We start from the raw sequence: 984,454 nt of genomic DNA on the forward strand, positions 1-984,454 counted from the left end.
TAATGTGGTGGCAGACGCTCTCACTATAACTGGTGTGGAGTGTAAGGATCCCTGTGAGAGGCAGATCAAAGGAGGCTGCACAACATCTGAGTCCAGACCTTGCCAGACAAGAAACAGATCACTTGCAGAGAGATTGGAAATCTTTGAAGGGGTCAAGGATGAAGAAGAGAGGAGTGGGGGTTACATACGGATATTCCCCAGGGAAGACACCTGGAAGCGGTATGGTTCCCTCCTGACTAATACATCCTTGAATCAAGCCCTGGCTTCACATCTTTACCCAGAGAAGCCAGTGGTACGAGAAAGCAGCACTTATGAACCTCAGCAGCAAGTACCTGCATATGAGTGCCAGCTGCCTCCCTTGAAACAAACCGTACGTAAATACCAGGAGATGACACGCAAAGTGTCCAGAGTTGCCAGAGAGGTGCGCCAGAAAATTGAAAAACCTGTCCTGGTAGCAGGGAGCGGTAGACCTTCCAATACTACTGAAAAATGCCACCACAGAAGAAGAGAACCCAGCCAGGACTTAAACAAACAACCCGATGATCTGCGGCCTAGGGTGTTATGCTCACACCATGGCTCTGCTGGCAGTGTACAGGTGTCAGAGGATTTACTGAAAGCTAGGTTTGAATCCATGAAACAGCAGGAGGAGGCATTAATAAAAAGACGTTCCATTGAAGTTTCAAATATAGTTGCTGGCTTCTCCAGTATTTACAAACAGGCTTTCGGTGAAACAAAACTCTTATAGTGCAGGATGCAGGTAGCTCTCTATTAACTGAAAAACAGGATGCACACTATCCCAATGTTATGGCTGAGCAGTTTGTAAGACAAATTAATGGAAAACTTTAATTCAAGGTACGTACCCATCTCATGTAATTTTTTCAATGGGAAACCAGTAATAGGTTAAGAGTGTCAGATGAATCCGAGTGGATGGGCTCAGTCTGGATCACTTTGGAGTTTAACCGTTTGGCCCTATAACCATTTCATCCGATTGAATTGGTTATAGTGCTTCTAATTCCCTGGTACTCTCTCTTTAGTGACTAAAGAGTCAGTTGACTAGTCAGTGTCAACCCATTTTTGAGTGCCCTGCCACCAACAGATTGCCCCCTACTGGTAGTATGGCATTGGCAGAGCTTACACACCATCAATACCAATTCATGCCAGCAATGGATTCTGTGATAGACTGAAAGCGGTAAGCTGGTACTGTCAGCCACTCACAGCCACACAGTGCTTCTCAAGCTAACTCTTGTATAGCATTCAGAGGGTTATATGCTAAAATTTTAAATGTACCGTCAAAGCAATCGATCTGAAAGCATCGCTGACTTACAGAAATTTTCCACTTTGGCTATTTTACCTTACATTTGAAATTTACTTTGAATCCTAATTTTAGGGAATAACCGTGTAAAACACGATACATGGTGTAATGCCAAATACAGAGATAGCCCAGGGTTCTCCAGACTCTATAACCACTCCAATGATATGAAGGAGTTGCAGTGCCTCTTTGTCCCAGTCACCCAATACTTCCAGGCACCATAACAACTAAATTTAGATACTTGACTGTCTTATATTTGGCAAGTATGCTAGTCTTCACAAGGTGTATTCCCTTTATATAATATATAAAATCTTGGACAGGGTTAATTTTAACTTAACTCCTTGACTGTAAGAAGTGAGAGAGGCTCAAATGTAACCCTTACTTTTACCCTAAATGTCCCATTACTTTAGTGAAGGGCAGACTTGGTTCACAGGGTTATTATGCCTAGCATTGTGCCAGCTGTGGTTTAGTTGGCTGGATTTATCGTTACAGGTGCCAGCCCAAACAGGCATAAACACCAATATAATTGCCTGTGCCGACTGCTGTCACCTCCATTATGCTGAGCTAGCTCTACATGTTACAGTCTCTGTGCTCCCTCTTCCAATCACTTACTGGTGCAGGAAGTGACGTCATTTCCTGTCTGGCTTCACACCAGTGCAGTGGACCAGCCGCCTCCTGTATGTGGGAAGTACAATAAGTCATTAGATGGCACCATGTCCCTACATTGGGCTGCCAGGGACGTCCTGCTATTCCAGTAAAGCAGGGAAGAGCAGGGAAGACAGAAAACTGACAATTAGATCACATTTTCTGTGTCTATGTGTATAAGGCAAAAGGAGGGAGAAAACCATTAACAGGGATGACAATTTGGGACTTTGGAGGGATTTATTGCTAGGAATGTGAATGACTAAGATAGGGGTACATTCTAAGGAAATCAGAGGTTGTTTTAATTTGGGAGGGCTTAATTGCAGAGTTTGTGGGGATCTACATTGGGGAAAGATGGGGTTGATTGGCAGAAAAGTATATTGCTCTAGTTTGGGAAGCAAGGGGTTAATTTTCTTGGGTCTTACATTGAGTAATAATCATTAATTAGCAATTAATGTTGGATGGGAACATTTGGGAGAATAAATGATTAGCAGTGAGTGTCTTTATACTGTACACAGCAAATTGTAAACCTTATGGTTGCACTAATACTGATTCCTTCTATTAGCAATCTTCTCATCAAAGATTATGCCAAGCAGTGACACAAAAATATATAATCACCTTAAGGTGTGTTATTATAGATGTTATTTGTAGATGTGTGTTGGAATATTCAAAGAAAAATGATTCATAATATCAGCCATTATGTGTTTTTTGAAATCCAAGTGGAATTTACAGAAAGGGTCTGTAGTGAACATGCTGAATATCCTGTTATTGTCCATAAATAAAAGTTCTAAAGTTATACCAGCCAAACATAAGTTCTTTATCTCTGTGAAGTGGTCTGGGTGTGGTGCCCCTGTCCTTTTAACCCTGAAAAGAACAACATTGCACTTTTTATTTAGAAACTGCAATGTTTACATTGCTGGATTAAATCCTAAAAGCCACTAGGCTCCCGCCGCACTGACTGAGTAAAACGGGGAAGCCCATAGAAAAGCATTTAATACTCTTCTATGGAGAAGCTTGTATACACGTGCGGGACTATGGGTATTAGCCTAGGTGCTCTACGAGGAGCATTGCATTGGACCATTGTAAAGGGGGACATGTCTCTTGAAAACCGTGACCGTAAGCAGTGAGGTGAGCAGAGCTGAGGGAGCTGCATAGAACAAGGGACACGGTGCTATAGCTCTATGAATACAGGCTTGTATCCCTAATGCTATAGAGTTCCTTAAAAACAACATGGAGCCCATATGATAGGTAGTTTGATAAATGTAAATGTAGTAATTATGCTGGGTGCTGTGTAGGTTTCCCTTGTATAATTGTAAAGACAAATCTAAATGTTCTCTAAAATGTTATTAAACTTTCTCTTTAGATTTCTGCTGATCACATTTTCCGGTCTCACAGTCCTCTATGGAGTTTCTCTCATTTGCGTGACATGTCCCTAGTCAGGGACTGGAGTAGGATAATGTAAAGGAGTGTCATTTAAGCTGGGTGTTCCTTTTTAAAAAATAGGCCCATATGAAAGATATGTTGATAACGTTAAATGTAGTAATTATACTGGATGCTGTAGGTTTCTCATTCAAATCTATATATTCTCTAAAATGTTATTAAACTTTCTGTTTAGGTTTCCGATGATCATATTTTCCTATCTCACAGTCCTCGACGGAGTTTCTCTCATTTGCGTGACACGTAAGTGCTTATATCTGGTCAGGGACCCATGTAGGATATTGTAAAGGAGTGTCATTTATTTTAAGCCATAACTGGGTGATCTATTATATGTATATTTCTTATAAAGCATTCCAGTTTATTCCATCTGGGGTTCAGAACTAGCAAAGCACTACATTAGAATTAGACGAGATTACCATCTATGTTATGGCCAGTTTACCAGAGAAAAAATTGTACTAAATATAAAATATAGTACTCATACTTGAAACCAGGGTTGGCCAAATAGCAGACACTCTTTTCTTGAAGAACTACAGTTCTTAAGATTCTTCAGTTTCTACCACAGGGCTACATCTGGTCTGGATTTCAAATCTACACAGAAAAAAAAGGGAATTGGGGGCACACCCGGAACATGCATTTCTTAGTAGACCTATATAGACCTAGGGAAACTGGTGGTGTAGCGTTAGGAATACAGGTTTGTATCCCTAACGCTATAGTATTCCTTTAAAAATAAATAAATCATGAAGCCAATACAATAGGTAGTTTTATCAATTTAAATGTAGTAATTATGCTGGGTGCTGTGTAGGTTTCCCTCGTATAATTATATAGACAAATTTATATATTCTCTAAAATGTTATTAAACTTTCTCTTTAGATTTCCGCTGAACACATTTTCCTGTCTCACAGTCTTCTACAAAGTTTCTCTAATTTGCATGGCAAGTAAGTGCTTATATCTGGTTAGGGACCGGTGTAGGATATTGTAAAGGAGTGTCATTTAAGGCATAACTAGGTGATCTATATATTTCTTATAAAACATTACGGTTTATTCCATCTGGGGTTCAGGACTAGCAAGACACTACATTAGAATTAGACGCAGTGACCATCTATGTCAAGCATGTCAAACTCAAAGGCTAACACGGGCCAAATAAAAAAGGTTTAAGTTTATAAGGGCCGTAAAAAACCCAAAACTTCAGTTTCCATAGAAACATAGGTTTATTTAGAAAAGTACAGTATAAAAAAAAGTTGCCTAATTGACATGTATGCTGTTACAAAAAAAAAACAATGTTATCTTGTTGATTTTGGAGTCCTATGAGTGTGTACTTCGCTTTGGCTGAGACCATCAAACTTGATTATCGCAGCCAATCCAATGCTTTCCAATAGGAAATCATTGGGAGCCTATTGTGCACGTGTGGCAAAAAGCTGTTCAGCTAATCAGCATCAGCATCTCCATGGGGAGCGTTCATACCCAATCTAATACACTGCCCCCTCCCCCCATTCTAATACACTGCCCACAAATCCAATACATTGCACCCAAATCCAATACATCCCCTCCCCCTGCCCCCATTCTAACACACCGCCCCTAAATCCAATACATTGCCTCCAAATCCAATACACTGGCCCACTCCCTCCACTCTAATACACTGCCCCCTCCACCCAAACTAATACAATACCCCTTAAACTAACACACTGCCCCTCGTTCCTCCACTCTAATTGAATACACTGCCTCCACCTCCCACCACTCTAATACACTGCCTCCCCCTCCCACCACTCTAATACACTCTTCCCACTCCCTCCCTCAATTTAATACACTGCCCCCTCCTTCCACTAAATTAATACACTGTCCCGCTCACTCAAATTAATACATTGATCCCCCTACCCAATTTAATACAGTGCCCCCCCCACACATAATATTAATACACTGTCCACTCCCTCAAATCAATACTCCCCCCCCCCCCTCCGCTCTCCAAATTTAACATACTACATAGGAAGGACCCCCAAGCACCTCTTCCACTACCTTAAGATGAGCTGCCCGTCCTTCAGTTCCAGCCCTGTTCTTCTCAGGAGTGGCTGACCTGCAGGAGCATGCGAGACAGACAAGAAATATCTTTTCTATCTTGTGGCTGGTTGCAGCTACAGCACAAAGTGGCGCAAGTTTGACATGTTATGTTGACATCTATGTTATGGTCAGTTTACAAGATGATATATTGTATTAAATAGGAAATATATCACTAATACTTCAAACCAGGGTTGGCCACATGGCAGACACTTATTTCTTCTTTTACAGAAGCCCTCAGCAGCTGTCCCTTGGGCCTTTTGTCAAACAGTCCATTCTCTTAATACAAACACTCCTTTCGCGATCACAACCCTTAAATGACTTTTTATCAATATGAGCCAAGCACAGGCTAACAGCTCCATTTTCAGTTCACTGATCTTCACAGTATTCAGTGATGCTCAATGGCCAGAGCACCTTACAATCAGCAGCCAGCATACTTAGTCCAGGAGAATGGGTTGGTTGGGGTTTACTGAATGACTCTCTCCTAATAGAATGTCACAATAACTCACTCACTCTTCCTCCCTCTTTTTCTCACTTTTTCTCTGTCTCTTTCTCACCCTCCCTCTCGAGATCTCTTGCCGTGTCCTCTATTTTACTCTACCTGATCTCTTCTAACATTCTGTGCTACTACTTACCATACCACCCCTTATTCACAATATACAGATCAGGAAACAGTCCGGTGTAGGAAATTGTAAATGAGTGTCAGTTAAGGTATAACTGGGTGATCTATTATATGTATAGCCCTTTATTTCTGGACATTCCCACAAGATGTGTAAAAGAGTCCATGGCATTATGACACCTTTAGCAGGAGGACTAGGAGCCCAGAAATATTTGAGCTAGCCACTGAGGGGCTAATTACCACCTCAGTCAGTTTGCAATAGGCTTCCTAATAGATTAAACATTTAGACACTGTATGTGATTTATTAAGCAATTGATGCCATTGATGGTCAGAGAATTATGTTATGATATCTTGCTTCCATGCGGTCATATAGAGTTCATTATACTGTTATGTATTCTGAGAATTTTTTTTTTTATTTAATTTTTTTTATTTATTGTGGAAAAAGTATGACAATACATATCAAGAATGACATTTCCATTTAGTATAACAATATAAGATAGCAGCACAGTTATATCTCTGTAACATTTTAACTAAAAGTATATTCATTGCCACTAAACTAAGCGCTGGGAAAAAAAAGTAAAAAATCTTAATGGTACAAAGCGTGTCTATTTGTGGGGATCAATTTAGTGATTAATGATTAATGTATATTTTCTGGTTTCGTAAATGTAGTCTGAAACGACTTAAACCATAACTGAATGAGGTGACCGCTCCTGCCTCGACTCAATCATCGGAGTTGTAAATTGGGGATTGACGACGAGGAAGGGAGTTCTTATCTACCAAAATGGGAAGGCGCAGCCTGGAGTTGTGGGCGGGGATGATCCGGCCTATAGAAACATTAACTTACCTCTATACCGGGCCGACGTCGATTGGTCACTTCCTGTTCCGTTTTCGCCAGAAGAACACCCCACGTGGTTTTCCAGCAGCCACGAAGCTGTCCGGACAATTAAGCAGGCACTCAGACTACCTTCCTCAGCCTCAACGGGTCGGGTCGGCTACCGAACAGGGGTCACACATGCACGAACAGCTATACAGGCATAACGCCCCACTCATACGAAAGCGCTCGAACGCGGTAAAATTATACACTAATTCCTAACACACGGTTATTCTCTTACTAAACTTCGCACAGCTACCTTCACTTTGGTTCAATCTCTAGGCTATGTTACATACCAACAACGCCATCTACCGTCAAAAATTACTAACTACAATTAACACCTAACCTTTATCACTACATTAGTAATCATGATCAATTGCTTCAACAGAGAAAGTAGAAGTTATTTCTGTAACATGATATGTTTAATTGACATATTATTATGTTGCTTCACGTTAGTATACATGTTTTCTCGGGTCACACGGAAATCAAATAGTCAATTTTGGCGGGAAAATTCTACACAATCAATCAGCCCGAATCTTCTAATGAATACCCATGTACGTTTGCATATGTCACTTCATGTCCTTTCAGATTTCTGATCTATACTCTGTTGCTTATCAGTCACATTTGACGCTATTTCAGTATACATGGTACGTTAATGAAATTGAGTGATTCCAAATGAGGGGCTGGAAGGGGGTATGGGAGCTACAATACAAGCTAATACCCAAAAGCATGAACCCAGCCCATAAAATGTATTTTAAACGGTTAACCCGGTAAAGAATTCAGGAATGTCTCTATACGATTTCATTCCAGTTAGAACTACTGTCAACTTACAATACCTACCCAGACGGGTATGCTAACAATTATTCACACACGATCTGTTCAACAAGCAAATCCGTAAGTTACATTCAAGGTCATACCGGTTTCTGACCACAAACGTACAAGAACTACCAATACACTTAAAATCATACGTAACACCCATCTCATAGAAGTCATAAGCACACATAGAAAATAGGTTAACATAAGCACGCCAATATTATAATACAAACTTAAATATTAACCTTCACTTTGATCCCTCAATCTGCTAGTTTCAGAAGTAATACCACCATAATTACTACCCCTCAAGAAGAGGATCTAGATAGCCAGGTATGTACCACCTTTAGCAAATCCAAACGGTTATACAGTAGGGGTATAATACCAACCACAATTTTGGTTACCAACAGGCGATAAATACCACCCAATCAGATACTCTGTAAAGTAATAAAACCCTTTAAAAGAGCACAGGCTATTTCCTTTCGTAACTTCTGTCCATGCATGGTTAACTGGCAGGTAGGGTACCAGAACAGCCCCAAACTCAGGGTCATAATTTAGAATCACTGCTAGACCAATATCCATCCTCACATGGAGGTATTTTCGCATATCGGCCCAAATCATAGCTAGAGATTCGCAATACTCGACAAAGTGGAGTAGTCATTGCGTCACTTTCCCTACCGACAGCCTTCTCAAGCTTTCCAGAGGTCTACACCCTGCCATCGATTTCATGTCTCACCTGTCAGACCAAGGAGAGGACTTCTCACTGCCCAGTACACCAGCTAGACCACCCGCACCAACCACAGCTCCTACTGCAGGCGAAATCCAAGACACGTCAAGTCCCTGTTCCATGAGGTCATGGACCATCCCTAATATCGCCTCAGAACTTAGGCGAAGAGGCATACCATACCCAGCCACCGCCAGGAAGGCGGAATTATATAGACTCATGATGGCCAATGCAGATAATCCACATCCAGGGACCAGCACAGAAGCCAATATAAACGACACCTTAACAGGGATACAGGCCAGAATATCTTCTATTTTGGCGTCCATAAACAATTTAAATCAAAGGATGGAGAAGCTGGAAACGTCAACACCAGCCACTGTAACCCCCTCAGATCTCTTACCCACATTAACCACCGAACAAACCGTCACACAGGGTAATGTCCCCACCACACCAACAACACAGGATTCAGCTACACATATCATCACACCCACATACATGGTCCCTTCCAACATTAAGAAGGACATTCTGGAGAGGAAGGATGTAAACCTAATGTCTCTACTGATGGCATCCCAACACATAGTCTAAAATAAGACATACAATTACGGCAACCTGTCAGTGGTGCTCAAAGCAAAATTTCGTAGACTAAACAAAAAACTGTCCATATCAGACTTTGTAATAGCATTCAGATTGTACAATGACATAATTTGCTTTAATTTCCCCCAGCGCAGAGAGGAACTAGACCTGTACATGCTCAAATTGGTAGGCCTGGGGAACAAGTACGGTGGCATCACGTTATACGATGATCACTAGTCATTTTCAGCCAAGGCGGCTGCAACATTTACACAGTTCAATATCAGGATAGACTGGAGCCACAAGGATACTGAATTGTTCTGTTGCCAATTTGATGTCACTGGCTTGTGCAATTTGCTCCTCCAACTCTCACGCTACCAATTTGTGCTCCAACGAACTTAGTTTACCTAACACTAGCTACACCACCCCTATCACAAGCATGTTTGAGCAAAGAGGATTGAAAGACAAATTAGGGAGACCGATAGTCTTTTTAGGTAAGGCTCAGATATGCAACAACTTCAAAGATTACAATTTTAGTGCCTGCAGGTTGTTGCATGTCTGCTCCATCTGTTTTAGAGCCCATGCCAAGACTATGTGCCCTAACCGTATCTTTTCCAAAAAATGACTGACGGAGGTACTGGTCGACACACTTTCTTTCTACCTCAACGCTCACCCATCACGAGATCTCGTTCAGTTCCTAATCACGTGTTTCATGGAAGGGTTCCACACAGGGTTAATTGCACTACCGATAGGCACCATAGAATGTAACAACTTTCAGTCAGCAACAATAGACCCTACAACATTAGACACACTCCTAAGCACAGAAGTGGGTAACGGCTTCATGATCGGGCCATTCCAAACACCACCATTCTCATGTAGGCGAACCAACCCGATAGGCATCGGAACCGGCAAATACAACAATAAAAAACACTTAATCATAGACCTTTCGGCTCCTCATTCTGTTGTCACTCCAAGCCTAAACTCACTCATACCTTCAGAGGAATTTTTCCTGCAGTATGCCACAATAGACAATGCCATACAGGCAATATTGGAGCCGGGGGAGACAGCTTGGTTGGGGAAAACTGACATATCCAACGCCTTCAAACTACTTCCAATACACCCGTCACTGTGGCATCTGCACAGAATAAAATGGAAAGGCCTCTACTATTTTGCCAACCGACTAACTTCCGGGGCAAAGAGTAGCCCAAAGTTATTTGACTCATTCGCAGAAACACTTTGCTGACTATTATTGAACGTCAGTAGCTGTCCAGTCGTAATTCACTACCTAGACGACTTTCTGACCATAGAAAACCGTGAATCCACACCACTAAGCATAACAAAAACAGTAGCACTCTTTTCAACATTAGGAGTACCGGTAGCCACGGACAAAACTTTAGGACCCATCACTAGATTGTCATTTCTCGGCATATGCCTAGACTCAGTATACATGCCGGCAAGTCTTTCCGTAGACAAAGTTCACAGAATAAGGACAGAGGTAGAGTTGTTCCTCAGCAGAGGTACACCTACAATCCTACAATCCCTCAAGACCTACAATCCTACAAGACCTACAATCCCTCCTAGGGTCTCTGAACTTTGCCATGAGAATAATCCCTCAGGGACGCGCGTTTATATCCAGACTACTCAGTCTGTTACCTAAACTACCAAGCGACCAAAGCATAGTCACACTGGACGGACAAGCCAGGGCAGATTTGTCTATGTGGAGTCAATTTTTGACTCACTGGAATGGCATTAATATGTCATACCACCTTTTACAAGGAATTCCCCAGTAATATGGACAGATGCAGCGGCCCACTCAGGTAACGCAGCCATTTTCGGAAACAAATGGTTCAGAAACGCATGGCCAATAGAGACAGTAACTTTACCATCATTTAACAACACTTCTGCCCTTTTCGAGGTTTACCCAATAGTGGCAGCAGCCCAAGTGTGGGGACACCTTTGGAAAGGACAGGCAGTAAAGTGCTATACAGATAACACAGCAGTATGCGACATAATCAACAAGGGCAGGTCCTCAACGCTGACCATTATGAGGCTAGTCAGAAGACTTGTGTGGTTGGCAGCTACAAAACACTTCCACTTCACTTGCGAACATATCCTGGGCTACCACAACACAGCAGCCGATGCCCTCTCTCGTTCTAACCTATAGGTGTTCTACCAAGTACATCCCACAACCAAGAAAACCCCATACAGACCACCACTATTCCAGGAACTCATCCTGGACTAACTATACTCATGGCACATGGGAGAATGCTGGCACAATCAGCACTCTCAGCAAACACCAGACACTCGTACAATCGAGCCTTAACCACATTCAAAAGGTTCATTACAGAGTACAAGATCACAAACCCACTGTCATTAGATACTATGGTGGTGTTTACATCTTTTTGCCACCTGCATTTAAAACTAGCACACAGTACGATAAAGCTATATCTTACAGGTATACAATACCCTGTCATAAATACATACCCTTGTCACAGTACTCATGTCTTCAAACCCCATAAAAAACATCCTAAAAGGTATCCTACGATTAGAAGATCACAAACCCACAAAACGACAACCTATAGATGCTAACAAATTCAGAGCATTATCCGACACATTGGACACGTTACCATTCGAAATCGAAACAAACAACACCTTAAAAATCGCTACTTATCTGGCCTTCTACGGGTTCTTACTACCAAAATTCACCGTAGAAAATACCAATAATACCAGCAAAATGCTAAAAATGGCTGACCTAAACAAAATAGGGGACCACCATGTCCTGACACTTCGGCAATCAAAAACGAATCAAACAGGGCCGCCCATCGACATACCCATATACCCCACAGACAACAAGTGGTGCCCAGTACAATTATTTGACCAGCTTTATCTGAACTTAAGAGGTGAAGACAAAAACGCCCCCCTACTAAGCCTACACAGCAACCCTCTAACAACATCCAAATTCAGTCTACATACGAACTCTCTTTACATAAATAGGGTGCGACCCATCAGCTTTCACCGGTCATTAATTTCACATAGGCACAGCTACAGCCGCATCTAGTCAAAATATTCAAGTGCACATCATCAAAAGACTAGGACGATGGAAGTCGTCAGTATACAACCGGTATACGTCCACCATATGTGAACTACTGTACCCCCTGACTGGAGACACCTCCAGCAGCTGTCTGATTCCGTCAGGAAAAAGGCATGAATGCGTGATGGCGTCTAATGCCATCTCTCCACTTATATGTATATTTCTTACAAAGAATTAAATTTGATTTCATCTGGGGGAAATTTCCCTGAACATAGACGAACGGAGAAGAGCAGGGAATCCCTCTAATTCCCACGACCGCTCGCACTTACCACCTCGCGAGAGAGATGGTCGTAAGTGCGAGCCGTCATAAAACAGGTAGGTCGCAAAACGAGGACCACCTGTAGTTACTGCTTAAACTACTTTCACAGACGTTTCTCAATTTATGCTTTCTTGTGGCCACATCCAAAGGGGCACCTATAATGGATGGGTAGGTGCTCAGACCAATAGGAATCTGGTCTTGCTTCCCAATCTAAACAGAAAAAAATGGGAATCTGGGGTATGCACAGAATATGCATTTCTAAGTAGTGGAGATACTGTATAGAATTAGGTACCCAGTGCTATAGCGTTTGGAATACAGGTTTTGTATCCCTAACACTGTAGTGTTCGTTTAAAAAAAATAAAAAAATTAAGCTCATACATTAGGTAGGTTGATAAATTTAAATGTAGTAAATATGCTGGATGCTGTATAGGTTTCTCTAGTTAATTTATATATACAAATCTATATATTCTCTAAAATGTTATTAAACTTTCTGTTTAGATTTCCTCTGATCACATTTTCCTGCCTCACAGTTCTCTATGGAGTTTCTTTCTTTTGAATGCTTATACCCTTGTCAAACCGTCCCCTAATGAAACCACTGCTTTCACGATCACAACCATGATCTGATTACTTATCAATATGAGCCAAGCACAGACTCACAACTCTATTTTCAGTTCACTGATCTTCACAGTATTCAGTGATGCCCAGTGGCCAGAATACAGATTTGTATTCCTAACACTATAGAATCCCATTAAATGTAAAATTTAAAGGGATTTTTCATAGAGGTTCATTGTGGGAAAGCATTGAACTGGCAGAGATCATCTGTAATGATGATCACAGCCATGGGAGGAGCGGTAGCCGTGGTAAAAACGCTGAGCCAGGAGGCCAAAGATGATTACAACTCTTTCAGGGTTACACACTAGTGAGAATTCAAAGTGAATTCCAAATTTCAGGTCAAAATAGCAGAACTGGAAGGATTCTGTAATTCAGCTATGCTTTTAGTTTAAATTTGAAATTCACTTTAAATTCACTTTGAATTCTCACTTCAGTAAATAACCCTGTCTAATTTACTATTTAAGGGAGGAGCACAGAAATCTAAATAGTTAACAGAACATGCAAAGGTTTACATATAATACACTACATGTATTCCTAACGTTGGTGTTCCTTCAATTTATTTTAAGTATTTGCACATTTTTCATTTAATATCTATATATCGCATTAAAAAGGATAGTGGGGGTGTGGTAGGTATTCATACCTGCCTGAACTTAAATCTTTCATTATTGTCTTTTGTGGGAGACAGGTTCTATCTTGTATTTGTCAATGGGTCTGAGAGATTTTCCCAGCCACTAACACACATGATCTTTCTTTGTCTTTCAGGTATTGCTAGCCTTGAATGACCTCCAGGAATCCTCTTGCAGTCATTCTGTTCACTGAAAGGTATCATGTGAAGCTTTCACGGGTATCAGGGGCATATAAAATAATCTTGGCACCCTAGAACGGCTGGCTATAAATGATCAAGTAAGTGCAAATTTGGCATGGCACACATTTATATATTTTATGACTGAGCTCTCCAACATCCCATAAGTTGACTATCAATTGTTTAATATAACTGCAGATGTGTAAATAAAAACTTAAAAGGCGAGACATAAAATCCTGCATTGATAAAACGTTGTTTCACATAGCCTTTTAAGCAGCTGTTCAAAAATTCAGACCTCTTGGATAAATGGTTACATAGATTTACACATTGCTGCTTGTAGTGCCATCTGTGGCATAGGTAGGAAAGGTCTGTGCCAACCAAAGCAAAACTCTGTTATAACACTGTGTCATTGTCTTTCATGCTGATCGTGACCGAGGATGCCAGGGAATTATAGAACACCCCTGGGCCCCAGTTACTGTATCTGGTATAAAATAAGAGAGCAGTGGGGAGTAGATTTTTATGCTTAACCCCTTAAGGACACATGACATGTCATGATTCCCTTTTATTCCAGAAGTTTGGTCCTTAAGGGGTTAAAGGCAAATACCTCTCCCACTCAGCTTTCTCTGGTGCAATAAGCCAATGGGGTGAGGAATTAAAGAGACACTATGGTCACCAGAACAACTACAGCTTAATGAAGTTGTTCTGGTGTGTATAGTATGTCCCTTCATGTTATGTAATGTAAGCACTGTATTTTCAGAGAAAAGACAGTGTTTACATTACTGTCTAGGAACACAAGTTTGATGATCTTAACCAAGGAGGTGGAGCCAGCTACAGTGAGACCAGACCGACACTGGAAAAAAGGTGAGTAAAGTCAACTTTTTAAAGGCGGAAAGGGAAGCGGACACCTACACAGTGTTTTTAAAACTATAGTGTCAGGAATACATGTTTGTAGTCGTCCTTTAAAACATACCAGCTCTTATTTACAAACTACAGAGTAGGGAACAGTACACACACACACACACACAAAAATAAAGATAAATATATAATTCAGTTATCAATTGATACCGGAGAAACTGACGGAAGCCAAGCACAGAGAGATGGACACAGGTTTCTTCAGGAAGGAAGAGATTCTTTATTGGATCACCGATCGGGACTCAGAGGGACTAATGTCACCAAAATACAGCAAGTTCTGAGCCCCGGACAATAGTGCAGGCTCCTTATATAGGCACATAACTCCTCCCATATTAAGCTCCACCCGCACATTCTCTTGACCAATCAATACAAATAAGAATTAACTTCCTGCTTGACCGCATGGCTTGTCCAGCACAATGGAGGAGGGGAATACTACATCCTGTATTCTTGCACATGCTCCGTACACTACTGATCGTATCTTGCCTCGTGCAACCAACTGATCGATACGTCAGCATATGCACGTACACATGCCACGTGGTAATCTCGGCCTACTAAATTTATTTTTACCGAGATTCCACCACACAATTTTACAAGGTTACTTAAAATCACCTGTCTTAGCAAACAAATATAAAGATTCAGTTGGGCTATATGGCCATGTCGTGTTAAGCCCTCCACTATGTCACAGTACCCCAATATAGGTGGGTCCTACACTTATTTTACCGTAGGAGATTTACTTGCTAATTGCAATACTTACTGCTTAAACTGCTTCTACAGACCCTTTTCAATTTATGCTTTCCTGTGGTCACCTTGAAAGGGGCACCTACAGTGGATGGGTAGGTGCTCGGCCCAAAAGGAATCTGGTCTGGATTCCAAATCTACACAGATTAAAAGGGAATTGGGGGAACACCTAAAATAGGCATTTCTAAGTAGTGTATGAACACGGGGCTATAGCATTAGGAATACAGGTTTGTATGCCTTTAAAAAAAACATAAAGCCCTTACGATAGCTAGTTTGATAAATGTAAATAATTATGCTGGATGTCATGTATAATTGTATAGACACATCTATATATTCTCTAAAATGTTATAACATTTTCTCTTTAGATTTCCACTGATCAAATTTTCCTGTCTCACAGTCCTCCACAGAGTTTCTCTCATTTGCATGACAAGTAAGTGCTAATATGTGGTCACGGACCGGAGTAGGATATAAATCAGTGTCAGTTAAGGCATAACTAGGTGATCTATTATATGTATATTTCTTATAAAGCATTACAGTTTTATCCATCTGAGGTTCAGAACTAGCAAGGCACTACATCAGAATTAGATGCGGTGACCATCTATGTTATATTCTGTTTACAAGAGGAAATATAGTATAAAATCAGAAATGTATTACTCGTATTTCATACCAGGGTTGGCCAAATGGCAGACACGCTTTTCTTGAAGATCTACAGCTCTTCAGTGATTCAGTGGTCAAAATTCTTCAGTGGTGCAGCTTTTACCTCTGGGCAAAAAAGGCGGCTGCCCTGGGCCCCATAATTTACAGGGACCCTCAGCAAATGTCCATTGGGCCCTTTGTCAAACAGTCCATTCCCTTACTGAAAGCACTCCTTTTTTTAATTAATTTTTTTCTGTACTTTATTTTTGCAGTGCATAAAGATACAAAAAAGGCCTGCAATGCCCCAACAGCATCATAGTGTCATAGTGTACATAAGAGAACAGTTTGAGTGGCATTTGATTGTGATGTACCATTTTTTATATATTATTGCATGTATTTAACTCACTAGTGTGAGGAGTTCAAGGCAGTGCATACAGCAATAATACAGTTGTCCCAAAAATTAACCTGTGAGTCGAGTTTTTAACCCCTCGTGCTGGGCAGATTATTTACCAGCCTTGTACAAGGTTATCCTAAAGGAAAGCTGCTCTGCGATAACAAATACTGGGGTCAGTAATGGTATCTCGATGAGCAAAGTGATGAGCGAAGACCAGCATGTGGAAAGTAATTAGAATGGGCAGTAGGAAGGAGGAGAAATAAGAGAGTGACTAGAATGATTATGGAGCAGACCACTCAGGAGTACACCGGCCAATCAGCTATTCTATACTGTAGAATCTTGGCCTTAAAATGAAGATTAGGATTAACGCCTCCAGGTTTCGTTAGAGTATGTGTCAGAGTGATGCGTAGGTATTTAATCCTGGTATAAATGGCAACAAGTGCATTTTAAGTCATGTTCTAAATTAAACATAAGTGAACTTCGAACCATTAATAACATACAATCCCCGTTATGGGGGTCTTGGAAACAAAATGTCTCGGGTGGTGACTGTGGCATAAGTGTCCGAGAGGACCTTCCGTGGTGTGAACAGCGTGACTTTTGCTGGATCCCATATGGGAGCTACTGCAGTCCCAGAATGTCCATGTCGTGGCATAGAGTCTTCTGGTAGACCCAAGGTTCCCAGGAGCGTCTCATTGCTTCTTGCAGGTCATGCACTGAGTGGGTGGCCTCTCCTTGCTGGATTTGTAGGGAATGTGTCAAGCGCCATCGGTATCGCAGGCCATTGGCCCAGTGAAGGGCTGCATAGATTTGCTCCATAATAGGGTTTCTCCAGAGAGATCCTAGTAGAATGCGAGGGTCATATTCTCAAATGTGAACGGGGCTCTACCCCTGAGAGCAGCCTGAACCGTTATCTTATCAGCCATGTTCTGATATCACACCACTAAGTCACTAGGTGCTGTTGTCGGCGCCCTTTGGGCTTTAGGAATTCTAAAGACTCCGTTGAAGGTAAGGTTCTTTGGGTGCCAGCAGGACCCCCATCATCCGTCTCAATAAGTGTGGGAGTTGCGCCACAGGAGTATCCTCTGGTATGCCCCGGAGATTAACATTTTTGCGGCGCCGCATATCCTTGGCGAAACGCTGGTCAGTGAATGCCTGCTGTTTCTTCAGTGCTTGTACTTCCAGCTTGCTTCTCTGCGGAGGTTTCCACCACTCCCAGGTGGCCCACAAGGTGAGTAAGGTCAGTGCGGAGCTGCGCCACGTCCACCTGGATGCTTTTTTGGAGGGCTCTCAACATATCTCTGAGCCGCTCTGCTGTCACAGGGACAGAGTCTTCACTCCTTGGGGCAGGTGTAGGCTGCATGGGTGTTGGCAGCTCCATGCTCTCACTGTTCGAGGAGTCGGAAAAGTCCTCAAGGTCGGCGGCCAGCTTGGGCTCATAGGTTCCCTGCGCTTGTCGGAACAGATCTCCGATATGCATGCTCGATCTGAGTTTGTCTGCTTTTTGTTTTTCGACCCATTTTGCTTATGCTTGAGATCTGCCGTTTCCAAGCTCTGATATAGGTATATGTTGTGTTTAAAGTGGGCCAAAGTACAGAGCCCATGAAACATGCGTCTTTCCAAGTCAACCGCTTAGCTCCGCCCCGAAAGCATTCCTTTTGCGATAGTAATTTTGCTAATAGTAATACTTACTGCTTAAACTGCTTCCAGAGACTTCCCAGACAAATTGAAATCAGGTATGGATTCCAAATCGAAAAAGAAAAAAAGATGGAATTGGGGGGGCACAGCCAGAACATGTATTTTTAAGTAGTGGAGCTGCTATAAAGACCAAACTATATACAAATTATACCTATTGAAAAACACAGCTAAGGAACATCACGTTATTCACTACATAGCATAGCGTGAGGACGTCCAGCGTCGTTTAAAACACTTTTCGTGTTCTAAGAACACGGAAGTCACTTTAGTCTAATAGACAGCCACCAGAGGAGGACTTAACCCTGCAAGGTAATTATTGCAGTTGATAAAAAATGCAATAATTACACTTGCATGGTTAACAGTGATGAGAGTTGGCCTGAAGTGTCCCTGTAAGTAAGTGTAAATTTGGCATGTCACACATTTATATTTCATATGACTGAACTCTCCAACTTCCTATAAGTTGACTACCAATTGTTTAATATTACTGCAGATGTGTGAATAAAGAACAATATAAAAATCCTGTTTTGAGAAAATGTTGTTTCATGTAACCAATGTTCCTTTTAAACAACTGTTATTTCCTGTGTTTTATTACAGTGCTTTGTCCCAAAAGGGAAAACAACGAGTATATGCAAAAACTGGCCATGATAACTTGGATATCTAAATATTAGCGATGAGCTTCAGACTTACATGGACCCTTATTCAGCATAATATGAAGCTGACTTAATAAAAAAAATGTAAAACTTAAAACAGTTTTTCACAAGGTTTTGTATTGATTTTAAACTGAAGTATGTACGTTGAGTACATAAAAAAATAAAGGGTGTATATAAGACATCAATGCGCAGTTGAAGAATAACAATGAAATGGTTCTGTTTTACATTCAAATTCCATATGGAGATATGCACATTATAACTGTGAGAAGGCATTTCTAATAGTGCTTATTGATAGGCAACCAAGTAGCACAGGTAATAAAACATAGAGCCTAAATTTGCTGTGAGTCATTATGTCTATGAGATAAATCAATTCAGTGACATGGGTTATCAGGGTTTTCAACAAAAGTACAATGCTTCTGCCAAGGACTCCATGGAATCAGGCAAGTTAGGGCCAAGCTTGAGTGTTTAACCGAGAGAGATGTCACCAAATGCTACAGGCTATATGTTAGGTCATGAATATGTTTGCAATTTCAAATAATATAGGCTCTAAAAAGTCGTCTAGTGGGCAGGAAGCACTAAACTTGCTATTGACTGTTACCTGTATGGCACTGAATTATATAAGCAATTTGTATGAATGATCAGAACTCTCAATAAGGGTAAATGTGACATGAAGTGTCTTATAACATGAAATAAAACATGCATAAATAAGTCACCATCTCCTATATGGGGAATTGTTGTATCATCATAACCTTCTTAATCGTATTTAATATAAAACTGGCCTCCAGGTCAATGGTATGTATAAAGGATAGATCATCAGCTATTATAGTGAGCAAAAGGATTAGATTATCGAAGGAGAAAGATCAGGAGATGATTAAACACACAGCCAATTTCCCATTTGAACTAGAGGGCTATGTTCAAGGCTGTATGTGGACATAAAACTTAAACAAGAGTCCCTTTACAAGTCTTGGCATATTGTATATGTGGCGAAACAGAAACTCTGTCCTCCATCTTTTGCAGTCAGAGAGCTCTCTATGAGCAGTAACTGATAGGCAAGTCCAGGCTATCATCATCCACCACCTGAAAGAATTGTAAGGCAGTGTGATCAGATTTTAGTCTAGTCCTGCTGGCAGATATCCAGCCATGCAGATACCATACGTTCAAATAGTCCACCAGGTCGGTATCCGCACATCTGCCCCCAGCAGCAATACCAAAATGCCGGTGGATGCCTGACAGGCAGTGAGCACCCCTGCAGCACTACTCAACTGATAGGCCACCATCTCCTGGAAGCTCCAATATCTCCCATTCAGTACTGTATAAAGTGTGCACTTCTGTGTTAGGAGAGCCAGACAACAAGTGTCTATTCAGCATAACAGACATTTGGTGCTGGCTGTTCCATACATGCACCATGTATTCACACAGGTCTTGCTTCTTTTGCGCCTATTGATGAAGTGCATAGACCCACACCAATTTACCTGGTTCTTTTACTGACATCAGTTAGACATGCTTTAAAGGCCCTTAAAAAGTTTGCCTTCCCTTTGCTCAGTGCCTGTTTGTGGTTCAAACTTTCTTGGGGTGTTCTGGATGCTGTGACTATTGTTCCTGTGCATGTATCCAGATTTTGACCTGGCTATTTTTTGACCATTTCTGGTGACTACCCTGAACCTTAGCGTGGTTTTTGACTATTCCTTGTCTGCTACCTGCCTCAAACGTTTACATTTACTATTATTCTGAGTTCTGGTATCCTGACTAAGGCATGTCCCTGGCTTTCAGAGCAGCCATCAGGAGTGTACAGCCCATAGAGATGTAAGGGGCCTGGGTCCTATATTCTGAGTGTGTATAACTATATTGAGTATTGCGACACAGTTCATTGAAAGGTTGTGTTGCAAGGGCGAGGCCTAGGAAAATATCACCATTTAATTCTGCTGGGTCCTCTCTATCTCTTGCAAGTCTCCACCTGTCAGAGCGTTGCAGCGAGTTTCCATGGCAATGCACCGATACAACATGGGGCCAATGCTTGCGAGAAGAGCCTTCTATCAGGGAATGTCGTGTTCGCCCTGGTTGTTTTTTTTTTTTTTTCTTATATATTTCTAGTCAAAACATATGGATGCGTCATATAAAATTATATTTTAGTTTTATTCCTTTCATGCTGCTGTAGGTCTGTGTGGCAAGATGGTCTGATGGCTTCAGGAGACTCACTGCTGCTCTAAGTGCCTGCGAGGTGGTGTAGTGGGGAGCAGACCTGTGGGTAGGCTAAGGGGTGGGCTATGTATGTGGATGGCAGCTGTGTAAGGAACCCTAATGGTTTTGATACACCTATTACCTAAGTCCAGCCATTCTAAAGGTCTAGTAAGAATTCTTTATATGCCTTTGTCTTCACCTTCCATTAGGGTTAGCTTTTACCTGCCATTTACAATTCTTGAACTTCAATTTGTTCCAGGTGTGGCTCAGCCTCTAATGACCTCACCAAGGCAGACATATAAAGCGATGTTGGTGAATCTTGAGGACAGGTTTGAAGAATACTGACCACTGATATAGGTAATAAAAATGTATGAGAAGCAAAGAGAGAACTATACTACTCAAGAAAGAACAGAAGAAGGTATAAATGAACCAAGAGAGGGTCAGAGTACCAGAGGGGTTATTGGATAATGATTGGAGGTGAAGATGCTGGATTTGGAGGTAAAATAAAATAAATACTGTGAGTCTTATTCCAGATGTGCAAATTGTCACATATAAAATTTTCTCTTATTCGGAAGGTAGGTTCAACTGAGGTTCCTAGGTTCTTTATACCTGGAGGGTCTTGGTGTCTTTGGTCTCCGTATGTGACAATAATAAGAATAGCCACAGATAGTGCTCTCTGTAAGACAATAATAGTTGTGTTGAATATAAAAATCGTACTTACAAGTGTAAGGCTCACTGCTTTGTGGTGACAGAGTTGGTGGTATAATCCCCACCTAGGATTTGCTTGGGAGTAGTAGTAGATGAAGTGAAAGAATAAAAGGTAAATAAAATAAAAATAAGTAAAATATGCTAGTCTTAAAAAAGGCAGACGGGGCCTGACAACAGGACTGAGAGGAAGCAAGCCTCCTCAGCTCCTGCTAAACATCTCTGAAAAAAAGAATATTAAGCCACAGAAACGTAATTAATACGCCAAACAAAGGCCACCAAGCAACAGAAGTAACCGGAGATACCCGTCTAGCAAAAATTGAACTGGTATACACCTGACACTATGATGAAACCTACCAGCATGGCAGGCGCAGGAGAGACGGCCGCTCTCTCGTCGCCAAGAATGGCTGACAACCTGACCTGAAGCCCTCATCCCCCCCCCCCCCCCCCATAAAATCCCTATGCACAGCAGGGAGAACATGACGGTGCCATAAAGGCCCAAGCATGCCACCAACAAAGCGCACAAAATGGCGGATGCCTCCCACACCACAGACTTAGACAGTGCAGGATGGGCAACGGAGCTCCGGCTGAACAAAATTTTTGCCTCCATCTGGAGGAAATTGGAGGCTCGCGTGCGACCCCGGGTGCCTGAGTCTATGCCCTATAACTTACCACAGAGCTCACACCGGGTAGACAAGCAAGGTGAAGCAATAACCACTCCTACCTACACGCACACATGTGGCCAGCACCAGCAAAGAGCTGTCTGGGGGCCTCGCTCCTGGACCCTCAAGGAGAGCAGCAGTAAACCGGGGTCGGCGCCCTGGAGGCGCGTAAGAGACATCGCCCAAGGCCACTTCACTTAACAATAAAAAAAATTAACACCATCAGGAGTATATTGTCTATTATTTAAGTCTAAAGCCTTAACGGCAGAAACTCTTTTGAAAGAGATGAGACATAGTAAAGTGGTAAGTTTAAACAAAAGCAATTTTAATGATAATGAATCATTGGCCCCCCATGACTCTATCAACTGGAGTACCAGAGTAACATCCCAGGTGGAATTATATTTAGGGCATGGAGGACGTTTAAATCTGATACCCTTCATAAGTCTGCAGACTAGAGGATGTTTACCCACAGGGAAAAATTCAATAGGGTTGTGATTCGCTGAGATAGCGGATCTATAGACATTAATGGTGCGATAAGCTTTCCCTGAGTCAAAAGAAGCTGACAAAAAATTTAGAATGTTTGCTGAATCTGAATGTATGGGATCCACTGCCCGTTCCATGCACCAATTAAGCCAAATTTTCCAGGCTGATCTGTAATTTGCACGGGTTCCCGGTGCCCATGCTTCTGAGAGAATGTTTCTAGTAGTGTTTGAAAATTCACTATGAGATTCGAATGACCCGAAATGAGGGATGCAATCAAGGGTAGTTGGCCCGACAGTACTAGAGGATGACAATTTCCCTCCGGGTCGCAAAGCGAATCCCGACGCATCTGTATGAGTCGAGGGTAGTCTATCAGCATGATGAGAAGCTGAGGGAACCATGGTTGTGATGGCCAGAGAGGGGTTATAATCACTAAGGTCGATTTCTGGGACCACGCTTTCAGAAGTACCCGGGATATCATCGTAAACGGGGGGAAAGCATAATTGACTCCGTCCTTCCAACATTGGAGGAAAGCATCTTGATCTACTGCTTCTGGATCCGGCCGCCAACTGAAAAATGTTTCCAATTGGCGATTGAGCCGTGATGCAAAGAGGTCGTATTGAAATGACCCCACAGAGTAAGTATTCGTTGGAAGATGTTGGGATCCAACATCCAGTCGCTGTAATCCACTAGGAAGCGGGAATTCCAATTTGCTACTGTATTGGAAAGGCCGGGAAGGTATTCTGCTTGTAACGTCATGCTTCGATCGAGGCAAAAATGCAATTTCTTTGGCAATGTCGGCCAGTTGCTTGGATTTTGTACCTCCTAAGCGATTTATATATTGGACTGCTGATATGTTGTCCATCTTGAGAAGGATACAACAATGAGATTTGTGTTTCGCAAAACTGCGAAGAGCGAAAAACCCTGCCATGAGTTCCAGGCAGTTTATATGCATATTCGTCTCTTCTAGAGACCATTTTCCTCCTGTGGAATTGCCTCCACAATGAGCTCCCCAGCCTAAACGACTTGCGTCGGATTCTATAGTTAGGTCTGGGAATGACGTGAAAATGGCTTTCCCGTTCCAAATATGAACGTGATCTAACCACCAGGAAAGTTCTATTCTTGTCTCTGAAGTTAGAGAAATCTCATCTGAATAAAGGAGACCATTGTTTAGATGTTCTATTTTCAATCTTTGAAGAGCCCGATAGTGAAGGGGGGCTGGAAAGATAGCCTGGATCGAGGCTGATAAAAGTCCTAAAATCCTTGCTAACGACCTGATGGAAATTAATTCCTTTTTTAGAACTGACCTGATCTCTTTTCGAATTGTTTTCAACTTTCGTGATGGAAGGCTGATAGTGGCTAAATTGGAGTTTACTAGAAATCCTAAAAATTCTATCTCCTGAGAGGGAGTTAAAATCGATTTTCCGTAATTTATTACAAAGCCAAGGCTTGTTAACAGATTCAATGTCCATTGAGAAGGTAGTTGAAGAGTTTGCACACTCTGTGACATAATCAGTATGTCGTCTAGATATATTATCATTCTTATTCCCCTGCTTCGAAGTAGGGATATTACTGGTTTCAGTAATTTGGTGAAACACCAAGGTGCAGAGGATAAACCAAATGGCAATGATTTGAATTGACATTTCTTCCCTTGCCATAGGAATTGTAAATATTTCTGACATGAATGGTGGATAGGTACCGTAAGGTAAGCATCCTTCAAATCTATTTTGATCAACCAGTCGTTGAATATCAACAGGTCTTTGAGGTAATAAATTCCCTCCATTTTGAAATGGTGGTATCTGACAAAATTGTTTAAGTATTTCAAGTTTATGACTGGTCTGTGACCAGAACCTTTCTTTTTCACCAAGAATAAATTGCTTATGAAGCCTGGGCTGTTCATGGGCACCTGTATGATGGCATTTTTTGAACATAAAAATATTTCTTGATGCACCAGGACCTGGTCCTGGGCCGAACATTTTATCGGGAAACCTAGAACCGTGTCTAGTATCCAAGAGTCGTTTGTAACCTGACTCCAGACATGGAAAAAAGTAAGTCTGCCCCCTAACCTTACTGGGAAAGAACGGGGAGTTGTCATACTCACCGGATGAAGATCTGAAGCCTCTTGATCTCCAAGGTCTGCCACGTAGTGGAAAGAAAGGAGTTGATTGTTGGGTATCATATGAGGATCTGGAGGGTTGAAAAGTGTTCCTTGGAACCTGTCTATGCTGAAAGGAACTACTGGAAGAACGGTTTATCTTGACAAGATTTCAGTGACCTGTCAAGGCCTTTATTTGGGTTCCTCCCTGATTTTGATAAAAATTGTACAATAGTAGGATCTAGATCAGGGGTCTGTGCGACTTTCTTTGATAGGGTCGGTCTAGGGCATTCAGTTTATTTCTAGTCGCTTGGTCAAGGGGTTTCCTTAACCAGTGTTCAAGATATTTGGCTACATGAGCCATAGGGACCCATTCGGCTGACCTGGGGTGTTTAATATGGTCTGGGTCAAATAATGGTTTACCATTAAAATCCAAAATAATGTTTTCATCGTCAGATTTAGAAATAAGCGTGAACAAATTGAGGCAGAATCAGACTTTTCATCCTCTGAGATTGAAGATGATTCACTATCTGAGGGGTTTTTATAGGAATCAGGTTTGTTCCTGTGAATGGCCTTCCGAGCCCGTTTAACTTCCTCACGAGCAGAGGGTCTTTTGAGTGTTTGATTACACTCTTCAGTTTTGCGTGAAGCACGCATTGTATTTTTGTCTTGATCCTCCCCTCTTTTAATTTGCTTAGAGCCATTAGGGGATTCTGCAGGATCGTCAAAGCAATGTTTGCGTTTCTGGGTGGCCTTCCCAGTCCTCCTAACACCTTGAGCTAGGTTTCGTTCAGACTCCACAGATGACCAGAATTGGTCTGAAGGAGTATTAATTAAATGAGTCTTCTCACTGGGTTTTGAGTTATTTATGGCTTGAGCCACAGACTTTGCAATTGCCTCCTGCATAGAGGACATTGCAGTATAAATAGCGGAGGAAACTGACTTTTGAACGGATAAATCCACAATATTACCGTATATACTCGAGTATAAGCCGACCCGAATATAAGCCGAGGCCCCTAATTTTACCCCCAAAAAATGGGAAAACTTATTGACTCGAGTATAAGACTAGGGTGAGAAATGCAGCAGCTACTGGTAAATTTCTAAATAAAATTAGATCCTAAAAAAAATATATTAATTGAATATTTATTTACAGTGTGTGTATAATGAATGCAGTGTGTGTGTATGAATGCAGTGTGAGTGTATGAATGCAGTGTGAGTGTATGAGTGCAGCGTGTGTGTATGAGTGCAGCGTGTGTATGAGTGCAGCGTGTGTATGAGTGCAGCGTGTGTATGAGTGCAGCGTGTGTATGAGTGCAGTGTGTGTGTATGAATGCAGTGTGAGTGTATGAATGCAGTGTGAGTGTATGAGTGCAGTGTGAGTGTATGAGTGCAGCATGTGTGTATAGAGTGCAGCGTGTGTGTATGAGTGCAGCGTGTCTGTATGAGTGCAGCGTGTCTGTATGAGTGCAGCGTGTGTGTATGAGTGCAGCGTGTGTATGAGTGCAGCGTGTGTATGAGTGCAGCGTGTGTATGAGTGCAGCGTGTGTATATGAATGCAGTGTGAGTGTATGAGTGCAGTGTGTGAGCGTATGAGTGCAGTGTGTGTGCGTATGAGTGCAGTGTGTGTGTGTGTGTATGAATGCAGTGTGTGTGTATGAGTGGTGTGTGTGTGTGTGTTGCAGAGCCTTGGTGGGGGATGGGCAATTTTGTTTTTTATTATTATTTTAATATTTTTTTTATTATTATTTATTATTTTTATTTATTTAATTTAATTTTTTATTATTTTTGTATTATTATTTAATTTTTCTTTTTTTTATTATTACTAATTTTTTTTTTTCGTCCCCCCTCCCTGCTTGATACATGGCAGGGAGGGGGGCTCTCCTTTTCCTGGTGGTCCAGCATTGGCAGTTCTGTGGGGGCTGTAAGAGAGTTTACTTACCTCTCCTGCAGCTCCTGTCAGCTCTCTCCTCCTCCGCGCCGTCCGTGCAGCTCCTTCTGTCAGCTCCCAGTGTAAGTCTCGCGAGAGCCGCGGCTCTCGCGAGACTTACACTGGGAGCTGACCGAGGTGCTGAACGGACGGCGCGGAGGAGGAGGGAGCTGACAGGAGCTGCAGGAGAGGTAAGTACACTCTCTTACAGCCCCCACAGCCCCAGTCTGTATTATGACAATGCAAATTGCCATAATACAGACTATTGACTCGAGTATAAGCCGAGTTGGGGTTTTTTAGCACAAAAAATGTGCTAAAAAACTCGGCTTATACTCGAGTATATACGGTATGTAAAGAATCCTCAGTGAGGATTGCACAGTCATGAGAAACACCAGGTTCTGGTGATTCAATCTGTCTGATCTCCTTAGAGTTCATACTTTCAAAATTGCAACAAATAGTAATTGTATCTACTATACGTAGAATAGTTAAATAATAAATAAATGTTGCCATTTATGAGGGGAAATACTGACAGGAATTCAAATAGTTCAAATTATAATAATAATTACCATTAGAGAGTAACAAGTTGTGAGGAAAACGCTGTACTGAGGTAAAGTGGGCGGGAAAGTTAGCTGATGACCAACTAACTGGTATTCCCGCCCATAAAACATCATCAATGTATAAGGGACTAACTGACAGAAAAAACGCCCGTGCAGCGGTTCGTGTAGAAACTGACGAAATGACTGAACAGTGAATTCACCGTTTGCATACAAAAAAACAGCGAACGCGAGAATAAAGTACATACGAAAGTAAATGGGTGTAATTCGTGTGAAAACTAACGAACGCGATTCATAGAAAATACTGACCTAACAGTTTAAAGACAAGAAACTACCGAACCGCGATTTATTACCAGACAGAATATGAAAGACAGTGAACCAAATAGAAATATATATGTTTTAAAAAAAAACTATAAAAAACATAGTATTACTTCAGACTTCCGGTTAACTGCTGAAGCGAACAGACGCACACTAAGAGGGCTCCAAGCCTAGAACAAGAAAAATCGTGAAATACCCCCTCCCTTCACAACCCAATTGACAAGCAACCACCCCAAGCACTAATGGGGAGAAAGGGGAAAAAATGATACCACACAAGCCCACATCGGGACTTACAATCGGAGAGTTATGGAGGCAGACACGTGGAGCCTCTGACACAATCGCCTTGCGGCGCTCGAAGACGCCAGGCGGGCCTCCGATATTAAAATCAGGGGAGTCCGGGAGGACGTAGCAGAGGCCGAACTACCTTCTCTAATGCAGCGCATGTTACAAGAAATACTGCCTCGTAGTCAGCAACCAACAATCACCCCGGAGAGGGTCTTCAGAGTCCCAAAACCGGCAAACGCCCCGACTACGGCAACAAGAGATGTCATGCAACAGCAGCCATAAGGTAGCGATCTTATCAGCCCTCCGAGGCAAGACCCCCTTTCGCCTTGAAAACATGGACCTCACACTCTACTCGGACCTGTCCAATGGCACCCTGGCCTGGCGTAGGTCGCTACGGCCACTTACCTCGATTCTACGTACCCGCAAGATTGATTACCGCTGGCGGGCACCCAGGACATTGACGGTCCAACGAGGGTCAAACATACACAGCATTCAAGACATCAGAGATGCCCCGGCCTTCCTCTGGCTCCTGGACCTACCTCACGACTTGCTGCCTCCGATTGGAGAGACCACCAGGGACAATAACAGCTCCCCCAACTGCACCCATACATTGGACCCAGACCGGGTCGCACCATTCATCCCCCAAAGCTCCACGCCGGACGCATACTCAGCAGTCACGACATAGAGGCGCAGAGAAACCCGCCAGTCCGGGCCCTGGACCCACTACACGGTCTTGCGGGAGATTGCCAAGTCTCAAAGGGGTAGATCTACTGCCACCCAGAAGGGACCCTTCGAGGCCTACAAGAGCCTGTGAACTTATCATTTTTACCTTGACACATATGACACGGGAATATGCCAGTCTTTTTTTGTTATGCTTCATGCTGATGTCCGAAATTTCAATAGATATTATGTCCTAAGCAACACCCTCTAGTCAATATACATGCTCACTGTAGCACTTACAACCCTTTTATAGCACAGTCTTTATGAGAGACAACAGATAGAACCCTGCACTGCTAGTGACGTACTAGATGTAGCCATGTTGCTCAGTTATTATGCTATCACTTTTTATGCCTACTTGCTGGGACGTCACATATCGACCCAACGGTAACTATCTGATGCCATCTAGTCGACCAAACCAGATGTTAATTTTCTATTAGAAAGTATCTACGTTTTAAACTTGCGCCCATCTAGCTCTCTAAGCCACATGTATACGCAGCCTTCCTTATATGCCCATAATGTTCAGCGTAATGCTAATGCGTCACTCGCTCCTACTATAGGGGCGTAGCGAGAATGCCCGTGCACATGAGAGGCGTCAAACATAACTGTAGTAACCCCACTAAGCTACTTGACCCCGCAAGGCAACTTGGCCTCCAGGCTAAACCCCTCTATTGACCAGCCTCCTAGACCTAAATGTCCAGCCATGCTATGCATCGCTGCTGTCTCATAGCAACTAGTTAACCATGCCCAATGTTATAACGGGAATTGTCCCTCTTGGCGATCGCCCCAGTTTCCCTTGTTTTCCGCCTGGTCTCGGACCTCGAGACTAGAATAACCTTACCGTGACACAAGGCTAAAACCGGTTCTCTGTGCCCTTATGGACGTGGGGCTATACCCAAGAGCTTACCTGTTTTGCTTTACATGGCACTGCCACAACAATTTTATACCCACCTGTTATAAAAAGAAATCAGCGCAGTATCCAAGATAGGACCCTGCCAACGTTCTGAAGTGCATATTGTTAAGAACCGTTCATGTACTTCTATATGCCACGCTATGCTCCACAAATCGAAGGAACCAAAAATATACCATTTACGGTCGCAGTGCAGATAAACCCATATTGTTTCTGCCCAGTTACTTTGCATGCATACCTCCACTAACCCACTAATATTGGCTTGTCTAAGGTAAATATAACATTATCAGGCTTTCACAGGCCAGCCATAGCCTGTATTGATCCGTTTACTCATTTTCAAACGCTAAATGTACCCACCTCGGATCTAAACATAACAATTCCTGGTGCCCACAGGCCAGCCTTAGTCTAAAGTGTTCTGTTAGTGTATCTTTCATGGTCATAAAGCTACATCTTACCTATGTTATCTCTAACCAGACCTATAATCTGGTGTATATCTGACTAGCATCTGACACAGCATAATAACTTATTACGTAGAAAGCAAAAAGCGATGTTGTTATAAGTTATGTTTTTGAATTATCTGAGCAATGTACATCACTACGATTTATATCCTTACCTGGAAAAATGGGTGCAAGATGACACACTACTGCCTGATACACTCTAACCCTCTGCCATATGTCCCACTCTACACTCTTACATATAGTACACAACATACCTGGCATGTAGCCTCGCTTTCACTGAATCATTATGGGCACTAACACACTATTTGTTGGTACATACAACATCCCACCTCATAGCACATTATGCCATCCTAAGTTTGCACCATATAAGCAACGTTTACTCATGTTAATCTTATAATTATACTTAAAATATGTTATTCTCTCTAAGCAAGCTACTTTAGCTGAATCTCACCCTGTTGGAACAAATGTGTAGATGAGCATGCTAATTATATAAAAATGTGCGAATCCTCACGCCATTGATTACTCTATGTGAGTCCTGTGATACGCTGTTGTGGCGTCTGTTGATATGTCTGTAACCCCCCGCACAATAAAAATAAAGAATATTAAAAAAAAAAAAAACCATAGTATTACTTCAGAAAAAACATATTCCAAATGAATAAATACATATGTCAAACATATAATCAAACTAGAAGGTATGTTTAGAAAACAATAGTACAAGTAAATATATATGATACTTATCTCTACTGGAGCAGCAAAGAAAGAGGGAGAATATTGGGGGATCATTCACTATATGGACTATGCTGGATGCTGATTGGCTACCAACGTTCCATTTCAGTTACTCTGTTGTTTTACCTTTTTTATTCACTAAACTTTATTGAAAAAATGTCTTTGCTGCTGGAGTTAAGTAAAGAAAGTTAATGCTTAATACTCGCCTCCTGTCTTTAATAAAATCTATATTTCTCTCTCTGTTATTGTGTATTTTGTATATAGCTGCTATACAGATCCTCTTTTAGTTAGTTTATTACCCTGCTGCTTACGCTCAGACATATAGCATTGTAAGGCTGCCCAAGCTTCAGTGGCTACCATGCTTTCTCAGCACCTAGCCGCAAGTTAATCACCCGTGCTGTGCCTACTAGTAACTAAATATCGCATTGCCTATAAATCGTCTTGTTTTCACACTCCTGACTCACTAGACAGGTTTGCCTAAAGATGTTATGACCTCTTGTTATATTAGCGAACACATGCTTTGCTTGGTCAGTCAGATGTTATGACCATCTCCTTACTAATATGTCTCACATGTAAAACACTAGTTTGTTCTTGTAATCTTCATACTCACCCCATATAACCTGAGTTTTATCATTTGTTGTGTTACCACACCACTGACTATTACTATGTTTTCTCCCGATGTGCACTTATTTTCTATGCCACAACTGTTATGCTTTGTTTATTTCAAAACATGCTAATGCTGTTGGGGCATGGCATGAATGCTTGTTATGTTACCTCATGCACGGAAAAATAAAGAATTTTTTTAAGACAGGAAAAATTTATGAATAAAAAGGTACAATAAAATGTTGTAAAACCAAAATCCTTTATTATGTCAGATAAAAAAGTAATTTCCATAAAGCGTTTTGTCATAACAGACTTTCTCAAATGGATTAGGCCATGCATCCTGGCACTTAGACAACTACCAGCTGAGTACACCCAGTGGTGTATTATGGATTTGTGCTGCCCTAGGCACGACTAAATCCGGGCACCCCCCAAATCTAAATTTGCCCCCCCAACTCCCAATTTGTGTCAAGGCCATTTTTTTGACTAACAGACACATGCCCTCATTGATACATGCACTGATATACACTCACTGACAGATACACAGTCATTGGCACACACATACAGTCATTGGAACACACTGTTTAACCAACACACACTTTCACTGACAGACACACACTGACAGGCGCACACTCTCAGATACACATAAAATGAAATTGATACACTCACAGGCACACCCATTCTCACAGACACACACTGACAGCTACACTCACTAACTCACTCACAGTAAGGTGGACAGCCCCAGAACACAAGGCAAACAAAGCATTTGTCTGGGAGCTTGGGGTGGCATTTTTTGGCGCCCCTCCTGAAAGTGCCACCCTAGGCAAAGGCCGTGTTTGCCTTGTGGTAAATACAGCCCTGACTATACCCCCAATGAATAAATGCATGTATGTATTCTGTAGGAGGTAAATCTTGAAACAGTTTGCAAAAGCTGTAGTTCTTATGAAAGTCAGAAATCTAATAGAAATCTGCACTTTTACAAACTGTCATAAAGCACTTCACGAGCTTTCGTTCCTTCTCCTAAGGCAAAATGTAGCAGAGAGCCAGCCTTTCCTTTCAGGACTACCTGACTAGTTGTGCCAAGAATCTTCCAGAGAGAGCTTCAGCAGAACGTCCCCCACAAATATCAGCCAGTCACTTGATAAAGTGGGATGTACACCTATTTAGACTTATTTAGGTTTTATACATTTCTTTGTCAGTACAGTGACACACTCACTGACAGACACACACACACTCACAGACACACTGACTGACAAACACACACACATTTACACATTCTTGCACACACTGACATCATTTCCTGGGGTCCAGTGGGGATCTTCTCTCTTCCTGCTCCTCATTGCCCCCTTGCGCGCAGTTTAGTGGTGCCGGAATATGACGCGAGGGAGCAGTGAGGAGCAGGAAGACTGTGCTACCTCGCTGCCGCCAGTGACCGCTCCTCCCCAACCGGGTAAGGTTTAGCAGAGTAGGCACCTGCAATGTTAAGAAAGCAGGTGCCTACTCTGCTTTAACACAAACCATGTACTCGCCGGGCCAGAAAGAGGTCCATTTGTGGGCCGAGAGTTTGACATGCTTGCCCTAAATACCTATTAGCCCATAATAGGGAACACATGGGGTGGGCAGCAGCATCGTAACATGGATGTATGAAACAAAAGCAAATACACAAAAATAAGTCCTGCACTCAGACACCCACTACTCCTGGGCAGCAGCAATGTATGTAGGGGTTTATAAAAATATCCCTCTATCTCTCACTAGAGATTTCTGTGTAGGACACCCTTAAGAGGTTTGCCTTGTTGTGGCAGATTTGGGATAGTGCACAGGTAATGCTTTTCTTTGTTTGTTTGTTTTTTTATTCTTTATTTTTGTAGTGCAAAGGATATAACACACGCATGGGGTACCCCAAAGGCAATCCACATGCTTTTGCGTAACATTTTCAACAATCAGGGGTGTTAATACTTGCACTTTTTTACGGTTAGTCTGCATTTGTATTAGTTTAGTCACAAGTTAGCTTTGGTAAATATAAACGAGGTCTGTGTAAATCAGGCTAAATAGAGAGAGCAACACTATACATGGTACTGCATAGGTATCTGCACTAATCAACATTGAGTAACATGCTGGCTAATTGGCATAAGTGTAGTAAACAAACTAAACTGTGGGTCAAGACTCAAGGCAGGTAATCTGTGGGTGTAGAAGTGTAGAGAGAGATGCCCAAGTTTGCCTAATGGCTGTCTAAGCTTATAATCATAGAAAAGCAGTGCTATTACTGGCATGTTACTCAGCACATCAGTCATTTTTTAATGTCGCAGTGTAGAACAGAGATCCACAGTATTAATCCTCACAGTAATGTGTATTTACACTACAGTAAATGTATTTAGAAATCTGTGTAAGATACATTGTCCTTGCTTTAAATTATATGTTTGAATAAATTATTATTGATAAGTCACCTACAATTTCTCAGAACAAGTCCGTCCCTGGCTGCACCCCTAAATTTAAAGTTCCCTCTATTTCCATTCAAAATATTAGGAGGTAATTATGGTAACGTGCGAGAGAATTAGTGTAGAAGGCAGAGTGTGAGTGACTGAGAGACACTCAGTGAGTGAGTGGGAGAGGGTGAATAAGGTGAAAGACACAGTACACTGGGTTGCCCATGACAGCAGCTCCCACTGATGTGATTGTCCTGCTTCTCCTTGAGGGGAGTCAGCTGGAGCCTGTGCTGCACATGGTGGTAGCACTCCAGCTGGGGTAAGGAAATCTGACAGAGGGTCTGAGCATGTCCTGGGAACTCCTCTATAGCAAGGTCCTTGAAGGTAAGTAAAGCTAGTTTTACACTTTCATTATAGTTAGTGCATTCACTAAGCTTAGGACACGGGACATTTAGGGTTAAGTGAGGGTTCAAATTAGGCTTATGTATAGGGGGTTAGTTTTATTTACTGATTTGTTACATTAGGGGAATATCTGTAAATTGTGATTTGTCACTTTAATTTAACCCTTACCCCAAGGGTTAGAATAAAGTGTGAGAGAGGTTAAAATTATTTACCTAACCCTAATTTGAGCATTAACATTAACCCTAAATGTCCCATGTCCTAAGCTTAGTGAATGCACTAACTATAATTAAAGTGTAAAACTAGCTTTACTTACCTTCCAGGACCTTGCTATAGAGGAGTTCCCAGGACATGCTCAGAGCCTCTATCAGATTTCCTTACCCCAGCAGGAGTGCTACCACCACGAGGGTAGGGGATTTTCACGGGGTAGGGGATTTTGAGAGAGCTATGTATCGCTTCATGATGCAGAAACGTCATTTCCTGTCTGGCTTCAAACTATTGCAGTGGACCATAAGAACCTGGAGCCCAGTCACCTGATTTAGGAAGCACAACAAGATATTAGATGTCACTAGATCACTACATTGGGCTGCCAGGGACTTCCTGCTATGACTGTAAGGCAGACAAGACAGAAAACTGACTTTTATAACTCTTCTATTGTGTGACTGTGTGTGTATGGCAAAAGGAGACTGGGGGAAAACTATTTACAGGGATCTAACCTGAGGAATGTTGTAAGGGGAAGGAATTTTTAATTAGAGAAGATTAAATTGGAGATACTAATTTGGGAGGGACGGCTTAATTGCAGGGTATTATGTTTCTATGTATTGTGGGCATCTGGTTTAGGGAGGGAAGGGGTTAAGTAATTATTTATATAGCGCCAACATATTCGTCAGAGCTTCACAATTATAGAATGGGAATAATTGAGAACAAGTAGTTGATATAGAAAATAACAGTGACAAGAGGCGAAGGAGGCCCTGCTCAAACAGGTTTACAATATATAAATGAAGTTTTAAATTTTAGGAAGGGTTTAATTTTCAGAAGACCTGAATTTAGGAAGGGCAGTTAATCGTCAGTTGATGTTGGGATATGAATATAATATACTTGACACAAAGGTGTAAATGGAATGATATTACTTGGGTGTAACAATTCGATTTGTTATTGTATATTACGTAGCACCACAGTAATAGGCGGCGTTTAAGTATAGTATAAAGCTCTGTAGTAATGTGTGTTAACATTTATTTATTTTTTTTCGTCAGAAATATCTTTACCGATATTGAGAACTGAATCCACCACTGGTTGTGCCAGGCATTATTGAAAGTGTTGTATAAAGGTTGTTTTTCTTAAAGGACATTTTTTAGTTTAGCACACATATAAAGATATATATTTTACTTTATATTCACCATTGTGGCAGCATAGCACTATTCACGCTAGATAGGTTTGTTTTGTATGGTCCCAGGATAGGATCAGCTAGGTACCATATTATATAAAGCATCGTAGCACATTGTACTACTATTCTACTATAGCAGACATTGACTAGGGTGAATGCAAGAAAGGCCGTGCAAGATACAGTTCAGAATAGAGCAGTGCCAGGGCACCTAATGGCGTTCTGCAACAACTCGGTGCTCAGCCTGGTCAGGAAGAGCCATTCAAGCATTTACCCCTTTTTCTGCGGGAAGCTTCCAATCTGCAGGAGACTTACCAGATCAGCTCATCAGGTGAGTGCTCTTTGAATCAATATAGGCACCTAAAGACCCTATGTTCTATTCAGTGGGTCTTCAATGTCTAAAACATGCATCTTTATTACATACATCTTCATTAGACCCCAGGTAAGTTCCCACATTATATCTGGCATATATTTTGTGTTCACTTTCAGGTTTGCACAGGTGTTGTTCAAATAAGCAATTTTTTTATTTTTTTTATTCACTTTTATTCCTTTGATATTTTTTTGCATGTTCTTCCCCCTGATTTTACCATTGATTACGTTCACAACATTAGACAAATGGTTAAAGAGTTAATCATAACCACTACAGCCCACAATGTTATCACTGACTTTTTCTCATTGTCCATGAGGAAAAACTCTGAAGGTTTTTATTTATTCTTTTGTCTGAAATATTAGATTTTTTTTTAAGGAACACTATAGGGTCAGGAACACAAACATGTATTCCTGACCCTATGGTGTTAAAACGAAAAACCCGCCCCAAAGCCCTACCAGGTCGTAGGAACGGAACCAGGTCAGTAAGTGAAAAGTGTCTGAAATGTTAACACTGCATTTTCTCTTTATATACAGTGTTTACTGCAAAAAAGCCTAAAGGGAAGGTGTATACTCACCATAACACATACCATAAGCTGTAGTTGTTCTGGTGACTGTAGTGTCCCTTTAAAGCATGCTGCATAGCTTTAATGTATACGTTTGCATAGATTTAAAACTGAATCAATAGATTAACATTTATTATACTTGACTTTCGAATTCTGATTTGTGTTATACAGTTTAATCCAAGGTTCGGTCTTCTGTTTGATATTGATGGAGTCATAGTGAGAGGCAGGAACCCTATATCAGGGGCAGCTGAAGCATTCAAAAAACTGACCGGCAGTGATGGGAAGCTGGCAGTGCCATTGGTGTTTGTGACAAATGCAGGAAATTGTCTGCGCCAACATCGGGCAACAGAACTGAGCTCAGTGTTGGGTGTTGAGGTAAGTAATGGGATTTAGAATTTCTCCCTTTTTTTGCAGAATTGGGAAACAAGCAATATTGTTGTCTGAAAGTTAATAACTGCATTTCCAAATATTGACACTCTTCAAACCCTGAGCCCAGTAACCGCTACACACACTGTGGTGGAAGCTGAGTAAGAGGACGGGAATCAGGGTTTTGTCACCAAACTGCTCTTTGTGGAGGTAATGCAGATTGTACAATGTAAGGAATACAAAAATGTATTCCTTACACTATAGTTCTTTCTGGCCCCTCCTTCCCTTGCAGAGCTGAAACTGCTGGGTAGACATACTTTTTTTTTTTTTATTTTTTTATTGTGTGTGGTTTTCCAAAAAGTTTTAATTTTTAGGATTAGTTTCACAGGTCACGTATATCCCAATAATGTAAAGACCCATGATATGTATGTATATCTTTACTTGGGGGTATTTTAGACGTTCAGATTAGAGATGTACTCTTGATTTTGATATGCCTCTTTACTTGCTTTCCAGATGTGCTATTTAGAGTGACACCATCATTGGCCATACTGACCATTGTCATAATTTGATGCCATTTGTAACCCTCCCTAATCCGAACAGTAATTGTAACCCTATCTATGCAGTTTAGTAGACTGGCCCTGTCTGTCAGTCACGGTAATTACATGCCTTAGTGGGACACTGTAGACATTTTTAAGTGTTATCGTGTCTGAAGTTCCCTGGTGCCGTCCTTGCATTCAGTGTTAAACTGTTTCTTTATGTTGTAATGCCATACAAGAGTTCACAGCATTCCATCCCCTCTGTCCTACTTGAGTTAATGAGAAAGCATTAGCCCATTGTTTGACAAATTTGATTAGAATATAGGAGATGGGTTTCTGATTTTTTTTTTTTTAACTAACAAAGCTTTATTTTCAACAACAAAAATACAATTCTTAAAGGACAATTCTTAGTGGTTCTGGTGTCTATAGTGTGTCCCTGCAGGTTTTTTAGTGTAAACACTGCATTTTCAGAGAAGGTTTTTTTTTTTTTTTTAAAATGTATTTTCTTTACTTTTTATTTAGACTTGTATAGAGAACTCATTAACATTTATTGTTGTGACTTATGTCTAGATTTCTGCTGATCAAATTATCCTGTCTCACAGTCCCCTGCGGAGGTTCAGTCATTTCCACGACAAGTGGGTGCTCATATCTGGTCAGGGACCAGTGCAGGAAATTGCAAAGGAGTATCCTTTAATGCATAACTGTGTTGTCTATTATATGTATGCTTTTTATAAAGCATCATGGTTTTCTCCATCTGTAGTTCAGAGCATGCAAGGCACTACATCAGAATTGAATGCGGAGACAAACTATGGTATGGCCAGATTTTTTTATTTATTTTGCAAGCAATGCACCATTCCCTATTGGTTTTTTATCTGCTACCACTTGTGATGTATTGGTGTTGCTTTACAATTAAGAGAGAACACTTCTTATGCTGTAGTGGTAATATCCTGGAGTTGCTGTGACTGTGTTTACAATAACCAGCTTAGGAGAAGTTGACTGTGTGCAAATGTTTATTGACCTTTACCCACTTTCCTGACTACGCATAGTGTGGGTTTCCGTAAAATAATTACCATTGATGATCTTAGAGCAGCGTACCCAATGCTAGATATGGTGGACCACAGCCGCAGGCCCAAGAATTCAGTAAGTACAAAAGATTTGATGGAGATTCTTGTAGTCCTGGAAATTAACACTATTATTTTTTGCATACAAACATTCTAACATGAGCTAGTAATCTAAATGTTATGTAATTCCTGAAATTCACATTCTAAAATGATTGTGGGATACATTGATGCATGTATATCACAAAACTAACACCTTGGTTTCTGGGTCAAAACATTTTTGAGTGATTAGACCAAAACAGTGGGTCCCTATTTCCCATGTGTTGTATAAAAGAAGACTGAAGCATCACCCAGATTCTGCTATTCAAACTTTTTGGAAGCTAGTCCAAAACATTTTGACCATATTGGCAAGGATTTACTCACATCTATTCATCAGATAGTAATTAAAATTCCTTTTTTTACTGTTGGAGTCACAGATAATTTGGGACATGCGTGCTCTGGTAGCATCGAAGTGCAGTATAGCAGCCAAATGGAAACTCCTCTTCATCTCACGTGTTGAACATATTGGCCAACAGCAAAAACTAACAGAAAATGCTGCATCAATGTACCTTGTATAACTTTGATCATTAGGTATCTTTTTGCACCTTAACTGGACATTGCAATTTTCCTGATATAAGATGGATCTGTCATCCTGACTTGTTATTGCTGCAAGTGGTTCTATATCAGATGTAATATAAGCATTTTGCATTTCCTTGTTATATCTACCAAAAATTCAATAGAAATCTGATACATCAAATAATTATTTTTTTTTTACTTACGGTTGGAAAATCCCAAAGATGTCATAGACGTAACTTGTAAGAGAACAGAGGTGTGATAACATGTAATTTTCTTTTCCGTAAGTAAAATATTTCACTCGTATACAGATGAGCCTGTCAGACCTTTTCTAGTGTATATTGTTTTCAGTCAGCTTTAAAAGGGGGCACCCTACCTGCCTGTGCAGTGTATTATTTTTAAAGCATCAACACATTCTGCTGTGCTGTACAATAGGTGAACTAACAATCAAGTAGGTTCGACAAGTTGGATGGGACTTTCTTTTTTAAATTCTTTATTTTGTAGTGCAAAATATTTTCAAACAAGCATGTACTGCCATTTCAGAATTATCAAGCTTTGATTCAGTACATCTGGTGTGGCATTAGCATGGCACAGAGAAACATTGTACATCTTTTCAATAAGGAATAACCGGAACAGTAAACAGTTTGGTTAGTCACATCTACATAGTGGAGTAGGCCCGGTGGGGCCACAAGGCTCTTGTCTAGTGCAAGAATTTGTGGTCTGGGATTGTTGGTATTTTGTTTTATGCAATGATGTAGTCTTTTTGATAGAATTTAGTCTAAGTAAGTCTAACTAAGTAACAAGCTAGTCGTAGTAGAGCGAATGCTGGGCAGGCACTGTGGTTCTAAGGCACTCTTCTCAGTTCTAGAGCGTTTAAGGTTGCAATTGTAGACACTTATGATGTTGACATGTGGGAGGTGCCATGTTATTGCTTTCCGAGGATAGGGTAGAGCTATAGAGGTTCCTGTGAGATTGATGTGCATTGGGTGTTTTAATTTGGGTGTAAAGTGCTGATACTAAAGGTCAAAAGAAGATGGTCAGACAGAGGAAAATGAACATTTTAATTTAGAGATTGTGCAGAGATTAGTGAAGATGAATACAAGAGTCTTGCTATTATATGTTGTTCGTAAAATATAAACAAAAGACTTCCTAAAAAGTGTTGTAATTTATTTTGTACTCTAATATTGTTTTATGTTATTTTCTCACGTCTTTTACTGCAGCCCCTCATTAGTTCGGCTTTTCCTGCCATTGAAGGTGAGAACTCTTATTCAAACTTTATAAGCTTAAAATGTCTGTCATACCTGCCACTAAACAATATTTAAAGCGACACTGTAGTCACCAAAACAACTTTAGCTTAATTAAACAGTTTTGGAGTATAGATAATGCCCCTGCAGTCTCAATGCTCAATTATCTGCCATTTAGGAGTTAAATCACTTTGTTTATGAACCCTAGTCACACCTTCCTGCTTGTGATTTGCACAGCCTTCCTAAACACTTCCTGTAAAGAGTCTTATAATGTTTATCCTTCCTTTATTGCAAGTTCTATTTAATTTAGATTTTCTTAACCCCTGCTATATTAATAGCTTGCTAGACGCTGCAAGAGTCTGCTGTATGTGATTAAAGTACAATTTACAGAGCAAGAGATAAAACATTTTTAAGGTAAATTGCATCTGATTGAAAGTGAAACCAATTTTTTTCATGCAGGCTGTGTCAATCAGAGCCAGGGGAGGTGTGGCAAGTGCTGCATAAACAGAAGCAAAGTGATTTAACTCTTAACTCTTAAATGGGCTCCCTTGGCGCTGGGGACTCTCCTCTTCCTTCCGATGTCATCGACTGAATGCGTATGCGCGGCAAGAGCCGCGCGCGCATTCAGTCAGTCCATAGGAAAGCATTCTCAATTCAGATCCCGCCCACCGGCCGAGGAGACCTAATGCGCATGTGCGGCAATGCCACGCATGCGCATTAGCGCTCCCCATAGGAAAGCATTGAAAAATATTTTCAATGCTTTCCTATGGGGAAATGAGCGACGCTGGAGGTCCTCACACAGCGTGAGGACGTCCAGCGACGCTCTAGCAAGAAAAATCCTTGCTAGAAATCAGGAAGTGACCTCTAGTGGCTGTCTAGTAGACAGCCACTAGAGGTGGAGTTAACCCTGCAAGGTAATTATTGCAGTTTATAAAAAAAACTGCCATAATTACACTTGCAGGGTTAGGAGTAGTGGGAGTTGGCACCCAGACCACTCCAATGGGCAGAAGTGGTCTGGGTGCCTGGAGTGTCCCTTTAAGCTAAAGTTGTTTAGGTGACTATAGTGTTCCTTTAATATGTTCCATGGTCTACAAACCTCTTAAGATTGCCTTTTAATTTTTGTACAGTGCTTGGTCACAATATTCCAATTGTTTTGCAGCTGTGGTCCTGATTGGTGAACCAGTTCGATGGGAGACCAGCCTGCAGCTTATCCTAGATGTTTTGCTGAGTTCAGGAAGACCCTCTGAGTGGCTCTCACAGGTCCCGTATCCACACATTCCAGTCATGGCTTGTAATATGGACCTTGTCTGGATGGCAGAAGCCAATGCCCCTAGGTCAGTAACAATGAAAATAATTTATTCTGTCATAAGGGACTGCTTATTGTAAATTAATATGTATACAGAAAATAAAGCAACCCTGTCTGTGATTAAATGGAACCTCCAGGTACCATAGCAACTTATTTGTAATGAAGTTGTATGGTGCCAGGAGGTACCTGGCAACAGACTTGCCATTATTAGTTAAACTGTTCACAAATGGTTTAACCTTGGAGTCTTCTCTCCAGCACCATTTAGCTCTACCCCTGTCCTTTCGCTTATCTGAAATGCTTAAAACAGGAAGCCTTGGACAAAACAGCTTGAGAAACATACTTTTCTCAAGCTGTTTTTATGAATTAAAGCTGCAGATTGGCCGAGCGTGTCAACTGATGCTTTCAGCCAATCAGCATTGCTGCTGTCCAAAGCTTCCTGTTTGAAGAAGGAGGACAGGGCAGAGCAAAACGGAGCTGGAAATTATGATGCCCGGAGTGTTCCTTTACGTGACATGGCAGGTGGATGCATGTGAAGGGTGTTAAACCTCCCTTATATCATACTTAAACTAATATGTGGGTCATATTGATCACCTTTGGCTTTTTTTAAATTTTAGTTTTTTTTAATTAGTTTTTTTTAAATATTTAATTAGCCAAATAATTTTTCAACAACTTTTTAGTTAGAATTATGTGCCCGAATCAAATCACCAAAGCCTATATTTTCAATGTAAAACTTTAGGCTTCGGATTCAATATTTGAACCAATATTTTTGTAAGTAATTGCTCCAAACCGTTAAATGGCTTATCAAGAGCAAAAACACAGTCTAGAAATGTTATCAGCTGGAATGAAATCAACACCTAAAATTATTATATCGGAACAATATTTGGAGTTGTCTGGAAATGGAGATGATGACAATCCTATTCCCTCTTCTGTGCTTGTCAGACCAGTCCAAACACCTACAAGTAAATGTGGCAGAAATCCGTCAGTTGTTTGAAATAAGTCTTGTAGATGTTAAGGAAGATATAAAAATAAAAAAAGCTTTTGAAGATATAATGGAACTCAAGAGACAAAATTATTCTTGTTTCTTAGACCAATACACAAGAGAAGCTTTGTATTGACTCTTAAATGGACACTGTAGGCATCTGCATGTTTATTGCAGGTACAGGTGAGAGATGCCTTAATCGACTCTGCTGCTTTGATCTCCTTCACCCTCTCCATTCATTGTTCCATCGTACCAAGTGTATGTTTTGCAGCGTTAATCAGTATTGAGTTCTTACATTTGCTGGTTGGAAGGGGTGTAGAGTGCAGCAGCACGTGTTCAATGTCCAGGAAAAGGTTATCAAGATCCTGGTTTTAAAGGGATACTGTAGGCACCCAGACCACTCCAGCTCATTGAAGTGGTCTGGGTGCAATGTCCCATTTCACTTAACCATACAGCGGTAATTATTGCAGTTTCTGTGAGGAAAAACAGCCACTAGAGGGACTTCCAGGTGCTTAAACGACTGTTGGTTGTCTTAACTATGCTGGACGTCCTCACTCTATGCATGAGGACTTCCAGCATCACCGGAATCTCCATAGGAAAGCACTGACTAATGCTTTCCTATAGGGAAATCCTAATGCGTGCACGGCCATTGCTGTGCATGCGCATTAGGTCTAACACGCCGGCTGACATCGTGAGGGGAGGAGACTGGGTGGAGCCTGACCCCGTGTCGAGGGACATCAGCGCTGGATTCAGCTAAGTGACTGGAATGAAGGGGTTTTAACGCCTTCAGGGAGGGGGGCACGGTAGGATTCTACAGTGCCAGGAAAACGGGTTTGTTTTCCTGGCGCTAGAAAATCCCTTTAACCATGTTCCAGAACGATCGTATACGAGGGCAGTCCTACCACAGATGCCTTAAGGTGCATTCAGCAGTGCTGCACCTCCAGCATGTTGCTGGCATCATTGGGAAGTTCCTGTGCAAGTGACTAGGCGTCCTGTACCAGAAGGAAAGCAATTTATAATTAACTTCATGGTATCCAGAACTTATGGAGCTTTTGTGGTGTAAAAACAAGATCTTCTCCCACTGAGTGTCTGAGAAAGATCAGTTCTTCCCGTGTGTTTCCGTTTAGAGGTCCTCTTGCTCTCTGTACCCCACACGAGGAAGTGTTGGAAAAGGATTGATATAGCCGTGAAAATGTAATTGTGTAGAAAGCAAAGTTCTTCAAACCAGGACAAGGCTCGGTGTAGGGCACCATTGTTGCGGTAGAAAAGTTGTTGTTTTCACTATTTCAGTGTCAAGAAGACCATCCTAAGGAAATGTAGGGGCTCTGAAGCCTCTTTTTAAAAAAAAAAAAAACGTTTACAGATATTTCAAGATCTATCACCATTTACTCTACAAAAGGGACATCTAAAGTATCCTCTAACTGAACTAGTATTCTTCAACAAGTTGTCCTTCTCATGGGAACACACGTCTAAATTGACGGTGTTCAGAAATGGAAAGGTGATTATACCTACTACCTTCTCAACTCTCTGGATGTTACTGCACTGGATAGCAATGTTTCTACTCTACAGCAATGCCATTAAACCACTTTTTGTTTCTCTATCTTTTGTGGTTCTATATTTTTCTGCTGCAACTGTACATTGTTCGCCAAGAGCTTCCCATTTTTTCATGATTCTTATACACCTCTCTGGACAGCGACCTTACTTTTTTGTTTTTCAGTGTTCCATCAGAACCTTTCTTTTGTCGTGCCGGATTAATGTCATATTCTGCTTGTGTTTTCCTTATTAGACAGATTTTCTGAGCTCATAATCTGACCATTTACATGAGAGGAACATTTTTTTTTTTTTTTTTTAATTCTTTATTTTTGTTAGTGCGTAGACATGCAACAGTCGCGTGTGAGGTACCCCAAAGGCAATCCTCCAGCGTTTCAAATGTATAGATTACATTGGAGTAGATGAGAAACATGCACTTTTTTAGTATTATTAGGAGAAGGTTAATACAATACGTTGCATACAAGTTTGGTCATTTATGTCTTGTCGTTTAGGTCTGTAAAATTTTAACAACAGCAGTGAGGAGTGCGTTAGATCGTGCTTAACCAGTCCTGTCGAGTAGGTCGGCAGAATTTTTACATCAGTTGTGAAGCTTTAATGCAAACGAGCTGAACTAGGAGTTAGAACGTGCTTCTATGTCACAGTTATTATGAGACAGGGTCATCAGCTTAACGTTTGTGTTGTAGGTCGCATGTATAGCAGTATGGCAAGTAAATTAAGACATTCTCAGTGGGTTGTAGGTCGCTGATAGCACTTCACCCAAGGTAGCCAGCTCAAGGTCTAAGCACCTCTATCTAATAAGGTGGCTCGTGTCTTGGGGGCAAACCAGTGGTTTTGTAAACCACGTGAAGCTAGTACAAGTGAAGATAAACTAGGATTAAGGACCTGGGTGGGCAATATAAGCACCAAGCTTGGTTCAGTGTCTAGGCGTTAGATGAGCCATGTGTATCTTCTCTCCTCAGAGTCTGCTCCCAAGGAGTGCACCCCAGCCAGACTCACATGTCTGTCTTGGAATGATAATTAGTGAGTGGTGAGAGACTAGTGAGATGGCAGGAATTAGGCACTAAAGATAATAGTAGCAAGCTCATGTTAATCTTCTCGTAGGGTAAGTAGACTGCTGTTGGGTAAGTGACAGGTACTGTAATAGATGCTAAACGAACAGAAAAATAACAGGTTAAGTCGCCTAGCGTCCACCCTTATAGCAATTATATAGCAAACATATATAAACATAAACAGTGGGGGTCCCTACGGCAATGGTGCCGATGTGGTATATCAACGTACAACAGGTACATTACCAAGAGACCTAGCTGGATTCGTAGTGCTCGGGCTAAACAGTGGCTTTAACTGAAGAGAGTCCTAGCAGAGCAATGCATAATGGTGGGCATATCTTTGCGTCAGTAGCTTAAGAAAAAGGTAAAGTTAGAGAATGTTGTGAGTCCGCAAACCAGTCCCCTTCAGCCCATGCCGGTTCTTGGCATGCAGGGTTTCGGTGTCAGCCAATGGATGGCCGCGCCGCAGGTGTGTGGAAGTCCGTCTCCCCTGCTTTCCAGGCTCCAGGCCCTCGGCTGTGTATCTCGACGATTCCTTCCCGAGGCCCATGTGTGGTGTTTCCTGCTCCGGTGAGTCTCACTGTCGTGGGCAGGTGCTCGGGGGTTGGTATGGCTGGCAGGGTGGTCTGAGGCCCCCCTGGTCTGCTCGTGGTAGACCGATCGGGTGTTCTGTGTGGACCCGCTCTGGCGTGTTTGGGGATGTGTGCCGTCGCTCATGAGGCCTGTCGCTTTTCCTCGCCCCCGTGATAGTTGGCGCCGTCTCCGTTGGGAGGCCGTTCCGGTAGATTTTGGCGGGAATCCGCATAGGTGTCGCAGGGTTACCGGTCGGATCCATGCCGCTGCCATTCTGCTCGCCAGCTTGAAGGCCCGGCCCCTGTCCCGGAGCTTCTTCCAGATGTTTGTGCAGAGCTGGTCGAAGAAGTCTGAGGTACTTGTGGGTGGCTCGATTAGGATGCTGTTTTTCGCCATCTTGTTTGTACTCTGGCTGTTTCTTCTCTCCGCATTTTGTGTCGCTTGTTTTCGTAGCTTTTCAGGGGTTGTCGCCCCCTGTGTGGACCGGGATATCCCCCGCCGGTCCAGAGGGGGGGGTAGCAGGGCAGTCGTTGAGGCATGCTTGCAGGCGGTACCCGGGCCCCCAGGCTTCGTGCTTCTCTCTCGTTTAGGCCTTGTGGCCGGTTTTAGCGCTTGTGTCGCAATTTGATGCGATACAGGTATCTGCATGTTCAGGGCAGTGTCCTGCATCGTTTTCCAGTCACTATGTGCTGCTGACATTGTTTGGTCGTCCCAAGTTTGGTGTTTTAGTGCCCGTCGTTGCCAGAGCTTTCATCGAGAGGAACATTTTTGCTGGCATACATTACTGCTTCTGTCTTATGCTTCACTTGGTTTAACCCTTATTGGGCTGTTGCATTACGTTCTTGCCCACTCCAATTATGTCTGGGAACTATGTGTTTATTTCTGTATTTTGCTATAATTTCACAGTCCGTTTGACAGTCCTGGGTCATTTCTTGACCATTCATCTATTCCAGCCTTATAGGCTTTTTGATGGTTACTATAAATAGGTCTATCATTTTATCCCTTTAAAAAAAAAAAAAAATGTATTTTTTCTGCTTGGCTATGTTTTCCTATTGTGACAATGGTTTATTTGGAGAGTGACTTGACTACTTTTGACTGTGGAGGGTCACCCTCTGTGTTGCCATGGTAAAATGTTTGACCAGGCATTAGTCCTTGAGTTATGTTTTTTTTTCATCCATCCCCTTCTGTCTTTCCCTTTCTCTATTACCCCCATTGCGGTGAATTGCTTGGAGGCATGTAGTTTTGTACCCTCAGAACACTTGGGGCCAATCACATATCTTGCATTTCCAAATGACTTTTCAGATAGAATGTGTCCCTTAATGTTAAGGGCTTCTTCTACCCTCAGAAGTGAAGGCTATTGTTTAGAGAGTGAGTGGCTTAAAGCCAAAACTGCCTTGCTACAGGAAATGCATCTATCTTGTTCACTCTACTTTATATCTCACTGATCTTCTTTAGGACAGAGTGTATGCCTCTAAATCATTACACAAACCTAATGGTGTGGCTATTTTACATAGTAAGAAATGTTGGTTTAAGGTATCTAAATGTACATATTGTGTGCATGCAGATCATTCAGAATGCGTTAATATGGGTTTTGCACCATTTACAGAATATTTAAATTAACAGATTTGGCCATGGTACATTTCTGGTATGTTTGGAGACTTTGTATCACAAACTTACTGGGCATCAACTGAAGTATGAAGCTCTGATCGGGAAACCCAGTACAGTGACATACAGCTTTGCTGAGCACCTCATTCTGAAGCAGGCCAAGGAGCGAAACTGGAGTAATCCTATCCATACACTGTATGCTGTTGGGTAAGTCCTCTGTTACAATATTAATCCTGTGTTTCATAAATTTTGGAATATATTTGATTTTTATTTTCTTTAAGTCACCTTACCTTTTTCAGTTTGTACTGGACTGTTCACACAAATACAAAATATTATCTTATGATTTGTATGTTTATATCTTATTTCAGAGATAATCCAATGGCAGATATATATGGAGCCAATCTGTATAATCTACACCTCCAAAGCCAGCCAGGAAGGATGGAGGACGGTCGCCCACAGAGCTGTCAGTCAATCCTAGTCTGTACAGGGGTTTATGGCAATCAGAAAGAGGTGCCACCTGATCCTCAAGAGAGTGTGACGCAGACAGTCTTCCATGGGCACCGTGATTTCCGCCTTGACCCCACTTTGGTGGAGGCTTCATATGTAGTGCAAGATGTGGGGCAAGCCGTGGATCTCGTGCTGAAAAAGGAGGGATGGGTCTTAGATCAAATGGCGCCACCCCTGTGAGTCAGAGAATGAGTGGCAGAGATGACTGTGTAAAGGGAAAGTACAGTAGACTAGTAGTACTTTATCTAATAAGGTAGGTATCATGAAAAATAATCTTCCATTCTAGAAGGTTGAGATTAATGAGAAAAGAGAGAAACAAATTAAAATTAAGGGGGGGGGGGAAGCAATATGGCCAAGACTATAAAAATAGAGGTGATAAATTAAAGGACTATCAGACCATTTTTTTAATGGAAACACTAGACTCAAGTATCATGGTTCCAAAAAAAAAAAAAACTCTCCCAATGTCTGTCATTATTTAAAACCAGAAGTGTGTTTCCAAACATGGCCCATTCGTTTGACTGAATAATGGCTTTGGAAATTGAACCAATCCGCTTTCCATAATAGCAACTTTGTATACTTACAAAAATAATTTTAAATTTAAGGCCAGAGTAGCTGAACTGTAAACATAGTTGACTGAGAGAATATTTCCAGTTTGGCTAGTTTCACCGTTAAGGAACACTATAGAGTCAGGAACACAAACATGAATTCCTGACCCTATAGTGTTATAACCACCATTTAGGTGGTTTGCCCCCTAAAAGTTAATAAACTTCCTTTATTTCCACTGCCGCAAAGGTCTTCTGGCCCCGCCACGATCCACTTCCTTGGCTGACATCAGAATCTATTTCAGCCAATTCAGTGCTTTCCCATGGCAAAATCATTGGATTGGCTGAGATTGTCAAGTGGGTGTGACCAAACACTAGGTTGGCCAATCAGCATCTCCTAATAGAGATGCATTGGATCAATGCATCTCTATGGGGAAAGTTCAGTATATCTCCATGCAGAGCGTGAAGATGCTGAATGTTACTGCCCCAGGAAGCACATCTAGTGGCCAGTGGAGATGTCCCTAGGGAGCAATGTAAACACTGCCTTTCCTCTAAAAAGGCGGCAGGGCAGGCTATACTCGCCAGAACAACTACATTAAACTGTAGTTGTTCTGTTGACTATAATATCTCTATAAATTTGAAATTCACTTTGAATTTTCACGTTCGTGTATAACCCCGTAAATCAGAGAAAGGGCATGATGAATATTTACTACACTGCTTCTTGCAGAAATGCTATGTAAAGCTTTGATAGCAATGCAATGAAGGAAAATATATTCTTCTGTTAACACAACATTGGAGTGCCAACTGTTTTTATGACTGGTTTTAGAAGGGCATTAACTTTACATTAGTTAGTATTGTATCTTTCTGTCAACAGTTAGTTGAATTCTGTTTTTATATGGGATTTTAAAATGAAGAGATGCAAACATACCCCAAAGAGACTCAACCGTACTTGCAACAGAATGCTGAAAGGGCAGGACTGAATCCGCTCACTTCATAAGACAAGCCAATTACATGTCTATGGTGCTTAAATTCTGAACTGTAAATTTATCAGTCCATTGTGCCTTTTGTTTTTATTGATGTATGCATGTGGGTAGCCTAGCCATTGTCTGATTATAAATCATGTAAGCATGCAGATAGGGCTCTCAGAACTGGAGATATTTCAAATTGTGGTGAGAGTGAGTTAGCTTGCATCAGAGCATTTGTCTACAATCAAAGGTGCATTTTAGGGCACATCAGCAGTTCTTCTAGACAGCACTGATTGGAGGTCCTTACAGGCAGCCTGTTATCCTGGCACACATGGATGACACCAAGCTCCAATGGGAGATCTTCATCTGCTCCGAAACTCAACCATCCATCCTAACTTCAGATCTGCCAGCATGGGCAGGTCTGCGAATGTACTTAATTTGTTTGTGGCAATCAATTTAACCCCTTAAGGACCAAGCTTCTGGAATAAAAGGGAATCATGACATGTCACACATGTCATGTGTCCTTATTTATTTTTATCTTCTGTGCCGAAGAGAGAGAGAGAGAGAGAGAGAGAGAGAGAGAGTGTGTGTGCGCGCGCGCTGTCCTTTCTGGGATGAGCCTTTTTCTAGCTGTTTGTTTTAAACATTATTTTAAGTGATTTCCTTTTTGCAGAAGGTGCCTTTTTAAATTTGTGCTGTTACTTTGTGCTATGACTATAACAAAGTTCCCTGAAAAAAAAAGTAGAATTTCTATAAAGTGTATTGCATTCAAAAGTGTGTCTGTGTGTTTTTGTTTTTTGCGATCTTCAATGTCACTTCTTTGTACATTTAGTTCACTTGTATGTCTGTATTGGCATATTTGTACATCTGCACTGAAAACAAAATTGACCTTGGGTTTCAAGAATATGTAGATGAATGCAGACATGGTGAAATACCAATGCATAGATACTTTTTATTAGTTAGGGAAGGGGTATCAACGTTGGGAGTAATTGTTGCCCAGTTATCTTGGCAGATTTGCTCTAGGTGACTCTGGTTGGTTGGGTGGCCCTTCTGGAGTGCGTTTTTTAAAAAGTACAACAGTTTTTCAATAGGATTGGGATCAGGACAGGGATTTGTCCAAGGCTAGGATATTATCGTTTTTGTTCAGTCATTCCACAACTATTTTTTTACCATATGTTTAGGATCATTCTGCTGATAGGTCATCTTTCTTTCAATGTTCAAAAACAATTTTTTTTTTTTTTTTTTTTAAATCTAAATTTTATTGATGCAGTCAAAAAGAGTACATACAAAAAAGTGTGGTTTGTCTTGAAGACAATTTGTAATTCACAGTCTATACCACAATATCATAAGTGTAGTGTAAAAACTAATACAAAAGATGCACAATACAATCATTAAAGTGCACATATTGTTAAAGTGCAACTGTACTCCACAGTGCTATTTCAAAATACACAATAAGTGACATAAAATTACAGTCAAGTACAATAACAGTATCAAGTGTATTACACTTCACTTAAATGTTCACACAACATAAAACAGCATATAGTGTAATACTGTTCTGAAATAATATAATTTGTGAATATCACTCTTAAGTGCAGAGCAGGTAGGTCTGCTCAGGCTATAAATGCTCCTCTCCACCAACATATATATTTGGCGTAGTACTCCAGCATGCAGAAACATAAAGCAGAAGAAAACTGGTGGTGTATGTCTATACGGATACCTGCATAGACCTACTTACTACACTATCCGATTTCTTCTGCTTTATTGTTCTGCATGCTGGAGTACTAGACGTATGCTACACTGAATCAACATATATCCCTAGACCGGGATTGAGCGCTACACAGCAGAGCTCTTAGTAGCTCAGCAAAGTGTGAGTTAGTCTTTTATACATCTTAACAATAATTTTAGTAGATGTGACATATTACACTATTTTTTCTGAGGTATTTTGAGTTATTACTCACCTGCTCCTAAAAAGTGTGTGTGTGTATATGTGTGTATATATATATATATATATATATATATATATATATATATATATATATATATGTATGTGTATATATATATATATATATATTGGACAGTAAGGTTATTTTAAACACTGGTTTTTATTTGTATAATTTTGCGGTTTATCACATTTTCTTTGTCACATTTTGTACCTTACACAAGCCTTTGAGAATTCTTGCAGATTCACTGCTGCCATGCATTGAATGTTTAGTGCCTCTACCTGCTTTTGTACATAGGTATGTGTGTAGGTATTTGTTTGTAAGTCTGAGTGTGTGACAGTGTGGGTATATGTGTATTTCTGTATGTGCCAATATATGTCTGTGAAGGCTTGTGTTGGTTAGTATTTTTGTGTTACCGTGTGTGGGCGTATATGTGCATACATCCCAGCATTCAAACTCCAACACTACAAATAAACACACCCTCGCATTCAAACACATGACACGTGTACACCACTGCTTTTAAGTAGCAACAGTACATATTAACACACAACTACATTCACATGCCAACACTACACACAAATACACCCCTTAGTTCTCACACACATACTGCCTACACAAACATGCTTATATTCAAACTCACAAAAACTGCTCACAAGTAAAAGCCTGCAAGGATGACCAAATGGAAGGTCCCCAGCTGGCAATGCATTGTGCAATATCTACAACGGGTGGGAATTTATCTATTAGCCATCCTTTTGCAGGGGGGGACCAAAATAATTTCATGCACCGGGGCCCTCTCTGCATTACTTCTGGCACTGGTAAGCTTCCCAATCACATGTGGATGAATATTATCTGGCCCTTTGTTTACATTAACTTTATTTAATTTCCATAGAACTTTATTTTGTGTTAAGCTGCTGTAACGGGGTTCTGCAAATCTACAACCATACATTCTTCCTCCCCATATACTGAAGAAAGCTAATTAGTTCGTACTTCTTCCTTGTCCTGATCCTCCTTGAATAACTTGCCCATCTCAGATTCCAATGGACCAACACTATGACTTTATATTGACACATACATTTACCAATAAAGACTAAGTTTTATTATTTTCTCTGTCACTGCCTACATTGTATTACTTGATTCAAATCCATATTTAAAGACCAGAAAATTGATTGGAATATCGGCATGAACTAGTATAGGATATTTATTTTCTATCCTTTGGTTGGTCTGACATCTATTCACAGCATTGAGCCCTCCAATCACTTTGATCAACTCTGAGAGACCTGATAGACACTCCTCAGGTCAGTACTTATCTGTGGTCATTGTCCTCCTTAAGGCTGCTGCTTTTGCTGCCCAAATACGTCTTGCATGTGGAATTATTATCCTCTAATGCCAAGGACATGTAATTTTGGGCCCTGAAAGACTTTTTATTTTTTTTCTTGGGCATTTAGCTGAGCTGTGGGCAAGTGGCAAGGTTACCTGTGGAGGACAGGTTTGGCTGATGAAGCTTGTAGTCTGCACCGTCAGTGCCAGAAGAGCACAATAATTACTCCCTTGTGGTCGACGCTCACTTATGAGTCAAAATTAAAAAATTGCCAAGTAGTGGTCTGACTCATTGGACTGCAAGGGGAGTAATTACTGTGGTCTGCACCAGCCAGAGGTGCAAACCACACACTCCCACACTTGACCACAAAAGACCATAGCTGATATGTGTGATTTGTTTCACTCCCCCCTTTGGTTACCTTTCTGCAGGTAGGAGGCAAAAGAGAGCACACACAATAAAGACAGCCAACATACACAAATAACACACAGCTAGCACACATCAAGTCTTTTTTCAGCCTACGTTAATTAGTAACTGTAACGGATCCACTGGCACCCCGACTGGGTACCTCCGTTGAAAGATGCTCCTAGTGCTTCCAGAGGACTCCAAGCACTCCACCAGACACCATAAGCACCGCAGGCTGCAGCTATCTCCCTTCAGAACGAAGCAGGAACAGGCTCTTACAAGAGCTCAGTGATTATAGCAAGGGAATATGCCTAGCATAGCAATCCCTTGTAGCAGATTCCCCCAATAAGAGACAGGACTCAAGTTGAGGGTAAAACAGGAACTCTGGACTGGCACATCCAGCCTGGCTTTTATTACAATTGTACACTTACAGGCCACACCCAGGGGGAGGCATACAATAACCAATGACATAGATGTTACCTCCCACACATCCCCTCCCCTTAGTGTGACACATAATCCCATTATGCATACAGTTTAAAATATACTTTTTACACAATATTTATAACTTCAAAACCATACATCACATTCACACAAAATTACATATCCACAATCAATCCATTCAGGGGAACAACATATTAAAAAATGGCATGGATCAGACCAGGGGTTCAAAAGTTAGTAAAGTATCTTTAAAAACCCCTAGCTTTCCAGCTCAGACCGGGGCCTTCTCTGTGCTGGAGAAGTAATCCAATTACCTCCCAGCACAGAGACAGACTCCATTAACCGCATGGTTACAGAAAAACATAAAACACTTTAAAATACAGAAAGTTACTTTTTATCCATAACACACAGACATTTCACATATCCCCAGATAGCTGGGATCTGAGCGCACAAAACTACCGAATAGCGCGCAGATCCTATTCACACAGTACAATTGCCATGGAGCTAAAGTCTTTCCCATAGTCTTTCATTATATGAATAGGCTCCATGGTATAGCTATCTGGGGTATCACATTCCCATAAAGTCTGGTCCATAGTCCAAAGGCAAGAGGCGGGCAATCAGCCCCCTCCAAGGACACGTGGCGAGGTTGGTTTCGCCACAGTAACATTTCTTGTAGGCCGGTAAAAAGTATTTAGAGACAATACCTATAATGTTACAGAATTGTAGATTCCAAGCTCACAAGTTAGAGATTAGTTCCAGGATGTAAGAAATTATCATCCTTTTACAATGTCTATGCTTTGGGGGAAAGTATTTTAAATAAAACACCCAGCTGAGTGTATAAACATATATAATAAAGATATCAGGTGTCTGCATGTCCAAAGGTCTCCAACCTGTCATGATTTAGAACAGTTTATATTTCAGTCTCCTATCCCACTTTCCTAGGTTTGATCCTTGATATTCTGTTTATCGGGACACAAGGGAACATGTTCTGCCTGTAGTGAGACAGAACTGAACTATTAACTTATGGACATATTGTGTTACTAGGAGGACTTTATTTTTATATTTTACTCTTTGTATCTTTTTCGCTCGTGTGTGGTGTACAGCTGCCCATATATACAATTATTTTTAGTATTCTATGTTGTTGACCTATATATTTTTGTTCATACTTTAGTGAGTCAGCCATCATTATTGGAATTAAGCCTGGCATTTAATCACACCAGGCTATGTCCCTTTTAAGGGTGGCCCCATTGGGCAGTGTCAGTGAAGCACATCATATCACAGACACTCCCTCTGTTAGTCCCACCCTCCTCATCGCGATTTACATACCTCCCTGTGTTGTGCGGTATGTGTCTATGCATTGACATTGTGTCTATACAGGGTTATGTTTGTGTTGAATTTCCATATCTGAATACGGTGGTGTATTTGTGTGTCAGTGTCAGCATGTTTGTGAATGCAATGGTGTATTTGTGTGTCAGTTTGGGCTAGCTGACATGTATGTGTGTTTTTTTATGAATGCAGAGGTGTGTATGTGTAAAGTGTCAGTGTATGTACTGTACAAAGGTTACTGTGTATGTTCTAAGTTTTACTGACAGAATGGAGGGACAGACCATACAGAAATTACAATATTTTATTATTCGAAGTATTCAGTGAGGAGTGAGGATATTCTCATTCTGCAAACTCCCAAACCATCATTATCCATTTTATCTCCCTAACCATCTGCCCAGCCAGTCACTTATATTCCCTATAAACTGCACCACACTCAGATATGCGTAGTCTATGACTCTCTCCACAACATTTAAGGACAAAGAAGACCATTTACAACTAGAACACCTGACTTCCATGGGTCACTAATGTACACATTATCGCATTATCACTCTAATATGAAGAGCAACCCAGGGGCATATAACATGTTGGGGTGCTTGCCTCCCCTGAGCCCCAGGAAGCCTATTTTTGGAGCTCTGAGCCAGATCAGAGAATGGCTGTGACCCAGTTAAATTTTAATAGTCAATCTTTCTTTATTAAGAGATTTTCAAGGGGTACAGAAAAAAAGAGAAAGGGGTAGGGGTATACATGTTAATTCACGATATACATTAAACAGGGTTAACTTCGTCAGCATTGAACAGGTATATATTCAGTCCCGATATTCATCGTGTCCCACTGTATGTGCCTATTGACATAAATCTCTTGAACAGCAGTCGTATGTGACATTCCCTATTACAGGCTCGGCTCGACTAACTGAGGTAGGGTTTTCCCAACTAACCACGTCTCACAGTTATCCCTTAACATCTCGACCTGTAGGGTCCGCTTCCAGTGCCCGTTCTGTCTCGGTGAAAGGGCTGATACTCAGATTAGGCCTTGTAAATCCCTGTCTCCGACCTCCATGTGCAGTTATCTTTTTATAGCTTGTTCCTTTGTCAGAGATACCTGCTAGGATGGGCCCTTTACCCCTATGCTAACGTTGAAAGGGCTGCAATCTTTGCTCAGAGATTGTGTTTGCGTGGGAAAGGTAACACGTTGTCATGACGTACAGGATAATAACATAAATTCGGCATCAAGCAATAGGTATTACCGGTATAAGTACAACAATACAAACATATATTATAAATTGGTTCCATAACTCAGGGGTTTGAAGAATACCGCTTCTGCTACCGGTGTATTTGTCATGGGCAAGTCAGGTCTTGTCACATTGTCTTCCGTCTCCGTCCCCTACTTATGCAGTGGTGGCTAAGTTCCCATGGGAATGGGAATCTAGGTCAGAGCGTCTCCTAGGACTGAAGTTGTCTGGTGTAGGTTTCTGTGGGGGTAGTCATACGTCTGGTGGGTCACTGTCAAGTTTTCGGACGCGTGGAGTCCTTGTGGGGCAGTCATACGTATCGGTCTACAGAGTATCCGCGGACCTCGGGGTCCGAGACCTCAGCATGCCTCTCCGTTTCAGCCAGTGCGCCCTCGTCCATCTGTATATGCCTATCATGAGTCCGAGCTAGCGGTGCAGCCTTAGTCTAGTGTATTTTGGACCGTGGAGTGTGAGGATCTAAGCAACGTGTAAAGTTGTAGGCTATTGCGGTTCTGGCTAACCGTGGCGTGTGTAGACGTGTAGGTACAGGAGGTGAGATGGGGTCGGGGGGGTCGGGAGGGGGTTCTCACCCCGAGGCGAAGGCGGGCGAGGAATCGTCCCCATGTCCCCCCAAGCATCCAGCCGAGCGCACCGCGGGTTCCCAGTCAGATCGAAGGGGTCTAATATCCCTTATTGTCGCTCAACCTATCTTCACTGTAAGCCAATGGGCAACATTTACCCCAACTACCTTCCAGATATGTACATTAACCAGGGTGTCCAGGTTTGAAGATAACATTCTGTGGTTCCGTGCAGTGAAGCTGTCAGCTGTTCCATCCCGCGGATCTCCTCCACTTTGGCCATCCATTCCTGTGGAGAGGGTACCATCGCTGTCCTCCATTTCATAGGAATGAGAGATTTAGCAGCGTTCAGTAGATGTTTAGTCAGTGATTTTTTGTATTTCGATATGGAGATCGACGTGTGGTGTAGGAGCATCGGGAGCGGTTGAAACGGGAGATCCGGGTCTATGATGTTCGCGATCCGCTGGTGGGTTTGTTGCCAGTACGGGACTATGAGCCTACAGGACCACCAGATGTGTAGGTCCGTGCCGTCTTCTTCCCCACAGCGCCAGCAAGTCGCGGGGACCGTTGGTATCATCCTGTGAATCCTTGCTGGGGTTCTGTACCAGTTGGTCAGCAGTTTAAAATTGAGCTCCTGCTGTTTGGAGCACAGGGAGCTCTGGTGTGTTAAGACGTGGATTTTGGTCCATTGCGGGTCCGAAAGCTTCACCCCCGTGCTCTCTTCCCAGCGCGTTATATGATTGAGGCGTAGCGGCTGTTGCGACGACAGAAGCATTGCATAGAGGTTCGAGATTCCTCTACACAGATGTGTGCGTTTCGTGCAGATTTGTTCAAATTCTGTGAGGGGTCTATGGAATAGTCGCCTCCCCTGTTGGGCTAGGTAGTAGGTTTTAGTTTGGAAGTACCTGAACCTATCGAGGCCTGTAGGGGTACGTTCCGGCATCAAATCCATTAGTTGTTTCAGCTCTTCCCCTTCGCACCATTGTCGCATGTACGTCCAATCCGAGAGTCCGAAGGTCGCGATGTCCTGTGGTGAGAGTCCTCCCGCTAGTTCCGGGTTATGCGTTATCGGCGTCAGCGGGCCCGGGGTGGTGGTCAGCGTGAGAGTGATCCTGATACGATACCAGGTTCGTAGGGTCGCCCCAACGAGCGGGTGGCCACGTAGGTGTTCACTTGCGAGGGGGTCCCCAAGCCAAATCGCGGCCGGGAGCGTTCCAGCCATCTGAGCCCTCTCCATTTGTATCCATCGCTTATCGGAGTTGGGTACATGCCAATCTACTATGCGTTGGAGGTGGGTTGCCCTGTAGTAGTCGAAGAGTGAGGGGAGCCCCACACCCCCTTGAGCCTTGGGCAGTCGGAGGTGTAGTCTCTTCAGTCTGGGAGTCTTTGATTGCCACACAAACTTGGTAATGGCTGTGTCCATTGATCGGAAAAAAATCTGTGGTATGCCTATAGGGATGGCCTGGAACAGGTACAGTAGTCGCGGTAGAAGATTCATTTTTATTGCGTTCATCCGGCCAAACCAGGAAATACACAGGCCCGACCAGTGCACCATGTCCGACCGTAGTCTGTGGATCATGGGTTCGAAGTTGTGGGCATACATCCGAGTCAGGTCAGTGGTCAGCCAGATCCCCAGGTACTTGATTTTAACGGGGCACCACTTGAATGCGTATTGAGTCTTGAGATGTGTAGTCATTCCCTCTCCAGTCGTAACGGGCAGGGCCTCCGATTTATCTGTGTTCAGCTTCATATTAGATACCTGTCCGTATTCAGCAAAGGCCCTCAGGAGATTCGGGAGGGTGGCCAGGGGTTCGCTGACGAAGAATAACATATCGTCCGCGTATGCGGCTACCTTATGCTCCTGACCACCCAGGGTATACCCCCTAATACCCCCATCCCGTCTGACCGCCCCCAGGAACGGCTCCAGTGAGAGGGCAAACAGGAGGGGGGACAGTGGGCACCCCTGTCTCGTTCCATTGTGGATTTGTACTGGTTCAGACAGAGCGCCATTAACCCGTATCCTAGCGGAGGGTATCGTATATAGCGATGATATCCACGTTATGAGGTGGGGGCCAAAGCCCATCGCTCGGAGAGTTGCCAACATGAAACGCCAGTCCACCCGGTCAAAGGCCTTCTCCGCGTCGGTGGAAAGGAGGAGTACCTTCAGTCTGGAACGTCGTGCCGCATGAATGACATTTAGGGCCCGTGTGGTATTGTCTCTCGCCTCCCTTCCTGGGATGAACCCCACCTGGTCCGGGTGGACTAAAGCAGGCACCACTCCTTTCATTCGAGTCGCTAGGATTTTCGTGAAGAGTTTTAAATCCGCATTCAGGAGCGAGATTGGCCGGTAGCTTGCGCAATTAGTGGGGTCCTTACCCTCCTTGTGGATTACCGCAATTGTTGCCGTGAGGGTCTCTGGGTAGAGTGTCACCGTCCAGTATGGAGTTGAGGCCTATGAGAAGTTTGGGCAAGAGCACCTCCCGGAATTCTTTGAAGTAGCGGAGTGGTAGCCCGTCCGGGCCAGGAGCCTTGTTCAGTTTAGAGCCCTTCAATGCAGCTTGGAGTTCGTCGAGAGAGATCGGCGCTTCCAGACTGGCCGCCATCTCCTCACTTAGGGTTTCCGTGATGTGGCGCTGCAGGTAGCTACTTATACGTTCATCCTGCCGGAGATGGTCCCTTTCCCCACCTTTAGGCGGTAAATTATACAGGTCACTATAGAAGCTGTGGAATGCTTTTGTGATCTTATCTGGGAGCTGAGTTACACCTTGGGTTCTGTGTTGTATTTTCGTGATGTGGCACTTACGACGTTGCTTTTGCAGCATCCGGGCCAAGAGTCGACCGCATTTACTCGAGTACTCATAGAAGAAGCGCTGCGATTTGCGGATCGTAAATTGAAGTTTCTGTTGTAGGATGTCCCTCAGTGCCCTCCTGGCATCTAGTAGTGCCTTGTAGTTCTCCTCTGATTGGGTGTTCTTATGTGTAGTTTCCAGGGCCGCGATCCGCGAAGTCAGGTCCACAACTCGTTGTCGCTGTAGCTTCTGCCTATGTGTACAGATTCTGATCAGCTCTCCTCGGATTACGCATTTATGGGTTTCCCATATTGTTAATGCTGGAATTTCCGGGGTGTCATTCTCCTCGAAGAATTTTGTCAACGTCGTACGTAGCTCTGTTGTGACCAGGTCATCATTGAGGACGGATTCGTTCAACCGCCATTGGCGCTCCCTCGGTCGGAATAGGGGGTATTTGATTGTCGCTGTTATTTGGGAGTGGTCCGACCATCCCATGGGTCGTATCTCAGCCGTTAGCAGCAGAGGCAGTAGTTCTCTGGCAACGCAGATGTAGTCCAGCCTGCTATATGACTTATGTGCTGTCGAGTAGTAGGTGAAGTCCTTCTCGTCCGGATGTAGGACCCTCCAGCTGTCCATAAGTCCCGAGTCCTGGAGTGCCTTTCGGATTGCGTGGTCTCGAGACGGGAGGGAACTCGTACCCTTTGAGGTGTCTATTCTCGGCTCCAAGGCGGCATTCAGGTCGCCAGCTACAATAAGGAAACCTTCCCGGAATAGTTCAAGTTTGCGTATCGTTTTGCGGAGGAAACTAGATTGTCGGGCGTTGGGTGCATAGATGCTAGCGAAGGTGTAGGTGCTGTCCGCAATCGTGCCCTTTATGAATAAATATCGCCCCATTGCGTCTGCTTTGATTGCCGAGCATTCAAACGGAATCGTACTAGCGAACAGGATCGCGACCCCAGCCTTCTTGGCTGTTTGATGGTTCGCGAAGAACCCCACCGGGTATCTCGCGTCCTTCAAGCTTGGTCCGTCTGGGCCTCGAAAGTGGGTCTCTTGGAGGAGCGCCACTGACACCCGTTCTGCCCACAGGGAGCGCAAGAGATGAGACCTCCTTTCTGGGATGTTTAAGCCCCGGGTATTGCTCGACCAAATACGGAGGGGGGCGGGGGCGAACCCCGTCCCTATGACTCCCGGGGCGAGAGGGGGAATGGGAGGACCAGGAGGGGGGGAGAGGGAAGGAGTGTGATCTGCTCGACACAGGTTCACAGTGACTTGGCACCTGTGGTGGCGGTGTCGTGCGGGATCTCTGAGGATGTAGAGTCCTACTTGCACCCACCAGTGTTAGGGGGTGCCCGTCTATGGGGAACTCAGCCCTTTAGGCTCTGGTGCAGTATTCAGTTATCGTTTATGGTATGTGTCGGTATATACCTCTTAGGTGTTATTACAGTGTCTGTCTATGGACTAAGGTATCCAACTACGAGGTTCTCAGCCCTGTCTATCAGGGTGTAAATAACACTAGTGTCGGATATCAAGGGTAAGTGTTCAGTGTCCAGCCCCCCTGGCCGAGGGAGCGTGAGTGACACGGGAGGCATGTGGTCTTATAGAGCGTTTTATAGTCGGTTCAGTCGGAGGGGGGTGAGAGACTATCAGTGCCCGGGGGGCCGAGTCCGCCCACCAGGTCTTCGTTTAGCTGGGGGGGGATCACCCTCTGTCTGGGAGTGGTGAGGGGGACGGTCGGTGTATCTATTACATGCTTTAGTTAACCTTGTCAGTCCGTCCTCTGAGTATTTCCTGTCTCCCTCAGCGTTGTGACCCCTGTCTGGGGTAAGATGCACTTCCCTGTCGTCGGTTGGGGGGATGTCTGGGACCGCCACTGTCCGGAGTCTTCACGGGGGCGATATCCGGGGTTACCCGGAGAGATCGGGGGCTAGTACGATTTTACACTCCTATGCCCAGCGTCTCCACCTCTCCCAAACTGTCTATGTGTGGCAGGGGGTCCTATATACATTCAAGGGCTACTGAAGTGGGCCAATGGGCTTTTCTGAACGCTATGACAAAAACATTAATATCAGTAACAACATTAGTAGGCTTAGCCCCCTCCGCCCTCCATCCCCCAAGTCTCCGTATCCCACTCATCGTACCCCAACAACATTTGGTAAAAGCAGGGGTCCTTATGTGGATGAATGACCGTGGACAGCTAGGAAGGTGAGGGGGTGTTCATCCTTTAATAGAGGTGGTCTGGACATTCGTCAGCTCTTCACGTTCATGCTGCCGGGATTGTCTATTTGGTGCCGGGATATCTAGGCGCCTTGCATGCCCTCAATCCCTAGTCTCACAAAACAATGTCTGTCCTTCCACCACCCTGCGGCCCCCCACCCAAAAGGGCCTATTATTGGTATAGGAGCCCCATACTATGGCTGCTGGCTTTGGCACGGTCAGTGGGTACAGCCCTCTAGTAAGGTCGTTCTTTACACTGACCCTTCTCTTCATGACAGGCCCACGCTTTGAATCTCAGGGTTTGGCCTCCCAATCCCCATCCCCCTCCCCAAGTGTCCAGCAAAGAGTCCCCTATCCCCTTAGCAATCCTCAGCTATCCCCTATCCTGGCAGGACCCCTCTCTCCCCCAAATCACCGTGTGCACTCACCAGTCCCCATGTTCCGACCAGAGTCCAACCAAGTTACTCCTCTGGGCCTTCCGGGCGCCCTCTCCGTTGCGGTTGCTCTAGGCGGCCAGGCGCAGTGTCGGGAACTCGAACAGGAGCCAATGGGTCTCTCCTGGTGGCAGTAGCCTCGTCGAGGATCCAGTTTCGGACCCTTACTTGAGGTAGGCCCAGCGTCCGTTGGAGTCTCGGAACCTCTTCTGGCCAGCGGGCCGTGAGCCAAGCGTTGCCATGCCTCGCCTGCAGGCTAAAGGGGAACCCCCAGCGATATTGAATTCTTTTTTCTCGTAGTGCGCTCGTCACAGGGCGGAGGGCTCTCCTGGCATCGAGCGTTAGGCTAGATAAGTCCTGATATAAAGAAATTTTGGACCCTTGGTAGTTAATGGCAGGGAGCACTCTCGCGGCCGCCATTATGGTATCTCGGAGTCCTGGCGTGGCTATGCAACAGACCACGTCTCGTGGGTTTCCATCTTGTCTTGCTGGTCCCAGGGCTCTATGTGCCCGCTCAAAATGTATGGTGGCTGGGGCTTGTGCTCCCAGGATCTGCCGGAAGAGATCGTTCAGCGAGGTGTGGAGCGGTTCAGTACCTGTTTCAGGCAGGCCGCGGACCCTGATGTTATTGCGTCTGCTTCTGTTCTCTAGGTCTTCCACCTGCCTGCGGATGGCGAGGAACATGTTACCTTGCCTAGTCACTGCTACTTCTGTGGCCCTGTGTTGATCTTCGCTACCTTGCACAGCCGTCTCCATTTCGTCAACACGGTGTTCTAGTGTTGTGAGGTCTGTGCGGAGGCCTGCCAGTTCCTCCCGTAGCGCTGTGCGGAGTTCCTGGACTATGGCTCCCCTGTCGGCTTTGGAGAGCATGTTAGCAGAGATCCGGGTGAGTTCAGTTCTAATGAGGGCAAAATCACTCGCCTGGGTGTCTCCCGTCCGCATATCTCCTGCGCTCTCAGAGCTTGGGGATGTGGGCGCCATCTTGGCCGCATGCTGTGGCTCCCCCGAGTCCGACGGTGTTGCAACAAAATCGTCCATCGAACCCGTGTATCGTCTCGGGGAGTTAACCCCCGATGTCTCCGGGGCTAGGTGCTTCTTTGTTCGGACCATTAGTACCCGTGCAAATGCTGTTTTTAGGCTTAATTTCGGCCAGGGGTGCGGAGCTGATTTACTGAGCGTCCTGCACCATGCTAGTGCAGGCCATGCCCCCCCTGTCCCAGTTAAATTTTAATGAGCGATAACTCAGGCGCAGATTCTGCTATTTGAACACTGGGGGTGCTGTCCAGGGAAAAGGGTTCTGAGGGACATTTTGTACATATTGGAACTATGTCTGGGGAAGCACAGCATAGTCTGATTAGTTGTGGATGTTGGAATCAACATCCGAGACAGACTGACAATGGGTTGGGACCATTGTAATTGCCATTGAATAGCATGGGGGACCCTCTGGTGTGGGAATCCACATGTCTCTGTATGAATAACTTTGTTGTGTACAATAAAGCTGCATTCTACTCCCCTACATTCAGTCTAGACTAATGTGTGGGAAAAGCTATAATAATTCTTCTTCAGGAGCAAGGTTCTCCAGAGCTATAATCACTGCATATATATCTATCTATCTATCTATATATATATATATATATATATATATATATATATATATATATATATATATATATATATACACACACACTGCTCAAAAAAATAAAGGGAACATTTAAACAACACAATGTAACTCCAAGTCAATCACACTTCTGTGAAATCAAACTGTCTACTTAGGAAGCAACACTGAGTGACAATCAATTTCACATGCTGTTGTGCAAATGGGATAGACAACAGGTGGAAATTATAGGCAATTAGCAAGATACCCCCCAATAAAGGAGTGGTTCTGCAGGTGATGACCACATACCACTTTTCAGTTTCTGTTGCTGGTGGTGCTTTCACTCTAGTGGTAGCCTGAGACGGAGTCTACAACCCACACAAGTGGCTCAGGTGGTGCATCCAGGATGGCGCATCAATGCGAGCTGTGGCAAGAAGGTTTGCTGTGCCTGTCAGCGTAGAGTCCAGAGCATGGAGGGGCTACCAGGAGACAGGCCAGTACATCAGGAGACGTGGAGAAGGCCGTAGGAGGGCAACAACCCAGCAGCAGGACCGCTACCTCTGCCTTTGTGCAAGGAGGAACAGGAGGAGCACTGCCAGAGCCTTGTAAAATTACCTCCAGCAGGCCACAAATGTGCATCTGTCTGCTCAAACGGTCAGAAACAGACTCCATGAGGGTGGTATGAGGGGCGACGTCCACAGGTGGGGGGTTGTGCTTAAATCCCAACACCGTGCAGGACGTTTGGCAAATTCGCCACTGGCGCCCTGTGCTCTTCACAGATGAAAGCAGGTTCACACTGAGCACATGTGACAGACGTGACAGAATCTGGAGACGCCGTGGAGAACGTTCTGCTGCCTGCAACATCCTCCAGCATGACCGGTTTGGCAGTGGGTCAGTAATGGTGTGGGGTGGTATTTCTTTGGGGGGCCGCACAACCCTCCATGTGCTCACCAGAGGTAGCCTGACTGCCATTAGGTACCGAGATGAGATCCTCAGACCCCTTGTAAGACCATATGCTGGTGTGGTTGGCCCTGGGTTTCTCCTAATGCAAGACAATGTTAGACCTCATGTGGCTGGAGTGTGTCAGCAGTTCTTGCAAGATGAAGGCATTGATGCTATGGACATGCCCGCCGTTCCCCAGAACTGAATCCAATTGAGCACATCTGGGTCATCATGTCTCGCTCCATCCACCAACGTCACGTTGCACCACAGACTGTCCAGGAGTTGGTTCATGCTTTAGTCCAGGTCTGGGAGGAAATCCCTCAGGAGACCATCCGCCACCTCATCAGGAGCATGCACAGGCGTTGTAGGGAGGCCATACAGGCACGTGGAGGCCACACACACTACTGAGCCTCATTTTGACTTGTTTTAAGGACATTACATCAAAGTTGGATCAGCCTGTAGTGTGTTTTTCAACTTTAAATCCAGACCTCCATGGGTTGAAAATTTTGATTTTCATTTTTGTGTGATTTTGTTGTCAGCACATTCAACTATGTAAAGAACAAAGTATTTCAGAAGAATATTTAATTCATTAAGATCTAGGATGTGTTATTTTTGTGTTCCCTTTATTTTTTTGAGCAGTGTATATATATTGACTAGGAAACTAGGAGTAAGGAGCCAAAGATAGGACAAACAAAAATAGATTGGTAAGAACAAAATAAAGGTTAAGGATGTATGGGTAATGAGCAGGATATAACTAACTCCCCAATATATATATAGTATGGGATGGACAAGATGGATGGCTATGAGCCAAGGATTTCCAGATCAATCTATGCCAGCCAGTGGCATGTCAGAGTCCCGAGGTAATGTGGCAGGCTTTCCATCTCCTGGTGTAGACCTTCGTGCAGGGCTACACCGCGTGTGTGGGGCTTCCCCTGGTAACTCTGACAATTTCAAAAGAGGGCAGTGCCCTTTTTCGTCCTGCGTAGCCGCGATGGGTTTTTCTTGCTGTGCCGCCATCTTGGGGCCCTGTTTACTGCAGGAGCTGTGGACTGCTGTTGCATTGTAGGGATCCTCTGTTTAGGTGAGTGGTTGGTGGGGGCAGGTGGATGCATCCTGCTTTTAAGACGTTGCCAGAAATCAAGTATTTTGTCCAGCCTGGTCAAGCGGTCAAGCTTTTCTGTGGCAATACTAGGGGTCCACAGGTCGTCCGCCATCTTGATTAAACTCGTTAAGTATTCCTGCAACCTGCATTGATTCACCCTGTGATGCTATTAAATCAGGATTTCCTCCCAGGGATGGACCAAAATCACCCCTGCTGGTCGGGGGGGGGAGGATACGGGGCTCCTGGTCGATACATATGGGTGCGGGGCAACCCCAGGCCAGGAGAGCTGCCGCCTCCCCTGTCCGGTGAACACCAGGCTACATGATCTTGTGTATATAATCAGTGGTCACTTATCAAGTGCTGTGTGTATCAAGCGTCCGGTAATCCGTTGTGTGTCTCTCGGTTCGAGCTGAGTTAGGCTGAAAATGGCTGTAGTTATCAAGATTTGTGAGGAGCTCAATCGAGAGACATCTCCCCTTCATGAAAGTCAGGCCCCGTCCCCTTTTAAAGAAATTTAAGCTGCAGTAGCTCTTCTGTGTAATTGGACCAGGCTTGCCTTCGCTCCCCACATTTATGAATGAGCCTTGGGCACCCGTGACACTGACACCCATTCACTGATTGTCCTTCCTTGCACCACTTTTGATAGGCAACCACTGCGTAGCGGGAACACACCACAAGACTTGCCACTTGGAGATGCTCTGACCCATTGGTCCAGCCGATTATTTCGCTTGCGCATTGTTCCTGCTTCCAACACATTAAATTCAAGAACTGACTATTCAATTGCTGCCTTGACAGGTGTCGAAACAATATAATCATTGTTATTCACTTCATCTGTCAGTGGTTTTAGTGTTGTGGCTGATCAGTATACATACATATATGTTAGAATGATCAGTCAGACAGTGAGTGCATGTTAAATATACTCAGACATCCCAAGTCTCCCGGTAGGTCCAGGAGACTCCCGTATTTGTAGAGTGGCTCCCTGACAGCTTCATGTCTCATACAATATCCCGGAAATCACACACACACAATCTGACATACAATGCATATCAGATTGTGTGTGTGTGTAATTTCCAGGCTATTATATATATATATTGTGATCCTTGTCTGTAGATAGCACGGTCCTCTAGGGCAAAAACATGCACAGTCCTTTGGCTTTTATATAATCCAGGCAACTTTATTGTAAATCCACACAGGAGACAGCAGTAAATGAAAATATAAATCCCTTTAAACAAAAACCTAGCTCGTCTGAGCACTAACTAATATCAGGTTCCCTATCTCTCAGGGGTTAAACTAAACAAAACAATATTGGTTTCACCAACCTAGAGTCTTTGTCCACTCTCAGCACTCCAGTCTTTAGCCAGCCTGCTGCTCCCAGCCTTTCAGAGAGAAACAAAACATTCTCCCCTTACCTGCCTAGCAGGGAGGGGTTTATTCCCACTGCGACAGCCGATTACCTGCAGCTGGGCAGTAGGTTGGAGACGGTCCAAAACCCTGGCCTGGATCTATGTCTTCCAAGGAAACCGCTAAACTGCGGAGTGGAGCATTGGCCCTCCCTTCTCTCCAAATGCTCCACCCCAGGGGCCCATAACTAAACAATCATTCCGGTTATATACACAGAATCATACTCTCCCCCTGGGGTTAAAAATCGTATGCCTCTCTGAACAATCTTGACGAGATATAGACTCCCTCACAGACCACCCCATTCACCTTATCACATATCCCCCTCCCCAGCTCAGACCCATCGGGGCGAGCGGCCTGGGACCATAAACAGTGAACACGGGAGAGCCCATCTGCATTACCTTGGGCAGTTCCAGCCCTGTGAGTAATAGTAAACTGGTAAGACTGAAGGCTGAGGAACCATCTAGTCACCCTGGCATTCTTTTCTTTGTTTTGCCTCATCCATGTTAAAGGAGCATGGTCCGTGATCAGTGTAAAACATCTCCCTAGTAAGTAATATCTCAGGGATTCTAAAGCCCATTTTATCGCCAGGCATTCCTTTTCCACTACGGAGTACCTCTGTTCATGGGGATTCATTTTCCGGCTCAGATACATGACAGGATGTTCCTCTCCTTCATGCACCTGGGACAGAACTGCGCCAAGGCCCACATCAGACGCATCGGTCTGTACCACAAAAGGTTTAGTGAAATCCGGAGCCACCAAAACAGGGTCAGCACACAAGGCTCCCTTCAAGACTTGAAAGGCATGCTCCGCTTCCGGGGTCCACTTAACCATAATCGGGCCTTTTGCCTTAGTAAGTTCAGTCAGTGGGTTGGCAATAGTAGCGTACCCAGGGATGAACCTGCGATAGTAGCCGGTTAAGCCTAAAAAAGCCCTGACTTGCTTTTTAGTTACAGGACGTGGCCAACTGGTGATGGCTGCTACTTTGCTCTCTTGTGGTTTAAGGAGCCCCCGCCCGATAGTGTACCCCAGATATTTTGCTTCTTCTAGCCCTAAAGAACACTTAGCAGGGTTAGCTGTCAAACCGGCAGCCCTAATACTATCCACAACCGCCTGAACCTTCATCAAGTGGGTTTCCCAGTCCACACTGTGAATCACCACATCATCCAGGTAGGCGGCTGCATACTGTCGGTGGGGTTGAAGTATCTTATCCATCATACGCTGAAATGTTGCTGGGGCACCATGCAACCCAAATGGCAGTACGTTATATTGGAACAACCCATCAGGGGTAGAAAACGCGGTTTTCTCTTTTGCTTTCTCTGTCAGGGGTACCTGCCAGTATCCTTTGGTGAGGTCCAAGGTGCTCAGATATCTGGCCTTACCTAATCGCTCTATTAGCTCATCCACACGAGGCATCGGGTAGGCATCAAACTTAGAGATATCATTTAGCTTACGGAAATCATTACAGAAACGGATTTCCCCATTTGGTTTGGGCACTAACACAATTGGGTTGTTCCACTCACTTTGTGATACTTCAATCACCCCCAACTCAAGCATCTTTTTAACCTCTGCACTAACCGCTTCACGTCTAGCCTCAGGTATCCTGTAGGGCTTCAGATTGATCTTCTTCCCAGATTCAGTTAGGATATCATGTTTGATTAAATGTGTTTTTCTGGTATTGGGGAAAACACATCCCTATTTTTAGACACAAACTCCCTGACTTCCTGTTTCTGATGGGGGGCAAGAGTATCAGCGACATGCACCTCCGGACCCTGCTCACTAGTGGCTTGAGTAGGTTTATCTCTGGTCAGGATGAGAACCTCTCGTTCTACCCATGGCTTCAATAAATTTATATGATATGTCTGTTCTGGCTTCCGTCGGCCTGGCTGTCTTACTTTATAGTTCACGTCACTGATCCGCTCAGTGATTTCATATGGCCCTTGCCAGCTGGCTAAGAACTTGCTTTCTACCGTGGGAACGAGAACTAGAACCCTATCACCTGGTTTGAATACTCGTAGCCTTGCGTTCCGGTTATAGCTTGCTTGTTGGGCTCTCTGGGCCTTTTCCATATTTTCCCTAACTATGGGAATTACTGCTTCGATTCGCTCCTGCATTTGCGCTACATGCTCTATAAGACTGTGATGGGGGGTATACTCTTGTTCCCATGTTTCCTTGGCAACATCCAGTATGCCTCTTGGATGCCTACCATACACTAACTCGAAAGGTGAAAACCCTGTGGAAGCTTGCGGGACTTCTCTAATAGAAAACATCAGGTAGGGTATGAGATAATCCCAGTTTTTTCCATCCTTGTCTATCACCTTCCGCAGCATAGCCTTTAGAGTTTTATTAAACCTCTCCACTAATCCATCAGTTTGCGGATGGTATACTGAGGTTTTCAGCTGCCTGATTCTGAGCAATTTGCACAAATCACGCATGATTTTTGACATAAAAGGGGTTCCCTGATCTGTGAGAATTTCCTTTGGTATACCCATCCTGCTAAACATCATCAGTAACTCCCTTGCAATATTTTTAGAGGTGGCATTCCGTAGAGGTACTGCCTCAGGATACCGTGTTGCATAATCAACAACAACTAAAATGTACTGATGTCCTCTAGCGGACCTAGGCAACGGCCCTATCAGGTCCATTGCTATTCTTTCAAATGGAACCTCTATGATGGGAAGGGGTACCAACGGACTACGAAAGCCCTTATGCGGAGCTTTCAGTTGGCATTCTGGGCAGGATTTACAAAACCTCTCTATTGCCGAAAATACTCCTGGCCAATAGAATCGGGACAGAATTCGTTCCCTCGTTTTTTCAAAACCAAGGTGCCCACCTAACACATGGCTATGGGCTAGTTTTAAAACAGTGTTTCGGTGAGATTGGGGAACTAACAGCTGTTTTGCCTCCTCTTCCCCCTTCTTCTCTACTCGATACAGCAGATTATTTTTCACCATTAAGTAAGGAAAGCTTACGGCCTTGTCAGGGTCCACCCTTGTACCCTCCACCATTTGCACATTCTCTCTTGCAGCTGTCAAGGACATATCTCCCCATTGGGCTGCCCGGAAGTTACCAGGGGGGATTCTGAGATCCTGAAACTCCACTTCCTCTATAGGGTCTTCAGTATGGGGAGGTTCTACCTCATTACCCAGGCACACCAAGGGTGTCTCTTGCTCGTTACCCAATTCACATTCTAAATCGGAGAAAGGAAAAATATTCTCTATACACTCTACCCCGGGTAGCTCCTCAGAGCGCATTTTTGGATGAGCAGAGCACTTTTCCCATAGGTGGCAGAAATGGGGAAAGTCCCTCCCTAATACCACATCATACGGTAATAGGGGCACTACCCCTACGGAGCATTTAACCTCCCCTACCTCGGTGCCAAACTCAACCTCTGCCGTGGGGTATGTGTGGGTGTCACCATGTATACACACAATATCAATCACTTGTCTGGTATCTATTTTCCCTGGCTGGAGCAGAACACTTTTTATCAAGGTAACCTCACTCCCTGAATCAATTAGAGCTTGTACATTCTTTCCTTCCACCCTCACCATTATTAAATGCGTTGCATTAATAGCACTAGTCACCACACACATCTTTGAGCAAGTCAATACAGTCCTATGCAGAGCCCTTGTCCCTACATCACACTGCATGGGCTCTTCATTCTCTGGACAGTTCCGTGCAAAATGTCCAGGCTCATGGCATTTAAAGCACCGGAGTTGTCCCTCAGCTTGGTCTTGTAGCCGTACTGGAGCTGGTGGGGACCTTCTGCCACCCCGGTCATATGGTTCAAGGTTCGGTACAAAGTTTTGTCTTTTGTTTCCCACTTTCCCGCTTATCCGGTTGTTAGCCGGTCGGGACCTTTGATGAGGATCAAGACCGTATGGCTCCTTGGCAACCAAATACCTCTCAATCAGGCACATCATTGCTTCTGGATCCTGAGGGTCCCCTTGGCAGACCCATTGTCGCAGTCCTGTTGGCAGGTGTCTGAGAAAACGGTCCATCACAACCATTTCCACTATCTTGGTTGCAGGGTTGCGCTCTGGCTCCAGCCACTTCTGAGCGAGCCTGAGCAATCCATACATCTGGGCTCTGGTAGGTTTACTCACATCGTATGCCCAATTATGAAACCTTTGGGCTCTAATGGCTGGTGTTACGCCAATGCGCTTTAGAATTTCTGCTTTCAGTTGCGTGTAATCCTGGATCTGGTCAGAAGGTAGGTCTTCATAGGCTTTTTGGCACTCCCCACTCAGGCATGGAGCTAGAAGCCCTGCCCACTGGCCCAGTGGCCATCTTTCCCGGGCAGCAACCCTCTCAAAAGTGGTGAGATAAGCCTCCACATCATCTATCTCTGTCATCTTATGCAGGAAGTCAGTGGCACGGATACGGGATCCCCTTTCACCAGGGGGGCTCCCTGCAGATGGCAATATCCCTCTCTGCAACACCTCAGTAAGGGTAGCCCTATCCATCTGCTGGGCTTCCTTCAGGTTCTCAACCTGTGCAACCAGTAGACGATTTGTTTCCTGTTGTACAGTGGTTGCCTCTTGTTGTACAGCAGTTGCCTGTACCAGAGCTTTCACCAGTTCCTCCATTATAGCACCAAGCAGGTAACAGTCTTAAAGGTACGGTGCTACTTATTTGATCAGCAGGTCTGCCAAATTAAAAGTCCTTAAGCAGACTACCGTATGACTGGCACACCCACAGACCCTCAATGTGCTACAGTGCCCGCATTCTCCACCATATTGTGATCCTTGTCTGTAGATAGCACGGTCCTCTAGGGCAAAAACATGCACAGTCCTTTGGCTTTTATATAATCCAGGCAACTTTATTGTAAATCCACACAGGAGACAGCAGTAAATGAAAATATAAATCCCTTTAAACAAAAACCTAGCTCGTCTGAGCACTAACTAATATCAGGTTCCCTATCTCTCAGGGGTTAAACTAAACAAAACAATATTGGTTTCACCAACCTAGAGTCTTTGTCCACTCTCAGCACTCCAGTCTTTAGCCAGCCTGCTGCTCCCAGCCTTTCAGAGAGAAACAAAACATTCTCCCCTTACCTGCCTAGCAGGGAGGGGTTTATTCCCACTGCGACAGCCGATTACCTGCAGCTGGGCAGTAGGTTGGAGACGGTCCAAAACCCTGGCCTGGATCTATGTCTTCCAAGGAAACCGCTAAACTGCGGAGTGGAGCATTGGCCCTCCCTTCTCTCCAAATGCTCCACCCCAGGGGCCCATAACTAAACAATCATTCCGGTTATATACACAGAATCATACTCTCCCCCTGGGGTTAAAAATCATATGCCTCTCTGAACAATCTTGACGAGATATAGACTCCCTCACAGACCACCCCATTCACCTTATCACAATATATATATATATATATATATATAATATATATTATATATGCTAAATGCTCGCCTGGCCCCTGCAGTATCTGCTGGCTGGGAGGAAGTGATACACAGCCTGTCACTTCCTCCCAGCTAAGAAGACAGCCGCACAGGAGGGAGCAAGAGGAGGAGGTAGGAGCACACAGGCAGCAATGAGGCATAGGAGAGGCTAGAGTGAGCAGCTTCATGCTCACTCCCATCAGCCTCAGCCAGGACACAAGGTAGGTTAAGCTGGCTTCAGATCAAATTATTATGCCTTGTGTGTGTATGTGCTAGTGTGTGTGTATATGTGCAAGTCTGTGTGTCAGTGTGTATCTGAGTGACTGTATGCCAGTGTGTATCTGTATGTAACTAAGTGTGTGTATGTACCAGTGTGCGTGTATCTGTGTGTCAGTGTGTATCTGTATCTGTTTGTGTGTATCTGAGGGAGTGTGTATGTGCTAGTGTGTGTATGTGCTAGTGTGCGTATCTGTATGTGTATCTATATGTATCTAAGTGTGTGTATGTGCCAGTGAGTGTATCTAAGTGTGTGCATATACCAGTATGTGTATCTGTGTGTATTTGAGTGTGTGTGTGTATCTGTATGTCAGAATGTACCTGTTTGTGTATGTCCCAGTGTGTGTATCTGTGTATATGTGCAAGTGTTTGTGTGCATGTGTCAGTGTCCGTATCTGTGTGTCAAGGTGTTGGCATGAGTCTGTGTGTTAATAGTGTGTGTAAATAGTTGTAATATGTAAATAGTGTTCTGTCATAATAAAATATCATGTCTTTGTTCATACATGTTTGGTGGTTGTTTGCGTTTTGGGGTATGCATTTTGTGTGTGTGTGAATGTGAACGCCCCTGTGATGCCGGTGGTGAAAGCATGAAACCGGTGGTGGGTCATCAGTGGGACATAAGTTTATGAAAAATCCTGTTTTAACATTAAAGGGTTACTCAAAACAACCTGCGCTTTTAAAGGGACACTATAGCGACCAGAACGACGACAGCTTAATGTAGCTGTTCTGGGGTGTTTTTTGCAGTAATGTAGCTGTTCTGCAGGCTTTTTGCAGTCAACACTCTCTTTTACGAGAAAAAGGAAGTGTCTACATTGCTGCCTAGGAACACTTTTAGCTAGCAGTCACTCAGACACCCACTAGAGGTGCTTCCTGTGTCAGTGCTGCACAGTGTGGCGTTCAGCGTAAAGCATGGAGGCGCTGAACATTCCCCATAGACATGCATCTCTATAAAGGAGGTGCTGTTTTGCTGCACGTGCGCAATAGTCTCCCAATGTTTTCCTATTAGAAAGCATTGGATTAGTTAAGATTGTCAAAGTTGATGATCTCAGCCACGGAGCTGGAGTGAGGCGGAGACAGCCGCAGCAAGACAGGTGCAGCTTCGAAAAAATGCGAGGAAAACACCTTTTTAAAGTAAAGAGGGAGGCAGGGACCTAAATAGTTATTTTACCACTATAGTGTGTTTCTTTAAGTAATTTGAAGTGCTTTTGGTGCTTGTAGTCTGTATGTATAGCATTTAGTTTTGAAACTCTGCACAGATGGATTTTAGCCCCTCTGCTGCTAGAGTTGTAGCTCAGCCTTCAGCATCGTCATTGTGGTGTCATGAACAAGACTGGAACTAGAGTTCCGGGCTGAGTAATGTCAATTCTGTGCATCTTTCGGTGAATTTAAGTCATTGGCTTAGATACATCAGCAATGCAATGTGATGGCCGCAGCTCCCGGCTTAAATGGAAATTCTGAATAAGTAACCAAGACTTACTTATATATCCTGATGAAAGTCTAGATTGGGACTGAAACATTGATGCTGTAAATTAACCGAAACTTTTGAAATAAACTGTGATTTAAAAGACCATTTAGTACTCTCCCTTGAGGTAATATATATATATATATACATACATATAAAACTACAGCATATGAGTATATATATATATATATATATATATATATACATGTGTCTATGTATATTTATATACATACAGCTGTTTGTGGCTGTGTGTATAGAGAGAGAGAGAGGTGTTTGTGTATATCTTTGTGTTAGTGTATATATATATATATATATATATATATATATAGATATATATATATACATTTAATTTTATTTAGGATTTAGACTTTATTGTATATATATATATATATATATATATATATATATAGACAGACAGATATATTCATATATGTCATTAATCTATATGCAGTTCAGCCTGAGTGTATGTAATGCTTATTGATTATTTAGAATGCTGCATGTTATTAATGTGATTTCGCATTGTTTTGTATATCAGGGTTTAATTGAACATTTGTTTGTGTTCAGACCTGTATGTGGGCTGCATACAGAACATAGCATATATTATATTGAGCTATTTCCAGTGACTCACTGACATTTTATCCCCCCTCCCATCCTTATCTCCGGTCCCTCCCACCCATCTCCTCCAGCTAGGGGGTGGTGCTCACAGCTCATCAGGCTGCAGCTCCCCATCTGATGGAGCAGAGAGAAGACCCATATTACACACGGCACCCCTGGACCTGATAGCTTGTCCGGGATTTCGGGGATCCTCTCTCCACACACACTAGTTGCCGGTTTTTTTTCCTGCTCCTATCTCACAATTTGTCGCCAGAGGTGTCACACTCAGACCTTGTGTATCCACCCCGGTGTTCTGTCACACCTCCATGGACCCTGTGATTCCATCTAATTCGCAGGTCAGTGCATTCCATCATACCTCCTGGGGTCACACCTAATCAGTGCCATTCTCTCATTTAGCCCGGTGCCAAAACCCACATCCTGCATGAGTTGGTTAGCTCTAAAAATACACACATGCACACCCACCCACACACCCCCTCCCATTCTTCCATAACCTGGCACCTCTGCATGCCATCCATACTGCCTGAGCTCCTCACATTTCCTCCATTAAATCATCAGTCTGGTAAGAAGCCGGGTCATGATAAGTTTTTTTGCAATACCCAGGAATAATATATTTATATATGTACCTTTTAAGACCCAAGTCCAGACATAAAACCCCTTTTATTTGCACTCTGTTTGTTTTCCTAATTACCCACCAAACCTTATTATATCTGCTTTCCCTGCTCTTGAGTCTGAAATAAATGAATTCCTATTTTCTTAAACCTTTTTACTTACTTGCTGTCATATCCCTCAATATTCCAAAGCAGCCATTATGATAATATCCCTTTATGACTAATTATATGTCCTATCTGAATTATAACATTAATATGAATATATTTGATAAATAACCTCCTAATAATGTGGATTGTTTAGTTTTTTTTGCACTAGTTTTTTGTTATGCTGAATTCAACTTGGACTTGAGTTGGGAAACCACTTAACTGCCCTGGTTCATGCAAAATGACCTGGCCTGCCAGCTTGCTAACTACTCATATGCCCTCCTTTACACCTTATTAATATTATCTCCCATGTTTTCATTTATTTTAACAACTGCAAGGGGATTTAAACATTTTACAATTTTTTCCAGAAGTAGTTATACTTCTTACAACATTGGGTACCACAATTTTCATCTTTGTGAATCATCTTCAGTGCTTATCACTCTCACCAGCCGCTGCCATCATATCCTCATTTCTTTCACTGATCATCTAAGCCCTCCGCCACCCTGCCCCCTCCACTATCACCAATACCTGTGGCTTCCTCTTGTCCCCCATCCCCGGCCACCTCCTCCTCTTCCACCTTGGGGATGACGGCCGGGGAGTTCACTCATGGGGGACCAGGAAGGCTACAGCACAGGGGCCCTGGATGTGCTCTCCGGGGCTGTTATAAAGCTCTGTCTGTGACTCTGTTGCTAGCGCAAGGAGCATTGCTTGACCTTTACTTGATTGCTGGCACTGACCTGTACTGGTGCTCCTGGATTGCCACAGACCTTGTTGTGGTAGCTGGCTGGGGAATATTCTACTTCAAGAACAGCAAGGGCCAGAAAACTAGTCACGGGCCCATTACTTCCACAGGCTATGGTCAAGTACAGCGACATAAGAAAGGGCAATTCGCTTACAGTCACCTGGCCTGGCTTATCTATGCTATTGCTTTTACCCCAAAAGTAGCTCTCATACTTTGTACACCCATAGTAGATCAGATTGAAGCTGGAGTACCCCTGGGAAACACAGGGTTTAGACTCACAGTCTCCCTCTCTGTGCCTCTCCTTTGGGCACTTGTTCGTTCACTCAGTATTGACCCCAGAGGATGGATGCATCAAAGGGCCACTGGCTACTTCCTTGCATCTTGTTTGGATCTACTTGATAGCTATGCACTTTTGGAGTCCATGCTGGAAGGAAAACTTCCCCTTACCCCATTATTTCGATACCCACTTCTGGCTGTATACTTTGTGGCTTTGGTCTCCCCTGTACTGTGGCTTTCTGAATTGAACTCTGGGTCCTCAGCAGGTTGCTGCCGCCTCTTTCTGAAGCTTCTTTCTGGTTCTCTGGTAGATGGTCCTCTTCTAGCTGTACGCTGTTTCTTAATGTTAGGTCCAGCTAGTCAACCAGTCTCTATCTTCATGTTGAAGAATATATTTTTCTTGAGCTGTCGTTGGCTTGAAGGGCTTGAACTTTGTTGTCTCCTAAGAGTACCAGGTCCTGACCACGCTGACCGACCACCAGGGCAATTTAGCCACTGTGTATCTGAGAATGACATGGGTCCTCATGCCTATGTCAATACTCTAGCAGTAACCTCACAGAACTGAACTTTACAACACGTCTACCATCTATGTAGTTTCCCTGTAAATATGTGGTTGCATGAAACCTCTGCTGCATATTCTTCTACCCCTAAATTCATTTTTATTTAGTTTACACAAGCAAACTGTCCCTCGGGTCTAAGAGAAAGCTTAAATATTTTCGATGAACTGTCCCAATTTTCTACAAGCGGAAAACAAAGATGGCTGCTGTATTATCTTGGTTAAGAGACTTTCCTGATTTAAACTGATGATTCCCTTGCACAATAACTGTTCTAAGTTCATTTTAAAGTTTCAGTATCTCAACAACCCCGGTGTCTATGTAGTATGAAGTTATGGGATTTCCAGAGATTTTTTTTCTTTAAGGTTTAAGGTGTTTATACGTAAAGAAACAACAAATGAATGAATATTCCTACTCTATGTTACCATTTCATGCCTTTGTTGAAGTAGAGATCTGCACCACAACATCAGGCTGATACATTATCACAACGAAGAGAACAGCCGGGAACTGTGCATCTCTTGATAACTCTCCTGTGCCTCATTATCAACTCAAACTGCCAAGTCGTCAAAGACAGAGTAAGTTCAGAGTTCTCTTTAATAAGTTTACTCAGGCTTATTTGGCATTGTATCAACTGACTTAAAGGGAAGGTACAACTACCATGAACTTAACAGAGCACTGTAGTGGTTATGTTGCCAGGATCGCCCTCGCGACTCCTCATTGTAAGTAGCCAAACCGTTTTAGAGGCCTGCTGGGTGCTTCCCCTCACCCTCCTGCAGGTAGAAGTTAGAGCAAAAAGCTTCTGTTAACAGCTTCATAGAGCTCTCTATGAGCTAACTGCAGTGCAGGGCTAACTAAGTGGCTGAAAGCATCAGCAATACCCAGGAATAATATATTTATATATGTACCTTTGGCTAATGAGCTAATCCCTGCACTGGCAGACTCAGCTCAAATATAGTTTTCTACAATGATTTAACTATTTAGAATGGACAGTTTCCATGGGTACTCATGGTCCATAATGGATGCTTGGTGGATTCTTTTAACATATTTCCAGGTATAGGTAAGGTAAGTAATTGTTGTACTTTGAAAAAACCCTCTATGTCTATGTGTTTTGTGCAACTTCACTTTACCAAGTCTTCTTAAAGACTTGGATACATAAACATAATATTAGCTATGGTGTTATGTCCCCTTTAATTAATGTTCTATCACTTCCAGGTTTCTGAGAGCAAATTAGTTGCTATTGGAAATGAAATATTGATTATTTACTTCCCATATTACAATTACATACACACACACATACATACATACATATATAGCTTTGAAAGCTTGATTTTTATTTATTTATATATTTATTTATTTATTCAGAAAGAAGGTGATTTAGTAGGAGAAGGTTTTTTGCTGTTGGCACATTCTTGTCTTTAAAACTGGAACACAAACCGGGCCTTTATTATGCGTGGGAATCAGTATCTTGTGTTGATGAATTAAACTTTGGGGGGCACAGATGGCTTGTAGGAGGCTGGTATCCCACTGTTCGTAGTCTTCTTGTTTTTTACATTTAATATCAAGGAAACTTATTATGTTGTTTAGAAATAAGCCCTGCGCTCAAACTCCCGCTACTCTTGGACAGCAGAAATTGCAATCATTTTCATCAGCCCATATCTATAAACAAAACTGAAAGAAATAATACTGTGTACTATACCAAATCCCTGCTTTTGTATTACACACAGCCACGTTCTACCACCACTCCACAAATGCCCTGTTAAGCACTAGGTTTTAGATATTTTTCAAATACCCCTTTCTCTCTCATTAGATGTTTTGCCGTTTAGTTGAAAGCAGCAAAGTGAATTCTGTAGTGTTAACTGACTGTCATTCTTCTAATTATTATTATTCATATTTATATAGCGCCAACAAGTTTCGCAGCGCTGTACAATGGGTGGACTAACAGACACGTATTTGTAAACAGACGAGCTGGACGCACAGGAACAGAGGGATTGAGGGCCCTCCTCAATGGGCTTACATGCTAGAGGGAGTGGGGTATAGTGACCCAAAAGGTAAGGGTAGGATAGAACAGTAGGTTGCTAGGATAGTATTCACTGAGGGCTAGGTGTTGTTTTGATGACAGTTGCAGGAGAGGAATTAGGGTGCGGGGAGGGAAAGCTTCCTTGATGATGGCAGGTGAGTTACCACTTTGAGGACTATTGCCATGGTACTAAAAACCTCTGATATTTAAATGTGTATAAAGGTTTGGGATAGTGCATGGTTAACTTTAAATGTGGCTATTGTACTCTGAATTAGTTAAAATATGGATGGCTATTGTCGCTGTGCTTTTTAACCCATTGCAGCATTAAGGAAAACTTACCATTTTTTTCTAATGCTGAAAGTAAAAGATAATGCATCCTTGCTTATTTTGTATTATATTGTTTATTATATTTTAGTGAAAATATATGTGTTAACTCTTCTCAGTTCATCTCCATCCCAATGCTTTATCTGTGGTTGCAGCCAATTTTAGTTTTCTATGATCAGAAGCAGCATTATCTGATAAAACCATGCACACTATGCAGGTTGGAGATAATGCATGTACAACCCTGCATATTAAGCTCTGCCAATCTGTGCACAAATCCTAGGCCAAAGTGTTGGTAAACTGATTTTTCAGGGCTTGACTTAGGATTTGGAATGTGCAGATGGGTGTGAGTTATGAACAGATGTTAGAGTAAAGATGGACAACCTGCCTTTCGTCAACAAACAATATTTTAATAAAACTTTTTTGTTGTAGTAATCCTTGATGACATGCCCCTCCACTTAAAAAAGAAAGGCAAAACTAACACGTTATCCAGTGCAAAGGCCAAGTTCTCCTTGCTGCTCCATCCACCTTAAAGGGATACTCTAGGCACCCAGACCACTTCTGCCCATTGGAGTGGTCTGGGTGCCAACTCCCATCACCCTTAACCCTGCAAGTGTAATTATTGCAGTTTTTATAAACTGCAATAATTACCTTGCAGGGTTAAGCCCTCCTGTAGTGGCTGTCTGTCAGATAGGCACTAGAGGGACTTCTGGCTTCTTAAAACACGAAAAGTGTTTTAAACGACGTTGGACGTCCTCACGCTATGTGAGGACCTCCAGCGCTGCCCGAATCCCCATAGGAAAGCATTTAATAATGCTTTGCTATGGTGAGGTCTAATGCGTGCATGCCACGCATGCGCATTAGGTCTCGCCCGCCGGCTGATATCGGCGGGGGAAGAGAGTGGACGGAGCCTGACCCAGCGCCGAGGGACATCAGCACTGGATTCAGGTAAGTCAGTGAAAAGGCTTTAACCCCTTCAGCAACATGGGATGAGGGGGGCACTGCAGGATCCTGCAGTGCTAGGAAAACGGGATTGTTTTCCTGGCACTGGAGAGTCCCTTTAATTGGTTGTCTGTTGCCAGCATACTATTCACTTTGGCCAATGGCGCCGCCGAATCTTGACTTATATGTCTAGCATTAGAGTATTTTATCTATGTATGTGCAGTGTTTCTTACTGAAATTCCAAAGCACCATGCCACTGAAAATCGCAGAAGTGGTTATGGTGCTTGGAGTAACCATTTAAATGTTTTAAGCTGGAATTTATGTGTCATGTAGTCTAGCTTCAGCTGTACAGCCTGGGGGTGTGATGTCAGTTCTCACACTATCCAGGGAAACATACTGGACATTCACTAACAAGGTTAAAGGTAAAGCTAAAGTGAGAAGTGAATTCAAAGTGGATTTCAAGTTTAAAGCCAAAATAGACAAACTGGACACAGAATATAATGTTTTGGCCTAATTTCTGAAATTCTATTTAAATTCCTTTCGATTGTCACGTGTTAAATCTTAATTGTAGAAAATTGCAATTTCTAATAATAATATAGGAGAACTATAGGGTCAGAAACACTAGGGCCAGGAACACAAACATATATTCCTGACCCTATAATGTTAAAACCACCATCTAACCCCTCTGGCCCCCCCCTTGCTCTCTGTTGCGGACCGTTTCGCTGAGAAGGGGATAAAAACCGTTTAGGCGATAATCCCCTTTTCCATAGACCAGCAGCTACTGCAATCACCAACCTCCCGAACTCCAAACTGCACGTATTCACCAACTCTCGAACAGCAGACACACGAACCCTGGAAGCAGCCAAACAGGAAAAGCAATACGAACAGCTTACACTCCTGGCAATCGGCATACAGTCTAATTCCCCCCAAGAAAGAGACAACACTTCAGCTTCAGGGTTAAACAGCAACAACACTGATTTATTCACACACAGGCTTATATGCAATTCTCCCATGCAAGGGAGGGATTTACAATACACCAATCCAGTTTAAGGTACAACCCACACATCTCCTCCCTCTAACTTATCTGTTAACACAATTAACATGGACATAGTTTTACCCAAGTCTTGGATGTACCCTAAATACTACAGTATCTCCAGATAGCCCTAGTCTGGAGGAACAACATATGTGAAAATCAGCCCATTTGGATAAAGGGTTCGGGAGTTATGGGACTTTAAAGTATTGACCGACCGCACAGGCAAAGTAACCGAAAATAGTTCCATAAGGTTTGGCCTTGCGGTTGGTCTCAGTTAGTGTATTAAAAGTCCCGAACGGCTTGCCATCCGTGGGTTTCCTTGGGTTCGTTGGATTCCCCTTGTGAACCTTAGTCTTTCTACCGAACGGCGGCTTGTTCGGTAGTTGCAGCACGAATACACGGAAGTCTGGAGGTATCAGCGGTGTTTGCTTAGTCGAGTGTCCGATTTTAGTTCCAGACACTCGACGGCAAAACACCGCTGTTCGGGAGCTAAGATGGCCGCCGCCACGTGTTCGTTTGACGAACAAAGGCCACCCAGCGTTTGTCAATTAAGCTGCGGTTAACCGCAGCTTCTGGGCAGTCAATTGATGGCACACTCCATCTCCTAGGTGGTCCCTCGTACGGTAGTTTGTTCGGTAGATAAAATCTACCGAACACCCTGGCAGAAAGCACGAATAAACCTTTCTGCAGGGGAAATAAACCTTTTTCAAGTCTGGTCCATAGTCCAAAGGGAGCAGGCGAGCAACCAGGCTTCTCCAGTTCACAGTGGCAAAGTTGGTTTCGCCACACTCTCCCTAAATTTAGTAAAATCTTACTTGTGTTTAAGTCTGCAGCCGCTGGCTCTGCCCCTGATCTGCCTGCATGGCTGCCATCATCAGAAGTGATTCTGTGAGCCAATCACAATACTTTCCCATAGGATTGACTGAGACTGTCAAGGAGCTGAGCTGAGCTGAGCCAGTGAGCTGTAGTGGTTATTGTGCCTGGATTATTTCTATAAATAACCATGTGCCCCTCCCGATATTGGGTTCTGGATCTGCCCCTGGGTTAGGGCGCGGGGCTGTAATAGAGGAAAAGGGCTGCAAATGGGAATGTAGGAACTGCAGTGGACGGGATTGGGGCTGTAGTAGCATCCTTCCATCCATGTCACCCCCCATTCCATCCATGTCTCTCTCCCCCCCCCCCATTCCACTCATGTCTTTTCCAGATGTCTCCCTCCCCCTTACATCCATGTCTCTCCCCCCTTCCATCTGTCTCCCTCCCCCTTCTCTTCATGTCTCACCCTATGTCTCCCTCCCCCTTCTATCCCTGTCTCTCCCCCCCACTTCTAACCATGTCTCCCCCCCATGTCTTCATTCACAAGCAGCTAAGGGTAGCACCAGCTTGTTACTGTCACATACAGATTGGAACCCACTCCCTGCTCTTTTACCTGTCATGGCAGAGAAGGGGCTCCTTTAAGTCTGGTGGCGCGCTGTTTTGACTGAGCGCTGGGTAGTCATGTGACTATTGAACTCTCTCGCTCTCAAAATAAAAAAATGATTACCGTGATTTTACATAGAATCCAGGGGGCATTTATTAAAATACGGGATATTCCCAAAGTGCCTGGGAGAGTTGAGATGTCTGCAATCATGTTCACATCACTACACCCATAAGCACACGCCTCAAACTATACACTAATTTACTGCTCTTTTTGCTGTAACTTATCTGATGAGTCCAGATGGAGAGTGTTTAAAAACAGCCCTCCTATCCCCACCCCAAGAAAAAATCTAAAATCCCCCAGTCACTATACTGTCTACTTCTTATGTGCCGTTGCAAAGGATTTGGCGTCTAACCCTGGTCCCCCAGTTGATTTCAATTCTAGTCTCCCTGCCAAAAAAGGCCTCTCCTTTGTGCACTGCAACATCCGCAGCTTGCTCCCTAAACTGCATGCACTGAAAGCCTGGTGTTCCCATTACAAACCAGAAATCATTGTGCTCTCAGAATCACGGTTTACAACAACAATACTCCGCCAGAGTATATTCACAGAGCAAAGAGAGGCGGAGGCCTGTTGACAAGTCCATAAAGTCCACCCCTTTAAAAAAAAAAAAAAAAGTATAGCCACCTTGCCATTCCACCTTTGATTTCCTTTCTGGTACATTCGAGATCCCTTTCAGTAAAACTATCACTGTTGCTGGAATCTACCCCCGACCTAGCTCTCTGATGCATTCTCTTTCCCTTTCCAACTTCTTAGTAGCTTAAAAGGGAACTTTTGGTTTTTGGAGATTTTAATGTTGATTGGCTGCATCCTAAAAATAATAAATCATGTTCGCTGTTTAAGACTTTGCAGCTAACACAATTAATTTCCTCTCCAACTCATATTAATATGAAAAGCCCTAACCATACCCGCTAGATTGGATTTTCTTGTTCTGATAGAATCCAGGAGGTGGGTGTTCTCCCTAACAGTTTCAGTGACCACTGTCTACTCTAATGTACTGCATATGATAAATAGGGGCCACTAAATCCCCTCCCAAGGTTATAATCGCTAGGTCTTTCAAGAAATGTAATTTTGAATACTTTCTAAACGATCTCAAGAACCTACCATGGCACAGATTATGTCTAATTAGATAGAAAAATTCAATTTTAAACCTGTGCCTATTAGTGTCCTTGATAAACATCTTAATAATATAAAAATGAAAATCTAGTGTGGACCAGATCAAATCCCAGCAATGTTGCTGACGCTTAATGCGCCAACAATTGCTAAACCTGTCACTACCCTTAACAATGAATCCCTGGTGTCTGGATATATACCCAAACTTTGGAAGACTGCAAGAGTAGTACCTATCCATAAATGTGGTGACAATACTTTGGTATCTAACTATTGTCCGATGTCATTGCTTCCAGTATTGTAAAAAATCTTGGGAAAATGCGTTCACACGAAGCTAAGTGAGTATTATCAACAATCCTACTATATGACTCCTGATCAATTAGGCTTTGGTCCAAATCACTCAACTACAACTGGCCTTTCATAAGTTTGCAATGACATCCAAACTGGCATGGAACAAGTAAACTTAACTAGAACTATTTTCCTTGATTTTGCCAAGGCCTCTGAGTTTTTAAGTTTTTTGCAAAAGACTGCCATGTTCTAGACCATGGGGGTCTTTTGCAGAAAACGTAAAAACTCAGGTATTGGTGATTGTCGCGACCATGGGTTCGATCTTGTGTATCAAATCGATCTCAGCATGTGTCCTTTTCTGATAGTACCTGAATTACATAAATTAAAAAATCCCCAACTATGTATCAGAAATTCAAATTCAAATATGATTCAAATTCAATATGAATTCAAATTCAAATATGAATATGAACTGTTCGTTCAAATATCTAGGTATGTTGCTAGACCCAATCCTTTTGCCTTCACATTGAAAGTCTTTATCCAAAACTAACTGCCCTGTACGGAAACAAATCCTGCCTAAGCCTTACAGTAAGGAAACAGACGGTGCAGTAAATGCTAATGCCAGTCATTGATTATGGGGATGTAGTGTATGCACTTGCGCTGCCAACCCACCTTCATAAAATGAATATGTTGCATAACTCATTATGCTTCTTTCTACCACAATGTAGTTACATGACCCACTGTTGTGACATGATAAAAAAAACTAAACTGGCTATCGCTGGAATCCAGATGCACCCTTTATCTTTCCAGCCTTGTGTTTAAGAGCTTTTATAGGGAAGCTCCTGCCCTACCTGAGCAGAATGCTGTTCCCACCTTTTATAACCTTCGATCCAGTACCAACACTGTATTTAGTATACCGCAGGGCTTGACAAATTTGCTTTGAATCTAGGAGCAAGCTAAAAAACTTAGGAGCTGTTTTTTTTTCAAATGACAAAAATACAATTCTTATAGGAACACTATAGTTACCAGAACCACTGTACTGGCTCAGGTGTCTATAGCCTGTTCCTGCAGGTTTTTTAACAGACATTGATAGAAATGTACACACACTCACTCACTGACACACATTCTCTTACACACTAACAAAGTATTATTTTTTTAATTATTATTTGATACACTCAAATAGATATACACACACACACACACACACACAGACAGATACATACAGACAAATACACATACAGACATACACACATGACAGATATACACACACATACAGAAAAAACAAACATCTTTTAGCCACCCTCCTGTTTCCTACCTTGTGAGCGCATGAGGGTGGCTTTCCTGGGATCCAGTGGGACTAGACAGCAGCAGGTTACTGTGGGGCTGGATGCGGCTGACGGAAGTGGGCTGCCACTGGTCCAGACTCCCCCTCCTGTCTCTGTATCACCGGGCAGCTTTCTGTGCACCAGGAGGAAGTGAAGGGAACTAAACTAATTTCTCCTGGTGCTGAACCAGCACTGTGCAATGAAGGTGGGCGGACAAGTGAGCGGTCGGCTCTACGGAATGGGGTGTGCGGGCAGCAAGCAAAGATATCTTAACCCAGTGCTCTGCAAGCTTGCCATTCCCCTGTGTGGCCTCAACATTACCTTCACTTCCTCCCAGCGGGCAAAGGTGAGAGACAGGAGAATTAGGGAACAGACTGACAAATCCCAGGCCCTGGTAAAAAATAATTCAAAAATAATGTGAGCTCGATACTCATTTTCCTACAGAGCACTGCAATAATAGAATAACCCCATGGACACAGTCAAATCTTTCTCCACACTAAAATTATTTTAAAGATCCATGGCAACATACCTCAATACAGAATGCACCTGTAATCATGGTTGATTATATTTCTTACCTGTTCTGTGTTAAATGTATATATATGTTTGTGTGTGTGTGTGTATATGTATATATATATATATATATATATATATATATATATATATATATATATATATATATATATAAATAACAAATTGTGTGTGTAATATTATATTGTACTCTATTGTAACAATGCAGTGTGTGGGCCCAGAACATACTTTAAATTTAGAGAAATCTCAATGTATCCTTCCTTGTAAAATATGTTATAAATAAATAATCTATACATGTATTTACAGGTATCTAATGGACTCAGAACTGTGCCACACAGAGCCTAATTGCAGTCACAATGCAGTACATGTCTCCGGACCTAACATTCTCGGAATGTCTTGATCCAATTCAAAACAGGTGGGAACAGAAAACACCCTCTGAATTGGACCCCTCTGTTCACTCTGCATGAAAGAGTAGCACTGCTTAGGTAATAAATAAGATGAAACCCAAAGACTCAGTGGTGGTGTCACCACGAAGCTTCTACAGCAACAAAACAGATCGTTACATCGTTTATTAATGTATCCAACCAGACTATCTCCTATTTCCACACTAATAGAATACATATTTTATTCCAATGAGGTAATTTTATTATTGGGTCTCAATAGTTAAAAAAATTAAGGCATCCATAGTCATATATCATACCATTTTCTAAACAATTTATAAATGTTCTAAGAAATGCAGCATTATCTACTTACTTCTCTGTTTATTTCATTTTTTTGCATAAGGCTCTCAATTTATCCTTGTCAAAGCTAATTCTAGAAATGTATATAAGTGCCTAGAAAGGAGATGGATTAAGCACATTATTTAATTTCACTGTGGTAAACATTATTATATAGGCTTTTTCCTTGAAAGATAAAAAAATATATAACTAATTAAGATTACATGCACTTACTTATCTCTGCCATGTAGCAGTTTGTTAGTAAGCAGCAGGACCAAATTATATTATTTATAAAGTGCCAGCCTAAGATACGGTAATAATACACAACAGTGAGTTCAACTACAGCTTAATGTAGCTGTTCTGGTGAGTATAGTCATTCCCTTCAGGCTTTTTATTGTAACCACTGTCTTTTCAGAGAAAAAGCAGTGTTTACATTACAGCCTAGGGAAAAACCCAGTGGCCACTCCTCAGGTGGCTGCTAAAGGTACTTTCTGGGGCAGTGCTGCACAGTGTGCAGCACTGCCATTCCGTGTTTTCACCCTCTGCATTGAGACACTGAACTTTCCTCATAGAGATTCATTGATTCAATGCATCTCTGTGAGGAGATGCTGATTGGCCAGGGTGATGCTTGGCTCTGTTCCTGGCCTACCTCCTAGGCAATCTCAGCCAACCCACTTTTTTCCTATGGGATAACATTGTGATTGGCTCATGGGTCATCACTTCTGACGATGTCAGCCAAGATAGCAGATCAGAGGCAGAGCCCGTACCAGCAGACTGGAATAAATGCAAGATTTTACTATATTTAGGGGGGTAAGTGGGAGGCTAGGAGGGTTAGATGGTGTTTTTAACACTATAGGGTCAGAAATAATTTGTGTTCCGGACCCTATAGTGTTCCTTTATCATCAGTGGAAATTATTTTAGTATACATATTGAAGTGGGTAAACAAATTAAAAAATATTCTGAAAAGAGTTTTTATATAATTTGCATGTACCCAGACTATAGCAACCATAGTTGTAATAACCATTTGAATTTAAATTTTTTTCTCAATGTGGAGGTGGCCATCACAGTGTTTAACCATCTTACAACCTAAGAAAGTTATTAATTACAAAGTATTAAAGAAATCGCTGATAATCACACATGATCAACAGCAGCAGTCAATCAGAACATAAGCTGTGCTGATTTGCACACCGAATTCTCACATGATAAGGAGAAGATGATGTGTTTGAGTTGCATGGTGGCACAGATTGATCACAATGCCACAGTCCAAAATAATTGAAGACAGGATTTATATTTTAAATAATGTTCAAAAAGCAAGGTTTGTGTAAATAGTTTGATGCTGCCATGAAGCATCCTTATCACTTCTCTAGGTATTCTGTTACCACAATGCAATAAGATAGACTTTTGGTGTACCTGCAGAATGTGATAATTAGATAGCTTTATGCACTACTTCAAAAAATACAAGGTTATTCACTAAATTGTTAATTGTCAGAAAGTAATTTTTTTTTCTTTTTCATTAGATCATAACAATCCGTTTGGAAAATGTAGTGAGCTATATTTTTCTGTTCAGTTGCAACCCTGGATGTAAACGGCATGAAAATGACCTATTCTTTAACCCCTTAAGGACACATGACATGTGTGACATGTCATGATTCCCTTTTATTACAGAAGTTTGGTCCTTAAGGGGTTAAATAAAACATACACACCAGTCTTACAATAGGGAATAAACAGAGAGCAATTAAGGCCCCATGGAATCCAAGACAGGTTTCTGGTTTGGGCCCCCATCTCATCATCACATAGGGATGGATAATGGGGCCAAAAAAAATGAGTGGTTCCGGGGGCGCTGTCTAACCCCAGGGCAATAAATGAAAAATCATCAAAACACTGGGATTTTTCTGTCTTATCAGTGAGTGAATATCATGGAATGTACATAGGTCTTACTAAACTATGGATGGTATTTGCAAACGTATATTCTAGTCTACCTCGGCTGAATCATTCAAGCTAAGCTAGCCACATTCCAATAGTCAGTGAAGGGGTTGTTCTCTGTGGTGCTAATTTCCTCAAACATTCCGAAGGGATATATTATAACACAATGTCATCTTTTGGACAACAGAAGGTTCTATGAAAGATTTCACATGGACCATTTGTGTGTTCAGTGTTTTCTAGTGGCATGCCTTTTTGGGTGCCAACAATGCAATTAGTGGCAGCTATATGGGTTTAAATACATCACTGAACTGCACACATTCTAACAAGCTTGTTTTGTAGTCCTAGGGGTTTCTATATGTAGACAAGATGAAAATAACACGTGCTTAATATTATTTATAAAGTGCCAATATATTCAGTTGTTCTGTACGATATGGGTGGGTAACAATGGTTCTACATTATATATTGTATAAGACCCAAAACATGTTGAGCAGTAGAGACAGTTAAAATACAAGACATTTGCATTTAATCAGGATAATGAGTGAGGTAGGTCATGCTTTGAAATTATACGTTGCCCAGATAACTCCCTGTATCTCCTCGGATTGGAAAGTTCTGTGTACAGCTCAGGCCACATAACTCATCTTGGAGTGCTGAATTCTTACTACAGGATGCAGGTGAAATAAGATCCTAACCATTGACTGGACAGTAGGGTCCAAATTTCAAACAATATTGAAATGTTCAAGAGATATTCAATCTCAATCACTTCAGTAGGACTTGGCATGACCATTGTTGTAGTTACAGGTGAACTTAATGAACTGTGTTTGCTGAACATACCTCAAAGTGCTCAAAAGATCTGATGTAACAATAATAAAGGGACACTCCTGACCACTAATGCACTTAAGCTTGGTGAAAAGCTTTATTTGAGAAGTGTGTCATCTATTTTCACTTTTGAAAAAGTGCAGATTTCAATAGAATTTGACACGTTTATAAATTATAATGGTTACACCCCTTGGCTTTTCAATCAGACAAAAGGTCATGCTATTTCCTGGTTTGGTTAGTTTAGTTGCCCTAAACTCAAGAGGCAAAAATGGCCTATAGCACTTCCCTAGCAAAGACTTCTCATTGAATGGCATTGGGAAGTTTGTGATTGGACAGCCACAGGAAGTCTGGGATGGGTTAGGAGGGGAGGGCTTGCAAAGGCAGCAGACAAGAGAACTGCAGTTTTTGCAAGCTGTTTTTAGATATAACTCCAATAAAAAATGCACAATTAAATGCATGCATTTAAACTGTGATTTTTATTTATTTTGTATTTGTGCAGTGGAGTGTCCCTTTAACTAAAGTTTGGGCTATGTGGAAACTGCTCGGACTGTATCAGCATCTGCTTCATTAATAAAATAGGTGCTGATGTTAAATATAAAGGGCAACTTGGCATTCTCTTCGTTTGAACCTTATTTGGCAACATTCTATAAGTTTTTTATCAGTTTAGTCAAATCCTATTCTATTCATGCATGCCTGCAATTCATCTGTTATGAATGAGTTAAGTATTTAGCACATATACCTATTATTCCTACACTACAAGCCCCGCTGAACTCTGTAGAATTAATATGCTAACTTCAGCAGCTCACCATAAGCCTAATGCTGACTTTAGTAATATTTGTTTCGTAACATTAATACAGCCTTTAATACTATATGTAATATGTTACTTGATTAAGTTTTTACCATGGTGCATCTAAAAAATGAAATACCTTCTGTTTAAAGGGCTGTCCTCTGGACAATTCCCATTGGTATATCTGATTGTCAATGCAACAACACACTCAGGATTTATCTCACAAACCTGGTAAAAACAAAAAAGGGCTGTACTTCAGGGTTTTCAATCTACAGTGCACAACCTTACTTACCTTGTAATAATATGTCTAATTGAACAGTCGTCATGATTGGATTAGGGTACAACATGGATGTTTAATTTACTAAATACATCAATGCAGAGGTATACATTGTGCACAGTGCATGCTTGTAATGTACTAGTGAATAATTCAAGTTTTTTATTTTTTAACCGTTATAAGACATTATGTGTAATATAGAAGAAATAACTATTCTATTGTGTAAACACCGTTTTTGTTTGGTTCAAGTCCAATTGCCAAATATTAGTCACTAGCACTGGATTTGTATAGAACTGCAGCTCTTATAACCTACGTCTTTTACTTTACAATACTATAATGGCTTTCAAAAAAATGCATTTAAACACCAAATAAAATGTAAAAACCATGTTACAGCTACAGGATTCTAAAGAATTTTTGAAAATAGTCATTTGACTAAAAATTGATGGGCAGTGGTTGATATTGACTTCATACCATATAATGTGACAGAAAAAGTTAACTAGGGAGATCAAAATACAAATTACTGGTAATTTAAAATTATAATATGTTTGTGCTTTATTATTTAAACCTGCAAGGCATATGTTTTTTAGAATGGCCGTACAACATTATTGATGGTATTTGCTCCTTGCTTTTAATTTGAGCTAAGATTTTCACCAGGAATTTGGAACTGAACCAAACAAAAGCTTCTCTTTCCATTTATGACTCTCGCCCCTCCATGATTGTAATACTGTATGTTGGTAGTAATTAAATGGGGTTTATTTATTTGGTGTGCAATGTGATAAAATATGTGATAAATCCTGAGGAAGATGGTGTCAAATAAATCCTTGCTCAGCCTGAGTTTGTGTTATCTTCTTCATATGATTTGCATTCTCATTTTCTCTGTATCAACACAAAGATGTCCCGATCTCTTAACAATGTATTTTTTTATTTTTTTTTATTCTTTATTTTTGTGGGTTTGCAAGTCAAGAAAATCAATTACAGCATGTGATTAAAGAGATATCATGTAACATATTACATACTAGATCATCATTGTATGTTATAAAGTCGCACAGGTGCTTCGTCTACCCGTTTTTGTTTTGTTAGTCAGGCTAATCCGCCTCTTATCTGTATGGAAGAAGTACAGTAATATGTCTGGGAGGGCTTGGGTATTAAGCGCAGTGTGCCCTGCTGAACGGTTTAGGGTATCATGCTTTGCCTAGGGTAATTATGTTAGGAGGTTGGGGGAGTTTAAACGATATGGCCTGTGGATGCCCGTGCCCTTGTGTGGGCCCTTTGGTCGGTCCGAGTTTTCCAGGTGGGTCGCCTACCTCGTGGTGTGGAGGTATAGACTAGTTGGTTGAGACCCTGCTCTGTCTGCGTAAGGGTGGGGGAGGGGGATGTTTTACGTAGGTCATGTCTTAGGCAGTCAGCTTACGGAGCCATGGTGGAGGTGGTATCTCCTAATCTGAACTATGAGTGTCTATCTAAAATGATTATTAACGTTGGAGTAAATGTCAACGTAACGAGAAGTCATGCATACATGCATACAAAACTGGTGTAAATAATGGGCCTAAGAGACCTTCAACTGGGAGTTGTAATCTCCATGACAAAGTACATTATATAATGCTGTAGGGGTGAGCGTCCGCCCATCTCAAGTTTGCTGGTCCGTCGCCCTTAGTGCCGTTCCCCTGGGCGCAAAAGGGAGTAACTTCTGCGAGGTTCCACGGTGGGCAGGCACCTGTGTTCACCGCTGGCGTTGGGATGCCTATCGATTGGAAGAAAGTTGGTGCCTCTGAAGCGCTCAATAAGAGGTGTGTCTTTCCATCATGTTCCACCATCAGTCTGTGGGGACCCCATTTGTAAGGAATAGAGTTCTCTCGTAGGTGTTGCGTAATGTGGCGGAAGGTTCTGCGCCACGTGAGGGTGTGTCACGACAGGTCCCTGTACAGTGTCAGGCTTGCTCCTTCAAAAGTAATTGTGGGGGAACCCCGTGCTGCTCCCATAAGGGCCCCTCTGTCAGAGTCCCGAACCATTTTAAGTAGTACATCCCTTGGGGCATCCTGTGGCGCCTTTGTGGCCTTAGGGAGTCGAAAGCAAGAGTCAATTCCAACCTGTTTTGCCTGTTTTGGTAGTAACAAAGTGGCTATCAGCCTTCTGCAGTAGTGAGGCAATTCCACATTATTAATAGTTTCAGGTATTCCTCTAATACGCACATTGCGCGATTTTGCTTTATCTTCCATGCCTGCTAGCTGGGCTGCCAGTGTAGTGCACTGTTTCTGTAGGGATCCCAAAGTTGCGTCTGTGGCCGTTTGCGCCACCCTAGTGCTTCTGAGTGTCTCCTCTGCTGAGGCCACGCGGCCTGTAAGCGTGTTTACCTCTCCTCTAACAAGTGCCATATCGGCGTCGAACATCGCCCTGATTTCTATCATTATAGCTTAGGTCGTACCTCAGACTGTGCAGGCACGGTGTCTGGTAGGCTGTCGTCGTCTGAGGACTGCGAGGTAAAGGCTTCAGCCAGCGCCATCTTGGCAGTCTCGTATCGCTGAGTCGGGCGCATAAAAGCGCCTATATCTCTGGATCCGGAGCTCGGTTGCGCTCTGTGCTTTTTTGTTTTTTTCCCCATGGTCTGGGGTATGCAGGGGGACGTTTTCTCGGGACCCTGTTGCAGATTTAGCCTCCGTGTCAGCCGTATTATCGGGTCGGCCGTCGGAGCTGCGGTAAGCTGCGACCTTCTCGCTCAGGTGCTGGCTCCGCCCCTCCTTAACAATGTATTTAAAAGCAGTTTTCAAACTGGCCAGAGACCACCGAGTAAAGGATTAGTACAAAAAAGGATAGTAGAAAAGGAAAGGGAAAAAAGTATAGGTCTGAAGAAGGTTCTAGAAACCTGAGTAAAGTACCAAACAAAGGTAATTCCTATACCTCAGTTTCAAGAACCAAAGATGATTAAAATGTTAGTTGCAGAGGGGCGGGGCCTGACAGCCAAGATGGCAGGACGTGCTCTCTGAGAGCTCCTGCACCGGAGGGCACAAAAATGGCAATACTAACAAACCTAACCGAGCCAACGGCGCACGGTGCTCAGAAAACAATACAGAACCTCACTGGGACCAAAACGGTATTGATCACGCATCGAAACGTTTCACGAGCACTTGACCCGGCCATGCGGCCTACACTGAAGCGGAGCCTAGGGCCTGGGGGAAGCGGCCGATCGCCCGGCACGGGATCCGCTCACAAGCATGAATTGCACAATGCCCTGCTATCTTTTAGTTGCCCATAACAGCAGTGGAGCAAGCAATATAACATACTAACCACAGGCAATTAGCTTGCTAACCATAGCTCAAATATCAACTACTTATTCAATGCAACTGTTTCTTCATGCATGTCAGTAATACCCTTTTAAAAATGTGCAGACTCTTTCGCTTAACAAGCTAAAAATAATCTACTGATGTTGTAAAGCCAGATGTTTTAATGTTTTTACTACAAAACTGCGCTGTTTAACCTGTCTCACTTTAAATTGTTGAAATTGTCCCCAACTACAACAAGAATTTACGCTGTTATAATCTCGGCATAAGTATGCATGTTTGACTTTCTCAGAAAGGCTATGCCATGTATTTACCATAATCTTTAAACGTAACAAAACTAACCATAAGCCTGTCTAGCTTAGTAAGTTTAAAACACTCAATCGATGCTATACAGCCAGATACTCCCATGTTTTATCCTCTCCTAAAAATGTGCAGTTAAATCTGCCATGCACTTCGGTTACTCATCTTTAACTTTAAAAAATGTGAGACACCCTAATGCCACCCACGATGGGGGGCACACGAGGGGCTCTTATGCGACCTAACTGGGGCCAGATGAAACCACGTCGGACATTGCGGCCTGGTCTGCACCGGGCAGGGGAGGCGGCCGCTCCCCTGTCCTGGAGGCACCCTGAAGCTGCCCACCGCACCAGCAAGCCCCGCTACCCCCCCCTCGGACCGGCGGGGGTGATCCCGGTCCACCCTGGGGTGGCGACCCTGAGTATGAGGAGAAAGGGGACACCACCAAAGGTAATACACGGAGACCTCCCGAAGATGGAGGACACCACATGTGCTTACGACCCCGGTTACAGCTCACAAGATATCCTCACTCGACTAGATAATCACTTCAAGGCATTTTGGAGGAAGCTGGCGGGTAAGCTACATCAACCTGCCTCACCACAACCACCCACTACTACAGGGCGAGCATCACCCACCCACTCCCATCAAGCGAACCGGCAACAGCGCAGCCGCCAAAAGCCCTCACTCACCCAAGCAGTGCGCCGATGCGAGCCTGCCTTCTTGCCCCACCGTAGTACCGGCAATGACCGACACCGCGCTCCATACAGCCAGAGGAGGCACATATTGCAGCGGCACCCACAGACAAGCAGAGGACCCCCTGGGCCTAGACCGGCCCGCGGACTGTGCTACACGACAGCAAACAGGGCGCGGAAGTGCAAAGGACCTCGGAGCATGAGGCACACGGTCACGCAGAGGGCCTCCCAGATGGGACTCACCTCACCTGAGAAGGGAGTGACACTGGACCGGGAGTGGAGACAGCAAGGCACAGGGCACAAAATGGTGACAACACCAGGTCGGCCCAACAACGTCCCACGACGCGGGGTGCCCCCTGAGCACACGCCACAACCAGGACCAAGACTCACAAAAGCACCAGAGTGGGACGGTGGAATTCCTCTTGCGGGGGTCGGCTGACCGGGACTCTTGCTATTACAGATGAGTCCATCGCTCCATGCCTCCTATACTCTATATGCAAATGTTGATGTTTTTACCGTTTTTCCCGGACTTGGTGTTCATCTACTACTCTCATGTCATGCCTTACAACTAACTGTTTAGGCCACCTCTATTCTCTCGCATTGTTCTAACTAATTGTCAAGATGTTATATGCAAACGTAGGATTTCCATCCACTTAAGTGGATACAGCGACGACCCAGCTAGCATGAACCTAGTCTTTCTACTTCTCACTCATTTGTCTAAATCTTCTCTTAGGCTAGCTAAGTGTTATATGCTCATACACTCTAGACATGACTAAACAACATGTTCAATTTAACGTCTACTAAGTTGACAAGCTAATGTATCGACAGTATATATTTTTTCCTTTTGTGTCTTAGGCCTCATTGCATTGTTTAGCCCGGCATGTTAGTAACTAATAATTTTCTACTTCACGCAACCCTGCCGACAACCATGCCACAATATACTGCATAACAAACCAAGATACAAACCTAACTTGTAAACATATAGCAGCTCTCTTAGAAACTATTGAAATGATTTAGATGATGTGTAACATTATATAAAATGCTAGCTACATTAAGACGACCAATTTAGCATGGTTAAGCTCTAAAAATCGTTGCTTTTACTATTCCTTGCCTCCTCTACCTTAACTTCGATATTCTCAAAGTTTAGTTAAGCTAGATAAAAAACACAGAAAAACGTGCATAAACTGTTTATTCACTACTTTATCACTCCTCTGAATAATCTTTACTGACATACGCCTTATACTAACCTACTTAACAAAACGAATCATCAAACTGTTGTACTAACGATATTCATTTAAAAATGTGCCTGACTAATCTGTGCCACAACCTGTAATGCAACTGTTTACCGTTTTACCCTGATGTCGCTGTCGTGGCGCATTGAGGCTACCTGTTATTGTGTTTTTATGTGCACAACTAAAATAAAGAATTAAAAAAAAAAAAAAAAAAAAAAAATGTGCACAGTCTCTCATGCCATGCAATTGTAACTCTATGTGTCTGAAAAATATAGTAATCGCTGTTGTGGCATTACTAGACTACATGTTATCTAAATCAATGCACGAAAAATAAAGAATTAAAAAAAAAAAAATGTTAGTTGCTATAAAAGTAGAGGACTAGATAGGAGGTTCTAAAAATAGAAAAGTAGACCACAACAGTAGAGACTTACATGTAAAGTTCTAGAGAGTAAAATGTCATAATCTGAAAAATACAGAACTGGCCTGAAGAAAATCGATAGTAAAGAAAAGTGTTAGTATTTTTCAATTTTGTTAGCAGCATTATATTCTCGATAAGCCGAACCCACCCATGACCCAGTTTTTACTGAAGCAAGTATTGGAAGTGATGGTAACCTCTTCTGTTAGAATTTTCTGCAAAATGTAATAGGATACGTTAACCCCTTGAAGACACATGACGGAACTAATCCATCATGATTCCTTTTTATTTCTGAAGTGTCCTAAGGGACACTCCAGGCACCCAGACCACTTCTGCTCATTGGAGTGGTCTGGGTGCCAACTCCCACTACTCCTAACCCTGCCAGTGTAATTATAGCAGTTTTTTTATAAACTGCAATAATTACCTTGCAGGGTTAACTCCACCTCTAGTGGCTGTCTATTAGACAGCCACTAGAGGGAACTTCCTGCTCTATAGCACAGGAAACCTGTGCTAGAGCGTCGCTGGACGTCCTCACGCTGTGTTAGGACCTCCAGCGTCGCTCAAATCCCCATAGGAAAGCATTGAAATTCGTTTTCAATGCTTTCCTATGGGGAGACATAATGGAATGCCGCGCATGCGCATTAGGTCTCCACGGCCGGTGGGCGGGATCAGTCTCGCCCACCGGCCGACGGAAGAACAGGAAGGAGCATCGCGGAGGAGGAGACGACAGCGGCGAGGGACATCGTCGCTGCCTCAGGTAAGTGACTGAAGGGGTTTTTGAAGGTGTTGCAGTGGATGTGATCTACTTGGATTTTGCCAAGGCATTTGATACGGTTCCTCACAATAGGTTAGTCTTCAAACTAAAAGAAATTGGTCTAGATGAATATTCTTGTGCTTGGCTTAAGGATAGAGTACAGCGAGTTGTCATAAATGGTTAATTTTCAAGCTGGACGTAAGTGGTGTCCCTCATGGTTCTGTTTTGGGACCGCTTCTATTTAACATATTTATAGTGATGTCGCGAACATAAAATTTTCGGTTCGCGAATGGCGTACGCGAACTTCCGCAAATGTTCGCGAACCGGGCGAACCGCCATAGACTTCAATGGGCAGGCGAATTTTAAAACTCACAGGGACTCTTTCTGGCCACAATAGTGATGGAAAAGTTGTTTCAAGGGGACTAACACCTGGGCTGTGGCATGCCGGAGGGGGATCCATGGCAAAACTCCCATGGAAAATTACATAGTTGATGCAGAGTCTGGTTTTAATCCATAAAGGGCATAAATCACCTAACATTCCTAAATTGTTTGGAATAACCTGCTTTAAAACATCATGTATGATGTTGTATCAATCAGGTAGTGTAAGGGTTACGCCCGCTTCACAGTGACAGACCAAACTCCCCGTTTAACGCACCGCAAACAACCGCAAACAGTCCATTCGCACAACCGCAAACTCCCCATTTGCACAAGGTTGGATACCAAGCTAGCCATCTCCCGTTCCTTGTCCTCACTGATGTCATTGAAGGTCTCTTCCTCCACCCAGCCACGTACAACACCAAGGGTCCCCGAAATGTGACAACAAGCCCCCTGGGACGCCTGCTGTGTTTGGTCTTCCACCTCCTCAAAGCCACCTTCCTCCTCTGACTCCTCTTCTTCAGACTCCTCTCTCTGCGTTGCCTCTCTCTGCGTTATTATAAGGTGTGTTAAGTAGTACTATTCCTATCAGTTTAATCCCTGTTACGTCCCCTATCAGGGGCCGTGTATATAAGGCATCGATTTTAGGAAGCGGGAGATGGAAAAAGATGCTTGGTCGGTCCTCCTACTTCAAATTTGGGGCACTGCGCGTGCAATCTAATGTGCCACCAGATAGGAGTGGTGTGTTAAGTAGTACTATTCTTATCAGTTTAATCCCTGTTACGTCCCCTATCAGGGGACGTGTATATAAGGCATCGATTTTAGGAAGCGGGAGATGGAAAAAGATGCTTGGTCGGTCCTCCTACTTCAAATTTGGGGCACTGCGCGTGCAATCTAATGTGCCACCAGATAGGAGTGGTGTGTTAAGTAGTACTATTCCTATCAGTTTAATCCCTGTTACTTCCCCTATCAGGGGACGTGTATATAAGGCATCGATTTTAGGAAGCGGGAGATGGAAAAAGATGCTTGGTCGGTCCTCCTACTTCAAATTTGGGGCACTGCGTATGCAATCTAATGTGCCACCAGATAGGAGTGGTGTGTTAAGTAGTACTATGCCTATCAGTTTAATCCCTGTTACGTCCCCTATCAGGGGACGTGTATATAAGGATATCGATTTTAGGAAGCGGGAGATGGAAAAACTTGCTTGGTCGGTCCTCCTACTTCAAATTTGGGGCACTGCGCGTGCAATCTAATGTGCCACCAGATAGGAGTGGTGTGTTAAGTAGTCCCCCTCATCAGGCCTTTTTTAGTCGAATGTATCACCCACTGTCAGTCCCTTCGGGATCCATCCCTCATTCATCTTAATAAAGGTGAGGTAATCTAGACTTTTTTGACCTAGGCGACTTCTCTTCTCAGTGACAATACCTCCTGCTGCACTGAAGGTCCTTCCTGACAGGACACTTGAAACGGGGCAGGCCAGAAGGGGTTCATCGCTTCTCGGAGTGTCGATATCTGCAGTTCAGGCGAGGTAGTCTGCTACCTGTCGGTCGAGTCGTTCTCTGAGGGTGGACCCCGAAGGGCTGTGGCGATGCGTAGGACTTAAAAAGCTCCGCATGTCCTCCATCAACAACACGTCTGTAAAGCGTCCTGTCCTTGCCGGCGTGGTCGTGGGAGGAGGAGGATTACTTTCACCTCTTCCCCTGTTAGATTCCCGTTGTGCTGTGACATCACCCTTATACGCTGTGTAAAGCATACTTTTTAATTGATTTTGGAACTGCTGCATCCTTTCCGACTTGCCGTAATTCGGTAACATTTCAGGCACTTTCTGCTTATACCGGGCTCCTTCAGCCTTTTAATACGAGGGTCCCTCAACAGGCACGACAGCATGAAAGACCCCATTGCACAAGGTTGGATGCCAAGCTACTTATGCCAAGCTACTTATGTCCTGTTCCTCGTCCTCAGTGATCTCTCTGAAGGTATGTTCTTCCCCCCAGCCACGTACAACACCATGGGTACCAGATAGGTGACAACGAGCACCCTGGGATGCCTGTTGTGGTTGGTCCTCCTCCTCAAAGCCACATTCCTCCTCTGACTCCTCTTCCTCACAATCCTCTTCCAGCGTTGCCGCAGGTCCAGCAAGCGATAATGATAAGGCTGTTTCTGGTGTTGATGGTGACCACAACTCTTCCTCTTCACGCTCATCTACGGCCTGATCCAGCACTCTTCGCAGGGCACGCTCCAGGAAGAAAACAAATGGTATGATGTCGCTGATGGTGCCTTCGGTGCGACTGACTAGGTTTGTCACCTCCTCAAAAGGACGCATGAGCCTACAGGCATTGCACATGAGCGTCCAGTAACGTGGCAAAAAAATTCCCAGCTCCGCAGAGGCTGTCCTAGCACCCCGGTCATACAAATACTCGTTAACGGCCTTTTCTTGTTGGAGCAGGCGGTCGAACATTAGGAGTGTTGAATTCCAATGTGTCGGGCTGTCGCAAATCAAGCGCCTCACTGGCATGTTGTTTCGCCGCTGGATATCGGAAAAGTGCGCCATGGCCGTGTAGGAACGCCTGAAATGGCCACACACCTTCCTGGCCTGCTTCAGGACGTCCTGTAAGCCTGGGTACTTATGCACAAAGCGTTGTACGATCAGATTACACACATGTGCCATGCACGGCACATGTGTCAACTTGCCCAAATGCAATGCCGCCAACAAATTTCTTCCGTTGTCACAAACCACTTTGCCGATCTCCAGTTGGTGCAGAGTCAGCCTGTGCATTCAGGGTGGACAGGAGTGCTGGTCCGGTGTGACTCTCTACTTTCAGGCAAGTCAACCCCAAGACGGCGTGACACTGCCGTATCCGGGATGTGGAACAGTACCTGGGGAGCTGGGGGGGTGCCGTTGATGTGGAGCAAGATGCAGCAGCAGAAGAGGACTCAGCCGAGGAGATTATGGAAGAGGATGGAGTAGGAGGAGTAGAGGAGGTGGCAGCAGGCCTGCCTGCAAGTCGTGGCGGTGTCACCAACTCCTCTGCAGAGCCACGCATTCCATGCTTGGCAGCCGTCAGCAGGTTTACCCAATGCAAAGTGTAGGTGATATACCTGCCCTGACCATGCTTTGCAGACCAGGTATCAGTGGTCAGATGGACCCTTGCCCCAACACTGTGTGCCAGACATGCTATTACTTCCTTTTGCACAATCGAGTACAGGTTGAGGATTGCCTTTTGTGCAAAGACATTTCGGCCGGGTACCTTCCACTGCAGTGTCCCAATAGCTAAAACATTTTTGAACGCCTCAGACTCCACCAACTTGTATGGTAAAAGCTGGTGGGCTAAGAGTTCAGTCAAGCCAGCTGTCAGACGCTGGACAAGGGGGTGACTTTGTGACATTGGCTTCTTACGCTCAAACATGTCCTTGACAGACACCTGACTGTGGGCAGATGAGAAGGAACTGCTCAAGGCGAGAGACAGAGGGGCGGATGGTTGAGAGGGGGGGGAGGACAGCAGTGGTTAACGTGGCTGAAGATGCTGGACCAGGAGGAGGATGGCGGCTTTGATTTTGTGTGCTGCTTGTACTCATGTGTTGATCCCATAGGCGTTTGTGATGTGCGATCATGTGCCTTCGCAAAGCAGTTGTACCTAGGTGGGTGTTGGACTTCCCACGACTCAGTTTCTTTTGGCATCGCTGTTGTCAGAGGCAGACACACAAAAAAATGCCACACTGCTGAGCTCTGCAATGACGGCATTCTGGTGGTGGTAACAGCATGCGTTGATTGGCGTGCTGTCTGGGTGACCCCGGGTGCCGATGCATGCTGTCTGACTGTGCCACTAGCTCCTTGCGATGACCTCCCCCTGCTTCCAACTCGTCTCTTCGTCCTCCTCTCTGTCTCCCAATCTGAACTTTCCCCCTGTTCTTCTTCTCTTCTTGCGGGCACCCACGTGACACCCACGGACGCATCGTCATCATCAACTGCTTCACTTGTATCTGATAACTCAGCAAAGGAAGCAGCAGTGGGTACAACATCATCATCATCACACCGTACGTGTGTAATGCTGCCTGACTGAGACATATCCCTGTTATCTACATCCTCTGACAATAATGGTTGCGCATCACTCATTTCTTCCAACTGATGTGTAAATAACTCCTCTGACATAACAAGTGAAGCGGCTGTGGTGCTAGTGTTGGTGGTGGCGGCAGGCGGGAGAGTGGTAACTTGAGAGGTGCCTGAAGCTAAGCTGGAGGAGGATGGTGCGTTGAGGTTCCGAGCGGAAGCTGTAGAAGATTGGGTGTCCTGTAATAGCCAGTCAACTATGTCCTCAGAACTTTTCAAGTTCAGGGTACGTGGCCTCTGAACACTGGGCATTATTCTAGGGCCAAAGGGAATCACAGAACCACGACGGCCCCTGCAGGGTGGCCTGCCTCTGCCTGTCATTTTTTTTTCGATTAGTGGTACTATGCGTGCAAGCTACTGTGACGACAGATATGAGTGGCACTGGTGTGACACTGTGCCCTGGCAGGCCCTGAAACGCACACTCGTTAAGGAAACTGACTGCTATTATATTACAGTCCAAAAAGTTTATTTTTTATTAAATGCAAGCTACTGGGACACCAGATATGAGTGAGTGGTGGCACTGGGCAGGCCCTGAAACGCACACTAGTGAAGGAAACTGACTGCTATTATATTACAGTCCAAAAAGTTTTTTTTGTTAATTGCAAGCTATTGTGACACCAGATATGAGTGGTGGCACTGGGCAAGTGGTCACAGTATACGCTGCGAGCCTGACACACACGCTGGCAGACAACTAACTGCTATTCAATCTATTACAGTCAAAATTCTATTTTTTTTTTTTTTTTTAAATGTACACTACTGTTACACCAGATATGAGTTGCACTGGTGTGACACTGTGCCCTGGCAGGCCCTGAAACGCACACTCGTGAAGGAAACTGACTGCTATTATATTACAGTCCAAAAAGTTTATTTTTTATTAAATGCAAGCGATTGGGACACCAGATATGAGTGAGTGGTGGCACTGGGCAAGCCCTGAAACGCACACTAGTGAAGGAAACTGACTGCTATTATATTACAGTCCAAAAAGTTTATTTTTTTTTTAAATGCAAGCTATTGTGACACCAGTGAGTGAGTGGTGGCACTGGGCAGGCCCTGAAACGCACACTAGTGAAGGAAACTGACTGTTATTATATTACAGTCCAAAAAGTTTTTTTTTTGTTAAATGCAAGCTATTGTGACACCAGATATGAGTGGTGGCACTGGGCAAGTGGGCACAGTATACGCTGTGCGCCTGACACACACGCTGGCAGGCAACTAACTGCTATTCAATCTATTACAGTCAAAATTGTATTTTTTTAAAAAAATTTACACTACTGTTACACCAGATATGAGTTGCACTGGTGTGACACTGTGCCCTGGCAGGCCCTGAAACGCACACTAGTGAAGGAAACTGACTGCTATTATACTACATTAAAAAAAGTTTTTTTTGTTTAACCCCTTAAGGACCAAACTTCTGGAATAAAAGGGAATTATGACGTGTCACACACGTCATGTGTCTTTAAGGGGTTAAATGCAAGCTATTGTGACACCAGTGAGTGAGTGGTGGCACTGGGCAAGTGGGCACAGTATATGCTGTGAGCCTGACACACAGGCTAGCTGGCAGGCAGGCAGGCAACTGCAATTACATTACACAAAAAAAAAGCAGACTAGATGTTCTAGCCCTAAAAAGGGCTTTTTGGGGGTGCTGTCCTTACAGCAGAGATCAAATGAGTCCTTCGGGACTGTAGTGGACACTGAATACACTAGCCTAGCTATCAATTTCCCTATCAAATCAGCAGCAGCTACACTGTCCCTACTCTCACTAAGAATGCAGCTTCACAATGAATGTAAAATGGATGTTGTCCAGGAGGTGGGAGGGTCTGGGAGGGAGGGTCTGCTGCTGAATGGCTGGAATGTGTCTGCTGACTGTGAGGTACAGGCCAGGGTCAAAGTTTACTCAATGATGAGGAATAGGGGGCGGACCGAACAGAGCATGTGTTCGCCATCCGTGGCGAACGAGAACAAGCGATGTTCGTCAGGAACTATTCGACAGCGAACAGTTCGGAACATCACTACATATTTATAAATGATCTTGAAATGGGCATTGAAAGCCATCTATCAGTGTTTGCAGATGACACAAAACTTTGTAAAGTAATAAAATGTGAGCAGGATATTGCCTTGCTGCAGAGGGATTTGGATAGATTGGGGGACTGGGCACTAAAATGGCAGATTAAATCTAACGTAGAAAAATGCAAAGTTATGCACTTCGGGGTTAAGAATGCACAAGCAATTTACACCCTAAATGGTAGTGAACTAGGGATAACCACACACGGGAAGGATTTGGGAATTGTTATAGACAACAAATTAGGTAGCAATATGCAATGTCAATCTGCCGTTGCTAAGGCCAGTAAGGTTTTGTCATGTATAAATAGGGGCATAAATTCTCGAGATGAAAATATAATTTTGCCTCTTTATAAATCGCTGGTAAGACCACACCTTGAATATGCTGTGCAATTTTGGGCACTTGTTCTAAAGAAAGATATCATGGCTAGTGATGTCCCGAACAGTTCGCCGCGAACACGCGCGATGTTCGGTCCGCCCCCTATTCGTCATGGAGGTGGGAGAGTCTGGGAGGGAGGGTCTGCTGCTTATTGGCTGGAATGTGTCTGCTGACTATGAGGTACAGGGTCAAAGTTTACTCAATGATGATGAATAGGAGGCGGACCGAACATCTATGTTCGCCGGCGAACTGTTCGGGACATCACTAATCATGGCACTAGAAAAAGTGCAGAGACAAGCTACAAAATTGATAAAAGGAATGGAGCATTTTAGTTATGAAGAAAGGTTAAAAAATGTAAATCTCGGGGGCGGGGCCTGACCGCCGAGCTGGCTGGACGTGGGGCACCTCGGCTCCTCAAGGAATCCCCAATATCCAGCGCAAAACACCCTAATCTCTCCTGAATACCCGAACAGCTGCTACAAGAAGGAGAGGGGGGACCCGAGCACAACTTAAGGGGTGAATACTGACCCCCGTCCTGCCGGCAAGGATGATCGCTGGATGGCTGAGATTGTGGCCTGTCGTGAGGCTCTGGCGGGAGATGCGGCCGGTCTCCCGTGCTTAGTCCGGCGGGACCTCCCATGCACTTAACGAGGGCCCCGTTCACACCCCCTGTGGGCCGGGGGGGTTATCCCGGACCCCACCGGCGAAGAAGCGACAGCCTCAGTGACAAACGGCGCAAATAGGGACCGCATGGCGAAAAACAAAATGGCCGCCGCATCAATCACCAGCGGCAGAATAGGAGACCCACAGGCACAGACACACTCTTGCTGCACACCAAACAACTCTAAGGAGGAAACGCTCAGACTGTAAGGAAGGCTCACACCTGCATAACATGAGGCACTCTCTCACCATGGTCACCGGAGGATCAGAGGGAACTCAATCGGGACTCTAACCCTGCTGTGTCACAAGCTCCCTCTGTCAAATACCAGAAGCTGCAGCTAGCACACACAAGAGACTAACACCTCCCTGGCAAGAGACCTGACTACATCAAGGACACTGACCGATCCAGCACAGAGGCAGGGATGATCAAGCGGAGGCTAATTATATATGCCATGTGTATATGTATGTATAAGGTTGTGGACTATGGCAAACCCTGTGTTTCAGCACCTTACCTTTACAAAAATCCAGAGTGTATACTGCAACTGAATCTCCTTCTGTAATTCCCCATAGAGAGCAAATATGAAGCGAGACCATGTGGAAAACCTAGCGTTCTGCTGCCCCCTGGTGGTTAAATTTATTTAAGCACACAGAAATACATTCTTGATGTTCACTTTTATAGCCTGTACTAACAATCTAATGTTCACACTACTTTAAAAAACCAAAATGTGCATTGTTACACATGCCTCACTAACACTGATCTATGTTAAACAATCTCTCGGCAACAGCTGTTGGGGCATTGCCAGATTATTTGTACTGTTTATCCTATGCACCAAAAATAAAGAATTAAAAAAAAAAAAAATGTAAATCTCTTCAGTTTGGAAAAACGGCGCCTGCGAGGGGATATGATAACATTATACAAATATATTCGGGGCCAGTACAAACCATTATCTGTAAATCTATTCATAAACAGGGCTATACATAGGACACGAGGTCACACATTTAGGCTTGAAGAAAGGAGATTTCATCTAAGGCAAAGAAAAGTTTTTTTTACAGTAAGAGCAATAAGGATATGGAATTCATTGCCTGAAGAGGTGGTTTTGTCAGAGTCTATACAGATGTTTAAACTGCAATTGGATAAATACTTGCAAAAACATAACACACAGGGATATAATTTCTAATTAGTGGGGTTATAGCTGCTTGATCCAAGGAGACATCTAACTGCTATTTTGGGGTCAAGAAGGAATTTTTTCCTAGTTTGTTGCAAAATTGGAAGCGCTTCAGACTGGGTTTTTTGCCTTCTTTTGGATCAACAGCAAAAGCATATGTGAGGAAGGCTGAACTTGATGGACGCAAGTCTCTTTTCAGCTATGTAACTATGTAACTATGTAAGTTACTCACTACAATCTCACTTCGATATGGGTACCTACAGTATAAGCGTCATTAATAGACTAGATATGTTCTAACTAAACTTGCTAACCTGCTTCATAGCGACAACCTAACCCTAATATGAAAATGTTGTTGTCCTAGCTTGAAAAATAACTGTTAACCCACTCAACATATTATTAACCCTGTAAGTACCTAGGAATGTCATATGAATGCCTAGAAAGAAACAAAACGTGTTGTTGAACCCAAAACGATATTGATAATAGCTTGTTTACTTTACCATTACTTATTTTATTCTAAAAAATGTATGCAAACCTAACATGCCACACAACTGTTATAACTATGATAATTGAGCCTGCTGATGCTGTTGTGGTGACACAGGCACTGTTGTACCTACCTGCATACCAAAAATAAAGACTTCCAAAAAAACCAAAAACAAAATAAAAACATTGCAGTGTCCAATAAACCTGCTTAAATCTATCATAGTGAGTGCCTAATATTTTTGTATTTTATACTAGGGGACACTGAGACACTTGGGTGCACTGGGGGACATTGGGAGACTAGGGGACTCTGGGACGCTAAGGACACTGAGACACTGTGAGACATAGGGGACACTGTGATACATAGGGGGACACTCACTGGGAGATGTGGGGACACTCACTGGGAAACATGGGGACACTGAGACACTAGGGGACTCTGAGAGGCTAGTACACACTAAGACACTAGGGACACTGGCACACTACGGACACTGAGAGACACCAGAGACACTGGAAGAAATGGGGACACTGAGATACTAGGGTCACTTGCTGGGAGACATGGGGACACTGGAAGTGCCCCATGTCTCCCAGGTCTCATTTGCCCACTGTCCCCATGTCTCTCAGTGTCCCCATGTCGCCCAGTGTCCCTTATAGTCTGTGTCCCCATGTCTCCCAGTGTCCACTAGTGCCCCCAGGTCTCCCAGTGTTCCCTAGTGTCTGTGTCCCCATGTCTCACAGTGTCCCCTAGAGTATCAGTGTCCCCAGGTCTCTGAGTACTCCCTAGCGTCTCAGTACTCCCTAGTGTCTCAGTGTTCCCAAGTGTCCCTGTCTCCCAGTGTCCCCTGGTGTCTCAGTGTTCCCTAGTTTCTGTATCCCCATGTCTTCCTGCAGCCTTTCCCCCAATCCCTCACTTACCTGAGCTGTAGGCTGTCTTTGCAGGCTCGGAGCTGCTGTCTTGACTCTGTGCAGAGCTGCTCCCCCGGCGAATCAGTGAGTAGAGAAAGAGGCAGGGAGGGAGATGCTGTAACTTCCTATCCCTGCCTCTCTCCACACACACAGCGACCCCTACTGGCCAGCGCTGGTATTGCAGAATAATCTCAGTTTATACTGAGACAGATACCTGTATTGCTGGTATTACTGCAATACTGGCACCGGCTAGGCAGCCTCAAATACTGGAGAGAAAAACTGGCCAGGTGGCAACACTAAGAGTAGTGTGTTTTAAAAAAAATAAATTATTTTTTATTTTAATTTTTAACAATGGACCTATTTCATGGGCATGGGCCTGGAGCCGCAGCTCCATCAGCCCTTATGTTAATCCGGCCCTGCCACATTGTATGGCTTTGGCACTATTCTGTGAAGCTACAATTACATAAAAGAGAAACATAGAAACATAGAAACATAGAATGTGACGGCAGATAAGAACCATTCGGCCCATCTAGTCTGCCCAGTTTTCTAAATACTTTCATTAGTCCCTGGCCTTATCTTATAGTTAGGATAGCCTTATGCCTATCCCACGCATGCTTAAACTCCTTTACTGTGTTAACCTCTACCACTTCAGCTGGAAGGCTATTCCATGCATCCACAACCCTCTCAGTAAAGTAATACTTCCTGATATTATTTTTAAACCTTTGTCCCTCTAATTTAAGACTATGTCCTCTTGTTGTGGTAGTTTTTCTTCTTTTAAATATAGTCTCCTCCTTTACTGTGTTGATTCCCTTTATGTATTTAAATGTTTCTATCATATCCCCCCTGTCTCGTCTTTCCTCCAAGCTATACATGTTAAGATCCTTTAACCTTTCCTGGTAAGTTTTATCCTGCAATCCATGAACCAGTTTAGTAGCCCTTCTTTGAACTCTCTCTAAGGTATCAATATCCTTCTGAAGATAGGGTCTCCAGTACTGTGTACAGTACTCCAAGTGAGGTCTCACCAGTGTTCTGTACAATGGCATGAGCACTTCCCTCTTTCTACTGCTAATACCTCTCCCTATACAACCAAGCATTCTGCTAGCATTTCCTGCTGCTCTATTACATTGTCTGCCTACCTTTAAGTCATCAGAAATAATCACCCCTAAATCCCTTTCCTCAGATGTTGAGGTTAGGACTCTATCAAATATTTTGTACTCTACCCTTGGGTTTTTACGTCCAAGATGCATTATCTTGCACTTATCCACATTAAATGTCAGTTGCCACAACTCTGACCATTTTTCTAGTTTACCTAAATCATTTTCCATTTGGCTTATCCCTCCTGGAACATCAACCCTGTTACATATCTTAGTATCATCCGCAAAAAGACACACCTTACCATCAAGACCTTCTGCAATATCACTAATAAAAATATTAAAGAGAATGGGTCCAAGTACAGATCCCTGAGGTACCCCACTGGTGACAAGCCCAAGCTTCGAATATACTCCATTGACTACAACCCTCTGTTGCCTGTCACTCAGCCACTGCCTTACCCATTCAACAATATTGGAATCCAAACTCAAAGATTGTAGTTTATTGATAAGCCTTCTATGTGCAACAGTGTCAAAAGCCTTACTGAAATCTAGGTAAGCAATGTCTACTGCACCACCCTGATCTATAATTTTAGTTACCCAATCAAAAAAATCAATAAGATTAGTTTGGCATGATCTCCCTGAAGTAAACCCATGTTGTCTCTGGTCTTGAAATCCATGTGTTTTTAGATGTTCAACAATCCTATCCTTTAACATGGTTTCCATCACTTTCCCCACTACTGAAGTAAGGCTTACTGGCCTATAGTTGCCCGACTCCTCCCTATTACCTTTCTTGTGAATGGGCACAACATTTGCTAACTTCCAATCTTCTGGGACTACTCCTGTTATCAATGATTGGTTAAATAAATCTGTTAATGGTTTTGCTAGTACACCACTAAGCTCTTTTGATAGCTTTGGGTGTATTCCATCAGGTCCCATTGACTTATTTGTCTTTACTTTTGACAGTTGAAATAGAACCTCTTCCTCTGTAAACTCACGTGTAATAAATGACTCATTTATCCTTTTTCTTAACTGAGGTCCCTTTCCTTCATTTTCATTTGTAAATACCGAACAAAAATATTCATTGAGGCAGTCAGCTAGACCTTTATCCTCATCTACATACCTTCCTTCTTTTGTTTTTAATCTAACTAATCCTTGTTTTACTTTTCTTTTCTCATTTATGTATCTAAAAAAAGTTTTGTCCCCCTTTTTTACTGACTGTGCTATTTTCTCTTCTGTGTGGGATTTGGAAGCTCTTATAACTTGCTTAGCCTCTTTCTGCCAAATCTTATAGGTCATTCTGTCTTCCTCACTCTGGGTTTTTTTATAATTACTAAATGCTAACTTTTTGTTTTTTACTATTTTGGCCACATCTGCGGAGTACCACAGTGGTTTCTTGAATTTTTTGCTTTTACTGACAAGCCTAATGCAATTTTCTGTTGCCTTCAGTAGTGCAACTTTTAAATAATCCCATTTCTTTTGGACTCCATATAAATTGCTCCAGTCTGATAATGACTCCTTTACACATATTCTAATTTTAGAAAAGTCTGTTTTTCTAAAGTCTAAAACTTTTGTTTTTGTGTGGTGTGACTCAGTCACTGTTCTTATATTAAACCACACTGACTGATGATCACTGGATCCTAAACTTTCACCTACAGTAATATCTGATACCAAATCTCCATTTGTTAACACTAAATCTAGTATGGCCTCTTTACGAGTTGGCTCCTCAACGACTTGTTTTAGAGACAATCCCAGTAGGGAGTTTAGAATATGTGTGCTCCTGGCACAAGTAGCTATTTTTGTTTTCCAATTCACATCAGGAAGATTAAAGTCACCCATGATGATAACTTCCCCCTTCATTGTCATTTTAGCTATTTCTTCAACTAGTAGATTATCTAACTCTTCAATTTGTCCTGGGGGCCTATAAATCACACCTACACGAGTTACTGTGTGATTACCAAATTCTAACGTAACCCAAACGGACTCTATGTTCGCCTCACTAACCTTTATTAGGCTAGATTTTATGCTATCCTTTACATACAGGGCCACCCCTCCCCCTTTCTTGCCTTCCCTGTCTTTTCTATATAAAGAGTACCCTGGTATTGCTATGTCCCAGTCATTTTTCTCATTATACCATGTCTCAGTAACAGCGACTAAATCTACACTATCAGTTGCCATTATTGCCACAAGTTCATGGATCTTATTCCCTAAACTGCGAGCATTTGTAGACATGACTCTAAGCTTATCATTTTTTAACACACTTGCTACAGGCACCTTCTGTCCTTGTTTTGGGGGACAATTGGATTGATGTTTTATCACCCTTTTGCCCCCCCCTCCTAGTTTAAAAACATCCTAGCAAAACCTCTGAACTGCTCACTGAGAACATTTGTTCCCTTTTGAGAAAGATGCAAACCATCTTTTTTGTACAGTTTATTTCCATTCCAAACAGAGCTACCATGAGCAATAAAGCCAAATCCTTGCTCCCGACACCATTCACCAAGCCACAAGTTAAAGTCCCTAATACGCATCCGCCTGTCGTTCTGAGTGTTATGCACAGGCAGAACTTCAGAGAATGACAGTGTGGAAGCAACCTGCCGTATATCATTGGCAAAAACACTAAAAACTTCCTTAACCTCTGAAACCTCATTGCAAGCCAAGTCATTTGTCCCTAAATGGACAAGTACATCCAATTCCCCTTCCTGCTTTGCTTGCTTAACAATATTACAGATACGTCTCCTGTCTCTGTGAGCAGTAGCTCCGGGAAGACACCTCACAAGACCACCATTGTCCATCTCCACACCTCTTATGATCGAATCCCCCAACAACAACTGCTTTCTATTTGGCCTCACCATAGTCTTCAAGCCTCTCTGCACAACACCACTAGCCTCAGTGCCTCTCTGCACAACACCACTAGCCTCAGTGCCTCTCTGCCCAACACCACTAGCCTCAGTGCCTCTCTGCACAACACCACTAGCCTCAGTGCCTCTCTGCACAACACCACTAGCCTCAGTGCCTCTCTGCACAACACCACTAGCCTCAGTGCCTCTCTGCACAACACCACTAGCCTCAGTGCCTCTCTGCACAACACCACTAGCCTCAGTGCCTCTCTGCACAACACCACTAGCCTCAGTGCCTCTCTGCACAACACCACTAGCCTCAGTGCCTCTCTGCACAACACCACTAGCCTCAGTGCCTCTCTGCACAACACCACTAGCCTCAGTGCCTATCTCCAGGACACCACTACACTCTGAAAGTGCAGAAAATGAATTATGTAGAACAACAGACTGTGCAATATGCCTTTTATCCACAACTCCAAGTCTACCAGATCCTACAGTAATCCATCTGCCATTCCTAGTATGTCTCTGCGGCAATGGCTTTGCAGCAGTTCCAGCCTGAATTTGTTTACCAGATAATTTACAAATCTCAGACTTCAAAAATACAATCTCCTGCCGCAAGATAGAGAACTGTCTACAGATTAGACAACAACCAAACCTCCAAAAAGTGGAACGTGAAACAAATGCAAAGCAACTATTACACTGAACTAAGTCTGCCATTCCAATGAAGCGAATAATTTAAATCAAACAAATTTTACCTTTTTTTTTTTTTTATCCTCCTGGATACCTCAGATTACCTCCAGTTTATCTCCAGAATATCTCCAACCACACACACACTTAGAAGCAACACTCTCCAGAATATCTCCAACCACACACACACTTAGAAGCAACACTCTCCAGAATATCTCCAACCACACACACACTTAGAAGCAACACTTAGATGAAGCAACCAAGCTCTATTAGCCAAGCTAATGACAACAGCCCTTATATACTCCTCAAATCACCTCCTGCTAGGAATGTTTAACACCTGGGTAGGCCTCTGCTTATTAGCAAACAATAGCTAATTTAAATAGCAATCAATAGCAAGTAGCTACCTAATCCAATCAAATGCCTTATAATTACCAACAGGAAATCAAACCTTGTGCAGTCAGTAACCTTTTCCTACAGATGAATCTTACCTGTAACAGTAAAAAAGAACTCTTAGCACAACTCTTAGACAGTTGAAGCTTCTGTAAAACTCTCCAGAATATCTCCAACCACACACACACTTAGAAGCAACACTTAGATGAAGCAACCAAGCTCTATTAGCCAAGCTAATGACAACAGCCCTTATATACTCCTCAAATCACCTCCTGCTAGGAATGTTTAACACCTGGGTAGGCCTCTGCTTATTAGCAAACAATAGCTAATTTAAATAGCAATCAATAGCAAGTAGCTACCTAATCCAATCAAATGCCTTATAATTACCAACAGGAAATCAAACCTTGTGCAGTCAGTAACCTTTTCCTACAGATGAATCTTACCTGTAACAGTAAAAAAGAACTCTTAGCACAACTCTTAGACAGTTGAAGCTTCTGTAAAACTCTCCAGAATATCTCCAACCACACACACACTTAGAAGCAACACTTAGATGAAGCAACCAAGCTCTTGCCAAGACAAGGCAATTTAAGTTTCTATAGTTAGAATTTTCATAGATGGATTTGATGTCTCATTTTGGGGCATTATAGCAGTTTGACTGTCAAAAAAACCCACAAAGAGCTTCCAATTGAGAAAGCAGACAGTCCAGGGTATCTTATATGGCGTATATTGTGCCTTAACTTGTCAACATTTTTTCACCAATTTATGTCAATGTTTGTGGTGAAGAAATAAAATGGATTTTTTTTTTTTTATATACGTTGCAGTTTTTTGTTTTTTTTTATTCTTTATTTTTGTAGTGCACGCATATAGTACAGACAGGCTTGAGGTACCCCAAAGGCAATCCTCAGGCTTTTCCCACGCGAGCATGCGGGGTGTATTCTTAACTTGCACATTTTTTAGTTATCAGGTTTAATAAACATATAAGTAGGTTATCACTTTACATGTGTATAGGTAACATGTTAGAACTGGATAGCTTATTTCCACCTAGGAGGTACAATTGTAGTGTGTATATTTGCAAACTAGGCACATGCTGTAAAGGCATTACAGATATACTGGCACATTTTTTAGTTATCAGGCTTAATAATCATATAAGTAGATTATCGCTTTACATGAGTATAAGTAACATGCTAGAACTGGGTAGCTTATTTCCACATAAGAGGTACACTTGTGTGTACGTTAGCAAACTAGGCACATACTGTAAAGGCAGGTACATTACAGATACTGGTAGAAACCTCGTTTACTATGCATTAGCACGGGGACAGATTTGCTATACAAGTTAAAGATAGTGGAGGCGTACATTTAGCGACTTAATTTCTGTTATTTATCGTAGCTGGGAAAGTAATGTAATGTTGCAATACAGGGACCAGGGGTTAAACGAGTGAAAACATATAATGTAATTTCAACATAAGAATCCCTGGCTTATCTGCATGAAAAGGAATCCTTGGCAGTCCAGGGTTGTGCACAGTGGCCGTGTAGGTGATAGCGACCATCGTCCCTGTGAGGTGGGATGCAGTTGGCGGCAGGTCGGTAAAAAGCAACGGAGTTGGAGTTCGTGGTACAGCGTTGGTCTTGTTCCCCTGGGTGGTCTATCAGCCGACACCTGCTCTGTGGAGCCGTCGGAGCCGTGTGTGTGCCGTTCTGGCCAGGAGGTGGGAGCCCATTGTGGGTGCAGTCCCTGTGCCCCTGCTAAGCGAGTCCAGCGTGTCTAGGCGAGAAGTGGTGTCTCTGTGTGGTAAGTAGGGGAGGCTTGCAGGGTGCCGTGTGGGTTTCCGCCGCTGGGGTGAGTGTTGAGCCCGGAGGGTTCCCTTTGCTTGACGGGATTGTGAGCTGGGGTGTTCAGGGTGGTTGCCTCGGCGGTGCCCTGTCTGTGTCAGGGTCAGTCGGTTAGGTTTACGGGCCCGCCGGGAGCTCTGTCCGTTTTGGCGCCCATTGCTTGCTTTATCTGGGGGAGGGAGTGTGCGCCTGCTTAGGGAGTGTGTCGTTATTACCTTGGGTGAGCGTGTGGCCCGTCTGTGAGCCACCACAGTTCTCTCTTTAGCCAACATCTTCTCCCAGAACTTGGTTATTATGTCATCTAGCTTGGCCATGAGGTCGGGTCTTTCTGTGGTTTGATTCCACGTGGCGGCGGCCATTTTGCAGGGCCGCGCCTCGTCTCTCAGCTCGTTTGCCTCTTCCATGTGGTTCTGTGCCCGTGTGTGTCCTCGTGGACCAGGATAACCCCCACTGGTCAGGGGGGGGAGTTTTCTGGTGCTTTGGCTGTTTCTCCGGTGCTTTGGCTGGGAGAGCGGCCGTCTCTCCCTGCCTCAGTCGTGTGTAGGCCCCAGTTAGCCATCTTGGGTTCCCGGTCACCAAATCGCTCGTGGAAATTGTCAGGCGTATCACCGGGACCTCCTTTATCCAGATAGGGTATCCCGGTAAGTGTATGTCTCATATTTGGCGAGTTATCGGTGCTAGTCGGTGAATCCAGCAGGAGCTCAGCTTACATGCGTCTGCTCCGCTTGCTGCCTTGGCCCCGCCCCCCATACGTTGCAGTTTTTCTAGGTATTTCTCACATTTGATATGTGCCACTGTCATAAAATCCCTCAAATTATGCTCAGTAGAACAATATGCCCAATGTATGACCTAGACACTTTTTTGTGAAGTTACAGTGCAGTAAAAGAGACGTGAAAATGTCAGGTTTTTAAGTGTGAATTTTCATAGATGGTCTAGATGGGTCATTTTGTGGCTCTTTAGCAGGCTACATATTCCAACTACACCATAAAGGCAACCATTTCTTAAAGAAGGCATCCCAGGGTATTTCAAAAGGCATAGTTTGAACCTTAGTGTGGGATTATTTTTTTGTTCCAGGTATGTTGGTAAATGTAAATGTATTCTACATACTTTTTACAATTCTTCAAAAAAAAAATCCTAAAACTTTTTTACTGTTAAAATTGATACATTTTGTTTGCTGTTATCCCCTAACTAGCCTAACAATAAATTCCCCATTTTTCCACCAGCTCTCACGCACCCCAGCTAAATATATAATTTTAAAATATTTAAATGTATTAAATGTAACCCCAGAGGGTTAAAAAACATAACTGTTAACCCTCAGGGGTTAAAAATAAGCATATCACATTAAAATACTGTGATCTGTATTTTGATCTCTGTAGTCAGTGATCAATTGGCAATGAAGGGGTTCATTTTAATAGAGAAGGGTAAAGGGGGTGTGGAGTTTAATATTCATTTTTATTTTTTTACAGGGAGAAGAGGATCAGCACTGATCCATCTCCTTGCACTTCACACAGAACAAGTGCAGGGAGGCAGATTAGGAGTCCCTGCAGCACATATGCAGCGACGGTGCGATCGTCCTTAACAGTAGGACATGCATGATGGAAAATTTGTCATGCGTCGCAAAGGGGTTAATCCTATTTGTGCCAATACATCCTAATTTTTGTTCCACTATATAAATAAATAATAACTGCATTGCAAAATATATCATTGTAATTCTACCTCTACATGGATACAAACTGTCTGCAGAAACGTAATAAATTAATCATCCATTTTTATGATTGTGCATTTCTCATAATTGTAATATAGTTATGCTATTGCCTCAAGTTAAAGGATTTATGAATTGTGGGGCATAATACTGTGATAGTGGTACTCCTGGTTTATTTATTTGGCTTATCCAAATATTATAAATAATTACATATCGGTATTATAAGATTCTCATTCATACCCCTTTAATACTGCCATGGTATATTATTATAATAAGTTGGATATTAATATTAGAAAAGTTCTGACCCCCTATGTCTGAGCTTTTAAGTTTATTTAGTAAGATTTCATAATGCACTCTATACAAAGTCATGAAAATGGCTCCATTATGGTTACTTCGTGCCACTCTGGATGCCATTGCTCACTAATGGCAATGATAATTCAGTGATTACAATCAAAGTCAGATAAAAATGGGACTCACAAAGCTGGCTATGTGTTAATACCTGATCAAATGCATATTGTCAGATTTTTCCAGAAGTTTTCACAGGTCGAAGAGTAAAGGTCTCTGTTTATAGTTGGACACTGTATGACAGCAACAAAAAAATGGTTGAGGCGTTGGTGTTGAAAATAAACATACCACTTTCCAAGTTTAAAAACTCAAAGAAATAAAGCTCCATCACTCGGTAATTTCAGGTGCAATGTGTGTTTTATTAAGCCATTCCAAATGGTAGGCAACGTTTCGACAAGATGTGTGCCTTTATCAAACCTTGGTAAACACTGCTATCAAAGAAAAACAAGCCCAGGATTGTGATCAAGGGCTAGACATGGCCTAAAATGTATATTCCACAACTTTTGCTGGGGAGGTGAAACACTAGAGAAATCTGATTATTTTTTATCAAACACATTTCTTTCTGGAATTACATAGTAATCTAGGGAGAAAAAAAAAAGATTCAAGTACATCAAGTTTAACCTTTAAAAAATTTTTTTATGCTGTTGATCCAAAATAAAGCAAACACCCTATTCGAAGTGGTGACCAATCATGCCATAAAAAGGGGGGAAATCATTCTTGACCCCATAAAAGTAATCAGATTTGTTATTGGATGAAGTCACATTCAACAAAGTACTATTAAAAAAGCTTGCTACTTCGAAGGGCCCTGTAATATTTGATTGTCCACATATGTTTGTGAGTTGAAGTAGTTTAGGGGTTGCAGAGATTTTAATAACAACATTTCAGAATTTGTTGGTTTGGACAAGTTATTGAGTTAAAGTGACACTGTAGTCACCAGAACAACTACAGCTTAATGTAGTTGTTCGGGTGTGTACTGCCTTTCCCTGCAGGCTTTTTAAGAGAAAATACAGTGTTTACATTGCTTCCTCGGAAAACCTCTAGTGGCAGTCAATCAAAGGTTCTTCCTGGGTCAGTGATACACAATGCGCAGAACTGACATTCAGCGTCACACTAAACACTCCCCATAGAGATGAATTGATTTAATGCATCTCTATGAGGAGATGCTGATTGGTGCAGTGCAGAATTTGTCTGAATGTGTGCATTAGCCTCCCAATGCTTTCCTATGAGAAAGCATTGGATTGACTGAGATTGTCAATTCTGACAGAGTCAGCGCAGGTGGACCTGCATGGCGCTTGAATAAATATACATTTTAACCCTTTTAAATGGGATAAGCGGGGAGATCACTTAACGTGTTTTTAACAATTTGGGGTCAGGAATACACATTTGTACCCTATAGTGTTCTAAGTTTTTCTAAAAATATGAAAATGCAGTGTACAGGTGTCTGTAGGCACTGCTACTCAAAGCCAGTTGAGGCAGACCTTGCATTGTGGGCACAGTAAAGTTCAATGTGGGGGGAAAAAAGGCAGGGCCTGTCTTAACGTGGGCATGGCCCCTGAGATGTGGACAAAGTTGGAAGGAATTGGACTTTGGGAAAATAAATTTAACACAACCACAACAGTAATGTTATGTACATCATTGTACAGGTGTCTTACATTACAAAAAAAAAAAGTTAAACGCATGCTTAGTACATTTTTTATAATAAACATAATTTAGCACAAAAATTAGCAAGGCCTCCATAGTAACTCAACCTCTTGTCATGATTGGTTGAGATTCACTTGGTCCATACCAAACTGTCAGCATCCCCTTGTCCTTCCTTTATATTTCTGTATTTTCTGAACAAGGCTTCCCAAGTTAATGTCCATAAATATAATGCATACAGTTCTAACACTTGATATTAAAGCAGTGGTCCCTAGAGTGTGCCAGCACTCCCTTGGGGGTTGCCAGCCAGATAGTGCTAAAGGGAGACATGAGGGAGTGTACAGTCTGCACTTCCAATAGTTACAGATTACGGTCCGTGATTCCCTGCAAACCAATTCTTGAGTGGATCAGAACACTGTAGCAGGGTTACCCTGTCAGTAGCATGATTCATCCAGGCTGTTCTAGACCATTGTAAGCTCTTACAGCGATCTGCAACTGCATCCCAGCCGACCACATAGAATTGACTAGTAGGGAGTAAGTGATATGAGGGCAGAAAGGCGAGGTAAAAACTTTTTTTTGAGGGATGGCACATAACTTCCTCCTCCACCCAACACCAAAACCAGTCTCTCCTTCCACACAATATATTCCCTCTACACACATCACAGACAGCCTTCAAACATAATCAGCACCATCAACTTGTCTGGGAATATGTATCTGTCTGTATGAGGGAGGTTTGTGTATCTGTGTCTGACATGTCTATGTGTGTATCTGGGCATGTGTGCCCATATGTTTGTGAATGATTTTGTCTGAGCCTATGTCTCTATGCATCTGTTTTTTTGATCTGAGCGTGTGCTTGACTATTACCTAAAATTGTGCCTACTAATGTATATTCCTGTATATATATATCTGTGTGGCTGTATTTTTGCGAGTGTTTACTGGTGATGCAACACCTGTGTACGGAGCAAGTGATACAATTTCATCTTCCTGAAGGTCCTCTTCAGCTACTGGCACTTCACCTTAATACCCTGTGCAAGAGTAAAACACCAAAGTCTATGCAGGTTACCACAAGACCACAGGATCCTCCCTAGCCAGAGCCTTAACCCCCTCAGTCGCTACTAGTGACGGCTGAGGGTTTGACAAAAGGGAGCTCTGCCTTTTAGTTGAGTATAAGAAAAATACTAAGACAAAGTCCCTACTTTAACTCAGTATATCTATTGACAGGGCTAGAATTTCAATCAATTCCCAACACAGTCAATGTGAGTATGTCAAAAAGACGCTGCCTTTATGAAATACTAATTTTGCATGGGAGGGTGACAGTTCTGCTTTAAATGCCATTGGGATGTATTATTAATTTAGGTGACATGGAGCCAGGGATGGGGAATAAGATACAGCAATAAAATTCACATTATTTGCAGTCTGCTAGACTGTCTCACTAAGCTTCCTGTAATACAGTAGTGTGCTGTGTGTACGAGTGAATTTCAGAGCTCCATTGCAATACTGAGTATATGACAGAGTTTCACTGCGATAGTGCTCACAGGAATATATTAAGGAGCCTCACAGTAATGAGCTGTACAGTTATCCGAGCCATTAATAAGATGTTCCTTTCTATATTCCCGCACCACCATCCAATCTGGCAGCATGGCATAAAAGGTGAGGCTTTAAATCTGACCCTTCAATGGTGATAAAGTAAGAAAAAATAGCCATACGGTAATGAAAAACAGTGAGAGGCAAAAGTAGCAGAGGTGTTAGGAAGGGGGAGGAAACAATAGGTGGAAGCATGTAGTGGGAGGGAAAAAGAACATGAGAGAAAATTCCAGAGAGCACAGACAAAAGGTGGAGAAAAGGGGGGGGGGTAGCATATAAGAAAGAAATGGGGAGAAAAACTAAAAGTCTTAATATAAAAGAGGAGGAAAAAAAGAAAAGGGGAAACATTTTATGGAGAGAGGGCACGGAAGATGGGTGGAGAGAGAAATGGAATTATCGTGGAGGAGAGGTGGGAAAGGGGTAAGAACAACAATGGCAAAACATGCTGGAGGATGGAATACAATGGTGGAGAGGAGGAAAGACATATAGCCTCAGTTTATAGGTGGTAAAATGTCTATGAAACTATATGTCCCAACTCTTTCGCTAATCAGTAGTCCTGTTACAAACCTTTATAAAGTTACTCTGCCATTCACATTTTATCATTATGTGGTTTAGCTGCTAGTTGACTTGTAGCAGTGCTTCCTACTCTCCTGAACTCCAGTTGTGACTCACTTGCTGTTCCTTCCTGCATTCTCCAGCCTCGACCCCTGGCTTCTTTGTTTGTCGAGTTGTTACTACTGCATAACTCAAGCTAAACTTGCTTAATGTAGATCATGTTTGCTACATACACAGAACTATAGCCTGATTAACATTTATGTTTTGCCACTTGGCTTATATTTTGATTACTAATACCTCTCCACTCTTAACCCTGGGTTATTGGATTTCAATATTTCCTGTCTGAGTTATAGTGTATAATGTGAGGCCAGTTAAATCGTCAGTTGCTTGGCTACAAAATCCCAAGGCATTGGGACCTGATGGGGAACCATTTTAAAGACAAAAACCTGTATCCTTGGCCCTGTGGATCCATTCTTTTGCTGATGGACTAGCCATCCTGAACTGAATGATGCTCCATCCGGTTATTCCAAGTAGCGTAGCCCTCATCTTGGGATTCTTTACTTGGCTTGTGTAAAGACATATATTGCTCCACAATGCCTGGTTGGGACAATTGGAGGAACCTCAGTGCTGCTGCCTCTACATCAATGGAAGAGGTTTGATCTAGTTCCACAAATGAATCCTGACTGACAAATTGACCTGGATCCTCTACATAGATTTCCAAGCAAGGTTCCTGAATATAAGTTGACACAACTTCAGACGCTGTAATTGGCTGCAGTGTTTGTAAAGAAGATCTGCCTTCAGATAAGTTTAGTTCCACATGAATGCTTGGAGGCCCAGTTACTGTTACAGGCTCCACTTTCATGGAAACATCAGCATCATTGATGGTTGGAGTTATCTTTGAGATGCAAGGTTCATCATCACAAAGAAGAGGCCTAAACCTAATAGTATCACTCCCTTCTTCTTGCTCTGTTTCACTTTCATCTTCCTTGGCTAGGTTTGGTAAACACTCTTCATTAAACCAATTCAAATGCTTTTCCTGCCAGGCCTGGCACCTCTTTAAAGCTTTTCTCAGGTTTTCATAACCTTTAGCCCCTTCCTGTGGAACATCATACTGTGATCTGGGACAATGTCTCTCCTTCCTCTGTATACGAAAGAAGATATCCTGCAGATCCCTTACAAGATTATACTTGAGGCAGCTGTTGAATAATGAAGGGATGTCTTGTAAATCACTCAGTTCCTCAAAATATGCTATGATATATTGTTCATTATGCAAACCATTCTGGAAATCGGCACTGATAATGGTGATAGCTGGTGTAAAGAGATCCTGTAACTCTCTGTCCTTTCTCAGAGTTATTCTTTGTTTATCTGTAGTCAACCTGGCATTCCACTTTTCTCGTGTTCCACGCGAACAAAGAACCAGTATGGAACCATCTGAGTCCTCAATCTTCTTCTTCTGATGACACAGCCAGGTCATATGGCCTTCCTCCGCAATTTCACCTTCATGTAGACGGTCTACTATCACTTCCATGCCCCATGCCCCCCTTAAAAAATCTGCAAATTTTATTACCACATTCACATAGCGAGTGTGATCAGCCGAGTAAATTAGCCAAACTTTCTTAATGTGGGGAAGAGGAGGAGGAGGAGTGGGAGGAGGAGAAGGGGGAGGAGTTATGTTACCTAGAAGAAGAAAGAAAAAAAAAAAGAGAGAGAATTAAGAATTATGATAAATGATAGCTGTAGACATTCAGCAAAACTGTGCTTAGAAAGTACTCATGAATATGCATATTTTTAAAAGGAAAATTTTAATTTAAATAAGTAAAACCCAATGTTGTGCCTTTGCTTTATATGAAAAAAAAACAAAAACAAAAATGCAACACATTTTCATTAAAAGGACACTTTATGCTATATTTTTCACATCCATTTTCATACACTATATAGCTAATATAAAATAAAACAAAATAATAAGAAGTCAGTAATATACAGTCAGAGCATGAGAGCGGGATCAGCCTTGGCTGCACATTTAAACAGTTTAAAAGGAAGGATTTATATTTGGAGTTTGGTTAAATAGGAGATACCTGGAGTGCCAATTCTCATTTAGGGACAGAAAGATGTCTACATATTGTATTGATATTTTCTAAACTGCTCAACAGTTTTAAAATATTTTTACAATTAATATTATCCATCGAGCCAATAAAAAGCAGCCAAAATAGTTGTTTATTTCCTACTCTTCTTTATTTAAAAAAACATATTTTTCCAAAATGCAATGACCAATGCATTTAACAGCTTAAGGGACAGAGGGATGCCTTGCTATCATTAAGCCTTTAGGGAACAACCTATGATGACGGCAAAGTTTAAAAGTCTTTAGGGACCCAGTACAAAAACAAACAAAACAAAAACAAAAACGTTCACATCTCAAGTAAATTTCCAAATCCAATAAAATTTGATCATGATGCTCAATGTTTAACCTTAAAATACATAAATAAATTGGGAACCCTCAATGCTAATAGTAGTTAATCATAGTTTCAGTGTATTGGTCAATTATACAATTCCGTAGATTGTATCTTAGTCTTTCAGTCTCCTTGATCCCAAGGTCATCTTAAAGGGAAACTATAGTGCCCGGAAAACAAAGTTGATTTCCAGGCACTACAGCACCCTAAACCTCAAGGCCACAGTGTGGCTTATCATTAGCCCCTAATCTCATGCCACCAATGCTAGATTTCTTACAATAAGTACTAAGACCTCGCTTCTCCAAGTCTGAAAGGTCTTTTACTCACAGCGCCCCAATTGCTAGGTCACTTGACTCAGATCGAATTTCATTGGTTTCCTTCCCTTAGTCACAACTTAGTATTTTCCTGCCCCACCACAATGCTAAATGCTGGATCTCTGGAGTATAGCTCTTTTTTTTTTTTTTGCACAGCTAAGAGGGTGGCACCTAGGTCTCTCTCCTAAAATGACCAAATGAGATTGTCCTGTACATACTATGCAGGTATACCATCTGATTGCCACTATTTTCCAGTCATGCCCAGATTGGTAGACAATACTTTCATTCAGGACTGCTAGATCCCTGAGTTGACCCAGCCTTGTTCACTGCTACATAAAGTACTTCTGAAGTCATATTGCACCAAAATACACAAAAGCACTTACCGCACAAGCAGCACAGTAGGAGGACACAACCAAAGAAGAGAAGGGTAACAGGAGCCGCGATACATGACATATACATCCGTTTCACTGGCTCTGCAAGATAGAAAAATACCTTCTGAGCAGGTATTCTAGTATTTTGTATTCAAACACTTCATTACATTTAAACAAATGAAAGCAGGAACAGGAATTACATAAACAGAAAAAATGGAACTGGGGCTTAACACGATATTGCCATATGGTGGAACTGTATACCCATATTTGTTTGCCGAGATAGACGATTTTAGGTTGCCTTGTAAAATTTAAAACTGCATTTTTTTTTCTTCAAATTTGAAGTCAGATATATGGTTTAATGTACAGGCAAAACAGATACGCTTACAGATAGTAATTATCCATTAAGAGGAACAGTCACATTGAAATTACACAAATTACACATTACAAATCACCAATAAAATGTGTTTTTTTCCATAAGGTACGGTTTTCTTTTTTTTTTTCGTGCATGAGACTTATATATGGTTCAGCATATGCATCGTATGAGAGGGTAGAAAGTTACAGTGTTGGTTACATAATGCATTCGACAATTTTCAGCACAATTTTCATTAATTATAACATGCATAAAATCCTAGGTAGAGAGTGAGGTCACGTATGAGTGTGGTCTAACTGCTTGGTTGTGGGTTTAATACCTAGGTCATGGGGTACTGTTTTCTTTTAAATGTACATTGTAAATTTTGCAAATGACATTACAATCCAGCTCATTCGTGGCACAGCCAAGGCACACGATATATTGGAGGAGGTAAAACACAAATATTTTGTTTCTTCACTCTGTATTCTCTCTCTTTGCTGACTCACAGATGAACAATTCACAAGAATTAATAACAATGACTGACAGAGATCCAAGATGGAGGTACTCCGTTCAACAAGAGAGCTAAATACAGCTGTGTGGAATTCTGCATTTCATTTTATTTTTTAAAAACTATAGTTTTGTGTGTGTGCTGTTCCTTAATCATGATTACATAATCAGACATCTAAAGAAATATTACCAAGGTCAACGTCATTAATAGAAACACAAACGGTGATGTTAATTAAACAGACGTTCAGTACAACATAAATTATCAAAATCGGTTCCATATGAAAACAGTTGCCAAATCAAAGCATTAAATTTACCCAACTCCGCTCCACTATTAGTTAAACCAGGGTAGTCTTAAAAAATACAAACTAGTAAGTTGAAATGTGCAATGTACAAGGGTTTTACTATGCGTATCTATCGGCAGTCCTTCAGATTAGATCAGCCGATTCCCTTAGGTGGTAAAGGTACTTCACAGCCAGAGAAAGTTATACAGGGGATCCGGGTGCTCCTCCAGCCCTGAGCCTGCATGAGTGCCATCACCATTAACCCACCGACAGGGAGAATATAGCAGTCCTGGTTTAACACCTGTCGTGGGGAGATGGAGGATTGAGGTGGTGAGTTCCGCTGTTTGTGGACAGTCTTCCAACTGTGTGAGCGTTGTGAGGCGGCTATGCCTTGTATGGCTCTCGGCCCTGGTGGGCTAGGCGTAGATTGTACAGGCTTTCTTAGTTGTCTTTTGCCTCGGGGGGGGCAGCACTGAGTGGAGTGGGCAGTGAATGCAACGTGCAGAGAGACTATATAATAGTCTAGAAAGAAGGTGTGGGAAGAGATGTTAGGGCAAGTAGGAAAGCTGCAGACATATGGTTGGTAATATTTTAGGAAGGTCCAGTAGGGCAGGTCAAGGGAAGGAAGTTGGATATGGAGATATATATATATATTGCAGACAGGGACAGGGTGTCATGGTTCCTGGTTCACTCCTTAGGTGATATCCCCTTGCAGTACCATTGATTACCACTCTCCATGTTTGGTGCTATTTCTTACTTCTAGGAACATTAAGCACTTCAGCTGGCCCTTGTTAGGCACCTTTAAAGTCTGGCCTCACCCTTCCCTCAGGGCCAGATCATTGTTTCTTTGTTCCTGTTGTAGTATGGTCTCTGCATCCTGTGACTATGACCTTGCATCCTCTGGTCCTGTATCTCTGGTCTTCTATCCTGTGACTCTGGTTCTGCTATTTGGTTCCTGTTGTTTCGTGTCTTGATCCAGTGTTCTTCAGACTGATTCTGGCTTTCGACCTTGGCTTGTTTCTTTGATTTCTCTGACCTCTGGCTTCCCCTGACTTCGGCTTCCCACGACTACTCTTCTGCTTGTCCTTGCCTGTACTGCGACTTGGAGTTATATCCCTGCACAGACTCACAGGCCAGGTGGATTCTTACCTGGTCACCTTGGTCTGTGTTTATTTGCAAGGGTGAGCGTATATCTCTGCATACCCGACTCTACATCAGGTAAAACCCTGGCACAGGGTTGACAGATTCACAGGGAAACGGTAGAGTGTAGGAGCTAACACAGGAAATGATAGAGCAGGGAAAGTCCTTCAGAGCAAATAAAGACAGATTTAAAATGTATGAAAACATTGGTGTTGCCAGGACCATTCTGACCAATAAGACAAGGATTTAAATTTTACGTGTAAAATAGCCAAACTGGAAAAATTATCCAAGTCAGCAACGCTTTAAGCTCAGCTATTTTGGCTTAAAATGTGAAATTCACTTATAACTTTTACTTTAATAAATAACCCAGGTAGACTAAAGACAACCATCCATTGGTTCCGGACGATCACAGAGCTATCGAGAGGGTTATTCACAAGTGAGAATTCAACGTGAATTTAAGATGAAAATAGCCAAACTGGAAACTTTCTTTTGTAACTCAGCTATGCTTCCAAAGTGTCTACTTTGGCCTTAAATTTAAAATTCACTCTGCATTCTTACTTTAGTGAATAACCCTGTAAGTTTACAATTATTACTACAGCTCTTGTACAAAATGCACATTAAAGAAACATCACTATAGGAAAAAAAAATAAAACACAACCACCCTGTTTAAAAGGACACCTTAGGCACCCAGACCCCTTCAGCTGAGTGCCAACTCCAATCACCCTTAACCCCGCAAGGGTAATTATTGCAGTTTTTAAAAACTGCAATAATTACCTTGCAGGGTTAAGTCCTCCTCTAGTGGCTGTCTACCAGACAGCCACTAGAGGGACTTCCAGCTTCTTAGACGACTTTTGGTTGTCTAAACGACACTGGATGTCCTCCCGCTATACATGAGGACCTCCAGCGTCGCCGGAATCCCCATAGGAAAGCACTGAATAAGGCTTTCCTGTGGGCAGGTCTAATGTGCTAATAAATATACACTGAAGGCTGTATTGTTTTTAAAAAATCCTTAAATCATAAAATGATACACCTCCACAAAGGTAAGTGCAACACAATTAGCTCCTTGATGTACACACTTTGCTGCATTTATGCCAGCAACTTCAGTGAAGTATCAGCAAATTCCAAAGAAGAGAACATGTCACACAAGTTAACTACTTTTATGGATCTGGAGAGACTGCAAGGTAACACAATATGTTTATATACATTACTGTGTGTTAGGCAGGTGTTCAAAAATTCTGTCAAATAAGAATGCTTTCAAAAATAGAAAGGTTTATGATTTCTTTTTATAATTACCAAAATCAGAAGAAGAAAACAGAAGAAAAATCTATATCAAAATAATATGGACCACTCTTTCCCTTTAAAACGGCATCAATTCTTCCAGGTCTACTTGCACAAAGCCAAAGATTTCATAGGCATATAAGCCCTCATTACAATCCAGATGAAAGGTTTATTGTAACCTGATAACCCTTTTACCTATTTGAATTGATTTAATTTCCTCCCTTAAAGGTTTATCTGGCGCAGCTATATATCACTTTGAATAATATAGATTTTTGAAAAATACTATACTTAGCCTTGACAATATTGGAATCAGCAATTTTTTGCCATTTATCGAGGACATAATCCTTGATAAATGGTCTAAATCCTTTGACTATTTGCACTATTCGTAAAAAAAAAAAAATACAAAAAATACTCAAAACACCCCACATTAGTATAGAGAAATGTATTACTATGGGATGGGGCATGTCTGCTAAACAGCATGCATCCAGTAGCTGCTCGCTGTAATAAAAGGCTAGTTAATGGGCAGCTTTGGTTCTAGATTACAACCCTGATGTCTATGGAGGATCCAGCGAAAGCACAGGAGTTTCCACAGACAAAGTCTCTTAATTTACAGAAAGCAGCCTGATTCCCACTAGCGATGGCTAATGTAATACAGAAAACATTCTCTCATTTGAAGCCTTCGCTCGATGCCCACAGGTGGGGCATGGGGGTGCCTGTTTCAGGTCCTGTGCTTTATTAACTTCTAGGCAGCATTTTTTTTTTTTTTTAAAGAATAAATCTGAGGTTTTAGAAGAAAATTACATATACACACACACTGACATTCAGATTATTTACTAAAGTGAGAATTCAAGGTGAATTTCATATGTAAGGCCAAAGTAGTCCAATCGGAACTGGAAGCATAGCCAAGTTAGATCATTTTTCCAGTTCTCAAATTTCCAATTCACTTTGAATTTTCATTATTAATCCTTTCTCATAAAGAATAGCCCATATATATATATATATATATATATATATATATATATATATATATAATCTTCATGGGGGCGTGGCTTGGAGGCCGAGAGACATGGCAGCTTAACCTGAGAGCTCCCCGCAGGCTTATCACGAATCCTCGTCCATCCGCTCCCTGACACCGCAAAATGGGTAAAACACACCGCGTATCGCATGCCGGTAAGCCCGCCGACACATCCAAAGGCACCCCGGCTTCCTCGCTGCACAAATACTTGAGGACCCCGGCGGACCTGGCTTCACAGGCCTCAACTGATTCCGGAACCTCATGGGCCTCGTTCCCACACTCCCCGAGCGCAGAGCTTCACACGGAATCCCCTTACTCCATCTCCCACCCGGAGAACGCACCGGACTGGGTGACCCTGATACAGGCACTACCCACCAAGACAGACCTCAAGGAGGCGAACACGGAGCTCTGAAATTCTATCACCGCGTAACTCCACTCCCTCCGCGAAGACCTTCAGGGCCTACACCAAAAAGTCTCCCAGCTAGAGGCAGACAGTGACCACCTGACCGCCGCACAGAATGCTACCACTAATACCCTGCAGATACATGAGACACAATTACGCCAAATGGCCCTACACCTTGAAGACTTGGATAATAGGGGGCGCTGACAAAATATCCGGGTCAGGGGGATACCGGAAGACATGGATCAGGACACCCCGATCCGCGCAACGCTCACGGGACTGTTTAACAGACTCCTCGGGCGCCCTGAAACCGCCCATATTGAATTTGTGCGGGCACACAGGGCTCTGAGACCCAGGGGCCCACCAGAGTCCCCCCCTCGGGACGCAATCTGCTGCCTGGCCAGCTATCAACTAAAGGAAGACATCCTGCGACAGGCCCGAGACACTGACCGAGTCCTGTTAAATGGCACACCTCTGCAACTGTACCCGGACCTATCACCAGCAACTCTGGCATACAGGAGAGCACTTAAACCCTTGACCCGAGTCCTGCAATCCAATAAAGTACGCTACCGCTGGACTTTCCCCTCGGGGCTACAGGCCTCTACTCCTAATGGCCCGTTAATGGTGAAGAACCTAGAGGATCTCGCAGACCTGACTGCGGAACTTCAACTACCACCCATTCAACTAACATGGCCGGACCCGATGTCATTCTATTCCTTCCACCCCGGAGCGGCGCCACAACCCCGCAGACAGCGGAGACCCAGAGCCCAGACCATACGACAATCAGGGACCACCTCCTAAACCGAGGGGCCTCGCTGACACCGAGCCCAACCGCAAGTATTTTGATTTGCCCCGTGGGCTAAGGGACTATGACCACTCAGGCATTGAATACGGGACTTTCCATTTGACCCACTTACATGTGATAAGGGGGAAGGGAGGGGGGGAAAATGCCACTGTAATGATTCGAGGTTACGCCGGAAGGGGCCGCATTCTGAGAGGCAACGCACCACACATCCTGGCAAGATCTAACCAGCCCCATACAGATATCCCCCTGACCAGTTATACAATCCACGATAGACCACCGAGGGGCCCCCTGGCAGAAGGGTGGGGGGCGCCCCCTGGCTGGGCTGTGCCACCGGGGTGTATACCGCCCTGCGAGGAACCGTTGGGGGAACAGCGGCGGGGGCACTGACGCCGGTGCGGCTCACCTGGGGTGTGACCCCCCCTAAGTACCGGGAAGGGAGGGATAGCCTGGGACTGAACCTGGAGGGGGAGGACATGATCAGGGCCCACTCCTGCCTTGGGATAGATACACATTACTGGGGGTCGCAATACTTAAAATCTGAGACTGCCTACAACATTCGTTAACGCCACAGACCGGGTGCCCTTTCTCCCCACGCTAAGGGGTCAAGTAACACTCTAACTTCTACACCGAATAAGGGGGTGGACGGGAACCCGATACCTATACCTCAGGGCTGGGTAGAGAGGTCAGGACCTATTCTGAGGACTGTGGGGGTTTTGTATTTATAATTGGCAGTACCTGTTTACTATGTTGTTAGTTCAAGCCGTTGTTACTTGTTTACTTGTTTACCGGGCTATATACCGCAACACTCTCCGACGCCCGACGGGGCAAAACATTACCCACTAGAGACCTATGGCCGCTACAAGTTTAGGACGAGGATGGAACACCCACCCACCACTCACAGGGGAGTCGAGGGCTCCAGACGAGGTCCGGTACGAGAGAGATCCGGGAGCGAGGGCACTAGGAGCCGCACGATCCCGGGCTCCTCGGGTAGGACCCGTACGGAGGCTCCCGGCTTCCTCCACTTTTCCCCATAGGACAGAGCGCCCACAGATAGGCGGACGGGACTTGGCAGACCCCGCCACGCCTTGTCCTCCGACGCTCGTCCCTCAACAGCCACCTTTGAGTGACTGGATAGTTTTTGTACATAGTTTCCCTACCTGTCTTCCCACCCCCCCTGCCCCGCGCCTCCCCCCCCCATTACTCCCCCACCCCCTCCTACCCTATATCATTCCACCCCCCTAACTGACGACCTGACTGATTCCCGACACACACTACTAGGACCCAGCTAGTGCAACGGCACCTGCAAACCCTACTATGACCGACAAGCCGCTACTACCGAGCGACCTTACTATCCTCTCCATAAACGCCAAAGGGCTTAACAAACCAGAGAAAAGATCGGGGGCACTGAGGGACTTCCATTCACAGAAAGCATCAATAGTCATGATACAGGAGACCCACTTCAGGTAAGGGGACAGGCCCAAACTGACCAATCACCACTTCCCAACAGGGTATTACAGCAACTTCCACGAAGGGAAATCCAGGGGAGTGGCGATACTGATCAACAAAAAAGTACCGTTTATAGAGAAAGCAAGCATGACTGACCGGGAAGGTAGATACCTTTTTGTAAAAGGCACAGTGGCCGACCACCTATACACCTTCGCCGCATTATATGCACCAAACAACAAACATCACCGCTACCTTAAAAACACCTTGCATAAGCTACACACATTCGCAGAAGGGGTCCTCATAATAGGGGGCGAATTAAACATTGCTATGGACCCGGTCTGGGACTGCTCCACGGGTACTTCCCACCTCCCCAGACAGCACCTCAGAGCAATTAATTCCCTACTGACTAGACACAGACTTGTTGACTGCTGGAGAGCACACCACCCGGACGAATGGGACTACACATTCTACTCTCACCCCCACCAGACATACACCCGCATAGACTACTTTCTCACAACACACTATCACCTCCCCTTGGTACGGGACGCGAAGGTGGGGGTAGCGACCTGGTCGGATCACGCCCCCGTCATTCTCACCCTCCAGTCCCCACTCCTTAGGCCTGCGATAGCCAAATGGAGGCTGAATGAATACTTACTATCACGCCAGGACCTGGCTGCACACTTCGGTAGGGTCCTGACTGATTACTTCCAGGACAACGCTCCCGAAGACACCCCCCCGACGATCAGGTGGGAAGCACACAAAAGCGTCATACGGGGACACTTCATACAGAAGGGTGTGGAACTCAAAAAACAACGAGAAGCCTGACTCGTAGAACTAATAGAGGACATACACAAACATGACACATTACACAAACAGACACAATCCCCAGCCCACCAAACACGACTACTACAACGGGACCTGACTTCCCTGCTCCAATCCAAACACCACAGGGAAGTACTCAGACACAAGGCCTTTTTCTCCCTACATGGGAATAAAAGTGGCAAACTTTTAGCCAGAATGCTGGCGAAATGGTGCCAGATGACGTATATCAACAAAATTAGAGACAAAAAGGGCTCAGTACGCTGCCTACCGACGGAAATCCTGCAAACGGTGAGAGCTTACTATTCGGAGCTCTACTCGCTCCCCCGACCGCAGTCGGAAGCGGCGATTGCCCGCTTAAAAGACTCCATCCAGCAATATCTACAAGCACACAAGATACCTACACTAGATCAACAGGTAACGGACCAACTAGACGAACCCTTCTCAATTGAGGAATTGGCGCTGGCAATAAAATGCACCAAACCCGGCAAGAGCCCAGGCCCTGATGGCCTGCCTCTCTGCTATTACAAACATTTCGCGGACAAACTATACCAACCGATGCTGGCCTCGTTTAACGCGATATGGGAAGGCCATTACTTCCCGAAACAAGCGTTGACAGCGCACATAACCATCATCCCGAAAGAGGGCAAGGACGCAGAGCATTGTGGGAACTACAGGCCCATCTCCCTCATCAATTGTGATATTAAATTGATGGCAAAGATTTTAGCCATGCGCCTACAGCCGCACATCCCCACACTGGTACACCCTGACCAGGTCGGGTTCGTAACAAACCGTGAGGCAAGGGACAACACCATCAGGACCCTCGTCCTCATGCACAACAAAAACAATAACACCGGAGGCCTTCTTCTGCTGTCCACTGACGCGGAGAAGGCCTTCGACAGAGTGGGATGGGAATACCTATTCCAGATCCTCACTCAGGTTGGTCTGGGACCCCACATGCGAAGCTGGATCGCAGCCATGTATGACAGACCCACGGCACACGTAATAGTGAATGGGGCACTAACAGACGAGTTCCCGATATACAATGGCACCCGTCAGGCGTGCCCACTATCCCCGCTGCTCTTCGTCCTTGCCCTTGAACCCTTTTTGACGGCCATCAGACAGCACCATGACATCACAGGCATACAAACGGGGGACACACACCACAAAGTGGCCGCCTACGCAGACGACCTCCTCTTTTTTGTTACTAGACCAGAGATCTCCCTCCCCAATATACTGCAAGCCTTTAAGACATTCGGAGCCTTATCCAATCTAAAAATAAATTACTCCAAATCCTACATCCTGAACGCTAACTTACCCAATAGCCGAGCCCCCCCTCTCCGCACTAGCTTCCCATTCCAGTGGGCAGAACATAAAATACGCTACCTGGGTACATGGCTAACCAAGCAGAGGGAGGACCTATACAGGGAGAACTTTACCCCTATGTTAAATATATTCAAGAGAGAACTAACTGAATGGTCCTACCCGCATATTTCGTGGCTGGGAAGGATTCAGGTAATTAAAATTAACCTCCTCCCACGCCTACTCTACCTGTTTCAAACGCTCCCCATAACAATCCCCAAAGGATTTTTTACTGCTCTACGCTCGATGACAGGTAATTACATATGGGAAAAGACCACGAATTAAGTTTCAGGCCCTTACTATACCCAAGGAGAGGGGAGGGCTGGCCATCCCTGACTTCCACCTATACTATACAGCAGGACACCTACAGAGAGTTATGGAATGGACCAAGACCAACGTCCACAAACTGTGGAAGGTAGTAGAAGAGACAGAGAAAGCTGGACCAGTGTCGGCCCTACCGTGGTGCTCCGGGGGTGGCCTCGGCCGGGGATGCTCCTCATTAGCACAACATACCCTTCGGGTATGGCACAGAGCGTCCCGGGTACATGGTCTCACTCGGCACCCCTCGCCCCTGCTGCCCCTAATCCACAACCATGACTTCCCCCCAGGCCTCGATCCGAACGCCTTCAGAGACATCATCCACAAGCCCATCCCCAGACTACACCACATATACACATACACCAGCCGGAAGACACTTACTAACCTGACAGAGAATACACCCCCCACATTCCTACAAACCTTCAAATACAAACAACTATCGAACTACATAGACTCCCTACCCGGGGGACGAGCCCACGCTAGGAACCCGACTACCTTCGAAGAGTACTGTACCCACCCAGACCCTCTGCCCCACAGCATATCTTTCATATATTCACTTCTACAAAGGGAGACTCCGACAGAGACTCCTGCCTTCAAGGGCACATGGGAAACTGCTCTGGGGAGGACATTTACCGAGACAGAGTGGGAAAAAATATGTTATCTCACACACCACTGCTCTACTTTCACCAAGACACAAGAGACAGCATTCAAACAGCCACTGGCACCGTACCCCACATAAACTCCATGCAATAGACCCCTCACACTCCGACTTATGTTGGCGATGTGGAGAAGCAACGGGTAACACACTACATTTATGGTGGGAATGCTGTAGAATTAAACCATTCTGGAAGGGCATACACGCCATCCTGGAGAAGTTCTCAGACGCACCTCCACCACTGGATCCAGCGGCGATGCTACCACACAACACGACCATACCCAGATCCCGATACAAAAAATCCATGACTATTAGGATCCTCAATGTAGCCAAACAGACCATACCACAATATTGGAGACAGGATAGGTCCCCTCCCCTTAGGGCATGGTTCAACCAAATGGAAGAGCTCAGGGCAATAGAAGAATTACACTCGGGAGCGACTAATACCACTGCAAAATACATGGAGATCTGGACACACTGGATCGTATCCACCACACAGGCAGACTTCACCGCCCGCCTAGACGCAGAGGACCCACCCGACAGAACTGACGCCCATGACTGACCCCGCCACCCTACCCATCTATTTTCCCACACAGCCCGTATCCTCCCCCCCCTCTCCCCGCTCTTCTCCCTCCCCCACTCCCCCCCCCCCTATTTTCTCCTGCTTACCTCATTTGGGCCGCAGGCTCATACTCCGAAGACACTGAGACACGTCTGACCACTTGACAGTGGAATCATGAGCCTAATAGGCATACATCACACGGAGCTGACAGTGACTTGGGAGTCACTGACGCAATACTGATCGGTCACCCCCCTCACTCAACAAAACAAAGCCGCACACACACTAGACCTAGACACCTTGACGGGCACTAGATGAGAGACCGTGCACAGTCAAACCGGGGGGGATATGCAAAAACAACAATGGAAGCCTAACCAATGTATTACTGAACAGGGACCTGCGAGTCCATCACTGATGTGGGCCTGCGTGCCCAAATACCTGCTTGTTTTTATGTACATATTCTAGCACACGTTGTGCTTCACTTACAATGCTTACGAAGAGACCTGCGAGTCTCACTTTGAATGTCAAATATGTTTCAGTTACAGTACGCTTGGAGAGACCTGAGAGTCTCACTGTGAACATAAAATGATAATAAAAATATATTTACAAAAAAAAAAATAATCTTCATGCTATCACTTTTCCCCACTGTACTCTCCTAAACCCTCAGTGATTTTGCTGCACTAGCTAAAGACTACAAGACAACAAGCATCATGTTCAGTGGGAATTCCTTATTTGTTTGGTGATATGCAACCTCACACACACAAAGTGTGAGAGGTTCTATGGTAGTATTTTGGTAGAGCTTAGAAACATGATGTGTGAAATATTATTGTATGATATTGTCTGCACATTTTCCAGTTTCACGCGCTCCCACCCATCTGGCACAAAAAAAACAACTTTTTTTTTTTAACTGAATATGGGTTATATGTCTCGTAGAAGGATACACTATCTTAGTGGGTATCCAGAGGTTGTGCCCTTTAGCAGGTAGTACAGGTATATAAGTTTTATAGCGACCATGTACTGCTTGCAGCAGCCTAGCAGTAAGTGTAAATTTGTAGTAGATAAATAGTGGTAGCTAATGTTACAGATGAGAAAAGGATTCACACATTCAGATTCTTGATTAGTTCAGGTTTATTCTAGTTTAGAAGCAATATTGGTCATTAATATAGTCAACCTGAAGAAATGCAAATTTTCTTTCTTTTTTTTTTGTCAATCTTTCTTTTATTGAGGCAAACGTTATCAGGGATACAGAATGAAAAGGAGGGAATGTACGGTAGTTATACAGATCGGGTACATGCTAACACATTTCGACAACTCCTATGAATAGCAGCCTCATTTTATATTAATTAAGCGATCCAACATCTGAACAACACAATTAATGTAATAGTATTTATAGTGAGACAGAGATACGTATTAAGCAGGTTCCATCTGAAATGGTTGTACATAAGCTACGTCTGTTCTCTCTAGTCAATTACAGATAGCACGGGCCATCAAATTAAACTGTTAGTTGGTTATACAGGTATGTTTTGTGGTGCCCGCTTCTTGTTATGGGTTAAGAATAATCGCCTCATCGAAGTAGTTGGGCGTATACTGTTACTAGAGACGAACATGTAGGCTGATTATTACATGCTAGGGCTGGCACGTGGGTGCTTACAGAATTTAAAAGTAGGATTAAGATGAAGAATACACAAGCCCGTCCGTGCAGTGCACAGTGATTATGGACACTGTAGGGACAGTATATATTCGTAGGCATAGAGCAAAACAAGCATATAACAAGATTATATATAGGTTTGAGCCTCAGGCGTCAATTAATGAGACTAACAAGCTATACCTAGCCTTAAATAGAAGTCCCTGTCTCAGAGTCTATATAGTCGTGGGATTAATATGATGAATATGAGTGGGACTCGGTTGTCGATTGAAACCCAGGTAATGTGCTCATATAAGGCCTTGTGTTGGCTGCCAAGTCTAGTGTGTGTGCGGTCTAAGTCTAATTTACGGTGCTTAAACTGGGCTGGTGGGACTGGGCACACATTTCCACTCATTAACCCGTGCTCCCCTGCTGATGTGTGGATCTTTGGGTGAGACGCTTGTTAGGTAGAGTGTGGAGCAGAGATACATGTGTGAGTGGGTGAGGCTAATGTATATTTGTCAGCACTCTGTGAATCCTCGCTGCATGGTTGGATCCGTGAGTCCCACTCTAACTGTATATGCGTGTGTAAGTTTCATCTGCTAGTGTCTATAACTATATATGACTATATACGAAGGCAGGGTGCGTTATATAAAGAGTCCTTGTTCGTTACAGTGGAGCAGTCCATATACCATCTTCTTTTGTTCCAGTCCCTGAAATCTCTTAATCAGCCGATTCCTCTTCTGGGTATCAGAGGGGCGCCCGATCGTGGGCGACTGCTGGGCATCCCAGGAAGCAGCAGTTGTGGGTGTTGCGGTGTGGGGGAGGATTGCGTGCGGTGGGGGGCTTCTCCCCAGCTCCAGGTCTCGTACAGGGTCGACACCCTGCGGCCACAGACTCGGGTCCTCCCCAAGGCCGGGTCTTTCCCCTTGTGGGCGCTGCGGAGGGTCCTGGTGGTCCTCCAATGCCAGCGGCGGGTAACCCTCCTGCGGGCTGGCTGGTGACCTCCGGCCTGGAAGGGCGCTAAGCCCGCTGGTGTGAGGCTGCCTTGCCCAGGATCTGCCCTTTCCGCCACATGTTCTCCGCCGGGTCCACCACCTTGTAGAATGTGGGAATTTGTTGGGCTTTCCTCTGTTCCCAGAAACGGCGGAACAGATTGTCCAAGCGCTTGTGCAGGGACTGGGTGTGTTTAGGCTCGGTAGCATGGTCTAGAGGCGCCATTTTACTAGGCCCTGTGTTGCCTCTATGCGTGCCGCCGTCAGCCTCTGGTAGCTCACATGCCATGCTTAAGTGGACCGGGATAACCCCCACTGGTCCAAGGGGGGGGGGGGGGGGGAACTGGGGCTCCGTGTAGGTTCCATCCAGGGTCGTGGCGGCGGGAGAGTGGCAGTCTCTCCCATGGCGCCCGTGCCTCACGGCCTCAGGAGGTTAGTGGGTCGTGCGTTCCGGGACCCCGACATGCTTGGTGTCTGCAGGTTTGTCTCGAATTTCTCTGGCAGTTGGTGGCCCCCATGGATCTTAAATCTGCCTTGGTTCAGGTAGGTATGGTCAAGTTTGTCTTTTTGCTCGGGAGCCCCTGCAACCGCTCCATTCAGTAGTCAGGCCCCGCCCCCCCGCAAATTTTCTTTCTTGTAACGAAATATAGATCTATGTATATATGCAGCCATCAAACTACATCAGATAAGTGCTGTGTTATGCTGGCTGTTGAAAGATGGAATAAGTCCTGTATTTAGTTGTTATTCTCTAGTACAGCGTTTCCCAATTGGTGTTCCACGGCAATTTGCTCATTGGGTGACTCAATCATTTAGGGCCACGCGATCGGTATGGCTGAACAGGGGCTCGGTCAGGCGCCACGGCTGTTTAAGAGTGGGAGTGGGACTAGGTCCCTGTAGTATTGGATGCTTGGAAGAACTGACAGCGTGTCACTTCCTTCCAGACAGAGAGCACGTCTTGTGGGACGGGGAGAGAAATCCTAGTGACTGGCATGTGTTTTTACAACCGGGATGTTGTAATAACTGTTACCTAAAAGCAAAAACTTCATGAACACAATTTGCTGTTTAATTAACGTATGATGACGGAGCACAGAGTCTGATCTGTGTGTACAGGTACTTTAAATCTCTATGATCCTAAATTAAAATTTCCCTGCCATTATCATGGTATCATGTAATTTAGGATTCCTTTGGTAGAATGGTAATTTTAGTTGAAGTACAGTACTGGTTGGATATTTGTCTGACTCACTTACTGGGGGATGGTAAGGTACATTCTGATTTGAAATTCAGTCTGAGGCAGTCGTTTTGACAGGTAGACATATGCGGCCAAATCTGGAATCACAATTAAACAAGTACAGTTAGTTACAAGAGAAGCCAGGTTAGCAATATATCACACAGGGCGTAAAAAATTTGTTTTAATTCTTTATGTGTTTTCAGATGATAAAATTGACAGTACAGGCATCAGGTGCACATTTTGTAATAATAAAAAGTAAGTACAAAAGTACGAAGTACATGGTCAGTCAGTTTTTTTTTTCAAAAATCAACTTATGAGGAGATACATTGAATCACTTTTCAGGTATGTATCAGTCAATGCAATCTGTTGTACTAGATTCTTACAGAGTGTTACCCCTCGTCTTCCATTTCCCTCGGGTGATGTGTGCCATCCAAACGGCTCAATTAGCTTATTATGTTTTATACAGGGAGAGCAGGTGATAAGTGTGCTTTAGGAATTACGCCCTGCAAGAGACTGTATAGCTCATACATGTGCGAGAGAAAGGTACATGATCTCCTATAGCCAATATGTTCTCCTTGAGACCTCAAAAGAGTAGAAACCTTGGGGTCATGGCAACCGGTGTATTGTACACCAGAGCCTGCTAGGGAGATTAATATAAGTGGGAAAAGAACGAAAAAAGATGAGTTGAACGAAAGAAGTTGAAAAAGAGATGAGGGAACAAAGCGGATAAAAGAAAGGACAGTAGGAAGAGTTCCAATAGTATACTGTAGGGTTGCCCATGGCCGTACCCTCTCCTCAGTGGGAAGGTAGGAGTGGGGGAAGGTAAATGAGTTAGGCGGTGGGTGTAGGAAGCGAACAATTACATTATGTTTGCAATGAGCAATTTTGGGGAGAGTATGAAGGTGTATTACTATATTAAGGGCAGTGTTTTACCAAGGGTCCCAAAACTTGTGTGGGCGTAAACATTTTAAGTTACACTTACCTTACTAGTGTGATAGAGGCTACAGGATGCCTCAGACACATCTGGAACTTATGTAGTCATCTGCTACACTAGCCAGGCCTTAAAAATTACTCACCACTGCAACACATATCCCCTAGCTCAGGGATAGGCAACCTTCGGCTCTCCAGATGTTGTGGACTACATCCCCCATAATGCTCTTACACACAGAATGCTGGCAAAGCATCATGGGAGGTGTAGTCCAAAACATCTGGAGAGCCGAAGGTTCCCCACCCCTGCCCTAGCTCATTCTAGTCACCCCTAGAGATAAATTTCCACTTGTCTCTGACTAGTGGAAATTATGAGCTCTGGTTAATATCAATGCAATAAGTGACGTATTTGCTTTCCAATGTATTTCCTCCTTTGTTCTTGACTTTCTGCTTGTGTATATTGTTAAATATTTTTTTAATTGTTAATTTTTTTATTTCTTGCACACACAGAAAAAACAACAAGCCATAAACAACAACAAAACACAATAACATAAAATTAAATAAAATAAAAATACATAAACAAAATAAATTCAATTTTACTTTTCTTTGCTATTACCTTGATTTAATTTATAATCCTTATATTCAACTTATACCAGTATGCAAAGTAAAAATAATTGACATTGACAATTAGTTCTTACTCACAAGCGGAATGCTCAGCATATTCGTCCTCTTTTAACAGTTTTAACACGATTTTACCTAAATTTTTCAGCTTTGCAGTCATACCCTATCAATTATTCATTAATATGCAATAATGTACATGCTTTAACCTCATATCTGTTTTAGGCTATTCCTCCTTTTGCTATAACCTCTATTTATACCTTACACCTATATGCTAACCAATCTTGCCATGTTTTTTCATGGCCACCTTCTCTTCCTTCTATTTTATTTACTATTCTCTCATATTGATACGTCTTGTCTACTCTTTCCTGCACTTCCAAAATATTTGGTGGGATTGTTTTTTTCCAATTTTGAGCAATGCTTATTTTTGCAGCGATTAATATATGAATAATAACTACCTTATTTTTTATTCGACTCCACTCTTGGTATATATGTAAAAGATAGAACTCAGGGAAATTTGGTATCACTGTATCCATTAAAATTTGAATTACTAATTTAACATCGTTCCAAAACTGTTAAATATTTAAATGGGAGTAAAAAAACTTTTTTTCCATTACAGAACATCTGTGTACTACTTCATGAGGGATGGATATTCCATTAGACAGAATAGCTACCTGCCTGGTGCCTTTCCTGTAGGGGTGCCTGTTTACAGCAATTATAATGTGCCTTTTTGAAGCGTAGGTGGACTGGTAATGGTAGATAAGTACCAGGAGCCTTGGGCAGTGTCCTATGTGGTCCAGTCAGCTTCCTATGCTTGATAGCAGAGATTCATGAACAGTAATACAGTGCCTGTGTGTGAGGCTGGACAGGAAGTGGGATCAATTCCCATCTGCCCACTATCAGCCTCACATGCAGGGAATGCTTTGCGGAGGAGCAGGGATAGCACTGAGTGATGCACACTATATAACTGCTCCTGCAGCTCTATTATGGTGCTGTGTGTGTGAGAGAGGTGATGGGTGTGTGGTGTGGTAATGTGTGTGAGGGGTGCTGTGTGTGTGGGGTGTGTGTGGAGGGTGCTGTGTGAGGAGTACTGTGTGTGAAGAGTGCTGTGTGTGTGTGAAGAGTGCTGTGTGTGTGTGAAGGGTTCTGTGTGTGTGAAGGGTGCTGTGTGTGCGCGTGAGTGGTGCTGTGCGTGTGTAGTGCTGCGTGTGTATGTCTGTAAAGGGTGCTGTGTGTGTGGGGTGCTGTGTGTGTGTGGGGGGTGTGTGTGTGGAGTGTTGTGTATGGGGTGCTGTGTGCGTGTGTGGGGTGCAGTGTGCGTGTGTGGGGTGCAGTGTGCGTGTGTGGGGTGCAGTGTGCGTGTGTGGGGTGCAGTGTGCGTGTGTGGGGTGCGCTGTGTGTGTGTGTGGGGGGTGCTGTGTGTGTGTGTGGGAGGTGCTGTGTGTGTGGGATGCTATGTGTGTGTGTGAGAGAGAGGTGCTGTGTGAGAGAGGTGCTTTGTGTGTGTCAGGGGTGCTATGTGTGTGTGTGAGGTGCTGCATGTGTGTGAGGGATGCTGTGTGTGTGTGAAGAGTGCTCTGTGTGTGAGGGGTGCTCTGTGTGTTTGTGTGTGGGGGGTGCTGTGTGTGAGAGATGCTGTGTGTGGGGGGTGCTGTGTGTTTGTGAAAGGTGTTGTGTGTGTGTGTATGTGAGAAATGCTGAAACTCTATTACAAGACATGGGGAAAAAAGCTGTTTTGTTAAGTATTTATGTTCAGGTGCGTGAGAGGTGCTGTGTGTGTGTGTGGTTTGTGTGTGTGTGTGTGTGTGTGTGAGGGGTGTTTGTGTGTGTGAGAGAGGTGTGTGTGAGGGGTGTTTGTGTGTGTGAGGTGTTTGTGTGTGTGAGAGAGAGGTGTGAGAGGTGTGTGTGTGAGAGAGAGAGGTGTGTGTGTTGTCTCTGTGAGAGGTGTTTGTGTGTGTGTGTGTGGGTGAGGTGTTTGTGTGTGTGAGAGAGGTGTTTGTGTGTGTGTGTGTGTGTGTGTGTGTGTGTGTGTGAGAGAGAGAGGTGTTTGTGTTTGTGTGAGAAATGCTAAAGCTCCATTACAAGACATGGGGAAAAAAAAGCTGTAAGTATTTATGTTCAGGTGCGTTGCTAGGAGGCATAAAGACCAGGGATTTCAGGCCAAATGCAAATAACTACTTGAGCCCACCTTGAACACACCCTATGTGTCAGGACCTGCTCTGTCCTGTTCAGAGGTCTGACCTTAGCTTCTGGTATCCAGTACTCTTTTTACAATTCTTGTTTAGTTTTTCTTGGTTTTTCTGGTTTTCTTGGTTAATTCCTTTATTCCGTTCCTGGAATTCCCAGTCTCTTGGATTCCTTTAAATGTTTGTTTTATGTTGCAACACCCTTTCCTTTTTCATGAATCCTTTTGTTTCAGTTGGTTCCTGCAGGCAGTTGCTCCAAGTCCCCAGCCCATTTCTTGCAGGTAAGTGCTGTGTGTGTTTTATTATTGTTAATTTAGTCATGCATATCTAGGCAGATAGGACCCACTGTACTTCGAGTACTTTGGCGCATTGGTGGGCTGCATTCATCTTGGCCATTTATGTATGTCTAAATCTCCAATGTTTTACATATATAGTACTTAGTTAAGTCTCCTCTTATTTTGCCTTACATAAGTCTCCTCTTGTTTTGTCCTGTCCCTGTTCTGTTAATGTTTTCCTCATGTATTGTGTACATGTTCTGGGTTTTGCTTTCCATCCTTCTCTGGTTCTGGGTTCCACTAGTTTTGTCTTGCTTTCTTGTTTGGTCTTAGTCTTACCTTGTTTCTAGTACTCGATACATCTCAGCATATCATCTGCTCCTCGCATCCGTTTAAGCTGCAACAGGGTCTTGGTAAGTGGCCACACAAACGCTGGTGCTCAACACCAAGGGGCGTGCGGTTACCCTGCACCAGGCCCTACTTATCCACTACCAGACTCCTCATCATCTACATCAGGCACAGGGGTCCCGGTCTTCGGACTGCCACCCGTTAGTAATGCTTAAAAGGGTCATGAATGTGTTCTGGAAAATGGAACTGTCCCTTCCCTTACCCCAGTGAACACTATTACAAATTATACTGGGATTGAATATTGCAGCGGAGGTAATTAAAAAATATATAATTATTTCTGTTGCACTTCCAGATGGACAAGCAACTTGTCCATCAGACATCTACAGAGAAATGATTTGAACACATTCACTCCCACATATTCCTCCTGTACACGCACATGTGTCATACATACTGCACTGCGGGGGTTAACTCATTTACATGCTGTGCCTGGTGTGCCCAGTATACCACAGTAAGTAAAAAAAAAAAAAAAAAAAAAAAAAAACTGCTGTTAAAAATATAAAATAAAAAGATAGCGTAACCAATAGCTAATTTTACTGCAATCTCATTGGTAAGTGTTCCCTCACTAAAGGGTTAACAGTGAATAAGAATTAAAAAAAAATAGAAAACCAGAAACTTTGGAAATATACAAGTAACAAAAATGCATATGTAGAGTAGACACATGCTGGTGGGCCTCTCTAAGAATTGTAGTGGTTATGGTTCATAGTTAATGAAGTGGTTATGGTTCATAGTTAATATTTGAAATCTGCAATTGGTAGTGTTGGTTCTCTCTCAATGTTATATAACAACTCCAGTGACAGCGTTTCCAATCATAGAACTCTAAGTTAGTGCTTCACAAGGTTCGTAAGAAGATAGAGTTAGTTTGAGTGAGCATGTGTGTAACATAACGTGTAATGAGAGCCCAGAGTGGCGTGATGTGAGAAAGTGAATAATATTGGGAGCTAGAGGAGATGAAGGCTGCCTGTAACTCACAGTAAAGACAAAAATAAATTGGGCACATCCAGAACATGCATTTTACAGGAATGGCGCTGCCGTAGTGACCAAGAGCTTTATTTTGGCAGAAACCTGAAAAAAAAACAGAAAATAGCCAAGGACTTAAGCCCTTTAACCCCTTAAGTACACATGCCATGTGTGACATGTCATGATTCCCTTTTATTCCAGTAGTTTGGTCCTTAAGCCCTTTAAAGTAGGCCATCATCAAATATGCTATGCCATAAACAGGGGCTCAGTGAATACACCAATTTGTATCCTACCTCTACTATGATGTGGAGCCACCCAATGCCTGAGATTGGTGAAGTCTGATAGAGTACGAGACTGGCGCAGTGTGATAGAGTACGAGACTGGCGCAGTGTGATAGAGTACGAGACTGGCGCAGTGTGATAGAGTACGAGACTGGCGCAGTGTGATAGAGTACGAGACTGGCGCAGTGTGATAGAGTAAAGGAATGGTTGCTTATCCATAATCTTGTAGTTCTAAAGACTCATGAGTGCTCACTCCAACTGTTAAATATTGTAGTAATGGTCACAGAAAATATTGCAATGACTGATATCACAAGAAAGTAAAAAAAAAAATAAAACATTGTCAGATATGTTTCTTCCCTCTTGTAGCCCCAATATATAATGCTAGGTCTTTTACCTGAAAATCATACCAGCAGGCAGGACTAATTTGAGCAGGATAAATGGTTTGGTTCTGCCGCAAACCTTTAGCTCCCTGTTAAGAAAATAAAGTATCACAGCGATTAGCACTTTTATATGTGGCATATTTCAATTAAGAGTATTTATGAATAAAAGTAGTTATGTGTTAGCTCCCTATAGTGCCTGCCCCAGTTTATCAAAAACTGCAATAATCACCAGGGAACTGCAAATTGACAAAATAGCAAAACTGGAGACACAAAGGACTAGAGAAATTTATTAGGTTGACTGTTTTTATGTAACATTTTTAGACAAAATACAGTTTAGTGAATAATCCTGTGAATCATGTACGATAGTTGAAACTAGTTGCAGGAATGGGGGCATCATGGGCAAAGTAAAATTGAAAAAAGGATAACAAATATTTCTTTGAAAAAAGGGGGTCCCCAGTCAAAAGACTGAGTAACGATTCTCAAATATAGGTTACATTACCCACATTTAACATGTATAACCCACTATAATTGGTAAGAGACAAAAAATTTAAATATAAACTTTATTAGTATTCAAAGGGCATATCTATATAATAGTGACAAAAACAAGACAAAGTGAAAAACACAAAATTGTGAAAGTATAATATTAGAAAAGGAGAAACCTAGGAGTTTGCCTATCTGGCTTGTATATATCAATCACAGCAAGCCTGAGAAAATTTACTTATTCTTAATCAACACAAGTAGAAAAATAGTATCAAGAAAGACAGCTGTTTAGTAATGAAATGTTATTCCAAGTGGAAGGCTAGAATATAGCTAATTAAATAGCAGCAGTCTCTGGGGATCGGAAGAATAAAGCATTTAGATTCAAAATGAGATATATATTGAAAATTAAAGATAATAGAAATATTTGAGATATTCAAAATATTAGAGATATTCAACAGGGTGAATAAAAGGTATGGGTAGATACATTGATCGAGCTAATATAAGGTAATGGAACTAAATTGGTATATTAGCAGAGTCTGATTATAAGGAACAGGAAGGTAGGTGTATAGAGTGCTAATTCGCCAACCCCACCTTAATAATTAGACCAAACTCCACTTAAAAGAGGGTGAATATGGGATTATTTTTTTTTAATTCTTTATTTTTGTTGTGCACAAAAGTAACAAAAAGCCTTGGTGCGCCACAACAGCGACATCAAGAAAAATTGGTAGACATTTGCAGTACAAGTCGTGGCATTCGTTTTTCAAGGCACATTTTTAGATTAATGAGATCAATATTTCGACAGCTTAGGTTCTCGTTTAGTTTAAATGATTTAACAAGATGCACACGTCAGGTAGGAGTATTCAGAGGAGTGACAAAGAAGGAACCCTGAAAAGAACATTCCTAATATAAACAAGGCTGTGCAGTGCATTGTATGCTAAATGTGTGTCCATAGTGTGACATTGCACGTTTTATATTGTGAAAGAGCGCAAAATACAACAGATTATGAAACCACTGGCAACGATTATGAACAAAAAGATAATATTATAATCAATGGGTAGGAACTGCTGTGATATTGTAAGCTAGTTGCTTAGGTAAGCTTAGTGTCTGCATGTATGTCTACAGCTTGCGCTAGCGTGTGAGGAGTGTTTAAAGTCAACGGCATAGTAAACCATAACATTGGCAAAAAGTCGCCCCCAGCCATAGATAAAGTTCAGTGATACTTGGGCTACAAACCCGAATAGATATCAGGGTGTTCTGGCTTTATCTGGTAGCATCTGAGGGGATGCGCCCACATGGATCAGTTCGAGGTCTGTGAGCTGTGGGGCAGGATGAAAGGCACTTCAGCCTATGCCCAGTGTGGGAATGTCTCGATTGCTGGCACCGCTGGCCCCGTCTATGGGGTCCTTGGGCTTGATTCCCGCTCTAGTGGTATTCAGCGAGGCTTTTTCCTGTGCGGCCTCTTGCGGTTGTGCAGCGCGATCCTGGAGAGGTTGCTTCGTGCCGTTCTGGTCAGAGGTTCTTGGGTCTGATGAGTTGCTAGCAGGTAGGTTTAGCTTGGTGCACATGCTCCTTTGTAGGTGGGAGCGGGTGCATGCGTTCAACTGGCATGGCGCCGTTTCCCGCCTTGTCGATCGTTGGCGTCTGCATCGCCGGACGGACGTCCTTGGTACCCGAGGTGGGTGCTCATAATGGCGGCGTCGGGTAACGGGTCTGATCCAGGAGGCTACCGCTTTCACTGCCTGGTGGTAGGCCATTCCTCGCTCGCATAGCGTCACCCAGAAGCTCTTACAAAGCCAGTCCAGGTGAGTGGGTGCTTGTAGTTTTCGATTTTGGCCCTTGCTTGGGGGCCATTTTGGTTATGCCTTGACGGTCTTGTGCTCCTGCGGGCAGGCTCACCAACAGTCCTGGTCCGTGTAGCCAGTGGGAACCGGGATTACCCCCACCGGTCCAAAGGGGGGGGGGGGTAGGAGATCAATGAGGTCGCGTAAGGGGTCTCGTGTCGGGGAGAGCGGCCGCCTCTCCCCGGCTCCAACTCCTGTAGGCCGCACTTGGCGTTTCGTGCCCCTAGCCCCGACGGGCTCCAGAAATGTGTCCCTCGATTCACCTGGGCACCCCCGGCATGGTTGGTGTACCCCGGTGTGTTTTTGGGCTGTTTATTCGCCGATTTCACAGTTTTTTCGCCCCGTAGGACCGGAGCTCGGCTCACCCACGTCCGTTCAGCTAGGTGATCAGGCTCCGCCCCCCTGAATATGGGATTTAAAGGGGTAAACAGGAGGGTAGGAGTAAATAACAATAATTACCTACCTCCTTCCTCACTACAAACCACAACCCTCATTATAGTTACAAAGAGAAAGGTAAAACAAAAAAACAGCAGTCATCCTGACGGGCTGGATCAAAATAAATATATATGAGAGTTGGGCCAGTTGGACGTACTGCCAAATTCTCTGAAACGCCTTTGGAGACGGCTTATGGTAGAAAAATGAACATTCAATTTACGGGCAACAGCTCTGGTGGACATTCCTGCAGTAAGCATGCCATTTGCACGGTCCCTCAAAACTTGCAATGGTGATGTGGAATTGTGCTGTGTGATAAAACTGCACATTTTAGAGTTGCCTTTATATTGTGGCCAGCCTAAGGCACACCTGTGCAATAATCATGCTGTCTAATCAGCATCTTGATATGCCACACCTGTGAGGTGGGTGGATTATCTCGGCAAAGGAGAAGTGCTCACTAACAAAGATTTAGACAGATTTTGTGAACTAAAAAGTCTTTGAGTTCAGTTCATGAAAAATGGGGGCAAAAACAAATGTGTTGCATTTATAATAGTGTTCAGTGTATGTATACAAAGCTGTACTCTACATGAAGAAAAAATGAACACCTACCCCCCCACTACCCCACTCCAGAAACAATACTTGAGCGCTCTACATTTGTTTGTTGTTGATTATCTCCTTATATCAAAAGAGATATCCAGCAGGAAATATTGCTACACATTTACAGTAATGTCTAATTTATTTTAAGGAGTCTTGTTTTCTTCACAAGCTAAAGGCATCTGCCCACGCAGTTTTACAGGTCCTTCTCCGAAATGAAGTAAGTGTATCGTAACGCTGAAGAACAAAGGTTACTCTGACTCTTTACAGTAGTGACGGATATACATCTTTATAGAGATACTATAAATGCCTAATTGGTTTTAGAACATAAAATAAAGTTTACTTATTACAAAGTGTTATTCTTGTAACTAAAGAAAGTCATAGAATGATAAAGGGGAATTCTCCCTGTATGCCCTATCAGTGTCATTTTATAGCCTATTTCTGTATGGAAATGGTGTGGAATCTTAAAGGACCACTATAGTTTATAGAAAAAAGGGTTAAACCTAGCTGGACCTGGCACCCAGACCACTTCATTAAGCTGAAGTGTTCTGGGTGCCTATAGTGGTCCTTTAAATGTTTCAATTGTTTGTCTTTAAACCATTATCAAGAACATGCTAAGGGTCCCAATACAAGGAATTAGGAGAGAATACAGCTTTTCTGTTATTTACAAATGCCCAGTCAGTATACCATATATTTAATCGATATCCATCGCTGCACTGTAGAAGCCGCAGGACATTCTCATGTAAAAGTGTGAGGACGTCCAGAATGGTTTCACAGAGTCAAACTCTGAAGAGCAGGAAGTGGCTCTAGTGGCTGTCTAGTACACAGCAACTATAGGCAGTCTTAAAGGGACACTATGGTCACCTGAACAACTACAGCTTAATGTATTTGTTCAGGTGAGATCTATAGCTCCCTGCAGGCAATCTAATGTAAACACTGTATTTTCAGAGAAAATACAGTGTTTACATTGATTGATAGGAATACCTCCAGTGGCCGTCACTCAGACGGCCACCAGAGGGACTTCCTATCATGTAGGGCCCTAAAAAGGCCCTGTACATGTCAGAGGTATTAAAATACGTCTGACGTGTGCAGGAGAGAGATGGCACTGTGTGCGCGCCTTCTCTCTCCAGCCTGTCAGAGAGGAGAGGGGGCGGGCAAAGACCGCGAGCTGAGCTGTTAGTCAGCTCAGCTCACGGCCGCGCACACCGCGCACATGCGCGGTAGTGCGCTCAGGACTTCATAGGGCGGCATTAATGCCGCCCTATGAAGTATGTGCGCATGTGCGGCAAAGCCGCGCATGCGCACAAGGGAGCAATGACGCTTCCAAATGGAAGCGTCTGATTGCTCCCTGCTCGCGGCCGCCTATTTCGGCATTTTGACGAAATAGGGGGCGCGGCTTCACGAGGCTCCCGGCGCTGGAACCAGGTAAGTAAAACAGCTTGGCTGGAGAGTCCCTTTAAAGGAACACTATAGGATCAGGACACAAACATGTATTCCTGACCCTATAGTGTTAAAAACACTATCTAGGCCCCCTAAATATAGTAAATCCATACCTTTATTCCACTCTGCTGGTGCTGGCTCTGCCCCTGAAGTGGTAATCTCAGCCAATCACAATGCTTTCCCATAGGAAACACTATTTAAAAACTGGGTTTCATGAAAAGCATTCCACTTTTATTTTGTTTGTGTAATTCTGGTGTCGGTTAATGTTGGAGCAACACAGTATTAATTTAAACAGGGGGCTTTAAAGGGGACTTTTTAAATGAGTTTCCCCCCTAATTTTACTTGAAGCATTTCTTGCATTCTTAATCATTTTGAAACAATCTTTATCCATTTCTGGAATGCTTATATAACACGAACAGTGAAATGACAGAGCTCATTCACTTCTCTCTTCCCTGACTGCAAGAAATAGTACAAACCAATGAGCAATCCTTTACAGTTTGGAAGTAGGGGAGAGGTGATATTTGCAGGAGATTTGCAGATATTAAATGAGTAGAAGGGATTCCTGGCAGAAATAAATGGTTCTTCAACCAGAGGGGTTCCCACCCCAGTCCTCAAGTCCTACCAGTCCAGGATTTGGAGATTACCCTGTTGTGTCTAAAGTGTTTGTTCATTTTTTTTTATAAAAACACCTTAGACGCCACTGGGTAATCCCTAAATCCTGGACTGTTAGGGGGTATTTGAGGGATGGGTTGGGAACCACTGCTCTACCAGATGGCTACAGTCATATTTCTGGAGTATAAATGAAGGTGAATGAGGCTGTATGGACTACATTTTATTTTGCAAAGTAAATGAAAGTAAGAACGTGCATACACAATTCTGGGAGTGAAAGGGTTAATATTTTCTTGCAATAATTCAGTAATGAAATTGTTCATATGATGACATAAACTACTATTAGAAGATTTTAGTGCACATATCACTGAACATGTATTCCTGAGCAAGCAGTGCAGAGATATAAAGTGCAGATGCGAGGCAAGACGCAGGAAGCCTTTCTAACCCGAGGTATGGGGAGTACCTACCTAAACTGTGGTTTTAGAACTATAGTGTCTGGAATACACATTTGTGTTTCTGACACTATAGTGCCCCTTTAACTCTCCTGCATATCTGGTGCCATTAAATTATGTGGGAGCGTTAACCAGGGTGAGTATTACAAATAAAACAGGCACCATGAAAACTTGTCAGTCCCTCGTATAATCTTATTTTGGTTAGTTATTTGCATTAATCTTAAAATTGACATTCCAGACTTCTTATGCACTTCAGCATGCTAAACTCAAAAGGCAGCAATTGGTCAGAGCACACGCCTTGCAGAGACTTCTCATTGAGCTGCATTGGGAAGTCTGAGTGGACAGCCACAAAAAGTCTGGGTGTGGTTATATGGGGAGGGGTTGCAAAGGCAAAAGACAAGAGAACTGTAGTTTATTCAAGCTGTTTTTAGATATACCCCCAATTGGAAAAAAAAACATCAATAAATGTATGCATGATTTCATTGGGATTATGTATACTAAACACTGATTTTTTATTTGGGGAATGGAGTGTCCCTTTAATGATAATGGACATCTTTCTCATCTAGGGTTTTTCTCAAACTGTCAAAACATTGAATAATATTTGGTTTCCAATGAAAATAGTTACTATGAATGAATACTTACTTGTGGAATTATCAAGTTTTTGTTATATCTAGGGACGTGGTTATTAATTACTAATAGAGAATAGAATTCAGCCTCCTCCAACGGATCAAAGTTCATTACTAAATCATTTCCAATTATCTCAACACTTATATTAGGTTTCCAGCAATAGCCTAGAATAAAGAACAAATAAATAAAGCACAAACTTGCATTGGAATTTGGTATGTTACCTAACCCCCTTCTCCCTCCCCCACCAAAAAATACAAAACAATAATACAAAATGGACAGACGTTCGGGAAAAGAGATCAGGTTCATGCGGTGAAGCACTTTTGTGACATTAAGCGTTCTTAGAACATAAGTTTACGTAAATATATGTTTAAAATGTGACCACAGTTTAATGTTTAAACGGTTTTATTGAGGCTTTTGACAAGGAGTATATATATTGCCCCTGTGTTCACAATGAGATTCCAAAGTACATGCTAAGCACTAAAACCACTACTATGGTATGTGTCTATGGTGCAATGAGTCTGATACAAGTAAATGTCAAAATGTTTTCAAACAGTTTGCTTAACACCAGTACTATGGCAGTTACCTGAAGACCAGCCACCTATGTGATAATATGGAATTGTCACATCTGTAATATTTGTGCAATTCTGTCAAAGTCTGAAAGGCAATAGTAGGCTGTGGACTTTGGATGGATAATGCAGAAGGGAATGTGCCATTATTTTTTTGTCAAACTACTTGAAAACTGTTTGATATATATAAAAAAAAAATTCAAAAGTTGGTATTGCCCAAAGAATCCTAGCACCACAACCACCTCAATAAGCTCCAGTGATCATGGTGCTTGAAGTCTCATTTTGATGTACAGTACGATTTGTTTTATTTCAATGACAAGGTCACTTAAAGGTAGAGTCCAAAGCTATAAGAAAAATATTTCAAAGAATTCTTACCTGACTTGCAACAAATGTCTGTGAGCCCCAATCCTTCTCCAATGCATTCTAAAGATAGAGGGTACATTATTTATATAACGCAAATAAGAAAACATAAGTAAGGACCATTCATAAAGCCATGATTTCACAATCCGCAAAAAATATTCTTCATATTAAGGAGCATGGACATGGAAGAAATATATTTATGGTATTAGGGATACTGCACATTAGGTCAGTAACTTACCTGTAATATAAATACTTTGTTCTTTGCTGTTGGCATTATTCTGTCGAGGTAGATTCTGGACAGTCACATCGTATGTCTGGCTACGCTCCACTTCAAAGTTATTGAAGACAAATTGCCACTGTAATGGAAGAGAAGAGGAATGCCTTATTGTTTAAACTGAAATTGTCCAGCGGCCTGTTATAAACCTACAGTATACATTGGAGGTATAACTATTAAATTGTAATATTTTACATTTTATTTAGGCAGTGCAGTTTCGATTTCAGGCCACTTGGAGTTCCCAAATTATTAACCTGTTCCTCTAGTGCAGGGGTTCTCAACCCAGTCCTCAATGACCACTTACCAGTCCAGGATTTAGGGATTACCTGGGTATGTCTAAGGTGTTTTTTTTTTTTTTTACACTTTAGACACACCCAGGTTATCCCTAAATCCTGGACTGGTAGAGGGTCCTTGAGGACTAGGTTGAGAACCCCTGCTCTAGTGTCTATTGACACCAACTCCAAATGCCATACTGATACGGAGTACATTGTTGCAACATAGGCCTCAATCTCATAAAACAGAGAAGCTACACAACTGTACTTATTTCTACCAATGCATGCATAGTTGATGCCGAAGTTTGTCCATGTTGGACGACTACTTGTGCACAGCCCCACAACATAAATACCCACATTGAGCTTGTTGTGGGCGAGGCTTAAATCTTAATCTTTTAATTACTATACAATAATTGAGTAATAAGTTAAAACATTATGTTTTTTAATGTTTCTTTATATTGTGGTTGAATATGTGGATAGAAAATACACCAAACAGAATATTAAATGTCAATTTACTACAATAAATTAGAACAAGTAACAGGCTTTAACAAATGCAAGCAGTAACAATATATTACAGTAGATTACAATACAGAAAATAAACAAACTAAAACATATAACTTATAAATGTCCCCAGCGCTTGGCTTGGGCTAAGGAGAGAGAGATGATGGTCTACACGCTGCAAACAGTCAAGAGAGAAAATATCTATCACCTATGCGTTTTATTCCAAGTGGAATGTTTTATGGAAGTAAGCTGACCTCTGATGTCACTGCCAGAAGCACATGGCATAACGAAACCATGGAAAATGAATTTGTTTTTATTTTATTTGTTTTTAATTATTGTTGTTATTCTACATTTTTTCTTTTCATGGTCATCTTCTATACGTATAAGTGTGGTTTCATATCATCTTTTATGTTTTAACTATAAATATATGTATATATTGATGTATATATTGTTATTTTTTCTATATTTATTGATTTATTTATAAATTAATTTACCAGGATGGATATATTGATATGTCGCTCATTTTCAAGTATATCTTGGGTCCGCAAAACATTGCATTGTTACAATAGGATACAATATTACAAAAATACAATATACAAAAAAATATATATATATACACATTTAATACATAACAGGTAATAAATATAATCAACCATGACAGGTGCATTTTGAGCTGAGGTATATTGCCACATATCTCTTAAAATATTTTAGATTTAATGAAGATTTAACTGTGTCCCTGAGGTTATTCCATAATTGCTCTGTAGGAAAAGGAGGATCGAGACACTTTTTTTGTATTGCGGTATGCTAAATATCGTGCTAGTACTGGATCGGAGGTTATAGGAGGTGGGAACAGCTGGGGAGAGCATTCTACTCAGGTAGGGTGGGAGCTTCCCAGAAATGCTCTTATGCACAAGGCTGGAGCCTGAAGAGTGCATTGGGATTCCAGAGACAGCCAGTTTAGCTCTTTTAAAATGTCACAGTGGTGGGTAAAGTAATTACATTCTTAGACAGAACGAATTATATAAAGTATTAAGTTTTATTAAGGTGGGTTTGCGGTGCAAATGCATACACTACATCCCCATAATCAGCATTTGTTTCACTGTTTCCTTACAGTAGGGCTTAGGCAGGATGTGTTTCTGTACAGGGCACCTAGTTTTGGGTAAAGTTTGAAGAGATTTTTTCAATGTGAAGGCCAAAGGATAGATTTGGGTCTAGCAACATACCTAGATATTTAAAAGAGCAGACTGCTGTCAGTGTGCTAATTGAATTTGTTTTGATACACAGTTGTTGATTTTGTAGTTTATGTAATTTAGGTAAGGTTTCAAAGATCAATTTCACTGTTTTGTCAGTGTTTAGGAAAAGTTTGTTATCCGCTGTCTACTTTTCTACCTCTGTGAATTGTTTTTAAGCACAGCCTCAAGCTGCGGTAGCTGGGGTTTACTAGCGTAGATTACAGTGTCGTTTGTGTGTATATATGTGTGTAATATATATATAAAAAAAAAATATATATATATATCACCTATGCGTTTTACCATTATGGAGATATATATATATATACACACCGTATTTATCAGCGTATAACACGCACCTTTTCTCCCTGAAAATAGGGGGCAAATGATGTGTGCGTGTTATACGCCGATATACCGTATTTTTCGCTCCATAAGACACACTTTTTTCCCCCTCAAAAGTGAGGGGAAATGTCTGTGTGTCTTATGGAGCGAATGTGAAGGTTTACTTACCTGTCTTTACTTTGTATCACACAGCCTGGTTACAATGCTGCTGCCCATCCCATGTGTTCCCTATTAAGGGTTAATAAGTATAGGGGTGTATATAAAAAAATACCCCTTTCTGTCTCATTGGAGATATCTTTGCCAGAAGCTCAAGGAAGCAGGCTGAAGGGTCAGTGTTAGGACCCGCTTAGGGGGGTCTGCCTTGACATGGCAGGCGGGCATTCCCTCCAATGGCCATTGGAGCAACTAAATGACCTCCATTTGTCTAAATATACATAGGGATTAAGGAGAAAGCGCAGGTAACATTTTCTTTTCTTTGATAAAACAAAGTTACCGTATATACTCGAGTATAAGCCGAGTTTTTCAGCCCATTTTTTGGGCTGAAAAACCCCAACTCGGCTTATACTCGAGTCAGAGTCTGTATTATGGCAATTTGCATTACCATAATACAGACTGGGGGGAGAGGGGGGCTGGCAGAGCTGTACTTACCTTTCCTGCAGCTCCTGTCAGCTCTCTCCTCCTCCGCCGGTCCGTTCAGCACCTCGGTCAGCTCCCAGTGTAAATCTCGCGAGAGCCGCGGCTCTCGCGAGATTTACACTGGGAGCTGACAGAAGAGCAGAACGGACGGCGCAGAGGAGGAGAGAGCTGACAGGAGCTGCAGGAAAGGTAAGTACAGCTCTGCCAGCCCCCCTCTCCCCCCCACTGAACTGCCACTGGACCACCAGGGAAGGAGAGCCCCCCTCCCTGCCATATATGAAGCAGGGAGGGGGGACGAAAAAAAAATAAAAAATAAATAAGAAATAAAATAATTAAAAAAAAATTAATAATAAAAAAAAAAGGGGTATAAGGACCACTATGGGAGGGGGGGGGGGGGGGTATAAGGACCACTATGGGAGGGAGGGGGTGGGTTAAGGACCACTATGGGAGGGAGGGGGGTATAAGGACCGCTATGGGAGGGAGGGGGGGTATAAGGACCACTATGGGAGGGAGGGGGGGGGGGGGTAAGGACCACTATGGGAGGGAGGGGGGGGATAAGGACCACTATGGGAGGGAGGGGGGGGGATAAGGACCACTATGGGAGGGAGGGGGGGGATAAGGACCACTATGGGAGGGAGGGGGGGTATAAGGACCACTATGGGAGGGAGGGGGGTATAAGGACCACTATGGGAGGGAGGGGGGGTATAAGGACCACTATGGGAGGGAGGGGGGTATAAGGACCACTATGGGAGGGAGGGGGGGATAAGGACCACTATGGGAGGGAGGGAGGGGGGATAAGGACCACTATTGGAGGGAGGGGGGTATAAGGACCACTATGGGAGGGAGGGGGGGTATAAGGACCACTATGGGAGGGAGGGGGGGGTATAAGGACCACTATGGGAGGGGGTGGGATAAGGACCACTATGGGAGGGAGGGGGGGTATAAGGACCATTATGGGAGGGAGGGGGGGGGGGTATATGGACCACTATGGGAGGGATGGGGGGGGATAAGGAACACTATGGGAGGGAGAAGGGGGATAAGGACCACTATGAGAGGGAGGGGGTGGGATAAGGACCACTATGGGAGGGGAGGGGGAAGTAAGGACCACTAGGGGAGGGGAGGGTAAGGACCACTAGGGGAGGGGTGAGTCAGGACCACTGGGGGGGGGAGTGAAGGAACACGGGGGTGGGGAGGTAAGGACCACTGAGGGAGGAGGAGGGGAAGTCAGGACATATGGGGGGGAGGGGGCGGCAAATTTTTTTTTGCCTACGGCGGCAAATATCCTTGCACCGGCCCTGCACACACTGCATTCACACACTGCATTCATGCACACACACACTGCATTCATGCACACACACACTGCATTCATGCACACACACACTGCACTCATACACACACGCTGCACTCACACACACACACATACGCACACACTGCATTCATTATACACACACTGTAAATAAATATTCAATTAATATATTTTTTTTAGGATCTAATTTTATTTAGAAATTTACCAGTAGCTGCTGCATTTCCCACCCTAGTCTTATACTCGAGTCAATAAGTTTTCCCAGTTTTTTGGGATAAAATTAGGGGCCTCGGCTTATATTCGGGTCGGCTTATACTCGAGTATATACGGTATATCTTACCTGGAATCCAGCATCGGGCATAGCTACCGGTGACGTGTTTCCTAGCTTCTTTGTGATGTCAGGACAGCCACGTCATCTCTGGGTTAGCAAGGGGAGGGAGGGAGGGTTTAAAACAAAACAAAAAAACTATATTTTGGCAATGGCGGGAGGCAGCACACCCAGATCAGGAAGGGAGAGATAGCTTCTCCTTGCAGGTGCACTGCCTATAAGGGAGAAGTTCTTTACTTCAGACGTCAGCCTGCTGTGCGCACTGACGAGAGATATAAAATATGCACAAAGTTGACATTAGGCAACCTACAACTGCCTAAAACAAGTGTACAGGGATTGTTACTAACCCCCAACACAAAAGTGCAGATTGCCCAGTATAGGCAGTGTATCAAGGTGAAACAATTTTGGTTATTACCTCAGCTTTCAAGGAGTAAATGGTGGGATACCGCCTAGCGTGCCATCGAAAGAGCCAGAGCGGAGCCTTGCAGGTATACACACCCCTCTGCCCAAGTGGACCCACCATGGTGATCTGTACCCTAGGCACAAGGGCTCACTTTCTCAGATTGTCATACCCTTATGACCCAACCGAAGACACTGACAATTCTCTCACTTAATGCCAAAGATTTGAATAACACCCAAAAGCGGAGGCTCCTACTTAGGGAAGTGAAAAGGCAAAAGGCGGATATAGCCTTCATACAAGAAACACATCCCTAACTCCTCCCATCTGAAACTAACTGATCATAGCTTTGACAGGGCCTACCTCTCTGGCTCCTTATAAAAACAAAATGGTATTGCGATTCTATTGCGAAAAACTTGCCCCCTAGTGTTGTCCAATTGTATTTAAGGACAGGACGGAAGGTATATTCTCCTTGCCGGCACCATTGCCTGCCGCACGTACCACCTCCTTAACATTTATGCACCAAACCGATACAACCCTGAGTTTTTCAAGTCACTCCTCCCCTTGATACAGTCTAGGACACACAACTCAACTTCCTCCTCATGGGAGGGGACTTTAATGCAGCACCATGTCCTGGGATCGACAGAAGGACCAGACCAGGGCTCCAACATTCACACGGACCTGGGGGGGGTCAGGATAAGATTTTACATAGTTTTTTGTGAGATTCGGGTCTGCTGGATGCATGGAGACTCCAGCACCCCAGAACTACACATTTTATTCTGCACCCCATGACAGCTATTCCCGTATAGACAACGGGTCACCTGGCACCCCGACTGGGTACCTCCGTTTATGGATGCTCCTAGTGCTTCCCGAGGGCTCCAAGCATGCCACTTGACACCATAAGCATTGCAGACCCCACGACCACCGCAGCTTGGTTGGGGTCTTGCCGTCTCCTACCCACCCCGGACCTACTACAAGGCTCCAGGCTCCTGTGGGTGAACCTCTCTTCCTTCGGAGAGCGAAGCAGGAACAAGCTCTTAAAAGAGCTTAGTGATTATAACCAGGGGAGTATAAAGCGTATAGCAATCCCCAGTGTAGATACAGCATTTTCCCCCACACATGAGCCGAGGCTCTATGTTGAGGGTAAAACATGAACTCAGCAGTCTGAGGTTTTATTGTCTCTTATATACAGGTTTTTCCCACAGGTTTACCACCCACGTGGACCTTGTGGAACACAGGATACAAAGTTACAAAACCAATCAGGACAGACTTGTACAGTTAAACACTGCCAGCTAATGTACACAAACCCTCCCCTCTGCCTGTGATACAATTAACAAACACAATGGGCTAACTTAATTACTCACAGGCAGAAAACACGCATTTTTCCCCAAACACAGAAAACACCCCAAAACACCACAAATACATCCCTGGATAGCCCTGATCTGGGTGAACAACATATCCAAAAATCACCCAGATCAGAGCAGGGGTTCACGAATTCCATGGAAGTCCCATTTGACCGACCGCAAACATGGTTTTCCTGCCCAAAACAGTTCCACCGATTTAGGCTGTGCAGCCGGTCTATCTTCTCCTCTATCCTGGAGATAATTGGCTTTTTTTTATTGTGTGCGGTAACTTAATTATCTCCAGGTACAGGGAATATCTCTAAGTCAAAACTGTTACACTCTCATATGATACCTCTTCCCATTCTCTCTCCTCCCCCCCCCCTCTTTTTTCTTTCTCTCTCATTTCTCGCTCTCTCGCGTTTCTCTTCTTCTAAAAATAGAAAATTTCATGCCTAAGCTCCAGCACCTCCGACTAAGGCACAGGTACAGAACAATGACATAGAGACATAGAGCAACTCTACGCAACAGGAGCTGATGCACAGGGATGGTAGCTATATAATAAAAATGGCACTACCAAAGTGATATTAAGCAGCCGAACTGGCACTGTTATCTCTTTCTGTTCATGTCCCATAATATATATTTGGAAGATACCCTTGTATGAACAATTTAATATGCTTCAATGTATACACGATGTATACATGTATGATGCTTCTCTATCTGTACCACATATGTGCATGATTTGAGAAATAAAGAATAAAAAAAAACTGTTACATAAACCACATAAAAATACATAACTCTTATAATACAATGTTTAACCTATATGTCCAACATATCCCCAGATAGCTTGGATCTGAGCGCTTAATATGTCCGAAAAGCGCTCAGATCTCACGAATACAGTTGGAACGCCATGTGGTTAAACAATAGCAAGGGCTGATGAGAGATTGAGGAAGGACAAAGCAGCCAGTTTCAACTGGTCTGGCAGTGTCCCTGGGACAATGCCCTCCTGGAGAACAATAGGACAGGAAAAAGGGGGAGGGGAAGAGGCACATTTTCCATGGAAGTCACCTTTTTAACAAGCCTTTTTACAGGGAGAAACAAAGTTTTAACGCATGGGCCATAATCCTGGGACAAAAGGCTGGCAGACAGGCCCCTCCAAAACCCAGTGGCGAGGTTATTTTCGCCACAACATGTTTTTAGTGAACTCTCTCCTGAAGCGATCTGTTCAGTCCTCGGACATTGGATCGATCACTTGGTCTGATCATGCGAACATAGCAATCTCTTTGATAGCTGTGGACGTCGCCTCCCATTGGACGTGGAGATTGAACACCGCCCTCTTAAGAAATAGCCAGACAGTAGATGAATCATCCAAGACTTACGAAATTTTTCTCAGAAAATATATCTCCCGAAGTGGCGATGGTGCGGTCGGTCCATAAGGCCGTCATGCGTAGACACAAATTGCAACATACAAGAAACGCCTAAAAGCAAAGACTTAGGGAAAAGACGGCCACCTCCCCTGCCATTCTAGCTCAGCTTAACAGTACCAGACACTCGATCAAAGATACCCTTCTAGAGGATGTAGCCCAACAACTACTCTGGTCCAAGCGCCCCTTCTATGAAAAGAGCGACAGGATGGACTCCCTCTAGTGAGGGAGCTGAAACCCAGACCGCGCCGAGAATCAATAGCAGAAATAAAGACCGCACAGGGACACATAGCTCAGACCCCTAGAGAGATTCACTTAGCCTTCCTGAAACACTAGGCTAATCTCTATAACCACTCCCCCACTAAAACTCACATTGACTCAGACTATAGAACAGACCTGATGGCCTTCTTGACAACCCTGAAGCTCCCAGCGCTCACAGAGAGCGCAATAATCATCTTGGAGTCTGATTTTACCCCTGACGAGATCCAGACAGCGATAGCTGCCTTGAAGGGCTCCAAGGTCCCTGGGCCTGATGGTTTCGGGGGAGGTTACTACAAAACCTTCAGTGATATAATAGTCCCACACACGACTACACTTTTTAATATGGTGAAGGGAGGTACTCCATTCACTGACAACACTAAGCTAGGCAATATCACTGATACCCAAAGAGGGTAAACCATCTGAGGAGATCAGGAGCTATCGACCAATATCACTTATAAATATGGATGCAAAGCTGTTCGCAGCCATGCTTGTGGGGAGACTGAACCCACCGGTGCGGGGCTTTGTCCACCCGGACCAGGTTGGTTTCATAAAAGAAAAAACGCTTTTTAAAAATACGAGGGCGGAGGATCTACTGTGGGTGGCGGCGGGGTTGGGAACGCCTTCTCTGGCCCTTTCACTGGAAGCAGAGAAGGCGTTCAACCGAGGCCATACCTGTTTGTGGTCATACCTGTTTGGACTATTGGAAATCTGGAGCCATTAGGGCGCTGTACATGACTTCTAAGGCACAGTTTCTAGTACCTGGAGCAATCCCAACCCCATTCGCCTGTCAAACGGGACCAGGCAGGGCAGCCACCTTTCTCACTTGCTTTTTGCACTAGAGCCACTACTCCACCTTATCATTGACACCCAGAGATCAAGGGCATTCCTATAGCAAAACAGACACCGCGTCTCCAGACGCGTTATCTACTGGCCAAAAGCTCTGGGGGGGGTTTAGGCTTACCCCACCTATATATGTATTACATAGGTGCTCAATTGGCCCAGATTGTATTATGGCACTCACCCCCTTACGAGAGAAGATGGGTCGAACTAAAGTCAAGCATGATGGTGGCTGACCTCCCACAGTCTCATATTTGGACAGACAGGCAGCACAGGCCCCTCCCCAGAACAGACTGCCCGGCCATTCTGGCATCCGTTAATCTCTGGGACAGAGTCAAAAAGAAATTGGCACTGATCTCAGATCCATCTCCTATGACATCCTTCCTCAGGAATAGGGCCTTTCCGCCTGGCATGCACGTTAGGGATTTCGCTGGCCTGGAAAGGGCGGGTCTCCAGAGATATAAACACTTATATCCAAATCACTCATTTGTTTCCTTCGACGAACTCTCACTGCGCCATCCCCTGGCTCCCAGGGACTTTTTCAGATACATGCAATTACGAGACTGCGAAGCAAAGCAAAGTGCAGGAGGTGACAAAGCGGGCCCCAACCTTTTTTGAGATCCTATGTGACAGTGAAACGGGAAGTACGGGCCTGATTACCACCATATACAACTCAATCAGTTCGGAATCCACTGACTCGGGCAACTGACCTACATGGACCAATGGGAAGCTGAGTTGGGAGAGATACAGGAGAGTGGGGTATGGCAGGAAATATGGGAAGCAGCCAATAAGGTATCGATTAGTGTTGAGACTCCAAGAACAATCCATTAAGAGAATGATACAATGGTATACCACACCAGCAAAGCTGCACCAAATGGGCAAGGGGGATACCGACCTGTGCTAGCGGGGCTGTAGCGAGAGGTGCATACATGTGGTCAGCCTCCCCAGGGTTACAACTGCTGTGGGGAGAGGTGGGGGTACTGCTGACCTGCTAGAGAAACAAATAGACCCATGGGCCTTCCTACTGGCCAGACCTATAGATGGCATGGTGACCAAGCACAGAAAACTAATGAACAAGCCAGACGGGCCATAGTGGTGAAATGGCTGGGCCGTACCGTCCACGACATGACAGAAGTGACACAGTTCATTAAAGAAAATTACTTGATGGATAAGCTCACAGCAGTTGTTCACAACACCACCAAATATTTTGAGAAGGTGTGGGCACCCTGGGAAGCAATGGTAGGGTAAACACCCTGGAGAACGAGGAGTAGTGAGTTTGCTCAGAGCTTCTAGGGAAGAGCGAGAGGATCGGAAGGAGAAGGGAGGGGTAAACATGCCCACTGCCAGCTACACACCCCAAATATATATCCCTGTACAGATACCGGAGGCCTTCGCCCTCCTACTCCTTATATTGGTCATCTAATCTCCTATAGCTGAGCGTTTTTTTTTTTTAGTTACTTATATAAGTATTGTTTTACTTTTATTGTTTCAGTTTTTATATTTAAAATGTTTGACAGCTGAAACCGAACTGCAAAATACAGGGGCAGAGTTCTGCTTTATCTAGTCCACTCCTCTGTAAACTGTGTCTACAGAATGAAATGGTACTAAAACTAATGCAATAATATACACGGAGCTTCTGCGTAAGCATACAATTCACCTGCCTATTTCTGTCATGCTTGTCAACGAATAATAAAGAGTTTAAAAAAAAGAAAAGAAAAATGGCCACAGTTCCAAATACATTGAATCTTGGAAAGCCTCGATCACTGAAGTGTTGTTGCTTACCGCTTCTCCTCGTGGGCTGACTTGACTTGGGAACTGATTTCCAAAATGAAACTGGACACAGGTCTGCTGGTTGGTGCTGTGTTGTAAAACAGACAGCTCCACGCCCTGTAGATCCAAAATACTGGCTGTGAAAGAAAAAAAAAAGAGAAGGATCAACATCGCTAAAGTTACTATCCCCAGCAACCTCTATCTAAATGTCCTTTACAATTACCCTATCCAAGAATATAAAACTTACTATACGAAAACAGAAATCACAGGTCTACAATGAAAGAGGTTTTCTACTACCTTACTAGGTATGAAATAATACATTTTAACCATTGGAAATATAGTTTAAAAGAAAGTAAAGTATAACATTGCTTTAATCTAAATATACAAAATATAAGTATCCTAAAAAAAGCAATAAACAGTCATTTCCACCTACTTATTTCCTACACTACTTATTGAGATGCAATTCTTTTAAAAGATATGTATTCCCATATTCTAAATTAAAATAACTTCTTGGATACCAGAAATACTTATCAACCACTTGTGTGGGTGGGAAGCAGGATGTGTACCAGTCTGCTAACCAGCAGTGTGATGATGCATATATGTCATGTTATGCTTTAACCCCTTAAGGACAGAGCTTCAGAAGCTTGTCTTTCACTTAATGACAACGGCAATTTTTGCATTTATTTTCTGTTTGCGTTCAACTGCAATTTGCATTTTACTAATTTATTGCACCGACGCATATTATATACCGGTTTTTAAAGGACAGAAAGGGCTTGATGTAATATATATATACATAAATGCTTATTTATTATAAAAAAAAACAGAAAAATGCAAAAAAAAGAAAAATTTTGAGTTTTTTTGTTTTTTTTACAGTTTTTGCAATAATAATGTGTGCACAGGGGGGGCGTGGTTTGCAGCCGAGCGAGCTGGACGTGTCCGGGTAGAGCTCCGCTGTGACCACGGTGCCAACTGCCTACAAAAGCCGAAATTTGACTTCAACTCTGCTTGCCAGTGCGGGGGAACCGTGATGGATAAAAGGGCCCCGAGGAAGCAGGCGAAAAAAACGTTGGAGACGGTTACATCGGTCTCCGAGATGTTTGCGGCCACCCGCGCTGTGCGATTGAGCACCCAAGATGGCGGACGGGACGGCCTGGGGAAACCGCGCTCCCCCTCGAGCCCGGGAGGCAATGTCGCCGCAGGGGCATCGGACACGGACACTGGTCAGATATTGGGCAAACTGTCGGAAGTGCGCACCTACCTGGCCACTGAAATTGTTCGTAACACTGCTGAAGTGAAGGCCGAGATCCAGGCCCTAGGCGCGAGGACGGCGGCGCTCGAGCAACGGCTGGAAACCACTGTCTTGGCCCATAACGAGTCCGCTGCCCAGATCAATACACTGACGTCCCAACTCTTGATAGCTGAAGCGGCGATCGATGATCTGGGCAACAGGTCGCGATGAAACAATATCCGTCTCCGTGGCCTCCCGGAACAGGAGGGAGAGGAGTCCCTCATAGACGTGGTCTTGGGCATATTTAAACCGCTTCTCCCCGACGTGCCGGAACATCTATGGCACATCGAGCGGGCACACCGAGCGCTTCGTGCCAGAAGGGCGGATGATAGAAGGCCGAGGGACGTTATCATAAAATTCTTGTAGTTCCAGACGAAGGAGGCCTTAATGAAGCGGGGCAGGGACGGCTCCATCACTTATAAGGGGTCTGACCTGGCCCTGTACCAAGACTTGACCCCGGCTACCCTACGAAAGCGGCGAGAGCTCTTGCAGCAGGAATCCGTTAAGTATGCCTGGGGTCACCCTTTTCAGTTGATGGCCTTTAACCCCTTAAGGACCAAACTTCTGGAATAAAAGGGAATCATGACATGTCACACATGTCATGTGTCCTTAAGGGGTTAAAGATGGCCGCACCAAAATTTTGTTTGCAGATGGAGATCCGGCGGGTTTCCTGACAGAGCTGGGGATCCGTCTTCCGGAGGGCTTTGCGGTTCCGAGGACGACGGCGGAGGCCCTTCCTCGTGAATGGTACGCGGCTGGCGAGTGAGGACGTTTTTTCCAATGCGGCTGTGGGCTAGCTATCGGCGGATCCAGGCGGTAAGCCTTTCCGGGTGGGCCCCTGTTGTTTGGGAGGGCGGGCTGCGAGGTTTACCTATGTTCTCCTCACTTTGGTTTTCATCTGGCCCGGGCTTCTGGGGTCCCTGGTGGGGTTGCCCCAGATCGGCTTCTCTCCATACCTCAGGCGGGTTCGCCATATTTGGGGCGGGCTAGGGGTTCCTCTCAATGTGCTGGACTTTGCTCCCATTTCCTTACGGGCCCCTTGGTTTGGCCCCGGCTCCTGTCCGCTTTGGTGTCCCGGGGATGGGGGGAGATCTGAAACATGGCAATGGAGGGTCATACCTAACTACCCCTGCGAGATCGCTACGGCAGCGGGTGACTTATGACTTTCACTTCTTGATGTTTATTTATTTGACTTTTGAATTTTTATGCCGGGGGCCTCGGGACTGTTCTGGGCGGCGGGCTGGGGTCTTTTGTAGGGTTGGGGCGATTGTTTTATTACGTGTTATAACTGTTAAGATTGCCTGGTTCTCCCGACTGATTTTGTGGTGGGTATGGCCTCCATGAGGGTTTACACCCGGGCCTAGAGGGGTAGGGCGGTTTACATCCTGGCCATTTTATCCACAGCCGATTGATGCTGGGACTCAAGCCCTATATTTTGTATCCCCCCCCCCTTCACTGGGTGATTTTTGTAATTCCCCTCACTATAAGCTCTGGGCCTGCTCGAGTAGATAAGGCCTCTAAGTTACTCATGGGGGGCGGTATTCCCTTTGGGGTTGCGGGGGGGTTTGGGTTCCCCTTCTCCCTCGTCTAGCATATGTCCCACACTTGTTATTTACAGTTTTTTTTGCTTATACCTGTTCCGGGGGGCGGGCAGGTGGGTGCTTACTTCCTTGCGGTTGCTTCCCGGAACGTGGAGTTTTACACTGGGGGACCTCGTTTTGGGGGGGGTGTCCCCCCCCTCGTGGTCTTCCCTTCGTCCTTGTAGGTCGTTATCCTGTACGGATGTCCCCTTACATATGTTCTTCCCCCCTCCACCTGTTTGTCGGTTTCGGAGGGGGGATTATCCCTATCCTTATGGGTAATGGGGGCGCGGGGAATTGCACGGACCTGGTCTGATGGGGTGGGGCAGGTGACCCCTCGCTGCCGGGGCTTGGGGACCGGGACGTTACCGGCGGTGTTGTAATACACGTCGTTTTTCTTGAAGAGTTTTATATTGGCACCCTAGGGGTGCTCATTTTTCGTTGGTCTATGTTCTGGTTACTCTGGAGCCTTTTCTGGACTCCGGGGAAGCCTCAACATATTCCCCTAATATCCCTGGCTATGGGTAAGACCAGGAGATTGTTCTCATTGTTGCTCTCTCTCTCTTTTTCTACTTTTCATTCCATCTCCCCCTTCTCACCCTCCCTCCCCCCTTGCCCCCCCCTTCATGAGAATCCCTTCGGGAGGGGACACTGATATATTTTGCTGTGACCTCATGCTCTGCTCTGGCCGATGGGGCTCGGGTGGCTGTTATCCGGTACTGCCTCATTTATCGCTCCTTTTATCTCGATCCCTGGTAAGAATTGTTAGCAGGTTGGGCCCTCCCTTTGATAAACTACAATGCCCCTAAAATTCTTAACCTTGAATGTTAAAGGCCTGAACGCACCGAGTAAACGCCGCCTTATGTTCAGGGAACTTAAACGCATGAGCCCGGATATAGCATTCCTGCAGGAGACACATATACCGACCTCAGCTCTCAGGGATCACACCATTAGGTCTGTACACGAAGCAAGGGCTCTAAACAAGCGGAATGGGGTGGCGGTGCTTATACACCACAGATGCCCACTCCGAGTGGGGACTGTTACGGCTGACCCAGGTGGGCGCTTTATCCTAATATCGGGAAGTCTGTACTCTCATACCATTCATCTCCTAAATATTTATGCCCCCAACAACCCCTCTGTGGAATTTTGGGATAACATGACCCAATTGGTGAACGGCCTGCCTCACGGCATGGTGGTTGTAGGGGGGACCTTAACGCTACACCATGCCCTGCAGTGGACAGGGGCCTATGTGGCGGACTCCCGCGGTCACATAAGAGGGGCGGCCAAGACAAACTGCTTCGTTCCTTTTTACATCGTACGGGGCTCATTGACATCTGGAGAGCACACCACCCTGATAGCCGTGATTACACCTTCTACTCAGCGCCCCACGATACCTACTCCAGGATTGACTTATTCGTAGTTAACTCTTATTCCGCATCCAGAGTCTCAGGTACTGCAATTGGCTCCATTACATGGTCGGACCACGCTGAGGCCACGCTAACTTTGGATTAGTTGCGTGTGGCTTCTCCGTGGTCTTGGAAATTAAACACCTCACTGCTGCAGGATCCGGCTGTGGTAGAAACTGTTCGTAAGGAACTGCTAGAATACTTCACAAGGAACACGGTAGCTGGCATTCGACCTGCTACGGTGTGGGCCGCGCACAAAGCGGTTATTAGGGGTATATTGATTCGTGAGGCCTCCCTGAAGAAGAAGCGTAAATCACAACTATTGTCATCATTATTAGAGGCTCTGGGGAAGGCGGAAGAAAAGCATAAGGCCATCCCGTCACCGGGCAACCTGTCGGACGTACGAAACCTTCGATCTTCGATTCGTGACACGCTTCTAGACGATACCGCCAGAGCCATAACGTGGTCCAAGAGGACCTTTTACGAAAAATCCAATAAAATGGATACGTTGCTGGCCAGGTCTCTCCGCCCGAGACAGGGACATTCGCATATTGCGAGGATCAAAGCCGCTTCAGGTAAGTTCTGTACAGATCCTACTGAAATCGCTCAGGTTTTTACGGAGTACTACACCAATCTATACAACCACTCCAACGGGACCGCCTCGGACCAACGACGTGAAGCTGACGACACTCGTGCCTTCCTGTCTCGCCTCTCACTCCCAATATTGCGGGGCGCAGAATCTGCCGCCCTTGGAGCACGCATATCGGCTGAGGAGATAGATGATGCAATTTCACTGTTGAAAGGCAACAAGGCTCCAGGTCCGGACGGGTTTGAGGGCGGCTATTATAAGAGACTTTCCGTGAGGAACTCGTTCCCCACTTGGAATCGTGGTTTAATAACCTAATGGAGGGAGGCGTCCCGGACTGGGACATGTCGCTGGCGGATGTTGTGCTTTTACCGAAACCGGGCAAAGATGATCTTTCCCCGGGCAGTTTCCGCCCGATCTCGTTGATCAACCACGACTCGAAAATCTTGGCGAAAATCTTGGCTACCCGACTGAACCCCCTACTGACACGATTGATACACCCAGATCAAGTGGGATTCGTGCCCGGCCGGCAACTTTTTGAAAATACTAGGCGGAATATCGACCTCATTTGGAGGCAAACTAGTAGAAAAATCCCAACGTTGTTTTTGTCCCTCAACGCGGAGAAGGCCTTCGATAGGGTTAAATGGCCCTATCTCTTCGAAGTCCTTCGACATTTCGGCCTACCAGACACCTCCATAACCGCGATTAGAGCAATGTATACGGATGTTAAGGCACAGGTTTGGATATCGGGGACAAAGGTGACACCCTTTAGTCTGGGGAACGGCACTAGGCAGGGTTGCCCTTTGTCTCCCTTGCTGTTTGTCCTCTCCTTAGAGCCCCTTCTGCAGGAGATCCGAAATAACCCGGATGTCCATGGGATTTCGATTAGGGGCCAGCGGTATGTCGTGTCGGGTTTTGCCGACGACATCTTGCTGACCCTGACGGATCCGGTTAGGTCGATGGGGGCTCTGGCGAGTGTCCTTGATGCCTACGGCGGGCTGGCCGGCTATAAAGTGAACATGCCTACGTCTAGCGCACTTCCTCTCTGCATGACAGAGTCCGACGTGAGATCCATAGGTGATACTTATCGGATTCGTATAGCTAGAGACCATGTCAAATACCTCGGGGTTTGGTTGACGGCGGATCCTGCTCGTCTATTCGCACAAAACTATACCCCCCTGATTCGCACCCTGATCACCGATTTGGAGACATGGCTGGATAAACCGATTTCTTGGATTGGTAGAATCCATTCGGTGAAAATGAACGTGCTCCCCAGGATTCTTTTCCTGTTCCAAGCCCTCCCGGTCAAATTGACCAAATCTGACCTAAGTGTACTCCAGCAGACGATAGGGAAATTTATTTGGCAAAATAAGAAACAAAGGGTTGCCCGAAATGTTCTCTATAGGGCTAAGACAAGGGGGGGTTTGGGCCTCCCGAATCTGTACTTTTACTATTTGGCAGCTCAGCTATCACAAGTAGCTCTGTGGCATTCCCCTCCGGAAGAGAGGAGGTGGGTAGATTTAGAATCGTCTCTCATGGGTCCCGATTTGCCCCAATTTTTGATGTGGGTCCCTAGGGACCATAGGCCCTCGACCCGCATCGAATGTCCAGCTATTGCGAACTCCCTGAGACTTTGGGATGCTACCTCGACTAAGTACGGTCTGTCACCCCGACCTTCACCCATGGCTCCTTTTTTGAGAAATACAGCTTTTACCCCGGGACTGGATGCTAAAGATTTTAAGGGTATCGAAAGCACAGGGGTACAACGTCTTTGCCACTTGTATGAAGGTGGCTCCCTTATATCGTTCGAGGAACTGAAAACCAGGGCTACCCTACGTCCCGCCGATTTTTTCCGCTACCTCCAGATCCGGGATTTCGCCCAGACCCCTTCGATTAAGGTCGGTGCCCTGCGCCGCTTACCTACTTTGAAACTATCTGCCTCAAAGAACGGATCCCTAGGGGTCTCATCTCCATATTATACACTCACTTAAGCACGAGTACGACAGAATGGGGGGAGCTCACTTACATATCTCAATGGGAAGCTGACTTGGGCGAGGAACTGGAAGGTATCGATTGGCAGGAGATCTGGGAGGCTGCGGCCACTTCGTCTATATGTGTCTCCATGCAGGAACAAGCATATAAAACCATCTTTAGGTGGTACACCACTCCGGTGAAGTTATATAAGATGCGCAAAATGCCCACAGATTTATGTTGGAGAGGATGTGGTCAGAAGGGGACATACCTACACATGTGGTGGGATTGTCCTGAGGCTCAAAAATTTTGGAAACTAGTGGTGGGGCTTCTGAAAGATATCTTTGATAAAGAGGTTAAACTAGACCCCTGGGTATTCCTTCTGGCCAGATCTGTGGACGACTGGTCCAGGATGGAACAAAATTTATTACACAAAGTGAACCTAGCAGCCAGAAGGGCCCTTGCCAAGGCGTGGTTACATAATAAGTCTCCCCCGCTTGATGTTGTTATTCGGAAGATCAAAGATGCTTTCCTTATGGATAAGCTAACGGCGCGGGTCAGAGGCACCCTCAAAAAGTTTGACATGGTCTGGGCCCCATGGGTAGATAGCGGAGTAGGCGATTAAGGGTCCGGAAAGATGGGATCTTTCCCCCGTGCCCCCGCCTCCGAGGTTATACCCCTAGATCCGCTCTACCCTTTCATTCTGACCTTCTGTGATGGACCTCTCAGGACCCCGACGGGTCGGTCTTAACCTACGGCCCGTGCCTTGGGCACATTGATCTTTGCCACCTCCCATAGCTGTATTGAACCTAGGTCACAGGAACTATCCATCACGATTGTTGACTGGCAGTATATCGTACTCTCCCCTCCCATTTCCATCCCCCCTTCCTCCCCCGTGGTCTACCCTCCCTTTCTCTACTCTCTCTCTTTCTATCTTTTCTACGATCATCTCCATTTACACCACTTATCCCTCTTTAATACGTTCCCTCCTTGGACAGCCTTTCCCAGTCTGCGCATGGGATGCCGACGCACATACTTTAGCTGCAGTGGGTTCAATAGCCCTTATTGATGAAGCGGGGCCGGCTGGACCACCTATCCAGGGGGCCTCGTATATTAGATTGGAGTTTGTAGGCTTATTGGATAAGAGTACAACCCTACATCTCAACGGACACGGGTGCTATATCAGCTTGATTGGTGCATTGGGAATGATCGTTTTTTTATTGTTTACTTAAACTTAAATAACCAAGGTGAACCACCATAGACATCTAAAACTTTCAGGTTATGGCTAAAGAACACTAATTCGTTATGAAACTTTTATGAAGGTCACTAATGATGCTCTTCTTTGCATAAATACTGGAGCGATTTTAGAATTTGGTAGGTTTGTCTTGTAAGCTTAATAGCCATAAAAGAAAACAAAATTGCCACACAAAAGTATATATTTATTTAAAGTAGACACCACAGGCTATTTACCTAAGGTTGTTTTGACACTTTCTACGTAGCCATTTCACCGCCAACCTCTGCTAAATATTGGAGTAAAATTGTGTTTTTGGGGGGTTTTGGCACATAAACTTATAACAAAGAACTTCTCATGTGTATTGGTGTGTGCTATTCCTGTACAAAGTTTTATTTTGTATTCAGTTACATCTGCTGAGTAAAAGGACACCCCCATTGTATGTCTTTGGCACTATTTCGTGAAGCTACAGTGCCATACAGGAGACCTGCCCTTTTCAGTATTCACAGTAGAGTTTTGAGAGATGGATTTAATGAGCCTATGCTTCCATTTGGGGTATTATAACAGTTTGACTGTTCAAAAAAAAACAAAAACACAAAGGCCTACCATTTGTAAAAGTAGACACTCCAGGGTATCTCATAAAGTGCATATTGTGCCTTAGCATGCCCCCATTTTTCCACCAATATATGCCAAAGTATGTGGTAAAAAAGTATTTTGGGCATTTTTTTTTACATCCGGATTGCATTTTTGCTGGGCATTTTTTATGCTCAACTAAGTCTTCTGAGTAAAAAGACACCCCCAATGAATGTCTTTGGCACTATTTCGTGAAGCTACAGTGCCATATAGGAGACCAAGCCATATCAGTTTTTACCGAACTTTGAATTTTGACGCTGGGCCTATGTGCAATTTCCAAGCATCTTCGCAGGTTTTAAATTCAAACTACCCCACAAAGGCCTACCATTTCTTAAAGTAGACACCCCAGGGTATTTCAAAAGGCATATTTTGAACCTTAGCGTGGGATCATTTTTCCGCTAGCTTGTACCAAGTGTAGTGGTAATAAGCGTTTTTTCTGCCTTTTTGACACACAAAGTGAGTTTGCACAGTATATTTTGCAAACCTTATGTGTACTACCACTGTATAATACTTCATATGTTGCTCAGCTATGTCTGTTGAGTACAAAAATACCCCCGTATGTACCTTTGCCAGGTATATGTGGACATCGGAGGGGCACATTTGGGACACAGCCATTCCATTTTTTTCAAACTTTACATTTTTACGCTGTGCCCATGTCCCATTTTATTTTATTTTTTAGTAAATACGCTTTTATTGAATTGTGCACTCGTTCAATTTGTCAAATAACTATGAGTATGCGTCAGTTAGGACACGCAGGTCCCGTCAGCACAATACAATGACAATGATATTAGGAAGTGGTGTTCGGTCAGTCATACATTGGTGACATGCAGGCCACATCATAGCATGTATTTTCTTGTAAATAGTGCATTTATGAGCAGTTCGTACAATAGCAGGTAGTAATGCGTGAGATTTTAGTGAGACTCGCAGGTCTCAGTCTACATCTTAACAATGACGACATGAGCACAGCATGTGCCTAGCGTTAGTTAATGCAACATTGCCATAGCCGTAAGTATGCTGGCCTACAACCTTGATGGACACACAAGTCTTGCGTACAATCTCCTACCGGTCGTTAGATAGTAAGGCTAGTCCCTAGTTAATATCCACCAGTGTGGGGGGCGCAGTGCGAGTCAGTCTTACAGATCAGAGTCCTGTAGTCTAGTACCGGGTCTCAGTCTCCCTCGTCCGTCTGCCCTAACGCTAGTGTCTTCCGCTCTGTGGTGGTTACTTAGGTCTATCTCGGAGTATCTACTGTCCGTGGCTGAATGCTCATCTGGCTCTCATGTACGAGGCAAAGTCATTATGGAGAGGCTTTGTGATGCGTTTAGTCGTTGCTATCGTCCTGCTTCCTAACTGGCGGTGTTTGGTGTGGTCATCCAGTCCCTAGTTACATTAGGTATCTGCGCTGTGTCTTGCAAGTTCACCCCGCGTTGGGCGAGTGTGTTGTGTTGTCACTTCGTCTGGGTGTGTTTACACTCATATGATGTCTTGTGATCGCTCCTCTGTGTAGGTGTAGTCCTTGTAAGGGGTCATCCCTACTGCGTTATGCAACGTCATGTGGGCCTCGTGTTCCACATGTAGTCTCGCTGGCCCCTTAGGGCCTTATACGGTTGAGTCCAATTTACGCCTGGTGGCCCCCAGATCCGTCCGCAGAAGGAGAGGGGAGGGAGAGAAGAAAGAAAGGGGGGGGGATTACTGTGTAGGGTAATTGTGTTTTGTTGTTATACAGTGCTAGCGCGTCTCCCAAGATGGCCTGCTGGGATTAGGCGGGAGAGGGGGTGTATCTGAGTATGCGTGTTAGTGTTGTTGTCTAATGTCCCTGTTGCGTTCCTCCCCTATCCCATTTGTGATGTGTTCAGGTACCAGGGTCTCCACATTTCGAAATGTTTGTCTGTCCTCCCAAGTATGTCGGCATATCTCGCTTCGGCTGTATGGATCTCTTCTATTCTCTGGAGCCATTCCACTTTAGTGGGTGGTTGGGTTTGCTTCCATTTTGCTTGGATCAGTGCTTTGGCTGCATTCAGCAGATGCCGTAGGATTGATTGTTTGTATAGTGCCAGCGGACCTGCAGAGAAGTGCAATAGTGCAGCCTCTATGGTGAAGTCTGGTGGATCCCCCAAAATGGCAGTGATTTCATGGTTCACTACCTTCCAAAACGGCATGATCCTGAGGCAATCCCACCAGATGTGGCGGAGCGTGCCCGGTTGTGTTTCGCACCTCCAGCATGTATCTGGGACCTCCGGGAAAATCCTGTGTATCCTCGTTGGCATTCTGTACCAGTGGGAGAGCAGCTTGTAGTTCACCTCCTGGTACCTGGTGCTTATCGAACTTTTATGCTGCAGAATAAGAATTAGGGCCCATTAGGCGTCTGTATAGGTTCTGCCCATGTCCCATTTTAGAGTATTTTGCCAGGCTATATAATCCAAATACCCCATAAAGCCATACCATTTCTTAAAGAAGACATCCCAGGGTATTTCAAAGGCATATTTTGAACCTTAGCGTGGGATAATTTTTCCGATAGCTTGTACCAGGTGTAGTGGTAATAAGCGTTTTTTCAGCCTTTTTGACACACAAAGTGAGTTTGCACAATATATTTTGCAAACCTTATGTGTACTACCACTGTATAATACTTCATATGTTGCTCAGCTATGTCTGCTGAGTACAAAAATACCCCCGTATGTACCTTTGCCAGGTATATGTGGACATCGGAGGGGCACATTTGGGACACAGCCATTCCATTTTTTTTCAAACTTTACATTTTTACTTTGTGCCCATGTCCCATTTTAGAGTATTTTACCAGGCTATATAATCTAAATACCACATAACGCCATACCATTTCTTAAAGAAGACATCCCAGGGTATTTCAAAAGGCATATTTTGAACCTTAGCGTGGGATCATTTTTCCGCTAGCTTGTACCAGGGTAGTGGTAATAAGCGTTTTTTCTGCCTTTTTGACACACAAAGTGTTTGCACAGTATATTTTGCAAACCTTATGTGTGCTTCCACTGTATAATACTTCATATGTTGCTCAGCTATGTGGTCTGAGTACAGCAATACCCCCGTATGTACCTTTGCCAGGTATATGTGGATGTTGAAGGGGCACATTTGAGACGCAGCCATTCAGTTTTTTTCTAACTTTTAAGTTTTATGCTGTGTCCATGTTCCAATTTGGAGTAGTTTAGATGGTTGGTTATTGAAACTTCCCCACAAACACATACTATTTACTAAAGAATACACCCTGGTTTAATTCAAAAGGCATATTTTGAACCTTGGCGTGGGATCATTTTTTCTCTAGTTTGTTCCAGGTGTAGTGGTAATGAGCGTTTTTAAATGTATTTTTTTATTTTTTAAACTTTTGTTTTGCTTGTTATTTTTTTTAAAGTTTCCTAAACTTTCTTAAAACTTTTTTTTACAGATTTCTAAGCTTTTTTTTTACCGTTAATTCCTAACTAGCAGTGAGCAGCACTAACAGTAAATTCCCCATAACTCCCTCCCACCCACCCCAGCTAGCAAAATATTTAAATTAGTTAATTAAATAAATTTAACCCCTGAGGGTTAAAAAATAAATAAAAGTTAATCGTCAGGGGTTAAAAAAAATTAGATCACAGTACAATACTGTGATCTGTATTTTGATTACTGTAGGCAGTGATCGACTGGCAGGGAAGGGGTTAATTTTTATTTGGACTGGGTAAAGGGTTTTTATTTTTTTATTTTTTACTTAAACGTTATTAAAACTTTTTTTTAACTTAAATTTGTAACTTTTTAAAGCTTATTTTAAAACTCTTTTTAACGTTAACCCCTAGTTAGCCTAACACTAAATCCCCCAATTCCCCACTAACTTCCACCCTCCCCAGCTAGCTAAATTTATAATTTTAAAATATTTAAATTAATTAATAAAATAAATTTAACCCCTGAGGGGTTTTGAACAATTACAGACTTATTCACTAAAGTGTGACTAGGAGCAAATTCACAGCAAACATCACTATTTTTTTTACTAAACTGGAATAATTATCCAACTCGGCTATGTTTTATGGAATAAAAATTAAAATTCACATTGAATTCTAGACTAGTCATACTTTAGCAAATAACCCTGCAAGTATTCTATAAAATCCCCCATATATTTGTGGTTTGTATGCTAAGCTCAATTGAACAGCAACTTCTTACTTACAATCTTTGGCCAATGTCCATTTGATTTCTAGAACTGGTACTCGATGACCTAGTTCATTTTTTCGCACTCCTGGATTCACGTCAATTCTTTCAGGAGCAGATGGGGTCCAATTGAAGGGCTTTATCCAGCTAATGTCCATACAGCTGCCTGGTAGAAAATAAGAACATAGTGAGTATTCAGGGATGACCATTAATAATCAAATCTATAACTAAACACATCTAACAAACAAACTCACAAGCTAATCAAAAACAATAAGGTCTTGTCAAAAGTACCATTTGCTATAGGATGGCATGGAAAGCAAGTAGGGGTGGAGACCTCATATGTCACTCTCTAAGCAAACATTCAGTGGGTGTTGTAGCTCCTGATTGCCTGTAACCTTCCTCTGTGCTACATTCACTTTTATGCAATTCTCGCTTCTTACCAAAGCGTTTTCTTTTATTGCCTTCTGAACAGATGTTCATGATTAAATGGTAGCTCTGTTACTTCTTCAGAGACATACTCCTAATTGCTTTAATGTTATAATGTAAAATGCTAAATGTTAAGACTTTTATTCATTTGCTCTGCTTGGACTGTACTACGCCCACCCACCCCAAAATACATGCGCTTAAATCGGAGAAGGGGAAAGACAATCACTTACTTTCCATCACTGTACACTGGATCCCCTGCAAAACAAAATAAAAAGGTCAAAGAAAACTGTTTACTCAATATTTGTCTAGTGATAGCATCTGCTGAGACACAAACACACAGAAGAACACCAACATTAGAGCAATACCAACATCAGAATCCAAAAGCACATATAGTCCCTTATTTTCCTATTTCCATCATATGCAACTAACTCTACTCACAGCTTACATCGATACTTGCTACTGCACACTTCTGTTTGCCAATTCATATGTCTCTTATTTATCTGAGTATATTGTCTACTAATGTTTGTCAAATGGTGGTTTTACCTTCACTTCAATATGTGCATATTATACACATATACTTGCATAATTTCCCATAGGATGGACACTATAACCATATAATCTCATTGCATTGGTAACAATACCTGGGGTCCCCTGGTGTCATCCCCAATAGAGCATTAAAAGCTTTTTTGAGCAGTTTAACACTGAATGATAGTCACTGACTACTCACACAGTGGCCCCGAGTGGAGGTATGGCTAAAGCAGAGGTTACACACTTCCATACCAGCAATGGGCACTGCGACAGGCTGCAAGGGGTCAGCTGAAACTCTTCCATTCAACGATTTCCATTGCTGTTTAGAATAATGCTTCCTCATTAGCCCAAGCAACACACAGGATGAACTGCTGGGGACTCTGAAGCAAAAAAATAATACATTTAAAAAAAAAAAAAAAAAAAAAAAGGTGATTTGTGTGCAAAAAGGATAGGCAGCGGACCTACATGTCCTCAATCCACTATACATGCACATATCAAAAACAACACAAATAAATAGTGGACTGCAAAAAATACCCAACACAATATGTAACAACTACAAAAACGGTAATTGTGAAAAAAAAAAAAATAGTGCAGACAACTGTGTGCAAATATTAATTGGATTAAACTGATAAGGAGTGAGCTCACATAGTGCAGAGCCACTATGCACTTGGCTCAAGTGTCGATCACTTTTGGACCTTTTAGGTTGTGGTGTTGTATCAAATCATAAAGCAAGGTAGCTAAATAATAATAAACAAACCATAATCATAGTGCAACTTAAAAACAAGACCATGAAAATAATGTGCAATTAGTTGAACTCACATGTATCTGAGTCCCTTATAGCTGGACTGACACGGTATAGCAGATATGGAATACGTATTTCTGCAAAAATACTTCTTCAATGTAGATGCAGAATATACAAAACAATTAAATCAGTAAAAAAATAAAATAAAAAAATCTATTAAAACATAATTAAATAAATATAACAAAGTGAATACATCCAAGTTTTGAAACAGCTTAGCCTTATTGAACAAATCTCCTTTTTCTTGCTTTCTGAAGTTGAGATGGAAATTATTCAAGGAAAAATAAGTTGCAAAACAAGAAGAGGATGTAGCGCTTTAGATAGTTACAAAATTCATTAATCACCTTTTTAGTTTTAGCATGGAGGCGAACACACTTAGTTAGGAGGCGGACTTTTCTGACATATTCAATATATACAAGAACCTATAAAAAAATAATTCAACATAGTATATATCATACACAATCAGGTAAACAATTTCAATTATAGTGTGTATACACTCACAAACGGAGAGCTATAGACCCAGCTCTGGTTTGAATCGTCTCCGGGTCCGTTTAGGCGACCCACCCCTATTGCCCGTATAGATCTTATTCCCTGGGGAAGATGAGAAATACAAACGATTGCGCAGTATTGCAAGTAGTATTTCTAGTGTAAAATAAAGAATCCCAAGTGTGTACTTACAAATCTGGAGTCATACAGTAATGACTCAATTCTAAGGTGTTGTGCAGATTAGGGACTGCACTCCCTTCTGTTCTGGACTCGAATGCTGGGAACCAGGATCAATGAATAAAACTTCAAAATGTATTAATAAACTTTTTAAAATAACAAATAAAAAGAGTAGAAAAAACTTTGCAAATTTATGCTCTATTTTACACTAGAAATACTACTGGCAATACTGCGAAATCGTTTATATTTCTCACCTTCCCCAGGGAATAAGATCTATACGGGCAATAGGGGTGGGTCGCCTAAACGGACCCGGAGACAATTCAAACCAGATTTGGGTCTATAGCTCTCCGTTTGTGAGTGTATACACACTATAATTGAAATTGTTTACCTGATTGTGTATGATATATACTATGTTGAATTATTTTTTATAGGTTCTTGTATATATTGAATATATCAGAAAAGTCCGCCTCCTAACTAAGTTTGTTCGCCTCCATGCTAAAACTAAAAAGGTGATTATTGAATTTTGCAACTATCTAAAGCGCTACATCCTCTTCTTGTTTTGCATCTTGTATTGGTGATAAGGTAAAGGATCAATATGATGTATAGCAGCTAATAAGAAAGATTTGGTGTATAGACACATTGATATTTTAAACAAATAAGCGCTGGTATCTATCTATAAGGAAAAATAAGTATCTGAGATATATTCAAGGACTATAAAAAGGGTAAAGTAAGAAACTACAGCAGAAAGAGAACTAATATACAAAACCACAACAATAGAAATAATTAAAATGTACATTATAGAAATTCCAAAACTTCATTTTATCACAGAGATTGGGAGACTCAGCAGCCTAAATTAGGCAACCTAAGTCTACACAGCAGTGACCAACAGTATGATCGGATCAATACATCATGGAGTGGAGATAGATTAAGAGACCATGGTACAACAATAAGAAACGCTACCCAAATAAAGGAAGAAAGAAACCGGATCCCCATAAGAACTAGATTTCAAATTGCTAGATAGTCCAGATTTTAATGAAGATTTTCGGCAGGGGTCAGAAATAAATTGATTGACACAAATGCATAGTACCTTGATCTGGAAATCTCCAGGGATCATCTTCAGCCATTAGAAGAAAGAGCAATAGAGGAAGGAAGAATTATAGGTGGAGCAAAGAGAGTAAGATTCTAACTACAGATCGGATTTTAAATTTTACTGTAATTATATAAATATTCTAAACAAAGGTTTACATTGTAGACCCACTGCAGATATTAAGGTTTTTGACTTTTTGGTGGATATGAGCCATTTCTGAAGCAATCTGTATCTGAAGATTTTTTTTCTATTTTTTTTTCAATTTGTGGAGGAGTATCCCTGTGACTTTATACAAACAGATTTCAAATAAAAATCTACATTCTATCCAAAAACAATGATTTTAGAAAAAAGTGTAGCATTTGAAAAAAATTGTGAGAGATATAAAGAGAGTTTAAAATTAAGCAAATATAAATATAAAACTTGTCAAGGAAAGACATCAAAGCACATTTAGAATATACTATAACTAGACACTCCGGGCCCGGCATCACTAAACTGCTCGCGTGATAGAGAAGTGAGGATCAGGAATGGAAATATAATATATTTAAGAAAACTATTGCATTTGTACTATACTCAAGGGTAAATTGCAAACCCATTTCATTTATGATTATATAAATAAATTCCTGTAAGTCTTTTTCATTTCATCACCAAATTAAAAGGCCATCATCAATTAATCTTTTGTAGAGCAAAATACACTGCTCAAAAAATTAAAGGGAACACAAAAATAACACATCCAAGATCTCAACGAATTAAATATTCTTCTGAAATACTTTGTTCTTTACATAGTTGAATGTGCTGACAACAAAATCACTCAAAAATAAAAAAATGGAAATCAAATGTTTCAACCCATGGGGGTCTGGATTTGGAGTCACACTCAAAATTAAAGTGGAAAAACACACTACAGCCTGATCCAACTTTGATGTAATGTCCTTAAAATAAGTAAAAATGAGGCTCAGTAGTGTGTGTGGCCTCCACGTGCCTGTATGACCTCCCTACAATGCCTGTGCATTCTCCTGATGAGGTGGCGGATGGTCTCCTGTAGGATCTCCTCCCAGACCTGGACTAAAGCATCTGCTAACTCCTGGACAGTCTGTGGTGCAACGTGACGTTGGTGGATGGAGCGAGATGATGTCCCAGATGTGCTCAATTGGCTTCAGGTCTGGGGAACGGGCGGGCCAGTCCATAGCATCAATGCCTTCGTCTTGCAGGAACTGCTGACACACTCCAGCCACATGAGGTCTAGCATTGTCTTGCATTAGGAGGAACCCAGGGCCAACCGCACCAGCATATGGTCTCACAAGGGGTCTGAGGATCTCATCTCGGTACCTAATGGCAGTCAGGCTACCTCTGGCGAGCACATTGAGGGCTGTGCGGCCCCCCAAAGAAATGCCACCCCACACCATTACTGACTCACTGCCAAACCGGTCATGCTGGAGGATGTTGCAGGCAGCAGAACATTCTCCACGGCTTCTCCAGACTCTGTCACGTCTGTTACATGTGCTCAATGTGAACCTGCTTTCATCTGTCAAGAGCACAGGGCGCCAGTGGCGAATTTGCCAATCTTTGTGTTCTCTGGAAAATGCCAAACGTCCTGCACGGTGTTGGGTTGTAAGCACAACCCCCACCTGTGGACGTCAGGCACTCATACTACCCTCATGGAGTCTGTTTCTGACCGTTTGAGCAGACACATGTACATTTGTGGCCTGCTGGAGGTCATTTTGCAGAGCTCTGGCAGTGCTCCTCCTTGCACAAAGGCGGAGGTAGCGGTCCTGCTGCTGGGTTGTTGCCCTCCTACGGCCTCCTCCACGTCTTCTGATGTACTGGCCTGTCTCCTATCAGCGCCTCCATGCTCTGGACACTATGCTGACAGACACAGCAAACATTCTTGCCACAGCTCGCATTGATGTGCCATCCTGGATGAGCTGCACTACCTGAGCCACTTGTGTGGGTTGCAGACTCCGTCTCATGCTACCACTAGAGTGAAAGCACCGCCAGCATTCAAAAGTGACCAAAATATCAGCCAGGAAGCATAGGAACTGAGAAGTGGGCTGTGGTCACAGCCTGCAGAACCACTCCTTTATTGGGGGTGTCTTGCTAATTGCCTATAATTTCCACCAGTTGTCTATCCCATTTGCACAACAGCATGTGAAATTGATTGTCACTCAGTGTTGCTTCCTAAGTGGACAGTTTGATTTCACAGAAGTGTGATTGACTTGTTGTTACATTGTGTTGTTTAAGTGTTCCCTTTATTTTTTTGAGCAGTGTATTTTCCTAAATGGATCAGGAACATTACAAAAAGGCAATAAATGAGGGTGAGAAGAAGCTAGATCCGATAGAGAAATTTTACATTCTCATGAAAAACATTATAATACCTTAAGACACTCTTACCTCATGGTGTTAACCGAACAGTTGAATTTAAAAGTTGCCTCCAGCAGTGATCTCTATTCCCTCTCAGGCAACATCTTGCTCCTGAAATTTCACTTACAAGAAGCATGGAGTGCCGCTGGGCAGGGGAGCCGCTGATTGGCTGAGAGTGTTCAGCTGACACTCAAAGCAAATCAGAGACACCCAATGCAGATAGCTGCTGGAGGCTTCTTCTGGGTTAGACCATTTGAAAACAGTTTACCCCTTGAGGTAAGGGTGCCTCATAGGATCTCCTATTTTACACTAGAAATACTACTGGCAATACTGCGCAATCGTTTGTATTTCTCATCTTCCCCAGGGAATAAGATCTATACCAGCAATAGGGGTGGGTCGCCTAAACGGACCCGGAGACAATTCAAACCAGATCTGGGTCTATCGCTCTCCGTTTGTGAGTGTATACACACTATAATTGAAATTGTTTACCTGATTGTGTATGATATATACTATGTTGAATTATTTTTTATAGGTTCTTGTATATATTGAATATATCAGAAAAGTCCGCCTCCTAACTAAGTTTGTTCGCCTCCATGCTAAAACTAAAAAGGTGGTTATTAAATTTTGTAACTTTCTTGTTTTGCATCTTGTATTGGTGATAAGGTAAAGGATCACTTGGATGTATAGCAGCTAATAAGAAAGATTTGGTGTATAGACACATTGATATTTGATATTGACACGGAGTGCCGCTGGGCAGGGGAGCCACTGATTGGCTGAGAGTGGTCAGCTGACACTCGAAGCCAATCAGAGACACCCAATGAAGATAGCTGCTGGAGGCTACTTCTGGGTTAGACCATTTGAAAACAGTTTACCCCTTGAGGTAAGGGTGCCTCATAGGATCTCCTGGCGCCATAACTTAATTTAGATAAAGTTGTTTTGGTGACTGGAGTGTCCATTTAACCCCTTAAGGACCAAACTTGTGGAATAAAAGGGAATCATGACATGTCACACATGGCATGTGTCCTTAAGGCGTTAAGCTCTCAAATTAAAAATATTATGTCAAACCTTTGGCAAATATTATCACACAATAAAGTATTACCAGTGAACTCAAAAGAGAAACCAAGGAACAACCCGACGGGCTGGATCTTGACTAAAGAGTTAGACGAGACCGAAATAGAGCGAACCCTGGCTACCACACCACACCGTCAGGGATGCCCATGGCATTTACAGTACAGACAGGTAGACCAACTGGAAGAGGGTGGTCGGGAAACGATAATGAGAGAGGTCGGACTACCCATCGTAAAGTCAGAACACAACTAAGACAAGAGACAAAACACCCGGACAGATACAGGAACTGAGCAACATCCTACAGGGACGGAGACTGGGCTGACCACAAGATGGCTAACGCAGGCAGTTACTCACGTACATGACCTAATCAATACCAGAACTTAGCTGGAAGCTGCCCTAAGAGAATCTTACCCTAAAACTTCGCCAAACGCACCCACTAGAACGTCAGCTCAGGAAAGCATTCGCCCTAAAGGGGTTTTTTAACCTTTGCGCTCACACACAAACCCTGACGTACATGGAGAAGGGATGACACCTGTTCTGGAGGGTAACCCCTCCACAAAATCGTGTTCTTGTATACCAGAAACTGACCTCATTCCAGGGCTGAATGACTACGTTAACCTGAACACCACTTAACATACCCCACTAAAGTGTACAGATTGCTAACCTCATGTTTCCCTGTTTAACTATGTCACCACTGTAAAGATCAAAAATTGTATTTACTATGCCTATTACTGTTACCTTTGACAACTGAATAAAAACTGATTGACACAAAAGAGAAACCAAGAGTAGTGTTCAGAAAGAATGCAACTGTGAAAAATATAGTAGCCCACAGTATGATAAGAAATAAACAGGATAAAATGTTTTTGTTTTTTTTGCAACTTACTGGGATATATAGATGTGGGAGGAAATCATGCACTACCTGCCTATACATCCCACGATTGGAATAGAATACAAAAAATTCAAATCATACAAATATATTTTCATATCCAGTTTTTTTTATTAACTCAACGTATGTAATAAATCTACTGCAATGCCCTTGTGGCAAGTAATGTGCTCGGCAAACTTGCCGAAAGCTAAAGACTAGGATTATGGAACATAGCGCAATAACGACTAAATCTATTAGACCATGCACTTTCATCAACAATATCAAGGCAACTAAAAGGGCTTAATAGTTAAAGACATTGGAAAAATACTTCCCACTTAACGAGAAGCAGATAGATTTAAGACCCTAAGACAACGAGAGTCATACTGGATTTTTACATTTGAAGTCCCTCTTTTATTTCCCATGTTTGTGCAATGTTATAAACGAATTGTTTAGTTTTAACAAGGATATTATATGGGGCTGCAGTTCAGAGTTAGTTGGTGGTGTGTTTCGGGTTTGAGGTCAGACTAGCGGATCTGGAAAATATGTCTAAGTTAGTTTTACATTTGGTTCTACTACACAGGCCTTGGGTTTGGGGTTTGCCTCGGATTCTACTTTAAGTTCTCACTTTGGTGACCTTATATTTTTGGATAAGAATAGCCGTTGTACATGCACAAATATAACATTCTTCTTTAGGTTATTTGATAGACTCATGTGTGAAATGTTTTAATTTGTAATAAATATCTCCATTTTATTATGTTTTATTATTTAATATTTTATGTGTATGTGTTTCTAGTTAATAGTTTAGAAATAGGTTGTATGGTTGCATAGTTACAAAGTTGAAAAGAGACAAGACAAGTTCAGCCTTAGTATAAAAAAACAAGTATTTTATCAAACAGAATACACTAAGCTTGCAGAAAGATTTGATTTATTGTCAGTATAAAATCAGTTTTGTTATGATTTTTTCTAATAGTCCCCTCTACTTATAATGTTTACAGGGTACCAATGTCAAGGCTAAACTGCTGCAATGTTTGAGATGTGTGCTGTTGTCAATGACAGTGACCAATCTTACACCCCCCTTCCCCTTCCCAGAATTCAGGGTCCCTACATTGGGATATTAGTGACATTCCAAACTATAACCAGTTATCTACGAGAACATTGATTCAATAAGTCTGCATATAATAAAAAGAATTACAGATACACAAACTCTATACATGGACCCACGCCCCATCACTCTCAGCCAAAGCAAGCCCCGAATGCGCATCCTACCCTGTCCCAAAGTACTTACCTCCTGGGAGCAGTCAGTATTATCGAGCGGGATGACCCTCAGGCCATTGGAGGAAGTGATGATTCCGGATTGGCACAGTAGAAGGACTACTGCCAGCTTACCAGCTAGCCCACCGGCCATGGCCCTCAGTTGGCAGCTCCTCTGACAGACACACACACTTCCTTATAACCTGCCCGACGCTGCTCTTCCCCGTTCAAGTTTGGTGAGGAGGGAGGGAGGGAGGCAGGTATGCAAAGCAGCAGAGACCTGGCGCCCAGTGACAACCGGAGAAAGAGCTGGGGGCGGGTTTGAGCGGAGAGTTAGGTGGAGAGTTCGGGAAACAAGTCTTGGGGAAATCCGCAGACTGAGTATGCAAATTAGCAGTATATCTACAGACAGAGGTCAATAACACAGAGAGAGAGAGAGAGATACACCGACACACTCATACACAGAGAAACACACATACACACACACACACTCACACAGAAAGAAACACCGACATATATAGAGAGAGATACACTGACACATACACACAGGAAGATACACTGACACATAGACACAGAGAGAGATATACTGACACATACACACAGAGAAACACTGACACACACACACAGAGAAGCACTGACACACACACAGGAAAATACACTCACATATACACACAGAGAAACACTGACACATACACACAGAGAGAAACATTGACACACACACGAAGACACACTGACACATACACACAGAGATACACTGACACATACATAGAGAGATACAATAACACATACACAGAGAGATACACTGACACACACACAGCGATACACTGACACATACACACAGGGAGAGAGCTACTGACAGAGAGATACAGTGATACAGAGAGAATTACACTGGCACACACACAGGGAGATACACTGACACACACACACAGATAAACTGACACACAGACAGAGAAACACTGACACATACACACAGAAAGAAACACTGACACACAGAGGAAGATACGCTGACACATACACAGAGAGATACACTGATACATACACACAGAGAAACAGTGACACATACACAGAGAGATACACTAACACAGAGTGAGATACACTGACACATACACACAGAACAATACACTGACACATACACAGAGAAATACACTGACACGCAGGGAGAGAAATACTGACACAGAGAGAGATACACTGACACACACAGGAAGATACACTGACACGCAGGGAGAGAAATACTGACACAGAAAGAGATACACTGACACACACACAGGAATATACACTGACATACATAGAGAGATACACTTACGTATACACAGAGATATACACTGACTCAGAGAGAGATACACTGACACACACAGGAAGATACACTGACACATACACACAGAGATATACACTGACACATAAACACAGAGAGATACACATACACAGAGATATACACTTACACATACAAACAGAGAGATACACTGACACATACATAGAGAGATACACAGACACAGAGAAAGGGAGATATACTGATACACAGAGAGATACATTGACACAGGCACCCTAGGCAAGACCAGCTTTCTGAACACACAAACCCACAACATTTTTTTTTCCAAATTCTGTGTCTTCTTTTTCTTCCACTTTGTGTTTCTTTTTCTCCTTCTCCACCCCCTCTATGTGTGACACTGTCCCCTTTCCGAGCCGCTCTATATGTGTCATTTCCTGCTTTTTCATGCCACTTTGTGTCTTTCTCTCGTCCCTCCTTGCGGACCTGCTCACCTTCCCTGTTTAGCGTGGCCGAGTGGAATACGGGCAGGGCCGGTGCTTGGATTTTTAGGTACATAGGCGAAGATGCCCCCCCCCCCCCAAAAAAAAAACATCTTCACCTATGTGCCTCTTAACCAGCCCCTCTCCCCTCCCCGACCATTAATGGTCCCTTCCCTGTCCCTTAGTGTTCTTCTCCCCTCCCCCCTCTTTTCCCTGTCTCTTGGTGTTTCTCTCCCATTCCCTCCCTGTCCCTTGGTGCACCCCACACCCCTTTAGTGGTCACACTCCCCTTCCTGGTGTGTCAGTGTGTACAGAGTGTAGCGGAGCGGAGCGCGGTACAGGAGCTTCAGTTTTCTGTACCCGGCCGAACTGACAGGGAGTGCTCTCTCTGTGAGCACCTCCTGTCAGTCTGGCCAGGTACAGGAAACAGAAGCTCCTGTACCGTGCTTCGCTCCGCTACACTCTGTACACACTGACAGTCACACACTCAATGACAAACACACAGACGTCACTGACAGACACAGACTCATTGACAGACACACTGATAGTCACACACAGACTCGATGACAAACATACTCTCACTGATTTGACAGACACACACTCATACACTGACAAACACACTCATCATACACTGACAAACACACTCATCATACACTGACAGACACACTCACATGCACACACACAGACGCACTCACTCACACACACACGCTGTCACTCGCAGACGCACACTGTCACTCGCAGACGCACATGCTGTCACTCGCAGACGCACACGCTGTCTCTCGCAGACGCACACGCTGTCACTCGCAGACGCACACGCTGTCACTCGCAGAGGCACACGCCGTCACTCACAGACGCACACGCCGTCACTCACAGACGCACACGCCGTCACTCACAGACGCACACGCCGTCACTCACAGATGCACACGCCGTCACACACACACACAGACACATACACTCACACACAGACACATACACTCACACTCACACACACACAGACACATACACTCACACACAGACACATACACTCACACACATACACTCACTAATTATTTTACAAATAAATATTTTCCACCCAGCCTCCCTACCTGGAGAGCTGGTGTGGATGATGAATCCTTTACCGCGGGAGCCGGAATATGACGTCATATTCCGGCTCCCGCGGTATCAGCAGACAGGCAGCGCGCGAGGGAGCAGAGCAGAGAGGTTAGAGCTCCCTCGCCACGTCTGATTACAGCATAGCCGCACGCCGCACCGGGGGCCGAGATGGTGGCCCGGCAGGAGGGAGAGCTTCCATCCTGCCAGGCACTGAAATCTTGCGCCCCCAGAGGCCGTGCGCCCTAAGGTGGCCGCCTGTGCCGCCTTATGGACGCGCCGGCCCTGAATACGGGTTAGAAGATATTCTGTATCCTCTACCCAGTTTAACAGGAAACTGTTCATTGTTCCCTGCAAGCACTTCCTGTCAGACCGGGTAGAGGATACAGAAGTTCCTCTACCCGCAGTCTGTGTGGCAACTCTACAAGTAGGATTACCACCTTCTTAGAAAAAAAATACCCGCCATGCTATTTTGCAAAATTCATTGTTTAAGTATGACATCACAAGGAGTCACATTGACAAAAAATAAAATACATTTGGAAGAGGAAAATTACCTAAATTACTAAAAAAAATTTAAAAAATACTACCAGTTTATTTTAAAATATAGAGGGATTGTACTGCAGTTTGGATAGATTGGACAGAAGATTCCGCTCCCCTGAATGTTCGCTAATTCAATGGAATCAGTGGCATTCTAGAACTCTGTCCTGAGTGCATGGACTGAAAGGTAATAGGAGATGAGGCTGGAGGAGGAGTCACAATTTATTCCATGCTGGTAGTAAGTGACAAAGTATATTCCGCCAGTGCCATTTGCAGCATTCAGCTGCAGAGGAAAGCCATCATACTGGCCTGCCATCTTAACTGTGGATGAATGAACTCACCTGCTACAAGGGATCTATGGAGCCAGTAAAAATGTTACATGTGGTGCACTCTTGTATCCCTGCCAGCCTACCCCACCTCTTATCATGGCTTCACATCTTATATCGCCATCCTGGGGGCAGTTGGCATCTTGCCAAACAGTTCAGTCTGCTCAGAGACAGATTTACATGGCATGTACAAGCAGGCACAGAATTCTCAAGCGCCACCCATCATTTTCGTCAAACCTAACCTAACAGGCGGTTGCCACATTGCACACTACACATTACACCCTTCTCTTCCCTATTTGGAAATCGTTAAGGTTATTGATAGTAATGTTGTCCCAACAAATTAGCGACACACTGCAATGCTCGACTATAATGTCTAGTCTTATCACCAGTGGTTTACTTTTACTTTCTCGTGCAACATCTCAGCAAGATATACAGACATATAACAAATGAAGCCTCTCCCTTACACTAGCCCAGGGGTAGGCAACCTACGGCACTAGTGCCATGCATGGCACTCGAGGTGTCTTTGCACGGCACTCAAGGCTGCTAGAGCCAAACAGACTCTGGCCTATCAGGAGTCAAAGTAAAACTTCAGATATCTGCTAATACGAAAAGGTGGTGAAGGACAATCCTCAATTTATGCATTGCAGCACAAAGAGTAAGTGATCTCAGATCACTTCCTCCCAGCACTCGTGAATGGGAATCCACACAGTAGTAGAGCAGCTTGCAGCTGCCGTTGCAGCTCCTGTCCTTGACCTGTACCTGGCCAGCCTGGTCCCCACTGCAACCCAGGGAAGCTACTCACACTGCTCTCTTACAAATAATACGAACAGCCCACAAGCAAACATACACACAATCCGCTCAAACGTAACCCGCTAACAATCCACATACATGCACACAACCCCACATGCAGCCTCTCACACACAATTCCACAAGCAGCCCCCATACACAGCTCACATTCATATGTATCATACACAACACCACAAACTACTCCTGAACATATAGAATATAATGGCTCATATACGCACAAATACAACAATACAAGGCAATTACAGTATAAATAACACAAGCAGAATACGGCAGCATACACACCTCAATTAAAAAAAAATAGGACCGGCACGCTACACGACATCACAATCTTATATTGGCACAGTGCTGCTAAAAGGTTGCCTACCCCTGCGGCTAGCCTATAACTTGCCTATTGAATGTTTCATGATTTAACTCACATGTCTAGCTATTTAACTATTTGCTATTACTGTACACGCCTGTTACTCATTACTGTTATTTTCATGCCTACAAACTAAAGTATAAAAATGTGCTTGTAAATCATTTGTCACGCATGTTTAGCGTGGAAAAAGCTTGAGGATTACTCTCGGGGCACCTCAGGCCTGCATGTACCCATTATACGCACTGCAAAAAAATAAAAATAAAAAATAATAATAAATAAATAAATAAAAAGATAAAAGCAAGTGCCTCTTTAAGAAAAAAACCACAAGTAGAGAGTGGTATGAACCCCACTCCTGGCTATCTTGCCCAGGGAGGATCAGCCCCTTGGGTACGTGGGATCCGAGAAATGCTCTTGTGACCCAGGTGTCAGGTAAACAAAATGTTTTGATTCACATAAAGCTTCAAGCAGCAATTTAAAAGCACAAAGTCCACCGCAAGCTCACCACACCATATGGAGTCTGATGCCGTGAAGAGAGATAACCGCAATCTTCCTCCCTCTGGAGATGGTGTTTCTCGCCGGTGGGTAAGTAAAATCACTTACGCGTATCCCGATCATGTGTTCACGTGACGCGTTTTGCCCCGCCTCTTGGGGCTTTCTCAAACAAGCATAATCTCCTCATACTGGAGATCGTCTTATATGTATTATATCTCTTTCTAGCACCCCGGCAAGATTCAAAACACCTTCACGCAGAGGAGATGTTGCTAGTCCAGCATCTATCAGATCCTGGACGATCCCACGCATTACCACCGAGCTAAGGAGGCGACAAATCCCCTGCCCAGCCACAGCAAGGAAAGCGGAACTATTCAAACTTCTCCACACATCAACTGACAACATGGAGGCGGGGGAAGGCCGAAGCAACACCAATTGTAGATTATGCTAACGTAGTGTACAGATAATCTTAATTTTAATAATGACAGGAGGCGAGTATTTTGCATAAACTTTCTTTACTTTATGCCTCCAGCAGCACAAGTCAATCAATCAAATGAAAAAAGTTTTAACCAATCAGAGTCCAGCACATACAGTATATAAGTCCCTGACAGGCTCTCCATTTCCTCTTTCTTTGATGAATCCATGTCTGGAGAACAAACTTCCGAAGCTGTGTTGAAGAACTTGAACAGTAGAACTTGATAACTTGCGGTATAAACTGTGAATACTTGGAATCGGTGTCCGCTTTACCGTGCGATGTTAACCATGTGTTGTCAAGCTGAAAAACATAGAAACAAGTGAAAGGTTGTGGAAGACAACTGTTGGCCATACACCACATCTTCTTTAAACTGTTCACATGAAAAGTTACAGTATATGTGTATTGTTGAATAATGTAAACCTGAGCCTATCGTATGATACAATTATAATCTGAGAGTGTTGTGTCAATAAGTTATTGTCATGTCAAAAGTCTTTTGGTTCCGTTTTTACCGTCTTCTACAGTATGTGTCCCTCGAGTAGATACTTACCGGTGTACACCCTGGCATCCCCCCCAAGAGTATAGGGCGGGAGAGAAAGTGGAGGGAAAATACTCGCCTCCTGTCATTATTAAAATTAAGTTTATCTGTACACTACGTTAGCATAATCTACAATTTTATTACATGACAGGAGGCTTCCTATTTTGCATTTTTAACGCTGTGGTAAAAACGCAAAGGACGCGTGCGATGATTGGCGAAAGTAAAATACCCTGAAGGTACTTTCTCGTGTCCAATCCGCAGTACGTAAAATATCAGTCAAAGAGGCTCCCGTCAAAAGGGCTCTAGATGCCGCTGCCCCCCTTACTGAATGGGCCCCAAAACTAGTGTCAATTCCCGCTAATGATAATAACCATCTAATCCACCTGGCTAGTGTAGTTGTAGTAACCGGTTTGTGAGGTTTGGTGTATGAGATTAATAATTGTCCGGATCCCGAAGCCCGTAGGGGCGCCGTGACCTCAACATACCTAAGTAGTGTATTGACGACACAAAGACGAGGAACCGCCGAAAAAAAGGGATAGGACACGGATTTGGAATCCGTCTTTGTCCTGCGTGAAATCAAAAACGTAACACCGACGGGGGTTATGGAGAAACCATCTACGTCGAATGCCCGAACATCCGAAACCCGACGGAAAGATACTAAGCATAATAACAAAGTGAGTTTGGCTGTCAATTGTCTGAGTGATAGGGCCGAGTTATCAGGCCAGTCTCTAATGAAACGAATAACCACGTCTACATCCCATAGACGTTGATATTTCGGAGCTGGTGGTCTGGCTAATTTTATGCCCCTTAAAAGTCTGCACACTAATGCGTCTTGTCCCACTGGGGTACCATTGACAGGGATGTGCGCCGCTGAGATAGCGGAGCGAGTAACATTAATCGATCTGTATGATTTTCCATTGGAGAAAAGGTGTGAAAGGAAATTTAATATGGTTGAGACAGGTGCTGTAAAGGGATCGAGACCCCGTCCCAAACACCAGCTGTCCCAAACGTTCCATGCTGCCATGTAGCTCCGTCGTGTACCCGGAGCCCATGAATCCCATAGGAGGTCTTTAGTCGTTTGCGATAGATCTGGGACTGTCCAGGATCCCCTGAAAGAGTCCAGACTGTTAATTCTAGACGGTCCTGCATTATCAGTGGATGCAGTTCCGCACCCGGGTTCGTGAGAATCGTTGGAAAAGTTGGTAGTACTAGTGGATGGTCCTGTGACAATGCCAATAGGTCCGGGAACCACGCTTGGCTTCTCCATAGTGGTGTTACTAGAATCAACGATGTTTTGGACATCCGAATTTTGTGTAGTACCCTTGCTATCATGGAAAAAGGTGGGAAAGCGTATGCTCCTACCGATGGCCAGCGTTGTAGGAACGCGTCTACCGCTTCGCTCTGCGGATCCGGTAGCCAGCTGTAATACCTTGGTAGTTGTGCATTCGTGCGTGATGCGAAAAGGTCTATGTGGAGCGGACCCCTGAGTGTTCTCACCATGTCGAATATCGCTGTATTCAGCTGCCAATCGCTGTTGTCCCGCCAGTGGCGTGAAAACCAGTCCGCTGTGAGATTGTTGAGACCTGGTAAGTATTCCGCTCTGAGTGTTATATTGCGTGGAAGACAAAACTGATATTTGTCCTTGGTGGCCTCTGTCAAGGCCCGTGACCTGGCTCCCCCCAGGCGATTCACGTACTGAACCGCCGATATGTTGTCCATACGCAGAAGTATGCAACAATCGGACATGTTCTTGGCTAGGCTGCGGATAGCAAAGGAACCGGCTATCAGTTCCAGGAAGTTGATGTGAAGTTGTTTTTCTTCTTCCGACCATGGTCCCCCGTGGATGCGTGTGCGCAGTGGGCTCCCCAACCCCATAGGCTGGCGTCCGATTCCACGACGAAATCCGGGTTCGGACCGAAGATGGCCCTGCCGTTCCAAGCTTCCATGTGGAGGAGCCACCAACGGAGTTCCGTCTGTACCTCCACAGTCAGTTCGATTTCCTGATCGTATGAGTGTCCCCGTCTGAGATGAAGAGCTTTCAGCCTCTGCATGGCCCGGTAGTGAAGGGGTCCCGGGAAGATCGCTTGTATGGAAGATGACAGCAGACCTACTATTCTGGCCAGAAGCCTCAGAGAATATCAAAATGTCGTGTAGGTAAATTAGGCACCGAGTACCCAAAGTCCTTAAATGTGCCACTGCCGGCTTGAGTAGTTTTGTGAAGCACCACGGAGCGGAACTGAGTCCGAACGGGAGACATGTGAATTGACATGTTCGATCTTTCCAGTGGAAGCGAAGGAATGGCCGGCTGGATTGGGCCATCGGGACTGACAGATAGGCGTCTTTTAAATCCAAGCGGGTGAACCAGTCGTGATCCAGTAGTAGATCCCGGAGGAGATGGATGCCTTCCATTTTGAAATGTCTGTAGGCTACGAATGCATTGAGTTCTCGCAGATTGATGACGGGTCGGTAGTCTCCCGTCTTTTTCTGAACAACAAACATATTGCTGATGAATCCCGCGTCGTCCGGAGCGAATTCGACCGCTCCTTTGAGGAATAAGGTTCGAATCTCTTCGTCTATGAGTTTGGCGTGTTCCGTCGATGTTCTTATCGGGTGTGGATGGCGTGTCTGGAAAGGAGTGTCCGTAAAATCTATCTCGTAGCCCTTGACCGTACTTAGGATCCAGGCGTCTGAGGAAATCTTTTCCCAATTCTGTGAAAAAAGAGACAATCTGCCAGCAATTAAATGAGAATGGCAATGAACTGGTGTTTGAGTGCTCACCTGAGTTGGTGCGCCCGCGACCACGGGTGCGTGCCCCTCTGGGGCGGAAGGTGCCTCTGGTAAACGGTGGTCTTGATGGGAAAAAGGCTTGCGATGTTTGGGTTCTGGGGCCTGTTGGCCAGAAGCGGCTGGTGGCTCGGCCCCGTTGGCGACCAGCCCTGCCGAAAACCCCTCTGTATGTTGATGGTTTACGGAAAACTTGCTTGATCGAAGTTTGAGCTTTGCTTAGAGTGGTGAAGAGGTTCACGTGCTTCTTCAATTCGCCAATGAAAGGTTCCCCAAATAATTGGCCATTGGCTTGCGGGCCAAGTTCCTTTTTCCCCAGTTCCAGTAGTTTAGAGTCCATTTTTAGCAGGGCGGCTTTGCGTCTCTCCGTGCATAGGGCTGCATTGGCATTGCCTAACATGCAGATCGCCCGTTGAGCCCATTCCCTGATTGCATGGGCGTCAAGAGTACTACCCCCAGTGAGGGCGTCATCGGCCAGATACAACATCTTTGCTAGTGGACCTAGCATGTCTAAAAGCTTATCCTGAGACGCTTTAAGGCCCTTCTCGATGCCTTTGCATGGATCACGGCCCGCTCGTGACATGAACAATGCTACTGTAGCGTCGAATTCTGGGGTATGGGCAATCTTGTCCGGAAGTATGGGTCTCGGACACTCGGCCTTCAGTCTTGCGCGTACAGGGCCGGCCTTAGGCATTTAGACGCCCTGTGCGAAAAATCTTCACAGCGCCCCCCCCCCCCCCGTCATCCATGTATGCTCTAATGTTTGTGTTGTCTGTGTATGTGATAGTAGGTGTATTAACAGTGTGTGATATGCGTGTATTGGTTGTATGTGACACACACACACACAGAGTCAGACGGCCATACACACACACACAGGAAGACATCCACACACACACAGACACACAAAGGCAGACAGTCTCACAAACACACACAGACACACACAGGCAGACAGTCAGTCATACACACAGACACAGACAGTAATACACACAGACACACAGAGGCAGACAGCCATACACACAGAGGCAGACAGCCATACACACAGAAGCAGTCATACACACAGAAGCAGTCATACACACAATCACACACACAGAGGCAGACAGTAATACACACAGACACACACAGAGAGGCAGACAGTAATACACACAGACACACAGTGGCAGACAGTCATACACACACACAGACACACACATGCAGATAGTCATACACACAGAGGCAGACAGTCATACACACAGACACACACACAGAGGCAGACAGTAATACACACAGTGGCAGACAGTCATATACACACACACACAGACACACACAGGCAGACAGTCAGTCATACACACAGACACAGACAGTAATACACACAGAGGCAGACAGTAATACACACAGACACACACAGTCATACACACAGACACACACAGAGGCAGACAGTCATACACACACACACACACAGAGGCAGTAATACACACACAGAGGCAGGCAGTCATACACACAGACACACAGAGGCAGTAATACACACAGGCAGACAGTCATACACACAGACACACAGAGGCAGACAGTCATACACACACACACACAGACAGTAATACACACACACAGGCAGACAGTCATACACACACACACAGACAGTAATACACCCACAGAGGCAGACAGTCATACACACAGACACACAGAGGCAGACAGTCATACACACAGACACACAGAGGCAGACAGTCATACACACAGACACACAGAGGCAGACAGTCATACACACAGACACACAGAGGTAGACAGTCACACACACACAGACAGTAATACACACACACAGGCAGACAGTCATACACACAGACACACAGAGGCAGACAGTCATACACACAGACAGTAATACACACACACACACAGACAGTAATACACACACACAGGCAGACAGTCATACACACAGACACACAGAGGCAGACAGTCATACACACACACAGACAGTAATACATACACACAGGCAGACAGTCATACACACAGACACACAGAGGCAGACAGTCATACACACAGACAGTAATACACACACACACACACAGACAGTAATACACACACACAGGCAGACAGTCATACACACAGACACACAGAGGCAGACAGTCATACACACAGACACACAGAGGCAGATAGTCATACACACACACACACAGACAGTAATACACACACACAGGCAGACAGTCATACACACAGACAGTAATACACACACACAGGCAGACAGTCATACACACAGACACACAGAGGCAGACAGTCATACACACAGACACACAGAGGCAGACAGTCATACACACAGACACACAGAGGCAGATAGTCATACACACACACAGACAGACAGTCATACACACAGACACACAGAGGCAGACAGTCATACACACAGACAGTAATACACACACACACACACACAGACAGTAATACACACACACAGGCAGACAGTCATACACACAGACACACAGAGGCAGACAGTCATACACACAGACACACAGAGGCAGACAGTCATACACACAGACAGTAATACACACAGGCAGAGAGTCATACACACACACAGAGGCAGACAGTCATACACACACAGACAATAATACACACAGGCAGAGAGTCACACTCACCTGACAATCACACAGTTACCTGTGGAGTTCATTGTGGAGGCAGTGCAGCTCCTGGTGACTGTTTGGTGGGGAAGCAGGGACTCCTTCCTGCTTCCCCTGCAGCAGTTTTCCGGCGCTTTTAGCTCCGCCCCCGCCGCACAGTAAGCTCCGCCCCCGCTGCAAATTAAAAAAAAAAAAAAAAAAAAATTTTTTTTTTTTTTTTTTTTTTAAATCCCTGTGCGGCCGCACGGCGCCCCCTGCTACATGGCGCCCTGTGCGGCCGCACAGCTCGCACACCCCTAAGGCCGGCCCTGTGCGCGTACTTCTCTTTCCATTGGCTGCCGTAGCCAAAAATGAATAAATTGGGCCAAATGGTCCGGGAGGCCCCACTCTGATGACCTTGGGTGGCGTATAGTGCGTGGGTCAAACATCGGCATCCCCTGGGGGTCCAGGAACATACCCTCTTCAGATTCATCTGTACGGAATTGGGGTTTCCTCTGCCCGTGACGGGTATCTTTGTCTTCATCTGGGTCCAACTCAGAGTCATCTTGGCGTGCCCGCCAGTCTTCCTCCTCGGACGGTGAGTCCTCCACCTTCCATTGATCCATAACCTCTAGTGTCTGAGGTGGGTTATGTTCTTCCTCATCGGAAGATGATAGTGGAAGGGTAGAAGGGTCTTGGCGTTCCGCCTGGCGGCTCCTTTTTAGTGGAGCTTTGCCCTTTGATTTCCGTGGGGCTGGTCCATTACCTTTCCAATGTCTCTTGGATGAAACCAGGGCCTCTGTAGACCATTCCAGGTCTTTAGCCTCAAGATCCTCGGCTGAGTTATGGGACCATAATTTGGCTATAGCCTTTTCCATGGAGGCTGCAACTGCGGAGTTGATCATCGACTGAAAGTCGGGTTGTGTTGGTTGAGAGGATTCGCTCATGGTGCCACGGTCTGTCTGTGGGAGATAGGACAGGGTCAGTTACCGAAATACTGAGTAAACGGTAATGAGTATAGTGGCCTTCCACTTACGACTGGGGTTCCCCAGTGTATAAGAATGGACCCAAACGGTTCATAGACCGGTCCTGTTATTGTTGCACCGCTAGCTGCAATTATGGGCTGGTGAGGGGGTCACCCTCTGTGAGACCGGGATAAGCGGTCATAAATGACAGGTGAATTCGTTCAGCCTGTGTCGTCCAATAAATGAGTTGTAGGACGTGTCCCAATAATGGTAGCCCAATATAAATATTTTATTGCATATTTTGCCTCCGTTGTCTGGAGGATTGTTACGGGTCACCCGAGTCGTAATGTGGAGGGTGCCGGTGTCAATATCTGCAGCTTATATATAGGGGGGTCACCCCAATTATTGCATAACTTAGTGCGGTGTCAGCACACGCCTGGGGGTCACCCAGTGCAGGGGGGTCACCCCTTTTAATAATGATGATAATCAGTGTGCTAGTGGGGGGTCACCCCACTCAGAGGGGTCACCTCTGGAGAGTACACTTCTGCTGAGAAAGTCAGAGTGCCTCTGAAAAATTGTATATTTAATAATTTTATTTCCACAGAATTGTGAGTTGACTTTTCCTTTAAATCCAAAATCGGAGTATGTCTCTTTAAATTGTATGTTTAATACGTTAATTCTTTATTTCCACAGATTATTTGAACGATAAAATTCAACACTTTAGGTAAGTATTTATAGCTAAGTGGATGGTTGGGTGTGATGGGAGTAAATGGCCGACCGTTTGAATGACGGTTTGCCACACACAAGATGGCCGACTTGGATCTCGTTGTCTTCCGCGGGATCCAAGATGGCCGCCGTTCGCGCCAAAAAAACTGAACGGTCCGTGGTCGCGGTTGTTAGCCGCGACCGTGGCCGCCAGCAACAGCACTAAGGAAAATGCTCTCCTCACTCCCACCTCTCCACACGAATTCCCCCCTTCTCCTGAGGTAATCCTTGGTTTGGCGCGATCGCGGTAGCTACCCGCGATCGCGCAGGGAAATGAAGGAAACCGGGAGGGAGTGGCAGGGAGGGGAAGCAGGGGAAAAAACGAGTAAGGGAAAAAACTAAACTAAATACGTTTAAAATCCAAATAACAACGAATAAAAGGGAATGAATTGTATAAATAAAATAGTAAAACTATCTAATAAATTAGAAAACGTTTAGACACTTATTTGAAGAAATAAATAAAATAAAATAAAATAAAATAAAATAAGATCTATTGTTTAAATAAATATGAATAATAGCAATAGGATATGAGTAAATAGTAGAAGTAGCAGAAAAAATCAATACTCTGACCTGTGCCTTGGCTGGAGCAGCAAAGAAAGAGGAAATGGAGAGCCTGTCAGGGACTTATATACTGTATGTGCTGGACTCTGATTGGTTAAAACTTTTTTCATTTGATTGATTGACTTGTGCTGCTGGAGGCATAAAGTAAACAAAGTTTATGCAAAATAGGAAGCCTCCTGTCATGTAATAAAATTCGGTGACATCCAGGCTATTCTTGCTTGCCTCATGAACTCCATGAGCAAAGTTCACGACAGACTGGCAAATCTCGAGTCGGTCACTACAGCCCTCACAAAGGCTGGGCCTCCCGCTACTGTACAACCAGCACCAACTCGGTTAAAAGGTACAATCAATTTGTCTGACACTCAGGACGTTAACCACATATGATCCCAGCGCACATTAAAAGAGATATCCTGCAAGGTAAAGATGGCAACTTAGCATCTCTAATACTTGCCCCCAGGATATTGTGGAAAACAAAACGTACATGTATGACGATGTATCTGTGGTGGTCAGATCCAGGGATTCCAGGTTAAACCGGAAACTGACCAGCCCTGAGTTTGTTTTGGCATTTGGCATATATAGAGATATTATTTGTGCAGTGTACCCTAACAGAAGGGAAGAATTTGATCTATATACACAAGCTGGTAAACCTAGGAAACAAATATGGTGGTTTAGCATTTTACGATTATCATAGGTCATTTTCTACCAAAGTGTCTGGCGCTCTCTCCCAGTTTGGTAACAGAATCAACTGGAGCAGACTGGATACAGAGATTTTCTGCAGACACTTTGCAGGTCTTAAAACACCAGCTTGTGCATCCTGCTCTTCCACTACCCACATGACAACTTTTTGTCCAAGCACGGCAGACGACCACTCTCAGTCCCCAAGCACTAGCAACTCTGGTAGAACGGAGAGACCTACCTGAGACAAACTGCTGTCGTCCTATCATATATTTTGGCAAATCACAGATTTGCAACAATTTTAACGTGGGAACATGTAGCTTTAGTGCTTGCAGATTGTTGCATATATGTTCTAAATGTTTCAGGGCACATGCAAAAACCATGTGCCCCAATAAAATGTATCCAAAACTGTACTTAACATCTGTCAACATTCATGCTTTTTCAGCACCACTGACTAATCACCCTTCCAGACATTTAGTAGAATTTCTCATATCTGGATTTTCAGAGGGGTTCCATACAGGCATCATACATATGCCCTCAGGGCATCTAGAATGCCCTAACTTACAATCGGCACAACAGAACCCAACGGCTGTAGACTCACTCATAGCCCAAGAACACCACCATTTACTCACCATTTACTGCATGGTGCACAAACCCCATTGGGATTGTCACAGGGAAATCTTCCCTCAAACAGAGACTTTAGATTTATCGGCACCTCACACCTCTGCTACCCCAAGACTCAACTCCCTCATTCCCTCCTAGGAGTTTTCCCTACAATATCCCACCATAGATCATGCCATTACAGCTATCACCCAAGCAGGTGTCGGAGCCTGGTTAAGCAAGACAGACATCACCAATGCTTTCACACTGCTACCAATCCACCCTACACTCTGGCATTTAATGGGCAGACTACTACTATTTCTTCTCTTGCTTAACCTTTGGGTCAAAAAGTAGCCCCAAAATCTTTGACACATTTGCCGAAACACTTTGCTGGCTGTTACTAAACATTTCCAGATGCCCCACAGTCATACATTATCTAGATGACTTTTTGTTGGTCAAAGAAAACACCTTCCCCCCAGAAGCCTAAAGGAAGCGATTAGTCTGTTCGAACACTTGGGCGTCCCAGTATCCCATAAGAAAACTGAATGCCCAGACACTATCATTACATTCCTGGGCTTACAACTTGACTCAGCATCCATGCAAGCAAGCTTACCACAAGAGAAAATAACAAACATTCTCAACAGCATCAATCACTACATCATGCTGGGTACTTGCAACTGCAAGGAACTACAATCTCTTCTAGGTTCCTTAAACTTTGCCATGCGCATCATACCACAAGGTCGGACTTTCATATCCAGACTTTGTCTTTTTACACATTTCCGATACGACGACCATAGACTGTCCCTAGATATTCAAGCCACATGTGGAAGAAATTCTTAACCACATGGAATGGTAAAAGCTTGTTCCTCCCAGGATTGTCTGACATTTCACCAACCATATGATCAGACGCAGCGTCTACCACGGCAATCTTTGGGAACGAATGGCTTTGGGGTAGTTGGCCTGAAGAAGTACAGGATTTGGAAGTTTTTTTCACTACCTCAGCTCTTTTTGAGATCTGCCTTATTGTAGGAGCTGCTGTGGCATGGGGTCATTCATGGTCAGGGTCATCAGTCCATTGCTACTCAGACAACCAGGCCACATGTCATATCATCAACAAGGGCTGCTCATCATCTCTAACGATCATGAGATTTCTCAGGAAACTCACTGGGTTGGCCGCATGTCACAATTTCTTCTTGGTTTGCGTTCATGTACCAGGCATTTGTAACATAGCCTTCTACGGTTTCCTCAGGCCAAGAGGATTCACTACCATCACCACCACTCAGACAGATAGATGTCTCCTACGATCTCACCTACGCAAACACATGGACCATTACATACTGGCTCTACCACAGTCCAAAACAAGTCAACATGCACCTCTAGTAGAAATCACTTATTATCCTACCCACAACAAATGATGTCCAGTTGTGGTCCTAGATTCCTACCATCAAAATCCTACCTCACTACCATCACAACATTTATTTGCACTACAAGGCTCTGTACTTACTACCGCTACTTTCATGAGATACATCAGATCCCTGTTAACCTTTGCTAGGACCATACCCTTCTACCTACTCAGGTCACACCTTCCGTATAGGGGTGGCCTCCGCAGCCTCCATCGCTAACATACCAGTACATATCATAAAATCACTGGGACGATGGAAATCTTGCGCTTACACAAGTTACATACCCAAACCAACACAGGAATTAAGAAATGCATTTAAGGAAATGTCTGGTTAATTTGTATATATTTGTTGACTGTATTAAATCTTTGATTATTCACTTTTGCCCTCTTTATTTACAGGCCTACCGTATCCTCGGTCTCGGCACACCACAACTGACTTGCTCTTTTATACTATCCTACGCTTATACTGGAACCTTACTCCATATATTTTTAACTATTAACTACATACAGTTGCAAGAAAAAGTATGTGAACCCTTTGGAATGATATGGATTTCTGCACAAATTGGTCATAAAATGTGATCTGATCATCATCTAAGTCACAACAATAGACAATCACAGTCTGCTTAAACTAATAACACACAAAGAATGACATGTTGCCATGTTTTTATTGAACACACCATGTAAACATTCACAGTGCAGGTGGAAAAAGTATGTGAACCCCTAGACTAATGACATCTCCAAGAGCTAATTGGAGTGAGATATCAGCCAGCTGGAGTCAAATCAATGAGATGAGATTGGAGGTGTTGGTTACAGCTGCCCTGCCCTATAAAAAACACACACCAGTTCTGGGTTTGCTTTTCACAGGAAGCATTGCCTGATGTGAATGATGCCTCGCACAAAAGAGCTCTCAGAAGACCTACGATTAAGAATCGTTGACTTGCATAAAGCTGGAAAGGGTTATAAAAGTATTTCCAAAAGCCTTGGTGTTCATCAGTCCACGGTAAGACAAATTGTCTATCAATGGAGAAAGTTCATCACTGCTGCTACTCTCCCTAGGAGTGGCCGTCCTGTAAAGATGACTGCAAGAGCACAGCGCAGACTGCTCAATGAGGTGAAGAAGAATCCTAGAGTGTCAGCTAAAGACTTACAAAAGTCACTGGCAAATGGATACCACAAAGGAAGCCACTGTTGTCCAAACAAAACATTGCTGCACGTTTACACTTTGCATAAGAGCACCTGGATGTTCCACAACAGTACTGGCAAAATATTCTATGGACAGATGAAACCAAAGTTGAGTTGTTTGGAAGAAACACACAACACTATGTGTGGCAAAAAAGAGGCACAGCACGCCAACATCAAAACCTCATCCCAACTGTGAAGTATGGTGGTGGGAGCATCATGGTTTGGGGCTGCTTTGCTGTGTCAGGGCCTGGACAGATTGCTATCATCGAAGGAAAAATTAGTTCCCAAGTTGATCAAGACATTTTGCAGGAGAACTTAAGGCCATCTGTCTACCAGCTGAAGCTCAACAGAAGACCAGTTGCAACAGGACAATGACCCAAAGCATAGAAGTAAATCAACAACAGAATGGCTTAAACAGAAGAAAATACGCCTTCTGAAGTGGCCCAGTCAGAGTCCTGACCTCAACCCGATTGAGATGATGTGGCATGACCTCAAGAAAGCGATTCACACCAGACATCCCAAGAATATTGCTGAACTGAAACAGTTCTGTAAAGAGGAATGGTCAAGAATGACTCCTGAGTCCTGACCGTTGTGCACGTCTGATCTGCAACTACAGGAAACGTTTGGTTGAAGTTATTGCTGCCAAAGGAGGTTCAACCAGTTATTAAATCCAAGGGTTCACATACTTTTTCCACCTGCACTGTGAATGTTTACATGGTGTGTTCAATAAAAACATGGCAACATTTCATTCTTTGTGTGTTATTAGTTTAAGCAGACTATGATTGTCTATTGTTGTGACTTAGATGATGATCAGATCACATTTTATGACCAACTTGTGCAGAAATCCATATCATTCCAAAAGGATTACATACTTTTCTTGCAACTGTAATTATTTAATTTTATTCATTATTATTTGAGGGACCTGCCTGACAACCCAGACAGACAGTCCAGAGAATGTAATTGGCAAGCCTTATATTTAACCCCGTAATTTTCCAAAACACCATAAAACCTTTACATGGAGGGTATTGTTATACTCGGGAGACTTTGCTGAACACAAATATGAGTGTTTTAAAAAGTAAAACTTATCGCAACGATATCACCAGTAAAAGTGCAGTTTTTGTTTTAAAAAATGCAAAAAAACGGGGAGGCGGAGCCTAACTGAGCAAGTGAATGGCAGCATAACCCCCGAGCTCTGCCAAGGCCTAGCCTAAATCAATAGCCATCAAGAGCACCTCAGCCCCCAGACCCCCCAAAACCTTCACCATTACCCACCCCGCCCCAATGGGCGGAGGCAAGAAAACACGCAACTCTACAGTCGCACCAATCTTCAGACAGAAGGCCGAGAAGGCCCAGGCGCCAACTTTAGAACACTCACCATCTGACTCTGACTCTGAAATGAGCAGCCAAATGGCCTCGGACCGAGTGGAGGCACCACTAACCCGGCGGGACATGCGAGGATTCATCGCAGACTTCAGAAAATCGGTCGCGGAGTAGTTGGACAAGAAGCTAGGTCCAATTATAGAGGGAATGGCGGACCTTACAGCCCGAACGCAGGCCACAGAGACCAAAATGGCAGTAGCGATGGAAACTGTGCAGGCGCACGGCGGGGAGCTAAAAGACCTACACGAGCAGCTTCGCTCCCTCGAGGAATCCAATGAAGACCTCAACAATAGAACCAGAAGGAACATTATTAGAGCGATAGGCATACCGGAATCTGTATCCACCGAGACCCCTCCCTACAAAGGACTAACACACACCCACCCAAGGCAGTCTAACCTAAGAACACAACACCAGATGGAACAACGCAGGGCACAACACTATAGCACAGGCGAGGTGACACTGGCCCTCGAGCAGATCTACGGCGGGCGCCCCCCTCCTCCTCCCCCCCACCAAATATCAGACACCCAAGAGCCTAGCATCGCACAACACATTGACACCATAAACCACCACAGACCCTGCCCCCCTACCCCTGACCCCAACCTAGAGCTTAGCCAACCTAGCCCAGACACAGGCAGGCCGAAGGCAGGACCTGCCACAACTTGCCAACACCCTTCCCTCAGGACTCATAACTTCCCACCCCACTACGTGAACAGGAGACCGAGCCCCCCCGCCTACCAGACAACTGGCCAGATTGATAAGCCCAGTCCCTACCCACACCACTGTCAAAGACTGCCCCCGCGGTCCGCCGCACCAGCACACGCCGGGACCCACGAACCACAACTCCTCCCCACTCATCCCTCCCCACCACCAAGCCACCCACTCCCGAATACCAAAACCCTCCCGATCTGAGCCCCACTCGGCATCAGCCTTGAATGCCTCACCCCCACGGGAAGACACCCATCAGCACGCCATGGCACCACCGAATATAAAGATCCGACTAACCTCCCTCAATGTGAAGGGACTAAACTCCCCAGGCAAGAGACATGGGCTACTCCATTGGGCCAACCGCAAAGGTGGGGACATAATCCTATTCCAGGAAACCCACTTCACCGACGAAAAATACTTCCCACTGACCAACAGACACTTCAAAAGACACTTTTTAGCCAACTCCCCAGATCCCCAAAAAAAGGGAGTGGCAATCCTATTACGCAACTCCTGCCTGCTAGAAGACATACGCACGCTCCAAGATCCCAACGGGAGATATCTGATCCTTACAGGGCAAATGGGCACAACACCACTTACAGTATGCTCTGTCTACGCGCTGACCACCCCAGATACCACCTTTTGGAGCACCTTCAAGTCACACCTCGACAGCATCTCAGCTAAACACTTAAATATCGGAGGCGACCTCAACGGGACACACACGCCCGCCATAGACAGCAGAACCTTCACAGAAGCTATGCCAGTTCCAACAAGGAATGACAAACTATACACAGCATTCCTCAATGAGACACCCCTACTGGACATCTGGAGAACCCACCACCCGACAGCCAAAGACTTCACTTTTGTGAGTGTTTCATACAGTAAAATGTATCATGACAATGAAATCACCATTAAAAGTGCAGTTTTTTTCATACTGTTTCACGTTTTACAGTTTTTGGTTCTCTTCTGTGGTTTGTATCATGACATTGTAGAGCTGAAAATTTGAAACTGCGGTTCATACCCTGCCAACTTATATTACGCACACCGAAAATACATTGTAATTGTCAGCAAGCTGCGACTTGCGTTGTTCTTTTATCCACTCATTGTCATATAACAATGTCATGTTTCCTTTTATCTGAAAAACCAATAAAATACAAATTGAAAAACAAAGTGCAGTTTTTGTGTAAAAAAAAAAAAAGCAAAAAACAAATATGAACGCTAAATTTGGCAAGCGTTTGTCGCTAAGTGGCTACTACAAAAGACTGGACATACCCCATTTTGAATACCCTGGGTTGTCAACTTTTTCAAATGGTATGTCATGGTGGGGTTCATTTTCATTGAGGGGTACTGTTTTACTTGTGAGACATTACTCTACACAAATATGAGTATTTTAGAGCAGTAAAATGTATTATACTGATAATATCATTGTGATATGTGTGAAAAATGCAAAAAAACTAATATAAACGGTCTCAAAGGCAACATAGGCCCAGCAAACCAATCTGGCAAATTTCAATGTGTAAACATGGAAAAAGGGAAAGCCCTACATTTGATCCCTGTTTGCAAAAACCCATAAAACCTGTACATTGGTGGTACTGTGGTACTGTTGTACTCAGGAGATGTTGCTGCACACATATTGGGGTGTTCTTTGTCAGTATCACATAACAGGAACTGAGTGTGACGAAGTGCCCTTCAACACTTGGGCCTGGAGAGGACTGCTTGCCAGCCTCTTGCCATGTGATTATGGTCCCTGGGAGGTTTGGCCCTTTAATAACAAGATTTGGGCACAATGGATTTTCGTTGTGCTGCTGCTGGCCCTTTAACTTCCAGAGGAAGGATTTGTACTTTTAAATTGTCACTTCGGATGCAGTCGAAGTGCCGAAGCAGTCGAAGTGCCGAAGTCGTCGAAGTGGCCGCCATTCGAAAACCGAACACGTGGCGGCGGCCATTTTTATTTAGTTGAACACGGTCAGCGGTGTGTGCCACTAAAATCTATGGAACTAAAATCGGCTACGTTTTTGCACGAACACCGCTGACCCTTACCTTCTCAGGAACTTTGACACTTCGGCTGGAATCAAAGTGCGTTCGACAATTCGAACACACTGTTAGACTGGGATATTTGCATGAACGGCCTCGTTCGTGCATTCGAATGGGACTTAGACATTTTTCTCTGTGAAATTTACCGACTGCACAGCCCAACTCTATGGAACTCTTTTTGTGCATGAAAATGTGCTTGCGGTCGGTCAAAAGTGACTTATAACTATCTCCCGAACGGCTGAACGGATTCGAATGATTTTTGGGTATGTTTGTATTTGGAATGTGATTAAGAATATGTGACTTTTATTAATATTGGATATATAGTTTGAGAGTTATGAATGTTAGGTAAAAAGTATGTTTTAAACTGTACGTATATTTGGGCTACCTCTCAGGCTAAGGGGAGGAGATGTGTGGGATGTAACCATTGTGTGATTGGGTAATTCATAATTGTTTGTGGGCATCTCTCTTGCATGGGAGAATTGTATAAAAGCAGAGTGGATTCATTAAAAGCCAGTCTTGTTCCAGCATTAAACTTTGGCTCATGTGTGGATTATTTGGCGATACCAGCGATTTATTACTCTGTGGATTACTTGGTGATTTTATTTTATGGGAAGAAGGGAATGCTTGATGGAGTAAAGGATTGTACCGTCACACTGAGAATCCATGCCTAAAGTACAATTTGAGAGACAAATAACACAAATGACTACCCAAAAGTTTGACAAAGACTGGTGGTAGAATTAGTGCATGGAAAGTGTTAAAATACCACCGTCTGAAATACCCTAGGGTGTCTACTTTTCAAAAATATATGGTTTGATGGGGGTAAATTACAATGGCCAGCTTTAAAAATGTCCCAAATAGGACATGGGTGCATGATGACCAGATGTGGAAAACTGGAATGCGCACCCTCCCAAAAAGGTATTTTAGAGAACCCGACACACCTATACATGGGTGTTATTACTGTACTCAGGAGATGTTGCTGAACAATATTGGGGTGTTCTTTGGCAGTTACCTTTAAAGTTCTCAGTACATGTCCCTTAGGTTGTCTTCTTTTAAAAAATATATACATGTGAAGGGTTATTCAGGGATTCCTGACAGATATCAGTGTTACAATGTAACTTTTGTTAATTTAGGGGGAAAGAATGCTTTGGAAATAGCAAAGTGCTAATTGTACTTATTGCCCTATAACTTGCAAAAAAAAAAGCTAAGAACATGTTAACATTGGGTATTTCTAAACTCAGGACAAAATTTAGAAACTATTTAGCATGGGTGTTTTTTGGCGGTTGTAGATGCGTAACAGATTTTGGGGGTCAAATTAAAAAATATTTCACCATATTTTATACTTTTTTTTTTATAGTAATAAATAATGATATATTTAGAAAGACCATTTAATGGCGAGAAAAACGGTATATAATATGTGTGGGTACAGTAAATGAGTAAGATGAAAATTACAGCTAAACACAAACACAGCAGAAATGTAAAAACAGCCCTGGTCCTTAAAGGTAAGAAAATTGAAAACTGGTCTGGTCACTAAGGGATTAAAGGGAATGTGCCATCTAGGCTGTTTAGAGTCACATGGATGATGTGGACCAATGAAAACACTTATGAATCTAAAGCCTACTCAGGCCCTTACTCATTGCCCTATCGTGGTTTAGTGCTCCTACGACTCTCTTGTGATTTCCTGTTTACCTTGGCTTCGTTTTGATTCTGTTTTCCTCTGGAATCCTGACCCAGCTTGTATATTCACCTGTGTATTTCTATTATCCTAACCTGGCTTGTTTTTCGATTATCCATATCTCTCTATTCCTGACCTCGGCTTTTCCTGACTTTGCTTCTTTCTTGTGAATCGTTAAATCCGGCCACTGTAAGGCCCTGTAATACGACTTTTGGACCCTCACTTTGTGGGTGTCCTTTTAGTGTGTGTAAGTGTAAAGGCAACCATGACAACATTAAGCTGTAGTTGTTCTGGTGACTATAGTGTCCCTTTAAGAATCATGCTCTTCAAATCAATGCTCTTATCTCTCATTTCAAACACTGGACATTATAAATAAATGATCATATGTAAAAATACACATATATGAATTAATGATTTCTCTTCACAAACCCACCTTTTCTCTTCACAAACCTAGCTAAAAATAAGCTCCAAATACTCATGGTTAGTTTATTTTCTTTCAATTCTGTGTAGTTTTCCTGCAGTGCTGTAAAATGGTTCGCTGTTTTCAGCAGTGTAACCATGCCTCCTCACTACCCACTGTAAACCTCTTCCGTGTCAGCCAACCTCCCTACCCACTGTTAACCCCTCCCCTGTCAGAAAACCTAACTACCCACTATTAACCCCTTCCCTGTCAGCCAACCTCCATTCCCACTGTTAACCCATTCCCTGTCAGCCAACCTCCCTATCCACTGTTAACCCCTTTCCTGCCAGTCCCTGTCAGACAACCTTACAACCCACTGTTAACACCTCCTCTCCCAGTCCCTGTCAGCCAACCTCACTACCCGCTATTAACCTCTTCCCTTTCAGGCAACCTCACTACCCACTGTTAACCCCTTCCCTACCAGAACCTGTCAAATAGCCTCACTATCTGCTACCAACCCATTCTTCCCTGTCAGCCAACCTCCATACTCACTGTTAACGAATTCACTGGCACCCAACCTCACTACTCACTGTTAACCCCTCACCTGCCAGCCCCTGTCAGACAACCTCAATACCCAATGTTAACCCCTTTATTGCCAGACAACCCCACTACCCATTGTTAACCCCTTCCATGTCAGCCAACCTCATTACCCATTGTTAACGCCTTCCTTGCCAGTCCCTGTCAGCCAACCTCACTACCCACTGTTAACTTCTTCCCTGACTGAACCTGTCAAACAGCCTCACTACCCACTGTTAACCACTTCCCCTTTAAGTCCATGTTAATCAACCTCCCTATATAGATACATATATGAGAAAGAGAGAGATAGTTATAGATATATATAGAAAGAGAGCTAACACAAAGCTCTTTAGGTATTTTTACGTTGGTCTGTCTCATTATATTTATTGATAATAAACAATAATATATTTATTGATAATAAACAACACTATATGATACCTAATGTGGTGAGGACATCTTTTTGTGTTTGTGTAATGTGGTATGTAAGTTCTAGTGTCTGAATGCTGGTTTTATAGTGTAACTTGAGTACTTCTTGGACAGGCATTGTGAGGAGCAGAACATTTGAGTAAAGTAAAGATTAAAACAGGTACTTCTGGTACAGGGAAGGAGGAGCAACAGAGGACAGCAGGATAATACATGACAGGAGGATCCTCTGTGACAGAGTCCACCCAGCCAGGCTCAGGATCTACTACATATAGTAAGACAAAACATACATTGAAAGCAGAGGCGTAACTAGAAACCATGGAGCCCAATGCAAAAATTGCTCTCCTCATTCTCCCTCCCCCCAACCCTTCCATGTGTCTTTCTACCCCTTCCCTGTAGCCCCTCCATTTTTCTCTCCCCTCCAGATCCTTAATTTCTGTCTCTCGCCTCCCCTGCAGCCCCTTAATTTGTCTCTCTTCCCATCAGCCCTTTAATGTGTCTCTCTCCACCCTCCCCTCCTGCCTATCCATTAGTCTTTGTCCCCTCCTCCCCTCCAGTCATGGGCGTCAGCAGAAATAGGCAGGAAGGGACAGAAGGAGCACAACAGTAAAGGAGGAGAATGTGCAGAACTGGGCAGCATGGAGCAGGAAGGGTCAGCAAGGAGCAGAAAGGGGCAACAAGGAGCAGTGTTACGTTCACATAGAGTTTGATGGAGCTCAACTGCAGATTTCTGATTAGTTAGATGTGAATGTGATAAATTGAGGAATTAAAGAGATGACCGTTCACCAGGAGTTCACTGATACTGTGTCTTTAATATATTTGATTGAAGAAACATAGGTACTGTATCTTTAAATACTTCAGGATTGCTGAGTGGATTCTTAGACTATCTTATACAATTGAATTGCAGCAATAAAATGAAGGAAGGTAATGCAGACTAACTTGCAGAGATTTAGCTTAATTGATAGAAAACATCTCATATGGAGGCAGAAGGGTTAATGAATAGGAATTACTCCTATAACGATAGGAGACAGTGCGAGCAGGCTGAAGCTTGAGAGCTCAGTAGTCAGGGGAAAAGTTCGTAACACAGTGAGGTAACTTAGCTTCCAGAGGATTGAAGTTGGTCCGAGAGTGCCCTCCGGGGAGGTTCCGTTGGAGAGAGGTCGAGAGGAATCAAAGTACTAGCCATGGTCGAGGGAAGGAGAAGGAGGTTAGTCGATTACGAGTCCGGTTCGGTACACAGGTAAATTGTAGAGATGAGTTGCAGCCGGTATAATTCCGCGGTACGCTGTTCATTAATCCAGCGTCTGTTGTCTGGCGCGGTCGCATTATGTAGCGCAGCGAGACCGCGTCAGAGAGGGGGAGTGGCAACAGTCCGTCAACCCGGAAGAGACAGGAATTACTGGTAACGGCCATGACAGTACCCCCCCTGTAAGGAGCACCCACCGGGTGCTATCCACGTGGTTTGGATGGATAACGTTTGTGGAACGCTGTAAGCAATTTGTCGGCATGAATCTCAGAGGAATCTTCCCATGAATCTTCATCAACTCCATAACCCTTCCATCTAATGAGGTACTGTAAAGAGCCACGATGGATCGTTGAATCAAGAATCTTTTGGACCTCGTATTCTTCACTACCATGTACCAAGATAGGATCAGGAGAGGTGATTACATCTCTTTGGAAAGGGTCAGGATGATGGGGCTTGAGCAAGGATACATGAAAGACCGGGTGGAGTTTAAAAGTAGGTGGAAGCTTCAATTTCACAACGTTAGGGTTTATGATAGACAATATTTGAAAAGGACCAAGAAACAGGGAACTCAGTTTCTTTGAAGGACGGTTGGTGGAGATGTTTTTTGAGGAGAGCCAGACAAAATCGCCAACTTTATAAGTGGGGGAAGGTTGTCTCTTAGCATCAAAAAACTTCTTCTGGTTAGAGGATGCCACCTCGAGATTTTCATGTAACTGTCGAAATAAAGAGGACATTTGAGAAATTTGATCCGAGACAGCGGGGTTAGATGAAGGAATTATTTGAGAAGGAAATGAGGAGGGATGAAATCCATAATTGGAGAAGAAGGGAGTCATCTTGCTACTTGTATGAATTGAGTTGTTATTAGCAAATTCGGCCATGGGTAACCACGTCATCCAATCATCCTGTAGGTGGGAACAATAGCAACGTAAATATTGTTCTAGGCATTGGTTAACTCTTTCAGTTTGCCCGTTGGTTTGAGGATGATAAGCGGAAGATAGTTTACGTTGAATACGAAGAGAAGTACATAATGCATTCCAGAATTTAGAGGTAAACTGGGTTCCGCGGTCTGATATGATTTCATCTGGGAGTCCATGAAGTTTCACAATATTATCGAGAAATGTTTTTGAAAGTTCTGATGATGAAGGTAATTTCTTCAAAGGAATGAAATGGGACATCTTTGTGAATCGGTCCACTACTACTAAAATGGTAGAATGGTGTTGAGAAGGGGGAAGTTCTACCAGGAAGTCCATGGAAATGGATTGCCAAGGTCTTTCTGGAACCGGTAGATTCATCAACTGACCAAAGGGTTGATGATGGTCAGATTTGGATCTTTGGCAGGTTGAACAATTTTTCACGTAGGATTCGATGGTGATGTCCTGGCGCGGCCACCAATAATATCTTTTAGATAATTCGAGGGTCTTTTTTATACCTGGATGACCTGCCAGAGGAGAGTCATGAATGAATTCAAGTATTTTAGTTCTAAATGGAGGAGGAATGTAAATTCTATCATGAAAATAATAGAGACCGCCCTTCAACGATAATTTAGTTGATTTAGGAAGTTCAAGAGCATCTGGATGAAGGCCTTTTATGTCATCTATAAGGGATGTGGCAATTCCGATGACTGCATGTGGGGATTCTGATTCAGGTTCTTGGTGAATTCTGGAAAGGGCATCCGCCTTTTTGTTCTTAGCCCCAGGTCTAAAAACGATTTGAAAATTAAACCGGGAGAAGAAGAGGTTCCATCTTACTTGCCTTGCAGAGAGAGTTTTATTGGAGTGAAGATATTCAAGGTTTTTATGGTCAGTATAAATTATTATAGGAGTTTGTGTTCCTTCCAGAAGATGTCGCCAGGTTTCTAAGGCTGATTTTATGCTTAATAATTCTTTTTCTCCTATAGGGTAATTCTTTTCAGCCGGAGACATGGAACGGGAATAAAAAGCAACAGGATGAAGAGGATCTTGAGGAGTTTTGTGTTGGGAGAGAACAGCTCCGATGGCAGTTTCGGAAGCATCTGTTTCAAGGACATATAGACATGTGGGATCAGGGAGTTGAAGGATAGGAGCAGTTGTAAATCTTCTTTTTAACTCATCAAAGGCCTTTTGGGCCTTTTCATTCCATTTGAAAACATGTTTTTTGCTGTTAAGTGAATTAAGGGAATGAGCTACATCAGAGTAATTTTTAAAAAAAATTCTGTAGAAGTTAGCAAACCCCAGGAACTGTTGTAATTCTTTTACGTTAGAAGGGATGGGCCAGTTGAGGATACAACTGATTTTTGAGCTATCCATTCCAATCGAATGAGGAGTGATAACGTAACCCAAGAAGGTTATTTCATTGACGTTAAAGAGACATTTTTCTGGTTTGGCGTATCATTTATGAGTTCTAAGTCGGGATAACACCCATCTTACGTGTTTTTTGTGTTCCTCAGGTGTATTAGAATATATAAGAATGTCATCTAAGTAAATGATGACACAGACGTCCAGAAGATCCCTGAAGATGTCATTTATGAAATGTTGAAAGGTGGCAGGGGCATTGCAGAGGCCAAAAGGCATCACAAGATACTCGTAGAGACCATATCTAGTTCTGAAGGCAGTTTTCCATTCATCGTTAGCTTTGATTCTAACGAGATTGTATGCCCCACGGAGGTCAAGTTTAGTATAGATAGTGGCAGTTTTCAACCTTTCAATCAGCTTGTTTATCAGGGGAAGAGGATAGCGATTTTTCCCTGTTATTTTATTTAAAGCTCTGTAATCTATGATGGGACGGATGGTCTGGTCCTTATTCCTCACAAAAAACATACTGGAGGCAGCAGGTGAGCTGGAGGGTCTAATGAACCCTTTACGGAGGTTTTCATCCAAGTACTCCTTGAGGAATTTTAATTCAGATTCAGAGAGAGGATAGATGTGCCCAAAAGGTATGGAGGCACCAGGTATGAGGTCGATAGGGCAGTCGTAGGGACGATGAGGTGGGAGTGTTTCAGCTTCCTTTTTACTGAATACATCAGAGAACTCAGAATAGCAGGAAGGTATAGTTGGTTCTTCAATAGTTTGGAGGAGTGGAATATGTTGTAAGCATGTTTCCTTACAGTACTCAGAGTTAAAAGCGAGAGAAAAGGGAGACCAGGTAATTTGAGGGTTGTGGTCCCCTAGCCAATTGATTCCTAGGCTGACCGGATAAAGGGGAGAAGAGTTAACATCGAATATAAGATATTCGATATGAGTGTTATGGGAGGTTGTTCGTACAGGAATAGTTTCTTTTGTGATAGGACCCGAGGCTATGAGGGAGCCATCAATTACTCTGACGGAAACAGAAGTGCTTTTGCGGACACAAGGAATTTTATTTTTGGTTATAAAGGATGAATCGATGAACACCCCGTTAGCCCCAGAGTCAATGATGGCATCAGTCGTTATTCTTTCTTTGTCCCACTGTAATATGAGAGAAATGGAGAAAAATTGAGTGGTTGATTTAGAAGGGAGTGCACTCAGTATAGAAGTGGTATGAGCATGCTTACCACTCCGTGGTCTTTTCAATAGAGGGCAGTCCGGGATTAAATGATCTTGGGAGGCACAGTACATACAAAGGTTAAGTAGTCGTCTTCTAGTTTTTTCTTCTAGTGAGAGAGGACTTCTTATAGTGCCAATTTCCATAGGTTCGTTAGGTGATGAAGGTTTTACAGCTGGTTTTGGAGGAGCAGCTGGTTTCCTAATTGATGAACTTGAGAGAGCTTTTTCGGCCTTTCTTTCCCTAAGCCTTCTGTCAATACTGATTGATAGTTGAATAAGAGCGTTTAGAGTCGTAGGAAGTTCAGTTCTAGAAAGTTCATCCTTTACTCCTTCGGATAACCCAATTCGAAATTGGTTGAGCAGGGTTATATCGTTCCATTGAGTTTCTATTGCCCATCTCTTAAACTCAGCTATGTAATCTTCGACAGGTCTCTGTTTTTGCTGGAGAGTTCGTATGGTTAGATCAGCTGTAGACTGTTTATTAGGATCTTCGTAAAGGAGAGACATAGCTTCAAAGAACTCGTCCAATGAGTCTAAGATGGGATCATCATTTTCCAAGAAGGAGTGGGCCCAGGCCATAGGTTCACCTCTTAGGAAGGAGATAACTGAACAAACCTTAGATCTTTCAGTGGGATAGGATCGAGGTTTTAGAGCAATCAATAGTTTGTAGGAATTAAGGAACTCCCTGTATTTCGATCTATCTCCAGAAAACTTCTCGGGATTACAGACAGCAGGGTCACTGGCTGAGTGCATAATGGTATGAGGAGTGTGGGTTTGTAAGTCTCTGACATAAGTAAGAATCCGTTCATTTGTAACCTGGAGATCTTGCATGCCTTGAGCAAGTGTATCGACTCTTTGATTCAGCATAGTGAGTTTTGAATCGAAATCTGCTGGATCCATTACAAAGGCTGGATTAATCTGTCACGTTCACATAGAGTTTGATGGAGCTCAACTGCAGATTTCTGATTAGTTAGATGTGAATGTGATAAATTGAGGAATTAAAGAGATGACAGTTCACCAGGAGTTCACTGATACTGTGTCTTTAATATATTTGATTGAAGAAACATAGGTACTGTATCTTTAAATACTTCAGGATTGCTGAGTGGATTCTTAGACTATCTTATACAATTGAATTGCAGCAATAAAATGAAGGAAGGTAATGCAGACTAACTTGCAGAGATTTAGCTTAATTGATAGAAAACATCTCATATGGAGGCAGAAGGGTTAATGAATAGGAATTACTCCTATAACGATAGGAGACAGTGCGAGCAGGCTGAAGCTTGAGAGCTCAGTAGTCAGGGGAAAAGTTCGTAACACAGTGAGGTAACTTAGCTTCCAGAGGATTGAAGTTGGTCCAAGAGTGCCCTCCGGGGAGGTTCCGTTGGAGAGAGGTCGAGAGGAGTCAAAGTACTAGCCGTGGTCGAGGGAAGGAGAAGGAGGTTAGTCGATTACGAGTCCGGTTCGGTACACAGGTAAATTTTTAGAGAAGAGTTGCAGCCGGTATAATTCCGCGGTACGCTGTTCATTAATCCAGCGTCTGTTGTCTGGCGCGGTCGCATTATGTAGCGCAGCGAGACCGCGTCAGAGAGGGGGAGTGGCAACAGTCCGTCAACCCGGAAGAGACAGGAATTACTGGTAACAGCCATGACAAGCAGGAAGGGACAGAAGGAGCACAAAGGTAAAGGAGCAGAAAGAATCAAAAGGAGCACAAAGGTAAAGTAGGAGAAGGAGCAGAAAGGAGAAGGGAAATAAATGAGGGACATCAAGAAGCAGAAAGGGTCAGCAATGAACTGGAAGGGGCAAAAGAAGCACAAACGTAAAGTAGGAGCAGGAGCAGAAATGAGCAGGAAAGGTCAGAAAGGAGCAGAAATGGGTCAGCAAGGAGCAGGAAGGGGAGAGTCTGAAAGGAGAATTAAGGGTCTGCAAGGAGCAGAAAGAGTCAGAAAGGAGCAGCAAAGGTCAGGAAGGGACAGAAGGAGCAGAAAGGGTCAGCAAGGAGCAGGAAGGGGCAGAAGGAGCACAAAGATAAAGGAGTAGAAAGAATCAGAAGAAGCACAAAGGTAAAGTAGCAGAAAGAGCAGGAAGGGGCCGTAAGGAGCAGGAAGGGTCTCCAAGGAGCAGGAAGGGTCAGAAGGAGCACAACGGTAAAAGAGGAGAAGGTGCAGAACTGGACAGCAAGGAGCAGGAAGGGTCTGCATGGAGCAGGAAGCTGCAGTAAGGAGCAGGAAGAGACAGAAGGAGCACAACAGTAAATGAGGAGAATGTGCAGAACTGGGCAGCAAGGAGCAGGAAGAGGCAGCAAGGCACAGGATGGGACAGAAGGAGCACAACGGTAAAGGAGGAGAAGGTGCAGAATGGGGCAGCAAGGAGCAGTAAGGGACAGCAAGGAGCAGAAAGGAGCAACAAGGAGCAAGAAGGGACAGAAGGAGTACAAAGGTAAAGGAGCAGAAAGAATCAGAAGGAGCACAAAGGTAAAGTAGGAGAAGGAGCAGAAAGGAGTAGGAACATAAATGAGCAGGAAGGGTCAGCAATGAGCTGGAGGGGGTAGAAGGAGCACAAAGGTAACGTAGGAGAAGGAGCAGAAAGAGTCAGAAAGGGACAGGAAGGGACAGAAGGAGCAGAAAGGGTCAGCAAGGAGCAGGAAGGGACAGAAGGAGTACAGAGGTAAAGAAGCAGAAAGAATCATAAGGAGCACAACGGTAAAGAAGCAGAAATAATCATAAGGTAAAGTAGGAGAAGGAGCAGAAAGGGGTAGCAAGGAGCTGGAAGGGGCAGAATGAGCACAAAGGTATAGTAGGAGAAGGAGCAGGAAGGGGCTGCAAGGAGCAAGAAGGGTCTGTAAGGAGCAGGAAGGGTCAGAAGGAGCACAGCAGTAAAAGAGGAGAAGGTGCAGAACTGGGCAGCAAGGAGCAGGAAGGGTCTGCATGGAGCAGGAAGGGGCAGCAAGGAGCAGGAAGAGACAGAAGGAGCACAACAGTAAATGCGGAGAATGTGCAGAACTGGGCAGCAAGGAGCAGGAAGGGGCAGCAAGGGGCAGGATGTGACAGAAGGAGCACAACGGTAAAGGAGGAGAAGGTGCAGAGTGGGGCAGTGAGTGTGTGTGTCTGTCAGTCTGTGAGTATGTGTGTATGTCTGTGAGTGTATGTGTCTGTAAGTGTGTGTGTGTATATGAGTGTGTCTCTACATGTGTCTGTATGTATGGGTCTGTGTGTGTGTCTGTATGCATGTGTCTGCATTTGTATCTGTTTGTCTGCATGTGTGTGTGTGGGGGGGGGGGGGCGGGGACATCTGGGGTAGGAGGCAGATGTATTGGGGGGGTCCCAGGGCACACGGGGGCCCTGTGGTTTCTAGTTACGCCTCTGAGGGGCATAATCTATACACTGGAACTGCTTCATTAAGCTAACGTTGTTTTGGTGACTATAGTGTCCCTTTACCTGATCTTCCAAGGCTGTTCTTAGTATACATTATGTGTGTAAATACTGTTCTATAAGATACTTTGAGATATAAAAGGGCCTAACTCTAACCTTAAAAACATATTTCATACTTTTTTATTTTCCTGTTGAAATGTTTTTAAAAAATGATGATAGGAGCCGCACTCAATTCCAGCAGCCACCTGTTGCTCCGGAGCAGGACCAGCAATTGCACAACGACAAGGCAACAAAGAAATTCCCAAGGCACTCAAAGTGTTAAAGGCGCAGGCAGTTTTAATGAAACAAAAAAGAACAGCAACGTTTAGAAAAAAAGGAGGCATTTTTAGCTTGAAAAACTTAAAACTGCCTCCGGCTTTAACACTTTGAGTGCCTGGGGAATTTCTTTGTTGCCTTGTTGAAATTTTTTTACTGACAAGCTTGTTTCCATTTAATGCTTACATCTTTTAATGTACTGTATAATGTATATGAGAAAGAGCGCCTGAAAAAGCAAAGAAATGTAAAAATTGTGTAACACTGCACAAAAAAAAGAACATGTATATGTATTTTTTAAATAAATTTTATTTCTTTGCCATTTTTACAACATCATTCCTTAGGTAAAAATGCAATCTTATATAAATATACATTTGTCCCAAAGATAAACCTTAACCCTTTGTACGCCAGCAGGGCATTCCATGCATCAATTTGAAAATGTTTTGCTCACTCCACTGGCGCCCAAAGGGTTTCACTATCTTTATTTCAGAGTTCATTCTGCCGGAGACCGGATGCCGCGTGCAGGGAGGGGGAGAAGGAAGGCCTAAATTACCACCCGAGAGCTGAACATTTTATAACTGGCCCTGGATTATAGAGAGAAGTGCAGTATAATGGAAGCAAGGCAGGACTGGCCAGTATTATCAAACAGGTTATTCCATACAACCCACAGTTCATCAAATACCAGTAACAATTCACTAGATTTATCATGTAATCCATGCTGGCATTAACCAATCACAACACTGCATTCTGTTGAATTAGCTTTTTGATTGGCAAGGGAACAGTGACTGGATGAGAAAAAAAATCAGACTCCTTCGTATGTTTTAAAAGATAAACCAGGGTATCGGAAAGCTCCATAATTTTATGGCAGTTTCATGTTGCAGGCAATATATGTGCTGAGTTGAGTCTGGTTGAGAGAATGGCTACCATGTTAGAGGCCTTTTAAGCATGTTTCCATCTGGGACAGGTCCAATGTAACGATCCAAGAATATGGGAGCCCGAAAAACAAATTTGACACACACATACTACCCCAATATAGTCTTACAAGCTCAGTGCACATTATCTACTAGCACACGTTTTATAGGGACTGTATAAGAAAAAAGTCAATAGAAGGATCATACAAAGGATCTAGCTTTTAAAACATGACCAAATGGGAAATTGCAAGTTTAGAAATGGGAATGCTGCTTTTCAAAATAATTCAGATTAGATCATCTCTGGTGGGATTTCCTCTCCTGCTAGCCCACCCTTAAATATATTTCCAAACACATAGGCATTGGCATTTGTGAACCAAAATTATAGTCCGAGCTTTCAATATATCATACGAAGAAACACGATTGCAATTTGAATTTGGTTTAAGAAGTATCTCAGAAAGATAGATACAAATGTTTTGGAGGTGTTGAGTTGACTAGCAAAATAATGACAGCTAAAAGGAATTGATATACACGATCTGCTTAAATTGTTACCATTTGCATAGCATTCTAATTTAGAACACTAACATGCAGATACAATCTTTTAAAACTATGTAGTAAAAAAAGTACTTAAATGGAACTATAAATTATTAGATTTGGCGGTGTTACAGAGCAAGAGAAAATCATACAGGAATTTGAGAATGCTGTTAAAGGAACACTCTGAGCACCACAGCCACTAGAACCACTGTAGTGACCAGGGTAAGTATTCAAACCATTTGGTTCTAGTGGCTATGTTGCACACTCCAAGCACCATAACCACTAGAACCACTGTAGTGACCAGGGTAAATATTCAAACCATTTGGTTCTAGTGGCTATGGTGCACACTCCAAGCACCATAACCACTAGAACCACTGTAGTGACCAGGGTAAGTATTCAAACCATTTGGTTCTGGTGGTTATGGTGCACACTCCAAGCACCAAAACCACTAGAACCACTAAATGACCAGGGTAAGTATTCAAACCCCTGAAAGCTCCTGCATTGAGCTCAGCCTGGCAGTGCAAGGTTTCGCTCACTGGCTAAGACCTCATGGCTGATGTTCTCAGCCAATGAGCTGCCCTGCACTAAAGGGAGTAGCTCAGCAGGAGGTGGCCGGTACCTGGTGGAAGTCAGGTATGTTCTCTAACCATTAGTGAAATGGTTTTACTATTTAGCTTTGGAGGGCACTCCTAGAACCTCATTCCCCAAGAACAGGGGTCCTCAAACACCGGCCCCCCAGATGTTGCTAAACTACAACTCCCTTGATTCTCTGGCTATGTAATTCAAAGAATCATGGGATTTGTAGTTCAGCAACATCTGGAGGACCACAGTTTGAGGATCCCTGCTCTAGAATCAGCAACAGAACTGTGTATGACCAATGATCACAGGCATGTGCAATGATTGTGCCACGTGTGCCCAGACATTATTTTGTGGTTAATTTTAGCTTTCATTTTATTTAGTAAAGTTTAGAGAAACGCTCCACATATAAAGTCAGGAGTCTGTTATTATTTGTGACCATTTGTAAAAGTGCCAATTTCAATATAAATTGGCACTTTTATAATTGGGGGTTAGAAACACCTCTTTTGCTGTCACTCAGAAAGTCTGGGAGGCTTTTTTCTGCTTCCGTTGGCTCCACAGACCTAACGGATGCAGCAGGCATGCTAAGCTAGCTAGCTGTATTACAGCTTATTGAGAAGCTTAGGATAGCAGTGGCTCCAGCACAGAGGCTTCTCAATAAAAAGCAGTTTTTTTCATATAGCCCCAAAAAGAACATGTACAATAAAAAATCCTTTTTTTAAATACCTGTATGTTTTGTTTGCGTCTATATGAAAAATTGAATTGTTACATTTTTATTATAGCCCCTAATATCTATTGAATTGTTTAAAAAATTGTAAAGAAATTAATTTTGGTTAAGTTTTAGTTTGTTTAGTATTTACTTTGTATGTTTGAAAAGTAAACAATCTCCTGTGTGCACACCCTGATGAAATATGCTGTGCATGCTATGTCAGTGGGGTGGAACTATCTGCCATGTTGCGTCCTATTGGTTACATAGTGTCCTAGTATAGAACATACCGTATATACTCGAGTATAAGCCGACCCGAATATAAGTCGAGACCCCTAATTTTACCCCCAAAAACTGGGAAAACGTATTGACTCGAGTATAAAACTAGGGTGGGAAATGCAGCAGCTACTGGTAAATTTCTAAATAAAATTAGATCCCCAAAAAATTATATTAATTGAATATTTATTTACAGTGTGTGTATATAATGAATGCAATGTGTGTATATAATGCAGTGTGTGTATGAATACAGTGTTTGTGTGTATGAATGCAGTGTGTGTGTGTATGAGTGCAGTGTATGTGTGTGTATGAGTGCAGTGTGTGTGTATGAGTGCAGTGTGTGTGTATGAGTGCAGTGTGTGTGTGTGTGTGTGTATGAATGCAGTGTGTGTGTGTATGAGTGCAGTGTATGTGTGTGTATGAGTGCAGTGTGTGTCTGTGTATGAATGCAGTGTGTGTGTGTGTGTATGAATGAAGTGTGTGTGTGTATGAGTGCAGTGTGTGTGTGTGTATGTGTGCAGTGTGTGTATGTGATGCAGAGCCTTGGTGGGGGTGGGTATTTGTTTTTTTTTTATATATTAATTAATAATATATATTAATATATTTTATTGTAATATTATTCAATTTTTTGTATTTTATTGTTATTTAAATTTTTTATTTATATTTTTTTGTCCCCACTCCCTGCTTGTTAGCTGGCCAGGGAGGGGGGCTCTCATTCCCTGGTGGTCCAGTGGATGGGCTGTGCAGGAGGGGGCTGGCAGAGAGCTGTAACTTACCTTCACAGCAGCTCCTGTCAGCTCCCTTCTCTCTCCTCCGGTCCGGTCAGCTCCACTGCAAGTCTCGCGGCCGCGCAGAGCGTTGCCACGGTAACCTGTGGCAACGCTCTGACTCCGCGGCTCTCGCGAGACTTGCAGTGGAGCTGACCGGACCGGAGGAGAGAGAAGGGAGCTGACAGGAGCTGCTGTGAAGGTAAGTTACAGCTCTCTGCCAGCCCCCAACAGGACCGCCGGACTTGTAATGAGCCCGGCGGTCCTTGTCTGTATTATGGCAATGTAAGTTGCCATAATACAGACATTGACTCGAGTATAAGTCGAGTTGGGGTTTTTCAGAACAAATAATGTGCTGAAAAACTGGACTTATACGCGAGTATATACGGTACATGTGCAATTGGAGGTATGTATATGTCCAAGTCTGTGTTTAAGCAGAAAGTTGTGTATATTTGTTAAATGGAGTAACAGTCTATGAAATGTAAAACAAAGTTACACTACTGAATATTTTATTATAATATATTAAACATAACAGAGCATACTTTATTTATTAAAATATGGGAGTTTCGGTTAGTGATTTCTCACTTTCAAAAAGTTCAGCTCTGCATTAAAGGGTCCCTCCAGACCCATAAAGCACTTAAGCTTGCTGACGTGCTTTATGTGTGAAAAGGGTGTCTTCTCTTTTTCATTCTACGAAAAATGCAGCTTTCAATAGGAATTAGTACTTTTATAAATTAACCTTGTTACACCCCCTGGCTTTGAAGCAGACAACAGGTCCTGTTACTTTCTGATTTCGTTAGCTCAGTGGAGCTAAACTCAAGAGGTAGAAATTGCTCAGAGCACCTGCCTTGCAAAGACTTCTCATTGAGCTGCATTTTGAAGTCTGTAATTTAACAGCCAGAGAAAAAGGGAGAGCTTTGAAAGGCAGCAGGCAAGAGAACTGCAGGTTTTGCAAGCTGTGTTTGGATAATCCTGTATTATTAAATACATGCAAGATTTCATTTGGGGTATATTTACTAAACAGTGATTTTTTAAAATTTGTGTTTGGGCAGTGGAGTGTCCCTTTAAGTGTACATTCACACAATACTATTGCAGTGACAAGGTGTGCATGCAGTGTAGCAGTTCAGCAAGTGTTGCATCTTAAAATGCAAACAGTAAACAATTTGTGCAAACAGTAAAAACGGCAACTGACAAAAGACATTTCCAATTAATGTTACCCTGCTACCATTTTTCTCTTGTCCCAATTACGAGATACTTTCGAGTGTGGGAGATGAGATGCCAGGCTATTTGGACTCACGTGTGTCAGTTATGTGAAGCTGGTGCACAGAAACAAGTTATTAGAGCTACAATATGAATCAGTCATTATACCATTGTTAAAGAGGAACTGTCACTTTAAAAAGAAAACTATTTTTGAATTTGGAAAATGAAAGTACTTATTATTGACACAATTTTAGGAATTGTTTTACATAGGGCATATTAATACAATTAAGGGAGATAGAGCATTTAATACAATTTTGTTTAAACAGGAAATATAAGCATCTTGACCACTACAGCAAGTCGACTAGTGCTGTCTAAAAATAAGTAGACAAACCATTCTCAAATGGTTTAACACTCACGTGAGTGTCCTGAGTGACTGTGGGTAGACCTCCTGTTTTGATATACCTAATGCTGAATACAATTCTTCCCTAGGTGATGAGAATTGGCTGGCTGAGGACATCAGCTGACACTGCATGAGCAAGTAAGAAATCTCTCTCTTCTCTCTGGAGAGAGAAGATCTGGGGATATGTCGATCTGGGGATATGTCGACCACTTCATACAGTATGGTTTCAAAATGTGAAATTTTATTAACATGAACCTGTAATCCACAAATCATATAGATCAACAATTTACTTTACACATCTTGCTGGTACAACTGCCAGAAATGTATAGAATAAAATGTATACTTACTTACCAGAAGACTGCCTTAGCTAGGCGACCCATTTTTCTATAAAATAATAGACATGGCTCATACGGCAATTGCAGTACAAATTAATCAGGCAAATATTCCAGTGTTAAATGGTTCTCCTTTGTACAGTAGAAGGTAGGGCTTCTACTTATTTTTTTTTTGTGTGCAGTTCTCTGGGACTTGACCAATATCATGTGTGCACTTGTTGACCATGAAATATGCAATTTAATAAAACAATTCTAACAATTAAAATGGTGCCAGTTATAAAAAATAAACAAACCAACAGTTACTTATTTATGCACTGCATTCAAAAGTACACAAGTGACAGATCCTCTTTAACTCCTATGCTATATTTTTTTTAAACAAGGTTGCAATATAATGCACTGCAAAGTTCACTTGCCAAAAACAGGCTAAATAGTTGACAGTGAAGCTACAAGATCTCAAGTGAGCTAAACTCCTCAGAAACCTCTTAATCCTAATGCCAAACAAGATCAGGAACCCTCATACAAGTTGGAATCCTCATCAAAAACAGAATGGGTCTATGATATTGTCCCAGGAAGCTTCAATGTTCAGGCATTTGCGATTCACTCAGGATACAAAATGGAGGAAAGGCGTCTAATGGCATGCAACCTACTGAAATTGCTTAGCACACTTTTGGCACAACCTGAAAATTTATTTTAAAAGAACCAACAACATAAAATATCCCATAATACTAAAAAAAGGCAATATTCAAGTATTAAAGTTTCTTCAACAAACGGGCAAACAAAAAAATAAATGTAAGTTCCATTTTTGAAGGAGTTTTTTCATTTTGTTTTAGCAGTGTTGGTGGGGTGCACAGATATATAAAATGTGATTCCATCGTGCAGTGAAATGGTGCAAAGTTTTATAAATTTTCTATGTTATTCAAACATATTCTTTTCAATATTTGTTAGTTTATTTGCACATTTTTATATTTATGTTCACAATTAACATATTGCATTGTTTTTGCCATCTTATGTTAACTTTAAAGGAGATCAACAGTAGTTGTTCCTTATGTTAGAAACTCCTCCCTGTCCTTTGACCCAGTTGGAATATTAGATTCCCATTCCTAAACAAAGTGTAGATCCCCATTCCTAAACAAAGACGAATGTGTCGGCGTGGGTATGATGAAGTTGGGGCACTTAAAAAGAATTACGAAGAGTACAATCAAAACAGACTAAATTCAATGCTAACATACTCTTTGTGACATCCATTAAATAAATGGAATACTGAGAAACTCCTTAGTTTTCAAAATAAAAAAAATAAGCCAATGTATCCTTGGATTGTATTATACGGCATTCTTTTTTTTTGCACTAGACTAGGGTGACAATAAGTCTCCTTTAACCAGGAGGTACTACAAAAATGTATACTGCAGGGCTGCACTGACGTTTTGCTGCTTTGCATGATACATTTTTTCACATCTATCCTCTGTTAAATGCGAAACATAAATCTCCCAACTTTGAACTACTGAAAAAAGGGCACACAAATTACATCTTTTACATTCTGTCCATATATAAAATTCTTAAAGTGACAGTAAAGTCTTGTGACAAGTGAGCCCTTTGTTACGCTACATTAGCACTACATTATAGGCAATGTTTCACCAATATTCATGTTCACCTAACCATCATAAAAATGAGCCCAACCCTGCATAACTATGATATAGCTCTCCCTTTTACTACTACATAGGTAAAGTTCATTCCTCAAACAGTATTCAGTAAATCACCCTACAGTCTACAAGGAAGCTTGTGATGTCCAAATATACTTCAAACACAGTTACACTTCAGACAACACTACACTTGGACTGTCTGTTTGGAACACAGACTGATGACCCAAAGATCAGCTATTTCAGAGATATACTTATAGCATGAAAAAAAACACAGGTATTGTCACACCCTTGTGTTATAATTGCTCATTCCTCTGAGAAAAATTGTTTCGCTTTTCTTTTTAAACCACAGTGAATACTATAATTGAATAGCCACATGTATCAAATCAAAATTATTGTGGCATTGTAAAATTATTATTGGTTAATATGACAAGTCTATATTTAATTAGAATATGTACATAGCTGGAAATACTACAAGAATGAGTAATTGGTCAACAAATGCTTGTATGGTTGTAAAAATAATAATAAGATTGTGTTTAAATGAGTATGTAAACATTCTAAAGCCAGGGCAAGTTAGCAATTTTCAGCACAGTAGGGGGACACATCTGAATATGGTGACAAATATAGAAATTTATGAAATGGTCTGCATAGAATGCCCACGAATGTAGGAAAAATGTGTTCGGTTTATGCAGGCTGTTTAGGCCTGGCTTCCCCTTGTACCAAATGCCACCCTGAGGCTACATGCAGAATTGCAAGAAAAAAAGCTTGTGGCCTAATTCTTCAAATAATATAATGGCAGGGGAAATTATTCCATCTGCAGTGCAAAATCTATGGATTAAATTTGTCAGATTTAACAGTTGATTATTAATAAAATGCAAACCTAAATAAAGTAATAATTACGGTTGACAAAGTAAATTTCACCTACTACCATTGGGATTTAAGTAATTATTAAAGGTAGCTGGTGATAAACTGATTTATTAAGAATTACACAATAATGATCACTTTATCACTTTAAACTCAATGATATAGTATGTTGGCAAGTATTAATTTTCATAGAGTAACCGAAATTCAATAGTTCCCCTTTTAAATGACTCATGCCCACAGAATCAATGCAACAGTGACATCTGACATCTAAATTATAAATTATAATTGTCAAAGAGAAAATATATATACAATCTCATCACCTGCACTCTGACATTCCAGTAGCTATGAACTGAAAAATCCTGCAGATATTCAGCATCGTGAATCTCATGAGATCTCTAAACTACCTGACCATTTTCATACCCATTGTTAATAGCAGATGAAGTATCAAAGATTTCAAATTCCATATCCCGATTGCACTTTGGATTTTGTTGAATCAAAAAAAAAAATGTCTTAACATAACTCAGAGGGAGACTATGGGAGTTGCGGAAGACAGTATATATTAGAATCACAGAAAAATCTACAACATTGCTTGTTATGTCATCGATTTGGATCATTTCAAACATCACGTCTGTGTGCTTAAAAGTTAAACTGAAGCCAATTTAAAGTTTTTCGCTTAAATGGAGGAGTCATTTAATAATTATTTATTTTATATAGTGCGTTTCTACTTATTGGTTTTCAAAATACTATACAGATGTTTTCACCAAACCAAATAGTACTCCTTTGGCACTTTCACAAAATATATGGGAACTTTATTATCAGGAACTCATATATTAAATTACTTTTTACGATTTTTCTGCAGACTGCAGGATGACATTATATTTGCACTTGTTCTTAAAAGGACGAACTGGAAGCCAATTTTCTCTTATTATTAAATCTTTTGCAAAGACTAGAACAATTAAATTGGCTAAGCAATGCATGCCTAGTAATAAATTATGCTAAATAACATAATTACACATATTTATTTCCTGAGCAGGAAACAGACTGTAAAATTCAATAGGGAGTGTGTTGCAAAAATGATTGCCTCCATCTCCAAAAAAAATTATCTTTCAATATATTACATTCTGCTGGAGTATAGAAATGTGTACATACATGGAGAGTTTACAAAATATACTTCTTTTAAAGGGGGAAATCATTGTTTTATCGATATTTCCTTTTAATGAAAAACATAAATATGTAAATGTTTCCCCATAAGCAGCTATTTCTGTGTTGGCTGTTTCAACATAAATGTGAAATGTATTGTCTTTTGAGCCCCTCTGTGCCCAGTTAAAAAAACAAACAAACCTCACAATCTGAAAATAGAAGTTAGAAGTGGAAGAATTACTGCTCTGTTGTGATTGGTCGGTTATGCAGCTCCTCTCAGAACTTATTGGTTGGGTGGGCTTGGCCTATTGGCTAGTATATCAAACTCTCTAAGCTGTGATTGCACAACACATAACTCTGTTCCCACTTCAAATGGTTTTGTAATAGGACCCCTAACGAGCAACAGCCAACTTAGTTCTAATTTTGTAAAGTAAAAATCAAAACAAAAAAATGCTGAATTTGGCAGTTCTTCTGATGGTTCCTTCTGAAGATCCATTATCAAGCATAGCTTTACCACAAGGATATTTTGTAAGGAGCCAGGAAACTCTGGGATTACAGCTGGTGGTCCTCCTGAAATACCGAATGTCAGCTCTGGATGTTGCCCCCCCTCCCGCCCCAACTAAAACTGATGAGGAACGCTGTTCTGGTCACTCCAGGGTCACGAGAACAGTGAGGCACTTCTGAAACAAACTCATTAGGAACACCAAAATAAAAAACAAAAAAACAAACTAAGAAAGGAGCCCAAAAACTCCCTAAAAACATCCACCCTCCGACAGCTCGGCATCTCTATGGTTCTGTGTCCATCTGATTGGAGGCTACAGGCTGCTCACATATACTCGGCAGTCCTCTTGCTCTCCTTCGCTGTTCTGGCAGCTCGGTGAGAGTCCTGGCTCCTCTGACCCACCCCCCTCGCAGTCCAGCCCTAGGTCCCTGCGTTTGGAAAATGGTGACAGCTTCCCATTTGGACTAGGCTTTCCATTCAAAAAGCTGTCAGCTGCTGACTCCATTTCTTCTATCGTCATGTCACAGGCATCTGCCAACTCATGCGTTGCCACCTGCAGGAAGCGGGGATCCTGAGCAAACTGCGCCAGTCCTTCAGAGATCAGCACCTGAACACAGTAAAGGTAAAATTAAATTAGAGATCTTGTACTAGGTAAAAACAGACAATCTGCAAAGTCATTTAATTGTTCAAACAATACTTTTAATTAAGCTGACTTAAAGGAACACAAGCATCTACCCACTCTAGTGCACAACCACTTACCAAACTGCATTGCCCTATGCCTGGCACTCCTGTAGTAGTTATGGTGCTTCAAGTGTTCCTCGAATAATATAGAGGACTCCAAGGTCGTTTTTTTCTGTCTGAACCAGTGACCCTCATAAAAAAATGATCGCTTCCTACCATATACCCAAGCTGATTATATCAGACTCTGCTTTTCTATCACCTGTGTTCTGTAATGCCAGAAGATATTTAACTGTTTACTTACTAGTGATAACCCTGCAATGTGTTGTATAAGCTGGATTCAGAAAGATTTATTTGTTTTGAACTTGGTTGTAATGAATTATTGACAAAGAAATATCAGAATTTATGCCAAAATGTTTACATGACTGAATTTTCAACTCTACTTTTATGACTATTCCCCACAATTCACAATTTTGTGAAATCTAGATGAAAGCAGCAATAGATGCAGCCAAGCAGTAGTTCTCCAGTTGTTGTTGAACTACATGTCCCATGATTCTTAGTAAGCTTCTCAGCACCAAGGGACAGCATCACAAACTGCCACTCATGAATTGTAAATACTCAGTGTTCATTGGGTTAAATATGTGCTTCATTAATTATTTTCCTTACCGCTTCCACTAAACTGCTGGCACTGCCATGGTGCTGGCGGGTCTGATCCCTAGGGAGGCAGGGTACTGTAAGGGAGGCCGAACATCCTTGCTCTATGCTGCAATCGCTGCAGTGGACTGAGGGGAAGCTGCTATTGAGGTTTGGTCTGGACCCAGTTTCTCCATGCAGCCTCAATTCTGGCACATTTTGCTGTGCCCAGCCTCGAGAGCAGGGTGTTGTGGGCGGTGTGGAACATAGACGTGAGAAGGCTGTAGGGGAATGACTCCTTCGTAGTAGAGGGCTGAGGCCAGCCACTGCTAATGCCTAGAAGAAAGAAGAGGCACAGATGTGGGATGTATGATGCAATAGGGGTTTGCATATCAAAATGGCCCAGATTTTGTATGTACAGTGCACCCAAAGGGATACTGGGTTATCTCAAAGATAGAATCATATTCTTGGCAGTGTGTTACTAGAGTGTTCTGAAAATATGCTCGAATACGGTGAATTTTGTAATCTCAGTAAATATCACTGAAAACAATTCTATAGTGCATTATTCATGCTGGTTGTATGGGCCTTATTTGCACAGCAGTGATATGTTTACCAATTCATTCATTTACTGATTTATTTGTGTTTGTACTACAGCAATTGTTTTCTAAAGAATAGAAACCTCTTAAATGTTTCAGCCATGATTGTTGCAAATGTGCAGGCTCATCTCCAACTCCAACTGTGCAATATTAAAGGACCACTATAGTGCCTGGAAAACAAACTCGTTTTCCTGGCACTATAGTATTAATAGGTCCCCCCCACCCTCATGGCCCCCCTCCCGCCGGGCTGAAGGGGGAGGAAGGGGTTAAACACTTACCTTTCTCCAGAGTTGGGCTCCCTCGGCGCTGGGGACTCTCCTCCTCTTTTGGACGTCATTCCTATGGACGCTGGCGTCTTCTCACTCTAAAAATCACCGTGAGAAGCGCCTCTAGCGGCTGTCAATGAGACAGCCACTAGAGGCTGGATTAACCCTAATGTAAACATAGCATTTTCTCTGAAACTGCTATGTTTACAGCTGCAGGGTTAACCCTAGATGGACCTGGCACCTACATTAAGCTGAAGTGGTCTGGGTGCCTATAGTGGTCCTTTAACAAGTTCTGTTGGTGTATACAAACAAAGTGTCACTAATTTGAGCAAAGGAAACCATGAACCTAATACTGCAAGATGGTGATTGGTCTAATTCCACTGCTTACAAAACCCTTTGGCCTAATGAGGCACCGTGTGTACATATGTTTTCTCTTCCCAAATAAAGTGTGTGTTTTTGTTCCCACGGACTTGTACAGCTAATGTACTCCCTGGTAGCCCATTAAGTGACTGCAGACACTGACATGAGAGGGCTCACATACAACAGTGTGAAATACAATATCAGGAAAGATGAGCTGCTGTTTGACATCTGCAAGGAACACTTGCTCTTCAAAAACACAGTGAGAGCAGTAATGCATTAATAAGAGTAATGAGGAAGGTTAACACAGGAGAGTCAGCAGCCAAACACATACCTTCCATGCAGTTGCGTACTAAGGAGGGGGTGGTCCGCTCCGGGTGCCACAAGGTAGTGGGGTGCCACCAGGGCTGGCCAGGCTTGGGGAGGTGTGAGTTGTGTGGCTGCACAGTGCGCCAGGCAGCCGACAGCTTACACGCACAGGGGCCGGGAAGGCAGCAGGAGTACTGCACGGATAGTTGAGGCGGAGCCAAATCGGCCATGGGGCAGCAGGGGCAGAGCTAAAGGTGGCCTCCACCCGCTGCTGCTGCACACAGAGGGGAAGCAGGAATGAGTCCCTGCTTCCCCAACACAGATCAGTGACTCCACTCTTCCTCCAGAAAGTGAGAGAGAGTGTGTGCTGTGTGTGTGTGACTGCCTGTGTCTGTGTGTGTGTGACTGCCTGTGACTGTATGTGCGACTGTGTGTGTGACTGTCTGCATGAGACTGTGTGTGTAACTGTCTGCATGAGACTGTGTGTGTAACTGTCTGTGACTGTATGTGTAACTGTCTGCCAGTGACTGTATGCATGACTGTGTGTGTGTCTGCCTGTGACTGTGTGTGTGACTGTCTGCCTGTGACTGTGTGTTTGATTGTCTTCCTGTGACTGCGTGCACGACTGTCTGCCTGTGACTGTGTGTTTGATTGTCTGCCTGTGACTGCGTGCACGACTGTCTACCTGTGACCGTATTTGACTGCTTTTGACTGTGTGTGTAACTGTCTACCTGTGACTGTATGTATGAATGTCTGCCTATGACTGCGTGTATGACTGCCTGCATGTGTGACTGTTTGCCTGTGACTGTCTGCATGCTATTGTGTGTGACTGTCTATGACATGACTGTGTGTGTGTGTGACTGTCTACCTGTGACTGTGTATGTGACTGTCTGCCTGTAACTGTGTGTGTGACTGTCTGCATATCACTGAGTGTGTGTGACTGTCTGCCTGTAACTATGTGTGTGACTGTCTGCATGTCACTGAGTGTGTGTGACTGTCTGCCAGTGACTGTGTGATAATGCCTGTAACTGTGTTACAGTCTGCCTGTATTTGTGTGTGCTACTGCCTGTAACTGTGTGTGTGTGTGTGTGTGTGTGTGTGTGACTGTCTGCCTGTAGCTGTGTGTAAATGTGTGTGACTGTCTGCCTGTAACTGTGTGTTTGACTGTCTGCAAGTGACTATGTGCCTGGGATTGTGTGCACGTGGCTGTATTTGACAGTATATGTGTATAACAGTGTGCATCTGACTGTGTATGAATGTCTTCACCTTGCAGTGAGCCTGCAGCTGGGATATGACATCATCCCAGCATCGGCGTCATTGCAGTTCACGCAAGGAACCTGTGCAGGAAGAGCACAGAGATCCCAGCAGCAACCACTGACCACCAGGTGAGGTGTGGGTCTGTGATTGTGTTTGTGAATGTCTGTGATTATGTGTGTGATTGTATGTGCATCTCTGTGGTTAAGTGTGTGTGTTGTGAATATGTATGTTTATGTATGTGACTGTATGTATGGATGTAATGTGAATTCTATTAAAACTTGTTGCCGGATGCCAGCAGACAGCCAATGGCAGCATATTACTCCCTCCCCTAGTGAACAGTTTTAGTGTCCCTACCACCTCCCCCCCCCCCAGTTTAGACTGTGGTATCTTATGTGCCCCCCCATATATTGTTCCTAGAGTCGCCTTTGCATGTGTGTCAGTGTGTGTCTGTGTATCTGCATGCTTATCAATGTGTATATGTGCATGCATCTCAGAATCTCGCCAACACTATAAACAAATACACTCTGCATTTCAACGTCAACAGTTCATACAAACCCCACCATTATATATAACCACACCACTACATTCAAAAACCACACTACACGGGGGCGGAGCCTAACTGCCGAGCCAGCCGGTCGCATCATGGCCGAGCTCTGGGGGAAAACTGAATAAAACACAGATTAACGAAGACTAACACCGAGTAATCACAGCCTACGACTGGGTGAGTCCTCGAGCTCATTAACCCACCGGAGTTTGCCCGGCGCCTGGCGGCTCTGGACCATGGAAGGATGGAGGCCTACTTCACGTGGGGGGGAGGGAGATGGCCGATCCCTCTACCCCCGGGCTCCAATACCCTCGCGGGGTCCATCAGAGCACGTCCAACCCCCCCCCCCCCCCCCCTGCCGGTGAGGGAAATCCCGGCACCTATTAGCCGTGCTGCAGGGTCTGGAGACATGTCCGCCCAGCTCCACAGCGACACAGATACCACCTGCAAAATGGCGGCACAGAGAACTCCTGACAAGGGAGAACAGCCACCCGATCTCCAGAGCACACTAGATGAGCTACTCGCAAATTTCTGGCGCAAGCCAGAGGGCAGAGCTCACCCACCTGCCCCACAATCGACTGGCAGCCATATGCCCCACAGGCTGACCCAACATGGGAGAAAGCCCCTGCAGACCCAGACTGCAACCCGAGCCTCAAAAGGGCGGCGGACCAAGCGGCGCAATCTACCCCAACGCGGGACACCAAACACCCACATCATCCCCAATCAAGCGGCAAAGCCCATAGACAAGCAGAAATGCCAGGGCCCAAACAAGTTGACGGCAGGGATGCAGCCAGCGAAGGGAAGAACCCACATCAAGCCGCCAACAAGCACTCTAGAGTTCTTTGACCGGCTTGGCACAAGCCTCTGGACAGAACTCCATGCCAAAGGCCGGATTTATAAGCAAGCGTTGAAACAAGCAATGTCATGGATTCGCCCTATAATCCGACGCCAACTTTGCAGACGCCCACCCACAGCTCCCAGGGCAGTCTCCCGACAGGGGAAAAATATAACACCCAGATGGCAGACAAAATTGATATACCCCCCGGGCACCAGTACCCGCTCGAGCACACACCAGAGGGGGACCACCCACCTTACCGGACCCGCTCACCACCCTGCGGTGTCTGAAACCACCGACCATCAGGCGGAACTCGCCACCTCCCAGGCACACGCTCGAGAAAATGGGCGCAAACGGAGCGGCGAACACACCACAGGGGCTCCGCAAAGGACCCGACGAGAGGGAACAGAAGGAGTCACTTCCCACCACATTAACCAGGAGGCTACCGAAACCGGAGCGGCACCCATACAACTCCAACAGCCTCACAGAGTGGGCGTCGGCTGAATACAGATCACCCTGGGGACTAAGACCTACATACCCCATATGAACAAGGTTTCATGTGACGCAACACGAACTCTCAAACCGCTGATTTTTGCCGACCTGCCGCCTCCTGCTTCACACCTCACAGAGACGATGGTCAACATCATCTCCTGCATGGCTGTAGTGCATAACCCTGGACTGCCAAGGACTCTCATGCAGATAAGCAAAGCTACTAGGGATTATCATGTTAAATATACGTTATAAAGTGTTTTAAATCGTTTAACCCCTGGTTACCGTATTACAACAATACCTAATAAGCATTGATTTTGATGAAAGCATGAAAGTTAGACATGGTCAATATTAAGTAAATTTTTCAGCTACATTAACTAACAGAAATTAACACGCTAAGTATACGCCTAAATAGTCTCTACCCTGTCTAGCAAATCTGTCTCCGTGCTAATGCACATTAAGCGAGGTCTCTATCATTACCTGTAATATGCCTGTCTCTACAGCGTGAGCCCAGTTTGCTAGCATATACACTAAAATCGTACCTCTTAGGTGGAAATAATCTATCTAGTTCTAGCATGATACTAATTACCCACAGGTAACGCATGAACCAAACAGGTTTGCATAACTTATACACCTATACCCATGTAAAGCGATACCTTAATGCTATGTTTCTTCAGCCTGAAAATTATATGTTCTGTTATCAAACTCTCTAAACAATGTATATCAGTAATGGTCATATCCTTACCTAAAAATTGTGTGCAAGATCTCATGTCTACCCCTATGTTTCAAACTGTGCCTAATGTGCTAGAGGACTGCCTTTGGGGTACCTCATAAGTAACTGTTATAACTGCGCACTTCAAAAATAAAGAATTTAAAAAAAAAAAAAAAACACACAAATGCATGCTTGCATTCAAATGCCAACACTACATACAAACACACACCTACATTCACTCAAACACACTGCTCAGTGCTAAAAACATTTAAGAAAATTGTGGTTGTTTTTTAAATTTTAAAGCAGGGTGGGGGTGGGGTCCTTAACCCTTTAAGGACCAAACTTCTGGAATAAAAGGGAATCATGACATATCACACATGTCATGTGTCCTTAAGGGGTTAAAGTCTATGATAGATTGCAGAGTTCACTGTTTTTAAAATCTTGTGGAGTTCAGAGTTAAATCCATGGGATGCCGCAGTGGTCAGTGCTAAGTATGTGATAGCTGATGGGTCCCACGTTATCATACCTGATGGTGAACTAGATGAAGCTGTGGCAAAACTGCTTTGGGAGATGTGTCTGGCCCCTGATTCCGGTATCGTCTCAGGCATTCCAAGTGGAATGATGCTCTTCTGCCTGCAGAAACACGAACAAGGTTTGTCTACAATTCAACAACAGTTTGTAATAGCTATGACTCTATCCCTGCCCCCATAGGATACATAAAAACATTTTGACTGCTAGGTGACAATACAATACAAAACAATAAACAAATCATCCATATAGCACTCAAAGGGTTAAACATTTCAGGTATTAGGATTAAATAGGACAAGAATATGTATTATGGTGAATGGATGACATGGAAGGAGAGTGGCAAGCTGATATTAAATCAGGGAGATAATAAAGACAGGGTGTGACAGGGCATGCTGCTATAAAATGACAGGGGCAGGGTGATATGATAGGACAGGGGCAGGATGATATGAAAGGACAGGGTGATATGATAGGACAGGGACAGGCGCTGATATAAAAGGACAGGGGCAGGGTGATATGATAGGACAGGGACAAGCGCTGATATAAAAGGACAGGGGCAGGATGATATGATAGGACAGGGGCAGGATGATATGAAAGGACAGGGTGATATGATAGGACAGGGACAGGCGCTGATATAAAAGGACAGGGGCAGGATGATATGATAGGACAGGGGCAGGATGATATGAAAGGACAGGGTGATATGATAGGACAGGGACAGGCGCTGATATAAAAGGACAGGGGCAGGGTGATATGATAGGACAGGGACAAGCGCTGATATGATAGGACAGGGGCAGGATGATATGAAAGGACAGGGTGATATGATAGGACAGGGACAGGCGCTGATATAAAAGGACAGGGGCAGGGTGATATGATAGGACAGGGGCAGGATGATATAGAAGGACAGGGGCAGGATGATATAAAAGGACAGGGGCAGGATGATATAAAAGGACAGGGGCAGGATGATATAAAAGGACAGGGGAAGGATGATATGAATTGTGGTAGGGGTATGATGATATGAAAGGACAAGGGCAGGATGATATAAATGGTGGTAGGGGCATGATGATATAAATTATGGCAGGGGCAGGTTGATATGGAGGGAGTAAGGCAGGATTAGGCTGATACAGGGGCTGAGTGATAGGGTGATGTAGAGGAAGAGTGACAGGTGGAATTGGTTGAAGGCTGTTACAGAGTGATTTTAAATATACTATATTTATATTTAGTATTCTTTTCCTGCTATTATGAAAAATAAAAAGAATATTGGAGTGTGAATTATGAGATTATTATTATTATTAGATGCTCTTAAGTGAGTGTCTGAATGCATTTATATATGTTTTTAATGTATGTGAGTATTTGTGTTTGTGAGTTTTTCAGTGTGTGCTTGAGATTTTATGAGTATATTTTAGTATTTCTGTATGTGAGTACTTCTGCATACTTGTGAAGATTATGAATGAAAATATCCATAAATGCTTGTGAGTAACGATGCCTGACTTTCCATCCTTAAAATATTTGTGTGTATTTGTGAGCGTCCATAAATGAGTGAGTGCATCTGTTACCTAATGAGGCTGAGCGCAGGAAGCTTCTCTTGGGAGACGGACAGAGCCCCTTTTCCACTTCTCCCTCTGATGGGGTCAGCTGCCGGCTCTCCTCATCTTGCTCCGAGAACCTGCAAAGAGTGTGAATGGAGTGAGTAAAATAAATAAATGTAAAACATTTGTAGACAGTCATTAAAGGCACTGCAGTACATTGACAGTGCTCGGGTCATTGCTATACAATTATTTTTGGGGGTTTTCTATTGTAGAATGTACTGGGATAAATAAAGCAGAATAAGAAATTAAAAAACACACTTATCGCTGCTGCACTTTTGTGTTGTCAGTGGACAAGCTCATGCACACTACAGCATGAATAGACATTTCTTCAGCAGCAAGGTAGGCCCTCAGGTGCTGCACATACAGCACTACAGGGTTTAAACTTAAACAAATGTACAGGCCATGCAGAGTATGCCTGGCACAGGCTGTAAAGTAACAGCTAATACTTTTTAATTATTTCTTTTTTAAAACACAACCAATAGCTAACTAATTAAAAAAAGATCTTAAAAATGTATTTTGTGTTCACACACAGCACATTTTAAGAATACAACAATAATAATACCATCTGAATGAAACTGTGGTTGTAAATAGATTAACAAGATATTATAAAATATCTCAGAAAGATTAAATCCAGTTTATACAATTAGCAGATTTCTGAGCTCTGCTGAATAAAATTACACATGCAGGTCCAGCTTAATTCCCATTCTTTAAAACACCATTGTGCTGACTGCATTATGGCAAAGATTATACAGTGTTAGCTAAATCCTTTCCCTTTAGAATTCTGAAAAATGGGGAGTAAATCCGATACACTGTTTTGTTAACAGAATACAGTAAAATAATACTTGCTCACTTTATCAAGCAAACCTAGATAATATAAGAGCTTCATTCAAGTAGAAATCAAAAGAGTATATGTATGGTAGGCAATATTTTGCATTAAATAACTTAGACCACACAATAAATAGAGACAGTTTATTTATATTTAAATGGGCTTGGCCGTGGTGTTTATTTAAAGCTTAACCCCTTAAGGACCGGACTGTTTTTGCGATGTTGTACATTTGCGACCAGGCATCTTTTTGACACTTTTGTGGTGTTTGTGTTTAGCTGTAATTTTCCGCTCTCTCATTTACGGTTCCCATACAAATTATATATTGTTTTTTTCAGGACAAAAGGGGCTTTCTTTACATACCATTATTTATATAATCTCATGTAATTTAATTTAAAAAAAAAAGAAAAAATATGATGAAAAATTGAAAAAAATACATGTTTTCTGACTTTTATGTGAAAAATCTTTTACTCATCTACAAAAGCGAATAAAAAAAACTGCTAAATAGATTCAAAATTTTGTCCTGAGTTTAAAAATACCCAGTGTTTACATGCTTTTTGCAATTTTTTTGCATGTTATAGGGCTATAAGTACAAGTAGGATATTGCGGTTTCAAAACATACATTTTTAAAATGTATCAATAGTGACATTGTAACACTATTATCTGTCATAAATCGCTGAATAACACCCCACGTGTACATATTTTTTTTAAAGTAGATAACCCAGGGTATTCAATATGGGGTATGTCCAGACTTTTTAGTAGCCACTTAGTCGCAAACACTGGCCAAAGTTAGCGTTCATATTTGTTTGTGTGTGAAAAAAGTAAAAAACTAAATTGAACGCTAATTTTGGCCAGTGTTTGTGACTAAGTGGTTACTAAAAAAGACTGGACATACCCCATTTGCAATACCTTGGGTTGTCTTCTTTTGCAAATGGTATGCCATCATGGGGGTAATTCTCATTCCTGGGCTACCATATGCTCTCAAAGGCAACGTAACCAACCTGGCCATTTTCAATGTAAAAATATTTTACCCATATATTTGACCCTGTAACTTTCAAAAACGCTATAAAACCTGTACATGGGGGGGTACTGTTATACTCAGGAGACTTTGCTGAACACAAATATTAGTGTTTCAAAACTGGAAAATGTATCACAACAATTATATCATCAGTAAAAGTGCTGTTTGTGTGTGAAAAATGCAAAAAAAGTCACTTTCACTGACAATATCATCGCTGTGATATGTTTTACTGTTTTGAATCACTAATATTTGTGTTCAGCGAAGTCTCCCGAGTAAAACAGTACCCCCCATGTACAGGTTTTAGGGTGTCGTACAGGGTAAAATACAGTGCTAGCAAATTAAATTCTCTGGACTTTCGGCCTGGGTTGGCAGGCAGGTCCCTTAAATTGCAATCAATAAAATAACTTAATTATGTAAAAATATTACATAAATACGCACGTAGAATTTAAATATATATGCATATTTAGATATCTGAAGTCTACGTGTATATTTATATAATTATTTATGTAATTTTGTATAAGGACATATGAATAGTTTGTATTCTTTTTATTTATTTATATATACATAGATATATATACAATTTCATTCTAAGTGTATTTTGATATAAATATATATATATTAATATCAAAATACAGTTAGAATAAAATTTCGTATAGATATATAATTTTTTTACAAAATGTTATTATTATTTTTACATTTAAATTTAAAATACTTATTATTTGTATTTTATAATAATATATATACAATATATATAGTTATTATATATATTATATATATATACGTGTGTAATTTAATTATAAGTGTATTTTTATATTAATATATGTACATATTAATATAAAAATACACTTAGTATGACATTATATATTTATGTGATATATAGACATATTATATAGGTATAATATATGTCTATATATCATTTATATATATATACACATATATAATTATTATTTTTTTATTAACTTTAACTTTATTTTTTATTTTTTATTTTACACTAGCAGGGAGACTGCCTGTCAGCACAGACAGTCCCCCTGCAGGCAGACACATGGACACCTATTGTGACCATGTGGTCGCTCTGTTGAGCGATCACATGGTCCCAGGGGTCCTAATCTGCCATGGGGAGACTGTCTGGGCTGCAGGCAGTCTCCCCACAACGGGAGCACCGCCGATCGCCGCCGGGGGAACGACGGCGATCGGGTAAGTACATCTTAAAGTTAGGACGGTTCAGGACCGTCAGCGGTCGGCAATGGAAAAATGCCGATGACGGTCCTGAACCGTCCTCCGTCCTTAAGGGCTTAAAAGGGGCATACCACCATAACTTGATAACGGTAACATATTTACATAAACGTTTCACTTTACTTCCAAAACTTTAACTTTCACCAACACTTAATTGCCAGGCAGCCATAGCTAACCAGACCGCCTTTTATATACAACCATTTAACACATACCCTTCCTCAGAACTTGAACCTGAGGATGACTTTGCCCCCATGCTTTCCAACACCACAACATTAATTATAAAGAAAATTAGCAAATAGAGGAGGGAGGGCGGGGGTCCGTATTTGCTTTTCTTGTCTTGAAAGACCACTGCAGGGATTGTGCTTGCGCTGCCACTTTTATACTTACCTGGCTTCCCGCTCTTTTGTCAGCAACCAATCCGCAGCTAGCTCTTGTCTCCAACAACAGCTGTGTCACACAAATCTGCCCAGCTACTTGTCCCACTCTGCCCAACAACCTAACCGGGGTCATGAACTTTCACTAAACTTTCCCTACCTGTATTAACTGGACAAATTAACCCTCTATTGCCACCATACATATATGCCACAGTTGCCTGTGGCATCTTTTCTCACAATTATTTGGATTATTTCTAACAGCAGAAAATGTGTTATTTTTTTTGCCTTTGCTTCTCTGTCATTAGGATAATGATAAAAACTTCAAATAATACAAGAACAAAACAAAACAAAAATGCAATGACCCCCAACCTAAGGTTATTTAATAGGCTTCCTTATTTTACATTTTTAACCACTTACATGATCTATCAAGGATCATCATGTTAACATAAATGTCATTAATCCCACTAGAAAAACAAAGACAAATATATCTATATGAACCATAATGCACCTAGTGTTAAGGGACCGTCACTTCAAGTGTTTAAGAAGAACATCACTTTTCTGAAAATTACACCATTTAATAAAACACTGTCTAATCTTGGCACTTTAGATGATTGTGAACTACATATCCGATAATGCTCAGCTACCTCAAAATGTTATCAAGCACAGGCAATTTAAGGGACAGGTTTAGGGGATAAACTCTTTGGATGCTAGTGAAATCTCCCCTAAAGGTCGAAAGAAAGGTTTAAGTGTGTCCCTACAATTTTGCTTTAACAACTTTTCTTATAGAATAAGTTAAATCTGGGCATTAACATCAAGTCAGTAACCAGGTATTTCATCAAACAGCAAAGCTCCCATAAGCAGGCTATAAATTCACTAACGAACAAACTAATATACGTGTATGGGAATGAATCTATGTAATTCAATCGAATCGGCACAAGTCATTAAGTACCATCCAGTGTCTTCTAAAAATCAATCATTTTCAAATCTCTCCGAATCTTATATAACAAATAGTATTGGCATTATGGTATGAAACACTGAAATTCTAGCAGATTTACTTTAAACACATTTAGTGGAAAGCAAATTTGCACAATAAATTCACTTGCTTTTTGCTTGGGAACCTACTAACTCTGCAGTATTTCCCCATTGATAAAACAAACAAAGGTTAAAATAACTGATTAAACTAATCCACAAAACAACATAAATGTAATAAAAAATATCAATAAATACATATTTGTAATTTTTGGAGTATACTGGACTTCTCTCTGAAGTTAACGCTTTCTTCTATGGTGCTAAATCTGTGCATTCATGTAATATACTGGTGATAATTACGACTTTTCCTAATAGCAGTACCTGCAAATTTGGTACAGCCAAATCATGGTTAGGGCCAAATTCGAAGACCATTTTGTGCCAATCGAATATTTGGTTCCATATTTTAAAAGACCACTATAGCTACCCAGACCACTTCAGCTCAATGAAGTGGTCTGGGTGCCAGGTCCCCCTAGTTTTAACCCTGCAGCTGAAAACATAGCAGTTTTAGAGAAACCGCTATGTTTACACTGCAGGGTTAATCCAGCCTCTAGTGGTTGTCACCCTGACAGCCACTAGAGGCAGCTTACGTGATTTACACAGGGTAAATCACACTTATTTGAAGCTGGACGTCCTCACGGAGTCCAGTGTCAAAAAAGATCCCCACTGAGCAATGCTTTCCTATTGGTGGGTTTGAATCGCGCATGCACTTTCGGCTCCACTCGGAAGCTGACGTCAATGGAGGATGAGACCTCACCAGTGCCGAGGGAACCCGGCGCTGGATTAAGGTAAATAAATAAATGATTAATTAGCTATTTATTCGCCGCAGAACAGGGCCCTAGTCACCTATACGGTGACTAGGGCTCTATAGCATTAGGAATACATATTTGTATTCCTAACGATATAGTGTTCCTTTAACCCCTTAAGGACCAAACTTCTGGAATAAAAGGGAATCATGACATGTCACACATGTCATGTGTCCTTAAGGGGTTAAGCATCCAGTAACATCGGGAGGGGCTAAAATCTGGAGTACATTCACAACCACACAACAGCAGTATACTTCATTGGATAACTGATAAATATTGTAAATGTAGTCAGAAGTTTAGCCTTCAAATGCTTTTTGGATGCTTGGATTCTCCCCAAATGATTTATTCCTATTCAGAGTAGTATTTATTCAGAATGAAGTAAATAAACCCACTAATTTATACAAGCCTGCATTGTTTCCCATTATAAAACCAGTTAAATGTGAGTTCTGTCTAATTATATAATCAATAGTTTTTTTGCTCACATGTCTGTGCACAGGAGGCTAGGTTCACTGCTGTATTCCATATCCTCACTGGCATCATACATCTCCTCTTGTGATACTTCCTCCCGGCATATGATGGGTAATCGGCTGTCCCTTGACACAGAACTGTGGAAGAAAGCATAATATATTAAGAATGGCTAAAACACTGCTGTAATTTCCAGGTGCCTAAAATTCTTCAACCATGTTAGGCCAGTGGTTTTATTTTATATACTATTATTCTGAAAAAAATTATTTTCTTAAAGAGACAGTAATGCTTAAATTTAAATTTAATCTATATTAAAGGGCATGATCAAATACATACGTAATAACATTTGTGAAGCATGCCTATTTTTTACTTCTGTTGTTAGAGGAAGCCTATGTTTTACAGCAGTTAGGGCCTATTGGTTTATTCTCATCTGTTCAACAAGCTGGAATCTAATTGGCTGAAAACACCAAGCTGTCAGCCAGAATGGATTTTACATAGGCTAGTTATTTTTTTAATCTGATCTTTCTTATATTCAGTTTTAATATAATATCTGCTAAAAAAATCAAATTGCATTAAGGCATTGCTGATTCTTTAAAATAAATAACAAATTCGATTTCTCTTAAAGGGACACTATACTCACCAAAACAACTTTAATGTAATGTGTATATATTTTATTAAATGTGTATAGATGGTTTATGTGCATAGATCATGTCTCTGAAGTATCACTGTTCTGTTCTCTGCCATTTAGGAGTTAAATCACTTTTGATTCTGTTTATGCAGCCCTAGCTACACCCCCACTAGCTGTGACTGACACAGCCTGCATGAAAAAAAAGGGTTTCTTTTTCGATCAAATGCTATTTACTTTAAAAGTGTGTATATCCTGCTCAGTGAATTGTACTTTAATTACATGCGGAGGCTCCTGCAGGGTATAAAGATTAGATTAATCTTTATAGGAAGTGTTTAGGAAGACTGTGTAAATCACATGCAGGGAGGTGGGACCAGGGCTGCATAAACAAAGTGATTTAACTCCTAAATGGCAGATAATGGAACAGTGAGACTGCAGTGGCATGATCTATACACCAAAACTGCTTAATTAGGCTAAAATTGTTTTGTTGACTATAGTGTCCCTTTAACAGAAAAGCAGACAGTTCCTCTGTCATAGTCCATATCCATTTGGCTAAATAATGTTCAATGTGTAATGTTTCTATGTTGTAGTTTCACTTGATGATGAATAATATTGCTCATTTGAAAATGAAAGTGTTAATTTGATGTAGTTTTTGAAAAATGATCAATTGTGCAAATGTCTAAAATAAATAGTTTCAAAGTAAAAATAAAATGCTACAAGTATGCCAAATATAATAGAGTTGCTATTTTAAGAGCCTGGGCTCATCCAAGGTTTCAAAATTCTTCAACCCACGAGCTAACGTTTTACACTTCTCTGACTCTTGGGGTTCAGCATGCATACAAAAGTGTACATGTGAAATATACAAAAGGTATGAATTTCAGTCTTTTTATGAGATATTACTAAATCCAACAGGAGTCTTTGTAAATAGCATCACAAATAAGGTAAACCAAGTAAACACCCTTTCATTCTAGAATTTTTGGTGATCTCCCCCACACCATAAAAGGTAACTTAAAAGCTTTGTGACAAGCACATTGGTTGAGTAAAGGGTAAATTGGAATTTAAATATAAACAGGAAGCATTAGACCATACCTACTAAATGCAAAAGCACCCCTACAACACGTTACTGCAGGAAAGTGGACTTTCAGCACTGTTTATTTATACATTTCTAAAATGTTTCCTGCATTCTACAAAAAAAAACTAATGGAGTACCAATCTGCTATCTTACTCTCAGTATCCTTAACAAAATATTGGAAGTATTAGCCAGACTCTTTTGTTATTTGGTTATGTCATGCCCAATAATAAGGCAGTACCTTTTTGTTTTAATATGTTATCCCTACAGGAAGCCAAAATGAAGGTGGTATGTAAAGAAATAAGAAAAAAGAAAACCGGAAAAAAGTGTTATATGCTTTAAACTGAAAATGGCACTGACAGATAGCGTATAACTCACTAGATATTAGTGTTGTTATGCCAATGATATCCAGTGCTATACCCACATGGTCTGGTACTAAGAAGCCTATTTAATGTATGGTAATGACAAATCACGGCACCTACCGTCCCCAAACTTCACAATGACACATCCTGGGTTGGCAGGGGGAGAAACAGAAAGAGCCAATCATGTGGGGTGAGAGCAGAGTCAACAAAAACGTTGTATTCTATATTATCAGAGGGACTAACGTGATTATGGATTTACAAAAGTTCAGCAATATCTCACCTCTTGGAGCCAAGTTTCCAAGATCCATGGGACCGTACTGGACGACTTTGCCCCTCTACGGTGCTGACAGTGCTCTGGTAACAGGGGAGGCTGGGAAGACGTACTAGAGCTGTATTATTGGCATTATTAATGTTGGCATTAGAGCCAGACGAAGAGTAGCTGCTAGGAGTAAAGGTAGAGTCCACGAGTTTTTCGTGAGAAGGGGAATCCAGATCTCCTGGCCCAGTAGATGTCTTGTTGATGTGCAGAGGCCGCTGGGTGGTAAAGGTTTGAGGAAATGCACTCCGAACTTCACTCTGGTAATAACCAACATGATTCCCAAACAGCCCTCCAGCTCTCTGAGAAAAGATGGGTAAAATGTGATAAAACATGTCAGATCTAATTAGACCAAGACTGTGACTAGACACAAAGAAGTATGCGATGCAAAAAAGACACTGACCTATACAGAGAGACTGCGTGAATAACTAAAAGATATAAAGTGATACTGAACATTCGGGGATACAATTTGAAACTGAGTTATGACAGATACTACATGGTATAGAAGAAAATATATAACCTCAGAAATATAATAATAGATATAACATAACAAAGTACAAAAGACATACTGTACAGATAAGTTCTGATACGACAGAGATACAATAAAAATGACTATGATTTGAGGTGCTGATCTAACAGAAAAAACTTAGTAATATAGTACCAGTGCTATAATTAAATAGAAAAACTGTGGTATGGACAATTATTATTATTATTATTGTATTATTTATATAGCGCCAACAAATTCCGTAGCGCTGTACAATGGGTGGACTAACAGACACATAATTGAGATCAGACCACTGGACGTACAGGAACAGAGGGGGTTGAGGGTCCTGCTCAATGAGCTTACATGCTAGAGGGAGTGGGGTATGGTGACACAAAGGGTTAAAGTAGGGGAATTAAATAAAGAAGTGAGTTTTCAAAGATTTTTTGAAGGAGTGGAGTCTGATTGATGAGGGAAGGGAGTTCCACAGAATAGGTGCAGCCCTAGAGAAGTCTTGAAGGCGAGCGTCAGAGGTGGGGATCCAGGCAGAGGATAAGCGTAGGTCTTGGGATGAGCGCAGGGGTCTCGACGGGACATACTTGTGTAAGAGGGAGGATAGGTATGTTGGAGCAGCATTATGTAGGGATTTGTAAGCAAGCGCCAGAATTTTGAATAGGGCCCTATATCTAACTGGAAGCCAATGCAGGGAGTGACAGAGCGTGGAGGCGTGGGAGTTGCGACTGGACAGGAAAATAAGCCTCGCAGCCGCATTCATTATAGATTGCAGCGGTGCAATCTGGGAACATGCAAGACCGGTGAGAAGGGGATTGCAGTAGTCGAGGCGAGAGAGAACAACAGCATGAACCAGTATCTTAGCCGCGTCTGGCGTTAGATATGGGCGGATGCGCGCTATGTTCTTGAGTTGGAAGCGACAGGATTTGACTATCGATTGGACATGGAGGGTAAAAGAGAGGTCAGAATCGAAAAGAACCCCTAGGCAGCGAGCCTACGAGGTAGAGGTGATAGTAGCGCCGTTGACTTGGATGGAGACAACAGGAGTAGCAGCCCTTGAGGGAGGAAGAACTAGAAGTTCTGTTTTGGAAAGGTTGAGTTTAAGGAAGTGAGCAGCCATCCAGTTGGAAATAGCAGAGAGGCAGTCAGAAACACGAGTCAAGGTGGGCGGAGAGAGATCAGGGGAGGACAGGTAGATTTGCGTGTCATCTGCATATAAATGATATTGGAAACCAAAGGAGCTGATGAGTTTACCAAGGGAGGCAGTATAGATGGAGAACAATAGGGGGCCGAGGACAGAACCTTGGGGGACGCCGACAGAGAGGGGTTGGGGAGAAGAGGCAGAACCAGAGAAAGAAACACTGAAAGAGCGCTGGGAGAGGTAGGAGGAGCACCAGGAGAGAGCAGTATTCCGTAGACCAAAGTTATGAAGAATGTGAAGAAGCTGTTGATGATCAACAGTGTCAAATGCGGCAGAAAGATCAAGGAGGATTAGGATAGAGTATTGGCCGTGAGATTTAGCAGCAATTAAATCGTTGGATACTTTGGTCACAGCAGTTTCGACAGAGTGACCAGCGCGGAATCCAGACTGAAGGGGGTCAAGCAGAGAGTTGGATTCGAGAAAGTCTGTCAATCTGGCGCACACAACTCTCTTGAGGATCTTGGAGGCAAATGGCAGTAGCGAGATAGGGTGGTAGTTGGATGGGGAGTTGGGATCAAGGTTGGGCTTTTTCAGAATTGGGGTTACGGTTGCATGTTTGAAGGGTGAGGGAAATGTGCCAGAGGAAAGGGAGAGATTGAAAATGCTAGCGAGAGGAAGAGCAAGAGAGGGAGACAAAGTGCGGATGAGATGCGAGGGAATAGGATCGAGGGAGCAGGTGGTGGGGCGGGAGGACAGGAGCAGAGCAGAAACCTCTTGTGCTGTAGCAGTGCAAATGTGCATAGGATGGCAGGGGGAGTGGGGTGTACTAAATGTTACTACTACTTGGATATTTTGGGGTTGGCAGAATCAAATTTTTCATCTCATTCTGCGGTGGATATATGGGTGTGTGGTCAACTATATTGTTAATACAAAGAAACACAACGTGACAAAGGACAAGGAATAATAATGCATAGAGAGGTTTTCATATGGTGAATAGACTACAATGTGACAGAACACTAGGTACAAAGATGTAAAAGGGTTGTGGTCCAGTAATGTGACGTGGAAATGATATGGTTGTACAAATTACAATAATACATTAAAATAGAAATAGCTGTAATCTGTAGCATCTAATAGCATAGGAAACAATGTAATGGAGCAATATTATGATAAAATGGGCTACATGTGAAAACAAACAATGCCAATTTGATAATATGTAACACAATGTGAGAGAAGAAAATAACAATATTATGGTATTTATAAAATGTACAAAAAGTAATTTACAATTTCTTGTCGAGAAGCTCGTTTAAGCAGGGATAACTTCACCTCTCTTGTCTGTTCAGATTAGTTTACCATTTATTTGATGTACATTTTAATGCCCCCACTGTGAAGCATTGATTATGTTTGCACTAAATAACAATAATAAAAATATAGTATGTGATACACTGTGACAGAAGAATTTCAACAGGATAGCATTGAATACAATGTCATAAAACAAACACAATATGACAGAAAGCAATACAAGTTGAAACCAAAATTGGAAAAGAACATCATGGGACAATGTGTGATTGAGAGAGATTGACATGACAAACAGACAAACATGACAACATGACAACAGAGGATGTGAGAAAAGACCCTTACAAAGTGTTAGCTCAGGAATAGAAATAACAGAAGACAATGTGACAGCATTGGATTCAATATGACAAAAGACAATTATAATGAAAACGAACGATATGTGACAAGGTCATTCCAATAATACTGCACTTTTGCTGTTTCAATGTATCTAATGCATCGTTAGAGCAAGAGTGTAATGTGACAATATGGAGTTGAAGTGCAACATGACATGATGAAAAAATATAATATACTGTGAGGAAATGCATACCACAATGCCACAATATTAAACACAATGTGACAGACAATGTTAAACACAATGTGACACAATATTAAACACAATGTGACAGACAATGTTAAACACAATGTGACAGACAATATTAAACACAATGTGACAGACAATATTAAACATAACGTGACAGACAATATTAAACACAATGTTACAGACAATGTTAAACACAATGTGACAGACAATATTAAACATAATGTGACAGACAATGTTAAACACAATGTGACAGACAATGTGAGAGATAACATCTAACCTGTGCCATTTTTTTTTAAAACAAATGTGCTAGACAGGGAGTCACATATTAAATACAAAATTGGACACAGATCTAAAAGTAAATAATCAGTATGGAAACTAGTAAATATACCTGCTGATCTAACCAATTCTGGCCCAGAATTATGGTTCCTGCATTGCCAAATGTGGAAAAATGTGATAAAACAACATAAAATGTTAAAAGGGACGCTATAGTCACCAGAACAACTACAGCTTATTGTATTTGTTTTGGTGAGTAGAATCATTCCCTTCAGGATTTTTGCACAGTTTTTTCAAAGAAAACACAGTGCTTACATTACAGGCGACTCCTCAGATGCCTGCTAGAGGTGCTTCCTGGGGCAGTGCTGCACATAGTGCAGTACTGACACTCAGTGTCTCCACCTTCTGCATGCAGACACTGAACCTTTCTCATGGAGGTGCATTGAGGAGGAGCTGATTGACCAGGGCTGTGTTTGACTTGTGCTGGCTCTGCCCCTGATCAGCCTCCTTGACAAGCTCAGCCAATCCAATGCTTTCCTGAGGGAAAGCATTGTACTTTGCCTTGAATACCACTTATGATGATGTCAGCCAAGCAGGCAGATCAGGGGCAGAGCCAGCAGCAGCTGACTGGAATAAAGATACAATTGTACTATATTTAGGGGGGAAAGGTGGGGGGGGGGGGGGAGTGAGGGGCTTATGAGGCTAGGTGGTGTATTTAACACTATAGGGTCATGCATATACGTTTGTGTTCCTGACCCTATAGTGTTTCTTTAAATTTTACTTGTACCCAGTGTAGATACTGTAAAACACAAAAACATTATATTGGTGGTGATGCTTTCTATGAAGGACACTGTAGGATGCCATCCTTTCATTCAGCATTGCACCATTTTTAATGTTAAATGCTAAAGGAGAGTCCCCAGCAGCCCTCCTTTCTCTCCTGTTTGAGCTAATGAGGAAGTATTAGCCTGTGCAGCAATGGGTGGCTGTGATTGGCTGTGACTGTCCGCTGACAGCAGTCTATCACAGCGCCCATTGCTAGTATGAATTGTTATGGCTAGAAGGAACTGTGTAGCCATCTCTCTAATATTTAGTGTTAAACTGCTTGAAACTGGTTTAACACTCAAAAGATGGACAGTGTCAGAGGTATAATATCCATTTCAATGAGATGAAATAGTTATAGTGCCTACAGTGTCTCTTTAAACATAATTCGCCTATAAACAATTAATGCTAAATTGATGCTCTCTTCATCACTCTGTGTGTGTTGTGAATCACATAACTATCCCAACTGCTTGGAGTTCCATATTTACTGCACAGGGTCTTTGGTTTTAGAGATTCATTAAAAATATTTACAGTTTTACATAACAAGGATGACACAATTATAGATGCAGCTTGGCAGCCATTATTTTCCTTGCTGACGACTCAAACTATAATGCATATTTCCTGACCTGTAACTTAGATTCACTCTTATAATATATATTGACTTTTTGCTATTTCTTTCATACTAAAATGTCTTAGATTATGTTTCTGTTAAAAGATTTAGCTTTATGCCAGATCTTTTCCACTTAAGGTCCCAAAAAAGGTAAGGCTGCAAGACCTATTTCGATCTATACACAAATACCAGAACAATGATATCCCCTAGAAATTGGGTGACCATGGACTTTTACTATAAAACAATGGTGCATGACTGTCACTGGAACTGTCCAATTACCAAAGAACATTTTAAAACCTGGAACGCACCCTAAAAATGTCATCTTCAGATGCAGCAGACACTGCCTCCTTCATGGCTTTGTCCAGCTCCTCTTCAGCTGTTAGGTCCCCGGAGATGGCCCTGCGAATCTCAGGCCCTATATCATGTAACGTGCGCAGTCCAGCCTGAGAAGTAACCACATGGTGAACATCTGGACAAAGTAAGGTGCTCAAAGGAAGGATTAATTTTTTTATAAGGCAATGAGACTCCACCTCCATAAATACAGAGTGCTCTCTATGTACAGTCAACAGATGAATAACATGTATTGTGATAGGAAGGCAGCCTCTTGTAGAAAACTGCTCAATGGTACAAGCCAAGAACCTTGTTAAAATAAAAGATTTATCCAAAATATTATAGTAAAAAGTTTAACTTATAGTAGTGAAGGCTAATGTTTGACACTCCAACATATTTAGACAATGTAAATTCTCATGATGTTTGGGCTGGATTTTGTCTAGAGTTCCAAATGCTGTCAATCCAAGACATAGATTATCAAAACTAACTCATGGATTAGAGTGAAAACTCCCAACAAATACCAATATATTTTTTTAAATTAATTTTTATTAACCCCTCTATGTGCACGTACTAGCACGGAGTCATGTAAAGCAGTGCATACCTGCAGCGACAGTGCATTGCGTTGTGATGGCTTCACCACAAGTCCCTGCTCTTTTCGCTTCTTGAATTTTCGGAAATACTCCTGGATCAGGAAGGTTGCATAAAACTTTCCAACAGTTACCTCATCATCTAGAGGGAAGGAAGAGAGGATAAATTGCAAAATATGATTGTGTCTTCTCCCATCACCCATTTGTTATAAATTTGTACACACAAACCAGATCAAATACGAAGCTCTTTAATGTCACATAACACAGATGCCATGCATGTAATTGTATTAGGAAAGCAATGGCAATTATTTGGGCTTTGTCAAGCATTTAGGTTTTGTGGAAAACAATACATGAAAAGTGCCTATGGTAATATAATCAGTGATCACATGAATCCGAAATTGCACTGCGCAATTGCAAATAGATAAAATCTATGTGAGTTACAATAGTGGAGTGTGATTTCCGATTGGATCTTTTTACAGTGTTGCACTAGGTTTCTCTCTCTGTCTCCTTTTTTTTAGTTATACATCTGCTGGATTTACCTGTATGGTTCTCTGCAAGTATCTTGGTATATAAGATTGCTTTGATGATTGATTACATTATTATAAGCACTTTTCATGTAATACACTACAGTGTTGAAGCACAGTTCACAGTGTTTTATTGTTGTGTGGTATATGTATTAAGCACACCTGATATTCAGACTGTGAAATATCTATTTTTATTTTATTTTTCTTCACAGCGTGGAACACCTATTCATGTACAGTTTCACAGTGTTTTCTTGTTGAATGGTATATGTATTTAGCACAGTTGGTATTTATATATTTTGAAGGGTTTTATAATAAAATCATTTTTTTAATGTTTTGAGTTTTTTGCGCACCATTGTTTTAATCAATATTTTAGCTACTTGACTAAAACGGTTTCTGCATACCAACATTCTAAAATAGAATACCGCATGTTGCCAATAGGAAGAAAGTAGGGATTCTGTCTAGAAAAAAAACACAGTTTGGCCTGCACGCTTACTCAATCTATTAACCTCCCAGCACCTTCTGTTGTATAGTTTGTGACACATACACTCACTATCATGTATCAGCAAAGAAGACTGTGTTATCTCAATTTTGCACATATGTTTTATAAAATGTCATATTAATATGAGAGATTTTAGAAACTGGTGTGAAAGCATGCTTAGTAAAATTGCTTTATAGAAATGAAAGCGTTAATTAAATGTGTTAAGAAATGAAAGGCATCATTCATTAAACAATAGAGAATAAACTATCTTTAGGTTGAAAATTACTCAGGTCTTGCTGCTACTTTTCTGAGAAGCCTGCAAGACATCATTCCCTCCTTAATGACATTTTGCCAGACAGATAATACTGCTCACCCCCAGCAGGTGGTACAACTTGGTCCAACAACTTCATGCTTGTTCTCTTCCAGATCTTTTTGATGATTGCTCTCAGTTCCTCATTGGCCTGTTCCAGATTACCTGTGCATAAGAGGTTGGTATAGAAAAAATGGTAAGATAGATGGATGGTCTATTATACAGCAAGGGGATCATTTGAACTATAACATTCATCAGTAGAAGAAGGTATGCATGCCCTCAATGACAGACCTCATGAAATTGAGAAACTTTGATATTACAGTCCAGAACATCTGCTTAAATGAATAGTACTCCACAAATGTACCACAACCTTTTAATAAGGCAGAAATCTTCCTATTATCTAATCACATAATAGGAAGATTTCAAATTAAGTACATCAAAGTTTTTTTTTTACATTCAAACTTTTTTTCAAACTATTTTGATAGAAAAGTGTGATTGACAGAGGCTGGTTGACAGCATACTAACAAATTATAATGACAAAGAGGCAATGCAAGTGGGCAAGATGAGAGGAATGCCAATACATAATATTAGACAAAGGTAGTGAACCTAATATACATTCGGTTGAGTGCAACATTTATAATATCAATTAATAACATTTAAATAAAAAAAAGTTTAAACTTCTAAGCTCCATTGTAAACTTAAATACAATAAATTGCCCACCAATTACAGATTGGAAAACATACCTTCCCTAAAGGCTGAAATAAAAACAGGGATAAGGTAAGCTCAGGATTGTGTCCAGTCCTGCAAAGAGTCTTGGTTATACAATAACTAGATGCTGATTTAGCAATGTTTGGGTCAAGGGAATTAATAAAAGGTTGCCAGACATAAACATTTTTTAAGTCAATTTTTATTTGCAGTTACGGGTCAATAGCCAGTCTATACAGAAGGCGTGGCACATTTTTGCCTGGAAGATGGCAAGGTTTGTGGAATCGGCTTAAATCCAATTTTGTATAACAACATTTCTTGTCAGTACAGCCAGGACAAGAATTATTATAATTTTGGTGAATCTAGGTGGAAAGATCACATGCCATACCTAGGCCAACTCCAGAGACAGAGGCAAGGCAATGTTTAAGGATTGAGTGGAGTATATCTTAAGAGAGTTTTAAATGTGCTGGATCTGCTAGCAAGACCATAAGCAGAACAGGTCCACCTCCTCCCTTTTTAGAATTAGGCGATGAGTGCATATTCGTAGTACATTCTTTTCTAGAGCAAGGTAGGCTCGATGGAGAATCTTTAAATGCAGGGCATTGGAGTGGTAGCATATTTATCCTTTTAGGGAGGCATAAGGAAGGTTTTACGACAGTGGGAATCTATGCAGTCATCAATGTATCGCAGATCCCCCTAGACCAAATTATAAAAGGATGGCCAGCTCTGCCTTCTTGGAATAAAGGATTAGCTACCATAGTCGTGAAGTGATTAACCCCTTAAGGACCAAACGTCTGGAATAATAGGGAATCATGACATGTCACACATGTCATGTGTCCTTAAGGGGTTAAACTGTGCTGCGGAATCTGTTTGGCGCTTTATAAATACCAGTAATAAATAAATACATTAAACTACCAGTTTAGACCTGCACAAAGTCAGACTAACGTCCAGGCTTTAATGGAGGAGTATAGTAAAGGGACAGGTTAGGATCTTGAGGGTAGGTGTTTCTTGAGGGTAAGTGTATGTCTGGGTAAAATTGACGGTATAGGTGAGTCATTGAGTTGTGGTCTTGTATAGAAAGTCAGTCCAAAGCATGGCTGTGTTAAGCCATTTAGAATGTTAGAAAGACCCAGATTGTGTCTAGACCGTTGTAAATTTTGTTTAATGCTATTCATAGTCGCTTAGGGACCCATTAGAAGAATGTAAAAGGCAGGTAAGTTTCTTGTCATCTTTCCTAGAAAGATGTAATGGGACAGATTGATACATGCAAAGAAATGTGGAAGTAATTAGAATTTCAGTAGACAAGGTCTACTAGTCAATGTCAGGGGAAAGATGTTTCTAGGAGGTAGGATGTTTTTGGGAGATGTCGCCTGTTCTGCCACTTTTTACGTGGTCTTATGTTCTTGCACACAGCGTGCCTGCAATGGAAGCGTGGAGGCGATGCCATAGGTGCCAAAGTGGACACTCTCTTCTGGTTGGTTCACTTGGCGCTCCCTGAGTGCCAATTTTCTCCAGAATTCAGCAAATATGCTTTCCAACTCGGACTATGGGGAACATGTGGCGTCTGCCATGTTATGGGTCTCAGGATCAGTAATCTGCTGCTCCAGCACTTAGAACAGCTGGGTTGCCTCTCAGGAATGGACTAGGATCAGAACGAGGTGAACCGTGGTGAACCACCTCGAGCTCCTGGTTATGTAGATGTTCTGAAAAAGTGTCAAAAGGATCCCCAGGGCACCCCTAAACTTGGCAGTGCCCTGTGGTCTGCATACAGGCTCAATATGGCTTAATATTCCAGATTTCTGGGGGAGCCCCTGTAGCATGCGTTTGCTTAGTTTGAAATTCATGCACCGCCCCCCAGACTTGTCTTTGATTGAGTGCACCATAATATTTTTTTAAAAAAAATTAATGAGTTCTTATTGATTCAATTTTAATCTATTGTGAGGTCTTACCACTGTAAATAAATGTTACATGGTAGAGTCCTAGCTGTAATTTCAATACAGCCATTTATTTTCATTAGGACTCGGGACTGATGTCTTTGGGTACACAGGAGCTATGGGAAACAGACTTAAGTCTGGAGTTTACCTTCTGTTTTTATGCACAACGATGTCCTAACCAGAGCAAAGAGCGTGGCATTGAACATAACTGTTCCATCACTATTTAGCGGCATGTTCATGGCAACCAGACGCTGCATGGAAAGAGGAAATTGGATTTAATACACAACTCCTGGAGTCACACATTGATCACGTTATTAAGGTTTAATTAGCAATCAGTTGTCAGTAAGATCCTCATCTTCATTTTATTTAGGAGTGCGAAAACTGATCTGGAATGATTTAAATGGCACAATTTGATCAAACAGTTCATTTGAAGGTTCTCTCACCTTACATGCCACGCGATGTGGACACAACTTTCCAAACCCCAATGGTGGCTGAATCCGTCTCAGCAGAGTCACTACATCCAAATGTTTGATACGGCCTCTGGAGAGTAAGAGAATACGATGTTGGTAAACATAAACAGGAACATTTATGTTAGTAATATTCATGGAAGATCACCCAGCGACAAAGTCACCGATGAGGGTCTTTACAAATTATACAAAGAGCCCAGATGGTGACAGAGCCACTTTAACAACCATATTGGAATAATTAACTAAATGTTGATATATTTTGAAACTATTAAAATGCAGTGATGTGTAATACATGCACAATACTGGGAATTCTCCTATTACCAAATAATTTATTTTCTGTTGCACTTTATCATGGTTTCCTTACTTCATTGAATGTTATCTTAATAAATGATTGAATTTTAACATTTTCACACTATGTACATTTTTTCTTCGTTATATCTCTATTGTTGAACTGTTACTGGTAAGCTGGAACCCAAGAGCATAGGCCTCTTGCCTATGTATTAGATCAATATTATTTCAGGAGGACATATTGAAGTAGCAATTTATTATTAATTTAAGTTATTTTATTAGGTACGGTATGTTAACTCTATTTTTGGTTATTCAGACAGACTACTCTGCTTTCCCTCAAATCATTCAACAAATAAATATGTCATATGTGAACAAAATTCATTAAAAAAAACAAACTTCCGTACTTTCTGTACATAATAATGTTCCAATGAATACTGCATATTGACATTACCTGATGTATTGTTTTTTACCATAAGAAATATTTATTTTAATTTTATTTTAATAACATGCCATTTTAAAACTTGTTATGGCTGCCTTAAAGGGACACTATAGTCACCTGAACAACTACAGCTTAATGTATTTGTTCAGGTGAGTTCTATAGCTCCCTGCAGGCAATCTAATGTAAACACTGTATTTTCAGAAAAAATATAGTGTTTACATTGATTGATAGGAATACCTCCAGTGGCCGTCACTCAGACAGCCACCAGAGGGACTTCCTATCATGCAGGGCCCTAAAAAGGCCCTGTATACGTCAGACGTATTAAAATACGTCTGACGTGTGCAGGAGAGAGAAGGCACTTTGTGCGCGCCTTCTCTCTCCAGCCTGTCAGCAGAGGAGGGAGGCGGGCAAAGACCGCGAGCTGAGCTGTCAGTCAAGCGCAGTAGTGCGCTCAGGACTTCAGAGGGCGGCATGAATGCCGCCCTCTGAAGTATGTGCGCATGTGCGACGAAGCCGCGCATGCGCACAAGGGAGCAATGACGCTTCCAAATGGAAGCGGCTGATTGCTCCCTGCTCGCGCCCGCCTAGTTCGTCATTTTGACGAAATAGGGGGTGCGGCTTCACGAGGCTCCCGGCGCTGGAACGAGGTGAGTAAAAGACTCTGACTGGAGAGTCCCTCTAAGGCATTGAATCAAGGTATCAGCTTAATACATCTGTATAACCCCTGTTTAATACATCTGTAACACCCCTGTACCTCCTGTCACTGTATATCTCAAGCCTTACTTTGCTTCTGGATCGTACTCTGCCCAAATCCGTTTGAATTCATCCAAATGATGAGGGCCCAATATGGACCAATCCCGCGTCAGATAGTCAAAGTTATCCATAATGACCGCGACAAACAGATTAATGATCTGCAGGGGAGAAAATGAGTTAAGTACACAGCTAAACCCAGACTATTATAGTGCTGTAGTATTTTAAGTGTGTTTGAGGAAGTTGGGTGAAAAGGAGGATATTTCTAAATGTATCGTACAATACACAATATCCAGTGCACTCACTCATCCACTAAACAGCAACTTCAAAGCTCAAAGATTTATATTAGTTTTTTACACCTAATCTAAGCAAAAATTATGGGGGTATAGTTACAGTATATCATCATACATTGCATAAGCCTGCTCTTTTTTGTACAGCTGGCCTGTAAAGGAGAACATGGGGTGCCTGTGGAGACCATTTACTCACCCTGGTCTGCACACATGGTGGGCACTAAGTACTCTCAGTACTGCTCTTGGGAAACAATAACAAAGTGTCAGAAGAAAGACAGGAGTTGGGATGCCATTAATAATGAAGAGATAGAGAGAACAAAAAGACTGCGAGAGGTCAGTAAAAAAGGATCGGGAATGGAGATATGTGACATAGGACAGACTATTAATTTGGATTATTGCCTGAGGAGGAAAAACCCTTAGAACCAAGACTTGACTATGTTAAATTGAATAGCTACAAATCTAATCAAGAAACACATCTAACTATTTAAACGGATTAAACAATTTTGTGAAAGAACACTATATAAATGGTAGGGAAGGACAGGCTGTATCTGCCAAATTATATCACTTTACCATTCGGTATCCATACGGGTAGGATCAGACTGGCATACAAATTGTATAGGTTAATTTTGCAATGGCATATATAAGCAATAACATTTACGAGACCTGAGTGAGGACTAACTGAAGGGCAAGCTACTGAGTGTCTCTAAGCGTTTGCCTGTTCTCAGAGTTCTCATTTCCTCTGGTTTTGTTGCAATTTATTTCTAAATATTCCTAACCATGTGCTCACATGCTGCTGTGCAGCCTGCAGTCTAATGAACTTCTCCTTTTTAATTTCGGAATTAGTTGGAAATGTAATTGCTCACTATTCCTGAGGTATGAGATGGCCCCATCTCAAATCTATGTTTAGCACATTTGGGGCAATTCAACCCATTTTGGAAGGGTTGTAATTTTGAGGCAATTAAAAGATGATCTCGTGCATATTGATGACAGTACATTTAGTGAATTTTATCAGAAATGTCTTTAAACTGACAAGTTCTTTCAACTTTTGGGTTTGCTTACATTTTTTTTAACTTTCTCAATATACCTTAAAGTGGTAAACTTGTTAAAATTTTAATAAATAATCCAACCCTCGTTAAAGTTAAAAATGTCAGGAATTCTCAAAGTGAATTTCACATTTAGGGCCAGGGTAGCCAAATGGAAGCATTCTATTTTGGCCTTAAATTTAAAATTTACTCTGAATTCACTTTGAATTCCTGACAATTCTTACTTTAAGAGGTAACTCTGTTCGTGTGCCTTAGTAAATACATATTTAATAGTAAATCACTGTCAGAAGCTCATGCAGTACTTATTCAATTTAATTATTGAGTGTTACTGGGTATAATGGGCCATTCTTGTGGGAAAAAAAAGCGATATAGCACGGAGAAAGGAACAGGAAGATGTAGTACTGGTTTCTAGTGTGAGCAGGTTTAATGAAACCTACTTGACATCCAAACCCAAATTATATCCCAAGAGTTCTATAATGCACTAGTAGACCACTGAAAAACACAAATGAGAGAAGATTTATATAGTGAAGTGGCCAGAATCACATATGCTGCCCAAAGAAGACACTGGCACCCATCACCTGATTAGCACTGGCCAGAAGAAATATGAAAAACACGTGGAGGCAGGGACTGTCATTTATAGAGGTAGCTGGTGACATGGCAAGTGACAATGCATGTCTCGTGTGTGGAGAATGTGACTGGCATGCTGTGACACAGTAAGAGGACAAATGGATCACAGGCAACATGGCAATTAGTTTGGTTGATCATGCAGTGTAGCTAAACGTTGCACCCAACTATCACAGCAGAGGCTCCAGTAAGATAAGGCAGTTTAATGTGGGCACTGTTGACTGCCTGTGGAATTGCCTACTCACCAGAAATGCACAGAGCATGTAGAAGCTGATAAAATAGAAGACGGCAAAACTGCTACCACAAGGAAACTCGCCCTCATTGGGTTGATGAGTCTCAGACTCCGGATCACACTTCTTATGTGGGAGACAGGCGAGCATAATCTCTTGCCAGGCTTCACCAGTTGCGCATCTAGAAGGGTGGCGAGGGAGGCAAACAAAAAGAGCAAGGGACTGAGTACAAGTAGGAAAATGGGGTTGTAATAATACAAGTAGGAGGAATGAAAAAAGTGGATGAGAAATTGGTGAGCACTTATAGAAAAATTGATAAATGACAAAATTCAGGAATTAAAGACGTACTCCAAGAACCATGACCACTTCAGGGATTTAAAGTGGCCATGGTGGTAGGAGTATGTATGTGCAGTGTTTCAGCTTGAGTTATTGCTAATTGTGTACTGAGGGCTAGTTGCACCCCCAACACATGTGACATTGGCTGCCAATGTGAATTCCGTGAATACTTTGCATCTGTCGTCAGCGTGCACAGCTCTCTAGAGACAGGCATACTAGACCAGACTCGACCATCAGATTGCCAAAGAGAGAAGCATGATTCATTACTGCACAGAACACATTTCCATTCCTCCAGAGTCCAGTGGCAGAGTGCTTTACACCACTCAATCCAATGCCCAACGCTTAGCATTGTACTTGGTGACGTGAAGCTTGTGTGCAGCTGCTTGACCATGGAAAGCCACTCCATGAAGCTCCCACTGCACAGTTTTTGTGCAGATATTAATGCCAGTGGAAGTTTGGAACTCTCCAGTTATGGAATCAGCAGAGCATTGGCCACTTTTACGCACCACGTGCCTCAACACTCGGTGACCCTGCTCTGCGACTTTCCATGGTCTTCCACTGCATGGATGAGTTGTTACTGTTGTTACACTTCCTCTTTCCAGTAATACCACTTACAGTTGATTGTGGAATATCCAGCAAGGATGACATTTCACAAACTAACTTTTTGCAAAGATGGCATCCATTAATAGTATTATGCCTGAAATCACAGAACTCCGCAGAATGACCCTTTTTTAAATGTTTGTAAATGCAGACTGCTAGGTGTTTGAATTATACACCTGTGGTAGTGAGTCAGATAGATACAACTGAATTCAGTAATTAAGAGGTGTATCACAATACTCTTGTCCATATAGTGTACCTTACCATTAGAGTCAAGCAATATTGTTCAGCCATTTATAGACTATATCTACCTTTATGTATTTAAAAAAAATAAACTTGGGATTTTCGCATAGGCTCACAAATTGCCCCCCAAAATATACCTTTCAAGATAATTGCTGATATTTTTTTTAAACTCAGTAGTAATCTATGGATTACTATTGGATATTACTACTAGACTCCATCTTGGGTGTCTTTCTGTTATCATGATAAATATTTGAATGGAGAATTATGGAATTCAGTATGGGCTGCAGGCTTATGTTTGTACTTATTTTCAGTATAGCCATCCTCTAATACATGGATGCACTGAACATTATGCACATCCTCAGAGGACTTCTGGACAACGATGGTGCAGCCTTTCCTCATCTTTCTCTTATAACAATAACCCTCTGTCCCACACATAACTCTTGTCTTCTCTTAACATATGTCCCCTCCTCTTCCTTTTCCACTCCTCTCCAGTTTTCCTCTCCTAGCCCACTGAGCCCCCTTTTTATTGTCTTTCCCCACCTAAACATGGTAGAGGGCAGCTTCAATCTGCTACCTATTCCCTGTTTTTTGTTTTTTTCCCACTATCTTGTTTCCCTTTGCAATGCTTTATTATATTGTAATGTCTTGCTAATTTTCATGGTTTTATGTGCTAACTTCCAACTGTATTGCCCACATTCCTCACTGAGGAATAAACCTGTTTATGTTTTCTTTGAACACACTGGTTCTTGTGAGTAATTCATTCCATGTCCATTTGTATTACGTTCCCACTAATGTGCATTATTTTCACTAGTGGTTGTTAATGTGCAAAGAAGAATGTATGATCATTATCGTAAGTTTTTCAAATGCAATTCATTTTCATGGCTTTTGTTGCAGTTGCTACCGATATAAAATAGCCAGAGGATCTACTGGCTATTTGGCTACTTGACATTCCCTTGAAAATAAAAAAAATAAACAAATAAAAATGCTACAGCCAAATTCCTTTACTGCTCTATTTTTAAGGCAGTACAGTCTTTCCTGAAAAATAAAAATCTATAGGACAGGCTGCTAAAATGTCACATTGGTGTTTTTACTGGCCTAGGTTGCTTAAGGACCTTGATGTGCTTTATGCATTCTTTCCCCTTTCTCTCTGTCTACTCACCTGAACAGCAGCAGGACAGCTTGAGGGAAAGTCTGAAAATTATTGTTCCTGTTAATTTCTGTAGTGTCATTTAGAGCAATTTTCCCAAAAACCTGAAGAGTATAAGAAATCAAGTCATTTTCAAGATTGTACATTTTTTGAGATTTTACAATTTCACATTTAATAAGTAGTAATACTTCTAACTTTTCATCAGCAGTTTAGAGGAGGTGCGTTACTACTCTCTTTCAAAGTTAATCACCTGTAGCCTAGAGCAGGCAATCTTGCCTCTGATGGCATACATTTAACAACTTTAGTTTTCCCTTGAACTCTTTTAGGTCTCAGTGACTGAGGGTGACACTAAATTACAGTAAGTTATCCTCAAAATCTGCAACTCTGAAAAAGCAAACCTTTCCAAAGAAGTGTGATCCCCTGTGCTAATGAGTGAGAGAGGGTGCATTAACAAGATACATCTTGTTCTTGGATATAGTAACACAGTTCATTTCAGAGCTAGAATCCATCTTGTGGTTCTTTCTGTTATCATGATAACTACTTGAAAGGAGAATTATGTATTCAGTATGGGTTGCAGGCTTTTGTTTGCATGTATTTTCAGTAAGGCCATATAGCTCCATTATTACTACAGTTTCCCTGGACGGCTCCTGAAGTATAATGTGCATTTATTCAAAACACGTGCAGCATTTTCACTTTCAAAATATGGCAACCTGATTTTCCAGTGCACGCTTACATTCACAACTGCTGTCATCTTTTTGCAGTCTCAAAATATGTACATCAAGTACGTATATTGCTGTTGGAACCTGGATTTCAAATATTTTGATCCTTGCCTGTCCTAGTACACTCATAGCATCTTAGCTGCCCACTCTGATATATGAAAGTGGCCATTACTGAACTTAATAATGGGGAAATACGACATCAAATGTTATTGCTTTTACTAGCCAATTTGTTGGCACTATTAGGCTTTTTTAACCGTAGCTTCCTAGAATTACTCTTAGAATTTAGCATGGGTCTGTTCCATGAATCTGAGTGCCTTATGGCTGCAAGAGTGCACACTTACCTGCATGCCGATGACTGCGTAGATAAAGAACAGCATGACAATAAGAAGCGCTACATATGGGAGTGCCTGCGAAAAACAGGACATGATATGGTCAGCAAGGTGAATAAGCACGTCTACTACAGAAACTGGAATCACTTTAGACAATTATCAAATCCTGGAACCTATGCAGATACATTACATATGTCAAGAGGACCTTTGCCATTTTTTTGTCAATACACATTTGAAACCTAGTAGTATTTTTTAAATATCTTGACAGAGCTGCATTGTCCAATGCTATTTCTCACCCTCTTCAATTGATATCATTTTGTACAACATATCAACTGTGCTTAAAATTTTTTAAACGTGCACAAAGCACAGAGTCTTCTGTTCCTGCTTACTATTATGCTAAAATATTCAGTCAACCTGCAACAGCCCTCAGTGAGCACCTGTCTCCGCACAATGTTGAGTAACCAGTTATTAGATAGATTCATATTATACTGACATATTCAATATTTCACAATGCTCCATGAGGATCCAGCTTCACAAGATGCTGCAACATTCAAGTGTCTTACAATGCCCAGCAACTACCTAGCTTCAGATGATGAGAAATTTACTCAGGCTTCCCACAATGCTTAGCTACTAGCTAGATTCATACATGTTGGCATGTTCAAACACTTCACTAGTTCTACACAATTCAGACTTTACAAAAGGCTCAGAATTGTCTATTTTCACACAAAGCTAAGCTAACAAACTGTCCATAATGGTTAGTGAATCTAGCCGCACTGTTTATTGACATATTCAACAAGCCATGTTTCTACAGTGGTCACTCAGCTTCACACAATGCAGAGATATACAAACTTTCCAATGTGACCAGCAGGGCCGCCATCAGAAATTGTGGGGCCCCTAACACAGCTCAAGGTCTGGAGCCCCGGGTGCCCGCCTCCAAATCCCACCCACAGGAATACACACACAGACACAAAAGGACACAGACACACACACAGAAAGATACACACATACTAACAGACACAAATACTGAAACAAACATACACACATATACAGATACACACACACATACTGAAATACAGACACACACACTGACATATATAAATACTCACATACTGACACACACATACATACTGACAAACAGACATACATACAAATTGACACACAGACATACATACACACACATAAATACATACTGACACACAGACATACATACACACACATAAATACATACTGACACACATACATACATACATAATGGCATACATACACATACATACTGATATACATACATACAGACATACACACACACACACACACACACAGATAGATATATACATACACAGATACATACAGACATACTGACATACACACACACAGAGATGCATGCATACTGACATACATACTGATAGATATATACATACATACACACATACATACTGACATACACACACACATACATACAGACATATATCCATACTGACATACACACACATACAGATAGACACATACACAGATACATACAGACATACTGACATACACACACATACATACATGCATACTGACATACATACATACACACATACATACTGACACACACACAGCCATATATACATACTGACATACACACACACAGACATACATACTGACATACATGCATACTGACACACACAGAGACATACATACTGACATACACACACAGACATACATACATACTGACATACACACACACACATACATACAGACATATATACATACTGACATACACACACACACACACAGATAGACACATACACAGATACATACAGACATACTGACATACACACACAGATATACATGCATACTGACATATATACATACACACATACATACTGACACACACACAGACATATATACATACTGACATACACACCGACATACATACTGACATACATGAATACTGACACACACACAGACATACATACTGACATACACACACAGACATACATACTGACATACACACACACAGACATACATACATACTGACATACACACACACATACATACAGACATATATACATACTGACATACACACACACATACATACAGACATATATACATACTGACATACACACACACATACAGATAGACACATACACAGATGCATACTAACATACACACACAGACATACATGCATACTGACATATATACATACACACATACATACAGGGAGTGCAGATTTATTAGGCAAATGAGTATTTTGACCACATCATCCTCTTTATGCATGTTGTCTTACTCCAAGCTGTATAGGCTCGAAAGCCTACTACCAATTAAGCATATTAGGTGATGTGCATCTCTGTAATGAGAAGGGGTGTGATCTAATGACATCAACACCCTATATCAGGTGTGCATAATTATTAGGCAACTTCCTTTCCTTTGGCAAAATGGGTCAAAAGAAGGACTTGACAGGCTCAGAAAAGTCAAAAATAGTGAGATATCTTGCAGAGGGATGCAGCACTCTTAAAATTGCAAAGCTTCTGAAGCGTGATCATCGAACAATCAAGCGTTTCATTCAAAATAGTCAACAGGGTCGCAAGAAGCGTGTGGAAAAACCAAGGCGCAAAATAACTGCCCATGAACTGAGAAAAGTAAAGCGTGCAGCTGCCAAGATGCCACTTGCCACCAGTTTGGCCATATTTCAGAGCTGCAACATCACTGGAGTGCCCAAAAGCACAAGGTGTGCAATACTCAGAGACATGGCCAAGGTATGAAAGGCTGAAAGACGACCACCACTGAACAAGACACACAAGCTGAAACGTCAAGACTGGGACAAGAAATATCTCAAGACTGATTTTTCTAAGGTTTTATGGACTGATGAAATGAGAGTGAGTCTTGATGGGCCAGATGGATGGGCCCGTGGCTGGATTGGTAAAGGGCAGAGAGCTCCAGTCCGACTCAGACGCCAGCAAGGTGGAGGTGGAGTACTGGTTTGGGCTGGTATCATCAAAGATGAGCTTGTGGGGCCTTTTCGGGTTGAGGATGGAGTCAAGCTCAACTCCCAGTCCTACTGCCAGTTTCTGGAAGACACCTTCTTCAAGCAGTGGTACAGGAAGAAGTCTGCATCCTTCAAGAAAAACATGATTTTCATGCAGGACAATGCTCCATCACACGCGTCCAAGTACTCCACAGCGTGGCTGGCAAGAAAGGGTATAAAAGAAGAAAATCTAATGACATGGCCTCCTTGTTCACCTGATCTGAACCCCATTGAGAACCTGTGGTCCATCATCAAATGTGAGATTTACAAGGAGGGAAAACAGTACACCTCTCTGAACAGTGTCTGGGAGGCTGTGGTTGCTTCTGCACGTAATGTTGATGGTGAACAGATCAAAACACTGACAGAATCCATGGATGGCAGGCTTTTGAGTGTCCTTGCAAAGAAAGGTGGCTATATTGGTCACTGATTTGTTTTTGTTTTGTTTTTGAATGTCAGAAATGTATATTTGTGAATGTTGAGATGTTATATTGGTTTCACTGGTAAAAATAAATAATTGAAATGGGTATTATATGGGTAATATATGTTTTTTGTTAAGTTGCCTAATAATTATGCACAGTAATAGTCACCTGCACACACAGATATCCCCCTAAAATAGCTAAAACTAAAAACAAACTAAAAACTACTTCCAAAAATATTCAGCTTTGATATTAATGAGTTTTTGGGGTTCATTGAGAACATGGTTGTTGTTCAATAATAAAATGAATCCTCAAAAATACAACTTGCCTAATAATTCTGCACTCCCTGTACTGACACACACACAGACATATATACATACTGACATACACACACAGACATACATAGAGACATATATACATACTGACATACACACACAGACATAATACTGACATACATGCATACTGACATACACACACAGACATACATACATACTTGCAGACACATACATATACACACACACACACCTCATTTATCAGCCCCCCTCCTCTTACCTTTAAGTTGTAGGAGGGTGGCTGGGGATGGTGGGAGCGGATGCCTCTGGTGTCCTCTCCTGTCCTCTGCTCTCCCTCTCCCCCTGCTCTGCTCTCCCTTTTAAAGGTGCCTGTTTGCGCAATTACACGGCCGCAGCACTGACCGGGCCCCTGAAGATATAGGGCTCACCGGGTGGCCCTAAATGCTGGGGCCACCTGATGGGCCCCGGTGCAGATGCACCTGCGGCAGTTTCGCCGCTCCACGTGGGGCCCGGGCGGCCGGGCCCCCCAGGGCCACCGGGCCCATGCCAAACGTCATGGTTGTCACTCCCTGAAGGCGGCCCTGGTGACCAGTGTGGCTACCTAGCTAAACACACAAAGCTAAGTGAAGACACAGATTCTCACAAAGCGCAGGAACTGCCTACCTTCACAAGAATCTTAGATATTCAATGATAATTAACACTATCTTTACCAACCAGGTAGTGGGGAATACAACACCAATATAAGGTAACACAATGCTGACATAGTCAAACACCCCAAATGCTATCACCTATATTATGACACTGTAGCGGTACTTACCTTATCCGGGGGCCGGACGCGGTCCTCTCTTCAAGCCGCGCGCGGTCCTGCGGCTGCACGAGCCGCGCGCGGCTCGTCCGACTGTTCAGACAGGAAGGCGGGCAGTGACCGCGAGAAGCGGTCACGTGTCCCGCCTGCAGCTAAGAGCGCGCCGCGAATCTCGGGCGCGCTCTTAAAGAGACAGTGGGAGCCTAAATTGCAAAAAGGCTCCCATTGGCTCCTGTCATGCCAATCACCCCATACACTTACCTGTTGGGGGAGTGGAAGTGACAGGAGCCAATCACATTAGTTTGAAGGCTACTTATACTTACCCTTTTCCCTTTGTTCCTTGCCCTATCGTGGTTTCTGCTACAGTTCCCTTTAGTGCTTGTTGTGTTCAGTTGTGTTTCTCCGTATTTGACCTTGGCTTTGTATTCTGACTTCGTTTTCGCTTTATCCTATTCTGTACTGTTTGCCGGCTTGCTGATTCCTGTGTACCAGTCCCCGGCTAGTTTTCGTTTACGCTGTCTCTTTGTGCCCTTGACCTCGGATTGTTCCTGACTCTGTCTTATCCTATTACGTCGAGTCCGGCCACTCTAAGGTCCGGTAGACGTATCTCTCCTCTGTACTGTCTTCTGTTAGGCTGGATCCTGCGTGTAGGGGTATATACTCGTTACATTACGATAGGGCCATGGACCCCGCAGATTTAGCTCAACAGATGGCGACCCATGAGGCTAGATTTGTAGAGCAGGATCACCGTATGGATCAAATAGCTCAGGCTCTCCAGACGCTCTTAGCTAGAACCATTCCAGCAACCGCACCTAACCCTCCTGCACCCCTGCTTCCTGAAGTATCGACTATGCCTAACGCTACAGCACATTTAACGCCTCCTCCTAGGTATGGAGGGGATTCTAAGACATGCAGAGGGTTCATTAACCAAATAGAGTTTCATTTTGAAATGTATCCACGTTCATTTCCCACAGAGAGGTCTAAAGTTGGGTTCTTTATGCACCAACTTACCGACAAAGCACTTGAATGGGCAAACCCTATTTGGGAGGCTAATGGACCTATGGTGCATAACTGTCACAGTTTCCTAACAGCTTTTCGCAGAACTTTTGATACTATGAAAAGGTCTAAGAATGCCGCTAGAGCATTAATGAGGGTTAAACAGGGTTCTAGGTCTGTGGCTGATTACGCTATACAGTTTCGTACCCTTGCCTCACAGGTCGATTGGACCAATAATGGGTTAACTACGGCCTTCATGGAAGGTTTATCAGACTCTATATTGGATGAGGTAGCAGCTAAGGAGCTTCCTATTGCCTTAGAGGACCTTATTGACTACCTCATCGATATAGATAATAGGATTCGTGACAGGCTCTATACTAAGAACAGGAATAGACGTTTTGTTACACCTATTCAACCCAGAGTTAATATACCGGAGAGTGTTAAAGTATCTGAAGAGGAACCTATGCAATTAGGGGTTGCCAAACTCTCAGATACTGAGAAATTACATAGGAGAAGGGAGGGACTCTGCCTATATTGTGGTAAGAGAGACCATATGGTAAAGGAGTGTCCTCTGCTCCCGGAAAACTCTCGCACCTAAGACCTTATAGGGGACTGGCCTTGGGTGTGATTTCTAAGTCTCCTACATTGCCTCCTAACCGACTGCTTCTCCCTGTTTCTTTACATATGGGAGAGAGTTGTATAGTTGAAAACATAGACGCCCTGGTTGATTCTGGGGCAGCCGAGAACTTTATAGACTCTGGTTTTGTAAAGAGAAACAATATTCCCATCAGAGAGAAGGAGATACCCTTGGCCGTTGAGGCCATAGATGGTAGACCATTGATATCTCCTGTTGTTACTCACGAGACTGCACCGCTACACATGTACACAGGGGTTCTACACTATGAAACCATTCGGTTCCAGGTCATCACCTCTCCCTCTTCACAGTTGGTGTTAGGGTATCCATGGTTACGTGCCCACAATCCCATTTTTGACTGGGAGACAGGGCAGATAAAATCATGGAGTGAAGCCTGCCATGAGTCATGTACTATTGAAGTCACGCCTGTGAATTCTATTAACGTTCCTACTGTTCCTCCTTTATCTACGACAATACCCTCTCAGTATTTAACTTTAAAGACTGTCTTTGATAAAAGAGAGGCTGACAAATTACCGCCTCACAGACCCTACGATTGTGCTATTGATTTGTTGCCTGGTACTATACCTCCTAAGGGCAGGGTGTACCCCCTATCGGTTCAAGAAAACCGTGTCATGGAGGAGTACATTAAAGAGTCATTAGACAAGGGATTTATTAGAAGATCCTCTTCTCCGGCTGGAGCGGGGTTCTTCTTTGTATCAAAGAAAGAAGGTGATTTAAGACCTTGCATTGATTATAGAGGTCTTAACAAGATCACCATCAAAAATGCTTACCCTATACCTCTAATAACAGAATTGTTTGACAGGCTCAAACATGCTACGGTATTCACCAAATTAGATCTTAGAGGAGCATACAATTTGATACGTATTAAAAAGGACCACGAATGGAAGACAGCCTTTAACACTCGGTCAGGTCATTATGAGTATACCGTCATGCCATTTGGGCTTTGCAATGCCCCAGCAGTGTTCCAAGAATTTATTAATGATGTCTTAAGGGACTTCATTCACTCATTTGTTATTGTGTACTTGGATGACATTTTAATATATTCTACTGACATTCACGCTCATCACAGACATGTTACAACAGTTCTGAAGACCCTTCTTGCTAATGGTCTTTATTGCAAATTAGAAAAATGTCTATTCGACCAGTCCGAGGTCCAGTTTTTAGGGTATTTGATTTCCGCCGAGGGTTTTCGGATGGATCCCCAGAAGCTCGCTGCAGTCATAGAATGGCCTCTGCCGCAAGGTCTGAAAGCCATCCAGCGTTTTCTGGGTTTCTCTAATTATTATAGACGTTTTATCAAAGGTTTTTCGTCTATAGTAGCGCCTATTACTCGTATGACTAAAAAGGATGGCAATACACGTGTCTGGTCTACTGAGGCACTTCAGGCTTTTGACTTTCTTAAAACTACGTTCGCCTCTGCCCCTATTTTACAGCATCCTGTCCCCTCATTGCCATATATACTTGAGGTTGATGCTTCCGATATAGGGGTAGGTGCTGTCTTATCCCAAAGAGAGTCTCCTGACAAGCCATTGCATCCTTGTGGCTTCTTTTCTAAACAAATGTCCAAGGCAGAGAGGAATTATGATGTGGGTAATCGCGAACTCCTTGCTATCATTTTAGCACTCAAAGAATGGAGACATTTGCTAGAAGGAACTAAGGATCCTATTCTCATATTTACAGATCATAAGAACCTATCCTACCTTAGCGAAGCTAAAAGATTGTCTTCAAGGCAGGCTAGGTGGTCACTGTTCTTGTCTCATTTTAATTATATAATCACCTATAGGCCAGGTGACCGGAACACCAAAGCGGACGCTCTGTCCAGACAATTCGAGACTATTGACAAACAGGAGATTGATGTCACTCCTGTCATTCCCCCAGACAGGATAATAGCAACTACTATATTGTCTATTTCCTCGTCCCTCTTGCAGGCCATACAAGCGAAACAAGGCATGGCACCCAGCGAGAGGCCTAATGATAAATTGTTCGTTGACATTCCCGAGAGACGGGATATTCTGTCACTTTATCACGATACTAAGACTGCTGGACATCCTGGTATTTCCAAAACAGTGTCAGCCGTTTCTCGGTATTTCTGGTGGGATACCTTACGTAAGGATGTTACTGACTATATAAGTGCTTGTACTACTTGTGCATGTATGAAAACCTCTCGTAGAGTTCCTTGTGGGCTGTTGCATCCGTTGCCCGTTCCCGAGAGACCTTGGTCTAATCTATCAATGGATTTTATTGTTGAATTACCCCCTTCGAATGGTAACACAGTCATCCTAATGATAGTAGATCGGTTTTCCAAAATGGCTCACTTTGTGTCTCTTCGCAAGTTGCCCACTTCCAAGGAATTGGCTCTTATCTTCGCTAGAGAAGTGTTTCGATTACATGGTATTCCCTTATCTATTGTATCCGATAGGGGTAGCCAATTTATTTCCAGGTTCTGGAAAGCCTTTTGTTCGGAGATGGGTATTTCCCTCTCATTTTCTTCCGCTTACCATCCCCAGTCTAATGGAGCTGCTGAACGTGCCAACCAGTCTCTTGAGCAGTACCTCCGTTGTTTTGTGTCTCACCATCAGGACAATTGGTCTGACCTGCTTCCTTGGGCTGAATTTGCTCGGAATAATGCCACTCATGATTCTTCCGGCAAAAGCCCTTTTTACGTTGTCTATGGCCAGCATCCCGTTGTTCTTCCGGCTGCATTCTCCTCTCAGGGCATGCCAGTTCTGGATGAGCATTTGGCTGGTTTGCGTAATACTTGGGAGCAGGTTCAGCGTTCTTTGGTGGACTCTGCTGCCCGCCAGAAGGCTCAGGCTGACAAGCATCGCAGAGCGGCTCCTTCCTATGTTGTGGGGGACAGGGTTTTGCTTTCCACACGGAATATTCGCCTCCGGGTGCCTTCTATGAAATTGGCTCCCCGCTTCAGTACTTGGTACATTGGAAGGGTTATGGGCCTGAGGAGCGCAGTTGGATTTCTGCGGATGCTGTTCATGCTCCCCGCCTTGTACGTTCTTTCCATTCGCGTTTTCCTGCCAGGCCTGGTCCTGCCCACCCGGAGGGCGTGTCCTCAGGGGGGGGTACTGTAGCGGTACTTACCTTATCCGGGGGCCGGACGCGGTCCTCTCTTCAAGCCGCGCGCGGTCCTGCGGCTGCACGAGCCGCGCGCGGCTCGTCCGACTGTTCAGACAGGAAGGCGGGCAGTGACCGCGAGAAGCGGTCACGTGTCCCGCCTGCAGCTAAGAGCGCGCCGCGAATCTCGGGCGCGCTCTTAAAGAGACAGTGGGAGCCTAAATTGCAAAAAGGCTCCCATTGGCTCCTGTCATGCCAATCACCCCATACACTTACCTGTTGGGGGAGTGGAAGTGACAGGAGCCAATCACATTAGTTTGAAGGCTACTTATACTTACCCTTTTCCCTTTGTTCCTTGCCCTATCGTGGTTTCTGCTACAGTTCCCTTTAGTGCTTGTTGTGTTCAGTTGTGTTTCTCCGTATTTGACCTTGGCTTTGTATTCTGACTTCGTTTTCGCTTTATCCTATTCTGTACTGTTTGCCGGCTTGCTGATTCCTGTGTACCAGTCCCCGGCTAGTTTTCGTTTACGCTGTCTCTTTGTGCCCTTGACCTCGGATTGTTCCTGACTCTGTCTTATCCTATTACGTCGAGTCCGGCCACTCTAAGGTCCGGTAGACGTATCTCTCCTCTGTACTGTCTTCTGTTAGGCTGGATCCTGCGTGTAGGGGTATATACTCGTTACAGACACACAACTGACATAATGTATATTAAAACTTTCTACAAAGGTCAGAGATATCTCAGCTTCACCGAAGTATTATTACTATTTATAATAACCAACATGTTCTGCAGAACTTCACAATTGCTTTACAATTATGGAAAGGGGATATGAAGCAGGCCCTGCTCAAACAAGCTAACAATCTGTGAGGATTTGAGGTAGGATGATATGTATTGTTAGGTGTCTTGCCCAAGGACGCAATAAGATATTTAAGCCTCCAACCATTTTTCAGTCATTACTTAGCTACAAACAGTGCTGATATAGTTAAGCTTTCCACAAAGCTAAGTGAAGACCCAGATTCACACAATAATTACCGGTAGCAACCAGAAAGCTTCACACGAGGCTTAAATATTCCATAACTCTACTGCAGTGTGTGACACAGCTACTCAATTTCTCAATAAAATATGAATTTAAAAAGTTTCCACTCATTGGTCATCTAGCTTGACATGATGTTAACTCTAGGACATGTCATTATGTTCTAACTGTAACAGGCTTTAACACTGTTAGGACATATTGACACAATCTAACGTTTAGGTGTGAGCTAAATTCAATCCCGGTCACACCAGGAAACCCAGGAATCAATAAATATCTGGGGCTCCCTTCTGCCAGCTGGGCCTATTTTTAGTGGTCCCAAAGTGCCAGCAGTGTTAGTTGTAGGGTAATGGTTTGTGTAGGGTTAGTATTCGGGTAAAGCAGGGATTTATTAATGATAGGTTAGGGTTAAAGCTGTTTTACGTTTAGTGTAGAGTTATGGTTAGGGGTATATAGTTAGAGCTGGAGTAAATATAAGGTTAGTGGTATGGGTTTGGGGTACAGGGTTGGCGTTAACTACCAATAATTAATTTAGGTTCTAGACATATGAGGCATTAAACAATCAGGCCTGCTATATCAACAATGGTTTTAGAATAAGATATCCAATAATCTCACATAGGTGTAAAGGTCAAGTGTCCATTTAATTTTGTCCATAAAGTGTGTGTGTATTAAGATAGATTTCTGTATTCCTCATGCTAAAGCCAGTCTCCAAAATTGGGGATTCCAGCAATGAGTACTCCTATTACCACTGGGACTACTACTGCCTTCATTTTCCACATCCTTTCTAACTCTTATATCAGCCCTCTGTGTTTGTTCACCTTCTCGTGTTCCTACTTCTTCTTCTTAATACTTACACACACTTCCACATTTCCCCTTTGCACCTATATCTTATGTCACGCTAATGTCCATTTGATATTAAATATTCCTCTACCTACATCACACAAGAATTAGGTATAACTAAAAAAAATCCCCTGCAGTTTTTCAGAATGTCTGGCAGGAGGCGCTGACACACTGCGATAAAATTATACACTCCGACAGGGTCATCATTCAACCAGGCACCACCATCACACTGGCATCACACTGACGCCAGCAGCCCCTGAGGCTGCTTTGGGAGCCTTGATCACCCCTCCCTTGAACCAAAATGCGGCTCTGTGCCAGGACAACCATGGCATAAGTTAAACATTAATTTCAATCTCATCCCACCCTTGTGGATATCACAGAATCATTCTTCATATTTACATGAAAACTGCACTCTGATTGGAAACATCTGTCAGTCCTGCTCACTGACATTATTCCCTGCTACAAAAAGGCTCAAAGGTACAAAGCGTTGACAAGCATTAACCCTTACCTGAGCAGAGGCTATAGCATGCACTGAAATAGTTAAAACTCAAAACCCATATTGCAGTCTTAAAATATATATATTTTTACATCTATTTTCAACATTTTCTGTTACTTTCCCGATGGTTATAAACATATTAAAATTAACCAAAGAACACACATTCTGTTAATCTTCATTAAACTTACAATAAACTAAAGACACTCAAGATTACAAAGGCAGGTGAGTGGCATTAAATGTTATGGTGATCTCCTTTCTTCATATTTTTCTCTTATATCAACTTTTCTCTCTTTCTATATTTGTCACTGTTTGCAGGAATTCAACTGTCAATCCATTATCTTTGGTTTATTCACTAAACTGCGAGCAGTCAACTGGCAAGCTGAAAATGTATTTATATTTTTTGCCAAAACAGCTGAACTAGTAAATCATTCTGAGCGCTCACAAGGGGCAGTCAATGCAGGCAAAATTGGTTTTATCTGCTAGTGTAATCAATTGATATAGGAGAGATAATTAAAAAGGCCTTAAAGTGGAAACTATCAGAATATTTCTTTTTATCCCTCAACATTTATAGAATTAGAACCACTCTTTATACATAAGCTCTACTGTTTCTATACAATGTTACCGACACTTAGTCAAAGGCAATCTTTGCTCGTATATAGTTTGGGAGAAAACTATTAATTAAAACAATTGGCCAGGCGGAGCCTGACCATCAAGCCGAGCGGACGCAGGTTATGTCGGCTCCTGGGCAAAGAACACTTTGTCGACTTAAAATCACTAATTCCAGCCCATACTTGGCTACCTGCTAACGCCTGCCAACCTCTGGGCATTCCTAGAATCGAAACAAGCAACTGTATGCCCACGCTGACTGCCAGCTGAGACTTGCGGCCTCCTCCATGGACGGGGCGGGAGAAGCGGCCAATCTTCTGATCCTGGCCTGGAGAGGCAAATCAAGCACACGGCCGGCACCCGTACTTCCCCCCCCCCTGTAGTCCGGTGGGGGTTATCCCGGACCCCATCAAGCAACCTCGACTATCTTGCACCACTAAGTCGGCACAACTCCTGCAAGCGCGAAACACTGCAGAGGTTCCAAGATGGCCGCTGCAAGGGAATCAGCATGGCGGAGAGAAGCAGAGCTTACTAAACTGAGCAACCAGACCCTCAACAGCATGACTTCCTCCGACCCAGCCCGCCACCGGGCAAACTCTGGAGAATCCATACCCTGTATGCCTCATGCCCTCATGGGAACGCAGATTCAACGCAGCGTTCGAAGCGGTCTGCACAGCCTTCTGGGCCCGAATTGAGGCTCGACAAATACAGCGGTCCCACGCCTTACCTGCCACTGGGGAGACTTCCAGTGCAGAACAGACTGCACCATGAGAGACGCTCGAGCATGCTCCTTACCTATCTCGCAGGCAGGTGAAAAAGCCACATCACTCCCAGGATGACAAGCCGGGTTCAGATGCCCCCACTTCATGCCAAGCGGTGAGCGGAGACACGACGCTGCAGACCCAAACACCGGCAGTAGACACCGCTGTCCTGGAGCTGATCGCTACGGATTACCCGGTAGTTTGTGCCCCCGGGGGTGGCTTTTCGCAACAGCCCGGACCCGAGCCTCACCAACATTAGGCCCAGCATCTGCCGCTGCCTTACAAGATGGCACAGGGGGATAACACCGCACCTCACAAACATCCGAGGTGCCCACCAAAGACCGGAGTCGGGTGAAACTCCATCCCGGGAAACCAGAGACTGGGACCCGCGACCTAAGCTGGCACAGTATCATTCCATGACACCTGTATTAAATGTTCATATTGTGGACTTAACTGCCCAGATTCACTCGCAAGACACCTTAATGCGTAGTCAGTTATTCAGCTTACTTAGCACAAATGATAAGGAGGGTAGCCAACATTTCACTACTGACACTCACTGCTATTTCTCAAACACACACTTACATCTAAGCAACCTCTATGTCTTAGATTACTGTCATGGCAATATAACTACAATCTGATGTGCAACTAGTTGAGTTAAACGCAATTTCAACCTAACATGTTATACCATAAAGCGACACCTATTAGCTTGTTATCAATATGTAATATCAAAAAAAAAAGTGCATTGTCTATCTACCCCCCACTGTACCTACTGTCTTGAAATCAGCATATGGAATGCCGTTGGGGTACCATATGTATACCTGTAACCGCTATACGCACTGCAAAAATAAAGAATTAAAAAAAAAAAAAACAATTGGCCAACACTAATTGCCAACTGAGCAACTGAGCTTCACCAGTTAAAGAGTCTCATAAAAGGTTGTGCAGTCAAACACTGTTCTTCCTTAGTAAAGTGGCTCAATAAATTAGATAACCTTTCACTAGCTTGTTTACGTTCTTTTACAGTGATACCAAGAGATTTATAATACCAACAATTGGCACAGTAAGTATAGAATGAATTCAGTGCATAATTACAATCATCCTAAATATACAGAATAACCTTTGTTACTCTAGTTGAGATGGTCAAGAATACCTATAATGTACTGCATACCATTGGAGGACCTGGTCTACATCAGCTAAACTGCTAACTGGTAATCATGAATGCACAGAGTTAAATAGTTGAGCTCTCAGAGTTTTTATAACCCTGTAAGCTAGTATGACACAATCAGTATTTCAGTTACCTGGAATGACTTGATGAATGTCCAGAGCAGAGTTCGGATCCCCTCTCCTCGGCTGAGAAGCTTCACCAGACGCATAACACGGAAGAGCCTGAAGAAGGTGATGGAGATTCGGGAGTTCTCCTCCACATTCTGGAACCCAGAGTAGAGGGGGTAGGTTACAGAGTAAATGGATGTGGTGAGGACCCGTCTAGGAAACTCAAGAGGCTGCTTTCTATCCCATATCTTACCTGTACTGGAAGGCCCCAGTACTGCAACACCTATATGGACATTCCCTACCTAAGGCTATAATCAATGCCTCTTGATATTCTAGAACCAGATACCTAATATAACTAATTTCTGACAAAGGTCCATCCTAGCATCAACAGCAATAAAAACGTATAACTATCTCTCTTTTGTTAAATATATCTGTTTATCCTATATTCTACTGCTGAAACCACTGTGTAATGTCTACCTGCACTGAGAAGCATTATAAATTTAGCTTGTTCCGACTTTTACTTTCTGTAATCGAGCCAAGGACCAGATGTTTCCTATACGAATATATCCATTAACATGTTAATGTCAAAACAGCATGTTCAGAATGTCAAGCTTTATATGAGCAATGCTGAAATGAGGCTTCATTCATAAACTAGCAGAGTTCATAACGGCTGAATTATTTTAATGCCACTTCCAGGGTTGTTGGGTAATAATGTTATGAGTTAGATGGGTTGTTAGAACTAGGAAATATTTTGCATTACGGCACACTTAAAGTTAGAATAGTAGATGGGCTTCAGATACTAGGCACTGTACTAAATGTCCACAACTCTCATGGGGTCCAACACAGTGTCCACTAAAACATGTGGTTCATTGCTGTACCTCACACTATAATGACTCACATGAAAAAAATAATTTATGAATGCAGCTTCATTATACTATTGCAATTATGATGCTCCACATTTTAACTTGCCATTTTTATGGTGACACATTTAAAGTGAATTGGTCCTGAACACTCATCCAAGCTGTGGCACGGTGGTTCTATAATGGGTGAATTCCAGTAATACCAGGCTAGGTCACAGTTTATTCCTGGTTTTCCAAGTCTAACCTGAATTATAGATATTTAAAAAAGAGGCATTTAGGGTAAGTTGATATGTTAAAATACACATTTTTTCCCCTGGTTCCAGAAAACAAGGAGTGGATATTAATGTGGCCATCTGCTTTTGCAAAGGTGACATAGTTTTTAAATTGTCCCCTGTTACTTGCAGAAATATGTTAATAACCAATGGTAATACTTCCGGAGATAGAATTGGACACCTTGACATTAGCTCGTGTTTCCTAAGTTCTTGTTCAATAAAAAAAAATATGGCATGTGATTTCTGTCTAAATATGGCTTGACCTAATTCTAATATGACTTGAAATTATTAATATAAAAGTTTCCTTTTGCATTCCTCTATGCGAAACCCCTTTCCCAACACATACCTGCAGGAAGAAACATCAAACAGAGGAGAGAACGGAAATAAAGATTTTTTGCTGAGAACATATACAGGGTTCCAAATACTGCTGGCAGCACAGGGGGTGAAAAATACAAAAACCTGCTATGTTATACATAGTCGAATCAGGAGATTACGCTTGATATCCTTACTCTCTGTACATTCTCTAACAGCTGCACAAACAAATTACCGGTAATGCAATTGGTAACTAGGTGTGAATTTGAATTGAGTTGTATTAAAAATATGCAAAAGATTCTATGAATTGTCTTTTGTTTTACATTAATAAATATATTAATGATCTATTCATCTATCTAATCCATCCTTCTAACCTCAACGGCATTGTAGGTCCTATCTTTTTATCGGAAATAATACTCCAGTACAGAAGCCTCTATCATCTGTATTTCTAAACCCTGAAACTATTGGATTGCTGTACTACCTAAATTTACTTGCAGTACTTATACATATTATATCGCTCTGTCCTTCTATCTCTGTTAGTCTGCTTGTCTATACGTCTCTATAGCTATGGAATTATAAAGCACACCGGAAAAAAAAAATAGGACTGTCATGTTGTTGCTTAAATGTCTTTTCTTATGTACATATCAAAGTTGGATATTACATTTACCTTTTAAATTAAAAAAATAATGTGCAATGCCAACATTTTGGGGAATGAAATACAAAATTGATTGTATTAAAGCTGTCTGCATAGTTCTCAACAAAAATCTGGTCTGTTCCATTGTCTCTGGGTTAAAGTACCAGAAAGGTATATTGTTGGACTGGCCTTTCTGGCAATAAAGGAGTTAACATGATCCAAGAGAAGCTTACAAGTACAATAAGTAGTACACACATAAAACAACAAATTCACAGCTCAGTAGACACCATAACAAACACCACATGGCGGCCACAGGTCATGCAGAAAGAGAGAGAGAGAGAAAGAGACTGGACAAGGTTTGGAAAGAAAGGCCCATAAAGCAGGGCTACATGAGTGAGACAGTGTGTCAAAAGTAGGGGGTAGTGCTCTGGAAGGGTCTTAGTGTCTTACCATGGAGGAGGAGCATTGGGCATGTTCACCTGGCTTTAAAAAAAGGTAGACAGAGATAAGATGTAATTTTGGCTAAATCCACAGGGGATAAAATACATTAAAATAAGAAGCACAGGGGGCAGCAAGGAGAGAAGCAAACTGGAGAAACTGGGGTTACCATCACAATACACCTCATACAGCCAGATCATGTGGGCCCTGATCAATATTATGGTGAGATAGATGTGTCTTGTTGGTGTTCTGGCATTTGTTTTATTGTTATGTATTAGTATGACTGCCACAATGATAGAAATACAAAAAGGGACATGTTCAGACCCACTCATCAGGAAAGGAATAACCTAAAACAAGTTCACGCGGCATTGTGGAAAGTGCATTTTCATTTTGAATGCATGTTGAGGTAAATAACATTAAAAAAAGACTAGGTAACTAGTCACAGAATAACAAGTAACAAAGGTAACACAAGAGTAAAAACATAAAAATTACCAAACTGGAGATTGTCACCAGTGGCACAGTTATAAGATGATTGAAGTAAGAATTTAAATAGATCCCGCTGAATGCATTTTTAGATAAGTCATGTATGAGACATTGTTCATATGTCTAGAAATAATCTACTGGGGGATAGAACATGCCCACCACTGTAATACAATCTCTTTTGGAATATCTCTTTGGTTGCCATTTATTATTATGTTAATAAAGTAACATGGTCAGAACAGGTGCCTGTTCTTTTTGTGAAAAACAACAAGAAATCTGTATCATAAAAAGTTGGGTATAGTCCTTACAATGACACTGTAAATGCACTAATGCAATACATTTTCCTTCTCAGAAATCCTGAGATGTTTTTTTCGAAAATAGTGTTGGTACTACTAAATAGACAAGTGGCTCTCCTGGACAAGTGTCCTGCTTATGGATTTTAATATCGGCCTAGTTGATCATAGCTTCAATTTATGGTTTAAATATCTAATCAGTGGACAGGTACTAAGGCAACACTGGGGATTAACTGTTCTTGTAAATAATATCTATACCTGAATATAGTAACTTGTTTATTGTAAGAAGAAAATCATTTGTAATTATTCAGTTAAAGGGTCAAACCTTCTTCATTATCAATGCGGTCAAATTTGAACTAAGTTTGTAACGATAATGAAGAACTGTAACTGAACATATCGATGCGGTTGACAAAGGTGTGGATTCTGGGTGCCAGGGAGAGTCCTGGTTTATGTCAAACCACTTCTAAACCACATAAAACTAGAGGACAGTATTTAAAGACGGTAAGCTTAGAGCAGGGGTTGACTACCTTCAGCACTCCAGATGTTGTGGACTACATCTTCCTTGATTCTTTGCCAGCATTACAGCTATGAGAGCATTGGGAGATGTAGTCCACAAGATGTGGTGTGCAACAGGTTGCCTATCCCTGGCTTAGAGTGTTGCTTATAGTTTCTCTGTAATTGAGAATTGTAAAAAATAAGGCAATTACAAACTTTCTTCCAAACTGATTGAAAAGTTTTCGAGCTCATCTGTTCTGGCCAAAATATGCAATTCTCTTATCAGTTTGCTACAATTACAATAGTGGTGAATGAAACCATTTTGTCTGCAAGTATTTATAGCATTTGCAGTACTCTGGTTGACTGACACTGTTTGAAGACAATGTAGACTAACAAAGATTTAGGCTTGAAAAAGGCGTATGCTGCTACAATCTTTGTGACTCCTGACGCAGTGTCATTAGTAGAGACTTATTCCTGATAATAAAATAGAGTATTTAAAAGCAACAAGTGCCAAATACACACACCACTCCCTGTGTATAAAATAAGAAATAATGATACTTATATATATACAGGTACATATGGGAGATGTTCCATGTAGTAAAATCCTATAAAGACAAAAGATACATAGTATAGACTGTATATACAAAAGAAATATATGAAAGTGATAGAATACACTCACGAATTCCAGAGCCGTGCCAGGCTCTGTATATAGTGCCCAAGGGTGCCTTAAAAGGCTATATGGAGAATCTTGGATGATGTCCCCCAGAAGCAGGAAAAAGCAGCAAGTGATGATAAAAAAATATTACATTTATTGTAAATAAAAGTTTAAAAGTAACTGTGCAGGTCCCATATGGTGACACACAAAATCACAGTCATGCAGACGCGTTTCAACTCAGTCCGAGTTTTCATCAGTGCATAAAACATCCAGCTGCTGTTCCGTTTTAAATTCTCCGCTTTTCTGATTGCCGGTCACGTGGGCGGAAGTTCGGGTGGCCGGCGTCTGACGTCACTTCCGGTATTTTGGCGCTTGTTTTCCGGCTTAATTCTGTTCAATGCATTTGCCCAATTGAAGCTGGAAACTCCACATTGTAAATGGAGTTTCCAGCTTCAATTGGGCAAATGCATTGAACAGAATTAAGCCGGAAAACGAGCGCCAAAATACCGGAAGTGACGTCAGACGCCGGCCACCCGAACTTCCGCCCACGTGACCGGCAATCAGAAAAGCGGAGAATTTAAAACGGAACAGCAGCTGGATGTTTTATGCACTGATGAAAACTCGGACTGAGTTGAAACGCGTCTGCATGACTGTGATTTTGTGTGTCACCATATGGGACCTGCACAGTTACTTTTAAACATTTATTTACAATAAATGTCATATTTTTTTATCATCACTTGCTGCTTTTTCCTGCTTCTGGGGGACATCATCCAAGATTCTCCATAAAGCCTTTTAAGGCACCCTTGGGCACTATATACAGAGCCTGGCACGGCTCTGGAATTCGTGAGTGTATTCTATCACTTTCATATATTTCTTTTGTATATACAGTCTATACTATGTATCTTTTGTCTTTATAGGATTTTACTACATGGAACATCTCCCATATGTACCTGTATATATATAAGTATCATTATTTCTTATTTTATACACAGGGAGTGGTGTGTGTATTTGGCACTTGTTGCTTTTAAATACTCTATTTTAATACTTTGATTTTAGGGTGTTGGGGAACACCTTTTTCCACTCCAGTACTGTGTTTTGATTTTACTGTGTAAGCGCCATCTACTTCTCTTTTTTATTCCTGATAATGTAAGGTGATCTAAGATATCCAAGATCTAACAGTGGATTGTACAACTCCCGTTGGCTAAAATGTGTGACAGCAAGCTTATATATTATTGAACCTTAGAAATAAACTATTTTTTTTTCTCTAAAATAGTTTAGGGACTTTGGATATAATGGAAAGCTTTACAAAATAGGTAAAACACATATTCAAAAAAATATATTGTTTATGTAAGTGTAAACTGATTGCAAAGCTAAAGTTCCCAGCAACAGCACATGTCTGCTTATCAACACAACTTTGAGTATTGCCCTAATTGGTGGTAAACTCCTCTGAAAATTACCTCCAAATTGATTAAAATTAACTAAAAAGTGAAGCCCATCTCAAAACTGCCTTATGTGTGGCCAACTACCAGCTATCCCTAAGTAACACTATTAACTAGAAGAAACTTTGTTCTTCAACCTTTCCTACTCCCTCACACCATGTGTATTTTTTTGGCTATAGATAGCTTTGCATTGGTCAGAACCTCTACCTCTTCACACATTCATTCCTGTTTAAAGCATTGAGATGGTCTTCCGTAACTTTCTTCTGGATATAAAAAACAATTTAAACAAATATAATCCTTTACTGTCAAACAGTTGTAATATAACCTCTTCTTCTGTCTCTTGAAACAGGCAAGGCTACTTTTTTTTAGCAGCCTACTTTTTTAGCACTAGTGGAGTATGAAAAATGAAAATACTTTATACATATGACATTCTTGGTGTATCCCAAATTACAACAGTATTATTTTGATGCTGAGTGGAACACTCTGGCACCATAACAACTTCATTGAAATGATGTTGTTATGGCTGTCAATCTCTGCTATTCAATCTGCCGCTGAGGAGGGAGAAAAGGCTACCTCTACCTCCTTTTACTAGATTGCAATCTGTCGCTGGGGAGGGGGGGCAACTACCTCCTCTACCTTGGTTGTGATTTATTTCTAGGGAGTGAGGCCAACTACCCCCTCTCCCTTGATTGTTATCTGCCGCTGGGGAGAGAGGCTAACCAACTCTGCACCATGGAGCACAATCTTCTGCTGGGGATGGAGGCTGGTTAACTCTACCTTCTCTCCTTTGGTTGTGACCTGCTGCTGGGAAGAGAGGCAAACAACATCCGCTCAATTGTTTGTGATCTGCTGCTGGAAAGGAAAGCCGACTGCCTCTTCTCCCTGGGTTGCACTTTAACACTGGGAAGGCAGACCGGCTACCTCTTCTCCCTGGGTTGCAATCTGCTGCTGAGGTCAAGGTCCCCATGCCAGGGGTTGGGGATCCTGGCAAGATGCTCACCATCACTGTTATTTACGTGTGGAGGACACAGGTCCCTCCAGACTTACCTGGCCAACAGCCTTGGGTGTGAAGTCTATGAAATACCCAGTCTCTGGGGCCCGCTTCTAAACAGAGTCGAACAGTCGCCCGTAATCCTGTTCAAGCTCCCACTCCATGGTTGCCAGATGGATCAGATCTGGTTCCAGCTTCGTTGCTTCTGAAAGATCTAGTAGTTTCCCTAGTTTCCCAGATGTCCCAGAGTCGAAACTCCTCAGGACTTCTGAATTTAATATAATCCACAAAGGCCAACCATATTAAGTCAAGGAGGGTCATCATCTACAAGTCATGGATACTGCTGGACAGCATGCCTCAGTATGGCCTGGTAAGCATTGTCCAGTCACAATTATTTCTGGTCCAGCTCCTTTAATTTGAACACCAATTCAGCCAGAGGCTGCTCACCTTGGAAAGGCATTCGCATATCAGCTTGATCCCAAAATCGATGCACAATGGTTGACAGGGATTCTCTCTGGAGAACCAGAACCTTCTCAAGAACATCATCCAGAGTTCCCGTCAGATCCCATCCTTACAGTACAGTTTGCGCTCTCCTGAAACAGGGCCATTGTATTGGGACATACCTTCTTGTAGTCGCGACTGGAACTCTGAGATTTGGCATCTTGACTGCTCTCCGCCATTTGCCAATGCGCAGGCCTTGCTGGCCAGGCAGATTGTCTATCGGTCCATCTCTGTGGGCACATCCTCCCAGATCAGTTGCTCTACCCCTGATTGGCTCCAAAAGCCAATACCTTCTAATGCCACTCTGGAACTCCTTCTCGGACGAAGAAGGGTACTGGCTGTACAAGACAGTTGCCAATCTTCCCAGGAGTGGACGACTCAGCAAATTCACCCCAAAGTTAGACCGTGCAGTGCTCGAAAAATTGCAAAAAGCCAAGAGTTACATCTCAGACTCTACAGGCCTCAGTTAACATGTTAAATATGTTAAATGTTAAAGTTCATGACAGTATAATTAGAAGTATGGATTGTTTGGAAGGATCTCTCTAAAACAATATGGCAGCATGGCTTAGGTTTAAAAGTTGCATCTGAACAAACGGAAAGACTTCTAGAACAATGTTTGTTAGACAGACAAGACCAAAGTGGCGATATTTAGCCATAATGCACAGCACTACGTTTGGCAAAAAATACTACAAAGCATATCAGCACAAACACCTCATACCAGCTGTCAAGCATGGTGGTGAAGGAGTGATGTTTTGGGCTTGTTTGTGCAGCCACAAGACCTTGCAGTAATTGGGTCGACCATGAACTCCTCTGTATTCCAAGGTATTCTAGAGTAAAATGTGAGGCCATCTGTCCGAAACAACTAAAGCTTGGCCGATATTGGGTCATGCAACAGGACAATGATCCCAAGCACACAAGCAAATCCATAACACAATGGCTGAAAGAATCAAAGTGTTACAATGATCAAGTCAAAGTCCAGACCTCAACCTGATTGAAATGCAGTGGCGGGACCGTTAGAGAGCTGTGTATAAAAAAATGACAGCAAACCTCAGTGAACTGAGAAAATGTTGTAAAGAAAAGTGGGCCAAAGTTTCTTCACAACAATGTGAGACACTGATAAAGTCATACAGAAAACAATTATTTCAAGTTATTGCTGGTAAAGGTGGAATTACAAGCTAAATGTTCATCTGAGGTTGCATTTACTTAATTGTAAGACCTGCTAAGGAACAGATTATTGTTATTATGTCCTTGTCACGTCTTGTTCCTGCTGCAGATAATTTCTGTCTATGGCTTCTGGTATCCAGTACTCTTTTTACAATTCTTGTTTAGTTTTTCTTGGTTTTTCTGGTTCTCTATTCCATGTCTGGTTTTCTTTATGCTGGGTTTTCTGGGTTAATTCCTGTATTCCGTTCTTGGAATTCCCAGTCTCTTGGATTCCTTTAAATGTTTGTTTTTTGTTGCCACACTGTTCCTTTCCCATTAATCCTTTTTTTTCAGTTGGTTCCTGCAGGCAGTTGCTCCAAGTCCTCTGCCCCTTTCTTGCAGGTAAGTGCTGTGTGTGTTTTATTATTCTTTATTACGTCATGCATATCTAGGAAGTCTAAGACCCACCGTTAATTGGAGTACTATGGCGCAGTGGTGGGCTGCATACATCTTGGCCATTTATGTACATCTATATCTCCAATGTTTTACATATATAGTACTTAGTTTTGTCCCCTCTTGTTTTGCCTTATATATTTTGTCTTGTTTTATTTTGTCTTCCCAGTTCATGTACAGTCCTGTCCTGTTCATGTTTCCCTCATGTCTTGTGTACATGTTCTGGACTCTGCTTTCTATCCTTTTCTGGTTCTGGGTTCTACTAGTCTTTTATTGTGTTCTTGTTTGGTGCCTGTTCTAGTCTTGCCTTGTTTCTAGTACTGGTTACATACCTGCTGCAGAGCCTCCCTATCCAGATCCTGGGAGGTCTGCATATTACTCTACTAGTTCCTGGGATCCGCAGAAACTGCATCAGAGCCCTGGTATTAGGCCGCACAAACCCTGGTGCTCAACACCAGGGGGCACCAGGCCCTGATTGCTCATTTCCACGAGGTTGACTCCGATCATCATCAGGCACACAGGGGTCCCGGTCTCCATAATCCCACCCGGGAGAGTCCTGATATGTAAAACCATAGAATTCAAAGAGGGTGTACTTTCTTTTTCCCATGATTGTATATTTGTTTTATCCAAAATGTGCTAAGCTATCATCAGGACAACGTTATGTAATTGTCTACCAAAGGCTCCTCAAGACCTCAACTAGAATACAATTTGGCTTTCTTGGATTGAGCCCTTCTCCTTTTTCTTCATATATGCTATATATAACCTGACTAAAAACTAAATTCAGTCATTAATAAAATTGCTCCATATCTTCCACAAAAGGGGAGGGACAACTTAATGTGAAGGGTTACTTATGCAAATACTTTATCAGGGATAGGCAATTTTTGGCACTCCAGATGTTGTGGACTACATCTCCCCTGATGCTTTGCCAGAATTAAGAGCATTATGGAAGGTGTAGTCCATCGGGAGTGCCAAATGCTGTCCTGCCCTATCACCATAACAGATAAGATGTACAATACATTTACAGCACACATATATCAGTTAATTTAATCTATATACATATTACAAGTAGAGAACTGGAAAAATACAGAATATGGAAAAGTGATATCTCCTCTTTTAGGAAGAGATATTACTTTATTGGCTCCTTTAATGAAATTAGTGACATTTGTTACCCTAACCCAAGTTACAGAATTTTAACTGTTTCCAATTACAAGTACACTGCTCAAAAAAATAAAGGGAACACAAAAATAACAAATCCTAGATCTGAATGAATTAAATATTCTTCTGAAATACTTTATTCTTGGATCACACCAAAGTCACACAAAAATAAAAAAAATAGAAATCTAATTTTTCAACCCATGGAGGTCTGGATTTGGAGTCACACTCAAAATTAAAGTGGAAAAACACACTACAGGCTGATCCAACTTTGATGTAATGTCCTTAAAACAAGTCAAAATGAGGCTCGTAGTGTGTGTGGCCTCCACGTGCCTGTATGACCTCCCTACAACGCCTGTGCATGCTCCTGATGAGGTGGCGGAGGGTCTCCTGAGGGATCTCCTCCCAGACCTGGACTAAAGCATCTGCCAACTCCTGGACAGTCTGTGGTGCAACGTGACGTTGGTGGATGGAGCGAGACATGATGTCCCAGATGTGCTCAATTGGATTCAGGTCTGGGGAACGGGCGGGCCAGTCCATAGCATCAATGCCTTCGTCTTGCAGGAACTGCTGATACACTCCAGCCACATGAGGTTTAGCATTGTCTTGCATTAGGAGGAACCAAGGGCCAACCGCACCAGCATCATCTCGGTACCTAATGGAAGTCAGGCTACCTCTGGCGAGCACATGGAGGGCTGTGCAGCCCCCCAAAGAAATGCCACCCCACACCATTACTGACCCACTGCCAAACCGGTCATGCTGGAGGATGTTGCAGGCAGCAGAACGTTCTCCATGGCGTCTTCAGACTTTGTTACGTCTGTCACATGTGCTCAGTGTGAACCTGCTAAAATCTGTGAAGAGCACAGGGCACCAGTGGCAAATTTGCCAATCTTGGTGTTCTCTGGCAAATGCCAAACGTCCTGCACGGTGTTGGGCTGTAAGCACAACCCCCACCTGTGGATGTCGGGCCCTCATACCACCCTCATGGAGTCTGTTTCTGACCGTTTGAGCAGACACATGCACATTTGCGGCCTGCTGGAGGTCATTTTGCAGGGCTCTGGCAGTGCTCCTCCTGTTCCTCCTCGCACAAAGGCGGAGGTAGTGGTCCTGCTGCTGGGTTGTTGCCCTCCTACACATCTCCTGATGTACTGGCCTGTCTCCTGGTAGCGCCTCCATGCTTTGGACACTACACTGACAGACACAGCAAACCTTCTTGCCACAGCTCGCATTGATGTGCCATCCTGGAGGAGCTGCACTACCTGAGCCACTTGTGTGGGTTGTAGACCCCGTCTCATGCTACCACTAGAGTGAAAGCACCACCAGCATTCAAAAGTGACCAAAACATCAGCCAGGAAGCATAGGAACTGAGAAGTGGTCTGTGGTCACCACCTGCAGAACCACTCCTTTATTTGGGGTGTCTTGCTAACTGCCTATAATTTCCACCTGTTGTCTATCCCATTTGCACAACAGCATGTGAAATTGATTGTCACTCAGTGTTGCTTCCTATGTGGACAGTTTGATTTCACAGAAGTGTGATTGACTTGGAGTTACATTGTGTTGTTTAAGTGTTCCCTTTATTTTTTTCGAGCAGTGTATATCTAATTATACAGCTGGAATCAAAAGTATTCACCTCCACTGAAAATCATTTTTTTGTCAAAATGTACATACTTTTAGCTGTTTGCAATGAACAAATATATAAAAGCAATCTAAATACCGTATATACTCGAGTATAAGCCGACCCGAATATAAGCCGAGGCCCCTAATTTTATCCCAAAAAACTGGGAAAACTTATTGACTCGAGTATAAGACTAGGGTGGGAAATGCAGCAGCTACTGGTAAATTTCTAAATAAAATTAGATCCTAAAAAAAATATATTAATTGAATATTTATTTACAGTGTGTGTATAATGAATGCAGTGTGTGCGTATGTGTGTGTGTATGAGTGCAGCGTGTGTGTATGAGTGCAGTGTGTGTGAGTGCAGTGTGTGTGTGCATGAATGCAGTGTGTGTGTGTATGAATGCAGTGTGTGAATGCAGTGTGTGCAGGGCCGGTGCAAGGATATTTGCCGCCGTAGGCAAAAAACATTTTGCCGCCCCTCCCCCCCCATATGTCCTGACTTCCCCTCCTCCTCCCTCAGTGGTCCTTACCTCCCCACCCCCGTGTTCCTTCACCCCCCCCCCAGTGGTCCTGACTCACCCCTCCCCTAGTGGTCCTTACCCTCCCTTCCCCTAGTGGTCCTTATCCCACCCCCTCCCTCTCATAGTGGTCCTTATCCCCTTTCTCCCTCCCATAGTGTTCCTTATCCCCCCCCATCCCTCCCATAGTGGTCCTTATCCCACCCCCTCCCATAGTGGTCCTTATACCCCCCCTCCCTCCCATAGTGGTCCTTATACCCCCCTCCCTCCAATAGTGGTCCTTATCCCCCCCTCCCTCCCATAGTGGTCCTTATCCCCCCCCCCTCCCTCCCATAGTGGTCCTTATACCCCCCTCCCTCCCATAGTGGTCCTTATCCCCCCCTCCCTCCCATAGTGGTCCTTATCCCCCCCTCCCTCCCATAGTGGTCCTTATACCCCCCTCCCTCCCATAGTGGTCCTTATCCCCCCCTCCCTCCCATAGTGGTCCTTATCCCCCCCCTCCCTCCCATAGTGGTCCTTATCCCCCCCTCCCTCCCATGGTGGTCCTTATACCCCCCCCTCCCTCCCATAGCGGTCCTTATACCCCCCTCCCTCCCATAGCGGTCCTTATACCCCCCCTCCCATAGTGGTCCTTATACCCCTTTTTTTTGTTATTATTAATTTTTATTTTATTATTATTTCTTATTTTATTTATATATTTTTTTTCGTCCCCCCTCCCTGCTTGATATATGGCAGGGAGGGGGGCTCTCCTTCCCTGGTGGTCCAGTGGCAGTTCAGTGGGGGGGAGAGGGGGGCTGGCAGAGCTGTAACTTACCTGTTCTGCAGCTCCTGTCAGCTCTCTCCTCCTCTGCGCCGTCCGTTCTGCTCTTCTGTCAGCTTACACTGTAAGTCTCGCGAGAGCCGCGGCTCTCGCGAGATTTACACTGGGAGCTGACCGAGGTGCTGACCGGACGGCGCAGAGGAGGAGAGAGCTGACAGGAGCTGCAGAACAGGTAAGTTACAGCTCTGCCAGCCCCCCTCTCCCCCCAGTCTGTATTATGGCAATGCAAATTGCCATAATACAGACCTTGACTCGAGTATAAGCCGAGTTGGGGGTTTTCAGCCCAAAAAATGGGCTGAAAAACTCGGCTTATACTCAAGTATATACGGTAACACAACGAATGCTTCAAGTGTTTTCCCCAAATTTAAACTGAAAATGCAACTTATAATGACTTCTCCAGTATCAAAATTATTCAACCCCTTCATGGCAAGCATATTTAGTACTTAGTAAAGCACACTTTAGCTGTTATGACCTGCTGCAAACGGGATGCATAGCCAGACACCAGCGTCTTACAGTGTTCCTGAGGAATCTCAGCCTGTTGCTCATGGGCAATAACCTCCAGTTCAGTAATATTCTTCGGTTTGTGTACTGCAACTGCTTTCTTCAAATTCCACCAGAGATTTTCTATGTGGTTCAAGTCAGGTGACTGTGATGGCCACTGGAGAATTTTCCAGGACTTCTTCTGCAACCAAGTCTTGGTGGAATTTGAGTTATGCTTAGGATCATTTTCTTGTTGGAAGGCCCAAGCTTCAGCGTACTCATAGACAGCATGACGTTTTCTCCTAGGATTTCCTGATACTTCAATGAATCTATCTTGCCTCCAAATGCTGCAGGTTTCCAGTGACAGAGGATGCAAAGCAGCCCAGAACATCACCGAGCCACAACCATGCTTAACTGTAGGCAGAGTGCTCTTTTCAGCATATTCTTCTTCCTCAAGACATACTTCTAATCCATTGGGCTGAAAAGTTCCAGTTTTGTCTCATTGCTCCACATAACAGAATCCTAAACCATCTGTGGCTTATTTATATGATTTAAAGCATATTGGAGCCAACTTTTCTTGTACTTCTGGGTCAGTAGTGGTGTACATTTTAGAGCTCTGGCATGGAAAAATTCTGATATTTCTAACATATAGTCAAACAAAACACTCAACAAACTCCTAGCCTGTTCAGGTGTTTCAAGTGTTCCAGCTAAAGTATACCTGATGCAACTAATGCAGCCATTGATTAGTTGCATCCGCTGTTATTGAGACAACACTTGTTTTGCATATTTGTGCTGTTGTGAGGGATTCTATTCAGGGGGTTGAATCATTTTGAGACTAGAGAAGTTATTATAAGTTGCATTTTCAGTTGAATTAGGGGAAACCACTTAAAGCATTCTTTGTGTTAAGCTATTTCAATTGCTTTTGTTTAATTTGTTCATTGCAAACAGCTGAAAGTCTGCAAAGTTTGACAATGAACCAGATTTTCAATGGGAGTTGAATAATTTTGAGTACAACTGTAAATCACTCACTCCATCCTTGTCTAATTAATTGTTTTTATAAAGTGTGCCTGAAACAACATTTAAATTCTTAAGTAACTACAATTACATTAACTATTAAAATATTAATAATTAATTAAGTAGCTGTGGGGGAAAGGGTGGGGAAGCTCTGCATTGCATCTCCCCACCTTCCCTCCAATCGGAAAGGGTTTAATTCTACTTTATTTGAATCATTAATCAATGATAAAGAAAAGCAGCTCCCCAGAACTTTATCTGTCTAGGTTTCCAAGCATTAACATAGGATTATTCTAAGAATGATTCTCCTAAAAATTACAGAGTAGCCAACAATGTTTTTCTTTTATTAAAAAACAAAAAACCTTCACTCGTTACACAAAAGTTTAATGGAATGAAAGGCTCTGTAAACGTAAAATCCAGAGGTGAACTGCCTAATGTTAAAATACTTGAAAGATGAGGGATTAGAAGAAAAGAGAACATGGCAGTTCTGTAGAAAAATGGTTACATCATGCCAGGGTACAGATAGATAGAGCAGGGCCAAGACTGTATAGCAGGAGATGGTGGGAGCCATAGTGGCACTAGTCACAGAAGGTGAATCTGGGATGTCACGAGAGAATTATAGCAGAAAAGGTTTTACTGTAAGGGACAAAGGGCAGTTCGGTGGTAAAATATCTCTTACAACTGATTTCCAGATAATGTTCTAGTTATTAAATTTGCCTTTATTGAGCTGTTGGGGAGCCAAGGTAAATCGAGTTCTGAATTTTTACGCATCTCCACCTGATAAGTTAAGAAGGCAAGCACACTGGGAAACTTGCTGTGATTGCCCCAGAATCTCTTGAATGAATGGGCTAGATACTGAAACAGCAAATTATATTTGTTTCAGGGAAGTGAATTTTAACTGCACCCAAACCTAAAATGCAATTATCTGTCCACTTTTAGACAAGGACTAAATATGAGAATACTATGAATAGGGCAACATTAAAAATATATATTATTATAGGCTTCTATGCAATATATTCTGTTGCTTAATAAACAGTAATCATACTGGCTAGATTTTTATTTAAACTAAGCATTGCAACACGGCCAAGTCTTGGATAGTATGGTGACAGGCTGGTGTGGGGGAGTGTAAGTGGCACAAGTGCTGTTATACACACAGCCTCGTCCCAGTGTGCATATGTGCCAGTTTAAAAGGCTGCGTAAGGTGGCCAATAAGGGCAGAAATGACCAGGAATCGCTTACTGAATTTTATCGAGATGGCAGACCCAGAAACATGGACTGTGGTACGGGGGGCACAGATCAGGAATTTGCCACTGAATTTGGGACTATTTGCTAGTATGCAATATAGAGTCATGTCAGCCACAAATTAATTAATCAACTACACATTAAAGCATTGTATTATCTTTTCTGGATATTATCAACGTGCCTTTTTAAATTTCAGTTTCAAGAAATACTTGGGGGTGAAATGCTTTAGAGTGTATATGATGTCACTCATCAAGTATTAAAATGTCCATAAACAGTATATACAGTTACTTGGTTAAAACCAGGCATTCTTTCAATACAGTGCCTTGCATAGTACTTCTGTGGGCTGTATATAACTGCCCTTCTTGGCTGCAAACATGCAGTCAATATATTTGGAGCCACATTGGGAGGTTAGGGGGCATATTTCACAATCCAGTTGTAGGCAAGTGAGGTATAACAGGCTACCAGGCTTAGTTACTAAACTGAGAATTCAAAGTGAATTGCACAAGATTTTCAGAGTCATTGATTTAGATCATTTTTCCAGAGTGGCTATTTTGGCATTAAAGGGACACTTTAGTCACCAAAACTACTTTAGCTTCATGAAACAGTTTTTGTGTATATATCGTGCCCTTGTAGTCTCACTGCACCATTCTCTACTATTTGGGAGTTAAATCACTTTTACTAGTGTTTATGCAGCCCTAGCCATGCCTCCCTTGTCTGTGACTGACACGGCCTGCATGAAAACAAAATGGCTTCATTTTCAAATCAGATGTAACTGACTTTAGAATGTTTATCTTCTGCTCTGTAAATTGAACCTTAATCACACACAGGAGGCTCCTACAGCTTCTAGCAAGCTATTAACAGAGCAGGACATAATTTATGTCTAAATTAAACAGAATTTGCAATAAAGGAGGTGTAAATATTAGATTACTCTTTACAGGAAGTGTTTAGGAAGGCTGTGTAAGTTACATGCAGGGAGGTGTGACTAGGGCTGCATAACCAAATTGATTTAACTCCTAAATGGCAGAGAATTGAGCAGTGAGACTGCAGAGGCACGATCCATGCACCAAAACTGCCTCATTAAACTAAAAGTTATTTTGGTGACTATGCTGTCCCTCTCAGTTTGAAATTCACTTTGAATCCTCACTTTCACAAATATCCCTTTGGGACCCAAATTCCTTTTTGTATCGTACTGTCTCTCCTTTGTTTCTTTTGATGTGAATGAGGGTATAATTGAGTTTCACAACAATATGATACACAGTCATGGTTTTTAAGCTACAGTAAATGAGATGAGTTATCAGGTATATCAAATGATCTGCCTTTGTCAAAATTATGTTTTCATTCAAAAATAAAACCAGTTCATAAAGTGACAATACCAAAAACAAGAAAATAACATGGTATCCATAATGTTGAGGGCTACACCCAAACCAGTGACAATAAATTAAACCAGCACATGCAACTCAATACAATTCTTTGGCAGCTTGCAGACTGAGATGTTGCCATCCTGTGGGAAAAAGAAAAAAAACAAAAAAAAAAAACCCCAAATCAATGTTTTAAAAAAAAACCCCAAAAAATAAAAATAAAAACCCGTATGCTATATTTGCCAGTCTCTTGTCAGGGTTATTCAATAAACTGTGAATAGCTCAGCTGATTTTTAACAAAATGTTTACATTTTGGCAGTATACCCGCAAAACATTTAGTAGAGCAACTTCTCGTTCATACAAGAGGAGTACAGGGCCATAGCCTGCTTCTGTTTATACTAGTTTATACTAGTGGTAAGAGTCACGCTTCTTTTGGGAATTTTATAATAAATGCTGTCTTTAATATCGATCAACTCTAAATTGGGCTTATCTGCTCTCCAAGCTCCTTAATAGTTTTAATTGGTTTTCTGCTTCGTCATTACATCTAGAGATTGACTAGAAGACATGATAGCTCGGCCTTTCTGAAGTTTACTGCACACTTTTTAATAGACTATCATAAATCTTATTTTCCTTGCAAATTGCATTTTCTGTGTTTTTTTCATTGCTCTCCATTTAGTTTTAATGTTTGACCAATTTTCATTAAAATATTTGTTTTACAGTTTTATATATATTTTCTTTCTATTGTGTTGTTTTCTTGTAGCATATTACTGATGAGTTAAAATGTTTGTGTTCATCCTGTTTGTTCTCAGGAGATAATAGAAATAAAAATGGTTTGGTAAGTCAAAATAATGTAAATTATTCGGAAACTGGGAAATGGTCAGCTCAGCTGCATAGCACATCACAGTCACTCAGTACCTAAGCTTTCTGCACGTAAAACGCATTGGAAACTTCACAATTTCTGAAAGCCAAAACTTGCTCAACTTGCTTTGTGACTTGGCAATTCAATTGGTGATATTTAGGCAACTCATAAAGAACATGTTTTTCTTGGTAATAATTAAATATGGCATTAACATGGTAAAATACATAAAAACATTTTGCAAAATTTTACACACATGCCACAGAAAGATAAAAGCAAAGATTATAGCGCAATTCACATGAGGAATAAAGTCACAGGATTTTCAGGAATACTTTGTACTAATATATTACTCATTACTTTATTACTGTTTGTTAAATTTACTATCATGACTATGTCAATGGAATTAATATGAGCAGCAAACAAAATTTTATTTAGTGTTATTCAGTTGTTGTTTTCACTTTTTTTTTTTTTTTTTAATAAAATGGCCTATCAAACTCAAAGAGGGAGATTTATAAAGAGAAAATCTGGGACAGTTCATGGGGCAGCCATGGAAAGCAATGATTGTCGGTTGCATGTTTAGAACTTTGGGTTTCGTATAAAGAACAAGTCTAGGACAAAGTTCTAAACATAAACCAATTGGAATTCTTGGTGATGGTTCCACTTTTAGAATGCTATCCCATAAAGAACTCTCAGATTTACAATGATCATTAAATAAGTGCTTGGCCTTATAGCACTGCCGTGACTCAATCCTTCTGTGAGTGTGAGACAAAGTGGCTCTGTGGTAAGACCAGTCCTGCTATACAGTTTATATCATGCCAGGAGAAGTGTATGCAACAGAATCCTAACTCTTTCAAAGAATAATAGAAAAAGAATAAAGTAAAAAAAGAAAAGAAAAAAGGAAAAGAAAACATAAAAAGAGAGAACTAAATTAAAAACGAGAGGAGGAAAGACAAACAGGGGAAGGGAGATGCAGCCACAGTCACGGACAGACGATGGTTACTTACGTTTAGTTCGGTGATTGCTATATCAACAATGCTACCCACTACTATCAGTGCATCAAAAGTGTTCCATGCATCACAGAAATAGTGCTGCATGGGTGCCCGGGAGGATTGGAGGGAGAAAGAGAAAGAGAGAGAGAAAGAGAAAATCAAAGGAAAGAAAAATAAAAAGTGTGAACAAGGGAAAGAAAGGAAAGAAAAATTAAGAATAAAGAAATAAAACTAAAAAGGAAAGGTTATGAGCCATGTATGTGTCCTCTTGTGTTCGGCCGCTGGGTGTACCCTGTTAAACTGTACATTGACACTCCAAAACGCAACATATGCTGCAGGGTTGGGGAGAGATGAGAGAGGGAAAAGCCCCTTCTGCCCCCCCTCCTCTGGCTGGCATGGGGTGCACCGGGGCTCTTCCCTTCTCTCTCTCCCATCTCACTGGGGAGAAGGATGCTGCAAGATCAATAGTAACATCACTAGGAGCAGGGCAGAGAGAAGCACCCACACCAGCAGGGAGAAAGGGAGAGAGAAGGGGTGTGCAGGGGATAGGGGAGAGATAGGTGCAGACCTGCCCGGGTATACTTACATTGGTCTCGCTGAGAATGACGTCAACTACGCTGCCAATTACGATGAGAAAGTCAAAGACATTCCAAGGGTCAATAAAATAACCCTACATGGGGGAATCAGGAGGCAAGGCAGGGTGGGGAATTAAAAAGGATTGTTAGACAGACTCAAGATGTCAAATACAGTTTCAGCACTCAACCACCTCCTTGCCGGAGGAACTCACAATCCATTTCATTGCAAGTCCTTCTGGCGGAGAAAGGGTTAAGTGATCATCCCACTGCTTCCCACCCCACTCCCACATCAAGCAGGGCAAACTCAGCATCTGCAGTCCTTCCTGCTTCACAGTGTTATCGGGCTTATGAAACATGATTAGATTAGCCAGCAGTGAAGGGGTTAAGCATCTGAACCCAACCTTTGGTCTTTGGTGTGTTTACAATGTACATACATTTATTACTGATACCTCAAAAGGCAGCAATTTAGCTCACCTCATTTATCTGCACTACTAAATCTCACCTACACTTCCCAGGGTTAATCTTAGGGTAATTTGACGTCAATTAGGAATTACCTTGAATTAGTTAGGACAAGGATGTTCAATCAGTGTCCTCCAGCTGTTGTTGGATTCTGTTTCCTGCATATGCTATTTTCTTATCTCTGGCAGATAGTTATATGAAATGCAGCACAGCAATAGCTGAAGGACCAAGGTTTGAGACCTCTAAGAACTAATAGTACTAAGCTCTTCAAATTACCCCCTTTGATACATAATTGGGAATTTAGAGTGATAAGTACAATGCTAAATTTAATTTTATATGGATGTAAATCGGATAGATTCAAACTTAGTGACTACATTATGTAGTAAAACTTATGGATATTCAATTAAGTAAAAATCCTCCAATAGGATTCTCCCTAAGTTTGAAGAACATCTCCGGGTTTATCTATAACCCCAAAACATTATTATATATTTCCATTTTAAAAGAGGTATCATGAGAGTTCTCTACCTTTCACTGATCACAGTTTATACAATAATAAGCGGTCCTGAAAAGTGAAACGCGTCATGCTTCCTCTGTTTGGATGCTTTCCCTGCTCTCATCATGTAAAGGATTGTCAACAAATATATTTTAGTATCTAGATCAACAGTGTACTACTTTTTTTTTCAATTTACCGTAAGTTAAATTATTTTTTTACTGTTTACTTATATTTCAATACTTTAATATAGTGTAATCTAATTTGAATGTATTGTTAAAACTGACCAGCTTTTTTAGAACAATTATTGTGTATATCCTGTTCTAATATTTTTGTTTGGACTTGCATAAATTACTATTCATAAAGATCAGTTGTTGGGCAAAGTGTTCAAAGTAGAGAAGTTGCCTTATAAAACAATGGTATATCCCAGCTGATTGATCCACTTTTTGAACTTTGCTCAGAATTGCTCTTTAGAAATATGTCCAAATGTATAGAGAACACACAGTGGAGAGTTCCCATTGATATATATCTTAGTTATCCTGGGATTTGCAATGTGCTACATAGAACAGATAGCATAAGGCAAACAGACAAACAATAAGGCTGACTTAACCACACAATAAATAAAACAATGAAAAAAAAGCAATCAATTCATACCTTTTCACCCATGAGTTAAGTGAATTGCTATTTTTTAGAATTATAGATCAATGTGGACATTTTTACTGTGAGGGTAATATATTCACTAACAGGAGGCTTATTATATAATAGTATCAGTCATATAGGGCCTTCTAGTTATTACAAATATAACAAAACAAAAGACCACACAAAACAATTAACTCTGTAAGTGCAATTCTTTGCTTGGTCTTCTGTGACTCAATGGGGCTTATTTACTAAACACCTTAATGAATTTAAAATCGTATTACATCGTTCAGGCTAAAATAGTCACATTGTGACAACAGCAGAGTGGGCAAACGTTTCCAAAATGTTTACATTTTATACTCAAATATGGCGTTTAGGAATCAACTGCATAAAGCTCATATCAAAGAGTATGCAAATAGTCTTGAAGAAGGTTTGAATGTTTAAATTTTGTGCTAATAATGAACACGGGTATCACCATCCCATGACAGCTTTTCAGTTATAATCCATATGGTCGGTCATTAAACATCACGCCAAGGTAGTTAACACGAATTACTCTATGATAATTCAGAAATAATGTCCCATAACAATGTATAACTTTCAAATTTTGCCCCATGGTGGTAGTGAAACAGTATTGATTACAAGGAAATGTAAAGCAAAAGCAGGCATTGTAGGCAGACAATTGTGTGGTGGGATCACAAGAACAATAGGAAAGAAAAAAGTGGATGTTACATGCTGAAAGTGAGATAGGGGTTAGTGCAACAGTGAAATGAAAAAAGGAGTATAGACAACAGTGACAATGAAAGCAACAGTTCTGTGTGTAATAAAGTGAAATAACACTGTAATAATACTGTGCAGGGGGTTTAATCACTAAGCAATAGTCTGAGATCAATTCATGACCAAATCACTAAATTTAGGCCCAATATATAATCCTCAGGCTGCACAGTGAATGTGCTATATGGTTAGCTTTATTGGTGCATACAGGATACAAACAAAAACAAATGCAACGTTTCGGCCTAACCAGCCTTAGTCATTGTCATGTATGTCCCAATAAACCTAATTTTCTTTAACAACCATTATGGCCCAAATGTTGTAGTTCAGTTTTCAATTTGCCATGATTCATTGTTTAACGGATGAAACCTCTTGAAGCAAATTTAAAGACAACTAACAAACATTTGGATCAGTAAACTGAACATGAAAAATGGTATGTAGACCGTGTTTTATTTGTTGTTATTAATATGGATTCCAGACTACTTGCAATGGAAGTTCAAACTGCAATTATCAGAACTTGCTCTCCTGGTCTGATTTATAGACCAGTTACAGCACCGCTTGGCAAGTTTTTACAATATGTGAAATTAAGGAAAAGGGAAGTGACTGCTACAAACAAGAACTACTCTAAACCTACTGAAGAGTTTTAAAAAGCACTTTGGGCAACATATTCAAAAGGACACCATAGTAACCAGAACAACTGCAGCTTCATGTAGTTGTTCTGGTGTCTATAGCCTGCCCCTGCACATTTGTTGCTGTAAACACTGCCTATTCAGAGAAAAGGCAGTGTTTACATTACAGCCTAGGAACTCCTCAGACGGCCACTAGAGGAGCTTCCTGGGTCAGTGCTACAAAATGTGCAGCACTGACGTTCAGGGTCTTCACGCTCTTCATGGAGACGCTGAACTTTTGCCATAGAGATGCATTGATTCAATGCATCTCTATGAGAAGAGGCTGATTGGCCAGGTCGGTGTTTGGCCCCGTACCGCCTCCTATGGGAAAGCAATGGATTGTCTGAGATCATAAATAAGAGGTGGATCGGGGTGGTGCTAGAAATAAGGTGAGTTTCAACCCTTTGTAAGGGGACTATGGTGGGGGCAAGCCACCTAAATGGTGGTTTTAGCACTATAGGGTCAGGAATACATGCTTGTGTTCCTGACCCTATAGTGTTTCTTTAAGTCTCTATGTTCCTTTATTTAATATGGTGGACATTTTACCTGTACTTTTGCAAAGGTCGAACAATAAAAAATTAGATGCTTTTCTATACCTTTTTCTGTTTGAGCCCACCTGCAATAAAATTTAAAAGCTGGGAAAATACCTTCTATGAACTAAAAATTGTAGCCGTTATGATACTACATATATGTGCAAAGAACAGGTAAACTCAGAAATAAAATTAGGATAAAGATAAAATTAGACACCTTTGTATATTAACCACATTTAAAGTCTGAATTATATAAAACAATATGGTAATAGTCTAGACATCATAACCACTATATGCTGATGTAGTGGCTATGGTGCCATACGGTTGCAGGAACAGCTTAATAGCTTGGTTTGACTGTGTGACTACTGCTAATGCTGAAGTTCTATTCACACATTAGACATATGAATTAATCTTACAAAGATCAGACGTATTACAGACCTGCCTATAACTTTCACAGTAATCTATGTACCTTTAAATGTACCTGTGTTTAGAGGTTAATACAGTAAAGGAGTTTAAGCATGCGTGGGATAGGCATAATGCTATCCTAACTATAATATAAGGCCAGGGACTAATGAAAGTATTTAAAAAATTGGGCAGACTAGATGGGCCGAATGGTTCTTATCTGCCGTCACATTCTATGTTTCTATGTTTCTAAAATTACCTTGGGTTCCCATATAGGATATCAGAGTGGAAAAAATAAATTGTTACGAAATAAAAAGGCCAGCTGTTTATGTCTAAATTTTACTTAGTTGTCAAACATGTCAAACATTAAAACAAAAAAGATTAGAAGTGCTCACCTGTATATAATTGTGCAAAATATATAATATTAGGAACATTGATGGAACAATAGTGCTATTCAGTTATACATTCCAATATTTATATTGGACAAAAAGAGATACTTTGGGTGGACCCAGTGATGTGAATTGTGTCACTGGCACACTCCCTTTTACAGGGGTTGATCATCCTAGATAGGGACACTTGGGAGTCAGGGCCACGTTAAGAGGTGCTGACAATTATGATGTGCCTAATTACAGAATCTTATCGACAGAAAACACTAAAACAGTTATACCTCCCAAGCATCATGTATCTGGTGGAGGTAGTGCTGGAGGTAAACTCACAAGATATAGATATCAGAAAACACATACCCTAAGGTAACCACTCGCTTCCATCTTTCAAGTCAATCCATACCCCCTAACAGCAGTGTCCAGTGAAGCAGGATTTCGGTGGGCAGCTGAAACGAGTGGGCCACTGATGTGAATCACGTAACCAAAACCACCCAAAGGGACAAACATGCCCAAAAAGGTGGCGTGTCTGCATGAAGAATTAGATGGTAAGTCTGGCATGAATGCTCGTTTTATGATCACTACGTCATGCAGGATTACCAACCAAGTGCATACTGTGCAGACAGTTCTCTGAGCCTGGCTAAAATGTGTCTAATGATGTGCTAGCTCTACACTTTCTAAGGACTGTCCCCAGGGCTGGTGCAAGGATTTTTGGGTACACAGGCGAAGATGCATTGTGCCTGTGTGTTTCTCTCCCCTCTTCTCTCGGTCCCTTAGTGTTTCTTTACCCTCCCTTCCCTGTGTCCTAATGTTCCCCTCCCCTCTCTTTCCCGTAGTGTTCCTCTCCGTCCTTTCTCCTCCCTGTCCCTTAGTGTTTCTCTCCCCTCCCTGTCCCTTACTGTTCCTCTCCCTCCCTTCCCTGTCCCTTAGTTTTTCTCTCCCCTCCCTGTCCCTTAGTGTATCTCTTCCCTTGCCTTCCCTCCCTTACTGTTCCTCTCCCTCCCTTCCCTGTCCCTTAGTTTTTCTCTCCCCTCCCCTGCTTGTCACTTGGTGTGTGTCCCACCCCCTTAGTGGTTTCCTACCCTCACCTCCCTGGTGTGCCTCCAACATCACTTGTAGTGTGGCCGAGCGGAGTGGAGCGGACCGCGCAACAGGAGTTTCAGTTGCCTGTATCTGGTTGGACTGACAGGAAGTATGTTCTGTCAGTCAAGCCGGGTACAGGAAACTGAAGCTCTGGTACTGCAGTCCGCTCCGCTCGGCCACTCTACAGTCAGTGACTGATAGGAGGGAGCGCCTTGTGCTTCTTTCCTGCTGGGTCACTCGAATCTGGAGCACCCAGAGCCAGTGCACCCTAAGGCAGATGCCTATGCCGCTTTATGGACACAACGGCCCTGACTGTCCCCTAGCATTTGCTGGTCCACTCCTCTCCTAACCTACTTACAAGCAGGCAGAAGCACCTCTTTTACAGTCTGGGCAAAGAAAAATACTTCTCAATGAGTTGTAATACAGCTCTTTGTGTAGTCTGTCATTTGGTAGGCCACAGAAAGTCTGTGCTGGGGAAAAAGAGGAGGGCTTGCAGTAGCTGTCAGATACTAAATACTGCAAGTCAAGGTTTCATACACCCTTAAAAGAAACATGCAACACAAGTTACATGCATACATTTTTAAGGGTTGTTGGTTTTTAATAGAGTGTTCTTTTAAAAGTTGTTCCCCCATTTTTAAAACTTAAAGGAACACTCTAAGCACCAAAACTAGTTTAGCTAAACAAAACAGTTTGGTGTATACATCATGCCCCTTAAGTCTCAATTGTCTGCCATTTAGGAGTTAAATCACTATTGTTTATGTTTATGCAACCCTAGCCACTCTTTCCCCGGATGTGACTCACAAAGCCTCCATGAATTTGTTTTGAATGTTTAATCCTACCTTACAGCACAGTTTGTTTATTCTAGGAGTTATTTCCTCCTGCTCTGTTACTTTAACTTTAATCACACACAGGCCTCTGATGCAGGCTCTAGCAGGAAACAAGAACATTTTAATTAAATAGACTGTGCGATAAGAGAAACTAAAAAATGTAGACTCTTATTAGGGTGCAAGGGAAGGTGTGGCTAAGGCTGCATAAACAAACTGATGTAACTTCTAAATGACAAAGTACTGAACATTGAGACTGCAGGGCCTATGATTTAAGCACCCAAACCACTTCAATAAGCTAAATTTGTTTTGTTGCATGTAGTGTTCCTTTAACTTCAAAGATTCTACCCCAATGTTCTCTAGAAAAATAACCCTAATACACTGTTCCGTCTCCACCAGTGTCACATATTATATTTCTGCACACTTACCTACAGTAGAGCACTTCAAAAGTAGTTCTGAAAGTGTGTTTATTTTTTCTTTTCACAATAATTTGCCAACTGATTTGCAAAATTTAGTCCAAAGCAGTCAACTGAGAGATTTCCAAATTAGGCTGTCTGAGCACTATGTAAGTCACACAGAACATTGGTGTGCCAGAATCTTTTTAAAAGGTACCAATGTTTTTTTTGCCAGATTTTGAAAATGTATCTTTATTAGGTTTGTGACAGAGAAGGGCCGCTAGGACACAACATTTTATTTAAAAAAAAAAAACAATCTAAAAGGTTTCTCCTGTCGCCTCTGCGGAGCAATACTTTAAGACTGGCAAAACATATTGCTACACCTTTATGACAAAATATTATAAGAGTGGGACATGTAACAACGCCAGTGAACCAAGCATTTCTCTGGCATGTTACTGGAGCAATTCTAAGACTTCTTCCTTGTAAACGGAAAAGAGGGAAGCAGATCTCCTCTGGCCCAGTGTTAATTTTATCGACTAACCATTTTAGTCGACTAATATTTTTGAGATTTAGTCGACTAAAACTAGACTAAAATAATACAGATGACTAAAATGTGACTAAAACTAAAATTGAATTTTAGTCAAAATACTATGACTAAATCTAAACTGAAATTTGCTGCCAAAATTAACACTGCACAGAGGGGCTGTGGAAGAGGCAAAAGTGACAGACCCGGGCTTGAGAGAGAGACACCTAGAGGGGCTGGGAGGACACAGAGGGGCTGATGAAGGGGCAAAAGAGACAGAGGCTCTAACTAAACCCATTTTTAGTTGTGTCGAATAAAATCTGCTGGAGATTTAGTCAACTAAACTAGACTTAAACTAAAACAATTCAGATGACTCATATACGACTAAAACAAAAATGGCTTTTTAGTTAAAAGGCTTTGACTAAAACTAAATTGAAATTGGCCGCCAAAATTAACACTGCTCTGGCCTGCAATTTGAGATTCCCTCGAAAGCTGTCACCAATTCCTATTTTAGTTTAATTGAGCTCTATTGTGTCCTCGCTTGTATTTTCTTTACTCCAGTTTTACAGTTACCGTGACATATTGAAATGAATGGTACTGTGTTTTAACCCTCTGGGGTTGGGATGCATTTATTTAGAAGTACTGTACATGGAAGGTAACTGTATACAATCACAGTACAGATGAAATGAAAGCAGGGCTGGACTGCAATACAAGCTCTTATCCTAAGGGTCAGGTCTCGGGTACTCTGGGTGATCTAGTTCCCAGGCAGGGCTGACATGGAAAACATTCCCTGTGCTACACGTCATGTCAATGTCACATTGCTGTACCCTTATTGAACTCTTACATCCTGGGATTTTGGGCAAAGGCTGCCATGGGGGTATTAACCCCTTCACTGCTGTTAGAAAAAGATAGTGAGCCCTTACAATTCCCAAAACCTGTGCACTACGAGTTTATATATTTGTTTTAATTGTGTGTGTTGGAAATTTTGTAAACGTTTGTGATTTTTTTTTATTGGTATGGATTTTATTAGCTGGAGTTCAAAGGGATGTGTTCAGGTGTCTCTCTCACTCTGAGATGGTGTTATTGTGCAGTAGCAAGGAGGGAGGAGTCTGTATGCTGATATATTTGTATTAGAAAGCAAAATGTCAAAATGTCTGTGTATTAGAAGGATGAAAGAGATGTGTTATGATATCAGTGTATTTGGAGGAAGAGAAATGGTTATGTCCTGAGGTCTGTGCGTTGTAATTAGATGTGAGGAATGTGTCCTGGTGTCTGTGTATTAGGGGGAGAAGAGAGGTGTGTGCCCTGATAACTGTGTATTAGGCGAACAAAAGAGGCGTGTGCCTGATAACTGTGTATTAGGTGGAGAAGAGAGGTGTGTGCCTGATAACTGTGTATTAGGGGGAGAAGAGAGGTGTGTGCCCTGATAACTGTGTATTAGGGGAACAAAATAGGTGTGTGCCTGATAACTGTGTATTAGGTGGAGAAGAGAAGTGTGTGCCCTAATAACTGTGTATTAGGTGGAGAAGAGACGTGTGTGCCCTGTTGACTGTATATTAGGGGGAGAAGAGAGGTGTGTGCCCTGTTGACTGTGTATTAGGGGAAGAAGAGAGGTGTGTGCCCTGGTGACTGTGTATTAGGGGAAGAAGAGAGGTGTGTGCCCTGGTGACTGTGTATTAAGAGGAGAAGAGGGGTGTGTGCAGTGATGACTGTGTATTAGGGGAAGAAAAGAGGTGTGTGCCTGATAACTGTGTATTAGGAGAAGAAAATAGTTGTGTGCCCTGGTAACTGTGTATTAGGTGGACGAGGGAGGTGTGTGCCCTAATAACTGTCTATTAGTGGGAGAATAGAGGTATGTGTGCCCTGATATCTGTGTATTAGGAGGAACAGAGAGGTGTGCGTCTTGATGTCTGTGTATTAGGACGAGAGAGGTGTGTACCTGATGTATGTGTACTAGGAGGACGAAAGAGGTGTGTGTCCTGCTATCTGTGTATTAGGAGGATGAGAGAGGTGTGTCCCCTGATGTATGTGAATTAGAAATAGGGGAAAGGTGTGTGTGCCCTGATCAGGGCCAGCGCTTCCTATAGGTGACTTAGTCAGTCACCTAGGGCGCCCCTTAGGAAGGGGTGCCGCCAGAAGCACAGCCCCCCTCATGCTGCAGCTGCCTGAGTGCTCTGTAGAGAGCATCAGGTGGCTGCAGCACTGCCCGGGCCGATTGGTCCATGAGGGCGCACCGGCCCGGGGGCACAACATAAGAGGGATCAGCAGGAGGGAAGCGCACAGCGCTCCCTCCTGCCAGTCCCTCAGTGTATCGTGGCCGAGCTCCGGTCCAGTCCGCGGTACAGGAGCATCCGTTTCCTGTACCCGGCCAGGTACAGGAATCAGAAACTCCTGCATCGCGGACTGGACCGGAGCTCGGCCACGCTACACAGGGTAAGAGAGGGGGGTGAGGAGAACGGGGGGAGAGACCACTGAGGGAGGGGGGTTGGGGGAGAGACCAACCTGGGAGGGGTAGCAGGGGGGTGGGGGTGGAGGAGAGACCTTTATGGGAGGGAGGGGGGAGGGGGGGTGAGGAGAGACCACAAAGGGAGGGAGGGGTGAGGAGAGACCACTAAGGGAGGGTGAAGAGAGACCACTAAGGGAGGAAGGGGGGGAGGAAAGACCACTCAGGGAGGGAGGGGGAAGGTGAGACCACTAAGGGAGTGGGGGTGAGGAAAGACCACTAAGGGAAGGGTGGGGTGAGAAGAGGCCACTAAGGGTGAGGGGAAAGAAGAGACCACTAAGGGTGGGGGGTAGGAGAGACAACGAGGGGAGAGAGAGGAGAGACCACTAGGGGTGGGGTGGAGGAGAGACCACTAATGGAAAGGGGGGGGAGGAGGGGAGAGACCACTAATGGAAAGGGGAAAAGAGAGACCACTGGGGGGGGGAGGGAGAGGAGAGCAGAGGGGCAGGGGGAGAGGAGAGATCACTAATGGAAAGGAGGGAGAAGAAGAGAGTACACTAATGGAGGTGGGGGAGGAGAGTTGAGACCACTGAAGGGGGTGGGGGAGAGAGGAGACCACTAATGGGGTGGGGGAGAGAGGAGACCACTAATGGGGTGGGGGAGAGAAGAGACCACTAAGGGGCAGGGGAAAGCTCTATGTGGAGGGGGGGTAGAACAGAGCACTAAGGGATGGTGGGAGCACCAAGGGAAAGGGGGAGGGTAAGAGAGAGCACTAGGAGACAGGAGGGGAGATCACTAAGGGACAGGGGAGATCACTAAGGGACAGGGGGGCAGGGGAGGGCTCTAAGGGACAGAAGGGGAGAGCAGTAAGGGACAAGAGGGGAAAGAGGCTGAGGAAGGGGGAAAAGAGAAGCACAAAGGGGCTGGTAGGAAGATATGTGTTCTGATATCTATGTATTGGGAGAAGGTGGGAGATATGTGTTCTGATATCTATGTATTGGTAGAAGGTGAGAGATATGTGTTCTGATATCTATGTATTGGTAGAAGGTGAGGGATATGTGTTATGATATCTATGTATTGGGAGAAGGTGGGAGATATGTGTTCTGATATCTATGTATTGGTAGAAGGTGAGAGATATGTGTTCTGATATCTATGTGTTGGTAGAAGGTGAGGGATATGTGTTCTGATATCTATGTATTGGGAGAAGGCGGGAGATATGTGTTCTGATATCTATGTATTGGTAGAAGGTGAGGGATATGTGTTCTGATATCTATGTATTGGGAGAAGGTGAGAGATATGTGTTCTGATATCTATGTATTGGGAGAAGGTGGGAGATATGTGTTCTGATATCTATGTATTGGGAGAAGGTGAGAGATATGTGTTCTGATATATATGTATTGGGAGAAGGTGAGAGATATGTGTTCTGATATCTATGTATTGGGAGAAGGTGGGAGATATGTGTTCTGATATCTATGTATTGGGAGAAGGTGAGAGATATGTGTTCTGATATCTATGTATTGGGAGAAGGTGGGAGATATGTGTTCTGATATCTATGTATTGGGAGAAGGTGGGAGATATGTGTTCTGATATCTATGTATTGGGAGAAGGTGAGAGATATGTGTTCTGATATTTGTGTATTAGGAGGAGGAGAGAGGTAAGTGTCCTTATGCCAATATATCAGGAGTAGGTGAGAGATATGTGTCCTGATATCTGAGGTAAGCGGTATGAGTCCTCAAGTGAGCACATTAGGCAGAGGAGAGAGTTATTTGTCCTGATGTCTGTATTTAATGAGGAGATTAGATGTAGGTGTCCTGTTGTCCATATATTAAGAAGAGGGGGGAGGCATGTGTCCTGGTATTTGTGTACTAGAGGGAGAGGAGAGGCATTTTTATTGATGTCTGTGTATTGAGGGAGACATGGCAAAAATGGTCCAGAGATCTAGGTATTAAGAGGAGGGGATTTTGATGTACCTTTATAAAGGATATAATACTGGGATTATTTGGAGTTAACATGATGCTATACTTAGTCTTTGAATCAATGTGTTAGTTAATGTGATGCACAAAATTAAATTACAAAAGAGAAAACAATTAGTAATTTGTCTTTACAGCAGCAACAGAGCCTGGAAAAGGGAGCAGAACTGTTAGTGAGGGAGCAGGACAGGGGGCAGCAGCTGAGATCCTGGGGATAAGATGAATGGTGCTGAAAACAAGACACTCCTGCAAATAAATCCACCAACATGCACATTACAATCATTTTACTCCACCACCAGGGGGCAGACCTCCACACATGGAACATGTCCCGTCACAGTGATGAGACACGCTTGAGTTAGTTGGGGACAGTGTACTTACTATACCCATATTTGGCCAGTAGGAGGCAGGAGAGTGAGGGAATACACATTTTCCTTCTTTATACTTAGTATTTACTAAGTTCCAAAAAGTAACTTTTTTAATGTATAACTATTTGATCTACATGTATCAGAAATGTGTTATATTAAACTACCACTTAAAGCATGCACATTGCATTGGGTGAAATAAAAGACACTGCAAATTAAGACTCAAAAAGCTGTAAAAGAGTGACATTACATTTTATTAACAATAACCTGATTTCAGCCACCTAATGCACTAGGTTCCCAAAACCTTACTCAAGCAACACATTGAAGATTTGAATCCTTCTTGTTTGAGCCAGGTGTATAGTCTCCATGCCTCTGTGGTTAAAGTGTTAAAGAGGCTGCAACACACAGCAAAGTATCACTGGACTTCTAGATCTGTCCTGTCCCATTAGTACTGAAAAAGTTAAATCTGGACAACTTAATTATTCTTGAAACCTGCCATGTAAGGCACTTTAGCTGCTGTAAACTGTGATCCTTGTGATTGCTAAGAATCATAGTTAACATAGTCTCAGACTGCTGGAGTGCCTAACACTGGAATATGGTACTTGAGTAAAGGTTTGGGAACACTCAAGTTATAGTTAAGGTAGTGGAAGAATAGCTTCCTATGATAATACTTCTTACCCTGTATTCTCTGTTTCATTAATGTAAATTTGGAGGTCACACAACTTGAAATGCAGATGAGTGCTAAATGCCTCATTAAGACCTTTTCGTTACCATTTCCATGTTATCACTAGCAAGCAATAACCACAATAACGTGTAGAATCCCAGTAGTATCACTGCTCAGCCACTACTGCTAAGGATACAGGCACATGGCTACACTGGCTGGAACACCATGCCATGGTAACCAAAACTACAAGCAAACAAGGAGATTGTAATGGCCGTACTGCATTAGAAAGCCAGAAGGTTTAACCTACAGACCACATCTGGTGAATAAAGGGTTAAGGTTCTGATTACATCATATTGCCTTTAACACTTTGGGCTGGTTTGGAGTCACATGCCATTCAGTGTAATTTTGGTGCAAATCAGATTCCCAAGGGAAATATGTATAGAACCCATACCATGTGTTGATCAGAGTTTCTTCACATGCTCCCATGTGACAGGGTTAAAAGCAGAGAGCTACAGATCCAAAAAACATACAGTAAGTAATCATTTTGAAATTACTTGTCATTGCAGTGAAAGATTGAAGACTGCATGTCCCAGAATGCTTTGTAGTACCTTATAATGTTTTATTATTTCCCATGCAAAAGATTCATTTTATACTACATTCTCACAGTAGTAAATGAACAGACACAACCCATTGCTTTAGGGACACACAGTGTCCTTATAAGACATCCAATGTAACATGCAATATGCAGCACAAATTATTCTGGATCACCTTGCTATTACATTTTCACTGTTAGGCAGTTATGCAAAACACTACACTGTGCAGATTACCCTCATTTGGCACTGAAAGGGTTAAGAGTATTTATATGTATTTAGACTGCATTTTTTCTCCTCACTGGGGAGGCTGGAAAAGAGGCACATTCTAAATAATGTGTTAAAACATCTCTTTGCAGAAAACATGGATATTAATAGAATACTTGGGAATGTAAAGTCTGTTCAACAGTGTAACTACAAACCACTGGCACAAGGTGTAAAAATTAAATAAGCTCCCCTTGTTGCTCCCTCTAAACAACACACCTAAGTAGGGGGTGTGTGGTTACTGAGTGTGATTCCACGTAGTTTGCTGATTGTGTGTGTGTATGTTTGACATAGTGTGATTGTGCATGGGCTGGTTGAATGTCATTGAGTGTGGAGATGTCTTAGTGTGGGGTTTGTGTGTGTAATACTATCATTAAAACAATGTTTTTACTCCTACCCACCCCCTTCCCACGCGTAAAAGGAATCTATAGCTTTGGAATACAAATCTGTATTACTAACCCTATAGTTTCCTGTGGTCCCCACCTCCATCGCGCACCCCACACCCCACTGCACATAAAGGGCTAAAAAAACCTTCAGTCACTTACCTAATTCTAGTGGTGATGTCCCTCTGCGTTGGGTTTGCGCTCCACCTCCTCCGACAGGGGAGGCCTAAAGCGTAATGCCTCAGTGCTTTAATGTGGGGTTTTAACTGATGTTGGAAATCCTCATGCAGAGTGTGAGGACGTCCTGTGTTGTTTAACGGAGTCAAACTCTGTTAGAATCCAGGAAGCGCCCCTAGTGGTTGTCCGATAGACAGTCACTAGAGGCAATTTTAGTCTTGTAACAGGGACACTGCAACCAGACCACTTCAATGAGATGAAATGGCCTGGCTGCCTATAGTGTCCATTTAATGTAATGCATGGGTGGGAGAGTATGATCCCGGTGATGCTGACATGATCATTGTGGTCATCTGGTGGGTGCAGACCACATACATGCACGGCAAGGGAGCATTTTTGTTTTTTTAACGTAGATTGCAAATTATACCGTAGTTCATGACAGGGCGCTATCATAGGGATTGGGAGCAAGGGGGCACTTTAAGTATTACCTGCAGTGATTTATCAAATATATTGCAGAATTGACCAAACAGTTTTGCCTGGGTCCCTCATTGACAGGCAGATCTTCAGGGTCTAGAGATATTTGTAGAGATAAAATGAGTAGCAATTACAGGCACATTTGAAGAATAAGGTGCTCTAGGCATCCATTGTTCATCATGTGAGATAACCGTTCCCATCAGTTGTGACCAATGGATAAAGTAAAAAAGGCAGTGCAGACTCTGCTTCTTGCCAAAGACTGGCAAATACATGAGACACAACAGTCGTGACTTTGTCTTACGTATATGTTTTGATTACACTGCCATTTCAGATAAACTCATAGATGTGCGCACGGGGTGTGCCAGGTGTGCCTGGGCCGGTGAGGGAGATCAAAGATCAAAGATCTCCCTCACCAACCCACAGGCAGGGAGGGAGTCAGGAGAGGAACCCGGTGAGCTCTTGCCAGCAGCACCGCCAAGTTCATCTCGCGAGAGTAGAGTGAACTCACCACTGGACCACCCAGGCTAGAGTTCACTCATCACTCACCACTCACTCACCAGGATGGCAGCAGCACGGTCCCCCCTCCCTACATAAGGTAAGAAGGGAGGGGGGATATTAACTAAACGGTGCCCCCACCCCACACAATACACACAAACAGCACCCACATACACACACTAACAGCACCCACACACATACAGCACCCTTACACATACACACACACACACACACACACTAACAGCACCCTCACACTAACAGCACCCTTACACATATACACACAGCACACACACACACTAACAGCACCCTCACACACATAGCACACTTACACACACTAACAGCACCCTCACACACACCGCACCCTTACACACACTAACAGCACCCTCCCACACACAGCACCCTTACACATACACAGACAGCACACACTAACAGCACCCTCACACAGCACCCTTACACACGCAGCACACTCACACATACACACACACACTAACAGCACTCTCACACACACGGCACCCTCACACACACAGCACTCTTACACATACACACACACTAACAGCACCCTCACACAGCACCCTTACACACGCAGCACACTCACACATACACACACAGCACACACACACTAACAGCACTCTCACACACACACAGCAACCTTACACATACACACTAACAGCACCCTCACACACACAGCACCCTTACACACACTAACAGCACCCTCACACACAACACCCTTACACATACACACACAGCACACAATAACAGCACCCTCACACACAGCACCCTTACACACGCAGCACACTCACACATACACACACAGCACACACACACTAACAGCACTCTCACACACACGGCACCCTCACACACACATCACCCTTACACACACAGCACCCTCACACACTAACAGCACCCTCACACACTAACAGCACCCTCACACACACACAGCAACCTTACACATACACACTAACAGCACCCTCACACACACAGCACCCTTACACACACACACACAGCGCCTTCACACACACACAGTGCCTACACACACACAGCAGTGTATGTATGTATATGTATGTATGTATATATATATATATATATATATATATATATATATATATATAAATAAATATATATACAGCATGTGTGTTTGTGCTTTAGGGTGCACACCCTTATGCAATGGGCTGCGCACAAGACAAAATAGAAAAAGGTTGCGCCAAAGCTGGCTATGGTACGACTAAAATAAACAAAGTCCAGAGAATAAGTAGTGCCGAAGCAAAGTGTCAAGTTCGGCACTACTTATTCTCTTTATTTTAGTCGTACCATAGCCAGCTTTGGCGCAACCTTTTTATATTTTGTCTTGTGTATTACCTTTGTCTATAGGGCTTAGAGGGAACCCTATTTTAGGTTGTCGCCTCCTACATTACCTAGCCTAGCATTGGTTTACAGCGCTGTATCCTTCTTCTGTTTATTCCTAATGGGCTGCGCACGCCTATGGATCCACTCCAACATAGACAAAAAGAGCTTTTCATAAAGATTCTATCTTTAGGAAAAACTCCAAAGTTGCAGAGCCGCCTTAAGAGACGGAAAGTTTTATGTAATATCCCTTCTCCTAACCAGATGCCACAATGCAAGCAGGTACAAGAGACATTTTAAAGTGATTCTATTTAATTAGCTCCCCTTTATAAGATGTAATTCATAGTTAATAAGAGTTCAAAATTAAAATTGGGAAAAAAGCAAAATAAATATCTGTACTGCCCTATTAGAGGCACATACCTTATACTATAACATAAAACTATAATCAGCAATTTTATTACTTTTTTACTGTGATATATTGGAACAACTGAAATGGGTCATTATTAGCACTATTATTAGTAGCATCAAGACGTTTGTAAACTACACTTCTCATGATGTCTAGTCATTCTTTGGTCTCAACATGTTTCTGTTTGTAAAATAGCTTACTGCACAGTGATGAATGCCTTTCTGTCCTGGGAAGGGTCTATCACAATCCCAGCTGTTTTGCCAACTTTTCCCAAGTTGAAGGGAGCTCAGGAGGGGTTTACAGTTCACATTATTATAGAAAAGCATTAGCTTCTCAGTGTTTCCCACAAGAATGTTTGTCCTTTGCTCCCTGGAGGAAATGGATATGGAAGAAGTTAGAGGATATGGCTGCCCATTCGGTTTGATTGCTTAGGTCCTACACATGTGAACCTGACCACCCAATCACTGCTAGGAGCCAGGTTCAATGACCCATAGAGAAATATCTCAATATTCCTAATTTGTATATAACTAGGCATCAAGCCAGTACTATTTCTACCAGCAGAGCAATCGTGACTAGCAGGTTTTCCAGAACAAACCATCTACCATCACTGTAACTAACTGACGTACACTACTACTCCTATAATTCTCAAATCTCTAGCTTTTGAATCTATTTGTTTTACTAATTATGAAACTAAAATCACCATGTATGTATTGTATGGTATACTTTGTGATCACTGTGGCTACGGTTTTATCAGTTTATTAAGTTGTATTCCTAGAAAAGTGGTTTTTTTGGGGGGAGGGGGATATCATCAATAAATATATATATATATATATATATATATATATATATATATATATATATATATATATATATATATATATATATATTTTTTTTTTTTTTTTTCTTCTAATATTATGTTTTACAAATTAAAGAGCAAGCATTAAGAAACATTAAGGAACAAGATAAACAATGTGATCACCCTGCCAAGGGAACAAATTATTGTGAAATACCAACAAACTGTTAACTGGATTTCAAATAACTTTATTGTAACCTAATTCAGGTTTCGCTTGGTACTCTCCATTTTATGCTGTATTTAATATATGTTGCATTTCGTAGAATCTTAAGATTCTAGATTGTGGTCATTTGAATTTGTTTGTTTCTCTCTTTTTTTTTTTTTTTACAAATATGCCTTTAATAATGCACAAGCATTGCACTGTGTGCATTTTAGAAAATTTTGAAGGAGCAATAACAATAAAAAATAATATATCTCTTTTGGAGTGCAGTATTATTGGTTAAAACAAAGTTCTATCTGCATAGCACTGCGACATATACTGGTGCTATAGTATAATGTATGGTGTCAGTGTTTGATTGAATGGGTGCTTGTATATAATTTTAGTGTTTTAATACAGGAGTGTGTTTGTATGTAATGTTTGCGTTTGATTGCAGGTGTGTTTGGATGTAATGTTGGCTTTTAAATATGGATGTACATTTGTGTGTAGTATTGGTGTTTGAGTGAAGGGGTGTGTTTGTATATAATTTTGGAGTTTGATAGTAGGGGTGTGTTTGTATGTCATAATTGTGTTAGATTGCAGGAGTGTGTTTGTATGTTGTGCTGATGTTTGATTGCTTGGATGTATGCACATACACTGCCACATACATACAGATATGCATAAACATTAACACACAGAAACATAGAAATACATTGACACATACATACAAATTCATATTGACAGCGACACCTACACACACCTTGACACATGCATACACGAACGTAAACACATGCGCACACTCTGACACATATACACGCACCCCGACAAACAAACACTGACACATGCACACACCATAGTACACAGATACACCCACTGACACACAGATACACATACATATACATGGATGTACATACTGACACACAGATGTGTGCGCACATACACTGACACAGATAAATACACTGACACACAGGGCGGGACTGGGGAAAAATTTGTCCCGGACATTTTTAAATCACAGCAGCCCACTGAAAAGGGGGCGTGGCCAAATAGGGTGTGTTTTCTCATCCCCAATGACAAACACGCCCCCATCTCAAAGTAAGCATGTTGGTTCAATGCTCTTCCAGGGCAGACCATGTGCAGAGCCCTTCTAAAGAGCTCTAGCATGATAAAAAAAGGCCCTGTATTTGTTCTGCACAGCGCAAGCAAATTGTATAACATGCTTGCGTTGTGTTTGCTTAAAACGCTGTGTGTGTGAAGGGTGTATTGTGTATGTGTGAGGGGTGTAGTGTGTATTTGTTAGGAGTATAGTGTGTGTGTTAGGGGTGCAGTGTGTCTGAGGATGCTATGTGTGTGCTGTGTGTGCAAGGATGCTGTGTGTGCTGCATCTGTGTGGGTGCAGAATGTGTGTGTGCGAGTGCTGTGTGTGTGTGAGGTGTGCACTGTGTGTGTAAGGGTGCTGTGTGTGAGTTGTGTGGTGTGTGTGTGTGTGAGGGTGCTGTGTGTGCATGTGGGTGCTGTGTGTGTGTGAGGGTGCTGTGTGTGTTAGAGTGATGTGTGTGTGAGAAGATTATGTGTGTGTGCGTGTGTGTGCGTGTGATGTTCACCCAGATCGGGGCTATCAGGGATATACTTTTTATGGGGCTCTTATGTGATTTTGGGGTGTTTTCAGAAAGTGTATAAAATGTGGTCCTTGTTCGTTTGCAGATAATTGAGTTGATGCAGTAATTAACAAAATTATCTCCTAAACAGAGGGAAGGGATTGTATGCCATGTGTGGGAGTGCCTCAGATTGTAATTCTATTTTGATTGGTGTAAACAATTGTGTCCCTGTCCCCAACAAGGTCCATATGGGTGTCACCCTTGCTTGGGGACTTGCATAAAAGGCCAGTGTGGCTACCATTAAACCATTCCTGCTTAAACCTCAACACGTAGCCTGGTCTCGGGATTGTAGGGAACCTGCTTCACAGCTATATCACTAGCTCTTGTAAGAGCTGCACAACGTTATTGGATCCTTGGTCGGCTGGAAGATCTACTGGAGAATCCTGCAACCCTGCTCCTACGAAGAGGACGTCTCTGGCAGAATAGACCCCTTTATACCCGGGGTGTCCGTCACACTTAACATATATGCAAAATGTCCCGTCCCTCCAAGAAATGCACTCTTGCAGTCAACTTGTCACATTCTCAATTGTTATATCGTCCTGTAGATACTTAGAAAATACAAACTATGCTAAATGAAAAAGGAAAGGCTCACCATTTTAAAGGGACACTATAGTCAGCAAAACAACTACAGCTTACTGTAGTTATTCTGGTGAGTATAGTCAGCCCCTGCTTTTTGCAGTAGACACTGTTTTTTTCAGAGAAAAAGCAGTGTTTACATTGCTCCCTATGGACACCTCCAGTGGCCTCTCCTTAGATGGCCACTAGAGGTGCTTCCTGGGGAAGTGCTGCACACTGAGCAGCACTGATATTCAGTGTCTCCCTCTACAGAGACACTGAACTTTACTCATAGATATGCATTGATTTAGTGCATCACTATGAGGAGATGCCGATTGGCCAGGGTTGTGTTTGGCACCCCCCTCGGCACTTTTAGCTGAGATAATCAAAATTGACAATGTTAGCCAATCCAATGCTTTCCTAAGGGAAAACATTGTTATTGGTTGAGATCATCACTTCTAATGATGTCAGCTAAGGAGGCAGATCAAGAGCAGCGCCAGCACCAGTTGACTGGAAAAGGGTAAGATTTTAATATATTTACGGGGCAAGGGTGAGCCGGGGGGGGCTAGATAGTGTTTTTAACACTATAGGATCAGGAATACATGTTTGTGTTCATAACCCTATTGTGTTCCTTTAAGTGTTATATTTGGTTGTTCTTGAGGCTTTAGAAAGGATATTTATGCAAAATAACAAACCTTTTAACTGCATTAAGGGGACACGCCAGGCACCCAGACCACTTCTGCCCATTGGAGTGGTCTGGGTGCCAACTCCCACTACCCTTAACCCTTCATAAACTGCAATAATTACCTTGCAGGGTTAACTCTACTAGACAGCCACTAGAGGGCACTTCCTGATTCATAGCACATGTTTTCTGTGCAAGAGCGTCGCTGGACGTCCTCACGCTGTGTGAGGACCTGCAGCGTTGCTCAATTTCCCATAGGAATTTCCTATGGAAAGCTCTAATGCGCATGCGTGGCATTGACGCGCAAGCGCATTAGGTCTCCTCAGCCAGCGGGTGGGATCAGTCTCCCCCGCCGGCTGACGTAATGAAGAGGAGGAGCGGCGGCAACCCAAAACCACCGCTGAGAGACATCGGCGGGGGTCTCAGGTAAGTGACTGGAGGGGTTTTCACCCCTTCAGCAACCGGGAATGAGTGGTGGGAGGGAGAGGGGACCTGCAGTGGCAGGAAAACGGATTGTTTTCCTGGCACTGGAGAGTCCCTTTAATTAGAAACATGGCAGTTGAATGAAAAGAAAATCAAATTGTAAAGCCTCAAGAATTGGCTTTTGAGAATAAATAAAGTAAAAATAGTTTGACTTTCAGTTTTATCACAGAGTAAACATCAAGCCCTCAAGACAAACAAGAGCGTTTGTAGTGTGTAGTCAATCAACCTTAACCTTACCTAACGGCTAAAGCCAGATGTGATCCAGAGGTTATTATGTTTCTCACCATGCACTAGCTTTCAGTTGACCTTTCTTGTAGCACAATAAATAGGCCACATTCTGGAATATTGTAAGGTCCACATATCTTCATGTTACTTTTCTTGATTAACATATCCTTTGGCAGTATCTAGCTGAGCAGTGAAATTGAATGCCCCTTGCCCTGCTTTGTACATATTCATCCTCTCTACATACCTTTGGTTTGAAGGCAATAAGTTTCAGGATCATTTCTACGGTGAATAGTCCTGTGAAGAGCATGTTGAGAATGTTCATAGCTTCTTTGAAAGAACAGCTTTGTCCATAGTGCTGAAAATGAGAGGATTGACCAAGGCAGTTTATGTTTTATGGAAAATATCTCACCAACTTCTCCATCGCGTGCCCTTCCTACTTACAGGGTCGCTCAAAGACAAGTTAAAGTTCTGGAGGCTTAAATCATAAACTAACAAGTAAAATATCAAATTAAGCTTTCAGATAAACAAAAAGTAATTATGTAAAACCTACTAACTGTGGTAACTGAATTAATAATTTATTTTAATTTGTTTTGTAATTAACTAGGTAATATGGTAGAATTCTAGAAAAAAATCTTATCAATATAATGGCTGGGTTCAACAATTAATTCATCCTTTACAGCATATAACCCTGCATCACAGACTTTGATGTCTAAAAAGGGAAAGGTGCTACACGAGTAAGATTTTATTTAGTTTCTTTCATAAATACTATAAACCAAAACGTGTTGCCCATTATTTATGATGTGCTCTCATGAAAACTGTTAAATTGAAGGACAAAAGTATTTATTAAGCAGCCGAAACAATATGTAGGATACACCTATGGCTAAATTTGTGACAATTGTTTTGTTACCCCAAGTGAACCCTTTCTTTCTTTTTTGATTTGTTTAATTATAACAACAACTCTGAAAATAAAGGGAATGAATAAAAATATCCACTTCAAATATTCATTCTTCCTCGACATCTATGAATTGGTGTTATTTCATCACCAGAAACCCTGAATATGTTGGAAGAAGACTCTTACCTGTATGGCCAGACAGATGGTATTGAGCAGGATGAGGACAAACATGAGATACTCAAAGTAGGTAGAGTTGACCACATACCAGACTTTGTACTGGTATTGGTTTTTGGGTATATATCTCCGGAGGGGACGAGCCTTCAGAGCATACTCCACACATTGACGCTGCCGGAAGAGATAGGGCTTGAGTGTATACACTTATATTGGTCTATACCTAGGATTGTACAACGGATGCATGGCTCTTACAGTTAAATTTTTAACACATTAACCAATAAATCAGGAACATGAATCTATATGACGAGTTTACAATTTTTTTAATGGTGCAACATTTTTAGATTATTAAAGAGTTGTATTTCAGCTTGAAACATTAAACATGCAGTTTAATTTGCACTTGTCTGCTTGGGGCTGGCTGCACCCCGACACATGTGACATTAGCAGCCCAGAACTCTATTCCAAAACAATGCTGGGAACTTTGACGGGCGCTGAATTTCAGGTAAGTAAAAACTTCTTTTAATCTACTTTTGAAGCGTTCCCGAGGGTGGGGCCAATGATCATTTAAAAATATATTTATATTTATAAGGATTGGAGTAACCCTTTAATGCTTTGTTGAATACATCTGCTGATTCTTCTGCCAATGAATGACCTAAAATCAAATGTTAGACATTGCTAAAGTGGAGTCTGAAACCATGCTTTACCTGAGTGAAGGAGAGCAGAGCTATAGGGACACACGTAGGTTTCAAACCATTCACAAACCAGTAGATGGCTGCAGGGGCAGCTGGCACCATAACCACTACAATGGGTGAAGTGATTATGGGAAACTGCAATGATTACATTGCATGACTAAGACTGCCTCTAGTGGCTGTCAATCAGAAAGCCACAATATTCACTTCCTGCTTGTTAAACGGCTTTTTCCTAAATGATGCTGGACGTGCACATAGGAAGCAATTCTTCCTATGGGGAGGGCCTAATGCACTTTGGTATCGGATGATGTCGGAGGGAGATCGGCGGTGGGATTGGATAAGTGTTCATTTTTTTTTAAACCCTTTCTGTACCGGGGGTGGGGGGTCAAGAGATAAGGTGGGGCCAGAGGACACTATAGTATAAGGAATACAACTTTATATTCCTTACACCAGGGGTTCCAAACCCAGTCCTTACGAACCCCCCAGGATTTAGGGATTACCTAACAAAGTTTTTTGTTTTCTTTTTCTAAAAACACCTTAGAAACTACTAGGTAATCCCTAAAGCCTGGACTGTTAGGGAGTACTTAAGGAGTGGATTGGGAACCATTGCATTACACTATAGAATCCCTTAAAAAAAATTAGGCAGTAAAAATTCAAAGAACCATAGTTTAGCCAAGCTCTGGGTTGAGCTAACAAGATTTATTCATTAAAAAGTGGTCAGTCATTTTCTTTCCTTACTCACCCATGATGTACCACTTTTTTCTTTTCTATTCTGTGCTCCTACTGTAGCCAGCACGGATCCTCTTTGTGGTTACAATTTGGTCCATAAACTATTGCTAAAATGTACAAGAGGCAATGGTTCCCAAACCAGTTCACCAACAGTCAAGGATTTATGTATTTCACTGACAAAACCTGGGCTTTTGGTGTGTTTTGAGTGCCGGTTTGGGAAATACTTGGCTAAGGGATTGTCAAGGCTTTCAAACTTTGGAATTGGTAGCAATTCTACCTACACCCTCACCCTTTCCAGTTAACCCACTGCATCTGATTGTTTCAATGTCACTGGAGTTCGTTCACTAGAAAACAGGTTTTAAAGTAGTGTAATCCCTCAGTAAAACCTACATTTGAATAAAAACGTGAATTTAATTGAAATGACATAGTAGAACAATCACACTGCAAGATTTAGGCTAAACTAGCCAGGCTGACTCACTGTCACATTTCTGGGAACCAAACACGCTAACACACACACAGAAAAGGTGCAGTACCGGACCTTAGAGTGGCCGGGCTAAGCACACAAAGAATAGTCAGGAGACAAGCCGAGTAAGGGGAACCAGAAGACAGAATAACGAGAGACAAGCCGAGGTCAAAGGGTAGGAGAAAGTCGCAAGGTCGGATAAACAAGCCAGAGAGTACGTAAACCAGAGAGAACCACAAGTAGAACAGCAATACTAGAAAGCAAAGACCACAACAGGGCAGAGAGAGACAGGAAAGGTAAGTATTTAAACCCATTGCTTAACACTGATTGGATAATTTCCAATCAGAGTTAACAATCACACGTGGGAGATATCTATACCTCCCACTGTGATTGAGGCACTGTACCGTTAACGCCGGGTCAGGTGGCTGACCCCGGCGTTTACAAAAATGGGCGGTCTCCCAGCGTGCAGCGTCATGCATGCTGCTGCTGGGGGACGAAGAGGAAGACGCGGGCGGCATCCAAGGCTGGAAGGATTCCGCTCGCCGAGCGTACGATGAGAAGGGGACCGCGGACGGCTGGAGGGTGAGTGCCGCGAGCGGACTGCAGCCTCCCCTCGCAGCCGCCCGTGGGATCCTGACACTCACTTATTTTTCAGTGACATCATGTGATTCTTCATTTAAACAGAGAAAAAAGAGAATATTTTATTAGCACTTTTTTTCAATGCGAGATGATTTATGGAAGTCCAAATATAGTCTGTTCTTTTTTCTATGTGGTTTTGGCAATTTTGCTTCTAGTATAAACATTGGCAAATAAATCTACCAGTAGTAAAACTGTAACGGATTACCTGTCTAGTGAAAATCATGCATCAGCAGCGGATCAGAGAGGCTTCTTGTATCTGAAGTCAGGCAACAGCTGGGTATCTCTGATATATATATTATTTAACTCCAGCTTAAGAAGCTCTCTTGTACCCACACTATCATTGACAGCCAATATATAGTATGGAAATCACAGATAATTATAAAAATATAAATGCTATCCAAATATTTAGACTTTAAGTTGCTGGTTTATGATCCATTGTATTCTTTTTATCTGTGCTCTTGAGCATAGAAGGAAGGATCGAAATGTCAAAAGTATCAAATCATTTTGGAATCTCTTTTGCACACTCACAACACTCCTCTGTTGCATGTTTTGTAGGGGCAACTGCTGTAGAAAAGTAAAATGACTACTGATCATCTACTTTCCCAAAATCTAACATACAGATGCAGTGGTGTATCCTGGTTTTGTGCTGCCCCATTAGCCCGCGCGAGGGAGAACGGTCACTGGGCGTCATATTCCGGCTCCGGCATCAGTACGCGGCGCGTGAGGGAGCTGAACCGGGCAGGCTGGCTGGCCCGCCCGCCAGCCAGCCTGCCCGGTGACCGGCCACCCAGCAACACCACTGGACCCCAGGGAATCCCCTCAGCACTCCCAAAGGATTGGGAGTTTTTAAACGTGTGTGTTAGTGTTAGAGTGTGTGTGTGTTAGAGTGTGTGTGTCTGTGTTAGTGTTAGAGTGTGTGTGTGTGTTAGAGTGTGTGTTAGTTTTTGTGTCAGTGTGTGTGTTAGTTTGTGTGTGTCAGTGAGTGTGTTACTGTGAGTGTCTGTTACTGAGTGTGTTTTGTAAGTGAGTGTGTATGTATGTATGTCTGTCACTGAGTGTGTGTCTGTCAGTAAATGTGTGTGTCTGTGTTTGTTCGTGAGAGTGTGTGTGTGTGTGTCTTCAGCACTTACCTTTCTCCAGCGCCGGACTCCCTTGGCGCTGGGGATCCTCCGCCCCGATCTGCCTCTCGGCTCCGAATGCACATGCAAGGCAAGAGCCGTGCGCGCATTCAAACCGCCCATAGGAAAGCATTACTCCTTTCCTATGGACGTTCAGCATCTTCTCACTGTGATTTTCAGTGAGAATCGCGGAAGCTCCTCTACCGGCTGTCAATGAGACAGGCACTAGAGGATGGATTAACCCTCAGTGAAACATAGCAGTTTCTCTGAAACTGCTATGTTTTCAGCTGCAGGGTTAAAACTAGAGGGACCTGACACCCAGACCACTTCATTGAGCTGATGTGATCTGGGTGTCTGTAGTGGTGCATGCACTGGTGTACATACCGTGGTCGCAGCCCTGCAACCCCTGCGACCAGGTGCCCGCCGTCATGTGTTGCGGCCCCGGCCTGCGCAGAGTAAGCGCGGGAAAGGGGTGGGGGCCCACTGATCAGTTTTCGCACCGGGGCCCCATAGGTTGTGTGTACGCCACTGTCTGTCTGTCTTTCCAAATACACTGAACAAAATTATAAACACAACACTTTTGTTTTTGCCCCCATTTTTCATGAGCTGAACTCAAAGATCTAAGACTTTTTCTATGTACACAAAATACCTATTTCTCTCAAAAAGTTTTCACAAATCTGTCTAAATCTGTGTTAGCGAGCACTTCTCCTTTGCCGAGATAATCCATCCATCACAGGTGTGGCATATCAAGATGCTGATTAGACAGCATGATTATTGCACAGGTGTGCCTTAGGCTGGCCACAATAAAAGGACACTCTAAAATGTGCCGTTTTATCACATATCACAATGCCACAGATGTCGCAAGTTTTGAGGGAGCGTGCAATTGGCATACTGACTGCAGGAATGTCCACAAGAGCTGTTGCCCGTGAATGTTAATTTCTCTACCATAAGCTATCTCCAAAGGCGTTTCAGAGAACTTGGCAGTACATCTAACCGGCCTCAAAAAATGCAGACGACGTGTAACCACACCAGCCCAGGACCTCCACATCCAGCATCTTCACCTCCAAGATAATCTGAGACTAGTTACCTGGACAGCTGCTGCAACAATCGGTTTACATAACGAAAGAGTTTCTGCACAAACGGTCAGAAACTGTCTCAGGGAAGCTCATCTGCATGCTCGTCGTCCTCATCGGGGTCTCGACCTGACTGCAGTTTGTCGTCATAACCGACTTGAGGGGGCTAATGCTCACATTTGATGGCGTCTGGCACTTTAGAGAGGTGTTCTCTTCACGGATGAATCCCCGTTTTCACTGTACAGGGCAGATGGCAGACAGCATGTATGGCGTCGTGTGGGTGAGCGGTTTGCAGATGTCAACGTTGTGGATTGAGTGGCCCATGGTGGCGGTGGGGTTATGGTATGGGCAGGCGTATGGTATGGACAATGAACACAGGTGCATTTTATTGATGGCATTTTGAATGCACAGAGATACCATGATGAGATCCTGAGGCTCATTGTTGTGCCATTCATTGATGACCATCACCTCATGTTGCAGCATGATAATGCATGGCCCCATGTTGCAAGGATTTGTACACATTCCTGGAAGCTGAAAACATCCCAGTTCTGGCATGGCCAGCATACTCACCGGACATGTCACCCATTGAGCATCTTTGGGATGCTCCGGATCGATGTATACGACAGAATGTTCCAGGTCTTGCCAATATCCAGCAACTTTGCACAGCCATTGAAGAGGAGTGGACCAACATTCCACAGGCCACAATCAACAACCTGATCAACTCTATGCGAAGGAGATGTGTTGCACTGCGTGAGGCAAATGGTGGTCACACCAGATACTGACTGGTTTTCGGACCCCCCGGATCCCCTCAATACAGTAAAACTGCACATTTTAGAGTGGCCTTTTATTGTGGCCAGCCTAAGGCACAATAATCATGCTGTCTAATCAGCATCTTGATATGCCACACCTGTGAGGTGGGTGGATTATCTCGGCAAAGGAGAAGTGCTCGCTAACACAGATTTAGACAGATTTGTGAGCAATATTTGAGATAAATAGGCCTTTTGTGTACATACAAAAAGTCTTAGATCTTTGAGTTCAGCTCATGAAAAATAATTTTGTTCAGTGAACATGTCCCTTTTTTCCTATAGCAACAGAATATACCTTTCTCACATGCATGTCAAGTGTTGGCTGTTCCAGATTACTAGGTACAATTCCACATATTGGTTATCTGTACCAGCTGTGCTTTTTAACAATTATTTGACTATTCCACTCCCACTGAATGTCTGATACTGTTGCATTTTTGTACGGGTTGGTTGTTTTAATTAATACTTTACAGTCTTGGTATTTATCTGCCCACATTCAGCGCTATATTCATTTTGTCTTGTAAAGAGCCACTGACTTCTAGTAGGATGCTGAGATGTGACTAATAAAGTGGTAGATTGTACTTGGAATGTTGTTTCTCAAAGTAGGGTATAATTATTTTACATTCTTTCCAATTCTGGACAGTCCAACACTTATAGTTGTTCTCACCTGTTTAGGTGAGTTTATTTAAGTTTGTGTGTGTAGGTACCATGGCATGAGCACATTAACAAGTTATGTAAGTATACAGCAATGCCATTATAAGAACTTTTTTTTGAATTATCATAAAAAAAGAAGTATACTGGGGCAGTGTGTTGAGATCGTTCAAACTGAGATAGTCCCATACATTTTGAATTCTTGAATTGTCTACTGACCAGATGCATAAATATACACCTTTATCACTCGTTGAAAGGGAAGGTATAGAATGCACAGTAGTAATATTAAAAGCACTGACATTTAATGTGATATACTTGATGTCCCCAATGGAAATGAGTACATAGTTTACATTTATTTAAAGAAAAAGAAAAAGCCTCTAGCATTCAATGAACATTTTTGTGAATTGTGCCCATTTCCACGGTCCCTAGCAGCCTGAGATTTAAATATTACCTAAACCTTTACCAGCTGCTGATACTTGATATCAGATTTATAAAGTGCTGACCACAGCTGGGCTACAAGTGTTACCTGGTTCTTGTCCAATTCACAGTTCTTGTACTCTTGTTCTCCCTGCTCCTGGAAGGTGACAATCACAAAACCGACGAAGATGTTCATCATGAAAAAGGCGATGATGATGATGTAGATGATGAAGAAGATAGATATCTCCACACGGTGATTGTAAACAGGACCTATGTCCTCTGTGTGTGAGTCGATAGCCCGATAAAGCAGCCTGTGTAAGGAAGAAAATGGTAGCATGAGTATAAGACATGAAACAAACACAATTTCTAAATCCCATTGTACTTTCACTTGATTGAAGAGCTAATCAGAGATGCATAGAATAAACCTCCTAACAATGAACAGCGAGCTTCAAATCACAACCCTGGATTTTCTGTGTATAGTTGATTACCAACCAACTGCAGAATGCCCACTATTCCCAAGAAAACATTGAGAGAAATCCAAGTTACTATTATATTTATTCAAATTCAATAACGCTGCTGAAAAAAATAATAAGAAAAAAAATCTACAAAAAACACTATGCTATTATCTAAATTAGTGTAGTTTGATTGTAATCTCCATCCCAACATCATTAGAAATATTTTGGAATCCAAAGGCAGAGTAGGCAATTGTCCAGAGAAGGGGTATGCCAACCAACTTTATTTAACCCAAGTGGTTCAGGATTCCACATTACGTTCAAAACATGGAAATGATCAAATCTGAGAGAGTGGGTGTGCATGGTGTTTGGGTACTTGTCTTGAATGTAATTTTTTCAGGACGTACATTTTCAAATAGGTGTACTTTTGGGTAGCCCAATCCAAACAAAATAATATTTAATCCCTTTTGGATAAGTCTCATTAACACGTTTAAAAAATAAAAATAAAAATAAGATATGACTATTGGGGCCACAATGACAAAAATTATCAATATTTTTCCATTTAGTGTTACATAAAATATTGTAATTTAATACACTGTAATACATAAGAAGATGGTTTTCTTTTAGTTAAAACATGAACACCTTCATATCTGATACATTTTAATGAGTTGAAAATCACATTTTCAAAATAAAGCTCAAACAAGGAGCGGTTTTTTTTTTTACAGATCTACATTTTATTTATTTATTTTCTATGCTTCACTATTTAGTGAATTAAACTCTTTGATTTTGGAGAGGATTCATACCGAGGTGAGTGAATAAGGGATAATCTGCTGACAAAAGCTAATGCTTCTTTTTGTCATGAGCAATATTGCTGTTACATTTTAAGGGGAATAGTGGCTTCTCATGATTTTTAATATTACATATCCCTTAAATTTAACAAACTGTATTTGTAAAGTATTACAAGTGAAATTAGATGTAGAAATCCACACCTCTTTATTCTGCAACGGGGCACCTCCATTATACATAGTTACATATTACATAGCTGAAAAGAGACTTGCGTCCATCAAGTTCAGCCTTCCTCACATTTATTTTTTGCTGTTGATCCAAAAGAAGGCAAAAAAAACCCAGTTTGAAGCACTTCCAATTTTGCAGCAAACTAGGAAAAAAATTCCTTCTTGTCCCCAGAATGGCAGTCAGATTAATCCTTGGATCAAGCAGTTATTACCCTACATTGAAAGATTATATCCTTGAATATTCTGTTTTTTGCAAGTATGCATCTAGTAGCTGTTTGAACATCTGTATGGACTCTGATAAAACCACTTCTTCAGGTAGAGAATTCCACATCCTGATTGTTCTACCTCTCTGTTAGTCATTGTTAAAAACTGTCTTATGTGCCTGGCAGTCAGCACAGAGAGAGCATACAGAGGATAGGAGAAATGAAACAATGTTTCTATTTCTTTTCCTCATTTGCAACTGGATTCTGATGTAATTTAATACATTTTTAATATAAAGTTAAAAGAAAACAAAGCATCACAAAGTTTTTTTTAACATAAGTTATATGTGCTTATTACAATTTTATTCAGTGGTATCATTTTCTAAAAAGTGGTGGTTCCACTTAAAATGTAATTTTCTTGACAGAGTGAATGAGATAACGATATCTAAACACAAGCACTTGCACAATGTGTTGATGTGCAAACAATTTTAAAGGGATACTATAGTCACCCAGACCACTTCAGCTGCCTCAGATTTTAACCCTTCAGATGCAAACATAGCAGTTTCAGAGAAACTGCTATGTTTACATGTGGGGTTAATCCAGCCTCTAGTGCCTGTCTTCCAGACAGCCACTAGAGGCGTATCTACGACGCTGGAGGCGAATTTCACCTCCATCGCACAGAGCGTCAATAGGAAAGCATTGAAAAAATGCTTTCCTATGGACACTTTGAATGTGCGTGTGGCACTTGCCGTGAATGCGCATTCGGCTCCAGTGACGTCGGACGGTGGGGCTGACGTCGGACGGGGAGGAGAGGTCACCAACACCGAGGGAGCCCGGCGCTGGATTAAGGTAAGCGGCTGAAAGGGGTTTTAACCCCTTCAGTGCCACGGGAGGGGGACATTGAGGGTGGGGGCACCCTCAGGGCACTCTAGTGTCACAAAAAACGCTTGTTTTCCTGACACTATAGTGATCCTTTAAAATAATTCAATCCTTAAAAGAACTGTCATCAAATATTCAATATTCACATTTTCTTTTTAAAGTTTATGACATGTAATGTAATGCTTTTTTTCAAAATGATGTATATTATTTTCTTTTTTAGAAAATCTCCCTTTTGTGTGGCTGAGTAGATTATACTGTTCTCTAACTAACTGTTGCTCAACCTAACTTGCCTGCTGTTCACATAGGAAAAGTAACAAACTTAAAAAAAACTATAATAAACTTCTACTACTGTAAAAAAATGCTAGGATTCGTTGAACATTTTATGTGTTAGCCATCGAATCAATAGAGCTCTTTTAAAAATTCACTACATAATTATAAAACTATGTTTATATCTACTTTATATTCATTGCTATGATAAGATACGTACAATAACTCATAATATAATAAGTTACTGATAATCATAAAATATTTAGAAATAAATCATACATTTCTTATGTTGAAGACATTAGTTATCAGTCTCATAAAAGGAAAGAAATATGTCATGGTTCTCCATATATTGATCAAGTTTTCAATTTGAGCTGCCCTATCTTAAAAAATATTTTTAAAAAGATATTGACGCACACCAATTTTATTTTGGCACACAGATATTTAGAGAATGCATTAACTTAATTAGTTCAGTAGATGTAAGCCAGACATTATTTGGAAACTACATGGAAACCATCTGCCAGCTTCTATGCGATGTAAAAATTGGCAGAGAGAGAAACCGACGTGGATCTAACCTTTTTTATGCATTGTAGAGATTTAATAATGTTATCACATAACTAAAACACATTACTGTGCGTTTAAGGAAATTAAAATTAACTATAATTTAACTTATTTATTATTATTTTATTACTATTATACAGCATTGTATGATAAATAAACTGTGGGCAATATTACTGCTGGGAGCTGGCCTAATAAAATATTATTATGTGTTTTTCATGGACTTTGGGTTCAATGCCCAGATAGCATCTATTTCTTAGATACAGTGTATTATTCTAGACTAGCATTGTCTAACCTTTGGCAATAGGGCATTAGTGTTCCCATGACACTGAGCCATACTTAGACCTGACCACGCACTGCTTTTTGAGACCAAACACTGCTGCAAAAAAAGGATGGAAACAACAAACATGTTCATTGAAATCAATAAATGTAAGTGCATTTATGTTTTATTTTAAAAATAGTCTTTCTCTTAAAGAGAAATGTAACGGATGACCTATTACAGGTTAACCTATAACTTGCCCAATATTAATATATCAAGGTTCGATCACATGTAAACCATGACAGATCAGGATTTAAGAGACATACACATTTTGATTGTAACACCGTGTAGATCCTAAAAACCTGCTAGTGTTTTGTGATGATAATCTTTAAATATGTCAGCAGATTTTCCCTAACCTGTCATTTCCTTAGCACAGTAAGTACCGTGCATCCCAGGCAGTGTCATATTTTGTTTTCCCTCTACAACTCATTATTTAGATTATTTCACTTGTATACATTAGCTGTTACTAAGGGTTTTGAAAGATGGCCACGTATATACTGAAATCTTCAAACGGAAATCACAGGAAATAAAATATATTTGGAAATAATATTTATTTGCAGAGAATATCGTTTACAACTAATTTTTGTAAGAACATTTTCAGATGACTGAGATCTTTTAGATGCATAAAGCATCCAATTTTACATGTTATAGGCCTTTCAGTTTTAGAGTTTGATTGTTTTTACAATGACAACATAGTTGGCAACTTTCTAAAATCTCTTAACGCTTTCTCTTTATGATAAACTCTATTTTATCTCTATGGTAATAAAGCAAGTAGCAGAGAAGCGTGCAGTATGAGTCTGCATTCCATTTCTTGCATTGATGGGAGGTTCTGTAGACCATCTGAAGTGCTCCCCAGAGGACTGTTGGACTATTAGTGCTGACAGTGTTCCATTAAGCAATGCCTGTCATTTTTGCAGTGCCGCCATGCATGCTCTAGAAGTTTTATAGTTTCTACATACAAAGCTAGCTGTAAGAGCTTGTTAGTGATGAGAAGAAAATGTTTCTGCATGTTTCACTCTGTCTAGCAGGATATATTACAGGAGTATTACTGTGGGAGACATATATCAAGACATGCAATATTTTAAAGCTGTGGTCAAATACATAAACAACAAGGTAAGTTGCAGATCACCACTGATATCAGTGGAATAGGAACCACACAGATGGAATGATTAATGTTTACACCAGGCCTGGGCAAATGGTAGATTTTCAAATGTTGACGAACTGCAAATTCAAGATGCTTCCCCAGCCTTTAGAATGCAAACATCATGGGATCTTGGGATCTTCCATTTGCCCACCCATAGTTTAATTCAGTTCTAGGAAAGGATATAACTGAGAACAGCATACTTTGATCTGTTTGACAAATAAACTACTGTAGCCTACATCAAAAGCACTTGAAATATAATTTTAGTTTTTCATAAATCTGCCAAAGTTGACAGGTCAATTAGCCAAATGATTTGTGGTCATTCAAATAATAGATGGATACCTAACTAAATGACTTCAGCTGAAATGGCAAAACGTTTTAAGCAGCTGCCAAAAACTCACAGCATTAGCTGATTTTTGGCATGTGTAAGCTAGTTTTGCTCCAAAATTCTTGTAGCTATCAGATCTGCAGTGGACCACAGTGGGGACCTGCATATCATTCTGGAAGATGAATTCTACAGACTGACCATACAGCTGTTGTTCCTTGTGGCTTGCAGTAGACCCTCAATTTCAAACATAATATATATACATATATTATATATATATATATATATATATATATATTATTTAGACTGGAACATTTGTGATAATTGGGCAACCTGTGTCTAAAACTAAACAATTTACAGTAGTCTCTACATAGACCTGCTGCAAATTAAAAGCAAGACCACATGAAGCATCTTTTAGTGTGGATTGAAGAACAACCCATACTGGATTTTGTTTCATCAACATAAAATGTGACTTGAACTTTTTCAGCCAGTCCAATTTTTCTGCACACTGTCCATTCAAAAGTAGCCCACAAGTGGAAATAACAGTTAAAAGCTTAAAAAGTGTGTTGCCCCTCAAAATCCTTCTTAACTACAATGCTTGTATCAAAGAAGAATGCAGAGCGATAATGACGCTATTGGCAAGCTGTGCTGTAAGAGATTTAAACCGTCCATACAGTAACAGAAGATAAACACAGTGACAACAGGTATTACACATCATCCTTTGTATTATTTTGGGCCTACAGTATTTTCTATATAGTTAAAACACAATAGCATCCAGGTGTAAATGTGTGTATTCCTGAGAAAATTTTGATTAAAGGTCCTACCAGTGACATCAGGCTGTGATACCCCCTATATTACATAGTGAAGCAGCAGATCCAACCACCTGCTCTTGCATCTTCCTTTGTCTGGGTGCAGTGCTTGGTATGCTGCAAACAGGCAAAAAGCTATGGGTGCTCCAATATCATAATCAGCACTTGATGCTACAGGGAGAGTGTCTGGACTAATGGATTATAAGTCTCAACTAAGTTTGGCTCTGGTACTATGTGCCCGATAAGGTTGTCATTTATTTAAGCTACATACAGTGCAGGGGTTCCTAAATGGGGGGTGGGGGGGTGGGGGGGGGGGTGGATCCTTATTAATTTCATCATGAATCAAATGACTTCATCAAAAGTTTTAATACAACAATGAAGATGTATTTCCGCAAAACAAAGCCAAAATGTGTTACAAACCTTGTCTAGTCTATATAGGGCTGATAAAACTCTCTAAAGCCCTTATATAATACTGCCTCTGTTTTAGTCAAGTTTGTTTAAACCAGTTGTCTACTGACCACTGAAACAAGAGAACTTAAAAGATATCAACTGCTTGAACACAGTAGAGTCAATCAGAGGAGCAGTCATTTTGATTGACTCACCTGTATTCAAGCAGGTATATCCTTATAGCTTGGCTTTTAGAAGTCCCTTGATGGCAGGTTTGAGAACCACTGTTTTAACTTGTAGGCAACCTCAATTTCCCCCTTCTCCCTGGACTCACTCCGGCCACCCCTCGAAGGTGGAGACAGTAAAGAGAGCCATCATTGCTGCTAGGACATTGTCAAAGTCGAACTTGCTGTTCTCCCACTTGCGGTCCTGTACCATTGGCTGCGACACATCACCATCTTTATAGTTGATATACTTCCCTCTATCCAAGAAAGACATAAAAAATGGCTGTAAAAGAAATAATGTTTCTTTCCCAAAATACACACTGCAGAATAAGTTTTGCCAAAGTTGACTTGTTAAAAATTAAGAAAGCTATACAAATAGCTTACATTTTTTTAAATTTCATATAAGATGCATTTTCTAACATATATATTATACAGCTCTGCTTTCATTACATGCCTAAATTCTTAGCATACTTCATATTACATTATATGTCTTGCATGCACTTGACGTCCTATTGCTGATTTGTAATGCGTAATATGTGATCGTAACGGGACGGGTGTTTAATTATAGGTGTATAAGCATTAATTATACATGTACAAGCATTGTAATTCCCAAGACAAGTTGACTTACATACACTACTAAAAAAACCTTAAAACCTCCCTGAAGAGTTTTTAGAATATATTAACAATTAAATGGACAGTCTTGTAGGAGCTATTGACTACAGTAAGTCAAACAAATTAACTCCTTAAAAAACAAAAAAACAAAAACAAAAGCAGTTCTGCAATATGACAGAGATGCACCTGTTAGGGGAATATAGAACATTCTGACATGTGCTGGTAGTGAAGCCAGCATTATCAGGGAAAATTGCTCTGCTTGGTGAGGTGTCAATAAAAATGGCCAAATACTTAACAGAGGGACAGAATCAAGACAGGACTCGAAAGGGGACTTGGCGGTGCCCGCAAGGGATCGGTTCAGGTAAGTAAATCTCACCTTCCCCTGCCTAGCCACTGGACATCGATCAGTGATATTACCATCGGGGGTCTATGCAATTTATGCAAAGTCTCCAGGCGATGACAGAGCCGTTTTAACTTTAACTAAACATATTGAGTGCCTTAAGAGCTGTTTTGATAAGGTGAACCTTCCATGACAGGTAACCTTTAAAGATCTGCATTATTTCCTAGCATCATCTGACCTCTAATTGGTTGCTGAAAGTGTTTTGTACCTTTGTAATTTACTTTATAACAGGTGTAGAATAAGTAGAAAGGATTCAGTACAATGTGTTCCCAGATAATCACTGGCACTGTGATGGTTAGCCTTAAAGGTAAGTACCATAACCAGCGCAGTGAGCTGTAGTCTTTCTGGTGACAGTAGTATCTAGGTGCTATTTGATAGTAATCTGTTAAATCATTTAAAACTGGTTCGACACTTACCCTGCTTTGTTGGCTGCCTGCGGTCTTTCCGGTCGGAGTTGCTATGATAAATGTACGTTTATACTTTCTATACTACATACCATAACAACTCATACCACTTTTGTATAGTGTACATTGGTTGAGAGTGTTAGTGGCCAGATAAGCAAGGTAATTGTCAAAATGCTCATAAATGGTTTAACAAATCACTGTTGGCCATGCATATGGAGTCCTGGCACTATAACCACCACAGGATAATCTAATAATTATGATGCTTAGGTTGTGCCTTTAATAAATACTGCAATTGCTTGCAGACTGCATTGAAACAATGTTAAACCAATCTAAAAGCATTATCATTCCCATAAAGACTGGCTGAGCATCATGGGAAATGTAGTTCACAACAAGCTGCAATGTCAAGGTCAGTGTTAATGGCTAGGCTAATGAGTTTCCTGTCAGGTATGTTGAAACATATTACTAAATATATCATTGAAACTGCTGAATCTGCCTTGAGAAATGCAATACCTCTGCATTTGGCAACACAATGAAAATTGCTTACTGGGTACAATCATTCTTGCAGAGTTAACAAGGATCCCTAAGGAACATTTTTTATGAAACGTGCAGGACATTACTATAGGGAACTATTCAGCTTTTACACAGCATGGTCAACTAAATTTATGATACTGCTAACTGTATTGAAGACTTGCAACAAACACTGTGGTCTTTGTAAAGCTGATGGGAACTTGCCCTGTCAATAAGCTAGAACAACCACCATGCCGCACTATTGATTCTACCAGCAGATTCTGCAAACTCTTTATTGCAGCTCTATCTTATTTCAAAACTATAGGTCTCTAAATGTATTGTCTTATTTATCATTTACAAACTATACATCCACCAGATATTTGCCTGCTCGTTTCCAAATATTTAGTCTGTGGATTTACATTTTTTTTTTTATTTATTAATTTTTATTATTATTTTTTTTTTTATTCAACAATCATCCAAATAAGGCATCCTTTATTCATCATTCCCCATGCGTTTTACATATTCTACTTACTTGCACTCCGCTGCGGTGCTCTTGGAGGTGTCACTACAGCTGTACAACTTACCCTGTGGTTGAAGACATGGAAAACAGTTGATATATAACATATTAAAAACAATTCCTATAAATCCAGTACGTTACCATTTCCCAGTCTGTGCATGAGTTATTTAATGAGTAGACAAGAGCACAAAATAAAAAAAACAACCATAAAGAACTTAGAAAAGACAAACCTAAATTAATGCTATTGTAATTCTGCTGTTATGAATGCCACCTTAATTATGAAATTGAGATGTAACATACTGACAACATCGACATCATGTATCGATAACTTGCAGTAGGCTAAGATATAGTAATAAATGCGTAGAAATTTACACTCATCGTATTCTTGCATTTACATACTCATGCATCTACATACTCAACATTAGCAGCTGTGTCCCTTCAGCACCTCACCTTGAAAAGTTGTACCCCGATACAAGCAAACATAAACTGCAGTAGAGTGGTGACAATGACGATATTACCAATGGTGCGGATAGCCACAAAGACGCACTGTACTACATGCTGAGGAAAAAAACGAAAAGCATGTTAGTCTGCTTTTAAATGGAATGCATGAAATAGAAAATGTATTAAAAAAGAACTTTTGATGAATGATAAACATATGCAGCAAAAGCTAGATTTTTCAGACCAATTAATTGTCTTGGATCAGGATGGGCTTGCTCATCCCAATACACAACTTCTCCGGTTCACAAAGCTCAAAGTAGCCTGGATTAATTTTGATTTACAGTCCAGTAAGATAATGTGATCATATGTGAATATCAGGATATTTTGAAACCAGAACATACTATATACAAGTACAACATAGAGACAAAAAGCGGAAACTCTAACTGGTATGATAAGATAACATAAAAGGTACAGATGAAGTACATAGAGCAAGGGTACCCAAAAGCTAGATCCCCAGATGTTGTAGAACTACAACTCTAATGATGCTTTGAACGTCTTTAGAATGTCTTTAGATTGACAAAGCATCATGGAAGTTGTAGTTTGAAAACATCTGGGAATCTACCTTTGGGCACCCCTGCTGTAGAGATATCAATAGGGTGATGAATGACAATGATGATTATTATGAAACAGTGTTGGGGTAAGACTTATGAAATGACAGCTACGAAGATTGATAAGAGGGGCATTGAAGGAAGAATGACAGAGAAGACTATTATAATGATAGGGTTGTTATTTACTAAAAATAACGCTTCCTATATGTTAGGCAGGACTCAATATTTTTAATCGCCACTAGCATTTGGAGAATGAAAAATGTAGCCCTTCTGAGTAGAGATTCACCCTGAAGGATATGTTATTGCTTGCAGGGGTGAATTACGCTTCATGCCTAGCTAGTGACATATAGTCCTAGGATAGGTGTGATATAAACATCCCTGAAAACTATCCAGAATAGACCCAGATTTTCTGGTTAACAAGTCCCTTCCCACTTTATATAATGACCATTTACTTGATCCATGCACCAAAACCCTTTGACTTCTAAGATCAGCATTATTGCTCCAAAAAGAGCAGGGCCATCGTCCACCAACCTTACAAAGTATGTTGTAAGTCGTTGACTTTAACTGCAACAACAAAGAAAATCAATTCCCTACCTTAAGACCTTTCGCTCGGTTTATAGCTCTGAGTGGCCTTAACACCCGAAGAACTCGCAATATCTTCACCACATTGATTGCACTGGACCTGCACATACAGATAACACACAGTGTCTTATACAAAAAAGTTGAATTCTATTACAATATTAATCCTACCTTTGCATGACATCAGAAACAGTTAAGATACTTGAAAATAAGAGAAAGTAATACTATATAAATGAAATATAAGCCATATTCACCTTGAAAATGGAACATGATGTAAACACACACCAAGAGCTTCCACTGTATACTGTTAGATTATTGTGACATAAGTAAGACAAATCAGCAATCTTGTATTTTTGTGTACAATTTACATTGTTAATTTCCATGTACTTGATTACCCTTTAAAAGTTTATAACAACCTCACTCTTTTATTAAATACATAAAACATACCGGTATATCATATATTGCAATATTTTCCGATTTGTCCTGAAATATTAAAAGGCACAAACTAACTTGTGGTCATATACAAAATGTATAGGTATTTGTGGGAAGCTTGCTGAATTTTTGGGGAATGTAGATTCCCCAAAAAGCAACAAGAATGTATAAATAATGATAGCTGACTGCATCCAAGCAAGAGGATATTTATCGCAGTAGAAGATCTAAGGACTACATATGTCATGCAGTAATCTTGATATGAAAAATATATATAGTCTTTGAATATTTACAAAAATAGTTAGTAAGGCACGGCATGGGAACAAATTCCAAATGAGGTTCACCTTCATAACCTTAAACACATTTAAGTCTTTCTCAAGTTTGGACATTTTTGACAATGCAAAAAAGGGTTGAATAGCACAATATCAGGTTCTCAGTCAAAATATGGTTACACGTAGAATAGTTAGGAAAGCCAAAGGTCAGGTGGCACATGATAGTAAATGAGAAACAGGCAAGGGTCAAATACCAGGAGTATAACAGAGCAGTTACTGAAAGTGTCTACACAACAGGAGCAATGTGTAACTAAGCATTGAGTCTTAGGAGCATTGCAGTTTAAATAGGAAAAAGAGGTATGTACTCATGTCACCTTCACCTCCTACACACGCCCTTCAATCAAGAGCGTGCGCTCTCAGGATTACAAGTTGATCCAGCACACAGAACTGTGTCACACCCAGGACTAAGGATAAAATATAACTGGACCTTAGAATGGCTGGACTTAACATATCCAAGATCCGGCCATTCTAATATGTTAAATACTTGCCGAGGTCAGGAACACAGAATCAGATACAGCGATGAGGGAAAGCCAAAAGTCAAGGATACCAGAATTCAGGGAAGTCAAAACGAAGCCAAAGTCGAATACCAGAAAATACCAGGTTTCCATGTGCATGATTGCTGCTCGGCACAACCTTTTCTGTCAGGACGGTAATGCTGCTCGGCACAACTTTTTCTGTCAGGACGGTAATTGCCATTAACCCCGTTTTTGTGCGGATGAATACGTGACATGTGCCTAGCATCCTAGGATGCTCCACCCATCTGTTATGTGGGAGTGGAGAGGGCCTTCCGTGATCCGCAGTGTCATGAACTGGATGTGGCCGAGCTCGACGCTAGAGACATGCTGCCAGTCCACTCCGGCAAACAGGTCAGTCACAGAGAACAGTAGGTGCAGTGCCTTCACAAAGAGAGCATGAGACGTTGCGTGGGATGTGAGGTAAAGAGGCCAGAGATGGTGGCCTGACAGTACCCACTCTTGAGGAGTTGCTTCCGAAGATATCAAGGAGCTGAAAGGGAATGTGTCAGTGAAGGAACCTTCTTCTGAGACAAGGAGCATTGATGTTCTCCACAGATTCCCAGGATCTGTCTTCAGGCCCATAACTATTCCAGTGAACAAGGACTTTATATTCAGCATCACCAGAATCAACAACAGGAGCAGGACAAGGAAGAACTTGATTTGAAAATGTGCTGTCGTTGAAGGGTTTGCAAAGAGACATGTGAAATGATGGATGGAAGCGGTAGTGAGATGAAATGGCAGATTCAGCTGAAGAACAACAGTCCGCTGCCCTGCTCTTATCTCTGGCTTCCCAACATCAGCACTCACACTCCAACTGGTCCCCTTCCCTTTGGACCGGTGGGTGTTATCACGGTCCCCACTGGAGGGATCCGACACTAAGAAGATGAATAAGTAAAGCTTACATGACGCAGGATTCCCGCGCCCCGATCACAACATGGCTGCCAATCACAGCTCCCTGAGAACACCTGTGTACTTAGCAGCATTATTACGGTTTTATTATTTTCCACTAAAAAAATGTGCAAAATCTTTATGTGCCATGACTCTGTAAAACTATGCTTATTTCTAAAACGTTTGCTCTTGCTGTTGTGGCATTGCAGGCTTGCATGTACTTATTAGCACAACAAAAATAAAGAATAAAAAAAAAAAAAAAAAAAAAGGGGGCCAATGTATACCATTTTCCTTGAAGAACAGGGGAGTTTCAGACCATACCAGATTGTCTAATTTTATGTTCAGCATAGGATTTGTAGAGTTGTTGGCTTTCCTGTAATGTTTTTTGTGCACGTAAAAATCCATGCGATACATGGTTTGCATGGGCAGAGGCGCCTGGAACAGTGGAGAACATAGGTAACCCTGGAAGTGAGGTAGGTTGGAAACCGTAATTCAGGGGGAAAGGAGATTCGTAAGTTGAATCATGGACCCCGAATTTGTAGGCAAGTAGGTGGTTAGTACATCCTTCCAATCGGACTGTAAGTGGGTAATGTAACAGCGAAGATAAGACTCCAACATTTGGTTTATTCTCTTCATTTTCCCATTGGCATAAGGATGAAAGACAGTAGAGAGATCTACAGAGTTGTTGAGAGACGGACAGAAGGCTCTCCAGAAATGGAATGCAAATTGTGTCCCTCTGTCAGGGATTCAATGCAACTTGAATATACGGTTAAAAAAAAGAGTAGCCGTCTTTTTGGCTGTTGATAGTCCGTTTGCTGGGATGAAATGGGCCATTTTGGTTAGTTTGTATATGGCCACCATGATTGTGTTATATCCTTAGGAATCATGTAGTTCTACTATAAAGTCAACCATTATGTGACTCCAGGGTCTGGAGGGTATCGGTAAAGGTTGTAAAAGACCTGCCATTTTTGATATTGGGGCATCATGGAAATGTTGCAAAACACTGAGACCGGTTATGTAGATTTTGCAATGTGACATAGGAAACTCCACTGGTGAAAGAGGTAGAGCTGTTGCAGCAGGAGTAGATTGGATTTATTTTAACGTGCACTGTAACACCAAAAAAGTGCTGCTGATTTAGGAGCGTTTCTTCTCTTTTGGATTTTGTCTCCTCTATGGTGAATATTCTAGATAGGGCATCTGCCTTTTGTTTTTTTGACCCAGGCCAGCAAGGTAACATGGAATTAAAGTCTGTAAAACAACAGCCCACCCAGCAATCTCAGCTCCAGCATTTACCCTGCGGCTCATGCCGTTTTTGGCTAATTATGGGCAGAAACGGCGGAAGAAAAGGTCCGTGGCCTACCATCTTCCAACATGCCTGGAGGAATTGTTGGGGCACATCCCCTTCCAGTGACACCGGGAGACGAACCCGGAAGACAGACTTTCCTCAGACCAGCACCAAAACATGGGGAGACGCTCTCAGAAGCCACCTCCAAATACACCAACTGACTCCCATGATATAGGGGCCCTATTACAGAGACAGGCCCTACCCAAAATCACGGCCCGGCAAGATCAAGAGGCCCCTTTTAGTCACACACCAGACCACCCTCGAGCCCCCACCCTGCCACAGGGACCAGAACAGGCAACTTCACAAGACATTAAAGACATCCTCAATGACTTCCGACATACGCTAGCCACTGACATAGCAGTTATCCTGGCAGACCTACAGGCGGTTACAAACAGGGTGAAAGCAACTGAAGAGGACATCATGGACGTGAGACAAGACATGTCCAATGTGAAGGGCTCACTACACAGTGTCCAAAAAGCACAACAAGCTATTTCCATGCACCTTGCTACGCTATCCTTTTACCAGGACCTGTCGAGGTCCACCCTGCAATGGTGTAAAACACTCCTTCTAATCATGAGCCAACTGAGAACCGCGGGAGTCACATACAAATGGAATACCTCACGAACCCTCATGTTCACCCACAACGGGACTGGTCACAGCATTGCTTCGGCGGCAGAGGCGCAAACACTGCTCAGAGCATTGGGACTGCCCGCTCCCAACAGGGAGGCGAGTGGCCAACGAGGAACACATACCTGGGACCCAATAACTGTAGTCCCTTACACCCCACGGGACTTCCCATCTATGAGTGCTGGGAAATGACTATGCTATGGGTCACAAGCACAACATGCGTTCTTTTTTCTTTTTCTCTTTGTGGGCTGTTCCCACTACACCCTGGCTCACCTTAGTTTCCAATATTTTATTTCTAGCAATGTTATAGTTTGACATGTCCAAATGGGTAACCACAACCAAAAACACCCTCAGCAGGTGGGAGCTGAGGCCTTGAAAGTGGCGTCGCTCCATGTGAAAGGGGCCTGGCCAGGTACCTACCCCGTCTCACATCCCCCTCCCCCGCAGCCCTCTTTGTTAGGAGCACTACAAACCACAGCTGGTAAAAGCACAGCATGTCACAACTCAACTCGTATTTACTCCTTGAGACACACTCTTCTCAGATCACTTTTTTCTTTGATTTAACTGTAAATATGTTTATTTTGAAATTTTAGTTTACAAACAAGCCGGTTATCTGGCTATTTCCTCTGCATATACTCTACAGGGCTAGCTAACCTAGCACTCTTGTAATCACATGGTGATTATCAGCCAGTCAATACTCTGCCTAAACTCGGGTAGCTAGAGTAGCTGGAGATAAAAGACTTGCCTTGTTTTTCACTAACACTCACTAATACTCAGTTTCATTGCAACACCTAGCTTGCGTACTGAAACATGTCCTGGATTTCCTTATCGTATGCACACAGCCAATTAACTTATTATAATATTTATAATTGTTTCTGGTATGTATTATTTAGTGGACATTCTTATACAGGTATCCATTTTTTTGTGTATCTGGATTGGTACTATTTATTTATTCTGCATATCCAGGATTGATTATGCGTATCTTCTGACTTGGATATAGGTTTCATATTGATTGTAAATGTATTGTACTGAGATTTGCTGTTGGATATTGTGTGATACCTGTGATTTTTGTACCTGTATAATAAAGTGCATTTTATTTTAGTTGGTTGTGCTCCTCATTCATTATTATAGTAGATTAATAGTTAGTCAGACTGAAATAGTAAATGGTGCCGCTATTAAGTGCCCTTACCCACTGGCATGCCCAGTTTCTCTCCAAAAAAAAAAATGCTTCATTTACTGTTGTAAGAAAGTTATTTGTTGAATTTTTATTTTTGTGTTGGAAGCTTAGTCACTCACTGTATTCCAAAGGAGATGAGAGAGACACTGACAACCAGCAGATCCAGGATGTTGAAGTAGTTTCTGCAGAAGGAGCCCTTGTGCAAAAAAGCTCCATAGGCTGTCATCTGAAAGAGTCATCATAGTTACATGCATAAAGTGTCTAGAATACAACATGCAGCTCGGTACTGCTAGTGAGAAATGAGGAACAAACAAATAAAAGCCTTATTGTTATCTAAAAAACTAGCACCAATCTTAGGTAGCACTCCAATAATGTGGCTGTGAGAATGCAAATACAAAGAGGTAGCTGTGTAAATCCTCGTAAAAATGTAACAATAACTGACTGCTAATATTTTGGCACAGAAAAACTGCACACATGAAAAGCACAATTATTCTAAAAACACTTTGGTGAAAATAGTGCAGCAAATACATTTGTAGAGTGAAAATTAACATGCATGCTTTCAGAATGATAACTAGTGAACAGACCTCAAATCATTCTTTGGATGCAGCCCAGTGAGCAGAGACAGTACCAGTTATACGGACACATCCCAGTGAGCAGAGACAGTACCAGTAATACTGACACGGCCCAGTGAGCAGAAACAGTGCCAGTTATACTGACACGGCCCAGTGAGCAGAGACAGTACCAGTAATACTGACACGGCCCAGTGAGCAGAGACAGTACCAGTTATACTGACACGGCCCAGTGAGCAGAGACAGTACCAGTAATACTGACACGGCCCAGTGAGCAGAGACAGTACCAGTTATACTGACACGGCCCAGTGAGCAGAGACAGTACCAGTTATACTGACACATCCCAGTGAGCAGAGACAGTACCAGTAATACTGACACGGCCCAGTGAGCAGAGACAGTACCAGTAATACTGACACGGCCCAGTGAGCAGAGACAGTACCAGTTATACTGACACGGCCCAGTGAGCAGAGACAGTACCAGTAATACTGACACGGCCCAGTGAGCAGAGACAGTACCAGTAATACTGACACGGCCCAGTGAGCAGAGACAGTACCAGTTATACTGACACAGCCCAGTGAGCAGAGACAGTACCAGTTATACTGACACATCCCAGTGAGCAGAGACAGTACCAGTAATACTGACACGGCCCAGTGAGCAGAGACAGTACCAGTAATACTGACACGGCCCAGTGAGCAGAGACAGTACCAGTAATACTGACACAGCCCAGTGAGCAGAGACAGTACCAGTTATACTGACACATCCCAGTGAGCAGAGACAGTACCAGTTATACTGACACAGCCCAGTGAGCAGAGAAAATACCAGTAAAACTGACACAGCCCAGTGAGCAGAGACAGTACCAGTTATACTGACACAGCCCAGTGAGCAGAGACAGTACCAGTAATACTGACACAGCTCAGTGAGCAGAGACAGTACCAGTTATACTGACACAGCCCAGTGAACAGAGACAGCACAAGTTATAAGGACACTGCCCAGTGAGCAGAGACGGCACCAGTTATACTGACCCAGCCCAGTGAGCAGAGACAGTACCAGTTATAATTAGACAGCCCAGTGAGCAGAGACAGTACCAGTAATACTGACACAGCTCAGTGAGCAGAGACAGTACCAGTAACACTGACACAGCCCAGTGAACAGAGACAGTACCAGTTATACTGACACAGCCCAGTGAACAGAGACAGCACAAGTTATAAGGACACTGCCCAGTGAGCAGAGACAGTGCCAGTTATACTGAGACAGCTCAGTGAGCAGAGACAGTACCAGTTATAATTAGACAGCTCAGTGAGCAGAGACAGTACCAGTTATACTGAGCTTAGTGAGCAGAGACAGCACAAGTTATACGGACACTGCCCAGTGAGCAGAGACGGCACCAGTTATGCTGACACAGCCCAGTGAGCAGACACAGTACCAGTTATACAGAGACAGCTCAGTGAGCAGAGACAGTACTAGTTATACTGACACAGCCCAGTGAGCAGAGACAGTACCAGTTATACTGACACAGCTTAGTGGGCAGAGACAGCGCAAGTTATACGGACACTGCCCAGTGAGCAGAGACAGTACCAGTTATACTGATACAGCTCACTGACTGTATAAACTGAGCATTGATTCAGACCAGTATGTCTTTGTACTATGACGAGCAGTGCATTTGCTTATCTGTGCACCATTATTCACCTAAGATATAGGAAGTTAAATTGAAAGCTATTCTAGAATCTTAGTAAACTGTCTGTCTAGTGTGCAGGTAAAGTATTCATATATAATAAATACATCATCATTCTAATTCAAACGATTTAAACCATGGCACCCAACTACCAAAGCATGTAGAGAGATTACAAGAAACATATTAACACATGCACATGCACAATGTTACTGAACACACAGTGGAAGCATGCCCCTTACAAAGATATATAGCAACATAAGAGAACGGCAAAGAAAAAGTATATGCATGCAGTGAAAATGAGAAATCTATCACCCTAAATTTGTATACAAACATCTTTTTGCACAGAAGTCTAATATTTGTTGGGTGAAGAGGCCTGAGCAATTTTTATTGAAAACTCAAACACAGGGGCTGTACCTTCCCATTAACAAGTTTAGTCCACCCCCCACCCCCCCAAAAAAGTTTCAGTGATGAGAGAAAATGTTTAAATTACCAGATACCAGCATTCTAATTACTAAATATGGGTTTGCATTGGTTTTCCAACAATGAGTGAAGTTAAATAATTCTGGAACCTGTTGATAAAAATGCATTTGCATTTGAATTTTTTTGTCCCGTTTCTCATTACTGAACTTCCTCAAATCATCAATATGTCTAGAATGTCGTCAATGAGCAGCTCACTGCAGGCCGCGTCACAGCATGTCATTTGGGTTAAAGTCCGAACTTTGATTCAGCTAATTAAAAATGCAAAATTTCTTCTCATTCAGTTACTCATTACTAGATATACGCAGATATAGGATTAGAAATGTAATTTATGACGCACACTCTGCCAAGCTTCAGCTCCTAGAAGGACATGCTTTCATCTGACGTTACATTTTTTTTTGTACAATACAGCAATAGTTGTTCTAACAATGGTTGCAAGTTCATTCAAGTCCAGGGACTGAGAAGCAACCTATACTCCCACCACTATGTGGCATGGTTGAGATGAAATATATTTATAGGAATCCACCATATAGCTGTTACATATAAAGTTATAATTTGTTATAAATATTCATTGATTCACTTTAAATTCTTCCAGAAGCTGGTCTTTAAAGATTTGCGGACGGTGTTTTACTTGTTTTTTTAGAGAAATGACACCAGCATTCTACATAATTCCATTAAGGTCGACTAAAATAGTCCAATAATCCAATGCAAGAGATGCCTGCAGTATGTTAGCCAATGCTCAGTCTGTGCTTGTTATTTTGTTGTCTCGTGAATTGTAACACCTGTTTTAAACTATCACACTAACATTATTCAAGATTTGTTTTTAACAACTGTGTTCAATACAACATACAAAACACTAAAAAGTTAAATTTTGTTGTGGTTTATTTAATCGTGTTCTGTCAATAATATGAATTAATTATGGATTGGCTCAAATTTTATGAAATACAGATGCAAGAATGCTGATGATCAAAAACCTTCTCTCCCCACTGAACTCCGCAACATTTGAGTGTCAAACCTGAAATACTGAGAATTGAATACGTAATCTATTGCTTCAATTAAGTGTAACTGTCAAGTTTATTAATTAGTATAACTAATTACCAAGTTCTCACATTACTTATTTTTTTTACTTTATTCTACATTCTCAACTCAGCGAGAGAAAACCAAACATACACTCTTGCTGAGTTCATCTACTAACTGGGATTGCTGCCAGACCCTGTGTTTCTGAACACCCCACAAGGATAATTATGGAAAATCTATTTTTTTATATCAAATATAGAATCTATAGAAACTGTATGTGAATGGGCCTCGGACTTGCCTAGATAGGGGTTCATTGTTTGATAAAAATCTGATAATTAAAATTAAGTGAAATGTGCATTGTGTAAACTTACCTTAATTTCTAACATGTAAGTGGTGTTCCATCTACTTTGCCCTTCCTATGAATTTATTAAATGTATGTTTTTTAATCCAACATGAGGTTTGTATATGATATGAGCTGTATTAGTCTTAATGGAAACGTGAGTTTTGGAGACTTAAAGGACAATTGTTACCTCAAAACTATTTTTTTAATATAATAATCCATTCATAAAGTTTCGGAAAGAAACACATTTTTGTAAAAGACGTACATGTAAAAACAAATTATTAGAAAAACTCACCCCTACCTTAAATATGTGACAGGGTCTTCCAGCCATATACATACACCTTGGGTGAGACAGTGTTTGAACACCATCAGTAAGTCTCTCTTGTCTCTCCTGCTTAATTTCCTACACTGAAGCTTGGAAAAACCATAGAGACTAACTGTCGGCTTCAAATACTGTCTCACCAAACGTGCTTGTATATAGCTGGAGGATCCTGTCATGTACTAAAGATATGGCTACGTTTTTTCTTTTATTTACATATACTTCACTTTAAAAAAATATATATTTCCTTTCGAAAGTGATGAAAATGAAATATTAGTTTTGAGACAAAAACAGGATAAGAGCAACCACCCCACTGAAGGCATAGGTAAGCCAGCTGCTCTTTAACAATGCTATTTACAGCTGATGGTCATTTTGAGAGCATAAAACCAACTGTGGTGTGTTTACCTTGAGAATAATTTCTAAAGTAAAGATACTGGTGAAAACATAGTCAGCATTCCCTAGGATCTGAAAGACAAGCGGGGGGGGTTAAGGCAGAAGTGAGAGCAGGAAGAAAGAAGAGGTCGATGTGTTAGTGCATAGTACAGAGCAGAGACATGGCTGCTAAAAGGGGTTCTATGAGTTACCTTCAGAACTATTTCTATGGTGAAAATGGCGGTGAAAACAATATCGAAATAAAACAGAACCTGCAAAAAAAACAACAAAGGTGGGAACAGATGATCCCAGAAATGAGGCGAAAATAAAGATAATGGGAAAAATTAACTCTCGGCTTCTGAAGGAAAGCGGATTATTTTACTTGCCTCCCAGTAATAAGACATCATATTTAAGAAAAATAAGAAATATAACATGTAATTGCTAATTACAGAAATGCTGGAAACTGAACTGGTGAAAATATATGCAATTATATGAACTGGAAAGCGTATATTTTGGGGCGGTCCAACCCTGCCCATTCCATTTATTTTTGTTACACTGCAATTCCCCAAATTCTCTTTTAAACAGTGTCTGCCACAGAATCTAGGGAAATGTAGTCCACCAACAGCTAGCAGGCCAATATTATATACCATGAATTTGCATATTTGCACGTTTCCAACTAACAGGGGCCACTGAAACTACCATACATGAGAGCAGTGAGAAACTTTAAATTTAGATATACGCCTAAATTGCTTTTCTATGGATAAAGTGAGTATCAAATATTAAGCTGTATAGAAATAAACAATTAGAACATATGACAACATTTGCGGCCAACACAAAAAAGTTAGGGCAGCATTTGTCACAATATACATATTTTTTAGGCCATCGGTTATGCCAGTAAGATGATTGGTGCCAGGTTGGTAAGCTCACTGCAGCTGTCTCCACTCCCTTCACTAAGTTCTTTGCTAAGTTGTGCTGCTGAATCTGTGTTGGCTGTGTGCACCAGGACCTCACAAGCTCTTTGTAAAAGAAGGAGAGAGTCTAAAATGTATAAGCAAGTTCTGCTCCTGTTGCCTCCACGTGTTCGGGCTCACTCCTTGCCTTACAAAGCCCCGGAAAGAGCTGGTGAGCTGTGCATGAGTCTGTCTGTGTTTTTGTGTCTTTATAAGTGTATGTCTAAATTACGGTTTGTGCATGGCTACCTTTGGGAGAATGAGACATATATGTGTCTATATGAGTGCGTTAGAATGCATGTGTCAGTGTGTGTGTGTGTGTGTGTGTGTGTGTGTACATATATATATAAGAATCTCTCTGAACATATGAATCACAATGTCTATGTATTTGCATATTCATTTTAGGATCACTGTTTGTATGTGTATATTATTCTGTCTCCTCCCTGATTGTGTACAAAAGGTAGCAAGGAGAGCTTTACAAGAACAACACATTTCCAGCAAGTAACACAAATTGGCCTGCTATGCATTTATGTTCATGGGCGCATGGGTCCCAGTCTGGCACAAATCGCAACTATATAGATGACATTTTATTTGAATATTGAATTGCTTTTATTACCTTGTTATTGATAAAAAGTAAAAGTTGCAAGAATGGTGGTACAGTTGCATGTGCATCTGTACTACTATACTTCCCCCTGAAAAGCAAAGTGTAATACTGCACAATGCTAAGCCTGTGACCATTGTGGAATACCTCAACAAGTATCTAGTGCTGGGTGGATTCATGTGGATCCCCTTTTATTAACTGCAGTGCCATCTTGAAGAATGCAGAAGCAAGCTTCAGGTAAGTATATCTTTTAATCTATACATTTTCTGGCAAATTCTTTAGCATAATGTATAGATTAAATTTGAATACCTACCTGCAGCTGGCCTTGCTATTACATCTTTTGTGGATGGCAGGTCTACTTTAAGTTCCATATTAAAGGGAAAACTTAGGTGTTGTACCAGCGTTGATGCTGATCAAATGGACCAGTCACCTAAAAAACAATAACTTTAAATTAACCAGTAGAGCCTTTTAAAAAATGTTCCAGCAGTTTTTAAGTAATATCAGTCACATATTCACAATATTCATTTTTTTATCTCATGTATGAGAAACCTAACTCCGCCATTTCTTCTATCTTGACTCCTCATTTGATCCGTTTTATAAAATTGTAACCAGGTTTGCAACTGCTACTCTGGAAGAAGGGGAGGGTAAAATGTATGCCCAAAATTTTTGTAGCACAGCTTATGTTAATCTGTTGTGAAAAAGCTATTGAAAACCACTTTACCCAGCATTATACTTTATAGATTAATGTAAAGGTGATTTTCTTGGTGTGCTCTTGTTTTTTTTTTTTTAAGGTGACTTGAGTCCAAACTGATCAGTGCAAGATGTGGGAGTGGTGCCTTACTCACACCTCTGGCACCGAAAGAGTTTAAGTGTTTTATAACACGGAAACCAGGCCTCCCAGCAGTGGAGTAGTTTGTTTGGATCCAACACTCCCATACCCCAGACATGAGATGCGTAGTTGCCGTACTTGATTTCTGAAGGAGACATGACGCACAGGATCCTCCGCTGCCAAAGAGATGCTGCTCAAAAGGATGAAAAACAGGATGAGATTTGTAAAGATATTGTTGTTGACAATTCTGTGGCAGTGGAGACGGAACCTGTAATGACAGAGAGAGAGAGTGGAAAAAGACAGATACAATAGACTTAGGTTTAGGTTTAGTTTACATAAGAGTTTACATAGATAAATCAAAAACTCAAATATTATTAATGGATATTTGAAGACATTTGTTTTATTTATTTTTTCCAGTTTGTTGTTCTTTGTGTTTGGCCCCTCCCAGTAAGACCCTGACTAAGTCATTGGCTTTTTGACATATTGTGCCTAATTCTGAACTCTTACTGCTGACATACAGACAATCCAGTAATATAAACTTTAGATTACATTATCATTTTATTATTATTATATTATTTATATAGCGCCAGCAAATTCCATAGAAGTTTGTGCTTGGCTTCACTACCCACTAAATCCCTGAAGAAGCACCCAAGGGGAAATCCTACTAAAATAGATAGAGAGACGGCTTTAAACTTCAATACAAGCCATTCTTGCATACAGGATCCAAATATCAGACGTTACTGCAATGAGTCATTACAATTTCAAAGACTGTCACAAAGACTATCCTTGTTTTCCAGTTATATAATTGTTATCCAATGTGTTCTGAATATACATTTTAGGAGTGAAACTAATGGCAGCTAATTAAGTATTCATAGAAAGTATTCAAACACCAAACAAGCACCTACAACAACGATTCATATCATTCCTAGCCAGTAAATGAAAAACTAAAAACAGTAAAACTGGATTGCTTAAATATTATTTAAACACTGTGTACACACACATATAAAGTGTGCCTGTGTGAGTTTATAGTATGTATATGATTGTTTGTGTATGCTTGGGTGTAAAGCAATGTGTCCTGTGTACATCATATCTCTGTAAGTGTATATGCAGTGTGTGTACAGTGGCTAGAACTCCAACCCTTTCCCCCTATACACCCTTACTTTGCTTGACCCCTTTATATATTTTAGCGTAATTACTCCCGGTCCTTACCTTGCTCAATAAAGACATATATATGAAGTATATCAACATAAAGAAATGCCTTTCCCACCCCTTCAGGTTGTATTTTGTTTATTCTTCATTACCGGGCCCTCTACCAGATGGCAATATCTGTGCAATATCTTGGTTACTAGTTATTGTCACATCCACCACCAGTGCAATCTTATGTGCCTTGTCTACCACAATGTTGGTTTGGATATCCAGTATGTGCTTGTCTGTCTGGGGCTTGAAGACCTACAGAATCTTAGCCCTGCTATTCCCAACTACCCTTTCTGGTAACCTTCATCTTGATCTTGACCTGCAGATTCAGCCCATACTCTGTGCAGACATTTTGGTACACAATCAAAGCAACATGGTTTTGCCTCTTAGTGCATGCTGTCCCTGCTAACACCTGGCTATGTACTGGATTGTCTCAGAGGTCTCTTTGCACAGTCTACTCCTCGGGTCCTCTCTCGTGTGGTAGACCCCTATGTCTGTTGATCTGGAGATGAATGCCTGTTCCTGTGCTGCTTGGATTAGTGCCTCTGTGCTGTCTTTCAGTCCTGATTTTTCCACTGCTAGGATTTTGTAAGGTGAACCACATCCATTATTTGCTTGTGTTACATCCAAAGGAGAGGATTCTCTTGCCATGAAATCTCATCCTTACCTGCATCCCACATCTGCTGTTGTTTCAGGCATTCACTTAGCAGTTCATCATGGGAGTCATATTAATAATGTGTTTGAGGATGTTATGTGTTTCATGCAAGGCTGTGGCCCAGCCTCCTTCCTTCTCGACTGGTGTGCAATCTCTGGATACTGGATTTCTGGTGGAATCCTACATACATTCTAAGCAGTTTCTGGGCGTTAATATTCATGGTGTCCAGCTCTTCTCTTGGACAAGTTATTATCCCAGCTAAGTACCTGATTACTGGTATGGCACGTATGATCTTGTTCTTGACATTGAGCTGTCTGTTTGTGGAAACACTGCAGCATTCAACCCTAAATTGGGTATCTGTCAAGCACCTTGCTTTTGGAGGGGACCACTAATGTTGGGCATATATGAGCTTGTTTGGCTCTGTGTTGGTGTTGGTTGGATTGTGCCTAATTAACAACTGCTGGTATACTTTGTGTTTTCAAATTATACATGGTAGTCTTGTCCAATGGTCAAGGACTGCTAACTTTTCTAAGATCATCTGCTATCTTGGAACACAGATGCAGGTTGGCAAACCTCTGTGAGCATAGGTGTGGGTATGGAATTCTCTTTTTCTTCATGGCTCATGCCCTTTTTTTGTGTAGTATGTCTAAATCCAGTTAAGGCACTGGTTTCTTCTTGACTGTGTAACTAATGTAATGATGGTCTTTTATTCATTAATAGTTCTCACAAATGTTTCATGAAACCCCTCTCATTGGGTCTGATGATATAGTATCAGGCAAGCCGGTCCAGGTTTTCACTCTGTGTCCTTGAATGGCATGTTTCAGTATCCACTTGTCATCAGATTTCCTGGATTTCCTAACATCTGAAGTGGACCTTGTTAATCCAGGTGACATTCAAAATAAAAACTTTTTAGGATAGCTAGTTAACTGGCCCTATGGTCATCTAAGGACAATTAATGTGAACTGAACATTACATATGCAAAATTTAGTATATTCCCATCAGTGATTTTTCTGGTCAGTGACCATGACTTAAATTATAGCGGTATTCATATTGTCTAGAAACTCCAAGCTGCCAGAGTCAGAATACAGATTTGATCTGCCTGCAAGTAAGCAGAGTGGCTGAGACTCCAGCTCAAAGTCAAAAGTAGGATTTCTGGGAAGATCATCTCTGATCTGTGACTATCATTAAGCTGAGTGATGACAACATCTAGACTAGAGGACAGATTTGGAATCTTCCAATATTAGCTAAATTTACGATCTCTGGCTAATTTCTTTGAGAATATTAATATTACATAAATTACATAAATTCAAATGGAATAGTCACAACAATTTCTGAATATCTTTCTGTGCAGATTTTTCTTTGTATCTTTTATTTTATCTGGTGTGGAGAATATTTTGGCTTATTATGGCAAAAATTAGAAATGAGAAATTCTTGAGAATCCACATTTTATTAATGAACCCGATTATGTGCATGAGTACCTATAGCATTGGCAGAGCTTTGATCTAATTAACATGGCTCCAAAGAAACGTGCAACATAAGAATGTAGATCACAAAAGAGAAGTGTTCGGTGGAAAACTAGAAATAACATGTTTTATGGATTTAGGGACCGGATTGACAGAATGCAATGGGTATGCCTGCATAGTAATATATTTACCTTAAAATAAATAAATAACAGCTTGTTAGTGTCTCAAGCAAAATAAAAAAGGATAAGCCTTCCATCAAGGACAATGGTCTTCCTTTTCCCTCAACCATAAAAAAAAACATTTATTGCAAGAGTAGGTTTTTGCTTACGGCTAACAACAAAATGTACCCATAATGCCAATATGTTTATACAGCAGATGAACTGGCTCTAATCACTAAGTAACTTCACTATGTTTGTACAATATTTTTTTTTTTTTACAGCTTGGACATTTTTCTGAATATGTTCATATCTAAAGAGAAAATGGATATATGCTCAGGTTTCTGAGGGATAAAGAGTAGAAGTCTATGTTTTAAAGGGACACTGTAGGCATCCAAATCACTTCAGCTCATTGAAGTAGTCTGGGTGCTGTGACCCTTTTGCAGTTAGTGCTGCAATGTAAAACAGCAGACGGCTTCCGGAATCCAAGCAGACTTTTGGTCCGTTATCTGGACATCCTCACGGTCCTCCAGCGTCCGATTTTCCCCATAGGAAAGCATTTAATAATGCGCCCATTGCCGCGCATGCGCATTAGGTTTCCCACACCGGCTGACGTCGGCGGGGGAGGAGCGTGGGCAAAGCCTGACCCAGCACTAAGGGACATCAGCGTTGGATTCAGGTAAGTGACTGGTGGGGTTTTATCCCCTTCAGTGCCGCGGGAGGGGAGCCTCGAGGGAGGGGGGGAACTATTAACCCTATAGTGCCAGAAAAACGACTTTGTTTTCCTGGCACTTTAGGGTCCCTTTAAGCTAGCAATGAGTGGCTTACCTGTTATCAGATCTAAATATAAAAAAGGCCGTGGCTTCAGGCATTGGGACAGCTTTCTCCTTGATGTGCAACTCAGAAAGGGGCCGTGGACGTGGGCCAACAGGCATCTCAGGTTCCTCCTCTTCTTCTTCACCTGAGAGAATAGAATAATATCACCATCAGCATCATTAATATGATCACCAAGCAGTCTGGGTAGACTGTAATATATTCATAGCCAGCTGTGCACTTCTTCTCTGTAAAATATATGTAGTGATGTCTGTAATGAAAGTTTAGAAGGTTAGAATTAAATAGTAGCAACATTTGATTTTAGGTTCTATAACTGACAACTATTGAAAAGTCAAATTAAACTATAATAATCTCTTGTTGTAGTGGTGATTTTCTAGCAAAATCTTAAAACTACTTTCAAAATTACACTGTTGAATACAACATTAAAAATCACCTATAATTTGTGTTAAGCTTTTGCACTTGCCATTCTATTTTCTTTTAGCATTGACTTGAGAATCCAGTTCAGTGCAGGCACGGCCAGGGCACACATTTCATTAAAGGCGGCGGCACAGAAACATTCTTGTTTATCCACGTCCACATACTATGTTCAATAACAGAAATGGCTAGATAGCAATGACTGACAGGGTGTTGAGATGGAACCACTCCATTAGGTTAGGATAGAATGATTTGGATTTCAATATTTTGTAAAAAATTTTAGACGTTTAAAAAAACTAATATTTGTTCAATATAGGTGATAATTTAACATAATATTAAACATCCTGGGAAATGACAGTCTTGCTCATTATTTCAGCTCTGACTGGTCACTAGTTGCTTCTATGTTTACTGGAGTTCAGGGGTTACTCCCACTACCATGAACACTTCTGATTTTAGTAGTTGTCCTGGTTGTAGGAATACAGAGATATTTTCAGTTTTGTAACAGAGGATGCTTCTCTATGAGTAAAATTTGATTGGATAATGGCGAGTGAAGGAGTAAAGGAAGATAGGGTGTGGAAGAATCTCACTGGGCGCTGGATTCCTGGCAAGTTGTATCTTCTTTTACAGTGCTTTTTCAATTAAACAAAGGGCTGGGCAAGCTATAACTTCCCAATAGTACATTTAAACAGAAAAACACTGGAGTAACTGTTTAAGTTAGTCTAAAGCAACAGGATTACACATTAAAAAGAGACACTAGAGGCAACAAAATAACTTTAGCTTAATGAAGTGATTTTGGTGAATAGATCATGCCCTACAGTCTCACTGCTCCATTCTCTGCCATCTAGGAGTTGTTTATGCAGCCCTATTCACACCTCCCCTGGCTGTGACTTACAGTCTCCCTATACACTTCCTAAAAAAGAACCTAACATTTCTAGGTTCCCTTGTTGTACAGTGTATTTAATTTAGAATTTCTTATCTTCTGCTTTGTTAATTGTCTGATATATCCTGCAACATGATATAATTGGTGTGATGAAAGCTCAACAAACAGAGCAGAAGATCATAACTTCTAAAATAAACACATAGTTCTGTAAGATCAGATTGAACATTTTGAACATTTTTTTTCATAGAGTATGTTTGAGTCACAGGCAGGGGAGGTGTTATTTGGGCTGCATACATAAAGTGACTTAACCCCTAAATGGCAGAGAATAAAGCAGTTAGACTGAGGAGGCACAATCTATATAGCATACATCATTTAATTAAGCTAAAGTTGCTTTGGTACTTGAAGTATTCCACTAGATAAACCTGCTTCACTTACATATAGAATCAGTGACTACATTTCTATGGATACATAAGATCTTACTTGGTTATTAGATATTTCTCCAGGGATCCCAACTCTCAAGAATCCTCTAAATATACATTATGAAACTGAATGTATGAGATACAGGTATGCATTTAAAGAGTTCTGGCAATCTATTCCTCTATTTTGACATAGGAAAACTGATGGGCTGAGCCCCCAACTGGCTAGTCTAATATAAAAGGAAAACAAGTGCCAATAGGGGTTTTGTCCATTCATTGAAATCAAACAATATATAAATAAACAGAATTATAAAAAAAAACTGAAAACCTACCAGGATCATGACCCCCGCAGCCTGTGTTTGATATCTCTAATGCAACTGTTCCAAAGAACCAAAGGACAAGACATTGGTTTTAAAGGTAATTTACATTTGAAGTACAGCACATAGCTTAACCTGCTCTTTTCCCGTAAAGAAAATGTACCTGGTGTTTCATTTGGGCTGGGGTATGGTGTCTTCTCATCATTTTCATTAGAAGAATAATCATCCACACTGATCTGTACAAAACAGACAACAAGATCAGTAGTGGATGAGAACATTTTAAAAGCTTCACCACCTTGACTGGTGAGTGTGCTATTACAAAACTGCTTTACTTTTACTTGCAACATGCATTCAAAATCAATCAATTCATTGACCCAATCAGGAATGGGCCCATTAGTTGAAGGGGCACTGACATACAAAAATACATTTGGATGAGTTGAAGCATAGCTTAATGCATGCTATTTTGCTTTACAAACATGTACTGACCCTAAATATTTACTTTAAAAATATATGAGAGTATATATTGTTACTTTCTAACTCTCTCAGTGATGCCATAAAAAAATAAAAAATAAATCAATAAAAAAAAGTGAAAAAAAAAAATACAATTCAGGATTTTGCAAGTTTTCCAAACAGGCCAATTGCTTTTTCAAGAATACTTTGGTAACACAACATAATGAAACAACGCAGAATAATCCCATACATATAAAGCTAACTGGCTGTGCACATTACAGCTTTGCAGGAAATATTAATATGTGTTATACAATATCAAAAGTTCCCTTTAAGCTGAACAAAGGCTTCTGATTGATCATTGTCATAAACCTTATTTACAAAACTCATGTGATGTCATCCACACCTTGGTAGCAGGTGGAGATTCTCCATCTGCAGTGATGGCCTTCAGTTCTATCTTCTCTTTGTTCTCCTCTTGTGGTGGCACAGGTGACTTTCCTAAAATCTCATTTTCCTGCTTTTTCTCAGGGCTGGCCGTTCTAGAGAAAATCAAAAAAAGGAAAACAAAATGCAATTTTTTTCATAATTCAGTTTTCAACCATTTTTTTTTTTTCACTAAAGTCAAATTCGCTCCTTGTTAACGCCAACAGCCAGGACCATAGTAGCTCCTAGAGTTAACAAATTAAAGCAAATCTAGATTAATTAGTTTAAGCAGAGCTGCACAGTCCATCTGTGTTAGTTCAAATCCACAAGGACTCAGTTTTTCAGTATTTGGCCAGGCACTTGTGTACCAAGTTCTGGCTGAGGTGGCTCAAGGTGTAATATATCAGGTCTGGGCCCTGTACCTCGCCAGTTTTTTCCTCTCCTTCTCTTCTTCCTCCTCTTTTTGAGCAGAAGTTAAGCTCTCAGCATCGGCCAAGTTATCCACAGCAATGGCCAAGAAGACATTCAGTAGGATATCTGTTTGCAGCTATTAAAGAATAGAACCATGGTCCAGATAAATCACTTGGGTGGATGAGACATACAAGAGAAAGACAACTTTGACTTACAAGAACAAGATGTAGTAAGGGAGGCTGCTCAAGCAAGTTTACAATTTAAAGAAAGCGGGACACAATTACAATGATGAAGGTTAAAGTAGTCAAATAAAAATTGTGTTGCTATGTATATTAACAACGCAGTCTGCAAACAGTCTATAACTTGTGCAAAGGACAAGAAGGAGAAGGGTTAGTGAATACAGGAGAATGATGTGACAGGGAAAAGATCTACGGTAATTAATAGAAATTGAACTAGTTGGAACTAGTTTTAGAACTTGATTCAAACTTTTAGAAGGCAACACTTCCAAGATTGCTGGGTCCCACAAGGGAAAATATAAGACCCCAGGCACTGAATGTACCCTTAAAAATCTTTATTCCATCATGATTAAAATTATGTACTGCAGCAAACAGTTGAATAATTTTACTCCACCCAAATTTTAGGTGTTAAACCCCAGAGAGCATTGGTTAGAAAGAGAGTTCAAACACTACATTGTTCAGGCCCATTCATTGTCTATCTTTGAAAAGAGTAACTGAACGTACATTTTTGAGTTAAAAATATTTACAATATTTATTTGATCGTTTTTTTTGTACTCCTTTAAATTCTGGTCAAAATATAAAGTCATAGATTAGCTATTTTAGCCTCAATTTTGCTATTCAGTTCTAAATTAGCCACAGATGTTTTAATAAACTTTACTATGCATTTTTACCGTGAAATTAATGCTCAATCTTGAAAAAAAATCACAGAAATTGTGACCCAAGACAGAAAGCTATTTGAGGCCAGGGATTGTCTGAATTAGCAACCAGATGCTATTTTTTTTTTTTTAAACAGGAATATTCACATGTACAAATTTTGCGTATATTCAAATAAGTTTCACATTAAAGTGCAATATAGTACATCAAATGAAATAGAAAAATTAAAGTACCGGTACTAATATTAAGTACTTCTGCAATTATCATATAACAATTTTGCAATTGCACATATATAACACGATCATAAATATTTATATCTATACATTGACATAAAAGGCACTACTACAATTACACATGAATATAAAAACAAACAAACAACGGAGACACCCGTGGTGGGCCGAAAACAAACAACCAAGACTCAGTCAGCCATATCCTAGCAATAGACAAGAGGAATATTAGTAAAGAAATATTCAGGATAGCATCCTTGATTATGAGATCATCTTCTGGGAGTGAGAGAAAAAAGAAAGATAAGTTAAAGAAGGAGAAGTAAGATGTTTATCAACGTAGACAGGGTAATATATAATGTCTGAAAATAGTTAACTCTTATAATAAGTAAACCAAACATCCCAAATCATGCTGTATTTAGGAATATTATTATCGCTGTAAAATATTGCTTTCTCCATCACTCGTTGGTAATTTATCTAAATTTTCATTTCTTATATATTGTATAGTTCCTCCTTTCTCCAGTATCTGGCCATACAAAGCTCAACAGCTATCAATATATGTACTGTAAGATATAACAATGGTTTTGGCAAAGAAGGAAGGTTCAAATGAAAAAGGAACCTCTCTGCGGTCAAAGCAACATTTAGTTTTAAATCTGTTAAGACTAAAGTAACTTCTGATTTAAGGATGTTCAGTTTATCACAATCCCACCAAATATGTTTTATTGAACTAGGATTCTTATTACATCTGCAAAACTGGCTAGAAGTATTTGATTGGAATTTGCCAGATGCTAATTTCGGTGAGAATCACAGCTGAAAATTTTGCAAATGAGTTACATTGGAAGGTAAGTATGAAAAAACACCTGAAAAAAGCACATCAAAACAATATTAAGCAGGTAAAAGGATACAGTTGCCACAAATGAAAAGGATGATGAAGTAAATGCAGACCAGCATCCCAGGGAAGGAAGGACCCCCATATGCCATAATCCCATCATACATGACAGAATTCCAATCCTCACCAGTAAGGATCTAAATGGAAAAACATTAGAAATCTATCAATAAAAATAAAAACGTTGCAACATAATTAGTTCAAATGTTGTGGAAGTAAACTGAATAACTGCAAATAGAAAACATATACATAGTATTTGCATTTTAAATGGCTCAGCAATAATGATACATTTAGTAAAACACTTGCTGTCTCTTTTGCTTAAAACATTCCCAGCGTCCACCTATCCTTTTCTTGATTGACTGCTTATTATGTATATTGTGCGAGTCTTATTCTGTGTTAAATCCAGTGCAAAACTCAAGGGGGTTAGTTGAGTGACCTAAATGTATCTAGTATAACAACAAGTTTAATGAAATACACTACTGAAAACATATATATATATGTTGATTATGAATGGTGATGATCTTGCATCTATATGACTTTCTTTTTTCTCAAAATACAGCAATCAGAATTAAATGCAGATTTGTCAAATAAAACAACCATTTTATAGTGGCAATCTCAACATTTATGGGAAGAAAACATTGCTTTGCTAAAAGTATTTATACTGTAATAATAATGTGTAAGTGTAGCATGTATAATAAAAGAAATGTACCCCAATACCCAACCCAACTGAATGATTATAAATGCACCTGAAAGACTGTGAGCAGAGCCTGCGGGAAGTTATCAAACGTGCTCCGACGTGTCGGCATCTCGTCAAAGTTAAACTTGCCTCCGAAGAGTTGCATCCCCAGTAGTGAGAAGATAATAATGAATAGGAAGAGGAGGAGAAGCAGCGATGCAATGGATCGCACAGAATTTAACAGTGAGGCCACAAGATTACTCAGGGAGTTCCAGTATCTGGGTAAAGAAAGATTGCATTTGAGTTTAATGACTTAAGTTGACAAATTTCATGAAAATAAATATTTTAATATACTTTTAGTCTCATGAACTAAACTGTGATGTGTTCCTCTCCAACGAAAGACTATACAATAGTTGAGGTTCTACTTTTTGGCCACTCCAGCATTGGCAAGTATACATTGCGCTTTTGGCGTATTTGAAAATAGATCATGGTATATACAGATATACAAACACACACACACAAACACACCCGAATATGCAATATGGTTACAATCAAATAGATTTCCTGAAACCATAACATATGTATTAGTATTTCAAGATACAAACTACTTTAAAAGCACTGGTCTCTTCAAGGAAAAGAAGACCACATTCACTCACAGTGAGTGAGATGAATTGAAGAAAAGAGATATATAAGTCATTGACAGAATAAAGACAGTGTTTAGCGAGTATTCTGATATAAAAAGGGAAGATATAGGGCAAGTTGTGTACCTTCCCCTCTGTTTGACCCTTCCAGTGCCAATGAGACCCTAGGCCCAATTTAAGACAGCTCGCAATTCGTTACAATGGAGTGTGAGATTTAAATAGATTGTGACATATATTCTAAGATCTTTGGAGCATAAATAAGTTGAAAATATTTAGAGGAGACTGTGGAATATTAAATAGATTTTAATGTAACACTGCAGAGTATAAAATTAATTGTAACCTCTCAAACAGACTGGAATACAAACTAGACTGCAAGCCATTTATAGGAAAATGAATAATAGACTGTAAGCTCTTTGGATCAGTTTGTGGAATATAAAAAGACTGACAATATAAAATATACTGTACACTGTTTGGAACAGAGGGGTTTACATATAAAAGTGGCTTGTTTTTTAACTTTTGCACCTAATTTTTCTGCCTGTGCCAGCTTCCTATGTATACAACAGTTACCGTACTCCATTCTGCATACATTGGGGACCAAGTGCTCTATTTTGTTATTTAAGATCCAGATATGTTCATTTTCTTCCCTGCTTGGCAAGTTGCGCAACTCATTTTTCTGTTTTTCACTCCTATTTGTTACTAAATTAATTGAATGCAACTTTTTTCCTGATTTTCAAAGCATAAACTAAAATAATTATAAGTCACTCTAATGGCACCGTGGTAAAGGGTTATTTGAACCAAAACCAGTGATTTCTTAAAACACACATAAAAATGTACCCCCAATGAAAACATGTATGTATGCAATTATGTATTTTCTTTTAGCTGGGAGTATCTCTAAAATTAGTTTGCAAAAGCTACAAATCTCAACCTTTTTATCCAGTGCGGACTTTGTGTGACAGGCTTTCCAATGTCACTCAATGAGAAGTCTTTGCAAGGCTGGTGCTCTGAGCAATTTGGCTCCACTCAGCTAACCAAGCCAGGAAGTAACAGACCTGCTGTCTGCTTGAGATGAAGTGATTTGGATGACCCTTTAGTTTAAAAAAGTGCCAATTTCGATCGAAATCTCGACACTCTTCACACATAAAACACTTCAGCAAGCTTAAGGGATCTAAAGTCAGGGCTGGCGCTACCTGTAAGGCGGACTAGGCAGCCGGCCCCCCTCATGCTGCAGCCGCCCGAGCGCTCTGCAGAGAGCCTCAGGCGGCTGCAGCTTTGCCCGGGCTGGTGCGTCCATGAGGGCACACCGCTCGGGCGCAGCATGAGGAGAGGGGCTGACAGGAGGGCAGCGCTCAGCGCTCCCTCCTGTCACTCCCTCACTGTAGCGTGGCCGAGCCCTGTATGGTCCGCAGGTACAGGGAACATCTGTCTTCTGTACCCGGCCGGACTAACAGGAAGTGCACACTGAGTGTGCACTTCCTTTTAGTCCGGCCGGGTACAGGAAACAAAAGCTCCCTGTACCCGCGGATCATACAGGGCTCGGCCACGCTACAATAGAGGTAGGGGGGGGGGGGAATAAATGGAAAGGGAGGGGGGGAATAGATGGAAGGGGGGGAATAAATGGAAAGGGAGGGGGGTTAATAAATTGACAGGGGGGGTAATAAATTGACAGGGAGGGAGGAGGAGTAAATTGACAGGGAGGGGAGGGGAATACATTGAAAGGGAGGGGGGGAATAAATTGACTGGGAATAGGGTGGGAATAAATTGACAGGGAGGGTGGGGGGAATAAATTGAAAGGGAGGGGGGGGAATAAATGGACAGGAAGGGGGGGGGAATAAATTGACAGGGAGGGTCCTTGCACCGGCCCTGTCTAAAGTGTTCCTGAAGTCTCTATTCTTCACTGACAGGATCTGGCGATGAGTCGCGCCTAGTTGTAAATCTTGTTGATTCATCCAGGCTATTAAAGTGACACTGCCATGCCGAATTTACCTTTCCCCAATCGATTCCTCTTCTCTCCCTCTGTCAGGATCTGTTCTTCATTTCTTCCTGTCTGCTCTAGTTTTCTTTAAAACATAAGACAAAGTAGGGACTATTTGTCCTATGGAGGTTTCCTACGCCTGACCATCTCTGACCAGCGGAGGAGCAAAGTGTGCTTCATTTCCGGTGGTCAGAGAAATTTTCCCACAATTCTAAGCTTTCCTCACTGTTCCCGAAATGCTTCCTTTCACTTTTCCCGAACGACCTGTCACTTAGACAGAACGCTGGCGAAACTACTGAATTGTGTCCTAACAGAATGAGAACAGTTTGTTCATTCATGTTAGGACGCATTTTGGGACTTTGTTCGCATCGGAATTTCATTAGAATAAATTAAACTCAGATTCTATTCGTGCTGCGGCTTCAAGATTACGATCCCTGAGCGGCGGGTGGGGGCCATAAATGACAATAAGGGGGGGGGGGATAAATTGTCCTCCTCCCCGGCCCCCACCCCCGAACAGCAGGTGGGGGCCCTAAATGAGAATGTGGGGGGGGGGCTATTATCCTCTACCTGGCCTCCACTCCTGAGCGGCGGGTGGGGGCCATAAATAACAATAAGGGGGGGCACCTATTATCCTCCCCCCCCGCCCCCACCCCTGAGTGGCGGGTGGGGGCCATAAATATCAATAAGGGGAGGCCTATTGTCCTCCCCCAGGCCTCCAACCCTGAGTGGCAGGTGGAGGCCCTAAATAAAAATGATTCTATTCATGCCGTGGCTGCAAGATTACGATCTGTGAGCAGCGGGTGGGGGCCATAAATAACAATAGGGGGGGACCTATTTTCCTCCCCCAGGCCCCCACCCCTGAGCACTGGATGAGGGCCCTAAATGAGAATGTGGGGGGGGGAACCTATTGTCCTCCCTCCTGGCCCCCATCCTTGAGCAGCGGGTGGGGGCCATAAATAACAATAAGGGGGTGGGACCTATTGTCCTTCCCCCCGGCCCCCACCCCTGAGTGGCGGGTGGGGGCCATAAAAACAATGAGGGGGTAGACCTATTGTCCTCCCCCCCAGCCCCCACCTCTGAGCGGCAGGTGGGGGCCCTAAATGAAAATGTCCCATCCCCCCAAGGTGACTAGGAACTAAAAGAACTAAGTACCTGAAAAAAAACAAAAACTTACTATTTGATTTCTTCTTTTTTCTAAAATCTTAATTTTTCAGCTCCAAAAACTAGCGAGCCCTAAAACAGGTGACCACCATGGGGTCATTTTTTAGAAGAGGGGGCATAGCTAGTAGGGGCATTCGGGAGATTTCATATTGACCCCCATAGAGTGAGGGAGGACATGGGGGGGCTTAGGAAGTGGAGCACTGTTTAACTGGGCAAGTGCTGGAATTTCACAGCGCTATCTTGTGTGGGCAGATGACATTTCCCACAGGGCCTTCCTCTACCCACACAAAGATGGCGGCGCCCAGAACCTAGGTCCGGGCAGAAAATAAATTTTAAAAACTAGGTAATATGGGGGACCTGAGGGCATTTACAGGTTATTAGGGGGTCAATTAGATGTAGTGGAGTCGGGAGGGGGAGGTTAAAAAAAAAAAAAAACCAGGAGAGGGCGGGGCCTGCCAGCCAAGATGGTCAGTCGCATGTTCTAAGAGCTCCTGCAAGAACGGACAAAAGGATGCTGCTACTGAGCGACATACAGGCGTCAGCGGCAAACGGTGTACGGAAACAAACACACGACGACAAGAGCAATAAAATTATATCTGCCCGACACCGGAGCGCTGCGGATAACCCTGCACCAGTCATGCGGCCTAAATCTGGGCCCGGGGGAGGCGGCCGATCTCCCGGCACAGGACGAGTTCACCAACGAGAACACAAAACAGCCCTGCTACCCCCCCCCCCCCCGGACCGGTGGGGGACATCCCGGTCCTCGCTGAGGGTGAATTCCCCCGTAATAATGCCTGCCCAAGCGTTAAAAAACTTGGCCAAACAGAACTACCAGGGCCCAGCCAAGATGGCGGCACAGGCGCAGCCCAGAACAAAGCATGCACTCACTCAGCCACCCAAGCACAAGTAGGAGTTTTTTGACCAGCTTTGCGCTTACCTCTGGAAGAAGATTAATGCCCAGAGTCGGATTTATAAACTAGCTGTGAGAAGGGTGGCGGCGTGGATCCGCCCGGCTGCCCGGCGGGGCCTGCAGGGGAATCCTCCTCGTGGCTTCAAAGCAGCCTCCTGGCGGAAACAAAGAAGGGGCTCTATGTGGCAGGAGAAGGTGCCATGTTCCCTGGCCGGCGGCACCCACGATACCACGCATCAGAACGGGACCCGCCGACGTTCCCCACTTGTTTATCATCCAGCGGTCCCAGCAGCTGCCGACCAACACAGTGCAACCCAGAATAGAGGTAACCACACCGCTCACCACAACGCTACCCATGCAGCAGGGTCGTCGACTGATGGACGAAACCGGCAGAAAACCCACCCACTGCTAACTGTGGCAGGGGCCCTGGGGGGACACCAGTCCTGCCGCACAAGCAAAGTCACTGCTATCTTACCAAGCAAGCGTGTCGCCCCCGGGCAGGTCACCACCACGATGGGCAGGTCTGTACACCCGGTGGGCATAGGCTGAAAGGGTTAATTCAAAAGACACGTGGTGTTGGGCTCCAGCCTCTACATTTTGCACCTTATGGGACATTGTCACCGCTGGCAACAACCTACAGCCCAGATACTCACCTCACAGCATGTGTATTGAACTGTGACCAATATAACTTATCTTGCATTGCTTAGGTCTGCCTGTTAGTAGTTACACTCAGCATGTTTAGCCTGTGACTAGCTATTTATTTTATTATTTACTCTCTTGCTTTAGGCAACTATGTTTGTAAGCGCTTCACCAGAGACTGGCACTGCGCAATCTCACTGGCGTTACCTACCTTAACTTTACATAATAGGTTTACACCTACGCCATGGGACAGCCAAACAGGAAAATACCTCATAGTCTGTAACAAACCTGTTCCACATATATTCTAATTCTGAAACACGAAAGCATGTTATTTCATTATAATTACATTAACATAGCTAACCTTGCACTGTTAAACATTAATTGTTTTCACCTGCTTCATTTACTTTTACTATGACGATATAACCGTTTAGCTAAGCGGGATAAAAATGTAAAAAAATGTGTGAATTCTCATGCCACTGCCTAACGTGTGTTAATCTTGCAATACTCTGTTGTGGCGTCTCTTGAAACCCTGTAACCACCTGCACAGCAAAAATAAAGAATAAAAAAAAACAAAAAAAAAACAGGATTCGGCCATGACAGTGCTGCTTTAATAATTATAATTAAAAGAGTTCAATATTAGAGGAATTAAAAAAATATAAAAAGTCAAGTATAGGGTACAAAGAGGAAAACGTTGGCACAAAAAAGGCCCAACATAAAAATGTGATAGATTATATCAGACAGACAGACAGATAGGTGTAAAGGTGAACACAACTCTTTTTATACCTGTCCTAATGTGTTTTACACCCCACCTCCTTTAGAATGTAAGCTCGATTGAGCAGGGTCCTCTTCTACCTATTGTTCCCGTAAGTTTATTTGTAATTGTCCTATTTATAGTTAAATACCCCCTCTCATAATATTGTAAAGCACTACGGAATCTGTTGGCGCCATATAAATGCCAATAATAATAATAATAATTATACAAAACCCCCAGACTGTGTAATATATACCGTAATTGATTGTAAACTCTTTAGAGTAAACTGTGGGAAAATGCAGATGCAAGCTCTGTAGGATATAAAATAGACAAAAAAGTTGTGTTTGTACTATCTTAAGTGTACATTAAAGGTACTCAGTATTAATATGCGAATGCTGTTAGTATTTTTTGCCATAAGTTCTCTGTGGCTGCCATATGTGCACCTCACTTTTGCAATGTGTCCTGAAAACATAGAAGCATTCGCAACTGTTAATTTAATGCATCTGGAAAAATGGGGGTCAGCACAAGATTGTAACCCTATTATATTGGACAGAGTTCAGCTTTCTGCCTGACTTCATTGTTAAAATGTTCTTAATAAATAAAGAATGTTTTGCTCAACTTAGAACCCACAGAACATACACACATGTTTTATTCTATAAAGGAATACCTTGTGATCTTGAAGATCCTGAGGAGGCGCACACAGCGCAGCACAGAGATTCCTAGAGGTGACATTATCTTGGTTTCCACTAAAATAGTCTCGAGGATTCCACCGCAGACAATGAAGCAGTCGAATCGATTAAACAGTGAAACAAAGTATGCCTGGAGTCCGAGACTATACATCTTTAGAAGCATCTCAGCAGTGAAAAGTGCCAAAAGGACTTTATTTGCTGTGTCTGGAAATTGGAAACAAAATACTAAGCAATAGTTTCAAAATAGTACATATTTAAACTCTGCCACTATCAATGAATAGTTTTAGACACTTTTATATGGAAAGAGACCTATATTTTAGTCACCTGTGATGTACAATCTTTGTATACTATCATCCCTCATGACAAAGGTTGTGCAGCATTTGAAAAGATTTTAAAGGTCGAAAAAAGAATCCCTGACCATCAGATACATTTATTGTACAAGGTATCCAAATTATTTTAAACAACAACTATTTTTGGTTTTTAGATTCTTTTTTTATAAAAAAAAAAACAGGGAACAACTATGGGAACCAGGTTTGCTCTCAGTTATGCCCACCTGTTTATGGCCGAGTGGGAATCAACGGCCATCTATGGAGGGAATGACTGGCAAGCAAACTTGGTCACCTATTTTAGATACATCGACGATCTGTTTTTTTTTTTTTATCTGGGAAGGATCTGAAGATTCTTTCAACCAGTTGTTACATCACCTAAATTTTAATGATTATGGTATCGTTTTAACTTGGGAATATAGCAAACTTGCTATTAATTTTTTAGATCTGGAAATTTTTATACATGCAAATCAGGTAAATACAAAAACCTTTTTCAAAAAAGTGTGTAACAATAATGCAATAGACATGTCGAGTTGTCATTATAAACCATGGTTGCATGGAATCCCAAAGAGCTAGTTTCTTCGCCTTTGAAGGAACGGTTCCCGCCTACATGATTTTGAAAAACAGTCACAAACACTAAAAAAAAATGTATTTAAAAAATGTATCTGATAGAAAATTTGGATAAAACTTTATTAGAAATTAAAGACAAGAATACAACAGATCTTTTAAAATATAAGCATAAAAATTCAGAAAATGCTTTCTCACTGCCAATCATTTTTTTCAGCTACAGCTACAGTGAGCACTATATTTTATTGCACTTTTTATCTTTTTAACCGGGATTCCCCTCATCACTACACTATCGGAGGTCTTTGAAATACCACATAAATCCCAGAAGTGGGGATTATACCACTCTACGCCCCAAAAACTGGATTGAGCTCTGGAAAATGTGAGTAATATCTACCTCATCCATACATACCTTTTTAGAGTTTCTACATATAAACTGTACCATTGGAGTTTTTTTTCTCTGGTTTTTATATATGCCACTGGATCGCAAGTAACGTTTGGTCTAGGACCTGCTATCAATAGGTTTCTGGTTCCCCTACGAGTGTACCTTTCCAGTTGGAGTGTTTCATTTGGACAATTTAATAGTTTAGTATTCTTAATTATAGGTGCTACCTTTTCCCTTCCTTACTATCAATAAATGGACCTGTGAGACTGAAGTTCCCAGCAGCTCTCTTTAGTTTAAGAAAACAATTAATAAAAAAAAATACTTTTACATATGCAAATGAAGATTACATCACCGTTTCACATATGGTACAGTGGATCAAACAATCCAAAGGGTTCATTTATTAAATAGTAAGTTATAGTAATTTGACAACTGACTGTAAAGTACTGTATAAGTCGTATAAGTCGTTATTGACAAAGTGTCAACTCAATAAATTTTGCTGTTTAGTAAATAAGTCAATAAGATGATCCTTGGCAATGCTGTATTTGTGTGATGTATATGTCCTGTTCAAAAGAGTTTGCTACAAGTGGAATGTGTGCATGTACAACATAAAATCAAGGGAATTGATTGGACCATAGTGATTGGATAGTAAGGCAAAAACCATGGTCAGAGCACATGGCTGTACACGTGAGAAATGAAAGAAAGTTTGCTGGGTGTTGGTACACAGCTGGATATTAGAGATTGTGACAGCCTTCTCATACCAAGTGAGTTTTTAGATAACACAGATAGTAAGGAGTGAGAGAGATGGACAGAACAAAGGAATTAAATTCAGAGTGGGCGTAGAATGGATGAAATCCTGCAGGCAGGAGTGGGAGGATGGAAGTACTGAAAAGCAGTGTGTATTATGGAAAGGAGGGGGAGGTGTAGGCGTGTGTCTGGTTATTAGGACCGTGATATAAGGCTATAGTATTATTATTGTCTTTATAAAGCACCCACACATACTGAAGCTGGATAAGGACAGGACATAATGTAATCATATAGGAAATAGGCAACTACTATAGGTAGCTCAGGAGAGCAGATTAGGAATGGTGAACAAAGTATCTAGTAGGGTCATCGATGAGTAGACAATCTCAGCCATGGATAAAATGAGTTTTAATAGTATTCAGATTTGATATTTTGCACAGGAAAGGCAAATCCCAGAGATATTCCTTTGGACATTAGGTAGAGGCCTCTCTAGAGGCTGTCTGAACACCACAGGAGATGTTTAGAGAACCCACAATATCCCCATTTTGCAGCATGTGAATATATACTCCATGGTGTGCTTCTGATACTGCCTACAGGGACTTTGTTTAATCAGTGCCATTTGACAGGAAACTGACTATAGCTATAATAAATATATGATAGAAAGATGTTGATGTTTTCTGCCCTTGGTTTAGATAAAACTTGGTTGAATAAATGTTGTAAATCTGAGCACCAGATTAACATTTTTTTTTTTTTTTATCTACCAAGAAGACTGTAGGTGACTTTCCAGGCAAAAGTTTTAAAATAACCACACTCTAGTTTAGCTATAATAATTTGTAAACTAAAAAAACACAGCAAAAGTCCATAGGACTTGTAGTTTGTCAACAGCTGTAAATCCAGTATTTGAAAATGTTCATTTCCGTTTGGTCCAAATTAAAATTCAATAATTGAGATGATTTGAAAACAAGTCCGATGCAATTAACATACATAAAGTGCCGTCAGTTTTCCTTGTAACATTTCATTACCCACCTTGCACCTCGGTGAGCCAGTCAGGCTGGTTGTAATGCTCTGAAGCGATGGTCAGTGTGTTCAGAAATACAAGAAATATGACCAACCAGTAAAAGACATTTGATTTTACTGCCGCTCTACACTTCCTACGGCAAAACCGGTTCCACCTTCGCCAGTAACGACTACAAATAAAAAAAAAAAAAGACAAGATAAACCGAGTTTTACAGACATTTTTAATGTAACAGGAATTTAATGACAATGTACCGGGAGCTATAGAGATTTATTTAAGTCATACTTGAACAAGGTTATGAGGAGGAAGAGCTGTCATAAGATGTGTTAGAATCTTGTGATTGATTTAGCTAGCTCTACACTTCCTGCTGCTCTGTGACTGCGAGGTAATAAGTACAACAATTATATCTCTGTATGAGAGAGCTAATAAAAGTACACAGCGTAATGAATAACAGGTGCACTCACCAATAGCTGATCAGAACAAGGCAGATAATTGTAATAATTGTTGAAACCGTAAAGACACTCTGATGTTAATACTCTGATAGGAGCTTCATGCTCTCCATTAGTTATCTCATAAACACTAAAAAAGCTAATTTGAACCCTGAAGGGAGCTTATATATAACTGCTCATATTGCCTCAGTGTACCATGTAAGCAGTAACATAACGGAAGAAAATACCATTACCCACGTACCCTGGTTAGCCAGGCCTTTTAGGTAGTACATATCTAAACATATTGCTTATAAAATGTAACAGGAAAGCTAATTATTTCTTGATAATGGTGTTAATTAAACATGGTAATTAGTGCGCTTCCAGCTGTCAGTCAGGTCAGTCTCTGTAGGATTGTGTTGGACTGTCATGTTGAATATATCCCAGGCTGCAAAAATATGCTTAGCAGTAGATAAACAGCAGATAGACAGAAATATAGATATAGAGACAGAGCGATAGATAGATAGATAGACAGACAGACAGATAATGTGCTGTGTTGTGATATGGCAATAACTACTTCCACCTTGTACGACTTGATCAATTCTACTATGAATGGCTAAGAACTTGCTGGCTTCTTGAAGTATATGTTCAATTTTAAAGTCTCAACACTGGCACTCAGATGGTTAAAGGTAAGAAAATCCCTTTTTACACTTACCGTAATTATCTTGCTCCATTGTTGCAAAAAAAACTACAGTTGCTAAGCAGGCTCAGCTCTTGAGAGTGGGAGACCTGTAATTAGCACCGAGTATCTTGTGCAGCCAGTAATTATTTTGTGCAGTAGTTGACACTCCTGAATGACTCTGTGCCCAAAGGTGTAATAACCCCATGTCTGCTGGTACTTTCTACAATGCTTTTTTTTGTCAGTTATAGAAATAGATGATCTCATAAAGTGATGATAGTCAGAAGTAGAAACAAGCATATAGCCAGTCGAGTATAAGGCACAGCTCAAAGTGTAAAAGTAAATGTTCTATTGGACATTTAAAAAAAAAAAAAAAACCTTTACATTACTCAATAGAGCATACAAACTGCCTCTATTTTTTGTTTGTTTTTTAACTGACAAGCAAGTTTTAAAGATGTTTTTAATTGCAGCAGACCCATCAGGAACTCATTAAAGACATGCTGTCATGCATGACAAGAGAGTCCAGTGCAAATCATTTTATGTGTACACTGAATGCTTGCCATTGTATGCTGTGTGTTCATTTTGGGAGTATATGTCAAATAAACACCCACCACCCTGATCCATTAAACTCAGAACACAGAGGTTGGCAGTTTTGCTCCTAAAAAAGGAACATAGTAAGTAGGGTTGAACTGGCACCTCCAGAGAAATGTAAGTCTTTTAAAGCAACACTCCAAGCACCAGCATTATTTATGGTGCCCTGGTAAGTGAGTAGTCAAACTGTTTTAGTACAGTTTGACAACTTTAATGGGTCATCCATGCACCCACGCCACATCCGGTCTTCTCATGCAGGAGAAGCTGGATGTCTATAGAATAAATTATATGTTACCACAATCGACAAATGGGATCGCACTTAATTCCAGATGACCACCGGGTGCTCAGCTGAAGTAGGACCAGCAAATCTAGAATAATGCAGTAGCACAAGAAGAAATCTTCAGGCACTCACAGTGTTCAAAAACCTTTGTGATAGAGAAATGTTTTGACCTAATAAGAGCTTTACAAAGACTTAGTATTAGGTTGAAATGTTGCTCTATCACAATTTTGATCTAAGAAAACTTCTTGTTTTTTTTAACACTGCGAGTGCCTGAAGATTGCCTTTTGTACTATAGAATAAATTATGGTCAATCCAGTCCTGCTTAGCTCTGTTCTCCTGAAGTCTGGAAGCTGGATCTGTGGCCCGGTGGACCGAACTTAGTTTAAACTGTACTAAAATAGTTTGACTACTTGCAGTGGGATGGCAAGCATGCTTGTGTTTCTGTTGCTTAGAGTGCTCTTTTAAGTGTCAGTGTTGAGAAAAATGCATTAGGTTGCTCAATTGTTTTATTATTTAAACATTTAATAATTTATTAAAGGGATTCTGTCTTGCAATGCATGTTTGTATATCCAAATAAGTGTATCTATCTACAATTGCTGGCAAATAACAATGTATGCAATATATTCACATATAGTAAAAAAAAAAACCAAAAAAACAGAACAGCGTCAGAGGTAGATCCAAGGTAATCAGGTACTAACATTTTAATGACTACAGAGAAACTCCATGTGACTAAGTCATAAAGGGGTTGAAACACTCTCCCCTTTGATTGAAGGCACGGGTGTTTCTCACAGAGACACAACTCGGAACTAATCCACATGTATGGAAACAACCTTAAACACATGCCTAATTTAGTCAGCTATTGCTAAGCACTAGGATATATTTTGGGCCATACCATCCGGTTGAGAAGATCAGAGCACAGAGTCCAAATCTAAGCATCTAGTCCTGGCAAAGAATTGATTCTACATTGTTGCACCTAATACATTCAGCGCGACTTGATGGATCTTAAAAAAGTAAAATTCTTACCTAAATTTAGACTTGGAAATCCTGTGCCTGAAAGACATAGAAATGGTGCTGAGTCAGACATACCACCCCATTATTCATCGCAATTACAGGACAAGGAGACTGCATTAGCTCTCACTGACTATTTTTATCCCTCCCACCTGGTTATTCCAGAACACACACTGTAGAAGGTTATACGGCGGTTATACGGCGCAGGCAGGAGGCAAAATTACAGCTTTAAACCTAGTGTACGCGTTTTAATAGCTGTTGATACACATGTATGAGAGAGACAGAAAGGTAAAGCATCTGAATGATTGGCAAGGTGATTCATCCGGCACACAATCTTAGCCTCGAAAAAAGCACTATTCCTTTATTGGCTGCTCAGATAAGCATTGTTTGCCCATTTTTATTTGTTCCTTAGAACTTGTGAATATCTAAAAGTCAGCTCTCCAACCTGTGAAACTACAACTTACCATCTACAGGCTAGAAAAGCATCATGGGAGAACATTTAATCAACACCTGGAGAGATTGCTTTCAGCTGCCTCTGCTATAACATGATTATTGAGTTTACAGATCAGACATAAGATGCTAAATGTCATTTTATCAGACACACAGACATTGTACGGGATGATAATGGTCAATCAAAATTAAGTTTCTAGCAATGTTCAAGTGGAATCTTTATGCTGACAGCTGTTTTGAAAAACAGGAAGGAAGTGACAGACAATAGCAAAGCTGTAGAGTAAAATATTTAGAAAACTGCATGGCATCATGGAATTAATGCATAAATGGGAATGCTTGACTTTAAAAATGAAAATCAGACTAACTTGGCCTATGATTAAATACAGTTTTGCAAATATCTGGACACTGACACAATTTTCATAATTTTGGATCTGTATGCCACCACAATTGATTTGAAATGAAACCACTGAGATGCAATTGAAGCGAAGAATTTAATTCAAGTTCTTGAACAAAAATATTGTATGAACCGTGTAGGAATTTACACTATTTTCATACACTGTCTCCTTATTTCAGGGGCTCAAATGTAATTGGACAAATTAACACAAGCACAAATAAAACGTAAATTTTTAATACTTTTAGATAATCCTTTGAAGGCAATGTGTGGACCGCATGGACATCACCAAACACAGGTTTTCCTCCTTTGTGATGCATTGCCGGGCCTCTACTGCAGCTGTTTTCAGTTGTTGTTTGTTTGTGCATCTTACTGCCTTACGTTTTGTCTTCAGCAAGTGAAATGCCTGCACGATCGGGTTGAGATTAGGCGCTGTCCAATCATCTTTGCTGTATTTGTCTGAATCTGAGCAGACAATATATCCCTACACACTTCATAATTCATCTGGCTACTTTTGTCTTCTGTCACATCATCAATAAGCACTAGTGACCCAGTGCCATTGGAAGCCAGGCATGCCCATGCCATCACACTGCCTTTAGTGTTTTACAGATGATGTGGTATGCTTTAGATCATGTACCATTACAAGTCTTTTCTATACCTTTTTATTCCCGTCATTCTGGATGGCCTGTTTCACTTGTATTATGAGCACCTTTAATCTAATGGCTACATCATGCCGTGCCCACCTCCCCCCCCCCCCAAAGGCAGTGTGTTTGGTTTCTTAATAATCCCTGGTGGAGAATAATGAATCCTCCAAACACAAACACATTGTGGCAGGGCGGGGCTTACCATGCGATGGGGTGGGGCCAAATTATGGCTAAATGTGCCCAGAAGACATCAGTCGGGGTAACTGCTGCACAGGAAGCGGAAGCAGAAAGGAGTCTATGCTTCCCCAACATCCAGACTCCAGGAGCTGCACTGCATTCACTCCAGCCCATAATAGACAGAGGTAAGTGTGTGTGTGTGTGACTGTCTGCCTCTGTGTGTGCAGATGTGTGCCTGTAACTGTGTGTGTTTGACTGTCTTCCTGTATGTGACAGTAACTGTGTGTGTGTGTGTGTGTGTGACTGTCTGTCTGTGTGTGTGACTGTAACTGTGTGTGTTTGACTGTCTGCCTGCGTGTGACTGTAACTGTGTGTGTGTGTGACTGTCTGCCTCTGTGTGACTGTAACTGTGTGTGTGTGTTTGTGTCTGCATGCCAGTGTGTTACTGTATCTGTGTGTGAGACTGTCTGCCTCTGTCTGTGTGATTGTGTGCCTATGTGTGACTGTAACTGTGTGTGCATCACACTCTGCCTGTGTGTGACTGTAAGCCTGTGTGTGTGATTTTTCGCACGTGGCGCCTAAAGGCCAATGCCGGCCCTGGCTCTATCTATCCCAAAGTGCCCACATGGACGTCCCCAGGGCTTCCTCCTGTTTTGGAGGAAGCAGTTTATGGACCCCCAAGGCAGGCTGCTGTGAGCACATCAGAGACAGTGAGGGAGCTGTAATCCTCCTGCTCTGCTCCCTTGCGAGTCATCTACTGATGCCGGGAGCTTGAATATGATGTCATATTCCGGCTTCCTGCATCGGTAGACATCCCGCGAGGGAGCAGAGCAGGAGGATTACAGATCCCTCACCGCCAGTGAGTGTATCGGTGTCTGTCAGTGAATGTGTGTATGTCAAATCAGTAATATACTGTGTCGTCAGTGACATCTGTGTGTTTGTCATTGAATGTGTGTGTGACTGTCAGTGCGCCTCTGCCAGTAGGTGTATGTCTGTCAGTGAGTGTGTCAGTGAATGTGTGTGCGTGTGTGTCAGTGAGTGTGTGTATGTCAGTAAGTGCATGTGTCTGTGTCTCTGAGAGTGTGTTCGCATCAGTGTTTCTGTCAGTGAACATGTGTGTTAGTTAAACAGTATGTGAGACAATGAATGTCAGTGAGTGTGTATCAGTGAGGGCATGTTGCCTGTTAGTCTGCCTATCCACACTGTCATCCCCACACCATGCCCCCCACACTGTCACCTACCAACACACTGTCCCCTTCCTACACCCTGCCCCCCACACTGTCACCTTTCAAAACACTGCCCCCACACTGTTACCTTCCTACACCCTGCCCCCACACTGTCACCTTCCAACACACTGCCCCCCACACTGTCACCTTCCTACACACTGCACCCCATACTGTCACCTTCCTACACACTGCCCTGCTATACTGTCATCTTCCTACACACTGCCCCCCTATACTGTCACCTTCCTACATACTGTCCCTAACCTTACAGCCCACAGGTAAAAAACAGGGGGGGGGAGAGTATGCCCACAGCACTTATCCAACACTACATGCACTACACAGACACTACTACATGCACATCCACTACATCCACTACACAGACACTGCATCTACTAGACACACTGCATCCACCCTTACAAACACCAGTTACACTACACAAACACAGAAACTGCATCCACTACACACACACAATGTATTCAATACAGACATTGCATATAATGCAAATTACATCCACGACATGGAAGAAGGGGGGAGAAAAGACATGAAAGGGAGGGAAACAGAGACACGTGGGGGGGGGGGGGCAAAAAAGACATGGATTCTTCAATCCACGGGGTAGATGTGAGCTGAACAGTCAGTGCAGCTACATCAAAGGTATGAAACATTACCTATCTGGCTGAGACTGCAGTTTGCAGAGGCATTAAGGGAGCGTATGTATATACACACACACACACACACACACACACACATACATACATACATGTGCCCCCCCTAAAAATGAATCCTAGAGACGCCACTGCTTTAATCACATGTTGTAGGTACACAGCAACAGCTTCCAAATGCAAATGCCACACCTGGAATCAACTCCAGACTTTTTACCTGCTTAATTAATGAAGACATAATGAAGGCCCACACAGCTTTTGAGACAATTGTCCAATTATTTTTGGTCCCTTGAAAAAGAAGGAGCTACATATTAAAGAGCTGTAATTCCTAAACCCTTTCTCAAATTTGGATGTGAATACCCTCAAATTAAAGCTGAGAGACTGTACTTTAAACCCATATCCATTATTTAACTGTAACTTGAATTTATTTTGGTAAACAGCCAAAATAACAAATTTTGTGTCAGTGTCCAAACATGTCCAATCCTAACTGTACATCTAAGCACAACAGGTACTTGTCAGTTCATCTTGTTGTGGAGCCAAATGCTTTTTAGATTTTTCAGTAGGTGTTAATACAACGGCGCTGAAAGGGACACTGATGAATCAACTACAACAAAAGAGCGGTGGAGACTGAAATCCTCTTATACCCTGTGTTCAGAGCCTCACCCCATACAAATATTTAGTCTGATAATGAGTAACCTTTCTCATTCTGATGTGCCTGACATCATGAAAAAACGTACGTATTTTAGCACATTAGATGAAGAATCCCTCTAAGCTAATACAAGCCAGTACAATTCGTGAAGTGAAGCATTTGGACAGAATTGCTGGTTTGAATCAACATTCTCCTGGTATACTTTTTATAACGAGATCTGATATACTTACGCAAGACGCACTCCGCAGCTCTCCTCATCAACATCCCCATTTCCCACATTGTCAGTATTTACAGATTCTGTCTCGCTGGTTGGCATACTCACTGTAAAAGCAAGATAAAAATAATGTTTAATTGGTGTTTCTTACAATTCAAATCTTACAAATAGTAGAGTTATTTATTAGTTAACTTAATACAAATGCTGGTCGCCACCCACTGAGGTAATTATTTAGGAAAATGAAAGGCTCCATTTAACTACAAAATGGAATATTGAGATCTATTTCCAAAATAGTGATTCTTGAAGAACTGAAAAAGAGATTTACTAGGTTGAAATACAACTGAAGTGGAGAATTTACCCCAGTTCCAAAATCTTGACCTGGATTTTGCAATCTGGTTTTCCAATGATGATAATTCACTGTTTAGTGAATACACTCAGGGTTTTTTTCTTTTACAAGGAGTTTGTGGGACCCCAATAAAATCTGAAATCCGGTTCATGCGTAGGCTGCCTAAATGTGTGATGGTGACGGAAGCTATGCAACGAACCTTAAAAAAGGACACAGGGTAGCAGAAAGAAAAAAAAATATATATCACAGAATGAATTGCTAACCACCCATTGTTGATAGCAATTATTATGGTGATATGTAGCCAAAAATATCGAACAAATATAACTGTGTCTGACAAGGTGATATAACATGGTCTGTATCTCTATTGAAAGGCTGTCCTCAGACTGCCACGTCCGTTGCCCTGGCATTAATCAAAGCCCACGCAGGATGCCTTCAAAGGTTGGATTTTCCAGATAATCCTGTTAAATTTAGCGGAGAATTATTTTACGCCTCAGTGAATGCCAATAAAGAAAAAAGATCAACCCGGCTGCTCCCTGCCCACCAGAAACAAATCATATTGGAGGATACACGCTAAGCCTCCCTCTCTGTCTCCTTTCAATCTGACAAATGTCCCTGTTCATTACAGCAGAAATATCTTTAGATCCTAAACTGAAGCAGGTTATCCGTTTAGAATTGCTGGAAGGCAAGGTCCTCAACTCCTCACACAAGACTGATAGATATTGTGCCTGGTAAAGAGGTTATTGGGTTTTGTTTGCTAAGGTGGAAAGGAAGGTCACATCGTTAATCAAAATTGTGACATTAATTTAAATATATCATATTAGAAGTGTCCACACAAGCATTAGAATGCTCTGTATCCAATGAAAAACAACTACAATAGGGATCCCATCTCTGATGAGCTAAATTCAGGTTGCCATGTTAAGCAGTTGCAAATCTTATCCCCTGCCGGTCACATGTGGTATATACATATTATCACTGTTTTTAAAATGGGTTATTCTTTGCATGAATTACAATATAGACACAACAGTTGTATAGATTGATGTAGATTTGCTTCTAGTTTATAGACAAGAGATAACTAAATCTATTTGATATCCTTACTGTATGGTAACTTTCTTGCTCCAGAAATGAAAAGAAAACAACATAATAACAATTAAAACAGCTCTTTGTCCCACTTATATAAATAATAAGTGAATCTTACTGTTGCGAGGTTTATCCTCATCAATATCTTCATCCTCATTTTCAGGGTCTATGTCTTCGGCCTGAGTGATCCAGTCCAGATAACCCTTTAGGTCTTCCTCTAACTGTTGCTTCTCTCTCAGTTTCTGAAAGTCACCCCGGGCCTTGGCCTTTTCTCTCTCTTTGGAAAACTCTCTGTGATAGGTAACAACAATGTTGGTTCATGCAAGTGGACAGGTGACATTATAAGACAACACAAAGGGGTACACAGATAAGGAAGAGGATGTAGAATGATAAAATGAAAATGCAAAAATAAAGGTTACAGTTGAATCATGAAATTCTGAACAGCAAATTGCCCTGTTTCTTTTCAGTGTAGCTATCGTGGTCTACACTTTTTTTATCCTAATTAACAACCTACAACATATTGATGTGTAGGAACAAACCCAGGTTAAATAGGACAGCAAGAACGAAAATGGTTGCACTTTCAGGTAGCCAGGTTTGGAAGTGATAAATAGAAATTGTTCTACCTTTAACTTCCAAAAAAAAAAATGCCTTGTAAAAACGGTTCTCCTAATTGAAACTACAGTCCCAAATATTAAAGTAGGTGCCTAAGGTAAAATAAAGACACTCTCAGCCAATCAGTGACTGCCCATTCATAAACTAGTTGCAATCTGCTAAATATCTGCTGTTGTTAACTTTGACAGCTTATGGCAGCTATTTACCGACAAGATTGTGAACAAACATAAGGAGTATACATCTGTACCAAGAGGTGGCATTTTTTTCTGGTGCACTGTTCGTTTTGTTGGACAACAGTGAAAATCACTGACAAGTGGTAAGGAGTTTATGGACGCATAGAATTGGCAGGCAGGGCTGTGTAATGTAGTCAGCACAATAGTTTTTGAGGGAAAATTTGAGGTATTGAAAAGTTCTTCTATCACCCATATTGTACAAAAAAGCTTAAAAGGTTATAAACTGCTTGCATGTAAGATGTGCTTGTACGCATGCAATCACACAATACCAGACGTGCTCTCCCACAATATTTAGTAAGTGCCGTAGAACTAGAAATTAAAGAAGCGAACAAATGTGTGCATAGATCAAAACAGAGATCAAGTCCAGTTTACAGGTAAGTATAATATTTTACCGACAGTCTTTTTATACTTCTGTATTTATGCACACCTAATATGCACAGTGATTTAAATTATACTATCAATATCTCATAATAATATAATAAATATATAGAATTAATATAATATATAACTGAGCATTACGGTACATTTTATTTGAAAACGAGGTCAGTTCACAGCGTTCACATTTCTGTTTTAACCTACACCCTGCTGGAAGGATTTTATTCCACTGATCATGGTGGAAAAAACATGAGGGGCTTATGAGTGATGTAGAGGAGAGATGATTTTATACACATACATCATAAATTATTCCAACAGCAATCCCTAAAAAAGCCAAAGAACTGCAAATAAACTGATCTCCTATGAGCAGAGCTACGAGGACTTGTTAATTAGGAATATTTTGCTCTGAATCACCAGGGATTCCACAAGACTTCAATCAACAAGCAGAAAATAGGAATTCATCCATTTAACCCCTGCTGGGCTACCACACTTCAGGCAATCCAAAGGCTTGAAGAGGTGAACATTTCTATGTTTTCAATGTTTTTAATTATCATGGGGGTTGAACAGTTTATTGTCTTTGCTTTCAACAAGCTAACTTTGGCTGGATATTACCTGTTTGACTGTACCATAATAAATATGAGAACATGCCAAATTAAAGAGACTGACCAGCCATTGTTCGTGTCTGGAATGAATGTGGGTCTCCAGACATGAAGAGCTACAACATTACTCCCAATGGTGGCAGTTAATGTCATGTTCCATAGTAATTGCTTCACATGGAGGGAGGCTAGGCTGGCATAAAGCAATGCCTCACTCAATCCACTGCCTAATAATGGGGCATGTACATCATACACAGGCACCGTACAACCCACCACATCAGTGATACCATCAGTGAAATCTTGTATCTTTCTTTTTTTTTTTACTTTGAATAACCATCAATCATTGAATAACCATGCACACAGCAGTTGCATTAGCATGTACTAAGATGCCATCCACAAAAAAATATTTCCTTGCCTTAGTCTGCTTCTTAAGTAGTGTGCAACCCGCAAAGATCAAAGTGAAATCACTAAGGGATGATGGCAGCATGAGTAATAAATGGCCAAAACCTCTCCTAGCCACACACAAATAATACATCTGAGAAGAAAAAAGTTTTTAGGTCCTCAGCATCCTGATGATTTGGCCTACAAGTATTCTCCCCTTAAGGGTGGACAGGTGTCTGAAAAAAGTATCCGGTGAGTTCGATCCCCACAAGGGTTAAGAATTTTTTCAAATTATATTTATCAACCATTTTTTTAATTAAAAAAACATAAAATAATTTTTAAACAATGTTATAACAATCAAACAATATTAAGGGAGGGGAAGGGGATCCATCATCCATCTTGCATATCCAATTCAAATCAAGGTTTTACTGGTGCTGCAATGTGCCCATCTTCACGGGCAAGAAAAATGGCACATGGGACTGTAGCAAACTTGGCTATCCCAACCTTTCTGAACCCTGAAGGACCTTGAACCAGTGACATAGCATGGGTTGCCAATGCCCGGTGCAAGGCAAGTATTGCACCCCCTAAGCCATGCACTCCCAGAGTCCCTTAATAGTCTCATAGATAACCTACTTCCCTACCCACTTTGTCTCTGTGATGTGTGCGACACTGATACCCAAAATGTGTACTTTTTAAAATCCACCTCAGGTCTAAAATAATGTGCATAGTCTATACACATTACTTTAGCCGTGAGGTTGATTTTAATAATTACACAACACAACTATCAGTGTCACACACATCACGGAGACAAGGCAGGTAGGAAAGTAGGAGCAAGGCTGTCTAGGAGCCTGTATGATACCATGTAACAGGCATTTACATAATGATTATTAATAGCGTGACACCGGTGGTATCTTCAAATGGGAAATCACATTATTAATAGACATTATCTAATTCACTGATAAGGATTATATGAGGACAGTATGGCTCTACTTAGCAAAAGAAGTACTGTAAAATTTCACTTGGCAGCGTTTATTTGTCCCGTAGAATGTTTGAATATTGGGAGATTTTTAGTGTGAGAGGGAGGACGTGCTATCTTTATTTATTATTCCTACTTTCTTTTCTTTCTTTTGAAATTTTGTGCCGCTAGCAATTTTGTGCCAAGGGCAACCAACACTGTGACCGTCCCACGCTACGCCACTGCCTTGAACAAGCAAGCTTTATTTGTTTTGTTGCAGTAGTGCAGTAAACAAGTCACATTTGTGTCACTGTCCTGAAAGATAAAAGGCCTGGGAGGGCATGAATGCCCAATTTTCACGAGAATGAGTAAAGGGAGTCAGGCACTTTCATCAAAGAAGGGTAAAAGGATATCACAAATGATGTTTATGATGCCATGTGATACTGGGTCTCGTGTGAAGGAAGGTTTAAGCAAATCCACAGGAATCCTCAGTTTTATAAAATGTCAGTCACAAATGTTACACACCACATATTAGTCCAAAACTGTTAAATGTTTAACCTTCTACAGTGATGTACCATACAGCATATCTTGGCAGATTGTTAAAGGTTTTACCCACTAAAATGTATTGTTGTGAGAGTAGTTTAATTGGGAAGTGCAACTTTATGACAATTCGGTTAGTATATATTTATAAAAAACAACAACAACATAGATAAATAGACCAGTGATTTTAATGGGATTACAAATAACTTTTATAATAATACTTTGTGAATAATTTTAGACAATGGGCCTACATTACATGCATAATGTCAATCAACGGCCTGTTAGTTATTGATATGTAAAAAGGGAGTATTTATAGACAGTTAAAACATAATTATACCTCTTCATAAAACTTTCATAATAGGAGACCCATTACTGAAAATGTAGTACAATGTTGGGCACCATTTTCTAAGACCATCATAGAATATTAACAGTGGGTACCACCAATTCAGTGATATCACTGCCAGCTACATAACATGTGAATTCTGGGTGCCATATGTGATGCGTAAGCCATGCGTATGAAGTGGGTTGAGAGACCATCATAGAATAGTAACAGTGGGTACGAAGTCAGTGATATCGGTGCCAGCTACATAACATGTAAATTCCGGGTGCCATACGTGATGTGTAAGCCATGCGTATGAAGTGGGTTGAGAGACCATCAAATTAGAACGTATGTGTGTGGTCTGGCTTAGAGCTCAAGTACACGGTCTGAGCCAGGAAGGTGAGAAAGGGATGCGAGATTGACGAAAGAGCAAGGGTTTTTAAAAAAACAAACATAAAAAAAACAGATGCCTATTAAGAAATACAGGGAGGTGGGGAGGGCTGAAATAAGGAAAGGATAGAGGAAGGAGACATACACCAACCCTAAAAGGCATGCTTTTAGAAATGCATGCAAGAATAGAAGCTCGTTACGCCTGTCAGCAGCACGTGCTGATGATAGACCCAATTTTTGCACAGAATTAACATGAGGAAGCCAGGAAAAGTGTTCTAAGCTGCCTAAGTCAAATGCGCCAGGGCTGTAACTAGCTCCAAAACTTGCCATAAAACTGCAACTATCTCAGTATGTGCATCTTTCCAAGCAGAAACAGGTTTCTTAATCCATGACCATTTCCAAAAGGAGAAGTGGTCACAGAGGCTGGGGTAACCCCTTAAATGTTAAATTCCCTTTGAATTGTCACCTTAGTAAATAATCAAAAGGACACATTGGGTTTCGGTCAGGACTATCCTGCCAAAAGCAGGAATCTTGGGAGGTACAGATGCTATATGTATAATTATCATTCTATTAGATATTAGTTACTAGACAACATCTGGAGTGTCAAAGGTTGCCTGCCCATGTACTAGATTCTAGATGTTTATTTCACATTTACGCAAGGATAAGAGTTTTAAACATTATTACTACTTGTAGATTAGTTGATAACTCTGATACAATTTGATAAATATATTCCTCTGTGAAAAAAGCTTTTTCATTCCGTGATACTATGGTTTGTTCCTCACAATGGTCTCCTTATGGTTCACATAATAAAATTGAAGATTAAAGTTATCCATTAATCTTCTCTGTTTTCCTCTTAACTCCTTGAGTTTCAGCTACATGCAGAGCAGTTTATTATTAGAAATAAACATTATATTCAAGGTATTATAAGTAGGAAGAAAGGAAACAATAGTATCCATACAGAGATAAAGCACTTGTTATGTTCAGCAGCTGTTTATGGTTAAATTCAATAAAGCTCAGCTTTTCAAGTGCTTGTGTCTCTGTCACTGAACCTGTAATTTCAATCCTTAGAAATCAAATGTAGACTCTGTTTTGGGAAGCGATGCATTTCAGCTGTAAAAATCACTCATCTTCCTTGAGAGGTGAATCATGTTGTACAGTGAGGATAGACAAATGGATACCTACAGCTGACACAGAGCTACAACTAGCACAAGGACAGTGAGTGGCTGATGGAGGGGAATGTAGTTTTAAAAGGCCTATATTCCCAGGACTGAATTCTATTCAAGACAAAATAGGCAGGAATAGAATTAATACACTGAATAGATAAATAGAGATAGGTAATATGATAATTTAAAACAAATACTAATATTACAATATGTATGCAAAAAACTTAAAGGGACAAAACACTGCCCAATCCGAAAAATAAAAATCCCTGTTTAGAAGATAAACCCCTGTGCAAACATGCATGCATTTAATTTGCATTGTTTATTGCGGTATATTTTTTTAAAAAGCTTACAAAAGCTACATATTTCTTGTCTGCAGCCTTTGCTAGCCCTCCCCTTCTAACCCAGGTAAGACTTTCTATGGCTGTCCAATCACAGATTTCCCAATGCAGCTCAATGAGTAGTCTTTGCAAGCCATGTGCTTTGAGCTATTGTCTGTCTCTTTAGTTGAGCTATGCAACCAAGGAGTAATGGGGCCAGTTGTCTGATTGACAGTCAGGGGGTGCAATAATATCAATCTATAATAGAGCCAATTCATATTAAAATCTGCACTTGTAAAATGAAAAAAAGAGGACACACTCTTTACTCATTTAGCAATTCAGCAAGCTTTATAAGTGTTTTATGGGTCTGTAGTATCACTTTAAAGAAAAAGAATTATGTTCAAAGATCCTACAATTGCTAAACCTGCAGAGCACGTGTCATCAGCAGGAAGTCCCATTTCTGATTAGTAAGAGGCTTCACCATTAGGAGTTTTAATTTTGGTCTGTTGGGTCTGATCTGATCTGAATTCCTTAAACTACTATTCAGCAGCGGCTATTGGAGTAAGTAGTTTATCTCAAGTTGCAGCTACACTTATCACTCCACTTAATTATAAATTAAAGCAACACTCTAAACACCAAAACAACTTTTGTTCAAAGGGACACTGTAGGCACTGTAACTGCTTCATCTCATTGAAATGGTTATAGGCCACAAAGTCCCCTGGCACAGTCCATTCTACCAGAATTAAACAGTTTTTAATGTTATAACTTTAAATGAGAGTCCCCAGCAGTCCATCCACTCTGTGCTGCTTGGGAAAAGGAGACTGCATTTGCACGAGTAACAATGACAGGCTTTGATTGGCTGAGAGTGTTAGCTGACAACTTGCAGCCTATCAGAGCACCCATTACTGGTATGAATTGGTATGGCTAAAATTAAGTGAGTAATCTCTTCTTTAGTCTTAACTTCTGGAGGGGCCAGGCTGTGGGTGGCCAGGGACTCTCACTAAGTGTTCAACTGTTTGAAAAAGCAGTTCTTAAGCACTAATGTGCCTCACAATAGTTAGATAAATAGATGGATAGATAGTTAGATAGACATTTTAGAAACAAATCAATTTCTCGACATAACAGGCCAAAATAATAGATCATCTTACCCACTGAGGACACCAAGAACCAAGTTCAAAACGAAAAAAGATCCAAAGATGACAAGACTGACGAAATACACACAGGGTAACTCATATCCCATTGCATCCTGCATCTAATTTGGAAAAAAAAGATTTAAAAAAAAATTATTTCAGCTAAATCGGTTTACAATCCAGTCATTAACTTACAATGTCAGCATTAGAGGACATTCCACGTCCTTATGTAAAGCACACGGACATCAAAGGTCACAAAATTAAGTGTGACTTGACCGTAGTAGCAAAAGCACACTGTAGTGGCTGTCAGGAAGACAGCCACTAGACGTGTGTTTAACCCTGCAATGAAAACACTGCTTATCTACAAAACAGCAATGTTTTACATTGCGGAACAAAAATTCTAGGGCTACTGCACCCAGACCACTTCATTAGGATGAAGTGGTCTGGGTGCCTATAGTGGTCTTTTACCTTTAGGTGGCACCTTAATGGTAGATACAAGGTTCTCCCCCCTCCTCCCCCACTCCCACCCTTTAACCCCCTCTTCATTGTCAACTTTGAATAGCTCACAATACTGGGTCGATTTGCAGATTAGTCTGTAATTTGTATACTCAATTGTTCACATTTCACACAAATTATACAGACAACTATCAAACACTGAACATACCAACAATAATGATAAATCCTGATAGTTAAAAGGTATATCTATCAGAAAATGTGTAAGAGGGAATAAGACAGAGGATAGAATAAAGCTCAGAAACTGGAAAAAGTGGGGTTTCACCAAATCCCATAAATATTCCAAGTATAAAGAAAAAGGCATCCAGGAGCTTTAGAACATATAAATAGTAGATACTAGATATATAATATAAATGTAAATATTAATATAAATACAATTCTAAAACATTTGAAACATCCAAGAAAGAAACTGAACATACCAAGTTAGACATTCAGTGTGTCCATAACCAAATCTTACTGAAATAGTTATAATGCAAAAATACTGTTCCTGCAGACTTTCTGCTTAAACTATATTGCCCATTTCTGGACTGTCAGTGGAGTACTATTTTTTTGCCTCGCAACATTAATTTTCTGCAATGTATGTCTAGTGCCAGCTCAAACAGCATGCTGACCCCAGACATCTTGGACTGGCTGCATCGCTTCTCCCTGTGGCTGTCACACAGCCAGAAGTAGCTAAGATTCATGCAACATGTGCAAGACTGCAGGATTTCTCCTGTCTCTAGCCACCAAATTTAGCTCATTGAACAAAGTATACACCAAAATAGCCCCTTTAAAGTTGTTACAAAGTTTGTCCATCCGTAATACAGGCTTGAGTAGAGGATTGTGACACCTGTAATTCCTTGATGTCAATTCCAAATTAAAGAAAAGAATAGCTGATCTGAAAACAGAATTGACTAGCAGAATTTTGAAATTCATCTATTTTGGCTTACATTTTGAAATTCACTTAAATTCACTTTGACTTTCCGACAATTCTCACTTCTCAAATAATTCTCAAATAATACTCCTGGCTTTCAGGTAATTTTCTAAATCACCATCTTCTTAAAAAGCTAAAAATTATGAGAAATATATTGGAGCAACAAATGCAGCATTGGGTTTGAACATCCCTGAGTTAGACCACAGGTTAATGCACTTTGGACCATTATAGATTCACTTGTGGTCCAGCAGGGGGCCCTTGCCACATACTATGTACTTGCTTAGTATCTGTAGCTCAAAAAGTGCTAAGCAGACATTCCCATTTCTATTCTCAGACAAGAAGCTATTTATAAAGCTTTTCCTCTTATTAAGCATTTATAAAGCCACTTCAAATGTATAATTATTTACCCCGCAGGACAAGGGGAATCAAAAGTTTGGACATGGGATTGGCTTAGTGATAGCAATGGGACAGTGGCCTGTGGCATGACAACATTTTAAGTGAACATAGGGTAATAAAAAGCCAGATTTTTCAACCACGTTGATGCACTGCAGGTCTTTGACACTGTTATAGTGTCTTAAATTATAGTTCCATGCAATTCCACCTAAAAGGAAGTGGAATAATGATACATTATTTACAAATCAAGCTGTCTGATACAGATACACACAGTGATACACAAATATTAGACTAACACAGGTACACTCAAAGATACACACACAGTAGTCTAACACAGGAACACACAACAACAAACACAGCATTTTGACACATACATACATAGTAGACTGACACAGATAAAGAAGATGAAACACACAACAGTAAAGCAGAGATCCCCAAAATGATACACAGGCACACACAATGACACACACACACAAAAGGAGACTGAAAGAGAAACACAAATGATACAACCAGAGAAAAATAACAGAACAACACACAATGATACACACACAACAGACTAACACAGAAACACACTATGAAACACAAACAGCACACTGACACAGACGCACAATAAAACAAACAGCACACTGACACAGACACACAATGAAACTCAAACAGTAGACTTACAATAATGCAGCAGATTGAAACAAACAGATACAATGATAAACAAAAAGCAGACTGCATTCAATTCACACTTAGTAGACTGAAATTGTGAGCCTTAGAAATAATGAAAATGCACTAAAAGGATAACATCTAGACTTCTGCACAAAACCCTTGCAGCTGCTTTGAACGAATAAAATGACTGTTAATCGATGGATGAACGAATCGATTAGTTCATCTGTCAAGTAACAGGCTAACAGCATACATTTAACAAAAATAACAAATCTACTGTGTCACTCAGGAGCCCAGATTCATACATTACATCCAATCAAAGCTAAAAAGTAAATGTGAAGCTCAGTCACTCACCCAGTACAGCACGTCTGTCCAGCCCTCCATGGTAATGCACTGGAAGACAGTGAGCATAGCAAACGCGAAATTATCAAAGTTAGTGATGCCGTGTTTTGGACCATCCCAACCCGATCTGCATAGAGTTTCATTGGGACAATGGCGCCCGTTATTGCTCTCTAAAGCGCAGGGCGAAGGTTCATCCTCTGCAGGAATATCTAGATGAATGAGAGAAGAATAAATACACATTAAAAAAAAAAGACAATGATTTCTAACACAAACCTTAATTATTATAGTAATGTAACTTACACAACATCAATCAAATAATTCAACTTTAAAATGTACCAAATAGTTTTATTGTACAGTCCATTAAGGCATGGCTAAGTGGTGAATGTCGGTGCAACAGGTCAGAAGTTCCCACATTAGGACCTGACCCACTGCTGACTCTTAAAAACCACATATGGAGACAGATTGGTCATTAAAACATGGTTTACTGAAGATAGATGAGTATTTGTGATGGTCAAGCTGACATATATATGTACTTATCTTTTGTTCCTAAGAAACAGATGTGACAACACTGCAGTTAAGATAAGTAAAAGTTGTAATGTAAGTTCAATATTAGTTAATGAACTTGATGGACTTTAGACTTTTTTTTAAATCTATATAACTTTGTAACTATGTAACCTAAATTGAGATTAGGAATTAAAGTTAGAAATTATGATTAGAAATTAGGGATAGAGGCATTAGGAATCTAGGTTCTAAAACAGGTATGCATATCCAATGTTACCAAGTTATAAAGCAAGACACCATCATTCAGCTAACAGATAACACCATCATTCAGCTTCCCATTCTGTCAAGCCTCCTACCCTCCCCCCTCCCCCCTCCCCTGTGGTGAAGAAGGGGTTAATGTCCCTCAGCGCTGGCTCAGCTCGCATTAGGATCTCCCCATAGGAAAGCATTATTTGTTGCTTTACTATGGGGATCCCGGTGACGATGGAAGCTCTCATGCATAGCGTGAGGACGTCCAGTGCTGTTTTAGGCGACCAAAAGTTGTCTAAGCACATAAAAGTCCCTCTAGTGGCTGTCTGGTAGACAGTCACACGAGGAGGAGTTAACCCTAGCAGGTGATTATTGCAGCTTATAAAAACTGCAATAATTAGATGCTTAGGGTTAAGGGTGACGGTAGTTGGTAACCAGACCACTTCACAGTTACATAGTTACATTGCTGAAAAGAGACTTGCGTCCATCAAGTTCAGCCTTCCTTCAATGAGCTAAAGTGGTCCGGGTGCCTACAATGCCCCTTTAAGAAGGAATTGAAACTGCACTGTTGAATGTTAAATAGACAGACTGGCAGACCTGATATTAGGACCTTCTGTATATATGGGTGCAGGTTGACCAACACCACATTCGTGTCTGAATCATTAATGGTTTTTGAGTCGTTGGAGGCAGTTTTAAGGGGGTTGTTGGGAGGTTCCATGCACCCCCAATCTCCTTTAAAGCAACTTCACGGGGGGCGTGGCCGACAGAGCGAGCAAGCAGACGTGTCTCCTTTGAGCTCCGTAAGGGCCTGGGAGAAAAAACGACAAAGAGCCGCGAAAATAGCGATCCCGAAAATAGAAACGATACCCCCAACACATAGTGACGATGGGGCGCAAAAATAAAAGAACTCACCAGCAAGAAGCTCCCCGGCAGCAAGATATTCGGCTTTCCTTTGAGAGGCCGCAGGCACAGCGCCAGACCAAAATGGCGCCGGAGGAGCAGGGGACGCCGGAGCCTTCAGAGGCCTCCCAGGAGGAGGAAGACCCGCCGAGCTCGCCATGCTCCAGAGCGGAGTCTAGCCTATCTGAGGCCGACGAGGATGAGACACCCTCCACGAAAGGAGACATCAGGAGGCTGCTGACCGACCTCAGGAAGGTCTGGAAGGAGGACCTACAGGCAGCCCAGGCGGAAATAGGGATGATCCGTCACAGGGTGCAGGAAATGGAGGACAGAGAGGCATCCAGAGCTCAACACATACAATCCACAGACAGCAGACTGGAAAGCCTCTCCTCCCAGGTACAACAACTGACCCAAGCAGTGACCACACTAGAAACACGCCACAGACAAAAAAATCTGCGTCTCAGAGGCGTCTCAGAAGAGATACCGGATGAGATGATACTTACCTTTGTAAGAGACCTAACAAACACTATGGGCATCACAGACACCCCTGCACAACATACCATAAGCTCAGCATTCAGAGTGAGGAAGTCTGCTGCGGCTCCAAGCAACGCGCCTAGGGATATAATAGCCGTAACCAGAGATATCTCAGTAAAAACAGCGATTATGAAACGATCCAGGGAGGGGGGACCGGTACAACATAAGGGCCAAATGGTCTCAATATATGCGGACATACCGTTCTCTGCTCTAATGGAAAGGAGGAAGCTGGCCTCAACCGCCAGAAAACTAAGAGAACACTCCATAAGGTACCGCTGGGGGCAGGGGGGATCACTGGTAGTGACCAGTGGAGACGCAACTACAACACTGACGTCAGCAGACGATCCTGTGCCCCTGTTGCAGAAACTTGGGTTCCCACCTCGTACACGAACAACCGCTGAAGAGACGCAAGTAGAGTCACCCAAGAGAAACAGAGATCCCACGGCCAGCGGCACCCCTGAGTTCCGGCAAAGATTGCTCTCACCGGCCAAACAGACACAACCCACAATGAAGGGCAAGGACACCAGCTCAAGCAAACCGCGACATGTAGATGGACAATTCAAAGTTCAGAGACTCACATACCAGAAACCAAGCGGGATCAACACAAAGAGCTATTGAAGCCTGCTGAACCTTCCCAAGCGCCCGGGCTCATATCGACGGATGTATGCCTAGACACAGAACTATTCCCACTGAGTTTTCCTGTATTTAGGATATTTCCAGATTTTCATCACCCATTCATATTGTTTTTATTGTGCATACCTATGCCTCACGTACCTTCACAATGTCTTGTAAATTGTTCTTTATGACGTATACAGTCAAATGTGCCACTACATCAGTGCTTAATTACCTTACCCATAATATGGTAAAGATGTTTAATGCAAAATAATCTCAATAAAATTCAAATTGAAAAAAAAAAAAAAAGCAACTTCACTGGTTCTAAAGTCCATCTCCCGCATTCTGTAAGCTGTACTGCTCAAACGGTAAACTGTGAGCAAATTTCAGAAGAGGAGTTTGACCCAGGTGCTACAGAAACAAGCAATGTTGATGTTGACATAGCCTCAGCCACAGCCTCCCATAATTTATGTGACACTTTTGCCGATATCAAACCATGCTGTTTGCATAACATATGGAAGGGAATTATATCTGGACAGACTCCAGGGAGCAGAGGCCAGAGGGGGATACTTTAATTAGTTATTTTAAATTTGTTTAAATTATTATTGTATTGCCACATACAATACACGAACCATTAGTGGTATTTCATACATATTGCGTGTTAGTATTCAGTTTTGTAATATTCACACTTCTCTATTCTGTAACCAACCCCAGCATACAGTTTGTATGCTGCAAACCTTTCCATAATATATGTGCACTGTTTGGAAGCGCGTATCCCTTGTTTGTGTGATAGTATGTATTTTTGAATGCATGTGTATATATGTGTGGGAGTGCATAGAAGTGTATATACACATATGTATGTGTGTAGGCCAACCCCTTTGTGTATGTGCAGTTCTGTCAAGGAATATTTTCTAAATATGTATCTTGGGAGTGTCACTTTGTCTGTCTGTCTTCTATCTATGTCTGGTAGTATGTGCCCGTGTCTGAAAGTGTGTTTGGTACTTTGTATGTCTGTGGGTATATCAGGAAGGGTTTATGTATAAGTGTTAGGCAATATGTAAGCCTGTCCGTTCATATGTCCATGTGTGTAAGTGTCAAGAATTACATGTGCATATGTCTGTATTTTGTGTGTTCATATATGTGCATAGGTTTGGCATTCTGTAGCTTAGGTTACTTGGCCTGTATCATTTGTAAGTGACCACCTTGTTTAGTTCCGATCCTCCTCCCCAATAAATTAAATGCTTAAATTGCCCTTGCCTGTAACTGACCCTTGAGGGTGAGACAACCCTACATGACCTTTTCTTAATAAATCTGACAAACATATATGGCCTGTCAATATCTTTTAAGCAGTTGACAATCCTACACGCACTGTCATTGACTTCTGTGGGTGTTTGCTACTATACATCTGGATTGTAACTGACAACAACTTCAGCGTACATTTGGGGCTCAACAGTCCCAAAACTATGTGACTATATAACCTACCCTACTGATAATAAGAAAATTTATATTTCCATATTGCTATGGACATGATCTTGTACTTATATTTCTACAAATCTAAACACACATTTATCCAACTCACCTGGATATCCATTTGTCAGGTAGTAACAGGTTTTGTGCATCTTCCCCATAAAGAGTTCCAGCCCAATAATAGCGTAGATGATAATGACAAACAGCACCAGCAAAGCGATGTGCAGGAGAGGAACCATTGCCTTAATAATAGAATTTAGCACCACCTGGAGACCTGAGCACAGCACAAAAAGGCAGCTGAAGTAGCAAGCACTGAAACACAAACATGTTAATCACGCCATCAATGTTCTTTTTGTATACATAAGTCACAGCTTTATTAACAAAGTCAAAAATACCCAACACGTTGGAAGAGTTAATGAAAAAGCTATCGACTTTGTATTTCTGTAGTAGGTCCGTCACAGTGTAAAAAAAGAGACTAGTAAAAAGAGGGAATTGTGGGCACTCCGGGAACATGAATTTCTAAGCTGTGGTGCTGCCGTAGAAAGATTAAATAGTGCTAGTGCTATGTAAACTAGAAAGTATTTCATTTTAATCTGTTTTGTATTAAGTTTACTTAGCACTAGTACTATCTGATATGTCTCCCACATTAAAATGAGTGTAGGACCCACCGATATTGGGATACTGTAGTGTAGTGGTGGGCACACTTCCCATATTTGTTTGCTGAGATAGGTGATTTTAAGTAGCCTTGTAAAATGTAAAACAGCTTTTTGGTGTGTGAGCTGTTCCTTAATCTGTATTTTGCAAAAAAGAGACTAGACACCACTTTTTTATACACATCTTGGTATTTCATATAAATGTGAACCAGGCGGATGAGAAAGTTAAGAATATCAATTTATCCAATATTGCTGTGAGTTCGTTAGTGCAGATCACAGGACCCAAAATTGTAACTTCCAATGAGCTTTCAATCTGCTACACGAAGAATTGACAGTGTATCGGACTAGTATACAATACATTTAATAATTCATGATTCACCATGATTCTTGATTCACCATGAGATGACTTTATAACACTGCACATGTAACCAAGGACATCCTTTAAAATAGGGGTGTGCAACTTCTGACCCGCAGGTCAAATCCAGCCCGTGGATGCATAACCGCTAGCCTGCAGTCAACTAGGCATGTGCGCATGCAGCCTAAGGAAATTGCATCACCACAGTCATCCAATTGAAAGGCATCAACATCAGGCACCCATTATTTGAGACATGGCAACAAGTCTCTTTCTCAACTTTACAGCTCAAATTCACTGCTCTCCTCACATGCAGAGCCGCATGTGTAAATGGTGGGAAGTTGAGCAGCAGCCTAGCATAGAATGTGGACAACTCCAAGTATGCTGCTTTGGGGGAGGACTTCCACTGTAAAATGGCACAGGGCACAGAGAAAAGGAGCATTTTCGACAATGTGAGTCACATCACTTGTGGTGGCCCCCAGTGCCCCGTCCACCCATCTCTACCATTGTTGGGAGGTATGACATTAGGAGGGAGTGATAAAGAGAGACACAAAGGAAGGAGGGTAATAGTAAAGAGGTTCTGGAAAACCAGACATCAGAAAGATCAGTTCCAAGATTCAAGCATAACTATCTTAGTCAGTCAACTGACCCCTCTCTAACAAAAATGTTGTGCACCCCTACTTTCAAATGTGTTTGTATAGAAAACATATGGGATTCATTACTTCCCGACAGACATTAGGACATTTCGTGCCGTCCTACACAGAGTGGGCTTAAATGCCTGTTAGATGGCATGGAGTAGGAGGATAGGGATACGGTTAGAGTTAGTGTAAGCTTTAGATAATGGGTATGGCTGGTATAGTGTTAGTGCGGGGGTTGGTATAGGGTTATCGTTGAGTTTATGTTGAGTTCTTTTTATTTAATTGGATGTGTAAAAATTATTATAATAAAACACCCCCCACCACCCAAAAAAAAAAATTTCCCCTATTTTTAAAATGTTGTCAAATTCTTTATTTTTGCTCATATCACATAGAAAAGCAGTACAAGAGCACCAGGTAGCTTTAACCAGGCACAACGAAAAGCAATTAGCATGTAAATTTAAATAGAGGTGTATAACAATCAACATATTATGAGTATATGTGAGTTGAGATTTTTTTATTTAAATAAAACACAAAATTGAAATAACAGAATAAAACTAGCTTCAGTATTGAATGAGCTATGTGGCATCAAATAACATTGTGAGGTCCTATGCTGTGTATTATGCACGCCATGGGCTTTCATAAATAACTGAACCATCTATGCATAGAAAAGTTGGTATTGAGGGGTAGTGTAGCATAGCATGAGCTGAGTAAGAGCACTTACGGAGCCAGATGGGAATGCAAAATATACACCCTGTTCCAAACTATTATGCAAATGCTATTTTTCTCATTTACCTAAATAATTGATGTAAATAACAGTCCGCATAATTCTCATGTTATCAACTATTAAGAGTACAATTAAAATGTTATTGAACAAACCTCCGAATGATAACAGTATTTTTTTTAAACATAAAAAACTTACAATACACTGTTCCAAATTATTACACACAGTAAGTTTCAAAACACTTTATATGTTGTAAAGAACTGAAAATTGTCATTTGTTGTGTTTGCAGCATATTTACTGAAATCAAAAGCAATTTCAATCAAACTTATAACAACATTTTAACTTTCAAACATTTTAACAGGTCACGTTACATTTTAACATAGGACTCCTTATTTGATAGCAGCTTCACAAGTCTTGCATCCATTGAACTTGAGAGTTTTTGGACAGTTTCTGCTTGAATTGTTTGCAAGATGTCAGAATAGCCTCCCAGAGCTGCTGTTTGGATGTAAACTGCCTCCCACCCTCATAGATCTTTTGCTTGAGGATGCTCCAAAGGTTCTCAATAGATTGAGGTCAGGGGAGGATGGAGGCCACACCATGACTTTCTCTCCTTTTATCCCCATAGCAGCTATTGATGCAGAGGTATTCTTTGCAGCATGAGATGGTGCATTGTCATGGATGAAGATGATTTTATTACGAAGAACATAGTTCTTCAGTACCAGGGAGGAAAATGGTCAGTCAAAAACTCCACATACTTTGCAGAGGTCATCTTTACACCTTCGGGGACCCTAAAGGGGCCGACCAGCTCTCTTCCCATGATTCCGGCCCAAAACTTGACTCCACCACCGCCTTGCTCACGTCGCAGCCTTGTTGGAACAGGGTGGCCGTCCACCAACCATCCACTACTCCATCCATCTGGACCATCCAGGGTTGCACGGCACTCATCAGTGAACAGGACTGTTTGAAAATGAGTCTTCATGTATTTTTCTGCCCAATGCAGTCGTTTCTGCTTGTGAGCATTGGTTAGCGGTGGCCGAATAGAAGGTTTTTGCACAGTTCCAAGACTCTGGAGGACTCTATACCTTGATGTCCGTGGGACTCCAGAGGCACCAGCAGCATCTGTTTGCTGCTATGTAATGGTATTTTAGCAGCTGCTCTCTTGATCCGATGCATGGATCTGGCAGAAATCTTCCTCCATGTGCCTTTATCTGCACAAACCCGTCTGTGCTCTGAATCAGCCACAAATCTCTTAATAGTGCGATGATCACACTTAAATTTTCGTGAAATATCTAATGTTTTCATACCTCGTCCAAGGCATTGAACTATTTCACTCTTTTTGGCAGCAGAGAGATCCTTTTTCTTCCCCATATTGCATGAAAATGGTGATCTGCTTAATGATGAGGAACACCCTCCTTTAGTAGTTTTCCTTAAATGGGGTTATCTGGAAATCTAAATATCACAGGTGTCCAAGATTGTTTTCGGTGATCAAAAGAGCCCTGAGACACAATGCCATCCATGAGTTAAACTGAAAAACAAAATATTTAATCTTTCTGACACTTAAATAGAATTTGCATAATAATTTGGCACAGGGTGTGTATATATATATGTATATGTATATATAGAAACATGGAGGGAGTAAAAGGTTATTTGCATAATATAGGAACAAATATAAGTTCATACGGTTTCAAGCAGGAGGGTCTGCCGTCCCGATCATAACCCTTCCAGGAACGAATGGTGTGATCGCGTTAACTGACCAGTCCCTGCGGCTCTGAGATAGAGGGGATTCAGACGAAATCCCCAATACGTAAAGGAAGACCGATGCATCACAAAGCTATGTGAGCGGGAGCTTCTTGCCGTCCTTCTCTGCCATCAAGCTATGTGGGTGCTGGTTCCACCACCTTTCCCTCTATTTTTAACATTCTATTCACAGCTAATATTGTGTTATGCAAGGGGGCACTTGAAGAGGAACCCTTAAATTACAGCCTTGCTGTCCAGCTAGGATTTATATATGAGCTCAGCAATGCTCTTTTTTTCAGTTTCCATTACAGTTACCATATATGTTTTATACATTTTGATACATTTTCACAATGTACTGAACTATTCAGATTTTGCTAGTAATTTAAAATTTTCTGTGTTTTTAAATAGTATTTTTTCCATACCTCCTGGTAAAAAAACTTTGTTGTGAGATATAGGAGAAATAGTAAATGTAATTCCATTACAACGTGTGAATTTAAGGAATGCCCTGCAAAGCCCCGATGGTATGAAAAACTTATCAAATAGGTTCAAAGCAACTGCTCCAGTAAAGGTGTGTAATTATGTGTAACAACCGTGTAGCTACCTAAGCATAAAGCAAAATGGAGTCCATAACAGCTGGAGTGCCAAAGGTTAGCACCACTATTAGCAACACAGATATGTACAATACACACACTTGACAGTCCTGGGTACTGAGGGATATTTATATTTAAAGGGGAACTATAGCAACATTACAAATTGCTTCTGTATGAAACAACAATCTATGATGAATATTTCTAAATGCGTCGTTTTGCTAGAATGGGACAAGCCCTTTTGAGCAGCTCCTTAAAGGGAAAGCACTCTAACCATTTCATCTGATTGGATATTGGTAAAAGTTCCAGCAATCCTCTGGCGCAGTCCTCCAATTCAGTGTTAAAACATTTGCAAGTAGTTTAACACTTCTACTGGAAGTATGGTTAAGACAGAGATCATACACTCCCTTCAAGCTATACCAATTCATACCAGCAATGTGCTCTCTGATAGGCTGAAAGTGGTCAGCTGACACGCTCAACCAATCACAGCCACCCATTGCTGCTCAGGCTAATGCCTCCTCTTTAGCCCAAGCAGCACAGAAGGATTGTGTGGTAGAACCTACCACCAATTTTGTACGTTTTGCCCCCTTTTGTGTCTTTTTTCCCTTTTCCATTCAGGAGTTGTTATATACGAACTCCCTCCATTTGTTTCCCAAATGAGGACCACCCCTGTACCCCATTAGAATGTTCACACCAGCAGCTTAAGTGCGAAACTGCAAGGGAATTTATTAATGAATGCTTCCCCTGGGTGGCAGCCATTTCGTATAACAAAATGCACGTGATTGACAAATGAATGGCGGCCATCTTGTTTCCAGAACATAGGCAGCGGCACTTGGTCGTCAAGTGCCTGAAACTCTTTTCGGCTAGGCACTCCCACGAACCCCGGTAAAGATTGGACCACTGCCCATTCTACTTCCCGACCAGCTATGCGAACGTTGTTCAGGAGATATGAACTCCTGAACAGGGGGAGCATTCGTACCCTGAAACTAAGAGAATCCCTTGCATGGTGTTCACACAGGAACCCACGAACAGAGACCAGCCAGGACAACTATTTCCTTGGAATTTTTTGGGCTAGCGCCACGTGTCTGTCACGTCCTGTTATGCTGGGTTTTCTGGGTTCATTCCTTTAGTCCATTCCTGGAATTCCCAGTCTCCTGGATTCCTTTATATGCTTGTTTTATGTTGCCACACCCTTTCCTTTTTAATACATCCTTTTGTTTCAGTTGGTTTCTGCATGCAGTTGTTCCAGGTCCTCTGCCCCTTTCTTGCAGGTAAGTGCTGTGTGTGTTTTATTGTTGTTTATTTAGTCATGCATATCTAGGAAGTTAGGACCCACCCTAAGTGGAGTACTTTGCCGCAGTGGTGGGCTGCATACATCTTGGCCATTTATGTATGTCTAAAACTCCAATGTTACATAAATCTCCAATGTTACATGTTATTACACATATAGTACTAAGTTTTGCCTTGCATCTCTTGTCTCATTCTATTTGTCTTGTATTCCCAGTTCATGTACAGTCCTGCCCTGTCCATGTTCTGTTCATGTTTCCCTCATGTATTGTGTACGGTTTCTGTCCTGCTCCAGTTCTGGGTTTTTCTAGTGTTGTCTTATATTGTTTGGTGCCTGTTGTAGTCTTACCTTATTTCTAGTACTAGATACATATCTGCTCTATATCAGCTCCTGGCATCCGCTAAGCTGCATCAGGGCTCTGGTATGTGGCCGCACAAACCCTGGTGCTCAATACCAGGGGGCGTGTGGTTACCCTGCTCCAGACCCTGATTGTCCATTTCCACGCTAAGACTCCTATCATCTTCATCATCAGGCATACAGGGGTCCCGGTCTTCGGACCGCGACCCGTGACAGTGTCCGGCCGGTCAAAACTTCACCCCAGTGGCATTCCTGTTTCACCGAACGGATCTGAGTGATCTTTGGATATGTTATACACTCAAATCGGGGATATAACATTTGTGGGGTTCCTAGTTATGGTGGGGGTACTTTTGGGGTACTGTATATTTTGTATGGATATTCTGTACCTGAGAGATAATTTAATTAAATGTTTTCCCACACAATTGTCTCTCAAACACAGAGAATCTTGGGATTGAAACCCCTGTGTTATTGTATTGGAGTCCCCATGTAGGCAAAGACCAGAAAGAACCCAGTCAAGCCACGGCGACTGGGGCAGAAGCACTGAGGTTTTTCCCTGTTCCAGCTAGGAAGCGGTCCTTGGCGGAGGTACCCAGCCAGGGTACAGGGAGCTCTGCTACAGGATGGGACGCTGGTTATTCTCATTTAGCATTAAAACATTAAAACCGGTTTAACAGTAAATAGAAGGACGGCATCAGTGGACTCCACACACTATAACCACTTCAATGAGATGAAGCAGGAAGAGGAGATCACATTAAAAACCAATACAAATATACAAAAATAAGTCCTGAGCTCAAACTCCCAGCAGCAATGATTATAGTACACATCAGCCCTAATACGTACAATAAAAAACAAAGAAAAGTTACTTGCACGCTATCCTAAATCTCTATGCATATTTAAATAACTGGAGGTTTTCAGTATCACTCCAATGGCCATTTAAGTGTAAGCTCACATGCCATGTCAATGGTTCAGAAAAATACCTCTCTCTGTCTCAGAGATTTTTTTTACCTGAAGTAAGATGAATTGTTAGTGTAGGACTCACCTAAGAGGTTTGCTTTGACGTGGCAGGTGAACTTATAATTAAATGGTCATTGGAGTGATAAAAAAAAAATAAAAAACTCCAGTTATTTAAATGTGCACAGGGATTTGGGATAGCGTGCAAGTAACTTTTTCCTTTGGTTTTTAAAACACAATAAAAGAATGAAAATACAAAACGTTTTCCCCCGGGCTGATTTTCAAGCAAGATAAAGATGTACCAACATGTCACAAGGCCATCCTGCTTTGGCCAGTCTGATTTCGTAGAGTTTTCTAAAGAGGTGGCTAAACTTGGCAATCCTGATGAATAATTGCTGTGTCCCTATAGGATACATTTTCAAATGTGTTATTCGCTAAACACTGCATTTCAATTAAACTGCAAAATGGTTGAAAAAATTCTCCACTTCAGTCACAGTTAACTAGTTTTCCTACATTTTGCATCCCAGCCTTATTCCAGTTACTACAATTTGGTATTTAGGGAATATCCACATGTCAAGGATTTTGTGTAAAACAAATCCAATTCAAAATTATAACCAAAGTCTGAAGGGGTGAATACTTAGGCAAGGTCTGTGTGCATTCTTGCCAATTTAGCACCGGTTGTTAGAATCCCCTGGGATATTAAACAGTAGTAGCGCTGTGTCTGCAGAGTCAGACATAATGTTCCTCAGAATTGCTTTGTAGCTGATGATGGAGACATGCTAAGAAGCACAAGATTGTTTGGACTTCCGCCCAATGCTAAATGATTCTGCCATGTACTGGCTGTCAATGGCAGCAGGCACCAGGGTGCAAAGCCTGGCACGTGTAGGAATCACAGCTTAATTAGAGCTCTGTGCATGGCAAAGGAGACACCTTCTGTCAGTACTGTGAATACTCACTCTGGCCTGGCTCCAATAAGGTGGCAATGTGTTCCAGGGCTTGAAGAAATGAGAGTGCATTGAGTGCACAGCGATTAAAACAGGTTGACATAGGAGGGAATGGATTGCCTGCATTTTGTGCTGACTCCCACAGGTGGCCATAGTGAGCCAGGGGAAAGAGTGCACAGGCCACATTCTTGCTCAAACTGGGATTGATAGTGGGCCAGGACTAAAAGGAATACGGTGTACTTTCTGCAGGTCATGCCCAGATACAGCAGATTACATTGGCATAGTAGGTCCTATCCTAGCAACCAAATGCCTGCCCATCGGAGTTGTGTCAGGCTTATGCAATATATGATCATATACTGTAACTAAGCCCCCATTATTTCTGCCTAGGTTAGGTGTTTTTAAATAAAACAGTTTCATTCTGTAAGCTTTGAAATTGCTGTTTAGTGAATGAGTCAGTGTGCTGGATCTAGTATGCTGTATAAATTGGCCACAGCAGCCCCCTCACAGTGTATGCATGGTCAGGTGAGTGCAGCCCTCTTGTTTACATATATATATATATATATATATATATATATAATGTCACTAAATACCAGCCATTGCCTTAATTTAACAGAACTCAGTCGCTGTCGTACAGGTCCTTTATTAGTACAATTATTCATAAATGCCAACATATATAGCAGCTGTACAACTACGATAGAGACTTCATAGAAATGAATGTTATTAGTGTTCTAAAACTCCATCCTTCATGAATATTGCATTCATGTCTAATAAACCTGAGGCAAAGTGAAACACTCGTACTGCCAACCAATAATATGGCCCTTTATTACACAGATTCCTGGATATAGCTAGTGTGGGTACTTAAGGATATGTGAAGGGGAATAAATTAAATTCTTCTAGTAGGTTCAAGTAAGAATATTGAAGTGGCTCTTTGTCATCACACCACCGTAGAGCAATGTATAGATTGTTTGTATCAAAATGTAATTCATAATTTTGAAATCTGTTCAGAGTTTGTGCTTTGAGGGTGTTTTTTTATTGTTTGCTTTTTGAAAATCTTTTGGTAACTTTCCTTTTCACTAAGCTTTTAAAAAAATGTGGCCATTCAAACATTTAATTTCCTTTCCACAGCAATATGGAATGCTGAGAGTTAGTGTTATCAACTCAGCATATGCTAAGTTATAACTAATTGATTTATTTTACTGCTCTCATCCAGAGCTTTGCAATGAAACAAAAAGAACAACGGTGGGCTTATATACAAATTGATTTATTATTATTATTATTATTATTTATATAGTGCCAACTAATTCCGCAGCGCTTTACAATATTATGAAAGGGGGAAATTTTACAATAAATGAGGCAATGACATAGGAACAATTGGTAGACGAGGACCCTGCTCAAACGAGCCTACAGTTATATTATTCTTACCTCCCAGCAGTCCTGGATTTGGTGGGAAAGTCCCAATTTTGAGTACCTATTTTGCCATCTCATGTTGATTCCCTGGTGTACTGCATTTAGGGATATCAGGGAATTGTTCCCAGAAAGCAGAGTATCAGTGCATTATTAGACGGATTTGTGATGTGCTGCTCATTCACAGTGGGCTTCAACAGTACCTTTGCAAGGTCTGCCCTGTGTTGGACGAGACACGGATGCCGTCAGTCAGCCTGGCATTCATTCATGCCAGAAAGAATCATGCCTCTTTGGGCATGCCATCCGTTTTGCAGGTGGGTTACACCTTATTGCAACACTTGTCCTTACCAGCCCACCCGAAACTCAGATCCCCACAAAGGGGTTTGATCCAAGTTTGCAGAACCTCACACAAACTGCTATGAAAGACAGCATGTGAGCTTACAAGATGAAGTAGGGATTGGCCGATATAATTTTCCAAAGCCGATGCCAATACAGATTATCAGACAACTTTCGGGCTGATTGACAATATTCTGTAGATTTAAACTTTTGAAAAAGCAACACAATTTCTGCACAAATCTGGCATTTACTGAATATGCTAAATGCAATCACACTCCTATAACTCTCAGGCAGCCAGTACAAGCTGGCATCTCACTGTTAAAGGGTGTTATTGTTAGGAGTGTGCTTGCTGTCAGCACTCACACTCCTATCACTCTTGAGCAGCCAGCCCAGTAAGTTACAGTATATTATTCACTTTTTCACCTCCCTGCCTTCAGCTAAGTTCTGCAAAGGGGGCATGACGTGAGGTTGCAACGTGGATGCAAAAGAAGGAGTGCAATGACTGGGAGAGAGAAGTAAGTTATCGGTAAATTACAAGACTGATACCGATTATCAGAAATATGCAGAATATTTGCTCTTACTATCATCAGAAACGATAATTGGTCTACCCTAATCTACAGACATCACATATCCACAACTTTTATATTTGTGTACAGGATTATAAAAAGGGGCGTACATTCCCAATAGGTTTAGTTTTAACAAATAATAGTCGGTTGAGGTGTGCCAAAACCGACGAGAGGCTAGGCCTGCAAAAAAGAGGGCCCGCCTGGTTGTAATGATCTGATAAGAGGGTGTGGTGGGAGGGGAACTTCCGGATCGACGAAGACAGGTAAGCAGGGGTTTGTTAGGCTTATATAGGGCTTTAAATCCCTCCCACAATTTCAGGCATATGCCTTCTATATGTCAAATTGCAAAATTGCTAGATTGTAAAAAACGTGCACTAGTGCATTCAAAATCTGCCAGAACTGACTACAGGTTAGAAATAATCCAGCTATCAAAAATGTAAACGGGAGTATTTTGGTATTTTTGAATAAAAGGGATAGTCAGATTAATGTTATTATTTATGTTAAAATTCAGCTATACTCTTATGTAAGCAATTATTAAAAGAAGTACAGTAAGTGACAGATATTTCCAGATACATAGATATAAAAGTTTGTTTTGAATTAATTATCAAAAAGCTAAATTGAGAAAAAAACAGCAAAGTTGGGGAGATTGTTTAACAGCTGTATTTTATAAACGCATGTAACTTAACTAATTCATGCTACTCAAAAGCCAACATGCCAATGATGCAATCCGTAGAGTCACATGAACGTGCCTTTACATGGCAGATTTGCTCTGCATTTGACATGGAATGACATATTTAATGACGTGCTCATGCAAGGCTTTTTCTGTGCTTTTTATTTGGTGTCCACAAAAGCAGTACACCAAGGAAAATGCAGAAAAAGAGGACTGTTAATCAGACTTTAGGACTCTTGGGACGTATGGATTAAATGGTGCAATCAGTTTACCATAAATCATATAAAATCACAAATACAGCCTCTGTTTTAATTTATTTTTTCACCATTATTCCTAATACTATTCCTGATAATTTTCATTGACTTCTAAGATTAGAAAGCAGTGACCATGGGTAAATATACCAAACGTTAAAAACAAATTAATATTAAGGCCAGTTGGTGAAATAGCACCCGTAAATCCGTGTGCCAGACTGCCAGTCTTTCAGCTCAGTACCCATGAGGGCACAGTATGTCATGGATTAAGCTGTTTGCATTTCTTTTCTGAGTGCTCAAGTAAGGATCCCCAATAAAATGATTTACATGCTGAGATTCTGCATCTGTTAAGACTAGTGTTGTACATCCCATCGTGATACTAATGAGAATTTCACAGGCTTCTTACAGCTGACGTAAATGGGTAATTTTGAATCTTGCTTTCTCATTCTCAATGTTATAATGATGTCTGTGGCCTGGCTGTGGGAGAACAAATATTGTAGAAGGTCAGCAATGGTAGCTGTGCAGACTGGGTAGAAAATTAATAAGAAATTAAAGGGACACTCTAGACACGCCAATCACTTCATATGAAGTGGTTATGGTGCTAGGGTCCTATTTAAGTAGGCTTTTGTTTGACAAATTTGTCAGACTGATAGAATAGGACTTTAAAAGTGTCACTTGGAGCTCTATTTTATGGCCATTCAATCAAATAGCTGGGAGTTACACTTCTTGGCTCTCAGCAGGTATAGAGTGCTCACATGCAGGGTCTGGGACACTGCCTTCGGAAAGTGTCCCAGACACGGTCCAAAGACCGACCCTGTGACTGATGACTGTGTAAGCACAAATTTTAAGAAAGACAGACATAGTCTGTTAGACTATGTCTGTGATCTGTGACATAGTCAAGTGATCTCTCCCAGTCAGCAGTGCCTGCGAATCCATTTCATACCAGTGCGACATATAAACTCATATATTGTATGAGTTTGTATGCAAATCTAAAATAGAAATACCCAGCTCTTTGACTGACAGGGCTTGGATGCAACTCTACAAGCTCCAGTTCTAAGGCCTCTTTTGTCAATCTAACAAATGTGTTTGGGCAAATGTGGGCAATGAGTAAAGCTTAAAGGGACACTCCAGGCACCCAGACCACTTTTGCCCATTCGAGTGATCTGGGTGCCAACTCCCACTACCCTTAACCCTGCAACTGTAATTATTGCAGTTTTCATAAACTACTAGACAGCCACTAGAGGGCACCTTCTGGTCTGCTATAGCGTAGCTAGATGTCCTCACGCTGTGTGAGGACCTCCAGCGTCGCTAAAATCCCCATAGGAAAGCATGCTTTCCTATGGAGAGGTGTAATGCGCGTGCAGGGCATTGCCGCGCATGCGCATTAGGTCTCCCCCGCTGGCGGGCAGGATCAGTCTCCCCCGCCGGCTGACGTGGTGACGGGGAGGAGCATGGGCGGAGGAAGAAGCAGCGACGAGGGACATCGTCGGTGCCTCTGGTAAGTCACTGAAGGGGTTTTCACCCCTTCAGCAACCGGGGATAGGAGGTGGGAGGAAGAGGGGACCTGCAGTGCCAGGAAAACAGATTGTTTTCCTGGCACTGGAGAGTCCCTTTAAGCAAAGTTTACCCACAATCCACCTATCAACTCTGTCAACAGAATTCCACAGAAGGGCAAATTGAGGAGAACAAAATGGCGGCAGCCATGTTTTGAGATCCAGTACAAGGGGAAAAAGACAAAAAATATTTTTTTTAAAAGGCAAGTGGCAAAGGGGGGGGGGGGGGAAGGGAAAATTCAAAGGGCAAATTACATGAACTAAAGAAAACTGAAAGAAAATAAAAACGTGACAGAGCCGCTTTACAAAAATGAATGTTCACCATGTGCTTTAATCATTGCAGAATTGTGCAGGTCTGCAGTTCTATACATATTTTACACGCACGCACGCACGCACGCACGCACACACACACGCAGCTATGTACTCCTGAGATAAGTAATCTTTGGAACACCAACTTAGAAGAGATGGGGATGAGCAGCATTTAGCACTGCATATCTAAACTCTGAACATTAGAAGAGGGAGATCCAGCAAGTTTAATGTCAAAGTTCTCAGCTGTTTTAGAACATTCCAGCACAGATCCAGAAATGCTAATACATCAAGCGCAAACTGTGCAACTCTCGTGTCAATTCCCGATTTTTTGTACAAACTCTACCCTGCATTGCCCTTTTCGAATCTCAGTGTTTCCCTTCTGATAACATATAATCAAATCTTGCTGGAAGTAGAATAAATGTCCAGAGATTTATAATATCAAGATATTTATTGAACATCTGTACCTGTTAATAGAAAGTGAGTTTGCTTTTTTCAACAGTGACTGCTAAACGTGAATTTCCCTAATCTCATTCTCCTGCCCTCCAGTAAGAGATCTTCAATCTCACTGCAGCAGACCTACTTACTTGGAACTCCAGATACCAGTCTCAGGGGTCTTAGGACTCGGAATGCCCTCAGTGCCTTCACATCAAACCCAGCACCTTTACCTCCAAGGGCACTGCCTCCATCTGCCTTGGTTGCCTGCTCTAATATGGCGCTGAAAAGCCTGTGAAAGAATACAAAGAGAGAGAGAAGAGTTGCAGAGAGGTACACTCAGCAACATGATGTATTAGAGCATCTTAGACATATGGAATTAACACTGTATGCCATACTGTGCAAGAACACCTTTGCATTTGATTTTTTTAAATGGATAAATTTAAAAATGCTTTTCCTAACAAAGTAAATGTTCCTATTTATTTGTATCGGAACCAGTATGGTCCCTTAATTTGAGTAACTTTGATAAGTGCCCCCTTGAGAAGACAAGAACGATATAAAAAGTATATTATTATTAGTAATAGAATCATCATGACCCTCTTAAGGATGCCCTTATCTTATCCTGCTTGGATTACTGTAATCTTACATAGACTGTTTCAACCTCTCATCTTTACTGCTAGATTCATCTCCTTCTCTCCAAATAATATCTGTTATCTAAATCCCTTCATTTCTTCTTTGGCTTTCCTTCCTCACCTCCCAAACCCTGATGTTGTATCTGCTTTATCTCACATTTACCCACAATGTCCATCTCTTTCAATCCCCAACTTTCCACATCCTTGGTGTGGGGGTGGGAAAGCACTGCACATTGACAAAGTGGGGTGACCCCTAAATATGTGTACTTCTATATTTCCTCCATTAAGCTTTTGGCTAGCACTAGGGCACCTAGCATTACTACTTTCTGCCTGAGCTCATTTCTTGTCCATAGAGGTTGAAGATGGCAAATACAGAAAGTAGTCAAAGACAGGTCACTGCCAGGATACTAGATAAAAACACAGTCAAATATAACAGCAACGTCAGAAACCAAAAAAATGTAAATTAAAATTAAAGTTATGTAATATTTCTCTCTTATGGAATGCTATGAAAGAGCCTGTCAAAGGCGGTGGGTGGGAACTTGTATTGCATGCCAGTAGCATACGTGAATGGGAAAGCTGGCTCATAGCCATTGATCGAGCTATACGTTTAAAAATCCATAGAAAAGGGAAAGGAGACATCCTTGCACTATTCTCTGTGCAAGGAGTATGGGTGTCTGTGGAGCTTAGAGTTGCAAAAGTGGTGATAGGAGCCGCACTCAATCCCAGCAGGACCAGCAATCCCACAGTGATAAAGCAACACAAGAAATTCTCCAGGCACTCAAGGTGTTCAAGCCGTAGGAGCAGCAACGTTTTGACCTGCTAAGAGGTCTTTGTCTTTTGTCGAGTTTGACAAAGACCTCTTAGCAGGTCGAAACTTTGCTGCTCCTTTTGTTCCATTAAAACTGCCTTCGGCTTGAACACCTTGAGTGCTTGGAGAATTTCTTGTGTTGACTTACGGAGCTTAGAGTGTCCAATTACATTTGTATCTGTTATTGTTTAAACATGTTTATACATTACTGTGTAAACTGTTATTTTTGTTTTAAGAAAGCCATTGTCCAAATGAAGGTAATTACATTATGTAGTTTGATAAATCTTTCATCTAGGGACTCAGCCTGTCCCCGCACAGACATCAGAGCTAAAGGAACATAGATCAAACAGATTCAAACACAGAACAAACAACAGTTAGATTTAGCAGCAGTTTATAATAGAGATCCTGTGCTGTACTGTGTAAAAGGCCTTCTGCAGACTGAAATAATAACAGTAAACTGTGTACTGGAATCAGATGATGATGTACTTCTTGTGACTCACCCTACAACCACGATGATAAAGTCTAGCAGGTTCCAGCCGTTTCGGAGGTATGCGTTAGGATGAAAGAGAAGCCCGTATGCAATGACTTTGAGGAAGGCTTCCACTGTGAAAATGATTAGGAAGAGATATTCTACCCGTTCCTGCGGAAAGATTAAAACATAGAGACACCTTGTTACATTTAACATCAAGCTAAACATGCAATATAATTTATAGCATAATATGCAAACAAGCGCCACAAATCATTTAAAATAACATTCCAGGTACCATAACAACTGCATCTAAATGATGTTGTTACGGTGCCTGGGGGTCCTGGGCACTGTCATATTTAAGTGAATTTAATTTACAAACACTTTAAGTCAAAAGTTGTCCAGACAGCGCACATCCACCAAGCCCCTCTTCCTCTGTGTCCAACTTCAATGCTCGGCACCATTGACATTCTAAGAGCATCAGCTAGCACTCTTAGCCTATCACTGGTTTCCTATTAAAAATAGATTAAAAATAAAATGCACAAGAGAGTTACATATCAAGCACAGGCAAAGGTCTGTTACTAAACATGGAACAAATAATACGCCAGAGTGAACCTGAACTATCTCAATGTTTGCAATATTTCCTTTCAACAGTTCTGGATCTTCAGGACACTCATATTGTAAAAGAAACCTGCCACCCTGTTATTGTGCTTCTTTCTCCTGCCTTCTCTCAGTTGGGCAAGTGGCCTGACAGCTTAGTAGGGATGCAGTCTGGGGCAGATCCAAATCTTTTGGTGTGCCCCCAATGAGGCCAGACCATCCATAACTCCGGCGGGACCATGGCTCCAGATGGCACTCTGAAAGGAGTGGCATTTTGTCGCCCGTTTCATTATGTAACAGGTCTGCAGATGGCTCTCTATACGCCTCCACCTATATCACCTTACGGCAGACCCTGTCGGGTCCTCCGCCCGTGACTGATTTGGGCCCCTAGAAGTGCTCAAGCAGTGCAGTGGCCACTAGAACCAAGCAGAGAGCCCATCAGTAGTGCTCTCTGCATGGTAGTGTAGTTTGAGCACCGGCCATGAGGCTGTCTGTCATCCTGGCATGCTTGACATTAGTGGGTGAAACCACCCATCTCCACGGTTAACCCACCCATTACGGTTGTCACTAGTGATGCAAATTGCATCTCTATCAATGCCCCCTGAAAGTCTACCCACCTTTCCCGATTCCATATCTCCCAAAGGGAAGTACGCAACATACAGCCCACACAAACAAGAAGCCCCCATCACATATCCATACATATATAACACACAAAACACCACTAACTGCTCATGTACACACACAATAACACACAGCCCACAAAACCCCACAAAACATAAACAGCCCCAATACATAACGTAAGAAGCATATGGCAACATACATACATTAAGTAAAAAAAATAATAATAGGACCAGTACTTAAATGGATTCTAAAGTATTGCTTTGGTACAGTTCCTGTTCCTGAACCTGTGAATTTTTGTGAATTCCAAGTAAATTCAATTTTCTCCCAAAAAAAAATGTCTATGTAGAAAAGCATTCTCCACACCATTATTTTCAGTTTGAATATTTTTTCATAAAATTTGAAATTCACTTTGGCTTTACACTTTATTAAATAAACTTGCAAAAGTTCCTTTGTCAGGCAAGAACAATATGCAATGACATTCATTACCAGCCAATGTACGAGGGTAACTGCCAATTAAAGGGTTTTAGCCTGAGCAGGTATACAGCATCCCTCACATATGTAGTTAATAAGACATTAGCTGTCAGGATATATGACATCCATATTCTTTGTGCACAAGAGAAGAATAGTACAGACACAGGTCTGTGGTAGGTGACTTTTTTTCTTGACATTTACCAAGTGCAGGCTCATCAATAAGGCACCACCAAATAATTGTTGCCCCAAAACTTTTTTTAAAAATTGCCAGTGATAAAAGAGTGAATTACTGACATTGTTCCCCTTTGGGAAGGGTTGACTTGCAAATGTTCATTATAAATGCAGTGCTATCATTTTCTCTACCACTATTGCAAACGTTATCGAAGACAACTAGGCATATGTAGAATTTAGGTCGTTTTTGAAATATGCCCAATCAGAGAACACATCAGACATGCTCAGTATGTTCCTAGAGATTATTTTTGAGGTTGCCCATTACACCATGAATTGAACGTCCATTGTTCAAAAGTTTTAAAATCTCATTAAAAAAACATTACAAAATTATATTTTTTCTGCTCATCATTCTGTACACATCAGATTCAGTGGTTGCGATTTAAATCCAGGTCAGAAGCATAAACGCAGAGACCTAAGCCATTAGGCTGCATATAATGTGTCATCAAATAGGAGCACTATGTTTCATCTTCAAATGTCTCCCTCATGTCATCTATGTGTGTCTGACGAAAATGTGTTTCACAAACCACAATACTATGTGCTTTCTGGAAATGTTTACCAAAGTCACTGTGTCTGTCTGAAACATGCTGCCACACTAGAGTATGTCTCCAGGTGCATTTCCATTATTGTATTATCCTGTATCCTCACGTCTTCTTTTATAAACTGGATTTTTCTATGCTGATGTTTGTAATAATTTCACATTTTAGCATAATGTATTTTATCAAAGCAGGAATAGTGTAACTAATTAGCCTAAGTAATGTCTTACACACTAAGTAATATATAATTATATGTTTAACTCTTTAAGTGTCAGGGTGTGCCACTCATATTTATCTGCAATGTGCTGGTCATATTTCCTGTAGGCTAAACTGATAATTTTTTACAGCAAGTTTGATATTTCATGAGTCCAATATATGAGGAGGTGGGTTGCCAGAGAGAGAGGGGTGCAGTAAGCTGCTGTGTATGTATCCTGGCACCTAACCATCTTAATTCCCCTTACCTCTCGCCATTGCATACAGAAATGTAAAGACCACACACTGGCTTTGGTTATGTTGTATCTGACCTTGCTATAATGTTCAGAAAAAGTTTACATGTAATTATATGTAGGATGCACCATCAAATAGGATTCAAAAGCTCTCGTGTATGCACAACCTATGATGGACTTTTAAATCTCTCTCTTTTAGAAGAAAACTGGCCATAACTATTCATGTGCTATATAATGTCTATGTCAAAAACACACAAAAGAACAGCCAGTGGTTAGACTAACAAAAAAAGGGGGGCTGGTGCAAGAATTTTTTTGTTCACCTCTTCAGAGAAAAGGCAGTGTTTACATTGCCCCTGCGGACACCTCCAAGTGGCCACTCCTCAGATGGCCACTGGAGGTGCTTCCTGGCTCAGGGCTGCACAGTAAGCAGCCCTGCCGTTCAGCGTCCCTACGCTCTGCATGGGGGTGCTGAATTCCCCATGGGAAAGCATTGGATTGACAAAAAATCTGCAATGTTGATGATGTCACCAAGGGGGCAAGGCCAGCGCCGGCAGACTCGCGGAGAGCTGAAAATAAGGTGAGTTTTAACCCATTCTGAGGGGGCGGCAAGTATTTTTTTAAAGGCACCCCGAGTCAAAAGTCTAGGTTGTATATCTGTACAGCGCTGTGGCTTTTAAGGGCACTATAGTATAATGTACAGTGTTGGTGTTTGAAGGGGTGCATGTATATATTTATTGCGTTTTAATACAGGGGTGTATTGAATGTTATGTTTGTGTTTGATTGCAGGGATGTGTCTGAATGTAATGTTCACTTTTGAATGTGGATGTACATTTGTGTGAAGTATTTGTGTTTGAGTGAAGGGGTGTATTTGTATATATTTTTTTGAGTTTGAATGCAGGGATGTGTTTGTATGTAATATTTGAGTAAGATTGCATGAGTGTGCTTGTCGGTTTATTATTTTTCTGAATTGCTTCTGCACAATTATCAATCCAAGAACCCTACCAAGGTCCTGGCTCCAGAGTGAGATTTTGATGTGTCTGATTTGGTCTTTTATCTTGTGAGTGCAAGCGATTAAAGCTGTTTATTGCAATTTTTTAACTACTACACTATGTTTTGGTCTCTCCATTTTCCTTCCATGTACTCTACGTGAGGAAAAGAGAAAATAAGAACGTCTTTCACGTCAAAGTTTATTTAAGTGCCTACTACAATATTACACGATTTGTGTTTTATTCTATTTATATTTTTTAGATTGTATATGTGTATGGTCAATTGGGAGCTGCCTGAAGATGCAAGGAGATGTCTGCTGTATTTGGAGTTGGGAGTGTGCACATCACTCTCTGCGTTCTATCTCCTGTGCTCTATCTACTGGGAGGAAGTGAAGTATGATCCCTTGCATCTCAGTATGGATTCTCAGCGGAAACAATCAAACTGACAGAAGGTTGGTCTGGAATTCTGATAAAGGACCACAGGCCCACAATCAATACCCAACCAGGCCCCCCATTACAGATGACTAGTGGAACGTCCATAATGTTGGTGCCACCTGATAGGCCCTTCAGTGTTTTGGTTGCTGGGGCAGTTGCATTGACTAAACCACCATTAACTCAACCCCAGACACCAGCAAATAAACAGACATATCTCACTTTTTTAAAGTAGTAATCCAGGTGGAGGTGTACCTAAAAGACATTGAAATGATTGAAAGTGTTAAGATGAAAACTGCTAGTAAGGTAACATTTTCGAGTTGGAAAATGTTGCAGTTATTCAGCCCCAAAAATTTACAATTGCTTTGTAAATTCCATTGTAAATTATTTTCTATCAAATTAAAAATCTTTAAGGAAAAAACATTACTTCTCTAGAAATTACGCAATTGAATAATATACAGAAAATAATCTACAACTTGTGCAGAGAAACTGCTATGTTTACACTGCAGGGTTAATCCAGCCTCTAGTGGCCGCTTCCGGGATTCTCACTGTGAAAATCACAGTGAGAAGATGCTGATGTCCATAGGAAAGCATTGAGTAATGCTTTCCTATGGGCGTTTTTAATGCACGCGGGGCTCTGGCCACGCATGTGCATTCAGCTCCACTTAGGAGCCAACGTCGGAGGGGGAGGAGAGGTCACCAGCGCCGAGGGAACCTGGCGTTGGATTAAGGTAAGTGGCTGAATGAGGTTTTAACCCCTTCAGCCCAGCGGGAGGGGGGCCATGATGGTGGGAGGAACCTAAGGACTACATAGTGCCAGGAAAACAAGTTTGTTCTCCTGGCACTATAGTGGTCCTTTAAATATTTAAGAAATTACAATACTAATCAGTGCAGACACAAGCAGGGTACAACTTGCAAATGAGGAAGAATAATAGAAACATTGTTTCATTTCATAATTCAGAATGTATACAGCTGATTCAACTGAGCTGAATATTTTCTGTAAATCTGCATAGGAAGTTACCTCTCTCCTATAGTTACAGTCTCTTAGTACAACAATACCCTCAGTTGTGACAGCTACTGTCATGATAAAATGCCTGGTAGCTTTAAAGGGACACTATAGGCACCCAGACCACTTCATCTCATTGAAGTGGTCTGGGTGCAATTTCCCTGTTCCCTTATCCCTGCAATGTAAAACATGCAATCTCAGAGAAACTACAATGTTTACATTGCAGGGTTAATATTGCATCTAGTGGCTGTCTCTCAGGTTGTCCAGCTTCTTTACATCCCCCTGTAGAAAAGCCTTGATTCAGTGCTTTCCTATAGGGAAGACCAAATGTGCGCATGGCACTTTTGGCGCATGCACAGTAGGTTCCCCCCATTGAGGACATTGGAGATGGCGGAGATAGAGCCAGCATCGAGGGACCTTTTAACCCTTTATAGATCAAATGGCATACTTCTGGGGTGTTAGAACAATAAGGATCTCTGGCAGAGCTGAGTAAAGTCATCATACTCTGGGGGCCCTCTGCACTAGCACTCCCCAGAAAAAGATAGAAATAACAAACGCAAAGACACAGATTTTACTTTTTAGTGCATGATCACTATGCATCTCAATGGCCTTTGAGCTTGAGGCCCAGTCACAAATCTAGCTCTCGGTCATCCTAATTACTGCTACGAAACTGACAGATATTTTAGCATAGCAGTGATTATCCTTATAAAAAGATCTATTTAAAAAGAAAAGGCTGTATGAAAAGCCTAGAAGCATCAACACCAGGGACATTAGAAGCTTTGAACTGGTCCTGCAATAAGTGGGTAACAAGCTAAGAGCCAAACTGTAACACTGCACCTACTAATATAGTTACAAATGCATGGAAACGCATAAGCACTGCAGGCATGTGCTGCAAATATCTTTTTTTCTAATAAGCTACATATAATTTATTCATAAAGACTATTACCAGCACCTCATTAGAACATCTTCAGGAAATTAGCAATGCTCAATGCATTACAGTTATTAACTCCTTAAATCAGTACATGAGTCAAGTAGATCGGAGCTCAGCAGAGTTGACAGAGTTAATTATGCTGCAAATGCCATGTTTGCCGGCTCAGCAGAGGGGTGTGCAGAAAAAGCATCCTCTCAGGGAGCTGCAGTGACATTTTGCAGTTTGTCCCGCAGAGAATCAGATACGACAGCAGAGTAGGCCACTGTACCTTCTAATTTCTTTGTCATTTTACTAGGATAACCCTTTCAGTGCCAAAACGCTGCACTCAGTTTTGTTTTTTAAATTGTCCAATACATAAGTTATCCTGTCTTTTGTGATGGCTTTTGGGTGCAGTATTTACTACAGCCATTCACGTTGGTCTTGTTTAGCAACGCATAGAATCAATAGCCCTATAGCATGGCATTTCTCCTGGGCACCAGGAAAAAACCAGCATGACCATTTTACTGTGTGTGTGTGTGATCTGTTTACACGTATATTGACTTACAAATCCAAACTATGTACAGATTGATCATAGGGACATTATGCATTAAAAAACAAAAACGTGAGAGCGTCACCATGGCAGCGGACCCAGCACCCCGTGCGGCACCAGGGTGACCCACAGGATGATTCCCGCTACGTCTCCACTTGGCATTGGCGGTTATCATTTCTTCTGAAGTCAAAATCTACGAGGGGGCGTGGCCGGACCGTGCATGGGAGCAGACGTGTAGTCGGTGAGCTCCGTGCCCTCGGCCTATATTCACAGCTATCTAAGCCTGCAAACGAGCTCTAAATGGTGAGAACTAAGCGACACCTGCTTCTGGGGACCCCCAACACCGGTTCCCCGAGGAGCAGTAGAGGTACCCTGGACGACTTTGTTTCCACGCAGTCTGATTCTCGCTCCGCCGGGCCGAGCGCTAAGATGGCGTCGGCCTCCCCCGAGGTGGAAAACGCGGGAGTCCCCTCCGAAGACGGAGACCAGATGGACGCATTAACTATGATTCGGCAAGAACTTACCCGGATCTCGTCCAGCATGCTCACGAAGACGGACTCCACTGCAATGCTGAAAGAATTCCGAGCAGCCATGCGTGAGGAGATAACCGCCATGCGCTCCGAGCTGACAGCAGTGGAGGTACGGGTGGAGGCACTAGAGACGGAAGCTGAGGCCAACCGATCCCAACACAGGTCGGCCGAGATAGCCACCACTAGGCAGGGGAACCTGCTATTAACACTGAGGCGACAGGTAGAGGATTTAGAAAACCGGAGCCGCCGCCAAAACATACGCATCCGCGGCCTACCGGAACCGGACTCAACCCCACTGCCAGAAAAAGTACAGGCCCTATTCAGGCAGATATTAGGCCGCAATTGCCCTGAGACAATCCAATTTGACCGGATTCACAGAGCCCTGGGCCCCCCAAGGCAAGATGGGAAACCCAGAGATGTGCTATGCTGCCTCCACGCCTATAGCCTGAAAGACGCACTAATGGCGGCCACTAGGGGCTCCGATAATATAATGTTCAAGGGAGCAAACGTGGCACTGTTCCAGGACCTCTCTAGCCTGACCTTAGACGCGAGGAGAGCACTACGGCCCATAACGGCCATGCTGCGAGAGAAGAATGTGCCCTACCGCTGGGGCTTCCCTTTCAGCCTGCAGATACGACAGGGCAACACCTGGCTGCACATCCGCTGGCCTGATGATGTGGCCCCCACACTGCGAGCACTGCGACTACCCCACGTGCGCACCCGTAACTGGCTGCTGGAAACGCCGCTGGCCCCCAACCGGAGACGGGTAACGAGCAGCCCACCGCCGGACGCACGGAGAATAAGAGAATCCCCAGCCCGGATGCTCGGCGGCCCGGCAGGATCCGAAGAGTGACACCTTAACGGAGAATAGACACGGCCTACTATTGAGGTACCTGGGGTGGGCATCGTGGTTGACCATAGCGGGCAATAGTCTGAAGGTTGGGAGGTGGGAATAAACCTCGGACGCTGGCCACAGGTGACTCTGCTACCGCTCCCCCCCCCCCCCCCCCCGCCCCGTGCAGAAATGCATTGCAACGAACTTTGGGACGCTCTCAAGGAACTGTACCCGCTCTCTTCCCCCCCCCCCCCCCCGTGGATTATCAGGGTAAGCAAACAGATTAAACGTTAGACCCTCCCGGGATTTGGGTGGGGGACAGGTCTTTGGAGGGCATGGGCCTGATTGGACTCGAGAGAACAGACTAAACCTCCGGGCTTGGCTGCCTCCGGGGGGGTGGCTGGGGTTGGGGGGAGGCGGGGGTGTATGATGTGTTCCACTGGGTTCCGCTAAACATGTTGGGCCTCGGTGCCCGGGGAGAGGGGCTTTGAGTATTGGTCAGTTAGATGAGAGTTAGACCCCCTACCATGTTAAAGACCAGCTGAAATCAGATGCATACCTAGACCTTAGTATCAGATATGGTGTTAGTTTTGATTATGCTTGTTTTGCTCATGTTAGAACGGCCGAGGGCCGGACGTTATGTCTTACACATACTAGTTGTCTCACCGCACCTTACACAGAGTGCTCTGACTCTACCTGTACGGATCACGCGTACGACCCCGCGGACAGACTGAGGGTAACGGACGGGAGGACCGCGGGTGACTGAGTTATTTAAGGGGACTGGGGACTCAGACCTGTCGGACACCTCCCACACAGTCAAGTCCAATTAATCCTGATAGCGGGATATCCGCTACTTCCTGACCTACCTCCCGACCCTACGGACTCCCCCTCCCCCCCCCCCGACGAGTTTCCCCTACACCCCCGCCCTCCCCACTGACTACCTTCCCCCCTCCCCCCCCCCGGCCCACAGAACCCACCCCCCCCCCTCCCCCTGTCGGCTATGGCGGGGCATTCGGGTGGTGGTTTTGACCCGGCCCCCCTGCGGCTCTGGACCAACAATGTGAGAGGTCTGAACACCCCGGAAAAGAGGTCCCACCTGCTTCGGTCCCTGTGGGCGGCGCGGGCCTCTGTGGCATTCCTCCAGGAGACCCACTTTAAGGGTACTGCCCCCCCCTCCCTGGGGGACTCGAGGTTCCCAACTGGGTATTTCGCAAACCACCAGTCGGCAAAAAGGGCAGGAGTGGCAATCCTTTTCGCCCAACACATTCCGTTCTGTTGCACGGATTCGAAAATCGATCCTAACGGGCGCTACTTATTTCTTAAGGGTACGATTGCCGATAAGAAATACACGTTGGCCTCACTCTACGCCCCGAATACGGGACAACACCGATTCCTCTCTAAGACCCTCCAACTATTAGAACATTTCCGAGAGGGCCTGCTCATCGTTGCCGGTGACATTAATGTGCCGTTAGACCCCAGACTCGACACCTCTAGAGGCTGCAGCTCACACTCCGGGCTCTGTATCCGGACGATCGGGAAGGCCTTACGAGACGCGGGACTGGCCGACACCTGGAGAGTACTCCACCCTGACGATAAGGACGTCTCGTTCTACTCACAGGTCCACCTTGGCCATAGCCGCCTGGATTATATCCTGATTTCCCAGGAATACTTACACCTCCTTATGTCTTGCGACATCCAGACGACGATATGGTCGGACCATGCCCCAGTTCTAGCCTCGCTACGCTCTCCCCTGTTTAAACCCAGAAACAGACAATGGAGGTTGAATGAACAGGTGCTCGGGGACCCAGTAGTATGTACGGATACGAGGGAGGTCATTCGGCGCTACTTCTTGGAGAACCCAGCTTCGGATACCTCCCCTCAAGTGAGATGGGAAGCCCACAAATGTGTCCTACGCGGCCACTTTATAAAGACCTGCACGAGACGCAAACGAGAACAAAATCTTGCACTGAAGGACCTACACGAACTCGCAGCGCAACTCGAAAAAACACACAGAGCCGATCCGACGGCGGATAATCTCCGCCCCTTGCTAGAGGCGAGGAGGAACCTCCGTGCCCTTCTGTCACGAAACTTGACGCACACACTCCGCAGGTCCCGGAGATTCTTTTACGAAAACTCGAACAAATGCGGATGCCTGCTGGCCCGCATGCTTCGCAAGAAAAGGAGACGGTCCAGCATTACAGTCCTGCAAAAGACTAATTCACCCCCCGAGCGGAAGCCAGAAGCCATCATGAACGAATTCAGGGAATTCTACTCGAAACTGTACAACCTACCGAAAGGGAACGATGCGGAGACGGTCCAACGGAGACGGGCCGACATCCAGGAATACTTGGAACAACACCTCACCCGGAGGCTTACGCAGACACAAACCGAGGACCTAGACGCCCCAATAACCCTGGAAGAGCTCAAAGGCGCCCTTAAGGCAGCAAAGACGAACAAAGCCCCGGGCCCGGACGGCTTCCCGGTGGCATACCTGCGGACATTTGAGGAACAGCTCCTGCCTGAACTGCTGACGAGCCTTAACTCGGTGCTGGAGGGTGGGAGGTTCCCGGAGGACACCTTGATGGCAACAGTAGCGGTGATCCCGAAAGAGGGTAAGGACCCCACGTCCTGCGCCAGTTATAGACCTATCTCCCTCCTCAACGCGGACCTCAAGCTCTTCACAAAGATTCTGGCCCGCCGCGTGGGGGGAGTGGCACCGGACCTGGTTCACCCGGACCAGACGGGTTTCATTCCGGGACGGGAGGCGAAGGACAATACGACCCGAGCCCTCAACATAATCCATTCCGCTACGTCCTCCTCCCGGGGGGGCCTCCTACTCTCCACTGACGCCGAGAAGGCTTTTGATAGAGTCGACTGGCAGTTCATGGAAGAAACCCTCCGGAATATGGGTTTCGGCCCAAACATTCGCTCCTGGATAGCGGCCCTGTATACATCCCCGAAGGCCCGCCTGAGGATAAACGGAGCGCTATCCCCTGCATTCTCCATCAACAATGGCACGCGACAAGGGTGCCCCCTGTCCCCCCTCCTGTTTGCCCTCACGCTGGAGCCCTTTCTAGCGGCGGTCAGACGGGATGGGGGCATTACGGGAATTAAAGTGGCTAACATGGAACACAAAGTAGCCGCCTATGCGGATGACCTGCTTTTCTTTATTGGTAACCCGATAATAACGCTCCCCAATCTGCTGCAGGCCTTTCATAAGTATGGAGCGCTCTCCAACCTGCGCCTGAACACAGAGAAATCCGAGGCACTACCCCTGGTGCTCCCCCCCGACCTAACAACCCAACTGAAAGCTAACTTCCCTTTCCGATGGTGCACGCAACGCATTAAATACCTTGGCATCTGGCTGACGAGGGACATGACAAAGCTCTACGCTGAAAACTTCCTCCCCCTCCTGAGGACACTGGCCACGGACATGAAAAGATGGGGAGGGTCCTGCATATCCTGGTTCGGGAGAATAAACGCGGTCAAGATGAACCTCCTGCCGCGCCTCCTGTACCTATTTCAGACGATCCCCATCTATATTCCCAAAACCTTCTTCACCGAGATGTCCACGGCAATCAGTCGCTTCGTGTGGGCTTCAGGAGTAGCTAGACTTAGATACACGCACTTGATCAGGCCAAAGCGCCAGGGAGGGGTGGCACTACCCTAGATTCAAGCCTACTACCAGGCGGCGCATCTCCTCAGGATGATAGACTGGCACGTGCCAGACACGGATAAGCAATGGGTAGGGTTGTGTCAGGATCGGGACAGGGATCCAACACGCAGAGTACAAAGAGTGGAAAGGTACGTATACCGGGCCTTAGAATGGCCGGACTAACGTACCGAGAGTAAAGAATAGTCAGAGGCAAGCCGAGGTCGAGGGAACGAGAAGACAGATAAGCGAGAGACAAGCCGGGTCAAGGGATAACAGAGAAACAGGGTAGTACAACGAGCCGAGTCAAAACCAATAGAGCAAACTAGAATACCAGAGCACTGAGTGACTAGACAAGCTAGAACCACGACAGGGCAATGAGCTGAAGTAAGGAGTAAGCTTAAATACCCTGGCTCTGGATGGAAATCACGCCTCTGACAAGTACCGATTGGATATCGGACACTTGAGTGACAGATTGCTCGTGCTAGCGTCATGACGTCACGTATTGAGCGTCCTGCTAGAAAAGGACGTGGATTCCTCGCGGCCGGTGTTTAAGTGACTGGATGAACCGCGAGGAACGGAGGAAACAGCTCGCCTGGACGGATACACCACCAAGTCTCTACCTCCCTTAGAGGTAGAGGCCTCAGGTACCCTGACAGTACCCCCCCTCTCAGATACGCCCACCGGGCGGAATGAACCGGGGCGAGATGGGAAGCGAAGGTGAAATGCTCTGCGAAGGCGAGAAGCATGGACGTCCTCCTGAGGTACCCAACTCCTCTCCTCAGGACCATATCCCCTCCAGTTGACCAGATATTGCAATTTTCCCCTTGAAATTCTGGAGTCAATGATGGAGCTGACCTCGTACTCCTCCCGACCCTCCACCTGAACAGGACGAGGCGAGGAGACCTTAGAGGAGAATTTGTTGCAAATGAGGGGTTTCAACAAGGAGACATGAAAAGAGTTAGGAATGCGTAAGGCAGGTGGCAGAGCAAGGCGATACGCAACCGGATTGATACGAGTGAGAACCCTGTAAGGGCCTATGTAGCGAGGAGCAAATTTCATGGACGGAACTTTCAGGCGAATATTCTTAGTACTCAACCATACCCTATCCCCAGGAACAAAAACAGGAGCCGCTCTTCTATGTTTGTCAGCGTGTTTCTTGAACAGCGAGGAACTATGTAATAGAATTTGTCGAGTCTGATCCCATAGTTTCTTCAGGTTGGCGACATGATCATCAACCGACGGTATCCCCTGAGAAGAGGAAACCGAAGGAAAAATCGAAGGATGAAAGCCATAGTTCATGAAGAAAGGGCTAGAGCGAGTTGAATCGCAAACAAGGTTATTGTGTGCGAACTCCGCCCAAGGAATCAGACCGACCCAATCGTCCTGGTGTTCGGAAACAAAGCAACGCAGATACTGTTCGATCTTTTGATTAGTACGTTCAGCAGCTCCGTTAGACTGAGGGTGATAGGCAGAGGAAAAGTTCAATTTGATGCCCATTTGAGAACAAAAGGATCTCCAGAAACGTGAGACAAATTGAGAACCTCTATCAGAAACAATCTCTGAAGGAATCCCATGTAGGCGAAAAACTTCTCTCGCAAAAATCTCCGCCAATTCAGGAGAAGTCGGAAGTTTAGGTAAAGGCACGAAATGGGCCATCTTAGTAAATCTATCCACCACCGTGAGGATAACAGTCTGTCTTTTGGAAGCAGGCAAATCAACGATAAAGTCAATGGACAAACAGGACCAAGGTTTCTCAGGAATGTCCAAGGGATGTAACAGGCCACATGGGGATGCATGAGATAGTTTAGTCTTGGCACAAGTCTCACAAGCTGCGACGAACTCCTCAATATCCTTACGAAGTGAAGGCCACCAGAAATCCTTGGATATCAGAGAGTACGTCTTGCGAATACCAGGATGACCAGCTATTTTACTTTCATGAAAACACTGTAAGAGCTCCAGTTGAAGTTCAGGAGGAACAAAGTTTCTTCCCTCAGGAGTGTTTCCGGGAGCTAGATGTTGTGACTTCAAGATCTGGTCAAGTAGCGGGGAATGAATTTTGAGACTGGTATTAGCAATAATATTGCATTTGGGTACAATGGAAGACAAAAGTGGTTCAACTGAAGCAGAGGGTTCATATTGGCGAGATAGCGCATCGGCTTTAGAATTCTTTGACCCAGGTCTGTAAGTCAGAACGTAATTGAAATGGGTAAGAAACAACGACCAACGAGCCTGCCTGGAGGACAGACGCTTGGCCTCTCCGATATAGGACAAGTTTTTGTGGTCTGTCAGGATGGTAACAGGATGTAATGTACCTTCCAATAAATGTCTCCATTCTTTCAAAGCCTTGATAACCGCTAGTAATTCTCTGTCACCAATGTCATACCTGCTTTCAGTACCGGTCAATTTTTTAGAGAAAAATCCACATGGATGTAATGGCTTATCAACACCCAACCTTTGAGATAGAACAGCACCTAAACCAGTCTCTGATGCGTCTACCTCGAGCAAAAATGGCAGAGAAGTGTCAGGGTGAACTAAAATTGGAGCGGAAGCGAAAAGCTCCTTGAGAGTCTTGAACGCAAGGAGAGCTTCAGTAGTCCAATTCTTAGTGTCAGCCCCCTGTTTGGTCATGTTAGTGATAGGTGCAATAATGGAAGAATAGCCCTTAATAAAGCGCCTATAATAATTGGAAAAACCAATAAATCTCTGTATGGCTTTAAGACCTGTGGGTAAAGGCCACTCTAGAATGGATTGGAGCTTATCCGGATCCATCTTAAATCCCTCCCCAGAGATCACATAGCCGAGAAAGGTTACCTGGGTTTGATCAAAGCTACATTTCTCCAACTTGCAGTACAAGCCATGCTGGAGAAGCTTGTGCAAAACCCTCCTGACTTGTTTGTGATGAATCTCAATGTCACTAGAATGAATGAGTATATCATCTAGGTATACAATGACGCACTCTTGCTGAAATTCCCTAAGAACCTCATTAATCAGATCTTGGAATACTGCTGGCGCATTGCATAACCCAAAAGGCATGACAGTATATTCATAGTGGCCATATCGAGTATTGAATGCCGTCATCCACTCATGTCCCTGCTGGATTCTCACCAAGTTATATGCCCCTCTGAGGTCTAACTTGGTGAAAATAGTAGAGCCCTTCAAACGATCGAAGAGTTCGGTGATCAAGGGAATCGGGTAGGCATTTTTAATGGTTATCTTATTCAAGCCTCGATAATCAATACAAGGTCTCAAAGAACCATCTTTCTTTTTAACAAAAAAAAATCCAGCCCCGGCAGGGGAGGAGGACCTCCTGATGAATCCCTTGTCTAAATTCTCGTGAATATATTCCTCTAGGACTGAGTTCTCCTTTATAGATAATGGGTATACATGACCTCTGGGAGGCATGGTACCAGGGAGTAGGTTAATTTTGCAATCAAAGGACCTGTGTGGGGGTAAGGTATCGGCTTTCTTTTTGTCAAATACTGCCTTTAAATCTAGATACTGAGGCGGGATTTGTGTCTCTGTAGGATTGTCAGAGGTATTCGATGTATTAGTTAATCCAAGAGGTAAGACCTTCCGCAAGCATTTTTCTTGACAATTCTCTCCCCATGAAACTATCTCCCCTGATTCCCAATTAATAATAGGGTTGTGTCTCCTCAGCCAGGAGTACCCCAGAACTATGGGAATAGACGGAGAAGAAATGAGCATCAAGGATATATCCTCTTTATGCAGGATGCCAACAGTCAAGTTAATCGGTATGGTCTCATGAAAAATAACAGGCTCAAGTAACGGTCTACCATCGATGGCTTCAACAGCCAGAGGTGTCTCTTTTAACTGGGATGGAATAGCATGCTTGGCAGCAAAACCCTGATCTATAAAGCTCTCAGCAGCTCCAGAATCGATTAGTGCCATAGTCTTAACTACTCCCTTCTCCCACTTTAAAGAAACGGGTAACACAAGCCTGAGCTCCTTGTAGTTGTGAATAGAGGACAAAGTAGAAACACCCAAGGCCTGTCCTCTAGAGGAACTTAGGTGCGAGCGTTTCCCGAACGATTGGGACAATTTAGGCGTAAATGACCCCTGACTCCACAATACATACATAAACCCTCCCTTCTCCTGTACTGTCTCTCCCTTTCAGTGAGATGAGTACTGCCTATCTGCATAGGTTCAGGAATACGTAAGTCTTCGAACTCAGAGATTTGAAAGGTAGGCGCTAGTTTAAAGGAGGGTCTACGGATCCTATCTCGAGTGTTCTGCCTCTCTCTTAAGCGTTCATCAATACGAGATATAAAAGAAATTAAATCCTCCAAATTTTCAGGGAGTTCTCTAGTAGCGACCTCGTCAAGAATTACCTCTGATAACCCATTCAGAAACACATCTATATAAGCCTGTTCGTTCCACTTAACTTCTGCCGCCAAGGATCTGAACTCTAGTGCATAATCCACAAGTGTTCGATTATCCTGTTTAAGGCGCAACATTAATCTAGCTGCATTGACCTTTCTGCCAGGAGGGTCAAAAGTTCTTCTAAACGCAGCTACAAAGGCATTATAATTATAGACGAGTGGATTATCATTCTCCCATAAAGGATTGGCCCATCTCAAAGCTTTTTCAATGAGCAGAGTAATAATAAATCCAACCTTTGCTCTATCTGTAGGATAAGAGCGGGGTTGTAGTTCGAAATGGATGCTAATTTGGTTTAGAAAGCCACGACACTTCTCCGGTGACCCGCCATAACGTACTGGTGGGGTAATACGGGAAGAAGCACCTACAGTGGCTACCTCTAGACCTGAGACTGCAGGAGAGATAGAAGGAGTACGTGTCTCCTCAGGTGGATTACTAGCACGAGACAAAAGTGCCTGTAGTGCCAAAGCCATCTGATCCATCCTATGTTCCATGGCGTCAAACCTGGGATCCGAAGAACCAAGCTGACTGTTTGTACCTGCAGGATCCATTGGCCCTGTCGTAATGTCAGGATCGGGACAGGGATCCAACACGCAGAGTACAAAGAGTGGAAAGGTACGTATACCGGGCCTTAGAATGGCCGGACTAACGTACCGAGAGTAAAGAATAGTCAGAGGCAAGCCGAGGTCGAGGGAACGAGAAGACAGATAAGCGAGAGACAAGCCGGGTCAAGGGATAACAGAGAAACAGGGTAGTACAACGAGCCGAGTCAAAACCAATAGAGCAAACTAGAATACCAGAGCACTGAGTGACTAGACAAGCTAGAACCACGACAGGGCAATGAGCTGAAGTAAGGAGTAAGCTTAAATACCCTGGCTCTGGATGGAAATCACGCCTCTGACAAGTACCGATTGGATATCGGACACTTGAGTGACAGATTGCTCGTGCTAGCGTCATGACGTCACGTATTGAGCGTCCTGCTAGAAAAGGACGTGGATTCCTCGCGGCCGGTGTTTAAGTGACTGGATGAACCGCGAGGAACGGAGGAAACAGCTCGCCTGGACGGATACACCACCAAGTCTCTACCTCCCTTAGAGGTAGAGGCCTCAGGTACCCTGACAGGTTGGAACGAGCAGCCTCCGGGGCACGTCTACCCTGGGCAACCTGGCTGCCGAGGCCCGCGCAGGCAACCGAGATTCGCTCACACCCACTTATTGGAGCTACTCTACAGATCTGGGCGTCTATACGGTACAAACTCGACCTCACCACTAACCCAAGCCCGTTGACCCCAGTGATCCATAATCCGGAGATTGGAGGCGGACTGGCCCCCAGGGACATTGCCGTCTTGACTGACCTGAACACTCCATATCTGGGCGAATGGTGCGCGGGAACTCGCCTAAAACCGCTAGAGACTCTAACCACCTCAGCCCCCCCAACGGGGCTCACCCGGTTTCGTTACCTACAGATCCAGCACTACCACAGCACCCTCCCGGGTAAGCAACTACTACTCAGAAAAAAGACGGGCTTTGAGACCCTCTGTACGGAGGAACGACACTTACCACGAGGAATTTCCACGCTATACTCTATGATAATACAGGCTGCCAGACTCCCCACTGCGCGATACCAATCTAAATGGGAACAAAGCACGGGCACAGTCCTCTCGGAGGCAGACTGGGAGAAGATACACATCCTCTCTCATCAAGGCACGTCCAGTGCGAAACTACAAGAGACCAACTACAAGCTCATGACGAACTGGTATCGGACCCCCCATAGGCTGTATCAGATGGGGTTGCTACCAGCGGCTACATGCTGGAGGTGCGGGACAGACGAAGGTACGGACCTACACATCTGGTGGTCCTGCCCTCCCATCGAGGCATTCTGGCGACAAGTCCACGAGAAACTCCGGGAGATACTGGATTCGGACATACCATTGCAACCCCTGCCGATGCTACTACACCACTCCGCGATGCCCCTGGGAGCATACAAGAGATCTCTTACGCGACACTTCCTAAACGCAGCCAAGAGCCTAATCCCCACTCGCTGGAAAACCACAATAGCCCCAACCATAGCTAACTGGATGGAGGCGGTAGAAGAAATATACAGTATGGAGAGCCTCACAGCTGACCTCAGGGGGACGGCGGAAAAGTGCGCCAGACTCTGGGCACCCTGGATTGAGTACACGGCCCGGGTGCCGGCGGGTGACCGGGGCCGGGGGACCGAATAGACGGGAGTTTGTGAAGACACGAGTTGTTGGGCTTTCTGTCGGGGTGACGCGGGCGGACCCATCGCCGGATACCTCCCCGCTGTTGCCGACTCTCCCCCCCCCCCTCCCCCCCCTAGCCCTCCTCCTCGGCCCTATACTCACCCCGTCCATAAGACAGTCCCTCCGCCTCAAGACCCATAGACTGAGCTTCGGTCACGGACATAATATAACGAGACGAGACGGTGGACTTACACGGCCACTCTCGAGTAATCGGGGTCGAGGTTTCTACTCTTACCATTAGGCATCACATTGACATGGACAAGTTCGGACAGGGGGCATTGAACACTCAGACTCACCTACCCGACCTGACCCTGACCACTCAGACCCACCCACCCGACCTGACCCCCCCCCTAGAGGGGCAGACGAAGACGGGTTACACACAACCCAGCAGCGCAGTTGCGCCCGTTCAATACATCTTACATGAGAGATTCAGAAGGGTTAGAGACCCAGCACTGACAGGCGCGATCAGACAACCTAAGAGAAGAATAAACACTGACTGCAGTCAGAATTTATGTAAACGAAGCGGAGTGAGGAGGCCACTAGGGCTTATAAGACATACCCCGTGTTCTATGCAGGATTCTATTTGTTGACTCTAGTCGAGATGTGTACACATGAAAATACGCAATGTTTTGTAACTGAAAAGTTTATTACCGCTTCTGTACACGAAACAGTTTGACTTCCCTCCCTCTGCTTCCTTTGTAAACCCTTCTTTTATTTTGACGTATTGGATAATAATGGAAAAACCTAATAAATAAAGATTGTCTAAAAAAAAAAAAAAAAAAACGTGAAAAAAAATGCTCCCCTTTAGTCTTTGCGTCTTTGATGCAAACTCTCAGGCTTTACAGCTTCTGCACTGCTTTCGGTCTGACTGGGAAACGGATGAAACGTTTCAACCAATCCTGCTGTTCACTTTATGCTCTATGGAAGAGCAGGGCATACTCACCAACATCTGTTCACCTGGCCACAAAACAAGGTGTAACAGAGCTTTTCAGAGAAGGTTGGAATCTGTGTGTTCCAATGTTGTTACCACCTGTTAGTGTGTGCTTTTAGGTTTATAGCTATTAACTACAATGATTTTTTGCAAACGGATTTAAAAAGAAACTGACAAAAAGGGAGATGAGGCTGTGGAATACCTTGCATTCTAACATATAAAAGGAGCCAGTAAGGTTTATAAGGTGCATGGACTGCCCCATACATGTAAAGGTTTTATTCTTTGCCTGCCACCAAAATGTGAGGACAGCAGAAATTACCCTACCCAATTGATTCAACTCACCCACCTGCACTCAGGTAATGCTTAGCAGTCCGGCTATCAACCAAGGTGGTGCTCTGTATGAAGGCACACACTGCAGTTCTGCACTAAAATCCAGGTAATAAGAAATTACAGGCAATACTCAGAGGTCCTGATTTTTAATTTATTGGAGGGTAAATAACCTCCAAAAAAGTGTGACAATTTGGCTCTATAGGGATTTAATCATGCTACAACTGAAGCGTGCACGTTTTGGGGGGTGATTTACCCTCCAATAAATTCACTATCAGGACCTCTGAGTGTTGCCTGTATTTTCTTATTACCTGCATTACCCTACCTAATATCAAACTTCATTCATTTCACATACTAGGAAGTATAGAGGGTCAGTCTAGACACCATCACAACTTTGTATGCCTAGAATATTTTTGGTGTAGAGAGTATGCTGCACTCCATCTTCGCTCTGTGGGTGACTTATAATTGCAGCAATTTGGAAAAGATGGCTACATCTCTAATCCAGCCATCCACCCAGTTTTACTTCCTCCTCTGTTGTGTCCCTTTTGTCCTACTTTTGCCTCAAGTATCCAGACATTACACCCACAAGTGGGAAGGTTTTCTTTTGCCTTCACAGAGCAGGCTGCTGCAACACTTCTTAGCTAAGATGTCCAGTAGTTATTACTATGTGTGAACAATATGGCTTCTGGCATCCATGTTGCATTATAATTCTGAATATCACTTAATGAACCAGTTCTTGTTTGATACGGTCAATACGCCCGACAACCTGTCTTTCATTGAAGTCTGACTTGTCTGGAAGTGTGCAACAATTGTTATTAAATAACAAAGTATTATTTCCCAGAGCTCACTACGGAGCTCCCTGGCATATTTCTCATGCACAACACAAGGGAACTAACTAATTAATTTACTTACATCTAATTGTGCATACAATTTCACACAGTCATCTTTCTCATCTATTAGAGGCAGACGGTAGACCTACAGATCGTCAGGTACTATAGTAAGAATATTTTTTGTCTCTTTCTCTTCAATTACATCATTAAAATATGTAGAGGTATACTTAATAAAGTTAATCTAACCATCAGCTACCAATATAACTCTTGTCATCATCTAGTTGTCATCAGCTATTCATTATTTGACTATTTTAATTTATTTTTTTCCAAATCTGGAAACGCTCATTGACAAGTTGTGAAATGTCATGATGTGTTAACAGAAGCTGCAAAAGGTTTTTAGGTTTGTGCATGCAAAGCCGAATGGCCAGTCCATGGGTGTCCAAAGTAACTCTGGCAACATAGTATTCTCGAAAGGGACAGCAGCTTAATTTGTACCACAGCAACAAATAGCTGAAAAGAGTTATGTTTGGTCCAGTAACCCTCTTTAGGGTCTGATTAGGAAATGTAACTATGCACAACTATTTGATGGGATGGTACAAATAAAATTGCAATCCCCTGGAGAATATCATGGTGCTGGACTCATTTTGGATATTTGTGTAAATCAAAGGGGGACCTGCTATGCAATCTCCATTCCTGGCATCTGTGCCGTATTGATGTTAATGTGTTGTTGAATGGAGTATACTGAGCAGATCATGGGTGTCACTCTACAAAGCATGCTGGGAATAATGCTGTTGGCATGCCCTGCAAAATATGTAATCTCTCTGTACTGTGACTCTTTGAAAGAGTCCAAACTAGCCTGCCATGTTACCTTTCAACATGTGCAAAACACTCTAGACAAACATCTTCCCTTATAACATTACAGCCCAGAAATGTTTCTTTTCACTAAGGTTTCAGAGCGCTTGTTGCTCAGGTACAGTGAGAGGAGACCAATTTTACAAATATGCAGTTTGGTATATTTTCAAAACACAGGTGAAAAAAAAGCTTTGACTGTAACATTAATATCCTTTAGTAAATCGACAAAGCTGACAGATCAGCTGAAAAAGACTGAAAAAAAGTTGTCTAAGTAGTCTTATCAGGCACAAAATGGAGATAGATACGGCATCTTGTGACGCACATTGTGTCATTTTGATTTAGAACATTCCCACAGAGTTATTTTCATATATTAAAGCTGGCTGAGTATTGAATTGCCAGGGGCTGTTGTCTTACTATGTAGGTTTTTATATAATGTAAAAAGCAGCTGCATTCAAGAAATCATATTTATCAAATCGCTGAGTAAATTTCTAAATAGAACCTGAACAGTTATACCTGCTAAGAGTGTAGAAATGAAAAAAAGTAAGTGTGAAATGACAGTGGAACATGAACAGTTAAAGTGTGCATATTTGCTGGTACTCAGGTGGTTACGGTTCATGAGTTGCACCCTATTACCATTGTCCCAGATGACATGGTCCTTACAAGAAGGCAACCATAATCACTGCAGTAACAGACATCATCATGTACAACAGGTCACCAGCTCTTTACAATAACTTCCTCTGTCATATTACACTACTGGTCAAGAGGCTCAGAAAGGTGTGTGATTAAACTGTGACATTCTCAGCTCACAAACTAGACAGATGTGGTGCATGTCAATAGGGCATCCATACTTACTCATTGTCATATGACTTGTATGCAACACAGAAGTAATAAAATTAATCTTAACATCTTAAAAATTGTTCTGGGTGTGCATTACTTTTATGTTTGTTTGAATTGGTATTGCAACTGGTCTGTATCAGATCCAATAGTTATATCTGCATAACTACTAACTACTAGGCCAGGGATAGGCAACCTTCGGCACTCCAGATGTTTTGGACTACATCTTCCATAATACTCTTACACCCATATTGCTGGCAAAGCATCATGGGAGGTGTAGTCCAAAACATCTGGAGTGCCGAAGGTTGCCTATGCCTGTAACTAGGCCATGCTTTTATGTTTTATTTTCTCGTATTTAATCAAGCATTGAAGATGGGATTCCTGGAATCCCTTCTGATCAAAGTTCCAGGAATCTATGAAATACCCATGAATCATTTTAAACACAGAATATATTGCACATGACAGTGAAATGGATCATTCATATCAGCCAGAGTGGAACAAGACCTGCAAGCCTGGATCACCCTTGGCTGATCATGCCCTGGCTGAGACAGTTACATTTATATTAATCCAGACAAGATATAGCTCTTGTACAACAATTACCAATTATGTCTCACCGGGGAACTAATCTTTCTTGACTTCCCAAGAGATTATGCTTGATGTAACCGTCTCCAACTAGATATATTGGTCTATTTCAATGTAACCACTAGGGACAACCAATCAAAGCATCTTCGAAATCAAGGCTGGATAAAGCCTGTTTGTGATACCCAAAGTGTTTGTTATTATTTTATTGGATTGTACTATCATAGAGGCACTGCTACAAATTACATATTTGTGTCAGGTGTGAGGCAGAGAGTTTATCAGGGTAAAGGAGACTCACCTGTTATTGCTATCCAGATATGGATGAGATTGATATTGAAAACTAAAATAATTTTAACTGACCGTGGGTTTGCTGTGTTTTTGATTTTTTAATAGGTAGATAGTACATACCATATATATATACTTACATGACTAAATTGTTTTCATAATATATACCTTGCACATATGCAGATGGCAAATGGCTGTCTTTGAATACATTATATGATTTGTAATACTGTTATAGCTGTTAAGCTATTAACCCAAAGCTGTATATCATCTAGCAACAGGTTATAATTAAGATAATCATATTTAAGTATTAATTGTAATCTTAAAAGTAATTTGCTGTACCTAAAAAAAAAATTGACTATGTTTTTATGTGTAAATGGTACAGATGGTACACTAGTGGACGTTTTGGAGTCAGAATTGTCTAACCGCAATAATCACTACTATAACATGAGTGAGCTTTGCAATGCCAATTAGGTATATTTATCTCATCACCCCATCAGAACGAGGCTTGCATGCACCGACACATCATGTTCACGGGATTATGGAAATGCTTGCAATGAAATATGGGCATTAAAAAGAGAGGTACAACATTGTTGGTAGGCTGTTTGGAGTACTCACAAAGTGTTTTTTTTTCAGAATGCGCCCAACCACCTGCTCCCTAGATCCAATTCCCTCGCATCTCATACGTACTCTGTCTTCTTCTCTTTCTCTACCTCTCACTAAAATTCTCAATCTCTCTCTCTCCTCTGGCATATTTCCATCGCCATGCAAACATGCAACTGTAACCCCAATTCCTAAGAAGCCCAACCTTGACCCTAACTCCCCGTCCAACTACCGTCCTATCTCGCTACTGCCTCTTGCATCCAAGATCCTTGAAACAGCTGTGTATGCGAGATTGACAGACTTCCTTGAGTCCAATTCTCTGCTATACACGCTTCAGTCTCTTTTCTGCGCTTAGCACTCTGTAGAAACGGCACTGACCAAAGTATCCAATTATCTACTCGCTGCAAAATCTCGTGGTCACTACTCTATCCTAATTCTCCTTGACCTTTCTGCGCCTTTTGACACTGTTGATCATCAACAGCTTCTTCTCATCCTCCGCAATATCGGTCTGCAAGATATTATTCTCTCCTGGTGCTCCTTTGGCTTCCAATATCACATCTATGCGGATGACATGCAAATCTATCTGTCTTCTCCTGTTCTCTCCCCGACTGTCTTGACTAGTGTCTCTGACTGGCTCTCTATTTCTAACTGGATGGCTGCACACTTCCTTAAACTAAACTTGAAATTTTAGTTTCAAACTGAAATTCTGGTCTTTCCTCCCTCAAGTGTTGCTACTCCTGTGTCTGTCTCCCTCCAAGTCAACGGTGCTACCATCAGCTCCACCACACAGGCTCGCTGCCTAGGTGTTCTCTTTGACTCCGACCTCTCCTTTATGCCTCATGTTCAGTCTATCGCCATATTCTGCCGCTTCCATCTCAAAAACATTGCGCACATCCGACCCTACTTAACGCCAGATGCGACTAAGGTGCTGGTCCATTCCACTGTCCTTTCTCGCCTTGACTACTGTAATCCGCTTCTCAGTGGTCTTACGTGCTCCCAACGTGCACCGTTACAGTCCATAATGATTGTGACGGCGAGGCTCATCTTCCTGTCCTTCCGCACCGCTGCTAATGCTGCTCCCACCTATCTATCCTCCCTAATATACAAGTATGTCCCACCTAGGCCCTTACACTCTGCTGAAGAATTACGTCTATCTTCTGCCCATACTCCCACCTCTGATGCTCGCCTTCTCGACTTCTCGAGTTCTGCACCGTTCCTGTGGAACTCACTTCCCTCCTCCGTTAGATGCACACCCAGTCTCCACTCCATCAAAAAAATTTATTAAAAACCCACTTCTTCGGCGGCAGGGCCTGACCGCCGGTCGGATCAGACATGCTTTGTGTGAGCTCCTGCTTCTGAGGTGGAAAAACTGAGCTAACGGTGGGCCCCAAGCAGCTACCGACCTGGAATTGCGATCATAGCACTACTCAGGCAACAGCAATTCAGGGGATACCCAATAGGACCCCCAACGGCACCAAAGTAAGCCGAATAAGGCCTGAGGCCTACGAGCTTGAGCTCGGGCGAGACGGCCGCTCGCCCCCGGTTCTCCGACCGGCGCTCTGCCACCCCCACCCCCTGGACTGGGGGGGTCACCCCAGTCTCCAAGGGCGACCTCCACAACATGCCGAGGCGCCTCCACTCCGGCCCCGCCGAACATGAAGCTCGGGGCAGTGTACCCCAAGATGGCTGACAGCCGCCTCTCCTGTGAGGGAAACGATACAGACACCGAGCAGCACACAAGTGAGCTAAGACTCTACCTCACGCGTCTGATATGGAGACAGGCGCCTGCCCCACTGGACCCCAAGGACAGGTCCACGCCAGCTCTCCAGGTAGGGAGGCTGGGTGGACATTTTTTAATTTAAACAAAATTATTTGTGAGTGTATGTATGTGAGTGTGTGTGTGTGTCTGTGAGTGTGTGTCTGTGCGTTTTTGAGTATGTGTGTGTCTGTGAATGTATGTGGGTGTGTATAAGTATGTATGTGTGTCTGTGAGTGTGTTTCTGAGTGTATGTGTGTGTGTCTGTGAGTGTCTGTGTGTCTTTGAATGTATGTGTGTGTGTGTGTGTGTGTGTGCATGCGTACGTATATATATATAAGTGTGTATATATATATATATATATATATATATATATATATATACGAGTGTATATTATTTTGGGGGGAGGGGGGAATCTTGGGTGAGTTCCCACACTTTATTCCCCAGGACTTGACCCCTGGTTCCCGACTGATTTCTCTCTTGCAACTGTCATTAGTCTAATACTATCCTTACCTTTTGTGTCACTTTACCCCACTCCCTGTAGCATGTAAGCTCATTGAGTAGGGCCCTCAACCCCTCGGTTCCTGTGTGTCCAACTTGTCTGGTTACAACTACATGTTTGTTTGTCCACCCACTGTAAAGCGCTGCGGAATTTGTTGGCGCTATATAAATAATAACATAATAATAATAAAAACACATGAGTGACAAAGCTGCTTTACTATAAGATAATGTTTAAAAAAAAATTGCAATTACAGTGGAGTTCTATGAAATGTATCAGAACAGAAACATATTTTGTATTTTAGGAAACAAACACTAATTCAAAAGATTTATGCAGCATCAAAGAGATATTATTTCTCAGTACAAGGAATTTGCAAATCACGAGTCAAGAAACTGTAATTATCTGGAAATGCTTCTATGATAAGTATTTTTGAACATTTGAGAATGTGTTTACAATATAAATAGGTAAAATTGTCTGTGAAATTATTTGAAAGGTTTGCAAATGTGCTTTAAACAGAACTTTATTCATGTTTTTTACTTCCCAATATTGGTATGGCATGAAATTGAGACAGTGGGTGGGCTGACCTAGGGAGAGTGCCTTTGACTTTGCCAAAATGGGGCGGCCTAGTCTGGAAATGGCTGGACCTGCAAGAAGAAGAGGCGCAATCCTAGCATGTATGCCATTCAGGGCAGCATCCTGAGCATGGACTAATCTAATCTGAGAACATTTTGCACTGTACATACACTTCTTTATTATTATTATTATGATTTTTATATAGCGATAACAAATTCCGTAGCACTTTACAATGGGTGGACTAACATGTAATCGTAACCAGACAAGTTTGACGCACAGAAACAGAGGGGTTGAGGGCCCTGCTCAATGAGCTTACAACCATACATAGCATGGTTTATGCACTGTTGTCGAATTTAAACAGTAAAAAGCCTCACAGCCTATGTATGTAACAAAACATGGTAATAACAAGAGTAAAGAGTGCACGCTGAAACATGAGTGTAAATATTAAGTTTCATAACAGAACATGCAGCAGGAATAAGAGAATAAAAAAACACTGAGTGCTCAGTAATAAGAGTGACAAAACACCTGAGTATTAGAGAGGTGAAGAAATGCAACATGTAGGCCTGAACAATATACAACCAGCACCATTGTGGGAGTTTAGCCAAAGAGAACCTGACAGGATTGAACACAGCTGGAAGTCGATGAGTCCCATCGTTCTTTGCTAGTCTCCCCACCAGCCCAGACTCTACTTGACTTGACTTTCACTAGTTTCACAGCTCCAGCTAAATCCAGCAACCAGAATCTTACCCAGATGAAAGCTGTGTAATGGGTAATGACTACGTGTGAAACGTGGTCCAGGTAAGTGACGGTATAGCAGGTAACTGGTCCTCCGATACTGAGATACCCACCCTGGTCTCTCTTTCAGCTGCCGCCATGGCAATGTGAATGTATTGTTGCACCTAGCAGACTTAGCTTAGTGTGTTCGTCATGAAGGTGAAAGTAAGGGTGGTGCAGGCCTTTTGGCCCGCAGGCTTTGTGTAGCCCAGAATTGTGCCCATAAGTGATCAAAGGCCCGGTGAAGTTTCTCTTCATATGAGATCTTTATAGTTTGGGTATTTAGTGGTGATGATCCCTGTGAGGTGGCAATCTTGGAAGGAAGCTGTCAGTGTCACATAATGTCTTTACAACTTCGGAACCCACCAGTGAGGACAGGAATAACCCCCACGGGTCCAAAGGGGTGGGAACAAGACCAGCAAGCGTATCAGTGAGCCAGTGGGAAAAGCTGGGGGAAAAGGCACAGTTGTTGCCGTCTACCTCGCTCCACTCCCAAGTAGGCCGCAGGGACTTCAAAACTCCCGATCTCGAAGACCGCCACTGCTCCAACAGCCGTGCGTCTGACTCATTTCGAACTCTCGGCTCAGGGCAAGTGTATAAGCTGCGATTGTCAGCTTAAAAGGCCGGTTTACCCCTTAGCATCTCCCTCGTATGACCGATCAGCATGGTGGTCCGGCCCTGTGCCCTAAGATTTATTTTTTACATTTTAAATAAATAGGGCTTTTTTTGTGAATTGTAAACCAAGTTGCAAAATGTAGACAAAAACTTAAATTCTCTTAAATTTAGCTATAGTCACAGGTTAGCTTTGCCTTAATTTTGATGATCAGTTTTCACTTCTTTGCAATATGCTGTTTAGTCAATGAACCCTATAAGATTGTAATAAAAATATCTAATATCTAATGAACTATTCAAGAATAACCATAGATCATTGAATTTATTTAATCAGAGGCCAGGATTCTTTATTAATTATAGCCCATCACTATAAAACAGAGATTAAAGGGACTCTCCAGGCAGAGTCTTTTACTCACCTGGTTCCAGCGCCGGGAGCCTCGTGAAGCCGCGCCCCCTATTTCGTCAAAATGACGAAATAGGCGGGCGCGAGCAGGGAGCAATCAGACATCTCCATTTGTAAGCGCCATTTTTCCCTTGTGCGCATGCGCGGCTTCGCCACACATGCGCACATACTTCAGAGGGCGGCATTCATCCCGCCCTATTAAGTCCTGAGCGCACTACCGCGCATGCGCGCGGTGTGCGCGGCCGCGAGCTGAGCTGACTGACAGCTCAGCTCGCAGTCTTTGCCCGCCCCCTCTCCTCTCTGACAGGCTGGAGAGAGAAGGCGCGCACACATGATAGGAAGTCCCTCTGGTGGCCGTCTGAGTGACGGGCACTGGAGGTATTCCTATCAATCAATGTAAACACTGTATTTTCTCTGAAAATACAGTGTTTACATTAGACTGCCTGCAGGGAGCTATAGATCTCACCTGAACAAATACATTAAGCTGTAGTTGTTTAGGTGACTATAGTGTCCTTGAACATTTGTTTCCAAAAATCTGTGTAAAATACCATATCACCCAGGCCACTTCACCTCAATGTGGTCCTATAGGTTTAAACCTATAGTGTAAAATATTGCAGTTAATTTAGAAACTACAGTGTTTACATTGCAGGGTTCAATCCATCACTAGTGGCTGTCATACTGAGGCGCTTCCTGCTGCAGCAACTGAGTAAAATGTAGCCACGTGACTGCAGCCCCCATCAGAAAGCACTGATTCAGTGCTTTTCTGTAGGGAAATCTGATGTATGCATGGAGCTCACAGCATATGAGCGTAAGGTTCCCAATTAGACCAACTCAGGAATGGCACAGGAGTTGGAGAAGTGAGCAGCGCTGGAAAAAACGTAAAGCATGGGAGTTATATTACCGCAAACGTTAAATGTTGGTGGTACCTGGCTTATAGTATGATGTTACCTATCTCACTGCTTAATTTACCCAAAGTCTATCCAAGGTGTATTTGTTATCTCTACTTCTATAAAACACTTGTCTGCAGTGAAAAACAGGAAAAGATCTGAGCTAATTAAGATTTCTGACTCTGGTTAATTTGATTTTCAGAGCAATATATTAATTCCTGTGATCTAATTCTACAAATCTACCATGCACAAGTATGCTTTCCATCAACCCAGCATCTCTTCCAAACATGTCTGCTCCTCACAGGGGGTGACGTTATGTTCAATTTGTTTCTAGCAGGTCCATATGTTACACGCTGTGTAAGAATCTGTACTAGCCTTTGCAAGCACAGCCCTGTACATAACAGCACAGATTTATCATGTGGGGGCTTATTCACTAAACATTCAATTGCAGTGAACTGAACAACAAATTTGTACAATTAAGGCCAATATAGGTTAAATGATGCTTCAATCAAAATTCAAGTAAAAACAATTCATAATTTAGGTATTAGTGAATAATCCCCAATTGATGGTGACATAATTGAACTGTAACCCTGAAGACACAATCTATGACTGTAAATGGATATTAACTCATTCTCCTATTAGTGCTTACTGAATCGGATGAGAGTCAAACTGGAATTATGGCTTCCTTGAACGATCAATACCAGATCAGATCTTTTAGATTTAATTCAGAGTTTAGTGAATAAACTCCGTAATGGGGCAAAGACGTGTGTGTGTCTGCGTCACAGGCAGAAATTGGTAACCTTTTATCCCTGCATAAGTCTAGAGCAGTGATGGCTAACCGTGACACTATAAATTGTTTCTGGACTATATTTCCCATGATGCTCAGTCCAGAGTCTAAAAGCTAGCTGAGCATCATGGGAAATGTAGTCCAGAAACAAATTATGGTGTCAAGGTTAGGCATCACTGGGCTAGAGGAATTCTTCTATGAGATTTATTCACTAAACAGTGCACTGTGAAACTCAAATATGCTAAATATGAAGCTAATGTAATATAAAGTTAGTAATGTAGGCAAGTTAGAATGTTTCATTTGAGCTTTCTTACGGTAAATATTGAAGATTTTGCATTTGCCATGAGTTATTTAGTGAATATACTCCCTAAGCGTAAGGTTTAAGGGCTGCTGACCGCCCTCCAGTTTTAAGCAATGTAATTCTCCACTGCATGTGCTTAATGTGGAAACATGCTGGTTATACTCATGCTCAGCTGTTTTTCTATTGTGCTGAAATTGAGGAGATTGAGACAGCAGCTCATCGAATGATTAGTCCGAGGGAAAAGGACAGCTCTGTTCGCTAGTTAAATATTATCCATCAGGCTGAATGATGATTCTTTATTCCTCCTCTGTACTGATGCCAAGAAGGCTTATGGCAGAGTGGACTGGGTGTTCGTCTCAAAGATTTTTGGTCTTCGGAGATCACATTAGCACATGGATACACTTTCTATACAATATTCCAAACATTTGGATTTGCAAGAATAGGGTATACTGTACAAGTATAACTATGTGTGACAAGGCTGCTCAATCTCATCCTCATATCTGTCCTTACCCTGGAACCTCAACACCAAAAAAACTGTCATCTAACCATAAGCTTGTGGTGAATACTGGCGACATGATGATGTTCATAGTTTACCAATTGAACTTAATGTGCTAATTCCAGACACAAGGCAGACAAACATACTTGGAACGCTGGTAGTAAGTATATTTTACAGGCGGGTCCAACCCTCTCTGCGGCTTGCTCTCTTGCCAGCCCACCTCTATTCTGAAAGGTATGGTAATTCATAAAGAGTATGCACTATTTTTTTACCTCATAGCTTCCCTTTAAATATACCTATTTAATGTGCTAAAATTTAGACATTATATTACCACTTTTAGTAAAACTTGGTCACATAAACAGCTCATTGGAAAGCATTGGGGACTAAACTCTCGTGGAGTGGGCAGGATCAATACTTAAGGTCAACTTTGTCGTAGAATGCATCTATCGGATTCTGTATGTTTTGTATGTATTGGGCTAATTTTTAAAGCCACTTTTTCTTGTATTCAATATTTTAAAAAAATCTAATAAAAAGAATTAAACCAGAGAAGCATTGGATGCGCTCGCAGCACTCACCATGCATACGTATCAGGTCCCCAATGCTCTTTTATGAGAATTATTATTATTATTATTATGATATTTATATAGTGCCATCAAATTCAGCAGCGCATTCCAATCATTGGAATGGACCATTGCTGGAGGAAGCCATGATATTCCATCCTTGATCCATTGCGCACGGTGGGTGAGCTGTATATAACTAGGTACTGGGGCACTACAGCATTAAGTTTGTATTCCTAATACTATAGTGTTCCTTTAATCTGTAGTCAGATCAAGAGAAAATGAAATCACCAGCACCAGTGAGTGGCATACTACGCAACCACAATCCTGTAATGCTGAAAATAATTAAAACTGGATCTAGAGCAGGAAGACCACATTGAAGATCAGGGTTACATACTATATTACAGTAATGTGTTTTTCTTACATACTGTATAGGGCATGCAATTAGGAGTTGTAGACCATTTAGCATCTGGGGGCCAGAGTTGAAATCCCTGCACATCCCCTGATAGTAATTATATTTGTTTTTATTTTATTTTTCACTATTCATTTTAATGAATGATGGGCTGAGATTCTGCCGGGGATCAAACTGGTAACTATGAGGTTTGAACAGGTACTGATTTCCACTCCTAACGTTATTTTTCTTGGTATTTTTTCCCTGCAAATACACTGGTCCTAAAGTGCTCGGCTCATAGCTTGCGTATTTGCATTGCCAGAAATAATTCCGTTTGGATTTTGTGTTTATCCTTCAAGTGAGAAAATTTCCTTACACCAGCCTGAGATACTGCTGCCATAATACCACTGTCCGCTGCTTTCATCTAGACACTTACAGGATTAACCCCTCACAACAGATGTTCAGATGGATTTGACACTGAGCTGGCCTCATTCCAAAGCTTAAAATATGTCAGCCAAGAAACATTCAGTCCTCTGCAGCAGGAAATCAGATAGCAGAATAACATTATAACAGCTCAGAATCCACGGTTGCTGAATGGTTAGGCTGGCACTCTCACCCAAACAAACCTTTAACAGACGGTGTGTAATTACGTAATTTCATAGCAACAAATAGAAGGTGGAGCTACAATGTGGGCAAGTGTAGACTTAAAAGGATTGGATAAAGGTGAGAACTAGAGTGTGAAATATAACTGTGAGCCTAAAATCTAAAACCTGTCTTTTAAAATTGATCAAAGCAAGTACACCATTTCATTGACTGTTCGTGAAAGTCTACAAAGAAGGTGGATATCTGTGGCTCTAATTCTATTCTAAAAAGTCAGCCTCGATCCAGAATTGTGGCATGAAATAAGCAGACTTTATTGCATCTTCTTTGAAAACATATTATTACCATTAGATATGGGGAACATGTAGAGGAAAGAAAGGAAGTCTTATGTCAGAAAGCCACTTTAATAAAACATAATATAAAGATCTGGCTAAATGTATTTACAACACTCCCTCCCCTGTTCCTCCTTGTGCCTACTAGTAGTAATACATTTTTAAAGAAGGTATAATAAAGTCAACTTGATTTATGCTATGGTTCTGCATCAAGGTTGACCTTTTGGTTTCGTGAGAATACAGTTCTGACTGTTTGTTTTGTTTCATTCTAGGCCTGTTCAGACTTTGGGGTCACTGCTGCTAAATTTGGTAACACAGCTTTGCACTTCAGCTTTCTTTAGCCATGTATCCTTAAGCTTGTTTTGTTTTTCTAACATTCTGATCAAAGTTCGAGACTGTATATCTGCGCCACTTGTAGTATAGTACTGATTGCTAGTAGAAACCAGACTATTGTGTCCTATTCTGTTTTACACCCCACCTCCTATAGAATGTAAGCTCGTTTGAGCAAGGTCCTCTTCAACCTATCGTTCCTGTAAGTTTTCTTGTAATTGTCCTATTTATAGTTAAATCCCCCCGGGGGGCGGAGCCTGGCTGTGGAGCTAACAGGACGCACGCTGTAGGAGCTCCTGGGCCTAAACAAGCTGATTGGACTATAAACTCGGGCCAACCTGGTGATTTGGACCCGAACCGGCAGACCAAGGTTCAGTAAACATCTGGGTACCGGGGGATACCTCTCACGAGTGTTTCAGCCACTGGAATCCCCGGACCGAGGCTTACGGCCTACACCGCGTGGTGCTGCAGAGAGGCGGCCGCTCTCTCAACCCACGAAGCCGCTGAGCAGGTGCCGCAACACAGCTGCCCTCCTCCCCCCCCCCCGGACCGGAGGGGGTTATCCCGGTCCAGCTTCAGACCCAAAGGAGCACAAGCCGACAACATAAAGTCACAGCATCTATTTAAAATGGCGGCTGCACACGAGGGATTGACACACGCTGGCCCACGACTACTAAGCGACGACCTGCCAGCCCGCATCGACCTATCGTTCGCAAACTTCTGGAAGAGGCTGCAGGAGAAACTGGTAATCGGAGCCGGACAAAGCACGGCACCACAACGACCTACCTCCCTCCCTCAACGTAACGCCTCTATGGCGCCGAAATCGGGACAGTATAGGCCCTATCGGACCCCGCAGAGAAGGAGAGTAAGGGGAAGCCGTAAAGCTTCTGACAGCCCCGCCTGTCCGGTAAATGACATACAGACACAAATCGACCCACAATGCATGACCGCCCCTCCACGACCGGGTAAGCGCTTACCCCGAGGACGCCAGTCACAGCACTTACAAGGCACCGGTGGCGGACACTCCGTGCGGGCAGCGAACCAGGCACCACCTCACAAGATCAAAACTGCGCAGAGACGTAGGCTTGGGGCGAAGGCCTCACCAGAGAAACCGCAACAGCAAATAACGTCCTTCACAGTAGCTCGGTGCAAGCCTCAGCCTGACAAGCGGGGACCTGACGAGCCACGGCAGACTAGCACCTGCAAGTACATGACTCACCCCCAGATGCTGATGCCTCTGATTATGCTGAAGGACTTTAACATTTTTCCTGACCGCACAGAGTTCCTGTTCAGTACCCTCATGCAGGACAGGTCGGTCCGTCAGGTGGGCATAGGCTGAAGGGACTAACTTAAAGGAACACTGATACCACTGGCAGCAACCCACGGCCCGGACACCTACCTAGCAATAAATGTACCTATTGAACTGCAGACACCTTACTATTATTGTTATGTCTCCATACTGTACATATATGGCTTGTAATACAGATCGAAGCCACAATGCCTAGATTTACTCTCGATGTTTGTAAATGCCATTTTGCGTTACGCTTAATTTTATGTCCCTATATTCTTAAAAACGAGATTGTTTAATGTATAACTACCACTAAAAGCGCAGAATATGAGTGAGCGCACCAGCGTCTGCACACCATGCTACTTTAAACTGCTTAGCGCAACTCGGATATTGCACCTATGAGACAAAACGTTTGATATGATCTTAAATGTCACTAAACTAGACAACTCATAGACTCGTATATAGCTTGTAATACGGATTGAAGCCACAATGCCTAGATTTTATATCGATGTTTGTAATTACCATTTTTGAGTTACGCTTCATTCCATGTTTTATGTCCCTACACCCTTAAAAGCGAGATTGCTTAATGTATACCTACCACTACAAGCGCAGAATATAAATGAGCATACTAGCGTCTGCATAACTTGCTACCTTAAAATGCATAGCATAACTCAGATACTACACCTATGTGACATAACGTTTTAGTATAATCTTAAAATCGTTAAACTAGTCAACTCAGAATCGTATAACTTAGTATGTCTAAATATATCTACTACTATCATAAAGCTAGAAGTTCACATGTTTGTTTTAAAAAAAAAAAAAAAAAAGTGCTGTCTAATCTGCCACACCATAATATGTAAAAACGTTATGAAAAGCCTGCAGCTGCTATCGTGGCCCTGCACGCCTGTTGTTATTTCATGCACATTGAAAATAAAGAATTAAAAAAAAAAAAAAAAAAAAAAAAAAATCCCCCCTCTCATAATATTGTAAAGCGCTACGGAATCTGTTGGCGTTATATCAATGGCAATGGCAATAATAATAATAATATTGCATGACCTTCAATAAGGAAGGAGAAAGTCATTTTAAAACAGACAGCAGTGTAAGAGCCGTGACAATTATCCAACAGGATCTATTCAATATTCATATTTGGAAAGTCTGAATTTGCCCTGGTGGTTGTGGATATGACAGCTAATTGCTGAACCACTGAAGCAGATATCTGCTCTCCCATTGAATGGGACATTGGCTCCTTGTCGGTCAGATCTACCCAAATCAACATTTTTCAAGCCTATTTTAGGGTAGTTTCACCATTGTTTAACTCAAGACAACCCAACATTCTCCATTATGAAAAGAAGGTAGCCTGTGTTATTGAATGCCGATGCTTCCAGAAATGTTAACACCCAAAGTCAGCTACTGTGTCTAATAATAGATGCAAGGAAAGAGATCTTATGGCATGATTAAAAAAATGAGACCTTTTTCATACATTCATTTGTATTTCAGATCAAAAACTTGAGCACGTTGGATGAACAGGTGCGGAGGACTTTTATACAGAGATTAGAGCAGTGAAACCCAAAATAGCTTTTTTTAGCAGGAAGTTTGTAGGAAATATTAAATTCTATCACTGAAGATCTTGTTAACTGAATCACTGACAAATAGTGCTACAGCAAATAAATAGTTAACCTTTCCAAAGTCATAGTTTTTAAAGTAAGATATTTTTGTAATTGAAGTCTATGGCCATTTTTATTACAAACAATACTGCAGTTCTTATCTGTGCTTTCATGTAATCTGTCATAGAAACATAGAATGTGACGGCAGATAAGAACCATTCTAGTCTGCCCAATTTAAGACTATGTCCTCTTGTTGTGGTAGTTTTTCGTCTTTTAGTAGTATACTCTTCTCCTTTACTGTGTTGATTCCCTTTATGTATTTAACCCCTTAAGGACACATGACGTGTGTGACACGTCATGATTCCCTTTTATTCCAGAAGTTTGGTCCTTAAGGGGTTAAATGCTTCTATCATATCCCCCCTATCTCGTCTTTCCTCCAAGCTATGCATGTTAAGTTCCTTTAACCTTTCCTGGTAAGTTTTATCCTGCAATCCATGAACCAGTTTAGTAGCCCTTCTTTGAACTCTCTCTAAGGTATCAATATCCTTCTGAAGATACGGTCTCCAGTACTGCTTACACTAATCCAAGTGAGGTCTCACCAGTGTTCTGTACAATGGCATGAGCACTTCCCTCTTTCTACTGCTAATACCTCTCCCTATACAACCAAGCATTCTGCTAGCATTTCCTGCTGCTCTATTACATTGTCTGCCTACCTTTAAGTCATCAGAAATAATCACCCCTAAATCCCTTTCCTCAGATGTTGAGGTTAGGACTCTATCAAATATTCTGTACTCTGCCCTTGGGGTTTTTACATCCAAGATGCATTATCTTGCACTTATCTACCTTAAATGTCATTTGCCACAACTCTGACCATTTTTCTAGTTTACCTAAATCATTTCCCATTTGGCTTATCCCTCCTGGAACATCAACCGTTACATATCTTAGTGTCATCACCAAAAAGACATACATTACCATAAAGACTTTCTGCAATATCACTAAGAAAATATTAAAGAGAATGGTTCCAAGTACAGATCCCTGAGGTACCCCACTGGTGACAAGCCCATACTACGAATATACTCAATTGACTACAACCCTTTGTTGTCTGTCACTCAGCCACTGCCTTACCCATTCAACAATATTGGAATCCAAACTTAAAGATTGCAATTTATTTATAAGCCTTCTATGTGCAACAGTGTCAAAAGCCTTACTGAAATCTAGGTAAGCAATGTCTACTGCACAGCACGATATATTATTTTAGTTACCCAATCAAAAAAATCAATAAGATTAGTTTGGCATGACCTCACTGAAGTAAACCCATGTTGTCTCGGATCTTGAAATACATGTGTTTTTAGATGTTCAACAATCCTATCCTTTAACATGGTTTACATTACCTTCCCCACTACAGAAGTAAGGCTTACTGGCCTATAGTTGCCTGACTCCTCCCTACTACCTATCTTGTGAATGGGCACAACATTCGCTAACTTCCAATCTTCTGGGACTACTCCTGTTAACAATGATTGGCTAAATAAATGTGTTAATGGTTTTGCTAGTACACCACTAAGCTCTTTTAATATCTGTGGGTGTATTCCATCAGGTCCCATTGACTTATTTGTATTTACTTTTGACAGTTGAAATAGAACCTCTTCCGGCACTTAGCTAGCTCAAAAAGACGATGCTGTGTGAGACCATTAATAGACATCATGTAAGTAGGGGAAGTCACGTGAAGAAATGGTAATGTTTCATGTTCATATTTGTACATATGAACGAGCCTAGACCTCATTATGAAATTAATACATATCTTGGGTTTTACCGTCATTCCTTTAATGACATGCTTGTCCTTTGCTTTTTGGGCACTTTTTTCTGATGTCCCAGGAAAAAGCAGCACACTAAAGGGTAAAATAACGTACCAACTGGCAGAGCGAGTATAATTTTTAGCATCTTTTGTTGCTGTTTACATAAATAGAATATATTTGTATGTCCATTTCATAACTAGTGCACTAACTATATCTCCTCGCAACTGTAATGTAAGTCGTAAAGTGACACCTCATAGCGCGCACTTATTACATGAATTACATTTATAGTATTTACAGAGAATACTACACTATAGAAAAAAAAACCCGTAACCTATTTTTCCTTGTGGTTCTGTTAGTGCAGTGCTCTGATAGCTTTCATGGTACACACTGACACAGCAATGCTGCTTTTAAGAAAAGTACTGCAGGGAGTAGTGACACGGCTGGATGAACATCTAGAAAGCACAATAGAGCCAGTTTTGAAAATCGCCATTTGATATCATGTTCCTCCAACAAAAAGGAGCACTTAGAGCACAAAGGAAAGCAAAAGACGCGTTTCTTTCCGAATATGAACTGTGGTGAAACGTTGAATAGAAATATTACGAAACTGAGCTGCACTGTCATTGATGGCGAGAACAACCCAGATAATACAAACACTATACAAGTGAAACTAGAAAACGTACTAAGTTTAAGCTATCTCACTGGATTTTTCAATATTTTTCCTGGCACAAATGATTTTACAGGATCTATATTGCACAGATTTAAAGGGAGACTCTAAGCACCATGGCCACTACAGATTATTATAGTAGTAATTTACCAAGAGTTTTTGGGTGATGTTCCAATTTTTAAGTATTAAAAAATGGGGGAGGGGGAGGCATGTTTAATGACTATTTCAATATCATTCAATTTCAATATTTTTTCTATGCTCAGTAGTCTCTTATTAGCAGAGCAAAGGTTCATCTGAATGAGGTTGATATTCTCTCCAGCTCTGCTTAATAATACTTATATCAAAGTATTTCGCTTACTAGAGTATGTACAGCTCTCACGGGTTTTCAAGAGCTCCAGGAGATGAATGGTTAATCTTGCAACCTGGCAGAAGTTGAAATTTACATCCTGGCAGTCAAGGGGTTAAATTGCTTGCTCCCGTCTGTGTGGCATGTAGAAATCAGGCAGATGGCCACGCTCTGACTCTCTCCCACCATTTTCTATTTTTGTCTGTCAAGCAAACTGCCTTTTCTGGGTTCTACAGACTCTCGTTGACTAGGAAATTTATCATTAATATCCTACTTCACAATTCCCTAATAATAATAATAATAACAATATTAATAGAACAGAAGCCATGAGCTGACAAGGTTAATTACAGAAAGTACATAAAGTGCAGATGAAAGCAATAAAACTGCACCTCTCTTAATGCCCCTGTGTTCCCAGTTTCATGCTCAAATAATAAATATTACATACTGTGATTCTGAGAATTGCTAAATCACTATATAGGACGCAGGAGGCATGGCCTAACAAGAAGGACATGCAGCATTATTGGTGTGGGTGCTGACATATATTTTTCCAACCAGCTAGCTCTGCACAATTGCAGAATACTGTAACATGTACGTACTTATCTGCAATTGTGCATTCTGTTACAAGCTTGACAGTGTTTCTTTACCCAGTTCCCATTGGTTTGCACACATTGCTGCGGAACACTTCACAGAAAAAATAACCCGAGACAGTAGCAGGGTTCCAGACTGGGACAGTTTTGCTGGACATTGAACTGCTGGGAGTGATAAGTTAAAGTGATACTGTTTTATTTAGGATCTCCAGGCATGTCAAGTTCAGCAGAACTGGAATCAGGAGAGGCAAGGGGTGGATGGAAGCTACAGGTAGGTGGGTAACAAAACATGCACCAAAATCATTACGATCACTCAGACAGCCACTAGTTAAGTCTCACAACAAAGAACCATAACAATTTGGAAATGCGAAAGAGTACAGCATTGAGGTCTATGAAGACGGGACCGTCCATAGACAGAGCCAATACTGTAGCTCTGCCCTAAATCTAAGAAAGTCAGGCGTAAGAAAAGTAAAAAGATATAACCCACACTTCCAAGACAGGGAGGCTCAAAATCCATACCCCTTCTGGGAGACCACATGCCAAACTAACATGTACATTCTCGGATGGAAAAGAAATCGATCATTTTACTCCAACAAATCAAACACAAATATTCTGACCTCAATGTTCCCATTTCACATACAGTATTTCCAAATCCAAAGCCAAAAAGATTGGGGTCTCTCCATAGACTACCCACTTACACAACCGACTCTCCCTTCTATTCAGTTAGTTCACGCTACTCACAAATAAACCAAACCTGGACTACATGACCACATACTCGGGCTTTTAAAATGGATAACACATTTCCCGACACTGACACATGAAACACTCATAACAACAACAGTCAAACTAAGCAAATTATTCTGAAAGGCTACCTATCAAAAAATGCACTTGAAAATTGCACACCACGCTGAATTATTATCCACTAAAACAATTCTCCCTGATGGTCAGAGATTCAGCAAACTATCTAAAATGTGGCATGGACAGAACAGGCCTACACCATGACAGTGGAAAAGTCAAACCACAAAACTAACCCACATAATCTCAGCTGCAGCATGAAAAAGTATACAGCACAACTGGATAGATCCATCCGCTCCCTCATTATTGCTAATGCACACCAATCTCTCCTTCTTATTTCGTATGGACTGGGTGGGAAGACTCAAAATAAAAGTACTTTAACAAAAAAACTATTTCCTTATCTGGCAACCATATAGTGACATGTTAGATAGAACTATCCAAGTGAAAATTAAAACTACTTTTGAATTCACTGACTGGTACTTGACGTGGGTAACAGGAGGCCTAACCAGCAGAATGGCAGAATAAGGAATAGCAGAATAAGTACAATCTTCCAATCCTTGTTATCTCAAAGCAGTCATTCTTAGCAGTAAGCTACTCACAAGCTTAAACAGCAAAAACACTTGGAGGAGAGCATATTTAGTAATTTTTTTTTTTTTTTAAATCTATAGTATTGTTCTATCTGTTGACTGATGATCATGTACTTTCTTCTATAAATATCATGCAAGACGCAAAGTACATAACTTTCTAACTTATATTTTACAAAATGCAAATTGTACTTATTATACTGAATGCAACAAATTAATCCATGACAATTAAAAAAAAAGATTGAAGCTAAAATGATTAAAGGGTTATTCCAAACACCAAGACCACTTCAGTTATTTGAAGTGGCCATGGTGCCTGGAGTCTGTATGTCCCTATGAAATGCTGCATGTCATGAGTTTATTCCCTCTGCTGCCAAATGTGTAACTCCACCTCCAGTAGTGTCACTAAGAGTTTCAAACTGACTAATATCAATTCTGTGCAACTTTCATTACACACAATGTCAGCTGACTGCTGCCCAGTCCCGAAGTGCGTCATCAGTCCGTCTGGAAGCATCAAAGCCCGGCGGGGATCCAGGTAAGGGAGTAAACCATTACTAAAAGGTTTGCCCGTTTACCGGAACCAGGACAGGATACTCATGGCATCATAACCATGACAGTTGTCTGTATTGTTTATGATGATTGGAGTAACCCTTTACAATAATTAAAGTTTCTGGTAACTGAGTGCTATCTCATTTACATGTGCTTAATTTCCAACCCTTCAATACAGTGAATGATGGGGTCAGATGGTCCAAGGAAGGACCAAGGAAGGAAGGATGGGGTAGGATCCACTCATCAGTCCCCTTTCCAGTTTTGCTACGATCCATCGCTTCCAATGCTTCTTTTTTACTTTAATTGTTTTTTTATATCGTTAATAGAAAGCCAAACAGCTCTGTGTGACCTAGTCAGCTGTCTTTATGGGTTGTTCACGGATTTGCAGGATTTAAAAATGGAGGGATAGCGGAAGCTGGTAAAATTTGGCGACAGGTTTGGACACCAGGTGGTAACTAGCTGTTATACATTATGCACTAACATCAGTCAGTAATTCCCTGACACTAATGGTGAGATGTAGTTGGGAAACAGTCATTACTCAGTAAGCAGTACTCAGTAAGCACTGTCAGTAACAACACTAGAAACAAGATATTTTTCTGTGATATTTTAAAATATTACTATTTTGAAGAATGTAAGTCTTCTTCTTTGGAAAGTTCTCAGTAATGCCTTTTGAGAGTGACTACTAGAGCATCATTGCAGGGAATTGCAGGTCATAGATGTTAGAAGACCTTAGGATACACAGTATAAGTAGAACACCTATCAAAGCCTTTGGTCTTTGGCTCAATACATTCTGCAACTCAGCATACACAGACATATAGAAAATTAAATCACACGCTTTTTAAAGCAGACAAACATGGACAAGAAATGAAGAGGAGAACTCTGTGCATCATTAACTCATTTGTTCTTGCAGAGCTACCCAATACATTTAACTGACTAATTTAGCTGTACATGCTTTATTGTTTTTAAGGAATATGAGATGAAGTTTTAAAAAGATCTGATTTTCAGTAATATTCAGGGGAAAGAACGGTAGTGGTTATGATGCCTGGTGTATCCTGACACGGTTTAGCACGGTTTAGAACGGCCTGCCCTCCTATCCTACCTAACTCCCCACCAGGCTCCGATTCCCCATCTTCTTTTTGAATTCAGACATAAATCTCTTTTCTAAAATGATTGAGAACGTGAAAGGTGGCACCCTACCCGGTCCTTGCGAACCAAATCGCATTTGTTCCTGGTAGAGAGGTGAAGGACAACACCACTTGGGCTTCTCATATTATCCACTTTGCTCACAAACAGGGTAGACAGCTTCTCCTCCTCTATTCCAATGCTGGTTTGGAAGAGGCAATCTGATAAAGATGAACCTGCTGCCTAGTGTTTTTTTTATTTATTTCAAACTATCCAGCTTAAAATACCTTTGACCTTTTTTTTTTTCCTTCCCTTTATCATCTGCCCTTCTCAGAGTTGTATGCTAGTCCCAAAGAGAAAAAAAAAAAACAACTGACTCTTTTCAAGGATCTTGGTGGGGTTCCCACCATTTCTTGTTTATTATTGAAATGTCCATTTGCTGGGAATAGTTGATTGGCATTGCATTCGTCTTCCATAACAGTGGACCTTACCAGAGTTGATGGAGTCCAAGGGAGCTCCTCTTCCCTTGGCTAGACTCGTGACATACACCTTCTCACTGAAGAATCACCCTACAATAGCCACATCAGGGTCTGAAAAGTGATGTTTGGCATATGAAAGAAGACTTTTATAATCTTGCCTCAATTCTGACGTTCCTGCTCATGTTCGACCCAACGTTTGCAGAGGGTATTAGTCTTCTGGTTAAGAGTATTTAGGTTCAACTTTGTGATGTACCGTAAGTTCCCCCACTGGTCTGCTCTCTCTAACTTTGTATTGTCACATAGAGCCCCGTAAGGTCTCTACAGGCTAAGGTACTCTCAATTTAAACATCATTATGATATCTTTGTGCTCTCTTTATAAGATACTTAAGGACCCGACTTGGTAGATCTCTTTCTAATCAGCAGGGGAATAACATTTTTGTTCACTCAGTTCCAAAATTCAGGAAATGAACTACATGCTTTTTATACACTTGCACTGGACTCCTTGGCTTCTGCTGGAGGAGTCATGATGGAATTGGGACAGCACTTCACATTTATTTGGTAGTGATGCCCACGAATCATTTGAACAAGGAGGTGGGCAGCACTTACTTAATAAGTCTGAGGTACTTCTTCCTTTGTATTTTCAACGTGGACATATTTGTTTCATCTCTATAAGCCGGATCGGCTTAATGCACAGAATTGTGGTATCCTTAGTTCACGTGTATGCCCCGAGCGTCCCGTAATGCTTACATATATAATACAGGTATTATTCCTTACTTTTCAGGTTCATACCTAGTCACATTTTGAAGTATTTATTTTTTAGTTTGATATGTTAGTTACTGCCCACTTGGCATGGGGTGCGTGGATGGTCTTCCGTAGAGCTTTACTCGCAGCCTGGCAACTCTAACTAAGGGGACCTAACCAACAATATGAAATCATTAGTATATGTGCCATGCAAAAATAAAATATATGCTTACCAATTAATTAAAATAAGAATCTGTACAGTAACCATTCTTCAGAAGTATTTTACATGTGGTTGTGGTTGTTAAAGCAGCACTTCAAACACCATAGCTTATTGTAATGGTTTTCGGGCAAAAGTCTCTGGACTCGCTCGTACTGTTTGTGTCAGAACATCTTTAAATAGTTTGACAAAAACTGAAGTGATCCCAACAAACATTAGTAAGCTTCTCCATTTTTTATCCAAATTTTGGAAGTAGTGATAGGCTACAAGCGGTGTGTTAACTTGTCCCCAACACAAAGCTTTGGGGTACATCACAATTTGGTGTCCCTTTAAACAAATGCCTTTCTCACCACAATTGCATTAAATCCCCTCTAAAGAGATTTGTTAGATTCTCTGAAAACTACCTGGGGTTGTGCTTTACTACAAACTGTAAAGCCAAACAGCCTAAGGAATCGCTGTTAACTGTTTTGTTACTAGAACTAGCTTGACTGATTGAAAATATATCAAGCACAAAGTCGCAATTTATTACAACATTGTATTGCTTATAAATAAAATAAGCACAGGGATGAGCTCCTAATTAACGGCTAATCCTCTTCCTGCATGAATCACCATTAGATTTTGCTGTTTTTATTACGAATAGCCAGCGAGGTTCCGGGACATGTTTGCTGCAGCATTTCATAGAGGCATTTTTGAGTTGGGATGTGTTTGATAACCAGCTCAGAGGAGTGTTTTGTTTCTATCCAGAAGGAGTCTGCTTGACAAGTACTTTGCACGAGGTGGTGAGTGCAGTGACATAACGCAGAGGAGATAAATTTGGCCCTTGTTTGCATACAGTACTGTGATATACCTCCAAGGCTTTATCCAACACATCCTGCACATTCCGCAGATAACTAGGAAAAGAAATGGAACATGCACGGAACTCATAAAATAAAGGTATCTTTATTATACTCCATAGAATTGTGCTAAACACCCATGGTGCCCATAAAGCCAATGTGAGTCTAGCTGAGGGGTTTATTCATGGAGCAGTGACTAGCTGACTACTAAATAGCTAAATCTAGGTTTAAATAATTGAATGTCCACCTCATTTTGTCCTACCTTTTGCAGTTTAGTTGGAAATACCGCACATGAACCCCCACTAGTTTGTCCATTAATAGTTGTGTCTGTATCCTGAAGTTAGTTTAGTTTTGTTAACATTATTAGGTCTACAGGTTAATTAAGGTTAAACCAGTGTAAATGATAAGGTACCAATCCAGGTACAATGACCATAAATATGTATTCCTAACACTATAGTGTCCTAGTCATGTTTGGCCAATGCCTAGTCACTGGTCGCAGAGCCGGTCTCCTCAGTGAGATCAATCCAATATGCTACCATAAAAAAGCATTAGTAGGCTAGCGCCAATCAGATGGTCTCTCTGAGTCCATCTAATTGAAATAGCAGAATTTGACTCTGCTATTCCACGGAGGCGTCTATGGTGGCTGCCAGTATGATAACCACTAGAGGCAGGTTAACAAGGCAATGAAAACATTGCAGTTCCTGGAGAACAGCAACATTTTCGGCTGAAGGGTTTCAAAAGGAGGTGCATGGCACCAACACCACTTCATTCATATAATAATCCCTTCTCATTACCACGGAGGAAGTCATATTTCACCAACCAGCCTACAGTAAGAAGGTGGCAGTTTTAAACACACATGACAATGGATACTGATACTATTTGCCTATCACCGGCTGCTCATTGCAAGTAACGATATGTAGTCAGGTGTTTTTAAATGTTTAGGGTCTTTAAAACTAGTTGATTGTTATACATGTAATTAAAATATAATATATAGTGGGAGATTTTTTTACATTTTGACTTTTTGTAACCTAAAATGTAAGATTCCCTGGCCAATTCCTGGCAATTCTCACATTAGAGAATAACTCTAATGGTGGTGAACATTTGATAAAAAATTATTTGTATTGTTTTCCTGTCCTTGTGGGTTCTTGAAAGGTGGAAAGGTGGAAAAAATGAACATAAGAAACCTATTTCTATCAGGAATACAAATGGCTCTGAGATGCAGAACTTACGTTAAATCTTAATAAAGAGAAAAGGCTGGACAGTAGCATATTACAGGTTCTGAAACTGGCTGGACACAGTGCCTAGAATGGCAAAACAGTTTGTGAACAGACAGAGACTAAGCAGAGACAGGACAAGGTCAAAGCTGTAGACAGGGACACCTAAATGTAACAAGTCAAGATCAGGGGTAATAGAGAACAGAAGAAAAGTGGACAGAAGTCAAGATCTCAGCCAAAGTAAAAAAAAATATAATCCACTCCTAGCAATAGACCAAAGACTGGTCTGTGGTATCGGTTTAAATAGGATTGAGGAGATATCCATTGGTTGGCATCATAGAATGTGTGGATGATGTTACAAGGATGAAGCTTCTGCTAGCATCCCTGTTTTATAATGCGCTGCATTCTGACTAGGTATCGGTCTTGTGTGTAACCGATATTACCGATAACTTACTCACCTCACCCAGACACCACACACCGTCTTCAGCATCTGGAAACTCCAGCAGTCGCCAAATGGGAAATGCAGCTGAGGGCAGGGAGGTGAGAGAGCGAAAAAGCTTCTGAATGGTACTGGGCTGGATGACTGAGAGTAATAGGAGTGTGATTGCTGTGAGAAATCACACTCCTATCCGTAACAGTAGTGTACACTGTGGGATCTCTGTGATTCCAGCATGAACTGGCAGCCTGAGAGTAATTTGAGTGAGACTGCTGTCCACATGTTCAGTTAATGCCAGATTTGTGTAGGAATTAGAGGAATTTCAAAACTTTAAATGTACAGAATATCTACACCAGTTTTTGGCAATTGGCCTGAAAGGCGATGGGCTCTGGAAAAATTATATTGGTCGATCCCTAATTCTGTCTACAAGGGACAACATGGCACAGAATTGTAGTGTGATCAACAGGTATAATTTTTTCAAGTCCTTTAATTATGTAAGTATAGAACAATACACTTACAAATCTCCTTGTAAGTAATATTAATGCAGTTTCCCGACTATTTGTGTGTACCCCAAATCTAGGACAATATTTAATCATCTGACAAGTAGAAACTGGAAATCAGCTTAAAGGACCACTATAGTGCCAGGAAAACATACTTGTTTTCCTGGCTCTATAGGGTCTCTAGGTCCCCCCCCCCCCCCCACCCTCAGGGCCCCCCTCCCGCCGGGCTCTAGGGGGCGGAAGGGGTTAAATGTACCTCTTTCTCCAGTGCCGGGCGGGGGACTTTCCTCCTCCTCGCCTCCTCCTTCTCGTCGTCATTCAGCCTGTCCATAGGAAAGCATTCTCAATGCTTTCCTATGGACGCTGGCGTCTTCTCACTGTGAAAATCACAGTGAGAAGCGCGGAAGCACCTCTAGCGGCTGTCAATGAGACAACCACTAGAGGCTGGATTAACCCTATTATAAACATTCTCTGAAACTGTTATGTTTATAGAAGAAATAGTTAATCCTAGCTGGACCTGGCACCCAGACCACTTCATTAAGCTGAAGTGGTCTGGGTGCCTATAGTGGTCCTTTAAGGAAGCATTGGGTCAGTGCCTTCCTATGAGTTTTTTCCTAGACGCTTGACGTTCTCATGCATTGCGCAAGGACGTCCAGCGTCGTTTATGGAGTTAAACTCTGTGAAACTACAGCAAGCCCCTCTAGTGGCTGTCTGGGATTCAGCCACTAGAGGCAGGCTTAACCCTCCAATGTTTTCAGCTGGGACAGCGACACTGCTCTCAGGCCACTTCAATAAATCACTGTTTACCCTGCCTTCAGTCTTCAGCTCTGGGCCCCACTGGCTAATGTGGATCTTATTCATCTAATAATATGGGAGAGCAACCTATATTTTGGCATGTGCCTGCTCATTTGTGTGTTCAGTTTTCATCCTGCACATGTTCCCTTGTACATTGCTCTGAGTGACAAGTGAATGAGGCTGTGAGAGATGACACAGAGACCTGAGCTCACTCATCTGAATTCCTAGGAAGTATCTTCATGTGACTCATCCATAGACAAAGGACAAGTCAGTCTCAAGAACACAACATCCTCCCAGTGATGAGCCTGCCGTGTCTGCACTAACATACACCAGCTATATAATGATTGCTTAGATTAATAATTGCAATATTATGTTACTAATCACATACACAAGCTGGCCAGCAGTTAGAATCGCCGGCATTTATCTGGGAGGCAAAATTCCAAAGGAGGTAGAAGTAAAAAGAAGATTATATTCCTTCACTAATCGTTGTCACCTTCCATGGGATAAGGCAGAAACGGGTTAAAGGTCTCTTCCATAACAATCAGTCATTAAACACAACGAAAGACAGCCATAGAAGGAGGTTCCAGCTAGATTTCTTTTTATACAGTTTATACAAGCACTGGCTGTTTCTCATGACGCATGTCTTATATAAACAATTTCATAATAATTTCTGTAGATAAAGTATGAGAAACCTGGAATAGCTCTCCAGTGGAAATATCAAATGCTAATTAGTATTATAGTAAGAGTAGCAGAAACCCGTAATAGCCTTCTAGTGGAGGTAGTAAAGGCTTCTTATTATAGAACGAGTAGTAGAAACATGGATTAGTAGTAGGTTATGAGTAGTAAAGGATAACAGAGTACACTGGCCTTTTAGAAAGGGAATGCTTAATGTTTGTTTACATCAAGATTAGATCTAAAGTAACACTATTTAAACAGGTTAATTCACACAAAATATATATATATACACACACATATATTCATACTATAGATTATGTCCAGTTTAAAAGTATAACTAGTACTAGTAACTTTTCAAATCTCACCTTAGGTGACATCTTCAACAAACAGGTGTGTGTACACCTTTAAAATGATCCATCTTTACTGAATATCAGTTCACCCAGAGGAAACTAGCAATCTGCCCATGTCTATTCTCTGTTCTTGGCTCTCTTGGCAAATTGGAAGCAGAGCTGAGATATCAAATTAATAGCCGGAGAAAGCTTCACTTTGCTTTGTTTTAATAACAAGCCTCAGTGTCCCACAGCTCACATATATCTCAAAGTATTGATCTGCAGGGGGGGAGACTTGTAGAGCTGGAAATTTTTTCACCTTCCTTGCAAATATATTTACTCTGACAGACAGATTTAAGGCACACCTATATCCAGGGTACCAGTCAAACAAAAAGAATCTTACATTGATCAAGTGTCATTGATTTTCATTCTGTGAAATTCTACAGGCTGATTTTAAAGACACCTTCCATACTACAGCCCCATACTGGCTATAAAAAGACTAAAACATAAACAAAAAACAGTTACATGTGCACTATCCCAAATTCTTTACATTTAAATTACTGTGCATAAGTGTGCAGGGGTTTAGAAAAATCCCCCTCTCTGTCTCTTCAGAGATTTTTCCTATTAGCTGAAAGCAGAAAGGCGAATTGTTAGTGTAGTACGCATCTAAGAGGTTTTGCCTTGACGAGGCATGCAAACTTACACATAAAGACATCATCAGAACTGCCGATTTTTAGCAAATCCAATGCTTTCCCTTAGGGGATTGGCTAAAATTGGCAAGGAAGCGGGATGGGGTGGGGCCAAATGCTGTTTTGGCCCATCAGCACCTTCTCATAGAGATGCATTGAATCATCTCTATAAAGAAAATGTAGTGTCTCCATGCAGAGCGTAGAGACGTTGAATGGCAGTGCTGCCTACTGTGTAGCACTGCCCTAGGAAGCACCTCCAGTGGTCAACTAAGGTGTCAACTAGAGGTGTCCCTAAGGGGCAATGTTAACACTGCCTTTTCCCTGAAAAGACAATGTTTGCATCAAAATGCCTGAAGGCAATGATACTCACCAGAACAAATATATTAAACTGTAGTTTTTCTGGTGACTATAGTGTCCCTTTATTGGCCATTGGAGCGATACTTAAAAAACCTCCAGTTATTTAAATGTGCGTAGGGATTTGGCATACAAGTAACTTTTTTTCTCTTTTGTTTTTTATTCTATGTATTACGGCTGATGTGTATGGTGGTTATTGCTGCTGCCCAGGAGTAGTGGGAGTTTGAGCGCAGGGCTTGTATGCTATATTGCCTACTTCATGTTTGTACAGAAGATCTTTGTTTAATAAGAGATCTAGCAACATTTTGTCTAAGGCAAAGGAAAGGTTTTTTTTACTGTAAGAACAATAAGGATGTGGAATTCTCAGCCTGAAGAAGTGGTTTTATCAGATTCCATACAGATGTTCAAACAGCAACTAGATGCATACTTGCAAAAACAGAATAGCCAAGGATATAATTTTTCAATGTAGGGTAATAACTGCTTGATCCAACGATAAATCTGACTGACATTTTGGGGGTCAAGAAGGAATTTCCCCCCCTAGTTTGTTGCAAAATTGGAAGTGCTTCAAACTGGGTTTTATTGCCTTCTTTTGGATCAACAGCAAAAAACTAATATAAGGAAAGCTGAACTTGATGGACACATGTCTCTTTTCAGCCTATGTAACAACTTGAGCTTCCTCCAGCATCCTTTACTTTGGACAACATAAACGCCACTGGATGTTTTATTGCAGGCAAGGTAGAAAGCATTCCTGCACCACTGTACCACCCCTAGGTTGTGCAGTTTATGCAAGGTATGTGGAAATCACACAGTGAAATGTAGATGCAAAGCTGAATCCAACAATGCCAACCATGGGTATACTGACCTCAGAGCTCACAAATGGGATACTTTAGAAGGTGCAGGTATCAATGTTTTCAGGAAGACGGTAACTGCCGAGGTCCAGACAATTTTATCCTTCCATGGACATTGTTAATGACCTTCAATTCACTTGCACAAGTAGTTTTTATTTTGATTTCCCCAATGAATGAAACGGTATACAAAGCTTTATTTATGCATGGAGAATGTGGGAAGCTCTAATACTAGGAAGTTAGCACATGCAGGGAATTTGGAGCAGATATCTCTAGCATGTAAGCTCATTGAGCAGGGCCCTCAACCCCTCTGTTCCTGTGTGTCCAACTTGTCTGGTTACAACTACATGTCTGTTCGTCCACCCATTGTAAAGCGCTGCGGAATTTGATGGCGCTATATAAATATCATAATAATAATATTCAGTTAGAATAATCTATTTATTTATTTGTAATTCATGTATATTATGATGATCAATGATCTATTAAAATTGGTAAATTCACCTCCAGAATTTCCCTTTAAAAGATAAGTCCAACTTAAAAAAATCTGTTATTTTGTATCATTCATAATCTATATGAATGTTTCCTGGAGGTTGCCCAGAGCAATGAGTTACAGAGCTCTCTAGCAAACAAATGGTTATAAAAACCAGTAGACATAAATATTGTGTTACTGTGTGGCAACAGAGCCAAAATAATATCTATATATCATGGTAGTAGCAAAAAAATAATAATTTAAACTGTAGCAGGTCATCAGACAAATAGGTTTCTAACTAGTAGGCCCTATATTTAGGACATAATCATCACGCTGTACCATTTTCAGATGGATTATTCTTCAGTTTAGGAATTCATTTACATTCTGTTTTATATGGAAGAGTCACTATTATATTTGGAAAATGTTTTGCTTATCTGCTAACATAATGTTGTATACATTGGATCTTATCCTCTACGTTTGATAACTGAACAATTTGTAGGGGATGGGGATGTGCCATGGCTGGTAACTAATTGATAAGTAACATTAATTATTTGAGGATTGGGCATTTAAATTGACTATTGAGAAGTAAATTCAGGAGAGAATACAATAGATAAATTGTGTAAAAGTTAGCTGGACGAAAAGAGTTGTTTAATTTGGTGTTGCTGAAGCAGTTAAAAACTCCTTCTGTCTCTCGGCGCTGGGTCAGGCTATGCCTCAGCTCCTACCCTACTGATGTGAGCTGGGGGGGGGGGGGGGGAGTCCTAATGCGCATGCTCTCGATTTAGGAATTCCCCTATACGAAAGAATTGTATAATGCTGTCCTATGGGGTTTTGGGTGATCCTGGATGGCCTCATGCATAGCGCGAGGACGTCTAGCATCAGTTAGGTGACCAAAAGTCGCCTAACCACCCGGAAGTCCCTTTAGTGGCTGTCTGGTAGACAGCTACTAGAGGTGGCATTAAACCTCCAAGGCAATTATGGCAGTTTATCAATGAGCTGAAATGGTCTGAGTGCCTATAGTGGCCCTTTAACTAATGGCTCAGAGGCTATGGCAGGGCACTGTGCCGAAAGCTGGGAAAGAAGAGAATGAAGAGAGGGCATGGGACTGATTTATACGACACATGAAAATTAATTCAGGGGAGGCTGAGGAGAGCTGGGTTCAAAGAAGACATGTAACTGATAAAAAAAAATATATGCTTTTATGTTATCACCAATAATAAAGAATGGGTTAAACTTTGTTGGTGAAGGTGAATATATATTTTTATCTTTATTTGTGCAGCTGAATACTTATTAATCACAGGTATTAGAGTTCCTTAAAGATATAAAATGGAGCTTACTGGTAGCATCATAAAACTCTAGACAACCAGAAATGTCTGAAATTTGTTTTTATAGAGAGTGTTTCCATAGAAACCTGGCATTTTTTTTTTTATTCATCATGGATACTTCTCGTATTTTGGTAAAAGGATCAATAGGTACTTGTGACAGATTCACAGGTGACTGACACCTTATTTGAACATAATTAGCTCACTATAAACATACCAAACCTTTTTTTCAAACTTTTAGTGTTTCCATGGTGATCAATTTCTCTGCCTGTTCATGCAATCTGTATGGTATCTATTTTGTAATCAGCCTTAAAGAGACACTATCTACACTAGCTACAGACACTAGCTACAGTTTGACGTAGTTGTTCTGGTGTCTACAACCTGAACATGCAGATTTTTGTTAATGTAAGCACTACCTTTTCAGAGAAAAACTTCTCACCTTCATTTCCTATGAGACTGGCTGCGCGTATGCGCATTCAGCTGATGACGGAAGAAGAGGGAGGAGAGTCCCAGCGCCGAGTTCAGTGTTCAGTGACCCAATCTAACACACTGCCACTCTTCCCATTCTAATACACTGCCCACAAATTCAATAAATTGCACCCAAATCCAATCTAATACACTGCCCCCTCCACCCAATCTAATACACTGCCCCTTAAAGGACCACTATAGGCACCCAGACCACTTCAGCTTAATGAAGTGGTCTGGGTGCCAGGTCCATCTAGGATTAACTCTTTCTTCTTCTTTCATGTTTACATATGGGTTAATCCAGCCTCTAGTGGCTGTCTCAATGACAGCCGCTAGAGGCGCTTCCGCGCTTCTCACTGCATAGGAAAGCATTGATAATGCTTTCCTATGGACTGGCTGAATGCGCGCGCTGCTCCTGCCGCGCATGCGCATTCAGCCGATGGCGGCGATATGGAGGAGGAGAGGAGGAGTAGAGTTCCCCGCGCAGCGCTGGAAAAAGAGGTAAATTTAACCCTTTCCACCCCCTAGAGCCTGCCTGGGAGGGGGGCCCTATGTTTTCCTGGCACTACAGTGGTCCTTTAATCCAGCTCTGGGTGCAGCTGTAATAGGCAAAGTGTAGTGACGTTGTAGTGATATCCAGATTTTTTTTTTCTATATGTTCCATATAGAGCATTTTGTTCCTGTAAAGCAGCAAACAGCAATAATCTAGGTTTTATGTGATGTGCAGAGCATGTCGTGCCAGCAATATGTTGATGAGTCTGTTACTGCGAAGTTCAAAGCGCTAGGAAACAAAAATAAGTAATGATGTGACTAACATATTGCAGCTGCCAGGTTGCATTTACCTTAGGCTTTTTGGATACTGCGCTTAGTCTAATAAAACAAATAAATCTTTGCATCCCACAAGACTCAATTTCCAAAAAGACAAACGGGTGGTTGTACTTTTAGGGGTCTCCTTAGGTAAAAATAAGATGGAAATCTTGCTACTTTTTTATAGTTGTACTATATATGCCTCCTCTTATATAAGTATATGTGTGTTTAGTATTGTATTGCAAATGTATCCAATTGTATGTGTAACAATGAATTGATTATAGCACTGTATATGCCTCCAATTGTGTAATATGTGTAGCCATGTATTATTGTCCTGTATATGCCTCCTATTATATGTGCCATACTGTATTTTTATATGGTCTCCATGAGAGAGATTTCAACTTATGATTCCTAGTAAAAAAAATGTTATAAACAAATATTAAATGTTATAAGAAAGATATACCACAGAAGAAAATACATCATACATCTAGGACAGTATGTTACTGTTGATAGATTGTGTCTTCTCACAAGCTAGTAAAGAAATGCACTTTGTCGTGATCATTACCACTACTGTTCCTTAAATAAAAAAATATTATGTAGAAAACAACTACAAAAGTTGGGGGCCAGTGTAACAGACTGAGATGGAGACCGGTGTACTAGACTGGGATGTGGACTGGTATAATAGACTGGGATGGGGACCTGTGTAATAGACTGGGATAGAGACCGGTGTAATAGACTGGGATGGAGACCTGTGTAACAGACTGGGATGGGGACCGGTGTTATAGACTGGGATGGGGATCGGTGTTATAGACTGGGATGGGGACCTGTGTAATAGACTGGGATAGAGACCGGTGTAATAGACTGGGATGGAGACCTGTGTAACAGACTGGGATGGGGACCGGTGTTATGGACTGGGATGGGGATCGGTGTTATAGACTGGGATGGGGACCTGTGTAATAGACTGGGATAGAGACCGGTGTAATAGACTGGGATGGAGACCTGTGTAACAGACTGGGATGGGGACCGGTGTTATAGACTGGGATGGGGATCGGTGTTATAGACTGGGATGGGGACCTGTGTAATAGACTGGGATAGAGACCGGTGTAATAGACTGGGATGGAGACCTGTGTAACAGACTGGGATGGGGACCGGTGTTATGGACTGGGATGGGGATCGGTGTTATAGACTGGGATGGGGACCTGTGTAATAGACTGGCATAGAGACCGGTGTAATAGACTGGGATGGAGACCTGTGTAACAGACTGGGATGGGGACCGGTGTTATAGACTGGGATGGGGATCGGTGTTATAGACTGGCATGGGGACCTGTGTAATAGACTGGGATGGGGACCGGTGTACTAGACTGGGATGGGGACCAGTGTACTAGACTGGGATGGGGACCCATGTAGTAGACTGGGATGGGGACCAGTGTAGAAGACTAGGATGGGGACCGGTGTAAAAGACCGGGATGGGGACCGGTGTAAAAGACCGGGATGGGGACCGGTGTAAAAGACCGGGATGGGGACCGGTGTAAAAGACCGGGATGGGGACCAGTGTAAAAGACTGGGATCTGCTAGGTGCAATTCCCCACCAATACTACATCATGTGGAGAGTCGATGCTGCAGTGGTTAGCAGCAATACGCTGACAGAGATTAGCTCAGAAGAGCTAATGGAGACTTATTTTCTAGATGTCCATCGGTAGTAGCGACAAATCATTCTAAATTTGTTTGACTCTTTACAGTGGGGGGGGGCCACCAGGGCTCTCCTTGAACCATAATCACTACAGCCCGCTGTAGTGGTAATGGTGCTTGGAATGTTCCTATAAAACAAGATGACAGCTCTGTAAAGTATACATCTTGAATACATGTATACAGATGTGTTTTCTTTGATAATGATTCTTCACACACATAAAAACATGAAAACCTCTGTGTATTCTCCCTGGTAAAACATGGCATATAGAAATAGAATACCGTAAATAATCTGGAGTAGAGGAAAGCTCTTTATTTATTTGTATGCCTACACAAATACCCTGTGTGAAACAAGCCTCACCTTCATTTGGATTGTACATCTTGTCCTGTAGGACATTAGACCAAAGCTGGATTAATCCGACCTCTGATTTTTTCTAACAAAAGATCTGATTTTCATTCTCGCCTCCTGCCTTCCTCATTACAGGGCACATTTGGGCTGTCACTTATCTTATCCTTCACATTTATCAACACAGGCAGGCAGGGGAAAAGGGAAGAAATAGAGCACAAACGGCCAAAAGGTGCATCTCTTTCTAAAAACTGAAAACTACAACTCCTGTGAAGCTTTGCCAACTTTAAGACTGGCCAAGCATCATAGGAGTTGCAGTTCTACAATAGTTGGTTATGCACCTTTTGGTGAGTAGATATAGTTTTGAGATGCTGGGTGGGTACAACGTACGTAACTTCTAAGGAGATGGCAGTGATCATCAATGAACTCATTAGGACAGGGGTAGGCAACCTTCTAGCAGCACTGTGCCGAAATAAGATTGTGATATCCCGTAGCATGCCGGTCCTATTTTTTAAATTGAGGTGTGCATGTTGCCATATTCTGCTTGTGTTATTATACTGCAGTTGCTTTGTATCATTGTATTTGTGCGTATATGAGCTATTATATTGTATGTATATTATATTGTTTGGGGTATTGTGTACCTATGAATGTGGGTTGTGTATGGAGGTTGCTTGTGGAATTGTGTGTGGATGGATATGTCACATTGTGTATTTGGTAGTGTGTGTGTGTGCGTGTGAGGCTGGGGTATTGCATGTGAGAGGCTGCATGTGGGGTTGTGTGCATGTATGTGGATTGTCAATGGTGTTGAGTTTGTGAAGATTGTGTTTTGTGTTTGTGTGTGGGCTGTTCGTATTGTTTGTATGAGGGAAGGATTATTCTGCAGCTCTGTGTATATCTAGCAGTGTGGGTGGCTCTGGGGTCCAGAGTGGACCATGCTGGCCAGGTACAGCTCAAGGACAGGAGCTGCTCTACTACAGTGTGGATTCCCATTTACATGTGCTGGGAGGAAGTGATCTGAAATCAGATGCTGCAATGCATAAATTGAGGATTGTCCTTCACCACCTTTTCATATTAGCAGATATCTGAAGTTTCACTGGGACTCCTGATAGGCCAGAGCCTGCTTGACTCTAGCAGCCTTGAGTGCCGTGCAAAGACACCTCGAGTGCCGTAGGTTGCCTACCCCTGCATTAGGACTTCAGTGTCATAAAAAAGGGTCTGTAACTTAAGTTAAAGGGACACTATAGACACCAGAACAACTACAGCTTATTGAATTTGTTCTGGTGGATAGAATCATTCCCTTCAGGCTTTTTGCTGTAAACACTGTCTTTTCAGAGAAAATGCAGTGTTTACATTACAGCCTAGTGATAACTTCACTGGCCACTCCTCAGATGGCTGTTAGAGATCCTTCCTGGGTCATGTCTGCCTAAAATGCATCCAAACATTCAGTATCTCCTCCCTCTGAACTTTCCTCACTAAACTCAGTAACATACAGCCTTAAAAGGGCTAGACACGTGCATCAAAATACCCCCAACGTTTCGGCAAGGGACTAAGAAAGGCACTATTGTAGGTGCCGAAACATTGTTGGTATTTTGATGCACGTGTCTAGCCCTTTTGAGGCTGTATGTTAGTGAGTTTTGATGCCTTTGATTGCTTAGTTTATTTTTTGTAGCCTCTATCACTGAATATTGTATTGTTTTCTGTTTTGTATATTTTGGATTGTACAATAAAGCTATTTGATTATTAAGGTGTGCATCCTTTTGTATATAGATTTATGTTTTTTTTGCATTAAGGGATGCCTCTTTAGGATAGCACCCGGATAAGATGTATTCTTACAACCTTTACTAAATATATTGTTATAATAAACAAAGCAAACATACCTCATGGTTATAATAAGCAAAAAGGGTGTTTTGCCACCCAATGACATATATCAGCTTTCTGCATTTCCAAAATATTGAGAGTGTTCTGACATTCCCAGAACAGAGTTTTATACTGAATAATTGCACATAACCATTTATGTTCAATTCTTCACTCCTACACGCACACTTTACTTATGTTTTGCTAATTTTTTACTGGTGTTCCAGAGATGTAGGACACTGAAGAAAACCCCAGGAAGATCCTAAATCAGAACAGACTCACCAGATCTTGTGTTAAAGAGTGGCTTAAAAAGGAAAGGAGGTGACAATGAATGTAATGTAGTAGATAGGTCGTTATAAAACATACAGATTTTTTGGGGGCACTAAATGCCTTAATAGCACATAATGTGCCAAGACTGCCATGATATAATGGGAAATGCTTAAATTTAAAATAAAAATAAAATAAAAAAGTTTAACAGGTTAGGAAGATATTAGGACATAAAAAGTGATGATTTCATAAATGTGAAGAAATATGGTCTATAATTTAATTTAAACAATCTTGAAAAGGTCATTGGGCTGGAAAATTATTGAAGTAAGGGATCCGTTTCTTTAAATATTACAGGGATCAGATAGAAGCACTAAAGGGAGATATGGGGAGAGGTCACTCAATATTTTGAAAGCTCATGACAATCAAAGAAGGAATAAAGACTTAAAACTATTTTAAATCTAGCATAAGTTTTAAAAGGTTCAAACTCTCATTCATTATGAAAAAGGCAACTGTCTGTTTTGCTTCTGACGGCCCTGGGAAAAAAAACAGTTCACAGCTATACAGCAGGCGAGTGGTTAACAGCAAAACAGCTTTTTTATGTGCTTTATTCACCCAAAATGAGCAGAGCCATATTTCATGCACAATTACCCAATCGCCCTCTACTTTTCAGATCTGGAAGCCACGTCCTTCGTCAGCGGCAGTGGCTCTTAATGCGCAGACGGGGAAGGGGAGTTCGCATTTAGGCATAACGTTGGCTGTCACACACAGGGGTAATTTGCAGCTCTTTCCTTGTCAAGAGAAAGCCGACCTTGCCAGATATGTGAAGGTCATATCCAGAGATGAAAAGGAAGAGCTCGGAAAATATTCAAAGCAGGAACAATAATAAAATAATAACAAAATACCGTGTCAGAATGCTGGGCCATTAGACATTCTTAGACCCTGTGCCTTCCTGCACTGATCTTCCTGCTATAAAAAGTGAAAATATCATCTTCACTGCTCCAGACACAGCTATGAGAATGTAGCAATGTAAAATGTGTAATTTAAAGTTAGTTGCCCTTTAAATGTGTAATAACAAACATGTGCTTTTGGTTTATTTACTTTATTCTCTGGCCATTATAATCTTGGATACTGACTAATATCCATTAAATCCTAACTCAAATTGACTCAGAGGCAACATCAATTTAAGCTGCCATGATCTGCAGTCCTTAGCTTGAAACCAAGATGATTCTGGTCAATGCATTTCAAGCCATTTTTAAAGTAATGATGCCTACGCCTTCTGCTTTTTTTCAGCCCTGACCTACCTTGTATGAGCTTACTCTTGATCCTACCTGATTCCAGAACGTATGTAGATAGCTACGGCACATGCTTGGTGGTATGTTCACTGAATAAGTGTGAAGAGAAAGTAGCGTGGTGAGACGCCTATCAAGGTTTCTATGTGCAATATAATATAAACATGAAATGTTAAAATCAGGAATTTTTACAGTCCTACTTGACACCGTTTTCCCTAAACGCCCCAGGCTGGCATGACTGCTGCACGGCCGGTGCAAGCATTTTTAGCTACACCGACGAAGATGCGTTTTGCTGCCCTCCCCTGCCACAAAAAAAGTGCATCTTTACACGTGTGTCTTGTAACCCCACCCCCCCTTTTGAATATCTTACTTTCTTACCCTCTTTAATGTTTCATATCCCCTCTTTTGAATGTATTACCCCTATTGTGCTTTAGTGTATTTTATTCCCTCTTTAGTGTGTCTTACAACACCATTTGTATGTCTCTTACTTACACCCAGGCCCTTTCTGAGTTTCTTAACCCCAGCCCCTTTCTTTGTCTCTTTCTCCTACACAGTCCCTCTGTGTGGCTCTTTCTCCCCTTAGCCTGTTTTGTGTATCCCTCCCCTCCAGAACCCTTTGTGTGTATTTCCTCCCAAGTCATGTAGACATAGACATGCAGGCAAACATACATACATACTTACACAATCATAGAGGAAAACATGCATTGTTTTTCAGGCACACAATCAAACAAAGTCATAGAGGTACATTGTCATACAAACACAGACATCATCATACAGAGACATATAGACAGAGAAACATACAGGCAGAGACATAGAGACACAGACATACAGAGACAGTCACACGGAGACATACAGACAGTCACACGGAGATATACAGGCAGAAACATACACACATGCAGAGACATACATACATTCAGGCATACAGAGACATACAGAGACAGGCAGGCATACAGAGGCATACTGTCATACAGACACATACATACAGGCATACAGAAACATACATACAAAGACATAAAGGCATGCAGAGGCATCCAGGCATACAGACACATACATACAGGCATATATAGACAAACATACATACAGAGACATACAGACATACATGCGTACAGAAGCATACATACATGTGTACAGAGACATAGATACATACAGGCTCACAGAGACCTACATGCACACAGAGACATACATACGTATAGGCATGCAGAGACATACATACATACAAAGTGGCAAACAGAGACATTCATGCACACAGAGACATACATGCACACAGAGATATACATTCATACAGGCATACAGAGACATACATACATACATACATACATGCATGCATAGGGAGCAGGGATATGATGTCATTCATATCCCTGACCCTTCCACACAGCCTGAGCGAGACACCAGTGTAGGAGGCTCCTCGGTTGGCAGTAAGCTGGGCGGGCGGTAAGAGGCTGGGCTGCGTTGAGTAGAGTCGCTTGAGCTCGGCCATGTTTCATTAAGTAACCGGCTGGGGGGGAGCGCAGAGCGCTTCCCTCCTACCGGACAGCCTGACATTGCGCCCCCAGGGACGGTGCGCAGCAGAGTTTTGGTGCAGGTTAGAAAGAGAGATATTATTGTTGTTATTATTATCATCGCCATTTATATAGCGCCAACAGATTCCATAGCGCTTTACAATATTATGAGAGGTGGGATTTAACTATAAATAGAACAATCACAAGAAAACTTAAACGATAGGTTGAAGAGGACCCTGCTCAAACGAGCTTACATTCTATAGGACACATTGTTATTATTATATATTATGATTATATAGTACATTGCTATTATTATTATAACATACTATGATTATTATATATATATATATATATATATAACATTATAACATACTATGATTATTATATATAACATTGTTATTATTATAACATACTATATATCCAGGTAAAGCAAACAGGAGCGCAATAGATACCACCTTTTGCCAATCTCCCATGTATAAAAGAGAACTAGCCCGCCTTTATCTTTTGATTGTGTTGGAATTTCAGTGGAAATACAATGCAGGTAATATATGTTAGTTTATTGAGAAATATTCTATCCTTATTGGAATCCTCAGAAGTGCCAGTGTTGTTCTAAGTACTATAAGGGCTACTTTGTGATTTAGTATAGCAGCTAGTTAGTCACAGCTGAGTGTAACAAAGAAAAACCTTTTATACATTGAAAATATAGCTTCACCAAGTTTTAGTATGTGGGCAAATATGCCTAGTTTACATCTAGGCATAGCAAATGTCATAAAATACTTTGCAATCTCTCTATGGAAAAATTAGGTAGCTGGAATCTTGTTGCTGTAAACTTCAAATTCTAGGACTGTGACAGCTATCCTTTGGCACTGCAGCTATTGTGGCAACCTTATAGCTGCAAATGCAAATGTAGTCTGCAATTGCTGCAGTGTCAAAGGTTAGCTACTAGTAATTGTTAAAATAACAGAAACTATTCTAGTAATGCATTACTTAGCAGCGATTTTATCTTATCCAGAGTTGGTGCATTCACAGGGAACCCCCATAATCCTTTGGTGAAGGACATGAATTGTGTTTAAATGTCAAATATTAGCATAAAAGATCCATACAAAGCGCCAAGTTATTAATAAGCATCAGAAAGCAGAACTATCACAAGCAGCTCATGGGAAGTCCTATGAAGGAGCCTCAAAAATGATGTCCTTTATATTGTAAGGTGACATATGCTCTTGGGAGAAGAGTGGAGTGTCATTCATGATAGCCGCCCACACAATATTAAACTGAACTTAGACACCAGAATACATTAAAGTGAACCTCCTCACAAAATTATACCAATAGTACTCTCAGAACTTTGCAAACTAGGAAAAAATTCCTTCTTGACCCCAAAATGGCAGACAGATTTCTCATTGGATCAAGAAGCTATTACCCCACTAATTACAAATAATATCCTTGTTTATTATGTTTTTGCCATTATTTATCTATTTGTTGTTTAACATCTGTATAGACTCTGATAAAACGACAAAACAAGAATTCCACATCCTTATTGTTCATACTGTAAAAAAACTTTCCTTTGCCTCAGACTAAATCTCCTTTATTCCAGTCTAAATGTGTGGCCTCGTGTCCCATGTTTGTGAAAAGATTTCCACACAATGGTTTGTATTGGACCTGGACATATTTGTATAATGCTGTCATAACCCCTCTGAGGCAACATTTTTCCAAATTAAAGAGATTTAAATGTGTTATACGTTCTTGATAACTAAAATGCTCCATTCCTTTATTCATTTTATAGTCCTGCAGTTTTGCTAGTGCCATAATCTAGGAGCTGGAGTCCAACAATAAAGACACTTCTGTCTGTTCTTCAGACCTCTTATGGAGGAAAGAAGGTGCACTGCCAAGATGTGAGGGCAAATCATGGGTCCATCTGTAATATTATCCAAGCTCCAGCTACAACTGAATCCAATGGATCATTCAGGGATGTGATTTAGATCCCAGATGCTCCCTCCAAAACAAATGATATATCCACTCCACACATTCTCTAAAAATGGGGTGACCGTGACAAACCATCAATGGTTATCTATGTGTGGGATGGGGCTCACAGAAAAGCTGTGGAAAGAAATGCAAGGTAAGAGATAAAGGACAAGCTATCTTATCCTATTCTGTGAATGTTGGTGATCAAGTCACATGTGGATACACAATGCCATTTTGTGTTTACAAAAGGCAATATTTCAAAAATCCTATTTGACTACTGATTAATTGGTCCCTATGTGGTATTTCTAAAAGAAATGCCTTTCAGTCCATGGCTTGATCTTATTACTCACCGATTACCCATGCCACTAGAGCAGGTTTTCTTTCCACTGGCATGAACACCTGCATCAAGGGATCAATCCTGCACCCTTAGGCCATCGAAGCTGCAGTCTGAATACAGACATTGTTCTGATATTCCTCTTTTCCCTGGCTCTGATAGGGATCGGTGTCCTCACATGAAGCAGAGCAGTAAGTACACAATCAGTATTTCTACGTTAAACTCCGCTCAGAGCTCAATATCCCCAGGCAGTAAAAGAAATCATTATATGCTTGAATTATTTCAGGCATAAAGCGTCTGATTGCTTGTCGGTGATTCCAAACATTTTTAATTGTGGACACACTTTTACAATATAGAAAGTGTTTTTTTTTATTTTCGCTCTTTAGCAAAACTAAACTACCAGCTGATCTATTTGCTCTGTTATTTTCTGAAATACACTAGAGACAATCAGACAGGTGGTGACCCTACATGGTCTTGCCCTTGATTTCTGTTCGTGAAGGACAACTGAGCTGTGAGATACATCTTCTCTTCTGCGCAACTCTCACCAGGAGAACGCAAAGCCCAATTTGTATGGATACGGCAGATCGACAGCCCTTAGCAAGATGTTTAGCCATTAAAGCAGTGGAATGCAGCAGGGGGGCTCGGAGATGGATAAGCGAGGCACGCTTTGGTGGAGACAAACGCTAAACAGAATAAACCATGTTGACTACTGTTTCAGACCCTGGAAACAGATTAACTCTCTGTGAGCATTGGTGCATTCAAAAACCTTTTACAGCAAATCACAGTTGGTAATAATCAGGCTCTGCCACAGTGTTTTCAGACCTTATTCCCGCAATGCATTCCCTAAAAAATCACTTTCTTAGCCCGAGGAAAGCCCTACCTGGAAAGCATTTACAATCCCGACAAAGTTGACAGCTAGAACCACAATTCCGTCCACATTACTGTCAAAAATATTTATTTGGAAATAGCAGCTCTACAGAAATCGACTTTCTTCAGGAGGAAAAAACACATTGTAGAACAAGTTAATACAATTATTTTTGCAAATAACTATTTGACTTTTTTACAGTTATGATCTGTGTGTGGATTTAGAGAGCTTTGTTTTATAAGTATTAAAGGAACACTCCAGGCACTACAACAAAAATATGATATTCCTTGAATAAGTTACATTGCAAAGATATCCCCGGTTCCAATCTCACAACACATATATGCAGTAATTTGCAAAAGCTCTGCCCATCATTCACAGGGGGAAACATATGATTCCCTGTACCTATACAAGTACTTGTACTACTCTAAGAGGATGCACAAAAGAGGTTTGTGAGGTGTATTGTCATTCAGCTATGAGCAGAGCCAGCCTGTGGATAAAATACAGCCCTGGGATAATTTCACATAAGTCTTCTGCCACCTTGAAGCAGGTTTAAATCTTGAGTAATTATAAATCAATCACATGCACAATATGTGTATATTGCTGTGTGTAGTGTTTGAAAGTACAGTATGTTGTAATTGGTAAATGAAGGTGTCTATGCCTACTGCATGAATGCAAGCATTTACCTATTTTGTCCGATGGCCAGCCTGTACCTGGCTTTATGTCTGCGTGCATTCTCTTACTGATGGGTGTCTCTAGTCCAGCACTTCCTGCCACCCACCTTTTACTGGTGATTAAGTGGGGTTGCTGAGGCATTTTCCTCAGTTCCTCCATGATGGTTGCAATAAATTGGAGTTATTGAGACCCGTCATGCTTACTGAACGGGTCTCTGATAATTCATCCATTGGGCACAGTAGGATGTCACAGGAATACATTCCCATGATATCCCACATGGTATTGCAATCCGAGAATTATTAGATGCTTGTGCTGGAAGCATTATGTGCCTTTAAATTCCATATACAACAACCATCATGAGGGAACAGAGGAAAATGGAGGCAACCAATATTTAACCCAGCAGCTGCCGCTTTATATAGAGATAGGACTTTACTGGACCATTCGGGAAGATCTCCTGTACTACCAGCCCTTGTCCTCTGCCTGATATGGCCAGTCTGTGACCTGTGTGTGAATATATGCTTTCTAATAACGCAATATCTCTCCGTTTATTCCTTTACTGCTGTTCTCCCTAAGCTGTCTCTTTTATCATCATTTATTTGGGTTGTGTCTGTCACTGCTATCATTCACCCTTCCTACTGTATGTCCTATATCTTACTGCTGTGTCTTATCAGGCTTGCTCTCCACATGTTTCCCTCCTTGTTTTCTCTCTTCCTCTATTGATTTCCTTGCCCGACCTGGTGCAGACTGACTTTGTTGCCTGTCTAGAAAGCAGAAATACACATTAAATGACCAGGAAGGTAAGACTCCTGGGAGTAGGTGGGAAGTACCCTGTACCAGCCCTGTTTGTTTTACAGAGAACTTGGACATTAGGACAGATTCAGCCCAGGGGATTGGCAGCTGTTACAAGGTTTTCGTGGGGTTATCTGTTTTATTCATGGTTTTTGTTTTGGAACAAAACTCCTCACTACTCCTCCCTCACCAATGAGTACAACCAGCACTGTAATGTTACAGATGTTGGCCCACAACAAGTACATTTAAAAACAATGGCTCGCAGTCAGACTGGCCAAAAAGGGGCATCCCATTGGGAAATATTTCCTGATGTGAGTGTCTTTCCAGCTCTGGCTATAGCTTAATACTGAACAGAGATTATAACTGATCTACTCGTAGAATTACAGAATGTCAAGTATTTTACTTATTATTATTTTACTTTAATTATTAGTATTATTTTTGCACGCATGCATGCATTACTAATCCATTATCTATATAAATAGATTAAAAAAAAAAAAAAAAAAACAGGGCCAAGCCTATCACCCTCAGCCAAGTCCTTCCTCCGTTCCAGCACTGCTTCATGGGTGTATCTATTCATGTAACCTCCTGGTCATCCTCCACACCACCAGTGCTGCTTCCCAAGCATGGCAAATGTCAGTGATGTCAGCATACTGTCTTCGTTGCTAACTTTTTGGTGTCAAAATTAAGTGACGTCATGCCACTCCATTCCTATACTGCCTTGCCGGCGCTAGAAGCACTGGGTAGGGAGTTTCCATAGCAAACATAGCACATATGCTGGGGTTGCTATGGGTGGAGAGCAGAGGGACCTCCTGTTGGAGGACTTGTTTGCTTTCTTTTATCAGTCATTGCTTCGGCACGCTGAGGCATTCACTGACAGCTGGGAGAAAAACCTATTATAAATAGATTTTTCTCTAAATCTATACATTTCCTAGCAGAACTGCTAGCACAATTTATAGATTGAATTGTATGCTAAATCTAATGACCATAAATTGTTCGGAGCATGATAGGCACACTTTGTAAAAAAAAAAAAAAAATATATATATATATATATATATATATATATATATATATATGTTTATTTAGAAAGGGTTGAACTAACCCTTTAATAGAAATTTTAAAGAAAATGAAAAGACCTCATGAAAAAGGTTAATAAAATGTCTAGGTTATATCGGTCAAGTCTCTATTCGAATAAAACATACAAACTGCCACTTCCACAGTAATAGGTCAAGAGAACTACCCTGGAACCAAACAGACTACTAGAGACTGCAAAATATCAGACAAACGACGTGGAGCCTGAAAAGGTACATTCTAAATAGTCTATTTTAATCTTAATATTGTTATTTACTATTAAATTCACTGTTAATGAAAAACAATACATGCCCAATATAAGATATTATATTCCCTTTGATAGTTATAAAGTCTATGCATTGTAGTATTCCTCTACTGATTATGTGAAGTCATGAGACACGTTACAAAGCCAAGGAATAGGGACAGTGCTTGCGAGAGGGAACATAATTCTTTCTAAACATTTATTGCTACTTCAGTGATACAAACTGATTTTGTCATTAAGCCTCTAAATCCTGATTTGAGGTACAGTAATAAAGGATATGATATATATGTATATATATATACACACACACACACAAAATATATATCCCATGGTTAGTGGAGTGGCAGAGAGAACAGAGGCTACTACATTCAGTAGTCATGCTGCTTGATCAGGTCACTGTGGTGAAGATTGATGACATTTTTAACCAGACCAACTATTATCCTCTTAAATTAGGTCACACTTTCCCTGGATTGGATTGAATATCTATGGATCTTTATTTGAACTTTGTCTGGAACTATTCTATAGACATAAGCATATATATAAATATAAATGAATCCATGCTGGATCCATGGATAATGAGTCAAAATGTGATTATTTTGTGAACTCATTTGCATATGCCCACCCAGAATCCTTTGCAGTAGTAACATCACTGCAAAATGAAGATATCTGTGTTTAACAATTTATTAACTATATCTATATGTGGCTCTATCTATCTATCATACATACACAAGTGGTAAAAGACATAAACAATTTTGTTACATTTTACGTGTTCTGATGTGAGTTTTGAGGCTCATAACATGTTATTATCCAATGGGGATTAATGGGGAACTGTTACTTTTTTAGGATTTGTAATATTATGTTTTATTTTGTTCCAACATTTAAGAAATATGTACTTGTGAGAAGAAAATAAATGTAAAAAGTCAAATTTATATATCCTGCAACTGAGCTCCCTGGCAATAACTGTTATATATTCTGTCCTTTACACCTGACAGTGGTATACAGAAAATATACAGAGAAGAACAGAAATGAAACGAACAGGGTTATTTACCAAAGTGAGAATTCAAAGTGCATTTCAAACTCACCTTTCACATGCAATCAGAGGGGGGCTGGCACCTAAATACCTATAGTGCCAGGAATACAGTGTTCCTTTACTCTTCAGTGCCAGGAAAACATTTGTTGTCTCCCTCCCACCCCCTTTCCCATATTGCTGAAGTGGTTAAAACCCCTTCAGTGACTTACCTGAGTCCAGCACCAATGTCCCTCAGCGCTGGGTCAGGCTCCGCCTACTCTCCTCCCCCGCCGACGTCAGACGGCGAGGTAGACCACACGCATTAGACCTCCCCATAGGAAAGCATAATTCAATATGTGTAAGGACGTCCAGCGTCGTTTAAAACACTTTTCGTGTTCCAAGAACCCAGTTTGATAGACAGCCACTAGAGGTGGAGTTAACCCTGCAAGGTAATTATTGCAGTTTATAAAAAACTGCAATAACTACACTTGCAGGGTTAAGGGTGGTGGTAGTTGGCACCCAGACCACTCCAATGGGCAGAAGTGGTCTGGGTGCCTGGAGTGTCCATTTAAACAAAAATAATTTGGTGATCCATTATTTATGGGTTATATAATATCACAGAATTAATTCTGTTTAAAAAAACGTAATTAGACTCATCCCAGCGTTGGACTGGTCTCTACAGCAGTGGCCAAGGCAGTACTACAATAAACAGTTTAGTATAGCCAGTTTCCTTGGCTTTATCAAATGAGTTACTTGCTCCAAACTTTGGGGGTTTTAGGTACAGAGGCCTTGATTTAAGGAGTTCCAAATTAGGTGCTAAAAGCAACCTGTCACCAGTGCATGAAACTTAAAAAGTAATTATAACTGTTAAAACGGTTAACCTTTTTATGTTATCCACTGTTTTATGTTTATTTTTAAATATATTTAAAGGGATACTGTAGTGCCAGGTATACAAAGCTGTATTCCTGGCACTTCTGATCCCTCTGCTTCCCCCCTCCTTCACGCCCCCCTTCCTCCCTCCCTTTATTAACTTACCTTATCCCAGTGTCGATGTCCGTCGACGCTGGGTCGAACCTCCACCCCCTCCGATGTCCTGTGCTTTAGAAAAATCTGATGCTGGAGGTCCTCATGCAGAGCGTGAGGACGTCCAGCATCAGATAAGGGACCAAAAGTCCGTTACGATTCTGGAAGCGCCCCCAGTGGCTGACAGCCACTGAGGACAGACTTAGTGCTGCAATGTAAACATTGCAATTCTCTGAAACTGCAATGTTTTATATTGCAGCACAGGTGCAAAAGGGACACAGCACCCAGACCACTTCAATGAGTGGTCCCTATACCGTACTTTACTATGCTAACATCTGAGCATCTTTAAAGGGGCAGTTCTTTTTTTGTCTTTTTTGTCTTTTAAGCAGTTTAACCACTGTAGCTTGTTGTAGTGGTTACAATACATAAAGCACCTTAACATTATCCACCACTTAAATATCAAACAGACTATTTTAATTTGGGGCTCTACTCAATGTCCAGAGAATATCCCCATCTTGGCCACGTTACTAATGTAAAACAAACACTTCCACATTATCCATGTCCTTTTTGTCCAACATGCATGACACTGATTATTATTATTATTATTTTATTATTTATATAGCTCCATCAGATTCCGTAGCTCTGTACAATGGGTGGACTAACAGACATGTTATTGTAACCAGACAACAGGATGTACAGGAACAGAGAGGTGGAGGGCCCTGCTCATTGATTGGCTGAAAGCACTTAGAGGCAATAAATGTTGTCGAGATTGGATGCATTGATAATTCCATGTTATTAATTCATCCAAAGGTATCCAATAGTCACAGGAACAGTCCTGGTTAATAATAAAATTCCATAAATAAGCCTCGGGGCATACTATTTGCTAGTTATAATGCCCCTTATACTTTGCTCAGAGAAAAAAAATTCAGGAAAAAGAAATGTATGATGACTGATTTTCAGTATACCAGAAGGACACATGTATTTCCAATCAAAAGGTTAACTTATCATAAACACAAAAAACTGCACATTTTACAGAGATTACAAGAAATAAAAAAGTAAATAGAAAGAACACTTTTTTTTTTTACATTACTCGAACACTGAGGTATCTAAAGATTATAATTTAGCGATCAATTGCACTGTGAGAGCACCGTCTACATCTGTTGGTTTAAATTGGTGTTTATTGTGACAGGTAGAAGCAACAGTTTCATTATTTTGTTTAGGCTTTTAGTACATTAGTTAGAAGATGGCTGAGTAGAACCTTCAGAAGCCCGGTAAAATAAAACTATCACATTGGTAGCCGATTAAAATCTGACTCCATCGATAGCAATGGAAAAAGGCATTATCAACATTTCCAGTAGATAAGAGTAACACAACACCCTTCCATTGATTACAGCTGCAGTATAGTCACTCTAGATAAACAAGTATTGATCAGGGCTGGGGAGATAAGATCACTAAACTAAGGCACAGAAGGACTTAATTTGAAGAACAACCATGGGGTTTAATGAGAAGTGTTGTAACCCCTTGCCAGCAAGGTCTTCACTTCACTTGCTCCAATAATTTCAGCAAATCTTTCATCCACTAATTAAACCACAATGGGCACATGCACATTTCATAAGGCACTAATCACAATAATGACATGAACTAAAATGTTAAAGGGACACTATAGTCACCAGAACAACTATAGCTTATTGTAGTTGTTCTGATGCGTATGGTCAGTGCCTGCAGGCTTTTCAATTTGGCTCTACCATGCACCCTAATAGAAAACATTGTGATTGGCTGAGATCAATTCTGATTATTTCAGCCAAGGAGGCCTATCAGGGGTGGAGCCAGATGTGAGGGGCCCCGCGAGGCATTGGAAAAAGGTGAGTAAATCACCTTTCTAACCTGAGGTATGGAGGGCCAACAAGCTAAACTGTGGTTTTAGAAATATAGGGTCAGGAAAACACGTTCCTGACAATATAGTGCCACTTTAAGGTTCATTGAATATGACTGTGCTTCATTACAAACATGACTATCTAAAGTTTTGAGGACAAGGTCCCTTTAATTCAGTCACTGCTCCATGTTAGTCGTTCAGGGAATCATGACAAGTTAGTATGTTGCAAGTATGTTAACCCAAAATTAGTAGCATGTTGACTATTACTTGACTGAAGGGTAGTAAAAAAAAAAGATGGTTTTAGGATTTTTTTTAACATCTGTGTTTTTGAATCCACAAATCAGTTCCTAAGAGTCACATAAGGGCAGATGTTGGCTCTATATACAAACACCACAAGGACAAAGAACATACAAATGTCTATTTGCAGCCTATCAGCAAGAGTAGACCAGGTGCATGATGGGTATTTTTTCTTCAAAGCACAATATTCAGGGAATTTTGTGCAAATTAATGATTAATGCAAATAATTTTTAAAAAATAGTGGGGGAAAAAAAACAACAAAAAATGCTTATCCATCCGACAATGCTCACAGCAGGGACTGAGAAGCTCTTTTGATGCAATATGTTGCTAAATTGAATCTGAGCTGACCCACCAATACATTAATACACTTTGGGCATAAACTGCTATCACCCATCTTGTACTCTGTGCACCATCTGTCCTTTACCTTAATAGAAACAGCGCATTGAGAGACATCTGCTTGTAACTTGCACTTCTTTTAAAAAATGAGGCTGGGAATAATGGCTGCTATTACTAAGCAGCAAACACTGATTAAATAAATATTTTCCTGATATTTTTTACTCTGCCAAGAAAAGATGTCTAGGAGGCAGTTATCTCAGTAATGATTTCACATGAAACATGTTCACATTGCTATAGAAACAGGACGGCATACATTTCAAGTCAGGGCCTGGAAAATATATACTTCTAGTACCCTGCTATGCCCTGTGAACAACTGCTCCTATCAGGCTCTGCCATACAAATCTGTAATCCAAGTACTACTGCTCACCAAGGGTTTCCAGCTCCACCAAGTTTCCATGAACCCACATCACTTCATGTTTACTGGCAGCAGCTTCCCTGCTGTAGGTAGAATTCATATGCTGCATGTTTCTTCCTTGAGTAATTACTTGGTTTTCCATTTGCAGCATGTTAATTCTCCATACTGCAGGACAGCCGCTGTCAATCAATATATATATTTGACAAGTTTCCAGGAAAACATAGTAGTTCTGGCAACCCTATATTTACCTATCACAATTCGCATAAAGCAGTCCACTTCGTCACTCATTTGTCCCAGTCTTTTGGCAAACACAACCTATTTCTGCCCATACGCAGACTTATTAATTATTCCACTACATACCACCTGCTGTTTAATTAGTGACTTGCATTCTGCATGTCTGCTCAACTCTATATTTGAAAAGTACTGACATTTCCCCAAACAAAACAAAGTTGTGGCACAATCAAGATTCAGCAATGAACTGTATAAACCAAGGGACAATACAATGAATTATATCAAACCAAGTCACAACAAGTGGACTTGACAACATTTTGTTACCATAGTACCTTTGTCTTTACAAAAATACTAAAATACCCACATGTTACCAAATCCATTTGTTGTGACTCGGATAAATAAAATTCATCATTGAACTTTGAGTTTATTTATGTTGGGTCTTGGAGGCTGGTGGCCACCCTCATATCTCCATATCCCAAACAAGTCCAGGTCCCACTGTGTCCTACTCCAGCCATCTTTATTCTGCTGGGAGATAACTAAGACACTTTTGTGTCTTATCAGTTTTGGCAAACCTGTTCTTATAAACTCTCTGAACATTGTTCTTCTGGACTTATGTTTTACCGGGCTTGTTCTGATTTACCTGTGGATACTGTTGCTGGTTTTAACACATATGTATGTGTCTCCTGCCCTGACCTTGGAGCACACAATACTGTTCCTACTACCCTGACCTTGAAAAAAGTTATGATGTAGAACTCAGTAATTTTGGACATTTCCCCGTCCAACTTGCACACCTATGAAATTAATTGCAGTTAGTTTCTGAAATAAGAAAAAGTAATAAGTATTTGTTGATTATTTATAATATGTTTATGTGTCTGTTCAGTCTAATTTGCAAAATATCGCAGAATAATTATAATGAAAGCTGAAATAATGTATTTTTTGCTAAACAAGGCATATTTATTTTACTTCCTTTTCAAGCATGACAAATTGCAAATCTTCTGCAAAGACCCCAAAACTCATCTCTGAAGTCACCATGGAAACCAGGCTTTACAGCAAGGGAGATGCCATCATTAACCCCTCCCATGCTAAGTGAGGCTGCAGCGCATTGCGGAGTTTGAACAGAATAAAATGCGACAACAAAGCAGAAGACAATTAGGATAAATAAAAATGGTTACTAGGAATGCTATATGATAGGTCTGATGCAAGGATATAATACAGCAGAAAATGTTTAACTGTACTATTCCACAGTGTTACAGCAGAACTCTATAAAAAAAAAAAAATGAAATCTGATAATTAGACAAACATTCCTAACATGTATTTTCATTAAAAACAACCAAGTTAAAATATACTCTCTTCTTCACAGTTATCGTCTCTATTATTGACTAGATGTTTAACAATAAATGATATTGTTTAATCTAGATCTTCTATTAATTTCACCCTAATAACTGTCATTAATAGAGGAATATAGTTAGTGGAAAGATAAAACAAAGTAAACATGATCTGCAGTCGAGCCTGTGTAGTTTTCCTTCCAAGTGATGGTGGTTCCGTATAGTCTTGACCTCTAGCTAACTGGCCCAATTATTCCACAACAATTCTGAACTTTGCAATTCATATTGGACACGGGGATATGGAGGGATTTGATCGCTATGTACTGGACACATTTATGATACCCCCATGAGAGAGAATCTTTTTTTGTTATTTTATTGCAGTGGGCATTATTCACTAAACTCTGAATTGTAGCACACTACATTGATTTACAAAATAGCCACGCACGGACTACAGCTGAGTTGCAGATTTTTTTTCTACATCAGCTATTTCAGCTTAAATTTTGTCATTTGAAACACATATCTAATTGGTACATAATACATTGACGGGGACGACAAAACGCTAAATACTGGCAGCGCAAGCTCCGATCCCAAAGCATAACTGGTGGATAAAACAGGACAAAGTAGGAACGCACACTAGTTTCAGAGATAGATACCCTGTGCCCCGCGGAGAGGAACAGACTGAGGGACATGGAAAGGACTCGGCTAACAAGCCAACAAAAAAAAAACAGGGGATCGTATTACAGCTTTAATCCCCGACCTAGCCGGTAACCTTAACATGAAGTGAATAGTATCCTCAAACTGACGATATGTTGGAGACCTGCGTGTCCCAAATTGCAAATCTTCTTAACATATGTACTACCTGCTTGCTTTACTTTTCAATAAAAACAGATTTACTAAAAAAAAATTTGTCATTTGAATTTCAATTTGCTACATTTGGAGTATAGTCATTAAACTCCATATGTTTTCTCACGAGAAAGGAGTTTATTCACAAAACAAGTAGTAGTGAATTAAATGTGATAAGTACAAAGTTTATGGGATAAAAAATGCAGATTTTGGGGGGCGGGGCCGGACCGCCATGCCGAGAGGTCGCATCCAAGGCGAACTCCTGCGGACCACCGATGTTAATGGCTATGAAAAGCCTCAAACTCACCCATCCGCAGTCTGGGAGCAACTGTCCTGCGGGCGAAGTGGTGTCAGTGCTGAAGCCTCTATGAAAACGAGCGTAACAAACCCTGAAAGGGCTAAGCAGCACATGAGGCCTACCTGGGCGGTGAGTAAGGTGGACGGCCACCGCCTTGCTATCCTGCCCTGTGGTTTCCCTCCGGAGCTCCAACGCCACGTGGTAAGGGCCCCGTTACCCCCCCTTTGGACCGGCGGGGGTCATCGCGGTCCCAGGAGACCGCCCCCGCAACCTACAGCGCCCGGGTCTGGTGGGGCCCCAACTACTAAAATGGTGGGCGAGGGAGGCGAACCTGAAGTGGCGGCACAGCCAGGGACCACCAACGCACAGTGGAACAGAACTCCCGATGCAGCAAACCCCCCACAGCAACCAAACCACTGCCCAACCTTCCAGCAAGGGGACCCCCGGTCCCAGCGGCAATGTGCAGACGGACACACACTACATTCATCATCTCTATAATTAACTATATTAAAAAAAAGTGCACGTAACCTCGAAACCCCACTGTTATAAATGTTGAAAATCAGTGTGAGGAATGCCGTTAGGGTACCTCGCATATGTTGTGTTATTTCTTTGCACTGCAAAAAAATTATTATTTTTTTTTTTTTTTAAAGTGCAGATTTTGAAAAGCTCAACAAAATTTTGCACTTAATTTATCAATTCAGTATTTAGTGAGTAAATCCCAAAATATTTTCTCTTCTTCCTATAAAAATCTGTAGGGCTCTCAGGAGTGTGTGAGCCATGACTTCTGAATTCTGAATTCTACTAATATTTGTACGCCCCAGCTTTATGCTTTATGATCTTCCAAAAAGCGTCAGCTTGTGCATATTCAAATTAGGGAATGAATAATGACAGGTTTTCAGACATGTAATTTAATGTTCCTTTGTAACATACAGTATGTCAAGAGTAAATCTGTATGAAGATATAAATAGATCAGGTGTATTTAACATGCTTGGCTTTAGAGCAGAAATATATATTTTAAAAATGGCAACTTAACCTGTTTCCTGGGTGTATTTCCATTTAAATGTCCATTATATCAGCAATATTAATTCAAATTACTTTTAACCCCCTAAGGACCAAACTTCTGGAATAAAAGGAAATCATGACATGTCACACATGTCATGTGTCCTTAAGGAGTTGAAGACCAGATGAATATATTTTTGGTTGTTTGTAATATATGACTACTAAATTAATATTTTAAAAGATGGATATAGTTTGTTCATTCCTCTTCAGTCAAATATCTATATTATTTATTGTCACTTAGTATTTCAATTATAGATAAAGCATTTTTAAATGTAAAAGTCACCCAGAGAGCTTATCCAAGACTCCCTCATATATCTAGTCACTTCTGACCAGAGATAGCGACAGTTACAGCTCTCTATGATGAGGTTTCATTCTTACTGCATCATTGAGTGCAAGCTCATGTGTGACACTCCTGTCCAACATATATATTGCATATGTGATTAAATGTAGAAATCAAAATAACTGCCAGGCAGGATCGGGAGCCGACGTCGGAGAGGGAGGAGAGGTCACAAGCACTGAGGGCGCTGGTTAAAGGTAAGTGGCTGAAGGGGTTCTAACCCCTTCAACCCAGCGGGAGGGGGGCCCTGATGGTGGGGGGAACCTAAGGATTATATAGTGCTAGGAAAACTAGTTTGTTTTCCAGACACTATAGTGGTCCTTTAAGGACAACACATTCTAGTTGGCTAATAAAATAAAATTTCCTATGTTTATATTTTCCACTTTATTTTTTGCAACCTATAAAAGCTGCATTGTCTTAGATATAGCACAGCCCTATTTTATTTTGTAGTTCATCCCCTTTACTGTCACTGGATTAGCCATACCTCGTTTACTATAGGAGAGGATGCCTATGTATGGGTACTTGTGAATTTGGGGTGTTGCAGTGGACAGATAAATGTGTCATTTGTAGACCTCGCACACTGCTGTTGTGCTCTATGATAAAGTAACATTGAAAGAGTATATCTGCACCATACAGACCCACATCAATATAACGTACAGTAATCTGCATTGCGTAAGTGTGTTATAGAGCCCCACAGCAATAAAATTGACTATAATATGCAGTGGGTATGAGTGTATAAAAGGGATCTACATGACAATGTATTTTTTAAACAGACATGACTATATATTTTTTAAATTGGGCATGCAATATATTTATAAAGTATGTGAGGCGGGGCGGAGCCTGGCTGTGGAGCTGAACAGACGCGTGCAGCACAAGCTCCCGCCTGAAACTCTACTTACCTCGAAATAATCCTTGCTCCCCAGCTACAAAATCGACTAAAAACGCATCACCCACGAAGGGGAAGCAAGAGAGAACATATCGAGACCACTCTTGAAAAGCTGAGCCACCGTTAACGGTACTGCAAAGTTGGGGCCTACTGCAGAAACGACTGACCTACACGGAGATAAAGGAAAGGGTGAGGCGGCCGATCACCCAGCCCTGAATGCCGACATGAAAACTGCGGGGAACCATCCACTAGCCTTCCTCCCTCCCCCCCCCGGCACCAACAGCTCACTCACCGTGGACACTCACGTCCCAGAGACTGCATGCGGACTGCATGGCGGATGCCACGCGCCAGTCGGCAAACACAGGTACGGATGGCGAATCGACAAACAACCCGCTGACTAGGCTGGACGAAATCTTTGCTGCCTTCTGGGCTAGGATTTCGGAGAGGGCGCATAACACTGCTACCACTATACGGCCCAAGCCTACCTGCACGCCCCCGACAACGACGGGCTCCAAATACAAGAAGGATGCAACTAACCTGATTAAGGTGGCGTCCCTACCTTGGACCAGACAACAAAGCCCGGCTCAAAATCACCCAGCCGGATCCAGAGGCCTACCTAAGAGCCCAAAGCTGCACATACAGCGGCAGGGACGCGGCGCTAAACTGCCACGGCGAACCACTCAACGCTTCCGACATCCACTGGAAGCCACTACCGTGGGCCGCCCACAATGCCTTCCCAGGTTGAAGGCCACAGGGAATCAGATTCCGAGGCACCGACCACACCGCCGGAGGCCTGCCCGCCGCTGGCGGCGGCAGAACACCCAGGCCTTGCATGGCGCCTGACGAAGGGTCGACCCGGCCTCTATGAGCAACCGAGTCGGTGGATCACAGGTGCAGGCCTTTGTGGAGACCTGGGGCCGGAAGGCGGCCGCCATCTACCCGCACCATGCTGCAGCCTTGAGGATTCCCCAAGACAACGGTGCCGTACATTCCATTCTACCGGCCCTACCCAGCAGCGGCATAGGCTAAACTAACCTCTTGGATTGGCAGTCCGGTTTCCAACACGCACAACCGATGACTTTAGGGGACCTGGCCCAAATGGCAGGCACAAAACCCCCTAGCTGGACTTCCACCCACGGACACACGTAACACAAGGCTTAGGGGTATCGTCTAGTGATTGCATTTAGCTAATATATGACACCCATATGTACAACGACTTGCATTTATCTGCTACCCTTACACCAGCCAATGTTGCAAATCCACTGTATTTTTATGCTGTATCGTTTATCTTGTTGCCTGTCTTGTTACCTGGTGCTGCATATCAGGGACCTGGCCGACTACAGTCGACTTCGCCTGCATAACTGCTAATAAGCAAGTAGACCGTTTAGTATGGGGGTCACCTTGTTCACGGTCACGATATGTTAACCTGTCCATAACGCCACCTATGCATGCAGGCCCTGGGATCAGAATTGCACTTACCCCGCTACTGTTTAATAGTCCACTCTCATAGCCTCGCTGCCTCAGCTCATGACACAACATTCTTATTAAGCGCCAACTAGTGGGCCTAAGCATACTATAACCCCATCTACCACATCTCAGCTTAGACTTGGCTAACCGCTAAAGTATAATCTTGTTTTACATGTTCCTAAACATGCCATTATGCACGCAGCTTATACGTATGTTATTTTTGTTGTGCATGTTTTGGAAAACCTAACCTGTAACGATTCACCTGTAAACTTAGTCTACAAGCATGTCTAACCTTAAAGTACACTAAGGGTTAAAAACGTGGTCATTCTCAAACCGGCTATTATTACTTCATAAAAACTGTTAAGCAGCAATTACTTTCTTTAATTTAACTTAACTCATTATAGTTACCAAGCTTGTATCATTATACAGTTCCCATGATGTTTTAAAACACAACAAATATGGCAATCTTTCTTCGGAGTGCACTAAATGCCTTCTTGTTATCATTAACCTGTGATACCCCACATTGCCTCCTCTCTTTATTCTGTACCCCATAACGCATGTGCCATAATAAAAGAAAGATTTACAAAAAAAAAGTATGTGAGGCATATTGATGTGGTGTTCAGTAATACAATTGCACACATGACCTGTTTTTATATCTTTGGAGTCATGGGATACATTCCTATGCCTTTCCGTTATATAATTGCTGTGAAAAACCAATACACACACTGCACACTACTGTGAATAGTTTGTGTGGATCTTTATAATATATATTGTACCTCTTAACATTAGACATTAACATTGTGTTAGAACAGTGGAACATTATACAGATCATTTTACTGTGCGTTTATTGCTTGTAAGCTCTTTTATATATTCGTGTACACTGCACATTAAAGGGACACTATAGGCACCAAAACAAATTTAGCTTAATGAAGCAGTTTTAGTGTATAGGTCATGCCTCTGCCGTCTCATGGTTCAAATCACTTTTGTTTCTCTTTATGCAGCCCTAGTCATACTACCCTTAACTGTGACTCACACAGGCTGCATGAAAACAAAAGCTTCATTTTTCAACCAGATGTTAACTTACTTTAGAATTTTTATCTTCTGCTCTGTAAATTGAACTTTAATCACATACAGGAGGGGTCTGCAAGGTTTAGCAAGCTATTAACAATGCAGGAGATAAGAAATTCTAAATTAAACAACAGTTGCAATAAAGGAAGTGTAAACATTAGATCTCACTTTACAGGAAGTGTTTAGGAAGGCTGTTCATGTTACTTATAGGGAGGTATCACTAAATGAAAATGATCTATACACCAAAACTGCTTCAATAAAGGAACATTCCAAGCACCATAACAACTTAATCTAAATGAAGGCCCCCAGAGCTGCACTCGGCCAATCATTGACTCCCCATTACCAAAACTGTCTTGAAAAGATATCATTTGTGAATGATGAGTCACTGATCGTCTGAGAGTGTCAGTTGACTGCTGTCAATCAGCAGTGCTCCATGCTTCCTGAAACTGAGATTTCAGAAGCCGGATGCTGCCTGGAGGACATGAGGATTGGCACTGGAGTCTCACACTGGGTTTAAAGTGTTTAAGACCAGTTTAACCCCTAACATCAAGAGTGCATCCGGGGTCCTTCTGACACCATAACAGCATCATTCAGATGAAGCTGTTATGGTGCCTTTACTGTCCCTTTAAGCTCAAGTTGTTTTGGTGACTGTAGCCTTTAATGTGCTATTTTTTAATGAGTTTTATTGCTGTGAATCTTTATTATACACACATTAACTCTGCACACTACTTTGACATTTTTCTTTTTGCTTTTTTTGTTCTGCAACATTGAATATACATTTGCACATTAACTTTGCACATTTATTGCAGTGGGGCATACACAATTAATTTTACTGTGAGTTTAATTGCTCATAAGGTCTTTAGTAAATTCATACACATTGCACATTACTGTAACTTTTATTGCTGTGGAGCCCTGTGGTGCACACATATACATTGCATATTAGAAAGTCAAATTTTTCTGGAGCTCTGAGGATCACTTTTATACATCAGTGCATTACTGTACGTTACGTAGCAGTGTAGCTCCATGATATATGCATCTACATTGAACATGACCATACATATATTAATAATGTATGACACTGTTTCACTAATACACTCTCCGGTGCATTCACTACACTAGCTATTTACAGAATATAATTATGAGCTCCCTAATTCACTCATACACTGCGCATTATGGTAAGTTTAAATCCTTGGGGTTCTGGAAAATACAAAATTAATTATTACTGCTCTGAACTGTTATTATAAGAAATTATTCACTTATGTTGCTATCATTTCATATTAACTTTAGATATTAATCCAATGAGCTATTGAGGGTGGGGGGGAGACATTCTTAAGCAGTTAAATTACCAAGTAAGCAGTAATTTATAGGAGAGAATAATTGTTGTAGAATATAATAGTGAACTTAGAGGTTGCTGCAATACAGGAGCCTGTTGGCTTTTTACTGAAATGTGGGATACAGGGTGACAAAGGTTCCCGGCCTGCGACTCACAATTGGTTCTATATAAAGGGCACATGATTACAAGTTCTGGACAGGCTGTGATCAGGCTGACACCAGCAGATTGTGCTGCAAGTCACACCTCTACGACAACGCTCAATTATACATCATTCACAAGCAAGGAAATTGTACAGTAGGACACAGGCTTTTCTGTGTAGAGTGAGAGGTCCCAACAGTGCAGACGATCCCCCTGCTTGTTTTCTAAAATACATTTACAGAAAAAACAATGCAGTGCGAACATATAGATGTGGTTAACCCTTTTTATGGCAGACTGGACTCATTATCTCATCAATGTATCGCAGAGAATACAGCGCCAGTATATGGGCAATTACTCCTGCCCGCCTTACTGCCAACTCTGAATATGTTAAGACGTATTCAGAGCCAAACTATAATTGTATGTGTTTGTTACTTGAAGGCAAAATGCCAGCTCTCTGGTAAAAACAATTTCACTAACTTTTGGCTTTTTTTTTTTTTTGCTGTCTTTAGTGGAAACTACAGCCAGGTTACATTTGTACATCATTTTGTAAAACAAAAACAGATCCTTCTAAATGTAAATAAACATACACAGAATCATTCTTTGATGCTGACAGCCCCACTACCAGTTGCAAATGGTGTTCAGAATGTTTGGTGTGTATGAGTGTATCACAGTGCCCCATAGGAATACAACTTACAGCAGCGTCGTAAATACCGTGGTCGCAGGGGTCGCAGCTGCAACCGGGCCCGTCACTCCAGGGGGCCTGGCCGCCCTGCAGACCCCTGCGACCGGGTACCCGCCATCACTATTTGCGGCCCCGGCCCGCACGACAAACCGCCGGGGCCGTCGTCCAAGGGGTCCATCGGGTGGCCCATGCCGTCAGGGCCACCCGATGGATATGGGTCGCGCTTTAACAGCTGTAAGGAAGTGCTGGAAGGAAGTGACCGTACGTCACTCCTCCCAGCTAACACACAGACCGCGCGGGAGGAAGGAGGAGGGAGTCAGAGTGGGAGCTCTGACTCCCATCAACCTGAGCCACCACTGGACCCCAGGGAATGTCACCCTCCTGCACCTAAAAGGTAGGAAACAGGAGGGTGACTAAAATTTTTGGTGTTTGTTTGTTTGTGTGTCTGTCTGTCTGTATGTCTTGTGTATGTGTCTTTGTATGTATGTATGTATGTGTGTCTTGTGTGTATGTATGTGTATTTGTATGTATGTGTGTCTTGTGTGTGTATGTATGTGTTTTTGTATGTGTGTGTCTTTGTATGTGTGTGTGTCTTATGTATGTGTCTTTGTATGTATGTATGTGTGTGTATTTGTATGTATGTCTTGTGTGTGTGTGTGTTTGTATGTCTGTATGTGTCTGTCTGTGTGTGTGTGTATGTATGTATGTGTGCATGCCTGTGTGTGTGTGCCTGTCTATGTCTGTATGTATGTATGTGTGCCTGTCTGTTTATATGTATGTGTCTTTGTATGTATGTGTGTCTTGTGTGTGTGTGTGTGTCTGTATGTGTGCCTGTCTGTTTGTATGTATGTGTGTGTGCCTGTCTGTGCTTGTGTGTGTGTCGTTTTGTATGTATGTATGTGTCTGTGTGTGTCAGTATGTATGTATGTGTCTGTGTGCCTCTCTGTCAGTATGTATGTGTGTATCTGTCTGTATGTGTCTATGTGTGTGTATGTATGTGTGTGTGTCTGTCAGGGGGTCCCACTGATCAGTTTCACACCGGGGCCCCATGGATTGTGTGTACGCCACTGACTTACAGTAACATGTGTTATGCATATGTATATAGAATACGTCCACAGAAGTAAAATTGTAACTTGCAGAGTTCATGACTGTATCACAGAGCTCCACAGCATTAAATCTCACAGTGATGTGTGTCTCACAGAGCTCCACAGCACTACACTAGGAATGTAATATATTAAGAAGATGATCACATTCCATGCCTGAAGGCTAAGTATCACACAGTATTTTGGCCATAATCCAAACAGAGCCACATTCTTTTTAAGAGTTTGATATCATATCTCAACAGTCAATGAAGGTGGCCTTTCTTTTCACACCAGATGAGCAGAATATAGGGAGTACAGAAGGCTGGATGGTCAGTTTTGGATTTTTAATGATGTGATGCTATCAGCATCTCAAGAGAATAACCGATTACACTTGTTCCCCATTCACACTAGTTGCCGCTCATTTCAGCACCAAGGAGAGCAACAATATCTATATTGAAAGCCAAAAACCAGAGAACAGATAGTCAACTCGTTGGCATAACAAATTAAAGGGACACTATAGTCACCTGAACAACCTTAGCTTAATGAAGCAGTTTTGGTGTATAGAACATGCCCCTGCAGCCTCACTGCTCAATCCTCTGCCAATTAGGAGTTAAATCCCTTTGTTTATGAACCCTAGTCACACCTCCCTGCATGTGACTTGCACAGCCTTCCATAAACACTTCCTGTAAAGAGAGCCCTATTTAGGCTTTCTTTATTGCAAGTTCTGTTTAATTAAGATTTTCTTATCCCCTGCTATGTTAATAGCTTGCTAGACTCTGCAAGAGCCTCCTGTATGTGATTAAAGTTCAATTTAGAGATTGAGATACAATTATTTAAGGTAAATTACATCTGTTTGAAAGTGAAACCAGTTTGTTTTTTTCATGCAGGCTCTGTCAATCATAGCCAGGGGAGGTGTGGCTAGGGCTGCATAAACAGAAACAAAGTGATTTAACTCCTAAATGACAGTGGATTGAGCAGTGAAATTGCAGGGGAATGATCTATACCAGGGGTAGGCAACCTTTTAGCAGCACTGTGCCGATATAGGATTGTGATGTCCCATAGCGTGCCGGTCCTATTTTTTTAAAAAAATGAGGTGTGTATGCTGCCATATCCTGCTTGTGTTATTTTTACTGTAATTGCTTTGTATCGTTGTATTTGTGCATATATGCAGGGCCGTCTTTAATATTGACTGGACCCTGGGCAAATCATTTTTTTGGGGCCCCCTGGAACGTGTCCCCCCTCCCCAGGCGTGCAATCACGTCCTCCACCTCAACGCAGTGGCGGACCTAAAGTAGAGAGGTGCAAGAATTTTTTTGGGCCTCTCTGTTGCACAGGTGATTAAAAGGTAGATCCCCATCTGTCGTGCAACTCCAGTAATGCATTGACAGCTGGGCCTCTACCATTTACCCATGTTTCCAGGTCTTAGCACTAAGCGGTTTTTGTGTGTTCGAATGTAAACAGGTTTTTGTATGGAATATGTGGTGTTGGCGTGACTGCAAGCATGTATTTGTGTAGTGTTGGTTTTTGAATTCAGGGGTGTATTTACATATAATTTTGGTGTGTAACACAGACATGTGTTTGTACGTAGTGTTGAAATTTGAATGTAGGGGTGTATTTGTGTGTAGTGTTAGTGTGTGAATGCTGAAATGTATGCACATATACACGCACACAGAGATATATATACACACTGAAACACACACAGACATACTGACATACACACACACAGATATACTGACACAGATTTACTGACACACACACACAGACATACTAACACACACACACAGATATACTGCCACACAAACATACTGACACACACAGATATACTGACACACAGATATACTGACACACACACAGACAGACATACTGACACAGACATGCTGACACACACACACACTGACCTACTGACACACACAGATATACCGACACACACATACTGACACACACAGACATACTAACACACACACTGACAGACATACTGACACAGACATACACACACACAGATTTACTGACACACACAAAAATTACACTTTTAAACCCACCCTCCAGTTTCCTACCTTACCTGCTGGTGGCTGAAGGTGTTGGGAGTTGGGGTCTGGCTCTCTCGGCCAGCCCGCCTCCAGTCTGCCTACTCTTCTTTCTCGCGCGCTCCTCTCTTTGTGGGAGGAAGTGATGCACGGCCGTCACATCCTCCCAGCCTGTTGCCAAAAAGCAAGGGGCCTGCTCGCGCTGTTAAAGCGCCTCAGTGTGCCACCGGGACCCTGCTGACAGAAGCCCACCGGCCCACCGGGACCCTGCTGACAGAAGCCCACCCTTTGTGCACGGGCCACCCGGTGGGCCTCCTTATTGTGTGGATTACCGGCCGGGGGTAAGAAATAGTTGAGGCCAGCGGGGCTCACGGTGCAGCTGCCCAGTTTGCCCCACGTTAAAGACGGCCCTGCGTATATTAGCTATTTTATTGTATATGTTCATAAGTAGTTTATGGTATTGTGTATGATACATATGAATGTGAGTTGTGTATGGGGGCTGCTTGTGGAATTGTGTGAATGGATATGTCACATTGTGTGTTTGGTAGTGTGTGTGGGGGCTGTTTGAGGTATTGCATGTGAGAGACTGCATGTGGGGTTGTGTGCATGTATGTGGATTGTTAGTGGTGTTGCGTTTGTGCAGATTATGTGTATGTTTGTGTGTGGGCTGTCCGTACTATTTGTATGAGGGATTACACAGGAATGCAGGATTCTGCATTCCTGTGTATATCTAGCAGTGTGGGTGGCTTCCCTGGGTTCCAGTGGGGACCAGACCGGCCAGGTACATGTCAAGGACAGGAGCTGCAACAGCAACTGCAGGCTGCTCTACTACAGTGTGGATTCCTATTCACAAGTGCTGTGAGGAAGTGATCTAAGATCACTTCCTCTACGTGCTGCAATGCATAAATTGAGGATTGTCCTTCACCACCTTTTCGGATAAGCAGATATCTGAAGTTTTACTGGGACTCCTGATAGGCCAGAGCCTATTTGTCTCTAGCAGCCTTGAGTGCCGTGCAAAGACACCTCGAGTGCCGTGCATGGCACTAGTGCCGTAGGTTGCCTACCTCTGATCTATACACTAAAACTGCTTTATTTAGCTAAAGTAATTTAGGTGACTATAGTGTTCCTTTAAGAAATAAACAACGGGATGATAGACCTCAAGACTTTCCATAAAAGTTTATTACATTGGAGCTATGTGAACCTGGGCAGTGGAGTTGGCAGCACTATAATTAGCATTATGAAAACGCTCCTTATCTCCTATCACAACCTTCCACAATACAGATGTGTAAGTAACATACAATTGGTGTTGTCCTCCTAGCAGACTCTGAGCTACTCTAAGGTAGCTTAAAGGGACACTATAGTCACCTGAACAACTTCAGCTTAATGAGGTTGTTCAGGTGAGTGCTACAGCTCCCTGCAGCCTTTTTCTTGTAAGCACTGTATTTTCTGAGAAAATGCAGTGTTTACATTGGAAGCTTGGAACACCTCCAGTTGCAGTCAATCAGGCGGCCACCAGAGGGACTTCCGAGTTCAGAAGCCCTAAAAAGGCCTCATTCACGTCTGACGTATTCACGCATGGGTGAATACTTCAGACGTGCTATCAGCACACAAAGCACTGTGAACGCGCTTTGTGTGCTGAGGCTGTCAGCACTGCTGTGGAAGTGGCTTGAACTGACAGGCTGAAGACCGAAGAGGAGAAGGAGGAGAGGATTCAAACAGTAAGTAAACTTATTTATTGAGTGTGGGTGGGTGACTGAGGGTGAGTGGGTGAGGATGGATGGATATGGATGATGGGAGTGGATGTATATGGATGATGGGAGTGGGTGGCTGGATATGGATGCTGGGAGTGGATGGATTTGGGGCTGGATATGGATGATGGGAGTGGATGGATTTGGGGATGGATGATGGAAGTGGATATGGATGATGGGAGTGGATGGATATGGATGATGGGGATGGATATGGATGATGGGAATGGATGATGGGGATGGATATGGATGATGCTAGTGGATGGGTGATGGGAATGGATGATGGGGATGGATATGGATGATGGGGATGGATGGATGGATAATGGGGATGGATGATGGGGATGGATATGGATGATGGGAATGCATGATGGGTGATGGGGATGGATATGGATGGATATGGATGATGGGGATGGATATGGATGATGGGAATGGATGATGGATGATAGATATGGATGATGGGAATGGATGGATAATGGGGATGGATATGGATGATGGGAATGGATGATGGGGATGGATATGGATGATGGGAATGGATATGGATGATGGGAATGGATGGATGATGGGGATGGATATGGATGATGGGGATGGATATGGATGATGGATGATGGATATGGATGATGGGAATGGATGGATGATGGGGATGGATATGGATATGGATGATGGGGATGGATGGATGGATGATGGGAATGGATGGATGATGGATATGGATGATGGGAATGGATATGGATGATGGGGATGGATGATGGGGATGGATATGGATGATGGGAATGGATGGATATGGATGATGGGGATGGATATGGATGATGGGGATGGATATGGATGATGGAAATGGGTGGATGATGGGAATGGATGGATATGGATGATGGGAATGGATGGATGATGGGAATGTAAGGATATGGATGATGGGAATGGATAGGTGATGGGAATGGATGGGTGATGGGGGTGGATATGGATGATGGGGGTGGATGGATATAGATGATGGGAATGGATGGATGATGGGGATGGATATGGATGATGGATATGGATGATGGGGATGGATGGATGGATGATGGATATGGATGATGGGGATGGATGATGGGGATGTATATGGGTGATGGGGATGGATGGATATGGATGATGGGGATGGATATGGATGATGGGGATGGATGGATGGACGATGGGGATGGATATGGATGATGGGGATGGATGGATATGGATAATGGGGATGGATATGGATGATATGGATGGATGGATATGGATGAGAAAGAGTGTGTGTATGTCTAATGTTTTACTACTTGTGTGTTTGCATAGAAACACTATATATAGAGAGATCTCTATATATAGTGTTTATAGGCAAACACAATTTGGCTGAGGAGGGGGGCAGGTATAGAAAGTGAGCTGAGCTGTCAGTCAGACAGCTCAGCTCGCGAACGCGCATTCCGTGCACATGCGCGGTTGAGCGCTGAGTTTCTTCATAGGGCGGCATTCAATGCCGCTCTATGAAGAATGCGATTGGTACAGCGCGAAACCACATCGTGATGACGCTTCTCAAGGAGAAGCATCCTATTGGGCCCCGCAATTTCGTCATTTTGACGGAAAAGGGGGCGTGGCCTAGCGGGGAGCTTGGCGCTGGAACAGAGGTAAGTTTTATTATTAAAACTTACTCAGATTTTTTTTTTTTTAAATGACAAGTTCATATAAAAGCAAGAAAGAAGGCTGGGGGGGGACCTGTCTTTCTTGCTTTTATATGTTTACTATAGAGTCCCTTTAAGGAGTTTCCAAAAGTCAATTGATAATCCCACTCAAATGACACTTGAGTTTGTTTTAGTCAACACTCAAGATGAAAATCACAGGGTTACAAATCAGAGCTATGGGCTTAGATGGAAGTATATATAATTAGACAATGAACATTAAAAGCAATATTTTTAATTGCATGCTTTCAGGCTAACAACAGCAGGACACTCTGGGAGGTTAGGTACATTGGGGAAATGCCTGCAATAGTAATAAGATGACAAGCAAATTGCACACACACGACTATATAAGCGCCCACAAGTGCAACAGATTTAATCTGCAGACGTCACCAGCTCCTTTACACTAACATTGCATTTTGGTTGCTGCTTTATTTTACTGCTGGACAGTCATTGATTTTTGGTGGATGGTCTTTTCTTCTTTAGGCAGAGTCTCGGTTGTGCCATTTAAAACTTTTTAATAATGGATTTAACAATATTCCTAGTGATGGTCAAACATGTATTTTTTATAACATAAACCGACTATTTTAGAACGTTACAGCAGAACTTTGTCCTTGTTCTTCCCAAAGCTGTTACTCTGTAAGAAATGTTGGGCCTTCCAAAAAAAAGTCTGTTTATTTTTCTAAAAAATTGACAATTTAAGTGTGCACAAGCCACAAGGGGATCTCAATCATCTATTTGACTTCAGGTGGTAATTTCTGAACCAGGGTTAATTAAAGGGTTTCATATGGTTTATCATGGAGTTTCATGCAAAGGAGATTAAATCTTCTAAAACAAATATTGTCAGGTTTGTGATAATTAACTTTTGCACTATAATAAAAAAATATATATCTTGCCCCCCTTAAAGTTTTAAGGAACATTGTGTGGAAATCAAATGGTAAAAAGCCAAACAAAATTGATTTTAAAATCAGGCTGTAGTTTTACTGATACTACAATAAATATGCAAGTCTATTACAATACCATAAGCTCAAATATAACATCAATTTCCCATCTATCTTCCTTTGTAAGATTGCAAACTCTCTTAAACAGTCTGTGTATGTTCCACATTTCTCCACTAAGCACTTTTGTCTTAGCATCTGCAGTAATCAGAGTTTTTTTTTTTTTTTAAAGTTGGTCTATGACTCACACAATAAGATTCTGAAATTAATATCCCCTGCAAAATGCCAGTTGGATTAAATTTGGCAGTCATTACTGCGTATCCATGATTAAATGGCAAAAAAGTAATTCTAAAATTAATACAATTTGATAAAATTTAGATTAAAAAGTGCCCTGCCAAAAAAACAAAATAAACTGGTAAAGCTGTTCAGCTTTCTTTAGTTGGTAAAAAAAAAAAAAAAAAAAAGTGTAAAATAAAGATTTGTTGCAAGGCAGGCGCATGCAACCAGTCACACTCCTCCATGTACAGTCATGCATTAACAGTAATCTCAGCCAGCCTTTGGGAGAACTGGAAACCGTTAGCCTGAAACAGTGCCAAATGCTGAACTAAGGCTTTCTCTAGAGGGAAATTCTAAAGTGCACCAGTCATGCCTAACAGCCAATGATTTTACTACCTGGACTTTATTGGAATCCTATGAAATCTTGTTGAGATTTATCAAGGAAAAAACAGGTACTCTTTTGCAGCAAAGTGGTAAATATTAAGTGATCACTATGGAAACCTATAGAACCTATAGAATGTTTGGAAAATGTAGCACTTTGAACCAAAATAGCACTGCTTTGCCCTCATATAGCTGGCCCCAAATGATCCCTTTCAGCTACACTGAACAAAATTATAAACGCAAAACTTGTTTTTTCTCCCATTTTTCATAAGCTGAACTCAAAGATCTAAGACTTTTCCTATGTACACAAAAGGTCTATTTCTCTCAAATATTGTTCACAAATCTGTCTAAATCTGTGTTATTGAGCACTTCTTCTTTGCCGAGACAATCCATCCACCTCACAGGTGTGGCATATCAAGATGCTGATTAGACAGCATGATTATTGTGCCTTAGGCTGGCCACAATAAAAGGCCATTCTAAAATGTGCAGTTTTACTGTATTGAGGGGATCCGGGGGGTCCGAAAACCAGTCAGTATCTGGTGTGACCACCATTTGCCTCACGCAGTGCAACACATCTCCTTCGCATAGAGTTGATCAGGTTGTTGATTGTGGCCTGTGGAATGTTGGTCCACTCCTCTTCAATGGCTGTGCGAAGTTGCTGGATATTGGCAGGACCTGGAACACACTGTAGTATACGACAATCAAGAGCATCCCAAACATGCTCAATGGGTGACTTGTCCGGTGAGTATGCTGGACATGTAAGAACTGGGATGTTTTCAGCTTTCAGGAATTGTGTACAGATCCTTACAACAACGGGCCTCAGGATCTCGTCACGATATCTCTGTGCATTCAAAATGCCATCACTAAAATGTTCGTTGTCCATAACATACGCCTGCCCATACCATAACCCCACCGCCACCATGGGCCACTCGATCCACAACGTTGACATCAGCAAACCACTCACCCACACGACGCTATACACGCTATCTGCCATCTGCCCTGTATAGTGAAAACTGGGATTCATCCGTGAAGAGAACACCTCTCCAAAGTGCCAGACGCCATTGAATGTGAGCATTTGCCCTCTCAAGTCGGTTACGATGACGAACTGCAGTCTGGTCGAGACCCCAATGAAGAGGATGAGCATGCAGATGAGCTTCCCTGAGACAGTTTCTGACCATTTTGCAGAAATTCTTTGGTTATGCAAACCAATTGTTTCAGCAGCTGTCCAGTGGCTGGTCTCAGACAATGTTGGAGGTGAAGATGCTGGATGTGGAGGTCCTGGGCTGGTGTGGTTACACGTGGTCTTCGGTTGTGAGGCCGGTTGGATGTACTGCCAAATTCTCTAAATCGCCTTTAAAGACGGCTTATGGTAGAGAAATGCACATTCAATTCATGAACAACAGCTTTGGTGGACATTCCTGCAGTCAGCATGCCAATTCCAGCTCCCTCAAAACTTGCGACATCTGTGGCATTGTGCTGTGTGATAAAACTGCACATTTTAGAGTTGCCTTTTATAGTGGCCAGCCTAAGGCACACCTTTGCAATGATCATGCTGTCTAATAAGCATCTTGATATGCCACACCTGTGAGGTGGATGGATTATCTCGAGAAAGGAGAAGTGCTCGCTAACACAGATTAAGACAGATTTGTGAACACTATTTGAGAGTAATAGGCCTTTTGTGTACATAGAAAAAGTCTTAGATCTTGGAGTTCAGCTCATGAAAAATGGGGGCAAAAACAAAAAAAAGTGTTGCGTTTATAATTTTGTTCAGTGTAATTCAGTATTATGGATATCAAAGTATTTAACCAGTTTTTCTGCATATCCCCAGCTGCTTGCAGCATCGCAGGACTCTGATATCAGTACACATATTCAACTAATGAGTCTGCTGGTAGTGGAGGAGGAAGCTGTGATTGACTGACAGCTGGAGGCAGGGTACCCATGTGTTTCACTCCTTTCTGAGGATGCCAGGTGAGATTAGATGACCCTACATCGCCATGGAGACCAAATTCAGCTTTTTTCCCTGTTGCTGTAGTAACCACCTCTGGAAAAAAAAAAGTAACAGGGAGAGGTAGATTTATGTTGTACAGGGAGGGGTAAAGGATTGATGTTAAATCCTCCCAAAAAATCTTAAACTAGGGAGCAAGAGCTAAAATAATTGTCTAAAACTGTAAGGTGTAAAATAGAGAGCAGTAAAGGAACCTAAACATGAAACATATAAGGAGAATAGAGGGATGAACAAATGCAGCATTGTGACTATCGCTGGATTCCAATTCACATTATACTCAGCCAGTCACATTGTGCTTTTGGTGCAATTATTATTTGAAACTTGGATTACAACTCACACCTTACGCAAGACTTCTGAGCTGGATCAATGGCTCAGCTGGAAAATATTTCCCAGTTTGTCCTTACTGGCTTAAATCAAGCAAACCCAAGGTAGATACCCAGATGTTTTAGAACTACAACTACCATAATGCTTTACCAGTCTTTATAAAAAATATCTGGGCACCACTCCAGACCTAAAGATCGCAACTCCTTTGTCAATTCTTAACAATTGTTAGAGTACCGAATAAAACAACCAGTCTACCGCAACAGGTGAAATGCTAAACTGGAGCATAATAAATGGATGAGCTTCTTCCGCTGATGTGATGTTTACAGCACCCCATGTCAGCACAGCTCTGGTTGGAGAGAAGAGTGCAACAGATATGGCTGACACAAATTACTTAGTTCCAAGGCAGATTTGGTTTATCTGTAGCATCCATCAGGTTAAAGCAAGTGCCAGTCACTGTAAGCAGGAGAAATCATTAAAATGGTGGTGGTAGCCTTTTCACTGTTTCTCTGACCTCACCAGTGGCATCTGAGCACCAAATGCAGACACGTCTTTCATGTAAGAGTAAAATAACACATATCAATAAAACAAGCATAGCGGCTGCACTAGCTGTACATACAATTACTGGAGCTGCACATTTAGCAGCCTTGGTAATATAGGTTGAAAATGACTCATGTCCAGCAAGTTCACAATGCCTAGCACCCACATGCACATTAAGTATTGAGGATAGTCAGGATGCAGCCATTAACAAAGGCCAAAGTAAAGACTGCAGGTAAGTTTAACATTTAAACTATATACTTGCTATATTTTTCATAAGAATGTATTTGTTTTTTAGTATATAAACTACAACTTGTCATTGACGTTTTGTGGGTGCGAGGTTCTTTAGCTGATGTCAGACTACCTGACATCCTTAACAGGTATGTTTGGGTAAAGAAACATCAACACAGAATATGGATTGGATCTGCCTAAGTCCAGATGGGAGATACCACAAAAGGTAGTTGAGAATGACAAGGTTAAGATCCTGTGGGACTTCAAGACCCAGGCAGACAAGCAAGTGCTGGCAAACCAACCCAACATCGTGGTGGTAGACAAGGAACGAAAGACTGCAGTTGTGGTGGATGTGGCAATACCCAGTGACTATAACATCAGGAAGAAGGAACATGAGAAGGTTGAGAAATATCAAGGACTGAATGAAGAACTAGAAAGGATGTGGAAAGTGAAGGCAGTAGTAGTCCCAGTTCTGATAGGAGCACTCGGGGCTGTGACTCCCAAGTTTGGGGAGTGGCTTCAACAGATTCCAGGTGGGACATCAGAGATCGTTGTCCGGAGTAGTGCCGTTCTAGAACAGCTAAGATACTGCGCAGAACGTTCAAACTCCCAGGCCTCTGGTAGAGGACCCGAGAATGAGGAATAAACATAGCACCCAGGAGGGGTGAGAAAATTAATATATATATATATATATATATATATATACATATACACACACACACACACACATTTTTATTTTATTTTTTTATTTATTTATTTTACTACTTTTCACATGCTTAGAAGTTATGTAGAGAAGCAAAACGTATGTGGACTGGCTGACCATTAATTAGGTAAGATAGAGATGACTTTGCACACTGTGCAAATGCTCTTGCTGCTTTGGTCTCTCTAACAGTGTTGCATGTCCTCCTAATTTTACACTCACTACACCCACTTTTTTTCCTGTCCCATACTGCATACTAGGATCTTCTGCCTGCTAGTAAGAAAGGAAGGAGAGAAGTGGACAAGTGAGTGCTGGGGGACACCAAGGAACTGTCCCAAGAAAGCGTTGAGCGAGCGCATCATTAGAGGGGCTCAAGGTGCTGTCTGCTTAGTCCGCATGGCATGCATTCACTTCAGGTTGGCTTTCCAATTCTTTGGGCAGACCTGACTAATTTCCAGGAGGGTCCACCCCTTTGTAAGTCATTGGCCTACCTCCTTTTACCTTGACCAAAAACATCCCTCTTCACAGAATGACTGTGTTGGGGATATGGATTAGGTTGAGAGATGAAAGCGAGAGATTAGCATAGGGTATGTGTATTCTTATAAATGCATCCTGTGAGTATCTCCACCTCCACCACATTCATGACATTTGGGAGGTATAACTGTTTTAGTGTTTTCTGTCAATAAGATTCTGTAATTAGGCCCATCATAATTGGCAGCACCCGGCCCTACTGTGACTCATGTGAATTCCAATCCACCTACTGCTGTAACATGACAATGTTACCTGTCCTGCGGCCTTCTTTTCAATTTTCTAATCTAATTGCCGCATTTTACTTTATCATGACACAGGGGCCAACGGTATTTGGAAAACTAAATTATTTATCATATATTCTATGCTAATTACTGCGCCATTCCTTTGTTAACAAAGAATATATATATTGAGTATACATGTTATCTGACGTAATCTTTTTTCCAAATTAAATTTACTTTCACTTTTTCAACAGTTTCCATGGTTACCAGATGCTTTTCAGCCTGTGAATTTTGATCTGTAATCTCTCTACAGACTGTTCCACTTTAACACTTTCCATACATTCTCTCAACAGTTTAAAACAAGAGGCATAGAGGTGTATTCAGTTAACACCAAACTCTACCATTCAATTATTGATTATCTCAATCAGCTAACTGTAAGAAGGTAGGGTCATGGTACGCTCAATATTGCTATTGATGACATCAAAGGGAATCCGTCACAATTAATAAACTTTATTCAATACATTGTGAAAGCAAAAAGCAAGAGTATAGAGTCTATTCTAATCCTACCTGAAATTTCTCTCCTGCCAGATATTTGTGATAGATCACAAAATATTTCCCACATTGCCTTTGATGATTCCCAGAAAGCAAAGTGCAAGTGGAAACAAAACCTGCTTTAAGGGAGAATACAATCTACGTAAAGGCAATCTCTCACCTGTAGAGTTGTTTATATCTCTATGTATTTGTGACCACAGAGTACTCTCTTTAAAATGCCATCACGTCAATCTGAAAACAACACTGCTTACACAATTCAAGGTATTGCTTTGATACAATTTTCCTTAAAAAAGAATGTTCTTTTCAATCACCTTATATCACGGCAAACTAAAGCAAAGTGACAGCTCCGCAGAAAGTGCTCCCCAAGAAATGTTCTCTCCTGATTCAATGGTAATAGACCTGGGCCCTTTTTAGATATATTACACTCTTCAGAATATTAACCCTGTAATGGACACCAATTTCTTTCATTGTGGAACACGTACTATGAAAAGGCAATTGCTTGGCAAGTCAGAGATTACACCTATTAATGTTTAAATTTATGCACCAGTAAATTGTTGCTATTAGGTATGAGCAGATAGTGTATCTCTCAGACGTCTGATAGTTAGATATCAGTGAATCATGCATCAGCAGCCACTAGAGGGAATGGGGAAGTTTATGAAAAGTTTCTAACATTTTGTAACTCAAGTTTCCTTGTGCTACCAAAAGGCATTTTCATTGTACACTATTTATTTCGGAATATTCAGAGCATCCCACTTGACAGCAGTGACTTAAAGGAAAACTCCACTGCAGGTACCCTCTACCTTCCACCTCCCATCCCAGGTAGCTGAAGGGGTGAAAACCCCTTCAGGTCACTTACCTGAGACCCCGCCGATGTCCCTCGGCGGTGGTTTCGGGTCGGCGTCGCTCCTCCCAGTAATTACGTCCGCCGGTGGGCAAGACTGATCCCGTCCGCCGGCTGAGGAAACCTAATGCGCATGCTTTCCTATGGGGAATTGAGCGACGCTGGAGGTCTTCACACAGCGTGAGGACGTCCAGCGACGCTCTAGCAAAAAAAATCTTTGCTATGAATCAGGAAGTGCCCTATAGTGGCTGTCTAGTAGACAGCCACTAGAGGAGGCGTTAACCCTGCAATGTAATTATTGCAGTTTATAAAAAAAACTGCAATAATTACAGTTGCAGGGTTAAGAGTAGTGGGAGTTGGCACCCAGACCACTCCAATGGGCAGAAGTGGTCTGGGTGCCTGGAGTGTGCCTTTAAATAACCAACCCAGCTAAGTTTCAGGAGTTTACGCACAGTCAGTGCTGTCAAGCAGTATGGTTGGGTTCATAGGCTCATTAACAGAACAGGCAAGTACAAATCAGTTTTAATAGGTGTTTTTTCAACTAATTTGCTTTGAGTGAAATGCTTACCTCGAGATTTTGTCCAGCAAGTTTGTTGCAAAATCAGGGCAGTTTTTAACACAAAGAAAATTGACCTGCAGTGCACTGAGGATTAGAGAGGCCCAGAACATTCTGCACGCCCACTCCTTCCCTGTTTCTCTCTGAACCCCCCTTAACACTTTCCTGATTCCTCTTACCCCAATTTGTCTTTCCTTACCTGCGTAACCTTTTATGCCTCTCATTATCCCAATTATCCTTGTGTACTCATCTTCTTACCACCTCACCTTTTTTGCCGTATCCTTTCCCAAATCTCTCTCTTTGTATGTTTTCCTATACTCTCTTACCCTCCTTTGTGCCCCATTCTTTCTTAATTACTCCCTTACAGTTTCCCCTTAATCTCTGACCCCCTGGTGTGTTACCCAAAACTACCCACTCTTACCCAAATTACCCACTTACCCAGTTTTGCAAATGATCCAACTTTCCTTTTGCAAATTACCCCATTGTGTTTTTCCCCTTTCCTTCCCCTGCCCCACTTACCCAGTCCTAGATTATAGTATGCCAAGTGGCTGCAGCAGAGGTCCTACATCAGGGATGAATAAAGTGTAGATGTAGGGTAGTTTTATATCTACAACATCTGTGAATATACCTTTTACCCATGTTCCTCTTCCCAGCCTATCATTGCAGAAATTGTTAGTATTATTTTGTGGCAAACGAAGACTTTACAGAATATGTACATTCAGTCATATCCCCTCCCTGTGTGTTCATTGCCAATTGGTACCTGGAGAAACTGAGACTAACTGGCAGCATTGTATCTATCCCGAGGCAAACAAGGCATTTGCCTTGGGCGGCACCTGGGGGCACAGTGCCCCCAAGCGTCCACTCAGATGCCCCGGCAGCTTTCACTGGGCTCCCTGTGTTCCGCCTGTCATGGAAAGCTCAGGAGCTGACCTTAGGGCCCCCATGAGACAGGCACCTGTGCGTAATGTAGACGAGGGAGCACTGATCTCAGTGCTTTTTTTGCTCTGCTTCCTTGCACACCTTGCAGTGATGCCAGGAGCAAGAATATGATGTCCCTCCAGCCCCGGCATACGCAACAAAATGGCGCGAGAGGGAGCAGAGCTAAAAGATAACAATCACAGTGGCCACCCTGTACCAGGGAAAGGATCCACTCCAGTTCTCCAAAAGGTAGGGAGGCTGGTTGGATTTAAGTAATACTAAAAAAAAAAAAAAAAAAATATTTGTGAGTGTGTGTTTGAGAGAATGTTTGTGTCTGTTAGTGAGTGTGTGTCTGTCAGTGAATGTGTGTGTGTGTGCCTGTCAGTGAGTGTGTGTCTATCAGTGAATGTGCGTCTCTCAGTGGGTGTCTATCAGTGAAAGTGTGTGATGGTTAAACAGTGTATGAGCCAATGACTGTCTGTCAGTGTGTGTATGTGAAAGTTCTCAATGTGTGTGTATATGGTTCAGAGAGAGTATGTATGCTTAAAAGGATGAGGCAGGAAGAGGTGGAGCCTAAAGAGAAAGTTGTGGAGTTTACAGAGGAATGGGTGGGTCTTAAATAGAAAGAGGTGTGACATGGACAAGAAGGTATGGTCAAATTTAGAGGAGTGCCCGAGTTTAGTCATGTCTAGGGCAGCACAAAACCAAAATACATCACTGCTAAATGGGTAGAAGAACAAGCAGTACCTCTGCTATGCTCCTGCTCCACCATGCTGCAAGAAGGAATGATTTGTGTGTCTTGTTTTAAAAAAGGTGCAAAATGCTAATAGTGGTGCAAGCATCATGCAAACCAGTGGCACCAGTAGGCCTATTCCATTGGTGACTCCCTTTTACATTTTTGCACTGCTTTTTAGAATGGATACTTTCCACGCAGTGGCGTACACATAATCCATGGCCCCCCCCTCCCCCTCCCCCCCGACAGACACACATACATACAGAGACACATACATACACACAGACACATATAAACATACATACAGACACACATACATGCAGAGACACATATATACACACAGACACACATATAAACAGACAGGCACACATACATATATAGAGACAGACAGACAGATACATACATACAGGGACATACACACACACAGACACACATACATACATACAAACACACACACACATATACAAAATGTTTAAGTCACCCTCCTGTTTCCTACCTTTTAGGTGCAGGAGGGTGACTTTCCCTGGGGTCCAGTGGTGGCTCAGGCTGATGGGAGTCAGAGTTCCGACTCTGACTTCCTCTCCTTCCTTCCGCGCGGCTCTGTCTGATAGCTGGGAGGAGTGACTGGGGCAGTCACTTCCTCCCAGCGTCTGATGTAATTCCCCTGGAAATCCATAGCCATCAGGTGGCTCCAACAGCATGGACCACCAGATGGCCCCTTGAATGTGCAGAACATGGCGGCCGTGCCCCCTGGAATGACAGGCCTGGTCGCAGCTGCGACCGCGGTATGTAAACCACTGTTTCCACGGATGGATAAACTTCCACCAGTGGTTCTGTTTCTCCTCCTTTATACACTAAGTTCAATGACAGAGATTGACAGGAAGCTAAGGTGAGGCTCCAGGAGAGAGTTTAGCTAGATGGAATTCTATGTTTAATGCTCTTTTTTTAGACCCCCACATACTCATTTTCATGAAAGAAATACTCCAAGTACCATAAACGCTGCTGCGCACTGCAGTGTGGTTATGTGCTAGGAGTGCCCTAATGCCCTCCAACTGTACATAGTCAAACCATTTTAGAATGGTTTAATTTCTTACCTGGGGTCAATTGAGTGCTTTTCCCCACCTGCAGTACTACCAGAATCAGCTATGCAGGAGCTTTCAGTAGCTCTCCATAGCTACATTGCTCAGAGTGCCAGCTGATCACTCTCAGCCAACAATCAGAGCTTAGATCTCTCTCTCAACTAGTAAAGGCAGAGATCAGCGCCTGAGTGACCACAAGTAACCACACCATTCTAGAACAGTTTGACTCCTTACAATGGTGTGCGCCAGGACGCAGGATTAAATTACAGTGTGCTTTAGTGGTTACAGTGCTTGGATTGTACCTTTAAATATAGGGGATATGCAAACATAATGCTAACAATTCTGGGAAGTGACAATTCCTGTTTACAATATGCTAACACAACACGAAAACAGACCATAAGGGCTGTTCTCTGCTCAGAGTGCCTACTAGGTGCTTTTATCATGTGATCCTTAGATTTAGCAGTGATTAAAAGTGTACAGCTTTGTCAGGTACATATAGCTAGCACTCGTGGCATGACAGATCTGTACCTCTGTGCTGAATGTTTGAGATACGCGGTGAAAAGCGAATAATTCGGCCATGTCTAATGGTTGTAACCTGACAGAGAAGGATGAGGGGCTATTTACTAGGGCAGAGATGCCTCGTTTGTCTCTTTATGTTATGTGTCTGTATTTGATGAGCCATGTTATTCACAGCTCATGCTAAGTGTGGCTCATTAGGTCTGATGTGTCCTGCAAATGATTATCAGTCAATTGCACAGTTAGTCCGGAGAGGAGGGGATTGGTTATACAGAGAGCCTTTTACCCCAACCTATAGGAAGGCCCTACGTCTTTTGCACTCTTAGTAATAATTTGCCACCTGCTTATATGGGATTTTAATATTTTGTCTGAGTACTGAACAACAATTAAAGGACATAAAAAGTTGTAATGGTATTTTAAAGGGGCACTGTACAGCACACTGTAGTGGTTTTGGTGCTAGGAATCCACTGACGCCAATCCATGTTAAGGAGTCAAACCATTTTCAAATAATTTAGTCCACCTGTTGAATGCTGTCCATGCTACTTCTTTGATATTGCTAAAGCAGGTGTTTTCATAAAGCTTTATCAATAGTATTTATGAATTTTTTGGGATAGAATTAATTGGCTGAGAACATCAGCTGATATTCTCAGTCAATGAATTCAGTACAATATTGACATAACTAATGTGGAAGCAGAACTTCTGCTTTAACTATATCAAATAAGATACCCTTGGCTATGGGCTGCAGTGGTTATGGTGCTTAGTGTGCCACTATAATTATGCTTTACAAAATTGGTATTTACATGAAACAGCAAAGACAGAAAATACTCAAATACCATAACAACAACAACAGCATATATAACAGTGGCTATAGTGCAAGGAGACTATGGTTACCTGTGTTATCCTGGAACGGACACTCCCTGTAAGGATGTTTTACTCCTTCATTATCCATTCAAATTATTGAATGGTGTGAACCTGTGTCAGTTTGATGGTACCATTGGAATCACTGGTGAAAGAGGCTGCTGTGATTTGACGTATCTGTCAGAATCATCTTACACCGTTCCCACTGCACTATATGAACAAGAAATATGTGCTCACACGATGTAAACGTTTGTAGGGCTAATGAGGGAGTGAAATTTCTCCGTGAAGATGTCTCAAGGGTGTGGGTATACTAGTTTTTATCAAACCTCTAGAAAACGGTTTCTTTAATGTTATAAATCCACACAGATATTGCCACAGATTTAATTTTTGCTTTATTACTGCTTTTAAAAAAAATAAAAAATTACAAAACACTACAAGTAAATACTTTTTACCCTCAAGTGATTTTGTGAATTTTAGGAATTCCATTCTACAGGGAAGTATACCCTTATCGAGAACATACAATTATTAAACATAGGTGTTGAGTGTTTCAACATACACAATAACTGATGTTTGTCATTTATTAACTATAAATTAATAAGAAGTGCATTCGCTACACAAAATCTAAAATACAAAAAATAAAATATGCATTACATTTTACAATTATTCAATTTACATTTTCTGTTAGCATCTTGTGCTACACTTTATTCAAAGCTTTTAAATGAATTACTATTCTATGTCAGGCTCATTTCTCACTATTAGACTAAAAACCACAACATGAATTAATCATGGGACAGTTTGTACTGTAGCAAGTCACGTAGTCTCATCAGCATCACAAAAACACTTAGATGCATCTGGTATACAGGAAAAAGTCTTGAAATAAACGCAATAAAACAATTATGTTAATAGTAACTTGGAGACGTGTCAAATGGCACCCTAGAAGGAAAGTGCTCTTACTCACCCTCAATCACTCGAGATTAGATTACAATATATCTGTATATTTAAAACCCTCTCCGTATCTGTTTCTATTCTTAAATGCTGTATATTAGACACATATTGATTCCATACTATAGTACACGGAAATCTGCCTACATTCAGTGGTGCAATGTTCTAGTGTCAGTGACAGTGTTATTCACTAAACAATTAAACAAATTCCAACTTAGTAGCCATTATTATATTTTAAAGCCAACTACAGTTGGAATTCGATGAGCCCGAGCGAATCTGCAGCAATCCCACAGATGCATGTAGTGTCCAGATTAAAAGCAATGCTTTTGCTTACAAACCCTATACATAGAAACATAGAATATGACGACAGATAAGAACCACTTGGCCATCTATACAAAGTGTCTCACAACCAAGCTTTCACCTATTAGCAATTAAATAATTGTAATAATATAAAATGGAGGGGGGTGGAAATGCCATTATCCATGATCAAAAATTTTTCTCACCATCTGTGTGACTAGGGGTCCCCAATCTCCTAGCAACCCCTCCGTTTAAATAAATAAACACTAAATACAGCCTCACCCTTATAGCTGGGAGGGGGTACATTAAAATGAATACATATATAAAAAAATAAAAAAAATAATAAAAAATATATATATATATATAATTATATATATATATTATTGTTGTTGTTATTATTATTATTATTGACATTTATGTAGTGACAACATTTTCCGTAGCGATTTACAATATTATGAGAGGGGGGATTTAACTATAAATAGGACAATTACAAAAAACTTACAGGAACGATACGTTGAAGAGGACCCTGCTCAAACGAGCTTACGGTCTATATATATATATATATATATACATATATACATATATATATATATATATATATATATATATATATATATATATGTATGTACCCCTCGAGCAGAGGCGGCTCTCTAATTAGGCAGTTTAAGTGGCCTAAACCCCCTAAGGTCAGAGGACCCGACACCAGGAGGGGGCCCAGTGGCTTGCTCAGTATGCCGCCGGGTGCGAGGCCCCGCCTGTCTGCCTAGCCAGCCATCACAGACACCAGTCTGCAGCTCCGCAGAGCTGCAGACCATGTGTCTCGGCAATCTCGGCAGGTGCTCGCTCCAGGCTGCACTCGTTAGAAGACTTTACCACAGGGAGCTAATTACTGCAGCCATTCTTAAAGCCATGCTGGGGGAATTGCACTCTACCACTGCAGCAGATATCTCACAATTTAATGCCATTGAGGGTGCCACCACGCGAATTACACTACTGAGGGCAACAACTAGTGTCCAGGATTCCAAGCTAGCTACTATGGAGCAGAAGCTAGTGCAGATCCAGTGAGTTCAGAGGGACAAGGAGGTCTGGGTCAAGATGCGGGAAGCTAGAGGAGACGCTATAACCTGAAATCTAGAGGCATCCATGAAGCTATCGGCACTAAGGAAATGCCACACTATATCCGATGGCTTTTCGTGTCCCTAATGCCACCGAAGTAGGCAACAATGATTACATTTAATGTCATGTTCCATTTACCAAAGACAAAAACTGTGCCAACCTCTGCTACAGCTGATCTTATTGTCTGCTTTCAAGCCACACAAGATAACATTAGTCCAGCTTGAGCTTCCATGTCTAGTCAGCTTCCATGACCTAAGGAAGAATACTCTTTGACAGAGGTCCCTGGGATGCTCCTGTTCTCATACCAAGGAAAAACTCACAGGGCTCGGAAGCCCTCAAGATTTGGAAGCCACTACGGGCAAGTCTTATTGCAGCTAAAGGAGCTAAAGATGCATGCTAGACAAGCTTAGTGCCATCAAAGATTCCTTTATTTACTCCTCAGTCACCCTCATCCACATTGGCAATCACCTGATTGGTACCTTGTACTCTTTCCTCAGGCAGCAGGAGTGTGCCTCACCAAGTTTGGAAGGCCATCTGAGGCCCCTATTGCTATTCTATTGATACCTAGTGTGTTATTCCCAGTTTTCCATTTACTTTTCCATTGATGAGTCTTTTTACTTTTTTACCTCTGGGTTTATATTTAGGATTCTGATTTGGACGTTCTCTAGATACAAGCCTATTTAGACTAGCTTGTAGTCTTCCTCGGGGGTGGTTCCAACTGTTTGTTTTGACATGTTCATATTCACACAATTTTAAAGGTATTATCCCCCCTTCCCACATTTAACTTGTATGTACCTGAATTGCATTCTCCATGGTGTGGGTGGGGGTAATTTCTCCAGGGGATAAGTTGTTACCCTAAATTCAAGTCTAGCTTTTGTGTTATAAGTCATGGAAAGAAAAGCTCTCTCTCCACTAGTCATCTATGTACAATGTTGGAACATAATTTCTAAGTTCAGTGTGCAATGCTTCTGACATTGTTATCCATGTTGTCATACTCGCGAGTGGAGTGAGATATAAAGATTTAAAAAGAAAATCCAGGGGGGGCGGAGCCAGCTGAGGAACAGAGCGGACACATTTTCCCCAAGCTCCGGGCACAGTCAGCCTCAAAACTTACTAAACTCGGTGAAAAAGGCGACTTTTCCTGACAAAACCCGTCATCGGAGGTGCATGAAGGAGTATGGGTCGAACCTAAAGGTGATCGAACTCCGACAAGCCGAGACATCGGCGAACTACTGCGGGGTGCCCAGAGGGCCGCATGGGACAAGATGGCGCTGGAGGGATACGAGACCTCTTACTCATCGGGAGATAACCCGTTCGATATGGGAGAGGAGATACCCCACAATGCGCCCAAGAGGCCCACGATCCCTCAACAAGCCTCAGCCGAGCCGGTAACTGCCGCCCAGCTAAAGGACATGCTCGCCGAGCTGCGAACGAACATTGCAGCGGACATGGCGTACTTTAAAACGGCGGTTGAAAAAGCCACCTCACGGATCACACTCCTAGAGGCCACAACAAGCACACAGGACTCCAGACTCACCGTGGTAGAAAGCCAAATCGCTGAAATCTCAAAACTACAATTACTTACCACAGATAGAATGGACGCCATGGAAGACCAAAAACGGCGATACAACCTCAAACTCCGCGGCGTTCCGGACTCGATTGACCTGGCGGACTTACCGCATTATATCTGCAGGCTGTTCAGCACACTGCTGCCACCCAAGCAGGCTAAAGCGGTGAGATTAGATGGCCTATTCCGGCTGCCGAAACCTTCCACAGCGCCCACGTCCGCAACCGCAGACCTTATCATCCGATTTCAATCCATGTCGTATAAGGCCCTTCTGCTCCAAGCTACAAAGGGAAAGACCCGATTACATTTTGAAGGCTCATCTTTAACGACATTCCCAGACCTCACCCGGAACACCATTGCATGGCGCAGGTCCCTGAGACCGCTTCTACAGCTTCTTCAATCACAGAACGTTCCATACCGCTGGGGTACACCTAGACAACTGATGTTCACTTACATGAACACTGCCTATAAGGCGCGGAGCTATGCAGAACTGGACGCTCTCATGTGCAAGCTTGGTATCACAGGACTGCAGAGTGTGGCCGGTACGGGACTGACTCACTTGGACCCCTCTGCCATCGAGGAATTCATACCCCGCACGACAAGACGCCCAGGGCCAGAGAGACTGACCTGAGAATGAAAGCCCGTTTGGCTGCCCTTCCTTACAGGACTATCGGTTTTCTTCCAACCCCAACACCGATAGACGCTCAGACACCTGACCTACCAGGCTCACTTGAAAGTACTCTGTTCCTTAGCTGAATAAGTTCAACAAGTTGTTTTCTCATTTTATTTAGGTTTAATGTTTTTTATGTCTTACTTTTGTTTTTCTACTGGTCAACATGCTCAGACCGCCATAACTATTGCCTGCAACAAGTTGGCTCCTGCTAACACTCACATCCTCTGCACTACTAAGCATGGGCGCACCGTGCACGAAGCAACCCCCCCCCCCTCCCACGCCCTGCCCTAGTGACATAATGCAGCACAGAAAGCGACTGCTCACGGAAACCAGGAGGGAGGCTACCCCTGACAGGGAACTACACGACCCACATCAGCGACAACACATAGGTACCCTGGGGATAATACTAAACGAACCCCGCTCTGACACCACTTTTTTTTATTTTATTTTATTTTTACTCATTCAGCTGTTCACATAGACAGCCTTAAACTCACTGGCGTATCATCCACTCTCTCTCACGCCTAGCTGACGCATAGGGAGCCTAGCTGTCCCACTCTCTGACCCATCCACTCACTGCACAAGACTATGACCCCCAAACGCTGTCATGCTGGCTGAGACCCTCTCACGTTTGTCCTATACTATGTTCTTATTGACTTATTTAAAAAGAAAAAAAAACAGTGCAGTATGAATAACTATCTACTTTACTTGAATGTATGCCTCGTAATATATATATACATGCCTTTTGTAATTTGTCTACATCTTACTGCATTGTTAAAAATAAAGAATTTAAAAAAAAAGAAAATCCAAAATATCAATAATCTATAAATTTATTCAAAAACAAAATATATTCATACAATGTATCTTATATAAGAAGAAAAATTCAACAAAGATGTAATCACCATACCTGTTCATATACCAGCTAAGAATATAGAAAACAATGCAAATAACTAAAAAAAAAAAAATAAGTAAATAGGATTACATACCAGATAATGGACAAACAATGGTATAACAATACCCTCCTTTCTCCTACATTGTACCATTTTTGTCCATTATGTGGTATGTAATCCTTTGTACTTATTTTTGTAATTATTTGTATTGTTTTCTAAGTTCTTAGTTGTTACATTGATAGGTATGGTAATTACCTCTTGATTTTTTTTCATACTATTTTTATACTTCGTATTAATATACTTTGTTTTTGAGTAAATGTATGGATTATAGGTATTTCGAATTTTCTAATAAAGCCTGTTGGTCTTTTACATGGTGTGCTCTTGTTTAGTATATAGTTTTTCTAAGTAGCCCTGGAGAAAATGGGGTATTTACAGTGAGCACCTGCTTGAATTATAATTATTGTTTTGTTTTGAGTGCCCTCCTTACACTAATTTAAAACTGTGTTACAAACAGAAAATAATAACATTTTACATATATCAAGAATTAGTCTGTCGTCTAACCCGTGCTATGCCAAAAGGGATGACTTCGCCGTAAGCAAGGTAAAGCGTGCATTATCAATATTGCTAGGCAATGGCACAAAACAGTGAAATCATCATGAGGCTTAGATAAGAGAAAATGTAGCATCCATTTGATGCTTGATAATTTATCACAGAGATTATCTAATTACTTCATTAGCCATAGAATCCAGAGAGAGGAGCAATGCTCTCTGGGTGATGGCTTTGAAATTATTTCTTGGATCAGTATCACTGGGGGAAATCAACCATGGACCTGGCTTCCTAGCTAGCATTGAGAGAAACCCCAGAATCAATCTGGGATGAACCTATTGTGCTGTAAAAACCTGTTCTCTTTGGTTTATTCACTAAACAGTGAATTTAAGAGAATTGAAAATAGAATTACAAAACGGAATCTAAAATGGCTGAATCTTAATGATCCAACTTCTCTACAGTCCGCAAATATTTCCAAATTATCAATGTTAAAACAAAACGGTTTCATGAAATAAAATAAAACAAACAGGGTACAGTGCCCAAAGTGGCTAGTCCCTTTTACCTTTGGTCAAATACAACTAAAGCAGAGTTCCATGCAAATCACACCTCCTAACAATGCAAGGATTGGTATAGGTATAAGAAGGTAGGTAAGTCACAATGGAAAAGGTATAGGACTGCTCATAAAGTGGGCATGCATGCCTAAAAAGGGTGTGTGTCAGCTTGCCTTCCCTGCCCCATTTATGCCAGATCATATGTTTCTGAAACCTTCTGCTCATGGACTTAGTGACCTGAGGTTACTCTACAATGTCCAAGGGCATCTATCATATGCTCATGCTACAATGATTGACACTCCCTAGTGTCCTCAGATGTGGGACACCAGGAAGCGACCCCAATTCAGCAGGAACGAACCACACATTTGGGCTGGTCCTGCCTGATCCTGGCCAGAAAAGAAGTATATGCAAGTTGATAAAGTTTCAGCAAGTCCATAGCAAGTTGGAAGGTCAGTTAAATAGAGGGGCTGAAACTGTCCCCTCTGCTTTTTAAATCACAGAATGGAAAATGAATCAAAAAGTTACTTGTAAGCTTTTTTTTTTTTATCAATATAAGCACTGTCAACATTTTAGTATCTTGTGAATAATGCTACTTTTAGTTTATACCAATACTGTTGGCATTCTGGTTGCAGTATTTGCTTATGAGTTAGCCATACCTCTCAACATTTCAAGTGAACAAAGAGGGATACTTTCATTTTAGGGGTGTGATTGTGGGTGAGGCCGGAGGAAGGGCAGGGGGGGAGAAAGAGGCCGGTCTGGTAAATTTTAGGAGACTTACTAATTACAATGTATGCAAATAAAATGTAGTTTAGAACAAGAACAATGTATTTTATTAACACAGACTGATTTCTAATCACTTTTATTGTAGTTTAAAGACACATGAGTCTATACAGCAATGCTACTCCCAGTAATGTGTCTTTAAACTATAATAAATGTGTTTAGAAAGTGTCCCTCTTTGTCCATTTAAAATGCTGTGATGTATGCTAATATCCTCCTGCCCCCTCCACTAGCTGTAGCGAACCAGGGTTCAAGAGCCCAAAATGCAGGGCCTCAGCCCCCCAAGCATCACCTACTGTATGTCCATTAGAATGTAAGGTTCTATAGGTTAGTCCATTTTAGTGAACAAGGTATAAAATCTTTATTTTGCTTCAAATTGCTAGCTATAGGGATTACGTAATTTGAAAAGTATTACTCAATCACTGACACTCTAAAAGCTGCGCTCTGCTTTATAGATTGTCATGCTTATTTTGCTTGTTCATGAGGACATAGATGTGAGCTAATAATACCAGGTGAATTATACCTTTTCATACATATCTAGGCAGAGCAATCAAAACAAACCAAGGACTCCGAGCGGGATCTAATTATGGATTTGAATTCCCGCCGTCTCTGCATTCATTCAGGGATCTTTACAATTTGCTTTCTCCTCCTGTTTAAAAACCTTTCACTGCGGCCAAGTTTCTCTGTGTAAATTCCCACAGTGAGTTGTTTGCAAAGACTTTTGGGTAAAACATAGCAATGTCAAGTCAATGAATATTTCATAGAGTGCAGAGCAACATAGACAAACCCAACAGTGCAGTGGCCAGAGGATTTAATGGTGAAAACCATGATGATTGGAAGAGCTGGTCACATAGCTCAGCTGGCTTTCCCACCAGATGTAATTCATGCACCAAGTCAAACCTCAGGTTCAGAGGTTTACTTCCCAGGAAGGCTGACTCATCCACTGGGGGTTGGTAAAATGGCAACCAGTGAAAAGCTAGACACATCTAAGTCTATTATTCCATCTAAAATATTTTTTGTTTGATTTTATTATAGCACTAACACTGTGTTTTTCCAGAATGAGCATCAACTCATTAATTCACAAAGCATTAGGAGTTTTGTTGCTTCGGATGGCAAAAGATGACAAAAATGAACACTAAAATGAGGGGTTGCTCTACACCCCTATTTTTGATGCATTCAATCATGCAATAAAACAATAAGTAAAATTATTTTTAAGAACAAAAACCTCACTACTATAATAGGGAAAAACATAGACATTACAAATGGATTCTGTTGCAATCTCACTGCTCAATTTTCTGCCATTTAGGAGTTAAATTACTTGGGTTTTACAGCCCTAGTCACAGCTCCCTTCATGTGACTTATACAGCCTTCCTAAATACTTCGTATAAAGAGTCCTCTATAGTTTACACTTCCTTCTGTTTAATTTTGAATGTTTTATCTCCTGATCTATTAATAGCATGAGAACAGCATGCTAGACCCTGCATGGGCTCTCCTGTCTGTAATTAAAGTTTTCTTTTAAAGCTAAAACATCTAGCCATGTAATGCATTTTCTACTATGCCAGCTAGTAAGAATATTAAACTGACAGCAATCAACTATGAATTTACCATGTAGAATACATGGTTGTGAACTTCATATCCAGTAACAGGGACTTGTGCGCTGCAGAACCTATTTTTCAACTGGATAAAATAAACAAAAACACCCATTCATGTTTTGGTATTTTGCTGCATTAAGAGGAATTTCAATGTGGGGCTGAGCATCACTCATAACAGTGTATGCATTATTTTGTATCCATGTACATTGTATCCATTGTTCTATCTCTCATCAAATATAAATATATAGATATATAATATACAAAGATGCATAAAAAGCTTGCATTTCTGTAGCTTAGCAACAAGCATGATCTGTTCCTCTCCATGCGTGTCCCTTCCTAATAGATATATAATATACAAAGATGCATAAAAAGCTTGCATTCTGTAGCTTAGCAACAAGCATGATCTGTTCCTCTGCATGCGTGTCCCTTCCTAATAGGATTGCATATGAGGTTACTGACTACTACAGGCAGCGGAATATTTCCCAGAATTCTCTGGCAGAGTCCCTCAGAACCAAAGAAATGCAGCATTGGACAAATATATCAGCAGTATCCTGTGCTAAGAAGACTTAACTGAAAGAGTGCCTTGGGGGCTTGCTGTGGATAGCTGCCAGCAAAAACATTGAATAATGGCACAGAGACTGGGATAAGGAAGTGATTGATTTAGTTCCAAGATGAGAATTCAGAGTAATATTTCACAGTGGAAGAGAGAGTGGTAGAGTGGGAGAACAGTGGATTATACAGGTCACATGATACTATAAAATATCCAGATTTACTAAACAGTAGCTGTCACCTTTCTAGCGTTATACTTTATATTGTATGCATCCCTTTAAACACTGTTTATTTATTTGATTTTGTTAAATAGAAAGTTGAGGTTTATACAAAATGGATTCACATCTGCCAACTTATGGGTTAGAATTATTTATACAAACAAATGGCCCTATACACTTGAAAAAAAGTCTTAGGGAAGCTCACATTTGGATAATTTTGTCTTAGTTCGTGCACAATTTTTTTTTCCAAAATAAAAGCCAACATGGCTACTTTAACCGTGGCACTTTTTTCTCACTAAAAATGCATTTTGTTTATATATGAGTACTTTTATAGTGCTTTTAACCAGAGCACCAATTTTTTACAACTGATCATAGGTATTCTTATAAACAATACACATATACATTATATATATATATATATATATAAAAGAGCAAGCATTCGGCTGCTAGAGTAGGACCTGCCAAGAATGGGGTACATTGACGTTGTGGAAGGCTTATGCAATATATGATCATATAATGTAACTAAACCCCCATTATTTTTTGCCTAGGTGAGGTGTTTTTAAATAAAACTATTACATCTAAGAAAGCGGATGCTTGGAGAGTCCCTCCATTTTAACTGGTAACTGTTCCATCAATGAAAAACTAAACTAAGATTTGAACACATAAGTGCAAGGGAATGGGTTGATATAAGTTGATATAAGTCACATGAACAGATTTTTGCCAAACAAATTTGAAAATGGTGGCGCCAAGGACATCGCTTCTGCGGGCAATATAAGATTAAAAATGAATTGAAAAATTGTTTAACCCCCTTAAGGACCAAACTTCTGGAATAAAAGGGAATCATGACATGTCATACATGTCATGTGTCCTTAAGGGGTTAAAGGTATGAACGTTTGTTGGATATATTACCTGTGTCTAGTTGTCTTAAAAATGTAAACAAATAACACAGGTGACAAGTTTGATGTAAAATTCTCTCTGGAGATATTAATTGGCAGCATTTTCTGTGATGCCCTTCCAGCCTTTTCCTGTAATAGGATGTGCAGGTTAAACATCTTCAGGAGAAGGTTAGACGATGCTGTCTTTAAAATGAGGGCCCTTTAAGAGCTGTCCCAGAGAAAGGGTAACCAGATGTCTTTTTATTTGTCTCCTGATAGTTGACTTCTGTTCTCTAGTGCTGTTTTCCCGGCAGTGTCCTCGCATCCTCCTGGAATTTACATGTTAAGCCTCTGTTTAAAGGGGATCTGTGCCCATTATTATAAAAGGGAACTTAAATTCTATAAATTTTCCATGCATATGTTATATGGTAGATAGAATTAAATAATAAGATAATTTCTTGTTGCATGATCCTTATTCATGCTCCCAAACTACATACAATAAGGAACCGGCTTCCTATTAACAGCAGACTAATGCTTATAATGCGTCCTACAGAAGCATTCATTTATAGTTTCCATTTTTTTTAAAAAATATATACTACTATACTATAGTAACACATAGTATAGTATGCTATGTATACTATATATAATAGAATATATATGAATATATGAAATGTTTTTGCATGTTTTGCGCCAGGTGGGCAACCTTTGGTACTCCAGATGTTGTGGACTACATTTCCCATAATGCTCTTTCAGCCATAATGCTGGCAAAGATTCAAGGGAGTTGTAGTCCACAACACCTAAAGTGCAAAGTTACCTACCTCTGTCTTTCAGCAATATATTTCTCTCCGACCTTTCTCTTTGCATGTAAAAAAATATTGCACATATTAAATTTACTAACCAAATTGAAGATTTTCATTCTGGCATACCTATATATCTCTGATAAGTATTCCAACAGGACAACTCTGCATAATTGTACAAATTCCAGGATTTAATCTATCCATTGTGAAGGGTTAACAGACAAGCAAGTGACTTCGGAACTGGGACAGGATCTGCAGGGGGACTTGTCATTCTATTAACCTAGATCCATCTCCTGTCCCAGCTTCCCTGCCTAATTGGTGAAAAAGTATTGTCCCTTTAACCATTTAAGTGCTGTGTTTTTAAAGAAGTGTTTGTACTTAGACCGTATGCTGCTATTGGAACAGGGTAAATTTTGTAGATTACATAACAACAGGGGTGCCCAAAAAGTAGATCCCCAGATGTTTTAAATCTCCAGCTTCCATGATGCTTTGTCATTATAAAGGCATGCAAAGAATCAAAACTGTGTCCCAACACTACAGAATACCTCCTCCCTCCCTCCCCCCCCCCCAGTGAATAAAAGTTTAAATAATAATTTTAACACTTACCTGACTTTAGCACCAAGTCCACCTCCTCCGACGTAATGTTCCACTATAGGCAATGTTAACCCTGAAATGTATATATTGCAGTTTCTTTGTTTTCCATTGCATGGTTGAGGGGGCAGGGACACTGCACCCAGACCATTTCAATTGGATGAAGTCGTATGCCTTTAATGGGACACTGTAGGCTCTGTGACTGCTTCATCTCATTGAAATAGTTATAGTGGCTTGATTCCCCTGCTTCCATCCATTTATTCAATGTCAAACTGTTTTTAATGTTAAATGAGAGTTTAAAGTGACAGCATCAGCCTCAGCATCAATGTGCAGCTGTATCAGCTGACCACTTACAAACTCTCCCAGCGCACATTGCTGGTATGCATTGTTTTGGCGAGAAGGAAGTGTATAATCTCTGCCATACCTTTGTTAGGGGCAGGACTACGGGTAGCCAAGAACCCTTATGCAGTGTTAAATTACTTGCAAATGGTCTAATCCTGAATAGTGGGACAGTACCAGGAGACTCCAGGCACTATAATCACTTCAATGAATGTAATAGTTATAGTGTCTCCAGTGTCGCTTTAAGGCCATGGTAGCTGAAGTGAAAACATAGCTGACTAGATTTTTTGGCTAACAGTCAGGGATAAGTGCATTCTGCAGTCCTGCTTTGTATACAAGTAGACATTATAGTGTGATCTCTGTAATTTATTTACCTTAGACAACCTTTAAGATAGCACTGAAGTATTTTGTACACCTTAATTGCCCCCTGCCTGAGCTCCCCATTAAGCACAGCACAACTGCATAATTTGGGGTATTTATACTGCGCAAAATTGAAGTTTTGCCCCTGTTCTGAAGGGAAGGATTTTTACTATTCTTTGTTGGGGATACCAGAGAAAAGACACAAAATAAAGAGTATTATTAAATGCACTCGCACTGTGCTAATCTTTTCCAAGGCATACCAGCCCCTGTGACAGTGCTCACAAGCACTCTGAGTATGGGCGGCTCTAGCTAGCCCCCCTGCAGGGCTATCTCTGATTCTAAAATGCATATGAGAAGGGTCACCATGCCTGTTTTGCAACCATAAGCATCACCAGTGACACAAATCACGTCACACACCAAAGTCAGCCCTATCCCCAGCATCATATGTCTTAAAGGACCACTCTAGGCACCCAGACCACTTCAGCTTAATGAAGTGGTCTGGGTGCCAGGTCCTTCTAGGGTTAACCCATTTTTTCATAAACATAGCAGTTTCAGAGAAACTGCTATGTTTGTGAATGGGTTAAGCCTTCCCCTATTTCCTCTAGTGGCTGTCTCACTGACAGCCGCTAGAGGCGCTTGCGTGATTCTCACTGTGAAAATCACAGTGAGAGCACGCAAGCGTCCATAGGAAACCATTATGAATGCTTTCCTATGTGACCGGCTGAATGCGCGCGCAGCTCTTGCCGCGCGTGCGCATTCAGCCGACGGGGAGGAGAAGAGGAGGATCGGAGGAGGAGAGCTCTCCGCCCACCGCTGGAAAAAGGTAAGTTTTTACCCCTTTCCCCTTTCCAGAGCCGGGCGGGAGTGGGACCCTGAGGGTGGGGGCACCCTCAGGGCACTCTAGTGCCAGGAAAACGAGTATGTTTTCCTGGCACTAGAGTGGTCCTTTAATGTAGGCAATTAACTGGAACATATACTGTTCTTGCAGTTACTGTTCTGCTTGTTTGTAACTTAGTGGCTGTGTCTCTTTGTAAAACTATGGCAGGATCTTTACCCCAGTAGTTTTATTGCCGCAATGCATCTGCTAGGCAACAAAACTGTTAATAAAGGGAAGCCCGTCGGTAAAACATTAGGTTTTATATTTGGAGTCATTTGCATTCTGACTCTCTGCAGATCCGAATACTTAGCTCTGATTACTAGCTGGTTGCATCTGTTTGTGATTTTGAAAATATTTATAGAAAGTCAAATATTTCACAAAAAGAAGCATGCCAGGAAAAAGGGTCATGCTCTGAAACCGATGGCTTTCAAGCACATGGGAAATGTGAGCAAGCATTACTGTAGAAAATGGAGATCGTACGACCAGTCTCCCAGCAGGGGTAGTAATGGTACAAAAAAAACCAAAAAAACTGGGTAAGTATTGGACAGCTCAGAATTTTGATTATGATTGAAATATAATCATAGAGGGTTATTCACTAAAGTTAGAATTCCAAGTGAATTCAAAAAAGGCTAGAGTAGCCGAACTGGAAGCATAGCAGGCATAGAGATTTTTTCAGTTTGGCTATATTGACTAATTTGAAATTCACTGTGAATTAATTTTAATTAATAATTGATAGCTGTATCTTGAAAAGATCAGTTAACCATGGAATTAAGGGGATATTTTGTACCTATCATGGAACTTTCTCATATCTAGAGATTTATCAAAATGTTCTATAATAAAACGTGTTCTGAAGTACTAGAAAAGGGCCAATCACCGTGGGAACCAGTGGCACCAGCATACACTTTCCCATGCTGACTCCTTTCCTGTTAAAATCTATGATAAATCCCATCCATTTATCTTACTTATAGTCCCTGATTAAGTGCAGTGACAGGCACACATTTGTTCTTTTTCATTGGTGCCACGTTCTCCGGTGTTGCTATACCGTAAAATTTTACCACAACATTAATTACATTTTCCAAGTTGTATCCAGCGGATTGTGGCACACAGGCTTCTCTTTCCGGAAAGAAGTCTGACAGATATGTACATTCCACATAAAGGTATAATCGCAAGCAATAAAGTAAAATAGTAGCAAAGATTCTAAGATTGTGGTAAAGTTGGGGTCAGATGTATTTGTCGGTCCTATCAAAGTCAATGTTCAGTGGGTTAACTCCAAAATTTGGAATATGATAATTGTGCTTTCATTAGATTTATTACATTCTGAGGTTTTTAGATAAGCATGCCATTTTCCACTCCATAAAAAGGGATTTGTTGGTGATGGATTGTCATGTTAAAAGGTGATACAAATAAATAAATGTACTATTTTTTAATGAAAAGCAGAGGTAAGCAAATGTGGGTGCAGCAGGGGAATATCCTCCAGACATTTTAGTCCGCAGTTAGACACAGCCGCCAAGTTTACAGCAATACCGCTGAATAGAGCTTCTTAGTAACCCATTGTTTAAAGGGGTCACTATAGTCCTCAAAACAACTTTCTCTTAGTGAAGACGTTTTGGTGTGTAGATCATGCCCCTGCAGTCTCACTGCTCAATTCTCTGCATGTAATGTGCACAGCCTTTCTAAACACTTCCTGTAAAGTGTAATGCTTACACTTCTATTGTTGCACAGTATGTTTCATTTAGAATTTCATATTTATTGCTCTGTTACTAGCCCTTGTACGAGTACCGTGTGTGTGTGATTAAGGATCAATTTACAGATATTCTAAACTTCTAAAGTAAGTTAACATCTGATCGAAAATTAAACAATTTGTTTTAAACTCCTAAATAGCAGAGAATTGAGCAGTGAGAATTCAGAGGCATGATCTATACACCAAAACTGCTTCATTAAGCGAAAGTTGTTTAGGATTCTTCCTCAATGCTGGCAGAAATGCTGACAATAGTCACATTGGCATCATACTATACAGCAAGTCTGCCCACTGAGTCCACTGAGTCAATGGCTGGTGTGTTGGGACACAGTGCTGAGTTGGGCTTGAAGTAAATATTGGCTTAACATTGAGCCTTCCTTATGTATTAATGGGCTTCTGTCCACAAGTACATACACCCACCTATACTCACCCTCTCTGTCAATGGTGTGGAGGTGCAATCACCGGATAAAGGCAGTGATGGCTGTTTAGGTACTTCTAGACCAACAGATTGCAACATATCTCTGTGTTTGAGGTTCCCTGCCCAGCTAAACGTACAACTGACCACTTAATTACAAGAAGAGGAAGTGAGCTAGAAAAAGATAATAGGAGAGAGATGGAAGATAAAGAGAAAGAGAGATGGAATAAAGGGGGAATTGCACGTGTTAAATATTAAGAGTAATGTTTCTTAAAGGGACACTATAGTCACCCAGACCACTTCAGCTCAATGAAGTGGTCTTGAGTCCAGGTCCCCCAGATTTTAACCCTTCAGAGAAACTGCTATGTTTACATTGCAGGGTTAATCCAGCCTCTAGTGGCTGTCTTCCTGAGAGGTCACCAGCGCCGAGGGAGCCCGGTGCTGGATGAAAGTAAGTAACTAAAGGGGTTTTAACCCCTTCACCACCAGGGGAGGGGGGGTCCTGAGGGTGGGGTGGGGGGATTTGTAACGGACAGACCACCTGGCACCCCGACTGGGCACCTCCGTCAACGGATGCTTCCTAACGGACGCCGAGGACTATAAGCACCGCACGGGACACCATCAGCGCCGCAGACTCTGCAATCATCGTAGCTTAACTGGAATCTTGTCGTCTTCCTCTCACCCTGGACCAACCGCTGACATCCAGGACCGTGTGGGAAAGATCTCTCCTCCAGGAGAGCATAACAGGAACAGCTCTTACAAGAGCTATTGATTATGCAAGGGAGTATAACGAGTATAGCAATCCCTTGTAGTGATATAGCAGCTCCCTACAATAAGAGACAGAACTCAGTATTGAGGGTGAAGAAGGTCTGAAGGTTTAATGGTACAGGTTGGCTTTATATACAATTCCTCAGGCCAGAGGCACACCCCATGGACCTGATGGAGCACCGCATTACAAACTGTACAGACCAATAAGAACAATATAACAATGTCTGACACTCCAACATACAGCACACAATCCCTCCCCTCTGCCTGTGATATAATTAAGGTAGATAATGTACTAACTTAATTATCCCCAGGCAGAAAAAAAATTTTTTTACACAAAGTATACAAAACACCCCAAAACATAACATATCCCCATGATAGCCCTGATCTGGGTGAACAACATATCCAAAAATCACCCAGATCAGAGCAGGGGTTCAGGAAATTCATGGAAGTCTCTTTTGATCGACCGCATGCATGGTTTCATTCCCAAAATAGTTCCAGAGAATTAGGCTGTGCAGCTGGTCTATTTAAAACAGTCGAATTACCGTTCGAATTACCGAACGGAATGGTGAATGGCCTTGTTTGTGGGCTTCGATTCACGAATGAATAGTCACATTTCTCTGGAAGGTAGCTGTTCAGTGGTGTTTGTGCCGTCGCATATCCGATTTGAGTTCCATGAACTCGACGACAAAACACAGCTGAACACATTCGACTGAATAAGATGGCCGCCGCCACTACTTCGACTGTATCCGAAGTACCATTTTGCAGAAAGGGAATGGAAAGGGTTTTAGGTGAATAAATAGACGAACCAGCAAGGGAATGGAAGAGGTTTTAGGTGAACAAATAGACAAACCAGCAAGGGAATGGAAGAGGTTTTAGGTGAACAAATAGACAAACCAGCAAGGGAATGAAAGGTTTTTTTTAGTGAACAAACAGACGAACCAGAGTATAGATTTATAACCCAGAGACAGAGGATCTGTCACAGGGGACCTAAGGGTTGTATAGTGTCAGGAATACGAGTTCGTTTTCCTGACACTATAGTGATCCTTTTAAACCTTTCAGGGATTTGTTTGTAGAATTCCAATATGCTCCAGTATAAATATACCAAGGTCTATATAAGGGCATGAAATAATAAAAGCTTATATAATTAGATTGAAAATGGACACAAAGATCAATAAAGTCTCCTTTTGTCCACTAAATCAGATCTTAATAAACACTTTTTTTTATTATGGCTCCAGAACAATTCCATGTTGGCTTTAAAAACCATGCACACAAATAGTACCTTTGCATCAAGCCCCCGCAATTATGCATTCAAGAATTGTATTCATCTTTTATACTTCAACATTCCCTCATGTAAACTACTGCCACTTAAAATCTTAGCAGCCATGTGAGTCCATGGAAACAACAATGGTAATGGAAACACTGTGGCCCAAATCTACTAAAGAGTGCTACAGTGCAGGAGCACTCAAGACATAATCAAATGCAGGAGCATTTTAACAGTTTGTAAAGCTGAAAAAGCATGCATTTTATGGGCATTTATGAGTATACACATTCATGAAACTTGAGTACAGCATTCTCATAGTCAATAGTTTAATCATGTCACCCTTTAAGGAGATAGAAGTAAACTTGTGAAATTCCAAGAAAGGTTACAAGCTCAAGTACTATTTACGCAATATATTAGATTGCTTATCAAACATATTTTGCTTTCATTCAGTAAAGGGTTTATCCACTAAACAGGGAATGTGGAATAGTGAAATAGAAATTGTATAATTTTGACCAAATAGCTAAAGAAGATTTACTTAACCCCTTAAGGACACATGACATGTGTGACATGTCATGATTCCCTTTTATTCCAGAGGTTTGGTCCTTACGGGGTTAAAGGAACTCTTTAGGCACAAAAAATACCTCATCTCATTATAGTGGTTATAGTGTCTGCAGATGTCAGGTATCAGCCTTCCATTCAGTGTTAAACTAAAAGGTTTAAAGTTAAATAAGAAGACCCAGCCCACCATCCCCTCTATTCTGCTTACACTAATGAGGAAGCATTAGCCTGTGTTACACTAGGCAGTAAGATTGCGTGAGAGTGTCAGCTGACTACTGTCAGCATGTCACAGCCACCAATTGCTGGTATGAATTGGTATGACTATGCCCATGTGTAATCTCTGTGTTAGCCATACCTTCAGTGGGGGCAGGGCTGTGGATGGCCAGGGACTCCCATTCAATATTAAGCTACCTAAAAATGGAATGCAGAGACAGTGCCAGGGGACTCTAGGCACTATACCCAATTCAATAAGATGAAATGGTTTTAGTGTCAATGGTGTCTCTTTATGACAACAAGACATTTGTGTCAGAAAATACACTGCGTTTAGGAGGGATCAGTTTCTGCACACTGCACGGCTGGAGAGTAGCCTGGTGCTGACCAAGACTACTTCTCCAACCCAAAGGAACTTCAAGAGTTCCTCCTATTGAGGGGATACAAAGTAAATACACAGTGGATTTAAATGTTAGGTCACACCAACAAAACTCCAAAAATTCTCCATGTTAGCTATGTTTTGATTTCCGCTACTTCGGTCAGAAATGTGAAATTTCTTTCAAATACCTGCCAGTTTATAATTTACTGACTAACCACGCGGGAGTGATAAACTATACATCTAAACTAGATTCTGCTACATATGAAATCACAGAGTAAACTGACGGAGACCATAGACTGGCTGGGAAATCAATTCAGTTCACCTTGTATACTAAGCATTTTTTATTTAGTTTTTAAGGTGTGTGTGTGTGTGCACACACATACACACAAACACACAATCATATCTTAGGCAGCAAGTAAACAGCCAGTTCTTGAATTTCATGTGTTGGAAGCAAAAAAAAAAGGGCAAGGAAAAATATATGAGTGACTTTGACAAGGGCCAAGTGCATGTCCATCATTTACCTTGGTAAGAGGTGGCAGCTGGATGCACTATGGAAAGAAGCAAAGCCGGTGGAGGCAGTGTAATGCTCTGGGAAACCTTGAGTCCTGACATGTATGTGGATGTTACTGCTGCCTAGAGAGCAGGGCCGGTGCAAGGATTTTTGCCGCCCTAGGCAAAAGTAAAGTTTGCCGCCCCCCATATGACATCACAATGCCCCATGTTAACTAACGCAAGTGCTGCAGTGCCACCATGTTTACATTAAAAGGCCTGCAGGGACAGGCTATAGACACCAGAACCACTACATTAAGCTGCAGTGGTTCTGGGGACTAAAGTGTCCCTTTAATGTGAGGTAAATTAGAGATTAGTGCCACGAATAATATACTAGATTGCCTACTTACAATCAGATGAGGATGGTGATGGGCTCTACCTGCAGTCTGGCTCCACTGGTCTGGTGTAGAACAGGCTCTCTGGAGGCTGTTTGTGTTCTGGGAGAACAGGAAGAAGGCTCCATTTTTTTTAAGGCCCTTTGCACAGCTCAAGGTCTGGGCCCCAGGGTCCACCTTCATGTTCCACCAATTAGTTTGTTCACAGGAGTAGGGGATGTCCTGATATGTGTGTAAGGAATGCATTGTGTGAATCTGTGTTTGTATGTGTAAGGGCTTCAATGAGTGTTTCTGTGTATGTACGGGATGCAGTGTGTGCGTCTGTAAGGGGTGCATTGAGTGTGTGTAAGGAATGCATTGTGTGTTTCTGTGTGTGTAAGGGATGCATTGTGTGTAAGGGTTGAATTGCTTGTGTGTGTGTGTCTGTGTGTAATGCATTGTGTGTTTTTCTGTGTGCAAGGGGTGCATTGTGTGTGTGTGATGGATGTCAATCTCTCCCCCCTCCCTTGTCACTCTCTTCTCCCCCTCTCCCTCCCTCGTCACTCTCTTCTCAACCCCCCTTGTCCCTTTCTTCTCCCCCCCATGTTCCTCTCTTCTCCCCCCTCTTGTCCCTCTCTTCTCCCCCCTCCTCCCTTGTCACTCTCTTCTCCCCTGCGTGTCCCTCTCTTCTCCCCCTCCCTTGTCACTCTCGTCTCCCCCGTTGTCACTCTCTTCTCCCCTCCCCACTCTCATTCCCCCTCCTAATCCCGTCAATTCCCCTCCCTGTCAATTTATCCCCCCCCTTTCAATTTATTCCCCCCACCCTGCCTGTCCATTTATTCCCCCACCCTGCCTGTCCATTCCCCCCCCTCCCTGTCCATTCCCCCCCCTCCCTGTCCATTTATCCCCCCCCGTCCATTTATCCCCCCCCCTCCCTGTCCATTTATTCCCTCCCCCTCCTGTCCATTTATTCCCTCCTCCTCCCTGTCCATTTATTTACCCCCTCCCTGTCCATTTATTTCCCCCTTTCCTGTCTGTCCATTTATTTCCCCCTCCCTGTCTGTCCATTTATTCCCCCCACCCTGCCTGTCCATTTATTCCCCCCTCCCTGTCCATTTATCCCCCCCCCCTGTCCATTTATTTCCCCCCCTCCCTGTCCATTTATTTCTCCCCCCTCCCTGTCCATTTATTTCTCCCCCCCCCCTCTTCATTGATTTCTCCTCCTCCCCTCCCTCTCCATTTATTTCTCCTCCCCCCCCTCTCCATTTATTTCTCCCCCCCTCCCTCTTCATTGATTTCTCCTCCTCCCCTCCCTCTCCATTTATTTATCTCCCCCCCCCCCCCTCTCTATTTATTCCCCCCACCCTCCCCTACCTCTATAGTAGCGTGGCCGAGCTCTGTATCATGGTCCGCGGGTACAGGGAGCTTTTGTTTCCTGTACCCGGCGGACTGACAGGAAGTGAACACCAGTGTTCACTTCCTGTTAGTCCGTCCGAGTACAGGAGACAGATGCTCCCTGTACCGGCGGACTATACTGCGCTCGGTCACGCTACAGAGAGGGAGTGACAGGAGGGAGCGCTGAGCGCTTCCCTCCTGTCAGCCCCCTCCCTCTCCTCATGCTGTGCCCGGGCGGTGCGCCCTCATGGACGCACCAGCCCGGGCAAAGCTGCAGCCGCCTGAGGCTCTCAACAGAGCGCTCGGGCGGCTGCAGCATTAGGGGGGCCGGCGCTCCTGGCGGCGCCCCTTCCCAAGGGGCGCCCTAGGCGGCTGCCTAGTCCGCCTTACAGGTAGCGCCGGCCCTGCTAGAGAGTGTTACAGGCCATGTGCACCCCTTCATGGCAGTGGTATGGAAGTGGCCTCTTTCAGCAGGATAATGCATCCTGCCTCAGTGCAAAACATGTTCAGTTATGGTTTGAGGAACATGACAAAGAGTTCAAAGGTTCTGCATTGGCCTTTAAATTCCCCATATCTAAAACAATAAGGAAGATCCATGGATGCCCCACCTTGCAACTTGCAGGACTTAAAGGACCACTATAGTGCCAGGAAAACATACTCGTTTTCCTGGCACTATAGTGCCCCCACCCTCAGGGTCCCCCTCCCGGCGGGCTCTGGGGAGAGTAAAGGGTTAAAACTTACCTTTCTCCAGCGCCGGGCGGGGAGCTCTCCTCCTCTTCTCCGCCTCCGATCCTCCTTTTCGGCTGAATGCGCATGCGCGGCAAGAGTTGTGCGCGCATTCAGCCGGTCTCATAGGAAAGCATTTACAATGCTTTCCTATGGACGCTTGCGTGCTCTCACTGTGATTTTCACAGTGAGAATCACGCAAGCGCCTCTAGCGGCTGTCAGTGAGACAGCCACTAGAGGATTTGGAGGCTGGATTAACCCTATTATAAACATAGCAGTTTCTCTGAAACTGCTATGTTTATAAAAAAAAAAAAAAGGGTTAATCCTAGAGGGACCTGGCACCCAGGCCACTTCATTAAGCTGAAGTGCATTTTCTGGGTGCCTAGAGTGGTCCTTTAAAGTATTTGCATGTGGAGTCCATGCCTTGATGCATCAGAGCTGATTTGGCAGCACAATGGGAAACCTACATGATATTAGACAGATGGTTTTAATGCTGTGGCTGATCAGTGTATATCCTCATTGCTTCTGGTGGGCAAGCATCCTTTGCTAGTTTCCTTCCTATCTGTAATTTGTTTTCAGAATTTAACAAACAACTTTGAATAGAAAACCCCCTTGTTATTAGCATGGCTTCTCTAATTAGTGGAATGTTCAGAATGTCAAGCAGAAGAGCTGATGATGGGAACGCACACTGTGTACATTCCACTGACACTTTACCAAGAAGTCACAAATCACCAAAAAATGATCTGCTGCAGAAAAACGCTCCTGACAGGCAAGAAAAAGCACAACGTTAAAAAAGCCTGTACTGTCATTCCTTCATGGGAATGCTCTAGAACATGTCCCTAGCATATAAACATTAATTCTAAATGATTATCCTCAAGTCTAGCAATAGGAGAAGTATGTTACCAATGTATACTATATTGTATAATAAGGAAAAACATAGATTCACTGGTTCAAGTTTTCTGTCAAATCAAAAGGACGGTGTCATACATTAATGGAAAAAGGTTTCTATTCAACAAGAGGAAATTATTGATCCATAACACACACATTAAATAAAAAAAAGTAAGCTATTTGAATTTAAGTCTTTGGTTTCATTTCCAGTTTGACTTCTGCACTGTGCGCTTATGGTCCTGAATTATAAATCCAAATTATAGCAGGTAACGTGAGCCTCCGGGAAAGTAGAGACAACATTAACTAACAGATTTGAAATTAGGTCTGCATTCTGATTGCTTGGATTGATTGATATGTCATCCAGTCAACATCAAGCTATATTAAAGGGGCACTATGCTCACCATAACAACTTTAACTTAATGAAGCAGGTGTGATGTATAGATCATGTTCCTGCAGTCTCACTGCTCAATTCTCTGCCATTTATGTGTTAATACATTTTGTTTATGCAGCGCTAGTCACATCCTACATATGACTTACACACAGCCCTGGGTTTGGCTATTGTTACATGGTATGAAACAAAAGTGATTTAGAGAATTGAGCAGTGAGACTGCAGAGGCATGACATATACACCAAAACTGCTTCATTAAGCTAAAGTTGTTTTGGTGACTATAGTGCCCCTTTAATAATGGAAGTCCCCTAATTGTCATATAATGTAGGCAATGTTTTATTAATGTCATATTTGTCAGATCTTTTTTTTTATTTATTTTATTTAGCTGATGAGAAATTTCAGTTGGCTAGTCACATACTGTACTACCTGTACTACCAGACTGAAGGTTTTACTCATTACAGCCTGATGTATTGTTTATGGTAAAAGCAGTGCACCATCCCACTAGTTTTATCAAAAGCTTTTTAAAATAAAACCTCAAAAACAAAAGGCTAGCTCTGCTGCGGTTGAGATAATACAGCAATCCGCATCCTCATTATATAACCAGATTTGGAAGCTGGGATTTCTTAACCCCTTAAGGACACATGACATGTCTGACATGTCATGATTCCCTTTTATTACAGAAGTTTGGTCCTTAAGGGGTTAATCTAGTGTTCACAGTCTATGATTGAGATTCAAATTTGGATTGGATTTTCCACACTATACGAAAACTGAAGGGGCTGCACCAAAAGACTCCTTGTACCACAACCACTAAATTAAGCTAAACTGGTTACAGTGCTTAGAATGTCCTTTCAATACTGTCACTTACGTCATTTCCCTGGACATATTTGAAAACAAAAAATATATATCAATAAATGTCAAAAGTAAAACAGAGGTTGATATATTTACTAAACACTGTATATGGGTGAATTAAAGGTATTTATTTATTTTTTATTATTGCATTGCTGTTGATTATTTGTATTACTCTATCAATGTTTATAGAGGGACAAATACAGCCAGAAGTAACGAGTTAGAGAGCAATCGGTAACAGAGGAATTAAGCACCACAGCTAATATAGCATATTGTACTGGCTATTGTGCAATGAGCCATTACCTCCTCAGGCTCCCAGGTTTTGTGAAACTGTTTTTGAGCAATTTCACAAAAATTGTGCTAGAGTTGTAGCTAAAGAATCCTGGCACCATCACTACTACAACACGCTAAAATTAGTATTGTAGTCCCTTTAACTCATCTTAGAGTATAGGCCTCATATTGCTGCCACAGTACGTTGAGATGCAAACCTCAAGCCCAGCTTCCAAACCTTCATGCAGTGTAGTAATTACTCCTGGGAACATTTATATTTAAACCCTCTGACCTCATGAAAATAAAATCAATACATTGCAACAATTGGAATTTCACTGCATCAGTTCCAACCTAACAGTCAATGCGCAATGTGACACTGTGACAGAATCAGACACACAGAGGAAGAGTGGTCTTAGAATCACCTGTTACTCTCATTATAACATATTTACACATACCGAACTCAATTATTTTTAGTGCAACTCTCTTAACCTTTTCACTGCTGATATTACACAACATGCCACATTGTTTCAAACATTGTGTTAAATACAGCTATTTTCAGTGATGTTTTCTATGTCTTTTGTTGCACAGCCAAAGAAAAGAATCATAATCAAAATGTGCCGTCAGTCTCTGGTACTCCATTTGCTGTAGACTACACCTCACACAATGCTTAGCCAGCTCTTGTGGTTGAATAGAGCTGGAATACTAGTTGTCCCCTTATGCAGATATTCTGCAGATATTCTCAGACACATTAAATTAACCCCTTAAGGACCAAACTTCTGGAATAAAAGGGAATCAAGACATGTCACACATGTCATGTGTCTTTAAGGGGTTAAACATTGAGCTTGACAATTCAAAGGCATCTAAGACTGGTATCCACACTAAATATCACACTGTATATAGTACTAGTGTTGCTTGTTCCTACACTACTATTTTAAATGAAGAAATTCATAATTTGCACACAAAACTGAAAAAAAAAATTATTTAAGAACTCACAAAACATATTTTTTGGCCCCTGTAGTTAATTATGATTATAATAGATATTATTTGTAAGACATACCATCACATTGGTTTAGAAAGAAGTGTAACCTAACTTCTAGACTAGCTAATGGAAAAACCCATCCACCTGTTTGTCACGTAGAAGGCAAGTTATGGAAGTTTCTTTGCGTGCAGATAAAACCAGGCAATACGTGCCGCTAAGGCCTGAGCCCTAAACTAATCATCAGCTGGGGTTAGCATGTTTATCCCTAACTAAGCAACTGTAAGCTGGCCAAATCCTCCAAGAGATCAAGTGAATATACCAAATATTTAAGTAAGATTTGTCACATGGCAGTTTTTAATGAATGTTAATTCTTCATTAAAAATCTGCCTGTGTGCTATGTGCTACTTTTTTTTTTTTCTAACTCTGTAATTCAAAAGCACTTCTCAAGACAAACCCAAGACAAAATAGGAACAATCGGCATTATTTTCATTAAAGAGGCACTCTAAACCCTATAACCACTACTTTTTGTGAATTTATTTTTGTCTTACCGTTTGGGAATGGTTTAAACTGGGGCCCTTACAACTCCTCAGCCAAACTGATTTAGTCAAATTTAGATTACCATATCTTCCAACAGTCGAGAAGGGAAAATCAGGATGGGTTGGGCTGGGCCATAAGGGGGGGTGCAACCCAACTCACTGGCGAAGTCCATGAGGGGCAGACCCTCCCACTGACAGTTCTAGTAGCTGCTGCATTGAGTATCTAATGATGCGGGACACCAAGGAACTAAAGCAGTCAGGACTCTGTAATCAGGACTGTTCCGCTAAAAGCGGTACTGTTGGTAGGCCTGGATTTCTGCAAATACCATTCAATTCTATCCAACCTGGACAACAGTGACAGGCTGAGAGTGCATTCGGCAGGTCAGCTGAGTTTGGCACTTGTTTTATTGGCTATGGTGTACAGTGGCCTTAATGGTTCTCTATAATGAAATAAAACATTTGAGATACCACTATTTAGGGTATATTAAAACCCTGTGCTACTTTACTGATCCCAGCCTGGAAATAAATGTTCATATTTTAGAATTCTTAAGGGATCCAGGCAGAAAGAGCAGAAATTATAATCTGCTTCTATATCTATGGCAAAGATGAAGCACCCTCCTTCATCAATGTTTTGTGGATTAGAGGCATGTCTAGAAAGTGTCACTGCATTAACGCATCTTGTCAAGCCAATGCCCATTGAGGATTGTCCATGTATGCAACATTAACTTTTTACAGGCAGGCTATATAAAGAGACAGTAAAACGACATATCAAACGCAGCACTGATGCAATTCAGTAACTCACAATGTTATAAAACAAGCCTACCCATGGGACACTGCACACCTACACTTGTGTACAGTCAGGGTTTGAGCTATGAAAGAGAATAAAAATCTCGCTATGTTCCAGTGGTTCTTAACTTTTTATGACAGGAACCCACATGATCTACATAGCATTAGCTTGGAGTACATGACATTAGCTCGGAGACAATTCTCTTCAGTTGTATAATTAGTTCACTGACCCATTCTTCAATTGTAACATAATAGATATCAAACTATTTTCAGTAAAACATTCTCATTAGCTTTTTCCCAGCATGTTAATTAGGTCTCTAAACCACTTATTGGCCAGTTACCTGGGGCCTGACAAATATGATGTGCTGCTTTCAACCAATATGGGCCCAATGAAAACAATATGAGGGACAGAGTTTTGAGTCCTGACCGGGGATTTAGATCCTAGAATGCTTGTGAAGCTCAGAAGTTAAATGTAACTCTGCCTTTGCTTGAAAAGATCCCCAGGTCAGCACCACTCCATGGAAAGTGAAACATGAATAAAAAAAAAAATGTATATTTGCTAATGCATCAAAATGTTCTCTTGTATAAAAAATTCTAATTCAGCATGTGTTTTACTTTAAACTATTCTCAATATAAGAGATTAAGGATTATTAAGGGTGGTCTCATCATATTGATTGTTTTACTAGTATTATGATTGTGTGTGGGTTTATATTGTGTAGATTTTCTCACGAAAGGAATACAAATTACCTGTATGAGGCTGCCAGTGTAACACACATCACACATTTATTTATTATAGCAATGTAAAGACACCCAGTGTTAAGCTGAAATTGGAATTAATACAAGACATTGTTACTCTCTGGTTCTGACTGTGCCACTTATTTCCTGAGAACTGAATAATTATATCTTTAATGCAGAGATTCAAGCTGCTTTTTGTTATTTTATTTTAAAAAAAATTTCACTACATGACTTCTTTCGTTATTTTTAAACTTGCAGGTTTCAAAAAGACCTTGTAAATTTAGACCATATTGAGGTACAATGGCATTTTTCTGGGTATGGTACACGATTGCTACTGTGTAAACAGAACTGTGATAGGATAGTGTGGTGTTTCTGTGAGGTGATTCCATCTGGCATTTTAATCCTTTTAATGACAGAAATGTATGCAATTAATTGCAAATCAGTCATCATGCACGAGCTTTGCAAGCAAATCAGCGCTGAAAAGGTTAAACTCTTAGGTGTTATTTTGTTATTTTGCTGTATGGCTTTTAAGTGGGGAAAGAGACAATGAGAAAAATAAAGCAATTGGTGGTTAATAGGTAAAACAGATAAAGATGCTAGTTAGAGATGCCCCCCAACACATTCTGATTACACACAAACTGAGAGCCCATCTTATTATCAGAGGCGTTGCCATGACAATAGGCTGTTGCCAGGTAGCCAGGATGGAGGAGAAGAGTGAGAATCCGCAGGCCTAAAAATAAAACTGTTATGCTTCCTATCTTCACTTCCCTCCGCCCTTTCCATACTTTATTCAACAGGAGCCAGAGCTCTACAAGTGAGAGGGAAGGGTTGCAGCATGGGAAAAAAATGGACACGGGAACAGGATTCTGGGTAGTGGATTGATAAAATCAAGTTCCCAGAGTCCTGTCTTTGTACCAGTTTGTAGTGTTGCAAGCAATTGGCTGCAACATTCCTCAGACAGAAAACTGGGGGACTGGAATAAAACCATACACCACAAACACTATAAAAACCTGTGGTGGTGGTGGTTATGGTGCTAATGCATTTTTAGAAATCTGTTTGACAAATTCCTCTGGGCAAAGTATATTGCATAAATTATTTAATGGTACTTAGTGCATCAATTGTCCCTCACTGACAGTGTTGGCAAATATATCTATGTATCGGGGGGCGTGGCTGACTGAGCAGCAAGCAAGACGTGCTTAGACGGAGCTCCGCCGAAGAAACCGAATAATAGAAAACAAAACCCCTTAAAAAAGCTCCAAAAGCAGCAAACAACGACCCCCCACCCAGCTGATATGATGGGGCGAAAAAATAAAAAATCGTTCACGCAAACATCCCGCAATATGCCCGACATAAGGCTCTCCTTCGAGAGACCTACTCCACGAGTCGCTCCCAAGATGGCGCCTGCGGAGCTGAGTGACAGCGAGGCCTCGGAGGCATCACAAGAGACGGAACAAACCACCGGCACTAACTCTGCAAGCTGCACTAACCGTGAGCTGAGCTCCGACGATGACTCCTCACCGGTGACCAAGAGGGACATAAGGGACCTCCTCTTGGAAATGAGGCAGGTCTGGAAGGCTGATTTAAAAGCAACACAGGCGGAACTAGGGACCCTGCGCACACGAGTTGCGGACGGGGAAACTAGAGAGAGAGCCAGAGACCAAGAGTTGCAGACCGCACAGAAGGAGATCCAAGCGCTCACCCACCAAGTCCAGACACTCACCAGAAGTGTGACAGTGCTCGAAACAAGGCACAGACGGAAGAACATCAGACTTCGAGGAGTGCCAGAACAGATCTCAGGCGAGGAACTCCTGCCCTACCTACACCGCCTGCTGCACCACATGGGAGCTAAAAGAGACACTAACCCGGAGCTGGTGACTGCAGCGTTCCGGATCAGAAAAGCCGCAACCGCCCCAGAGGAAGCCCCTAGAGACATTATAGCTGTCACTAAGGACACTGCAGCCAGGTCCATTATAATGTCACGCTCTAGAGAGCTCAAAAGTGTCAGATTTCAGGGATCGACTGTAGCTATATATGGGGATCTCCCGTTCGCAGTGCTGGCGGCCAAACGGCAACTAGCACCTGTGGCACAACAACTAAGAGAGGCGGGCATTAAATATAGATGGGGAGCAGAGGGTTACTTAAACACCCAAAAGGACGGAGAAACAATCACATTAACCCCCCACGGAGACCAAGTGGCATTCCTCCATAGCCTGCAAAGGTCCAGTAATAACCCAGCGCCGGCCCAAAAGGCCAAGACCAGCACAAAACGCTAACACTCTCCACCCGACGAGGGGGGTACACCACACGACCGGTACACGACCTGCCCGGCATCCACACAGGTTCCAGGCAGGCATTATATGCGATGCAGGACACAAACCTCGCTCGATGGGGGAGGGTAAGATCGTAAAGGGCCAATAGCCACATGATTGAAATAATTACCCTAAGCTTAAGAGCAACGCAGACAAGATACCATGTATATAGTTGATGTTAAAACCCCGCTTTCACCATGTAACAGACCCAGTAAGGAGGCGTGACCCCTAACCGACAGCGACTCATACATATATCAACCTTTGACACTGGTCCCCACAAAGACCCTTACTGACATAAACCCCCACAGATGTACTACATAGATGTAATACTATATGAATAGACTGAATTAAGCAATTGTTAAATCGTTGTCTATGACACCATATTCCTCTTATACTGTGATTCAAGTGTGTTTTGTGTGAGAAAACTCAATAAAATGCAAATTAAAAAAAAAAAAAAAAAAAAAAAATATCTATGTATCTATCTATCTATCGATGTATCTATCTATTATCTGTCTATCTATCATTTATCAGTCCATCCACCCGCCCGTCCATCTATATATGCAAATATGTGTGCACACAAGTAACCAGCCCAGCAGTCAGCCTTGTGAGCATCATTTCATCTAAATGTTATCAAGATGTATGATATATACACATCCATTTAATGTTCTTTAAACTGTAAGCACTTGTGAGCAAGATCTTAATCACCTGTTGTTCTTTATTCGAAACTGAATAAAAGATAAACTAATAACATCAGTATGCATGTGTTATATAATATATAAATATATTTATGAATATACATAAAATAAAAAATAATTCAAATATGTTAGATGGTACGTTTTAATAAGCAAAGAAAAGCATTAGCTTATGGTTTTATTCCTTTGCCTGCTTTTTGTCCATGTAAATATCTATTCATTGATTTAGACCACAATCTATGATTAAAATCTGTTGTTTATTTGTGAGATTTCTTCCAAGCGATGGTTTAGAATATCACCACTCTCAATCCATCTGTCTCAGGCTCATATCCTGGGGCACATGCTTTGGCGTTTCAGATTATTTCAGACTTTGTAGATAACACTGAGCTTAACGACTTTCTATTAACAATAACACCCTTACTAAAAACGAGACTGCTCCCCCATATAGATTTTTATTTTCTCTCTTCATTAAACCATTGGATTGTTGTTTGGTAATCATATGTCCGTTCAATAGCTTTCAACTTCTGAATTATTCCAGGGATTCTTATTTACCCTTAACCCCTTAAGGACACATGACGTGTCTGACACGTCATGATTCCCTTTTATTCCAGAAGTTTGGTCCTTAAGGGGTTAAGCTTAGTGGGCAAAATAATAATTTGGAAGAAAAATGGAGAAGATAGAGAGCCACTATGAGTTAGTGCAGCGGTTGCAGACTGAAGAATGCTGAGGTTAATAGGTGTTGTCATCAGCAACAGATGTGCGTCCAAGTGTTTGGTATGCCGTTGGGGACAAACCAGGAAAAGTGAAGAAGAAATATGGAATGTAATACTATAGTAGAATAATAATTCTAGATAAACATATCAAGCTGTTATTTTCCATCAGTTGAGAAAATACTAGAATGCCTGGACTTGCTGGTAACCTGAGAGACCAATGCACTAATGCATGCGGCTGCAACATCATGATTTGATTGTGGGACAGTATGAAAAATGCATATGTCAGGGCTTTGTTGTTTAAAATCTAACCCTGAAATCCGTGCAGGCATCTCTAGTCATCTGCTGATATGGTAAACAACTGAGTTTGTGAGGAGCAGGGATGATAAATTCTCATCAAATATCGTATAACCCTGAGCATCTGGTCAGTGGTAATTACAATATATGACTAAGGAAAAAAATATTCAATACTACACTGTACCATACAGCAGCATAAATATGCCACATATTTTAGTATTGTAATTTTTTCCAAATTTTTGGTACTACTGAATCTTTTCACTTGCCCAGAGCACTGCTACAGATCATATCCATCCATCCTGAACAGAGCCTGGAAGCCATGCTGCTTGGTGGTTTATTGAGATCTGTGACTCTGATGATACACATCTCTTATTTAATCAGTCTGCTCTAACACTATGGCTGAAAAAAAAACAGCCCCAGCCCCTGAAAGTAATTTGTAATCACAGGAAAAATGATCCAAGCACTCCAAGGCTATAAAGCAAGGCAATTTTATTGGACCCAAGTGTCCAGTAACATTTCAACCTAAGAAGGTATTTTTCAAGTTGCTCTGACACTATGCACCATCACAGCACAGCAAGTGCCGAAATAAATAAGGGTTGATCACCGATTTCGCCACTTCCCTTGCCATGGATACAGATTTCACTGCTTCCCTTGCCATTTTGCTAGGTGGTCTACAGAAGGTCCATTTTAATTATACCTCCATGATATAAAAAAGTGATTTTTTTTTTCATTCTTGGTAAAATCGCTTTTCGTCCTCCTTATGTGCTATAGATCATCTGAGATGCATAGATAAATATTGTGAACGCTAACAGTTTCTGGGAGGGACCTGCAGCATCTGATAAGATTATCTGCATATGTTGTGTGACTGTGAACATGGACAAAAAGATAAAGTTGAATACGTCAAAGCCTGAATTTACTAGAATGTACATGTCCTTTGTCATTGAAATTAATTCATTTATAGCAATATGGCGATTTACCATCTGTTGCTGTCACAGGATGTGAGTGGACACGCAAAGCTCCCCGTGGGGGGAGATATGCTAAACAGTAAAAAAGCAGAAGATATTTCTCTATGGCAAATAGCTAAATTTTAGACGTACAGATCTTCATAAAAAAAGAAATCTTATTTAAAGCGGTCATTCATTTACAATCACCGTATTGGGACAGTTATCTTGGCATGAATAACATGACATCTATTTATTATTCCATAGAAAACTTTGACCCGGAACACAGCTATTAAGACTCTGCCCTAAAGCACAAGGCAAAATAAGATTGTGGGTGTGTGGGGTGGTATGCAGACCCCATGGGTTCCTAATTTCACCAAGGAACACATTTTGGACCTAAGCAGTATCTGATACATTAGTTGTTTTGACTTGACCCAATAATGTGTATATTTTTTTTAGTAGTGCTTGTAAATGTGGTGATATATTTATTTATTTGTTCATTTATAGTACCAACATATTTCCCAGCAATATGCAAGTATTAGAAACTAGTGAGTTGACATATTATTGTTTAAGGAGTTAGCATACTCTGGTTAATGATGGGTTAAGGACCTCTTAACATAACAGTTTCTTGCAGTCCAAGCCAGTTACCATATCTTGCTGCCTTTTGACAGGGGCCAATAATCCACACATAACTTTCCATAGAAGGGATGACAGGGTACAAAGCTCTTGTTAGCTCCTATAAATTTACTTTGTGGTGCATATTTTGACTTAAACAACTTGGAGATAAGAGGTGGAGGGTAGGGTAGACAGAGAGGCTCCCAGATAATGTCAGGACAAGGCACTACAATGTGGATGGAACATGGAAACCTGTTATCCTGCTAGCATTCATTAACCCTCTTAAGTGCTGCTTCACAAGCCACACAGAAAGTAAACAATCTATTTCCATACCTTTCAGTAGATATGGAAAAAAACAACAAAATGTTAACTTTGATGTGACTGAGTTAAGATATATGCACTAAAGTATTCTTTTTATCTATAAATAAAAACACACAGGGATTTTACTCAGGAATTGTGGAACCATAATTTTGCTGCTTTTTATCACATTTAAATGAATACGAAAGTGTTTTTCCAGCACCAAGGCTTCTTTGGCAAAGCTCAACTCTACCTATGAAAAAGCATGAACCAATCCAGCTACAGTCCAATTCAATCATTGGGAACCTAATGTGCATGCGAGCATTACGCATGCAATCAAACTTCAACAGGATGTGAACATTGCTGTTTCTGCAAAACGGCAATGTTTTACTTTAAATTGTTAAATGACAGGACACGTCCATAGACTGCATTTTTCCGCCCCTGTCATCATCTAACACAGGAGTTCCCAACCCATGGTGGCGGTGCACCAGCACCGCACAGCTTGGGAACCGGTGTGAAGGTCCATCGGGGGCCCATGCCCTTAGAGCCACCCGATGGACATATGCAATGAGCAACTGGGCCTCTTCTATCCGCAGGTAGAGCTGGGAGGAAGTAACAGCCTCTCACTTCCTCCCAGCTCCCACACTCACAGTGACACTGACCGCAGGAGGAGGGAGCTGGACCAGGAGAGCTGGCCCCCAACCCCCAAAAGCCACAGCCAGCAGAAAGTAAGAATTACTTGTTTAAAATATGTGTGTTTGTATGTGTGTATGTATCTGTGTGTATTGTGTGTGTGTATTGTGTGTGTATGTGTAAGTAGTGTGTGTGTATATGTGTGTAGTGTGTGTCAGTGTGTGTGTATGTGTATCTGCAGGCGTAACAGTGTGTGTGTACATCTCTATGTATCTGCATTTGTGTCAGTGTTTGATACATATACTGACACACTTGCAGATGCACAGACACACATACAGTTGTACAGACACACTGATACATGTGCAGATATACAGACACACAGATACAAACACTGCCACACATGTAGATACATAGACAAACAGATACAATCATTGACAGATACAGACACACAGATACACTGACACACATGCATATACACAGACACAGTGTATAGGTAAGTGTATTGCCTGCAGTGTATACCCAGATACACACTACATCCCCAGCACACACACAGATACATACTACATCCTCAGCACTCACACAGACACACAATACATCCCCAGCACTCACACAGAAACATACTTCCTCCCCAGTACACACACAGACACACATTTCATCCACAGCAAACACACAGACACATATCATCCACAGCACACAGTTAGACACACACTTTATTCCCAGTACGCACACAGACACAGATTTTATCCCCAGCACACACACATAGAGACACTATCATTGCAGAAACATATATGTTTGTTTGTTTGTTTGTTTTTAGGGGGGGGTGGGGGGGGAGGGGCAGCATTTCATCCTTGGACCCAGGCAGCACAATGTGAATAAGTGGCCTGGGTGACTTTAGTTGTCCTTTAAACGAACACTTCAAACACCAATTCAACTTTTATACATTGTACATTGTACAGTTTTGAGGCTTATATAGTTAAAGAGATAGAAGTTTTTTTTATGCTCAAGTTTGTATGGTTTTCTAAAAAAAAAAATCTATTACAACACTCTTAATCTACCCCACCTCACTAATTCTAAAATACTTCCTTCTTTCTCGTTACAGTACCTGTGAATGGTTCCCTTTCTGGACCTCTCTCATAACCTGCAATATCCATTGACACAATTGAACATGTTATCAGCAAGCGAAATAAAGGTTTCTGGGAATTGTAGTTCACATGTAGAAAGCTGATAACTGAAGTCCAAGAAACCTCTTCTAGAATCTGTGCTCGAAGAGGTGTGAAATAGCACTTTAACCCACTATAGGTGAGTAAGAACTCCTTGCCATGTACTTTAGCCTCAATTTTTTCCAAATTAGAGTTCAACTCACTAGAATATAAGTGAATTTCAAATTGTAGGCCAAAAAAACTGAATCAGAATAAACCTCCAGTTATGTCTTCAGTTCTACTTTTTTTGCCTAAAATTTTAAATTTGCTTTGAATTTCTTACAAGTCACACATTAGTATCTAATCTTTTTAGGCAGCATCAAATAATCAGTTGACTGTGAAAGACGAGTATCAACTACTGCTCTTGATGACTTGTTTGAATAATAACAATACGCTATTGTTGCCAGATCAGTAATTTTGTACTTGACACACTGTTGCCAGAAGTATGCAAAGCATATATTTTGTTTTAGTGAAATTAATTAAATTAATCACCTTGTTACGCTACAAACAGGAATAACTTTTTCTTGGCATTCAGGAATTTGGCAACTCTGTGCTGGCAATCAATATTCTGTGGATTACGTAAAACGTAATTCATGGACTATTTGTTTGAGAGATGTTTTCTCTTCTCAGCCGCATCACATAGCGTATTGATTTGTGGAGCCGCAGTAAAGGAGAGCAATAATGATCACTTAATACACTGTTTTATGAATACAGAGTGCTAAGCTCCCGCTGTGGATCAATCACTGAACTTGTAAATTGATTGGATTCAGAAGGAAACTGTTATCAACAAAATGATTAGCATCTAAGAACTCTGGAAATGAAGCTCTGACTAATTAACACTTTTGCTGCCTCAAGCAGTGGAAATTAGGCCTACTGAGGACCTGTGAGCTGTGACCTGTGTTCTGTACCTTCATGATCGTTAAGTTTGGGATGTCAAACTGTCAAATTGTCTGGTCAAAATAATATGTTTGAATAGGCTGACATTACTATTCACATTATTCTACTTCTTCAGAAATCATGCAGGGCTTTTTTGCCAAATGGTGAATTGTGGATAATTATACCATTAGAAATACGAATCTGTATTCCTAACAATATTATGCCCTAATCCATATTTTTGTTAGTGAACAAACCCCTGCCCTATTTGCTATAAAAAATATATTTAAAAAACTATTTTACTCAGTGTTGATACTCTCTCGTTGCTGCTGACCTCTTTGCAACATCACAGAGGAAACATTGCTTCATCATTGCTGGTCCAATTCAATGCAACTTATAGACCAGCATTGGGGACTAATACCCATGTGCAGCAACCACTAGAGGTGTGCTTAACCGTTCATGGTAAACCTTGCTGTTTGAGAGAAACAGCAATGTTTTATCTTGACCACTGCTCACTGAAGACTTCCTTGAGACAAAGTAGACTGTGCTCCCTCCTTCACCATACTACCATGTCGACGCCGTGCAGCAAAAGGTCAGTGATCCCACGACTCCTCAACGCAGCAAAAGCAATCATCCCCATGTATTGGAGACAACCACGCACTCCTCCCTTAAGGGTTGGGTAGAGGAGGTAAAAGACACAAGGAAGTTCAAAGACCTGAAAGCAACCTCGGCGAAAGATAGAGAACAATACACGCATCAATGTTTATACTGGCAGTGCCATGTTTCTTTGGCCGATTTCGTACAACTCCGAGCGAATACCTGAGATACCGTCGCGGAGGCCCAGGCCGAGCGGCTGCGGTGGCGGACAGGACACAATGGACCAGGGCGGCAACCGAGGGCGATACCCACACCAGTTCCTACCCAACCCCCACATGCTTCTTCATCCTCTCCTCCCATTCCCCCAAGATTTTTCTCTCTCTCTCTTTTCCGCATTACAGGTACGCTTCCATCATATGACAGCAAACAACTGGGGCGAACCTATCTAGCCCACAGACCTGGTCTTTCCCACGCCTTTTCACACAGCCAGAGGGGTGGCCGTATACCACCACCATTGTCCTCTAAACCTAGAAATCTTGATGATACACAAACCACTTAAAGCCTCATGCAATCTTCAATATAACGCACTACCTATGCCAATTTCTAAAGCTATATTACCCACTACTATTTACAACATGTTCAATATTTTAATCCGTGCAGATCCGACACAGTATCTGAGATGGTCACTCACCAGTGATGTGCTCTATCTTTTATCTCTTATATATGCACGGTTCTGCTATTTTGTTGCAACATGGACACAGGTTGGTCCTGCTATCGTATGATCACTCATTGAAGATTACATGTAGTTTCTCAGAATACTCAGCTCTTACAGGATGCAGTCATATTCCTATATGCTCATCTACTCTTATTTATGGTTGCTAAGGACCTCTGCGTAGGTCGCTTGAAATGATATGTTATGTTAACGCCTCATACTACTTAACTAAACCTCTGAGAAGGCAAATGTAGAACTGCACTCCAGATTTGCTGTTGAACTGCTCTTATTCTGAACAAAATAAAAAAACATTTTAAAAAAAGTGGAATGTGTGACTTCAGTGGTCCTTAACTAAGAGGATTAACTAATTGTAGCACAACAAAATAGCTAACTAAACTAAAAGTTTGGTTGGCTAAAAGCTTAAATTGTTTGTGATAAAAACATTTTCAAAAATGTTTCCCTGCATAAATTGCCAGTCAAGGCCAGGCAAAATATGTAAATTACTTAACTATCACAGTGTTGTACAAATTGCACATGCGTGCACACAGCACTGCTGGAGAAAATTCAGAGCCTGCATCTGCATGTATGGAATTTCTCTGTTAGATGCTAAGCCAATGGTGGCCTTAAAGAGGCACTGTCACCCCCTGAGAAATTTGTATTTCATAAAGACAGAATATTTTAACACTTCTATTTTGAAGTAGTAGTTGTTACAGCAGTACATGGAAAAAGTTTATGTTGGAGAAAAGTTCTAGTTTTTGAAGGGCAGATGAATGTGTATCAGATAGAGGTATCAGATTGTCCTGTGTCTCCGAACCTGCAGCTGGTGGGAAACCTAACTAAGGACATCATTGTTCAAATGGTATTATGTGCATTTATATTATTGTTGTTATGGTTATTTATTGTATGGATTTACATGGGTATTAGGTAATTGTCTATTGTAATAAACATAAATTGGGAGGAGGGGGGGTGCTACATGTCAAGTATTGTGACGATTAGTTATGTTAATAAATATGCACCCCTTATTCATGTATACATTTGTGTTGTGTTTTTATTGATTTTTTAAGAGTTTTGCACTATACACCTTCCATTAGTTGTTGGTGATATGCACTTAAAAGTATTAGAGTTCTCAGTTAGTGATTTAGGTTCCCCTTAAATGTAAACATGTTCTGCTAACCATTTACTCCATAGGATAGACAACCAGTAAGTGATTCCCTGCAATATATTTAAAAAGTCTATCTTACAATATATATAGTGACTTGCATTCATTTATTCTTGTGTATTTTATTTATTTTCCTATTCTCCTTTCATTATGGTTCCATTTATAAAAACTGAGATTTAAAATTAGATTGTGTTCCATACAGATGGAGAGATTCACTAAGCAGTGACAATTTGAGACCTGTCTTTCCAGACAAAGGTCTCCTCAGTCCCTACGTAATTGGTCATGATGGTAATAAGGAAAGACAAGCAGACATGTGTATCAGTTTATGTTGAACGGATCTAGACTAACTGGCGTCACGTGAAGGAATTTAAATAAATCGGTGCATCTCCTCCCTGTACAAGGGAAACAACTCAGCAACTATTTCTCAGAAGAACACACTCATTTTAGTATAATGTTCATTATTATTGTACAGTGCAACATAATCATTGCTTAATTGTAACTATAAATTCACAGCCATGACTGTCAAAGATAGAGGTAGCTTGATATTCTCCTTACGGGATGGATTCTTACCGTATTTTAGAGGAATGATTCTCAAAAGCAATGTACACCTACAATGGGCTGGGCATGAGCCTTTGTACTATGGATAGATTCTGATATGCACATGATTAGCTAATCTAGTGCCAGCTTTGGGCAAAATCCGTAACTCATCACACCCCTCAATTCTACAATCTCTAGACTACTAATCCTGACATTTTCCTACCCACTCCCACTTTTTAGTTGTATTTTATTTATAAGCAAATTGTTCTGTACTCTGAATTAAATTTTCTCTTCTTGCACCACAATCATACAGCTGTATAAAATGAATTAGCCAGGTCCCAGCTATGCTCATGTTTTTAAGTTGAATGAAAGTTTAATAAATAGACCCCAGAATATCTTAAGACCCCCACTCAACTACTCTGCTCCTTAGTGCTGTGCATATATACATAGACAGGCATGGCCTAAAAATTAAGCTAGCCTTTTCCAGCACTGCCCTGAGCTGACTTAGACATTTCCAGCCTTACCCCAAGCCACTGTAGGCATCACATTTGACATATTACATCACATATCCATGTGCCTGTATAAATGTTATATATATAAAAAGTGTACTTGTTATCTATCTGTCTAGTCAATTTCTCCCACAGTGCCAAATTATTAATTCTAATATCAGAATTTATTTAGCAGTCAGCGCAAGACATTGAGACACTGCTTGTATTAATATTCAAATTACTCAAGAGCGTTTCTTTGATGTGCGACCATTTTTAGAAGAACACTGTGTGTTTATTGCCATCATTACTGAAACAATGTTATCACTGTCAATATTTATTTATAAAGACAACTAATTATATCAGCTAGCTATTGCTTGCATGTAGCAACGTGATAGGCTAAGGAAGTTGTCATGGATACACAGTACTTGTCCCACCCCTCCCCCTGTTCCCTGTTTAGAGCTTTAGAACACAACATTTTTTTTTAAATTAACCCCTTTGATGCCAGACAAGTTTGCCTATGTATCTGCATGGCATCTATGTCTTGCTATTCTGAACTAAAGATTGTATACAGGACATAATGTTTAATCATTGCAAGTGTGACTGAGTGCAGGTTTTTTATGATACTGTGAATTTGCAGACAATTACAAATTTAAAGCCAAAGTGCTAAGCTAGAGATATAGCATACTTGGAGAATTTATCCGATTCACCAACCTAGTAAGAATTTTTTTTTTTTTTTTTTCCTCGTATTTTGGCACAAAACGTGCAATTTCCTTGTCAACTCTCCACAATCTGCAGTTTAGTTAAAAAAGAAAATAAATGCAGCCAATGACTTATAGTGCACACAATCCTTCATACAATGACATCTAAACATTAGAACGATGTTTGTTAAAGATTCCAATGTCGGTTTACTATATATCATCATTGTTTTAAATCACAAACTGTCTGATATTCCTAAACCTGTTTTCAAATCCTACGAATAGCCAAAGGATGAAAAAGGTCAACAGCCCACTCAATCTGCGTTCATAAATATTGCAGAGCTCGCTCCATGATGTAAATAAATAACTAATTCAGTATTACACTGTAATAATGCTGCGGGGGGAGGTGGGGGGTTAGCTCAGACTTTGCCCAGGGATTCAGTCATCTGAGCCTGAGAGGGAATATTGAAAAAGTGAGTTGGTATCAATGTTCTTGGAGGATGGATTTGAACCTCTTTTGCCTCTTTTGTCTTCAGTGTGTATTTCAAGTCAGATATATTATATCACATGATGAAGAGAAAGCTATGCAGAATACCAACTTTTCTTAGGACTGAACTGATAACATGAAAAAATAATGCAATACACAATACTTTCAAATATAATATCTAACTGCACTCTAAAGGAACATCACAAAAATTAAAGCGTTCATACAAAGAAAAACCTATATACAGTACTAACAATTGTACTAAATTCCCAAGCTGAGAATGAAAACATTTACTGTAACATTAAGCTCGATCGAGCAGGGTCCTCTTCAACCTATTGTTCCTGTAAGTTTATTTGTAATTGTCCTATTTATAGTTAAATCCCTTCTCATAATATTGTAAAGCGCTACGGAATCTGTTGGCGCTATATAAATTGCAATAATAATAATAATAATAATAATAGATGGAAATAATGAATTATTACTTTTTTTTTTTTTTTTTTAAAGAAGTATATTTTCTTCTTGCTTTCATTACACTCATAAATGCCGAACATATTTAAGTAATTCACATTTTCATGTTGGCATCTCAAGTTGATGCAATGTTGCTTCTTGCTGATCCATGATAAAAGGTTGCTTTATGTTGTTAAATAATAAAATAACACAGCATTGTATCACCATCAGCTGCATCTATGCAAAGAAAAGTGTTACCCTAGCAAAGTGACCAAGCATGATACAACTCTGAACAATGTAAACTGCTTGAAAGTGTATGAATTAAAGGGGCACTATAGACACCAGACAAACTTTAGCTTAATGAAGCCGTTTTGGTGCATAGATCATGCTCTACAGTCTTACTGCTCAATTCTCTGACATTTAGACATCTTTATGCAGCCCTAGCCACACCTCTCTGCGTATGACTTGCACAACCTTCCTAAAACTTCCTGTAAAGATTCTTCTAATGTTTAGACTCCCTTTAGTGAACTTCTTTTTAGTTTAGAATGTCCTATCTTCTGCTCTGTTATAGTAATAGCTTCCTAGACCTTCATGAGCCTCATTTATATGATTAAAGTTCAATTTAGAGAACAGAAGATAAAAACTTTTACAGTAAGTGACATCTAATTGAAAGTGAAACCATATTTTTTCATGCAGGCTGTGCCAATCAAAGTCAGCGGAGGTGTGGCTGCATAAACAGAAACTAAAGGGATTTAACTCCTAAACGGCAGAGCATTGAGCAGTGAGACTGCAGGTGCAGGCATGATCTATACACTAAAACTGCTTTATTACGCTGAAGTTGATTTGGTGACTATAGTGTCCCTCTAATGTAAATTTGGCAGCAAAAGACATAAAAGTAATATTAATCAGGGTTATTTTCTACAACTCCAAAAGTGTTGCAAAATGCTTTATATCTCAAATTAGGAGCACAGTAGACCTCCAGATTAAGATGAACGTGCCAGAAGTCACAGATAACGAATTCACATTCAGATACAAATAGATGCAATGTAGACATTAGCAAGTGCACAGGTCTTGAAAGTAATTTCCTCCACACACATCATTGCTCAACTGGTGTCTTAGAATTCCTGAAAGTGTGCACATGGTACCACATCACTTAGATGGCATAAAGGTCTAGAGAACCCCAGCACTGGTGTCATTACTGCTATGCTGGCAGTGTGCAATAGTAATAAAGGCCCAAAAGGTCAAACTATCTACAGCTGAATTACTTTTCAACAATACATTTTCTACCACTTTCACTCAAGCACTATGCACATCAAATTTGACACTGTATACTAGATACACTATAACAAAAAATAAGGTTTCGTTTTTAAAAAAAATAATTTATACCCCCATCCCTTTAATATTTTGAGTATAGTCATGTGATGTCTTCTTCTGTTACACCAAAGATTGGAATGACGGGCATATAATATTTGCATCATCTAAACCACGGCGTAAATAGAAAAGTACATCTAACAACGTATATATAGGGGGGGAAATCCAAATATAGCAATCTGTAACCATTCCTCAAGGATTCTATCTGGCAAACCATGTGGTCTATTCGCTAAGACATGCACTGTGTTAAAGAAAAAAATAACTGCAAAACTCAGGCCAAGGAAGCCATGTTGTAACAATAGTCTAACAATCTGACCTAAATTGTAAAATTCAATATAGTTCACCATTTCATGAGTATAGCTCCAAGTGGTACTATTGCAAATATTCAAATTGTATAACATTTTAATATTCTAGTGTTTAACTCTTCTACTGCTGTGAAAGTTAGCTAGACTTGGCGTTCTAGGATTCACCACAAGCTTCATTTGAATCCCAGTACCAGTGTCACAGCCCAGAAAATGAATAAAGCAGGTAAAATGCATTAATGTCACACCTGTCATTTTATAAAGGGCAACACGTCTACTCTATTGTAAAAACAATTGCGGAGGATATTGATAGTGTGTGTAATTTATTGTACTGCGGTGGGTGCGTATTTCATCTTCACAAAGAAGGTTAATTATCATCTAATTAAGCTGCAAACCCGTGACAGTGGGGAGATTCAGAATAATTACATTATTGATTACTTGAGCCGGAAAAGTTTTGCTGAATGTAAGGATGCACTGAATTCTATAATCTGTTTTAGGCCCAAGCTTTTCATTGTTTGACGTTAAATGACACTCGCTAGCCCAGTTTTATTTCTTTGTTTTTTATAATTGTTCGATAAGCACTTACTTCCTACAGAGTTAGACAGGCCATACTACACAAATGCACACTTCAGTTACATGTAGACATCAATCCCCCGGCTGCATTAGATCTAACAATGAACTCTCCTGATGAAATCAGAAAAATGACAATTAACTAATAATACGCTTTTATTGCTTATTAATTCATTGTCAGTGTTTCAGTCCTATAGACGGGCTTGGTCTTGAGAGAAGTCAGCTGGACTATTAAGCAATAAAAGCTTCTTCACTTACCATTAACAAGTCCACCGACAGTGAGAGCCTCCATATTGTAGGTTGTTTGTATGTATGTATGATATATATATATATATATATATAATGTAATATAATATTATTTGAACTCTATATCATGCTAAAAGAGGTTTCTCTTCTTTCACTTCCAAAAGGGACCCTTAGATAAATGTATGGACCCTTTACAGAGCAGAATTCTTATCTTAAGTCTTATCTCTTTTTTACAAGGAAGAGTTTCAAATACATATGTCACATTAGCAATGGTTTCCTGGGAAACTATATTAGTTTCCCTTGCAGCTGGGAGGTACATGAACAGTACTGCACAAATTCACAAGCTGCTCAATGAAATTAGTTAACTAATCACAGAAGGGATCCCACAGGAAACTTGATTAATTCATTGATTACCTCTGGCAGCACGTGGCTTGGCACATATTGCTGGGCTGAACTAGCCATGTACCACCTGGCAGCATGTTAAACATGCTAAGGATGCCAGATCCACCATGTTTCCTCGACACATAGCAATTATACGTATTGATTGGCAAATAATTTTTCTGCCCAGTAGTCTGTAAAATTAAATTGTCGTAGGTAGGAAATCATGTAGTTAATTAATGATCATATAAATTCTCCATTCTGCACTGTATGTACTTTTCTAAAAAAAATCATTCATTTAAAGTGGTTTGCATCCAGAAATACATAATTTTGGAAGCAGTAATCACATAACATGTGCCCTGCTGGTAGCATCATTTTGAAATGTAACCCATTACATAACCTCTATGTGGGTTTAGGGTGCTAGGTAAGGTATGGCATGTATATATATATTTAATTTGAAAATGTATACTTTGTACTTTCATAATTTACAAATCCATAACAAGAACAGAGCTATTCATTAGTCTAAGATATTAAATAATACACTTGTATGCAAAATGACTTTTTTATGATTTCTGCAGGTCGGAGCTAGCTAGTCGTGTGCTGACTCACACTGTACAGAATTTAGATGTGTCCATATTTAAATCAAACAATGCTATCAACATGGGATTACTCACGGAGAGCTACAGTCCGGCAAAAGCCAATCACTGTTTTGGGTAGACAGTCTGTTACATTTAGGGACACATATTTGCTCTGTGACACGTCTTGTCTCTGCTGTGTCTGTCATTAGCACTACCCACCAGTAGCAAGCTGTCTGTAGTGACACAATGACAAAAAGCCCATGGGGCGACTTTATCAGAACATTAACCTTTTCATTGCTTGAAAGGTCGGGGTGATACACATTCCAGCATTGTAGCAGTTAACCTTGTGGTCAGGACACGCTCATTTGTCACTGTCACTTACATCTCCTTCCATGATCACAGAGATTTTTGTTGAAATGTCAGAATTCTTTGGTCCACAATAACAAAACCTGACTCATCGTTAGACTCTGGCAGTAAAATATGAACATATATAGCAGCTATGAACAAGATCTTATGTGACTTATTGTGAATTAAAGAGATATCCGCACTTAGTTTTAAAAAAGGGAGTTCGTAGGCTTTTTATTTGCATGTTACAGTGTTATAGGGCAGTGATGACTAACCTTGGCACTGCAGATGTTTGTGAACTAGATTTCCCAGAATGCATATCTAACTGTTGAGTACTGTGTTTCAAGGTTAGTCATTGCTGCTACTTTATTAGCCTGCCACCACAGATACAGAACAGAGATATATGTTCCTTTAACACGAGCCCCACCAAGCTTATTTCTAGACACATATCACTTCTACATGCTTCATCGTAATTCATGAAAAGTGCTGCCCAAAAAATACACAATTAATGATCGAATGACTGATTCTGTAACAGCGGTGCCCAAAAGGTAGGTCCCCAGATGTTTTAAAGCCACAGCTTGCATGATGCTTGGCCATACGTAAGAGATGCTAAAGGAATGCATCATGGGAGTTGTAGATGTACAACATCTGGGGATCTACCTTTTAGGCAGCCCTTCTGTAGTGTATGAATTCTATGTAGGGTTACACATCATCAAATAATACACATTAATCCTTGCCTCAAAAGAGTTTCATAATCATTGATGCAGAGGGATAAATATCCCTCTCAGAACCCACATGAAGTAATCATGGCAGAGTAAATGCAATATTTAATATTAATGTAGATGTCAAAATGTGCTTTCCAGAACAAGTGCAATAATGGGTCAACGCAGGAGTACAAGTCTGTGTGCATTATAATAAAGAATGTATTGACTGAATATGGTGATTTACTGGCCACTGACTGCGTTGTCCTTGCTGAGCCCAGTATATTATGCTGACAGAATGATGCTAGCCCACTGTAATACACCACACAGAGTCTAACATTTTTGGGATGGAAGGGGTTAAAAATTATTAACAGCAATCATTTCAAAATAAGACCTACATATACACAATCGCCATAGAGTAATATAAAAACGTACTTTAAAAAAAAAAAAATTTAAGTGAACAGAAATGAAATTTCCTAGTATTAATACATAGGACTACATCTCCCATGAGGCCCAGTCAGCCTTTTGGAACTTTTCAACCACAAATGCAAATCCTAGCTTCGCCATCACTGTCGTAGTATGACATATTTCAGATTCTACATAATTCCATGGATCTTACGAGCATGGCATAAAATGTATGACAGAGAATTACGCCTCCTGGACAAATAATATATAAATAAAGAGCACATTCACATACATTATTTCCATAATTGCAATGCAATGTTAATTGTATAAACATGCTTCTAGCTGTAAAAAGTAAAACTGCCCTTATTATTATACGATTAGAAAGTGAATTTGCAATGATATCTTGCTCTGTGATAAATGCAAGCGTTTTCAGTAATATAACCTAATGTGTCAGACTTTCTGCATCTCTCAATTCCATAGCAACCCAGCAAACATACAGGAAACAATATCTAAAGTAAGACAGCAGAAATGTCTTTTTTCTCGTGTCCTTTCAAGACGAAACAAAATTTTGGATGGAGCATAATCTTAGCTTTTGCACTTAAAGTGGACCTGTCATCAAAAACACAATAGAACAAGAAAACCATCTACCGGTGTGATAAAAACTGTTTAAATGATTCCGAGGCTTTGTAGATATATTTTAAGCAATACAATTCAATTTATCAGCCGGGGAACTCATTAATCTTGTGAGGAAAATGTCACACATTTTATTAAAGAGATGGCAAAGTAAGAAAAAAAAGAGCTTAAAAATTTTTTTTTTTTAGATTTCTATGGATATTCCAGGCAGAAAGAATAAAACTAAATCTGCCATTCTTGCTACATAGTTTGTTTTAGACGTTCAGCCAGCTTGCAGGAGACAATCGTAATATCTAGGAGTCTGCCATTTACTATAGGCATGCAGAGGTTGATACAATGGTTCATGGATGAGCATGCTAACAAGGCAATGCACTTGATATAATGTCGCCTCATGAAGGCAAGTGCATTCATAATTGCCATGGTAACAATGAGCTAATGAAATAACACTGGTTCACCTTCAGCTACCTTGAGTAAATGAGAAGATCTTGGAAATTAAAGGAACGTATGGAAAAAAATAATTAGCAGCTTCTGTACAAACTATTTCCATTGATTTTGTCCACATCAATAAGATACCAATAATGGTTGCTTTGTGCATTTAGGCATTTTCCGTGCATTGCTATGAAGATATCAAACACAAATCCTCAGAAAATCACATTAGAAATAATTGGCATTCCAGACCATTGGATAAGAAATTTTACCTATTTCGTGGTTTGAGCACACATCACCTGAGGAGGATCAGAGGGTACAGTCATTTGCTATGAATCTCAAACTTTCAGTGATTTATTTCTTATTTCATTGTTTGTTTTTTATATTAGATAATAGATTTAAAGGGACACCTTGGAGTCTCCCTTTAAATGATGTCCTTACAAGCGCTATGAAAGACTAATATAACGTCCTTTGTTTACAAAAAAGAAAAGTCTACAAAAACCTAGAAGAAGGCAACCAAGAATATCATGTTAGGTGCATGCTGGTAACAGCAAAAAAGCTACAAGGAAAATGAAAAATCCAGTTATTTCATGCATCCATGGGAAATACTAAGGCAAAGTAGTAAAATTAGCTGGACTGCCAAATCTTCTCCAAATCAAAGAAAAAAAGAACCTCCATCCAAAGATTGGGATGAATTACTTTTATTTCAATAAAAAATGACCACCACTGACGCATGTCATGCCTACCGCCATTTCAGAGTCCCTATTCAGTCAGTATATCTCTTGACTACATCGGAGTTTCAGGGATATTCCAACAAAGTCAATGTAAATATTTCATAAAAATTTAATCTTTATGAAATACTCTTTTTTTTGAGGGGGGGAGGGGGATGGAGAGGGATGACAGTGCCTGTTTCATAGTTTTAATGTATAGGTAATGTAGTCTGCATGTACTTCTTTATGAATGGGGGGATACTGATTGGCTCAGGTAACCACTCTAGCCAGCAGCATTCCTCACTTCCTGTTGAAGTAGCTGGATGCCGTTGGAAAAGAAAGATCTGGCACAGTAGGGCTACTTTTGGGGTTTAACCACACGAGAATGATTTAAAGCCTTCAGGTAAGAAAGCACCAGGGGACTTCATTTCGATGAAGTTGTCATGGTGAACATATAGTTCAATTTATTTTGATAAATACAATTTTTTATTATAGTTTGTCTTCAAAGTTCAGATCTCAAAGTCACTTTCAAAGAATTGAATGAACATTCAGCTATCAGAAAGTGTTAAAATAGTGCATTTGGCTAAAAGGAACAATTACCATTTTCCACGGTTACTCACTAAATTGTGAATTGTTGATAATTTATCAATTAATTGATCATTTTAGGTCAGAACAGCTGAGGAAAAAGCAAAGCTAAATTGGGGAAGTTTTCCAATTCAGCTATTTTGGTCTGAAATGTACAATTGCTTGAAGAGCCACAGCGTTCACAGTTTAGTGAACATATTTGTTCAGCTATTAAATCATGATATCTTGGAGGCTTCTCTATGGGAAACTTACTGAAACAACCATTTTGTTGGCACAGATACATTTATATCAAGGCCCCAAATATTTTAGGGCCTAGGAGCTCTTCATTTAAAATAATCTTATCTTCACTTCAAGTTTTGTTTACCTGGAGCTTAAAAAAGGAATTTCAAATTATTTGACCAAAATATCAAAGGTGGAAAAATCACTAAGATATGGTATCTAATTTGTATACTTTTGACTAAAATCCTCAGTAATTTCTAATGTTATTGAATAGCATTTCCTCTGGGTGTCTGGCTGGAAAAGCAGGGTATTGTTTATATGGCTTATCTTTCCGTACACTAAAGGGCAGCAGAATATGACATCACATCCCATTTAACACCTACCACAGAAGAGCCAGAGAGGGGGAAGAGGTGAGACTCCTGTTTCTACATCACCATGAGTTGGGCCATGGACCATTCTTACCTCTACCAGTGAAAAGCATAAGGGGAAGTGTAGGGGCATTATCAATGGAAGACAACTCAGAAAATGTCAATTTGAGGGACTACAACGTGCTTTGTCACAAATCTGAAGCCATGTCCAATAAAAAAAAAAAAAATGAATATAAATATGTTCTTACATTTCTGATCAAGAAAACCATGTCAGAATAAAACAATATGACCAAGAAGCAGTAAAATAAAACAGAAAGACTTACCAAATTGGAGTTGGTAGCATTAGAGTCATCCTCCGGAAATGGTATGTACACAGCTAAGGCCACACAGTTGGCAAAAATAGTCAACAAAATAATGATTTCAAAAGGTCTGTTATAGAAATTAAGGAAAGTGGACAAAGAGAAATACAACATACATTTCTAGTTATCTAAAACAAAATAATAACAGATATCATGGATTCTGAATGCACTCCCATATCTGTAATATACCGTTTTTATTCTCAAAACAAAAACTAAATAAATAAAAGAATAAGAATTTAATACATTTTATAAATGGGCCAAGACCTGTTTAATAAATTAAGCACACAGCGTTTTTTGTTTATTTTTAGGATTTTCACAGTATTTGTCTGTGGCTAATGTTCTTTACAAGTTTTGCAAATTATCTTTTCTGATGGTTCAAACTCACTATCCAGTATTTACTGGGTTAAAACAGAGCCACTGAGCAGTTGTGTTCTGACAAGGAACATCTGCCTGCCTGAAGCAGGATGGAACTGCTCACGCCTGGACCCCCTCACATGTCAGGCTGGGTGTCAGGCAGTCGTGTGCCAGAATAAACACACAGATCTTGTATCGTTCCTCCCTACTTTGTGCTTTCCCTTCCTCTGGGTGTACATGACCTGTTTTAACTACTTCTGTCCAACTTTTGTTTTTAACGGGTACATAAGATTTCATAGACAATAACTGTCACATAGTTACCATGTATGATTACATGACTGGAGAAATCTGAAATTCCTGCAAGATTAGAAATCCTCCAGGACCAATTTTTGCATCTGTGTGCTTAAACCCTTGCTGTCACAGGTGATGAGTTTATATAGCTTTATACGGTGATCAGATTTTCTCTATAATCAGCTTATAAAAAGTGCATCATACAGGTCAGCAATCATTTCAATGCATTCTCACAGTACATACATTTTCCCAGCATAGTCCATTACAGGAGATAATCTGGTCATTTTAATATTCAACCCTTTGAGTGCTGGAGATATTTAAAGGGTTGTGGTTGGGTACTTCTCTAGGATTCAAGAGATGCCAACCTTTGGGCATTGCATCTATACCTTGTTCATATTTTTTTTTGTTAGTTACACTCACAGCATGTATATCAGACCTATTTTCCTACCAAGCAAAAGCTTTCCCAAATTTGCCTTAAAGGGACACTATAGGCACCCAAACCACTTCAGTTCATTGAAGAGATCTTGGTACAGTGGTCTGGGTACAGTATCCCAGTGGTCGTAACACTATAGTATCCCTTCAATATAATTTCTAGTCATGATTAGTGAATGTAACAGCTTTTGGACAGGAGTAATACGTGTAGTCTGGAATATTAAAAAACCACAAACAGAATCGGGATACGGCTTTATGATCTATGGAGAAAACATACAAAAACAAAATTAGTGTGATACAGTATATACAGTAAATCTTGCGCTGTTAATAAGTGCACTGACAAGATGGTGAAGAAAAAAGCGCTCATAAGGTGCCTCCCCGATGGTATGGGGGGCCAGTAATCCCCTTGCCGGTACGAAATAGCCAATGGTACACGGGACTCCGAGTAGGTAGTAATCAAAATCCAATTGTTTTATTTTTTTAAAAAGGTGAAAAACACACCATAAAATTAAAAATTAAGAATGCGGCACTAGGACCTATTGCTGCATTCTTAATTTTTAATTTTATGGTGTGTTTTTCACCTTTTTAAAAAAATAAAACAATTGGATTTTGATTACTACCTACTCGGAGTCCCGTGTACCATTGGTTATTTCGTACCGGCAAGGGGATTACTGGCCCCCCATACCATCGGGGAGGCACCTTATGAGCGCTTTTTTCTTCACCGTCTTGTGAGTGCATTTATTAGCAGCGCAAGATTTATTGTATATACTGTATCACACTATTTTTGTTTTTGTATGTTTTCTCCATAGATCATACAGCCGTATCCCGATTCTGTTTGTGTTTTTTTTGTACTTTGTAAAGGTCGTTTGTTGTGGAGAACGATCTCGGGAGGCTGTATATTAATTGAAGTTAAGTAATTTACAGTACATTTCACGTATTTTGTGGTGTTTATATTTGGGTTTTTTTCTTGCTATAGTCTGGAATATTATATTTTGCTATAACAGATAGCTATGCCTTGCTAATTATTCTTTACAAATTATTTTTATTTACATTTTTTTTAACTAGAGACAATAACTTAGGGGGGAAAATAATCTATTGTGTTGGATTTTCCTAACCAGCATTTATATAAATTATTTTGTTGGTGCCACAGCCTATACAGAGGCACAGAGAGCACACAGTATCATTAAAAAAAAACACATTGTGTTCTCATGATCATGGGCTGCCAGGCTTATGGGCAGTAAGCACGAGGATGTATTTAGCACCAAAATAAAAAATCATTGTATTCTCTGCCTGTTTGTCTGACTGACAGGATTATTTACTAAAGTAAGAATTCAAAGTGAATTTCAAATTTAAGGCCAAAGTAGTTGGATTGGAAAAATAAATGACTTGGTGATTTTTTCCAGATCAGCTATTTTGACCTTATATTTGAAATTCACCTTGAATTCACTTTGAATTCTCCCTTTTGTAAATAACCCTATATAACTTGCAGGAAACCAAAAACAGAATTTAGCTATTAATTAGGACTGTTCCACACTGACTGTACTCCTGTTGATAAACTGAAATATTTAGTTAGCTCCCATTATCATGCCTCCCAAAAGACCCGATTTCGGGGTGCTGTACTGCTTTAGTTGCCTGCTGTTCCGCATCTGGGTAGCATATCCCAGGTATGCTTGTCCCAGGTAGCATATCATATGAAGCACATCATAGGACCATGCAGGGAGCACTGCTAAGTCGGACTGGCAGGCTGTCAGTTGGGGGGACAGCACCTTTTTTGAACGTCGTTAGTGACATGTGTGGCATCACTTTCGACACCCCCTCGTGGCCTGTTGGGAATCTGTGTGTATATACCTGTGTGTTTTCCAAAACCTGATTTACCCTTCATCAAGCTTCAGCTATGGGGAAAGGGACAGGATATAATTACTTTGGCTACTCTGGCCCATGGGAAAAGGGACAAGCTATAATTAGTTTGACTACTCTGTCCCAAGAGAGAAGGGATACTTGGCGGAGATACTAAGCCTAAGTATAGGTGCTCCATCACAATATATTTTTAATGACAGTATGAATAAAACAATAATGTGATGACCCAATTGCAAAGAGGCTAACCTTGGCACTGCAGTTGTTTGGGAACTATATTTCCCATAATGCTCAGCCTTTAGGTTTACATTTCAAGGTTAGAGATAACTGTTACACTGTTATTTTGAGCCCTTTCAAAATTATCCATTGGCATGCCAGGAATACAGCCCTGTCCAAGCCCACTCCATTACTCAGGCAGAGAGGCCAGGCTTTCAGGGCAGTACTTAATTACTTTATAATGCATAATGCTAGTAGGATTATTGCCTCCCTCTAGATTTGCTCCAGTCTTGTCTAAAAATACCCCTCTATAGAGAAGGGCAGTAAAGCAAAACCAATAAAAATGTTAATTGAACATAACAATTCATATGTTTTTTTTATCTGGAAATGTATTCCATTGCCAGGCTAGGATATAAAATATTTACTGCAAACATTTTAAAGAAGTGGCCCACTTTGAACATTTTAAAGGGACACTCCAGGCACCCAGACCACTTCTGCCCATTGGAGTGGTCTGGGTGCCAACTCCCACTACCCTTAACCCTGCAAGTGTAATTATTGCAGTTTTTCATAAACTGCAATAATTACCTTGCAGGGTTAACTCCACCTCTAGTGGCTGTCTACTAGACAGCCACTAGAGGGAACTTCCTCCTTCATAGCACAGAAAATATGTGCTAGAGCGTCGCTGGACGTCCTCACGCTGTGTGAGGACCTCCAGCGTCGCGCATTTCCCCATAGGAAAGCATTGAAATTATTTTTCAATGCTTTCCTATAGGGAGCGCTAATGCGCATGCGCGGCATTGCCGCGCATGCGCATTAGGTCTCCTCGGCCGGTGGGTGGGATCAGTCTCGCCCACCAGCCGACGCAATGCAGAGGAGGAGCGGCGCGGAGGAGGAGACAGCGGCGAGGGACATCGCCACTGCCTCAGGTAAGTGACTGAAGGGTTTTTTACCCCTTCAGTAACCGGGGATTGGTGGGTGGGAGGGAGAGGGACCCTCCAGTGCCAGGAAAACGGATTGTTTTCCTGGCACTGGAGATTCCCTTTAAATGTTGGGGATGATGGTAACCATGGCAATGCTGTTGTTTGTGGACTAAGTTGGTCGGCATCATTGGAAATGTAGTTTACAGACATGTGCATTGCTGAGGATAGTCATCACTTACTCAGTACTATATCAATGAAATAGCTTATAGAAAGTACAGTGCATGATGGTAGATATTAAAATGTGATTAAAGGGAATCTCTAGTGCCAGGAAAACGATTCCTGGCACTGGAGGGTCCCTCTCCCTCCCACCCACCAATCCCCGGTTACTGAAGGGGTGAAAACCCCTTCAGTCACTTACCTGAGGCAGCGGCGATGTCCCTCGCCATTGTCTCCTCCTCCGCGCCGCTACTCCTCTGCATTGGGTCGGCCGGTGGGCGAGACTGATCCCGCCCACCGGCCGAGGAGACCTAATGCGCATGCGCGGCAATGCCGTGCATGCGCATTAGCGCTCCCCATAGGAAAGCATTGAAAAATTATTTCAATGCTTTCCTATGGGGAAATGAGCGACGCTGGAGGTCCTCACACAGCATGAGGACGTCCAGCTACGCTCTAGCACAGGTTTTCTGTGCTATGAAGGAGGAAGTTCCCTCTAGTGGCTGTCTAGTAGACAGCCACTAGAGGTGGAGTTAACCCTGCAAGGTAATTACACTTGCAGGGTTAGGAGTAGTGGGAGTTGGCACCCAGACCACTCCAATGGGCAGAAGTGGTCTGGGTGCCTGGAGTGTCCCTTTAACCAACTTTAAAGGTACTTTAAAGATGAGCAGTAAACATGATGCAGCCCAGCAGGAGGATATTGTACAGGAAAATATTTTGGATAGGTTTAATATTATACCAAACCAAATTGTCAGTCATAACACAACTACTAATTACTAATGAATATGGAACTGCAAAAAGGTGGGCCAAAAAACTAAGCTAAAAAAGATAGAGTTGAGAGAATGTTTTGAGTATTTTTTTGACCAAAGTTTGATCAGTCTCTAATTTAGTGCCTCTAGGGAGCAAAACGTGTTAGCGTCTTGCCTGTGCTGTCTGTGTCCCAACCTAATGTTGCTATCTTAGTCATCATTCAACAAAGGTATTGTTTTTTTATATACTCTTTACTGGTGGAAGTCAGCTATTTCTCTTTTCAATGTGTATATTGTCTAAAATTTGAGTACCAGGTTGTATGCTTTATGTTGGCAAACAAGAGATTCCAAGAGGCAAAAGTCTGGCATGCCCTGGTGTGGACATTTCTACTTTAAAACCTACCACCAATGGCAATCACTCTAATATTATGTAGGATACTTCCACTCAACAATGCTGATACAAGCCCTGCGGATGGGGTTTTTCAGGGTCAGACACAACAGTGCCCGTGGCGGTCTTGTAGCTGTGTTAGCCCCCTGCTTCTTCTGTTTGCTGTACTGCTGCCTCTTCCTTTGCGTGGAGCTGACTGTAGATATGGTGGCATTGGCTGCACTACCCATTAGCTTGGCTTGGCGGGCAGCATCAATGGCAGCCTGCCAGGAGAGGGCAGCCCCAGGGGTAGGAATGTGCTCCGTTGCCAGGCCAGGGGTAGAGTTCATTGTGCCCAGTGCAGGGAGGGGGTTTGTGTAATTAGAGCCTGTATTGGAGACACAAAAAGAATAAATATTAACATTATCCACATCTTAGAATTGCTAATTTCTACATATATTTATAATGGGCATATAAAGCCAATTTGTAGGGCTTTATTTGCTAAACAGTGAATTGCATTTGCATACAATACAATTATTTCCCTCTGTCTCCATGGAAACATTTTCATTATTGTTTCACATTTATTACCATCGCCTTAAAAACATTTCATTGACTGCACATTTAAGGACACCATTTTGTAAGTCTGGGACTTCTGATACAAAAAATGAACACGGGAAAGTTCCACAGCAATACATTTCATAGTAACAGGCTGTGTATGAGTGTATCACAGCAATAGGTGTGTGTATAAGTGTAATGTGTGTGGTGTATGTAACGGACCGTTTCAGCATATGAGGGGTTAAAATCCGTTTAGGCGATAATCCCCTTTTCTCAGAAAGGCACAGCTACTGCAGAACATCAAACTCCCGAACTGGATACAAAATAGCACTCCAAGCTGGAACCTCACGAATAGCTGCTAGCAGATGAATAGGTAAAGACATCAGCTTACACTCCTAGCAATCAATCTCCAACAGCATACAGTGAATCCCCCCAAGAACGGGACAAGGCTCCGTGTTGAAGGTCAAGCAGTGGTCTGAGGTGCTGGGGCACCCAGCCTGGTTTTTATTACATGAGTACACATACAGGCCACACCCAGGGGGAGGCATAAAATAACCAATGACATAGATGTTACATCCCACACATCCCCTCCCCTTAGTGTGACACATAATCCCATTATGCATACAGTTCAAAATATACTTTTACACAACTTTCATAACTTTAAACCCATACATCGCATCCACATACAAATCACATATTCAGACTCAGCATACTTTAAACATAAACACTCTCAAAAATCATACCAATCCCTTCAGTAAGTAAAAAGTTACACGGAAGTCCTTTTATGACCGACAGTTCCATGGATTTGGGCTGTGCGGTCGGTCACTTTCTAGCATAAAAACGGCTAAGTCCCGTTCGAAGTGTGGCCGGTACTTCGACTTTAGTCGAAGTGTCGAAGTGAAGTCGATGGTACGGGTCGGCGGTGTTCGAAGTTAAAATGGCCGCCGCCATGTGGTCCTTTGTCCGATGCCGGTCACTTCGACAACTTCGGTAACTCCGGCACTTCGGCAACTTCAGCACTTCGGCTGCATCCGAAGTGCCCTATAAAAAGTGTCAATTCTTCTCCCATAGTAATTAAAGGGCCGAACACTGTTTGTAAAGGACCCAATCTCCCAGGGCCATAGTCCAAAGGTAGCAGGCGGGCAACCAGGCTCCTCCAATACAATGTGGCGAGATTGGTTCCGTCACAGTGTATATTAGTGTAAAGCAGCAGCAATAACACTGATAAAAATATGTTTAATCTGCAGTAAATGCATACTTTTTCTAATTTACTTACACAGTTACATAAAAAAAGCATTAACCTCATTTTTTTCTGATTTTGCTCTACTTCTTCTGCCATAACCCTTGAAACTAAGGGTATCACACATCAGCCATTTAAAGGTTAAGTGGTATTGGTATCAGTTGGTCAGGTTTGCCACATCACCATTTGTTATGCAGGATGCTTGGGAATTCTGGATTCTGTCGGCAAACCTATCATGTCAGATATGCATATCTGTCACAATTCAAAAATATTAATGAATCAGCAGGCCATAAAACACGTTTGAATTTGTAGAATTAGTTATTCTGGTGGTGTCTCCATGATCTCTCAAACTGATACTCAGGGTTATTTTAAATGCAATTTGTGTAAAAAAAAATAAAAAAAAATATATGAGCTGGATATAAAATTGGGGGATTATAGGAATACAGATCTTGTTGGCAAACACAGATCCAGTTAGTTTCCGATATTTTATTTTCCATTCCATTAGTGTCTAAGATGCTGTTAGGGGCACAACACTGCCAGGTTGATATGATGGTGGAATACATACCTTACTGGAAATTGAATCTGTTGTTGCAGCTCAACTATTAATAATTAATGAATATGCTGAATTCAGGGTCTAGAATGGGCACCTAGTGGATGAAATGTATGAAACTCAATTTGTGGTGTAAACATAAAAACATGAAGTTGTCTGGTGCTGGTTGCGGTGTTCCTCAATCCACTTAATCCATTTCTGAATTGTCCCAGAGTTTAAATCAATGGGAGCATTCCCTTGCTTATGCTTATTTATTGCAAAAAAAAATAAAATAATAATAATAATAATACACAAGGCAGTATTCATAACCAAATAAGTTTAAAAGACGGCATATAAAAAAAAAAAAAAACATGCACCAGACCAAAATAGGATATGGATTGAATTAACTGCCAAATGCTTTATTGCATTTACCTTTTGATATTTTGTTAAATATGAACAATTTTAAGTTAATTGGTGATTAGAAAGATATTTTCTAAAAACATCTCAGATGAGAAGAATGGTTAACCAGGAGAAAAGATACAAGAAATTGTAAGTTTGCAATTACAAAATAGTGCCTGACTAAGGGGCGTCAGTGTTCTGACAACTTGCATTAATACTCTCTAACTCTCATCACTTTTTTTTTAGATTTTATTTCATCTTGAAAAATGCACAAGCTTAGGAAGCACTGATTTATTTATTTATAAATTATATTATAAGGTGATAAATATCTAAAATTATACATTATAAGAGCCCAATTGGAAAAAGATGGATACAGACAATGCAAGTTCCAATGTAAAATTAAAATCCAGAAAAAAAAGTCTGCTAAACCTTTCTAATATGATAAAATAATATATAGACCTTTCGTGTGAAATATAGGTAAAAACTGTTTTTTTTTTTTTAAGAGGAGACAAACATTTGATTGCTATTTAAAAGCTAAAGATTTGAATATAGAGTAAATAACACTATTTGCTGTGATGAATAAATAATTATACAAGTCTAAATACAATACAATTAAATGATCAAGCAATTAATGCGGCATCACAATGGGATGATAGCAGACGGTAGAAACCGAAGAAATTCTTGCAAAGCAAACAACAAAAATGCATCTGGAATTGTGTACGGATAATTATTTTAAAGAAATGCTTGCTTTATGAGATTAATTCTCAGTTGGTCTTTAAAAAATGCTGCATGATGGAGGAAGAAGTCAAAAAAGCTAAAGAAGTAGATTTGGAAGGATGGGACAGCACACAGGTGATTAAACATGGTCTCCAGCTGTTGGGTATTGATTCCTATAATTCTCTGCTAGCCAACATCTCAAGTGTCAAAATCTAATTAGTTTTTTTTGTAAACATTTAATGTTTTATTGAGGCGTATGTGTAACAAACATCAGTGTTAGGGCATGTGTTACCATAACATATGTTGTGATAACTTTTTGAGTTAACAAGAGCATATATTGTCAGGGTATGTTGGTCTCTTTTACATATAAGAGAAAGATATGGAGAATCGAGGTGCCTCGGACTGAACCAAAAATAGTAAAAATTAGAAGGACCTAAAGTGCACTTGTTACAGGGCCAGATTAAGGGCCCATGGGGCCTGGTGCTGACAATTATGATGGGCTTAATTACAAAATCTTATCGACAGAAAAGACTAAAAGTCATATCTCCCAAGCGTCATGTATCTGGTGGAGGTGGTGCTGGAGGGAAACTCACAGGATATAGCTATCAGAAAACACATAGAAACATAGAATGTGACGGCAGATAAGAACCATTCGGCCCATCTAGTCTGCCCAATTTTTAAAATACTTTCATTAGTCCTTGGCCTTATCTTATATCTAGGATAGCCTTATGCCTATCCCACGCTTAAACTCCTTCACTGTGTTAACCTCTACCACTTTAGCTGGAAGACTATTCCATGCATCCACTACCCTCTCAGTAAAGTAATACTTCCTGATATTATTTTTAAACCTTTGCCCCTCTAATTTAAGACTATGTCCTCTTGTTGTGGTAGTGTTTCTTCTTTTAAATATAGTCTCCTCCTTTACTGTGTTGATTCCCTTTATGTATTTCAATGTTTCTATCATATCCCCCCATGTATCGTCTTTCCTCCAAGCTATACATGTTAAGTCCCTTGTGAGTTTTATCAGGGGTCAAGTCCTGGGGAATAAAGTGTGGGAACTCCCCCAAGATTCCCTCTCCCCCCCCCCCAAAAAAAAATAAAAAAAATACACTTGTGTATTCGTGTATATACACACACGAGTGCACACAGAGAGACACACATATACATATACGCCTGCACACACGCACATACACACACACACACATACATTCACAGACACATACATTCACAGACACATACACTCAGACACACACACACAGACACACACACTCACAGACACACACACACACACACTCACAGAACACATACATACACTCAGACACACACACACTCAGACACATACAGTCACAGACACATGCACATACACTCACACTCAGACACACACACACACTCAGACACACACATATTCACAGACACACACACATTCACAGACACACACACATTCACAGACACACACATACATTCAGACACATACATACATACATTCACAGACACACACACACATACATTCACAGACACACACATACATTCACAGACACACACATACATTCACAGACACACACATTCAGACACACACATACATTCACTGTCACACACACACACATACATTCACAGACACACACACACACACACATTCACAGTCACACACACACATATCGAGCCCTGAGTTTTATCCTGCAATCCATGAACTAGTTTAGTAGCCCTTCTCTGAACTCTTTCTAAAGTATCAATATCCTTCTGGAGATACGGTCTCCAGTACTGCGTACAATACTCCAAGTGAGGTCTTAACCGGGTTCTGTACACTTCCCTCTTTCTACTGCTAATACATCTCCCTATACAACCAAGCATTCTACTAGAATTTCCTGCTGCTCTATTACATTGTCTGCCTACCTTTAAGTCATCAGAAATAATCACCCCTAACTCCCTTTCCTCCGATGTTGAGGTTAGAACTCAATCAAATATTCTGTACTCTGCCCTTGGGTTTTTACATCCAAGATGTATTATCTGTCATTTATCCAAATTAAATGTCAGTTGCCACAACTCTGACCATTTTTCTAGTTTACCTAAATCCTTTGCCATTTGGCTTATCTCTCCTGGAATATCATATATACCATGTTACATATCTTAGTATCATCAGCAAAAATACATACATTACCATCAAGATCTTCTGCAATATCACTAATAAAAATATTAAAGAGAATGGGTCCAAGTACAGATCCTATGTTATTCTCTCACTTTCATCTTTCAAGTAAATTCATACCCCCTAACAGCAGGTCCGGTGAAGCAGAATGTTGGTGGGTGGGGTAAAAGGGTGAGTCACTGACGCGAGTCACGTAACCAGAACCGCCCAAAGGGGTGAACATGCCCAAAAAGAGAATGGAAACCAGTTACCACCAGTGACAGTAGTGAAGTGCTAAAGAACCTCACTTACGTAATGAATATGCATCAATATGCTAGATAAATAAGAGAAACACAATATAGTGTAGAATATTAGATATTCCAATGTGGGTATAGGTATAACCAATATGCAGTCACATGGAAATAAGGACAGGCTCAGATCTCACGAGTAGATGTGTTCTAAGGGAACAGGCCCTCTTCAGTCTTTATCGTACTGACTCAATGCGAGATATAACAGCTACTGGTGAAGTACAGTATAAACTGTGTAAACCAAAGGTAAGTAAAGACCTTGCTCATCTGATTCAGAGCAAATTAGACCTGGCTCTGGGATATGTAGCTTGTGTGTCTCTATACGGGGGACACTTCCCTTCTTTGGTTCAGGAAGCAGTGGGAATGGAATAGCACAGACTTGAAGTAGAAGATATTACATTTATTAAACAAAAAGTGAAACTTATATCAAATATAAAAACTATAATAACAAGTCTAAAGTGCTGCAATCTCCAAGACGCATTTCACCACGTCCAGTAGCTTTCTCAATCGGTATCTGCTTCCTTCCGTTTAAATCCTTGAGTCTATCCTCATAGGTCATTTCATCCGAGATCCATCCAATTGTGGATGTTCTATCTGGGAGGTGTGTGTATAACAGCTGTCTTCAATCCGTATGCAATGTCGTGGGAAGTGATACGTTGGTTACTTGTGTCACTTCCGTCATGTTTCCTTTCGCCATCTTGTTTAAGGGCATGTTCAGGGAAATTTCCGTGTAAAAATCGGAAAACCGGAAGTGACGTATCGGTCCGAAAGTCGCATCACTTGGTGGTTATGGTCTACTGATGGCGTCCATAGTAATCTAAAGTCCTACATAGATATAGATCTAGAAAAAACGGTGGGGCTGAAAGTATTGTGTTATCGGCCCCCAGAAAGAACATTTATCAGTAAAAGGTCTGCAGTATGTTAAACGGTGCAAACTGAAAATCTCATTTCTAATTAAAAACCATTGTATAAAAACATTAGAAACTTTAAACATACATAATAAAATCATGAAATTTAATAACCGCCAATTTATCAAACCAGATATTAAAACTGAAAATACCAGGAAACATATTTAAATATAAAAAATGGCAGGGGCGGAGCTTGAACGCCGAAGCGAACGGACGCCAGCAAAGGGAGCTCCGAGCCTTAGGCAGTGAAAAATCTGAAATACCCCCCTCCTCTGCACCCTAACTGGCAAGCAAACACCCCAAGACCTCATGGGAAGAAAGGGGAAGAAAACGATACCACACAAGCCCACCTCGGGACTTACGATAGGGGAGATGTGGAGGCAAACACGTGGAGCCCCAGAATCCAGCATGGCGGCTCTGCATGGCGGGTGCTCGGATTTCTCAGAGGACATATCCGAGGAGGAGGAGTACCCACAGCCTCTTCAACCACCACAGAAGGCAAACCGAAACGGCATGGGGACAGAAGCGGAGCCGATCACTACGGCGGTCCTGAAAGCGTTATTAGCGGACCTGAAACGCAGCATCCACGAGGATGTCACAGCGCTCCGCGCTGATTTGAAAGGCCTGACGGGACGCATCTCCACACTAGAGGGCTCCTCACAATCCCAGGCCCAAAGTGTCACTGCACTGCAACACACCGTACAAGCCCTGCAACAGCAGAACCAGCAATATGAAGGCCGCCTTGCGGCGATTGAGGACGCCAGGCGAGCTCTAAACATCAAGATTAGGGGAGTCCGGGAGGACATCCCGGAGGCCGACCTGCCTAAACTTATGGGGCGCCTGATACCAGCAGTGCTACCACAAAGACCCACCATGACAATCACCCCAGCGGAGGTCTTCAGAGTCCCTAAACCAAAAAGCGCGCCTGACTCGGCCACGAGGGATGTCATTCTGACCCTCCGCACCAACAGGGAGAAAGTGGCGATTCTGTCTTCCCTCCGGGGCAATACCCCCTTTCGCTTTGAAAATATGGACCTCTCATTTTATACAGACCTGTCCTCTGCCACCCTCGCCTGGCGCAGGTCGCTCAGATCCATCACCTCAATGCTCCGTGCCCACAGGATTGACTACCGCTGGCGGTCCTCTAGAGCACTAACGGTCCAGCGAGGATCCAACATACTTACCCTTCAGGACATCCGGGACGCACCGACCTTCCTACAAGCTCTAGACCTGCCACAAGACTCGCTACCCCAAGCAGCATTGGTCGCCAACGGTTCCCCAAACCGCACCCATGTCTGGGACCCGGACCGGATTGCCCCATTCATCCCCCAAAGCTCCACACCGGACATGTATGCTACAATTACGTCCTAAAGGCACAGAGACACCTCACACCGCGGTCTTGGACCTGCCGCTTGGCCCCGGTAAGGACACGGTACACATCACCCTAACACCTGCTGGTCTACCTATAACCGGGAACGGCACAGACGGGCAGGACCCCCTGAGACCCAACGACACGGACCCCTGACACCACCGGAAAATCCCCCTTTGCCGGGCAACACTGGGTCCTCGCCCCAACGAGACCAGACGGGCGGGCCCATGCCGAGACTCTGGAGACTTTTGGGCACTTACCTCAACTGTTTTAATTTCAATTTTAATTCTTTGCTTTTCACTTTTTACTTTCTGGTTCTTATCCTGCAACTCATTAGCTAGGTTTAGCCTGTATGCATGCTTAATTCGTCCAGGTGGGCATCGAGAACCAAACCTCACGTCATCACATGACCCGTACAGGTCTATTTAACTATGTACCAACATACAGTTGCGTAACCTGGGCGCCCTCATTTGCCCCCATCCACTGCCACTGCGGCTCTCATGACTTACACTTTTTTATATTGACACCCCGGTCAGTAGCTTGCGCTCCCACAGACTATAGTAGGTACACTTACTGTAAAAATTGAAATTAGTCTCTGATTAGAGCACTAGCTCTCCTCCAGGCATGGCCTCAGGGGCCGCAGTAAGGCATGTACTGTTGAATGGTTAGTTTAGTTTATCGTATTTTCGGTTATGCTTCAAAATTTTATCGCATGCCAATTGCTTCTGTTCATGCTTTAATGTTGACTCAACCACACTCCACACTAGTGGCAGCAAAGTTTACTCAACTAACATACATACTGATGCCAAGGCATTAGCTCACTATTTTCAATGCACCTGAATATACCTATTCATGTCCCTAGTTGAAAACCCACATCTTGCCTACCAGTCGTAACAACTCAGCGTAAAAAGGCGACTGGCGTGACAATTACCTACAGTGAACGTTTGATAGCATTATTTTTCACCTTTTATGTCACCTCATGCCTACAGCATGCCCTCACCCCCCTATTACTGAGCGTGCAACTGAGGACACTGCTTAGCAGGTCCATATTACCCGTAATTTACGGCAGTACCTGCTCAATCATAAATGCGCTCAGCCCATGCTGCCTTCAGTACGCATTATAGGCTAATCAAACATTTACATTCACAGACAGCACTTACTTGTATATTGTTTTTCTTTAAAGTACATACCCTATGTACAGTTCCTTGCATGCATGTTTAATATAAAAACTGTGCAGTACTAAATTGGTTAAAGTTATAAGCATTACGTAAAAATGCACTACTGTCAATGCCACTGTTTCGCCAGCTTAACATGCACCTGTTCTCTCATCTTGATTTTTGGTTAGAGGGTACAAGTATGCTTCATTCATGTTAATGCACATGCTATATCCCGCACTTAGCATATACACCCACAGGAGCTGATGCATAGGATGTGAGACCACGCATACAGATATAGCACTGGTAATATGCTAAACTATGTTCACAGCCATTATATTGCTGCTTATTGGATAGGAACAGGTATTGAGCTATGTTTACCTACTGTTCAGGTCTCCTCTTAAAAGCTAAAACTCAGCGACTATTACATTTTTTATCTGATATGTATGCACAAACATCTAGGAAAAGAACAGCCAACGTTTAAGCAGACATAGTATTTTTAGTGTGTACAGCTAGATGTCAACTCACTGGAAACGGGACTTAAGCTACGATTTACCATTGATTGTTTTAACTCTGTAACAACCCGACTGTTTATACTTTAAAAATGTGCACATATTAATGCCACGAATAAGCTTGTATGCATATCTATATGAACGCTGTTGTGGCGTATAGAAATGTTATGTACCTACCTGCACAATAAAAACATAGAATTTAAAAAAAAAAAAAAAAAAATATATAAAAAATGGCAGAGTCGAAGTCATTATTTAGACCATGGGGCATTAATGAATTCAGATTAAAGATCCATTTCCTCTCAGTCTGCCCCATTTTTCAAATCATATCTTTGCCTCTCCAACCTAGCACTACTTTTTGAACCCCAATAAATTATATGCCTCTAGGGCTTTGGTTATGTTTAATTTTGTAATGTAGTAATAGATTGTGTTTTACATAGCCATTTTTTATATTTCTTACATGTTCTTGGATTTGAACATTCAGATTACAAACTGTGTGTCTACATAAAATAGGCCACAATGACATTTAATCAGATAAATTACTCTTGATGACCTGTTTTATGTGAAACAAAATGCCTTTTTGGGTAAAATCCTTAACCAGATGTTTATGGTTCCCAGTATTTTTACATGCACCACACTGTCCACATTCATAGATTCCTTAAAAAATTGGACTTTCTCTTTAGTTTTAAAATGGTTATGTACTAAATTAGTTTCTAAAATTGGATACCCCTCTATAAACAATACAAGGTTTTTCTGGTAATATCTGGCTTAAAATGTCATCATTCCTTAAAATTGGGCAATATTTAAAAAAAAAAAAAAATAAAATCATAACTTTGACAATTAAAATAACAAATACAAGCTAATTGTTTATCAACTTCAGTGTCTGTATTAGTTCTGTATTGTAGTAATGAATCTCTTTCCCTATTAGTAACTTCCTGGTATGCTTGTTGTAATAGACAGTCTTTATATCCTTTTTCTTTGAAATCACTTACATCTTTTTGTGATTGTTAATGAAATTTAATTTCATCTGAACAATTTCTTTTACTCCTTAATAGCTGTGCCTTTGGAGCGAATAGTGACAACTGTTTTCTTGAATATAACTGTTAACGTCTACTTTCTTAAAAAACGTGCTGGTTTTAAGTAGGCTTTCCTCGACATAAATATTAAGATTAAAATGTTTTACCTTAGTCTTGCTAAAATAACTAGTAAGGATAATTCCCCAAACTTTGAGGTTAAGATGTCTTAAAAATTAGACCAAAGAATTCTCATACCCCATCCAGATAAAAAATATGTAATCAATGTCATCAACTACAATAGGTGAGCAGGTTCGCATCCCACCTCTGTTTCTTCAGAAAAAAATCATATTCCCATAGGGACATAAATAAGTTATCGTAAATAGGTGCGCACTTGGTCCCCATCGCCATTCCACATATCTGGAGGTATAAAGTGTTATTAAACCAAAAGTAGTTATTTGATTGGATCCACTTGATCCCCTCCAAAATGAACTCTATTTGGGTCTGGGGAAACTTATTAGAATTTTCCAAAATGTGTCTGGTCGCTTGACACCCTCGTTCGTGCTCAATAATGGGCTCAACAGTGAGCTCACATCAGCCATTACTAAAAAGTAATCCTGTTTCCACTGTACACCATTCAAGACTTGGAGGATGTTGATGGCATCCCTCAAATAACTTGGACATTTTTTTTATAACACATTTTAAAATGTTTCCTTGTATTTTCAGTTTAAATATCTGGTTCCGGTTTTCGGATTTACACAGAACTTTCCTGAACATGCCCTTAAACAAGATGGCGAAGGGGAACATGACGGAAGTGACGCGAGTAACCAACACATCACTTCCCCCAACATTGCATACGGATTGAAGACAGCTGTTATACACACACCTCGCAGAGAGAACATCCACGATTTGATGGATCTCGGATGAAGTGACCTATGAGGGTAGACTCAAGGATTTAAAAGACAGGTAAAGTAAGGAAGCAGATACGGATTGAGAAAGCCACTGGACTTGGTGAAATGCGTCTCGGCAAAATTGGAGCAGTTTAGACTTTTTATTTTATTTTATATAATTGATATAAGTTTTACCTTTTGTTTAATAAATGTAATATCTTTTACTTCAAGGCCGTGCTCTTCCATTCCCACTGCTTCCTGAACCAAAGAAGGGAAGTGTCCCCCTTCTAGAGACACACAAGCTGCATTTCCTAGAGCCAGGTCTACTTTGCTCTGAATCAGGGGAGCAAGGTCTTTACTTACCTTTGGCTGTTTACACAGTTTATACTGTACTTCATCGATAGCTGTTCAGTTTTTTTGCTTTATACCTCCCATTGAGTCAGTACGGATAAAGACTAAAGAAGGCCTGTGTCCCCTTAGAACACATCTACTCGTGAGATCTGAGCCTGTCCTTATTTGGCTCTATTCCATGTGAGTGCATATTGGTTATACCTACACCCACATTGAAATATCTAATATACTACACTATGTTGTGTTTCTCTTACTTATCTAGCATATTGATGCAAATTCATTACGTAAGTGACGTTTTTAGCACTCCACTACAGTCACTGGTGGTAACTGGTTTCCATTTAATTTACTTATATTCACATATAATGTCACGTGTGTTGTGAAGGAGATACTCACACTTTGTGGTAGCTGCTAACCTTCAAAATTCAATAATGTAAAGCATCTCTACACAGAAAACTTTTTGGCTTTTGTTAAATGTCCAAAAAGAGGGCGTGTCTGCCCAAAGAATTAGAAGGTCAGTCTTGTGTAAATGCATGACAGGCTGCCTACCAATCATGCATGCTGGACAGCAAAGGGCATACCATGCAGACAGCACCCTAAGCTTGGCACAAATGTGTCTAATGATGCGCTAGCTACATGCTTTCTAAGGACTGTCCCTTTCCACTCGCTTGTACACTCCTCTCTTTAACTTCTTACTAGCAGGCAGAAGCTCCTGTTATACAGTCTAGGACAGAGAAAAGGTGGTTGTAGTGAGTGTGGAAGAAAGGGAACATGTCACAGTGTTAGAGACTGAAGCAGCAAGAGCATTTGCATAGTGCGCAAAGTCAGCTTTACCTTAACTAATTTCATTGTTAGCCAGTCCACACAATTTTTGTTCCCCTACATCCCTCTTTAGTTTCCATACTTAAGCAAGAGCATGTAAAGAGTAGTAAAAAAAAAAACAACCAATGGGCCTATTCCACGGGCATGGGTCTATAGCTGCAGTTCCATCAGCCCCTATGTTAATCCAGCCCTGACTAGTTAACATATATAGCAGTTAGTAAGTATAACTTGACAAAAACAATAGGGCAGTGAGCTCTGTTGACATTATCAGACTAAAGTTTGTATATCTCCCACCTCTAATACCACAAGCACAGGCCCTGGTCACTGTGTCACCACAGATGGATCCTCAGAGTTAATCTCCAAGCTGGAGGAGAAGGCCTTGTTCTATGTGTTCTATCTTTTGGGCAGCTGGACTTTGGAACATGCTACTATCTTCTCTCATACCAACTAGTTATTTCTAGGATCTTCGCCCCATTGTGTGTGTGTTGGGTGCCAAGTAAGTACCTTCTAATATTAGGGAAATTAGGTCCTATTGTGGCAATCTGGGGGACAGTCGCAGAGCTCATGTCGGGTGAGAGAGGCAAGGTAGGCCCTGGACATTTGTCTTGCCTACTTGCCTGTAAGAGAGAAGAGAAAAATACACCAAGCGAATACTACCCATATGCAGGAACTATGGTGGGTATATTACCGTTGAGATGCAGTGATAAAAGCCTGTTGGATTGCCCAAGTAATCGATTAGTAGCAGGAGCTCCACAGTGTGGTGTCTGTACAGCTCATATTTTTTCCATTTTTGTTTTCTTTTCCTGTGCTTTCCTCTGCCTTTATTTTTACTCCCCACAAAAGAAGTAACTTCCCAACCAGAGACCTTCTTTCTGGTTGAGAAGCCTATAACCCCAGTCTGCTTAAAAGGACACTATAGTCGCCAGAACAACTACAGCTTAATGAAGTTCTTCTGGTGAGTATAATCTGTCTCTGCAGGATGTTTGCTGTAAACACTGCCTTTTGAGTGAAAAGGCAGTGTTTACATTGCTCCCTAAAGACACCTCCAGTGGCAGTCAATCAGACGGCCACTAGAGGTGTTTCCTGGGTCAGTGCTGCACAACGTGAAATGACAGTGTTTACATTAAAAACCCTGCAGGGACCAGCAGTAGACACCAGAACAACTACATTAAGCTGCAGTTCTGGTGACTGTAGTATCCCTTTAAATACCATGACGGACAAATCTAGATATGCATGTCTCAATACATAAAAGATTTATCAAAGAAAGTATTTATTTCTAAGGAAAATAAAGCTATTTTATTTTATAACATTTTCAGCTCTAATTTGTATTTTTATTTTTTTTATTTACAGGCAATACAATCAGATATCTGACAGTGAATGTATCAACTGCAATAATAAAAAAATGTTTCTCTCCAAAATAGCCAATCATTGTTTTCATGACAAGCAAAGGACGATTGCCTCCTGTTTAGAAGCAGTAATGGGAGTACAGCGGCTTGACACAAGTGGCAGAAGACAATCATCCTACTGGCTGATAACTGTATGATTTGAGCCATTAAGGGAGATGTATTGTGCAAAGGCCAGTGTAGTAGAATCTACTGCATTCACTTGCCTTTAACCCCTTAAGGACCAAACTTCTGGAATAAAAGGGAATCATGACATGTCACACATGTCATGTGTCCTTAAGGGGTTAAAGCAGCACTGTCACTTTTGAAGTTTTTTTTAAAGGCAGTCGTTTAATGAAAAACTCATATACTCTATTGGAAATTCAATTAAATCATTACGTTAAAATGTGGCAAAAGGAGGAGCTCGGCAAATGTTTTGCTTGCCAATCCTGCTGTTTCCTGCAGCCATCATTTGCAAATGATAATTTAAACATGATTGTCCTGAACAATGTGAAATAGGTACCAATGGAATCTCATTGCATCTGGGCATGAAGATCTACGGAGAATATCAATATCTCTCAGGACCTTTCATAGATTAGCAGGGTTATTTACTAAAGTGATAATTGCCAGGAATTCAATAAATTGAATTTCAAATTTAGCATCATTGAATGAAATGTAGTTGGCAAGGACGTTTCATTCTAAATTTGCATATTTATAGTAGTATGTGAGTAGTGAAATGCTTAAAGCCTACAGCCTACTGTACCCTTTACTCAACTGTGCCGTTACATACTGTATATACTTTATAGTAAAGTACTGAAGTGTTTTTTTCTTTTGTACCATATATACACAGTCATTCTCTTTGTTTCATACAAAAAACACACACTAACAAACATCCTTGAAAATTAAACTCACTATGCCCTTCAACAAACTGTGCTACAAAACATTACAAAACTAACTGTATTTCCTAAAGGCACACCTATTGTACAAGACAGATAGACCACCCAATTTAATTTTGTGGTCCCAGATCATGGATGTTGACTTGTTCATTGTAAAATCTGCTTATTAGGAAAGTGCTTTGATATATGTAACAATAGCAAGTTTAGTTAGCGGCACATTTCAGGGCTCTGAGTGAGTTATTTATTACACAAGATGAAAGCTTTTACTAAATGTTAACAGAGAGTACTTACAGTTGGTGTCAAGCCACGCTCCTCTCCCTCTCACAAACTCATCTTAAAAAGTTCCAGTGCTAAACACAGACTCTTATCTCAATCATCCAAGTGGCAGTTAAGACAGCAGAAATACTAATGCTGGTTTTGGCTACAGCAGAACGCATTAACTCTTAAAATACTTGCAGAGATTTGCCTTTCTTTGTTGCTAGGAGAGAGTTACACAATGTGCAAGAGCTTTACAATATTCTAAAAGGTGGGATTTAACACTAAATTAGACAATTGCAAAATATTACAGGAACAGTAGGTTGATGAGGACTGTGCTCAAAAAAGCTTACAATCTAGAGGAGGTGGAGTATAAAAATACAATAGGAAGGGCATCAAGTAGGACAGCAAACAAACAAGGTGCGAAAGTAGCAGAACTGAAGGTGAGAGTGGAGTGTGGCTCTTAAAGAGAGATCAAGAGGTAGATTTGCAAAACCGAAGTTACTCTGGCAGGCCATAAGTATTTCTGAAGAGGTGGGTTTTGAGAGACTTCTTAATTGATTAAAGACTAGGGGACAGTCTGATGGGGTAGGCAGGCTGTTCCAAAGAAAAGGATACACTGCTATGTATACCTTGTAGTATTATTAAATAAATAAAATATACATACACTATACATACAGTGCTTCATTTCTAACCATGCCTGTTTTAGAAATAAAACACACACATTCCCAACAATCTCTCAGTACCAAATTCAGGGTGCCCTGTCCTAGGTTTGGTCTCTGTTATCTTTCTTTGGTGAGACCAGAGACCATGGCCCATAATGTATAGCTCTGGCAAACCTCTCTGAGGGCATTTAGCCCATTAGCAGAGTTCTTTAACCTATCTACGCATGTGCAGTCTTGAGTAGAACTGACCAGCACCATTGCCAACAAGTGACACAAGCCGGACCTCTGGCATGTGCACTATCAGAACCCTCATCCCTTATTATACTGTAATGTAATTTGTACACCATTAAAGGGCCACTTCAAACACCAAAATAATAGATCATACCCCTGCATGAATAGATCATACCCCTGCAGCCTTACTGCTCTGTACTGTGTCTTTTAAGTAGTTACATTTTGTTTTTGCAGTCCTAGCCATACCTCCATTGACTGTGACTTGCACTGTCTCCCTACACACTTTCTGAAAAATAAATCTAATTCTTAAACATCTTTGACTGTACAGTGTGTTTAATTTAGAATTTCTCATCACCTGCTTTGTTAATTGCCTGCTAGAATCTGTAGGAGCCTTTTGTGTTTAAATTAAGTTAAATTAGAGCAGGAGATGAGAACTTGTAACGTAAACACACACCGCTATAAGATATTACTGAAAATTAAAATGTTTTAGAGATGTTGTGTGAGTCAAAGCCAGGAGAGTTGTGACCAGCAAGTTAACTCCTAAATGACAGAGAATGGATCTGTGAGGCTCAACTATGGTATATATATATATAAAAATCAAAAAATACTGGCACTCTAGGTTTTCTTCATCCAATTTATTATATGGTTCCCAGAATGTCATGATGTGTCCTGATGAAAGCTCCGATCGGGAGCTGAAACGTTGACATTCTGGGAACCATATAATAAAATAATAAATATTAATTTGACTTGGCACCGGGTATTGAATTGTAACTTAGTTGGAGTGCAGGAGTTTTTTTCACTTTATATATATATATATATATATATATATATATATATATATATATATATATATATATATATATATACACACAAACACACAAAAATTGGGTAAAATGGCGCTAAACGATATGCAATTTCAAGATGAAACAATAAATCCCAGTGCGTCTAAAAACCAAACCAGTGTTTTAGTCACCCTTAAAACACTTACATGTACAAAATTGGATAAAAGAAGAGGAGGTTTTGCGCACACGATGGATGAGTAATAATAACAGCTATCATAGGGCAATATGTTAAAACCAATGTATAGTATAAAAAGTAACTTGGAGCACTCACACTTTAGAGAGCCATATAAGTCGTCTCTCTACTGTAAAGGCATGTAGAATATTTCCAGAAAGGTGCTGTATACAAGATGGTCCACCAAAAACGGATATCAAGTTTCATCTGGATGCAATCAGGAACCAAAATAAATGTAAAATTATTACATTTGATAGCTGTTTATGTTACAGATCATATTATTACTCATCCATCGTGTGCGCAAAACCTCCTCTTCTTTTATCCAATTTTATATATATATACACGCACACATACACATGTAATTATGATCTAAAGGGTAGCACTGGTTTAATACTATCCTATACATTTTTCCTAATCATCCCTCATAACATGATAAAATGCACACATGACAATACAGGAAGCATTGTGTCACCAAAATGATACATTCTTCTGTCATAGCCCCTGCAAACAGCATCACATTCAGAAGGTGCTCCTATTCCTAAGAAGGTAAAAACATGACCGGTTTGATATTTACAACCAAATACCCGAGAAGTCAGCAGGATGTAGTCCCGTCCACTACTCACATATTGCATTGATGACTAAAAATATCCCTGTGTTGTGGTTACTGGACCTCTTTTTATGAAGAATGCAAAGTATGCAATTGCTGGGGAGAGAGTGAATTTATTCGCTGCTACCCTGTAACGATGGATTCCAGACCATGTCTGTAAGATGCTTTTGTAGTGTATCGCAGACTGTGGAAATCGCAGGTGACGGAACTCGAGAGAGAATGGAAATTCAAGGAAAGGATTTTCTTTTTCTAAATGACTTATGTGCCGTTTTCCTAATTTTACTACATTTACAGAAATAAAAGATAGTATGCACACAAAAAAATATAAACATGATATATAGATGAACAAACAACATGAAACGAAAACTAAAATGAAAAAAAAAAATATAGGACTTGGGTGGGTGGGGGACAGAAAAGGATAGGGATTTGTTTTTAATAGATTGTGTTTCAAGCACTGGTGTTTAAAGTATTGGACAGTGCTAATGTGATATTACTATAGTATTTATAATTATTGATACGTTAATTCTATTTTTAAGAATAAGATTAAAATTATCTCCATAATATCACCATATCTATGCCTGCTATCAATGTTCATTTAGCTTGCAATGGTAAGAAGGATAACATAGAAACATAGAATGTGACGGCGGATAAGAACCATTCGGCCCATCTGGTCTGCCCAATTTTCTAAATACTTTCAATAGTCCCTGGTCTTATCTTATAGTTAGGATAGCCTTATGCCTATCCCACGCATGCTTTAACTCCCTCACTGTGTTAACCTCTACCACTTCTGCTGAAAGGCTATTCCATGCATCCACTACCCTCTCAGTAAAGTAATACTTCCTGATATTATTTTTAAACTTTTGCCCCTCTAATTTAAGACTATGTCCTCTTGTTGTGGTAGTTTTTCTTCTTTTAAATATAGTCTTCTCCTTTACTGTGTTGATTCCCTTTATGTATTTAAATGTTTCTATCAAATAAATACATAAATTCTATACTATACAACTTGTTAATTAGAGCTGGCGTTAACTGAGCATTCTAGATTGAGATACCATTTAGTCAGCCACACCCTTCAGTCCAATTTCAAAAGCACAAAGAGGAAAAGGTATGCAGGTATTTTTCTAGCAGTAAATATGTTAAAGATTATGTGAGGTAATGTGTATGTGAACTGATCCACTCTATCGTGACCGCAATCTATGAATCTGCAATTTAAAGAAACACCATTTTTATTGCTCTATTGACATTAGGATAGATGTTTCAATCCATCTGTGTCAGTTGTTTACAGATTGTGTGGGTCGGCAGTCTTAGAGTCAATAGCAAAACGCAATGCTAATGTTGGTTTGATGCATGAAGGGGAGGAAGGCATGTACCAGACAGATTGAGCCTATCAATTGCAACTTGTGCCTTTTTCAGATAAGTCAATATAGTGAGATTGTTGCTTCATTATGTCATTAAAGAGATACTAACATGTTTGCTTGTGCATGAAAATATCGTATAACGTAGATAACTGCCTTAATGCAAAAATGAAACATTTTTAGAACCTTTATTTATTTTTATTATTTTTTAAGGCAAGATTTTCAATAAAAAAAAAATAATTTATAAAAAATTTTATAATAAAAAAAGAGAGAGATTACATGTAATCTAGGCTTTCTCTGTATGAATTTGTCATTTTATTTGCATCTCCTAGCTTATCCTCGTTCTGTGGTGGCAACTTTAGTCGGAAGCACAGATTATCTAACCAAAAAAAATACACCGATAATTATCAAGAACTAGCACATGTTCATGAATCGTGATATCACATGTGCAGTTTGGTATGGCTTCAGACATTTTTACTGTGCATTGTTTTAGCAAAGAATCGATAGAGGACTTACACATTACAACAGGTTATTATTGAGCAAACCAGGACCACGAGGAAGAAAACACCGTCTAAGTATATCATTTTCAAGCTTAGCTTGTTTGGCATCAAATTTGCAGTTCCTATTGTTTTTTATTGGGTGACTTAATACATATTAAGGATAAGGAGGAAGCAGTGAATACAATATTTCCCATTTCAAAGACTTACATCATTTGTCATTTCGTTACTGGAAAGATGCAAACATTTCCTAATAAATACTTGTACCGCCGTTGTCAATCCACTTGCCTTTATCATTTATTCTAGCATTCGTGTTAGAAATGGGCTTTCTAAATATAGTAATCTGATATGATCAACAGCACGACAGGATATGCTTGTGTCTTCTAAATTAAATGATAACAATATGGGTTAACTTCTAGCAGATGTTTACCCATTGCCGTGTGAGTATTACAAACAGAGTAGAAAACCATGAATGATTTGATTTTTTTTATTTGTGCATGCGTGGTACAATGATCCCTCTTTAAAAAGGTTAAATCCAGTCACTAGCTGTGGCCATGGACTTCAAAGCATTATATTTATAGTATAATAGGTTTTATAGAAAAACAAAACTGTAAGAGAAGCATTTATGAGGAACTCATCAAAGGAAGCTGTAGTCAAAACAACGGCTTCCCTTATATAAAATATTATAGATGAAAACCAATCTATGAAGCAAGAAACTAGAGGGCAATGTGGAATGGTCTGCCACGGGTCCCAAATCAGGACAGGGTTCTGGAAAGTAGGACACCTTGGAGTCATGGTCTTTGGGTCAAACCCAACAATAGCCTAGACATGTCCATCTCCTAGAAACAGGTTGTGCCAAATACAGTGAGGGTAGTACTTGATAATAAGTTGCAAATTTAATATCACATCTAATACAAATACCAAGAGTCCCAAAGTCTAATGAGGTTGAGCTAAATACATTCTTCTTCTAATTCAATATTTTCACCAACTCAAATCAGTTCCATAATATGAAATAAAAAATAGGACAAACAAGATAGTATAATATTGTATGCGTCAAAGGAGAAAATGAAAGATGATTGAAAAAATAGCTCTATTAGCTCTCAGATTTTAGCATTTGCCAATACAATCTTTGTCACTGGATATGGGGTGGATGATCAGTCACGCTTTGTAGTACTCAGAGGGTGCACATCTCACATGGAATATATAAATGTGGAGACAAAAAGAGCCAATAGTACAATCCAGTAGCAGGATCTTAAAATATTTACTAATATTAGGTAAAATACACTCACAAGTAAAGAGCTTCAAATTCAGCTCTTAGTATAGGCATGATGCGGTATAATCCCCGTTTACAGATGTTTCTTGGGGTGAGTAAATTGTGCTCTCTGTATATAGGAATAGTTCTATTTGTAAGTAGGAGGAAATGTACTTACATTTAGTAGAGCACACATATGCTCGTTGTAATCCTTGCACCGGCCCTGATCTCGCTCTAATATTCAGGCACCTGGGCTCAAGCAGTGACCCTAAAATCTGACAGATCTATAGGGTGCTTTAAAGAAACAGCGTTTTGCTTCAATAAGCCATGCATCTAAAATAGGATTAGCACTGATTTCATTGTAGGCTTGTGGTATTCTTTTTCTAATAAGAGGAAGTATGCTCAGTCTAATCTTTAGATCTATCATCCTGCACATTTATTCCCGTCATCACTCCGTTAAAATAAAACAAGGAGAGAGAAAAAACGTGCTACCCTTTTGATACAATCGCAATCCACAAATTATTAACTGCATCTGTTACACTTTGAGACATTGTTTAAAAAAAAATGAGGTTAAAGGAAAACTCCAGTGCCAGGAAAACAATCCGTTTTCCTGGCACTGGAGGTACCTTCTCCCTCCCACCCCCCAATCCCCGGTTACTGAAGGGGTGAAAACCCCTTCAGTCACTTACCTGAGGCAGCAACGATGTCCCTCGTCACTGTCTCCTCCTCCGCGCTGCTCCTCCTACTGTCTCCGTCGGCCGGTGGGCGAGACTGATCCCGCCCACCGGCCGCGGAGACCTAATGCGCATGCAAATCTTCTGTTTTTATAAACCCATCCAATCTACATTCCATGATGCTTGGACACTTGCTTTGGCTAACAGGCAGACGCAAAGGTGTAACATAGATCAGCAAAATTCCAGAGATGTATTATACATGGAATTCTCAGACACTTTAAGGGCTACAAAATGCTCATGTAAACTGAGCCGAGCCAACGAATCTCCAATAGACCACATGCCCCCTTTTCACAATGATGGATAACCTTGGCACTGCAAATACTTTAAAAATTATATTTCCCATTATGCTCAGCCAGCCTATCACATCCTTGCTGTTAAGAAGTGTTGGTGGTAGAAAGATCAGATCCATGAAGAATGTGAGATCTCTCCCTATATCTGCAGATCTGGGCATTTGTAAGAAAATGATGCATACTATCCAGCAGCCTGTGTGGTCCCAAACAGCAACATGGGGTCATATGAGGATAATGTAACAATTCACAGGGTGCGTGACTCTTACATACTACTGTCCTTTCTACCTTAATACACTGGAGCAGTTCTACCACTGACACAAGGAGTCATCTAAGTTCACCTGCTCTGTGTACCTTCAGCCGGGTAGTCTCTGCTCAACCTGCACAGTTTAAATCTCAGACGCAGAGAAGAGTTTCCCACTATACTCAAACATAAGGAATCACTAGAAAAATGTAAAGTTCTGCAGGAAATGTCATATACTACAAATATCTTTAAATATGCTGCCCCACCTAGATAAAACTGTAACAAATACTCTATCATATAGCACAAAGAAAATAAAATTTTACTGTGATGCTATACTGTATTTAAAATTATTAAATACACCAATACAATATGGAAAATATATTTATATTTGGCAGTTGTGCAATGAAGCCCATCACTGTCTTATTTTTGTGTCATGAATACAAGGCAGCAAAAGAAACACTGGAGGCATGATAACCATTTTAACTCATTAAATTAGTTATAGTGTCTTCAGTTATTTGGTGCAGACCCTCTATTCAGTTTTTAATTCAAATCATTTTCAAGCATTTAGCACTAAACAAAGGTTCCTGGTCACACACAGGCTCCCAATGGAGGTATGGCTAAGGCAGATATAAGACACTTCTTTCAAGCCATACCAATTCATACCAGCATCGGGCGCTGTGATACGCTGAAAGAGGTCGACTGACAGCCAATTATAACTGCTTACTCAGCCCAAGCAGTGTAGGTCATTACAAACACTATAGAGCAGGGCTTGACAATTTTGCTTTAAATCTAGAAGCCAGCTAAAAAAAAGTTAGGAGCCAGTTAAAAAATAAATAAAAAAACATCAACAAAGCTTTATTTTCAACGATAAAATACAATTCTTAAAGAAACACTATAGTCCCCAGAACCACTACAGCCTAACTTTATATTATCTGTGTTCCTATTTAAATTCAGGGTCCTCCTTTGTATAAAACGGCAATGTTTTTCATTGTTAAACTAAAATAACAGGGCCATTAAAATAAAGCGGTTTGAGTGCCTTTTAAAGCATTAAAAATGGTTAAATGCTAAATGGAAAGATGGTGCAGTTACATATAAGCAGTTACAGTGCCTACAGTGTCCCTATAAAGATACCATAACCACCATTATGAGTTGATCTGATAAAGCGTAAGTTAATATTTCTGTATTGTCATACCAAATCTAAACAGTATGCATTGGCTGAGGACCATCAGTTGCTACTTTGCCTTATGTACAAGCTAGTTTATGGTAAAATGTTCAAAATAATTTCAAACAACTTATCCCTTCTGCTTACAAGATAAAGAATCTCACGAGATGCATGGTAAATACCTGTAGATTACTCTGATCTAATTGTACCTATATGCGAAGATCTACAGAGGATCCTGCAGTCTTTCTTTATAAAGATTCCCCTGCACATGTGTTTGAGTACACTAATAGTGGTTTCATCAGCCAGGAGTTAAAGGACCACTATAGTGCCAGGAAAACATACTCGTTTTCCTGGCACTATAGTGCCCTGAGGGTGCCCCCACCCTCAGGGACCCCCTCCCGCTGGGCTCTGGGGAGAGTAAGGGGTTAAAAGGGTTAAAACTTACCTTTATTCCAGCGCCGGGCGGGGAGCTCTCCTCCTCCTCTCCGCCTCCGATCCTCCCTTTCGGCTGAATGCGCATGCACGGCAAGAGCTGCGCGCGCATTCAGCCGGTCTCATAGTCTTATGGACGCTTGCGTGCTCACTGTGATTTTCACAGTGAGAATCACGCAAGCGCCTCTAGAGGATTTGGAGGCTGGATTAACCCATTTTTAAACATAGCAGTTTCTCTGAAACTGCTTTGTTTATAAAAAAAAAAAGGGTTAATCCTAGAGGGACCTGGCACCCAGACCACCTCATTAAGCTGAAGTGGTCTGGGTGCCTATAGTGGTCCTTTAATTATGGACTGAATTAGATGATTGTCAAGGGGTGTAAGTATATCTTACCCTCTCTACAGGTGACACATTGCTCCTCGGAGATGGGATCTTTGAAACAATGCAAGTACTCAAGTACTTAGATCCAGAACAATATGACCATATCCAATTTTAACAGTTCCAAGACATGATTTGGTTTTCACAAAATATATTAAAAAAGCATTCTAACTTTAGAAATACAAACATGTATTTCTAAAATTCTACTGCCTTTTTAACTGCCTTTTTAGATTGATGTAAGAGTTAAAGGGGCACTCCAGACCCCGAAAGCACTTTAGCTTGATGAAATGCTTTTTGTGTGAATAGTAAGTCCTATTTTTGTAAATTTGCAAAAAAAAAGTCAGATTTCAATAGAAATTAGCACATTTATAAATTAACATGGTTACAACCCGCTAGCTTTCAAGCAGACAACAGGACCAGTTATTTCTTGGTTTGTTTAGCTCAGTGGAGCTAAACTCAAGAGGCCACAATTTCTCAGAGCACCTGCCTTGCAAAAACTTCTCATTGAGCTGCATTAGGAAGTCTATGATTGGACAGCTACAGAAAGTCTAGGTGGGGTCAGAAGGGGAGGGTTTGCAAAGGCTGCAGACAAGATATCTGCATGTTTTGTGAGCTGTTTTTAGATAGAACCCCAATTTAAAAAATGTATAATTAAATACATGCACGTTTTATTTCGGGGTAGATTTCCTAAACAGTGTTTTACTTATTTTTTATGTGGGCAGTGGAGTGTCCCTTCAATCCACTCACCATTAGTCCCACTTGGTGTCGTGCTTCTCGGCCTATGGCCTGAGATCGTTAGCGATGATGATTTAAAGGGATACTATAAGTGCCAGGAATACAAAGCTCCCTCTGCGAGAAATAAAGGTTAAAAAATACTTTATTTACTTACATGATCCCAGCGCCGATGTCCCTTGCTGCTGGGTCACGGCTCTCCCTCCTTCAATATCCCGTGACGAGCAGGCGCTAGGCGTATGCGCGGCAAATAAAACGCGCATTAGACCTCCCCATAGGAAAGCATTGAATCAATGCTTTCCTATGGGGAAAAATCTGAAGATGGATGTTCTCATACAGACCGTGAAGATGCCCAGCATCATATAAGTGCCTTTAAAGTGCTGAAGTAATCTGGGTGCTTATAGTGTCCCTTTAAGCCAATAATCCTTTGCTTCCCCATAGAAAAGCACTTGTCCAGCAGTCTCCATGGTACGGGAGTCAGCATCTCCTCAGACAATGTTATTTACTAACGTGAGAATTCAAAGCGAGCTTCAAATTTAATGCCAGAATAGCTGAACTGAAAGCAAATGAAAAATTAAATTTTTAGCTATTTAGACCATAAATTTTAAATTCACTTTGAATTCTTATTTTAGTGAATAACCCTGAGGGTGATGCATTATCCCAATACATCACCATCATTTGAACACTGTATACCCTATGATACCATGCAAGGTTTGCTTGTTTTCTGTATGCTCTGCACTTCATTGGAATAATGGATAAGTTTATAGTCAGTGTCAGAACAGAGTTTTGAAAGGCTAGATTGTAATGACAACATAAAACATAATTGCTTCCCAAGGAGTAGTAGTTTTTCTGTGATATGCTATTTAGGAGTGAAGTGTTGATGGAAAAAGGTGCAATAAGTTTTCTGAAATCTCCATGACTTTGCAGATATTCAACGTAATTTCTTCCATTACATGCCATTGCTTCTCAGGTGTCATGTAGTTTGCGGCCCTTGTCTTTGATCTCTGCCCAGTTAGGGCAATGACTTCAGGACCATGCAATAGTTTCCACTGTTCAAAGTGTATATAAGAGCTCTTGCTGCATCAACGCACTCAACAATAAAATGCTCCCTTCCGATTCTGAGACGCTTGCATAATAAATGAGACCAATAAAGATTTCATATGTACAGATATTTCCAGTCATTAATCTTGTATGTATATGTTTATTTATACATTGATGAGCATATCATCACAGAGCACAGGCACAGAGCGTAATGGCTGTTTTGCTGGGCTCTGAGTATCTTTGATGTGGAAAAGTCTCTTTCCTACTAATACCATTCCGTAGTTAAATTTTCTGTACTTTGCTTTTTGTACCTATCTGTGTTTTTTTTTGTTTTTTTTTCAATAAAAGTGAACTATTGTTCATATGTCTTTTTTCCTTTCTTTTTTGAGTTGAAGGATCCAACTTAATGGTAACTATCTCAAAATAATGAAGGTTCGATCTGAAAGGAATCAAACCTGCAACTCTGAGTCTCAAACAAGGAGTTAAGAAACTGAACTATCTTACTCGTGATCTTTCATACACCAACCCCTCATACAGTTACCTGTTAGTAACCCCTACCACATGTGTTTACATGGAAGATGGGTTAACTCTTACAAAATAGAAAATACAACACAAATCGCATGGATACTTACTTGAAGTGAAGAGCAAGGGGTCAACATGTACCCAGCTATCTTAACATTGTGCAAATCATTACAGGCGTTTTGCCCTTTCCAAGGCCTGGCCCACTTCACAATGACACTCACTTTGACTGTATTCTGAATATCTCATATCAGAATGCCAGATATTGAGGGCAGGACAGGAGGGTCCTAGTGCCTAAACATAGCGCAAGTGCATCCTATGATGCTGCCGGAAGAGGGACAATTGGGAGGCATGCATAACATCCCAGTACTGTGTGTCATTGTGCATACTGTGTGTTTGTGTGAATGTGTCAGTGCGAGTATAATGTGAGTGTGTGTCTAATTGTGTGTATACTATGTGCAGGAGTGTGTCATTGTGTGCAAACTATGTGCAGAAGTGTGTGTCATATATAGCGTGTACACTGTGAGAGTGTGTGTGTACCAGTATGTGCCATTGTATGTATGCAGTATGTGCCATTGTATGTATATAGTATGTGTGTCATTGTGTGTATACAGCAATGTGTGCGCCTGCCATGTAAAACATGCTGCCAACCTGGCTCCATTTCCCTCACCTCTTTCATGACATCAGTCTCAGAGTCCAGTCTGAGAAAAATATCGGTATTTGCATTGGCAGTATTTTTGCAATACTGGCACCGGCCAGACCGCCTAAAATACCAGCTGCAGCTTTCAAATTGTTTTCCTGGTGGATGGAAAGGATCTGACTAGAGATCAAGCATTCCCAGCTTCATTTTACGTTGCTCTGTCACTTTTTTCTTTTTTATTGTATTGACATGGCCAATCACTAACTCCCCCCCACCCCCTGTCCCCCGTCCCCCAGACAGAGACGTTTTGCTTTTTTAAATAATGAATACTTTTGAAGTTATACATAAAGTAAAAGTAGGAACCACTATAAGGTTATTGGTTGTCAAATTCTAACTCATTCCCTTCCAGAAATGCACCACATCCATGTTCACCTGTCTTGTGGACTCGCAATGTACTGGGCATGCATGTGATTTCATGCACACTCTTGGAAGGACAGAGGCAGACATTTTCCAGAAGCCACCATCATGGAAAGAAAACACGGTGGGAAAGGCTCTGCAGAAAAAAAGGTAAGCAGCACAGTTCCCAGGGCCACTAAATATTGTGGATGGGCTCCTGGGACTCTCTGCAGGGCAAGGTTTAAAATGGCCCTGGAATCAGGTATCTGCAGATTGTGCAAACCTTCTCTATCAGATTTATTCACTAAACCAGGAATTGTCAGGGAATTCAAAGTGAGTTTAACATTTTAGGCCCAAGTAGCCAAATTGAAGAAAAAAGTTCTCCAAATCCACAATGCTTTAGTTCAGCTCTTCTAGCCTTAGAACTGTAGGCACTGTAACTACTTCATCTTCATTCAGCGTTAAAGTGGACCTGTCATATTTATTTTCTTTTGATTTTCCTTACCGTATGCCCCCTTGTATCTTAAAGGACCACTCTAGGCACCCAGACCACTTCAGCTTAATGAAGTGGTCTGGGTGCCAGGTCCAGCTAGGGTTAACTAATTTTTTTATAAACATAGCAGTTTCAGAGAAACTGCTATGTTTATCAATTAGTTAAGCCTTCCCCCTAATCCTCTAGTGGCTGTCTCACTGACAGCCGCTAGAGGCGCTTGCGTGATTCTCACTGTGAAAATCACAGTGAGAGCACGCAAGCGTCCATAGGAAAGCATTATGAATGCTTTCCTATGTGACCGGCTGAATGCGCGCGCAGCTCTTGCCGCGCGTGCGCATTCAGCCGACGGGGAGGAACGGAGGCGGAGAGGAGGAGGAGAGCTCCCCGCCCAGCGCTGGAAAAAGGTAAGTTTTACCCCTTTTCCCCTTTCCAGAGCTGGGCGGGAGGGGGTCCCTGAGGGTGGGGGCACCCTCAGGGCACTCTAGTGCCAGGAAAACGAGTATGCTTTCCTGGCACTAGAGTGGTCCTTTAATGATTACACTCCCCTGTTTGTCACTTGCCTTTATTTATGTGTATTATCTTTTCTTCCTTGTGCCGAATCTCAATATCTGGGTGCAGCTATTTGGGTCTCCTCTGTCCATGATGTCTGCAGATTCCCTTCTGTGGGATTGATTTCACTGATGGATTGTAGGAAAATATGACTGGCTACTGAAACAGAACCTTGCTATAAGCCCCACTCATTGTCAAGCTTTATCAGCCTGTCTGCTAAATATGAGGAAATGTAGCCCCTTCTCTTATTTATGTATTAAATGAAAATTAGAGCACTCTGGGAATGAAGAAGTTTAGACACAGAGAACTCTATAGAGACAGTTTAGATTAATATTATTTTTGGTGATAGAGCTGTTTTTATGTTTCAATGCTAAATAAGAGTCCCCAGCAGCTGATTGGGCTAATGATGAAGCATTAGCCTGAGCAGCAATGGGCAGCTGTGATTGGCTGAGTTTGTCAGCTGACTGCATTGACCCTATTGCGGGTATGAACTGACACGGCTAGAAGGAACTGTGTATCCTCCGCCTTAGCCATACTTCCAGTAGGGACCAGGCAGTGGGTGGCCAGTGACTCCTATTTAGTGTTAAACTGCTTGAAAATGGTTTATCATTGAATGGAGGGACAGTGCACGGGGACTCCGGGCAATATAACCAATTCAATGAGATTAAATGGTTATAGTGTCTGCAGTATCCCTTTAAATGTTAAATTCACTTTATTGAATAGCTCTGTGTGAATTTTTTTTTAAATAATACAATTCAGTCTTTTTTACCTATCACATAGCCATATGGAGTTGCCCAGTGCTTTATCCTATAATGTTATTTTTTGTCATGCACTCCTGCTTTATTTTTTATTCTACAACATGAAGCTGAGATAAAGGAGCTCCTATCGCTTTTTTATCAAGGTGCGTTTAAAGTGAACCTATCATTTGAACCGTGACTAGTGCACCAGTTGGCATGACGTCACTGATGTTTGTTCAGTTTACCAGAGTTAAATGAGACAGAGCTGCACGTGAAGGACAGCAGGCTGTCGTCAGCAAGACTAAAGTTTAATTTGCAGGTAAAAGGCTTATTTACATAATGACTCTATGCAAGGTCTGTCTGTGAAAAACTATGATTAAATAAAACATGTAAATGGATAAAAAAAAATGCACATTTAACTGTGATATATTTAATGCGAATTTAGAGCGCAACAAAGCTGCCTTTTGATTTCTTTTTTATTCACCCACTAAACATTATTGAATTATTCACTGTAGCAAACACGCCAGGTCACACAACACCTTTTTGTGACACATAGTGAAATCCTCCTGAGGCAGAGGAACTACCGCCCTATGTATCTGTGTATCTGTATGTGTGTCATTGTGTGTATCTTTGTGCCTGTGTAACTGTATGTGTCATTGTGTGCCTGTGTATCTGGATGTGTGTCTGGATGTGTCTGTGTATCTGTACGTGTGTCATGTGCCTGTGTTTCTGCGTGTAAGTGCGTCTGTGTATCTGCATGTGTATCAGTGTTTATCTTTGCGTCTGTGTATCTGTATGTGTGTCAGTGTGTCTGTGTATCTGCATGTCTGTATCTGTATGTGTGTCAATGTTTGTATCTGTATGCGTGTCAGTGTCTGTATATTCATGTGTGTCTGTTGTGTATATGTTTGTATGTATATCAGTGTGTGTGACAGTGTATATGTGCATTCAGACACCAACACCACACACAAATACATTCCTGCATTCAAACACCACAACACTACATACAGACATACCCAGTGGTGTATTTCCTATTAGGCTAACAAGGCATTTGACTAGGGTGGCACTTTTAGGGAGGCGGCAAAAAGGCCACCCACTAAGCGCCCTGGCAGATGCCCTGTTAGCCTCTTTCATGGGGGCCCAAGAGCTGGCTGGCTGGCCACCACAGGCCCCCCCCTTTCCCCACCATTCAAAGCTTTCAAATGCTCAAAGTGTAGCGGCCAGAGGGGGCGCAAGGGAGCACAGTCCTCTGAGTTCTTCCTGCTCAGCTCCCTCGCACCCCGTAGTGACGCTGCAAGCCGGGTATTTGACGTCACTTCAGCTCCCGGCATCACTGAGCGGTGCGCGAGGGAGCTGAGCAGGAAGATTACAGCTCCCTTGTTACCACAACTGTGAGCCTGCCTGCCTGCACGCCCTGCCGCCCAGCCACCAGCAGCCAGCCCAGTCACCAGCAGCCAGTCCAGCAAGTCCCACTGGACCCCAGGGAAGAATCCACTCCAGCTCTTCCAAAGGTAGGGAGGTTGGGGTGATTAAAATAAAAAAATATATATATATAATACTTTGTAGGTGTGTGTGTCTGTGAGTGAGTAAATGTATTTGTGTGTAGTATTGTGTTGTGTATTTTTATGTACTGTTTCCATTTGAAAGCAGTGGTTTAAATGTATATAGTGTAAATTTAGATGGGGGAGGGGGTGCCCGAGTTTCGTCCTGCCTAGGGCAGCACATATCCAAAATACACCACTGGACATACCACTACATTCAAAGGCAAACACTACACACATTTAAACCACTGCTTTCAAATGGAAACAGTACATAAAAATACACAACACAATACTACACACAAATACACCCCTACATTCACATACACATATTCCATACAAAAGCATGCCTACATTCACACACACAAACACTGCTCAGTGCTAAATACAAGTCTGCCAGGATGGGCAAATAGTAGATCCCCAGTTGGCAAAGCTTTGTAGGAGTTATACGACAGATGATCTTGGACATCCTTGCGATAGGAGAAGGCATAAAAAACATTCTTGCACCAGGGGCCTCTGTAGTTTAGTTCCACCAGTGCTCCTGAATACAGACAGACAGATACCGTCAAACTGTTTTTATGATATGTGCCTTTTAGGGGCAGGGTGACATCTGTGATACAATTAGTGTCCATTTGGTGGACCCTCTCTCCACTCCCTCACTCGATTTCAGACTTGCGAGAAGTGTCAGTGATTGGTTTACCAATGTCCAATGGTGGCTAATAAATAGGTCCATGGGTAAAACTGATGTGTGCAGTCACAGTAACTATTTTCCTCTGTGTTTCTAGTAGAACACGGGAAGGAACAAATGGGGCTTAACTTATAACTGATGCAAGGTATGGCTGCACCATTGGCTGCTGGTTAATACATTTTAAGGGGACACTCTGGGGTGGAAGTGAGCCCGTCTTCTTAACCCATTATTTAAAAGAAAATAATAAAATGAAAAGTAACTTCACCTATAAAGTTGCTACAATTGCAGTGGGCATTGCATAGTTCCAAAGGTGCCTAAGCCAACAAAGAGGTACACATTCAATAGTCTGTATTTATCCTACCCATTTCTACCAACAGAAACATATGGGATATTTAGTTCAGCACTAGGTAGAAATGTCATTGTCATTCACCACACATGATGAATGGCATTGATGATGCCTAAGCTAATAGCAGCTGAACTGCTGCTCTCAGCTTACTATAACTCTGTTAAAAGTTATGGAAATGTAGCTGTACCGACTGAAAATTTAATATCAAGTCTGTTTTATTCAAGTTTGGTCACTGGTGATGTATGACCTTAGCTTTGGGGATGATCTTCGTTTCCCATGATGTTCAGCTGGCCTTAAGAATCAGAACATGGAAAATATAGTTTGAGATTTTTGAACACTGACTTTGTAAATTATTTCACCAAATCTAAAATGGTTCCAGATTCAAACATGGAGGCAAACACATGCTATTTTAGAATTTGTAAACAATTTAACTAATTGAAAGTGTAACATGAGTAATGGGTTGTGGGTATTGATGTAAATAACCCCAAGAAATTAAACAGTTCCCAGCCTTTCCAATGAAATAAATTTAGGCTTTTGTTTTTAAGGTCCCGATCTTTCATTAGATGTACAGCACTAAAAATACCAGGGCTGCCAGTGACCCTCATGTGAAAGAAATAAGAGTGTATTGCCTTCTTTCCTCATTCATAAACTGAGAATCGCTACAAGCAAGAAAATATACAGGGCAACAATTAAAGGGATAATATAGTGCCAGGAAAACAAACCCATTTAGGTCTCTACAGTGCCAACCCTCCCTCCCGACCCCCCTCCTGCAGGGCTGAAGGGATTAACACCCCTTCAGCCACTTACCTGAATCCAGCGCCGATGTCCCTCTTGGACGCAATGGCCGCGCGCGCATTAGACCTCCCCATAGGAAAGCATTATTCAATGCTCACTATGTGGAAAATCTGACGCTGGAGGTCCGCGAGGACATCCAGCGTCAGATAACATACCAAAAGTCCGTTTGGATTCCGGAATCGCCCCCAGTGGCTGTCTGGTAGATTTAAGTAATTGTACTGTGAAAAAACATGTGGATTTCATCATAATAAATGGCAGATCTCCCAATGTAAACACTAAGAGATACTTTTTTTTGCATGTGCTCATCTATTTGAGTACATTTTTGTCCACAATTCTCCTGAAAACTCCAGAGCTTTCAGCTCTCATTGTCATCCATGTTGGACAGAATTGCACTTGATAATATGTGTAATTAGCATTTAGCATTGTTTTAATAGTTACCTTAATTGAGCCATATTAGTTAGTGTGTATAAGCATATCACAAAGCTACACATCAACTAAACTTATAGAAATATGCCTTAAATAGAAATAAAACAGAGCTCATGGCATAATATTCCATGTGTTTGCCATGAAGCTCACCACCAATAAAACTCACAGTAATGTGCAGCATATCCCCCAACACTGGGAGGTATGCAGTTGGGGGGCATCCTCAGGGACGTGACATGTTTTAAGAGCAATGCCCACAATGGATGGGTTGGCAAGCCCACCTACTGAAAGTGTGTGACAGCATGTCTGGACAGCCCTTAACTGAGAGGACAGCACAGCAGAGACTGAGGGCATCTCATTATAGTCTCATGCAGTGCTACAAATCTGGGGACACCAGGGAAATAAAACAGGAATGTGGGACACGTCCCCCACATTGGTACTGTCCCGCCGTCCTGATTTAGTTCCCTGTTGTGAGGCATATGCAGGGTGACCAGATTATGCCTCACAACAATATTCTTGGGCAGCATGCGAAAAGGGTAGCTCTGTAGTATGTAGAATTCAGAAGAAGGTGTATTAGTTTAAGCAATTAGACAATGAAGAATACTGCAATTAATCAATTAGGCAGTAGGCAATAATGTAGAATATGCATTATACACACTGCAGGGCAACCTTTTCATGCATTTTCATTAATATAAGAAACTTGTATGTGTCCCAGTAAACATGGTGAATTTGCTCACCCTAGGCGAATACTATATGTAAATGTGTGTCAAAAAGCTCTCCACAAATAGAACTCACAGTAATGTGGTCACCACCAATAGAAGTCGGGTGCAGGATCATTCTGTTCTAAAAGTTTACTAGTCAGTTTTGCATGACTGGATTTTCTGTACCTCCTTCAGTTGATCTGATGAGTTCAGGTTGTTTCCTTTTTGAGTGTGCAGCAAGTGGCATATGTTGTCTTTCTTACACTACATCTACAGGAACTTGGTTGCAAGGATTGGCCAACTTCCATTTAGTCTGGCCTGGTCCAAGTGTTAAGAACCATTAGATTACAGGTGGTCCTCGTTTTGCGACCTACCTGTTTTACGATGGCTCGCACTTACGACCAGCTCTCTCGCGGGGTGGTAAGTGCGAGTTGTCATCGGAATCAGAGGGATTCCATTGATCTGCTGCGTTCGTCTATGTTCGGGGCAATGTCCCTGAACACACATGCCCACCAGATCAGGGAATCCCTTAAATCTATGAACACACATGCCCACCAGATCAGGAAATCCCTTAAATCTATGTTCTGGGAAATTTGCCCGAACATAGATTAGAGGGATTCCCTGCTCTGGTGCGTTCGTCTATGTTTGGGGAAATTGTCCCGAACATAGACAAGCGCACCAGAGCAGGGAATCCCTTAACTCTTTACTTACCGACCAATTCGTTCTATGACCGAGTCGTAGGAACGGAAGCCGGTCGGTAAGTGAGGAGTACCTGTACACAGTTTTCCTTGCAGATCCATATAAAAAGTTTATAAAAATAATTTTTAAAAAGCTTTGAATCCTGCATACTGCTTGTTCTGCAGGCACTTGTGGAGTTAAATTTCCCCTAAGCAAAATATAGGAATCTTATTTAATTATACTCAACCTCTGTTAGCTGGAAGGGTTATAGTGCCTGACCTGCTAATATTTAGATTCAATGTTAGCTTTGATTTCTTATCTGGATTACCTCATTACATTACATTACATCTGAAACAATCCATCAGCAGATTCTCCTTTTCATTTACAGACCAACTCAATTCATCACAATCAATAGCATCAATATCTTCATGCTGCCAGACACATTCCCGTGGGTTGAAAGCAAAATTGTTTAAGTGCCTTGAGGATAAGCAAATCATGGAAGAACTCACAAGATGCTTAGACAGCCTAAAATTAACTGCACTTCATTGCGAGGGAGTTTTGGCCCCCGACCGCCAATGGTTCCTTATCTTTTATTGGAGTCTATGTAAAGAAGCAGGGTCCTATTTAAGTTGTAACTCCTGAAGACAGCATGCTCCTATGTAAGGGGCAATTTTTATGTCTATGATATCATGGGAAGGTAGCAGATAGGGCTCTCAGCTTTTAGGGTCCCCTATTAGAAAATATTTATTGGCTATTTATTGAAAATATTTATTGTGGAGCTAACACAACGGACAGATTTAACACAATCATGTGTTTTAAAAGAACAGTTTTGTACTGACACCCGCGGCAGGAGGACTTAACCCTGCAATGTAAAATGTAAGTTTCTCTTTTGACTATAATGTTCCTATAATTACAGTGAAGACAATAATATAATTTAAGGGTATTCAAAGGGCTACTGTAACGCCAGGAATGCAAAGCTGTATTCCTGGCACTATCGCTCCCTTGCGCTCCCCCTCCCCGGTAAATAAAGGGTTAAAAACCCTTCATTTACTTACCTTTTCCCAACGCTCCGCCCCCTCCTCCTTCCCGCAACGAGCAGGGTCTAATGCGCATGTGCGGCAAATGCCGCGGGTGCATTGGACCTCCCCATAGGAAAGCACTTAATCAATGCTTTCCTATGGGGAAAAATCTGACGCTGGAGAGCATGAGAACCTCCAGCGTCAGATACCGGACCAAAGGTTTGTTTCAATTCAGGAAGTCCTCTAGTGGCTGTCTGGTATTTTCTATGTTTTACATTGCAGCACTAAGTGCAAATGGGACAGTCCTCCCAGACCACTTCAATTAGCTGAAGTGGTCTGGGTCCCTTTATTCTGCTCAACCCACAAATATTGTTATTATCCAAAATTAAATATAGACAATGTGTTTCTGTGGATATCGGGAGAGTTCTGGGAAATGCAGTCCAATAATTGCTGAAGGACAAAGGGCGGAACTGTGAACAATCCTGCTCTTAGACATAATCAAATTTGCTTTTCACACCACACTTACACAATATCTTATTGTGGCAGGAGACCCTACACATTAAGTGAAACAATTCTGGTTATAACTTCTGTCCAATTAATCACATTCTATGCCTGTGGCTTAATATGCTAATTAAAAGGCATTACTTAGATTTTTAGATTAAACTGTTTAGACAAGTCTTGAATTGGAAAAGATTATAAAGCAGGTCATTATTTAACTATAATGGTGGCAAGTGAGGACAAAGATCCACCATATTTGCACTTTTTGAGTTTCCTGTTGTAACAGTTTCTCTCTATTTAATGTTTCACATTAAGGAACACAAACAAAAGAGCCAGAATTCTTATAATAGATGGCACTGCTTAAAACACCATGCTTTTAATAAAGTCCAACCATTTTCTTAATTTCTCATGTATGTAAATTAAAACCACCGATACTATGTTTGACTCTTATAAGCGGCTGCATACACAACACACACAGGTAATATTGTGATAGTCAGTGCCATAAAATCGCCTTTGAGGCATTGTGTGACATAGTCAGCATTAAACCTTGTACACAGAAAAATTATGATCTAAAGATTTTGATGGGGTTCAGGCAGTTTTGCACATTCAGATCGGGATTCTTCTAGTGAATAAGGCCTTACATAAGGTCAGTAAAAGCCTGATGTGATATGTCCCTAACCCTGTGCTCTGCGTCTGGCTGATCTGTGATCACCACCAGACGAGGAGTGAAACAGAAAGACAACGCTGGAAGGGGACGGCTGGAGCTGTCAGCCTGCTCTGTCTACTCACTCTCACCCAGCGTACAAACCCAATGTGACAGGCCTCGTGATAGCTCACCCTGGCAACCAGAGGAAAGGGAAATCATGGAAAACAGGGGTGGCAAACCCAGAGCTCTCCTTCTGTCTGATCTTGAGCTCAAGGGGACATTCCCCCTGGGCTGCTTTTATCTGAATGAGCAATGACTAGCACTTATCATTTTGGGGGGAGAGGGATGTATATGGAGTTGCACATTATGCCACAGGGCTGTCTGTAATCAGATGCAGTTTGTTGTTTAGGCTTGAATTTATCATTTTTGTGTCCCTCTCTGTCAATTATGACATTTTTAGGCAGATGGGTTTGCCCATTTTAGGATGGACCTGCCTCCATTTGGACAAGCTCAAAATTATTGAATTTGAACCGGTATCACGTAGTGTGACTGACAATATGCAGTTTGGGGCTTTTGATTGAAGTGCAAAGCTAGAACATATGGTCCATGACTGTCTGAGACTGATAGGGGTTACACTAATAGGCAACAACTACAGCCGTTAATTGAATCTATCACTGGATAAAGATGTGCTGCCATATTCTCTCTATCTCCAGCATTTTTTTTTCTAGCATATCTTTATCTGGAGAGGGACTAAATCAGGGGTGCCCAAAAGGTAGATCCCCAGATGTTTTAAAACTACAACTTCCATGACGCGCTGCCATTCGGAAAGCATGCAAAGCATCATGGGAGTTGTAGTACTACAACATCTGGTGATATACCTTTTGGGCACGCCTGGATTAAATGAAGGACTTAAAGAGCAGCTCCTGCCCACAAGTGTTACTCCTATCAATCTTGGCCAGAAAGCAAACTGTATGTCCCAACACACCATAAGATTTAAAAAAGAAATAGCCGCTGTCCTAGTTTTACAATAATGAATCATATAAAAGACCATACCACCCCACATTTAAAATGGACAAAGAGGCACATTTTAATTTTAGGTGTGTGAGTGGGGGTGTTGCCAGAGTCGGGGCTGTTCTGGGAAATTTTTATTGACTTACAAATAACAAATTATGCAACTAAAATGTAATTAAGGGCAAGGACCGTTTATCTTTTTTACACAGACCGATCGCTAAAAACATTTTTTGTAGTTTAAATGCACATTGTAGTGAGTATTATTGCTGTGGAGCTCTGTTATACACCCAACACACCAACAATACGGAGCTCCTAGAAAATAGGGACATTAAGACACAAAAGAGGGGCATGGGGATTTAGGACCAAAATAGGGACTGACACTCCTAAATAGGGGAACGTGGGAGGTATGAAAGACACATAATACCAAACCATATAACCACACATTCATCTGTGTCATGGCCTATAGCCCCAGATACACATACACACAAAGGTGTGTAGAAGTCTGCCAAGTGTGACCATGCACGCCACGTTCTAATAAAAATGTATAGTATTTTTGTAAAGTTTAGCTGCTAATAAAAACATGTTCAGTTTAACAAATAAGCAAATGTGATTTCTGAATGAATAGTCAATACATGCGCTCAAAATTACCAGAATAGCTACAGATCCCGCCAAAATGTATAACATTCCAAATAGTATGAAATGTATTTTTGATGTCTTATATAACAATAAAATAAACCACACACATACAGAGTGATATGCTCTTCTAATTAATGTAACAGTGCCATCATTAAGGTTTTATTAGCTAGTTACAGACATTTTACTAGTCACTTTAATGGACATTTACAGTCACCATAAATCATCTATTCAATTGAAACATCTACATTAGTAGCCAATGAGAGTTGTTGTTACTGAACAGACCACCTGTGTATTAACACTGCAGGTTAAGTTTGGAGGCTAAACACATGTCAAACATTGTAACCCTATCTCTGTAATCTATCACCTTTCAGTGATAAGATTGCACAACAGGGTTAAGCAACAGCAATGGTTAAACATTTGTTTCAGTAAGTTCTAAAAATGATTCACTTTACAGGGCATGTCAGGCCTCCCTAATATGGAAAGTGTAAATAGTGCAGCTTATGGATATAAATAGCTGTAAATCAATGGCTTGCAGTGCACCAATGAAATATAGTAAATATTGATGTATAATGCTCAGTAAGTCTCTTACAAAAGCTCCAAACCAGCCTACTCCATTTATTTAATGTTTTGATAAAAGAAAGCATGCTGTGATCAGTTTTATTCATTGTGTATAAATGACATACACAGTCTCTGTGCTTCAAGGTGCTGCATTAAAGGGAGCACAGAGCCTCTCGGCTGTAAGGTACTGTATGAATTAAACACAGAGTCTCAGAGCTCCACTAAAGGAAAAGCAGAGCTCCTCAGCTCTATATAACGGAAATGCAGAGCCTCTTAGTCCCAAGGTACTATATAAAGGAAATGCAGACACTCAACTCCAATATGCTGCATGGTGGAAATGCAAAGCTTTCAAGAAATGCAGAGCCTCAAAGTCCCATGGTGTTTTATATAACGAATGCAGAATCTTTCAATTGGTTTATAAAGAAAAAAGCAGGTTCTCTGCTCTAAGATGGGGTGTAAAGAAATGCAAAACCTCCCGACTAGAGTACAATGTGCATGGGCATGCAGAATCTCTTATTCCATGGTATATAAAGGAACCATATTGTCCTTCAGCTCCAAAGCTCTGTATAAATATACGAAGAGCATCTCAGCTCGAAAATGATCTATAAAGGAAAAGCATAGTGTTTTGTCCAATATGCTGCATAAAGAAAATGCTGAGCCAGTCAGCTACCAGAAACTGTAGAAGAAACACTGAACCTCAGAGAATTATAATACATTTTAAAGGAAACGTTTCCTAATGATATCCCATCTTCTATTTCAGAGGTAGATAGCTCTAATGCTGGCAATGTTTTTAGAGAGAAGTAGATCACAACATCTGGACTGCCGAAGGTTGCCAACCCCTTTAGTAGACAAACATTTGATTCAACTCCAATCCATAAAATGCTGCTTAAAAAGCTTCACATACAAAGATATATTCTCTTTCGTACAAGATACTCATGGCTACCTAATATAAATTCTGTGCAAAAATGACACCTGTCGTCAGCATCAGGGACGTTTTAGCCGCGAGGCAAACAAGGCATTTGCCTTGGGCGGCATTTTCCAGGGGGCGGCAAAAAAACACCGCCCCCAAATGCCCAGGGCAAATGCCTTGTTAGCCTTGCGGCTAACTGACATGCTGGGCTGGCTGTTGGGCGGCGCTGGCTGCTGGGTGGGCGGGCGGCTGGCGAGGGAGAACTTCCTCTAAACTGTCTGCTCAGCTCCCCCGCGCGCCGCAGAGTGAGGCTGGGAGCCGGAATATGATGTCATATTCCTGCTCCCAGCCTCACTCTGCGGGCGGCACGCGAGGGAGCTGAGCAGAGCGCTCAGGGGAAAGTGCTCCCTCGCCAGCCGCCCGCCCAGCAGCCAGCGCCGCCCAACAGCCACTGGACCCCCAGGTAAAGACGGAACCCCCTCCCCCCAGCATTCCCAAAGGTAAGGAGGCTGGGGGGAGGTTAAATAAAAAAAAATGTGTTAATGTGAGTGAGTGTGTGTGTCTGTTAGTGTGTGTGTGTGTGTGTGTCTGTTAGTGTGTGTGTGTGTCTCTGACTGTGTGTGTGTGTGTGTGTGTCTGCTAGTGAGTGAGTGTGTATGTTAGTGTGTGTGTCTGTTAGTGTGTGTGTGTCTGTTAGTGAGTGTGTGTGTGTGTGTCTCTGACTGTGTGTGTGTTTGCCTGTTAGTGTGAGTGTGTGTGTCTGTTAGTGAGTGAGTGTGTGTGTCTGATTGTGTGTGTGTCTGTTAGTGTGAGTGTGTTTGCCTGTGTGTGTGTCTGTTAGTGTGTGTGTTTCTGTTAGCTAGTGTATGCGTATCGGTCAGTGAATGTGTGTGTGTGTGTGTATTTAGAAGGCAGGGCGAGGGGAAGGGTTGGGTGGGGATGGCGCGGGGGGGGGGGGGGGGGAGGGCGCCTGAGTTTTGTCCTGCCTAGGGCAGCACAAAACCAGGATACACCACTGGTCAGCATGCAAGCAGCAGATATAATGAGCTTCTTCCTTGCATGCACTCTGAGTCGGTGAGAACGGTCCGATCAAACGATTTGAGAAGCATTTGATTGGACCTCTCGAGGGCAATGGTACTGTCAGAGGAGGCATGGAAACCAGCGCAGGGAGCTTCACCTAGTGCTGGATTTTACAGGGTTTTACAAAGAAGGGGGGAACCGAATAGTAATGCTCATTAAGGCATTCTACATAAAAAATGGGGGGCGGGGGAGATAGTTAAAAAAAACTTGAGTAACCCTTCAAATATGAACTCCCTTTTCTTACACATTCCTTCACATCTCAATAAGGCTAGACCCTTATTACTAAGCATGCCCCTACTTTACCCAAGTGGACTTTTTCCTAAAGTTTCCCATATCTCTATGGATGTCACTGTCAAGAAAAGTCCAGCTATTTCTAAATGCTTACCAAACAGTCTGAAATGTTTGCAGAATTTTACTGAAATCCTGCATTTCTACTCATCAAAAAAAAAAAAAAAATACACTAACCATTCCACTGATCTCAACACTCCTAGCCCCATAACACTCACAATCTTGGCAACACGTTTGGTTTTTAGTCTGCTACAGCTCACATACACACCATATGTCTCACCTGTTCTCTTTTCATGTTGTTTTGTGAGAATGTGCGGAGAGTAAAAAAAAAAAAATGCTACTGTCTGTCTCAGTCTCACTGTCTTTAGTGATGGGCCTCAGTTTAGTATTTTCAAATAAGCTTTTAAAATGATTTCATATTTTTGGATACACATTTAAAATGATTTAGTACAGGGATGTCATTGCCGTAACTAGAGACATAACAGTCCGTAGAGCAATAATAAAACGCTCCAGAGAGATGGGCACGGTGCCTTCTGAGGGACAATCAATATCCATTTACAGCGTCCAACTTTTCAAGTTAATTCGGAAAAGAGGAAACTGGCTCCGGTGGCCAAACGGCTATGAGACCAATCCATCAAATACCGATGAGATATGGGAGGCTCATTGGTAGTACCTCGAGGGAAGGACACCTTAACCCTCTCCTCAGATGAGGATCCTCAGCCATTTCTCCAAACCCTCGGGCTGTCAGCCAACCATCATAAGGATTCAGAGATCATAGAGCCAAAGCCAACAGCAAACCCAAGCCCTGGAGGACACCCACAGTCATACAGGGGACTGAATGTGAAGAAGATCCGCAGGATCTCTGATAGATCGTGAACACTTATGAGACTGCAACTCCTAGAAGATGACATCCTCACTAAGTGATACTGCTGAGTTCCTTCTCTGCCACCGGAGAAATACACAATGTTTCACCGCTATTTCCCTACCTCACACCGATGAACACAGCAACACCAGAGATACCACACACAATGTTTTCCCTTGCTGTAGACCGCGCTGTATGGTGCTCCTTATTTTCATTTACATACCCAAACCAAGCATGTTGTCCTTTATTTTGCTTATACAAACCCCAGTTGAACGAAATATTGTATGCCTTGTGTACAAAACCAATAAAATATAAATTACAAAAAAAATTATCTAGTACTCTGAAAAATAGTTTCATATTTTGATATTTTAAAAATAAGATAAGTTTAGATTTTTGACAGATAATTTTAAAAGTTTATCCAAAAATATTAAAACATTTGAAAAGCTTATGCAAAAATACTGTAAAGGCCATAATCAGAGTTGCAGAAATTGCTTACTCTATTTAATGCAGAGCTTCTCAGCTCCACTTGAATGAAGTACAGAGCCTCTCAGCTCAAATCAGCTTTATAAGGAAATTGCAAAGCAACTTATTACTATCGGGGCTTTATAACAGACATGCAGAACCTCTCAGCTCCATGGTAAATTATAAGAAACTACAGAGCCCCTTGCATCTATGAGGCTTTATAAATAAAACGCAGCTCCTCTAAATTAAATTCATAAATGAAATGCAGAGTGACTCGGTTCTATAACAGAAATGCAGAGCATCTTGGCTTAAGATGTGTTGTTTAAAAGAAACAAAGAAGCCTCTCAGCGCCAGGCCTCTGTATACCTAACCCAGCGTCATACAGCTGACAGGCTCTGTATTCAAGCCACGCAGAGCCGCTCACCTCCCAGGCTCTGTATATATGACAAACAGAGCCTCTCATCACTGGAAGGACATATCACCAGAATGTGACAACGACACATGTGATCATGCCATCTCCATCTGCTGCCGTCGGACCTTCAACATTATGAGAATTAACCTCCAACAAGGACCATCAAAGGACATCATAAAGATATCATTCTCCTGAGCACTTCGTATAAAGAACAGGAACAGAGAGCGATGAACACTCCCTTCCCCTCCCCTCCCCAGATCCTCATCTCTGTCAAATTGTTAAATGACAGAGGGTTATTTAGTAAACTCCAAGATGCAGTGTAATAAAATCCAATTGGCAAAACGGAGGTAGATATAGGGTTTGAGAAATTTTCCAGAACAATTTATTTTGCCTACATTTTGCCGCTCAGGTTTTATTTTGCTACAATTTGGAGTTGAATAAGTGTTGCATAAATAACTGCCACTGGATAAAGGGTTAACATAATTACTGTCACAAAAAGCATAAAGATCCTGTGGAAAAAGTCTTAAAAGTGGAACAGTCGGAAGGAACATTCCATTGGTTTCCATGGTTATTGCTCAATTCACTTTCAGAACACTGCCCCAAAATAGCTCTTTATACATAACTTAATGTGTTCAAAAGCAATGTACGCTATTGTGGCACTGGCATTCAGAGGGTTAAGCACCACAAGAAGTTCACTGAGAGAAAAAAAACAAAAAACTATTTTTGCTAACAATATCACTGAAATTCTGCATGTAAAGGGTTAGTCTATATACTGTACCATAATGTATTTAAGTGCATATTGGTGGAATGCATCCCAGACTCCTACTTAGGTTTTAACTACCCTTTAGTTTCTCTGGATGTTCCCATGCCACTCTTTTTGTCTTGCGTTCTCTGGGGACGCTTGTATACAGCTGGGAACCATCACTCCCAGCCTCTCGCTCACTTTACCAAATAGGGTCATCGCTCCAGAAGGATTTTCTTCCATGGTATTACAGCAGACAGACGCCTGCTTGATAAAAGATGTGCCTGGCACTCTTATATGGTAGATCCGAGCCATGATCTCTATGTTCTCTCCTTTTTTTTTTTTAAATTAAAATTACATTTCTTATTTGTCTTGAGAAAAAAGTCCTACTGTATTGTGTGCAAGCTATCCACACATCCCTATTTATTTTCTTACAAAAATAAAGATGCATCCAAAATATAATTTAAATTGTTTGCTTTAAAAAAAAGGAAAAAAATAATTCTTCATGTAAAACGTATTCCCCTCTGGATCAACACGCAATTAGTAATATTAAACTTTTTTCATTCAATGGCTAATATTGATTTAAAAAAACATACTAGACAAGTAAAACACGACCAATTGACTTATTAGCTAATACCTTATGCAAAAAGTTCAAATTATTTTTTTATATATATATATATATATATATATATACTCAAAGCATATTATTCTTAAAGATTATTTTTATTTTACCTCTTCAGAGGTACATTCTCTTCAATGCTATTTCAGTATTTAATGGGGTGTGTAACAAAACTGAGGTAAGAAACATAGAATGTGACGGCAGATAAGAACCATTCGGCCCATCTAGTCTGCCCCATTTTCTAAATACTTTCATTAGTCCCTGGCCTTATCTTATAGTTAGGATAGCCTTATGCCTATCCCACGCATGCTTAAACTCCTTCACTGTGTTAACCTCTACCACTTTAGCTGGAAGGCTATTCCATGGATCCACTACCCTCTCAGTAAAGCAATACTTCCTGATATTATTTTCAAACCTTTGCCCCTCTAATTTCAGACTATGTCCTCGTGTTGTGGTAGTTTTTCTTCCATTAAATATAGTCTTCCATTAAATATAGTCTCCTCATTTACTGTGTCATAATTCCCCTATCATATCCCCCCTGTCTCGTCTTTTCTCCAAGCTATACACAGGGCCGCCATCAGGGGGTGACAACCATGACGGTTGTCACGGGCCCGGCGGTCCTGGGGGGCCCGGACTGCTTTGGCAGTCCAGGGCCCCACAATTACACTCTGCACATATATATAGCGATCATCGCTATATATATGTGCAGCCGCGGGCCCCCCCGGCTCCCTGTATTTGCAGAGGGGGCCCAGCGGACTGCAGGAGCACTTTCCAGCATTTCCCTGTCTCAAACTCCCGCGAGATGTGCGGCCGTTAGAGCGTTGCCATGGGTTACCAGTCCGCTGGGCCCCCTCTGCAAATACAGGGAGCAATGGCACCGGACCACCAGGGATCAAAGAATCTTCCCCACTCCCTGAACCAGGTAAGAAACAGGGAGGGGGGAATAACTTTCATTACATTACATACATACACTAGTAAACACACTAACACACACACTGCATCCACTACACTGACACACACACTGCATTCAATACACTAACACACACTGCATTCACTACACTGACACACACACTGCATCCACTACACTGACACACACTGCATTCATTACACTAACACACACACTGCATCCACTACACTGACACACACACTGCATTCATTACACTAACACACACACTGCATTCATTGCACTAACACACACTCTGCATGGGGGGATGGGGCGGCAGACCTTGTGCTTTGTCAGGGGCCCCAAAATTTCTGGTGGCAGCCCTGGCTATGCATGTTAAGTTCCTTTAACCTTTCCTGGTAAGTTTTATCCTGCAATCCATGAACTAGTTGAGTAGCCTTTCTCTGAAGTTTTTCCAAAGTATCAATATCCTTCTGGAGATACGGTCTCCAGTACTGAGTACAATACTCCAAGTGAGGTCTCACCAGTGTTCTGTACAATGGCATGAGCACTTCCCTCTTTCTACTGCTAATACCTCTCCCTATACAACCAAGCATTCTGCTAGCATTTCCTGCTGCTCTATTACACTGTCTGCCTACTTTTAAGTCATCAGAAATAATTACCCCTAAATCCCTTTCCTCAGATGTTGAGGTTGGACTCTATCAAATATTCTGTACTCTGCCCTTGGGTTTTTACATCCAAGATAGATTATCTTGCACTTATCCACATTAAATGTCAGTTACCGCAGCTCTGACCATTTTTCTAGTTTACCTAAATCATTAGCCATTTGGCTTATCCCTCCTGGGACATCAACCCTGATACATATCTTAGTATCATCAGAAAAGACATACCTTACCATCAAGACCTTCATTCTCTTTAATACAAATATTAAAGAGAATGGGTCCAAGTACAGATCCCTGAGGTACCCACTGGTGACAATCCCATGCTTCGAATATACTCCATTGACTACAACTCTCTGTTGCCTGTCACTCAACCACTGCCTTACCCATTCAACAAAATTGGAATCCAAACTTAAATATTGCAGTTCATTGATAAGCCTTCTATGTGCAACAGTGTCAAAAGCCTTACTGTAATCTAGGTAAGCAATCTCTACTGCACCACCCGGATCTATTATTTTAGTTACCCAATCAAAAAAATCTAAAAGATTAGTTTGCCATGATCTCCCTGAAGTAAACCCATGTTATCTCTGATCTTGAAATCTATGTGATTTTAGATGTAAGTAAAAACTAACCACCAATTCACTTCTGTGTTTTGTCGATTTTGTAATCCAATGATACCATGGGCAAGTGCATGCATGTATAGTTCCCAACATTATAAAACAATTTCCAGGAACACACACACTGATATTTATTAAAATGTTGCCAAAACGTTTACATCCATGTTCAGAAAATATTTTTTCTCACCTGGGTTTTTTCGTCTATTGCTTCTTTTGCGCCCTATCCGTTCATAATTTAATATATGTAAACAAAAATTCTGAGACATAACTGATTGTTTAAGTATACAAATGTTTTGTATAGCGTAGGTGTGTGTGAATTCAGGGGTATATTTGTGTGTAGTATTAGTGTTTGAGTACAGGGGTGTGGTTGTGTGTAGTGTTGGCATTTGAATGCAGGGATATATTTGTGAGGAAGTGTAGGCATTGGGTGCATTTAAGTAGTGTTGGTGTTTGAATTAAGGATTAATTTGTGTGTAGTGTTGGTATATTTAAATGTAGGCATGATTTATGTGGTTATCATAGCAACCACAGCCAGAAGATAGATAGCATTACAAACAAACTTTTGCACAATCGGTAGCTAAGTTTTGGTTAGCTCCTAGGTTGTGCTAAAACAGTGACAGTTCCCCTGTAAGCCGAACAGGAGGCAAGTGTTTCATGCATTTACTCTACCAATTCTGCAGGAAGGCTACACTGTGCATTTTTCTGCATTTGGTTGAGGTATCACATGAAGTGTTGCTCGGGTCAAAATATACTTGGGACTCGACCCCCTTAACAACTGCAAAATATGTCCTTAGAAACACTCACAAATTCATAAAGACACACAGTCATGCATACATACACACCCACAGTAAAAGGCTTAGAGACACACACATATTCACAAACATAAAAAAGTCCATATATGCACAAGCACACAAAGATATGCACACAGATACACGCAGGCACACTGAAGTAAACACAGGTACACACAAGCAAACACACAGACAGTTATCCACTGACATAGTACACATAGACATGAAGCGATACAGATACATATTCACAGATAGGCACACACACATACACAGCCAGGCACATACAGGCAGAAATAGGCACAGACACATTCACAGGGACACACGCACAGATACAGTCACTATAAAAAATGGATACTGATACACTCGGTGACTCACATAGCATACTTGCTAGTTTAGCTGCATGACTCTAGGCCAGGCATAGGCAACCTTCGGCACTGCAGATGTTTTGGACTACACCTCCCATGATGCTTTGCCAGCATTATGTGTGTAAGAGCATTATGGAGGATGTAGTCCACAACATCTGGAGAGCCGAAGGTTGCCTATCCCTGCTTAGGCTATAATATGATTTCACATTCCCAGCGTTTCTAATTATTCAAAGAGATGTGGGGCCAAACCCCCCCACTGACATGTCTGGTTGTCATCAGTGCCAAATCTTCACAGAATGCACATTAGCCACATTGTTAGCACATTGTTCTGAAATGGCTAATAATGAAACAATGACTCGGCTGGAGGTGCACTTACATCCCCGGTAGCAGAGGGGTAAAACTCTGTATGTGCAGCATTTCATACCAAAACAGTGCACGCACAGAGGCACCATCACAACTTCAAATAAGTAAAAAAAGTTCCACTGAACTCCAAAGCATGAATTTCCAAAGCAGAATCTCAGCTGAAATGCATTACTAAATGATAAAAATGCCTTTAGGAGTCTGGTTTGGATGAATTCAGGGCTGGGCTATCAGTATAGGGTTAAAGGTGTTGGGAATTGGGTTAAGTTGATTAAGGATTAGGGGGAGTTTAGAGTTATAGGTGAAATTGGATCAGCCGAGTGAAGGCAATTTGGTTGCTACTGAGCTTCGATAAATTAACAAATTAGAAATGTGGCTAACTTCAATGGAAAACTAAATTGCAGCTGAATGGAAGTTTAATTCAAAATTAGTTGAAATAACAGAATTTGCATTTAATAGCTGACAGGATTAAAACAGCTGAATTATGACAACTAAGTGGCCTTCAGTTGCCAGTGTACGGAATACATTCTCAGTGTGCATTCTAACAGGGATATTCAAAATACTTCAAAGTACTGTCGAAAATTAAAAAAATGGAATCCCAAAAAGTTAAAATAACAAGCCATGACTGAATTAGAGACTTATTTCGGTCTGCTATTTTAGACTAAATTTTAAAATTTGGATTAAAATTTTTGTGCGATTTGGAGTTTGTGAATAATCCTGTCAGAATGAAGTGCATTTTGCCACCCACTGGCTATTTTAGCGTTAATTTCTACAACAGGTATATGCATTGTGGGAGATCACAGGAACGCTTTAGTTAAAGGTATCACTTATTATTTTTTTATAATTTTTTTTCACAGTGCAGGAAAAAATTATGCATATGAACAAAAAGAGAAAATACAATGTGTTAGCAAATCAAGCAATACAATGTTCAAACTTTCACTTAAACATCTGTTTCATGTACTTTTTTTTTAAACAAGCAAGTACTGTGGCCTAGACCTATGATTGTAATGTTGTTTGAAGAGTTAGTAGGAGTGTGTAGAAATTAATTTCTATGAGCTAGGTTGCTTAGCGCTATGTGCTAATGAGGTATGTGAGTGCAAAACGTAGAGTGAGTTACATAGGGTGATAAGGAGACATATATCGTTATCTAGAGTTTTGTTTATGCAGGGCATTAGGTACCATAGGAGGGATTCCTCCAGGCTAAGGGCGGGTCAAGCTAGAGGAGGAGCATCTGAGATAGTAACCCTGTGCATTGCGATGGTTTATGCCTTTGCGGTGAGTGGTACCCTAACCGAGGGGGCTGTGGGGGGAGGGGGGAAAGGGGACATTATCACGTTTAACATTTACGGTAGTCGAGGACATATGCACAATTTTATATTTTAAACAAGCTAAAACATGCTGAGAGGGTTAACTTAATGGATAACAAGACTAAATAGTTGTGCATTTTGCCAATATGAGTAGTCTAGCAAGCATTTAACTACTAGCTAGTCAGAAATAGGATTAATTGTGACATGCTATGCTGAAATCACATAATATAATACTTGCTAATTGCACACAATGTGTAGTCTGATCTGTATTTAGGCTGCATAGGTATGCCGCCCAATCCAGCTTAATTTTCAGCATAGCTTGGTAATTGAGTCCGCTGTGATTTGTGGTGGACGTATGTCATGGGTAATCAAGCTAGCCCTTCGAATAATTTTGCCAGTCATCCGATTCCCCTACAGGGGTCGCATCTTAGGTGTGGGCTCAGTCCGTTTTCAGAAGCAGCAAAGCAGCAGGGTGCCCCTCCAGCCCCGGGGTTGTGGGAGAGCAGGTACTTTACTGTTACGTGCCTGGAACCTTTTGTGGTCCAGGGTCTTCTCGTTAGGGATGGTACGGTGGGCGCTGCGCACTGTCAGTATATATTGTTGAATGCGCCTGGTAGTCCATCGGGTGTGTGGCTGGTACTTGCGCTTCGAAACCCTCTTTGCTCTCAGCTCAGATGGGCAGCGTGTGCTTGTTATAGTAGCTTGGGACAAGTTTGCATTATAGTAGCTTAGGACAAGTCCTGTAGGTGGCATTTGTGTAACCTTTTCTTGACTTGCTCGGTTCAACAGCTTAGCCCAGAATCTTCTGAAAATATCTTCTAGAGTGTCCATTGCTTTGATTCCAGGGCCTGCTGTGTCAGCCTGTATCAGTTTCAGGCCGCGTGTAAGTGAGTCTGGTGCGTATGCCATCTTGGCTCCTGCTCAACTCGGGAGTATTGCCGGACTCAGTGTGTCTTGAGTCGGTGGGAGGAAAACAGCTGCCTTTCCCCACACTTGCTCTAGAAGGCCACAACATGTTGCTGCGGTCAGTGGTGTATTTTGGATTTGTGCTGCCCTAGGCACGACTAAATTTGGGCACCCCCAAAATCTAAATTTGCACCTCCAAGGCCATTTGTTTGACTGACAGACACATGCCCTCATTGATACATGCACTGATATACACTCACTGACAAATACAGTCATTGGCACACACTTTTTAACCAACACACACTTTCACTGCCAGACACATACTGACACACCCACTCACTGACAGGCATACACTCTCAGATACACACAAAATGACATATACACACACTGACACACACACTCACAGGCACACCCATTCTCACTCACAGACACACACTGACAGCTACACTCACTCACAGTAAGGTGGACAGCCCCAGAACACGAGGCAAACAAGGCATTTGTCTGGGAGCTTGGGGTGGCATTTTTTGGCGCCCCCCCTGAAAGTGCCGCCCTAGGCAAATGCCTTGTGGTAAATACATCCCTGGCTGCGGTTCCCGGGCACTCAGAGCTTTGGTTCTGATGTCAAATGGAACATACAGGATTCCCCAGCTTGCAGGGTTCTGTTTTTCGAGGTTGCCAGCACTTTAGCCCAAGCATACACTGGGTAAGTCGTCCATGCAGCAGGAGCTCATGCGAGACACGTCTTGCCCGCTCGCAGGTCAGGTTTCACCCCCATGCCTCTGATTTTAATGTGATTGCATCAGCTTTTGTCTTCAATTGCAGACATCTGCACTGACAGCACTTGTTGGTTTCATTGAAGCTGTTGTATAGTACCTTGCATGGTAGACATATCGAGACGTATATCTGTTATGTCTTTCTCCGTAGCCTGGGCTCTAGTTGTGATGTTTTGTATATCTGCTCTGATGGCAGCAGTTGCCTTTGTAGAATGGTCCCAATATCCCTGTTGTTGGCCAGGATCCCAGCTCCAGGCTTTTGGGAACGGCGCCCCATTGCCGGCGTGTGATCGGTCTGAGGCAGGGTAGACCAGTCTGCTTGGTACAGTTCCACGGGGCCGCTGAGGAGTTACTACCAGCTAGCTAGGGCCGGAGAGTAGTAGGCCCCGGATCTGCGCCACTGCTTGTGCGTTTTTGCCGTATGAAAAAATGGCATTGGTCGATGTGGCATGGCTCCCTGTAACTTGTGCGGGTGGAGAAGATCTTGTTTGTCTCCCATGGCAGGTGCGGGTGAGCAAATTGTGCCGAGCCCACACGGAGCTTCCAGGAATGGCGTCTGATCCCGCTTGCGGCAAGCCCCACTCCCCATCACTTATTATTTTAATTGATTTTGCTAATACAATATATTGCTTAAAGTATCTGTTTTGCCAGTGGGGGCCCTCATCTAAATATTTACACTGGTACATCAAATTTGAAAAACAATCATCTTATGAAATCTAAAATTGAAATCTAGACAGCATTTATCTGTCATATCATATTGCTTTCCATTTCTAAAGAATTAGCACATTCTAAACCTCAATACAGAGCATTACAATGCGTCTGCAGACAGGTGTAAATAACTGTCACTCCATTCTCTAAATAATCATCAAACCCACGTAGTTTGTCTCGTAATTATAAAGCATCTGTCAACAAACAGCACATTGGGTAACAGCACTGAGTTTGTGCATACAATCTGTGTGCTCAGATACATCTGTAATCACTGACCGCGAAGCCATAATGTCTTGTCTCCATGGAGTTGTACATTCTATTTGTGTTATTTTTTTGTTCCATTTTAGATGCCTGAGCTTCCAGTCTCCAAACCCACAGCACAACGTCATAGTATCACTTTTTTGAAGAAAAAAAAAAAAGGGAGTATGGGAGTTGCTGTTGTGCCACTCCTGTTCTAGAGTTTCATGATTTACCTTCATTTACCTTATGGTTACATTAGAAGGACATGCATCATCACAGCTCCTGCTGGTTACTTTTTTTTCTACATGCTTTCCAAAACATACTTGACAATGATAGAAAGCTCAATGCTTAAAATAGGTTATATATAATATAGATTTGGTAAAATATTGATGAAATTAGTATATTCAATCATGTATTTGCTTTTTTTTTGTCAATGTTCCTGTACAATATTTTTCAAACATATAAAATATGAGGATTATGTTTGGATAAACAGGCTATCTCCAAAACGATAGTCGGTTAACCATAAGGTTACCAAATATGCTATCCTATTACCCATGGGCTAATTGCCTTAGCGAGATGAAGATACTTGGCCAAGCTTGGCCCCATTCACCATCTCTATACTAAGAGTAATGGGTTAGCAAACTAGCAAACTGCCCAAAACCTTGTTTATATGGGGTAACTCAATGTAAAAATGCAATATGGCGTGGCACTCCAGGAAAAATAAACGGCTATTAAATGCCTAGCCTGGTATGCCATGGCGACGTACCACTACCCCCAAAATGTAGCAATAAACCAGAGGTTCGACGGGGTAGGCACACCAAGGTAGGTTTATTATTGGAAAAAGGAACACAAAATAAAAAAAAATACAATGTTTTGTCAAATATAAAATACCATAGTTTATGAATAGCTTCCTCTAGCACTTATTTAGCAGACGTCTATTGTTTGACCTGAAGAAAATGAGACCAATGAGGAAAACAGATGCAGCCTATGCAAGGAAACATTGTCCACAGAAACATTTTGTGAATATAGACATAGAGAGCTCAGACAGACAGGCTTAATTTGATTGGTTACAGAGATGATGTTCATAACATGGACTGTCTTTAATTCTGCAGCATAGTACTCATTTTACAATTGGTCTTTGGGAAAAGGTCCAAGAGTGTCTCAGGAGTAGTATCTCCAAAAAGTTGACACAAGGAAGAGGTCTTTCATCAACAGATTGTGTGATCAAACTATGGCTATAACACAGCAATGATTGTTCTGAATTTGCATAATTAGTGGGAAACATCATAGATTTCTGTGAGAAGCAGACAATATATGATATTGAATTCACAGAGAAACTTTCCTGGCAATGCTATTTGTAATTCTAAGGTTCCACAAAGAGTATGAAATACTCCAAATACAATGGAATGGAGGATTGTGCAATAGGGTATGAGAACCCTGCAATTCCTGCTTCACTTGATATGGTATTCCGACTGCTGTCACATGGAATGCACATACTTAGTTGTTATGTAATGTCTGGAAATGCAACACATGACAATTCTATACTATGGAATGACAGGGTAACAAGCATTGTAATGGAGTTCAAAGCTGGGCTTAGGTCTAACTCACATTTAAACTCAAAATCCAAAGAAGGTATCTTAATAAAGAGGCGCAGACAAAGTGGCAAGCTCTAGGTAAAAGTCAGAGACGCGTGAAAAGACACAAAATTGAGTAGGTCGGGGCAAAATCCAAGGTCGGGGCAACCAGTGTGCAGGACAAAGCACAAACAATGAGAATATGACATAAACAATATTGATTTGGTATCATTTAAAGTGGAACTTGCACTTTATTTAACTGTCACCCCAGTAATCACAATTGAGACGTTTGTATACTTACCTCTGTGGGTGAACTAAGGATTCTGCAAACAAATGCTGTTCAAGAACACGTTCAAGCATTTATTTCAATACTGCTGTATTGAACACTTTGGGCCCAATTTGGACATTTCCACTTAGGGATGTACTCACCTTTGTTGCCAACGATTTAGACATTAATGGCTGTGTGACAGCAAATTTACACTGTTATACAGGTTGTACATTTACTACTTTACATTGTAGCAGAGTGTCCTTTCTTCAGTGTTGTCACATGAAAGGATATAATAAAATATTTACAAAAATGTGAGGGGTGTACTCTCTTTTGTATGATACTGTATAAATTTCTCCTAGAGTGATCCTTTAATTATACCCCATCTAGCTAAATGATGGGTTGTTTTGCATAGAGATGAGCAAAAAGGCTAGCAGTTTAATTCTCACTCTGCAATAAAACGTTTTTGTTTTTTAAATTCAATGGACAGGAATGTATCAGTACATTCGCCGTCTTTCTTAATATAAAATTAATTACATTAAGTTAAGTAAATTCCAGTTCAACCATTCCTTTCTTTGTACTTGCTGCAAGAATCTATCGATTTAAAACATAGAAACCTGGTTATTTGATTTGAAGAGGAACAAATGTTGGAAGCAAATACTGGGTTTGTTTATAACATTTCTTTTTAACATCAAAATGATTTTTTCAGTGAGTTGAAACACACAGTTGCACACAGGATTCACAGCCTCCTCAGTAAATTACATAACCACTGCAGCTACAGAGAAGGCTTGGATTCTAGGTTACCATAGAGCTTGCATATTACTATCGATGAACTACATGTCTGATGCTCCAATTTCTCACAGCATGTATTCTTAAAGAGATATACATATACATTTATAATACCAGTGCATCTTAAGAGCATCTGCAGAGGATGGATAGTGTCATTGGCAAGCTCAAAGGGTTGCTAAAGATGTACTAGTAAGCACCATAAATTATTACAGCTTATTTGAGCGTAATGCTTCAAGGGGTCCTGGGGTGCTGTGCTCACATTTTGTTTTATCAAAGCGCGTTTAAGTAGTTTGACAGAAAACTGGGTTCACTGTGAAAGGCAAAACCCAGCCCTACTGCTCAGACTCAAATAATGGGGACAATTTACTTTAATGATATTTCACCCTGATATCCAATACCTCAGCCCACTGCTCAGACTCAGATAATGGGGAGGTTTCACTTGTGTGCTATTTAATCAGTATTATAGGCACTTTTTAATGTTTTATTCAATGGCATATTATCCAGAGAAACAACAGTTCCCCTTTAAATTCTTGCTAAGTTAACTTTTCAATATCAAAAAAATTTGTTATCAAAATTAGTGAGCCCCCACTGCATACATTACTATAACCCAGACGAGAGTGGCCCAAGACCAAGCTTTGGCACCTCCAACATTATTCAAAAATCCTCAGTTAGTAGCCCATGGCCCAAATGTGTCAGGTGAATTGTCTGTTATTCTTCACATTGTGGCTACGACCTGAGCCAAAAATAAAGAATTATATTTAAAAAAATAATAATAATTAGTAAGCCCCTCATATACACTCGATGCCAGGTAAATATTTAGAGAATCAGTTAATTTAGAAAGTCCCCAGACAATTATATTTTCTAAGTTTTATAACCACTATGAGTATCAAGCGAAATAAAGATAGGAAGTTAATTTAGGTCATCCTTAGCAATAAAACAATTGCCTTAGGGGCCTGTGCCCCAAATCTTTGTACAGTGACCTGACAAACTGGCCCTTCAGGAGGTGATTTAGCATTCTAATTTCAAACAATTTTTAACTTAAAATGTGTCACTCACAATAACTTTACTGTCCACTATTATACCTGTTGTTAAAGTTAAGTTGTTAAAGGAAAGAGGACAAATGCCAAAAGTGTGTTCACCATCACAACACACAACACAAAGAGACCAGAGGACATGGGGAAAAGGGACAGTAATGTAGTAGCTAGTTAATAAAATATATTATTAGCTCTTCAGAATAAAGATGAGGATTAAACGGTTAAAACAGTTTGCAGTAAAGCAAGCATGTCAAACTCGTGGCCCGCGGGCCGCATGCGACCCACAATGGACATCTTTGCGACCTGGCGAGCCGCGAGTACATGCTTGGTGTTAAAGCAGAGTAGGCACCTGCTTTCTCCACATTGCAGGTGCCTTCTCTGCTAAAATTTACCCGGCCAAAGAGGAAGCAGGACGCTGGCGGCAGCAAGAGAGTTCAGTCTTCCTGCTCTGCGCTGCTCCCTCGCTCGCGCCGTCTGTAGTGATGCCGGAATATGACATCATATTCCGGCACCCAGCATCACTAAACTGCACGCGAGGGAGCAGTGAGGAGGAAAAGGGAGATCTCAAGATAGAAGATCCCCACTGGACCCCAGGGAATGATGTGTGTGTGTGCAAGAATGTGTAAATGTTTGTGTTTCTGTCAGTGTGTTTGTCAGTGTGTGTGTGTCTGTCAGTGAGTGAGTGTGTGTGTGTCTGTCTGTGTCTGTCAGTGAGTGTGTGTGTCTGTCAGTAAGTGTGTGTGTGGGTGTCTGTCTGTCAGTGCGTGTGTGTCAGTGTGTGTGTCAGTGAGTGTGTGTCGGTCTGTGTTGCGATGGCCACAGCTGGACAGTGGAGTACCTGGACGTGCATGGATGCACGCAACACCACGTCACATTCCGACGTGACGTCAACGTGCTCCACCTTCACAGGGTTTTAAGAAGTGGCGGGAGAATCCACTATGGCACACGGTGTGCGGACGGCGCCATTTGGGGCATACCAGAGCCCAGACTCTGGAGTCGCATACTGGCAGCGGCAATGTGAGTGGAATCTGCTTATTGTCTAGAGGGGGTGCTGGGATTTAGTAGAGGGGGGTGCTTTAGTTTAGTAGAGGGGGATGCTCTGGGGGTTTTTTATACTGTACTTTTCAAAATAAACCAATGTTTCTATAAAAATGTAAGTTGTTTTTTTTTTTGCGGCCCACATAAACTTAAACCTTGTTTATTTGGCCTGTGCTAGACTTTGAGTTTGACATGCTTCCAGTAAACGAACACATCAAGCACAGCGTTCCCTGGCACCCTGCTTATGTATGTAGTGAAACGTTTAAGAATGGGGTCTGCTGCGCATGGTTCCTCGCCTCAACTACAGCCTACAGGAGAGCAGGAAGCTCTCCATGTGAGTTAAGCTTGACATTACAGAGCTTATTGTTGGGAGAGCTAGTAAAAGCTGCTAGCAGGAGCTTCCATCTTTCCTGCCTGCTGAGAGGAAACAAGAGGTGATGTCCGGTGGACATCAGGTTAGTAGCCAAACTGTTTTTAAACAGTTTGACTACTTACAATGTCACAGCAACTGATCATCGGCAGTCAGGGCCTCACTCGCCATTTTGCAAACTGGGTAAATGGATCTCACCAGTCAGCCACTGCTGCGGTGACTATCTATCTATCTATCTATCTATTTATCTATCTATATTTAATCTATGTATGTCAACCCAATCTGTCTTTCTGTGTAATCATGTCATAAAATGCTGAATAAAACATCACTCTCCAATTTATATGGGTTGGAATTGAATTCCACAAATAACCACAGATGCACTCTGTTGCACAGCTTGCTCTTTGTATACATAGACATATAGGCAAAACACTGAATTAATTAATTAAAGTGAATGCACAGCCTTCCCATGGGGATATGGTTAGCAATCCACAGGTTTCATTAATTTTGGATTTCTCATTCAAGCTGGGAGGAGGATTATTTGCTGCAGCAGAACCACAGATACTATCACCCTCAGATTTGAAAGCCCCACTTACTAGTTTGTCCGACACATGTACGTAGGTTTACAGATTGGATAAAGTTGTGGGGTTTTTTTTGCTTTTTTTTTTTTTAACAATAATTATTATAGTATTTATTCAACACATTAGTAGATGCATAGTGCCCTTTTTATAAGTTCACTTTGAGATACACATATCACTATTTTTTTTTTTTAAATACCTTAATGTATGGTTTATATAAATACTACTAAATGCAGACAATATTAGACTTGACAAAAATATAAATAATTTTTTTTAACAAAATTACATAAGAGTGATTTTTTTTCCTTTTGAAATTACCTGTCAATAATTTGTTATTTCTGTTTCCTTATGTTATATAGCATTTTAACATTATATGGTGACATGAATCCTGTATTATTTTGATGTGATCAGATTTCTCAAGTTCTCATATCCAAAATAATTAAAAATAAAGTAAAACACCAGATTAAAGAAACAAACTTTATCTCTCAACTTGGGGGATGCAGTAGATTTGCCAACGTATATAAAGGGATAGCTATTTTTTTCTATTGCATTGCAATCAAATGTACCTTGTTGGTTGTCTATGTATGAGTGTAGATTATTAAATGAGAAATACACACAAAATGCCTTAATATGATTGTTGTCATGCCTTTTTCTCTACTTTTAGGGAGATCAGCTCTTTAGCATATGTCTAATGAGGTAGTCCTAATTAGCTTGCAGTCAATATCATCATCTAATTGAGATCTGACATTTTGTCACCGCAATAATACATTACAATACCTCTTCAAAGCTTTTGTTGGCCATAAAAACATTTACAGGAGTACAGCACCATTATTACTGCCTGTTATTTTATTCTGTAATCAATCACAATCACAGCTCTGGCATTCTTTGCTTTTTTTCATTATCGTGCTTCTTGGGGTGAAAAAAAAAGCCTGATTCTTCATCATAATCTTCAGAAACGCAATAAGCTCTCAGAGTCTCCTCTGGTTGTATAATTTATAGGCACGCTGATAGATCATCATGTGGCAAGTTACGCACTATTTGTCCTCCGAGTACTGTCACGCGATCTGATGGAAAGGAAGGATGAGTATAATAGGTGCTAAGCCCTCTCTGCAGCTCTTAAGATGAAGTCAGTTTATAGAAAACATGTATTTCAAAAGACAAAAAATGTATTGCTTTATTTAGTTCCCTATTAAAGATACATCTATTTGTTATTAATTTAACAAGGATACTACATTACCAAGCTGAGCTGTAAAGTATTTACATTTCCTTAGCATTATGAAAAAATTAACATCATTATTATTCTATTTTAATATAGATGGGTTAATTTGGAAAACAAATACATTGAATCACTGCTAGGAAGCTGAAGGTAATATAATGTTGCTACATAGTAAGTACTGGAGTTAAAGGGTCACTGTAAGCAGCAAGGTGGTGCATAAAGCCTCCTGTGTATAGTATCAGCACTGAGAATAGCTGCGCTCGAAGACTGCCTCTCAGAGCTGTCAGTCAGGCTGCCTGGAACAAGAGTTATCATTGCAATTTTGTCCAAATCGAGTCCACTAAATATTAATTCGAGCTACGTGTAATCTGATAACAGATGTAGTATGGCTACTACTCATCATACTATTAAAGGAACGATAAAGAAACCGTTTTCTCCACTATTTGATGAAGGGCCCTGCTAAAAAAAAGTTAAATGAATAGTTTGCCCATATGCTAGTTCCTCTGGCATGCTAGTCTTGCCACAGCTCCTCCTCTGGCTGAGTGCATCATTATTGATGATCTCAGCCAATTCAATGATTCCCCATTTTTAGTGTTCCTTTAAGACTTATTTGCATCTTTGATGCACTTAAATTATTTGTGTCAAAAATGTGAAGGAAAACGTAAATTATTACTACAATAAAAATGTTTTTAAAAATGTGGAATCCAATGTAATATGTTTTATTTTATTAAAATTCAATTTAAAGCAGCAATTTACAATAAGGATTCCCAAACTATTTCCAAATATTTAGAACCTTTTCGCTTTTATTTTTGTTTTAGAATAAGTTAGTTAAGAATAAATAAAATCACATGAAATTATGATTATTCACTAAACTCCGAAATATGACAAACAGACATCTGAATAGGAAAAATAGATGATCTTGGAACATTCTCCAACTTATTGCTGTCTGACTTTTGCTATACTGATTTTAGTTTTCTACAATTCAGAGTTAAGAGAATACATACTTGTATGTCACTCAAGAATTTGCAGGTGAGAGAAGCTGGTATACTGTGTGCTTCTAATGAAAGTCCTCAATCTTTTCCTTGCTATTTTTCTTTCTTACAGCAAAAAAAAAAAAGTTTGATGGATGATTCCCTCAGCTCTTACCAACAACATTAAGATATGAGGCAATACTAGGAGTGACAGAGTACTACTGTCTCTTCTTTAAAAAAATCACAGATTTTCCCAAAGTATAAAATTTATTACGAAACACCTTAAAGCGGCTCTATCACCCCCCCCCCCCTCTTTCCCCTCTCCCACACACACAAAACTAGTATATTATAAAGATAAGATCTTTATATATTTTCACATTGACTGTGTTATTCACTGATATTCAACGCAGTCAAAATATATACTGAACAAAATTAGGATCCCTTGAGATCTTGGTGTTATAGAGGTGGCAGATGTAGCAGCAAGAGCAGAAGAGGACAGGCAGGAAGACCACAGCCTTGGGCGCGATGAACTGGTATAAGTAAAACTCACCTCCCTCTGTTCCACCAGACACAGGATGGAGCAGAAACCGTCAGGGGTCCAAGCAAAATGTGCAAAGACCCCAAACAGTGAAAAAAACAATTTAAATTCATCATGTAAAAGTTTATCACAAATCATTCTTTTTCTCCATAGACAGCAATTACCAATCAAATTTTTTCATGTTGTCAGCCAACTTGTGATGGACTTAGCTCTAACAATGTCATTCACATGAGCTTATTTAAAGGAACACTCCAAGCACTATAACCACTGCAGTGCCCCTCCACCCCCTCTATTTTAGAAAGGCTTGACTTCTGACCTACGGTCTCCCGAGCACTATATCCTCCCTCTCTGTATCTCCAGGAGAGTCAGAGACTCCTGGTAGGAAGAGCGAGGGACAAAGGAAAGCAGAAAAGACCTCCCACAGGAGGTGTTGCTTCTTTCCCGTGCATAGCAACCAAAACATGCTTCTTCTCATAGAGAAGCCAGTGATAGGACCTTTTCGCCGGCTCAGAGCACATGCACATGCTCCGAGTTGGCAAGGGTAGGGATAGGACACAAGGGAGGACTTTGATTAAAAAAAATGTGCACGGAGGGAGGCGGGAGGGAGCGCAATATTGAAGGGAGCGTCACCAGCGTGCAGAGGGCTGCCAAAGTCACGTGTGCTGGGTGTGCAACTAGAACCCAGCACACAACACTATCTGTGTATGTGCTGTGTTTCAAGCTGAATCTTCAAATCACTGAATTGGTCATGGTGGTTGAAGTAACCCTTTAAAGGGACAGTGTAGGAACTCAGACCACTTCAGCTCATTGAAGTGGTCTGGGTGCAATGTCCCATGTCCCTTAACCCTACAGTGGTAATTATTGCAGTATCTTAAAAACTGCAATAATTACCTGCTAGGGTTAACTCCTCCTCTAGTGGCTGTCTACCAGACAACCACTAGAGAGACTTCCATGTGCTTAGATGACTTTTGGTCGCTTAAATGACGCTGGATTGATTAATGCTTTCCTATGGGGAAATCCTAATGCGAGTGCCAACCTTGCCGCACATTATTATTATTTTATTATTTATATAGTGCAATCAGATTCCGTAGCGCTGTACAATGGGTGGACTAACATACATGTAATTGTAACCAGACAACTGGACGTACAGGAGCAGAGAGGTGGAGGGCCATGCTCAATGAGCTTACATTCTAGAGGGAGTGGGGTATAGTGACACAAAGGGTAAAAGTAGGTGTACAAAGTAGGTTGTTAGAAAAGTATTCATTGAGGGCTTAGTAGGTAATTTTTGACAGTTGCAGGAGAGGAGTCATGGGAGGGGTGGGGGGGGGGATAAAAACAGTTTAAATTATATGCTTTCTTGAAGAAGTGAATTTTCAATGATTTTTTGAATGAGTGGAGACTGGGTGAAAGTCTTACAGAGAAGGGAAGGGAGTTCCAAAGAAGAGGTGCAGCCCTGGATAAATCGTGGAGGCGAGTATTAGAGGAGGAAGTACGGACAAAGGATATACGTAGGTCTTTGGCAGAACGTAGGGGCCTCAACGGGACATACTTGTGTATTAGGGAGGATAGGTAGGTTGGAGCAGCATTATGTAGGGACTTGTAAGCAAGCACCAGAATTTTAAATTGAGCCCTATATCTAACTGGAAGCCAGTGCAGGTACTGACAGAGCAGGGAGGCGTGGGAGGTGTGAGCGGACAGGAAAATGAGCCTCGCCGCTGCATTCATTATAGATTGCAGCGGTGCAATCTGGGAACATGTAAGACCACTGAGAAGGGTATTGCAGTAGTCAAGGCGAGAGAGAACAAGGGCATGGACCAGCACCTTAGCCGTATGTTTTTGAGATGGAAGCGAAAGGATTTGGTGATTGATTGGATATGAGGGGTGAAGGAGAGGTTGGAGTAAAAAAGAACACCCAGGCAGCGAGCCTGTGAGGTAGAGGTGATGGTTGCGCCGTTGACTTGGGGGGAGACAGACAAGGGAGTAGTAACACTTGAGGGAGGAAAGACCAGAAGTTCTGTTTTGGACAGGTTGAGTTTAAGGAAGTGAGCAGCCATCCAGTTGGAAATCAAAGAGAGGCAGTCAGAGACACGAGTCAAGATGCGCGGAGAGAGATCAGGAGCGGACAGCTAGATTTGCGTGTCATCCACATAGAAATGATAGCGGAAGCCAAAGGAGCTCATGAGTTTACCAAGGGAGGCAGTATAGGTAGAGAACAGTAGGGGACCAAGGACAGAACCTTGGGGGACGCCGACAGAGAGTGGTTGGGGGGAAGAGGCAGAGTCAGAAAGAAACACTGAAAGTGCGCTGGGAGAGGTAGGAGGAGCACCATGTCATGCCTTAATTATAATATCCTCTTACTTCCTGGTTCCACGGAGCTTAGCCACACCTCTTTATGACACGGTCTCCCTATTTAATCTGACCGCACCAGCTGATCGAGGCTGGATTAATGAACTACGTTCCGTACTCACGAACCGGCTGCAACATCGTTGTGAAAGCCCTCTATTACCGGACCGGACTGGAAGACTTCAAGTTCCCTTCACCTTTCCTCATCCACAACTAAAGCTGAACTCTATCCATGCAGGATAAACCGCCTATGAGGAAATCTCGGGAACCAGTGTTCTATGTGCCGGAAGCTAAGTAAAACCTCTGTGATAAGCGTTGCATCTCAAAGCTGTTATTTCCTGTCTCCAAAGTCCTTCGTTTAAACAAACCCGTTACAGCTAACTTCAACTCATACTTTGTCTCAGTTAGCTGCATCTGTCTTACTTCAGTTAAAGTCTATGGAACAGCTATTGTAACTTCTTATCACCTAATTAATTAATACTACTAAAGGACTCTTTCTGATTCAGTTATCGTTTACTACTTAAAGCTACAGTGCATCTAATTGTGGACTTCAGTTATCGTTTACTACTTAAAGCTACAGTGCATATAATTGTGGACTTCAGTTACCGTTTACTACTTAAAGCTACATTGCATATAATTGTGGACTTCAGTTATCGTTTACTACTTAAAGCTACAGTGCTTATAATTGTGGACTTCAGTTATCGTTTACTACTTAAAGCTACAGTACCTGTAAATTGGAATTAAAGTCAATACCTTTTACTTTTTATAATAAATATTCAAACTATAAGAAATCTGCAGTTGTGTTCCTTCATAACAAATGTTTAGACGTGACACACCAGGAGTGAGCAGTATCCCGTAGACCAAAATTATGGAGAATGCGAAGAAGCTGTTGATGTTCAACAGTGTCAAAGGCAGCAGAAAGATCAAGGAGAATTAGGATAGAGTAATGGCCGCGAGATTTAGCAGAAATTAAATCGTTGGATACTTTGGTCACAGCTGTTTCGACAGAATCCAGACTGAAGGGGGTCAAGCAAAGAGTTGGATTCGAGAAAGTCAGTCAGTCTGGTGTACACAACTCTCTCGAGGATCTTGGAGGCAAAAGGCAGTAGCGAGATAGGGCGGTAGATGGATGGGGAGTGGAGTCAAGGCTGGGCTTTTTCAGAATTGGGGTTACAGTTGCATGAGCATTAGGTCTCCCCCACCAGCTGAGTGTGGATTCAGGTAAGTGACTGAAGGGGTTTTTACCCCTTCATTCCTGCGGGAGTGTGGGCACGAGGAAGGGGGGCACTGTAGAAAGCTATAGTTCCAGGAAAACAGCTTTGTTTTTCTGGAACTATAGAATCCCTATAAGTATTCTGTTATTTTTACTTTATATTAAATTCCTATCACCAGCACAACCCAGCATTAAAGGGACACTATAAGCACCAAAATAACTTTAGCTTAATGAGGCCATATTATTGTGTAGATCAGGAGTGCCAAAAACGTAGATCCCCAGATGTTGTAGAACTACAACTCCAATGATGCTTTGCATGCCTTTAGAATGCCTTAGCATGGAAGATGTAGTTTTAAAATATCTGGGGATCTGCCTTTTGGGCACCACTGGTGTAAATCATGTTCCAGCAGTCTCACTGCTCAGTTTCTGCCATTTAGGAGTTAAAGGGACACTATAGTCACCTGAACAACTTTAGCTTAATGAAGCAGTTTTGGTGTATAGAACATGCCCCTGCTGCCTCACTGCTCAATCCTCTGCCATTTAGGAGTTAAATCCCTTTGTTTATGAACCCTAGTCACACCTCCCTGCATGTGACTTGCACAGCCTTCCATTAACACTTCCTGTAAAGAGAGCCCTATTTAGGCTTTCTTTATTGCAAGTTATGTTTAATTAAGATTTTCTTATCCCCCGCTATGTTAATAGCTTGCTAGACCCTGCAAGAGCCTCCTGTATGTGATTAAAGTTAAATTTAGAGATTGAGATACAATTATTTAAGGTAAATTACATCTGTTTGAAAGTGAAACCAGTTTTTTTTTTTCATGCAGGCTCTGTCAATAGCCAGGGGAGGTGTGGATAGGGCTGCATAAACAGAAACAAAGTGATTTAACTCCTAAATGATAGTGAATTGAGCAGTGAAATTATCTTTACACTAAAACTGCTTTATTTAGCTAAAGTAATTTAGGTGACTATAGTGTTCCTTTAAATCACTTTTGTTGCTGTTTGTTGTTGCAGCTTTAGCTACACCTGCCCTGGCAGTGACTCACACAGCCTGCATGAAAACAAAATGGTTTAATTTTCACTCAGTTCATTGTGTTTACTTTAAACGCTTTTATCTTTACTAATCAAGACTCAGGCTGCCTCCTGAGATTAGTGGGCAATAGTTGTTGTTTACATCTGTCACCATTAATTAATCCCCTCTCTTAAAACCGATATGCAGGAAGATGGGTTGCAGAGATGGGGATAGAAACTGCAGATATAATCATGACAGACACATGTTTTGTTCCCCAACACACACACTTATCAGTATTCCTTAAAATTTCAGCAGATGATTTGATTTGTATTGTTTTTCCTGCAACATAAAATTGCGGGGGGTGCTGTCTGCGAGTGTAACTTAAGCAGAGTTTAACTTAAAGGACCACTATAGGCACCCAGACCACTTCAGCTCAATGAAGTGGTTTGGGTGCCAGGTCCATCTAGGATTAACCCTGCCGGCTGTAAACATAGCAGTTTCAGAGAAACTGCTATGTTTACATTAGGGTTAATCCAGCCTCTAGTGTCTGTCTCATTGACAGCCGCTAGAGGCGCTTCTCACTGTGATTTTCACAGTGAGAAGACGCTAGCGTCCATAGGAAAGCATTGAGAATGCTTTCCTATGGACTGGCTGAATGCGCGCAGCTCTTGGAAGGAGGAGGAGAGCCCCCAGCGCCGAGGGAGCATGGCTCTGGAGAAAGGTGAGTGTTTAACCCCCTTCCTCCCCCTTCAGCCCGGTGGGAGTGGGACCCTGAGGTTGAGGGCACCCTTCAGGGCACTATAGTGCCAGGAAAACGAGTTTTTTTTCCTGGCACTATATGGTCCTTTAAGCAATATAAAAGACAAATAACAATGCCATACTTACTAAGAGTTTATAACAGGAAAATAATGTCCCTCTATGTTTACTGTTTCAAGGTTTGTCAGGATTAGCAGAAATACAGTTTTGCTTGAAACGTTGCACATACAGAAAATTATGAACTTTTGTGCCAGGGGCTAGTTACACCCCATCACACGTGACTTGGGCAGCCGTGAAGTTTGTTCCGAACTGCCTAATATAAACTCTGTGCAAAATGTATTTTTGTCATCCGCATTCACTGCGCGCTGGTGAGAGATGTAATGAGCATCTTCCTTGCAGGCAGCTTCATCTTCAGTGTATGCATAAGCTCTAAGCTGGTGAAATGGTCCAATCAAATGATTCTCTATAAAAAGCATTTAATTGGACCACAAACAATGTGGTGAGACGGGGCATAGAAATTAAGTAAAGAGGACCTATAACTCAAGGTAAATTAATCTATTTAAATTGGGGTTTTAATTAAATAATGGGTGTAAATAAGGGGTGGACAAGATCAGTAGGGCATTATAAAACTAAAAAAACATTGTCTACAAAAGGGTTATAGTAACCCTTTAAAACTACTTTAATCTTAGATAATAATCAAGACATGCATATCCTGGCCTGCCCAAGATTATTAAGTGTCACAATTAGTAAATAGCAGCTGCTGTCATTAAAACAACTTCAGCTTAATGAAGCCGTTTTGGTGTATAGATCATGCTATTGCAGTCTCACTGCTCAATTCTCTGGCATTTAGGAGTTAAATTACTTTTGCTTCTGTTTATGCATCCCAAGCCACACCACCTCTGGCTGTGACTGACATAGCCTGCATGGAAACAAAATTGGTTTCATTTTCAATCACATGTCAACTTACTTTAAAAGTTTTTATCTCCTGCTATGCAAAATGAACTTTATTCAAATACAGGAGACATTGGAAAGGTCTAGAAAGCTATGAACAGTGCAGGGATTAATACATTCTAAATTAAACAGAATTTGCAATGAAAGAAGTATAAACATTAGATGACTCTTTACAGGAAGTGTTTATAAAGGCTGGGCAAGTCACATGCAAGGAGGTGTAGCTAGTGTTACACCAAGGGTGCATAATTCATTGTTGCACTATAGAATATTGCCACTTAATGTAATTTGTGTAGTGCATACATGAATTGGCCACTTGGTAATGGGTCAGATGACAGAAAGGGTAATGCAAATTATATAGGAATGTGAAAGGGGGCAGATGGTTTACCACATAGATTGATCCTTTGATTAATCAAAGGCTCTGTAAGGTGTGAGAAGTCACACATAAGTGGCCTGGAAGTCTAGTTCCAATGTAAACTAGCTGACTTCAGCCATATGGCCTATACCTAGTAATTGATTAGTTGCTTACTTTGATATGTTAATGATCATTAGTTTTCAAGAAAAAAAAGAAAGAAAACCAAGCCTTGAGTTCGAGTATCATATCCAAAAGAAACATTAATAATTACCCACGGAATAATAATTGAGCATCATTTTTGTTATATTTGGAATGGGAGGCACAGTCTCCTAATCAAGCCTGAACATGATTTGCGTAACTTACCCATATGGGAAGGGATTGTGATGTCCGCTATATTGGGTCACAAGTAAGTATCTATGGAATGGAAAAATGGTAACAAATTCATATATTCAATTATTATGTAGCAAGTACATAAGAGGAGATAGAACCAAATGTTTCCATTTGGATTGATGTTGGCCTGGAACACAAGGGGGTGGTCACTTATAGTTACTATAGGTACGCCTTATCTCCACGCCTTATCTCCACCTCTGAGCGAGGCTTGGTAATCCACAGGGTATATATCTAATGATACTGAAGTGTGTATTGTACTTGCTTGGAGCCAAAATCAACTTTTGAGTGAGTCACCATCTTCCTTGTCAGAGACCCCCTGGGCAGAAGTTTTACTTTGAAAACCTGAGTAAGTGATTAGGACTTCTGTTATTTTATCCTTTTTGGTTTTTATCTGTTGGTGTAAACAATATGTTTATCATCTATTTTGTTGTATGCACTGTGACTATTTTTTGCTCATAATAAATATTCCTTTATTAAGTTCTGTCTTTTTCTGGTAAAGAATCATGCTACCTGAAGAGACTAATTATTGAGTGTTTTGGAATTGAGTGTTTTGTGCTAAGCTGTATTTGGTGGGTTTTTATTATTCAGTTACCTGGGGGACCAAAGCACCCCATTTATAAATTGTCTTGGTGGTGGCAGCGTTAAAATAGTAATATTTGAGGGCGGGGCCTGAGCATGGAGTTGAGAAGACGTTAACCTCAGGAGCTCCTGCAACAAAAGACAAACTAATCGATTTTACATAACTTAAACGACGATCGATCGTGGCACAAAGGCCACCAAATCAGAGGGGACACCGAGCGGAACATTATGACACCATTCAAGCAACAGGGAAAAGGTTATCCGCTCGAGCGTCAGAGGCCTACTCACATGGCAGGCGCGGGAGGGACGGCCGCTCTCCCGCTGCCAAGACTGGCTACCTCGGAATGCACAGGCCCACGTCCCCCCCCCCCCCCCCCCTGGACCGGAGGGGGTCATCCCGGTCCACATAATCGCACAGAGCGCTCACCCTTGGAACGCTCCAGGACATAACCAGGACCGGCAGAAATCGCGAGGCCCAGCCAAGATGGCCGTCGACAGTAAGCAAGGTCCGGCCCTGCAGAACCAAGGGCACCCGATTCACTCACCTCTGGCGTCCGCGGATGCACTGGACACCGCCTTTGAGTGCTTCTGGGCAAAATGGGAAGCCTGACTGACAGCGGCGGCGCAGGAGCCTCAGACAGCATGGGAAACTTGGAGACAATCTGAACTGGGGCGGCAGAAGCCCCGACTCGGCGAGACAGCTCCGAAGAGGGCAACAGCTAAACCGGCACGTCCACCGGGGCAGAGACCCACTAGAAGAGCGGCAATAGCCCAACACCCCCGCAGATGGAAAGCCACAAAATGCCTTCTTCGGAGATCACCTCCACAAAGCGGGCAGAAAGCCTCCATCTGCTTCCCACACAGGAGGAGAGGGGGCGCTTTACATCTGATGACAGGTATGGAACACCGCAAAACATCGCCCCAGTCCAACATCCAAAACAAAAGACGGGTGAACGCTTATCAATGTCTGCCAAACGCCCCGATGTACAAAAGCAACCCAAGGAAGCGGCACCCCATTGCATACCAGGCCACCATGGTGGGCATTGGATGACGGACACAAACAAATGCGGGAACTTACACCACCCACCATTGTAGTAACGCAACACCCGACCGCACAACCCAGGAACAATGACTCTAAGTTCAAATTTTATTATAACTTTTGCTGTTACGATCCAGAGTTTTGTACCCTCAGTTCTTACTAGTTATGCACTAGCCAGACAGCTATACCAGACCACCAACATACTCATGTGCTATACCTCATGCGGCTGCGGCAACATTTTAGCTACAGATGGCCATGATTGGGTACCCAGGGTCCTAAAACCTGCCTTAATGCACGACAGCTTACCAACTCTGTCCCATTTTCCTACCATAACTGCAGCGTGTTCAGTGTGAAAGTATAACCAACCAGCACTACAATGCCGCAGCAGCAATGGACTTACTAGCCACTTACCTCACCCGTTGAAAACGAGGGAAATGGTATGCAACTTACATGCGAGACAGACGCTATCCTGCCTCTTATTTTCATTTAAAGTTACGTGCGTTATCGACATTCAGTTTAGTCAGCAGGCGTGGATATACATCTCTTATAACAATTACAGTACATGTACCTTTAGCATATTGCTAGCCAATGTTTTTCATGCCTCCTAGCCTAACCACCTACAGCATAAAGTTTCTATGCATAGTTCTGTAAATTTAAGGATATAACTGTTCAAGCATGTTTATAGCTTAACTATCGGCGACAATGCTTAAAGGACATACCTACTAATATTGATGCTTGCATGTCATATATAACTAGATTGTCTTACTACGTTTAAAAACTTAAAAAATGTGCTTTCACTTCACTGCCACATATGTATAAACCTGTGATATCAATGTGATTATATTTGCTGTTGTGGCAACGTATATCACTTTGTCACACCGTGCACAACAAAAATAAAAATAAAAAAATAGTAATATTTATAATATTATGGTTGAGTGTGGGTGGTGTTAAGTGGGATGTTATCATTATTTCCGGTCTAGTGCAGACAAATAGTGAACTTTCACCACCACGACTATGGCACACTCTTGGAGTAGGGTGCGTTCGTGACTGCTAGGGCTGCATAAAAAGTGATTTAATTCCTAAATGGCAGATAATTGAGCAGTGAGACTGCAGGGGCATGATCTATACATCAAACCTGCTTCATTACGATAAATTTGTTCTGGTGACTATAGTGTCCCTTTAATTCAGCCCCTCAACCATTTATTATATGCAGGGAGCAGAGCTTGGGATAATGACTCACACAGTCATAGCCTATTTCCCAAGATACTAACAAACACAGAATTTATATTTCCTTTCCTTAGCATACTTTTATAGGATATCCACAAAAAAATGACTACGATTCCCTGTAAAATCTCTTTGCGATGAGACATTGGCAGCAAATGTGAGAAATTCATATCTCCCAAGTGTTCCTATTTAGGACTGACAGTCCCTATATTGGGCCTAAATTCCTCTGTCCATTTTTCCAAGTAGCTCCATGTTGTTGGCCTCCCAGCCTTTCTGATTTTAGTAGGACAGTCCCAATTTTCGGGTCCTGCCCCATCCACCATTCCGAAATATGTCCAACAAGCACAGTGCAAATGCATCATCAGACACACTTGCGCTATGTTCAGATCATCAGGACCCTGCAGATAGCACATTATGTAGACAGCCTTTATGGCGGACTGTAAGCATGGTGTGGATTCACTCTAGGCTGGCCTGCCAGTAATTCAGGTAGACACAACCCCTTTCCAGGTGGGATTGTCCTCTTTGGGTAGAGCCCACAATCGCATCACTGATCCACCCCCTTTCCATCATTTCATTGGTGTCCTAATTCAGAGGATGATGGAGTTGGGAGGTATGTGTTGGTGTGTCTGAGTATGTAACAGAGTTCTAGAGCAGGGGAAGGCAACATTATAGTAGTACTGTGCCAAAACAAGATCTTGAAGTCCCATGGCGTGCCAGTACTATTTTTTTCAAAATATTTTTTAATGGAATTTTTTGTGGCTTGTATCTGCCGTCACATTCTATGTTTCTATGATACCTATGAATGTGGGCTGTGCATTTGGGCTTCTTGTGTAATTGTGTGTCTGGATGATATGTCACATTGTGTGTTTGGTGGTGTGTGTATGTGTTGGGCTGCTTCTGGTATTGCATGTGAGAAGCTGCTTTTGGGGATGTGTGTATGTTTGTGAATTGTCAATGGTGTTGTGTTTGTGGGGACTGTGTGTGTGTGTGTATGTATGGGCTGTTTTTCTCATGTGAGGGGGAGGCCTCTTCTGCAGCTCTGTGTATAACTAGCAGTGTGGGTGGCTACCTTGGGGTCGAGTGAGGACTGGGCTGGCCAGGTAGATGTCAAGGGCAGGAGCTGCGATATCTGCTGCGAGCTGCACTACTAAAGTGCAGATTCCCACATCATAAGTGCAGGGATTGATCTGAGATCACTTCCTCTAAGTGCCGCAATGTGTAGATTGAAGATTGTCCCTCACCACCTGCAACCACCGCTCGGTTGTAGGAGATATCTAAATTTCCAGTGGGACTACTGAGAGACCAAAGCCTGTTTTTGTCTCTGGCAGTCTCGAGTGCCATGCATGGCATATATGCCATAGGTTGCTGTCCCCTGCTCTAGAGCAATAATATTCACAGTAATGTACAAAAATATGCTTTGTGTTTAAAAGTCTGTCTGTGTAAGTAGGATACATTGTTTTTGTTCTCCCCACCCCTAAAATTAACGTGTACATATTGTTGAGAGGTATGGAAATTTAGAGGTGAAAATCATATTTATTTTTAATATATGTGTTACAGGCAGTGCCTCTTTAAGTATTGGTGAATTGCAGAGATCTCTGCAGTGCCTGAATTGTGTATGTAGTTATTTAGGCTTATTTGCGCATTCACTGAGTTAACATACAGCATGCTTCAGTTCTGCATTAAAATCACAGCACAGCTGACTCTAGCGTACAGGGCACTTCCCAGATTCATGAATCCCATTGTAAAATAAACCAGTTAGTTTTAGATATATGTGCAGCAACACCCAAAATAAATTAGAGCAGATCAATAACTGAGCATAAGGCGCATTTCCTTGTTGCCGTGGTGATATGGCACTAGATATCTGCTGGGATAGATTCAATAAGAGGGTTTCTGAAATATACAGTGAATGTTGTATAGTAAAAAACAAATTAATACAATTTAGTCCAAGGTATTTACGTACCACAATTCACTATTTAGTGAATAAGCCCCCAGTCTGAAGCATATAAGAAACTGACTGGCACACTAGCTTTTGTAAGAGTAGAATGATCTATACACAATCTTAAAATCTGTCCCCCACAGTAAAAAAAACTAGGTGACCAGTAGGCGTTCCGAAGGGCATGATGTAATTTTGCATTGCTGGTGGCACAGGGGTGGAAGATCTGCTGCCTATGTGGTGCGTATTTAGACAATACCTCATTATGTGTATACACTGGTTGAAATGGAGCGTATACTTTGGGACTCCATAAATGGAATGTATTTGTGTTCCACCAATATTCTTTCAATTGATAAGTACAGAGGTATAAAATGCATTACAACAACAGCAAATACAGTCAATGGCACTTACAGAGACACTCCAAGCACCATAACCATTGCAGAATATTTTGGTGTTTACGGAGTAAGAACACTATGGGTGCGTTCCTTCCAGATTTTGTCAAACCATTTTCAAGCAATTTGACAAAACCTTGAGGACTTCTGGCTTACCTCCTTAACTTATGGAGAAATTCCACAATATTTGAGCAGGTGACTGGGATATAGTGGTGCCAAATTATTGCCGACACTTTCAGCATAACCAATTGACACCGTTCTGAAACGGTTAATCGCAATCTGTAAATATTTGATCAACGTGTACATCACATTTAAACTACAACATTCACAAATTCATTAAATGTAAATGAAACTGTCAGTATGCCTGTGCTTATAGATGTCACATCTTTACAAAACGCAGTCATTGATCTAATTTGGCTTCTTTATAAAGCACCCACATATTTCATGGCACTACGCAACAGGCTATGGGAACACTGCAGAGTGTGTAAGTGTCAGAGGCGTGCAGAAAGTGTGACACTAATAGAGTTAATGATTCAAATGGAAGTTGCAAATGATTTTCCATTTTTATAGAGCAAACATTAAAAAAATATAAACGTGTTTGTGCAGCGTGGGTATATGTGTGTAAATAAAAAGGTAGCAGTCATACACAGTATACTATTCACACATACTGGCATTAGTCATACACATATATAGCTTACACTGCAACAAGATAATATTGCTGTAGAACTCTGTTATACACTCAAACACACTAACTATATGAAGCTCTTGCAAAAGTAGGACTTTAGGAGGGACAGAGGGGAAGAGGATTTGGGGTCCAAAATAAGGACAGTTCCTCCTACACAGTGACACTTTGGAGGTATAGATATAAGCCAAGCATAGGACAGAAGGCTTCTCTACTTTGACCCATAATATTTTATTTTAAGCTGTGCATTTGCTTTGCAATTTGGTCGCCGTCCTGGAATTTCCCACTCAAAATTGTATTCATATTTTTTTTATTATTTTTAAAATTGATTTACCTGTTCCCAGCTCAAAACTTCCTACAACATGTATTCCTTTACTGCACACCAGCTGCTGATTTGCTACTCCTTGACATTCAACTTTTTAAGTTGCCTATTATGGAGCATTACCTGATAGCCTATAGATTTTTTTTTTTTCAATAAAGCTTATCAATCTACTTGACAGCTAATCATGGGTCAACATGGCTCAATTTGGCTGTGTTCAAAGTGACGCATGTCTGTAATATTACTAAATGTTATACTGCAGCCCAGCTTCAAGCTCCTGCCTTCAAGCTCTAAAATATCTGAAATTCATTTTCTCAACCAGCTTTCTGTTAAAAGCAGTTTTCAGTGATTTGTGGAAAATGTACAACGTAAATAAAATGTAGGCTTAAATAGTCCAGTTCACCCAGGAGTAGTGTTTATTAGGCATGTGCATGGGGAAAATTTTCGGTTCGGTTCGCCATTCCGAAATTCGGGATTTTCGCTATTCGGGACTTCGGCACTTCAAGACTTCAGAACTTCGACACTTCGGCATTTCGGGACTTCGGCACCTCGAGACTTCTCTTGCAGCCGCTTGGTAGATAACTCCCTAATTCCCACAGTATTAGGGAGTTATCTACCAAAAGGCTGAAAGACCTAAATTGCTATTTCAGCCAAATTTACTAATACTAAGTAAAAAATTGCTTAGTATTAGTAAATTTTGCCCCTACTCGCTATACCGCGAGTAGGGGCATGTCTAGTAAACAGTGAGCAGCCTGTGGCTGCTCACTGTTTTAAAAAAAAAAAAATAGCACCCTCCCCCGGCTCCCACCCATGAGCGGCGGGTGTGGGCCCTAATGTAAAATGATGGGGATGGGGATGTATTGTCCTCCCCCATGGCCCCCACCCCTGAGCGGCGGGTGGGGGCCCTAAATCAGAATAAGGGGGGGACCTAATGGCCTCCCCCCTGGCCCCCACCCCTGAGCGGTGGGTGGGGGCCCTAAATACTAATAAGGGAGGGGGACCTAATGTCCTCCCCCCGGCCCCCACCCCTGAGCGGTGGGTGGGGGCCCTACAGGAAAATAAGGGGGGCCTAAGGTCCTCCCCCTGGCCCCCACTCCTGAGCAGCGGGTGAGGACCCTAAATATTAATAAGGGGGGGGGCTAATGTCCTCCCTCCTGGCCCCCACCCCTGAGCGGCGGTGGGGGCCATAAATTGTAATAAGGGGGGGACCTAGTGTCCTCCCCCCTGGCCCCCACCCCTGAGCGGCGGGTGGGGGCCCTAAAACAAATGTCCCCCCCCCAGGTGACTAGGGGTCCCCAAACCCCTAGTCACCCCCTCCCCCCCAATAAAAATTATCCCCCTACCTACCCCCCTCACCTTAAAAACTAATGAGGGGGGCCTTTAACCCCTTAAGGACACATGACATGTGTGACATGTCATGATTCCCTTTTATTCCAGCAGTTTGGTCCTTAAGGGGTTAACTAACTACCTGTAAAAAAAAAAAAAAAAAGAAGAAAACCTTACCATTCGATATTTTCTTCTTTCTAAAATCTTTTTTTCAGCCCCCAAAAAGGCCAAATAAAAAACCATAATAACCGACGCAATTATAAAAAAAAAAACCCCCAAAAAACCGAGCGCAAAAAAAAAAATCACGCTGTGTAAAATGACACAGAGCACTCTGATTGGTGGATTTCAAACCAACCAATCATAGTGCTGTGACAGGTAAATGTAGAGACTTACCTGTCAGTCTCTTCATTTACCTGGCAGAGCACTCTGATTGGATGGCTTAAACCCACCAATCAGAGTGCTCTGAGCCTAATTGCAGGGTGGGGCAAGGCTTTATAAGCCTTCCCCGCCCTGCAGAGCTCAGTCTGCGCGGAGCCCTTGCCGGGTGAAGAAGGATTATTTATTTTTTTGCGCTCGTTTTTTTTTTTATTATTACACAGGCGGTATAGCGAGTAGGGGCATAATTTACTAATACTAAGTAATCTTTACTTAGCATTAGTAAATTTGGCTGAAAGACCAATTTAGGTATTTCAGCCTTTTAGTAGATAGCTCCCTAATACCATGGGAATTAGGGAGTTATCTACTTATTCATTCCTGTCATTACATTGACTGGCCAAGTAACTTACATTTTATATGAATGTGTGTTACTTGATTGTTGTAAGTGTTGCAAATGCTTACAGCTGAATCCTGGCTATGTTTGTATACTTTTTATTTACAATTATTTACAATGTAACATTCTTCTTCTTTCACTGGGTAAGTTTATTAGTACTTAGGCAATACTGTGCTTCGGAACTTCGGCAACTTCGGAACTTCGGCACTTCGGAACTTAGGCACTTCGGAACTTAGGCACTTCGGAATTTCGACACTTCGGAGCTTCGGAAGTACCAGAATGTCAGAATTGTCCGAAATTCGTCCGAATACATATTCGGACCGAAACGAATTGCACATGTCTAGTGTTTATGGTGAAAATAATCTCTCGGAACCATCTGCATGGTTAGCATCAAATTGATTTCCAGAGGTTTTTTTTAAAAAATGGGCTCTTCTAGAACCTAAATCCAAAACTTCTATTGCAATTTGGATAATGCAAACATGAACTGCTAGTTAGAAAATTAGTTGTTAGGCAACACAATGCTTAGTAAGTAAATTACTTTAACCCCTTAAGGACCAAACTTCTGAAATAAAAGGGAATCATGACATGGTAAACGTCATGTGTCCTTAAGGGGTTAAAGGATCACTATAGGGTCAGGAACACAATCATGTATTCCTGATCCTATAGTGTTAAAACCACCATCTAGCCGCCCTGGGCCCCTCATGCCTCCATAAATATAGCAACATCTTACTGTATTCAAGCCAGAAACTGTAGATCTGCATGCTGTTTGTCTCAGAAAAGAAAAAACAAGCAGTCTGATGACATCATCAGAAGTGGTAGCGTGATCCAATCACAGTGCTTCCCCATATGATTGGCTGAGACTGACAAGGAGGCAGATCAGGGGCAGAGCCAGCATGATTCAAACACACCCCGGCCAATCAGCATCTCCTCATAGAGATGAATTGAATCAATGAATCTCTATAAGGAAAGTTCAGTGTCTGCATGCAGAGGAAGGAGACACGTTTGGATGCATTTTAGGCAGCCATGACCCAGGAAGGATCTCTAACAGCCATCTAAGGAGTGGCCAGTGAAGTTATCACTAGGCTGTAATGTAAACACTTCATTTTCTCTTAAAAGACAGTGTTTACAGCAAAATGCCTGAAGGTAATGATTCTACTCACCAGAACAAATACAATAAGCTGTAGTTGTTCTGGTGCCTACAGTATAGTGTCCCTTTAAGGGGATAATCCAAGCATAATAATTACTACAGCCTACTGTAGCAGTTATGGTGTCAGGAGTGTCTTTGTGGTGCTCTTTGCTAAATAGGTAAACCGTTTTACAATGGTTTGACACTTAGCAGGAATAGGCCAGGTACCAAGCTTCCAAGAATGGTGGCTGAGCCTCATTCAGCTTCAGCAGTAGCAAATGCCGTCAATACAGCCGTTCGTTCACTGGCTAAGAACACCAGTGGAATGTTCTCCTCCAATAATGATTCCCTGTGCATGTAATATGCACAGAATTAATGGCTAACCTGGAACTCTCGTACTGGGCAGATTTATGAAAGTTGCCAGAGGTATAACGCCATCTCCGGAAGCAACATAAAATATCTCTGTGTGTATGCACCATGACCACGTTAAGACACTCAAGTGGTCATGATGCTTGATGTAAAAACGTAACCTTTTCACATCGCAACTCGTGTATACACAATTGCCAGAGTATGCATTTACACCCTTCAATCGTGTGTATATGCGATTTGCATAATTGCTAATTAAATTTGTTTATTGCAAACAAATTTCGTTTGCAAAGTATGCCTTTAACCAGTCCTGAAAGTCTCAGCTCGGTGGCACGAAAAGTCACCAAGCTGTGACCTTGGTTCACCATTGTGAACTGCTGAACACTGATTATCTGGGTTATATCTCTGTAGCAGCACTTCGCAGATCTTCTACAGTTCCTGAAAGGTGGGATGGCGGTTACACACAGTGCTGTATCTATCCCGAGGCTAACATTGCATTTGCCTTGGCAATACTTTACAGGGGTTGGGGGGAGGGAAAAATAATTCTGCCCCCAAACACCCCTGCAACTTTCACTGGGTGATCTGTCATTACTTAAGTAATAATAAAAGATAATAATATTTTGTGAATATGAAAGAGAATGTGCATTTGTCTGTCAGTGAATGTGTGTGTTTGTTTCACTGTTTTAGTGTATGTTTATCAATTAGTGTGTATCTGTCAGTGTATGAGTTTGTCAGTGAATGTGTGTGTGTGTGTGTCTGTAAGTGTATGTGTGTCTCTGTAGATGTATATCAGTGTGTGTTTGTTATTCAGTGTGTGACTGTCAGTGTGTGTCAGTATATGTCTGTCAGTGAGTGTGTGACTGTCAGTGAATGTGTGAGTGTGTGTCTGTAAGTGTATGTGTGTGTCTGTGGATGTGTATCAGTGTGTGTTTGTCATTGAGTGTGTGTGACTGTCAGTGTGTGTCAGTATATGTCTGTCAGTGAGTTTGTATCTGACAGCGAATGTATGTGTGTGTGTGTGTGTCAAATTAGTGAGAGTCTGTGTCTGTGTGTGTGTGTTTGACTGTCAGTGTGTGTGTGTGAGACTGTGAGTGCATGTCTTTCACTGAGTGTGTGTGTCTGCAAGTGTGTCTGTCAGTATGTGTGTTTCTGTCAGTGGGTGTTTCGGTGTTTCAAATCAGTGAGGATGTGTGCCAATGAGTGTGTGTGTACCTGTATGTGCACCTGAGAGTGTGCGTCTGTCAGTGAGTGGATGGATGTATCAGTGTGTGTGTATGTCAGTGAAAGTGTGTGTTGGTTATACAGTGTGTGAGCTAATGTCTGCGTGTCTGTCAGTGAGGGTATGTCAGTGTATGTGTGTCTGTCCGTGAAAGTGTGGTTAAACAGTGTCTGCCAATAAGTGCGTGTATGGGTCTCTGAGAGTGTGTGTGCTTAAAAGGATGATGTAGGAAGAAGAGAGCTAAATGGGGAAAAGGTGGAGCCTAAAGAGGAAGCGGTGGAGTATGCTCTGTATTTACAGGGAGATTCTGGCAGATCAATGAGAAAGCATCCCCTCCAGGAGAAGTAGCTAATTGCTGCAGAGATGGTTGATAGTGTCCCGTAACTCCTGGCAGAGAGTAGCACACTCTTCCCCACTCCATTATCATGTGAAGATACACTACACAACATAATGGAGCAGGGAAGCAACATGATGGCTGCTGTCATGAACACTATCTTCACTACACCACCAGGGTCAATGTGTGTGTGTTTCTAACAGTGTTTGTTTGTGAGGGTGTGTGTCTGTCAGCATGTCCATGTGTATATGTGTTACTGGCAGTGTGTGTGTGACAGTGTTTTTCTCTCAGCATGTATATGTGTCTGTGTTTCACAGTGTATGTTACTGACAGTGTACTGTATGTGTGTTTGTGACAGCCTGTTTGTTACTTCATTATTTGGTAAATATTTTTTTTAAGTTTATCTGTTTAACCAATATTTTTGTTATTGGTTCCATTTAATAATGTGCTATCTATGCATATCGAAACAAAAAATACAATTTAAACATTACTTCCAAGGGCACCCAAATTACTCCGATTGTTGACATGTTTTTTTTTCCAAACTGCTTGGTAGTCAAGGGGTTAAATAGTAAAGAACATTAGAATCAAAATGTTTGTGTTGGTGTGTTCCTGATTGCTTCAGAATTGCTCTTTATAAATGCCATGGACTACCAAAATGTGAAGTATGCATCACTAACAGTTTTCCACTACTCTAAAGTTCAAAGAATATACACACTCAGCAGATACTTGGTAATATGCATGAAGACCTTAGGCTTTCATGTGGCTGCTGGGTCATCCCTGTGCTGAAATTGTTTCCTATCCCCAACAACAGCATTCACAATTATAGCAGGGCAAACATACTAGCGTGTTAGTGTCATCTTAGCACAGTGCTCTGTTGCATGACCATTCTACTTAGTATTTTGGTTGTGTGCTTTAATTTACAACCCAGCTAGCAATGGGAGTAGCTGAAATGGCCAAACTTAATTTATTGGATGGGATGTCTATATACTTCAAGCCAGGAGTGTCAAAAAGGTAGATCCCCAGATGTTGTAGAACTACAACTCCCATGATGCTTTGCATGTCTTTAGAATGACAAAGCATCATGGAAGATGTAGCTTTAAAACATCTAGGGATCCTGTTTTAAGCCATTTAGAGCACCTTTCGGTTAATTTAGCAAACAATTGTAGTAAATTACCCCGGTCTAAATTTTTGAAGTTTTTTTTTTTTTTCAAATAGCTATGACTCTCCTAAACCCAGCCACTGGAGAGAACTCGCTGATATTCTGCAACCCAATTAACAAAAACAGACATCAAATTTCAGAAGAAACAGTAGCAGACATATTTTTGATCACTGTATCTGCAGTGCAGAATACCTAGGCTATGTATAAAGAGCAATTCTGTAGTAAATCCCCATGTGGAGCAATCACCATGGAAACCAAATTAGTGTTCCTGCTGATTGCTTACTATTTAGTATATCCCTGCTTTAGTATTTAGTACCCTGGTGCATAAAACCTGTTTATGCATGGTATGAGTTGCTAGCCAACAACCGCGGAAGTGCCAAAAGTTGCCTTCCCCATCGATATTACATTCCCCATTCTGATCTTACCTCCGTGGAATTCGTGACAGATGATGGAAAGGCTGTGTATATTTGTGGCATATACCTATTCTACATTCTTCTGTATGCCGGAAAAAAAATGATGGGTGACAAAATGGTGCACATTATGACTTCAATTATATATGTTATTTATCATGTAAAAATTAAGATTTTAAACTATATAAAGGTTGGGCAAATGCAGAAATCCAGTTGTTAAGAAGCCTTCTAGGAGTATTGTGAGTTGAAAATCAGCCGAAGGAAAGATACCCATTGAGCAAACATGCCTGAGCTTTGACACTCCAGCTGCAGTGGTCTTGGCTACAATTCTCATGATGCCTAGGCAGCCAAATGACTGACTGAACTTTATGAAAAGCATCCATCACAACAGCTAAAGTGCCATATTTGAACATTATAGGAAACATAGTCCAACTAGTGTGCCAATAGTCTGCCATATTTGAAGCAATCACATTGAGTGTCATTTCACTATATATCCCATTACCAACGACTATGTGTCTGATGAGGGTTGTACTTGATTACTTTGGCCCACAGTGGCTTAGGAGTAATAGGAGATTCATGGCCTCAGCAAACAGGGTTTTTTTCAATCTGGTATTCATTGCAGAAACATTCCTTATATGTTCCAACTGATTTTCCATAAACCTAAGACAGGGGAAGTGGACCTCTGCCTACAGGGGAGCTGAAAATACATATACAAACAGCATTTAGTTGTCTCTTCCCTCTCCCTCTCTGTATATGACTCACTTATGGCATGAGGTCACTGCCTGCTCTGCTGGAGATACACACATGCTACACCTTCCTTATGATGTCTCTGCCTGGCTGTTTGAGGCAGGGATTCACTTATCCAGATATCTAATGGCATGCCATTTGAATGGCAGTTACGTAACGCTCTGTGTCCCTAAAGAAGGTACATAAACCTAGGATTAATTGCACATGAGCCTTGAGGAATAGGGAAACAGACTCAGTTGCCTAAGGTAAAGGCCCCACAGCTGGTGAAATTGGTTTATTAGATGTGGGGGTAAGAATTCTCCATATGCTACATACATGCTCATAATAATAATAACCTGAATTTTGCTAAATTTATTGTGATTTTCTTTTTACAGTTTTATATATTTTTATGGCTCTTTGATATTGGATTAGTTGACCTCTTGTTGAGGAATAACTTTCTATCCAGTACAGGCTTTTAAACTAGATCTGTCAAATTTTCACCTCTTGTATACTGGCCTCAGTTTTAACTAAAGGGTTATACATGGGTGATATGTTCTGTGTACAGCTATACTGAGGAGATGGGCAGTATATATTTCCTAATCTGGAAATCACTCGGCTTTATCTGGATAATATCCTCTATGACTGCGGCAAGTCCAATCTCCCCCCCTCTCTTAAATCCACATGACCTCATATAGGAGATGGAGCTGGCATGGAGGGGGGAAATTAGATTTTATTCTGAGCTTATGCTGGGCTTTATTTTTAATGTTCTAACAAGATGATTTCCACAATCTGTTCATTTTATATGATCTGTATTATCCCTTAGATGTGACAAGTAGCACCTCCCAGTCTGTATATTACCCAAAAGCAGAACTGAACCTCTATAAACCTCTTCAACACCATGGGTTATGAATGTACCCCTAATTAACCTATTACTAGCCAACCTACAAATAATCTGAATTTAGTGATAACAACAGCCAAGTTCAGCAATAGAAGGGTTACAGCATGTGTGTCATTGACATCTCAGAATGAAATAGATAACCTGATTAAGTAGTACTGATGGTCTCAGCCACACACCTACCTAATGCACACACATGGGTAAGTGCTAGTTAAAGCATATGCATACCTAGTTATATACACACAATGCACATGTTTTCAATATTAATGCACAACACATATGTAACAGTACACATACATACACACACATACAGATATATCTATGTAGGTGTGTGGGTATAAATGTTTGTAGGTATGTGTACATATATATGTATTAAAAAAAGACACGTCACATATTACCTAAATAAACCCTTGCAGCGCTGTGACAAGGCCTTACTAGGCAAGCATGTCTCTCCCTTAATCTGAGATTTAAAGACTCAGCAGACAGGTGGAGATGGAGATGCATCATTAATTGACATCAGAAATTAAGGATTTTCCAGTAAAAAAAAAAAAAAAGGTTTTAACTGTAAAGTGTAGCATAAACCCATTAACATGGTACTCAAATTGACAGATACTTCAATGACCTGTGGATCATCACATATATGACAACATCCTTTAGGACTAATATACAATGCTGTTACCGTACCTCTAGGACCTATGAATAACATGCATGGAAGATATATAGAGAGACTGTGAATCAGAAACACAGGTGCAAACAAAGCTATAACATCACCATAGCTAGGGCCTGTGGATCACCTGAAACCCGACAAATGCTTTTTAGGACCGGTGGTTCACCCAGCACATCTCCATTACCCAGCAGAACACACTGATCACTAAGGAGTTGTATTCTAGGTTCTGTAAATCATATTGAGCCCCATGGCAACCACTAGAACCTGTAGATCACATTAAGAAAGACAGCTACCGCTAGGACCTGTGGATCTCACAGTTGCCCCTCACCTTGGTGGTCTCCTTCGGGGACGTACATCTTCTGCTTTTCATTGACTATTTAACAATAAAATAAAGGTTCCAGATAAATCCTCTAGATAAGGCCGTGTCCAGGGGGACAAGCCCAGTGTTGGGGGGCTATGCCCACCAAGTATTGTAGTGAGGGAACCCTGAGGTGCAGTGGTTCAGGGGTGGGAGCCTTTTTGTACAGATGAGGGGAGGCTTAGTCCAGTACAGATTGGGGGGGTACTTGTTCCAGTTAGGGTGAGCTGTATCCAAATTTGGGGTGCACAGTCCTACACGTGTGACTCTATCTCTAGTAATGGGGGGTCCTGCCTCCAATGTTGTTTGCTCTGTCTCCAGAAAGATGGGGAGGGAGGGGGTCCGTCCAGAGTAAAATCTCCAGCAGATACGGGGGTTCGGTCCCACTGGATGGGGGTATCAGCAGTGATGTGGATAGTGAACCCTCGCTGTTGTTAGTTTCGGGGTATTACCTGATCCCCATTATGACATGAAAACCCCTCGGCTGGTGGGTATCTCTGCTGCCTCCCTTAGCGGAGAAACTCTGCATCCTCGGCACATCCGGGCCCTCTTACCGCTAGGACAGCTCCGCAGCCACGGACAGGGGGGGTTCAGCTAGCAAGCGGGGGCCAGGGTGAGGGCCCCCCAGTCTGGAAGGGAAAGAGCAGCGGAGCCCGGGGGAGACATGCTGAAGATGCTGCTCCTGATCTCACACTGAGTGCTCTCTGTTGGCAGGAGCCGCTTCTGCAGAGGAAAGGAGAGGGCGAGAGAGAGGGGGGAGAGGGGGAGACAGCAGCTCAGCCCCTAACTCCCTCCCCCAGTCAGCAACACACTCCCCCCCCTCCACCCGCTGCCACTCACAGCCAAACTCACTCACTGCTTCCAGATGTTCGGGATCTGGCTGTCCAGTACAAGCCAATCCCATCATCCAGAGCAAAGCAAAAACTCCTACCCCCAGCACTCACAGCACTGCAAGGACCCCACCTCCATCACCCACAGCAATGCAAGGACCCCCATTTGCATCACCTAAAACAAAGCAAAAAAAACCCACCCCTATCAATCAAAGCACTGAAAGGACCCCATCTCTATCACCCAGAGCAAAACTCCTACCCCAATAACCCACAGCACTGCAAGGACCCCATCTTAATTACCCACACCACTGCAAAGACCTTTACCTCAATGATACACAGCAATGCATGGACCCCCACTTCCATGCCCTAAAGCAATGCATGGACACCTATCTCCATCATAGATAGCAATTCATGGACCTCCACCACCATCGTTTTTACCATTGCTAAAGCCCCAACCTTTGCTATCCACAGCAAGGCATGGACTCATATCTCAAACATCCATGTCATTGCAATACCATTCATAATTCTAACCCATGACACCTCCATCATATCTAGAAAAGCAACCAACACCAATTTTAAGTAATGCAAGGATGACAGTCTCTGTGACCTGTAGTAATTCATGGGATATCACTTTATTTACTTGTAGCCAGTGGTGTATTTTGGATTTGTGCTGCCCTAGACACGATTAAATTCAGGCACCCCCAAAATCTAAATTGCCCCTCCCAATTCGTGTCAAGGACACTTTTTTGACTGACAGACACATGTCCTCATTGATACATGCATTAATATACACTCACTGACAGATACACAGTCATTGGCACACACTGTTTAACCAACACACACTTTCACTGACAGACACACACTGACACACCCACTCACTGACAGGCACACACTCTCAGATTCACATAAAATGACATACACACACTGACACACACTCATAGGCACACCCATTCTCTGAAAGACACACACACTTTCACTCACTCACAGACACACACTGACAGCTACACTCACTCACTCACAGTAAGGTGGACAGCCCCAGAACACAAGGCAAACAAGGCATTTGTCTGGGAGCTTGGGGTGGCATTTTTTTGGTGCCCCCCCCCCCTGAAAGTGCTGACCTAGGCAAATGCCTTGTTTGCCTTGTGGTAAATACATCCCTGCTTGTAGCCATGCATGGAGTCTCACCTTCAGGACATGTATCAATGCAAGTACTGTATTACCTGAATCACACATAGCAATGAAAGTACCGCCAACTCCATCATCTGTAGCAATTAAAGGAAATCCTCTCCTCACCTTTATCATCCATAGCAATCCTAGGATTCCAACCTCCATTGCTCATAGCAACACAAGGACTCGTGTCTCCATTATCCATAACAATGCAATATAATAATTGCATTAAATATTAATAATCCTTTCACATGGCAATGCAGGAAGGACACCCACCCCCTTCACTTTGACAGTGCATCAATCTCTCATTTTATGCAATGATGCCAATGTCCATCACCCATAGAATACTATTGTGTATAGCACTGTAATGATAACAAACCATCTTCCATGCCATACCAAGGATGATACCTGAATCATCTATAGGCTATAGCAGTGCTATGGCACTACCATCTATTATTCATATTAATGCAAGGACTTCACTTGCATACTATTTCTTCACTTTATGTTTAATTGTGACATGACCCTCACCACCTTCAATGGCGTAGCAATGCAACAACCTCAAATAAGAATTGTAAACAATTGAAAAATACCAAAATGTAACAAGTCAAAAGACTTGAAAATGCTTTTCTAACAAATAACAAAAAGCCAAAATATTTCTAGGAGTTTGAACATGAGTAGAACCAACAACACCAATTTTCCTGACTTGATAATGTGTACGAACACTGTTAGCTAAAGGGAACGTATAGTCCAGAACATATTTTTTTCTGTTATGTTTTACATATTTTGGAGGGGTAGGTATAAGTATCTACCCGTCCCCCCAGTCCGCCTGCCAAAAAAATAATTATGTAAAATATAACAGAATCAGTTACCAGTGCCAGATTACAATGAAGGCTACCCTTTGAACTATAGTAATTCACATTTCCAGTATTTCACTAATTTAAATATAACCGAACCTGCCTGCATAGAAAGCCAGACATTCTCATCCAACATTACTAGTACCTGACCTCATAAATGTTCTCTTCACTGGATAGGCACAAATTCCAACAGACACATTCACAATTTTGCAACATCTGGGGGGCCGCAGGTTGGACAGCCCTGGTGTAAAGCCTGCTTGAAGAGTGGCAACTCTTATAGTCACAAAGGGCAAAAGCAATTCCATATTAATGCCACATTTGTCCACATACTTTTAGTCATATAAAGTATGTTTAACCCTGTGACAACTAGTCTCAGTACAATACAGATATGTGCACAATATATTATCTATGATACTCTGTCATTCTTGCTTTCCAAAACTTACACCTTCTTCCTATATCTCCTACCCTATTAATAAAATGTATATGGTTCAAAAACAATTCCTCCTTACGGGTTATTAAGTATATCTCTCCTCAAATTCACTCTAGACAGTCACCATCCAAGAAACATCTCAATTATTTCTAATTATTCTATCTGTCAATATTTGTGTGTGTGATGACTGTCATCTTTTTTATTTTTTGTTAATGCTTGAACTGTATTGTCGTTTATACACAAATGTGCTATTACATGCTAAATCAGTATAGAAGCAACAACAGAATATATGGAAAAATGATCTAACTCATCTATAGTCACAATTTCTTTTGGGAGTATTTGGACCTGTTTTAAACTGAGCTCTGCAGATTTTTAAATCTCATCTGCCAGCTGGCAATGTGTAACTCGTGAGAATTATCTCCTACTTGTATCAGCACTGCATAGCACAACATAATGTAATATATCCCTTTACAAACCCTTGCCAGGTCTGCCATGTTGGAGCTTATAGATTTACTGCCAACGGTGAATTGTATGCCTTCTTATCTCCTTGATTTGATGGTTAGAATTTTTGCACCATGACATATTTAAAAAAAAGTTTAGTTATTTTTCGTACTGCATTTCTACATATTTGCCTATCTTTTCTATAATTTCTATAAATTTCTATTCACTGAACTGGGAATGGTGATTAGATCAGAGTATTATAAGGCCAAAAGTAGACCAGCTAAAATTGAGGTAAACTGGAGAATTTTCCCAGTTCGACTATTTGGGCTAAAACATGTGATTCTCTATTAATTTGCACAAAATTTCTGGTTCACGGAATGTCCCCAATAGTTTGCATCCTCTTAATACTAAGATTTGATGCAGGTCACATCAGGCAGGGCCTTGGTACAGGAGCTGCAAGAGCCTTGCAAGTAACAGGACCATTTAGCTATCATGAACTAGCAGAAAGTTACTATGCTGATTACTTGTATTACAATGAAACAGAACCCCGGGCCCCCCCTCTACCCCCTCCCCCCCCCTCCAAAAAAACAAACAAAAAAAACAAAACAGTTTTTATTCTAAGTTGCTTTAAATAAGTATATGAATTATCACATAATAATAAGCTGCTTTGACCTTATTCTAAAAGACTGGTTAATGAGATACTGAGACCTTAACTCAAGTTGCCAGAACTGCAAAACCCACTATTCTCTCTGAATCCCCCTTCCCCCACCCCCAACACTGCAAAGTTAATTGGGACTTAGAGGAACAGTTTAGACACCATAACAACAGGGGCGGACTGAGAACCCTCAGGGTCCCCGGGCAAAATAAATCAAGGGCCCCCTTACAGGCCCCACCCATACTCCGCAGCAAGCGCCACCCATGTCCCGCCTCCATGCACCGCCTCCAGCCACACCCTACACAATCTTTAGACACAAGGAACAAAAGTGCAATAATCCCTTCAAGGCCCCAGTAGAGACTACAATTGAGGGCTAATGGGCCATGGAGGGGGGTCTTTCTAGCAGAGGCTATCTCAGTGTCCTTTAGAGAGTGTGTTAGAAAGAATCCCCTCCAGGCCCTATTAGAGACTACAATGGAGTCTAACAGGCTTGGAAGGGGGTCTTTCTAACAAGAGGCCATCTCAGTGTCCCTGCTGGAAACAGTCGCCTCCAGGCCCCAGTAGAGACTACAATTGAGGGCTAATGGGCCATGGAGGGGGGGAGCATTCTAGCAGAGGCTATCTCAGTGTCCTTTAGAGAGTGTGTTAGAAAGAATTTCCTCCAGGTCCCATTAGAGACTACAATGGAGTCTAATGGGGCCTGGAGGGGGGTCTCTGGTTCCTATTCACAATATAGCAACACAACATAGCTGATACCTAGGCCAAGTTGGCTCTTCTTACCTTAATTACTGTTGCTGGCTGGCAGTCTGTGGGCTTGCTGGAAGGCTGTGGGCTTACTGGCTGCGGCTGGCAGGCTGTGGGCTTGCTGGCAGGCTGTGGGCTTGCTGGCTACTGCCGGCAGGCTGTGGGCTTGCTGGCTGCGGCTGGCAGGCTGTGGGCTTGCTGGAAGGCTGTGGGCTTACTGGCTGCGGCTGGCAGGCTGTGGGCTTGCTGGCAGGCTGTGGGCTTACTGGCTACTGCCGGCAGGCTGTGGGCTTGCTGGCTGCGGCTGGCAGGCTGTGGGCTTGCTGGCTGCGGCTGGCAGGCTGTGGCTTGCTGGCTGGCAGGCTGTGGCTTGCTGGCTGCGGTTGGCAGGCTGTGGGGTTGCTGGCTTTAAGCCTAACTGGTGGCCTGTAGGCTGGCTGGCTGTCTACTGGCCAGCCTGTGGGCTGGCTGGCCTGTGGGTTGGCTGGCTTGCTGGCTACTGGGGCACTCGTAGATTATTTAAAGAAATAATCCATGCACAATAACCACTACTACTCTGTGTAGTCGTTATGGTGCCAGGAGGGCCGGGCCCCCCTCCCAGAGTAAGTAGTCAAACCGTTTAAGAACAGTTTGACAACTTACCTGGGGTCTGCTGGGATATGAGGCTGTAGTAGGGTATAGGAGCAGTGGTGCAATGTGTAAGGGGTGCAGTCTGTGTGAAAGGTTCAGTGTGTGTGAGGGGGTGTAGTGTGTGAATGTGTAGGGTGTGTGGGGCAATGTGTGTACGAGGGGGCTGTGTATGTGTGTGGCAATGTTAGTATGGGGGGCTGTGTGTGTATGGGTGGGCAGTGTATGTGTGTGTGTGTGAGGCAATGTGTGTAAATGTGTATGGTGTGTGTGGGGGCAGTGTGTGTGTGTATGGTGTGTGTGGGGGCAGTGTGTGTGTGTATGGGGGGCAGTGTGTGAATGTGTATGGTGTGGGGGCAGTGTGTTTATGGGGCTAAAGTTCACTCTCACCACTGCGACCACCAGGAATACCTGGTGGTCACAGTGTTGAGAGTGAACTCTAGCCCGTAGCTCCAGGGCTAGAGTTTACTCTTGCAAGAGCCGTAACGTTGCCGTGGTAACCGCGGCAACGATCTGTGCTCGCGCAAGAAGGACCCAGAGGAGCTGCAGGCTGAGCTCCCGGGTCCTCTCTTCCTCCCTCCCCTGCCGGCTGCCCGCACGGTGCCTGCGGACAGGGGAGGGGGCAATTGCCCTCCTCTTACTCCCCCCTCCCCCTCTTCTTACCCCCCCTCCCCCTCTTCTTACCCCCTTCTTACTCCCACTCTCTTCTTACCCCCATTCTTACTCTCCCCTCTTCTTACCCCCCTCCCCCCTCTTCTTACTCCCCCTTCCTCTTTTTACTCCCCCCTCCCCTCTTCTTACCCCCTTTACTCCCCCCCTCTCTTCTTAATCTCCCCTCTTCTTACCCCCTCCCCCCTCTTCTTACTCTCCCCTCCCCCTCTTCTTACTCTCCCCTCCCCCTCTTCTTACTCCCCCTTCCTCTTTTACTCCCCCTCCCCCTCTTCTTACTCCCCCCTCCCTTCTTACCCCCTCTCTCTCTTCTTACCCCCTCCCTCTTCTAACCCCCCCTCCCTCTTCTTACCCCCTCCCTCTCTCTTTTAACCCCCCTCCCTCTCTCTTTTAACCCCCCTCCCTCTCTCTTTTAACCCCCCCTCCCTCTCTTTTAACCCCCCCTCCCTCTCTCTTTTACCCCCCCCTCTCTCTTTTACCCCCCCCTCTCTCTTAACTCCCCCCCCCCCCTCCCTCCCTCTCTGTACCCCCTCCCCGTAGCGTGGCCGAGAGGCTCTGCGTCCGCGGTGCCGACCGGATTGATAGGAAGGTGCACACACACTGAGTGTGCACCTTCCTGTCAGTCCGGCCGGGTACAGGAAACAGAAACTCCTGTTCCGCGCGGAACAGGAGTTTCTGTTTCCTGTACTCGGCCGGACTGACAGGAAGGTGCACACTCAGTGTGTGTGCACCTTCCTATCACTCCGGCCAGCACCGCGGACGCAGAGCAGCTCGGCCACGCTACGGGGAGGGGAGGTGAGAAGCTGCAGCCGCCTGAGCGCTCTTAAGAGAGCGCTCAGGCGGCTGCAGCATTTAAAGGGGCGGCCGGGCCCCCTGATGGCGGGCCCCCCTCCCGGCCGGGCCCTCGGACCATGTCCGAAGTGCCCGACCGGTCAGTCCGCCCCTGCATAACAACATAATAAAAATAAAGTTTCTTCAGTGCCAGGAGGCACTGGCTCACCTTAAGGGACCACTATACTCGTTTTCCTGGCACTATAGTGCCCTGAGGGTGCCCCCACCCTCAGGGTCCCACTCCTGTGGCGCTGAAGGGGGAGGAAGGGGTTAATCCCTTACCTTTTTTCCAGCGCTAGCCTCCCTCGGCGCTGGGACTCTCCTCCCTCTTCTTCCGTCATTGGCTGAATGTGCATGCGCAGCAAGAGCCGCGCGCGCATTCAGCCAGTCCATAGGAAAGCATTCTCAATGCTTTCCAATGGACGCTGGCGTCTTCTCACTGTGAAAATCACAGTGAGAAGCGCGGAAGCGCCTCTAGCGGCTGTCAATGAGACAGCCACTAGAGGCTGGACTAACCCTATTGTAAACATAGCAGTTTCCCTGAAACTGCTATTTTTACAGCAAAAAGGGTTAAACCTAGCTGGACCTGGCACCCAGAAAACTTAATTAAGCTGAAGTAGTCTGGGTGCCTATTGTGGTCCTTTAAGGGGTTAAACTGTTGAAGAACTGTTCAACCCCTTAAGGTGAGCCAGCGCCAGGAACCGCGTGGCACCATAACAACGTGATTTTTATTGAAGTTGTTATGGTGCCTGGAGTGTTCCTTTTACGGACAACTGTCATCAAATTTAAAATGTTTGTTTTTTAAAAGTTTGTGACATTTAATTAAACTATAATATATACTTTGAAATGATTGATTAGTTTGAGAAAAAAAATCACTTTTCATCTGGCTCAGCCTACCTTGCCTGCTTCTGTGATTGTTCTGTGTGAAACTGTAGAAGCAAGCAAGTTTGGTTGTGCAACAGTTGGTCAGATAGCAGCACAGTCTGACCAAACATGGTTGGTCAGTCAGATAAAAAGTGATTTTAAAAAAAATTAAAGAAAAATCAATATACATAATTTAAAAATATTTATCATTAGCACTAGCCACAAGCTCCAGAGAGATCCCTAAGATAAAGCACTATAATTGCAATATAAACGGACGGTACTTACCCCAACATCGCCCGGGCGACATAAAAAAGAAAGGCAAGTCCCGCAGAAGCGAAACTGCTTCCTCTTATATCGGCACTTTGCTCCGAGTCACTCCACAGCTGCGGTCTTCCGAAATGGCGCCCGCGCGGGAAGACTCCAGTACCGCGTCGGATGAGAGTGACCAGAATGACTCTCCATTCCCCAAAAGACACAGTATGAAGGCAAGCCCTGATAGCCAGGTGAAGCGCCAACCTGTATCCAAACAGGCAAACCCCAGCATCTCCATGTAGCAACAGCCTATGAGTAAGGCAGACATCCAGAACCTCTTGAAGGAAATTAAGGCCCAATTCGCTGCTGACATAATCTTGGTCAGAATGGATTTTGGGGATATAACAGCCAGGTTGCAGACCCTGGAGGATGATGGAGATGTGGCTAAGGCAAATTCGACTATCTGCAGATCAAGGTAGATCAGCTTAAAAATGCAAACATCATCATGGAGGGCAAGATGGCTGCCTTTGAAGATTCCAAACGCTAGCAGAATTTAGGGCCTGGGGGCTCTCTGAGGACATAACAGACACAGAAGTTCCCCACTTTCTCAGACGTATGCTGAGCTCCCTGCTATCACCTTCTCAAACTAAAGCCGCCATGCTGGAATACCACTTTCAGATTCCAAAATCGACCAGTGCCCTTACAGGTGTCCCCTGGGACTTATTGTTATGCTTTCAAAGTTCAAAGATAAGCAACTCATTCAAGTGGCTACCTACCACTTTGAGGGATCTGACCTCACTAGAGCCACCATGCTGTGGCGCCAATCTCTACATCCTGTGACCCAGAAGCTAAGAGACCACAAAGTGATATACCACTGGGGCCCGGGCCAAAATTATCAGTGCTCCATGATGAGAAACGGTTTCAGCTTACGCAACTGTCGGATGCAGAGAAGTTCCTAAACACGCTTAAACTACCAGGACCAGTGGACATACTGCGGCCTGCTCAGCGTTTTCAGCTCGGTTCCTCGGCTCAAACATGGGACGTTGGTAACATACAGCCATTTTTTCCCAAATCCATGAAAACAGCAGTGGCGCTGAATTCGACGGGCAACTGAGTTCAGTCAGGTATGATGAGGAACGGTCTGCACCTACACCACTAAAACTTCATGTTTAGTTAATTAATATTATTTGTTAATACTATTTGTTTATCTTAATTACCTGCAGTCGTTTTACCGCACATACATATACCCTTAGTCTTTGGGAATGACCATAACTTACAATATCTAAACATCTTTCCTCTACGGCATTTAACGAGAGGGCTCTCTCATGGCTCTCATACCCCCACGCTAGCAGTTGAATGTGTTAAGATTTGTAACCCACTAACCCTTCTTAAAATTGTGCATAGTCTAGCTGACACCGTTCCCACTGACAGCCAAATGATATTGTCGTAATTTCTGATATGAATGAGAAGTCGTTGTCTACAATTATGGAATGCACCTAAAATGCAGCGTATTCTGCTTATTTCTGTCTGTATGAATCTTTATATGCTACAATAAAATTATAAATATAATATATATAAATATATTTATATATATATATATATATAATTAAGTTACATTAAAGGTAATAACTTTTTTTTAAAGTGAAAATTTGATGACAGTTGTCCTTTAACTCTAGTGAAATTTGATGAGCAGTGGTGAACTCAGTGAATATATATATTGCCAGCAGCACAGCTCAGCCCCATTTATCCTTAAACTGCCCATTTTGTAGCTGGCTAACCTGAGGAACTAGGCCCCCTGAGGTCATGGCAGCACTTTTAATATATAGGTATTATATAAATGGAAAAGGTACTAGAAATGGCTGCAAAAATAATAAAGGGAATTGAAGAATTCAATAACACAGAGTGTGCATGCATGCTAAATTACTTAACCTGGAAAGAGACGTTTTGGATTCAATCTCATTACTATGCACAAGTATATTCAAGGTTAGTGTAAGGACTTTGAGGGAGTTTTTATTCCAAGACTGAGCAAAAAAAGACAGGGTAAAAGGATACTGTAGTGCCAAGAATACAAAGCTGTATCCCTGGCACTATCACTCCCCCTACCTATCCCCTCTCTTCAGCTCCCTGGTAAATAAGGGTTAAAAAGCCTTTAATTACTGAAATTTTCCCAGCGCCAAGGTCCCTCGGTGCTGGGTCAATACTCCGCCCCCTCCTCTGTCCCGTGACGAGCGAAGTCTAATGCGCATGTGTGGCCAATGCCCCGTGCACATTAGACCCCCCCCCCTTAGGAAATAATTGAATCAATGCTTTCCGATGGGGAAAAATCTGATGCTGGAAATCCTCATGCTGAGTGTGAGGACGTCCAGCGTCAGATACTGGACCAAAAATCAATTTTACGGTTTTACATTGCAGCACTAAGTGCAAAAGGGACAGTGCGCCCAGACCACTTAAATTAGCTGAAGTGGTCTGGGTGCCTGCAGTGTCCCTTTAATGTCCCTTTAGAGAAATCATCACCTTAAAAAAAGTGAGGTAACGCATCTATATATGCTTTTAAACTGGTAACATATTGTACCTATCCATGTCAATTGTCATCCTGTAAACGAAATGTATTTGTACCAATAAGAAACTATGTAAACTTAATGTCTTTATATTTCACTGAATACTATTTATATTTCACTGAATACTATTGTCTTCTAAGCACTGTCATCATCTATGAAAAACTTGAATAAAAACAAAATAAACAAAACAAAAAGAAAAGTGAGGACAATTAAGTTCTAGCATGCCATGTTATTAGGTTTTTATTTTTGCTAAGGGGGTCATACCTGTAAATTGAACTTTAATCACACACATGAGGGTGCCGCAGTAATGAAAAAAGGCTTTACAATAATGGACGTTTAAAAATTAGACCTTTTTTTCAGGAAGTGTGTAAGGGGAATGGCTGTCACAGCCAAGAAAGGTGTGGTCAGAGCTGTATAAATGACAATGATTTAACTCCTAAATGACAGAAATGTAAGTAGTGAGACTTCAGATAAATGATGGTCTATATACCAAAACCCTTTTATGAAGCTAATATGCTATGCTAAAATCCTATATACACTCAAAATAGGGGCAATCATGATACCGGAGAAACTGACGGAAGCCAAGCACAGAGAGATGGACACAGGTTTCTTCAGGAAGGAAGAGATTCTTTATTGGATCACCGATCGGGACTCAGAGGGACTAGCGTCACCAAAATACAGCAAAGTCTGAGTACTGAATACATAGAGTACATTCCTTATATAGCACTGTAGCTCCTCCCACAATTAACTACACCCACACATACCCTTAACCTATTTAATAAATAGAGTCTAAACTCATCCATCCGGTCTAACCACGTGGCTCATCTGATACAAAGGAGAGGGACGCGTAATTCCAGTTCTTACATTCCTGCACCTGGTCAGTACAGTGATAACAGTATCTTAGCTACGTGTAATTAACTAACTGATACTACAAACACATATACATACATATGCCTTGTGGCAATCTTAGCCTGCTAAACTTGTATTTTACTGGAATTACATCACATTCCCCCCTTTGATGCCTCTGATATTTCACAATTACTTGAGGCATCACTTAACCTTGGTTTGCATATACCTCAGGTTACCATGAACCAGACCAGACTTATCTTATGATGTGAATCTTTTAACACTCATCTTCCTGCATTGGTTCTCCTTGATCTAGAGCCTTATACTTATATATCGCCATTATCTGTGCAGCAGCCTTCCTCTCTGCTATACTTCCTATCAGGCTTTGCACAGACCTAACTACTAAGGGTATAAGACACGGTAGGAGTAGACACAACAGTAAAATCAGTAGGACTCCACCTACCACTGCCTTAAGCCCTCCAAACCACTCATACCAGCTACCAAACCAACTACTTGGATTGTACCCTTTCCATACCTGAGTAGGCACATGCACTAGTTTAACCATATGGCTAGTAAGCTCAGCTATTGCTTGCCCTTCGTCATCTATTTGAAGACAGCAATTGCTCAGGTTAAACTTCCCACATACACCTCCCTCTACTGCCAAAAGGTAATCCAAGGCTAATCTATTTTGGTACACTGCTGTCCTCATCCTGGTATTATGCTTCGCTAGAAGATTGAGTGCTTGTGAGGTCTCATTAGTAATAATCTCAACCACCGCCTGTAATCTTATAATACGGTTGAGCATATAAATTGGGGTTCTATAACCAAAGGTACCATCTTCTGCCCACGTGGCTGGCCCATAATAATCTATGATACGCTGGGGAGGCCATTCATTATCTTCCCAGGTGCCTATCTCTAAGGGTCCCCTTTTCTTCCTATGATTCACATCATACACTTTAACACCTAAAGTCTCACCTGTTTCAATCGGTAACAAGAAGAAGGATGGTTTGAGCATACCCAACACACATGCCCCTTCCCAGTCCTGTGGCAACTCCGAATAGGCTTTCTTAACACAGATCCAGTACAAATTTGCTGGGGCTCTCCAGGTAGATGTGATGGATAAATCAAACCACACATCCTTTAAACTGGCATATCTAGCAAACGGGTTAGATGGTTCTGAGACATTTGAAGCCGACCACCAAGTTGTATTTTTAGTATCATCATCATAAGCTTTTTGCCCTAGACAAGTTAATTCTCCTACAGAAGTATTATACATTATTCCTTTCCTTGCTATGCAAACATAACCTATGATGGAGGTCTTTAATCTCCACTCAGATTTACCTCTAACACTCAAATGATAATCGGCTTGTGTAGATATTAGTTGGTCAACTGCCTCAGAACCGGACATTACCTCCTTTGCTTCCCAAGGCCATTGGTCTCCCATGTTAGTACCTCCACACACATAGCAGTTGGTAACATTAAGACTACCGGCAATACTTTCAGCTAGGTCAATGAACAGGTTTTTAGCGTTATGGGGGATCTTATTATCTATACTCATCTCTTCATAAAAGGAATGGTATACTTGATGAGTCTGGGAGGATACCGTATCAGTCTCTATTCCTATAAACAATAATGTCCCAGGATCTAAACCCGTCCCGTATATCTGAAACCCAAATAAATTTCCATACTTATCTAGGAACTTGTCGGGGTTATTAATAAGTATATGGACTGGGTTGCATTCCATAGACTTACAATAAGGGCTAGTCGGCAACTTAGTCACTATCATGTCTTTATCTACTGTCTGTCCCCAAGTCGCCCACCCCACACAAGACCAATATGGACAAAAGTTATAGTCTTTATTTGGGCATCTAGGACTCACATATTTATTTTTACTACTGGGACAAATATATTTATCATTAGACCCATACGTCCTCTCCCATCTAAGATCCCCACATACATTCCACGGTTTTCTACCACTTGATATCGCCTTACATGCATCAAATAGCAGAACACCCGAAGAATGTACGGATTCTAACACCGTCTTATTAATTAGGGTCCCCTGAGGATCTCCATTCCTGAGAGTCAACCAAATTGTACGAGGTTGATACTCTGGACTGAAGCACTTAGGTTCTCCTACTCCTAAATGGCACACACTATAGTCTATATTTAGGTATCTACATCTTGATACCTCTCCTTTACATTCGTATTGTGAATGCCAAATTAGGGTTTGGGAAATATGGTTACCTGTTCTCGTAGTCTTAATGCATACCTCACAGCTAGGAGTGTCGGTACCTCTACCTTCCTGAATATAAAAACACATATAAATAAACACAATCAAAAGCACATCTTTCGCCGTCATCCTCAGTCTTCGTCCGTGCGATGGAACCTCAGCTTCCAGGATGTGAGGGCTGCAGGGAATGGAGTTCTGCTCGTCTTCACAGGTGTCCCTTCGAGACTTTCCTGGCTTATACACTATGTGTTGGTAAGCGGACAGGCTTTATTATGGCCTTCTCACTCACACCTGTAACAATAAAATTTGTAATCCACAATAATTCCTCGTTACTCCGACTGAGTAGTGCGTTTCAACCGGATCTTGCAGGGATTCTCTGGATCTGCTGTAATTTGCCAAGAATCGACTGCTGCTGGTTTAACCCTGGAGTGATGTATCCACGGAGTTACTTCGGCTACTTTTATCGCTGTAGGGGTAGACAAAAGAACAACATAAGGACCTCTCCACTTGGGCCCTAACGGTACATTATTCCACTCTTTAATCCACACTTGGTCTCCTGGATGATAACTATGAACAGGGGGATAAATATTCACAGGTAATCTATCTTGTACCCATTTCTGTACCTCCTCCATAGTCTTACCCAACTCTACAACCTGCTGCCGGGTAATTCCTTCTCCCAACTGACTCAAGTCCCCCCTTAAGTTACCAAGTACGGGAGGTGGTCGCCCATACATGATTTCAAAAGGAGAGAGGCCCATCCTTCTGGTAGGGGTACTGCGGATTCGCAATAAAGCTATGGGTAAGAGAACGTTCCACTTAAGTTGGGTTTCCTGACACATTTTAGCCAACTGGTTCTTTATAGTTCTATTCATTCTCTCTACCTTACCAGAACTCTGGGGTCTATATGCAGTATGAAGCCTCCACTTTATACCAAGCATATGAGTCAGTTGTTGTAGGCACTGATGAACAAAAGCTGGACCATTGTCCGATCCTATAGAACAGGGTAGTCCATATCGGGGTATTATTTCTCGTAGCAGGAATCTTACAACTTCTCCTGCTTTCTCTGTACGAGTAGGACATGCTTCTACCCAGCCTGAATAGGTGCACACAATTACCAACAGGTAACGATGTCCACCCGATTTAGGCATTACTGTAAAGTCTATTTGTAGATCGGACATGGGGAGTCCCCCCATAAACTGGACTCCTGGTGGCTTTACTGGTCCTTGTCTTGCATTATTCTTAGCACACGTTACACATCTGCGTACAATGGCCTGAGTCAAGTTGGACAATCTTGGTATGTAGAAATGTTTCCTGAGAGATTCTTCAGTACTGTCTCTCCCAGAATGTGTCCCGTTGTGATAATTTTGGACAATTTCTACCGCTAGTGATGCTGGTATGACTATTCTTCCATCTTCTAGCTGATACCACTTGTTCTCCAAATACTTTCCCGGTTCAGTCTTTAACCACTCCTCTTCTTGAGCTGTATAAACTGGAGTCCATTGGGACAGTGGAGTTGGTATAAGAGCAGCTATATGCCCCACATACTCCTGTCTTCCTGATTCAGCAGCACGCTTAGCTGCACTATCTGCCATCCGATTTCCCTTGGTTACATCACCATCTCCTCTCAGATGCGCTCGACAATGTATGATACCGACTTCTTTCGGCTCCCACACTGCTTCCAATAGTTGTAGGATTTCAGCTGCGTACTTGATTTCTTTGCCTTCTGAATTCAGTAGTCCTCTTTCTTTATACAAAGCTCCGTGGGCATGAGTGGTTAAAAACGCATACTTAGAGTCCGTATAGATATTTACTCTTAAACCTTCAGCCAATTGTAACGCTCGTGTTAGTGCTATTAATTCTGCCTTTTGTGCTGATGTTCCTTTCGCCAGTGGCCGAGCTTCTATCACCTTGTCTATTGTTGTCACTGCATATCCTGCATAGCGGATCCCTTCTTTCACATAACTACTGCCGTCGGTGTAATATTGAACATCGGGGTTCTGGATGGGAAAATCACGAAGATCTGGTCTACTTGAAAATACTTCATCCATTACTTCCAAACAATCATGTTGACTTTCAGTAGGTTGCGGCAAAAGGGTAGCTGGATTTAAGGTGTTTACAGTCTCTAAATGCACTCTTGGGTTTTCACACAACATTGCTTGATACTTGGTCATACGGCTGTTACTAAACCAATGATTTCCTTTGTAATCCAACAACGTCTGTACTGCATGTGGGACTCGTACATAAAGTTCTTGACCCAGAGTGAGTTTATCGGCTTCAGCTACTAGCAGGGCGGCTGCAGCTACGGCTCTTAGACAAGGTGGAAGTCCGCTGGCCACTGCATCCAGTTGCTTAGACATGTAGGCAACAGGTCTTTGCCATGATCCCAAGTACTGTGTCAATACTCCCACAGCCATTCTTCTTTGCTCGTGTACATATAAGTAGAATGGTCGTGTGTGATCAGGTAGACCTAATGCTGGGGCACTCATCAAAGCCTTCTTCACATCTTCAAATGCCGTTTGCTGTTCTTGGGTCCATAAGAAGGGGTCGTGCTCTGTACCTTTGATGGCTGCGTACAGAGGTTTTGCCAGTATCGCATAGCTGGGAATCCATATCCTACAGAAGCCTGCTGCCCCCAAGAATTCTCGCACTTGTCTTCTATTCTTGGGTATTGGTATTTGGCAGACAGCTTCTTTTCTCTCTGGCCCCATAATCCTTTGACCTTCAGAGATATGGAATCCCAGATACTTGACAGTTGGCAAACACAACTGAGCCTTCTTCCTGGACACCTTGTATCCTGCCTTCCAGAGAATATGTAGTAGATCGTGCGTTGCTTGCTGACATTTTTCTTTTGTAACTGCTGCTATCAACAAGTCATCTACATATTGTAACAATACACATTCTCCTGGGATAGACTCGAAATCCAGTAGATCTTGACTTAGAGCTGAACCAAATAGGGTAGGTGAATTTTTAAACCCTTGGGGCAGTCTTGTCCAAGTCATTTGGCGTTTTGAGCCCGTTACAGCGTTCTCCCATTGGAAAGCGAAAATACATTGGCTTTCTGCGGCAATTCGGAGGCAAAAGAAGGCATCTTTGAGATCTAAGACTGTGAAGTAAGTAGCCCCGCCCGGAATTAAAGCAAGCAGGTTATATGGATTGGGTACAACTGGATGTATGCTAACAACCGCATCATTGACTGCTCTTAAGTCCTGTACAGGTCGATACTCATCTGTACCGGGCTTTTGAACAGGCAGCAATGGGGTGTTCCAGGGGGAAGTACAGAATTTTAGGATACCATACCGTATGAACTTATCCAGATAGGATTGGATGTTCTTCTTAGCCTTCTGCGGAATGTGATATTGTCTTAGGCTCACTGGATAAACCCCATGTTTCAGTTCAATTTTTATTGGTGGAATATTGCGGGCCAGTCCTGGTGGGTTGTTCTCTGCCCAAACTCCTGGTATGTTAAACAATGTCTCATCACTCCTAGGGTTTTGGCTAGTCAACACTGTATAAAGTCGCCACTCTTCTTCCTTTGGTACGGATAAAGTCATAATACCTGAAGGTCCATTAAACTTTAAGGATGTTGTTCCATTTGGTAGGAACGTAATCTGCGCTTGTAATTTTGATAGCATATCACGTCCCAGCAATTGGACTGGACATTCAGGCATATAAAGGAATTGGTGTTTTACTACGTGGCCTCCCAATGTACAGAGTCGACTTTTAAGAACCGGTTTTTCAGCACTTCTTCCAGTTGCTCCTATCACAGTAATAGTCCTTCCAGATGGAGGAGCAACTAGATTAGTCACCACTGAATGTTCAGCACCAGTGTCGATCATGAACGCACTCCTTTTCCCCCCTATTGATACATCGACCATAGGCTCCGCTCGACCAAGGGGGATGGAGCCCGGTCGGTATCAATAGTCCTCCATGACAGTGTCAGCCAATCCTACAAAGTCCCTACCTTCTCTATCGCGGGACCTTTGCGCTGCTGGAATATACCTGTCTTCCCTAACACTTCCTCTGTTCCCATTACTCCCTCTATAACCATTACTCCCTCCGGGGCCTCCTCTACCTCTCGCTCTACCTCTAAAGTTTCCGTAGCCTGCCCTGGGTTGGTCTCTCTCGTACTGCTCTCTTTGCGGACATTCGTTCCTCCAATGCCCTTCTTCCTTGCAATACGCGCATTGATCCCTACTCAAAGGCTCCCTACTCCATCTATTATTGCCTCTATCTGGGCCCCGTTTATCTACGCCTGCGATCGCTACCGCTAGCATATCAGCCTTTTTACGCATCTTGCGCTCTTCCTCTTTCTTACTTTCTGTATCCCTGTTCATATAGACCTTATTTGCTACCTCCATTAGTTGGGTGATGGACATACCTGCAAACCCTTCTAACTTTTGTAGCTTGCGCTTAATATCTCCGTATGCTTGGCTGACAAAGGCGGAGTTAACCATTCGGGAATTGTCTGCGTCTTCCGGATTAAAGGGGGTATACAAGCGGTATGCCTCCAATAATCGGTCATAAAAGACACTGGGCGCTTCATCGCTTTTCTGGATCACCTCAACTGTCTTCGACATGTTAATGGCTTTCTTTCCTCCGGCTTTCATGCCAGCAATTATAGCGTCTCTATAGGCTCTGAGTTGAACCATATCAGCACCATTTACGTTCCAATCGGGATCGGTGTTGGGATAGTGTGTCGCGGCCCATGCTGCTGGATTGGCTTGGTTCAAAGCACGGGCTCTATCCTCTAATGCTTTAATGGCTGCTTGATTTATTCTTGTCCTTTCCTCATTGTTAAATAAAGTCATTAGTAACTGCTGGCAATCAGCCCATGTCGGATTATGCGTCTGTACTATTGAGGTGAACAGATCAGTCATAGCTTGTGGTTTCTCAGTATACGAGGAATTATGGGTCTTCCAGTTTAAAAGATCGGTTGTGGTAAATGGGACATATACGAAGACTGGGTCAGCGTGTGCCATTTGACCTGCGGCATCGATATAAGCTGACCCGGGATTCAGACGAAGAGGCATCTGATAGTGCTTTAATTGTTGGGCACCAGTCAACTGTCGGGTTTGGATGGGGCTACGTAGAGAGGCGTCAGTCATGGGTTCCGGTCGGGGAGAGATAGGGTATGGGGATGTGGGAGGTCGGTTTTGGGAAAAGGTCGTAAATAAAACACTTCGAGCCGAGCTAGATGAAGCTTGACCGGAAGTCTGAAGTGGCGCCAAATCAGGATATTCGTTTCTAATGGGGGTGGATTCTGGTTCCGGAAGGGGAGATTTAGTACGAGGGGGGGTGGATCCTGTACTGGAGGAGGAAGCGGAAGTGGATGAGGGTAATGAGGGGAGGGGTGCAGGACTTCCTGCGTTTGCGTCACTTCTTCTTAACGGAAAGTAAGGGGGCGGCAAAGGGATCTCGGACTCAGGGGGCGTGTCCAAAATGGGCCTAACACCAGTCCTAGTGGACGAGCAAGTCCTAGCTACCATGAGGCGACACTGCTCCTCGTGGCATGTCTGGAGCCATTTTGGCGAGTCATTTACGGCCTGTCTCCAACAGTCAATATAAGGAAACTGGCCGTAAAGTTCAGGCCTACCCGATACAGCCACGTGTAAGCGCTGTACCAGAGTTGGATCCAAACTGCCACGTGGCGGCCATGCCGCAACCAAAGTAGGCCACTCCCTAGTACACAAAGTGACCAAACGTACAGGAGACATCTTTACCCCAAAATCACAAACTTTGAATCCCTTTTTAAAATTCTTAACCATACATCCTAAGGGATCCGGAATCGTTGACTGCGACGCACCCATACTTAACAATGGAACGTCGTCGACAACGAATACTATACACGCGTACTATTCAACAGTCACACCCGTTTCCTCTGGCAACAGCACCACGTGGTACGGTTACCAAGTGAAACGTACACAATAACAATAAACACTCAGGGAATTCCCGTACACACACAGCTGTTACACCAGTCACTATATAATCAATATTATGCCCTTTGGCGTAACTATACAGTCACCCACGCTATAATTCTCTATATACGAATTACCCGTCTATAACACACCCCAGTAACATCGTCTTTTACAAATAGCGGTTACAGTACGGTTAGCATAGGTCAAAGCACAAGTTAAGGTCACAATACAATTATTAGTGGTTATGGTGTTAAACATGCAATGGACGACAATGATTAGTACTTATTATATAATGTCAGTAAATATACAGGGTTATGGTACCGTGCACTATAATACAGCAACACACTATTAACACTCTCGCTAGACGGCTGAGCTCGCGCTATCTAACAAGATATACACTTTACTAAAACAATCGTTAACACATTTACAATTCCCAACTAAACTATTGGCCAGTACCTTGAATGGACTACCTAAAACTATATACACCCGTTTTGGTTAGCCACACTGCCCAATCACCACATATATAGCGAGCTAGAGAACCGAATTTACACAGGCGCCTCTTAGTCGCACTATCAAAAGTCTAGTGGGTTCCAAATTTACACGCCTTCCCACTTAGCCCAGATAGGATGAGAACTAGCGAACCGAATTTACACAGGCGCCGCTTAGTCTCCCGGTCCCTCCGACCTAGCGAACGTAATATACACCCTAGAACGCTAGTCTAGACAAGACACCGGTGTCCGGCTAGGGCTATTTACACCAGGACCCCGCCTGACTAACCAAATCAAACGGTCTGACTAAAGAGCGTTCGATCGAGCGGTGCGCCTTCGCTCCTTCCCTCCGACAGAGGGGGCAGATACACAGATTCAAAACCCCTTTGGGCCTACCGCACAATCGGTATACCCCTAGTGGGTCCTGCCGTCTAAAACAGCAGTTGTCTTACCTCCTCGTTCCTGAACCTGAGTTCACACTCATCGACGGGGACACCCCAGCACTTCTCACGTAGAGGCCGATGATCTCCTGGACAACAGACCAGTGGCGCCGAGACGAAGGGAGGTCCACGCAGAAGTTCAGGGGTGCAGCCGTAGAGAACGTGGGCAAAGATAGACCGTCTCACGCCTCTGCCTCTCAGCTACCGTTGAACGATGAGCTTCCCGGCCAATGCACCAAATGATACCGGAGAAACTGACGGAAGCCAAGCACAGAGAGATGGACACAGGTTTCTTCAGGAAGGAAGAGATTCTTTATTGGATCACCGATCGGGACTCAGAGGGACTAGCGTCACCAAAATACAGCAAAGTCTGAGTACTGAATACATAGAGTACATTCCTTATATAGCACTGTAGCTCCTCCCACAATTAACTACACCCACACATACCCTTAACCTATTTAATAAATAGAGTCTAAACTCATCCATCCGGTCTAACCACGTGGCTCATCTGATACAAAGGAGAGGGACGCGTAATTCCAGTTCTTACATTCCTGCACCTGGTCAGTACAGTGATAACAGTATCTTAGCTACGTGTAATTAACTAACTGATACTACAAACACATATACATACATATGCCTTGTGGCAATCTTAGCCTGCTAAACTTGTATTTTACTGGAATTACATCACAATCATACTGTCTCACAGTAAAGGAACTGTATAGGTAAAAAAATGCATATCCCCCCCCCCCCCCCCCCCACACACACAGTAAACCTAGTGTTACTAAATGCTTTTTTCCCAGATAGTGTAAAAATTAGCTTTCGAAGTACCTGTTTTACTGTGATCTGATTTTCTACTCCTCCTCTGATTTAATATCATTTGCCCCTTTGCTTTTTCCCTGCTTCCTGTATTTCACTCAGACTGCCCACCAATTGGCATGCTCCAGTGATTCTCTATGAGCATCAGTAATGACACACCTTACTGGGTGTGCCTAAGTTTCACTCAGCTCAATACTCAATGCCTGCCCATGCCTCCTCAGAGTCCTCAGCATTCAGACACTTACAAACCACTTCACACAAACAAACATTTCCTCACCACATTAGATATCATATAGTGTCATATATTTATTATAAATATAAAGAGACAGAAAACTCATAAATACTTATAGTAAGGTTGGCTGACTGGGCCTGACAGGGAACGGGTTAACTGTGGGTAGTGAGGTTGGCTGACTGGGAAAGGGTTAACTGTTGGTAGGGAGGTGGCTGCAATACTCAATGCCTGACCATGCCTCCTCAGAGTCCTCAGCATTCAGACACTTTATTACAGGGAGGGAGGGAGAGGAGCACAGATGGGCTCTAGCTGCAGTGCAGTCTGTATTGTGAGCATTCCTTACACTACATAACACATTCCTCTATTTTCATTGGCTCCAATAGGTACGTTTTTTTTCAGAGACTGGGAATCAGGAACATGTTGAAATGTGAGAGGGGGTGGCTAAGGAGGCTGGGTTACACTGCTGTAAACAGCAAAACATTTTACAGCACTGCAGGAAAACTACACAGAATTGAAAGAAAAGAAACTAACCACAGGTATTTTGACCTTATTTAAGCTTAACTTGTTTAGCTGCCTGTAGTGTCGCTTTAAGCAGGGGCGGACTGACCACTCGGGCATATCGGTCATGGACCGAGGGCCCGAGGCAGCCAGGGGCCCGGCAGCAAAGCCATGCTCCAGCTGGAGAGATCAGAGATCTCTCCAACTGGAACGGCAAAAAAATAAAAAAAGTATTTCCTTTATTAGGTTGCTGGGGCCCCTGATGCAGCGCAGGGCCCCAGCAACCTACCGCTCTTTAAATCACCCCCCTCTCACCCTCACCAGAGACCTGGCAGCTTCACCAGCTCTCTGCCAGGTCTCCTCCTTCCTGTCCCATGCGGCTCTGTGTGATGGGAGAGGCGGAGCCAGGAAGTGACATCACTTCCTGTATTCTCCTCTCACACAGAGCCCGATCACAGCCACCGGGGGAGGGAGCAGCAGCCTGGGAGAGAAGAGGGAGCAGAGAGACAGGTAGGCACTAATCACCCCCCCCCCCCCCCTGTCACTAGTCACCCCCACTCTGTCACTAGTCACCCCCCTGTCACTGTCACCCTCCCTCTGTCACTAGTCACCCTCCCTCTGTCACTAGTCACCCCCCTGTCACTGTCACCCTCCCTCTGTCACTAGTCACCCTCCCTCTGTCACTAGTCACCCTCCCTCTGTCACTAGTCACCCCCCCTCTTTCACTGGTCACCCCCCCTCTGTCATTGGTCACCCCCCCCTGTCACTAGTCACCCCCCCTGTCACGGTCACCCCTCCCTCTGTCACTAGTCACCCCCCTCTGTCACTGTCACCCCCCCTCTGTCACTGTCACCCCCCCTCTGTCACTGTCACCCCCCTCTGTCACTGTCACCCCCGCTCTGTCACTGTCACCCCCCTGTCACTGTCACCCCTCCCTCTGTCACTGTCACCCCCGCTCTGTCACTGTCACCCCCCCTGTCACTGTCACCCCCCTCTGTCACTAGTCACCCCTCCCTCTGTCACTAGTCACCCCCCTGTCACTGTCACCCTCCCTCTGTCACTAGTCACCCCCCTGTCACTGTCACCCTCCCTCTGTCACTAGTCACCCTCCCTCTGTCACTAGTCACCCCCCCTCTTTCACTGGTCACCCCCCCTCTGTCATTGGTCACCCCCCCTGTCACTAGTCACCCCCCCTGTCACGGTCACCCCTCCCTCTGTCACTAGTCACCCCCCCTTTCACTGTCACCCCCCTCTGTCACTGTCACCCCCCCTCTGTCACTGTCACCCCCCTCTGTCACTGTCACCCCCGCTCTGTCACTGTCACCCCCGCTCTGTCACTGTCACCCCCCTGTCACTGTCACCCCTCCCTCTGTCACTGTCACCCCCGCTCTGTCACTGTCACCCCCCCTGTCACTGTCACCCCCCTCTGTCACTAGTCACCCCTCCCTCTGTCACTGGTCACACCCCTGTCACTAGTCACCCCCCCTCTGTCACTAGTCACCCTCCCTCTGTCACTAGTCACCCCCCCTCTTTCACTGGTCACCCCCCCTCTGTCATTGGTCACCCCCCCTGTCACTAGTCACCCCCCCTGTCACGGTCACCCCTCCCTCTGTCACTAGTCACCCCCCCTTTCACTGTCACCCCCCTCTGTCACTGTCACCCCCCCTCTGTCACTGTCACCCCCCCTCTGTCACTGTCACCCCCCCTCTGTCACTGTCACCCCCCCTCTGTCTCTGTCACTGTCACCCCCGCTCTGTCACTGTCACCCCCCTGTCACTGTCACCCCTCCCTCTGTCACTAGTCACCCCCCGCTGTCACTGTCACCCCCCCTGTCACTGTCACCCCCCTCTGTCACTAGTCACCCCTCCCTCTGTCACTGGTCACACCCCTGTCACTGGTTACCCCCCCTCTGTCACTGTCACCCCTCCCTCTGTCATTGTCACCCCCCCTCTGTCACTGTCACCCCCCTCTGTCACTGTCACCCCCCCTCTGTCACTGTCACCCCCCCTCTGTCACTGTCACCCCCCCTCTGTCACTGTCACCCCCCCTCTGTCACTGTCACCCCCCCTCTGTCACTGTCACCCCTCCCCTGTCACTGTCACCCCTCCCCTGTCACTGTCACCCCTCCCCTGTCACTGTCACCCCTCCCTCTGTCACTAGTCACCCCCCTCTGTCACTAGTCACCCCCTCTCTCTGTCACTGTGTCACCCCCTCCCTCACTGCCACAAGTCACCACTCCCTCCGTCACTGTGTCACTAATCACTCACTCCCTCCGTCACTGTGTCACTAATCACTCCCTCCCTGTGTCACTGTGTCACCCCCACCCTCCCTCTGTCACTAGTCACCCCACCCTCTGTCACCCCTTCCCTCCCTCTGTCATTGTGTCACCCCCTCCCTCTGTCATTAGTCACCCCTCCCTCTGTCACTAGTCACCCCCTCTCTCTGTCATTAGTCACCCCTTCCCTCCCTCACTCTGTCCTTAGTCACCCCCTCCCTCTGTCACTAGTCACCCCATCCCTCCCTCTGTCACTAGTCACCCCTCCCTCTGTCACTGTGTCACCCCCACCCTCCCTCTGTCACTAGTCACCTCTCCCTCTGTCACTGTGTCACCCCCTCCCTCCCTTACTCTGTCACTAGTCACCCCCTCCCTTACTCTGTCACTAGTCACCCCCTCCCTCACTCTGTCACTAGTCACCCCCTCCCTCACTCTGTCACTAGTCACCCCCTCACTCTAGTGACAGTGAGGGAGGGGGAGGGTGTGACTAGTGATAGAGGGAGGAGATGACTAGTGACAGAGTGAGGGAGGCATAGGGTGACTAGTGACAGAGGGAAGGAGGGGGTGACTAGTGACAGAGGGAGGGAGGGGGTGACTAGTGACAGAGGGAGGGAGGGGGTGACTAGTGACAGAGTGAGGGAGGGGTGACTAGTGACAGAGTGAGGGAGGGAGGGGGTGACTAGGGACAGAGGGAGGGTGTGACTAGTGACAGTCACCCTCTCCCTCCCTCTGTCACTAGTCAACCCTTCCCTCCATTACTCTGTCACTAGTCACCCCCTCACTCACTCTGTCACTAGTCACCCCCTCTAGTCACCCCCTCACTCTGTCACTAGTCACCCCCTCACTCACTCTGTCACTGTCACTAGTCACCCCTTCCCTTCCTTACTCTGTCACTAGTCACCCCCTCCCTCACTCTGTCAGTAGTCACCCCCTCACTCTAGTGACAGAGTGAGTGAGGGGATGACTGGTGACAGAGTGAGGGAGGGAGGTGGTGACTAGTGACAGAGTAAGGGGGACAGTCACCCCCTCCCTCACTCTGTCACTAGTCACCCCCTCCCTCCCTGACTCTGCCTCCAGGTACCCCCTCACTCTGCCACCTGTCACCCTCTCCCTCACACACTCTGTCACCTGTCACATATGCATTCACACTGACACTACATCCAGACATGCACAAGTGCATTCGCACAGACTCAAATACAAACATGCATTAATACACAGGTCTTCACAATATACACATCCAAAGGAATGCTGTATTATATGAGAGTTGTATTTAAAGGGACACTATAGTCACCCAGACCACTTCAGCTCAATGAAGTGGTCTGGGTGCCAGGTCCCTCAGGTTTTAACCCTTCAGATGTAAACATAGCAGTTTCAGAGAAACTGCTATGTTTACTTAGCAGGGTTAATCAAACTTCTAGTGGGTGTCATCCTGACGTGCAGAACGTCTATAGGAAAGCATTGAGAAATGCTTTCCTATGGACTGTTTGAAAGCGCGCATGCGCATTTCGCTCCACTCATGAGCTGACGTCGGCGGGGGAGGAGAGGTCACCAGCGCCGAGGGGGCCCGGTGCTGGATAAAGGTAAGCTGCTGAAGGGGTTTTAACCCCTTCAGCGCAACGGGAGGGGGACCCTGAGGGTGGGAGCACCCTTAGGGCACTATAGTGTCAGGAAAACAAAGCGGTTTTCCTGACACTATAGTGATCCTTTAACATTTATTTAATGCACATATATTTGTGCATTCAAAGGGCCTGGGATCTAATTTTGCCCGGGGGCCCCAAAGGCTCTCAGTCCGCCCCTGGCTTTAAGTGAAATAGCTTGCAGCTGCTGCACATGAGACAGTTATCTAGGAAACAAACCAGTAATATAACTGACACTGTCATTTTTGACATTTGCTTGTGTAAATTGTAACATTGAAATTAGAATTATTTCTTATATAGTACTATAGGCTAAGAAGCTTGCAGTTGTATAATGCATGTTTAAAGTATATGTAATGCTTACACAGGAATCATTTTATTCCACTGTTGGAATTCTTACTGTAAAATTTTAGTAATAATAGATAATAATAATAATAAAATTATCCAAAACAAGACAGCATTCTGAACAGCCACCATCTTTGATTTGATGTTTATCCTCTCACCTTAGTATGCTATAGTAATCGTTTCTGAGATTAATTAATCTTTGTTTTTTTAGAAAGTCAAGTTCCATAATAACGTGGAATGTGCACAGTGACATCATATGAGATCAGAGAGGGGATGCATCGTAAGGACAGGAGACATTACCGGGATAATATATCCAGGCGAGTAAGAAGATAGGGCAATCAGCCTCCAAACACAAGTGTCTCAACACAGAGGCCACCGGATCAATAAAACTTTCCAACAAAATATTTTCTAATACAATGGCATCACGGAACAGGCTACTCCCTTTCAACAGGTCTCTGGAAATAGTGTCCCAACATGGAGACCTCCATCTTAGTCCATGCCTCCATCTTAACACAAGCCTCCCCTTAATACACATTGGCCAGATCCACTCAAAACATTGTTATGTTATGAGAAGTACAGATTAAAACATAGCTGTTTTAATAGAGAACTTGACTGTTGCCATATATGTGATTTAAACAAAATAAAAATAGAGAACACATTTCTTAATTAAACCGGTTACTGTGCATGGGACTGCAGTAAAAACATTGCATTTACATTGCGTATCCGTGGCAACTCTCTAGTTTAATTTCTAATTGGCAAAAGTGTCAGAGCATTGACTTATTTTGTTTGTTTGACGTGGAAGGGAAGTGTAGTTCCACCCGCTCCTCTATTTCCATCTACTTTGTGTCTTTATGGCTACCCCTGCCCACTTTTCACCCTACTTAAGCCCTCAATCTGTGGTGCTACCACTTGACAACAACACAATGTGATGAAATGAGGAATAATAAAACATAAAGTGAGAGAACTCTACCACAAAGTGTATGCACAGTGTATTGCTACATTCTCTAGTCAAAACGATAAGTAATAAGCTCAGCCCACACACTAGCTGATTCTGTCTCTTTCCCAAAATAGATAGGGTTTTGTTCGGGAAGATTTATCAAGGCAGAAACAGGTGCTTTTCTGAAGCAAAGTGCTATATAAGGAGTAATCACCATAGCAACCAATAGAACAACTTAACAATTATCACTCTGCACCCAAAATAACTCCTGTTTTGCCTTGATAAATATTTCCCAAACTGTATCACATTTTTTACTGATCCCAAATATTTATTTATTTCTGTGCCTCAGAAATAATTGAGCAAGGCTTAACCAGTGCAATCTGGTAAATGTTAAAATATTTTCTTCTGATTTCCTTGATGATTACTCCTTATTCAATTCTTTGCCCCTTAACAAGTCTTTCCTTATCCATAACAATTACATACCCTCCAACATAGAATCAGGACAAGAGAGCAGGCCAGCATCATCAATGACAGAACTTGCTTCCCTGATGATGCCCATAATGGGTGGGCCTCTCCAGAAAGGAATGGGTCTGCCAGGTTGAAAGCTTCTCTGGTTGACCCCCAACACAGCAGACCATGTTGAAGGCACTGCTCAAGTGCGCAAAAACATCTAATAATGTGCTCACGCTGTTTTGGCTGGAGACAGTTCCCTGGTATCCCTGGATACAGGACACAAGGGAAGAAAATCAAGACTGCAGGACAGGACCCCAAAAGAGGGACTGTCCCACAGAAAGCAAGATAGTTGGGAGTCCTGTAATTATTTAAAAATCCAAATGTTTGTTCTGTTGCTATCACAGCAGTGGTGCAGTAAGGGAATGGTAGTCCAGAGCCACTGAGGTTCTCAATAATTAAACAAAATATTTTCAAAATATTGACTTCAAAATGTTAATTATAATGGAGGTGGACTCATAAAAGTTGCAATGTATCACAACACCAATGGATACAACAATATGGACCAGCATCCTCAAAGAAGTAGGGGATCCATTGGTGGCACTCTTATGAATGCAGCTCCATTAGAAAATTGCATTAGTGTCTTTTGATATTTGGAGAATGCCACAACCACAACATTTTGAATGGACAAATCCCTAGAATTGTATCAGCAGTTACTGTATTTAGATGGAGTGTATGGGGTGCAAACCTGTCTATGAACATCCGTAACTAAGAACCATACTGTGCTCTCTGAAAGCATCCTGCTTTCATATCAATGAGTAATAACCCTTCCAGCAGAGAAACAGTTAAATTATATATTATATCCAACTGCTGTCTGGAGCACGTGTTGATGTATTGATGTATACAGACATCACTGAAGTTATATTTCCACAATACCTGGCTCTGGCTGTATGACCAGACACCTATCAAACAGTGCATTTGCAGACATGTAGGGATGGAGCAAAAAGTTACATTGTCTACAGGCCTTAGATCCACATAAAATGAAGTGGATGAAAGAAGCATATTTTTTCTAGTGGAAAATCATTACATTAGTAAGGAAAGATAAATCCAGACAATATCAGCTGCAGGCATAACCTAATAGCAATAATTCAATAACAAATTGTAATAGACGTAGAACCCAGAATGTATCATACATGCTGTGAATAACTCAGAATAGTCCCTAATCAAATATATATATATATAGGTGTGTATAGACAGATAGATAGACAGAGAGGCAGATTGATAGATAGACGGACAAACGGACAGACAGATAGATATGTAATGTATATATAATAATGTTTATATAATTTATATATAACATACAGTATATAATTTGTAGTTTTGTGCTGATGACAGTGTAAAAACGTCAAGGTTCAAATTTTAGACAGTTTTGTAAATAAAAGTTGTTTTATTAATTTTTTTAAAGGGACACTATAGTCACCTGAACAACATTAGCTTAATGAAGCAGTTTTGGTGTATAGAACATGCCCCTGCAACCTCACTGCTCAATCCTCTGCCATTTAGGAGTTAAATCCCTTTGTTTATGAACCCTAGTCACACCTCCCTGCATGTGACTTGCACAGCCTTCCATAAACACTTCCTGTAAAGAGAGCCCTATTTAGGCTTTCTTTATTGCAAGTTCTGTTTAATTAAGATTTTCTTATACCCTGCTATGTTAATAGCTTGCTAGACCCTGCGAGAGCCTCCTGTATGTGATTAAAGTTCAATTTAGAGACTGAGATACAATATTTAAGGTAAATTACATCTGTTTGAAAGTGAAACCAGTTTTTTTTTCATACAGGCTCTGTCAATCATAGCCAGGGGAGGTGTGGCTAGGGCTGCATAAACAGAAACAAAGTGATTTAACTCCTAAATGACAGTGAATTGAGCAGTGAAATTGCAGGGGAATGATCTATACACTAAAACTGCTTTATTTAGCTAAAGTAATTTAGGGGACTATAGTGTTCCTTTAAGTCCAGGTACTGCTATACATATAGCAGTACCCAGTGGCATTAATCCCAGTCTTACATAATATGGTATTCACAGTTTCATATGTTAATTAAATCACAAAGTTACTAAACCAGGAATTGGCACTCTGCCAAATAGTCCAATAGGAACATGATTCTTTTTTTCCTTAATACAGGGTTTGGCAGAATAATATAAATAGAAGGAAAAAAGGAAGTTGTCGCCTTAATGGACTTCAAAGCTTGGATTATTAGAGCTAATCCATCAGCTCTAATTTGAGTGAGTGTTCAATTAATCATTGGCAGGGAACGTGTTGAAGTTGAGTCAGAGGCATTGCTAGGGGGGTCTTTAGGGGCAGAAGACCCAAATGTACAATGTTCTAGCTCCAGAGCTCTATATTTGGTGCAGTGGGCAGGTAGATGTTAGTGATGAGATATTTTTTTTATCTCTCAGAAACAGAATCCACTCTGGAACAGGATCCACACTTGACCCCAGCAAGGTTGAGTCAATTTAAATTAAAACTTAAAAAATAACAATGTGTGAATGTGTGTCTGTCAGTAAGTGTATGTCTGTCAGTGAGTGTGTCTATGTCTGTCAATGAGTGAGGGTGTGTCTGTCAATGAACGTGTGTATCTGTCAATAAATGTGTGTGTCTGTTAATGTGTGTGTGTGTGTGTGTGTCAGTGAATGTGTGTGTGTGTGTCAAGAGTGTGTCTGTCAGTGTGTTTCAAATCAGTAAGGCTGTGTGTCTGTCAGTGTGTTTCTGTCTGTGTATATGTATCTGAGAGTGTGTGACTGTCAGTAAAAGTGTTTGTTGGTGAAACCATGCATGTGCCAAAGTACGTGTATGAATGTGTGTGTGCTTAAAAGGATGACATTGCATATTAAAAAAATTTCACTGGGGTGTGGCCGACTGCCTAGCGAACAAGACATGTGTGTGTGGAGCTCCGTATCAGCGCACGATAAAGTAAGAAAATTACCCGACAAACGGCTCCCAAAAATAAAAAAGGACATCCAGAGACACCCAAACTGACCGATATTCGACTCTCGTTTGCGAGGCCTACTCCACAGGCTGCCGCCAAGATGGCACCCGCAGTTAGCAGTGAGGAGGAGGACTCAGGAGAATCCCAGGATGACAGGAAAGTCTTACCTCGCCTCAAGCAGAGGCTGAAGCCTAGTGTCCTGACTCAGAATCAGTGGCAGAGTCATCCCCTGTAACAAAAAAGGACATAAGAGACCTCTTAACAGAAATGAGAGAGGTGTGGAGAGCTGACATACTAAGCACACAGAAGGAGGTGGGGGACCTCCAACAGAGGCTCACAGAAATGGAAACACGGGAAAGTGCAAGGGAGCACCAGATACAGCATTCCCAAGACTTAATGCAGAATCTCCAGAATCTTACTATCACCACTATGGAAGCTCGGCATAGAAGGCGGAACATACGCCTCCAAGGAATACCTGAAAGCGTGGAGGGAGAGGCCTTAGTACCCTACATCCACCGCCTAATGTCTATAATGGGCCTTAAAGGAGGCACTGACCCCAACACAATACTTTCCGCGTTTAGAATCCGAAAAGCTGCAACAGCTCCTGGAGACGCACCCAGAGACACTATAGCGGTCACGAAGGACATGGCGACTCGCTCCGCTATCATGTCCTGCTCCAGAGACCTGGGCACTGTGCAAATGGAGGGTAGCACTGTGGCCCTATATGGAGATCTCCCATTCGCAGCACTTACGGAACAGAGACAGCTGGCACCATTTGCCAAACAACTACGGGAGCAGGAGTCAGATACCGATGGGGGGCAGATGGATCCCTGGTGGTACCACGGGGAAACTAGATGCTTACCCTGACCTCCACGGACAACCAAAATGAGTTCCTCCGCCAGTTGCATTTCCCAGAGGCCGACAGAAGGGAACCCAGGGAAGAAGACAATGCGTTGCAGCGTATGCACAAAAGCAATCAAGGTCCGAAGAAAGGCCTGTATATACCGACAATGTCAAAGAGACACTCCTAAGCTTCGATATATCGCTGTAGCACGCATACCTTTAGATCCCGCACAGCTCACCAACTGCAGCGCAAGACGGACCGAACAAGGAGCCCCTGTTCCAAACGCTAACTCTCCTAGCCCCACAATGTTCATGCTCATGCTACGGTTTATCGAATACAGATTAGGCTAATGTATATTGCCTCCTGATCCCATAAACTCTTAGTCACCACTTTAACTTCACTGCACCATTGCCACTATCGCAGCCCTAGCAGATGATTACTATTGTTATAACCAGATGATTATCATTGATATAGCCTTGTTAGCACTTTCATACTACGGCAAAGTTGTATTCTGAGAAATTGTTATAACCATGTTACTACTTTGATATCACGGCAAAGTTGTATTATGAGTATCCAAACTCTAATAAAAACAGAAATTAAAAAAAAAAATTATAATAATTTTTGAACTATAGGATTGTTCTGGCACTGCAGTAAGCAGGTTAGCTGACAAGAGAGGCCGTGTGTAAAGTAGTGACCCCAATCACTCCACACTTACACGCAGCCCCATATACAATCACACTCAGTCAGCCACAAACATACACACAATTACACCCGGCCAACTCCACACATACATGTCACGCTCAGTCAACCAACACAATTACACTCAGCCAAACCCCACACAGAATCACAATCAGCAAAATCTCACACAATCACACTCAGCTATTACACAGTGAGCAGAGTGTTCATTCAAGTCTACCTACCTCAAAGTAATTTTTACTAATTGCCTACTAGTTAACATGAATAGTCTATCCATCATTGCACAGTGGCTTATAACTACTCATGTACTACTACCCAGTCCTAGTCCTGAACAAAAATTACTATTTACAAGAATATTGTATACAATGAAAGCTACAAAGCTAGTACATTGAAGATAAAATTATCTGACAATGGTACAATAGATGTGTCAATCATTGCTATAATAAAAATAAATATATATGTATATATAAATATAATAAAAATAAAAGGTTATATCTGGATTATAGACAGCAACAAAAAAGCTCAGAAGAGAAGTAAGATTTGTGTCCATCATGGCCAACAAACCACCAAGAAATGTGTCAACTTAATAAAGACAAATACAAATGATATAGTACAAAAAATCTATAACAATGTTCATTCAGGCCAATGACAAGGAAAAGATGTGAAGCCCATCAATTAAATCAATATCAGAATGAAGATGAATTGGAGGACACTTAGAACAAAACAAAACATTCTCATGAATACTTTTTTTTATGTGTTTGGGGCTGACTGTATGCCAGAAAAATGTCATCTTACTATCCAAGTAAATCTAAGAATTATTATTGTACAGAAGCCTTTATTTGTCTGAAACGATGCTATCCGTTCACCCATAATGTAAATGATTAGAAATGTCAATACCATATTGGATGTAGTAGTTAATTCACATAATCCAATCATGAAAAATTTACACCCAACACCACACCTAACACAAAGTGAACTTATTTTTGTTTGTACATATGATGATGTATTTATGTAACATGTAAGAATGGATGACAATTTGTGCCAAAAGAAATACCTTTCAGCTTTTGTGGAAATGATAGTAAAAACCTTAAAATCCACACATAATTGAAAAACTATATGCATTTACATTATGAAACATTAGAGTTCGCACCTTTTACCCACTGGTTCAATTTCGATAATTCCCAAAAGGAGGAAAAGACATTTAACATTACTGTAAAAAGTAAGGTTTCTGTTTTGTTTTGCTTTTTTGTTTTGTTTTTTAAATTCCCACCTCCGCAATAGTCACACGGGTGGAAATCACTAAGTCACTAAAGTCTGAAATAATGAGTAGTTGTGTTTCTAATCTTTGATTACTTCGTGGTTTACAGTTTCATGACTCTGCTCTGATCATACTTACCAAGGCACAGTATTCATAAGATCAAATGGTTGCTGACATCTTAAAAAATAAGTGTGCCACAAATGCTGTACATTTATTAATAAATATAAAGAGGTGAGCTAAGGTTGGTGCACCTTGAATCTTTAGCATGCAAATGTATGCAGGGCTGCTGTGTTGCACTTGCCATGTTACATGTGCTTGCACAGAAATGGACATCTGGATTTCAACAAAAGATGGACAGATTGGTCCATTCCATTTTTTCAGCAAATTGCCAAATTCTCAAGTGTAACGCTTAACAGAAAAGACCACGCACCAGACACAAGCAGAGTGACATTTAAGCTTGAGGAGAAATCTGGCAAACAATCTTTCAGTTTATCCCAAAGATGTTTAGTGGTATAGAGGTTAAGTTTGTGATGGTCATTTGAGTTCTTCCACATCAAAGTCAATAAACCATGTCTTAATTGATCTAATTTTGAATACATTGTTGCATTAATGCAACCAGAAACTGCCTTACCCAAACTGCTGCCATAAAGTTGGAAGGTAAAGTTGTCTGAAATGTCTTTGTTTCTTTTAGCATTAAGATAATCATGCACTGGAACTAAAGGACCTAACCTAAACTCAAACCCATTATACTTCATCAACCAAACTTATCATGCTATACAGCCCAACATGCAGAGTATAAACCCACCCCGGGTAGTCAGAAGAAAACCGTAACATATTAGCGGTTCTTAGAATGGGCAGACTTAATGTATATATAAAAGGAACATATGATAACAGAGAAGTCAGAGACAAGCCAAGGTCAAAGGGACCGAAATCAGGTAAGTGAGAGACAAAGCTAGTCAAGGAATCCAAAGATCAGAATAGTCAAGGAAAGATACCAGAAGGACAATAAACACTAAGAACCACAAGGAACCACAACAGGGCAAAGAGCATGGGGCAGACTGGTGCACAGCGTTGTTATTTTTAAGTTTGGTCTGAACCTTATAAAATCAATAAAGATTTCCCAGAATCTAAATAAATGTGCTAAGCCGAACCAGAGCAGGCACAAACTCCACAAGCCATGATAAATCCAAAAGAGTACAGGCACACACTAACTCATGTATATGTAAATATACATATAAGCAAAGTAAACAACAGCTTTTTAAATTCGCCATAAGTTATTGGTCAAGCTTGTCATGTCCTCACATCTCAGTCTGTTATTTTGGGCAGTAGTCACTAGGTTAAAGCATATGATATGAACACAAAGTCCAGAAAATGCATTCAGAGGTTTGTAGGGCTTTTGTTTTTTTCCTGTTCATTATTTCACTTGTGTATATAAAAGACGCGTGCCACAGTCAACAAGATAGATTTTTGTTTACAGTATTCAGCTTTTCAACCTTGACCCTAAATTGTGTAAAGTCTTTTATGTTTATTTGTTCGCTGGTTGTATTGTAGTTAAGAGTAAAGCTTAGAACTTTAGGACTGAACTAATTGGCCAGCAACAGACATAAGGCATTAATCCGGGGAAACATTCTTAAAGTGGAACCATCGGCATACTTCAAATTGAAAGAAAACATGTTCTCCATGGGAAAAAAAACACCAACATTTTCACACAATTCCCCTTTAGTAAATATTCATTGCATTCATACACTGATCAGCCACAACATTAAAACCACCTGCCTAATGTTGTGTAGGTCACCCTTGTGCTGCCAAAACGACTTTGATGCGTCAAGGAATGGTTTTCACAAGACCTCTAAATGTGTCGTGTGGTATCTGACAACAAGACATTAGCAGCAGATCCTTTAAGTCCTGCAAGTTGCAAGGTGGGGCCTCATTTGATCGTATTTGTTGTTCAAGCACATCCCACAGATGCTTAATTGAGATTGATATCTAGGGAATTTGGAGCACAAGACAACAAATTTAATATTTTCTCATGTTTCTCAAACCATTATTGAACAGTTTTTAGAGTGTGGCAGGGTACATTATCCTTCTGAAAGAGGCCACTGCCATCAAGGAACAACATTGTCATGAAGGGGTGTATGTGACCTGCAACAATCACTAAGTAGGTGGTACGTGTCAAAGTAACATCCACATGAATGCCAGGACCCAAGGTTTCCCAGCAGAACATTGCCTAGAGCAAGCATGTCAAACTCGCGGCCCACAATGGACCTCCTTATGGCCCGGTGAGCTGCGAGTACATGCCTAGTGTAAAAGCAGAGTAGGCACCTGCTCACCCCACATTGCAGGTGCCTACTCTGCTATCATTTACCCGGCCGGGGAGAGGAAGCAGGACACAGGCAGCAGCGAGGGAGCTCAGTCTTCCTGCTCCACACTGCTCCCTAGCACCGTCTGTAGTGAAGCCAGGCGCCGGAATATGACATCATATTCCGGCACCCAGCATCTCTAAACTGCGCGCGAGGGAGAAGTGAGGAGCAGGAACACTGAGCTCCAGATAGAAGATCCCACTGGACCCCAGGGAATGATGTGAGTGAGTGTGTGTGTGTGTGTGTGTGAATGTCTGTCAGTGTGTGTGTGTGTATGTCTGTCAGTGTGTGTGTCTGTCTGTGTATCTGTGTGTGTGTGTATGTCTGTCTGTGTGTATGTCTGTGAGAGTGTGTGCCTCTGTCAGTGAATGTCTGCCAGTGAGTGTGTCTGTCAGTGTGTGTGTGTCTGTGTGTGTGTGCGTGTGTGTATGTCTGTGAGTGTGTGTGTCTGTCAGTGAGTGTGTCTGTCAGTGTGTGTGTCTGTCAGTGTGTGTGCCTCTGTCAGTGAATGTGTGTCGGTCAGTGTTTTGATGGCCGCGGCTGGACAGTGGAGTACCTGGAGGTGCACGGAGGCACGCCACGTTACATTCCAACGTGAAGTCCACGTGCTCCACCTTCACAGGGTTTCAAGAAATAGCGGGAGGGTCAGCTTTGGCACAGGTTGTGGATGGTGCCTTTTGGGGAATACCAGAGGCCGGACTCCGGAGTCGCATGTTGGCAGCGTCAATGTAAGTGGAGTCTGCTTGTTGGCTAGAGGGGGGTGTTGGGATTTAGTAGAGGGGGGAAGGACTGGGATTTAGTATAGGGTGAGGACTGGGATTTAGTATTTGGGGGGGACTGGGATTTAGTATACGGGGGGACTGGGATTTAGTAGAGGAAGGTGCGGTATAAAAATAAACCTACGTTTCTATGAGAATTTAAGTTGGTTTTTTTGCGGCCCACATAGACTTAAGTTTTGTTTATGTGGCCCGTGCTAGACTTTGAGTTTGACATGCTTGGCCTAAAGCATAACACCACCTGTCTTATTCTCATTGTGCATCATGCTGCCATTTCTTTACCACGCACCCGACCATTCACCTGATCTAAAAGAACACATTACTCATCAGACCAGGTAACATTAATCCATTGTTCCATGGTCCAGTTTTGACGCTCGCATCCCCATTGAAGGCACTTTCGGCTGTGGACAGGAGTGATCATAGGGCACTCTGACTGGGCTGCAGCTACACAGCCCCATGTGCAGCAAAGAGTGATGCACTGTGTGTTCTGACACCTTTCTATCATGGCCACGATTAAGTTTTTCAGCAATTTGAGCTACAGTAGCTCTTCTGTGTGATTGGACCAGACAGATAAGCCATATTATTATTATTATTATTATTATTATTATGATATTTATATAGCGCCATCAAATTCCACAGCGTTTTACAATGGTTGGACGAACAGACATGTAGTTGTAATCAGACAAGTTGGACACACAGGAACATAGGAGTTGAGGGACCTGCTCAATGAGCTTACATGCTAGAGGGAGTGGGGTAATATGACACAGAAAGGTAAGGATAGTATTAGACTTGTGACAGTTGCAGAAGAGGAATCAGTCAGGAGCTATTAACAGTTTAATTGATACGCTTTTATGAAGAAGTGGGTGACTGGGTGAGCATCTAACAGAGGAGGGAAGTGAATTCCACAAGAACGGTGCAGCCCTTAAGAAATCTTGAAGGCAAGCATCAGAGGTGGCAGTACGGACAGAAGATAGACGTAAGTCTTCAGCAGATCGTAAGGGACTAGACGGTATATACTTGTATATAAGGGAGGATAGATAGGTGGGAGCAGCATTATGTAGCGATTTGAAAGCAAGAACCAGAATTTTAAATTGAGCTCTATATTTTATAGGAAGCCAATGTAGGGACTGACAGAAGGGTGAAGCATGGGAGGTGCGGGCGGACAGGAAGATGAGCCTCGCTGCCGCATTCATTAAGGACTGTAACGGCGCAAGTTGGAAGCACGTAAGACCACTGAGAAGAGGATTACAGTAGTCAAGGCGAGAAAGGACAGTGGAATGGACCAACACCTTAGTCGCATCTGGCGTTAAGTAGGGGCGGATGCGCGCAATGTTTTTGAGATGGAAATGACAGGATTTAGCGATAGATTGAACATGAGGCTTGAAGGAGAGGTCAGAGTCAAAGAGAACACCTAGGCAGCGAGCCTGCGTGGTGGAGCTGATGGTAGCACCATTGACTTGGAGGGAGACCGACACAGGAGTAACAACACTTGAGGGAGGAAAGACCAGAATTTCAGTTTTGGTCAAGTTTAGTTTAAGGAAGTGGGCAGCCATCCAGTTAGAAACAGCAGAGAGGCAGTCAGAAACACTAGTCAAGAGGGACAGGGAGAGATCAGGAGAGGACAGGTAGATTTGCGTGTCATCTGCATAGAAATGATATTGGAAGCCAAAGGAGCTAATGAGTTTACCAAGGGAGGCAGTATAGATGGAGAACAGTAGGGGACCAAGGACTGAACCTTGGTACACCAACAGAGAGGAGTTGGGGAGAAGAAGCAGAGCCAGAGAAAGAAACACTGAAAGAGCGCTGGGAGGGGTAGGAGGAGCACCAGGAGAGAGCAATATCTTGTAGACCGATATTGCGGAGGATGAGAAGAAGCTGTTGATGATCAACAGTGCCAAAAGCCACAGACAGGTCAAGGAGAATTAGGATAGAGTAGTGACCACGAGATTTTGCAGCAAGTAGATCATTGGATACTTTGGTCAGTGCCGTTTCCACAGAGTGCTTAGCGCGGAAACCAGACTGAAGCGGGTCTAGCAGAGAGTTGGACTCGAGGAAGTCTGTCAATCTTGCATACAAAATTCTTTCAAAGATCTTGGATGCAAAAGGCAGTAGCGAGATAGGACGATAGTTGGATGCAGAGTTAGGATCAAGATTGGGCTTCTTTAGAATTGGGGTTACAGTTGCATGTTTGAAGGGCGATGGAAATATACCAGAGGAGAGAGAGAGATTGAGAATTTTAGTGAGAGGTGGAGAAAGAGAAGAAGACAGAGTACAGATGAGATGCGAGGGAATTGGATCTAGGGAGCATCAATGAGCCTTACGCACATAGGCGTGCGCAGCCTATTGCATTAGGGTGTGCACCCTAAAGCACAAACACACACGCCGCGTATATATGTGTGTATATATATATACATATGCATACTGCTGTGTGTGTGTGTGTGTGTGAGGGTGCTGTTAGTGCGTGTGTGTGTCTGTGCTGCCATGCCTGATCCCTGTTGGTCCTAGTGAGTGAACTCTAGCCTGCAGGGCTAGAGTTCACTCTCACGAGATCTGAGCGTGGCCGTGGCAACGCTCCAACCTCGCGAGAGGAACCAAGCGGAACTGCTGCTAGAGCTTCCCGGGTCCTCTCCTACCTGTGGGCCGGTGAACAGGGCTGGACTGGGACAAAAAGTCAGCCCAGGCAGAGCAGCCCACTAGGAAGGGTGGGCCAGAAATGTGGCGCGTTATATCGCCACCATTGACAAGCACTCCCCGCCCTCCCAATTGTTATGTTAGTGTGATACACCACCAGAGCATTCAGTGCTGTCTGATGGACAACAAGTCCTAGTGACTTGTCTCTGGTGTCCCCAGTAGTGAAAAAGGATTGTTAACGTGTGTTTTGCACGTGTGGGAATGCTCCCTGCTGTGTTATATGTGTTTGGATGTTTTTTATGTGATTGCATGTGTGTAGAGGTTATGCTGTAGAGTGTAAAGGGGTCTGTTTGTGGTGTATAATATGTAGCTGGGGCCTGTAGTGTATAGGTGTGTTTTGGGGCTGTATATTATGTGTGTGTGTGTGTGTGTGTTTATAGGGTCTTTAGAGTGTGTGTGCCTAGTGGTGTGTTGCGTTTGCATGTAAGGACTGTATTTCGTGTATCAAGGAGTTGCAGGGGATGGCATTGTGTGTATGCGTATAGGTGTTGTGCACGTGTGTATTGGTGTGGTAATAATAGGGGGTGTAGTGTGTGTTTAGGGGAGTTGTGTGTGCATAGGGGTACAGTGGGTGCACAGGAGGTGTATATCGGCATAGGATGAATGCAGTGGTGAGGTGTTTATAGGGGTATAGAGTGTGTAGTGCTTTTGTGTGTGTGTGTGTGTGTGTGTGTGTATGTAGTGTAATATGTGTGTTTATAGGGAGTATAGAGTTTGTGTAGTGATTGAGTGCAGTGTATAGGGGGTATAGAGTGTGTGTGTGTGAGTGCAGAGTGTGTAGTGTGTATATAGGGGGTATAGTGTGTAGTGTGTATATAGTGTGTGTAGGTGCAGGAGGTGTAGTGTTATGTATAGGGGTATAGTGTGCAGGGGGTGTAGTGTTATGTATAGGGGTATAGTGTGCAGCGGGTGTAGTTTTATGTATAGGGGTATAGTGTGCAGGGGGTGTAGTGTTATGTATAGGAGTATAGTGTGTAGGCGCAGGGGGTGTAGTGTTATGTATAGGGGTATAGTGTGTAGGTGCAGGGGGTGTAGTGTTATGTATAGGGGTATAGTGTGTAGGTGCAGGGGGTGTAGTGTTATTTATAGGTGTATAGTGTGTAGGTGCAGCGGGTGTAGTGTTATGTATAGGGGTATAGTGTGCAGGGGGTGTAGTGTTATGTATAGGGGTATAGTGTGCAGGGGGTGTAGTGTTATGTATAGGGGTATAGTGTGCAGGGGTGTAGTGTTATGTATAGGGGTATAGTGTGCAGGGGGTGTAGTGTTATGTATAGGGGTATAGTGTGCAGGGGGTGTAGTGTTATGTATAGGGGTATAGTGTGCAGGGGGGTGTATAAGGTGTATAGTGTGTGTAGGCGCAGTGTGCATATAGGGTGTAGTGAGTAAGTGGTGGAGTATAGTTTATGTATATGTTTTGATTGTTTCATTATTTAAATAAAAAAATTTAAAAAACCTACACCACATTTACTCCCCTTCCCCTTATTACCTTATTACTTTGCAGGGGGAAGAGGGAGCATGCTGCTGGTCATCCCTGGTGATCCAGTGGGCTAGTGATGTGGTCTGTACCTCCGCAGGGTACAGACCATGTCTTCCTCTCGCGAGAGCTGGAGTTTCAGAGCGTTGCCGCGGGTTACCACGGCAACGCTCTGAAAATATCGGAGATCGCGAGAGGGCTGCCCTGTGTGCAGTGTGGAGGCTGTTAGCTCCGTATCCAAACGGAACGGAGCTCTAAGTTCAGAGCCTCTCTCGGGGCTAATCGGGTAAGCTTGAGCCGGCAGGGGAGATATTTTGATCTTCCCTGCCGGCCTCGATCCATGCGCGGCGCACGGGGATTAGGGTGTGCCCAGGCACACCCGGCACACCCCGTGCGCACGCCTATGCTTACGCACCCTGACGACGGTTCACTGGTTGTCCTTCCTTGCACCACTTTAGATAGGTATTAATCACTATAAACTGGGAACACCCCACAAGACTTAACATTTTGGAGATGCTCTGACCCAGTAATCTAGCCATCACTATTTGGCATTTGTCAAAGTCACTCAGATCTTTTTGCTTGCCCATTTTTCCTGCTTCTAACACATGAAATTCAAAAAACAAACAAAAACAAGGGGCATTTTAAAGGAGATGTGTGTGTGTGTACGCATTTGTGTATTTGTGTCAGTGTTATACAAACAAAAATGCAAGTTCTCCTTTTTAACTCCTTTACTACTAAGCACTTTAAGATTGAAAATATATTAGCATAACATTTATTAGAAGCAATTGTTGCAAGTTAGCAAATAAACATATAACACAGACATTTTGTGTATAGATTGCTTTGCAGACAAACTTAAAAATACAATTTTAATATTTCATTTATTCATTCAGCCTTGATAAAAATATATTTAAACAGCATAACGTGTCCTTTATCTTCCAATATTTCATACATGGTCTGAAATGTTATTAAAAAGCAAAAAATATTTTTTATATAATGTAGTTGTGAAAAAATAGATTTAAAAAAAATGGTTAAATAGCCTACTTAAAGGTATTTGTAAGAGCCTTGAAGGCATTACTAGCAGTACAGCGAGCATGTCAAACTCAAAGCCTAGCAAGGGCCAAATAAACAAGGTTTAAGTTTATGTGGGCCGCAAAAAAAAAAAAAACTTAAATTTTTATGGAAACGTGGGTTTATTTTGAAAAGTACAGTATAAAAAAAAAAACAGCATCCGCCTCTACTAAACCACAGCACTCACCTCTGCTAAATCGCATTCCCTCCCTCTACTAAATCCCAGTCCCCCCCTCCCCTCATGTACTAAATCCCAGCAACCCCCTCTAGCCACCAAGCAGACTTTACTCACATTGCCACTGCCAGTATGCGATTCCGGAGTCCGGCATCTGGTATACCCCAAATGGTGCTGTCGGCACCTTGTGCCAAAGTGGATCCTCACACTACTTCTTGAAATCCTGTGAAGGTGGAGCACGTCGACGTCACGTTGTAATGTGATGTGGCGTTGAATGCTTCCGTACAACTCCAGGTCCTCCAGTGTCCAGCCGTGGCCATTGTAACACTGACCAACACACACACACTAACTGACACACACATACTCACTGACAGACACACAATCAGACACACAGACACACACACTGACACACACACTGACTCATTGACACAAAGACAGACACACACACTGACAGACACACAGACACTCACTGACACACAGACACACTCACTGACACACAGACAGACACACACACTCACTGACACACACACAGACATACTCACTGACACACAGACAGACACACACACTCACTGACAAACACACACACACACAGACTCACTTACACTCACTGACAGACACACAATAACAGGCACACATACACTCACTGACACACACAATGACACACACTCACTGACACACAGACAGACACACTCACTGACAGACACACACACACACACAGACACACACTCCCTGATAGACACACTCACACATTTACACATTCTTGCACAAACTCACATTATTGTATTCATCCCTGGGGTCCAGTGGGGATCTTCTATCTGGAGCTCAGCCTTTCTGCTCCTCACTGCTTGCTCGTGCATGCCGTCTGTAGTGATGCCGGGCGCTGGAATATCACGTCACGGCACCCGGCATCACTAAACTGCGCACGAGGGAGCAGAAAGGCCGAGCTCCCTCACTGCATCCACCTTCCTCTCCTCCAGCCAGGTAAATGTTAGCAGAGTAGGCACCTGCAATGTGACGAAAGTAGGTGCCTACTCTCAGGGGCGGACTGAGAACCCTCAGGGCCCACGGGCAAAATAAATCAAGGGCCCCCTTACAGGCCCCACCCATGCTCCGTAGCAAGCCCCACCCTTGTCCCGCCTCCAGCCACACCCTACACAATCTTTAGACACAAGGAACAAAAGTGCAATAATCCCCTCAAGGCCCCAGTAGAGACTACAATTGAGGGCTAATGGGCCATGGAGGGGGGGTCTTTCTAGCAGAGGCTATCTAAGTGTTATTTAGAGAGTGTTAGAAAGAATCTACTCGAGCCCCATTAGAGACTACAATGGAGTCTAATGGGGGCCTGGAGGGGGGGTCTCTCCAACACTCTGGTTCCTATTTACAATATAGCAACACAACATAGCTTGCTGATACCTAGGCCAAGTTGGCTCCTCCTACCTTAATTACTGTTGCTGGAAGGCTGTGGGCTTGCTGGCTGCAGCTGGCAGGCTGTGGCTTCCCGGCAGGCGGTGGGCTTGCTGGCTACTGCCGGCAGGCTGTGGGCTTGCTGGCTACTGCCGGCAGGCTGTGGGCTTGCTGGCTGTAAGCCTGTGGCTTGTTGTAAGTCTGTGGGCTGGCTACTGGCCTGTGGCTGGCTGCTGGCCTGGCTGGCCTGTGGGCTGGCTAACTGGTGGCTTGGTTGGCTTGTGGGCTGGCTGGCTGGCCTGTGGGCTGGCTACGGGGGCACTTGTAGATTATTTAAAGAAATAATCCATGCACAATAACCACTGCTGCTCTGTGTAGTGGTTATGGTGCCAGGAGGGCCAGGACCCCCTCCCAGAGTAAGTAGTCAAACCGTTTAAGAACAGTTTGAAAACTTACCTGGGGTCTGCTGGGATATGGGGCTGTAGTAGGGTATAGGAGCAGTGGTGCAATGTGTGAGGGGTGCAGTGTGTGTGAAAGGTTCAGTGTGTGTGTGTGTGTGTGTGTGTGTGTGTGAACATATAGGGTGTGTGTGGCAATGTTAGTATGGGGGGCTGTGTATGGGGGTCTGTGTATGTGTGTGTGTGAGGCAATGTGTGTAAATGTGTAGGGTGTGTGTGGGGACAGTGTGTGTGTATGGGGGGCAGTGAGTGAATGTGTATGGTGTGTGTGTGGGGGGGCAGTGTGTGTATGGGGCTAGAGTTCACTCTCACTACTGCGACCACCAGGAATCCCTGGTGGTCGCAGTGTTGAGAGTGAACTCTAGCCCGTAGCTCCAGGGCTAGAGTTCACTCTTGCGAGAGCCGGAGCGTTGCCGTGGTAACTGCGGCAACGCTCTGTGCTTGCGTGAGAAGGACCCAGAGAAGCTGCAGGCTAAGCTCCCGGGTCCTCTCTTCTTCCCTCCCTGCCAGCTGCCCGCACGGTGCCTGCAGACCGGGGAGAGAGATCGGCTGGGGCGATCCACCAATTATATATACAGCCCTACTGTGTGCCTTTTTGTCTCCCCCAGTCCCTCTGTATGTTTCTTTCTCCCCCTCACTGCTCCTCTGTGTCCATGTCTCCCCTCTCCTTCCCAGTCTCTCTTCCCCCTCTGCCTCTTTCTCCCCCTCCCCTTGTGGGTCTCTCTCCTTTCTCCCTGTGTCTCTCGTCCCCTCTGTCTCTTTCTCCCCCCTTTCCCTGTGTCTCTCTCTACCCCACATCTCTCATCCCCTGTCTCTTTCTCCCCCCTTTCCCTGTGTCTCTCTCTACCCCACATCTCTCGTCCCCTGTCTCTTTCTCCCCCCTTTCCCTGTGTCTCTCTCTACCCCACATCTCTCATCCCCTGTCTCTTTCTCCCCCCTTTCCCTGTGTCTCTCCCTACCCCACATCTCTCTTTAAATTCCCGATCTTTGGGACTAAATGTAGCTGAATCACAAACCAAATGAAACGTGCAATGAATGACAATGTTTGTTTTGATTTGTAATGCAGAATTCCACCTGTGGCACAAAAAAAAGTGGTGAAATGATTGATGGTTAAGGCCAGACACCAACTGCTGATTTTATTCATATATCAAATTAAATGTGACCAGTAGAGGGAGCAGTAAACAAAAATTAAGAAAAAATAAATCTATATTTATATATTAAAAATAAATATATATTATTTTTACTACTTCTCCTCTTTTTCCCTCTATTAAATACTTTTTCTCCCTTGACCTGTGTGTCAAAAAAACTTGAAAATGCACCTTTCATTATACTGTAAAATATATACATAATACCGTGTTTCTCCGAAAATAAGACCGGGTCTTATATTAATTTTAGTCACACAAAACACACTAGGGCTTATTTTCAGGGTAGGACTTATTTATTTACGGTACCGGTATGTACATTGAACCCCCCTTTAATGAATCCACCCCCCTTTAATTAATCCACCCCCTCTAATGAATCCACCCCCCCTTAATAAATCCACCCCCCTCTAATTAATCCACCCCCCCTCTTTAATAAATCCACCCCCTCTAATTAATCCACCCCCTTTAATTAATCCACCCCCTTTAATTAATCCACACCCCCCTCTAATTAATCCACCACCCCTTTAATTAATCCACCCCCCTTTAATTAATTCACCCTCCCTCTAATTAATCCACCCCCTCTAATTAATCCACCACCCCTTTAATTAATCCACCACCCCTTTAATTAATCCACCACCCCTTTAATTAATCCACCCCCTCTAATTAATCCACCCCCCCTTTAATAAATCCACCCCCTCTAATTAATCCACCCCCCCTTTAATTAATCCCCCCCTCTTTAATAAATCCACCCCCTCTAATTAATCCACCCCCTTTAATTAATCCACCCCCTTTAATTAATCCACACCCCCTCTAATTAATCCACCACCCCTTTAATTAATCCACCCCCTTTAATTAATTCACCCTCCCTCTAATTAATCCACCCCCTCTAATTAATCCACCCCCTTTAATAAATCCACCCCCTCTAATTAATCCACCCCCCCATTAATTAATCCACCCCCCCTCTTTAATAAATCCACCCCCTCTAATTAATCCACCCCCTCTAATTAATCCACCACCCCTTTAATTAATCCACCACCTCTTTAATTAATCCACCACCCCTTTAATTAATCCACCCTCCCTTTAATTAATCCACCCCCCCTTTAATTAATCCACCCCCCTTTAATTAATCCACCCCCCCTCTTTAATAAATCCACCCCCACTAATTAATCCACACCCCCCTCTAATTAATCCACACACCCCCTCTAATTAATCCACACCCCCCTCTAATTAATCCACATACCCCCTCTAATTAATTAAGTCCCAGACATAAAATACCGGTATCTACTCACAGTTCAAAGAGTCCGACCACTGGATGCCTCACCGCCCGGAATGGATCCTTCCGCTGAAGATCCGTGAAGGCAGACTGACGGCGCTGCGCACGTCGTCATCACGCTGCGCACGTCGCCATCACGCTGCGCGATGCCGCGGCCCGCAACGCTCCTCCCCCTCCTCTTCATAGAAGAAGGAAGTCCCGCCGGGCCGCAAAGGTAAAATGCCTAGGTCTTATTTTCGGGGTAGGGCTTATATTGCAGCCCACCCCGAAAATTCGGCTAGGGCTTATTTTCGGGGTAGGTCCTATTTTCGGGGAAACACGGTATTCATTTATGAGTCTGTTTTGCAGTAATCTTACTGGCCCTTTTTCGTGCCGTTTTGATTTGTTTGATTCATTTTCTGAATGTTTAATTTGGGCAAGCTGAACCACCATGTGGCCAAAATCCGCTGCCCCAACATTTTTTTTTCTTTTTTTGACGCAGTGGTTTGGCTCAAACAAATGTTTCCACCATGCACAAAGCCAGTAAAAAGTATGTCTGCATTTAAGCATCATGCCCACATACAGTAAATACAGTTAAATCATATATTTCTAAAATAAAGGTATGTAAAGCTACTATAGCAATTGTTATCACTCTCTGGACTGCTAGTGTAATGTTAACAGTGAAAGGACAGGGTTCATTCACTCCTCCCTGACTGACTGTAGGAATGATATGCCCCATTGAATCATCCTAAACTGACATTTCCTGCAAACATTTAGGCATTAAATTAGTAGTCAGTGTCTTTTGGCATATATATTTGATCCTCTACAGGTTGGTATTGATAACTACAGCATAAATTAGGGTGAGCAAGGCTTTATGGGCTAAACTTCATTCTACAAAATACATGGAAGTAAAAATGTTTTGTACTTTATTCTGGAAGTGAAGTGAGTAATCAGAAGAGTGCCCTGGTCTCCTTTTCATTGATGTACCCGGAACAATGTCATTGAGTGGAAGCATTCTATTCTCCTAATAATTGTGTCAATCCCACCCCTATTGTGTAGAGTAGTGAGAGAATCTTTATAAAATATTCATTGTGGCTTTGTTGAGATTTCACTTTTGTCAGTTTCATCCGTATTGTATTACCATACGTACAATAAGGAAGAGGTCTCCTCTCCCCACAGAGCCAAGCCAGGGACTGTGCATGTGCAGTCTACTGCTCACTAACACTAAAATACAGCTCAGATCACTAAACAGTGCCAGGGCTGTGCATAATCTGAGGTATGGCTGCTATCAGTTGAAAAGCCGTTTGACTCATCAAATGTAATGATTGAAACTGCTTTTTGGGCATAAAGTACTTAAAAAAAAATATAAGTCTCTATAGACCAGAGAATGTTGTGGAAGAGTCTATTTGCAGCTGCAAACATTTTTGCCCAAACTAACTTTATATATATTTATTTTATTATTATTATTTTTTTTAATTTATAAAATGTGTAAAATGTAATATTGGGTCAAATTTTTACTAGGAAATCCCTAAAAAAAAAAAAGCAAAATAAAACCAAAGACAATATCTAATGTTCTACTACTTTTGTTGGACTTTCTTTTTCATTTGCATTTGTTTCCTCTGCAAACTTTTAGCATCTTTCAGAGATATATTTTTATTTTATATGAAATATTTAAGCACAGGTCCAGACATTTCTAAGAATTCGTGAGATAGCAAAGGCAAGAAAGTGATGAGAGCAACATAGTGATCTGTTTATCATTATGGAGCGTTTACATTGAAGGTCGCTCAACAGAGTACAGTATTTAAAGCTTGGTTTAACATAATTCAGAAAAGTATGTCATGCAATATAGTGAATAACTTATAATTGTATTTATATGCTATCGACTTTGTTTATCTTTATAACAAAGGAAGACATAAATTATACAGAGCAGTGCAGAGCAACATTTTATGCAGGATATGTGATACATAGACTGTAGGGGTTTATTCACTAAACATTAAAGGTTCGTTACAGCCTTTTTGGTAAATATCTACTGTAAGTTGCCAGCAGCTACTATATACCAACAAATTTACTACCTCGTTGTTATTGTTTGCTAACTGATTACCAATAATGTCTGCTTACAAAGATACTGACCACGTACAGATTCGCCACTTGATGGTAAAGCACAGAAACACATACTGGGTACGTGGTCACCATAGAAAACACACTTTGCCAGTAAAAAAAAAAGGCTCACACTGATCATGCACATTTCAACGTGTGATTGATCTTAGCAGGAGTTAACGTCAATTCATACAATGCATCATGCTGTGATTTTATTCTATGCAAATACAGTACACAGCTATGCAACTTTTGAGGTTAATTTCCGCCATGTGAAATATTCACGCTCTTCATGTATAAAAGGAATCATTTATGTTATATGTCATGTGTCTAGTATGTTCTTTATTTGTATTGCTTTTTTGATATGGTTTAATATGGTTTGGTTACTTTAGGTAATATAATGTAATGCCATATAACGAACATATTTTTTTTCCCCATATGGTGCACACGGATTTAGCTGTTGTTAACTTCTTTACACTAGGCAAACGATTGGTGTGAAGTTTTGAGGGTTGGAAACCAATCAGGAATCAGTCACTAATTTTGGCTACCAAAGGGATTAAATACATTTAAAAAATAACAGTACGTAGTAGGTAAACACTTGCTAGTATTTATTATCTGCAGCCATGTCGAGCTATCCACTTCTTTTCCAGACTTCCCATTGCTATCCAATCAAAGCCTTCCCAGTAAGCTAGCTGTACTACATCTCAATGTGAAGTCTTTGCAAGGTGGGTGCTTTAGACAATTGTCTGCCACATGAGTTGAGCTCCACTGAGCGAAACTATCAGCTAGTAACATAACTGGCTAACTGGCTTTCTAACTGACAGCTGAGTAGGTTTACCAAGGCTCATTTATGAAAGTTTAAGCCAATTTCTATTAAGGTCAGCAAAAAAAAAAAAAGAGGATACAATCTTCACACAAAGACATTGTTGGAGTGTTGCTTTAAATAATTTGCTAAGAAAGAAGTTAACAAAAGTGACCTGATTCCCTCTTTAAGAATGGTGGGGGCACTTAACAAATAGTGCATTGCTCTATAGTAAACATGCCCCTATCTGAAACAGCAAGTCTAGCCATCCAACCTTTTAGCAGGATTTTCCATATTATGTTACTCCTGTGTTACTATAAACACCGACCAAACTTGTTGCCATAAGTCTCATGAGTTACCTAAACATATTTTGCTTACATTTCCTAATCCAGTTCCTTCCAGATTGCTGAATAACGAGAGCATTGGTTCTTACAAACTGGTTCCAGAACTAGAACTGTGTCACCATGCTATCGTTCCTCATATTTTCTAGGCCCTAGGCAACTACACACAATAGTGTGCTGCAGTTACACTTCTGCTGTCTTATTTATGAAGACCACTTCGAAACTGAGATGAACATGTATCACTACACTAATTTATACAATTTTTACAACTGAAAAAGAGGTTACCAAGCTAATGCCAAACACATAATTGTTTTGTGAAAAAAAAAAGTTTGGAAACATTGTATATGGTTTATAGTTTAGCTGGGAAGTCAGTTCTTGTTTACTCAATGGTCAGACCCTAGGTGTGTCCAGGCCAAGGAAATTCAGCATATTTTAGCACTGTATTGGCTGATATATAGAATGTTAGCATAGTAATAATGTATCATGAAATAGTAAGTCACGCTTAAAGGGATCCTATATGCCAGGATGTCAGATCCGTTTTCCTGGCACTATAGGCTCCTGGAGTGGCACCCTCCCGCAGTGCTGAAGGGGTTAAAACCCGTTCAGCCTCTTACCTGAATCCAGCGCCAATGGCCCTCAGCACTGGGTCAGGCGCTGCTCACGCTCCTCCCCCGCCGGCTGACGTAAATGGCAATCGCCTTGCGTGCATTAGAGCTTCCAATAGGAAAGCATTATTCAATGCTCTCCTTTGGGGGAAAATCGAATGCTAGAGGTCCGTGAGGACGTCCAGCGTCAGATAACGGAACAAAAGTCCGTTTGGATTCCAGAAAGCCCTCTAGTGGCTGTCTGTTAGACAGCCACAGAGGGCAGACTTAGAGCTGCAATGTAAACATTGTAGTTCTCTGGAACTGCATTGTTTACCATTGCAGCACTAGGTGCAAAAGGGCCACAGCACCCAGACCACTTAAATTAGGTGAAGTGGTCTGGGTGCCTACAGTGTCCCTTTAAAGAAATACTGCAGGCATCCAGATGCATCTCATTGAAGTTGTCTGGGTGAAGAGGCCCTGTCTTTTGGCACAGCCCTTTTCTTTCTTTTATTATTCAAATGAAATATGAGCCTTGGACATAGTGGCATAAGATTTCCTCAGAGCGGAACTTTATTATACCTGAAACTAGGTGTTTTGTTTGGAGAATGTAACTCTTACTAGCTGTGCTTGTGTCATTGTTGTGATGATGATATTCCCTTAAGGCAGTGCTCCCCAACCTTTTTATCGCCGCGGACCGGTAAACGTTTGATAATTTTTCCGTGGCCCGCTTGTTTTGATTTAATAAGACAAAAAAAAACCAAACAGTCACATATATTAAAAAAAACACGCAGACACATACATAGTCAGAAAATCACAAACACAGTCACATAAAGACATAGACTCAAAATTGTGTGTATGTGTGTGTGAGCGGTGCAGTGTGTATGTGAGGGTGGCAGTGTGTGTGAGAGTTGCAGTGTGTGTGTGGGGGGCAGTGTTTGTGGGGCAGTGTGTGTAGTGTGTGTATGGGGGAAATGTTTGTGGGGCAGTGTGTGCAGTGTGTGTATGGGGGCAATGTTTGTGGGGCAGTGTGTGTATGGGGCAGTGTGTGTAGGGCAGTGTGTGTAGTGTGTGCATGGGGGCAGTGTTTGTGGGGCAGTGTGTGTAGTGTGTGCATGGGGCAGTGTTTGTGGGGCAGTGTGTGCATGGGGGCAGTGTTTGTGGGGCAGTGTGTGCATGGGGGCAGTGTTTGTGGGGCAATGTGTGTAGTGTGTATGGGGCAGTGTTTGTGGGGCAATGTGTGTAGTGTGTGTATGGGGCAGTGTGTGTAGGGCAGTGTGTGTAGTGTGTGCATGGGGGCAGTGTTTGTGGGGCAGTGTGTGTAGTGTGTGCATGGGGCAGTGTTTGTGGGGCAGTGTGTGCATGGGGGCAGTGTTTGTGGGGCAGTGTGTGCATGGGGGCAGTGTTTGTGGGGCAATGTGTGTAGTGTGTATGGGGCAGTGTTTGTGGGGCAATGTGTGTAGTGTTTGTGGGGCAGTGTGTGTAGTGTGTGCATAGGGGCAGTGTTTGTGGGGCAGTGTGTGTAGTGTGTGCATGGGGGCAGTGTTTGTGGGGCAGTGTGTGCATGGGGGCAGTGTTTGTGGGGCAATGTGTGTAGTGTGTGTATGGGGCAGTGTTTGTAGTGTGTATGGGGCAGTGTTTGTGGGGCAGTGTGTGTAGTGTGTTTATGGGGCAATGTGTGTAGTGTGTGCATGGGGCCGTGTGTGTAGTGTGTGCATGGGGCAGTGTTTGTAGTGTGTATGGGGCAGTGTTTGTGGGGCAGTGTGTGTAGTGTGTTTATGGGGCAATGTGTGTAGTGTGTGTGTGGGGGCAGTGTGTGTAGTGTGTTTATGGGGCAGTGTGTGTATGGGGGGTAAGGAGGCTTTTTTAAAATTTATTTAATTAAAATTAAGATATTCATGTCCCCCCTCCCTTCTTACCTTTACTGGGAGGAGGGGGGACATTTCTTAGTCCCTGGTGGTCCGGTGGGGATTCCCTGGTGGTCCGGTGGTGGTGAGGTGAACTCTAGCCCAGTTACAGGGCTAGAGTTCACTCTCGCGAGATTTGGAGCGTTGCCGTGGTTACCGCGGCAACGCTCCAAATCTCGCGAGAGGAGGACCCGGAGGAGCTGCAGGTAAGAGCTCCCGGGTCCTCTCTCACTCCCCTGCCGGCTGTCAGCACAGTGCCTGCAGACTGGGGAGGGAGATCTCTGATCTCCCCTCCGGTCCGCAGGCACATTGCAGGGCTGGCACTTGGGCAATGCCAGCCCTGCATTAGCCGGCAGGCTCGCACACCCCACACCCCTGGGCGGCCCGGTACCGTTTGATCCACGGACCGGTACCGGTCCGCGGCCCGGGGGTTGGGGAACACTGCCTTAAGGGACCTCAGTCACAGTTACTGTAGACTGACAGAAGACAGCAAGGAAAAAGAGACTAATAGGGACATTATCTGTCACAGCTTATTCAACCTTCCTGTAAGGCAGTGGTCCATGCTGGGAGATTAGGTGTAATGTAAGTGAGATCATGGTATACCCACAGGAGCTTGGGTTTCCTAATATTTTATTATAGTGGACTCCACTATCCCTAAAAGTCTTTCTCATAAGTACACATTAAAACTTTAAAGAAATGTTTTCACCTTGGTTTTCATTGTGGTCTGCCTTAATTTACCCTTTGTGTCTGCACTGGGTTTATGCTTACTCACAGTAGAATACACTCCAGGCCAGTGAAAGTAAAAGATAATCCAGACCAGAGAAAGTAGAAAATATTTCAGGCCAGTCAAAGTAGAATTTATTCCAGGCCAGTCAAAGTTGAATTTATTCCAGGCCAGTCAAAGTTGAATTTATTCAAGGCCAGTCAAAGTTGAAGTTGATCCAGACCAGAGAAAGTAGAAGATATTCCAGGCCATTGAAAGTAGAAAATAATCCGACCAGAGAAAGTAGAAGATATTCCAGGCCATTGAAAGTAGAAAATAATCCGACCAGAGAAAGTAGAAGATATTCCAGGCCAGTCAATGTAGAATATATTCCAAACCAGTGATTTTTAATTGTTAATGGGCATCATAAACTAAGGAGATTGCGTAAGAATAAAACAGCATCACTTTTGTACAAAATAGAGATGCTATCCTACTTCTGTCAGACAGCAAGCTGCAACCCACATAGGAGAGGTTAGAATGACCCTGTTAATCTCCTCTGTAGTCGTAAAACTATGAGTTTGCAGAAACCAAATGACATAGTGGTATCTATTCAGTGGTCAAAGACAAATGGCTGAAAAGTAATAAGAGAGTCTTCAGGGAATAAATAGAAAACTTGCAGTTGACAAGTCTCTACAAGGTTTCTAAAATCGTCACTAACAGGCCAGGGGGAAAACCATAGGTTTCATAAGCCAGGCATTAGAGGAAATATATTAGAGATCTTACCTTAGTAGTGTCCTATTTCATGAGGTCAGCCCCTACAAGGGAAGAAAACTCATGTGACACCCAATGATTGGTCCCAATCAAAAATGTGAGAAATCAGAGCAGTGTAGTATATAATTTAATGTATGGTAGTCATAGGCTTCCCAAAGACTTCTGGTTACCCTATGTCTGCATGAAGCCCATATAAAATAGCCAATGGAGTATAGATAATCATAGTCCTCTCTATATACTAGTAGGAGTATACTATATATCTAATGGGGCCAAGGGACTTTTTTTTGCATTTTTAAGCTTTCTAGTCACTGGGTACAACTGCTGTCACTCAGGAAACTAAATGTATGCAAAATAGTCTTCATGGGTTACAAGGAAATGAGAAGGGAGTATAAGATTAAATATTGGGGGGGGGGCGGAGCCTAACCAGCAAACCAGCAAGACATGCCCAGCAGGAGCTCCTGCCGCATGGGCACAAACCTCACAAACACCCCGAGCTGTAACGCCACAGTCCTCCTAAAACAGTGCCCGTGATATAGGGGCACCGGCCAGAACTCGCCGATGCTAAACTCGCCACCCAGGACGACCGAGAACTGTAACGGCAGAGTGAGGCCTACCTCAGGAGGCGGCGAGGAAAGACGGCCGCTTTCCCGCCAAGTGCAAGCAGACGCCAACGAACCTACTGCACTCCCCCCCCCATGGACCGGTGGGGGAGATCCCGGTCCCCGCCAGGCAGAGAGCCTCACACTCTACGCCCCACAATCAAGCCTGCTATCCTCTTAAACAAGGTGGGTGTTCGGGTTGCCAAGATGGCGGAATCAACTGTTCAAACTGCACAAAACGGATGACAGCTTACCACAATGGGCATGGACACCCCCACAAAGGACTCAATTGAATTAATATTTGACCGTTTCTGGGTCAAACTGCAAGCACATCTACAGCCAGCAGAGCACCGCATGAAGCGTGTTAAAACCGCAGCTCACGCTGAGGACACAAGTCAAAATAATCCACCCTAACACGGGGGATGACTGCTGCACGCCAGCATGGGCTCAGTCTCTAACTTCTGGTGACCTGTTGTCTCCTTGTTATGTTATATTGTTTAGATTACTTACACATTCAATGGCGGATACCACGTAACTCCACATAAATAAGCAAAAGTGTTTGGGTGTTGACAGCTAGACCGAATTGGTTTTCCTATACATATATCCCCATGTTTAGCTAGCCTGTCTGTTTCCCTGGTGGTAACTCACACATAACCTATGTATGCAAATTTTGGCTTGCCCCAGAGGCTCCACTAGCGCTGTCAACAGAGAAAGCGATGCAGCACATTAGATGTAAACACACTGCATGTAATATCTAAGTTTCTAAATGCTTGTCTACACAAAGCTTGTCTACACTAAGCCTAGCTCATGTAATCCACCAAGCGAGGTCTACTTGCAATGTTGCCCTAGTTATAATCATCTTCCTTCACAAGTAAAGCATAGACACCTACCACAATGTAACACCAAACGAGTACGACTCTACTATGCACACACTTAGCCTAGCATGTTTATCACAAACCATAATTGTCTTATAGCTTGTTAACTTCATGATGAAAAAAGAAAAACTGTTTAATCTGCCACGTAATGTGATACTATGAAACTGTCTGCAGCAGCTGTCGTGGCTCTGCATACTCACTGTCTAACCATGCACAAATAAAATAAAGAATTAAAAAAAAAAAAAAAAAACGCAGCTCAAGCAGAGGGGAGACCTGGGAAACCTCCTCGAGACATCTGGGAGCCCCAAGCAACAGATCACCGAACAGGAGTCCACCCCAGGCTGGGAGCAACAGGGGATGCACCCCACAGGTGCCAGCCACACCGGCGGATAGGGGCAAGACGCAATCATCGGAAAACTGAGAATAAGACCCACCACACCATCCCGACAGGGACGACTCTGGGCAATTACGGAACCCAGGCTCGTGGCACAAGGGCACCCGCTCCCGCACAGCACCGGGGCAGCAGGGTACAAGCGACCAACTACAGCTTCAGGTGTTCATCAGGAGAAGTGGACTTGGGAACACACTGGAAGCCGCAGGGCCTGAGAGCATTGAATACGGTATCCAGCAGGGACCAGTTTCCACAAGCCGGCAAGCGCAACCAATGCCCAGCAGAGCCACAAGAACACACCAGGGCGACACCAGTGGCACCCAGGGACCCCGCGGCCACACCAAGCCGGGGCATTGGCTGACAGTGCCATGTGTCCCCGAGCAAGGTACTTGTGTGTAACGAAAATATACCCCAACACGCAGGATTCAACTAAACAGAAGACAACACAGAGGGGAGATACGTCTACCGGACCTTAGAGTGGCCGGACTCGACGTATATAGGAGAAGTACAGAGTCAGGAGCGATCCGAGGTCAAGGGCACAAAGAGACAGCGTAAACTAGGACTAGCCGGGGTCTGGTACACAGTAAACAGCAAGCCGGCAAACAGAACAGATAAGGATAAAGAGATAACGTAGTCAGAAAACAAAGCCAAGGTCAAGTACGAAGGAACACAACTGAATACAACAAGCGCTAAAGGGAACTGAAACAGAAACCACGATAGGGCAAGGAACTAAGGGAAAAAGGTGAGTATATATATCTTAACATCTATTTTGATTGGTCCCTGTCACATCCACGCCCCCAATAGGTAAGTGTATGGGGAGTGTGGCATGACAGGGACCAATGGGAGGCCTTTGCCAATTTAGGCTCCCACTGTCCCTTTAAGAGCGCGCCCGAGACTCGCGGCGCTCTCTTAGAGTCAGGCGGGACACGTGACCGCTTCTTGCGGTCACTACCCGCCTTCCTGTTGCAGCCGTCGGATGAGACGCGCGCGGCTCGTGCAGCAGCAGGGCCGCGCACGGCTTGAACAGAGGACCCCGGCCGGCCCCTGGAAAGGGTAAGTACCGCTACATTGTGTCCCCGTCCAAGGGCCTGCCGCAGTGCTACTGCTCACTAGCCCCTAGCTAGACTTCATGATTGAATTTATGTGTTTTTTTCTTGTTTTTTTTATATTTATTGAGTTTTTTTAATAGATTATAAAAAGACAAAACATATCACATAACCAAGCAAGATGCCACAAAAAAAGGCATTCTAACCCGGGAACAACATACAATAACATACAAATAACTACTGAGACAAAAAGTATTAAATTACAATATCTTAAGTACAATAATAGCAGAAAATAAGCATAACCGCATCTACACGAAAAAACAAAGATGGGCTATAGCTTACAAACAAGACACACGAAATTGGTCTTACATAGGATAATAAAAAGGAGAGTCAAATTACCCATAAACTAATTACTTTAGTATCTACTAGGGGATCAGAGGGATCATAAGTGTCTATCATATTCTTGCTTTCATCCAAGATTTGGCAAAAATTGAAACACGTTTTTCCCAAATTCCAGTCCGTTACCAGCCGCTAATGTCTTCAATAAATTTCGAATAGAACACACAAAGTCCCTCATTAGAGAAATTGTTATTGTTATGAATTTATGTTATCCTAACCCTGCAGTTGTCTACTATTTATTTGCCCTAACTGGCATACACCAACAAATAGTGTATTACCAGAGCGGAGCAACAGGGGTTAAACCCACCACCAGCTATACCCAGACACCTGGCCCTGACGAACCAACTAATGTATCCACTAGCCCTCAAATATTATCCTGTTGGTGTTGCCAAGGGTGGGGGTCCCAGCAACATGGCCTTAGCAGACGCCAGCTACAAGACTTCAGCCTGCTTAAATTTCCTTAGGGAGCAGCAGCCCCCACAGGCGTCTAAACACTCAACACTTCAGTAACCTAAGCACACTAGACTGCAATAACAACCAACATACTGTTTTGTCACAAACACCGCCTCAGTAATATTTTACTAATGATGCACTATAGTTGTGGGCAAACCGTCACTCTTCCTAGTATTAGTATATATCTCTTGTGAAAAGCTTAAACTAACCATGCTTAACCCGCTCTTATATAAAAGCTAGACCTAGCCTATACCACTCAGTTTGAATGTTACTCTCTAATGATCAAAAATGTCTAACTAACGTGTTAACATAACGTTCTCTACGATATAACTGACCTAGCATGACCAGATTATAAAAATGTGCATGCTGCCTATAAGTCCCGCATGTTCAGCGAGAAGAAACGCCTGAGGACTGCTTTCAGGGCACCTCAAGCCTGTTTGTACCATTTCTAAGCACTGCAAAAAATAAAAATAAAAAAAAATAAAAAAGATTAAATATTGGGAAATGAATCAATCTGAAGGGCTAACAGGAAAAAGAGAGAATAGGCGCATGGAGGTGAAATTTGTTTTGGCCAAATCAATTCGCCCCAAAAAAATATTTTAGGACAGCAGTAGTCCGTCCATAGCTTGCCAGAATTTTATCATCACAACAATTAGTAAAGAATATTGGGCAAATTAAAGATTAACCGAGACTCTGACCTGAATGGCAGCATAGTCAGAGAGCTCCGCTCCTCACAGTCCTAATTCAGCTATTAATCTGGACCTTTTCCGCCTAAATCACCTCAAATGTGGAGAACCAGATGCCCTGACCCACCCCAGATGCCGAGGGGTTCAAACACCAACGCTCACACTGGTCCTATGGACAGATTCCTGTACACACTGGCTGGGGCCTGCCATGCGGCCTCGGGATCAAATATGGCGTCATCACCTCCACCCTCACCAACAGGCTCTGCACATGCAACTCTACACAGCTTAAGTGCAGAATTGCGCTCCCTAACCTCCTCTATGGCTACCAAGAGCAACCTGCAAATACTCACTGCCATACTCTACAAGAAAATTTAGGCCGAGATGACTCACCTCTGCACAGAGGTCACTACCCATGAGTCGGGGGTTCATTCCTTGGAAACCACCTCACAAAGCCTGACGGACCAAGCCACAGCCACGGCAGCCAAGGCAGGCAGTGGTATACACACAATCCATGGGACTCTGGTGCGAAACCCCCCCCCCAGCGGATACATGGGCCCCTGCAGTGACGGGCCCGGTCACAGCTGCAACCCCTGTATCTACACCACTGTACACACACACATACATACAAACACACATACATGCATACAGACACATACATACAAACACACACATACACATATATACAGAAACACAAACACACAAATACATACAAACACACACACACACACACATACATACAAACACACATACATACATACAGACACATACATACAAACACACACAGACACATATATACATAAACACAAACACACAAATACATACAAACACACACATACACAGACAGACATACACACACACACAGACACACATACAGAGAAACATTCATACAGACACACACATACATACAAACAAACACACACATATACAAAATATTTTAGTCACGCTCCTGTTTTCTACCTTTTAGATGCATTAGACACAGGTGGGTGACTTCCCTGGGGTGCAGTGGTGTCTCAGCCTGATGGAAGTCAGAGTTCCAACTCTGACTCTCTCCTCTCTTAGATGCAGTATGTATAGTGAAAGTGGAGTGTGTGTTTGTGTAGTGCATGTAGTGTGTGTGTATAATGTATGTAGTGTGTATATAATGAATGCAGAGTGTGTGTTTGTGTAGTGTGTGTATAGTGAATGCAGTGTGTGTTTGTGTAGGCATATAAAATGGGGAGGAGGGGATATTTGTTTAAAATATTGTATTTTTTAACATTCTATTCCCCACTCCCTGCTTCTTACCTGGCATGGGAGGGGGAGATGGCATTCCCTGGTGGTCAGGTGGCATGGTGCTCTGAGCAAGCTGCTGGACTCTGCAGAGGGGGCCCACAGCACTCTCTGACTTCAGTTCCCAGCAGCTCCCCTGTTTAAATCTTGAGGCCTGCGTGCCACGTGGAGAGTTGCCATGGTAACCCGTGACAACGCTCTGACTGCCGCTGGGCTCGCGAGATTTAAAAACAGGAGCTGCTGGGAACTGCAACAAATAGGTAGCCGAGGACACGCAGGTAAACATATATATAGCAAAAATCACTATATATGTGTGTACATAGGCAATGTAGTTGTCAGGCCCTGATGGCGGCCCTGCTTTTGAAACCAGACAAAGACCCTGAGACATGTGGAAGCTACTGCCCAATCTCAATCGTGGATTTTAAACTGTTCACGAAAGTGCTGGCAACCAGGATGCAAGAGTGCCTACCCGATATCCTACACCCCAACCAAACGTAATTCATCCCGGGAAGAGAAGCCAGGGACAGTACATTACGAGTCTTCGAACTACAACACATAGCATGCAAGGATTTTAAATGCTTACTACTGTTATCCACCGATGCCGAGAAGGCATTTTAATTGATCCAAATTAAACTGGAACTTAATGTTCACCTCCCTGAAGATAATGGGGTTCGGAGACAAACTACGGAATTGGATCGCTGTTATCTATAGCCAGCCTAAAGCTAGAGTACGAGTCAACGTAGCCCTAACACCTACTTTCTCTAGTCTCAATGGCACAAGACAGGACTGCCCGCTATGTCCCCTCTTGTTCACAATATCCCTAGAGCCATTCCTTATCGCGGTCCTACAAAACCAGGACATCTCGGGATACAAGCTTAAAACCACAGAACATAAGGTAGCAGCGTACGCAGATGACCTTCTCTTCTTTGTCACCAACCCGCGGATCACTTTTCTATGTTTGATGAGGCAGATCAGTGAATATGGCACCCTGTCGGGGCTTAAACTAAATATCATGAAGTGTGAGGTTCTCAACATTTCGCAGCCCACAGTGGAATTTGAAAGCCTACAGCCCCAATTCCCCTTCTGATGGTGTACCAGCAAAATGAAATACCTGGGAACGTGGGTAGCAGGAGATCCGGCGGACCTCTGTAAACTCAACTTTATACCCCTACTATACAGTGGTCGTATCCCCACCTGTCCTGGTTCTGCCATTATTATTGTACCTGTTTCGGACGGTGCCCCTGTCGCTACCCAGAGCCTTTTTCGCCTTTCTGAAGACGGCAGTAACCCACTGTGTTTGGAGAGGTGAACGGTCCCATCTGAGGCATGAATTTTTATGTCTACCTAGACAATGGGGGGTGGGGGGGTGGGGAGGGGGATGGGGACACAAAGAACATTGGTTGAAGCGAGTTGAGGAAATACATGTAGCGAAAGCAGCTCATGCAGCACTACTGGGAAACTTGGCGTTAAAAGAACAAATTTTATGGCCAGAAGCCGAAACCCAAGAACGTTCAGCAGGCCTCCAATCAACCAAATATTGTAAGGAACCAAGAGAAAAACCTGGAATCAATGATGGAGGAGACTTTGTACTCCTCCTGTCCAGAAACAACCAAAAGAGGAGGTGGAACAACCGGACTTGTGTACCGATTGCAAATAAGCGGTTTGAGCAAGGACACATGAAAAGTATTAGGTATACGTAAGGACGCTGGAAGGGCTAGAGAATAAGAAACAGGGTTGATTCTCCTAACCACATGAAAAGGACCAAGGAACCTCGGAGCAAACTTCATGATGAGAGCCTTCAACCGGATGTTGCGTGAGGATAACCAAACCCGATCACCCACCTGGTAAACTGGATTATACGCATGAAACTTAATCCAGGTATCACGAATAGAGGTAAGGTGATCATCCAGAGTAGGCATAGCCGTATCAGAAAACACAGCAGAGAGAACAGCAGGATGACGACCCGTATTGACAAAAAAAGGGACTATGCCCAGATGAATCATGGGTAGCGTTATTCCTTGCAAATTCGGCCCAGGCAATAATTCAGCTCAGTTAGACTGTGTACTATTCACGGATCAATGTAAATACAGCTCAAGTGATTGGTTAGCTCTTTCAGCCGTACCATTAGTTTGGGGATGATAAGCAGAGAAAAATGACAATTCAATGCCCAACTGTATTTTGAATGCCCTCCAGAGCCATGACAAAATTGGGAACCCCTGTCAGACACAATATTTTGAGGAATACCATGTAGCCTGACAATATCGCGTATAAATATGTGCACCAGGTCCTGAGACGATGGCAATTTTTTAAGTGGAGTAAAGTGTGCCATTTTGGACAAACAGTCAACTACCATGAGGATGGTTGTATACTCATTGGAACTAGGCAGTTCAACAATTAAATCCATCGATAAATGAGACCATGGGATACTGGGTATAGGAAGTGGCTGTAACAATCCACACAGAAGTTTATGAGGAACCTTCAAAACTGCACAGACAGAGCAGGCTTCTGCATAATCTTTAATATCCCTCCTGAGTGACTCCCACCAAAATGACCTGGAAATGGCGGATACAGTTTTATTAATACTCGGATGCCCAGCGGTCACATTGTCATGGAATACCTTCAGCACCTCTCTCCTGTCAGGCAATGTGTCAGGATTCTATCCTGACAAACAAGAAATTTTTTATTTTATTGCTGCAATTCCTGTTTCTCGCCTCTAGTGGACTCCCTAACCACTAGTTAATCCTCAGTTTCTCTCACCTGCCTCATTTGATCTTCCAAGTCTGCTATAAAAGGCCACACCCAACTCTTCTCATGGCCTTTACATTGAAGTCAGTGTTCTGGCATGGAACTTCTGATCCTGACTCCTGAAAACCTCCTGATCCTCTATGGAGATTCCGTGTGTCCCATCGCCGGAATCCTCCTGAAATCTCATCTTCAACTAATTCAACGAATTCAGGCCTGCCCTGTAGCACAAGAGTAGAGAAACAATAGATCCCCATCTGTCATACAACTCCTGCGATGCTATGCCAGCTGGGGATCTACCATCCTTGCAGGGTTGTATTTTTGAGCAGTGTTTGTGCAATTGAATGTCAGCATGTTATTGTATAGAGTGTATGTGTGCATGTATAGGTTTGTACTTGTATGTACTGTTACCATTGGAATGCAATGGTGTACTTGTGTGTAGTATTTGCATTTGAATGCAAGGATGTGTGATTGTCTGTAGTGTTGGCTTTTATGTGTAGAGTTGGTGTTTGTATATAATTTTAGTGTTTTAATACAGGAATGTCTTTGTATGTAATGTTTGTATTTGCATGCAGGGGGGTGTTTGGATGTAGTGTTGTGTTTTAAATGCATATGTACATTTGTGTGTAGCATTGGTGTTTCAGCAAACTGGTGTGTTTGTATGTAATGTTTGTGTTTGCAGGGGACTGTTTGCATGTTGTGTGATTTCTATAACACATATAAACATACACATTAACACGCAGATACACACATAAGCACACTGACACATGCTCACACCTTGACCCATACTAGCACATACACACACACACACTCAGATACACACCCTTTGACACACATATACAAGCACATTGATACACACACACTGGCACATCCACACACAGAGATACACCACACGCACACACACACACACACACACACTGACACAGGTATGTACACACACACACTCAGATACACACATACATAAAGGTATAAATGCAGGGGTGTATATGTGTACAGTGCTAGAGATGGAATGTATGAGTGTATTTGTGTTGGCATTAAAATGCTGGGATGTATGCATTACCACACACTCAGATGCACACTTACACACACCGACACATACATACACACACACACACACACACAAACACACACAGATACACATACACACTGACACACAAGTATACATACACAGGTATACATACACACAGAAACACTGACACACAGACAAACACAGCCAGATACACACACTGACCCAAACACAGCCAGATACACACAAGGACATAAACACAGCCAGACACACACACACACACATATATGTGTACATTTACATATTTTAATCTCTGCCTTCTAGCAGCTCTTGGACAGCAACTCCCAGCAACCTTGGCCAATATAATGTCTCAACTCAGTTCTTACATCCCCTGGTCCAGAATTTGGCAAAAGTGACTTTTGGAAATGGTGTACAGCCTTTGATAACACTTGATGCAATAATATGTTAAAATAAATACTTTTTACATTTATATTTAATAGGGAACTGTCGGGTTCTTCTAGGATTTTTAACATGTACTTATTCCCTGTGTGTTACATTACAAACACCAACACTTGAATAAAAGTGATATCAGAAATAAGCAAAACAAAAAACAAAACATATTTGGCCACCCTCCTGTCTCCTTACCTTTTGGGTACAGAAAGGTGGCTTCCCTGGGGTTCAGTGGGAGATTGCTGGCCCAGGCTGATGGGAGTCTGCCATCAGCTCTCTCAGTCCCTCTCCCCCACAATGCTTGTATTCTCCTCCTGTGGTGTGTCCTACACACACAGTACTGCCCTACCCGCCTAATAATGCCCCATTGTACAGCGCAACACAATTTGTTGGCACTATATATATTATAATAATGATAAAGTCCCTAGTCCATACAATTCTGCCCCTATCCCCACACTAAAGCACAGTGACACAGAAAGGGGCTGGTGGGAAAGTAAGAGACACAGGGTGGGTGTAAGACACTCAAGGGGGATAACAGGGATAACACATTCAAGAAGGGATACTAAAGGGAGTAAGAAAATCAAAAAAGAGGAGTTACGAGGCACACAGGTGAAGATAATTTTTTTTGGGGGGTGAGGGGGGGAAGGGGAGGGCAAAATGCATATTCGCCTGTGTAGCCAAAAATCCTTGCACCGGCCCTGTGCAAGGACGTAACTCTCCATCCATCTTGCTTTTACTAAACACCTCCCTAACCTCCCAATACTGAACGGGAATTTCGGGGGTCAGAGACGTAGCAGCGGGCAAAGCAACAATGCCCACTTTTTTAGTAATGTGAAACATGCAGTTTTCCTGACAGTCTGTACCCCATTCCAGTATTTCCCCTTTAGTTCAGTCAATATGAGAGTTATGCTTGATGAGCCAAGGGAAACCTAATACGATGGGACAAGAAGGGGAAGCGATTATCTGGAAGGTAACGTCTTCCTTATGCAAAGCTCCTATCGTAATGCAAATAGGCAAGGTCTCATGGGTAATCAGTTGAGATAGGGGTCTCCCATCAATAGTCTCAACCTCTAGAGACGATGAGCTCTCCTTGACTGGTATAGTGTGTTTCTTAACAAAATATATATCAATAAAGTTATCAGCCGCACCTGAGTCAACCAGGGTTTTGCATGAAAAGTTCTTCTCATTGCAAAAGGTGGAACTTAGGTGCAGACGTTTTCTTAGGACAAGCAGCTCTCATGTGTCCTTTTTTGCCACAATATAAGCAAAGACCCTCTTTTCTCCTATACTGTTTCTCTGCTACAGACAGTGCAGTAACCCCTAACTGCATAGGTTCGGGTTCAGACAGCGTCGAGAGGTCAGGGACAACAGGTTTGGAGAATCGAGGTGCTAGTGACATAGTCAAACGTCTAGTTCTGTTTCTAGCAATTTCCCTGGTCCTGAGTCTATTACCGATCTGCATCACATAAGTAATAAAGTCATTTAACCCCTTAGATAGTTCTTTGGCAGCAATTTCGTCAAGAAAATTCTTGGATAATCCAGCAATTAATCCATTATTAGTCCAGTCTACCTCGGATCCCAAACTACGAAATTCTATGGCATAATCTCTGATAGACCGGTTCCCTTGTCTTCCTCCCTGCCTAATGGTTCAAACGTCAGATTTCAGACACACTCACACACAATCTTTTTTTTTTTAACCCCTTAAGACCGCAGCCAAATGTACAAGTTGTGAACGAAACAAAATGTAAACAAAACCTGGCATTTGCGCTATATGTCTGTCCAACCGTAATTCACCTCTTTCATATTAAATGCGCCCCCCCCTTATTATATATAATTTTATTCAGGGGAAACAGGGCTTTCATTTAATATCAAATATTTAGCTATGAAACATAATTTAATATGAAAAAAATGGGAGAACATTAGATTTTGTTTTATTTTTTTTGTTCTACATGACATTTTAACTGTCAATGTCATAATACTGTTTGCTTTTACTGCAATAAAATACACATATTTGTATTCAGCAAAGTCTCACGTGTAAAACAGTACCCCCTATGTACAGGTTTTATGGTGTTTTGGGAAGTTACAGGTTCAAATATAGCGTGTTACATTTGAAATAAAAATTCGCCAGATTGGTTACGTTGCCTTTGAGACTGTATAGTAGCCCAGGAAATAAATGTACACCCATAATGGCATACCATTTGCAATAGTAGACGACCCAAGGTATTGCAAATGGGGTATGTCCAGTCTTTTTTAGTAGCCATTTGGTCACAAACACTGGCTAAAGTTAGCGTTAGTATTTGTTTGTGTGTGAAAAATGCAAAAAACGCCAATTTTGGCCAGTGTTTGTGACTAAGTGGCTACTAAAAAAGACTGGACATACCCCATTTGCAATACCTTGGGTTGTCTACTATTGCAAATAGTATGCCATCATAGGGGTAATTTTCATTCTTGGGCTACCATGGGGTCATAAAGGCAACGTAAGCAATCTGGCGAATTTTAATGTGAAAAAAATGAAACACAAGCCTTATATTTGAAGCTGTAATTTTTGAAAACACCATAAAACCTGTACATGAGGGGTACTGTTGTACTCGGGAGACTTCGCTGAACACAAATATTTGTGTTTCAAAACAGTAAAAAGTATTGCAGCAATAATATCGTCAGTGTAAGTGCTGTTTGTGCGTGAAAAATGCAAAAACGTCACTTTTACTGGCGATATCATCGTTGTAATACATTTTACTGTTTTGAAACACTAATATTTGTGTTCAGCGAAGTCTCCCGAGTAAAACAGTACCCCTCATGTACAGGTTTTATGGTGTCTTGGAAAGTTATAGGGTTAAATATAGTGCAAGCAAATTAAATTCCCTATACTTTCGGCATGGGTTGTCAGGCAGGTTCCGCTAATTGTAATTAATTAGGATACCTAATTATGTAAAATTATTACATAAATATATGTGTAGAATTAATATATGTATATATATATACATATGTGTATATATACGTATATATATATATATATAATTTTTTAAAAATATTTTTATTTATATATAGGTATATATATAGTGATATATACGTATATATTTATGTATATAGATATATATATAATTTCGTTCTACGTGTATTTTGATATAAATATATATATATATTAATATCACAATACAGTTAGAATGAAATAAAACACATCTACCGTATATACTCGAGTATAAGCCGAGTTTTTTAGCACATTTTTTGTGCTAAAAACCCCAACTCGGCTTATACTCGAGTCAATTGTCTGTATTATGGCAATTTGCATTGCCATAATACAGACAGGGGGAGAGGGGGGCTGGCAGAGCTGTAACTTACCTGTCCTGCAGCTCCTGTCAGCTCTCTCCTCCTCCGCGCCGTCCGTTCAGCACTTCGGTCAGCTCCCAGTGTAAATCTCGCGAGAGCCGCGAATAATAATAGTAATAATAATATAATAATAACAAGAATAATATGATAATAAAAATACAAATGATCATTTACAAATCATTTGTATTTTTATTATCATATTATTCTTGTTATTATTATATTATTATTATTCGGTTTTTTTCTTCCTTTTACAATATTATTTTTGCTGTATTTCATTCCCAGTCCATATTTGGCACTGTATGTTTATTAGTAGTGCCTTTAGCCTTTAGTATGGTATTTATCCATTATGGGTTATGATATACCAGTCATATTTAAATGTCATTGGCTCTATGTATATTCCTTCATACTTATTCCACTTGATTTTTACTCAAATAGTCATTTGGAAGAATGTTTTCTGTTGTACTCATCTATGTGGCGACTTGTACGCCTGCTGTGTATACTTTCTCTTTATTTAGACCTCACGCATGCGCATTGACGCGCTCGATTCTCGAGCGCATAGAACTTTGATTAATTTTTTTCACGCATGCGCATTTCAGAAGACGGACGATACAGGAAGTACCTATTTGCGTTCCAATGTGGAACGCACGCTGCCGGTGAACGGCATGAAAGAAAATTACGACGGGTATAAGAAGTCCCTTTACAGATGAATTTCTACATATCCCTGAAGAAGTCCCTTACATACCTGGCCGAAAGGCGTTGGATATTGGACTTTGCTGCTTGTTGTTTCTATTTTATTTTATTTTTAATTATGTCCATTTATTGTTCCTGCTCTCTGTCACTTCACATTGGATTTGTGATTTCAACTTCCATACTGCCATCCAGTTCCACTGAGAGTGGAGATATGCCTACTACCATTTTATGTCTGTAAGTGTTTCCAATAAATACTTTTTGTACATTTTTATACATACTTCACTATGTATGGCTCTTTTTATCCATTTCTTTAAAGACATACTTCGTTTTTGATCTACTATCAAGACCCATATTCATATACCCCAGGGGGGTGAGAGGCCTGATTTTCATTTTCGTTTGTGAGTTCAATACTTGCTTCACATCCTCATTATTATATTTATACTGTATTACGCTATGATATATATTTTTACTATTTCAGATTTCACTATATATTCAATACCTTTTTTTTTTTTTAAATTACTATATTTTGATAATAATCTGCCCCCCCTAACACATAAGCCCTACAAACATATTCACACACCAGCATCCTCACACACACACACACTGCACCCCTGACACTCACAGCATCCTCACTCACACACACACACACACACTGCACCCCTGACACTCACAGCACCCTCAGTTACACTCACACACACACTCACAGCACCCTCACTTAAACACACACACTGCACCTCTGACACTTACAGCACCCTCACACACACACTGCACCCATGACACTCACAGCACCCTTAGACACACTGCACCCCTGACACTCACAGCACCCTCACACACACAGCTTCCTCACACGCACATAGCACCCTCACTCAAACACAGCACCTTCACACACACTGCACTCATCACTCACACACAGCACCCCTCACACACACAGCACTCTTACCCACACAGCACCCTCACACACACACACACTTCAACCCTCTTGCACACACACTACACCCCCCCAACACACACACACACACACACTGCACAATACTCTTTCCTGGCATTTTTGTCTCCTGATATCCCATCTATAGGGATACCAGAGACAAATTTCAGGCAAACACAGTGCAAGCACGTTATTAAATTTGCTTGCACTGCGCAGAACAAATACAGGGCATTTTCTCATGCTAGAGCTCTTCAGCAGATCTCTGCGCAGGGCTGCCATCAGGGGGTGACAACCATAACGGGGCCCGGGCCCCGGGCCCCACGTGGAGCGCAAAACTGCCACTGGTGCATCTGCACCAGGGCCCATCAGTTGGCCCAAGCATTTAGGGCCACCCGATGGGCCCTATATCTTCAGGGTCCTGGTCAGCGCTGTGGGCGTGTAATTGTGCAACCGGGCCCCTTTACAAAAAAATTGCGGCTACACCGCAAGTGCTGCTGGGAGGAAGTGACGGCTGGTGTGTATGTATGTATGTCTGTGTGTATGTCAGTATGTATGTCTGTGTGTATGTCAGTATGTATGTCTGTGTGTATATGTCAGTATGTATGTATGTATGTCAGTATGCATGTATGTCAGTGTGTGTATGTCAGTATGTCTGTATGTATGTGTGTATGTATGTCAGTATGCATATATGTCTGTGTGTGTATGTCAGTATGTATGTCTGTGTATGTATGTCAGTATGCATGTATGTCAGTGTGTGTATGTCAGTATGTCTGTATGTATGTGTGTATGTGTCTATCTGTATGTGTGTGTGTATGTCAGTATGTATATATGTCTGTATGTATGTCTTTGTCAGTATGTATGTCTGTGTATGTGTCTGCAAGTATGTATGTATGTCAGTATGCATGTATGTCTGTGTGTGTGTGTATGTCAGAATGTCTGTATGTATGTGTCTATCTGTATGTGTGTGTGTTTGTCAGTATGTATATATGTCTGTATGTATGTGTGTGTGTGTGTGTATGTATGTCAGTATGTATGTGTGTATGTATGTATATATCTGTCAGTATGCATGTATGTCTGTGTGTGTGTATGTCAGTATGTCTGTATGTATCTGTGTATGTATATATCTATCTGTGTGTGTCTGTGTGTATGTCTGTATGTATGTATATCAGTATGTATGTGTATGTATGCCATTATGTATTTATGTGTATGTATGTTTGTCTATTTGTATGTCTGTATGTCAGTTTGTATGTATATCTGTTTGTCAGTATGTATGTATGTATGTGTGTGTGTCAGTATGTGAGTATGTATGTACGTCAGTGTGTGTGTCTGTATATCAGTGTGTGTGTGTGTGTGTGTGTGTATCTGTATCTGTGTATGTGTCAATATGTGTGTGTGTCTGTTAGTATGTGTGTATCTTTCTGTGCCTGTGTCCTTTTGTGTCTGTGTGTGTATTCATGTAGGCGGGATTTGGAGGCGGGGCTTGGAGGCGGGCACACGGGAGCCCAGACCTTGAGCTGTGTTAGGGGCCCCACAATTTCTGATGGCGGCCCTGTCTCTGCGCATGGTCTGCCCTGGAAGAGCATTAAACCAACATGCTCACTTTGTGATGGGGCGTGCTTGTCATTGGTGATGCCAAAACACACCATGTCTGGCCTCGCCCCCTTTCCAGTGGGCCGCTGTAATTTAAAAATGCCAGGGTCGAGTTTTCTTCCCAGTCCGGCCCTGCATAGCCAATATAAAAGTGGGTACCTAATGTTGAATTAATCCCTATAACTGACTAATCCTATTCATGAACAGTGCAATGTATAAGTATGCTATGTGTGTTTACAGCCTTAATGTTTATATTGTTATATGTCGCTATGAACGTGGCCTTGACACCATTCCTCTGTTATCTAATATGCACTCAAAAATGAAAATAAAGAATTAAAAAAAAAACAACAACAAAAAAAACCCCATGGCAAACTTTAACAGTATAACAAAATATGCATCTGAAAAGGAACATACAATGCCCATTTGTAGTCAGTTCCCCTAGTACAGTGATGGCGAACCTATGGCATGCGTGCCACAGGTGGCACGCCGGGCCCTATCTGTGGGCACGCGGCCATAGGTTTGCCATCACTGCAGAGTAGGCACCTACGGCAGGCGCCTACTCTGCTTCCGGTTTGGGAAACAGGGGGAGGCAGGGGAGGGATCTTTGAAGCAGCTCCCCTGTCCTCCCGCGAGCAAGCTGTCTGGAACGTTGCTGCGCGTTACCATGGCAACGCCCCACACAGCATCGCGCGGAAGGACAGGGGAGCTGCTTCAAAGATCCCTCCCCTGCCTCCCCCTGCCTCCCAAACCGGAAACAGTACTTGCCACCACCGGACCACCAGGGATGACTGTGTCCCCCCCTCCTTCATTAACGGTAAGAAGGGGGGGGGGAGAACATAATAATTTAACATACATTTTTTTTTAAACGTTAACCCCCCCCACACCCCATCCCCACACACACAGCACCCCTACCCCCCAGCAGTACCCCTACCCCCCCACACACACAGCACCCCTACCCCCACACACACAGCACCCCTACCCCCCACTCATACAGTACCCCTACCCCCCACACACACAGTACCCCTACCCCCCCACACACACAGCACCCTTACCCCCACATACACAGCACCCCTACCCCCACACACACAGCACCCCTACCCCCCCACACACAGCACCCCTACCCCCCAGCAGTACCCCTAACCCCCCCACACACAGCATCCCTACCCCCCACACACACAGCACCAATACCCCCCAGCAGTACCCCTACCCCACACACACACAGCACCCCTACCCCACACACACACAGCACCCCTACCCCCCAGCAGTACCCCTACCCCACACACACAGTACCCCTACCCCCCACACACACAGTACCCCTACCCCCCACACAGCACCCCTCCTCTCCCCAGCACCCCTCCCCTCATCCCCTCCTCCACACCCAGCACCCCTCCCCTACACCCAGCATCCCTCCCCTACCACCCTACCCCACACAGAGCACCTCTACCCCCCCACACACAGCACCCCTCCTCTCCCCAGCACCCCTCCCATCCTCCACACCCAGCACCCCTCCCCTACACCCAGCATCCCTCCCCTACCCCTCTACCCCCACACACAGCACCCCCCCACACACACACAGCACCCCACCCCCCCACACACACAGCACCCTACTCCCCCCACACAGCACCCCCACCCCCCCACACACAGCACCTTACCCCCCCCACACACAGCACCCTTACCCCCGCCCAGCACCCCTACCTCCCCACACAGCACAGCACCCCTCTCACACACACACAGCACCCCTCATACACACACACACACACACACACACACCAACCCTCACACACACACACCACCCCTCACACACACACTCAGCACTCCTCACACACCCCCACACAGCACCCCCCCCACACACAACCACCCCCCCCCCCACACACACACAGCACCCCTCACACAAACACATACTCTACACCCCTCAATGCAGTATGTGTGTGTATTCAGCAGTCTGTGTGTGTGCGTGTATTCAGCAGTCTGTGTGTGTGCGTGTATTTAGCAGTCTGTGTGTGTGCGTGTATTCAGCAGTCTGTGTGTGTGCATTCAGCAGTCTGTGTGTGTGTATTCAGCAGTGTGTGTATGTATTCAGCAGTCTCTGTGTGTGTACTCAGCAGTCTGTCTGTGTGTGTACTCAGCAGACTGTATGTATCTGTATTTAGCAGACTGTCTGTATGTGTATTCAGCAGACTGTCTGTATGTGTATTCATCAGACTGTCTGTATGTGTATTCATCAGTCTCTATATTCAGCAGTCGTGTGTGTGTGTATTCAGCAGACTGTGTGTATGTATTCAGCAGTCTGTGTGTGTATGTATTGCATTTGTTGGAGATACTAATAAATATAAGCTTACTTTTATCTATTTATATCATTATTTAAAATTTGTATCATTGAACTCTCTGTTGTTGTGTTCTTTTAAAACAAAAGTTGTTAATTAGTTCGGACAACAGTACGAGTTGTTTTTTCGTGCCGTGTTGGCACTTTAAGGAAAAAAAATTGGCATGTATTGCAGTTTGGGCACTCGGGCTTAAAAAGGTTCGCCATCACTGCCCTAGTAGAATGGTGCCTGGAAGCAGTTGCCTACTGGGCCAAATGACAGAGTCCCTGGCACAAGTAAGCCAAAGCTTTTGTAAACCTGAGGAGAGACCACACATAGGACAAACTATTGAGCTTTTGTCTGATCTCAGTGTGTATCTCTTCATGGATTTTGGATTCAATAAAGGGTGAAAACTAAAAAAAAAAAAGTTTTAATACAATTCTAATTACATTTCAATTGTATAAATCTAATATGAAGATTAATTACTCCCACAAGGTTTCCAGCTTTCAATCAGATGAAGGATAGAAAATAACTGCAACTGCATATCAGATAACAATCTAAATAAAATTAATTAGGTTAGTAATGAACTTAATCAGACAATACCAAATGAACTCAATTGCTTGATAATTTCCATATGCATTTTGAGTCAGGAAGGAAATAAATAGCAGAGAGAGAATAGCTGAAGAATATTACTATCGCAACGTATAGAAATCTAATGCAAACATTGTTATATTTTTTTTTCTGGATCATTTTTAACCGGTGTTAATAATTCAAATAAAATAAAAAAGGATGCTAGTTTAACAAAATATATGATTTCTTAAATGTTTAATCATTTGCAATTTAAACTAAGATTTTATATACAGCGACACATATTGCAGCAACAAATATATATTTATATAGCTCTACTTTGATCAACAACAACATTAAAACGTAGTAGCATTAATTATATTGCTGCAATGGAACCTGTCAAGGGGTGGGATATAGTAAGCAGCAAATGGAAAAATGGGCAAGGGGAAAGATCTGAGTGACTTTGACAAGGGTCAACTAGTGATGGCTAGATGACCGGGTCAGATCATCTTCAAAAGAGCCCCAGTGTTCCCGGTATACAGTGGTTAGTACCTACCAAAAGTGGTGCACCGAAGGACAACCAGTGAACCGACATGAAGGTCATAGGCGACCGAGGCTTATTGAAGCATTTGGGGAGCAAAGACTAACCAGTCTGGTTCATTCACACAAAAGAGCTACTGTAGCTCAAATTGCTGATAAACTTAGCTGTGAAATCACATTGGTGTCTTTATACAGGACCTGTTGAGTAATGCTAGGGTGGGCAATATTTAGGAATGTACCAATCACAGCATAGACAATGCATAGGGATGCTCAGTGTAACGGACCGTTTTGCACACAAGAGGTTAAAAAACGTTTAGGCGATATTCCCCTTTTCAGATGCACAGACAGCTACTGCAATCACCAATCTCACGAACTGCTAACACATGAATTCACCAATCTCCGGAACTGGAAACACATGAATTCCCCAATCTCCCGAACTGGAACCAGGGTAATGCTCCAAACTCCCGAACAGGAAACACACGAATGCTGTAAATAGCCGAACAGGAAAAACCATACGAACAGTTTATACTCCTTGCAGTCACACTGTAACAGCATACAATACAATTCCCCCCAAGAACGAGACGACACTTCGTTTGAGGGTCAAGCAGAACTGATTTACTCAGGCTACCTGCCCGGCTTTTATGCAGGTCTCCCACCTGGTGGACACTCGCCTAGGGGACCAGATGGAAGACTGGGAAACATATTGGACATTGACCAATCACAAGCTTACAATCCCACAATTAGGGCCGGATTTTCCTATAGGCTAACTAGGCTTCAGCCTAGGGCCTCAAAATCAAGAGGGCCTACATTCAAATTGTTAGCAAAATTAAAATTACACTATTCGAAAAACAGTGAACACTAAAACATTCAACCGAAAATAAGGAGAAATTCTACGCATATGATATGACCAGTGGCGTACTGAGGGGGGGGCGTCCGCCCCGGGTGCCACTTACTAGGGGGGTGCTCGGGGCAGACTGCAATGCCCCTCCTGCCGCGATCGCCGAGAACGGCGGTCTGCAGCTCCGCAATGTGCTCTGCGGAGCTGCAGACCGGAAATGAGGGCCACCGGACCACCAGGGACCCCACCGGACCACCAGGCAGCCCCCATTGGACCACCAGAGATTTAAGGTAATTTTTTTAGTCACCCCCCCTCTCCTCATCACCCCCCTCCCTCTCACAATCACCCCCCCTCTCCTCATCACCCCCTCCCTCTCACAATCAGCCCCCCTCTCCTCATCACCCCCCTCCCTCTCACAATCACCCCCCTCTCCTCATCTCGACTTTTTTTTTATTTATTATCCGTGCCACATTTTTTATAAAGGTTAGTACCAATCACAACATGTTTCATTTAACATATTGATATATATCACAGTAATGATGTATTTTATTGTCTCTCATGTAATTTACAAACTTAAAAATGGGAGGTGAAAGGGCCTCATAAGTGGAATAGCCTAGGGCCTCTTTTCATCTAAATCCGGCCCTGCCCACAATGCATCACAATCCCTCCTCTCTATCCTGCAGATAATTGGGAAGTAATCCAATTATCTCCAAGGACAAAGGCAAAACTCCATTAACCACATGGCAGACAAAGGACAATAAAATACATTAAAATACATACTGTTACATTTATCACATAGAACATACACATTCTACCTATCCCCAGATAGCTTAGATCTGAGCGCACATTATTACCGAATGGCGCTCAGATCACATACATACAGTTCAATCGCCATGGAGCCAAAGTCTTTCATACAGTATTTCAGTATACGGCTGGGCTCCATGGCATAGCTATCTGGGGTAGCATGGGTTAAACAGTAAAGTACCGAATGGACCGTTGTTCGGATAATTGACTGCAGGTAGGAGAAGGGAGGTCGGCGGCTCAGCGGTGTTCATGACTTTAACAGTCCGCAGAAAGGCACGAACCAGCCTTTCTGCAGGGAAAAAGAACAGTGTTAAACATGGGGCCAAAGTCCAGCGGCAGGAGGGGGGCGACCAGGCTCCTCCAGTGGCCAGTAGTGAGATTGGCTCCGCCACACTCAGCTACATGGGTTGGTTTTGACAAGTCTCTCTGTGATGTCACTGAAACTTCCCTCCCACATCGAAAAAGTTTCTGGAAAACTGATTTAAATGCTTAGGGGTAAATCAGGAGGTAAATGGGAAAAGTGCTTCAGCAATGTAGAAGAATACTGCAAGAAACAAAATGTCCCGTGTAAAGTACAACCCATTGGACCCCACCCCCCCCCACCCCCCACAAACTCCCATTGCCCATCCCACCTATTCCAACCCTGAACCCCATTTTCTATCCAGATCCTCCATCTGGCTCCTCAAAGGGACACTGTAGGCACTTTATGTGCTTCAACTCATTAAACTGTGTATAGTGTCTGGAGTCCTCTGGTACTGTCATTTCATTCAGCATTAAACAGTTTTTAATGTTTTTATGTTTTAATGCTAAACAAGATCCATCCTTTCTGTGCTGGTTTGACTAATGAGGAAGTATTAGCCTGAGCAGCAATGGGCAGCTGTTATTGGCTGAGAGTGTCAGCTGACTGCTTTTAGCTTATCAGAGCTCCAACTGATGGAATTAATGGGTGTAACAACAAGAAAGTATGTAATCTCTGCCTTAGCCACACTCCCAAAAGGGGCTGAACTGTGAGTGACCAGGGACCCTTTTTTTGTGTTAAACTACTAAAAGTGGTTTAACACTAAATGGAGGGACAGTGCCAGGGGACTGCAGGCACTATAGCCAATTCAAAAAGCTAAAATGGTTATAGTGACTACAGTGTCCATTTAGGCCAAGAGCATAATTCCCTGTCTTTACACAGTCGTATCTGTTGCTGCGGAATGGGTAGTAAAAGTTTTTTTCAGCTGCTTCTAAGGCCATTTTATGCTGCCAACTCCAGCCTAAGCAAGGCCATTTCAGCCCAGATGGCTTCATTAAGTGTAGTGGGCATCACCTGTAGATACTTTTTGGTGACCATGGATGCGCTGATTTTAGCCAATATGGCCTGCCTTGTATCTAATGCAGGGGAAACACGTGATGAAGACGTAATATTGGAGGCAGATGCCTCGTGTTGCAAGCCAGAGTGTGTACAAAGCCGTCCATTGGGCCGGTCTGTGACCCACTTTGGGAGTCCCTTGGTGTATGGGGAGGGTCTGGTCGTCTCGTGCATCCCATTTGGAAGTGCTGGCTAAATTTACCGCTATTATTTGGGCTTAGTGGAGTGGAGCTCTCAGTTCAGGCAGCCATCCCACTCAGAGTTTAAACCACTCCCCTCTACTAATACTAACCAGAATAATATATAGTAGGTCCTAATAATATTATTACCATTCCCCACTAGCAGTGAGACAACACACCGTGGAGTGTTTAATGAAAAGGCTGTTGCTGTCCCAACCTCAGGGCCAAACCCTTTTCACCCATATACACACACATATAGATTCACTTACAATATATAAGTACTAAATATAGCTGGAGATGTCAATCATTAGTAGACCCTGAATAAGTACAATTATAACTGGCAGTATTTTTATATAAATGAGGCTAGTAATATGTTGCAAGTAATATTCTTTCTCTGTGTGGATTTTATTAAAGACACGGAGGCTCATATTATGCATAACTCTTTCTTTATCTCCTCAGCAGCAAAGATAGAGGAATATAAATATTATCAAAATGAAAGAAAAATTGTATAGGCACATAGGCAACCAATCACATAGTAGAGGAAGTGGCTATATAAGGCCTGTGTCTCCCACAATCCCCCTCTTTCTTTGCTGCTTCCTCAGACAGCTAAGTACTTTGCTCTTGTGCTCATATTCATTGTATATTGTTTGATTTATTATTGCCTTATTTTGTGATTATTTGCTGCTGCCTGTTTATTGTGCAGCAGTCTTTGTGCTTTTCCTTCTCATATTCCCCTTGCGCTGGTGTATTCTCCTTGGTGTCCCCTGGGTTTCCCCATCTTTTCTGCTCTCCCCCGCGCCCGCCCTGCTTGCCTGCGGGTGCCGCGTGGGACCCGGTACCGGCTTTCAGCCACGGCTATTTCACACCTGCCGCGGCTGTTAGTGTCTCTCTGCTCGCTCGCGGGCTGCCCGCGCGGGTAGGGTGCACGGGCCCCTTCCCCCGCCGGATTTCAGTCCGCGAGCGCTCACTGCACGTGCGTTGGCCATCTTAGGGGCGGTCCTTCTTCGTGTCGGTCGCTCCCTCTGCTGCCATGCGGTCTGCTCTGCCTCTGGGCCCCTGTGGTACACCAGCGTTAAGGTTTTGCTCCCCTGTGCTGTTTTTTCTGTGGGTTAATCAACCCTTGTTCTGTCACTTTGCTTTTATATTTTCTACTGCTGGGAATTTTTCCTGTACTTCTTATTGCCACTACGCAGGACAGGGAGGAAGTGCCTGAGGGCCTCACTACTGATTTTAACTTAGACAATCCTGAGGGTGCTAATGCTTCCCAGGAATTTCATGCCCTGTTAGATGCCACTATGGCTTCTTCCTTGCAAAAAGCTTTTGCTTCAGCCATGGGTGCTGTATCTTCCTCCTTTTCTCAATCCCTGCATACCATGCTATTGCCTTCCCTAGCGGCCCCCGCCCTCCTGGGTGTGGGGATCTCCTCACCTACCCCGACTGTGCCTGGGGCCCGTAAGGCTAAGGCGAAGTCAAAACACGTCGACTCCCACTCCTCGATGCAGGTTCTACCTCTCATGACTGACACGCTAGAGGCGGTCACTGATAGCGCGCCTCGAGCCCCTGGCCGGGCTAAAAAGGCTAGATTATGGAAACGGGCTACGGCCCTGGATGATGGGTCGGATACCGACCGGAGTGTGGAGAATGAGTCTGACGCTATGGAGTATGACTCCTATGATGGGGCGAGTCGGGTGAGGATCTGCCCCTTATGGGTGTAACCCCTTCTGGGACCTCTGCCGCTGCCCGTAGTCAAGTGCAAGGCCCCACTGGGGATGGTTAGCGCGGTGTTTGACCCTCAGGGCAACCCTCTTTTCGACCCCGATGATCTCCGTCACCCCAGGTCAGCAGAGTGGGTTCCCCCGGACCATATCGCCCAATACGTGGCACGGCGTATGCGTAGCCCCCTTTCCAGGTAGGGTCGCAATAAGTTGCGTGCCGAATGCCCCAGGCCTTCCCTACCGGGCTCGGCTTGCAAGACCCCTGACATTGATCCCCAGATTGCTCAATTCCTGAACAAGTCAGGCTGGAAGCCCAAGAAGGGCCTGGACTACTCGCTCAAAGGGTGCCAAGACAAGATCTTGGATACCCTGGGCCCTCTATCCAAGCTGTATGAGCTTCTGGACACCTCTAGAGCAGGCTATTCCGTGCTGGATGTTGACGTTGGCATAGGTTGGGTCCAGAGGGCTATCTGCCTATTGGGGAATGCTAATACTGCTATGTCCTCTGAGAGACGTAAGGTGATCCTTCTTAAGATCGACCCAAAATTGGCTGCCATGACGGTGGCGGAGCCAGGTCCGACTGATGAAGGGATGTTATTCGGTACTTCCTTCGTGAAAGACCTGGGTTTGTATGTTAAGACCTTTACGGCCATAGACAAGGCACAAGCAAACATGAAGCGCATGTTCGCGCCCAAGGTTTTCGGAGGGGCTGGGCGTAGCAGGAACCGTCCACCCGGCCTTGGTTTTTGAGGCTCATTCCGGGCCACCAGAGGTTCCTTCTTTCCATCCCGAGATTTTCAGGACCCGAGGACCCCTCCCTTCTTCCCAGCCAGAGGGCGATCTTGGGGCCCCAGATACCCCCGTGGTGCCACTTCGGGCAGACGTCCTTATGGTGAGTACCCTTTCTTCCCATCTCGCTCATGTCCGGGTGGCGGGAAGGCTGGCATTGTCTTACCGGGGGTGGGAAGATATGACTTCGGATACTTGGATACTACGGCGTGTACGGGGTTATCGCCTAGAGTTTGTTTCTCTACCTGTCCAAATTTCTATCCCCAGAGAACTGTCCCTCCCTCCGGATCAGGACAGGATGATTTCGGCAGAAGTCGAGGAAATGTTGTCCAAAGGTGCTATAGAAGAATTGCCCTTTGCCGCTCCAGGCTTTACGAGCAGTCTCTTCCTGGTGCCGGAGAAAGGAGGCGGAGTCTGCCCGGTGATAAATCTCCGTCCACTCAACGCGTTCCTCCGCTACCAACACTTTCAGATGGAAGGCATACATTGCTTTAGAGATCTCCTCCGACAGTCGGATTGGTTGGCCAAGCTGGATCTGAAGGACGCGTATTTTACGGTTCCCATCACGGAGGACCACCGGGATTACCTCCACTTCACCTGGCATGGGAGGCGTTGGCGTTTTACCTGCCTGCCTTTCGGTCTGTCCTCGGCTCCTTGGTGCTTCACCAAGGTCATGAAACCGGTGGTAACGTTCGTTCGTACCCGTGGAGTACGCCTGATTATTTACCTGGACGACATTTGAATCATGTCACAGTCCAGAGACCAGCTACTGTTACATTTGGACTGGACGATCAACCTACTGCAAAACTTAGGTTTCTTGATCAACTGGGACAAGTCGGCCCTGATTCCTACTCAATCCATGGAATTCTTGGGTTTCCGAGTGGATTCCATCCAGCAATTCCTTTATCTACCGGAGTCCAAGATGAAGGCCATCCAGAAGGAGCTTTGACGAGCGCTCCGGGTGTCGGATCTGTCCATCAGACAGCTAGCAAGGCTTATAGGCCTGCTTGCAGCTTCCATCCAGGCGGTATTCCCGGGCCCGCTACATTACCAAGCCCTCCAACGTCTCAAGGGTTCGCACCCCCGTTCGGGTCACTCCTACGAATCTCGGATACGACTGGACGAGGAATCCAGGGACGTACTGGTCTGGTGGTTGGCACACATGGAGGCCTGGAACGGAAGAGCCATTTTCGGTTCCGTTCTGGACGTATTGATAGAGTCCGATGCCAGCTTGCACGGCTGGGGTGCTCGTTGTGGCGACATTTCCACAGGAGGCAGATGGTCCAAAATCGAGAAATCGTTACACATCAACTGCCTGGAACTCTTGGCAGGGGCCTTTGCGATTCACAGCCTTACCCCAGGTCGGGCGAACTGCTGCGTTCTCCTCTAGATGGACAACGTGTCAGCAGTCCGATATATCAATCACCTGGGGGGAACCAAGTCAAGGATGTTGGCTCTACTGGCAAAGGATTTTTGGCAATTTTGCCTTTACAACAACATCTCTGTGACGGCGGAACACATTCCGGGTCTGGACAATTCGGGAGCGGATTGGAATTCCAGACATTTAAGAGACTCGGGAGATTGGCACTTGCACGTTTTGGTTTTCCAAAGCCTGGACAGACTGTGGGGACAGTTCACGATGGATCTGTTCGCTTCACGTCTGAACACACAACTGAACACACAACTTACAGTTGGAGACCGGATCCGGCGGCGGTGGCGCCTGACGCTTTTCTCCAAGAATGGCCATCGGGCCGTCTGTATGCCTTTCCACCATTCAACATGGTTGCTCGCACGATCTCGAAGTTGGTCCGTCACGACTGTTTCCTGGTGCTGATCACCCCCCTTTGGAGATCCCGACCGTGGTTTCCACGCCTGATGGAGTTTCGATAGATTACCCCCGACTGATCCCGAGCTTCCAGGACCTACTTCTGGATCCGGACGGGAACTCGCACGGGCTGGTGTTACACCACCAATTGCCTCTGGTAGTGTGGCTCCTTTCAGGGGATCTTGGATTGTCCCAAACATTCCGCGATCAACTCTCCTGCTCCTCGATAACGCCTGGGCTCCGGGCACAAGATCGGCTTACCGTAATTCATGGAACTCATGGTCTAATTGGTGCATGGAACGAGCAATGGATCCCATATCTGCCCCTCTCCATCTGATCTTGGAGTTCCTCACATTCCTGTTTGACTCGGGCAAGGCGTATCGCACTATCAACCTTTTCCGTTCCGCTATCTCAGCTGGACATAGCGGTCTGGATGGTTCACCCGTCGGCAGACATCCTTTTGTATGTCGCCTCCTCAAAGGTATCCACCTCGCCCCTCCTCCTAAGTCTCGTTTCTCTGCCTTCTGGGACGTCAATGGGGTGCTGCAATTTCTGTCCTCATGGTACCCTAACCAGGAATTGACCCTCAAGCAATTGTCTTCCAAGCTGGTTATGTTACTTTGCTTGATCTCGTGTAAGAGGGTCTCCGACGTCAGGGCCCTTCATTGGGACGCCATTGTTTTCACTCCAGAAGGTGTTGATTTTAACATATCCAGGAGGACGAAATCGGCTTCTAAGTCGTTTGTGTACCCTAGATTCTCGGGGTGTCCTGCACTCTGTTTGGTGGATTGCCTTAAGGCCTATCTAGAGGCTACGCAGTCTCTGCGTTCGTCGGATTTGCATCCCTTGTTCGTTTCTTTTCGAGCACCTCACCGACCTGTTTCAACACCAACGCTGGCACGTTGGGTGCGCTGGCTCTTATCTTTGGCGGGTATAGACACCTCTGTCTTCACGCCTCATTCTGTTCGGGGCGCTATGGCTTCGAAAGCCTCTGCAGTTGGCTGTCGTTCGGAAGATATTATGCGAACAGCGGATTGGTCTCGGGAATCGACCTTCCGCAACTTCTATTTCAGACCAATTGAACACATCGCATCTCAGGTGATAGCACAGCTTTGAACTTGCATAATATGAGCCTCCGTGTCTTTAATAAAATTCCCAGATTTTACTAGTAACATGACGTAAAGTCATGATTTTATTAAAGACACAGAGGCGAGTATTATTCCCTCCCACCCTCCCGGTGTGGGGTCTAGGGATGAGATGCTGTTGGACTCTTCAGGTATGTCGCAATTTGGTCTGCTATTTATGGATTGCATGTAATATTTGTACAATTTTATATTAATTATACTTTATATTTTCCAGATATCAAATTTTCCATATGATCTACCGACAGTTTTGATTGGTAAGTCTACAGTTTGGAGTTTGGTTAGCTTGAAGTTATCGACTCGTTCATGTTTCCTGTTCTGGCCAAGTGGGATATCGTTCTTCTTACCTGGTCTTCGGTTTTCGCAAGAAAGAGGGGGATTGTGGGAGACACAGGCCTTATATAGCCACTTCCTCTACTATGTGATTGGTTGCCTATGTGCCTATACAGTTTTTCTTTCATTTTGATAATATTTATATTCCTCTATCTTTGCTGCTGAGGAAATAAAGAAAGAGTTATGCATAATACTCGCCTCCGTGTCTTTAATAAAATCATGACTTTACGTAATGTTACTAGTAAAATCTGGGAATTTAAATTGAGAACTGGAATTGATGCTATGTGCTACATATGCATACCTCAATCTGTGGCATTTCAGCACTTAGCATGACCACAACATGACCTTGCTGGTAATCTATAAAATTCTGATAATTTTTTTTTTTTAATTCTTTATTTTTGCACGTGCATATAGTTACAATGGATCCTGCATCGCCACAACAGCGAATGCGAGGGTTGCAGAACATTTAATGATACATGTTGAGTAGCATCGAAAACTGGTAAAGATATTACTTTGCATCATTTGAGGGTTAGCACGAATTTTTGTATTCAAGGTATTGTAGTTAGTTAAACAGTTAAACATAACCAAGCAATGACGAGTAAGCCAAGCAGCCATTGTAGATATAGGCGACCTGAGTAGATTAAAATGATATTAAAATGATATGGCTGAGAAACACAAAGGTTAGGCTCATTAACCTGCGGTTGTGGTTTCATGTTTGGCACATTTTAGTAAGTATTACCCTTACGTAATTATTAAACCATAAGCAAGTTACAGTGATAATTTTAAGCGATGAAGCTGTGCTATGCCTACGAATGTTAATAAAACAAGGGTTGTTATAGCGCTTACCCATTCCACATGTTGCCTGTCAGGCTAAGTGTAACACAGGCAGTATATATATAAGCAATCAACTATTATATCCTATTAACTAGGCTGGCATGCAAGCGCTATGGCATACAATGTGGTAAGCTATCCATAAATCGCTATCCATAGATCTCTGCATAGGTCATAAACGTAAGATTGGTTGAAAACACAGGAAAATAAAATTATAACACAGATCCGGAATAGCAATATGGAGTCTGCTGGTCCATCTCAGACCCGCTCAACCGATGCCCCTGGGTGGTAGGAGAGTGTCCCGTGAGTGGTGTCTGAGGAGAGACTTTGCGGGGTAGTCGCATCTCGCCTGTGAGCCAGTGTAACGGGAGCAAGGGAGGTCGGAGTCTCCAACCCAGGCATGCATGCTGGCCGGCGCCTTCATCTCACGAACTTTAGGTGTGTATTTAGCCCGGTCCATCTCGTTAAGGGGATAGTAGGGAACTTTGGTGGCGATGGTCTTCTTGTGTGGTCGACGCCTTGGCTTACAACCTCTTGGGGCCCGCTGTCTGGGTGGGCTAGGTCGAATGTTGCTAGGTGCTGGTAGGGTTGCTGCGCCCAGGGCCGGCCTCACCTCTCCATGCTTTTCTCTTTGCTCATTTGTTGGGGTCAATTGTGGAGTGGCACCAAGTTTAGCTTCCAGCTTAGCCCAGAAGCGCGCAAAGATTTCCTCCAGCCTCTGATCAGAGCCCGCTGAAGAGGCCTGCAGGGTCGGGTTCGGGTTTCGTCCCTGGTTTAAGTGTGTGTCCGCCATCTTGGTTGGTTCCACGTGGCTGGACCGTTACACAGCGATGAGGCAGCGAGGCAGGTAAGTCTGCTGGTTAAGTGGGAACCGGGATGACCCCCCCGGTCCAGAGGGGGGGAAGCAGGGCACTTGGAGGTCTCTGCACCGAGGTCGTGCCCAGCCGCACCGGGAAGGAGAGCGGCCGCCTCTCCCGCCCAATGATTCCGCTAGGCCTCCCTTAGTGTCTCGGGTGTAGCTGGCCGTCGGCTTGTCCCAGGTCCAACCCTAGGCTCTCTGGTGACAGCACAGGACGGGTAAGTCCCGGTGAGAGCTGGATGAGAGTGCCCTCGGAGGCTTTTTAGACAGATTACGCCGGATTGTGGAGGAGCTCTCACAGATTTCGTCCGACCGCCATGATGGTCAGGCCCCGCCCCCCCAAATTCTGATAATTTTAAGGGTGTTTCTACATTTATATTGTACTTTAAAATTGTATGAGATTAAATTTAAGATGCATAACTAATAAGTAGGAGATCGTGTTGGAAAATGTCTTACCAAGGAGAATACATTGACGTTTCTCTTTCTCTTGACAAAGTCCCAGCACATGTAAATATGTAAATCAGTACAGTCTTGTTGTTCTTGTATTATTGTTATCTCTACAATCTAAAATTTACTGATGGGAAATTTTGGATTTCAAATAATCATATAGACACATGCTTATATATTTGCACCTCGATTATTCCTAATTCAAAACAGAATTATGCTCTCAGCTTTTGGGAGGTTGAGGTGCAGAGGTTTCAAGACATTTTTGAAGGTTGGTAAATAATCTCATTTGACTACCTCTGAGCGAGAGGCCACTGTACCCTTTATGTACCTACAGCTTTGGAAGGGAAGGATAAGTGCTTTGATTGATTCAATGCATCTCTATTAGGAAATGGAAGAAAATATTAAACCTATATAGTGTAAAACCATATAGAACTGAATAGGATGATACTGGTTAAACTCACATGGATGTGAGCCTCATAGACAGGCCCTGATCATATGCACAGTAGTTAAATATCTCAGTGCTATATGGTTTTACAATATATATATATATATAGTAACTGTAGAAATGGGCAAAATTGAAACTATATATATCTTCCATTTTTGCCCATTTCTACAGTTACTATATATATATACTTTCGTATGGGACTGGATTGGCTGAATCTCTGCCAAGGAGGAGGAGTGGGGGTGGAGCCAGTGCCGGTGTACCTGGGCGGCATTGGAAGAAAGATGAGTTGTACACCTTTTTAAGGTGGGGGGCGGACACATAACGTGTTTTTAACACTATAGGGTCAGTAATACACGTTTGTACCCTATAGTGTTCTTTTAAGGACTGAAGCCCCAATTGTGGATTTTTAAAGTTCTTAATCTTTACAGGTGGTTAAGGGGCAGCCTGTCACGTCTAAACATTTGTTATGAAGGAACACAACTGCAGATTTCTTATAGTTTGAATATTTATTATAAAAAGTAAAAGGTATTGACTTTAATTCCAATTTACAGGTACTGTAGCTTTAAGTAATAAATGATAACTGAAGTCCACAATTATAGGCACTGTAGCTTTAAGTAGTAAACGATAACTGAAGTCCACAATTATAGGCACTGTAGCTTTAAGTAGCAAACGATAGCAATTAGCAGACACTGAATCAGAAAGAGTCCTTTAGTAGTATTAATGATTTAGGTGAAAGAAGTTACAATAGCTGTTCCATAGACTTTAACTGAAGCAAGACAGATGCAGATAACTGAGACAAAGTATGAGTTGAAGTTAGCTGTAACGGGTTTGTTTTAACGAAGGACTTTGGAGACAGGAAATAACAGCTTTGAGATGCAACGCTTATCACAGAGGTTTTACTTAGCTTCCGGCACATAGAACACTGGTTCCCGAGATCTCCTCAGAGGCGGTTTATCCTGAATGGAGAGAGTTCAGCTTTAGTCGTGGATGAGGAAAGGTGAAGGGAACTTGAAGTCTTCCAGTCCGGTCCGGTAACAGAGGGCTTTCACAACGATGTTGAAGCCGGTTCGTGAGTACGGAACGTAGTTCAATAATCCAGCGTCGATCAGCTGGTGCGGTCAGATTAAATAGGGAGACCGTGTCATAAAGAGGTGTGGCTAAGCTCCGTGGAACCAGGAAGTAAGAGGATATCATAATTAAGGCATGACAGTATCCCCTCCTTAATGAGCAACCTCTGGGTGCTATTGACTTGGCTTAGAAGGGTAACGTTTGTGAAATTTGGAAATTAATTTGTCAGCATGAACGACAGAGGAGTTTTCCCATGTATCTTCATCAATTCCATATCCTTTCCATCTGATGAGGTATTGTAAGGAGCCACGATGGATCCTTGAATCCAGTATACTTTGAATTTCGTATTCTTCTTCACCCTGGACCAATATGGGATCAGGAGAAGTAGTGACATTTCTTTGGAAAGGGTCAGGATGATGAGGCTTCAACAAGGACACATGAAAAACGGGATGTAGCTTTAAAGTTGGTGGAAGTTTCAATTTAACAACATTACGGTTGATAACCGATATTATTGGAAAAGGACCAAGAAAAAGAGAACTTAACTTCTTTGATGGACGATTTGTAGAGATGTTCTTTGAGGAAAGCCAGACAAAATCACCGATTTTATAAGAAGGTGAAGGTTGTCTCTTTGTATCAAAAAACTTCTTTTGATTGGAGGAGGCCAATTCTAGATTCTCATGTAATTTCTTGAATGAAGAGGACATATGATTGGATCTTTGGCATTCAGAACAAGATTTGACATAAGATTCAATAGTTTGGTCTTGACGAGGCCACCAATAGTATCGTTTAGACAATTCAAGGGTATCTTTTATACCTGGATGACCTGCCAGAGGAGAATCATGAATAAACTCGAGTACTTTAATTCTGAAAGAGGGAGGTACGTAAATCCGGTCCTTGAAATAGTAGAGACCGTTTTTCTTGGATAATTTAATTGATTTAGGAAGTTCGAGAGCATCTTCACTGAGATCTTTAATGTCGTCAATAAGAGAAGATAAGATTCCAATGACTGTAGGAGGAGGAAACTCCAGTTCGGTGTCAGAACAACATGAGGTTTTAGCTGGTTCTTTAGTAGACTGAAGAATTGGAATACGTTGCAAGCATGTTTTCTTGCAATAATCGGAATTAAAGGCAAGAGAGAAGGGAAACCATGAGATTTGAGGGTTGTGGTTCCTTAACCAGTTGATCCCTAATATAATAGGAAAAAATGGTGATGAGACAACATCAAATATAAGACTTTCAGTATGAGTATGATTGATGGTTACTTTTAGAGGGATGGATTCATGAAGTATTGGTCCCGATGAAATGAGGGACCCGTCAATCACTTTAACAGGTACAGAAGTTCTTTTACGGACACAAGGAATTTTATTCTTGGTTACAAAGGCTGAGTCGATGAATACTCCATTTGCACCAGAATCGATGATAGCTTCAGTCATAATTCTTTTATTGTCCCACTGTAATACAAGAACGATAGGGGACATTTGAGTATTTGCTGTAGAGGGAAGTACACTTAGGATGGAAGACGCATGAGACTGCCTACTGCCTTTTATCCGTTTCAATGAAGGACAATCAGAGACTAAATGAACTTGAGAGGCACAATACATGCAGAGGTTTAATGTACGTCTTCGATTTTTCTCTTCAGGAGTGAGGGGACTTCTTATTATCCCTATTTCCATAGGTTCGATTGGTTCGGATGGGTTGTCAGGAGGCTTTGGAGGATGAAATGATTTTTTCCCAGTTGAAGTTGAGAGAGCCTTTTCGGTCTTTCTTTCTCTAAGCCTTCTGTCAATGCTGATCGATAGATGAATCAGAGCATTCAGAGTAGTAGGGAGTTCTATTCTGGATAGTTCATCTTTAACAGCTTCAGATAAGCCGATTCGAAACTGGTTGCGCAATGTGATGTCATTCCATTGCGTTTCTACAGCCCATCTTTTAAATTCAGCAATGTAATCTTCAACGGGTCTATTTCTTTGTTGTAGAGTTCTGATTGTTAGATCAGCTGTAGCTTGTTTGTTAGGATCTTCATAGAGAAGAGACATGGCTTCAAAAAATTCATCCAGTGAGTCTAAGATGGGGTCATCGTTTTCCAGAAAGGAATGGGCCCATGACATAGGTTCCCCTCTTAGAAAGGAAATAACCGAACACACTTTAGTTCTTTCTGTAGGATAAGATCTAGGTTTCAAAGCAATTAATAATTTGCAGGTGTTGAGGAACTCCCTGTATTTTGAACGATCTCCAGAGAACTTTTCAGGGTTACATACAGCAGGATCACTAGCCGAGTGCAGAATAGTATGAGGAGTATGAGTTTGTAGATCTCTGACATAAGTGAGAATTCTTTCGTTAGTAACTTGCAGGTCTTGCACACCTTGGGCTAGTGTATCAACTCTTTGATTCAGCGTAATTATAGTAGAATCGAAATCTGCTGGATCCATTACAATGGCTGGATTATTCTGTCACGTCTAAACATTTGTTATGAAGGAACACAACTGCAGATTTCTTATAGTTTGAATATTTATTATAAAAAGTAAAAGGTATTGACTTTAATTCCAATTTACAGGTACTGTAGCTTTAAGTAATAAATGATAACTGAAGTCCACAATTATAGGCACTGTAGCTTTAAGTAGTAAACGATAACTGAAGTCCACAATTATAGGCACTGTAGCTTTAAGTAGCAAACGATAGCAATTAGCAGACACTGAATCAGAAAGAGTCCTTTAGTAGTATTAATGATTTAGGTGAAAGAAGTTACAATAGCTGTTCCATAGACTTTAACTGAAGCAAGACAGATGCAGATAACTGAGACAAAGTATGAGTTGAAGTTAGCTGTAACGGGTTTGTTTTAACGAAGGACTTTGGAGACAGGAAATAACAGCTTTGAGATGCAACGCTTATCACAGAGGTTTTACTTAGCTTCCGGCACATAGAACACTTTTTCCCGAGATCTCCTCAGAGGCGGTTTATCCTGAATGGAGAGAGTTCAGCTTTAGTCGTGGATGAGGAAAGGTGAAGGGAACTTGAAGTCTTCCAGTCCGGTCCGGTAACAGAGGGCTTTCACAACGATGTTGCAGCCGGTTCGTGAGTACGGAACGTAGTTCAATTATCCAGCGTCGATCAGCTGGTGCGGTCAGATTAAATAGGGAGACCGTGTCATAAAGAGGTGTGGCTAAGCTCCGTGAAACCAGGAAGTAAGAGGATATCATAATTAAGGCATGACACAGCCTGATACTAGTGTATTTTTTTTTTTTTTGTAATTCTTTATTTTTACTTTTTATTGTGCACGAGATAAAATTAAGTCTCATGCCACAACAGCATAGTACAAGCCCATTGACGCAGGATTTTTCACATAGGTGGCATTGAATTATTGGCACATTTTTTTGTATTTGTATGAGGATAAACAAGCTAGGTACATACATGTAATTGTAAGTCACCAGAGTGACAAGCAGTAACATCAGAATGCATATCGTAGTGGGCATTATAATAGTAACTGTGATGTAACTTAATGAGGTGTATGTTCTAATAGCATGACTAGTCTGGATAATGCTATACGGCTTACTGGTCTAAGATAGGCATTAAGGTAACATGCTATGTTTCCTGAGCGTTATGCTAAGCCTATTATAATTGAGATACAGCTGACATGAGGATTGTTAATTAATAAAATTTTTACTTGCTTGCATACGAGTCTGAGCCTAGTTAATGTTAGCATTTAGACGATATAACTACGAGTGAGACCCCCCTGTAATCCCCTGTGCAGGCAAACATGAGAACAGAAAATAGAGAAGAGAAAGTAGGTGTCAGCAGATAATTTTGGGAGTTCAATTGAGGCATATTAAATACGGGTGACAGTGGGCACTTTGCCTGACATTAAGTCTCAGTCACTGTAGGGTCAGCCGATGCCTTGTATTGGCTGGGTGCGTTCACTCAGTGCTGTTCGTCGCAGCCCGTGCGGTCTCCCCGGTGTGCGGGAGCTCAGAGCCCCTGGGTCTTGCGGAGGTGTGGTTGTCAGTGAGTGTTGTGCCCACCTGGCTGAATGCTGAGCTGGGTTCTCCTGTCTTAGGCTAGGGCAGCGCCGTGTTTGCCGTCTTGACGTGGTCACCTCTCCGGGTCTTGCTCCCCTCAGGTTCGCTTGTCGGGTGAGACTAGTCTTGCCCCTCCGAGGCTAATGTCGACGATGAGGGTGTCGTGGGGGTCTTCTCCTGGTTATCCTCCGGACCCCAGGCCCCAGTCTGCTGCTGTTTACCCTGTGGCATGGGTGTGGTCTCGAGAGGGCACCCTGCTGGAGCTTAGCTTTCGCGGGTGTAGTGTTAGGAGGAGCTCCTGAGTCCCTCCGCTGGATACCTTGTGGTGAGGTGCATGGCCCGTCAGCAGTCAGTGGTATGTGTGTGCCGGAGGCTGTAAGCGAACCTTCAACTGCTGCCAGAAGGAGGTGAATATTGCATTGAGTCAGAACTCCGTTTCCAGCCAGGCAATTTGTGGACAGGCTGTGTGAGCGGCATCCGCCATTTTAGAGAGCTTTATGGCGGTAAGTTCGGATCTCGGTATAGTGGTTGCTTTGCCACCGCTTTGCAGGGGTATCTTGTGGGGGTCGACTGGGATGACCCTCACCGGTCCACAGGGGGAGGGGAACAAGGGCTCAAGGCTTGGAGCTTGGCCGGTCGTGGCATTAGGACAGCAGCCGTCTCTCTTGTGACAGCCACCTTTATAGGCCTCACCTTCATGTCAGGTGAATGGGGTTTGGTACGGCGCTTATTTGTGTCCACATGTACACCCTGATGTCACCACACTCTGGGTAGCCCGATTAATTGCCGTTTTTGGCTTTAAAAGTCAGCGTTTTTGCTGTGATCCTCAGGATCTGCTGTGGTTAGCGTCTTCTCTGTTCCACAGTCAGGCCCCGCCTCTGTTTTTTTTTTTATGTTAGGCAGCTTATTCTCAAAACAGCTATTTGATTTAATAAAAATTACTAGTGTATTCTCCCCAGGTTTCTAAGGGAGCGGGTTAGTCAGGAAGGGAGAGCTGGGCTGTATTCCTTCTCCTTTTCTTAAGTAGTGTGACTCGGTATTATTGCATATAATACCTGATAATGTTCTAATTTTAAACTTTTTTCTTTTATTTACACCCTGGCTTGCATTATTGGCACGGTGTCTTTAGAGAGTTGGGGATATGGCTCATGGGTGGAGCATTACGGTATGGGGTCATTACATTTTGCTTTGGCTCAAGCCCCAATTGTTTCTAGAAACTAGCAAGACCCCTAAATTTACTTTTGCCAAATCTCAAAATTGTTTATTGTCCTCAGTGTCTCAATTTGATCCCACTGCTGTAAAATATCTAATTTTGCCACAATGTTCAATAACATACTGCCTCGTTTACGCATACTTTTGTTTGATTCTGAAATAGATATTGCATTTTATTCTAAGTATATGAGGATCTGCTGTTGGCAACCAGCAGTGGAAAAAAATGCTCACACAAAGATCAAGGAGTTCTGGCTCTCTGTGTGAAACATAAAATTGGCAACCACTACCCCCGTAACAAATAGTCATAGAACTACTATCCCTTATTCAGGACCAGTTACACATTGCAAAAGCAACTCAAGAGAATAACATCTCCTAAAAATTATATACCGGTTATTAAAAATATATTTATTACCTCTTATTTACCTGCTGCCAATGCTTACCTATATTTTGGCATTCAGGGTTGCCATCAGAAAATTTGGGGGCCCCTGACACAGTTCCCTCGAGTCCGCCTACAGGGCCCTTTCTGAGACCGCCCACAAGGATGCAGTGTGTGTGTGTGTGTGTGTGGTGGATGTGGTGTGTGTACAGGGCCGGACTGGGGATAAAAAGCAACCCTGGAAAAAAAAATCTATGCCAGCCCCATAAGTCATTGCGCCATATATTGTCGCATGTAATATGTAAGGCAATGTCTTGCCACCCCAGATGATTGAGTAATATATATATATATATTGCTTTTTCTAATATAAAAGATTTGTCCTTTCAGAGTAAAACATTTAATTATACAGTACGCATACTCACATGCAAACACAGACAATCTCACTGACACACACAAGCTCATTGATACACAGCCTAATAGACAAACAATCTCACTGATATACATAAGCTCATTGACGTAAAAACACAAGCTCACTCACTAACAGGCACACACACACACGCAAGCAAGCTCACTCACTAGCAGGTGCACACACACACACACACACACACACACAGCTATATGTAGTGGTTCTGGTGTCTATAGCCTGTCCCTGCAGACTTTTTCAGAGAAAAGGCAGTGTTTTCATTGCTTCCTAGTGACAGACACTCAGACGGTCACTAGAGGTGCTTCCTGTGTCAGTGCAGCACCTACATTCAGGGCCTCCACACTCTGGTGGCGCTGAATGTTCCCCATTGATGTTCCCAATGTTCCCACATTGATAATCTCAGCCATAGAGACAAGGCCAGTTGAGGGGAGACCAGCACGGCGTGGGGTAAAAACACTATTTTAAAACACACACAGACACACACATACAGCATGACAGACACAGACACACATACCATGACAGACACACACACCTTGACAGACACACACATACCATGACACAGACAGACCATGACACAAACACACACACACACCATGACACAGAGACACATTACATGACACAGACAGACACACACACCCCATGACACAGACAGACACACACACAAACCCTGACAGACAGACACACACACACACACACCATGACACAGACACACACACACCATGACACAGACGCACGAACATACCATGACAGACACACACAGACAGACACACACACCATGACACAGACAGACATACATTACATGACACAGACACACACACACCATGATAGACAGACACAACATGACACAAACACACACACACATACACTTACACTGACACACATAATGGCTACCTGTGGGCAGACAGTTGTCTGTGCTGACGGCTGCAGGGGGAGCTGTGCTGGCGGCCGCTGGGGGAGCAGGCTGTGCTGTCTCTGCTCTGCTCCTTCCCGGTATCCCAGTGGGCCAGTTCGGCCCTCTGTGTGTATAATAGATGTAGAATGTATGTAGTGAATACAGAGTGCGTGTGCAAAGTGGGTGCGGTGTGTGTGTGTAATGGATGCAGTGTGTATAGTAAATGCAGATTTGTGTAATGGATGTAGTGTTTGTGTGTTTTAAATACAGTTTGTGTTTGTCTAATGTATGCAGAGTGTATGTTCAGGGCTGGTGCAAGGATTTTTGCCGCCGTAGGCAAAAGTAAGGTTTGCCGCCCCTCCCCCCCCATGTGACATCACAATGCCCCACCCATATGATCTGCCATGTTAACTAAAGCCAGTGCTGCAGTGCCGCCGTGTTTACATTAAAAGGCCTGCAGGGACAGGCTATAGACACCAGAACCACTACATTAAGCTGAAGTGGTTCTGGGGACTATAGTGTTTCTTTAATGTGAGGTAAATTAGAGATTAGTGCCACGAATAATATACTAGATTGCCTACTTACAACCAGATGAGGATGATGATGGGCTCTAGCTGCAGTCTGGCTCTGGTGTAGAACAGGCTCTCTGGAGGCTGTTTGTAACTGTGGTCACAAAAATCAATGTTCTGGGAGAACGGGAAGCAGCTCCATTTTTTGGGGGCCCTTTACATAGCTCAAGGTCTGGGTCCCAGGGTCCACCTTCATGTTCCACCAATGAGTTTGTTCACAGGGGGTGGAGTGTGTAGGGGATGTCCTGATATGTGTGTAAGGAATGCATTGTGCAGTGGCGTACACATGACCCATGGGGCCCCGGTGCGAAAATTGATCCGCGGGCCCCCCCTCGCGCTTACTCTGCGCGGGCCGGGGCAGCAACACATGGCAGCGGGCACCTGGTCGCAGGGGTTGCAGGGCTGCGACCGCGGTATGTACGCCACTGCATGCAGATGCACACACACTTAAAGGACCACTACAGACACCCAGATCACATCAGCTCAATGAAGTGGTCTGGGTGTCAGGTCCCTCTAGTTTTAACCCTGCAGCTGAAAGCATAGCAGTTTCAGAGAAACTGTTATGTTTCACTGAGGGTTAATCCAGCCTCTAGTGGCTGTCTCACTGACAGCCGCTAGAGGCGCTTCCGCCATTTTAAGACACTGAACGTCCATAGGAAAGCATTGAGTAATGCTTTCCTATGGGCGGTTTGAATGCGTGCGCGGCTCTTGCCGTGCATGCGCATTCGGAGCTGAGAGGCGGAGGGATCCCCAGCGCCATGGGAGTCCGGCGCTGGAGAAAGGTAAGTGCTGAAGACACACACACACACACTCTCACGAACAAATGCATACACACTAGCTAACAGACACACACATTTACTGACAAAGACACACTCAGCGGCAGACATACATACACACTCACTTACAAAACATACACTCTCACTGACAAACACGCACTCACTAACAGACATCAAACAGACTCACTAACACACACACACAAACACACTCAGTAACAGACACACACAGTAACACACTCACTGACACTCACTAGCAGACACACACACTAACACAAACACTCACAGTAACACACACACACACTAACTCACACACACTAACACTCACACACACTAACTCACACACACTAACACTCACACACACACTAACACTCACACACACACTCACACACACACTAACACACACACACACACTCACTCACAGACACACATGTTTTTTTTTTTATTTAATCCCCCCAGCCTCCCTACCTTTTGGAGTGCTGAGGGGATTCCCTGTGGTCCAGTGGTGCTGCTGGGCTCCTGGGGGGCCAGTCACCCGGCGGCCGGTCAGGCTGGCTGGTGCGGGAGGGAGCACTGTCCCCTGAGTGCTTCCTCTTCAGCTCCCTCGCGCGCCGCGTACTGATACCGGCGCCGGAAGATGACATCATCTTCCGGCTCCGGTATCAGTGCGGTGCGCGAGGGAGCTGAAGAGGGAGCACCCAGGGGACAGTGCTCCCTCGCGCACCAGCCAGCCTGACCGGCCGCCGGGTGTAAGCAGGGCCAGCCTCGGGGGGCCCGGAGGTGGCCGGCTCCTGGGCCCCCCAGGAGAAGAGGCTGGCCCAGAGCGTACATACCGGGTCGCAGGGGCGGCCCTGGTATGTACGCCACTGGCATTGTGTGAATCTGTGTTTGTATGTGTAAGCGCTGCAAGGTATGTTTCTATGTATGTACGGGATGCAGTGTGTGCGTCTGTAAGGGGTGCATTGAGTGTGTGTAAGGAATGCATTGTGTGTTTCTGTGTGTGTAAGGGATGCATTGTGTGTAAGGGTTGCATTGCTTGTGTGTGTGTGTCTGTGTGTGTAATGCATTGTGTGTTTTTCTGTGTGTAAGGGGTGCATTGTGTGTGTTTGTGTGATGCGTGTCAATCTCTCCCCCCTCCCTTGTCACTCTCTTCTCCCCCTCTCCCTCCCTTGTCACTCTCTTCTCCCCCCTCCTTTGTCACTCTCTTCTCCCCCCTTGTCCGTCTCTTCTCCCCCCCTTGTTACGCTCTTCTCCCCTGCTTGTCCCTCTCTTCTCCCCCCTCCCTTGTCACTCTCTTCTCCCCCGTCCCTCTCTTCTCCCCTCCCCACTCTCATTCCCCCTCCCTCCCCCATCAATTTCTTTCTCCCCTCCCTGTCAATTTATTTTCCCCCTGTCAATGTATTCCCCTTCCCTTTCAATTCATTCCCCCCTTTCAATTTAACCCCCTTTCCTTTCAATTTATCCCCCCCTTTCAATTTATCCCACACCCTCCCTGTCAATTTATCCCCCCTTCAATTTATCCCCCCACCCTCCCTGTCAATTTATTCCCCCCCTTTCAATTTATGCCCCCACCCTCCCTTTCAAGTTATCCCCCCTCCCTTTCAATTTATTCCCCCCCTTTCAATTCCCCCCTCCCTTTCAATTTATTCCCCCCCTTTCAATTCCCTCCCCTCCCTTTTAATTCCCCCCCCCTTTCAATTACCCCCCTCACTTTCAATTTCCCCCCCTCCCTTTCAATTTATCTCCCCCCCACCTCTATTGTAGAGTGGCCAAGCCCTGTATGGTCCGCGGGTACAGGGAGCTTTTGTTTCCTGTACCCGGCCGGACTAAAAGGAAGTGTGCACTTCCTGTTAGTCCGGCCGGGTACAGGAGACAGATGCTCCCTGTACCCGCGGACCATACAGGGCTTGGCCACGCTACAGTGAGGGAGTGACAGGAGGGAGCGCTGAGCGCTTCCCTCCTGTCAGCCCCTCTCCTCATGCTGCGCCCGGGCGGTGCGCCCTCATGAACGCACCAGCCCGGGCAAAGCTGCAGCCGCCTGAGGCTCTCTGCAGAGCGCTCGGGCGGCTGCAGCATTAGGGTGCCAGCGCTCCTGGCGGCGCCCCTTCCCATGGGGCTCCCTAGGCGGCTGCCTAGTCCGCCTTACAGGTAGCGCCGGCCCTTTGTTTGTGTAGTGAATGTATTGTGTATGTAGTGAATGCAGAGTGTGTTTGTGTAATGGATGCAGTCTTTTTTGGTTTGTAACTTTGTTTTTATTATTCAATAATACAATAAACTCAATAATAATAATAATTTTGTTGGGTGTGGATGCAGTGTTTGTGTAATGGATGTAGTGTGTGTATAGTAAATGCAGTGTGTTTCATAGTGGATGTAGTGTGTGTAGTGGATGTACTGTGCGTATAGTAAATGCAGAGTGTGTGTTTGTTTTGTGGTTGTAGTGTGTGTATAGTGAATGGAGAGTGTGTGTTTGTATAGTAGACATAGTGAGTATATGGTGAATGCAGTGTGTGTTTGTGTAGTGGATGTAGTGTGTGTACTGTATGTATGGTGAATGCAGATTGTGTGTTTGTGTTGTGGTTTTAGTGTGTGTACATGTGAAAATCGGGGCAGCATTTGGAGGGGGAGAGCATTTTTGGGGGGTTTTACATTTATTTTAATACACATTATTTTACCCCCCTCCCTGCTTCTTACCTAATTGCTACATAAATGTGCACATAGAGAATGTGGGACCCGGGACTCCAAGAGCAGTCCGGGCCGATGACAACTGTCACATAGTTGGCGTGTCCTGATGGTGGCCCTGCTGGCATTGAAACAGGTTATCCAGATATTAATAAGGACGCCTATTCTGATTACAGATGTACATTTTTTTTTTACATTTGTATTTTATTGGGTTTTGTACACACAGTATACATTTTTCCATTGTATGGGTTATTGCATGGGTTATAACAGGATCAAGTATCATTTTGTTGGGTTACAAACATAGCAATAATCACGGTATTAGTGAGATATGTACAGTAGCATTGCGAGGTACCAAATTGCACGTTTCTTAGTGAGGTTGCGTAAGTTTATCATTCTCTACTGACTTATTCTATGTATGTGAAGTCAGGTGATTAGGGCGTATGCATGAAGTAGTGCTTTAGGAGTATGAAGAAACTCCCAAGAACCATATAAACATATGAATAACAGTGTTATAATAACTAAGTGTTGCGTTTCTCAGTTCGTTTGCTGTGCCCGTTGGCTAACATGCCTAGCTTTTTGAGGAAAGTCTCTGGGTCTTCCCCTGAGGTCAAAGTGAGTACGTCGGTGCCCTGTTGCACCATCAGTGAACCATCTGTGCCCCATCGGTATAGGACGGAGTGCTCTCTCAGTCTCTTAGTGACCGGTGCCAGTTGTCTCCTTGCGGCAAGCACAGCAAAAGGGAGGTCACTGTACATGGCTACCTCGCATCCTTCAAATTTCACTGACCCCAGTGGTCTAGATCCGGTCATGATGGCGGCTCTCGCCGCTACGTCTCTGGTGGTAGCTATCGTGTCTCTGGGGGCACCTGCGGGTGCTGCTGGCGATTTGCGTACACGGAAGGTGGATAGTATCAGTGGGGTGTCTGAGTTACACCTGAGGCCCATGGAGGAGGTTAGTCTCCGAACAAAGGGCAGTAGGTCTTCTCCGCCCACTGTTTCAGGGATGCCCCTGAGGCTTATGTTGCGGCGGCGGTGTCTGGTCTGAAGTGTTACCACCATTCCTTGTAGGCGTCGGACCTGCTCAGTAAGTCCGTCCAGTTGCTGCTTCGTGTCTTGGAGTTGGTTTTCTCTGGAAATTTCTCTGGTCTCCACCTCCTGGACTCTCTGCTGTAAGACCCCTATTTCAGCTTGGGTCTCCTTTAAATTGGCCTTCCAGACCTGTCTTAGGTCTGTCAGCAGCTTTCAGATGTCCCCTTTTGTGGATGGGGAGTCATCCTCCTCCGAGTCAGACCTGTGAGTGGGGCCTGGGAGTCCCTCTCTTCCTGGGAGTCATCAGAGGTCTCCAACTCACTCTGCGGTTCTGGCGCCATCTTGGCAGGCCGCGCCTGTGTAGGCCTCTGGAATGCAAGCCTAATGTCGGGTGCTGTGGGTCGCTCCATGTAGATTTGCTTTTTATGTTTGCGCCCCATGTTGTCAGCTGTCGGGTGGCAGGTAAGCTGTGTGGTTTTGGAGCGGATTTCTCTGCCGAAGCGGAGTTCCACAGATATGCGACTGTTCAGCTCCGTAGTCGGCCACACCCCCCGATGTGCATTTTGTTTAATGTATATATTGATATACAAAGTTATCAGACCAAGCAAAGGCATGATACCAGAAACAAAATGGGAATTTAATGAATAAATAAAACTTAAAAGTTAAAACAAGGGATACAAGTCGTCCAAAACTCACACAACAGTAATACAATCAACAAAACGACAAAGGATGGGCTACAGTAATGAATTGATGGGGAATAAAGGTAATGCCCAAAGATATCAAAGAAAAGATGAAAGCTATATTGCATTAAGTGCTGTAGCTATATCTTCCTTCCAAAAAACTACTAACCCCAATCTACAGCTGCTAATAAAGGTATATGAAAAGGTATGAGTGACTAAGTAAATCAGAATAGGACAATCTATGTTTGTTTGCAATAAAGCACTGTTCAGTAGGTATATCCTAATAGAGAGTATTGATATACTATTTTTGCTATTTCTGTAAATAATTTTTTTTATCCACAGAGGGAGTGAAAGCAGGGCCAGATTAACAGTCCAGTGGGCCTGGTGCTGACAATTATGATGGGCCTAATTACAGAATCGTATCGACCAAAAACACTAAAACACTCCCAAGCGTCATGTATCTGATGGAGATGGTGCTGGAGGGAGCGTGTGTCTTGTCTGTAGTGAGCATGTATGTGTCAGTATGCTTGTCTGTAGTGAGCATGTGTGTGTCAGTAAGCTTGTATTTAGTGAGCTTGTGTGTGTCAGTGAGCTTCTATTTAGTCAGATTGTGTTTGTCAGTGAGTTTATTTATAGTAAGCTTGAGTGTGAGTTTTGTCTGTCAGTGAGCCTATTTGTGTGTATCAGTGCGTTTGTGTCAGTGCACTTGTCTGTCTTTGAGCCAGTGTATCAGTGAGCTTGTGTGCTTACTGTATACCTGTATACTGTATCAGCAGGGAATTGAGATGGGAATTTCAAACTTTACACCGAAATAGTGCAGCTGAATGGGAGAATTTTTCCAGCACGGCCACTTTGGCCTTAAGTTTAAAATTACCATGTTAATTCCCTGTAATTCTCCCTGTAATCTGCACTATGATAAGTAAACAGAGATTAATTATTACATTTGGATCAGTGTTAAAGTCGCATTTTCAATATAGATACAAAGAGACAGTTATTTTCAGAGACTGAAAGACTGACAGGTAGAAGAGCTGACATTTTTTGGAAGCCCATTCGATGTTTGCAGAGATCTTTATAAGAAAGCTGATCTATTTAAATGGTTCCCAGCATTTTTGGAGCAAGGCACACTTCAATTAAAGGAAAATAATTTCACATTTGCTTTTTTTTAACCTTCATCAGCAGTTTATAGCTATCACAGCTACCTGAAGCCTAACTCAAAAGATATGCATACCTCTAGCCAAATTATCCTATTAGTTTTATCTAATTACCAGGTGGAAATACTACGTTTAATGCTGAATCTTACAAAAACTAAAAAGTCAAGATGTCAATGATGTCGAGATGTTTGAGGCACACTTTAAGTTGGCTTGAGGCTATGACTCTGGTTGAATACCACTGCTCTCTCTGTTCCCTTCTGGTAATATGAACTATTTTCCTGTAATGTGAACCTACTGCTGAATAGATCGCCATCAAGCTGTTGAATGGAATCTTGCTGTTCATTGGTTTCCTATCTAATTGTCCATGGCTGTTACATGGACACATCTCACTGTTACACTTGCCCATTGTGTCAGGACATGCAGGGATCCTTGCATGCAAAGTGTACACCTGAACCTAAATCATAGGAATACTCCAATCACCATCATGACCACTTCTGCTTTTAGAAATGGTCGTGGTGAAAACTGTTTGTATCACATACAGAAATATATTCACTTTTCTACTGGGGGCAAGTTGCACCCCCAGCACAAGTAACTTAGGCAGCCTAATGTCAATTCTGTGAAAAATGTATGTCTGTCGTCAGCACACTGGAGACAGATGTTGTCATAGTCTACCTTGCACACAGTGCACCTGCAAAGGGAAGCTTGATCTTCCTCTTCCCTCCTTCCCAGCTCTTTCCAACTCCCTCTGCCCCCTCCGTGCATCCTTACCTCCCATCTCCAGCTCTGAGCGCATACAAGCACTCAGAGCCAATGGGAAAAGTAGTATGAAAAGCTTCTCTTTATAATAATTGTAACGGAGCTCCCCGTACTCCGACCGAGTACCCTCCATTGATGGACGCTTCCTGGCTTGCACCGAGGACTACAAGCACCGCACCGGACACCACAACCACCGCAGACTCCGCAACCGCCGTAGCTTGACTGGAGTCTAGCCGTCTTCCTTCCACCCTGGATCATCTTCTGTCCTCCAGGACCGTGTGAGAAAAACCTCTTCCTTCCACCCTGTATGAACCTCCAGCATCCAGGACTGAGTGGGGAAGACCTCACCTCCAAGGAGAGCATATTAGGAACAAGCTCTTAAAAGAGCTAAGTAATTCAAACTCAGGGGAATATGCAGAGCATAGCAATCCCTAGTGTGATTATAACAGCTCCCTCCAATAACAAGAAAAGGCTACATTTTGAGGGAACAAGAAGAACTGTCTTCTAAAAATTTTTATTTTACTGGGGACTAGCCCATAAGGTCATTACATTAACATTGCTGTGAAAACTCAATAAAATTACAAACAGTCAAATCATACAAGGCAACATACAGTGACTTATTATAACACAATGGCATATATTTTTTTTTTGTAAATCTCTTTTTTTATTGAGGCGTAAAGGTATGTGGGTACATAAAAGAAGAGGGGAGACAATAAAGTTTCAAACAAGTCAGGGGTAATACAATGCAAGGCATATCATCTCTATATAGTGCTAGCCTCATTTTTTGTGTATAATATTTAGGTTACTTCAGACTGTTATTCAGTTGCTGGATATGTAAATACATGCTAAGACTAGGTTAAGGAATCTATGAGCTGTGTAAAGTCAAAATATACAAGCTGAACAGTGACACAGTACGACTTCTCCTATACAAGGCTGTCTCATGCGATGCCTCGTAGGCAGGCTAAACGATTATTGACAGGAGCAGCTTAGTTATAGTAGTTTCCGCGGTTCTGTGGTCTAGCCCAGATAGGGTGGCTGGGAGATTTAAGGCTAAGCTGTGGCCAACATGGCGCGTGTGTGGGTTTAATGTGCTTGTCATTAACAGGCTTTGTATCAAGGGTCATTTTATGTGAGCATAAGAAGACAATAGGATAATACAACAGTACATACCCCACTTATACCTATGGTATGAGGCCTATCTAACCACATAACAGGATTAAAACTTATATGAGGCAAGAAGGTAGTTATGTAAAGCCAGTTAGTATGGCTGGAATAAGCAGGCCATGCCCAGTTCTATAAACGTGTAATATAACATGCATAGTAGTCATAGGTAAGCACTGTCTCAGGACTGGTAATACAATCTAGGTTTAAAGCATAGGTAGCGAACTAAGTCATATAGCGAAGAAATACTGATAAGGTTCTATGTCCAAAAGATTCACAAGTGTTGTGCTATTTATGAGTCTGGCTAGATGTCATACTGGGACATCGGAGCTTCGCTGGGTCAAGGGGTCCTGACGGTGACTGTTTCGCAGACCTTGTGGATCAGTCCTGGCGGGGTGTACAGCTCCCGGCTTGGTCGCTGGCCCTGGCCCACCTCCTCAGCCGATCCCTTTCCGTGGCTTTGTGAGGTTTGAAGTTGGAAGGGTCCGCAGGGTGCAGGTGTGTTGCGCTGCTGTGAAGACCTCCGCCTGGCCCCAGGTCTCATGTGGGGTCTGCATCTCGGTGCCACAAACTCGGGTGTACATGTAGGCCGAGTTTTTCCCTGCTGGGGCGCCACGGAGGGCCCTGATGGTTCTGCGCCGCCAGCGGCGGTTGGGCCTCCGGCGATGTGGTCGATGCCGTGGAGATAATCTCCCCTTGACCCTCGGACCGGGTGATAGGTCGGTGGTCGGTGCTGGGCTAGGAGGGTGAGTAGTGCCCGGGGTAGGCCCGCTCTTCCCCTGCTTCTCTGTTTCCCCTGTCGGGCCTTCGGGTGGCAGGAAGGGTCTCGTGAGGAGTTGCTCCAACCTGTCCCAGAATCGCTGGAATGCCAGGTCCAGGCTTGTAGGCTGCGGGTTCGTGGGCTCTGGCCTCATGAGTTGGGTTGCGTCCGCCATGTTGCCGGTTCTGGAGCATTCAGAACCCGGGCTTGAGTGAGTTGAAGGTCGATGAGCAGTGTGTGTCAGCGTGGTAGGGACCGGGATAACCCCCGCCGGTCCATAGGGGGGGGAACGGGGACTCAGATTCAGCCTTGCTGTACTTGTGGACGGCGGGAGAGCGGCCGTCTCCCCCACCGCCGCCATGCTTGTAGGCCGCAACATTAGGAGGCACTGACCCGATGTCAAAGTCCACGTTTGTGGTGTCAATTTGCAGGTCTCAGATTCCCCAGTCGAGTGGGTTCCAACTTGAGTCAGCTCGCGGTCTCCGCTTGTCGGAAATCGGCATTAAGTTGGATCAGCTACGGGAGCAGCAGCGGCATGCGTCTGCTCCCTTCTGCGGTCAGGCCCCGCCCCCCACAATGGCATATTTTTAAAGGGGTGGGGGAGACAATATTTAAAAGAAAATATCTCACGTGCCTGCAGAATTAGCAATATGCAAATCTTCCCGAATATGCAAATGAACCAGTCTTGCTATTCAGGTAGTGCATATTGCTGTTGCTACCAACAGAAGGCACTAGACAAGCTCCATAGCCAAATCAACCTAGTGGTAGCAAACCTCAGCAGTACAGGAGAGCAGGCAATACATTTCACAGTACACACACACACACACTATAAACAATTACATTACACATAAGACTAAAACATAAGAGTAATAAAGCAACCTACATAAATAGTCTGTCTGAAGGGGGGGCGGGGCCGGCCGCCGAGCTGAACGGACGCACTGAGGAAGAGCTCCTGAAAACTTCCTAACTTTAAGCTCCTAATAAGCCTGCAAAACTATCACCCGACGACTGACAGCTTCCCACCGGTGCAAGAAGCAGCCCTGGTCCCGAGGAGAGGCTTGCCGCAAGGTTCTAGTCCCTCGGTGGGGCGATCCACGTCAAGGTAGATGGGGACCGCTCGGGCGGTGAGTGGGGTGGACGGCCGCTGCCCAGCTATCCTGCCCACCAGCGGAACGGCTGAACCGTGGAGCTAGGGGGTCCGGCCCTGTCCCCCCGCCCCCTGGGCCGGCGGGGGTGATCCCGGCCCTCCACCCTGTGATCTATCGGAGCGCCACGACACCAACGAGCACCCGCTCCCAAAATGGCGGAGACCGCATGGCTAATAACCCGGGCGCGAAAACAACCGGACATACCTTCCCCTCCTGATGCCGCATTCTGCATGAAACGGCTCCAGAGATTAACACATAAGGGAAGTGTCAGAGGGTGATGACCCCGAAACGGAACAGCGACCAGGCTCTGGTTTACCCTGCCATGCCGCTTCACCTCCTATGGGAGGGAGAAGCCAACAGCCTAACTCCCTACAGTCACAATGCTGGGACTCTCCCCTCGTCTGAGATAGAAAACGGAGGGGACAACACTCCCCCACGGAGGGAATTATGCCACATTCAGCAAACATCGAACAGAAGTATGCCTGCTACCGGATTCATCACGCCTTCTGTCCCATCTTGGCAGGCTGCACAGCATACGGATGGGCCGCCCGACAAGCCACCACGGACCATCAACCGGCTGATACTGGACTACCAGGGGGTGGACATTTTAGACAAGCGAAAATTGTCCTCAGGCTTGATGTCACTAACATGATCTGCTTTGTTGGTTTAAGCTGCGTAAAATTTACAGATAACATGATATGCACTACTTAATTTAGCTAATCAGCCCTGGCATACTTTGCTTATATGATCTTGGGGAACAGACCCTGAATAATGATAACTCTTTGGCATAACTTGGTTTCCCTTTTCATTTGATAGAAACAAGTCATTGCATCTTAAGCCTGAATAATGCCAGAATAATGCTACCATGTCTCTAATACTTTAATCTAAATGTCAAAGCTACAGTAATGTTTAGAGTACTAATCACTACCTTATGCAGGTCACATCTATTACCCCCTTTGTTTGTGAAACGTTGAATACTAGAAATTGCCTAGACCTGCAGCAAACGTGTTCAAATAGCTTGTTTATCTTTATAATTTAAAAAATGTGCAGAGACCAAACTGTCATACAAATGTACAACTATGTCAGAACTATGCTTGCACATGCTGTCGTGGCAGTGTAAGATGCATTGTTATTACTTGCACACAAAAATAAAGAATAAAAAAAAAAAAAAAAAAAAAAAAAAAAAAAATAAAAAAAAAAAAAATAAAAAAAAAAAAAAAAAAAAAAATAGTCTGTCTGAAGGTAGAATAGGGGCTTTAAAGCCAAATACATCAAAGAGTCATAGTCACAGGGGAGGAGGCTGGCAAGCAGGCCTCTCCAGGACCAAGTGGCGAAGGGCACTTCGTCACAATAATAATTAGAATATTCTTATCATCGGGGCCCAAAACAGCACTGTGACAGACCCATCTGTATAGACTAAGATTGCTGGTTCGTCTGTTTGCCCCTCTTCGTCTATTTGCTTGTCCGTATACCCCTGTTCGTTTGTTTCCTGAAAGAACCGATTAAAACTACCGAACGGACGACCACCCGGGAAACAAGTGTGCTGCTGGTTAACCTCTTGGTCCCAATTAGAACATTGTGGTTAACCGCAGACACCTCTCCATTCCAACCGTATTCAGGGTGGGAGTTTGGATTACACAGATGGACTTAACCCAGATAGCCGTCCCATGGAGTCAATCGCATACCGAAAGACTGTAAGAGACTTTGACTCCATGGCGATTGAACTGTACATATGGGAACTGAGCGCTATTCGCTAAGAATATGCACTCAGATCTAGGCTATCTGGGGATACGTTGCACGAATGTAATAGGTTCGGTAATTGTAAACTTATGCAATTTTACATGGTTTTTGTGTCTAATTTAAAATGTCGATTTGCCTCTGTCCTGGAGATAATTGAATTACTTCTTGATTATCTCCAGAGCAGAGGGGAGGAAACCGGGATGCATTGTGGGAATATTTTGTGCCTGTATGTCTAAAAGTGCCATATGTCTGTCTGTCATTACAGTCTCCCATTTGGTCCCCTAGGGGAGTGTCCACCAAGTGGGAGACCTGCAAAAATACGGGCGGGTAGCCCACAGTAAAGCCAGTTCTTATTTTACCCTCAATGCGGAGCTTGGTCTCGTTATTGGAGGGGAGATTTACTACATGGTTAGCGACTGATTACTGGAAACGTAAGCCGCTTGGATGTTATATTTGATCGGCTGTTAGCTGCGATTCGTGGATTTCTTATTCGTGAGTTTTGGGATCCGTATGGGTCCCGGTCGGGAGACTGGTACATTCCCCTGGTTGCAGTTCGTACGGTTGGAGTATACAAATGGAGTTTGCATTATTGCGAAAGGGGAAGCTTAACTAAACGGCGATTTTACTCCTTTATGCCAGAAGGGTCTTAACAAGCACTGACTGAAACTACAATTATCTATTAGTGTAGGATCTGGTGTAATTCTGCAATGTCAGATAGACAGAACTCTCACATACCTGTCTCTTGCTCTCTCCTAAATGGCAGCACTTTACTCTCTCCTCCAGCTCTGCATCACTCCCACCTTATTTGATCTCCTGTCATATTGTGTTTTATACCCCACCTCCTATAGACTGTAAGCTCGTTTGAGCAGGGTCCTCTTCAACCTATTTGTGACAAACTCCCCTTTCCAAGTGAGTTTGCCACAAGCTCCTGGAAGAGCCTGCTTGCCAGCCTCCTGCCCACAGACTATGGACCCTGTAAAATATAATGTAAAACTCTCAGTTCGTGTATTTGGACTATATGGTTCGGGAACCGAACAGCCGCACGAACCGGAGACCACTCTGGAGCTTGGGGAAAGGTCTATTCTTTAATCACTGTTCCAGCTTGCAGGGGAAAGTCCTTGTAAGGACTAGAGCTCCCAGGACTGAGTGTCGTCCAGTGCCTGGGGGTGTCTAGAGCAAATTCCCCATTCGGCTCCAGGAGGGAGCAGTTCCAGGACTCCAGTAAAGCCACGGCGACTGTGGGAAGAAGTGCTGCAGTTTGTCCCCTGTTCCAGCTAGGAAGCAGTCCTTGGTGGAGGTACCCAGCCAGGGGTACAGGGAGCTCCGTTACACTATTGTTCCTGTAAATTTTTTACAGTTGTTCTATTTATAGTTAAAAACCCCCTCTTATAATATTGTAAAGTTGGCGCTATATAAATGGCAATAATAATAATAATTTAAAAAGTGTGAATGCATTAAGAAGCGTTAAGAAAATCTTGGGCAACAAGGTTATGCGAAAGAGTGTCCAGCATAATTTGCTATGGAGTAAGTAGCAAAGTAACACCCAGTGGAAGCCGCAAGCCCATAGGGCCACCTAATGGGCAACTTTGAACAGGGGCCCAGTCAGTGGCCCTCAGCGCAACCGGGGACCCTGGTAAATGCACAATGCACTTCCTCCCTGTTTACCGAGGAAGATCAAGAGCGAGAGGACCAGAGAAAAGGGAGTCTGAGACCCTGGAGCAGACTCTACATTACAAATTGGACCAGACTCCCATCACTCTCCACCATATGCCACTGGACCCCAGGGAAGCCACTCTTTTGCACCAAAAAGGTATGGAAGCAGGTGTTGGATAAAATTTGGTAAATGGGGATCTTTGATCTGTATTTGTCTGTATGTGTATCTGTGTGTCAGTGTGTGCCTATGTGTGTCTGTATATCTGTTTGTGTGTCAGTGTTTGTATCTGTATGAGTGTCATTGTGTGTATCTGTGTGTCTGTGCATCTGCAAGTGAATCGTTGTGTGTGCCTGTGTATTTGCATGTGTGTCAGTGTGTGCATCTGTTTGTCTGTGTATTTCTATGTGTGTTACTTTGCCTGTGTATCTGCATGTGTGTCACTGTATGTGTCTGAGTATCTGCATGTGTGTCAGTGTGTGTGTGTATCTGTGTATTAGTGTGCCTGTGTATCTGCATGTATGTCAGTGTGTTTGGACATATGTATGTGTGTTAGTGTGTGTGTCTGTGAATTTGTGTGTGTGTTAGTTTGTGTGTCTGTGTCTGCATGTGTGTTTATGTGTGTTTGTATCTGCATATATATCAGTGTCTGTATCTGTTTGTCTGTGTTTCTGCAAGTGTGTCTATGTGTGTGTATCTGTGTGTCTGTGTATCTGGATTTGTCTGTGTGTCTGTATATGTGTGTGTATGTGTATCAGTGTGTGTGTGTGGTGGTGTATATGTGCATACATTTCAGCATTCAGACTCCAACACTACACATAAATACACCCCTACATTACACACACATTCTTCATATAAAAACATACCTACATTCCAACATACAAACACTGCTAAGAGCTAAATACAACCTTGCAAGTTCGGACAAATTGTAGATCCGCAGCTGGCAAAGCACCTTAGGAGTTGTTCTTGCACCAGGGCCCACTCTACTTTTCCGCCACTGGTAACATCACACTTTATAAATGAGAAGTCATGTTAGAAGTCATGCTACAAATTGGCACAAATGGATGGAATAACAAAAGCAATGGAGATAACACAAGTCATTAATCTCCTTCTTATTTTTCCATGGGCTGGACTCTCAAATAACTTTTGATGAATTCCTGTTGCATTGTTCCAGGGATTTTAATTGCATTCTTCCTTCATAGTGTTCTTTCGTATTCTATGTTTAACCCCTTAAATGGACACTATAGTCAGCAGAACTATTTTATCTTAATGAAGCAGTTTTGGTGTATAGATCATGCCCCTGCAGTCTCACTGCTCACTTCCCTGCAATTTAGGCGTTAAATCACTTTGTTTATACAACCCTAGTCACACCTCCCTGCATGTGACTTGCACAGCCTTCCTAAACACTTCCTGTAAAGAGTCATCTAATGTTTACGCTTCCTTTATTTTAAATTCTGTTTAACTCAGAATTTCTCATTTTCAGCTCTGTTAATAGTTTGCTAGACCAAGCAGGAGCCTCTTGTATATAATTAAAGTTCAATTTACAAAGCAGGAGATAAAAATTTTCAAAGTTTTTTTATGTATTAATTTGCTTACAAAATCTGTCCGCTCTTCCCTTTATTAAAATATACAGTTGCAAGAAAAAGTATGTGAACCCTTTGGAATGATATGGATTTCTGCACAAATTGGTCATTAAATGTGATCTGATCATCATCTAAGTCACAACAATAGACAATCACAGTCTGCTTAAGCTAATAACACAAAGAATTAAATGTTGCCATGTTTTTATTGAACACACCATGTAAACATTCACAGTGCAGGTGGAAAAAGTGTGTGAACCCCTAGACTAATGACATCTCCAAGAGCTAATTGGAGTGAGATGTCAGCCAACTGGAGTCCAATCAATGAGATGAGATTGGAGGTGTTGGTTACAGCTGCCCTGCCCTATAAAAACACACACACCAGTTCTGGGTTTGCTTTTCACAAGAAGCATTGCCTGATGTGAATGATGCCTTGCACAAAAGAGCTCTCAGAAGACCTACGATTAAGAATTGTTGACTTGCATAAAGCTGGAAAGGGTTATAAAAGTATCTCCAAAAGCCTTGCTGTTCATCAGTCCACGGTAAGACAAATTGTCTATAAATGGAGAAAGTTCAGCACTGCTGCTACTCTCTAGGCATGTGCATGGGGAAAATTTTCGGTTCGGCATTTCGAAATTCAGGATTTTCGCAATTCGGGACGTCGGCAATTCGGCACTTCAAGACTTCGGAACTTTGGCAACTTCGGCACTCCGGCATTTCGACACTTCGGAAATTCGGCAACTTTGGCACTTCGGAATTTTGGAACTTCGGCACCTCGGGACTTCTCTTGCAGCCGCTTGGTAGATAACTCTCTAATTCCCAATTTAGGCTGAAAGACCTAAATTGGTCTTTCAGCCAAATTTACTAATACTAAGTAAAAATTACTTAGTATTAGTAAATTTTGCTCCTACTCGCTATACCACGAGTAGGGGCATATCTAGTAAACAGTGAGCAGCCTGTGACTGCTCACTGTTTAAAAAAAATAAAAAAAATACTGCACCCCCAGCCCCTACCCCTGAGCGGCGGGTGGGGGCCCTAAAGTAAAATGATGGGGGGTGGGGCCTATTGTCATCGCCCTGGCTCCCAACCCTGAGTGGTGGGTTGGGGCCCTAAATACTAATAAGGGGGGGACCTAATGTCCTCCCCCCTGGCCTCCACCCCTGAGCGGCGGGTGTGGGCCCTAAATACTAATAGGGGGGACCTAATGTCCTCCCTCCTGGCCCCCACCCCTGGGCGGTGGGTGGGGGCCCTAAACAAGAATAAGGGGGGGACATAGTGTCCCCCCCTGGCCCCCACCCCTGAGCGGTGGGTGGGGGCCCTAAATACTAATAAGAGGTGGGCTTAATGTCCTCCCCCCTGGCCCCCACCCCAGAGCGGCGGGTGGGGGCCCTAAATCCTAATAAGGGGGGGACCTAAGGTCCTCCCCCCTGGTCCCCACCCCTGAGCGGCGGGTGGCAGCCCTAAAAAGAATGTGTCCCACCCCAGGTGACTAGGGGTCCCCAAACCCCTAGTCACCCCCTCCCCCCCAATAAAAATCATCCCCCTACCTACCCCCCTCACCCTAAAAACTAATGAGGGGGGACCTTTAACTAAGTACCTGTTCTTAAATTTTATTTTTTCAGCCCCAAAAAAGGCCAAATAAAAAAACATAATAACCGACGCAATTATAAAAAAAAAAAAAAATCCTTCTTCACCCGGCAAGGGCTCCGCACAGGCTGAGCTCTGCAGGGCGGGGGAAGGCTTATAAAGTCTAATTGCAGGGCGGGACAAGGCTTCATAAGCCTTCCCCCGCCCTGCAGAGCTCAGCCTGCGCGGAGCCCTCCATGGGTGAAGAAGGATTATTATTTTTTTGCGCTCGTTTAAAAAAAAAAAAATTATAATTGCGTCGGTAATTATGGTTTTTTATTTGGCCTCTTTTGGCGCTGAAAAAAAGAAGATTTTAGAAGAAAGAAAACATTGAATGGTAAGTTTTTTTTTTTTTACAGGTACTTAGTTAAAGGTAGGGGGATAATTTTTATTGGGGGGAGAGGTGACTAGGGGTTTGGGGACCCCTAGTCACCTGGGGGGGGACACACAATGTTTTTAGGGCCCCCACCCGTAGCTCAGGGGTGGGGGCCAGGGGGGAGGACCTTAGGTCCCCCCCTTATTAGTATTTAGGGCCCCCACCCACCGCTGAGGGGTGGGGGCCAGGGGGGAGGACACTAGGTCCCCCCACTTATTCCAATTTAGGGCCCCCACCCGCCGCTCAGGGGTGGGGTCCAGGCGGGAGGACATTAGGTCCCTCCCCCTTATTCCAATTTAGGGCACCCACCCGCCGTATTTTCCTTTTAAAAAAACAAAAAAATAAACCACCCATTTCCCAGTTTTTTTTTATTTTTTGCAATTTCTTGGTACATTACTATCACGATGTCTACATGAAATTTAATAACAGATAATACATGTACAATGGTCTGTGTCACCCTTTAACTAATAACCGTGACAAAGAACTCGCATTATTAAGTACAGCGGATGTGCTAAGTACATGTGACAAAAAACGGTCCTTAAGGACTGCGGATGTACCTAGCATGTCTGCGGCAAATATGAGAGCTGCAAGCAATCGTGATGGCTTCCAGACGCTCTAAGGGTATTGCAGTGATGCCTCGATGTTGAGGCATCCTGCAATGCCTCTCCTGACTGCCAGTCCCCACGTGGAGCCCGGCAGTGTCCCGATGCTCTTCCTGTGTGCTGAGTGCCTTGGTGGGTGGAGGCACTCAGTGAAGACTTAAATAAAATCAAGAAAATATGAAATTAAAAAAATAAATTTTACAAAAATTAAATTAAATAAAAGATGTTTCAAGAGGGGGCAGACAAAGGACACTGTCTTTTACTGTCCTGATTGCCCTGGACAGCCTGGACTCTGCGTTGGGGACTCCTTCAAGCGATATCACACACTAGTCCGTTTTTTATTAATTTTTTTACATTTGCCGTTCAGTTGTTGTTTTTTTTTTTGTTGTTTTTTGTTACGTTTACTGTTCCTGAGTTCTGTTTTTTTTACTTTTACTGTAAAATACTTTTGTATTTTTATGATCAAGTTCAACCTATGCATGGGGGTATGAGTGTACTCAGGAGGCCTTGCAGAAAACAACCTGGAGTGTTTTCTTGCAATAACCAACAATAGGCGCCCCTAAATCACACACAAATGTGTGTGTAAAAATGAAAATTTAAAAATTACCGCCACACATCAAAGGCATCAGAACACTTCATATACAATACCTTAGGGTGTCAACTTTTCAAATGTATGCACATTCATGGCAAGAAAATAAATTGGAATATGTAAAAAGGCCCCCAAAAAGAAGATAGGCAAAGAAGATATGACAAATTTGAAAAACAAATGTCAGAAGTTTGACATTTAACCCCCCAAATAACCCAACAAACCTATCCATAGGTGGTATCAGTGTACTCAGGAGATGTTGCTGAACACATATTGGGGTGCTCTTTGTCAGTAACACATAACAGAAACTGAGAATCCATGCCTAAAGTACAATGTGAAAGAAAAATAACACAAAAAAATTACTACCCAAAATTTTTACAAAGACTGGTGGTAGAATTAGTGCATGGAAAGTGTTAAAATACCACCATTTTAAATACCCTAGGGTGTCTACTTTTCCAAAATATATGGTTTGATGGGGGTAAATTACATTGGCAGCTTCAAAAATGTCTCAAATAGAACATGGGTGCATGATGACCAGCTGTGAAAATTCCATGTTGAAAAACTGGAATGTGCATCTCCAAATAAGGTCTTTTAGCCCCCGGAGAGCCCAACACATATATACATAATGTCATGACTACTAGTGTGGTCCAGCACGCAGAAACTATGTAACCATATACATATATAAGGAAAGGGAAATGAAAGGACAGAGCGTAAACCGGAGCTTAGAATGGCCGGACTAATACGCTAGAGACAGAGAATGGTCAAAGGGAAAGCCGAGGTCAAGGAAGCCAGAAAATACTCAATACCGTTTAAACAAGCCAAGTCAGGGAAACCAGAAATCAGAATAACCAGGGAAAAAGCCAAGATCAGGATACCAGGAAATCAGAAACACGAAAATAGCACTCTCAGGAAACCAGGAAACGGAAACCTCGACAGGGCAAACTACTGGGGTGAGTTAGGGGTCTAAATATCCCTCTCTATGCTGTGATTGGTCAGAGGGCGACCTCTGACCCCAAAACGCGTGTGTGCGTTGACGTCGTGACGTCACGCACACGGTATAATTCTCGGGGGCGGGGCTAGCCATAGACGCGACCACGCGGCCGGCGCCATGTTGGATTTGGGCGTGATGCCCGGAAGACCTGGGGGAGCGGTTCCCGGCTCGCCGACGAGCAGGTAAGCTCGTGTTGTCGGCGCGGTCGTGTCGGTCGGGCACAGCCGTGAGACTCGGCGGGCCGGTGACCGCAACACATAGTTGGTATCACTGTATTCAGGAGATGCTGCTGAAAACATATTGGGTTGTTCTTTGGTAGTAACCCTTAAAGTTCTCAGTACATGTATTCTTAAATTGCTATGTATGTCAAAACAATCACCAAGTATTGTGTTTTTTAATTTGGCATAGATTGGTGGTAAAATGGTTGCATGAAAAGAGTCAAAATACCTCAAGCTTAATACCTTAGGTTGTCTTCTTTTTTTTAAAAAAAAAATATACATGTGAAGGATTATTCAGGGATTCCTGACAGATATCAGTGTTACAATGTAACTTTTGTTAATTTGGTTAAAATGGTTTGGAAATAGCAAAGTGCTACTTGTACATGTTAACATTGGGCATTTCTAAACTCAGGACAAAATTTAGAAACTATTTAGCATGGATGTTTTTTGACGGTTGTAATTGTTTAACAGATTTTGGAGGTCAAAGTTAGGAAAGCTGTGTTTTTTTTAAATTTTCTCATCACATTTTCTAATTTTTTTTTATAGTAAATTATATGATATGATGAAAATAATGGTATCTTTAGAAAGACCATTTAATACAGCCCTGGTCCTTAACGGTAAGAAAATTGAAAAATGGTCTGGTTAATGAATTGGTATTGCTGACATATTTGTTCCATGGATTTCCTTTTTTTCCCCTCTGAGTCTCACAATTCCCACCTCAGTGTTTGATGTATTCATATACTATTGTATTGTTTATTCCTGTTACAAACTGCCATTTGTAACTGGCCCTTTAAATGACAAATTGTCCTGCTTCCCTGGGTTGTGGAAAAGCCTATTTGCCAGCCTCCTTCCTCATGACTATGGCCCCTGGGAGATTGTGCCCCGAAAACTTATGGACTTTTATTGGGTGTGTATGGCCCTTTAAGAACCGTCTGGGGACATATTGTGACTTTGGTGAACAATACCCCTTTAAGACTATGTCCCCAGACCTGTAAAATAACTTGTCCCTGGCTTTCTCCCACTTGGTTCAGTAATTGGGGTTTACTGAACCAAGTACCACACAGGCGGACCTCCCAGAAGTGGAAGTGTGCAGGCAATTTACCTCCCAGGCTGTGAGGTTACTGCAGGTTAATTTCTGTCTGCTGGGTGGCCGCTGTTCGTGCAAACGAACATGTGGCGGCGGCCATCTTTGTTCATTCGAACGAGGTCAGCGGTATGTGTAGCCAAATCCATGGAACTAAAATCGGCTACACATTTCAACGGACACCGCTGACTCTTACCTTCTCCTACACTAAACTTTCAGCTGCAGAGACTAAGTCCCGTTCGAAGATTCGAACGCACGTTCGAATGGGACTTAGTCATTTTTCTGCATAAAATAGACTGACCGCACAGCCCAAATCTATGGAACTGTTTTGGGCAGGAAAATGTGCTTGCGGTCGGTCATAAAGGACTTCCGTCTAACTTTTTATCCACTGGATGGATTTGTGTGATTTTTCGTTATGTTTATATTTAAAGTGTGCTGATTCTAAATATGTAATCCAATGGAAATTGGATGTATGGTTTTAAAGTTACAGTGTATGTGTAAAAACTGTATTTTTCCTGCCTGTGATAATTATGTTAAGTATTGTGTACCATAATTATATCACAGGCAGAGGGGGAGGATTTTGTGTGTAATTGCTGTGTTGAGTGTTTTCTGTAATGTACGTGTGTGATTGGTTGTTTTGTAACACCCTGTGGGTGGTCCTATCTAAGGGAAACCTGCATAAAAGAAAGCCCTTTGGGTGCCAATAAACAGAATGACTTGACCCTCTAACTTGCAGCCTTGACTCATGTTTGTAGGGGACAGCTATAATCACTACAGGGATTGCTATGCTCTTCATACTCCCTTAGCTACTGAGTTCTTGTAAGAGTTCTTGTTCCTGATCCTGCTTCGCTCTACAGAAGGAAGAGGTTCACCTACTTGAACCTGGAGCCTGGTCGTATGTCCAGGGTGGATAGCAGACGGCGAGATCCTAGCCCAGCAGCAGCGGTTCGTGGAGTCTGCAGTTCGTATCGTGTCTATCGTGTCTACGCAGTAGTTATGGTGTCTACAGTGCTGATGTTCCTTTGGTGAGCGCTAGGAGCATCCTTTCTATGGTCCAACTTCCAGCCAGCCTGGAGGCAATCGTAACAATTCCTATCATACTTTTTTAATGGATACCTAAATATTTATTAATATATTGCTTGTTTCATGAATTTCAGTTTAAATATTTATTAATATATTGCTTGTTTCATGAATTTCAGTTTCATTGCTGTATGGGTTCCTGCTTTTTATTCCATGGATCACCATGATCCGCATGGATCAATCCAACACATTGATTCATAAATCATAAGTGTTAAGGAGTCTGGGCTTTAATCTTCCAAGTTCTCACTTTCAGAGAACGAGTAAACAGAAAAATCTAGTTTTGTAAATGAGTAGATGAATAATTACCTATGACAAAGTGGATGATGGTTGATGGTCTCTTTCAGTTCAAGTTGTTTACATATTAGAAAAAGACCCAGTCAGAAATCCTATGATCTGCTCAAATTTCAAAAAGCTACTTGTTATTTTTATTAAAGACGTGTATTGCGAGATTGTTCTCTATCCTTTTGCCAAGACGTCTGGCTCATAGCTCTTACTTACATAATTAGAGCATTATATACTATATTTACTGGAAGACTACTGCGTAATGCATGCTCTAGGCCACTTTTACTATTACAAACCGTTTTACATTTACTTTTAATTAAAGGGACACTGCACTGCCCAAATTACAAAATAAAAATCACTCTTTAGTAGATATACCTGATTGAAAACATGCATGTATTAAGCGCTGCATTTTTTTCATTGGGGTTATATCAAAAAACAGCTTGCTCTTGTCTGTAGTCTTTGAAATTCCTCCCCTTTTTCCACAGTCCACACTATCTGTGGCTGTCCAATCACATACTTTCCAATGCAGCTCAATGAGAAGTCTTTGCAAGGCAGGTTAATATTTGATATTTGTTGCCTCTTGAGTTTAGCTTCACTGAGCTAACCAAACCAGGAAGTAATAGGGAGATGTTGTCTGACTGACAGCCAGAGAGGTGTAACGAGGTTAAAGGAACACTATAGTCACCTAAATTACTTTAGCCAAATAAAGCAGTTTTAGTGTATAGATCATTCCCCTGCAATTTCACTGCTCAATTCACTGCCACTTAGGAGTTAAATTACTTTGTTTCTGTTTATGCAGCCCTAGCCTCTCCTGGCTATGATTGACAGAGCCTGCATGAAAAAAAATCTGGTTTCACTTTCAAACAGATGTAACTTACCTTAAATAATTGTATCTCAATCTCTAAATTAAACTTTAATCACATACAGGAGGCTCTTGCAGGGTCTAGCAAGCTATTAACATAGCAGGGGATAAGAAAATCTTAATTAAACAGAACTTGCAATAAAGAAATCCTAAATAGGGCTCTCTTTACAGGAAGTGTTTATGGAAGGCTGTGCAAGTCACATGCAGGGAGGTGTTACTGGATACTGGATAAATGAAGGCTAATTCCCATAATAAACACACATTAACTGTAGTTTGACTAAAATTTGATAGGTCGCATAGAAACGGCCCTGTCCCTCCTAATCTCTCCATATCTTTATCCCGATCCTGTAGTGTGTCATCATTTACCATTTTTTTTATCTCCCTCTATCTCTCTCTCTCTCCTGCTGCCTAATGTGCTGGTGGGGGTCCTAACAGGCACTCCTCACTGGATATTCTCATTTTTAGGTATAGGTTTATTAAGGCTCTATCGTACTGTTGATGTATATAGAATTTTGATAATATAAGATGTCTTCTTAGTTTTGGAATATGCCTCTTGATGCGTCCAATCTGCTAGACACTAAATCTGTCTATTGTTTAGTAAACATAATGTGTAATGTAATGACATAGACATGAAAACTAAAGATAATTTTTTTTTTTTAAATGACTTTGTGGTTGAAAGAGGATTTATTTTTCTTGCTAATGCTTGGTCCTACGTTTGTCATTTGTATCAAGAGTATGTGAAAATCCTTTATGCAGAGTTTCCCCATGTATTGTACTGGAAACCTCAAGGAGCAAATAACAAAACAGCATAAATAATAAGGAATAAATTGGATCTTTAAACATATTATTATTCCATGGCTCTATATGAACTGTGTGGGCATCCAATGAGGTTCCAGATCCAGTATAAAACTGGTCTCATGATATAAAAAACTACTAGCTACTGGCTGTTTTACAATATCTTCTCTAATCTCAAGATCATTACAATAGTAATGAGTCAACTTGGTCAACTCTGCAAGGATGCAGGAGTGGAGGTGAGTAGCTAGGTTGGCTTGGGACTGGAAAGCTATCTACCTATTCTAACCTTTTTTTCTTATCCATCATTTCATACTCTTATTTTTTATGCCACTCACACAAAATGTTCATATAAGGTTTGGGCTTGACCATAGTCTGGGTTGAATACCAGTTCAAGGTCAGATCATTGTAAAATGTTTAGTATGTCTGCCTTTACAGGATGATGCCCTAAGCTGTGTGGTGGACAGTTGATGATAAACAATAATTATAAGCATCCTTATACAGGTTTGGATGCTCTATGTACTCAATGTTCAATGTACAGTGGAACCTCGGAACTCAAACTTAATCCATTCCCGAAGGCTGTTCGAGTCCCAAAGTGTTCCAGACCCTCAAAATTACAGCATTCTACATTTATATGTATGCATTAAAAATGCAAAGATCACTCTAATAATAAGCACCTTACATTTATTTGAGTGGTTCCTGCCTTTCAACTTGCTAAAAATGTACTGTTGGCCATTATTACAATTATTTATAATAATTGTCTGACATGAAAATGAAACATGACTCTTTGTTGTATGTTAGTGTACCGAAGATCATTTTCATATCGAGACATTTGGCTCTTTGTTGTTTTTTCGGATACCGAAGATCGTTTGCGTACCGAGCAGCTTTTTACTCATGGCTCTTTGTTGTATGTTTGGGTACAGAATATTGTTCGCATACCGAGAAATGTTTTACTCAAAATTTTTGTTCGACTTCTGAATTGTTCGAGAACGGGACCGTTCGAGTTCTGAGGTTCCACTGTATATATTTAAAACTCTTCATCCAGATTTATCCATCCTACACCAAACATACAAAACATGCCACAATTTGGCAATATTTTTTTTATTATTATTATTTTTATTTTTTTTTGTGTAGTGCGTAAGCGTATAACAGTTGCTTGTGAGGTACCCCAAAGGCAATCCTCTAGCACAGTACTAACAGTTGAATATAGAGGTACAAGGTAGAACAGGCACATTTTTATATATAAGGATAGAAACAGTATAGCTTTACTTTTTGTAGGCTTTTGCTTAACATAACATAGAGTGATCTCACTTAATTTCCTAAACAGGTGATTGTTTTGCTGTGTCAAGAGCTATTCAAGCTGCGAGCGAATTACCACATGTTTTAGAGCAAGTCAGTGTAAGTCAGCAGGTTAGTTATTGCTAGTGGCAACAGCAAGGGGAATGGTTACCGAGTATGTAACGACATGGCTGGCATTGGTCAGTAGCGTGTTGAGTCGAACCTCATCCTAACAGGCTGATATGTCTACTTATGCATACGTGTTGAGCTAGTGATTTACTAGAGCCCTCCTGGTCGTTACGGCTATAGTTTAGTAGTCACACTGGTGAACGTGTCGGGCTAACCTTGGGAACAAGGTTCGGTATGTAGTTGCTCATTCCAGTGTAAAATTCCCCCCCGTGGCCCCTGCCGTGGACAGAGCTGTGCGACGAATTAAATTGTGTGCTGCAAGTACCCAGCGCTTATAAGGCATTGAGCTTAGTGGTTAGTTGGCGATTAAGGGTCCGGCAGTGCACGTGGTGCTTAGTTACTGTTACAAGGCAGATATACAGCTAAAAAAAGAAAAGAAAAAAAAAAGGAATAAAAAATAAATAAAACAATAAATGATTATCAAGGTACATATTTGCTCTCTTGCCGTAATTAGAGTTCTCCGTTGTCTGTCATTATAAGTAAGGTCAATAAGTGTCCCAGTGGAACCCGAGGTAGGTGTCGAACTCCGGTAGCCAGTTTTAAAGTTAACCTAGCCGACTCCAGATGGTGGGGACTGCAGCTTGGCGGTATGGTGCATCCGTCTTCTTCGGTCGGTGCGGGAGGTCTTTGCGAAGGTGAGTTCATAGCCCTACTCTTGTGAGGTAGACCCGCTAACCTGTGAAAGTCTGTGTGAGGTGGTTTGCTGCAGGTTGTGGTGTCGCCTCCGAGATATGCCTGGGTGCGGGTCCGCCTCTGTGTGGCGTCTGTAGGGGAGTTGCAGCTTGATCAGCCCGGGACCCCACGGTTTTGTCCGGCCCCTGTTTGCTGTAGTGTGTCGTTGCTGCAGGGTAGCCTTTTCATGCCTCTCATGTAGGTTTAGTTTTGCCGGGCCCCGGTATTGATGGGTCGCTGTTATAGGCAATGGTAGTCGTTTGGGCTTACATGCTTTTCGGTTTTGCCGTCCACTGGCTTTGTTTGCACGAGGAGGTGAGCCCTTTCGTTGGGGGATCGCCGGTAGGATTGTAGCAGGTTGGTATGCCTTGGCCTGTTGCTCCGTGGAGGCTATTGTCCTCCAGAATCTGGCAAACAGCTCGTCCAGCCTGGCCTCGAGCTCAGATTTCTTTGTGTCTCGAGCACACGTGGCGGCGGCCATTTCAGTCGCCATCTTGCCAGTAGCGGTTTGCTGGTTAGGGGTATGATTAAGGTCACTGCCATCTTCTGTGGTCCGTGTATGCATGTGGTACTCGCTGGTGTGGACCAGGATAACCCCCACCGGTCCTAAGGGGGGGGGGGCAATACTTCGGGTGCTGCAGTGTTAGGTGAGCCGGGAGAGCTGCCATCTCTTTCCCGCTCTGCATGGTGTAGGCCTCAAGCCTCTGGTCCAGTTTCCCAGTGGGCATTTGGACAGGTGATGTGTCCCCCGGTACCCCCGCCTCCATATATCAAGGTGAGGTGCAGTGGGATTCTTAATTAGGTGATTTTCCCACTGTTTTCCGCCGAAAATCGGGTTCAGGCTCGGGAGCTCACAGAAAGCATGTAATGTGTAGGAAGCATGCAGAGCTCTGGTGTAAAGTCACTCTTGTATAATCCTCCTACACACTGTTCAGCAGCAGATGTGTGTGTTCTAATTATGCATGAGTGGTCAAAAACAGGGGGAATACAAACCCAGCTTGCAGAGTGCTGATATTAACAGGCAGCCCATACTTATATCAAGCCCCAACGAATAGACAAGTTCACTGCAAAGATGTGCGACTTGGAAAGTGAGTCTTGACTGAGATTAAGGCCACAAGACTTTGACCTCTGAGAAAGTACAGATATATTTTGAATAGCCAATTCATATAGAGACACTAAAGGCACAGGCACATGCACATGCAAAATCTCTGCATATTAAAGCTCACGATAGAATAGTGCATGTTGCATAATAGAGAAGGAAGGAAGAGAATTGAACTTGCAATATTCGTCAACATGTGTATAAAATTCAACTGAATTGGGGTCCTGTTGGTCACTAGGCTACAGGGTGCTGCAGGGTTCACACCTACTAACTTGTGTAAAAGCACACAGTTAGGCATATGTATGAGGATGGTCTTCTGAGAGTGTCACTGAAGTCCTTTCTAGGTATATCTCCATCTGTCGTACATCTCCCACGATGCTATGCCAACAGGGGATCTCCATCCTCACACGCATTCAGACACACACACTGAGACATACACACTCTGACACACAGATACACACACAAAGTCAAATATCCACACTGACACACAGATACACACAATGACACATAGATAAACATACACACACTGACACATACACATGCACACTCAGATACCACACTGACACATACACACCCTGATACACAGTTTCACACACACACACACAGTCAATTATGCACCGGAGTTGGACTTTGTGCTTTTGGCATTCGGGAATGCTACTACATTCAGAGTCAGGGGCACCTGTCCCTGGTCAGAAGGCTTCATAAAGAGCATCACCGGGAGGAAGGAGTTTGAGTAGTGTGTCCACTATAAAAGCCACCCACTATGGTTTAGTAAAACACTCCCCTTACAAACCTCCCACTCCCCCCACCCCTCAAGCTTGGGTCATGGAGCACTATATCCAGAATACATGTTAAGAGACCAATATAAATAAACAATACAATATTACCCTTGTGACATATAGTGGAACAGGGGAATAAATAATGATAATAAATCAATCCTCAATGTCTTCGCAAATACAAATATATACGAAGAGACAACTGAAGGACACCAGCCTGATATCCCTGACAAAATCTGTGGACGAAACGCTTAAAGGACCACTCTAGGCACCCAGACCACTTCAGCTTAATGAAGTTGTCTGGGAGCCAGGTCCAGCTAGGGTTAACCCATTTTTTTTTTATAAACATAGCAGTTTCAGAGAAACTACTATGTTTATAAATGGGTTAATCCAGCCCTCAAAGCCTCTAGTGGCTGTCTCATTGACAGCCGCTAGAGGCGCTTGCGTGATTCTCACTGTGAAAATCACAGTGAGAGCATGCAAGCGTCCATAGGAAAGCATTGTAAATGCTTTCCTATGGGACCGGCTGAATGCGCGCGCAGCTCTTGCCGCGCGTGCGCATTCAGCCGAATGGGAGGAGAGGAGGAGGATCGGAGGAGAAGAGCTCCCCGCCGGGCACTAGAGAAAGGTAAGTTTTAACCCCTTTCCTCTCCCCAGAGCCCGGCGGGAGGGGGTCCCTGAGGGTGGGGGCACCCTCAGGGCACTATAGTGCCAGGAAAACGAGTATGTTTTCCTGGCACTATAGTGATCCTTTAAGGTGGCAAGAGTGCTTTCAAATTGCCGTTTTTTTATTTCCTATATTTTTGCTAGACGTCTAATCCTGGGGGGTTACTAGCCTCTCCAGAGGGATCAAATAAATATTGCGACTTTGATGGGCTTTTTTAACTACTTACCTCTTGTGAGTGCAATCAAATAAAGCATTTCTTTATATTATCCAGTTGTATACTATGTTTTGTGTTTCTCTTTTATCCCTTAAGTTTTAAAGTGGGAGAAGAGAAGAACAGAAGTATTCGTTCTCAGCATTACCTTCTCCGCCTATTTTACACATGTGTTTGTGAGTGCATCTTAGTTTTTATTTTTTTGGTATACAATTTTATCTGCACTATTTGTGGTCCTTCTCTGTTTTTATTTCATTTAGGTTTTGTATTTCTATATATATGTTAGGAGACCAGTTTAGCTTTACCAAATGTCCTGTATTGCATATATGCAGACTGACTTATTATTTTTAATAAAATTTGTTTTATTGTATATTTCTATATTCCATGTATGTACTTAAAAAGGGCTCTATTTGTTATATGTCAAACGTGCATACTTTTGATATATTGTTGACAACTACTTTGATGCTACTTGATGAGTCTTATGCCCACAAAAATAAAGAATTACATTAAAAAAAAGAATTTATCTCTGCAAACAAATGTGGTAATTCAGTTTCACCATACGGCCATATTGTGTTAAGCCCACCACTACATCACAGTACCCCAATATTGGTTGGTTCTACACTAATATGCATCCATTGTTTTGCATCTATTATTTTGGGTGTGTCACTATAAGTTTAATGTTATGTTGTTGAAGGCTAGTCTTCGTGTTCAATAAAGCATTCTGGGAATTCTGTCCCTGCTGATCATAAGTGTTGGCTCTGTTACTTGTTGGTGCAGGTCCATTTGGACCTGTGAGACATAAGTGACTTTGTAAAGTCAGTGTCAGGAACAACCAGAACTATTCATTTCTGCATGAAAGCTGTAGTGGTCAATGGTGGAAGATCTTATCCTAATAAATTGCGGTAGTGATCTCTGGTGCTAGAAGAGAAGGGATGGATAAAGTAGCTGGGCAGGTCTGGATTCCAAGCTGGGGACTAGTCAACCCTGTTCCTGTTAAAGCTATTAGTTGCAGTTAAAGCTTTTACCAGACAGACAACCTACAGGTTTAAGTGACCACAAGGGGCAATAAAATAACTTTAGTTTAATGGAGTGGTTCTGGTGTATAGATCATGCCCCTTCAGTCTCACTGCTCAATTCTCTGCCATTTATGAGATACATCACTGTTTACACAGGCCTAGCCACCTCTCTCCTGGCTGTGACTCACAGTCTTCCTATACACTTCCTGAAAAAGAGTCTACACTTTTTAGCTTCCTGCATTGCACCATGTGACTTAATGTTTTGTTTCCTGCTCTGTTAATTTCATGCTAAAGTTACAGCAACCTCTCATGTGTGATTAAATGGTTATTTCAACCTCCATGACCACTTTTGTTTTTACCGTAATCATGGAGGAAGTATCTGTATAAGCAGCATTTCTGCTTGAAACACTGTGCATGCAGAGCAATCTGTATTTGGCAGGGAAATGATCGTGGGGAACTGGATTTAAGCTAAGTTTTAATTTACTTCTTCTTGTTTGCAGCGAGATATATGCAGATATTTTGGCTATTTTTGTATTTTTTTGGTAAATTTATTTTTATTTCAATTTTTCAGAAGAAAAAATAAAAAACATTGTGAGACACACAGGTCCATAAACCATAAGCTTTGCATATGGACACGCAGGTCCTTGTTAAGAACATTCGTTTCGAAGAGCATGTCTTGTGGATATTTCAAATTTTTTTTAAACAGTTTAACCCTAAAGTTCCACATTCTCTTTCTTTCTCGGCCACCATATAGAACATTGTGAAAACATCTGCTGATCTGGAAAGAAAAAAAACCTTATGTAGTGGGTATAGTATTCCCAACAGGTTACACTTTTGTGAATAAACTTGGCGGAACAATCAAGCCCACTACATTACAGAGTGGTTATGGAATGACAAATATAGTTTAACTTTCACCCCCTTCACTACAGAGGTTTTTTTTTCTTTTCTTTTTAGTATCCTATTTTCTTTTTATCTTTCCCAGGTCATCTATTATACCTTGCCATTTCCTAATATGGTGTAAAGTTTGTCATTGTTTTAGCATACAATCAACTGGATTTGTCCATTTACAAACATTTTTCCACTGTCTCTAAAAATGAATAAAAGAAAAGGCTATAACATTTATTTGAAACATGGCACGAATAAATAAATGCAGAATAAAATAACTTTTCATGTATAGATTGCTGTTATGAATATCCATCATGATAGAATTATGTAAATTCACACCTTTCTGCTTATGTATTCAACCTTTGCAGAAATATAATAGATATTTTTTATATACCGTATATACTCGAGTTAGAGTATAAGACGAGTTTTTCGGCACATTTTTTGTGCTGAAAATGCCCCACTCGACTTATACTCGAGTCAGTGTCTGTATTATGGCAACTTACATTGCCATAATACAGACCAGGACCGCTGGGCTCATTACAAGCCCGGCGGTCCTGTTTGGGGCTGGGAGCAAGCTGTTAGTTACCTTTACAGCAGCTCCGTTCCCCTGCCTTCTCCTCCGTGCCGTTCAGCTCCAGTGTAAGTCTCGCGAGAGCTGCGGCCGTCAGAGCCACGCTCCACGCGGCACGCAGATTGTGAGTTTTTACACTGGAGCTGAACTGCACGGGGGAGAAAGGAGCTGAACGGAGCTGCTGTAAAGGTAAGTAACAGCTTGCTCCCAGCCCCCCTCCTGCACAGCCCATTCACTGGACCACTAGGGAATAATATAGCCCCCCCTCCCTGGCCATGTATCAAGCAGGGAAGGGGGACAATTATATATATATATATATTTTAAATATTATTATAATAAAATATAAATTTTATAATATTAAAATAAAAATAAAAATAAAATTTAATATTAAAATAATAATAACAAAAATAAATAATAAAAATGTCCTCCCCCCCACCAAGGTTACACACTCTGCATCACATACACAAACATATACACACACTGCATTCATACACACACTGCATTCATACACACACACACACACACACTGCATTATATACACACGGCATTCATACAAACACACACACTCTGCATTTTATACACACACTACACAAACACACACACACTGCATTCATTATATACACACACTGTAAATAAAAATTCAATTAATGTAATTTTATTGGTATCTAATTTTATTTAGAAATGTACCAGTAGCTGCTGCATTTCCCACCCTAGGCTTATACTCGAGTCAATAAGTTTTCACAGTTTTTTTAGGTAAAATTAGGGGCCTCGACTTATATTCGGGTCGACTTATACTCGAATATATACGGTATATGGTATCCCTTATTTTGCAAACTTTCAATAGGGCAGGAATTGCAGTTTTGTCACTTAAAGTAGGTATGACAACAAAATAAAAATGGTTTTATGGGTATTTGTAGTGACCTAATGGCATTTTTTTTGGAATGTAAGTTCTCAGTTCCAGCAGAATGTAAAACTAATATCTGCATGTAGTGTTCGACCACAAACAATAATTATAGTTGCAGCACCCTGTATTTTATGGGACATTGAAAGCTGTTATTGAAGCCTGTAAACTATTTTTGTAGTGTATTCAGTGATGTCAGAACTCCCATAATTATCTTCAAATATAACCAAGTAGCACGCTCACCCTGGTAATACAGTGCAAAATAAATTCCAAAGAATAATTACCAAATGGAAATAGAGTAGACAGCACAAGGATTCCTTAAAAGTTCCTCAAATACACAATATATAAAAAAAGGTGTAACTACAAAATATAAAAAGGACAAAGACCAAATAGGGTAATACGTAAAATACACTTAATGAGGGAAATTTCAAGGTTTATCTCACAAGTGCACGTTAAAAAACAGGCTCATCTCAAACTGATGATGTTTTCAGTGATTTTAATTCTTCAATTCTCCCAGAAGTGCATGTAAGAAAAACCAGTGGAGAAATATAGTGCAACACTGTCAAGTACTTAGCAAGTTGCTTTATTGAACACACTAACACTTACAAGATAAATGATAATAAAAAGCCCATCAGCAGAATCTCTGAAGTCACTGGATCAATGGTAAAGTGCTAGTACTAATTACACATGATCTTCCCAAACATCAGATGAAAAATGCAAAAAATGGCATCAAAATGTAATACAGATGACAAACACAACGCATTTCGTCTCATATGAGACTTCCTCAGGGGTGTAAAAAATCAATATGTCCTTAAAATCAAGTCAGTACAATATCTTTCATGCAAAAAGTTCTTTTAAATGTATTGAAGTCCACCCCCAGACTGCCGTCAGCCAATCCAGGTTTGTTCCAAACAGCTGTGCCTGTTGATAATCATAGATTCGCCCCAAAACGGGAGTCCTTCCAATTAGGAGATTAAGTAGGAAATCTGACGGTAAATAAGTCAGAGGTCAAGAATAAATGTAAATTCTTCGACATGTTCCATTGAGGTCTAAACATACACAGACAATTATCAAATAAGGTTTTGGCCCCTAAGATCCACCCACAAATGAGTAGAAATTAAAAAGATTTTACATTTATAAGATATACAAAGAAAATTACTAACAAATAGACAATCCAATATAAGTAAGGAGAAATGGTTAATTTCTACTATTATATTTAGTTGTATTATAACATTTATTAAGCTTAACATAGAATGTAAATGTGAAATGTCCATTATTAAGCCGGTGTTTACAAATAAACATGAGTGTTAGTAAAATCAGGATATCACATCTTTCCTCCAGATATTAAGGATAACTAATCACTATTACTTTATAAGTTAATTTGGAAAGCTACAAAGTAAATGATCTAATTAAGATTAAGTAAGGTATCGTATCCTACATAACGGTTTATAAAGTTAAGGCTTTTTCTGAAGCCTTACCAAAAGAAAGTAACAGTTTATCTCAAAAACTTGCTAGCTTGTCATTTTAAAAAACACTGGTTAGTTTATATGACATTGCAACAATGTGTTGTATAGTGTTTCTTGAAGGCCTTATTGAAAAAAAAGCATGTGTGGAATGCAAAAGCAGCCAAGAAGTAAACTGAAACTCCCACAGGGGACTTAAAGTGTCTAAAGGTCTGGGGTATAAACAGAACACAGGTGAAAGGAAGATCAGACAGGAACATAGACCAATAGGAAACTGAAACAAGGACTATATATATATATATATATATTTGTGTTAAGGGCTCATGATAGTACAGAAGATACAAACACTGATAAGTGTACGATGGTATTAAAAGAGCAAGTCGGTTGTGGTGTGCCGGAACCGACGATGAGGTAGGCCTGTAAATAAAGAGGGCCCACCAAGAAGAAATGTAAAGAGAAAAAGAGTTAATAATGAGGAGTGGGTGGGAGGGTGATGCAGCGCTGACCTCGAACGATATGGAGCCAGGTAAGGGGTGTCCCTTAAGTAGGGAAGAGGTGTGTCATACGCCCCTCCCACAATTACAGGCCAAAAGGCCTTAATACTTGTGTTAAGGGCTCATGATAGTACAGAAGATACAAACACTGATAAGTGTACGATGGTATTAAAAGAGCAAGTCGGTTGTGGTGTGCCGGAACCGACGATGAGGTAGGCCTGTAAATAAAGAGGGCAAAAGTAGAAAATCAAATTTATTACATACCAGCAAAATACATACTTTAACCAGACATGTCTTGAAAGGCATTTCTTACTTCTTGTACCGGGTTAGGTATGTATCTAGAGTAAGCCGATGATTTCCAGCGCCCTAGTGACTTGATAACATGAACTGGAATGTTTGCACTGGATGCTGTGGAGGCCGCTCCTATGCGGAAGGAGTGGCCCGAATAGTTAGCTGATTTGAGGCCCAGCTGTGCAAGTAAAGACCTGACGTGTGTCATAAAGGTGGAGGTAGTGAGTACCGAACCTTGTAGACTGAAAGTGGTTGAGATGGTGGTTCGTTGTTATGCTGGGTATATGAGTCCAGTAGTTTGACGGGGCTCCACCTGTTGTGAGTAGGATAGTACTTAACCTCTACTGAAAGTGCATGTTGACTGGTTTTGGAGTGAGGCAGAGTCAAGATATAATAGTCCATGTTTTGTTAAGTGTGAATGAAGTAGGATGTGAGTGGACTGTGTTGTGCGGATGGCGGTAAATTCTCTTGGTCTCAAGAAACCATAAACAAGGCTACGTATATGGCGGTTTTAACGATGAGGTTTGTGTTGTTGGCAAAGGGTTTAAATCTAGTGAATTGTATAAGTCTTTAAAAATATGGAAATCTATGGGTAGCCTCTGGGCCGTACGTGGGGGTTCGGATCTCTGAATACCCCTAAGGATGTTCTTAATTGGTAGGAGGACACTTGATTTGTCTGGTTGTAAAGTTAGCATGTGATGTTGGATGCCTGTCAGATATGGTTTGATTGTGTTGTTTGATAGTTTGAGTTTGAGGTGGCAAAAAGAAGCAAAGCCCAACCAGGATGTCACGATGAAAGGTTGTAAGATGTTGTGTTCAGAAAGGAATCTTTAAATCAAATGAAAGCTCTATCGTAAGTTTCCCGGGTATTAGTAGACAGTGCTAATTGGGACAATGTTCTGCTATGTTGCATAATAGCATCTAGTCCACTACTAGATGGTGGAATAGTGGGGTGTTCATGGCTGTGAGTGCGGCTGACGGGAGTATTTGACGAAAAGCCTGGAAATTAAAGCGAGACAAATTGTCCGCAGCAGTGTTACATACACCTGGAACATGAATACAAAACAAGAGAAAATTATGACATGCAGCCAGCCAAGTGAGTTTCCTCAAGAATCTCATAATAGTCAGTGATTTGGATCGGCCTTGTTTATAATGTGACAAGTTACTTGGTTGTCTGAGTAGCAACGTACAGACGAACCTGCCCATAAATGCACCCATGCCACGGCAACCGTCATGATGGGATATATCTCAAACAGAGCTGAGGTAGTGGAAAAACCCTCCAGGTCCTGAACTTCTGAAGGCCAGCTGCCCTAAAGCCATTCGTTCCTGAAAAATTGCTGTAAAACCTGTGGTAGACGCCGCGTCTGACCAAATGGTAGGTGAGGAGTCAGACAATTTTGGAAGGAACATGCTTTTACCATTCAAGGTGGTTAAAAATTTTCTCCACATAATTACGCCTGCCGTGGCTTGGGTATCCAGGGGTGACCTGTGTCCATCATGTCTAAAAGTGGGAAACATGTAAAGGAGTTGTGAGATGAAAGCCCGGCCTTGAGGTATGATGCGAATGGCAAAATTCAGTGACCCAAGCAGAGACTGTAATTCTTGCGGTTGCAAGTACCGAGTTGTATGTAGAGATTATGTTGATCAGAATGTTCTCTACCTTGGGCGTGGCAGGCTAGCTTGCATGGTGGCTGAGTCTAGTATGATACCCAGGAATGTGATGAAGGTATCTGGTCCTTCAGTCTTGGTGGAGGAGACTGGGACACCCACCTGTTCGAATAGACTGATGGTTTCTTTTAGGCTACTGGGAGGGGTAATATTCTCCTCGACCAGTAAGAAATCATCCAGATAATGTATAACTGTAGGGCATCTGGCAATATTTAATAAAACCAGCATAGGGTTTCGGCGAATACGTCGAAAATGGCCGGACTACTTTGGAACCTAAATGTTAAACGTGAGCAAAATAGTAGTTCCCTGCCCACTTGATACCATGCACGTGACACAGTGTAGGGTGGATAGGCAGTAACTTGAAAGCATTGTGATATCAGTCTTACTGAGCCATGCTCCGGCCCCTGCCTGCATGATAGCCGTAATCTATGGTGGAATATTGCAGTGAAAATTCCTCAGAGGGTATGAGGGAGTTCAGACTAGGAGTGGCAGAGGTGTGAGGTGTTGATAGATCAATGATAAGTCTCTGTTTGTGAGAAGATTTCCCCGTGACAATACCGATGGGGTTTGTCCGCCATGTGGTGAACGGAGGGGACTGGAAGGGCCCCCATAGGAAGTCCTCTGCCACTTCCTGGCTATGAGTGCCTCCACCGCTGTAGGGTTTGTTGTGCGGATTGTAAATTAGGACATTCCAGGATTCCGAAGGCATATGTATGAGGCCTGTGTGAATCCTTCTGATAGACCCGAGATAATGAATTCCACCAAATGATGTGGCAGTAATGTCGTAAGTACAGAAATGTTTATTGATGTTAAGTATAGTTTTGGGATACATTTTATTTGGACACAGATTTGGCATGTGCCCTGAAACAGATGGCTGGAGAAAGTGATTGCAACTCAACCAGTGCTGGAGGGGTCGCAGCGGCCGACCCAGCCATGGTAAGGGGTGTAGTGACCGATTCCCCAGGGGTGATACTGGCAGGCTAACTAGGCCTGAAAGGCGAAAAATTAATCTTGTTTGTGACAGGTGAGGCCCTGCTAGTTGCCAAGTGGCTATGAGAGGCTCTGTCTATGAGTTGGCGCGAGGGGTTATTGAGGCCACCCGTCGTAGTGGCAGGAATCGTAGGCCTCTCGGTGATAGTAAAAGAAAACAGGGGGAGGGAGTGACAGGTGAGGCCCTCTCTATAATATTGCGAGGCGGCTAACTCACGTGTGGCCCGATGGCGTTTGCCTCCGAAACGTTGAGGCGGGGTGTTGGCCTCGCGGACCACTAAACGATAGGCAGAAATGCCAAGAAGGGAGGTACCTATTTGGGCCTATACCCCTAACTTGCCAGTACTCTATGGCCTAGAAGAATGAAACGTATGTGAACTACAACGTGAGCAGGCTTACGTACCTGGTAGTATGTATGAAGTTTTGAGATTCGACAGGTATGAAAACCTGGATAAACCTAAAAAGGGATCGAGTGAGAATGGATCCTGTGAGACCTGTGTAATCTGTATAGGCTTCTAGCAGTATGTGTGGGAGGTGTAAAATCTATGAGTATGATAGTGACATGACTGCCCATGCTTGGTGACAAGCGTTACGCTGAGTCCGATACCTGGCAGCAGGGGATTGGCCGTGTAATGTGTATATATGGAAGGTGATCAGATGATATGCATGTCACTGAACTGATCTGGGAATGCAAGGGACTTTTTAATGTGAAGTGACAATATGCAGAATCATAAATGTTGCTGTAAAGTGACGTATGAATGTATGAACCAGAACGTGTGATTCAAAAACCGAAAGTCTTGTGAGACGTATATGCCGTGTTCTTGAATACTCGTGTTACGTCGCCTGAGTGTGTCAAGAAAAGGCCTGAGTTTGTAAATGCCATGTGAAATTATGTGAAATGACAATCTATGCAGAAAATGTTGTAACGTGACGTATGAGTGGTTGAACCAATGCGTGTGATTCAACCCGAAACCCTCTGTGGAATGTAGGACCGTGTTCTTATATACTCGTGGTATCGTATGAGTATGATAAGAAATGGCCTGAATAGTTAGTGCCATGTAATCGTAATGTACATGGTTGTAATAACATCATATCTCCATTATACTCTTTGAAAATAGGACCGTGTCCTTGAACTCGTGGTATGTCGTACGAGCATGACAGAAAAAGGAGCCGTAATGTAGGCTAACCATAACAGTAATATACATGTAATATCTGCATTGTAAAATAAAATAACTATTATTATTAAAATCATATATATATATAATAAGCAAACTGAAACAAAATAGACAACCTAAGATCGTGTAAAATAAGTATTTGAAAGTTTAACCGATAACTGTGCAGGAAACGTATGATTGGTTGGATCAGTACGTGTGATTCAACCCGAGTATGCATGAAAAGGAATTAAATCCTTGTGTCATGGTTAACAACAAAGAAATGAGGCCTGTAACGTAGGCTGATTTAATTGTAATGAAATGGATAATTATAAAAAAAAACTCCAGTAAGCGTGGGAGTCCAATGTCTATACAGAAATGTTAGCTGGTTTCATACCCTTGATGTAATAAGTGATACCTTAAAAATAGCATGAAAATGGTCTGTCTTTTTAACCAAGCAACTTTTTAACCAAATGTAAATACATGAAATGATGAAATGTAACTCACGAAAAAGATCTATGTGAATACATAGCAGAATAACCGAATCTTAGTATGAAGGGAAACAGAAGTTAGCATGAATAGCTTAACCGTATGCATTTTAATGCGAACAGCAATCGTGCATAGAATATACTATGAATAAGTGCCGACCAGAAAACACAAACCGAAATGACAATCGTTTAAATGAAGCAAGGTTGGTTTTTACATGAAATGCAATAATGTCTGAGAAGCCTGTAGTACACTGAATGACCGGTAGGGGTCAGTGTGTAGGCGAAAATGCAGTGGTTCGATGGTTTGTACATGAAATGCAATAATGTCTGAGAAGCCTGTAGTACACCGAATGACCGGTAGGGGTCAGTGTGTAGGCGAAAATGCAGTGGTTTGTTGGTTTGTACATGAAATGCAATAATGTCTGAGAAGCCTGTAGTACACCGAATGACCGGTAGGGGTCAGTGTGCAGGCGAAAATGCAGTGGTTCAATGGTTTGTACATGAAATGCAATAATGTCTGAGAAGCCTGTAGTAGACTGAATGACCGGTAGGGGTCAGTGTGTAGGCGAAAATGCAGTGGTTCGTTGGTTTGTACATGAAATGCGATAATGTCTAAGAAGCCTGTAGTACACCCAAAGACCGGTAGGGGGTTTAAACGAATGATATGCATGAACATGCAATGGTTTTAGAACAGACTTAGACAAAATGCAGCCGTAAAGTGAGGACCTGACCCGTGCATGGTGCCGTGGGACTGATGCCTGGCATAACGGGTAGGTTGACTTACAGTTTGTGAGTCACTTGGACACCATCCACGTCGATGGATTGAAGAAAGAAGGTGGTAGGCCGGAAAAGCCTGTGGCTGGATTCCTGACACAGCTCTGCTTAAAAAACCTCATGGAGTAATCAGGTAAAATGGCGTCTGGATGACCCGGAAGTGGAAATGATGCAGCGCTGACCTCGAACGATATGGAGCCAGGTAAGGGGTGTCCCTTAAGTAGGGAAGAGGTGTGTCATACGCCCCTCCCACAATTACAGGCCAAAAGGCCTTAATACATATGGACATGCGGGGTGGTTACATATTCTGATTTATAGCACTTATGAGCCTTTACTGGTTTTATTGTTGGTGGTGCCTGGGGAAGTCAGGATCGTTGGAAGAAACAAGTCAAACAACAATATACAGGTACTGCCAAGAAAAATGCTCCAAACACAATAGTATATAATAATAATAAGAGCAATAAAAAACACACAGGATATAAAAAGAGTTCACAATAAAAATTGAAAGAATAAAAAATACCAAATGGTACGGCACAGTCTCAAAGGTGGCAATAGATCTTCTAGTCCTGGTATGGGACTTTTTTGATAGCCTCGCTTAATAGCAGTATATGAAAAGGAAGCAAAAACAGAGGCAAACCAATCGTGCAATATGGTAATATGTAGTAGGACAAACAACACTTAGATAAGATGTCAACTCACATATGGTAGAGCTATAACCAACAGCATGCAGTGATATGCAGTCACCACTTGCAGGATGTCCCTGGTTTTGGTACACAGTAGAATGATACTAAATCACAACTCGATAACGTTGTGATTTATGAGGTAGATCATATGGAATGACAAAAAAGCAGCCAATAGTGCTCTCTATTTAGATAGGTAAGTATCAAAATAAACATATACTTACAATAGAGTGAGCAGACTAACCGCTCTATATATCAAACCTGGGTGATATAATCCCCACCAAGGATTTCTTTGGTTGGTTGTCCGCAGTAGGTAATGGGTCCAGATGTCAGGTAAAAGTATAAAAATAAATAAGTTCTAAAAATATATGGCTAAAAGGCAGGTAGTGAGGTAGCAAAAATACTTTATTTACCTACAGCATAAAACCATAAAGCGTTTCTCCCCTTAGGGCTTTCTCAAGTCTTGTTACCACTTGAGAAAGCCCTAAGGAGGAGAAATGCGTTGTGGTTTTTTCTTTCTTCTTTTCTTTCTTATATACAGACTTACTACCGGTATACTCACCTTCTCAGGCTAATAGATTGGCATGCTTAAAATACTCAAAAACTGTGAAGGGAGGTATTCCCTCTCTAATTTGGCTGACTGAGCCACTGAAAAACAAACTGATGCGAGAGCACCCTTTCATCAACGCAACGCTGAGGTTATGGTGTATAGATAACATGCCAACTTATGATGACCCTGACCCCTTTCGTGCAGAATCCACAAGTAGCGGGAGGCATATCACCCTCAGACATACGTGGCTTTGTGAAGTCTGATTGGGTATACCTCCAACGGTGGTGTGACAATCACACCTTAAAACCACTAAGGAAACTTAGCCTAGAAGAAGGAGCTGTAACTGGCCTGCATAGATTTCAATACCAATGAATCCAGCGATATTATACGTTTCTTCCAGACAGGCACCTCATCCATAGAGAACCCACATCATCTGAGAGTTTTTGTTCTTCCAGGGAACACATGCATCGGGGGGATCTAAACCCCTTTTTTTTATGATTTTGATTACAATGCAGAGAGCCCCAGCAAGATATATGGAAACAGAGTACAGGGACAGCATTGACCAAAAAGCAGTGGGAGAAAATTCACATCTTAGCTCATCCAGATATAAAGGACTCCAAGATCCAGGAACTAAACTATAGATTGATCACTTGCTGGTACAGGACTCCTACACTCCTGCACCACATGTCTATGGAGTCTTGAGAGATGTGTTGGAGGTGCGGTAATTCACAAATGAAAATAGCACTGTATTGACAACAGATTCACATGCTGATATTGGACATCCTAGACACTGATCTACAACTACAATCACTACTGATGCTGCTCCATCATACACGACTACCGCTCTCTGCATATAAGAAGTCTGACTAGACATCTATTGAATGTGGCTAAGGCCCTGAGTCTAGCAAGATGGTGCAAGACAGGCGTACTAGCGGTCAAAAACTGGATATGGAGACTCTCACAGCAGTGCTCCATGGGACTTTGGACCGATGTGGTCAACAATGGGCATCATGGAAAGATTCTATCTCACGCATGGCACCATACCATGCGGTTCGTGAAAAACAACAGAATGAACAGTAGAAATAAAGGAGAGATGCACTAATCTGGTTTAGTTTATGCAGTCCCATTTCTTGTCCATTGGGAGGCTGATGTGCAGGGGGTGGACTTGGGATGTGGCACTGGGGGAATGGGGGGGAACTGACATGGACTGGCGAACCAAAGGGAGTGGATGACCTATAGAGAATCGCAGGTAGTGGAAATTGGAATGTTGGAGCCCAGAATAGGGTCCCTAGCCCTGAGGTGAAGCGGTGGGTGCCCTGTCATACTCTAGGATTTCTAAGTGGACAAATAGAGCAGACTCGGATGAAGTCCGATTAGCTGACTACCGCAGGTAGTATGAGAGAGTTGCTGTTCACGGCACTGTTACACACTTGCAGGTGATGAAAGAATTCATGTACAGTTTTTTCATGCATGATTGGATGGGATTGTTTTTTCTGATATTTGGAACTTGTCATAAGTATTCATACTCAACAGTTGTCTTGGCCATATGTAAACATTGTATGTGGCGCAGAGCACCTACTTCTGGGAGAAAGTAAGATGAAGCATTGGCCTAACACAACTCTAAGAATGTGTCAGGATTACTGTTGATCCAGCACGCAGAAATAGTATCACACCTAGGACTTAGGATAACGTTTAACCAGACCTTAGAATGGCCGGACTTAACGTATCCGAGTCAAACAAGTAATGGGAATCCTAATATAATGGGACAAGAAGGAGAAACAATTACCTGAGATGTCATCTCTTCTTTGTGTAACACTCCTATAGTAATACTAATAGGCCTAGTTTCGTGGGTAATAAGAGGTTTAGAAAGCGGTCTCCCATCAATGGCCTCGAAGACCTGGGGTGATAATCTCTCCTTGATGGGTAGGTAGTACTTACTGACAAATTGCATATTGATAAAGTTTCCTGCAGCACCTGAGTCTATCAGGGCTTTGCATGAGAAACATCTCTTGTTGCATTGTTGCAGTAATATCCAGGAGAAATCTACTTTGGATAGTACCAGGGGACATATCCATCCCACCTAAGACTTGTCCCCTTATGGTTCTTAGGTGTGGAAGTTTTCCAGACGTATGAAACAAGATTCTCTCATATGTCCTTTCTTGCCACAATATAAACAAAGGCCCTCTTTTCTCCTAAACTGTTTCTCTGCCTCCTACAGTCTTGTAACTCCTAACTGCATAGGTTCAGGCTCAGACTGTACAGAAAGGCCAGGGACAACAGGTTTGGAGCAGCGAGGTGCCAGTGACAAATTCATACGTCTGGTTCTATTTATTGTCATCTCCCTATTCCTAATTCAGTCATCTATATGCATCACATACGTGAGGTATTCATTTAACCTCTTTGGTAGATCTTTGGCAGCAATTTCATCAGGGATAGCTTTTAATAATCCCTCTTTAAATGCAGATATTAGTCCAGTCTACCTCAGAAGCCAGTGTGCCGAATTCTATGGCATAAGACCGGTTCCCTTGTATGATAGGCATTAGGACAGTGGAAGCATCATCCTCCCTTCCTAATGGTTCAAACGTTAATTTAAATTCCGCAAGGAATTCATGGTAATTATAGGCAATAGTCCTATCACTTTCCCAGAATGGATTGACCCAAGCTAAGGCTTTACCTTTCAGTTGGTTCATTAAGTACTCAATTTTAGCTCTATCCATGGGAAAGGACCCAGGTGAGGCTTCAAAATGGTACTCAATCTGATTAAGAAATCCACAACATTCTTGAATATTACTAGGGATGCACAGAAATGAAAATTCTGGTCCGAAACCGAAACTTCTGGATGCCTTTGGCCGAAACCAAAAAGGACTATTTTCCCCAAATGATTTTAAAATAGTTAAAATCTTCAATGTAAAGAATCATGATAAGTACATACGATTAAGTGGTTTAGGACACATGTTACAACATTTCTTTCACATTTCTGGTTCATGGCAGGGATCCTGCTCGTTAGGCTCTGGTACCCTTCTGCTTCTACTGCCTTGTGCCTCCAGGTTGGCTGTGTGCACGAATCACAGGCGCGAATTTATTTTTATTTAATAAAAGAAAAGAGCGAAGACATATATAGAGATGAAAGTAAGTGTGAAGAGCGAAGAGGGTAGGTATGGGAGGAGAGGGAAAGGGCGGCGGGAGGTGGTCGGCCGGACACCAGAGCTCTAAGGTTTGATATCGACTGGTATGTGTCCGAGCTGGTCAGTATATCAGCGGTTGGTGTAGTCTTCCCGTGGTTCCCATGTTTTAAGGAACAGTGGGTAAGTGTCCCTAATTTGTGCTGTGAGCTTGTCCATGAGGTGCGCCTCTCGTATGTTGCTGACGACCCTTTCCATCTGTGGCATGTCTACGTGTAGCCATATTTGGGCCATTGCTCGTCTGGCTGCTAAGTTGATTTTGTTTACTAATCTCTGTTCTCTGTTAGTGAGGTCGTCTAGTGGTCTCGCTATCAAGAAGGCCCACGGGTCTGGTTATATTAGTCTTTGTAATATTGTCGTCAGTAGGTCAGCTATAGTCTTCCAGTAGCTAGTTTATTTGGGGCAGGACCACCACATGTGTAAATAGGTACCCTTTTCTCCGCACCCCCTCCAACAAGTGTCTGTAGGAGTTTTGCCCATTCTGTACTGCTTAACCGGTGTGGTGTACCACCTCATGAGTGTTTTATAGCACTGTTCTTGATGTATTACGCAGACAGAAGCCTTTGTTGCTACCTCCCATATGTCCTGCCACTCTCCTCCTTCTAATGTCAGGTGTAAATCTGTTTCCCACTGTGTGATGTATGTTGGGGTGTGTGTCTCATCTGTAGGTGCGCTGAGCTGTGAGTATAAGGTCGTGATAAGTCCAGAGCGTGTTCCTTCTGTGATGCACAGCGTCTCATAAAAGGTTGGCTTTGCTTTAGCAGCTGTTTTAACCTCTGGGCGCCCTGCAAAATCTCTAAGTTGCATGTACCTAAAGTAATCTTTTGTGGTCAGCGGTGCTAGGGATTGGAGGTCGGTGAAAGTTTTAAGAGTTCCTGTCTGATATAGTTGGTAGTATCGCTCTATGCATGTGTTCTCTATGCCCTTGAAGTCCCTGGGAGTCATTCCTTGTTCAAAGGCTTTGTTGCAGAGGTAGGGGGTTAATGGAGAGATTGGGTGGGAGAGTGCGTATTTGTGGGCCGTGGCGTCCCATATCCTGTTTGTGTTCAAGATTGCGGGGCAGCTGGATCCAGAACTGCGGGAGATCCGTATTCATGAGTAATGTTTCTAGGTCCACCCATCTGTGTGTGTCCGGTGGTGAGTGCCACTCTATAATTTGCGCCAGCTGTGCTGACAGGTAGTAGAGGTGGAGGTAGTCCAAATCCCCCTTTGCTCTTGGGTGTGTATAAGGTCTGTCTTGCTATTCTATGCCTCTTTCTGGCCCATATAAAGTAATCTATCATCGTTTGAGGGCTTTGAGGTCACCTTTGGTGACTCTAATTGGTAAGGCCTGAAAAAGGAAGTAAATTCATCTTTACACTGTGTAGTCTCCCTATCCATGAAATGGGCTTCTCGTGCCACTTATGTAAGTCTTTCATTAGCGTGGTTATCATACGCTGGTGGTTCTTTGCGTACAGGCTGGCGGGGTTGGGTGTTAGGGCTACTCCCAGATATTTTATGGGTTTTGGGCTAATTTTTAGGGCATACGTCTGTCCCAACCATTCTATGTCTAGGTCCCTCATTATTTTACAACAAAATAAAAAGATAACACACAGTAATAATATACTTATGAGTTTAGCATAAAAAGGTATAAGGGTATAAAGTAAGACACATTTGATTGCAATAAGAGCACATGTCAAACTGTATGTAATGTCACATTACAATTAAATTCAAAACTCCCTCAATAGACACACGTTTTATGCACATTGCAGGAAAATCAATTAGATAATGCAACAGGCATGTGTTATTACGGCCCTCCCACAAGTCATTAAACAAAATGCATTTCTCATTCAATATTTATTTATTTATTTATTACTGATATTTATAAAGCGCCAACAGATTCCGCAGCGCTGTACAATTAGTAGAGAACGTACAATATACACAGACAAATACAAGAGGTAGAGAGCCCTGCCCATAAGCTGATACCTAGCCATTGGAGCTCTTTTATACAAAGTGCTTAGCTAGATGGCTCGTGAGCTTACAATCTAAAGGATACAATGGGGATTTGAGACAAGAGGTAGCAGGGGACATTTGGAGGAAATGCAGTTCTTCACTGAGTTTGAGTGTGAAGTGAGGCATGAAGAACAGAGAAGGAGATTGAACAGTTATATGAAGGTATTTATTAATATATACTATTGAACAGTTTAGCAGCCAAATTCTATCACCCAAAATATTAATAACTGTCTACATCAAATATTGGTCAGAAACATTAAATGACAATAGTACAAACTGCATGCACAGAAAATTACAGTGGCAAACTACAGGTATAGATGGTAACAAATATATAGTAACACATGAGAATATGCATGGCACATGCTCTGTCTCTACAGGTGCATTCAACAGGCAGACGCGTTGAACATTCTGACATAGAACTTCACACCATGTTACTAATATTCTGAGGCAGAATGTTCTATGGACACTGGGAGTTGTGGAAAAGCAATTCCAGGGCAGAGTTTAGAAAATAGAACCGTCACTATGTAATTTAAATTAATGTCCCTGATGCTGATTTTTCATCTTTAGACGTTTGCCTCAGAATCATTTTTTATTTTTTTACAGAACCCCCAGTCTGTTACCATGGTAAATAGCATATGTTCTCCCTTAATGAATATGGTTGTCAGAGAAGGGCCATTCCTGCACTGAATACACGATATTAGACAATGGAGTAAAATGCCTCCCAGCCCAGAACTAATCACACACACTCTCCTTGCAGCCATGGGATAACATGGGGCCCCTGAGAAGTCTGAACGGGGAGCTGGCTGCTATAGAGGACTGCTATTCCTAGCAACTCTTGATAGGATTGCAGTACCCATCATGCTCAGCCAACCAAAGAAGTGCTCTGTGTCTGAGCACCATGGGAAGTGGAGTCCACAGCAGCCGGAGAGTTTCCTGTTCCACTCACGCTGCCGTTGTCGAGCTGTTTCACTGGCATGGTGCTGACTGGTGCCACAGACACTGGATTCACCTGACCGGACTCTCTGCACAGCCTTCAACCCCGCTGCCTCGCGCCAAAGCAGCTCCGGCGCTAGAGTCACATGACGAGGCAGAAGTCCCTCCCATTCTTTCGGCTCTCTTTGAAAGAGTATCTGTGCCGAAATAGCATAAGCCCATTTTCGGCCGAAGATTTCAGCGGCTCAAATTTTACCGTCAAAATGCGGTGGATGAAATAGGGAGATAGTAAGTGCCTTATATACTATAGGTGTAGATTAGTGTTGATCCAGCACGCAGAAATAGTATCACATCTAGGACTTAGGATAACGTTTAACCGGACCTTAGAATGGCCGGACTTTACGTATCCAAGAATAGTCAAAATATTTGCCGACGTCAGGGACACAGAATGAGACACATCAATTAGGAAAAGCCAAAAGTCAAGGATACCAGAAATCAGGGAAGTCAAAACAGAGCAAAAGTCAAAAAACAGAAAAACACGATCAGGAACACACTCTCCCAGCAAAGGGAAACCACGACAGGGCACTGATCAAAAGTCAATTTGTGTTTAAATAACCCTCCCAAAACTGTAATTGGCTGTATGTGGCCTCTGACCCCAAAACGTGCGTGCACGTTTATAATGTGACGTTGCATGCACGTAAGCACCATCGTTAATGTGGGCAAAGGCTATATCCCCCTTAAAACCTGAACCGCAGCGGGCGGCGTCTCTAGGAACGCCGCACATGCTGGCGACTGGGACGGAAGGAGGTCGGGTAGCGGTCTGCCGCGAGCAAGGTAAGTATTTATTTTTTCTGTCGGCGTGAACGCTGTTTTTCTGTGTGGCCACACCGACAGAATTCCACGGAACCGTGACATTATGCCAATAGTGATTATAATTCTCCTGTTAGCAAACTATTCCTACTGAAGATGGATACACCTTGATGCCCAATAATGTGTCGTGCTCTAATACGGCTGGTTTTATTTACAATTACGAAAAAAATCTGTGACTTTTTTAGTTTCCTCCATAAATAAGATTTCAAGTGGTTTACAGAATATTTTTGTGATTGCATGGTTACAATTTACTCAGTCAGACTCTTATTCCATAGACAAACCATGTAAACCCACTATTAATAATAAATGTTTCTCTGTAGTTCTGATGCTCTTGGGACAGTTTGATCCACTTGAACAGACTGTATTTCTGAGATGGTTTGCTTCATGCTGCAGCCAGGAAACATCAATAGCCTCAGTGATCAATAAACCCTGACAGACACCAGGGGACCACTTCTGCAGATGCTCATTTAAACTTTAAGTCTCAGATGGTAACTTACATCCGGGCCAGTATAGATTTAAATAATTTAACCCTTGCAGTCCAATGCAATAAAGTGCACACTTATTACCTTTCCAAAAATCTTTTGCACCAGCACCTGTAGTAAATATATGGAAGAGGATCGCTAGAACACACAGCACCTCTAGGAGCTGCATGCACTGTACAACAAAAATGTATAACTGTTACAAACTTACAAGCGACAGAGTATTTAAACAGTCCACAACAGTCCATTATTGCCTAGACACACTGCAAGAGCTGGCTAATGGAACAATGTCACCACCAAAGAAAAATGCTCAGATTATAGCACTCTCTAATACTAAACAGTGGTGGGATAGCGCTAATGGACTCCAGGCACCATAACCACTTCAATACATAAAAAAGGTTTATGAAACAGACTAGATTTCACATTGAGAAATCTACCAGCATACAGAAGAAGCAAACTACTATCCTAATAAAGGAACCCAAAAAAAGAAAGCTGGCCACAATTTTGTTTAATGCTGTGCTTACACTGATACTGTGTGACCTGCCTTCATTAGCTCAGTATACATTATTATACAGTGTTCAGCTTTGCACTGGAACTAAGAGCCTCCAATTTGGCTCCCTGTCAATCACCGAGCTCTTTTCATTGAACATGGCAATTGTTTGTTTCTATTTCTCCTCCTCCAAAGCAATGTGTGGCTGTGTCTGGATAGAAAATGCACACCATTATACACAGCCCACACACATCTGTAACATACACAATACCAAACACTGCTCACACACATACACAATACAGTATAACAAATTAAGCACAACAAAAACCCTACAGAGCAACTGAAGCATCCATACATAACAAAAGCAGAATATTGCAACATACACACGTCAACTTAAAATAGTGGGACCGGCACGCCAAAGGACTTCACTTGGCCTATGCAAGATAACCACTTCATCTCTATACCGTCAGGCATTCGACACTATAATTCTGTTCAGTGTCAAACCTTGATTAGTTTGACAATGAATGATGGTCCCCGGCTGCCCGTGCCTCTATTCCCAGCTGTAGGGTAATGTTAACGTGGAACGCAAGTAGGCTTTAGTCGTATTAAGTCAGACCAGCAATGAGCAGCAGTGATTGGCAGAGAATGCTCAGCTAACACTCTCATCCGATTGCTGCCACCCATTGTTGCTTGGACTAATGCTGTAGACGATAGGGGGACCATCATTCAGTGTCAAATAGTTTAACACTGAACAGCGGTGGGATGGCGCTAATGGACTCCAGGCACCGTAACCACTTTGACAAAATAGGGTAATTATAGTGCCTAGCATTTACTTTTAATTATGACATTTGTCATAACCAGTTGTAGCCACATTTCTTTATTTTGCTGCAATTCTGTAATTGTATTGACTATAGATACAGCTGGCAGCTCTCACTGAATTTCTGGAAAATCCAGTCAGTCTCTTGGCAATAGTTACGTTTCTGCCTTGTGCTTGTAAGAGAACGAAGAATGCGACAGATTAAAGACACAGTCTCTCTGCAGGGATGTCAAACACCCGGGACAAAAATAGGCCACATTAAGTTTTACACTGAAATAATTGGACATTAATAGAGAAAGGGTTAGATGTAATTTTTTTTTTTTTTATTGGGGAGTTACAATTGATGAAAAAAAGTTAAAAGTTAGAGATGCTGGGTACTTCAAATGATTGGAAACTGCATTGAGTCAAACAAGAAGGAACCAGAGTTCTGGCATAATTACAAAACAAAATGAACAACATTATCTATGCATCCATATTTTGTGCTAGTGAAACAGTATATATATATATATATATATATATATATTTGTGCTCAGAATTTTTCTAATACGTAATGGAATGTAGAAGGAGAATCAAAGTTGGTTGAGGTGTGCCGAAACCAACGTACAAGTAGGCCTGTGGAAGAGGGCAAAAGAGGATTCAAAGAAAGCACACTTTATTGCAAGTTTATACAGCTTGTGCACTGAAAGCTAGTAAGGAGCTTTTACTCTGATTGAGGTATATATGTAACTAAGCTGAGGATTACCTGTGGCCCCATCACCTAGTGATGTGGACTGGGGAGTAAGAGCTTGAAGCCGCTGATGCAGCGCTTCTGCGAAAAAGAGAGACCAGCGAAGGAAGCCATGATGTAGCTTACCTTAATGGAATGTTTAGACGTGAAGTAATGGATTAGTACTGATAGTGTGTGGCTGACCTTGGATACGTAAAATGGAGTGACAGCATAGGAGGTATAAATAGGATGCTTGATTTGTAGGTTTAGAGGAAAAGGCAAAAAGTACAATAGTTTAAAAAAGTCTTGAATCAAGCAAACTCTAATTGTGACATGGACCAATATACAAAGCCCTGGCGTGAGTGATGGAGTAGTCATGAAACTGTGTGAAGCATGCGTACCTGTATGAGTTGTAACTGTGTGCTTAGTCCAAGATTATCTCATGAAAAGGTGGTATCCTGGATGGTATGTAGTAGGTCGTAGGGAGACCTTAAACTGAGCGTGAAAGAGCTTCAGCGGCTGCGTTGTGGACACCAGGAATGTAAAAGCAGACTAAAAAGAGCTGAGAGGTTGCTGCCAGCCAAGTCAACCTTTGAAAATAGCCACAAAAATGGTTAGGGCATACGAGTGTACCTGTGGGAATGGCGATAAGGCACGTGTGAACCCCTGTGAGAAACCCGGCACCAGAATCTACCAGATGCCTTGCTGGGTGTAAATGCAGATAGTATATCAGGATAACAATGTTAACCTTAGTTGGACAGATCTTAGGTGACAGATGGGCTGCATATGTGGACTAGGTGTAGGTTCTGGAGCAGATGTGCAAAACCCTGCATTTAGTGAAATAGCATACCCCAGTATTAAAGTCATAGTGCACCCGAGCCTTCCCCAGAAATGAAATGTCCTTCTGGCCGCCTCCCTGACTAGTGTGTGGGGTGAAGGGGTGGTGAGAAGTGGAAGTAGCTGTCTCTATGCAAGAGGCAATGATAAACAGAGGAATGGAAAGCTTTGTTAAGTCGTAGGTGTCACTCTTTGGACTACTGAAATGTCACCAAGAACAAGCCCGTCGCTACCCGACAGGCAAACCAAGCAACTGTTTGGGGCCCCGAGCTGGCCCAGGGCCCCAAGCAGAGCTGGTGCTTCCTATAAGGCTGCAGCCGCCTGAGCGCTCTATAGAGAGCCTCAGGCAGCTGCAGCACTCCTCGTCATCACCTCCCCTTCAGCTCCTCTTCCTCCTCACTGTCAGTCCGGCCGGGTACCGCGCGGTACAGGAGATTCAGTTTCCTGTTCCCGGCCGGACTGACAGGAAGTGCACACTGAGTGCTCACTTCCTTTCAGTCCGGCCAGGAACAGGAAACTGAATCTCCTGTACCGCGCGGTACCCGGCCGGACTGACAGGAGGAAGAGGAGCTCGGCCACAGCCAGAGAAGGGGAGGTGAGAAGAAGATGGGGGTGGGGGGGAGGAGGGATGCCCGCTGTCCATAAAAAAAATTATTTTCCCCATGGGCCCGCCGGTGCAGCAGCTGCATTGGGAGCCCACATACTAAGAGGGCCCGGTCGGGCGCTGTGGCCCTTTAATAGCACGACCGGGCCCCCTTGTTTTACTGCAGCAGGCTGGGAGGAAGTGACTGCCGTGAGTCACTTCCTCCCAGATGGAATGAAGCCGCGTGGGATGGAGGAGGAGGAGGCCGTCAGGAGGGAGATGGAGTGCAGGAGCCTCACACTCCCAACTTCCTCAGCCTGCCACTGGACCCCAGGGAACCCATAAGGTAGGCTGGAGGGTTAGAGCACAGATTTTTACCCATCGTGGTTAAAGTTATAAAGTGTAAATGCTAAGTAGTTTGGAGGGTGTGAAGACTTGGGCTACAAAATTCATATTGCAATGTATTGATATTGTTTTTTTGTTTTTTTATACAGTGATCTGCTTTTCTGTGTGTTTGTTATATACAGTGCATTGCATATGCATGTGATGATGGCTTTACATATGGCTTTAATGACCAATTGTTATACATATTTATAGATCGTTTACAAATGTCCAATGTCCATTTTATGTTTGCATAAGGTTTTATAGATGCTCCAATAGCTTCATGATGTAATTATTTTGCATTGCCTTCCAATGACATTATGTATTTTTATGTTATGGGTGAAATTACTGTCATTAAAACCTCCAGCTATATTTCAGCACTGCCCTGTGCCCCATTATATCTATTCCTCATTTTACACAGCTGGACTGTCTGTCAGGGTTTCTGTGTGTATGTCTGTCAGTGTGTCAGTATGTCTGTCAGTGTGTCTGTGTGTGAGTATGTCTGTCAAGGTGTCTGTGTGTGTGTCACTATTTCTGTCTGTCTGTGTGTGAGTATGTCTGTCAGGGTGTCAGTATGTCTGTCAAGTTGTCTGTGTGCGTGTGACAGGGTGTCTGTGTGTGTGTCTTAGTATGTATGTCTGTGTGTATCAGTATATCTGTGTGTGTCAGTATGTGTGTCTTAGTATGTGTGTCAGTATGTCTGTCAGGGTGTTTGTGTGTGTCACTATGTCTGTGTGTCAGTATGTCTGTGTACGTGTCAGTATGTCTGTCAGGGCTATGCTGTGGTTCCTGTAGGCTTTGCGTGCGTGTGGGGGGTGGGGAGTTGGGGCTGGGGGGGGGGCCTCCATGTCCATTTTGCTTAGGGCCCCCAAGTTCCTTCAAACGGCCATGACCAAGAATATAACCTTTGTACTGTAGGGAGTCTTGTGAAGTTAAGTAGTGATGTTAGTTTAACGTCCTTTCCATCGAGAATTACTTTCTCCATGTAAATTGGAACAGGGTGGGCCGGTGAGACGTATGGAGTAGTGATAGTGGGTGGTGGGGGACAGGGAGGGAAATGAGGGGTAAGCCAGACTGTATGACCGAGATCGCCAGGTGAGCGCCTGCCGGGCTATATGGTGTGGCTATAGCCGATTCCATTTATCAGCCTGTTAATCATTTGGAAGTTGACCAGGATAGCGACTGGGGTCTCCTGATTGGAATCTGAGGAGTAAGCTGACGGCCCTTGTGAACTAGAGCCGGACCTGGGAACGTTGGGCTGAGCCGTTGTGAGCCAGTGTAGTTCTGCCTTACTGGCAGTGGCTGGGGAGGGGATACCCCTGTGTCAGAGCTCTGCTATTTTTTGGAATGTACCAGAATCCCAGGTAACTGAGGGTAGAAGGAGTGAGGGATTCCTATGGAGACCCTGGCCAGACTGGCGTGCTGGGTATTTCGTCCAACAGCAGACAGATTATCGGGATGGATACGTGTGACATTCTGAAAAAGAAATAATGATTTGGATAAGTAATGTGTCTTAGAGGTATGGATGAGACCTTCGGAGAACTGGCCTGCGAGCTAGTGCTGAGGCAAAGAATTTACCTAGAACCAAGTGCCAAGTGGCGGAGAGAGGCTCTACCTATGATTTGGGCCGAGGGGATTTTGTGGCCACTTGAACGTGGTGGCAGGATGTCGGCCTCTCGGTGACCGTAAGAGATTCAAAACGTGTGGCCGTGACATGGGAAGCCCTAACTGTAGCCCTAAAGAAGGGCGAGCGAGGTGGCTAACTATGATTTGGTCGTGGGGCTGAACCTCTGTGTTGAGGTGGGGTGTAGACCTTGCGGGACCGTAGCGCCTAACCCTCAATGCCAGTTCTCTAGCCTGATGGGGCTTGTCTCTTAGAATGGTGTGATATAACGTATGTAGATACTTAACCTTGAGTGTTTGCCCTCTTTATTTGGGCAACGCGCCGGAAGATTACAATATATTCTTGCTTCTGCAGGGAACGGGCCCGGTCCGGGAAACTTTAGGGGGAAAAAGATGCTAGTGGGCCTGAGGCGTTCCACTAATATAATGAGTGTAAAAATGTTACGTATGAGAAGGTGTGTATCAGAGATACTGTAACGTACGAACGTAGGTAAGCTGAGGGACCTGAACGTTGGTCCGTAAATTAGAGACAAGCCCCTGGGTTCCCATAAATGTGAATTTTTTGAATGATACGAAGGCAAAGTGAGGCCTTAAGGAGAACCTTAATCGTAGTGAGTAAGATTACCAATACCTGATACTGCAATGCAGGGAACCAGGTAGCCTGTAGGTTGTCAATGGCGTAGTACTTGGTGAGCTGCGGCAATGACACAGGTCTAAGTAATGATATGTAGAAATAAATGACAAAACATGTACCGTTAAATATAGTAGTAATATGGTGGATTATGATTATGAGATTGTTGTTGACATTTTGTGAGGAATCTTAGCCCAGGTATGTTTTGAAGTGTAGAGCCCACTTTGGGAGGTGGGGGGCTGTATGGGGCCGTGGAGGCTGAATGAGGCCGTGCAGGCTGAATGAGGCCTCAAGGGAAAACGTAAAATGGTAATCCTTCTTACCTGTTACTGAAATGCAGGATACTGGTTACCTCTTCTTGGAGCTCTGTTTGAAGATAAGTATAAGTAGTAGCAAGGTGGTGTAGGTTTGTGTGATTGATGTTTTAAACGCCGTGAGGAATCGCAGAACTGGCCTGTTAGAAGTTTAGAACCCACTTTGGGAGGTGGGGAGGCTGAATGAGGCCATGGAGGCTGAATGAGGCCTTGAGGGAAAAGAGAACTGGTAAACCTACTTACCTAATACAGTAATACAGGGTACTGGGATACCACTTCTTGAAGACTGATTGGAGGAAAGTGGAGGTGTATTATATACGTAAATTATAAAAGAAAGTGGCCAAACTGTGCCTTTAAGAAGATTACCCTGTGAAAAATAGGTGTCTCACAATTATGTGACCATGGACGGAAAATTTGTAAAACACATATATTTCACCCAGTGGTGACTTAAGAGCCATATAATAAACTTAACATCATATAGAAAAAAATTTATGTGAGTGCTTGGTATAAGTAAAGAGACATAACTAGATATTTTATAGTAGATTAGTAAATTGAAAGACTGTAGCCCCCTCAGTTAACCGAATGAACAAGAGTACTATAAATAGAAAGAACTCCCGCATTCGGTAAATGGAACACACGAAAGGATTTAAACGAAAGCCAATTGAATAATCAGCTGCAGGCTGTAACGTGTAAATTAACTAAAGGTTGCATGAAAAAGCCGTTTGAACGTGTTCGGCTGAACGAACGTACGAAAGAACAGACAAACGTAGGGTAAGTGTGCACGTACGGTACATAGAATTGAACAAAAGTAAATGAAAGCGTGTGTATTCCGCATTCAGCTGTTAGCCGCACGAACGCAGAAGTACACGAACAGCGTAATAGCACGAATAGGTAAGTAATGAAGGGAGCCTATGCCCGCGTTTTTAGGCCCGAACGTGGGAAATAGCCAAACGATATTTCCCACGTTATGCTTACGTGGACGTGCCGTTCTCGTGACCGGAAGCCGGGTAGCGAGTAGGGAAGTCTGGTAGAAGCCGGTGGACGGGCACGTAAGACGGAGGTAGGAGCTGCTGGCGACGGACTGTTTACTGGAGATTGACTTTGGCAGTAACAACAGACCGGAAGTGCTGGTTGCTATCGTGAAGACAAACAGCTTGCACAACAAAGGTAAGTAGGGGGTAGGGTTTATATAGGATCATAACTCCTCCCACAAATTCATGCCAAATGGCCTTCCAACATATATATATATATATATATATATATATATATATATAGTGTGTGTGTGTGTTTACATACATACATGGTATGTACTTTACAAGTAACACCAAGCCTCCATTGCAAGCCAGTAACCAACCTCATGCTGATGAGTTGCATTAACAATGAAACAGCTGTCCATGTGTGGTTCACTGGCTTTGCTTCTCTTCCTGAGTTGTGTTCAAAGCTGTTGTTTGCAGCAGACACATACTCCAAGGAATCCATATACCAGTGATGGCGAACCTTTTTGAGCCCGAGTGCCCAAACCGCAATACATGCCAACTTTTTTTCCTTAAAGTGCCAACACGGCAATTGCGTGTGTGTGTGTGGGGGGGGTGCGTGTGTGTGTGTGTGGGGGGGGGGGTGCGTGTGTGTGTGTGGGGGGGTGTTGTGTGTGTGGGGGGGGTGCGTGTGTGTGGGGGGGTGTGTAGGTGTTGTATGTGAGGGGTGCTGTGTGTGTGTATGAGGGGTGCTGTGTGTGTGTGTGGGGTGCTGTGTGTGTGTGTGGGGTGCTGTGTAAGTGTGTGTGGGGTGCTGTGTAAGTGTGTGTGGGGTGCTCTGTGTGTGGGGGGGTGCTGTGTGTGTGTGTGGGGGGGGTGCTGTGTGTGTGTGTGGGGGGGTGCTGTGTGTGTGTGTGGGGGGGTGCTGTGTGTGTGTGGGGGTGCTGTGTGTGTGTTTGGGGGGGTGCTGTGTGTGTGTTTGGGGGGTGCTGTGTGTTTGGGGGGGTGCTGTGTGTGTGTTTGGGGGGTGCTGTGTGTGTGTTTGGGGGGGTGCTGTGTGTGTGTTTGGGGGGGTGCTGTGTGTGTGTGTTTGGGGGGGTGCTGTGTGTGTGTGTGAGGGGGGTGCTGTGTGTGTGTGTGAGGGGGGTGCTGTGTGTGTGTGTGTGAGGGGGGTGCTGTGTGTGTGTGTGGGAGGGGGGTGCTGTGTGTGTGTGTGTGAGGGGGGAGCTGTGAGTGTGTGAGAGGGGTGCTGTATGTGTGTGTGAGAGGGGTGCTGTGCTGTGTGGGGGTAGGGGTACTGTGTGGGGGGTAGGGATACTGCTGGCGGGGTATGGGTACCGCTGTGGGGGGTAGGGATACTGTGTGTGGGGGGTAGGGGTGCTGTGGGGGGGTAGGGGTACTGTGTGTGGGGGTAGGGGTACTGCTGGGAAGTAGGGGTACTGCTGAGGGGTAGGGGTACTGTGTGGGGGGGTAGGGGTACTGTGTGGGGGGGTAGGGATACTGTGTGGGGGGTAGGGGTACTGCGTGGGGGGGTAGGGGTACTGCGTGAGAGGTCGGGGTACTGCTGAGGGGTAGGGGTACTGCGTGGGGGGTAGGGGTACTGCTGAGGGGTAGGGGTACTGCGTGGGGGGGTAGGGGTACTGCTGAGGGGTAGGGGTACTGTGTGGGGGGTAGGGGTACTGCGTGGGGGGTAGAGGTACTGCGTGGGGGGTAGGGATACTGCTGGGGGGGTGTAGGGGTGCTGTGGGAGGTAGGGGTACTGTGTGTGTGTGGGTACTAGGGGTACTGTGTGTGGGGGGTAGGGGTGCTGTGTGTGGGGGGGTAGGGGTACTGCTGGGGGTGGTAGGGGTACTGCGAGAGGGGGTAGGGGTGCTGGGGGGGTAGGGGTGCTGGGGGGATAGGGGTGCTGGGGGGGTAGGGGTACTGCTGTGGGGGAGTAGGGGTACTCTTGTGGGGGAGGAGGGGTACTGCTGGGATGGTAGGGGTACTGCTGGGGTGGTAGGGGTACTGCTGGGGTGGGTAGGGTGCTGCAGGGGGGGTGGGGTGGTGCTGTGGGGGGTAGGGGTGGTGCTGGGGAGATGGGGGTGGTGCTGTGGGGGGTAAGGGTACTTCTGGGGGGGTAGGGTGCTGCTGGGGGGGTGGGGTGGTGCTGTGGGGGGTAGGGGTGGTGCTGGGGAGATAGGGGTGGTGCTGGGGGGGTAAGGGTACTTCTGGGGGGGTAGGGGTGCTGTGTGTCAGTATCCCCCCCCTCCCTCCTTCTTACCTTTAATGAAGTGGGGGGGGGGGACACAGCCATCCCTGGTGGTCCGGTGGTGGCAGGCAGTGCTTCCATGTCGGGAGGCAGGGGGAGGGATCTGTGATGCTGATCCCCTGTCCTCCCGCGCGATGCTGTGGGGGGTAAGGGTACTTCTGGGGGGGTAGGGTGCTGCTGGGGGGGTGGGGTGGTGCTGTGGGGGGTAGGGGTGGTGCTGGGGAGATAGGGGTGGTGCTGTGGGGGGGTAAGGGTACTTCTGGGGGGGGTAGGGTGCTGCTGGGGGGTGGGGTGGTGCTGTGGGGGGTAGGGGTGGTGCTGTGGGGGGTAGGGGTGGTGCTGTGGGGGGTAAGGGTACTTTTGGGGGGGTAGGGTGCTGCTGGGGGGTAGGGGTGGTGCTGGGGAGATAGGGGTGGTGCTGGGGAGATAGGGGTGGTGCTGGGGAGTAAGGGTACTTCTGGGGGGGTAGGGGTGCTGTGTGTCAGTATCCCCCCCCTCCCTCCTTCTTACCTTTAATGAAGTGGGGGGGGGGGGGACACAGCCATCCCTGGTGGTCCGGTGGTGGCAGGCAGTGCTTCCATGTCGGGAGGCAGGGGGAGGGATCTGTGATGCTGATCCCCTGTCCTCCCGCGCGATGCTGTGTGGAGCGTTGCCATGGTAACGCTCGGCAACGCTCCACACAGCATCGCGTGGGAGGACAGGGGATCAGCATCACAGATCCCTCCCCCTGCCTCCCGACACGGAAGCAGAGTAGGCGCCTGCCGTTTCGGGCAGGCAGGTGCCTACTCTGCAGTGATGGCGGACCTGTGGCTGCGTGCCCACAGAGAGGGCCCGGCGTGCCACCTGTGGCACGCGTGCCATAGGTTCGCCATCACTGCCATTTACAGTATAAAGTTAGTATGAGGCAAAAATTTGGTTCTTTGTTGAGCTCATTTGCATATGCCTACCCAGAATCCCTTGTAGTAGTGAGAGCACCGTTAATGTGAAATTTCTGTGGGAAAAGCAAGAAGCAAGTCTTATGGCTTCACTGGTGTGTGTATTTGTATTTAGCAATGTATTAACTATTTAACTATATATATATATATATATATATATATATATAAAGCTTGGCGGCACTAATGAAGAGTGGACTTTGGTGTAAACAATTTGTTGAGCCCCCTACAGAACATGGGTGGCCAAAAAGTCGAGATCCTTTACTACTATACAGCTCACATCATTCCTTGCTAGCTGGGGATCTACTATTTGCCCAGTTTTCTCATGGTTGCATTTGTGTGCCGAATCTGTGTTTGAATGCAGTATCAGCTTCGGAACCAAAGAAAATCTGGTTGGACAGCCTTTCATATTGATTCCAGCCCTACATAGTAAGCAAAATTAAAGGAACACTCATCTACCTGAATAAAATAAATCCCTGTTTAGTAGGTATTCCCCAATTCCGTTCCTCATACGCACAGATATACACATTCTGACACTGACAGACACACAGAAAATACACATATTGCCACCCTACTGACAGGAGGATGTCTTCCTTGGGTTTCTGAGGGAGCTGGGTGTGGGAGGAGGAAGATGGCTAAGGCTGATGAGAGTGCATACCGAATGCTAGTAGGGTAAAAAGGGGAGTGGAGTGATGAGAACCACCACTGGCATTGCCCAAAAGGAGAAGACTCACCTGAAAAGGGAGTGGGGTCAGCCTGGTGTGAATGGGCTCTCTGTGTGGTCCTAGTGCCCTGAGTGTAGTGTAAACTGGGGATGGTGCAACAGGACCTCGAAACAAGTAATGTTCCCCTAAAATTGGGACATTTGGAGGCCTGAGAGTGGGATGGTCCAGGCTCTCTCTCCCCTCTTCCTCTCACTCCTTGCTCAAAGTTGAATAACATTGGTTTCATGCATGCACCCTGTGTCCTAAAGCATCTTAATGAAAAGCACTGGATTGGCTGGAATATCATCACTAGTGATTATCTTTTGAGGGAGAGAGTAGAACTGTGGGGAGGAGATAGTTTCAATCCTGGATTAGTTGTAAGTAAAGTGTTTTTGTTTTTTCTTTGAGGAAACCAGAGCACTCAACATTTACAAACAATATTTATTTCTAATGTTGGAATGCTCCTCTCAGAGCCATGCAATCATTGTTGTTGTTCCTTGTTATGGAGATGGATTCATTTATACATAAAGAATGCAATAAATATATCCACAGCTTAGTTTTTTATTTAAATACCGGTACATCAAAGTGGTAAAACATTATGGTAAATCAATGTCATACATGTATAGGTCTCTCCACCTTTTTGTATGAGCTTTTACATGACATTATGGCATTAGAAATACAAACCCGATATGATTCTTGACACAGAGAGCAATGGGTCCACGTCTGAATACCTAGCAAATAAACTAAAACAGAGCACAAGAGAATACGGAGAATGGACAACAGTTCAAACAGCTCGCCTTTTAGTGGGACTCATATTTTTCCATTACATCTTTTTCTGTACAAGAAATACAGCAACCCCAGCCTGCTGTAGTGGTTATGACATCAGGAGTGCCTTGGCGCCCACCTAGAATAATTTATGAAACCAGTTTAGAAAGGTTTCACAACTTACCCGAGTCCCACTTGACACCTTTGCCCGTACTCCCTGCGTCACAATTGGTAGGGAACCTAACACACAGACAGGACACAACAGAATGGCTGGGCTATGCAAAAGAATAGTCAAAGCAAGCCAAGGTCAAAGGGAAATAGAGAGATGGAATACGAAGAGACTAGCCGAGGTCAGGGAGCAGAGAAAACGTAAGAAAATGTAAGACAAGCCAAAGTTCGGTAACCAATTAATCAGACAGAGTGCTGCACTCTACTTGGCTAAACAAAGACCACAGCAGGCAGGGGCGGGCTGGGCCGGGGGGGCAGGGAGGCAATTGCCCCCCAGGCCACCCTAAATAATTAGAAAAACGGCCGCTGCAGGGCCGATCATGGGCGGGTGCACCGCGCACAGGCGCCAGGAGGTGAAGGGGGCTGCGCGGAACAGGCTGATGGCCTTTCACAGGGAGCCCAGAAGGTGGCCAGATGGCCACCTAAGGGCGCCTCCGTAGCAAGGCAGAGTAGGCACATGCTTGTCCCAGATGGCAGGTGCCTACTCTGCAGAAATATACTGGTCGGCTAAGGAAGGAGGCAGGCGGCGGCGAGGGAGCGCTGATTGTGCTGATGATCTTCCTGCTCCCTCGCGCGCCCTCTCTGGTGATGCAGAGGGAGCAGAGAGGAGCATGAAGATCATGAATGTCACTGGACCCCAGGGAGAGAACCCAGAGGACTCCTAAAGGTCGGAGCAACAAGGAAAACAATTAATTTGTGAGTGTGTGTGTGTGTGTATGTCTGAAAGTAAGTGTGTGTGTGTGTGTGTGTCAGTAAGGGAGTGTGTGTGTGTCAGTAAGTTTGTGTGTGTGTTTCTATCTGTCAGTGAGTGTGTGTCAGTAAGTGTGTGTATCTGTCAGTGAGTGTGTGTGTCTGTCAGTGAGTGTGTGTCAGTAAGTGTGTGTATTACATTTGGAGGTGCATGGGGGGGGAGGGGTAAGGGGGTCAGCAGTGTATTAGATTAGGGGGAGAGGGCCAGCAGTGAATTGGATTAGGGGGAGGGGAAAACACTGTATTAGATAGGGGGAGGGGGTCAGCAGTGTATTAGATTAGGGGGAGGGGAGCAACACTGTACTAGATAGGGGAAAGGGGGTCAGCGGTCAGAGGGTATTAGATAAGGGGAGGAGGTCAGCAGTGTGTTAGATAGAGGGGTCAGCAGTGTATTAGATTAGGGGGAGGGGGACAGCAGTGTATTAGATAGGGGGAGGGAGATCAGCAGTGTATTGATAGGGAGAGGGGGGTCAGCAGTGTATTATATAGGGAGAGGGGGGTCAGCAGTGTATTAGATAGGGGAGTCAGCAGTGTATTAGATTATGGGGGGAGGGTGGTCAGCAGTGTATTAGATTGAGGAGAGGGGTCAGCAGTGTATTAGATAAGGAGGAGAGGGATCAGCAGTGTATTAGATAGTGGGGAGGGGGATCAGCAGTATATTGATAGGGGGAGGGAGGTCATCAGTGTATTAAATAGTGGGGTCAGCAGCGTATTAGACGCAGTGACTTATGGGGCTGGCATAGATTTTTTTCCAGGGCTGCTTTGTACCCAGTCCGGCCCTGGACACCACACATTCGCATAATCTAGGAGCCTAGTCGGCCCAGATGCTCAGTCTCCTTATAAATATTCCAGAGGGACAGTTCAAGATTGTGCCACCAGGCCAAGGAAAAACCCTGTGCAAATACTGCCTGCTCCCCCACTCCTGCAGTGCTGTGCCAACAGACAATTAACCTTTATGTCTTTAAATCCAAAGAAGAGCTAAAACCCACAAAACAAACAAGGTATTGTGACTTGGATAGTATAGTCAAAGTCAGTGCTATGGTGACTGTGCCCTGGAGTTCTCCTTGCCAACCGAGGCCGAGGCCAGTCGGTCCCTTACCCTTAAAAGAAACCTGTATTTATTATATTGTCAATATCTTAAATAACTTGAAAAGTTTGGAAGGCTTTTTGGTCTATGAGTCAGAGCGCTGCCACCAGTTTGCCAAGCGGAAGGATTGTGTACTGTGGTCTGCTACTTCCAGAGATCCACAAAATCTGTCTCTCTAACATTTCCACATACAATCACACATTGTTAATTAATAGTTGTCAATATTTGATTGGTAATGGATTATACTCCCCCTAGACTCCCACTATTGTGTATGCCTTTAAATGTTGTGTTCTGTTTAATAAATATTGGACATTTTCTGAATCAAACTCCTTTGTATGGTCTCTAATTGAGTGTCCCCAAGTACTTGAGGGCGTGGTACGGTTTGGATAGATGGCAATGGCAGGTAATTCAGGTGATCACCAAGGACAGGACAGATGTTCCAACATTCCATATTTATATATATATATATATATATATATATATATATATATATATTTGTCATTATTTATTTTATTAAGTCAAGAGAATGGCAGTAGAGAATCAAGAGAATCAAGAAATCAGAGTTAAAGCAGTTATAACATATTAGTTAACCAGTTGTTATTCAAAATAACATAAACTACCAAACTGAACAGCCTCTTTTTTAAATAAAAGTAATCAAGCTAGACCTACATTCGTGATAATGAGTGACATATCAGGAAGAAGAGTGATGCAGAAGATTAGCTTTTACTAGAGAGAACCATATCACATTTTAACAAGAAGTGTAAGCTAATAACAGTTATTTATGTATAAAATATTTACCAGGAAGGATACATTGAGATTTCTCTCGGTTTCAAGTATGTCCTGGGTCCACAAATCATTGCATTGTTACAATAGGATACAATATTAACAAAAAATACAATATACAAACAATATATATATATATATATACACACACACACATATATCATTTTAACACATAACAGGTAATAAATATATTAAACCATGACAGGTGCATTATGTGCTGAGGTATATTGCCATACAGGGGCGGGCTGGGCCCGGGGGCAGGGAGGCAATTGCCCCCCAGGCCGCCCGAAATTCTTTTAGGACCGGCGCGGCGGGCCGGCCCTTTAAATGCTGCAGCCGCCGAGCGCTCTGTAAAGAGCGCTCAGACGGCTGCAGCTGCTTTTCCCTCCCTCCCCTCCCCTGTAGCGTGGCCGAGCTGGTCTCCGGTCCGCGGTCTCGGCCTGAGTGATGGGAAGGTGCACACTGAGTGTGCACTTCCTGTCAGTCCGGCCGGTTACAAGAAACAGAAACTCCTGTTCTGCGCTGAGTTTCTGTTTCCTGTAACCGGACGGACTGACAGGAAGTGCACACTGAGTGTGCACCTTCCTATCACTCCGGCCGGGCACCGCGGACCGGAAAGCAGCTCGGCCACGCTACAGGGGAGGGGGTAAGAATAAGGGAGGGGGGGTAAGAAGCAGGGAGGGGGGGAAGGGGGTGAATAAGAAGAGGGGAGGGGGGGGAAATAAGAAGAGGGGAGGGGGGAATAAGAAGAGGGGAGGGGGGGAATAAGAAGAGGGGAGAGGGGGGAATAAGAAGAGGGGAGGGGAGGGAATAAGAAGTGGGGAGGTAGGGGGGAATAAGAAGAGTGGAGGGGGGAATAAGAAGAGGGAGGGGGGATAAGAAGAGGGAGGGGGGAATAAGAAGAGGGGAGGGGGGAATAAGAAGAGGGGAGGGGGGAGTAAGAGGGGAGGTGGGGGAGTAAGAGGGGAGGTGGGGGAATAAGAAGAGGGCGGAATAAGAAGAGGGGGAGAGTAAGAAGAGGGGGAGAGTGAGGGGGGAGTAAGAGGGGAGGGGGGAGTAAGAGGAGGGGAGGGGGGAGAGTAAGAGGAGGGGGAGAGTAAGAAGAAGAGGAGAGGGAGGGGGAGTAAGAAGAGGGGAGTGGGGAGTAAGAAGAAGGGGTGGGGAGTAAGAAGAGCGGAGGGGGAGAGTAAGAGGGGAGGGGGGAGTTAGAGGGGAGGTGGAGAGGGAGGTGGGGAGTAAGAAGAGGGGAGGGGGAGTAAGAAGAGGGGAGGGGGAGTAAGAGGGGAGGTGGGGGAATAAGAAGAGGGGAGGGGGCAATAAGAAGAGGGGGGAGTAAGAAGAGGGGAGGGGGAGAGTAAGTAAGAGGGGGAGAGTGAGGGGGAGTAAGAGGGGAGGGGGAAGTAAGAGGAGGGGAGGGGGGAGAGTAAGGGGAGGGGGAGAGTAAGAAGAGGGGGAGAGTGAGGGGAGAGTAAGAGGGGAGGGGGGAGTAAGAGGAGGGGAGGGGGAGAGTAAGAAGAGGGAGGGGGAGTAAGGAGAGGGAGGGGGGAGTAAGAAGAGGGGAGGGGGGAGTAAGAAGATGGGGTGGGGAGTAAGAAGAGGGGAGGGGGGAGTTAGAGGGGAGGGGGGTAAGAAGAGAGGGAGGGGGGAGTAAGAGGGGAGGGGGGGTAAGAAGAGATGGAGGGGGGAGTAAGAAGAAGAGAGGGAGGGGGAGTAAGAAGAGGGGGAGGGGGGAGTAAGAAGAGGGGGCAGTAAGAAGGAGGGGAGATAAGAAAAGGGGGGAAGAAGAGGGGGAGGGGGAATAAGAAGAGGGGGAGGGGGGAGTAAGAAGGAGGGGAGATAAGAAAAAGAAGGGGGTGAGTAAGAAGAGGGGGGAGTAAGAAGGAGGGGAGATAAGAAAAAGAGGGGGGTAAGAAGAAGAAGGGGAAGTAAGAAGAAGAGGGGGAGGGGGAGTAAGAATAAGAGGGGGAAGGGGAGTAAGAAGAGGGGGGAGTAAGAAGGAGGGGATATAAGAAAAAGAGGGGGGAGGGGGAGGGGGAGTAAGAAGAGGGAGAGGGGGAGTAAGAAGGAGGGGAGATAAGAAAAAGAAGGGGGTAAGAAGAAGAAGGGGGAGTAAGAAAAATAGGGGGGAGTAAGAAGAGTGGGGAGTAAGAAGAAGAAGAAGGGGGAGTAAGAAGGAGGGGAGATAAGAAGGAGGGGAGATAAGAAAAAGAGGGGGGGAGGGGGAGTAAGAAGAGGGAGAGGGGGAGTAAGAAGGAGGGTAGATAAGAAGAAGGGGGAGTAAGAAGAAGAGTGGGGAGTAAGAAGGAGAGGGGGAAGTAAGAAGAAGAAGGGGGAGTAAGAAGAAGGGGGAGTAAGAAGAAGAAGGGGGAGTAAGAAGAAGAAGGGGGTAAGAAGAAGGGGGGGTGTAAGAAGAAGAATAAGAGGGGGTAAGAAGAAGAAGGGGGAGTAAGAAGAAGTCGGAGGGTTAAGAAGCTCTAAGGGACAGAAGGGACAGCTCTATAGGACAGGGGGCAAGACAGGGAGCTCTTTCACACTATGCGCACACACACACACACACACACACACAATGCATCCCTATACATACACAGAAACACACAATGCATCCCTATACATACACAGAAACACAACATGCTTCCCTTACACACAGAGAAACACACAATGCATCCATTACACACACACACAATGCAACCCCCACACAAAGACAATGCATCATTTGCACACATACACAGAAACAGACAATGCAAACACACACACACACACTGCTTTTCTTACATACACACAGAAACACAATGCATCTCTTACACTCAATGCACACACATACAGACACACACCTTGCATCCCTTTTGCATACAAACACAGATTCACACAATGCATCCCTTACACACAACCAGAAACACATAATACATCCCTTATACACAAATACACACTGCTTCCACTACACACAAACACACTGCATCACCTGCACAAACTGGTATCCCTATAAACTACATACCATAAGCACACATATTAGATCCTCTACAATAACTCATAACACATACCCTACACACTCCACTCCCTGTGAACGAACTCATGGGTGGGTGGAACATATAAGTGGACTTATGAGTGGGCCTTATGGGCATACCCACCGTCAGGCCCTGGGGCCCAGACCTTGAGCTGTGTAAGAGGCCCCCAAAAAATGGAGCTGCTTCTAATTCTCCCAGAACATTGAATTTTGTGACCACAGTTGCAAACAGCCTCCAGAGATCCTGTTCTACACCAGACCAGTGGAGCCAAACTGCAGCTCATCATCATCCTCTTCTAATTGTAAGTAGGCAATCTAGTATATTATTAGTGACACTAATCTATAATTTACCTCACATTAAAGGGACACTATAGTGGTTGTGGTGTCTATAGCTGGTCCCTGCAGGCTTTTTAATGTAAACACACACTGTGTGCAGCACTGGTGATAGTTCATATGGCAGATCATATGGGTGGGGCATTGTGATGTCACATGGGGGGGCAGCAAATTTATATTTTGTCTAGGGCGGCAAAAATCCTTGCACCGGCTCTGATCCTGGGCAGGTGCACCAGTCTACTGGTGACCCACAGGAGGGGAGTTCACTGATTGCACTGCACTCTCCTCCTGCCCAGACCCCTCTTGACCGCAGTGCAAGTGCCCTCTGCCCTCTGCCCCTAATTTACAGTGGCTCACACTCACAACAAGCAGTGCCTGGAGCCCTTTGCAGAGACGGAAACAAAGAGGTTCTGCGGCAGCTGCCCGTCCTGCAAGCATTACATTAAACAGCTGTTCCCCATGCAGCCACAGGTGGCGTTGTGCTGGGAGACTGTGATTACTCTTCACTTCCTCCCAGCCTACAGAGCAGCGCATGGGGGAGAGAGAGGAGGAGGCATGATTTAATCTTACAAAAAATCCTCTAAGCAAACCTTTCATAAATTTGGGGGGGGATCAGCTCTGTTTCCACAGTTTATTGGTGTTTACTCTGATGTCTGTATTAATATTGAGGGATGTCTAAGTAGTAACGTCAGTGTGTGTCAGCAGGGCCAGCCGTTGGGGTGGGCAAGCTGTGCGGTCACGCAGGGTGCCATGACAACAGAGGCACCCGGCGGCCAACACAGCTCACAAGTTGGGTACACCAGCATATTTAGTTTAAACGATTCGCTGGTAGTCCACTGGTGCGCACCAGCAGTAGGTGCAGTCAGATCATATCCTCTCCCTCGTGGTTCCAGCGCTCAGTTAGTGAGTCAGAGCACAGGCTCAGAGATTCTCAGCCTCAGAGAAACTGCTATGTTTACATTGCAGGGTTAATCCGGCCTCTAGTGGTTGTCTCCCTGACAGCCACTAGAGGCGCTTCCGCGATTTACACGGAGTAAATCGCACTTATTTGACTCTAGTTTTAAGCCTGCAGCTGTAAACATAGTAGTTTCAGAGAAACTTCTATGTTTACATTGAGGTTTAATCCAGCCTCTAGTGGCTGTCTATCTGACAGCCACTAGAGGCCGCTTCCGCGATTCTCAGTGTGAAAATCACACTGAGATGACGCTGGACGTCCATAGGAAAGCATTGAGCAATGCTTTCCTAAGGGTGGTTTGAAAGCGTGCACGGCTCTGGCGGCGCATGCACATTCAGCTCCACTCCGGAGCTGACGTCTGCGGGGGAGGAGAGGTCACCAGCGCACAGGGAGGATTTTAACCCCTTCAGCGCCGAGGGAGAGGGGCACTCCAAGACTCTATAGTGCCAGGAAAACGGGTTTGTTTTCCTGTCACTATAGGATCCTTTTAATATGTAAGAGGAAAATGATGGTTGAGCAGACATATAGCCAAATCCCATGTTTTGTTTTGGTTCAGAACTTGTACAATTACGAGCAGTTTTTACAAACATATATTTTTGGATTTTTTAATATTAAACAGTAGATATTATTCTGCAGTTCCATTGCTATCAATGCATCCCTATAATATCCATATTCCATATGTCCATCCTAACTAGTCATATTCCTACACCCAGTGTAGCTCTGATACATGATTGCCACATGTTTCTATCCCCTCTATTGTCTGTCAGTCTGTCTTGCTCAGTCTGTCTCTCACACACACTGGTCTATCAGCCGCTGTAATCGGCTATGCTGTTGCCGTGGTAACCGCGCTCTGTGTTCGATTGCTTTGTCTGGTTTGTGCTCTGCGCGCGGCGCATCGCGACTGAACCATAAGGAAAGGAAGATGGCGGCCTCCGGGAATGGTCTGCTCGGCCGGGGCCTGGACATAAGCTTAGCTGCTTTACAGCAGCAGGACCCGTACATTAGGGGTATCGTCGATGTGGCAAGTCAGGTGGCTCTCTATACTTTCAGCCACAAGGCCAACGAGTGGGTGAGTGACCCAGAGGGGGGGTCAGAGGGCTGCATGGGCTGCCCAGCATTACATGGTGTCAGTGGGAAGGAGCCCCATGGCAGGCTGGGTGGCTCACAGATCCCACAGATGTTGGAGGACTACATCTCCCATACTGCTTTACCAGCCGTAAGGAAGAAGAAGGCAGCATGGGAGTTGTAGTTCTGTAACAGCTGGGGATCTACATGCTGTCCATTGTTACCTTATGGTGAGGATAATGTGAAATGCCTTACTTTATCGTATGGCTAAACCTCAATACTGCATCATTATTTACCTTTAACATTATTAAGACTAGCTGCCCACTTTGTTTACCCGGCCAACCACTATTGACAGCCACACACAGTGTTTAAATAAACTGCAAATGCCCACAGTTTGGAGCAACTGAAACAATCTTAAACGATTAAGGGGCATATAGACTGTAAAATCCAAACATTGTTCACGCAACGTCTGGATTTTGCAATACTGGATCCAAATCAGCGAGAATCGAATCTGCTTTTCATACTGTACAGATGTATGTGACTGTGTGAAATAATTTATAAAGTCAAACTGTCTGCGCTAGCAGCCAACGAGCAAATGGTTAAAAAAATCCAAAGACAAAACACCTAACATCGGCGGTGTATGGGTTAAACGGAAACTCCATACTAGAGATGTCAGCAGTAAAGCAAGTAGTTAATGTAGAATAACATTTATGATGGAATTTTTTATTTTTCTCTCAAATACGAAATGTGTATATCGCACAGTGAATAACAGTAAATAACTTTTTTTTAGAATTTGTGTTAATACATGGGCTGCTAAATGTAAGCTCTCTAGGTATTACTCATATATAACGCACAATTATAAAACCTCATATAAACTGTATTTCTGTGCCAGGAAGAAGCTATATGTTGGCTTCTTAAAATCTCTACATTTAATAGTTTGTAACTAGTCCTATTTTATTTCAGGAAAAGACAGATGTTGAAGGAACATTGTTTATTTATACCAGGTGAGTGATGCATATAGCATTTACATTTTTAAGTTGATGGTATACACTGTGTGCAACTGTGTTTGCCAAAATGTTTTAGGTCTCTGTACTGGTGTTTGTTAGGTAATAAGCACAATAATCGTCTCTGCAAAGATGATAATTTAAAAAAATTTTTTTTAGTGGTTTTTATTCCTAGATTCTCTGTTGCATGTGATCTGGTTGCTGTGCTTTTTATTGCAAGAATGCTGTATGCATGCATACACACATGTGCCACTCCTCACAGTGTGCAAATTCAAAAAGAATTTATAAACAAATTAAAATATTTAGCACAACTGAACAATGACCGTTCCTCTTTAGTAAAGTAGATTTTTATACAATTGTTGTACACTTGGAAGTCTGCATGTTGCGTTCAGTCTTTAAAGAGTTCCTGTAGACACTAACTATTTCAGTTCATTGAATTCGGTATAGTGCCTGGAGTTGTCTGGCACTGTCTCATCTTAACTGTCTTACTCTAAATAAGGGTCCCTGGCCACTCACAGCCCATCCCCCAGAATCTTTTTGAAATACTCATATTGACTGTTGGAATTTCACTTAAGTTCCAACACAGTCAAGAGCTATACTGAGGTAATGTAGGGACTACTTTGTCTCAGTACTACTCCTACGCCTAACCCTTCTATACACTGGGTAGAGCTACCGCTGTCTAGAAGTGTGAATCCCCCTAGTCGTCATTTGTGATGGCTGCAGGGAATTGGCTTTATGGAGGATCCTGTGTCCTCCATAGAACTCAACGTTGCAGTGAAGTCTCCTGGCTCTGAAGAGGACTTGCTGGGAGAAGATGGCGGCACCCGCGAGGGACAGGTTCAGGTAAATAAAACTTGCCATTACCTGCCCTTCCCAGCCACCGGACCTTTAGTGGCGATGTCGCCATCAGGGATCCTTGCAGATTATGCAAAGTCCCCAGACGGTGATAGTGCCGCTTAACGTTTCATTAAATGTATATAATAAACTTTTAGATAAACAAGTGAAAATGTTATGACAGTTGTCCTTTTAAAGTGAGTCTGTTGTCTACTCCCCATATAGATAACCAATAAAAGTTACTATTTCTTTTTTTGCATTGCTGACACATGCTTCATATTTTACAGAACCCTGGTGTTTTGGTTACTGTTGACCTTATACTCATATTTTAGGCTCCATATCTCATCATAATCCACTATACAAGTTTCTTATTGTGCACTTGATACATTTACTGAAAATGCGAATTTGAACCATTGGAAAAGTATCTTCCTGCAGAAGAATACTGTGTTATTCAGGCAGCAACTGAAAATGAACATATTATATAGAGCTATTAAATTTCAGGTTTATAGGCTCTGAATCTTGCACAACCCTCTCATTGTCAAGCTAATGTAAATGTTAGTAGCCAAAGTTTTGCATTGGGTTATTAGTAATTAATTCCTGTTTATTGATATGTTATTTTATGTGCTTAGGTCTGCATCACCCAAACATGGCTTTACAATTATGAATCGACTTAGTATGGAAAATCGGACTGAGCCCATCACTAAAGATCTTGACTTCCAGCTTCAAGACCCCTTCCTGTTATACAGGAATGCTAGATGTGAGTAGTTTTATGCAATTTCTCGGACTGTAAACATCTCTCTGACTATACATGATTTTTGATGGCTGTTTCTTGAAGATATGTTGAAGAATTTTTAAGTGAAAACAATTTTTTTTTGTTGATAATCTAAAAAAACATGGGGGTACTTTAAAGAGAGCAATGTTATCCTTTTCATTTAACATCAGCGTAATATGTGAAACCTATTATATTTGATACCATGAATACATTGCAGAAGTAGTTGAGGTCCCAGAAGTATATTGATGTCGCAGTCTGAGGTGTGGGTTTTTGGTGATGTCTTCAACCATTTAAAAACAGTTTTACAAAAAATGTGGGATAACACCATAACCACTGTGACCAGATATAGTGGCTACGGTGTTTAACACCCGTTTAAGATTCCAGGCAGTAACTGTATGCTTTAACATCAAACTGGTCACTTCCTGGATTATAGCAAGGATTTTCCTTGCTAGAGCGTCGCTGAACGTCCTCACGCTGTGTGAGGACCTCCAGCGTCGCTCATTTCCCCATAGGAAAGCATTTAAATTAGTTTTCAATGCTATGGGGAGTGCTAATGCACGCCGCGCATGCGCATTAGGTCTCCTCGGCCGGTGGGCGGGATCAGTCTCGCCCGCCGGCCGACGGAATCAGAGGGAGGAGCGCCGCGGAGGAGGAGACAGCGACGAGGGACATCGTTGCTGCCTCAGGTAAGTGACTGAAGGGGTTTTCACCCCTTCAGTAACTGGGGATTGGTGGGTGGGAGGGAGAGGGACCCTCCAGTGCCAGGAAAACGGATTGTTTTCCTGGCACTGGAGTTTCCCTTTAATGACTTTTCTCCTTGATGCTCATCTAGCCTTACTAGCACTTTTTAAAACTTTTTTTAGGCTTAAAACGCTCTATTGGGCGAAACTTCTGGCGCCTATCTCCCTCCTCTGACGTACGCATAGGCTTTGCACAGTCCAATAAAAAGCTTCTCCTATAGAAGCCTGTGATTGGACTGTTTCGCCGGTTTAGAATGCATGTGCACACTCTGAGCTGAGGGAGGAGGTGTTACTAGTTTTATAACAAAAATAAAAACAAAACGCAATATAAGAAATGAAGGGAGGCAGGAGGAAAGCGCAAGCATCCCCTTACAGGCAGGATGCCTGCAAGGGATGAGATTGTTACTTATGTTGCCAGTGTGCAGTGCTCGCTGACGACAGAAGTAAATTTGCACAGAATTATGCAAAATTGTCCTTGTTTTTCTTGACCACCTAGGTCACATGGACTGGCAGCACTTATGAGTCTTGAAACCAATTTATACAATTGCACAAACCTGCATTTATTTCACATTTGAATTATGCTACATCTTGTTAAACATTTGATATCTGCATGTGTACTTGGTCCATGCTCTTATGCTTGTTCACATAGGCTACATGGTCTAGTAGACTTTTTTTTTCTGACCAACAGTCGCGAATTACAAAATGTTCTCCTTCAGAAATACAGATCACTGCAAAAGTTGGCACACTTTTCCACTGCTAGGTCGTTCACCATGGTTGTTAAACTCAATCTTGTATTAAGATAGTCTGTAACAAATGCAAGCTGATCAGGAATAGCAGTTTGAGTAGTGTTGTGTTGGGCGGGAGCGACTCCGTGTGGAACAATCCTTAGAGACAAACACCCCCTGACAGAAACAGAACCTCCCAATATCAAGGAAACACCAGCTGCCTTGTGGATGAACTGCTATAATTACTGAGAGCCTGCTTTAAACATAGGGAACACACCACACCACCTGCCCCACGTTCCCCAAAGAAATCAACTTGAAAAGCAAAAATGCCTGTAGATAGATGGATGCCCAAATATTTATTCAGTGTAAGAAAGAAAACAAAATCACTGATTCTCTGGTTACTGAGTAGATTTACTGAGCATTATTTTGTTGACTGCATATAGCAAGTTTGGGAATGAAGTTTTTTTTTTTTTTAAATAACATGCTATTTTACTTTTGACTTCATTACTGATATTTTCATGTGATTGTTCATAAAGAACATTATCAGCAGAAGATAATAAGTACAATAGGTGATACAAGTTTCCCTGTCAAATTCAGTAAATATGGTATGGTGTCACTTTCTCTTTGTTAGACATTAAAGGGCACCTGTCATGCTCCAAACAAGTTGAGCTTTTTTTTAAAGCGCATGGAATTTCATATACCGGTATATTGTTAGCTGTTTTACTAGCAAATGAATCGAGTGGACGAAAAACCCATATAAAAATTGTTTCTCTAACCTGTCAATCAATACTTTGCCATAAACTCTATGTGAGGCATTAATTGATCAAGGAAAGCAGAAGAATGACAGGTGACCTTTCGGTGCTATCGCAGCAGGAGAATGCTTACTGAGGTAAGTGTTGGCAGGTTCCTTTTAAATGTTTGAGATTTTATCTCACACAACAAATATTGCTTTACTTGTGTAAACGTCAAGTATGACAAATGCCATAAGTGATCTGGCTTCTAATGTAGGTGTTGGGAGAGTGCCTGGATGTACATAATCGAGGCAGAAGAAAATGGCCCATAGGTAAATCTGTGACTACAATTTACAGGGGTATAGAAATATTAAACAAATCTAACAGAAAATAATTTACAACGTTTCAGAACCCTGCTTAGACCTGAGCAGAGCTATTCACTAAACTGCAATTTCCAAGTTAAATCGTTTTGTTTATGCAGTCCTAGGCCAACCTTCCTGCATGTGCCTTGCACAGCCTTCCTAAACACTTCCAGTAAAGACACATCTAATTTTTCAACTTCCTTTATTGCATAGTCTGTTTAATTTAGAATTTATTTCCTGCTCTGTTAATAACCTTCTAGACCCTGTGTGTGTTTAACGGTAAATGTACAGAGCTTAAGATAAAAACTCCTAAAGCAAGTTAACATCTGTTTGAAAACAAAACCATTTTTTTCATGCAGGCCGTGTCTGTCACCACTGGAGAAGGTGTGTCTAGGGATGAATAAAAGGAAACAAAGGTGATTTAACTCCTGATATAGATATTTATAATGGATAAATCATCCCAGAGATAACCAGAGGCTCCTAATTAGATATACGAGCACTCAGGAGAACCGATAATAAAACCACAGACTCACTTCGTTTGTAGTTCAAAATCATCTCAATCTTTAATTGGGAGAGCATTGCATATATAAAATGGCATTAGTCTACTGCGCATGTGTACGTGTAAACAAGGGACAATTACTTTCTACTCTTATCCTCTACGCTTACTTTAACGTCTTATCTAAACTATGCGAGGTTAACAAAAAGTAACATTTCATGAGAAAGAGAAGAAGCAGCTGCTGACCCAAACAATTAATTTTTTTTTTTTATCCCCTGCAGACGTTGAAGGGCCTAAATAAGGCAAAGGCTTTAACCCTTTATTTACCTTTATCTATGACACTCCTAAATGGCAGAAAATTGAGCAGTGAGGTTATATACAAAAACTGCTTCATTAACCAAAAGTAGTTTTGATGCTTATAGTATTCCTTTTAAGTTGACAATCTGAACTGTACATGGAAATAAATGTCTCCAAACATGGCTAGTTGAATACAGTGTTCTTTTCTGTTGGTGTTGTGCATTTACATGATGATACTCTAGTCTTGACAACTAAAAACATGCATTTTTTTTTTCAATATATATATTTCTGTATTTTTAGGCTTATTCTACGCAATAGATCTCAGAACATATGCTGCAGTATTGGCTATTTAAGTCCCTGAATATTGCATTTCTTACACGTCTGGCCCAAAGCCGCAAAGTTTATAATATAAACGCGTTTTTCATCCTTTTGTTCTGTTTTTGGTCCTCTCTATACAAACGAACTTATCCTGTATCCTAGCTTGCGGAAGAAAATGCTGTATGGGTTAACAGCGAGGCTGCTGAGCCTTCTCTACTAAAACTGCTGATTTCTAGAGAAATCTGCTCTTTTGTAAATCCCTTTGACAGCTTGCTTTGAGCATTCAAGCAAAAGTGAGTTTTTCCTCATAAAGAAGCATTGTTTATCGTTGTACATGTGCTTGGTGTCCCCAATCACCATGCCTCTTTATGCTTCTGATTGAGCATAAGTGATCAGTAATGTTGATTTGACAGTAGGCAATTGGAGCTTCAGAGCCAGAGGCTCTTTTGGCAGTGGCATAAATGTGAGTTTTTAATAGATTTTTAAGCATATTAATGTTGGAATGGATGAGAGAAGTCCTACATTAGAATGAATAATATTTTCTTTATACTTGTATAAATATAAAATAGAAATATATATATATATATATATATATATATATATATATTTTTATAGGAATGTTTTTCTTTAAAATGTACATACAGCTCCAGCACAATAGGCAATGCAAAGTTCAGACCTGTGTTCACAACCATAACGCCGTATATGGGTATCCGGACCGACTTGGCTTGGAAATGTTTAGGATTTTAAGGCATGCTTTCCACTGCTAAAAATTGTTTTCAAAAGGCACAGATGCTGCGTATTAACTTCTGCATTACTTTGCTTGTCTGACTACGAGCCCCCTCCTCCAACTAAACCAAATACCTGCACAAACAGTTGGTACATTCCATTATTTGCATGTAATTATCCCTTTCGGGGTAATTGCCTATAGCAGGTTGTGGGTGCCGCAGAGCAGAAACGCACATGCTCAAATGTAAAAAGATGTGTACACTTCCAAACTTGCTGCTAGTTTTATGTACTGACAAACACCCAGTGGCTCTAGATTACATGTTATCGTGTATAGAATATCCCTTTCACATGTGTAATTAGTGGTGTTTGGTAAATGTGCTTTACTTACAGCAATAATTGTGGCATGTCAAGAGCACAATTTTTTGTCGAAAGAAGCTGGAAGACTACAAGTTTTCATTCTTTGTTTTAGAAAATATTTTCAGGCCTGAAAAATCCACGTCATTCGTTAGAAAACCAGAGGTTTATTCACTAAAATGGGAATTGTGCAGAATTGACAAATGGAGTGCAGATTTTAGGCCAAAATAATTTAGGGTTAATATTTATTTTTTAAATTTGCAATTCACTAAGTATAATCATTGATTTAGTGAATACAACTCCTAGGCTTTTATGGTACAATATAGCAAATAACAACATACACAGCCCCCAAGATTTACCTTGTTGCCCTACCCCTTAATTACACAACTTCTGGAATAAAAGGGAATCATGACGGAATATATCCGTCGTCTGTCCTTAAGGGGTTAATACAGAATATTAGCTACCATATTTACCCCAATGGCATGATTGTGTTTGTTATAGAGATTTGCATAATTTATATTTCAACTAATATCCCCTAACAATTGTTTTCTATCTTTTAATTGTAACAGAGATACTATTAAATACTAGGTTAAAGGTTACAAACATCTAAGCTCCAAAAATGCATTTGATCGTACTTCATGCAAGGAATTATCCAGATTTTATTTATTATGACGGGTACAGAAAATGTGAAAAACTGTTGGAACATAGCCCATCTATCAGGGAGTGTCTGGGGGTACCTGCTCAGTTGCAACTACTGTTTCCACTGGTTTCTAATGGATGGCAATAGCAGTCCATGCAAGTTAATGCCCAACTTCTGTTACAAAAGCTTTTATTATAATTATTATTTATTTTTTAATTAAATCCTTGAACATGCACTTGCTTTTCCTTATAGGTTTTCACTGTGGGAGTATAGGAATTGCTAAGGGATCCAAGGATATCAGTGGTATAGTTATAAATGCTGAAAATGATACACATGTAACCAAAAGGATGGCAAATCTTTTATACAGAGTCCCTTATAATGGCTTGGCTAAACCCTGGAGCACTTTAGTGTCTACAGCATGCTGCCCATATGTGGTTTTAATTGTTTATTGTATTTTGTAGAATGTGAGGACATTTAAAGGACCACTCTAGGCACCCAGACCACTTCAGCTTAATGAAGTGGTCTGGGTGCCTGGTCCAGCTAGCTTTTACCCTTTTTTTTTTTTTTTATAAACATAGCCGTTTCAGAGAAACGGCTATGTTTATACTGAGGGTTAAGCCAGCCTCCAGAGCCTCTAGTGGCTGTCTCATTGACAGCCGCTAGAGGCGCTTGCGTGATTCTCACTGTGAAAATCACAGTGAGAGCACGCAAGCGTGCATAGGAAAGCATTATGAATGCTTTCCTATGCGACCGGCTGAATGCGAGCGCGGCTCCTGCCGCGCATGCGCATTCAGCCGATGACGTCGCAAGGAAGAAGGAGAGGAGGAGGAAAGCTCCCCACCCGGCGCTGGAGAAAGAGGTAAGTTTAACCCCTTCCTCCCCCCAGAGCCCGGCGGGAGTGGGTCCCTGAGGGTGGGGGCACCCTCAGGGCACTCTAGTGCCAGGAAAACGAGTATGTTTGTTTTCCTGGCACTAGAGTGGTCCTTTAAGGTTAACTGGTAGTTGTCAGCACCAACATACAAAATTAAGCCTGTTGCTCAAACTCCCACTAACTCCTTGCAGCAATGACTATAGTACACATCACCAAAAAAGTGTCAAGTTGTCTGGAACAAAACGGAAAACCAATCTTAGCTGCCGATGCTGATGATACAGATGGTTCCACAAGACTTTAAAAAAAAAAAAAAAAGTAGAAATTAGGTAAACCCCAGCACTCGGCAAATCGTGGTATAATGGTGCTTTTATTCTGTCATCACAAAAGGGAGACGTTTCGACACACAATGTTTCGATGGCTTGGGAAAGACACCTAGTGTGTTGAAACGTTGCCTTTTTGTTTTAACGGAATAAAAATATAATTATACCCCAATTTGCAGAGTGCTGGAGTTTGCTTCTTTTATACTATAGTACAATTAACCAAAAATATACTGTATTTGTGTTACATAGCCATGTAACCGTGCTGCCGCCCACCCCTTGTGTTCCCTATTAAAGGTTAAGAAGTATGTAGGGGTTTAGAAAAATAACTCTCCCTGTCTCAGAGATTTTTGCCTTCTAGCTGAAGTGAATTGTTGGTGTAGGACTCACCTAAGAGGTTTTGCCTTGACGTGGCAGTTGAGCTTAAACTTTAATGGCCATTGGAGTGATACTAAAAAAAAAGCCTCCAGTTATTTATACGTGCACAGGGATTTAGGATAGTGTGTAAGTAAATCTTTGTATTTTTTTCTCCCCAGTTGGTTTTTATTGTTAATTGTGAGCAACCAACGTTACTATAGAGGAAATACCTATCCTTTTATCAGCTTAGTCCTATTTACATCTCTACAGTAGTCATAGAAGGAGAGCAGTTCCAGAAGTGGAACACTCAATAAGCACAGGCATTCCATTGGTTTTCATAGTGAGTGTTCTGCGTTTAGATCTTTCCCCAGAGTGGCTTATTATATATAATGGTATGTTCCGTTTCAGTTGCCACCCTCTGCTGGGTCTACCCACCTTACAAAATGCCAATATTATTCATTAATCACTTTGTATTCTCTCACATAAAACAAAAACAAACAAACTAACTTTTCAGCTAACTTTTAAGTTTTTGACTTTTTAATTTTGAGCTTTCACTAACTATCATGCAAACCTTACATTATTTCAGTAGATCTTCAGAATTCAACTAACTCAGAGGAGTACAGAAGGGGGTACCCAGGCACATTGTCACTTAGTCAGTTTGAACACTTCACATCAATTTATGTCTGAATAGTAAATGTATCTCTTCTCATTATTAATGCAACCAGATATACAACTGCCTTGTTACATATTTACCGCTACATTGTTTGATTGCTTTTGCTTGCATTAAAGATACAGTGACATAAAATCCTATTACAAAATACGAAGCACTTACCACCTGGTGGGATATGCACATAGCCAAGTTCTGTCTCCAGTATCATGTTGCCCTTGTAGTTCAGGCTGGGTCTTTGAGACATGTTCTTGGGCATTGGCCGGTAGGTTCCAGTCGCATTCCGAATAATGTTGTGGAACATCTTTCTGGTTGAAGTTGAAAGTAGCAGAGCTTAGCAAGGGAAGAAAGCGAAACCCAGTTATATTGCCTTATGAAGCGAAATGGAGGTACACAAATGAGCAAACTACTAGATCAACCCCATGTTAAGCTTTGAGTTTTCTAACGAGCGGTTTCTAACTTTTCCTTTTACCTCATCCAACCCCCCCTTCCTAGTTGCTAATATTCTGAGTATTTGGAGCTGCTTCCTCCTGTCCAGTGTAGTTTTACAGATTGTGACCTGTAGGGAGATTGACGTAGCCTGCCTGTCATCTGCCCACTTCACTTAATCAGGAGGCAGTCTGCTTTGTGTAACTTGCCACCATTTGCCCTGACACAACCTCTCACGCTGAAGAGGGAGAAAGAGATACATCTTTCCGACAACGCAAGAACTACGACCAAACAGAAATGGAATTCAGTTTAAAATATGCAAATATGGGCACCCTTCAAGCTATTTGGCCAAAGATGTATGTTTATTCTTATCAGTAAAGGGTCAATAGAATAGACTTGGATACAATGCCTAGGATATTTTCTGCACACTCACTAAACTTTGAACCTAGTAGGGTGCCTTGTGCTTTAGAATTTCTTGGTGACAGAAGTGTGGGGTGGGGGGGGTTACATTAAGGCGTGTGATTTTGAAGTGTGTTTGCTGTTGTATTTATTTATTTATTTATTGGGTTTACTGATTATCATCTTGAGTGAACACCAAACAAAACAAAATATATGTGTGTGTGTTAAACTAAGCTGCTGTTCTGCAGTGCTCCATCCAAGGCAAATACTAAGCAAAGGGTATCGGCTGCATTTCCCAATGACCCAACGTAAGTGTAAGACTTGGCTTGGTTGCTCTGCTATAGAGATCCAGCGGTGTTTAACTCTTGATAAGTACATTAGCCAACACTCTGGATTTGGAACTGCTAAAAAAACTGTCCCTTCAAAGGCATATTTTGATAGCTAAACCGTAGCTCCCCTCCCCCTTCTGTTTTTATTTAAAGGAACTTTATAGTGTAAGGAATACAAATGTGTTCCTGACACTATAGGTCTAAATAGCTGTTTATACCCCTCTCCTTCCCCCTCTTATGTCATGTTAAAAAGGTGATTTTATTAACTTTTTTCCAGAGCCGCATATGTCGGGTTGTGGCTAACCCCAACCACGCCCTGTTTGCTGAGATCATTAGTCTTGCTAATCACAGCCAATAAAATGCTTTACCGTAGGAATGCTTTGGGAGGCTATTTCGGATGTGTGGCAATATGACACTCTTTGCTTATCCACATCTTCTCATAGAGATGCACTAATTTAATGCATTGATATGTGGAAAGTTCATCGCTTCCATGCAGCACTAACCCTGGAAGCACCTTTAGTGACTGTCTGAGTACCACTTGAGGTGTCTCTATGTATTAATGTAGGCACTGCCTTTTCTCTGAAAAGGCTGTGTTTACATTAAAGTGCCTGCAGATATACACTAGACTCCCCCGAACAACTACATTATATAATGTTTCAGTGTATTCAGTGTGATGGGGAACTCACCATTAAGTGCATCAGTGTCTAGATGGGGTACAATTTGTGCACTGGCTCCTTCTGTTTTGTTGCTCGTCTTGGAGTGGAGCCACTTTGGATTGGTGGCACTTGGATTTCCCTTATGCTGATGCATGCCTTCTCGTTTCTGTATATTACCCCAGCCTACTGTCAAACCATTTTCTCGTTGCAGAGAGTGCAGGCTGTGGGGTACAATTATCTGTATTATATACAGGGCTCTCATGTTTCCTATTCATTTTTGAAAGTTACCAGAAATAGTACATATAATAACTGTTTTGTTGGTTTTCCTTTCCAAGCAAAAAACATTGTTAGCCAAACTCAAGCCGAAACCCTTATTTGAGGCTGGCTACTGATACATAAATGACGCTGCACAACTGGCAGCAAAGGGGTTGAACTCATAGCAAAAACACGGCACATACAGACATAAGGCACCATGGCCATAGCAGAGAAAATTCTCAATGCATTTGCATTTTATTTAATATAAGCCAAATGCTAATCGAGTGCGGGAAGTGAGCTAAATTTGGCATTTAGTGAATCAACCACTCACTGAACTATTGAAGATGCCTATTTCCAGTGTACACAAATGCATACCTCCCACTTCACAGGAGGCAGACAAGCGATGAAATTTGCACAAAGGGGCAGAACTGCCCATAAAGAGACTGGGTCCGCCCCTAGAATTAATATCTAAGCATGAAGTGAACGCATTCAAATAGGCCCGGCCCACTAAGAGTACACCATGCAAGGAGCATGGTTTCAGTGCTATCCGCATGGTCTTAATTGCAAGGCTTAGTGCTAGCGTATCTAATTATGTGCTTGAGCTATGTATGTTGGGGACAGTTCTCTTGTGTCCCCAAAAGTGGGACATCAGGGACTCTATATAGACTGTAAGCTCGTGTGGAGGATCCTCTTCGACCTATCGTTCCTGTAAGTTTTATTGTAATTGTCCTATTTATAGTTAAATCCCCCCCTCTCATAATATTGTAAAGTGCTACGGAATCTGTTGGCGCTATATAAATGGCAATAATAATAACAAAGTTGGGAGGGCGGGAAATGACCCAAAAATCGGACTGTCCTAAAGGGTATCCCTGAGCCTCATACTCCTCTTCATCAAATGTGCAGATGTAATGATCGTGGAAGCAGCAACTAAAGAGGAAAGAGAGTCTTCTTAGAAAGGTAACGTTAAAATTATAAAATAGGGAGAATAAAAGGGCAGTAAAAAAAGCTTACATACACCCTTTTAATAGTTATATTTTATATTGAACACTGCATTGACTTGGTTTCTTTTAGAAAGAATAACAAAAAATCTGTTTTGTTGCCAAAGTATCTGTCTGGACCCATAATCTACAAACAGTTGTCAACCCCTAATTTACTAATTGTATTTAGCTGACAGTCTGATTTTAGGGTATTCCTCCTGCCATTCTGCATCTGCCTCTGATATATATTACTTAATGATAAGTCTTTAATGTGTGTCTCTAACCTGCTCTGACTGCTTCCATGGTACAGTTCATTAAACAACACTTCTCTGCCATATGCTGTTCCTTTCTGCAATTAGTAGCTTTTTAATTTGGTGCATCCCAGTTACTATGTAATGAAATTAAATCCAGGATGTCTAAAGCAGTGGACAGAATGAGCAAACACTGGCCACATCATCGCACACTAGACATGCCCATTATTGCCACCACCTACGTTTAGATTTCGCACTCTGTATCCAAGTGCAAATGGAATCTGTGTCCCTGCTGAATGTGCAAACCACTGATTGTCCAGAGTTACTAGTCTGAGTGTAAGAGAAATGGAACAGCCAAATATTTATATAACTTGGCACCAGGTCGGGGATGTTGATCCAATGGAAAGAACAGATCATATAATAAAAACAGGTTTTGCAAGTTGTTCTGTTGATAATATTTGATAAGTGACCATTGTGTTTAAAGGGAAAGTTGTTCATAATCCCCTCCCCTTAAAGATGTATACGTTACTTTATTCTTTTTCACACTTTTGAAAAATATATTGTTAACTTTCTCCTATTAAATGGGCCTTGGGTGCTTGGGAAGTTATTTTTCTATGCCTCAAACTACTCACAAAATAAGACTGGTATACTGCACTCACAGAGCACTACTGCAGTGGTTGTGGTGCTTAGCGTGTCACTAAATTTAGGAATAGATGATCACATGTGTAATGTAGTATATATGCAATATGATTTGTTTATGAAAATGAAAGCCAGCACTTACTTGTTTTATGATCTAGAAAGGAATAAAATAGTTGTTTAGATTTGGCAATACCGTATATTCTGTGGCGCTGCACAGTGGGTTTAGATAACAATCTAAGAAGGCAAGGCTTGCCAAATTTGCTTTGAATCTAGGAGCCAGCAAAACAAGTTAGGAGCCAGGTTTTTCAACGTCAAAAATACAATTCTTAAAGGGACACTATAGTCACCAGAACCACTACAGCTTAATGTAGTTGTTCGCGTGTCTATAACCTGTCCATCTACACTTTTCTCTGTAAACCCTGCCTGTATTTACATTGTTGTCTAGTAACACTTCTAGTGAAAGTCACTCAGACGGCCTCTAGAGTGCGTCCTGCGTCAGTGCTGCACAGTACGCAGCACCTACGTTTAGCGTCTCCACGCTCTGCTGAATGTTCCCCATAGAGATGCATTCATTCAATTCATCTCTGAGGAGATGCTGATTGGCGCTGCATGGTATTTTGCCAAACATGCGCAATAGCCTCCCAATGCTTTCCTATGGATTGGCTGAGATCATCAAGATTGATGATCGTAGTCATGGAGACAGGGCCAGCTGTAGCAAGACCAGCACAGCGTGGGGGGAGGGAGGGAGGGAGGGAAGGTGAGTAAAAACCCCTTACACGTGTGATTGAAGGGGGACCAGACAAACTCACCCACTGACACACACACACACACACACACACTGACTCACCCACTGACACACTCACTGAAACGCACACTCACATTCACTGTCACTGCAATAACGACACACATTAAGGTGACTACCCAGCCTCCCTACCTGGAGTGGTTCGGCTTTCTCTCGGGTCCAGTGGGGCTTGGTATCTCCCAGCTCTGCTCCATAGAGCGCTGTTTAGTGATGCCTGGGCCGGAATGATGTCATATTCCTGCTCCCAGAATCACTGGAGGACGTGCGAGGGAGGGATGTTGCAGCTCCCTCGCGCGCCTGCCCGTCTGTCTCAATCCTCCAGGAGCCTCCCGTCGGTCCGCACACCACACTCTCTCTACCAGATGGCTGACTGGCCGGCCGACCACATGCCCACGCTCTTCATGAGCCGGCCAGCCGTCTCCACTTATAGGTGGCTGACCCCCTCGGGCTGAATGGGCCAACAATTCCCAGGTGCAAGGACTAAAATCCCTGGGATTTTTAAAAAAAAGCCAAACACAAGACACTACGTCTTTTTGAATATATATTGTTACTTAGGCCATGTCCTTGTAGGTATATATTTTGTCAAGGTCTTTACCTTGCATGTAAATAATGTTCTAACTGTTAACAGAATTACAACTAACTCGTACTTTGTACAGTGTGGCAATGCATGTAACGAGCTGCAGCTTTTGGGTTGCCGTCATTGTTCTGAAGACCTTTAAGAGCAAATTGAAGTAACTGAATGAGACCTTGGTAGTCGTCTAATTGGGAGATAGTAGAGCCTTGTTTTTAGCAAAATGTCAACCTTTTGATTTCTCATAAATGGCAATGTTTCATCTATACACCAAAGGAATACATTAAGATTAAGTGGTTTTGGTGCTTAGAGTGTCCAGTTAACCTCAGAGTAGAAGCAACAGGATGTTCTCTTTATTTTCAGTCGTGTGTCATTATAAGTTAGGGTTGGCTACTCCAGATGCATTCTTTTTGTCATGCACTTAGAAAAAATGTGCAAAAACAGTCAGTCCAAAATAATAAAGTACTGTTGGTATTCGGTGTCGCTGCCTTTTCAATACTACCCTATACTTCACATGTATTGATATTAGCAGTGCCCAGAACAGAAAGTGGTCAGCCAATTGGAGTGCTCCAATTTATTTTTTTAATTGAATTAATTGAATTGTCTGTAGTTTGTTGCATATATCCTTGCACAGCAGGGTGTTCTCTTTAGAATGAGAGCACAGACAGTAGCTGGATTTAAACTATAAGAAGGCACATGTCTGTATCTGTTGTCTCTGTTAATGTGCCTGAGCTTTCACATCCTGTGCAGTGATTCTGTAACCGCCAAGGAGGAAGTATTTTAGAATCGTGAAGTGGAGGAGGCAGGATTAAGATGTCATATGCAATAATATCATTCATTATTTGGGTCATAAGCCATGCGTTCCAAAAAACTATGTTGGTGCCCAAAGGTTTAAGTTTAAACAATAATGCTGTCTCTATAGCTAAACATGATCTATTTAATCTATATACCGTATAATATATGCTTGTTTCACTTTAGTTTTATTTGGTTTTGATGATCTAAAAATGACTTGCTTTTCTGACCACTTTAAAAAAAAATAAAAAAATAAAAAATTTACCTCCTTAACCCCTTAAGGACACATGACATGTCTGACATGTCATTATTCCCTTTTATTCCAGAAGTTTGGTCCTTAAGGGGTTAAAAGGACACTATAGTAACCAGTACAACTACAGTTTATTGCAGTTGTTTCGGTGAGAATAGGCAATCCCTTTAGGCTATTTTTGCAGTAAACAGAGAAAAGGCAGTGTTTACATCACAGTCTAGGGACCTCTCCAGTGGCCACACCTCAAATGGCTACTAGAAGTGCTTCCTGGAGACACTGAACTGCTAATTGGCCAGGGTAGTGTTTGGCTCTGCCCACCGACCCACCTCCCTTGCTTAGATCATCAGAATTGACGATCTCCTATTGATTGGCTGAAATAATCACTTCTGATGATGTCAGCCGAGGAGACAGATCAGGGGCAGAGCCAACACCAGCAGACTGGAATAAAGGTAAAACCTTACTATATTTAAGGGGGGGGGGATAGATAGTGATTTTAAAGGGAAACTCCAGTGCCAGGAAAACAATCCGTTTTCCTGGCACTGGAGGGTCCCTCTCCCTCCCACCCCCCAATCCCCAGTTGCTGAAGGGGTGAAAACCCCTTCAGTGACTTACCAGGGGCAGCGACAGGTCCCACGTCGCTGCTTCCTCCCCCCCCGCCGCTCCTCCTTCTGGTTACGTCGGCCGGTGGGCGAGACTGATCTCGCCCGCCGGCCGAGGAGACCTAATGCGCATGCGCGGCAATGCCGCGCATGCGCATTAGCGCACCCCATAGGAAAGCATTGAAAATTAATTTCAATGCTTCCCTATGGGGAATAGAGCGACGCTGGAGGTCCTCACACAGCGTGAGGACGTCCAGCGACGCTCTAGCACAGAAAACCTGTGCTATGAAGCAGGAAGTGTCCTCTAGTGGCTGTCTAATAGACAGCCACTAGGGGAGGACTTAACCCTGCAAGGTAAATATTGCAGTTTTAAAAAAACTGCAATAATTACACTTGCAGGGTTAAGGGTAGTGGGAGTTGGCACCCAGACCACTCCAATGAGCTGAAGTGGTCTGGGTGCCTGGAGTGTCCCTTTAACACTATAGGGTCAGGAATACATGTTTGTGTTCCTGACCCTGTAGTGTTCCTTTAAGGAAGGAGTCAATTGTCTAAGTTGTGAACCAAAACAAAATCTAGAATCTGAGCTATATGTCTGTTCATCCATAATTACCTCTTTCCTATGTGGTCCAACCACACTTGTATATAATTTTGTTCAGGAGGAACTGGGCTTTCATTTCACATATGAAATAAAATCTAAAAAAGTAGGATAGGGGCTTGACCACTTAGTAGAGCAGACGCATATTGATAGAGCTCCTGCACTTATCGTAGTTGATGCATCCTAGCGACTGAGGGTCATTTTTTTAAACGATGAAGACTTTTTGGTGGTCATGATGATACCATGTTAGCTGACCCTTCGAATAGAATTGCTCAGACATACCTCACAGCCTACAAGCATGGCTGGCACAGGAATGGTGGCTTATCTCTTGTTGCCATTACAGACCGGGGGTTTCAAATCCTCTTTTTTCAAGTTCTGCATGACATTTCAATTGGGAATGTCTTCATACTATTCGCGCTTATTGCAACTCAAATATTTGTAAGCTGCGATGTCCCACGATTACAGCAGTGTCCCAAATGTACAGGATTTATGTTGTTTTGGAAAGTTGCAGGGTGAAATAAAGTGCTTTCCCATTTCAGTTTTTACACACTGAAATTTTCCTGATTGGTTTGCTGGACTTTTGTTGCCTTTGAGACCATATGGGAGCCCAGGAATGAAAAGTAAGCCCATTATGGAATAGCATTTGGGAAATTAGACAACCAGGGGTATTTAAAATGGGGTATGTCCTGTCTTTTTAGTGGCCACTTAGTCACAAACCCTGGTCAGGCTTAGTGTTCATATTTTTTTTTTTTTAGTTTTTTTGCTTTGTATTTTTTTTTTTTTACATACAATCTGCACTTTCACTGATATCATCGTCATGTTTTACTGCTCTAAAACACTTGTGTGTTCAGTGATGCCTCACGAGTTCAATAGTACACCTGATGTACATGTTTATTGGATTCTGGAAAGTTACTGTGTCACATATAGAGCTTAAAAATAAATTCTCTGGAATTTCTGCGTTGGTTGTCAGGCCGGTGTTCCCCCAATATATATATGCAGGCCCCTGCTGCCAATCAAGCTGATCTGAGTCAAGTGATCGAGGTGTCATCGTGATCACACCACATGGATTGGCTGCACCATGGAGGGAGAGGCCGATCGTTAGGGTGCGCATTACGTGAAAGTGTTGAACTGTAACGCTCATGAGCATACTGCATTTGTTGCTCTGTAATTCATTTTTTTTTGGGGGGGTGGATTGTTTTGTTTTTAGTTCCTATATTTTATACATATGTGCAAACTCTAACTGCCTTCTAGAACCTGTGATTAAAGTTCAATTTACAAAGCAGAAGATAAAAATTTTCAATATTGTAAATATTGCGGAATAAGTTTGTAAGTGCCAGTAATAAAAAATAATGAATCTGGAGGGGCGGGGCCTGATAGCCAAGATGGCCGGCCGCATAATCTCAGAGCTCCTGCTACATCAGACCAAAGAGTGGAGATACTGAGCGATCCGAAAAGCGCTAACGACACACGGTGACCAGCAAAGGGCACAGGACGAAATAGGCTTTAAAACGATGCCAACCCGGCACCGGAGCGCCGAGGAAAGGCTGAAACCGGCCATGCGGCCTATGCCAGAGCGGGACCCGTGGCCCAGGGGAGGCGGCCGATCCCACGGCCCGGGATGCGCTCACCAGCGAGAAATCATAGCAGCCCTACCACCCCCCCCCCCCCATGGACCGGCGGGGGATACCCCCATATCGCAGAGAACCCAAGCGACGAAAACCTCAAGCACCCAGAACCATCAGGGCCTCACCAAGATGGCGGCTCAGCGGCAGCCTAAGACAAGGCACGCACTCACCAAGCCGCCCAAGCATGTCCCGGAATTCTATAACCAGATCTGTACCTACCTCTGGACGAAGCTGTGTGCCCGGAGACAACTCTTCAAACAGGCAATAAGAGATGTGGAGGCATGGATCCGCCCAGCTACCAGGCGTAGTCTGCGGGAAATTCTCACGCGCGACTATGGAACAGCATCCCGACCGAAATGGAGCCGTCAACCTACAAGACAGGAAACGGCGCCATGCTCCCCAGGCAGCACTATTCCTGTTCCCGGGCCTCAAAGCAAGACGCACTGCTGCACGCAACCCCAGCAACTGCTAAACGGCAGGGCACTTACTCACATGGGGGAACGCATGGATCACACCGTGATATCGCCTGCGACGCATCAGAATTGCTGACCAGTGAAGTGGAAAAGCAAAGAGCTCATCCACGACCGGCCAGTGAAGGAACCGATGGACTTTGGCTACTCAATGGGACTGGTGCGGTGAGAGTGGGAATAGGGTGATCTGCACATGGGAGACTCAGGCTGATGCCACTTTTGTCCCTTGCCACACCTGACAACACAGCCTGGCATGTGTCCCGATTGCTAGCCGTTGACATTCACTGCTCGTATACCCTACCACACATGTGATACTCATATTCTAAGACCTGTTTATATATTTTTTTTCGTTTTTAATGTTAAGCACTGCCTCTTACCACTTTGGCCCTAAGCATCAACTGGATCTCTGCTCTGCTCATTGGAGTACCGCGGGGATACAGATGCAGGGGTTACCATGATTATTGCTGAGACGCATAGCCTGCTGCTTTTTGTGTTTTAGTTTAGGCTCGTTGCCCACCTATGCTACACACCTTTTCAATGTAATAAATAGCAGTCGACTAACAACCTAATGCAGAGTACCTAGAACTAGCCTGTATCACACATTTGAATGCTAATATATGCATAATCTGAGATGCCCAGTAGATAAGCACAGCTATCAGTGATCTCCTTTGTTAACTCTACTACTTGTGGTATTTGATGTATTACGTTATCAGTTTAAACTATATTTGTTGATATGTCTATACATAGCTGCAGGCTTAAAACAGTCTATTTCTTGTAAATCTTGTTTAACTTTGCAGTTATTTCTTTAGGATAGCTAGTTAACGTTTGCAAAGTGTTCTAACCGGTCAGCTCTATTCTTAAAAAGCATAAAGCCTGTAATACTATTGCCTACCTTGGTAGGAATGTAAGCATCCTGGGACATATTATAATCCTAAATTGTGTAACCATAGGCTACCACTATAAGGACACCAAGCCCAATTACCAGGCACCGAGCCCTGCATGTTACGCTTTTTTGTTATACATTATTACTTCTCATTTCTGATACCTCCCCTCACGCTGCCTAATGCTACAGCAATGCGGCTTATTCCTGACGATCTAACTTGCACGTTAACATACCGTACACCTACTGTAACTTGTACTAATGTACCCAACATACCCTGTTTCTGGTATTACGCGTTCCATGTGAGCAAAACTCATGGCGTGTAAGGAAGGATAACGATCTTGTTTGCTTCTCTTAGTTACTAGCATCCATCTGTTTACTTATAGAAAAAAGCAGCTACTGTCAAGCTATTTAACACTAACTACACGACCAAACTGAATGTTTATTTTTTAACAAAAATGTGCAGTTATGCCAATATGTCTACTCTGTTAACATCATTGTTCACTCCTAATTTGCTTTTGCTGTTGTGGCATAGCAAGAATGCTTGTTACTCTTATGCACATCAAAAATAAAGAATAAAAAAAAAAAAAATACAAAAAAAAAAAATCTGTTGGACCACTTAGTATTTTTGAATTGACTCGTAGTTCTCATCGTGGATATTTATTTTCTCTTGCAGTTTTCATATATGGAATCTGGTTTTATGATAAAGAAGAATGCCAAAGGATTGCCGAGCTCATGAAGAAGTAAGTATCCTGTACCAGGGCTCAACAAATCCCAGGCACCAAGTTGCCATGGTGACCAGGAATTTTTCCTGCTGCCTGGGATTTGTGAGACCGTTCCCTCTGAGGCAGGCAGCTTAACGTACAGTAGGCAGGCGGCAAGGGGAGCGGTGATCTCCCTGCTCTGCTTCCTCGTGCCGCTTAGTAATGCCGGGGACAAAGTGACATCTTATTCCAATCCCCAGCATCACTCAGCGGTGCACACGGGGAAGCAGAGTAGAGAGATCACAGCTCCCTCGCCGCCTGCCTACAGTACACTCGGCCGCCCACTGGATCCCAGGAAAAGCCGATCCACTCCAGCTGTTCCAAAGGTAGAGAGGCTGGGTGGACTTGGATTGAATTAAAACATGTTATAATTTGTGAGTGTTTAAGTGTTTGCCTGGCTGACTGTGTGTGTCTGTCTTTCTGTCATGTTGAGTGTGTGTCTAGGTGACCTGACCCCTCCGATCACATGGGAATAATATTTTTCCACCTTTCTTCCCCACGTCATGCTGGCCACCCTCTATGGCTGAGATAATCAAGTTTGATGATCTCAGCTCTTCCAGTGCTTTGCCATAGGAAAGTATTGGGAAGCTATTGCGCATGTGCTGCAAAACGCTGCACCAATCAGCATCTCCTCATAGAGCAGGGCGTGGAGACACTAAATGTAGGTTCTGCACACTGCCACTTAGGTATGCTGGGACCGGAGTGACATCCTATTGCGGCCCCGGCATCACTAAGCAGCGTACACGAGGGAGCAGAATAGGGAGATCACAGCTCCTTTGCCTGCCTACAGTATGCATCGCAGGCTGCCTCCACTCTCCCCCAACTGGCTAACCCCCCAAGGAAAGACCATCCACTCAAACTCTCCCAAAGGTAGAGAGGATGGATGCACTTAAAACATTAATTTGTGTGTGTGTGTCTCTCTCTCTCTCTGGCCCTGCCCTGTGGCTGAGATAATCAAGCTTGATGATCTCAGCCAATCCAGTGCTTTCCCATAGGAAAGTATTAGGAAGCTTTTGCGCATGTGCTGCAAAACACTGCCAATCAGCATCTCCTCATAGAGATGCATTGAACAAGTGCGTCTCTATGGGGAAAGTTCAGCTTCTCCATGCAGGTAGTGAAGACACTGAATGTAGGTGCTGCACACTGTGCAGCATTGAGATAGGAAGCAGTTTAGTGGCTATCTGAGAGAATGTTACTAGAGGTGTTACTAGGCAGCAATGTAAACACTGCTTTTTCTTAAGAAAAGGCAGTATTTACATTGGAAAGTCTGCAGGGACAGACTATGGACTCTAACAGCAAGCTGTAGTGGTCCTAGTAACTATAGTTTCCTTTTAAAACATATTGTTTTTGTTCTTTGAGGGGGGAGGGGGAGGGGGGAGGGGGAGAGACACTAAAGTGGAGACACTAAATGTAGGTTCTGCACACTGCCACTTAGGTATGCTGGGACCGGAGTGACATCCTATTGCGGCCCCGACATCACTAAGCAGCGTACACAAATTCTCGGCGCTGTTACCAAGGGAGGGCTTCCAAAGGCAACAGACAAGAGGAATACGTGTTTTGTTAGCTGTTTTTAAATAAAATCACAAGTAAAGGCATGCCAGTTGGCATTGGGGTATATCTACTAAACAGTGATTTAAAAAAAAATATTTTGTATTTGGGAAGTGAAGTGTCCATTTAAGTTCAAATGAGTTGTTTCAGGCGTTTGCTCATGGTTTCCAAATAGTATTGCAGAGGAGATCTTGGAAACATGGACAATGTATTTTGGTCTTCCCTTAATATCCTGGATGTACCTTTTTTCACATTGTAATGGCTAACTAAATAATGATATATGATAAATAATTGGTAACAACATATGAAAGGAGAATAATACCATAGAGGATCAGGAGACCTCATAATACATTATGAAAACCTGTTTCATATTATTTGTTTGGATTCGTGTTCATTTAATCTTTGTCTAGCACTGGGTAATAAATATTCCAATGTGCGTGACATTGGTGGTAGATTGGACCCTTTATATCTCATCTCAGCACTGCACTGACAATGAATGGTGTTATCCTCCATGAAGTATGGTACTTGAAAACATGCATAGATTTATCCTATCTTTTTTATTAATTTGTTTTAATTTTTTAAACATTCACTGTTATAAATTCAACTGTGCAATATCGGGAATGCAAAGTGAATTTCAACTTTTAGACAAAATCAGTGTCTTAGAGAAGTGCAAAATGGTGGCAAACAAGAGAAAAATATCAAGATGTCATATTGCCTCATTAGATATCTAACTGGGTTTGTTGACAGCTCCTCTAAACTGGCTATCAAGATTGGATAGCTTGAATTTAATCATATACCATGGTATCTACCAGGGTTTTGATAGCATTCTATTTCTCTCTAGAAAATACCGGTTCTGTGCAGTATAACGTAATTTCTCATGTGCAAGTCCTGACCAAATGGTGATTTATCATTTTGTTTTGTTTATTTTATTTTGTAGCTGCAAACCCAATCCTGAAAAATGTTAACTGTTAAACCACAGATGCATGTGACTGATTATGTCTCACGTTTTCAGTGCCCTTTCATTCATGATTAGATCAGTATGATAATCTCTAGCCACAATCTCCCCAAGCACACCGCTTGCCACAGGAAAACAACTGCACTCCTCTGCTTGAATGCTATATCCGTGCATTTCATTTCTGGCAGTAAAAAAATGCATGTTTTAATATTTTGTAGAGGTTTGTACAGGGAGATTTGAGCCTTATATCTATGCTTGGCGGAGTTTCAAGTTTCCTCTGTATTTAGTCTTTTTACACTTAACTGCTTTCTTTTAAGCTGAACAGCGCTACCTGCTGGATGAAAGTTACAAATGCAAGCATTCTAGGTGTTTTTGAAGAAAGACTATACGCAACATAAACTTTTAATCTAATTGAATTGGTTATAGTGGCTGGAGTCACCTGGCATTATTCCTTCCATCAAAGACAATTAAAAAAGGTGTCTTGCTTCGTTTTTATTATTTAGATGACATAATGATTAGTCAATCAGGTGCTTACTGGGAGATATTTTCAATGCAAATGATACACTAAATATGAGTGCAAATACTTTGGTAAAAATAGAAATTTAGCAGTTCATGCAATTGTTAATATAGCAAAATTCTGCTGATCTTCTAGTCTGCAACACACAAAAAAAAAAATAATAAATATATATATGTGTGTGTGTGTGTATGTATGTATATATATCTATATCTCGCTCTCTCTCGCTATCGCTCTCTCTCGCTATCGCTCTCTCTCGCTATCGCTCTCTCTCGCTATCGCTCTCTCTCGCTATCGCTCTCTCTCGCTATCGCTCTCTCTCGCTATCGCTCTCTCTCGCTATCGCTCTCTCTCGCTATCGCTCTCTCTCGCTATCGCTCTCTCTCGCTATCGCTCTCTCTCGCTATCGCTCTCTCTCGCTATCGCTCTCTCTCGCTATCGCTATCTCTCGCTATCGCTATCTCTCGCTATCGCTATCGCTATCGCTATCTCTCGCTATCGCTATCTCTCGCTATCTCTCGCTATCGCTATCTCTCGCTATCTCTCGCTATCGCTATCTCTCGCTATCTCTCGCTATCTCTCGCTATCTCTCGCTATCTCTCGCTATCTCTCGCTATCTCTCTCTCTCTCTCAAGGTTACAATGGATATTTGAAAAAAAAAAAATATATATATATATATATATGTTTAAAAAAAAAACAGAACAGTTTGGGGCACAAGTTGGAGAATTTCTCCTTTTTTGAGTGTTTAGGCATACATTTTGCATGCTCTATTGTTTGGATAATATATTTTTCATACATTTTAAAGGAACACTATAGTGTCCCTCTGCATCCGTGGCCACCCCAGCCATGGATAGGGTTAAATGATCCTTTAAACCATTACCTGCTTCCAGAGGCAATGTCCCTCTGCCCTCGGTTGGGCTCCTCCTCTGAAGTCAGCCGATTGGAGAATCTAATGCTCATGTGTGTCAAGCACCGCAAGCATTAGGCCTTCCCCCGTAGTGCGCATTGACTCAATACTTTTCTATGGGGGTTTTCAACACACTAGATGTCCTCATGAGGATGTCCAGTATCATTTCATGGAGTCAAATACAGTGAAATTGCAGGATGCGCATCTAGTGGCTGTATGGTAGACATTCACTAGAGGCAGTATTAACACTGCAATGTACACAATGCAGGGTTAAGGGAACGGACACAGCAGCCAGACCACTTAATTGAGATGTAGTGCTCTGCATCCCTATAGTGTCCCTTTAATGCTCAAATTGCATACTAAACCAAGGATACTCTATTGGACTGTCTCGAAAATAATTATACAAACATATAAACACAAATTCAAATCTGGGTCCAAGTGCTGTGGACTACATCTACACAGTCGGAAACTAATGGGAGATGTTGTGGACGGCATCACAAATGGCAGACATTATTTAGGTTTGGTGTAAAACATTGTGAGTGTTTGTGCATGTTGTAATGATTTAACCTCCTCTTGTTTAGTCTAACCCAGCAAGAGCAGCTGAAAGCACAGCAAGGAGACCCCAGCGGAATATCCCCAATGTCCCTCAACTTAGCAGACACAAAGGAGGTGGACATCCTTCAAATGCTAACGAAAGCCAAGGATGAATATACAAAAGTAAGCAGAAAGAAAGTTTGTAATCTAGGATCCACACTGTATGTCATTTATATATCATGATGTTTTAAAGTAATCAGCAACCAGACTGCAGAGAACAAAGAGAATACAGCATTATATATTTACATTTATTTCCTGTATTATAGTAGTGAACCAGTTTTCCGTCACAAATATTTGTATTGTATTGATTAACCCTTGCTATTAAGTTAAACCCTTTTCAGTGCAATTAAAAAAACATTGTAAAAAGTTAATACCGTAGTTTTGAAATGGAACACAAAGCATCTTAACATTCCATCTACAGAAGCAAAGAGTGACACGCGATATGCATTAACAGAGTAATACAGTGTCAACAGAGATACACATACAGAGATACAAGACACGCAAACACAGGAACTGACAGACATCTCAAATAACAGATAGGTCTTCGATGTTTTCAACATTGATTTGCCTATCTTGGTACACACAAAGGAAACACGCAAAAAGAGGAAGCTCAGAGCACTATCATATGGTGGAGTAAAAGAGACAGCTGTTACTGACAAGCAAATACAAGAGACACCCGTGAATATGCATTGCACTCTCACCAGTTCTGTGTTTAAGTTTGGTGCTTCCCTAAGCCCAATAAGTATGTTATTTTTTTTTACTTTTCATCTTTTGAACGAAATATCTTTATCTTATTGAATGAACACACACAGACACACACTCGCTAACTGGCACATATACTCACAAACTGCCATTGACTTGTGCACTCACTTGCTATAGAAACACTTATAGAACACTTAACTATTGGACAAGATCCACCATGTGGCAAATGAACTGCATGAGATGGTAGGAATTGGTATACATGGGGGCTATCCCGGTGCATTCAGGGTTGCTTAAACCTGTCCAATCAGCACATTGAGGTTAACATGGTTCTCACTGAGAATTCACCTGTTGTGTGCTTGGCACTCTGTAGGAGATGTTGCTTGGCTAGTGGGTTTAATCCTTGCTTCTTTCAAGTGTTTTGAGGAAGAATCCGAAGGTATTCCAGCAAGGAACCAGAATAGGCATATCAGAAATGTGGGACCGCAGCTGAGGAGGATTTAAAAGTAAAATAGTGAAACATTTTGTTACCCGAGATAATATAACCATACGGTATTATAAGATTTGAAACATCACACAATGTTTTTTTGTTTTTTAAACACAATCCTTTTATTATGTCAACAAAAAGCCTTGCTCTTCTGAGTTTACTATGGTTGGTCAACTTACCTTCTGCCTATGAAGCATACACGCAGATGACACCAATGACACCTGCAGTCCAATACAAAAGACATACATACATACCCACCCAGCTGAATACTTAAAAATCTACAGACAAAAGACAAAATGGCAGGTTAACATTTTCAAGTAGAATCATGCCTTTTATATCATGCCTTATGCCTTATACCATGTACTTACAGGAAAAGAGAGGAAAAAGAGCGTGTCTTCCACTTATGGGTATGTTGACCAAGTGGAGTGAGGTGGTGTATATACCCATAAGAGGGACATATGTTCGTTTTCCACCCTTTTTCTGTGAGTGCATAGTATACATATAAGTAGTGATTCTACTTGACAATATTTGTTGAATGAGCCGTTTTGTCTTCTGTCACTTTTTATGTCTGTAGATTTTTGGCTTTAAGTATTTGATTTAATGCATTGGGAGGACTTCTCTTAGAAACAGACTGTAGGAAAAATGGTAAAGTACCGTTTTATCTCCTTTTTTTTTTTTTCTTCTAACCTTTTATTTTTTTAAGAGCTGTATAATAGTGTTCTTTGGTTTGTTTATACCCAGCTGAATGCACTAATAGGTAGATGCAAGAAACACAATGAAAATAGGTGCTGGCTCACATAAAAAGAGTACACAGACAGTCAGGGCAAAGTACTGGCAGAGAAATACAAAAAGATTTCAGTTTTTTTGCTTATCAGACACACCGGTCATATCAGGTTTCAGCTTTACTGTCTCAAATAATGTAGTAGTATAGCTTTTGCCAACATAACACAGATGCTGTATTTTAGTTTTGTGCTGCAGTATTGTTTGTATATTTCAAATGAACTTTTGTTTCTCTGCACTCTTCGATGACCCACCAGTAATATCTGTGCATTAGGCCAGAGACATTCCAAAACTCAGAAGTGTAGACCAATAGGCAGCCATGCCAGACAGAGTCTGGTTTTGATTTTTAAAGGAATGCTGTAGGCACTGCAACTTCTACAGTCTGGAGTTCCATGTCTCTATCTTAAATTCATCAGTAAACCATTTTTAATATTTTAATGATATACAAGAGTCCTCAGAAGCCCATCTTCCATGTCCTGCGTTGGCTAATTATGAAGCACTAGTCTGAGCAGCAATCATTGCCTTAGCATACCTTGCCATACCTCCAGAAGGGGAGGGACAGGGGCCCACATTCAATGTTACACTGCTTGAAAATGCTTTAACACTGAATGGAGAGACAGTACCCAGGGTACTCCAGGCACTATAACCAATTTAATGAGATTAGTTATATTTCCTACAGTGTCAGATTTAAGTATTCCTTAATGATAATCCATGACTGTATGCACACATTGGCCAACACTAATTCTTTCTTCTTGTCCATGCTTCTGTTTTTAGTGTAAACCATCTTCTGAGCCGAAGCTGATAAGTAGCTCCTCTGCCATATACAGCAACCCCAATCTTATCAAACCTATTGCAGTCAAACCTTCTGAGACACAGCTACAACCAGCAGGCATAACTTCAAGCACGGTGAGAAATGGCTATTTATATGAATTGGCTTGGACATTGCTCTGCAGATGATGTGGATGATGACCCACATTCAGTTTAGCCAGCCATTTGATTGGTTGAAGATCATGAGCAATGTATGGGCTGCAGTGCGACAGCTTCTAAATCAGTAAATACATTTTTCCGGGGTGGCATATGTCTAAAGCTGAGCAACTACTTCCATCTTGTATTCACAGAATTAAATAATGTAGACATGGATATATTGGCATTATCATTTACATAGCAGGCAGACTCATATTGTCACAGAGGAGTGGGCAGAATTTCAGATGCCAAAATACCAGAGTATTGCAGTATGCAGTATGCAATGATACCTTTTTTATTGGACTAACACAATATTTCAAACACAAGCTTTCAATACTGATCTATCTATCTATCTATATCTATCTATCTATATATATATATATATATATATATAATTTTTTTTATTTTAAAAAACTGTGCTTGAAACGTAACTTGAGGATGTATATGTTATCTCTCTGTATTTTACATATTGACAGCTGTGTACTTTCTAATCTACATAAGGAGAAGGCACAAATTGATCTATTGGTTTACTCCCTCAGCTTAGTAACCTGGAACCTCAGCATCTATCTCTCACCACTCTGTTTGGGAAGCCAGACAAAGCCCAAGAAGGAAGAGCACAAAATAAAGAGCATTCTACTGTGCGTCACACAGTAGTACGTTCACTGTCCTATGAGGAGCCATCTCGTGTAGCTGAGAGATGTGAGAATCAGCTATGCCCTGCAATCCAAAAACTTATGGTGAGAGGTCCTGGTCTGCACCCTGTCTCTGAGATTCCCGAAAACAGACAATCCCACAATGGCAACTTCCAACCTGGGGGCAGCATACTGACTGATCTTTTCCAACCAGTAGCACCCAATACCTCTTTTTCTATTCTGGACCATGAGAGTGGGGAAAGTATTTTACATACGCTTCATAGTGCACAATCATCTTTGCCCAAATCAGACTTGGGGCCTCATCCTCCTACACATTGTTTTAGTGGAGTGATGCCATCCCCCTCTGGCAAGGATGCAATACCTTCATTGATCAACTATTATGACTGCTCTCTGCAAAGCCAAAGGACTTCAACTTCAGTGCCTCAATTACCTCTCGCCTCCCAGCATCCCCCAGCTGGAACCATCTCGCCTCAAGAACTTCTGAGAAAACTGCATCTTGTGCGTCAGGAACAGCAGCTACCCTCCAGCTCCAGACCTGCCCTTGCAGCAAAATTTCCTGTGATTCCCCAGAGTGGCCCAAAGCCTACCTGGGATGATAAAATACCTGGAACAATGGCAGCTAAACCAAACTCATTGCTTCAGGTAGTATATATATATAACAGATTATTAAATGTTATTTTAGCATTTCTGATCAAGAGACTAATACCACATACCCATCTACATGCCTCTGTATCGTTCCAATGAATTTTAGGCTAATGTTGTTTTTCTGTGTTCCCTTAGCAGGTCATTTCTCCTCAGCGTATCCCTGCCACGGTCTCACCAGCACTACTTATGTCTCCGACGGTATTTTCACAACCAAATCTTCACAAAGCAACCAACACCACAAAAGCAACAATTCCTGTCAAGGAGCCGTTGTATGAATCATCCAGACTCCTCCTCCCATTGTTACTGCCAGATGCTCCAACCTGTAGCAGTGGTACTGGAACTCAGAGCACCATTCTGACTAAGCACCAGCTCCAGGGGACCCTGCTACATTTAATCCAGGTGAGTTCTTCTTAACATTGTAGCAAAATAAATATGTATTTAGGAATACAATTTATAGAAATTGTGTTCACTTGCTCCCCAACAATGAATCTGTTTTCCTAGAAGAGAGAGAGAGAAAACACACTTTGCACACAATTTAAATACAATTGCATCCAAAATACAAACTCACATTTTGTGTGAATTAACATTTTCTAGACCCCCCTTTCCGCAAGTGAACACCAATATTTTGAAGGTGAAGCACCATGATCTAATAGTTGCTTGGAGACTACTGGTGAAGGCCCTCCAGTTTTTCCAAACCATTATCATTTGGTTTCACACAAAAAAAAACACTTTTTCCAGCATCATTTGCGCACTCTCTGCTGAAGACTACATTATAAGAAGGTTCACACACTGTTCTCAAGTTATGCAACTAGAAGCTATGAGAATGTGGCCACTCTGTATCTTTCAGAGGACCAAATTGATGGTAATTTTTTGCTGCTGCCATATTGAGTTAATTTCATAATGGTCTCTGACAGGAGAGGGTGGGCTTACAGTGACTGGGACCCCATAACCCTGGGTTTTTGGCAAACCAAGAAAATAACATAACTTCATAACACTAACTTCTGCAGCTTTTTGTTATGAAGCTGTAGTGTGTGTGGTGCTTGGAATGCCCATTCAACTAAAGTAACCAGTCTTCATATGGGGAGCTTTGTACAGTTCCAGACTTGTTTACCCACACACCTATCTGTCAGGGTTTGTTCAAAATTTCCACTCTCCACTAGCGAATAATTATTATGGCGTGATTTGCATAGAACTTGACATTTTAAACCTTGTGTGTGTATATGTACATATGTCAATTTGCCAACAGATTTATTCTTTTGTGATTGAGGTATATAGTTTTGACATCTGCATCCCAAATGGCTCACTTAAAAGATTGTGTGAATTTCAAAAGGATCAAAGAGCAGTACCTCTGCATCAATCTGATATTCAGCTTCAACACGTTCTCTTGAGTGGGTATTTTTATGGCACCAGCATGTCAAAGCTTAGCTTAATCTTTGATCTTAATAAAAAAAATAATAATAATTACGTAACTGCAATATACTCTTTTGCACCAATATCAGAAATGTCTTTTTATTTTCTTGCAGAATGATGAGAGTTTCTTGAATACAATCTACGAGACCTACCTTTCTGTTGTTGCAAGGTGTGCTAATTCTGGCAGAAAGATATGATGTAACATCTCTTCCTGAGTCAACTACATTCCTCCACATTATTAGATTTGCAGGTGGCTAAAGTCGGTGTGCTGTGACTGGACTGGTTACATTTACTACACTGCATGATGGATTACATAACTGATTAATAATATTTCTTTTTTTTCAAACTTCTAGTCCTAAATGACATCAAATTATAAATTACATTTATTAAAAGAAGGAAGTGGATAAAATATTGGTTGGCTTAAAAAAGGCCACTCCACACTGGATCCCTTGTTATAAAAAAAAAAAAAAAAAAATTATTTTTTTAAAATCCCCCTCCCCTTAATGTGCTCTATATGAGCACTGTACAATAAACTATGTACAGCATTATGGGATATATTGTTCAGAAAGTGTACCGAACTTTGCACACCTTGTGAGCAGTTGCATAGCGGGGGGAAAAAACAACTATGCACAGCGATTTTATTACTTGCACAAATAGTTTCCTTTTTTTGGGTGTGTTTGTGCACATGAAACTACTCCCCAGACTCACAGACAGACTTTTTTTTTTGGGTGGGGGGAGAGGGATAAAATGCATTTGCCCTCCAACTTCAGGATGTTGCATTTTTGTACCATGGGTACCAATAGTTGTACCCCTTTATGGATAAGAAATATATGTAAAGACGGGTCGCTTTAGTGAATAGGCCTATTATGGTCTATTAATACTTGTATATAAATAATTTAGCCTATAGCTTTCTTTTTGAGAGAGTTCTTGTATGAGTTTTAATGTATTTTGGAGAAAAGCAGAGCATTCTATATTTTTTGGAGAATTTCTATTTTTCTTTCTTTCAGATTTCAACTTTTTGAATGAAAATCCTCTTTTTAAACCCTGTTTTGGTGGAAGGATTTGAGCAGCCAGATATTTTTAGATGTTATTCAAGGAATGCCCTCAAGGTGGCTCTTTGGCCTTTTGTTAATACAGAGTTCTGTTTGTCTTATCAAACAACCTATTTTGAGATTATGCACGTTTACTGAAATCATTTTACTATAAATTATTCCTAATTCTTAATGAGATTTTTGAAGGGAGCGGACTGTTCTTTGTAATAAAACATATTATACAGATTGTATAATAGGCTAAAATGAAACATTTTTAAATGTTAACAGTACACACTGTACTGTGTATATTGGTACAGATTGCTTTGTGAAACTGTTAAGCTGTTTTTTTTTTTGTTTTGTTTTTTAATATTTGTTTCTGGTATGAGTTGGAGGAATGGCCTGCAGATTTGATATTTAAATATGAAACTTTTAAGGGGGATAGTTCAGTACTTAATTTCTTATCACCAGTAAACGCAATTAAAGTGCTTGATGTGGTGAGTAGTGCAGGAGTGGTAAGTTAAAGACACATCCTCAGCACTTCCATGTCGAAAGTGGCATCACCTCATGATACTCCAGATGTGTCTCTGCATCTTGCACGCCCAGGCAATTCTTCTGTCTGCGTTAATTTAATTTGCAGGGTAAGCTATGGATGCGCCAGGACAACCAGGCATTAAATGTAAATTTTAAACCTTACAGAATTTAGAAATACAAAATAGCAGAACCCATTGCTAACTTTTACTCACCAGGTTGTGCAAAACTCCGTGACATCTCCTTTTAGAATTTTGGCTAACTAAAGTGCCTACTTTTTTTGAACCACTCGCAATTAAGCTTCAATGTTTCTACCTTATTCCTGGTATGATTAGCATATTCCCACATAAAAAATAAACACACCTTTTTCTCACATTGGTGAGTTAAAGGACCACTATAGTGCCAGGAAAACAAACTTGTTTTTCTGGCACTATAGGGTCTTTGGGTCCCTCCCACCCTCGGTGTCCTACTCCCGCCGGGTTGAAGGGGGTTAAAGGCTTACCTTTCTCCAGCGCCGGGCTCCCTCGGCGCAGGGGACTCTCCGACATCATCTGCCGAATCTGCATGCGTGGCAAGAGCTGTGCGCGCATTCAATCAGTCCATAGGAAAACATTTCTCAATGCTTTCCTATGGGCGTCAGCGTCTTCTCACTGTGATTTTCACCGTGAGAAGCGTGGAAGCGCCTCTAGCGGCTGTTAATGAGACAGCTACTAGAGGCTAGATTAACCCTAGTGTAAACATAGCAGTTTCTCTGAAACTATGTTTACAGCTGCAGGGTTAACACTAGAGGGACCTGACACCCAGACCACTTCATTGAGCTGAAGTGGTCTGGGTGCCTATAGTGGTCCTTTAACGTCGTACTAGGCAGGTGTGTGTGTGTGTGTGTTTCATATCCATACACAGCAATTGAAGGGCTCTCTTTCAGAGTTTAGTTTTCTTATTTGTGGTTTTGGTAGGAGCTAGAGAGAAATATAAATAATTTATTCCCCCTCTCCCAAACTTCAATGTGTTAGCACACTACAATTCTAATGAATTCAGTCAGTTGATTTTGGCTCTAAACAGTTTCTGCCATCATGCGTTTGATGTCAGTAGCCAATAATAATCTGTGATGTGCTAACTCAGAGCATTCCATTGCAATTGATAAGATAATACTGCCATTTGAATTTCTCAAATACTTTTTTTTATTAAAAAAAATTATAACAAAACCAAAGCAATTTTAAAAATTATCTACGTGAGTTATAGTCACTTTTAAATTATGTGTATGTGATGATGCATATAGCAAATCTGATGACTCCCACATTGTACTAGAAAATGAAGAGATGGTAATTAATGTGCTTTTTTTCTGGTATTTCTGTGTTGGTGCGTGGCAATTATCTTGCAATGCTTTATATTCTATTTTAATTTTTTTGTCTCAATAAAATAGAAAATTGTTCCAGGGTGTGGTTATAGTGTAACTTTTTGGGAAATTTTTTTTTTTTAACACACACATAACATAAAATTAGCTGTAAATGCAGTCAGTGGCACAGAAGCAAACTGCAAATTAAATAATCTGTCTCTTACAAGAAATAAAAAAAATCAGTATGAGAGAAAAAAAAGCTGTCGGTTTCTACCAACTGCATCTGTGGAGATAGCAGACGTAGCAACACTGCAAGACTCCACTACAATGATAGGCATTTGATAACATTACAACTACCACCAGCATCACAGTTTAGGATACTTTTCTTTTCTACAATTTCTACAAAGAGTTTAAATAAAGAACTGTCACACTCAGTGAAAGCAGGGTTCACGTCTGCAGTAAATTATCACACACTCTGTTAATTACCCAGAAGCACACTACATCATATAATCATTCCTACAAGAAATAAATTAAATCACAAATCCAACCTGCTTCTGTTGACTAGTGGCACTTTCCTTATCCTGTGCCCCTAATCTGCCTAAGGGTGGTGGTAGTTGTGATGGAGTAGAATCAGATACAGTACCAGTGGACCTGCTGCCTGCCTTGTGGTTTTTTTTTTTTTCGTTCTACTTCTTCCCTCCGTAATACAGACTTTAGTGTCCTTAACCCATTAAGGACCAAACGTCTGGAATAAAAGGGAATCATGACATGTCAGAAATGTCATGTGTCCTTAAGGGGTTAAAGATGTTGCTTTATACCACTGAAGATGAAGATCTGCTGAAGCACGTGCAGGGCAATGGAAGGCTGTCTCAACACTATCCCTGTACAATAGTATTTGGTTTAATAATGCTAATGGAAATCTGTATGGCGCTGGTGATAGTAGTGCTGTTGCTGGTAATGGTAACATTGACACTGGGTGAGGCTACTTGTTCCAGTTGCAGCATATGCAGGCTCATAATTGTCTCCATTGGATGAGGCAATTCTAAAGCAGATAAAGATAGACTTGGAGGAGATGATGAAGATGCAGGAGACGAGTGCACACTAGCTGTCATAGAAAATTCTGGGCTTCTCCTCTAATTCCTCTGGCTTATCGTTCCTAGTCTAGTACCTGGGCCAGAAGTAAAAGTGCTGTGTCTGTTTTCATACTCTACGCTGTCTTTATTAAAGAGGTGCTCTGATGACCCCCACAAAGAAGACTCTGCTAAACTTTCTCTTAGTTGCTTTAAGAGGTTACACCACTTGAACTAGCTTTGGTAGAAGGAGCTGCAGTACCAGTAGAAACAGCATGAAAAGGATAGGAAAAAACAATTTCATCCTGGGAGATGAATCGTACGTAACAGGCATGCTGCTAATCCCACTATCTTGAGGCTGAATACTATTCATGGTGGCGGAGGTGACGGTAGTCTTCATGGCCGCTAAGAGGTATTCTTTCAGAAACCGTGACTGTACACCTGATTGGAGTTGGGGTGTTGGATAACATTGGTGGAGAAACCAACACTCATGATAGTAGGTTTGGTTTTGCTATAACAATAAATCTGGGATGTGATAGGGTTGCCTTCTGGCCGGTATTTTACCGGCACAGCGGTATTTGATGCTGTGTGGCTGGTGCCGGTATTGCAAAAATACAGACAATACAATTGCCGGTATTTTTCTGTGAGGATAAAGTTCTGCAATATTGGCACCGGCCACCAGGGTGCGTGGTTGCAAGGAAGACTCGGTGCCTGAGTTGTGTGGAGAGGGCACAGCATGTCCCTGCCCTCTCCACAGATTTAATGGAATTCGCATGGGCGCAGCATGATCTACAGTGCATGGAGATGGAAGCATCATTATTCTATTATTTATATAGTGCCGTCAGATTCCGAAGTGCTGTACAATGGGTGGACTAACAGCCATGTAATTGTAACTGGACGTACAGGAACAGAGAGGTGGAGGGCCTTGCTCAATGATCATGGAAGCATGGCAGAAGGAGTTCTGACAGCCGGTACCTGTGTGTTCTTTTTCAGAAGCCTGTGTGTGTGTATTCAGCAGTCTGTGTATTTAGCAATGTCTGTGTGTGTGTGTGTATTTAGCAACATGTGTATGTATGCAGACGTCTAATGGGAGATGGGTGAGAGAAATAGAACCAGAATATCCATCTGTGTTAATAAGTAACTTGTGCACACAGTAACAGACACACACTCACAGTACATAGACACTGACACACGCTCACACAACAGTATGCACACAGTTATGCACATTTAGACGCATATATAATTAATTTTGCAAATTAGCATGGCCAGTATTTCCCCCCCCAAAAAAGGTGGCAACCCTAGATGTGAATGTGTAAACGAACACTACAGGATAGACAGAATGCGGGGTGTGCATTAGCTCAGCACCAGGGCCGTCTTTAGCGCGGGGCAAACGGGGCAGCTGCCCCGGGCCCAGTTGCTCCTGGGGGGCCCCAGAGCAGCTGCTCCGTGGGCCCCGTGATTTGCGCAGCCACCCTTGGGCCAGGCTTTGTGCATGGACCATCCCGCATGCTAAAGAGGGCCCCTGGGTGGCCCATGCACAAAGGGCCACCCGGTGGGCATGTGCCAGCAGGGGCCCAGTCGGGCGCTGATACGCTTAAACAGCGCGACCGGGCCCCTTCCTGTTCGGCAGCCGGATGGGAGGAAGTGAGTGCCGCGCGTCACTTCCTCCCACCGGAGATTAGAGCCGCACAGGAGGAGAAAGGCAGGGAGGGGGGGAGTTTCAGAGTGGAACTCCCAACTGCCTCAGCCTGCCACTGGACTCCAGGGAAACCACCCTCCAGAAAAGGTAAGGGTGGTTGGAGGGTGGCTAAATGTATGTTAGTATGTTTGTGTGTGTGTGTGTGTGTATGTCTGTGTGTGTGTGTCAGTATGTCTGTGTGTGTCAGTATGTCTGTCTGTGTTTCAGTGTGTCTGTGTGTGTGTCAATACTTCTGTCAGTGTGTGTGTGTGTGTGTGTCAGCATGTCTGTGTGTGTCACTATTTATGTGTGTGTCAGTATGTCTGTCTGTGTGTGTGTGTCAGTACGTCTGTCTGTGTTTCAGTGTGTCTGTGTGTGTGTCAGTATTTCTGTCAGTGTATGTGTCTGTGTATGTGTCAGTGTATGTGTCTGTGTGTGTGTGTCAGTACATCTGTCAGTGTATGTGGCTGTGTGTGTGTATGTCTGTGTGTCAGTATGTCTGTGTGTATGTCAGTATGCCTGTGTGTGTGTCAGTGTGTCTGTGTGTATGTCAGTATGCCTGTGTGTATGTCAGTATGCCTGTGTGTGTCAGCATGTCTGTGTGTGTGTGTGTGTCTGTATGTGTGTCAGTATATCTGTCAGTGTATGTGTCTGTGTGTGTATGTATGTGTGTCTGTGTGTTTCAGTATGTCTGAATGTGTGTCAATATGTCGGCCAGTATATATTTGTGTCAGTATGTATCTGTGAATGTTTTAATATGTCTGTCCGTGTGTGTATGTGTCAATCAGGGCCGGCGCGTCCATAAGGCGGCACAGGCGGCCGCCTTAGGGCGCACGGGCTCTGGGGGCGCAAGATTTCAGTGACCGGCAGGAGGGAAGCTCTCCCTCCTGCCGGGCCACCATCTCGGCCCCCGGTGCGGCGTGCGGCTGTGCCGAGATCAGATGCGGCGAGGGAGCTCTAACCTCTCTGCTCTGCTCCCTCGCGCGCTGCCTGTCTGCTGATACCGCGAGAGCCGGAATATGACGTCATATTCCGGCTCCCGCGGTATCAGCAGACAGGCAGCGCGCGAGGGAGCAGAGCAGAGAGGTTAGAGCTCCCTCGCCGCATCTGATCTCGGCACAGCCGCACGCCGCCCAGCAGCCCCACTGGACCCCAGGGAAGGATTCCTCATCCACACCAGCTCTCCAGGTAGGGAGGCTGGGTGGAAAATATGTATTTGTAAAATAATTAGTCAGTGTCTGTGTGTGTGTGTCTGTGTGTCTGTGTGAGTGTGTGTGTCTGTGTGTGAGTGTATGTGTCTGTGTGTATGTGTATGTGTCTGTGTGTATGTGTCTGTGTGTGAGTGTCTGTGTCTGTGTGTGAGTGTATGTGTCTGTGTGTGAGTGTGTGTGTGTGTGTGTGCGAGTGACGGCGTGTGTGTGTGTGTGTGTGTGTGTGTGCGAGTGACGGCGTGTGTGTGTGTGTGTGTGTGCGAGTGACGGCGTGTGTGTGTGTGTGTGCGAGTGACGGCGCGTGTGTGTGTGTGTGTGCGAGTGACGGCGTGTGTGTGTGTGCGTGTGTGTGCGAGTGACGGCGTGTGTGTGTGTGCGAGTGACGGCGTGTGTGTGTGTGCGAGTGACGGCGTGTGTGTGTGTGTGTGCGAGTGACGGCGTGTGTGTGTGTGTGCGAGTGACGGCGTGTGTCTGTCAAATCAGTGAGAGTATGTTTGTCATTGAGTCTGTGTGTGACTATCAGTGTGTCTGTCAATGAGTCTGTGTCTGTCAGTGTGTACAGAGTGTAGCGGAGCGGAGCGCGGTACAGGAGCTTCTGTTTCCTGTACCTGGCCAGACTGACAGGAGGTGCTCACAGAGAGAGCACTCCCTGTCAGTTCGGCCGGGTACAGAAAACTGAAGCTCCTGTACCGCGCTCCGCTCCGCTACACTCTGTACACACTGACACACCAGGAAGAAGAGTGTGACCACTAAAGGGGTGTGGGGTGCACCAAGGGACAGGGAGGGAGTGGGAGAGAAACACCAAGAGACAGGGAAAAGAGGGGGGAGGGGAGAAGAACACTAAGGGACAGGGAAGGGACCAGGGAGGGGCTGGTTAAGAGGCACATAGGTGAAGATGTTTTTTTTTGGGGGGGGGGGGGGGGCGGAAAAATGCATCTTCGCCTATGTACCTAAAAATCCAAGCACCGGCCCTGGTGTCAATATGTCAGTGTGATTGGGGGTTGGGCGTAATTGGGGGGTTGGTGGATTGAGAGGGTCGCAGGGCCGAGGGGGCCCAACAAAATTCTTTGCCCAGGGTCCTATTCATATTATAGACGGCCCTGCTCAGCACTCTTAGACTGTCACTGCCGTATATGTTGGACTGCATGCTAATGAAGAAATGTAAATGTATAGTATAAATGTATCACATCAACATTGTTCTCTGGATGCTGGTGAGTAAACCTGGCTTTTGTCAAACTATTCCCAAACAGTAAATTGGCAGCATAACTACTACATTGTATTGTGGTGGTAATGTTGTGGAGATTGCCCTTTTAAATTGACATTATAGTACAGGGATGAAAGTTTAGGTTCCTGGGTCCCCTCTAAGTGGAGATGAAAGTGTTAAAATGTGCCTTTCAACCGAAGCCGCGCCGGTCTCTCACAGCCTGATCCTGCACCATGACTGAGAACATCAATCTCATAGGAAGGCTTTGGGAGGTTATTGCACATGCTTGCTGGGCCAATAGGCATCTCCTCATCGAGATGGATTCAAACTGCATCTCTATAAGGAACTTTCAGTTCTATTTTAAAGACCGATACAAAATAAGACATCATGGCGTTATTACAAATAGATTAAGGACAGCTTTCTGCTTACAGATACATAGCTAAAATATTTAGTCAGTTTATTGGCAATACATATTTTGTAATTTATTAATTTAACCTTTTTTTTGCAGCTACACATGACAATCCTATTCGTGAAACTATTGCCCAAGTTTCTGTATTTTTTTTTTTGGTGTATTTGGAATTTGTGACGTTCCTTCGTTGCATGGGATGTTTTCAAACATAAAGAAGAAGAAAAGTTTAAAGTCTTTATTTTCAAAGGCTTATTTTTTTCTTTTCTTTTGAGCTTAAATCAAAACAAGAAAACATTTTGTAAGGATGCTTCTTAAATGTCCTTTTAATGGTTGACAGGAAGCCACATTGAATTCCATAGCTGAGACTAATTTAAATAATCTGTTTCTTTTCTCATGTGGTTACATAACCCAGCTACTGCTGTGGGTGATTTTTGAGAATGTGTAACTCTTTCCCAGCTTTGTTTGTGTTTCAAAATGAGTGAATCTAGGGCTAGGAGATGGTGAAGAATTGCCCCTATACTTGCATCATGGTAGTCGAATGAAGCTGGTCAGGGCCGTCTTTAGCGCGGGGCAAACGGGGCAGCTGCCCCGGGCCCAGTTGCTCCTGGGGGGCCCCAGAGCAGCTGCTCCGTGGGCCCCGTGATTTGCGCAGCCACCCTTGGGCCAGGCTTTGTGCATGGACCATCCCGCATGCTAAAGAGGGCCCCTGGGTGGCCCATGCACAAAGGGCCACCCGGTGGGCATGTGCCAGCAGGGGCCCAGTCGGGCGCTGATACGCTTAAACAGCGCGACCGGGCCCCTTCCTGTTCGGCAGCCGGATGGGAGGAAGTGAGTGCCGCGCGTCACTTCCTCCCACCGGAGATTAGAGCCGCACAGGAGGAGAAAGGCAGGGAGGGGGGGAGTTTCAGAGTGGAACTCCCAACTGCCTCAGCCTGCCACTGGACTCCAGGGAAACCACCCTCCAGAAAAGGTAAGGGTGGTTGGAGGGTGGCTAAATGTATGTTAGTATGTTTGTGTGTGTGTGTGTGTGTATGTCTGTGTGTGTGTGTCAGTATGTCTGTGTGTGTCAGTATGTCTGTCTGTGTTTCAGTGTGTCTGTGTGTGTGTCAATACTTCTGTCAGTGTGTGTGTGTGTGTGTGTCAGCATGTCTGTGTGTGTCACTATTTATGTGTGTGTCAGTATGTCTGTCTGTGTGTGTGTGTCAGTACGTCTGTCTGTGTTTCAGTGTGTCTGTGTGTGTGTCAGTATTTCTGTCAGTGTATGTGTCTGTGTATGTGTCAGTGTATGTGTCTGTGTGTGTGTGTCAGTACATCTGTCAGTGTATGTGGCTGTGTGTGTGTATGTCTGTGTGTCAGTATGTCTGTGTGTATGTCAGTATGCCTGTGTGTGTGTCAGTGTGTCTGTGTGTATGTCAGTATGCCTGTGTGTATGTCAGTATGCCTGTGTGTGTCAGCATGTCTGTGTGTGTGTGTGTGTCTGTATGTGTGTCAGTATATCTGTCAGTGTATGTGTCTGTGTGTGTATGTATGTGTGTCTGTGTGTTTCAGTATGTCTGAATGTGTGTCAATATGTCGGCCAGTATATATTTGTGTCAGTATGTATCTGTGAATGTTTTAATATGTCTGTCCGTGTGTGTATGTGTCAATCAGGGCCGGCGCGTCCATAAGGCGGCACAGGCGGCCGCCTTAGGGCGCACGGGCTCTGGGGGCGCAAGATTTCAGTGACCGGCAGGAGGGAAGCTCTCCCTCCTGCCGGGCCACCATCTCGGCCCCCGGTGCGGCGTGCGGCTGTGCCGAGATCAGATGCGGCGAGGGAGCTCTAACCTCTCTGCTCTGCTCCCTCGCGCGCTGCCTGTCTGCTGATACCGCGAGAGCCGGAATATGACGTCATATTCCGGCTCCCGCGGTATCAGCAGACAGGCAGCGCGCGAGGGAGCAGAGCAGAGAGGTTAGAGCTCCCTCGCCGCATCTGATCTCGGCACAGCCGCACGCCGCCCAGCAGCCCCACTGGACCCCAGGGAAGGATTCCTCATCCACACCAGCTCTCCAGGTAGGGAGGCTGGGTGGAAAATATGTATTTGTAAAATAATTAGTCAGTGTCTGTGTGTGTGTGTCTGTGTGTCTGTGTGAGTGTGTGTGTCTGTGTGTGAGTGTATGTGTCTGTGTGTATGTGTATGTGTCTGTGTGTATGTGTCTGTGTGTGAGTGTCTGTGTCTGTGTGTGAGTGTATGTGTCTGTGTGTGAGTGTGTGTGTGTGTGTGTGCGAGTGACGGCGTGTGTGTGTGTGTGTGTGTGTGTGTGCGAGTGACGGCGTGTGTGTGTGTGTGTGTGTGCGAGTGACGGCGTGTGTGTGTGTGTGTGCGAGTGACGGCGCGTGTGTGTGTGTGTGTGCGAGTGACGGCGTGTGTGTGTGTGCGTGTGTGTGCGAGTGACGGCGTGTGTGTGTGTGCGAGTGACGGCGTGTGTGTGTGTGCGAGTGACGGCGTGTGTGTGTGTGTGTGCGAGTGACGGCGTGTGTGTGTGTGTGCGAGTGACGGCGTGTGTCTGTCAAATCAGTGAGAGTATGTTTGTCATTGAGTCTGTGTGTGACTATCAGTGTGTCTGTCAATGAGTCTGTGTCTGTCAGTGTGTACAGAGTGTAGCGGAGCGGAGCGCGGTACAGGAGCTTCTGTTTCCTGTACCTGGCCAGACTGACAGGAGGTGCTCACAGAGAGAGCACTCCCTGTCAGTTCGGCCGGGTACAGAAAACTGAAGCTCCTGTACCGCGCTCCGCTCCGCTACACTCTGTACACACTGACACACCAGGAAGAAGAGTGTGACCACTAAAGGGGTGTGGGGTGCACCAAGGGACAGGGAGGGAGTGGGAGAGAAACACCAAGAGACAGGGAAAAGAGGGGGGAGGGGAGAAGAACACTAAGGGACAGGGAAGGGACCAGGGAGGGGCTGGTTAAGAGGCACATAGGTGAAGATGTTTTTTTTTGGGGGGGGGGGGGGGGGCGGAAAAATGCATCTTCGCCTATGTACCTAAAAATCCAAGCACCGGCCCTGGTGTCAATATGTCAGTGTGATTGGGGGTTGGGCGTAATTGGGGGGTTGGTGGATTGAGAGGGTCGCAGGGCCGAGGGGGCCCAACAAAATTCTTTGCCCAGGGTCCTATTCATATTATAGACGGCCCTGAAGCTGGTCATTATGTACAAACTTACATAGCTAATGCATATGTGTGTTTTGTCTTTTTTTTTTTTTCCTGAGTCCTCATTGTTTCCATATTTGGTTTAGTGGGTTTGTATGCAGTGGTGTAGGGGATAAGTCCTGGGGGAAAAAGTGTGGGAGCTCACTTAAGATCCACCCTCACCCCCAAAAAACCTTATACGCTTGTATGCATATATATTTCTCAGAAAATAAAATTAAAATGTGAGTGCAGGACTGTCTGTATCAGGGTTGGCTCTCTAATTAGGTGATTTAGGCGGCTGCTTAAGGGCTTGCGCTGATTGGGGCCTCGCGGGCGTCTAATTCCCCTTAGGCAGAATGACGTCGGGTCCAGGAGGTAGCTGTGCCATAACACAATGCACAAAGGCCACAGCCAGCCCCCATAAACACAACACACACCGCAAGCAGCTACCCCACACACAAAGGTCACAGACACATGCTCACAAAGACATACATTCACATACAAGGATACTCTAAGTCAGACACAAACTTTTAGGCACATACATAGGGAGACAATGCCAGACACACTCAGAAATACACACACCGGCACTTATGTATACATACCTGCCAGTCATGTATAAATGATTAGCATAATTACTAATTAAATTTGTTTATTACAAATTAATTTAGTTTGAAAATTATGCCATAACTTCAGTCAGAGAGCTCACAACGCAGCGGCACAGGGATCTGTGACACTGCAAGCCTCTGAACAATGAATACATAGATTAGCTCTCTGTATCCAGCGCTGCAAGCCTATCCTTCAAATAACTACAGCACCTTACACAGACAATGCAACCCCTATTTATTTTCACTTTGGGTGTTAGTGGGGCCTCACATTTGAGTTTTGCCTAAGGCCTCACAAAGTCTAGAGCAGTGTGTGGCTGTGAGTGCAAGACAGTCTCTATATAAAGTGCAGTGTGTGGCTGTGAGTGCAGGACTGTCTGTATATAACGTGCAGTGTGTGGCTGTGAGTGCAGGACTGTCTGTATATAACGTGCTGTGAGTGCAGGACAGTCTGTATATAACTTGCAGTGTGTGGCTGTGAGTGCAGGGCAGTCGGACTCTGTATATAATGTGCAGTGTGTGGCTGTAAGTGCAGGACTGTCTGTATATAATGTGCAGTGTGTGGCTGTGAGTGCAGGACTGTATATGACGTGCCGTGTGTGGCTGTGAGTACTGAGCATATATCGGCATACAATATGTTATGGTTGTGATTTCTGAGAGTCAGTCTCTATACAATGTGTTGTAGCTGTGAGTGATGACAGTCTGCAGGCAATGAGCTGCGGTTCCAGCCGGGCTGACCTCTAGCGCTCCCACCAGGCAGACTGAGCTCCTCCCGGCGACAGTGGCTGCACATTGAGCTGGGTCTCGCTGGCTTAACGTTCTCTGCGAGTGGATTGGGAGCAGCTGCAGGGGGGATCCGGAGCAACCCCGCAACTCCCAGCACAACTAGACACAACAAAGGGCAGGTCCTGCAGGACTACTAATGGGAACGGTGCTCCTGCTGTGGAAAAAGTGCAGGAACACCGTTCGTGCAGGACTTGAGCCCTGCAGTGGTGGCGAAAGAAGCTTTAGGATTGTGGGGTGCCAGAAGCCACCCACATCATTTGACCATGCCCCCTCTGTTGAAACTCTATCCTTTGATAGACTGGACTTATGAAATATTAAACTAGTTGTCAAACTGTATAAATATTGATGATTGAATGATTACATTATTTTAACCCTTTGCCTGCAGAAACTATGAGCAGCAAGCAAATGTGAGTGGCACAGCCTCCTGCATTAAAACCTGTAGTTACATATTGCTTAGTGTGCAGGCAATTACTTATGACAGAGCTTGATAAATATGTTTGGAATCTAGGAGCCAGCTAAAAAAGTTAGGAAACAGTAATTTTCAACATGAAAATACAATTCTTAAAAGGACACTATAGTCGCCAGAACCACTACAGCCTAATGTAGTTGTTCTGGTGTCTATAGCCGGTCCCTGCATGCTTTTCTGTCAAAAGGCAGTGTTTACATTGCTGCTTAGTAACACCTCTAGTGACAGTCACTCAGACGGCCACTAGAGAGTCATTGGTCACTGCTGCACTATGTGCAGGACTCGGGTTCAGTGTCTCCAAGCTCTGCATGGAGGCGCTGAATGTTCCTCATAGAGATTAACAAATTTAATGCATTTCTATTATGAGATACGGATTGGTACATTTACTGCGCATGCACAAAATCCTCCCAATGCTTTCCTAAGGGAAAGCATTGGCTTAGCTGAGATCATAAACATTGGTACCAGCCATGGCAAAAAACACCTTCCTCATGCGATTGGATGGGGCAGGTATCTAAATTAGGCTCTCTAATTAGGTGGTTTAGGCAGCCGCCTAAGGCCTCGCGCTGGCTGGGGCCTCGCGGCCGCCTAAACTGCGTGAGGGAAGACTGTCGGGTCCTTGGTCACTGACAGAGGACCCGACACCAGGAGGGGACCCGGCGGCTTGCCCGGTATACCACCGGGTGCGAGGCCCCTCCTGGCTGCCTGGCCAGCCACCGCAGACACTGGTCTGCAGCTCCGCAGTGAGCAGAGCGGCAGACCATGGGTTACCACGGCAATGCTCTGATGGTCTCGCAAGATTACATGGTCTGCAGCTGTGCAAAGCTGCAGACCGGAAACGATGGCCACCGGACCACCAGGGAAGAAAAGGTGTGTTGACCCCCCTCTTTCAGCATCACCCCCTCTCACCACCCTCAGCATTATTACCCTCCCTCAGCATTATTACACCCCCTCACCACCCTCAGCATCACCCTCCCTCACCACCCTCAGCATCATCACCCCCTCTCACCACCCTCAGCATTACCCTCTCCCTCAGCACCCCCCCACCATAACCACCCCACCTCACCATAATCCCCCCTCACCACCCTGAGCATCACCCCCCTCCTCACCATCAACCCCCCTCCACATCCATCAGCCCCCTCCCTCAACATCCGCCCCCTCACCCTCACATAACCCCCCCTCACTATCAACCCTCCTCCCTCAACATCAACTCACCATCACCCCCTGTCACCATCACCCCCTCTCCCATTCACCATCACCCCCTCTCACCATCACCCGCCTCTCCCTCTCACCATCATCCCCCCATACACACAACACACTTCAAGCAGCTACCCCATACACATAGGGTCCCAGACAAAAACGCAGACATGTTCACAGAGACATACATTCACTCACACACACACTCTTTCTCTCTCTCACACACACACACTTTCAGGCAAATACACAGGTGAACTGTACATCAATGTGTATATGTGACAGTGTGCATGTATTGCAACTCTATTTTTTCATTTTTTTGTTAGTGGGGCCTCATGTTTGAGTTTTGCCTAGGCCTCATAAAGTCTAGAGCCACCTCTGCTGGAGCCTGTGGGTAGGATGTGGCGTCGAGTGTGGAGGTGTTGGAGCGGCTTTTGCATCGAGTTTTTGAGCCATTCTGGAAATTGTTTGCAGTTGTTTGGGGACTTTTTTTTTTTTTTTTTAAATTCTTTATTTATTTCAAGGTTAAAACACCACTGGCAACACAACAGTTAAAGTACAATATGAAAAAGCGGAATACTTTTAAGTACAATGTCATTGATAGGAACACTCAAGATATCAACACTGACAAGACGAAAGCATAGAGAGCCTTAATAAAAACCATTGTGGCTAGTCCATATCAAATGAGCGTTCCTTAGCCATAGGAAGTCAAATGTTCATGGTGTCTCACCCTGTCTTTTTAAATTATAAGTAAACAAGAAAAATTTCGATCATCTACAACATACCCAGCAGGCTCATATATCTCCTACGTTTATTGGGCTATGGAGCAATTACTCTTAACCAGTATAACCCGCCCTCACCAGTCAAAAGCACGGGGCTACCTGTATAGATGGTTTTAGCTGGCCCTGGATCAGCAATAGGCTCAACATCACCCACCACATGAAGACCTGGGGGGGTCGTTACTTGATACGTGAACCGGAAAAGGCAGTCCAAGAAGGAAGCTTAGTAGAGAGGGGTACGAAGGAAAAATATAGATGATCGTATAGTAGAAAGAAAGAAGAAGAGTAGAGAAGAGAAGATGGAATGACTATGGGGTTGGGAAAAAGGGATGGGAGGGGGGGGGGTATAACACACTGCCAATAAAATAATATAATGAGCATTTCCGGCGGACTAGACTCCATATAGCCATGTAAGATGGCCAAGACCATGGTATCCAAAGCGCGGACCATGTTCCGAAAACCTCCCGGGAACCTGAGAGTCCCACCCTAGGAGATCAGGTTGAGAGAGTAAATCGAGGCTAAGAAAAATGGTGGCAGAGGCATGTGCCCGGGGGGATGAACCTGTCTTCCCCGCCTCCTAATCGCCTACTCCGCTATCTATCCATGGGGCCCAGACCCTATCAAACTTCTTAAATGTGCCCCTAACCCGCGCTGTTAGCTTATCCATGATGAAGGCGGCTTTGATCTTCTGTATCACTACTCCGAGTGGGGGGGTCTCCCTATGTAGCCACACCTGTGCGAGGGCCCTCCTGGCTGCCAGGTTCACTTTATGTAGCAAATTTTGCTCCATTCTGGACCAATCGTCCAGAGATCTGGCCAGAAGGAATACCCAAGGGTCTAATTTAACCTCCCTATCAAAGATATCCTGCAAGAGTCCCGCCACTAGTTTCCAAAATTTTTGTGCCTCAGGGCACCCCCACCACATGTGTAGGTATGTCCCCTTCTGACCACAATCTCTCCAACACAGATCTGTGGGCAACTTGTGCATCCTCCATAACTTTACCGGGGTGGTGTACCACCTAAAGATAGTTTTATATGCTTGTTCCTGCATGGAGACACATATAGACGAGGTCGCCGCGGCCTCCCAGATCTCCTGCCAATCAGCGCCTTCCAATTCCTCGCCCAGGTCAGCTTCCCATTGAGAGATGTAAGTAAGCTCCCCCCATTCCGTCGTGCTCGTGCTTAGGTGTGTGTACAATATGGAGATGAGGCTCCTAGGGAACCGCTTCCTAAGGCACATACCTTCAAAGAAAGTAGGCGGCATTAGGGCACTGCTCTTAACCGAAGGAGTCCGGGCGAAGTCCCGAATCTGGAGGTAGCGGAAAAAATCAGCGGGGCGTAGAGTAGCCCTGGTTTTCAATTCCTCAAACGATACAAGGGATCCACCGTCATATAGGTGACAAAGACGTTGGATCCCTGTGCTTTCAATACCTTTAAAATCCGTAGCTACTAGTCCCGGGATAAAAGCTTTATTTCTCAAAAGAGGGGCCAAGGGTGAAAGTCGGGGTGACAAACTGTATTTAGTCGAAGTGGCGTCCCACAGTCTCAGGGAGTTCGCAATAGCTGGACAGTCAATGCGAGTCGATGGCCTATGGTCCCTCGGGACCCACATAAAAAATTGGGGCAAGTCGGAACCCATGAGAGATGACTCTAAGTCTACCCACCGCCTCTCTTCCGGGGGAGAGTGCCATAGAGCTATTTGTGTTAGTTGAGCTGCCAAATAGTAGAAGTATAGATTCGGGAGGCCCAAACCCCCTATCGTCTTAGCCCTATAGAGAACATTTCGGGAAATTCTTTCTCTTATTTTGCCAGATAAACTTTCCTATAGCCTGCTGGAGCACGCCCAGGTCAGATTTAGCCAACCTGACCGGGAGGGCCTGGAACAGGAATAGAATTCTGGGGAGAACGTTCATCTTTACTGAATGAATTCTACCGATCCAAGAGATCGGCTTATCCAGCCATTTCTCCATATCGGTTATCAAGGTGCGAATCAAGGGTGCGTAATTTTGTCGATATAGACGGGTAGGATCCGCCGTCAACCAAACCCCTAGGTATTTAACGTGGTCTCTTGTTATACAGATCATGTAGGTGTCACCGATGAAGGCTATGTCAGGAGTGGGCATGCAAAGAGGGAGTGCGCTAGACTTAGGCATGTTCACCTTATAACCGGACAGCCCGCTGTAGGCGTCAAGTACAGCCGCCAGCGCCCCCATTGACTTGACCAGATCCGTCAGGGTCAGCAAAATGTCGTCGGCGAAACCCGACACTACGTATCGCTGGCCCCTAATCGAAATCCCCTGAATATCTGAGCTATTCCGTATCTCCTGCAAAAGGGGCTCCAGGGAGAGGATGAACAGCAAGGGAGACAGAGGACATCCCTGCCTAGTACCGTTCCCCAAGCTAAAAGGTGTCAAAGGCCTTCTCCGCATCAAGGGATAAAAGCAACGTCGGGATCTTTTTATCTGTCTGCCTCCAAATGAGGTCAACGTTCCGCCTAGTGTTCTCGAACAGTTGCCGGCCGGGTACAAATCCCACTTGATCTGGGTGTATCAATCTTGTTAGCAGGGGATTCAGTCGGCCAGCCAATACTTTCGCCAGAATTTTCGAGTCGTGATTGATCAACGAGATCGGGCGGAAGTTGCTCGGGATAAGGTCATCTTTGCCCGGTTTCGGTAAAAGCACGATATCCGCCAGTGACATATCTCTATCTGGGGCGCCCCCCTCCATAAGGTCATTAAATCATGTTTCCAGGTGGGGGGTGAGTTCCTCCCGGAAAGTCTTATAATAGCCGCCCTCAAAACCGTCCGGACCTGGAGCTTTAACTGTGAGATTGCATCATCTATCTCTTCAGCAGAGATCCGAGTTCCAAGGGCGGCAGATTCTTCTCCCCGCAATGTTGGTAAAGATAGGTGGGACAGGAAGGCACGAGTGTCGTCAGTTTCGCGTTGGTGGTCCAAGGCGGTCCCATTGGAGTGATTGTATAATTTGGTATAATACTCCGTAAAAACCTTAGCAATTTCAGTAGGATCCATACAAAACTTACCTGAGGCGTCCTTAATCCTTGTAATGTGTGAGTGTCCCTGTCTCGGGCGGAGAGATCTGGCTAAAAGTGTGTCCATTTTATTAGATTTTTCATAGAAAGTCCTCTTGGACCATGTTATAGCTCTGGCGGTATCGTCTAAGAGCGTTTCGCGGACCGAGGATCGCAAATTTCGTACAGCTGACAGAGTGCCAGGTGATGGGTTAGCCTTATGTTTCTCTTCCGCCTTTCCCAGAGCCTCCAATAATGATGACAATAGTTGTGATTTACGTTTCTTCTTCAAGGAAGCTTCACGGATCAGTACACCCCTAATAACCGCTTTATGCGCGGCCCATACCGTAGCCGGTCGGATGCCAGCTTCCGCATTCCTTGCGAAATACTCCAACAGTTCCCTGCGAACAGTGTCTACCACAGCCGGATCTTGCAGTAAGGAAGTATTTAATTTCCAAGACCACGGAGAAGCCGCACACAACCTATCCAAAGTCAGTGTGACCTCTGCGTGGTCTGACCATGTAATAGAGCCGATCGCAGTGTCTGAAACTCTGGATGCGGACTGAGAGTTCACCAAGAATAAGTCAATCCTAGAGTAGGTGTCATGGGGCGCCGAGTAAAAGGTGTAGTCGCGGTCATCCGGGTGTTGCGCCCTCCAGATGTCAATTAGGCCCGTATGGTGCATAAAGAAGCGAAGCAACTTGTCTTGGCCTCCTCTCCTATGCGATCGCGGGAGTCCACCGCACAGGCCCCTGTCCACCGCAGGGCATGGTGTAGCGTTAAGGTCTCCCCCGACAATAACCATGCCGTGGGGTAAGCTGTTCACTATGTGAGTCATGTTATCCCAAAAGTCTACAGAGGGGTCGTTGGGAGCGTAGATATTCAAAAAGTGTATTGTGTGAGAGTACAAACTCCCGGATACTACTACATAGCGACCACTCGGATCAGCGGTAACAGTTCCTACTCGGAACGGGCATCTGTGATGTATAAGCCATTCCGTTTATTTAAAGCCCTCGCTTCATGTACAGCTCTAAATGTATGATCTTTGAGAGCAAATTTCGCTGAGATCGGTATATGTGTCTCCTGCAGGATTGCTATATCCGGGTTTAAGCGTTTGAGGTCCCTGAACATAAGGCGACGTTTCCTCGGAGCATTTAGGCCCTTAACATTCAGGGATAATAATTTTAGGGGCATTGTGGCCAAACAAGAGGTAGGCCCATCCTCCCGACCAGTCTCACCAGGAGCTGGTATAAAAAGAATAATAAATGATGCAGCAACGGAGAACAACTGCCCGGTCTCCATTGACCAGAACAGAGCAATATTGCGCAGCAAGTTATACCAACATCCCCTCCCAAAGGGAATCTCATAAAGGGGGGGGGGGGTGGAAAAAAGGGGAAGAGGAAAGAGAAGAGAAAAGGTAAGAGAGAGAGAGTAACACAAAGAACAAACACCTGGTCTTACCTATAGCCAGGGTAAATTGGGGAATATGTCGAAGCGCATCGAGAGCCCAGAAAAGGCTCCAGATTCGCCGAGACATAGACCAACGAAAAACGAGCAGCCCCAGGGTGCCCATATAAAACCTTACATGAAATACGATGCGCTTTACGAAACCGCCAGGTGCGGCCCCTCCCCCAGCCCCCGTGCCGAGGGGCCATCTTCCCCATCAAGTCAGCGCAAGGCGGTGCAATTCCCAACGCCCCTTCCCGCCCCCGCTACCCAGGAGGGAAGCCCCCCCTCCGAGACCGACAAGCGGGCGGAGGGGAGGGGGGCAGCATCCGTACAAACAAAAAACTTTTTTCAAAGGGAGGGGAAGACCAAGAGAAGGGGGGGGAACACCCCCCCAGATCGGGGCCCCCCAATCGAGAGCCGGATGCTCCGGGGAACATCCGCAAGGATGCGGGCACCCAACCGGCTGCCCCCCGGAACATAAACAGGCAAAAAAAATTTAAAAAAGCAAAACACAGGATAAGCAATAATATAAGGAGAGGGGTAAATCCAAGCCCACCCGCAATCCCAGAGGACATGCCGCCCCCCACATAGCCCACCACAAGCAACCCAGGGGCGGTAAATAAACGAGCATATAAATAAATAAGTAGAAACACCCAAGAAAAACCTATCACACGTATCACCTAGTGAAGGGGGGAAACACAAAAATCGAGGGCCCGCTCCCCGCCTCAGTCGGCCTTGGAGGGCATGCCCGGATTAGCTACCGCTGAACCCCTCCAGACCCGGATCTAAACCCCTTGCAAAGCTAACCCCCTACGCATAGCAATCGAGAATACAGTGCAATATTAAACAAGTAGCACACAGTATATAGCAATCATCCCAACCATATAAGAAACCCCCGCCCGCCGCCTAAAGTATTCCCGAGGCCCCACAGAAGAGGAATCGAAAGTCAGTCAAACGGCAAAGGGTAAAAAACCAAAACAGACAAAAAAAATTGTTTTCCTTTCTGTGTCCGCTGCCGCCCCGGACTCACAAGGGCAATGAGGGACAGCCCTCTTCGCAGTGCCGCAGATCCCCCCTCAAGCCCCCGGACGTAGAAGCGGGCATGAGCCGAGGGCCAAACCAAGGGGATTGCAAGTAAACGGCAGCGAAGTCAAGGACAGTGATATAACCCCTAGCCCGCCCCAAACATAGCGAACCCGCCCGAGGAAGGGAGAGAAAATTAACCGGGGCAATTCCCGGAACCCCAAAGACCCGGGCCAAAAAAGGGGTGTAAAAAGAAAAAAAAAGGGGGGGGGGGGCGCCTTACCCCGCAACCCGCCCTCCCAAGCAACAGGGGCCCACCCGGAGAGGCTCACCGCCAGGATCCGCCGACAGCCAACCCTCATCTGCGTTGGAAGAGTAGACCTCAATCATCAGCCGCATACAACTCGCGAGGAAGGGCAGGAAGGACCGCCGCCGCCACCATCGGAACCGCAAAACCCTCCGGGAGACGGATCCCCAGCTCTCTCAGGAAACCCGCCGGATCGCCATCTGCAAACAGAATTTTTGTGCGGCCATCCTTAAAGTTTGGGGACTTTTTGGTGCATTTCTCAAGCTGTGGAAAGGTACGGAGCTGAGCTTCATCGTTTGCATGCCTTTTATTGTGTGTTCTGCATTGTGGGTTGGTTTCCATGCCAGCTCATTTTTACTTTTTTCTGACCTCCAGAACTGATTAATTGGTTTTTAATGCATTCCTATGGGAAACCACGTTTCGGTTTACAAACTTTTCGCAATCCGAGGTCTCACTGTATATGTAAAAAAACAGATAATATTTGTATCTTGGTGTGCAATTACAATTTCTGATGGCAGCCCTGCATATTAAAATATCTCACCTGGGCTGAAATTAATGTAAAAGATGTACAATTGTGACCGAGTAAACTTACAGAAGCCAGACACAGAGAGATGGATGCAGGTCTTCAGGAAGTAAGAAGTCTTTATTAACATACCGATCGGGCATCAGATGAACTAACATTCCAAAACAGATCTGAGAGACAAATACATGGAGTACATTCCTTTTATAATACTATAACTCCTCCCATTAATAGCTACGCCCAAATATACCTTTAACCAATCAATGAGCAGACCACATGGCTCATCCAAGACAAAGGAGAGAGAAGTGTAATTTCAGTTCCTGCATTCCTGCACACGCTCAGTACATTGATGGCAGTATCCTAGCTACGTGTAGCTAACTAACTGATACAACATACACATATGCCATGTGGAAATCTCGGCCTACTAAATTTACATTTCACTGAAATTCCACCACACAATTCCTGCAAAAAGAACATTAAATGTATGTTTAAAAAAATAAAAATGTCGCCTAGCTTCTACCCATTATTCTCTCGTTTCAAGAAAGGTAGCTGCCACAACTGCCCTCATTCTCAAAAGTGGTCTCCGTGCTCTTTGTTCTGGAGCTGTATTCAACCATCAGTGTGCTTCCAAGGGAATCGGCAAACAGGATCTCCCTTATAGAATCTGGCAAGTTTGTTAAACTTTATTTGAATTGTACACTAAAATATTTGAGATGGAAACCTAGATGAATAGGCAAATTTGACCAAACTGGCAAGGTGAGCCCCAAGTTTCACTAAAGTGAGAATTTAAATTTAATTTTACATTTTAGGCCAAAGTGCCCGAGATGGAAGCATAAACTTCCGTTTTGGTTTTGAATTTAAAATTCACTTGCAAATGTTCCTTTATTGAATTACCTGTATTAATGCCTATTTTAGTAACTAACCTTGGTACTTTCATGTACTGAAAGCAGCCATGGATTTATGACATACTTTAGACTCCTGGTGACCAGAGCTGTAAGTTTGACCATTAGCATATTTTTCTAGATTGTAACGAGATCAATAAAAAAGAAGATAGGCTATCAGGAAAGCAAACAGCCACATCTGCTAACGGAAACTGGATGGCATTTCCTCTTTATGGGGATATGTTAGTGGATAATGAAAATATAGTGATCTTGATTAAAATATTGAATCAAAAGCAAATTAATTGTTCCAAATACTTATATTGCTTATTATCTGGGCCTAGATATGTATGATTGGACTTATCATAATGAATCACAATAAATTAAAACCTGAACATGGTGTTATGTGTAATAATGTTACACATGGTTTATATTTAGAATTTCTATGTCATGGAACAAGGCAGGCATCCAGGAGCCATACTTGCTTGCTAATTATTATTATTTTTTTGTAATTAATACCATGTGATAGATTTCTTATCCAATGCTCAGATCGTTTAAAAACTAGCACATGAGGCTTCCATTGCCACAAATCTTGCTGTGTTTCAAAATTATTAGTACTTAGCAAAATCTCATGATTTCCTATATAACTGGAAAACTACTGTTGCTTTTGGCTCATTTAATAGTAACAGGGGTTAGGGACTGCACATGTCTTTAAAGGGACACTATAGTCACCAGAACTACTTTTATTATTGAATTTGTTCTGGTGAGTAGAATCATTACCTTCAGGTTTTTTGCTGTAAACACTTTCTTTTCAGAGAAAATGTAGTGTTTACATTACAGCCTAGTGATAACTTCATTGGCCACTCCTCAGATGACTGTTAGAGATCCTTCCTGGGTCATGGCTGCCTAAAATGCATCCAAACATTCAGTTTCTCCTCCCTCTGCATGCAGACACTGAACTTTCCTCATAGAGATTCATTGATTCAATTCATCTCTATGAAGAGATGCTGATTGGCCAGGGCTGTGTTTGAATCATGCTGGCTCTGCCCTTGATCTGCCTCTTTGTCAGTCTCAGCCAATCCTATGGGAGAGCACTGTGATTGGATCAGGCTACCACTTCTGATGATGTCAGCAGACTGTTTTGTTTTATTTTAGGCAAACAGCATGCAGATCTACAGCTTACAGTTCCACACTGGCTAATGTCAGTTATGTGCTAATTGTGATGCACAGACACTCGTTCACTGGGTGAGAGCAGTTAGGTTACACTGTCATCCAATGAATGAGTGTCAGAATCGGCTTTTAGCTTTTGCTGTAAATTTGCCTACATTGGAGATCCAGCACCACCAGGACCAGGTAAGAGGGCAAAACATTGCCACATTACTGGGGAACAGCGCCAGAGTATTCCTACCATTATAACCACCACATAGGGCTGTAGCGACCCTTTAACAGAACACTATAGCGTTAGGAATACAAGCCTGTATTCAGACGCGTAACTACAAACCACAGGGCCCTGTTGTGAAAATTGCACTGTCCCCCCCCTCCCCATACATCTTCCCTCCCCCCTTCCGTTTGTATAATATAACATGTACAGATACATACACACATGCTAACACACACACACAGAATGACACGCATACAGATACAAACAGTGACACATACAGATACATAGGAGCACACACTGACACATGCAGACAGATACACATACAGACACATATGCAAACAAACAGATACACATATAGATACGCATGCAGATACACAGACACACTTAATGACAAACATTCAGATACACAGAATGATACGCATACAGATACATAGGGGCGCACACTGACACACATACAGACAAACATATACACATACAGACAAATATGCAGACAAATAGATATACATACAGACAGATACACATACAGACACACCTGTGGCTACACAGGCACACATACAGACAGATACACATATAGACATGCATGCAAATATACAGACACTCTTAAAGACACACATTCAGATACACAGAATGACAAGCATACAAATATAAACTGTGACACATATACAGATACATAGGGGCACACACTGATACACATGGAGACACACACATACAGATATTCACACATACAGACATAGATATACAGACTTTCAGACACACACACACACACACACAGACATTCACACACACATGCAGACACAAACTGTGAAAAATTTTAGTCAACCTCCTGTTTCCTACCTTTAGGTGCAGGAGGGTGACTTTCCTGGGGTCCACTGGCTGCCTAATGCTGATTGGAGTCAGAGCTCCCACTTTGACTCCCTCCTCTCCTTTCCCTGTGTTCTCCTCCCGCGCGGCTTTGTGTATGCAGGGAGGCAGTGATGGCTTCCTCCCAGCGTTGCTCTGACATCATCAATGGGGCCCGGTCGTGTTCTTAACCCCTTAAAGACACATGACATGTGTGACATGTCATGATTCCCTTTTATTCCAGAAGCTTGGTCCTTAAGGGGTTAAAGCGCCACAGCGCAGACCAGGCCCCAGGAAATTAATTGCCATTGGGTGGCCCCAACAGCATGGGCCACCTGATGAGTCCCTTCTTTGCGCCCCAGACAGTTGCTCCGGCGAGCACCTCGGTCGCAGAGGTCGGCAGGGCCCCCTGAAATGATGGGCCCGGTCGCAGCTGCCTGCATTACTAGGGCTAAGGTGCCCCTGCTTCTATTCATATACAGGTGCCCCCACCCTTTTTTCCATTAAAATTTTAAAAAATAAGTTTTACTTACCTTTTCAAGCATGAAGACTACCTTAGGGCTGCTCACTTATCTGCCTCCCGCAACGTAATTGAAAGGCCTCCTCGGGCAATGGTTCAATTGGGGACCTGATGCGGATGCTCAGCTAACGCAGCACATGCATCCATGATTTCTCATAGGAAAACATTTTATTTCGTGCTTTCCTGTGCACTTCTGCATCACATGACTAATTTTTTCTTGGTGCAGCAGAAGCTCCTCTAATAGATGTCCAGGAGAGAGCAACTAAAAGTGGATTTAACTCTGCAATGTCTCCCCCGCCATAAAAAGAAAAGAAAACTGCACATTTTTACATTGATAACCTTAAAAGGACAGGGCCACTTCATTGGATGACTTTGGTGTCCATTTAACCTCCAATGATACCGCTTCTTTACACAAGATGTAATTGATTACATTTAGGTTTGATATAGGGCAGGGTTTTTAGAGAAATTTACCCTTTGGCTGACCACCCAGCAACTCACCTGCCAGGAGCTTAACATTTTTTACGTAGTATAGTACGAGCCAGGCCATGCCACTGCAAGTCTATGGCACACTCATCAAGGCAAATGTTCCACTTGCCACTGTCTTGTTCTGAATGGAAATTTTGAGCCCTTGCATAATGCACTGTAGACGATACACTGCAGCAGGAAGAGTAACTGAGTATTTTGCTGGTGTAGTTCAGTTTTAAAGCTTAGAAGGATCTGGGTTGGGACAGAGTACTAGAGATTACCTGCTATGGTCAAGCATTGGACACATTCACAGTTGTGTTTCTTCCCCACCCCTCCAACCGCCTTTTTTTTTTTTCTTGTAATGGGTCACTGGTAATGCATGCTGCATTACTAAAGATATAAATACTCAGTTTAAATCATTCCTCATAGTGTTTTTCATGCAAAACATTTTAACATTTGCACTTGTTAAAAGGTGGGTAGATGGTAATACAGGTGTTGGATATAATCAGTGGTGTATTTTGAAATGGTGCTGCCCTAGGCATGACAGATCTCGGGCACCCCCTAATTTTAATTCACCTGCCCCTTCCTGCAAAGGCCACACCTCTTCCTGTTAACTAACACACATTTTGACTGACAGACACACACTCACAGACCAGCACACACTCTCAGATACACTGAAATACATACACACATACACTCACTGATTTGACACTATCTGACAAACACAATTTTTCAGACACACACTGACAGATGCATACACTCACTGACAGACACACATAAGCACTGAAAGACATGCACAATCACTCAGACACACACATTCACTGGACACACACACTCACAGATATACACATACATTCACAGACAGACACAAACACACATACACACACACACTCACTCAAATTCACTGACCCACACACATATTTCCCCCAACACTTTTAGGAGATATACAAAAGAAGGAAACAGCACTAAATTAGACCAATCCTATAAATAGGTAAAGTAGGAAGCAGCCCTATGAACAAAGGTAATATACAAGACAAGACAGAAGAAGGTTGCGCCAAAGCTGACTAAAGTGCAGCTAGAGAATGAACAAAGTCCAAAGTGTAGGTGGTGCCAAAACAAAGTCTTTAGTAGGGCCTGGTGGGGCACCGACGGCCTATGTGGAGGGGTATTCTCTCTAAGGGTCACGTAAAGATGGCTTTTCAGGATCCGTATCTAAAGAAAGAAACAAATAATGGTGCAAATACGTCTGATAAGAGGGAAGAAGAGATCTATGGTAATCCTACTCACGTGTAGTAGAGCTGAACTAGCTCTAGTGTGGATGGCATACAGCGGTACAATCCCTGCTTATAGGATACGTAGAGAAGTATTGGTCTTTTACTCCATATGTGGAAGAGAAATACAGATGATAAGGCAGTACATCTGGTAAAGACGGTGTATATAACAACAGAGTCTAATACAGTTTTGCTCACGTTTAGTAGAGCTTAAGCCAGCTCTAGTGTGAATACCGTACAGCGGTATAATCCCCGCTTGTAGGATACGTGTAGAGGGTTAAGTCTTTTGCCGATATGTAGATCATAAGGGAGAAGAGAGACAACTAATAGTGCTCGCTGTATAAAATCTTATATAACGAGTATACATAATAAAATGTACTCACATGTGTGTGAGTGGTATAATCCCCACCTCGGATGTCTTTGGAGTAATACTCAGCAGGAAAGATAAAATCAGGATACCAAGCAAAAATAAAAATAATAAATAAAAGAGTAAAATGGCACAATCAAAGTGATTTAAAAGTATCCAAAATACCTTTATTTGCAATACAGAGTAAAATTATAAAATATCCACTTTTAGGAGAGCTGGGTAAATTTTTCACCTGGGGTCCAGTGGGTCTGCTGGGCAGGATGGCGTGCAGACGTGCAGGCAGGCCGCGATTAGCTGTCAGCGAGGGAGCTGTGATCTCCCTGCACAGCTCCCTCGCGCGCCACAGAGTGATCCCGGGAACTGTACTGACGTCATATTCCAGCTCCCGGCATCACTGCAGGTCGCGCAACGGAGCTGAGCAGGAGAGCTCAGGGGAAAGTTCTCCCTCGCCGCCGGCACGGGAAACAACTGGCTGCTTGCCCCGTGATGGCCCAAAGGTGGCCAGCTCTTGAGCCCCCATAAAAAGAGGCAAACAAGGCATTAGCCTGGGCCTGAGTTTTTTTGCCACCCCTTGGAAATTGCCGACCAAGGCAAATGCCTTGTTTGCCTTGCGGTAGGTACAGTCCTGGATATAATGTAGTATACACAACCAAGTTTAAATTAAATTAATGTAATTTTAAAAACTGTGGATCTTGCCTGTTCAGCAGGACAGGGCATATAATGTAAGTGTAAATCAAGCTTCAATTTAACGTAGGAAGCATATCAAAAAAGTACATATTGCAGCCCTGGATTTAGTCCAACTATTACTGCACTGTGCATTTTCCATCAGTTTCAAGCATGAATCTAGCTAAGCTTCATATAGAAATGTCACATGCATTAACATTTCTTCGAAAGATTGAACATTAAAGTTGTGGAGTTTGTTTACTAAAATAAGTCATGAGGGGGCGTGGCTGACCGCCGAGCAAGATGGTGGCTTAAAAATCTGCTCCGGCACATGGGCTCTAAAATAACAGAAAATTAATTCAGCAGAAATCTCCAAAGCCATAACAGACCATGTCTCAACACGAATAAGAAAGCCTCCTCCAAAAGCGGCCACAAAACAACCACCTTGCCGGAGCTGTGACAGACTAATCTAGCAACATCATGGCTGCACTGAATACACCACCGCACTCTGAAAACCTCACAAAATATTTCTTTGCAAATGCTATGGAAACTATGTCCACAAAACTAATTCCCTCGTGGCAGACCAACTAAAAAATGAAGTCTTAAACCTCACCATCTGAGCGTACCGCGTGGAAGCAGAATACAAAGTGCACACCATGGCTCAAAACTAAATGGCTGACCAAGTGCAGGCCCTAGAGCACCGGCTAGAGGTGATGGAAACCCGTATGACGGACGACGAAGACGGCGTGACAAAACAACCTACGCCCCAGGGGGTTCCCAGAATCTGTCCTACCAAGTGACCTCCAGGTATATGTAAGGGGCCTCATGCACGCCTACGCCCCGGGAATCCCTGCGGACATGCTGGTGATGAATAGGGACCACATGGTCCCTAAACCGACTTACCACCCCGCACCGTCCCTCTCTGAGCCCATTAGTTCCACATCAAGGAGCTGGTCCTCCGATCATGCAGGAGCAAACCCGACCCACACGAAGAGTACCCTGGCGTGCGCATCATGGCGGACCTGTCAGCGGCGACACTGCGCAGAAAACGAGTATTCAACCCAGTCATGACAGACCTATGGAACCACAGCATCAGACACCGATGGGGGTACCCAACGAAGCTGCTGATCACCAAAGGCGGAGAAACCATCATCGTCCATACCCCAGAAGAAGGGATAGCTCTGCTGGACGAATGGGGCCTGGGGAACAAGCAACCTTCGAGTGCTGTTCCCTCCCCGCAACGCTCCACACCTCCTGGCACGGCACAAGCTCATGGACTGTGCCGCACTGTGGCTCTCACCTAAGCCGCAAGTATTATCTTGCTAATATATGTTGTTAGCCTTTCACAAAGCTATTATGGCTAACGAGTTGCACACAGTTCAGTGTTAAATTATCATTGCATGTACATTTATGTGATATAGCTATGCTTTATGTAGTTGACAAGGGGACTGACCTAGGCCCAAAAAACGACTATTTGCATATTGATCCGCAGAGACCTTTCCACAAACAAAGGGGTAAAATATACCAGCTCATGACAGGCACCCAGCCAGGCACTTTGCCTCTGATCTCACTCCACCCTCGGCCACTCCCGGATCTTTACCTCCGTCGGTATCTGGCCTGGGGGGGGGAGTGGTTGTGGACAGGGGAGGCCGCCAGGCGACCGAGCTCCACACCACTCACGAGTCTAGAGCACTGGACTATGCGACCAATACCATGTGCAAATCACCAGAGAGACTGCCAATGCGCTGGCGCAACCCTAACCTAAAAGAGACACACTAACCCCCATACGTGGGAGCAACATAGCAGCCATGGGACCTGGCCGTACGGCATCACTGGCACACATCAGGACCCTACTGATTACACTGCACAGCACCCTAATGCCCACCCCAGAGGCTGAAACCTACTCGTGCAAATTAAAACAGAGAACATACTCCCAAGTCAATAAAGCCGGGAAAACCCTAGCTCAAATGCTCCGCCAAAAACAGGCAAATGCCAGAACATAAATGACGAAATGGCGGCATATTATCATAAGCTCTACAACCTCAAAGAGGACAAAACCCTCCATCAACCGACCACACAAGACATCACCGACTTCCTACAACGCACCTTACTACCGACCCTGACACCCACACAGGCAACAGCGATACAACACCCCATCACCGCACAAGAAATCCTAGACGCCATTCAAGCACTCCCACCTGGGAAATCCCCAGGCCCAGACGGACTTTCAAACTTGCATTACAAGAAATTCGCCCTAGCACCGCACATAGAAATAACATTCAACCATATCCTAAACAAAAGCACAATGCCCCCAGAAATTCTAATGGCTCATGTGGTAATACTCCCGAAACCGATCAAACCCCAAACTAGAAGCCAGAACCTCAGACCCATATCTCTGTTAAATACAGATGTCAAATTATTGGCCAAAATATTCTCCAACCGCATAGCACCCATAATCCCTTCGCTCATAGGTGAGGACAAGGTGGGCTACGTTGGAGGACGCCAGGGGGCAGATGGCACGAGAAAACTACTGGACATACTACACGGAACACGGGGGAGGGGAAAACCTAGTGTCTGGCTGTCGTTGGACGCCGAAAAAGCTTTCGACAGACTGCACTGGCCCTTCCTTCATGCGGTCCTATCCAAATTCGGCTTCCCCCTCCCCCCGCTTATCTCCCTTGTCACAGCACTATATTCCACCCCAATAGCTAAAGTGGTCAATGGTTGCTTCACCTCCCGCCAATTTGAAATTTCCAACTGATCCCGACAAGTATAAAAAAACCTAGAGTTAGTCAGAAAATTTTAGCAAAACAATTATCTAACAGAGGCCTAAATTTTCCCAGTATTGTCGATAGTTATCATGCAAATATTATTAGACACGTATATACTCTACAGGATCCTAAACAGGCCTCTGAACCTTTGTTTTTAATTGAATCGGAGGTAGCCCACACTGATAAATTACACTATTATATGTGGGCAATTACCAGGGACACCTTAATTAGTTCATCCTCAACATACTTAACTACACTGATTCAAACTTTAGATGATTGGTTGGAAATCAAGAAAAAAATAGGTTTTAACAACCTTATACCTAAGACTTGTAAACTCGACATTGTACAATCTATCATAAAAGATTTCTCCTTAAAAAGGTGGACCAATATGGATAAATTAACGATTGCTGACATCATGCAGGGAGAAACGATAGTGTAGCCCCATGTAGCTAGAGTGCAGCTAAGCGGAAAAAGGCCTTGACAGGGGTTAGGAGGCGGGCTTAGGAGGAAGTAAGCAAGGGTTGGAATTATGGGTAAGTAGGATTGGCTATTTAAATGAGCAGCCATTTTAGGTGAGTCATTCTAACTTTCTACCTGGTTGAGTTTGTGTTCACCTCGGTGTGCGCGGACTTGCTTGGTCGGATTTCTTTTGTCTCCTCTGCAGGGCCAATGGACGACGTGGAGCGTTTGCTGGAGGGGATCAGGTCGGCAGCACGGCATCAGGGTGTGGACTGGCTACGGGCACAGCTCGGCCCTGCCCTGGCGGAAGCGGCGGATCGGGACGGTGATGGCGGGAGACCGGTCAGGGCCCGGAGGCCCCCGAGGAGGCTAAGCCCGGGCGCGGGGCCCGGTGAAGTTGTCCCCGGAAGCAGTGGAGTTTCGGTTGCGACCGGCAGCAGGCCCGGGAGCCGCGTGGTCGAGGCCTTGCGCACTCGGCGGCAGAAGGATGTCGCGGACGGGGGCGCTGCTGCTTTCGGGTCGGAAGTGACCGGGCGGCCCCCTGGTGGTGCGGGACCCACGGAGGGGAGGTCTGGGAGGGTGACGATGCTGATGAGGCTGGATCCGGGAGACCGCATGGCCGGCCTAGGAGGCAACAGGCAAGTGCAGAGGGCTCCGGCCAGGGCCCTCTTGGCGGGAAGGTCGCTAGGGGGAGCTCTGCCACGGAGGGGGGCGGGAGTAGGCCGGTGGGGGGCGCCCAGGCTACAGTCGTAAGGGGGGAGGGTCCTGGGGCCCCTAAGCGAAAATGCGGTTCGAAAGGAGTGAGTTCCAAGGGCGGGGGGGGTTCTCGGGATGCGGCCAGGTCAGAGAGCGGGTCCCCCGAAGGGGTGGTGGGTAGGTCTGGGCCAAGGGGGTCCGGTAAGAATGGGGGAGAAGGTAAGGGGGCAGTGGCGGTAGGTGCGGGAAAGAGGGTCCCGGAGGCAGTTAGGCAGAGGAATAGGGGAGGCCGGGGACCGGGATCCTCCGTAGTGGTTGGGCGGCGGGGGGCCCGGGTTCTGGGAGTAGTAGCGGCAGTCCCTCACCCGTTAGATCTCTGGGGTCCCGGGATGCGCGGGGGAGGTCGGGTCGGCACTGCTCCCCCTCGGACAGCTCGGCAGGGGAAGGTGCGGCAGCCCCTAGGTATGGTCGGCAGGGGCGGCCTGCTGGTAGAGACGGGAGGAGTCGTAGCCCATGGGGTTCCCGGGTGCCACGTGGTGGTAGAGGTCAGCAGGAGGCTTCGGTGCAGAGCAGGCGCTCCCGGGGTCGTGACGGGAGGGGTATTGATGTCCGTTACACCCTACCCAGGACTTCTTCTCCTTGTCCTAGATCTCGGAGCCGTTCTGCCTCCTCGCAGGCTGGTCACCGGGTGGGCTCCCCGGTCGGCGAGACAGCAGCGGAAGTTCCTCTTCCTGGACGTCGGGCGATCTGCACTGCAGCCCCCACCGTTCCGGTGTCGGGGGGCTTGGCCGGTGAGTCCAGTGGGTCACTACCCTCTAGCGCTTTAGTTACCACACTTCAGGCACTACTCCACTCATTGGGGGCGGGGGGTGACACTAGCGGCATTGGTCAGGTGTGGGCTCCGGGTGCTGTGGCTACGGGCTCTTGGGTTGGGAATTCCACAGGGCCTAGTTCGGGCGGGGACATGGTGGTGCCGCAGGAAGTTGGGGAGACTGGGAGTGAGCGGGCTGAGTTGACTGGGGGTATCCCCGACGCGGCTAGACAGCACGCGTATGTATCTTTTGCAGGACCGCTGGGGGTTCATTTGAAACAGGACGTAAAGGATAAGATATGGAAGGGTGAGTTCTGTGAGATCTTCTCCCTCCTCCCATTAGAGGACTTTATAGACCTCAAAGAGGAGGATAAGAAGGACGAGAAGAAGGAGGAGGAGGAGAAGAGGAAGCGGTATCGCAAGATTCCGAAGTCCTTTGGTAATTGGTTGAGGGCCTTTTGTGTGCTGGCTAGCGTGCTCGGCGAGAAATCGCCGGGGTTATGCTCCTCTCTGTTTTGCTATTTGGATGGCATTTGGGAAGCGTACCGGACTTACGGGGGGTTGGCGTGGTGGCGGTATGACGAGCAGTTTAGGCAGCGGCTGGCGGCTAACCCGGGTATGCGGTGGGACCAAATGGACCTGCCGCTCTGGATGAAGCTGATGATGGCGCAAAAGGCGCAGCCCTTTCAGAACTCGGCCGGCGCTAGGGGGCAGTCCGCCTCGTCGGCCACCTTACCAAAGGGCTTATGTTGGCTCTATAATGAGGGCCAATGCAAATGGGGGGCCACCTGTCGTTTCAAGCACGAGTGCTCCGGCTGCGGAGGCGCTCATGGGCTCAACCGCTGCTTCAAGAAGGGTAAGTCCGGTGGCGCCGGTGCGGCTGTCGCGGCCGGGGGAGGGGGTGCATCCGCTTCCCCTGGGCTTCACCCCAGTGAGGCTAAGCGCGATGGAGCCGTGGCTAAGCCGCTACGTTAACAGGGCGGATGCCGCTGTGCTCCTGGCGGGTTTTGCGACGGGGTTTTTTATTCCGTTTCAGGAGCGGGAAGGGGGATCGGGGAGGCTGCGCAACCTGAAGTCTGTGGCCGACTTCCCGGACGTGGTTAGGGAGAAACTGGGCAAAGAAGTCGGGCTGGGCCGCATGGCGGGCCCGTTCGCAGTGCCTCCGCTGGAAGGCCTGCGGGTTTCCCCACTTAGGGTGGTTCCCAAGAAGGAGCCGGGTAAATTTAGACTCATTCACCATCTCTCGTACCCGAAAGGGGAGTCGGTGAATGACGGTATTCATAAGGACTTGTGCTCGGTGTCATATGCATCTTTCGACCGGGCGGTCGATCTGGTCCGGCGGGCCAGGCGTGGGGCTCTGATGGCAAAAGTGGACATTGAGGCCGCGTTTCGGCTGCTGCCGGTCCACCGGGACTGTCATCACCTACTGGGGTGTTTCTTCGAAGGGGCCTACTTCGTGGACTTGTACCTGCCCATGGGTTGTTCCATTTCGTGCTCCTATTTTGAGAAATTTAGCACTTTTCTCGAATGGGTGGTACGGGTGGAAGCGGGGAATCGTTTTATTGTGCATTATCTGGATGATTTTCTGTGTGTGGGGCCAGCTGATTCTTTGGATTGCCTGCGCCTGCTGCGGACGGTTGAGTGGGTGGCGGGCCACTTCGGGGTTCCGCTGGCGGCGGATAAAACTGAAGGCCCGACCACGTGTCTGAGTTTCCTGGGTCTGGAGATTGACTCTGGGTTGGGCGAATGTCGGCTGCCCCGGGATAAGCTGGACAGGCTTCGAGGGGCGGTGGCTGCTGTGGCCGGGGCGCGCAAGGTTACTCTGCGGCAGCTCCAGTCTTTGATTAGGCTGCTCAATTTTGCGTGTCGGGTCATTCCAATGGGAAGGGTCTTCAGTCGCAGCTTCTCGCCCGCTACCGCGGGGGTTCGGTCCCCGCACCATTTCATCCGGGTGTCGGCGGCCATGAGAGCGGACTTGGGCATTTGGGATGCCTTCTTGCGGGACTTTAATGGGACGGTGTTGTTCCGACAGGAGGGCCAGTCGTCGGCCGAGCTTGAGCTTTTCACGGATGCATCGGGCAGCGTGGGCTTTGGGGCATATTTTGGTGGCTGCTGGTGTGCGGAGAGGTGGCCGGACTCTTGGGGTTCGAGCCCTCTTATGCGCAACTTGGCTTTCCTTGAGTTGTTCCCGTTGGTCGTTGCGATGGCACTGTGGGGCGACAGGCTGCGCGATCGGAAAGTGGTCTTTTTCTCAGATAACATGGCAGTGGTTCACGCGGTGAATCGTCAATCTGCCGCCTCGAGGCCGGTGGTTAAGCTGCTTAGGCGACTGGTATTGCTGTGTATGTCTTGGAATGTTGTTTTTCGCGCGCGGCATGTTCCCGGTTATTTGAATGAGGTGGCTGATGCTCTGTCTCGTTTTCAGTGGTCCCGATTCTGGCTGGTGGCGCCGGGGGCATCGAAGGAAGGGCAGGCTTGCCCGGACGAGATTTGGCAGCTGGGAGCATCCTGCTTGGAGGACTTGTGAAGGCTTCTCTGGCACCGGCCACTTGGGCCTCGTACAGTAAGGTTTGGGGCTTGTGGGAGTGGTCGCTGGACGGGTTGGCCATCGACAACGGGGATGCCCTGCGGGATGCTTTCCTGTGGTACACCTGTCAGTTGCTGGCTAAGGGGGCGTCGCCTGCCATGGTAGACAGGTCCATGGCGGCGATGGCATTTTGGTTTCGGTGGCATGGGAAGGAGGACTTTACCAAGACCTTCGTTATCAGGCAAGCCCTGAAGTGTTATCGTAAGGGACGCAGGTCGCCGGATACCAGGCGCCCGGTGTCGGTTCGGCTACTGGGGGATTTGGTGGGTTTATTGCCTGAGATCTGTTTCGATGGGTTCGAGGCTTCGCTGTTCAAGGTGGCGTTTATTTTGGCGTTTTTTGGGGCATTCCGAATTGGGGAATTGGTGTGCGCTAATAAGATGGTGCAGGGGGGCCTGCAATTTTCGGGGGTTCGTGTCTTGGGCCGGGACGTGGCGTGGGCCGGGACGTGGCACTGGGGGCCTTGCCGGGCTCGGCTTTGTGCCCGCTGGCTGCTACGGCAGAGTACCTGGCGCGGAGGCCAGCGATGGGGAACATGCCGACGGATCGTCCCTCTCTCGGTTCCAGTTCACGAAAGTTTTTCGGTTGGGCTTGGGCAAGTTAGGGCTTCGTGCTGAACGATTTGGAACGCACTCGTTCCGTATTGGGGCGGCCACGGAGGCGGCTCGGTTGGGATTGGGGGACGAGGTGGTGAAGCGGATCGGGAGGTGGGAATCGGTAAGATTCCGTTCCTATGTCCGGTTGGGTCTGTTGGAGTAATGGACTTGGGGACCGTTTTATGCAAAAAAAAAAAAAAAAAAAAGGAAATGGGACTAATAGACTTGTAACTGGCTGTACTGAAATGGTTCACTGTGTTGTTTGGGCTGGGGTGGGGGTCTCTGTCGGACTTCCCTCATCATTTGTTTTTCCCCCCCAGGGCGTGAGGCATGGATCGTCGGCCATTCGTTTGTCTTTTTGTCTTCTGGGCCGAGAGGAGGGCCGCAGCTCGAGCGCAAGGACAGCAGCTGGGTTTTCCGAGAGGCCAGTTGGCAGTTCGCTGGTTTGGGTATCGGGGTTTTTGCTGGGGGGATGTTTGTGGTAAACTGTTTGGGATGCTGGCGGCGGGATGCACGCCTGACTTACTGGTCCTACATATTGGGGGTAATGACCTGGGCCTTACGCCGCAACGCCGGCTGGTGAAGTGGATGAAGCAGGACATCAATAAGTTGAGGGGCCTGCTTCCGGGGGTCATGTTGGTCTGGTCGGAGATTGTCCCGAGGCGCCGGTGGCGGCACGCTCGGGATCCGGTGGCTATGGATAGGTGCAGAAAGAAAGTGAATAGCTTGATGGCAAGCTTTGTCCGGAAGGTAGGGGGTGTGGTGGTGAGGCACCTTGAGCTGGAGGAAGGGTTGCCAGGATACTACCGCTCGGATGGTGTTCACCTCTCGGAGGTGGGTTTGGACCTGCTCAACTTGGGTTGGCAGGATGGTATACGGATGGCTCTTTTTTTTCCCGGTGGCGGAGCTCAGACAGCTTAAGGGGTCAAGGTCTGAGCTTGTGGCGGGACGGGGAGCTGAAGGAGAGGAAATAGGCTCCCCTGGATGAACGTGAGGTGGAATAAACAGATTGTGGTCATCGGTGGTTGAGAGGTTTCGAGTCCTGGAGGTGGCTCAGAACCTGGTGGGGCAGGGGTATCCGGGTATACCCCTGCCGTGGTTAATGGATGGTTGGCACTTTGGAATGTTGGTGTATGTTATAAATATGTTATAAATATGTATATGTGTCATTATATGGGGGTCATTGCCTTTTGTATGGTAGCCGAAGGAACAGGATGCGAGGGGGCGGAGTATGGGGGGCAATGACCCATGTTTATCTGTTAATTTATTATTGTTATTATTATTATTATTATTATTATTATTAATTATTGGTTAATAAAGCTGTGGCCAAATTTTCCCATATTACGTAGTGTCTGTGTGTTATTGGGTTAGGATATGGGGGTGGTTTGTCCTGGATTCCGACTGCCCAAATGGCGACTATACACCTGTCATGTAGCCCCATGTAGCTAGAGCGCAGCTAAGCGGAAAAAGGCCTTGACAGGGGTTAGGAGGCGGGCTTAGGAGGAAGTAAGCAAGGGTTGGAATTATGGGTAAGTAGGATTGGCTATTTAAATGAGCAGCCATTTTAGGTGAGTCATTCTAACTTTCTACCTGGTTGAGTTTGTCCCACCCACCCTCCCTTTGTTTGTTATGTGTTTATTTAACCCGTTTCTTTCACAGCGGCGGGACGGGGAGCTGAAGGAGAGGAAATAGGCTCCCCTGGATGAACGTGAGGTGGAATAAACAGATTGTGGTCATCGGTGGTTGAGAGGTTTCGAGTCCTGGAGGTGGCTCAGAACCTGGTGGGGCAGGGGTATCCGGGTATACCCCTGCCGTGGTTAATGGATGGTTGGCACTTTGGAATGTTGGTGTATGTTATAAATATGTTATAAATATGTATATGTGTCATTATATGGGGGTCATTGCCTTTTGTATGGTAGCCGAAGGAACAGGATGCGAGAGGGCGGAGTATGGAGGGCAATGACCCATGTTTATCTGTTAAATTATTATTGTTATTATTATTATTATTATTATTATTAATTATTGGTTAATAAAGCTGTGGACAAATTTCCCCATATTACGTAGTGTCTGTGTGTTATTGGGTTAGGATATGGGGGTGGTTTGTCCTGGATTCCGACTGCCCAAATGGCGGCTATACACCTGTCATGTCCTTTCAATACATTATGGATAAGTTTCATATTCCACGTAGATACATTTTCACTTACCTACGGTTAAAAAAATTTATTCAAAAAAATATTATTAATTCCACTGTCCTATTTGCTAAAAATTGGAATTTATTTTTAATTATCATACTATTAATAAGGTTACATCTACCGCTACCTCTCTCTTGCAATGTTTTAAGGCGCCTCCCCATAGACTAATCAGGACTTGGGATCACGACTTAGAACTTGAGATTTCATTAGATGATTGGCATTCTTCTTTAATTCAGCTAAACAAATATATACACTGTTTAAGCTTGACTGAATGCCACTTCAATGTTCTTCATAGATGGTATTACACTCCGACCAGATTAGCCAAAATGTATGATTCCTATGACCCTACCTGCTGGAGATGTGGCACCCACTTGGGTACATATATCCATATTTGGTGGTCCTGCCCCGCTGTCAGACCGCTATGGACATGGGCGTTTAATATTTTTACTACTATGACAGCTAATAAAATTCACGAAAACGCTGTCTATGCTCTTTTACACCTTAATTGGAACCCTAAATCACAGAAAGACATTTGTTTTGCCACCCATTGTCTAGTCGCTGTTAAAATTATTATTGCGTGACATTGGAAATCAACTAACCTGTTCCAAAAATATTTACCGATTAATCAAATTATGTTTCAGATCACGATGGAATATGAACTTATTAATAACATGACGATTTCATAAAAAAGAAAAAGACTGGTACTGTGACTGGGTAAACAAATATCAACGTATATATGGCCAGTCTTTGCTTTAGACATATTCCTCTCAAAGACTCGACATTATTCTTAGTGATTAAAATATAAAACAATGTTATTCCATAGAAACTTCATATGACCCATAGTTAATAAACAGAAGCGGTGAGGGGCCGTGTTAACATGGGCATAAAGACACCAAAAATGTTGCTGTAATATTCATTGTTAATTTTCTTTTTCTTTTTTTTATACCTTAAATATATTCTCCTGATCCGAAAGGGTGTTGGGTTTTTCTTTTCTTTTTTTTTTTTTTTTTACGCCCGCTTGTTTATTTATGTATTTGTTTGTTATATTCTATTTCTTTCTTTCTGGGCTTATGTCTAAATTAATCAATATATTGATGTAACATGTTTTTTATGATATCTAATTATTTATATGTTTTTTTTCATATGACTCGATTTTCTGCATAAGATACAGATAAGTTGTTGTATATGAAAATGTTGTTTCAATAAAATTATATCTATTGTAAAAAAAAAAAAAAATACCTCCTATACCATATACTCATAGCTGCCCTCACGGTAATTTGCAGACAATGGAAGAACACAAAACCCCCCACAATAACACAATGCATACAAACAGTAGAAACCAATAGCAGATACGAACTGATGGCCAGAAGAATGCAACCCTAACACAGAACACTGGAGTGAAGCATGGAGCACCTGGAAAAGCAAATGCCCCACATCAAAGCCCTCTTGAACAAGGTGGGAGGGAAACAAGACCAAAGCCTGAACCCTTCCTCGCCCCCCCCATCATCTGCCCCCCTCCTATCACAAACTTGCCCACCAAGCAACACTACTAACGCTAGATACCAACAAAATCCACACAGCATAACTGTAGGGCCACTCTCTAGGATTACCGCTCACGACCAGCCAAAATTTAGGCCGAGCACGACCTACCTAGCATCATAGACGAACAACTACTGTAAAAATACTGTAACCTGTTATAATTTTTAAATGAATGCTGTATCAAATCTGTCAAACTTGAAGGATAATGTGTATTGTAGGCATGTGCATGGGGAAAATTTTCGGTTCGGTTAGGCATTCCGAAATTCGTGACTTTCGCAATTCGGGAATTCGGCACTTCGGCATTTCAGGACTTCTATTGCAGCCGCTTAGTAGATAACTCCCTAATTCCCACGGTATTAGGGAGCTATCTACCAAAAGGCTGAAATACCTAAATTGGTCTTTCAGCCAAATTTACTAATACTAATTAAAAATTACTTACTAGGGGCCCTAAATACTAAAGGGGGACCGGGGGGGGGGGCAATAGTTTAGTTTAAAAATACCCGCCGCTCAGGGGTGGGGGCCGGGGGGAGGACATTAGGTCCCCCCTTATTAGTATTTAGGGCCCTCAACCGCTGCTCAGGGGTGGGGGCCAGGGGGGAGGACATTAGGTCCCCCCCCTTTTTTACATTAGGGCCCCCACCTGCCGCTGTTTTTTTTTTGTTTTTTTTTTACAGTGAGCAGCCACAGGCACTGTTTAATAGACATGCCCCTACTCGCGAGTAGGGGCATAATTTACTAATACTAAGTAATTTTTACTTAGTATTAGTAAATTTGGCTGAAAGACCAATTTAGGTCTTTCAGCCTTTTAGTAGATAGCTCCCTAATGCTGTGGGAATTAGGGAGTTATCTACTTATTCATTCCTGTCATTACATTGACAGGCTAAGTAACTCACATTTTATATGAATGTATTTTACTTGATTGTTGTAAGTGTTGCAAATGCTTACAGCTGAATCCTAGCTATGTTTGTATACTTTTTATTTAAAATTGTATACAATGTAACATTCTTCTTCTTTCACTGGGTAAGTTTATCAGTACTTAGGCAATACTGTGCTTCGGAACTTCAGCACTTCGAGACTTCGGAAATTCGGTAATTTTGGAACTTCGGCACCTCGGCAATTCGGCTATTCGGACATTCGGAAGTACCCGAATTGCCCGAAATTCGTCCGAATTCATATTCGGACCGAAACGCATTGCACATGTCTAGTGTCTTGGGAAATATGTCACGAATAAACCTGTGGCGGAACCAGCCCCGCCACTTGTGCCTGGAGAGGACTGCTTGCCAGCCTCTTGCCCTGTGACTATGGCCCTGGGATGTATTGCTCTTCTAGGAACTGATTTGGGCATATGGTATTTTATTATGCTGCTGCTGGCCCTTTAAGAACCATCTGGGGACATACTGTGGAGTTACTGGGTGGCCACCATTTCATGTATCAGAGGCACATGGTGAGAACAATGGATGAAGCACATGGTGAGAACATTGGATGGCGGCCATTTTAACTCACAGACACTGTTTGGACTTTTCTACATGGTGCCATCTCGCCTATATTTGGTGCACAAAGACATTGTGGAGTAGTTTTAAACTATACTACAGGGGACACAGTATACAGTAATTATTTTTCATATAGCCTGTATATGTTCTGCGGAATCTGCATTAAACTGTATCTTCCAAACTACTGAGCGGATCTGGGTGAAGTTTGGATATGTGGTTCACCCAGATCCCCCGCTTCTGAGGATATATATTTTTATGGGGTTATTGCATGTTTTGGGGTCCCTGTGATATGTTTTATAAAACTGTATTTCTCTGCCTGTGATAATTATATTACCCATTGTGTTCAGTAATCATATCACAGGCAGAGGGGAGGATTTTGTGTGGGAGTGTCTGTGTGTATTGTACGGATTGATTGGTTGTATTTCAAAGCCCTGTGGGCAGTTCTATGTTTGTGGATTGTGAATAAAAGAGGCTGTATGTGCCAATACAGTCAGTTCTACTTGACCCTCAAAACGAAGTGTCGTCTCGTTATTGGGGGAATTGGATTGTATGCTGATTGCCAGGAGTGTAAGCTGATTGTATGCTTTTCCTGTTCAGCTGTTTACAGCATTTATATGCTTGAGCATTTGTGTGCTTCTCCGGTTCGGTGGTTGTGGTGTCGGCTGCAGTGCTTGGAGTCCTCAGGAAGCGCTAGGGGCATCCTTCAACGGAGGTACCCAGCCGGGGTGCACATCGATCCGTTACAAAACCCTTCTTTTTTTCTTCCCCCTATAACCATCCCTTTTCTTCTGTACCCTGAAAAAGCAATACAAACGGTCAAATAAAAAAAAAATAACAGTCATGAAAATTCTCTAACTCAGCTATTCTTAAAGTTCAGTTATTTTGGCCTAAACCTTGATATTCCCTTTTAACCTGGCTAGTACAAATGTCAGATCCAAAAAGGATATTCACTAAACACAGAATTGGCCCACCCACTGCCTACAATGCCTGTGTCCTCTCCAGCTTCCACCCATGGACAGCAGGATATATATGGGGGGTCATACCTGTAGTTCATCCTATTAAAGTTCTCTTGTATTTTGAATCAAAGGACTTTAATTGGCATCCAGAGCATTCGGTATCCCTTTAGTTGACATATGGTGGGTGCAAAAAGGAGGTTTAACCCTCTGCATAATTAAATGGGGGCAATTGGTGGCCAGATGCCAAAACCCTTGCACCACTTTTTTTTTTTTTTTTTTTTTAACTAAGTGCCCAATGACTGTTAGCACTACCAGTGGGAAAATAGTTCAGACTTTTAAAAGACAGATCTGTATGTTATCATTTGATTCTGAATTTCTGTTGTTTGGTCGGGCTCAAATCCCAATCCATTTTCAGGCTTGTTTGGAGAGTCTTTTGCTAAATCCAGACAATGTTCAGATTTGTCCCAGATTGGACCACAGAGGAACCTACTAGATCACCATTAGCTCCTGCAAGGACGTCTGTTTCTCCAGATCTGACAGGGATTTAACTTGATGGAACTTTACTAATGTTTTGTTAGCTTTAGATTTGATTTTAAAGGGAAACTCCAGTGCCAGGAAAAAAATCTGTTTTCCTGGCACTGGAGGGTCCCTCTCCCTCCCACCCCCAATCCCCGGTTACTGAAGGGGTGAAAACCCTTTAAGTCACTTACCTCAGGCAGCGACATGTCCCACGTCGCTGCCTGCTCCTCCCCCCTCCGCTCCACCTTCTTCCTCTGTCGGCCGGTGGGCGAGACTGATCCCGCCCACTGGCCGAGGAGACCTAATGCGCATGAGCGGTAATGTCGCGCATGCGCATTAGCGCACCCCATAGGAAACCCCATAAATTTCAATGCTTCCCTATGGGGAATAGAGCGACGCTGGAGGTCCTCACACAGCGTGAGGACGTCCAGCGACGCTCTAGCACAGATAATCTGTGCTAGGGACCAGGAAGTTCCCTCTAGTGGCTGTCTACTAGAGGAGGACTTAAAGGACCACTCTAGTGCCAGGGAAACATACTCGTTTTCCTGGCACTAGAGTGCCCTGAGGGTGCCCCCACCCTCAGGGACCCCCTCCCGCCCGGCTCTGGAAAGGGGAAAGGGGTTAAAACTTACCTTTTTCCAGCGGTGGGCGGAGAGCTCTCCTCCTCTGATCCTCCTCTTCTCCTCCCCGTCGGCTGAATGCGCACGCGCGGCAAGAGCTGCGCGCGCATTCAGCCGGTCACATAGGAAAGCATTCATAATGCTTTCCTATGAACGCTTGCGTGCTCTCACTGTGATTTTCACAGTGAGAATCACACAAGCGCCTCTAGCGGCTGTCAATGAAACTGCTATGTTTCTGAAAAAATGGGTTAACCCTAGAAGGACCTGGCACCCAGACCACTTCATTAAGCTGAAGTGGTCTGGGTGCCTAGAGTGGTCCTTTAACCCTGCAATGTAATTATTGCAGTTTATAAAAAACTGCAATAATTACACTTGCAGGGTTAAGGGTAGTGGGAGTTGGCACCCAGACCACTCCAATGAGCAGAAGTGGTCTGGGTGCCTGGTATGTCCCTTTAAGGTGTGTTGTTGACCGATTTCCATTCATGCCCCTAGGTCTTACCTTCATGCTTTATATGATAAGATGCTCTTTTATTCTGTAGAACACCTCTCTTCAACAGAAGACTTTATATGTCTAACGCCCAACTCTTTTACATATGGTAAAACATGCAGTATTTTCCTGACACATAATGGATATTATTTGTATGTCTTCATTTGACTGCCAATAAAAGATCAACAACTCCACTTTTTTTTTTTTTTGTTAACCTGAAGGTTTCAATTCACTGTTAATGTGTATTATTGGCTGAATATTTAATGGCAGAGCTATGTATAATGCTGTTAAGTTTGTTTCCTGTAGACCACTATCTGAATGGCTGACCAAGCTTCATAGTACCAATATTCCACAACAACAGCTATGTGTTACTAAAATGATAATCCCTGTGGGATTGTTTCCCACAGTGCAGTAAGGTAAGGATGTGTTATAGTTATAATATGTTTATTGAAAGGTAATATATTAACCATTTTAATGATTCAAAATAGTGTTTGGGACATCACTGAGCAACAGGAGGCACAGTCCGTATGTTGCTCAGCAATAAAGTGCAATAATAGCCCGTGAAAATTGGATGTGTTTACAATCCAGTGTTCATAAGGAAAGAGGCTGCACAAATGTGTTTGGAGAACACTAGAGGATGAACAGACTGTGCAAAGGCAAACTTTAATATGGAAATACTGAAGGGTGCAGAGTGAGCAGTCATGTGAATTGTAATATATAGCATTGTATCGTCTGTGCTGATGGTTATATGGGAGGAAGCACAGGTCTGTGCCTTAGCTAGAATTAACCTTTAAAGTATTCTCAGGGATACTGCCAGTACTATGAAACCCTGGTTACATAGGTTATGGTGCAAACAGGGACACACTGACAGCCATCCATATTAAGCCCTGGGTCCCCCAAAGTCCAGTACCAGCCAGGAACCAGTCTGATGAATGACCGTACTGATTGAGCTTGTATACAATCAGTCCTCATCAATGCACAGGATATAGGACTTGACGAGTGTGTTGTGTCTATGTCTTTCTGTGAGATGTCAGCATTATTGTCTCAATGTTGCAATGAGTTTTCATTGTCAGTGTGTGCTTGGGCTTTTCTTATATACATTATCAGTTTTTCTCTTCCCTAGTGACAAATGTAGGGATGGAGTTAACTCGGTGGTGGGGAGCTACATGCGGCCTCTACCCGCTGCTCGGTTACGCTGCACAATGAGGGGGAACTAGAAAGGAGTTCCTGCTTCCCCAACTGCTAGACATAGACTACAAGCCTCCCCTTCTCCCCCCTCCAGAGCATAATGAGGAGAGGTACATATGTGTGTGTGTGTGTGTGTGTGTGTGTGTCTGTGTCTCTGACTGTCTGTAACTGACTGTCTGTAAGTGTGTGTGTGACTGCCTGTAACTGTGTTTGTGTGTGACTGACTGCTTGTAACTGTGTGTGTATATGTGTGTGTGTTTGACTGTCTGACTGTGACTGTATCTGGCTTCCTGTAACTTTGTGTGTATGTGAGAGAAAGAGACTGTCTGCCTGTAACTGTGTCTATGACTGTGACTGTCTGCCTGTAACTGTGTGTGTATATGACTGCCTGTAACTGCGTGCATGTGACATTCTGTCTGAAACTTTGTGTGTGACTTTCTAACTGTGACTGTATTTGGCCGACTGTAACTTTGTGTTTTTGTGTGTGAGAATGAGACTGTCTGCCTGTAACTGTGTGTATGACTGACTGTGACTGTGTGTGTGACTGCCTGTAACTGTGTGTGTATGTGTGACTGTCTCTGATTGTCTGCATGTAACTATGTGTGGAACTGTCTGCATGCAAACTAAAGACTGTAATTATGTGTGACTGTCTGTCTGAGTGGCTTTGTGCGTAACCGTGTGCGTCTGACTGTGACACTGCAAAAATACACACTAGCATCCGCACATGGGCCTACATGCATTTTTTAAAATCTGAATTAATTCCCCCTATACAAATACTACATTCTTATGGATGAGCGGGTGTAACCAGGGAGGGGCGCTGCACAGGGTGCATAAAGACCTAAGGGCCTACGGCCAGGTGCAGAGCATGTGGTAGAGGTCTTGCAAACTCCAGCACTCAGAGTGTCAGAGCATTGCTGTGGTAACCCTTGGCTGAGCTTGCGAGATCTCTATCACATGGCCTGTAGCTCTGCACTCAGCAGAGCTGCAGACCCCAGGCTGTGCTGAGCTCTCTTTCCTCCAGTGCAGACTTAGTGGAGTAACCTGGCACCCAGCAGCATACAGGAAAAGCAGTAAGGCCCTTGGTCGCAGACTGAGGACCCGAAGGATCAGTCTACCTTTCTTCAATGACATGGATGGGCTCTGTCTCCACAGCGAATTAATGATCAGTTAGGCAAATATGTTACATTTTAGAAACAGGTTCACATAATCCCACCACAGGATAAAATACATCATAAGAGATGACTTCACCAAGGTTGCAGCAGTTTCAGAAAGGAGTATGTCCACGGTTCTACCCCTTTAGATAGAACCCTAAACTGTAATATAACAAAACAAATTAACTATTTGGTAACTTATAAAACAACACGTTTCTGGTCAGTATTATACATAGTTGTATAGGGATTACAGGTTAGCTTTACAGGGATTGTTTAGAAGAGCCCTGTAATGTAAATGAAAATTAACACTAAACTTGAATCTTTTTATTGGGTATACATTAAAAATGATCGATGTTTCAGCCCCAGTTTGGGCTTTCCCTGGATCCTGAGGAAAGCCCGAAGTGGGTCTGAAATGTTGATTATTTTTAATGTATACCCAATAAAAGGTTTTCGATTTTAAAGAAGACCGTGGAGTGCCGCCTTCATTGTGGAATTTCTATATACACATATATATAAAATAAATATATATAAAAGAAATATATATATATATATATATATATATATATATATATATATATATATATATATATATATGTATATATATATATAGGCTAGGCCTGCAGTTGTGGGAGGGGCATTGTCCCCTATTTAAACCCACTACTCACCTCCCTCTGCCTCGTTCGTGCTTTAGTGTTTGCATGACGCTAGTTCCAGTCACATTTCCTCTTTCATCTGGTTCTCGTGGCTTTCGTTACCTGGCCTGCCGTTCCCCCGCTATCTGCTTGCCTGTGGTCATTCTGGGCTCTGTTCCGGCTCTCCTGTCGTCCCTGGCGCTCCAAGCCTCAGCTATCCAAACTGACAACTCCTCTGAGCTGTGGTCGCAGTCCCTCGGCATCATCACGGTTTGGGTCTATTCTCAGCACCGTATTTCGTATCACATCACGGCAGACCCCCCTCTACGTACTTATCTAGGCATGATATACTGCTGGAAAAGGTATATTGACAGCGTGTTCATTGTCTGGACAGGATCGAACAAAGATTTTGAGGATTTTGTATGACTCCTTAATGTGAATGATTATAATCTGAGATTTACTAATGAGATGGGTGGCAAACAGCTTAACTTCCTTGATATAACTATCTTAATACAACCAGGAGGAAAGATAGCAACTACCCTGTACCGGAAGAAAACCGCTACCAATGGTTTATTAAATTGGACAAGCTATCACCCTCGACCACTAAAAGCAGGTATACCTATAGGGCAATACTCAAGGCCTAGGCGGAATTGTTCTACCACTGAGGATTTTAAAACTAAGGCTTGGGACCTTCAGAAACCCTTCAAAGAGAAGGGCTATCCAAATAGGGTCCTCCGGAGGGCTTACTCCAGAGAAATCAGACTCAATAGAGATTCACTACTCACTGACGACCACAAACATCAGACCAAAAACATCAGACCAAAAACTGATCTGATGTATAGCTCCATATGACGCAGGCTGGGATTATATGATGGGCACGTTTAGACGGTTTTTGCCGATTCTAATGTCAGACCCACACATTAAACAGGTGATTACTCCATTCCCATCCGTAGCTGCATGTAGAGGTAGGAATTTGAGAGACACCCTAGTACAAAGTCACCTAGCCCTCCTGAAAAAACAATCTAAGCGTTACCTACCTAAAGGTACATACAAATGCGGACATTGTAGCGCATGTGAGCACATAGAGAAGAACTCCAAACAGTTCACTGATAGTAACGGAGAAGAAACATTCCCGGTTTGTTCTTTTTTCAACTGTCGGACGGAGGGAGTGATCTATCTACTCACCTGCTTTTGCGGAATAAAATATGCGGGAAAAACCTTTAGACCGTTCAAACTTGGGATTAGGGAGCATGTTAATTCCGAAAGAAGACCCTTGGAGACCCCTGTCTCACGCCATCTTAAAATACATCACGCAAACTCCTCAAAGAAACTTAGATTTATGGGAATAGAACATATCCCACAAACTCAACGAAGAGGAGATTGGGACCAAAGGCTGAGACAGCAGGAGTCCTATTGGATTTATAAATTGAAGACCCTCTCCCCAGGGGGACTGTATGAGGGCTTTTCCTTCTCTGCCTATCTATAGCCCTTACCGCTCTCTTCATTAGATGTAAGGGGAAAGAAGGGATACTCTTACACTGGTCCTTCTATGGACAGTAGGAATTGTTAATAGTTGTAAATATTATTTCGCTAATGTTGTAAATATTATTACACAATATATGACCCAGATGACTCCCCTCGACACCATGGACGCAGGGTGAGACTTCATCCGCGTCTATCCGCTCCTACCTCCGCATACCGGGGATCCTTGCCTCACAACACGAGGCCTCCAATATGGCGCCGTCCTCCCTGGGCTCCACGATATCGGAAAACAGCCAGCAGCCGACGAACTCCTGCGCCAGTGCCTGCAGCCCACCGGACTGGTATGCACTACTAGTGGGGAGCAAATCACAGACCTGCGGCTCCATGTGGAAGATCTGGATAACAGGAGCCGCAGGCATAACATCAGGGTGAGAGGGCTGCAGGAATCACAAGGCCCTAAAGATCTAAGGGAAAAATGAATCCCCATCTTCAACCACATCCTTAACAGGCCCCCAGACGCAAGGCTATATATAGACAGGGCTCACCGTGCCCTCCGTCCTAAGCCACTGCCATCAGCACCCCCGAGGGACATCATATGCCACATGCAAGACTTCGAGCTGAAAGAAGCCATAATGAGAGGGGCAAGGTCGAAGAGGTCCTGGAGGTTTGGGGGGCACCGCGTGGAGCTCTATAATGATCTCTCCCACATAATTTTTCAAATGAGACGGGCCCTCCGGCCAATCACTATTGCATTACAGGACCAACAAATCCGATACCGCTGGCAGTTCCCATTCGCACTAGTAGCACGCAAAGGCAATATGGAAGCTACCATCAGAATACCAGCTGATGTCCCAATCTTCCTAGACGCACTAGGGCTACCACCCATCCAGATACGGGACTGGTCTGATTGCCCCCTCAACGACAGATTCATGGGCAGGCATGTAACTCACACATTCGCAACCGACGAACAGGACGTGGGTACGGCCCCACCACACCAAGTTGCACCCGAGGAGTAAAGGAAGCCAGAAGCCGGAGATACCTCCCGACCTCTCCCACACCCGAAGACACGGGGCCACGACACGCGGACTTATGGACATGACCCAAACTACCGCACTCCCGCCTTGGAATACTGGACTCACAACCCCAACGCCACCACTGCAAGCAAGGAAGAACAGACTAGAAGAACACCCACCCCTGGGACCAAGAGACAGACATAAACAGTAAACATCATAGACAAAGACTTTTTTTTCTCTCTCCACTAGCAGGCCACCAACGCTTCGTAGTTTACTACATGAAGAAGTGGCTACATAATCTAGCTGATTCCACCCTGCTGACTATACCGAGTTGCCACCTGCTGACACTTGTGCCTATGTAGGCCAACATCTGTAAGCATGTATCACAATGCCTTAAATTCATACAATGTATGCATTGGGGGGACAGGGGTACATGAGACAACCTCAAGACCTGGTCTGCACGACTTTAATAACGGAGCCAGGGCTCGCCCCATACACTGCTACTGCAAATGGTCTTCTCTCACGCTACACATGGGGGGGGACTGAAACACAACGTATTTCGCAGGGACAGCCGATGACTCACCGCTGATTTCCCCCCTGATATTCGTAGGAATATACGTGTGGGATCATCGAGACCCACTGCCCACACTGTGCTGTCCCCTCCCTACTTCGACTTCACCCAACCACCCTCTACTCATTGGACGAAGGCGTCCCTGCGACTGAGTGATACATCCCCCTCCCCTCGAATCTGTCCTGACCAGAGACGCGCTACCCATGACAGGGTCTTTCGGGCTGCGAGTATCAGGTTGATCACTTTGGTGGTGTTGTCTCGTGCTTCCCTGTTTCTAATAAATCCCACCTGATCAGGGTGTATCAGTTGTCGGTTGTCGATCAGAGTGTATTAGGGTCGGTTGTATGCGGAGCGCTAGGATCTTTGCAAGTAGTTTTAGATCTGTATTCAACAGGGAGATCAGCCTGTAGCTGGGGCATGCGGTCGGTTCTTTACGTTCCTTTGGTAATACTACTATGTGCGCTAGTAGTGTGTTCTGGTCTAGGGTGCCTCCATCTATCGTTTGTTGAGCATATTGAGTAGGGGTGTGGCGAGGGTTTTAATGAATGTCTTGTAGTATTTGGTGGTGAGGCCGTCCGGCCCAGGACTTTTCCCATTTTTGGCCAGTTTCAGGGCTAAGGATAGTTCCCCTGCTGTTATCGGTTCTTCCATGGAACGTGCACCTTCATCGTCCAGTTTTAAGTGGATGTGGATGTCTAGATAAGCCTTTCATTGGGTGTGGCTGCTGGGTTCGGTGTTGCCTAAGCCTGTGTCCAGTGGAGGGATGTTGTTTCTTGCGCTGCGCCCCCTGGCAAATTAAAGTGCCTCGTATTGCACTTTTTTATTTATTTATTTTTTAATGTTTTATTCAATAAAGAAGTAGATACAACAGTGCCTGTATCGCCACAAGAATGTTACACTGTATACAAGTTTAAATAAAGTATATAAACATAGCCAGGATTCAGTTGTAAGCATTTGCAACACTTACAACAATCAAGTAACCTACATTCATATAAAATGTAAGTTACTTAGCCAGTCAATGTAATGACATGAATGACTAAGAAGATAACTCCCTAATTCCCACGGTATTAGGGAGCTATCTACTAAAAGGCTGAAAGACCTAAATTGGTAAATTGGCTAAGTAAAGATTACTTAGTATTAGTAAATTATGCCCCTACTCGCTATACCAGCCTGTGGCTGCTCACTGTAAAAAAAAACAAAAAAAAAAACATATCCCCCCTCCCAAGCCCCCACCCGTGCCGCGCGAGTGGGGGCTTGTAACCTGAAGGTGGGACCTATTGCCCCACCGGCCCCCACCCCTGAGCGGTGGGTGGGGGCCCTAAAGTAAAATAAGGGGGGGGACCTATTGTCCTTCCCCCCGACCCCCACCCCTGAGCGGTGGGTGGGGGCCCTAAATACTAATTAGGGGGGGGACCTAATGTCCTCCCCCCTGGCCCCCACCCCTGAGCGATGGATGGGGGCCCTAAATAATAATTAGGGAGGGACCTAATGTCCTCCTCCCTGGCCCCCACCCATCAGCGGCGGGTGGGTGCCCTAAATAAAAAAATAACCCCCCCCTCTCCCCCAGGTGACTAGGGGTCCCCAAACCCCTAGTCACCCCGCTCCCCAAAAAATTAACCCCTACCTACCCCACCCTAAAAATAATGAGGGGAGACAATTAGCTAAGTACCTGTAAAAAAATAAGATTACCATTTGATGTTTTCTTTCTTCTAAAATCTTCGTTTTTCAGCCCCCCAAAAGGCCAAATAAAAAGCCATAATAACCAACGCACTTTAGAAAAAAATAATAATAATAATAATAATAAAAAAAAATAATCCTTCTTCACCCATGGAGGGCTCCACGCAGACTGAGCTCTGCAGGGTGGGGGAAGGCTTATAAAGCCTTGCCCCGCCCTGCAATTAGGCTCAGAGCACTCTGGTTGGTTGGTTTAAGCCATCCAATCAGAGTGCTCTGACAGGTAAATGAAGAGAATGTAAAGTTTCTACATTTACCCGTCACAGCACTCTGATTGGTTGGCTTGAAATCCACCAATCAGAGTGCTCTGTGTCATTTTACACAGCGTGGGAAAGTTCTTTGGAATTTTCCCAGACTCATAACACTCTGATTGGTGGATTGAAAGTAACCAGAGAGTTATGAGTCAAATTACACAGCGTGAGAAAATTCCAGCACTACCTAGACAAGAAATTATCTAAATTGCAATGTGCCTTACCCAGACTGCCACATCATGCCTCTGCGTAGGCAACAGTACACATACTTCTGTTAAGACTTAGCCCAAACTCTTGCCACCAACATACGCAGACTGGATATTAGGATGTTACGAATTGCCCACTATTACCTATGTCAGATTTGATGTGTAATATGTTATTTGCATTATCTTTGTTTGATGTACTATACCTCTGCGTAGGCAACTGTGCATCTATTTCTTTTTGCAAACCGGTTCATTGTCTGCTATCATTTTGCATACAATATAAAAAAAATAAAAACTTGGCTTCTAATTTATCTATCCTAACTATCTAATTCTGTATATTTTGCTATGTGGCAGGATATTGGGAATATATCATAATCCCCCCCCCCCCTTTTTTTTTTCTTAACCATAGGATTGAAAGCAAACACCATCTAACAAATCAGCTACTTTATAAACAAGCTACTAATATGAATCACACAGTGAATAATTAACTTATGGGAACTTCGCAGACTTAAGATCTGAGGGAAGTATCCCTTTGAACAAATGACTGTATAAGATCAATGATAAGCGAGCTAAAGAGAGACACAGTTTTCATTGTATCTTTATATTTATTTATTTTTCTTCTCCTGTCATCGGAAGGAATCCGGTTAGTTTGTGATAAGGGTGGAGGGCTAAGCCATTAGATACACAACCAATCTGGGTTGTCTAAGTGGGAGTGCATGGAACTATTAACCAGTAATCGTGGAGACGAAGTGAGGTAGCCACACCTCCCGATCGACACATACAGATGCATGTCAACAAACCCACCCCACGTGGGCAGAGCCCAATTACCATAGTGAGGGTGTTTTAGCCACACCTCCCGACCGTCATGCATACATGAGTGCTAAAATACCCGCCCCACATGGGTAGCGCCCAATGAACAGAGAGGAGGTGCTTTTCCGATTGACAACTCCCGGATCCAGTACCTCCCCTCAGTGGACGAGACCAATTAGCAACATGGAAATATGCCGATCACAGGAAGGTGGTATCTACACCCCCTCTACACAGTAATTAACACTTAATGGTTGATTGCCAATAATGGACTTATAAAACAGATACAGGGACCAGTTCACAGAGATTGCTCCTGACACGCCGAAACGTGCGTCGAGCTATTTCTCTCTTTTTTTGTTTTCACCTCAGTACTTGGTAGCGCTTATGCACTGAATTAGCTAAGGCTTATTTATTTTATTTTTAGTTCAGGAAGGGAGAGAGGGTCAGGTAGGCATCTGTGGCCAATCCACAGTGCCAAGGTAATAGGGACAGACCTACTCTAAGAGTTTTGGTTTGGGGCTGCAATGGGAATTCTTTTGGGGTAATTAACTCCTTCCTCTTAAGTCCAAGATCCCATATCTTACCTCTAGTTATACCTGATTTTTCTGTCCAATTGCTGAGACATTGCACAGTATAGGCTTAGACCTGACTAGTGGAAAAGCTGAACTTGAATTACCTAGCTGGATATTGATAGGTATCTGTGTATGTGGGCAAACATACACATTATATATATACACACACACACACACCTTTTTTTGTCTCCCTCTCGCTGTCCTGTTTTATATTCCTGTTCTCCCTTAAGACTATTAAAGGTAGGGCCCCACTTCCCCACTTTCAATGTTAACTCTCCCATTTAGGACTTTTTAGTCCACTCTCGTGTATTTTGTATCTGTTGGTTTTTCTCACGTGTTGTTCACAACTTCCCGAACGTGTCTCACCGTTTTGCAGTTTTTTCACATGTTCCTGTTGCTTGGTGTTGGCCACACAAACTGCGTTCGCATACGCATGGTGTGCATTTTTCGCTAATTCCAAGGTGTTTTCATGGCTGGGTGACCTTCGCGCATTTTCCCGCGAACGCCCCTCCATTTTGTAAGGTTTCGTTTTCTACACGTAAGCCCTTTTAGTTAGATTGTGTCTCTCACTTTGCATGTTTGCGTTAGAATTTTCCCCTCTACTCGTGGGTTTGTTCGGGTGTTTGTCTGACCACTAGTGGTGGGTTTTGATATTGCTCCCTATGTTGAAGAAAAAAAATACATGGTTCTGGGTAAGGCAGTGGCTGAGTGACAGGCAACAGAGGGTTGTAGTCAAGGGAGTATATTCGAAGCATAGGCTTGTCACCAGTGGGGTACCTCAGGGATCTGTACTTGGACCCATTCTCTTTAATGTTTTTATTAGTGATATTGCAGAAGGTCTTGATGGTAAGGTATGTCTTTTTGCTGATGATACTAAGATATGTAACAGGGTTGATGTTTCAGGAGGGATAAGCCAAATGGCAAATGATTTAGGTAAACTAGAAAAATGGTCAGAGTTTTGGCAACTGACATTTAATGTGAATAAGTGCAAGATAATGCATCTTGGACATAAAAACCCAAGGGCACAGTACAGAATATTTGATAGAGTCCTAACCTTAACATCTGAGGAAAGGGATTTCTGATTACTTAAAGGTAGGCAGATAATGTAATAGAGCAGCAGGAAATGCTAGCAGAATGCTTGGTTGTATAGTGAGAGGTATTAGCAGTAGAAAGAGGGAAGTGCTCATGACATTGTACAGAACACTGGTGAAACTTCACTTGGAGTATTGTACGCAGTACTGGAGACCGTATCTCCAGAAGGATATTGATACTTTAGAGAGAGTTCAGAGAAGGGCTACTAAACTGGTTCGTGGATTGCAGGACAAAACTTACAAGGAAAGGTTAAAGGATCTTAACATGTATAGCTTGGAGGAAAGACGAGAAAAGGGGGATATGATAGAAACATACATAAAGGGAATCGACACAGTAAAGGAGGAGGCCATATTTAAAAGAAGGAGAACTACTACAACAAGATGACAAATAAATAAATTAGAGGGGCAAAGGTTTAAAAATAATATCAGGAAGTATAACTTTACTGAGATGGTAGTGGATGCATGGAATGGCCTTCCAGCTGAAGTGGTAGAGGTTAACACAGTGAAGCAGTTTAAGCATGTGTGGGATGGGCATAAGGCTATCCTAGCTAAAAGATAAAGCCAGGGACTAATGCAAGTATTTAGAAAATTGGGCCGACTAGATGGGCCGAATGGTTCTTATCTGATGTCACATTCTATGTTTCTATGTTCTAATTTCTGTAGTTGGGTGTTCTTTCTGTGGTTTGTTTTCGTAATCTTCTGGTTTTATTTGTGCTTTCTCTCATGTTATATGGGTTCTGTACGCAGGTTTGCATTAATTTATGTTCAGGTTTTGGGTTTCCAATTTATACCAAGGCTCTTCACCCCCATGGCTATGTCTAACCCATGTTCTTCTTTCAGGTTTATTACGCTGCTTCGCTGGGCTGCATTTTGCCCACCATTCTTCTCGTGCTACTCTATTTCTGGAAGGTAAGTTCTGTGTTTCTGTTACTGGGTCCACGATCTGGCCCATACGAGCCCTGTGGGCCATACACCAATACGCATTCTATTACCTATTTCCAGGCACTCTCTATACGGCCTGACCACCTGGTCTGACGTGCTTACTCAGCATTCCAGATTCGGTCTGCCTTACATTGCTGCCTCGTATTCCCCTATGTTTCGTTACACATTCCCCAGGTAAATCCTGTCTCGCACTCGCTACCCTCCCCTCTTAGGCTGGATGTGGCTGGCTGTCAGGGTCTTAGGTGTCAAATAGTGGTAGTCTCCCCTGGCTTCTTCGCCTTAGGTTAGTGGTCCCGCAAGGCCAACACCCATCCTCATACTCGGAGGCACTACGCCCCTCGTGCCAAATCATATTTAGTCGCTTTGCAGCGTGGCATAGTGAGGGCCTCACCTGTCACTCCCATTCTATCTTATGTTACAAGTCACCGAGAGGCCTACACCCGGCCACACCGTTCGGTGGCCACATTATCCCCTCGCGCCAACGCATAGATAGAGCCTCTCTCGCTGCTTGGCATCTAGCAGGGCCTCACCTGTCCCCAACCTAGTTTAATTGTTTTGCCGCTTTTCGGCACTAGCTAGCAAGCCAGCTCACATTGGTCCTACATATACATTGGTCCTTTTTATGCTCTAATTTGTCTCTTCTTTCTATTTAGCACCGCTCAAATACCAGATGGTGGCGAAGACTTGTTCCTGCCTGGCACTCCAGCTAAGTCTGGTACTTCTTCACGCAGGGGAGATTCGTCTACGCCTACCCCCTTCAGATCCTGGTCTATTCCTCGCCTCATGGCGGAACTTTGGAGATCTCAAATTCCAATTCCAGCATCAGCTAGTAAGTCCGAACTTTTCAAGTTGCTGCATGCCTCCTCGGTTCATGCGGATGCAGGAGAGGGCCCGAGTGGTGCTAACCCCTCTAATGTTCACTCCATGTTGTCTTCTCTCATGGCATCTATGAGGCAGATCAATCAGAGGTTGGAGAAGCTCTGGCCGGCCCGGGTAATTTGTTTTCTAGCATAGATACTAGATTGCTCCTTAATGTTAATAGATATCCTGCAGTCATCTACTATCTGGACGAATTCCTTATGATTGAGGAGAGCACATTTCCCCCCCATAGTCTTGAGGAAGCCGTTGCCCCTTTCCAGTTATTGGGTGTACCAGTGTTGTACCAAGGTTCTTGCTCTCCTGGAACGTGAAAAGTATGTTACTTCCCGAAATTTCAGAAGAATCACCCATGATATGGACGGATGCAGCGGCCACTACCGGTTTCTCAGCCATTTTCGGTTCTGAATGGCTTTGGGGTGCTTGGCCATCTGGGCATTGAGGGTTTTTCCACTACCTTCGCTCTTTTTGAGATTTAACCGATTGTAGGGGCTGCTGTGGCTTGGGGTCTGGCATGGTCGGGTTGTCCGGTTCACCGTTTCTCGGACAACCAGGCCATGTGCCACATCATTAATAAAGGGCGTTCTTCATCTCTTGTTATTATGAGGTTCCTCAGGAAATTTACATGGCTGCTAGTCATCATATCTTTCTGATCTGTATTCATGTAACAGGTGTTACGAATATTGCTGCTGACAGACTGTCTTGATTTCAATTTCAGGCTTTCCACCCAGCTCTGCCTACAGCCTCTCCCATAGCCACTGCCGCCTCTACGTTTCAGGAACTGATCATGGACTGACCGCCTTATTATCTCACGGCCGTCATCTTTCCCGCCTGTCTCTTTCCTCTAACACATGCAGAGCATATGAAGGGCTTTCTCCTTGTTTAAGAGGTTTTTATTAGAATATGACGTTACTGACTCTTTTGCAATGTCGACTGTGGTAGGTTTTGCTTCTTTTTGCCACCTCAAACTTGCATTATCCCATAGTACTATCAAATTATACCTATCAAATATACATCACATGTTGAATAGATTTCCAAACAAACACAGCTTCATGTCTTCATACTCCGAGGCATTCAGAAATCTGGACAACACTCAAACACATAGAAGATTACCTATCGATATCCAACTATTTAATTCTCTTTCAGACCTATTAGATGCTTGTCCCTTTGATCCATGCACCAACCCAGTAATTAAAGCTGCAATATATCTGGCTTTTTATGGTTTTCTTAGGCCCCGAGAATTTACCACAACTACCACGACCAACTTCCAATATTGTCTCAGGAGGTCTCACCTAGCTAAACTAGGAGACTATTATGTACTTACCCTTCCACACACAAAAACAACCCAGGATGGACAAGACATTAGCATTCCTTATTACCCTACATATAATGAATGGTGCCTGGTTAAAGTCCTAGATTCACATTTACTTTCTCTTAGTATCCAAGCCTCCCAACCACTGTTATCTTTACACGGCTCAGTGCTTACTACAACAAAATTCATGACTAACATCAGATCATTGCTCAGAAAACTTTAATCAGGACAATAACAGAGATTTTATCACATGACAGGAGGCTTCATATTTTTTTTTTTTTTTTTAATTCTTTATTTTTGGTGTGCATTAAAATATAACATGTGGGCTCATCATGCCCCAAAAGCTATGACAAGCATGCAAACAGATATTTAACAGTTGGTTGGCATGTGGAATATTCTGCACAATTTTTGTATAGAGTAATAACTGATTAAACTTCACTGCAGTACACATAGTATGGCAGGTTAAGTATAACTGTTGCTTTAGATTAGTTACTGAGTGCTAGCACAAGTTTCAAGCTTAACTAAATAGTTATTCCATCAGAGTGGGAGTTAACCTAAGTTACTAGCATAGAGAAAAGACATGTAAGATTATCAGGCTTAGTTACTTAAATCATACTTTAAGCTATGCAATCGAGGTAGACTTCCCACAGTCGGTACCTGAACTGGCATTCAAGAGTTTACTAACAATGTGTACCTTTAATGTTATAGTATGCATTCTCTCGTATGGTGTGACTATATGATCTTGAGCATGCCAGGTGAGCATACCCATTAGCTAGTAGTGTCCATAAGATATATCGCTATAACCGTTTGGACGTGTGAGTGTCCCCTGGGTTTTCCCCAGTGTGAATGATGGACAGGACAGTCCCGGTTGTGAAAAGTCCCTTGTTAGGTGAGGAAGAGACGTCCTCTGCAGCTGCTGGGTAGATTTTCTTTGCTTTTCAGTCGCATGTGAGGATCTCTATTTCAGGAATGATTTGCCTCCCCGTGTGGCGGTGGTTGCGGGCAGTTGATGCCTCTGTGGGGCGTCTTGTTTCCCTGCTTGGAGGAGGGAGGAAATACCGGAGCCCAGTGGAAGACCCCTGGGGGTCCAGTGTTAATGGAGGTGGGTGGTTTGCTGGGGTTCTGGGATGTGTGTGCAAGTGGGTGGTTGCAGTCCGCTCGTTGCACTGCTGCTGTTGGGTATCCTGTGGAGGCTCTGGACTCACCGCTTTCACAAGTGGCCTCCGCCATCTTGGGGACAGTGCCTGAAGCGTGGGTCTTGGCGGCAACTTCGCCTGTTGTGCTTTCGGTCATCGGGTCTCAAGAGTGGGGACCGGGATCACCCCCCCGGTCCAGAGGGGGGGGTACGGGGCCAGATCTCCGCGGGTCTGGCTCTGAGTACCGCATGGTGCGCGGCAGGGCAGCGGCCGTCTACCCCGCGCGCCTCCACAGCAGGCCTCAAGAGTATCAGTAGGATTCCGCCTCCAGGGGACTGAAGCCCGTCTGGCCAGCCTCACCCTAGATCCAGAGTTCTCTGCCCGCTGAGACCCACCGTTGCCGGTCAGTTTTGTGCCAGAAATCCGATTTTTATTGCTTGTCAGGCCTTAAGTTGCAGGAGCTGGTCTCTCCTGCGACCAGCCAGCTTGGCGGTCCGGCCCCGCCCCCAGGAGGCTTCATATTTTGCATAACTTTCTTTACTTTATGCCTCCAGCAGCACAAGTCAATCAATAAACTTTAAACCAATCAGTAACAGGTATCACATCCATATATAAAGCCCTGACAGACACATGACTTCCTCTTTCTTTGCTGCTTACCAGCCAAGACACAGGTCAGAGTATTTTGCTCCAAACTGTTTTACTGATATTGCAAATTGTCATTAGTTAATCATTTATTGTTTAACATTCAGTTTGCTCCAAACAGTTTTTTATTAATATTGCTATGGTCACTGTAGTTAGACACTTTATGCTAGACATTCAGTTTTAATCCAAACTGGTTTTCTGGATATTGCAATGGTTACTTTAATTAAACTTTATTACTTGACTTTCAGTTTGCTCCAACTGTTTTTATTAATATTGCTATGGTCACTTTAGTTAGATTTTTAATGCTAGACATTCAGTTTTGCTCCAAACTGTTTCTGGATATGCATGACCACTTTAGTTAAACTTTATTAGCTTGTCCTGCATTTTTTATCTAAACGGTTTTCATTATTTTGCACTTGCCTTCCATTTGGACTTGTATAGTGTGATATTCTCCCCCTGTTACCTTTCCCCTGAATTAACCCTGTATTTTCTGCTTTATTAGCCTGTTTGGTTTTCATGGCGTTTTACCGCGACCGTGCTTTTTTACCACGATTGCGGTGTTTTACCGTGAGCACGCTTTTTTATTCACTGGTGCTGGGACTTCAGGGTAGGTCTCTGGGGGTTGGGGGTGTCGGGGGGACTCTGTTCCATACCAGCACTTTTGCGCGCAAACGGCGGCCATCTTGAGATTCACGTTGGCCATGTCGTTTAGCCAGTTCGTGATTCCCACGAACTGGCAGCTAGATCTGTACTGTTTAAAATATTTTTCCTGCAAAATAAAAGTTTTACAAGTACTTTTGAGCTCAATACTAATACATATCATGGGCATGTGGAATAAAGGTTTTATATGTACCTTTTCTTGAAGATTATGAATGGACTGTTCACTGCTGATCTCTACTATCATATTTCATTGGCATGTGAAATTAAAGTTTTATATGTAACTCTGCATGAATATGTATGGACGGTTCCCTGCTGTGTGCATATAGGGGATGCAGTACTCATGTCTGCTGGCAGTTTGCTCTATTCTGTTCTATACAATTGACATGTTGAATAACAGTTTTATTGTACGTCTGGAGGATTATGAATGGACTGTTCCCTGCTGTGGGCATATAGTGGCTGCATTACTCTATCTGCTGGCAGGGAAATTAAATAGAGCTGATAAACTTACTCAGCTCCCTACTCCCACTGGACCTCACAACCACTGGATACACTCCTTCCCCACAGGGATACACCTCCCAGGACACCGTAGTGGAGGCACATAACGGAGTGATTAACAGGGGTGACCCCCCCTTACGCTGGGTGACCCCCAAGCGTGGCAGACACCTCTCCAAAGTGACATTGTGGTACAGGGGTGACCCCCCCTTACGCTGGATGACCCCCAAGCAAATCTTATTCCGGTACTAGTGACATACATATACTGGGGGGAACCCCCACGGCCTAGGACGGTCTCATATCCACGGAGTACGATCTGTTACTGCATGCACAGACCGGGACACACTGGATACATGTATATCGACAGAGCCAGTAAAGAGTGCTAACGGTGCTGCCAATTCTCCACAGTTCTATGTCCCATAAGGGTGACTCCTTGGATAATTTGGAGGCTACCATACCTCCCCATACACGGGCTACGTCCCGACCTTACTGACCGCTCATCCTGGTCTTATTGAGGGTGACCCCCTCCTCAGACCACTAGCAGGAAATCTCTAAGTGGTACTGATTGAAACAATTCTGGGTGACCTCCAGTCGTACAGAGGCCCACTAAGTGGCAATCAGTGTACTACCGTACCTGACACCTGTTTGGTACCCCACAGACCAAAAGAGTGTCCCAACATGCCATAAGAGACATACATTCAGGGGTGACCCCCCTACGCTGGGTGACCCCCAAGCGAGTCTTATCCCGGTGCTAGTGGCATAGGTACAAAGGGGTGACCCCCCTGCCAGATGGGGTGACCCCCCGTGCCCTTTCTAGGGCTTCTACCTTCAGAGTACGCTCTGTCATTGTATGCACAGACCAGGGCGCACTAGATGCATGTATTCCGACACCTCTATGATTCAACTGAGGGATTCGTACGCCCTTCCCTTAACCGAGAAGGAAAACTCACAGTGCTGCCAAAACTCCACAATTCTAGGCCATATAAGGATGAACCCCTTGGATTATACATATTGAGGCTTGTACATCTCCCATACTCGGGCTACATCCCGACATTGCAGACCGCTCATCCCGGTCTTACTGAGGGTGTCCTCATTCTCAGACCACTCCCCGGATCCTGCGAAAGTGGTACTGATTGATAGAAATTCTGGGTGACCCCAGTTATACGCGGAGGCCCACTGAGTGGTAATAAGTGTACTGTTGTACGATGCTGTCTCCCACAGACCGAAAGGGTGTGAACCAACATGTCGGACTTCCCTCAATACCCCCACCGATTTTCAGGCGAGGATTAAGGCCGCCATGGCAGCTTTGGCGGAAGAAGTCCTCTCCAATATGCTGGATAACAACCCATCCGACAGAGCGGGTGCAACGGCACCAACACCAATGGAAGCTAGAGATACCGACAACGTTAGGTCGGACACATTATCATCTAAACACCATTAGAAAGGCTCCAACTCGGCTTCTCCAAAGGGGAAAGGGAACACCCTGACTTAGTGGACCCGTCTCTCAGAACGTCCTGTCCATAAATCATCTCAGGCTCCATCATCAGGGGACGAGGACTTCATCCCTACCCCTTCTCTGGAGATCATGAAAGAATGGAGAGCAGAAGAGTCTCCATCTGTAGAGGTAAAGTGACAAGACCCGCCTAGCAAAAAAGGTTTTTCTTTGGCACAATGGACACGCTTGTTTTCACTCACGCACCATCCGACATCCAGGGTCATCCGAATGGGGTTTACCGGAGCGCCAGACACACTTTGCCCACTTCTGGCTCAGGAGGCCCATGGGAAAAGAAGTCCGAGACAAGCTCAGGGTGGAAATCCCACGCCCTCTATGACCGAACAAGATAGTCCTCACCATGGAGCTCGGTATCACTGTGGTGATATTTGTGTCCCGATCAAGCCGGGGTCCATGTAAAGGTGTAGGAGAAGGACTCAAAACGAGTTAGGATGAAATACTGGACATGATCAGCCCCGGGAAAAAAATTCTATACTTTGCGGACCTGACCCCACCCAAGTCTTACCTCTAGAAGCTCACGATGTGAGGGAATGGGTGCAAAGGGCAATATGTAGACAGGTGCACAGAATGGCACAAAGCAGCCAGATTAAAGATGGATTTTAAACTATTGAAGTTAGGGACGAAAGAGCGAGGACCTCAGGCGGATGGACTATTGTTTGGAGAACCATTTATCTCAGCAATGGTTTGGTAGTAAGGAAGAAGACAGGAGACTATCGCCCAGTCATCAACCTACGCCAACCCAACGGTTTTGGGGCGTACCGACAACTCAAGAAGGAAGGTATCCATCTCTTAGGGGATCTACTCCTCGAAAGGGGTTCGCAAGGTTGGATTTGAAGGGCACTTACCTACTAGTTCACATGGTGCCTCATGAAGTTTCTGAAGCTGGTCACGGCGCTCTAAAGAGCAAAGGGTATCCACTGTCGCATACCTAGACAACTTACTGACCTTTTGCAAATCCAATTCCTGACTACGTTTACAAACGAGACTTATGTTTACGGTTTCGGGAATTGTTGGGATTCATAATGAACAGAGAGGAGTCGGTTCGATCCCAGTTCCGAGTCATTCAGTTCCTCTACTTCGGAATAGATTCCACCTTGGGTGGATTACACCTTACCACATCATTGATAGCGACGATTCGTAAGGAAATTCGACGGGTACGGCGGAAAGGCACCATAACCCTTTGACTATTTCCCAGGACCGCTTCACTACCGGACCAGACAGCGGCTGAAAGCTCGCTGTCTGAGAGCCGAACACACCTATGAAATTGGGATCAGAATAGCGAAGACTTCGATAGTACTCATTACCGCGGTAAAGGAGTCAAGCGTGGAACCCAGAATGGTTGTCCTTAATCGGGATCATCCTCTGCTCCTTCAGTTTTAACTTGCCTTCGGGCAGATCTTTCAGGGGAGACTGGTATGTCAAGTGACTATCGCAACCAACTAGAGACCTATTATGGGACTCATGGACACCAGGTATTCCCCGAAATAACTTATCCGCATGGAACACCTGGAGTTCGCTGGTGTATGGGAAGGGACTGCGATCCCTTTATTACCCCTATCTCCTCGATGCTGAATCTTTATCATACCTTTTCACTACGGGCCGATCAGAACGATCGGACCATTCCATTAACGGGATACGTTCCGCGATTTCGACGATGGTATTTCGACTGGTATTTGAATTCCCTGACGTTATAATAGACAGTTTTTCGCATCAAAGAAAGAGGAAGTCATGTGTCTGTCAGGGCTTTATATATGGATGTGATGCCTGTTACTGATTGGTTTAAAGTTTATTGATTGACTTGTGCTGCTGGAAGCATAAAGTAAAGAAAGTTATGGAAAATATTCGCCTCCTGTCATTATTAAAATTAAGATTATAGGTACACTACATTAGCATAACCTACAATTAGATATATATACATATATATATATATATATATATATATATATATACATACATATATATATACACACAGTATCTCACAAAAGTGAGTACACCCCTCGCATTTTTGTAAATATTTTATTATATCTTTTCATGTGGCAACACTGAAGAAATGACACTCTGCTACAATGTAAAGTAGTAAGTGTACAGCCTGTATAACAGTGTAAATTTGCTGTCCCCTCAAAATAACACAGGCATTAATGTCTAAACCGTTGGCAACAAGAGTGAGCAGGGGCGGACTGACCGGTCGGGCACTTCGGACATGGTCCGAGGGCCCGGCCGGGAGGGGGGCCCGCCCCTTTAAATGCTGCAGCCGCCTGAGCGCTCTCTTAAGCTCCTCAGGCGGCTGCAGCTTCTCACCTCCCCTCCCCTGTAGCTGTGCGGTCCGCGGTGCCCGGCCGGAGTGATAGGAAGGTGCTCAGTGTGCACCTTCCTGTCAGTCCGGCCGGGTACAGGAAACAGAAACTTCTGTTCCGCGCGGAACAGGAGTTTCTGTTTCCTGTACCCGGCCGGACTGACAGGAAGGTGCACACTCAGTGTGCACCTTCCTATCACTCCGGCTGGGCACCGCGGACCGCACAGCAGCTCGGCCACGCTACGGGGAGAAGAAAAAAAGGTAAAAAGAGAGTGGGAGGGGAGGGGAGGGGGGGTGTTAAAAAGAGAGTGGGAGAGTGGGAGGGGGGGTTAAAAAGAGAGTGGGAGGGGGGTTAAAAAGGGATTGGGGGGGTTAAAAAGAGAGTGGGGGGGTTAAAAAGAGAGTGGGAGGGGGTTAAAAAGAGAGTGGGAGGGGGTTAAAAAGAGAGTGGGAGGGGGATAAAAAGAGAGTGGGAGGGGGGTTAAAAAGAGAGTGGGGGGGTAAAAAGAGAGTGGGGGGTTAAAAAGAGAGTGGGGGTGTTAAAAAGAGAGTGGGAGGGGGGGGTTAAAAAGAGAGTGGGAGGGGGGGTTAAAAAGAGAGTGGGAGGGGGGGTTAAAAAGAGTGGGAGGGGGGTAAAAAGAGAGTGGGAGGGGGGTAAAAAGAGAGAGGGGGTAAAAAGAGAGAGGGGGGTGTAAAAAGAGAGAGGGAAGGGGGTAAAGAGGGAGGGGGTAAAAAGAGAGAGTGAGGGGGGTAAAAAGAGAGGGGGGGTAAAGAGGGAGGGGGTAAAAAGAGAGAGGGGGTAAAAATAGAGAGGGAGGGGGGTAAGAAGAGAGAGGGAGGAGTAAGAAGAGAGGGAGGGGGAGTAAGAAGAGAGGGAGGGGGAGTAAGAAGAGAGGGAGGGGGAGTAAGGGGGAGGGGGGTAAGAAGAGAGGGGGGAGTAAGAAGGGGTAAGAAGAGGGGGAGGGGGGAGTAAAAAGAGGAAGGGGGGAGTAAGAAGAGTGGGGAGCGGGGTAAGAAGAGGGGGTAAGAAGAGGGAGAGGGGGGTAAGAAGAGGGGGAGGGGGAGTAAGAAGAGGGAGGGAAGGGGGTAAAGAGGGAGGGGGGTAAAAAGAGAGAGTGATGGGGGTAAAAAGAGAGGGGGGGTAAAGAGGGAGGGGGTAAAAAGAGAGAGGGGGTAAAAATAGAGAGGGAGGGGGGTAAGAAGAGAGAGGGAGGAGTAAGAAGAGAGGGAGGGGGAGTAAGAAGAGAGGGAGGGGGAGTAAGGGGGAGGGGGGTAAGAAGAGAGGGGGGAGTAAGAAGGGGTAAGAAGAGGGGGAGGGGGGAGTAAAAAGAGGAAGGGGGGAGTAAGAAGAGTGGGGAGCGGGGTAAGAAGAGGGGGTAAGAAGAGGGAGAGGGGGGTAAGAAGAGGGGGAGGGGGAGTAAGAAGAGGGAGGTATTAGAAGAGGGGGAGAGTAAGAAGGGGGGTAAGAAGAGAGTGAGTAAGAATAAGGTGGGAGTAAGAAGGGGGGTAAGAAGAGGGGGAGGGGAGAGTAAGAGGAGGGCAATTGCCCCCTCCCCTGTCCGCAGGCACCGTGCGGGCAGCCGGCAGGGGAGGGAGGAAGAGAGGACCCGGGAGCTCAGCCTGCAGCTCCTCTGGGTCCTTCTTGCGCGAGCACAGATCGTTACCGCGGTTACCACGGCAACGTTACGGCTCTTGCGAGAGTAAACTCTAGCCCTGGAGCTACGGGCTAGAGTTCACTCTCAACACTGTGACCACCAGGGATTCCTGGTGGTCGCAGTAGTGAGAGTGAACTCTAGCCACATAAACACACTGCCCCCACACACCATACACATTCACACACTGCCCCCCATACACACACACACACTGCCCCCACACACACCATACACATTTACACACATTGCCTCACACACACATACACTGCCCACCCATACACACACAGCCCCCATACTAACATTGCCACACACATACACAGCCCCCTCATACACGCATTGCCCCACACACCCTACACATTCACACACTACACCCACTCACACACACTGAACCTTTCACACACACTGCACCTATACCCTACTACAGCCTCATATCCCAGCAGACCCCAGGTAAGTTGTCAAACTGTTCTTAAACGGTTTGACTACTAACTCTGGGAGGGGGGCCCGGCCCTCCTGGCACCATAACGACTACACAGAGCAGTAGTGGTTATTGTGCATGGATTATTTCTTTAAATAATCTACAAGTGCCCCAGTAGCCAGCAAGCCAGCCAGCCTACAGGCCGGCCAGCCAGCCAGCCCACAGGCTGGCCAGTAGCCAGCCAGCCCACAGGCCACCAGTTAGGCTTACAGCCAGCAAGCCCACAGCCTGCCAACCGCAGCCAGCAAGCCACAGCCTGCCAGCCAGCAAGCCACAGCCAGCAAGCCACAGCCAGCCAGCCGCAGCCAGCAAGCCCACAGCCTGCCAGTCGCAGCCAGCAAGCCCACAGCCTGCCGGCAGTAGCCAGCAAGCCCACAGCCTGCCAGCCGCAGCCAGTAAGCCAACAGCCTTCCAGCAAGCCCACAGACTGCCAGTAATTAAGGTAAGAGGAGCCAACTTGGCCTAGGTATCAGCGAGCTATGTTGTGTTGCTATATTGTGAATAGGAACCAGAGTGTTGGAGACCCCCCTTCCAGGCCCCATTAGACTCCATTGTAGTCTTTAATGGGACTTGGAGGAAATTCTTTCTAACACTCTCTAAAGGACACTGAGATAGCCTCTGCTAGAATGCTCCCCCCCCCCTCCATGGCCCATTAGCCCTCAATTGTAGTCTCTACTGGGGCCTGGAGGCGACTGTTTCCAGCAGGGACACTGAGATGGCCTCTGTTAGAAAGACCCCCTTCCAAGCCTATTAGACTCCATTGTAGTCTCTAATAGGGCCTGGAGGGGATTCTTTCTAACACACTCTCTAAAGGACACTGAGATAGCCTCTGCTAGAAAGACCCCCCTCCATGGCCCATTAGCCCTCAATTGTAGTCTCTACTGGGGCCTTGAAGGGATTATTGCACTTTTGTTCCTTGTGTCTAAAGATTGTGTAGGGTGTGGCTGGAGGCGGTGCATGGAGACGGGACATGGGTGGCGCTTGCTGCGGAGTATAGGTGGGGCCTGTAAGGGGGCCCTTGATTTATTTTGCCCGGGGGCCCTGAGGGTTCTCAGTCCGCCCCTGAGAGTGAGTATACCCCTAAGTGGGCCCAATTAGCCATTTTCCCTCCCCAGTGTCATGTGACTCGTTAGTGTTACAAGGTTTCAGGAGTGATTTGGGAGCAGGTGTGTTAAATTTGGTGTTAATGCTCTCACGCTCCCTCATACTGATTACTGGAAGTTCAACATGGCACCTCATGGCAAAGAACTCTCTGAGGATCTGAAACAAATAATTGTTGCTCTCAGGGCCGGACTGGGAAGAAAATTAGGCCCGGGCATTTTTCAATCAGAGCGGCCCCCTAAAAAGGTGGCGTGGTCAGAGAGGGTGTGTTTTGTCATCACTAATGACAAGCACGCCCCCTCTCAAAGTGAGCATGTTGGTTCAATGCGCAAAGCCCCGCTGAAGAGCTCTGGCATTAGAAAAAGGCCCTGAATTTGTTCTGCGCAGCGCAAGCAAATTTAATAACATGAGAAAAGAAAATGTTACTTGCGCTTTCTCCTTAATCCCTATGTATATTTAGACAAATGGAGGTCATTTAGTTGCTCCAATGGCCATTGGAGGGATGCCCGCCTGCCAACGTCAAGGCAGACCCCCCTAAGCGGGTCCTAACACTGACCCTTCAGCCTGCTTCCTTGAGCTTCTGGCAAAGATATCTCTAATGAGACAGAAAGGGGTATTTTTTATATACACCCCTTTACTTATTAACCCTTAATAGGGAACACATGGGATGGGTAGCAGCATTGTAACCAGGCTGTGTGATACAAAGTAAATACAAATACAAAAAGAGAAGTCCTGCGCTTAAGCAGCAAGGACTACAACACACATCAGCCCCAATATATAGTAAAAACCAAAGAAAAGAAAATGTTACTTGCACTTTCTCCTTAATCCCTATGTATATTTAGACAAATGGAGGTCATTTAGTTGCTCCAATGGCCATTGGAGTGATGCCCGCCTGCCAACGTCAAGGCAGACCCCCCTAAGCGGGTCCTAACACTGACCCTTCAGCCTGCTTCCTTGAGCTTCTGGCAAAGATATCTCTAATGAGACAGAAAGGGGTATTTTTTATATACACCCCTTTACTTATTAACCCTTAATAGGGAACACATGGGATGGGTAGCAGCATTGTAACCAGGCTGTGTGATACAAAGTAAATACAAATACAAAAAGAGAAGTCCTGCGCTTAAGCAGCAAGGACTACAACACACATCAGCCCCAATATATAGTAAAAACCAAAGAAAAGAAAATGTTACTTGCGCTTTCTCCTTAATCCCTATGTATATTTAGACAAATGGAGGTCATTTAGTTGCTCCAATGGCCATTGGAGGGATGCCCGCCTGCCAACGTCAAGGCAGACCCCCCTAAGCGGCTCCTAACACTGACCCTTCAGCCTGCTTCCTTGAGCTTCTGGCAAAGATATCTCTAATGAGACAGAAAGGGGTATTTTTTATATACACCCCTTTACTTATTAACCCTTAATAGGGAACACATGGGATGGGTAGCAGCATTGTAACCAGGCTGTGTGATACAATGTAAATACAAATACAAAAAGAGAAGTCCTGCGCTTAAGCAGCAAGGACTACAACACACATCAGCCCAATATATAGTAAAAACCAAAGAAAAGAAAATGTTACTTGCGCTTTCTCCTTAATCCCTATGTATATTTAGACAAATGGAGGTCATTTAGTTGCTCCAATGGCCATTGGAGGGATGCCCGCCTGCCAACGCCAAGGCAGACCCCCCTAAGCGGGTCCTAACACTGACCCTTCAGCCTGCTTCCTTGAGCTTCTGGCAAAGATATCTCTAATGAGACAGAAAGGGGTATTTTTTATATACACCCCTTTACTTATTAACCCTTAATAGGGAACACATGGGATGGGTAGCAGAATTGTAACCAGGCTGTGTGATACAAAGTAAATACAAATACAAAAAGAGAAGTCCTGCGCTTAAGCAGCAAGGACTACAACACACATCAGCCCCAATATATAGTAAAAACCAAAGAAAAGAAAATGTTACTTGCGCTTTCTCCTTAATCCCTATGTATATTTAGACAAATGGAGGTCATTTAGTTGCTCCAATGGCCATTGGAGGGATGCCCGCCTGCCAACGTCAAGGCAGACCCCCCTAAGCGGGTCCTAACACTGACCCTTCAGCCTGCTTCCTTGAGCTTCTGGCAAAGATATCTCTAATGAGACAGAAAGGGGTTAAGCGCAGGACTTCTCTTTTTGTATTTGTATTTACTTTGTATCACACAGCCTGGTTACAATGCTGCTACCCATCCCATGTGTTCCCTATTAAGGGTTAATAAGTAAAGGGGTGTATATAAAAAATACCCCTTTCTGTCTCATTAGAGATATCTTTGCCAGAAGCTCAAGGAAGCAGGCTGAAGGGTCAGTGTTAGGACCCGCTTAGGGGGGTCTGCCTTGACGTTGGCAGGCGGGCATCCCTCCAATGGCCATTGGAGCAACTAAATGACCTCCATTTGTCTAAATATACATAGGGATTAAGGAGAAAGCGCAAGTAACATTTTCTTTTCTTTGGTTTTTACTATATATTGGGGCTGATGTGTGTTGTAGTCCTTGCTGCTTAAGCGCAGGACTTCTCTTTTTGTATTTGTATTTACTTTGTATCACACAGCCTGGTTACAATGCTGCTACCCATCCCATGTGTTCCCTATTAAGGGTTAATAAGTAAAGGGGTGTATATAAAAAATACCCCTTTCTGTCTCATTAGAGATATCTTTGCCAGAAGCTCAAGGAAGCAGGCTGAAGGGTCAGTGTTAGGATCCGCTTAGGGGGGGTCTGCCTTGACGTTGGCAGGCGGGCATCCCTCCAATGGCCATTGGAGCAACTAAATGACCTCCATTTGTCTAAATATACATAGGGATTAAGGAGAAAGCGCAAGTAACATTTTCTTTTCTTTGGTTTTTACTATATATTGGGGCTGATGTGTGTTGTAGTCCTTGCTGCTTAAGCGCAGGACTTCTCTTTTTGTATTTGTATTTACTTTGTATCACACAGCCTGGTTACAATGCTGCTACCCATCCCATGTGTTCCCTATTAAGGGTTAATAAGTAAAGGGGTGTATATAAAAAATACCCCTTTCTGTCTCATTAGAGATATCTTTGCCAGAAGCTCAAGGAAGCAGGCTGAAGGGTCAGTGTTAGGACCCGCTTAGGGGGGTCTGCCTTGACGTTGGCAGGCGGGCATCCCTCCAATGGCCATTGGAGCAACTAAATGACCTCCATTTGTCTAAATATACATAGGGATTAAGGAGAAAGCGCAAGTAACATTTTCTTTTCTTTGGTTTTTACTATATATTGGGGCTGATGTGTGTTGTAGTCCTTGCTGCTTAAGCGCAGGACTTCTCTTTTTGTATTTGTATTTACTTTGTATCACACAGCCTGGTTACAATGCTGCTACCCATCCCATGTGTTCCCTATTAAGGGTTAATAAGTAAAGGGGTGTATATAAAAAATACCCCTTTCTGTCTCATTAGAGATATCTTTGCCAGAAGCTCAAGGAAGCAGGCTGAAGGGTCAGTGTTAGGACCCGCTTAGGGGGGTCTGCCTTGACGTTGGCAGGCGGGCATCCCTCCAATGGCCATTGGAGCAACTAAATGACCTCCATTTGTCTAAATATACATAGGGATTAAGGAGAAAGCGCAAGTAACATTTTCTTTTCTTTGGTTTTTACTATATATTGGGGCTGATGTGTGTTGTAGTCCTTGCTGCTTAAGCACAGGACTTCTCTTTTTGTATTTGTATTTACTTTGTATCACACAGCCTGGTTACAATGCTGCTACCCATCCCATGTGTTCCCTATTAAGGGTTAATAAGTAAAGGGGTGTATATAAAAAATACCCCTTTCTGTCTCATTAGATATATCTTTGCCAGAAGCTCAAGGAAGCAGGCTGAAGGGTCAGTGTTAGGACCCGCTTAGGGGGGTCTGCCTTGACGTTGGCAGGCGGGCATCCCTCCAATGGCCATTGGAGCAACTAAATGACCTCCATTTGTCTAAATATACATAGGGATTAAGGAGAAAGCGCAAGTAACATTTTCTTTTCTTTGGTTTTTACTATATATTGGGGCTGATGTGTGTTGTAGTCCTTGCTGCTTAAGCGCAGGACTTCTCTTTTTGTATTTGTATTTACTTTGTATCACACAGCCTGGTTACAATGCTGCTACCCATCCCATGTGTTCCCTATTAAGGGTTAATAAGTAAAGGGGTGTATATAAAAAATACCCCTTTCTGTCTCATTAGAGATATCTTTGCCAGAAGCTCAAGGAAGCAGGCTGAAGGGTCAGTGTTAGGACCCGCTTAGGGGGGTCTGCCTTGACGTTGGCAGGCGGGCATCCCTCCAATGGCCATTGGAGCAACTAAATGACCTCCATTTGTCTAAATATACATAGGGATTAAGGAGAAAGTGCAAGTAACATTTTCTTTTCTTTGGTTTTTACTATATATTGGGGCTGATGTGTGTTGTAGTCCTTGCTGCTTAAGCGCAGGACTTCTCTTTTTGTATTTAAATTTAATAACATGCTTTTGCTTTTAAATTGTCTCTGGCTTTTAAATTGTCTCTGGTGTCTCCACAAGTGGGATACCAGAGGACAAAAGGGCCAGGAAAGTGTATGGTGCATGTGTTTGGAGCCCGCTTGTGGGATTTCGTGTGTGTAGAGTGTGGTGTGGTATTGTGTAACTAGGTCAATTTAATTTGTGTTTGTGGTGTAATATATGTGGCTATGGGCTGTAGAGAGTGTGTGTATAGGGGGCATAGTGTTATAGGGGATGTAGCGAGTGTGTGCATACGGGCTGTAGTGTGTGTGTATAGGTGACGTAGTGTGTGTAGGGGTTGTAGAGAGGGTGTGTTTAGAGAATGGTGTATGTGTTTGCTGACAAGGAATGTAGTGTGTGTGTGTAGGTGGTGCAGTGTGTGTGTGTGTGTAAAGGACCCAGAGTGTGTATAGGAAATTGTGTGTGTGTGTGTGTGTGTGTGTGTGTGAGGGTGTTTTTATCTGCCGTCACATTCTAGGTTTCAAATTTTCTTTGTCTGTTAACTCACTGAGGGTTATTTTATATATTATATATATATTATATATATATATATATATATATATATATGTGTGTGTGTGTGCGCTGTATATGTGTGTGTGAGCGAGGGTGCTGTGTGTGAGTGAGGGTGCTGTGTGTGTCTGAAGGTGATGTGTGCTGTGTGTCTGAGGGTGCTGTGTGTGTCTGGGGGTGCGCTGTGTGTCTGGGGGTGCGCTGTGTGTCTAGGGGTGCGCTGTGTGTCTAGGGGTGCGCTGTGTGTCTAGGGGTGCACTGTGTGTCTGGGGGTGCTGTGTGTGTGTCTGGGTGCTGTGTGTGTTTGGGTGCTGTGTGTGTCTGGGTGCGGTGTGTGTTTGGGGGTGCTGTGTGTTTGTCTGGGGGTGCTGTGTTTGCCTGGGGGTGCTGTGTGTGTTCTGGTGCTGTGTGTGTCTGGGTGTGCTGTGTGTGTCTGGGGGTGCAATGTGTGTCTGGGGGTGCAATGTGTGTTTGGGTGCTGTGTTTGTCTGGGGGTGCCTCTCTACATACCTCAAAACAGAATGCACCTGTCATGGTTGATTACATATTTCCTACCTGTTCTATGTTAAATTTTGTATATATTGTATATTAATATTGTTTTTGTGGGGGGGGCGGCGCCTGACTTCCGGTACGGATGGCCGCACACTGAAAGAGCTCCGTAACACAGGGCCCTTAACAAGCAATATATAGCACGCATCACCACCCGAAACCGACTGGAACCTACCTCCCTACCTCCCCAAACCGCCGCCAACATCGCCATGGGACGAAAAACGAGACCGGACACGCTGGTAGCACCGATCTTCAGAAGCCGCGCTGACAAAGGGCGCGCAAACGCGGGCGAAAGGCGGGAAACGGACTCCGAATCAGAAACCAGCGAAACGGACAAAAGCAGCAGAGACCTTACCCCTATCACCAGGGGGGACCTGAAGGGGCTCCTGAGGGACATCAAATCCAACATGGCTGACGAACTGGCCAAGCATCTGACTCCCATCAGGGAAGGCCTAGAAGATTTAACAAGGCGCACCCTGGCTGTTGAAGACAAAATGGAGGATGTCTCCAGGACGACTAGCAGGCATGACAGAGCCATACAGGATCTCCAGGAACAGGTACAAGCCCTTGAGAGGGCACAAGAGGACCTGAACAACAGGTCATGCAGAAACAACGTCAGGATCAGGGGGCTCCCTGAAACAATCACACCTGACATGCTAAACACCACCCTCAGAGAAACATTTAGCAGCATGCTACCTGAGGCCCCCCCGGCTGAACTCATTATCGACAGGGCGCACCGGGCCCTCAGAGCCCAGCCTCCCACAAACACCCAGCCCAGAGATGTAATAGTGCGCCTCCACTATTTCCACGTGAAAGAGGCGCTGATGAGAGCTGCACGGGACACCCCCGTCCACATAGACGGCCACCAGGTACAACTATTCCAAGACCTTGCCCCCAGCACGCTACTCAAAAGGAAGGCCCTCAGACCCCTGACTCAAGCCTTAACGAGACGCAATATCAGATACGCATGGGGACACCACTTCAAACTAATGGTCCGCAAAGATGACAGAACCTACACACTTCACGACGTAGCGGACGCTGAAGACTTTGCAGCCCAAATAGGTCTACCTCGCATCGAACCAGACTCAGTCCGACAGAGAGATCAGAGAGAACAACAACCCACCGCAAGAGGGCACCAGCAATCCCCACAGAGGAGACGCAGACCCTCCAGACGAGAGCAACTCCAACAATAAATCCGAGCACCGCCGCATGACCTCTACCCGGCCGCCCAGCCAACCACCCTGGGACCCCTCAGCTTGCAACTGCCCCTCACACATCTGAACAAGCACCATCAGAATGCCCCAAAGCCGCAAGACGTTGCAACATCCCGAACAAGAACCCAGAGGATACCAGCACAAGATAAGCACACAACCTACCACGACAACCAAGACCCTATGAACTATCACAACGGCACCATAAAGCCGGGACATTAAAGCACCAAACTATTGCTTACGGGGAAGGCCCATTACTAGGGGCGGGAGGGAGAAGGGGAGGGAGAAGGGGAGGGGAAGGCCAACCAACACAACAGGCAACCTCACACCTGAGACAGAGCCTCACCAACCTCCCGACCACAGAGGGAAAGACACCACCCCAGGTCGTCTCAGGCCCAACGACCACCCGTACACCCTGAGGCCCCTAGCTTCAGGAGGAGAGGGGGGGCACCAGCACCACCAAGCAACCACACACCAGAAAATCACCCACCCTAGCTGCAGCCTGAGCAACGACAAACCCCGTCCACACTCTAGCGCTGGGAGGGGCTGCCCCTTGTGAAGGGACCGTCCCACCCAGACGTGACCCAGAGACACAGACACAGGGACATGGAACGACCCAACCCGATCTGGGGGACACCGCAAGGGCCATGACCCGAGAACCCCCCGAGCATTGATATTAGCTCACCGACTCCCCTGCCAGACCGACCCCTAGGCCCACAATACACCATCAACCAGAAAACCCCTTAGGGAATATATGGCCCACGCACACCTCACCAACTAACATACCACAGCACAACCCACCAAGGACCGAACTCAACAGATGTCACAGGGGGGAGACGAGGCAGACTCCACGCAGCTCACGTCCCTTACTGACAGCCCAAGAACCAGAGCACCAACACCATGTCAGGCAACGACAGCAGAAGCACAAAGAAACCTGGGGGGGGGGGGGTCCGGGCGGGGGGCAGGCGACGGGCTATGGAATGTTAAACCTGTTGTACAAAAGTTATGTTAATGTCTACAATATGTTCTAAACCTACCAATCAAATGTATGTTACTCTTAATGTTTACAACTTTTTGTTCCCATAAAGGGGGAGGAAAAGGGAAGACCCAGATGGACAAAAGACAGACCAGACAAGCAGGGGTGCCCGACAAGGCCCTACGGAGACTCCCACTGTGGACGACACACCCACTAACCCCACCACCCCACCGCCGAGGACAACCCCAACTGCGCTTCCTACGAAGACGTTGGACGATACCCCCCACCGCCTGCTGGCCTAAACTGTAAGTCCAGCAGCAACACACACACACACAGACCCGGCTGGTCCGGGTAGCTGGGCCCCGCGCCCCTCCACACCCCCTTCCCCTCCCTACCAACACCTGCCCAACCCACCACCCCCTCAGGAGTTGCACGCAGACTGGCAGTCACCATGCCACTCCACCTCAAATGCACCTCCATCAACGCAAAGGGCCTTAACTCACCCAAAAAATGACAGGCGCTGCTGAGATGGGCCCAGAGACAACAAACAGACATCCTCCTGGTTCAGGAGACCCACTTTACAACACACAAAAACTTCCCACTCACGAACCGGCTATACAAGACTAGCTTCCTAGCCAACTCCCCAGAAACCAAAAACCAAAGGAGTAGCCATCATCCTGCGATCCACATGCCCTCTAACAGAGATATCTGCGAACCCTGACCCGTCCGGCCGATTCCTCACAATCACGGGGAGAATAGGTACCAACCACTACTCCATCTGCTCCATATACGCGCCAGCCCAACCAGATCCAGACTTCTGGAACAAATTCTCTGCACACATAGCCACGCTTTCTAACACTCGCCTCATCATAGGCGGGGACTGCAACGCGGTACACTCCCCACATCTAAATAGGTCACATCACGCGCAAGACCCAACCCGACCCGCCAGAAATGACACACTGTTCCAGCAGTTCCTCTTCTCTCGAAACTTGATAGACATATGGCGTGCCCAACATCCCTCCACCAAAGACTTCACCTTCTACTCCAACCCCCACAATTCCTACTCGCGAATCGACCACTTCCTGATCACCCCTAATGTCCTATCCCAGACAAAATCCACAAGCATTGGTACGATTTCATGGTCGGACCATGCCGACATCAATTTAACACTGTGCATCGCAAACATCACACGACCATGGACGTGGAAATTAAATCCCTTACTATTACATGACAGCCTCCTCACGGACACCATCTCCAAAGACCTATCAGACTACTTCGAACTAAACTTGAATACACCGCTTAGAAGCCATCCACAAGAGGGACAGGGACCGCGATACCTTAGACCAACTGACCAAAGCAAGAACCCTTCTGAAACGCCTAACCATGGAGGACACCGCAAAAGCCCTCCAATGGCTCAAACAAAAATATTATGAAAAGAGCAATAAAGCCGACACCATGCTAGCAAGGCGCCTAAAACGCCGCATCGAAGCCAATAAAATAACTAGCATACGCGACCCAGACGGAAATAAATGTATCCGACCTGACCAGATAGGCAACATATTCCAAACCTACTACCAACAGCTCTACAACCACGCGACACCACACCGAGACCCCATGCAGGATATCTCTGCCCTCACACAGACATTCCTAAACACACTCAAACTCCCAACACTATCCGAAGAGACAAGCCAGACACTAATAGAGGAGGTGACAGTGGAGGAGATGACCATAGCCCTGCGCTCATTTCAGCCCAACAAAAGCCCAGGACCAGATGGATTCGGGGCAATCTACTACAAATCCTTCAGCCACCTCCTACTTAAACACCTCTGCCCGGTATTCAATGCCATGATACGAGGCGAGAAGCTGCCGACAGACATGGTAGCAGCAAATATATGCCTCCTCCCAAAACCAGGCAAGGCACTAGATGAACCAGGACACTTCAGACCCATATCCCTTTTAAACGTAGACCTCAAAATCCTCACAAAAGTCATGACCAACCGCATAAACCCCCTCCTCAAGGCCCTAATCCACCCCGACCAAGTGGGCTTCATCCCCCACAGACAAGCAGCAGACAACACTAGAAGGGCCATAGACCTCATATGGTACACTACCCACAGACATATCCCTACGACAGTACTCTCCCTAGACGCCGAAAAGGCATTTGATCGCCTACTTTGGCCCTTCCTCTACCAGACCCTGACCCGCTTCGGCTTTCCCACACAGCTCAACTCATTCCTAGAAGCGGCCTACGCACACTCACAAGGATCCCTCCTTCTACCCAGCATCATCCCTCCCACATTCACTATCTCCAACGGAACGAGACAGGGATGCCCACTTTCACCTATACTATTCGCCCTGTCACTAGAACCCCTACTAGAAGCGATACGAGCCGACCCGAGCATAACGGGCATCACTATCAGGGACCAGACCTATAAAGTATACGCCTATGCGGACGATATCCTCCTAACTCTGACAACCCCCAACACATCCATCACCCACCTAATGGCACTGATCCACTCTTATTCCCGCATATCAGGATATAAATTAAACATTACAAAATCGGACCTAAGATAAATTCCCTTTGTGCATTCGCACAACAGCCATAGACTACTTAGGCATAAAACTCACCGCCGACATCTCCACTATTTACCAAACAAACTACACCCCCATACTCGAACGGGCACATGCAGACCTCCAGACATGGGCCCCACTAGGGATCTCGTGGCTAGGCCGAGTGGCCTCAATCAAAATGAACCTCCTGCCACGACTACTATACATATTTCAAACACTACCCATAGCAGTCCGAACGTCAGACATAAAAACCTTACAAACCGCAGTCAACAATTTCATATGGAACCACCGCAGGCCCAGAGTCCGACGGGAAACACTATACGTTCCCAAGCGATCGGGTGGCCTAGGACTACCCAACTTCCTACACTACCTCTACGCAGCCCACCTATCCCAAATCCAAATGTGGCACCTCCCGCCCATGGAAAAACGCTGGGTGGACATTGAACACTCGATCTTCGGGCGTGACCACCCTTCTCAATACATGTGGACCCCCAGACAACATCGACCCCTGAAACCGCACCCACTATTTCGCACTCCCTCGACCTCTGGGACAAACTACACCTAAAATATGACCTCTCCTCTGAACTCTCCCCAATGACCCCGATCCTCCGAAACAAACTCTTCCCCCCAGGAATCACTGCCCAACACTTTGCCCAATTCGAGAGGAGAGGAATAGTCAGACTAAGCCATCTATTCACAAACAGCCAGACCATCACCTACGAGGACATACCTGAAGCCACCACGCTCACGACATTTGACTACTTCCGCTATATACAGCTCCGCAGCCTAGCAGCACTGCCATGCATCCAACAAGCAGGCAAATCACAGCTCACCAAGTTCGAACGAGACTGCACCACAGCCCCAACCAGGAAAGGCCAAATATCCGACATATTCCTCACAATAGCAACCCACACTACTCCTATTTCCCTCCCATACATCAAGGCATGGGAGACCGACCTAGGTGCACCGACAGACACAGGCGACTGGGCAGATATCTGGGAAGCCACGGCATCCCTAACGATATGCGTGACATATAAAGAGCAAGCCTATAAGATGCTTTTCCGCTGGTACCTCACCCCCCAGAGACTTGCATGCATGCACAAACTGCCCACAAACCGGTGCTGGAAGCAATGCGGGGAAGAAGGCACTTTCCTACACTGTTGGTGGTCGTGCCAAAAACTCCGACCCCTCTGGCACTCCATAGAAACAATCCTCACTAGAGTTCTGACCAACCCCTGCCCCCTAGACCCATGGACCATGCTCCTGTCCAAACCAATGGACACATTCACAAGAGCTGAGAACAAACTAATAGCAAGAGTAGCCCTGGCCACACGCAGAGCAAAAGTGTGGTCCACCGCCACAATACCTAAACAGCAGACGATTCTCCGGAAAGTACAAGACCATATAGACATGGATAGACTCACAGCCCAAATCCATGAAACTCCCAAACAGTTCCACAAAATATGGGACCCCTGGCTCACGAATGACACATCCCTACCTTGGTAAGGCAATCCCAGAATACAAACAACAAATCTCCACCGATTGGACACAAACTAAAACTCTAAACTAACTCAAACACACGCCCCCAGGCCTAACCCAAGCAACACACCGCAACCCTCCCCCCCCCCCCACCCCACCCCCTGGAGGGAACGCGGGACCCTGCAGAAGAACACACAACCACCACCTGCAGCTTACCCCCACCAGAACGAATATCCCTCCCCTCACAGACCAGACGAGGACACTCACACCCACCCCACCCCTAACGAACAAACCCCTCTAGACAACTCCACCTCACAGCCCCCACCACATGGAACACGGACAACAACTCCTTCGCTGTCTGGCAAAGGACGGCAAACAACCCGCCTAGACTACCAGGACAACCCTTGCCCCCATCCGTATACCTAGACTACACAGATCTACCTCAAGACAGGACCACCACTCACCAATCGACTATTAAGACCTACTCAAATTAATCCTGCAACTACGAGAAAACCGTGACACGACATAACACGCCAATACTGACGAAACCCCCCCACGAGACAGCCACTACCCACCCCCGAGGACCTACCTGACACAGTGACAGAGGGGGCCCTACACGGCCACAGCAACTCAGAACAAAGCAAAATCAGCATCGAAACCAAATCTATGTAAACCTTTGGATGCTACTCCGAAATACAATGCCGTAATGTATGGACCCTCTAACCCCTCCCTCCTTTTCTCATTCTGTATCCCCCCCTGAACACCAAAATTCTACAAATAAAGAATTAAAAAAATATATATATTGTTTTTGTATTTTATTGTACACTAACTGTAACAATGCAATGATTTGTGGACCCAGGACATACTTGAAAACAAGAGAAATCTCAATGTATCTTTCCTGGTAAAATATTTTATAAATAAATAAATAAGACTCAGTAATTAATTTTATTTTCTAAATTTTACAAGATTCCCATTGTAAGTGAAAGGTGAGACTGAGTTTACAACTGTCATTTTAGAAATTACAGCAGGAATTGCCGACACAAAGACTGAGGCAAATGCTTTGAACTGACAAGTAAACTTAAATTATGGCAGCCATATAGATAAGCCAAATTACGTCAAAATCGTCATCAGGAAAAGTTAACTGTAAGTGGTATCATTGGAAATTTGAAGCATTTAGGAACAGGAGCAACTTAGCCACAAAGTGGAAGACCACATAAAGTCACAGAGCGAGGTCACGGATTGCTGAGGCACCAGTTGATTCCACAGCTTAAGAATTCCAAACTTCCATTGGCATTAATATCCGCATAAAAAATGTGCGTTTGAAGCTTCCTGGAATGGGTTTACTAGCAGTTGCATGCAAACCTCACATCTCCAAGTACAATGCCAAGTGTCAGATTAAGTGTTGTAAAGCATTGCCACCACTGGAGTCTGGAGCAGTGGAAACGTGTTCTGGGGGGTGATGACTCGCGTTTCTCTGTTTGGCAGTCTCATGGGTGAGTTTGTGTTTGGTGGATGCCAGGATATCTGGTGGAGGGATAATGCCATAAGGCTGTTTTTTAGGGGTTGGTTTAAGCATGTTACTTCCAGTGAAGGGAAATCTTAATGCTTCGGCATGCCAAGTTGGTGATGACTGAAGGATGAGTTTAATTTTCATTTATATTATATATATATATTTATAATTATGTTAATATCCTGATTAAAGTTTTTGGAGAAAAACGGAATCGTTGACACTTTTTTATTTGACTAAATGTGCAAAAAGTGACGAGTGCAAAAACATTGACTAAAAGTGCAAAGTTACGATTTATAGTTTTTTCAAAGTCCTGAGAGTGCTATCTTTTTGTTTTATATTTGCTGACCAGCACCAACATTAGTATTTGGATTTAGAATGCAGGTTCAAGTACTTTATATATAAATATATATACACACACATACATACATACTTTTTTTTTCCCAAACCATTTTCATTGTGAAGGCATGGTTCAAGAATATAGCACAAATGACATTATCATTTATGCTTTTAAGCTATTATTCGGTCAGTTACATTCATAAGAGTTACAAAACCAAATAGGTCATTGTTAATAAGTAAGAGGTTGAGCTTTGACAGTTACCTTTTGATGCGGGTGTCCAGCAGGCTCAGCCACTGCCAATTCTCCCGAGATACCACTTGCATGGATCAGGAACTATGAGCTGTTGTTGCTCAGGGCAAGGAAACTTACAATAGTTTGTGTTTTAACAGTATAGAGCAGGAGAAGGTCTGCGGTTCAAGTGCTCTGCTATCAAAGCATGAATTGAAAGACCAAACTAAAGTAAACAGAACATAGTAAACTAATTACTGGTTTTCCTACCTCCAGAAACGCCAACGGACGTGATGCTTCGCCTCCACTACTACCACGCCAAGGAGGAAATACTCAAACAAAGCCGTTCCCGCAACAATTAGCCAGAGAGGTTCCAAACCGTATACGTGTACGCCGACCTGTCCTCGTATACCCTGAAACACCGCAGAGCCTTCCAGCCAGTCACGGAGCGCTTGAGAGCACACCACATCATCTATGGGGTTTCCCAGTGAAGCTCCTGGTGCGACGGGAAAACCACCGTGACACCCACTCCGGAAGATGGCCACCGCATCTTGAGCCAATGGGGACTTGAGCAGCAAGAACCGCTGAGGCCTCCAGGGAACATGCCGAGACTCTCCCCGGAATGGAAGAAGGCCAGACGGCACTGATAGCACTCTGAAGACGTTAGAGACTGTTACCCCCGGCTGCAGTGAGCCACAGCAAGTATAATCCCTAGGAAAAAAAAAAATGGGGGGGTCAAACTCGACTGCCTTAGCGTTGCTGACCCGCTGGGGTATCCCTCGGGTTAGCGGGCATGGCAAGTCCACACGCACCACTCTTGACACTCAGCTAACACCACACACTGAGAGGGAAAGTGGGAAAGCCACAGGGGGAATACGCTGAGGTTTTTGTGTATGTTCACCACTGTAGTGGAACATACCTTGGAGTAAAAAAAGAAAAATAATAATAATAAAATAAAAATAAATATATAAAATAATAAAAATTAAAAAATTAAATAAATATAAATGAATACAAACAATGTATGTGTATATATATATGTATGTAGGAAAATAAAAAATAAATAAATTCAAAAATAAATAAAAAAACAAAAGGCAAAACAACAATGTTTCTGTATATACTTCTAACAAAAAAAACAAAAAAAAATGCCCCCCCTTTTGTTTTTGTATTGACTGCATGTGGTCAGTCCTTTAAGTTGTTGCTGGGACAAGGTCTGTGACCTACTGATCCCTGTGGCTCACCCTAGAAGCCTACATGGTGGCTTCCCTCCCTACGTAAGGGGCTGAGATATCTAGCTTGGGTGGGGGTCCCCCTGCACCAAGGGTTGCAGCTACTGGAGTTGTGGTAGTTAGAGGGTTGCCCGGGTGGGCACACAGGACCTGTAATGAATCTAGAGGCTGTTTCACTTTCCTATCTCCCCCGGTGCACGCTAATTGCTGCCTGTCCAGATATCTGCTTACAAGGGGGGCAGGACGGTCCACCCTGACCCCACTGCCGAATGTGCAAGGGCAAATTGGGGGCGGGATGTATTCGACCGTCTACTTATAAACCCAGTTACTATGTTTTGGTTTTACTGTAATAATCTCATGCTTGTTCCCATATTGTGACACTACCCCTGAGCTCAGGTCCATCTCCCACCACAAGGACTCTCAAACGCAATCACTGCTACCCCCCTGCGGACACTGAGACACAGGTTCCTCCAACTAGATCCTTTAATATTTCTTGCTCTGCAATACACTGGGCCCTCCGAATTCCAGGACTGGAAGCCATAAGCTAATAGCCAGCACCTAGCCACACACTTGGCTCTCTTGTTATATACCCCCTGGACTCTGGTTATAGTCCTCTCGCCAGAGATCTCCTTGCCCCTGACCCCTTCACCCCTTCCCCTGTTTCCAAGTTCTGCTACCCACGACCGAGTAGACGGCCCAAAGTGCCTGCTCATTGCCACATTGAAAAGTCCACAGATCCCCCGTCCCCCTAGCTCATGGGCTGGGCCGCAACGGGTGGTCCGATACTTCACGGGGTTTTTCAGCTTTGCTTGATGGAGCTGGGAAAAGTGGTGACCCCAAACACACATAATGATTATTCTAATAAACTGTGATTGTTTATATATGACCCACTGTGAAGTTTTATACCCACAATGTCAAGGGACTGAACGTTCCTGTGAAATGACATTTGTTGGGTCGGGAGCTTCGAGTAACCAGCCCAGATATAGTGTGCTTACAGGAAACCCACTATAGAACAAACAACTACACCCCTATGTTGACTAACGACTACCCCACTCAGTTTCACGCCACCTCCCCATCCAAATCCAAGGGCGCATCTATACTTATCAGCAAGAAGGTTACACAAGAGTTGGACACAAATGGGAGATACGCCATAGTTGTGGGGATTATAAACGACATCACATACACCATTGCAAATATTTATGCCCCCAACTCAAATCAACGGAATTTCCTTCACAAGATTTTACAGACACTGACAAAACTGCAACAAGGGATAACAATAACATGTGGGGACGTAAACCATGCCCTAGACCCAGCATTAGATACCACCCTTTCGCATCTCAGGGCCAGGTTTAGGACCTTCAAGCGCCAAAGCAGAGCATTACAGATACTCCTTTCCACGCACCACTATTATGATGCCTGGAGGATCTCCCACGGGATGGAAAGGTCATACACGTTTTACTCGCCCATTCACAATTCCTATTCTAGGCTAGATACCTTTCTAGTGAAAGGATCGAATCTAAACCAACTTGTTCGGTGCGATATCAACCACATCACATGGTCAGACCATGCCCCTGTCACCCTAGAAGTTAAAGAACTATATGATTTCAAAAACCGCAGCCCTTGGAGAATCAACGACTCACTCCTACAAAATCCGGCCTTCACAGGCCAAGAAGAGATGGCCCTCGAACATTACTTTGCGGAAAACTCCACCCCTGGTATGTCCCCAAACACGTTATGGCAGGCGCACAAATCGGTTGTGAGGGGGCTACTCATTCAACGAACAGCCATATTGCGTAAAACCTCCCGAGCCCAATTGCAGAAGTGGCAGACAGAGCTGTACGCTTTAAATGTGCAAAACCAAATGTCACCTTCTGCCTCTCTAAGAGACTGCATACTAGCCCTAAATAGAAACATACATCAACTGGCCTTACAATCAACAGGGTTTCAGCTTAAACGCCTTAAAGCTACATACTACGCACAAGGTAATAAAGCAAGCAAAATGCTCGCAAACAGATTGAAATCACGCCAAGCATCCCAGAAAATTGCGTACCTAATGACGAAAACCGGCACTAAGGCCTACACGCCACGGGATATTAGCAAGGAGTTTGCACGGTACTATGCAGACTTATATAATCGTAAACATGATGGGCAAGTACACCAACCCCAAAGTGCAGACATCAATAATTACCTGGAGGGCCTTCACCTGCCGGAATAGACCCCTACACAAAAGACCGAACTTGCCCAACCGGTGTCGGAAAGCGAGGTTATTTCAACTATAAATACCCTGCCTCTGGACAAATCACCTGGACCTGATGGTTTTCATAATCTTTACTATAAAAAATTTAGCAGCACATTAGCTCCACACCTAGTACAAACATTCCAAGATGCAATTGCCCACAAATCCCTATCCAAAGACGTGCTATTGGCGCACATTATTACACTGCCCAAACCCGGCAAATCGCCCACACTCACCCGAATTTCAGACCTATATCACTATTGAACACGGACGCCAAAATCTTCGCAAAACTGCATGCAACCCGATTAAGCAACATCCTTCCCCACATTATTCATAACGACCAAGTGGGATTCGTGGCGGGCAGACAGGGATCGGAAAATACGAGAAAAGTACTGAACATAATGCATGGCTATAAGACACGACAGAAGGGTGGGTTACTGATATCATTAGATATGGAAAAAGCCTTTCTAGAGGCAGTTTTGCTCAAATTTGGAATACCTGACGGGTTCCTGTCGGCGGTGAAGGCCTTCTATAGCCATCCTACCGCACATGTGCTCAATTTGGGGTTCCTGTCTGACCCTTTCTTGATCACAAACGGGACGAGGCAGGGGTGCCCACTTTCCCCCTTGCTCTATGTCTTGGCGTTAGAGCCCCTGGCGCAATCCATTAGAGATCATACCTCTATACATGGAACCACTGTTGGCCAAAAGGAATACAAAGCAAACCTGTTCGCAGATGATATCCTGCTCACTCTTACGCAGCCGCAGATTTCCCTTCCTAATCTCCTGGAAGTAATCACAGACTATGGGACCCACTCCTACTATTAGCTTAATGTGGCCAAGACTCAAGCCCTAGGCATAGGGAACCCAGACCAAATACTACACACACTACGGGCACCATTCTCCTTTGATTGGAGATCAGATTACATTACCTTCTTAGGACTTAACCTCACAAAAAACCTGTCCGAACTACTGAAATACAACCATGAGAAACTTTTAAGGAACGTAACTGAAACATTAAAGGGGTGGGGATCTAAATTCCTAACCTGGCTTGGCAGGATAGCTGCAGTAAAAATGTCCATCCTCCCTAAACTCCAATACCTGCTCAGAACGCTACAAATATCTATCCCCAAGACCTACTTAGAAAAAGTTCAGGCCATATTAACCCGATTTGTATGGGAAAACCGTACGATCCGCGTCTCCTCTAAACTTCTGTATAAACCCCTAGACCACAGCGGACTTGGACTGCCAAACATTAAAGAGTATTACAGGGCTGCACTGCTAGCCTCAGTTATAGCCTCCCACGCAGCTACCCTCCCCCGCAATGGATTGAAATTGAGTCGCATTGGTCGTGCCCCAAGGGCACCTTCTCTTCTGGATACCTAAACATAAACGCCCGAACATGCCAAACATGTTGCGTACCACTGACCTGCTCCTCCATACATGGGACAGACTAAAACAAAACATGGGCGAGAAACATATGTGGCTCCCAGCTGCCCCCATATCTTGCGTGCATGCTATTAACCCATCCTTTGACTACAGGCCTTGGCAGAAAGGAGGCTGCGCCTCCATAGGCCAACTGTTTGGAGACAATGGAATATTGCCATTCCCAGTCCTCCAACATAAATTCAAACTACCGACGAGGGCGTTGTTCTCATACCTCCAACTAAAAGCGCTCCTCACACACAACCCCCCATTCTCACACTCTCCAACCATGGCCTTTTTTGAAAAAGCATTCCTAGCCTCTATCACACCGAACAAGTTACTAGCCTCTATATACAGAGTACTGACAGTCCCGGCAGCACGCAGCTACGAAAAATTTATGCTCGACTGGCACAACGACTTAAACCAAACATTTGACATCACAAGCTGGAAAAGAGCAATGTTAGCTCACAAGGGGAAGACAAGCTGTGCGTCACACCTAGAACTGATGAGAAAAATCCAGTATCGCTGGTACATGGTACCACACAGACTGGCGCGAATCTACCCAAACACTACCAGCTCCTGCTGGAGGTGTTTACAGGAAACGGGGGCGATGTACCACATTTGGTGGACTTGTCCCAAGATCGAGGGATATTGGCGTATGGTGGGAGACGTATTATCAGACGCATTGGGGATGGGCATCACACTCACACCTGATTTATGCCTCCTATTCATGCCACTGGAAAACATCTCTAAACCGGCCTCTACTCTGCTTTTCCACGTACTCATGGCTGCAAATTTGCTGATAGCCAGAGCATGGAAATCTACAGAAATGCCGTGTCGTACTGCCCTTACAGCGCAGATTACCCTGAACCTGGACTACGAGTCAATGGCCCATAAACATATTAGCCCAAGAAAACATATACAGAGAGCGGGAATCATGTGGGACACCTACATTAAAACCCAAACACACACGGAACATACCCACACCCCATGCACATGGGACCAAGGGGGAGAGGCGGGGGAAGACGTAACAACACGGGACGCTACCTGTAGGGCTCTTGTTACATGACAAATTAAACATGACAAAAAACCTCTGGTACGGAGGTTCACCACTGGGGGCAAACGAGGAAGGCGGGACAGGGCGATAGATGAGAGGGGGGGACGGAAATCTGGGCTGGACTCGGGGCTCTCAGCCCAAGGTTCACAACAGGCAACTAAACACACTCGGCAATGGCAATCAACAAAGACACTGGGCACTCTGTGGCTTCCGAACACGGGGGCTCCACCCTAAATAGTGGAACCACCCTGAAAAGAGACTGAAGAAGCAAGCCTCCATTGTAAATAGTTACCCCCCCCCCCATACCTCTTCCTTTAAAATCCCCACCCCCCCAGTTTAAAAAAAAAAGGAAAATGAGCGGTCGGGCGAACTTGAGGGAGGAACAGGGGGGAAACGGATAAATCTGAATACCACCTTTAGAAGGGAGGCACAAAGGCATAACTACCACTATGCAAACACACAAAATTTATAAAAAATAAATTTAAAAAAAAAACTCTTAGTTAAGCTACCATAACTAGAAGCCCGCCTGACCTGCCAATAGTAAGGGCCTGTGCAGACACCTGAAGTGGGCGGTGCAGCAAGACAAGGCACAACGCAGACACGATAAGAGGCACAAGGTCTGAGACCAAACCCTGCATGGCACCACTCGTACAGACAGGCCACCCCGCACCCGGCCACTAGGCCCAAGACGATATGCACCCCATTAACATTACGTATAGCATAAGGATTGAAAAAATGTATGTATTGCCGAACAAGAATTGTCATGTGTGTATACAATGGTAATGTAATGTACCATCTTGGTTATGTATCCGCCCCTCCCTTTTTTCTTTTCTGTACCCAACTGCCTTCTCGCTGACTCAATAAAAAACTGTCAAAAAAAGAAATAACTCCATGCTTGGTGCGAGCGGCTGGTTCCAGACCTGCAGGATGGTTTTGCCTCCCACCGCTGCTACGATAAGGAGGAATCGTTTGTTAGGAAATGGGAGTCCTGGTAAGGGTCCCAAAAATAAAAATTCAGGGGTAAGCAATAAGATAGGCATGCCCCCGCTATCTAAGTTATCGTTTAGCCTGGTCCAGAAAGATTGGATTAGAGCGCACTCCCACAGACAGTGATACAGATCAGCCTTGGTATGTGTGCGTTTGAAACAAGTCACAGTCTCCCTTCTGGCCATGAGATGGAATCGTGAGGGGAGTAATAAGCGTAGTGTAGAGTTTTAAGGAACATGTCCCTATAAGACTCCATTGGTGTCTGGCTATGGGTAAAGTGTGCAGTGAGCATGTCTCCCAGGCTTATGTTCGGAAAATGTGTCTTTCACTTCCCTAAGCCTGTTTGTAAGGTGCTCCAGTCTGGGATATATCGCAGTATCTTATAGAGTTTGGAAAGTGAATAGGAAGTGGAGTCAGAAGAGCACAACATTGTGTCTAGAGGGTTCTCTCAGTCAACAGGCGTGAAGTGTTGAGTAATGGTGTTTAGTAGTGTCATGTTTGAAGGTAAGCAAACCATGGAAGAGGAAGGCCTGCAAAACGCTCCCCTAGTTCAGCAAGGGAGAGAAACCTCTGGCCGACATGATCTACAAAAGGCCAGAGGGTGGCAATCCCACTCTCCGACCGCACCTTGAAAGGGTGGTGAACACCTGGAGAAAAGTCCGGATTATGAGTTAAAAGTACGTCAGTGGTGGGGTCGGAGCTTGGCAGTCAAGCTGAACAGACGCACTTCAGCCGAGCTCTGGACTATATAGCCCTAAAAACAAGCAAAACGACCGCAAAAACTGCAAATTCTAAGCATTTCAACCCCAAAGTCAGGGGTCTACTATCGAGATGATGTACTGCCGAGTCCAGGACAGAAAAAGGCGACCGCTTCCAGGGAATGGATCTGAGGCCTACCTGCGGCCTACTCAGAAAGCATGGGGGAGACGGCCGATCCCTCAGCCAACTGCAGCCTATTGTAAGGGAGGTCTACCCGGAACAATCTTCCTCCCCCCCCCCCCATGCCGGTGAGGGATATCCCGGCAACCAAAGCAGGCAGATCAGGACAGAGGCACCGACCCCAGCTCACTTGTACTGCCAGACCGCCGACACACAGCATGGCGGACACCACGTGGGTTCCAGCACCCGAGCCCTGTTTACCCCACTGTCGGAACGGCTAGACCGCCTATTCAACGACTTTTGGGCCAAGATCACCAGACGCAGAGACACCTCGGCGAAAGCCCCACCGACACTAGGCACAAAGGATACTGCACGGAAGCCGGCAACACCGGTGCGGACACCGAGAGGGACCGGAATAGCGGGGAGAGGAAGGCAGAAGAACCGTCGAAAGATCTGGTGCCCGACTCATAGACCACTGGTGAGTTGCCTAAAGCTTCAACAGAAACGCTCTCCAGGGCTGCCCCCTCACCACCCCTCTCTCCCGCGTAAAGCTCCTTCTAAGAACCAGCCCTGCACCAGCAGGCAGGACTCATCCCAGAAAAGCACCCCTTCGGGTTTACAGTATCACACAGGACTCCCTAACACTCACCAACCTAACCCACCAGGAGACCCAGGGACAGTACAGGGCCAACGCAAAGCTCAACGATCAGGGACACTCGGTCACCTAACTCCCCCAAACGGTGGTTCCAACACCAGCATGACTCCAGGGTCACCAGGGAAAGGCCCACCAAACGGGCTTGAAAGCACACCGACCCCCCCAACGTCTGACATACCATCATGGGAATCAACTGCTGGGACTCTCCTCACTGGGCCAGCTACCTAATCCCACCGGACGGGACTTGAACCTACCCCTGAAGGGCATTGGCTGACGGACACCGGGACTGCCCAAATGTGAGGCATCAGGCCCAACACCAGGCCACAATTCTCAGCATACTTACATGCAAACGTTACCATGCCTATCACATGGGACCTCATGCAGACAAGATTCCTCTATTATATGCATTTTCTGTTTTTCTCCTGCAAAGTGTTGCTACACCTTCATATAGTAGACCAAACAGAGCCTGTACACATACAACAGACACATATGCAACACGAACATCTAGCTGCAGCACTCTCCTTTCAAAGGGTAGGCCACACACCTATGACTAAGCACAACCTTTATTAGCATAAGCCCATATAGCCTAGCACAAACGCTACTGATCAATAATGACTCAAAGCTTGTTGTCCTCTATTCATATAAAAGGTGTGCTTACTCTCCATGTAAAAGGTATGCCACACACCTACGACTCTAAGCATAACCATTATTCTCCTAAGCTCATGTAGCCTAGCACAAACACTACTGTCTACTAAGGTTTCAGTTCTTGTTGATCTCAAAACATATACAATGCGTAATTACTCTCCTCACAAAGGGAATGCCACACACCTATGACTCCAAGCATAAACATGAACTCACACTACTGTCTACTAATGTTTCAAAGCTTGTTGTTCTCGATATATATATAAAAAAAATGTGCTGTTCACTCTGCCACGCATGTGAATACTAATGATAAGCCTTCATCTGCTGTCGTGGCTCTGTAGAAATGTATGTAATCTTACCCTATGCATATGAAAAATAAAGAATAAAAAAAAAAAAAAAGTACGTGAATGGTGCATATTGGGTCGAGACTGTTTCCATGCCCTAATAGGGGTAGCCAGGAGGGGATTAGATAAGATAGAGTCAGTGAAGGAGAGCCACGAGTGGGTTCGGTGATGCCAGATAGGACTCCAAGGACAAGTTAGAAAAACTGTATTCCCTGGCATTAGGCAGGTTTAGACCACCATCAGCCCTGTGTTGGTATAATTTAATAAGGCTAAGGCGTGCTCTACGCTCTTGCCAGATAAACTGTCTGAGATATTTGTTCAACAAACACTCGTCATTTTTCGAGAGGAGTATTGGGAGCATCTGGAGGGGATATAACAGTTTAGGAAAACTGACCAATTTGTATAGATTTGCCCTTCCAATGTAAGATAAAGGCAACTTGTGCCAGTGTTCAAACTCTGCAAAGATGGCCGTTAAGATTGTCAGAATATTTAATTTATATATGAGGGAGAGATCTCTAGGGACCTTAATGCCAAGATATTTAAGCGCCCTCGATTGCCACCGCAGAGGAAGTCCTCCACGGAGTGGTGGCGGAGAGCATCCACTCAAGTGAAGGGTACATGATTTGGCCCAATTGACCCTTAGGCCTGCCATGTCGCGAAATGTCTCTAGCAAGTCAACAAGGGGTGGCAGGGTGCGTCGTTGTTCAGTGATAGAGAGTAACAGGTCATCCGCAAATGCTGTGACTTTCAGTGTAACGTCACCTATCGGTATGCCCCTAAAGGTAGCTTCTCAATAGCTCTCAGTAGCAAGTCGATAGCAAGATTAAACAGCAGAGGCGAGAGCGGGCAAACCTGGTGCACACCCAGATCCGACTTCTCATTCTAACTACCATCTCATTTACCTATTCCCCTTCACGTCTAAGCTTCTTAATGAATTTACCTATGTTTATCCATAATACTATTTTTCTCAATACTTACTCCCTCCTTGACCCTTTTCAATCTGGCTTCTGTTCTCTCCATTCTACTGAAACCGCTGTCCCAATGTGACTTAATCTCTGTTAAATCTAAAAGTCATTGCTCTCTCTCAATTCTTCTCGACCTCCCCCAACTCCTTGCTGTTGCGGTAATGATGCTTGGAGTAAGCCTTTCATATATAGAACTGCCTGTCTTGAATTAAGAATCTAAAAAATAATAAATTCACCTACAGCGGAGTGTCCCTTTAACAAAGTCAAGCACAAACAAAGCTATATAGCCTCAGAGAAGACCCATTAAACCCTTTTCACTATCATTTTTTTGTTTAGAGAAAAAGTAGCATAACATTTATTTTGAAACTTGTTATACTATTACTAGAGCAATTGAAAAGGTAAGTTGACTTTTATAGTTTAAATAAAATTTAGCTTTCTTTGAAATGAAAGTATACATGATGTTGAAAAATAAGGTGTTAACTCCATAAGTTAGGTGTCCCTAAGTAAAGTAATTATGCCCCTTAACAAGATGGTGGGCTTCTCTTCTACTGCAGTAGAAACCATATTTTTTCCTTGCCTTGTCTTAAAGGACCTCTCCACAAACATGAAGCACTTCAGCCAGTTGAAGTGCTTTACGTGTACTGAGTATCCCATTATAACCACACTTTATAAAAGTGCCTATTTCTTTGAGAAATTAGAACCTTAATAAACAGATTAAGAAACGCCTCCCCAGCAGTCAGCCAAACAGCCAGGGAGGTTCTCTTCCTCTTCTGTTAGCTCCATTGAGCTAACATAATTGCAAGTGTGCTTGGCTAGAACGTGCACACAATTGCCTCCCCCAAGGCAGTCTGCTCCCCTGCGTTCTTCTCTGCTCCTCCACACTCCAAAGCTCCCCTTCCATGCTGCGCATGCTCAATAAGAAGTCTCCGATTAGTCATTTCCATAGAAAAGACTGAGTTCTGAAAAAAACAGGGAAGGGCTTCAAAGGCTGCAGACATACCCCCAATCACAGCTACACTGGCGTGCCCAAAGTTGCTGATTCTCTCGTGCAGAGGGAACTTGCTGGCATTTCGATTTTGGACTGCCCTTATGGGTGGGACCAGTCTGATATGTTCTCTCTGTAATGGCACAAGTGAGCAAAAATTACTTTCAGACCTGAGCGGGGATTTACCGAAGGGCAAGCTACCGAGTTTCTCTAAGCAGTTGTCCGTTCTCACATTCTTTGCTTTTGCGTAAATAAAATCATGCACATTTTCATTAGGGATATATACCCATAAATGTAGATTTAAAAAAATAAATAACATTTTTGCAGTTGAATGTTCCTTTAAAGCAGAAATCTAGTGACTAGCAGTTCACACCACGTTGTGCTGCCGCTTTGGCCAGGTTCCTTTTCCCTGATGGGTTTGCCTGAAGTTTCACTTGAGGTCCCACTGCTGACAGGTCAATGTGGAATTTTAACGAAGATTAATTAAAGCACAAGTGGGATGTAATTGCTGCAGTTAGAATGATTCTTAGCGCAGGTCTGAGTAAATAAACCATGCTAACCACTGGGGACGCAATTAGTCAGGGCATTTTGCCACACATCACCTTACATGAAATGCAAGAACAGAGCCAGGTCTTGATCGAAATAATTTCTTGAAGATTCACTTGGCACTTGAAAGCTCAAATACTTCTGCAACTGGACTGATCCACGCAGGTAACAGACCTTGATAGTATGGCAGTGACATATGCAAACAAAAGTCTATATATAAATAATATTACGGTAAAGCTTGTACAATCACAAACATTGTCAGAATGGCAGCCTAAAAACAAACCGAGAACAGAAAATTGAAAGATGGTGTTGAAATTAACCAATTAAATGCTGGAGTAATGATAAGTTGGATGACCACACTGCTGACTTTAAGATGCTCCCAAAAAATAACTAAACCCAGTACTGCATTGCATGAAACAGTCTCAGGCTGCACTTTACTGTTAAGAGCCCATTGTATGCATAATTATGCCTGATAAAATCAGCAAAGTCATCATCTTAATGAGCAGTGCTCTTCCCTTTCCTCCTCTCTTGAATTGCCCACGTCATGCATAGCATGATGTTCTTTTACAGAGCATAAAACGCAATCTGTGCATTATGCTAGCTAAACTGTTAACATAGATTCATTATAGATTAAATGTTACTGCTAGCTCTACGATTTTAGCTTATACCGCTTTACCATTGATCTAAATGTAAAGGTATAGTGGCAGCCGTGGTTATGTGTTCCTTGCGGATTGTTGTATCACAGAAGAAATTGTCTGATGCCACGTGTGGCGTTACGGAATCAAATGAATATCTGATTCCCTTATGGCCCACACCAGTGACCTGGCTCTAACTCTATCATTCAATCAATGCATTTTGTGGAGATTTCCCTAGTACAATTTATTGATTACATTTTATAGCTTAACTGAAGCGGATTTCATCACGCACGCAGTTTTCAGTTGTCAGATCCACTTTAAATAATTAGAAAACAAATTAGAAAAAAAATAGTTTTTTAGTCACTTGCTTGGAATTTTATTGCTGCCCAAATGATTATTTACGTAAAACTAATTTACCTATAGAATTTACTGGAAAGTTTGGGCAGAACCCATTAAAGCTTGCATAGCCTATTCAGCATCCCACCTAATCATCCTATACACAACTAAAGTCTGTACCAGTGATTAGATAGACGAGACAGAACATGAAACTGTATATGTATAGAACCTTTTGGAATTTAATGCGGCACTGTCATGCCGCATACGTTTTTTTTTTTCCGTTTTTTTTTAACCCCTCTCCCGACTCGTCAACATTTTATTGTCACCCTAGTCACCCCCAAATGTCTCTAAGTCTACCATTTTTTTTTCACTCCTACTTTTCTTCTCCTGATCTATGTCCTAGGCGCTGTGATCTTAGTGTTCCCGAATGACTTGTATCGCATGGCTTTATCTGCCCACTCTAGCTCACACGGTGAAATTCCCACGCATGCCAACTTGTAGACTTGGGCATTTGCTTTTGTTCAAATTTAAAACTTAAATTGCTAAATTAGAGTATGTACTACTGATACCGGAGAAACTGACGGAAGCCAAGCACAGAGAAGTGGACACAGGTTTCTTCAGGAAGGAAGAGATTCTTTATTCGATTCACCGACCGGGGCTCAGATGGACTAGCGTCACCACAACAAACAGTCTGAGCCCAGAACTGACTGTGTAAATGCATAATATAGACATATAGCTCCTCCTATAGTTAACTCTACCCACATATACTCTTTACCCAATCAGCTGAACAAAGCCTAACTTCCCTTACCTGTTAGACCACATGGCTCACCCAGAACAATGGAGGAGGGGAAGTGTTTTCAGTTTCTGCATTCCTGCACTTGCTCAGTACACTGTTGATTGTATCTTAGCTACGTGTAACTGACTAATTGATACACCAACATACACATATGCCACGTGGAAATCTCGGCCTACTAAATGTAATTTCTACCGAGCTTCCACCACATTCCCCCCTTTGATGCTTCTGATATATATAATAATTCCAGATGCATCACCTAATCATCGCTTACTTACACCTCAAGTTGCCATGAATCAGAACAGACCTCGTAAGCATCTTAGCATCCTTGCAAACAGCCATTACATGCGCAGCTGTTTTCCTTTCTGTCGTGCTCTCTATGACACTCTGTATGGACCTAATTACCAATGGAACCAAACATGGTAGAAAGAGACACAACACTATAATCAACATGACTCCTCCTACCAATGTCTTGATCCCTCCAAGCTGCTCGTACCTACTTCCAAACCAACTACTAGAATTGTACCCGTTCCAGGCTTAAGTCGGTACATGCGTCAGTTTAGCCATGTGGCTTGTGAGATCAGCCACTGCCTGCCCTTCATCATCTATGTGCAGACAACAGTTGCTGAGATTGAACTTTCCACATACACCTCCTTCTATTTGCACTGGAAGTGAATGGAGGACTTTATCAACAGCCCAACTGGTTTACCTGGTAAGAAGGCTATGTGCTTTACAGAGGAATCCATAATTGCCTAATGGTAGAATGAGGCTTGAATCCCTGTATTAGAATACAATAACACTTCATGGGCATACAGTTTGGCTGTTAACCAGTTCCCTCACATATTACATCCCTCCTATTGGCAATGAAGCGCGCTAAGGTAGCCAGTGCCACTCATTATCTTCCCAGCTACCTACATTCAAGGATGCTAGCTTCTTTTTATGATTCACATCATAAACCTTAACTTCCAAGGTCTCTCCTGTTTCAATTGGCAACAAGAAGAAGGATGGTCTGAGCATACCTAATACACATGCCCCTTCCCAGTCCTGTGGTAACTCCGAATAGGCTTTCTTACCACAGATCCAGTACAAATTTGCTGGGGCTTTCCAACTAGATGTAGCAGATAGGTCAAACCACACATCCTTTAAATTGGTATAAATTGCAAATGGATTAGGTGGTTCTGAGACATTTTAAGCTGACCACCAAGTTGTATCTTTTGTACTATCATTATAAGCTTTTTGCCTTTTTGCTTTTTCGCATTATGGGGGATCTTATTTTCCACACTCATCTCCTCATAGAAGGAATGAAAGACCTGATGAGTCTGGGTTGCCACAGTATCGGTCTCTATTCATATAAATAATATTGTCCCAGGATCCAAACCTGTTCCATATATCTGGAACCCAAATAAGTTCCCAAACCTATCTATGAATCGTTCTGGGTCATTGATAAGCATATGGACTGGGTTACACTCCCTAGACTTACAATATGGCTTGGTAGGCAACTTAGTGACGATCATATCCTTATCTACTGTCTGTCCCCAAGTTGCCCACCCTACACAGGACCAATACGGACAATAATTATATCTTTATTTGGGCACTTTGGATCCATATATTTGTACTTACTACTGGGGCAAATATATTTATCATTAGACCCATACGTTCTTTCCCATTTAAGATCAACACATCCATTCCACGGTTTCCTACCACCTGATATCGCCTTACATGCATCAAATAGCAGAACACCTGAAGAATGTACGGTTTCTAGTATGGTCTTATTTATCAGGGTCCCCTGTGAGTCTCGATTCCGAATAGTCAACCAAATTGTACGGGGTTGATACTCTGGACTAAAACACCTAGGTTCTCCTGCTCTTAGATGGCATACACTATAATCTATACTCAAGTATCTACACTTAGATACATGTCCTTTACACTCATATTGTGAATGCCAAATAAGGGTCTGGGAAATATGATTGCCTGTTTTCGTAGTCTTAATGCAAACCTCACAGCCTGGTGTGTCGGTACCTCTACCTTCCTGAATAATTAAAAAACACAAATATACACATTATCAAACACATCACTCCTGACATCTTTGTCCTGACTCTTCGACCATGCGATGGCACCTCAGCTTCCAGGATGTGAGGGCTGCAGGGAATGGAGTCCTTCCTGATCCTCACTTTTCTTCACAGAGGTTTTTCCTCTGGCTTAACGTTGATAGGTGGTCAGGCTTTATTGTGGCCGTCAAAACACCTACTTGTAGATCTTTGTTGATGTTCCCTTTTAACAATATTCTCTTTGCAAAAAACACTTTTAATCCAACTGGGTCACACGCTTCAACCGGATCTTGCAAGGATTCTCTGGATCTATGGTAGCTTGTCAGGAATCTGCCTCTGGTTTTTACCCTAGAGTGATGAATCCACGGAGTCACTTCTACAACCTTTACAACTGTTGGGGTAGATAAAAGAACAACATAGGGACCTCTCCACTTGGAACCTAATGGAACAGTGTTCCATTCTTTTATCCACACTTGATCCCCTGGATGGTAAGAATGAACAGGTGGATATATGTTCACAGGTAACCTATCTTGCACCTATTTCTGTACTTTCATCATAGTTTTACTCAACTCAGCCACCTACAGCCGAGTAATTCCATCATCAAACTGACATAAATCTCCTCCTAAATTACTGAGTATGGAAGGTAGATGCCCATACATAATTTTTCAGCAGTAACCCAGAAACAAAAGAAAGCATCTTTGAGGTCTAGGAAGCTATAGTAGGTTGCCCCACCTGGTATTAAAGCAAGCAGATAATAGGGGATGGGTACCACTGGGTGTATATTGACTACTGCATTATTAACTGCTTTTAGATCTTGTACAGGATGATACTCAGATATCTGATACCGGCTTCTGAACAGGTAATAATGGAGTGTTCCAAGGGGAGATACAGAATTTTAGGATGTCATACTTTACACACTTATCCACATAGGTTTGTATATTTTCCTTAGCCCTCTATAATATATGGTACTAACTAAGGCTAACAGGATACGCTCCAAGCTTTAATTCAATGTGTATTGGTGGAATATTGCGAGCAAGTCCTGGAGGATTAATCTCTGTCCATATTCTTGAAATGTCAAATAAGGATTCATCACTCTTAGGGTCTGTATTTGTTATTATAGAGTAGAAGTGCCATTCTTCTTCCCTTTGCACCAATACTGATATTATGCCTGGTGATCTATTAAACTTCAGAGACGTTGATCCGTTGGGTTTAAAAGTTATCTGGGCTTGAAGCTTTGATAATAGATCTCGCCCTAGAAGCTGAACTGGACACTCCAGCATATATAGGAACTGGTGCTTAACAAAATGGCCTCCTAGAATACAAGTATGACTCCTGAGAATTGGTCTAGCAGCGCTTTTCCCAGTAGCTCCTATCATAGTTATAGTCTTCCTGAAGGAGGAGCAACTAGGTTAGTTACCACAGAGTACTCAGCACCAGTGTCAATCATGAAAGAGCTCCTCTTTCCCTCTATTGATACATCGACCATAGGCTGCACTCGGCTAAAGGGGATGGAGCCCAGTCGGTATCAATAGTCTTCCATGACAGTGTCAGCCAGACCGACAAAATCTCTATCTTCTCTATCCCTTAATCTCTGGGTAGGGGAATAGTATCTACTTCCCTGAACACCTCCTCTGTTACTACTGTCATTCCCTCCAAGACTTTCTCTATAGCCACCTCTGTAACCATCTCGTAACCTTCTCTCTTGTCTTATCTATAACTTGCTTTATATTCACTCTGTGGGCAGTCACTTTTCCAATATCCTTCCTCTCTACAATACGCACAGTGATTCCTACTTCCTCCCTTACTAAGCCTATTCTCAACTCCTCTATTCACCTCCCTTCTCTGTATCTCTACACTTATGATAGCTACAGCCTCATTTTACGTTCTTCCTCCTGCTTTGTTTCAATCTCCCTGTTCATATACACCTGACTTGCAATTTCCATTAACTATGATATGGACATTCCTACAAATCCCTTTAACTGTAGCAATTTTCTTTTGATATCACCTTGGGTCTGGCTGACAAATGCTGAGTTGTTCATTCGAGAGTTCTCAGGGGCCTCTGGATTAAAAGGAGTATATAATCTATATGACTCCAGCAATCTCTCACAGAAAGCACTAGGTGACTCGTCGGCTTTCGTAAAGGAATTATGGGTCTTCCAATTAAACAGATCAGTCATGGTGAAAGGGACATAAACAAATACAGGGTCTTCCAACTGTAATTGACCATTAATATCAATGTGTGGTGGACCAGGGGTAAGCTGCAGTGGCATTTGTAAATGTCAAAGTTGGAGGGCACCGGTCATTTGTCAGGTTAGGGTGGAACTTAGATAGGGTTGTTTAGTCATAGGTTCCAGTCGAGGGAGTGGTGAGGTAGGTGGAAATGGATAAATTAATTTTACTGGTCAGTAACTCGGTTAACAAAATGTTTCGGACAGGGCTAGGAGGAGCCTGACCAGTAACCAAAAATGGTAAAAGTGTATTCCAGCGTCCTATACCATTGACCATTTCATCCAGTTGTATTTCAAAACGAATTTACTGTTACTAAAGGCACACAAGGCTCAGTAATTATAGGGTTATGTCAGTGGTTATGGTGTTTTCAGTGGTTATGGTATTATCAGTGGTTATGGTGTTTTCAGTGATTATGGTATTGTCAGTGGTTATGGTGTTTTCAGTGATTATGGTATTGTCAGTGGTTATGGTGTTTTCAGTGATTATGGTATTGTCAGTGGTTATGGTGTTTTCAGTGATTATGGTATTTTCAGTGATTATGGTATTGTCAGTGGTTATGGTGTTTTCAGTGATTATGGTATTGTCAGTGGTTATGGTGTTTTCAGTGATTATGGTATTGTCAGTGGTTATGGTGTTTTCAGTGATTATAGTATTGTCAGTGGTTATGGTGTTTTCAGTGATTATGGTATTTTCAGTGATTATGGTATTGTCAGTGGTTATGGTGTTTTCAGTGATTATGGTATTGTCAGTGGTTATGGTGTTTTCAGTGATTATGGTATTGTCAGTGGTTATGGTGTTTTCAGTGGACTCAGTTACTGTTATTAAGAATTTTGACTGCTAATAATACAACTGAACAATAATAAAAAAACACTAAAATACCCTTCCACCAAAAAGGGCCTCAGGGTACAAAGAACCAGTTGGGGGGTAGGAAGGCACAGAAATAGGAGGGCTTAAAGCACAGGTGGACATACCAGCTGCACCAGTTCTTGCTAAAGAATTTAGTTGAGGGATGGTCAGATGGGTCAGATTCCATTGGGGATGGACAAACCAGTTTTGGTAACCATCTAGTAGCACAAACTGTTTTAACAGTCAAAATATGGAAACTGGTCATAGAATTCAAGCATAATAGATACGCCACATGTACACGCTGCACTAGATTTAAATCAAGACAGATTACCACAGAGGCCATTCTCTACTACATAAGGTAGTCAGGTGATTTGGAGCCAATTTAACCCCAAAATCACACACATTATATCCCTTTTTAAAGTTTCTTTGAATCCGACGCACCCATACTTAACAACGGAGTGTCTAATTCAAAGAAACACAACAAACACACCTCCAACAGTCACACTCATTTCCTTGGCAACAGCACCACGTGGTACAGTTGCTCGGTCAAACGCACACAACAAAACACTCAGGGAATTCCCGTACACACACAGCTGTTACACCAGTCACTAAATAACTATTACTGTGCCCTTTGGCGAAACTATACAGTCACCCACGTTATAATTCTCAGTATCTGAATTACCCGTCTATAACACACCCTAGTAACATCGTCTTTACAAACAGTAGTTATAGTACGGTTAGCATTGGTTAGAGTACAATTTAAAGTCACAGTTCAGTTAGTAGTGGTTATGGTGTTAAACATACAACATAGACAACAGTTATTAGTAGTTATTTACAGTATCAGTAATTATACATGGTTATGGTACCGTGCGCTATAATACAGTTACACACTATTCACACTCTCGCTAGACGGCAGAGCTCACGCTATCTAGCAAGATATACACGCTACTACAACAATCTTTAACACATTTACAATTCCCAACTAATCTATTGGCCAGTACCTCGATGGACTACCTAAAACTATTTACATCCGTTTTGGTTAGCCACGCTGCCCAAGCACCACATATAGCGAACTAGAGGGCGGAATTTACAACAGCACCCTCTTAGTCTATATACTCTATCAAAAATCTAGTGGGTTCCAAATTTACACGCCTTCCCACTTAGCCAAGATAGGTTGAGATCTAGCGGACCGAATTTACCCAGACGCCGCTTAGTCTCCCGGTCCCTCCGACCTAGCGAACGTAATATACACCCTAGAACGCTAGTCTAGACAAGACACCGGTGTCCTGCTTGGGCTATTTACACAGAACCCAGCCTGACTCCAAACCAAAATTAAACGGGCTGACTACAGGGCGTTTAATAAGAGCGGTGTGCCTTCGCTCCTTCCCTCTACTGAGGGGGAAGATTCCATACACAAATAACCCCTTATGGGCCTACCGCACAATCGGTATCCAATACCCCTAGTGGGTCCACCGTCTAAAACAGTAGTCGTCTTACCTCCTCGTTCCTGAACCTGGGTTCACACTCATCGACGAGGGCACCCCAGCACTTACTACGTAGAGGCCGATGATCTCATGGACAACAGACCAGTGGCGCCGAGCCGTAGAGAACGTGGGCAAAGATAGACCGTCTTACGCCTCTGCTTCTTAGCCACCGGTAACGATGAGCTTCCCGGCCAATTGCACCAAATGATACCGGAGAAACTGACGGAAGCCAAGCACAGAGAAGTGGACACAGGTTTCTTCAGGAAGGAAGAGATTCTTTATTCGATTCACCGACCGGGGCTCAGATGGACTAGCGTCACCACAACAAACAGTCTGAGCCCAGAACTGACTGTGTAAATGCATAATATAGACATATAGCTCCTCCTATAGTTAACTCTACCCACATATACTCTTTACCCAATCAGCTGAACAAAGCCTAACTTCCCTTACCTGTTAGACCACATGGCTCACCCAGAACAATGGAGGAGGGGAAGTGTTTTCAGTTTCTGCATTCCTGCACTTGCTCAGTACACTGTTGATTGTATCTTAGCTACGTGTAACTGACTAATTGATACATCAACATACACATATGCCACGTGGAAATCTCGGCCTACTAAATGTAATTTCTACCGAGCTTCCACCACATTCCCCCCTTTGATGCTTCTGATATATATAATAATTCCAGATGCATCACCTAATCATCGCTTACGTACACCTCAAGTTGCCATGAATCAGAACAGACCTCGTAAGCATCTTAGCATCCTTGCAAACAGCCATTACATGCGCAGCTGTTTTCCTTTCTGTCGTGCTCTCTATGACACTCTGTATGGACCTAATTACCAATGGAACCAAACATGGTAGAAAGAGACACAACACTATAATCAACATGACTCCTCCTACCTACTAAATTTAATTTCTACCGAGCTTCCACCACACTACTAAAGTGCTGGAGGAAGGAACTCATGTAATTAATCAGAAGTTACTCATGCAGCATGTGAATTCTATATACTCCAGAACAGCAAGTTTCATGTCTCCCCCATCAACATAAGCAAGTAATATGTGGCCGGCAGAATATGGTGTATCTGGCAACAATACTTAATTAAAATTTCAGTTTTTTAGGTGGGAATTCCTTGCACATATAAGTTAATCGTTTTAAACCCACACCCATAAGAGAAGAAAATACCCATCCAGCAAAGAAAATGTTTGCACAAATTGTTAGTAATATGGCAAAAGTATTTTCCCAGAGGAAAAAAAAAAAAAAAGAGACAAATATACATGCAATAGGAGCATGGATAAGAAAGATAATAAATGGGTGAAAATGTCTGTGCATATCTCTACTCTCTAATACAGAGTCGGTGTCTTGGAGCAATGAACTGATCTCTCAAACCAATTCCCATACCTGCCAATCTGAGTCTTCTTCAGCTAGGACACGAGGTGGAAGGGCCAGAGATAGGAGGAAACAAGGACCTGGGCATACCCATGAAAGTGGTGGATCTGCCTTGCTGGCTTGTTTATTTAGAGAAAATCATGTAAACTCTCTGCATAGATATGTAAATGCTATTCACTGGGCTCTGCTGGAAATCCTTGGCTCCTTTACTTTAAATTAAAGAAGCACTATAGGCACCCAGACCACTTCAGCTCAATGAAGTGGTCTCGGTGTCAGGTCCATCTAGGATTAACCTTCCCTGCTGTAAACATAGCAGTTTCAGAGAAACTGCTGTGTTTACATATGGGTTAATCCAGCCTCTAGTGGCTGTCTCATTGACTCATTGATTTTCACAGTGAGAAGACACCAGCGTCCATAGGAAAGCATTGAGAATGCTTTCCTATGGACTGGCTGAATACACGCGTGCGCGGCTCTTGCCGCGCATGCGCATTCAGCCGATGACGACCGAAGGAGGAGGAGAGTCCGCAGGGAGCACGGCGCTGGAGAAAAGTAAGATTTTAACACCTTCCTCCCCCTTCAGCCGAGCGGGAGTGGGACCCTGAGGGTGGGGGCACCCTCAGGGCACTATAGAGCCAGGAAAACAAGTTTGTTTTCCTGGCACTATAGTGGTCCTTTAAATTTCGGCCTCCCTTCACATTCTATTATTAAATTTACAGAAATAAGGTATACAAATTATACCAAACAAGTGGAGCGCTCTAAACAGTAGAGGGGTTTACTCACCCCTTTGGTACAGTGACAGTCTTGAAAAACTTGAATGTACATATAAAAGGAAACAAGAGAAACAAAAATATAGTGCAGATGTTCCAAAATGGATAATTGGTAGTAAGTAATGACTGAAACCACTCACATGGACAGGAGCCTATATGGTATTGGCTCCGTAAAAGGATCCTTTATGCTTTTAGGGCAGCAACACACCCCTTTATCCCAGGTAGTGTCCCTCCAGGAGTATACAACGAGAAGAAAAGCAGAAAAACAACTGTGTAGAATTGCACATACTATAATGGTATTTTGAAATATAAATAGTTGTGCTCACCTTCTGCAGAGCCCTGAAATCCCGGCTCTGAGGTTGATAAACAATGTGCTACTTTAGAGGGGGAATAGCACTCTCCCCAATGGAGTTCCTGATGGCTATAAAGGATAAAAAATAAATATATAAAATCATACAAATGCTGAGAAATATAAAAAGGTTACAGACAATCTACAACACAGCTTAGAGAAGGTAGAGAAAGATACAATTCAAATAAAAAAGAAAAAATACATGCGAGACAAAACTGATTACAATAGAAATGAAGTACGTACATATGGCAAGAGAAATCATTTAGAATATAGATCAAATTCATACCATACACAGTACCCAGACAAGCATCATGAACGGGACATTCAGGATAGACCCCACAAAATAACATATTACAGGTCACCAGATAAACCAAGAGAGAGAAATTATGGTAGGGTCCCAAATTTTAGAAATCCCTATATCTCCAAGCCATATCAACCATCAAAACTATTAGGAGAAAGAGATCAAATTAAGGCCCCTAAATATGGAGACTTACGTACCCCTAAGCCACAGATTCAAGAAAATGACATTAAAAAAAACCCCATAAGAACAGAAAGAAGGGCAAGATCGGATGAATATTTAACTGCTCAAAGTAAAATACATAAAAATACAAGAAGGTTATCGTACATACCTATTTCCAATAGGTTTGAAACCCTAGCAAAAACTCCTCAGGAAGAGGATTTTTGGAACCAGAGGAACAGAGTAAAACACAAATCTCAATATCAACAAAAATCTCCACAAAAAAGAAGGAGGAGCATAGAGGAAGGGGAGCTAGAGGAGGAGTGGATTTTCAGAGGAGGAAAAAGAGACAAGCGGAACCATTAGATAAGAAAGCAACGGAGATACAAGCAGGAATTTTTAATTTAACTCCACACGTTCTTAAATCCCCTCAAATCAAACTACTACAGAAGGGCCTTAAATTTGCACCAACTAAAAGCTTAAACAAATTCAACACATATGTTGATCTCAATAGATTCAAAAGAACGTTATGTTTAAAAAAATTCTTTCAAAAGAATCCCATCATGACTAATTTTGAAAATTCTCAAGACAATTACAAACATACTAATCTAAAAGAAAAATCTAAATTTTACCCTAAGAATTTGATATCAAGCGAAATGGTAACTTTTGAAAAAATGGTATTAAAGGATCTCAACAAAATTAAGAAACCCAATAAATATCAGCAGAATCTCACCAAAAAAGAATGTATGGCCTTAAACAAATTCCAGAAAGACAATTCAATAGTCATTAAACCAGCGGATAAGGGGGGGGGGGGTAGTCCTCATGACATTGGAGAACTATAACAAAGAATCTCAGAGATTATTGGACGATGATAACACATATAAACAATTAAAAGTAGACCCCACTAAAGAATTAAAAGAAAAATTCCATAAGTACCTAGAGAAGGGTTATAAAAAAGGTATTCTATACCAAAAAGAATTTAATTATTTAAAAATAGATTTCCCAAAAATTCCGGTACTATACCATCTACCTAAGGTCCATAAAAATCCCACCCAACCCCCGGGAAGACCTATAGTTTCAGGCATTGGATCTATATCATGTAGACTTTCCGAATATATAGATCGATGCCTGCAACCTTTGGTACAACGTACACCTAGTTATTTAAAAGATACAGGTGACATTTTGAGGCATATAAATCAACTAGTGTGGAATGAAAATTGTTTCCTAGTAACCGCAGACGTTAGTTCCCTCTACACCATTATTGAACATGATAGAGGTTGCACTGCCACGAGACATTTTTTAGAGCAATCTAACGATTTCTCAATTGATCAAATTAATTTTATTATGGAAGGGATCCTTCTAATTTTGACAAGCAATTATTTTTGGTACGATGGCAACTTTTATCTCCAGGCATGTGGAACGGCGATGGGAACGAGATTCGCGCCTAGCTATGCCAATTTATTTATGGCATACTGGGAGCTCCAGTTTGTCCATTATGGGGCCGGCTGGGCAGCGGGTCTCGTTACCTATCGCCGTTATATAGATGATCTATTCTTTATTTGGGAAGGCACGGAGGAATCTTTAACTAGTTTTATAAATTCACTTAACTACAAAAATTGGGGTATAATTTTATCCACAGATATTAGTAAACTTAAAGTAAATTTTTTGGATCTTAATATTTATGTAGAAGACAATAAGATAAAAACAAGCACCCATTTTAAACGGGTAGATGTTAATAGTTTTATTTACACCACAAGCTGTCATTTTACACCCTGGTTAAAGGGAATCCCTAAATCACAATTTATTAGAATTAAAAGAAATTGCACTGAGGAAGTAGAATTCATTAAACAGGCACAAAAATTGGAAAATAATTTCCTTGAAAAAGGTTATAAACAAGATGTTTTGTCAAATGCACTTAACGAAGTATCAATAATAAAAAGAGATAACTTATTGAAGAATACAAAAAAGAATAAGATAGAATCTAATGCCACAATACCAATTATTTGTAATTATAGCCATGGAAATGATAAATTCAGAAGAATAATTAATAAGCACTGGCCAATTCTAAGGGAAGACCCTGCTCTAACCGTCATTCTGCCAGAAAAACCTAAACTAATCTTTAGAGGAGCTCCCAATATGAAAAAATTACTAGTGAGAAATCACATTCGAAAAGATTGTAATATAAAACCGATTGACTGTAGAAAAGGTTTCTTTGGATGTGGTATATGCCTAGCATGTAAGAATACTGGAAATAAGAAAAGACACATAGAAAATTTCAATAATGCAAAAAACAATGAGGAGTTCCACATAAAAAGTTTAATTACTTGTTACTCTAAAAATGTCATTTATATGTTGGAATGTCCATGCAGCCTAAAATATGTAGGCCGCACGAAACGTAACTTACATACAAGGGTAGAGGAACATGTTAGGAACATCAAGAAAGGATATGAGGGACATAGTATTTCTAACCACTTCAAGATCTCCCATAATAGTAATCCTAAGGGACTGTCTTTTATAGGTATTTATAAAGTTTTAGGAAATTGGAGGGGGGGGGATTCCAACCAAATTTTAGGCCAACAGGAAATGAGATGGATGTTCAACCTTGGTACTCTACAACCCAATGGTTTGAACATTGATTTCGAATTATGCCATTTTCTTTAAATCTATACCAAAGTGTAATTTCACATCATTAAATTAGGTCACCATTTAAAATGGAGGATGGAGATGGTTGGCAATATCACTTAGTGATGTCACTTCCACCAACCATTTACACCATTGGATATTTAAAATTATGTTACCATTTAAAATGGAGGATGGAGATGGTTGGCAATATTATTTAGTGATGTCACTTCCGCCAACCATTCACACCATTGGATATATAAAATCATGTTACCTTTTAAAATGGAGGATGGAGATGGTTGGAAATATCACTCAGTGATGTCACTTCCGCCAACCATTCACACCATTGGATATATAAAATCATGTTACCATTTAAAATGGAGGATGGAGATGGTTGGCAATATCACTTAGTGATGTCACTTCCGCCAACCATTCACACCATTGTATTTTTTTTTTTTTTTTTACCATTTAAAATGGAGGATGGAGATGGTTGGCAATATCACTTAGTGATGTCACTTCCGCCAACCATTCACACCATTGGATATACAAAATCATGTTACCATTTAAAATGGAGGATGGAGATGGTTGGCAATATCACTTAGTGATGTCACTTCCGCCAACCATTCACACCATTGGATATATAAAATCATGTTACCATTTAAAATGGAGGATGGAGATGGTTGGCAATATCACTTAGTGATGTCACTTCCGCCAACCATTCACACCATTGGATATTTAAAATTATGTCACTACCAATGAACATTACGTAACTAAACATCACTGATGATTGACAATTTTGTCAACAAATGGAAATTCTCTACCACAGATGTTTTCTCTTGTAACATATAATGTAGAGCGTAACCTGTTTTCCAATTTGTGATTAATTCCACACCATGTGACTTCAAGAGGAGGATCCACAAGGACTTTCAAACATTTAAAAAGAAGGATTCCTGAGGCTATCATGCAGCTACTGAGGAAGCTCATAGAGTGAAACGCGTTTAGCTGATTATTCTGGACTTTTTATTGGACTTTTATTGGATCTTTTTACTTTCTAAGTACCCATTTATTTTGTTTTTAATGTATTAACAATAAATGTTATTTACTATTTTATACTTTAGTCCAAAGTCCTTTATAGCCATCAGGAACTCCATTGGGGAGAGTGCTATTCCCCCTCTAAAGTAGCACATTGTTTATCAACCTCAGAGCCGGGATTTCAGGGCTCTGCAGAAGGTGAGCACAACTATTTATATTTCAAAATACCATTATAGTATGTGCAATTCTACACAGTTGTTTTTCTGCTTTTCTTCTCGTTGTATACTCCTGGAGGGACACTACCTGGGATAAAGGGGTGTGTTGCTGCCCTAAAAGCATAAAGGATCCTTTTACGGAGCCAATACCATATAGGCTCCTGTCCATGTGAGTGGTTTCAGTCATTACTTACTACCAATTATCCATTTTGGAACATCTGCACTATATTTTTGTTTCTCTTGTTTCCTTTTATATGTACATTCAAGTTTTTCAAGACTGTCACTGTACCAAAGGGGTGAGTAAACCCCTCTACTGTTTAGAGCGCTCCACTTGTTTGGTATAATTTGTATACCTTATTTCTGTATATTTGTTTTTTATTGTGGGTAAGGGGTATTCCACTTTTAGTGTTGAGCAGCTTTTACATTTTGGGCACTGTAAAGAAACACTTTCTATCTCTTTATTGAGGTAGTTTTCTCTATTATTAAATTTAGCCCACCCGTTTCCTTCACTTACATTTGTTGATTGAGCCCTCCATACTGCCTGCCCTCTGTGAAGCCCTTCCTTACCTACATTTGATTGGACCACAGACCGTGCGTGGTGACGACAGTGGAGGTGTGGAACTGATCAAGAAGAACTTGGGCTGCCACCGGGTTCAAGGTAAGTTTTTTTTATTTTAATCTGTTTTTTTTTATATAATAAAACGTGAGGGGGGGAACCAAGTGACAAATGCCCAATAAAGCACTATAACCACCCAAAAATCATAATATAACGAGTTGGAGTAACCCTTTAAATTTTTTTATGCCTTTAGAACAGATCTGGAATGCTAGTCATAGTATTTGCAAACTGCAGTTTTTTTGTGTTTTTTTTCCACAGATAAAAATTGCACTGTTGAAATGTTTGTAAAAGCTTGAGGTTGGTCTCACCATTTTACTGGAAGGAGGGGGGGGAGGGAATTTAGTGGCCAGAATTCGGGTAAACACTATGCTGTAATGGGGAGAGGTTGCATCACAGCAGAATTACTATAGGAATCAAATGATCATTTAGATCATCATCATAAACTAATTTAGCTTAAATATGGTTTAATTTTCATAATTCATGGAAATCTAAACTCTTATCTTTCAATTAAAGAGACACTCCAGGCACCCAGACCACTTCTGCCAATTGGAGTGGTCTGGGTGCCAACTCCCACTACCCTTAAAGGGACACTATAGTCACCCAGACCACTTCAGCTCAATTAAGTGGTCTGGGTACCAGGTCCCCCAGGTTTTAACCCTTCAGATGCAAACATAGCAGTTTCAGAGAACTGCTGTCTTCCTGTCCGGAAGTGGCTGTCTTCCGGACAGCCATTAGAGGCGCATCTGTGACGCTGGCCTCCATCGCGCAGAGCGTCCATAGGAAAGCATTGAGAAATGCTTTCCTATTGACAGCTTGAATACGCACGCGGCACTTGCCACGCATGCGCGTTTGGCCCTGCTGACGTCGGCAGAGGGAACTGACGACGGCGGAGGAGGAGAGAGAGGTCACCAGCGCCGAGGGAGCCCGTAGCTGGTAAGCTGCTGAAGGGGTTTTAGCTACCCTCAGGGCACTATAGTGTCAGGAAAACCGCTTTGTTTTCCTGACACTATAGTGATCCTTTAACCCTGCAAGTGTAATTATTGCAGTTTTCATAAACTGCAATATTTACCTTGCAGGGTTAACTGCTCCTCTGGTGGCTGTCTACTAGACAGCCACTAGAGGGCATTTCCTGGTTTAAAGCACATGAAAAAGTGTGCCATAGTGTTGCTGAAATCCCCATAGGAAAGCATTTTTCAATGCTTTCCTATGGGGAGTTCTAATGCGTGTGCGCATTGCCGCGCATGCACATTAGGTCTCCCCCGCCGTGGGCCACCCAATAGGCCCCATCAGCGTGCGGGCCCTGGTGCAACAGCACCGGTGGCAGTTATGCCGCTACACGTGGGACCCGGGCAGCCGGTCCCCCCACGGCCGCCGGGCCCTTGACAACCGTCATGGTTGTCACCCCCTGATGGTGGCTCTGGGACCTATTGTCTGACAGCGAGCAGTTTGTAATAAGGTTAATTTATAAAAGTGCCGATTCTCTATTGAAGTCTGCACTTTTTGTAAATACTTTTGGGGTCTGGAGTGTACCTTTAAATGAGATTGAGAACCTGATGTTTGAAATACAACTGATTAGATTGCAAGTAGTGTATTAAAGATGATCAAACAAGTCTGTGATTCCATAACAGAGATTCTTAGTATAGAGGAAGCTTAAATGAACTGCTTTGATTAAATAATTGATTTCTTCCCTGCATTATAATAAACCTACTAACTGCAGGAAAGTGATCATCATCATAAAAATATTACATGGATCTACATCCCTAACTGAAAAAAGTATGATGTACTTGACATATCTCTTCTTAATTTCTCCACACCTTATTTGTTCATAAAGGGTTGAGTTTGTTTGTTGGTGATGTCTGATGTCTATGCTGCTTAGACACTGCACTTAGCTACAGTCTGTTTTCCTTCCTTAGAAGGAGACTCTCATACTCCTAATTTAACATGTCTTACTCTTGATCCTTATCAACTTCCATCTCTTTCAGCATACCATGCTGGTTTCGTTTAGCATAGCTTCCTTTGACAAGGCATAAGCTTCCTTTTGAGAAGGCATAATTTTTAGCTTAGTTTCTTTGTCAACTTTTGTCAAATCCCAGCAGCTGTCATAAATGATGGCTGTGGGATTCAGGCTCTGTCTATGGATGAACCAGTGGAGTAGCGCAGTGGTTCCCAACCTTTATTTTCATAAATTGTATCCCTCATATTAGCAAAATGTTTGTAATTAATATTAGTTGCTGATATTTCAAATGTTCATTTTTTTTCCTGCCCCATCTCTCCTTTTTCTCTGCCCTAGGCTCCCCTGCTAATCCTCTGCTTGTCCTTGCAGAGTTGTATTTTTGAGCAGTGTTTGCGCATTTGCATGGAATCATTTTTTTTGGAATACGCGTGTGTATATAGGGTATATTTGCTGTAATGCAGTAAAGTAGATAACTCCCTTATACCGTGGAAATTAGGGAGTTATCCACTAAGCGGCTGCAAGAGAAGTCCCCAAGTGCCGAAGTCCCGAAATGCCGAAGTTGCCAAACCGAACTGAAGTGCCGAAGTCCCAAATTGCGGAAGTCCCGAATTTCGGAATGCCGAACCAAACCGAAAATTTTCCCCATGCACATGCCTATTGATTAGGACCTTAGATAATGTAATACAGAGGTCTTAATGAAAATGTTTCCTATAATTCATTGGAAACACGTTAATTTATATGATTATTATGCAATACTATTACCTCTCATAGTGTTACTATGGCAATGGGAAGTGCATTTTTGAGGTATGTCCCAATGCCATTATGCATGCACACAGGAGAGGGAGCACTGATCGGTGCATCAATATGTGGGACTGGCAGTTTTTGTTTCACATGGAAACAGTAAGTACACAGTTTATTCGATTCATGGTTTTGAAACTATGCTTTTCTTGGTATTATTTGGCATCTTGATAAAGACCCATCAGGGCCGAAACTTTGATATATATACTCACTTAATACATGGAGCGATTTACTCAAAAATCCAATGGGTGCTCTCTTTCTTTTATTGGGTTATATACAACGCTGAGAAGCAACTTGGTTCGTACCAATCTATATATTAATTTTCACAGGCATATATATAAACAAATGATAAGTCTGGCACTCTGCCCGTGAAAAATAATATTTATACATACATACACACATTTAACAAATGCTGCACAAATATTTCATTTGGTTTTCTAACGTACCTATCATTAGCTGTAGAAATGGCCTATGCTACTAATGAAGATCCACTCCCTCTATACCCAGCAATTACTTCATTTTTACTGAAAAAGAAAAGCATTAAGGACAATCTACATTCCAAAGCTTCTCATAAAGATAAGTGGATTTTTGGGATTTAGTACTCCTAAACATAAATGTGTACATATTAGATTATTTTTTTTTTTTAAAGCTTTTTTAATGTTGATTAAAATGGTGACTTTCAATAAAGAGTAGTTGCCTCAATATTCCATTAAACTTCCCCTGGCTGTGACTAAGACAGCTTTCATGAAAAAATAAAATACAAAAATTTCAGATCTTTAATACTTTTTTATCTCCTGCTCTGTTGATTGAACTTTAATCATACGGAGGAGTCTCTTGTAGGCCATTAACAGAGCAGGAGATGAGATAAATGCTATATAAAGTAAGTTTAAAAATTAGATATCTCTTTACAGGAAGTGTTTAGGAAGACTGTGTAAGTCACAGTTAAGTTCTGTATAAACAAAGTGATTAAACTCCTAAATGGCAATGAATTGAGCAGTGAGACTGCAAAGGCATGATCTATATACCAAAACTGATTGATTGATTAAGTTAAAGTTTCTTTGCTGCTTAAAGTATCCCTTTAATATGCTAATATCCATACTCTTTCAATAATAATATATTAAGACCGGAGGGCGTACAATTACGTCCTTTTTAAAGCGGCTCTAAACGCCACCGGGCGTAATTGTTCGCCCTCCGTTTTTTTTTTACTTACCCGGTGGCCGGCGTTCCCTTGCCGGCGATCGCGGTTGGGGGGACTCCCAGGCCCTCTTCAGCCCCCCCCGGGCCATGTGAGAGTGAGGTCCTTGCGAGGACCTCACAATCACATGGCCGGGATAGCTGGCTGCAGCAATGCCAGCAGGGGGACTAACTGTAATGACAGATAGTTCCCCTGCTGGCTGGAAATCAAATTAAAATAAGTGTAAAATATATATATATATACATATATATACTTAGATCATATATATATATATATTATATATATATATATGATCTAAGTATATATATATATATATATATATATATATACATACACACACATACACTGTCTAGGTGTATTTTACTATTAATATATTTATAATTATATATATATATATATATATTAATGTCAAATTACACGTAGACTGATACTGATTAAATATATATATATAATTATTGTTATATATATATATTTATATATAATATTAAAAAAAATATGTAAATACGTAAAAAAATTAAATTTAAAAAATAATTAAAGGGGGCGGAGCAGCCCAGACGTGGTCAGCAAGAGCTCCCACGCCTGGGGGAAATAAACGGGATATTGTGCCCAGCCAAAGACACATACAGACCGCAGACCACCATACCCACAACGGGGAGCGGCTGCAGCATCGAATAGTACATTCCACGAGCATCAGCACAGCCAATCTGCCATATCGAGGCTTGCGGCCAAGCAAGGCTGAGTCAGGAGGGACGGCCGCTCTCCGGACGCAGAAACAGGGCTCAGTGGCCCGGTGAAACACCCCCCCCAGGACTGGCGTGGGTCATCCCGGTCCACGCAAAGCAACCTCACACACTCTGCTAATAGCGGGCAGCAGATACCGCACAAATCTGAATGAGGACACTGACGCCCAAAATGGCGGATGTACCTTACCCACGAGGCAAGAGGCAGCAGCCAGCCGAACAAGACGGCATGATACAACATCTCAACGAGATATTTACCCGTTTCTGGCGGCAACTAAAGTTACGAGCACAAGCAGCAGCTGGGGGGGAAAGACGAGCAAGCAGAAGAGAACAAGCGAGGAGGTGTACAGGGCCCCATCAGGCACAACCACCCACCAAACACCCCAGCCGCAAGTACCTAGCCCACCCAGGCTGAGAGCAGGCAAGGCCTCACACCACAGACGCCCCATACAGAGGCAGAAACACAGACCTCCCAGAAGACAGACGTCCACCCAGAACCGCAGACGCCCCTCAGGGAAGAACGACTTACACCCACTCCTGGGACCACAGACCCAGGGAGCAGCGATGCTAACCTTCAGGGAGGCCATGGACGAGAGACAAGCTGGGCGCAACCCACACCTTGAACTGCCATGGAAAAGCATTCAGGCGAACCCGAGAGCTTCCAGGGATGGTATGGCTCTGCCGAGCCAAGGCATTGGCTGACAGTGCCACATGTCCCCGAGCAAGGTACCCATGTCCCCCTAAGGACTTGCTGCCATATTCCAGCCTGCCGGTACCAAGACAGACCATACTGTCACATAGTTAAGTTTAACTTTGACCGATTCTCTGTTGCCTGCATTTATTTACTTGTATTCATTTATTTACTTTACTTATGTTTAATTACACTCCAGGCGCTCCAGGGGATCGACCCACCACTAGCCTGTTAATACACACATAGCCAGGTACTTAGACACAGCAAGTACGACAAGCAAGTTTAGTTAACAGAAGCCCAGCAGGGTCTCCCCCTTTGGAAACATTACTTGTTAAAAGCTCACATACCCTACGAACTTAAAGCGACGCAGGGGTTAAACCCGCTACACCACTTATAGGCATAGTCCCCTTGACCTTACAGGGTATGTGCAACCAGTACCTAGGCCTCTACTCGAGCATGTAATCCTATATGACCAGGAGCACCTATAGCCTGAATAACCAACACTGTACCTACCAAGCTCCATGTCACTAGCTTGTTTAACATATAAAATTGTTCTTGCAACACATTTCTTCGTCAAGCATTATAATCCCCAAAATTGTGTAAGTTTTAACTGAATGCCATCTCATATGTAAGCTATGTATTAAGATGTTTGTGTCAACTGCTGTTGTGGCATGACATAACTGTTTGTACACACCTGCACAGCAAAAATAAAGAATTTTAAAAAATTAAAAATAAATAAATAAAAACAAATAATTAAAAAATATATAGATGTGTGTTATTTCGTTCTAACTGTATTGTGATATTAATATATATATATTTATATCAAAATACACGCAGAACAAAATTATATATATCTATATACATAAATATATACGTATATATCACTATATATATACCTATATATAAATACAAATATAAAAAAAAATTATATATATATATATATATATATATATATATATATATATATATATATACATACATATACACATATGAATATATATACATATATTAATTCTACACATATATTTATGTAATATTTTTACATAATTAGGTATCCTAATTAATTACAATTAGCGGGACCTGCCTGACAACCCATGCCGAAAGTTTAGGGAATATAATTTGCTAGCACTATATTTAACCCTATAACTTTCCAAGACACCATAAAACCTGTACATGGGGGGTACTGTTTTACTTGTGAGACTTCGCTGAACACAAATATTAGTGTTTCAAAACAGTAAAATATATTGCAACGAGGATATCGCCAGTAAAAGTGACGTTTTTTGCATTTTTCACGCACAAACCACTTACACGGACGATATTATTGCTGCAATACTTTTTACTGTTTTGAAACACAAATATTTGTGTTCAGCGAAGTCTCCCGAGTACAACAGTACCCCTCATGTACAGGTTTTATGGTGTTTTCAAAAGTTACAGCGTCAAATATAAGGCTTGAGTTTCATTTTTTTCACATTAAAATTCGCCAGATTGCTTACGTTGCCTTTGTGACCCTATGGTAGCCCAAGAATGAAAATTACCCCTATGATGGCATACCATTTGCAATAGTAGACAACCCAAGGTATTGCAAATGGGGTATGTCCAGTCTTTTTTAGTAGCCACTTAATCACAAACACTGGCCAAAATTGGCGTTTTTTGCATTTTTCACACACAAACAAATACTAACGCTAACTTTGGCCAGTGTTTGTGACCAAATGGCTACTAAAAAAGACTGGACATACCCCATTTGCAATACCTTGGGTTGTCTACTATTGCAAATGGTATGCCATTATGGGTGTAAATTTAATTCCTGGGCTACTATACAGTCTCAAAGGCAACGTAACCAATCTGGTGAATTTCAATTTCAAATGTAACGTGCTATATTTGACCCTGTAACTTCCCAAAACACCATAAAACCTGTACATAGGGGTACTGTTTTACACGTGAGACTTTGCTGAATACAAATATGTGTATTTTATTGCAGTAAAAGCAAACAGTATTATGACATTGACAGTTAAAATGTCATGTAGAACTAAAAAAAATAACAACATTTCTTATTTTCTCCCATTTTCTTCATATTAAATTATGTTTCATAGCTAAATATTTGATATTAAATGAAAGCCCTGTTTCCCCTGAATAAAATGATATATAATAAGGGGGGGTGCATTTAATATGAAAGAGGTGAATTACGGTTGGACAGATATATAGCGCAAATGCCAGGTTTTGTTTACGTTTTGTTTTGTTCACAACTTGTACATTTGGCTCAGTCCTTAAGGGGTTAAGGTTATTACTTACAGTGTCACCTAGTGGAGAATCTGTTATTTTTTTTTATATGATAAATTGCATCCTGTGTTTTATTGTTCTCTTATATTGCTTGCTGTCTTCTGTTATTAAAAGAACATTTCAAGCACCATAACCACTACAGTGCACTGAAGTAGTTAAGGTGCCAGGAGTGTGCTGCTGGCTCCCCTTCCCAAATTAAGTAATCAATCCATTAAAAAACAAAAGATTGAACTTCTTACCTGCGGGTCACTTCCTGCTTACACTTCCTCAGCCAGAGAGCTCTGAGCCAAGTACAACTGCAGAGAGGCAGGAAGAGGCACCCAGCAGACCCCAAGTCGGCTTACTTTGGGAGAGTGGGCACTATTGGTACATTAACCACTACAGTGCTCTTTTCATTAAAGGGAAACTATAGTGCCAGGAAAACAAACTTGTTTTCCTAACACTATAGATTTCCCCTCTGTTAATAACCCCTTAAGTCACTTACCTGGGTCCAGCGCCGGCAGAGGAGACCTAATGCTCATGCGCGGCCATGAGTTTGCATTAGGATCGCCCCATAAGAAAGCATTACTCAATGCTTTCCTATGGGGAAAATCTGACGCTGGAGGTCCTCATGCAGAGCGTGAGGACGTCCAGTGTCCGATAACGGACCAAAAGTCTATTTCAATGTAGGAAATCCCTCACTAAAGGAGGAGTTAAGTTTATAAAAACTCAATAATTACCACTGCAGAGTTAAGGGTGATGGGAGTTTGCACCCAGACCACTTCAAGGAGCTGAAGTGCTCTGGGTGCCTACAGTGTCCCTTTAACGATAGCACATGTATATTGCATGGAAGTAGTCCGCATATAGAATGACTCCCAGCAGAACTGGTTGTTATTAACACAGTTACAGAATTCACAAATGTCCAAAACATGATTGACGTCAAAAAAATTATATTTTCATGATACAAAATTATATGAACCAATTTTGTCTACTATGAAAACCTGTTTTGCTTTATTGTTCTGTTATTGTATGGCTTCTTCTGTTATTTTGCCGTATAACAATGTTCTGTTTATGTATCACTCCTTTTGTAATATTATTATTTCATTATTTTGTCTTTTATTTTTTCTTTACATGTCATCATTAAGTTGTTAACTGTTTCCTTTTTGCATCATTCAATTGTAATATTATTCAGTCTTAACATGCTGATCTGCATATATATTTTTCAATGCATAATGCTGTGTATGCTGTTCTGCATGTTATATATCTGCATATTATTTCAAATTTATTATTTTACACATATATTTACATTGTGTTTTTATATCCTAATTTTCCTCTGTGCCTTATTCAACACCTGTACATTTTATACATTCTGTATTTTATTCTCTCTGTTTTTATATTTTTATTATTTACTCTGTGTGTTGTTTTACATGCTTGATGTATTGTTCTGTTGCTCTCTGGTGGATCTACAGTGTCTGTGTACTGTGCTATCTTTCTGTGTATTTCTGAATTATGGGAAACACTGCCAGTTATACATTTCACTCCCAAGGATGTTGAACGATTTGGCAGTTTCCCTGTGATTGCTTTCAAAGAACACAACGTTTTTGCCAATTTTTTTAAATGCTTCTCTTTTTATTTTTTATTTTTTACGATTAGCTCATAACGTTTTGCTTTGTTACAACTTGCCTTAAGAGCTTACTTGGTGTTAACCCCCGTATTCAGACAAGCCTCCAGCTGATTATCAATATGACAGATACCTGTTGATTATATAGAAATCAGATGAAAACCCATTTAAACTAATGGCTCAATGATGCCAATTTGTGACAAGCCATGTTTATTCATTCTCTCAGTATCAAAGGATTTTTCAAATTCATTTTTAATTTGCCATTGCATCTTCCGAATATGAAACCACTTCTGGTTGATACATTACTCAATCCAGCAAATAAAGGTAAAATTAGTTTCACGTTTTGTTTGTTTTATATATGATTTCTAACATATGTCTAGAGTTCACTCCGTGTAATGCACAACCAGGTAACTTACTAATGCTATACTATATGGAAAATAAATAAATAAATAATATATATATAACATCATTAATAGTACATTTACTAGGTAAATGTCAGTATAAGACAAGAGAATGGTTTTGGCAGAGAGATCTGTGTAATAACTACAAGTTTCTGCATTGTACTGATCATACGCGTGCGCAGCCTATTGCATTAGGGTGTGCACCCTAAAGCACAAACACACGCCACATGTATATATATATATATATATATATATATATATATATATATATATATATATATATATATACACACACACACACACACACACACACACACACACACATACACTGCTGTGTGTGTGCTGTTAGTGTGCTGTGTGAGGGTTGTGTGTGTAAGGGTGCTGCTGTGTGTATGTGTGAGGGTGCTGTTAGTGTGATGTGTGTGTGAGGGTGCTGTTAGTGTGATGTGTGTGTGAGGGTGCTGTTAGTGTGATGTGTGTGTGAGGGTGCTGGTAGTGTGATGTGTGTGTGAGGGTGCTGGTAGTGTGCTATGTGGGTGAGGGTGTTTGTGTGTGTGTGTTTGTGAGGGTGCTGTTTGTGTGTGAGGGTGCTGGTAGTGTGCTGTGTGTGAGGGAGTTTGTGTGTGTGTGTGTGTGTGTGTGTGTGTGTTTGTTAGGGTTCTGTTAGTGTGCTGTGTGAGGGTGCTGTGTGTGTGAGGGTGCTGTTTGTGTGATGTGTGTGGGTGTCGTGTATTTGTGAGGGTGCTGTTTGTGTGTGTGTGTGTGTGTGTGAAAGGGTGCTGTTAGTGTGCTGTGTGTGAGGGTGTTGTGTGTTTGTAAGGGTGCGGTTAGTGTACTGTGTGTGTGAGTGTGCTGTGTGGGAGGGTGCTGTATGTGTACTGTATGTGTGTGGGTGCTGTTTGTGTGCTGTTTGTGGGAGGGTGCTGTATGTCTGTAGGTGCCGTTTGTGTGTGGGTGCTGTATGCGTGTGTGTGTGTGTGTGTGCTGTATGTTTGGAGGGTCCCTTCTTACCTTTTGTAGGGAGGGGGGATCCTTGCTGCCATGTGCCATCCCTGGTGGTCCAGTGGAGAGTGAACTCTAGCCTGTGGGGCTAGAGTTAACTCTCGCGAGATCTGAGCGTTGCCGCGGCAACGCACAGATGTCGCGAGAGGAACCTGGCGGAGCTGCTGTCTAGAGCTCCCCGGTTCCTTTTCTGTCTCCCTCCATGCTGCTGTGGGCCGGTGAGGTAGATCTTTGATCTCCCCGCCGGCCCATGGAGGCTTAGAGCAGAGACGGCACTCAGATAGCGCCGGTTCTGCGTGAGCCGACAGGGGAGAATAAAGTCATGGGGAATAAAATGTGGGAACTCTCCCAAGATTCCCACCCCCCCAACAAAAAATAATATACACTACAGTGTGTGTGTGTGTGTGTGTGTGTGTATATATATATATATATATATATATATATATATGTGCACACACACACTGACACGCATACTCAGACACACACTCACAGACACACACATACACTCACAGACACACACATACACTCACAGACACACACATACACTCACAGACACACACACACATATTCACAGACACACATACACACACAGACACACTCACAAATAATTTTTTTTAATTAAAAAATGTCCACCCAGCCTCCCTACCTGGAGTACTGGCGTGGACTTGTCCCTGGGGTCCAGTGGGTCGGGCGCCTGTCTTCATCTCAGCCGCGGTGAGGGAGCCGTGTGCTGTCTGCTTCCTTTCGCCGCGCGGGCTGTCTGCGGGATGTCATATTCCGGCTCCCAGCTACAGCAGACAGCCCGCGCGCAAGCCTATGGTACTGATACTTATGGATCCCCTTAGTGGTCCTCCACCCCTCCTCTCCCAAACCCCTTAGTGATCCTTCCCCTCTCCCCCCCCCCCCCGATTAGTGGTCCTCCCCCTACCCCCTTAGTATTCCTTTCCCCCCTGCCCCCACCACCTTAGTAGTCCTTTTCCCCTCCCCCCCACCCCCTTAGTGGTCCTTCCCCTCTCCCCCCCCCCAGTGTTCCTTACCTTCTTCCCCCCCTTAGTGGTCCTTCCCCTCCTCCCTTCACCTCCTTAGTGGTCCTATCCCCCTCTTCCCCCTTAGTGGTCCTTTCCCCCTCTTCCCTCCCCCCCCCCACTTGGTGGTCCTCCCTCCCTTTTGTGCCTCCTACCTATGTAGCGTGGCCAGGCAGCACGGACCGCAGTACAGGAACTTCTGTGAGCACATTTATTTTACATTCAAGGACTCCTTTTATAAGAACAAATTAAAAACTTGATTAAACTTATCTTTATTATAAGTGCCGAGACAGACTCAATCTGCCTACTGGGAAGTTATAAAGCTTGATGACTTTCAGCTAATCTAATTCTTCTTATAAAGAAGCAATGTGTATTACATGCGAGTGATGTGAGCAGTTAGGATGCAGGCTATTAAAACGTAAAGCTGTGATTGGCGTAATGTGATGACGCAAACTTCGCCAAGTAAGAAAATCAAAGGATGTGTGAGGGAAGCAGCTTTAGTGGCATTATGATGTAGTGGTCTTGGTTCTTGGAGCATCCGTGTAATTATATATATTTCATTAATCTAGAACAGTTTCTGTAGAATTTTTACACTCCTATTGACTGGCAGGTTTGCTACTTCTCAGGTGTGATCTCTGGACTGCGTTAGTCAACTAAAAAAAAGTATATACCGGTACTTTCTAAATCAAAAGTCACAGGTGATCTTGTTTGCACATGTGTGTCTTCCGAAAAGCTCTACCACAGTAACCTTTAGAGCTGTATCCTCCCCATAAACCTCACAGCAGAGAACAACATAACTCTCTCTTATTATTTTGAGAGCTTTTAAAAGTGCCCTTAGGAAAGCTTTGCATTGCAATCTAAACCGATGGTTCTCAAGTCTATAAATGAGTCGATGAATGGTTTGGAAAATACTGGTCCTTTAAGAGTCCACATTATGTCACTATTCCTACTGAAACAGATTTGAGAAATGTCTAAATCCTGCACTGTTGGTGTCCCTTGTGCACTGGACTATGTTTCACTGCTCTCACCGTTTTTAGATGGACATGTCAAAAGTTATTAGTAATTGCTTATGTGGTTTTGAAAGGTGTTCTGACTCATTAAAGGTTTACTCCAAGCACCATGACCAGTGATTCGAAGTGGTTATGGTGCCTGCAGTCTTTATGTGCATCAAACAAACAGATCTCCAAGCACTCTGATTAATTCAATTCCGATTTCATTAGACACAGAAAAGTTGTAACATTACACTATTAAATACTAAGATAAACCCCTCTGTTGCCAAAGCTGTCCCTCCGCCGGCAATGATGGTTGCACATAATGTCAGTCATTGACTGAGAGCGGTCAGCTGAAGATGTCATCCAATGAATGGCGGTGGCCGTGGCTTTTGCGATCGAACCACCAGGTAACATCAAAGCCCCAGCAGGGATCCAGGGAAGGGGACAAACTATTGCTAAATGTTTTTAGGGCAATTCTAAATGTTTTTGGGCCAAGGTAATCCTCAAATCATAACCACTACTGCAGACTGTAGTGGTTTTGATGTTTGGTGTAACCCTTCATAAAAAAAGTTAAAATGCACCTGGATATATGTTTTGTTGCTAACCTAATCTGCAGGCCACTAAAATTAATTTTCTCCCTGAATGAAATGATGCCAGCCACCCACCCAGAGATCCTATCCTTGCTTAGATACATTCTGCTGAGTGGGTTCTGAGCCTTGTTAGCCAGCATATCCCCCGCCAGTGTTTCTTGCTGAGTGGGATATGGCTGTTTTGTCTATCTCTGTCAGAATCCATTGATCTGAAGCTGGTAAGAGTGATGCTTATTGAAGACAAAATTAACCCTTCCAATTCATTCTTACAATACCAGAACTGAAATGGTCAGTACACACAAAAACTGTAATTTACTGCAGGTAAGGATTTTCTGTAATTCCAACTACTTTTCATAGAGAGTATTGAACATTATTAAAGGAACACTTCAGCTTGCTGGAGTCTCTCATATCTGTGACAGTTTATAAAAGTATTTAATAAGAGAAGGGGCAAAAGCTTTGAAAAACTTTGCCCATCAGGAAATCCCCGCTCAGGAATCAAAAATGTTTTTGCTCACTTATGCCATTACAGAGCGAACTATGCCATTTGCATATCAGTCTGATCCTGCGCATAGGGGCAGTCCAGAACCGAAATGCCAGCAAGTTCTCTGTGCACGAGAGATACAGTAAACCCAGGCGATCGTTTAGGCCTTCTCTGGGCTTCGTCAGTGAGTCACTGAGGTGTAGCTGATACGCACAGTGAGCATGGGTCCACATCTAGACTACCCTTTTATCTGAGAGAGAACCCAAGCAAATGCACTACAACAAAAATTAGAGAAAAACAGCATGGGGAGAGAGTAGTGCCTGCCTACAGCAGGTCTAAATCTCGTCTGCAGTGTTTTCATATACTCCCAGGGAAAACATGCAGGAACAAATTCATGCATGCTTTTTTTGAGAGTATATCTACTAAATTGTCAATGGACTGTTTCTTTAATTGTCTTGCCTATGCACACTAGTGACATGAATTTAATGTACTAGTGTCATTTGTACCAGTAAAGTAGTACATTGATGGAAGTCACCTTTCTCAATCCCTATCTAGCTCAGTAACTAGGGTCAGTAACAGTGAATAGCTAGAACCCTGTGTGTTCTGAACTACGTTTCCCATGATACTCTCTTTTGACTGGTCTACTAAAGGTTAGCATAGTACGCTGGTTTCATTTTGCTCAACCATTAACTTTATGAAATCTAAACAATGCAACAAATGCCAATTTGTGGGACTCAATGTGTTAACAAAATGTGTTTTTTTTTTAATTGTTGAAGCCATTTTAAAGTTATGATTCAAAGTAAGTATTCACTTATCTAGGGCCGCTAAAAGAACATGAGTGTCCATACTGTGGTCAGGGATTAGGTCGCGTGCACTTTGGCACTGTTTGGTCTGGTTGAGGTTGTTGAAATATCGCCCAAATCTGACTAGGTTGACAAGCTGCACAGGATTGAGCCCCTGATAGGGACAACTTGGCCTATGATTGGGACAATTTGCCACTAGCCTCACAAGGGGAGAGAAGGAAGACGACTATCCCTCTGCAACCAAAGGGAATGGTAATAGAAGAGTGGCTAGAAATATGCTGCAATTTATTAATTATATATAGGTTATTACAATTATTTCTGTGTGTTTCTGACATTGTGTATCTGTTCATGCAGCACTGTGTGTTTGGTAGTGTGAGTAAGAGAAGGTGTGTCTATCAGTGTGGAAAATAAGGTGAGGATCTAGTGAATTTGAGATACTTTTGATACAGTAGCAGTTAAGCCTGTTCTAGTGGCTGAGACCCCATATTTTCTAATCCTACAGGTTCTAGTGCTCCATAAATAATGCAGAATATTTGCACATGTGCTTCTCCTAGTCTGGATGCTAGTTTGCCTCCAGGGAGCATTAAACCATCTTATCCATTAATAGACTTCATAGAGTATGTGTTGCAATGATCTTCTTGGCCTCATGATAAACAGATCTGTAGCTGCTCCAAGATGTGCTTATAAAATGCAGCTGATTGATTATAAATCAGAAAGCAAAGGACTGCTGACCCATCTCCTGTGTATCTGACTCAACTAATTCCGTTTCACTAGTGGTTTTATTTACTGCAAATACAATGTTGGATGGTTATCTCTCTGTAATGTGCAGCATGCCTCCATAGGATTATACAGTACTGCAAAATGTTTATAGGCGGTCAGAAGTTTATTTAGTAAACTTGACAAGTGATCTGCAAAAATTGGCCATAAAAAGATATAATATATTACAAAAAAGAGGAGAATTCTGGATTAAAAATTAGCAAAGAATTATGTTTAAGATGTTACGTTCTACCCAGATTTGTCCAAGGCCAAGTTAGATTGGCGTTGATCCTTGCGTCCCCTTATTAAGGAATGAGTTACCCACAAAGTGCCTCATAAGTGGGGTACTCATCAATGCCTAATCATCCCTAGAGACGCTGGGACTTTAAAGGCTATGAGTCCTCAGAAACTACTAACATCCTTCAAACACTTGGGCTGATAACCGCACTGTAGAACCACATGCCTTACTGACACCGCAGAGTTCCTCCGACCTTGATTGGGATCGCTCGTTTATTCCTACTGTGCAGAGGGGGAATCCTGCAATTGCAATGATACCGTGATCGCAAGTTAGCAACCTGATGACAACCTACACTGTCTCTCATTTATGTCAATCTTTGTTAATTCGTTTTTTTTCCAAGATTAGTTAGAAATAAGAAGTAAGAAGACAGTGAAACAAAAATGGATTCATTACAGGATTTCGGGTAAACATTCCCCTCATGGGGATTCCACATCGCAATATTCACAAAATGTTTTTTGGAACAGGTTAGAGTTTCTTATGGAAGAAAGAGAATTGCATACAAGGGGGCCTTTACTTACAATCTCACATTATTCTGCTTTCTGAGGCCCACTGTCCCATAAAGTTAGCTTAGGTATAGTGATATTGCAACCTCATTTTAGTGCTAGTTTGCCCGACCACTGTAGCTCAGGATTTGCCTGTGTTATTTCCCTAAGTAGGCTTCTTTTAATGTTTCAAAACGCATTTTCTTATTTCTTGGAATACCTTTATTGAGTGGGTTAGACTAGTGTCACCTCCCTCTTAGCAGTGTCTCTCATGTCATCCCCTGTGCTGTCGTTCGTATGGATTGTAACTTTGGAAGGGGACATGAGAGTATTCCTGTCCTATATGAGAACCGTGGGAGCACGTTCGACCTGTGTGTCCTAGAGGAAAGCCCCTAGTGTGAGTCCAATGTGTATGTCGCCCACTAATCCATTAAGGTAAGCGCACGAGGGAAGAGTGAAGTATAGTGCTAGATCCAGGTAATTGCCAGTTGATATTGGTGAGTCAGCCTTGGCTGATGAGATGAGAAAGGTGGGTGAACAGTATTAGACAAGTATGGTATGATAATTATGATGGAGGGAAAAAGGGGAGAAGAAGAAGAAACAATTTTAGTGTAGGGGGGAGGATGAAAGGTGATGGGGTAGGGTTCGCAACCCCAGTCCCGCAGGCAGCACCCGCTCACCATGTCTCATGCTACACTGTCTCTCATTGTTCATTTTGTTATTTTTAAAATGTGTTAATTTTAGCTCTCTTCCCAAACTTCATGTCCCGTTGAGTGCCCTTAGATGCTTACCCTTTCGTACGGCCATCCTGTACCTGCTGACAAATGAGGTTTACCTACCCATAGTATCCTCTCCCCCTCCCCCGCCCTCTATTCCCTCTCATTGAGTTATTAGTCTATTGTTAGCACAGTGGGTGATTAGCCTTTGGCAACTCTGTTTTGGTATACTTACCATTAGTTCTTTATATAAGTTGCAGATGCAACTGGCATTCTCTACTCTGGCATAACTACTTGAAAGAACCATGTTATTTTTCTCTGGAGCGAGATGCACTACAGTTGCAAGAAAAAGTATGTGAACCCTTTGTAATGATATGGATTTCTGCACAAATTGGTCATAAAATGTGATCTGATCATCATCTAAGTCACAACAATAAACAATCACAGTCTTCTTAAACTAATAACACACAAAGAATGAAATGTTGGCATGTTTTTATTGAACACACCATGTAAACATTCACAGTGCAGGTGGAAAAAGTATGTGAACCCCTAGACTAATGACATCTCCAAGAGCTAATTGGAGTGAGATGTCAGCCAACTGGAGTCCAATAAATGAGATGAGATTGGAGGTGTTGGTTACAGCTGCCCTGCCCTATAAAAAACACACACCAGTTCTGGGTTTGCTTTTCACAAGAAGCATTGCCTGATGTGAATGATGCCTCGCACAAAAGAGCTCTCAGAAGACCTACGATTAAGAATTGTTGACTTGCATAAAGCTGGAAAGGGTTATAAAAGTATCTCCAAAAGCCTTGCTGTTCATCGGTAAGACAAATTGTCTATAAATGGAGAAAGTTCAGCACTGCTGCTACTCTCCCTAGGAGTGGCCGTCCTGTAAAGATGACTGCAAGAGCACAGCGCAGACTGCTCAATGAGGTGAAGAAGAATCCTAGAGTGCCAAAGACTTACAAAAGTCACTGGCAAATGCTAACATCCTTGTTAGCGAATCTACAATACGTAAAACACTAAACAAGAATGGATTTCATGGGAGGATACCACAGAGGAAGCCACTGCTGTCCAAACAAAACATTGCTGTACGTTTACAGTTTGCACAAGAGCACCTAGATGTTCCACAGCAGTACTGGCAAAATATTCTGTGGACAGATGAAACCAAAGTTGAGTTGTTTGGAAGAAACACACAACACTATGTGTGGTGAAAAAGAGGCACAGCACACCAACATCAAAACCTCATCCCGACTGTGAAGTATGGTGGTGGGGGCATCATGGTTTGGGGCTGCTTTGCTGCGTCAGGGCCTGGACGGATTGCTATCATCGAAGGAAAAATGAATTCCCAAGTTTATCAAGACATTTTGCAGGAGAACGTAAGGCCATCTGTCAACCAGCTGAAGCTCAACAGAAGATGGATGAGGCAACAGGACAATGACCCAAAGCATAGAAGTAAATCAACAACATAATGGCTTAAACAGACGAAAATATGCCTTCAGAAGTGGCCCAGTAAGAGTCCTGACCTCAACCCGATTGAGATGCTGTGGCATGACCTCAAGAAAGCGATTCACACCAGACATCCCAAGAATATTGCTGAACTGAAACAGTTCTGTAAAGAGGAATGGTCAAGAATTACTCCTGACCGTTGTGCACGTCTGATCTGCAACTACAGGAAACGTTTGGTTGAAGTTATTGCTGCCAAAGGAGGTTCAACCAGTTATTAAATGCAAGGGTTCACATACTTTTTCCACCTGCACTGTGAATGTTTACATGGTGTGTTCAAAAAAAATATGCCAACATTTCATTCTTTGTGTGTTATTAGTTTAACCCCTTAACACCGCAGCCAAATGTACAAGTTGTGAACGAAACAAAATGTAAACAAAACCCGGCATTTGCGCTATATGTCTGTCCAACCGTAATTCACCTCTTTCATGTTAAATGCACCCCCCTTATTATATATCATTTTATTCAGGGGAAACAGGGCTTTCATTTAATATCAAATATTTAGCTATGAAACATAATTTAATATGAAAAAATGGGAGAAAATAAGATTTTTTTTCATTTTTTTAGTTCTACATGACATTTTAACTGTCAATGTCATAATACTGTTTGCTTTTACTGCAATAAAATACACATATTTGTATTCAGCAAAGTCTCACGTGTAAAACAGTACCCCCTATGTACAGGTTTTATGGTGTTTTGGGAAGTTACAGGGTCAAATATAGCGCGTTACATTTGAAATTGAAATTCGCCAGATTGGTTACGTTGCCTTTGAGACTGTATAGTAGCCCAGGAAATAAATTTACATCCATAATGGCATACCATTTGCAATAGTAAACGACCCAAGGTATTGCAAATGGGGTATGTCCAGTCTTTTTTAGTAGCCATTTGGTCACAAACAATGGCCAAAGTTAGCGTTAGTATTTGTTTGTGTGTGAAAAATGCAAAAGACGCCAATTTTGTCCAGTGTTTGTGACTAAGTGGCTACTAAAAAAGACTGGACATACTCCATTTGCAATACATTGGGTTGTCTACTATTGCAAATAGTATGCCATCATAGGGGTAATTTTCATTCTTGGGCTACCATAGGGTCATAAAGGCAACGTAAGCAATCTGGCGAATTTTAAAGTGAAAAAAATTAAACACAAGCCTTATATTTGACGCTGTAATTTTTGAAAACACCATAAAACCTGTACATGAGGGGTACTGTTGTACTTGGGAGACTTCGCTGAACACAAATATTTGTGTTTCAAAACAGTAAAAAGTATTGCAGCAATAATATCGTCCGTGTAAGTGCTGTTTGTGCGTGAAAAATGCAAAAAACTTCACTTTTACTGGCGATATCATCGTTGTAATACATTTTACTGTTTTGAAACACTAATATTTGTGTTCAGCGAAGTCTCCCGAGTAAAATAGTACCCCCCATGTACAGGTTTTATGGTGTCTTGGAAAGTTATAGGGTTAAATATAGTGCTAGCAAATTAAATTCCCTTTACTTTCGGCATGGGTTGTCAGGCAGGTCCCGCTAATTGTAATTAATTAGGATACCGTATATACTCGAGTATAAGCCGAGTTTTTCAGCCCATTTTTTGGGCTGAAAAACCCCAACTCGGCTTATACTCGAGTCAGAGTCTGTATTATGGCAATTTGCATTGCCATAATACAGACTGGGGGGAGAGGGGGGCTGGCAGAGCTGTACTTACCTGTCCTGCAGCTCCTGTCAGCTCTCTCCTCCTCCGCCGGTCCGTTCAGCACCTCGGTCAGCTCCCAGTGTAAGTCTCGCGAGAGCCGCGGCTCTCGCGAGATTTACACTGGGAGCTGACAGAAGAGCAGAACGGACGGCGCAGAGGAGGAGAGAGCTGACAGGAGCTGCAGGACAGGTAAGTACAGCTCTGCCAGCCCCCCTCTCCCCCCCACTGAACTGCCACTGGACCACCAGGGAAGGAGAGCCCCCCTCCCTGCCATATATCAAGCAGGGAGGGGGGACGAAAAACAAAAAAAATAAGAAAATAAGAAAAAAAATAAAAAAATAAATTAATAATAAAATAAAAAAGGGGTATAAGGACCATTATGGGAGGGAGGGGGGGGGGTATAAGGACCACTATGGGAGGGAGGGGGTGGGTTAAGGACCACTATGGGAGGGAGGGGGGTATAAGGACCGCTATGGGAGCGAGGGGGGGTATAAGGACCACTATGGGAGGGAGGGGGGTATAAGGACCGCTATGGGAGGGAGGGGGGGTATAAGGACCACTATGGGAGGGGGGGGGGTAAGGACCACTATGGGAGGGAGGGGGGGATAAGGACCACTATGGGAGGGAGGGGGGGGGGGTAAGGACCACTATGGGAGGGGGGGGGGGGTAAGGACCACTATGGGAGGGAGGGTATAAGGACCACTATGGGAGGGAGGGGGGTATAAGGACCACTATGGGAGGGAGGGGGGTATAAGGACCACTATGGGAGGGAGGGGGGTATAAGGACCACTATGGGAGGGAGGGGGGGATAAGGACCACTATGGGAGGGAGGGAGGGGGGATAAGGACCACTATTGGAGGGAGGGGGGTATAAGGACCACTATGGGAGGGAGGGGGGGTATAAGGACCACTATGGGAGGGGGTGGGATAAGGACCACTATGGGAGGGAGGGGGGTATAAGGACCATTATGGGAGGGAGGGGGGTATAAGGACCACTATGGGAGGGATGGGGGGGGATAAGGACCACTATGAGAGGGAGGGGGTGGGATAAGGACCACTATGGAAGGGGAGGGGGAAGTAAGGACCACTAGGGGAGGGGAGGGTAAGGACCACTAGGGGAGGGGTGAGTCAGGACCACTGGGGGGGGGGAGTGAAGGAACACGGGGGTGGGGAGGTAAGGACCACTGAGGGAGGAGGAGGGGAAGTCAGGACATATGGGGGGGGAGGGGGCGGCAAAATTTTTTTTGCCTACGGCGGCAAATATCCTTGCACCGGCCCTGCACACACTGCATTCACACACTGCATTCATGCACACACACACTGCATTCATGCACACACACACTGCATTCATGCACACACACACTGCACTCATACACACACGCTGCACTCATACACACACACATACGCACACACTGCATTCATTATACACACACTGTAAATAAATATTCAATTAATATATTTTTTTTAGGATCTAATTTTATTTAGAAATTTACCAGTAGCTGCTGCATTTCCCACCCTAGTCTTATACTCGAGTCAATAAGTTTTCCCAGTTTTTTGGGATAAAATTAGGGGCCTCGGCTTATATTCGGGTCGGCTTATACTCGAGTATATACGGTACCTAATTATGTAAAATTATTACATAAATATATGTGTAGAATTAATATATGTATATATATACATATGTGTATATATACGTATATATATATATAATTTTTTTTATATTTTTATTTATATATAGGTATATATATAGTGATATATACGTATATATTTATGTATATAGATATATATATTATTTCGTTATAAGTGTATTTTGATATAAATATATATATATTAATATCACAATACAGTTAGAACGAAATAAAACACATCTATATATTTTTTCATATTTTATTTTTAATTATTTTTTAATTTTATTTTTTTACGTATTTACATATTTATTTTTTTTATATTATTTATAAATATATATATAACAATATTTATATATATATTTAATAAGTATCAGCCTACGTGTAATTTGATATTAATATATATATATAATTATATATATATTAATATTAAAATACACCTAGACGGTGTATGTGTGTGTATGTATATGTGTATATATATACTTAGATCATATATATTTAATATATATATATATGATCTAAGTATATAATTTATTTATTTTTACACTGTTTTAACATTTTTTTATTTGATTTTCAGCCAGCAGGGGGACCAACTGTCATTACAGTTGGTCCCCCTGCTGGCAATGCAGCAGGCAGCTAACCCGACCATGTGATTGTGAGGTCCTCGCAAGGACCTCACTCTCACATGGCCGGGAGGGCTCCTGGAGGGCGGACGTGCCGCAGGGGGCTCCCTGGGAGTCCCCCCAACCGCGATCGCCGGCGTGGGATCGCCGGCGACCGGGTAAGTTACAAAAAACCGGAGGGCGTACTATTACGCCCTGCGGCGTTTAGAGCCGCTTTTAAAAGGACGTAATAGTACGCCCTCCAGTCATAAGGGGTTAAGCAGACTGTGATTGTCTATTGTTGTGACTTAGATGATGATCAGATCACATTTTATGACCAATTTGTGCAGAAATCCATATCATTCCAAAGGGTCCACATACTTTTTCTTGCAACTGTATATGCCATGTTTGTATCTTACGTTACTTAATCTATAGAACTTAAAAATGAGGCAGATTCTACTAGATGTTTATCCTCTAAAGTTTACTTAAATTGTGGTATTCCTGTTTTATATAGACATGTATACGTGTGTTCTGACTCTTTACTTTGCGCATTGTAATTATCATTTGCCTCAATAAAACCGAGATTGAAAAAATAAAATAGATGTATGTTGCACTGAATTGCTTAGAGTGTCTCTTTTAAGAATGATTCTGTTCTTCTTTCTGTGAAATTAGATATTTACTGTATTTCGAACCTGAGCTCTATTCTGTATATAGCTTACTGAATTAAAAAAAACAACAACAAAAAAAAACAACTTAAAACTGATAAGAGAACAATATTACATAGCATGTATAAATATAGAGTGTGTATGTCAAATAAATCAATTCATTGGCAAAGATAAAGGGGAAACCTAAGAGGAAGAGGAAAAAGAAAGAGGAATATGCTGGGAAGATAAGATTAGATAAAAAGAAGCAGGAAAAGGGATTCAACCACAAATACTACACTTCAAGAAAAGAAAGGGTATGTTTGGTGGTTTGGTCTACCAAAATGTTCCTTTAATAATTTATGCTATATATCCAACTGAATATCTTTTGGGGAGACTGCAACTGATTTATTTTATTACTCTATATATAATGTTGTTGTAGTACAAAGTTGGAATGTCATAACGTTTCTAAATGCCAGCTTTTGTAGAATTGGGGGATTTCAGCTACGTTTTGGCTATCCCTGATCTATGGAAAAATGTTGACTTGGAGATATGAATTACAGTCTGAAATTTTACTCTAAAGTAGCTTGGAAAATAGGCCCCTAACGTATTTGGTTAGAACACAACTTCTCCAATGGAGATACGTACCCTCTAGCGTAATAATTACATTTATTTATGACACTGGAGTGTTCTATTGGTTCAGATTTTAGGAGCCTTGTTTTCCTCTCAATTAAACTGTTACTTAAATCTTATCCAGAGGTGAGATTAGAGTTAAGTTAAGATATGGCCCAGGAGATCTCCATGCTGAGATCTGGGGAAATTGGAGTCTAGGGCTTGAACTCTTTGTCATGTGCCTTAAATCACTCCTGGAATTTTTGCAGTGTGGCAGGGTACATTATGCTGCTAAAAGAGGCAACTGCCATCAGGGAACACAATTGCCAGGAATGAATGGGTGTATGTGGTCTGCAACAATTTCTAGGTAGGTAGTACATGCCAAAATAACATCAACATAAATACCATGATCCAGCAGGACATTGCCCAGGGCATAACACTGCCTCCGTCGGCCTCCTCTTCCCATAGTGCATCTTGCAGCCATCTCTTCACCAGGTAAACAACACACATGCACCCGGCCATCCACCTGATCTAAAAGAAAATGTAATTCATCAGACCAGGAAACCTTCTTCCATTGCTCCATAGTTCAGTCTGACAGTCACATCCCCATTGAAGGTGCTTTCGGCGGTGGACAGGGGTCAACATGAGCACTTTGACCATTCTTTGGCTACACAGTCCCATACACCGCAAACTGCAATGCACTGTGTGCAGGGCCATCTTTAATATTGAATGGACCCTGGGCAAAAATTAGCTTGGGGCCCCTGGATCCTGTCCCCCATCTTCCGCTCACTGGCATTCAACCACACCCTGCATCCAACCACAGTGACGGCAGTAGAGGGCCCTGGTGCAATCATTTTTTGTGCTTCTTATCGCAAGGGTGGCCAAAAGTAGATCACCAACTGTTCTACATTTTCCCATGCTTGCAGAGTTGTATTTAGCACTGAGCAGTGTTTGTGTGTTTGAATGTAAGCATGTTTTTGTATGGTGTATGTTTGTGTGAATGTAGGAGTATGTTTGTATGTGTTGTTGGTGTTTGAATGCAAGTATGCATTTATGAGTAGTGTTGATCTTTGAATGCAACGCTGTGTTTATATATAATTTTGATGTTTAATACAGAGGTGTTTTTGTATGTTTTGTTGATGTTTCTATGAATGAGTGTGCTTGTATAAAGTGTTCACGTTTGAATGCAGGGGGGGATTTGTGCGTCGTGTTAGTGTATGAATGCTGAGATGTATACACATACACATATACACATACACTGACACACATGCAGATACACACACTGAGACAAACACACACAGATACACAAACTGACAACATACAGATACACAATGACAGCAAACAGATGCTAAGACACATATGCTGACAGACATACTGACACATACACTGAGACATACTAACACACACACACACACACTGACAGACACTAAAACAAACTGGCAGACATACTGACACACACTGACTCATACTGACACAGGCAGACACACACATTGACAGACACAGACACATATACTGACAGGCATACTGACACACACACACAGACATATTGACACACACAGATGTATTGACACACACACAGACATACTGATACATACTGACAGACGCATACTGACACACACACACACACTGACAGGCATACTGACACACGCTGACAGACAGACATACTGACTTGGCTAATTTTATATATATATTTTATACTTGTACTAATAAAGGAATATTGGCTTTTTTCACCATACATTTGCCATATACCCTTTATTTTATTTTATTTTATCCTTATATTTTATATTATATTACTTTTTTCTCTGTTAACCTGGTTACACGTCATTTTGGAGCTGACTATTGTCTAAAGAATCCTAGGTGGGGATTATACCACCCACGCCATCATAGTGAGCAGTATATCCTGCTCATTCAAATGTGAGTACGTTCTCTATTTTTTAAGCCTTACTCTTATATTTTATATACAGTGAGCACTATATTTTATTTTCTTTACTTCGAGGAATTACCCACATCTATGTCCCGCCAGTGGGGGATAAACGCCACTGAAAGCTGATTACACTTGAGCAAGTACATGCTCTTGCATAGGTGAGTGAAATACCTCCCCTACACCTATTTTATTTTATCTATGCCAATACAGTCTGCACTATTGGAGTCTCCCTGTCTTTCTATTTTGCATGCCCATCATTGAGCCAAGATTGCCTATACCATAGAAGACCCAGCGTTCTATTTGACTACAGTATTAAGTTTCCATCAGCCTATTGGAATCCACTGCATATTGGGACTATTACGTTTTTTCTTATATTTATTTTAGTGTATTTCTATATGTGAGTAAAATTTCTATCTATTTTATATTTCTCATTTTACCTTTATATTGTACTATTTCTGTACAGCGCGACCTATTATTTTGTTTTTTCCATATTCTTGATTGAGGACATTAGAGGGAACCTCATACCCATAGGTTGCAGCTTCTCTCTTTTCTCTTCTCCTTTAGACCACCTAGCGCTGAGCCTATACCCCCTTTTCTTAGACATACTGACACACACGCTATACACTTAACCACCCTCCAGGTTCTTACCTTTTTCTGGAGGGTGGTTTCCCTGGGGTCCACTGGCAGGCTGAGACAGTTGGTAGTTAAGCTATGGCACTCTCGGCCTGGCCCCCTCCTCACTGCCTTTCTCCTCCTGCCCAGCCGGCTGCCAAACAGAAAGGGTCCTGGTTCGCCCTGTTTAAGCGCCACAGCGCCCGACCGGGCCCCTGCTGACACATGCATGGGCCACTCGATGGGCCTCCTTAGCGTGCAGGCTGATGTGGCTCTGTGCAGCCACACCGCCGGGTCCATGGAGGCTGCTCAAATCGCGGGGCCCACGGAGCAGCTGATCTGGGGCCCCCAGGAGTAACTGGGCCCGGGGCAGCTGCCCCGTTTGCCCCGCGTTAAAGATGGCCCTGACTGTGGGATCTGACACCTTTTTCTATGATGTCCAGCATTAAGTTTTTCAGCAACTTGAGGTACAGTAGCTCTTCTATGTGACTGGAAAGGACAGGCCAGCTTTCACCCCCCACATGCATCAATGAGCCTGTGGTACCTATGACCCTGACGCCGGTTCAACGTTATCCTTCTACTTTTAGTAGGTACTAACCACTGCGTACTGGGAACAGCCCACAAGACTTGACATTTTGGAGATGCTCTGACTAAGTCACCTAGCCATCACTATTTGGCCCTTGTCAAAGTCACTCAGATGTTTTTGCTTGCTTGTTTTTCCTGCTTCCAACACATGAAATTCAGGAACTGACTTTTCATTTGCTGCCCAATGTATCCCACCCTTTGATAGATGCCATTGTAATAATATAATGTTATTCACTTCGCCGGTCAGTGAGTTGTGTGTGTGTGTGTGTGTGTATGAATTATATGGTGCACTGGAACCAGGAAACTGAGGACTAAAGGAGAAAATACTATAGATGGAGTTATAATATGCATACATATTTTATTAAAATCATGTAAACTGATAATATATTAGCACACAAAGGCTTATTCTACACAGAGATTATACTATGTCTTTTGAGGACAAAAGTAAATTAGATTTTGAAGACTGATTTTTGGTCTTTACTAGCTGTATAGAATGTAGTGATCATGTGTAACTGATCATAAATGTCAACCATGATGACTAGGTTTTGGCAGACTGGGAAAGATTTTATCCAGTATTGTTTGTTATACTCTGAATAAAGTGGTTTCCTGTAGGCTGGGGGGATTTAATAAGAAACCTATTCTTTATGCAGCAGTTTAAAAAGTGTTGACAACCAAATAAGAAAATGTAGGGTTAAATAGACAAATCAATTTAAATATTTTTTCAATATTTCCCCGCCCTTACCTTCAGTTAAAAAGATAAACTTACTGGCCATTTAGCCCGCCCACCCTCTGCCCTCTTGGCTGAGATCATCCATCTTGATGATCTCAGGTAATGCAATGGTTTTGCGCATGCATGGCAAAACGCCACATTGTGCCAGTCAGCATTTCCTCATAGAGATGCAGAGCATGGAGAGGCTAAAAGTGAGTGCTGCACATTGTGCCGCATTGACCTAGGAAGCACATCTAGTGGTCATCTGAGTGACTACCACTGGAGGTGTTCCTAGGCAGTAATGCAAACCAGTTTAACTTAAAATGCCTGCAGGGACAGGTTATAGACACCAGAACAAATGCATTAAGATGTGGTTATTAGTTTTAAAGTCTGTTGTTATCACATAAATTACCAGTAAGCAAATAATGTCCAACGTGTCAAAATGGTGGTGTCCTGTAACTACTTATATGTCTCATTTATAAATAAAGTATGTAAATAAACATTTTTCCCCTGTATTTACCGCTGTTATTTGGAAAATAAAATCAATATAAAAGAATGGCTGCCAAAACCTCTCTTAATTTAATCATGCCTGTCTACACAATCCAATTCAAATGACATAGATTTATTTTATACATACATCTTTCATTCTGATTTTTTTTTCTCTTGTACCACACTCGTGCACATGAAAAAGTGTGATGTAATTCCAGTAAAATACAAGTTTAGCAGGCTAAGATTGCCACAAGGCATATGTATGTATATGTGTTTGTAGTATCAGTTAGTTAATTACACGTAGCTAAGATACTGTTATCACTGTACTGACCAGGTGCAGGAATGTAAGAACTGGAATTACGCGTCCCTCTCCTTTGTATCAGATGAGCCACGTGGTTAGACCGGATGGATGAGTTTAGACTCTATTTATTAAATAGGTTAAGGGTATGTGTGGGTGTAGTTAATTGTGGGAGGAGCTACAGTGCTATATAAGGAATGTACTCTATGTATTCAGTACTCAGACTTTGCTGTATTTTGGTGACGCTAGTCCCTCTGAGTCCCGATCGGTGATCCAATAAAGAATCTCTTCCTTCCTGAAGAAACCTGTGTCCATCTCTCTGTGCTTGGCTTCCGTCAGTTTCTCCGGTATCATTTGGTGCATTGGCCGGGAAGCTCATCGTTCAACGGTAGCTGAGAGGCAGAGGCGTGAGACGGTCTATCTTTGCCCACGTTCTCTACGGCTGCACCCCTGAACTTCTGCGTGGACCTCCCTTCGTCTCGGCGCCACTGGTCTGTTGTCCAGGAGATCATCGGCCTCTACGTGAGAAGTGCTGGGGTGTCCCCGTCGATGAGTGTGAACTCAGGTTCAGGAACGAGGAGGTAAGATAACTGCTGTTTTAGACGGCAGGACCCGCTAGGGGTATACCGATTGTGCGGTAGGCCCAAAGGGGTTTTTGAATCTGTATCTGCCCCCTCTGTCGGAGGGAAGGAGCGAAGGCGCACCGCTCGATCGAACGCTCTTTAGTCAGACCGTTTGATTTGGTTAGTCAGGCGGGGTCCTGGTGTAAATAGCCCTAGCCGGACACCGGTGTCTTGTCTAGACTAGCGTTCTAGGGTGTATATTACGTTCGCTAGGTCGGAGGGACCGGGAGACTAAGCGGCGCCTGTGTAAATTCGGTTCGCTAGTTCTCATCCTATCTGGGCTAAGTGGGAAGGCGTGTAAATTTGGAACCCACTAGACTTTTGATAGTACGACTAAGAGGCGCCTGTGTAAATTCGGATCTCTAGCTCGTTGTATAGTGCGACTAAGAGGCGCCTGTGTAAATTCGGTTCTCTAGCTCGCTATGTATATGTGGTGATTGGGCAGTGTGGCTAACCAAAACGGGTGTATATAGTTTTAGGTAGTCCATTCAAGGTACTGGCCAATAGTTTAGTTGGGAATTGTAAATGTGTTAACGATTGTTTTAGTAAAGTGTATATCTTGTTAGATAGCGCGAGCTCAGCCGTCTAGCGAGAGTGTTAATAGTGTGTTGCTGTATTATAGTGCACGGTACCATAACCCTGTATATTTACTGACATTATATAATAAGTACTAATCATTGTCGTCCATTGCATGTTTAACACCATAACCACTAATAATTGTATTGTGACCTTAACTTGTGCTTTGACCTATGCTAACCGTACTGTAACCGCTATTTGTAAAAGACGATGTTACTGGGGTGTGTTATAGACGGGTAATTCGTATATAGAGAATTATAGCGTGGGTGACTGTATAGTTACGCCAAAGGGCATAATATTGATTATATAGTGACTGGTGTAACAGCTGTGTGTGTACGGGAATTCCCTGAGTGTTTATTGTTATTGTGTACGTTTCACTTGGTAACCGTACCACGTGGTGCTGTTGCCAGAGGAAACGGGTGTGACTGTTGAATAGTACGCGTGTATAGTATTCGTTGTCGACGACGTTCCATTGTTAAGTATGGGTGCGTCGCAGTCAACGATTCCGGATCCCTTAGGATGTATGGTTAAGAATTTTAAAAAGGGATTCAAAGTTTGTGATTTTGGGGTAAAGATGTCCCCTGTACGTTTGGTCACTTTGTGCACTAGGGAGTGGCCTACTTTGGTTGCGGCATGGCCGCCACGTGGCAGTTTGGATCCAACTCTGGTACAGCGCTTACACGTGGCTGTATCGGGTAGGCCTGAACTTTACGGCCAGTTTCCTTATATTGACTGTTGGAGATAGGCCGTAAATGACTCGCCAAAATGGCTCCAGACATGCCACAAGGAGCAGTGTCGCCTCATGGTAGCTAGGACTTGCTCGTCCACTAGGACTGGTGTTAGGCCCATTTTGGACACGCCCCCTGAGTCCGAGATCCCTTTGCCGCCCCCTTACTTTCCGTTAAGAAGAAGTGACGCAAACGCAGGAAGTCCTGTAACCCTTCCCTCACTACCCCCATCCACTTCCGCTTCCTCCTCCAGTACAGGATCCACCCCCCCTCGTACTAAATCTCCCCTTCCGGAACCAGAATCCACCCCCATTAGAAACGAATATCCTGATTTGGCGCCACTTCAGACTTCCGGTCAAGCTTCATCTAGCTCGGCTCGAAGTGTTTTATTTACGACCTTTTCCCAAAACCAACCTCCCACATCCCCATACCCTATCTCTCCCCGACCGGAACCCATGACTGACGCTTCCCTACGTAGCCCCATCCAAACCCGACAGTTGACTGGTGCCCAACAATTAAAGCACTATCAGATGCCTCTTCGCTTAAATCCCGGGTCAGCTTATATCGATGCCGCAGGTCAAATGGCACACGCTGACCCTGTCTTCGTATATGTCCCTTTCACCACTACCGACCTTTTAAACTGGAAGACCCATAATTCCTCGTATACTGAGAAACCACAAGCCATGACTGATCTGTTCACCTCAATAGTACAGACGCATAATCCGACATGGGCTGATTGCCAGCAGTTACTAATGACTTTATTTAACAATGAGGAAAGGACAAGAATAAATCAAGCAGCCATTAAAGCATTAGAGGATAGAGCCCGTGCTTTGAACCAAGCCAATCCAGCAGCATGGGCCGCGACACACTATCCCAACACCGATCCCGATTGGAACGTAAATGGTGCTGATATGGTTCAACTCAGAGCCTATAGAGACGCTATAATTGCTGGCATGAAAGCCGGAGGAAAGAAAGCCATTAACATGTCGAAGACAGTTGAGGTGATCCAGAAAAGCGATGAAGCGCCCAGTGTCTTTTATGACCGATTATTGGAGGCGTACCGCTTGTACACCCCCTTTAATCCGGAAGACGCAGACAATTCCCGAATGGTTAACTCCGCCTTTGTCAGCCAAGCATACGGAGATATTAAGCGCAAGCTACAAAAGTTAGAAGGGTTTGCAGGTATGTCCATCACCCAACTAATGGAGGTAGCAAATAAGGTCTATATGAACAGGGATACAGAAAGTAAGAAAGAGGAAGAGCGCAAGATGCGTAAAAAGGCTGATATGCTAGCGGTAGCGATCGCAGGCGTAGATAAACGGGGCCCAGATAGAGGCAATAATAGATGGAGTAGGGAGCCTTTGAGTAGGGATCAATGCGCGTATTGCAAGGAAGAAGGGCATTGGAGGAACGAATGTCCGCAAAGAGAGCAGTACGAGAGAGACCAACCCAGGGCAGGCTACGGAAACTTTAGAGGTAGAGCGAGAGGTAGAGGAGGCCCCGGAGGGAGTAATGGTTATAGAGGGAGTAATGGGAACAGAGGAAGTGTTAGGGAAGACAGATATATTCCAGCAGCGCAAAGGTCCCGCGATAGAGAAGGTAGGGACTTCGTAGGATTGGCTGACACGGTCATGGAGGACTATTGATACCGACTGGGCTCCATCCCCCTTGGTCGAGCGGAGCCTATGGTCGATGTATCAATAGGGGGGAAAAGGAGTGCGTTCATGATCGACACTGGTGCTGAACATTCAGTGGTGACTAATCTAGTTGCTCCTCCATCTGGAAGGACTATTACTGTGATAGGAGCAACTGGAAGAAGTGCTGAAAGACCGGTTCTTAAAAGTCGACTCTGTACATTGGGAGGCCACGTAGTAAAACACCAATTCCTTTATATGCCTGAATGTCCAGTCCAATTGCTGGGACGTGATATGCTATCCAAAATTACAAGCGCAGATTACGTTCCTACCAAATGGAACAACATCCTTAAAGTTTAATGGACCTTCAGGTATTATGACTTTATCCGTACCAAAGGAAGAAGAGTGGCGACTTTATACAGTGTTGACTAGCCAAAACCCTAGGAGTGATGAGACATTGTTTAACATACCAGGAGTTTGGGCAGAGAACAACCCACCAGGACTGGCCCGCAATATTCCACCAATAAAAATTGAACTGAAACATGGGGTTTATCCAGTGAGCCTAAGACAATCAGAAGGCTAAGAAGAACATCCAATCCTATCTGGATAAGTTCATACGCGATAAAAGTAGCCGAAGTAACTCCGTGGATACATCACTCCAGGGTTAAACCAGCAGCAGTCGATTCTTGGCAAATTACAGCAGATCCAGAGAATCCCTGCAAGATCCGGTTGAAACGCACTACTCAGTCGGAGTAACGAGGAATTATTGTGGATTACAAATTTTATTGTTACAGGTGTGAGTGAGAAGGCCATAATAAAGCCTGTCCGCTTACCATCACATAGTGTATAAGCCAGGAAAGTCTCGAAGGGACACCTGTGAAGACGAGCAGAACTCCATTCCCTGCAGCCCTCACATCCTGGAAGCTGAGGTTCCATCGCACGGACGAAGACTGAGGATGACGGCGAAAGATGTGCTTTTGATTGTGTTTATTTATATGTGTTTTTATATTCAGGAAGGTAGAGGTACCGACACTCCTAGCTGTGAGGTATGCATTAAGACTACGAGAACAGGTAACCATATTTCCCAAACCCTAATTTGGCATTCACAATACGAATGTAAAGGAGAGGTATCAAGATGTAGATACCTAAATATAGACTATAGTGTGTGCCATTTAGGAGTAGGAGAACCTAAGTGCTTCAGTCCAGAGTATCAACCTCGTACAATTTGGTTGACTCTCAGGAATGGAGATCCTCAGGGGACCCTAATTAATAAGACGGTGTTAGAATCCGTACATTCTTCGGGTGTTCTGCTATTTGATGCATGTAAGGCGATATCAAGTGGTAGAAAACCGTGGAATGTATGTGGGGATCTTAGATGGGAGAGGACGTATGGGTCTAATGATAAATATATTTGTCCCAGTAGTAAAAATAAATATGTGAGTCCTAGATGCCCAAATAAAGACTATAACTTTTGTCCATATTGGTCTTGTGTGGGGTGGGCGACTTGGGGACAGACAGTAGATAAAGACATGATAGTGACTAAGTTGCCGACTAGCCCTTATTGTAAGTCTATGGAATGCAACCCAGTCCATATACTCATTAATAACCCCGACAAGTTCTTAGATAAGTATGGAAATTTATTTGGGTTTCAGATATACGGGACGGGTTTAGATCCTGGGACATTATTGTTTATAGGAATAGAGACTGATACGGTATCCTCCCAGACTCATCAAGTATACCATTCCTTTTATGAAGAGATGAGTATAGATAATAAGATCCCCCATAACGCTAAAAACCTGTTCATTGACCTAGCTGAAAGTATTGCCGGTAGTCTTAATGTTACCAACTGCTATGTGTGTGGAGGTACTAACATGGGAGACCAATGGCCTTGGGAAGCAAAGGAGGTAATGTCCGGTTCTGAGGCAGTTGACCAACTAATATCTACACAAGCCGATTATCATTTGAGTGTTAGAGGTAAATCTGAGTGGAGATTAAAGACCTCCATCATAGGTTATGTTTGCATAGCAAGGAAAGGAATAATGTATAATACTTCTGTAGGAGAATTAACTTGTCTAGGGCAAAAAGCTTATGATGATGATACAAAGAATACAACTTGGTGGTCGGCTTCAAATGTCTCAGAACCATCTAACCCGTTTGCTAGATATGCCAATTTAAAGGATGTGTGGTTTGATCTATCCATCACATCTACCTGGAGAGCCCCAGTAAATTTGTACTGGATCTGTGGTAAGAAAGCCTATTCGGAGTTGCCACAGGACTGGGAAGGGGCATGTGTGTTGGGTATGCTCAAACCATCCTTCTTCTTGTTACCGATTGAAACAGGTGAGACTTTAGGTGTTAAAGTGTATGATGTGAATCATAGGAAGAAAAGGGGACCCTTAGAGATAGGCACCTGGGAAGATAATGAATGGCCTCCCCAGCGTATCATAGATTATTATGGGCCAGCCACGTGGGCAGAAGATGGTACCTTTGGTTATAGAACCCCAATTTATATGCTCAACCGTATTATAAGATTACAGGCGGTGGTTGAGATTATTACTAATGAGACCTCACAAGCACTCAATCTTCTAGCGAAGCATAATACCAGGATGAGGACAGCAGTGTACCAAAATAGATTAGCCTTGGATTACCTTTTGGCAGTAGAGGGAGGTGTATGTGGGAAGTTTAACCTGAGCAATTGCTGTCTTCAAATAGATGACGAAGGGCAAGCAATAGCTGAGCTTACTAGCCATATGGTTAAACTAGTGCATGTGCCTACTCAGGTATGGAAAGGGTACAATCCAAGTAGTTGGTTTGGTAGCTGGTATGAGTGGTTTGGAGGGCTTAAGGCAGTGGTAGGTGGAGTCCTACTGATTTTACTGTTGTGTCTACTCCTACCGTGTCTTATACCCTTAGTAGTTAGGTCTGTGCAAAGCCTGATAGGAAGTATAGCAGAGAGGAAGGCTGCTGCACAGATAATGGCGATATATAAGTATAAGGCTCTAGATCAAGGAGAACCAATGCAGGAAGATGAGTGTTAAAAGATTCACATCATAAGATAAGTCTGGTCTGGTTCATGGTAACCTGAGGTATATGCAAACCAAGGTTAAGTGATGCCTCAAGTAATTGTGAAATATCAGAGGCATCAAAGGGGGGAATGTGATGTAATTCCAGTAAAATACAAGTTTAGCAGGCTAAGATTGCCACAAGGCATATGTATGTATATGTGTTTGTAGTATCAGTTAGTTAATTACACGTAGCTAAGATACTGTTATCACTGTACTGACCAGGTGCAGGAATGTAAGAACTGGAATTACGCGTCCCTCTCCTTTGTATCAGATGAGCCACGTGGTTAGACCGGATGGATGAGTTTAGACTCTATTTATTAAATAGGTTAAGGGTATGTGTGGGTGTAGTTAATTGTGGGAGGAGCTACAGTGCTATATAAGGAATGTACTCTATGTATTCAGTACTCAGACTTTGCTGTATTTTGGTGACGCTAGTCCCTCTGAGTCCCGATCGGTGATCCAATAAAGAATCTCTTCCTTCCTGAAGAAACCTGTGTCCATCTCTCTGTGCTTGGCTTCCGTCAGTTTCTCCGGTATCAAAAGGAGGATAAATACTTTCAATTGCACTGTAAACTGGGAGGCTATTTACTTTAAAAACATGTTGATGAGAGTGTACCTAACATTGAATTGTCTCTTTAACATGGATATACTACTTAATAATGAGTTTGGTCATTACCAACCAACTTTACTCATGCACAGTGGACTGCCCTTTACTCCTACCCTATTGGACTACAGAGGTAAAACTACCCTTGTATATTATAGCCAGGGCCATTTTTATTTTTTGCAGATGCTAAAGGTGTACTGTGCCAAGCCTCACTATTTTACTGGCAACATTTTTGGACCCCAGGGAGCCTAAAAAGTAAGATCACTAATTTGCATGCTTCAGCTCATTGCAGTAAATACAGACTGGTAAAATTGATAAATCAACTGTCGTTGATACAAGCCTGGCCATCATCATTACGTGTGTGGCAAGTTGATATTCTCCGGACATGTGTCTTAAAAACAGTGCATCCAACATAAGATCATGCCCTCCAAATCATCAGGAAAAAAAACAGCAAGTTTACAGGCAATTTGCCCATTGCACCCAGAAAGTCCAATAGGCATGGAGAAGAGATAAGCCACTCTTTTATGCAGTAGGTATAGGGCACACTTGGGTCCCACGTCTGTGTGAGGTTTATTGGTTGAGAGTGTCAGTTGACTCCAGAAAGGATGCCATAGTGGCTATGATACCAAACCTAACATGCATACACATGCACATACAGATATGTACTGTAATTCATAAACAGATTAACATGCATGCATACACGCACACTGACATGCTTACACAGACAATTATACCAAGGCACAGGCATAAATTAACACAAATACATTGACTTAACACTGTAATAACTGAACTGTAATAACCCTTCCTCTCCTCCCGCTCACTTGTTGCCTGAGCAGGGAGGGAGTACAGAGGCTCCAGACTGTTCTCCCTTGTTCCCAGTGGTGTAGGAGAAGGACAGCTGCCCTGGCAAGCACAGCATTTCTTCCTATCCCCCGTTGGGGGTACATGGCACAAGCTGTGGATGGAGGGATATAATGTAATCCGTCACCCACGTCTATTGATAGTTAGGCACCCTGCTAGTGTAAAACATTGAATGGCTCTCACACACACATTCTGTGCTAACTGTCTGGATCTCAGGATGTCTGTGTGAGAGCCTCAGGACTGAAATTCCCATACCAACAGACTCCCCCAAATGGTATCTGTGCCAACAGCCCACCTTTAGAATGTTAGCGACATGTGCCATCCTTTAGAATGTCAGCGACATGTGCCATCATTTAGAATGTCAGCGACATGTGCCAGCCTTTAGAATGTTAGCGACATGTGCCATCCTTTAGAATGTTAGCGACATGTGCCATCCTTAAGAATGTCAGCGACATGTGCCAGCCTTTAGAATGTTAGCAGCATGTGCCATCCTTTAGAATGTTAGTGACATGTGCCAGCCTTTAGAATGTAAGCGACATGTGCCAGCCTTTAGAATGTAAGCGACATGTGCCAGCCTTTAGAATGTTAGTGACATGTGCCATCCTTTAGAATGTTAGCGACATGTGCCAGCCTTTAGAATGTTAGCGATGTGCCATCCTTTAGAATGTAAGCGACATGTGCCAGCCTTTAGAATGTTAGCGATTTGCCATCCTTTAGAATGTCAGCGACATGTGCCAGCCTTTAGAATGTTAGCGATGTGCCATCCTTTAGAATGTTAGCGATGTGCCATCCTTTAGAATGTCAGCGACATGTGCCATCCTTTAGAATGTCAGCAACATGTGCCATCCTTTAGAATGTTAGCGACATGTGCCATCCTTTAGAATGTCAGCAACATGTGCCAGCCTTTAGAATGTTAGTGACATGTGCCTGCCTTTAGAATGTTAGGGACATGTGCCATCCTTTAGAATGTCAGCAACATGTGCCAGCCTTTAGAATGTTAGCGACATGTGCCAGCCTTTAGAATGTTAGCGATGTGCCATCCTTTAGAATGTCAGCGACATGTGCCAGCCTTTAGAATGTCAGCAACATGTGCCAGCCTTTAGAATGTTAGTACTAGAATTGTACCTAATATAATAAACATTATCAGAGTTATTTACTAAGGTGAGAATTCAAAGTGAATTTCAAATCCAAGGCCAAATGAGCCAAATTAAAAGTATAGCTAGCAAAGAGAATTTTTCAGGTCAGCTACTTTGACCTTTAAATTGAAATTCACTTTTGATTCTCACTTCAGTAAATAACCCTGTGAATGTGTATACCTTCTAAGAGACATGCATAGAAAAAACAATAAAACACAAAAAACAAACAGCAGCTATTCTAAACAGGGTCCCTGTATATGTACAGGGAGCGTATTTATAGAAACACAAAAAATCTTCATTGGTGTTAGACATAGTTACAGACCAGTCTAACAGTCTTAGGATGTGGCGTAGAGATTTGTTCACTAACAAAAGAACTGAAAACATATATAATATATTTTTTAACATGGAAAGTCAAAATAGAGTCCTCTATTTATTTATTTTTACTACATTTTAACTTTTTAAAGCCTCTGTTTAGTGAATAAGCTCCAAGTAGTAAATATATGTATGTATCTAGAATAACTGCATATACTCTGCA

The 984,454-nt window shown here is 42.8% G+C and overlaps 6 protein-coding genes across 13 annotated transcripts in view; 4 read left to right on the forward strand and 2 right to left on the reverse strand.

Annotated features, from left to right (window-relative positions):
* The window catches only part of LOC134601691 (tubulin polyglutamylase TTLL5-like), a 1,884-nt gene extending 1,139 nt beyond the window's left edge, over positions 1 to 745 (forward strand). Inside the window, exon 1 of the mRNA XM_063446206.1 lies at positions 1 to 745. This exon is cut by the window's left edge and continues 1,139 nt beyond it. Within this exon, the coding sequence (XP_063302276.1) occupies positions 1 to 745 (745 nt within the window).
* A 34,002-nt stretch (positions 746 to 34,747) lies between these two features.
* On the forward strand, positions 34,748 to 49,915 carry HDHD5 (haloacid dehalogenase like hydrolase domain containing 5). Its single transcript, XM_063447654.1, has 8 exons — positions 34,748 to 35,966; positions 36,739 to 36,942; positions 38,040 to 38,152; positions 38,516 to 38,609; positions 40,360 to 40,393; positions 41,543 to 41,717; positions 47,462 to 47,650; positions 47,812 to 49,915. The coding sequence occupies exons 1-8, from the start codon at positions 35,850 to 35,852 to the stop codon at positions 48,128 to 48,130; spliced, it is 1,245 nt and encodes a 414-aa protein (XP_063303724.1). The 5' UTR covers positions 34,748 to 35,849; the 3' UTR covers positions 48,131 to 49,915.
* A 25,073-nt stretch (positions 49,916 to 74,988) lies between these two features.
* Positions 74,989 to 77,584, forward strand: TMEM121B (transmembrane protein 121B). The gene has a single exon (XM_063447655.1). The coding sequence runs from the start codon at positions 76,236 to 76,238 to the stop codon at positions 77,232 to 77,234; it is 999 nt and encodes a 332-aa protein (XP_063303725.1). The 5' UTR covers positions 74,989 to 76,235; the 3' UTR covers positions 77,235 to 77,584.
* A 41,700-nt stretch (positions 77,585 to 119,284) lies between these two features.
* IL17RA (interleukin 17 receptor A) lies at positions 119,285 to 184,607 on the reverse strand. Its single transcript, XM_063447656.1, has 11 exons — positions 184,396 to 184,607; positions 175,976 to 176,000; positions 175,339 to 175,485; positions 162,491 to 162,615; positions 151,803 to 151,920; positions 151,580 to 151,627; positions 150,654 to 150,802; positions 144,178 to 144,252; positions 138,151 to 138,229; positions 123,363 to 123,452; positions 119,285 to 121,895 (listed from the first exon to the last, which is right to left on the reverse strand). The coding sequence occupies exons 1-11, from the start codon at positions 184,513 to 184,515 to the stop codon at positions 120,706 to 120,708; spliced, it is 2,166 nt and encodes a 721-aa protein (XP_063303726.1). The 5' UTR covers positions 184,516 to 184,607; the 3' UTR covers positions 119,285 to 120,705.
* A 40,859-nt stretch (positions 184,608 to 225,466) lies between these two features.
* Positions 225,467 to 816,379, reverse strand: CACNA1C (calcium voltage-gated channel subunit alpha1 C). 7 transcript variants are annotated; one of them, XM_063447661.1, is made up of 51 exons: positions 816,329 to 816,379; positions 816,022 to 816,189; positions 561,024 to 561,339; positions 555,520 to 555,625; positions 406,693 to 406,832; positions 404,905 to 405,044; positions 391,116 to 391,277; positions 386,753 to 386,949; positions 383,947 to 384,050; positions 377,036 to 377,208; positions 375,511 to 375,601; positions 371,103 to 371,129; positions 368,116 to 368,276; positions 365,052 to 365,277; positions 358,381 to 358,588; positions 357,654 to 357,774; positions 355,646 to 355,760; positions 355,207 to 355,339; positions 354,517 to 354,589; positions 354,369 to 354,413; positions 352,321 to 352,453; positions 348,164 to 348,293; positions 345,858 to 345,917; positions 345,679 to 345,738; positions 340,999 to 341,105; positions 335,582 to 335,669; positions 334,392 to 334,499; positions 333,957 to 334,009; positions 331,612 to 331,758; positions 325,040 to 325,241; positions 318,364 to 318,522; positions 317,530 to 317,640; positions 295,984 to 296,067; positions 278,917 to 278,949; positions 276,415 to 276,543; positions 262,160 to 262,225; positions 261,112 to 261,203; positions 258,792 to 258,957; positions 256,623 to 256,750; positions 255,089 to 255,185; positions 254,794 to 254,896; positions 252,070 to 252,171; positions 250,709 to 250,836; positions 250,086 to 250,220; positions 244,533 to 244,870; positions 244,373 to 244,399; positions 242,214 to 242,336; positions 236,419 to 236,528; positions 234,867 to 234,973; positions 229,009 to 229,311; positions 225,467 to 228,271 (listed from the first exon to the last, which is right to left on the reverse strand). In XM_063447661.1, the coding sequence occupies exons 2-51, from the start codon at positions 816,158 to 816,160 to the stop codon at positions 227,978 to 227,980; spliced, it is 6,600 nt and encodes a 2,199-aa protein (XP_063303731.1). In that variant the 5' UTR covers positions 816,161 to 816,189; positions 816,329 to 816,379; the 3' UTR covers positions 225,467 to 227,977. The 7 variants fall into 7 exon arrangements, with proteins under 7 accessions (XP_063303731.1, XP_063303733.1, XP_063303732.1 ...); XM_063447663.1 differs by lacking the exons at positions 295,984 to 296,067; positions 345,679 to 345,738; positions 816,329 to 816,379 and adding an exon at positions 295,413 to 295,496 and having other exon boundaries at positions 816,022 to 816,316; XM_063447662.1 differs by lacking the exons at positions 345,679 to 345,738; positions 816,329 to 816,379 and having other exon boundaries at positions 816,022 to 816,316.
* Positions 805,499 to 840,302, forward strand: DCP1B (decapping mRNA 1B). Of its 2 annotated transcripts, none has more exons than XM_063447673.1 (9): positions 805,499 to 805,649; positions 806,609 to 806,649; positions 808,113 to 808,240; positions 827,052 to 827,118; positions 831,645 to 831,780; positions 834,398 to 834,529; positions 835,126 to 835,881; positions 836,020 to 836,283; positions 837,408 to 840,302. In XM_063447673.1, exons 1-9 carry the CDS (start codon positions 805,503 to 805,505, stop codon positions 837,489 to 837,491), a joined length of 1,755 nt encoding a protein of 584 aa, XP_063303743.1. In that variant the 5' UTR covers positions 805,499 to 805,502; the 3' UTR covers positions 837,492 to 840,302. The 2 variants fall into 2 exon arrangements, with proteins under 2 accessions (XP_063303743.1, XP_063303744.1); XM_063447674.1 differs by having other exon boundaries at positions 836,023 to 836,283.
* The last annotated feature ends 144,152 nt before the right edge of the window (positions 840,303 to 984,454 follow it).

This window comes from Pelobates fuscus, chromosome 3, assembly GCF_036172605.1.
Source record: "Pelobates fuscus isolate aPelFus1 chromosome 3, aPelFus1.pri, whole genome shotgun sequence".
NCBI classification, from domain to species: domain Eukaryota; kingdom Metazoa; phylum Chordata; class Amphibia; order Anura; family Pelobatidae; genus Pelobates; species Pelobates fuscus.

Coding starts and splice junctions, on each gene's coding strand:
- HDHD5 (XM_063447654.1), top strand. CDS start 35,850: ATGGCGTTCTGCAACAACTCGGTGCTCAGCCTGGTCAGGAAGAGCCAT. Junction 35,967..36,738: donor TTACCAGATCAGCTCATCAG/GTGAGTGCTCTT, acceptor TGTGTTATACAG/TTTAATCCAAGGTTCGGTCT. Junction 41,718..47,461: donor GCAGAAGCCAATGCCCCTAG/GTCAGTAACAAT, acceptor TTAAATTAACAG/ATTTGGCCATGGTACATTTC.
- TMEM121B (XM_063447655.1), top strand. CDS start 76,236: ATGACGGCCGGGGAGTTCACTCATGGGGGACCAGGAAGGCTACAGCAC.
- IL17RA (XM_063447656.1), bottom strand. CDS start 184,515: ATGGCCGGTGGGCTAGCTGGTAAGCTGGCAGTAGTCCTTCTACTGTGC. Junction 162,616..175,338: donor ATGGACATTGGCCAAAGATT/GTAAGTAAGAAG, acceptor TTTCTTTCACAG/CCAGTATTTTGGATCTACAG. Junction 144,253..150,653: donor AAAACTTGATAATTCCACAA/GTAAGTATTCAT, acceptor TTTTCTTAACAG/GGAGCTAAAGGTTTGCGGCA.
- DCP1B (XM_063447673.1), top strand. CDS start 805,503: ATGGCGGCCTCCGGGAATGGTCTGCTCGGCCGGGGCCTGGACATAAGC. Junction 808,241..827,051: donor GTTATACAGGAATGCTAGAT/GTGAGTAGTTTT, acceptor TTTCTCTTGCAG/TTTTCATATATGGAATCTGG. Junction 835,882..836,019: donor AACCAAACTCATTGCTTCAG/GTAGTATATATA, acceptor GTGTTCCCTTAG/CAGGTCATTTCTCCTCAGCG.
- CACNA1C (XM_063447661.1), bottom strand. CDS start 816,160: ATGTTCCACAACATTATTCGGAATGCGACTGGAACCTACCGGCCAATG. Junction 386,950..391,115: donor CCTGACAAATGGATATCCAG/GTGAGTTGGATA, acceptor TCATTCATCTAG/ATATTCCTGCAGAGGATGAA. Junction 242,337..244,372: donor CATTGTGAAGTTTGGGGACG/GTAGGTGCCGTG, acceptor TTTCTTCCACAG/TTCTGTGTCAAGGGACAGCC.